At 42.8% G+C, this 1153433-nt stretch overlaps 8 protein-coding genes and 2 long non-coding RNA genes across 40 annotated transcripts; 5 read left to right on the plus strand and 5 right to left on the minus strand.

Annotated features, from left to right (window-relative positions):
- Positions 1-16716: 16716 nt before the first annotated feature.
- Positions 16717-92451, plus strand: LY75 (lymphocyte antigen 75). Of its 2 annotated transcripts, none has more exons than XM_075002093.1 (35): positions 16717-16840; positions 20541-20912; positions 25941-26114; positions 26421-26585; positions 27265-27375; positions 28591-28734; positions 30199-30387; positions 31324-31481; positions 35618-35728; positions 40910-40998; positions 41433-41605; positions 41732-41928; positions 46580-46722; positions 53625-53706; positions 54242-54304; positions 56572-56695; positions 59619-59654; positions 60250-60425; positions 63507-63571; positions 64964-65040; positions 66205-66341; positions 67150-67255; positions 69385-69545; positions 70513-70642; positions 73192-73418; positions 74758-74926; positions 75841-76005; positions 77655-77777; positions 79287-79481; positions 79875-80095; positions 81008-81182; positions 82523-82690; positions 84021-84143; positions 87268-87435; positions 89605-92451. In XM_075002093.1, the coding sequence occupies exons 1-35, from the start codon at positions 16753-16755 to the stop codon at positions 89787-89789; spliced, it is 5190 nt and encodes a 1729-aa protein (XP_074858194.1). In that variant the 5' UTR covers positions 16717-16752; the 3' UTR covers positions 89790-92451. The 2 variants fall into 2 exon arrangements, with proteins under 2 accessions (XP_074858194.1, XP_074858195.1); XM_075002094.1 differs by having other exon boundaries at positions 79875-79951.
- A 129-nt stretch (positions 92452-92580) lies between these two features.
- CD302 (CD302 molecule) lies at positions 92581-129119 on the plus strand. The gene is made up of 6 exons (XM_075002097.1): positions 92581-96183; positions 114105-114218; positions 116626-116748; positions 120155-120328; positions 122446-122472; positions 125200-129119. The coding sequence occupies exons 1-6, from the start codon at positions 96111-96113 to the stop codon at positions 125391-125393; spliced, it is 705 nt and encodes a 234-aa protein (XP_074858198.1). The 5' UTR covers positions 92581-96110; the 3' UTR covers positions 125394-129119.
- Positions 129120-131049: 1930 nt separating this feature from the next.
- Positions 131050-163769, minus strand: MARCHF7 (membrane associated ring-CH-type finger 7). Of its 2 annotated transcripts, none has more exons than XM_075002096.1 (11): positions 163619-163769; positions 155753-155922; positions 150422-150583; positions 148156-148327; positions 145299-145466; positions 139989-141087; positions 139548-139717; positions 138408-138517; positions 136618-136731; positions 134779-134827; positions 131050-131964 (listed from the first exon to the last, which is right to left on the minus strand). In XM_075002096.1, the coding sequence occupies exons 2-11, from the start codon at positions 155909-155911 to the stop codon at positions 131909-131911; spliced, it is 2259 nt and encodes a 752-aa protein (XP_074858197.1). In that variant the 5' UTR covers positions 155912-155922; positions 163619-163769; the 3' UTR covers positions 131050-131908. The 2 variants fall into 2 exon arrangements, with proteins under 2 accessions (XP_074858197.1, XP_074858196.1); XM_075002095.1 differs by lacking the exon at positions 163619-163769 and adding an exon at positions 162758-162832.
- Positions 162928-557583, plus strand: BAZ2B (bromodomain adjacent to zinc finger domain 2B). 15 transcript variants are annotated; one of them, XM_075002079.1, is made up of 39 exons: positions 162928-163197; positions 240648-240978; positions 310270-310312; positions 386674-386829; positions 413374-413562; positions 418894-419058; positions 420770-420960; positions 431635-431838; positions 440893-441291; positions 459389-460004; positions 460296-460574; positions 462952-463012; positions 463498-463606; positions 463866-463967; positions 475403-475613; positions 481544-481636; positions 481757-481818; positions 485602-485667; positions 487098-487163; positions 487830-487874; positions 488126-488158; positions 489453-489518; positions 509464-509604; positions 510515-510769; positions 511484-511698; positions 515858-515932; positions 519833-520076; positions 522612-522674; positions 524870-525014; positions 528416-529083; positions 529650-529926; positions 530095-530250; positions 530837-530997; positions 532040-532350; positions 532738-532873; positions 538260-538406; positions 550877-551139; positions 551947-552090; positions 555638-557583. In XM_075002079.1, the coding sequence occupies exons 4-39, from the start codon at positions 386676-386678 to the stop codon at positions 555789-555791; spliced, it is 6666 nt and encodes a 2221-aa protein (XP_074858180.1). In that variant the 5' UTR covers positions 162928-163197; positions 240648-240978; positions 310270-310312; positions 386674-386675; the 3' UTR covers positions 555792-557583. The 15 variants fall into 15 exon arrangements, 14 of the variants coding, with proteins under 14 accessions (XP_074858180.1, XP_074858181.1, XP_074858178.1 ...); XM_075002080.1 differs by lacking the exons at positions 162928-163197; positions 240648-240978 and adding exons at positions 241272-241562; positions 359482-359628; XM_075002077.1 differs by lacking the exons at positions 162928-163197; positions 240648-240978 and adding an exon at positions 241272-241562.
- Positions 557584-564433: 6850 nt separating this feature from the next.
- On the plus strand, positions 564434-623776 carry WDSUB1 (WD repeat, sterile alpha motif and U-box domain containing 1). Of its 4 annotated transcripts, none has more exons than XM_075000831.1 (11): positions 564434-564712; positions 568908-569329; positions 573678-573862; positions 585482-585574; positions 586380-586473; positions 588164-588197; positions 590937-590977; positions 591065-591171; positions 591711-591890; positions 611664-611804; positions 622846-623776. In XM_075000831.1, the coding sequence occupies exons 2-11, from the start codon at positions 568932-568934 to the stop codon at positions 623016-623018; spliced, it is 1446 nt and encodes a 481-aa protein (XP_074856932.1). In that variant the 5' UTR covers positions 564434-564712; positions 568908-568931; the 3' UTR covers positions 623019-623776. The 4 variants fall into 4 exon arrangements, with proteins under 4 accessions (XP_074856932.1, XP_074856933.1, XP_074856931.1 ...); XM_075000832.1 differs by lacking the exon at positions 564434-564712 and adding an exon at positions 564764-564819; XM_075000830.1 differs by lacking the exon at positions 564434-564712 and adding an exon at positions 564886-565388.
- On the minus strand, positions 620512-625936 carry LOC142016692 (uncharacterized). Its single transcript, XR_012646370.1, has 3 exons — positions 625718-625936; positions 621816-621917; positions 620512-620742 (listed from the first exon to the last, which is right to left on the minus strand). It is a non-coding gene; the product is annotated as an uncharacterized LOC142016692 (long non-coding RNA).
- Positions 625175-637663, plus strand: LOC142016690 (uncharacterized). Of its 3 annotated transcripts, none has more exons than XR_012646368.1 (5): positions 625200-625243; positions 625932-626070; positions 626178-626306; positions 631351-631506; positions 637068-637663. It is a non-coding gene; the product is annotated as an uncharacterized LOC142016690 (long non-coding RNA). The 3 variants fall into 3 exon arrangements; XR_012646367.1 differs by lacking the exon at positions 637068-637663 and adding an exon at positions 631951-632082; XR_012646369.1 differs by lacking the exons at positions 625932-626070; positions 637068-637663 and adding an exon at positions 631951-632082 and having other exon boundaries at positions 625175-625243.
- TANC1 (tetratricopeptide repeat, ankyrin repeat and coiled-coil containing 1) lies at positions 629165-823147 on the minus strand. Of its 3 annotated transcripts, XM_075000827.1 has the most exons (26): positions 822992-823147; positions 788243-788316; positions 763663-763866; positions 728130-728234; positions 721555-721685; positions 720203-720392; positions 704871-705131; positions 698966-699091; positions 697089-697370; positions 695971-696122; positions 693787-694018; positions 690198-690364; positions 682738-683345; positions 679973-680081; positions 679191-679313; positions 674997-675233; positions 671541-671726; positions 670456-670534; positions 657534-657667; positions 656939-657062; positions 656457-656632; positions 645995-646127; positions 637681-637772; positions 635297-635443; positions 633529-633629; positions 629165-632501 (listed from the first exon to the last, which is right to left on the minus strand). In XM_075000827.1, exons 2-26 carry the CDS (start codon positions 788301-788303, stop codon positions 631073-631075), a joined length of 5589 nt encoding a protein of 1862 aa, XP_074856928.1. In that variant the 5' UTR covers positions 788304-788316; positions 822992-823147; the 3' UTR covers positions 629165-631072. The 3 variants fall into 3 exon arrangements, with proteins under 3 accessions (XP_074856928.1, XP_074856929.1, XP_074856930.1); XM_075000828.1 differs by lacking the exon at positions 704871-705131; XM_075000829.1 differs by lacking the exons at positions 704871-705131; positions 720203-720392; positions 721555-721685; ... (2 more) ...; positions 788243-788316; positions 822992-823147 and adding an exon at positions 702980-704848 and having other exon boundaries at positions 629166-632501.
- Positions 823148-847052: 23905 nt separating this feature from the next.
- DAPL1 (death associated protein like 1) lies at positions 847053-856835 on the minus strand. The gene is made up of 4 exons (XM_075002037.1): positions 856619-856835; positions 852606-852693; positions 849482-849545; positions 847053-847272 (listed from the first exon to the last, which is right to left on the minus strand). The coding sequence occupies exons 1-4, from the start codon at positions 856665-856667 to the stop codon at positions 847156-847158; spliced, it is 318 nt and encodes a 105-aa protein (XP_074858138.1). The 5' UTR covers positions 856668-856835; the 3' UTR covers positions 847053-847155.
- A 53641-nt stretch (positions 856836-910476) lies between these two features.
- Positions 910477-1147111, minus strand: PKP4 (plakophilin 4). 8 transcript variants are annotated; one of them, XM_075002029.1, is made up of 23 exons: positions 1146994-1147111; positions 1111371-1111435; positions 1090922-1091055; positions 1063829-1063941; positions 1044842-1044876; positions 1016782-1016913; positions 1016496-1016686; positions 1014151-1014709; positions 1008106-1008297; positions 1004575-1004791; positions 996429-996561; positions 978086-978299; positions 940528-940711; positions 938921-939038; positions 938186-938377; positions 937812-937985; positions 935500-935650; positions 931786-931981; positions 924874-924958; positions 924631-924748; positions 919518-919649; positions 915206-915279; positions 910477-913185 (listed from the first exon to the last, which is right to left on the minus strand). In XM_075002029.1, the coding sequence occupies exons 3-23, from the start codon at positions 1091048-1091050 to the stop codon at positions 912937-912939; spliced, it is 3588 nt and encodes a 1195-aa protein (XP_074858130.1). In that variant the 5' UTR covers positions 1091051-1091055; positions 1111371-1111435; positions 1146994-1147111; the 3' UTR covers positions 910477-912936. The 8 variants fall into 8 exon arrangements, with proteins under 8 accessions (XP_074858130.1, XP_074858134.1, XP_074858135.1 ...); XM_075002033.1 differs by having other exon boundaries at positions 1016788-1016913; positions 1111367-1111435; XM_075002034.1 differs by having other exon boundaries at positions 919551-919649; positions 1111367-1111435.
- Positions 1147112-1153433: the final 6322 nt, after the last annotated feature.

The raw sequence follows: 1153433 nt of genomic DNA on the forward strand, positions 1-1153433 counted from the left end.
CCATCTATTGCAGGGGCAGGCAAGATATGGCCTGGGGGCAGGATTCTGCCTACTGTCTGCATCTGGTCTGCACCCTATTTATAGCCTGTTGCTGGGGTAACAGCAGGGGCTAGGAGCCCTTTAAATAGCAATTTAAAGGGCTCCAGGCTTCTAGCTGCCAGCCCCTTTTGCTACGGTACTGCCTGGCCACCACCCGGGGTTCATGTGGCTATTTAAAAAGCCCCTGGCTCCTGGCCCCCACCACTACACTGACAGTGGGGTATAACTAGAATATGGGCCAGATGCAGCTTGCAAGCCAGATCCAAGTGCTAGGTGGTCCAGATCTGGACCACGGGCTATATCTTGCCCGTTCCAGGGGTAGGACCTAAAGGAGAAAAGTTCTGCTGATACTTGACCAGGCTGTGGTTCACAAGCTTACTGATTAGCACCTAGCAACACCAACGTTCCCTCTAATCTTTTTCATTCATGTGCAGAATGATTATGTTTACCAAGGCATTGGAAGGGTATTCTTAACAAGATAAGAATGGAACCCTCTTGAGCAGCTCCAGCCAGACATACTGCTACCCACAGACAACTCAACAATGGCTTGTGATCTATGAGAGAGTCAACATGGGCACTTTTATCTTCATCCAGTGCTAGCAGGAGGTCAGCAACTAACTCAGAAAGTGCAGGTTCAAGCCCATCGAAGCCTATAGCCAGACTGACTGGAAATCTCAGGCATCAAGAAACTAACACCATTATCTTGCCATATCCATCTCACTGGGAAGTTAGCCAGATTTGTCAACATCAAGAGTTAGTTGCTTGACCACAGACCTCCTAAAAGCTTCTTTAAGGGATGCAAGATGGTTGCCCCTTTCCAATAATAGGGAAGCCCTAGCAATCTCGACCAACAGTGGTCCCTGTAGTGCCCTATTAGCCTTTGCTATCTAGGAATACTGGGCTCCAATGTGCAAGTTGTGAAATGAAACTATATCAGGACCTCTATGAACTCAGCCACTGATAATGACTGTAACACAGAGAAAGACATGTTGTACATCATTTCGTTTCTGCACCAGCAGATAGCTCAGTCTAAATCTCTCCAATTTTCCTTGCAGAGTAGGATGACAACCTTTCACAATAAGAACAAATAAAATCAGCAATTCAGTAGAAGTTGGAAGGATTCATCACTGGTTGTCAAACACTTTGAATGCTTTTTTGTGCAAGTTTTTGCAGACCTTCTGGTGGAAGTGAGGAAACATTCCTCACTTCCTATGTAGCAATGGCGTACAATTCTATAAATTCTGTATGCTGCAGTTGATCAGATTCAACAAGAGACTTCTTCCACCTGTGAGCCAGCTTTCTACGATATCACTTCATCTGTTGCACTACAAGAATGCAGATAAATACTTGCCAGGAAGCTCCCAAGCTTCAAAGGGGAGAAAGAAAAACGTGTTCAAGATAAAACATTTCTATGCATGAAACTCTTTGGAGCTGGCCTACAAAGCAAGTACCTCTTCTACATTTAAACCCCTTATAAAGACCTATGGCTTCTATAAAGCCTATAAGAAATTAGCTAACTTAAGACATTTGTTTTATACCGTTAAAAAGCTTCACTGCACCGTTCGGTATGATAGCCTTCAGTAAGCTACTGCATTATGAGCAGACTCAGTACAGGCAGACAATTCACGCTGACGTCAAAGGAGATGGATCAGGACCTATCTTATTGATATTGCCCCTCTCATTTCTTCCCTTCTCCAAAACTACTACTTAATGTCATTACCCTTTCAATGCATCTTGTCTAATATTAGTTTTAAATTCTTCAGTACAGAGACAGTTGGCCTTATTCTCCCAACACTTCTGCCAGTGTAAATAAAAATCAGCACTAGAGAAGTCAGTAGAGTTACACTGGTGTTACTGTTGGTACAATCCAGCCTTGTTTCTTTTTATTTATATTGGGTGGTGTCTAGAAAACTACTAGAAAATTACCAAACCATTGTAATATCAGATCTAATTAAAAAATCAGGAGCCTGAATCAGGTAGCTGTGTAAAACCAAAACCTGAAGTTTATCCTAAAGAATTCTGTAAAACTGTAAAAGAAATATCAGAAGTCCATAAAACTCCATTTGAAAAATTAGGTCCCTTATCTTTCAGTTGCTTTGCTGAAGTTATGCAACATAATGATTTCATAATGTTTTCAAAGACTCTGCTGTGGCTCCCACAACAGGAAGTCTAAAACAGCAACAACGAACCTATTTTCTGTTGATTTCCCTTTTTTCATTAAAAATATTAAACTTTTTAACATTTAAAAACTAACTCTTATGTATACGATGTTTGGCTGCTATTGCCAAAGATCATATTTAGAGACTAAAAATCTTTGATGTCATCCCTTTTAATGTCTAACCATCTGCTGGCTGTGTGTGTTACCTACCCCTGAATGCAACCAAAATTGGTTGCCTGGTCACCTACAGGGTCCAATGAGTGAACCACATACATCCAACCAAAGACATTAATTTCATCGTTGGGATGAAAGCTGCTGTCACATTCTTTATACCCTTTTTTATCATATTAATTTATACAATAATCAGTAATGACCCCAGACCAGATATATATCAAACTTCATCACTGTGTTTTGGAAAGTTTTGTGTGATAATGTTTGGAATTTAACTTACACCAAATTTCTCCATATGTCAAGTAACAATTCAGTTACTTTTAATACTTCAGGTAAGTGATAAAATATAAATCCCAGCATGTTTTCATTGCAAATAAGTTTTCACTCTGCAGTGATTCTATTAAAAAATCGCAAAAGGAACCATTTTCATGCATGTAACAGGAGTTGATGATGCTGTTTTTGAGGAATGTGTTTATTTTGCATGAATATTTCAAATGCACCCAATTTTACTATAATTTCACAGAATTTACATGGCCCACAAGTACAAAAATAAAAACACAGGCAAACAACAAAAAAGTAATTTCACTCTGATCATCCTAACCATACTTTTAAACAATCCTTCACACATTGTGGTTCAGAACTCCACTTTCATTTTGCATTTTTAGTGAGAATGCTGTTAGCAGGTGCTTTACAAAAAAACAAACAAACAAAAAAACCCAGTTATAAATTACTTCTGACAGCCAGAGGATCTACACCAGTTTCTAAAATGTTACAAGGAGTATATTGAGCCTCTCTTTTCCCATAACGTCAGCAGACTGAACTAAAGGCTTTGATGCTCCACCTTCAGAAGTAGCTATTACATGTAAAACAACTATTATCTAGTTAAAACTAATGAGTCTATATTTGTTGCTGGATTGCTTGACCAGTTCTTCTGGTGCATAGGAGAGGCTCACTGTCATTCTGTTTTTATTTTTCAGTCCATTACTTTCATCAAAGAGTTTTACCTCCTGACCCTTTATTCCAAACTCATAACATATTGCGTTGTAATTACTTTTGATCTATGATATGTAACCTTTCTTCTTATACCTCTCCCAGGCAGATCACACCAATCTATAGTGATTCAAATTATGAGAATTATCCTAGCAGGTTTTAATTACAGTTTGTCAGTTAGATCAAAATTACTAACATGTGGGTCTTTTTGTTTGTTTCTCAATAATCCTTGAATTGCATGTAGACGTATTAATATGTTTACAGTTTTCTATCTGTTTCAGAACCACTCCACTGTCAGTCTATTTTCACTTGATGCATGTCAGATCATATCAGCTAACCTAGAACTCTACTCCTCCCCAAAACCTAGTTCAAAGTTCACCTAGCCCTATCAGTTTTGAACCAAGCAGGTTGGAAGCCCTATGTCCTTAAATGGATACAGGCATGTCTCATGGCAGAATATCCAGAGCTTCCAAAATCCCAAATCCTCTCTGTTGCTACTGAATGAGCTAGTGGCTTCCATCGTTGGTCTTCCTTCTCTACTTGTGCTTGTCATCTGGATGATTGCTAAGATGATCACCTTCCTGGATCCCTTATTCAGATGCTTTCCCATATTGTTGAGGTCATTCTTTACAGTAAAACCTGATTTACACATAGGTTGTGTTCCAGGGGAACCACACGTAATTCAAATTTAATGTAAATTGAGGTCCCCCACTTTGCAAACATCCAGCTCAGCAGCAGTGGCACTTGCGTGGCCAGGGCCAATGGGTGTTTCCTCCAGCCTTGTTGTGTGGGGACAGGGGAGGGGCAGGGCCGCACTGAGTGGCCTGGTGGCCGGGGCGCACTGGGGGTGGATGGGGGTACAGCAGGGCCCGGTGGGAGGGTGCAGCAGCTGGGCAGCCCTCCCCCTCCCCAAGCTGGTAGCTGTGTTTGGCTCCCACCTCAGCCTCCACGGCCCCCATTTGCCCGAGGCCAGCAATTACTTAGGAGTGGCCCTGCCTTTAACTTCCCTTCCTGCCACTTCCCCTTGCCCTGCACCCACCAGTGTGCCATCATCCCTCCCTTCTCCCCGCTTCTTCACTCTGCCACACATGCAATGCAACGTGCTGTGATTGGCTGGGGCCGGCTGCCCCTCACTCCAGATTGGCTGTGTCCCACTGCTGCAGAGAGGTGCACCCCTCCCCCACCCCTTCCCCGCAGCACTCCAATGTCTCCCCCTTTCTGGGTGGCGGTGTTGCTGCGTGTCTCATGTGCCGTGGGCGCCCCTAGCTCCGGTGTGCATGGTGTGGGCAGTGGCTTGACACTTGTGGCTCCTCCAGCAGTCCCCCAGGAATGGGCAGAGGGCGGGGCAGGGGAGGAGGCAACTGGTCTAAATCACAAGTCGAAATTATGTCAGTGAGGGGTCCACTGCATTACCTAAAAACTTCTTTTACAGGTGCCATTTCCGGCGTCCCCATATGAAATTGTGATCAGTAAGAGTTGCCCAACATTTTACAGAAATCTGGAATCCTGACTGTGATATCGCTCTAATGGCCCTCAGGAGCCAGCCTGTCAATTACTTTTCTTTATTTGGTCTAGCAATATCTGGTTTGATTCTCGTGTCTACTAAGGCCCTTTCACAGTGCTTTGGCAGTTTTAAGGTGCCATAAAGGAGGTGCAAATGTATTTCACATTCACTTTAAGGCGCTAGTTATGTTAAATTGCTTTAGTGTAAATGAATACCAGGTCCATTATGTTCCTCATTACAGAGTCACTAAACAAGATAATTTGTCCATCTCTCCTGCAGCTCCATTTCAGTGCTTGTGCACTCTCTCGTTAGGGGGCTGACCTCATCTGGGCTCCTCTCAGTTAGATCCTTTTCTGTCAGTACCAAATATCAATTTTAAATACTGGACATGCTTCCCTTCTGTTTTCCTACAGTTTTTAGTCTTCCTTTTGGTTGTGTTCCTCCATGTGCTTTCAGTTTCCACCTCTGTCTTATTCAGGCATGCCACCTTCCATGTTTCTCTTACTTTTATTTAAATTCTTATGTTTATTCCATGGAAACAAAGCTAGACACTTTCTTTTTTTGATTATCAGCTACAACTGCTTTTCCCATATCTCTGTTGGTGATCATTCCTTCTATCCAAGTTGACTTCCTGACTCTTTCTTGGTGGCTTAATTACGATCCTGACCCACAAATCTTTTCTTTCAGAACACAAATGATCTTTTCCTTCATAAATGGTCATTATTCCTTTTAAAATATTTTTGAAGCTTATTATATACAAACATTAAAGGACATAAATCATACGTACATAAATTTAAATACATTGGCTACATCTAGACTTTGGAAAAACTTCTAAATGGCCACACTAATAGCCAAATTGGAGAATACTAATGAGGCACTGAAAGGGAAGTGCCGTGTTTCACTCGTGCATGGCTCATCTACCTGGGGGTCCTTTTCGAAAGGACCCTATAAGTTGACAGCAATAAGAGGATTTCAATGTTTGCAGTGTCCTTTCAGCGCCTCATTAGTAGTCTCCAATTTGACCCTTAATGTGGCTATTTCAAAGTTTTTCCTAAGTGTAGACACAGCCATTGTGATTTTGTATGTTATAATAACAAGTGCATCTTTTAGCAATTTTCATGATCAAAATGCTAGTTCCCATCTTTGTACTCTGAGCAACAAAGCAATTTACCGAAGCCCCAAAACAGGTGTGAGTCCTTTAACTGCTTTGTTTGTGACTTGATAACTGTTGGTTCTTAGCTGTGGTGGCACAAAGAAGAGAGAGTTGTGTTTTAAGTGCCAACTGAATAGCTGTGGGCTGCATGTGTACTACATGTATCTAAATATTTCAGTATATTAAGTATAAAAAAAGTCATTGCTGAAACATAGTAAACTGTACATTCACCTTTAGCACCCCTAAAATTTTCTTTCACCTTGGCCATTTCTACACATTGCCACTTTTTCCGAAAGTACCATGCTAATAAACATCCCGAAAAATGCTAATGAGGCATGGATGTAAATATCTGGCACTTCATTAGCATAGGGCCCATGATTTGGGTCTGGAAGAAGCTCTTCTGGACTCCAAAACAGCGTGTAGAGGTGCGTGCGGCCCCTGGAGATCTCCCAGAAGGAAGTGGTCTTTCTGGAAGCCCCTTCTTCCTGAAAATTTTCTGGAAGGGGCTTCTGGAAATTTTCAGGAAGAAGGGGCTTCCAGAAAGACCATTTCCTTCCAGGAGATCCCACAGGGGCCGTGCCCCTACACTCTGTTTTGGAGTCCAGAAGAGCTTGTTCCGGACTCCAAATCACATCACTTTTTCTGAAAGTGGCATGTATAAAAATGGACCTTGAGACATGCAGCACCAGGGCCAAGATACCAATGATATGATCCCTGCCCCCAACGTGATGTCTTGTAGACAGCTGTTTGAAAAGAGACCAGAAGCTGGAAGTGTACTTTAGGCAATATCAGCATGATTCTTTGTAAAATTTATGTTACAGTAGATTTTCACTTTTTTTCTTAACTTAATGTACATCATTGTGTGTGTTAAGTGCAGTAAATGTGTACCACATAGCATTTGTTCATAGAACAATAGAGCTGGAAGAGACCTAAAAAAGCCGTCAAGTCTAACCCCCTGCCCTAGCCAGGACCAAACCCATCAGATCAGCCCTGCCAGGGCTTTGTCAAGGCAAGACTTAAACACCTCCAGGGATGGAGACTCCACTACTTCCCTAGGTAGACCATTCCAATGCTTCACCACCCTCCTAGTGAAAAAGGTTTTCCTAATGTTCAACCTGGACCTTCCCAACCGCAACTTGAGACCATTGTTCCATGTTCTGCCATCTGTGACCACTATAAATAGCCTCTCTCCAGCCTTTTTGCAACCTCCCTTCAGTAAGTTGAAGGTTGTTCTCAAGTCCCCCCTCAGTCTTCTCTTCTGCAGACTAAACAGTCCCAATTCCCTCAACCTTTCTTCATAAGTCATATGCTCCAGCCCCCTAATTATTTTGGTCGCCCTCCGCTGGACCCTCTCCAGTGTATCCACATCCTTCCTATAATTGGGGGCCCAGAACTGACACAGTACTCCAGATGAGGCCTCATCAAAGCCGAATAAAGAGGAATAATCACTTCTCTGGATCTACTGGCAACGCTCCCCTTGATGCAACCTAATATGCCATTAGCCTTCTTGGCGACAATGGCACACTGTTGACTCATATCCAGCTTCTCGTCCACTACAACTCGCAGGTCCTTTTCTGCAGAACTACCACCAAGCCAGTCGAGCCCTAGCCTGGAACAATGCTTGGGATTCTTCTGGTCCAAGTGCAGGACTCTGCACTTGTCCTTATTGAACCTCATCAGATTTCTTGCAGGCCAGTCTTCCAATTTGTCTAAGTCACTCTGGACCCTATCCCAACCCTCCAGCGTATCTACCTCTCCCCCTAGCTTAGTGTCATCCGCAAACTTGATGAGAGTGCAATCCAACCCCTCATCCAGGTCATTGATAAATATGTTGAACAGAACAGGACCCAGAACCGAACCTTGGGGCACTCCACTAGAAACCGACCGCCATCCCGACATCGAGCCGTTGATCACTATCCATTGGGCCCGACCTTCTAGCCAGCTTTCTGTCCATCTTACTGTCCATTTATCCAATCCACATTCCTTTAACTTGCTGACAAGAATATTGTGGGAGACCGTATCAAAAGCTTTGCTAAAGTCGAGATAAATCACATCCATTGATTTTCCCCTATCCACAGATCCAGTTATCTCATCATAGAAACTAATCAGATTGGTCAGGCATGACTTACCCTTCATGAATCCATGCTGACTATTCCCGATCACTTTCCCCTCCTCCAAGTGCCTCAAAATGACTTCCTTGAGGAGCCCTTCCATGATTTTTCCAGGGACTGATATAAGACTGACCGGCCTGTAGTTCCCTGGATCATCATCCTTTCCTTTTTTAAAGATGGGCAGTACATTTGCCTTCTTCCAATCATCCAAGATCACTCCCGATCTCCACAACTTTTCAAAGATAATGGCCAAGGGCTCATCAACGCCAATGCCAACTCCCTCAGAACCCTCAGATGAATTAGGTCTGGATCCATGGATTTATGTACGTTTAGCTTGTTTAGCTAGCTCCTAACCTGTTCTTTCCTCACCAAAGGCTGTCCACCTTCATCCCACAGTGCATCACTTATCACATTAGTCTGGGAGCTGTCCTTGTCCGTGAAGACAGAGGCAAAGAAAGCATTAAGTACTTCAGCTTTCCCTACATCATCTGTCACTGGGTTACCTCCCTCATCCAGTAGGGGTCCCACACCCACTCTGATCACCTTCTTCTTGCTAACATGCCTGTAGAAACTTTTCTTGTTATCCTTCACATTCCTTGCGAGTCGTAATTCCAGTTGTGCTTTCGCCTTCCTGATAACTGCCCTACATTCTCAAGCTATACATTTATATTCCTCCCTAGACATCTGTCCAAGTTTCCACTTTTTGTAAGGGCCCTTTTTGTGCCTAAGTTTTCCAAGGATTTCCCCAGTTACAAGCTATGTTCTCTGTCCTTACCCAAACTGAAACACACACTTATGAAGTTAGAGGAAAACAAAGAACTCACAAACAATGTGATTCCATGTGAGTACAGGTGCCTGTGCTGGTGATTCTTGGTATGATATTGTATTAAAAGAGAGATGTCACATGATGTCTTAATCTATGCTTAATTTTAGTTTTACTCTCATATTTCTGTATCAGAATTTCCAGTTAAGAACTGTGTTCTTCCTTACTCTGGTTTAATGGTTCATTTACAGCTCTAGCATTCCAGAAAATTAATATCTTGTTCTAATAGAACAGTCTTAATTTTAAGGCAGCTTTCAGGGAAACATAGCCCTGTGCTCCAAATGTTTTTTGTTTTTTAAATCATCTCTGGAAACACCTGCTTCCTGACTGAGGGCTCATTGCTGAGCTCCAGGAAGAACATAACTTTTGCTCCCTTACACCGTCTAGTTTGTATCTCTCCTCTAACAGTTAGCTCCCAGCACCACATCTAACCATATTGCATTTGGCATCTGTTCCAAAGACGTGCTCATTTCAGTCTGTATTTATATCTATCTACTTAAACCAAATAATAAACCTCAGTTATTCAAGCCCTTTCCTCTGTTTCTTTTCTGGTTTTCTCTCTTGTTTTTCAGGATACCTAAAGACACCTACTACAAATATTTCTATGGCCAGCACCAGTTATCCCAATTGTCCTAGTATTGTATCTAGCCAGAGACACCAGTTTCCGTTATTCCTGATATTTGTGCCCCGCACACTAATTATGAGTTGACAAACCTTAATCAAACACGTCTCCTTTCTGACTGTTCCTGCATTCACAAGGAATGGGGGTTACACAATTTCTACTGGCTAATACAATTCCACTGTAAAGCTTAAAATACGTAACAATGTATGCAAGGAGTTTGGAACATCATTATATAGGTTAGCATAAACCTTCCAAAATATATTGTATTGGCTAACACAACAGATGAGCTGTTGCTCTTTCCACAGTGATGGAAATCTGACTTACTCCCCTTACCTGGTTATCTTCTACATTTAATTACTGTGTAACAGATTCCCCACAATTTTTTTTCTGCAAATAAGAATGAGGGAATTCCTTTCGTAGAGGGGCCCCTACTTATTTTGGTATTCCTGGATCACCAAATACACAGCCTCTGTCTCTATAAACAGATTATATTTTATTTCTCGAGCTTTTTTGTTTGGGAAAAGTTTGGGGGTTGTTTTCCCCCTTCAGGCCAACAAGTCTTTTTTCTTTTTTTTTTTTGGTAGCTGTGATTCATTTGTCCCTTATGTTCATTTTCTCTCAGCTCCGATTGTTTCGAATCAAAGAGGCCATAAATACCAGAATTTAAGTCCCCTGTCAGTTTCTCTCCACAGATGCACCTTTCTCCTCTACAGGAGTGACTCTGTCACCTGTGGGAAGAAGTCATCTGTTTATTCCTGTGGCCTGAGTCTACCACAGGGCTGGATTAACTCTCCGGTGGGCCCAGGGCTGTTAGATTTTGTGCAGCCCCTGCATACAAGTATTTTTTCCTAATTTGAAACAAAATGAACACAATTATGGGTATTAATGGTGTACTAAACTTGCCCTGAGAGCAGCAGGGAATTCTGACCTGAGGCAGGAGAGGTTGTAAAATATAGACTCCAGGCAGGACGTGCTTGCCTCAGGCAGGTCCAGGCCAGCAGTGCAGCAGGGCTCAGGCAGGCTGCCTGCATGCTGTGGCCTCCTGCCACTCTCAGATGTGACTGGCAGCAGGCATGTCTCTGCATGCCCCTGCAGGGGAAAGGACAGCATATCTCCATGTGCTGCCTGTGCCAGCAAGTGCTGCCCCCAGCTAATGGGTTCAATGGGGACTGTGTTGGGGATAGGGGCAAAGCGCAGAGTTGCCTTCTCTCTCTCCCCGATGCCAGGGGCTGCAGCGATGTGCCAGCAGCCATCTGCTTCCAGGAGCAGCATGGGGCTGTGGCATTGAGACAGCCTTCCTGAACCCTGCTGCAGCTCTGGACATCTGGCAGCCCCAAGATCACAACTGAATGGCAGAGACTCCAGGGTCAACCAGTCAATCACGACTGACAAGTTGGTGACCACTGCTATATATAATTATGGATTCATTTTTGCCAGGCCACCCTCAGCCCGAGGCCCTCGGCTGCAGTCCCTAAAGTCCTTGTGTTAATCTGGCTATGTCTACACTTCGCGGTATTCTTCTTCATACTTGGATGTGGTCATTTGACAACTAACTTTCCATTACAATAAAAAAGAATAACACCCAGCTCCTTAACTCCGATGTGGTAAAACCCTATAGAGCCAACTTTTGATTGTCTCACTCATGTGAATAATGTCTCTGAAGTAATTTGTTTTGAGTGGAGCAGCAACAAAATCCTGTCCTTCAGCTGGAGTTAAATGATCCCGCCCCTCCTCAGCAGACACAGAGGAGATCCTGGTGAAGTGGAACAAATGCATTTTTGCAGCAGAATGGATGAGGAGAGAATATGGGGCCTCCACATGGGGATTCCACACCTCTTCATGTGCACAGGGGTCTTCTCTGTGTTCATACCTTACGCACTGGCTGTCCTCTACTGTACAGCGCGAGTGTCAGCATCAGAGGCTGTTACAGTGCAACAGAGCAGTTTCTTGTCATGAGGCAGGCTCGAGAGAGTGTGCCACAGTTGAGAAATCCAGGCACAGTCTAATTCTTTGGGCTGTGTGTTGGGTTGAGAATTTTCCCCACATATGAAAAAAATGAAATTAAAAGGCTTGTGTGCTTGATTTTGTCATGTGGCTTATTATTAGATTATGAAGAAGAGCCATGCTGATTTCAGAGGCTGTAATTTTCCTTATTGAACTGAAGTAATTCAACCAAGAAACACCAGCAAGATGAAAAAGCAGCTCAGGCTGGATTCAGAAAGCCTTACACCTGTACCAAGGAGCTGAGGTCAATGACCAAACACACATTCCCCCCATGAGTCTTTTTCTTCCATCATCCCTTTTTATCCCACCGTTTCCTCCTTAGTCCTCACACCCCACATAACTACTTTCTGATCCTTGGCATCTTCCCTCCCTCATGCTCTCTCCCTTGGTCCTCTTTCTTCCTGAAGATGTTCCCCCCACCCCAAGAACAGACATGGCCTACTTGGCATTTTGCAGTACCATAGGACACAAGTCCTCATGTCTTTCTCTTTCCCTTTTTAAAATTATTGTCTTAAGTGTGCCAACCCAAATTTGCCCCATCCCATAAGGATCTTGTATTTTTCTTTCTTTATTACTCTGGCCCAGATACTCAGCCAGTGTAAATTAGAATAATTCCTGTGATATCAGTGAGGCTAAACAGATTTATAGTCAAGAACGTGCTCCCTCATTGTAATGCTGTATTTGTTTATCACCTACAAGGTCTAGACTCTGTACAAGACCCAGTATTAGACCAATCGTGGTTTCAAACATTTACATTATAAACATAGGCTGCTGCCAAAACTCTGAATCAGAACATCAGCAGGAAATTCTAGAGCTAGCTCTGGTTCAGATTCTGAATTTTGTATTATAAGATCATTTCTAAGTATGGCCTCCATCTGTCCCCCAATTATGCTGAATCAGACCCTAACGGTTGCCAACTCCTGTGATTTTTGTTGCAAGTGAGATTTTCGGATGGGGCTGGTCCCTATCTCCAGCCCTTTTTTCAAGTTCAGAGGGGGCAGAACACCCTCTGATTGGGTGCCTGTACCACTTACCTGACTCCTGGGGAAGAGCAATCAACCAAGGCTGTTGTAGGAGGAGTGTGCTCTCTCCCTCAGCAACCCCAAGCCATTCTCACAGGATCCCAGGAGTTCTCTCCCGCCCCCCTACCCCCACCTTCTTGTGAACAGCTGGACAGGCGTCAGTGGAGATACCTCTTTCAGTTCTCCCATCAGTCAGTCTGAGACACACAGGTCCAACTGTGCTTTGTATAGATCGGTGCAATATTTTGTTCATTGATGCACAACCTTCTCCTTGTTCACGAACCTCTTTGTTCTCACCTTCGATCGCCATCTGCTTCAGCTGCCTCTTCCTATTAATATTCCTAATCATTTTATATACCTCACTGGTCTTACAATTGCTGTAATATTATTTGTGTAATATGTTCACACTTCTCCTCTCGCCATTTCACCGTATCCTTTCTGGCCACTTTCCTTGCCTCATTGCACTTCACCCAATATTGCTGTTCCAACCTCTGGGAAACATCCCTTCTGATCTTCAACACTCTTTTCTCTTGGGCCACGTTCAGTGTTTCCTGCATAATCCATTTACTGATCGTCTCTTCTTCCAGAACAGTCTGCTCAATTGCCTCTTCTATCCCCATGGCTATCCCTTCGACTCTCTTATCTAGGTCCTTCTCTGTGGCTACATTCCTACTCTGTTCAAGCAGTATGCATTCCCTATTTGTTCCTCGCCTAGCCTCACCATGTCTCTTCTCTTCTTAAACTGCATCTTACACTTTCTCTTGAGTTTTATCTTGATGTTTGTGATCACTAGACTGTGGTCCGAGCAGATATCTGCTCCTTGCAAATTTTGGCACTGTTGTACTGATGTTACCCATCTTATAAAAATCATACCTATCATGTTCTTGGACTTCCCATCATTCAGTCGCCATGTCCACTTCGTACAATCCTTTAGATGGAATCTTGTGTTGCAGATCACCATCTCGTGCTCTGTAGCAAACTCTAGTAGTTTTTCTCCTTGTTCATTTCTTTCTCCATATCCAAACCTTCCCATGACTCTCTCCCAACCTTCACTATCTGTTCCAACCTTCATGTTCCAATCTCCTCCGATGATCAACACATCTCTCTTCTGTATCTCCTCTAGTATCTTTGTCAAATATTTATAGTATAGCTCAATCTCTTTCTCCGTGCTGTCCAACATGGGTGCATACACCTGAGTGACCAGGATTTTGAACGGTTTTGCTTTGAATCTTGCTACCATAATTCTTGCACTCACTGGTTTGTATCCTAATAATGCTCCTCCAGCTCTTTGCTAAGAAGGAATCCAACTCCTGCCTCACGCTTCATTTCATTCCCTGAACTGACTTTGCAAACGCATATCTCTCCCAATGCCATCCAACACATCTCTGCCAGTCCAAGCATATCCCATCGGTATCTCTCTGTCTCCTTCCGAAGCAGCTCTAATTTTCCAGTTGCCCACAGTGTTCAAACATCTCATGTTCCAATGGATAGTATGAGTTAGTTGTAATTTTCTTTTGGTAGCCAACTTATCGACCCAACCCTGATCGCTCAATTAGTGTCGTGGACTTTGTTTATCCAGGCGACGTCTGAGCTGGCATCTTTTATCATTTAGTTGTACTGTCATCAGATTTCATTCATACTGTTGTTTCACGGTCAGTGTATTGTCACTCATCTGACAACCCTCCTCCTTCATCCAGGCTTGAGATTGGCATGGAACTGCCAGAGGCTTCATGGCAGAGTTAGACTGATGGGTGGTTAGAAATAAATCCTGTGGTGTGTAAAACTTTTTCACACTTCCTTTTATGTAGTAACAGAGAGGAAGCTGTGCTAGTCTATACACTATCAAAACAAAAAGCAGTCAAGTAGCACTTTAAAGACTAGCAAAATAGTTTATTAGGTGAGCTTTCGTGGGACAGACCCACTTCTTCAGACCATAGCCAGACCAGAACAGACTCAATATTTAAGGCACAGAGAATCAAAAACCGTAAGCAAAGAGGACAAATCAGAAAAAAGATAATCAAGGTGAGCAAATCAGAGAGTGGAGCCAGTCTGGTGTCTGACCTCTGTAACTTTGTTCTCACACAAAATCATTTCCGATTTGGGGACAATTTATACCTCCAGATTAGTGGAACTGCTATGGGCACCCGCCTGGCCCCACAATATGCTAATATATTTATGGCTGACCTGGAACAACGATTCCTCAGCTCTCGTCCCCTATTACCCCTCCTCTACTTAAGATACATTGATGACATCTTTATGATTTGGACCCATGGTACAGAGACTCTAGAAGAATTCCACAGAGACTTTAACAATCTACACCCCACCATCAACTTATGCCTCGATTACAACATGCAAGAGATACATTTCCTGGACACTACAGTACTAATCAAGGATGGTGTGATCAGTACCACACTGTACCAAAAACCTACTGATCGCTATACTTGCCTACACCCTTCTAGCTTCCATCCTGCACACGTAACTAGATCCATTGTTTACAGTCAAGCTCTTAGAAACAATCTCATTTGCTCTGATCCAACTGACAGAGACCAAAAACTACAAGATCTTTACCAAATATTCATAAACCTGAATCACCCACCAGGAGAAGTGAAAAAACAAATATCAACAGGGCCAGACGAATACCCAGAGACCAGCTATTCCAAGATTGGCCCAAAAAAGCCAAGAACAGAACACCACTGCTCATCACCTACTCAGGCCACTGCAACAAATTATTAAAGACCTTCAACCTATCCTTAATCAAGATGCCACACTCCAGAAGGCCCTGGGTGACATGCCTGTTCTCTCCTACAGACAACCTCCCAACCTCATGAGGATCCTCACTAACAGCCACAGCCTATGCCCCAGGAACACCAGTCCTGGAACCTGTCCTTGCAACAAAGCCCGCTGCCACCTTTGTCCACATATCCTCTCTGGAAACACCATCACTGGACCTAACCAGGTTATTCACAGAATCACGGGCACTTTCTCATACTCCTCTACTAAGATCATATATGCCATCATGTGCCAACAATGGCCAGATGCTTTGTATATTGGACAGACTTCTAACTCCCTTAGATAAAGGGTTAATGGGCACAAAACAGACATCAAAACACTCCAGATCCACAAACCAGTTAGTCAACATTTTAATGGAACAGGGCATTCTACTAATGACCTAAAGGTATGTGTGTTACTGAAAAAGAACTTTCACAGGGTTCTTCAAAGAGAAACAGCCGAGCTGGCTTTTATATTCAAATTAGGCACATTAACACATGGTTTAAACTGGGACAGGAACTTTCTGAGTCACTATAAGGGCTCGTCTGCATATTTGGCTTAATCTAATTCTTGACCTCCCCCTCACCCCTCCACTCTCTGATTTGCTCACTTGATTATCTTTTTCTGATTTGTCCTCGATTACTGTTTTTGGTTCTTTGTGCCTTAAATATTGAGTCTGGTCTGGTCTGGCTATGGTCTGAAGAAGTGGGTCTGTCCCATAAAAGCTCACCTAATAAACTATTTTGCTAGTCTTTAAAAGTGCTACTTGGCTGCTTTTTCCTGTGTGTGTGTGTGTGTGTGTGCGCGCGCCCTTTTGCATCCCAGCCAAAGGCCTGAAGGGGGTGAACTTCAGGAAAGTCGGTGTTGAAGCTAGGAGGGCAGGGCTAGCCAGCCTGAGCCTAAGCAGCGGCCATAAATTACTAAACGCTCTGTACTAGCAGCCCTCCAGCAGTTAGTGCCTGCCAGCGGGTTCCCTTCTCCCGCGCCTCCTGCCCACATCAGCGGTCTCACAGGACGGGGCAGAGCTTGTGGTAGAGCCGGGGCTCAGCAGCCTGCACCCTCCCCCCACACCCTTTGGAAAGTTGGCGCCTGACCCTGCAGCCCGACGTGGGCGTCTGTACCGCGAGCTGGGTCGCTGGAACTGCTGCGCCACAGGCTTCCCCAGCCCGGCACTCGGGCAAACTCCTGAGACCTAAATTCGCCTGGCAACAACTTACCTTCCCACCCTGGGATCGAGACGAACGCGCCGATTGGCCCCGGCCTCCTCCAATGGCGGGAAGCAGGCAGGGAGTGGACGGGGCGTGTCGCGGAGCCGCGGAAGCTTTGGGGAGCCGGCTGGGGGCTGGTCAGCTGCCTGCCCAGCTGTTGCTCTTGCCCTGCCAGAGGATGAGGCGGGCGGCGCCCCGGCGGTCGCTTCTCCTCTGCTGGCCGGCGCTGCTGGCCGCCTGCTGCCTGGCGCGCGGGGCACCCGCAGGTAACGCAGCGCGAGGCTTTAATTTCACCTGGTCCCAGCACTGCCGATCGCCCCGCTCCCTGGAGCTGCGGGGAGCCGCTGCGCCAAGGCCTGAGCTGCTCCCTCCGCCGGGGTGGTACATTTGGTTGCAGTCTGAGGACACTTGGGGACCGGGCGGGCAAATGTGGGTAACCGGTGCGCGCCCCCTGGGGAGGCGAGGGGTGTCCTGGGGGGGAGCGGTGCGCGCCCCCTGGGGAGGCGAGTAGATCCCCGCCGAGGTACTGACGCCGCCCCGCTCGTTCACTTTTGCTTTCATCTCTTGGCATTTCCAGCTAGTTCTCGCCCTCCGCCCCGTCAAGCTGCGTCTGCGGCAATAACGAACCCCCCACGGGCTGCGGCCGGCTCAGTGCCCGGTCAGCCGGGGAGTCCCCCAGCCAGCCATGGGGCGTCGGGGACTGCTCTGTAAGGAAGTGCTGCAGCCTCTGGCTTGTGCCGGGGACTTTCGGGCTGTTCGGGTGTGTTTGCTCACGGAGAGGCTCTGTGGCTGAGGTTAAGGAGGTGGAAGAAGTTTGGTTTCGATATAGCGACAAGGGCACACTAGTGTTTTAGCGCTAGGAGAGGCGAAGAGAGTTGGGAGCAAAGTCCAAACGATGGCGGCTAGCGCTATTATCCCTGCTGCTTGTCTGTTTTGCTCTGAAAGTGGCCCTGCTGCTGGGAAGGAGCTTGTGGGTTTAGGGTTGGAGCATTAGTGAGCTCTTCCAGTTTGTAGTCCAATGCTCAGGTGCTGGAAGAAGTCTTCTGACAGTCCGGGTGGAGCCTGGACAGGCTGACTGCTGATTTGGCCATCCAAATGGGGATCTTTTAGAATATGGAATGTTGCAGATCAGTTTTCCTGGGTCTCTAAAATTTAATATAATGTTAGGATGATCTCTCGGGATCTAGTTGCCAGCTCTGTTCATACACAGGTTGACTGAACACATGACAATTGTTACAGTCTGATGAATGTTGTCAACCAATGTTCAGAAAAACGATTTTGAATTCAGGTTTTTAACAGTTAAAAATGTCCACATCACCAAAGCCATTGCAGGTATTCCTTTCTGGCAAACTTGGAAGAGGCTCAAGAGATTGACTAATGAATCCAGAAGGAAGGTCCTGGTAGATGAGAGCTGAGGCATGTTGGTTGAAGTAGTGTGGGAAGCTTTCCTGAATTCACTTATAGATTTTTATTTTATTTTGTTTTTTTGCTAAATCCACCATAAGGTGCAGTTTAGAATGAAATCCTAGACCCAGTCAAGTCAATGAACAGGAGAGGTGCCTTTTCATTGATATTCAGTCTCTTTCTGTACCCTCTACTTTCTAAAAGGCCTGGAGAAAAAATGACATTGCCTTCAAGTTTGGGAATACTTGTCATTGCTGCAGGACAAGTACACTGCTTTTCACATGTCCAAGAGTGTATCTAAATGCATAGTGTAGCTCTCTTCTTTTCCATATATCAGGTGGATTTTTAAGTGAAGATTCAGTGGTGTTTCACATTCTGCACCTCTAGTGGAAGTACAGTCTTGAATACTGTCTTTTAAGAATCATAGCTATGTAAGGACCTTAAGCAATTATGGCTGGGCCAAATCTGAATGGAACTGTGACATCAGAGGGGCCAGGCTATAATACCTGGAGAGGGGAGCTAAGCCCACCCAGCCTTGTGGGACAGGAGCCACAGGAGTGCTCCTGTGGAGTGAGCATGGAGAGGTTATGCTTTGCAACACCCTGCCCCTGAGGCATGCACCCCAAGGCAGTGTTCTCTGTAAGCTGAGCACTTGAGTGGTCACCCAGGAGAGATTCAGGTGCCGCCCAGCTGATCAGCAGTGAACCCACAGCCGCCCACACTGGGCATCATGTGTTTCTGCTGGTGGTTCACATCCATGCATGCCATAGTTCATGTAATAAAACTTATTCCACCCATGGGTGGAAACAAATAGAGGTCAGACCCAAGCCACTTTACCCATTGGAAATGAGGGAGGTACTTTCTCTTCTCTCAGCATAGTTAGAACTTGTGACCTCACTGGGGTATTTCAGTTGGGGTATGTGACTTTTTAACACCCCCTAGCTGTCACAGCATATAGGAGCATAACTTCATAGTGTATGCCTTGTCTACAGGGTAAGTTTTACTATAATACTGGTATAGTTAAAGTGGTATAACCTTGTGAACACACTTATTCTGGTATAAAACTTTTTTTTTCCTACCCTCAAATCCTTCACATTTGGCATAAGATCTGTTGAGGAGGGGGGAGGGGAAAAAGGCCATATGGAAAGTTATACACTGTAACTATATCTTTTTAAATTCATACTTTAGATTATACCAGAAAGAACTTTTTTATACAGACAAAATCTAAGTCAAACAGTAGGCCCCAAATTCTTCTGAAAATGTTACCTTAGTTCACCAGCTGGTGAGTGGTGAGTAAATATTTTAAGCCCTGGTTAATTGTGTGCTTTTGTGGTTGTATGCACATTTCCTTAATGGGATCGTTGTCCAGTATTATATTATGGTTGTTATTAATTCATATTACAGTAGCAACCAATGAGCCTAGCATAGAATGGTGTTCCATTGAGCTTGACACCTTACAAACACATGGCTATATTTTCAGAGTTCCTGCTGATTAACAAATGATGATGTTTATTACCACTTGTGTATCACCTACATCATGTTAGCTGATTTCCACACAGGCATAACAACAAGATCCTAAGCACAGACAGTTGGTAAATTAATCCACCATCTGATCCAGTGTGGGCTCTCACTGGGCTTAGGATCAAACATTAGACTGTAAGCTCATTTTGTGAGCATTTAGAATGATTTTTGTTTTGCTAACAGAAAATTTTCGCTAGGGAAGATGAAGTTAAATGTTCTGCTGTAAATAGTATTTATTCACTAGGGTTTTGCTGATGTTAAATAAGATCATAATTTTGTCACAGAGGTTGCAGAAGTTAAAATCCACAACAGTAAAATATTCTCTGGCAACTGGGAGTTGCTGTGTCCCACTGCGTTACACATAGTCTGTAAGCTGCAGTGGCAGAGGTACCTGGCAGTTGCGGGGGATCCCTGCAACCCTCAGCAGCCTTGGATGATGGGTGACCCGCTATAGCCCTGTCCCACTGTAGTGGCAGGGGGACCCCAGCAGCTCCCTGCTGTGAGCAACAGCTGACCCTTGCGGACCCTGGTGAGGGGCAGTGGCATCGCCGCATCCCCAGCCATCCCTGGTGTTGATCCCTGCAATGCCTTACTGTGGTGGTGGCAGGGAGAACCCTCCCACTGCAGTCCACTACTGGGGTGGAAGAGGAATCCCCACAGCTCTCCCCCTTTCCCTCCATGGGGGCAGCCCCTTAGTTCCCTGCCTGAGAGAAGAGGGATACTGAAGCTGCAAACCCCCACTGGTAGTGGGGGCCCCAGAGCTGCCAGCCAGAATCAAAGCTGCCCTGACTCTTTCCATTTTATCATGAATATTTTCAGCAAAAGTCAGGGACAGATCATGGGCTTCCATGAACTTGTCTTTAATGCCCTTGACCTGTCTCTGACTTTTACTAAAAACATCTACTTTGACAAAATCTTAGCCTTAGGGTAACCAATCATATGTGTACTGCAATTACTAGTCCTTTCTGGTAGAGTATACTTGAACTTGTCTTTAATTTAAAAAAAAATTCTTATGAAAATCACACACGTGTTTATGTACAGGTAATGGTGCATTTACCATTCAGCATGAAAAAACCAGCAAGTGCCTACAAGTTAAAAACTTACGGATTATAGTAGCAGACTGCAAGGAGACCAAGGAGACTTTATGGAAATGGGTCTCCCAAAATCGTCTTTTCCACTTAGGATCCCAACAGTGCCTTGGATTAAATATAGCGAAACCAGAATCTCCATTGAAAATGGTTAATTGTGATTCCCCATTTATGCTATGGTGGCGATGTGTTGATGCTTCAGTATTTGGTGCATCCCAATACAAGCTGACTTTAAAGGACGCTATTGTGACGGCAAGTATAAATTCGTCAGACACGTGGAAAAGAAGTAACTCTTCCGATGATATTTGCGTGTACCCTTACCATGGTAAGTTTGTGGTTTTGATTTCGTTCTGAAGGATATAAGAGCGATGGTGATCATTTTCACTACAGTAAACCCTTGGTTTTATGGACCCTGATTTAGTGGACTTTGGGAACAATAGACTCCCCCCATTGTTCCCGAAGTTGGCTGGAGGTCAGTAAAATCCTAAATCTCCTCCCACCCCATCCTTCAAACTCCGCGCCCCCCCCCCCCCCAAAAAAAAAAAAAAAAAAAAGTAAAGGGATTTACCTCTGCCATGGCCTGGAGGAGCCACCACTTCCTCCATCGGAACCACCACACTGTCCTCCCACCGCGGCAGGGGATGTGCACAGGCAGATGGCACTTGTTCCCCACCCCTGGTGGGAGGAGCCTGTGCTGATTCCAGCATTTGCTCCTTCAGGCCACGTGGTGGTCCCACCAGCCTCCCCCAGCTATGTGCACATCAGGGCGCCTCCAGTTGTGTGGGTGTCCACCAGCAGTTTTGGTAAATCAGTTTGGTTTTGGTTTTTCTTTTTTGTTTGTTTGCTTTTGGAGGTTTTTTTGGGGGTGGGGGAGAATGGCGATGGGGGAACCTGGCAGAGGCAGTAAACCCTCATATATCATGGACTTTGGGGAACAACAGATGACCCTACCCCCACATTGGCCCATTAAATCGGGGATTTACTGTAATGATATATGGGAGTATGCCAACTTCTAAGATCTTCAAAGACTGATAAAGCCAGGGAACGTTTGTGACAGTGTGATAATGATGTTCAAGTGGCAATTTTGTAATGAGACATTTATTGATTGGTTAATTACAGAAAAGTGTTGTCAAAGAAAAGTTTTTTTACATGTACACCTATCATTTTGATCGCATCTCTTTCATATATGAAACACTAGATCTTTTCCTGTCCCTATTCCAACCTCATTGAGAGGAGGAATTCAAGGCTTTTTTTTCTTTTTCCTACCACCCTAAGTCTCTTCTAAGCACTAATTAGTAGGAGTGGAAAATCGCCAATTACATTACTGCTTATCTGTATTTTTTCATTTAAATAAACAATATTTTTAACTATGATAATTTGGTGGCTCACTGGTTTCTGTATGAACGTTTACAAGTAAATAGTTTTTCATGGCAAAAGTGTAAATTGAGCTACTTTTCCTCCCATACCAATATTATTTTAACTTAAAAAAAAAACTAGGTCCTTAATAAAAAAAAAAAAAAAATGCTAACTGCTTGGTTTGAAAAAAAGTAAGCCTAGGTTGAAGCTATGCCACAAGTCCTGTATAAAAGGCAGGAAAGCACTGCCTATGGGGTAGTGCACAGAAGGAAGTGAGTCTTTAATACTTTAGTCTGTGCTAGGTAAAGGGGAATAATCTGCATACTTTATGAAACCGAAAGCATTAGTGGTTCAATACCAGATGACTGCTGAGCTGACTGGAAAATGGTTTCATGCATCATAGAATACTAGGACTGGAAGGGACCTTGAGAAGTCATCGAGTCCAGCCCCCTGCCCTCATGGCAGGACCAAGTACTGTCTAGACCATCCCTGATAGACATTTATTTAACCCGTTCTTAAATATCTCCAGAGGTGAAGATTCCACAACGTCCCTAGGCAACTTATTGCAGTGTTTGAGCACCCTGGCAGTTAGGAACTTTTTCCTAATATCCAACCTAAACCTCCCTTGCTCCAGTTTAAGCCCATTGCTCCTTGTCTTATCCTCAGAGGCTAAGAAGAACAAGTTTTCTCCCTCCTCCTTATGGCACCGTTTTAGGTACCTGAAAACTGCTATCATGTCCCCCCTTCAATCTTCTCTTTTCCAAACTAAACAAGCCCAATTCTTTCAGCCTTTCTTCATAAGTCATGTTCTCTCGACCTTTGATCATTGTTGTTGCTCTTTTCTGGACCCTTTCCAGTTTCTCCACATCTTTCTTGAAATGTGACACCCAGAACTGGACACAATACTCCAACTGAGGCCTAACCAGCGCAGAGTAGAGCGGAAGAATGCCTTCTCGTGTCTTGTTCACAACATACCTCTTAATGCATCCCAGAATCATGTTTGCCTTTTTTTTGCAACAGCATCACACTGTTGGCTCATATTTAGCTTGTGGTCCACTATAACCTCTAGATCCCTTTGTGCCATATTCCTTCCTAGACAGTTGCTTGTCATTCTGTATGTGTGAAACTGATTGCTCCTTCGTAAGTGGAGCACTTTGCATTTGTCTTTATTAAACTTGATCCTGTTTACCTCAGACCATTTCTCCAATTTGTCCAGATCATTTTGAATATTCATATGGGTTATTAAAATGATTTGCCTTAATACTCACAAATAAAGACATTCCCTGTCTTTCTTTCCAGGATCCTAGGATCTTCTTCCCTTTTCTCTTTCAGTCTCTCTCTGACTCTTGGAGCCATGCAGCCTGCCAAAATTCCTGCTAGTGCCATAGCTAGAATAACCCTTTTATACAGGGCTTTTGATTTTCAGTTTTATCCAACAAACCCCAGTTAAACATCCCCACCTCTGTTTTTCCAAGTAGGAAGAGGATCAGCTTCCTATAGTTCTTTGCAGTGCTTTTTTTGTAAAAATGAGGAGCAAATACTCAGCTGGCTTCCCCGCCCCCCCCCGCAGCCCCTCCCTGCCAGGTTCCCCCAGCTGGGGCTGCCAGCAGGGCTCTGCACCCCGGCTGGCAGGGGGTCCCCCTGCCATCTGACTGGTGATCTGGTGGCTGGGGCTGCCAAGGTGCCAGTACTCAGTACCAGAACTACTGGTACATAAAAAGCACTGGTTCTTTGGAAGTTGTAAGGAACCTCTGCCTACAATGACCACTACCAGCACTGACTCTGCAACTTATCATCACGGTGGTACCAGAGCACCATCAGTGGATTTCGTCCTTACAACACCAGTCTTAGGGAGGGAAGTGGTATTCCCATTTTACAGATGGGGTATAAGGCACTGAGAGACAAAGCCATTTGAATGCCTAAAGATACAGATAACTACAGGCACAGGTCTTTAAAGGGATTTCAGTGTGACTCATTTAGGGGCCTTAAATACTTTGAAAGATCAGGACCCTGGTATGATTTACAAAAATGCAAAAGGAGGTTAGGCACCTGTCTGCCTCTCTAGATGCCAAAATACCTTTGGACACTTGGTCCCAGGCAACTTGCCCAAGGTCACACAAGCAGTCTGTGGCTAAGCTAGGAGCTGAAAGATGGCCTCAATCCAGTGGTGTATCTAGCAGAGCATTCTTCCTCCACTCCAAGAAATTCCCCTATCAGAGATCTACTGGGGCAATCCCATCCTCCTCTCCCTGATCCTTGATTTTTGTTTAGTTCAAGAGAACTCTCAGATAGTATTCCCTAATTTTTTCCATCTGTGTGCAGAATAAATTTTATGTGCATCAAGTCATATATGGATGTGCATCACCATTAGACGTGTATGCTTCTGGCTGTGGGCACTCAGCTAATGAGCTGGGCAGCATTTAAATCTCTCCTGGGTGGTCTCCCAATCGCTCATCTTACAAGGAGCACTGCTCTCAGGGGAGCCCTGCGAGTCATGTGCTCCTCACCTGCCGACAGAAGGATCTGTCCTTCAGGCCCGTGTGCATGCTTCAGATTTTTGCTAGCATAGCTGTATTGGTCAGGCACATGATGTGGTGTGATCCCTGACTTACATAGCTGTGCTGGCAAAAGTCCTGATGAAGATGTAGTTACCCAGCAAAAACATAATTTTGCTGCGTCTTCACTGTGAGAGCTTTGGTGGTATATTATACCAGGACAACTGTAGCAGGAAATTGCTCCTAGTGTAGACTACCCTCCAGGAGAACTTGCTGCAGGCCATCATGTTCCTTTCACATTTCTTCCGTACTTCACTTATTATGGCTGTGTCTACACTAGCCCAAATCTTCAAAATGGTCATTTTGGAGATTACTAATGAGGTGCTGAAATACATATTCAGTGCCTCATTAGCATGCCAATGGCTGCAGCTCTTCGAAATTGCCATGTCTCGTCCAGACTAAGGCCCTTTTCGAAAGGACCCCGGGAACTTCAAAATCCCCCGATTCCTGTCAGCAGATAGATATGTATTTCAGCACCTCATTAGTAACCTCCGAAATGGCCATTTTATTTTGAAGATTTGTGCTAGTGTAGACATAGCCTATATGTCATGTAGAGAATAACCTGCCTTGAGGAGGAAGGGAGTGCTTTGAATGTGGTTAATGTAATTGTCTGGTATTGTAGCCATGATGACTCAGATTACCACATTCACATGGCAGTCAGATTTGATGTGCTCTGTGATCCTGACCTGGGGAGGCTGTGGTGTATTTACTGCTTCTGAGATGGGAGTTGTTTGTCCAGTGCCTCTGTATTCCAGGAGGAATGTAGTCACATTTGGGCTAAAGGTAAAGTCTTCTGTAAGAGCCCTTTATCAGTGGTAGAATACTTTCTGTCTCATGCAAATTTCAAACTGTAGTAAGAGTTAACAGTAATGTACATCAAGAGTCCCATACTGAGCTGCAGCTCACTTGTGGTGTTAGAGTTCTCGGGGGTCATTGTGGCTAGCTCACCCCAACTCCTTGTGGGAAAGATTCACGAGAACAAAAGGAGAAACGAAGGTGGTGATCCCACAGATTCTTGTACACAGGCTTACTATTACAGGTGTAAAGAGTCTTACTGAACTCCTTGGGATTACTGAACTGCATGAAGTTAAGTACAACTGTGTTCACGGGATTGGGACCTCACTGGTCATACAGGATGTATAATGAAACTGGCTAAAGCACAAAATGAGTGGAGAGGAACAGAAAAAAATATTTTTCATCAGTCTCTTCTAGTTGTATTATTATGTGTTATTTGTAACAGTACAATATATCTAAACAGCAGAATGATTTTGGTAATTTTTAACTTACTTTTCTCCATGTGAATAGTGGCTTTTATTTGCTACTCTTTTCTTCAACAAAGTTGTGAAAGGGGAGTTTTAGATTATTCATTCATTATAATGCTTTTAGGTAAATTCATATTTCTTTTTCAAATATTAAATCTGCTGTCTCTGATTTTCTTACAGAGATCTATACAAAGGATGGAAACTCCTATGGAAGGCCTTGTGAGTTTCCCTTCCTAGTTAATCAGACATGGCATCATGACTGCATTCAGGATGAAACCCACACAGGTGGTGAATGGTGTGCCACAACCTACAATTACAATCATGATGTCAAATGGGGAATTTGCTTAAAACCAGGCACGTAGCTTTTTTTTACATAGATGTCTTAATGGAATTCTGCAACTTCATGTATGTATAGCTCAATTTTTGGGTATAATATCTGCATACTCAACTCTTCAAATTAGATCTCACTACTGTTGGAACACTGATATAACAATCAACACAGGTCCATTCTGTAATATGAGCCATTTTAATATAAGACTAAAACACTTCCTTGCATATTCCTCTGTATTACATTAATAGTCACTAAAATTTTTGAAAAAAATCCCAAATGTAATTATTGTTTTGCTATAGTCACTAGTGTTATGTACTTTCATTAAACAGAGAATGGTTGTCGTGATAACTGGGAACACGATCCAGGATCTGAAAGTTGCTACCAGTTAAACACACAGTCTGCTCTTTCTTGGAAAGAAGCCTATATTTCATGTCAAACACAAGGGGGAGATTTACTTAGCATCACAAATACAGCTGAATTAAGTTACATACAAGGTAGGTGCAACTGTCTATAATAAATCAATGAGATGAGTGTGTTGGCAGCAGAATAGCAGAAAGTAGAATAGCTTCAAGGTAGCGTTAAAATTTTCTGACATGTAAGATTTCTTAGTGCTGTAATTTATATAATAGTAACAAAATCCTAATCTAACCTGAGATTTTCTCATATAGCTCATCTGTTTGTATTATAGTATTGTAACCAGAGGTAAACGGCCATCATCATGCAAAAAAGCTGCAGTGGGTCAGCATGGCAGTTAGAGTCAGCACCTTGCATGGAATCCAGGCTTGGATCTGGAAATCAAATTAATTATATGCATTCTAGAAGTGAAGTTGTCACTTTATAGGGAGGATATGTTGTACTGTTGTCATGCAGTCACCTGTGTAGCCACACAGGGATTAATTCAGACTTGAACTGATGAGATGTCACTGTGTCTTGAGTATGGGGAGAACAAAACAATCAGCTTCTCGGGGGAATAGGGGGAAGAAAAGAACAGAATCTATAACACATGAAGGGCCGGATTTTACCCAGAGTCTTTAACTACTTCTTACTTCAGTAGAAATTGCATATCCATATTCAATGCAAAATGGACATATTTTCACTTAAGTTTTTAGTTTAAAACCAGATGTGTAGTAGATGAAAATAGTTTTAATTAACCATTTTAATGATTAATTCCAGCTAAAGATGGTATTGCGGAGAAGTTTTGGATTGGGTTAAACCAGCTGGACATTTCTGGAGGCTGGCAGTGGTCAGACCACACACCCCTGACCTTTCTTAACTGGAATCCAGGTAACCGTCTTTTCAGTAGAATGAACCTATATTCATAACATACACTGAATGAAACTTTACTTTCCAGCTTTATACTACACTTTACAGCAATGGAACAAAAATGTTCTCTTTGGTAACAAGTTGAAAAACATTCTTAAGTGTGGCGTGTGTGGTTTTTTTCCCCCCCTTAAAAGGTGACTCCTACTGTTTACATAAGTTTTAAATTGTGGAAAATTGGATTCAATGAACCTAGTAAAAAAGACAACTTTTTAAAAACACCTATAGTTGGAGTTTGTCTACATATTTGGTGAGCTCTAGTATTCTTTGACAACTTCTTCTGACTGACAGAATGCCACTCTTAATCTGACAATCCAAATCACGTAGCTCAGAAATAAAATATCTAAGCAGTAGGTGGAAAAGCCCAATAAATTACAACTGGCATTTGCACGCTTCCTGTTCAAACCCATAGCAAAACTCCCAATAATTTCCAAATCTGTGAGACCGAGCCCTTAACCAAGAAAACAAATTATTTTTTTGTCAGCCATTTCCAAACAACACAGAAGTAATCAGGAGGGATCATCTATTGAAATACTTGTCTGGCTCATTAAGACAGAAAAACATGGTGATAAATCCTAAAGCAGTATCTATTACCAAATGATTTCTGTGGCAAATGTACTCCGTTTTTGTTTCATTTTACTTTTACTGAGCTTACTCTGTTAACGTAAATTTTCTGTTTTGCTAAACAGTATATTGGTAGTTTCCAGTTGAAACTCCCATGATCATAAGAGGAAGTATTTGCAACTGGGCTACCACTAAACATATACAAGGAAGTATAAAAGTTTACTTTTGCTCACATTTATTTAATTCATTTCCCTTTATCTGTTGGCTTATGTCATAGCATAAATTTTAGTTCTGTCAATTGTAGTCTGGATAGAATATTCTGCTAGGTCTTGTGATTAAAGTACAAGAATAGGAATGAGGATTCCTTGGCTCTATTTCCGATTCTTTCAGAAGGCTTCTTGTATGAGCTACTGTAAAAATAATCCCTTAGGCAAAAGATTGTGAAGTGCATCGTCATCCTCAGATTGACAATACTACAGAAGTATAAAGTATTATTGTGTCAAAAAGGGTGAGACCAAAAGAAGTAATAATTTTAACTTTATATAAATCTGTACTCTTACATGTAGTGTGTTCTCTCTCTCTCTCTCTCTCACTCCCCCCCCCTCCCCCCCAAAGACATGCAAAATGTTTCACCTTTGGATGCGTCAAGTTGTGTGGCAATGAATGCTGCTTCAGGTCAATGGCAAAGTTACCACTGTGAGACTGCGCTTCCCTATGTCTGCAAGAAGCCACTTAACAATACAAAATCAGAATTACCAGGTAATCTGTTGCTGTGCATCTGTTTCTGCTCAGTATGTAGGGTTATGAGAGTATGGTCCATTGCAGCTGTGGTCACCAAACAATATTAAAGTAACAGCCCTCTCCTCACTCTGACCACATCAGCCTCCATACACAAAATCCCAGTCACTGACACAAACCCAGAGTTGGAAGCTATGAACTGCTAAGTTCATGTATGACCTTCTGTATAATCTTTACCTCTCTTACACCTGCTTCAGAGGGGGTGTGCTGAGAGGGAGTTAATGTTTGTACAGTGCTTTGACAAGTTAAACTAGAGATGAGCAAGTGGTGTTGAGACACTCACCTCATTACCGAAAGAAAAACCAGTCAAGTAGCACTTTAAAGACTAGCAAAATAGTTTATTAGGTGAGCTTTCGTGGGACAGACCCACTTCTTCAGACCAGAACAGACCCAATATTTAAGACACAGAGAACCAAAAACAGTAGCAAGGAGGACAAATCAGAAAAAGATAATCAAGGTGAGCAAATCAGAGAGTGGAGGGGTGGCGGGGAAGGTCAAGAATGAGATTGAGCCAAGTATGCAGACGAGCCCCTATAGTGACTCAGAAAGTTCCCATCACGATTTAAACCATGTGTTAATGTGCCGAATTTGAATATAAAAGCCAGCTCGGCTGCTTCTCTTTCCAGAACGTTGCGATGATAATTCTTCAGTAACACACATACCTTTAGGTCACTGACAGAATGCCCCATTCCATTAAAATGTTGCCTAATTGGTTTGTGGATCTGGAGTGTTTTGATGTCTGTTTTGTGCCCATTGACCCTTTGTCTAAGGGAGTTAGAAGTTTGTTCAATATACAAAGCATCTGGGCATTGTTGGCACATGATGGCATATATGATGTTAGTAGAGGAGCAAGAGAGAGTGCCTGTGATTCTGTGAGTAACCTGGTTAGGTCCAGTGATGGTATTTCCAGAGAAGATGCTAGACTACAGAAACTAACCCACTCTACACTAGACAGGGAAAAATGGAAGGAAATCGTGAGAGGCGTGAGACACCAGTGGGTGCTGAGCCCATGGTTGGTGGTGATTTTACTTCAAGTCATTGATGTTTGTAATACATTTTACATATAGGAATGTTGGTAGGGAGTGGTGCTTCCTCTGGGCATTTCTTGTTTGGAACAATTTCTGTGCTGTGGTAAGATAATTGAACAGTATCCTAGAAGTAGAACTCTCCTTCCATTTGTTACCATTGGGGAAAACTACTCTTTTAAAATGGGCCCCTTCTTCCACTGAATCAGAAGGTACAATCTGGATCATTGGAGTTGGAGAAAGAGGAAATATTAATGTTTACCTTTTTGAGTGAACACATTCTAATTGCTTTATTTGGGAAACTTCAGGATTCTTCCAGAAAACATTTAGCAAAATTTCAGTTCATACGAAGATCTGTGTAACTCACATGTCACATAATCCGCATTCTCTTTATTCTCAGATGTTTGGAGGTACTTGGAGACTCGATGTGATTCAGGCTGGCTTCCATATAGTGGTTTTTGTTATATGGTGATGAATAACCAAGCTTCCTGGGATATGGCACATCAGTCATGCAGAGCAAATGAAAGTGACCTCATCAGCATACACTCTTTAGCAGATGTTGAGCTGGTTGTTACAAAGCTTCATAATGGTAAGTCTGGATAGTTAATGTAAAGGGTCAGTGTTTAAGTGCTGGAGACTATAAATGCTGAATTACCACAGCTTTGCCTTTAGTTTTTTAACTGAGTGACAAGCTTGTGGTTTGTAACCAACCATCAGGAATTACTCGCTCCTACTCCTGAATCATCATAGTAGTGTTATGTATAACTATCACCCTGCAGTTCCAGTTCCATCATGTGAACTTTGTGGCAGTAACTTCATAAGGCCAAAAATTAACATATCAGTAGTTTCAATAGAGATACAAGGCCAGATTCTCCATGTCTACATTGGTAGACCTCCATTAAACTCAGTAGTATTATTATGTTGACTTCAGTGGAATAAACAGATTCATGTTAGCTGAGGAACTTACCCACAAAGATCAGCCTGTCTTGAGGAAACTATTTTTTCCTCCAAAATTTATTCTAGGGTTGCTTACTCTGTTCTATATTGGTGTAGTCTTTATTTTACTTGTTTTTTTTTTTAAATTGTACTATGTTTTAAACAGGATGATGAGGTTTTATTTATTTTTTTTCAAATCTGTACAGTTACTTTAGTTATTACTTGACTGTTGGTCTCTGAGCTAATAGAACCCTGTTTTACTCTCTGCTGCTGCTGCCTAAAACCTGAGGATTCTGTCTCCTTTTGGATTAGTGGTAATTTTGCTCCTGCGTGTAAGTGTCACAAAAAAAAGTAGTTGTATATTTTAATAGGATGTTAAAAATGTTTGTGCCAGTCTCAGATCCCTGATTTTTATTGGATATCTGAGAATGATGTAGATGTAGGGCAAGCTGAGAGGGGACAGGTTTTGGAGGGCTCCTAAAGTATTTTGAGTGCTTTTAAATCTTAAATTTGTTGGTTTCAGTTTCATTTTCACTTGCAATGATCTTACATATTAAAATTATATTCTTATCCCTACTTCAACTTTTAGAAACTAAAGAGGAAATATGGATGGGTTTCAGGAATGAGGATACTCCTGCGTTGTTTAAGTGGTCAGATGGGTCTAAAGTGGTCTTCACTTACTGGGATCAGAATGAGCCAAAAATTCCTTTTAACAGCACTCCTAACTGTGTCTTCTATTCAGGAAAGGTAGGAAGCCAGTGCTCTTTCAGTCATACTGGGTATTGTCTTGTGTGCTGCATGTGTGAAGGCTGAGAGCAAAAAAATGCCCAAATACAACTGAATCACCTTTGATATACAGAGGTATATAAGGGCAGAAATGTAGCATTTTAAAGACTAACAAAATGATTTATTCAGTGATGAGCTTTCATGGAACAGACCCGCTTCCTCAGATCAATTTCATTTCCAATACAGACGGACATTTTATCAGTACAGAGGACCAAAAAAAGTTGCAATAAAAACTGACAGATCAAATAGGATTGAAGGGGGGGGGGGCGGGATGTTAATTGTCCTGTCTGAGATAATTACAAGCATCAGAGGAAGGGAAGCAGTCCTTGTAATGCATGACGTAGTTGATGTCTCCGTTCATATCATGTGTTAATGTGTTGAATTTGAATATGTACTCTAACTCACAAATCTTTTGCTCTAATCTGCTGTTTAACATCTTTTGGTGTTCATAACTATCTCAGACAGGACAATTAACTCTCCCCCTGACCCTTTCCTTCAATCTTATTTGATTTGTCAGTTTTTATTGCATGGTTTTTTCCCTCTGTACTTGCAAATGTCAGTCTGTATTCTAAATGAAATTGATCTGATGAAGTGTGTCTGTCCCATGAAAGCTCATCACCGAATAAATCATTTTGTTAGTCTTTAAAGTGCTATGTTTCTGCTGCTTTGTTTTGTTGGAGTACAGACTAACAAGGCTACCTCTCTGTTACTATACATATATAGGGGATAATGAAATCAGATCTTTGTTTCAGAAATTCTGGCACTATTTTTTAAAAAAGAAGATTGTTTATAAATATGTACCAACATTTTGCATACGGTGTCTTTTGGGTCCCCTTTGTCTTTCATGGGCGACGAATGGGGGGAAAAAAACCCCTTTTGCAGTTTTCAGATTCTGCTGCTTTGGCTGCTGTTGAAGGGCAGCCAGCTGCTTCTCCTGCTGCTCCATATTGTTCTTTCCAACACTGCTCTGCCTTTTGAGATACCACTTTCCAGCTCCTTTTCATAGTGGCAGAGGAATAAGAAGGAAGGAAGGAAGGAAGCAGATGGGCAGAGACTGAGATGGGAAGAGCTAGTTTCACCCCCTCAGAAGCTTGAGGCACTCTGAACAGCATAGGCCCTCACTTTCGAGAAACGGTACTGAGACACTTGGCATGACAAGTGAAGGACAGAGGCTAGGACCAGTGAAGGATAGTAAAGGGAATGACCTGTGGCATTCTGACATCTCCACAGTGAAGCCAGAGTAGGGAGTTGGTAATGGCCATGCTCCTGAAGCAGGACCATAGCTGTCCTTCACATACTCACAAGAAGGTAGTGTGCCCTCCCCAAGGAGAAGGGGAGCAATCTTGTGGGGAGGGAAAAGTAGCTTGGAGGAAGGCATTAGACCTTGGCTGGAGCTGTCATTGATGTTTTTATAGCATCTGGTCTTCTGTATACACATCCAAACTACTTGTTTGAGGAAACTCTGAAGTTCAGGGTTTCTCTCTCAAGATCTTTTTTTGAGCCTCTCTAGTTCAGAACACTCTCTCCTGGTGGTGTCCATAATCCAGTATTGATTTTAGTAAGCTGGACGACTGTTGACCATGGGTGTGGCCGAGTTTTGTGTGGTCCCATAAAATTTGTTAAAGGCCCCTGGCCAGGATGGTATACCACCAGAGGTAGTCAAGTGTGCCACAGGCACACTCCTGGAACCTCTACATGAGCTACTGTGCCTGTGCCGGAAAGAGGGTGAGGTTCCACAGGATATGTGCGACGCTAACATTGTAACATTGTATGAGAACAAAGGAGACAGAAGCAACTGCAACAGCTACCGTGGAATCTCCCTCCTAAGCATCACTGGTAGACTGTTCGCTTGCGTCATCCTTGGCAGACTCCAGAAGATTGGTGAGAGGGTGTACCCCGAATTGCAGTGTGGATTCTGCGCAGAGAGGTCTACCGTTGACATGGTCTTCTCTCTAAGGCAGCTGTAGGAGAAATGCAGGGAGCAGAGGAAGCCACTCTACATAGCCTTCATTGACCTGACCAAGGCCTTTGACTTGGTCAGCAGGGATGGTCTGTTGAAACTGCTCCACAATTTAGGCTGTCCTCCACGGTTACTCAAGATGATCCAGTCGTTCCACGAAGACATGAGAGGAACCATCCAATATGACGGCGCATTATCGGATGCTTTCAGAATCAGGAGCAGCATCAAACAAGGATGCGTGCTTGCTCTGACGTTGTTCGGGATCTTCTTTGCACTCCTCCTGAAGCATGCCTTTGGATCTTGAACAGAGGGCATCTTGCTGCACACAAGATCTGATAGGAAACTGTTTAATCTTGCAAGGCTGAAAGCTAAGTCTAAGGTGCGGGAAGTCCTCATCAGAGACGTGCTGTTCGCAGACGACGCTGCTGTAGTGTCTCACACAGAAGACCAGCTTCAAAACCTACTGGATCAGTTCTCCAAAGCGTGCAAGGACTTTGGGCTTACCATCAGCCTAAAGAAGACAAACGTACTCGGTCAGGATGTTGCTGAATCCCCGTCAATCAGCATTGACAACTATACGTTAGAGGTTGTCCACGAGTTCGTTTACCTCGGGTCCACCATCACTGACACACTGTCATTGGACACTGAGCTAAATAGGAGGATCGGAAAAGCGGCCACAGCTCTGTCCAGACTCAGCAAGAGAGTGTGGAATAACAACAAGCTGTACACTCCCACCAAAATGCAAGTCTACAGAGCCTGCATCCTCAGCACCCCCCTTTATGGCAGCGAGACTTGGACCCTGTATGCCTGCCAGGAAAAGAGGTTGAACGTCTTCCACTTGCGCTGCCTCAGGCGCATCCTTGGAATATCATGGAAGGACAGAGTGACCAACACTGCTGTCCTCGAGCAAGCTGGAATCCCAACCATGCACACACTCCTCAGGCAGCATCGGCTCCGCTGGCTTGGCCACGTCCACAGGATGAATGATGGAAGGATTCCAAAAGACATCCTGTATGATGAGCTAGCCTCTGGCAAAAGACCTCCCAGATGCCCCCAGTTGAGCTACAAAGATGTCTGCAAGAGAGACCTCAGAGAGGTAGACGTCGAGCTGGACAACTGGGAAGAACTAGCAGACGACGGCAGCAGATGGAGGCAGGGGTTACACAAGGGCCTTCAGAAGGGCGAGATGAGGATCAGACAGCTGGCAGAGGAGAAGCGAGCGCACAGAAAGCACACTAAGTACTTGCCAGACACCCACCACATCTGCAAGAGATTCAGCAAGGACTGTCACTCTCGTGTGGGTCTTCATAGTCACAGTAGACGCTGTAAATGAAGTCCTCAATTGAAACTATAAAGGGCGCGATCCATAGTCTATGCAGACTGAAAGATGCCGCCGCCTCCTACTACTACTACAGCCACCAGTCCTGGCTCTTGGTATTCTGTGCTGTTGTTTCGCTCTAATTTACCCTTAAATGTCTTCTAAGAGTTGGAGTTGGTAATGGTGCTAGACAATATTGACCTCCCATAGTCCAACAAATTCTCTTGTTTACCACCAGTCGGGTCCCAAAGGTGTCAAACTAGAGAGGTTCAACCTGCTCTTTTAAAATGAGAGGGATTTTACTTGCTCTGCATGTTTTGGACATTATTGCATCATGATGAAACATCATGTCTGATGTAACAACATGACACAGGAAAAAGTACAGTTTAGGCCAGTTTGGGTTTGGAGTTTGAGGTACTGCTACTGTTGTGATCAGCAGAGCTGGTGTCTTCAGGGAGCCATTGGAGGCCCTGATCTATTCAGAAGCAATGAAATATCTATGTAATGCTTTGGGAAAGGGCAACTAAGAGAGCAAGAGACAGTAGTGGAAGGAAATAGCAAGATACCCTGCAGACAAAGGTCCCTCCAACTGGCATAGTTAATCAGGCTTCTACAGAGCCAGTAGCTAGGAGAATTTTGAATTCTTAAAGAAGCAAGAGCCAGGAAAAGGCTGATCGAGCCTGGAAGAATTCCCACAAGTTACACTGGCTTACGTCTACATCACAACAGTGATTTTAAACTGAAGTATAAGCAGAAAAGAGTTTACATTTGTGAGTCTGAAGAAGTTATTTAATCCCTTTTTTGCCTCCTTCCTAATAGTTGGGTCGGTGGAGAGTCAAATCTTGTGGTGAAAGACTGAAATATGTGTGCATGAAAAAAGGAGAGGTTTTGAATGAAACAACTTCTGATAATCACTGTTTCTCAAAAGAGGTAATCCATTCATAATGGTAATGATTTTAAAAAATTGTGATTTTTTTTTTACCTTATTTTAGTGTAAACATGCTGCCTACATAAAAAATTACTCTCATTTCCTCTGTTTTTTTAATTTTAAGTTTTAAAAGAATGTATCAAAGATTGAATAGTCCTAACTTGAAAAAGATACATCCAAGTAGTTTGGATCCATCAGTGGATTTCATTTAAAATTCTCTTAACTTGGTGTAGGGATCATCTTTTATAAGTCTTACCTCTGTGTTTATTGAGAAGTATATTGGGATGTTGGCAACCAGTTTAGGCCCAACATTAAGCTGTGATATTATTGTATTTCTTTAGATTTTTATTTTTTAATAGATATGTTTTCATTCACTTCCTTTGCTTGGGTTGTTTGTTTAATTCAGTTTAAAGCACTTTTGGTTTAGATTTAAACAGTTCTATGTAGTGTTGAAACACAAAGAATTAAGGCATCATGCTGATTTATAAATAAAAAGTAGAAGTGAAACTGATCAGAGTGACTAGAAACATAAATTAAACTAGGCTATATTTTCCCACCTGAACAAAGTCCAAAATATACAGAACAGTCATCCCTTGATTTACACATAGGTTGCATCCTGAGCGGCCTCCACATAAATCAGATTTTGTGTAAATGGGGGGGATGGTTGGCTGGGAGGAGTGGGCAGCTGGGGGAAGTGGTGGGGCCCCCGGGTTCTCTCAGGTGGGGGAAACAACCGCACTGCAAGCAGCTGTGTACCCACTGGGCTCTCCTAGCTGGGGGCTGCGGCGATGGGGGGCTGTTTTGATTTGCACTTAATTCACGTGAATGTGAATTAAGCGCAAATCAAAATTGCGCTTCTTGAGAGTTTACTGCAATGATGTTATTTTAAATCAATGTTATTTACGTTAAGATTTCATAATCCAGGAGTTACCTTATTACTAAAATGGTTGGGAGAGCTCTGATTTTTTAAAATATGATTTTTATTCTGACTGTTCAGTAAAGACCACTTTCGTGCTCTAAGCACTTGTTCTGCATGTCCTTTATATTTTTCCTCTGCTACTCCAGAAACTACACGAGTGGAATCAAAGCAATGTAGGGCTGCAAGTCACATGAAGACATTATGTAGTCGAGCCGTCACCTCTCTGAGGCAGGCTAGTGTATACCTAGACCATCGCTGACAGATATTTATGTAATCTGTTCTTGTAAACCTCCAGTGATAGAGACGCCACAACCTTCCTCAAAACCCTAGGCCAGTACTTAATGATCCTTTATAGTTAGAAAGATTTTCCTAATATCTAATCCGAATCTCTCTTGCACTAGAGCAGTGGTTCCCAAACTTTTCAGCTTCACACCCCTCTTTTGATTTTTGAGAAGCCCGAGCCCCACGTTACTGGGGTCAGCCTGAGCTGAAGGGGCCAGCCAGAGCCACCCAAACTGCGCGCCAGCTGCCCAAGCTGCCTGCCCAAGCCCTTTGCTGCCGGGGCCAGCTGCCTAAGCCCTGTGAGACCCACGCTGCCGGGGCCACCTGTTCTCCCACCAGCCACCTGAGCCCCGCAAGAGGCGGGTCAGCTGCCCAAGCCTCGTGCTGCTTGGAACCAGTTGACCGAGTCCTGTGGGCCAGCCCTAATCCCACGCTGCTGGAGCCAGCTGCCCGCCTGCCAGCCATCACAGCTCTGCAAGCCACGAGCCAGCTGCCTAAGCCCCATGCTACTGGGGCCAGCCCAAGCTGTGGGCCAGCTGCCTAAGCTGCGCACCTGAATCGCCTGTGTCCCACAGCTGCCCGAGCTCTGTCCACAGCCAGGGCCAACACCACCAAGCTGGGGCTAGCTGTGGGCCAGCCACCTAAGTCCCATACTGCTGGGGCCTGCCACCGGGTGAGCTGCCCAAGTTAGGTGGCAGCTGGCCCAAGCCCCCACACTGCTGGCTGCCAGCCAGCCTGAGCCCCTGTGAGCCACCCACCCAAGCCCCTGCCCTCCCCTGAGCCAGACACCCTTAGCTCCCTATCTAGCCCCCTCCCCCAAGCCAGGCACCCCCAGCCCTCCATTTAACCCCATCCTTCCCCCCACCACCCAACCCACATTCACTCACCTCTGCAGGAGGCAGCTAGCTCCACGTGGGTATTCAACAACTGCCTCTTTTATAGCGGCTGCATGGGGTTGCCCACATGAAATGGCAGGGGCTGAGAGCCAGAAGCAAGGGCTGACTCTTTCTTGTGGTCAGAGTAACGGGCGGGGCTGGGTTGCCTCATGCCCCCCAGTTTGGCACACATCCTGTTTGTCAATCCATGCACTGGAGATTAAGCTGATTACTTTTTGTCTTGCCTTGAGTGGACTTGGAGAACAAGTGATCACCGTTGTCTTTAAAACAGCCTTTATAATATTTGAAAACTGTGATTAGATCCTTCCCTCTTCAGTTTCAAGATGAAAAATACCCATTTTTCTTAACCTTTCCTCAGAGTTTGGGTGCTAAACCTTTTGTCATTTTTTTTGTTCTTCTCTGGCCTCCCTCCGATATGTCCACATGTTTCCTAAAGCACAGCTCCTGGAGTTAGACACTATTCTATCCAAAGCATCAGCTGTGCTGAGTCTCTTACATATGGAACTCTTGTTAATACATTCCAGAATTATCTTTAGCCTTTTTGGTAACTACCTCAGATTGTTGCCTCTCATACACTTTATGGTCCATTGTAATGACAAGATCATTTTTGGGAGTTCTACTAGCAGCTAATTTCCATTTTTCTGGTTGTGCATTTGATTTTTCCTTCCTAAGTGAAGTAGTTTGTACATGTATCTTTTTGCCTTTAAACCAATTCTCTAATTTGTCAAGGTCATTTTGATTTCCTCTGGAGTGCTTGTAACCCTCTCAGCGTGGAATCATCCAAAAATTCTTTAAGCAATCTCTCCATTTGTTATCCAAGTCGGTTATGAAAATATTGAATGGAACTGCGTTGAGGACTGGCATCCTGCTGGACACTACTAGATACACCCTCTAGTCTGAGTGTGAATCATTAGTAACTATTCCTTGAGTGCAATCTTTCAACTAGTTATATCCCTGCTTTACAATATTTCATCTAGAACACATTTTTGTAGTTTGCGTTTGAGACTGTCATGTGAGACTTTGTCAGAAGCCTTACTAAAATCAAGGTATGTCACAAATACTACTTCTACCCTACTCATTAGGGTGATGCTGTTGGAGACTAGAAATTTGGCCTGGCATTGTTTGTTCTGAACAAATCCATGTTGGCTATTACTTATACCCCTGTTTTCCTCTTAAGTTCTTACAGACTGATTGTTTCCTAATTTTGTTCCATTATATTTCTAGGTATTTGAAGTTAGGCTGACTGGTCTATGATTCTCCAGGTTTTTGTTCTTCCCCATTTTCAATATAGGTGCTTTGTTTGCCCTTCTCCAGTCCTCTGAGATGTCACTGATCCTCTGGGAGTTCTCAAAGATGATAGCTAATGTTCCCACGATCACTTCCGCTAGTTCCTTGATACTCTAGGGCAAGCATATCAAACGTGGGTGCCCAATCGAATATTTTTGCAGCCTGCGACTATGTGCCTTGTGTGACCCGCCCCCCCCAACAGCTCCTGGCAGGGGAAGGGGCACAGCAGGGCTCAGTCTGCCCGTACCTATCCGGCCACTCACCCTTTTGTCCAGCCTGCCACAAGCCCTCTCCACTCAGCTCCCGCACATCTGGTGCAAGCTGATGACATCATCAGTCACCGCACTCTGCAGGTAAATGTTTAGCGGCTCTTGCAAGATGTGTAGAGACCAGTCAGTTCTCTCAAGGATTCAGGCGGTGGCGGGGGCAGTTGGTAACAGCCGAGCCACAAAGGAGAGACCAGTTTGGGTGGAGACAGGGGCTGTGGGTGGTGTTGCTGCAGCTTGGTGACTTGTGCAGTTGCCCTCCCTACCCTCCCTGGAGCTTGGCAGTGGTGTTTGGTGGCACTTTTGCTCAGGATGTCTTCTGCTGAATTTAAAGCATCGTCTCAAGACGAACTCCGGAAAAGACTTTTGTCAGACATTTAAGAACTGAGGTGTTCTGGACACACTTAAAGTGTGTGGTTTGATTTAAGTTGGTGATACCCAGTGCTTCTCTCATGTGTTTCGATGCAGCTGTCGGCCCCTAAGGGTGATAGGCTTCAGAGAGATCCGTGCTAGACAAACCTGTTTAGTTATGTGGTCTTTTTGACCAAGAAAAAGCATATTTTGGCCCCAAACCTACAAGCCAATCAAAATTCACAGTAAGTGATAAATTGTCAATTTAAATTGAGTTTCGTCTTGATGTTTGCTATCACTAGACTGTGGTCCGAGTCTATATCCGCTCCTTGAAAAGTTGGGTACTGATGTTGCCCATCTTCTTCTTATCAAGATGATATCTATCAAGTTCTCAGACTTCCTGTCATTCAATTGCCATGTCCATTTCCTACAGTCCTTTTGTTATAATCTTGTGTTGCAGATCACCATATCTTGCTCTGTAGCAAACTCTAGTAACTTCTTGCCTTGTTTGTTTATTTCTCCGTATCCAAACCTTCCCATGACTCTCTCCCAACCTTTATCTGTTCTGACCTTCGCTTTCCAATCTCCTCCAATGATCAACACATCTTCGGTATTTCCTCCAGCACCTTTGTCAAGTCTTTATAAAATAGCTTGATCTCTTCCTCCATACTATCCAATGTTTATCACTCATCTGATCACCCCTCCTCTATCCATGCTTGGGACTGGCATGGAACCTCTAGAGGCTTCATGACAGAATTTTCGTGTTTTGCCAGGTTACATTTCTAGTACATGTCTGAGTAGTTAAGATCTCCCATAACTACCAGTCTTGTGTTTTGGATATTTCCGTTTGTGCTACATTTGCCTTATCCACCTCCTCCTGCTGAGCTAGTGATCTGTTGTAAACCCCGTTATTATGAACTCGCCCTCGAACTTTGGTGTTGGATAGGGCCTGTGGCATGTTACTCCTTTACATGGTCTATCTGTCCTGGCTTAAAGGGTGAAAAATTTGAAATACCCTGATCTTTGATCTTGTACATAGCATGTCTGTACATGGATCCCAAGCAGTGGTGTAATACTTTATTATAGGGAAGTAGGCTGAACTATTTTGTCAGAACTTGCCTGTAAAAATATAAATGTTTAATTTATGTATACAAAAAAATGTTTAATTCTCTAAACTTGCAGGGATGGCAGAGACATGGAGACTTCTGTTACAAGATCCATAATAATAAAGTATCATTTGGAGCACAGTGCAATCTTACAATAATGAACAGGTACAGCCCTGTATCTTTATTATTTGTATTACATTATATTCTAGAGGCTGCATTGAAGAAGTTGTAGGCACAGTGCAGACAAGAAATAAGACAGTTTCTACTCTAAAATGTTAATAAGCTAAGTTTATATGACACAACAGTTGGTGGTAGGAGAACAAAGTAACATTGAAACAAGAATAATATGCATAATAGTCCAAAGTCTCAGCTTATCACTTGACCAGGTATTAACATCTGTTAGTATTTTTAGGCAATTGAAATTCGCATACTTAGAAAATAAATTCTTTTAATGTAAAGAATACATCAACCGCCTCTTATAGCCTTTTGGACTTACCCATCTGCACAGGGAAGATAATAATCCCTTCATTTTTAAATCAATTTGATAGCTAGAAATGTCCTTGTAATATATATTCTGACGTAAATTGTGAATATTGCAGGTTTGAGCAAGAATTTATAAACAGTTTGATTGGAAAATACAGTAAAGGCGAAGAAAAGTATTTCTGGACAGGATTGCAAGATATCAATCATTTGGGAAAGTATACCTGGGGTGATGCAGATGGGAGAAAAAATAAAGCTGTGAAGTATGCAAACTGGAATTACTTACAGCCAGGTAAAATCATGATTAAGTGCATTTATAGTTTCATAAGATTGCCATAACAGCAATTCAAAAACCTGTGGACTCTCTGAAAACTAAACAATTGATTTTAAATGTTGTCTTTGTTTGTTAAAATCTTAGCATTTCCTGGAGGATGTGTAGCAATGTCAAATGGGAAATTTCTTGGAAAATGGGAGGTCAAGGACTGTAAAACTTTCACAGCCTTATCAATCTGCAAGAATTATACAGGGCCTCCCAGGCAACCAGAAGTACTTCCTAAGCCAACTGACCCTTGTCCTCCTGGATGGCAAAATGGATCAGGCCTTGCCTGCTATAAGGTAATACATTTTTCCTATTAAATGTCATAAGTGTGTAAATAGAGTCCTTGCTGGGAAGTTGGACAGAGCTGAAAGGTGGGGCTACTGAGAGTGGGGGTGGGGTGGAAGGAGTCCAGCTGGCCAGAGTGAGACTGAGGGCCTAGGTGGGAGTGGGCTGGCCAGAGTGGAGATGAGGGGTGCATTTGGGAATATAGGTTGGCTTATATTAAAAAAGGAGACTTGGTATTTGACGCTCTGGCAGCAATGTGTATTATACAGATGTTGTAGCCAGCTTGTGGATTTAATCTGTGCCATGAGGGCCATGCAGGACTGGAAGCCCAAGAAATAATTCTTGCTGACTCTGGCAGAATTCTTCCCAAATGTACATCATCTGTTGAAAGGCACAGCATGCACTCCTCTTCATGTCTGACCGTTCTAAGGGACGTTTGAGGCACAGTTCTGCCATTGCCTCCTTTCAAGAGTCTAGTGCTGTTGGAAGCACTAAGAAAGAGGTGTCTTCTCTCTCTCGCCTGGTTGCACCTGGTTGTACAGAAGCATGAAGACAGCACTTGTCACTTTTTGTGCTCCTCCCCTCTCACAACCCTTTGGGTACCATCAGAAGCCACGGACGGGGAAATTTGACTTTTTGTTCTTGATAGCTACAGAAATGTGTGGCGCTCATTCATCAACGAGTATAGCCAAATTTCCAGTTTGTATTTGCTATTTTAAGATAGCTTTTGGAGTCAATTAGCTGTTGGCTGGAATGGTTTTGTTGATCTTGAATTTAGAAATGCACTTTTTTCCCCCTTTAAAAATTCTAATGTTATTACTGAGAATCAAATCACATTAAAATGAATGGGTTGTTTGATTTACACCTCTTAATTTCTGGATTCAGTCTTTGGGGGTGCAGTACAAACATTAATTAACTAGAGATCATACATTTTGTTGTTCAGGTAGGCTGAGCTTTTTGTATCCAACTAAGTGTGAATGGAGTCCCTGACGGGAATCTGATTAGACCTGAGAGGTGGGACTAGTGGAGAAGTGTTGGGGTGATAGGAGAAGAAGCCTAGCTTGCCAGAGTGGGGCGGAGGGCATAGGTGAGAGTGAGTTTGCCTTGGTGGGCATCACAGGTGAAGTTGGCAGTAGTTTGGCTTATTTAAAAAAGGAAATGTGCAATGCTCAAGTGAGTCACTGCTGGTGATATGTTACTCCTGGTGAAGTTCTGCACTAAAAATTAAAAATTCTGTGCACAGTATTTTACAATTCTGCAAAAATGTTTGTGTTTTTTTTTTGTTAAAATAACACAATATAATCATCCCACTTTCAGTTAGTTTGGTAATTTTATTCTGGAATACCTGTCAGCGAGTAGGTCTGTAACAATATAGATGACAAAAAATATTCAGGAAATGTTTTTTGACAATTAAATTCTTTACTAGGCTTAAATACTGAACTTTGAGTGATAATTAATTTAACCTGCGGTGTAGAACCGTGTTTGCCATGCCTCTCCGAAGCAGTACAAAGGGCTGGGGAGAGCCTGAGGTGGTGGGGGAGCTGAGGGAGAGAAAAGTAAATTGCTGAGAAGCCTGGGTGTCAGTTTGGAGTGGTATTTGTTGTAAGTGGTAAAGCACGGAATTTGGTTTTTAGGGGGCGTGGCTGGGAAGGGAGGCATTGTTACAGAGCATCCCCCCAGGCAGACACCGGTTGTCCCCCTACCCTCTTCAATTCAGTCAGTTACATCTTTGCTGTCCCTGTGTCTCTGGACCCTCCATCCACTCCCCTGTTGATCTGATTTTTCTCGTCCATCACCATGTGTCTCTGCCCCTCCCTTCCTTCATGGACTTTATGCTTCCCCTCCTGTTCAGACCCTACACCCCTCTGTCCTCCCCACACTAATGCTTATGAGCCCTGTCTGACTACCTTCCCCCAGCATCCCACGACCCCCCATCTCCTGACCTGGTCACAAGTTCTGTGAAGAGGGCTGTGAGCTGCACCTTGGTACAACTCTATTTTGCCCACCAGAGTCCTCCATGTTGCCTTGTGATGGACAAAAGCAATATTTTGGCAGAAGCTTTTCTTCTGCAGGGAAAAAATTAGAAATCTGCATGCCTACATTTGTGTAGAATTTTCCCAGGAGTAGCCTGCAGCAGAGGGTGTTTGAGAGCTTCCTCTCTCTGTAGCACAAAATGACCATTTTGTTGGTCTAATTTTAATGCAAATCAGGCTTTTCTGATTTTCACCATAATCCAAATGGTTCTGTCTTCATACGTAGAACATTCTGTGACATTTTGGAATTTACCACGTCATTTTTAAAAACTGTGGTACATACAGATGAGGAGAAGTACCATCTAGCTGAGTAGTAACAGAGTAAGCCGTGCTAGTCTATACACTATCAAAACAAAAAGCAGTCAAGTAGCACTTTAAAGACTAGCAAAATAGTTTATTAGGACTACGTCTACACGTGAACGCTACATCGAAATAGCTTATTTCAATGTAGTGACATTGAAATAGGCTATTTCGATGAATAACGTCTACACGTCCTCCAGGGCTGGCAACGTTGACGTTCAACATCGACGTTGCACAGCACCACATCGAAATAGGCACTGCAAGGGAACGTCTATATGCCACAGTAGCACACATCGAAATAAGGGTGCCCGGCACAGCTGCAGACAGGGTCACAGGGCGGACTCAACAGCAAGCCGCTCCCTTAAAGGGCCCCTCCCAGACACAGTTGCACTAAACAACACAAGATCCACAGAGCCAACAACTGGTTGCAGACCCTGTGCATGCAGCATGGATCCCCAGCTGCAGCAGCAGCAGCCAGAAGCCCTGGGCTAAGGGCTGCTGCACACGGTGACCATAGAGCCCCGCAGGGGCTGGAGAGAGAGCGTCTCTCAACCCCTCAGCTGATGGCCACCATGGAGGACCCCGCAATTTCGATGTTGCGGGACGCGCAACGACTACACGGTCCCTACGTCGACGTTGAACGTCGAAGTAGGGCACTATTCCTATCCCCTCATGGGGTTAGCGGCTTCAATGTCTCGCCGCTTAACGTCGATGTTAACATCGAAATAGCGCCCAACACGTGTAGCCGTGACGGGCGCTATTTCGAAGTTAGTGCCGCTACTTCAAAGTAGCGTGCATGTGTAGACATGGCTTAGGTGAGCTTTCGTGGGACAGACCCACTTCTTCAGACCATAGCCAGACCAGAACAGACTCAATATTTAAGACACAGAGAACCAAAAAGAGTAAGCAAGAAGGACAAATCAGAAAAAGATAATCAAGGTGAGCAAATCAGAGACTGGAGGGGTGGGTGGGAAGGTCAAGAATGAGATTGAGCCAAGTATGTAGACGAGCCCCTATAGTGACTCAGAAAGTTCCCATCACGGTTTAAACCATGTGTTAATGTGCCGAATGTGAATATAAAAGTCAGCTCATCCACTTCTCTCTCTAAAACGGTGCGATAATGTCTCTTCAGTAACACACATACCTTGAGGTCACTGACAGAATGCCCCATTCCATTAAAATGTTGACTAACTGGTTTGTGGATCTGGAGCGTTTTGATGTCTTTAGGACCTACAACCTATTCTTAATCAGGATGCCACACTCCAGAAGGCCCTGGGTGACATGCCTGTTCTCTCCTACAGACAACCTCCCAACCTCATGAGGATCCTCACTAACAGCCACAGCCTATGCCCCAGGAACACCAGTCCTGGAACCTTTCCCTGCAACAAAGCCCACTGCCAGCATTGTGCACATATCTTCTCTGGAAATACCATCACTGGACCTAACCAGGTTACTCACAGAATCACGGGCACTTTCTCATGCTCCTCTACGAACATCATATATGCCATCATGTGCCAACAATGCCCAGATGCTTTGTATATTGGACAGACTTCTAACTCCCTTAGACAAAGGGTCAACGGGCACAAAACAGACATCAAAACGCTCCAGATCCACAAACCAGTTAGTCAACATTTTAATGGAATGGGGCATTCTGTCAGTGACCTCAAGGTATGTGTGTTACTGAAGAGACATTATCGCACCGTTTTAGAGAGAGAAGTGGATGAGCTGACTTTTATATTCACATTCGGCACATTAACACATGGTTTAAACCGTGATGGGAACTTTCTGAGTCACTATAGGGGCTCGTCTACATACTTGGCTCAATCTCATTCTTGACCTTCCCACCCACCCCTCCAGTCTCTGATTTGCTCACCTTGATTATCTTTTTCTGATTTGTCCTTCTTGCTTACTCTTTTTGGTTCTCTGTGTCTTAAATATTGAGTCTGTTCTGGTCTGGCTATGGTCTGAAGAAGTGGGTCTGTCCCACGAAAGCTCACGTAATAAACTATTTTGCTAGTCTCTAAAGTGCTACTTGACTGCTTTTTGTTTTCATCTAGCTGAGTGTAGGTCAACAAAAACTACACCCAAAAATCCCGAGAGTGCAGTAATTGGAATAAATGAAGTTGCGGGGGGAGAGTGAGGTGTGTGTGTGTGTGTGTGTGTGTGTGTTTGTTTAAAAAAAAAAAAACAGGTTTAAAATCAAGTTTTCTATCTTCTTCCCTGAAAACAAATAACTCGTTCCTATAAATCTATAAATAATCCCATTTGAGTAAAATACCAGAGGTTTAACAATGCTTCCTCTTCCATCATTTTGGTTTCTTTTGTGCAGTTCTTTCATAATGAAAGGGTGCTGAGAACCAGGACATGGGAAGAGGCGGAACGATTCTGTGAAGCATTAGGAGGTCACCTTCCTAGTTTCAGTAATACTGAAGAAATGAGGGAACTCCATTCTATACTGAGAGACATTATCAGGTAACAAACTGCTGAGACTGGAGTTTAACTCTGTGTTGAAGTCTGAAAAATTTTACGTTTATTGTGTATTTGTTATTTCAACAATCCTGATGGATGTTAAAGCTTTTTACTTTTGTAAATGAGAATATTGACATTTCTAATTAAGTGAAATATGATTTTGTTTTAGACTACGATTCAACCTAGATTATTCATCAAGACAGAAATCTTTGACCAGTTAAAGTCCCCTCAGAAATTAAATTAAAATCTATAACAGTGGGCCGAATTTAACCTTAAAGTAAGCAGGTTTGATTCCAGATGACTTCAGTTTAAGACGGTTACTAATTTTATTCCAAATAAGCCATTCCAATGAGAAACTGATCACTTTTTAAGACTGTCCTGGATCACATGTGCTATTCATGTCCCTGAAGTGTATTTCATTAGATGATCAAAGCGACAGTGAAACACTTTGACAAACTCTTAATGAAGTGTATATTCCTAAGTATGTTTGCGGTGTAATTACAATAGCCTTTATTGTTCAGTAGTGTGTTTGAGTGCCTATTCTTTGCATCATAATCCATTGGTCTCTGCACCCATTTATTTATTATTGAAAAGGAATAGTAATTTCTGTTAAGTTAAATCAACCCTTTAAAATTCTGCTTTCCCACTAGAATGGAAAGATCAACTTCTTAAAAAGAATGAGGCAGTAATATATTTTTTTCATTATAATTTTTGTTGTGATCTTGATGGCAAGGTTTTGGATAAAGTCTTGGCCCCGTTCAAGTCAAGCAAATCACCCATTGACTTCAGTAGGATCACAATTAGGCCCTTTGCCTTTATGTCCCCAGAACATGGAGTAGTTCCTTAGCAAGTGTACATTCAAAACTTCTTTGGTATTCAAGTCTAGCGGGCTTTCCTCTTAGAAACATCTCATACAGCTTAGACCAGCTGTTTTCAATTGTGTTTTAATGGGGTCTCCAGGGCTGGTTTGAACTTCCTGAAGCCCAGGGCCCAAATTAAAGCCCAAGCCCACTGTTCAGGGCTCAAGATGAAGCTTGAGGGCTGAGCCTTGGGTATCCAACTTCTTAAGTTCAAATGAAGTCACTGCTGAGAGGTTACTTAGAGGCCTTGGGTTACAGGCTTCCACTCCTCCTCCTGGCCCAGGGTCGTGGCAGCTTGGCTTTGGCCCTTGCACCCAGAGCAGAGAGTTTCAAGCTTTGGGGCCCCCAATTGGGATCATGTAGTAGTTTTTGTTGTAAGCAGGATGTTAGGATGCTGCAAAGTTTCAAAACCCCTGGCTTAGGTATTAATTACCCTAAAAAGAGCCTATGACAATTAATCTGCTGAATATAATACTGCTTCTCTGGATAGTTTCAAAGGGAACACAAGTTGGCCAAAGTTTTCCTGATGGTACTGGAATAAGGAGGCAAAGAAGAGATATGTTCTTTCCATCTTCTGTTTAGAATGATTTTAAATCTACATTGGTATAATAAAATGATTACTTCTTTCTGCTTAATTTTGGTTTAGTGACAGTTGTTCTCTGTTCTCAACTGCTATATTCTGGTTGTCTTGAAGAAAAAACTTACTTTGAGAATTATGTTAAAATGAGCTTTATTTTTAGGCACAAGATGTTCTGTGCCTAAATAAACTTCTATTTTTTAAGTCCATTAATCAATTTGCTATCTAGCAGTCTGTTTGGCACAGAGTCCACTTGGCATAACTGTGTAACACTGTAAAGACATTAGATGAGCGTGTTTTATTCTTTAATACCAAGAAATTAAATGCTATGTAAATTGTGAGTCTTGGATTTTTGTCAAAAGAGCTGTCACTGAAAAGCCTTGTTATGCAGGGGTATGATATTAGACCCATGTGTCATAAGGTTTTTTATTGATAGCTTAGCCTTACAGAGCCCTTGCCAGTTTAAATTGGATGTTGCTGCAAGCCTTATTTAACTTCTTACATTTTCCTTCACAAACTAAAGGAAGGGCATTTAAAGCTCCCCATGTATAATCTCTTATAATACAGTTTTAAAACTGAAAGTCAGTGGCTGAAGATTGACAGAAGTGAATATCCCGTTTTGTTTGGAAATCCACAAATTATGAAGCATGCCTAGCCATTGTTTACACTAATACAAGAAAACAGCAGCCCCAGAAACTTTATACCTAGATTTTAGGGCTCAGAAGAAGGCACTTGTAATTTCTTTACTGAAGTGACTTACTAATGTGCCTCAAACAAAACATCCTATGGCACTTGGTTGTATGTAGATGTAGTAAATCTATTCTAATTTTACTCTCTGTTCAAGGGATTGTTATGTTTTGTTTTCCCACTGAGCAGAGGTAGATGGCACTGTTTTACAGCTTGTCCATGTTATCCAATGTTAATTAAAACTAATGGCCATGTTTTATTTTGCTTGTAGTCAGGAGATGAAGATTTACAGTTTCTAAAGATTCTGTGTAAAGCTAGCTATTGCATATGTCATCTGTAATGAATCTTAAATGTAACTTGACTGAGTAAGGGCTGAATCCATCTCTCACATCTGTATCTTTTTCTCCTCATATCCTTGTCACCAGCTGGATGTTTGTCCAGAACTCTGCACAAGTGATGGCTCCTGCTGTCACTGCAGTGGAATCCCCCTTTGTACAGATCTCCCCAAAGAGCTGGCAAAACAAACAGGTGCTCTATCATCTGCACCTCACTGCACCACACTCTCTCACATTCATTTAGCGTATCCATGTTTGATCTGCCTAAGTTTGTGTACTCGTGCACGTCAGGCATTACTGCTTTGACCGGTCTGCATCAGCCCAACTGGGAAGGTCCTTCTGAGACTCATGTATTTCAGTGCATCTGCCTTATGTGGTCTTTCAGTCATGTGTTACCAACTGTTATAACTAGTGTCGTGCCATAGGATACAAAACTCTTCTGTGACTTAAGGAATTTGAGTACTCCTGTCTTGGCTCTCCTACTTGAAATCTGTTTAGTCTTTCACTTGACCAGAGTGGAATTTGATTTGGCTCTAATATAGTATAGGAGAGAGAACTCTGGTGAATGGTCGTCAATGGCCTATGCTCCAAGATATAAGAGTGGAACAGACTTATTACTACTAATATAGTAAGTGCCGTGTAAACTGACTGTAGTCCAGGGGTCAGCAACCTCCAGCACACATGCCAAGAGTGGCATATGAGCCGATTTTCATCGGCATGCGAGGCGGGAGCTCAGCCCTGCCCCTTCTCCCCCTTGTAGCTAGGAGCTTGCTCAAACCCAGGCCTCCTGTGAATTAACAGAAGACCACGTAATGCTACCAACCACCACCTAAATAGTAAAGTGCTGCATCTTTATTTATTAATGAAGTTGCTGCAAGTAGGACCATTAGTGACTTTAAAAAAAAGTGTCATTGGCACTCCAACAGTGCATAGAGGTCAAAAGGTCAAATTTCAGCACTCTGCCTCAGAAAGGTTGCGGACCACTGGCGGAATCAAACAGAGCAGCAATAACACAACACAATGCAACACTAGCCTGAAATATGGAGTGAATGTTGGTGAGAGTCCTGGGATGAATTACTTATGTCTTAAGATCATTAACCCTCCCTTGAGAGATGTTACATGGTTAATGTTAAATCTGGAGACTGGCACACTAAAACTGTTCTTCTTTAAACATCTTAATGCATTGCTGTCTGTTTTTTACTTTGTGTCTTGCATATTTAAGTTTTGTACAGCACATGATTTCAGAGATCAGGGAGATATGTAGCCTATCTAAAAACAAGATGAAACTTTTTGAGGGAATTAAGAGTAGAAAACAAAGGGAAAGTTGTTCAGGGTGTCTTTTTCTGGGTTTATTTAGTCACATTCTCTGCCAAAAAGTGGTAATATAGTAGAATAATCCTAGCTCATGGAAGATGCAGCATCTTTGTGTCTTTCCTTGCATGACGCATTGTGATGTTTGTTTTAAAACATTAGCAAAAAAACCCTTTTCTTCTCCATTTATCAACAGAGAGAACAGCTAACTTAGTCCAACCTGCTGCTTACTCAGATTTTTACCTCAGAGGCAAAGACGCAGAAGTGTTCCGATTATGTTATGAATCTATTAGTGGAAAGTAAAGTACAGCATGTCAGCCTTTTCCTGCCTAAATGAAATAGGGATTAAAGTTTCTTTGCTGTATCAGGAATATGATAACTAGTTTGATATACAGGTTTAGCAGATCCCGTGGAGCAAATTCCGAAGGAATTAAAGTATTCTGGGGGAGGTTGTGTGCTTTTTTTTTCTCCCAGCTTTATACTTAGCAACAAAGAGTTCTGGAGGTATATATAGAGAGTGGCAATATGAGTGTGATGGAAGGAAATAGTGGGAGGGAGGCATTGGACACCAACAATTGTTGAGACCATGGTTGATGATGATGAATATGAGCGTGGTGTTATCTCTTAATTGAAAAGTGTTATACCAACTGAGAAGGAGCCAATTCACTGCTCCCAGTTTGCCTTCATGTGTACGATGCATCATTTGATTTGAAGCTGGAAAGTTACATTAATGTGTGGGTTTGCAAGAAATAACTGAGCTAGTTCAAGAGATATTGATCAAATAAATTAGAAATATCCTTTTCCTATGTTCTAAAGCAGATTTTTAAAAATAGGTTGTAAGCGTTTTCCTCTTATTGGGTAGTGTCAGCAAAGTGTACATTTTTCAAAACAATTCTTAAGATTAGTGGTAGAACTAGCTGACATTTTTTGCAAATAATGAATTTGCTGAAAAATGCAGTTTTGGGTGAATAAAAAATAATGAACCATCATTTTTATAAAAACATCATAACATCTCATTTTAACGTTTTCTAAACAAACTGGCTGAGTCTACATGTGCCCCTTCCTTTTGAAAGGGGCGTGTTAATGAGCAGGTTCGAAATATGCTAATGGGGCACTGCAATGAATATGCAGCACCTCATTGGCATAATGGCGGCCGTGGTGAATCAAAAGTGTGGCTTTTCAAATTGTGCACCGCCCGTGGAGACGGGACCTTCCAAAAGGACCCCCCCCGCAGTTTTCGAAAGGCCTTCTTCCTATCTGTGATCGGAAGAAGGGCTTTCGAAAGCTGGGTGGGGGTCCTTTCAGAAGGTCCTGTCTCCACGGGCGGCGCGTGATTCGAAAAGCAGCACTTTCGGATCGCTGCGGCTGCCATTATGCTAATGAGGTGCTGCATATTCATTGCAGTGCCTCATTAGCATATTTCGAACCTACTCATTAACATGCCCCTTTCGAAAGGAAGGGGCACGTGTAGACCCAGCCACTATCTTTATATTTTATTTGAGATCTAATTTTGCTTAGACAGTGTTGACTTGTTTCACCTAAACAATTCTTTGTTCAGCTTTTTATCTGTCAGAAAAAAATCAATTTTGGCCACCAAACCAAAAAAATCAGTTATTCATTCAGCAGTACAAAGCATTTTTCTTTTTTGTCAGACTTCTACAGTCCAGGATTTTTTATTTGAAAAAGTTACTCTGACAATTCGTCAGGGAATAGAAGATTGGCTCATAGAAGTAATCTTAATTGGTTTCAGTTTTTGTGGGTTAAGTACCTGTCAGTTTTGATAGCAATCAAAATACCGAGCAAAATAGATTTTTCCAGAATTGTGCAGCAGTATTACACATCCATCTCCAAAGTGTTGTATGATGTTTTCAGCTATGACCTGGTCTCAGAGGAAGACCAGCTGCATGTGGAATTCTTTTCCTATAATTCTACAGCTGTACTTTGTGACAGAAAAGAGCCCTACCAAACCCAGGGCATGATGAAGATTCAAACAGCCACTAACAGAGCAAGTGCATTTTTCAGGTGACGTAAGTTAAATCATCATAACTTGCTGCCAGGGCAGAGGACATTAAATTCCACAGGCTGCTTTCCCACCCTTGGTGAAGAGCATTACTGAGTGACAGCAGCAAGGTATGGACAAAAGCCATGCTTCTGTTGCTTCAGGAGCAGGGTCCAGCTGAGATCAGCAGAATGGGTTTCTGTTGTTCCCATAAATTTCAGAATGTCTTGTATGAAAATGGTATGCCTTATTCCTGTGCTGATGAGCACCATCACCAGCCCTGCTTGCACGTGCAATCAATGCAGTGGAATGATGGAAGTTCAGGAGCAAGATCTGTTTTCCCCTTTGGCACCTTTTCACCCGGAAAGGGGAGAGATGCATCCAGATAAGGTGTTCCTAGACTTATGAAGAACTGTAAGGCTCTAGACCAGCAGTGTCCAATAGGAATTCAAAGATCGGCGCACTTGTGGTTGTAATCTTTCCATGTTCACCACACTGTTATACAAAACTTTATAGAGTCAGCCTCCCCTTCCACTCTAAATAAATGCCTTCCCCCAGATCCAGGCTCCCCTGGCCCCCCATTCTAAGTCAATGCTGGTGACTCACCAGAGCCCCTGGGGCTGCTGCTACATGCTTCTCCCACCATCTGTTAATTGTGGTATTCTGGCGGTTTTGAATATATGCGTTGGCATCCCCTTTTATACGACAGCCTTCTCTGGGAATGGAGCTCAGAATTTTAGGTTTTAATTAACCCACTCCTAAAAAATGACGGCTCTGCATTTTTGAGTTAATTGAAGTTAATAGGGAGTAAACATGTGCTTAAACATGCACTCGATTCACCCTTGCTACTTTTGCTTTAAATATTCAAGATGGAAAGCCTCTATTCCAGGCAATGGGACTCCCAATTAATAATCTTTTCCTTAATAAGTACTATCAGAAGCTGGTTAAACTGAGATGAAACACTAGTAATTTATCCCGGGCAAAGTGAAGAATTTGCAGAATTAGATGCTATAATTGTATTTTTATACTGGTCTCAAAAATATGTATTTAAAGGAAGGCTTTTACAATGACTCATTTGTATTTTTCATTCATGTGCTAGAATAAACACGTGTTGTTTTTTATATATGTATTTACAGTAATGACCGATGGGTCTGGGTGGGACTCAATAGAAGGAATCCAGATTCTCTAGGAACCTGGCAGTGGAGTGACGACAATCCGGTAAATTAAGTTCATGTTTATCTAGAAAATACTACCATAATAACCTTGGTTTGAACTTTCATTGAGTGAAAATATAATCACCTAACTTGATATTTTAGATTAATCATGTTTTGTGTCACATGAAGACAATAGAAAAAACACTTTGCACTTAGGAGACTCTCAATTAAAAATAATCTCAAATACTGTTTTTCTAGTCTTTCCCTCTATACTATGTTGCTGTGAAAATATTTAAATGTAATAAAAATCCAAATGCTGCTAGACAGAACGAGATGTCTTCATACCCCACCATATACTTCAGTTTCTTTTGGTTTGTCCAGACTTCTCCAGAAACTGTCTGTCTCAGATTTAAGGTTATGTATGAACTGTATGTGCATATGTCTTTGCAGACTCAGGACCACAGATTAAGCCATTGGGAGCTAGTACAGCCTTTAATTCTGTGGTATAACACTGCCCAGCAAAAAGGGACTGACCCTAGCTAGTCCCTCAATAAAATAAAACTAAAGGCATATTTCTTCCATTCCTCCCCTTTCTGTAGGAAACTACCTTTCTGTCACAGGAGTTCCAGAACGATGACACTAGAGACTGTGCTGCTTTAAAGGTAAGTTTCAAGATTTGAAAAATACAGTAAAATTCCTTTAATCCAGCACGTCTGGGACGAGGCAGCTGCCGGGTTACCAAATTTTCCAGACTACTGGACATCACTACCCTGTGGTCTTCAGCTTCACCACCCCTGCACCCAGCTGCAGCTTACCAGCCCTGTGCATGCCCAGCTTCTTCACCCCCCCCTCGCTCCTGCAACTTCTTCACCACCCTGTGCTTCATTGGGTGACCAACTGTCCCATATTGGGTAGAATGGTCCTGTATTTGGGAGGCCACAAAGGCATCCTTACACTTTTTAAAAGGGACGAATTGTCCCATATTTAGGTCCTTGAGGGGTGGGGGTGTGAGTGCCCGCTGCCACCACTTTCCCGGGCGTGTGTGCTGGGACTTCCGCTTTCCCAGGGCTCAGGGCGGGGAGGTCCTGCAGCTCCTGCTTTCCTGGGGCCCAGAGTGCCTGCAGCTTCCACTTTCCCAGGGCTTGGGGCCAGGAGCTGCTGCTGCCACTGCTTTCTCAGGGCCTGGAGCACCTGCGACTGCCGCTTTCCCATGGCTTGGGACCAGGTGTGTCTGCAGCTGCTGCTTCCCCTGGGCTCCTGTGGCGGAAGAGCACCAGCTCCCCAGGACTTGGTAGAGCCGGGAGGCGACCTCCCTCCCCCCGCATCTCCTTGTCCCATATTTGGGACAGGGTGGTATGGTTGCCATACCACTTCACCCCCACTGCGTGCTGGTTCAACTACACCCCCCCAAGCCCCCTTGCAGCCCTAATCCGCCCCAGGCTCAATCCCCCTGCCCGCTTCCCATGGCCCCAAGCCCCCCGACTTACACGAATTTCAAGGTACCCTAGGGTTGAGTGGAATGCAACTCTCTTGTATCTCGGGGGACTACTGTATGCCAGACGTTCAAATTTTGACGTATTATCTCCATAAACGGGGCTGTTTTTGCCAGATGACGAACCATCAGGATTTCCTAATCATTGTAGGCCAAGAAGAATATGTCTTTATACCCCACCAGAGGCTGGAATAAAGGAATTTTACTGTATCTGTATATTTGTGTGAATTTTATTTATAGTATATTTACTTTATATCTTCTTTAAAAATTATGTTAAAATTGCTAATTTAAATTTCTAACTGTAGAAAGGTAGATTTTTTTTTTTTATTTTTCTCTTAATTCATAAGCCTGCTAATTTTCATAAAAACGGATTTACCTTCACTGCTGAGTAAATATGTACTAACATGAAGTGAGGCTATCCCTTACCAAGACTGCTTTATTTCTATTAAAATACTACAGGTTGAATCTCTCTAATCTGGAATTGTCTTGTCTGACAACATCTGTAATCTGGTATGATTTTAGTTAGCTGGACAATCTCTTATTGTGTATGTGGCCAAGTTTCCCATGGTCCCATAAAGTTTGTTTACAACCACAAATCTTGGCTCTGAGTGTTGTGTGCTGTTATTTAGCTGTAATTTAACCCCTAACTGTCTTCTCAGAGCCCAGTAAGTAGTGGAAGTGTTGTCAGTGTGCTAAATGATATTGACCTCCTGTGGTCTTGCAAATTCTCTCATTCAGCATCAGTCAGGCCCTGAGAGTGCTGGACTAGAGAAGTTTGCTCACTTCTGGTGTAGGGTATCCAAAGTTTTGAGGTACAGTGAGTCTTAATGTCCATCCACCTGCCTCTTCCTAGCCCTGTTTTGTGGCTCTGCCTCCTCCAGAGAGGACCTCGTTCACTTAAATGAAAAAGCCTGCCTGCTCTATTAGTAGAGCCTATGAAATGTCCATTAAATGGCTTCATTACCAATTGAATGGCTATTTGGTGAACCCCGTTAATTTCTGAATGTAGTGTGTTAGTCTAGGACTTTTTAGTTTAAAATTTGTTTTTAAAAATATTTCATTAGTCTGTTCCTGAAGATTGTAAAATTACATCTCTTAAAAATTGTCATCCCCCAGCTACCATCAGGCATAGCAGAACCAGTTTAACAGCACTATGTAGAGCCCCATAAATCTGAAGGCTGCGTTGGCTGCAAAATGAGATTTCTGTGAACTGACCCATTTTAGAATGATTGCTTCATAAGCTTTGGACTTTCAGGGACTAGTTTTGAAGCTGTGTTTTATCATTTTAAAAAAATCAGTTGAAATTGCAAATGATTGGCATCAGGGTAGATGACTTCTGTCATGAGGAATATCTGAAAACCTTAGAAACTTCTGTGACTATAGTATTCTTTATGTCTGGTATGCCAACACACTTTCCCACCGCCTACTTTTGTGCAGACGACTCGAATATCAAGGAGGCATTTTTGGAGACTTCATTTCTATGATGATAGACTGTCGGATTTCTACTTGAAACCTTTCCAATGTGATGCTAAACTTGAATGGGTTTGCCAGATAACAAAAGGTAAAAGCTGTATTTTTCATTCGTTAATTCATCTAAACTCTCATCTGGTTTTTTTGTTTTTGTTTAATGTCTTTTATTATTTCTTTCACTTTAAAAACAACAAGTAGTCCTACGGCACTTTAGAGACTAACAAATATGTTAGTTATGAGCTTTCTTGGGTAAAACCAAGCTCGTGACCTAATAAATATTTTAGTCTCTAAGGCAGTGCTCTGTGCCTCAGAGCCACTTGCCGGTAATGCCGTCTGACGCTCTGTGCATGTGCCCTATGGCTTGGTGAGAGAATTGTGTGGCTGGTGAGATGCCAGCATTGAGCTGGAGTGGGGAAGGGGGCTACTGGGGGTGCCTGGCTCTGGAGAAGGGGAGGGGGATTGGGTTAGAGGGGGCACAGGAAGTTACCTGGCTCTGGGGGAGGGGATTGGGCTATAAATATTGGGTGTGCTGTGAAATTGAGTGCTGAAGTGTGCCACAAAGGTAAAGGTTGTTGAGCACTGCTGTAAGTGCCACAGGACTGCTTATTTATGTGGGTGGTTTGTTTTTTTAAGTTACAGACTAACACAGCTAGCCCTCTGAGACTTCGTTCACTTTGTCATAATTAACAATAAACCCAGGATCTTTGACTTTAAAACAGACATGTTAGAAGGCATTAAAATATTCTTAAACCCTGGAATCCTTAGAAAAGGGGTGGGGAACCCTGACCTGCAGTCTGAATCTGGACTGAAGCTTGTCTGGATCCAGATCCTGAGGTTCAGGGCCTCCCCTCCATAGCATCCGGCCTGCAGTGGGGTAGGGGTGTGGAGCCAAGCCTTGCAGGCCAGATCAGGTGAGCCAGGACCAGATCCAACGTACAGGCTCTACCTGAGGGGAGGGACAGGAAGCACCTGAGTGCAGTATCTGCTGCCACTCTTTCCCCAGCTGTGGAAAAGAGAGGTGAAGCAGCAGCAGCAGCTTCGGCGGTGCTGCACAAAGGCTTCCTCCCACTGCTGTGATTGGCTGGAATTCTGGCCATTCAGAGCAGCAGAGGGAAGTGGCGCAGAGCCATGTGCATCTGGGGATACTGCCCAGGTGAGCTGCATCTCCATCACTCAGACCCTGCACCCCTTGACTGCTTCTGCACCCCCTCCATCCAGACCCACAGTCTCACCCCCTTCTTGTACCCTCCCTCCCACTCTGACTCCCTGCACCCCAAGCCCTCCCACATCCCCTTCTGCCCAGATCCTGCACCTGCAGCCTGCTCCTGCTCCCTCTCCCACCCAGTCCCACCACCCACAGCTGACTACTGCCCAGACCCCCAATTCCCAGCCCACTCCAGCACCCTGCTTCCCTTCCAGCTGCCCACTGCTACTACCTACCAGCCTCCTCCCACATGGAACCTCTCAGACCCCTCATTCCCCTCTCTCACCAGCCCCAGAGCCTAGAGGGGCCTGCAAAATATACTAGCTTCTCACTTGTCAGGCCCCCAGATCAAAACACCCCTGCTTTAGAATATGAGCTCAAGACTGGAACTAATATGTATCTATTAATGAATGAAGAGACAGGCTGTCACATGTAGAATGCTGATTATTATCAAATGGAAAGGGTGCTTGATATAGGGAGTGTAGGGTTAAAGTATGAGTAACAGCTGGGGTTTATAGTCTCTAACAATGTGAAATTGACTATTTTTGTTTGTTAATATTTTTTCCATACTTGGTGAAAAGGAGAATATGAATGCAAAAAGTTTGGCAACCTGTACTCTACCATTTCTTTCGTCCAGCTGCCCATAACAGTCTATAGGGTAGGGCTTGAAATTTCTAGCACAGCTCATAATTGCCTGTTCATAGAAATGTTTATATATTCAAAAAAAACGATAAATGAACTATTATTTGGGAAAGGGCTTTGTATCACTTCTCTAGGCCCTTACCTTGTTTGTATCACTTAAATTCCCTTGGAATGAGAAATGTGCCACAGGGAATGTAGGCATCTTAGAGGGTGTTTGCTGATCAGGGAGTTCTGGCATTCATGTGCTTTATTTAAATGTTATAAGCAGAATTTATAAATAAAAAAATCCCAAGGATGGCTAGGACAACTAATTCCTCCGTACTTGAATTTGGCCTCGTTTATGACTTGGGTGAACAGGGCCACATCTACACAGGCAGCCTCTGTTGACAGACACACCTCGGCAGTACCTCTGTCGACAGATAGCATCTACGCACACAAGTAGATCAAAACAGCAAGCCGCTCTGTTGACAAAGAGCAGCCAGACTGCCCTGCCCTCTTTTGACAGAACAGCTGACCAGAAGCTCTGCAAACAGGGCTGCCCAGGGAACCAGAACCCCTCTCTGTGAACAGAAGTGTCTACCCGGACACTCTGACAAAACACTGTCAACAGAGGTGTTCTAATTGATCCGAAACAGGGATAATGCTGCCGACTGAGCAGCTGAGTTTTGTCTACAGACTCTCACCAGAACGCTTTAACCATGCAGATACTTGGTGAGTTTTGTTGATAGAAGCTGCCCATGTAGACGCAGCCTAAAGTAGCAAAGCAGACAGAAAAGTGATCCTCTGGCGAGGGTGGAAGAAGGATGGACAGAGGGTTCTGCATAGACCCACTTGTTTTTGTGAGGGTTTAGGATTTTTACAATCTAGTGGGCTCAGTTTCTTGTGCTTATTTTAGTTGGTCAGAGAAAACGGGTATTAAGGACATGAAACTTTGATGCATTAGAAATTTTCAGCGAAAATGCCATATCTTAGTACTAATGTGTGGAAAGAATCGATGTTTTTATTAGTGAGAGCTTTGGTGCTTGCAAATCTCTAATAAGGAGAGAAAAAAGTAACTTTAAGCCGATGCATGCGAACCTTCCATTGACTTCAATGGAAGCGTGTGTGAGAGAGGAACAGAAGGACGCAGGATCAGTGATCGCTTTTTTTTTCCTCTCTCTCCCCTCAGGTAGTACCCCAAAGACACCAGAGTGGTATACCCCAGGTAAACAGATTTATTTTTATATACATCTGATTCACTTGTGTGTAGTGTTTCTCACTGCATTAAAACCTCGATTTAATGGACTTTGGAAATAATGAACAACGTGCGCCACCCACACCCCACCTCCAAATAAATGTCGGCGACTCACCAGAGCCACAGGACCCACTGCTGGGGCTGGAGGAGCCCCTGGGACCAGAGGAACCTCTAGGGCCGCCACAGGCGAGCCCAGACACTCTGCTTTGCAAACAGCCCAATGAGCCAGCTGCAGGGCTCTCTCTCCTGAGCCTGCTGCATCCCTCCCAAGTCTCAGAGTGCTCCCTAGTGCACCTTGCAGGGTGCCTCCAGTCCTGCAGATATGGATTTAATAGACTTTCGTGGTTCAGACACTTCTTCCCTCACTGGTCCATTAAATCGAGGGTTTTCTGTATCACGTCCTTTCTGATATTAACGTAGATCACAGTGACATACAAGAAGCCCTGATTCAGAGGCACACCAACACCCGCAACTCTCATTGATTTCAGTCAGATTGACCACCCTTTTCTTTGTCTAAGTGTAAGAATATTTCAGGAATAATGTCATGTACGGTTTTCTTCCCCAGATGTAGGTGGAATTCATGGACTCCCACTTGTTGTTGATGAAGCTGAATTTTGGTTTGTGTCAGATAAAAACCTGACCTACCAAGAAGCTGCTCTCCACTGTGCAAACAACGATAGTGACTTAGCATTTGTTGACTCTTATACAAAGCTAAGGGCACTCCTAAACAAAATAGAGCAGGTAAAGAAATACACTGTACCTCAGAAATTCTTTGTTGCCATAGTTTCTAATATGTGTTAATATTTTTCTCTGAATTTTTTTCACTCTGGTGTATAACCCTTCATAAGTGCCTTGAAAAGGAAAAGCTTAGTTGAAAGATAAAATAATCAATTTTATTTTATTCTCCTTTAAATCTGCATTTGAATATTTAAATTAGCCTATTAAAATAACTTTGAGAACACAAGTTCCGAAAAGCAGAGAGATGTTGGTTATGTCTACACTAGCACCCACCCTTCGAAAGGGGGATGCTAATGAGACACATCGGGATATTCTAATAAGGCACCACAATGAATATGCAGTGCCTCATTAGCATAATGGCAGCCATGGCACTTCACAAGTACCGCTTTCGATCACGTGTGGTTTGTCTGCACGGTGTTCGTTTCGAAAGGACCCCGCAGACATTGAAATCCCTTTATTCCTATTTGGTTATAGGAGTAAGGGAATTTCAACATGTGTGGGGTTCTTTCGAAAAGGATTCCATGCAGACGAGCCGTGTGCAATCTAAAGTGGCACTTCTGAAGTGCCGTGGCTGCCATTATGTTAATGAGGTGCTGCATATTCATTGAGGTGCCTTATTAGCATATCCTGATGTCTCATTAGCATCCCCCTTTCAAAGGGGGGCGGTGCTAGTGTAGACATAGCCATTGTGACAGGATTACCATAAATATTCCATTGTTTGGTGGGTCCAACAGGAGGTATAACTCTGTATAGTAATTGTGTATATGCATGTTTCTGCACTGGGACATCACACTATTACCTGAATGAGAGGACTCTGGTTCTCTGTTAGCAGAAGCAGAGTGGGAAGTTGGGGCATGTCCTCCTTCCCCAATTTCTTCCTTCCATTTAGCATAGAGTATTTCATCTCTGTGCTCCCCACAGTTTGAAAACTGCCGCTGGCCGCCTACCAGGAGCTGGCAGACCAGAAACTCAGGGGAGCTGCCCAGTCCACTTGGCCCCTCACTTTCCACACTGTGGGAGCTAGGATGCACTCTGTCTTCTCAGAAGCCCTCACTGCTTTCTTCCCAAGACCAGGCCACGTCAGCAAGCCAGGAGCTCTCCAGACCAAGTGGCCAGCACATCCTGAGCTGCACCAGTTGGCAATACCCCTTGGAGCTGCCCCCTGCCTGCAGAGCCTACCCACCATATGCTGCCTGAGGTGCTCTCTGGCCATTGACCTGGTGTTTGCTGCTGCTTCTGAGCCTGGAGGTGACGCATGGGGTGATCACATGCCTTCCACCAGTGTTCCCTATACACTGAGCACTTGGGTGGCAACCCAAGAGAAATTCAAGTGCCGCCCAGCTGATTAGCAGAGCACTCAGTGTTTCTGTTGGGGGTACACATCAGCACATGTGTTGATGCACATAACAAAATTTATTCTGCCCATGGATGGAGAGAATTAGAGGGAATCCTCCCTGCTATCTTCATATATGTGCCCCCTCTTCTCACTGTGTTACATACCGTCTTTGCCTGACAGTTTGTCTCCACTAAAGTTATCGGAGTTACTGAAGCAAGTGCCTGCTCCTGGAACCCTTCTTTAAGATGTTTCCCATAGCAGGCAGGGCTCTATTTCTATATATAGCCTCTGTTTCTCTGTGCAGTCTTGGGAGAAAAAGTACCTAAATCCAGCCTGCCTTCTCTCACCCCCAAGTCCATGGAAAGGCTTTCTCACAGACTAGGCAAAAGGAGTATGATGCCAGAGGGACAGGAGTTCTCTTTACCTTCTGTGTGTGGAAGGATGGCTCTACGCACAGAGGGTCCCACCTCTGCATGTAACCTAAGCCTATGATCTGGCCCCTAAGAGTTTTCGTTGCAGAGCTGTACTTTCATTTAAATTATTCTGTAAGTTTTCCTCTGTGCAAGGCAGATACTACTTCATCATGCCAACACCGAGGCTCCTTTACTGGCCTGAGAGGTTTGGATGGTCCCAGGTGTGCTTCCTATTAGTCCATAGAGAGCTAGCTCTGCCCCCTTGTTTCTAGATGACAGAGATAGTGTAAATAGGAGGGAAAGGTTAAGGGCAGAACCTCAGGCTCACTACACTGTTTTTCCCCTTCCTGTTCTCAGCAAAGGTGTGTTAAAATCCCCCTTTATTCCTCTCTCTCATCCTGCACTGAGTGCTACTTGACTGGAGCACAGGATACATCCCAAAATCAAGTCTGTAAGGCAGCAGTAGCCCTGTAAGCTGAGCTCAGGCAAGAGGTGAATGCCATCCCACGGATTGGGAGAGCACCTCCAGCTAGATTTTTGTTTCTACTAGGGGTGCAGGTTTGCATATGCCTCAGTCCACACAGAAATATTTATTCCATGCGTGAATAGAAAATAATCTGCAGATGAATGAAAAAGATTAGGGGGGTGGTTATAAGGCAATGTAATTATCTCTGTTCAAAAAAGCCAAGACATGTACTGCTCTAAAGACAGCTACAAATACACAAAATCTATCCTATTACCCTTGCATCTAAGTAATTGCTGTAGTTGCCAGAAAGATATCCTAGGAACTTGAATGGGAGAGAAGATGTGCACCCTATCCCTCATGAAAGTATATACCAAAATGTGAAGATGTCATTAAAATCACTATAGGATGTGGCCTACCATGAAAAAATTTGGCAAACTCCTGTGCATTAGCACATAGGAACCCCGATTTTGAAACTGATTAGCCTGATTATTGTGATCCCATCTGGGTGAACTGTAAACATTCAAAATATGGCAAGCAGTTGCAAAATAATTTAAATGTTCTATTATGTTTAATAATACAGCATTATAAAAAAACAGAATGAGTTTCTTAAATATCTGACCTGATCATGTCCCTTTATGAGCTGGAATTTAAGAATTCCCATTGCATGATCTGGAGCTAAGAGAGAGAAGTTAATCACTTGTATTTTCAAATCATTTACAAAAATATTTCCTGCAAGTTCCAATCTTGCTTTATGTTAAGCCATTTAAATCAAAAGGAATTTTGCAATGAGGCTGAAGGTCACTTGTCTATCTTGGAATATTGTATTATACATGGTGGTAAAATCTAATTGTTTATAATTATTATTGCAGTTGTCTTCTGGAGAACAGAAGTGGTGGCTGAAGTTCATGGATCATAGAGCTAGCCGTCATTGGCCGTATGTACTCGGTTTGCAAGCAACATTATTCTAAACTTTTTTGACATTTCTTTAATGGGGAAAATAAGTGAAATATGAGATTTTTAAATGATTCTTGAATGATCCCAGATTACTAATACCACTCACTTCTGACAGTTCATCTACAAAAAGTATAAAATAATTATTTGAAAAACCATATCAATAAAATCACATCATCTGATGATTGTGGCTCTTTTCCTTTCTCTTGATTTCCCCATTTTTGTCTGCATATGACCCTCACTTGACTTTGCCATGTCATATTTAAAATGTAAGGTCTTGGGAGCACCAACTGAGTCTTGATCTCTCTGGATGAGGAATTGAAAACACTCTCGGGTTCTTGAATGTAATAAGTAACAGAATATATTTGTAGATTTGATCCTTGAACTAAGGACTGAGCAGCCAGTTCAAACGTATGTTTTGAGAGTGCTGTTCTCGCTACAAACATTAGCAACATCTCTAACCCCTAAATCAGTAACAACACTTTAGTACTTATATGAGGCTTCAGAGTGCTTTGCAGACATTGTCCCCCAAATAATTAGGTGCACGCATAAATCTTTGAATGGCCAGGGATTCAGTATGTTAGTGGTATCATTAGGAGACTTTAATACTTAAATATTGGTCCTAAGAGTTAATGATTTACAGTTCCCGTTTCAGATGTTTTAATTGTGATTTTTTTTTTTAAAGCCTGCACATGTACCCCATTAATGACTTGAGTTCTGAAACAGGTTTGGAGGTTTTTACATTTATTTTACTCTTCCATGTAAGGAAAGAACAAAACCAAAAACTTTCCATTCACTGCCCGTTAAAAGGCCTAAACAAATTGCTTATATATAGCTCATATGAAATTGGGTAGATCATCCCCTGTCATCCTCTCTGCTTTCTGCCGTACCCAGCCACAGTAAAATTACCCTAGGTTGCAGAATCCTCTAGTATTGTAGAACCAAGATAAGACTTCTTACACCTCCATTCCTCAACATGGCTGGTTTGAGGGTTACCCAGAGCTGCTTTGTGCCCTTGGGATCCTCAACTGTCTTAACTGGTCCTGGGAGTCATTGGCAGGTGGTGTAATTTAGAGCAGGTGGTGTAATTCAGGCTGCTTCTAGTTTAGAGTGCACTCTGGCAGGGGGCTGATCCAGAATCAGGGAAATGCAGAAATGAATTACTGCAACTTCTAGAATGCTCCTGAGCTATACTATGTGCTCCTCAGCTGCAGCTAAGGAATAGGGCCTTCCTGTACCACCAAAAAAAAAAACAACCTTTAGGTGCACAAGGAGCAAAATGCAACTTTTAAAAAAGAATAATTTAGGACAGAAAATTGATTTTTTCCCCCCCTCTTCTTTTGTTAAGGATTGACTTTGAAATGTTTGTATTTAGTTTACAGTTATTTCCACGGTTCTATGATCGATTGTGGAGGGACTGTTGGTATATTTCTTCGAGAGGCTGGCATAGAGGTATGGGTGTTCGTTGTTATAAAAAATATCAGTTCTATATAGAATGTAATATTCAATACAAGACCAAGGAGCAAATGACTTTTTGGCTGTGATCTACGTTGTTTTGTGGTATTCCATTTCTTCCAAATACCTTGAGGATGTAAGGCAGGTCTGAGACAAAGGAGGTTACAAAATTGCCATGCCATGCACCTCTGTTGTGAGTCTGAGTAATGGTGTAATTGGACAGGCACAGAGGCAAGGAGTAACCGGTATGCTGATTAAACTATCTGAAATTTCAAAATTTCTGTTATCAGCTTCACCCTATACTTGTAAAAACTTACAAACCCTTGTCCATCAATAGTCCTTCTCCATCTTCCTACCCACAATAACTCTCATTTCTTCCACGAGTACTATATGTGCTGGTCTCCTTACCAGCATTAACACAGCTTGGTCTCTACTATATGGTAAATTCTCCTCATCGGGGTCAGCATGCATTTATTTTTGTAGTTATGGTAGCCTGGGCCTGGCCCAATGCCCATTGAAATCAGAGGAAAGGAGTCCCTTCCAATTACTTCAGTAGATATTACATCAAGCCCTGATACTCACAATTGTAGGCTTTCTTCCACAGCTTCTTCACAGAAGTCAGTGATGCCGCTTGTAGAGTAAGCTGCTGCTGAAAGTGAATGAAGTTATCAAATCTGATTCTGTTATTACTAAGATAGGCTATGTCTACACTTGCTCCCAACTTGAAAGGGGGCATGGGGTAATGAGGGCCACAGGAGATTGCTAGTGAAGTGCTGCGGTGAATACACAGCACTTCATTAGGCTAATTTTTCCCCGCAGCAACTTCGAAGCATCCAATGCATGCTGGCACTTCGAAGTCAGATGCTTCAAAGTTGCTGTGGAGGAAAATTACATATTCACCACAGCACTTCATTAGCAATCTCCTGTGACCCTGATTACCATGCCCCCTTTGAAGTTGGGGGCAAGTTTAGACACAGCCTTATTTTCTCATATGATCATTTTAAATTGTTATGCTTTGTTCTACTGTCACTTTAAAATACTTCGCTTTGAAAAGTTTACAGCAGTGTGATATAGTACATCAGCCCACAAAGGTTAGTAGAACCTAGCACATCACAGTTGTTTCCATAGGAAAGGTAACGTCTTTATTGATATTTTCTTCAGACTATCCAATAAACTGCAGTCAGAAACTGCCCTTCATATGTGAAAAGTATAATGCATCCTTACTGGAGAAGCATGAGCCAGACTATCACCCACCTAAAGGAGGATGCCCTAAAGACTGGATTCTGTTTCAGAATAAGGTAAAGTGGGAATATAGGACAATCATTATTAACTGCATTACATCTACTTAATTGTAGCGTAGACCAAACCTCTCTTTCAGGCCAAAGTATTTAAACTAGATTCCTCCTTTGCAGAGCACTCTGTAGCCCTCAGCCCCACCCCCTCTTCTTCACTCAGGTGTACTACAGCTCTCCTCAGTGTTTGCCTCAGTTCCATCAAGTTCCTTCTCCTGGACTCATGGGTCCCACAGACCTTCTTCTTGGGGTCTGTATTAATTCAGGGTAGCTGCAGACTTAAAACCAACTTCTCTCTCAACTGCCTCCCACACTTTGTAGTTCAGCTCTTTTCCTCCCTGAGCTGAAAGAGATTAGTTGATAGCAGTCCTTCCTCTTTTGTGAAAGAAGATGCTTCCCCCCTCCTCCAGGCTCCAGCGAGGCTGGAAGAAAGGGGAGCCTTATCTCACCCTGTAAAGCTTCTGGGCCTTAAAAGAAATGGTAGCCTTGGTTTTTCACAAGCATTAACTATGTCTGTGGGACCAACTTCCTCTCTCACAACACCTGCTTCTGTGCTTCTGTAGGCCTTCATCTGCTTTCAAAGTCCTAGGAATCGTAAAGGAAAACAGAGTTGACTGACCCTTAGTCCCTACTATCCTTAAAGGTACAGTCACTCAGTTAAAGACATCTTGGAATGCATTTATCTATAACTGCATTTCTGATACTTTTGCAAAGGATTTTAGAGCCATTGAATTACTTGTAAGATACAATAAATCTCAAAGAGAGAGTGAACTCCTGCTACATTACATACATTTTTACTATTTGTATTTTGCAGTGTTTTCTAATGATGAAAAAGAGATATTTAAAATTTAAAGATGCGAATGAAGCATGTGAAACTTTTGGAGGCACTCTTCCATCAATCTCGAGCCAAGCTGAACAAGGTATGATGGTAAATTCAAGGTTCTTTACACTATGTGGCACTTGTAGTCAAAATAATATGTCATGTCTCTTCCCCGCTTTATGCTGCAGAACTGCATGGAATCATGCAGCAGAGGAGGCCTTATGTGGCAGTATTAATTGGATTATAAGATCATTCAATTACTTGGAGTCTTACTGAAATAATTATAAACATTTACAATAAAAATATAACTAATGCCTTTATTCACTAGCACCATATAAGAGGAATTCTGCTTGCCACAGAATGGAGGAGTGCACACATAATGGGCAAGCCTTAGAAAAGGGAAAGGAACCAGTTCAAAGACCAATTTCTCTTCCTACCCTTCTGCGTGAAGAGAACCAGAAAAAATATAAGACCATATATATAAGATTACCAGAGATTTATGAAGAGCTGAGGGGCTATGTCTTAAGTTCCCTCAACTGTGTGGCACTCATTCCTGGGCAAGCCCTGATAGAATTGCTATGACCATGGAGCGAAGCTTCTTACTTGTCGCCAAGCTTTTGTGGTGAGAGAGGACTGGGGGTTATCCTCTCTCTCCCTTGGGCAGCCTGCACCATCTCCAAAAATCTCATCCCCCCAGCCCAACCTAGAGCCCACACCCACACTCCCATCTGTAACACTGACGCACACACACCTTTCAGCAGAGTCCTGAATTGCCTCCTGCACCTCAAGCCCTGCCACAGATCCTGCACACCCAGTCAGAACTATCTGTCCCCATAACTCCCCACCCCAACCTCTGCCTCAGTCCTGAGTCCCTTTCCACACTTTGAACGCCTCAGCCACCCCAGCCACATACTGTCCTTGTATGGAATGAGTTTTGTAATGTGCATCAATATGGACATTATGTGTCATGCATCACCTCCATATTGGTGCACCTGGGAAAAATCATTCTACACACAGACATAAGAAATTAGAGGGAACAGTGGCCATGTTTGAAGCAGTTCTTAAGCTTTACTTCAGAAATTAAAAGCTCATTGAGGTAAATACAGTGAAGAAATCTGCAAATAGCTGTCTAGATATGTCAGAGAGAGAGAGAGAACTGTTAACACGTTTGAATAGTAACAGAGAGTAAGCCGTGCTAGTCTATACACTATCAAAACAAAAAGCAGTCAAGTAGCACTTTAAAGACTAGCAAAATAGTTTATTAGGTGAGATTTTGTGGGACAGACCCACTTCTTCTGTCCCACAAAAGCTCACCTAATAAACTATTTTGCTAGTCTTTAAAGTGCTACTTGACTGCTTTTTGTTTTGTTAACACATTTGTATTTGTGTAGTGGGTGGGTAGTTGCTTACAGATATGCCTGAAAAAGGAGCTCGCAACAGAGCTCTACAGTATATATAGCATTACGTGTATAGGTAAGTGAGCTACAGCCTAGTCAATTCAATGCAGTGGAATGTAAAAAGTAGACCAGGCAGGACACTTCAGTGGAAGAGCTAAAAGGTGCAGGGGCCCAGCCCTGGGAAACCCTGGCACAAATTTAGCACTGCTAACCTTGCCCAATAGTGCCCAGAAAACAGTGACTCCTGAGAAGAGCCATTCTTAGCCGGCATTGATTTTCTCTTTCTCATGGTGTATAGAATCAGGTGCATACTCAAGAAGGATTTTTGTTTTAGAGGCCTGTCTACTCAGAGCCAGGTGTGTGGGAAGCAAGTAAGACTCTCCATACACTGAAATGAGGCATGGAGCACACTTTTGGTGCTTCAATGAGGAATAAATAGAAGGTCTTACAGTGCAATAGAGGGGCACCTTCTGGAACATGAGTGGAGCTGCAAGAAGACAGAGTTAATGAGCAGGATGGGGAGAAGAGTGCAGCTTGTTTCAGTCTCTCATCTCCTGGCCTCGAATTAGATTTTCACGTGTTTATAATGCTAATCCTCTCAAATGACTTTTTTTTTTTTTTTTGAATCCTTGATGGATATGGAAGGAATAGAATGATAAAACTGCAAAACACTTGATGCTCTATTCAAATGACCTATTGCATTTTCAAGAAGGGTGGGAAATTAACTTAATGTAGATGGCAGTAGTACTGTCTTGCTTATGCAAGTTGTTTCCAGTGCTTACTGTGGTTGTCCTGGTTGTAATATGCAAATATTAATTTTTCTGCCCAACAGATTTTTTAACATCCTTGCTTCCTGGTTTGGAAGAAAATATTTGGATTGGTTTGCAGTTTAAGTTCAGCACAAGGGAAAACAGATGGGTAGATGGCAGTAGGCTGCTGTACAGTAACTTTCACCCACTGCTGACAGGAAGGCTGAGGAGCATTCCACTTGATGTAAGTTATGTGCTTTGAATATATAAATTGAGCTGATATTTTGTACAATATAGTGTGTTGGCGTCCTGGTAACTGTATTAAAATAACAAAACAAAACAAAAAAATGTGGAGGACCCAAACCAAGAAATTGTATTCTTAGTTGACAGACATGGTGACCAGTAATGGCTGAGCTCTTCATACTTATAGTGTTCAAAACGTATAAGCTGAATAATTAATATGGAAAGCGATATAAAAATTAAAATCTCTTCAGTCTTTGCAGATCCACTCTGGAGCTTAGGTGCCACATCCGTTAAAAATATAGGCAGCAGAGGGATGTTACTGAATAAGTTTTAGTTTGGTTTTCTGAGGCAGGGACAGTCTTAATTTATTAGCGGTCCAGGGCAAATGGGTGCTGCTGGACAGTGAGCGCGCCCTCCTGGCTGCTGCACCCTCCCTTGGCAGGGGCAGGGTGGCAGGTGTGCCTCCTGGCTGCCGTGCCTTCCTGCTGGGCCCTGCTGCACTCCCAACTGCCTGCAGCATGCCCCAGCCACCGCACCGCTCAGCTGTGACCCTGCCCCTCCACAGTCCCAGCGTGGCAAGCACCCACTGGCTCCAGCCCTGCATGGGATGGTCCATTTTGGCAGCTCCTTGAAAATGAGTGGCCAGCTCGACTGCCCCTAGGACCAGCTCTGTGTGGCAGCCCCATTCATGGAGCAGCGGAAGAAACACAGTGGAATGTCACTGGTTAACAAGAATTTGTAAAGCTTATGGTGGATCCCGGTAATTTAGTTTACAAACAAACAATCCAACAACTAGGTAACATTGCAAAACAAACTACCTGTCTTTTCAGTTCTGAATACCAATTAAACAGGCAAATAGTAACTAAGAGAAAATTATATATTCTCCTAACTGGATCTTCATTTGCTTTCTGCACACAAGAATGCTTGCATAACATATGAACCTCATGAGCATGTTTTCTGGTTTTCAGCTGTTTGACGAGGAGGTAAACAACCAGTGTGCTGTAATGCTCAACAACCCCAAATCTTCATATGTTGGAACATGGAAATCTTTCCCTTGTGCTGATGAGCATTTTTTGGCTATCTGCCAGAGGCAGGCAGGTAAGGCTGACTGTGTCTCTAATATCCAAGTGCCAAGAGACCAATTTATGCATGGATTCCGTCACCCCTCCTGAGGCACGGTCTGGCCCTACACAGCACCTCAAGAAGGGTGTTCCATCCTGGTAGGATCCTTCTGTGGGACTGAGCTGGCCCATACTGGATAGGGGAATCCAGTGGTGTGGCCATGAGGACAAATCTCCTTCTTTCCAGTGCTAACATTTTCCATGACACCATCTGCAAGGTGAAATCACCTTTAAGACATGTTCTGGGGAAAGCTGTGGGCAGTGGTGGCCGTGATAGCGAAGTTCATATGAACTCAGGCTTCCAGGGAGTGAAGGAGAGGCCCCAGGGCCCACAGTTTGGCATGGCGTACAAGGCTTCAAAGTGAATGGCCCTGACCTTCTTGGGATACATTGGGGGCCCACAGGAGTTGGGGATGGACTGTATGTCCCATTCAGTGAGTAAAAGAGCAAATGACTCCTTTCCCCCAGAACACAAGTGAAACTCCATGAGGGGAACCACACAGAATTTTCATCCCACGTGACCATCATCATCATAACACTTGAAGGAGTGATATGAGGCCTCATCTACACCTCGAATTAGCCTGGATTTCAGCCACTTGTTAAGCTACATGAGTGCAAACTCTAGGGGTAGACATGACTTGCATTGGTGCAGCTTGCTCTGACTTGAAGCAGGAGTCAACTCCACTGGCACAATGTGTGGCTTTTCTGTTTATATTCAGGATTGGGAGCAGGGTGCTGCTCCTATGCAGCTATATTGATAGCTAGCCAGTGATTACCTGAACCAGGGTAATTACCCAGTCTAAACAAAGCCTTAGATACTAACTAACTGTTGGGGCTTAGTATGCAGTGCACCCATATTGGTGGTATGTTCTATTATGAATAAATTATCTCCTTTTAAATAGATATTTATAAATTTAAAGAAAGGCTTGCAGTTGTCTGAGATCTGAAGGGCATTTTTATGAATTACTAAAAAGGAAGTTAAGAAACTTCAGAGACTCCAATAAAAGAGCACAGCTGCTATTGATAAATATATTATTGTCCAGAAAAGGAAGCATGACATTCAAAGTACAGTCATTGTTGCAATATGGTCCTCTTTATTCTTGGGTGGCTAAGCCTCTAGATCTCCAGGGACGCGGGGAAGGTGCGCTCAGTCAGCTCTTAAGGGTGCAGAAACTGCAGTTTTGCCTGTCCACAATACAGGATGCTGCAGAAGCGGAGACTTTTCTACTTTGCCATGGCATCCATGACCCTATGCATAGGTGTTCATGTCACTTGTGTCAGAAACAAGGGAGTCAGCAACTCAGGCACTTAATGATTATCTCAAAGTGTTTGGTAATTACACTTGTAAACATCAGTACTATTATTTTTTCATCTTGGGGGAGAAATGTACCATGCCCAAATTCTTTATTGTTAAGCTTTAAGTGTGTGAGGTGTCTGTTGGTCTCACAGTTCTCTTTTAAAGCTGTTTGCTAAGTAGAAGCACTTGGCAACAACCGTGAAATCTGTTTCTTTCATGTCACTTCTCTAATTCCCTGACAGCTGCAAATTGTTCATAAACATAAAATTAATATTACGGCTCTGTGTTTTGGGAAATGGTCTGTCAGCCTATCCGTCAGTCATTTGTATGCTCTTATTTAAACAATATTTTTTTTCCTTCACAAGCCTTTGTATTCCCGAGATACCTCTATGATAGATGTCAGTGCACGTCATACAAAATTGTAGGGCCAAATTTAGCTCTGGTGTCAGCCCATAAACTTCTTGGAATTATTACATTTGCATGCTCTAGTTCCTTATCCATGTAAAGTTTTGCATTTTTATTTAGTTGCATGCATCACTTAGTTGGGGGCAATTAATTCAGCTCATTGTACTCTTCTATCATTTGAACCTAAATGGTAGATGTCATCACTCCCAGCACAGCACACTAGTCAAATGGCTTTGTGCAAGAAACTGAGCACAAGCTGGGAAGACAAAAATATATTACCTCTCTGCCTGCTCTTCCAGTCAGCACATTGCAATAGCTGTCTGTGCAAGGTTTACTACCCATTAGATTTGCATGAGCATAAATCTAGTGGCTCTTTACTTGACTCACTCCCCTCTCTCTGATAACCTGTTCAGAAATGCCAGGCTCCTGTTGATTATCACAGCCTTTCTGCCAAGTTCTGCAGGAGGCGATCACAACAACTTCACCCAAACGGTTTCTTTCTTTCCCTAATAATTTGAACTGCATTGAAATGAATGAATCTAGAAAGCCACAAAAACCCAGTCAGTAGTTCTGTTACTGCCTCTCTACCAAGATTGTACACAGGGACTTGGACATTTACTTTAAAAAGAGCTTTACGTTTTCCCATAGACACATACCATCCATTCTGACAACGGTCTATGAAGTTTTCTTTAATTTTATTTTTGATGGCTACTCCCAAAAGGAATTTGAATGGGTTTTGCAACTGTTGTTCTAAAGAAACTGAGAACTAAAATGTTTTGCAGTGTTTATCCTACTTAATGCTTCAATTTCTTGATTATATACAGGGGCTGCTGACAACCAGACACAGCAACTCGTTAATCAAACACTGATCTATCAAAATGTCCATTACACAGTAATTTTGAAGAATTTGTCTTGGTATGATGCACTTCAAGAGTGCCAACAGAAAAACATGGAGCTTGTTAGCATCACAGATCAGTACCAACAGGCTTTTCTTACTGTGCAGGCAGCCATTCGCAATTACTCACTGTGGATTGGACTCTCTAGCAAGGATGTAAGTTTTTTATTTCTCCTCCCTACCTCCCACTGCCTTAGAACCATTTTTAGGGTAGGGTGAAACAGTAAAAGGAAAGGCTGGAAAAACCAATGAAATTGAAAATTACTGGGTTATTTTTAAATAGATGTTTCCAGTGGCATCTGTTTTCAGTTGGACACCCATCTTGAAGTGGGAGAGCTAGGAGATCAACCAGTCCTAATACTCAGTTAAATACTAAGTTTTCAATTCTCCAGCATGCAAGTGAGGAATTCCCATTGATGGATTGATTGAGAGGAGAGTATGCCCCAGAGGTTTTAAGGTGGAGAAATATGCTTTATATTTCAAGCAGGTTATATGTTTGCATCATCTTTCCCGTCTGTTAGTGGTTTTATAATTGTTGCTGTCATCTAAAATTCTGGGGTAGGGCCAAGGAAGGGCCAACCAAAATGTTTTTAAAAAGAGAAAATTGGAAAGATAGCAAATGAAATTTAAAAGCAACTGCTTAAAATAATCCGTACCAAGTTTTAAATAAGCTTTCACATATATTTCGGGCAGGGGGAGGGGGATTGTACTCCTTTTTTTTTTTTTTTTTTTGCTTCTTAATAGTGGAGAAAAGTTTGTGCAAAGGAACTTGTTTTAAAGTATGTTTTACCTTAAAAATGTCAGTAATGTCAAGTCTTGTTTCTCCTGTGGTTGCTGTAGAATTTTTTGGAAATTCCTAGTGTGGATTGAGAGCTTTTTCATCTATTAATTAAAGAATGTAGGGCAAGGATGTGTGAGTGGATGCTGAATCTTCAACAAACATCTTTCAACAATTCACAGATTTGATTTAAATGAGTGTTAACAAAAACAAGCAAAAATAAGTTTTAAATAGCCTTACTAAAAATTGTTCTCATGGTCAGGTTTCACTTGATTGGCTTCAGACATTGTATTTCACCCACCTCTGCAGCTGTCCATCAAGTTTTCCTTGAAAAAATAAGGAAGAAAAAAACCTGGTATTTTTATGTTGGTGAGAGAATTGTTTAAGTTTACAGAGTATTTCATAAGGTGATCTGTGTAAGCTTGGAAGCTCATCTCTCGCCAAGAGAATTTGGTCTAATAAAAAGTATTACCTAACTCACTTGGTCTTTCTTAATTGTTAGTATTGTCTTTTGCAGTCCACAGTAGTATATGTAGTTTTTTACCAATAGCATAACTTCATTTATTATTTTTGCAAGAGACCAAATCCTAAGAGTTGCTGAGCACCTGTCACTCTCACTGAACACAGGATTTCATCCAGTAGAAATATTATATGATTGAATGCACCTAGGTTTTTTTTCAGGGTGTAAGCCCTCATCTTTTATTGGTGTGATACTAGGATGGAAAACATTATGGCTGGGCAGATGGAAAGCACATTATTTTTAGTCGCTGGTCAGAAGAAGATGAAGAAACAAGTGAAGACTGTGTGTTTTTGGATGTTGACGGATTCTGGAAAACTTCTGAATGTTCCTCTGAAAAACCAGGTGCTATTTGCTACTTGCCAGAAAGTATGTATTCTGAGAAAATACATTCTTAATATATTTTTAAAAAGCCCAGTAATATTCCATAACAAAAATGTTGTATAATTTTAAAATAAGAATGTTCCATTTATATACACTAAACGTAGATGATTTCCTAGATCACGTACCCACTGGTGTCTTGAAAATGGACCAGGTGCAAGTTACCCAAACACTGTGCAAGTTACCCAAACACTGTGTAATTATTTAGTGACGTATTCAGGAATGCTGTGTTGACCCACAGTGTGCCCTCCAGATCTGCCCATGGAGGACTCCCCTCTGCACATGAATCTCCTCACTTACATGTGGAAAGAGGATTTAGCCATCTCCTCTGCACTCAGTTTGCCCTGCTCCAGACCCTGTGGAGATCTCTTCATCCTGTCTAGAGTCCATGCTCATGGGGGAGATAGGTGACTGGGTAGGTGGAAAGAGTGGCAGGTGGAGATCAAATTAGGAAGTGCAATGTGAGCCTTCTCCAGCTCCACAGAAATTGTTCCAAGTAGAATAAGGCACCCTAGGGAGAGGTCCTTGGTGATCATCTCGGTTTGGACAAGGGCAGTATAAAGGATAGTCTTTGCTTGCAGAAGACATTGCAAGAACTGAGTTATTAGATAGTACTTGTTCTGTTCTTAATATATGTATTTGTTGCTAAAAGACTTCCTGTGAAAATTTTTTTTAAGTATTTGCATATCCCATTGGATAAACCCATTGCCATCTTTAAGTATGTGAAAATATGGTGTTTTGAGAATTCTGGGAACAATTACATAATGTGCTGTGTTGGAGGATGCTACTAAATTTAGTTTTTAAACAGATTTTCATATTACCCAGGAATTTGTTGAGAAATGAGCAGTCTTGTTTTAAGATTGTGCATGACCTAAGGAGTCTTTTTTTTTTTTTTTCTCCAGATGACACTGAAATAGAACAAGTTGTTGACCGTATTAAATGTCCACATAAGGTTAAAAATACACCTTGGATATCATTTCAAAATAGTTGCTACACTTTCATGGTAACAAAGGATAGGTGGCAAGAAATTAAATCACAAGAAGCCCACCATTTATGCAAGAAAATAAGTGAGTATTTCTTTTAATTACTAGATTTCAAAGTGTGATGTCTCTTAAGCTGCTTATACAGAAGCTTGGGGGCAGGGAAGGGTACAGCCTACAAGATATTTGAAAGGTGGCCAATACTGTTGTCCCTTTTTTATTTTTATTTTTTAAATGGAAGGAGAAATGTTGAATAAATAAAGGGTATCTCCATGCAACAAAGAAAATCTCATGGCTGGTTAGTGCTAGCTGGCTCAAGCTGTGAGGCTGTTTCACTGCAGTGTAGACTTCTGGACTGAGGCTGGAGCATGAATGCTGGGGGACTTCCTGCTCTACAAAATCCTAGAGCCTCGGCCTAGCCTGAGAGTGGACATCCACAAAGCAATGAAACACCTGAACCCTGCAAGCCCATGTCAGCTGGCACGGGCCAGTCGTGAGTTTCTATTTGCTTTGTAGCTATAAAAATAGGGACAGATGCAAAGTACTTCTCTTACGGAGGAATAATCAGTTCCACGCATACAAAAATGGGAAGTGACTTCCTCGGAAGGAGTACTACACAAAGGCATCTAGGGGTCATAGTGAACCACAAGCTGAGCATGAGTCAACAGTGTGACAATGTTGCAGAAAAGCAGACATGATTCTGGGATGCATCAACAGGAGTCACAGAATTATAGAACACTAGAACTGGAAGGGACCTCAAGAGGTCGAGTACCAGTTCCCTGTCCTCTTGGCAGGACCAAACACCATCTAGACCATCCTCAATAGGTGTCTGTGTAACATGCTCTTAAATATCTCCAGTGATGGAGATTCCACAACCTCCCTAGGTATATTCCAGTGTTTAAACATCCTGACAGTCAGGAAGTTTTTGTGAGCAAGACAGGAAAAGTAATTCTTTCACTCTACTAAGCACTGATTAGGCCTCAATTGGGGTACTGCATACAGAACTGGTCACCACAGTTCAGGGTAGATTTGGAGAAGCCCAGAAAAGAGCAACTAAAATGATTAAAGGCCTAGAAAATATGACCTAGGAGAGAAGATTAAAAGAATTGGGTTTGTTTAACGTGGAAAATGGAAGGCTGAGAGTGGATATGATTGCTGCTTTCAGGTACCTAAAAGGGTGTTACAAGGAGGAGGGAGAAAAGTTATTCTCCTTAGCCTCTGATGCCAGGACAAGAGGCAGTGGGCTTAAATTAAAGCAATGGAGGTTTAGGTTGAACATTAGGAAAAAATTCTAGGGTAGTTAAGCACTAGATTAAATTGCCTAGGGTAGTTGTATCTCCATCATTGGAATATGTAACAGGTTAGATACGTATCTAACAGGGATGATATAAACGGAACTGGGACTTGATTGACTATTGAGGTCCCTTCCAGTTCTAGTATTCTACGATTCTAGAACCAGGAGGTACTTGTTTTGGAGTATCTGTAGTGCCCCTGAAAAATGTAGCTGACAGTTCTAGAAGCTAAAATCCTGCACTTACCTACCTGGAATACGCACCACACAGGCCAGGTTGTCACGGCTTTCTGATAAATAGTAATTTCTCCTAATATTTTTGTTGGCTGAAGAGTTGCCTGCCCTTTTAGAATGTTTGGATGCGTGTGTAGTAACTTTTAAAAATTGGCAGTCAAAACTTAATTTGTTTTATAAGTGATGATTATTTTTAAAATTGTTTCGACAGATCCGGAAGCAATTGTCTTGAGTATTAGCGATGAGGAAGAAAATAACTTCGTTGTTGAACAACTTCATGCTTTCAGTGGCCTAGCAACATGGGTATGGTTGGGTGTAATTTATGATGATGATGGTAAGATTTTTTTTCTCTTAAAGTGTAACTTCTTATCATTAAACTGTTACATTTCTTACATACTTAAATACAGCAATCCAAGATACCATAAACGTAACACCAATGCTTACAACTGCGTTATTTTTTCATTTATATTTTAGAGGAAGATAAGTGCACACTTCCTGCTAGTTCCAGTGATATTTGGCTCTTGTAGTGACTGCTTAATCCAGGTGGTTGGTTTTACCAAAAGATAGAATTTTGAAAGAGTACAATGATATGTGGTGATATTTTTAGCAATATACATAGGTCTGGTTTACGGAGTTACTGAGCATTCACAACACCATTGAAATTAGTGGCAGTTTTTGGGTTCAGTACACTGGAATTTCAAACCCAGGCTGAGTAACAGACTACTGAAGCTCCCAGAGCTGCTGCTTGTGACCAAACCTGCATGCTCTATTAAGTGCAGTAAGATTTCTGCATTTTTTTCTGTTTAGAATTATAGTGCTGTTCATCTTCAAAGCACTCCACAAAGATGAATGAACAACAGTGTAGTTTCCATAAAAGGGTGCTGAAAGCTGCAGCAACTGGAGCCTGTTAAGTGGTGAAGCAGGTAGCCTTAGATTTTGGGATAAGTTAATGGTGGACATGTTCTATTTTAAACAATAAATGCTAGGCTAGTTACTAGCTTTGGAACTTAAGCCCCCCCCTCCCCCCCCCCCACACAGATGCAAAATAACTGATTTTTAGGATGGGAATCTTTAAATTTTCGTCCTTAAGTTTGAAGTACTTAACTCATTGTGATTAATGGAATAGTTTGCAATTCTCAGAGCTACTTCAGACTGTGTGCACATTCAGAAATGCATATTGCAAGAGTTACACTCAGTTCTTGTTTTAAAATAATCTTCAGAGGCTGGTAACATTTTGTTTTTGTTTTTTTTAAAGAGGGAAGAAATCTTAAATTCCAGGTTACCATATTGCAGTGAGGGATGGATTTTCTGGCAGCTTGAACAGTGAAGGAATTGCAAAACACACAGGGTCTTAGTGATTTCCATTTTCCAAAATGTGAAAACATGGCATACACATTAGTCACATCCAGCTACAGAAGGAATGTGTGTCACAGGCAGGATAGAATTCAGAGGTTTCTGCTTCTCAGTTACAGCTATTCACCACCACACCACTTTTTTTTCAGAAAATAGTACAGGTTTACCTCCTAGGCAACTGTAGAGTGTTTTGGTTCAGTTTGTTTTTTATAATCTGAATTGTCACAACTCTAATTTGGATAATCTCGAAAAAACATTTTCACTTGACCCTTAGAATTTGGTGAGGGCTTCAAGGAAACTCCAGCAACTCCAAAAAATAGGTAATAAGATGCTTTCTGCTCCATAGGGAGCATTTATTAATACTGATCAGGAGCACACCATCTTCACTTGTAGAAGATTTTCATGTTTCTTTTTTTAAAAAAAACAAAAACAAAAAAACACGAACTTTAACCAAAACTAAATAGAGAAACTTTTTTCATATTTTCCACAGATGATACTCTCAAATGGTATGATGAAACTGTTCTGTCTTACAATAACTGGAGACAGGGAAGACCTAAGGTAAAGAAGAATCAGTTTTTTGCTGGAGTGAATCTAGATGGGTTTTGGGATATTTACAACCGTACCCAAAGATGGCAAGCTCTTCAGTTTACTCAACACAGTATTCTTGCCTGTGAAATTGAAATGGGTAAGTAATATCCAGAAATATGTAGACCCAAATTTTAAGGGGCTGGGTATGTAAAGCTAATTTTAAGTCCTAGTCCTGCAAGCCCTTTATGAACAGGCCTGCCAATGAAGACCCTGCATCGCTTCCATTGAAATCGGCACAATTCTCATTGATTTCCATATGCAGGATGAAGCCCTTTTTCTGTAGGCTGGACGTTGATTGTGTGCCTGTATCGCCTACCCATCCTTCAATATGAAAAGAAAGATAATGTGTATCCCTCAAGTAATTTGTATTGAACACTCCTGTACTTGAAATGGGTTGTTAGAGCTGGATGGAATTTAATATCTTCCACCTATTTCTAGTAACTTGAATGAAGTGTATACAATTTTTCCTATGATCTTAATCTTGTACTAGGAACCAGAGAAAAGAAGCCTCCATTGCCCAAGGTGATAAGCCATGGGAATAGCACATACAGGATCCTTCAGAAAAGAGTAAGTTGGTATGAAGCACTAAGAGAATGCAAACAGAATGGAAGTGATCTAGTCAGCATACACAGGGAATCCCAACAGTTGTTTTTGGAAGATATTGTCAAGCGTGATGGATATCCACTGTGGCTTGGGCTATCAAGCTTTGATGTAAGTTTATCCTGTCACAACTATTGTTTCTTATAACAGAAATTTTATGCAGTTGATTTCCAAAATCTTTGCTCTTTCCAGGCCCTTTTAGAGACTGAATTTCTTGCTAGATTTGCTTCTTTTCCCCCTACAACTAATAATGTACATTAACTTTTCCTATTCATTATTACACTTACATGTTAGGGGATTAAAAATGTAATTTAGAATGAATGTCTGATTTTATACTTACATGATTGGCCAAATTCACCCCACTAGCACAGGGAAGCGCATCTTGTAGCCTCTCTGCTCCACTTTACCCACTGTACCACCACAAGCCTTCCAAAGGTTTCCAAAAGGGAAGGATAGTTTGAAGATCCTTTTGGGCTCACCACCAGATAGTGATTCAGGTCATCTGTCCACCACCCTACCTATCTTTGGGCTACACTGTCTCTTCACCTCCCATGGCAAACGTTCCATTGCCAGGATTTCCAGTAGCATACACTTCAAAATGGATCTAGCTTAGTAGCTTTCATAACAAGCTTACGGACTTTACATACTGCAGTCACCTCTGTGGTTTAACAGCTCACAATTTGGCCAAGTAGTAGATTTGTTAGGACAGGAAGTGAAGAATTCCTTACCTAATTGAAAGGATAAGAGAAAATTAGGGGGGCAGAATGTTACCTGTTTGGGTTTTGGCCTGGCTACAATGTTACGCTTGGAGCACCACAGTCTTTTCAAGTGACCAGGGCCTCACTTTTAAGTATTGCTTGGAAAACAGAATTTGCTGCTAATGCTGGGCATTAGGTTAGTACTAACTTGGGGGAAATGGGTTGTCATCTCTTCTGTGAATCATTCTCTGTATGTTTTCCGTGGCCATACATGATCAGCTAAGGCCTGGATGTAGAGGAATAAAAATTATTATTCTTTAATCAGGGAAGTGACTCTAATTTAGAATGGTCTGATGGAAGTGAATTTGACTACCGTCCCTGGGAACTACAAACTTCTGAATCTGTTGGAAACTGTGTTGCTTTGGATACCAAAGGATTTTGGAAATGTGCAAGGTGCACCGATGTTGCTGATGGTGCCATTTGCTATACTTCTGCAGACAGTAAGCCTGACTTCCATTTTTTCTGTAATGCATACTCTATTTTATGTGCCATGTTATGAACAGAATATGAATATTTTATTCTTTAAGACTGATTGTTTAGAAGGAGTGGCAAAGGACTTGTCAGTGTGTCTTGCAAGCTTTCTGATACCATACTTTGGTATTTGATAATAGTGGTGGCCAGATACCTAAACAGGCATTAAAATAGGTACTGCTTGTTAGACTGACTAATTTTGAGAATGTTCCTTTATGCCAAAAATGTTTTCACTGCAGCTTTCACTGCACAGCTTTGTTGGCTCAGCTTCCATGAAGTGATACTGTCATGCTGTCACTGAATTTCTGTTTTAAGAGTTCGTTTACTGCTTGGGACATTTCTTCCTCATATCCATCAATGGAGTGACATCTTACACTGACCTGAGCAAGTAACAAAGAGGAAGCCGTGCTAGTCTATACACTTCTTCAGTCTGAAGAAGTGGGTCTGTCCCACGAAAGCTCACCTAGTAAACCATTTTGCTAGTCTTTAAAGTGCTACTTGACTGCTTTTTGTTTTGACCTGAGCAAGGTTTACAGTGCCTAGCACATTACTGAAAGGCGGTATAGCATAGGAGTTTGAGCAGAAGACCTGCAGGCAAGACTCCTGATTTTTATTTTCAGCTCTGCAGATCACAACCTTTCTGTGCTTTAGTTTCTTCCACTGTAAAATGGGAAGTATTATACCTTCTCTGTGTAAAGCATTAGAGATCTTTATGTAAAAGGTGCTATGAAAATTGCCGTATTAAGAATCTTAGTTTGAGTAGTGGGCACATGAGAAGATCACCTGTATCTGTAGCAACTCACTCCTCTTATTCAGCTATCTTGGCAAAATTTGGAAAATAAAACTGGTGATCTCAGGTTACATTGTTTTTTCAAGGAGCACTTTTAACATGGCTCAATGTTTCATGAAGGAAATTAAAGTAATTAAAGCAATATGATTTTTATCAGTTGTTAGACTGATGACCTCATTGTGACCTCTCATCTGAGTATTAGCTCTTGAATGAGAGGTCCACAATGAATGAGCATATCCTATTTCAAGGTGATCTGAATGCTTGAAATCCAGTAAGAAAGAGCAGTATCCCACTGATAGCTAGAATTTTGCTGGAACTTCTTTTGCAATCATTGGCTGATAATGAATGAATCTGCTATGTTTCAAAAAGCAAACTAAATTGGATGTAAATGAATTTTGCCAATTAGTCAGCTTTTGGGTGTGTTTTTTTTTTTTTTGGACAGCATGCTTACACCAAAGTAATTTGATTGTGCAGAGCCTCTTTTAATTTGCATAATATAAAGTCTTTATATTTTTACAGAGAGACGACTACAGCCACAGCAAACCAAACGCTCCTCCAGGTGTCCATGGGGTATTGGGACATCGCAGTGGTTGCAGTATAAAGATCATTGCTATGCATTTGACATGGCGTTATACAATTTTTCAGTATACACTGCAGAAGAGGCTAAAAGAGTCTGCCAGAAGCTGGGTATGTTTTATTTTATTTAAAATGTGTTTCATCTGCAAATAGTTCATCATGGAAGGACGGTTAGAAAAAATATATTGGCAAAAATTCTGCTGTTATGTTTCTTTGATATAGGACTATATCTAATGCTTGTTTCATCTGGTGACTTTTTTGAGCATTTGATTAATACTTTTGGTGAAGTTGCACAGTTCGATCACTTACATGCAACATGAATGTTCATAAATACTGTGATGCCTCTTGTGTAACCGTCGATAAAGGAGTCAAAAGATCAAGGCTGATTTACAAGGGAAAAACTTATTATTTTACTTTATGCAAATTAACACCTGTATTATCACAAAGTTATTCTTATTATAGCCAGGTTAATAGGATGAATGCAGGGAATTCCCACCAAGGTTTTAAGAGTAGACCCTTTACAAATCACTCACCTTAAACTTAATGACAAAGAAGCTGAAAGGGCAATTTTTGTACTAAAGGAAGAGTGGTTTTTTTTTTTTTTTTTTTTCTTTAGTCAATATTGGGGAGAAGGGACAGGTGAAGCTCCCCTCCTTATTTTAGGAGGTTTAATTTGTCATAATTTTGGCCACAAGGGTTTTTTTTTAATATTTAAGGTTAATTAACATGAAAATTAATTAAATATGTAAGACAAAATTAATTTCAAGGAGGAAGTATTCCCATTACCAGATGTGGTGCCCAATTCAGTGCCAACAGGACCCAGTGTGACTTAGAGCAAGAGTAGTTATTGTTTCTCTTTATGCAGTTTACAGAAAGTCCTTTTGTACCAGCAGAAAATTCGCTGAATTTAAGCATGCCTCCCCAACCTGCCTCTAGTGCACCATCTCCTTCCCAGTATACTTGAAGTACAATGATACCATATATCACTATATGATTTGTTCTTTAGCTACAGCACATTAGCCTGATCCTGTAAGGTGCTGAGCCTCTTTTTCAGTTAATAGGAATCAGTGGAGTTAATTGAAGATGCTCAGCATTTGGAAGGATCAATGTTTTTTTGTTTTTTCAGAAAGTATAATTTAAATATCCACACTTGCAGAAGATTTTTCTTTTTTTTCTTTGCATGATTTTGCTTAAATGACAAAACAAGAAGTTAACTTGCATCTGCAGCTGCTCATGACATTGCATTGCTCTCCTAATCTGTGTTTTTTCTCTGCAAATTACATATCTCGGGTTTTAGGAGTCCAAATCAGCAAATGTTTTTTCTCATTTCTGTAGCTTCAATGATCCCTTTTGAACTTTTAGAAAATCTATTTAATTTAAGAAGACTGAGGGGAAACCTCTAAAATTTATTTCTGTATTGATCACTAAATTCTTCCCTTAGATCCTTCTGCAACACTTTTGACTATAAGAGATGCTGAAGAGAATGCATTTGTCAGCAAGCACATAAGGGAAAACGATCTCATTACCGGACGAGTATGGCTTGGATTGTCTCAAAACTTCAGGGGTAAGAACTAACTACCAACTATGTATGTGTATATTTTACATGGTAAATAAAAATGAATGGACATAATAAAATGCAGTAAACCCTCGATTTAATGAATTAATGTGGGGAGGGGTGTTCGCTATTCTTGAAAGTTCATTAAATGCAAGGGTTTACTTTCCAGCTACACCCACTAGGTTCTTGCAGCCCCATTTCCCATCACCCCTGGGGAAAAAAAAACCCCACAACTCTCACTCAAAAGAGCTGCCACCACTGGAGGAGCTGCTGGCCCCGCCGTGTGGCTAGAGGTGCTGCTGCTGGAGCCACCATGCTCTCCTCCCACCGGGGTGGGGCGCATTCATGAGTGCCAGTCGGCCCGTGTATGTTCCCCACCCCTGGTGGGAAGAGTGTGTGGTGGCTCCAATAGCAGAGGTGGCGGCTCCTCCAGGCTGCAGCAGTGGTAAGTCTCTTTTTGGGCGGGAGAGAGATGATTTTAAGGACCCCAGCGGACTTCGGGAACAATGGGGTGTGTCCATTGTTCCTGAAGTCTGCTAAATCGGAGTCCATAAAATCAAGGGTTTACTGTAAAAGCAATTCTTAAAATTTGAAATGTTCATGGCTGCTACTTTGCAATTAATTGGCATCAATCTATAGAGCATAGTACCTTCTTCTTCTTGAGTTTGTGTCAGTTTCTAATGTATTTTGATTTGTGATTTAGAATTGTTTTCATGTATATTCAGTGCTTTAAATTCGGACATTTAGCTGCTAGTTTAAGATGCATGGGTTAGAAGAGGTAGCAATGAAGAGCTGTTTTTGTTGGCTTTTTAAATTATTTGAAAATGGTTTGTGTTTCACAGATTCGCTTCTGCTTTTGTGGCTTTGGACTGAAAATTAGATCACCAACAAAGGGACATTTGTACAGGAGCTTGGGGTTTGGAGAACTAGCTGGCTGCAGTTTAATTCAGATAGGACTGAGATAATGGTGGTGGGCTGGTGGAAGAGGGCAGAAGAGTAGGTGGAAATTTTACGGGCATCCAACTCTTCTTTATAATGTATGTCAGTAGAGATGGTATTAGATCCTGGGTCAATCTTGGATTCCCAGAGAGCATCTGTGCCAAGAGTATTTTCCATCTGCAGCCGGCAATACAAACTTTCTCTCCAGTGTGAATCTTGTCAGAATTATCCTGCTTTTATCAGCTCAAGACTAGATTGCTGTAATGTGCCCTGCATGGGACTACTTATGGGGACTACTTGGAAGCTGAATCTACTACCAGAATGTGGTAGTGCTCTTAAGTGGAGTCACACATTAGAACAGTACACCATGATCTATGCTGCCTTCCATTAAGTTTCTAGGTGGTCTTCAAGCTGCACATGATTTGGGACCTGGTTACCTACATTTAGGATGAGTAGAGGCACTTGAGCCAAATCTCCTTTAAGAGAAATGAGACTGATGCCGTGACAGGGCATTTTCTGTGCAGGTCACTTAGGCTGCATCTACACTATGAGAAATTTGGATTGATTAATATCGATTTTGTAATTCTGGAATTTGTGGCTGTCTCTACACTAGCCCCAAACTTCGAAATGGCCACGCAAATGGCCATTTTGAAGTTTACTAATGAAGCGCTGAAATGCATATTCAGTGCTCCATTAGCATGCGGGTGGCCGCGGCACTTCGAAATTGACGCGGCTCGCCGCCGCGCAGCTCGTCCCGACGGGGCTCCTTTTCGAAAGGACCCCGCCTACTTCAAAGTCCCCTTATTCCCATCAGCTCATGGCAAAATGCTCACATAAGAGAAAATAATGTAGAGGAGGATAACGATTTAAATCATGTATGTTCTGTAAACAGATGGCCCCGGAAGAACCTTTGCTAAGATAGGTATGGAACAAAACAGACCACAGAACGAGTGTCACTGCAGGTATAATAAGGTGGTGGTGGAAGCTCCGAATTTCATTGATTGGGGGCGGGGGGCAGCTCATGTTCCTGGGGGCGGGGGGAACAAGCACTGAGGGCCTAGTTGACATGGTCCCTTCCTGGAGAATCAGTCCCCTCAGCTAATGAGACTTCCTCCTCTGCCAGTATCTCAGCTGCCAGGGGAGACTTCCCTCCGGTGGCAGCAAGCCCCTTAGTCACCAGAAGAGACTTCTCCATGGCAGCTGCAAGTCCCCGAATATCTTAGCTGTCGGAAGAAGACTCCCCCCTCCCCCCGGCAGCAGTTAACAACTGTGTATCTTAGCCACCAAAGGAGATTTCCCCCTGGCAGGAGCAAGCCCTGGTGTGGGTGAGGGGGTTCAGTGGGGGGCCAGTTGAAATGGTCCTCCCTGAAAATCTTAGGCACTGGGAGAGACTTCCTCACAGTGGCAGCAAGCCCCAGAATATCTTAGCTGCCAGGGGAGGCTTCCCCATGGCAGCAGCAAAGCTCCCAGTAGCTTAGCCACTGGGATGGACTTCCCCACAGCAGCAGCAAGCCCCCGAATATCTTTCCCATCCTTGGAGCCCTAAATGTGCACCTGGCAGCATGGTCAGCACCAAATGGCAGGCACATCCTTTTACTGGGTTTGGGGCTACCATTGTGATGTGGCAGAATGCAGGAAAGACCCAGACTCTGGCACCTGTTGTGGAGGGAAGGGGGTTCGCATGCAAATGGAAGCAGTTGAGAAGTTTCTTGGCCTGTTATACAAGCACGACTCCCAGAACACAGCCTTGTTGATTGTGTGGTACAGCGGGGCAGCGGCTGGCGCCAGGCAGTGCAGAAGAAAACAACAAGTGTAGAGACAGCCACAGACTCCCTGCAGGGGCTATTTGAATGGGTAGATGCACTCACAGCACTAATAGCAAAGAAAGAAAGATACTTCTCAGGCTCTCATACTAACATGAGTCCACAGCCACTGGCTTGCTACTCCTGCTTTGAAATTCACAGTATTCCTGTTATTGGAGAGCAGTGGCTAGAGCGGAGCGTGAGAGTGGCATTGTAGGTTACACACTGGACACCTCTGGAGACTAATAAATTTGCTTTTAAGATGTGGCGCTTCCACACTGGCCTTTTATCGAATACATGTGAATAAATAATTTATCATTTTCACACTATGTTGTAATATTGCAAATTTTGATGGTGATATATCAAAGCACTATTTGTGATCTTTTCTACAGCTAAGTCCTTGAACTGGCTTGATGGTTCAACAGTTAACTATGCCAACTGGGCAAACGGAACTACAAAAGTCAGTGGTAAATGCAGCATTATCCTATCCACTGATGGAATATGGTATGAAGTTGACTGCAATCATAGTAGAGGCAGAGTTGTTTGTAAAGCTCCTCTGGGTATGTCCGTCTTATGTTTAATATACAACTTATTTGTTGCACTGAAGGCTTTTTGTGTCAGGCAAGGTCTGTGCACAAAACACTGAGCTGAAAATCAGTCCAGAAGAACTATGACTTAAGGGGGACTGAAATGTCACATAGGTCTTCTGTGTGCTCTCTGCCTAGCATTTGTCCAGTATAATTGTAGAAGACTTACAGAGCGGATACTTTTTCTTATAGTTTTGAAGAATCTGGACTAATTTACGTTCCAATGTTGGCTTTAAATCAGGGTGCGGTTTTTTGTAAGACCCATCTGTGATATGAGGTTCATTTTATCCTGTTTATTTTTACACAGCTTTTGTTTTTGCAAACAGTGCAACTAATTTCTGCTGTAATCTTTGTTTGTTCAATCCCTAATTGTCACATTGCTATGCATGGAGTATGCAATGTTGATAGGACACTAGTAGGGCTTAAAAAATTAAAAAATGCTTCATAGTAAGAACTGGCTATACTGAGTCAGACTGATGGTTCATCTAATCCAGTATTTCATCATCTGACAGTTGACAGTGCCAGGTGCTTTCAAAGGGAATAAAACTGACCTATCCTGTTACCCATTCCCGGCTTTTGGAAGTCAGAGATTAGGGACTTCCAGAGCATATAGGGCAGGAGTGGCCAACCAGTTAGCAATGAAGAGCCAAAATAGCAGTGGATAGAGTGCAAAGAGCCACGTATTATATATTTATTTATATAGCGCGCACTCTCTCTGTCTTATATATGTAATATAGATTGATATGTAAAAATATAGTATGTGGCTCCCCCTCTCCCAAAGCCAAGCACCCCCCAGCCTTCCTGCTCTAACTGAATGCCCTCCCCCAGAGCCAGGTCTCTCCCCACCCCTAGACTCCCTCCCCTGCTCTAATTCCGTGGTGGTGACTAACTGGAGCTGCTGGTAGAGCCACCGCTGCCACTACATGCTTCTCCGACCACCCTTCTAGTGAAATAGTTTTCCTAATATCCAACCTTGATCTCCCACACTGCAACTTGAGACCATTGCTCCTCATTCTGTCATCACTGAGAAAAGCCTCCCTCCATCCTCTTTGGAAACCCTCAGGTAGCTGAAGGCTGCTGTCCAATCACCGCTCGCTCTTCTCTTCTGTAGACCAAATAAGACAAAATCCCTCTGATTTTCCTCATATGTCATGTACTTCAGCTCCCAAATAATTTTTGTTGCCAGCTGCTGGACTCTCTCCAATGTGTCCACATCCTTTTCTGTAATGGGGGCCCCAGAATTGGATGCAGTACTCCAGATGTGTCCTCACCAGTGCTGAATAGAGGGGAATAATCACTTCCCTAGGTCTGCTGGCAGCGCTCTTACTAGTGCACCTAATATGCCATCAGCATTTTTCGCTACAAGGATGCACTTTTGACTCGTGTCCAGCTTCTCATCCACTGTAATCCCCAGGTCCTTTTCTGCACAGGTAATGTTTTACCAGTCAGTCCCCAGCCTGTTGCACTGCTCGGGATTCTTCTGTCCCAAATGCAGGACTCTGCACTTGTGCTTGTGGAACCTCATCAGATTTCTTTTGGCCTAATCCTCCAATTTGCCTAGGTCACTTTGGACTCTATCCCTACCCTCTAGCACATCTGCCTCTTTCCCTAGCTTAGTTTCATATGTGAACTTGGTGAGGGTGCAGTCCATCCCCTCATCCAGGTCATTAATAAAGATGTTGGAAAAAAATGGCCCCAGAACAAACTCTTGGGGCATTCCACTTGATACTGACCACCAACCAGATATCAAGCCATTGGCTACTACGCATTGAGCCCAACGATCTAGCCAGCTTCTTGTCTACCTACAGTCCATTTATCCAATTCATACTACTTTAACTTCAAGAATACTGTGGGCGACTGTATCAAAAGCTTTGCTGAAGTCCAAGTATGTCAGGTCCACCAACTTCCCCATATCCACAGATCTATCTACCTCTTCATAGAAGGCAATCAAGTTAGTCGGGCATGACTTGCTTGCAGTGAATCCATATTGAATCCATGTTGAATATTTGCATGTGTCTGTAAGACTTAAAATACAATTCCTGAACTTCAATAAAGTGAGCTGATAGTGAATTTATAAATGTTAGTATAAAACTTTACTCAAATATTTTTCAATCAAAAACATGGATTATTTATCTTTTACAGGCACTAATCATACTGGAGTGGCTGTAGCATTTGCTCTCTTAATTATTCTAGTCCTGGTTGCTGGATTAATTTGGTATCTCTACAAAAAGCATCGTCTTCAGTGGAGTGGCTTGTTTGCAGTGCGTTATGAACGAGGTTTGAATGAAGATGAGACTGATAACATGTTCACCAAAGATGGTTATTGAGAGAACTGTTCTTGCTAGCTGTCTGTTTGTTTTTACAAATTCCACTGTATGAAACTATGGAGAATGGTCTACTTGACACTTTTAGTTCTGTCTGAAAAATGAATAAGAAGTTTAACAGGTGGCTAAAGTCTGCCCTCTAATACGTCCAATTTCAAGCGAGTGGGAGTTAAATGCATTTGACTCTAGCTGTGAATTTTGCACAAGATAGAAGTTCCCTGAGGCTCTGGAGGTCTCTGATTCCATATTGGCTCTGAATATGCCTCTAAAATCTTTACACACGTTCTTCCCCACACCACTGACTGCCTTGATTTTATTTATTTATTTTTGTAAGGTGGTTCTTTGGTTGGGGTTAGCAATAGACATTTAACAAATGCAAAACAAACTTTAAATTGTGCTCAAGCTATTTTGCTTTTTACAAGCAATTATTATTTAAACCATTGGTGCATTGGATCACCCTGCAACAACTAGATCAAAATATAATGATAAATACTAGATCAATGAGAATCACTTTTTTGTAAGAGAGAAAGCCGTGTTAGTCTATATAATATCAAAACAAAAAAAGCAGTAAAGTAGCACTTTAAAGACTAACAAAATAGTTTATTAGGGGAGCTTTCATGGGACAGACCCACTTTTTCAGACCATAGCCATACCAGAACAGACTCAATATTTAAGGCATAGAGAACCAAAAATAGTAATCAAGGTTGACAAATCAGAAAAACAATTATCAAGGTGAGCAAATCAGAGAGCAGAGGGGTGGAGGGGGAGTCAAGAATTAGATTAAGGCAAGTGTGCAGAAGACCCCCCCCCATAGTGTCCCAGAAAATTTGCACCCCGGTTCAAATCACTTGTTAATGTGTCAAATTCAAATATCAAAGAGTTCATCAGTCTTGGTTTGTGGATCAGGAGTATTACTTTTTTGTAATAAGTCTTTATTAGCTGTGATACAATAGGGTGGTTTGTGACCACTGACAATTTCTGCTCTCACTGAGCTTAGAATTTTTCAACATTTCGTATGCTCCTTTTGGTCCCAGGACTGTAGTAGGAAAAAGATAATCTTGTATCTGAACATTTGTTTTCTCGGAGATTTATCATAAGGCCATCATTTTTTGTCATACTGAACTAATCCGCTATGGAACGAGAATACTCTAGCTATAAAGATATATCCTTATTTTTTTAAAAAAAGGAAATATTTCTTGTATGGGCCTGATGCAGGCTCATATCTGAAAAGCCATGTTCTCCAAAGATGCTACTACAGCTTGAACCTTTCTAGTCTGGTACCCTCAGGACATGACTGGTGCCAAAAGAGAATTTGTCATACCATGAGAGGTCACTATTCTCTAGCAGCATGATCAAAACTACTTCTGCTAACTGGGCTTTTTGAAGACATTTAGGGGTAAATTAGAGTAAAATTACAGCACAGAACATTGACTGCCAGGACTGGTGCCTGTGAGTGAGCAAACTTTAGGGGACCACAGGAAACTTGGCCACACCCATAATGGGTGGACATGCAGCTAACAAAAACTGTAGATGTTGCTGGGTGAGAGAGTGCCAGATGAGAGTTTCATCCTATAGTATCAGCACAAATGGGATGAAGAGCTAAATGAAAACATGAGCAAAATTCAAACTCTATGCAAACATGGTCTGATCTTCTAAAAGCAGCTCCCTGGATCATGTATTTTTCATGTAAGGAAACTGTTCCTTGTAAGCAAGATGTTTGTCTTCTTTTTCATAGGCTCTGATATGTTGTGATGCAAGCACTCCATACCAGGCATGTTTATGTTGAAAATCAATTCCTGGGAATGGGGAGAGAGTCAAAAAGGAAGGCTACTTTTAAACTAGTATTTGGAATTAGATCTGAATGATTATGTCCTGTACTTACACATGGGAAAGACCAACAGTTTGTTTCCTAGTCTGTTGCAGGCTGACAGGAGTGTTTCAGAGCTGGTGTTTCCTCAGGTTGCTGAACCACTATCCTGCCAGTGTAAGGCGCCTCACTGCCTACTTCCTAAGAAAATGTGTGTGCAAGGATAGTAAGAATAACGTATTATGTGGAGGGGGTGTTGTACAAAATGGGAGAAAAGTCAGGGCAGAAACATGCTCTGACGGGGACTCCTGCAGTAGCAAGTTAGACTTCAAATAGCAGGTAATGATCTAGCACAGCTCTTCTGATCAAGAAACACAAAAAGATATACATTGTATTTCATCTGACTAATATCCTAACTCACGCTATGATCAAACATACAACTTACAACCGGTCAATAAATAAGGTATTTCCTCTACAATCAGTTTTGGAAAATATGTCCTAGGTAGTGAGTGCGAGGGAATGTACAGTAACTTGTGTATACAAGCTAAGCTAAAAACTCTTGATTTTTATGTGCTGTCAGTTGTAGTTAATTTGCGCTCCAAAAGGGCTACTAGAGTGAAGAGTTTTTAATATATATTACTTGATTAAACCATTTATAGTGAGTCATTGTGTGGAGTGAAATAATAATTGTAAGTAAAAGTGCTTCTTAATGCATATAGTCTTTTTTAAAATCACGCCTGTTTGCTGTTTTGAAGGTGTATATGTTGTTTAACACACACACACACACACACACACACACACACACACACACACACACACACACACACACACACACACACACACACACACACACACAAATTTATTCCTGCTATAATTCTATCAGTAACAGTGGCATTACATCCAGAGTACATTTGGCCAAATATACTGAGATTACTACTGAGGTTTGTTTTTGGTTTGGTTTGGTTTTGTTTTGTTTTAAGATATGTTAAAAGTTATAGGCCAGACCTATGAGCCTCTGTTTTTGTTGCTCATGCAACACCCTCCTTTGCACTTGTTTGCACTGTTCTGACATGCAGTCTTTTAAAATGATACTTGGAAGTGCAGTATCTCTAGCAAGATTATTGTAGATGGTTTTATTACTCATGTACAAGATGGGAACCAGATAAGCATGCTAACGAAAATAGTTCCATATTAGCGCTCTGACTGGAGAAAAAGCAAGCACTTTGTCTTTTTGATACTTGGGCACAGCTGAGAAAAGAGAAGAAAGAAATTAGCCTTAAAGCAATTTATGGGGAAAAAAATTGATATTGGCTCTAATACCTTGAAATAGATTTAAGGTAAAAATCTGTGACTATTTAACCTCATTGCTGCAAACGCACTATTTGAAGCACAACTGTCTGGTTCTTGTGATACTCTTACTGTTTTATTATAATTATGCAACATTTGTACAATAGTAGAACCAAATGGAGCTAGTGGTGTTATAGCAGGTACTGTACAAACACATAAGACACATCTTGTTTATACTGGTGTAACAACAAAATTTTCCAACTAATAATTGTGATAAAATAAAAATATTGATAGGCAGTATGGCCATGGTCCAACAAAGCACTGAAATACATGCATAATTTTAAGGTAACATAAATGCTTAAATACTTTGGGGTCTAAACTAGTGGATTTAGAAGTTTATTTAATATAATACAAAGTTGTAGATTGTTCAGTGATCTTTTCTAATAAATGGATTGATCAGGGTATTTTTGTACAAATATAAATAGATAAATATGCTCAGCCTTGGTGGTTTTATGACTGATTGTTTGCACTCCATGAGTTTGCCCAGATGTGAATTTACAGATTAAAAAATATATTTTGTTACTACCAAGATAAGTAAATTATAATTTCAAGATAAGATGAATATACAATAAAGGGATACCATGTTTTTTATTGTTTCATTTGTGTATTGTTGTGAACTATGTAAATCATTTTCTAAGGTACCCTTCCAATATTTTCTGCCATATACAATTAAATGGAGTCTTGGGTAGATTTTATTTTCAGTGAGCACAGCTGCCTTAGCATAAATGAACAGCCCACTTTCTGAATGGAAGTGAGGATAATACACAAACATGCTTTCTATAACTCTTGAAAAATAAAATTTGTAAAAAGTCAGACTAGTGGGTTTTTGTATGAGAAAAATTGACAGACCTGAATGTCTTTACAGCACTTATCATAATGCTGTTTCTGTAATAAAGTAATGACTTATTTTAAGTGGGTTCAGTATAAATTTTGTTACTGATTAGAAACCGGAGGTGGTGTATTCCTTTATGATGGAGAAAAACATGTTGCTGTGGAATACAATGAGACTCTAAGGCCGCATCTACATTAGCAAGTTCTTTTGGAAAATTGGTCCCTTTTCCAAAAGAACACATGGAGTGTCCACATTCAAAATGCCCTCTTTTGATTCAAAAGTGAAAGTGTGTGTCTCTTCCAGAAGCCCTCTTCCATTCCTAGATCAGGAAGTGCAGATGAGCCTGCCAACTGGATTCTCACAACACTGAGGGACTCAGGGCAGGGCTGAGTGGCATGTCCCCCACCAGCCCAAAGGGCAGGGCTCTACACAAACCTCAGCTCCAGCTCCCTGTACTTCCTGGCTCTGTGCTCCATTGTAGGACAGCTATGGGGCCCACGCAGGGGAAGGCGGGTTTGCAGCCACTATCTCCCAGCCCACGGCTCTGCAAAGCCTTCCAAGGTGGAGCCCCCCAGCAGGGAGAAAAAGGAATGGCACCACACAGGTGGGCACCCCCTGTGCCAGCCCATCCCCACTTCCACTGGCTGCCAGCTTTTCCCTTTAAGGGGAGGCAGCTCACTGCTGAGCCCACACCAGCAGCAGGCAGGTATGGGGTTCAGAGGAGAAAGATGTAGTGCCTGTTATCTATTTAAATTGTTCTGGAAGTACGTGATTAATGGAAGTAACTTAAGCAATTTTTTTTTTAAAAAGGGAACAGGATGCCAAGTGGTGAGATTTGTCAGTTAGCATCTAAATATCCCTCTAGGAGAGCCACTTCCAACTAAACCAATGAGATTTTATTGCCCCTAGCTTATTACAGTGCATCTTGTAACCACCACCAGGGGACGGGAATGGAGAGAGCACAGGAGTTACTCTGGGTAGTGGAGTGCCGATTACTCAAATACAGCACAGTACCAGGTAAACAAGAGTTTACTGTATTTTGAAGATAAATCTGGCCTATTTAATTTTAAGCATTTCATTCATGCTAAGGTCTTGCACACTTGTGCCCCAGGGTTCTTTTCAGCCTATGTGGTGAACCCCTAAAGATGGGTACCTCCCCTATTTTCAGGGGAATTCCCTAGGGGAAGAATATCCCATCAGGTATAGTCATTTTATCTTCTAGCCCAAGAGACTTTGTCTGATGTATAATGAGACACACAAAATTTAAATATCTTCACTGACATCAAATTCTGTGGTTCCTACTGATATTAATTCTAGTGGGGCTTTTGTCCAAGTAGGGGAGACAAAAGGTTCAATAATGCTGTGCAGATCTGCTGCATTGAGCTCAAGGAGGTAGAGGAGGTTTATTTTTTTTTCTGGCTTTAATAATATTTTGGATGAAGTTCACCAGGTCTATTGTAAGCGTTAACCTATCCTAAAAGGAAAGAACAAGCATTAGAAAATGGCTTTTTGAACGTATTTTTATCATGGGCCTCTATTTTAGTCTGTTATTAGTAAAACAAACCAACAATCCTGGAGCACTGTAGAGACTAACGAAATGATTTATTAGATGATGAGCTTTCCTAGGACCGCCACACTTCTTCCGCTCTACCGCCTGCTCTGTTATTAGTGTCAGTTCTAGTTCGTCCTCAGAGAATTTAAAGGTCGTCTGTTCCCAGGCGGCCGTGTGCTCTAAAAGCTGGCACAGACTGACCTGTTACCGGGAGTCACCCCCATGACATGGGTAAAGACCATAAATGTTTCTAGCTCTGGCCCAGGTCCGCGCCCGCCTGCTGCAGCGGCACCGGCTGTTGCGTGCTTCCTCCCACCTGCCCTGCCGTTTTCTCGCCGTGTGGCACCCACACGCCACATCCCCACCCCGGGCGACAGCCGTCAGCGGCGCTCTCCCTGCCCCTGCCCGGGCGTCTGCCCCAGACCATCGAATCCCGTTGAATTACCCACATGGCTTCGATTCCGTTTTCGAACGCCTGGGCCCCGCCCGGCCCGAGCCGGGCCTGTGGCGGAGCCCCCGAGAGGCTGGAGGGGGAGGGAGGAGCAGGGCGCGTTCACTCTGGCGGGGCGAGGGGCGGCTTAGGAGGAGGCTGCAGGCCCGGGAGGGAAGCGGGGGTGCTCGGAACAGCCGCCAGCCCCTCAGACGCAGCCCAGGCCCAGCCTGCGGGGGCAATGGCGGGCGGGGGCAGCCGCAGTAGGTGGTGTCCGGCAGGCGCGCTGCTCCCCCTGCCGGCGCAGCCGAGGCGGGAGGGCTCGGAGCCGGCGCGAAGTCGAGCGAGGCAGGGCCATGGTGCGCCCCCCCGTCCCCGCGCTCTTCGGCCTCCTGGCCGCCGCCGTCTCCTCCGTCAACGGAGCAGCCGGTAAGGTGCCCCCGCTCCACCGTCGGCGCCTGTCAGCCCCCGGCCTCCGGCGGCGTGCGGGGCTGGGAGCACAGCAGTGGTCCCTCTCGGGGCGGCGGGGTCCGACACCCCCTGCTGGAGACAGCGCGGCCCGCGGAGGGGATCCGGTCTCCAGACGCATTTCCCCTCTGTGTTGTAAGTCTGTAGAGGGGAGCAGGAATCCTGCTGGTGGCCGCATAGTCCCATGTGGCGGGGACGGGGGACGGGGGACGGCGGGCTGTGCTGCGCTTCGCTGTGCTGCGTTAGGCACTGCACAGCTCTGGGGCTCGCTGCTCTCTGCCACCCTTGGGCTGCCGTGGAAATAGCTCGTCTGGGCTGCAAAATAGGCCACGTTTTAAAACGTGTTAGCAAAAACATGTTACCAAACCCGGCTTCAAGCAGGGCTTGGCACCCATGGCCAGTTGCGTTGAAACCCCTGTTACGGGCTGGGGGCATCCTTAAGGGAGTCTAGTGTTAGCCACCCACAAAGGCGCTGAACCACCGCCTAGTCCTAAATCTAGACAGGGCGAGAGTCCCTTTATGATTTTAGTCTCTCAGCTCATATAAAATCAGGAGCAGCAAATTTACTTCCCGTTCCTCCTCCATGAGGGGAGGAAAGGCTGTTGTGTGCTGAGAGGTTGCATTTTCTGGAAAGTCCATTTGGCTAGGGTACAAGTATTGAGAAACAGTGCAAAGCAAACAAGCTTTCAGATATGGGGCATGAAAAAGAAACATAATAGAATCTGGAACAAGCACCTTTTTATGCTTTTGTCAATCCTGACAACCCAGTTTTGCAAAAATATAGGGTCTATATTTAACTCTAAGCATAGGAGTAGTCCCATTAATTTTATTTCAACTGGATAATTTGAGTGAGTAAAGTTATGCATAAGTATTTGAAGGATTGGGTTCTAATTATGAAATGAAAAGTAGCGAGGAAAAGAACCAGTTAAACTAGGAAAAATGACTCATTATATCCTCCTGTCAGTTAAATACCTATTAACTGGTATTTGTATTTTTTTCTTTAGCAGGAAAGGCTCTAAGTAGAGCTTTTATATTTTTAGTTATATACTAGATCCGTGATCCTGCATAATCAACATATATGTCAGCAGCCTGGCAAAGAAAAAATATGTTATAGTCCTACCATTTAGGAAATAATTGTCTTCATGCACAGTCATTAAGTTGTATGATTAAGTGCTTCTGAGTTTTCAAAAGACTTTGAAAGAAAGGAAGGGCTGGGGTTGGTTGGAGGGAGGTACAGACAGCTCAGGGCTGGGGGTTGAGGAAGTGTTTGGGACAGAGGGTTGGGGAGACGCAGGGGGCTGAGGATGTATGGGAGGTGCAGCAGTGAGGGCTGGAGGGGGCACCTAACCTTACCTGGAGGCCAGGGAGCTGTGGGCCATCTGTGTGGGGGCACTGCTACAGGGAAACCAGCAGCAGTATGAGAGCCCCCTGCTCCTTCCCAGAGGCTGCTGGCAACAAATCAAACCAAGGACAGCACAACCTGCCTGTTGCCTCACCGGATTGCACATGCCCAGTCCACAGCACCAGCCTGCCACAGCAAGAGCCCAACTGGGAGATTGCATTGCAAGCTGCACCCCTATAGGCTCTTTAAAGGGTGCGCCTGGCTGGCTGTTGCCAGAGCACAGCTGGCTTTTCCTGGAGCGGCGCACAGGGCACATGCTTTTATTGTCTCCTCTACTGTTTGTGTTAAATGCCCGAGGACTGCGGTGTCCAATATGTTTGCTGTTCATCACATGTGGCGAACGGGACACCGTGGTGTGGTGGCTGCGGCTCTTGGAGCCTTTAAATGCAGCCCCTCCTAGAGCCGCACTCAGAGAGTGCTCTCCGCCCTCTCTGTGCACACACCACACTGATTGGTGGGAGAAGCACATGGCCCCACCAGCATCCTCGGCAGCCCCAGAGGCTCCAGCAGCAGCAGCTCCAGTGAGTCGCTGACATTGATTTAGAATGGAGGCTGGTGGGCTCTGGCTCAGGGGGAGAGCATTTATTTAGAGGGAGGACTGGGGGAGCCTGGCTCAGTGGGAGGGCACTCGTTTAGAGCCAGCGTGTGTATCTGTGGCAAATATGGAAGGATGACAAACAAAAATGTGGTGCTCTTTGAATTCTTATTGGACCCCACTGCTCTAGGATTCTTTTCCTGTCAGCTGGGGAAGAACTTTTCTATCCTTCAGGGGAAATTGTGGAAAGGCACTGGAGGCTATCAGCTCTTGGCTTTTTTTGTGTTTTTTTGCCTCCTAGATCCTCGCTGTCTGAGTTAAAGCCCAGATTCTAACTCAGACTCTCAGACAGATAAGATAGCCTGGGTTTAAAGCACCTCCAAACCCAGATCAGTGGCTTTTTGATTGCGGAAAACAGTCAGATTTGGCCCTTATCTGGTTTTTAGCTTAAATTGTGCATTGTAGACTTGCCCTGCTGTTTGTGAAGGAAGGAAAAAGGGCAGAGGTGACTTACTTGGTGCCTGGGTAACAGGGAGTTGCTTCTCTATCGTATGTTACAACCCCTTTTTGAAGAATCCAGATCTCAAGAATTCAGTAAATAATCAAATAGTCTCTTTTGAAGAATCCAGATCTCAAGAATTCAGTAAATAATCAAATAGTCAAAAATATCTGGTAGCTTAAATGTTTTCTGCTTCAGATGGGAAACTGAAGTGCAAGTCTTCAAGAATCTGCTACTCACGTCAGAAGAGCAAAACTACTTATTTGTACGTGCAGTAATGGCTAGAGGCTCTTATGTCTACGTTACCACTTTAGTCGGTGAAACTTTTGTCAGGGGTATGGGGGAAGAAACACCCTCAACCAAGGTAAGGTTCATGGGCAGATGTGCTGGTATGGGCAGCGCTATTTCAGCAAGGGATGTGCTCTTGACAATATAGCTGCTTGTTGGGGGTGCTTTATGTCAATGGGGAGTTCTCCCTGTGAGCATATAGGAGCTACACGGGAGACCTTACAGCAGGACAGCAGTAAAATCTCTAATGCAGACATGGCCTACGTAAGATCAAGACCTCATTGCATTACTCACTTCTCAAACATAGGGTTAGTTTGCGCTAGAAGTACTACAGTTGTGCTGCAGTTGTTTATATACAGTTGTAGCATATATTGTGAAGTAGCTCTGTGCTAATGAGAGTTCTGCTGTTGTCTTAGTAAAATCACCTCCATGAGAGGCAGTAGCTGTGTTGACAGAAGCAGCACTCACGTTAACATAGCGCTGTCCACGCTGGCACTTAGGTCAGTGTAACTTATGTCACAGAGGGTTACACAAGTGTCAGTGTGTACAAGCCCATATTAAGCAAGAGCCTACCCTGAAGCATTTGCAAGCTACAAAAATAAAATAAAGGGTATGAGGGAAGAACTCAAGGCATGGCGAGATGAAGTGACTTGTCCAAAGTCACAAAGTTGATCAGTAGAAGAACACAAACTTTCCTGAGCAGGCCCAGCCTTAAGGCCAGGTGAGCAAGGTGGTTGCTTCCAGCCTTTGTCTTTCAGGGCCACAAACTCTAATTAATTTCAGCATCCATTAGCTGGGTCTCAGTGTCAGTGTGTCATCTTAGGTCCTGCTGGGCTGGCTTTATTTGAGTCCCAGCCCATTGCCTTGCCCATGTTGGCTGTTGACAAAACCCTAGAGTTTGGGCCAGTTGCGTGCCATAGGCTTGTCTACAAACGTTACACAAATGATTAGACTGTGGCAAGTTCAGATGTAAACCTGATCCTCACTAACCTGCCACTGTCTCAACTGTTTATGTGCAAAACTCATGAATGAACTATTGACATATGCCAGCAGGGTCCAAGCAGATAGTCACATGGCAGCTTGCTGCAGTTTAATTGGTTGCATAAACTAGTCTGAAGTGTGCAAGAGCTGCTTGGGCAGCTTCTTGTCTGCTTTGTGCTGCCCTTGATGCCTGAAGTGCACCCCCATTCCGTATATGTTGTCCTTCTCACCATAGTAAAGTTTGTCCCATTCCATAGACAATCCCATGGGAGGAAAGTGGTGGGAGGATGATAATTCCTTGCACTTCCTCTTGCTGATGTTTCCCCCACATTGTTTTGTTCAGTGAAATGTAGATTCTCTCTGATGTCCTTCCACGAAAGATGGAAAGGGGATTTGGTCTCTGGAAGCATGAGACCATGTGGATGTAGATTCTGTGCCTTTCCACTCCTTTCTGGACTCTGTAGCTCTTTTTCTTAAATGCATGCATCCTCCCCTCCATACACATCCACACCCTCTTGGTCAATGTAGTACCACTATCTTAGAATATTGGTTCTCATCCAAACAGATACCCCTGGGGTAAAGCAGAGGTATTCCATGGTTCATCAATTTTTCTAGATAGTTGCCTGGTTTTAAAACAAGCTACATACAGCTAGAACAGTCAGTACAATGATTTCACAAGGACAATGACTTGTTTATGCTGCTTTATATATTGTATACTGAAATGTAAGTACAATATTCCTATTCCATTAGATCTATGTTATACTGTTAAAATGAGAAAGTAAGCAATTTTAGTGTGCTGTGAAACATTTGTATTTTTATGTCTGATTTTTAAGCCAATTTTTTAAGAGGTGAAACTTGAGAGGGTACACAAAACAAATCAAGACTCCTGAGATGAGTACAGTAAGGTTGAGAGCCATGGGCCTACTACAAGCAAGTTAAAAATGGTTGATTTTGAAGTGTACATGGGGCCTTGGTGTTGAAGAATGTATGGCATATTTCTCCATTTACAGCAAATTTTTGTCATAAGTTCATTTATTGAATTTTTGACATTATTTTAGTTTTTCTTTTCTGTTGTGGACAATAACTACATGTAATTGTGTATCCGAAATCTAGGCCTTAGGAGTTTGTGGTGGTTCTTTCTTTTAAATCAAAGGTACCATTTGTTTATTGCCCTGAACATATGCTTCACATTGAAAAGAAAAAAATGAAAGGGTGAAATAAATTCTATGGCTAGTTAGTGATTTTTGGCTATAAATAAACAAATCCAAGTAACTAAATATTGTAAGGAGATTGTGAACATGCGTTTTAAGTGGTTGCATTGTTGCCATTTTTGCAAACACTATTTTTCCGAGTGTTATATTAAGTACTCAGATTATTATGGTTAGGAAACTCTATTCTGTTCTTACTAGTTATGTGTAGTTGTTACTAACTAATATGCATTGAGGGTAAGAAATTATTTCACGTGGCGTGAAAGGGGTATAGCTATGAACAGTGGGACAGGATTAGACAAGAGAAAATATGAGGTAAATGTGCTGGGGGGAATATTTCAATACTGTAATGAGCTCTAAAGAAGCTTGGGAAGTCTCCCATGAGAAATGGAGCTCTTTATTTAAAAGTGGACTTCATCAAGCACTAGGAAAGATGATGATTTCTGCCACTGGAAGAATTGACGTTTAAATTCTGCATGACTTGTAAAATGTAATTAATTTGTTTTTATTCTTTATTATGAAAATAATTTAGTTAACAGAATTGGCAATTAAACACATGAAGGTCCTAGCTGGAAACTCATTTTTTGTTTTGTTTGGTTTTGTTTTACTGGGGTGCAGTTTACTTTGTATTGATTGAGGTTTTACTATGGTTACATGATAAAAATTCTGTATCTGAGCCACCCTGAGGGAGGCATCTAAATTGTTTATACTCCAAACAGTGTGGCTTATGGGCTTTGCCTCGGTTTTAGCCCCAGTAGAATAATTATTTTTTCTCAGACTCCTTCCTGTTAATAATAGAGTGTTAATGATAAGAAATGAAACAAAACAATTACTGCAAACTGTCAGGGTCTTCTTTTCTAATGATAATCTCTGCATGTTCATACTTCTGAAAATAGAAGTCTTTTCTCCCATGTTTGCTTTTTGGAGAATGCACATAAATATAACCAGCTCTGCAACTATTTTCAAAAGTCATATGTGTATGAGAATCCTCAATTATTTTCCAGATGTTAGGGAGATTAACCTCAAAATCTTTCTTTAATGGATTATGAAATGGAAGCATAAAGAACGAATGTATATTAGAAAAAATGGTACCGGTGCTATTGAACAAACCAACAATGGTGCAAGTGTACCTGGGCTAAACTGCTAGATTAGCTTGTTCTCAGATGTTTTTATCACCATTCATGACAACTTGTGTGCTTAAGTCACATACGTGCTTAGCCCCCATCACTAGCTGTTACTGTAAAACAAATAGGCAATTTTTCAAGTGGAAACAAAATTGCATAAGAGCTCTGAGTAAAACCCAGTCTCCATACCTATGCCTTTATCAGATGACCATATTTCCTTCTTGAACAATATATACATTTTATTTTTTAAAAAAAGAGTAAAAAATCACTACTGTTATATGGCCGTGCCCCATAGCCTGCAAAAAAAAGATAAAAGTGAGATGTAGATGCATATGAAATGTTTTTATTTAAAACAAAAGTATATTAAAAGCATGCGTTATAATATTAGAAACAAATATTTCCTCTTCCTTCTGTATGCCACTTGTCTTAAATTTTTAATCTGATCATTGGTAGGAAACAAATTGTTAATGTTCTATTACACGTCCTAGCACTGTGTGACTCTGATCTTGTCTAAGGCCTCTGGGCACTACTGTAATGCACATAATTCTTACTTGAATTAGATGAAGTTGAATTAAATATTACTAACTGTGTAAATACTCCATGTGCATGTATCATGTTTTTCAGAGCAAACACTTACATCTTAAAATGCCTGACTGTTAGCAAGCATATGAAAAACTTGCCCAACTGGAAATGAAATTTTGATTTGTCAGATCAACATGCCTGGCCTACACTAGAAAATGATTGTATGTCTAATTGATGCAATACGTAAAATGTTGGAGGCAGCTGGTTTTCCATATGCATTAGGACTCTCAATTTTGCTACCCTTAGGAGAATTTAACTGACTTTTTGTTTTAGTAGGTAGTTTTGCAAAAAGTCCTAAGACAAGTTTGTTGAAAGAAATGTATTCACTTCCCCATCTAGAGTTTCTGTGGTTTGAGAGGAACAAGCAGTTCTAACAAGCATTCATTCAAGAGCTAAGAATCTTTTGAAGACAGATTAAAGGTCTCTTTTTGAGATACTGTGTACTGATCAGAGCAAAGCATAAGAACTGGTTCTGTTCCTGGCTGTGTTAAAATAAAAGAAGCTGTTGAGATGCTGTGCTTTTTTGTCTCAGGGTAGGACCGATTTTGCATCCCAAGGAGATATGGTGTTAAGATGGCTTTAAAACATCTTTGCACACATCCAAACCTGGGCTGCACCAGGGACTACCCCTTTCATTAACTTTTGTAGAATATGCCTCAAATCAGAGAAAAAGAACAGGGTTAGACCATCAGGAGGCAACATATGAGACTAACAGTTAATAGTCAGAAAAGTTTTACGAAGTAACATAATGAAAAGATTTTAGATGTTCTTATATGATTAAATATATGTCTCTGTTACACAGTATTATAAGGTGAATTTCAGTGTATTATGGCACAGACATACTCTGACTCAAGCATGCCCCTCTTGCTCCATCCCTTCTGTGCTCTCTGTTAGGTTTTGAGAGGAGGTCCTTGAATGATAGGGCCTGGTTATACTGCTTCATCCTTTTTCAGGTAGAAGGCTCTCACCCAGTATGTCCATTGGAAGGTATTTATAATGAATTTAATTGTAGCAAAGTTTCCTTTAGTATATCCTGACACTCCATTCTAAATGGATTTGTTTGCTGACCACAACTTAGCAGTCTGTGTAAGTCAGGGCAAACTGTGCTAAGTGCCTTGTAAGCTAACTGTGACCATGTCTACATTGCCATTTTTCTCAGTATAACCTATGTCACCCTGAACAACATGAGTTTCACCAATGGAAGTACCGGTATGAACAGCACTGCACCAGTGGGGATATTTCTCCTGCTGACATAGCTGTTGCTGTTCGTGGAGGTGGTTTCATTACGTTGATGATAGGGCTTTCGCGTGTCAGCATACAAAGGCTACACAAGTGCTCTTCCAGCAGTGAAGCTGCATTGGTACAGCAGTGCTGCTGTAAGCTTGTGAATGTAGACATGCCCTTATGACTGCATGCTGATCACAACAGGCTCTAATTTCTTTAGCACATACACAGTGAATGTGATTCACTTTGGCTTATGCTGCCCAGCATTGTATCAGTAACTTGATCTTCAGAATTGTGTTCAAACACAATCAGATCTTATAATGTGGAAAAGTCTTTCTCCCATATCAGCTTGACTTGTAAAAGGTGAGAGGACAGGAGGTAAGAATAGTAACTGAAGCATTTCAGCAAGGTCTGCATACACCCTGGCATGACAACCTTTAGACTAAACCAGTATTTAATCCTGAAAAAATCTGTCAATGTGGCACATCTGGTAGCACACTTGTAAATAATTTGTAGCAGTTCGGAATGTGACTGTGATGTGTTACATGTGTACTAGAACTTTAAAATGAAAAGATTACTATTCTAAGAACCTAGTGGTAAGAATGCCTCAGAAAATTCTAGACTTGGCACTTTTGTAGTCCTTAAGTAAAATTTGCATAGATGTTAAAATCAGCCTCTTTTTCAGAGTCAGGATGGCACAGGACTAGGCCCTTTCTTTGGAATCACATATTGAACTTCTCTAGTCCACCACTCTTTAGTCTGGCAACATCTGTGGTCCAGCATGATGTTAGTTATGTGGATGGACACCTATCAGGAGTCTGGCCAAGTTCCCGTTGTCCCATAAAGATTGTTTACAGCCACCAGTCCTGGCTCTGAGTTTTCTGTGCTGTTATTTAGCTCTGATTTCTCCCTAAAGCTACTCTATACTACATTTCCCTTTTGAAAGGGGAATGCAAATGAACATTGAAAATGGAAATGAATGACTGATTTACAAATCTTGTACTTTATTTGCATAATCTCACATGATTGTGTTTTCAAAAGAGACTTTTTTGAAAGAAACAGCCATGTAGATGGGGTTCTTTCCAAAATAACCCCCATTTTTGAAACAACCCTTCTTCCTGAAACAAAATTGGAAGAAGGTTTTTTTTGTAAACAGGGTTTATTTTCGAAGGAACCCCATTTACGTGGCTGTTTTTTCTTTTGAAAAAGTCTTTTCCCAAAACATGGTCACGCAAGATTGTGCAAATGAAGTGTTAGATTTGTAAATCAGTGCTTCATTTGCATTTTCAATCTCCTTCATTTGCATTCCCTTTTCAAAAGAGGAAAGTGGTGTAGACGTAGCTTTAATGTCTTCTAAGAACCCAGCAAGCAGTAGAAGTGTTGATAATGCTGCTAGACAGTATTGACCTCCTGTGGTTCAGCAAATTGTCTGGTTTGTCAGCAGTCAAGTCTCGAAGATGCCAGACTGGAGAGGTTCAACAATAGTCTTCTTAGAAGGTACATACATTGAATCCTGAGAGGCTTTACTTGTGATTTTACAAAAGTGATCAGCGCAAGTATGACTCCAGGATGACCTGTCCTAATATTTTATGAATTTAAAAAATTTATGAGTTTATCTAGGTCTTTATGTCCTGCCACCATTGAAATCATTGTGAATTTTGATATTAACTTTTAATAGTTGCAAGTTCTGGTCATCTGATAACTGTGTTTGTTGTGTGTATGTATAGTTTTATTAGGCGTGTGTGGGTGTGTGTGTAGGTATACAGTTGTATACAGCCATAGCATTAGAATGAGTCATTCTTCTGTGACAATGATTTTTAATGACAGTTTCTTTGAGTTCCTCAAATTGGTTTTTTCTACCCTTTTGCTCTTGCGTAGCTTACAAGTAGCATATGAAGGTTACCATGACAAAATTAATTAGACAGAGGCAATACTAATTGTAAGAGAAATGTTACAGCATTATTACATGTTATTCAGCATTTACACACATGAAAATGTTCACAAGAAGTTATCTCTTCTACACTGAGAATATTATAGTAAAAGATAAAAAATACCTTGTTACCATATTTAGTGCCACACACTTTAATAAGTATAAATATATAGACACTTGTGGATCAGTCTCTTCTAACATCTTGATCCTGCAAGGCATTCATTAGGAGTAAAGGTGCTGAGCAATTTATAGGATTAGGCCCAAGCTTCAGAAACAATTGTTAACAAATAGCTTTCTCTCCCCAATAAATTACAAATCAGGTGAGTAATTAAATCTCACAATTTGGAATTACAGCAGAGAGTATTAATTTTATGTATTTTATTGCTTTACCATGCAGTGCCCTTGTGTTGGACAGTTTTCAAATATATAAAAAAGCAATCATTCCAACATTGAATATAGGTCAGTATTCCAACCTCATCTGAATAAATTGACAGTTTAAAACACAATTAAGGATTTCTGAAGTCCATTTTATAATACTCTGTAACAGTACATATAAAAATGTCTAAAATCTTTTTATTGTGTTATTTTGTAGAACTTTTGTGACTGTTAACTGTGTTTTCCCTAGTCTCATATGTTGCCTCCTGATGTTCTAACCCTGTTATTTTTCTCTGATTTGAGGCAAATTCTACTTTTGGTTAGATGTACACAGGTTCTATGGAAAACAGTGGGTGTTGCACAAATGTATCTGAGATTATGAGGACAAACTTCATTTTCTGTGTGTCCTTTTGCCTCCATCCACTTTTGCTCTGTTAAATATTTGCTTGGCAAGAGAGCTTATTGATGTACACAAATAATTTTGTGAAGATCCTCTGAGGGACAGCAGTCTTGTGGTCCCATAATGATAATACAACAGCATAATTTAATAGTATACAAAAATAGTTCAGGACAAATAATCTCAAACAGAATACAACTGTGAGTTGTCAATAATTAAATTTTACTGTGAGAATTGATTTTATGAGATAAGAAAAAAATAGTTTGTGTCTTCTTCCCCCCTGCCCCCCGCCCTTTGCTGTCCTTTTCCTTTCGATAACCTCCCCTTCCAAAGGGCCTTTGGGTATGCCTGCTCTTTCTTTGGAAGTATGATCACAGCATGGACAAATGTTCTAAAATTAGCTTTAATCTAGCTAATGGTTAGCCATGTGCATAAATAGCCCTGGTTTTGGGCAGGCTTGTACAGTCTGCTCTGAAGCAGCTTCATTGCTATTGGTCCTTTTACCAGCTACATAAAATATCTACACGTATATCAATTACACCTCTGACTGCAGTGCAGACATACACAATTACTGAGTCTTTCACCAGCACTACCCTTGTGATACATCTTTTTAGTGTTTTTACTTTTTTCATTCAGTTGGCTCTGAGGGGTGCCTACTTGCTCTTATGTGGCTCATTAAGAGTGCCAATTTCATTTTGCATTATGCAGTCAAAGTGCATATTGCTGCTAGTTTAGGCCCCATGTTTCCCTGCATTGGCAGTCAAGAGCCTTTTTTGATGTTACAACAAAACTATAGTAAGTTGCAAACCCAACCCCATATAGCACAGGCCTGGTTTGAGGCCCAAGGCCTACCACAATAGACAAAACATGGCTGAAAGCAAAGCTAACTCGCGAGCAAGAAGCAGGCCTCTGCTAACAGAACTTGGCTCAGACAGGGCGAAGTACAAAACAGTAATTGGTGATTGTCCCAGGTGCAGAACAGTCATTGGTACATTTCATAAGTTGAAATCACAAGGTACCACCAGCTAGTTAAAAAGGACCTTGGTATCTACTCCACCCAGGTAACAGACCTAAGTTCAGGCAAGGGTCTAAAATGACAGCATGATGGATAAGAGATAATCTAATCAAAACACAGGGTACAGGGTGATTGGTGGTATCTAAGTAGTGTCAGAGGGTGGTAACCTGGCAACTTCAGAGGGTGGCAATCTGATATGTCATCAGTGAGATGTGCTTTTTATCTGTATGTAATATGATGTCGGGGGAGGGGGGGGAATTGTCTTTGTCTGACCTAGGAAGGCAGTGGAATTTGCACTGACTGCATCAGTCCATTGTGGCAGGTACGTATGAACAGTGTATCAGTACGGTATACTATACCTGACAACAGTTGTTTGTACCTTGCTTGGCAGTAAAATCTGGCCAGGCACCTTCAATCCTTATTTGGTCTTTGGGGAGCCTCACAGGGTCTAGTGTACTTATTGGGCCTAGATCATTTCACACACGCAAGCAATCTTCTGATTAACCTCAATGGAGCCAAAGACCCACGAGGACACAACAGCAATAAATCTGCCGAACTATAGAAACAACAAAGATTTTTCCCCATAAAGCATTGTATGTTCCTGTCAATCAGGGTAGAGCATGACTCAGCTATTCCTTGGTTCATCTGAAGTAAATGAAGTTGATGACATGGAAGTGGTTCATGGCAGTATGTGAGTTGGAGGTGTACAGCTAAGTGGTGCGGAGCTAGAGATGTTCAGCCCTGAAATATCTCTTATCCTGGCATTTTGTGAGCCATCTCACTGCCTGCCTGCACGCTCTTAGTTCAGCAAGTGAAGGCCCACAAGTAATTGAAAGGAAAAGGCTCTGCTTTCACAACAGTCTCACCGGGGTAGCGGTGTTAGTGGTAGCTTCACCAAAAAAAAAAGTCCTGTAGCACCTTAGGGATTAATAAGTAAATAAAGACTAACTAATGAATACATTTGTTAGTCTTTAAGATGCTACAGGACTGTTTGCACAATGGATTCCCAGCAGGTGGCACTAGATTTCTAAGTCCTGTAAGGGGATGCTGGCTTCTGAGGTGAGCTTTCCTTAAAAGTTGAAGGTTGTGAAGTGTATGAAGTGACAGATGGAAGCTTTAACAGACAGGGAGGCTCATGAGCTACATCTGGTGCAGAATATGGAGGCAGAGGAGTGGTGGTATCCAGGGAGACCTGTCTAAGTGGAGAACCTAGGGAATTCTTGAGAAGAGGATCTACAGCTTGCACAGATCAGAGAGTAGAGTCCCTGCACTGCAAGTTGAGATACACACACACACTCATAGAACTGGAAGAGACTCTGGAGGTCATCGAGTTGAAGTTCACTGGGATGGGGTGAGAACACTAAGGAACGGAGGGATCTTCCAAGAAGGATGTGGAAAGGAGTCCTTGTGGAAAAAGGAGACAGAGAGGAAGTGGGAAGGAGAGTCCTGGGAAAGGGGGAGAGCCTGGGGCCCCATATCTGGTAGTGCCCAGAAAGGAATGGATAGGGGTGGTGTTGTGGTGTGAGGGCCTAATCTGAATGCAGATATGAGCATCAAGCAACATTGGAACACTTCTCCGTGTCTGCATGTAGCAGCTCAGCAAGAGCCAAAGGGCCAGAGTGAGAAGCCAAGCCAAGCCCCACTGGACAGGAGTTGCCATTGTGGTGTGAACTGGCCCAGCTTTCAGGCAAGACAGTTACCTTGGGCTCTGTACCTTTAAAGACCTGAGCTCCCATCAGTTGACCCTGCCCACTGGCCGGGCCCTACTGTCAGCATGTCACCTTGGGCCCCGGAAACTCTTTGTGCAGAGCTGGGTAGTCTGGTAGTACAGGGTACAGTGTACAGGGTAGTCTGAAAACCCCACCCACACCCCCCAAAAATATTTTTACTAGGCAACTATAGGGTAGAGCAGTGTTACAACAGGTCTCAAAAGAAACATCAGACCTAAAAAGACCATTTCTAAAAATGTTTGTCCTCCTCCTCCCCCTTGATGAGAGTCCCTCATTTCAGTGCTGGCTGAACACTCCAGTCAAGGTTCAAATAATTTCTTCCTTTGTTGAGGCTGAGGCCACAGACAAATCCATTTATTTTATACAGGTTGAACCTCCCTAGTCCAGCACCACTGGGGTCTGACCAGTGCCGAAGAAGAGAATTTGCTGGATCAGTGGTCATCTGGATAACTAAGATCATGCTGGATTATGGATGTTGCCAGTCAAGAGACTGCTGGATTAGAGAGGTTCAATTTGTAGCATTATGTAGTCCTTGTGACAATCAGGGCTGCTTAGTTTCATCTATTTAGAAGTCTCCCATCATTAGCATATGAATATCCCCTGCGTATTTACAAATAGAAATAACTTGTGGTACGCCTTTCCACTTTCAGGAGAAATAACTTGGGAATCTTGCTATATAACTCTCTGTTATGAAAACTGACCATTTACTTTGTTTCCTGTCGTTTAAGCAGTTACTGATCCAACAGGGAACCTTGCCTCTTACTCCATGACTGCTTAGTGTGCAGAAGAGCCTTTGGTGAGGGACCTTGTCAAAGACTTTCTGAAGTTCAAGTATACTATATAGATTGGATTTCCTTGGTCCACATGCTTGTGAACTCACTCAAAGACTTCTATTGCAGGGGTGTCCAACCAATTAGAGACTTAAGAGCCAAAATAGCTGTGGATAGAGTGCAAAGAGTCACATATATTTATTTTTATATAACTATCTATATAGAGATATTATCTGTATACATAGATATAGATAATATTTATATACATAGATAGGTAAACATAAATATATAATATGTGGCTCAATGCTCTCTCCCTCCCCCAGAACCATGCACTCCCAGTGTAACCCATTGCCCCCTCCTTTTCCAGAGCTAGTCACCCCCAGTTGCCCTGCTCTAACCAATCCCCCTCCCCTCCCCTCTCCCAGTGCCAGGCACCTCCAGTCTTCCTGTTCTAACCTAGTGCCCTCCCCTCCCCAGAGCCAGGCACTCCCAGCTTCCCCACTCTAACCCAGTGCCAGTGATTCACTGGAGCTGCCACTGCCATGCATTTCTCCCTCCAAGCACTGGGGTGGAGCATGTGTGCAGAGGGGTCGTAAGCACTCCCGGCACGCCGCTCCAAGCAGGAACTGCATTTCGTTGCTCGAAGAGCCGCATGCGGCTCAGGAGCCATGGGTTGACCACTCCTGTTCTATTATATTGGTGAGGGATCACTTCTCTTTACAAAAGATATGCTGCCTCTCCCCCAAGTACAGTAATACTGTATTATCTGTCGGATAACCTTTTTCTTTACTTCCTGGGCTGTGGCTGACCCTAGGGCTGGGGGAATCCAGCCCCAAACTAAGCACCTACTGCCCAGGGACCAGGTGGGAGTCAACTTCTTAGCAAACTGTTGGAGCAGGACACACACTCCCCCAGCAGGAGGCACATGGCCCTAGGAGTGTGAGGAGGGTGGGCAGCGCATGGCCCCAGCCTGCCCAGGTCCCTGGAGGGCTGGTGTCATGGCCCCAGCTTCTGTGGGGTGAAGGCCAGAAAGCTCCAGGAGACCCGGGGGAGCTGCACTGAATGAGAGGATGCTGGGTGTGTGTGCGAGGCCAGTCAGGCAGTATGGGAAGGCACTGCCTTCCCCTGCCTCTTGTACTTTCTGCCCATGGTGTAAGTTCACCCAATTTGCCACACTGAAGAATGGGCTCCGTGTTCTTGGTCCGGCTCCTGTGAAAAATCTGTTTATCTGTTTTCTGCTTTCACAAGCCTCATCCTTTTAGTCAGTAGTTTCATTGGAATGTGCCTGTTATGGGAGATCATCATTATCAGAGAGGGATAAGTGATGTGTCTGGTAGCTAAGCCAGTTCAATAGAGAATTTTGAATCTGAGGATGAATTGAATTCTCTGTTCACAGTAGAGAGCAGAGCAGTTGGGTAATATGTTCCTGGTGGTCTCCGTTGCTAGCTAGACAGACTGAAACAGACAGACAGACAGAGACCAGCTCTTCCAAGATAGGCCCAAAAAAGCCAAGAAGAGAACACCACTGGTCATTACCTAGAGCCCCCAACTCAAACCACTACAACACATTATTAAAGACCTACAACCTATCCTTAATCAGGATGCCACACTCCAGAAGGCCCTAGCTGACAGGCCTGTTCAGGCCTACAGACAACCTCCCAACCTTATGAGGATTCTCACCAAAACCACAGTCTATACTGCAGGAACACCAGTCCTGGAAGTTTTCCTTGCAACAAGGCCCGTTGCCAACTTTATCCACATATATATTCTGGAGATACCATCACTAGACCTAACCAGGTTATTCACAGAATCATGGGTACATTCTAATGTTCCTCAGCTAACATCATATATGTCATCATGTGCCAACAATGCCCATATTCTTTGTATATTGGACAGACTTCAAGCTCTCTTAGATAAAGAATCAAAGGGCTTAAAACAGACAAAAACACTCTTGATCCACAAATCTGTCAGCCAGCACTTTAATGGAGTGGGCCATTCTGTTAACAACCTGAAAGTTTGCATCTTACTGAAGAGGAATTTTCACAACAGTTTGGAAAGAGAGGCTGCTGAACTCTCTTTTATATTTAAATTCGACACATTAATACATGGTTTAAACTGGGATGGAAATTTTCTAGGTCGTTATAGGGGCTGTTATACATACTTGGCTTTATCTAATTCTTGACTCCCCCCCTTCTACCCCTCTACTCTCTGATTTGCTCACCTTGATAATATTTTTCTGATTTGTCCACCTTGATTACTATTTTTGGTTTTCTGTGCCTTAAATATTGAGTCTGTTCTGGTATGACTATGATCTGAAGAAGTGGGTCTGTCCCACGAAAGCTCATCACCTAATAAATTGTTAGTCTTTAAAGTGCTATTGGACTGCTTTTTTGTTTTGGTAGTATATAGACTAGCACAGCTATCTCTCTGTTACTATTCAGACTGAAATAGGGTCACAGAGGATAGCGAACAGGAATGCTGTCTGACACTGAGTCACACATGTTTTTGTAACTACTAATAGGGCATGATTAGGTTAGGTGGGTTGGGAATACTAGTGAGAGGAAACACAGATTGGAGGAAGAATCTACTTTCAAAATGAAAATATATTGTTCTGTTTAGCTGTGAAGTGTGTCTTTTCTCCTTACTGCTTGTTGAGCCTTCACCTAGTAGTTTTATAAATTGTCCCCAAATACATATTTTCTTACTGAATTTATCCCCCTTTTTCTGTACTCTTATGGACAATATCTGGTAAGCAGAAATGCTATAAAAGAGGTAGAAGACAAGAGTGGGTAGTAAATGAGAATATAATCTGAAAACAAAATCATCAACAAAAACAGAATCATTGTAACTTTGTGCTGTATAAACAGAGGCATGGCTGAGATGGGAGGTTACAGTTGCTCTCGGTTTGATATTGATGAAATCACTTCCAGATTATTCTGAATTTTAGGTATCTCAGTACCTTAAAGAAGGTGATAAATTGAAGAAAATTCAGGGAAAAGAGAATTAGCTCAGTAGATAAAGGAATTATTGATTTATGATGAAAGAGTAAATTATTAATACATATGACTTGTTTAGCGGAATAAAGGAGTAAATATTTTGCTACCTACCCCTATTCCAAGAGTATAAACATAACTGAGTAAGATGAATCGTTCAGAGTGGTCCAAGGTTGTCCAGCTCAGAAAAGTGGGATAAATAAATACTATGCTGATAAGCTCCTCATAAATGCCTAGAAAAAAGAAAAGGACAATTTAAACTGAATATGAGGGGAAACTTCCTAACTCTTAGTGTTAGTTCGTATTATTGTAATGCCTGAAAGACCTAATCGTGGATCAGAATCCATTGTGCTGGCATTGTACAAACAGAACAGAAAGACAGACCCTAAGCAGCAATATCCATGAGAGATGCTCAAAATATCCCAGGGGAATGATGGAAGGCCTTTTATTGGAGACCTTAAAAATTGAATTAGTAGAATTACCAGACAGTATGCCTTAAAAAGCAAGATATTGCCTAGCAGATGGGTTAGTAGGGGATCTAATGAGTCTTTTGTGCCTCTAATTTCTTTGAGATGTCACATCCTTATGTCCTGCATTTGTTCTTCATCTGATACGCTAAATTAGATTCTGATGTATGTTGCATTTTTTATTCCAGATATTTATTAATATTTAATTGTTGTATGCTCCATCAGAGATGCATGCAATCTTGAAAGATAAACTCTGTTGTGTTTCTTTTAACCTACGCTGCCATTTGAAACAATTTCTTCATAACAAAAACCATGCTAATATTTAATGATTAGAATAACGCTGTTTGTTCTTCTCTGCATAGAGTGCCCTTCCTCTGCTTGGATTCCATTTCGCAGTAGCTGCTATATTTTTCTTCATGGCACATTAAATGATGTGGCCCCTTTTGATGATGCCAGGGATCTCTGTAAAGACAATGGTACAGTAATCCATTTATTTTATTTCTGATGCATTTATTTGGAGATATGTATTGTGGCTCTATTTCATGAAGAATTATGTTATTTTAGGACAAGATTTTTATGAAACAAGCTAAAATAATAAAGATAATTAAACATCATTTTGAAGAACATATATGGATCAAGAAGAAAATTCCCCCTTGTATGGCAGATCATTGCACATTTGGCTAACTGTACTTTTTGCTTTTCTTTGAAATACAAGATACTATTCGTTGGTCTGGTCTGAGTCAATGCAGCTAACCCTGAGTTTGTGGTGAATAATATGGTCATCTGGAAGGATAGCTGCAGAACCTTGTAATTCGACTGGATTTCAGCAGATTTTTTTTTGTTTGTTTGTTTTTTACAGTCCCTAGGGACTTTCTCAGTACTCACAGTATAACAGTAGAGCAACTCCTATTTTAATCCTTCCCCTCAACTTCCAGAAATTCTTCAGGTTGTACTGGTGCTTACCTGAGAACAGGGATTGAATTAACAGTCAGGTACTCTGGAAACGCTTCTAGATCCCTGTTAGAAAAAGAGAGTATTGCAGTTTTTACTAAGTTAAGCATATATGATATCTCACCAGGCCGCCAGGGACTCTAGTCCTTGCCTCAGTGTTCTCTGTAAAGTCTGGAAGTGTCATTGTCACGTTTTTCATTGTCTTATTTGTTTATTCCCTCGTCCCCCCAGTAAAATAGCATAGATGTAGATTGTAAACTTTTGGTTTAGATTCTTCTTTTAGCCCTTCTGGGGTGCATGGTGCAGGAGGTGCAAGGAATTTTCCTTCAAGCCCTGCCTAACCCCAGCTCAACCCAGCCGCTTTCCATGTCTAGGCAAATTCATGGAACTGCTCTTGGGACCACAAGACCAGCAGAGAATTAAGAATGGTTATCCTGTGGGAAGGGAAGAAGAAACCTTTATCTGCCTCCTAAGCTGAGCTCATCCTACAGTCTGTAACAGGGTGGAACAGTGGTCTTTTCTCCTGAAGCATTGTGCCTGCCTCATGGACTGTTGCCAGAGTAGTGCATGTCCAATAATCGTTTCTTTTTCTGGAATGCCGTTATTTACTTTCAGTGGCAGAGAAAACAAAAAATATAAACTGAACTGACCTCTCCACCATTATGACCTGGAATATATGGTTAGAGAATGTCCATAACTGTTGTCATATTACCTCACTTATTCCGTAGGAACACATTTTGGTGGTTTGTTTGCTTTTTTTTCTAATGGAAGATTACTTTGTTTTTCTTACCATTTTTTGTTCAGTCCTGTAATGGGAATGGAGAAATTCCCAGTGGCTTCAAATGAAACATGATTAAGGCTAAGTTTTTTTCCTGTTTATTTTTAGTAAAATTCAGAGCCGGGTCACAGGCAATGACAAAAAATTCAAGGAACTGTGACCTGTCCCTGATTCATACTAAAAGCATTCATGATGAAAAAAGAAGGGGATAGGGTCCAGCACTCTGTCCCACCCCGTGCAGCAGCATAGAGACATGGTCTCCCTTGCCTGTGGTTGGGACATATCCCTAAAGGAAGGGGCTGGGGAGCCATGGGGAGGTCCTGGCTGTCCATGGAGATTGGGGATTCATTCCACCACTGCTGGAGCAGCTGGGCTGCTGCAGGACCCTGATATCCCAGAGGTCATGGAATCTGTGACTTCTGTGACGTACTCAAAGCCTTAAAACGTGATCAGCCATCTAATATTTTTTTAACATTTAATTTACCATTCTGAATTTTTTTTAATACAATGGGGGAAAAAAGGCTATGAAAAGCCAGCTGAAAACCAACAAGGAATTTCTGAAGCAGAATGCCGTTCCAACATTGAGTTATTTCTGTGTAGTGCTTATGTATTAAATCAAAGTCTAGGATTTAATTATGTGTATGTGGAGATCTTTCCTGTAGCTCATTGATATTTTAAAGAAATTTGTATTGCAAACAGCAGGTAAATGTTATGACTATGGTTTAAGTAACAAAAGAACTTAAATTTTTGTGTTTCTTTTAAATTGTTCATTAGTTGTCTGTGTTCTCAAACTGAATACAAAATCTGAGACACATTAAGGTAAAAAAGGGACAACATACCAACTCTTTGATCCGATTACATTATCTAAATTGCTTCCATTTTTTCAAATTATATACTTATATATTTAAGTACCTATGTGTTTGCTAATGTCTTAATGGTATTTCTATGACACTATGTGAATGTATTGTATATCCTGACAATTTGTCATTGCACTTCTGAGAAGTGGATAACGTATGTACACAATTAATTGGTTACTGGATGGGTTGGTATGTTAAGATGCTTTAATTATAGTATTTATAGTTGCTTAACTTCTGTTGCATGAAATGTGCTTTCAAATTAAGATTTATAGGGGGAATTTTTTTTTTCAAATACAGCTTCTGGAGCAGACATTATTAGTATAAAAAATAGAGAAGAGAATACCTTTATAGAAGAAACATTCGAAAATCACTGGCAAGCCCCTGATTATATTTTGTTGGGCATGTTCTTTGATGCAGATGGTAAGTGAGACATACCTTGTTGATATCTTAACAGTTTAACTTCAGAAAATGCAAGTCTTTGAGGTGGAATTATTACATTAAACAGTAGTCTGATCTCAGTTCTAATTATAAAGTGCCCACATATAAAAAAAGCAACTGCCAAGAACAGTTCTGATTAGCATGACAATATCGGAGATTGAATGAGTATAAACAAGTAACTAACTTCTCAGCCCTAGGTTGTCCCTCCAAATCAGAGTTGAGATGTGTCAGTAGAAGACTGTATGGAGGATAAGTGTAGGACAGTGGTCGGCAACCTGTGGCTCTGGAGCTGAATGCAGCTCTTTCAGGAGCCACTTGCAGCTCCGGGTGTTGCCGCTGCTGACTCGTCTCGCAGTTCCCTGCACTGCCTCCACTGGAATAATGGAACTAAATTGAATTGGTTTAATGGCTGGCATTAAACCAATTCAGTTTAGTTCCGTTATTTCAGCAGGGGCAGTGCAGGGAGCCATCCGTGCTGCACATGGGGGACGTGAGCAGAGGGAGGGATGGCTGTGTCTTCCCCTGCTGGAACTGTACAGCCACGCTTGCCCTGTGAAAGCTGCCCAACCGCTCTAAGGAGGAAGAAGTCAGGGGGAGGCCTTCTGAGAGTGCAGCTTCCCTCCCCATGGGGCCAGTGACTCCTCCTGGGCAGCATGGTGCCCCCTCCCCAGCTCTTCCTTGCTCCACAGCAGCCTCTGGAGCTGCATCCAGTGGTGCAAGGTCACCTCCCCCAAGACTTGCCCCAGCTCCCTGCCTGGCCCCAGGACCCGGTGATTCTGGCGCCGGTGCTGTTGGGTGGGGAGCGTCTGGAAAGTTGCAGGCATTTTCTGGCCTGAGAAGTTTTGAGGGGACCCAGAATGGGGTGGGGAAGGAGAGCAACGAGGGGTGGGGACCCAGACCGCATGTGGGTGGGGGGAGAGCAGAGGGTGGGCAAGTAAGATCCAGGTTCAGTGGGCAGGTGGGGCAGGATGGCTGAGGTGAGTTAAGCCTGGGGGTGGGGTGGGTGATATGGGGGGTAAACGCTTGGGGATAGAGGGTGGATTTGGGGGGCTGTGGCAGGTAGTGCCTGGAGGTTGGGGTAGCTTAACTTCCGAACTGGTCCAAATCGTTGTGTGCACTCTGTTTGTAAAATAGGGGTGGCAAAAAGTACAGTTTGACGTAATGACTGCCTCGTATTCACTTGCATTGCGGCTCTTGAAGTATTGATTTTGTAACTGAATTTGAAAAAAAAGGCTCTTCTCGCTATTTTGGTTGCATACCCCGATACAGGATTATCTCCAGGTCTCTCAGTCCTACAACTTTGACAAGCCCAATATTCATTTTCATAGATGGTGGTTACAAACCATCTTTACATGGTATTTGCATAGTTATAGAAACACTCTTGCTTACTTTTTTCCATTCATATCAATAACTTAAAAAAGCTGTAAATTAAATTTTGTATATACATACTAGCTTCAGATGCACTATGTAAGTCTGGAGTAACAATACTGAAATTAATGGATTATTTTGACTTTACATATTTGAGAACAGAATTTATCCACAAAAATACGTAATTTTGCTAGAGGTCTTGAATCACAGAATTGTAGGACTGGAAGGGACCTTGAAATGTCCTCTAGTTCAGTCCCCTTCACTCATGGTAGGACTAGGTATTAGCTAGGCCAGGGATTCTCAAACTTGGGGTCATGACCCTTCAGGGGATCACAGGATTACTACTTGGGAGCCTCCGCCCCAAATGCTTCGCCTCCAGCATTTATGTGCTTTTATTTTATAATGAAGGAAGGATTGCACCCAGGTTCTGTGAAGGAGGTCACCAGTACGCAGGATGGAGAGCTAGACTAGACCATCCCTGCCAGGTGTTTGGCTAGCCTACTCTTAAAAAACTTCCCATGTTGGAGATCCCACAACCTCCCTAGTTAATTTAGTCCAGTGCTTAAATTTTTCCTAATGTGCAATCTACACCATCCTTGCTGTAATTTAAGACCACTGCTTCTTATTTTATTCACAGTAGTTAAGGAGAACAATTTGTCTTCTTCCTTCTTGTAACAGCCTTTTATGCACTTGAAAATTATTGTCATGGCCCATCTCAGTTTTCTCTTCTCCAGACTAAGCACACCCAGTTTTTTAATCTTCCGTCATAGGTCATGTTTTCTCGACCTTACTTTATTTGTCTTCCACCTGTCTAGGAAAATCAGTTTTATGTCACAATCAGAGGCTCACTGTTACGTGCCTGTTTAAAGTGGAGTTCAGAAGTAACAATGCTGCTGGATTTATTATTACCATTAAGCAGATGGGAAACTAGATAATAGAGAAAATGTGGCTTGCCCAGTGTCACACAGTAAGTCTGGCAGGGAATGTTCGACACCTTTAACCATGAGACCAACCTTCCTCCTCTGGATTTCCTAATACTAGGACTCTCACTGTGCCCTGCAGGAAAAATATTCATTTTTGTCAGGGATCTCTTTATCTCCTGCTTTGCTAAGCTTATGGGGTTTTTTGGGTAGGAGCTTCAGTGAAAATACTGTAAACCTCAAAATCTCTCTTGGCTGGGACATAGGTGTGTGACTTCTTTTCATGGTAAAATCTAGAGGCTCCATGTTGTGAATTATCAGGTCCATTTCCTAATCTCAAGTCTTAAACGGTTATTCAGCTGGTTTTAGTTTTGTGTGTTACTACCATGCTTAGGACAGACCAAAGACTTAGCTTGTGAAGTGTGACAGTCTGTCTTCCCAAAGAAAATGTGTGAAATCAAGTAGATTTGATGTAATAGGAAAATCCAATATATAAATAGTGGATTTTTTAAAATTAACGTTTCTTTTCATTGCTGCTGTTCCAGAGCAATAAAAGGAGAAAAATGTATATTAAAGAGCTCCTGATCCTGACATGAAACCCTTCCCATGATGACAAAGGGGAAGACAAGAAATGTTTCAAAGCAAATATATAAACAGCAGCGTAAGCAATTTAAGTGTATAAATTATAATCCTACTGTGGCATGTAAAAGGATGGAAGCGCAGCCACATGACTGAAAATACACCATGAAAATAAATGGGAAAGTCTAGGGAAAAGTATTTGGTCCCAGCCATATATGATATCATTGAAGAGCAATGAGGTTTTTTTTTTTCCTGAGAAAAGAGCATTACAGGTGCCCTGAAGCATGGTGGTCTGGCCAAAATGTCAGATGTATCCTGGCAGAATTTCTCTTGTCTAAGAAGCTGCTGAGAACATGTTTGATGTAGCTCACTGCACTGGATTTGAAGCATGTACAAATTACCAAGAAATAGCTTCACAATGCTCAGTTTTCTGTTAAATTCAATTATTTGATTTGATTAGTATGTACAAAAAATGGTTTTTTTCCCCACAATGACATAATGTATAATCCTTTCAATCACAGATAATACTTTTAAATGGTTTGACAAGTCGGAAATGAAATTTACCAATTGGATTGAGGAGGAAAGTAATGAGGAGCTCCTAAACACATGTGCTTCTATGAACACTAAGTCTGGGGGATGGAGAAAAATCAGCTGTGAAAATCTTCCTCTGGCAGGGACCCTTTGTAAAGCAGCCTGTAAGTACAAAGTGTATCTACATCATGTCTCTCTTTCTCTGTACAGACACACACTCACCTATTTTAAACTTTTGATTATAGCAGTTACAGTGAAAGCTTAACTTCCTACACTGTACGTTACTTGTTCAGGAGAACTTTAGGATCAGGTTACTATTCAAAGAACCTGACATTTGAGATTGCTAGCTTGAAAGCCTCCCTTCTTTGAATATGCTTGAAAAGATGACCAAATTTCTGAGTACCTCTCCTCTTTTTGGCACTTCTTTTTTGCATGTACTTGGTTTGAAGGGGGGTCATATTTTTCCAGTGATGTGCAATACCAAGTCTAGCTGCTAACAATAGAAAATAAATTATTTGTCTTTCTGTTTAAATAGAGATCCTTTACAAGAGCATTAAGTAAGCGGGTGAGGGGATCTCCTGGAAGCTAGCATTTGTCATAAAATGAATCTCTGTAATTTCATCCCAAGATCATGTCAGTCCTAGACATCACCATATGCAAGTATGTTCCACTTTCCCAAAACAGCCCCTCCCGTGGAGGACCCCTCTACTAACATGTCTCTACTAGATGGATCTTAACTAGAGTCAAATGCCAGCTGTACAATAATTTATATAACTTTTCTTTGAGCTACCCAAATTAAAGATGTGTATCATCCAGATTATATTATATTCATCCAGATTGATTTTTTGTTCCAGCTTTCTCCTGGGTCAGCTACTCAACTGTAGTAGAAAAGCTTGAGTTGCCTTGTATCCAGATTTAACAATAAAATGTTTGAGTTGTAAACACTGAAAATATGGCATATTTATATTATTTTCATTATCACGTTATTATTTCAAATCAGGATTCAGAATAAATGTCAGAATTTAGTAGCTTCAGCTCTTACCCACAGTTAATAGTTACTTTGATTCTTAAATATGCTGTATTTGTTTTTCTCCAGATATTTATTAATACTTAATAGTTTTCAGAGAGGCATACAATCCAGACTGATAAGCTGTATTATTTTTCTTTTCATCTAAGTCAACATTTGAAACAGTTTTTTCATCACAACCACCCTACTACTACTATGGGCTTGTCTATACTAGACAATGGATTGATGCTGTAGTGATTGATCCATCAGCAGTCAATTTACTGTGTCTGCCTAGACACAGTAAATTGACCTCTGAATGCTCTCCTGCCAACTGTGGTACTGCACCAGAATGAGAAGAGTAGCCAGAGTCAACACGAGAGCGGAGTACTGCCAACCTATCAACCAGCTATGCTATTTGCATTTCTGAAATTGGGTAGGTTAAACTGAACAAAGGGTGGTGTAGTGTAGACTATACCTTTGTGTTTATTGCCCACCCCAGTCTCAGGGAAGGCACAGAGGAGTGGAAATGCGTATTCTAGAGATGCCTCCCTAGCCTTGCCCTACCACTTCTTTCAGAATGTCTTTGCATGAGTGATCCTTTTTTGCGAGTTCAGTTTTCTAGAAGACAGCACAGTATATCTAAAACGTTTTCTGTGTTACTCTCTCAAAATCCTTCACAAAATCCATATATTAATAGGACTTAAAATAGCTTATGATCCACTAAACATTGTGCTGTGGTTAGTTTTTGAAATACAAGTGATGTCAATTTGGAACCATAGTAGAGGCATTAGGGTGTTGTGGGGGAGGGGAGGGGAGGGTAGTTCAGGCAAGACTTACCCTGACAAATAAGAGAAGTTTAAGACTGGTGGTGTAGATGGGAGCCAGAGTGACGGGATTGAGGACACAGAGGAGCCTGTCATAGAAGTGAAATTAGAGATTGGCTCCTAAATTCACATGTAAATGACACCTCCCCTCACCTTGACTTAGGTTACCTAATGCTGCATTTTCTGTTGGCTTCGTAGACACCTGCATGAATGTTGTGGCAGGGCCATCTATTTTATTAATACAGTTAGGTGAACTTTTCCCTGTAACATCTTATATACTAGCAAATTTATTAGGTCATGAGCTTTCCTGAGTAAAACCTACTTCATTAAATGGGAATGTAGTCTTCCCTCAATTGCTTATGCACCAAAAATATGAAAATTTACGTTCTTTGAAAATAGTTTATTGCATAGAAACATGAAACAAGCTAACCAATTTCTTTTTTTCTTGTAGTTGCATATGAAAAGACGTACTTACCAGGTGAGTGTTTGCATACCTTTCTTTGAATTTTACTAGCATTTTCTGGATGTTATTTAAATCTGCAGCTGTTGTGCCTAACGCCTCAAGGGTTTGTGCAAAGTGACAAGTGGAGCTTTTATCAGTCTTCCTTTCTAGACAGAACTCTTATTCTGGCCTCTGCCTAGTTTCTACCTGCCTCCTCCACTTGTTAACTCATCCAAGAATTCAGAATGAGCTGAAATTACCCAACCCAATGCATAAGGATGGTCTTCAGACTAGAGGATGAGGGAAGCAAATCTCTAGTGTTGCTGGTTGGATTTATGCACAGATAAAGGTGCTTTTCAAGCCCCACCCGTACTACAAAATGGATCATGCTTGGAAATTGTTCTGCAACTCTGTCCTAAAATAATTTCAGCTAACATGGTTGTGTTACCACTATGAATAGGCCCTAACATCTAAAAAGAAATGCTTTAAAATTATCCATCATCTCTGTGTGGCACAAACAGGTGAGATGAAACCATTTCTGTAACAGAGAACATTTTTAAAACCTCACCTGTACAAGTAGACAAGATGCCATGTTCTTAAGGGGTCAGGAACAAATGTGTTTAGTAGAGTAATACAAGAGAGGGTATCCTTATCTGACCTATAGTAACCTCGGCAGTCAGAAATCAGCATTACTGTTATGACATAATCCTCTGTACACTGAGTTCATGTTCTTCAAAAATATTTTCAGTTTTCTTTATAATCATCTCAATGAAATATTTGCTAATTGGATTAATATTGAGTTAGGAGACTTGTAAAACTATTAAAGAACATGGAGAAAGTTACTTCCTTAGAAGATAAATTGCCTCATGACTGTGCAGGTTAAACCTCTCTAGTTTGGCACTGTCTAGTCCAGCAACATCTGTGGTCTGGCATGATTTCAGTGGAAGTGTTGATAATGCTGCTAGAGAATATTGAACTCACATGGTTTGCCAAATTCTTTGGTTTGACATTGGTCAGTTCCTGAGGGTGCTGGACTAGAGAGGTTCAACCTGTATAAGTTCTCTTGTCTGCCAAATGTTAACCCACTGTCAGCTGGAATAAGGGTAATCTGATTTTTTGTATTCATCTAAACTAGCAATTCACATTTTAAAATAAGCTATTTTTTCCACTTTTTAAATCTCAATAGTTTATCATTTTAAAAAGAACTGTTATCAGTGGAACTCTTGAACTGAATGGTTGATGTAGGCTTGAATGGAGTATTCCTGAAGCATCTGGATTAATTCAGGATATTCTCCTCTGAAACATTTCTTTTGAATGAGTAATTTTGCTCACAAATGTTTGAGTCATTGCTCGTTTCAATTGAAGCAAACCATGGCTGTAATCAGATACAACTGGATGGAAGTCACCCCAGTTCCTCAATAGGTAGTATATCTGGGTGGACTGGGATTCACATTGGTGGGTTTAGACAGCAGTTCCTTTTTTGATCTTAGCCATGTACTCTTCTTACACCTTAGGTATATTTACTCTTGATTTTCACTGAGATGAGGCCTTAAAATGGATCTGTGTAGATCATGCCAATAAATTCCACTTGTCAGCTGGTATATTCAGAGCTTGTGCTGATACTCCTTCCATGGTAGACTCTTGAAGTCACTTAAACCCTGAGCAGGCAATAAGAGGAATGACAAGAATGATTACCTTTTAAGGGTGTAACCTTTTAAGTTCCGTATTTTCTGGTAGACAGTATTTGTGACACTGAAGAATCAAGTTCAGTTCTCATTCCTTGACTACTGTAGATTCTTTGTTTGTCAGGAAAGGCATAAAATTAGTGGGTTCTAGTTTAATTTTTTTAACCCCACATTGTGCCTAAAGAGCACTAACAGCAGCACATTCTGAACTGAATTCCCTGACAATTGTAAATGTACAATTTCCACGAGACATTTCCTCCTGAGATCATAAAAACACTGAACAGTAATTTGGTTTTCCTCTGTTTGTTCCATTCTTGGGATTAAAATCATTCCTTGGGAAAAGGCACAGCTATAAAATACTTGTTTCCAAGTAATTCATTATCTTAGTGATGTGTAAAGTGCAATACCTAGAGCAGGTCATTCCTTTTTTAACTTCAGAACATTTATTTGGATAAAGAGTTGTGGAAAATGAAGACTAGATAGTGGGATTTGAAAAGAAGTTCCATCAGTTCGATTTTTTCTAAGCAATTAAATAACAAAAAGTCAACTATGAAGACAGACAATATCACAGGTAAGAAAGAGCTAATGGGTTTAGGATGTTCACTAAATAATCCCAGTGTTTCTATATATTGCCACTGAACAAACAATACAAATGCATATTTACAGGTTGAACCCCTCTAATCCAGAACATTCATCTGGCAACATCTGTAATCCAGCATGAATTTAGTTGGCCAGATGACCACGTATTGTGGGTGTGCCAGGTTTCCTGTGGTCCCATAAAGTTTGTTTCCAGCTACCAGTCCTGGCTCTCAGGGTTCTGAGATGTTATTTAGCTGTAATTTGCCCCAAATGTCTTTTAAGAGCCCAGTAAGCAGTGAAAGTGTTCGTAATGTGCTAGAAAATAACGACTTCCTATCTCTTGTTGAGCACCAGTCAGATCCCAATGGTACCAGATGAGAGAGGTTCAACCTGTAATTATAAAATAAACTTGATAATTGTGCAATTAATATTTATATTCCCTTTGGTGTAATATAATGTATGAATGGACATTTACAAAATTTATCTTGTTTTGTTTCAGATAAAACTGCCTTGACTACCACCTTGGTCATAGTTTTCACTATAGTTGTGACAGTTTCTGCAGCATTATTTTGGTTCCTGTATAAAAGAAGTATTTCTTCTGGAGCTTTGTGTATCACACACCATTCAACAACTGAAATTCCATACAGTGATGAAACTATTCTAATAGATGAAGAAAATGAGTATACTGCTTAAAAGTTAAGGTTATACAATTTTATTTAAATGGCAAAATGTCATCCATACTTAGGCATCAGTCCTGTAATCACTTAAGCACATGCATAACTTGGCTTGTGTAAAAATGTGCTAGTTGTTAAGACACAGATAGCGAAGTACGAGTGTGAGTTGGTCATAGGCCGCGTCTAAACGTGCACACTACTTTGAAGTAGCGGCACCAACTTCGAAATAGCGCCCGTCACGGCTACACGTGTTGGGCGCTATTTCGAAGTTGAAATCGACGTTAGGCGGCGAGACGTCGAAGTCGCTAACCCCATGAGGGGATGGGAATAGTGCCCTACTTCGAAGCTGAACATCGAAGTAGGGCACGTGTAGCAGATCCGTGTCCCGCAACATCGAAATAGCGGGGTCCGCCATGGCGGCCATCAGCTGAGGGGTTGAGAGACGCTCTCTCTCCAGCCCCTGCGGGGCTCTATGGTCACCGTGTGCAGCAGCCCTTAGCCCAGGGCTTCTGGCTGCTGCTGCGGGAGCTGGGGATCCATGCTGCATGCACAGGGTCTGCAACCAGTTGTCGGCTCTGTGGATCTTGTGTTGTTTAGTGCAACTGTGTCTGGGAGGGGCCCTTTAAGGGAGCGGCTTGCTGTTGAGTCCGCCCTGTGACCCTGTCTGCAGCTGTTCCTGGCACCCTTATTTCAATGTGTGCTACTTTGGCGTGTAGACGTTCCCTCGCAGCGCCTATTTCGATGTGGTGCTGCCCAACGTCGAAGTTGAACGTCGACGTTGCTAGCCCTGGAGGACGCGTAGACGTTATTCATCGAAATAGCCTGTATCGATGTCACTACATCGAAATAAGCTATTTCAATGTAGCGTGCACATGTAGATGTAGCCATAGTGACATGTCATTCTGTAAAGAGCAAGCATTTAATTATGCCACAACCCTTAAATATAAATTAGCCCTCTGTCCCATACCCTGCAATAGGTAGTCATCCTGGTTATTTTAGTGGAGACTAGTGGGCAAACTGTTATGCGAGTGTTCATCTGGCTAACTTGCAACTCTCAATATATAAATCTAAATTGAAAAATTGCTCTGTACACGTATAAAGAGCAAGAGTATTATACTCCTCTGTGCTTTAAAATGTTGCATTTTACCCAGACTGCTAAAAAGGCCAAAACCTTGAGTGAAGATTCTTGAGGGAAGTCCACAAATCTGTGAAGTAAAGGAATGGAATGGATATTAGAGAAGGTTGACTGAAACACACCAAGTAAAAGTCAGGAAATTATGTTAATAGCATAGTAAGAAACAGAATGTGTATGTATTGTATGCTTCCTTCAGACCTTAATGGAATTAAATCTTCATTTTGTGAGCAGAAAGTGGATTGGAACAGCAAGGAAAAGGAAGCTGACTTTATTCTTCCAAGATACAAAATGTACTAGGAATGTAGAAAATTTAGTCATCTCCCTTTTTTGCAGTCCCTCACCTCCTTAGGTGAGCTGAGCTGTTTCTGTAGCTACTCATATCTCTTCCTTGCCTAGTCTTGTTACGACAGCAAGTGGTTCAAGCATCAGACAGCTTCATGCCCAGTGCTCCAGCCAGTCCCACCTTCACTGTAAATATTTTCCCCCACAGTGCTGTTTTATTGATGTTTTTTTTGGCTGTATTCTGGGATTCTCTCCCTATTTTACTAGCCATATGTTCATATTGGGCACTCAGCTGACTGTTAGTGTCGCTTATTGTATTTTCTTCACATGTTGGAAATTCTGCTTGAAGGAACTTCTGCTGCTCTAATCCTTTTATTTGCTAAAAGGTGACTAAGATGAAACATTTTAAACATTCCTACAGTACCATGTTTTGTCTAGTGCTGATTATTTCAGCATTCTTTTGTTTCCTGTAGAGGGGCCTGTGAAGTTTTCAAGGTGACATTCAGATTTGCCTAAGCCTGACCTTTTACGCAATAAGTAGGTGCTGTCCTTTTAAATACACTAATCACAAGCAAGGAGTGCACTAAATAATTGAATAGCTCCTGTCTGAATTACAGCAATAAAAATGCCTCCTGTGCTCTGGTGTGGAGTTGAGACACCCTAGAGTTAAGTTTATAGACCTAGTCAAAATATTGTAGCAAGGCTCAGCAGAATTTTCTGCTTTATGTACAAAAAAAGTTCTGGATCAAGAGCTCTTCTTGGCAGTAATCTAAACTATGCAAATTAGAACAGCACTGAGGGCAATACTCCAGCTCTGCTGGTTGGTTGGTTGGTTGGTTTGTGAGGTCTGAGAATGCTGTTTCCCTTGTTCAATGATTTAAACAGATTAGCAGGATTGCATTATAGGTTCTGATTCCTGCTAATTATAGTTGAGGAATGTCCACTTTTGCAAAACCAAAGTTAGTGAACTTCAGGTAACACAGTAGTGGAGACACAACAACTCTAACCTGGGGGAAGAACTTGTTAAATCCTCTGTGTAAGCATGGGGCTGAATTTGAGCTGCTACCTTGAGTTAAAAGCTGAGTTGACACGTTCACACAACTATCTTAACCCAAGTTAGTAACATGGGTAGTCTCAGTTGTGGGTTTTTTTTTTAAATAGTGTAGACATACTCACAGGAATGAAGCAGTAAATCTTGCTCACAAAGTTAAAATAAAGTTCACTGGAAGCAGATTAGTCTGTTCAGAGTACAATGTGAAATGAAAATGTGTGTAAGCAAGCATCAGTGGTAACGGAAGGTAGATTTTTTTAAAATTCAGTTAAGCAGGCCCCAGGTAAAGTAGAGTGAAATGGATCCACTTTGAGGCCTGATGTACCACAGGCTTCAGGCTGAGGGCCACAAACCCATCACCATGAGAATAATTCAGGATGCTTATTTATGTAGGGTCAGTAAGTATGTTTGATTGTACCTGTGTATCTAGATTTGCAATCTACCTGAGCCAGGTACATGCAGCGTTTGAACAGAAGCTCCATTCCGAACAGTGAGTTGGTTCTCCAAATTGCCTAGAGGGCATTCATTGGTCAGTGGTGTATCATTAACATGTGCTACTCTGTCATGTTGGGATATGAATATGCATCAGACATCCAGACACTTCAGAAATGTGAAGGATGTCAATAATGGTCCAATTTTTCTAGCCAGACAAGGCCTCTCAGCAGCCAGTTTCAAGAAATGCAGAGTGTGGGAAACTGGATAAAGAAACACAGTCATGTGGCAGTGATTTTAATGCAGAGACTGTGGAAATTGAAGAGCAGCCAGATGAATGGTGAGTCAAATCTAATGACTTCAAAAGGTAATCACATCACAAGGAGATTCAGGTTTTCAACAAGCAGGAGAAAGTAATGGTGTGTTACTTACTGCTAATTTTAAAAGATTCAAGATTGCTGGGTAAGCACTTTAGATTGTTAGTCAACAATTGTTTTTCTGGTGTACAGAATTTGAAGAAATGCAGAAGCTAGGGCAGTCAATGCCAAAAGATGTTTTTCTGAAGATTTTGCCTCAGAATGGCTCATCTAAAGAAACTAATTTTCACTGAAGCATATGTAGGCTTAATTTTTTGCATGCAGTCAGTGATTGGCAGAAGATGACAAAGCTAACACTCATCAAAAGATTCTTACATGACACAGAAATGCGTAAGTTATCTTGTCCACAGAATGTCAAATAAAGAAAAAAAACACAGAACTTGATTATGCAATGAAAAAGGGCCATCAAAGTGTAAAGCGATAAGGCCTGTGTGGGCCCTTTCAAAAATAAAATATATTTTTTTCTTTTCTGTAGCTTCTGTCTGGATTGGGATGGGGCCTGTGTTATCTTGGGCACCGCAAAATGGTATTTAGGCCTACTAGTGGAGTCTTTACTTCCCTATTAGGTGTCCTCCATGGCATGAAGCAGTAGAAGCTGTACTACTAAACCTTGTTTCAACTAAAGAACTGGCCTGTGTTGTCAGGGGGATTACTAGGTAACCCAGTAGGGTAGCTTTTATATCTTATCTCTGGCACAGGCAGATTTTAGCATGCTTATCCATTTTACCAGTAAAATTCTTCTTTCAGGCTCATTTTGTAATGGGATAGGACAAGAGTTTTAATTAGAATAGGTGGAGTCTCTTTGTACTATCTTATGTGAGTTTACCTTAAATCAATTATTTTTTTTAAATTAACAGACTTGTAGCACTTTAAAGACTAACAAATTTATTTATTAGCTTTTGTAAGACAGTAAAAATCTGAAGTGGGTCTTACCCAGGAAAGCTCATTACCTAATTAAATTTTTTAGCCTTTAAGGTACTACAGGATTGCTTGATTTTTGTGAAGCCACACACTAATGCAGCTACTCCTCTGAAACTATTTATAGTTAGTAGTAATCTACTACTTTATGGATGTGTCAAATTAAATGCAGGCTATAAGGGCTAGGTAGCAAACTGAACACAGATAATTTTTCAGTGTGCTACAGAAAAGGCTACCTTTTATCTCTACATCAAATTGGTATGCCCAGAATTGACAGTGATATGAATTTTTTATACCAATAAATTGTTCCCCAGGTTGTACAGAGAACACAGAGGGTATATCTACACTACAGAGTTATTCTGGACTAGCTTATTCCAGAATAACACATCTACACTATAGGGAAACCCTAAAGTAAGCAAAACTTTTTCTAAAGAGTGTATCCATGCTTAGAGCCTCTGGAAGCACTGCTTCCTAGGGGCTCTAGTCTGAAATACTATGTCTACACAGCAGCATTATTTCAAAATAAGTATTCAGGGATAGTTTATTTCAAAATAGCTCCTATTCCCAAAGCCCCTATTTTGAAATATCTTTTTCAAAATAGGTGCCATTCCTTGTGGAATGAGGTTTACCGGGTTCAAAATAAGGTGTCTGTTCCTTGGAAATTATTTTGAAATAGGGGATGCATTGTGTAGATGCTCGCAACCTCTTTCAAAATGATGGCTGTAACTTTGCTGCGTAGATGCAGTAAGGTCTCGTGTAAACCTGGATTTCGCATAAGTGGGGGTCCGGATTTTTCTCTGGCAGAACACATGTTCTGCAACCAGGGAAGAAGCAGAAAGCTAAGTCCTGGGCTGGGAGTTGGGGAGCATTAAGCCTGTTGGTGGGTTGGAGCCATGGGAGGCAGGGGCTAAGCCTGGGGTGGGTTAGGGCTGCAGGGGGGTGAGGGGTGGAGTTGAGTCAGAGCTGTGCATGGGTAGTGAGCTGGGCCTCGGGTGGCTGAGCTGGTACCAGAGCTGTGTGAGGGTGGTGAGCTGGCAGGGGGTTGCACCAGAGCCATGCAGGGTGGAGTGGCTTGAATCAGAGCTGTGCGGGGCAGTTTAAACGGGGGTGAGCTGGAGCTGTGTGCCAGTGGTGAGCCTGCAGAAGGTTTGAACTGGGGCTGGGGAGGTTGAGCTAGAGCCAGAGGGCAGGGGTCTGGAGTGAACAGGAGCTATGTATGGGTGGTAAGCAGAAGTGCGGGGGCTGAGCTGGGACCATATGGAGCTGAAGGGGGTTAAGCACAAGTGGAAATCACGGTACAGGTTTACTGTAGGTGTCAGGGTCAGATGTGTAGGAGTGGGGTCATGTATTCTGCAACCTTTTGTACACCCTAAGACAGTTATGGATGACACTACCTGTACAATGAGAGATGTTTTGCTACGATGTAAAATGGTGGAAGACAGCTATACAGTTTTTTTTTTAAAAAGGGAATATTCCAATGCAGTTCTATGCGTCATCTTTATTTATAAGTGACATCACTAAAAAACATTGATAACCAGTGTTTTAACAGTGAATGTGGGATCTATAAAAGATTTTTCAACTAAACAGCTCATTAAGATTTTAAATCCTATCAAGTTGCATTTGTCAGGAATGCCAAAATGCAAGAGTTTATAGCTGTAGTATTTCCTTATTGGAATAGCCATATATCAAATATAATCTCAGATTTCCAAATCAGTACATAAAAAAAGCCATCATTAACACTTTTATATTAGAAGCCCCTTGCAAGTTCTTATTGCTGTTGAGTTCAATACTCTTCAAACAAAATTTTGAAAGTGAACACTGTAATTTTTATATTACCCATTCATCCTATGTTAACACTGGAAGCAATTGATTATAAGAAATGACAACATAAGCATTTTTAAATGAAAAAATGTGTGCTATACATACATGAGTTTCCCACCCCAAAACACACAGTTACCAGTATAAGAGAAAAACTTGGTAGACGAATCCAGCAATTTAACTGACTACAGTAAAAAGTTTATATAAAGGGAGATATGACTTCCTTAAACATTTAAAGTCTTTGTCAAAAAGGCCGTTACATACTTTTTCGAAACAAGGCATACCATCCCATCTCAAAGGAGATGCAGCATTGTATATCTAACTCTTTTACACCTTGCTGAACAGTTTTCAAATTCACTCTCTGTTCTGGTATGCAGCAGTGGACTCAGTTCAGCGATGCTTTAAAAACTATAGAAATATTCAATGCGCTTCCTACTAAACATCAAAAAATAAATGCATGATGATGATACGTTCTTGCCAGTTCTGCATCTTTGCAGCACTTCTGTTTGGCTCCTGCCACATTAAGCAGTGTCAAAACTTCTGCCAGCATCACCGTCTTCAGAATCATCCTCTGAAGCTGTTGGAAGAATATAGTACAATCAAAAGCCACTTTTAAAGGTCTGTAAAATGTAGAGTTAATATGGTTTTTATTTTAAATGTGAACAGAGTTTAAATGTATACAAGAAAATTCTGAATTTTGGTATCCCAAAAATCATATTAAAATGTAAGATTTCCCAAGTTTGAAATGCATGCTCTTAAGAAAAATCACCAGCATTAAATGCAGCTGCCATTAGCTAAAAAACCCAAACACCTGCACTTGTGTATGTCTGAATGTAAATTGGCCCTTGTTTATGGTGATAGACACCACAGCAGTGGTGATTGTGGAGGTGAAAAAGTCAACAGAACAGCGTGTGTGAATAAAATATTTTTAAAATATCTAAGCAGTGTCCTATAAAGGAGTCTTGAAAAAAAAATGATATTTTTATGAAGCTACATCAACTATTCCACTTGTATTTGTTTTGAAGTAAAAATTTTCCTGGTTTTCAGAGTCTCTGATACTAGCAAGTGCTATAGAAAACTGCAGTAGAAAGTTACGTAAGATTGCCTGGGAGGAACACAGTAAAGAAAACACCTTTGTAAGCTGTGGAAAATAGTAGTGTTGCATACATGCATCACTGATGTAGTCCACAAGGGTGCCAAGATATTTTTGTACACACAGGAATCACAGTCACCAAAGTGCAGCCACCTTTTGAGTGACTGAAGCAGTTATATAAATTTTTCCCTTTCTGTTCGGTGCTCTAAACAGATTAGTGTTAAGAAAGGCTTGCTGAATTTTCTTCCTTAATACTAAAGTCGGGGATAATTTAGAAGCTTTTGTCTGGAAAGTTGTCAATAAGTACTTTTGAACCATCCTGATAAACCTATCTGCATTCAGTGTCAACTAGTTCATCAATATATGTAAGTTGACTTGGCAGAATTCCTTTTTTGTAAATTCAGTGGTCAGCAATCAGTATTTATTTTTAAACTTTTTATCCTGTGATATCACTTTTAAAACTGGTCTCATGTCTCCTTGGGCTAAAAAATATAAAGAATAAATATATTGAAAAATATATTTTGTAAAGACTTGAGAGAGCATTTTCAATGCTCAAATTTCAGAGTCCCAAACTCAATGTTTATGCCAATTGTCAAATCCCCTGTCAGATACTCCATAGATCAAACTCCAGGACAAACAAGGCTCAGTCCAGAATTCACTTCTACTATAAAAGGAACATAACTACCTAAATGAGGAATAAGTTATTTTATAAAAAAAGTTATGGTCATCTTTTAGAAAATTATTAGCCAGCTAGCAGCTACAATAGTCCGAAGTAAGTTACATTCAAACTCATGGAAACTAAATCAGAATGTGTTTCTTGCAGCACAAGGAAAGAACTATCCCCTCTCATACTCTGAACACTTCATCTCATGGATGGAAATCACCTTTTCAGATCTTGAGACTCACTGCATTTTTCTATTAAAAAAAAAAATCACACATTGGCTACGTCTACACTAGCCCCAAACTTCGAAATGGCCACGCAAATGGCCATTTCAAAGTTTACTAATGAAGCGCTGAAATACATATTCAGCGCTTCATTAGCATGCGGGCGGCCGCGGCACTTCAAAATTGACACGCCTCGCCGCCGCACAGCTCGTCCCGACGGGGCTCCTTTTCGAAAGGACCCCCCTACTTCGAAGTCCCCTTATTCCCATCTGCTCATAGGAATAAGGGGACTTCGTAGTAGGCGGGGTCCTTTTGAAAAGGAGCCCCATCGGGATAAACCGCGTGGCAGCGAGCCGCATCAATTTTGAAGTGCCACGGCCGCCTACATGCTAATGAAGCGCTGAATATGTATTTCAGTGCTTCATTAGTAAACTTCGAAATGGCCATTTGCATGACCATTTCAAAGTTTGGGGCTAGTGTAGACATGGCCATTGAGTCTGACAAATCAGTCATTAATATACTTCCAATGTCTACACATAGCAACCAGCAAAGACAACATGTAGACACGTGAGTTTAAACACTAGGTAATATGGGCTTCTTCAAGTTTAGCCCAGGGCATAGGAACTAGGTAGTGTAAAGGTTGTGCAGCTGCTAGACTGATTCTGCTAAATTACTTGCAGCTGGCCAATGTGGATCCCAAAAACAGGTGCTGATAGAAAAAGAGGCATAGTGGTCTGGGGCAAGGGAAGCAGACAGAGTGATAGCATCACTTGAGGTCACAACTAAAACTTAAGCTGCCTTACTCTAATACAATCTTTGCCACAGTGTGGTGGTACTCAAAAGGATTTCAAGGGATACAGCAGAAAATAAATTATTAAAAATCAGGAGATCAGCACTGGGAGAGGGGATACGCCGATAAGGCTGAAGTCCCAAAAGGGGTATGTGAGCTTTTTAACTTTGGGATACACTGCTCTAATAAAATCCCTCTTTTTTTAAAAAAAAAAAAAAAAGTCTTCATCACCAAAAACTACAGTTTGAGAACTGATTAGTTATTCAGGTTAATCTGCCTTCATTTATTGGAATAAGCCTGATTCTACTAATACACAGGGCTTCAATTACTTACCGGTCTCCAAAAACATAAAAAAATAAAATTAAAAAAAAAAAAAATCCACTCCCCAACAGGCTACAAACATTTAGAAAGAGTTACTTTGAGCTCTTAATCTAGATGACAATTCACGTAAACACCCCTCTAGTACTGTGTGCTAAAGCCAGTCAGTGCTGTGTAAACTCAAAAGCAGGCTTCAGTTCTGATGTCTGGTGCTAGAGCAACAAGGATTATTTTCTGTTTCGTTTCCTATGGTGATTTAACCTGAAGTGAAACTGAATGAATCTGGGGAGGGAAAAGCCACCTACTTTCAATATCTTCCATATGTGCCTGAAGAGTTCTTGCAAGGTTAATAAACTAGAAACAAGGTAAAGAGAAAGTAATTTAAATGTTGCAAAATAATCTGCAGATACTTGCAACAATTTAACAGATTTGTTTTGTTTTGTTTTTAAAGAGACAATACATTTTATGCCTTTACCACAAAGCCATTCCCACAGATCAGTCATTTTATGCCCTTATCAGTGTATGTTATTTTTAAAAAAAACACATTCAGACTATTGTTTAATAACAATTGGAAATGTGACTTTCTACTGTATCGCAAAGGATTCTGATGGTCACTGGGATCATGTCCATGCTGTATATTCTGCAAAACATGTCCAATTTAATAGTCAATATATATCAGTTATAGAAATGGGAAGATTTTTTAAAAGTAGTTCATTCCTAGAGGTACAAAATGTAATATAATATTTAAATTGATCTAATGAATACTGGCTTCATTGCTTGTTTCATGTACATTCTTCTGAAAAAAGTGGGATTTCATCAGCAAATAGAATCCACTTGACTACATGATGGCCAGAGAATATATAACAGGGACCCTGTCCTGACTATAGTAAAAAGAAAGCTTAAAAATACAATACAGAGTTCAAATACAATTTTAATGTTTGACACTAGGGTGGAGATTTTCAAAGCTCTGAGGGACTTGGCTCCCCAATTGTCTATTATCTTTCATGTAAATGGGGCATACAAATCCTATGACACTGTTGAAAATCTTAACCTACATTACTAGCAATTAAAATTTACTAATTATTACAGTAATAGCTGACTTCAGAATCACATTCAATACCCCATAATTGAAAGTTATAGTTATAAAAATATATTTTATACTTTAGTATCATATAGCTACCTGACCATATCAAGTAGGAGATGAATGCCAAATTCCCTGTCCTAAAATGTTTTGAGTCTAGGTATACTATCTGATACAAAACTAAGATGATGTGTGGATAATGTGAAGTTTTCATGGAGTAAGTTCACACTTTCTATAGTTGTGCTGCTTTTAAAAAACTCTAGCTTTTCAACAGCTAATTTGATAAAGAGCTTTTCTCCACTATATAATACCAAGTATCTTCTTGCTCTATAATAAGGTTGCAGCATCAAACTTTGGTCAAAGAAAGAATTCTGATAAGTTACTAGTGTAATGTTCACTGTACTCTTAAAATAGAAGAGAAAGTTTAAGGATAAATATCCAGTGATATGACTTAAGAGTTTCCTCGTTATTTCTGGAATTGCGCTCTAAACTGACAAGCTACAATGTAATATAGAAGTGTAAAATCCTGTCAGGGCCAAGGCCTGCAAACACGTATTTACAGATTCAGGCCACAGTACTAGCAAGCAATACTAGCATATTAGCGTACTGTAATTTCTTTAAGACTCATCAAGTACACTCATGATTGATATTTGAAATTGTATATCTTGTACAACTGAACATTTTGTAATCAGATTTTTTTCCAGTTACTGTATGTTGCACTCACATCTGTTACCGTTATAGCTGACCCCTAAATATTTGATACCCTTTTTATTCACTAAACAGTTTTGCCAGTCAAATACATTCAATAATGCATGGTGCAGTTCTCAAAAGGCAGGAACTATGACTTCACCATCATTACTTGTACTGTGATGGCACCTGGAAGCCCTAATTTGAATCATGGCTCCAGTCATGGAACTACATTTTAGAGGTTACAAAATGAAGTACCCAGGAAATGAGTTGCAAGTGTAAGTCTATGAGCATAGCAAAGTAACAGATCATCAAATAGCTACCTGAATGTTTACACAAGCAAGAACACCCACAAACATATGAGACACTTACTCACCCTGACACGTGTGCTGGCCTCACTTGCAGTTCCCAGCATATCAGAAAAGCGTTGTTCACACAAGTGTAACAACACTACAAGGTAGAGACCAGAGCTGATAAATTCATAGTCTGCCTTGAAGGGATAGAAGAAAAATTCAACAATTAAACTTTTTGGTATAAGAATTTGAAAAGCACACCAGTGCTAATGGTAGTATGCGGAGAGAAGATAACAAATACAGAGGCTTTTAAAGTCCCTCCCACTAGATTTCTGATATTAGTGCTTCATGTAATTATGAAATCACAACTAGAAACTGTTTTAAGCCCTATCTCAAGACTCTTATTCATGTAGATAGATTTAGTCACATGAGAACTTTCACTGAAGACAAATGGGACTAGTACATGAGCAAAGATTAGGATGAGGGATTTTTATGGCTTTTAGGCAGCCTTTTTTCGTAGTCACTTGACTCACTTCAGTGCTAAGTGAAAGAAAGCAAAATGCTGTCTAACCTCCCTCCTCCTTCCAACGGAGAGAGCCATTGAAAGAAAGCAGGAAAAATGAATGCAACTTCCTCCACTAAGGAAATGGGGGAGGGGAGAGAGCTAACTTTCAATGATTGATTACAAAGAAAGTTGTTTCAAACTGATGCTTACCAGAGCAGCCCCCAGCTGCCCTTCCCCTCACTGGTTAACCAGTTAAACAGTAGGTTAGTCTACAGTTAATCAGCTAACCAATTAAACAGAACTTCGTATCCCTATCACCCACTGCCTCTAGGCTGTGACCAACAAAGCTACAACTACATTGCATACAATAATGTTGCAATAGTATTTAAAAAGGAGAGCCAGTTCCATAGTGATAAATTGCAAATCGCTTACTCCCATCAGTGAGCAAATTGCTCACAGATGTAGTTCTACTGATTTTAACAAGACTGGTTCTGTGTCTGCTCACCAGTGCAAGCAGTAGGTTCATGATCTTGCTCAAGTGAATGGAATCTTGTATCTTAGTTAAAGAATTAATAGTGTGGTTTTATTTCCCTATAGGTGTCCAGGTTAAGATCTGATTTGGAGTATACATAATCCAAACCTCAGTTTTCAATTTATGCAAAAACTAGGTCACATATGTCTTATTTAATAATTACCTTGAAATTTCAAGAAAATTTATTCATATTAGTTACATAACTTAAAAGTTCAAATAACTTAGGTTGTACTATATTTACAAAGAAAGTACCAAGTGAAAGAGAACAAGAAGATCCTGTGAACAAATTTTCATACTTTAGTAAATTATGTTTCTAATAGAACAATATGTTATATGCATTCCCAGAGTGTGTTTGTATTCCTTTAAGTATACTGATATCTTAAGCAGTGACCAACAATTTCAGGATTCCACTTTTGTGTTTTTCTAAGTGTGACAAGCAGCAGGGTAGTAAATATTAGGGGGGAGATTTCAGTTTATCTACCAGTCTAATTAGAAGATTGTGGAGTTAAGAGTTTGTATCATGCTTGCAGTGTTCTCTGAAAGCTAGACTACCACCTTGAATCTGTGTAGAATTTGATCCAAGGTTCATATAGTCTTATTTCAGAGACATCAAGTAGAGGAAGTGCCAAAACAAGATGGAGAGGATTTATACACCTACAAAGGACTACGTGAAGAATCTCATTTCTTTTGCTCCTCTTCAAAAGGGCAGATGAGATGGCCTAAATAAATGTATATTATGTTCATGATATCTGGCCACATTCTCTCTTTTAAGAAAGAAGAAAGCTGTACTTCCAGCACTACACTGACACTTACCAAATTAGGCAAAATATACTAACTTGTTCATTTGCATGTGCCCTATAGAGTTCATGAATATCAAAATCCTCAAGATTAAGATGCAACTTCTCTTTACACAGCTCACAGGTAGTTACTGCTTCCAGTGAAGAACCTGATAGCAACAAAATGAGAGAGTCAGATCATATACTCAAGGTTAAATGTTATTTTCTAGAGATGGTTGACTCAATTTTATTTTATATAGCAAGATCAATCAAAAAGGAAGTGTGAAAACAATAGTGTTGGTCACGGTAGTGAATGTATGTTACAGCGTTTAGGTCTAACAATAGACTTTTTCTTGTATCACAGTTTATTTGGTTTACATCTTATATGCCTCAATGACAGCTCTGCAAAACCCCCAAGCCAATTTTATTCTCAATGAGAGCCACATAGCTTTGCCAGTAGCTAAAAGCAGCATAAAATTGCCTTTTGTGCCTTGTTAAACCATAATAGGTATATGCAAATAAACTGATCAAAGTAAGACTTTACATAAAAATACACTATTTATGCCAGTGATGGGCAACCAAAACCATTCACCTCAATAGGCCCCAGGTGTAGCCCACTGGAGTTCCAAGTGCAGCCTGTGAACCCCTGGCTGTCCCCACCCTCATATGCCTCTGGCACATTGAAGTACTGGTGTCATGCACTTCCCAGTCCTCTCCCTCCTGCCCAGCACTGCAAGTCCACTGAATCATGCTCTGTCCCAGCTCCTTCCTCTTCCTCCCAGAGCTTGAACAGCTGTGATCATGGCTCATGGAAGTGCGTGGCTCCAGTGTGAGACATGTGGGGCACAGGAGCAGATGGGGGTCCATGGGGTGCAGCTGGACCCCAGTGGGCCACAGGTTGCCCACCACTGACTTATACCATTTTAGTAATAAATCCCAGTAACACCAGAAAAACTAACAAAATCAGAAATCGCCACTTTTTTGGCATACTTTGAAAGTTACATGAAAAACTAGGATGGCCATATATACCTTTCAGAATTTCCATGCTTCTCTTAGACTATCTCTAACTATTCTGCACACTTAACACTTCAAGTGACCTTCCAAGACAGTATGATTTTTACTGCAATAGTCCATTATTCCAACAATACACCTTTCATGTAATGTAAAAAAGACCTCTCATTCTAAAGAGGTCTTCCTTACCCGAATTAATCTTTGACTGCAGCCATTTTTTCATACATTCCTGATGAACATACTGCAGACTTCCAGTGCATTTGCATGGCTCTATTAAAAGGTTGGTAGGTGATGTAGATGACATTTGACAGATTCTACATAAGTCACCTTCCTCCTCTTCAGTGTCCTCTAAAAGGAGGCTGAATAAAAGAAAGTAAGTGTTTCAAATATTGTGAAAGCTACTACACATAACATTTTTCCCCCAAACTTTAAGACCAGTGACAAAGAGTTCTCAAACCTGAAAAAGGTGCTGAAAACTATTTTGTGTGAAGATAGTTACATTGTAGGTAGCACAGAACAGAGCTGCAACTCTCTCAAAATAAAAGGCCCCTTTAACTTTTCTTTAAAGTTTCATTAAATCTATTAACCCAATCAGCTGTATTTCAGTGATTAAGAGAGACTGTCATTTACCTCTCTTTAATCTTCTGGAGTCTTTCAGGATCTCTTGAAGGTAGTATTTTAGATTTGTCACTTTCTTCTGCATCAAGTTGATTCCAGCTTGAGGGAATAATATCTACAGTTATCATAACATTGTCAGATAGGCTGCTTCCTAGTGTGGGGGGCACTGCAAACCGGAATAAAGAGCCAGGAAGAATTCCTGGTACTCCAGAGTTTCTTCTACTGTGAGCTGAATCTGGTGTGGAAGCAGTAGTTGTAGGATTGCTAGACACTGCAGGTACTGGTGTGTTGACTGCTGCCCCAGGGGAGCTGCTCTGTGCACCAAGCGGAGTCTCTTCACTTGACTCTCTTCTCCTAAAGACATGTAGTGATCTTCCTGGTGTGTCAGAGGTAGACGTTCGTGCAGATTCATCTCTGCCTTCTCTCCTTCTGGAGAAGAGAGGTGTACATCTGTTTCTTAGAGATGAGGATAACCAGGATCCTGTATTTCTACTTTCAGACTCTTGTCTGTAACTTTCTGCATCTGAATCAGAACTATGATTCTGTGAAACACCTGATAAACCCCATCGTCGTCTAAGAAAGCTAAATCCCTGAGAAGATTCAGGTGTCTGAATGCCTGGAACCTCAGGATGTGCAGTTGCAGTAGTACTAGAGTGAGCAGAAGTCTGAACTCTTGGGACAACATATGAATCTTCAGAATCTGATCTTGCACTTAATGAGTCTTGGCTAGACCTTCGTGAAAAAAATGTAGATGACATTCTAGAGGCTAAACGAGACAGTAATTGTCTAGTTGTACGCCATCCCTCATTATCTGCTGGAGGCTCACTGAGGGACCTTTGAGACAAAACCCTTTCAGTACTGTTTGTGGAAGGAATTTCATCTCTAATGGCAATATGGGTAAACTCTGGCTGTATATTCCTTTGGGAAGATTCCATTTCCCTTGCAGAATAGTTAGATCTTGAGGCGCTCCTGCTGGAGACACTGGACAATAAAGATGACTCATGTTCAGAAGGCAACTGGTGGTTCATGGATGTATTCAGCCTCAAAGTGCTTAATGAATTATCTTTTGGTCTTGCTCCCTGTGCATATGAAGTGGCAGGTCTGTCTAGATCTACCAGGAAAGAGTTGGAGAAAGAGACAAAATGTACTTGGTCATTTAAAATTTCTCTAACTGAATTACACTGAGTCTAGGATTATGTTGTAAGCACTTTTAAAAGGTTGGCGAGCTAGGTTGTAAGCAGTCTAAATTGGAGTACTGTTCCCATAGGCTGTGGCTGCACTGTAGTTATAACTTCAAATAACTTACACAATTTGCGCAATGCAAATTGCATAATTTATTTCATGTTAACTTATTTTGAACTTCGGTGCCATTCACACGACACTGAAGTTCGAAATAAGTGGCTATTTCAAAGTTTCCACTACCCCTCGTACGAGGAGTAATGGAACCAAAATACCATGCTCAACACAGCACTGCTGTTTTGAGCGTGGTGTTTAGCCATGGGAGTTGCTACTTTGGGATACACTTGAATCCTGAAAATAGCAATTATAGCATAGCTCTAGCCTTAGAGTATGTCTGCACAGCAGCATTATTCCTGAATCAGCTATTCCGGAATTGCCTATTCTGCAATAGTGCTGCTACACATAAAATGCATTTTGAAATAGTGAGCAGCCATTTCAAAATAGAGCATCTAGGCACAATAGAGCCTATTTAGAAATAGAGCCATTGGATACACTATGGCTTATTTCAAAACAGGTTCTATTCCCTGTCTACACAGCCCCTATTTCAAAATAGGTGCTACTCCTTGGCTACGTCTACACTAGCCCCAAACTTCAAAATGGCCACGCAAATGGCCATTTCGAAGTTTACTAATGAAGCGCTGAAATGCATATTCAACGCTTCATTAACATGCGGGTGGCTGCGGCACTTCGGGACAAGCCGCACGGCAGCGAGGCGCATCAATTTCAACAGGGCTCCTTTTCGAAAGGACCCCGCCTACTATGAAGTCCCCTTATTCCCATGAGTTGATGGGAATAAGGGGACTTCGAAGTAGGCGGGGTCCTTTCGAAAAGGAGCCCCGTCGGGACGAGCCGCGCGGCGGCAAGGCGCATCAATTTCGAAGTGCCGCGGCCGCCCGCATGCTAATGAAGCACTGAATATGCATTTCAGCACTTAACTTCGAAATGGCCATTTGCATGGCCATTTTGAAGTTTGGGGCTAGTGTAGACACGGCCCTTGTGGAATAAGGTTTGGCAATTTCAAAATAAGAATTCAAAACAGCGTTTGCGTTATGTAGGTGCTCAAAGAGTTATTTTGAAATAGCAACTGCTATTTCAAAAAAACTGTGCTGTGTAAAACATACCCTAAGTGAGCAGGATTACATTAATTAATTAGACTTCAACTAACTGAAACCAATTCATTAAGTCAATAGCAAAAGCCCACAATCCTTATATTGTATTTTATTCAAACTCTCAATTAATGATTCAACATTCTAGGTATGGAGAGATCAAGTTAATAAATATTAAATTAGTATCTGTCAAATGAAATGTAAGCACAATAAAATTTAAATAGCAAACAATATATAACAAGTGTTCCATTTAACACCTATTCAGTCTCCAACCAGTTTGGGCCTTTTGAAGTAAATACCCAAATTCTGTTAATTTCAGTGACCAACAAATCATTAAAATATCTCTAGAATGCAAAATTTATAGACAAAAGCATCTTTCCTCCTCTCCCAAAATAAAGTCATTCTGATATAGTTACTTTACTTTTCTAGGTATAGTGTTTAAAAAAAAATTAACAGCTTCATGGAACGCTTAATTTCAACTACGCCTGAAAAACAAGAGAACAAACTGTAGTTTCAAAAACTATTCATAAGTTTTGTGGCCTCTACTGACTAAGTGCAGTAGTAGCTTCAGTTAGAGATCTTAAAATGTATTAAGTCAGGGTGATCACACTGCCCTATGGCAAATAGACACCAGCCTCTCATCTCAGGGCTCCTCAGTCATGGGGGCAGCTGCCCCCAGGTGAGGCACCAGGGACAGGGGCTCTGCAGCCTCCTGATGAGGGGAAGTGCAGGATGGAGGCTCCACAGCCTCACAGCAGGGGGGTGCCAGGGTATTAAAAGGCCGCCCCTGGAGCAGAGCTCACTGGCAGTGGGGGTTGCCTCCATGGGGTGCAACCGCGAGACACCAGGTGCCAGGGAACAGGAGCCTCACAAATATGGGACAATTTGCCCATTTTCTTAAAGTTAGGATGCTTGTGAGACAGAGACTGTCCCAGTAACAGGACAGATGGTCACTCTAAATAAAGTACTTAACTTCAATATTATAAGAAAGTTTACAATTTCAATCATCCTTCAGTTAAACAAAAACAAAAAAAACATAGCAAGATTGCTGGTTGTTACCTAGCAGTGTACAACAACTTTGGCTTTCATTAAACTGTGACTCTTATCTACTATACCTGTTCAAAGGCTCAAATATCCAATTGGCTCAGACAGGATCAAATAACTAATCATTTCGTATTATGGTTCTCAATTTGCTATCTAGTTGTCAATTGGCTTAACACAGCAATATGATCCAATCAGCCAATTACAATATTATTCTTGAATCTTCTAATTTAATGTTTCCCTTCCCACCCCCACCTTTTTTTTTTTTTTTTTAATTATCCATCTGCTGCCTTGTTGGATGCATGATATCTTTAGATCCTGCAGCTGATCTTCAGAGAGTAGTTACTGAAGCCATCTAACTCCCAGGGCAATTTTTTCCAAGTTACAGTAGCTGAACCAGAATTTCTGTTTTACATCTGAGTCCCAAAAGACCAGCAGCTATTGCTGATGATAGCCTTCTTCCTTGGGGGCGTGGGAAGGCTGGAAGAAAGTAAATCTAAAAAAGGAGAAGTAGGAACAGCTAACCAACCAGGTAAGGAAAGAAACTGCTTTTTCTTTTTTTAAAGAAGCAATTTACATTAACTGGAGTCAAATGTTAGCCTGTGTATTATAGCATTATAATCCACCATATCACTTCAAACTTCTCAACTCCAGTATTACATGGGCCCTGAAACTGAAAGGAGAACTCCACAGGTAGAACCCCACTGATTTAACTAGCTCTGTGCAGGTGCAGAAATCCCTCTGAAGGGCTTTCCTTGCACAACTGAAGTCATGGCAAAATTTCTGCATTATTTAACATTAGGCTACCACTGGCACGAAAGTGGATACCTTCTTGGGCAGTAAGGCACCTCAGTTTTGCATACAGATCCGATTGGCACAACGTCCCATTTACTTGAATGAGTCTCCAGCACAGTATACTGACCACCCACATCACAGTGCAAAATTGGGGTTTGTATTTTTTCCTCTTCCCTTTATTTGCCCGATACTCATGAGAATGGGGATTCTGCAAAGCTTTCCATTAAAGCACTGGTGAACTGGGACGAGCCTTTCCCTGAATAGGTAGTAGGAAGACTATTTGAAAGGCAAACGAGAAAGTCTGGGGGTGATGATTAAAGTTCTGTTAAAATATTCACAAGTTTAACATTCAAGTCCAAAGATTGCTTTGAACCCTGAAGCCATACAAATCTGAAATTTTTTATGAAGCTCTCTGTGGTTTTAGGTAAGTCTTTCAAGCTGGTTGTGTGTCCACTTAACAACTAATGACTTTTATAAATTTAGCTCTTCAGATTATTGGAGCATAAGCTTTCACGGGCAAAAAAAGCTCCAATAAACTTGTTAGTCTATAAGGTGTCACAGGACTTCTCATTTTTGCAGATACAGACTACTACAGCTACACTTGTTTTCAGCACATTGTTCTCTTGTAAAGGTGTATGGTAGAACTCTTTGCAAATAAATAGCTACATGTGTGATATTTGAGCTGATCCGCTGTCAGGCAAGAGATCAGTTAGATAAGTGGGACAATGTTTAGATGTTTATTAGCCAAATAACCTAGTTCATACTTATTCTTTATCAACTGGGGAATACTTAAAAGGTTTAACAAATCAGTCAGTGGAAAACAGGCTGATGTTGAGAGAGTAGAGAGGTTTGCTGAAAATTTTGTATCAATGCAATATAATGTGTGAATCAACACTGAGCTCAATTCAGCTGTTTGCCATACTGCATACAAGACTTTTTTTCCCAACCAAGATCTAGCCAGATAATTATTCAGCAATTAGTTCAACTCTTGTCCATATTTGGCTAGCTGAGTTAAGTGGACCAACAATCTATAAAGAATTAAAGTAGATGTGTTGTTTTTAAGTGACATATGAAACATTAACAGAATGACAAAGTTAAACACCCAACCTATATACTTGCAAGCTTTGAGCTGAATACATACATGCTGAAGATGTAAAGTCACCATTCCTGTGACTATAATCCACAAGACTATTAACAGGTGGATCTGTTCTCCTTTCTAACTCTCTCCTCTCTCTCACAATCTCCGTTCCCAGAGAACTGAGCACCACTGATGATGATCTAGGAACTTGATTATATCTCCATGACGAATCTGAAAACAAGAGAACTCTGTATAAATCCTACCGGTAATACAAAAAATTCAGTAATGCTAATTTTACTTGAACATCTAATTTGCTTTAGTGTATTACAGTATAGTTGCACTGATGGCTTTTTAAAACTTGTTTTCTAAGAACACCACATTTTCAGATCATGAGCAATTTTTTCAGTTTGGCTCTTGTTCACGGCACAAAAAAGGTGCTGAACTTTGTTTTAAGATTGAAACATTTTGGGTCTTTTTGATACCAGCTTAACCACCTAAGCAGGACATACTTACATTTTCACCAAAACTGAAATGCGTGCTCACATTATTATAGGTTGTACTATTTTTGAATGAAATACAACAACATATTACTTCAGTCTGAAGACCAACCAAATCCAAAAAAGCAAGGACCAAGGAAAATATTCCTTAGATAGCCAATATTGCTTTATTATTAGTGGCTATTTCATTTAATACACCAAATATGTCTGAAGCTGCACTACAAACATACATGCAGCAAAACATCAATACTGTATGAAGGAAGATTTAGCCACCTCCATTTTACATCTTATGTCACCCATCAGTTTTCAAGTGAGGGCACCAGCCCATGCAAATGAAAGCAAGCTAGTGAAAGTGAGTTAATGTAGCAATGGTCAATCTTGTGGATGCAACTCCAGATTATAATTAAACTTTCTGTGCAAAGGACTTTGTAAGAACCTGTAATCGCTTAGTTTCCTGTGGGTCACTACTGACCACAAGAGCAAAATTTATTGATGATGCCATGGGCTCTACTGAATACTCATCATCAAGTGGAAGCAGAGGTGGTGGTACAGGAATGCAAGAATTTGTTAAATTGCCAGTGTTCTCAGATTTGTGTGTGTTTAGCTGGACATAAGGTTATGAATACTGGCCTATGTATAATGAAGTATAATACATAATTGTGTTTAACATTGAATTTTTTGGAAAGTTAAGCTTATAAAAACCATACCCTAAACCAAACCAATTCTAAAATATTGTGAAATATGGCAAATAACCAAAGTACCCCAAGCAAATTTAACTCTGTCCCTTTATTCTATGTAAGGTAAGCGTGATACATCAAACCCCTTGATACCTTGTTGGTTTAGCAAGATCCCTAGTTTCTGTGGCTGCCTTAAAATCTGTACTTCAGCTTCTCACTTGTGGCTGAAGTCATGTTAAAATCCGTCCATCCAGGATTACACAGATTACAATTGTTTAACCTTGAATGTAGGCACAAGCTCATGTTTCTAAAGCTGCTGGGAACCAAAGCACTGAGGATGGCAAAAGGACATACACATTCTCTCTTTTAAAATGACACTGTGACATGAGAAGTTTCTCCCCATCAGGAAAGATGGAACAAATTAGACTTCACTGTAGTATTTATATGGAAAAGTAAGAGGAAAACTCTTGGTTCTGCAGACTTCTGAAAGCAGAGTGAATATGGATAAGACAATGGCACAGATGAACTATTCTAATTAGAGGGTAAGCTTATTAAGGTCTAATAAGATGCTGTGTACCACGCAATTCATACACAGTTCTGAGTAAGATATGCAAACACTGAGGAGAGTGTTCAAGACCACACTTAGCTGTTTCAGGTATTTTCATATTTTTTTTTAAAAAACCTCCAACATCAGTTTTAGCCTACTTCACTGGGTACTAGTCTGTGGCCTGTCCAATAACACACATTTTAGATACATGTTTACAACTTAACTCCAGCACTACATTCTCTCTCTCTCTCTCCACCCCACCCCACCCCCTGCCTCAGATCTGAAATCATAACAACTTGATGTCCAATACGGGCTTGAAAGCTCCACTGCCCAGCGTATAGAGGGCCACCTTTAGCCCCTGCTGTTTTAAAAAAAAAAAAAAAAAAAAAAAAATTTTTTTTGCTTCACCTATTCCCATAGAACTTACAGCCAACTGGGGTACTCAGGGTTATGTGAAAGAGCTAGGATTCAGTAAAGAATTTGCTCCCATAAACCCTAATGCTCTTGAATAACTATTTAAATTTTAGTTTCAAAACATAAGTAAACAGCTGCAGACTTTCTTCTTTAGGACTCTGACATTTGATTATCTTTTAGTCTAATTCTTCACCTTTAAATGTGCTGTACAAAACTATAGGAATGTTTTTTTACTAAAATAAATGACTAATTCAGTGGTCTCTCCAAAACGGAGTTAATGTGTCTAAACTAGATGCTGACAAGGATAACAATTGTGAACACGTTTAGCTATTCAAAAAACACACTGAACAGTAGAAACAAGGTACTTAAAGCCTCTATGGCTATGTCTACACTTGCCCCCTTCTTTAAAGTGGGCATGGTAATCGGGGTGATGGGAGATTAGTAATGAAGTGCTGCGATGCATATGCAGCACTTCATTAGACAAATTCCCCTCCACAGCAACTTTGAAGCATCAAGCTTCAAAGTGCCAGCATACCTGTACCTGCAGGCACTTCAAAATGCCCATGCTACTTCGAAGTGCCTATGGCTACACAACATGCCGGCACTTTGAAGTTGCTGTGGGGACATAATTTGCCTATTTTTCTGATTTACCATGCCCCCGTCTTTAAGGGGGCAAGCGTAGACATAGCTTAAGTGTATTAGAGGACATATACAACTTGGTACAAGCATACTGTTCAGAACTACATTTTATACATACGAAATTACCCTGGTTATAATTTTCTTACCTGAAACTGCATTTAAGCCATTACTTCTTGCAGAAGAGGTAGATGTATAGGAAAGCTTCGGTCTCTTTGAATCACTATCCTGTTGCTGGTTATGCAGTCTTGGGTACGCTCCCCGAGCTCTCTCAGATTCACCATACCATGTAGATGAAAAATGAGATGAGGAGGATGTAGGCTGTGTTTAGAAGAAGAAAAGGAAAAGAACCTGGAAAATAGCTTCACTTAACCCATTTAACTGTAAATATTTACTTGTATATGGCTAGAACCAGCTGCGTAAAGTCAACAAGAAAATCTGCATCGACTGATTGCTTTTCTCTAGCATTGATCATTTGTATTGTTCAAATTTACCTCAGTCAGTACCTTTTTAATAGTTAAAGGGAATATAGTAAACAGAGACCTTTCGCTATATTTTAGGATTTAGTCTATATTTACATATTTCAGGAGCAGCCTGATTCTTTGCCCCTTCCCCACAACCGCTCCTCTGAACTAATCAGTTTTTCTAAAGGAACTCCTTCTACTCTTACAAAACAGAACATAACAGTGAAAAGCATTTCTCTTCTGACAGACAGCACGCTGTCATTAAGCTGTATTTTGAACACGCAGGAGTCACACCAATGTGATTTTTCTACAACCCGCCCCCCATATTGTCTACCTTTTTGAAGAGAAAGTAAAGATTGCTTTAAATTGTTCTATTCCCTTTTTTAATGCTTGATATCTTTTCCAAATAATGTAGTATCTATTTTAGCAACTTAAAGTTACAGGTTTGGGCCAGCAGTTAAATCTCTTGATCCGAATATTGAGAGCAGGGATAAAATGTTTGTTATGACTACTTATGGTCATAACACTGCTCTGTAAGTTACACAATCAACACTGGACCACATTTTACAGCTAGTCACTAATATAAGTTAGACAGAATTATAAAATTACTAGCACTGAAAAAAAATAAGAGGCATACATGGATAACTTTACAAAGATTTTGTGTAACCAGAACACAGAATAGCTTTGTCAGACATTTACAACATGCCTTGTTACTTCACCTTTCTGATTACTGGAGATCCTCCCTATGAATATATTCAAATTGTAATTGTAAAGGAAAAGCTTGGTTTTTTTTAATATAGGGTTTAAGCAAACCAACTGTGTTTACTTTTTATGACAGTTGTACTAGACATTTCTCCTCCCTCCCATAAAAGACAGATATTGAAACTAGCTTCCCAAAACAAGATTCATAACCCTGTTTAATAAGACGATCACACACCTTGCTTAATGAAATTACTCTAAAAGCAACAATTTCAGAAAGTACGGTAGAGTGCAAGAGTCCTTTGCATTGCAACTCGCTTTTTCCTTGTTTAATTATTTTCCCCCTGAAGTATCAATTTAAAAATACCGCAGTGCTTTAACTACAGGTACAAGCCTTTTATAAGCAGAGGCACAGCTTGTACTTCAACTACATGCAGTCTTTCACCATGATCTCCCTTGAAGGTTGGCAGCCCCACACCATTTGTTTTCTCACCCACATTCTGACTTAACCAATTTTAAAGCTGAAGATAAACAGTTGTTAAATTGTAACTTCTCTCTTGGCAAAAGTTTCCCATACTTTAAAAGAACATAAGCCTTTCCATGGCGTGCCCAGGTTCCTGTATTTGACTTCAGTGTTGTGCATAACTTGTCAAATGGCAAGCTTTAAATTTGGGGGCGGGGGTTGTTGTCCAAAACCAGACTGACAGACTTTCTAGGCCCTAGCTCCTGAAGTCACAAACGATTAAAATTTAAGCCTTCATTTTAAAAGCATTCACCATGACTCAAAATAATTTGAAAATATATTCCAAGTCCAATGGATGCCTGTCTGAATCAAGAAGCAGCCTAAATGGAGAGTTCTCCCTATTCATTTTACTCCTGAAAACTGTTGCCTCACTCAAGAATGATGTCATGGGAGTGCCATAGTGTGCTTAGCCATGTGTGGCTGCATTTAAGAGTCTAGCAATCACCCTGCAACCTCCCTGCTCTGCATACTACTCCTCCTTTACTTTTAAAATGGCAAATTTGCAGAACTCTGTTCCCTTCCAATTTTTATTTGTAAGCTATCCTAAAAATCTAATTTAAGCCTTTTAAGCTATTCTTCATAAATAATCTTAACTCGTCCCTTTCTTTTCCTCACTCTTAACTTCATTGAGTCTACCAAACTTAAACATCATAGCAAAGGACTCCTGCTAGCAGTTTCTAGACTTAGAAGATTTAAGTAAAACCTCTTGCCATATTTATCAAATCTCACCAATCTGCTTCTGCTTCCCAAAAATCTTCCGGACCATGGATGATCAAGTGGCCCCGAACAGCGAGTTGGAGAGGAACTAGTAAGCTTCCAAGGAGCTTCATGAGCTTCTCTTCTTTCTCCAATTCCCCAATCTCTATTGGGACTATGCAAAAGACTGGATTCCTAGAGAGCAACAAAAATCAATCAAGATAGTCTCCAGAACATAATTAAAAAGGCTGAGCACCTATTAAGATGGTGGCACCAAAAGTCAGGAAGTTTCAAATTAAAAACCGGCATTGCATCTTTTCACGTTTTGGACTCTCTCTCTCTCTCTTAAATTGGGGGGGGGGCACTTCAGAGATTCCCCACCCCCCCGGCATTAAGTTAATAGATTTGTGTACTGATAGGAGAGAAGCAAGGACTCAGTCGCTTTGATGGAGAATCTGAGTAGTAGTCAGATAAGCATGTGTAACCCAAACTGCAGAACTCTAGTTAAGGAAACCGAAGCCTATACTTCCCCTTTCCTATCATTGGAGGGTAGGAAAAAGGAACTTTTAAGTTATGTTTCCTGTGGTGTGATACTACTGTTCAGGCTCTACAGCAATGGGGCAGAAATGTAAAAAACATCTTTCTACACAAAAACAGTTGTTAAACAAAAGTAGTTTTGTTCTTTACATCCCCTGAAGACTGAATAGAATGATAGCTAATACAATAACACACTTGATTAAAAGAAACCCTGGCCTAACAAAGTCTATAACATATATGGTCTGGGGTAGGCAGTTTGTCAACAAGCCACATTACCAAAGTAAACCAATACTTTTACTGTAAAAACATTTCACATAACGTCTTTGTAAAATTCACTTTATACTTACTTGTTCCTGTTTCTTTATAGGCCACATTACCATTTGCTGCTGCTGTCTGCTCCCTACTTCTCTTATTTATCCCCACAAATAGCATCCTGACTCTCCACCCCTTTTTCCCTTTTTAAGCTACATTAGAGAAGTTTCAATTTGTAGGTCTGCTATACAATTCTAGAGCAATTATATGGAGCCTCACCAAAGAAGGCCTACAAAGTGCAGGGCCATGTGGAAGCAAAACATGGAAATAATCATTGGTGACTAGGTTTAAGGAAAAAAAAGTGGTAGATGGGTGTGTCTACCTAACTCACAAGACATTGTGCAACAGTACTGAAATTCTTAACAGCTATTTTGGCATGCATAATGAATACAGTTCTGTAGGGTAGCTTTGCAAAACACTGGCTGCATAACTTCTGTACAAAATGTTCTTCAAATTGCTGGAAAAGTTTAGTGTATGATGGTGGCTGCTTCTAACTTATATTTCCAGCCTCCCAACACATTCAGAGGCTGCAGTCCATATTCTGGACAAATAGGGAAGTTCACAATAATAGGTTTGTTACATCACATTTCTGGATAAAAGCTGAACTTACAACTTTTTTTAAGTTTCTAGACATTTAACTAGTACAGAGAAAGTTAACTGACATTCTTGAGATACATCATCAACATCACTTAAGAGGCAACTTTCAACAAACTCAGTAGGAGTAAAATCAAATGCCACTTCCAATTACACTTGAAATTCTATTTAACTAGAAAGCTAGCCTTCTCTCTTCAGTCTGGCACACTAACTCATACATGAAATTAAATGTCAAATTCTGTGTCTAACTAGAGTAAGACGTCTTATTTACTCAGTCCTTCTAAAGGTTAGCTGTAATAGCTTATATATGGGAATAAACAAGGTTTATTAAATTAAGATCCACTTTACATACACTGGCTCTCATGATGGTTACAGCAACGAAGAGTCCTGTGGCATCTTATAGACTAACAGAACAGTTTTGAGCATGAGCTTTTGTGAGCAGACACTCACTTCATCAGATGCTGGTCTTCGAAATCTGCAGGGCCAGGTATAAATAAGCCAGAGCAAGGGTGGGGATACCAAGGTTAGCTCAGTCAGCAAGGGTGAGGCTTACTACCAGTAGTTGATCTGGAGGTATGAACACCAAGGGAGGGAAAGCTGCTTTTGTATTTAGCCAGCCATTCGCAGTCTTTGTTTAAGCCTGAGCTGAGAGCGTCAGATTTGCAGATGAATTGTAGCTCAGAAATTTCTCTTTGGAGTCTGGTCCTGAAATTTCTTTGCTGTAGGATAGCTACTTTTAAGTCTGCTACTGTGTGGTCTGGGAGACTGAAGTGCTCTCCTACGGGCTTTTGTATATTGCCATTTCTAATATCTGATTTGTGTGCGTTTATTCTTTTACGTAGAGACTGTCCAGTTTGTCCGATGTATATAGCAGAGGGGCATTGCTGGCACATGATGGCATAAATTATATTGGTAGATGTGCAGCTGAATGAACCCACAGTGGTGTGGCTGATCTGGTTAGGTCCTGTAATGGTGTTGCTGGTGTAGATATGTGGGCAGAGCTGGCAATGAGGTTTGTTGCATGGATGGGTCCCTGAGTTAGAGTGACTGTGGTGCGGTGTATAGTTGCTGGTTAGGGTTTGCTTCAGGTTGGCAGGTTGTCTGTGGGAAAGGACTGGTCTGCCTCTCAAGGCACTTCAATCTCCCAGGCCACACAGTAGCAGACCGGGGGGGATGGCAAAAATGGACTAAGTCACTGCTAAATTTGTTTAGAAATAAACCATCAATGTATTTCATTTATCAGTGTTCATATGATGCTGTAAAATGTTAAAAGGGTTCTGCCTGTAGAGAAATATGCATCATCTTTTTTTTTAAAGGGGAAGTGAGATGCGATTTAGTCGATAGATCTACTGAGCTAAATGAAAACTTGAATGAGCTAGTACTCAGAACAAACAAATTCAAGAGATGGCTTACATTACACAATACTTCGGGATGGACTGTCAGCAGAAACAAACTTTTGATGTATGGATCAAAAACCATGTGCTACAGAAAACATTCCGAGCTTGAAAGTTCACAAAAGCTCGCTATGTGACCCAGTTACGCAAGGGGGTGTTTAGGGTTCAGATCCCAGGTGACCAGGGCAAAATGAACCAGTTAAGTATATGTTCTCTTGTTCTCAAACACAAATTTAATATGTCGAAGAATTTAATCTCCTCCAATTGTGCTATTTTAAGCCTATAAATCATAGCCAGCAAGATTTAATTTGTTTAATAACTTAGGCACTGCTTTTCCCTCCACTCTATTTGCTTAAAGTTGTTTCACAAAGTTCCAATCCTATCCCTTTACTTTGGGATACTGAATACTAATTAGAGGTGTTCCTACATAAACCCATATAGTTTCTGCAAAATGAGTTGTCATAAATAAGCTAATGCAAATTAGGAAAGAATGAAAGACCTTAATTCCTTCCACCTCCTTCTTGTATAGGACATAGTCTTTCAGAGCAAGATTGATTAAAAGTTGCTTCAAAGAGCTTCTATTTTTAGAGTAAATGATACTAAGTTACCAAAAAGGTGAGATGAAGCATAACACATTTTCCTTCTTCTGTAGTTTCTGCTATGTAAGATGACTCTCTCTTTTTCAGCTTAAACCAAAATGTCATAACAGTGATACTATGACAGAAACTCTAGACTTTGAGAACAGTTTAATAGCGATGTGTAAAGGAGGGCTGTAGCCAGACCCGCCAAGGCAGTGAGGGGGGAGAAGGGGTAAAGGGAGCAACTGTTCAGCAGCCTGGGTAAACTAAATGGGCCCCAGGTCTTCTGGCTGCCACTCAGAGACCCAAGCCCTTTTAAACTGGCCTGCCATGCAGCAGGGCTCCTGAAGTCCTAGAACTCCAACAGGCTACAAACTGGCTCCATCACATTGTGGTGCATCCTGCCAGACAGCACCAGAGCAGGAGGGGCCCTGGGTGACCAGATGGAGAGTCTGGACAGCAACTCTCCCAGATTTGCTGGAAAGGCAGAGCCAGAGGAGGAGCCTGCTACAGCACAGGACTGCAGGGAGCGAGGGCTGACAGGACCAGGGGAACCTGACTGGGAAGGGAAAAAAGAACAGTGGGGAGGGTGCAGAGGTATAGACAGATGGCTGAGAGAAAGGAGCTGAGCAGGAAGGACACAAGACTGCCCGAGGGCAGAGCAGGGAAGGAGCCAACCTGAGTACCAGATCGCTGGGAAGCACAGGGTAAGGCTGGGCGGGGTAGAGGGGAAAGGAGTCAAGCAGAGCACAGGACTGTTTGGTGTGGGGAAGAGCTAGGCTGGGGTCTGAGGGGCGGGAAGGAGACCAGCAGAGTACGTGACTGCTGTGGGGGCAGATTCAAGATCAAACTCAGGATCCTGCAGCCACTGTCCAACAGCTACAGCAAATACACTGGCAGCAACCCCGTGGCACCAGCCTTGTCTGGCCTCCACCAGGGAGAAGGGAAAACTGGTCTGGGAAGGGCAGAGGATGATATTCATGTGCCAGTACTTCTGGTGTTGGGAACCAGACTAGTGAGCATTGGGGGGGGGGGGGGGGGGGGGGGGGGGGGGGGGGCTTTTTTTTTTATTCTCGCTTGTGTGGCCTCCAATAAATTTTTCTCTGGGTGAAGAATGGTTCATCTGAATCAAGAGTGGGGAACCTAAATATACACAGGTTGTTTCAATATCAACACTCATGTAAATAAAATAAGGTAAACCTGAAGAAAAGCTAATGAATCAGCTTTTAGTACATTGCAGTGAAGCAGGCCACAGGCCTTTCAGAATGCTTTGGTGAGCTGTAGATTGGGTACCCTGTTCTAAAAACAACTCTGCCTTCACAGAAAGTGTTATAATTAGTACCTTTTATGCTCTGATCTCTAGGGCAGGCGTTTTAGTTCTGCTAATGTGCTGGGAGAAAGACTTGGACCCTGATGGCCTTCTCAATCATTTATATCCTAATTCTTGCCTTAAAACATTCAGACAGAAATGTTAAGCCATACTCAACCTGTTGTACATATTAATTGTGCTCTTTTTAGTGTTGAGACAATTTACATAATTATCTAAAAACTAAAAAGCTGTACTCTGGCAAAATTATTTCCACTTCCCTGTTAGAGTAAAATTGGGATATTCTGGTCTGCCTTACATCTACATCCCTCAAGATCCTATAGTATAATTAACAACACCCCAACTTATAGGTTTCCATTACTATTATTCAGCTGGTCACTGTTTTAAGATACTATATAGCAATAGTGGAGAAAGATGGTAAAAAGTGACTCTTCTAGACCATTTCATGGCAGTGTGAAATATTACCAGTAGCAAGGCCAAATCTTTGCATTTACCTAGTTTGTATGGGAAAAATGTTTAAGTTCATCCTTACATTAACTTCAAGAGAGATCTTGTTGAAAAGCCTGACAAAGATGCAGATATAGAAGGCTTTACTGCTAAAAGCCAATATAAAATTCCTTACCTGACATCCAGAGTCCAATCTCAGTGAAGATTCTCTTGTATGATATGCATCAGTAGAACTACTTCCTCTGCTTCCGCCTAATGTTCTAGCACTTAAAGAGGAGGAACTGGGGGGTTGAACTGAGATCCTTCGAGGAATTCTTGAAGGTTTAGACTCCATTTTTCACTGTTCTACATGAAATAAAAAGGGGGTTTCTCCCTTAAGAAGGGGTACAGAATGCAACAGAAGACTGGTATCTTAAGCTTGTCATCAATATGTATTGCTCACATACTTTGTAGGAAACCTATCTAGTGTTTGCTTTAAAAAAAATAAAATAAAAATCAGGCCTGGGAACCAGGACACCTATGTTTTAATTCACAAATTGCCACTAACTTGCTATGACCATAAGAAATTGCATCATGTTTTACCTTGGCTTTCCTATTATACAGTAAACTTTTTAATATGCTGCATTTGATCATCTGAAATTCTCAACCAGCATTTTAACCAAAATTAAATTTGTTACATTTTTCTATAAGTACAGTACAGTGAAAGTAAATACAAAAATATAAATACAGTATAAGTTTCCAGTGTACAATAATATTATTGTTAAGGTACTCTGCATACATTTAATATTTGATCTTATTTTTTTGTTAGTGTATGCACTGCTAGGCATACCTCTACTACCCAGAATATCTGAACATCCAGCAACCTCCCAGTCCCAGGGCTGCCAGATATGAGAGTTTACTGTACAATGAGGATAATTCACTACAAAGTGTTTACAAATTTGGTGGTAAGAATTGCCAGATGAGCATAAAGCTTTAGCTAACTATTGCATACAGAAGCAGATTAGTAATCTACTATATCTACTATATCTGTGGTGTCCAATGTTTGCCACATGTGGCAAATGGGACATTACAGTGTGGCGAATCTGGCTCTGGAGCCACATGCAGCTCTTGGAGCCTTTTAAATGTGGCTCCTCCTGGAGCCACACACAAGGAGTGCCATCTGCCTGCTTGGCACATATACCCCACCACTTGGTGGGAGAAGCACATGGCAGCAGCAGCAATCCTGATGGTGGCTTTGGTTGCAGCTTTGGTGGCTGCCCTAGCAGCAGATCTGGCAGTGGCTGTGCTGAGTCGCCAGCATTAAATTAGAATGGGGAGGCTGGGGGAACCTGGCTCCGGAGGAGCACATTTGTTTAGAGTTGGCAGGGGGAGCCTGGCAAATATGGAAGGATAACAACCACAAGTGTGGTGATCTTTGAATTCCTGTTGGACACTGCTGTACTACATATTTTGAGAGAATCTGTCTATCCAAGAATGCCTCCCAATAAATGGTAAGAGCTAGGGCCACCAAATTTGGTGTACAGTTTCTTCTTCTTAAAGTGATGAAATGATGGACTGTGCCTGGAATGGGATTACTTGTAGTAAAACCCCACAGAAAAGAGAATCACCTGGCAGGTAACAGAGGCTACCTGGGGCATGTCCCACTCATTCCCCTGTCCAGGACTGCCCCAGCCTAGAGCTTCCAACCCCCAACGTGCCCTTCAGGGTTTCACTTTGGCTGGAGAGAGGCAGGGGCAGACAAAACTGGACTTGCCCCAGCTGGCAGACATGCACACCTCCCTCAGCTGTTTCTGTTGGTGCTGCAGTGGCCATGGAAAAGGGCTTCTTATTTGGTTCCAAGCTGCTATAGTCAGAGATGGCTTGGGATAGTCCTCCCTTCCTAGGGCAGCCTGCATGCCTAATGACTCATCCCCAGCCCCACCCGAGAGCAATGATTTTTTTTTAAATTAAGCACATACTTGTTCATTTTATTTCCAAAATACAGAAGTTAATCAAGTTAAGGACCTGAACAAGGCCAGGTAAATCTTCTAGTACAGTGTTTCCCGAATGGTGTTCCATGGAACCCCAGGTTCTGCAATTGGAGGGGGGGAGGGCTCCATAAGAAAATTCCAGTTTAGCTCTGGAGCCACATGCAGCTCTTTTGGGAGTCATTCGCAGCTCTGGACAGTGATGCTGCTGACTCCTCTGCAGCTGCTGAAACAGCAGAACTAAATGTAATTGGTTTAACAGCTGGTAGAACAGTGGGAGGAGGAGTGGGCTGTTAAACCAATTAAATTTAGTTCTACTAACAGCTGGCAGGGCAGGGGGCAAAAATGGTGGCAGGGTGGGGAACCCCTCACTCTCCCTAATACCTGAGTGGCCACACCCTGGATAAGTGGGCAGGCTTGGGGGCCCAATGGGGACAGAGCCTGAGAATTTTGTTGAATCCCATTCCTTTAAGTTTAAAAGGGTTTCATGGTCAAACAAAATTGGGGGAACACTGTTCTAGTACATACACTCTTCCTCAGACACACAATTAAGCTATTTGTTTCTCTTTGCTAAATCTTAAACTACCTTTGAGGTTTTTACACTTCTCCACCAGATCTACTCCTTGTTTAACATTTCTTAGATTTCCCCCCCTCCCCCCGTTCATGTACCTCTTTGACAGGAAAGCAAAGAGGCTGCTTTAAACACACACACCACTTCCTTCCTCCACACTGTGTCACACAGCCATGCACTTCATCAACGCTGCTATTTCAGTTGGCTAGGTAGCAGTCTCTCCCTTTCGTAAGTCTTTCTCTTCTCCTTCCACCCTTATTCTGGATAGCATTCTTATTTACAGTGCTCCCTAAGCAGCAGCATGAAAATGTATGACCTTTGTCACTTTCTTAATGCCAGGAACGTGTACAAGAAACAAACTCAAAAACATACTGCAGGATGAACCTCTCTAATCTAGAACTCTCATGAAGCAACATCTGTAATCTGGCATGATTTTAGTTAAGACTACTTATACTAGGTGTGGCCAAGTTTCACATGGTCCCATAAACTTTGTTTACAGTTACTAGTCCTGGCTCGAAAGTGTTCTCTGCTGTTAGTTAGTTGTAATTTACCCCAAAAGGTCTTCTAAGAGCCCAAAAAACAGTGACTGTGTTGGTAATGTGCTAGACAACATTGACCTCCCATGGTCCAGCAAATTCTCATATGGCACTGGTAAGGTCCCAAGGGTGCTGGCCAAGAGGTTCAACCAGTACAAGGAATCCCTTCATATTCCACTTCTAGAATTTTAGGATTTGTTTATATGTGGAAGACGATAAAAGTGTTAGCCTAGAATACCTCTCAAATCAGTACATACCAACAGTGTCTGTGTTGACTAGTAAAGTGTGTGACACATTGATGCACTTTAGAAATCACATCCCATACAGTACATCACCCCATTGTGTAAACATGTTGTTTCAGATTTGGAGTTCTTAATTCTTTCTGTATAGCTCTTCTACCTCATGTAGATAAGCCCTTAAGAGTAGTCATATTAACTAGTACAATTTAAAAGTACACCTTAAAAAGGACAACAAATTACTTAAATGATTGTTTTAAACTCACCAACAACCAATAATGTTAGTACTAGGAATTGGACCAATTTTACCAAAAAACACAAAAAAACAAAAACAAAACACACAACCCACACCACTACAAAACTGTGTTTCCCAGAGGACTTTGTCCAAGTAAGTGATAAAATGTAATTTTAGATCTTCAAATTACCATTGCATTGTTATATACAATAAGGTCTCCGAGTACACGACCCCGCTCTTATGGGGCTGACTCTGATTCCTATAGTAAACCCTATACCGCAATCTCCAGTTGCTCGCCCCCCCTCACCCCTGCCCTGGCTCAGCCCCAGCTCAGCCCCCACTTCCCCTTCCCAAGCTCCACTCACGAGCCACACATAGCTCCTGCTCACCACCTCTCAGGCGCAACTCCAGCTCAACCTCCCTGGGCCCACCCCACAAGCCCACACCTGGCTCTGGCTTACCACCCCTAATGCATGGCTCCAGCTCAGCCCCACCCCAGTTTAAACCACCCATGTGAGGCTCTGGTTCAAGCCTCCCACCCCCTCGCAGCTCCGGTTCAACCCCGCACCCCCGGTTCAACCCCCCTGCTGGGTCACCACCCATGCCTGGCTCTGGTTCCAGCTCAACCCCCAGTTCCCTGCAGCCTGGCTTACCACCTGAGCAGGGCTCCAGCTCACCACCCCTCTGCACAACTCTGGCTCAACTTAACCCCCCTGCAACCCTAACCCACCCCAGGGGTAGCTCCATGCCCCACCCACACCTCCAACCCATTGCTAGGCTTAACCCTCCCCAACTTTGCCCCCCTGCCACCCCAGGACTTACCTTTCTGCTGCTTCCCCGGCTGCAGAACGTGTGTTCTGCAGGGGAAAACGCTGGACTGACACTTACGTGAAATCCGGCTTTATGCAAGGGTACACGGAACAGAACTCTCATGTACTCTGAGACCTTACTGTAATCATATTCCATGAACTGGGTGGGGAATACAGACTGGTGGTTTTCTAATTCCAAATATGTATTTCTTTGACAACTTTGTGTATAATTACTGGGTTAGATTATAATTAGCATAAATAGGCTTCCTTGATTAGCAACATTCTTCTAGTCACTGACACACTCCCTAAAACATTTTACCACCTGCAAAGTATACAGCATTGTCTGTTGACTTGACAAATTACATTTAAAAAGGAAGTCTCAACAGGCAACCATGTAGGACTTTTACTCTGGAAGGGGACTTGAAATCTTATCCCACTTACCCAACTGGGATCTCAGCTGCAGTAGAAATAAAACTGAACATGCACTACAGATTCAAAGTAGCACACTTTCACAGGTTCTAGAGTCCATTTATACACTTAAGATTAGACAGTTACACTGCAGATATTCAAAATAGATTTCTGGTTCTACAACAGCTTTTATAAAAACAATTACACTTGTAAAAGTTAAATATTCAGCCAATTATGAATTTGGTAGACTGTTCAAGCTAGTAATTGGATAAGCTCCAGCACTGAAGTTTTAGCTCTCTAGAGCTTCATTTTAGAAGCCCATAGACTGGTTTCTGAGGAAAGAGTGCTTAGCATTTAAACCCCAGGGAACTGACTGTTGCCCAGATCAGTTCAAAGTCCATGCCAGTCAAGGAGGTATGCAGCATGTGATACTTTTGTCACTACAAGTACCCTTATGCTCATCCCAGTGGCTATGGTTTGACCTCAAGAGATGCACAGTGTTGAGATGGTGCTCAGCCAGTTTTTTGCATATTTTCCTGAGAGGGATTTACTATGTACTCATCACAATCCCTGCCCACCCCCCAAAAACTGCATATTTGTTCTTATGGATGGTGTAAGAATGCAATACTGAAGTGGCAGAGTTGTGTGCTCTTATGAGGTCAACTTTTGAAAAATAGGGGGCACATCCTTAACTGGACATGAAAAGGAAGTTTTTACCCATAACTGCTCACAGGTAGTCCTGAACCTGGGACTTCTGGAGTTTAGGGCAAGCATTTCTACAGCTTAAGCTACAGGCCAGGCCTGTAGCTTGAGATGTAGAAGTGCCTGCCCTGAGGTCCCAGGTTCAGGACCACCTGTGGGTAGCTATTTTTAATTAAAAAAAAAAAAAGTGGGGGGGGGGAACTGTTTCCTTTATTATAAGGAAGCTTGGATATCAAAGTAGCCCTTACAATCCTCTCTTGGTTTATGACAGATCTAAGTTGGACAAGAGCTATCCTAGGCTTCTTTAAATCCTATTGCCTCCTAAACACTTATGGCAAAGGGGAAAAAGATGGAGTTGTTTCTCCTTTGACTCTGCACCAACAAGCCACTGTTTTGCACCCACTCACAAATCCATCTGGGTGAAGTAAAAGAGAACCACGCTCAAGAGAGTGCCCAGTTCACTGCAGAGAAGAGAGAGGAAATAATGAGGACACACACTGACTCAGAGCTGCTCCAGTTGTAAGCTCCAGAAAGGGAAGGAGAAAATGAACATTTCAGGTTGGTGTGCCAACAATAATCTTTCTGCTCCACCATAGGGGCAGGCCAGAGCCAGGGGCCTGAGAAAGAAGCAATGATTGTGTCCTAGTAACAAAGTGGTGGCTGTGTTAGTCTTCAAGTGCTACGTGACTGCTTTTTTGTTTTGATTGCATCCTGTAATTTTAGGCTACAGGCATATGATAAGGGGACAACCACAGCTATTAATTAAAGAAATTCCAAGTAGTTTTCATGGCACTATGAGAGCTAGAAAAAAGGTCATGATCCAGACTTACCCTAAGATTTAAAAACAAAACCCAAAGAATATTTCTAGCCTTACTGGGAGTTGTGGATATTACTAATGACTTCTGAACACTTAGACTTGGCAATCCTGAATAGGCTGAGGCATGCTTCTGTTTCTCATAGGTTTATTAAGAGCAGAAACCAGATAATCAGGCTGAGGGGGAGACATACACTCCTGCACTGCCTGAGGCTAATTCAACCAGTCTTACAGAGAAGATGACCACTATGGAGTTCCCTAACTTGCCCCAGGTCTGACAGGATCTCGAGCACCTCTTGCAGCACTGCATTAATAGAATACTTCAAGGATAGGGGGCATAAGGAGCCAGCATCCCTACCTCTATCCTCGTTAGAAAAAAAACAGAGAGAGTCTGGGGAAAAAAAGGAAAGAAAAAAAATTCTCTTGGAGTGGTTGATGTTCCTTGTACTGTGCCACGTAACCCTTCTGAAAGCTCCCTCCAGTGAATAGCTCTGGTATGGGGAGGGACCCCTACTGAGGAAAGGATACATTCACCTTCGCTGTGCCCTCTCTTCTCCCACCCCCACAGCCCTTCCCCCCCCGTGTCTGTCCGGGTGGGGGAAATGGCAGGCTCCACACCCAAGGAGCTGGGACAGCGGGTGCTGAAAAATAAGAGGGATCGGGCCGAGACCCAACCTGGGCAGGGGAGGGACGAAGGGAGGGAGGAAGGGAGCACAGCGCCACTGGGTCTCTCCGGGCCAGGCAGTGACCCGGCCAGGCCTGCTCCCCCGCCTGCAGCAGCTTGGCTGCCGCCAGAGGTAAGACAGACACGGCGGGCCCCGACCTCCGTCCGTGTCCCCCAGGCCAGGCCAGGCGGGGAGGGGAGGGAGCGCACCCCGCCACCTCGTCTGTCCCCCACTCACCAGAGCCAGCGCCTCGAGCCCCGTCCCCCGCACAGCTCACAATGGCGACAGCGCCCAGCCGCCAGTCATAGCCCCGTTGACGCCCCACCTCTGCCTGGGTTCTCGCGAGAACTGGCGGGAGAGTCCGCCTTGCTGTCAGCTGCGGGTGGCATTGCGCCGACTGCGCCGACCAGTCGCCACAGGCAGCCGCATCCCGAGCGCAGCGCCCCTCGCGGAAGAGGAGCGAGTCACCGGTCGCTGTCCCGTAGCGAGCGCCCACCGCAGACCCCCCTTCTCCCGTTATTGAGGCGGGGGCCTGTTCTCTCCAAAACCCCTGCGTCACTGCTCCCAGAGACGGAGGCAAGAGGCCCCTGTTTCCGGCCCCCGACGTGTCCCGCAGGCTCAGAAGGGACAGTCCCAGGCCGCCTGTGCTTCCCGTCTCGCCACCGACGGTCTCAAAGGTAACGTCGTGATGGTGGGGAGGCCCAGCGCTGCCCGCGTGCTGCTGCCCCAGGTGTGCAAAATTCCCGGCCCAAGCACCACGCTGCCCAGAGCCCCGGCGGCGGAGAGAGAGTCCCGCTTTCTCCGCTCGGGGTCCCCAGGCGGAAGCCACCCGAGCCCGCCCTTCAGGTTCGAAAGTTAACTTTAAAGCCACGTACCTGTAGGCCCCAGGCCTGCCACGCCGGGGAGTCCGCGCGCTTTCTAGACTCCAGGCCCGGATAGTTGCCACTCACCTTTGCCGAACCCCCCCCCCCCCCCGCCCACTTCGATTTGTCTCCCACCTCCCAGCCCGTTCCTGTTGCTCTGCGTCTCCTCCGCTTCCCAGCTCCTCCTTTTGCTCCCCATATTTCCCCTTTCACCGGCTCCTGCCCCCTTACTCACCCTGCTTCGTTAGCACGTTACATCCCCTCGGTCTCTTCCCCTCCAGCAGAGGTGGCCAAATAGTTCTGAAATTCAAACTGGCCCAAAGTAAATTTGCACAGCCTTTGCTTCCTTTTTCCACAAGCCCTCCCGTCTAATTCCTAATACGAGAGCCCAGAAGGTGGCAGTGTTCCCTGTAGGCAGGGTGGCTTCCCTCCCCCCGGTGAACAGGAGGAAGGAGATGGCAGCGCTTTCAGGCAGACTCCATTCTGCAGACCTGCCTTTTAAACTGATGGCGGACTTGCACTTTGTACTCTTGCCCTACCGAAAGATAATAGGGGATGGCAGCCATTTTGATTAAGGGCAAAAGTTCACAAGATTTGTTACACTGACACACGGAAAAGCTGTGAACCATAAAATCGTGGTCCTTGGGATAATACTGAGAGAGCTGGCAGCTTTGTCTTCTTGCCCATTCTCAGCATCACCATACAATAGGGTTGCCAGGTGTCCAGTTTTTTACCAGAAAGTCCAGTTGCAAGGGGAGTTGTAAAAGTGTGTTGTCAGTGGAACTGAGGGATGCCCTAATTCAGTTACTGCCTAAAGGGTCACCAGGAGAGTGGGTGCTGGTGCCTTCAAATGCTACCACTGGCCTGCCCTCTGCTAGCCTACCCTGAGGGTTCGGAGGGGCCTGGTGCCAGGGCAGGGGGCAGAGCAGCAAGCAGGTGGGAGAGGCAGCAGCACCACATCATCAACACATACGAAGTCCTTCTCAGCCAGGACCACCTCCTGCCTGCATCTCCTGGGCAAGCAGGCTCTGCATCAGCGTCAAGCCTGACTCTGCAGGCCAAAAAGAGTCTCGAGATGAGGCAGACAGTGATCACTGGGGGGCAGGAGGTGAGGAGGAATAGAGTGATGGGAGGATGTAGCATGCGGTTTTAAGAAATTGGAATTTTGGCAGCCTATGCAATAGATCAGGAGTGGCTTGAACTTCAGTTGTGCCATTGGTATGAGCCCTAATCTCAGTCACACTGTTTCACTATTATATCAAGCCCCAGCATTGCCTCTCCCCCACACTCTGTCTTTGTCATCTCTCTACCTCAGGACTTTCCCACTACATTTCCAGTACTGTGGATTGTGCCCTCACACAGATAGAAGAAAGGGTGAGCAGTTGCAGTGATGCACCCAAGTTAGTCAATTTACTTCACTCTGTGAACCACATTCCGAAGTGCAGCCTTCACTTGCTCTTGGATTGTGAACAGGCTCTGTTTTCTGACATTCATCCAAAGAAAAGCAGAGAGGACTAAGGGTGAAGAAGTGAAAGAAAAAGGTAGCAATAGAGAGCGGGTTATAGGGAGCCTGGTGCAGCATGGCAGTAGCAGTTAGGCCCCATGCAGTCCTGGTGGCAGCAGGAAACATAGGGAAGCAGAGTGCACTCAACAAGCATGCTCTGTCAACTTTTCCTGTAGCTCCTGATGCTGTGGGGAGTGTGTAGGGGCCTAACTGCTGCAGCTACCCCATGCCAGGCCCCCTATAATTCCTGAGATCATTTCCCTGGGAAGTGGTGAGTATGAGTGGTGGGTATAAAATTTGTGGATGACACCAGGCTGGATAGGGAGAAGCGAGCACTTTGGAGAACACTTTTAGAATTTAAAATTACCTTGATAAATTGGGAAATTGGTCTGAAGTGAACAAAATAAAATGCCGCATGCTCCACACAGGAAGGAAAATGAAATGCACAAGGGCAGGATAAGAAATAAGTAGCTGTGCAATAATACTGGAGAAAAGGATCGGGAGGTGGGGTGGTTATAATGGATTGCAAATTGAATGTGAGTCAACAATGTGATACAGTTGCAAAAAAAGGCTAATATTCTAGGGTATGTTAACACGAGTGTCATACACAAAGCATGGAAGATAACTGTTGTGCTGTACTAAGGTGAGGCCTTAATTGGAATATTGTGTTCAGTTTTCAGTGCAATGCTTAAGAAAGAGACAGCTAAATTGGAGACAGTCTAAAGGACAGCAACAAAAAATATAAAAGGTTTTAGAAAAAGCTGATCTATGGGCAACAATTAAAGAAACTGGGCATGTTTAATCTTGAGAAAAAAAGACTGAAGGGGAACCTGAAAACAGTTTTCTGATATATAAAGTTTTTATTGAAAAGAAGGTGATCAGTTGTTCTCCATGAGCTCTGAAGAGAGGATAAGAAGTAATCAGCTTAATATGCAAAGGGAAAAATTTAGATTAGATATTGAGGGAAAATTTTTAACTATAGGGGCAGTTATGTACTGAACTAGATTTCCAAGGGAAGTTGTAGAATCTGTCATAGGGGGTTTTTAAGAACAGGTTAGGGAAACATCTGTCAGGGATGACCTAGGTATACCAGTCCTGCCTGAACTCTGGCTGATGGACTAGATGACCTCAAGGTTCCTCCCAGACCAACATTTCTATTATTTTTGCTGTCCTGTGCGGACTGAACTTTTGCACCAAACATTTCTGCTTCCCCCTTTACAATTTCTTAACCTCAGCATTATTCCACGTGTGCCCTCTTGCCTTCTTCTCCCTGGCCGTGTTTCCTTTGCTCTCTTTGCTTTCCATGATCAGTCTCCCTTTCATATTAGTTAATCCCCTCCTAATTAATCCCATACACACAAAAAAGAGCTAACTTGACATTTACTGCTATCACATTGTTCACTCTGCATGTATGTTATATCCGCTCCTCCACCCTGTGTCTGTTTTATCTGTTTATACAGTAAACTCTTCAGCGCTGGGACAGTCTTCTACTCTGTTGTGTAATGCCTAGCACAATGAGGTCCCTATCTTGGTTGGTCCTTAGGCACTACAGCAATAAGTATAATCATGGCAGTAATACAAATTCACTTCTGATAAATGTCTGGTGGAGCTTATTTCTATCTCCAGGACAAGCTCTAAATATGTTTTGAGTAGAGTGCACTGAGCTCCTTACTTTTTATTCAGTTTGGATTATTTGTTCATCCAAAAGACATTTAGATGCTTATTAAATATTTTAAATACTTTTAGATTATTTAAGGTAGAATTCAGTTTCAATAATCTGAAACTTCAGTTTCAGTGAGTAATAGCATCAAATTGAGCCGCAATCCTGAAAAAAACTACATATATATTTAACTTTATGTGTGAGTAGTCCCATTGACTTTGGTGGCACAATGCATATAAGTAAAACGAAGCACATGTAGGAACAGAATCTTAATGAGCATGAGACAACATAGCCTACAGGAAAGGTGATTCACTTTAGGTCCATAGTACTATTCCTTTGGTCTTTCAGCATTTGACCAGTTCAGTGATAGTGCAGAGCACACACTGCCAGCTCTGTGTGTGTCATTGGAAGAGGGGGTACAGAGAAAGCAAGCTGAAGATTTGCGGGGGTTGTGCCCCAAGTCTTGCTGAGTAATATATTAGTGCAGTCTAACACCATCTCTTTTATTGTTGGTTGGTGTATGAATGGTAAGGTTATCTGTGACTTTTGTATTCCTCTCTCTGTTTTATCATTTAAAAAAATAAATATTAAATAGTCTTATTCACTGTAACAATACAAAAAGATCAGTCACAAAGACAATTTACTGCACATCTGTTAATAGTTAAAGAGATTATTATGGTACTGTTTGTAAGGCATGTTGCATCATTCCAATGGGAAAACTTTTCCATTTACTAAAAGCATATGTTCAAACTTTATTTTATATCTAGGATTTTACTGCTGAAGAATCGGGAAGATAAGAATTTTTAGTAAGGTCAGAATTACTGCCTTCAAACATTTTCCATCAACTAAAATTGATATAGAAAGATTTGAAAGAAAAACTTGTCAAACCTTACCAAAATCAAGATGACATAGGTTAGTCCTCGAAGTACTTGTCTTGTAGGATAAAATATTTCAATGTGGCTACGTCTACACTACAGCAATCTGTTGACAGAAATCACTGTCAGAAGAGATCTTCCAGCAAAATTTCTGTTGACAGATCCCATCCACACACAAAAGCAGGTTGAAAGAGCAATCCACTCTGTCGACAGAGTTGCCAGGCTCTCTGGCTGCGCTCTCAACAGAGCAGGCAACTGGAAGCTCAGCAAACAGGCCGGCCAGTGACGTGGAAGCTCTGTCTGTCTACAGAAGCCGCCCCCCCCCCCCCCCCCCCCCCCCCCCGAGCTTCTACACAGCTTTTTTGTTGACAGAAACTGTCAACAAAGGCATTATTCCTCTTTGCAGAGACACATAACGCTGTCGGTGGAAGTGTCGTGTGTTGTCGACAGACTGTCAGCAAAATGCATTTCGTATATAGATGGTCCACAAGTTTTGTCAAAAAAAACCCTCTAATGTAGAGGTAGCCTGTTTGTACCTATTTTATAAATGTTTTCTGCATATGACGATTTCTTTTTTAATATCTCAAAAATTGTAAATTAGTGTTACTCTATAGTTAATTCTCCTTTAAGACATTATATTTGTTTATTTCAGTCTGCTACATGTGAAAAACAAACAGGAAGTGTCCTTTTCCTCTCAGTGCCCTTTTTTGCTTCACAAGTGTACAAGGTAAAGGAAGTCATTCACAAGCATGTTGCATACTTAATAGCGGATTAAACTGCTCAACTAATAATTCTTCAGCTAAGGAAATAGAAGGATCGTAATCCTCTGCTTCTTTTTTTTATCCTGAAACATGATCGTTGGAGACTCTTGATGTATCTCCAGAGACCCTAACCTATGAGGTAATAAAGTTTCTTAATGTGCCTGCTAATATTTTAGAGCTATTTAAATAAATCTTAATTTAGTCATGTTCTTTAACAAGATAATTGGTCCCTTTCCAGTGGTTCTATTCATTTTTCCAGGTTTTTTATTCTTGGGAAAACAATAGCCAGTTTTTAGTCATAATTTTTAAAAGCTGGTTTAAAGTGCTTTAATTTTTTGTCTACTTTCCTAGAAGCCACAAAGCCTAAATCTGTACAAAGGTTAACTCCACATATGGTGCAGATTGCAACTTCTAACAATAAATTAATCACTGAGGATTTTTTATCTTCACTGCAAATTTTCAATTTAATATATAGTTCTAGCTGCTTCTGTTACTTTATTTTCTATAGATTACCAGCATTCTTTTGGACTCAATTTTGCCAAAATAACCAGGCTCCTTTGTAGTGCCAAAGTAAATATAAAACACAGATGAAGTTACACAACACACAAAAATCCCATGGACTCCAATAATGTCACATTAGAAAATAGAAAACCTTGATACTTCCTTAAAAGTATCTTTCATAGATATCTATATCAAATAAATGTTGAATCCACAAATCTAAAGTATAGAACATTTTTCCATTCCATTAAATAGGGCACATGGTTATTATTTATAAGACAAGCATTTCATACAAAGAGCTGAAAACTGTAAGCACTGAAAAGAAAATATAGGCTTGCTCACATAACAGTTCTTTGTTTAAAGCATCTCTCTCTATTGATGTCCTCAGTAGGACGACCTGCTCCCAGACATATTCGGCAAGCAGGTCAGGGAGCAGTGCTGTTACTGCAGAGTCGTTAACGAAAAAAGCCCCCTTTTATTGTAATATCCTCAATAAGACGGGAGTGAGATCAGCTGCAGGTGAAGAAAAATCTCATGTGGCAATCGAGTTTCATTATCTCATACTCCCATGAGCAGTGAAAAATTCTCCTTTTGGAACTGAAAATGTCCTTGTTTGCTTTCAGTCAGGAAGTTACTGTTCTATTGTTGCAAGTCTAAGAAAAGCTGTTCAACTTTGTTGTCATGTCTAAGTTAGAGGCATCAAAAACAAATGCAAAAAACATTTTAAACTTCATAGCTCCAGGGAAGTTTCTTGGTTTATATAGTTAGGTTTGCATGTGTGTGTATATAATACAGTTAGGCTTCTAATTTCTGGATAATAATTGCTGGACAAGCTCAATAACATAATAAAATTTTTAGCGAACTTATTGCAAATCTGGCTATTTACACCATTTTAAAAAGATGTGGGGAGTGATTCTGCCTTCCCACTTTCCTCAGCATGTTGGCACAGTGTCCAATGACAGGATAATTATTCTTATTGTGTTACTAGTCCAAATTCTCACCCTTTAACGAAAAGGAGATGAGGAAGTGGGAGGAGTGAGGCTTCTGATTTGTAAGTTGCACATATAGACGTTATTATGGTTTTCTTCTTATTTGAAATACTCAGAGGTCTGGAGTAAAATTAAAACTTTGTTTGTTTGTTGCATTCATTTATAGTTTGTCCCTAATCTAGCTGTCTGAGCACACTGTACTAAAAATACAGTAAGCAGCAGTTTCCAACAACTGATACAAATCATACCTTGCACTGACTGTTGATTTTTAAAATCACACTTTTTAAAAATGGAAATAACTGCATGTTTCCTTCCTTTATGCACCGAAGACACTTAAAAAAATCAAACATTAAGGTGCGGGGCAGCATAATTTAGCAGATTGGACACAGGAGTAAGAAGGCACTCATGACTTCTCATCTTAACTGACTCAGAAATTTATTTCATGTCATTTGGGTAAATTGCTTAACCTGTTTATGGGTCACTTGCTACGTTGCCTTATGCCAGGGGTCTGCAACCAAATTAGCAAGAAGGGCCATTTTTTTCAAATTCGATTACAAAATCAATACTTCAAAAGCTGCAATGCATGTGAATATGAGACAGTCTTTAATAAGTAACATCAAACCATGCCTTTTGGATCTCCTATTTTAAGAACAGTGCACACACAATGATTTGTACCAGTTAGAAATTTTAAGTTACTTTCACCCCTGGGTTGGAGAGCAAATGAGGAAAAGAAAAATGCTGCACCTGGGGATAGGCTGTTAAGTAGGAAGGAACAATGGTTGCATCAACCCACCACACCTCCAGAGCCAGGCATCCTCAACCTCCTCCCCTTCTTTAGCCAAATCCCACCTCCCCTCCTCTAAAGCCAGGTACCACTCCCCCCCCCCGATATTATCCAATGCCAGCAACTCACCGGAGCCCCCACTATCACACACTTCTCTCTCAAAGTGCTGGATCGGGATGTGAACACACAGTGCTCCTGCAGCTCCGAGTAATTTATTGCTCAAAGTGTCACATGCAACTTAGGTGTGCTTACCCCCCACACTTCTCTTGCGTACTGGGGTCAGCAACCTGCCAGCAAAGTGGGGAGCCTGCCTGAGGTAAGCTGTGTGACCAGATCTCAAGAGGCTGTTGTCGGGGGGCGTGGTGCAGTAGAGAGCCACAGAGGAGTCAACGGCAGCAGCCTCAAATGACTCCTTAAAGAGCTGCATGCAGCTCTGGAGCTGCAGGTTGCCAGCCTCTGTACTTGAACATCGAAAAAAATCCTTAGGCTGTGATTCTGTGTAACAAACAGGAGGTATACCCAGACCGGTTTAACCTGCATACACTCCTCCAAAGCTATTTCATACTAGCCGAGCCACTCAGTTACATCAACTTGTCTGAAGAGATGGTGCTATAAAGCCATATTTTATCTGCATATTGCAGTCTGCGTCTCCTCACTCTTCCTCTTTAAGAGGGACAGGAAATGCTGCAGTAGATTTGTCCTTGGATATTAGGTATTGATACTGCTGGGACAATGACATAAATAAAGAGCTGGAATTTGAAGCAAAGAAGCTCTTGATCAGGGCTGAGCAAAGTGGGTGGTAGGCCCTGTTGGGGGGGGTGACGTTTTGTCACAGCGTGATTGGCTGCTGGGTTTCAGGCTCATCCATCTTACTAAAAATGTTGAAATATGTTGTTGTTTTTATGTATGTGTATTCACATTTCTATACCAATTAATAAAGATTTTACATTCTACATACTTAATTCCTTACACATGCAGAAAGTTGAGGTTTTTTTCATATGAACATAGCCAAAATTTGCATCCGTTTGGATTACCTTAGATAGGGGCAAAAACTGAGTAAAGTAAAAAGTTTGCTCACCCCTGCTCTGGATGCAGCCAAGAGTAGGGAGAATACTTGAAATGAACTACTGTTATCTTTTTGTTAACAAAACCAGATCACAAGATGGGAATGAGATATGACTCCACACAGCATGTAGGCTATTTTAAAAGAGATTGGGAAAGTCATCTCTTCACATTCTTTTAATAGTCCCATGTGTATATTGATCAGAAAGGATGACAGACTGGTATGTGACCTTTTAAAGATTCTGTTTGTTTCTTTCAAAAGCGCCCAAAGGGGTAATAATTTCAGATAATTTCCAAATTAGAGGATGTAGTACAGTCTCACAATGAGATAGTATAGATGTTGGTGAATCATGATACAGCTAAACTAGGGCTACGTCTACACGTGAACGCTACATCGAAGTAGCTTATTTCGATGTAGCGACAGCGAAATAGGCTATTTCGATGAATAACGTCTACACGTCCTCCAGGGCTGGCAACGTCGACGTTGGGCAGCACCACATCAAAATTGGTTTGTAGACGTTTCCTCGCAGTGCCTAAGTAGCACACATCGAAATAAGGGTGCCAGGAACAGCTGCAGACAGGGTCACAGGGTGGACTAGCGCTTCCGGGGCAACAGCTAGCCGCTCCCTTAAAGGGCCCCTCCCAGACACACACAGCCTGCACAGCACGCAGTCTGCAGAGCCATAGGCACGCACACCTCAAGCAACACAGTCATGGACCCCCAGCAGCAGCAGCAGCAGCCAGAGGTCCACCCAGCCGCCCCTGCAGGAGCAGTGCTCGCCCTGCTCGATGCCATGCAGGAGGCAGCTGAGCACCTCCTTGCCACAGAGGAGGAGCTGCCTGCAGGGGAGGAGGATGCAGCCCCCAACCCTGCAGCACCTCGCGGCCCCCCCCCCCCCCGCAGCACACGCCGCCGGCTGTGGAGCTACCCCACCAGCACCGACTGGTGGGAGTGGCTGGTGCTCGGAGAGTGGGACGATGACCGCTGGCTCCAGAACTTTCGCATGAGCCAGCAGACGTTTCTGGAGCTATGCCAGTGGCTATCCCCCGCACTGAGGCACCAGGACACCGCCATGCGGCGTGCCCTCAGTGTCGAGAAACAGGTTGGCATCGCTGTCTGGAAGCTGGCCGCTCCAGACAGCTACCGATCCATGGGCCAGCAGTTTGGCGTCGGCAAGGCCACCGTTGGGGCTGTCCTCATGGAGGTAAGAGGACCCACGGGGGGAGAGGGAGGCAGCCCTGGCAGCGGATGGGAGGGGGGCCCTGGCAGGGGAGGGCCACACACACCCTGCACGCCCCTCATTGGTGCTCTCCCATGTGCTTCCCCTGCAGGTCATTCACGCCATCAACGCCTTGCTCCTCCACAGGCTTGTGAGGCTTGGGGACCCGGATGCCGCCATCACCACCCTGGGCTTCCCCAATTGCTTCAGGGCTCTGGATGGGACTCACATCCCCATCCGCACCCCGGAACACAGTAGAGGACGCTACATAAACAGGAAGGGCTACCACTCAGTGGTTCTCCAAGCCTTGGTGGACAGCTGGGGCCATTTCCTGGACATTTATGTGGTCTGGCCTGGCAGCACCCACGATGCCTGGGTATTCCGGAACTCGGGCCTGTGCCGCCGGCTGGAGGTAGGGACCTACATCCCCCAGCGGGAGATCCCAGTGGGGGACACCGTCATGCCCCTCTGCGTCATCGTAGATGCGGCATACCCCCTCCGACCCTGGCTCATGCACCCATACACGGGCCATCTGTCTGCCAGCCAGGAGCGCTTCAACCAGCGCCTGAACCACGCGTGCCAGGTGGTGGAGCGCACATTTGGCTGCCTCAAAGGGCGCTGGAGGTGTCTCCTCACCCGCCTTGATGCGAGCCCCACCAACATCCCCCAGATTGTGGGCGCGTGCAGCGCCCTACACAACCTTGCGGAGAGCAAGGGGGAGGCCTACTTTCAGGGCTGGGCTGTGGAGGCTGGCAGGGCTGATGTGCAGCCACCCGCTGCCCCCAGTTGCCAGGTGGACCCCGAAGGGACCTGGGTCCGGGAGGCCCTGCGGGCCCAGTTCAATGAGGCCGCGGGGTGAATGCTGGCAGGCCCCCCACTGCATCCCCCCCATCCTCCACAACACTCCCTGCCCCTGCGCCCACACCACAGAGCACCCAACAGCACCCCACACACTTTTCTTGAAAAATAAAAGCAGACAGTTGTTTGTCAACTCAAATATCTTTAGAACTCATTATTATTATTATTATTATTATTATTATCATCAACAAGACTAACTAACTATGTACAGGGGAAATCTAACTGATAAATATATATACATTGTAAAAATAGGGATAACATGAAAGGGGAAGACAAGGAAGGGGAGAACTATTTACATGGGGGGGTAAGGATCAGCATTGTAACGGGTCAAATATACAAACTATTTACAACAAACTAACTTAAAACTGGGGGGAATATATACAAAGAGGGGGGCCAAGTCCTGGGCCCCACACCCCTAAAGTCCAGTGCTGGGAGTGGGCAGCCAGGATCCCCGCCTTGGCCTCAGCCCTGGCCGGGGCTGGCTGGGGGCCGGGCGGACCAGGAGATATGGCCGGCGAGTGTCAGCTGGCCCCAGGTCCCCCTCGGCGGAATGGCCCTCGGTGGCGGGTGGTGGTGCGACGGCGGAGCAACAGGTGGAGCAGGCAGGGCGGGCACTGTGGCAGCTGGTGCGGCATGGGGGGCCAGGGAGTCCGCGATGCGGTTAAGGGTCCGCATGTAGGCCCCCCATGCCTCCTGGCGCCAGGCCAGCACCCGCTCCTGCAGCTGGAGGTGGCGTTCCTCCACCCGCAGCCACTGCTCGGCGACCTCCAGCTGCCGACGGTGGAGGGCCAGCAGCTGGGGGTCCGTCGCCGTTGGCTGCTTCCGCCGTCTTCCCCACCGTGGGGCTGGTCGGTCCTCCGCCGAGGGGCTGGCCTGGAGTGATGGCCCTGGATGGCTGTCCGGGACCATTGACGCCTCACCGGCGCTCTCTGTTCCTTCCGATGGTGCAACTGCGGAACACAGAAGGTGGGGGAGAAGAGTGGAGACAGCCATTAGTGTGGGCCCCGAGCCGTGGCCCTTGTCCCCCCACCCCTCTGCTGCAGGTTCCTCATCCCTGTCCCCGGGAGATGCTGCTGTGATGGGGTTCAGGGGTCCCCCTGCACTGCACCCCGTCCGCTGGCAGGAGTGACTTTCACTCAGCAGGTACGACAGGAGGTTTATTAGGCAACAGATGCTCAGTTTCTCCCAGAAGCGACAGTACAGCAGTCAGAGACGGTCCTTCCAACCCGTCCTGGGGAGAAGACCCCGAGGGGTGCCCCTCTGGGGTGTAGCTTTCGCCCTCCTCAGGCTGGCTGCCTTCTAGCTCTCCCTTCCCCTAGCCTCTAACTGCCGCCCCCGATTCAAACCCAGCTCGGCTCCTCCCTCCTCTTTGTTCAGGGCGGAGGTGTAACCTGCCAGTTGTAACCCCAGGATCATCCCTAGCCACTGGGAGCTATTCAGCTTGTTTCTCATATCTAGCCTGAGTCTCGCATTTGCAGTCCCCCCAGTCCATCACATGCTGCTGCTGGGTGTCCCACCCCTTCCCCCCAGGGGACCTTAGAGGTTCCGCTCCCCCCAGCCCCGGGGATGGGGCATGGCACTGTCATGCTGGGGGGGGCAGGGGCTGATGCACTCTTCTGAGGGACATGACACTGCTGTCCTTGGGGCCATGGTCATCTGGGCATGTGGAGGGCCCTGGTCATATCTGTTACCCCCACCCCTCAACCCTGGGGGTGTGCACCGGTGGGGTGGGGTGTACATACCTGACGGTCCACTCCCACGGTCGGGGGACACTCGGGGGGCGGACGACCGGCTGGAGCTCCAGGACGACAGCATTATCTGGAGGCCAGTGTCGCTGGAGGAGGACTCCCACTCCTCGTCCGGTGCCCCGGGGGGTGGGCTCCTGGGGGGGCCCCGGGGTGCAGGGCTTGCCTCCGGGGTGGACTCCGCCTCTGGGGACTGCTGGGGCTCGTCGGCTGAGGTGTCAAGAGTGGCCGGAGGGGAGGAGGTGTGCTGGGGGCCCAGGATGTCCCTGAGCTCCCTGTAAAAGGGGCAAGTGACAAGGGCAGCCCCAGATCGGCCGGCCGCATCCCAGGCCCGGGCATAACCCTGCCACAGCTCCTTCACTTTACTCCGGACATGATCCGGAGTGCGGGCAGGGTGACCCTGGGCAGCCAGCCGAGCAAACGCATCCGCATTCCGCCTCTTGCTCCCCATTACCTGGAGCACCTCCTCCTCGCTCCAGAGCCCCAGCAGGTCCTGAAGCTCGGCCTCCGTCCAGGAGGGGCCCCACTGCCACTTCCCCGCCTGGCTGCTGGGCTGGGAGCCCTGGCTCCCCTGGGGGGGGGGGTCCCCTGGGGGCGCTTGGGGGGCTGCCGTGCGGCCATCACAGCTGGGGTGGGTGTCTGTGGTGGCTGAGGGACGTGCAGGCTGGCCGCGTGTCTGGGCTGCCGCCTGCACGTTCTCTCAGCTTCCTGCACAGGAAGGGAGGGGGCGGGGAGTTTTAAGGGGCCGCTCCACGCGGCCACCATCGAGCTCAGGGGCTGGAGAGAGCGTCTCTCAACCCCTCAGCTGATGGCCGCCATGGAGGACCCCGCAATTTCGATGTTGCGGGACACGCAATGACTACATGTTCCCTACTTCAACGTTCAACGTCGAAGTAGGGCGCTATTCCCATCCCCTCATGGGGTTAACGACTTCGACGTCTCGCCACCTAACGTCGATGTTAACTTCGAAATAGCGCCCAACACGTGTAGCCGTGATGGGTGCTATTTCGAAGTTGGCGCCGCTACTTCGAAGTAGCATGCACGTGTAGACGCAGCTTAGGAGCCACATATCAGGAGCCTTGTTTTTAATGATTTTGAGTTGTCTGAGGAAAAGACAAGAGAATGATAGAGGATAGGAGGAAAAAGAGTGTGGGGGGGGCGGGAATAACACAACTAAGGATGAAAATACAGTACCATATCTTACATGCCTTTGTGGTGTTGCTAATTAGATATCCCCACTGGTAGACTGAGGAATGGATGCCATGATAGTGTGATAACTTTCAACACTCACAGGTGAGAACAAAATTTATTAAAGAAGAGCAAGACCAGGGAGTCTTTCTTTCATGAAGAAAGTCCTTTAGATAAAGTGAGATGAGTTTTAGTGCTGAAGGTAAGGGTATGGAAGAGGGAATGAGAGGGAGAGATGAACTGATTTCTTTTTCAAAGTCTCTTTTTAGAAATCCTCAGAGGAAAAAAGTGGGTGCCATAGGTCATTCCCCTCATTATTTTGGTCTTCAACCAGGCCAAGTATCTGCCACACCAATATTGGTCTATTAACTTGTGGTTCCATATTATGTTTTTAACCAAACCTAATTGCAACCGTACCTGGGTTATATCAACAAGGGTGGGCAATCATTTTTGCTGAGGAGGGCCATTCCAAGATTTTGGTAAGTGGTAAAAGACCATGCTTTTCTATGGATGAGCTGTGGGGTTTGGGTCCAGAAGGGAGGTTGCGGTAGAGGAATGGGGTATAAAAGAGAATGTGAGTTTGGGTGAAGGAAAGGATTATGACCTGAGGCAGAGTACTGGAGTGCAGGGTCTGTGAGGGGGTATGGGTGTAAGAGAGCATTTTGGCCTGAGGGCAGGATATAGAAGTAGATGCAGGGTCTGAGAGGGAGATGTGACTTGGGGCAGGGGGAGGGAGGGTGCAGAGTGTTTGGGTGGTGACCTGGGGCAGGGGGTTGGGGTATTGGGTCTGCAAGGGAACGTGGGTGCTGGGGAGAATTCTGGCCTGAGGGAGGAGTGTAGGAGGAGATGCAGGGTTAGGGAGGGAGTTGGGTTGGGGTGGGAGTTGGGGTATAGGATGGGGTGGGGTGCCAGAGGCAGACTCTAAGCAGCTCCCAGCTAGCAACACGCCCAGGCGGGTTTCCCTGCCTGCCTGTAGCTGCATGCTGCTCAGAGCGTCTGGCTGTTCCAAGTGGCTCTCTGTGCTGCAGGGAGAGGCTTTGTGCGCTGCCCCTCACCAGGTAAAGTCTTTTAGCTCCTATTAGCCAGAAACCAGCCAATGTGCTACATTGTGCTACATTGTCCCTGACCCCCGTGGAGAGGACCACAGGGACCAGCCAAGTGCTTCAAGTGGCACTACTCTGTGTCACAGGGACATGCCATGAACTGGATTTAAAGGATTGATGGGCCGGATAATGGCCTGCAGGCTGTATCTTGCCTCCCCTGGTTTAGACTAATCCAGCTTCTTTGTCTGCTTGTCTTGCACTTGTGAAACATTCAGGCTGGGTCTACACTTGCCCCCATCTTCATAGGGGGCATGGTAATCAGGATGATGGGAGATTACTGATGAAGTGTTGCAGTGAATATACAGTACTTCATTAGGCTAATTGTCCCCTGCAGCAACTTCAAAGTGTCAGTTTTGGGGAGTAAAGGTACTTGGAAGTAGCGCAGGCACTTCGAAATGCCCACAGCTACATGCATGCTGGCACTTCAAAGTTGACTCGGGAGAATTAGCCTAATGAAGTGCTGCATATGCACCGCAGCACTTAATTAGTAATCTTCCGTCACCCTGATTAACATGCCCCCTTTGAAGTTGGGGGCAAGTGTAGACAAGCCCTCAGTGTTGTGAATGCGGTAACATTTTTCATAGTTATTGTAACATCTTATGAACTTTTACATATCTTTCACAATAGAGGTACACTTTGTAGGCCCAGTAGTTAAAACAGGCCTGCTTGCTTGTCGACAATGAACAGAGGTAGACGGTGAAGTGGGGAGAGGTGTTAGTACTTGTCATGTCTTGACGTGCCAGGAAACTGGTGGGATTGTGCCCCTGAAAGGAAATCTTTCACTCCAGCTCTTTGAGGACAGAGCTTATTGTGCTCACTCCAGCTCTTTTTGTGCATCCGTTTACCCAGTGGTCTACAGGATTATGCCTAGAACCTTTTCACTTGAAGGGTCAAGCCTTTCATTTATGAAAAATGAATTGCTATCTTTTTATTTAACGTATTTTATTTTAGAGTTAAAATTTAATTTCCAAATTACAAAAAGTTTTCGAACTGTCATATGTTCTTTAAATTGTTATACTGTCTAGTATTGCCTAACACTTTTAGAATTATTTTCCTATATTGAAGTACATATTACAATACAATGTAAAATTATTTAAATTTCTCTTAACATTCCCAGCTGAATCTGTACATTTTCTGTATAATCTAAATAGCCAATATAACACGTATGTAGTTTTGTAAGGGGAAAAAACTAAATGAGCATATAATATTTTATAAAAACAATGAAAAGTCCTGTGTCACCTATAGACTAACAGATTTTTTTTGGCGCATAAGTGTTCATGGGCAAAGACCCAGTTTGTCAGATGCGTGTCACATCTGTTAGTCGAAAAAGGTGCCATAGGATTTCTCATTGTTTTTGCAGATACAGACTAACAACTATCCCTCTGATAATATTTTGAGTCTACTTATTTAACTTATTTTATCTGTCCATTAAATTATAAGTTCAAAGTTTAACATTTATTAACAATTGTATTGCTTCCAGATACAGTCGAGGGATTGGAATACAAGCTATATGAATAAGACATTAACATAGCTAGAAATAGCTGCTTTCTCTATAAATGTTTGTTGAACAGATAAGAGGTTTAATAAAACGCTACCCTAACAAGTTTTTATGTTAAGGATAGTTTGAATAGTAAGTTTAAAAATGTGAGTGTTTCTGTTTTGACTGTTGACTTATCTATAGTTGGAAGAAAGCTATAGAAAAAATATACAACAGTCTACTAGCATTTCTATTACTCATTAAAATTTTTAAAAGAGAAAATAATCCATAGGCTAAACCTAAAAACATCGTAACACTTTATTCCTGAACAAACCAAATGTGGGAGAAAATGCTCCTACAATAGGGCCAACTCTCAGACATTGAATAGCAGCTTGTAGGAGCCTATTTAGGAGACTTTTGTGTGACTACTATGCTGAACAAAATGTGGAATTTAAGCTGTTGTTAAATGCAGATAAAGGTCAGAGAGCAGGATCTCCACAAACCATCATTTGCAATATTTCTAACTTCCTTTATCCACAGAAGGAATGTGGCAAAAACGAGGCAGAATCAATGCAAAATAAGGTATTCCTGGCAACCATGAGGTATTTACTGCTGTTAACAAAAGGCAGCATACAAATGTGTTTGAAACTCAGACACAGACGACTGTTGGAAAAGAATTGCAGACTAGTATTCTTTTTATGTCAACTTGCATTTAGTGAAAGGGATATAATCTGTCATTTTTATTTAGGAAGTTTCTTTCTCACTGCTGCTGCAGCTTTTTCTCATCAGTTCATGTTTAGAGTGTGTAAACAGTATGGATAATCAAAACCACTCACAGACCTAAATAATGTTACAGACCCTATGCTTTATACATGTTAATAGACCGGTCCCATTTGTTCCTATTTTGTCTGAAAAAACCTGTGTAGGCTTTCTTTATCTAAATCAGCAGTGAAACAGAGTGACCATACTATATTACATACTTTTCAGACAATATTAGAAGTTCTCATATGGAATATGTTTTCTGTGAGATGCATGCAGTAGCTGGAGAACTGCATATACCATGTCATGCATTACAGAATTTGTACATTCGTTTTTATTTTCCAAATGTAGCTGTTGCCATCCTGAGCATACTCTTCTAGATTTCATTGAAAATTGTATTGTATACAGTATTTGAGGTTAGAATGATTGCTGGTACTGGGATTGATTCTGCAACTTTCAGTTAAGTCAAACATATAAAATTAGTCCTATTGGAACTTCCTTATGAATAAAAGAGTTGCAGACTTTTCACCTGTAATTGTCATTTGCCTACATCTCCTTGAGATTATATGAAGTGACCATTCGACCATGTTTATTTTAACTCTTAAAGCTATGTACTTGACCAATTGGCAACTGACTGTCAAACTTGTATAATAGGTGTTGATATTTTCTGTAAACAAGAGTAAGCAATACCCCATGACTTTAATTGTAGCAACCACAGACATTACTGGTTTGTATTGCAGCATCGTATGAAGAGTTTATGTATGACAGATATACTGTATTTGGTCAGATATACTGAGGTGTTAATCCTGCTTACTGCATTTTAGTTGTATGGTGTGGGATGTATTTGTGTTTATCATGTTGCCTTTTATAAGGAAGGGAATGGGCTTGCACCATTTTATTACATTTAGGAAGTGTATATCATCATTTCTTTTAACAAATTATATGCCTTTGATTAACTCGTGATAGTAATGGTAACTTACATCCATTATTTTAAAGCATAAAAAGAATTTGAAATTTTTATGCCTAGGCACACAGAAACATACCTGCACAAACAGATTGTTTTATCTCTCCCAAACTGTAGAACATGTGGCAAGTTTATGACTTAGTAAATCAAGCCAATTCCATTTAGTGTTAAAAAATTATAATACAGGTTGAAGCTGTCTAGACCGGCACCCTTGGGACCTGACAAGTGCCAAACCAGAGAATCGGCTAAACCATGGGAGGTCGGTGTTGTCTAGTAGCATTAACAACATTTCTTCTGCTTACCAGGCTCTTAGAAGACATTTGGGGTAAGTTAGAGCCAAATAACAGCACAAAATGAGATAAAAATGTATAAACAAACTTTGAGACCCTGGGAAATCTGGCAAAACCCATGAAAAGTGGACATTCGGTTAACTAAAATCATGCGAGACCATGGCTGTTGTTGGACCAGAGAGATTCAACCTACACTTTATTTTGGGTTCCTGTGTAGATAGATTATTGCAATTTAAATCCATGTTGAGCAGACATAGGTGCTCTGTGATGAGGTTTAGTATGCTTTGAATCTAGCTATCATATTCTGTAGCCTCATGTGTAACAGGGCAAGGCACTGTTCAGTTCTGACTCTTCCTTGGGCTGAAGCTGTCTCTGCAGCTGCAACATAATGTGCTCTCTGAGGCTCTTGGAAGCAAAATAGACATACAGAGACTTGATTCACTTTCTTTAATTCCAGTTTTATGTCCAAGAAATTCCCTTGATTTTAACTGAATTATAACATAAAACTATTTTGACAAAGTGGAAAATTATATTCATATCTAAGTTTTGGGTATGTGAAGAGAAGATGTCTCTAGCATACTCTTTCACCAGAGCAGATGGGAAGGTCTTTCCACGGTAGATGATGTGGTTTATCCAGTCTCACAAGTCCCATTTTTAACTGAGTTGACATTTCCACATTGCAATGCAACTTTCCCTTGCCGTTAAACCCTCCTGTCAGTCACAAACTATTGCTTTTGTAATCAACTTCTACCGGTATCATAAACTCAGCACTACGTGTGTGGTGCAAGTACTGCACTAGCAAAACTAGTCAGTACACTGAAGTGATTTCTGTGAATGGGTGCAATCAATCAGAACTGATATTTAAGGTAGATACTACTTTTTCCTGGATTTGACCTTTCTTTCATCTTGTACTATCATCTTGGCAAATTTCTTGGTAACCCCGATTCCAGTTTTTCAATCAGCCTACATGGGAAGGAACATGTATTGTTTATCCCATGGGAATTTATTACTGTTCTCCATTGAGCAAGAATATCGAGTGTGATAATTTATTCAAACACTTTTGACTTGATTCCATCCTCAAACTTGTTGATTTCAGTGGAGTTGCTTCAAACTTGTATCACCGTAAGCAAAAGGATAATTGTCTTCTAAGTCTACATAGAATTCAGATGACCTTGAACTTGCTTATAAATATAATCTTTAATATGATGGTGAGTGTTTATAAGTGAATTTTTTACCAGAACTAGGTACAAAGTAGCAACCCTTGGAGCCATCTCATTATCTGCCACAATAGATAGATATATATTATCTGTCTGGTTATAAACTGGAACCAAACCAGAATTAAAACTAACTAGATCAAAATACCACAGTGAACAGAATCCCCACATCTTTCTCCTACACTCACTACACACACAGATTTATAATGAGCGGTGATACTGGGGTCCATGTTCCCTAGCATCATACGCCAAGGTGTAGGCAGTATAACTTAGTGGTCTGAGCAGAAATCTTACCTAGTGGCCAGGGCAGAATCAGATAGCAGAATTGGAGGCGTGGTCACAAGGTAAGACAGTAGTGAAAATCAGGAATCAGAAGTTCACAGGTATGCAGGGACTAGGACTGGAGTGGAGAAGATAAGGCTTGATTTATGCACTTCCTCTTGTCAAGGCTCATCCCCACTTTGGCACTTTGAGTGCAGAAGCTGGAGGCCTGCAAAAGTTTTAAGTACATTCTACTAAAGGCTTCTGCTTAAAACAGCAAAACAAAACCACTCCCCAAGGTCATAGATTCCCTGACCCTGGGAGTGATGCTGCCACTACACAAGTTCAAAAACCCCTTTTTAGAACTCAGGAAGACCCACTTGTGATGTCTCCCTGCCGGGTAACCCAAGCTCTTAGCCTTCCTTAGGAGAGAATTTGTAAACAAACTGTAATTAATAGGCAATCTCTCAGTTACAGGTACATATACACAGAACCTTCTCTAGGACACAGAAATGGAATCATAGTCTTAAAAAGGTGATTTTATTAAGAAAACAAAGAAGACATACTTGTTAAGTATACTTTGTTGCTTGAAGTTACAGAGCAACTAAAAAGGTAGTCTCAGAGAGTCTTGTCCCTTAGTGTTAGTCTGCAGCTTTGGAAACAACAAGCCGTCTTGTGGCACATTAAAGACTACCAGATTTATTTATTAGGTAATAATGAGCTTTAATGGGTAAGACCCAAAGCTCATTACCTAATTAGGAATTTTTTAATCTTTTAAGGTGCCCCAGGATTGCTTGTTATTTATAAAAAAGGTAGGTTAAAACACAGAATTATTTCCCTGGGTTTCACTTTAGAAGTTACACTGTGCAGAATGGGTGTATCAGCCAGACTGAAAAGTTCTGCATCAGACCCCGCGTCCCAAAAAAAAAAAAGTTTGTGCCTGACTAAACATTCCCTTTTTAAATTTCCTACCTGGTTCCTGGCTCATTTCATCCTGGTATCTCTCCTCTGGCCCCACATAGAACACTCCTAGCAGATGATTGCTTGAATTCAGAAATTTCCCCACTCTCTTCCTGTTGGCTCACCTGGCTGCTTGCCAGCACTTCTGAAGATTTCTAAGGACGGTCTCTGGGTGTAACCCTTTACAGGCAACTTAACTGAATAGTGGGATGTGTTGAAAAGGGGGAATAGCCCATCTATCACACTTCCAAACACATTTAGGAATGTATTTCCAGCACACATGCACAACTCTTCATATACAACCCGTACATACATCACACTAATATTCCTGAGCAGTGCATCACCAGTTCGCATATGATGCCTTACACAATACTTCCCTCATATATGTGATGAGAGTAGAGGTTTGAGAATAGTGAGTCTGGTAAACATGATATGAGTTACGGTACAATGGGCTTTCTGCCAGTGGGCATTAAGGAGTGAGCTCTGAGGGTTTTTCTGTGCTACGAGATTAGGTTGAATTTATTAAGGTCAATTTGTTTAGCACTCAATTTTGTAAAGTAGAAGTTGTTTATGTCCTCACTGTGCACGGGAGTGCATCTCCTGTAGTGGGGCTGTCTTCAGTTTTTACAGTGATGAACTATGATTAGCTATCCCACAGTTCCTCCCAACCCTTTGCATTCTGGAACAGTCTCCTATTGTCTGATGGGACAAAAAAAAATAAAAATTATAGCAAGTGGTTCTGGGTACATCTCCCAGGAGAGACTCATACCACCCAGCTGATTAGCAGAATGCCCACCAGGCTGGCAGCATGTGTTTCTACTGATGAAGCATATCTGCACATGCCTCGGTGCACATAACAAAATGTATTATCCACATGAATGGAAAAACATAGAAGGAACTCTGGTCATGACTGTAAAACAGTGATGTGCAATATATGGTGCTCCTGAGGCTAATCCAGCCCTGATTACATGTGTGTTTCTCCTGAGAGGAATCTAGTCAGGCCAACGAAAGAGGCATCGGGAATCTTTGGAGAGAATGGAGGGGGCCAGACAGAGGAAGAAAGCTTGAACCAGAAGGCTAGGCAGCTTCTGAGCAGAATAAGCTCTCTGTGGATGAGAGAAGCAATGGATATGAACTCTGGACTTACTATGATGGATCTTTCATTCTGGAACCTGAGAACTACTTTGAATTATGTTGAATAGAGACCCAATTTTAAGGGAGGGCTGATGATAGCCCTGATGGAGTTTTTGTTGCATTTCCAAGGGTCCCTGAAGAGAGGGACCAGAGAGTGGGCGCTGTGGAAACACCTCTGTCAAGAAAGGGGGAGGCTGGCAAATAGCAACTCTCCTACAAATTGGAAAGTTTGGCAGGATCTGAGCCCCACCCACTAAAGGGGGAGGACATAACAGAGAGTGAATCCATCATCTGGTGGAAACCCAGTCCTCTCTTGGACAAGTAGAAGAGAGATTTGTAAAGAGGTTGGGAACATCAGAAATTTCCTGCTGATAAATTTACTCCTGGTCTACATAAATGGGAAAACCACCGCTGGCTTGGTGGACTCAGAGTCTGCCCAGATGTTGATATAGGGTGACCTAGTTCTGGAGGAGTGACTTCACAATTCCATATTTTTTACATCTACAGTGACGTAAAACCCTACTCTGCCAATGTGACCATGATGCAATTTGTGAAGCATGACGAGTCGATCCAGGTAAAGGTATAAAAAAATCTGGGCTGTAGTAAGAGGACAGGAATGGAGTCATCACATCTCCATCATCACATCTCCATCACAGCACAATCTGTGGAAGAATGAGCAAATTGTGCAGGTGACCTCATGCACATATTCCCCCTAGTACTCAGACTTTTTGGAGGCCATGAAACCTTAATAGCAGAGATGGGAGGCTGGATGACTTTGGGCTTGCCTAAATTCAAGGGGGTGTTAACACCTGAAGAGGACCTGGAGCTTGGAACCTTTGTTGGTCAGAACATGTTGATTCACCATGGGCTGGTGAACATGGAGGATCCACCTCACCTAGGCCCCAGTGTTTTGCCAGACTCATTTGATACAGTAGCTAAGCAACAAGTGAACAAGAGTTTATCTTTAACTGGCTATAGTATATGGAGAGATCTTCTGAGAGCACCAAGCTTCAACCTCCTCCCATACTGGTTTGGAAAATTATCTGCTGTGTGTGGGCATCTTAGGCTATTGAATGAAAGACATATGACACCAGCTTTTGGTACCTTGATTAGCTTGGAAAAAATTCCTGCAGCTGACTCATACCCTTCATTGTGAGGGGAACGGAGATCAGGAAAATAACTCTGGGTCATTGTTGCGGTGTTGATACGCTCATACTTCAGAGGAATCAGATGTGTCCAATATAAAAGACAGCAGGAAGTCAGGGGGAGACAGGAAGAATGGAAGCTCGAGACAGAAGATTATGCTTCTATTGGATGTAATAAAATCTCTGTGGCTAACACATTTGATTAGAGGTTCATCTGGTGAATGGCAAGCCTGCCACATCCCTCATTAAGCTTCAATTTTTTTTATTTTTTTTTTAACTTTTCCCTTCAATTTTCAATCTGATTAAATAAAGAACATGCCAGGACTTTTTGGAAAACAATGAACATTGTGTTAAATGAGTTATACACATATAAATGAGTTATATACACTGTCTTTACTGAGGACCTCAGAGTAGTAACAAAGGGAAATATTAATGAGCTAACATATTTGTTCAGAAAACAGCATTGTTATATGGACTCCTAAACCATGTTCATGGGACCTGTTTTGGGTTTTCAGAGACCATATGATTTGTATATAAAAGTATATTAGGTTTTAGGATAGTACGTACATATGCTGAACTCTTCGACTAACTCACTCTAATGTCAGGTTCTAATATGGTGTACAGCAAGGGTGCACAAAGTGGGGGGCAACCCCCTCTCAGGGGGACATGGAATTTCATAAGGGGAGCGCAGCATGATCCACTTCTGGGTTCAGGCTCAACCATCTCATTAAAAATGTTGAAATACGTGACTGGTTTTATGTCTGTGTATTCACATTTATATACCAATTAATAAAGTTTTTACATTCTACAGACTTATATTCTTACATGTGCTGACAGGTTGTTTGTTTTTTTTCTTCATATGAACATAACCAAAATTTCCATTGCTTTGGATTACATTAGACTGGTTGTGGGGGCCCTGCTGATTGCAGAGACAAAAAGTGAGGCCATATGTAAAAAGTTTGCTCACCCCGTTGTACAGAAATACATGATGATTCTGCTGGATCACCATAGCATCAAACTATTGAGATCAGCTCCAACCCTGGGGCATAAAAGAGTTTGTCTCTCTCTGATTTAAAGGCAACTAGAGGCGGAACACCAGGGAAATGTCCCAGAATCAGGAAAAACTCTATAAACACTCGAACTCAGAAGAGTTTAGGCAGCAGTTTATATATTCTTGTCAAGTGAACAATAAATGGTCATGCCAGAAAGGCCTAAACATGGTCTCTGATCCAGTATGTGCTTATTGTGGGTCAGATTCTACAACACTTATCCATGTTTAATAGACCCTTATGTTTGTGTAGTCCTGTTGTACTGTAAGATACCATTTATGAGCTTAAAGATGGTAGATTCTGCTCTTATGTATCAGTAGCATGTGCATACCACTCTCCTTTATTAGCTGGCTTACAAAATGTTACCTAAACAGTGCTTTATTTGCCATCAAGAGGGGAGAAATGTAATATGCAGCTTGCACTGGTTCCCAGGCTGTACTAGTCCTTGGCATATTTAAACTCACTTGACGCTATTAAGGTTCCAGCATGGCTTCCCAGACATGTGAATAGGGATATTTTTTTCCCAAAACTGTTATAGTATTATTATAAAACCACGTACCCAGTAACACAGTTTGGCTACCAATGTTGTCATGGAAAAAAACCCAAAAAACTCTTGTCCTTATCGGTGGTGGTGGGGGCAGGGGACATGCCAGCAAGTACCTAGCCTTAACTACATTTAAACATAGAAACATTCAGGGTTCTGAATTACTTTGTGAAGTTGTAATATGTGGTCTCTATAATGAAGAGTTCTTCGAGTGGTCCCCGTGGGTGCTCCACAGTAGGTGTTGGGCTCGCCCAGCGCTGCAGATCGGAATTCTTCTAGCAGTTTCCTCTTGATCACGCATGCGCCAACGCGCGCCACTCCCTTGCGCACCCTCGGTCATGTGCGCGATCCGGTCCCCACCGGTTCCTTCTCAACCGCCAACGGCTGCAGATGGAATCCGCTCCAGCGCTAAAGCCTGAGACAGATAAGGTAGTTGTTCTTACTTGTTAGCTCGTTGTTTTTACTATTATACAAAAAAAAAAAAGTAAAAAAAAAAACTTACAAAATAGTAAGAGAGAAGAGGAATGGAGGGAAGAGGAGCGGACAAAGAAGGCTGGTTAAGCCGTCCACTACCCTGAAGGCCATGAATGTTATTTGGGTTGTAGAACGCACTGATTAGCGGCTAAGTACCCTATTAACAGTAAATACTCACCGCGATGTCCTCCTCGGGGTTTAAGAAGTGTGAGTCATGCTGTGAGGCTATGCCAGCCTCTGATGGGCATAGTAAGTGCATTCGTTGCCTGGGGGAGTTCCATGTTGCCCAGAAGTGTTCGCACTGCCCTAAGCTTACAGCCAGGGCCAGGAAGGATAGAGAGATGAGGCTCAAAATGATCTTGTTTGATAAGGCCCTTCAGCCTGAGCCGCCAGAGAAGCCTCACACAGAAGGGCCCTCTGGGTCGCATAAAAGGAAGGCGGCTTCTTTGACCCCTGCTGTGCAAAAGAAGAAGAAACTCTCCCCGGCTCAATCCTTGCCGGCTGTTTCAGCGAGCAGGACAAGCGGAACGCAGAGCCCTGAGCCTCGGGCTGATGAAAGCAGCAGCGTGCTCGTGCATGTGGCCGGGGCTGGGCCTCCGGCTGTTCAGCAGTTGGCGCTGCAGGCGCCAGCGCGGCAAGCGCCGGAATTGGCGGCGCCGCCTCACGCGGCACCAGCTCTCACGGCACCGATGGTGCAGGGGCACCCAGCACGGGGCCCAGCGGCGCCGGAGGAAGCTACCCGCGCAGCACCACTTATGATGGTACCGAGTGCGGCACCGACAGCGGGGCCAAGATCCCCGGCAAGGGAGGGGGCGGTGCCCACCCTGCAGGGGCGGGGGAAAGCTAGAGCCAAAACCTGGCACCTCAGTCCGTCTCCAGACATGGCTGCAATGCCATTATCACCCAGCACCCCCCCCCCCCCGCCCGAGATACACACGCCATGTCGCCGTGCAGCAACTCCACCAGCCTATTTCGGACCTCCCTCTCCGTTCCTCCAACCACATTCGCCTTGGCTCAGGCCACCTTCACCCTTTTTGGGCATGGATCCCTATGAGTACTATCACAAACCAGCTTCACCATTTTCAATGTCGTCACAGAGATCCCACTCTCCTAGACATGATGGGTACACTCTCCGATCGTGGTCCAGGTCTCCATCACCGGGCCCTTGTCCATGTTGTTATGGCCGTCCTCATCATACTGAACACCGACATTGGAGGTCTAGATCCAGGGGCAGATCCCCTCCCACTCCTCGCCAATACCCCCTTGTACACTCTCGCTCTGGCAGAGGAACGCAGCTGTCCCAGGGGGAATTAGGTCCAGAGTCCCGAGACTTTCCTTCACAGCCCACGAAGGAGCAAGCATACCAGCGAACTCGGGAGCCAGAGGACTTGGGGGAGGTTTATCCCAGCGGCTCCTCCTCATCCTCTCCAGATGAGGCAATTGTCCCTGGGGATGTGTCCCCTCCGGATGACCTTAAACAATTCCAAGAGCTGTTCAAATAGCATACACGCAGGACATTCAAATAGCAGAGGTGCAGGAGAAGCATCATAAACTCCTGAAAAATTTGAGACCCCCGGCTTCATCTAAAATCACTATCCCACTGGACGAAGCCATTATGGAGTCAGCCACTAACATTTGGCAGACTCCGGTCTCTATTCTGCCTACGAATAAAAGGGCAGATAAGAAATACTTCGTCCCAGCCAAGGGCATGGAATTCCTGTTTAGCCACCCACAACCCAATTCTTCGGTGGTCGAATCGTCCCAGCAGAGGTCGAAGACGCCTCAGTACAAATCAGGGGGGTCAGATAAATATGCTAAGAAATTAGAGCTGTTCGGCAGGAAGGTCTACTGCTCCTCTACCTTATTACTGAGAATGGCAAACTACGCGGCACATTTATCAAACCATAACTTTGACAATTACTCTAGACTCACCTATCTCATGGATTCCCTCCCGGAGGACAAGAAGCCAGTGTTAAAGGCAATCGTCCAACAGGGCTACGCGGCCTCGCAAACGGGAGTTCAGAGTGCCCTGGACATGGCGGACACAGCGGCACGCTCAACAGCCGCAGCAGTGGTAATGCATAGGGAATCCTGGCTCCAGACATCTGGTATTCCCAGAGATCTACAGGCGAAGATCGTGGATCTTCCCTTCGACAATCAAAAGCTGTTTGCAGACTCAACCGACTCGGTCCTCCACTCAAGCAAAGATTCGAGGGCCACACTTAAGACCTTGGGTATCTACACTCCTCCATACAGGAAAAAGAAATTCTATCCTTAGCAAAGACGCTATGCTTACCAACCACAATGCACACAATATCAGCGAGGCTATGACCAAGGGCGCCATCAACAGCAGCAACAGTACAGGGTCCCCAGGCGACATTCTCAACAAAGTCGCACAACCTCGGGGCAAGCCCAGAGGCAGCAAGTTTGACGGGTATGTTGAGGACTGCACTATCAACACCATCGCTCAATGCCACTCTCACCTCATGTTTCATCATCTCCTCAAACCGTTCCACTCCCAACTGCAAAATATCACAACAGACAAATGGGTGCTGGTAATTATAGCCACGGGTTAGACGATCCCCTTCCAGTCACTACCACCGACGAAACCTCCCACCCGGCCTCTTCTCAGGGACCCTTCTCATGAGGCGAGGCTGAAGCAGGAGGTAGATCACCTCATGTTTATAGGGGTGGTGGAAAGAGTACTGGAACAATTCCAAGGGAAAGGTTTTTACTCATGCTACTTACTAACAGAGAAGAAAACAGGAGGCTGGAGGCCAATTTTGGACCTACGGGGCCTCAACCGATACTTGCGCAAGCAGCGCTTCCGGATGATTACAGTTGCCTCCATACTTACGGCACTGGACGATGGAGACTGGTTTGCAGCCCTCGACTTACAAGACGCTTACTTTCATATAACAATCCACCCGGCACACAGATGCTTCCTCCACTTCACGGTCGGCAGGGAACATTTCCAATACAGGGTTCTTCCGTTCAGCCTATCCTCGGCACCCAGAGTCTTTACCAAAACCCTGGCAGTGGTATCAGCTTACCTGCACAGGCAGGGCGTGTTTATTTTTCCATATCTGGACAACTGCCTACTGAAAGGGGCCTCAAAGGCAGAGGTCCTACACATGATACGCGTCACCGCGAACACATTTACTTTGCTGGGCCTGGTTATCAACCTTGCAAAGTCAAAGATTGAACCCACGCAAGATATAGAGTTCATAGGGGCGCGCATAAACTCTATCGCATCAAGAGTATACCTGCCCGACGCCCATTTCCACACCATCAAATCCTTGGTGCAAGTCATGATGTACAGCCCCGTGGTGCCGATCCTAACATGCCTGCAACTGTTGGGGCACATGGCGGCCGCCACGTTTGTGGTACAGAATGCCAGGTTACACATGTGAAGCCTGCAGCATTGGCTGGCGAGCGTTTACAAACCGGCAGCCCATACCGTCCACAGGGTAGTATCGCCCATGACGGAGGTACGGAAGTCGTAGCGTGGTGGGCAGATCCCAAGAACCTGCTAGTTGGAGTGCCCTTCCACCAACCACAGATTTCCATTTTTCTTACAACCGATGCCTCCCACAAAGGATGGGGAGCGCACATTGGCAGCAAGGTGAACCAAGGGCTGTGGTCCCCTGCGGAACAGACACTGCACATAAACATACTGGAGCTCAGAGCAGTGTTCAATGCGTGCAGACATTTTCGGAAATACCTGCACGGCAAAGTAGTCGGGATCAATACCGACAATACCTCCACCATGTTCTACATCAATCGACAAGGAGGGGCACGGTCCCGTGCGCTATGCGCAGAAGCAGTCTGATTGTGGAACTGGTGCATCGCCAACAACATAACGTTGAAAGCCTCGTACTTGCCGGGTGCCCACAACGTGAAGGCAGATCAACTGAGCAGGCGCTTTGCACTCACGCACGAATGGCAGATCCGTTCCGACCTGCTGCGACGCATATTTCGCACCTGGGGATTTCCCCAAGTCGATTTGTTTGCCACCCAGCGTAACAAGAAATGCCCTCAGTACTGCTCCAGAGCAGGAATAGGGCGGGGGTCCCTGGGAGACGCTTTCATGATCTCATGGAAGGGCCCTCTACGCTACGCGTTTCCCCCCACAACACTTATCCATAAGGTTCTGCAGAAAACCAGAAGGGAGAGAGCTCGCATGATACCCATAGTTCCAACTTGGGACCTACAACAGTGGTTTCCCCTGCTTCTGTGCATGTTGGATCGTCCACCACTCCCCCTACCGGTAGCGTCAGACTTACTCACGCAGGCTCAGGGGTCCATAGTGCACCCGCACCCTCAGGGACTCCGCCTACAAGCATGGTTAATCCATGGCTCAGCGCCTTAGAGAGCACGTGTACAGAGGGGGTAAGGCAAGTCTTGCCAAAGGACCTCCACCAGGAGGACTTACGAACAGAAATGGACACGCTTTATCACCTGGTGCTCTGCCAAACAGTTAGTTCCTCTTGACGTCCCTATACCTGTAATTCTAGAATACCTGCTGGACCTCAAACGAGACGGGCTCTCTCTATCCTCACTAAAGGTCCACCTCGCAGGTATATCAGCTTTTCTGCACAAAGAGGAAGGGCCCACTGTATTCACCCATCCTATCATCACTAGGTTCTTGAAGGAGCTGGTAAACCTGTACTCTCCTCGAAAACCGCTACCACCGTCGTGGAATTTGGACTTGGTACTCCACACGCTATCGGGACCACCCTTCGAACCATTAGCCACGGTACCCCTCCGACTACTTACCATGAAAACGACCTTCCTTCTTGCGATTACGTCAGCCCGCAGGGTGAGCGAGCTCGCAGCAGTGATGGCAACGCCACCCTGCACAATATTCTCAAAGGAGGCGATGATCTTACGGTTACACCCGACCTTCGTTCCAAAAGTTTCCTTGGAGTTCCACATTAACGAACCAATAGTATTACCCTCGTTTTACCCGAAGCCTCACAGCTGCAGCAAAGAGGCGCGCCTGCATCTCCTAGATGTGAGGAGGGCGTTGGCCTTTTACATGGACAGAACTAAGCCCTTCCAGAAAACGGACAGGCTTCTGGTGTCTCTCGCTCCCAGGTCAAAAGGGGAAGGCCTCTCTTCCCAGAGAATTTCAAATCACATTGTGTCCTGTATAAAACTGTGCTACGAGCTTCGAAAGACCCCTTTGCTAGCCCCGCCCAGGGCTTACTCCACCAGAGCAGTGGCGGCATCAACGGCCTTCTTCAAGGGAATCGTGTTGAAAGACATTTGCAGAGCGGCGACTTGGTCATCCTACAACACCTTTGCCAAGCATTATGCCCTGCATCGGGTGTTTGATGAGGATACCCATCTGTCGACAGCAGTCCTCTCGGGGGCAAGCTGCACATGAATCGAGTACCCACCTCCTTACTTGGGGTTACTGCTGGGTAGTCACCTACTGTGGAGCACCCACAGGGACCACTCGAAGAAGAAAGAGAAGTTACTCACTTGTAGTAACGATGGTTCTTCGAGGTGTGTCCCCGTGGGTGCTCCACTACCTGCCCATCCTCCCCGCTTCGGATCTCTGTCCGGTGTTTTTCAGGAGCATCCGGGGCGGTTGGTCAAGGAACTGGCGGGGACCAGATCGCGCACATGACCGAGGGCGCGCAAGGGATCGGCGCGTGTTGGCACATGCGCGATCCAGAGGAAACTGCTAGAAGAATTCCAATCTGCGGTGCCAGGCGAGCCCGACACCTACTGTGGAGCACCCACGGGGACACACCTCGAAGAACCATCGTTATTATAAGTGAGTAACTTCTCTTTTTAATGCACTTGTTAATACCTGTGGTTGCCACACAGAGAAATTTGGAATACCAGATGGATTTATAGTGGAAGGATGATAGACCTTCAGAAGGAAAGGAAATGTAGATCAACTGGTACTACAGATTGCATCCCCCTCATCCAGCAAACTAATGACCTGACTGGTCCCAGATGAGGGAATTTGCCAGATGAAGGGAGGTTTCCTGACTCTGGCCACCCAGTTGTCTGGTCCTCTCTGCTGCCAGTTGCGCTTTTTCCCTCCTGCTCCCATCTCCAGCCCTCTGGCCCCTACCCAGAGCTCTGGATGCTACCCTGGTCATGCTTGGGCTGCCAGCTGCGGAGGCTGGCTCCAGCCCTTGCTGAGCTCCCAGCCCTGCCCCTGCAGGTGCTGCTTCCGGCTCCAGTCCTGGCCCAGTGAGTGCCAGCCACTGCCCCAAGAACTGGCTCTGGCCCTGGCCCCGTACCCATGGGTGCTGGACATTGCTGGCCTCATGGCCGTCGGTGACATGGCCCCAGTTCTAGCCCTGCAGAAGCCAGCTCCAGCCCTGACCGGGGCACTGGCTCCTGCCCCAGCCTGGCCACCAGGGCTGACTGTGACCCCCCGCCCCCGCAGGCTGCTAGCGTGGCCCCACTCCTGCAAAGGACAGCTTGACCGGGGACACAAGCCCTGTTGCATGCCCTGGCTCCAGATCTGGCTGGGCTGCTGGCATGACCCTGACCATGCTGGTGCTGGACATGGACATGGCCCCATGGGCACTGGCTTGAGCGTAGCCGCACAAACATCACTGGTGCAGTCCAGGCCCTGGTGCCATGGATTCTGGCTTCAGGCCTGGCCGAGATACCAACTCCAGCCCTGGCCCCAGCCATCAGGGCTGGCTGCGACTCCAACCAGATTGTGGGCATAGTCCTGGCCCAGAGGGCACCAGTTTCAGACCCAGCCTGGCTCCTGGTATGGCCCCAGGACTCTGGAGGCTGGCTACAGTTGGAAATACAAGCCCTGCTGGGCTCCTCTGTCCAGGGTGACTGGGCTCTGCGTGGCCTTCCCTCTAATAATAGCCTCCCACCCCAGGGTCTTTGGTCCTGTAACATCCTTGATCATTCTGGACCATGAATATTGCCAGATGAGAGAATTCCGATTTTGGGGGATTGAACCTGTATAACTGGAAACAGTGGAAGAATATAAAAGAGAATAAGGTTAAAAGGGATTACTTATGAAGGAGAAGGAGAAGTTGACATTAAAGACAGAGGGTAGACAAGATCTTGTTCTTCCTTTTACAAGAAATCATAGTAATAGCTAATCTCCAACTTGTGATTATCACAATAGAATGCTGATGAATAAATGGCAGAAGAAATAGCTAAGGCGTATGTTGGCAGTGTTCTGCTGCTGCTGCTTGATGGTTGCCTCTGTACAACAATTAAGAGCCTGTATTGTTGAACATATATACGTTTTCTCTTTTTGTATAGTGAGCAAAAACAGTATATTGAATCTCACAGTTCCTGAAAACTAGTGCATGGAGTTAACACAATATAAACAAATACTTCCATTAATGTTACACGCCTATCTCTCCATTAGCAAATTCCAAGCTACCCTGAGTCTGATGATTCTCTAGTCAGAAACCTCTCATGCATACATTTCCTTACCCTCACCCAAAATGTAGAAAAATCTTTTAAGACTAATTCTTAATAGTAGCTGTGTGTTCAGCATGTTAGTTTCCTTTGGACTATTTTACTCTCTTTTGATCGTTGTGAACTTCAGTCCTTCCACTGATACCAGGCCCCATTCCAGGGCTGCACCTACACTACTTACCCCTTTTGAAAGAGGAATGCAAATGAGGGAAATTGTAAATGAAAATAAAGTGCTGATGTACAAATTTCATGCTTCATTTGCATAATCTCTGATTGAATTTTCCGAAGAGATTTTTTGAAAAATAAAAGCACTGTAAATGGGGTTCTTTCAAAAAACAAACAGCCTCTTTTTCAAAAGAACCTTTATTCCTGAAAAAAGTGAAGTTCACAGAGTTCTTTCATAAAAGGTTTGGGTTTGTTTGTTTGTTTGTTTGTTTTTTAAATGCCAGGAGATCTAGGGAAATGTGTTCAACAAAACAATGTATGTATGTTCAGCAATACGTTACACCCTCAGCAAGTTCGTGGGTGACACTAAGTGAGGGGACAGGTAGATATGGTGAAGGATAGGGTCCAGAATGACTTAGACAAACGGAGGACAGGGCCAAAATAATCTGATGAGGTTCAACAAGAACAAGTACAGAGTCCTGCACTTGGGACAGAAGTATGTCAAGCACTGCTACAGGCTGGAGACCAACTGGCAAAGCATCAGATCTGCAGAAAAGGGTCTGGGGATTCTTGCAGCTAAAACCAGACCCTGAACTGACCGCATGGTCACTCTGCTTGATAGAGACTGTCAACCAGACATTGAGCTATTCATCATTGAGCTTGGTGATCTAGCCACCTTACAGTCCAACGCGTACTTGAACTTGCTGGTAAGAATACTACAGGGGACCATATCAAAAGTCTTCCCCGTATCCACGGAGACAATTACCTTATCATAGAAGGCAATCAGGTTGGTCAGGCATAATTTGCCCTCAGTGAATCCATGCTGACTATTCCTGATCACTTTCCTTTCTTCCGGGTATTTCAAAATGTATTCTTTGAGAATGCCCTCCACGATTTTTCAGGGGACTGAGGTGAGGCTAACCCACCTGTAGTTTCCTGGATTCTTCTTGCCTTTCTTTAAAGATGGGCACAGCATTTGCCTTTTCCCAATGTCCAGGACCTCCCCTGATTTCCACAAGTTTTCAAAGATAATGGCTGATGGTTCTGTGGTTACATCACATTAGCCAACTCCCTTAGCACCATCAAATGTATTTAATGCTATAAACAGACATACACTCCATATTTGTAACTTCAAATACAAGAATAATACATGCACAAATATAGGATATACAGATTCTGCAGATTATGACATAAACCTGGATAGGTCATATGAGGCTTTTTGTTCAAAGTGTCTCCAACTAATACATATTTATATTCATAATTCAGTTTTCATAAAGCATGGGGGGACCATCATAGTCTCCATGTTTCAACTGTCTACCAGCTACAAGCCAATGGCCAATCAAAAAGAGTAAACCAGGTATAAGAGCAATACCGCTGATGCTTCACAAGCTGCCACCAAAATGACTGGGCCTTACTGTTGAAATACACAGAATCTGCATGCAAAAATACAACTCAGCCAAGTTGAATCTGTTTTTTTTATACATGGTGATCATCATTGGTAGAGGGCCATGTGCTTAGGCAATAGCCATAATTGTGTCCTACTGCAAACAATTCAAAATAGGTAGATCCATCTGTAAACTGGACTGCCGCTACCTAGCATCCTATGAGAGCCTCAGGCAAAGGAATCCAATAATTTTTAAATTTCAACTTCCGTGCTGCCAGAAGGTATAACGTTTTCTGTGATTCCCTGTCTTCCTTCTTAAACCCTTCTGCCAATGAAAATAACCTGCTTTGCCCATCCAAGGGCAAGAAGAGTACCTTGTCCACAAGATTCTTGATTCCAACATAAGAAGGAGGATGGTATGGTAACTGCTTAACTAGCCTATTATGTCCATGCTCCTGAAAAGATTAGAGCTTTCACGAAGCCCAACAAAATAAGCTTGGTCCTTTAGCACTCTGAGGTTGTCCCAAAGGGGGGACAGGTGGGGTAGTGATACCAGGATCCTAGTGTTGCACCCAGGCTTACCAGGTCATTTTCAAGACAACATCCTTAGCTGCCATGCATGGTGATATATCAAATTACCACCCCAATCAACAACCTTAGTGCTAAGCACCTATGCATCCACAGCAGTGATAAGAATGTCCATACTGTGTCAGACCAAAGGTCCATCTAGCCCTGTATTTGTCCTCTGACAGTGGCCAATGCCAGATGCCTCAGAGAGAGAGGACAGAACAGAAAGTGATCCCTTTCCTGTTGTCCATTTCTGAGAAACAGAGGCTAGGAATGCCATTCCTACCCATCCGGGCTAATAGCTATTGATGGACCTAATATTCATGAATTTATCTAGTTATTTTTGAACCCTGTTAAAGTACTGGTGTTCACAACATCCTCGTGACCCATGCCCCTCCATTGGATATAAAAACAGCAATTCTTGACTATCCTGACTACAAAGAACTCATCAGGAAGAAGAAAGTGAGAAACAGTCCATCACCCACCTTCTCTTGCTGCCTTGTCTAGCCCCACCTTGCTTTCTCACTTGATGTCACATCCCATTGTTTTAACACTTTTTAATAATTAGGAAATTTCCATTAGCACCCCTTCAGTTACCTCTATGTTTAAGACAGTATTGTGGCCCACTGCCCTAAGAACACTAACACATGCTTAACTTTAAATTTGTGTGTGTTTGCTAGATCAGGGAAGATGGTTAAGAACTCAAAAATCAGAAATGTACACATTTATTAAAATGACAAATGTACATATTTATTATATATTTATAAACATCAATTTAATTGTAATGTTGGCACTATTTATATATAACTTTTGGTTTAATTAATTAATTTAATTCCCATAAAGAAAATAAATTATTCTTTATTCTGGAATAACAAACAACTATGATGAGATTTATAGCTTGTCTCTTGTGTTCTAACAAATTATTTCCAAGTGAAGAGCCTGTTGGGAATAATGATGTGAGTAAACTTACTCACATGCCTAAGGATTTGCATGATCGGCCCCATAACAGTTGGTTCACTTTGTGTTGTCAAACCTATGTACAGAGAACCTGACCTCAAACCCACTGAAGTACAATAGGGTTGCAACATTTGCGAGGGTTTGGTGTTGAGAACCTCGCGAATGTTGAATTTCGCAAATACCATTTGGCAAATATCATTTTACCCAGGCTGCAGGAGTGGAACTCAGCGGGCTCCTGGGCAGCAGCGGCGGGAGGTGGAGGCTGGCAGCGGGGCCATGGAGAGCCGGTCAGTGGCTGTGCCGTGCCCCTGGCTGGCTCTCGGAGCCCCAGGGAAGCAGCAGCTCCCGGCACTCCTCCCTTGGAGCTCTGGAGAAGCAGCAGCCACTACCGCTCCCCTCCCAGAGCCCTGGGGAAGCAGCAGTCGCTGGTGCTCCCTGCCCAGGAGTCCTGGGGAAGGGGTGGTCTCTGGCACTGCCCACTCTGAACCCTGGGGAAGCGGCAGCCGCTCGTGAATAATTGAATTAACGAACATTAAACTCTCAGACGTCGCGACCTTGCTCTAAGTATGCTTCTTGCAAAAGCCATTTCTTTTTTCATAATTCATTGTTCATTCGTTTTTCTGGGAATTGTATTTATGAGAAGATATATAATCAGTGGAATTTGCCTTCGTGAGGCAAGGATCCTGTGGATCCAATAATATAGGCATGGTCAAACCAAGGCTCTCAAACCTCATGCAGCTCCTTTACAGTTAAGCTGTGTTAACCCTACAGAGTTTTCTTGAAAAAACTGGGGTTTTGCTGACCAAACTCATGAAGTGTCTACACTTAAAATGTGTTCTGTTGATGGAGCACAGCAGTTTTCTCAGGAGAGTTCTGTCGCTCCCATATGAGGCAGTATGCCTCTGTCAACAGAATCTGTTGACAAAAATATAGTGTAGATGCTCTGGGGGAGAGGGGGCCCTCTGTTGACAGACAGGGCTTCTGGTTCATCAGGCAGCCCTCTCTGCTTGCTTCCAGTTGGCCATTCTTTCGAGACAGGCCCGGGCAGTCTGGCTGCACTCTGTTGACAGAACAGGTTGCTCTTTCAAGCTGCTTTTATGGGTAGACGCAATCTGTCGACAGATGTTTTGTCAGACGATCACTTCCAACAGTAACTTCTGTCAACAGATCACTGTAATGTAGATGCAGCCTTAGAGTGTGGCTTGCAGAGGACCTTCCCCCTGCCATTATCCAAATACCAGATTAAGTGTGGTAGGGAGCTTGGGTCTTCTGCCCTGTTGGTATGTGGGGCTGAGGGCTTCTGTCCTGCAGAGCATGCCTGGCAGGGCTCTCAGACTTTTGAAAATTATTGTATGTAGCCTGGAGGATCCATAAATGGCTAGTTATTATTATGTCTGTAAAACTTATAGCAATGTAATTAAAGATTCCATCATGAAACCTATGCACAGGGAAACAGTTAAGGTTGTGCATGTAATCTTAACTATGGTGTTTTCTGACTTTGAGTACTTCACTTTCTAACCTTAACATACTCTTAATATAGTTATTTCCTAGAAAATGAATTTCTTACATTGGTTTAGGGGGCTGCTATATTAGATTAGACATAAAATCACGGTTCTCACTCCTTGTGATTAACAGATACCACATCATTCCTTTTGAGAAAAAGGGTGTTAACGTACGTGTATAATCATATCCCAGGTCATATAGTTTCATCTTCCTTCTTAATTTTAGGTATTAAAATTCACAGAATCATAGAAACGTTTGTTTATTTGGCTCCTTTCTTTGCCTATGTCATCTAGTCTAATCCTGTGGATTGAAGCAGGACCCAAGTAAACCTAGACCATCTCTGATAGGAGTTTATCTAAGCTGGTCTTAAAAACCTCTGTGATAGGGATTCCACAGCCTCCTTGGGAAGCATATTCCAGTCCTTAACTACCCATCTAATTAGAGAGTTTTCTTCATATCCTTTAATTTTCCTTGCTACATATTAACCCTATTACTTATTGTTCTGTCTGAAGTGGACATGAAGGACAATTGATTATCATCCTCTTAATCCCAGCCTTTAACATATTTGAAGACTGTTATCACCCAGACTTGTTAAATTCTTAATTTCCTGTCGTAAAAGTTGTTTTGCTATGCACTTATGGGCTACATCTACATGAGAAAGTTTTTCTGGCAAAACCAGCCTTTTGTCAGAAAAACCTATGGAGTGTCTACACGCAAAATGTGCTTTGTTGACAGACTGTCAACAAAACTTGGCATATCCGCCGGCAGCATTGTGCCTCTCCACGTTCAGATATCACGCCTTTGTCAACAGTTTTCTATTGACAAAAAAGCTGTGTAGACACTCTGGTGTCCCTTTTGTCAACAGACAGGGCTTTCAGTTCACCCGGCAGCCCTGTTTGCTGCATTTCCAGTTGGCCATTCTGTTGAGAGAATGACGGAAAAATCTTTGTTGACAAAGCGGATTGCTCTTTTGATCCGCTTTTGGCTACTGCTATGCTCACTTCTAGTGTTGGCAGCTTAATGCAAATAAGCAATCTAGAAATGCAAAATGGCTTTCATTTGCATATTCAAGCAGCTCATTTGCATAACCGCAGCAGAAAACAAGCAGTGATGACGTGGTTCTGCTGGCAAAAACCCCCTTTGTCGGCAGCCCCTTATCCCTGATTTTTTCCAGGGATAAGTAGCTGGTGATAGAGTGGGAGTTTTGCCGGCAGAACCACATGTTCATTTCTTGCTTTCTGCAATGAACATGCAAATCAGTGGCCATTTTGTATTTTCATGACTGTTCATTTGCATCAAGCTGCCAGTGCTAGGGGTGAATGTAGCACTAGCTTTTGTTTGTGGATATGACCTATCAACATAAGTTTTGCTGGCAGATTTCTTCTGACAGTCACTCTTGTTGACAGATCACTGCAGTATAGACATAGCCATTGAGTTCCACTCCAGAAGTGAATACATTTCTGCGTTGGAGTTAGTCTCCAGTTTGTACATATGTTTAATTTTTAAATTGTGAAATTCTTATTGAATTCATATGTTTTAAATAAAAAATGTATGTATGGAAAAAAATCCACAGAATTCTGAATATACAAACTGTCAGCTCTATGTAGTGGGAAGATTTGAAACTCAAGACCACTAGGTGGGGTTGTAAACAATATAGTATCTCTTTTAATTCTTATGCTTCGCTGAAACTATAGACTGCCAAAAATGTAATTCTCAGAAAAGAGAAAACAATAGTGCATCACTAAAACAGAAATAAGGCTTTCATCAGAAACATTTTTTGTACTTTAAAATACTGATATTTTATAGAGATAGGAAATATAAAGTTAACAGTTAAATAATAAAAAAATTCCATGCTCATTGAGCCTATTGTGAAACCACACAATACCATTTAGATTTTTTTTTGCCTCTCAATGTCCATTTTCCTCATTGTTATGGCATTTCCTCTTTGTTGGTGTTACTAGTTGTTACTAGAACAATTCACACAGTAACATAGTAGCAAAATATGAAACCTAATGCAGCAATGAAAATCTATTTTGATTTACACACTCCGTTTTCACCCCCTCCCCCCCTTTTTTTCCCTCCTAGGAACAATATATTCAACTGAGTGGTCCCTTGCTTTGTATATCTAGAGAGCACCCCACTTTTATATCTGATTTTTATGTCACATTTACAGTATTTCACACAGTACAAAGTGCTGGCAAGAACATAGTAAGATAAAGTGTGCCAAGCCAATTCTAATACTCTGGAGCTGCTTTTAGATACCTTCTTAAAAATTGCTTTGTTGCAAAACATTCTGCTGTGTTGTGTAATTTATGTATTCTTTTTCAATGTAATGTGAGAAGGACAAGGTCACTTCTACATCATTGGAACAACCGAGTGTATATTCTGAGGTTAAGATACTCTCTCTTAGTTCTTGAGAGTGTCCTGGCTTGTATCTTTTAATAAATCTGGATATTTTTTACCTTCACCTGTCTTGCAAATGAAACTTGTATCCGTATAGCTACTGGCAAATGCACAAGTTTAATTGTTTCTGTGTCATTATCAATGTTGAAGATTCTCCTTAGATTACAATATAGACTTTATATCCAGTAACAATTATAATGGTTGACTTGATTTTGTTTTTGCCTTCTGGGTCTCCATCAATTAAGCATTGGCTGGCTTTGAAATCTGTCACAGGTTTTTCAGTTGTCCACTGCTTTATCCTCAAGATCATCAGTCTTTCTTGACTTGGTCTATAATAAAAGGGTTTAGCATACTGCTGAACAAGTAATATTTGTCTGGCTTTTGAATAATGTGTTATTCAGTGAGAAAAATATTTTGTGTTTTGAGGATAAGTGGACTGAATTGTGGATTATTGCTTATCTGTGAAATTTAAGAACCTGGGTCAAATTTATCTCAGGAAGAGCAATAAAATAGTTTGAGACAACAGAAGCTTCTTAGTAATTAAGATTATAACATATTTCAGTATACTTCTAATGTAAGAACTAATATAATTCATATGCTGAAATAGGCTCATGTTGTTATGTTTCCCATTTCAAATTAAAATGCACGTTGATCAGAAGTTGTAGTATAGGTTGTTTTCATTATTGTCAGTAGCAAAATATGAATGTGATGATCATTATTGTGTGTTCACTATTTCAGCTACACTCGCACACTAGATATAATAATTTAATGCATTTTATTAGAGACTAGAGTCATGGGTTCTTGGAGTGATGTTAAAAACAAACATGATCATCTGGTATTTTCTTCTGAAGAAGATAAGAAAGGGAAAAAGAAATAATTCAGTGATACACTTCTGTGCTCAAACAGCACAATGTTTTGTAAATGAACTAAAATCAGAAGTGACTATAAATGTATAATATATTAAAAATTAACCTGCATTCATCATTTATTTATAAAATGAACAGTTGGGTGCAGACCTTAATTTTATCATAAACAATCATCATTAACCAAACATAAAATATAAATTAACTTTGAATTTGGCCTGAACCAGAAATAGTTACTGTAAAAAAACCTATTGAGAATAATTTTTTATTAATCATCACCCAGGATTATTTTTTCAGGAAAAAATTGTAGTCTCTTGAGGCCAGATTTTCAAAGGTATTTAGGTGCCCAAAGATGCAGATAGACACCTACTGGAATTGGCTGAAATACACAGGCATAGAACTGCTATTGATTTTAGTGGGAGTTAGGTATTTAGTTAGGGAGTTAGGTACTTTTAAATATTGTACCTTTACAAATCTGGGCCTAAATCCCAGTGAATTTTCAAAAAGGCTTGGAATATAAGTGCTCAAGTCCTTTTGGAAAAGGGATGTCGGCTATGGCTACACTGTAGCTGTAACTCAAAAAACTCACAGAATTTGCTCAACAACGAGGAGTAGTGGAAATGGAATACTGCACGCAAAATAGCGCTGCTGTTTCCTATTTCTAGTCTACCTCCTTTCTAGAAACTGGAGGTTTTTGTTCTGTTGTGTTCCTTTCTTCTTCGGCATTGTGTATGTTATTGATTGATCTGCAAGTTCTCAGACTATGAAGTGGGAGAGCTTTATACTAAACTATTTTAACATTACTTTTGACTGACAGTTCATTTTTCCTCCTTGTTTTTAGGTAGTTGAACATGAACTGCTGTCTGTTATGACTTTCTTTGCACACAAAGACGTAGATTACAGACCAGAATTTTCTCATCAGAGTCAGGAAGCCCGTGAATAAAGCTGATTGCTGTCATAAAACAAAACCAAAAGTCAAGTCCTGGCTCTATTACAGCAAACAATACAAATGTCGCAGACCTACAGGAAAAAATTATGAGGGCATTATTTTGAGAAACATCCTTTTTTCTGTAAAAATATTTAAAATAGGTTGATTAAAAATAGCTAATATCTCTCTATAAAAAAATTTCCTTTTGGGCAACAGAATGACGCCATCACGCAAATACATCTGTCTACCACCTGGGAAGGCCTGGGGGAAGTTGGTGTGGGTGGCTCTGGTGGGGCCTATAGAGAAACAGGGTGGAGCTGGTCTGCTTCTGGCTGCAGGTGATGGCACGAGCTGGAAGCAGACACCACCACCAAGCCATGGTGGGAAGGGAAGGTGCCATTCAGAGCCAAGCTCTGACTGCCATTAATGACTCCCTCTGGCCCTTGGGTCGGGCAACAGGAAGCAGCTCCCCTGTCAGTAGTGGCAACTGGAAGTTGGCTATGTGTGCTACCTTCCCCAAAATCAGAGGAGACAGGAGGGCCTGCTCAGAGCTAAGCTCCAGCTGCCACTGTGCCCAGGGTAGAGCGGGTGGGGAAGAAAGAGGGGTTGTGGGGGGGGAGTGGAAGCCAGGTGCCAGCTGCGAAATTAAAGGGTCACCTCCGCTTGAAACCTGACTTTGTCTGTGTGTATTTGTCACCCCACCCCTGGGGGTTGGGGGTGAAGCTAGGGGCAGGGAAGCATTGGGGTGGTGGGGAGGAGCTGAGCAAAACAGGCACTGCAGGCGTGGCACCAGCCCAACATGCCTCACCCATGTGCCCTGGGGATGTGTGCACCCAAGCTGGCTGGAGAGGGAGTCTCAGCCTCTGAACAGCTGGTGCACAGGGCTGGTGGCAGTGACTCAGAACCACAGTCACGCTCCAAGCTCAGGTGGCCTTTTAGCCCCTCAGGTGGGACCTAGCTTCAGGTGGATGGATCAGGAGACTGCCAGCCCACTAGAAACCCTTTGGCCATCAATGAACCCTCCCCCCACCACAGATACACAGAGACACATGCACACAGACACATATACAGATGCACACACTTGCACAGACACACACAGTCCTGGACAGGGCTTTGCAGACTGGTAGGAGCTCTGCCTGTTCCTGGGGGCGCTTCTACTCAGAGAGCAGGGCTTGTTGCGTGGCTCCCCAACCCCCCGGGCCAGCCCCTCCCATACTTTTCTACAATTAACAAATAGGGAGGAAAATACATAAAAATTGTGGGAGAAGTTGTGGGGCACAATTCTTCAATGACAGTGTACCTGCTTACTGTTACATATTGTGAACAGCTCCCTGGACATCATTGGAATTACTCCCCAAGCTGATCTGCCACTGATCGGTAACTGTTGGGGGTTGCAAACTTCCACAGTGCAATTTTCCACTTGCTTCTGAACAGTTAAAGCCTACCTTATTTTTGCGTGTTGCTGTGCTTCACGGCAGGCGCCAGTACGTCATAAATTTGCACAAAGTTCTGCACCTACAGCTGATCGTCCCAGAACTCCAAAATGATGTCGTCCCACCAGTGTGTGCTGGTCTCTCAAGTCCAAAATTGCTGCTCCACTGTCAGCAATGCAGTCATGTCAGCCAGCAGTTCTGAGTTCTTGGAAAGCAGTTGGGAGATTTGCTCTTTCAAACCATCCTTGGCAGCAGCAGCGGCACCAGTAGGATAGCCAAGCATCAGTGAGCTTTGGAATTGAAGGATAAATTTTGTGACAGGCACCGTGGTTGCCGAAACGATCTGTGCTATCAGTTGGAGCATTTGTGGATCCATGCTTGCGCTGGCATGCTGCAGTAGGAAATGGTGCGATCTCCGGTTCTTTGTTTGTGCGGTTAGTGATGCAGTGAATTCAGGGACAGAGCTTGGAATTCCGGGATTCCAACATAAAACAGCCGCAAGCAAGCAGGGCTAAGGCACTGTAGGATAGGTACCCACAATGCACTGCTCACACTGTGGAACTTGCATGGGGCAACGGGAATGTGGAGATTTGACAGAAAAAAGGTGGGTCGAATTTCAAGAAGCTTTGTGGACAGATCAGGAAAGGGATCTTGGAGTTATAGTGGATAGTTCTCTGAAGACATCCACGCAGTGTGCAGCGGCAGTTAGTAAGGCAAATAGGATGTTAGGAATTATTAAAAAAGGGATCGATAATAAGACAAAAGATATCATACTTCCCCTATATAAAACTATGGTACGCCCACATCTCGAGTACTGCGTGCAGATGTGGTCTCCTCACCTCAAAAAAGATATATTGGCATTAGAAAAGGTTCAGAAAAGGGCGACTAAGATGATTAGGGGCTTGGAAAGGGTCCCATATGGGGAGAGGCTAGAGAGACTGGGACTTTTCAGTTTGGAAAAGAGGCGATTGAGGGGCGATATGATAGAGGTATATAAAATCATGAATGGTGTGGAGAAAGTGAATATAGAAAAATTATTTACCTTTTCCCATAATACAAGAACTAGGGGACACCAAATGAAATTGATGGGTAGTAGGTTCAAAACTAATAAAAGGAAATTTTTCTTCACACAGCGCACAGTCAACCTGTGGAACTCCTTGCCCGAGGAGGCTGTGAAGGCCAGGACTCTATTAGGGTTTAAAAAAGAGCTTGATAAATTTTTGCAGGTCAGGTCCATAAATGGCTATTAGCCAGGGATAAAGTATGGTGCCCTAGCCTTCATAACAAGGGCAGGAGATGGATGGCAGGAGATAAATCACTTGTCTTCTTTTCTCCTTCTCTGGGGCACCTGGCATTGGCCACCGTCGGCAGATGGGATGCTGGGCTTGATGGACCTTTGGTCTGACCCAGTATGGCCATTCTTATGTTCTTATGTTCTTATGTTCTTATAATATCGAGGTTAAATTTGATATTTAACAAATTGGAATATTTATCTCATAGTGTAGATGCAGCCATTGTCTCAATAGTAACTCATAAGCAAAAATTTTAGTTTAAGCCCTTTTGTCTCAACCTCACAGACATCAGAGACAGGGATGCTTTTGAGTGACACACACAACCTGGCTAAAGTGCCTGGAGGTAACTTCGAATTTCATCTTTTAACATAAAAGTTTTAATCTTTTTGGAAGGGATAAAAACATAAAGACACTGCAGTTGAAGAAGACTTTTGGGAGAAGAAATAACCACAGAAAAAAAGCTTGGATGGGGAACATGAGCACACATCTGCTGGATTTCTGAAAGTGGTACACATAGGTGTTACAAGATGGACTTTGCTTGTGTCATATCATTTTACCTGTTAAGGATCGTGCAGACATATCAATAAGCAAGCCTGAGGATATAGTTTCCTATGTCTGTATCAACTCATTTCTCTCCACTCCTGAAAATAATCTAACTACCCTACTACTAGCACTGAACTTTTGTGACATCAGCAGTGCAATCACTATCAGGAACTCTGCTTCTGCCTCTCACCATACTGAAGCAGTTGAAGGGGTTTTGTTGTGGACAGTAATGATGTATCTTGAAAACATGTGAGGCCATTGTAGATTACAAGCTCTTTGGAGTAGGAACTGTCATGTTGTTATCCATCTGACAGTGGCTATCCAATGGAGCCCTGGTCCATTCCTGAGGCACCTAGGCATTACTACAATACATATAAAAATAACTATGTATGCACTAATGACCAGAAACATGCAACTGGCAGAATGAACCCTTACTGAAACATTGCTTCTTTAGCTTATGCTAGGCTCTGAACCACCCCCATCTAGTTCTGAAATCCTTAAATCTTGCACAGAACTGGGTTTGCTGAGGCCATAGGTTTTGAATAAAGAGTTGCTTGATGTATTACAGCCAGCACTCAAGATTTTCGAAGTGGGTACAATATTAGTCAGTAAGGTGAATATTATTCAGTAAAAACATAGAGAAGAAGTTTATCCAGATGACTTTGGTAATCTGTTTTGCCATATACAAGCTTGCAGGTTTTGTCCAGTACACTTGTTGTGTGAGCACCAAAGTACAAAAATTACTTTTTCTGAATTGTTTACTAGGGGGGTTCAGTTCCCACTTTGTGCTTTTTTAAGTAGGACTGAAGGCTTTCCATCCACCCTTTATGACACACAGAGGAGAGACAAAGACTTGAGGAAAATCTCCAATAACAGAAAATACTAATATGAAGATTCAGTAGAATAACTTCCATGGTAATGAACAGACAATACATTATATATTTCACTGGGAAATTACCTGTTGTTAGCAATGAATGTCAGCAGCAGGTGCAGCTGAACCAGTGCTGAACAATGTTCTAACGCAGTGTTTCCCAAACATAAAACATTTGCATACCCATTTTGGGACTTCAGGCTTATCGGTGTACCCCCATCTCTCAGTACCCTCCCACTGCTTATCTCCTGATTTTTAATAATTTATTTTCAGCCATGTACCCCTTTAAATCCTTTTGAATACCACCAGTGGAACACGTTCCATACTTTGGGAAACACTGAAGCGTTCTAAAGTAAAGACAAACTGTCAGCAATAGGCATTTTTCCTACTATAGGTCAGGCTCAAAGGACTTGACTCCCCATAGATACAAGAAGTGCACAATAGGGAGGCAGCCACTAGAAATAGCTGAGAGTGGGGGAAAAGATCAAGGAGAGTCAGATAGGAGAGCCGGGGCCAACCACGCTAGCAACTGCAGGTCTGCTGTCAAGAGAGCTAGCTAGCAGCAGGGAGATCTGCTAGCATGGAATTCCTGTGGTTACAGTTGCAGAGTATCAGTAAGCCACTCCTGAGAGTCCATCTCTTCCTCCACAGGATATTTGTTAAGGAAACATATTTATTAAGGAACCACTGAATTTTCTGACCTCATGAGTATAAACTTTCCAACTCACAATGTAGAAAAGGCTATGCCTCTTGTCTAAGAAGACCTTGAACCTCACCTTGAGTCATACCAAGATTTTCCACATGGTCTAGTAAACAATTCAGATAAAATAATTTTTGTACTTTGGTGCTCACATAACAAGTGTACTGGACAAAGCCTGCAAGCTGGTATATGGCAAAACAGATTACCAAAGTCATCAGGATATTACTTCTTCTCTATGTTTTTACTGAATAATATTCACCTAACTGACTAATATTGTACCCACTTGGAAAATCTTGAGTGCTGGCTTTAACACATCAAGCAACTCTTTATTCAAATCCTATGGCCTCAGCAAACCCAGTTCTATGCAAGATTTAAGGATTTCAGAACTAGATGGGGTTGGTTCAGAGCCTAGCATAAGCTAAAGAAGCAACGTTTCAGTAAGGGTTCATTCTGCCACTTGCATATTTCTGCAGCCTCATGCACTCTTGCTAAACGCTTGATGCTTTGGCCCATCCCATATGGCCCAGGAATGGTGGTGTAGGAGCAGCTGAGCTGTCTCTATGCCACACAGGGAATCCCTACATCTATATTCCCATAGCTATCTAATTTTGGATATAAACATAGTTAAAAAAAAAGAAAGTCTTTGACCATCTGCTCTAAGTGCCCTTGATAGAGTACAAATATCAAAACCCCCCTCCATTATAGAGCCTGTGGTCTGCCCAAAGAGCTTTATTGGAGTGGCTCAGATGCACCAGTTTAGGGAGGCTGAAAGGATGGGATAATAGTGCTGTATGCCAAGGCAAATGCAGCTGGGTTCCTCAGTCCCTCTGGTGGCCAGCATTAGGTGATGAGGAAAGACAAGATTCTGTTTAGGGAGCAAAGTGGAATTGAATGGAATCGCTTAATTTCTATTCCACTGATTTCACCTTTCTCGGTAAATTGGTAGACAAAGATCGTGGTCTTAGCTTCATGTTAGAGACTAGAGCAAAGCTGTTGATTAATGAAATATCAACCATATGTGAATTAATCATGGCTGAGGTCCACAACTTTACATTTATTATATGACACACAGAGTAGATCACTTAAGGTCCTAGACACTAGGTTATACACTGCCTATATTAGGACTGGGACTCAAGAGACCTGGGTTCAGTTTCTGGTCTTTGTCAGTAGTTTGCTGGGTGACCTTTCCGTATTGCTTCCCTACCTATGCCTTAATTCTCCCCTCTGTAAAATGTGAATAATGATATAGAGCTCATTTGTAAAGTGCTATGAGACCTATGAATGACAAGGGCTATAACGAGCCAAGTATTGGTAGTGCAGCCTTTTATTAAAGTTGTCTGACATTTCATATTATAGGATCCTGTTTTCAGCAGTTTATAGGTTTGCTGAACTGTAACAGTCTGAAGAGCAATTTTCAATGGTAGGTAACACATTTTTCTTGAGGAAAAAAAAAGTAGTCCAGCCAATTCTTAGACCAGAGCAAGGCAATAATACACTGTTTTGCCCACACTAAGATATTATTGTGACTTGGATCAGATACTTGAAATTTGGTTAGCGGGAGGATAGCCTTTGTGCCAGAAATGTGCCCTTTCCCATCTCTGAGAAAATCTAGCATATAAGGGTGAGAGCAGAAAGCAAGAACAACATATGATAATCTATATGCTTCCATAGCACCTAAAAATTTCTGAATAATTGTATATCTAATATGCAAAATGATTTCTATCTTGGACTCAGTACATTTAACAATAGCTAACTTGACCTCTAGCTGCTTTCTAAGAACACTGTATGTATATAAAGTGTCACATAAAGTATCTCCTTGTAAACTGATGTGTATTCCTATTCCTGAAATTATAATGTTGTACTAGCAATGGGGGATTTATGGCTAGAGAGTAGTTCCCTGCTTTTAGCTTGTTGACTTTTCTGAGTGGATATGTCTCATGCTCCTCAATCCCAAAGTTATTTTTGTTTTGTTCAATAAATTTAGTAAACTTCAACACAAAAATATTGCAGTATGAAAAAGGTGGGGTTGATGTTTTAAATTCAGAAACTTCAGAGCCTATTATTTTGATGTTCAATTAATGAACAGCATGTTTAAATACCTCTTTCATTCAGCACCCTCAGGACCTGATCGGTGCTGGATGAGAGAATTTACCATATGATGGGAGGTCGGTATTTTCTAGCATGTTACCAAATCTGCAAATCTAAGAGCAAATGAGCTCTTAGAAGACATTTAGGGGTAGATTACAGCCAAATAACAGCACAACACTGAGAGCCAAGACTGGTGTCCTTTGTCAGGTTCTTGTGCTCTGCCTCAGTGTTTTCCATGTGCTACAGGATCAGATCTTGTTTGCATTTCTTGTGTCTTCTATTTTTTTCTGCAACGCTGGGCACTGGGTCTGGAAAATTAAGGTCAAAACTAAGGTACAATTCACATAATGTGCTTTGAAGTGCAATGAATGGATCTTTCTGTGTACTGTCACTTAAAGTATACTTTTGAAAGACACATAGGTTATTAAAGAAGGGACAGCAGGCGTGCAGTTCACAATACCTCACTTGCCATCACTTATCCAGCACCTTGCTTTGTGGACCTGGTAAGCTATAAGCAATTGTTCTATTTTGCAGGAAATGGGAAGGTCTGCAAAGTGGGGGAAGCTGCCAGGTCTCCTGGCCAGGTGTCATGTGGCAGTGAAGAATGGATGGCTGCATGTGGGGGTTCGATGTACAATAAAAATAATGTAAAGAAAAAAAAACTATCCAAAGGAAGGCTGCATGTAAAGGGACATGAGAGGGGAAAAGCACTGCAGAGTCCGGCAGCCGTGGGTTGCCGTGGGGTCCTAGTAAAATGCAAAGAAATGGGGGAAAATAAATGCTGGGGGAAAGGAACCTGGAATGGGAGAAGCCCAGCAGAGCCTGGCAGCCGTGTGGTGCAGGGGAGTCCTGAAAAATGAAATGCTTGAAAAGAAATACTGGGGGAAAGGGACATGGGATGGGAAAAGCACAGCAGAACCCAGTAGCAGGGGAGTCCTGAAAAATGAAAAGAAATGCTGGTTGGGAAGGGACATGAGGGGGAACCCCCACAGATCCTGCAAAACACATTGTGGGTGGGGAACGGAGTGCCCACTGGCTGCTGCAGGCAAATGTACATGGGCAGGAAACATGTTTAAAAAAAAAAGATGCAAATTTTTGTGCTTCTGCAGGTTGTCAAAGAAGACATCACCCTTCTAAAACTAGCAGATATGGAGAAAGAGTAGCTACACCTGCTGTGTGACCAGAAGCCTGCAAAATTTGCTAAAATTGGCTAAAATGCTATATAGTGCCAGATCACCAGATCACTATCTGGTTCCCTGGCGTGGCAAGGTATGCTACCGTAGAAGCCGCAACAGGTCAGGCCTACCCAAGAACCTCATGAAAAAAATACAAGAGCACCTGGATGAGGCCTTTGAGGAGATCTCCAGAAAAGAGCAGCACTCCGTCCCAGGAAACATTAACGTGCTGTTCTGAGGGGCACAGAACCACAGCTAGCAAACCTGTACCTATGCACAACACTATAGCTATACCCACCCCCATCCCGCTTCTAGCATGCAGAATAAATATTCACCCGAACCACTTGCTCCAGGGGGCTTGGGGACTGGCATGGAGGGGACTGCTGTGGAGAGTCCTGGCAAGGAGGGGAACACTGGAGGGGACTGATTTCAGGTCTATGATGGAGAGCTCCGGGCTGTCTGGAACAACTTCCTCTGCCCCCTGCTCATTGCTCCTTTCCTCCTCTCCATTCCCGTCTTCCTCTGGGCCACCCTGTTCCTCTGCGCTCACCCCAAACTCCATACCAGAGCTTTCACAAGTGTCATAATTCTGGCCAGGCTCTGTGGTGGGGTTGTTCCCATAAGCATGTGTAGCTGTTGATAATAGCAGCAGGTCTATGGAGCTGCCCCGACCACTGGTTGGCTTCATGGACTTTTTGATAGACCTGCCATAGTTCTTTTAACCTTCACTCAGCACTGCATTGAGTCCTAGGAGTAACCTTGGACAGCCATCTTGTGCACTATCTGATCAAATATTGGGCATTTCTCTTGGCCACCCAAAGTCTCTTTACCACCGACTGGTCTCCTCAAATGACAACGAGATCAAGAATCTCCTGGTGGATCCAAGCTGGGCCTCTCTTGCGAGCCTGAGAAGTGCTAGTCAGATCGCTACCCTGAGTGCTCATGACTGCAGTACAGGACTACTAAAAATTGCTGCCTATGCTGTGCAATGGCTACCGATGCGGTGCGACGCGATGGGCAAAGGGATTTTTTCATGATGGACGCCCTTATATTTGCAGGGTTGGGATGCTGAGTTCCAATTCAAATTTTAATTCAAACTCAAAATGACTTAAAACTTTGCAGGCTTACTTTGACCTTCTTCCTGCACACCTGACAGGTGTGCACAACAAAGCGGCCATAGTTGGAGGGTCACTACGTGGCTTTGTGGGATACATACATACAGGACACTTCTGGAGGCTAATAAATTTGAATTAAGGACATGGTGCTTCCACACTAGCCTTGATTCAAGATTTTAAATTCAATTTTGATGCTATACCTATCCCATAAATCGATATTTTGAAGTAAGTATTATGGCTCAATAAATTAATAGAATTGTGAAGACAGTCATGATTTAATATCAAGTTAATGCATTGAAATTCGAATTTGTGTTGTGTAGGTACAGCCAATTATGTAGCAACTATGCAATTCCCCTCAAGAGGGCATGGTTCTAGTCTCACTTAAATTCATTATGTGCTCATGTAAATCCATTTGATATTGGTGGAATTTCTCCTCAGTCATACTAGTGAAGCTGAGATCAGAATTGGGCTTTAAGCACCTGAAGGCTGATTAATCAATGGGAATAGGATTTCTAGTCAATTGGAGCAGGAGCAGGCCTTAATTAGGATATTGATAAGGACTCCATTAGCAGATTTTTAAAGTGTAACTCTCATCTCAAACATTTACTAAAATAAAATTCTTGTTTGGGTCTGTAGTAAAGCTGTTGTCTCTTGTGAATAATTTGTACAAGTTAAGCAAACTAAGTCTTTCATGCTGTTTTCATTCAGTTTCTTGTCAGTGCTGCACTTTGGGATTTATTTATTTTTTTTAATATTGGTAAGGCTTCTATCTAGTGGAGCTGATTTCCCTTAAATTCTTCCCTCCCTTTTCTACCCAGTGGCTATCTGACATAGCAGTTCCAAAGACCAAACCTTGTAGCTTTTATATTCACTTTTAATTGACCAATTTTGGGCACACATGCACGTTGGTAAAGAGGTAGAAGGACATTGAACAAATGCTGCTTCTTAATACATGATGTGCTTTTTCTAGTAAAAGGATATGTAGACACGGCTGTTCAGTGGTTTGAGCATTAGCCTGCTAAGCCTAGGGTTGTGAGGTCAATTCTTGAGGAGGCCATTTAAGGACTGGGGCAAATAGATGTCAGGGATGGTGCTTGGTCCTATCAACAGGGCAGGAGACTGGACTAGATGACTTCCTGAGGTGCCTTCTAGGAGGTGTATGTGTATGTGAAGCATCTACATTGGCATTTTGTTGACAAAACCCGGGGAGCGTCCAGATTCCCAAGGCATTCGGTCGAAAGTAAATCAACAAAACACAGCACTTTTCTCAACAGCGTTCTGCCATTCTCTCATGAAGTAGAACGCCTCTTTCGACAGAAAGCCAGTCTGGATGTTCTGGCGGGGGGGGCCTCCATTGATAGACAGGGCTTCTGGGACACCAGGCAGCCCTGTCTGCTGTGCTTCTGGTAGACCACTGTCTGTTGACAGAGCAGATCACTCTTGAGATCCGGTTGATAATTTGTCTGCAATCTGTTGACGTGTTTACTTCCGACAGAAACTTCTGTTGACAAATCGGTGTAATCTTGACATAGCCTTCCTGATAGTCTGGCTTTCAAGAGTAATCTTAGTAGGGTCACAAGCCTTATAGTACTGATGTTTTTTCACCCCAATGTTGGAGCTAGAAATGAAATGGAGCTCATTCAGGCCCTAAGGCCTACAAATTAGGTAAAATTAGAGGAAAGCTGCGAAGTGTAGAAATTATCCAGAGTTAGTGCTTTCCTTTCCTTTCTTTTGTGTTGTGTCTAAGAATGTAATTTTTTTTAATTTAAAAAAGCATTTGCTTACTGCAATAATGGGCATAATACAAAACCTTGTTAGACAAAAAAGGGGAGGAATCATAAACAATGCATAAAATAGTCATAATATGTAAAAGTTAAAATTATCCTCAAGTATTTCTGTTAGCACACACTTGCTATGTCAGCTTCAATATTGAATTGAAAGTCTCAATGTTTGGAATCAGTACATGACCTTTTTCTTTTTCATAACAATTTCCTTTCCTTAGTAGAATGAATAATGACATCATAGAAATAAAAAATGCTAATTGGTTGCGTTCACACCTTTTAGTCAAAATGTGATCTAAAAGTTTGCTTCTTTTTAGGAGCTAAAATTTGAATTGGCACGCACAATTTCAGGACAATACCTATGACAGTCATAAAAAAAGTTCAGCCATGATATGTTTCCCACTTGTAAGTGTTTCTATGATTTTACAGAACCACAAAGTTGTTGTTGTTGTTTTATGCCAGAAAATGCTTTAGGCAAGGTTTTGTAACAAAAAAGCCTTGCCAAAAGCTCTCTAGAGGGAATAGTAATGAATTTATGCAGTTTAAAATACAATGTGCAACAAAGGAAGTTAACAAAATAGATTTTGTTGCATGGGTTGGGACAAAACGGAGGAGACATGTGGCTAGGCCAAAACTTTGATTTTTTTTTTTATTGATATATGTATTTCAGTTATTTTGCTTTTCTTCTTATACTGAGGAACCTCTGTTAGCCTGTGGCTACGCTTGGCCAAAACTTTGAAATGGCCATGCTAATGGCTAAATTGAAGAATACTAATGAGGCACTGAATTGAATATTCATTAGCATTAGTGTGCTTCAAAAATGCTGCTTTTGAATGCGCACAGCTCGGCGCGGCTACACGGGGGTCCTTTTCGAAAGGACCTCGCACATTTTGAAATCCTCTTATTCCCCTCAGCTGAGAGGAATAAGGGGCTTTCAAAATGTGCAAGGTCCTTTCGAAAAGGACCCCGTGTAGTCACACCAAGAAGCGCACGTTCGAAAGCAGCACATATTAATTTCAGTGCCTCATTAGTATTCTTCAATTTGACCATTAGCATGGCCATTTCAAAGTTTTGGCCAAGTGTAGCCACAGCCCTAAAGTTGTTTGTTTGAGAGGCCCTAGAATGCCTAAAAAGGAAACTGATATAAATAATATATAAACTGATATAAATAATACATAAATTTGCTGAACTAGATGACATACTAGCAGGCTTCCACTAGGTGGAAAATGGGCCGGTTCATAATTGCTTTCACACCATGGCTACATCTACACTAGCACACTATGTTGAAGTAGCCTATTTCAACATAAGAACATCGAAATAGGCTACTTTGATGCATATCATCTACACGTCCTCCAGGGCTGGTGCCATCGATGTTCAACGTCAAAGTAGCGACAGAGACCATTGAAAGGAGCCGCCCTGGAAGGAAATGCGGAGCGTTCGCACACACAAGCACTCCCCGTCAAAATAAGGGGCCAGCAAAGCCCCAAGCCGCTCCCTTAAAGGGCCCCTCCCAGACAAACTTGCCCTGCACAGCACGAGATCCACAGAGCCAACAACCAGTTGCAGACCCCGTGCACGCAGCATGGACCTCCAGCTGCAGCAGCAGCAGCCAGAAGCCCTGGGCTAAGGGCTGCTGCATGTGGTGACCATAGAGCCTCGCAGGGGCTGGACAGAGCATCTCTCAACCCCTTAGCTGATGGCCGCCATGGAGGACCCCGCTATTTCGACGTAGCGGGAGGCGGATCGTCTACACACGCCCTATTTCAACATTGAACATTGAACTAGGGCACTATTCCCATCTTCGGATAGGAATAGCGATTTTGATGTCTCAACACCTAACGTCAATTTCAACATTGAAATAGCTCATGGCACGTGTAGACACAACGTGTACTATTTCGACATTGTGCCAGCTGCTTCGAAGTAGCTGGCTAGTGTAACCCTAGACGCACCCCAAGAGATAAAGATCTTGCACACAAAACAATGTAAGACTTGCTTGTTAAATTCTTAGAGCATTTTAGTTACAACTTAAAAATTATTCAGGTATAACGGTTGCAACAGGTCCACAGTTTTAAATCTTTAATTTAAGGTTATAGAATGGTATCAGAAACTTAAACAATGGGGAAGATATTATAGTGCATCATGCTTTTCTAACTGAGGATTTTAAATTAGTATAAGGGGTTGAGAAATCAAACTGATAGTGTGAAAAATATGTTCAGATTAAAAAATAGCTGATTGGCAAGAGTTCCTAAAGGTGTGGAGATAGGACAAATAAGTTTTCTTTTTAAAATGGGAGAGCGGACAAATAAGTTTCCTTTTTAAATTTTGTGATGGAGCTGAGGCTGAATACATTTGAACTTCTTGCACAAACTGTGTTGTGTTAAATTTAATCCATGAGAAAACTAATTTTTAGAATGGGCAATAAATTTGTAAAGGTAACATGGATAATTGGGTTTCGTTCATGTTTATTTCATAGGAAGTTTTTGTTTAGTGACTTAAAGCATGGGAGTTTGTGGAACTTGGAACTAGAATCTTCTAAATTTAATCGTAGTTCTATTTTTATGTGTGTGGGGGTGGAGGAGGGAATCGCTTAACTTTTCTGACTCATTTTTCCTTTTTTTAAAATAGGTTTATTAGTAAGTACATGCTTCACAGGGTAGGTTGGACAATAAATGAGGTGGTGTTTGTCCAATAAAGAGAGATAGAAAATGTGTTCAGTTCTAAATATTATTGTAATTAATTTTGATTTTATTCCTTTTCCTTTCTAGATATGGCAGTTACTAATTCTAGAAAAAAACACGGCACATTGTCTGGCTTATTCTGTTATGCTGAAGGTTAGACCTATGTCCTTCTCTCTGTTGAATGTAATGATGTTTCTGATTAAGAAGGAAGCATGATGTACTCAAATGGTTGAGTACTTTGATACATATAGGTCTACTACTTTTTCTTAAGTTAACTGCCTCATTTTATTCCTAGCTGTTGCTGCCATTACAGTAGTTATAATTTATGATGTCTCAGAAGTTTGATAAAGAATAGTTGTACATAGATTAAGGTTTACCACTTCCTGGGATGGGGCTGAGTTAATGGATAAGAGTTTTGGTTTGATGATATGAGGTGTTAATTTGGTCAAGCCTGATTTGTACATTGGGGGAAGATATCCTAATTTGTTTTTCTTTTAAAATGATGGTGTCTGCCAATTCTCCCTGATGCAGTCATTCTTTTTATTCCAAATTGCATACATTTTTCCCCAATTGTTCTCAACCAGGGGTCCAGTATTCTAGGGGTTACATCAGGTAATTTAGATATTTGCCTAGTTTTCTATCAAACTACATGAAGAGCAAAGTCAGTACAAACTAAAATTTGTTACAATTACTGGTTTATACTGCTTTGTATATTATGTATTGACATGTAAGTACAATATTTATATTTCAATTGATTTATTTTGTAAATATGTGGTAAAATGAGAAAATAAACAATCTTTCAGTAATAGTTTGCTGTGCTACTTTTGTATTTTTATGTGAGATATTGTAAGTGCGCAGTTTTTAAGTAAGATCAGACTTTGGGGTATACAAGGCAAATCAGATAGCTGAAAGAGATACAATAGCTTGGAAAGGTTAAAAGTCACTGCCTACCCTAAAGAATCATCTGTACTGTAGAAAAAGGGGAAAGTTTTCAAAATACACACATCTCATAATAAAGGGTTCGGGGCATGAAAAGACTTGGTCTTGTGAACACAAATTCTGCTTGCACACTCACAAGCCTAATAGCTAAATGTTTAACCATGTGAACTCCATCCACAAATACAGTTTATGATGCAAATGCAAAAGTTTTGTGGACCCCAAAACCTTTCATTAAAAGAAATTGATGTCTAATAAACTTAGAGATAGCAAATTCACGGTGCCGAGAACATTCTCAGAAAATGTGGCTGGAGAGACAGTCTATCTGAGGAATATCTGAATTGGGAATATATAAGAAGAAAATAAAATCCGCCACACTGTTTTAATATACTAGAAGATTTGCCAAGGAAGATATACATTATTTCTTCATAGCTTTAAAGGTATCCAGCTTTACAGTAGTCCTCCAAGATATGTGAGGTTTTTTGAAATTCATGTAAGTTGGGGGCTTGGGTGGTGGGTTGGGGCTGTGGTAGAGGGGCAGGGGGGGTTAAGCCTGGCATGGGTTAGGGCTGCAGAGGGGCCGGGGGTGGAGTTGAGCCAGGGCATGCGGGGGTTGGGGCTGGGGCGGATGGGGGTGGTCAAGCTGCAGGACCGCAGGGTGGTGAAGCTGGAGATGCACAGGGGTGAAAAAGCTGCAGGAGCATGTGTGGTGAGTCTGAGAAGAGCCGTGTGGTGTAGCTAGAGGAGCGTGGCGGTGGTGTAGAAGCTGGGGATGTGCAGGGGTGGTGAGCTGCAGCTGGAAGTGGGGGTGGTAAGCCGCAATGGGGGGTTTGAACCAGGGTGTGGGGGTTGAACTGTGGGGTGGGGGTTGGGGTTGAACTGGGGCAGGGAAGTGGGATTTTGAGTTGCGCTTAATTCGTGTTAATGCAAGTTAAGCACAACCCAAAATCACACATTCCGAGGGTTTACTGTACCTATGAATAAAGCTTTTTAGAGTGCACTGACACAAAATTCCCCAGGTACATCTTTATTACGTATGTGGAAATAGAGTGTTATTTATTTTAATGTCATTCAGTGTGTACTGCACTATATCTGCATTATTTTTTCTTTGTACTTTGAAAACAAGTTTTTTATCCATTGGAGGTCATCAAAGAGCCTGCTGACCTTTCTGCAGGAGTAGAGTTAACCATTTTATTATGGCATAAGCTTTTGTTAGTTTTTAAGGTGTTAATCTTTAAGGTGCAATGCGATTCCTTGCAATTTTTTTTAAATAGACTAACATGACTACCTCTGAATAGAGAAAGGTTGTTAATCCTGGTAACCTGGCCAAACTCTAAGTTGTCTAAGTACAATTATTTACCCTATAGTTTTAATTTCATGAAGTATTCTCTTCACTTCCTGTCCTAAATCGTTGAGCAGCCTTACTGTGTGTTGTACGACAGCAGTTGCACTCCACCCCAAAAGTGGCTACATGTCAGTTATAGAGAGTATTTACCATAGAGCAAGGGCCACATTGTTTGCCATTAGCTTCCATTAAAATCAATGAATGGTAAAACAACAAAGCCAAACAAAAACACTACTTTTGTTTGCAAATATCTCAGCCTCAGGTCAGAAAAAATTCTTTTGGAAAGCCTAAAACAAGTCATCCATGCAATTTTATAAGGTGTTTCACAGCAGTGAAAATGGAACACGTCTAAATAGCAAAAAATTGTCTAATCATTTTTAGGAAAATAGAAATTAAAAATTACTTGGATTTGTGAGTTAATAATTCCCCTCAGAATTAGCTGTTTCCCTATTATAATTACTTAACAGAACCTAAAAGTGAGCAGAGTACTTTACAAGCAAAAAAGAATAAATGACCTAATTCATTTTCATTTAAACCAGTTTTACTTGTGTAAATCCATTTACCTTAATTATTTCTGAATACTGTAATATCAGTGCTCAGTATCAGCCCTGAAGTCCCTAAACCCTGGATTGAGACCTATGCAGGCATAGTGGTTCTCAATGCAAGACTGCGGTATTTAGACATATCACTGGGAATGCAATAACAAAAAGGAAGAAAATAGCATGAAGAAGGATTAAAATAAGATATAATATTTAAAAGTTAATAGCTGAGCATGAAAATACATTACTGTGCATTACTCTTTAAATAGTTTTATCAAATAGAATAATTTTACTACTCATGCTTAGCACAACAAAAATAACTAATAAATACATTACTATTTTCCCACGACCTACATGCATCTAACTAGTAAGAGCTGGAAAATAAAGATATTTCAGGCTTGTTCTCTTTTCCGTGCCAGGACCCCTATGTTAGAATGTAAAGGGACTATAGTAGATGAGAAAATAGGACCTAGACTTTTTATAGTGTTTATGATAAGTTTATAATAATCAACAGCAATATAATCTATTATTTATATGTTCATGATATGTATACGACACTTTAGAAAACACTTATTCTTCTTTGAGTGTCCCCGTGGGTGCTCCACATTAGGTGTCGGGCTCGCCCGGCGCCGCAGATCGGATCTTCCAAGCAGTTTCTGCCAAACCGCGCATGCGCCGGTGCGCGCCGCTCCCTTGCGCGCTCCTGGCCATGTGTGCGATCCGGTCCCCGCCAGTTCCTCTTAACCGCCGTCGGCTGCAGACGGAATCCGACTAGACTACGGCCAAGTTAGTGTATTCAATGGTTTTTAGCTGTTTTCTTTAAAGTTTTCAAGTTCTTAGTCTATTGTTAAGTTAGCCAGTTGTTATTTTCAAAAAAAAAAAAAAAAAAAAAAAACAAGAAACAACAAGCGGGACGGAATTCAGTCCAGTCCTAGTAACAAGCGGAGCACCGGAGGCCAGGAGCCTAGGGCCATTAGCCCTCCTGCCGCGGCAGGCTATCCGAGAAGGGGAAAACAGCACAGAGAAGGTGCTAAGTACCCCATTAACAACTAAAAGACTCACCAACAATGTCCTCTTCAGGATTCAAGAAATGTGAGTCTTGCCGAGAGGCAATGCCAGCGTCTGATGGGCACAGTAACTGTATAAGGTGCCTTGGGGAGTCCCATGTCATGCAGAAATGCTCCTTCTGTGCAAAATTAACAGCCAGAGCAAGGAAGGACAGGGAGATGCGGCTTAAAATGCTGCTATTCGACAAGGCCCTCCAGCCAGACGTGCCGGAGTGGCCGCAGCAGGAGGGACCCTCCGGGGCCCATAAAAGGAAAGCCGCCTCCCTCACCCCATCAGCGCAAAAACGGAGGAAAGTCTCCCCAACCCAATCCCTGCCGGCAGCCACAGCGAGCGGGACGGGAGGAGCGCACAGCCCCCAGCTGCAGCAACAGCTGATCGGCGGCAGCACGGAGAGCCACGTGGAGGCGGTTCAGCCGCCGATGATCAAACAGCCGCCCCGCACCGCAGGCAGGGCGGCGGCTAAACAAGCGCCGGTACCGGCGGCACCGCAGGCAGCAGCACTGACCCCCGGGAACCGGTGGTGCAGAGCGCGCAGGAACGCAGCCTGCAGGCACCGGAGGACACCGCCCGCGCGGCACCGCCCAAGAGCGTGCCGAGCGTGGCGTGGACGGGGCCGAGATCCCCTGCACGTCAGGGGGCGGAGCCACCCCCTCAAGGGAGGGGGAAGGCTGCACAGAAAATAAGGCACCGCAGCCCCTCTCCAGACAGGGCTGCAGAGTTGCTTTCTCTCAGCCCTCGCTCATGCTGCGGACTCCAACTAGAAGGCAGGGGTCCCCCCTAGCCTACCCGGAGCCCCCGTCTCCATTTTTACAACCAGCCTCGCCCTGGCTGGGACTACCCTCACCCTTCTTGGGGTTTGAGCCGCTGGAGTACTATCACAAATCGCTCTCTCCAGTGTCCCATGTCTCTCAACGATCTCGCTCCCCCAGACGCAGGGGGTACGCACCAAGGGAGTGGTCCAGGTCACCTTCCCAAGAACAGTGCCCATGCTGCCATGGTCATCCCTATCACGCGGGGCATAGACACCACCGGCATTCTACCAGGGAAAGATCCCCACAGACGGTCCCGTATCCCCGAGGGCAATCGCGAATGGGGACAGAGACTCAAGTATCTCAGGGGGAACTGGTTATGGAACTCCGAGATTTTCCCTCGCAAGCTTCCAGCGAGCGGATGCACCATCGCCAACAGGAACCGGAAGGGTCCAGAGAGGCGTATCCTAGTGGTTCCTCGCTCTCCTCCCCGGACGAGGCTACGGCCCCGGGGGACGTCCATCCTCCGGACGATCTCAAACAGTTTCAAGAGCTGTTTAAAAGGGTGGCCTTCACGCAAGGCATCCAGACAGCAGAGGTGCAAGAGAAACACCATAAGCTCCTCAAAAATCTGAGACCTCCGGCCTCCTCCAAAATAGTAATACCGCTTGATGAAGCAATCTTGGAGTCCGCCACTACGATATGGCAGACCCCTGCGACTATTCCGCCTGTACACAAGAGAGCGGACAAGAAATACTTCATGCCGGCGAAGGGCATGGAGTTCCTGTTCAGCCCCCCACAACCAAATTCCTTGGTGGTAGAGTCGTTGCAACAAAGATCAAAGACATCTCAATTCAAGACAGGGGGAACAGACAAAGATGCCAAGAAGCTAGAGCTGTTCGGCAGAAAGGTCTACTCCTCCTCCACACTACTGTTGCGAATGGCAAATTACACAGCGCATCTAGCGAACCACAATTTCGACAACTACACTAGGTTAACCTCCCTCATGGACTCGCTTCCAGAGGACAAGAAACCGGTGCTCAAGGCCATCGTGCAAGAAGGCTACGCGGCCTCGAGGATGGGAGTTCAGATCGCCCTGGATGTTGCGGACACAGCAGCACACTCCACAGCTATGGCAGTGGTGATGCGAAGGGAGTCCTGGCTCCAGACTTCGGGTATACTGAGGGATCTGCAGGCAAAGATCGTCGATCTTCCCTTCGACACGCAGAAGCTGTTTGCTGAATCAAGTGACTCGGTCCTTCATTCCACTAAAGATTCAAGAGCCACACTTAGGACCCTGGGGATTTACACCCCTCCATACAGAAAGAAAAAGTACTACCCTCAACAAAGACGGTACCAGTACCAGCCACAGCGTCCCCAGTACCACAGGGGTTACGAGCAAGGGCGACATCAACAGCACCAGCAGCACAGAACTCCCAGGCGACGTTCCCAACAGAGCCGTGCGTCCTCGGGGCAGGGCCAAAGGCCACAAGTTTGACACACAGATCCAGGGCTGCGCCACCACTACCATCGCACAAGGTCATCCGAAGCGGTTATTCCACCATCACCTCCGACCATTCTATGACCAGTGGCAAAGGATCACCACAGACAAATGGGTGCTGGAGATCATAGCCACGGGGTACGCCATCCCCTTCCAGTCGCTCCCACCGCCACGACCTCCACCCAGGCCTCACCTCCAGGAGGCCTCCCACGTAGCGAGGCTCAAGCAGGAGGTAGACCATATCATGCTCATAGGGGCAGTGGAAAGAGTGCCGGAGCAACTGCAAGGGAGAGGGTTCTACTCGAGGTACTTCCTCACAGAGAAAAAGACAGGAGGTTGGAGGCCCATCTTAGATCTTCGAGGCCTCAGCCGGTACCTGCGCAAGCAACGCTTTCGGATGATCACAATTGCCTCCATTCTTACGGCACTGGACGATGGAGATTGGTTTGCAGCCCTCGACTTACAAGACGCGTATTTTCACATAACTATCCATCCGGCTCACCGACGATTCCTCCGGTTCATGGTAGGCAAAGAACATTTTCAATACAAGGTCCTACCGTTTGGCCTCCCCTCGGCCCCCAGAGTCTTCACCAAGACCTTGGCAGTGGTGTCAGCCTACCTGCACAGACAGGGGGTATTTATATTCCCGTATCTGGATGACTGCCTACTCAAAGGGGCCTCGAAGGAGGAGGTACTACGCATGATACGCGTCACAGCAGGCACGTTCTCTTTGCTCAGCTTGCTGATCAATCTGGCAAAATCAAAGATAGACCCCACACAGGACATAGAGTTCATAGGGGCACGCATAAATTCTATTACAGCGAGAGTGTATCTACCAGAGACTCGCTTTCGGGCCATCAGCTCCCTCGTGCAAGTCATCACCTTCAGCCCTATGGTGCCGGTTCTGACGTGCTTACAGCTGCTGGGCCACATGGCAGCAGCGACGTTCGTAGTACAGAACGCCAGGTTACACATGCGCAGCATGCAGCACTGGCTGGCGAGCGTATACAAACTGGCAGCACACACCGTTCACAGGGTGGTGTCGCCCACAACAGAGGTGCGCAAATCCCTGCAATGGTGGGTAAACCCCAAGAACATGCTAACAGGGGTACCCTTCCACCAACCACAAATATTGGCTTTTCTTACTACAGATGCCTCCCACATAGGGTGGGAAGCACATATGGGCGAAGAGGTGACGCAAGGACTGTGGTCCTCCACGGAACAGTCACTGCACATAAATATACTGGAGCTCAGAGCAGTGTTCAACGCCTGCAGACACTTTCGAGACCATATACAAGGCAAAGTAGTCGGGATCAGTACAGACAATACCTCCACCATGTTTTATATAAATCGGCAAGGAGGAGCTCGGTCCCGTGCCTTATGTGCGGAAGCAGTCCGGTTGTGGAACTGGTGCATCGCCAACAATATAACCTTGAAAGCCTCGTACTTACCAGGCACTCACAATGTGAAGGCACACCAGCTGAGCAGGCGTTTCACACTCACGCACGAGTGGCAGATCCGTCCCAATCTGCTACGACCGATTTTTCACGCATGGGGCTTTCCCCAGATAGACCTGTTTGCCACTCAACACAACAAGAAGTGCCCACGATTCTGCTCCAGGGCAGGACTGGGACGGGGGTCCCTGGGGGACGTATTCGCGATCTCCTGGAGGGGCCTCCTGCTTTACGCTTTTCCTCCCACAGTGCTGATCCACAAAGTCTTGCAGAAAGCCAGGAGGGAAGGAGCCCGAATGATCCTGATAGTCCCAACGTGGGATCGACAGCAATGGTTCCCCCTACTCCTGCGCATGTCGGACCGTCCACCGATGCCCCTTCCGGTGGCGCCGGATCTGCTCACACAAGCCCAGGGGTCCATAGTGCATCCGCACGCCCAAGGCCTGCGACTACATGCGTGGTTAATCCATGGCTCAGCTCCCTAGAGAGGACATGTACGGAGGAGGTGCAACAAGTCCTAGAAAGTAGCAGGAGGAGTTCCACCAGGAAGACTACAAGCAGAAATGGACTCGCTTCATGGCATGGTGTTCTACCAAACAGTTAGCTCCCCTTTCGGTACCTATACCTGTGATATTAGAGTATTTACTGGACCTCAAGAGAGGAGGACTCTCACTATCCTCGTTAAAGGTCCACCTTGCCGCCATTTCGGCGTTCAGACGCGAAGAGGAAGGGCACACGGTGTTCGCCCATCCCATGGTTACCAGGTTCCTCAAAGGGTTGGTAAACCTATACCCCCCTCGGAAACCGCTTCCACCTTCGTGGAACTTGGACCTGGTGCTTAATGCGCTAACGGGACCACCGTTCGAGCCTTTAGCCACGGTTTCCCTCCGCCTCCTTACGATAAAGACGACCTTCCTTCTCGCAATCACGTCAGCTCGCAGGGTGAGTGAGCTTGCGGCAGTTATGGCAACGCTACCCTGCACTGTTTTTTCCAAGGAGGCGGTGATTCTACGGCTGCATCCAGCCTTTGTTCCTAAGGTTTCTTCAGAGTTTCATATTAACGAACCTATTGTTTTACCCTCGTTTTATCCAAAGCCTCATAACTCTAACGAAGAGGCACGCCTACACCTCCTGGATGTGAGGAGGGCGCTGGCCTTCTATATAGACAGGACCAAGCCCATCCGGAAAACGGATAGACTCCTGGTCTCTCTCGCTCCCAAATCGAAAGGAGAAGGTCTCTCTTCGCAGAGAATCTCAAAGCACATCGTATCCTGCATAAAAATGTGCTACGAAGTAAAGAAGACTCTTTTACTGGCCACGCCCAGGGCTCACTCCACTAGGGCGGTGGCGGCATCAACAGCCTTTTTCAAGGGCGTTGCGCTAAAGGACATTTGCAGAGCGGCGACCTGGTCATCCTATGACACCTTCGCCAAGCACTACGCCCTTCACAGGGTATTCCAAGAGGATACCCAGCTCTCGGCAGCGGTCCTCTCGGGGACAAGCTGTACATGATCCGATTACCCACCTCCTATCTTGGGTTACTGCTGGGTAGTCACCTAATGTTGAGCACTCACGGGGACACTCGAAGAAGAAAGACAGGTTACTCATCGTAGTAACGGTGGTTCTTCGAGATGTGTCCCCGTGGGTGCTCCACTACCCGCCCATCCTCCCTGCTTTGGATCTCTGTTTAGTGTTTTGCAGGAGCATCCGAGGCGGTTGGTCAAGGAACTGGCGGGGACCGGATCGCGCACGTGGCCAGGAGCACGCAAGGGAGCGGCGCACACCAGCGCATGCGCGGTCTAGCAGAAACTGCTTGGAAGGTCCGATCTGCGGCGCCGGGCGAGCCCGACACCTAATGTGGAGCACTCACGGGGACACATCTCGAAAAACCACCGTTACTATGGTGAGTAACCTTTCTTTATCTTGAAAACTTTACAATCCGTCTCAAACAGGTGTGTATTTGAGACAAATGCAGGAAAGCATGGAGACTTCATTTATAGAAAGAATATTGGACAGTGATCCCCCAGCCACTGGGGAGGAAAAGAGAGTGGGTCACAGTCTGGTAAAGACCAGGGCTTGAGTATGGTTCCTTCACACTGTTAGAGCATAGTTTGTTCCCATTCATATAAGCAAAGACTAAGCCCATGTCTACGCTTACAAGTTTACAGCAGCCTAGTTGTACCAATAAATCTGTGATCCTGTAAGGTTGCTTGTGTAACTGTGTCATGCTGACAGGAACAAGCTGTCCCAGTGATGCAATAAAATCAGCTAATTGAATGGTGGTAACTTTGTTGTCAAGAGAGCATCCCACCTACATAGCAGTGTGCACACCATTGCTTATGCTGGCAAAATTTATGTCATCCAGGAGGGAGGTTTTTTCATACTCCAAGTGACAGAAATTTTGCTGACATAAGTGCTTCCGTATACATGGCCAAAATAATGTTGCAATACAGTTTTACTATGGCTCTTGTTCTCATGATGTTCAAAAAAGTAGATCCTTGATGTGGCCTAAATTTCTGATAGGTAGTGGACACAGTAGTCCATAGAGCTTGGCATAAAAAATTAACTTAATTCTCCATTTAAAAATGAAAGGATGACCTAATGACAGAAGGACTTAAAGTTGAACTCTTTGGGAGTTGGGAAAATAACTTGTTCTAAGGTTATACATTTCCTACCTTCTGTAATATAACTGATAATATTGGCTTTATTTATAAATGGAAAAACAGAAGGATAGCAACAATGGCCATGTTTACACTTGGCCAAAATTTTGAAAAGTCCATGCTAATGGCCAAGTCGGAGAATACTAATGAGGCACTGAAATGAATGTTCAGTGCCTTATTAGCATGCTGCCAGCTGCAGCACTTAGAAAGTCTACACAGGGCCCTTATTCCTATCAGGGGATTTTGACGTTTGCAGGTTCCTTTCTAAAGGGCCCTGTGTAGATGAGCCGCGCATGATTGAAACGCAGCACTTTCGAAGTGCTGTGGCTGGCATCATGCTAATGAGTCGCTGAATATTCATTTCAGTGCCTCATTAGTATTCTCCGATTTGGCCATTAGCATGGCCCTTTTGAAATTTTGGCCAAGTGTTGACACAGCCAATATGATTATAATAATTTGATTGTACCTTATGGTTCCAGTACAGCAAACTACTTAAGTGTGTCAGAGGGTAGCTGTGTTAGTCTGTAGCTTCACAAAAAAGCAGTCCTGCAGCACCTGAAAAACTAACAATGTTATTTATTAGGTAATGCTCTTTCATGGGTAAAACGCACATGATCAGATTCACACTCATATGTGTGCTTAAAAAGCATGTGAATAGTACCAGTAACTTTAGTGGAACTTCTGTGCTTAAAATAAAACACTGGTTTAACTGTTTGCTTGACTGGAACTTTGAGTGAGATAGGGTTGCTCTGTAGTGCTCCCCCTCAAGGCCACACATGGTACTGCAGGCATATCTCACCATAGTGTTGCAAGGTGTGGCTGCCATCTTGGGGCATGTAATCCTGTGCCCTAAGCTTATCAGTTTCTAAACAACCAAGCAACAAAAAACAATTCTGGATTCAGCTCTCCTTTAACAGTACAAGGATTTAGTTGCAGTGCTTAGGGCACAGCCCTGTCCTGGGCTTGGGTTCTGGGCTAGCCCTGAGAATTTCCTTCTCTGTCCTAGTATCACCCAGTTCTACCTCCTGTAAAAGCAGGCAATCCTTGCTAACGGGCCTGCTGTCTTTGATCGATCAGGATTTCATCCTGGCCCTCCTAATCCTCCAGAGGATTGTCTTGTTGATTACCCAGTCTGAGTGGATTTTCTGTGATTGGAGAAGGTCAATTGCTGATATCTTCTGCAGAGAAAAAAAGGGCTGAGAGACCCCAGAATGCCCCTCCCCATGCAACATGGACCTTGGAGGCTGATCTCCCCCACTCCAAAATAATACACCATCTCTAAAAGAAGTTCATATTCTAGTACTGTGGACCAAGCTAGTAGGCGTACCGGAAGACAAAGGAAGCAAACATACCTGCTGGGTCATTGCTGCAAACATGCCACTTCTATGGGCAGCTGCATGTGATTTTAGGGAGGACCCAACTACTGTCCCCAAACTGTCCATGGATACCTCCCAAGAGATTCTTCAGTCAGCCTCTGCCAAGTGTGGGAAAGATATGGTTAATAAGGAATAGGAGGAGGAGGAGAATGGAGAGCAGGTGAATGGAGCAGCTGATCTCGCTGACAGCCAGGACTGTGTGTTTTGTTTGTTTGTTTTTGTTTTTTAAAACTTTGCGCTTCTCACAGGGTGTTTTGCTGCTAGACCTTGATGGCGGGGAGGCTACCTCTGGCAAGTTATCAATTTTAATCATGCTATAAGTGGGTTAAGGCAATTGGGTATGATCTGAGGTGGCCACTGTACCTAAACAGCTGAGCCCTCCCCATGCCCCAACACCTTGTTATTGTGTCTGGGAACAGAGTGGGAACCCTGCCTGCAAATCGCTGTAAAGCTCTCAGAGAGGTAGTCTTTATTTCTTTTCACGAGTTTTTAGAGGAGAGGCCTGCCTTCGTCTGACCTCCATGATGGGACATTTTACCATGCTAAGCCAGGAGTAAGTGACCTGGCATCATTGCAGCATGAAACAGTGCAGCATAAGGACCAGCCTTATGCCCACATTTAGTCCGCATCTGCTCCTTATCATTGTGTGTGATTCAGAGAAGCCTGATGTCAAGCACTGCAACCTAGATGAAGCTGGGGAAGCAATATGTAACTTAAGAGAGACTCATTGTCCCAGCAAAGGGGCTGTGTGGAGAAGCATGTGGCCACTATGAGAACCACACAGCCCCCATGGCACAAGCCCCACTGCCAGGCCTGGCCCTCCCTCCCTTCTCCTTCCTAGGCTCTTGTCAGAAGAGAAAATTTCACTGTCCCAGCAAAGGGTGTTGGAGGAGCACGTGGTGATTGGCGAGAGCTACATAGCACTGATAGCACAAACTGTGCTGCCATGCCTGGCTCCCTCTTCCTTTCTTCTCCTCAGGCTCTTGTGAGAAGCAAAATTTTCAGTGTCCCAGCAAAGTGGGGAGGAAGGATGTGGTAACTGCATGAACCAAAGCCACAATATCCACCATGCACCCTCTCCCTTTGCTAAGCCAGAGCCTTGCAAAGCTGCAGGATCTGCTTTTTGAATCCACTGCCCCACAGATGGCTTGAAAGCTTGCCTCAATCTGTTCCTTACCATGACTGGCAGCAAGCCAGGTCAAGCAGCTCCCTTAAGATCTCTGTGTTGTATCTGCTGCGTAGAGGATGCTCAAAAGCAAAAATTGTCTTTGTATGTAACACACCCCTATTGTTTTCCACAGATACTCCTTCATGAAATTACCTTGTGTGTTCTAAAACTTATCTACAATGAATGTATTTTCCTAATGCCTGTCCGATTTTTTGTTGCAGAGAGTGCAACCATGAGCCCTTTTAACATTCCCCCAAATCTCTAGCTGTTAGACTAGCACAGATCCAAAGGCAAAAGTGGACTTGGGAGGACATATTCCTTGGGCACTCAGGGAATGAAAGTCCAGACCTGGGAGGAGATGTTGAAGCGCATGGTGTGCAAACAGAGCTCCTGAGGTGCTTGGTCGAGGAGCACAGGGCCACACTGCAGCCCATGCTGAACCAAATTCCCTCCTTACCATGTTCCATAGCCTCCCCACTCAGGGTCTCCAGAAAGTGGGGAGGGAGGGGAAAGTATAGGGCATCCTTCCACCCAACCACCAGGGATGTTTCCCAGAACAGTAGGATGACATACCCACATGTGATTTCAAAATGCTTCCTGCTCTTGCGCACCCCACTCTGAAGTTCCTCCCAGGATCTCCTTTACTGTTTGCTTCATTTTGTTCCTGAAATAAAAATGCATACTCTTTCAACAACAGTGTCTTTATAGCTTGTGTTGCACAATTGGGAGTGAGAGGTTTACAGGATTTACAGGCCAGCATACATCATACAGGGGCACCTCCATAACAGCAATAGACATGACTGTCGTTTTGCTGTCTGTTCATTCATAAAGTTTTTTTTTCAAAGCCTCCTTGATTAGCAGTGCCCCTTGCTGTGCTCTCCTTATTGTCCTGGTATCTGGTTGCTCATAATTAATGGACAGGTGATATGCCTCGGCCCTTCAGCCTGGCATGAAATTTCCCTCCTTTCTGTTACATAAATTATGGAGCACACAGCAGGCTGCCACCATGAGGGAAACATTGCTGTCATTTAGGTCTAACGGAATCAAGAGGCTCCTGAAACTGTTCCTCAGAGGCTCCTTTGAATAGCTAAAAACACGTTTTACTTCCATATTGCACTTGCTTGTGGTCCAGGCTGCCATTGTATGGCTTCTTTTGCAACAGGACCAAAGGATAAGCTGGTTCTCCTAGGATCTATGTTGGCATTTCTACGTCTCCAATGATAATTTTCTTGTCTGGGAACAAAGTTCCACCCTGCAGCTTTCTGAATAGATTGGAGTCCCAGAGATGTGCGCATCATGCACCTTCCCAGCCATCCCACGTTGATGTTTGAGAAATGGTCTTTGTGATCCACCAACGCCCACAAAACCATCAAGAAATGCCCCTTGTGGCTTATGTACTCTGGGGCAAGGTGGTCTGGTGCCAAGATAGAGATGTGTATTCCATCTATCGCCCCACTGCAATTAGGGAGCCCCATCATGGCAAAACCATCCATTGTATCCTGCACATTTCACAACGTCACTGTCCTTTGTAGCAGAAGGGTATTGATCACCTTGGCCACTTGGATTACAGTAGCTCCCATGATAGATTTGCTCACTCCAAATTGATTGCTCATTGACCTGTAGTACTGCAAGCTTCCACTGAGCTTTTGCAACTCGCTTCTCAAGTGTCAGAGCAGGTCTCATTCTGGTCTTGTTGTGCTTCTAGGGCAGGAGAAAGCAATGTGCAAAAGTCTGTAAAAGGCTACGTCTACACGTGAAGCCTACATCAAAGTAGCCTATTTCGATGTGGCAACATCGAAATAGGCTATTTCGATGAATAACGTCTACACGTCCTCCAGGGCTGGCAACGTCGATGTTCAACATCGACGTTGCGCAGCACCACATCGAAATAGGCGCAGCGAGGGAACGTCTACACGCCACAGTAGCACACATCGAAATAAGGGTGCCAGGCACAGCTGCAGACAGGGTCACAGGGCAGACTCAACAGCCAGCTGCTCCCTTAAAGGGCCCCTCCCAGACACACTTGCACTAAACACCACAAGATCCACAGAGCTGACAACGAGTTGCAGACCCTGTGCATGCAGCATGAATCCCCCGCTGCAGCAGCAGCAGCAGCAGCAGCAGCCAGAAGCCCTGGGCTAAGGGCTGCTGCACACGGTGACCATAGAGCCCCGCACGGGCTGGAGAGACAGTGTCTCTCAACCCCCCAGCTGATGGCTGCCATGGAGGACCCCACAATTTCGACGTTGCGGGACGCGGATCGTCTACACAGTCCCTACTTTGACGTTGAACGTCGAAGTAGGGCGCTATTCCGATCCCCTCATGAGGTTAGCGACTTCGACGTCTCGCCGCCTAACGTCGAAGTTAACTTCGAAATAGCGCCTGACGCGTGTAGCCACGACGGGCGCTATTTCGAAGTTAGTGCCGCTACTTCGAAGTAGCATGCACGTGTAGACACAGCTAAAGTGTCCTTATGCATGCAAAAGTTTTGTAGCCACTGTTGATCATTCCATACCTGCAGAACCATGTGATCCCACCAGTATGAGCCTGATTCATGGCACCAAAACTAGCATTTCACTGTGTGAATAGCACTGAGTGCAACCAGCATCTCCCCATTCCTCCTTTCCAGTGTTCCACATTCATGAATGCCTGTGTCCTCCTAGAGTCTTCATTGCTCTGGAGACTGCTGCACATACCACAGCATAATTTGTAAGATGTTTACGATATTTGCCAGAACAGTTTGAAGTTGGATGGGGCCTATGCTAGCCTGCTGTGGTGTCTGCACAAATACCCAGTAAAAAAGAGACCAAAACCACTGTTTACAGTTGCTTTCAAGTGGGAGGGGGAGGAGATAAGTGCACCACATGGGGCTGACAAAACATACTCAGAACTACCCATGACACAGATTTTGTCCTGTCAGACACTGGGAGCTTAACCTAGAGTACAAGAGGTCAGCAATAGTTGTGGGACAGTGCGTTGCTGGCAAAGTGGGAACACACTCCATCAACTCTGCTTGCCGGTGGGACATGCAACTTTGATTTTACAGAATCAGATGCAAAAAAATCAACCTTACTTAATTTGACTTAATATCCTAGTGTAGACATATCCTAAGTCTTAGAGACAGATCCTTGGCCCCACTAAGGTCTCTCTGCATTGCTAACTCAGTGTATAGGAATCTTAACTAAGCTCTGAAGAGTCTCCTGAGGATTGTGTCAGTATGGTGGAAACATCGGCTAGTGTGAAGCTGGTAAGGTGAATTGGCTTCTCAACATTGGGACGTGTCAGGGAATTTATGGGAGAAGGAGATGGCCAAGAAGGACAGCCTGTAACATAATGCATTCTGATAAAACATGGCTGACAGAATACTTGGACGGACTGCTCTGCCTTGCACTAGGAGTTGGTGTAGCTGCCCACCAGCCCAGGATAAGAGAAGGATAAAATAATTTACTGCTGTCTTTTGTTGCTCTTCTCTGTTCAGTCATGTTCATGATCCCAGCACAACCTAGTCTTATTTCTTAAAAATTATGGTGAATGCTGGAGCTAGGAGTGAGTCTTTTGATGCCAATAGACAGACTCTAAGTCAGCTTGAATTAGTGCACTAAAAGTAGCCATGTGGACATTGTTGGTCAGGTGGCAGCCTGATCTCTCAAGCACACATGCCCTCCTGATCTGAGTTCAGCTCTGCTGGAGCCTGAATATCCACACTGCTATGTTTAGCATGCTGGCTCAAGCCAAGCTATCAAGAGGATGTCTACCTGGGCTGGAAGGCTCACTCTCAGATGCAGTTTAAAAATATCCGTAAGTATGTTAATTTATTAGTCTCCTAGTAATCTAGGACACTAAGGATACCATTTTTTTTCCCTCTTGGAGGCCAATCTTCCTAGATTTTGATCTTGTATCTGAAGTTTGAGTCCACATCTCTTCTGATTCTTTTGGGATTCCTGACTTGGCCCTTTGTCCCAATTTTCCACATGGCAGCTCAGGGTACTAATAAGCTATTATGGCCATCCATTGGGTATCTCTTACCTCTGCAGCCCTGCGTCATGTGCTTCAGAAGAGAATCTGCAACAAACTGAATGCTAGCAGTGAAATCAGAATTTTTCAGAGCATCCAACTCACAGTGATCAACAACAGATTAATCGTTCTACTAAGCCATTGAAGTTGTCTCATACTATATATAAATTGCATTGTGTTTTTTAAAAATTCCCTGGCTTTGTGTTCTCCTAAACTCTTGATTATAGTGAGATGAAGTAGAGCTTCATTCATCTGACTACTCTAGGATGACGTCATAAAATAGGGGTGTAACAGCATAAAGTCAGGAGTACTTAGACACATTAAACTGTATAAATAGCCCTCAGAGAGTGATAGCATTAGCTCTGCTCTGCCAACAAGTAACTATAAGAATAAACCTCTTAAACACAGTAAATTTTCTGAGCGCGAAGGCTATGCTTTTAACTGGTTTCTACTGTGGCATTACTTTTACACATGATGTTTTAAAGCAGACTGTATATCATCATTGAATAAAACACTTAGTTTTTTATTAAATAACTTTTTATTAGTAGCATGCATTCCATGCTTATGCGTGTATTCCTTATCAGAGAAACTAACAGTAGTATCAACCTTGCTGAAAGTTTGTTTCGTTTGTGTCTCAAATGTGTTTGACTATCTCTTTGTGGTAACAAACATGCACTTTGCGAACACCACTGTCAACATTACAAGTAGGCCAACTGTTATCAGAAATGTATTAGGCCCTGACCTCTTTAATGAATTCTGTGTGGGCAGACCACTATGTCCATGCAGAGCCCCAGTGGAACCATTGACTTCAGTGTAGCTTTATGGGGGCACAAGGGTCTGTCCGTGCCTAGTTCATTATGGGATCAATGTTTAAAGTCCCAATCCTGCAGATGTTTAAGTGTGGTTATAACTGTACTCATATGAGTAGCTCGCATTGAAGTATATAAATGATCCTTCAAATATTTATACACATACTTAGCTGTAAGCTTGTTAATAGATCTATTGACTTCAATAGATTAGTCACATGTGTAAAGTACATGTATGTAAGTGTTAGTGGTCCTGAAGTTTTACTTTGCTCTATTTCTCTTTTTTCCCCCAAGGTTTTTTTCCATGCAGTCGTTGCCAACCTTCTGAATATTGCGTATGTTCATGAGTGGAACTATCTCAGAATTGTTATGATAAAGATAATGAGGAGTAGAAGAGGCAAAGGGTGACATACTTTATTTAAAGAGTACTTACTTTGGAGCCAGTAGAATGGACGAGGGTATGAAGAAGGCATTAGGACCCACCCAGAACAAGATGGCACCTCTGAAATCCAAATCTGGTGAAGTCATCACTGACAAAGCCAAACAGATGGAGCGCTGGGTTGAGCACTACTCCGAGCTGTACTCACGCGAGAACGTTGTGGTTGACGCAGCCCTCGATGCCGTCGAGCTCCTACCAGTAATGGACGAACTGGATCAGGAACCGACTGTGGATGAACTGAAGAGAGCCATCGACAGCATTGCAGCAGGAAGGGCCCCTGGCCAGGATGCTATACCACCAGAGGTAATCAAGTGTGCCGCGGACACACTCCTGGAACCCCTACATGAGCTACTGTGCCTGTGCTGGAAAGAGGGTGAGGTTCCACAGGATATGTGCGACGCTAACATTGTAACATTGTATAAGAACAAAGGAGACAGAAGCAACTGCAACAACTACCGTGGAATCTCCCTCCTAAGCGTCACTGGTAAACTGTTTGCTCGCGTCATCCTTGGCAGACTCCAGAAGATTGGTGAGAGGGTGTACCCCGAATTGCAGTGTGGATTCTGCGCAGAGAGGTCTACTGTTGACATGGTCTTCTCTTTAAGGCAGTTGCAGGAGAAATGCAGGGAGCAGAGGAAGCCACTCTACATAGCCTTCATTGACCTGACCAAGGCCTTTGACTTGGTCAGCAGGGATGGTCTGTTCAAACTGCTCCACAAGATAGGCTATCCTCCACGGTTACTCAAGATGATCCAGTCGTTCCACGAAGACATGAGAGGAACCATCCAATATGACAGCGCTTTATCGGATGCTTTCAGAATCAGAAGCGGCGTCAAACAAGGATGTGTGCTTGCTCCGACATTGTTCAGGATCTTCTTCGCACTCCTCCTGAAGCATGCCTTTGGATCTTCAACAGAGGGCATCTTTGATGGGAAACTGATGGGAAACTGTTTAATCTTGCAAGGCTGAAAGCTAAATCTAAGGTGCAGGAAGTCCTCATCAGAGACGTGCTGTTCGCAGACGATGCTGCTGTAGTGTCTCTCACAGAAGACCAGCTTCAAAAACTCTGGATCAGTTCTCCAAAGCGTGCAAGGACTTTGGGCTTACCATCAGCCTAAAGAAGACAAACGTACTCGGTCAGGATGTTGCTGAATCCCCATCAATCAGCATTGACAACTATACGTTAGAGGTCATCCACGAGTTCATTTACCTCGGGTCCACCATCACTGACACCCTGTCGTTGGACACTGAGCTAAATAGGAGGATCAGAAAAACGGCCACAACTCTGTCCAGACTCAGCAAGAGAGTGTGGAATAACAACAAGCTGTACAGTCACACCAAAATGCAAGTCTACAGAGCCTGCATCCTCAGCACCCTCCTTTATGGCAGCGAGACTTGGACCCTGTATGCCCGCCAGGAAAAGAGGCTGAACGTCTTCCACTTGCGCTGCCTCAGGCGCATCCTTGGAATATCATGGAAGGACAGAGTGACCAACACCACCATCCTCGAGCAAGCTGGAATCCCAACCATGCACACCCGCCTCAGGCAGCGTCGGCTCCGCTGGCTTGGCCACGTCCAGAGGATGAATGATGGAAGGATTCCAAAAGACATCCTGTATGGTGAGCTAGCCTCTGGCAAAAGACCTCCCGGACACCCCCAGTTGCACTACAAAGATGCCTGCAAGAGAGACCTCAGAGAGGTAGACATCGAGCTGGACAACTGGGAAGAACTAGCAGACGACCGCGGCAGATGGAGGCGGGGTTACACAAGGGCCTTCAGAAAGGCGAGATGAGGATCAGACAGCTAGCAGAGGAGAAGCAAGCGCACAGAAAGCACAATAAGGACTTGCCAGACACCCACCACATCTGCAAGAGATGCAGCAAGGACTGTCACTCTCGTGTGGGTCTTCATAGTCACAGTAGACGCTGTAAATGAAGCCCTCAATTGAAAATATAAAGGGCGCAATCCATAGTCTATGCAGACTGAAGGATGCCTACTACTACTACTTTGGAAATCTAAAGTATCCAGGCTTATGCATTTTAAAAATTAATCCTTTAAAAAAGGAAAAACCAAGAATCCTGGTTTTTGTTGTATACATGCCATAGTTTTAATTTGCATGTTTTTTTAATCAAGGACTCCAACTTTCAAGTTATCTAGGAAAAGCTGACCAAATTTTGAAGCTGTGAACCTTTTTGATGGAATAGTTAATCACTTTCGATGCATCAGTAGAATCCTGTAACATCAGCTTCTGTTAAAAAACATATTAAAACAAAAAAAGTGTAATATGTTTATGAACCTTGTTAAATTTCCACTAGTAAACTGGTTTCTTTGTGACTGTTCTTAGAGTCTGTTGCCAGAACTAGCATTTCTTTATTAAACACATTTTTCTGTCAAATACGAAGTGCTATCTACACACTCAGTGGTATTTTCAGTTACGAAATAAAGTCAAAAAGCAATACTTAACTTTACAGTGAGAAGTGTATTATTTAAATTTTTAACAATAAAATGCATTGCTAATGGTGCCGAATAATTCTGTAAACTTTATTTTGATTTATATTTTAAGAGCATCAGGTCTGTAGTGAGGATGGGCATGATAAAAAAATAAATAGATTATATAACAAAATAACTTTTTTTTCTTTATCTTGAGAACGTGAGTTGATTTGGCTCACTAACTTTTAAATACATTGTTCTTTACTATAGTACTGATAATGATTAATATTAGGATTTCTTTCAAATATTAATGACAGAGATATTTAATATATCTGTATAGTAGCTTGTATAGCAGCCAGTCTGTACAGTGAATTGTCTAAATCTGTTGTTTATTTCCATGCATTTTCAAATCATATTCTCTCTAGAGCACAGTTTGTTGTGGGGGAAAATGTATGAGCTTTTCATGCATAACATTCAGAGCAAAATATCTATTTCATTATATACATACTTATATTCTTATCCCACATTTTTCTTCAAGAACATTATTAGTAAATTTTGAGGTTAGAGAAGTACTGACCCAATCAAACATGTACAGAGCTTGGCCTCTGAGTTAATTAAATATGGGTTAATAACATATTATAAGGAAATCATTGTCCTTATTACAGTTATTAGGTAGTTAGTCAAATTATAGCTTCAAAGGAATGCAGAGCATGGAGAACTCAGGATTAAATTATGCATTTGAACCTTAGGCCAGCTTTTACTGTTGAGACAGTTTGCTGCTAAGAGAAATTGTGTGTCATTGAAATTAAATGCTTTTCTGGGGATGGAAGGTTCCAGTTTTTAATGAAATTACTGAGTGTGGTGTAGTGAAATGATTAAAATCTGTATTCCGGGAATGTGGCGGTGAAAAAATCAATAAATGCTAGCAAAGCTTTGCTACTGGATGTGAATCTGGGGAATGAAATAAACTAGTACAAAAATAATAATTAAAAACATATCAGCACATTAATTTATTTAGCATCAGTCTCTGGAGAGACCATCTTCACTAATTTTTAGAATACATTTTACTGTGTAATGAGAAGCTTTCTTTTCACATATTCCTGTTAGACTGGCAGTATTTTTGCCCTTCCCCCAGTGTTCCTGCATTGCAATCACTGTGCTTGCACTTATTATGTTACAAATGACCGAGGTAAGGCTGACATTCTCATTGCATGCAAAAAGACCTAGTGTGCCAAGCTTTTTTTTTTCCCTTTTTTTTCCCCCTAATGAAGCAGCTTTGTGAAATCTCCCCATGTGTTAATACTAATGAAGATCCTCCAGCACAATTAAAATCACAGCCAGTGGCTGAAGGGAAAACACAAAACAATGGCATCTTTCTAAATATATATATTATTTTATTTTGAGATAACTTTTGTTTAGCTGTAGTTTTAAAAATGAAATTTTAAATTTTATACCAGGCTTACTAAAATGAGGGAGTTAAATGTTACATTTTCAGAATTCAGGAAAATGTTTTGTAAAAGACACAATGAAATAAAGAACTTTATATTTCTTGAAGTATGTTCTTGATTGTTTTAATACATCTTTAAATATTTATTTTTATAGTTCACAGGCAGTAGTACTTTAGTTTTTAGTGTACTTTAACCCTGGCCTATCTTGACTTTTTGCCAAAAAAGAAGAGAGAGAAACCACGTGTATAATTTAAAGGGTTAGAAGAGGGAGGGGCCAGTTTTTGCTCTTCTTTTACAAAATAACCCATTAATTAAATTGTTTCAGCCAACCACAGTCTCCATTCGTCAAAATAAAATGCTCATATTTTACAGACATGTTGGAAAATGTTTTTTTAAATATCCATATTAATATCAAAGCTAGTTTATCTGTTTTACTTGGATTTGTTTGGATTTCACTTTATTTGTCACATCATAAAGATTTGTACATTATATCCAGTATGACTGGCTGATGTACTAAGCTGATTCAAAAATGTCTGATTTTGTGGTCTTTTATTTTTTTTTAATCCTGGCACTCTAGTTCCCTTAAAATCTTTCTTGTAATTATAAATTAGATGCATTTTACCCTTTAACTTGAACATAAATCATAATTTCAGAACTATTTTAGACAACTATGAAAGACCAATGCATTTCGCTCCCAATCTGTTCGTTAGTTGTTTAATAATCACAAAAATTTAATTTATTATTTTTGTCCTTTTAAAAGACCTAAACTTTTCGGTAACTTTTCCTAGTCCGGGAAACACCGGACTGTGAGAGAGAAAGTGTGCACGTAGGGAACAGAATTGCAACTCTCTTCCTTGCTCCTTTTCGTTGCTGATAGGTCATTTATTACTGGAGCTGAAATGAGATAAACAATTCTTTCTCTTTCCCCCTTGTTAACAGCAACTTTCATTGTTGGAGAGAGAAGAGCCTTGTTCGTTGACGTCACTTTTGGTTCATGAAGGCTTCGCCTGGAAGTGAAGCTGAATAAACCTTGAGCAGAGAATCTGCTTCAATCTGCTGCTGCTGTAAGGAACTAACCAGAGAGAACAGCGAGAGACAGACGGAGAAACAGATACACGCAGAGAGAGCTACACTCGCCCCAATTTCCCCACCTCTCCCTACTGTTTCTTTACACTCTTCTTGGGGGGGTTGGACAGGGAAACGTCCCTGACATCTCCCCTCCTAACCTTCAGCCACCTGAGACGGGGGAGATCTCTCCCAAACTAGAAAGGTGAGTTAAAACCTCTCTGCCTGCTGTCCGGAGGGCTTTTCTGTTAAGGTGGAAATGTGAAATGTTTGCCAGGTTTCAGGACGAGGGGGAGAGCGTGCTCGGATGGACAAAGCCGCCGGAGTTGAGGTGTCGGTGTTCTGCTGCTGCTGGTCTGTATCATCCCTTTGTTGCGGTGGGCTGGTTGCGTATCCCATCGGGAAGGGGCTGACCTTGTCCACTTGGGGTGGGGGGTGGGGGGGCGGAGAGAGGCTGCTACCGTGCGAGTCCTGAGAGGGGGGGCGGGGGGAGCGTAGTCCGGGTCCTAAGCGAGTTTAAACTTTATTCATTGCTTCAAGTGTGTGTCCCTGGGCCGAGGTAGCCGGCTCGCGTCTGCCCGGCTCCTCCGCCGCCGCCTGGGCTGGGAGCGCCTCTTTGTGTCTCTGCGCTTTCCTGCTCTGCCCGGCTCTCTGCGGCCGCCGCCGCCGTGGGTATGTCGGGCAGCTGCAGCCGCGGGGGCAATTCCTTCCCCTCTGCCTCCCCTGCCGCTGCCCGGTGGGGTGCGCAGCGTGCAGCGAGGGGGCCCCCAGGAGCCGAGTGCGCACAAGGTAAGAGGAGCCCGCCCGGCTCAATACAGCCGTGGCTCTGCCTCCCGCTGAGCTCGCAGCGGCAAACTCCCCCTCTCCCGCTTGGCCTCCCCTCCCCCGGACTCTTTTCTGTCCTTTTATTTCAAAATGTGGCATTGTGGAGTTGTTCCGAACTCCGCTTGGTGTGTTGAAAAAGGCGGCGGGCGAGTGGAGTGGGCTTGGGAGAGACTAGGGAGTCTGTCTGTGCTTAGGGCTTTGCTGCTTTCTTCTCGTTCCCTTTATCTTTTGTGTGGGTTGCTTCCTTATAAAGAGAGAGAAGCAGCTGCAGCCCTTGGCCGAGTTGTTGAAATTTATCCCTTTGTGTATATTACAATATCCTCCATTTTTCTGCCCTCTAAACAACAAGGCTTTCGCCATCTTGGGCAAATTTTTATTCCCAAGTCTCTCTCTCTCTCTCTCTCTCTCTCTTTTAAGGGTGGGCGGATAGGTGGAAATCCTGAAAGTCCTAGTGGATAAGACTCAAAGTTTAGGAAATGTTACAGGGACAGACAGTGACGTCATGTAAAGTTTAAGGGGAAATTTTCCAAGTGTGTGTGTAGTTTTTTTTTCCCCTATGGAATTTCTGATCTAAGATGTTGCAAGCTACACTTAGAGGTGTGTATTGTCTCTTTCTAGAACACCTATAGTTCTTAAAACTATGCATTTCTTTTCTGACACTTTGTAACAGGTGGAGAAATAGCTATTCTTTTGATGTATCGTTTTTCTTTTCTGTCCTTGTATTATTTCAAATGTAAATATATAGTTTATTGTTTAAAAAATCCAAAGTTGATATTAAGTAATATTTCATTTGTGGGTCAGCATTATTTATTTATTTTCACAGCAATAGTTATCTCGTGTGAATTTACATGAGACAGCTTGGTCCAGAATTTTCTCTGAGGGAGTGTAGAACTGAAAGTGAAGGGGGTTAGGAAAAGTCTTTTTTTTTTTTTTTAATATAGCTTACCCTTTTGTTTAAAACACTTTATTGTATACATATAATGATGCTAAAACAACTATTTTGGAAAGTACCTGGAGATAATATATGTATTTTGAATTGTGTTTCAGATGATGTATTCTGCATTTGGCAGAATACTATTTGTGTGCAAAATTTGGAAAAAAAAAAAAACCCACCACCGCCAGAGTTCTGGATCACTTTACCTCTGCTTGTAAACTCCTATATTAGCCACTTTGAAAGAGACAGGAGTAAAATCTAGTGTTCTTTTAATTTCCTTGTCAATTATAGTCTTTTAATTTAAAAAAAGTTCTCTGTGGTCACATTGCAAAAACTTGAAGAAACACTGAGTACTTTATAATTATGTGTTATACATAGAATTTTAAGTTTCTGTTGTTTACTACGGTCACTTCATTTTCTACATATTTATATTCACGCTAACAAGAATATGAAACTATCTGATTTGCTTTCCTTTTGTCTCCAGTGTTGGGGAAAACACTGGTTACAGTTTACTTAGAAACTAAAAGGAACAGGTCTGAGTACATCAAGTGATTTCTTTTTTTCTTCACATACTGAAAATCAAATGATATATTTAATTATGTCTTCATGGTTGTGTAGGAAGTATGCTCTTATGTTAACAAATGTCAGATATTTACCTTATTACATTCTTTTAAAATGGTTTAGAAAGCCTCGATGAATTGAATGTCTGCCAGTTATGTGAATCATAGGGAGATGAAAATGTTTAAATAGTTAAAAGCACGTAGAACAGATGGTTCTAAATTATACATGCAACAAAGGCCTAGAAGATTTGGCAGATTATAAATGGTGAGCAATGGAGGATAAAGCAGTTTAAGAAAATACTAGCTAAGTATATTTGATGTGTCTCACACCTATTGTAAACTTCACCTTTTTGTAACAATGCTGCATAATCAATAAGCCAAACAACATAAGAAAAATTGTAGTTAAACAATTTTCTGTATTGATTATATAGAGAAGTTGGGAATCTTCAGTATTTAAGAGGGACATCTTTGGCATTCAGGTAATTTATAAATAGAATTTGGCAACCCGCAATTTTTTTTTTTTTTAAATCTTACTAATTCTTTAAAAATTGTAGCACACAAAATCAGACATTGGTAAACTTTTATATTTGAATTTATTTCCATGGTATTTTAATAATGTTGTTAGCTGCTGCTCGAAAGAAGGGGTTTTTCTTCTAATAGTTTCTTCCTATTAATGGCTTATTGCTATTTTGAAAGAAACAAGTAGATAAGCTTTCTGTGTACTTTTGGCATAATAAACTGTAGAATTGCCATCCTGAAATCTCATGCTATAACTTGATTTAAATAATTCAAGTATATTGAGTTATATAAACTTGACTACTTCAACAAAATAAGTAAAATTAGTTTGGAACACTGTTTTATGATAAAATTTTCTTTAACGTATTGTGTAATTTTTGGAGAAATAGGTGACTTTTCTATTTTCACTTCCTCGCAAAATGCTTGTATGTTTCTTAACAGAAATAATAACCATATTTTTTGTATTACGCAGGGAATAAACAGTGGTCGAGTGTTGTAAATATATTAAGCCTTAACACTAACCTTATGCGTAAGATTCTATGACTGATTTTCTGCAAGAAATTATTTAAAATGCAAATAAGTAATGAAAGCATCTAGACTTTAGTTCCTATTGCCCTTTTTTCTTATTTCTTTGTTTGCATGTTTATTATAGAATTGCAGTGTAAAGGAGCAGATGTTTTGCCAAAAATCCTGATGTGTTGCTTTTTCTTATGGGAGTGCATAACTGTTCCTTCTGATGCATCGACTTGACAGCTGGTTGATTTCATGGAGCTGCTAAGAAGCCATTAGTGGTGTCATTGAATTGAAACAGAACAGTCACTCCGAGCTTGAACTGCAATTGTTAATGTCTTTGTTGCTACTTTTGTGTTCCTTCACAAGATGTGGAATATCACAGTTATAAGAAAGTTCATGTTTTCTGTCTGATCCCTCTGAATTAGTGAAAGAATGTGTTCAGTGCTTGATTGGTGTTAAATTTACATAATTTTTGGGATAGCATACATAGGTTTAGTAGATCTGAGTTATTTTAACAAGTCTAGATCAACTAGAAATACAACTTACTCCAAAGAAACTATGATAGTGCTATCCCAGAATTGAGATTATTTCACCAAGATCTATTCTTAGTGTACTGGAGTCCTTGGAGGGTTTTTAATTTGCCTTTAGGATACTTGTGATTAAAATCTTCACAAACAGGTTTCATTTTCCCTTTTTTAAAGATATACATTTAGGGCCAGATCCTTCAATTGATTTAAATAGCAATTACAGCTTTAAAAAGTAATATTACTGAATGATACATAGGTATTTTTAAAGATGTTTTTAAGATAGAGACTTGATGAAGGGCCAAATATGCTTGCTTAGCACAGATGAGTTGGGCATTGAAGTCAATGGGATGACTTGGCTCAGGCCATCAGGATTTTTCCTGAAACTTAAGGCAAGCTTCTCAGACTTCCTTTTTTTCCTATTGCTATTTGTTTTTGTCAGTGATATTAAATGCTAGCAGAGAGCAGTAAAGCGAAACTAACAAATTTCAATGGAAAGTTACACAGCAGTGTACAGTATTTCAGAATTTCTTATGGACTAGAAGAGTCTGGTAGAACACTGACAAAATAATATAAAAGGTAAATTGCATGCTTTAAAGAAATGTAAGGGGAAAATATAAAATGCTACCAACATAGGTACCGAGGACCGTTAAAATTACTTCCCACCCCTGCGCCGCCCCATCAGTGTCAAAAAAGCCAAGTGGGTAAGAAGCAGTAAGATAAGCAGCAATGATGTTTGTGTTTTTTGTAAAGTTTCAATTGCACCAGTATTTTTCCTTACATATGACATATTCTATTGTTAATGCTGTTGTAGTTGCAGTTGTAATATAATGGAAGCGCTGCTTTAGTGTCATTATCTAGGTGAGTACGTAAGGGCTTTGAAATTCTTTCATGTTTGCTTTGTAAGGATGAGTAATGGAAACAGTATTATATTAGTAAGATCAAGTCAAAAAATACACATTTTCTAATTTTGTTCATGGATTCAGAAACAACAAGAATCCCCACAGTGCTGCCTAAGAAAAATAGTCGTAAGGTACATCAAACGTGTAGTTCTACTTATTTTTTCACGTGGGCTTCATAAAGGTGGCTATTAATTTTCCTATTTTACACATAGGTACAGATATTAGAAATGACTTACCCATGGCAACACAGCAATTGAAATGGCAGTGTTGGGAACAGAACCAAGATCACCTGACTTTGCATCTGAGGCAGTTCTAGCCCATTTGGGGCCCCTAAACAGACATTTTTGCCCCCGAGAATGCATGGTAAAAAAAACAAAGGGCGGGCCCCCTCTGAATTGCTGGGGGCCTAAGCAATTGTTTAGTCCGCTTGTGCCTGGCAGTGGCACTGCTCTGAATCAGTCCTGTAACTATCAGTTCTGTAACTTCAGAAATGGAAACCTTTTACCCTGACCGTGCGGAGACTTCTTATTACTCACATGGGTAGTGTTAAGCATGTGCATAAATTTTGTAGGTTTGGGCTCATAGTTTAAATTCAACCTGCAGAGTGTAAAATATGAGGAATATTTTCATTAATCTGAGTTTTTTTCCATATATTTTTAATCTAAAACATAAAATAGATAGACTTTTCTTTTTATCAACCCTTTAGGCTATTTGTTGTTTAGGGTTATATACTGTCCTTGATCTACCAAAAGGAGTTGTAATATGATAATGCTTCACCAGAGTAAATCACGTACAACAATTTTCTCTGAAACTTTATTGTAGAAAAAAATTGCTCCTAAATTTTTTTTTTGTTTTAATTTATGGGCAAAATTTTAAATTATGAAGGTTCCTTTATGTTAGTAAGTAACAAGACTGATAGTTGGAAGCAACACTGTCAGTGTAAAAATCCCACATCTTTCTGTAGGTTTTCTCTAATGTTGCTGCAAGTGATGAAATGGAGATTGTACAAAAAACATTGTTTTGCTTTTAATTCTGTTTGTTTACTTGCGTATTTGACAGCAACTTTGTTAGTTTTTTTTCTTTTGTGTTAGAAAAAAGAGTAAATCTTTCAAAAATACAAAAAGTTTTCTCTAGCTCTTAAAAATTGGCCTGGGCACATTCAGGAAGAAGTAGCCTGTAATCGCCCTCTTCCCCCAATTCTAGATTTGAAGTTGACAATGTTCCTTCAGTTTTCATGGAAAGGAGAGTCTAGCATCTTCATGTGTAACCCATACTACCACTTGCTTCTTTGCATACCGTGGGTATAGTTACACTACATTGCTCTGTTGACAGATGTCACTGTTGGAAGAGATTTCCCAACAAAATGTCTGTCAACAGAGTGCGGCTGCACACAGAAGCCAATCGGAAGAGCACTTGGTTCTGGTGACAGAGCAGCTGGACTATCCCTCGACAAAACAGGCGCACAGAAGCACAGCAGTCAGGATTGCCCATTGTGCTGGATGCCCTCTCTGTCAAGAGAAGGCACTCCAGAGCATCCATACATCTTTTTTGTGGACAGAATCTGTTCACAGCAATCTTATGTCTCACAGCTGAGAGGTAGAAGGGTGCTGGTAAAAGTGCTGAGTTTTGTCAACAGACTTGACAAAATGCATTTTGTATGTGGAAGTTCCACCAGTTTTGTCAACAAAACTAGGGTTTTGTTGTCAAAACTCGCTAGTGTAACTGTAATCCTCAGGTATTAATGATTTCCCTGTTTTGTATGTGGAGGGGACTATATGACTGTATTTAAGGAATAAAGAGTTGGATGAGTAAAATGTGCCTCTATTAAAATTAAATAATCATACTTTGATTTGGAATTTTCTGAATTATATATTAATATGTAGGAGAAAAAATTTACACAAGTTCAGTTGGTTTTCAGCTTTTGAATTGTTAGAATGTTAGATGTCAATTTAAAAGTTAAAAGATTATTTAGTGACTTAGTTGTGCTGATGAATTTAAAGTTTTTACAGTAGATGAATGTGCTTGGTTAAAAATAACTTTTGCATTTTATGTTAAAAAAAACTACTTGAGACTAAAATAACTGCAGTGTGAGTTTAAGTGAACATACCCAGTATTAAAAATGCCTCATTCTTTCTCTGAAAAAGAGAAATCCACCTTGAAGATAATTATTACATTGGTCTGTTAGAGGTGTAGAGACATAATTGTGTATTTTTTTTTTAACCCTGTTGTCTGTTCTTACACTTTTCCACAAGCATGCACTCATTAATCAGAGATGCTGCACTCCTGCTCAGGGCAGAGAGGTTCATCAAATTGGCAGTCGGTTTGGTGTAAAGAACGGTGTACTGAAGCTCTTAACGCGCTGGGACATAAATAAATCTAAGGTCTTTGTATGCAAACCCTGGAGGTTAATACTGTATAATTCAATGTCCTGTCTTTGTTTTTATGATTGATGTTTTTAAAATGTTTGAAGCTTGATGCAAGTCTTCTAGGTCAGGGCTGACAATCTGATTGGGTAATGCAAAAAAGCATTAGGTTGGCAGAGGGACGTTGAGTGTGCAGTAGAGATTTTGATTTTTTTTTCCTAGGAGATCATTGTCATATTGCCTGAGCTGTTATAGGAATGTTCCAGTGATTGACATCCCCTGCTGTGATAATGGACCTAGTGCATGAAATGCCAATAGTTTGGTCCTATTTGTCTTGAAGCTTACTGCTGTTTGTATCCTTAACCGAGCTCACATGTAGAACAAGCAAAAACTACTGGGATTTCTGTGTAGAAGTAGTGGTTGGGATTTGGCTTTAACATGAATTGGTTGCATATTCATAATTTAAGAACAGCTGGTTACAGCAAGCACATAGTCATTTGCAAGCTATTATAAACCATTCCACTCACACATGGAGCTTGTGCTTGAGCTCCTTTCTTTTTATTGATCTACCTGCATTTAAAATCTGGTCACTGCTGCCAGAGAGGCCTTTCGTTTTAGCTGTGCTTGCAACATAGAACCAACTTCAGTTTTAAATATTTAATTTTAACTAAATACTAAATAAAATGATAAAGCATGGTGTTTGAAGCAACAAACTGCAAAGATCAGTGGTGACACAAATCTTAAATGAAAAATCTTGAAAAGTAGTCTAAAAATACATTATAAAATGTTTATAGTCCTTCATTGCTTTTGTTCTTATGAATAATAAATCTCAGCTAGATTTAGCCAAGTTTGTTTTCAGAATAATAATAATTATTATTATACATTATTCTCATGCTTTGCCCATGCATGGCTTTAGGGAGGGGAGACCCCCAAAATATAAAATGTATTCCAAAAATATTTTTGTTAGACTAATACTTATACTTTGGATCTATAACAATTTTGACAAGTGCTACAAAGCAAAATTTAATAGACAGGTCAGAGATTGCTTTACTCTTTTCATGTCTCAAAAATGGATTGGTTTGTTTCTGGTAATGTCACAGAAGATTTGTTTATTATTAACAGCTGTGGTGACAAATATGGGTGTATTAAGTTCTGTTGTTAGGAATGTAAAGGGTCTTGGTTTTTTACATGCATAGGAATTAAGTGACTGCCACTGTTGGATTTTATAGCCATTGGCAACTTTTTCTTATCTTTCCTTGTCTTAATGGCCAGTAGCTGGAACTCCGAGAGATTTTGGTTTTTACTTTTTTTTGAGAGAACTAAAGGTATTTTTGAGGTATTTAGCATTCTCAGCTCCCACTGAAATAAAAGGGAGCAGACTATTCAATATCTCACAGGTTTAGGTCCATTATGATATTAGTTAAAAGCTCATGATCTGGCGTGACAGACAGATGAGGTTGCTGAAAAGACATGTCACATAAACTTTTGCCCAGTGCATGGAGACCCTGAAAGCTGGCATGTCTTGAACACAAAGATAGTTTAACGTGTTAATAAGTTACAGCACTTTTTAAAAGGTTAAGCCTATAAGAAGTGCTAAGTAACAGTTTTCCTACTGGAGTTCCAGCCACTTTTTATGTTACCTCTAAGCTGCCAAATACTTCATTTTGAGGTGATGAAGGAGTAACTAAAAGACATTGTGAGAGGAAATAACAATTGAGCATAAGCCTGTTTGGCTCAGGAAGTTAAGGATGCAAGAGGTAATCATGCTGGGTACAGTCCCTAGAAAGACTGTACAGAAAGAATTATTTTATTTTCTAAACTCTCTTGGGGGATCATCATGGCTCCCTCAAGGAAACTACCTTACCTGGGACTGGAAGGAAATAAATGGGTGCTTCCTGTTTCTCTGTTGATCTTTAGTTACATTCGAATAGAATGTTCACCTGTTGCAATTGTTGGTGCTTCATCAGACAGTCTCACCTTCTTTTCAAGACAGATGAAGCTGAAAGGCTATTGTGTGGTTGAGGGATATGTTGCCATTGAAACAGGACTGTATCAGGACTAAAACAGAAAAAGGCCCATTTGGTATTTTTGAAAACATGATGAAGGGCAGTAGTTTCATTTGTTGGCTAGGGTATAGATCAAGATTTTTTGATAGAAAGCATAGGGATTAAGTAGTATGACTACTCTAGAATTTGATAACAATAACTACTCTGTCTTTCCAACGATGAAATTGCCTAGTGCTGTTAAAGAAACTACTCATCCTTATAACCATACGTGGAGTGTCTCAGAAAGCTGGACTGTAAAATGTAGGGATGGGCAGCGGGTAATCGATACATGAGCTAGAGGAGCAGAGATCAATAAAGCCCTTGGTTGGCATCTTAGAAGGGGTCAAGAGATGTCTTGTGCTTGGCTAGATCTTTACATATACTAGGCAAAAGTTACTAAAGAAAATATTTAGTGTAGAAGAGTAAATACTATTGTGTGCTGCTTCTCTGAAAATAGAGTACTGGTGAATACACATATGAAAACAGGAGCAGTACAAAAAAGGGAATGCCATTCTAAGCTGAAGCAGACCATTGCACTTTGCTGTATATTATGTAGATGGTGAGATTCTGTGTTTTTCATCTGTTTGTTGGCAGTCTTCAGTGGTTTTTGTAGCAGTCAGGTAGCATTTCTCCCTCACTTTCATAATTTCCCCACCCTAAACAGAAAAAAAAAAGCAGGATATATTGGGTAAAGTGAAGAACATACATCATACAGTTATATTTCAGAATTAGCAAATGCAGGTCATTCCCACAATTTTGACATGTCCAGGCCTTTAGGTTTGTAATATCTTTCATGTAATACTTTAGAAAGGTGAACATAGGTATTCACATAGTAGATTAAACATAGGACTGGGATGGGAGAAAGGAATCCTGTGGTATGGATTGATGTGAGCTTCTTGTTTGTAGGTAATGCTTACCAGCATCTAAAATACACTTGCAGAAACATAACCGTTCGGCCTAGCTGTGAAGGAAAGCACTACTACATCATGAATGTCTTCCTGTGACTTTAGCTATTCTTGAAATGTTCATTTCCTATTACTTCATTGGCATAATAGTGGGTTTTAGTGATTCCCCCCCCCCCATATATATATTTGTTCTTGCACAAGTATGTATTTTCATCAGTGGTCAGCACTTGTACACTATCATCACTACTCAGCTGGCTGTGCTGACTTTATAAGGTGCAGTTCAGAAGATGAGGCTGTTAAATAGGCAACAAAGTTAGCTGCAAATATGGGTAGGCTATGGATACTAATGAATTTTCACTACTACTCAGTATTGCACTTAAGCTATGTCTACATGGTGTTCTGCCCAGTGCCACTGCCTGCAGAGCTATGCAAAATGAGCTTCTCGGGATTGCATATGGCATACTCCTGAAGCTCATTATCAGAGCCCCACAAGAGTTTGGCGTCTGCAGAAGGGGGTGCCGGCACTGCAGAGGCCGTGTGGATGTGCCTCTGATGGCCAAACCCGTCCTCTGTTGTCAGTCCCTTATGCCTCAAATGTTTCATAGAGCTGGCATTGAAGTTGTACTTAATTCATAGAAGATAATACAGTAAACTCTTTCACATCTGAATAGTAACAGAGAGGCAGCTGTGTTAGTCTGAACTCCAACAAAATTAAACAGCAGAAATGTAGCACTTTAAAGACTAACGAAAATGATTTATTCAGAGCTTTCATGAAAGCTCATCACCAATCCTTTTATTAGTCTTTATAGTGCTACATTTCTGCTGTATTATTTAGTCTTTCATAGCTGGCATTCTGTTATCCAGAACTCTCAAATAACTGGTATGTTAACCATAAGTAAATTTTAGTTACATTTTCCATAAGCACAGGAAAATGAAAGTAAATACAAATAAACATGGTAAATACAGCACAAGTTTACAGTGTACAGTACTGCTGCTGTTGGTAAATAAAGTACTGTGTGTACATTTTTGTTACACGTCTTGTTTTTCTTTAGTTTTGTGTGTTGTTAGGTGTATCTGTATATTATCCAGAATATTTGAATATCTAGTAACCACCCAGTCCCAGGGCTGCAGGATATGAAAGAGTTTCCTGTATGTATTTGGGGAAATGGTGTGTGATCATATAAAGACTGGTATCGTTTGGTACTTCCTGATGTTGTGAGTACTCAAGTGCAACATGAGTGTTCTGTTTATGTCATTATAGCTTTGTTGACTTGCAAAATAATTTTAAGCAAGACATGAGGGATCTGTATTCTGGTGTGACTTGTGTAGGCACTAGGATGATCCAATGTATTTTTGGATGCAGACAGCTCTGACGTAGCAACTTTCTTGCATGCCACAGAAGGTCTGCAGTCGGGGATGATAATTCATTCAAGTGGGATTTCTTCCTAATACGCTGAGGCTGTAGAAGCCCTCCCTTCCTGCATATGTGGAGTGCATCAGGATTGGATCATTTCATGGGCATCTTACAAGACCCCAGAGGATGCCAGAAGAAGCAGCTTGGTCTCTCCCTGTAGTTCCTCCTCTTGCAGTTTTAAGACTGATAACTTAATTTAGTTCTGAACATTCAGCTTTGTATTCTTTGGGTACACACCCAAAGAAGATCAGTGCAAAAAGCAAAACGGTATCCAAAAAGCAAACCCAACCTGTGCATATGCCTTGGTATGTGATTTTTCAGCTGGTCAGAACTTGATTAAAGCTTCCTCGCCTTCAGAAGAAGTCTTCACTATGCTTTCACTGCCAATTTCAAGTGTTAGCTTTCCCCTCACCTTTTTTTTTAAAAAGGTACAATAATTCTTTTTTTATATATGTAATGGAGAGAAACCCAATTGCCATGTGTATACTCTTCTCTCTCAAAACTGTTTGAGCCATTTTGGTAGAGATCAATCATAAAAAATGTAACACTAAAAGGTGGAGGTTGTAATAAGTTAAAAAACAACTGGTAGGTTGCAATCAGTAATTGTTAGCATTGACTATAGTGCCCATAAAGAGCTTCTTGCCCTAATTCATAAAAACTGTATTAAGTTTTTCAAAACTGAGTGTGAGTAATTTTTTAACGTAACAGCATTTTAGACATGCAGAAACAGGGTATAGATTATTTTACTGGGCTTCAAAGATTGTAAGGTTAGAGAGACTGACAAAGAGCATATCCTGATAAATTGTACATAGTCTTTCTTTCCTTTATGTGAAATAAGGAAGAATAGGTAAAGTCATGGACCGCTTCCCTACAGAATTATTCTGCAGTGTAGTATACCGAAAGTGAGAACATCCACACACATGCATATGCTTCAGTGGTTCCTGAGTTCTTGAGTTCAGGAAAATAAATTAGCATTAGCACGGATGTTATCATTTTGGGTATGCTATACTGTCAGATTATTCTGTAGGGAAGCAAGCTACCTTGGCTTGTTAAGAAGTGATATGAAATGGCTGTGAGCTAGGACTTGTATTGGTTCATTTATGATATCTTCTGGTGTCAAACAGTGTGGTATTGGACTTAGAAATTGCCTGACAGCCCCAGAACTCCCATTATAATTAAAATAAATATGTTCTTTGGTGCTTGGATAGTTATGTAGCAAGATAAGTACAGGTTGAATCTCTCTAATCTGGTACTTTCTACCACACTATCTGTTATCCAGCATGATTTTAGTTAGCTGGAGGACCAATTAGCATTAGTGTACCCAAGTTTTCTGTGGTCCTGTGATGTTTGTTTACAGCCACTAGTCTGGGCTCTCAGTATTCAGTGCTGTTATTTAGCTGTAATTTACCCCTAAAGGTCTTCTAAGAGCCCAAAAACAATGAAAGTTTTGGTAATGCTGTTAGACAATATTGACCTCCCATGGTCCGGCAACTGTTGTCATTTGGCACTGGTCAGGTCCTCAGGGCTCTGAACTAGAGCGGTTCAGCCTGTACTAGTAAGCCTGAAAGCTATTGAGGACAAATGGTATAAAGTTATTTCCAGAACTGAATTCCTCATGAATAGGAAGGAGATTTGATATTAGGCATGACACCATTGTAGAAGTGTTTGAGATTATTTCACCCATATGTCCACCTCTGCAAGAAAGGAAATTACATTTTCAACAAGAATTTACTGAATATTTTCACAGAGATTGACTTAGTGGCTTTCTGATAAGGGATTTATTTGTGGCATTATCCTGTAGCTCTTCAGTTGAGGCTACAAAACAGCAGTTAGTTTGGGGCTGGAAAATTATGCAGGAACCCGAAAACAGTTAGGTCATCTTGGAAAATGCATGCAGTTTTTCTGAATTCACAGGTCTCAGGATGGCTTTAGGAAAATGCTTTCATATTTCGGGTTGGCTGCGTGTGTGTGTCTGAATTTGTGTGGGTTTAGGTTCCGTGCTGAATTTATTTTTCTCTAGCTGCATACTAAGGTAGGCTTCGTGTATTTAAAAGGGTATAATCAGCAAAATTCTGCATTAAACACAGATGGAAGTTTTTGCCCTTCTGTTTCATAAGCATTTTAATAAAAGAGACAAATTGAATACCAACATAAACATTATGCTCTATCTGTGATTATATGAGACATTTATACTATCTGCATATCTGGATGCAAAATGTAATTACTCCAGTGAAGTGGAGCAAAAATTAAATCATCATCATTAACAACCGTGGGCTCAGCGCCTGTTAGTGTCCAATGCCTCCCTCACTATTTCCTTCCATCTTCCCCTGTCTAGTGTGGAGTGGGTTAGTTTCTCTAGGCTAGCTCCGCACCAATGTACTATATCATCTACCCATTCTCTGTGGGGTCTGCCTCTCCTATTCAAGCCTTCCATTATGCTGAATACCAAGGTCTTGACGTTTCGCTGGTCATTCATTCTGCAGATATGCCCAAATAGTTAGTTTTCATTGAATAACCTTCTGCAGTAGGTTCTCTTTCAGCTGTATCTTCCTATATAATTCCCCACTGGTGACCTTCTGTATCCATCCTATTCTCAGGATCTTTCTATAACAGCTCCTCTCGAAAGCCAATATCCCTCTCTCTAAATCTTTCGTTATCACCCACGTCTCACATCCGTACAACATGCTGCTGAATACACACGTTTTCAAGATGCTCAACTTTGTTCCTAAGCTAATCACTTTGCTTTTCCAGATCTTATCCATTGCCTTCCAACATGCTCTTGCTTTCTCTGTTCTAGTCGTTATTTCCTTCTTACAGTCTAGATCATACGTCATGTTGCTCCCCAGATATGTGAACTTCTCTACATTCTCTTCTTTGATCCCATCTACACTAATCTTCCTTCCTATTTCCCTATCTCTAAATACCAGTCTTTGTTTTATTAATGTTCATAATCAGTCCATACCACTTCCCTTCCTCATTTAACACCTTCACCATTCTCTCTAGCTTCTTTTCATCTTCCTTGATGATAACTATATCACCTATGAACCTCAGGTTGTTAATCTCACCCCGTGCACCGATATCCCTTCTAATCCCACCCCTATCTTTCTTGGTCTTGTCCATTGCTCTCTCTAGGTGCATGATGAGGATACTCGGTGATGTCAGATCTCCTTGTTTTGTTTCTCTACTCATTCTCAACCAATTTCCCAACTCTTACACATTTTCACAGCTGCTTCCACATTGTTGTTGATATCTTTCTTCAACCACTGTGTCAGTTTGGTATCTACTCCATATGACTCCAGCACTGCCCCAAGTCACTTTCTGATCTATATTGTCAAATGGCTTCTGAACATTAATAAACCAAAAAAGACGCTGGACATCAAAACATGGGAAGATGTATGTGTAACCTCTTCCATGAGGGGGAGAGAGAGAGAAGAACAATAAGCTTTGGTTTGCAGTCATACCCAGATGATCATTCTTTTGTCTCTGTTTCATTACTGCACTTTTCTGCTTTCTGATAATATATTAGTATTCAGTCTACCTCTGGTATTCTGGACAATCATTTTGTAAACTCCGCATTTAAATTCTGTCCCCATTACATGATATAATATGGAAGTCACAGACATACTATGCGTGAAACAATTAGGTAGTATGTGTGTTGTATGTTTCCCAGAGTTGAATATTGGTTCTACAACTTTCTCATCCTGTTCAAGTCTAGAATACAAAGTCTGAGGCCCTTTTAAATCTGTGTCTTGACTGATCGCTCAAAACAGAGCTGCTGAAATTAGCAAATCAGATAAGTCCTAGTATCATCATGCAAAATCTTGCTTTGTTTTAAGCGATGGTGTTTTCGTTTCTTGTAGTGTACAGCAGGCCTGGTATGAATGTAAACTTAATTCCTAAAGTAAAGTAATGTTGCTGTTATTTTCAATTGGTGCTTTTCAATAAACTGAATGTTACTGTTAACATAAAAGGTAGTTTGTCTAAATGTGTAGCACTAGCTGGTGTCAAAAAAAAAATAAAAAATCCCATCTCAGGAAGATTAGCTCGTGTCAGACCCTGAATTTTGGGCATTGTAATCCATTGTCGGTCTCTTTCTCAACCCAAGGAATAGCAATCTTTTAATAGTAACTGGAGTTTGTTTCCAGATTTACTGTTTAGGAAGTAATGGAGGTGCTAGCAGTAACACTTCTTCGTCAAGCCCCCACTGCTGCTAAGCAACTTCTTCCTTGCTTTTGTCAATTTAATTGTCTTCCTTATTTATTGAGTCCTGACATTTTCCACTTGATCTTTCCAAACCTGTAAGAGATCTTGGCTGTTTTGGGAAACTAGTCTGGTTGCTCCTCCCAGCAGAGGTAACGTTGAGCTGAATGTAACCAAAGATCATTTAGTCTTTAGTGTACCAGGACTCTTCAAGTATCAGAGAGGTAGCCGTGCTAGTCTGTAGCTTTGAGAACAACAAGAAGTCTTGTGACACCTTATAGACTAACAGTATTTTGGAGCATAAGCTTTTGTGGGAAAGGACCTGCTTCATCAGATGAATGAGTGGGGGGTGGTGGTTTCAGAGGGGTATTTAAAGAGTGGGGTCCCAGTAAGAGGGAGGGCCAGAGCTGACAAGGTCTGTTCCACAAGGTGGAAATGGCCCAGTATCAACAGTATTTATCAAAAGAGGAAAAAGCAAGTCTAACCAGACAGGGAGATCTGAGCCTTTATCAGAGTCTAATGGGGAGGTAGTAGCACTCAGAGCAGAGAAACTGCCTTTGTAAGCTGTGAGCCACTCCCAGTCTCTGTTTAATCCATGGTTAATGGAGTCAAATTTGCAAATAAATTGCAGCTCAGAGATTTCTCTCTCCATTTGATTTTTGAAAATTTTTTTGTTTCAGGACTGTCACCCTTAAATCTGCCACTGAATGTCCAGGGAGATTGAAGTATTCTCCCAGAGGCTTCTGTACATTACTGTTCCTGATGTCTGATTTATGTCCATTTATTCTTTTATGGCCAGACTGTCCAGTTTGGCCAATGTAAATTGCAGTGGGGCATTGCTGGCACGTGATGGCATATATTATATTAGTAGATGTGCAGGTAAAGGAGCCCCTGATGGTATAGTTGGTGCTAGGTCCTGTGATGATGTCACTGGTGTAGATATGTGAGCAGAGTTGGCAGCAAGGACTGTTCCAGGGGCTGGTTCCAGGCCTAGAGTCGCTGGTTTGTGATTTGTAGTGGCTGGTGAGGGTTTGTTTAAGGTTGGCAGGCTGTCTATAGGCGAGGACAGGTCTGCCTCCCAGGGTCTGTGAGAGTGAAAGATCATTGTTCAGGATGGGTTGCAGATCACTGATGATGCACTGGAGAGGCCTTCGGTAGGGGCTGTATGTGATAGTCAGTGGTGTTCTCTTGTTTTTCTTGCGAGGCCTGTCTTGCAGAAGGTGGCTTCTGGATACCCATCTGTCTCTATCAGTCTGTTTCCTCACTTCCTTAGGTGGGTATTGTAGTTTGAGTGGCAAAGTGTGACTTTGTCCTCACCCACAAGTATTTCAGATTTGGGGACAAATTATACCTTCAAATCAGTGGCGCTGCTATGGGCACCCGCATGGCCCCACAGTATGCCAACATTTTTATGGTTGACCTGGAACAACGCTTTCTTAGTTCTTGTCCCCTAGTGTCCCTCCTCTACCTGCACTACATTGATGACATCTTCATCATCTGGACCCATGGGAAGGAGGCTCTTGAAGAGTTCCACTGTGATTTCAACAGTTTCTACCCCACCGTCAACCTTAGCCTGGACTAGTCCATACAAGAAATTCACCTTCTGGACACCGTTGTGCAGATAAGCGACGGTCACATAAATACCGCCCTATACCGAAAACCCACGGACCGCTATGCTTATCTTCATGCCTCCAGCTTCCATCCAGGGCATACTACATGATCCATTGTTTACAGCCAGGCACTAAGGTACAACCGGATTTGCTCTGATTCATCAGACAGAGACAAACATCTATAAGACCTTTACCAATCTTTCCTCAAACTCTTCAGTCTCTTTTTCTCAAGGGCTTTTTCTGAATCACGGAAAGCAGCTGTCAGAAAAAGATCTTGGGAGTTCTTTGAGACCCAAAGGTGCCAGTTGTCATGACTGAACTTAGGATACTTTTCAAGAGCAAGGAGTTACAGGACAGTTGACCAAGGGAATCTTAGTTAAATAATAGCAAAGAATGCCTTCAGTGCTCAGATGCATCCCATCCAATACAGTATGGCCTTGAGCAGCTGTAACATCCAGCAGAAATATTATCATGCACCTGAACAGTAAAGACACCTGCTGCCTGTGTTCAGCATAAGCAGACAAATGTTCTGGAGCCAGGTTGAGAGCATGAACTGCAAATGAAGGGAATGCTAAAGAATAATGCATTGGCAAGGGATTTGTCCCGTGTCTTTTAGTACTCTCCTGGCAAAGACATGAGTAATATGACCTTGTTTCAACAAACCAGTAGTCCATTGTTGATTTGCCTTGAGCTTAAAGCTAGCTGCTCAATAATCTGTATTTAACTATCACAGAGTAGCACATAGTGTAGAACTCATAAGATTGCATTTGGAAACCCAAGGGCAAATGTACTGCATAGGAACAGAAGGAGAAGTTTTTTGTTGCTTCTATCTTTAAGTGTCTGGTAGGTGTTCAGCTGTTCTGGTGATAGGAGTCACTTGAGTATATAAATAGGTGCATGTGTGCAAAAACACATGAATATGTATGAAGTTGGTATGTATAAAAATTATGAAAAAAGTATCTTACTGACTGATGATGGTTCTTCATGCTTTGAAGATCTCAGATATTTTTCTGTAAACTGGGGCCTTACTGCCCCAAGACATACTTATGGGAATATTCCCAGTGAAGTCAAAGAATGCTTGTGTTTTTGTTTGTTTGTTTGTTTTTAAAAGGACCAGTCTCTGATTTTGTAATTTAAGTTTATTAACATTTGCAAATATTCAGCTTATCCATTTTCCCCCAACATGGGAGTTTTCTGCCTTAGCTGTTATGTCCTTTACGTTTGTTTTCCCTGATGCTATATCAGTTGCCATGGAAACAGGAACGGAACCCAGGAACCAGCAGCCTGCAACTGAAATTGACACACTTCTGGCTGTCCAACCTGTTTCTGCCTGTCTTCCCTTGGAAGGGGGTGACTTACCGGGGAAAATAAGGTAAAGATTTAAAAAACAATTTTGAAAACTTTCAGTTCCCTGCTTGATACTGTTCTGACCTCCAAAAACAGCTCAGTGTGTGGTGGTTTTTGGCATTTTATATGTGTGGATTTCAGCAATTGGCTGTGAACAGAGTTTGCAAGTGCCAGTTGGCCGAAAACATCCTATGCTTTACAGTAATCAAAAGGTTCGTGAAATCTACTTAGTACTTTAAAATCTAGGGAGAAAATTTTGTGGGCTAATATATAAAATACCTCTAGTTTTAAAAATATTGTGTACTTCCCATTAAAGGCTAAAGACTGGCATTTTAATTTAAATCACAACATTATATTTGGGTTCTCACGAAGCGTTAGTAATCACATAGATGGTAGGTGAGCCATGTGTAATACTATAAACTCTTCATTAGGCTACATGTGGACTCCAGTTACAGTAAAACTTCATCCAAACTGGAGATGCTTTGGGCAGCAAACATGGGTCTCTGGCAAATAGGAAATAGTGAAACTTCTTATGTTGCCGAAACTAGTGTATTGAAACAGACACACCAATGAAAGATTCTCTTTAAAGCTTAATGTAAGCAAATGTTAGGTCAGTGAGGGTGGATCTTTCTAGCCCTAGACTACAGGATTAATTTTCAGGTCTCATTTTAACTATCTAATGGCACTGACCATTCTGCTCTGTATCTGTTCTTCATGATCCCACTTCAACAGACCTGCCAGGATTAGCTGATGTCACATTCCCCTCTTGGGAAAACAAAAACAAACAAAACAAAAACAAATTATGACTCTCCACTTTACCTCTCTTACCTGTTGAATGCTGTTTCCAGAGGTGGGAAAAGTACCCAAAATGTTACTTGAGTAAAAGTGTAGCTACTTTCACTTCTGGATACTTGAGTGCACTAAAGATGTGACATATGTGCACTTTTATTCAAGTAGTTTTCCAAAGGGACACTGGTGACTTGAACATAAGTACACACGTGCACTTCCCCAAAAGCAGCTGCACTTTTACTCAAGTAACTTTCTGGGTACTTTCCCTATCTGCTGGCTATTTCTTATTCTGGGTTTGTGGAGCTGGTTCCCAAATGCAGTAGGTTCTGCTAGAAGATGGTTTCCTGAGTGTTCCTCCACCTCTGTTTGTCTGTTAGCTACTGTTTTTGGTTAAGCTACTCTGAGGGTTAATCTACTTTGGCAGTCATTTTCTGGCATAGCTATACAAGTAAATTCTCCTAATGCAGACAAAACTGCTATCAGTGCTAGACTGTTTTTGTGATTATAGTTTATAGTGTTTCCTTAAACAAAATAAAATGGATTGACAAAAGCACATTTATTGGTATAATTTTCACTAGGGCTTTTGTCTGTATAGAAATGTATAGAATAGAAAAGAAAAAAAAACACATTTACTATATTAACAGAAGTTTCTATTGTCATCCTGACTTGAGTCTGCACACAACATCAGCTAGCCTAAGCAACACAGCTTCCCTTACAAATGACAATATTCTAGTCTTGAACATTGAGTAGATTAGTTCTCACCTCACAGTTGATGTAAGTGCATGTCCTTGATTGGTATATGCCCCAAAATTTGGTTCAAAAAGTGAATCATTGTGCTTAAACTTCCAATTGAAATGTACATTCTGATAAATTTACATTTCATACTCATGCAACTCTGAGAAATGCATGCACTGAGGAGTGGATATTCTAGCTGTATGCACAACTGAGGTGCTTATAAATCTGTATTAGTCCACAGTTACTTTAAGCACTAGTATGGATTTTTTGTAAATTTCCTGACTTTTTAGCATGTTTCATTTGTAACATTTTGCATATTTTTGCATTGGCACTCTATCTGAATGAACAGAGAGTTGACCTGAAATTCCTCTTTGCTTTACACAGTGTGTTCTTGATTTGGATTTACCATGTCACTTCACTGACAAGTGGTACTGCTGAGCTCTGTGCAGGTTGTGTACAGGGAAGAGTATAACTTTTATAAAGTACAGGTTGAACCTCTTTCGTCCAACGCTCTCGGGACCTGACCAATGCTGGACGACAGAATTTTCTGGATGATGGTAGGTCAGTATTTTCTAGCACATTACCAACACTTGCACTGCTTGCTGGTTCTTAGACAACATTTAGGCTGCTTCTACACGTGCCACCTTCCATTTGCATAATGGTGACAGCGAGAATTTCAAAGTGCAGACTTCAAATTGCAGATTGACAGTGTAGATGGGGGCAGCTTCAAAATAAATACCCCACTTGGACATTCCCTTACTTCCACAAAACTAGATTGGAGTAAGGGAATGTCGAAGTGGAGTGGTTATTTCGAAGCTGCCCCCATCTACACTGTCAATCTGCAAATTGTAGTTTGTACTTTGAAATTTGTGTGGCTACCATTATGCAAATGACATGTTAGCGCCTCATTAGCCTGCTTCGAATTGCCTCATTATCATGCCACATTCAATGGGAGGTGGTATGTATAGAAGCAGTCTCGGGGGTAAATTGCAGCTAAATAACAGCACAGAACACTGAGCCAGGACTGGTGGCTGTAAACAAAGTTTATGAGACCATGGGAAACTTGGCCACACCCATGATAAGTGGTTGTCCATCTAACTAAAATCATGCTGGATTGTGGAGTTTGCTGGATAACAGAGCTCTGGATTAGAGAGGTTCAACCTGTATTAATTTATCGTTCAAAGATAAGCAACATCAGCTGAAATCTGTTCCTAAAATTACCTTACTTCCATTAAACATATATCCATTCATCACGCAAATAGCTCTGGTTTTGTGTGTGAATAATAAAATATTACGCACTCTTGATTTTCACAGTGAAGTTGGCAGATGAGGAAATGCAGAAGCATGGTAATGTTTTACAGCTGTGGGTTGAAATGGAAAAATATTTGCCTGAAGAAATTTCCTTTAACTTGGAGAGTTATTTATTATTCATAACTTTCTGCTTGTTTTCTAAATTTAAGACACCACTTTAAAAACATATTTTAGTAGGTTAAAAACAAGAATGTGGTAATGCTAGATGTTTTTGTGATGGAAGCTGTATCTAAATGGTTATCCTAGTATTTCAGTGTTTTTCTTTCAGAAGGTTAAGAAGCTGATCTTTTATTTATTTATTTATTTATTTTCTTTAGGGTAAAACAAACTCAGACAGTGAAGTTGAACCATAAATGTTTAAAAATAAATTGAATCTCACTGTCATCCTGCAAAAGTTAGTTTGTTTAGACTTAACAATAACTATTACATTTTAAAACAATAATATGAACATCAGTTCCTTCTGTATTTCCTTCCCACATCCTATATTTAGGATTTTTTTTTTGCTTTGCAACACTCCAAGTCTCAACCATCTAGGCTGCGTCTACACTAGCCCCTTCCTCTCAGAAGGGGCATGGTGATGAGCAAGTTTGGAAGAAGCTAAGGAGGCACTGCTATGAATATGCAGCACCTCATTAACATAATGGTGGCCGCATGTGATTCAAAAGCGTCACTTTTGATCGTGCGTTGTCTGTAGTGTATACCCAACTCATTCGTTACCATACCCCTTCCGAAAGGGTTTGTGTGGATGTAGCCCTAAAACAGTGCAAAGAATAAAAGAATGAAATATTGCAAGGAGAAAAGAATTCTGAATTCATGACATGGTAGGAATGTATTCCACCTCTTAAGAAATTGCATTCACACTTTTTAAATTTAAAGAAATACTTCTTTACTGGTATAGGTTCATTGATGAGTAGGGATTTTAATTGTGTTTTCAAGATTCGATTTTTAGGTGTGTTTATGTATTGTGTGTTATGTATTGGAAACTGCTAACTAGATTACGCATTAGATTATGAACTGATATTGGATTTCACTAAAAAATAATTCTAGTAGTTCTTCAGTAAAACAAGTTTGTTACTGAAAGATCCTGGTTATCTTATGTGTATTGTGGTAGTGCCTAGTAACATCTTTAGTGGACCAAGATCTCATTGTAGTCACAGTTGGGAAAAAAACAAAAACCAGTCCACCCCACTCAGATGATAGTTCTGGCAATAAAATTGCTTACAGGATGCTGGAAATTAGTAGTTAAAATTCAGGATGGTAACATTTGGTCAAGTCATTACATAATGATGATGCATCTGTTTGTTGCTTTCTAATGGCCATGTCTGAGAGTAATATTGAAATCCAGTTTGAATGAGGCTGGTGGTCATGGGCATTTAAAAGGGATTACTTGACACATGCAGGACTCTGTCTTGACTTATGTACCAGATTTGTATGTGGCTGGATGTGAAACAGTTCTTGAATTCATAGAGTAGAACGTCACCAGAGGGAAAATACATGATCCTTAATGTAAAAAAAATTTTTTTTCGGTTGGTTAATGGTAGCTATACACTTAGGCTGTGTATACATGGAGCTCTGCCCAATGCTGCTGCTGGCAAAGCTATGCGCAAAGTGAGCGTCTCGGGATTGTAAATAGCTGTCCATTTGCATGCTCCCGAAGCTCATTACCAGAGCCCCGCAAAAGTTCAGTGCCAGCCGGCAGTGCAGAGGCTGTGTGGATGTGCCTCTACCTGCTACACACACACTGCCAGTCCCTTATGCCTCAGATGTTTCAGATTCTGTATATGAGACTTGTGCGAGTCTTTGCGGAATCATGGCCGAACAAATCGGACATACTTATATTAGGGCTACAGTATTTTGCTTATTCACCTCTGTGCAGTGATATCATGCAGGGCTCATGTACTGCTTTAAATTCCACTTTAGCAAAAACAGAACCTAATTCTGCACATACACACGTTTAACTTTAACCAACTGCTTAAAGTAGAATTTAAGCATAGGCTTAAAGGCTCAGTTGAATCATGGCTTCAAGCGAAATTTACCTAATGCACAGGTCTTATGCAGTGGCTCTGTACCAAGGTCAGTTTCATTTTGTTTGTATATGCAGCTTTCAGATTTTAAGGAAACCTAATGAAGGCTTTCCACTTTCTGACATTTATTTAAAGAACTGGGGAAGTTAAAGCCCCAGTTCATTAATATACTCATGCATTAAGCATGTGAACAGTCCTCACTGAAGTCTTGGGATTACTCAGGTGGTTAGGATTAAACATGTGGTTAAGTCAGTCAAGCCTAATATATTCTTTTTAGAAATATGTTAAATGTAATACTTTTAAAAGCCAAGAAATGTAAAAAGTCATGCTGTGCTCTGATACTGTGTGTTGTGAGGGACAAACTCAAAATAGATTAAAGCACTGTCGGGAGATGGTCAAACAGATCCACAGTCTTTCAGACATGTAGTTGTCTGTTCCCAGTATTCTCATAATAAATATATACCAGCAAGTACTACATACGTGAAATATGTTGAAGTTAACTATTCTATAACAGCAATACCATTTTTCATTTCTATTAATGCCAAAGGCATTAATTTTGCAGACAACTTTTGCAGAATAAAGGTTTTACATTGTATGAGTCATATTAACAGAAAATATTTAGGTGAGGTTGAATGATCATGATCAGACCCTAGGTTTTTATAAAACAACATTAATAGTTGTGAGTGCAGGTTATTAACAGGTTAAATATACCTTTTTGAAGGAAAATGCACATGCATAATGTCAGAGATTGGTTGCTGTCAATTAGAGCACACAGAGGTTTTCCCGGTCTGTATCAGCTCATCTAGATATTTGTGTAGTTTTCAAAAGACAATATGAAAACCTCTGTCAAATTCAGTACAAACTAAAATTTCATATATAATTTCAATGAGTTGTTTATACTGTTTGTACACCATACACTGAAAGTCAGTACAATATTTTTCTAATTTTATTTTATAACTGTATGGCAGACATGAGAAAATGAGCAATTTTTCTGTAATAGTGTGCTGTGACACTATTTTTTGTCTGATTTTGTAAAAGCAAGTAGGTTTTGACTGAGGTGAAATTTGGGGGCTATGCAAAACAAATCAGATTCTTGAAAGGGCTGTAGTAATCTGGAATGTTTGAGAACCACTGCCATAGATAACTCTGTAGCTAAGTACTCTGAGGTGGCTAGGTTATGCTCTTACTGCTGCTGCCTGTGCTGCTGTGGCTATGCTACTATTTTTAGAGAGGTAGCTCAGATGAGAGCTAGCCTGAGTATGTTTACTTGAGTTGGGAATTGCACTGCTAGCTTCCAGTATAGGTGTAGACTGAGTTGTCCGCTGGGAAAATGAACTCTACATATGCGCCTTGACTCTGACATTTTCAGTTGTATACGCTCAGTAGCCTGTTTTCAGTCATTGGTAACATCAACTTTAACTTTTCAGTTGTAGATCTCCCTGAAAACTGCTAACAAACAGATTTCAGCCACTTTTTAGTGATATATTACAGGTGAAAATATTTAGGGATGTGTGTGGAGGGTTCCCTTCCCCTCCCTGCTTATGGAAAAAGTAGTTCTGTGATGCCAGGAAAGACCTAAAGTAGTGTGAACGGATTTTGTTTAGAATTTCCACAAAGATTCATCTCTGGGGAGATTAAAAGCATGAGCATTTTCAACACAAAAATATTTTTTTCCAGAAATTTATCAGGTGATAAACATGGGCAGCCACCATCACTTACCACTGTGCCAGTTGTGATTGGACTGTGTGATATTTTCTCGCTTGCATTCTAATATGTATCTTAGATATATATATCCAAAATTCAAAGTGGCAATGTCTACACTAATGATTTTTTTTCCCAAAATATTCATAGCTCTTTTGAAAAATCCTGCAGAGTGTCTACATGCAAAATGCATTCTTTCAATATCAAATTGGAAGAACACCGCGCTTTTTCTGGTAGACATCTTCCTCTCCCAGATGGGGAAGAGCATGTTTTCCAAAAAAATCTTTTGGGAAGAAATGTGTGTAGATACCCCATTGGCCCTTTTTTCAAAAGAGCAGTTCTTAAGGTGCCAGATCTTTCAGTCATTAACCTATTCTTTTGAAAGAGCAGGGGCTGTGTGGACGCTCTCTTCCGAAAGAGCAGATCACTTGTTTTTTTTAAATCATCCACTTCTTTGTGCGTGGATGCGCTGTTTTGAAAGAAGATTTTTGGAAGAGATCTTACGGAAGAACTTCTGTAGAAGGATCACTGTAGTGTAGACATAGCCAGTGTGCCTATTGAAGGTGTGAAACATTTCCCATTAAAAATACATTGGACATATGGAGTAGTCCTGTTTTTAAAACTAAATACACATTACGCAATATTAGTTCTACTAGATAACACATATTTTAAAATCTCCTTAAATATGTATTTGCCTGAGGGTGAAGGCATATTAGCCTCCCATGTGATATTAAGTGCTGTTTATTCATTTTATTTTTAAAACAGAAATTGAATGCCATTTTTAAACACACAATATCATAGCTGTAATCAATAGAAAGCCAGTAAATACAGAAATACCAGATACTCCAGTCAGAATGTCACATTATATGCCTCAGATCATTGCATTTGGCCCTTTGTTGTTTAGTTATGCATATATGCTGCTTTAGTCTTCTTATGCATGCTTTATTCCTTTCTTCTTTGCCATCCCAAAACAGTACAAATGTGAGAAATTTTGTTTTTAACAGTTTGTTCTTATCTTCTTTGGAGGTTTTTTTACTGTGTGCTTTATATAGAATAGAGAATGCAGATATTTGGAAGTTCAAGATTGAGCTTCAGGGCTTAAATTCTTTTTGTTTGCTCCTTTCCTTCCAACTCAGAATACAGAAAACTTAACTTTGGATAAAAAAACGCATGACTTAAGTTACCTAATTGGCAACCTCTTAATGAAAAGTTAATTATGTATTTAACTATAATGTATAGGTAGTCTCCCATGGCGACAGTATCATAAAATAACTGTAGGGGTGTGTATGTGTGTATTTGTACATCAGATGCCTGTGCATACACACTAAATCACAAGTTGCCATTGCTACCGCTACTCTTCCAGGATAACATTAAATAATAAAACACTTGCATTGGTGTGAGGAGCCAGCTTCACTTTATGGAATTAGCAAACACAGTATGCATTTTTCGATAGGTTTCTTTTTATTTTGTGACAAAAATCAGTGTTTGTTCAGGAAAGCTTTGTAAAACTGGTTGTGTGTATTGTTACCATATGCACAGCTGAATGTGATTTCACTAATCAAAATAGTTTTTTTTCATTTAACTCAGTCAGTCTTAATTCAAATTAAAATTGTAGATTTTAAAAAACATTTCCTTTTTTATGTCTTCATTTTAATACAGTGATTTTTGGATGAATTTCAGTGTGATACAGTGGATTTTACTTTATTCACTTTAAATTTTTACACTGTAAACCAGCTTAGTCAAATTCAGACCTTTTTGACAGATTTAAACAAGCCCTTACCAACTGGTGCTTTGTCATTTAAATCATATTATTAAAACATGTATGAACCAACCAACTTTGGTTATATTTGGAAAGAAATCAAACAAGATTCTGATAGAAACATTTGACATATTGAACCCCTAAATTCACAGTAATTTAGTCATTTGTAGGCAAATCATGCAAGAATTAGGCAAAATTTTGAAAGTTTTATGTAGTAAATCTTGCTGTTTTTATGGTATGAAATAAAAGCATTCATATCATAGTTTATGGATTATAATTTTTAAACTAATTTTAATTTTTGTATTTTTCAAATGTACTTAACCAAATTAATAACTTCTTTGGTTATTTAATGACCTTTTTAACCTTATTTAACAACTAGTATCATAGTGCTATGAACCATGGTATTGAGTGACATAGGCCAAAGATTTCTTCAAATTATGCAGTTGTTATCACTTCTACTTTACTTCGAGTTTTTCTTCTGAGGTGAGATTTTTCTCCTTTTCATTTCACAGGCAAATTGAGCCAAATTCATCCTATGGTAATTCCATTCATGTAGAGTTGCAGAAAGGGTGAATTTAGCCAATGATCAGTGATACTTTTTAAGATAATTGGTTTCCATATTTTATTTCCCCAAATTATATTATAATAATATCCCTTACTCACAAGCTAAAACGACTTCAACTTTCAGTGTCATTTAGTTTAGACAAGTTCTGTGAAGCCTTAGCTACTGTTTAGTCTATTTTGATTCAGATTAGGATGACAATGGTATCAGCTTGTTCTAAAGCAGTTTTTTGTATGTACCCAATATATTTTATCCACTGTTGTATTTAATCAATTTAAGATATTATTTTCCTTAATAAGTTAGTGTTGAGACAACTGATCTGTGCAATTTTCTTTTAAAAGTGGTATGCAGACGTACGTGTAATGCATATTACTTAAATAAATATAGCTCTATAAGTACATCCTAGGGATTAATTCAGTAGTATTTCTGAATGTGTCCTGGGGGCCTCATGTGGAGAGTGGTGTAGAATGCAAAACACTGCAAATACAAGTATTTGGTGATATTTGAGTAAACGTGAGAGCCCTAAGAGTATTTCTGAAATTCACACAATTAATTAAATTGAGAAATAATACAAGTTATTTTAATTTCCTCACGAGAAATATTTGTGAAAGGCCTTCTAACTCTTTAGGGGTGGCTACCAAATCCTTGGATCTCTTTCTAGTTACTGGCCTATGTGCTCGTCCTTTGCTTGAATTCCCACTTCTGTTTTTACAGACTACACCCATAATTAAATTAGGGAAAGCTTCCAGAGATGTCGTTTCATCATATATAGAATATTCTTTCATTGCTGTCGTTTCTTTTGGCTGGTTTCAGAACTGATGTATATGACTCCCATAATTCTGCTTGGTCCTCAGTTGTTTTCCTGCTTTTTTGCATAGATGTCAACTAACTACAAGTTAACTTGATGGAGCTGTCTCTAGGTAGGACCATACCAAATTCACAGCCATAAAACTTTGTCCCAGACTGTGAAATCTGGTCTCTATCATAAAATCTGGTCTTTTGTGTTCATTTACTTTATACTATACAGCTAGCTCAGTGGTTAGTGCACTGGCCTTGTAAACCCACGGTTGTGAGCTCAGTCCTGGGGTGGGGTGGGGGGCTCTTTCGAGGGTTTGGAGCAGGTTAACTTAAACTTGAGGGGAGAGGGATTCGCAAGAGATGCGTAAGGAAGTTGTGCTGCTGCCACCTTTACTTTCTGTACTGCCTTCAGAGCTGGGTGCTCAGAGTTTCTGTGCAGCAGCACAAAAGTAACCATAGCAATAGTATACCATGCCATCCTTACTTCTGTACTGCTGCTGCTGGTGGCACTGCCTAGCGAACTTTGCTCCTGGCCAGCATCTCTCACTGTTCAGCCACACAACTCTAGACGCTATGACTCTGCCAGCAGCAGTGCAGAAGTAAGGGTGGCAATACCATGACCACCCTACAATAGCCTTGTGAGTCCTGCACTGCCTCCTTTTGGGTTAGGACAGCTACAGTTATAACACCATGAAATTTCAGGTTTAAATAGCTGAAATAATAAAAAGTATTATTTTTAAAATCCTGTGACTGTAAGATTGACTAGAATACACAATGAATTTGCTAGAGCCCAGTCTGTAGACTAACATTGTAGCTTTCTCTTATTGACAAAAGAAATGTAACAGAGAGGTAGACGAGTTAATCTGTACCCTAACAAAACAAAAGAGCAGTCATATAGCACTTTAAAGACAAACGAAGTGATTTCTATCTTAGCAGATCTTTTTGTGGCTATAGGTTTGCTGCATGAAGTCCTCAGGGTGAATAGACATTTAAGGTAAAACTTCTTCAAAAGTGCTCAACAGGGGGCTAAACCTGTTCTCATTGAAATCAGTGGTAAAATTCCCTTTGACGTACTTGAGAAAATAGCAAGTTCAGCACGAAGGACTTGAAAATCCTATTCTTCATCTCAGTCATCAGTTTTGAGAAATGCAGGGGAAAGAATATTTTAGCAAGAAACATGCTACACACACACTCTAGCTTCAGGCGAGGTGCAGACTTTAGACTGGGCCCTGATTCCTTCTTCCCTCAGTTCATTCTGTATTGCCTCCTGTCAGTATTGCCTCTAATTTTTTCTATCCATGTGTAGATTTTTCCCATCCATGTGTAGAATAATTTTCATAGGCATGTGCCAATGTGCACCACCAATAGAAACACAAAACCTTGCTGTGGGTGCTCTGCTAATCATCTGGGCAGCATTTGAATGTCTCCTGAGCAGCCGCACGTGTACTCAATTTACGGGGAACATTGCCTCCCATCAGTTTTTCATTGTGCTTTCTTTTCTCTCAAGATTTTTTTTTCTCTCTCAAACCCAGAGTAAATTAATTTTTGACAGTTACATGTTCAGTGGTCAGTCTTTGTCTTAGCAAATACTTTGGGTCAACCCTGTGCCTGCGTCACAAAATGAACAGTATAACCCACCAAAAACAGAGTAGAAGTTTCTTTTACTGTATAGTCACTAATAAAATGTGCAGGCTCACTCCAGCATAAGTTCCTGTTTGCTCACAACTATAATCAAAGGCATATGGTAAGGCCTTTGTCATTTTGCTCAGGCAGTAAGTTTAAAAATATGTGAGTATATGAGGTAAAATTTCATGGTTATTATTAATTCTTTTGTTTTAGTCCCACTGTTTTATACTTCTATTTCTCACCTTCTCACTTTATAACTATATTTGTCTGCCTAATATAGTTTACGGCCAAGGCTTACGTTATCACTGCTTCGAGAATTAGCTCGTAAGGAAGGATGAGGGGATACAAAAAACCAGTGTCTAACCTGGCATCTGAGCACATTGTTTCTGCCAATTTCTGTGTCTGCTGGCCAGAGGAGCTACATTCCCTTATTTATTTGCAAGCTCCAATTTCCAGAGATGTTTCATACTGTTACCTGGCTGCTGTCATATTGCCAATAATATTCTTTGTTAGTAATGTTGTAGGGTCATTTCTCCCAGTACCATGTGAAAAATTTGTGTACAGCTCATGTTGTTTTGAATTAGTTACTAGCATAACCCTTCTATTAGCAAAATTAAAACTAATTAATTAATTAAAATTAAACAAATTGATATTAGATATAAATATAATAGGCATCTGTGCTAAAGGGGAAAATCTGTCTGAGGAACATAATGCTTTTTGTTTAGATCATTTTGTGGCTATTTATCTCAGCTTGTTTTTAATGATGATGGTTTTCAGTCTTAGTTTGTCATTCTGACGCTGATTTGGACTGTATGCAGGGGCATAATTTTTAACCCTAATATTAGCTAGCTAACTACAACCTGCAAAGGGTCTAAAATTACATACTGTATGAAGCTGGATTTTCTAACAGCCTTGTGTACTGGAACAGATGAAAATGAAACTCAGATAGAACCAAAGGGTGATAATCCACAAGCTAAAATTATTTTGATCAAATATGCTTCCAAAACTGCATGTTGGAGATCATCAAAAGCATTTTACCACTGGTAAGCTTGTTCTATCCAAAAGTCTGTGCTATGCGTAGGCCATGTCTACATTGTCCGAAAACTTCGAAATGGCCAGGCAAATGGCCATTTCAAAGATTACTAATGAGGCGCTGAAATGTAGATTCAGCACCTCATTAGCATGCTGCCGGCCAAGGCTCTTCAAAATTGCTGTGTTTCGCTCCTGCACGGCTCGTCTAGGTGGGAGGACCCTGCCAACTTCAAAATCTCCTTATTCCTATCTGCTGATAGGAATAAGGAGATTTTGAAGTTGGCGGGGTCCTTTTGAAAAGGACTCCTGTCTGGATGAGCCGCGCGGAAGCAAAATGCAACAATTTCAAAGAGCTGCGGCTGGTGGCATGCTAATGAGGTGCTGAAAATGCATTTCAGCGCCTCATTAGTAATCTTCGAAATGGCCATGCAAATGGCCATTTCGAAGTTTTGGGCCAGTGTAGACGTAGTCATAGTGGTTTTTCATTTCCGACTGTTGTGACAACTATAGAGATTTCAGAATTTGTTCAGAAATCTGTAATCCAACTAATTTGTGTTAGTTTTTACAGGTAGCCATGTTACCATGCACTATATCGCAAGAAGGAGAGAGAAACCTTTTGAATTAAGAAAATTTGTAGGTGTGTAAAGACTTCTGCAAATAATGTTTTGTTGTGAGAGAATTCCAGCACCAAGAGCCTTAGTACCTTACGGGCAAACCTTTTTGAGTGGTTCCTAGATGAAAAGGGGAAAGTGCATCTTAAACATGTTTCACGCTAACCCCATTGCCTGGTCTTAGGCTATGTCTAAACTACAGGGATTTGTTGACAGACATTTGTGTCAGAAGATATCTTGCATCAAAACTTTTGTTGAAAGGTCACATCTCAACCACAGGAAAGATTGAAAAAGCAATCCAGACTGCCCAGTTGTTCTGTCAACAAACAGTCACCTGTGACCCCAACAGGGTTGTGTGGCATCCTGGAGGCCTCTTCTGTTGACAGAAGGCCCTCCTTCTTCTACGAGTGTCCCCGTGGGTGCTCCACGTTAGGTGTCGGGCTCGCCCCGGCGCCGCAGGTCGGATCTTGCCAGCAGTTTCTGCCAGACCGCGCATGCGCCGGCGCGCGCCGCTCCCTTGCGCGCTCCTGGCCATGTGCCCGATCCGGTCCCCGCCAGTTCCTCTTTAACCGCCATCGGCTGCAGACGGAATCCGCTCAGGCTATGGCCAGAGTCAGCGTATTTAACGTTCTTAAAGTATTCTAGAGTTTCTTTTTCAGTCTTTTAGATTGTTAGCTTGTTATTGTTTTCAAAAAAAAAAAAAAAAGGAAGGAGTAAAGCTTCCAGTCTTAGTAACAAGCAGAGCACCAGAGGCCCAGGGACATAGGGCCATTAGGCCTCCTGCCACGGCTGGCTGAGTCAGAGAGGGGAACAGGCACAGAGAACGTGCTAAGTACCCTATTAACATCTCAAAGACTCAGCATAATGTTCTCTTCAGGATTCAAAAAGTGTGAGTCCTGTCGCGAAGCGATGTTGGCCTCCAACGGGCACAGTCAGTGTATAAGGTGCCTTGGGGAATCTCATGTCACCCAGAAATGTTCCTTCTGCGCTAAGCTCACAGCCAGAGCAAGGAAGGACAGGGAGATGCGGCTCAAAATGCTGCTCTTTGACAAGGCTGCTCTCTCAAAGTGCCATTGAGGTCTTTCGAAAGAGAGCGTCCACATGGCTCCAAGCCCTTTTTCGAAAGAAGAGAGGCAGGAAACGCCGCGGATGGGGTCCCATGGCCAACAAGCCCTTCCAGGGCCGTAGCCAGCCACCTCTTTTAAAGGGCCCCTCCCTCCACCCTCCCCTCTGCACGAGCCGAGTGCTGCCCAGCCTGTCCCAGCCTGGCAGAGCCTACTTGTGCCCACCATGGAGGCCCAGCAACAGCTCCTGCAGGAGGATGCCCTCATCATGGATGTCCTGCTGGCACCCTCACCGCAGCTGCACCCAAGCTCATGGGGTGGCTGCGCGGTCCCCCTGGGGCCGTGGGGCTCCCTCCACCAGGGCACTGCCAGGTTCCCCGATGCCTCTGGACCCACCCCAGCAGCACCGACTGGTGGGAGCGCGTGGTGCTAGGGGAGTGGGGTGAAGAAAGATGGCTGCAGAACTTCCGCATGTTGAGGCAGACCTTTGAGGAGATCTGCCACTGGCTCTCTCTCACACTGCGGCATCAGGACACTTGCATGCGGCCAGCCCTCACCCTGGAGAAACGGGTCACGATTGCTATCTGGAAGCTGACCACCTCAGACTCCTATTGCTTTGTGGGACAGCAGTTCGGGGTGTTCAAGGCCACTGTTGGGGCTGTACTTATGGAGGTAAGTTGGGGCCGGGGGGGGGCGGGGGCAAGGGGAACCCTCCCTGAAAGGGGCCAGATGGGGCAGGGGCTGCACGGGCCAGGGGCTGGACAGGAGGGGTCAGAATGGGCCTGAGGCAGAGGGCAATAGCTGCAACACCTGCACTAGAGCAAATGTCCCCCTTCCCCTCTGCAGGTTGTCATGGCCATCAACACGATGCTGCTCCATAGGGTCGTCTGCCTGGGGGATGTAGACAACACCATCGCCAGCTTCCAGGACCTGGGCTTCCTGAACTGCATCAGTGCTTTGGATGGCACACACATCCCCATCCACACCCCGCCACACAGCACCAGCCAGTACGTGAACAGGAAGGGCTACCATTCGGTGGTGCTGCAGGCCCTGGTGGACGCGAGGGGCTGGTTCACCGACCTCTTTGTGCCCTGGGCCGGACGCACCCACGATGCCCGGGTCTTCCGGAACTCCAGCCTCTGCCGCTGCATGGGGGCTGGCACATTTGTCCCCCAGAGGAAGATCCTCATGGCAGAGGACATCACCATGCCGCTCTGCATGGTGGCAGATGCAGCATACCCCCTGCAGCCGTGGCTCATGAGGCCCCACCCAGGAGGCGCTCAATGAGTGCCTCAGTCATGCCCGCAACGTGGTGGAGCGGGCGCCTAAAGGGGCGGTGGAGGTGCCTCCTCACACGGCTGGAGGTCAGGATCCTCAATGTGCCACAGGTCTATGAGCAGCCGTGCGCCACCCCCATCCACCAGGCACACTGGGATGGCCACCATATTTGGGAGGCCCTCAAGCAGGCCTTTGCCGATGGCCACCTGTGACCCGCATGCATACCCACATCCCACACACATCCATCACCCACCATCCCTGCCACCCCTACCAGCACCGCACCTGCACATCTACCACTCACTAGCCACCAAGGAGCGCAGCATGGAGTGGTGAATAATAAAGAAACTTTTATATAACTGGGTGTTCGTAAATAATATGTAGAGGGGGGAACCTAACTTGGAGGGGGGCGAGGTGCTCATTCTGGGCCAGGGGTTGTGGGCTGTGAACCCGTTGGCCCCTGGAGCCCCTGCCCACCCAGTGTACAGGGTCCCTGGCGGGGGGAGGGGAGGGTGCTGGTAGCACTGGCAAATATTGCTGGCGGGTGGGCCTGGTGGGGGCAGAGGGGGCAGGCTCGGTGGGGGTGGAGGGGGCAGGGCCAGCAAGGGGGAGATGCTGGGGGGGCTAGGAGGTGGGCCACAGTGGCCGTGTGCTCCCGCACAGCGTTTGTCCAAGAAATCCCTCTTAAACCATAAGACCTATGACCGCAAAATTTGGTATGTGGTTTCCTCTTATCCTAACAAACTAACGTCAGGATTTGATTGTACCTGAAAGGTGGGAAATGCCTGAAATCCCAGGATTTCCCAGAACATAGAACAGGAGGGGTACTGGCAGCAGGGATGGCATACATCAGACTCATCATGGGGGCAGCAAACGCAGAGAACAGCAATACTGCAAAGTGACTACTGGGGGGGGGTCTCGACTCTCTCGGCCTTGGGCCATGTAGGGGCACCACTCTGCGCCCCACAGACCCCTGCTGCTCTCCTGCAATTCCTCTCCACAGTTAGTTCCCCACCAGCATGCTGGAGCCAGGAAACCCAGTCCTGGTCCCTTCCCCAAGCTCATGCTGTGGCTGGGGAAAGTGGCCCAACCAAGCCCCACCCTAGATGCTCTTGCTGGGGCCAGGAACATTGAACCGTGCTCCCACCCCCGTCTACCGCTCTGGACTCCCCACCAGTGGCCGCCTCTTGCCACTCTGGTCCCCAGCTTGGGACAGATGAGGTGGGCACAGGAGCAGAAAAAACAAAACAAAACAGCAAAGTTGAGGATCTCTGCAAAGTCAGGTACTGCTAGTAACTGTATTAAAACAAGCCAATGATAATATATTAGAACAGTATTTTTGAAGGCTATTCTGGTTTCTCTTGGTTTCTCAAACACTTCTGGCAGATGAGCCCTCCCTCTTTCCCCAGCCTCTTACTTAAGACTCCTTCTCAGCTTGCTTGTTTAATTACATGAGCACATTGTAATGCAGTTCATGCCCTTGAACTAGCAAACAGTATTTTATGGGGAGTATTGTTAGATCTGCTTACATAAAATACCTCTAGTACAAATAACATTTTTTTAAAATTCTGGCATTATAACATAGCCCTGACAGGAGGACTTTCTTCATGGACTCTTCAGTAGGTAGCATGTGATGTCACTTTTCCCTAGAATATCCCAAGCTCTTAGTGATAGGTGGTTATGAATACAGTATCTGGGACATTTCTGTGGAACACCACTGAATGTTACAGGAAGGTCAAGAGTATGTGTGTTTCTTCTGTCTTGCCCTTTGACTGGTTAACTTTTGAGAAGTCAGAGATGTAATTTCACACGTCCTTGAATGGTTTGTTTACCAACAGGGAGTGAACAAACTTGGTTTCGTACTTTGTTGGTGATGTGGATATGGGTAGAAATATGGTCAGATATAAAGCAGATTTAAACATAATTAATTTTGCATTGACTTTACATGTATTAACAAATTCAGTTACAGTATTCTATGATTTAAGTAGTCGTCTTCCCTGACATTTGTTTGGTATGGTTAGTTGAGATACGGGGCTCCCCCAATTCATTTTGAGAGGTGCAGCTAGATTTACAACTTTTAATGAACTAGGGACTGGTAAACAGACTTTAGATGGGTGCGTCTGGGGAGATACGTACCTATTCATTAGCAAGGCTACTAATATAGCTACAATCTCTTTTTTTTTCCTCCAGAAGAAGGGGAAGAAGTTGTTCAGGGAATATTTTAGCAACATTGGGTGGAATAATTTTTTTGTTTGCTTGATCCATTTTTGACTCCTAATTTAATTAGAAATCACCTACCACTCCTATAGTAACCCTCAGCATCTCGAATAGAAGGATAAGCAATTTTATAAACTACAGCTAATATTTGGAGTACCTTGAATGGGGTTGCAATGTTGATAAAGAGATTTCAAAAATTAAGATATTTGCTTATTGATAAGTCTTTTTTGTAAAGACATGAAAAGCTTGGGGCTTTTTCAATCTCAACATACGTTATCAGAACAGGCAGCTTTGTGACACTCTTAGTTAGTACCCCCCTTCTTTCTTTTTCATTTATTTGTTCCATTTTCTCACGCTGACCCTTTTCAGCTGTTTAGATTTCTTAAGTTCTTTTTTAAAAATACTTTCTCCTCATATTCAAAAATTTTCTTAGAAACAAAGTAAAAATTAGAATTACCTAAAAGCAAAAATTTTGTATACCTGGCTTTTTCTCCTTTTTTTCCTTCTGTTTCTAACCTCCACTCTCCCTCTGCATTTTCCCTTTATCTATCTTGACCTTCTCAGGGCAAGTCTACACTATTTCACAGCATCCTCTGGTGAAAACATTCTTTGCCAATAGGAGAGTGCTCTTTCATTGGCTTCATTTCTCCACCTCTGTGAGATGCAGAAGCTGTGTTGTTGGCAGTAAGTCTCCTATTACCTGTTACAGCGTGGCTCTGGCTTTAAGTTGATGTAATTTATGTCACTCGGGGGTGTTGCTTTTACCATCCTGAGTGATGTAAGCTACATCAACTTAAGTGGTTAGTGTAGACTAAGTCTTAGTGTTACTTCTCTGCCAAAGTGGCTCAATCAGCTTATAATGCCTCTTTAGGGGAGAATTACACTCTGATCATAGGGTTTGTGGGCTGGCCTGTAAAATAAGCATTTCTAATAGGTAAGACACACTAATAAAAAATAAAGGGAGCTTGTGGAGCTTCTGGGTAGCTCTGTGGTTCGTGTCTTTATTTCCTCTGCTTCCCTTGTCCATTGTTTTCTTAAGTCATTTATGTTATACTTAGCTTATAAGCTCTTTGGGTCAGAGAATATTTTTGATGCTTATACAGTGCTTAGCACAATGGGACTTGGATCCATGACAGAAGTTTCTAGGTGCCAGTAGGCTGCTAGTGAAGGTCCATGCAGATCTCTGCAAGGAAGAGTGATACTCTCAAAAGAGGAAGTGACCCATTTATGTCAATGTTGTAGTAACTATGACAGAGCTTCCCCTGTTGCCCAAAGATGGGAGTCCTCTTGAAGATCAGTAAAATGCACCTTAACTGAGCAATATGTTCATTATTAGGTAAAAGTGAGCACTCCTTCCCTCCAGGAATTGCGTATAGTACTTCTGACTACTGTGGGAATCACTGACTAGGACCAGCAATAAAATATAGGCCTCCCAAATGGCAATAGGAAACATCTAAATAAAGAGAACTGACACACCTTCATTTGTTTGTTTGTATTTTCCCTCTCTCTTAGTTTTTATGTGCCGGTTTAAATGATTTGGTTCCCTCTGACACTTTTTGGTTCTTTTTGATGCTTAAATTGGCTTTTTCTCCAGCTTTATTTCCTATCTGTCTGACAAGCAGTGTTGTTTCCGGAAGAATAGACTTTTTTTGTCTTTATCCACCATTCATGTTTCTACCTCCTTACTTTCAAGACCTCATTTGCTCTGTTTTGTCTCCTTTCCTCAACTATCACCTGATCTATCCTTTCAATGGTACGTATATCTTTGCCCTTCCACATGTGTGTCAGAGAGAAAATTATATTAAATCTGCCACTTATCGTAATCTGCCATAATCATTTTATTATCAGTATTAGAATTATGTATATTAATCTATTGCACTTTCACCTTGTAAATTCATGATAAAGGTGCTACAAATTTAAATCGTAATAGAAACCTCCTCCTTTAAAGTATTCTCTAGCCTTCCTTAGCACTACGAAAGACAAAATTTAAGTTTATGGAAAAATTTGTTCATCCAGTCCAGGACAACAAAGGAAATCATAGGAAGTGGACACCCTAATCTTGTCCTTTTAGAAAGTCAGTTAACTCAGCTGGAAACATTATTTTAGCATAAAACAGTGAAAGCAAAAAAGAGATCCTTACTCCAGTCCTACCCCGATGCTCTTGAATTTAAAATCAATAGAAATAAGATTAAAAAATAAAAGTTCTCATCCAGGTCTTAACAGCATACCAGTCACCACGGTGTAACTGATTATACAAAGTTCCAACTTATGTTAGGAAAGAAGGGGGTGACTGCAACAAAAGTTGGGTTCTCCACACCTCTTATGATGTAATCTCTAACAGAAATGGAGAATCTTGGCTTAATCTTGACCTGCTAACACATGTGAAAACTGCAGATTACCATTTCTTCATTAGAGGCAGGACGATATCCTTTATTGGGCCAGTTTCTGTTGGTGAGAGTGACCAGCTTTTGAGATTACACAGAACTCTTTTTTAGTTCTGGGAAACACGTCTGGGCTATGTCTACATTGCAAATTACTTCGGTATTACTTATATTGTAGAGGGATTTTAATAATCCACACCTCTGAGTGGCATAAATTATACTGATCTGCAGCACTGGTGTGGATAGCTTCTGCTGTAATCACTACCGCCTGTCACGGAAACAGGTGTTACCAGGCCTACAGCAGAGGTCTCACCTGTCAGATTAGGGTGTCTAAAACAGAAGTTTTACAGCTGTGCTTCAGTAAATGATGACGTGCAGACATAACTCCAGAGTGTCACAGCAAAATAAAAGGTGGAACAGATTGTTTAGCATAGGCAGTTAACACATATTGCACAGGATCATTTCAAGGTGAAGTGGCATTTTCAGGCTTGTCTCTGCTATGCTGGGGAGCAACTCTGTAGTGATGGTCCAATGGCCGTCAATTTATCACATCTGCTTAGACGCAATAGATCAGTCTCCAAGTACTCTCCCATTGATGCCTGTACTCCATCAGGACGAGAAGAATAGCCAGTGTCAACTTGAGAGCAGCCCCTGACAACCTTACTGCACACAAGACGCTGCGGTAAGCACATCGACTTCAGCTACACTGTTTGTGTAGCTGAAGTCACTAGAACAGATGGATGGTGGGGATTAGTGTAGACAAGGTCTTAGGCTTTTACTTTGTTCGCTGGTGAAGAGACAAAGCCTAACTGAAAATTTTGAAACAAAAAGCAGTCAAGTAGCACTTTAAAGACTAGCAAAATAGTTTATTAGGTGGGCTTTTGTGGAAATTTTGGTTTAACTGCCATGTTCAGTGTCATATAAGAAGCCTGTTGCAGAGCCAGGAATAGAACAGAGCTTTTCTGAGTACATTCACCTGCCTTCAACAAACGAGCAGCCTTTCTCTTCCTGTAGTTTTCTGTCTCATTCTTTATGTATCTGCCAACTTCTAGATCAAATGAGGTAGATATCCTGCAGATGTGTGCATGATCTTCTGGTAATCATAGATTACCTTTATACTCAATCTTAAAATAAATGAGTAATTAAAAATAATTGAACTCTTAGAAAGTCTCTTAACCAGTAATACACAGATCTCTTTGTTTTGCTATTTGATCTCAGATTATATATTAGAATAAGAATGAAGTAGCTAATTGAGTGGTCCATCTTGCTGAGCCATTATCCTGTTGTGTGTCAGTGGCTGGTTTCAGTTGCTTCAGAGAATGAATGGAATAGGAGAGTTATTGAGTGATCCAACCCCTGTTGATGAGTGCCAGCTTCTGGCAATCAGTGGCTTAGAGACGTAAAAGCTTACGGAAGTCTTATTCTTCATCGAGTGTCCCCGGGGGTGCTCCACAATAGGTGTCGGGCTCACCCGGCGCCGCAGATTGGAAATCTTCCAGCAGTTTCTCCTGGATCGCGCATGCGCCGGCACGCGCCACTCCCTTGCGCGTCCCCAGCCACGTGCGCGATCCGGTCCCCGCCAGTTCCTTCTCAACTGCCATCGGCTGCAGACGGAATCCGCTCAGGCTACGGCCAGAGTCAGATTAGACAGTGTTTCTACGTGTAAATTCTTGTTTCTTTTTTTCAAAAAAAAAAAAAAAGGGAAGAGAGGATAAAGAGAATATCCAAAAAAAAAAAAAAAAATGAGGGAGAGAGGAGCGGAGAAGAAGAGTGGACGTGAAGGCCAGTAGGCCGCTCGTTGCCTTGCAGGCCGGGGTCCGCGATTCGGGGAAACGGGCACGGATCAGGTGCTAAGTACCCTATTAACAGTAAAAGACTCACCGCGATGGCTTCTTCAGGCTTTAAAAAGTGTGAGTCCTGCCGCGAAGCTACACTGGCCTCTGATGGGCATAGTGAGTGCATCCGATGCCTTGGGGAATCACATGTTACCCAGAAGTGTTCCCACTGTGCTAAGCTCACAGCCAGGGCCAGGAAAGACAGAGAAATGCGTCTTAAAATGCTCTTGTTTGATAAGGCCCTCCAGCCTGACATGCCGGAGAGGCAATCAGAAGGGCCCTCGGGGTTCCACAAGAGGAAGGCAGCTTCTCTGACCCCCTCGGTGCAAAAATGGAGGAAGCTCTCCCCAGCTCGATCCCTGCCGGCAGTTTCAGCGAGCGGGACGGGCAGAGCACACAGCCCCCAGCCTCATACTCAGGCAAGCGGCACTGCGGCAGCGCACGTGGCAGAGGCTGAGCCTCCAATTACAAAACAGCCGGCACGTGTGGCGCCTAGAGCGTCGGCCAGGCAAGCACCGGAACCAGCGGCACCGACCCCCGCAGCACCAACAGTGCAGGGCCAATAGGCACGGAGCCTGCAGGCACCGGAGGACGTTATCCGCGCGGCACCGCAGCTGAGCGGGCCGAGCGCGGCGCCAACAGCGGGGCTGAGATCCCCAGCGTGGGAGGGGGCGGTGCCAGCCTCGCAGGGGAGGAGAAAGGCAAAAGCCTGGCACCGCAGCCCTTCTCCAGACAGGGCTGCGCTGCTGCTAACAACAAGCCCTCCCCCTGTGCTACACACACTGCCCAGAAGGCCTGGGTCTCCACCGGCCTATCCAGAACCACCTCCTCTGTTCCTCCAACCAATGTCACCGTGGCTTGGGCCACCTTCACCCCTTCTGGGATTGGATCCACTGGAGTACTATCACAAACCAGTGTCACTGCTATCTGTGTCATCGCGGAGGTCTCGCTCTCCCAGACATCGGGGTACACACCCCGAGAGTGGTCCAGGTCTCCATCCCCGGACCTGTGCCTGTGCTGCCATGGTCATTCTTATCATGCTGGACACAGACACCTCAGGCCTATGCCCAGGGGCAGGTCCCCCCCGGCCGTCCAATACCCCCATGGACACTCCCGTTCAGGGACAGAAACTCAGTTGTCTTGGGGAGTTAATTGTAGAACCCCGAGACTTTCCTTCGCAATCCTCCAGTGAGCAGGTGTACCATCGGCCACAGGAACCTGAGAGTTCGAGGGAGGTTTACCCTAGTGGTTCCTCCTCATCCTCCCCAGATGAGGCCATGGCCCCCGGGGATGTCGCTCCCCCGGATGACCTTAAACAGTTTCAGGAGCTGTTTAAAAGGGTGGCTTCCACGCAAGGCATTGAAATGGCAGAAGTGCAGGAGAAACATCACAAACTCCTGAAAAATTTGAGACCCCCGGCTTCATCCAAAATTGCTATCCCGCTGGACGAAGCCATTATAGAGTCAGCCACTACCATATGACAGACTCCGGCCTCCGTTCCGCCTACGAACAAGAGAGCGGATAAGAAGTACTTCGTCCCGGCAAAGGGCATGGAGTTCCTCTTCAGTCACCCACAACCGAACTCATTGGTGGTTGAATCGTCCCAGCAGAGGTCAAAGACTTCTCAGTATAAATCGGGGGGATCGGACAAAGATGCCAAGAAGCTAGAGCAGTTCGGCAGGAAGGTATATTCCTCTTCCACCCTGCTATTGAGAGTGGCAAATTATGCGGCACACCTAGCGAACCATAACTTTGATAATTACTCCAGGCTTACTTCTCTCATGGATTCACTTCCGGAAGATAAGAAGCCGGTGTTAAAGGCAATTGTGCAAGAGGGCTACGCAGCTTCGAGGACGGGAGTCCAGATCGCCCTGGATGTGGCAGATACGGCGGCACGCTCAATGGCTACATCAGTGGTCATGCGTAGAGAATCCTGGCTCCAGACATCGGGCATCCCGAGAGATCTACAGGCGAAGATCGTGGATCTTCCCTTTGACACACAAAAGTTGTTTGCAGACTCAACCAACTTGGTCCTCTACTCCAGTAAGGACTCGAGAGCTACACTTAGAACCCTGTGTATTTATACCCCTCCATACAGGAAGAAAAGATATTACCCTCAGCAAAGACGCTACCCGTACCAACCGCAGCGTGCACAGTATCAATGGGGCTACGACCAAGGGCGACATCAACAGCAGCAACAGTACAGAACTCCCAGGCGACGTTCCCAACAAAGCCGTACATCCTCGGGACAGGCCCAAAGGGAACAAGTTTGACGGGCATGTCGAGGGCTGCACTATCACTACCATCGCGCAATGCCACTCTCATCTCATGTTCCATCATTGCCTCAGACCGTTTTCACTCCCAATGGCAAAAGATCACCGCAGACAAATGGGTGCTGGAAATCATAGCCACGGGTTACGCGATCCCCTTCCAGTCGCTCCCACCGACGAAGCCTCCCTCCAGGCCTCACCTCCGGGACGCTACCTACGAGGCAAGGCTCAAACAGGAGGTGGACCACCTTATCTTCATAGGGGCGGTGTAAAGAGTGCCGGAACAATTCCAGGGGAAAGGGTTTTATTCACGCTACTTCCTCACAGAGAAGAAAACAGGAGGCTGGAGGCTCATCTTAGATCTTCGGAGCCTCAACCGTTACTTGCACGAGCAACGTTTTTGGATGATTACAGTCGCCTCCATACTCACGGCACTGGACGATGGAGATTGGTTTGCAGTCCTCGACTTACAAGATGCTTACTTTCATATAACGATCCACCCGGCACACAGGTGCTTCCTCCGATTCATGGTCGGCAAGGAACACTTCCAATACAGGGTTCTTCCGTTCGGCCTCTCATCGGCCCCCAGAGTCTTTACCAAAACCTTGGCAGTGGTGTCAGGCTACCTGCACAGACAGGGGGTATTCATATTTCCATACCTGGATGACTGCCTATTGAAAGGGGCCTCGAAGGCAGAGGTCCTATGCATGATACGCGTCACAGTGGACACATTTTCTTCACTGGGCCTAGTCATCAACCTCGCGAAGTCAAAGACCGACCCCACACAGGACGTAGAGTTCATAGGGGCGTGCTTAAACTCTATCACAGCAAGGGTGTACCTACCCGACGCCCGCTTTCGCGCCATCAGTTTGCTGGTGCAAGTCATTACGTACAGCCCCATGGTGCCGGTCTTAACGTGCTTACAGCTGCTGGGCCACATGGCGGCAGCAACATTTGTGGTACAGAACGCCAGATTGCACATGCGAAGCCTGCAGCATTGGCTGGCGAGCGTCTACAAACCGGCATCCCAAACTGTTCACAGGGTGGTGTCGCCCACGACAGAGGTACGCAGATCCCTGGCGTGGTGGGTAAACCCCAAGAACTTGCTAGCAGGGGTGCCCTTTCACCAACCACAAATTTCTATTTTTCTTACTACCGACACCTCCCACATAGGATGGGGAGCACACATCGGTGACAAGGTGACGCAAGGGCTGTGGTCCCCTGCGGAACAGTCACTGCACATTAAACATACTGGAGCTCAGAGCAGTGTTCAATGCCTGCAAGCATTTCGGAGACCACATATATGGCAAAGTAGTCGGGATCAATACAGACAATACCTCCACTATGTTTTACATAAATCGACAAGGAGCAGCCCAATCCCGTGCCCTATGTGCGGAAGCAGTCTGACTGTGGAACTGGTGCATCGCCAACAACATAACGTTGAAAGCCTCGTACTTGCCGGGCGCTCACAACGTGAAAGCAGATCAGCTGAGCAGGCGCTTCGCGCTCATGCACGAATGGCAGATCCACTCCAATCTGCTACGACCGATCTTTCATACATGGGGGTTTCCCCAGATCGATCTGTTTGCCACCCAGCACAACAAGCTCAGCTCCCTAGAAAGTACATGCATGGAGGGAGTACAACAAATCCTGGAAAGTAGCCGAAGGACCTCCACCAGGAAGACTTATAAGCAGAAATGGACTCGATTCACAGCCTGGTGTTCCGCCAAGCAGTTAGCTCCCGTTGACATTCCTATACCAATAATACTTGAATACTCATTGGACCTCAAGAGGGGCAGACTTTCCTTATCCTCGCTAAAAGTCCACCTCGCCGCTATATCAGCCTTTCGGCATACAGAGGAGGGGCCCACGGTATTTGCCCATCCTATCATTACCAGGTTCTTGAAGGGGTTGGTAAACCTGTACCCCCCTCAGAAACCACTTCCACCATTGTGGAACCTGGACCTGGTGCTCAGCACGCTCATGGGTCCACCTTTTGAACCATTAGCCACGGTTCCCCTACGTCTCCTTACGATAAAAACAACCTTCCTCCTTGCAATTACGTCAGCTCGCAGGGCGAGTGAGCTCGCAGCAGTTATGGCAACGCCGCCCTGCACAGTATTCTCAAAGGAGGCGGTAACCTTACAGCTGCACCCAGCCTTTGTCCCAAAAGTTTCTTCAGAGTTCCATCTTAACGAACCAATAGTTTTTACCCTCGTTTTACCCGAAGCCTCACAGCTACAGTAAAGAGGCACGCCTGCACCTCCTGGACGTGAGGAGGGCGTTGGCCTTCTACATAGACAGAACTAAATCCTTCCGGAAAATGGACAGGCTTCTAGTGTCTCTCGCTCTCAGGTCAAAAGGGGAAGGCCCCTCTTCACAGAGAATTTCAAAGCACATTGTGTCCTGTATAAAAATGTGCTACGAGCTTTGAAAGACTCCTTTGCTGGCCCTGCCTAGGGCTAACTCCAGCAGGGCGGTGTCGGTGTCAACAGCCTTCTTCAAGGGCATCACGTTGAAAGACATCTGTCGAGCGGCGACATGGTCATCCTACGACACCTTCACCAAGCATTATGCCCTAAATCTGGTATTCCAAGAGGATACCCGTCTGTTGACAGCAGTCCTTTAGGGGGCAAGCTGCACGTAAACCGATTACCCGCCTCCTTTCTTGGGTTACTGCTGGGTAGTCACCTATTGTGGAGCACCCACGGGGACACTCGATGAAGAAAGAGAAGTTACTCACCGTAGTAACGATGGTTCTTTGAGATGATGTGTCCCCGTGGGTGCTCCACCACCCGCCCATCCTCCCCGCTTCGGATCTTTGTCTAGTGTCTTTCAGGAGCATCCAAGGCGGTTGGTCAAGGAACTGGCGGGGACCGGATCGTGCACGTGGCCGGGGATGCGCAAGGGAGCGGCGCGCACCAGCGCATTCACGATCCAGGAGAAACTGCTGGAAGATTTCTGATCTTCGGCGCCGGGCGAGCCCGACACCTATTATGGAGCACTCACGGGGACACATCTCGAAGAACCATCGTTACTACGGTGAGTAACTTCTCTTTCTATATTATACATGGTAGTAATAGGAGGCTAGCTAGATTTTGTGTAGTGCACCTTTATTAATATTGATAACATTCTTCCTTTCAGTTTGGATTGCCATTGCAGCAGTAGTTGTTAATGAACATGTCTTTCACTGGTTTGGGGCTTTGACAGTATGCTTCTTATCTATCAAGTGTACACAAGTGACACACCTACACGGCTCCACAGAGAGGATGACTCTCTGTGCAACCTTTTATACAGACTGCATTTGCCAGTCCCCACATGATAAATTGGATAGAAATTCTGTCATGACCATAGAATGTTGAAGACTGTAAAAACTTAATTCAGTGATGCAGAAAAGCTTTTGGTATTTTCAGACTAGCTTTCCCGAAAGACCATTTTTCACAAGTCTTGAATCCTAATCAGAATTTCTAATCATGATGTAGACCTTTTTGTCATTGCTGACATCATTACTTTCATCCAGCGTAACAGTGAAAGGTCCCGATCTTGCCAGGCTTATGGCTTGACTGTGTCTGATGTGCTGACAGAACTTCGATGATGCACAGTTTTTTTGTTGTTGTACAGGGAAATGTTTTTTCAGTATCTGAATCTGAGAACATCTTCATGTCAAGCTTTGTGAAGTGGTCAGCAAAGTGAATAGTAGCAGTATGTCAGCATTTGTAACTTTTTCACTGAATGACGGTTGAGCTGGCGTTTAAAAAGCATTTCTATTTCACTGCAAAGATAGTGATGCTACACTACTGACATGTTTCTTCAGGTGGTTGATTCCAGAACAGCCAGTGTACACATTTTGTACTACTGAACAGAACACCCCAGGCAATATTGTGCATGTGAACTGAAAATGTTTCATTTCATTCTGGAAAAATAAATCTGTCTAAATAATAGAGCTTATTATTTGTATGGCAGTACTGTATAAGAGCCAGCAAGAAACAGTCCTTGCCTGACATAGTTCATAATCTATTTTTCAAAGATCATTTAAATGTGTATTACAAACCTTATATATTAAAATACCTGATTGTGAGTGTTTAAAGGACTGACATCTTAAAGCATGCTATACTACCAGAGGTATAGCTGGTAGAATGACATTATCTTAATTTCTGTCACGGATAACTCGGAAATATTAGAAGGCTATTCAGTATTTTGAAACTTAACATTACTATCGTGTCCTTGGTGTTCCTTTTGCTTCTAATATATTTATAGAAGGTCGTCTTGTTACCTTTTGTCTGTAGCTAGTTTGAGCTTATTTTGTGCCTTGGCCTTTCTAATCTTGCTCCTGCATACATGTATTGTTTTCTTATATTCATCTTTTGTAATTTCTCTGAATTTCCACTTTTTTATATGACTCCTTTTTGATTTTGAGATCATGCAAGATCTCCTGGCTGAGCATTCGGTCTTTTACCATACTTTCTATCTTTCGTATGCAGTGGTGTAGCTTGCTTTTGGGCCCTTAATAATGTTCCTTTGGAAAACTGCCAATTCACTTCAGTTGTTTTTTCTCTTAGTTGTGCTTACCGTGAGACTTTAGCTAGCAGCTCCCTGAGTTTACCAAAATTTGTATTCCTGAAACCCATTGTCTCTCTTTTGCTGTTTTCCATTTCAGTACTACGAAGAATCCTGAACTCTGTGTTTCCATGGTCACTTTCTCCCAAGCTACCTTCCACTTTCAAATTCTCAGCGAGTTTCTCCCTATTTGTTAAAATCAAATCTCAGAACTGCTGTCCTCCCAGTAGCTTTTTCCACCTTCTGAAATAAAAATTTGTCATTCATGCAGTCCAAGAATTTTCTGGATAGTCTGTGCCTCGCTATGTTAGTTTCCCAGCATAGGTCAGGATAGTTGAAGTCCCCCATCCTATGTTTTGAGTGATTTGGTTGGTTGTTTAAAAAAAGCCTCATCCACCTCTTCTACCTGGCTAGGTGGTCTGTAGTAGTTCCCTGTCATGACATCAGCCTTTTTTTTTTTTTTTTTTTTTAAAAAAAAACAACATTTTAACCTAACCAAGAGACTCTCAGTGCATCCATCTGCTGCATCCATCTCCACCTCAGTCCAGGTGTGCACATTTTTAATATGTAAGGCAACACCTGCTCCCTGTTACCCTGCCTATCCTTCCTGAGTAAGTTGTACCCTTTTATACCAATATTCCAATCGTGTATTATCCCACCAAGTTTCTGGGAAAGAACACGTCCACAAAAAAGTAGGTCAAAAGATTGATCTGCCCTTTCAACAGAGAGCGTCCATACCGCCTCTGAACTTTCAAAAGAACGGGCAAGGGATTGAAAAGTCTGGCATCATGAGGACTGCTCTTTTGAAGGGGAAAAAAAAGGCCTGCAGATTGTCTACACATGCTTTTTTTTTTTTTTTTTCCTAAAGAAGCTTGAGCAAGGAGGGGCTCATCCTGGTCCGGGAGAGGGTTTCCAGGAGAAGAGCTGTGTGCTTTCGATCTGAATTCGAAAGAATGCATTTTGTGTGGGGACACTCTTCATATTCTTTCCAAAAAGGGTCCCAATTTCTGAAAGAACTTGCTAGTGTAGATGTGGCCCAGAAGATTAGAATAAGGGGAGATTAGATTGCAGCCTTAAAATACCTGAAGAGGATTCCAAAGAGCATGAGCTAGGCTATTCTCAGTGGTGGCAGACAGGACAAAAAGCAGTGGTCTCAAGCTGCAGTGGGAGAGATCTAGGTCAGATATTAGGAAAAACTGTTTCACTAGGGTGGTGAAGCATTAGAATGGGCTGCCTAGGGAAGTGGTGGAACCTCCATTCTTAGAGGTTTTTAAGATGAGGCTTGACAAAACACTGGAATGATGTTGTGGGGGTTGGTCCTGCTTTGAACAGGGGGTTGAACTAGATGACCTTCTGACATCTCTTCCAGTTGAAATCTTCTGTGATTATATGAACCTGAGTACACCTGAGTTGGGATCCTCTGTTTCCCTTACAGAAAAAAGGGCAGAGGAAGGGACAGAAAGGTGATTCTCAGGGACACTAGGCCAGCGTACAGCGGCTGCTGGGATTGAGTAGGCTCCATCAGGGAAACCTGGGATTTTGGGAGTGAAATTACAGGCAGGAAAGGCCTGAGAGTGACTCAATAAGGAGATAAATGGATGGACTTGAGTCACGGCCTGAGAATTGTATTGTGAAGGTTTTTTGTGTTAATAAATGAAGCCTTGAGGGAGGATGTGAATGGACAAAAATATATATGAATTAAAGAAGCTACCTGAAGAGGGAAGCCAAAGCAGGGCTATTTGCATAACTATGGGGGAGGTGAGGGTTGTAAGGCAGGAGGTGATAAATTGTGGTCTACCCTATGACTAACTCCCACTTTTGGCTGCAGATTATCTGCTGTGCAGAGCAGCCAGCTACAAAACTGGCCCAGCCTTTGTCATGTCCTTCCTTAATTTGCCTTTGCTTGCTCTCTTTTTACCTTTCATTTTGCTGCTTCTTGGTTTCTGTGCTCCATTTCCCTGTCTCTTGCTCTCTTTCTCTCTTTTTGCTATTCTGTCTCTTGTTCCTTCCTCCCTTTTTCCTTTTTGTTTGGTGAGCTCTTCAATATTGAAAATACCTGGTTACCTCCTGAATTAGGATCCTTATATAACAGGTGCTTGGGCCATGGGGGTGGAGTTGGATATGGGTTTTGTGCTCAGATAGGAGCTGTTCTGAGGAGCATAGCCTAATAAACATTTCAAGTCCGGATTTATACAAACAAAAATAAAATAATTTTTACGAGTTAGTGGCTCCACGATTAATGCAAAAAGGAAAAAAAAAAAAGCTTTGTGGTGCTGTCACAAGGCTTGCTGATGAACATCAGTGACTTTTCTAGGTAGGTAATTTAAAATATTTTGCATTTTCATTTTGTTTTAATAACACTTAATACCACGTTAAAAACATGTAGGGCAGCTTCCCCCTTCAGTTATAGTTGCCAGCTTCCCGGGTTTGTCCTGGAGTCTCCAGGAATTAAATATTAATCTTTAATTAAAGATTATATCAAATGGTGAAACAGCCAAACAAAATTGGCAATGCTATCTTCAGTACTTTTTTTTTTAAAAACAGTATTGATTGCATTTTTAAAAAATCCATATTTCACTAGTTACATTAACGAAAATAATCCTTCTCATCCTCAGTGGTCTCCTTCTGTATTTTCTTTTGAAGCCCAGTCCCAGTGTTAACCTAGATTTCATTATACTGTTTTTTTTTTCCTTGCTAACCTGGAAAGTAATACAAACCAAACTTTGCTGATTTCAATTAACATATAAAGATATCTTGAAATAATGGGTGTAATTATCTAACTTACCATTTCCCCACACAGTTCTGAACTTCTTGTGTTTATCTGAAGTAGAACCCTGATCTGAGCAGCTCATTGTTTTGTAAATCCCAAAGTTGACTGACTGCCTGATCTCTAGCTGTTATCTCATATAGGCCATGTCTACACTAGCACAAATCTTCGAAATGGCCATGCAAAGCCATTTCGCCTACTGGCTACTACTAATGAGGCGCTGAAATGCATATTCATGATTCCTATTCCTCAGTAGATAGGACTAAGGGGATTTTGAAGTTCCCAGGGTCCTTTTGAAATAGCTTCTTTCGAAAGATGAAAACCAGTGTAGACGCTGCTTTTTCTAAAGTAAACCCCATCGTCAAAAGAATCCTTCTTCCCTTTTTTTTTTTTATGTCCACACTGGTTTTCTTCTTTGGAAACAAGCTATTTTGGAATAAGAATGTGCAAATGAGGTGTCAGATATGCAAATTTGTGCCTCATTTGCTTTTTCAATTTACCTCATTTGCATATCTCTTTTGAAAGAGGAAGGCTGTGCCTACACTTGCATTACTGAAATCTGTTAATGGAAATGACCTTTGCACCTCACTGTTTGTTCACTTACAGTAGTGACACCTTCATGGAAAGTGCGGCAGATTTTTTGAGGAAAGTGCATGCCAGTACGATGTGCCTACCAGTGCTACATCTCTGCTGCAGCATTTACTAGGGAGTTTAGAGGTGAAGCAGCAGATTGTGTGTGTGTTTTTCCATACTCTTTAGGGCAGGGGTCTGCAACCAAAACAGCGAGAAGAGCCATTTTTTCAAATTCAGTTACAAAATCAACACTGAATATGAGACACTCCTTAATAAATAACATCAGACCGTACTTCTTGTGACCCTTATTTTAAGAACAGCACGCACACAGTGGTTTATACCAGTTAGAAAGTTTGTTACTTTCACCCCCAGATTGGAGAGCAAATGAGGACAAGGGAAATGCTGCACCTGGGAACAGACTCTTAAGCAGGATGGAGCAATGTTCTCATCAACCCTCTGTGCGCCCCCACCCACATACCCAGGGTGTACTCCCTTCGCCTCTAAACCCACCCTCCATCTCTAGGGTTTACCTGCCTCAGTCCCCAAGTCTGCCCTCCCATCTCCAAGCTTTGCCCCCCTATCCTGTAAGCCCATGCCCCCGCCCCAGCCTTAACACCCCTCAGCCCCAAACTCACCCACCTCCATCCCCAGGCTTACCCTGCCTCAGCTGACGAGCTCCTTCAGTTGCATGCGCTGCTGCTGCCACTGTTCCTCTGTGGCCACCTCCTCCTCCTTAGCTGGGCTGTGCGACTACAGCAGGGACAGACTCAGCCGACCTTCCTCCAGCTCTCCTGTGGGCTTAGCACTTCCCTCCACCTGCAGCGTAGGCAGCTCACTGCCCTGCCACGGCTGAAATAATGGCACTAAATTTCATTGGTTCAAGGGCCAGATACCTTCCTCTGCCCTACAGATATTCTGGAGCATAAGCTTTCGTGGGCAAAGACCCGCTTCGTCAGATGCATCAGATGCAAAGCGGGTCTTTGCCCAGCAAAGCTTATGCTCCAAAATATGTTAGTCTATAAGGTGCCACAGGACTCCTTGTTTGTGAACATACAGACTAACTTGGCTACCCCTCTGATACTTGTTCCTCTGCCCTGCCTGCCACCATACCAGTTAAAATTTAGTTCCATTATTTCAGTGGTGGCAGGGCAGGGAGCTGCAAGAGAAGTCAGCAGGGGCAGCACCTGGAGGTGCAACTGACTCCTTAAATAGCTGCATGTGGCTCTGGAGCCACAGGTTGCTGAGCCGTGCTTTAGGGAAACTAAATCTTTGAATTGAACACTTAAGTGAATGGGAAACTTTTACTGCTCTCGAGCTATGTTAGTACCAGTACTGCAAGACACTAACACATTGGTTTACAGAATGAAGGATTTATTTGCAATTGGAAAGGCTAAAAAACATTTTTAAAAAACAGAACAAAACCCAATTCTTAATGGCTGCTACTCTGCAGAATGTTAAGATTGTTCATACCTGTGGAATTTTGACCTTGCCCTTCTTATGCTTGTTGTTGGAGTCTTCAGTTGAGCTTCTAAAGTGTATTGCTGAACTCTTATTTAGTAATCTTTTTCCAGGGGCAGAGGCAATGGGGAGATTTTTAGTGTTGGTGTCTGTTTTTGTGTGTCTGCAATCTTGTTAAGAAAAAAATTAACCACCAAGCTTTTATAGTAGTTTATCATGCAATGATCTTTTGTTAGACACTGAGTTGAATTTCACTTAACATCTTACCACGTACCCAAGTTCCTCTTCATCATCCATACTAATATCTCCTTCTCAGTTTACTGTTCTCTGTTGCCCTTCATATCATATTGTAGCTTTCTTGTATTATATTAAGATTTGAGGAGAGCCCATTATCTTCAGTAGCCTTGCCTGGTCTTTTGTCTACTTACTAAAAAGTCCCTTGTGGTTTCCAGGTGCCTGTATAAAGATGAACTGGGAGATATAATTTTAATAACATATTATGGAAACTCTTCTCTTGTAAACTGTCATAAAGCGGTTGGCTTATGTTTTTGTTTATAGCATTATAGCCGAAGTTTTCTTGCACATTTACCTACTTTTATTAACTTATTTTCTCAAATTACCAATTGGGCTAAAATTTCTGAAATGTTGGTTCAGCCCAAAAAAGTGGGTGCTTGTGTGTTTTGGTGATGGCAACTTTTCTTTCTCTCCCTCAAACAAATCTTAAGAGCAAGCAGCAGCTGGGAAGTGTAGTTCAGAGCTCTGGTAGAGATACTTGATCTAGCCCCTAAAAATAGCCATATGGTGGTGGTGGCCACAGCAATGGCAGCAGCAGCTGTGGCAATGGCAGCAGTGGCTGCAGTGAGGGCGAGGCCAACAGCATGGAACTAAACACCTGAGTACAAGCCTGTCTTGGTCCCTGCGCATGTACTTGAGTTACTAGCCTAAACTGTCAGCTATGCCACTGCAGTTATAATGCTCTTTTTAGGAAATAGCTCAAGCAAAGCTCGTGCTTATATTTTGCCCAAGATGAAAAGCTCACCCATCAGTTGTGATGTGGATGTTCCTTATGCTGCTTACTTTGAAAACCTTAAATCTGGCATGTTAAATGATCCAGATTGAGGTTTAACTAATTGTTTATGAAATTTAATAACTTCTTTGTTCATAAAGATCAGTGATATCAACGTCTTGCCTTGATTAGTTATTTATGGATGAGAAATGTTTGTGAGCTCTTCTGCCTTATGGAACAAGGGCATTGAAATTTTAACAAAAATGTCCTTTACACCAAGTGTTGAAAAGGCGCTTGAGTACAGATGTTAACAAAAATGTCTTAAACAATCCCTCTTCTAAATTGCTTGGTTTTCAATCTTTCAGAACTTTACGAGTTTTCTTGTACACCTTGAAAGACTATGGTGGCAAATCTTGAATTACTAATGCGAAAACCAAGAACATAACTTTAATAATCAGATTATTTGTACATAATGAGCAGACACTGAAGGGAATAAACCCAATTGTTTAGAGAAAAAAATCCTCAGATCATTCTGGCTGTGTCTACATGGGCACAAATCTTCAAAATGGCCGTATGTTGAAGATTACTAATGAGGCACTGAACTGAATATTCAGCGCCTCATTAGCATTAGGTTGCTTCCGGCCGCAGCGCTTTGAAAGCACCACTTTCGAAAGCACACGGCTCAGCGCAGCTACACAGGGGTCCTTTCAAAAAGGACCCCACACCTTTCGAAATCCCTTTGTCCCGATTGTAGCTGTGCCGAGCCACGTGCTTTCAAAAGCGGTGCTTTTGAAGCGCCACGGCTGGAAGCGTCCTAACGCTAATGAGGTGCTGAATATTCAATTCAGCACCTCATTAGTAATCTCCAAAATAGCCATTAGCGTGGCTATTTCGAAGATTTGTGCCCATGTAGACACACCCTCTGTGTATCTGTGACTGGAGTAACTACAATCATGAAAAGAAAATTGCTGACATCACAGGTTTTGCAAACTGCAGTTTTTCCAGGTCTATAGTATCTGATTTGTTTAATTTAGATGGTGCAACAGGCAGCGTGAACCAGTTAACCCAGTTTTGCACAAAAAAAAAATCTCAAAACAAAAACTTCCAACTTAATAATAGCAGTAACAAAGGTAGGAAACAGCCCTACCCTGTCTTTGTACTCAGTTTCAAAGTTTAACTAGGACTATTTAAGTGGTAATATTAAGCACAGGAAATGTTCGTATTTTCATTGTGTACTTTAGGGAGAAAACAAGGAAATGAATTTTAAAAAAAACCTGTTTATGAAATGCTACCATTTCACTGTTAATTATAAAATCAGGAAATGCAAAAATGAAGATTCTAACAACCTTGTTAACTGCTCAAGTTCTGCAATCACATAGTCTATTTGCATACCCTTGTAACTGTGCAGAACCCCATTGAAAATGTGGGACTCTACCACAGCACCCATGCAGAGAAACTGAATATAAAATCAGAGTTAGTTTTTCTTCACATGCATTGCAATTTCTGTTTTTGTTGCTCTTATGAAATGTGTGGCTTAAGTATAGCTAACTCTGCAATGTAATATATTTTGATTCCCGATATTGCCGACCCCTAAAAGTTTCTAAAAATCATGTAAGCAGAATTTTTTTTAAAAAGAAGATTAAAATAATAGTCTTTTGTCTGTCTTAACATTTTAAATGTGGGAAAGAGGATCTAATTTTGTGTGGTAGTTTCAGTTCTTTCACTTTCTGACTTCTTGTCACTTTTAACAGTGCAACCTTAAATTGGATTAACAGTCTTTTTGCATATAATGGTTTATGCACATTATACTTATGAGACCTAAAATAAATATGAAGATATCCTTTTACTGAGGAACCATAACAAAAATCCTGGATGTGGGGAGAACTTGTTACAGGGATTCGTGTTGTTACATGACTGATGTATAAATACTGAAAGCTTTTCATGTTTAAATGTGCATATGTAATAGCCATTTTGAGGGGAAACCATGTTAATCTGTAAAGCCTTTCTTTGCCTCTAATATTTTCATTGCATAAACAAGTTGGTATTGTGTAACCGTCCTCGAGTGCATGCCAACTCACGTATTCCTTGTTGAGTTTCAATAGGTTCTACTCACTGTAAAATTTGCCTGTTGAAGGCACTGTTTTAATCTGTGCTTTGGATATTTGAACTCAAATCAATCTTGTTGTATATATTTTTCCTTCTATTAAGAAATAGCAAGGTAGAGCATTACTTTTGTTGCTAAGCTTGTTCAAGAGAGATTCTTAAATGTGTTTGGCTGTGTGTTTAAATTATCTTTTCATCAAGATTTTGTTTTAGGAACTAAGAATATGGTCAGATTTGACATTAAAAAGATATGCAAGTCTCTGTCTGTCTAGATAGATAGATATTGTTTATTCTATTACTGATGACAGTTCCTTGATTTTCAAACAAAAGTACAGGTTGCGTCTCTCATATCTGGCACTCTCTTGTCCAGCAACATCTGTGGTCTGGCAGGATCACAGAAGTTCCAGTATGAGAGAGTAACAGGCTTGGCTGTGTCCCGTGCAGGAGGCGCTCCCCTCCACAGCCCTGCCAGAGCTGCTCGGCAGCTCCAGGCAGCCTGGGCTGGTGCCAGAGACAAGGGTAGAGAGGCTGGAGGCTGAGGCTGTACGGTCCCAGGAGCACAGGGCTGTCTGGGGACAGAAGCCCTGGACCTCCCCTTGTCCAGCAAACTCTCTCTTTTCTGGGGTCTGTCAGGTCCTGACCATACCAGAGAAGGGAGGCACAGCCTGAATAACATACCACCCTTTAGCCTTTCTTCCTCCATTGTGCTCCTGGGTATCTCTCAGCTACCTTTTTTAAGAGAAATATTCTGTACTGTAGACCAGAATTTATCAATATAGTTGGGACTATTTAGTTAAATAAGCAGAATTTTTAATCCTGTTACCTTGTTTTTATTAGTATTCTGATGCAAAAATCTTACCTGGGCTTAAAAGTTAAGGTTGCTAAAATAAATAATCTAGATTATACAATTTTATTTAAAATATTCTTTAAAGGAAACATGGCAAATTAATAAACTTTGTCATTTTTTCTAGTTCATGACATAAACTTAAAGCTGTGTCTTTTGTTCTTCATAGCATATACCAACTACTCCTGCCTTTGCTGTTATGGTTTATTTTGTCAGTATAAACCTCAATAAATACAGTTTTCAGCATAAAAGGTATGGCTTTTGTTGGTTGTATCAGTTGTGTAAACATTAATATGCCAGCCAATACAAATTACATATTTGTATAGGGGCGGTACTGTCGAGATGGGACACCTTTAGAAGAGCGATATCCAGTGAGCAGATGGATTCTGAAGAGAATTGCAGTTGGAACAATAGGCGGAGGCTGTTTTAAGTTTTTAACCGATGCGCATTGACAGTGCAATTGTACAGGAGTTATAAAAGTATTGGCAATAGGCAACAAGCAGACTGTTAAAATGGAAGGGTAAAAAGCTACAAAAGTTGGGCAAAAGGGTCAAGAGGATACATATAATAGGTCCACCCCAAGGCTGATCTGCACTGAAAAGTTACATTGCCATATCTGCTCCTATAGAGGTGTGAAGCATTTCTGAGAGATGGAGGTAAGCCAGCCTAGCTCCCCTGCATATACAGTGCAAGGTCCACAGATGAATTCATCTGCTGTTCTACCTATTGCTTCTTGGGAAGGTGAACGTCTTAAAGTGATGGGTGAACTACTCTTGTCAGAGTAGTGACTGTCTACACTGAAGCACTGCAGCAGTGTAGCTGCAGCTATGCTTCTGTTGCATACGTGTAAAGTTAGCCAAATGCTTTCTTATGGTACATTTTGTCTTACTAAGATCACCTACCTAAAGAGTGACACACATTCACCTCTTGATTTCTGACCATCAGAGTTCATTCCCTTTTACCATAACTGTAATGCAGAATAAATATGTATTCTTTGTTATTTATCTCTACTCACCTTCTTATTGAGGGAAGTATTCAGAGATGCTGCGATATCATGTAATTTTCCTCTTGGGGATCCTAATTAAATGGGCTTTGCTGTCGTGCATCTTCTGCAGCTGCCTCTGCAACCCCTTGTGAACATGAAGTCTGTATGTTCAAAGGCACTAAAAAAATAAGTGGGTTTTATTGCCCTTTGGCAAGGAATGTACTTGTTTAGAACAGTATTAAAAAGGTAATGATATAAAGTAGAAAATTTAGTCTGAATAGCCAATGTTATTCCTAAGAATTACATTTTATTAGGCTAGGGAATAGTCTTCTAAAAGATGGTGAAAGAAATATCTGCCCCTGGACACATGGACAAAGGATCACAAAATGTGGGAGAATCATACACTAGCAGAGGGAAGGGGTGAATTGAATACATTTGTCTCATCTTTAATTTTTGATGATAAAGGTAAACATCCTTTATGAGAGAAAAACACTGTCAGCCCTGTCACTGGGTATGTTTTATGCCTGCCCAGCTTTGCCATCATGTGGGAGTTGTAGTTCTTGGAGGTCTTGGGAATGAGTAGGATGTCTTCATGTCACCCTCCTATTTGTGAGTACTTTGGTGGGTGACCAGCCTGATTCTGGAGATACAGGTCTTATCACAGAAGGGGCAGCTGCTGGTAGCTGTTGGAGACGTTCTGGGACAGTTTTTACTACTCTTTTCTCCTCATCTGTGCTGCAGTGGTACTTCTCAAATTGTGCTACCCTCTCATGGATTACCACTCTCCACTGGGGACATTTTGTTACCAATGCCACACTTTTCATGTGTGCATTCAGCATGTCCTTATGTCTCTTCTTCTGGCCCCCAATGCTCCCCTGTCCTTCCTTCAACTTGGAAAACAGAATCTGTTTTGGGAGGTGCTGATCAGGCATCTGGACCACGTGACCAGTCCGACAAAATTGTTGGAGAATGATAAGTCTTCAAATGCTGGACATGTTCAGCTCTTCCAGGATACTAGTGTTCATGCGCCTATCCTCCCAAGAGATATTTCGGATTCTCCTGAGGCAGCACTGATGTGTTATATAACATTCCAAATGCTGACGTGTTACCTGTAATATGTTCAGTATTTAGAGTCCTCTGCCTCCTTCTCTAAATCTCATTTCTAGTCATATTTCCTTGACTTGTTAGTTAATGTAAATTACTGCATATCTCCTGTTCCCCATCGTAGAGGAATGGAGAACCACATTCGTCCTGTTCTGAGGCTACAATAATTTTCTGCAAGCAAAGTGGGTAAATTGTGTCTTTTTTTTCCCCAGTGAAGTGTGTGATAAAGGTTTTGCCACTGAAATCCACCTTTAATACCTTTTTTGCTTTTCTGGCAGACCATATGACACTGGATGGATGAGTGTGGGTGCAACATCGCCTCACTTGTGTGGTATGCACGCCATTTCTAGTGTAAACTCTGGCTAATGCAGGTGATACACATTATAGCTGTGAACCTCCACTGAGATGTTCCTTTTGCTCTCTGATATTCTGAAGAGGTGACTTTGGTCCTCAAAGGAGACTAAGGGTACAGTTACATTATCAGATAAATTCGATTTTATAATGCTGGGTTTGAGTATCCTCACTTCCCCCCTAAAGTCAGCACGAAGTCAAATTAGTGCTGACACACTGAATGGGCAAATATTGACTGTTGCAGCAGTGCATTGTGGGAATCTATCCCATAGTTCCTTCAGCCCCGCATTCTGCACCCTCCCCCTGTTTCTGCTGCACCCCTGCTGATGGCAGCACTCACTCTGCTGCTTGGTTCCTGGGTCTCCAGAGGTTGGGGGAGCCGGGAAACTGGTCAGCGCTGCTGCTCCTATCCTCACCAAAGCCAGGAAGAGCAAGGAGTCAGGAGCAGCAGTGCTAGTCAGCGTACCAGCTCCCATGAGTGTCAGGGAGCCAGGTGCAGCAGCGCCACTCAGCTTCTATAGGCTAATGAATTGGATTCAAAGACATGGCGCTTCCACACCAGCTTTCATTCCAACTTTTAAATTCGAACATGACGCCACACCCAGCTGATTTCAGTGCTGTTATGTTATCAATATTAGTGCTCCCTAAATCGAGCTAATGGTATTTACAGTGAAGACAGTCACTTGGTGCAAGTTAAGTTCCTTAAATTGGAATTTATCTGATAGTGTAGTCGTACCCTAAGGCATCCAAACCCCACTGAAATGTAAGTTGGATGTTTAGTTTTATTATCCATCTCAGCAAATCTCAGTTAATATTATTTAATTAAATAATTGTTGCTGAAGCAAAAGTCTTGGCAAAAATGAAATGTAACAAATATGTAAGGGGTCTGCAAGTAGCAATGAGCTTGAACATTAATGAATTAGTGAATGTGATTTCTTTTACTTTCCAGAAGTAATATCAAAATATATATAACTAATCCTTTTTTAGTCACTTAGAATCTTAAGTTTGTTTGAATCCCTTCCTTGCTGTTATTTCTGGTCTCAAACTGTGGAATTTCCTTATTTAAAACATTATTTTAAGAATAATGTGAAAGCATGAGCTTTCAGCTAATTGTGGAAAGAAATGTGTTAAGTTTTTCTTTAGAAAACATTTGCAAAAATAATTCAACATTTTTAGTTTGCAACCTTGTAATGTGTGGTTTGTTTCTGAAAATAATTTGAAACACAAGGAGGTTATCAATTTCTAAGCTAATACTAACTATTCTAAGTTGAATAGTTTCTTCAAAGAGCAAGATATAGACATGTTGAGGTGGGGAACTATTTATTAAATGTCCTTGGTTAGGATTAACAGTGTATTGAGAGAGCTCTCTGAAGCAACAAAATAAAGCAGCAAACAACAAAACCTATAGTCTCTGGAAAGAGAATAACAAATCCCAGTAATATGAGACTGTAAATTAGATCTGCTCTCCTTTGTAAATAAAAGAATGGACAACTGGTTTTGACTAACTTGATAACATATCATTGCAAATGTGTTCAGCATATTAAAAAGAGAGCCTAAGTAGTTTACACTGTTCTCAGGTCCTTACTTAAAAGAAAATGAATGTGATTCACCCGAGTAAGGATGAAGGTTTCCTCTAACATTGGCCATTCAGGGGTGGAGTATATTTTGTTGCACACACCGAGGCATGTTCAGATGTACCAGAAGAAGCACATGCTGCCTACTATGGGTGGCTGTTAGTGCTTTGGTAATCAGGTGGGTGGCACCTGAATCTCAGCTTCCATGGAACACTGGTAAGGACATCAGGATTTGGCCTTATATCAAATAATAAACTAGCCCAGCCTCCCAGTGAACACACACAGAACATACCCCATCACCTGATCTTGACTGACTCATGTTTACAGTCTTATATGGTTATTTTTCCAGTCTTTTTAAGTCTTCTCGGACAGTTTTGTGGTTGAGTCTGAGTGTCAAAAGAGGATGAATAAAGCTGCTGCTGAGATTTGTTTTCAGTTTCTAATTCAAATAGTTCAACATTCTAATCTTGTAAAATAGAGAGATGATGCTTCATATAACTGTGATGAGAGGATTGTGGTACATAAGAGCATAAGAACGGCCATACTGGGTCAGACCAAAGGTCCATCAAGCCCAGCATCCCATCTGCCGACGGTGGCCAATGCCAGGTGCCCCAGAGAAGGAGAACAGAAGACAAGTGATTTATCTCCTGCCATCCATCTCCTGCCCTTGTTATGAAGGCTAGGGCACCATACTTTATCCCTGGCTAATAGCCATTTATGGACCTGACCTGCAAAAATTTATCAAGCTCTTTTTTAAACCCTAATAGAGTCCTGGCCTTCACAGCCTCCTCGGGCAAGGAGTTCCACAGGTTGACTGTGCGCTGTGTGGAGAAAAATTTCCTTTTATTAGTTTTGAACCTACTACCCATCAATTTCATTTGGTGTCCCCTAGTTCTTGTATTATGGGAAAAGGTAAATAATTTTTCTATATTCACCTTCTCCACACCATTCATGATTTTATATACCTCTATCATATCGCCCCTCAATCGCCTTTTTTCCAAACTGAAAAGTCCCAGTCTCTCTAGCCTCTCCCCATATGGGACCCTTTCCAAGCCCCTAATCATCTTAGTTGCCCTTTTCTGAACCTTTTCTAATGCCAATATATCTTTTTTGAGGTGAGGAGACCACATCTGCACGCAGTACTCGAGATGTGGGCGTACCATAGTTTTATATAGGGGAAGTATGATATCTTTTGTCTTATTATCGATCCCTTTTTTAATAATTCCTAACATCCTATTTGCCTTACTAACTGCCGCTGCACACTGCGTGGATGTCTTCAGAGAACTATCCACTATAACTCCAAGATCCCTTTCCTGATCTGTCGTAGCTAAATTTGACCCCATCATGTAGTACGTGTAATTTGGGTTATTTTTTCCAACATGCATTACCTTACACTTACCCACATTAAATTTCATTTGCCATTTTGCTGCCCAATCACTCAGTTTGCTGAGATCTTTTTGTAGTTCTTCACAATCCCTTTTGCTTTTGACTGTCCTGAACAACTTGGTGTCATCTGCAAACTTTGCCACCTCACTGCTTACCTCATTTTCTAGATCATTGATGAACAAGTTGAACAGGATCGGTCCCAGGACTGAGCCCTGGGGAACACCACTAGTTACCCCCCTCCATTGTGAAAATTTACCATTTATTCCAACCCTTTGTTTTCTGTCTTTTAACCAATTCCCGATCCATGAAAGGACCTTTCCTCCTATCCCATGACCACGTAATTTACATAAAAGCCTTTGGTGTGGGACCGTGTCAAAGGCTTTCTGGAAATCTAGGTATATTATGTCCACTGGGTGCCCCTTGTCCGCATGTTTATTAACCCCCTCAAAGAATTCTAATAGATTAGACAGACACGACTTCCCTCTGCAGAAACCATGCTGACTTTTGCCCAACAATTCGTGCTCTTCTATGTGCCTTGCAATTTTACTCTTTACTAGTGTTTCTACTAATTTGCCTGGTACTGATGTTAAACTTATCGGTCTATAATTGCCAGGATCTCCTCCAGAGCCTTTTTTAAATATTGGTGTTATATTGGCCGTCTTCCAGTCATTTGGTACCAAAGTGGATTTAAAGGATAGGTTACAAACCACTGTTAATAACTCCGCAATTTCACATTTGAGTTCTTTCAGAACCCTTGGGTGAATGCCGTCTGGTCCTGGAGACTTGTTACTATTCAGCTTATCAATTAATTCCAAAACCTCCTCTAATGTCACTTCAATCTGAGTGAGTTCCTCAGATTTGTTGCCTAAAAAGGCTGGCTCAGATTTAGGAACCTCTGTAACATCTTCAGCCGTGAAGACTGAAGCAAAGAAATCATTTAATCGCTCTGCAATGGCACTGTCTTCCTTGATCGCTCCTTTTATATCTTTATCATCCAAGGGCCCCACTGCTTTTTTAGCAGGCTTCCTGCTTCTAATGTATTTAAAAAACATTTTACTATTGTTTTTTGAATTTTTGGCTAGCTGTTCCTCAAACTCTTTTTTGGCTTTTCTTACTACATTATGACAGTTAATTTGGGAGTGTTTATGTTCCTTTCTATTTTCCTCACTAGGATTTGACTTCCACTTTTTAAAAGCTGCCCTTTTCTCTCTCACTGCCTTTTTAACATGGCTGTTTAGCCATGGTGGTTCTTGTTAGGTCTCTTACTGTGTTTTTTTATTTGGGGTATACATTTAAGTTGGGCCTCTAGTATGGTGTCTTTAAACAGTTTCCATGCAGCTTCCAGGGATTTTAGTTTAATTACTCTACCTTTTAATTTAGTGGTACAGGTTGAACCTCTCTAAACTGGCACTCTCTCATCTGGCATCAGCTGTAATCTGGCATAATTTTAATTAGCAGGATGACCGCTTATCATGGGTGTGGCCAAGTTTCTCATGGTCCCATAAAGTTTGTGTACAGCCTCCAGTCCTGGCTCTCATTATTCTGCAGTAGCTGTAATTTACCCCTAAGTAACTTCTGAGAGCCTAGTAAGCAGTAAAAGTGTTGGTAAGGCTGCTAGACAATATTGACCTCGTATGGTCCAGCAAATTCTCTGGTTTGACACCGGTCCTGAGGGTGCTAGACTAGAGAGGATCAGCCTGTACTCGACTTGTAGTGAAATAAAGCATAAATTCAAAACTACCACTCTAAATGTACCAGTTTTAAGGGAAATCAGAGGATATTGTGGTGTTTTGTAGCTATGAAACTTTACATTTACAAGTCATTCCTTGTAAATATTAGAAATAAGACAAGGATTATTACAACACTGATTTTATTTATTTGTTCAGAGAAAGATTTTAGAGTAGGAATAATCCAGTCTTGCTATAGGTGTTACAGTACCGTGCTATAGAATTTGTCTCATTATACCATCCATGTGATTTTATAAAATGAGTGAAATTACTGCCTCTATTAAGATTTATGAAACCTGGTATATCTGTAAAAAGTTTAACATTAAAAACATTGGAGAGATGTACTTTTTTACAGATTAATGTACTGTGTCTGAAAAGAGATACTTGGTTACTGTTAATTCAGTATACCCTGTCTATTTTTCATCTGTTTTTCTATGTTACATAACTGATGTGTTAATTTTTCCATAACGAATTCCCATATTTTTCAATCTATTCGTGCGGATTTGGATTATTATAATTACTCCATTGAGAGACTATCAGCAGTTTAGCATCTACTAGGAGATATAAGATATTTTGTATTTCTTTGAGTGTGATCGTTTCTGCTAGAAATTCTCAGCAGGATTATCAAAGATGTAAATGATAATAAATATAAAACAATTTGTGTTATGAATTGGATCCCAATATTGTCTGAGTGGATTTATTTATCCTGTATACATAGTTTCAGTGATGCTTCTCACTGTTCACTCTGTGTAAATTTTTTAACCTATCCTTCATGTGAAATACTATGTAAAATACCTTAAAAATTGTCTTTTCACACTGCAAACTCAGGTTGCCGATCTTCTCCTCCATCTCCAGATCAAAGACTATTGGTCTGAAGAAACTTATCTGTTCAGAACCTTTTTATACCTTGTCATAACGTGTATTTTCTTTATTAAGAAAGTTGGCTGCAAAGATTGATATGAATGTGGGGTTTTTGTTTCGCTTTTTATTGTCTTAGGAAGCAATCTCTGCCATTGAAGATAGCTTTCTATATAAAACAACTTCCCTAGGCAGTTGGGAAACATAATGCTGAGCTTAAAGATAGTTGTACCAGGATAGACTCAGCCGGTTAAATTTAGTTATGAATTCTAAACAAGTTGGAAAAATTTCTTTGAACAGGTGGCTAACTTCATGTGTTTATATGTTTTTTTTCTGCTGCCTTCAAAAGTCTTAGGGTTTTTGGTTAAAGTCTGGATTATTTTCAGGGTGGATAAAATTGATGATTTCAAAAAAATCATATTTTTTTATTTTTGAAAAATCAACAAAATACTAAACTTCTCATTTAAAGATAACATTTACAGTTAAATCTCATCACAAACATGCTATACATAAACTTACAGTCTCATAAGAATGAATTAATGGCTCTAGTCCTGTGGAGTCCAGTAGCAATTCAAGGATTACCCCACTGTGATCGTAGTACTTTCATATTCGCCATAGCTAAATAAATAAATGCCCTCCCATTCCCCGAGTCCCTCCGCTGTTCAAGTGAATGCTGGTGACTTAACAGACCTGCCACTGCTGAAGCTGCAGCTGCTAGAGCTGTGCCATGGCCACTGGAACCACAGCTGCCAGAACCACACAGGAGCTGCAGCTGCTGGAGCTACACTGGGGTTGCTGCTGCCACTTGCAGCAGTGGGGTACGTGTGTAGACTGGGAGGAGTGCACACCACATGTGCGGCTCTGACAAGCTGCATTTAAAGGCTCCAAGCGCCTCATGTAACTCCAGAGCCCAGGTATCGCCACACCACTGTGTCCTGTTCACCGCATGTGGTGATTGGCAAACGTATTGGACGCTGTAGCTGTAATCTGTCCAATTACTGACTTGCTTCTTCAGAGTTCGGGGCTTTCAATTTCTGTTTCTCAGCAGACTAAAACGTAACGTGCAAAAAAAGGCACAAGCCAGATAGGATTAGTTTTGGTCTGTGTTCATGGAGTGGTGGACCTTGGCCAACCACTATAGAGAAGTTAGTTAATGCTTAGTCTTAAAGACAGAAAGGAAGTATGAAGGAAAGGTCAGAGGCAGCATAAAAAGGAACAGTGGAGTGGACTTGAAAGAAACATGCACAGATACCTTCCTGTACTCCCTCATGCTTTTTCCTACATAAAAATTGTCCTGGCTTTTGGGCATAAGAGAGACTATCCAGGAATAATTTGAATAAATTCATTCCTTGTGTTAAAAAGAAAATACGTCAAATGTAAGCAGGTGAAGAAGAAAATGCAGGGGCTAGTTGCAGTGCATTATTCTTAAAGACTCTTTTATGCCTTTTAGTGTAAGTGTGATTTAACAAGTAAATTCCCAAGCTGTTTCCTTTGTTGGATGTTAACTAGAAAATAAAGTTTAGTTTAGCTAGTTCTTATGGTTTGTTTAATTAGTTAACTAGGTTTAAAAACTATCTTTCAAGTATACAAAACAGAAAGCTGCAGTGGCAGAAATGTAGAAATCTAGGGTTGACAGTTGGTACTAAGTGTGATGTTCTTATTTGATATAATACATTCCCCTTGTTTTGGAATGTCATGGCCATGGATATGGTGGTGGCATAAGCCTATCCCTATTTTACTTAAGCATATCTCATCTTTTCCAAGGGAACCCCATTCTATATTTGGTTTCTCAAAAAAAAAAAAAAAAGCGCCAGTAAATTTAGTGGGGCTTCAAAATTAAGTGCAAACTAAGAACAATCAGTCTTAGCTTTTTTTTTTGTAACTTGATTTAAATCAGTTTTGTGTGTATGTGTGTGTGTGATTTAAATTGCTGTGATATATAATCTCAGTTGTTTCTGAAGTCCACTGGGGTCCATAAAATCACCCCCCCCCCAAAAAAAAAAAAAAAAGTTGACTTACCACTGCTGAAGTGTGGAGAAGCCACCACCTTCTCCCCTGGAGCTGCCATACACTTCTACCACTAGGGTTAGGGTGCATACATGGGCAGAATGGCACTGCCATACATGCCTCACCCCTGGCCTCCAGCATCACGGGGCAGGGCGGGTTGGGGGTCCTGTGGCAGGGGCTCTGGTGAGTGGCAGGGTTTTTTTTGGGGGAAGGGGGGAGGGAGACTGGGGCTGGGGGAGACTGGTGAGTGTGGGTGGTCAGTAAACCATTGCATTTAATGGACTTTTGGGAATAGCAGACACCCATCCCCACCGTTAGTCAGTGGACTTGGGCCTGTTTATCCAGGACTGAATAAGGTGCAAAATGTTTTGCCTTAGTATTTGAGGCTTTTTTCTGTTTTGCACACTTTTTTTTTTTTTTACATTTGTTAGTGCAGGATAAGCTAAATTCACTCCTACTCGACAGTTCTTTAGAAATGTTAGTAGCTTATCTAGAATCTGCTACAGAATTGTCAGTTGTGCATGCATGTCTTCAGTTGAAGAATTGGGCCCGAAGGATAAGGCACAGTTGTGCAAATTAGTATGTTATAAGCAGGCTATACAGAAGAGTGATCTGGGTGGGGCATGAAACAATCTGCCTTTATTTGCTGAAGAGATGAAAATACTAATCTCTGCTTTGGATATTCTGCATGCCTGCCCCAACTCACTTTGTCCTATGCCTCCAGCAGGGTAGTACAGACTTATCAGGGTTACCCCTGCAGTTACTCCTCCCAACCTCCAGGGATTCTTGTGATCTTGATGTGAGAGCAGGGAGCCTCTCTCCTCCTTTATAGGCTCTGCTCCCCATCCCCGTGTCCAGCCACAGCAAGAGAAAGCAGGCTGGAGGAGACTGAGCTGGCAGGGTTGGGTGGAGGTGCGGGTGGCAGGGTCTTCAGCAAGATCCCGGTGAGGCAGATGAGAGCTCTCCTGAATGCCTGTTTCTCCATTTTGTCCTCCAACCAGCTTTTTCCTCTTCGACCTGTTGGTTGCCTTTGGAGGCCCTGGGCGACCTGTTCGGTTACTCCTCAGTTCAGTTCATGTCTTTTGACCTCTGAGTAATCTGTATGCATGGAAACCATCTCTCCCTCTCTGGAGTGTGTCAGGATGAGGCTAGTGCAATGTAGAATACCCTAGTGCTTTGTCACTAGTTCATGTATGATGGATGTTGTTCCTAGCATATGGCAAGGTGGTTTCCTGAGTTCCAGACTTCTGTGAGATATCTTAGGCCCCCAAGACTTCTACTCCATTATAGTCAGTCCCACCTTATGTTCAGCACTGATATTCCGCTTACGTTTTCCAGACTTTAAGAAAAGCTCTGCCAAGCTTAAAATGTTGTATTTTCTACCCACAGAAGTTAATCCAATCAAATATGTTGTCTTGCCCCCACCTAGTCTCTGCCAAATTTAGAATTATTTTCACAGTGCCACTGGTACAGACACTAGAGGTACAAATGACAGGATCATGAAGATATTGATTAGAATATATCAGGCTATAAAAGAGTGTTCTTCAGTTACACTATCTTCAACTATTCATCTAATGCAGACGGGGAGAGAGAGCTTTTCCAAATTAAAAGAAAAATATAATTCATATTCAGTTTTGTTTCCCAACAATAGATGTCATTCTACTAGGAGAAAATTCTCAGGCTTCTCAGTTTTCCATAGTTGTCAGGTATATGCTTTCTTATTTCCTCCTTCTGTCCATTTTCTTTAATTTTCCTCTTTCCCATGCCCATCAATGGTATGCTCCGATCAAGGGTGTGTTTTCCCACTTTTCTTTTTCTTTCCCTTGCTCCCAGGCCAGTCTCCTGATACTTCTACTCAAACACAATAAGAAGACTTTAGCTCCCCTTCCTCAGTCTCCTTGGCATAGAGTTGGGAATGGGAGGTTACTGATGATTCAGATAATTCTGCATGGGGTAAACATTTTTTTTTTTTGTTTCCTCCTGTGGTGGTTCAGCAAGCATTGATGATGCTATCTAGGGAACACTATTTCTAATTGCCCTCAGACAGGGGAGCAAATCATCAGTCACTTATGCTGCAGCTCTACCAGTGTTCTTTGACACATCTGACTCTACTAAACAGATTGGTAGTGTCAGAATAACTTGAGATTTACCAGTTGCAATTTAAAATAAAATTATAGTAAAAGTGTTTGGGGTTTCAGAGGAGCAGTCAGAGCTGCTGAGAACCAGGCATTAAAGCAAGGAAATATTTGTAAAACATTTTCTCAGTCCCCAGACTCATGACTTTAAATTGCAAATTATACAGCAGCTAGGCTCAGATTGTTGCAAAGATTGGTGACATTGCTTTGTAAAAGAAAAGCTTACTCACTCTGCCTTTACACCATTGTGAGTGGGTTAGCTTCACACTGCTATTGATGTGTTGAAGTACTTCTCTAGATTTCTGCAGGAGAACCTTGGGTCCAATTATAGCATTTCTTCATAATTATCAAGGACTGTGGTATGACATTTCAATAAAATTATAGGAGTGCCTTTAACTAGTGTGAACTAAATTATGCCTATATAATGTAATTATGTACATTTTGTGAATTAAAATGATCCATGAATGCCTTTGGAAACATTCTCTATCCTTCTGTCATCAGCATTATTTTATTTTTTTGCCTTGTTAAAAGGATGCTGTTAGGTCAAATTTGGCTCCACATTTAGATTTTGTAAATGTAAACATTAGTAAAACCTGGAACCAATAACATTGTTTGTTTATTAAATAAAAAGTTAAATGGAAAGCTGCACCACTTTAACAAGCATATCCCTGTAATGCTTGTAAACCAAATGTACGGTTGTGCCTGCTCATGAGAATTTGAAAGTGAGTTGATTGAAATTTCACCATTAACTAAAGAAAACAAATAATGAACTCAAGTTTCATTATTCAGGTTATAAAAATATAATTGTAAATAGTATGAATAGTGAAAACTCAGTTATGATTTAATTATTTTTCCAGTTTTAGAATTTAGGTCCTCTTCCTGCAGTTAGATCCATGTGGACGGACACTTGTGTCCACATGGAGCTGCACTGACTTCTTATTGTATGAGCAGTATCTAAGATGTTTGTGCAAATGATAAAGATATCTTAAAATATGGGGTGAAATCCTGATCAGTTGAATAGTCTTGTTGCTTTAAGTGGGGCACAGAATTTGACCCATGATTTTTAACAGAAGTGCTCCCTTTAATAATGGAGACTATGTCAAAAATGTGTGATTTACAATATAGCATCAGTGATGGTTAGAAGGGTGTGTTTATGTATTGATTGCAAACAAAATGAATTTAAACTGAAGTTGTGTAATGTTTTTGTTTAAATGTTGTTGCATATCAAATTCTTTAAAATAATCTGTATTAATAATCAAAATCTATATTATTAGAGCATTGTAAATGGTAAATATTTCCTGAAATTTTGTTGTTTTAAAATATCCTTTTTTTATATTATTTATTCAGTCTTTAGAAAATTATTTGACATGAGAGGATGATTCAGCTGATCATTAACTGTATTTTTTGTTGCAGCTTGTAACTCAGTGATGTCCCAGAACTGACCACATTCATCACAGTAAGTCAATTATCTTTTTGACAATGTTCTGAGAATCATTAGTCATATAAGGAGCTGGGATAATATTGTTTACAGATTATCTGTATTAAAAGTTGATAGTGGTATAATCATACAAGCATAGGACCAAATTCTGCTCATGAGCTCTGTCATCAAGGTGCTTATGCCTATGGGCAATTATATCAATAGGATTAAAAGTCTGAAGGGTTTAAAGGTCGGCAGGTGCTTATGTACGTAGCTGAAAAGGTTCCTAAATGTTGAATAACTCCTTTACACTGTAATTGAAAAAAATTGGCTCTGATAATTTTCCAGTATAATTTCAACATACATCGTAATCTGAACTGCACAGTAAAACTTGTATTTTAACTCACTGCAACTACTCTTCATTCCTCTACTTTGCATACAAAAATGATGGTCCTCCACATAATATTTAATTGCTAAATCCATTTTAGTAACTTTGAAATTTATATTTTAATAATGAATACTGGTAGATAACATGGGTTGTGATATTTTGTGCCTTACTGATCATATATTTTCCTGTATTAATGAAGTCAGGTTATTGGAATAATCTTAACAAAAGTTGTACCTGCCAAAACTGAGACTCTCCAGTCTAGTGTAACATCCATGGTCCAGCAGGACTGCATATGTTCTTTGGCCAGTATGTCCCGGGACAAGAGGCTAATGGGAGTTGGGCGAGTGGCTGGGACCTCTGCTGGCCAGGAGCTTGGTGACAGAGGGGGCTGGTAACCCTGTGTATTGGGAGCCTGGTGAGGCTTGTGTCTGCATCCCAGTATCTGGGGCTGACAGCAATCTGGCAGGCAGGGCTGGTCCACAGGGTCGGCGCCAGTGTCTAGCAGCCTGGCTGGGGCTGCTGGGATCTGGCAGCCTGACCCCACAGGGGCTGGTGGCCGGGACTGGGTTGTCAGGCAGGGGGTGCAAGGGCGGGAGGTGAGATGGGCCTGGGGAGAGGAAGCGGAACTGGTGGCAGGGAGGGCTGGAGGCCAGAGACGGGGAGTGTGGCAGGCTGTGGGGCTGGAGGCATGGGACCTTCCCTGGTCTGGCAAATTCCTTTGTTCAGGACCAGTCAGGTCTGGAGCGTACCAGAACAGGGAAGTCCAGTCTGTAAGAAGTGAAGTATTTTGCAGTCAACTGAATTCTGATCTGGTTTAAGGGTACTGAAGCATACCTTTAAAAACTGCTTTAATCTTATTTTAATAGTTTAATACAAGACCAAATAATAATTTTGCATTGAAATAGAATGGGAGAATAGGCAAAGTCTGTTAGTCTAGAGAGAGTTTTTTATTTTTACTTTCTGCTCGTCAGGTGCAGACAACTACCTTCAGACAGAGATTTAAAATGTCGTTAAAATTTAATTTTAGTACCCTTCAGATTAACCATCAGTTCATTTTCTGTCTCTCATATGTGAAGACAGACTTCCTGTACAGAAATATTTTAACTCCATGTATCAAATGTTATGTGAACTAATAGGAGCCTCTCTTAATGTCCAGACTGAGTATTTTACAATGCAGAACAATCTTTTATATAACTAGTGACCTTCATGCCTACATCCTAAAGATGTTCTACAATCAGTAATGATAAAACTATCGCTCATGGCACCCAAAAAAACCAAAAAAGCTAAAACAGTCATTTTAAGAATACTGACTAGTAGAAATATTTACTGTTAGATTTAAAAGTCCCAATAATTTTCTTTTTCAAACTGGCAATATGTTCCCAAGGCAGAAACAGCAATGAAGGGTCCTGTGGCACCTTATAGACTAACAGAAAAGTTTTGAGCATGAGCTTTCGTGAGCACAGGCTCACTTCAGCATCTGATGAAGTGAGTCTGTGAAATTCACACATAAAGGAAGAAAGAAGATTACATCAGTTTTCCAATAACAAGGTACAGTTCTTCTTCGAGTGTCCCCGTGGGTGCTCGACATTAGGTGTCGGGCTCTTCCAGCGCCACAGATCGGATCTTCCAAGCAGTTTCTGCCAAACCGCGCATGCGCTGGTGCGCACTGCTCCCTTGCGCGTTCCTGGCCACGTGCGCGATCCGGTCCCCGCCAGTTCCTCTTAACCACTGTCGGCTGCAGACGGAATTCGACTAGGCTACGGCCAAGTTAGCGTATTCAATGGTTTTAGTGGTTTTCTTTAAAGTTTTCAAGTTCTTAGTCTATTGTTAAGTTAGCCAGTTGTTATTTTCAAAAAAAACAAAAAAACAAGAAACAGCAAGCAGGACGGAATTCAGTCCAGTCCTAGTAACAAGCGGAGCACCGGAGGCCCGGAGCCTAGGGCCATTAGCCCTCCTGCCGTGGCAGGCTATCTGAGAGGGGGAAAACAGCACAGAGAAGGTGCTAAGTACCCCATTAACAACTAAAAGACTCACCAACAATGTCCTCTTCGGGATTCAAGAAATGTGAGTCTTGCCGAGAGGTAATGCCAGCGTCTGATGGGCACAGTCACTGTATAAGGTGCCTTGGGGAGTCCCATGTCACGCAGAAATGCTCCTTCTGTGCAAAATTAACAGCCAGAGCAAGGAAGGACAGGGAGATGCGGCTCAAAATGCTGCTATTCGGCAAGGCCCTCCAGCCAGACGTGCGGGAGCGGCCGCAGCAGGAGGGACCCTCTGGGGCCCATAAAAGGAAAGCCGCCTCCCTCACCCCATCAGCGCAAAAACGGAGGAAAGTCTCCCCAACCCGATCCCTGCCGGCAGCCACAGCGAGCGGGACGGGAGGAGTGCACAGCCCCCAGCCGCAGCAACAGCTGATCGGTGGCGGCACGGAGAGCAATGTGGAGGCGGCTCAGCCTCCGATGATCAAACAGCCGCCCTGCACCGCAAGCAGGGCGGCGGCTAAACAAGCGCCGGTACCGGCAGCACCGCAGGCAGCGGCACCGACCCCCGGGGAACCGGCGGTGCAGAGCGCGCAGGCACTCAGCCTGCAGGCACCAGAGGACACCGCCCGCGTGGCACCGCCCAAGAGCGTGCCGAGCGCGGCGCGGACGGGGCCGAGATCCCCTGCACGTCAGGGGGCGGAGCCACCCCCTCAAGGGAGGGGGAAGGCTGCACAGAAAACAAGGCACTGCAGCCCCTCTCCAGACAGGGCTGCAGAGTTGCTTTCTCTCAGCCCTCCGCTCATGCTGCAGACTCCAACTAGAAGGCAGGGGTCCCCCCTAGCCTACCCGGAGCCCCCGTCTCCATTTTTACAACCAGCCTCGCCCTGGCTGGGACTACCCTCACCCTTCTTGGGGTTTGAGCCGCTGGAGTACTATCACAAATCGCTCTCTCCAGTGTCCCATGTCTCTCAACGATCTCGCTCCCCCAGACGCAGGGAGTACGCACCAAGGGAGTGGTCCAGGTCACCTTCCCAAGAACAGCGCCCATGCTGCCATGGTCGTCCCTATCACGCGGGGCATAGACACCACCGGCATTCTACCAGGGAAAGATCCCCACAGACGGTCCCGTATCCCCGAGGGCAATCGCGAATGGGGACAGAGACTCAAGTATTTCAGGGGGAACTGGTTATGGAACTCCGAGATTTTCCCTCGAAAGCTTCCAGCGAGCGGATGTACCATCGCCAACAGGAACCGGAAGGGTCCAGAGAGGCGTATCCTAGTGGTTCCTCTCTCTCCTCCCCGGACGGGGCTACGGCCCCGGGGGACGTCCATCGTCTGGACGATCTCAAACAGTTTCAAGAGCTGTTTAAAAGGGTGGCCTTCACGCAAGGCATCCAGACAGCAGAGGTGCAAGAGAAACACCATAAGCTCCTCAAAAATCTGAGACCTCCAGCCTCCTCCAAAATAGCAATACCGCTTGACGAAGCAATCTTGGAGTCCGCCACTACAATATGGCAGACCCCTGCGACTATTCCGCCTGTCCACAAGAGAGCGGACAAGAAATACTTCGTGCCGGCGAAGGGCATGGAGTTCCTGTTCAGCCACCCACAACCAAATTCCTTGGTGGTAGAGTCGTCGCAACAAAGATCAAAGACATCTTTGTCTGTTCCCCTTGTCTTGAATTGAGATGCCAAGAAGCTAGAGCTGTTCGGCAGAAAGGTCTACTCCTCCTCCACGCTACTGTTGCGAATGGCAAATTACTCAGCGCGTCTAGCGAACCACAATTTCGAAAACTACACTAGGTTAACCTCCATCATGGACTCGCTTCCAGAGGAGAAGAAACCGGTGCTCAAGGCCGTCGTGCAAGAAGGCTACGCAGCCTCGAGGACGGGAGTTCAGATCGCCCTGGATGTTGCGGACACAGCAGCACGCTCCACAGCTATGGCAGTGGTGATGCGAAGGGAGTCCTGGCTCCAGACTTTGGGTATACCGAGGGATCTGCAGGCAAAGATCGTCGATCTTCCCTTCGACACGCAAAAGCTGTTTGCTGAATCAACTGACTTGGTCCTTCATTCCAGTAAAGATTCAAGAGCCACACTTAGGACCCTGGGGATTTACATCCCTCCATACAGAAAGAAAAAGTACTACCCTCAACAAAGACGGTACCAGTACCAGCCACAGCGTCCCCAGTACCACAGGGGTTACGAGCAAGGGCGACATCAACAGCACCAGCAGCACAGAACTCCCAGGTGACGTTCCCAACAGAGCCGTGCGTCCTCGGGGCAGGGCCAAAGGCCACAAGTTTGATACACAGATCCAGAGCTGCGCCATCACTACCATCGCACAAGGTCATCCGAAGCTGTTATTCCACCATCGCCTCCGACCATTCTACGACCAGTGGCAAAGGATCACCACAGACAAATGGGTGCTGGAGTTCATAGCCACGGGGTACGCCATCCCCTTCCAGTCGCTCCCACCGCCACGACCTCCACCCAGGCCCCACCTCCAGGAGGCCTCCCACGTAGCGAGGCTCAAGCAGGAGGTAGACCATCTCATGCTCATAGGGGCAGTGGAAAGAGTGCCGGAGCAACTGCAAGGGAAAGGGTTCTACTCGAGGTACTTCCTCACAGAGAAAAAGACAGGAGGCTGGAGGCCCATCTTAGATCTTCGAGGCCTCAACAGGTACCTGCGCAAGCAACGCTTTCGGATAATCACAATCGCCTCCGTCCTTGCGGCACTGGACGATGGAGATTGGTTCGCAGCCCTCGACTTACAAGGCGCGTATTTTCACATAACTATCCATCCGGCTCACCGACGATTCCTCCGGTTCATGGTAGGCAAAGAACATTTTCAATACAAGGTCCTACCATTTGGCCTCTCCTCGGCCCCCAGAGTCTTCACCAAGACCTTGGCAGTGGTGTCAGCTTACCTGCACAGACAGGGGGTATTTATATTCCCGTATCTGGACGACTGCCTACTCAAAGGGGCCTCGAAGGAGGAGGTACTACGCATAATACGCATCACAGCAGGCACGTTCTCTTCTCTCGGCGTGGTTGTCAATCTGGCAAAATCAAAGATAGACCCCACACAAGACATAGAGTTCATAGGGGCACGCATAAATTCTATTACAGCGACAGTGTATCTACCAGAGACACACTTTCGGGCCATCGGCTCCCTTGTGCAAGTCATCACCTTCAGCCCTACGGTGCCGGTTCTGGTGTGCTTATAGCTGCTGGGCCACATGGCAGCAGCAACGTTCGTAGTACAGAACGCCAGGTTACACATGCGCAGCATGCAGCACTGGCTGGCGAGCGTATACAACCCGGCAGCACACACCATTCACAGGGTGGTGTTGCCCACAGCAGAGGTGCGCAAATCCCTGCAATGGTGGGTAAACCCCAAAAACTTGCTAACAGGGGTACCCTTCCACCAACCACAAATAACGGTTTTTCTTACTACAGATGCCTCCCCCATTGGGTGGGGAGCACACGTGGGCAAAGAGGTGACGCAAGGACTGTGGTCCTCCACAGGACAGTCACTGCACATAAATATACTGGAGCTCAGAGCAGTGTTCAACGCCTGCAGACACTTTCGAGACCATATATAAGGCAAAGTAGTCGGGATCAGTGCAGACAATACCTCCACCATGTTTTATATAAATCGGCAAGGAGGAGCTCGGTCCCGTGCCTTATGTGCAGAAGCAGTCCGGTTGTGGAACTGGTGCATCGCCAACAATATAACCTTGAAAGCCTCGTACTTACCAGGAGCTCACAATGTGAAGGCAGACCAGCTGAGCAGGCGTTTTGCACTCACGCACGAGTGGCAGATCCGTCCCGATCTGCTACCACCAATTTTTCACGCATGGGGCTTTCCCCAGATAGACCTGTTTGCCACTCATCACAACAAGAAGTGCCCACGATTCTGCTCCAGGGCAGGACTGGAACGGGGGTCCCTGGGGGATGCATTCGCGATCTCCTGGAGGGGCCCCCTGCTTTACACTTTTCCTGCCACAGTGCTGATCCACAAAGTCTTGCAGAAAGCCAGGAGGGAAGGAGCCCGAATGATCCTGATAGTCCCAATGTGGGATCGACAGCAATGGTTCCCCCTACTCCTGCGCATGTCGGACCGTCCACCGATGCCCCTTCCGGTGGCGCCGGATCTGCTCACACAAGCCCAGGGGTCCATAGTGCATCCGCACCCCCAAGGCCTGCGACCACAAGCGTGGTTAATCCATGGCTCAGCTCCCTAGAGAGCACATGTACGGAGGAGGTGCAACAAGTCCTAGAAAGTAGCAGGAGGACTTCCACCAGGAAGACCTACAAGCAGAAATGGACTCTCTTCACGGCATGGTGTTCTGCCAAACAGCTAGCCCCCCTTTCGGTGCCTATACCTGTAATATTAGAGTATCTACTGGACCTCAAGAGAGGAGGACTCTTACTATCCTCGTTAAAGGTCCACCTTGCCGCCATTTCGGCATTCAGACACGAAGAGGAAGGGCACACGGTGTTTGCCCATCCCATGGTTACCAGGTTCCTCAAAGGGTTGGTAAACCTATACCCCCCTCGGAAACCGCTTCCACCTTCGTGGAACTTGGACCTGGTGCTTAATGCGCTAACGGGACCACCGTTCGAGCCTTTGGCCACGGTTTCTCTCCGCCTCCTTACGATAAAGACGACCTTTCTTCTCGCAATCACGTCAATTCTCAGGGTGAGCGAGCTTGCGGCAGTTATGGCAACGCTACCCTGCACTGTTTTTTCCAAGGAGGCGGTGACTCTACGGCTGCATCCAGCCTTTGTTCCTAAGGTTTCATCAGAGTTTCATATTAACGAACCTATTGTTTTACCCTTGTTTTATCCAAAGCCTCATAACTCTAACAAAGAGGCGCGCCTACACCTCCTGGATGTGAGGAGGGCGCTGGCTTTCTATATAGACAGGACCAAGCCCATCCGGAAAACGGATAGACTCCTGGTCTCTCTCGCTCCCAAATTGAAAGGAGAAGGTCTCTCTTCGCAGAGAATCTCAAAGCACATCCTGTCCTCCATAAAAATGTGCTACGAACTCAAGAAGACTCCTTTACTGGCCCTGCCCAGGGTTCACTCCACGAGGGCGGTGTCGGTGTCAACAGCCTTCTTCAAGGGCATCACGTTGAAAGACATCTGTAGAGCGGCGACATGGTCATCCTACCACACCTTCACCACGCATTATGCCCTACATCGGGTATTCCAAGAGGATACCCTTCTGTTGACAGCAGTCCTTTAGGGGGCAAGCTGCACATAAACCGATTACCCGCCTCCTTTCTTGGGTTACTGCTGGGTAGTCATCTATTGAGGAGCACCGACGGGGACACTCGATGAAGAAAGAGAAGTTACTCACCGTAGTAACGATGGTTCTTCGAGATGTGTCTCCGTGGGTGCTCCACTACCCGCTCATTCTCCCCGCTTTGGATCTCTGTTTAGTGTTTTGCAGGAGCATCCGAGGCGGTTGGTCAAGGAACTGGCGGGGACCGGATCGTGCACGTGACCAGGAGCGCGCAAGGGAGTAGCGTGCACCGGCACATGCGCGGTCCGGCAGAAACTGCTTGGAAGATCCGATCTGCGGCGCCGGGCGAGCCCGACACCTAATGTGGAGCATCCACGGGGACACATCTCGAAGAACCACCATTACTACGGTGAGTAACTTTTCTTTTTACAGCAGGCAGCAGACATTATGAAACTTACCAGATTGTAAGAGGAAGTTCCTCTGCTGTTTAAAGATTTAATGATTTTAGAAAAGAACCCCTTTCTTGAACAACTTTCATTTGAAGCCTACAACATTTTTTCCCCTAGGAAATGTTTGCAACTGCTAGTAACTCACGATGAAGAATCTCAGGTGAAAGACCATAACTTCTTCCCCACTCTTTTCTTATGCCATCTTTTTTCCAGTAGAGGGAACTTCAGTAATGGACTCTCACAAAATTGCTTGTATCTTCCAGCTCCTCAAAGCTGGCCTTTTGGAGTCTAAAAACACACAGCTGCTGAGCCTGCTGATTTGTGGGGCCTATAAAATGTCAGAGATAAGTTTGGCTTTCATTTGAAGAAAAAATGGTTTTGAGCCTTTTTCCTTGCAAAGATAGCCTTGAAAATATAAAACCATTACCAGAGCTGCAAATATTTTCACTGACTTCTGAGATTCAAGAGTCAGAGGGGTAGCCGAGTTAGTCTGTATCTTCAAAAACAACAAGTCCTGTGGCATGTTATAGACTGACAGATATTTTGGAGCATAAGCTCTTGTGGGCAAAGACCTGCTTCATCAGATCCATGAGACTCAAGGATTATTTGTGATCCTGTCTCTCTCCAGCTTGGGTGGTCACTTTGACCTAGACCAGTTTGTGGTTATGAAAAGTATTATCTAAGCTTCTGCTTGTGAGGTGTGAGCAACTGCTAACTCTTTTGCCTGCTGCTGAGCTCCAGCTCTGTTGAACAACCAGTTTTACCTCTGGCCACAAAAAGGTGCTGTTCAATATCACGAAACTCAGAATTATTCCATAAATACCTAAGCTCCCCGACATAAATCTCTCTCTAAGTATACATTTGGATGAGAACAGAAAAATTGTTCTCGCTATGCTTGCACATGTCCATTCCATTGTAATTGTGTGTGCTTGCCCTGAGCACAACCATCAGAATTTTTTTCCCTGGTGGTATCAGTTGGATAGTCGTCTGGTGTCTCCCTGAAGATGCACACTCACAGCACCCTTATAAAGGGTGCTGCCAACCTGCAGGCCTCTCAGTTCCTTTTTACTGCTTGTGATGGTCACCAGAACTCCTTTGACCTTAGAATCTGAAAGTGCATTCTCAGTGGACTTTTTCTATTACATATTTGAGAAACTTTAGTAACAGAGAGGTAGTAATGCTAGTCTATATATTGTCAAAACAACAAAGCAGTCCAGTAGCACTTTAAAGAGTAACAAAATAATTTATTAGGTGATGAGCTTTTGTGGGACAGAAGTGGGTCTGTCCCACAAAAGCTCATCACCTAATAAATTATTTTGTTACTCTTTAAAGCGCTACTGGACTGCTTTTTGGTTTTGAGAAACTTAGTTTGTTCAAGAGCTCTTCTTAAAGTGTAAGAGCTAGAACCACCAAATTAAGTATACAGCTTCCTCTTATCACTTAAAAGAATGTAAGGGTTTGGTTGCTCCACGAAAATGGAATGTGCCTGGAAGGGGGTTGTGTTTCATAAATCATACATAAAACAGACGATCACCAGGCATGTGAAAGAGGTGGGCTGGGGGTGTAGGTCCTTCCCACACTTGGGATTGCCCCAGTCCTCAGCCTCCATTCCCCAGGCTCCTCCTTTAAGGAGGGCAGGGCTGTGGAGTGGGGGTGGGAGAGCTATAGCTCCACTCCACTCTCTGATTCAGTTGGGACCGTTGCTGACTGCTCCCCTTCATCAGGGAGCCAAGGGAGAGAGGACAGTTTACTGCTTTCCTCAGTCTGTCTGGGGAGGTGCAGGGGGCAGATGAAACTGGTTCTGCCCCAGCTCCTCCCCAGGCTGGTTCTGCTGGAGCTGCAGTGGTCATGAAGAGGCTCTTCTTACCTGACCCTAAGATGCTGTGGTGGGATGGGGCTGCGATAGTCTTCTCTCCCCAGGGCAGCCTGCATCCTGAACCCCTCATCCCCAGCCCCAACCCAGAGCAATGGTTTAAATGATGTATGTACATTTTCATTTTGTTTTCTTAAAAAACAAAAATTAAGGACCCGAGCAGTAAATCTTCTAGTATTATATACTGTATAGTTATTCCTTGTTCCTGGTAGTTACTGGAAATTTAATATGCAGTAGAATTCCATTCATTGAAGGTAAGTTCTGCTTGTTTCAGGAGCATGCCTTGGTCTCCAGAAGCCTGTGCTTGTGATTGACCTCCATTCCAGCTGCTTTAAGTGTTTGGGCTGAAGTACACATGCAGAAGCATGTAAGTTTTGTAAGAATGCCACACTGAAATTTATCCTCATGGAAACAACACCGAGATATCCCTCAGTGCTGAGTCAGTTGGACTTCATGCAGAGCACATCAGCGTCAGTAAGGAGAGCCCTGGCTCCTGTTTGGAATCTTTGTTGCCATTCCTCATCATAGATACTGAGAGAGGACATTCCCATCATGTCTTGACAGCCTTGATACCCTCTCAGATGCTGAAGAAAAGCACTCCAGTGAGGGGAGTGTCATACGGCGCTCTCAGAAGCTGGCACAGTCATTCCAGTTGGCACTGTCTTGCCATGGATCTGGGCCAGTGCATCCCACCCACGGCATCACCTCATCACAAGAGCAAAGAACTCCTGATGCTCCTGGATCATGTGGCCTTATGCACCTGTGTGATGCAGCATGGGAGACATCAACTCAGATCACTCCAGGTGTGGTTGGCAGCCATCCAGTTGCAAAACCAACACCATTTGGAAAGTTACCGCAGTTCCCCCTTTTCCTCAAATGGTGGCTAGATCCAATAGCAGTGAGCACAGGAGTCCTAATCTAAGGATTCCAATGATCATTGTATCTGAGTATGGATGCTTCAAGGATGGGATGGGGTGCTCACTTGGGTTCTGTCAGAACCCAGAGTGTCTGATTGCTGGAAGAGCTCTTGCTACACATCAATGTCAGGGATCTCAGGGATATTGCTTGGCTTGCCAAACGTTCCAGCTCCACGTGGTGGGTAAGAATGTGTCAGTTCTTACAGACAGCATGACAGGAATGTTTTCTGTCAGCCGGTGGGGAGGAGCTCTATCCTTTCCCCATGCCAGGGAGCACTTGGCTTGTGAGAATTTTGAGTAGTCCAGTTGATCCACCTCTGAGGCCTCTTATCTGCGGGGGTCACAGAACAAGCTAGTGGATCTCTTCAGAGAATCCTTTTCCAACCACTACAAATGATCCATTTGTCCAGATGTCTTGAACCACATTTTCAAGGGATGGGTTTCTCCCCAGCTAGATCTGGTCATATCAAAGCACAAGAGGAATTATGTCTAATTCAGCTTCCACCTGGATATCAGCAACGGCTCTATTGCAGAAACCTTCTTCCACTTTTGTACAGATATCTCTACTACGCATTTCCCCCCATTCCTATCATGCATAAGATCTTGCTGACAATCAGAAGAAGCTGAGTGAGAGTCATCCTATTTGGCCCTGCCTGCATTAGTTTGCCACTTTCCTAGACCTTTTGGACACCAGTCCTTCTGCTTGCATCCAGACCTGATCTGTCAGGACCATGGCTACCAGTATCACATGAACCTTGATTCTCTTCACCTGACAGCCTGGAAGCCCAGTGGTTGATGTCTGCAGAGCTAGTATGCTCAGGCAGGTGCATGAAGTCATACTGTGAAGTAGGAAACTGTGCATTGCAGTTACATACTGGGAAAAATGGAGGAGGTTCTTCATTTGGTTAATGTAGAAGGGTGTCTGCCCTATGTAATCAATGTCATTCATTTGGCCTACTTACTACACCTAAGCAGCAATGTCTAACCCTGTCATCTATTAGGGTCCCTTTGGCTTCAATATCAGTTTTTCAACCTGGGTGAAACAAATAGCATCTGTAATAAGTTTCCCAATGGTCTTGAGAGATGATGCTCCCAGGCAGAAGTATCAGAGCAGTAGCTGTGTTAGTTTGTATCTGCAAAAACAATAAGTCCTGTGGCATCTTATAGACTAACATATTTTGGCGCATAAGTTTTCGATGGCAAAGACCCGCTTCATCCCAGGTATTTCAACCAATCCCTCAACCTGGTATTATCAAAACCGACAAGACCCATTTTTGAGTGGCTGACAATGTTCTGTCTGCAGGATGGTGAACTTTTAAGTGGCTATTACTTCTACCAAAAGAGTCTCAAAGATCCAAGTCCTCACTTCTGAATTACTATACACAGTATTCTTCAAGGACAAGGTCCACTTGTATCCTCATTCAGCTTTCCTGCCAAAGATGTTTTCACAGATCTATAGTAGCTAGGATCTCTTCCTGGCAGTGTTCTGTATGAAATCACATGCTAACAGAGAAGACTAGAAGATTTAGACATCAGATGTGCACTGGCCTTCTGCACAGAAGGGACTAAGATGTTTCAGAAAACTACTCAGTTATTCATAGCAATTGCAACAGGAAGAAAGGTCTTCCTGTCTCAGCCCAGAGAATTTCATCATTCATCACGTTCTGTGTTTTCGCATACGACCCACCTCCTGATGGCACATTCCACAAAGTATCAGAGAGGTAGCTGTGTTAGTCTGTATTTTCAAAAACAACAAGAAGTCCTTTGGCACCTTTTAGACTAGCAGATTTTGGCGCATAAGCCAAGATTCAAGCATCTTCAGCAGCATTTGTATCACTTTTAGAGTGGCAATGTGGTTCTTAGTTCCGATGTTCACATATCATTATGTCCCCACCCAGCAGGTTAAAAATGATGCTGGATTTGCAGTGTTGCAGTCCAGTGAGTTGATGAATTCCAAGCCCTCTGCCTGCACAACTGCTTGGGAGCTGCATACATTGGAAGGGATGAGTGGAAACATTCAAAAAAAAAAAGTAACTTTTTCATAGTGTTCAAGATGTGGTGCACACGACCATTTCAAGACCCTCCTTCCTACCTCTCTGTTAGAGCAGGCTGGCAAAAAGAAACTGAGGTGACTATGGGTCATCAGAGCATATGACTCCGGATGGCAGCAGGGACAACCTGACAGAAATACTGAGGGAAAATTTTCTGGTGGTTATTTTCAGGATGCACACCCATGCTTACACCCATGCTTACATTAGAGCTGATGTACAAAGCATCTTGAGTAACAGTTACAGAAAGGTTGGTCATCCTTTTTCATAGGCTTGTGGCTTTGAACATATTTTCTTAGGCACTTAAAATATCTGTGTGAAAATATCCCGAGGAGGCTTGCTCAAGTCCAGTGTGAGTTCCTGGGTCTGCGACAACTACTGAAATTCGTGGTGTGTCCCCTCTGTGAAAATTATTGCCCACTCCTAGGTTAGCTAGATAAACTGCAGAGCATGTAAAAATACAGATAGGTATAGTGCTGTTGTGGGCATAGACCAGAAATTAGGAACACATTAGTTTGTTAGAACTAGGGGAAGTCTTAACATTCAAAGGTTAGTTGAGGAGAATGTGTGTTAGCTCAGCTATTTTAATGTTCCTCAACAAGGAGCAAGCAAGTCGTAAGGGACAATTTTTCCACTTTGCCTTCCTGGCAAGAGTTTAGGCTGCCTTACTAGAGCTCTGTGCATCTTCTGCTTTAACAACTTCATGGGAAATTGGGTTGAATGATAAAATATATTAAAACCTTCGTATGTGCTAATAGCAAAAAAAAAAAAAAAAAAAAAAAAAAAAAAAGGCAGCCTGAATTTGAAAGACAAACCAAGCAGAAGGGAGTGTAATATTTGGAGTGTGCTTTACCAAAGAGAGTGGCTAACTGGGGTGAAAGAGGAGAGGCTTTAACTTCAATTTGACTCTCAGTTGGAGCCCCATTTATATCTTATAGACTTAGTAGCTGGGTAATGCATTCAACTTCAGTTTTCTTCTTTGATGGGGGAGTACACCAATAATCTGATAAGTGATCAAGGACTGTAGTGTTCCATGATACTAATGGAGGAGGTTCAGGGTCTGGGATGAAGGTTGGTAGAAGGGAGCTCGGGGTAGGGGATGGGGTGCCAGAAGGAGTGTGGTATGTGAGAGGAAGTTTGGGTGAATGAGGGGTAGTGACCTGTGGTAGGTGTTCGAGGTGCAGGAGCAGGGATGCAAAGGATTTGGGTTGTGACCTGGGGCAGGAGTGCAGGAGGGGCAGCAGAGGGCTGGTGGGAGTGTGGGGTGCCAAGAGGTCAGCATCTTAGGCTAGGGATCAGCAGCCTGCAGCTAAGGGGCCGCACATGGCTTTTTAAGGAGTCATTTGTGGCTCTGGATGCTGCTGACACTGACTCCTCTGTGGCTCCTTGCCCTACCACCACTGGTACAGTAGAACTAAATTTAATTTTGGTTTAACAGCCAGCAGGGCAGCAGGAGGGATCTGACTGTTAAACCAGCTGAATTTAGTTCCATTATTTCATTGGCGGCACGGCAGGGAGCTGCAGAGAGCCCCTCAGTCACCCTGCTACCCGAGTGGCCACACCCTTCTGGTGGGTGTGGCCTGGCTCACCCCTGCCAGCAGAACATCTCCACTCCATCCTGCCTTCTGCTGGGCACATGTGGCCACCCGGTGTAGGTTCCCCAGCCAGTGCCATGGATGGGTTAGACCCAGGGGCCAGTTTGGGACTGAGGCAGATTAATCCTTGGGATGGGGCGGGGGAAGGGGCAGGTTTGCAGGATGTAGGGTAAAGCCTGCGGGTTTGGCTACTGCGGGCTGAGACGGGTAAAGCTTGGAGGGGGGGTTGGTTTTGGGGGCCAAGGGGGGTGTAGAGCCTGGGAATGGGTTGGGGGGGCATGAAGGGTTTGTATGAGCATTGTTGTTTCCTGCTTAAGTGCCTATCCCCAAGCGCAGTGTTTTCTTTGTCCTTATTTACTCTCCAATCCAGGAGTGAAAGTAACATAAACTTTCTGACTGGTACAAATCATTGTATGTGCACTGTTCTTAACAAAGGGACTACAAAAAGTTTGGTGTGACATTATTTATTTATTAAGGACTGTCTTGTATTCATATGCATTGTGGCTCCTGAAGTATTGGTTTTGTAACTGAATTTGAAAAAATGGCTCTTCTGTCTGTTTTGGTTGCAGACCACTGCCTTAGGTGGATCTTGGCCAGCAGCCCAGAAGGACCCTGGGGTAGGCGTCCTGCCTGCTGTGCCCTTGCTCGCCACTCAGAGCAGCTGGCTGCAGGGGCCGTGTGTGTGCACTGCATACCCCTGGGCTCTAATCAGGACCTAAATGTCTATACCACAATGAAACAGCTCTGCAAGCTTGAGGTAGCTGACAAGGGGCTCACTGCAGATTTTTAATTCCAGTGTAGACGTACTCTTAGTAATCTTTGTAGGCTCCTCAAAAATTGCCCTTCCCTTCCCACTGCTGAAAGGAATGGCATTGATTTTACTGCTTGTGTAAAGGTATGTCATGCTGGTTTTTACACAGCAAGAAAACATGCATTTTGGTTAAAAACAAGAAACAATTGAGACAAAAAATTAGATGTTCCAAAATAACACTTCCCAAAAGGTGTATGAGAGTTCACTGCTTCGTACATGGTTCCGGCACCTGCAGATTTAATTACATCTTTACTTAAGCATAATAACAATAATTATAATTTACTGAGAAACTGAGAATAATAAGCTCTTTTAACACAGTGTTAAGTGTTTGTAGTAAGCATACCTGTTTTAAATAAAAGGTATAGGAAATTACACCTTTTAAAAATTAAGATTTCTCCTCCTTATTTGCACAATTGTGTGCAGTAAAACTGCTTTATTTTAAAACAAAAATAGTTTATTGCCAGTGAATGAGATGTTTCTTCATGTTGTTTTGTCAGCAAAGGCTTTTTTAATTACAACAATAAGAATAAATAAAATATATATTTTGTTACTGATGAATGCAAATCAGCTTGATAGGGAAAATAGCAGTGTAAAAAGACAGTCAAAAATATTTTCATGTTTCCTGTGGGTTCTTTCAAGAAAATATAAAGTCTAAATGGCTTTAAAGGCTACTTGCTTAGCTGTGCTCAAATCTACTTTTACAGTTAAATATTTTTGTGTTGTGTTCAAGATGGGTGGGCAAAGCAAGAGTAACATAAATATTGCTTTAGATGAACAAGAATAATTATTCCCAACTATGTTGATATTGCTGTTGATAATCAGACTTAATAATGGCCATTTGCCTAAAAGAGTGAAACAACAGATTTTGATTGTGTATTGTCAGTCCATGATTATCATCTGTTAGGAGGAATAAATGGTTTATTAAGCCTTACTGTACAGATGGCAACTAGAAGGGTTCAGATGTAAATTTAATTTTCTGTAATATCACTTTATTGTTAAGACCAGCTGGTTTTATCTGTTTAATAGCAGTAAGAGGGTTGGGGATAAAAGGAATTTGTAATAGTTATGTTTACTTGCAAAGTCTAAAGTTCAGAGATTTTTCAAAATACAAGTCGCTGGTCAACAACTGTGTCTGTAATCAGTGTTTATAAGAAAGTGTGTGAAACTATATTTAGAAATTATAATTTTAAAATTATTTTTCCCAGTTAGTACAGTGAAAAGCTTTTTGTTTACATTTCGGTACCTAAGCAAACTGATTTGCCCATAGTTTAAGATTAAAACATAGATTTCAGATTAAAAATACAGTTCTAGTCCTCTGGTTGTGTAGATCAACTTCCAGTTTAAATGAAAGCTGATGAAGACATCATTGCCATCTTAGGTACAGGACAGAGCATGGCCCTTATGCCCAACAAGGGGGAACAAGCAATAGAGTGCTGGGCTGGTAAGTGCCCACTTTACTCCCAGTTTGGCATCAATTTACAAATCACTTCTCTGCAAAACAGGTTAGCCTTTTTATCTTGTGTAGTCTTCATGTCACTCTTCCTAACCAATAGGACAAGCATGTGACTAGACAACATTAATGAAGGAATGGCTGGGTGGAGTTGATATTTGGATAATTTGGGGTTGGAGAAAGGAATGCAATGTATCTGTGGAATAAGAAATGTTATATATTCTTGTATGCCATAAAATGTACTGTGTTGTGTGAATCTCATGCTGTATGTTATGAAGGCAGTTAAAAGAATACTGAGTTGCTTGAATCCTGCTGCACTTGGGTGGGAAAGAAGGAAGCATGTCCTGATGGCTGTTTAAAAAAAAACAAAACAAAACATGAAGCTGTTTGCAATCACACTTAGGCCGTGTCTACACTAGCCAAAAACTTCAAAATGGCCATGCAAATGGCCATTTCGAAGTTTACTAATGAAGCGCTGAAAAACATACTCAGTGCCTCATTAGAATGCGGGTGGCTGCAGCACTTCGAAATTGACGCGGCTCGCCGCCACACGGCTCATCCAGACGGGGCTCCTTTTTGAAGGGGACTTGAAAGTAGCCGGGGTCCTTTCAAAAAGGAGCCCGGTCTCGACGAGCCACGCGGCGATGAGCCGCGTCAATTTCGAAGTGCTGCAGCCACCCGCATTCTAATGAGGCACTGAATATGTATTTGGCATTTGCATGGCCATTTCGAAGTTTTTGACTAGTGTAGACGTAGCCTTAGGTTCAGAATACGAGTCGTAGTCCAGGTGAGATATAAGTGGTAAGAGTGCAGGGCAGGTGGTTCTGTGGTAGGGTTGTCAATTTTATGATTGCAGAAAACTAAATCCTCTTGTCCTGCGCTAGGCCCCTCTCTGAGGTCCTGTCCCCACTCACTCTATGGTCCCTTGTTCTGTCACGTACCCATCCCCAGTGTCACTCACTTGCTCATTTTCATCAGGCTGGGTCAGGAGGAAGGGGTGTAGGAATGCGTGAGAGTTTCAGTTGGGAGTGTGGGCCCCAGGAATAGGGCAGGTGGTTGGAGTGCAAGGAGGATGAGAGCTGCAGCTGGAGATGAGGGGCTCTGGGCAGGGACGCTGAATGGTTTGAAATGTGAGAGAGATGTTGTGTCTAGCAGGGAGTTTGAGTGCAAGGAGGCGGCTCACAGCTGGAATAGGATTTGAAGATATAGGAAGAGTTTGGGATGCAGACTCTTGATGGCACCTATGTCAGGTGACTCCCAAATGTGGCTGGGATGTCCAGGCAGCCCATACGTGCAGGAGAGGTCAGGGCCTCTGCATGCTGCTCTTGCCTGCAGGCACTGCCTTCACAGTTCCATTGGTTTTGATTCCTGCCACTAGATTCATATATTCAGACATATAATTGCTGTTCTTGCATCTATAAATCATTGGGAGTCCAAAACTGTGAGTATTTCCACAATAAAAAAATTGCACCTGCAAAATTGAGGCAAACTTGACACCTAGCTGAATATTGTATTACATAATGTAGTGCTTGCAATAAATATGTTCACTCAGGCCTTCTTTGCCTAAAGGGTATGGTAACAGTATGTTTTTTCTTAAGTCTAAAGGGATGGGAAGTCATTTCTGTTTAAGGTTTCTGTCATATTGCTCTTTATTTGTGATCACAGTTCTGGGAAGCCTTACTTCAGAAAAGTAGAACTTGCTTTCATGTGAGTGAGAGTTCTTAATCTAAATAAGAATTCAAGGATAGGGTTGGGAATTTGTATGTGGGTCCAGAAATGTAGACCTGATCCTCAGCAGGTGTAGACAGGCAGAGAGGTCTGTTGATTTGAGTGAAGCTGTACTAGCTTATCAGTCTGAAAATGTGGCCCATCGAGAGGAGCTTAAAAAAATGAATAGTTAAACAATATTATTTCAAAATTGCGTGCATATGTATAGTTAACTTTTAATATAATACACTTCAAAATGTGTAAGTATGCTTCTTGTATTTTTTTTCATTTTTGTTTGTTTAGTCAGCATTTGAAGGTACATATAATGCATTGTCTCTTTATTTTGAAGTTTTACAGACAGACCTTAGTTTATGGTAGGCAAAGTAAAATAAATTACAGGGAGTTTGCAGTTTTAAAATTCTTCTTACACAGTTCAGTGAGAATAAAAAATAGTACATTAGAGGACAGCTTGAATGCCTATCAATTGAATAAAGCATGGGCTCAGAGCTTGTAGAAGGAAAATATGTTTCATCTGTTTTAGATGTATTACAGAGGTGATGTCAAGGTGAAAGCACACTTGCAGAATGGTTGGAAATCATTGATATTCTGACTCTGAGGCTGTAAATGGCTCTGTGGCAGATGGAGTCTTTGTCAAGGAAGAAAAATGGCAGCTTTGGAGCATCATAGATGTTTTTGCTAGCAGCTCAACTCACAGGCTGTGACCTTCTAGTGTTCAGGAGTTTCTCTTGTGCTTTAATAAATTGTCCTATGCTTTATTCCCTAAAGTAGATAATAGTAGTTATCCTAATTCAGTACAAATTGTGGTGTTTCATTATAAAGAAACATAAACAGGTTTTATTAACCAAATTTGTAAGAAGTAAGCTTTTAAGTAAACTTGTATTTTTCAGTAAGTACCTGAAATATTTTTAACTTGATAGTTTGTTTCTGAAATTTAAAAGCCCACCCTCCCCTTGAATTTTTTGCATTCTTTCCTAGTTCCTTAGAGCTAGCATCACCTCCAAACTATACGTGAGATGGAAAATAAAAGGGGACAATGTATGTTTGGTCAATATGTTAATTTTTGAATTGCTTGTACTCTGGGAACCTATAGCTATCTCATTAATCCAAGTGAAAAAGTAGAATGCCAAGATGTATATTGCGGAAACTATTTCTTGCTAACCTGGAAAACAAGAATACATAATATACAGAATTATTTGTATTTCTGCTTTTTTTTTTCTTTTTACTGACACTGTCTGTTTCTGACCTAAAGGTACTCTAACATGCTGTCGCACTGATAATATTTTACAGAACTGGTGCTCGTAGCATCCAGTCCTGAGCACCAATTATGAGGACACTAAGGCTGAATCTACGCTAGCAAATTCTTTTGAAAGATTTTTCGAAAGAAGAGGGCTCTTTCGAAAGATCCAGCAGAGTGTCTACATACGAAGCAGGTCTTTGCCCAGGAAAGCTTATGCTCCAAAATATCTATTAGTCTATAAGGTGCTGCAGGACTTCTTGTTGTTTTGACACACAAGGAGCGTTCTTTCATAAGTAAATCAAAAGAATACGGCACTCCTTTCGAAATTGCTCTTCCTTTCTTGTTTCAGGAAGAGTGCCCCCTTTCAAAAACTTCTTTCAAAAGAAAACGTGTGTGGGTGCTCTGCAGGCCCCCTTTTTTTTTTTTAGACAGAACAATCCTCATGGGACCTGATTTGTCAATCCCTGGCCCATTCATTCAAAAGAGGAGGGGCTGTGTGAACAGTGTCTTTCAACAGAACAGATCGCTCTTTTGATCCGCTGTTTTGTGTGCGGACACAGTCTTTCTAAAGAAGTTCTTTTGGAAAAGATCTTCTGGAAGGGCTTTTTTTGCAAGGTCTCTGTAGTGTAGACATAGCCTAAGTGCCTTTCAAGTCCTGCTTAGTTTAGTTTGTAGGATTGAGTCTTCATTCATAAAATTAGGGTTCACATTTATTTTAATTAGAAATTTTTTATCCTTATCTCACTGAATATTTTTCCATCACCATGACACTCTCATGGGTCTATTACAGGTATGATAGTGTATTTAAGGTATGACCCTGGTTCCTTAATCTTTCACATATTTGTGTAAACCAAAGAAGTTATATGTATTGCACAAATGGAGAATATGGAAACATCCTTTCTTCATTTAATCTTTTGAATTAGTATTGTATCTTTTAGTAGTAGTAGTAGTGGGCATCCTTCAGTCTGCGTAGATTATGGATCGTGCCCTTTGTAGTTCCATTTGGGATCATCATTTGCAGCATCGACTGTGACTGTGAAGGCCCACATGAGAGTGACAGCCCTTGCTGCATCTATTGCATGCGTAATGGGAGTCTGGCAGGTCCTTACTGTGCTTTCTGTGGGCTCGCTTCTCCTCTGCTAGCTGTCTGAACCTCTTCTCACTCTTTTGAAGGCCCTTGCATAGTGCCTGCGTCCATCTGCTGGGATCCTCTGTCAGCTCCTCCCAGCTGTCTGGCTTGATGTCTACCTCCCTGAGGTCCTTCTTGCAAACATCTTTGTAGCGCAGTTGGGTGCGTCCGAGAGGTCTTTTGCCAGAGGCTAGCTCTCCATACAGGATGCCTTTTGGGATCCTTCCATCATTCATCCTGTGGACATGGCCAAGCCAGCGGAGCTGCCACTGCCTGAGGAGGGTGTGCATGGTTGGGATTCCAGCTAGCTCAAGGACAGCGTTGTTGGACACTCTGTCCTTCCATGATATTCCAAGGATGCACCTGAGGCAGCGCAAGTGGAAGACATTCAGCCTCTTTTCCTGGCGGGTGTACAGGGTCCAAGACTCACTGCTGTAAAGGAGGGTGCTGAGGATGTAGGCTCTGTAGACTTGCATTTTGGTGTGGGTGTACAACTTGATGTTGTTCCACACTCTCTTGCTGAGTCTGGACAGAGTTGTGGCCGCTTTTCCGATCCTTCTATTTAGCTCAGTCTCCAACGACAGGGTGTCAGTGATGGTGGACCTGAGGTAAACGAACTCGTGGACAACGTCTAACATATAGTTGTCAGTGCTGATTGATGGAGGTTCAGCAATGTCCTGAGCAAGTACGTTTGTCTTCTTTAGGCTGATGGAAAGCCCGAAGTCCTTGCATGCTTTGGAGAACTGATCCAGCAGTTTCTGAAGCTGGTCTTCTGTGTGTGACACTACAGCAGCGTCATCTGTGAACAGCATATTTCTGATGAGGACTTTCCGCACCTTAGATTTAGCTTTCAGCCTTGCAAGATTAAACGTATCTTTTAGTATAGTTGTACTTTTGCTCCCTGGTGGAGCTGTTGATATTAGTGAGCGCAGTATATGGCCCCAAGAGCATATAACCTCATGTAAAGAAAGTTGAATTGGACAATTGACCTATATTGCAGAGCAATAAGTCATTGTTAAAATTAAAAGTACAAGCAGTTTACAACGATAACCTGCTGATGCTACTTTAACCCACTTGACAATTGTTAAAATTACAGAAAGCAATCACTGTTCATCACTGAAGAAAATGACCCTGTGCTTTTCAGGGTCAAGGTTGTTGCAGTCTTTGCTCCAGAAGGTGAGCCCAGTGGAATTAACTGTGTCTGTACCAGTTCAATTTCAGTAATCTTTGGAAATTTAATATATACTGATTTCTGGAGAAAGACAAATGTTTAGAAGCAAGTTTTAAAATATTTTTGCTAGATTGTGACTCTGAATAGTCTTCTACACCTACTATGTGTTTGAGACAGGTGTGTGTGTGTGTGTGTGTGTGTGTGTGTGTTTGTGCGTCCATCTGTAAGTCTGTTTGTTCAAGAAGTCCTCCTAAATGATCAGAGCTAAAATCATCGAATTTGATAAGCTGCTTCCTCTTATCATAACTTTAAGCAAGGTAACTGTATGGTTGTGCCAACCCAGTGGGACGTGTCTGGAATATGATTGTTTCTTGTACAATGCTAAGGGAAGGAAGGGTCTGCTAGCAGGCACAGTTACTCTGCAGAATGACCATGGTGGGGTCTGTGCGCACCTGTAAGAGTGTGGCTGGCTGAGGGCAGGGCTCTGCATGTTGGTTCTAGTTTAAATGGCCCCCATGCCCACAGCCAGAGCCCAAACCACTCCCCCTGCCACCCTCCCCTGGCCCCAGCACTGGATACTGGTAGGAGCCTAGCTGGGCGGTGTGGCCCCATATACTCCAGCTGGGCCCAGGAAGCCCCCCCCACAACTTCCCAAACCCCTGCCCTGACTCCTGCATGCCTCATACCCTGCCCTGGGTCTCTCCTCAGCCTCCAACCCTGACTTCTGCACCACTCCTCCTCTTCCCCCTCCCTGCTTCCCCCACATCTGCAAGTCCCTGCCCTGACTCCTGCACATCTTGGTAAATCTTCTAATATTTTATATTCAAAATCTGCTGATTTTAAAATTAACACTGACTGAAATATAGACTTCTTTACTTTGCTGTCTTGGTTGTTCTTTTGTCTGATATTTTGATTGGTTTCTTCCTTGGAAACAATAGTGACCCACTACATTTAATGACTGGTGATGAGGCAAGAGTCTGAAATTTTCTTAAGATCGCCTTAATTTATGGTACAAATACTTCCTGATTTTTCTCTTGTCTCTGAAGAGCCATTCCTGAGTGGACTGGGAAATGTGAGGGGTCAGGATAAATAGCTGTTCTTCGAAAAAAGATATTACTTTATGAATTATATGCATTCTTTCTTATGGCCCCCAAACCAGGAAGATTATGTGTATAACTCCAGTGTAGTGAAACTCTGATATTTATAAGCTAATTGACAGTCTACAAACATTTCAGGTGTTCCCAGGGAATGTTTGTTTTTTAAGCGTCTTTGTGCGTTCTGCTGCATTTATTAGTATGCAGTGTGCTATGTGGAGCTTGCACTGGGGTGCGTTGAAAATGGAGCTCTCTAACTTGATACAGATATGACGTTAACAGTGCAATATTAGCTCAAGTGCTACCAACTTTCTTAAAATTATTAGTGCCATAAATTAAGAATAATCACATTCCTCAGTAGGTTATACTATTAATTGTAATTGCTCAAAACCCAGGTTGGGTAATCTGATATCTACACCATTTGCTGCAATAGGAAGCTTTTAACATTTTAAATGTGTCATCTTCACAAAACAATATGGAGGCAAATATATCCCAGAAAAGGAAAAAAATAAGGGACATTATGTTTGATAAGCTGAATAGTGTCTTACAGATTTTCTTAATTCATTGATCTTGCATAGTGAACAGCTGGAAAGAGCAGCATGCCATGCATAAACAGTAAATCTTGATTTTCTTTTAAAATTCTACTTTTCAGGTAAAGGGCGTGAGTTTTCCAAATAAATGTATAGAATATATAGTATGTTATTCCTCAATGTGATTTTTTTCAAATTATGGGGATTTGGGGCATTAGTAAAGCAATTATTTTCATTCATGTCATAGTTTTACACTAGCCACATTTAATCATTAAATGCAATTTAATCATTAAATACAAGGGTAATATTTTTTATAAAATCTGTGCATTAACAGGTAAATACTAATGTTGTAAAAGTTTCTACATGATTTATGTAACAAGTAATACTTGTTTTTTATTAGACATGCTACTAAAATTTCCATAGAAATAAACCTCTTTGTCTCCTTAGCACCACTGATGCTTCTTTCAAAGATACGTTAACAATGCTGATGGAACCTTTTCAATTAGCTTCTGCATTTAACAAAAATAAATGTGGTAAAATGAAAAGTGGTGCATCTATAGTATTAATACAATATTGCTGTACTTGAAGCAATGAAACCTGAAGGAGGACAAAATATTGAAAGGTCGAGAAAAAATGAGAGAGAGAACAAATGATGCAAAAAGAAAATGACACTGAGGTCTTGGTTTAATACATATGTATTCCAGGTTGATGGCTGATTTCATTAGCAAATCTCATTGTTATGCAATGTCTGTTCTTCTGCAGCAAAATGAATATTGTATTCTCACAGGCTGTGAGTGTGTGTGTGTGTGTGTGTGTGTGTGCACGCACGCACGTCTATTTTATGTTGATAGATAAATGAAAGGATATACATTTACAGCATTTTTCAGTCTTTTGTCTCTTTTCTAAAAACAAACAAACAATAAAGCATGGTCTTCAACATATTTATTAATTTCTTAAATCTTTCAAGGTATATACAGAGTTTTATATTAAAGGTATATTTTAAATACAAATTACTCATAAAATCTTCCCCTAGTTTTTAAAGAGAGAGATCTAGTTTATTAAATAAACTAATTTCCTGTGTTCTGGAAACAAAATGTAGATTGCAAACCTTCTGAAAACCATCAGATTGAGAAAATAAATCACAGTTAATACTAAAACTGTATTATAAAGACCAAATAGTCTGATAAACTATTGGGTTTTGCTGTAGATACTTTGTATAGCAGATTCAGGACTGTTGTTTCCTACTAAATAGTTTAAAAAAATCCCCAAATAAGTATGTATATAGACCCATTTGAATCTCTTTCAAGCTTCAATAAATAAGAAGATACTGGAAGACCTTTCACTTAATTTATTTATAAAATGCTAAATTCAGAAATGTGAGACTGTTGGAGGCTCAGAGGCTTAAGGGACTGAAAAGTTAAAATACTGTATAATTTATTCCTTTACAATAATATTTTTTTCAAGTAAACTCAGGTATGTATTCCAGGCAAGTGTGTGCATGTGTTAGAGATGGAGACTCCTGTGTAGTTTATTCTAAGTTTATGTGTCTATACTAGACATAGAAAGTCGACTGAGGATATCCAGTTTTAGCTCTACCAATTGTGTAGCTCCAATCGGAGCATCTACTCTTGTCTAACTTGTCTGTCTTTACAGAGGAAGGTTGACAGGAGAGTTTCTCCCATCAACCTCCCTTTCTCCAATGACGACTATGACTGAGAGATCAATTTCGCACTTCCAAACTGAGTAGGTCGGTCTTCTGCGGTGGTGTATATAGGTCCTAAGAGAGACAGTGCTTGGCCTCATCCCTGTAGCCCCTTCCATGTTTATATGAGGCAATGCTGCCCTGATTTCCCCTCAGTTCCTCCTGATTGCCCATCAGCTGAAGTCAGAACTCTGTGTGGTTATCATTTCACAGCTGTGCAGTACATCATCTTAGTCTAGTTTTAATGTACATAGTTAATAGGTTAGTTAGCTTGAAATAGATGCTATTCCTCCTGCAGTGAGGTTTACTAATTTCTCTATAGCACACCTGCTACTTGAAATTTATTTCGAAATAGCAGTTGCACAGTGTAGATGTCAGCAGAGTTATTTCGAAAGAGTGGCTGCTATCTGCTGTAGCCTGAGAGTGCATTTGACAATAGTGGAACTTGAGTCAAATTGATTTGATTCAGATCTTACTTAGTAAGGATGTTTAGGGTTTAGGATGCCTTTTTAAACATATTTTCTTATCTCTGACCTCTATACCTTCCACTGATAGGCAGTTAAAATCTATTTTCCTATAGATAACAACATTTTATTTTTTTATCCTTACCAGTTAGTTAGTCTAAAGTTCTTGGGGTGCACAGAGGTCTTGCCGTTCCAGATCATAACCTTCTGTTTCAGAACAATATATTTTTGATGGCCGTTATTTCTGTTGAGAGTGTGTGAGCTGCAGACCCTGATGCCCGGGCTTCCTTATGTGCAGCTCTCCAAGGACAAAATTATGCTCTGGTCCACATCTAAAATTGGTATCCAAGATGGGGGTCTCAGTTTTTTTGGACTAATAGTTGCCTATATTTTTCTCTTAGGCTGTGTCTACACTACAAGATAAAATTGAATTTACATCAGTTAGCTTGATTTTACTACATGACTGCCTTCACTCTAAGGACCATTAGCTCGATTTTTGTGTTCAGTAATCTTGAGATTACAAAATTGCAGTTCCCTGACAGGTATAGTGTCAAGCTCGAATTCGGAAGTTCGATTAAATGCAAGTGTGGAAGTGGCACGTCTTGAAAGTGAATTTATTAGGCTCCAGAGGCATCCTGTATGTAATCCATAATGCCCCTCTCACTACTCTGCTTTGGCCACCGCTCTCCAGTGACAGGAAGAGCCTGAACTGCCAACCAGGTGCAGCAAACCTTTAGCTGTGGGCTCATGTTAGTATGACAGCCTGAGAAATGTCTTCTTTCTTTCTATGCTGTTAGTGGTGTGCGTGCATCTACCCATTCAAATAGCCGCTGCAGGAAGTTTGCGGCTCTGTCTGTACACACGCGATTTTTTTCTGCGCTGCCTGGCACCAGCCCCTGACCCACTGTACCATGTGTCAGCAAGGCTGTAGTGGGGGTTGTGCTTGCAAAACATGCTGAAAAACTACTTCTCAGCGTTTGACATTTGTGTGCAAACCCCCTTCCCGCCCCCACAGGCGCCACACAATATGGGTTTTTCCTGCTCTCAGCCACATCACATGGTAGCCCCCAACCCAACCCAAGCAAAGGAAGTTCCTGCTGTTTGGTGCTGCCAGTGCTGCCAGTCATCCATTTAGGGCTCCAAGGGTGGGAAATATATTCTGGGCTTTGCTGCCACCATAGGGAAGTCTTCCCCAGTGTTTAAGATACTGAGGGCTTTGCAGCCACCATGGGGAAGTCTCCCCTGGTGGTGAAGATACTGGGAGCTTTGCTGCTGCCATGGGGAAGGACCACCTCAATTGCCCACCCCCCCACCTTCGGCCATACCAGGCCTTGCTGCCACTGGGGAAGGAACAGCTCAACTACTCATTCACTGCCCGCTCCCCCAGCCCATAACTGGGCTTGTTGCTGCTGGGGAAGTCTCCCCCCTGGCACCTAAAGGGCTTGCTGCTGCCACTGGGGAAAAGTTTCCCCCAGCAGCTAAAAGGCTTACTGCTGCTCCTGGGGAAAAGTATTTCCTGGCAGCTAAGGGGCTTGTTGCCACCGGGGAAGGAACACTTCAGCTGGCCGCCCACTGCACACACACCCTTTGCCCATACCAGGGCTTGCTGGAGCTGGGGGGGTGGGGGCACACCAAAAAGTCTTTTTTTTACTGTACTTTTTTATCCTCTTTCTTCTAACTTTAAAAAACAGTCTGGGACCCTGCATGAAGACTCTCCCCAACACCAATATAGTGTATGGGGAAACCAAAAATTCTTCTTCGAGTGTCCCCATGGGTGCTCCACAATAGGTGTCGGGCTCGCCCGGCGCCGCAGATCGGATCTTCCAAGCAGTTTCTGCCGGACCGCGCATGCGCCGGTGCGCGCTGCTCCCTTGCGCGCTCCTGGCCACGTGCGCGATCCGGTCCCCGCCAGTTCCTCTTAACCGCCGTCGGCTGCAGACGGAATCCGACTAGGCTACGGCCAAGTTAGCGTATTCAATGGTTTTAACTGTTTTTTCTTTAAAGTTTTCAAGTTCTTAGGCTACTGTTAAGTTAGCCAGTTGTTATTTTCAAAAAAACAAGCGGGACAGCATTGAGTCCAGTCCTAGTAACAAGCGGAACACCGGAGGCCCGGAGCCTAGGGCCATTAGCCCTCCTACCGTGGCAGGCCATCGGAGAGGGGGAAAAACAGCACAGAGAAGGTGCTAAGTACCCATTAACAACTGAAAGACTCACCAACAATGTCCTCTTCAGGATTTAAGAAATGTGAGTCCTGCCGAGAGGCAATGCCAGCATCTGATGGGCACAGTCTCTGCATAAGGTGCCTGGGGGAGTCCCATGTCACGCAGAAATGCTCCTTCTGTGCAAAATTAACAGCCAGAGCAAGGAAGGACAGGGAGATGCGGCTTAAAATGCTGCTCTTCGACAAGGCCCTCCAGCCAGACGTGCCGGAGTGGCCGCAGCAGGAGGGACCCTCCGGGGCCCATAAAAGGAAAGCCGCCTCCCTCACCCCATCAGCGCAAAAACGGAGGAAAGCCTCCCCAGCCCGATCTCTGCCGGCAGCCACAGCGAGCGGGACGGGAGGAGCGCGCACCCCCAGCCGCAGCAACAGCTGATCGGTGGCGGCACGGAGAGCCACGTGGAGGCGGCTCAGCCTCCGATAATCAAACAGCCACCCCGCACCGTAGGCAGGGGCAGCGGCTAAACAAGAGCCGGTACCGGCGGCACCGCAAGCAGCAACACCGACCCCCGGGGAACCGGCGGTGCAGAGCGTGCAGGCACGCAGCCCGCAGGCACTGGAGGACACCGCCCGTGCGGCACTGCCCATGAGCGTGCTGAGCATGGCGCGGACGGGGGTGAGATCCCCTACACGTCAGGGGGCGGAGTTACCTCCTCAAGGGAGGGGGAAGGCTGCACACAAAACGAGGCACCGCAGCCCCTTTCCAGACAGGGCTGCAGAGTTGCTTTCTCTCAGCCCTCCGCTTATTCTGCAGACTCCATCCAGAAGGCAGGGCCCCCCCCAGCCTACCCGGAGCCCCCGTCTCCATTTTTACAACCAGCCTCGCCCTGGCTGGGACCACCTTCACCCTTCCTGGGGTTTGAGCCGCTCGAATACTATCACAAATCGCTCTCTCCAGTGTCCCAGATCTCTCGACGATCTCGCTCCCCCAGACGCAGAGGGTATGCACCAAGGGAGTGGTCTAGGTCACCTTCCCAAGAACAGTGTCTATACTGCCATGGTCTCCCCTATCACGCGGGGCATAGACACCACTGGCAATCTACCAGGGAAAGATCCCCACAGACGGTCCTGTATCCCCGAGGGCAATTGCGAACGGGGACAGAGACTCAAGTATCTCAGGGGGAACTGGTTATGGAACCCCGAGATTTTCCCTCGCAAGCTTCCAGCGAGCGGATGTACCATCACCAACAGGAACCGGAAGGGTCCAGAGAGGCGTACCCTAGTGGTTCCTCGCTCTCCTCCCCGGACGAGGCTACGGCCCCGGGGGACGTCCATCCTCTGGACGATCTCAAACAGTTTCAAGAGCTGTTTAAGAGGGTGGCCTTCACGCAAGGCATCCAGACAGCAGAGGTGCAAGAGAAACACCATAAGCTCCTCAAAAATCTGAGACCTCCGGCCTCCTCCAAAATAGCAATACCGCTTGATGAAGCAATCTTGGAGTCCGCCACTATGATATGGCAGACCCCTGCGACTATTCCACCTGTCCACAAGAGAGCGGATAAGAAATACTTCATGCCGGCGAAGGGCATGGAGTTCCTGTTCAGCCACCCACAACCAAATTCCTTGGTGGTAGAGTCGTTGCAACAAAGATCAAAGACATCTCAATTCAAGACAGGGGGAACAGACAAAGATGCCAAGAAGCTAGAGCTGTTCGGTAGAAAGGTCTTCTACTCCTCCTCCACTCTACTGTTGCGAATGGCAAATTAGGCAGCGCATTTAGCGAACCGTAATTTCAACAACTACACTAGGTTAACCTCCCTCATGGACTCGCTTCCAGAGGACAAGAAACCGGTGCTCAAGGCCATCGTGCAAGAAGGCTACGCGGCCTCGAGGATGGGAGTTCAGATCGCCCTGGATGTTGCGGACACAGCAGCATGTTCCACAGCTACGGCAGTGGTGATGCGAAGGGAGTCCTGGCTCCAGACTTCGGGTATACCGAGGGATCTGCAGACAAAGATAGTCGATCTTCCCTTCGACTCGCAGAAGCTGTTTGCTGAATCAAGTGACTCGGTCCTTCATTCCAGTAAAGATTCAAGAGCCACACTTAGGACCCTGGGGATTTACATCCCTCCATACAGAAAGAAAAAGTACTACCCTCAACAAAGACGGTATGAGTACCAGCAACAGCGTCCCCAGTACCACAGGGGTTACGAGCAAGGGCGACATCAACAGCACCAGCAGTACAGAACTCGCAGGCGACGTTCCCAACAGAGCCGTGCGTCCTCGGGGCAGGGCCAATGGCCACAAGTTTGACACACAGATCCAGGGCTGCGCCATCACTACCATCGCACAAGGTCATCCGAAGCGGCTATTGCACCATTGCCTCCGACCATTCTACGACCAGTGGCAAAGGATCACCACAGACAAATGGGTGCTGGAGATCATAGCCACGGGGTACGCCATCCCCTTCCAGTCGCTCCCACCGCCACGACCTCCACCCAGGCCCCACCTCTAGGAGGCCTCCCACGTAGCGAGGCTCAAGCAGGAGGTAGACCATCTCATGCTCATAGGGGCAGTGGAAAGAGTGCCGGAGCAACTGCAAGGAAAAGGGTTCTACTCGAGGTACTTCCTCACGGAGAAAAAGACAGGAGGCTGAAGGCCCATCTTAGATCTTCGAGGCCTCAACCAGTACCTGCGCAAGCAACTTCTGATGATCACAATCGCCTCCATCCTTACGGCACTGGACGATGGAGATTGGTTCGCAGCCCTCGATTTACAGGACGCGTATTTTCACATAACTATCCATCCGGCTCACCGGCGATTCTTCCAGTTCATGGTAGGCAAAGAACATTTTCAATACAAGGTATTACCGTTTGGCCTTTCCTCGGCCCCCAGAGTCTTCACCAAGACCTTGGCAGTGGTGTCAGCCTACCTGCACAGACAGGGGGTATTTATATTCCCGTATCTGGATGACTGCCTACTCAAAGGGGCCTCGAAGGAGGAGGTACTACGCATGATACGCGTCACAGCAGGCACATTCTCTTCGCTCGGCCTGGTTATCAATCTGGCAAACTCAAAGATAGACCCCACACAAGACATAGAGTTCATAGGGGCACGCATAAATTCTATTACAGCGAGAGTGTATCTACCAGAGACTCGCTTTCTGGCCATCGGCTCCCTCGTGCAGGTCATCATCTTCAGCCCTACGGTGCCGGTCCTGACGTGCTTACAGCTGCTGGGCCACATGGCAGCGTCGACGTTCGTAGTACAGAACGCCAAGTTACACATGCGCAGCATGCAGCACTGGCTGGCGAGCGTATACAAACCGGCAGCACACACCATTCGCTGGGTGGTGTCGCCCACAGCGGAGGTGTGCAAATCCCTGCAATGGTGGGTAAACCCCAAGAACTTGCTAACAGGGATACTCTTCCACCAACCACAAATATCGGTTTTTCTTACTACAGATGCCTGCCTTATAGGGTTGGGAGCACACATGGGCGAAGAGGTGACTCAAGGGCTGTGGTCCTCCACGGAGCAGTCACTGCACATAAATATACTGGAGCTCAGAGCAGTGTTCAACGCCTGCAGACACTTTCGAGACCATATACAAGGCAAAGTAGTCGGGATCAGTACAGACAATACCTCCACCATGTTTTATATAAACCGGCAAGGAGGAGCTCGGTCCCATGCCTTATGTGCGGAAGCAGTCCAGTTATGGAACTGGTGCATCGCCAACAATATAATCTTGAAAGCCTCGTACTTACCAGGCACTCACAATGTGAAGGCAGACCAGCTGAGCAGGCGTTTTGCACTCACGCACCAGTGGCAGATCCGTCCCAATCTGCTACGACCGATTTTCCACGCATGGGGTTTTCCCCAGAAAGACCTGTTTGCCACTCAACACAACAAGAAGTGCCCACGATTCTGCTCCAGGGCAGGACTGGGACGGGGGTCCCTGGGGGACGCATTCACGATCTCGTGGAGGGGCCCCCTGCTTTACGCTTTTCCTCCCACAGTGCTGATCCACAAAGTCTTGCAGAAAGCCAGGAGGGAAGGAGCCCGAATGATCCTGATAGTCTCCACGTGGGATCGACAGCAATGGTTCCCCCTACTCCTGCGCATGTCGGACCATCCACCGATGCCCCTTCCGGTGGCGCTGGATCTGCTCACGCAAGCCCAGGGGTCCATAGTGCATCCACACCCCCAAGGCCTGCGACTACAAGCGTGGTTAATCCATGGCTCAGCTCCCTAGAGAGCACATGTACGGAGGAAGTGCAACAAGTCCTAGAAAGTAGCAGGAGGACTTCCACCAGGAAGACCTACAAGCAGAAATGGACTCGCTTCACGGCATGGTGTTCTACCAAACAGTTAGCCCCCCTTTCGGTGCCTATACCTGTGATGTCAGAGTATTTAATGGACCTCAAGAGAGGAGGACTCTCTCTATCCTCGTTAAAGGTCCATCTTGCCACCATTTCGGCGTTCAGACACGAAGAGGAAGGGCACACGGTGTTCGCCCATCCCATGGTTACCAGGTTCCTCAAAGGGTTGGTAAACCTATACCCCACTCGGAAACCGCTTCCACCTTCTTGGAACTTGGACCTGGTGCTTCATGTGCTAACGGGACCACCGTTGGAGCCCTTGGCCACGGTTTCCCTCCGCCTCCTTACGATAAAGACGACCTTTCTTCTCGCAATCACGTCAGCTCGCAGGGTGAGCGAGCTTGCAGCAGTTATGGCAACGCCACCCTGCACTGTTTTTTTCAAGGAGGCGGTAACCATACGGCTGCATCCAGCCTTTGTTCCCAAAGTTTCTTCTGAGTTTCACATTAACGAACGTATTGTTTTACCCTCGTTTTATCCAAAGCCTCATAACTCTAACAAAGAGGCGCGCTTACACCTCCTGGACGTGAGGAGGGCGCTTGCCTTCTATATAGACAGGACCAAGTCCTTCCGGAAAACGGATAGACTCCTAGTCTCTCTCGCTCCCAAATCGAAAGGAGAAGGTCTCTCTTCGCAGAGAGTCTCAAAGCACATCATATCCTGCATAAAAATGTGCTACGAACTCAAAAAGACTCCTTTACTGGCCACTTCCAGGGCTCATTCCACTAGGGTGGTGGCGGCATCAATAGCCTTTTTCAAGGGCGTTGCGCTAAAAGACATTTGCAGAGCGACGACCTGGTTATCCTATGAGACCTTCGCCAAACATTACGCCCTTTACAGGGTATTCCAAGAGGATACCCGTGTCTCGACAGCGGTCCTCTCAGGGACAAGCTGCACATAATCCGATTACCCACCTCCTATCTTGGGTTACTGCTGGGTAGTCACCTATTGTGGAGCACCCACGGGGACACTCGAAGAAGAAAGACAGGTTACTCACTGTAGTAACGGTGGTTCTTCGAGATGTGTCTCCGTGGGTGCTCCACTACCCGCCCATCCTCCCCGCTTCGGATCTCTGTTTAGTGTTTTGCAGGAGCATCCGAGGCGATTGGTCAAGGAACTGGCGGGGACCGGATCGTACATGTGGCCAGGAGCGCGCAAGGGAGCGGCGCGCACCGGTGCATGCGTGGTCCGGCAGAAACTGCTTGGAAGATCCGATCTGCAGCGCCGGGCGAGCCCGACACCTATTGTGGAGCACCCACGGGGACACATCTCGAAGAACCACCGTTACTACGGTGAGTAACCTGTCTTCCTTTCTTCCTACATTTTTCCCAATTTAAAAAACATTCCGGGCCTCTGCATTATTTTCTGGGATCACATGCATGTAATCATCAGTGGACGGTCAATTGAGAGTACAGTTGCTGCACCCATATTGGCAATGTAATGTGTGGGGAAACCAAAAATTCTTTCTTCTAATCTCCGCATTATTTCCAGGGATTGGCATGTTTTCAGGGATTGGGAGGGGAGTGGTGAAAATGCAATGGGGGAAGATGATGTCAAGACCAGCGAGCATACCCAGAATGCTACAGGGGTGAGGGAACTGTGGGATAGCTTCCCACAATGCACTATTGCAAGTCGATTTTAGCCAATTTGTATGTGGCAGTAATGACTCAACTTGTGGGGAGCACGGTAGAAGTGAGGATGGTGAAAATTGAACTTATAAGTTCCAGTGTTCGAAAATCAATATAAAAAAAAATTCTGATTTTATCTCGTAGCGTAGATGCAGCCTTTGGTGCATTTCTCCCCAGAGAAACAATGTCTCCTTACATTAGATGCCATCTAACCTTTTATCTGAACAGGCTTAAACAGTTTCGTGCTTTGTCTTGCCTGTTTTTATCATATGCAGGCCACATAAAGGGATAATTGGGCTCTGCACATTTCATCTCTAGAAGGCTAACATTTTGCATCGTATGAGTATGATGTAACATTGGTTACACCTCAAGAATGTGGATGCATTCAGTGAGAACAGAGACAATAAGCCAGTAGCATTCCTTGATAACATTTCCATAGGGTGGCCACATGATCATCTACACACACATTTACAAATCATTATGGGATCACAACTTCTTCTAAAGCTAATGTCAGAAGAGCAGTCATGCAATCCTTACTCAGGTAGACTATGAGCCTTGCTAAGGGGATGTTGATACAGCTCATTAGTTGAATGCATGGAATACATATGTCTGCAGCTGCTTGAAGGAGAAGGAGAAGGAGCAGTTACTTAATGTAAGGCAAACTTTATGAGATAAATTTGAGTGTATTAAATTCGATTTTTTTTAAACTCTGGGTTTTATAAATTCAAATCTGAGTTTTTTTCATCTCCCCACAAAGCCCCCACAAAGTTGAGTTAGTGCTGCCACACTAAATTGCCAGAGATTGACTCTTGTAGCAGTGCATTGTGGGAACCTATCCCACAGTCGCCTCAGCCCCGTAGCATTCTGGGTATTTTTGCTTGTGCAACGTGGGAAAAAAATGCCCCGCAAGTAGTTGTGGGTATCTCATGTCATCTTCCCACATTGCATTACCCTCATTCTCCTCCTGCCGAAAGCTAATGGCCATTTTTTCAGAAGGAAAGAAGGAAAAGTAGGGAATCCCAGGTGAAAGAAAACTAAATAGGCTGGCTTCAGAAGGTAACCAAATCATGTAAACTGGTTGTTCAGCTGCTTTTCCCCCTTTTGAAAGAACAATTTCCATTTGAACTAATGAGCAGTATTCCCTTTAGGTACAACTTTTTCCTAATCAGCCAACTAGAGCACCAGGGAACTGTCATACCCATATGCCACAATGAATATGTGCTCTGGAATCACCCAGGAAGCCCCAAATACCATTGACTGCAGAGGCTGGTCCCCCCGCATACACTGATGGGTGGGAGTGGAAGCTGAGGGACCAATTGACTCAGCCCCCTGGCTCGAGTAGCTCAGAAAGGGCCAGCCAGCCCACGACAATATCTGCCACCGGGGAGCAAAGAGCAAACTCCCCAGCTCATGTTGCCTATGAGAGGCCATTCAGCCCCAGAAAATATCTGCCACTGGGGACCTTGCCCCGACCCATGCTTAGTGAGCACCCTCAAACAGAACCCTCTAGCACAGGCCGGGACATGCTGCTGTCTGCAAGCATGGTCCACACTGCACTCTTGTCATGTAGTGTGGTGGGGAGGGGGCTAGCCACATGATATGGAGTTGTGTAGTCTAACCCACCATCCGCATGGTGCCTGTCGGGTGGGGTGGCTGCTCTGTAGAGATGTGAATTGCAGAAAATAAGTTTCTCACCCACTCTTGCTACATGTCCTCCATGACCCCCACAGCACAGCCTCCATGTGTTGTGGTGGGCTGGGAGCTGGCATGGCAGCTGAATGGCACCAGGGAGGAGGGCAGCCACATGGTCCATTGAATCATAGAACAATAGAGCTGGAAGAGACCTCAAAAAGCCATCAAGTCCAGCCCCCTGCCCTAGGCAGGACCAAACCCATCAGATCAGCCCAGCCAGGGCTTTGTCGAGGTGAGACTTAAACACCTCCAGGGATAGAGACTCCACTACTTCCCTGGGTAGACCATTCCAATGCTTCACCGCCCTCCTAGAGAAAAAGTTTTTCCTCATGTTCAACCTGGACCTTCCGAACTGCAACTTGAGACCATTGTTCTGTGTTCTGCCATCCGTGACCACTGTGAACAGCCTCTCTCTAGCCTCTTTGCACCCTCCCTTCAGTAAGTTGAAGGGTGTTAGCAAATCCCCACTCAGTCTTGTCTTCTGCAGACTAAACAGTCCCAGTTCCCTCAACCTTTCTTCGTAGGTCATATACTCCAGCCCCCTAAATATTTTGGTCGCCCTTTGCTGGACCCTCTTCAGTGTATCCACATCCTTCCTATAAATGGGGGCCCAGAACTGGACACACTACTCCAGATGTAGCCTCACCAAAGCCGAATAAAGAGGAATAATCACTTCTCTGGATCTACTGGCAACACTCGTCTTGATGCAACCTAATATGCCATTAGCCTTCTTGGCTACAATGGCACACTGTTGACTCATGTCCAGCTTCTTGTCCACTACAGCTGTGTCTACACGTGCACGCTACTTCGAAGTAGCGGCACTAACTTCGAAATAGCGCCCGTTGCGGCTACATGCGTCGGGCGCTATTTCGGAGTTAACTTCGACGTTAGGCGGCGAGACGTCGAAGTCGCTAACCTCATGAGGGGATCGGAATAGCGCCCTACTTCGACGTTCAACATCGAAGTAGGGACCGTGTAGACAATCCGCGTCCTGCAACGTCGAAATTGCCGGGTCCTCCATGGCGGCCATCAGCTGGGGGGTTGAGAGATGCTCTTCTCTCCAGCCCCTGCGGGGCTCTATGGTCACCGTGGGCAGCAGCCCTTAGCCCAGGGCTTCTGGCTGCTTCTGCGGCAGCTGGGGATCCATGCTGCAGGCACAGGGTCTGCAACCAGTTGTCGGCTCTGTGTATCTTGTGTTGTATAGTGCAACTGTTTCTGGGAGGGGCCCTTTAAGGGAGCGGCTTGCTGTTGAGTCCACCCTGTGACCCTGTCTGCAGCTGTGCCTGGCACCCTTATTTCGATGTGTGCTACTTTGGCATGTAGACGTTCCCTCGCAGTGCCTATTTCAATGTGGTGCCGCGCAACGTTGAAGTTGAACATCGACATTGCCAGCCCTGGAGGACGTGTAGATGTTATTCATCGAAATAGCCTATTTCGATGTTGCTACATCGAAATAAGCTATTTCGATGTAGGCTTCACGTGTAGACGTAGCCTACATCTCCCAGGTCCTTTTCTGCAGAACTACTAGTGAGCCAGTCAAACCCCAGCCTGTAACAGTGCTTGGGATTCTTCTGGCCCAAGTGCAGGACTCTGCACTTATCCTTATTGAACCTCATCAGATTTCTTGCAGCCCAGTCTTCCAATTTGTCTAAGTCACTCTAGACCCTGTTCCTACCCTCCAGCATATCTACCTCTCCCCCTAGCTTAGTGTCATCGGCAAACTTGCTGAGGGTGCAATCCAACCCTTCATCCAGGTCATTGATAAATATGTTGAACAGAACAGGACCCAGAACTGAACCTTGGGTCACTCCACTAGAAACCGACCGCCATCCTGACATTGAGACGTTGATCACTACCCGCTGGGCCCGACCTTTTAGCCAGCTTTCTAGCTATCTTACCGTCCATTTGTCCAATCCACATTCCTTTAACTTGCTGACAAGAATATTGTGGGAGACCGTATCAAAAGCTTTGCTAAAGTCAAGATAAATCACATCCATTGATTTTCCCCTATCCACAGAGCCAGTTATTTCATCTTAGAAACTAATCAGATTGGTCAGGCATGACTTGCCCTTCGTGAATCCATGCTGACTATTCCCGATCACTTTACCCTTCTCCAAGTGCCTCAAAATGACTTCCTTGAGGAGTGCCTCCATAATTTTTCCAGGGACTGATGTAAGCCTGACCGGCCTGTAGTTCCCTGGATCATCCTTCTTTCCTTTTTTAAAGATGGGCACTACATTTACCTTTTTCCAGTCATCCGGGATCTCTCCTGCTCTCCACGACTTTTCAAAGATAATGGCCAAGGGCTCTTCAATGACATACGCCAACTCCCATTGGGGGCTATTGCTTGCGGGGGATGCCTGATGTCATCATCAGCCCTGAATACAATGCACCTACTACTACTGCCACTGGGAAACAAAGGGCTGGTCAAAGGAATTTCTCACCATTTTTGGGCACTTTTCAAGAAAGCCCTCCCCTGGCTCATGCCACTGCACAGTGCTATCATGGATACGAACAGCTTATAGCCTCTGCACAGTGCATAATATCCACTACCTGATCTGTTGTGCAGCATTTTGTTGTTGAAAGTGAGTGGGACAGTATTATATATGCAGATATATCGGACCATAATATGAAGGAACAAGGCAACAGGAATGCAGAGTTTCTGGCTGCCCTGTATGTGTTTCTTAGAGTGGAGTGCCATTTCAGGAAACATAAAACCAGTGCACACTGGTAGGACCACATCTTTTTAGAAGTATGGGATGACCAGCAGTGGCTGCAGAACTTCTGCTTCCATGAGGCCACTTTCATAGAACTTTGTGACTTGCTGTCCCCTGCCCTGAAGTGCTGCGATGCCAAAATGAGACCTACTTTAACAGTTCAGAAGTGAGTGGCCATTGTTCTTTGGATGTTTGCAGTCCCAGCAGCTACTTCCAAAGAGCGATGACCACTCACCATGGGTATTTTTCAATGGTGCTGCAGGCTGTGTAGATCACAAAGATCGTTTACCAACATTTACATGGGATTGTCGGGAAGGTTTCATGACATGCACATCTTTAGAATTTCTGGTCAATACAGAAAGCTCCAGGATGGCACTTTCTTCCTCAGCCAGAAAACCGGGTTTGGCAACATGGAGATGCCTGTTATGATACTGGGCAACCCTGTTTATCCTCTGCTTCCTTGGCTCATGAACCCATATGCTGGCACTCTGGACTGCAGTGAGGAGCTCTTCAGCTATAGACTGAGGGAGTTCAGAATCATCGTGGAATGTGCCTTTGGCCATTTAAAACACAAGTTCGATTGCCTTTTGACCTGTTTGGGCCTTTCCCAAGTCAACATCCCTACAGTGGTTGCAACATGTTGTATGTTGCATAACATTTGTGAATTGAAGGGGGAAAATTTTATGCCAGCCTGGGTTGCTGAGGCAGATGCCATGAGCAGAGCTTATACACAGCCGGACACAAGGGCATTTGTAAATGCACGTGCAGAAGCAGCAGCAATCAGGGAGACTTTGAAAAACGGATTTATGAATGGGCACACAGTTACATGAATCTGCTGCTTCTAACTATTGTGACACCACCCTGACCCCACGCAATGGTGTGTGCTTGACGTTTCTGAAAGCACCTCTAATTGCAGCCCACAACATATGAACCAACAAACAAGATTCTCTGTGTGTGTGTGTGTGTGTGTGTGTGTGTGTGTGTGTGTGAGAGAGAAGATTTCTTTTTATTCATGGGAGGAAGGTTAAGGGGTAGTCAGAAAAAGAAAGGGAAAAGAAAACGGCATTACATGTGGTGTGAGCCTTTTGCATTGGAGAGAGGTTATGGGGGTGGAATGGGACACTCCTCGCCCTCCCCCCCAACATCTGGGGGCCCTGACAAGAGGGGAGCAAGGTATATCGACGGGAGGCGAGGTAATAGGGTGCGGAGTCTGAGTTTGTATAAAAATTCCTGTATTGGTGGGTGTCCCTCTGCAGCTCCAGCATGGAATGCAGGATCTCAGTTTGTTCCCTCACCGCTATCAGGAGCTCTTGCAAGTCTTTGCTCCTGGACTGGAGCATGCTTTGTTATCACTTCTGCGTCCATCTTTGGTTATCAGTGGCTCTTGCTTGCTCCCTGTCTGCTTTTTCTAGTTGTTGCAAGATGAGGTCCTTCTTGGATCTCTTCTTCCACCTCGTCATAGCAACCTGGTCAGCCCCATGTAAGCTGCCTGTGGAAGACAGTGAAGGTCAAAATGTAGATACGTATTTTAAATATGACACAAAGAGATTACCCATAGAATGAACATCTCTCTCTTTTTTTCAATCACACTTTTGATTTCCAAGGCCACTTTTGGCTTCTTAAAGATGACATTGAAGCAATCTGTGCAGAACAGAAGCTATTTATCCAGACAGTTTCACTGTGGACAGGGTAAGGTTTTATGGATGGGGGTGGGGGGTGGGGTCATTCCTGGAAAAAGTTTCTCAGTGGCTCTCATTAAACCTGAATAGGGGAAAAGCCATTTAAATATGAGAAAGCCCGTGCTGGACAGGCTGGTGTCTGAGAGCAGGGTCTGTACAGCCCCAGAAGTTGGGGGGGATGGGGGGTGGGGGTTCAGTCCCCGTGGCCATATGGTGAAGGGTGTGGGGTCATCCCTGGAAACTGAAAATTGTGCAAAAAACATTTCTCAGAGGCTCTTCATCAATCCTGTACAGGGAAAAGACAACAGCATGGTGAGAGGGGAGAAGGCCAGGAGAACTGTCCAGCTGCACATAGGGGAGAGATGGAGAGCCCGTCAGCCATGTGGTGTAGCAAAGCAGTCCTCAGAAATTAAAAAGGCAAAGGAGCAGTGCAAAAAACTCTCATAAAAATTCCTGTTCTTTGTGTAGGTTGCAAAAAGAGACATCAGCCTCCTAAGAATATTCGAGACTGAAAAAGTATGAGCATATTTTCTGTGTGAGCGCAAGGCAGGAAAATTTGCCAAAATGCTGTGCGGTGCCATGATATTGGATAACTTAATGGTTGCTTGGTGTTGCAGGGTGTGCTATATTGGAAGCTGCGATAAATCAGGCCTCCCCAAAACTTTATGCAAAATACAAAGGAGCTCCTGGATGAGACATTTATGGAGATCTCCAAAGAGGAGAAGCATTCTGTCGCCAGAAATATTAACAAGTTCTTCTAAAAAAGGGCATTGTCGCCACCATGCGTGCCCGAGGATCAACCCACTTGTAGCAGCGTGGGGGAAAAAAAAGTGCTTCACAAAAGGAAACCCATACCCCAAACTCAACCCTCTTGTAGTATTACAAAAAGTACTCATCAGAAGAGCCCCACTTGGCACCATTGCTGGACACCATAACTTCAGCTGTCTCTGAGAAGGGTGCTGGGTCGAAGTCCAGTGTGAAGACTTCCTGACTTCCAGGATCAGCTTTCATGGGCACCAACTGAATATTGGTGGCCTTCTCTTTATCGGCCTCCTGCTCCCCCTCTCAGCTCACACCAGAGTCCTCAGGACAGTGTCCTGAAGAGTCCCTGTTAGCTTCTGGAACTGTGTTTGCATCAGTCCCAAGAATTTTGTCCAAATGCTCGTAGTATCGGCACATTTTGGTAGATGACCTGATTGCCTGTTGGCTTCTCAGACTTTATGGTAGCTCTGCCAGAGCTCCTTTACTTTTAGCTGGCATTTCTCAGTGTCCTGGCTATACTGTTTAGCAGTCATACTCTCTGAATTTTTCTTGTAAATGGTAGCATTTTGCTTGCATACTCTGTCTGCTCATTACTCTCTTCTCCCCACACAAAAATAAGATCCAGGATCTTGTTGTGGGTCCATGCTGGAGCTCTTATGCGACTTGGAGAACTCAAATCCAGAGAACCCTGAGTAGTCCTGATAGGTAGATGCGATGGATGATTGATGTGTGCTATCCATGGTGGTCAGAAAGAGAAGGAATTCAAACTCCTGATACTATTCAAATTCAAATTTGTGGGCTTCCTCTTACCTACTTCCTGTGCACCTGGAGAACATTGGAGCTCAAAGCAGCCAGAAGACACAACTGTGGGGCATTATTGGATATTTGGGGGGGACTCTTTTGGAAGCCAGTAAAACTGTCTTAAACAGAAACTAAACACTACCATTAATCCAAATGCTAAAGTTTGAACTTCCTGTTACTCCCACTAGGATTGTCTGCGTAAGAATATCGGCCATATCTCCCCCTAATATCAAACTAATGGTATTTGTTGTATGGACAGTCACTATTTAAAATTGAGCTAAATGCCTTAGAATTGGATTTGTGCTGTAGTAGTAGACATAGCCTCACTGCAGTTCTTCTAGATGTGATGCAGATCTGTATCACAGCCCATCATCTGTCCCCTTGACATTATAGTCTTTCCATAGACATTTGGTGCAAATGAACTGAGGGGAGTTGAGATGGTGCCACCTCATATAGCCAGATTAGGAATTTCAGGCCTGAGATGCAAGCACTGCTCTCCTACAGCTAATGCTAGTTAAAAGTGTTTGGTTCCAGCATGCACACACTTGCTTGGAGTACACATCTTTTATGACGTCTTCAAGAATTACAGGTACAGAAAGTAACTGTTTCTTTCTACAGCCTTAGTTTCATAATTCTTTATTTCATATGTGAATATATTTTAGCAATAAAACATTTAGAGATGTCAAATCTGTGTGGTAAGTAGGCAACTCTGAGACTAAAATTAGTGACATTTCTTCAAAATGAAGATGTGAATAGTTTGGGATAGGGATATGGTGACAGGGTAGCATGGATGAGCTTCCTCTACCTGAGGGGAAAAAAACCAGGAAATTCAACCTTAATTTATGAAGAAGTAAGATAAGATGACTTTGGGGTTTTGACATGGAAGAAGCAGTTGAGGCTTTTTGTAGAGAAGAAATCTGCATCTCCAGTTTACCTTCTTTTGTGAAGAGATGAAGGTAATGTTGAGATTTAAGCAGGCTGGGAGTGTAGAAGGGGTTTGAATTGCTGGTGCCTCTGCCCCGGCACATTCTGATAGTAGTGAGCTGCCCTTTTGTTATCTACTTGCCAGGGAATATCTGTCCATGCATGTATCATTAATGGATATACATGGTAGCTGGGTGTTCTTGTTCACAACATCATTAGCAGTGAAAGAGTTAGCCTTACAGTGAAGCTATAAACATTAACTTTCAGTTTGAACACATGCACATGAATGGGAGAAATTCATACAGTTCAGACCTATTTTTTGTGTTGTCTCTTCTCATACTTAGATGGCACTGTATCAGTTTCATTCAGTTCTTATTTAGGAGGTTACAGTCACAGTTATAGCAGCTAGAAAGATTTTTGTTTTGGTTTAGAGGAAAGGTTTCTTTTTCTTTTTAATACTCTGAAGTGACGTAGCATCTGCAGAAGATTTGGTGGCTGAGAATAATGTAAAATGCAAAGTCCTGGCCATAGTGCTGTTCATTATTTGCCGTTTACTTTTAATTGTAGCCCTTCTTCTATAATATAGACTGTACAACAGAAATTCAACAATCCATGACTTGTATTTATTTCTACCCAGCAGCTAAAATTTTAGGGGGCTTTCCCCACCCAGCCTGAGCAACATTGAAGGGACCATTTCAACTGGCACTTCATCCTCTCGTCACCCAAAATTCACCCCGATGGGATAAGGGGGACCGACCCCCCAACAATCATTCAGGGCTGGCCCCCCCACCTGAGCAGTACTTCGTGTTGAAATTTGGCGAGCCTTGTACCTTGTGTTGGAGAACTCTGTGTGGTGTAGCGGGAAGCCAAAAGTCTTTTTTCCTAACTTCTTCTATACTTCTCTTTCTTCAAGTTTTGGCAAATTCCTTATCAAATGGTCCCCTTAAGACAGGGAAAAGTGGCTGGAGGGTCAGTTGAGAAGACACAGACACCTGCTGCTTTTTGTAAAGTCTTTGGTAATTCAGTTATAAAAAACAATTCAGTTATAGAAGCAAGAGATTTCAGTTAATTTGGAGATCTTTGTTGATGCCCTACTTTTTCTTCTTTCCTTCTGGTAAAATGGTCATTTGCTTTCCACGGGAGGGAAATGAGGGCATAGCAATGTGGGAAGATGACATCACTTTTCCACAGCCACTTGCAGGGCATTTTTTCCCATACTGTACCAGTGAAAATATGCAGAATGCTGTGGGAACTGTGGGATAGGTTTTCACAATGCACTGTTGCAAAAGTTGACGTTTGGCAGTTGAGTATGACAGCAGTAAGTTGACTTTGTGGGGAATTTGTAGGGAGGTGAGGATAGTCAAATTTGAATGTATAAAACCCAGCGTTACTAAACCAATTTTAATAAATTCGAATTTATCTCATAGTGTAGATGTAGCCTGAGAAATGCTTGATTTTGGAAGCAAGGAATGTCTCATGTCTGCAATTTTTCAAGTGCAGGCATCCACTTTGGAATTTATTCTTCTTGACAGCACATCTGGGCCCAGTACAAGACTTGTTTAATTTAACTCTTAGTAACAAAATGACTTGTGTTTGATCTGTGTAACTATAATTCCTAACTTGCTGCAATGATAGGTCCTATTGAAATTAGTTTTAAGAATATTATTTTTCCATCCAGTGGAGCTCTACCTACACTGTCAAGTAGGGACAAGCAACAAAACCTATTTAAGACTTCACTGGGGGTGGTGTTCGCCTCTTTACTTTTCAGTATGTTGCAGGGTAGAGGAGACACAAAGGAAACTTGTTGGGATATTGGTAATAGCTTGTTCATGGAAGGGGTGGCCAGTGTTTTAGCAGTTTTTGTGCACTGTATGAGTAAGCACATCAGCTTGCTGACTGACAAGTAGGAGGTGAGATGTGTCCCTGGAGGGCCATTGGTGGTTGAAAGAAGAAAATAACCGTTATTACATGTAATCTTTTTAAGTACTGGTATCTGGCATGGAATTAAGAGTGAGCTGGGAACATCTAAAAATATGTCCTGTTTTGTTTTTGTCAATATCATTTGCATATCCGCCTTCATTTTCATGATCCATTACAAAGACAATTTACCTAATAATTATATTTTGCAGTGTGAGTAATAGGTATTAAAATGATCTGAGAAGAATTGTTTACCTTGACAGCTAATATTTGAGTAATAACACTTGTACACAAGTTCCATCCCATAAAAATCCTAAATCATGTATGACTTGTAAAATTCATTGGTACTCTTTGTGAATAGCGATTTTTTGTGAATGAAAAATTTCTAATGCCAAACCATAATGCACTTTAGTGCAAGAGACTATTTCTGGTGAAGTTAGGGGTAGACTCCCACTGATTTCAGTATGAACTCTATACTACTTATGAAAAGGTATTTTTAAACTTCAGTAAGTAGTTTTGCCGAGATTTTTGTCTTAGCACAAGGATCTGTTGCTGCTTAAAGATTTGTTTAACCCTCTCTCTTGACAAACATTACATGACTACAAACATGACATGTTAGTAGAATATCTTTTTTTGTGAACAAAATAAAGAAAAAACACTTTCTATCAATACATTTTTGATTATTTTAAATTTTTTTTAATGGAGTGAGTTCTTTTTCTGTGTTTGTTATGACAGTTTTGTGCATCTACTGCATGAAATAATCTTTTATTTCTTTTAAGAATCTCAAGATAATCTTTAAGATCAAAGATGTAAAATATAAATATTTTACGAGAACAATCCTCATTACTATTTTTGCTGATATTGTTAGCATAGTTTGTGGAACATATTTAATTTACAAATATTTAATCATGGGGCCTGGTTTATTTGTGAACAGGTGTCTCGTTCATTCTCAGACCACCATCGAACATTTAGCTCAGATACAGCACCACTGAATGGATATTTAGGCCTGGGCTATGTCAAAGTTTTGCTAGCATAGCTATGTTTAAAAACACTCTCTCTCTCTCTAACAGGCAGACTAGTTAGGCTGGCAAAACCTGTACTGTAGAAGCACGTGCATTGGCAAAAATGACCTTTAGACAATAACCCTTATTTGTTTGCAGAACTGATGTTAGCTATACCAGCAAAAAACTTTTCCTGTGTAAGCTGCATCTCTCCTAGGAACATTTGCTGATATAGCAATACCAGCAAACCTTTCTAGTATAGATAAAGCCTCGCTTTAGGTATGCTTTCTAGACTTGAGCAGAAAACCACAGAAGAGAATAGGATTCTTTCCATTGACTTGTATAGGTTTGGATCAGGTCTTTGTTCCTTTGGGTGATTGTAAGATTGTGTTGTAGCGCATTGGCAGTATAGTTAGAGGAAGTTTGAATTGCAGATGTCCACTCTGGATTTCATCCCTAGATTTGTCAATTCACTGCTTTCCTATGGCTGTCATGCTGAACTGTTCCTCAAAGAGGAAAGTTTATGCCCTGTTTGTGTGCTCACCATGTTACTTTTGAGGCTTCCTTTCTCATTGGTCACTTTTTTTTTTAATGGGATTTTCCATTTTCGGAATGTCATGGCCTCTGTCAGCTCCTGAAGGTCCATCAGGGAGAGCCACTGTACCCTCTTAAATTTTCTTCATTAGTAGGTTGTGTCAGTTAAATAGGGAAGAAATATCATTCTCCCACTGATGCCAGGTTCTTCTAGGACTTGCAATATTTTTGGGACAAAAACAATCTTAGGCAGTCAGAGGCATTCATTAGCTTCTTCCTACCTTGGAATAGATCCAGTTGACATATGACATAATTGAGGAAATTGTTTTGGATTTGTGCTGCTTTCAGTTACAACAGAAATGTACTTTAGAGAAATTAAGTGCAGATTCTTTTACTTCTTGCACATTAAATATGGTTTTTTTTCAATATTTGGAACAGGATTATTTTTTGTTCATCAGATTCTTCTCTACTAGGGACTCTTGCATGCCCTCTTCAGCAGGTAGCAAGGTGGTGGTGGTAGAATTCTAGACACTTAAAAAACATCACAACCTTCCCAGCTAATGTCTGTGACGGTTTTGATTTGTGTCAAGCTATTGAGCCATTTAGCCTCTTGCTCTGTAGGAGCCTGCAATTGGTATCTTTATCCAACCTTTGGGGGTGTTTTGTTTTGTTTTGTTTTTCTTTTAAATTGCACCGTTAATTTCGGTTGCTTCTAAATAATGTATTATGTAATATCTTTTATGAATGTTCTATTTTTTTATTTCCTTTCTCTTCTGAAACCTCCACATATGGCCATTAGCAGTTGTTTTTGAGATTTCATATTTTTCCAAGAATAACTTTTGTGATTCAGAGTTTTTATCAAAGCTGCATACTGATTCCTCATTGTAACAGAGCTTCAGCAGCAGTTTATTGCATGTGTGTGTTTGAATCTCAGTTCATCTAAATGATTCCTTTATTTTTAGCCATGTTTAAAAATATAGTACAGAATTGCCATTTCGATTCACAGTTGTTATTTCAGATGCATGTAAGTTGGAACAATTGTACGTTGCATTTGCAACTACTTAGTTTACCTGGGTTGATTTTGGTCAGGTGAGCAGACTTGTTTACTAGTGATCTAAGTGCTCCACCTGCCTTTCAGTTTGTTTACCAGGAAATCAAGATGTGTAAACTGCAGGAAGTACTATTTGACCCTCTCCAACAGTATCTCATTACAATAATTGCTAATCTCTGAATAAGACAGCCATGTTTTGTGAGTAACACACACACACAGAGAGGTTGTGTTAGGCAGATTTTAGATGTTTCCATAAATCTAGTGTGGTAAATGCTTGCTTGGATTATGCTTTCATGATAGCTTTTGAGAACAGACATCTGGTGACCTTTGGGGTCAGCAGAGCCTGAGCAAAAATAGTATGTGTTCTTTCGGTCCTCTTAGCTGAAAAAAATTATCACGGCTTGTTGTTTTGGAGTGCTGTCACTGCTCTGTAGCGAAAGGATAATGGCTACTTCCTGATTAAACCACTATCCACAGTAAGCTGTTAATGTTATATATCTATTCTCCTCTAAAGACGAGTGTTCTATTTTGCTTTCTACTTTTTTTCAGAGAATTATCAGTTTAAAATGTGTATAAATATGGGTTGAAAGGAGACCCTATGGTTAGAGGGACTTTTCGATTATTTTAATTTCCAGGATTATCTTTTTCTTTTTGAAGAAAGATACCTACTGGTTTTAATACTTATTTGAAAGATGTTTTAATACAAACTTGTCTGCAATAATTTAGATGTTGAGTGATTAATATTTGAAATGTAATTGGCGGAACATCTCTCAACTGTTCTTAATTTTATGTACAATTCTGGTAAATGTTCAAAGGAATAACTCTGATATTACAAGCAAAATATCTGAAGTATTTTTCAATTCTGTTGAATAAAAACTGATAATTTGTAGTCTGTTTATCCTGTGACATCTACCAAACTATTTGACATCTAGTTCAGATATGTCAGATTTTCTTGGTTAGAGGGTATTTTTTTTAGATCACTGTTTCCATTCTCATGATAGTTTAACTTCATTATTTTTTCCATCAAGTAACTGTACAATTGGCAGTGTTACAGTAGAGAACAGGCAGATGTAATTCCTGCAGTTCTTTGACAGGATCCACTTTTATATTACCCTCCAAAACATCATTTTGAGATTTAATACCATGGGATGGCGTTCCAGGGGAATGAAGATAAACTTTTACTCATAGATAGGAAAGAATCCACTGAAGTTGATAGTTCCACACATGTAAATGGAAGTATGCTTTGTGCATACAGGATGCTGTGTACACTGGTAGCATTACTGAGGCTGTGCATCACATAGTTAACCATTTTTCTCAGTTGTTTCACAGTGACTGGGAAAGTTGCAAAATCAAGCTCCAAAAAAAGATAAAGACAATGGTATAGCATTAACACCCGTGTTCTTTGCTGTGGTAATGAATATTTGGCATCAATTTCTCTACAGCAGGCAGTTAAGAATATTATAAAAAAATGCTGGAGCAGACTTTCTAAATTTAAAATCAGTATGGCTTTCTTAAAGTGCTGATATTAAACAAGATAGTTATGTGGTGTAAAAATTATAAAGTATTTCAAAAAAAGGCCAGAAAAAGAGGTAATCCGAGCAACATAGGTTGACAACAAGTAAATGGAATTATCTTTAGTAAGCGTGATTTAATATTTTTCTAGAGTGTGTGTGTACACGTGTTAGTTAGGGTTAATTTGCCTTTATTAAGGAACACATAGATGGCATGTCTTACCAATGCGAGCTTGCCAACATAAGAAAACTCCTTTGTGTCTAGAATTTGTTGGCCTAATTGTGTTGAGATTAAATGGGAACATTCCCCAGTAATCCTTATAATAGACTAGATTGTCATTTGACCATTACCTGGTCTTCTTTTGATGAAAATCAGTGTGATGGCATGAGTAAACTTAATTTGCCAGTGTCAGTGCAATGCCTGCCCCTTAGAGAGAGGAATCCTGTAACCCCTTATAAAATGCAGTTAATTCTGATCACCCACTTTTGCAAATGGCATGAGATCCTCAGAGGAAATTTGCAATGTAAGTGCTTTGTGGCATTATTCACTGTTTTCGTTATTAAACTCCCATGCCAAAACATTAACCACTATTTTTTAAACAAAATCTGCTGTATTTTGTATTTCAGTAAGTCTAGACTACAGAGAAATTTATATTGAACATTACGTGGTTATGCAGTTATTGAAATCCAGATCCAAAGTCACTTGAGAATTTGTTCTTGTACCTTCTACATGTGGATAGTTTGCAGCAGTTGGAGACAGACTTCCCTTGTAAGGTCAGTTAGTTTTCTTTTTGCCTTCTAACCTATTCTTCTTGGCTACTTCTACACGGGGGAGTGCCTGGTGAGCAGGCCAGGGGCTGCAGCTGCCAGGCAGTGGGGTGAGTTCATGCCCCGCTGCTCCCACCTCCCCTGGCACAGGCAGGGGGGAGAACTGCAACAGGAATATGGCTGCTTTCTCGACCCCCACCTGACCCTTTACTTTCCCTCTCCCTCAGTAGCCCCACCACGGTCCCTCACTCCCTCTCCATATCTGAGTGGGGTTGGTGGGTTGTGAGTGGGCTGGTGCATGGTTGGGGGAGGTGGGCAGGCTACGGCCTCTTGGTAGCACAAGGCTTGTGGGTGGGGGCGTGGGCAGGAACTGCAGCCAGAGCATGCAGTGCTGTGGAGCAGCTGTAGCGGGGTCAAAGAGGAGTAGAGTAGCATGGGAGGTAGCTGGGGCATGAGTGGGTGGGGTGACTGTGTGCTTGGGAGTGCTCCATTGGGGTGGAGCAGTTGTACCTGGAGAGGAGGACCATCTCATATTCACATGCATTGTAGCTCTTGAAGTATTGGTCTTGTAACCATATTTAGATAAATGGCTCTTCTCGCTACTTTGGTTGCAGACCCCTGGTCTAGAGGTTTCTGTTTGTTTCTGTTGGAATAGTGCCAAAATGTGCCCTTCAGTACTGGGGCCCTATTGTGTTGGGTACTGTACAATGACAAAGCCTTTGTCCCAGAGAACCTGCTACCTAGTATGAAACAATATGCAGCATGTGAAACAAGCAGTGAATGGCAAGTGGTGAAGGTAGGCATCTGTGACAAGATCAGACACCCATAGGTTACACATTGTACCCTTAATGGTTTCAAATCGTCTGAAAGGTTTTGTTAGTTTTATGCTTAACAAAAAAAAAAAAAAAAGAGGGGCTGTGTCCCTGACTGCTATGGCACTATTACTTGGTTGATATTCTTGTAATTCAGAATTTGTTTCAAGTGCCTTACATCTTGAACAGAGATTCCCAACTTATGGGTCAGGACCCAAACATGGGCAGCCATTAGATTTTTTCGAAGGGTCACTAGCTGGGCATCTTTGAGCTACATATAGCTCTTTAAGGAGCCATTTGTGGCTCTTGCCGCTCACTCCTTCCGCTCCCATTCCCTGCCTGCTGCGCTGAAATAGAACTCAATTTAATTGTTTTAATGGCTGTCAGGAGGGATCTGGCTGTTAAACCAATTAAACTGAGTCCCATTTCAGTGCGGCAGGGCAGGGAAGTGCCTGTGCTGCAAGTGGAGGAAGGGAGTAGGAGGGCTGGCGGGAGCTGCGTGGAGAAGACGGCAGCGGCCCAGTGAAGTAACAGTGGGGGGCAGCAGTGACGCTTGTGTGTGGTACATGGGGTGGCTTGGATCTGTGAGGGGTTTAAGCCTGTGGATGGGGGGGGTCAGTTTGGGGCTGCGAGGCGTTTAAGCCTGGGGGCGGGTTGAGGGCAGTTTGAGGGTGTTAAGGATTTAAGCCTGGAGATGGGGCAGTGGTTTGGGGCTGTGAGGGGCTTAAGCCTGGGGGCAGTGGGAAGGGGTGAATCAAGATTTATAATTTTTTTCCCCTAGGGGAGACCCTCCCCCTGGCATTCTCTCCCCTGCCCCCAGTTTTGAATTGCCTTGGGTCGCTGTCTCAAAAAGGTTGGGAACCACTGATCTGGAAGGAACAATAAACTTGAGAGTAGATTTGGCTGTGTTGTAAAAATGTGCAAATCAATTGACTTCAGCACAGCTGCACTTAATGACAGTGGTGAATTTGGCTCTGACCAATTTCAGTTCAGATGTAAGTAGGTAGAACTTCGTCAGTGTCAGTGGAGTTCACTCCTTACACTAAGTGGAGATCCCCCTCACTTCGAAGAGTAACGGTTATCAAGAGTTGTTTTTCAGTCACTACAAACTTCAGACTTTTGTGTGGAGGTCTCAAGGCAGCTGAAGATAACTGCAGGAATTGCTTGGCTAGTTTAGCTATTCTGCTGATATTCTTTCTGTTCCTTTTGGGTGTGTTTTTTACTTTTAAGTCCATCTCAGTATTACCTCTAAGGTCCTGCCTACTGAAGCACTCAGACTAGTCAAAATGGTGTTTAAGGAGGCACAGAATGAGCTCAGACTAGCTACAGGCATAAAGGGAAACAAGAAGACTTTTTATTAATATATTAGAAACAAGAGGAAGACCAGGGACAGGGTCGGGCCATTGCTCAGTGAGGAGGGAGAAGCAGTAACAGGGAACTTGGAAATGGCAGAGATGCTTAATGATGTCTTTGTTTTGGTCTTCACTGGGCAGTCTGATGAAGGAATGCCCGACACAGTGAATGCTAGTGGGAAAGGGGTAGGGATAGAAGTTGAAATAAAAAAAGAACAAGTTAAAAATCACTTAGGAAAATTAGATGTCTGAGAATCACCAGGGCCTGATGAAATGCATCTGAGAATACTCAAGGAGATGATAGAGGAGATATCTGAGCCTTTATCTATCATCTTTGGGAAAATCATGGGAGACAGGAGAGATTCCAGAAGACTGGAAAGGGGCAAATATAGTGCCCATCTATAAAAAGGGGAATAAGAATAACCCAGGAAACTACAGGCCAGTCAGCTTAACTTCAGTGCCAGGAAAGATAATGGAGCAGGTAATTAAATAAATCATCTGCAAGCATTTGGAAGGTAATAAGGTGATAGGGAACAACCAGCATGGATTTGTAAAGAACAAATCATGTCAAACTAATCTGATAGCTTTCTTTGATAGTATAATGAGCCTTGTGGATAGGGGAGAAGCGGTAGATGTGGTATACCTAGACTTTAGTAAAGCATTTGATATGGTCTCGCATGATATTCTTCTAAAAAAAACTAGGCAAATACAATTTAGATGAGGCTACTACAAGGTGGGTGCATAACTGGCTGGATAGCCGTAGTCAAAGAGTAGTTCTTAATGGTTCTCAATCCTGCTGGAAAAGTATAACAAGTGGAGTTCCGCGGGGTCTGTGTTAGGACCAGTTCTGTTCAATATCTTCATCAATGATTTAGATATTGACATAGAAAGTACACTTACTAAGTTTGCAGATGATACCAAGCTGGGAGGGGTTGCAACTGCTTTGGAGGATAGCATCCTAATTCAAAATGATCTGGATAAATTGGAGAAATGGTCTCAGGTAAACAGGATGAAGTTTAATCAGGACAAATGCAAAGTGCTCCACTTGGGAAGGAACAGTCAGTTTCACATATGCAGAATGGGGAGAGACTGTCTTGGAATGACTACAGCAGAAAGGGATCTAGGGGTTATAGTGGACCACAAGGTAAATATGAGTCAACAGTGTGATGCTGTTGCAAAAAAAGCAAACATGATTCTGGGATGCATGAACATGTGTTGTGAACAAGACACGAGAAGTCATTCTTCCGCTCGACTCTGCACTGGTTAGGCCTCAGCTGAAGTATTGTGTCCAGTTCTGGGCACCGCAGTTCAAGAAAGATGTGGAGAAATTAGACACAGTCCAGAAAAGAGTGACAAGAATGATTAAAGGGCTAGAGAATGTGACCTATGAAGAAAGGGTGAAAGAATTGGGCTTGTTTAGTTTGGAAAAGAGAAGATTGAGGGGAGACAAGGTAGCGTTTTTCAGGCATCTAAAAGGATGTCATAAGCAGGAGGGAGAAAATTTGTTCTTCTTGGCCTCTGAGGATAGAAGAAAAGGCAATGAACTTAAACTGCAGCAAGGGAGGTTTAGGTTGGACATTAGGAGAAAGTTCCTAACTGTCAGGGTGGTCAAACAGTGGAATAAATTGCCAAGGGAGGTTGTGGAATCTCCATCGCTAGAGATGTTTAAGAACAGGTTAGATAGATGTGTGTCAGGGATGGTTTAGACAGTACTTGGTCCTGCCATTGGGGTAGGGAGGAGCTGGACTCGATGGCCTCTCGAGGTCCCTTCCAGTCCTAGAGTTCTATGATTCTGGGATTCTATGATTTGTTCATGTTGCTCTTTGCTTTGTCAGTCATCTTTCAAGGAAAAAATAGTATATGCCTTCTCCCATGCCATCTCCAAGGCATACAGTTCCCTTCCTAAGCTCATCTACAGCACCACTACCCTCTGTCAGAAGTCACGTCAGTTCTGACGATCCACTTTTGCTATAATACTTGTGGAAGACTAGATGATTGGTTAATAATCACCATTGTTTGAGAAGTAATTGCCTTGGTTTAGTCCAGAAGTTTTCAAACTGTAATCTTTGAACCACCAGTGGTCTGTGAGCTTTAGTCAGGTGGCCTGTGGATAGTTCCCTCTAAGATGTGCACCTGGGTGGCCACGCACAAGAGAATGAAGGACTGTCCACCTAATTTGTGATTTGCAGGCATTGGTCTACTAGACAGGTTGCTTAACCCTAGTCACTTACGTAGCCTTGAGGGGTATATAGGTAAGTGGGAGAGGGTGGTGAGGTGGGGGAAGTAGGTGGTAGGGTGGGAGAGCTGTGGTGTGACAAAAAGGAAGTAGGGGAATTTAAGACTTGTCAGACTGTGATGGCTAAAGAGGAGACTTTTCCCAGCTCCAGGGGTTGTAGGGGGAGATGGTCCTCCTTCCGAGCTTCAGCTTTTTGGTGGTTATGGCAGGAGGTCAGACCCTCCCCACTCATTCCCAGCCCAGCTCAGTTGCTGCCCTGCTGGGAGAAAGACACCCCTCCCCTTCTTTCCTAGCCTCAGCTCTATGGCTGATGAGGCTTGGGAGAGACTCCTACTGATAATAAAATGAGTTGTGTGCTTTTATTTGGAGAACAAAAATCCTTAATTATTAAGGTGTTTTATTCAAATTACTTTACAATAGCTAGCTAATGGTACAAACAACACTTAGGAAGATAATTAAGTGGCCCACTGAGACCCACAGCAATATTCAAGTTTGAGAACCACTGCTTTAGTCTCCCATGATGCGTTCTCCCTCTTTCACTGTCTACCATTCTAGCAAACTTTGCTTTTTTGTCTTCCTGCCATTTCCCAGAAAAGATAGAAGGCAGTGGAGATGCCACTATCCATTGAAGCTGAAGTGCCCTGTAAGTTCAGCACTCCTTTCCTGTTGCTGTGTAGGGATGATAAATTCAATTTAATTAGTTAACCAGCTAAATGCTAGGGTTAACAGATTCACTGTTAAACAGGTGTGGGGTAGCAATTGGGGAGGCTGCTCCAGCTCAGCTGCACTGGAGTGGTCCTTCTGTCATGAATGGGGGGGCACTCCAACAGGTGGGGGGTATTCCAGCATGGCTGGAACACTCCCTGTCTGCAGCTGCCTGGCTCAAGAGTGCCATGGACAGGCACTGCTCCATGCCCAGCCTGAGCAGCCCCCATCTGCCCTCTGCCTACTGTGGAGGGGGGAGCTTTTCAGCTGGGCTGGATTAGGCTCAGTCTGCAGCCTTCCAGGTCGCCACTGTGGATGGGGCTACTCCATCCTAGCTGGCACAGCCCTGCCCATAGTGGCCATGCAGGGCTGGAGCAATCTCCTACCTGTGGTGATTGGGGAGCTGCTCCAGCCATACCGGTTGACCATAATCGGTAAGCCTAATCCATTTAGGATGAGGCTTTCCTGTTAAGTAGTTACACTTTTAACATCCCTGCTGCTGTGGCAAAAGTGACCTGATAAAAATTAGTCCCAAGTTAACATTCATTATCAAAAGGACATCAGTGCATCTTACCCTTCTTAAGTCTCACCCCTCTTATCTCTTTTTCTGTCTCCTCTCTTTGCACCTCTTTTTATCCCCCCCAGTAAAGCTTGTGCAGTGGTGCAGCACCAAATACTTCATACCTTCATGTTTGCAGAAGCATCAGAATGAAACTGATGTGAGCACAATTGGTTTAATTCCTTGTTCTTGCTGTGCCATGGGGGAAGCATTATTTGCAGAGTAGAACAGGAGAGATCTGCTTCTGCTGGAGCCAGTTGATTTTTATCCTTCAACACCAGTGACCCCATAATAGATATTGCCATTCCATCTGTGGTTGGTACCAGGTGTTTAAGATATAAAACTGGGAAACTTGTTCCTGTGGTGTGGGGTTGGGTCTTTGGTAGTTATTCATCTGGAAGCACAGAGTGCTGAAATGGTGAAGGGCAGAGAATGCTTACTTATGGCACTAGTCCTAGATTTCCATAAAGCCAGCTGACTGGAGCACTCTTGAAAAACTAAGCATCCCTTTACCTAATTCTCACAAGTGAAAGCACAGAATGAAAATGCTTAGGGCTTTGATGTCTCACAAGGCAACTGGAAAAGTGTATTTGAATTAAGAAGTTTCTGTAGAATTTGTGAGAGTCCTGCTGCCTGCCAGCAAGACATGCTTGCAGAGTTCAAAATATTTTTCTGAATGTTGACTTAAATTAAACAGTGCCAATGTCTTTCAATTTAACATCCTGCTAGTTAAGCTAATGCTAATTGACTAGCTAATTTTTTATCTGATGGACAAGAAGAGATAAAATTTATTGTCTTAACTTGTATAGAAGTGCATAAATTACTAAAAATTTACTGTGTTCTTTTGTGATAATGTAAATGCAATGATAACATTAGAAGTAATAGCATTGAAAATTGTCTATTCAATGCTTTACAAAACAGAACCTACTCCAAAAACTAGAGCAGTAATGTCCCCCTTAAAGTGTTAATGTAGACTCCACTCTGCCCATCAGCTTCTTCTAAAGTGTCCTGCTAAGACTTTGATTTAAATTATGAGTGTCTCTCTGTTTCTGGTCAGGTTACATGGACTGATGTTTCCTAATTTAATTGTTTTGGGAAAGAATCATCCTTTTTGAATTTTTGGATGGAAAGCATTAACATATTAGAAAATGAGCTAATGCAGACTAAGACCTGTTGAAGGGATTCGGTTCTTCTATGATTCTTACATTTGACCCTGTGAAAGACTTACCACATCTTTTGATTTTCCAAGAGCTTAGAGAAACACTTTCTGCAGCATCACACCCTGGCAAATTCACGTGGAAATAGTTCCTACGTTAATACTGACCAAGTTATTTTAATTTATGTTGGTTGTCCCTCTGCACGTTCAAGCCCCCTTACATAAGTGAGCTAGATGTCAGCCATCATCACTTTTCTAGATGGAGTGTGCTCAGACCATCTATAGCCTTTCTCATGGGTTATATGTTTGACCTATAGGTTAGGTTAGGTTGACCCTGTTGTTAGGGAGTTGCAAAACTTTGTGCACATTTACCACATTGTGCAGTTGTTGTCCCATGATTTAAGGGGATAAAGAGTCCTCTACCTGAATTTAGCGTTCTTATGAATTGTTCCAGAAAAGGATCTGCTCTCAGGTCTGATGTGATAGAAATACAAATGATTGTTCTTTTTAAAGATGCAACTAGTTAAAAATGTTATATACTTGCAAAACGGGGCAGACATCTAATAAGCAGACGTGTTGGCTGCACATATACAGTCCCAAGGAAAGTAGCTGAAATCTGTAGTATGAGTGGTTTGATATCTTTCTTTGTACTACAGGAAGCAAAATTGGTAAGAAAAGGAAAACAGAAGTGAGGTGTTAGCACATCATATTTTGTTAATGCATTTCACAATTTCAGTTAAACTGACTAGAAACATGTTGACTTTGTATTGGGTTATTTTTTACTAAGCATACTTCCCGGAACAGTGTTTCTTCATGAAAGCAATGCGTTATCTAATTAAGAGTTTTAGAGCCTCCCTCTGTCTCTGTATATTCACATTCTCTGAAAACAGACCCTTTTCTGTTATGTCTGAGATGCCTCAAAGTACCAAGAAATTAACTTGTTAGGCTGATGTACACTAAAGAAAATAAACAGTAGTATAATGGGCATAGTAAAGATACAATTACCTATTGTGCCTATATACTGCCACATTTTAATCTTAACCTTCAGCTGGATTGTTCCTTGTATATAAGGACATTTCCTTATGTATGGAATTCATCTGGATATTTCCATTTATATAAATGACCCAATGTCTAACAGTGAAGGAAAGGACTTAGGGTTTAGTTATTTTTCTGTGACAAGAATGAATACAGTTGCAGATATATCCCTTTAAATTTGGCATCTGTGTGTTGTTGAAATCAAAATTTGGTATGGAACAGCAAGCATGCCTTGTAGATTTATGTGTATTACTAGGTGTAAGAATGTTAGTTTTTTTTTTCTCCAACATCAAAGAAAGTGACTTCTCCTATTGTGTCATAGAGTACAATCCTAGGGCTGGAATGGACCTTACGGGAGGTCATCTAGTCCAGCTCAGTCTCCAGTGTAGCCAGGCTCTAGACAATACATGAAATGGCAAACTTGTCAATTTTTGTTATGACTCCCAGGTCTGAGTCAAACTGCTTTATGGTAAGTATTATGGGATACTTAAGCTAGTATGCCACATGTAATGAAGTTCTATTCGTGTTTTTGTTCATTAAAATGTATAGTTCAAGAAGTCCTGAACATGTTGTGTGTGCTCTCTCTCTCTCTCTCATAAACAAACACACACTATCATAAATGGAGTTAGTGGTGCTTACCATTATTAAAGTTGCCCAACATTTCCCATTTTAAGACTGTTTTCCTTTGTTTAGAACATTGCCCAGCTGTTTCTGTTTACTTTGTAACTTTCCATGCTGTCTGCATGCCACATGCTGATTGTTTTGCAGAAGGAGGTGGGGATTGTTCATTAAAACAGTTCAGAGGTTAGATAAATTGTTTTGTCCATGGTGTTTAAAAAACAAAGAAAACAAAAAACAAAACAAAAAAGCCCCACACCGTTCTGGTGATCTTTACTTTGATAAGAAATTCCCAGTGCTCTGGATCAAGATCTTGAACGTGACTTGAGCTGAGTTGTGTGTCTGCCATGTGTACCTCTTGCTGTCTTCTGAAAATCCACCCATATTTGGCCAATATGTGAGCATTTGAAAAATTGAAGTTTATATGTGTTCAGTGGAGACTTAAATTTTAGCAACTAAATTTCCTGAGGAAGGCATTTGGAGCTGACACAGCATTCAAATGCCTCAATAAGGAGATCTTCCTTTCTCATCCTGCGGGCCTCTGCCTCATTCAGTGTACACCTTTGGTTACAACTGTAGCGGGAGTTTAACTGACAAGTCATCTTCACCAGACAACCCTGATTAATCCTTAGTATAGGTCTGTCCTATGCACTGAGTGAGGCAGAAGATCTGGGGGATAAATAATGTATGATTATTTATAATTACATAATTAAATATTGTATTATAATCAAGGGGGAACAAATTAGGATTGTACGGGCAATCTTAATTTTGGCATTTCCTAACTCTTGAGTTCCTGACTTTGAAACTGCAATAAAGTTAATTTAATCTTGTCTTTCACTTGTTATGTATGTTTCATGCTGCTGACATATTTTCTCTGAGAAATCCTTCTTGTAAATTTTTACTTTCATTCACTACTAGTTTTTTTAGACTATCTTAAAATATGTTGATATTGAATAACGTAGCTGGCCACATAATTTGTGGGGTGCAGATGCAGGTGTGACTGGTGCTAATGGGTATTTTGTTATGATAGTATGTTAATTAGTTTTGTGATTTTGTGTAAAGTACTTTTAAAAACAAGATCCTAATAGTTGTTAAAACTTAAGGAGCAATGTGGTACAAACTAAATTTTACTTCTAAGTATGGTAAAGAGAAAAAATGTAACCTCTTTTAATGGCAAGATTTTGCCCTGTAGTGACTGCTAATGAGGTAAGTACATTAAAAAATTAAAGAGAAATACTTTTGAACTGGTTCTGGAGGCATTCCAGAGATTTTAAAATCACTGTGGGAATTACATGCCTTTCTACCAAAAGCTAAACATTTGTTTTCTGTCAGTGGTTAGTTTATTTTTGATGCCACTGAGAAAGATTAACATAGCACTTATTTAGGAATACAGCATCTGTGTAAGTTCCTACTTTTGCTAAAATAAATGCATATATTTAATGGAGAAGAAGGTGGTTTTAATATCTTAGAAGACTTTGAAATTAAACACTTCAGAAGGTCCAAAACAGTCAAATCTCAGGTCACAAACAAAACTTTGTAGTAAAAGCTCCCTATGGTAGATATTGCTCTTGGATTTTGTACGTCCATGAAGACGACTATAGAAATGATTTAATAAACTATGGAAAATGCATATAACAGTCAAAGTAAAGAAGTACTGTAACCTATTATCTCATATAGTTACAGAACATAAAACAAAATAAAGGTTAGATTTAGAATATTAATTATTGTCTTGATTTAGACACCAGACTGAACTCTAGGCTGTGTAAATTGCTTTACCATCCTTGCTTTCACATTAAATTAGTCAGACAAAGTTTATAATTATGCAGATTTTTTTCTATCTGTTGCTAAGGAGCACCTCTTTAAACCATATAATTCTACGTAACTAAAAATCTCAAGTTTTCCACTTTTTTAGATCTAGTGATGTCTGTTTTTTATTCGCACATGGAGTTTACTCTGCTTATTTATTAAGAATGTTGGTGGTTTAAGTTCTGTATTTGAGAAAATATATTGATCTTGAAACATTCTGTACGTACACTTGACATCTAGAACCCTGGCCCAAACTCTGTTTAGTGGTGTAAAAACAGATATGTTTTTCTGCCCCCTTTTTTTAAAACATTCCCATCACCTCAATTACATTTCTTTACTTCTACAACGTGATGCTATTGGAATGCAAGCATTGACAGTAGAATGCGAAAGATGACTTACTCTGCTGTGTCTACCAAAATTGTTCTGATACGAACAGTGACAATGTTGTGGACTGTATCAAATGCTTTTTTCAAATCACGAGAGTGTATACAGTATTCTCTTCTCTAGAGCTGAATGACTATAATATGTAGGATGAATCAATGATAGTATTGGTTGAATAAGGGGGAATAGGAGGGGGGCAACTTGCTATTTTAGTTTCTGCTAGGATAATACCACAGGGCAAAGAAAAGTTGCTGTGTGTAATTGGATTTGCAAAAAGAGGAATATGTAGACATATTAAGCAAATTATTAGGAAAAGTTCAACATTTTTGAAGAATTTAGACATCCAATTGTTTTCAGTATTAAGGTATTTCAGTATTGAGTAATGAGAGCCTTGTATTTTTTTTGTTTTGTTTTAATGAGGGTGAGTTTTTTGTTCTTTTTGCCAAACTTGGAGCTAGTAAAGACAGAATGTTTTAAAAACATTAGTTGTTGGGGAAGTCAACTAAGTCTTCCTAATGGTATAAAGATAAGATATGATTAGTGTAATAAGTCTAATTACAATATTAAACTTTCAGAATTGTTTGCAGTTGTAATTACTCTAAACTTGTGTAATCTAAGAAGTCAAGACTTAACTGTCCTAAAATGGTTAATTTGTTCATTGTCTTGTATCTACTCTATTGATCTGAGTGAGGCAAATATTTAGTATTTAGCTTCTATTGTGCATTGAGTTACATTTTTTGTATTCATCTCTACTAATTTTGTCTGCTGGTTTCAATGAACATGTCTATTATAAACACAGCGGTAAAGGTTTTTAAACTTTTGCCATATCAGAATAATAGTACATGGAAAAACCAGACCAGACTAACAAAATAGATTCACGGTCTAATACGAGTATTGCTACCTTAAACATTCTGTTCATTAAGCAACAATATTTTTATTTCTCCTTCAGTCTTACGAATTTAAAGAACCATCAGGATTATACATATGGCCTCTAGCACACAGTGCTATATTTATTTTAAAAATAGTTTATTCTGCCAAAATGTCAGGATTTAATCAAAGTGCTTCACTCTGAAGGCAATACAATTGCTTTAATGTCTGAGTCCTTTGACAGCTAGCTTCTGCATTCATGCACAAGGACTGTCAGATGAAAATTATTTTGTGTGCTTATGTAATAAAATATTGACAATTCTGTACTAAGTTATTTGTCTTAAGAAGTCAAATATAAAATCACCATCACAAATGTGTAGTCCCCTTTAGACCATTGCACCATGTAGAGTAAGCGTGATTCATGTAATTGCACAGTGAAATTGTCAGATCGGGTTTGATCCTGCAAATCCACAGATCTGTGGGGCTAAGTTCCCTCTAAACTGGGTGATTACATGAGCTTCCACAGTGGGTAGAGAGATGCATAAGACTTTAATGAGAAACGTTCATTTGATTCTCTTTATAAGGACTGTTTTTTTAATTAATCATTCTTTACACACTAATGAAGAGACTGTTCTAGGCTTCTGGGAGTGTTGGTCTGGATGGGATCTCAGCAAGTCATCAGGTCCAGCTGCTTGCACTTAGACTGGAACAAGTGATCTTAGACCATTCCTGCAATGCATTTGTCCAATCTGTTCTTACAAACCTCCAGTAATGGGGTTATTTAATGACTCTCTTTGCCCAACCCTGAATGTTCACAATTTCTCCTATGGCCTTAGACATGGGGTGACCTGAAATGAACACAGTATTCCAAGGAAAAGTATGCTACTGATTTCTAGACTGGAATTATAACGTTTCCGTTCCATTCATCTCCTAACATTTTGCTGTTGGTTTCTCTTCTGACTGGAGCTGCACATTTAAGGAGAGTTTTGCATTAACTCCCCAGGTCTTTTCTCCATATTTCAGTGTAAAATCTACTCTTTTTCATTGCTCCAGTTCAGAATAATGAATCATTAGGTGGAGTTGACAAAGTACGATCACACCTTGATAAGACAAAAGCCGTTAGGAAGTGCCCTAGCCTGTTCCTCTCTGTGACATAAAAATCCAAAGACTTAGCGATATTAGCCCAAAGGATCTCTGAGTTGGTCTTGAAATGCATCAGGTGGTGCTACCAAATATGTAAAATGAATACTCCAGACTAAACCTATACAAATTACATGAGTTCAGTCTCCTCTTCTGTCACCTTCTTTAAGGATGGTCCTATCTCAGAGGTCTGTAGAGTGAAGACTTGGGTGTCAGTCCTTACCTTCATAGAACATTATGTGATCACCACGGATTCTGCCTCTGATGCCATCTTTGGCTCCACAGTACTATCATCTGTGACTAAGCGGACTCCGAAATCCAGGGCCTCAAAGGGAAGTACTGCTCAGGAATTACCTACAGTGGAGCTCCCATAGGGACAGTTCCTGAGGAAGTAGTAATAACTATGTTCATTATCAATGGTATTGCAAGATCTGTGTCCCTATGTGTGCTCCATTACCTGAGCTCTTGCTTATGGCTTTGCTGTAGAGAAAGAACTGATGACAATTAACCTGCACGTACTGGCTAGCCTCATGGCACAGCAGTAGGAGCACACCACATATATGGACCCTACATGCACTGCTACCGAAGTTCTCTTAGCAGCAGCACAGATACTCAGATATGCCTGCAGTGGAGCACCGATAGGTATGTACATTTTCTTGTAGGCGTGGGACAATAGAATGTGTTCTAGCTCAGCACAGAAAGAAAGAAATTTATTCAAGTATTATCAAAAAATGGAGAGTGGAAATCTGTGTTGGATATCTGATTTCTAAATGCTTTTGTAAAATCCTAGAAATTGAATCATAGAATCAGAGCTGGAAGGGACTTCAAGATGTCATCGAGTCCAGTTCCCTGCCCCAAACAGGATCAACCCCGATTAAGTCATCCCAGCCATGACTGTCAAACTGGGACTTAAAAACCTCTAGGGCTGAAGATTCTACCAGCTGCCTAGACTGTGCATTACAGTGCTGCACCACCCTCTTGGTGAAGTGGTTTTTCCTAATATTCAACCTGCTCCTCTCCTTCTGTAACTTCAGACCATTGCCCCTTGTTCTGCTGTCTGCCACCACTGAGAAAAGTTTCTCTTCATCCCTTTTAGAGTACCCCTTCAGGAAGTTGAAGGCTGCTATTAAGTCACTCTTCAGTCTTTTCTCTTCTGCAAACTAAATTAGCCCAGATCCCTCAGCCACTCCTTCATAGGTCGCATGCTCCAGCCCCTTAATCATTTTCGTTACCCTCCGCTGAACCTGCTCCAGCACATCCACGTCCTTTCTGTATGGGGAGGGGCGGGTCTCAAAACTGGACACAGTACTCCAGATGTGGCCTCACCAGTGCTGAATAGAGGGTAACAACCTCTCTAGATCTGCTTGAAATGCTCCTCCTAATGCACCCCAATATGCCATTGGCCTTCTTGGCTACAAGGGCACACTGTTTACTCATATCCAGTTTTTCATCCACTGTAATCCCTAAGGTCCCTTTCCACTGTACTGCTGCTTAGCCCGTCGGTCCCCAACCTATAACAATGCTTGGGATTCTTCCATCCCAGATGCAGGACTCTACACTTCTCCTTGTTGAACCTTATCAGATTTCTTTTGATATGGGAGCTATCCGAGCTATAATTCCTATATTAAATTCTAGAGATTGGTTATTGGCCCTGAGCACACCTACTTCCATGTTGTCATTCATTCTTCTCACAAGAAGCTTCTTAATTTTACTGTATTGCAATTACTCCAGTATTGAGAGCTCACCTTAAACCCCTGATCTGCTTCAAGGGTTTGCTCCGAAGTCCTGTCAGTAGTAGCTGCTCACCTTCATCAGCCCTGTATTGATAATGGCTGTTTAAGGGCTTGCTGCACATCAAAGTTCTATCTATAATGCAGTTTGCCATGTCTTTGTTATACAGCTTAGAACTTCAGCACAAATGCTTGAGTCCATTTTGACTCCTGTACAAGAGATATATTTGACAGGAATGTATTTGTATCCCATAATATCCAGAGTTTGTCCCTGGGAAGCTAGAGTTATGACACTGACAAGCTTTATTGCCGTGAATCAAACAAGTCCCAGGATGAAGGTAAGAGATCTCCTCACCTTGCTGAGTCATATAACAGCTTGTACTTTCATAGCACAGTATGTCAGGTTGCATCTTCATTGCTCAGAACAGGCTACATCTGAAAGATAGTCTAAACAAGCTGTGTCTGTCCTTAGCTGGGTGCTAGACTCGGTGGAAGGAGCCAGTCAGTGTGTGCTGGACTTCTTTTCAGACAGGTTCCTCCTATCATCACTGACTTTGGATGCATAATTCTTAAGATGGGAAACATACCTAAGGGGAAACACCAACCAAAGCAAATGGTTTGCCATAAGAATTTTTCGTATGTCTATTACTCCGGTTGGAGTACAACAGTTAAAGAACTCCAGTTACTGTAATAGGTACCTCCTAGAATTACAAACAGTCAGAAATGCATGTGTCTGCTTCTTTCACTGAATTAGTTTAATCTGTGAAAGTCACGACAAACAACATAGCTTGCATGTTCCACATAAATCATCAGGATGGGACAAGAACACCTGTTTTTTTGTTCCAGTACTGTAAAGCTATATAGATGACATCTAGCCAGTCACTCTGTCGCAGCAGCTTTTTACCCTCTGTTCATGTAGAACACCATGGCTGGTTATTGAAGTAGACATTTTGGCCCACGTTTGAGTGGGTACAGAACCCTCATGGATTTTCTCACCTGCAAGTTTCAAGAAGTTGACCTTTTGATGACCTCTGTTAACAGAAAGTTTAAGAAATCTTGTTTGAAATTAGGTGTTGGCCATCAGTCCAAGGGAGATTCATCTCTCATTTTTCTCCCCCAGGCTGCTGAAGTGGGAGAGGATGAGGGAGGGGGGAGAGTCCTGTCTCCCCACCACTGCCCTGGGGCAGCCTGCATCCCCAGCCAGAACCCTTATTCTGTCACACCCAACCCTCTGCTCCAGCCCTGAGTCTGCCCCTACTTTCCAAACTCTTTGGGTCTACCCTTCCCACACATCACTTCCACATTGGTTTACATAACAAAATTCATTACTCACATAGATGTAAAAAATAAGAGGAACACTGCTGCCAGTATAGTAGTGTCCACACTGGCACTTATGTCAATGTATTCTATGTTTTCAGAAAGGTGGTTTATCTACTCCTCTGAGTGACAAAAGTTATGCTGAAATAAGCTCTAGTATAGCTGTTGCCTCAGTATTTGTTCATCACACAAATGACAAGAGTCATTAAGGAGTTATTTAACTTTTTACCACAAGTCAGAGAACCTGCTGTTTTATGAGGTTTGAACTTTGACCCTAAGGGTATATTTACACAGCCCATGGCAGTGAGCCTGCCAGCCAGACTTGGGTTTATGCTACCATGCTAAAAATATCAGTGTAGACCAGTGTTTCCCAATTTTATTTGGCCACGGAACCCTTTTAAACTCAAAAGAATTTTTTGTGAAAGTCCATTCCCAGGCCCTTTGGCCCCCAAACCCAACCCCATCTCCAGTCTTTACCCCCACATCCCATGCACCCACTCCCCTATCCCCAGGATTAACCCCTCTCAGCCCTACCCCACCCCCACAACCCTTGGATTAATCTGCCTCAGCCCCAACCCAGCCACTAGGTCTAACCCATCCATGGTACTAGCTGGGGAGCCTACGTGGGCATCCATGTGCACCCAGTGGAAGGAAGGCTGGTGTGGACGTTTTCCACTGACAGGGTGATTTGAGCCACACCCACCAGAGGGGTGTGGCCATTCAGGTAGCAGGGTGAGTGAAATAATGAAACTAAATTCAATTGGTTTAATGGCTGGATCCCTCCCACCGCCCTGCTGGCCATTAAATTGATTAAATTTAGTTCTGTTCTTTCAGCTGCAGGGGGCAGAGAGCCACAGAGGAGTCAGCTATTATAATGGAATTTTCCCTGGAACACCATTTGGGAAACACTGGTGTAGACGTGGCAGCTTGGTGGAATTCAGCGTTTCAAAACTGGAGAGGGAATGGGTTCCAGAGCTAGAGTTGCAAACCATGCCATTACTTTAGAGAGCTGTCAGAACAACTATTTTTAGAGCACTAGTGTGAATCTTGGAAAACTGAGGCTGTCAGCCTGGATGGGAAGGGTTGCTGCTGAGGGCTGTGTAGATGTATACTAATTGTTTTTGAAACCTGTCTTTGATTTGCTAGCAAAGTGTTCTCTCCTGCTGTTATCTATGAAACTGGTGTTCATGGCAGGCATCATTTTTCCTTGGTGAATTGGGGAATTACAAGGTTTGATGACTGATTCCTCCTCTCTCTCCTTACCTGGTTTCTTCCAGGATAAGGTATTGCTGTGCACACATTTCTAGCGTACCTCTAAAATATCCTCTGGTTTCTACATTTGCTAAATTATCCATTTTTGTATACTTTTCTGAAAGCCACAGCAGACTAAAGAGGAAGCTGGCCTCCATACCTTGGTTATTAGCCGTCTGTTTGGACGGGACCAAACCATTCAGAAAGGCTATGGTTATTCTACAGTGCTCCGTCAACTGAAGTCAATGTCAGAAGAGGTTTCCCAACAAAGCTTTTGTCGACAGAGTGCAGCCACTCACTAAAAGTGGATGGGAACAGCACTCTGCTTTGTTGACGGGGTGGCCAGATGGTCAGGTTGTTCTCTCGACAAAACAGGCACGCAGAAGCACAGCAGACAGGGCTGCCCATTGTTCTGGATTCCCTGTCTGTTGAGAGAAGGACATCAAGAACATCCACATAGGATTTTTGTTGACAGAATCTGTCCATAGCGGCATTATGCCTCGTGGCTGAGAGGCAGAACGCTGCTGGTTAAAAGTGCTAAGTTTTGTTGACAGACACGTTCTGTGTGTGCATATTCTAAAAGTTTTATTGATGAAATCTGCTAGTGTAATTGTAGACAAAGCCTTTTTGACTGCTTATTTCTGTTGTGGACAGATCTATAGAATCCAGTCTTCACCAAAAAACTTTTCAAAGTTTAGTTGTATTCTTGTATGTTACCAAGTTGCTGATATTCAGCTTCCTTTGAGAATAACTGACCATCTTACAAGATCCCAAGCTAATTCCATTGCACTTTTAAAACATATACTGACGTACTGAAATTTCTAGAAGCAGGGCATCAGTGCATGCTTTTTCAAAATGGTATGCCCTGGCACATGCCTCTAGATCAGACTCAGTTGTCATGTCAGTATTGGATCCAGCTCCAAAAAAAAGTGTACTGTGTATCAAGTATTAACTTTTGCATTCTGGACTTCTTGTCTCTGGTGGGTTAATGTTAGTTATTAAAACAAAAATAACTGTGGGAATATACACAGTTTAATTGAACATCAGTAGGCTTATTATGAATATTGCTTGATTTTCTTTCTGAATAGCTGCACAGTATTCAAGCATCTTTCCATATGTTGGTCTGTTTGCTATACATGTTGATGCTTCTTTGAAAAAGAGTGATTTGTTAGCATCTGATCATAACTTAGCTTTAATCAAAACAAGTGTTTGTGTAGTGTAAATGTTTATACAGTAAACCCTTTCATATCCAGCATTCTATTATCCAGAACTCTCAAATATAGTAAACTCTTTCATATCCAGTAGCCCCAGAACCAGGAGGTTGCCAGATATTCAAATATTCTGGATAGTAGAGAGATATACCTAGCAATGCCTAACACTAAAGTAAAAGATATTAAGAAGCAAACAAGAGTGTACGCAGAGTTCTTTATGTACAAACAAAAAAAGTACTGTACGTTGTAAACTTACACTGTATGCACTTTATATGTATTTACTTTCACTATACTGTACTTATGGAAAATGTAACTAAAATTCACTTATGGTTAAAATGGTGGTTATTTGAGAGTTTTGGATAATAGAATGCCAGATTTGAAAGAGTTTACCATAACCAGCATTTTAACCATAAGTAAATTTTAGTTACATTTTCCATAAGTACAGTATAGTGAAAGTCAATGCAAATAACTACAGCACATACAATATAAGTTTATAGTGTACAAATACTACTGTTGTAGGTAAATAAAGTACTCTGCATACATTTGTGTTTGTTTCTTAGTAGCCAGTCTTGTTTTCCTTTAGTTTTATGCATTGGTAGGTATACCTCTCTGTTATCCAGAATATTTGACTATCTGGCAACCTCCCGGTTCCGGGGCTGTTGAATATGAGAGTTGACTGTATTATGAAGTCCCAATTTGGTAAGAGATTTTGACCATAGCTTTTGAATATAGTTTTAACCAAAGGATATTGAGATGTAATTACTGGAACATTTATCTTATGAACTTGTTAATGTACAGATCTGAATATATTTCTTTTCAATTGCACTTGCTTTTTTTTTATTTTCCATAAATAATCTTGGTTGCTAGGGAGTGTTTAGACAATCTTTCGCATGTGAAAGATAAGAGACTAATGCTTGCTCATAAAGGGATGCATCTTTTTTTTTTCTGTTTGGTTCAGTTACATTCACAAATTGTTATTAATTTATTTTGGAAAAGACTGTTAATTAATAAGCAGCCAGGAAGATGAACTTGCACTCATGGCAGAGTGTTTAGGGAAACTGGCACATACTGCTAGTATACACTTGGGAAAGAGAAGTAATTGTATTCTCAATATAATTTCTTTGGTTGAAGTTTTATAAAGTTGGTAATTTTTAATAAGTTGTAACAGATATAAATAGTGGAAACATACTGTAAATCACCAAAGAATTAATATATTATTGTTGAACTTCACAAAGACAGTGGTGTCTTTTTGTAATTTTTTTGTTGTCCATAAACTTGTTAGTTACAGTTAAGTCTATCATCTAATTATTGTTGATCCTCATTAATGATTCTTTCAGGGATTATCTTTTACAGTGACAACCATCTGTTGTGGTTTAGAGTAATACTCTAACTAAACACAATTAAGGTTGTGCTTTCAAAGCAAAATTATGTCTACAGGAACAGAGCAATATTTTCTAGGTTCAAAATCCTGTCACAAGTGTAAGTGTTGTACTGTACCAAGTGTTTTTAAAAAAACAATGAATGAAATACAACATCACATTGATTTTGTTGTTGCAAATGATTTAAAAGGACTATTTCTGTAAATCAGATTTGTTTTATGTGTAACATATTGCAATACATTACCAATGCTATCAGCAAATTTTGTCGTAGTAATAAAATATAGGTATGGAAAAGAATTCTGTAACTAGCTTTTAAAATCTGATAGTATTTTATTGAGGCTATCTCCCCAGGTACACACTATAATATAAGGTGTCATAACATTTAGATGACTTACCAGTAGTTTAAAAAAACCCCTACTATTTGTACAATTGGTTAATTTGAGGAAGGAGTACTTTAATGTTGTTTTTTATTGCATTCAAGATAAGGAGAAAGAGGAACAGTTGGGTAAAGGAAATGAAGAGTATGAAATATTTTATCTGATAGAAGTAAAAGAGTAAATACATTAAGTCATAAGGTTCTCAGTACATGCAAATGCTAAGTTTTGTTTTTCCCTGCAATATTTGAATACCGTATCTCATATATACATCTAATAATAATTGGGCATCTGAAATCTTGGCAACACAATTTGTTGAACTTAACTTGAATTTAGGGAGCTAGGCAATATTTAAAATATTTGGATACTTTCAGTGTGCCTGTATTTTATAGACTCTGTCATTAGGTGTTATTAAAGTTCTAGTATTCAGTTCCATGATGTAATATTTATGTATGTTAAGGTAGATCCAGACTTCATGTTATCCTAATTGTAATGGGGGCTTTGCTGGAAGACAATAGACCTAGTATAAACTTTTTTACCCGCTGTAGATATCTCTGCTGTGTATACTTAAATCCATATCAGTAAACTGCTCCCATGGGGCAGTTTCCAGAGGATATCAGCATAGATTAAACTTCTAAAGGTAGTGGGATTATGTACCCTAAGAGGGCGTGATTTCTAAAACATACAAATATGGTGCACGTTATTTGATTCATGGAGAACCTCCTAGTTTTCTTTAAATTCTTGGAACCATCACTACATTAAAGCACACCAGTAAGGTCTACAATGTAAATGTAATTCTGTTTAAAACAATACTATGTTAAAGGACACTAGCAGTTCTATATGAACCAGATAACATGCAGCACATTAGTATGCTGTAGAAATTGCATGCTCTTGAATGAATTTACCTACCATGCAAACAATCCCAAAGCCTGTTGCCATTTTAGAACATAAGAAATAGTAAAGCAGTATCTCAGATATGTGTATGTAATGGTAGCTACATACACAAGGCATGATTGGAGCATGATTGGAAATGGTATTTAAAGCATCAAATATATATTATGGATTTGTTCAAAATCAAATTAAAATACAAAATTATTTGCAGCATGCTATACTGTGTTTGATTGCAGATGTGGTAAATGGAAACTTTAAAGGGATATTAAAGTATTTTCCGCCATTGATTATCTTTCAGAGAAATTTGAAAGTTTCAAGACCAGGGTAAAGAACTTGTCTATATTTGCATGTTTCCCCCAATTATGTTTTACAATGGAGTCAAGAACTGCCATCCTTAAGTTCTAGGTTTGCCAACTTTCTGACTGCAGAAAACTGAACACCTTGCCCTATCCCACATGATCTCTGAGGCCTAGGGGGTTGTGGTTTGGGTTCTAGGTGGTGGTAACTTCAGGCAGCTCCTGGCAAGCAGGGACATGTCCCTCAAGCTCCTAGGCACCTGCAGTTGCTGCCCCCTGCAGCTCCCAGTGACTGAGGGTCCTGGACATGGGAGCTGGAGAGCGGGGTGCTCAGTGCAGCATCTGCAGGCAGGGACAGTGGACAGAGCTCCTTGTCCCCTCCCTCTCACCTAGGAACATGTCCACAAGGGATATGCCAGCTGCTTCCCTGGAGCAAGGCATGGAACCTGCCAGCCCGACTGAGCTGCCATCAAGGTTTTTAGAGGCCAATCAGTGCTGTTGTTCAAAGCTGCCAGGGTCCCTTTTCGACTGGGTGTTCTGACCAAAAACCCAGCATGGGGCAGCCCTGTAAATAGGACTTGTTCACTTGTTTCTCAGCTGTGGAGTGTCTCCTTTAGTAACTGAGTAGGAAGTGATTGTAGAAAAGGTAGACTGAATTTAAAATCTGAACTGCTTACTTCTATCATGGCATGCCCTAGTGAAGTGACAAAGTTTGAGAGTTATCTGGCATTTTCACCTCCTGCATTTTGTAAAGTTAATGTGATTCTGTCCTATAGGAAATGATTTTGTAGACTAAGTAGCCAAGAGGTAATCGAGAATTTTGGCACTACATTGAACTATTTGACAGCCTGTTCTTGTTTTTGCAGATTCAATGTTGTCTGATCTCCTGAGAGAGAAAAGATTTTATATAATCGGTTGTAAAGAATAAAACCAATAAGCTATTTCAGTGGCTGGCTGTGTGGGAATGTGGTTTTGAGTTTCCATAAAATGAAACTAGTTCCAGCTACATTAAATTAGTTTACCAGTTACAGTAAACCCCCAATTTACACGTAGGTTACATTCCCATGCAACCAAGTGTAAGTTGAATTTCATGCAAGTTGGGGGAGACGGGAAACTGACCAGTGCTGTGCTTACCTTCTCGCTGCGCTGGTCAGTTTCCTAGCTACTGGACTGGCCGGGCACCAGGTGGCAACTTGGCTCTGGGCTCCACTCCTTGCAGGAGCTAGGAAACTGACCAGCTCCCTTCCCCTCCTGGGAGCCAGGAAACTGACTAGAGCAGCAGTGCTGGTCAGTTTCCCCGCTCCTGCAAGCAGAGGGGAGCCAGGTTCCCAGCTCCCTGCCACTCACAATTTTGACTTGCATTAATTTGTGAAATTTCAACTTGCATGGTACTTGAAATTTCATAAATAGGTGTTTTGCTGTACATAGTTTCCATTTGGAGAAGTTTGATGTTGTGTTTTGTTTTCTATTGGCCTGGCCCTGCCATTCTCTCCAGTATCCCTGTTGCCAGCAGTCATGCCCATGTACACGAAGCCCCCACTGCCCTACTCCTCTACCCTATCATACCTGCCCTGTGCATTAGGGTCCTGGCTGCTGTGCAGCCTGAGTTCTCCTAGCTGCCCCCTGCCCCGCACATGCAACAGACTCTCCTGACAGCATGCAGGGCATTGGAGCCGTTTTCCCTCAGAGATTTTCTATATTGGGACTGGTTGAATTTTCTTTTGAGTAGGTTAAAATATTTTATGTACAGCACCAATACTAAGGTAGTGTGTGGATGTGCACCTTCAGTATAAACAAAAAACCTAGATACAAATGTATATTGTAAACAGTCCATAGATGTGGACCAAAGTATTTTAAAATAGGGGATAACTAACAAGGAACAATGTTTACAATTTTTTATTTACTATGAAATTAAGTACAAAGAAGACGAACATGACTCTGGGGAGTACCTGTATTATCATCCTTTCTAACAACTCAAGCTAGTGAACACACCAAAATGCATATTATCCATACATAGATCAGTTTTAAGATGCTAAATAAATCAGAGTCAATTGGAAATACTTCCAAAAAATAATGGGATGAGGTGTGGGGGGCTCAGGGCAGTGGGCTGGGGATGCGGGGCTGCAGGAGTCGGGGGGGTATATGAGGTGCTCAGGGTACAGGACTGATGTGTGTAGGGGGTGCAGAAGTTAGGGCAGGGTCCTGGGGGTGTGGAGGCATAGGAATCAGGGTTGGGGTGCATGAGGGGCACAGGGCAGGGGATTCAGTGTGTGGGGATTCAGAAGTCAGGGTAGGGTGCTGGGGATGTTAAGGGTTCAGGAGCAAGGGACGGGGAATGTGAGGGGCCCAGAGCTAGGCATCAGGGTTCTTGAGGGACTCAGGACAGGTCATTGAGATGGGGCCGGGGGTTACAGGGGAGGATTCTGGGAGTGAGAGTTTAGGGTACAATTTGTGGGAGGGTGAAAAGACTCTAGGCTGGACTATATTATCTTGCTGCTGATGTTAGATCAGGGTGGTCTTTTTGATAAATTTATTGTAAAAAACTGTCTGAAGATCCGAGCATTTAAGGCTAAAGCTGAATACTTGGATTGTGCACCCAAACATCTACGAAAGGATTCTTTTAAGGATGTGATTTTAGGAGCTTCGTCCACAAAGTAATAAAATATTTAAAGCAAATTTTAAATTAGGGTCCTGTAGACCTAATGAAGAGCTATTTTTAACGGTAAATTCACAGTTGATGCATGCCTGTTTAAATGCTTTTAATTACTACTAAATGTCTCTTTCACCTTTTCTGTGTTATGCTAATAGGTCTGACAAGCTGGAAGGATTTCCACTTTTAAGTTAACAGAGGCACTTGCAGGGGAAGATGAGCTTTCATGGGGCAGACCCACTTCAGATCTGTAGGTAGTGCTACATGACTGCTTTTTTTGGCATGTTAGTCTGTATTGTAACAAAACAAAACAACAGTCAATCTGAAGATGTGGGTCTGTCCTATGAAAGCTCATCACCTAATCATTTTGTTAGTCTTTAAAGTGCTACATGACTGCTGTTTTGCTTTTTTGTTTTGTTAGAATACAGACTGACACAGCTACCTCTGTTACTATTCAGGGGAAGAGTTATGAGTCTGCAAGCTGCTGCTGTTTGAGTCTTCCAGAATAGTCAGGTTAAAGAAGGAAGAGGGGAGATATTGAGTGCTAAGACCCAGGGGAGGCATTCCATCTTATACGTCCTGCCCATGCATGGGGTGGGGTGTGGGGAGGTGCATTCTCACTCTCTGCACATACATCTCTTATCAAAGTTTCAATTAAATCAAATCCTGTTTCATTATTTTCCTCTGTGCCTGACACTGTCATGAGAAGCCTAGATAGCTTAAATTATCTGTGGAAATGACCAAACACTTGTTTGTACATTTGTTCCTAGCCTCGAGGAAAAGAACTCTAAACATTGAACTCTTTTTGCCTGGAGATTATCCAAATGGCCTTATTAAGCAGTAAATAGTTTTAACCTCAGAAAGACTTTGGGAGGTGTTCAAAGCCAAGTACAGGGTTAACCACACTATTTACTCTAAAATCAATGAGGTTATCAGGTTGTAACTTGTATTCAGAGAAGACTGCGTGAAGGAGAATTATGAATTACTTACTGGGAAGTAGTATGTTCCAAATATATTGTATATGCAGACCCATGTTGATCTTCCATTTGTTCCTGTTACTTTTGAGTATTCAAGCTATCTTACAAGAAATGGAAGAGCTGAGCAGGCTCAGGGAATGATGGCCTTTTTAGAACTCCAGGACATCACATTCGTAGGTCAGTGTGTATGAGCCCATTAAAGATGCAACTGCCTTAAGAAACTGTTGATTGAGTTGCATAACACATAATTCCTATAGACACCCATATTTGGAGAATTCTTCTTATACATACATTCATCTTCCTTTCCTTTTGGGTAGAGCAGTTTTTGCCTCTGTGTGTTTTAAAGCCATTAGGAGCTGAAGCAGACTTTTTTAGCACTCGTCTGAGTGTTATGCAGCAGTGCACATATGTGACCTTGTCGAGATAGCTAGTACCCATGAATGTTGAGCTGTTAGTGTTGTACTTTATATTTTATGGAAAAAAATACTGAATCATTTATCTTTATTCACAAAATCAAGAAAGAGTAAAAAGAATTCTGTGGACTTTGAATAAGTATCATTTAGACTTGGACTCAGCTGTATTTATAATTGAACTTCAGTTATTTACAATTACAGTTTATGCTTAAACAGTGTGTTGAATCTTTTTTTTTTTTTTTAAAGCATTTAATTAATCCCAACTAGTCCAAGAGCCATACTTCCAGGCCAAATCCTGTAAAAGTGTGTGTAGGACTTACTGTCTGTGTATTGCCTTGGTCCTGGGCATTCTCTGTAGTCCAGTTTCCATCAGTGAATGCTCCATAGCTGGTAGTAAGTCGCTTACTCACCTATTTGTTTCCTCCAAAATGTTTCCACCTCAACGTTGTCCGAGTAGTACATGAAATGATGTATTCGTGGAGGGGGAATAAATCGAGCTCTAGGTGCAGGTGCTCTGGATGTGGACCTTGCAGATAATCATGTGGGAATTCAGCAGTTACTTTACCACCAGATTGAATGTAACTGTCCTTTTATAGTTAAGAAATGATTACTGTTTACTTAATTGGTCCTGTACAATATGCATAGCAAAGGAGCCGTGTGCATCTCTGCTTCCAGCCAGTGGGAACTGTGAGATTATGCTGGGGGCAGGGTGAGTGTGGAGAGCCCACACCTCATGGGGGCTGGGGCTACATTAGCCCCTTCCTTTTGGAAGGGGCATGGTAACAAGCCACTTCTTCAGATGTTAATGAGCTGCCACCATGAATATGCAGCACCTCATTAACGTAATGCCAGCCACACATGGTTCTAAAGTGCCGCTTTCGAGTCATGCATGCCCGTGTAGATGGGGGCCTTTTGAAAGGACACCCCCCGCCCCGGACTTTGAAAGCCCCTTCTCCCTATTTGGTTATAGGAAGAAGGGGCTTTCAAAGTCTGGGGGATCCTTTCCAAAGGCCCCCGTCTACTTGAGCAGCACACAATTCAAAAGCGGCACTTTCAAACCGTTCGCAGCCAGCATTATGCTAATAAGGTGCTGCGTATTCATGTCACTGCCTCATTAGCATCTGCCAGTGTGGCTCATTACCATGCCCCTTTCCGAAAGGAAGAGGCTAGAGTAGACATAGCCGTGGCGTGTGCTGTGTAGCGCACCATTTTGAGTGTCGTGGGGGTGCAGCAGGCAGGGAACCTTCCCATGTGTACTGCTGGGCTGTGGGACATTGGTTACCTGGAGGATTGTGGTGGGCCAGATGTGAAGGTTTGGTAGCCTTTGTTTTGCTAAGCCCTGGTTAAAGGCATCTATAGTGTATTTCCTCTGCTCTAGCTAGTAGGGAAAAATCTGGATTAAGAGTGTTATGTGATAAGGAAATAACTAATGTATTTAAAGCAGCTTCAACTCTAATTTTAATGAACTGTTTTCTTTAATATTTAACATTTTACAGTGTACAAGTTATACTCATTTCAATTTCTTTTTCTTAAAATATGCAGGGAATGGCTAATGCCTGTATAGTCACAAATACAGAAGAAAGTCATTAAATAAGACCACTCAAAAGAAGCAAAACTTAAATAAATCATTCCCATTGTATAACGGAATTATCTAAAAACTTTGCATTGTCCTTTTAATCTTTGTAGAAGATAATTTTATGGGTTGTTACTTAGTTTTTTGATGGATTATAATTTTTTTCTTTTAATGTATTTCTTCACTAGCTGTCTTAACAGTTTAGGTATAATTCCACATACATTTGTATTTTGGTGAGTGCTTTCCCTACAATTCGCCTGTCATTCATTATTTAATGGGGAGAAAAATATTTGTTCTCTTTCTTGTGTTTCGTTTCTTACAGATATGGAGTCAGGAGAGCGACTAACATCATCATCAGCCTCCTCTACTACAGCTACTTTGTCTCCTGCATCTTCTACACCTTCTGTAGTGTCAGCAGTTTCGAAAGGTGGCCTTTCCACTGGAGCTGCATCACTTAGCTCCACAATCAACACATGTGGTAAATAGTCTTAATTAAAATTTTATAAATTAGTAGTATGATTTGTGTGTATGTAGCATACCTTATGTGATTTCAGATTGCTGTATATATTACAGGATTAAGCATAAAAATAAGATGAAACTGGTAGATGAAATGGAAATCTTTAAGACAAGGATACAGAGTAAACAGCATAGCAGGGTGAAGTTGTGTGACACAGCAAACCCTCGAGGAGCGTGATTTTGATTTGCGTTTAACTCACGTTAACATGAGTTAAGTGCAAATTGAAACTGTCGTCCCAAAGCTGGGAGAGTCCAGCAAGCACACAGCTGGGGAGCCCGACACACAGGAAGAGTGGCAGAGTTTCTCCCAGCTGGGAGAAATCGTGGCACGAGCAGCTGTTTGCCCACCAGCTTGGAGAAGTTGGGGGCTGGATAGCTGCCAGCCCCCACAATTTATGCAAAATTCAATTTAAGTGGAGGTTGCCCAGGACTCAACCGTCGCGCAAATCAAGGGATTACTGTATGTTTTTCTTATGCAATAAAAACCATTACCTCCAAAAAAAATATCGAAATTGGTGTTTTGCAAACTCTAAAAGATTGGTAACAGAGAGGTAGCCGTATTAGTCTGTATTCTAACAAAACAAACCAGCAGTCATGTAGCACTTTAAAGACTAACAAAATAATTTATTAGGTGATGAGCTTTCATAGGACAGACACACTTCTTCAGATCTATAGCATTTCAAGTATAAAGTGACAGTTATATAGCAAGAGGTCCCACTAAAAGCTGAGAAATCAGATATACATCGAACTGAAGGTGGGGTAAGCAGGAGAGACACTAAGGGTGCGTCTACACTAGAAAGTACATTCAAAATTAGGATCAGAAGACCGAGTTCTTTCAAAAGAATCTGCGGAGTGTTTACACTGACACGGCACTCTTTTGAAATTAACTTCAAAAGAACTCCCCTGTTCTTTCAAAGTTGGCCCTCTGCTCCCAGGATGGGAAAAGTGCCCTATTTCAAAAGACATTTTCGAAAGAGAGCAAGTGTAGAAGCTCCTCAGCCCGCTCTTTTGGAAGAGTGGGTCCTCCAGAGCCGCCATCAGCTGGCAGGTATCAGCGCTGCTCGCAGCACAAGCAGAGCTCTGTGGCTCCAGCATCCGGCTGCCTTTCAGCACGCAGGCTCCCAGAAGCTCTTGGGCAGGAAGCTGAAAGCATGTAGGCAGCAGGGAGCCCACGCTGCCGCCCGCACAGCTCCCAGCCATGATGTCCTGGGGGAAACTGCAGCACCTCCGGCACCATGACCAGCAGCCGGGACTCCCGCCCACCCCAGGGACTGTTCAGGGACCAGGGGGAGTCCTCCCTGGAAGGGAGCCAGCCCCCTAAACATTGGGCCCCCTCCTGGACAGAGACCAAGCTGCAGGACCTCCTCACCCTCTGGGCAGATGAGGAGGTCCTGCAGCAGATGGGGGTCAGGCGCCAAAACGCACCCACCTTGGATCGCCTCACCAAGGGCATCACTGGCCAGGGTCACCCCACCCGGACCCCAGAGCGGGTGAGGTCGAAAGTGAAGGAGCTGTCGGCAGGCATACTGTTGGGCTCGGGACATGGCCGGGTGGTCAGGGGCAGCGCCCACCAGCTGCCCCTACTATCGAGAACTGGACCACCTCCTTGGGAGGCAGGACCCCACCTGGACACTGTCAACCCCTCAATCGAGTCAGAGGAGACAGGGACCGAAGGGGAGGACCGGCCCGGATCACTGGCCACGCGCAGGCACCTTCCCCAAGGATCCAGGGTACGAGCGATGTCAAGGGCTCGAGCAAGGGGGACCTTTTCGTTGACATGCCCTCGGGCCCATCCAGCCTGGCCCCCTCCGACTGCACCTCGCCTGATTTCCTGGAGGGACCCACAGGTATGTACTATGCACGCTGGTGGCTGTGGGGCTGGTGGAGAGGGTATGCAGTGCCGCCTGGGGTGGCTGCAGCCCACCTGCAGGGACATCAGCCCCAGTGCACAGGCAGGCCAGATGGCCCCGCCACCCCCATCTCAGAGGCCTGACGTGTGGCACCCAGCACCATGTGGGCCAGACAGTACCACAGGCCGCCAGGCTGCGGAGGGACAGAGGGAGGCAGAGGAGAGCCAGCGCTCCCATAACCCAGACAGGGAACCCCGGATGCGATCCCTGCAGGACCATTGGGATGGGGTGGGGGGGGAGGGGGTTCGGGTGTCCTTCACCAGGACTAATGGCCTGTTCCTCTCCCCTTTTGTCTCCATAGTTCCAGCAGCTGGACCGGCCCTGTGATGGGCCTGGGGAGCCTGACGATGGAGGGTGAGGGGGAGTGGTGCAGGCCTCAGACGGGGCTAGCATGGGACCGGCACTGGTCCCTCCACCAGTGCCATCAGGTCAGGGAGGAGGAGGCAGGGGACATGGCCCACAGGGCCACCCTCAGGGAGCTGACAGGTGTTGTGCGGGAGTGGCTTGCCATGGAGTGGCAGGCATGGGACCGAGTGGGGTTCAACTTGGACGCCCTCACCCAGGCCGTGGTCAGCCACCTGGGCCGTGCCGCCGCTCCATCGTGGGTCACTCCTGCACCCACAGCCCCCATCCAGGTCCCCGATGCACACTAGCTGCCTCAGGAGCATCTTGTTGGTCACCCGGATGACCTGCAGGGCATAGGGGGGCACGTTTGTGAGTGTGGGGTGGGGTGCGGCTTGCGCGCCTGAGCCCATTTCCATCCTGCCCCCGGGGTGCCCACCCATCTGCCGACAGTGCCTGTCGCCAGGCTGTCCCCCTCCCCTCACATGCAGTCTAGGTGTGAGCTGGGCACGGCTTACCTCGATGAGGACGGCCCTGACGGTGGCTTTGCCCACCCCGAACTGGTGGCCGACGGAGTGGTAACTGTCCGGGGTGGCCAGCTTCCGTAGGGCGATGGCCACCCTTTTGTGCATGGGGAAGCACCAGCCTCAGGTGTGTGTCCTGGTGCTGGAGGATTGGGGCGAGCCAGTGGCACAGATCCAGGAATGTCTCCTTGGTCATCCTGAAGTCTGTAGCCACCGGTCGTCGCCCCAGTCCTCCAGCACCAGCTGGTCCCACCAGTCGCTGCTTTTGGGGAAGCTCCACAGGCGGCAGATGACCTGGGGGACCAGCTGGGGATGTTGCACCCTGAGGATGGCGTCCAGGAGGGTGGCTATTGTGGTGGCCACCCAGAGCTGCTGCAGCACGGCATCGAGGACCATGGCCAGGGTGCTGGCTTATGTCTGTGATGGAGGTGGTGGTGCTGCTCGGGGTCCATGGGGGCCTGGGATGCCACCTCCACTGTTGCTCTTGCTCTTTCTCGCTTGCTGTCGCACTGCCTGGGAACAGGGTTGCTGGCGCTCATAGTGTGCGGGCTGAGGTATGGGGGGGACCTTTAAGGGGATGGCGAGTGGCAGCCTCTTCTGGGCTCGTCTGCAATGCAACTGTGCCTGTGGCGCTTTTTGTCCCTGCTCTTTCGGAAGAGTGCCCTGGCATGTGTGAACGCTCTCTTTCGAAATTGTTCTGGGGGCCTTTCAAAAGAACGGACCGAACCTTCAGTCCCTGTTGGTGTGTGTGGACGCTCCGTTTCGAAAGAGCATCTTTCAGTGTTCTCTTTCGAAAGACGTTCTTTTGAAACAAAACTGTAGTGTAGACGCAGCCTAATAGTCTTGCCTGAGATCATTACGAATACCAAACAAAGGGAAACAGTCCTTGTAATGCATGAAATAATTGCTATCTCTATTGAGACCATGTGTTAATTTATTGAATTTGAGCATGAACTCCAGTTCACACATCTCCCATTGTAATCTGCTCTTAAAGTCTCTTTGTTGCGGGATGTGTATTCTCCGGTCTTCACCAGAATGTCCCACTCCATTGAAATACTCACTGACAGATTTATGTGTATTTGAGATTCCTAATGTCCTCTCTGTGTCCCTTCATTCTTTGGCAGTGTGTTTGCCTAGTTTTTCCAATGTACATGGTAGAGAGGGATTGCTGGTTAATTTATAAAATAACCTCACTAGTATTGCAGAGAAGGTCAACATGGAACACCGGTGCAGCAGATCATAAGTGTACGTAGGGATAGCATTGTTAGATATAGATCTGATAAAACTAAACTTTGTTTCCTAAGTGTATGTCCCTTCGAGTTAAGTCCACTCACTACCCTAATTTTGTCCTCTGATGGGTTTGTGAAGAGATTTGCCAGGAGAAGGGCTTTCACTTATAGACCTCCTTGTCAAATTATTGGATTTCCAAGCATCCCAGTCTGAAATAATTCTGACCATCTAAACTCTACTGGAAAAGACATGTGAGGGTGGATAGCAAGGAGGTCCGGGACCCTCAGATGCTGAGGGACCCATCAAGCTGCCGGGTGGGTGGAACCAGAAGGGCTGAACCCTGCCTGCTGGAAGAAGCAGGGTAGGACAGGAAGCTGTAAAAGGATGATCCACTGGTTCAGTTGGGAGGAAGCCATCAGAAGCGATAGATATTATATAGAAACTGACTTGTATGCTCCTTCAGAACCAAGGTGCTGTGTACACATACTGAGAGACACTGTTCTGGAAATGGTATTGTATCCCCAACAGAGATTTTCAGAAGGGAGAAAAAGCCATTCTTCTTCCCTGGTACTGTGTAAAGAGATGAAGATTGTTGACTTTTGTGCCTCTAGAGCTAGAAGGCCACTTTCTTCTTTCTTCTGCTCGACCACACAATCCAGACAAGTTTATATTTTGTGGAGTGCCCTAGCTGTGTAAACCCTACTGGCACAAACTAGAAAGTACCTAGTTTGCTTTAACGCTGTTTGAAAGGTGAGTGCATCAGTGCGAGCTAGGTACCTTTCACTCCAGCAGGGTCTATCTACATAGGGCAGTTGGACCCCAAAGGGTTAGAACATGGTGCAGATCACACTCCAAAAGTCTGAACTATGGTACTATGCAGACAAGCACGAGGTTACTGGTGAGACCCACAAGCATGAGAGTGGATGCTGGAAGTAGAGCACCAGTTCTTGCTAGGTATGCCCCATTACTTCATGCTGCTTTGATCCATCAGGCAGAGGTGGATTTCACCTCCGATCTCAGGACCATAGAAATCGATTTTGTTGGCTGCACCTTCTGCTTGATCCATGCAGCACACATCTGCTTATACTAGTCTCTTGATACGGAAAGTGCCAGAGGCAGATTCCATGGCTATAGATTTGCTCTGCCTGTCCATACTGGTTTCTCCAGTTTTACTGTTGTAGTTATTGGCACCAACTACTGCTTAAGCTCTAGTATCTACTTCATCAACACTAGTGTTCCACTCTGCTCCAGTTTTGGTTCAATAGTCTTCAGTACTTACGACAACAAACACTTCTACAGAGTTGTCACGTACCTATCCAGTATCGTATCCTTCCAGGTTAAATCAAGCATGGTTTCCCTGGTACTAACCAGGCTGGGTACGATCCCATTTGCCAGCACTGAAATGTTCTGTATCACCATGGCTGCCAGGTTACTTAGCTCTTTGTTAGAGTAAGAGATGGGATCATACATTTCTTGATGTCATTTGCAGAGGCTCCGTATTATTTTACATGGGCTTCAGCTAAATTTTTGGGTCGGGTGTCTGTCTGCAAAGCAGTAACCTGATTGATTGTTTTTGTCTCATTTCACTAACTTTACACTATATCTCAGTGGTCAAGAGGTAATGCTGAGTTTGGACAAGTGTTAGTTTCAGAGTAGATTCAAAATCCCTCCTCCTCACCAGATAGTTGTGAGTCACGAGAAGTTGAATGAATGTGGAATCACTCAAAGAAGAAAAATGGTTACTGAGCAGTTATGTAGCTGTTCTTAAAGATGTTTTGCACAAGTTTATTCCATGATCCCCCTGTTTTCCTCTCTCTATCTTCTTCTAATACCCAGTGTGAGGGAAGTGATGTTGAGATGTCTCTGTTCCTTTCATTAGCTAGCAGCATGAATGTGCAGAGAGTGCATATGCCACCTCTTGGAGTATTGCTATGGGGAGAAATGCACCTGAAATGAAATGGACACATGCGTCAAGTCTCAAAGAAAAATAGTTTCAGAACAAGTCACTTGTTTTTTTGACTCATGTTGGTTGGTAAACATTTAAAACGTGTTGATTTGCAACTAAATGTAGCCTAAATGCGTGCTTCTCTTTTCTAACAGACATGCTGTATCTATTTACATTTATTTCAATAATTATGTAGTTTAACCAATTTTATTCAGATACATGATTTTTAAATGTTTTATGGTGAAAGTGATGAATTATTTACTAAATGATTTACTAGTTCTTATTTATCAGATGATTTTTTATTTGTGATTTGTGTTCAACTTTATTTGGATGGAAATTCAAATAAATTAAAAATGTGCAAGAACATAATTGATTTTTTATTACATAAAACTACCTTTAATGTGCAGGAAAGTTTAAATGTGTATGAAAATGTGCTTTTTATTTTAAACTTATTTTCTTCAACATAGGAAATATAAGCTATAGTTAATGAACTGAATTGATTATTTCTGGACCTATGTCCCTCAAGATTTTAGATCCACTGTCTCACCCCTGGCTTTTGTTTGTATATAGGAAGAGGAGAACAAGCTATCTTGTATTTTCAATTTCCAACTGGTTATTTAACTTGGAATGAGCTAGTCAGTGAACTGATAAAGTTGAATAAACTGAAGTGTTCTCTCTTCATCAGTAGATGAAGCTGCTGCTGTCAAAAGCTGGTTTTATACTTTGGTTTGAGGTTCTCTGGCAATAACCTTCACTAGTTCTGTGGTTTGACTTGCTTTAAAACTTGGCACCAAACATGTACTACTTAATATTTATATGTTTAACTTATATTAGTTTTCCAGATTATAAGTAGTTTTGGCCTTAATGTGGTTTGTGAATTTCTAATTTAATTTAAAATGGCTTGATTTTTTTCAAAATTGAAACTTGTTTTGTTTTCAATAAAAATCTGATTTCAATTAAAAAAAACTTTTGTTTTATTAATCATCACTTTGTATCCTCCAGTTTCACAGCTCATGGAAATGAAGAATGACAGTAACTCCAGTAAACGGTGGTTTGTTCATTTTGTTTGTTTGAGCGCAGACATTTTGTTTAGCCTCTATTCTTAAGTGGTTTTTTCCCCTCCCTAAAGGCATAGTGTAGTCCTGTGGACAAGCTGGAATCTGGTTTGCTGTATCTTTTTTCTCCCCCATAAACTTTTATAGGTGATATATCCTTCAGTTTAATTGGTGTGACATATTACATACAGTTTGCATTTGGAAAGGCATAGTTGCAGTGTTCGAGAAAAAAATCCCCAAAAATATATTTAGTTCTGTCTCTAAACTGCAGCCAAAGCAATAGATGCTATTTATGCTCAGAGGGGTAGCTGTGTTAGACTGTAGCTTCACAAATAACAAGCAGTCCTGTAGCAGTTGAGAGGCTGACAAATTTATTCGTTCATGAACTTCTGTGGGTAAAACCATCTGAGGAAGTGAGTTAGCTCATGAATGAATAAATTTTAGTCTCTCAAGTGCCACAGGACTGATTATTATTTGTGAATCTTGTGTTTATTTATTCATTGTTTTATTTTCTTGCCACCTTCAGATACAGTTGGTATCATGCTTTCATTAACTCACTCCTACATTAAATTTGCAAAATATTCTAAGTGGACAAAATGAAAAATAATATTCACCTTTTTTTTCAATTTCCAAACTCAGATCTCATCCTCACATGTAACTTCTTAATAACATACAAAACAAAAAGCACCAACGATAGTGGGTTCGTCAGTTCCATTATGTTAATTGTAATATTACAACTTTTACAAATATCGTTCTCGCAAGTCTAATAAAATTGCTCAGGTCTCTTCAGCATAAGCAATTATTGTTTTCAAGGGCATAAAGTCAAAATCACTTTTATCTGTGCATCCAGTTAGAGAGGCATACTTAGGAAGGTTCACATTTCCTCCAGTTCAGTATAATTATTTCCTTTGCGGTAATCAATAATTTGGTAAGTATTCTGTGTAATAAACTTCAATGCTTGTATCATACAAATTCCATATATATAGAACCAAGATTGGAGTTCTATATGCAGTGATAAAAAGATTATATTACAAATTGGCATTCTTCCCTTCAAATGGAAAAAGTATGTGTGAAGAAAATACAGAAAAACATACCACAATCATATGTATGCAGTTTAGATGGAATATAGTAAGGTCATGTTCCTTAACTGTTCCTTAAAAAAAAAAAAAAAAAAAAAAGGGCAGTCAAGTAGCACTTTAAAGACTAGCAAAATAGTTTATTGGGTGAGCTTTCGTGGGACAAACCCACTTCTTCAGACCATAGCCAGACCAGAACAGACTCAATATTTATGGCACAGAGAACCAAAAACAGTAAGCAAGGAGGACAAATCAGACAAATCAGAAAATGACTTATTCCTGAGTCATTATTCCAAAATAAGATATAAACTATTCCAGAATAAGGCATCAACACTACAGGGAAGCCCCAAAACAGGCAAAACTTCTGAAATAGCGTGTCTGCACACAGTAGCACCTATTTTTTATTAGAGTCTCCGGAAACCCTCTAGGGAGGGCACCAGAGCAGGTATTTCCCATGACTGCTTGATGAGGAAGCTGCTCTGAAGAGCCATCTCATAAGTCACTCCTCCACTGTCTCCATGCTCCTGGAATGTTACGGGGACACACCGGTCACATACAGCCTTGTGAGCTCTGGTTGCCCTTGCAGATGCCACAGCAGTTGCAGCATGGAGCCAGAGTGGCTGCAAGCCATTGCTGGGCTCATGTTGCTGCAGTGGGATGCGAATGAGGACTAGCTGGACCCCTGAATCCAAGTCCTTGCATTCCTGCTGCTGCATGGTACCCTCCATCCCCTGCACACTGAAGCAATGCTTCTGGTGGCATGATAGCAGCTTAATGGGACTGCATCATGTTACGGGGATAGGATGATCGGCAGTGGCTGCAAAATTTCCACATGATGAAGGCCACCTTGCAGGAGCTCTGTAAGTAGCTCACCCCTGCCATCAGGGGACAGGACACCCGCAGGAGTGTGTCACCATCACCCTCTGGATGCTCACCGTGCTGGACAGTTACTGCTTCATCAGGAACTAATTTGGTATGGGGAAACCCACCCTCAGGGTTGTGCTCCTGCAGGTCATCCATGCCATCAACCAGGTGCTACTGCACAGTTGTCGCTCTGAGAAACATGGATGTCTTTGCTGCCATGAGCATCCCAAATGTGGGGGGCCTTAGATGGCATGCACATCTCCGTCCTGGCCCACAAGTCTGCAGATTATGGCTACGTCTACACGAGCCCCAAACTTCGAAATGGCCACGCAAATGACCATTTCGAAGTTTACTAATGAAGCGCTGAAATGCATATTCAATGCTTCATTAGCAGGCGGGCGGCCACGGCGCTTGATGGGAATAAGGGGACTTCGAAGTAGGCGGGGTCCTTTCGAAAAGGAGCCCCGTCTGGACGAGACGCGCGGCGGCAAGCCGCGTCAATTTAGAAGCGCCGCGGCCGCCCGCCTGCTAATGAAGTGCTGAATATGCATTGCAGCGCTTCATTAGTAAACTTCGAAATGGTCATTTGCGTGGCCATTTCGAAGTTTGGGGCTCGTGTAGACACGGCCTATATCTACTGTAAGAGTATGTCTGCATTGTGCTGCAGGTCCTTGTGGACCACAAGGACTGCTTCATGGACAACAGTGTGGGATGGCTGGGGAAGTCTCCCAATGCTTGCATCTTCTGGAACCCCTGCCACTTCTGGAAGATGCACACCAGCACCTTCTTCCCTGACCACACCTTCAGAGTCAAAGAGGTGGACGTGCCTATCATCTTTCTGGGCAACAAAGCTTACCCTTTTCTTTCCCAGCACATGAAGTCCTAAATGGGCAGCCTGGACCCTGGCAAGGAGCAGTTCAACACCAGGCTGATTGAGTGCCGCATGGTGGTAGAATGCACGTTCAGCCGTCTCAAGGGGCAGTTATGGTGTCTCCTCATTGGCCTGGACCTCAGCGAGTGCAACATCTCCTTTGTGATGGCAGCCTGTTGTGTGCTCCACAACTTCCATAAAAGCAACAGGGAGGGTTTCCTGCTGGCATGTGGTGCTGAGGCAGAATATCTGGCCAGGGTCTATGAGCAGTTGGATGCTGGTGCCATACACAGAGCAGATCAAGGAGCTGTGCTCATCAGGGATGTCTTGAAGTAGTTTTGTGCAGGGCTGTTTTCCCATGTATAGTAAACTCTTTCATATCTGGCATTTTATCATCTGGAACTCTAAAATAGCTGGCATTTTAACCATAAGGAAATTTTATTTGTTTTCATTAAGTACAGTATAGTGAAAGTAAATACAAATAAATATGGCACATATAGTAGAAGTTTGCAAGGTACAATACCACTACTTGTAAATAAAGTGCTCTGCATAAATTCTTGTTTGTTTCTTAATATCTAATCTTGTTTTTCTTTAGTGGGAAGGGGAGGTGGCGCCTAGGGATGGAGGTGCAAGCTCTGCCTGGCTCCAGGTGCTGGGGCTGCCTGAGGGGTCTTGCTGCCCCATCTTCTGGAGCCCTGGTGGCCCCTGTGAGGGGAATGCTGGGGGTGTGGCCAGTGACCCGCTCCATGCAGAACAACTTGTGTTCCACTGCTGCACTCATGGTATCCTGATGGCGCATCAGGTGCTCCCAGTCAACCTGGTGGTGCTCCTGGTCTGCTTGGCACTCCACCCACTCCTTCTCCAGGCCCTTCATGACAGTCCATAGTCAGGCCATTTGCTTCTGGAGCAGGTCATCCTGGCAGCGCATTGTGCTGCTGATCCTATGCAGGTGGGTGGATGGTGTTAGAGGTGAGGAATGTGGCACACTCACAGGTGGCCTATCTCTGAAGAGAAATTGAGAGCTGTCGTTACTAGCGACCCTGTGTATGCCACCCAGCCCTAATCCCTGAGCCAACAGTGAAAGTCTTCCTTCATGCTGGCATTGTGTTTTGAGCACAGCCATATATTGTCCAGACAGTGGGCGCTGTCCGGCAGGAGGCACAGAGGTCCCTGGGGAGCATTGTGACACCCACTGCCCAGGGACAAGCAGGCATGGGAATGTGCCAGCCAGGCCGTGGGTCTGCAGACAGGAGGAGGAACTAAGGGGCTCGCCTTCTGCCCATGTCCTGGGCCTGGTGCTCAGTGTCCTCCCCCCACAGTAGGTTGGGGAGGTATGTGTGAGCGACAGGCCCTGCTGTCAGGGAGAGGGCCACCGGCTTCCCCTCCTCTGATTCTCCCATCCCCCCAGCAGATTCCCTGCATGACATCAGTCTCTCCTGAAGCACCAGGCTGCATTGGGGGCGACTGCTACCTGAGTGTGAGCCCAATCCTAGGCCATGAGTGGCACTGCTGTGTGGGTCATTGACCACAAAAACTTCATGGGAAGGTGTCCTACCATGGAGACTGGCATAAGGTAGGTCCCCATGTAAGGTCATCATGGAACTGATCTCTCCAGACTAGCTTGCCATATGCACACAAGTGACCAGGCTGCTCTGTGCCCCCCACTTCCTGCGAAGGTCGCATGGCCTGCGGTGGAGTACGCCCACCTCCGCACTGCAATTTCTCTCCTAGGTGATCAGGAAAGGTTTCTAACTCAAGGGATCCTGGGGGACGTCCTGGGAGTGGGGGACTGGCTCCAGGGTCAGCAGGACCTCTTGGGTGGCAGGAATGGTGGTGTGCTGGTCACCTTCTGCTTCTTCTCTTCTCCATTGTTGTCCTTGTTGAGGATTGATTTCAGATGTATCTCAGCCAGACTCCGTGACTGCGGGTTGGGGAGGGTGTGGTGCTACACATAGCTCATTGATTTTGAGCCAGCTCTGCTCCAGGGCCTAGGTGTGCTACTTCTCTTCGAGGCCTGCGGCGCTCCAGCTGTAGGCCTCAGGATTTCGCAGCCTACTGTGGACATCTTGGAGTGTGCTCTTCTTCCCCCAGAGCCCTATGAGATCCAAGGTCTCCACACTGCTCTGGAACAGTGCTTCCCTACATCCCAGGGTACTTGGTGCTATGGAAGCAGCTTGTAGGGGGCTTGCTTGGAGATCTGGCCCAGCTCATGGCTCCCACTGACTATCCTGCACTGCAGTTCAGGGCAGGCCACATGCAGCCAGCCCTTCTGCCAGTGGCCAGTTCCTTTAAGTCTCTGCAGGGGGTGTGAGCAGTAGAGTTGGCCACAGGTGTGCATGGAGTGGTCAGGTCTGCAGCTGTGCCAGGTTTCTGGAGGCCAATTACTTTGAGTTAACAGCCCCTGCCCATGCACACTGGCACTGTTTCAAAATAACTGGTTTGAAATATCAGAAGGGTATCCGTGTTAGTCTGTATCTGCAAAAATAACAAGAAGTCCTGTGGCACCTTAGAGACTAACAGATACTTTGGAGCATAAGTCTTTACCCACAAAAGCTTATGCTCCGAAATATCTGTTAGTCTGTAAGGTGCCATGGGAGTTCTTGATGTTTTGAAATAGGCCCTTACTCCTCTCAAAACTAGGACTACATTATTTCAAAATAATTGTTATTTCAAAATAACCATTCTAGTGTAGACGATGGCTCATAGTGATGCAGAAGTTTACATTTGTTTTTTATTTGCTGCTATAGTGTTAAATCACTGAACAAATATCTGATTAGCAACTGAGTAGATAGTTTGATGCTTTTTTATCTGATACAGATAGCTTTAATTGAAGAGTTAGATGATTTCCTATTTACATAGCTAAAATTATAGCAATGAAATAGTTGTAAAGTGCCAAATATTTTTATGTTCCTCCATCTCAATCCCAAATTATTATTTTGCATTTCCAGCGAATGTTGAGTAACAGCCAATTTAGTAAATAAAATGGAAACTATATAATTGCATTGCCTTTGACTTCAGTGCTTTTGTCTAACTTGTTTTTGCCAAATGTTTGAGCCTTGGCCTTTGGTCCTTTTGCCAGATTCTCATGGATTTATGCTATATGGTAAGTGGCTACAGGAACTAAATTTTGTGGAAAACATAATTATTTGTGTTTTAAAATACTGAAAAACCCTGTCCCCCCGCGTGAATTTTGAAAGTAGATGTGCTGGGTGGCATTGGTGATAATAATAATCCCATAAAAACACAACTGTCAGTTAGAGGCCCCGAATGTTTCTGCGACTGTGGAACTGACAAGAATTGATGTGTTATACTGCCATAGCATCAGTGTTACCTGTGAGCTGAGCATTTGGGTGGCCACCCAGGAGAGATTCGGTTGCTGCACAGCTGATTAGCAGAGTGCCTGCAGCTGCCCACAGCCATCTTATCATGTATTGCTATGGTGGTGCACATTTACACATGGCTTTGGTGCTATAACAAAATGTATTCTGCCAGGGATGGAAAAAATTTAGAGGGGACACTGCATATCATTATACAAAATATTTATGTAGTACATCAAAAATTGCATTGAAAAGGTGAATATTGCAAAGTTAAGTGTGCAGAAGTTAGGAAATGCTAGGATTGAGGTAGCTTGTGCAACCGTAATTTGGTCTGTTTATGCACATGCGGTATAATAGTCTTCAGTTACATGATCACATACTGTTCCACCCCGCCCCCCCAGGATACTTACTTCATACAGGCTTCAGTTTTGTCTTTTAAACTATAAATACTGTAGAATCTTTTCATACAGTGCCAGTAGAGCATACCATAGGAACATACATAATTAATAATCATTATAAATGTTACATATACTATGCCCAAGACAAGTACAAACCTATCATAGAACACCAGAACTGGAAGGGACCTCACGCAGTCATAGAGTCCAGTCCACTGCCCTCACGTCAGGACCAAACAATGTCTACCATCCCTGGTAGAAGTCTGTCTAACCTGTTCTTAAATATCTCCAGTGATGGAGATTCCACAACCCCGTTAGCCAATTTATTCCAGTGTTTAACCACTCTGACAGTTAGGAAGTTTTTCCTAATGTCCAACTTAAATCTCCTTTTCTGCAGTTTAGGCCCATTGCTCCTTGTCCTATCCTCAGAGGCCAAGGAGAACAATTTTTCTCCCTCCTCCTTGTAACCCTCTTTGAGGTACTTGAAAACTGCTATCATGTCCCCTGTCTTCTCTTTTCTAAACTAAATTAGCCCAGTTGTTTCAGTGTTCTCTGATAGCTCATGTTCCCTACACCTTTAATAATTCTTGTTGCTCTTCTCTAGACCATCTTAAATTTCTCCACATCTTCCTTGACATGTGGTGCCCAGAAGTGGGCACAGTACTCCAGTTGAGGCATAATGAGCTCTGAGTAGAGCAGAAAATGACTTCCCAGATCTTGCTCTCAACACTCCTATTAATGCATCCCAGAATCATGTTTGCTTTTTTGCAACAGTACTACACTGTTGACTCATATTAAGCTTGTGGTCCACTATGAGCCCTAAATCCCTTTCCACAGTGCTACTTCCTAGACAGTCACTTCCCATTTTGTATGTATGAAGCTGATTGTTCCTTACTAAGCAGAGTGCTTTGCGTTTGTCCTTATTAAATTTCATCCTGTTTACCTCAGACGTTTCTCCAGTTTGTCCAGATCATTTTTAATTCTACCTCTATCCTCCAAAGCAGTTGCAGCCACTCCCACCTTGGTATCATCTGTAAACGTGATAAGAATACTCTCTTTGCCAATATCTAAATTGTTATTGAAGATATTGAATAGAACTGGTCCCAAAACAGACCCCTCCGGAACCCCACTTGTTATGCCCTTCTAGTATGGCTGTGAACCACTAATATCTACTCTCTGAGAATGGTTACCCAGCCAGTTATGCACCTTATAGTAGACCCATCTAAATTGCATTTGCCTAGTCTATTGATAAGAAGATCATGAAAACCATATCAAATGCCTTCCTAAGTTCTGATATACTACATCCACTGCTTCTCTTTTATCGACAAGACTTGTTGTCCTGTCATAGAAAACTATCAGATTGGTCTGGCATGATTTGTTCTTCACAAACCCATGCTGTCTCCACTAGTCCCCGCCCCCTCCTCCACGTGTTGTTCCTGAACCCCACTTAATTGGGGCCTGTAAAATCCTAGGCTTGTCCTCCACCCCCAAAAAACTGCAGCTGAACCCTGCACGGTGGCCTGGACCACCGCCAGAGCCATCACGTGCTCCTCCCACCAGGGTGGGGCACATAGGGGTAGACAGTAGTTGCATACATGCCCAAGCCCTGGTGGGAGGACTGTGGTGGCTGCAGGAGCAGCTCTTTCAGCCACACAGTGGGGAAAATTCCAGGCGCATGCAACGGGCTTCCAGCCACAGTGGGAAAGCTCCAGCCCCACATGGCAGGATTCCCCGAGCTGTGCAGCAGTGGGGTCCCAGCTGTGGCAGGAAAGCTCCAGCCTTGCAATGTTGGAGTTCGCCCAGTTGTGCGGTGGCAAGGTCCCCCCGTCTCTGCAGCAGCAGAGTTGACAGCTCCAGCCGCAGTGTCTGGCTCCAGTGGTTCCTGCAGTGGTGGCAGATTCTTTGGTGAATTGCAGGTATTTTGGGGGGTTGGGAGGGCTGGGGTTGGAGGAGCCTGGCGGGGGTGGGTGGACAGTAAACCCTCTATGTATTGGACTTCCGGCTTTAATGGATTCCCCTTCCCTCCTATTTAATCCATTAAATCAGGGGTTTATTGTATTAAAATTACTGCATGGGTTTAAGTGTGTTTTGAAAGTCTATAATTTTAGTCTGATTTATATGGCCATGTCTTCAATGAAATCTACATTTAAAGAAAATAAATATCAAGGCAGGATTTTCAGGAACTTGTAGGTAGCTTCATAAATTTGTGTTCAGATGCCTAAATAATAAGTCATGTTTTTCATGTTGAACACTCAGTAGTTCCCATGGACCTGATTGGGAGCAACTGTATATTCAGCTCTTTTGAAAATCTGGCTATTTAAGCTAACATACTATATAAACACTTAGTGTACTTAACTGTAATCATGAGGAGTTCCACTGGCTAGTCATTGCTCTTGAAGTTAAGCATGTGCATAAGGATTTGGGCCTTTGTTATCTGCTTAAACTTGGTACGTTTTCACTGGGTGTAGACTCAGGCCTTAAGAGCTTAGCTTTAGGCACTCAATTTTAGGATTTAAGCCAAAAAGACAACATTCTCCTCCCCTGTGATGAGCGCATGTGAATGTAAATTTTGATTTTTAACTTTTACGTGTTTTTGTATGAACATGTTTTTATGTAAATATTTAGCCACTTTTTGAGCTATGCTTCGAGCCTCAGTTTAATTTACAAGCATTTTAGATGAAGTTCACTTTGTTTCACTCCAGTCTTATAAATGTTAATTAAAATATGTGACCTTTGTTTGGGAATACATTTTTCTGATGATGAGCCATAGTTTTCAGCTTGTTATGCTGCAAACACAATCACCAATGCCATGAAATTATGCATACAGTTTGAAAGAACAAGAGGCTAATGTTGGAAGATGCATTGCAACAAGCTTTTATAGCATTGTAAAGATTAAAGGACTGCAGGGGTGGGGAGAAAATACAACATACATGCATTTCTTTCACAGTGAGTGGTCTCCTGGAGTCTGTGTAAGGTAAAATGTCTGGCATTGCTAGTATTTTAAAATGTGTTTCTAAAAATGTTTAGTTCATCATTTTTCTACTTCCACTGTCAAGGGATTTTGTTCACTGATGCTTTATGTTTAAGGCCCTAGTTAAGTATTTATCCCTTTTTAATTCTTTTGAAAAGCGTTGTTCTCTTTCAGCATGAAGTTCATTAATATTAATAAAGGCATTTGCAGTTATCATTCCTTGTTACTAAGACACCAGCATTGTAGAAACGGATGCTGGCCTTTGGGAGTAATGCTCTCTATCATTATCTGTGTGTTGGCTAGTAGAATTTCAAAAGCCCTGCTCAAAAAGTATTCAACTTATTGTAAGTCAAGAGTCTTAAGCAATACAGTTAAATTTAATTATGAAAAATAGGCACACAGTAAACCAGTTATATAACTGGACTTCTATAATACAGAAACCTATACAGGGACAAAATGAAAATGATGATAAAAAAGAAATACTAGCATTCATCTACAATCAGAATATTAATATCTCTATTAGAAATGAAATATAATGATTATTTTGAAGGGAAGATGTCACTATTGTCCAGTTTATTTTGAGGACAAATGGAAGGACAGTTCAAATTTGAACTGGGGGACTCAAATGTTAAAGAGAAGTATAAATTTTAAAAGGACTTTATAGTACAAACTCAGAAACCAGAAAGATAGGAGGTCCTGGGACACTTGAAAGGCTTCTGATGTAGACAGCATCAAAAGGTGTATAGGACTCCTGCTGCTCTGTTGAGTCAGGGTGGTTCCTGTAGTGGGCTCAGAGACCTGGCTGGAGAAGCAGTACCTTGAAGTCCTCACAAAGACAAACAGCCTGATGTGGGTCCTTTGCCTGCTGCCCTTTTTCCATCTCTTGAGGCCAGGGGGCACACACATTTGGTGTGGTGCTTCTCTGCCATTAACAATCTTGCCAAGGTGAACTTGGTGCTTGTGGGGCATTCCATACTGAGAGAGAGGTACTTGGTGCCAAGTTTGAGCAGGAGAGTTCTGTGGGTGATTTAAGTACTGTCCCTATTAGAAGGGCTTTGAGATGAGTGTCACTGTCTTTCTGAGTGTGTCCTATAAAGTCCTCTTAATATTTACACTTCTCTTTAACATGTGATTTCCCCCAGACGCTTCTAATGCCAAACAGGAAAGAATATTATTAAATCAGATTCTCCTAGGGTGTCAGGTGAAGCAGGTGAATGAGTGAAAATTTTTCTGGAATAGAAGGGGGAGTAGTCAGCTCCAGTAAGTATAGAGCTTTCTGTGGTAGAATCATATTTACGAAACTTTCTAAAGTTTAGAAATGGATTTCCCTGGCACAATATTTAGTGCTGATAAAACATACCAGGAGTTTAATGTAAATATATTGGCACATATAGATACATTGCAGTTAGTTTTCTCTTTTATTCATTATTTATGCAATTGCTAGTAATTTCTGTGGCCTTCATAATCTGTTTAATTTTACCTGCTGAACTGATAATCTTCAGTGGTGTTTTTAATCCTCAGGTAAACTGGTGATGCCTATCATGTTTTCTCCCTCTGCCTCTTGTTCAGAAAAATGCAGGCACCAATTGCAACTATAACGTTGTAAAATTAAACATTTTTAGTCAAAATATGTATAGGAATTCTCAGTATGAGAAAAGTACACTGCTTCTCTTTTACATTAGTTTGCCTCCTTGTGTGAAGCTTTTCTCCATCCTTCATTGCTTTTTTTAAAAATTAAATGAAGAAAGGCTTCAGCTTCTATTACTTGCACTTGTGAACTGTGCCAAACTGTGTTAATTACAGTAAACTCTGTTTTATTCGGTATTCAAACAAATGGAATCGTCAATTAACCAGCATTCTGTCCTGCCCAGCCATCCCCTTCTTACTCTGGCAGCCTCTGAGCATGTGTGCAGCCAGTAGCTCCTCCACTCTCCTGCCCGGAGCTGCTCCCTGAGCAGTGGCATTGCCGCGGCTCCCTGAACAGTGCAGCAGCCATCCCCAGAGTGGTGTGGCAACCACCCCCAGAATAGCTCCCCACCCAGTGCCTGCCACTGGCAGCGTCTTCTCATGTAGTGCAGCCATGCCTGAGTGGCTGTCCACTGTCTTCACCAACAAGGTAGCCACAGCAGTTCAGCAGGAGCCGGCACTGGACGTGGGGTGGGGGAGCTGAACTTTATCTGGCATATTTAAACATCCGACAACATCCCAGTCCCAGGGCTGCTGGATAGGAAAGAGTTTACTGTATCTCTGTGTGAAGAAAATTCTCCAGAATGCACTCTCATCTTATGCCTGCTTCTTTTTGTGGGGAAGAGTGGTGGGGAGGGGGTAAGTTTTACTTTTTAAGTAGTTTGAAATCTAGTGGTTCTGTGCTGTTCAGAATTTCAAAGCCTTTGTGTATCCAAAATAGTCTTAACTTTCCGTTCCCTAACCTGACCATAGGCAGGTTAGGGAATTAAACATTTTATGTGTAACTCAGTCACTGACTCCGAGAGTGACAGTGGATAAGTTACTTAATCTTTCTTAAAAATTAGTTCTACTTAGCCATTGGTAAAGAAAACTAGCAGGGTAGTGAAGCTAATATTTACAGACTGTGTTTTGCTTGTATGATGAAATCTTAATCATATTTAAAAGGTTTTTTAAAAATAAGTTTGATCCTACATAACTTACTCACTAGAATAATCTAGTTTCATTGAAATCAATGGAAGTACTCACAGTGGTGAGTGTTATGGGTACAGGTAAATTATCTCTAAAGTCTTATTCTCGTTGTTCTGCATCTTTTTAATTCAGTAACCTTAAAAGATTCTGATTTCTTCACCCCATTAGATCCTATTTCATGTATTTCTTCAGGGTTATGTCCTGGGTTACATAAAACATATTTCACATTTACCTGTTTTTCTAGTAAGAAGTCACCATGCAACATATTTGTTTAAAATTTTAGGTCAAATGAGCCCTTGTTTCTGTTGTATTTTAAAGTATATAATGGAATATTGAGATACATAGAGGAGACAGGTTTTTTGCCACTCTGTTCCTAATCCTTCCACTCTTTTGTGTGAACATCATTCACAATCATCTGGCTTTGCACTTTGTCCCATGGAAAACACAATTATGTATGTAATTGTTTCACCAAGTGTGGCATGTGTACCAGCAGCAGTAAGTGAAAAGATTTCAAGGGGCACACAGCAGAAAATAAATTACCAAAAATCAGGAGAGAAGTGCTGGGGTGGCACTGGGAGAGGAGGTACACCAGTAAGGTCAAAGTCCTGTAAGGGTATGTGAATGTTTTACGTTTGGGAAACACTGATGTACATGAATGACAAGACCACTAGTCTCATACATCTGGTAAGAAATGCTGGGGAAGTTCTTTCTGCCCTGATTTTAGTATTTATATCCTGGAGCTTGGATATAGTGGCACAGGGATTTTCTTGGTTATGCTCACTAACACTGAAGCCCTTAGTAAAGCCAGGGCTGTACTCATTTTGGCACTGTTAGACACATGTTGTGCTGTGATTGTGGGATGGGGCTTAGAGATGTGGTGTTTGGATTTAACAGATTAGTGAGATGCTTAAATACATATTCACAAAGGAAAGAATAACACAGTGATTGTGTCCTGCAGGAACTGCTATTGCCTCTCGTTTTAGTAGCTGGTTTAAAACTACTTATCAGGAATCCTACAGAGCCAAGAATCGTAAGGTACTTAGTGCTAGTGATGTCTTCCACGAATATGCTCCAATGTGAAAGATTGGTTGTTGATGTGGTCCAAGGGAGGGATCAGCTAGATTCTCATCATTGAGCCCTGGGTCATACCTTTGATGTTGGCAGTGTTTTGTGTTTTTTTTTGGTGTAGTATTTTTTGTATTGTCTGAAAAAAATTCAGGTTTACTGAAACTGCATGGCAAATGATCAGGTTTGAAAGGTTGAAGAAGTCTCATACACTGGCAGAATTTAGTCCTTGAGAGCATGAGAAAGAATGTGTTGCACAGGAGTGTGGTGGCTTGTTTGAGCTACGGATTTGGGGACAATTTAATTCAGTATATAGGGTGGCTGGAGCTGTTGGCTGATGAGTAGATTCCTGCATCTTCTGGTTTCAAACATAAATCTATCCTTTCGAAGCTTAGAAAAAAGCGTAAGACATTCCACAGCAGCATGTTGAACAACCAGGTGTAGGTGGTTCTGTGGAAGGCAAAGATGACTAGAGACATCTCTTATTTTCTGTAGTCACTCCTCTGAAGTCTTCTGTTATGCAGAAGGAAGATGAAGCATTAATGGCTGGAGGATTCTAAGGCTTGTTGATGACCTCCATTCGGACTCAGACTGTATCTGTTCTACAGGCCACCAGAATAAATTTTGAGAATGTATTAATTGTATTGGTACTATTTTCATGTAGGATCAAAGGAACAAACTGTTTTGACTGGGAATCCCCTACTAATAGATAACAGAGAAGACTGTCAAGTATTGGAGGGGTAGCCGTGTTAGTCTGGATCTGTAACAGCAACGAAGGGTCCTGTGGCAACTTATAGACTAACTGAAAAGTTTTGAGCATGAGCTTTCGTGAGCACAGACTCACTTCATCAGATGCTGGTCTTAGAAATCTGCAGGGCCAGGTATAAATAAGCCAGAGCAAGGGTGGGGATAGCAAGGTTAGCTCAGTCAGCAAGGGTGAGGCTTACTACCAGCAGTTGATCTGGAGGTGTGAACACCAAAGGAGGGGAAGCTGCTTCTGTATTTAGCCAGCCATTCACAGTCTTTGTTTAAGCCTGAGCTGAGGACATCAAATTTGCAGATGAATTGTAGCTCAGAAATTTCTCTTTGGAGTCTGGTCCTGAAATTTCTTTGCTGTAGGATAGCTACTTTTAAGTCTCCTACTGTGTGGCCTGGGAGATTGAAGTGCTCTCCTACGGGTTTTTGTATATTGCCATTTCTGAAATCTGATTTGTGTGCATTTAGTCTTTTATGTAGAGACTGTCCAGTTTGTCCGAGGTATATAGCAGAGGGGCATTGCTGGCACATGATGGCATAAATTATATTGGTAGATGTGCAGCTGAATGAACCCACGACTGTGTGGCTGATCTGGTTAGATCCTGTAATGGTGTTGCTGGTGTAGATATGTGGGCAGAGCTGGCAACGAGGTTTGTTGCATGGATGGGTCCCTGAGTTAGAGAGACTGTGAGAAGAAGACTGAGCATTCTTCATGCACTAAACAGGTCCATCCCCTGGTTGTCGTTGCCATTCTGTTAGCTCAGTGGTTTGAGCATTAGCCTGCCAAACTGAGGGTTGTGAGCTCAGTCTCTGAGGAGGCTATTTAGAGATCTGGGACAAATAGATTTAAAAAAAAAAAATCTAGCAGGAATGGTGAAAGTCCTGCTGTGACTACAGGGAACTAGACTCAATGACCTCTCAGGGTCCCTTCCCAGCTCTATGAGGTAAGTCTATCTCTGTAGTTAGATTGTGCTGTTGGGAGATTTGATCCTTAGAAATAGCTAAATACAGCACAGTTGTGACATTGGTGAGTGCCACATTCGTGAATTCAATTATTCGACAGCGGCCTTGCTTCCCCAGGGCTCCAGGGCCAGGAGTGCCAGTGGCTACTGCCACTTTCCTGTCTCCCCATGGCCCCACTGCTGGTCTCCCTCTCCCCCAGCTGCTGACCAGAGCTGCCTGCCCTATTTGCAAAATTCATCAGTCGTGAGGGTTCTCAACAGGGAATGCTTGCAAATGTTGCGATCCTACTGTATTTGGTGGCATTTGAACTGTTTGGCAACGTGTTTTCACCATTGTTCTCTCTTTTTTTCCATCCATGGGTGGAATAAATTTTGTCACATGCACCAAGGCATGTGAAGATGTGTACCACAAGTAAATAACAGAAGAATGAAGAAGGTGCATGAAGAATGCTCAGTCTTCTCTGTTGTTTACTTGTGGTGCCAACTGTGGGTGGCTGTGGAACTCTGCTGATCATCTGGGTGGGACCCGAATCTCTTCTGGGTGGCTGCCCAAGCACTCAGCTTACAGGGAATATTGGTTCAGGATGGGAAGGTGTTGGAGCTCATGATGCATCGAGATAAAATTTTGGTGAATGCTCAGTCTGTGATTGTGTTTATATTGGTACCAGTGCTGTAGTGGTGTCAGACAGAAGTCCTGGAAGCCAAGTTTAAATTATCAAGAAGGATCTAAGCAGCTGTTGTTATTTTTCTGACATGTTTCCAAGTTCACAAGGATCAAAAACAGCAGTCATGTAGCACTTTAAAGACTAACAAAATAAATTATTAGGTGATGAGCTTTCGTGGGGCAGACCCACTTCTTCAGATCTGGAGATAATGCTCTACTGGAAATGGTCTCAAGGATCAGCTAAGCAATACCCACCTGAGGAAGTGAAAAAACAGATGAACAGAGCCAGACGTGTGCCACTTAGCCTCTTATTACAGGACAAGCCCAAGAGAGAAACCAACAGAACACCACTAGCCATCACCTACAGTCCTCAGCTAAAAGCTCTACAGCGCATCATCAGGGATTTCCAACCCATCCGGGACAATGATCTCCCACTTTCACAGGCCTTGGGAGGCAGACCAGTCCTTGCCCACAGACAACTTGCCAACCTGAAGCAAATCCTAACCAGCAACTATACACCGCACCACAGTCACTCTAACTCAGGGACGAATCCATGCAGCAAACCTCGTTGCCAGCTCTGCCCACATATCTACACCAGCAACACCATTACAGGATCTAACCAGATCAGCCACACAGTCGTGGGTTCATTCAGCTGCACGTCAACCAATATAATTTATGCCATCATGTGCCAGCAATGCCCCTCTGCTATATACCTCGGACAAACTGGACAGTCTCTACGTAAAAGACTAAACGCACACAAATCAGATTTCAGAAATGGCAATATACAAAAACCCGTAGGAGAGCACTTCGATCTCCCAGACCACACAGTAGCAGACTTAAAAGTAGCTATCCTACAGCAAAGAAATTTCAGGACCAGACTCCAAAGAGAAATTTCTGAGCTACAATTCATCTGCAAATTTGACGCCCTCAGCTCAGGCTTAAACAAAGACTGAGAATGGCTGGCTAAATACAGAAGCAGCTTCCCCTCCCTTGGTGTTCACACCTCCAGATCAACTGCTGGTAGTAAGCCTCACCCTTGCTTACTGAGCTAACCTTGTTATCCCCACCCTTGCTCTGGCTTATGTATACCTGGCCCTGCAGATTTCTAAGACCAGCATCTGATGAAGTGAGTCTGTGCTCACGAAAGCTCATGCTCAAAACTTTTCTGTTAGTCTATAAGTTGCCACAGGACCCTTCATTGCTGTTACAGATCCAGACTAACACAGCTACCCCTCCGAAGCTAAACAATAGAAACTTCAGGATCTCAAGGTACGAATGAGAACATTCTGTGAAGAAGAAGCATTATTACATTTGTAAAGCACTGTGGGTGAAAAGAACCTCGGCAGAAGGGCTGAACTCCACGCTAATTGCAGTGGAATCAGACGTCTGTCACAGAAAGCTGTGACAGTGATTGTGAAAATTATTTAAACTAGGCACTGGGGGAAACTCGACAGGCTCTGAGGAAAAACTCAAGTCAGACAACAATGCCTGCTGGGTATTTCATTAAAACAAATTAATCTCTGTGTAGCTGACATAAATGCATGAAAAATAACAATGTCAGATAAAGAATATAAATATAGGCAAAGGTCAAAAATGAAAAACTATATACCTATGTGAATAAGGAAGTGGTGACATATAGTATTTTCATTGCAGTATACTGCATTACCCAGTTGAAGCCACATTATGCTAGATGCTGTATAAACAATTTAAAAAGACAGTCACTGCTTTGGAGAACTCATAATCTAGGATTATAAAATACAACCAGTAACAAAGGGTCTTGTGGCACCTTATAGACTAACAGAAAACCTTTCTGTTAGTCTGTAAGGTGCCACAGGACCCTTCGTTGCTGTTACAGATCCAGACTAACACGGCTACCCCTCCGATATAAGATACAACCAGTAAGGAAAAAATAAAGATGAAATGGAGCAAGAATGAGAGCTTGAACAGCAAAATCTTTGAAGCAGATAAACTAGAAAACCTGGCAGTAGAATAGGACTGTGGTGCTTCTGATTATTATTTGTACTAGAGGCCCTGTTACTGCTCTGCTTACAAGCGGAATTTGGGCTACAAGAAAGTTATAGAGGCCTCCATCCGGGGGTGGGGATGTTGGTCTGGGTCCCGTGCTGGCTGGGGAGAGGCTGGGAATGGCACAGCATGGGGGTGGGGGAGAACATGGTAGAACCTTGCCTGGACAGACAGACGGACACAACAGAAATAATATATATGATTACCATAATGCCTAGGAGCCTTAGTCATGGATCTGGGCCATGTACAGAAGGAGATGATCCTTGCACTATAGAGGTTATAATTTAAGTAACAAGACAACAGGGTAGTGATACTGAGTAATTAATGTGAAGAAGGCAAGAGGCAATTAAATCTAATAAAGCACTAATAATAGGTGACCTACCTGCATATAAACAGGTTGTCTCTCAAAATAGAACAGTATATATAGAAAAGCAATTCATCAATACGTGTATCTAACTTTTGTGTAACAGGTAGTTCAGGGTCCACAACAGAAGAGGTGGACATGATTTGTTTCAAAAGATAACTGCAACTGAACCATTGAGTGAGAGCACAGTAGAATTAAGTTCACCCATTGTATGCAAAGGATCACACCAAAATTTAGTGTTTACATTTATAGAGGGGTATTTTTAAAATTAAGCCAATCAAAAACTGGAAAGTTTAAAATCTTTACTCAGCATGGAGGATAGCTAAGCAACCATGTAACAGTCACAGAAATGTGGCTTTGAAGGGTGCCTGCCTCTGAGCTAGTCCTGTCAAATATGACACAAGTGTCAGAAGAGGAAGTGCCAAACACCTGTCGGGAACCAGGACTGCGTGGTGGTACTCTATAAGTATTCTGATGAAATTTAGGATTAACGTGGCGGAACTGCCAACAAAAATATACATTTGCTCACTAAAATCAACTGTTGTAATAGATGGCCACTGCGTAATAGCAATACTTGTCTTTTATGTATTTTAAAAAGGTATTATGAATGATTCTGGGAATTATAAGCCAATGTGTCTTGTGTTACTACTTGAGAAATTGTGTGAACCAATAGCTAAATAGACTATTATGAAATACCTAGTTGAACATGATACATTAGTAACATAGTAACATACCTTATGAAAAGGAAAAATACATTTTTCCTTTCCAATCTGCTAGAATTTTTTGAGTGTTCCAGAAGAATATTGGATAGAGGAGTACAAACTGTTTCAATGTAGTTGAATGTTTTTGGATTTGTTCTTTTGTTTTAAATAGGATAATCAGTAGTTTATGCCTATTCATCAAAATGGAGATTACCCTAAGTAAAAGATTTTTGAAGCTAGTTCTCGTACAGCTTTTTTATAGCTGCAGAAAAACTTGCCAAATCTTCTGAAAGGTTTGGTCTGAGGTAACAAATACCAAACTTTTAATACTCCAGAATGTGTTTTAGTTCTTGTTTATTTCTACAAGGCCTGATTTGCAGGTTTTCATGTTGAAGTAAAATAGGTGTTGGCCTCAGTGAAAATTGCAGAACACAGCCGTGTATATAGAAAATATACAAGGTAGTTTTCATCATACAGGGCCTATTGCTTGTCTCTGATCCTGCAGCGCTATCTAAAGGGAATAGAAAACTTTCTATTGCTAAAATAATTCCAGTAATAAATGCAATATATTTTTATAATCTTTTATTTTTCAGTCTTTTATTAATATTAGTATTATTAATGTTTCCAGGTAATATCTCTGTTTTATAGGAAGCAAATGACAATAACAAAGGATACCACATGTAAAACTACACAACAATTCTTTAAAAAACGTGAAAAGATTTTTACAAAATTTTTATAAACATAAGGGTTGGGCTTCATGTGGTTAGCATCTGGTTTTGATAGTACAATTTCAAGTGTTGTTTTTTCTCCTCAGGACATTTATTCAGAACAGCTGGGGATCAGCCGTGTAACCTGTCCACAGTGTCGAGTGCCTTCCCAATGGTCAGCCACCCAGTCTTTGGTCTACATACAGCCAGCTCAGGGCATTCAGAGTTTGGTGGCTTGGGATCACTTGGTACTCCCACAGCCTTAGCAGCACATCCCCAACTAGCACCTTTTCCAGGTAAACATCTGTTGCAAAAAATATTCAACCTTCTAAAGAAGAAAAAATGAACTGTCCTAAATCCAACAGACAATGATTTATTTTACATCAACAAGTAAAGTAGAAGAGGTTAAATTGTCCTGTGTCAAAGAATTCAAGCTCTGGGGGTGGGTCATGTTCAGGAGATTTCTGATTGTGATTTACAATGCAAGGAAAGAAAACAGTGCAGATTGGCTGAGATTCTTGCTAATAGCCCCTCAAGTGTGATCCTCTAAGTACGTTGTAGTATGTAACTAAAGTGATAGCTGTTCTTGCCAGTACGGGTTGAAATGCCATAATCTGGAACTCTCATCTGGCAACATCTGTAATCCGGCATGATTTTAGGTAGTTGGATGACCATTCATCATGGGTGTGGCCAAGTTTCATGTGACCCATAAAGATTGTGTCCAGTCATCAGTGCTGGTTCTCAGTGTTCTGTGCTGTTATTTAGTTCTAATTTACCCCTAAAATAACTTCTAAGAGCCAAGTAAGCGGTGGAGGGGTAGGTAATGCTGGCAGACAATGTGACGTCCTGTGGTCTAGCAAATCCTCTTGTCCGCACTGGTCATTTCCCATGTGTGCCGGATTAGAGAGGTTCCACCTGTTGTGAGACTTCAGCAGACACACTTTTTTGGTATCTTAACATGTCTTTGTTGCTGTTAGCTGGGTGTGTTCATAATAGTGAAAGGCACTTATTGAGTATTGGAAAAAGTTGCAAGGGCAATGGGTCTTGTCTCTCTTCTTTGGGATAACTTTTTCAACCTTGTTTTCTGTCCCAACACCTGTAATAGTGGAAATATTAAGTAAGCTCAAGAGAGAATGGTTGATTTTAGTTGTCCTTTGTCAACTCAAGCTGTGATTGATTTGATAAGAACCATGGTGGTGGGTTTTTGTTTGTTTGTTTGTTTCAGTGGGGGGATCACTTTGTGGTCAAGGGAATGGGTGAAAAATTCAAAGGCACCTGATTTATGTCTAATTGAAAGTCAGTGGGACTTAAGACCATAAGTGCCTGTCATTTTTGCAAATGGGACTTTGAGACTGGGTTCTGTAGCTACTTTTGAAAATGTTATCTCTGAAAAATAGATACGTACGAATTGTCAAGTTGTAGCAACTCAGTGGCATCCCAAAGTATGGATCTTTTTTAGACCCTGCCTTAAAGTAATGACTATCATTACTCTAATTTAGATAACTGTTTCTACTGATAACTAATATTTATGTATTGGCATCTTTTAAAGTCTCTATAACAAGTTCCAATAAGCCCCATCATAAGCCAAATTGCAGAATTCTGGGGAATATGATTGTTTGTGCACATACAAAATTATTTGCACCATTAGCATCTGACTTCCTGCCAAAAATATCAGATATTCTGAAGGTATATTTCTAAATCCTAATTCTGTTAGTATTTAGAACCCTCTGAATCCCCTCTCTGAGGAAACGAAACCTCATGTCTTAATACACATTGAACCTCCTAAAGAGGTGTGGGTGTTTCCTGATAAGCAAAGTGTTTTCCTAAATCAATCTTCTGTCTCAGAGGGGTAGCCATGTTAGTCTGTATCTTTGGAAAACAAAGCAAGCAGTTCTGTAGCACCTTATAGACTAACAATTAAATAAAACTGTCAATCTTCTGTAAATTGAAACAAAGATTTTCTCATGAGAAAAGGATTCTCCTTTCTAGGAACTAGACCCTGTGTAAAGACTGCATTTTTTAAAAAAGTAGATTTAGGTGGCATAAAATACTTCTCGCAACATTTCAGTTGGCTTAACCATCCTCTCATGATTAAAAACCCTGAGCAAACCCTGTAGATAGTTCTCTTGTAGTCTTTTACTTAGTTTACCAAAATGACGTAGTTATTTTTTTTAGCAATCACATCAATAAAATAGAAATAGAACTTTGTCACTAGTTAATGATCCACACCTAGGCAGAGACAAGGCATTTAGAGGAAATGCATGTTGAAGGTTAGAGTTATATTCAAAGCAGGAGACATATGGTCCTGGGACAGTAGTCTAGTTCAGTGATTTTTTTTTCTGTTATATTGAACGATTAGTGCAGTTGTAACAATTTTATCTACTGGATATTGGTACAATGGAAAGGCAGTTGCTTCCTTTAAATGTTGAATATCCATATTTTCCATAGATGTCAGTCCTTTCTGTTTAAGAAAATAGTTTATTTTACTACAATGAGATTTGCATTTCCTCAGCATCCCTTCAGGCCCTAGGCAATTACTTACCTACTTTTCAGTGATGGTCTTGGAAGAGAGACCTCTTGGGTGCTTCAGTCAACCCAAAAGCATCTTGTCTATACAAGTACCCTTTTTTATGACTAAGATTGTACTGAGAGAGCACTTTAGTTTTGTTTTCTCAGAGAATTGTTCTTTGCTATATGGTAAGTCTCTCAAAGTTCATACATACTATTTGGTATTATAGCAGACTACTAAAAGTTTACATGACTGTACATAACTATGAAACTGTACATAGCCATTCTTTATTATTTGAATATTTGAAAATGGGTGTTCACAGAAGGGATAAGAAATTCTCTTTGTTGTTATTTGTGTTATTCCATCCTTTAAGTTGCCTAGTCACCATTCTGTTTCTGCTCCCTTAGTACACCATAGTACATTCTCTTTCTCTGGTAGTTTCCACGTCTTGATACATCTCAAAGACTCTTATGTTTTTTAAGCAGTAATTACATTCTTCCACCGCATTTTGTTTACGTACTCCATATTGAGTGACACAGTGGCAGGTCAAAAGCTCAGTCTGTCACTGTCATTGTTCACAATCCAGTTTTCATAACTATTAATAGTGTCAGCCAATGAATGTAAATCCTGACATTTACATAATCTAGTCTTTTTTTCCAAAAGCTCTTTTTGAATATTAATTCTAAATGATTGTTTAAATATAAAAGGCTAATTTCTGTGCTCAGCTACACTGGTGTAAATCTGATGTCATTTATTAACTTCACTAGGGAAGTTGACATCAGTAGAAATAACAGCAAAATTTGCTTCCTTTTGATACCAAGTACAAGTTCATAGAAATTGTACCATCTCTTTCTAAAAATAAAGCATTCCTGTGGAGCAGAGAAATGCATTCTGCATGTTCTCAACTTAATCACATGGAACTTACTCAAATCTTATGTTGCTTTGAAAGTATGCCTGCTCTCTTCTAAATTATATTTGATTTTGTATTTTTTTAAAGCATAATTGCACACAGGAATTAAAGGAACAATTTTCAGTAGGAAGACACTAATTAAGAAAATAACGTGAGTCAGATAGCAAAGACCTATTTGTCATCTACTCTATCCTGTTACCTTTGCAGATTATTTCTTACTGCAAATTTTGTAGTGCTCTTTCAGTCTATACTTCTAGTCAGACCTGTAATAGGGACTCCATTAATTTCTTTGGAAGCTTTCTCTGTAATCTTATGGTCCAGTTGGCCTGATCAGCATCATTGAGAGAGGTTATTTTTAAAAAAAATTAAATCACGTAATATGGTTTATTTCCTTTCTGTCAGTCATTCCAGTCAAAAGAGCTGCTACCATCACGTATTAAAAAAAAAAAAATCAGTGTGGCAAGGCATGAAGGGAACTGTCAGTTCACTGTTCCTTTTGTAAGTTACATAATTGTATGTAGCAATAAATACATTCTGAACAGATTTGCTTTATTCAGTTTAAACTTGTTTTGTACCTCTGTCTTACCTGCATTTACAGTCCTTATTTCTGACCCTCTTTTATAAGATCATGACTATCCTTTTCAAGTGAAATTTTTAAAAGGTCTTTCCTGGCCATAACATGAAACAGTTGTTTTTCTTTTTTAAATAAAGGAGCTTGTTCTTTTAAGTATTATTCCATTAGAAATTATGTAAAAGTTCTTTTTTGAATTATGCTGTGTGATGTTGTGTGCATTCTAACAAATATTTTTAAGCTAGCTTCACTGCTACTTCACAGTAGCTATTACAGGTTACGGTCCGAATACTGCAAAACAGTTCCCTTGGGCATATCCATATACCATCATGAATCCCGTGACGAGCTTAGGCATCAACATCATTGGATAGTGTATTATGCGCAGGTTGCCTACATCACTACTAATCTCTGCATTGGAGATAACTGTGTGTCTGAGGTGCTATATGTGTAGTATGTTTGTAGAGTTGTTGTAGCCCTGTTGGTCTCAGGTCATTAGAGAGGTGGTGATGTCTCTTATTAGACCAGCTTGAGCTCAGTGTGAGCTCAAAAGCTTGTCTCTCTCCAGCAGAAAATTTAGTCTAGTAAAAGACTACTTCAGCTGCCTGGCCTTTCTTTTATATGTAGTATTGGGAGGACTTTCCAGGCGAAAGAAACCATAAAATTCTATGATGATGCTGTGGTAATAATTTTAAAGGGAACATTTCAAATGACTGTAGATTTGATCTTCCTGAGAAACAGACAGTTTGTCAATTATTCAAAATTAAAAAATGGTTTCCTGTTTTGTTAATAAAACAACAAACAATTTTAAATTATCAGCTTAATTCAATGTTTGCAGAGTGAGATTCTCATCCCCTTCATGTTATGTGGAAGTGCAGGAGTGGCAAAAAGCCCCCTAGCAGCTCCATTTCTGGCTGGCGGGAGGAGTCCCCCCTTATATACACTTTGAAAAATAAAGCTAAAATACTTCCCTTTGAGGAAGTGTTGGCTTAGGAGGCAGACGGAGGTAGGGTTGGGTGCACAAGGGTCATGTCTACAACTGAGCTGTAGTGTATCACAGGGCAACCCCAGGCTGTCTCAACTTGGAAAGGTCCCTGGGGATGTCCAAGTTATAACAACAAACCCAAAGTAGATCAAAATTGGGAGGGTGCAAACCTGACATAAAGGCAACTTGTCCCCTGGTCTGAGAGTTTTGGCCTGCCCTTGTGAGGCACACACAGCATTGACTCACTCTGTCTTCACATGGCGGGTGATAAATAAGCAAAGGTAATCTGTGTTTCCTAATCATATTCTCAAGAATGGTACTGCAATTTTGATGTGATCACCTAAGTATTGCAACTTAGGTGGCTTCTTTTTTTTCCCCAGAAGCTTGTTTTCAAAATGAGAATAAATAAACAATTAGGATATAATTTTCAGATGTTCTTAATGACTTGAGTGAAAGTCACAGAGAAAGTTAGTGACACTTGTGCTTCTGTGTCACTTTGGCACTTCTGATAAATCCTCCTCCCTTGTTAAAATGGACAAAATCTATTTTGGAGGTGTGCAGTAAATTGTGCATAGAAGCTTCATTAGATGAAGATTACAAAAATCAGATGAATGGAATAACTAATGTTTGGGGTTTTTCTTTCTTATTCTTTGAGGTACAGAATGGTGGCGAACAGATGTGCACACTCGTACAGGGGCTGCCTTTTTCCCACCTCTTCTGGGAATTCCACCAGTATTTGCTCCTCCTGCCCAGAATCATGATTCCACTTCATTCCATTCGAGAACTACGGGAAAAAGTAATCGAGGTGGTTTAGAAAAAGGTAACAGTTGTAACGTGAATAAAACAAGCCTGAGCCTATGCCATGTTTTCAGGTAGTATGTATGAGTTTTACTTTGAATTCATCATTATCATCATCATCAGCCTTGCCGTATCTACACAATGTAGTAAGGCAGAGGGGAAGCAGGCATCCAAAAGTAGGCTCTCAATCACTGAATGCCACTTCTAAGAAATAATAATTTGATTTCTTGTTTTGCTGGTATTACGTATCTGATTATGTGTAGCAGATCTGTTTTTAAGGAGGAGGTTGATGTGCAAGTCCACATCCAGTCACTTCTAGTAAATAGAGGTCTACTACATGGTTGTAGTACTGGCTGTGGGAGACTGTTTGGGATGTGCCCTCTTCCTGGACTGCATGCAGAGAAATGGGTGGGGCAGAGCTGTGGGGATAATTTTACGGATGTTCCTGTTTTCATTCATGGTTCCCCAGGAGATTTAGTGGATTGAAGTGAGAGAGCACCTCTTCCCCTGCACACAGGCACACCCTTTGAATCATTAAGCACAGATTTTTGGGTCATGCGCTCAGTTCAGTACTTGTGCAAGCCTCTGAGTGGCAGCTCTAAAACAGGTGATGACACATCATTTGGAAATGGCCTTCAGATTTCTTACTGCAGACATCCAAAATTCACACCAATAAAATATTCATCCTGTGCCATCACAGGCTCTCCCTGTGTATAGGATAAATATAATTTATGCACCATCTAGTCTTATAACTGAGTTCTTGATGGATGGGCAATTGTCATGATATTTTTGGCCTCCTCTTCCATGTTCCAAGGTCTGTGTGCTTGAGATTGCAGAACCCCAAAATGGAAAACTTATGTGTGTGTCAAAGTTTACCTCTTGAAAACTTAGTTTTTGAAACCAACTATATAAAACTAAAACTTACATTATTTCAAAGGAAATTCTTCTAAGTTCCTCACTTTTTCTTCATTGATATTTTTCTACTCCCCAAGAAGCCTTGTACAATAGCAAGCTGTGGATGTAGCATTGTACTCACACTTCTCTCTTTGCCCTTAGGACAGGGTTTCTCAAGCTTCATATAGTTGGGACCTGTTTTTTTTTCAGTCCCTTTTTTTGTGGCCCAAAAATACAAACACATATTTAAAAAATGAAAAAATAAATTTTCCACTGTTTGTTATTTATTCACAGTAACAGTACATAGTGATCATTTGTATATTTTCTAAGGACTGGTATTTCTTGTTTTCCCGAGGACCAGTACTGGGCTGTGGACCACACTTTGGGAAATGCTGCCTTAGGATATAAAGGGGGATTCCTTTAGCAGATTAGTGTATGTGTAGCTTAGCATAGCGTATGCTTGTAAACTCTTTATTTTTCAATAGAGTAAATTATACCTTTTCCAACTAAACTCTGAGTATATTGTTGACAATAGACAATTGTTGATTACTGATAGTAAACAACAAATTATTCAAGTCAACTTTTTGTGTTTCCTTATTGGAATTGTTGTTTTGCCTTAAAAACAACAAGTACCTAACCCCAAAATTATCCTGGGGTAGCAATGTTTTATAGGCCTGTGTATTGTAGGATTTAAATATGTTTTTGTCTGAAGGTTCTGACCTCTTGCTACAAGTACCCTAAAATAAGCTAATAGGACTATAATCCACTATAGAATTGCCTGCTTTAATGTCTGTAAACCACAGTTTTTTGGAGTTTTTTTGGTTTTAATTTTTTTGAAGGTGTGAATGGATCCATAAATGGGAACAGTACATCAGTATCTGCAGTCAGCACATCTGTATTGCTCACCACCAATTCAAGCTCTGGAGGACAAGCAAAGGCTATAACCTCAGGCGTGGGAGGTCGCAAATGTAACCAGGAACAAAACAAAAACCAGCTTTTGGATACAAGAGCTGACAAAATCAAAGATAAGGTAAGTAACCTCAAAAAGCTGGTGATACATGGCTAAATGTGTACATTTATATTATTAGCCATTAAAAATTTCATTGTGCACGATGAAGATTATGTTATAAAGTATTTTGCTCCCTTAGACCAATGTCTTGGGATTTCCTTTTTCATTATTGTGTAATCTCTCAGCTTGCACTGGTTGATTGTGACCATTAGAGGTCCTGCTAACCTGAATGCATTAGAATCATATCTGGTCATTTATGGTAAGATAACATGAACATTCTGGCCCTCTGAAAAAGATTCACATATCTTCTTATGTGGGATTTTCTGTCTATGAGGGAATGAAACTACTGCTAATGGCCCCAGTTCAGCAAAGTACTTAAGCACATGCATAGTGTTGAGCAACAGTAGTTCCATTGAAATTGAGCTGTTCACATACTTTTAGATGTGTGTTTAAGTACTTCGCTTCACTGAGTTCCAAGTTATTTACTTCCAAGCAATAAAAACTGGAGGCTGGAATTCAGTCTCCTTGTTGATTTAGAAAGGACACTTGGACAGTACCAGCTGCCAATAACTCGGTTAAATGTCAAAGAATAGAAGTGCTTTAATTTCTGATATTATTGTCTGGGTCACTTGATACATATATAATAGCCTTCTTGCCTCTTTCCATTGCAGTGGTCTGTACCAGCCTTTCCCAAACTAATTTGGTCACAAAACACTTTTAGGCTTGGATTATATTGACAGAACATACACATGCTGATCAGAGGCAGGGAGGCGGAGGGTTTCATTCTGAAAAATTGCTGCATGTAATGATCAAAAGTTGATTTAAAAGTGTTAGGGTTTTTTTAGATGTCTTTTATTTTACTCAGAACAAAAAATAATGAGAGTCATCTGAATGAACAGCTAGTGTCCTTCTGATGGGATAGTTAGCAATTCTATAATTTAAGTATAAAAATAAAAAATGAAGTACAAATCCAAAACAAAATGTCAATATAACAGCTGAAAGGAAGCTAGTGAGTAGCATTCTTTTGTACAAAAATAGAAAGGACAATATTGTTCAAGAAAAGGACTGTCCTTCCTTAAAACTTAAAAAACACTTTTATGAAAAAGAAATGCAAAACCAATTAGGTATGGAAAAATCTTTTTAAATTTTGAGTTTTTATAAATTTGTTACTTTCACAGAAAACTACTGGAAAATAAAAATAAAGGACATGACTTTTTTTTAATGGGAAGAGTGTTTTTGCATCACAAATCCACTTAATATTAGGAAAGATGCTGGAGAGTTGGATCTTCATATCAGGTGCAGCATCATGTGATTTCCCTGAACAGGACTTGTGCCGAAACCATCCAAATTGACTAACTGTTTCAGCAAGAGTCACATAACAACACCTATACTATTATGAATTGAAAAAATATCGCTCACATCATAATTTTTTCACCTATTCACATTGTGTGGAACAACAGTGTTCCGTGGTGCAGTTTGAGAAATGCTGGTCTGTATAGTCCTGGTTTTCAAATACTCTAAGGGCTTGTCTACACTACCACCTTCCTTCGAAGGAAGGATGGTAATTAGGGTTGTGGGAGTTTACTAATGAAGTGGTGCAGTGCATAGGCAGCACTTCATTAAGCAAATATCTCCCGCCTGCCCCCCGCAGCAACTTCGAAGTACTGACACGCGTCTAGCTGGGGCTTACCCGCTGGTACTTTGAAGTGCCGGGGCAACTTCGAAGTCCCCTTACTCCTCAGGACTTACTCCTGAGGAGTAAGGGGACTTCAAAGTTGCCCCGGCACTTTGAAGTACCAGCTTAAGGCTTCTTAAGAATGACAAGGATTCAAACTGTGCATTGCCCAACCCATCACTTAACCAAACCATTTCATTGTGGACATGATAAACTATTGTCTGCTTTACTAGTGGTGGGGGTTGGGGGAGTGCAAAGCAGGGGAAGCAGGCCTGTGTCCTGGAGTAGGGGGAAAAGTTTTTTCGGCCTTTCCCTGGAGCAGTCCTCCGCAAGGAAAACCTACCTGTGCTTTACAAACTGGTGCTTAAGACCAAGGTCCGCAGAACCCGGCAGTCGTGCGCAGAAGGGTTCAATTCCAGTTGCATGGATGGCTGGGTGGGGAGGGTACCTGTAAAATGAAAAGAAATGCTGGGGGAGAGTGTTCCAGCTGTATGCCTGAGGGAAAAAGTTTCTCGGTGCTCCCTGGAGCAACCCTCATCAGGGAAAAGGCCACGTAAAGCAGTGCTGGATGTGCCGGTATGTAGGACTAGGATCTGCAAAACCTGGCAGCTCTGGGATGAGGGGCAAGGGTTTGATTCCAGCCACATGGATGGCTGGGTGGGAGGGATATCTGTAAAGTAAAAAGAAATGCAGGGGGAAAGGGAAATGGGAGGGGAGAAGGCCCGGAGAGCCCTACAGTCACACAGGGCGGGCGGGAGATGGAGCATCCATCAGTCATATGGTGTGGCAATGCACTCCTGGGAAATGTAAAAGGGCAGGGAGCATTGCAAAGAAATCCAATCCAAATTCCCATGCTTCTTTAGGTTGCTAAAGAGCGCATCACTCTCCTAAGAATAATAGATAGTGAAAAAGAAGAGATGCTCATCCTTTGTGAGCACAAGCCTGGAATATTTGCCAAAATGTTGTGTGGTGCTGTCATATCAGATCACTATCTGGTTGCTTGGCATGGCAAGGTGTGCTGCCATGGAAGATGCAGTAAGTCAGGCCTGCCTTGTGCCAACCTTCTGCAAAAAATACAAGAGTATTTGGCAGAGGTCTTCCTGGAGATCTCCAAAAAGTGTAAGCATTCCATCCCCACAAATATTAACACACTGTTCTGAGGGACATAGATCCATAGAAAACTTATACCCGTACATGTTTCTATACCTGTACCCACCCGCAACCCACTGGTAGCACTCAATAAAAAATACTCACCAGAACTGCTGGGCCCTGAGGGCTCAGGGAATGGAATAGAGGGAACCAGCTCCAGGTCAATGGTGAAGAGCTCTGGACTGTTAGGAATAGCTTCCTTGCTGGTTGCCCTCATCCTCCTCTTCATTGGTTTCTTCCCCCTGGGTCCACAGCTCCTTGGCTCACCCCAGACGCCAGAAAAGGGCTTTTAGAAGTGTCGAAATTAAGAATGGGCAAAGTGGTTGGGTCCTCCACAAGAAGCATGTGCAGCTGTTCAGAATACCGGCAGGTCTTAAGAGATTACTCGAACCACCATTTGGTTTCCTGGACTTTGTGATGTGCCTGCCAGAGTTCTTTCACCTTCACCCAGTATTGCATTGAGTCCCAAGAGTAACCTCTGGTGATCATCCCATGTGACATCTCAAATATGTTTGCGTTTTGCTTGGACACTCAAAGTCTGCTCACCACAGATTCCTCTCCCCAAACTGCAAGGAGATCCAGAATTTCCTGCTGGCTCCATGCTGGAGGTCTCTTGCAGCCCTGAGAACTAAGCAGACTACTACCCTAAGTGCTCATGATTGCAAGAGATGGCTAGCAATGCAATGGGTAAAAGAACTTATAGCTTCTGGGCTCTGTTTGTATTTCCTGAGCTTGCTGGTGATGAATTTTAATTTGTGGGCGTCCTGTGACCTTTTTCCTGCGCACCTGGAGAGCAGCAGAGATGGAAGTGGCCATACATAGGGGTTAAACATGTAGCTTTGTGAGATACATACGAGACACTTCTGGAAGCTAATAAATTCGATTTTAGGACATGGTGCTTCTACAGCAGCCTTTATTTGAACTTTTAAATTCAAACTTGACACTACACCCAGCCTCTTTTCATGATGTTATGATATCGATCTTGGCACTCCCTACAATCGAGCTAATGGTATTTACAGTGAAGACAGTGACATTGTAAAATCAAGCTAACTGCTTTAACTTCAAATTTATCGTGTAGTGTAGACATAGCCTAAGATTCTTTGGTGTTTTAAGATTCAGGATTGGATAACTTGCTCTCTTTTACCTTGATGCCAAGCTTATTTGTGGAGTCTTTTTACAAAAACTGTCTCATCAAAAGTATATAATACATTTTACCTCAGAATATTGTTTGAATGTGTCCAGTGCATTTGTGTGTGAAAATATTCTGTTGTCATTTCCTTCATAATGTTAGTCCTGATCTCTTTCGTAAATGATTCCTTTAAATCACAACTGGGCAGAATTAGGGTTTTCCTTTTTGAGCTGTTGTCCACAGGTCTATGCTTGCATCACAAGCACCATGGCCTAGATAGCTCTTTATCAAGTGAAGATTTCAGCTGGGTTTCAAGCCACTGGTGTCAAGTCGTATTGAGAAGTGTAAATAAGAGCTCAGCATTCCCCTCTTCTGTTATATTCTTTTCCTCATGTATTTCTGTACCAGCTGCCATTGTGACATTTGTGTCACTTTGCTAGGTATTAGTCAAGTTTCTTCATTTTGCTTCTTTTTCTATAGTTGTTCCCCTTTCTGTAAAATGAGACCTTTATTGTAAAGCACTTTTAGATATAAAGGTGAAAAGTGAAGACGTAGGTTTTATTTTTGTATTCAAAGTATTGGCAGTCTGAGATAATATATGTAATATATTACGGTTCTGATTCTGCAGAACTTCTTTACAGTACAGGCCTAATCTTGTACTCCTTGCTTCCTTAAACCTGGTGTTACTACTCACCAGTATAAGACTCCACCTTGCTGTCTTTTGTGCCTAATAAACTGCATGTTCAATGAAGATATGACATCACTTACAGGAATAAGGTTTGTGTTTGTCATTTTAAATACAGGTTGGACCTCCCTGACTGGTCCCAAAGAAGAGCATTGAAAGAAGACAGCTCAGTGTAGTTTTATTCTCTTTCCTTAAAGATTCTTCTACCTTTTAACTGAGTGTAAGAAGTCGTCTGCATAGTATAAATTCAGGGCCAGATTTCATCAGCCTGCTGTGCTGCTACAGCAGCACAAGAACATTTAGAATTGGAGAACGGTGTATTTCAGGGTTCCTATGGCATATAGGAATTTCTCAGTTGGGTTGTGCAGGGCAGGACTGGCATGAACCACATTCTCTCAGGCCTGGTTTAGGAAGGGTGGCTGAGGAAAAGAAGTTAGAATCAGGGAATTTGTACTTCATCTTCAGGTCATGAAGTTCCTTGGGTCCAGTAGCAGCTGATGTGAGAGAGAGTTCTACTGCCTTGTGCCAGGTCAGGCAGTGGCTTGCTGGTCACAGGATAAAGAATTTGCAAAGACGGCTTAATACACTTCCATTATACCCCCTTACTCTCGAAACCTGTAACATTCACTTTTGGACTTTTCAGCTGTATTTGATTCATTTCAATACCACTTTATGGCAGATGTTGAAATTACTTCCCGACGTCATTTCATCACACATTATCCTGTGGTGTTGAAAAGCTGCTTATTGGATTTATTTGTTCTGCATTCCCTTAAAGAACTTTTATATTACCTTCTTCTAAATCTTTTTCATATTCCTTAAAAATGTAGCTGTTCTGACCAATCCCTTTGCAAATATAAATCTCTCTGTAGTCTTCTCTAGTATATTTCAGATAAGACCATAGTGCAGAAATCACCATTTGTGTGGATGTATTTCTTCTATATTGTCTTAACTTTCCTTTCTTGTCAGCAAATAGAGACATCCTATGAGTGCATGTTTTTAATTTCCCTTTTACAGAGGATTTTTCTCATACAGTTTTCTCTCTCTCTTGCTAACTGTGTATATCTTTTCATTTCTTGCTTGTCCACTTGTCTGCATATTTTTAGTTGCTTTATGTTTGCTGCTGCCTTCTGCAGAAACTTCTTGGTCAAGCTTACCTTTTTCTGACCTTCTAAATGCACTTATACCCTACCTCCCCAAACACACACTGCAGTTTCTACATTTAATTGCTAAATTGGTATCCGTTGTATAGAAATGTGACCAGTCCAACCATCACTGGCTTTTACCAATTTCAAATGAGGCTTGTGTAGCCTACAAGCTGAGACTCTCATTACTTCAACAGTCGTTCACAGTGCAGTTCGGTTTCCATTTTGTCCCTAGGCATTTGATAGCAAGATGATGTTGTGTGTCAAAAGAAGCTACCTCCTTTCTTACTGGAGAATCTGTTTGTTACAGGTAGAATTTACTCAATGTTCTCCTTTACTTTCATTTGTTGTGCTCATCAAACTCAAACTCTCTCAGCCAAGAATATGAGCATATTTAATTATCTTCCTTTGTCATTCTTCTATATCATTTCTTTGTCAGAACTTGCTGTCATATTATCCATAAGATCCCTCTTCTTAGTGAGATTACTTTTTCTATGGCCTTCTCTCCAGCATGAAAAATGTGCCTTTTAAAATGAGGTAACTAATACATTTTAGAGCCAGGGCTTAAATCCACCATCCTAATGTATTTACATGTTTAATGGTAAATGGGAACCCTAGAAATCAAGATGGACCCACTCACAAATTCTTTTCTCATGACTCTCTTGTAGCATGACAATGTGGGTGAGTAAATTTCTTTTATTGAACTAACTTCTGTCGGTGGAAGACAAGATTTGGGGTTTATACTGAACAATCATTTTTTCAGGTCTGAGATTAATTTAGGCTATGTCTACACTACAGCATAAATTCGAATCTATGGCATTTAGCTCAATTTAAAATTGTGACTGCTTACGTATCAAATACCATTATTTCAAATTTAGGGGACTCTATGGCCAATATTCTTACTCCAACAACCCGAGTAGGATTAACAGGCAGTGCAAATGTAAGCATTCAGATGAATGGTGGTGTGTAAACAGCTTTTGTTTAAACTGGTTTTATTGGCTTCCAGAGGAGTCCCACATGTATCCCATAATGCCCCACAGTTGTGTGTTCTGGCTGGTTGCATCTCTGATGCTTTCCAGGTGCATTGGAAGTAAGGTAACAGGAAACCCTTGAATGTAAGATTTCAGGGGATGGCTGTCTCTGAGAGAGGTATTGGGGGGGGGATCTTCCCCCCCCCCAACTGTGGCAAAGATTTTTGGGGGCTGGCTGTTGCTGGGGGGAAGTTTCCCCCCCACAGCAAGGATTGCAGGGGCTGGCTGTCACTATGGGGAAGTCTCTTCCTGAAAAAATGGCCATTTGCTTTCCATGGGAGGGGAATGAGGGCAGCGCAACATTGGGAAGATGACATTACATACCTACAACCACTTGAAGGGCATTCTTTTCTCATACTGTGTCAATTAAAAAACCCAGAAAGCTGTGGGGCTGGGGGAACTGTGGGATAGGTTCCTACAATGCGCTGCTGCAAAGGTGTATGTTGGGTGATTTAGTGTGTCAACACTAACTCCACTTTGTTGGGACTTTGTGGGGAGGTGAGGATACTCAAATTCAAATTTATAAGACCCAGAGTTACAAAATCGATTTTAATAAAATCGAATTTCTCTCACAGCGTAGGCATAGCCTCAGAGCGTCAGTTTTACATACATTCAAAGTGGTTGTCAGCATCAGTATGTTGGCTCTCAGGTTGCTTAAGAAGCTGTTATCGAACAATAGATGTCTTTAAAACCTGGGCATTTGTTATTTGTAGCAGTTAAATGTATTGCAGTGTTTTGGGTGATTCTTATTTTACTTACACAGATTTGTGAACACAGTATCACAGTAGAGATAAATATCATGGTGTGGTAAATGCCTGTTTTAAATGCTTGTCCTGTATCTGTGAACTCAGACAGTTCTGCTGCTTTTACTGCTTGCGAATCATGGTATTCGGTTTCATTTTAAGACCTTAACCTTCATGAAGACACATCCTACTGTTCTGGGCCCAGTATTTGGAAAGAAGATAGACTATTTAAATATGATATAAAGAATATCAATCTCTAAATATTTAGCACCAGATTCTGATCTTGAGTAAGCCGAAGTAGCTTGACTGAAACCAGCTTCACAGGATGTAAATATCTATTTTATAGTCTTATAAATATCATGAGTCAGTGTTACATATAAGGTGAAGAAAAGGTACATACCAAAAAGACTTACAGCAAAGAGGCTGTCAGACCAGTCTTAACAAGCCCATAATAGAAGTGTGAACACTGTGATAGACCAATAATTAAAACTTCATTTGTTCTAAATACTGTGTTTAGTAACGATATTGCACATAGCAAATATCTCCACCCTCATTTAAATTCAACCAAGATGTATCACACATATGATTAGCATCCATATCATTAATTCCAATAAATCCTCTTAAAAAAAAAAAGATTTTGAATGTCAGCATAGAATTCTCAATTCTTCTTAGGCTCCTATTGTCTCTGTAATGTGTTTACTGTTCAGTAGCCATGATAAAAACTACTCTACTATACAGAACCTCTCATATATTCCTTTTAAAAAGTAAGTAAAGAAAAAAAAAAAGCCTGCGGTTTTAGAAATTCATATTAGCATTCTACACCAAAAGTAATGTCACCTTGTTCTCTCAAGACACTCTGATGCTCTGCTCTTTAACCTGTCTGCATATTGCAGTGTAAATTATTTTGCTTTCATACTGGTCTGACTGTACCTCATTCTGCCTCCCACCTCTTCAACGCACCATGCATCTCATACAGTTTACACATCTCATCGATACAGTTTACATATCTCCTCCTCACTTTCAAGGTGCTGTTCAACTCCTATATCTCTTCCTACATCTTAAACCCTGTTTCTCCCTGCTTTCTTTGTTTATAACCTGCATTCTGCCAATACTTGCCTTTACGGTTTTTTTGCCTGTGCCTGTAGTGCATTCATACCTTTCTTCTCATTGTCTCTTTCAGCTGACATGGCATCCCTATTTTAATGTTCTGAGAGTCCTCATGCTTTAGAGATGCTCTTTAAAGCAAATGAGCTTGTTTGTTTAGGTTCCAAGCTTCATCTATCACATTTCAAATTCTCCTTTTTGAAGTGTTGATATATATTTCACCTCTTCCTCTGTCTTTTTGCCTTGTATATTGTTTCTTGTGTTTCCTATTACAGAAAATGTCCGGTTATCCAGCATTTGGATAACCAGCACATTTAGTTAGCTGGCACGCCCAGCTGGGACTGGCTGCCCCAGGCCAGTTTCCCACTGCTGTGGGGCCAGCTGCCCAGTGCGTGGCTGGGGTTTTGCGGGTAGAGTGGGCTGCCTGTGTGTGGCCTGGGCTGGAGGGGGAGGGGGCTTGAGGGCGCAGAGCTGGACCCAGCTCTAATAACCAGCACATTTTATTATTGGGCATCTCCGGTTCCCCAGGAATGCTGAATAATGAAGCTTGTACTCTATTAGCTCTCTAACACAGAGGCCCTCTCTTCCTGAAAATGCCATGCAAATTCATAGTCTAAGCAAAAGAACCCCTATATTTGTCTTTATGTTGCCACATGTTTGTCCTTTTTTCAGTATTGAAATCTGAACTGCATTCTTTCCAAAACCAGGAACCTCTGTTTTGATGGATAACACGTAATTTCATAGCATCTCAGGATAAATTTACTTCAGAGTCATGTGCTCTTGCTACTGAACAATCACTAGCCTGCTCTGAGGATCCCCAGTCTGCTGGATTTGAGCTCTCAGTAGGTTGCAGCACTCCTTCTGTCCTGGGTGTCTCTGGTAGATCTCCTGGGCAGTTATCCCTTTGTGGAAATTCCAGCTGTGTTAGACTCCCGGGATCAGTGCTGACCCCTCAGACTTTAGACCTTCTCCAAGGACTCCAGTTGCATGAGTTTAGTTCTTCACTGTTACCCTTAAAGACCATGATAAATCCATGAATCTAGACGAAATAACACCAGTAAGCAGTTCTTTAGGCTTGGTCAGGGTACTCTTAGGATTGCTGGATCCCCAGTACTACATATGGCTTCTCAAGCAAATCATGGAGTGAGTTTCCCTCTGTGTTCCTGATCAGTTTTCTTCCGTTGTCCTTGAATGGACTCTGGACACCCCAGCTTCAAAACCATGCCCCCTCAGTCCTTTACAAAGCTTTCTGTCCCTTCTCTGTGAATTCTTAGCATTTACATAATCTACCCCCAACACACATTTCCCACTCTCCAACCCCTGAAGAGAAGTTGGTGCAAAATGTCTTCTTACAGACTTAATCCATCCTTTAGTTCTTCGTGGAGCAGGTCTTTTCATTAGTTAGTAACCCTTACCAGTTGTCTCTTTCAAAGACAGAGTTGTAGGCTCCATTTCCTCTCTCACTCCCAGCATCCTGTGCCCTTTAAGTCCAATGTGGAAGTGAGAAGGCTACCGGTCCCTTGTTCAAAATAGAATTTGATATTTGACATAGATGGACCGCCATATCAAACAAAATTAATATGCTGCTCAACGATGGATTAATCAAGTTGTCACAATAAATTATTGAAATACTTTGATGAATCTAATATATATTATTCTTTAATGAGCTTTTTGTACGTTTTATTGTTTTCAGGCTTGCTAGAAGACACATTCTCTGTGTGGTCATCCAGAGACTGAGGCCTGAATTCACCTAGGCCTGAATTTGGCAGTTACACAAAGAATCTGTCATGTCCTTAAAATTGATGATATCATGTGTTCTTGCATTCAGTCTGATACAGGTCTCCAAAATGGCAATGCTGTGTTCTTGATAGACGTCATTAATTTATTCATTTTCTGGTTCCTCTTCTTTCTGAAGAACATCAAACGTGTGAAGTGTTTTGGAAGATTGTTAATATTATTCAAAACTATATCCTGAAGAGATGGATGGTGTAACAAATTAAAGGTAGATCGTTAAAAAAGTTTTTATCTTCCCTCTAGAAACCAAGGAAGAAAGCAGTAGACAGCTCCAGCAATAGTGATAGTGATTCAGGCTCCTCTTCAGACACCTCAAGTGAAGGCATTAGTAGTAGTGATTCAGATGATCTAGAGGAAGAGGAGGAGGAGGAGGAGGAGGAAAGCGTTGAAGAAAGTGAAGATGATTCTGATTCAGAGAATGAAGCACAACATAAAAACAAGAAAAAGGTATGATAAGTGTGCAGTGTTTGTCAGGCCTAGTAGGTTTGATACTGAATATTACCCTTGAAAAGTTAAATTCAGATTTGTATCAGCTGAGGTATTGTTTTAAGTACTAATACCTGGCAGGAAAGGGCATTTCCTACCATTTAATGGCCTACTCAGGGTAAAAGGCACCCTTACCTCAGCTGGTTGTTGACTTCTAGGAAAAACCTGACTTAGAGAGAATTTTTATTATAAATCAGAAAATATATAAAATATGTAAAGACAAATTAAGTTCTTCGTGGTGTAATGTTTTGTTGAGCTTTATATCACCATGGATACTGCATTCTGTTAATAGCTGCCCTTTTCTTAGTAGACTCTTTTCCCTACGTACTCCCCATAAAGCCAGATGGGGATCTCAGTATTCTGTTCCCACAACTCTGCTACCTACAGGGTATTCCCTTCTTGTCTGCAGTTTCCAGAGGCACTTGAGAGCTTATTGCATAGCTTGTATTAGCCAGAACCCCTTCTCCAGCAAGCTGCCAGATCATTTGTCTCTGTGGCAACAGGCAAATGGAGGCTCATTTTGCTCCCAGCTTTTCTCTTTTTTCAGACAGTAAGTAAGCAGCCTGTCTCTTCCTCTGTTCTGGATCAAGCATTGAGCCATGAGGGGGTCACACCATCCTTAGCTGGCAATTCTGCACCCCCCGCCCAGGGCTGTCATGCAAATGCTAAGTTAAAATCAAGTGGTGTTTTGCAAGTCAGCTTCTTCTTTGAGTAGTGTTCCTATGGGTGCTTCACTCTAGGTGTTGGTGCATCCTGATTCTTCTATTGCTGTGGTTTCCTGTGCATGCACAGTGGTGCCTCCTCGTTCTCTTGGGCACATGTACAGCACAGGACCCAAGTTTCTTCTCTACCTTCCTCGATAGCAGATGGAGTTTTGATCCTCTCTCTCTCACTGAAACAAAGAGTCAACTTAATTTATTATAGTTCTAGCCATTTTTATTTAAGTTAAATTTCCAAGTTATGTTTCCTGTTAAAGTTTAACCAAAAAAAAAAAGTTACGTTTAGTGTTAGGATGTAGTTACTGCGTCATTGCCATGCTGGGCTCTCCCTCCCGGCTTCAAGCAATGCACATTGTGCAGGGAAGCCATGCCTGCCTTCAACAGCCACGCATTGGGCAGTAAGTGCATGGGTGAGTGTCAAACTCAATCCTGCACCCATTACTCCAGCCTCATGGCAAGAGCCAGGAGGGACTGAGCCAGTATGCTCAAAACTTACCTCTGTGGAAAAACTCCCATAAGCCACCGGACCCAGAGCAATCCTGTACAGCAAAACTGGTGTGGGAGACCCAGGGTACCGATTCTGCAAGTGCCTCTACATTGGTCCACACCCCAGCCGCTAAGGTGGGCATTTCTTGGGTGCATTCCTGGCCTCTGGTGCCATCTTCATGGGCTGTGCCAGTCAAAAAGTCCTTGCAACGCCCCATTTACACTGCTTGTTTTTTTCCGTGGAAACAGCCCTTCAGAACAGTGAGTGGCTGCCGTTATGCAAACCAGGCACACTATGTAAATCAGTGCCTCATTTGCATTTACATTTGGCTGCATTTGGATTCCCCTTCTGAAAGGGGAATGTAGTTTAGATGCAGCCGGGCTGTTTAGACGGGTAGTCCTGACTTAGGAGAAGGACTTGCAGGTGGTGCAGGTCAAGCAGTACAGACTTCTCTGCACCCTGCCACTTCCTCCAGAATTGCACTGCCCATGGACAAGGCGATGATGGACCCCATGACCATCATCTAGCAAGTGCTGGCATCATTGCTCCTACCAACAAGAGGTCAGACAAAAAGCATTTTGTGGTCTCCAAAGATGTGGAAATCCTAATTACCCATCCACAACAAAATTCACTTGTGGTTGATGCGGTCTGTGACAAGTCCAGGTCCTTCCGTTTCATCCCTCAGGACAAAGCGAGCAAGAAATGGGACATCATGGGCACAAAGTCTATTCATCAGGCATGTTGCTGCTGAGGGTGGCAAACTACATGGCCATGCTGCCCGAGTACGACCACCTGAGTTACTCCAGGCTGCAAGAACTGGTCCCCTCCTTGCTGGAGCAGCAACACATACAGCAAGGGCACATCATCGCCTGTACGGTGCTCCTGTCTGCAGTGGATGTGGCAGATATAGCAGCTATAGTCATGGTCTTGGCCATGGTAATGAGATGTACCTCATGGCTCCAACACTTGGGGTGTGGGGTCCCTAAAGACCTTCAGCAGAAGGTAGAGATTATCGAAGACAAGATAATTATTTCTCACTTTCTCTGCAGACAGTGAAGCTTACCACACATCACCTATGATAAATACTTTACCTGGTAAAATTTTTCATCATGAGCACCTTTCATCCATCCTCCTAACAAAAAATTGCCAAAGGAAAAACCAAAGGAAAAATTTCTATTGGGAGAAATTACTTGAACTGGGGATTGAGTGAAAAATCAAGAGGTGGAGCCACTCCCTTTACATGCCATTGTAACAACAAATGAATGTGCAACCCACCAGAACTGCTTCTAGAAGGCAGAATTTCTCACTTCTCAAAAGTATAGTCTTAATTGACCATGAACAAGTGGGTGACAGATCTACTGAATCATAGATACTCTCTGAAGCTACTAATCCCACCCCGTTCCTCCTTCTGCCAGATTCGTATCTCAAGCAACTTTGTCAAGTGTAAACTGGTAGTATATTAAATCTCAAATCTCCTGGCCATTGGAACATTAGGGTTACTTTGGAAAAAAGAGTCTTCGGACTACTTAATTTTCTTCATTTTGCAGAATAGCTTTCGGAAGATGGGTTTGAGCAGGATTTGGAGTTGTTCTGGATTTCAGGCACTCACCAGGTGGATGAAGAAAATGAAATTTCACCTTAGCTTCACTAGCTTGTCTTACTTTTGTGGATCTAGCGCAGGGTTCTCAAATTCATGGCCCTCAGACAGTGTTGCCTGTAAGCTGAGAGAATCCAGTGCTACCCAGCTGATGAGCTGAGTGCCTACAGTTGGCAGCATGGTTTTATGGGTGGTGCCCTTCCACACATACCTCAGTGCAGGTAACAAAGTTTATTTCATGCATGGATGGAGAAGATTGGAGGGAACATTGCCCATGAGCTTTGATCAGATGGAGCAGTTGTGCAATCCAGCCCAGGAGTACCAAGGTGGTGGTGGTCCTGTCCATTCCCTTGCCCCAAGCCCAGCTCCTTCCTGCCACTGCCCTACCCCCCATTCCAGCCCCTTTGCACCCCATTTCCCAGGGATGTGATCGTGGAGAGTGTAGGAGGCCCCACATGGTCATATGCATGAGCCCCCTGCCCACTAGTCCCAAGGTCACATTTCTGGAGGGATAGGATACAAGAAAGGTAGGAGGTGGGGCACTGGCAAGAATGGGTGGGACTTGAACCATGGGAATGCACAGCTCCCCTACTCTGGCGTGCTGGTACTCCTGGGTCACATTACACAACTGCTCCAACATGGGATGGCCCTCAGGCTGAGAGTTGAGACCCCTGATTTTGCAGATGCAGCCATGCAACTGTAGATTGCTGAGATTTGCACGGCACACTGCCCAGTACCAAATGTCCTGTTCAACCTTTTATTATCCCCCAAGGTCTTACCAAGATGTTGGAGGTCGTAATAGCCAGATTCAGGTCTCAGGGCAATCAGATGATATGTTAATCAGGAATCTGATCCAAGCAGCAGCACACAACGGCGCAGGCTGAATGGTGGAATTGCTTTAGTCACAGAATCACAGGGCTGGAAGGGACCTCAGGAGGTCATCTAGTCCAGCCCCCTGCTTCAAGCAGGATCAACCCCTACTAAGTCATCCCAGCCAGGACCTTGTCCAGCCGGGACTTAAAAACCTCAAGGGATGGAGAATCCACCACCTCTCTAGGCAACGCATTCCAATGCTTCACCACCCGCCTGGTGAAGTAGTTTTTCCTAATATCTAACCTACACCTTTCCCTCTTCAACTTCTGACCATTACTCCTCCTTATGACACCAGTAAGAACAGTTTCTCACCCTCCTTTTTAGAGCGCCCCTTCAGGAAGTTGAAGGCTACTATTAAATCACCTCTAAGTCTTCTCTTCTGTAAACTAAACAAGCCCAAATCCCTCAGCCTATCCTCATAGGTCTTGTGCTCCAGACCCTTAATCATTTTTGTTGCCCTCTGCTGAACCTGCTCCAGCAAATCCACATCCTTTTCATACTGGGGGGGCCCAAAACTAGACGCAGTATTCCAGATGTGGCCTCACCAGTGCCAAATAAAGAGGAATAACTACTTCTCTAGATCTGCTCGAAATGCTCCTCCTAATGCACCCCAGTATACCTTTAGCTTTCTTGGCTACAAGGGCACACTGTTTACTCATATCCAGCCTTTCATCCACCATAACCCCTAGGTCCCTTTCCATTGTACTGCTGCTGAGCCAGTCGGTCCCCAGCCTATAAAAATGTTTGGGATTCTTCTGCCCCAGGTGCAGGATGCTACACTTCTCCTTATTGAACCGCATCAAATTTCTTTTGGCCCAGTCCTCCAATTTATCCAGGTTCCTCTGGATTCTCTCTCTACCCTCCAACGTATCTACCTCTCCCCCTAGTTTTGTGTGATCCGCAAACTTGCTGAGGGTGCAACCCAGTCCCTCATCCAGGTCATTAATAATGATGTTGAATAACACCAGCCCCAGAACCAGGCCTTGCGGCACTCCACTTGAAACAGACTGCCATCCAGATATTGAGCCATTTACCGCTACCCGTTGGGTCCGACCCTCAAGCCAGCTTTCTATCCATCTTATAGTCCAAGGATCCAATCCGTATTTCCTTAACTTATGGACAAGAATGTTGCGGGAGACCATATCAAAAGCCTTGCTGAAGTCAAGGTATATCACATCTGCTGACTTCCCCGTGTCCACAGAGCTTGTTACCTCGTCATAGAAGCTAATCAGATTGGTCAGGCGGGACTTGCCCCTGGTGAATCCATGTTGGCTACTTTTGATCACTTTCCCCTCTTCCAAGTGCTTCAAAATGGATTCCTTGAGGATTCCCTCCATTATTTTCCCAGGGATTGAGGTAAGGCTGACGGGTCTGTAGTTCCCTGGATTGTCCTCCTTTCCTTTTTTAAAGATGGGCACTACGTTTGCCTTCTTCCAGTCATCCGGTATCCGCCCCGATCTCCAAGAGTCTTCAAGAATAATGGCCAAAGGTTCAACAATGACCTCTGCCAATTCCCTCAGTACCCTGGGGTGCATTAAATCCAGACCCATGGACTTGTGCACATGTAGTTTTTCTAGATAGCTCAGAACTTGTTCCTTACCCACAGATGGCTGCCCTCCACCTTCCCATACTGCATCATCTAGGACCGTCATGGGGAAGTTGACTTTGTCCGTGAAGACTGAGGCAAAAAAAGCATTGAGTACTTCAGCTTTTCCTGCATCATCTGTCACTAGGTTACCTCCCTCATCCAGTAATGGCCCCACACCTTCTCTGATAACCTGTCACACAAACTGAAACAATCAAGCAGAGCTCTTTGATGCCCTTCACAAAGAGAGTTCACTTGACAATGAAAATAGGCACTGTTGATAAAGTATGAAAGGCTCAGAGTCCACATCTGGTGGGCTTCTTGGTTTCTTGTACAGGTGACACCCCACAGGCAAGGTCCCATATCAAGTGCCTCCAGGCCTTTCTACTGAGTGTATGAAACTATGCAGCAGAAAGCATGCAAGATCAGGTACAGATACCAAACCAGATTTTGAACACTCTCAGATGGTGGACAATCCCAGTGCCTTCCAGACACATAGCCAATATCAACCTGATGAGAGGAGGAATGCATCTGGGGCACAGGATCATGCAAGGTACCTGAAACTTATAAGAAAGGTACAAGAGAATCAATCAGTTGGGCTGGTGCTGTGGTGGTTCTGTAACTCCCTACAGGGCAAACAAGTTCTGGTGCAGTTGGACAATGTGACCACGATGGCATATATCAGTAACCTAGAGGGCAGAAGGTGTGTTAACTCTTCATGCAGAAGTGATGGAGATAGTGAAATGGGCAGAGAGGATCCAGCACAGTGAAAGTACAATAAGCAACTCAGAATGGTGCCCTTAACAGAAAATTCTTACTCTGATTTTGCAGAAGTTCAGCTTTCTTGAAGTTAATCTGTTCACCAGCCAAAAGAACATACAACATTCAAAGTACTTCACAAGGGAAGCAAACCCCAAAACAGCCCTCAGAATGAATGCTCTTTCACACATGCCCAGAAGTTCTGAAATGTGCACTCCCACTCTTCCCACATCTCAGAAAGACGATCCAGAAGATAAAGTGAGAAAATCTGACCCAAAGTGTGCAACAGCTTTTTTCTTGGATGCTCTGGCTTTGGACAGAATGAAGACATGGAAAATGAATTCACTTTAAGCAAGAATGGTTCTGAAATTCTCAGCACAAGTTTGTTGTCATGGAGCACACAGTGGTAATAAAGCTGCTAGGTTCATAAACTTGCCTAGCAGATATTATGCTGACCAGAAAACAGTTTGGCTGTGTCTATGCTAGCGCTCTTCTTTGAAGAGGGCATGTTAAACAGCCTGAGCAGGAAATAGCAATGAGATGCTGTGATGAATATGCAGCATCTTATTAGGCTAATTCTTGCCATGGCAACTTTGAAGTTGCAAATTTTGAAGTGCTGGCATGCCATGGCAGTAAGGGCACTTTGAAGTTGCATGGGTACGTCTAAGTGCTCGAGGCTATGCAGCATGCTGGCGCTTCAAAGTTTGCTATTTCAAAGCTGCCACTGTGAGCATTATCTAATGAGGTGGTGCATATTCATTGCAGCACCTCATTGCTATTTCCTGCTTGGGCTGATTACCATGCTCCCTTCAAAGAAGGGGGCTAACATAGACACAGCCTTTATGATGGTTAGGTAAAATGTCAATTTCACAAAATGTGTGTTGGGGTTTTAATACCATTGTTAGGTTCCCATTGGGAAAGATCAGTTCACCTAAGACTGGCTGCTCTGAGAAATTTAGTTATGTGAAGCGTCCCTGACAAGAAACTAGAGGATCTTGTGAATATGACACTACATTGATTCTTGGCACTGTTGTAGTGGCCTGAGATCCGTTACCTGCATCTTCCTAAAGTAAGCTCAGGATAACTGGGGTACCAGCATCCTTGGGATTTTTGTTGTATTCTGTTCGCCATGAGCCAAACCTAGTCTAGATACAGGAGTAGGTCTTAAGTGACAAAGCTTGACAGGAAGATAAAAAAGTTCCAATCTCTTTGGATGATCACCTGTGAGTTGTAGGTGGTCTGGGTACAAAAATGGGCTTGGTTAAAATATGCCTGGGCTCACTAGTAGCTGCAGTAAGGGTATCAGTTTTAGTTCTGGCATGTTAGAAAACCATGTCTATTTGGCCAGTGTAGTACTTTTCATCGGAAGTGCTAAAGACTCAAGTATCCCAGCTACTGTTGGCTAGGCAGAACAAGCTGTGCTTAACGGGCATACAATACATCAAATGCTCCTGTTCCAAACTCAATTAAAGCACACTCCACAAAATCTTTGGTGACTTTTTGTGTGCAGAAAGAGCATGTGTTTCTACTACAAGAGATCTGCAAGGGAGTAAAAATCGTCTTTGCTGGTTAGCATCTTTATTAGACACTACAAAATGGACTTTGGCTACGTCTACATTACCAGATAAATTCGATTTTATAAGTGTGGGTTTTATAAATTCAATTTTGAGTATTCTCACTTCCCACGAAGTCGAATTAGTCCTGCCACACTAGTGTTGTCTGGCCAAACATCAACTGTTGCAGCAGTTCATTGTGGGAACCTATCTCCACAGTTCCCTCGGCCCCGTATTCCACTCTATCCCCCGAGCCCTGCTGCTCCCTCACCACTGGCAGCACTCACCCTGCTGCCTGGTTCCCATGTCCCTGCAGCTTGGGAGAGCTGGGAAATTGACCAGTGCTGCTATGTCTGGTTCGCGGGAGCTGGAAGCCAAGTGCAGCAGGGAGCGAGGTGCTGTGCTGGTCAGTTTCCTAGCTCCTGCAAGTGGTGGAGAACTGGGAGACAGGTGTAGCAGTGCCAGTCAGCCTCTGAAAGCTAATGAATTTGATTCAAAGATGTGGCACTTCCACACTAGCGTTCATTCAAACTGTTAAATTTGAACGTGACACCACACACAGCCAGTTACCGATATTAGTATTCCTTAAATCGAGCTAATGGTATTTACAGTGAAGACAGTCAATTGATACGATAGAGCTAACTGCCTTAAATTAGAATTTAACTCATAGTGTAGATGTAGCCTTCATGTCTTCCGCAGAAGCCTCCCTTGGGAGCAAGGTACTTCAGTAATAGTATTGCCAGTTAATTCTAGGGGCTTTTCCATATTTCAGTTTGTATTTCCTATTACTTTCTACATCTGTTTGGTGTTCACTGCATCCTGTCAACATCAGAAATATGGAACACACTGGGCTTGTGGGGTGGTAAATTTCTTACCTGATTATTTCCTTTCTCAGTGTCTCCTACAGTTTTACCCTTCCCAACTGGCTTCCAAGCCAAGGGACAGCATTTAATTTTGATTTTTATGCCTGTAGGCCATAGCCTACTGTACATAGTTTACTGGTTGGCTTTGAAGTTATTCTTATGAATCTTATTCTGAAGTTTTTACTCATTTTTTGAATGAATTATCTGGTAGAAGGTTGGAGAAGGGAGACAGTATTGACCTGCCTGAGGAAACTGCAGCTAGAAGAGGAATAGCCTGTGCATATCAGAATTTTAGGGGATGTTGGTATGTTGATAGGAATACAATTACATTATGTTTTTATAATCAAAAGTATATTTCAGAGCAATTTTTTTTGGCATTGTTTTTATGTTAAAAAAGTGATTTCCTATGGGGAGAAGAACAAACAAATATATTGTAAGATTATTTTAAAATAAATTACTTTATTTTGGGGAAATTATAGTTGCTTTATGGGGATTAATGATATTAAAATTTTGTTTGTCACCTTAAATGTTTAATGAGTTTGTGTAAGCTATGCAAACTGTGTAAAATATGTTTTACAGGTGCTAATGCATAGTGGTGTAACAGACATGAAAGCAGATGGACAAAAAACACATGAAAATTCCCAGGAAAAGAGATCACACCAGCAGATACCTCTTGTGTCTGATCCCCAGACTCACTCATCATTCCAGTCCCAGCAGAAGCAGCCTCAGGTTTTGTCACAGCAGCTTCCCTTTATTTTCCAAAGCTCTCAGGCAAAGGAGGAATCTGTGAACAAACACACAAGTGTAATACAGTCTACTGGATTGGTGCCCAGTGTGAAACCTTTGTCTTTGGTAAATCAAGCCAAAAAGGAAACTTATTTAAAACTTATAGTTCCTTCTCCTGATCTACTGAAAGCAGGGAATAAAAATACCTCTGAAGAATCTAGCCCTTTGGCCAGTGATGCAAGATCAAAACGGGTGAGCAGAAATTATTAGCTTAGCAATACTTGGTGCTACAACTATTATGCCTATATGACTATCCTTCTTAAAAAATTGTACCATTATGTTTCTTAAGCCCCTTATAAAGTCTGCAGTTTGGGGGAGAGTTGTAATTGTTGCTTTAAATTACATAGGACTTAATCTTGGCATATTTAAAAGAAATTTGAATGGTGTTAATTAGTGACAGTTATGTGCAAAGTACTAAAATCACTTTTAAAGCTATCTGGTTGCCTTTACAACATATGATCTTAAGCCTTATGTTAAAGGTTTTATGGTATTGAGTGTGTTGTGTAAATTAGCAGTGCATTTTAGTATTCTGAAACAAAATCTTGGAAAAATCGACTCCTATCCTCACAACACATTCATGAAATATCCACAGTAGTTGCTTCTCAGAACATATTTGGTTTCAAGTACATTTATTTTCATACACTGCAGATACTGTCTCTTACTAGTCCACTGAGTGTCAGTAGAATGCCAGTGAAAGTGCCACACAATGTTTACAGTAAGTCACTATGCCCCAATGGAACCAGTTCTCTTGTTGGTAAACACTTAGGACAGCAATGGTCAATTAAAATTAGCGAGCGTGTTGCAAGAGTGGACCTTCTTTGTCTCACCGGGCTGCAAGATAGAACAGTATCAAAACCCTGCGAGGCCTCTTCTTCATCAATTTTCCAAAGCACTTGATTTGTGGTGTTCAAGCTCTCGGAGGGAAGGGGAAGAATGGGGATGGGGCACGAATCTGCCAGTTCATGGTGCTCTGGAAGTGCTGGGAGGAAGGAGAAGTAGGTAAGTGCAAGACACCCCTCCCCCACACTGCACAAGAAGTGTAGTGGAAGGAGGTTGAGAAGGGGTTATGCAGGCCGCACAAGGAACCCCAATCTGCTGCAGGTTGCCCACTACTGTCTTAGGGCCATGTTTTTAAAGATATTCAGGTGCCTATACATGTAGATAAGTGCTGAGTGGGCTTTTCAAAGCATATAGACCATTAACTTCTATTGATACCAGTGGGGTTTAGATGTCTAATAGTTTTAAAAAATGTCAACGCCCATAGATATCAGTAGGAGTTAGCGGCTAAGGCACTTTTGAAATACCCGTTTACTTACCTGTGTTTTTAGGCTCTGAATACCTTTAAAAATCTGACCCTTCTTTCCCTAAGTAACCGTTGATTCTTCCTCGAGTGTCCCCGTGGGTGCTCCACGATAGGTGTCGGGCTCGCCCCGGCGCCGCAGGTCGGATCTTTTCAGCAGTTTCTGCCGGACCGCGCATGCGCCAGCACGCGCCGCTCCCGGCCACGTGCATGATCCGGTCCCCGCCAGTTCCTCTTTAACCGCCAACGGCTGCAGACGGAATCCGCTCAGGCTACGGCCAGAGTTAGCGTATTTAATGTTTTTAAAGTGTTTAGAGTTTCTTTTTCAGTCTTTTAGCTTAAGTTAGCTTGTTATTGTTTTCAAAAAAAAAAATAGAAAAGAGAGTAAAAAGTAAAGTTTTACAGCCTTAGTAGCAAGCGGAGCAGCGGAGGCCTGGGGACATAAGGCCATTAGGCCTCCTGCTGCGGCAGGCTGAGTCCGAGAGGGGAACAGGCACAGAGAAGGTGCTAAGTACCCTATTAACAACTCAAAGACTCACCATAATGTCCTCTTCAGGATTCCAAAAGTGTGAGTCATGCCGCGAAGCGATGCCGGCCTCCTGTGGGCACAGTCAGTGCATTAGGTGCCTCAGGGAATCTCATGTCACCCAGAAATGCTCCTTCTGCGCAAAGCTCACAGCCAGAGCAAGGAAGGACAGAGAGATGCGGCTGAAAATGCTGCTCTTTGACGAGGCCCTCCAGCCAGACGCGCCGGAGCGGCCTCAACAGGAGGGACGCGCAGGGGCCCAGAAAAGGAAAGCTGCTTCCCTAACCCCATCAGCGCAAAAATGGAGGAAGCTTTCACCAACCCAATCCCTGCCGGCAGCCACCACGAGTGGGACGGGTGGAGCGCATAGCCCGCAGCCGCAGTCACAGCTGAGCGGCGGCGGCGTGGAGACACGTGGTAGAGGCTGAGCCTCCGATAATCAAACAGCCGCCCTGCACTGCGGGCAGGGCGGCAGCCAGGCAAGCGCCGGAACCGGTGGCACCGCAGCTAGCGGCACTGACCCCTGGGGAACCGGCGGTGCAGAGCTCGCAGGCACGCGGCCTGCAGGCACCGGGGGAGACCACCCGCGCAGCACCGCAGCGGAGCGTGCCGAGCGCAGCACAGACAGCAGGGCCGAGATCCCCGATGCGGAAAGGGGCGGAGCCAGCCCCACGGGAGGGGAAGGCAGCACAGAAAACCCGGCACCACAGCCCTTCTCCAGACAGGGCTGCAGGGCTACTCACTCTAAGCCCTCCACTTATGCTGCGGACTCCAACGAGGCGGCAGGGGTCACCTTCAGTATACCCTGAGCCCCCATCCCCGTTCCTACAGCCAGCATCACCATGGCTCGGACCACCATCGCCCTTCCTGGGCTTTGAACCCCTGGAGTACTGCCACAAATCAGTCTCTCCATTATCTCAATCACCCAGACAATCTCGCTCCCCCAGACGCAAGGGGGTATGCGCCTCCAGAGTGGTCCAGGTCTCCATCTCCGGAACAGTGCCCGTGTTGCTATGGTCGCCCCTATCACGTGGGGCATAGACACCTTAGGCATACTCCCAGGGACAGATCCTCCCAGATGGTTCAATATCCCCGAGGGCAATCGCGGACGGGGACGGAAACGTAGATATCACAGGGGGAGTTGATTCTGGAACCCCGCGATTTTCCCCCGCAAGTATCTAGCGAGAGGATGTATCACCGTCAACAGGACCCAGAGGGGTCCAGAGAGGCTTACCCTAGCGGTTCCTCGCTATCTTCCCCTGACGAGGCCACGGCCCCAGGGGACGTCCATCCTCCGGACGATCTCAAACAGTTCCAAGAGCTGTTTAAAAGGGTGGCCTTCACGCAAGGCATCCAAACAGCAGAGGTGCAGGAGAAACACCATAAGCTCCTTAAAAACCTGAGACCTCCGGCCTCTTGCAAAATAGCTATTCCACTGATGAAGCGATCATGGAGTCCGCCACCACAATATGGCAGACCCCTGCGTCCACTCCACCTATAAACAAGAGAGCGGATTAGAAGTACTTCGTCCCAATGAAGGGCATGGAGTTCCTATTCAGCCACCCACAACCAAATTCTCTGGTGGTGGAATCGTCTCAACAGAAGTCGAAAACTTCTCAGTACAAGACAGGGGGAACGGACAAGATGCCAAGAAACTAGAGTTGTTCGGCAGAAAGGTCTACTCCTCCTCTACCCTACTGTTGAGAACGGCGAATTACGCAGCACATCTAGCGAACCATAATTTCGACAACTACTCCAGGCTGACTTCCCCCATGGACTCGCTTCCAGAGGACACGAAGCCGGTGCTCAAGGCCATCTTGCAGGAAGGCTACGCAGCCTCGAGGACAGGAGTTCAGATCGCCCTAGACGTAGCGGATACGGCAGCACACTCAACAGCTACGGCAGTGGTCATGCGCAGGGAGTCCTGGCTCCAGACATCGGGTATCCCGAGGGATCTGCAGGCGAAGATCGTTGATCTCCCCTTTGACACGCAGAAGCTGTTTGCAGTATCAACCACAGTGTCCCCAGTACCACAGGGTCTGCAAGCAAGGGCGACATCTACAGCACCAACAGTACAGAACTCCCAGGTGACGTTTCTCAACAGAGCCCTGCATCCTCGGGGCAGAGCCAAAGGCCACAAGTTTGACACACACATTGAGGGCTGCACTATCACTACTATTCCACCATCGCCTCCGACCATTCTACGACCAGTGGCAAAAGATCACCACAGACAAATGGGTACTGGAGATCATAGCCACGGGTTACGCGATTCCCTTCCAGTCGCTCCCACTGCCACGACCTCCACCCAGACCCCACCCAAAGGGCGCCTCCCACGAAGCGAGACTCAAGCAGGAGGTAGACCATCTTATGCTTATAGGGGCAGTGGAAAGAGTGCCGGAGCAACTCCGAGGGAAAGGGTTTTACTCAAGATACTTCCTCACAGAGAAAAAGACAGCAGGCTGGAGGCCCATCCTAGATCTTTGAGGCCTCAACCGGTACTTGCGCAAGCAACGCTTTTGGATGATCACAGTCGCCTCTGTACTTACGGCACTGGACGATGGAGATTGGTTCGCAGCCCTCGACTTACAAGACGCGTATTTCCACATAACTATTCACCCAGCTCACAGGCGTTTTCTCCGGTTTATGGTAGGCAAAGAACATTTTCAGCACAAGGTTCTGCCGTTCGGTGTCTCCTCAGCCCCCAGAGTCTTCACCAAGACCTTGGCAGTGGTGTCAGCCTACCTGCACAGACGGGGTGTTTATATTCCCATATCTGGACAACTGCCTACTGAAAGGGGCCTCGAAGGAGGAGGTACTTCGCATGATACACGTCACAACAGACACGTTCTCTTCGCTGGGCCTGGTCATCAATCTGGCAAAATCAAAGATATACCCTGCACAGGACATAGAGTTCATAGGGGCACGTATAAATTCCATCACCGCAAGGGTTTATCTACCAGATGCCTGCTTTCGCGCCATTGGTTCCCTCGTGCAAGTCATCACCTTCAGCCCTACGGTGCCGGTTCTGACGTGCTTACAGCTGCTGGGCCACATGGCAGCAGCAACGTTTGTGGTACAGAATGCCCGATTGCATATGCGCAGCATGCAGCACTGGCTGGCGAGCGTCTACAAACCGGCAGCACACACGGTCGACAGGGTGGTGTCACCCATGACAGAGGTGCGCAGATCCCTGCAATGGTGGGTGAACCCCAAGAACATGCTAACAGGGGTGCCCTTTCACCAACCACAAATATCTGTTTTTCTCACTACCGACACCTCCCACATAGGGTGGAGAGCACACATGGGTGAAAAGGTGACACAAGGACCGTGGTCCTCCACGGAACAGTCACTGCACATAAATATACTGGAGCTCAGAGCAGTGTTCAACACCTGCAAACACTTTCGAGACCATATACAAGACAAAGTAGTCAGGATCAGTACAGACAATACCTCCACCATGTTTTATATAAATCGGCAAGGAGGAGCTCGGTCCCGTGCCTTATGTGCGGAAGCAGTCCGGTTGTGGAACTGGTGCATCGCCAACAATATAACCTTGAAAGCCTCGTACTTACCAGGCGCTCACAATGTGAAGGCAGACCAGCTGAGCAGGCGCTTCGCACTCACACACAAGTGGCAGATCCGTTCCAATCTGCTGCGACCGATTTTTCACGCATGGGGCTTTCCCCAGATAGACCTGTTTGCCACTCAACACAACAAGAAGTGCCCACAATACTGCTCCAGGGCAGGACTGGGACGGGGGTCCCTGGGGGACGCATTCGCGATCTCGTGGAGAGGCCACCTGCTCTACTCATTTACTCCCACAGTGCTTATCCACAAAGTCTTGCAGAAAGCCAGGAGAGAGAGAGCCCGAATGATCCTGATAGTAGTCCCAATGTGGGATCGACAGCAATGGTTCCCCTTACTCCTGCGCATGTCGGACCGTCCACCGATGCCCCTCCTGGTGGCGCCAGATCTGCTCACGCAAGCCCAGGGGTCCATAGTGCATCCACACCCCTGAGGCCTGCGACTGCAAGCATGGTTAATCCATGGCTCAGCTCCCTAGAGAGCATGTGTACGGAGGGAGTGCAAGAAGTCCTAGAAAGTAGCAGGAGGACTTCCACCAGGAAGACCTATAAGCAAAAATGGACTCGATTCACTGCATGGTGTTCTACCAAGCAGTCAGCCCCCCTTGCTGCACCTATACCTGTAATACTAGAGTATTTACTGGACCTCAAGAGAGTCGGACTCTCCCTATCCTCGTTGAAGGTCCACCTTGCTGCTATATCGGCTTTCAGACATGAAGAGGAAGGGCACACGGTGTTTTGCCCATCCCATGGTTACCAGGTTCCTCAAAGGGCTGGTAAACCTATACCCCCCTTGGAAACCGCTTCCACCTTCGTGGAGCTTGGACCTGGTGCTTAATGCGCTAACGGGACCACCGTTTGAACCCTTAGCCACGGTTTCCCTCCGTCTCCTTACGGTAAAGACGACCTTCCTTCTTGCAATCACGTCAGCTCGCAGGGTGAGCGAGCTTGCGGCAGTTATTGCTACGCCACCCTGCACAGTATTTTTCAAGGAGGCAGTAACCTTACGGCTGCATCCAGCCTTTGTTCCCAAAGTTTCCTCAGAGTTTCATATTAATGAACCTATTGTTTTACCCTCGTTTTATCCAAAGCCTCATAACTCCAACAAAGAGGCGCGCCTACACCTCCTGGACGTGAGGAGGGCGCTGGCTTTCTATATAGACAGGACTAAGTCCTTCTGGAAAACGGATAGACTCCTAGTCTCTCACGCTCCCAAATCAAAAGGAGAAGGTCTCTCTTCGCAGAGAATCTCGAAGCACATCGTATCCTGCATAAAAATGTGCTACGAACTGAGAAAGACTCCTTTACTGGCCCCGCCCAGGGCTCACTCTACTAGGGCGGTAGCGGCATCAACAGCCTTTTTCAAGGGCATTGCGCTAAAAGACATCTGCAGAGCGGCGACCTGGTCATCCTGTGACACCTTCGCCAAACATTACGCCCTTCACAGGGTATTCCAAGAGGATACCCATCTCTCAATAGCGGTCCACTCGGGGACAAGCTGCACATAAACCGATTACCCACCTCCTATCTTGGGTTACTGCTGGGTAGTCACCTATCGTGGAGCACCCACGGCGACACTCGAGGAAGAAAGAGAAGTTACTCACCGTGGTAACGATGGTTCTTCGAGATGTGTCCCCGAGGGTGCTTCACCACCCGCCCATCCTCCCCGCTTCGGATTTCTGTTTAGTATTTTTCAGGAGCATCCGAGGCGGTTGGTCAAGGAACTGGTGGAGACCGGATCGCACACGTGGCCGGGAGCGCACAAGGGAGCAGCGCGCGCTGGCACATGCGCTGTCCGGCAGAAACTGCTGAAAAGATCCAACCTGCGGCGCCGGGGCGAGCCCGACACCTATCGTGGAGCACCCATGGGGACACATCTCGAAGAACCATCGTTACCACGGTGAGTAACTTCTCTTTCCAGTGACACTGTTAATGTGAATGGTCACCAATGTAATAGAGGGGAGTCATAACTTAGCACTAGGACAGTAATGCAAGGATAATGCAGCATGTCAGCATTAAGAGTGTGAATCTCACCTGCAATCATTGTCCTAAGTGAATGTGGGCTATGTCATGAATATTTTCTGAAGGCAGCATATGAAATGTTTGGCTCTTGGGAGCATTCTCCAGTCTTTAATTATTGGGTTGGATTTTTGCATTGGAGAACCCTTGAAAAACTAGTAAAGGCAAAAACTTGGGAGATTCTTCAAGCTGGAGTAAGGCTTTAGAATAATGATCTATGTGCAGTGGGAAGGGAACCACCACACTGCATAAAACTGTTAAAACTCATGATTTAAAGCAATGTTTAAAGCTCAGCGCACACTAATGGCAAGTCTACACTGAAAATGCTGCACTGGCACAGCTGCAGTGCTTTAATGAAGATATTCTGTTCTGAAAGGAGAGAGCTCTCCTGTTGGTATTGTTAATCCTCCTCCCCAAGAAGTAGTACTTATATTGGTGGGAGATGCTCTCCCTCTGGCATGAGGCTGTCAACACAGCAGGTTTGGTTAATATACAACTTGTGACAAAGTCCCTTGTCAGCCTCTGTGGGTCCCTGTGCTTCTTGGCGGATCTGTGCTGCCTCAGAGACTCATGGAGGCCCCCCTTTTGCCCAGGCCCTTCCAAAGGCAGGGGGCTCCACTTAGCGAGCCATCCTCATCATAGGCAGGACCAGTACAGGGAGAATAATACCAGTCCCCTTGCAGGTCTGCACCTGCTCTAGTAAAGTGATCCCTCGGAGGAAGGGTGGGGGGAGTCCAGACCCACCCTCTACCCTGGACTCCGGCCCAGGATCCCTATGAGAACAAGAGGCAACTGGCAGGACCTTTACCCCTGTCCCAAAGTAGTAGCCTCACTCTGGGCCACTTTGCCCACCACTTCCCTGTGGTACCTTTTCACTGTGCTCCTCCTCCTCTGGTGCACCTCCCAAAACCTTCCCCCCTGCTACCAGATGGGGAGCCTTTTATAGGGAGCACAGGGCCTATCTGACCAATGAAGGTCTGGGCCTAGGCAGGGAACAGAAACGCTCTGTCCTCCAGGCTGCGGGGATCCCACCTGGGGAGCCCCACAGTTGGGACATGAGTATTGGGGGACAGGCAGCCTTTGGCTGCTTCGACCCCATCTGGGACTGTCTTTTGGCCCCTTTCTTGGGCCAGCTTCCGTTTCCCTGCCTTGGGCAGGTTGCTTCTTTCCTCCCCCCATGCCACCCTTCCTGGCTAGTTTCCTCTGGAGCTACTGGGTGGGTGGTGTGTGGGGGGACTCTTGCTGCCCTGCCTCTTGGCAGGGAAGGGGACCCCCCCCCTTTTTTCCATCTTCTCGGGGGGAATTTTCTGGCCCTCCCTTTGGGCCCACTCTTTCCATCTACTGGCTGCTGCATCCTCGCTGCTTTGGAGGAGGTAAGGGAATTTCTTGGGCGGTGGCCGGGCTTTCCCTCCACAGCTTGCTGTGGAGTGGCTGGGGGGGGTGAGTTTAGGTGGGGTCCCTCTCCATCAGGGCTCCACAGGGGTGGCTGCGTAGTTGGGGGTGGGGTGTTAGGGTGTGGTCCCTGCCCCACCCCTGCAGCCACTGCCTCCTTTGCCGCCCCCCACTCCACCCAGCTGCCACTGGGGCCCTCTCCATCTGGGCCCCACCCTCACCATCTACCCCTTCCTCTGTTTCTGTGAGGCTCTGCAGCAGCCGCTGTGGGCCCACCCCTCAGGCACCCATGGGCACATCCCTCCCTTTATACCCCTGCCCCCCTCTTTTTGGCTGCTCTGCCACTCCCTTTCTTCCCCCTCTTCTCCTTTCCGTTTGTTCCCGTGAATCCCCCCCTTCTTTTGTTAGGTGCCTGAGCCCCTTCCCCTTCCTTGCACTCACCTCCCCACACACACATCTTGAATTCCCCCCACATCCCAGTGCAGAAGCAGGAGCCATCTTATCATCTTGTGTTGGGAGTTGTCGCCTTTTTGTGTTCCCTTTCCTTTGTTTTTTTTTATTTTACCCTCCTGCCCCACCCCTGCCTGTCCAGGTCCTCAGCCTGGCTGGTAGGGGAGGGGCAGCCATTTTCATTTTCTCTTTCTTTTTCCCCTCTCCTCTCCCCCAAGAGTGAAAGGCCCACTCCCATTTTTTCATGAATCCTCATACCTGATAAAATGGCCTCCCCACCCAGTGGGGGGTTGTCCATAGATGCCCCCCTCCTCCCCCTTCCCCTCCACTGTCACTCCTTCCACCTCTGCAGCAGTGGCCGACTCGTCCAGGGCTGCTGGGAACTCTATTATGGTTGAGGGCGCGGGCATGGGCTCTGGGGCTCCTGCTGCCCCCGCCACGGCATCCTCCTCTGGTGACCCGCCCCAATCCGCCCCCCCCAAAAGGGCAGGAAGGGCCAGGGGACCAAAAAGGGCAAGAGCCCTGCCCAGAAGGCCAAACTTCCCGTAGCTAGGCCCTCCACCCCAACTGCTGATGCACCTGCTGCAGCCTCTCTTTCCCTCCCCCCTGCTCCCACCACTGATCCTGAGGGCTCAGATCCCCCGGCCCCCAGGTCATACGCCCAGGTGGCGGCAGCTGCCTTGCACTCTGCTCCTTCCGCCTCCGCTCGGAATACCATCCCCAACGGTCGTGGCCCCTTCCCCGCCCTCACCAGGAGGCACGGAGTCCGCTGCCTCATGGTGTCGGCCTCGCCCCACGTGGAGACCTATGGGCGGGTGTTGGCGCGGGTGGTGGGGCCCGCAGCCGTGGTGTCAGCCTCTCGAATGTTCGGGAAGATCGTCTTCTTCCTGGCGTCAGAGGCCGCCGCGCAGGAGGCGGTGGAGAGGGGCTTGGTGGTCGGGGGCATCTATGTGCCCCTGGAGCCACTTGAGGACCTGGGTGTGCGGGTGGTTTTCTCCTCTGTTCCTCCCTTCCTTCCCAATTCCGCCCTTCTGCCTTTCCTCACCTCCCTGAGCCGACCCTTGTCGGTCCGGAGTCCCCTCCCTCTTGGCTGCAAAGACCCTGCCCTAGGGCATGTGTTCTCCTTCTGCCGGCAGGCACGAATCCAACTGCTGCCGCCGGCAGCACAGGACGGGGTGGCCCAGGAGGGGACTATACTGGTGCCTCATCAAGAGGGCCAGTACCGGGTCTTTTACACCTTGGGGGAGGCCCGGTGCTTTGTGTGTCGGGCGGCGGGGCATATCCGGAGGGATTGCCCCCTGGCCCGGCACGAGAGAGAAGAGCCCGGGACCTGCTCCGACCTGGGGGGTGCCAGCCACACGACCGGCGACACCCTGACTGCAACAGGCCCTGGGACCACTGCTCCTCTTCCTGCCCCGGACGGAACCATCGCCGCTCGGGTGTCGGAGGATGCCCAGGCACATGGTGAAGGGCAAGAAGTAGCAGGCGCCGGCACCCGAGCGGGCATTCAAGCCAGGTCTGTGGAGGACAGGGAGGCAGGGCCGGTGGCAGGACCTGGACAGGGCCCACCCCAGGGCGGGCCGTCCCTCTCCCTCATTGTCCCGTCCTCTTTCTCCTTCCCTCCCTCCTCGTTGCCTCCATCCCCTGGTCTGTCCTTCCTCTACCACTGAGCCCACCTCTCTGGAGGACTGGGTATTGGTAAGGGGGAAGCGCAAGAAAAGAAGTGCACGTGCCCGGCACTCCACCCTGTCGGAGGACGGGGTGAATGTGCCACGCAAAGCATTAAAAAAAGCCGCCAGCCCTGATCCATCTGCTAAACCCCTGGCTACTGACCATCTGCCGGGGGTGACTGAGGCCGCGGCGGTGGCAATGGAGAATATCGCCCCTCCTGTCCCGGAGCCCGAGCCCAAAGGGGCAGAGGGGGCTTGTCCTGAGCCTGTGCCCTCCTCCGACACCCCTCCGGCCGTTGCCCAGACCACTGTCGTGGGGTGCCCAGAGGAGATGAGCCTCGGCCTCGCCCTCCTCTCGCAGGAGGTCAAGGCCCTAAGCCTTACGCCGTCTGCTCTGGACGTCGGGGGTCTGCTGCTAGAGGCCTATGGGCCAGCCACCCACACCCAGCCGCCCCCCTCACCTTCTCTCTCCCCACCTGCCAGCGATCCCCCAGCCATTAACCTCCCTTGTTCTCGGACGTCACAGGGTGCGACCGCCCCCCCAGCTGAGGATCACCTCCCAGCTGTAGCTGTCTTGCCCCCGGATATCCCGGAGGGATTTGTGTTCCCCTCGTACCCTGCCCCCCCCCGGTATCAAAAACTCCAACGCCGACCCCTCCACCTCACTGGTGCCTGCTGTTAGATGCAATGGCACCTTGCCCTTATCCCCCCTTCCCCTCTTGCCGCCTGGAAAAGCCCCCCCTCCCCACACCCCTCTTTCTCATACCCCCACTTCCACCCCCTCTTCCAGTCAAAGTCCCGTCCCAGAAACTGCGCCCCAACCCCCTCCAGACTCTCCTCCTCCTCCTCCTCTCTCTCCCCCGCCCTCTCTCCCTCCACCTTCCCCCTCTCTCCACAACACTCACCCTCCCCGCAATACATTCATCACCTTTGCCCCCATCCCCATTCTTCCTGCACCTCCCCTCAACCCTCGTCTGCTCATAACTGCTCCCGAGGCTGCAATCCCTTGGGAGGCCCCCTTTGTCTTGCCCTCTCCCAGCACTTCTGGGGCTGCTCTCCCTCTGCCACCCCTAGTCCTCCCAAAACCAAGCTCCAGCCACTGCATGACCTTCCCTGCCAGCCGCGGAGCCCGAAAGGATACGAGGCCAAGGGGCACTCAGGACCCCAAGGCCTCGGCACCCCATGTGCTGGCGGATGAGATGCGCGAGTTCTTGGGGGACGTTCGCGGCTCCAAGAACAAAGTAGCTCTCGCCCTCCAGCGCTGGGGTGACTTCCATCTCATCCTTGAGTCCGTGAGGGCCCTTCTGAAGGAGGGCAAGGGGACTGGGAGGAGGGACGCCACGGCCTACCAATGGGCCCGCGGCTTCTGTGATGCCCTAATCACCTATGGCGTCGGCCACGGCTTGCTGCGCAGCCCCACGGGGACCGCTGGCGTTCCTTCCAGCGAGGATCCTCCCCAGCCCTCTAAATGCCACCGATCATCTTTGCCACCTTGAACACCAGGGGCTGTGGGTCGGGTCTCCGCAGGTGCTGGGTGCTCTCCTTCCTCCGAGAGTGGGGGGTACTTGGTCACCTTCCTCCAGGAGACCCACACTACTCCAGCCGCTGAAGCCAGCTGGCAGCTGGAGTGGGAAGACGGGGTCCACCTTAGTCACCTCTCGGCCCATCGGGCCGGGGTGGTGACCCTGTTCTCCCCAGACCTGCAGCCGAAGGTGCTGGGGAGTGTCGAGGTCATGCCAGGCCGCCTGCTGTATCTCCGGGTGTGGGTGGAGGCGCTGTCCCTCCACCTTGTCAATGTCTACGCCCCAACATCCGGCCCGGAGAGAACATCCTTTTTCTTGCAGGCGGCGGCCTTCCTTGACTCCATCGATCCTCACAAGTGCCTGGTCCTTGGTGGGGATTTCAGCTGCACCCTCGAGGAACGGGACCGTACGGGGACGGAGTAGTGCCCGGCCTCTGCGGACGTCCTCAGGGAGCTTATCAATCATCGCTCCTTGGTGGACGTCTGGCGCAGCCACCACCCGGATGAGGACACCGTCTTTACCTGCGTCCGGGTGATGGGCCACAAATCCATGCACTCCCAGTTGGACCACATCTATATCTCTCGCGGGCCCACTCCTCCAGCGTGCGGCCAGCCCACTTCTCGGACCACCACTTAGTGGCCGTGAAGGCTTCCCTCTTGCCGGGGAAGTGGGGGTCGGCCTACTGGCATTTTAATAACAAGCTGCTGGAGGATGTGGGCTTTGTGGTGTCCTTCCGGGAGTTCTGGCTGGCCTGGCATGGGCAACAGTGTGCCTTTACCTCGGCGCGGCGGTTGTGAGATCTGGGAAAGGTGCGCGCATGGCTCTTCTGCTGTGACTATATCCGGGGGGCCAGCCGGCAGCGGGATGCGTTGATAGGACAGCTGGAGCGGGAGGTTCTTGAGCTGGAGAGGCGCCTGTCCACCAGCCCCGGAGATCCATCCCTCTGCAGCATGTACCAGGATAAGCGGGACGAGCTCAGGGGCCTCAATGCCCTTTGGGCACAGGGGGCCTTTGTGAGGTTGTGGATCCAGCTCCTTCGGGAGATGGACCATAGCTCCTGCTTCTTCTATGCCCTGCAGAAAAAGAGGGGTGCCAAGAAACATACCCTCTGTCTCCTTGTGTAGGATGGTGCCCCTCTTACGGATCCGGTGGAGATGCGCGAGAGGGCTCGCGCCTTCTTCATCACCCTTTTCTCCCTGGATCCGACCGACAGCTGCAGAGTGCTTTGGGACCAACTCCCTTTGGTCAGCATGGGCGTCCAGGACCGGCTAGAGCTCCCTCTCACTCTGGCTGAGCTCTCGGAAGCACTCCGTGTCATGCCCACCAACAAGTCCCCGGGCATGGACGGGCTGACCGTGGAGTTCTACCTCGTGTTTTGGGACGTCCTCGGTCCAGACCTGCTCAGCGTCTGGGCTGAGTCCTTGCAAAGCGGGGTCCTTCCCCTGTCGTGCAGGCAGGCCATCCTCACCCTGCTGCCCAAAAAGGGGGACCCCCGCGACCTTCAGAACTGGTGTCCCATCTTGCTCCTCAGCACGGACTACAAGATTATCGCTAAAGCCATCTCCTGTCGCTTGGGGTCCGTGCTGCAGGACGTGGTCCACCCCGACCAGACCTACACTGTCCCAGGCCACACCATCTTTGACGACCTCTGTCTGGTCCGGGATCTCTTGGAGCTCGGGTGTAGGGATGGTCTGTTGTTCGCCCTCCTGTTCCTGGATCAGGAGAAGGCGTTCAACAGGGTGGACCACGGGTATCTCCTGGGCACTCTGCGGGCTTTCGGCTTTGGACCCTGTTTCATTGGGTTTCTCCGGGTGCTGTACACTGCCTCAGAGTGTTTGGTCAAGCTCAACTGGATCCTGACGGCTCCGGTCAGCTTTGGGCGAGGGGTGCGTCAAGGGTGCCCATTGTTGGGCCAGCTCTACGCTCTGGCCATCGAGCCCTTCCTCCATCTCCTTTGACGAAGGTTGATGGGGTTGGTGCTCCGTGAGCCAGAGCTGCGGCTGGTTCTGTCAGTGTACGCCGATGACGTACTCCTTGTGGTCCAGGACCCGGGAGATCTGGTGCGGTTGGAGGCCTCCCAAGCCGTTTACTCGGCAGCCTCCTCTGCCCGGGTCAACTGGGTCAAGAGCTCTGGCCTGGTGGTTGGGGCTGGGTGGCAGGCGGGCCACCTCCCACCTGCACCTCAGGCCATACGGTGGAGCGCGGGTCCGCTATCCTATCTAGGCGTCTTTCTATCTGCCATGCATCCCTCTCTGCCGGAAAACTGGCAGGGTTTAGAGGGCAGGGTGACTGAGCGGTTGCGGAGGTGGGCGGGGCTGCTCCAGTGCCTCTCCCTACAGGGGAGGGCACTGGTGCTTAACCAACTAGTCCTGTCCATGCTCTGGCACCATCTCAACACCCTTGTCCCACCCCCCGGTTTCCTGGCCGCCCTCCAGAAGGTAGTTCTGGAGTTCTTTTGGCCAGGACTGCACTGGGTCCCTGCAGGGGTTCTTCCTCTCCCTCCAGAAGAGGGAGGGTAGGGTCTGACCTGCCTACGCACTCAGGTCCATGTCTTCTGCCTCTGGGCCCTGCAGGGACTCCTTAACAGCAATAGTGCAGATACTCCAGCATGGAGCACGCTGGCTCACGCTTTCCTCCGTCGCTTCTGAGGGCTCCGATACGACCGGCAGCTCCGTTATTTGCCTTTGAGAGGCCATCCGCAAGATCTCTCGGAGCTGCCGGCCTTCCACCAGGATCTCCTCCGCACCTGGCGGCTGCTCTCAGTCTCCAGGTCTTTAGGAGCCGCCACAGGGAAAGACCTCCTCGCGGAGCCCCTGCTACACAACCCTTACCTCTGTGTGCAGGCGGCAGAGTCCCCCGCGGTGTGCCAGAGGCTGGTCCTCGGTGGAATCACCAGGGTTGGAGACCTCCTGGACTACGGCTGGGGAAACTAGATGGAGGCCCCAGCGCTCGCCCGGCGCATGGGGCTCTCCACCCTACATTCTCCCCGGCGCGTACTCAAGGAGGTGAAGGCTGCCTTGCCGCCCGCTGCTCACATCTACCTGCGCCGGATCTTGCAAGAGGGTGCACCCCGCCCCCCTCTCACTCCTGGCCCTCCGGATCTCTCTGTGGGCCCCCGGCTCCGTGAGCCTTCCCGCCCCGCTCCTCTGCATCATCCCAGCCGGCTGCACGCCTTGCAGCCGGTCCCCTTTTGAACCATTCCCAGACATCATCTGTACACTCTCGTGCTTCACACGCTCCACTATCCCACCCTCATGTCCCGCCCAGACCACAAATGGCGGGACCTTCTACCATCTTCGGAGGGTGAGGAGCCCCGGTGGGCCAGCCTTTATTCTTCCCTGGTCCCGTGGCCCGCCGGGGACATCAGCTGGAGAATCCTGCATGGGGCAGTGAGCACGGGTGTGTACCTGGCATGGTTCACCCCGCTCCCGGATACCTGTTTCTTTTGTGGCACAAGGGAGACCCTGGCGCACATTTACATCGAGTGCGTCAGGTTGCAGCCCCTCTTCCGGCTCCTCCAGAACCTCCTGCTGAGGTTCTGGCTGCACTTCTCCCCACACCTTCTCATTCTAGCACACCCCATCCGTGGCCCCACTAAGTCGCGGGACCTCCTCGTCAGCCTCCTCCTGGCTATGGCCAAGGTAGCCATTTATAACACTCGGGGGAGGAGGCTGGCAGGGGGGGAAGCCTGTGACTGTGGGGCCTATTTCCGCTCCGCTCTCTGCTCACGAATCCGGGCAGAGTTCCTTTGGGCGGCATCCACTGGCTCTCTCGACATGTTTGAGGGGCAGTGGGCGGTGTCCGGGGTTCTCTGCTCGGTGTCCCCTTCTGGTTCCCTCATTTTAAACCTTTGACCTCCACTCCCGTCCCTGTTTTTTCTTCAGTTGTCCCCCGCACTCTGTTGGGGCCATGGTTTTTTTTTAAAGGGATCCCTCTTCTATTAAGAGGGGCCTTTTAGTCGTGGGCGGGCTGTGCCTGCCCACTCCCTGGTCTCCAAATAGATCCAGTATACTGTCCTTCTAGAAGGCTCCGGAAGCTTCCAGGTAAGGGTCTACCACCGGGTTTACCACAAACTGCATCCATCAGGAGTGTAGATTTTTGATGCCCTGGAGCAACATAGTTATGCCAGGATAGGTCTTAAGTGTAGATCATACCTAAAAAAAAATAGGGCAGAACGGGTTGAAGCTCTCTAGTCTGGCACTCTCTCATCCAACATCTGTAATCCAGCATGAGTTGAGTTAGCTGGAGAACCGTTTATCATGGGTGTGACTAAGTTTCCTGTGGTTCCATAAAGTTTTTTACAGCCAGTCCTGGCTGTCAGTGTTCTGTGCTGTTATTTAGCTCTAATTTACCCCTAAATAAGGCCCAGTGAGCAGTTGAAGTGTTGCTAATGCTGCTAGACAATATTGACCTCCCATGGTCCAGCAGATTCTCTAGTTCAGCACAGGTCAGGTCCCCAGGGTGCTGAATTAGACAGGTTCATCCTATATTATTTTCGTCTGTCATGGCATCTCAGAACTCTGAAGGATCTGAAGTACTATAATATCTTACAATAACTAGGAAAAATAGAAGCTAAAGACAGTGTAAGTACAGCCGGAAGGGCTTCAGCTTGCTGGATTATGAAGGTTATAAACTTCCATATTTGTTGTATTACATGCAACAAAAACAAAAAGAAAAATATTTTTGTCATGCAGTTCCTATTAAGGAGTAGAGTGGCTAAAAAATCTGGGCACCAGGTTGAAAATTTACTCCTATGGGACAGATCACCTTGAGTATTTTTTCCCTTTGCTTCTCATGATATCAGTTAGATTGTTGATTTAGTTTTAACACTTTAACATGTGTCGTGTATAATCATAGATTTTATTAGTGTATGAATATTGCTTAAGTACTTTCATTTATTATTTTTCCCTATGGAAGGTGAGGTATTCTTATTGCTCTAAACAGAGCCTTGAAAATAAATATAGTATAAAGTCTATAGTGAGCCTCTGAGATGCCCTGATAAGGACTTAAAACTGGGTAAGAGGGATAGAACAGGAATCTCGTTGTGGCCTGTGAGTACTGCTCCAAAAGAGTTGTAGAGTGACCTCAAAGCTTCTTTGCTTAGTTAATTAAGGAACAATTATTCTGCCTTTGGGCATTTTCAACCACTGCTGGTCTAGATAGCCAACAATCTCTGTTCTAGCATAATACTTTCTGGAATGATCCCAGTGGTTCACATATTTTCCTTGATTCCAGTTTTAATTTTTTTTTATTCCAGACATCATCTTCCAATCTTCTGTTATTTTTAGAAGCCACTGTTATGTTGCATTCAGTGTTACATTTATTGTCCAAGATTTGTAAATTGTCTGTTAGGTTTTCATCAGCTTGTTTTACTGTGTGTCAATAAGAAAAACAATTTTTTAAAAATTTCTATTGCTATGGAAGTCTGATAAACATTACACTGGGCATGTCCTCTTTCATGTCATTTTTCATATGGGCTTGTTTTCACAAGAGGTGAACTCTCAGTTTCCAGATATAATTGTAACAGGTGGTAAGAGTCTCCACACTGAAGCAGAAGCTTCTAAGGCATACATCCTTATTCCCTGAGCTTAATACTGTACCTTGAATCCCTGGAACACCCATCTTTCTTTACTTGATTTATCATTTAAAAAAAAATAGGGAGAATCTAAATGTCCTGATGCCTGGTCATCTACCCAGCTTGAGAGCTACCCACTCTGCGACCTACTAAAACCACTTTTTGTGGATGCAGATGGTGAGGGGATATATAATTTTCCTTGTGAAATGATGCAGGGTTTTATTATTTTGTCATCTCTCTGTCTCTACAGGAACAATGTAAACCGACATTCCCAGCACCGTTAAAGAAACAACAAGAATCATCTAAGAACCTGAAGAAAGTTATCACAGCTTTGCCGAGTCCAAAACCAACCTCTAGTTTACCAGCTCATCAAAAACACACACCTCTAGAAAACAACCATTCTAATCCATTCTTGACAAATGCACTTTTAAATAATCAACAACCCAATGGAGTTATTCAGAGTGTCATCCAGGAAGCACCTCTAGCACTTACAACCAAATCTAAATCCCAGCCCAAGATAAATGAAAACGTAGCTACTTCTAGCAGTGCCCCCTTTTCTTCACCAGGAAATGTAAGTACATGTGGGAAAAAAACAGCTGGTAACCGGACATCTGTTATGCCCTCTGCCTCTCCTGTTTTACCTGGTCTGGGAAAGGAAAAATCAGTCAGCAATAATGCAACAACAGCAGTAAAAACACAGCACCACCTTCATTCTTCAAAATCTTTAGTGGAGCAATTTAGAGGAACAGATTCGGACATTCCTAGTAGTAAAGACTCTGATGACTCAAATGAAGAGGATGATGATGACGATGATGATGAAGACGATGATGAAGATGAAGATGAGGATTCTGATGATAGTCAGTCAGGTTATTATTTAACTTTCCTATGTAAAAATTCAAGATTTTATTCTATATTTTGTATGAAAAACACATTCCCCAACTTTTTGAGTTACTTTGTTCTGTACATTTGTTCAACTCATGTTAAAGTCTGACTAAATTCACAGTGATCTTGTAATGATACTAAGAGGCATCCTTTTGACATGCTTCTTGATATGTCCAATCCTAAGGAATGCTAGAATGAGAAAAAGTTACAATGGATAATTCTCTGTTTGCTGCTGGTTGTCCAGCTGTAGTTTGTCCTTTTTACTCTTCCCACAGAATCTGACAGTAACTCAGAATCTGATACAGAAGGGTCCGAAGATGATGAGGATGAAAAAGATCAAGATGAATCTGATACTGATACTGAGGGAGAGAAAACGCCACTGAAAATGAATAAAACAACTTCCTCTACGAAAAGCTCTTCCATTGGTCTGTCAACTCTCTCCACACCACTTAATCTCCAAGTCGTAAAAACTCCAAGCTCTGCTCCTGCTGCCTTATGTTCTGAATCCCAGTCACCAGTTTTTCTTGGGACACCGCCTTCTACACTTACCCCAAGTATACATTGCGCTATCTTAACATCTTTTATATAATCAAGTGTAATGTCCAAGAAACATGTCTCATAAATGTATTTTAAGAAGCACTGTCAGTATGTGTCCATAGTGCACAGTGTTGCAACTGCATACAGGCCTTCCTCTCCTTTGTCTGCACTCTAGAGCTACTGACCACCTTTAACTTCTACTGAAGTCAGAGTTATGGGTAGTCAGCACCTTTCAGGACGAGCACCTGAATGCTAAAGTCAGTTCAGGATGATCATTACTGTCTGTAAGCATTCTGCAAGGCAGTGTGGCTGGTGGATTGAGCACCAGCCTGTGGCTCAGGGAGTCTGGGTTCTGTTCTGAACTTCAGACAAAACACTTCATCTTTCTGTGCCTCATGTTCTCCATCTATAAAACAGAAATAATGATGCTGGTGTCCTTTCTAAACTACTTGTAGGGTTATGGTATAAGGCGTAGGCCAGTAGTAGTTTTCTATTTCTGTTAAAAAAGAATTTGCCAATCCAAGCTGCACCAAAACCTGCCCATCCCACCACTCTTTCTCAACAAGAATATTGACTGCAGTGAGATGTAATATTACAAAAGTTTCACTATTTCTGCAGTATTCACAATAGATAATTAATAATACATTTATGACACATTTTAAATAAGTAAATTTTAAAGTACAGTCATATTGTCTTTATGATATATTGCCTTTAACTTTTTTGTGTGTGTGAATGGTCATTCAGTTATTTGCTAGTTCATAATATTCAGTAATTATCAAAATGAGTGCCTTGGCTGTTAGTGAAGTGCTGCTTACTCCTGATGAACATAAATGATTTTATTTTGTTTTTCAAATAGAGGGATTGAATCAGAAACCAATTTAGAGTGCGGTAAAATAGTTGCTTTCGTAATCATTAATGAAAAGTTTTCTGCTGTTATGTAGACTGGCTTTGAAATAACCTATTTTTAGTTTTCCTCTTTCAGTTACATTCAAGCTTATTCGTTTTACAGTTTATAAAGATTTACTGTATATTATGAATGACCTGAATCCTGAGCCCCTGAAGTTTATATTTCTCTACAGAAGTCAAATTGGCTGGCACTTGTTTTATTTAATAACATAAGTTTACACATTGTGCAAAAAGTTGGCATCTCCGTGTTTTTCTATATTTTGTTTGTATCAGAAGCTGATACTCATTTTATATGAAAGCTGTGTCTACATAGCCTCTCCCTTTTGGAAGGGGGCACGCAAATGAACAAGATCAGAAATATGAATGAGGCAAAATAGGAAGAAGGGTGCTTTTGAAACGTGGGTTTCCTTTCAAAGTAACCCCATCCACATGGCTGCTTTGACTTCCAGAAATGGCTCTTCCAGAAGCCAGATCATGTGGGAATATGCAAATGAGCATAAAATATTTAAATCTGCACCTTATTTACATTTCCAATCTCGCTAATTTATATGGTCTTTCCAAAAGGCAGGGGCCATGTAGATGCAGCTTTGAGGTTTTCTATAACACTTTCTGCTTACTCAGATCCACCAGTCTGGAAACAAAGGTTTATTTTTTGTATACCATAGCATTAATCAATCATCTAAAAAGATTTGCATCAGCTTTCTTAACTATTTTTAACTGTACCCAGTCTCCACTGCTTCTCTGTCTTCATTTTACATGCAGCAAAAGTGCACAAATTTAGAAAGCAGTGTCCATTTATTTATTTTTTCCCCAAGGTTGGTACTCACTGAGAAAGGACATGAGAAATAAATGTAAATAAGTCTGTAAGTACTTAACTTCTGATAAATTTGACTTCTCATCATTTCAAGGATGTTCAGTTGTCATTGCATATTGCAGAGCAGGATGTATAGTAGAAGCTCAGAGCTAGGAACACCTTGGGAATGGAGATTATTTGTAATTCTGAACAAAACATGATGGTTGTCCTTCAAAAGTTTACATGTGAATATTGACTTAACGCAGCTATGAAACTTCACGATGCAGCAGAAAAATGCTATTTTCTCTTTATTTTTTAGTAGTTCACATTTGACACTGTACTGCATATGCTCTTTTTTTGGTCTTTACTGCTGCTAGACTATGTACTTTAAATTCCAAATGAGGTCTGTGTGGTTGACTGTGTGGTCAGTTTCTAACTCTGGTATTCAGAACTCTGAGGTTCTAACGTAAGCACATCTCAGAAGACTTCCACTGAAAAGAATCTAGTGGAAAAAGGACCTCCAAAAAAAGTAATGGGTAGAAATAATTTTTATTCAGTTAGGTACTGTCATATGCATGATGGATAAAATGTGTTTGCTCTTGTTTGGGGTCTGAGTAATGGAAAACACTTTTCAGTAAACTGATTCTCTGTCATCTCACTGCTTTGCAATGTTAATCAGTTAAACTCTATTTAAGGTACTTCAAAAAGGCGAAGAATAACAGACGAACGAGAGTTGCGTATTCCTTTAGAGTTTGGGTATGTTTTATATTTATTTGAACAGCATTTGGAAGGTGATTGCATGTAGTGTTTCATAAAGTCACTTGTTTTAAAAAACTGCCACTGTTGAGTTTGATATTGAGTTCTCAAAGGGACTCAGGGACAAGCACTCCTTTAACTGTCAGTAACACTTTCTATTCCTTTTGAAAAATCCAACTTTCATGTGTACAGTCTCTCAATTTTTCACATTTGCTTAATTGCAAATGTTAAGGATTTGGTGCTCAATTTTTTAATTAAAAATTTGTGGTGTTTTGTCATGAGCCAGAATAAAAACTATTCCCTTTCCCAGAACTGTGTGTGCACTACCATGCTAAAATGTATTTAAAAAAAATGCTGATTGCCATTTTTATCTATTCACATTTCCACCATACTCGCTTCAAATGTGTGACTCTTGACTGTAATGTAAAATTAATAAATTAATGGTCATAAAAATTAATATACACCTAAATTTACTATTACTATAGCTGGCAAAGAGAAACACGGATAAGGAATTTTGGTGGTCGCCTTCAAGGAGAAGTAGCATATTATGCACCATGTGGAAAGAAGCTGAGGCAGTATCCTGAAGTAGTAAAGGTACATATTTTTTCTTCAATTTGTATGCCTTTTGGTACCATTAAGCATGTGTACAATGAAAAATTCACTTGCTCAAAGTTTCTTGATACAAAATTTTGTGTGATGTGAGGCTAATATGCCTTGATCTTTTTCTAAACTGATCTCCTACATATCCCCTTGATACAATATGCAAATTATTTGACTCCTGACATTAGCTGTACATCAAAGCTGGGTTGTAATTATTTAAAACCTGAAGTGGAAAAATATGTGATTTTTTCAGTATCTCAGCAGAAATGGAATAATGGATATCTCAAGGGACAATTTCAGCTTCAGTGCAAAAATAGGAGTGGGTGACTTCTATGAAGCCAGAGATGGACCGCAGGTATCCACTTTTTAAAAAGTAAAGTCTTTGATCCAAGGAGTAGTAACATAAATTTAGGTGAATAATTTTACTACACTCTGGAGCATTGCCTGTTAGCTAATTCATTCTTATAATCATACATAATATTTTAGAGTAGCTTTTGTTGAGAGTTGAAGTCTGATCCTGAGCAGTGCTGAAAATCTCCATCTCTTGCTGAGTTCAGTAGGAGATTGCAGATGCTCAGCATGTCCCAAGATCAACCCTGAAACAATAGTTGTCTAGTAAGAAGGATTTTGAGCTAAGTATTTTATAAGCAAAGATGTTCAGCTATTTTTTAGAGAAAAAAAATTTATTATGTTATATGAACTCCATATCTGTAGAAGTTCTGTGTATGTGTGCATCATGTCTCTCTTTGTATTTTCATCCATCTAATATATCTGAAATACATACATAAAACACAGATATTTACTATATAGAAAATACAGTGCTAGCTTTTCTGAAAGTTCCAGGTTGTATGAATGAACGTTTTACTTGAGTGTGTGGAAACTCTGCTTTGCCTTATGTGGCTAAAGCAACGACTTCAAAGGAGAATAAATTATGATTGAAATGTAGGACACCACCATCTATTAGGGACTTTCACTTTTTCTTGTGATCTTATGACAGTGAATATATTTACTTATTGTTAAAGATAATGGTGCCCTTTATGTCACCACATGAATGTCGACAGAGATCAGGAAATTGCTCTCCATAGTTCTGGAATTTCAAAACACTTGGCCTAATGCAGTTGAGTCTCTGTAAGAGTATGTGTTATCTAGATAACATGCATAACAGTTTGTAATAAAACTGAAGTCTTGCCAAACAGCTCACTTTGGGATGGCATTGGCTGACTTCTGGCTCATTGAAGAAGCTAATTTTTAGACCCCTGGTACGCCAGTCACCGTAAACCCAGGGTTGAGTCTTAAATCAAGATCAATAAATGACATAGCTATTGTACTTCGCTATTGAACACCAGTACTTTGATTAAGGTAGCTGCTAGTATTCAGGACATCAGATCAGTCCCTCTTTTTCCTGTCTTTCTGTCATATTTTCCCCTTTACTCATGTCCCCACTGTTAGTTACTACTTTTCACCCTGCTTGCCTTATTTCTAGTGGTCTGGACTGCACTTGCTGCCTTCCTTTGGGACTACAAGTTTCAGAAAGGAGGAACTGAGGAAGGGCCACAGTTCAGTCACGAAGCTGAGGAATGAGTTATCCCAAACCTCTTTTAAATATCATGCAACTATTCCAGTTTTTATTGCTCCTGCTACATTCCGCTCAGGTCAAAACAGTTTACTAAGAGAGAGAGATGTCATTAAAGTGGAGGTTAAAGCAGAGCAAGTTGTTACTAGCAAGTACTACTCTGGGAGAGATGGGGATCTAGATGGCCTCTGCACTACTATTGTGGGAGGGCAGCAGAAGAGGTCTAGAGTGTGCGTGCCTCGGGAATGTCAGCTTGAAGCTGTGGCCAGTTCATCCAGATTTCAGTGTACCACTAAGCATTGCTCACACTCCCATCCCCGCAAACCTCCTTGCTTCCATTGTAGAAGCTAAACTGTGATGCTCAATATATAACTAGATAATACACATTGACTTAGTCAAAGACCAAATCCTGACAAACAAACAGGAAGAATTTTCAGATTCTTCAGATTGAAACTCAGAACTGCTACCATCAGCTTGGGTGCAGGAGAGACCATTTCAGAATCTTGGAAAGCCCTAGGAATATCAGCCTTCTGGAGATATTAGCCTTAGATTGGATCTGTACTGGAGGTTTGTCTTTGGAAAACAACAATTATAGGTAAGTACCTTTATCCTCCAGTCTCTAAGAAAACACTTCTTCATTGAAAAGTAGGTATATTTTGAGTAACATCATCTTTACTGAGAGTAATGTTGTTTGTTCACAGTGGCTACATAGTCATATATCTTCATAGAAGTTACTGTAGGATATTTTCAAATCTTACACTCTGTGTGTGTACACTGTATGAATGTGCTCTTATATGTGTCTATATATGTTTATACTTACAAGCCTGGATCCTACTTATAATTTTATTCTATGCCAATTGGTACTTGAAAAACATGATCCTAATAAATTCAGTGTGTAATGTGATTATGGAATGTCTGTTCTGTGACTACCATTTTTCTTATAATTTATCTGTGTTGTAAGTGCTATGTTATCTAATTTTAAAGTATGCCAGTCAGCATTGGATATTGCATACTAATCTGATCCGTTTTCAAATCAAGGTTATGAGCATTTGCATTTTCCAGACTTAAATGGCAGGTGGATCTTAGATTTGTTTTTTTTTTAATTGAACTTGAAATACCATTAAAATTGCAGACATTTTAACTAGTAAGTCTAGGCGTTTTTTTAATTACATATTTCATCTTTTAAAACCAACCCACTAGATTTAGAAGATTTGTTTTTGCATCAGAATTTTTTTTAGTGACAAAAATAGACTTTACCATTCCTCATTGGCATTTTTATTATATGTGCCATCAGTCTTGCTTTTGAATCAGGTAATTTTTTGTATGTATATTTTTGTTTTTCTATTCTAATCAATGTATTTTAAAATACAGAATAAAATGGACCTTATTGCTTAAGAACTTATCTCTAAAATTATATTTATATTTCATGTCACAGATTTTTATTCATTCAGTTATCATAGAAATATTTGAACTAATCTGATTTACAGATAACATACCATTTACAGTAAGTCAAACAAAAAATAAAACTAGTACTTAATAAAATGGCATCGGTATGTACAAGTGTCTTGTTGTAATTCTGAAAGTACCAATATTTTATCTGTATCATTATTGGTATCAAATATTATCAGGGCTTTTATTCCAGAAATTTCCTGATGACTCCACCTCCTCTACTTTCTGTGATTCTTGGCCTTTTACTGATACTTTTCCCTTTCTTCTCCCTGCCTTTCATTGAGTTCTGTGGCATACCATAACCCAGGATATTATACCAGTCTCATCTGATTGATTGTAAGAATTGCAAAATTCAGAATGAAAGATGGAAAAAGATGCATGGCAAACTCTTTATGCTTTTGATCCTGCATCCACTGACATGAGCAGAATTCTTGCCAGTGACATCAGTGTGATATATTTTCTGAAGTTTTCTTGATATAAATAGTTTTTAGTTTTACAGGGTGATTTGGAGATAATTTTAGGCTCCGTCATTTTTTAAGAAAAGCCAGAAGCACCATATCAAAAGTGCACTTGTAATAAATGATGACTGCAGGTAGCTATACTGTAAAATTTGGATCATGGTTTGATGATTTGTACACAGTAGAACGTTCCAATCTTCCAGGTTGAAATTTTCTTACTGTACCAACTGTGGGATTTCTTAATTCTTTACAGTAAATTAACTTGAGAGAATTTGAAATCATGGCAATCATCTTAAAGTTTAGTAGCTCAGGGATTATTTGGGGTTCATGATAAAGGATTTCTCTGTCATGAAAGGAACTGCTATAGTGTCATTCACAGTACATTTTTAGACTGGTACCAATTTTTTTTTAAAAGGGGACAAACAATGCCTAGCTTTTTAGTTTAAGATTAAAAGGAACATGAGCCAAGCTGCTTCATGAAAATGTTCATAGATCCAGAGAGCTATGCTGCTGTTCAGTTTCTCACTCTGCTACCAGTGATTTTCCCTGCCTGGTCTTCATCAGAGCCCCTTCCCACAACAGCTGCCTCTGGCAGGTGGTGCAGTTTTATTTTCCTTTGGATGAGATAGAACTGGTCTTCCCTTGGTAGAAGGAAGAAGTTTCTACTTGAGATACTTCTGATACCCCGTAAGACTTTGGCTGGTATTAGGCTAGAGAGGTATGAATATCTAGTAATGAAGAAACTCTTGTTTAAGGTGTTTGGTTCTCATATCAGCCATTCCCTGTTTAGGATGGAAAGAGTGATACTTTGCTCTCAACCTCAAGGTTCCTGATGTTTGAATTCAGTAACTATCATTTTGGGCTTTCCATTGCATCCAGCATGTTTCTGAAGTATCTAGTGTTGGTGGCTGTCTACCTCAGAAGGATGATGTTACTAGGCATTTCTGCACAGATCACAAGAGATTGCTGTGTCAGAGGGTCCCCAGCAGTATCTTTCAGCACTGGTGGTGGGGTCTGGCACAGGGATGTTTTTGCAACAAGAGAGAATAGTTGTCGCCTTTCCACTTGTTGGGAGGGCTGGAATCCAGGTTTTTGGCTTTCTTGAAAGATGCCTTTCTTCTCCCATTGAGACAGGGACTGTTTTATGGATTCCTTTCCTTTCCCCTCCTCTTCGGAGTATTTCAGAACTTCTGCCTGGAGGAAGGCTAAGGCTAAGGTAATCTATATAGCTCCAGGCTGGCTGAGACTGACATTGTTCTGAGACTTCCATGTTCCTTTCATAGCCCTGCCGAGCAGTCTTCTCTTGATTCCTGACCTTCTAGAAATAGGGACATGATTTTGCACCTGTGTCTGAGCGCTCTCTACTTGATGGTGTAAAAGCTTGCTTTTGACGCTAGTGGAGAGATCCTGCTTTTAGCATGTCCTCATCGGTTCTCATGAGTAATACAAAAGTTTCCATTAGGTCCAGTTATCTTCAAACTGTGCCACCAGCTGTTTCCTGTGCATTCATTGATCTAAGAAGTCTTGAAGTACCTGTTCCACCTAAAGCACTTCAGGATCTTGCCGAAGTCACTGTGTTTTCACGTGACAGATATTTTGACAATCCTCAGCTGACTAATTCTCACTCTTCTCCCAACCTGGGATGAAAAGCTTTCAGAGGGTCGTATCAGGGATACATCTGCCAATCAGAGACCCAGACCCTGCTCCTCACAAAACAGATGGATGATTCCTTTGAACTCATGGTGGTGTGCTCTTGCGTTATCTTTCTATGAAAATAGAGTTCCATTATAGCAATGAGTTCTGCCAGGAAAGTCAGGAAGCTAAAGGCCCTGGTGGCAGAATCGCCCTATATAGCCATCTGTATGAACAAATAATTTCTGAGCCTGTATCCAAGACTTTTTTCACTGGTGGTTTTAGAATGTCACAGCATAAGTCATTCACCTTCATCTTGCCTGAAGCCTCACTCCGGTAGAACTGAACAGAGATTGCACAGGTTGGATATATGCAAAACCATATTGTTGTAATTAGGAGAGAATTATTCCAGAAGCCTCTCCGGCTGCTCCTGGCTTAGTGAAGAAAATCAAAGGATAGGTCGTGTCTACTTGTAGGATATTAAACTGAATAGTAACAGAGAGGAAGCCATGCTAGTCTATACACTATCAAAACAAAAAGCAGTCAAGTAGCACTTTAAAGACTAGCAAAATAGTTTATTAGGTGAGCTTTCGTGGGACAGACCCACTTCTTCAGACCATAGCCAGACCAGAACAGACTCAATATTTAAGGCACAGAGAACCAAAAACAGTAAGCAAGGAGGACAAATCAGAAAAAGATAATCAAGGTGAACAAATCAGAGAGTGGAGGGGTGGGGGGGAAGTCAAGAATTAGATTGAGCTAAGTATGCAGATGAGCCCCTATAAGCTGTGTCTACACGTGCACGCTACTTCGAAGTAGCGGCACTAACTTTGAAATAGCGCCCGTCACGGCTACACGTGTTGGGCGCTATTTCGATGTTAACATCGATGTTAGGCGGCGAGACGTCGAAGCTGCTAACCCCATGAGGGGATGGGAATAGTGCCCTACTTCAACGTCGAAGTAGGGACCGTGTAGTCGTTGCGCGTCCCGCAACATCGAAATTGTGGGGTCCTCCATGGCGGCCATCAGCTGGGGGGTTGAGAGACGCTGTCTCTCCAGCCCGTGCGGGGCTCTATGGTCACCGTGTGCAGCAGCCCTTAGCCCAGGGCTTCTGGCTGCTGCTGCTGCAGCGGGGGATTCATGCTGCATGCACAGGGTCTGCAACTCGTTGTGGGCTCTGTGTATCTTGTGCTGTTTAGTGCAACTGTGTCTGGGAGGGGCCCTTTAAGGGAGCGGCTGGCTGTTGAGTCCGCCTTGTGACCCTGTCTGCAGCTGTGCGTGGCACCCCTATTTCGATGTGTGCTACTTTGGCGTGTAGACGTTCCCTCGCTGCGCCTATTTTGATGTGTTGCTGCGCAACGTCGATGTTGAACATCAACGTTGCCAGCCCTGGAGGATGTGTAGACATTATTCATCGAAATAGCCTATTTCGATGTCTCCACATCGAAATAGGCTACTTCAAAGTAGGCTTCACGTGTAGACGTAGCCATAGTGACTCAGAAAGTTCCCATCACGATTTAAACCATGTGTTAATGTGCCGAATTTGAATATAAAAGCCAGCTTGGCTGTTTCCCTTTCCAGAACGGTGTGATAATTCCTTTTCACTAACACACATACCTTTACACATACCTATTCTGGTCTGGCTATGGTCTGAAGAAGTGGGTCTGTCCCACGAAAGCTCACCTAATAAACTATTTTGCTAGTCTTTAAAGTGCTACTTGGCTGCTTTTTGTTTTGATATCAAACTGGTTTGCCCAGTGCATCAGGACAAACAGTAGCTACCTGACAGATCATAAACCTACTCCACCAGGGCTCAGTCACCTCAGTGGCCTCCCTTTGGAACCTCCCTGTCTGCAAGGCAGCAACTTGGTCATCTGTTCACTTGTTCACAAAACTCCGTATATTGGTGCAAAGCTGCTAGGGGAATGAAAGATTCATAGGATCTGTGTTACAGTCCGTGCTCTGGCACCTCTTATCAGCCTGAAGGAGGGAAACTGCTTGTGAGTCACAAAAGCTGTGTCTACACGTGCATGCTACTTCGAAGTAGTGGCACCAACTTCGACGTTAGGCGGCGAGACGTCGAAGTCGCAAACCTCATGAGGGGATCGGAATAGCGCCCTACTTCGACGTTCAACGTCGAAGTAGGGACTGTGTAGACGATCCGCGTCCCGCAACGTCGAAATTGCTGGGTCCTCCATGGCGGCCATCAGCTGGGGGGTTGAGAGATGCTCTCTCTCCAGCCCCTGCGGGGCTCTATGGTCACCGTGTGCAGCAGCCCTTAGCCCAGGGCTTCTGGCTGCTTCTGCGGCAGCTGGGGATCTATGCTGCAGGCACAGGGTCTGCAACCAGTTGTCAGCTCTGTGTATCTTGTGTTGTTTAGTGCAACTGTGTCTGGGAGGGGCCCTTTAAGGGAGCGGCTTGCTGTTGAGTCCGCCCTGTGACCCTGTCTGCAGCTGTGCCTGGCACCCTTATTTCGATGTGTGCTACTTTGGCGTGTAGACGTACCCTCGCAGCGCCTATTTCGATGTGGTGCCGCGCAACGTCGAAGTTGAACATCGACGTTGCCAGCCCTGGAGGACGTGTAGACGTTATTCATCGAAATAAGCTATTTCGATGTTGGCTTCACGTGTAGACGTAGCCAAATACAGTTAGTGATAGCATTCTAAGAAAAAGAGGCTACACACCTTCAACTGATGTTCTTCTACGAGCCAGGTAGATGGGTGTTGGTGACAAAGAAGATGATTTTCCAGAAGCTGGAACTGGATGACTCATTATCACTTGATAAATTGCCCGGGCTTTTTCATTTCTTTTCAAGTATCTGGGACCAGACATTTCTAGAAGACCAAATACTGAGCTAACGACCATTGGTCTAACCCAGTATAGCCGTTCTTACATTCTTATGGCTGTGTCTACACGAGCCCCAAACTTCGAAATGGCCATGCAAATGGCCATTTTGAAGTTTACTAATGAAGTGCTGAAATGCATATTCAGCGCTTCATTAGCATGCGGGCGGCCTCAGCACTTCGAAATTGACGTGCCTCGCTGCCGCGCGTCTCATCCTGACAGGGCTCCTTTTCGAAAGGACCCTGCCTACTTCGAAGTCCCCTTATTCCCATCAGCTGATCAGCTGAATATGCATTTCAGCACTTCATTAGTAAACTTCGAAATGGCCATTTGCGTGGCCATTTCGAAGTTTGGGGCTCGTGTAGACGTAGCCTATGAGAGTTGTTGTCTGTATACCTTTTCCACTATCTGCCTGGTATCCCTGGTACTTCAGAAACCTGAGATCACAAATTCTCACCATTTATGCCCTTGTGGAAAGCTCATGAGCTACTTATAGGGGTACTGCTGAAAAGAAAATTCTCCACCATGTGCACACTGTATGTGTACTCACTAACCGTGGAATACACATACATATGAAACATCTTGAAGAGCTGTTGCTGTAAATATTAGTAATTCTTGTTATGACAATGAAATGGTACTTTGGTAATTATCTTTAAGATTACTTTCATATGCTTATAGGAATATGTCTTTTGCTGTGTCTGTTTAAAAAGAAAAAAACTGATGTATGTTAACACACACATGTGCTGGCTAGTGATCTGAATTGAAGACTTGGGGAGCCAGGAACTCTGGTTCACAGTTATGTCAAGACTTTTAGGAATGATACGCATTTCAGCAATCTTAGCTGTGTAACAGCCCTAAAAGTCCATTACTAACTAAAATAATGCCATGAGGCTGTTTTAACATGGCTAATGCTAAGTCTCCACTGCAAAATAGTATGTTTTTTACATTGATTTAACTATCTTCATGTAAAATTTTAGTGGAAATAAGGCATCTAATTTTGAAGATAAACTGAAAGCTGGTACTAAACTATGTAACAGTCTAACGCTGTGGCCACACTTGGCCAAATCTTCGAAATGGCCATACTAATGGCCAAATAAAAAGTACTAAAGAGGCACTGAATTGAATATTCAGCTCCTCATTAGCATTAGCACGCGGCCAGCCATTGCGCTTCGAAAGCACCGGTTTTGAACACGTGCGGCTGCGGCTACATTGGGGTCCTTTTTGAAAGGACCCCACACATTTTGAAATCAGCTGAGAGGAATAAGGGGATTTTGAAATGTGCAGGGTCCTTTTGAAAAGGACTTCTGTGAAGCTGCATCGAGCCGCATGCGTTTGAGAGCAGTGCTTTCGAAGTGCCGCGTCCAGCACCATGCTAATGAGGTGCTGAATATTCAGTTCAATGCCTCATTAGTATTCTTTGATTTGGCCATTTGCATGGCCATTTCAAAGGTTTGGCTAAGTGTGGCCACAGCCTAAATGGAATAACCAGTTTACTGTTTTTGAATAAGCCAGGGTTCCAGAATTCAACAACTTCAAAATTACAGAAGTTTACACTGTGATTTTTGCCAGGTTTTTCCCAGTCTGTGCTTACTCATCCAACATTCTACAATACTTCAATAAGATCAGAAAGAGATGCTTCATTTAGATTCTTGTTCTAAAACAAAGTCATGTCCTGCAAACCTCTCATGTTCCATATTCTAAAAAACTGCATACAATAGATACAGGAACAAAGCATCACCTGGTGTAAATCAACATGTCTTATATTAATGTAAAAAACCTGCGTATAGAAATAAATGTTACAAGGAAAGGAGGAATCCATGTCTTGTCTTGGTTTTGATTATGAAAGATTTTTAAAAGATGAATGTATTTGAATGTAGTGTCCCTCAATTTGTTGTGTCTTTTGTTGGAAACAAGTACAAAAGGAGAGCAAACAGTTCAGCCAAGTCTCAAGTACCCTTGAACCATGATTAATATTTTTTTATTTTGTTTCTGAATCATGTTCTGCATTTTTCCCTTGGTTATTATGAATAAACATATACAAACTCAAGCTAGGTTGAAGCTGGGTATGGACAACAGAGAAACTATATTGATTCTTGTTTACATGGTTCAAAACCACAACTAATCTGTGATAAACAATGTGTGCAGGGGAAAGATATTAGACACCTAAGAAAGACTATTGTGTATACGTATTATAAATGATTCTACTTTGGCTCAAGTGGCACAGATACTTATTTGGATTGAGGAGTGTTTGACCAGGTTTTAATAGGATAGATTTTTCACTTGGTGTTGAATTTCAGTTAATGCGTGACTTTTGGAAGATCTGCATGCTAAATACACTGATGAAGTGAGTCTGTGCTCACGAAAGCTCATGCTCAAAACTTTTCTGTTAGTCTATAAGGTGCCACAGGACCCTTCATTGCAAATACAGTGTGGATTCTCATGATATCTTATTTCATATTGGATTGAGAATTGAAAAATATCAATGCAACTTCCATTAGCAGCTGTATTTCAATGTGAAGTTCTCATGTCATTAAAATATTCCTTTTACAGAATGTTGTATGAAACATTTCTTAGCATATTATGAAAGATTAGCATAAATAATTAAAACAGTTGACAAAACAAATGAACAAAGCACATTGTGTGGTTAATCATCCCTGATTTCATTGTTTGTGCGCCTATTAATTCACAAATTCAGTACTGTGAATTAATGTGGTTCAACTATATTTTTTCAAAAAGTAGATGTGACTGACTTCATAGTTGCTTTGGCAGACATTTTCAGAGTCCTTGACAAGCTTTCATTAAGTAAATAATGACGTGCTCCCAGAAGTATTCTTACCTATCATTTCTTCCTATCAGTCCAAAAAGATTGGAAAAGCAGTGAGAGATGCCACAATTCCAAATAGATCAATCAAGGAAGATAAAATAGATCAAGCAGCTTTTTTAATTAATAGGCACAATGTGAGGTTCCCCTTCTGTCAATTAAGTGAAAGCTATCTAAAATCTAACCTCTTGATATTATAACAACAGGAATGCAGGATGATGATAGGTGACACGAGAAATTAAAAAGAGTTGAATTCATTGCTTTTATTTGTTTGGGATACTGTGCAATTTCCAGCAATTTGAATTAAGGTGATAGAACAGATTATAACTATTTGAAAACTCTTGATTAGTTTTTTAAGTTTAGTTGGCTGACAAGTTAATTTTCACAGTAGATGAAAACTAAATTGTATCAACTAAAACCATAAGGTAGAAAATAGTTCATACCTTTTCAATTTGTTTATTATAAAATTGAGATATCTATCCCTCCAAAAGTAAAAAATTATAATTAGTGCTTCTGCTTTTACTGTTTTCCGTATACTATAAAAATTTCAGGAAAACTGTGTTCATTAAAATTTGGCAGGCTATATGTATACTTCATATTTACTAATGGATAAATGCAGGTCCAGTAGTTAAATCTAAAGTTCATAGGCTAAAGGAAAATCTGTTCTTCTGCCTAATCTACTTAGTAGAGGAATGGGTTATTTAGGCAAGAGAACTAGAAGCAATCCATTAGTGGAGTATATGTAATGCAGTGGTGTTTTGCTGAGTAAATTGAGCTTTGAGATCTTGTAAGTGTTAAGCAGTAAACTGTAGAACTGGTTTTGCTAATCCCATGATACCCATGCAATTATTCTGTATCTCAAATGTCATTCAAATACCTCCATGTTTTTGTGTAAATATATTTACATATATAGACATACACATTGTTGCATGTATGAGCAGATCTGTGGATGTGTGTTTTTGTTTTCTGTTCACTTTTTGTTTATAATGGATATGAAATATGTTAATTAAAAGGGCATGCAGTGGTGTCTTCTGAAAGAAGAAGAAGTCATTCCTCGCATCAGAGCTATGGAAGGTCGTAGAGGACGACCACCAAATCCAGATAGACAACGTGCAAGAGAGGAATCAAGAATGAGGCGTCGCAAAGGCCGACCTCCAAATGTTGGGAGCACTGAATTTTTAGACAACACTGATGCAAAGCTGTTAAGGAAGTTGCAAGCTCAGGGTAAGAAATCTGTTATCTTTTTCACAGCCTGAATGTAATAATGTTGAGTTTTCCTCAAAGAAAGTATTACCATGTATTTCTGTCATTGTATATCCTTTCAAGTTGCTTTTTGAAATATTGTCAGAAGTGTGACCTGGACCTCAAGTTTAAAACCAAGTAGATTTAAATGTGCTTCAAAAAGGAGGTGTTGAGAGTGTGTGTGTGTGTTTGTGTAATAAATGAATAAGCCTGGGCAATATTAACTTTATTTAGGCTTATACACTGTAATAAGAGCAGACATCTGGGTACCTCTTAACAATTTTTTATAATACATGAAGATAAATAGTCTTATATTCAACTCGAATACTCATAGCAGCGTAAGTATAAACTAAAACTAATAGACGTCATGCACAGCACTCTTATCCATTTTTTCAATTCTGACCTTTAAGTGGATATGTTTTTAAAACACTTGTTCTCATTGTGCAAATTGTTTATATCTAGAAATTTGACTAAAAATGGATTAGCATTTTTGAGCATAGAAAGCATGGAAAACATACTTCTGTTGCTATATGAAAAGCTGTGATCTCTTCTGGAATATTCAAATGTGTTTGTGTAGTGAGATAACAAGAAATTATGTCTGCTGTCTTTTGAACTGGAAACCATTGAACTGAAAATTTTTGTATGTCTGATGGTTGCCCACTGCAAACAAGAATTAAGTCAGCTGCATAAATGTAAAGATTCCTTCTACCTTTTAGTTCACTAGACCCCTATGTCACATTCAGTGGGACTATTTGTGATATAAAGTACTAACTGATATAAATAAGGCTATAAGCATCTTATCCTAAAAATGAGCATCAGGAATGTAACTTTCCACAGAAGAGTGCCTTCTGTGCTTCAAAATTGCATCATATTTTCCAAAAAAAAGTTAATAGTATATGGCTCAGAATTATTTTTCCCCTTGAATTTTATGATTGATCAGGCCTGTGTGCTGAGTGTGGACATGTGCTGTCTTTTGCTGTTGCACAAGAGTCATACTTTCCTGTCTCATTGTGAGGTTCATTGTGCCTTTTTTCCCCCGTGCCTACAAAGAGTACTACAAAACAAAGAGCCAGTCATTGGACATGACTGAAATATTCTGCCTGAACGGAGAGGACGCCTTTTTACAGATACCCATTGTAGGTAGTATTTTTTGTTTCAGCTTTTTCTGCTGCTTATATTTTTTTTAATCAATAGACCTCCTCACTGTTACGTCCCTTTGGCTGCATCTACACTAGCAAGTACTTCCAAAATAGTTTTTGAAAGGAGGGGCTCTTTCAAAAGATCCCATGAAGCATGCACAAACTAAATGTGCTCTTTCAAAAGGAATTTTGAAAGAACATGGTGGTTCTTTCGAAATGGCTCCTCCCTTCCCATTTCAGGAAGAGTGCCTTCTTCCAAAGGGCTTGTTAGAAAGAAAACTTGTGTAGATGGTCTGCGTGTTGCTCTTTCAAAATAGGGGGTCCTAATGGTGTTGGCTCCCTGGCATGCAGAGACTTCCCTGCCAGCACAAGCAGACCTCTATGGTCAGTGTGTGCAACCATGTTTGAAGATGCAGCAACCCGGATACCCTGTGGCAGGAAGCTGAGAGTGTGCTGGCAGCAGAGACGGCATGAGCTCCCACCGGCATGCCCTCCAGCAGACACCAGAACTCCCTGAGCAAATCCTGCAGCAGCATGTCCAGCATTCAGGAGCCCTCCTCCAAGGCATCCAAAGGCTCCCAGGGCACCAGCCAGGGACCAAAGAAGAGGTCCCCTTCCTGGAGCGAGGCAGAGGTCAAGGACATGCTGTCACTTTAGGGGTATAAAGAGCTGCTGCTGCACACAACCAGCTGGCACCAGAATGCAACAGCCTTCAGCTGCCTGCTGACCAGCCTGAGCTCCTGGGGCCACCCCACCTGCCCAGCAGAACAAGTGTGGAGTAAGGTGAAGGAACTGCAGCAGGGCTACAGATGGGCCCATGATGCAGCCAGGCACTCAGAAGCAGTCGCCCCCCACCTGCCCCCACTTCCAGCAGCTCAACCACCTCCTGAGGCCCAAGGAGGTGGCACTGGCGACCCACATTCTAGACACTACCAGCCCTGAGCTGGAGCCTAACAGTGGACCCAAGGAGATGCTGGAAACAGTGGCAGTCAGCAGACCCTGTCCAATGGGCACTGAGACAGAAGCCCAGAGCAATGATGGGGGTTCCTGGAGTTCCTCCCTTGAGTTCCTAGGGGGCACCCAGATAGATCTTGTGCGCCTCGAATGCCCTGGAACATGGGGAGAGGGCACCTGCCTCTGCCATAGCTGGCAGCAGGCCACTCACATGTCCGCCAGCTCCCATCTGGATATGTCATAGACAGCCCCACTCCCTCGTCCTCGACAGACGCTGCATACAGCACTCAGCACCTGCCCCTATGGGCAGCACTATGTGTGGGGCTGACCAATGCCTGTGTGTGCCCCACCTATCCGGGGAACCCCAGCCACCCGGAGGACATAGGGGATGATAGGCATGCCCCCCTGGGGCCAGGTTGCGGTACTGATGACACGTCCTCTGTCCTCTTCTGTGTCCACAATTCCACCGTTCCAGGGCTGGCTGAGCCCTGTACATAGGCTGGGGAGTCCTGCACCGAAGGGGCTGCACCCCTACCAGTGCCCATGAAGAGCCACTGCTAGGGGATGCACTGGCGCCACAGTGGAGAGGAGGAGGCTGCCGCCGCCCAGACTACTGCCCTGCAGGATGTGACTGCCATTATGTGGGACTGGCTGGAAATGGAGTGAGAGGCCTGGGATCGGGTGGTGAGCAGCCTGGACACCCTCACCCAGGCTGTGAACATCTGCTTGGCCCAGCCTCCCACTCTTTCTCTAGCCACTTCTGCAGCCACCCCCAACCCCTGCAGTTCCCATCGTGGTCCTTCACCTTGCTGCCCTGCTCCTGCCCAACCCCTCCCACCTCTTGACTTGCGCTGGCCCAGTGGCCGCTGGCCAGCGCTGACCAGGACTAGCTGGCCCCTTCCTTCTTCCCCCCACTGCTCATGTCGTCCCTGTGGCCCCTGGTGAGCCTGAGCCCTTGGGACCCCTCTCACACCCCTACTCCCCGTACTCCCGTTCCCGTCCCAACGGGGACCCCAGGGCAGTAGGGGCTCCCATGCCTGTTGCAAGTTCTCGCTCTGCACCCCAGTGGAGGAATAAGGCCTCCCACCTCCTCCTCAGGACCCCTTCCGAGTTGTGTGGCACTGACCCCCTCTCCAGGACCCGATTGTGTGTAGTTGCCCCCCCCCCCACCACTTCCTGTGTATATAGTTTATTATTCAGTTTAAACAGTTTGGATTCTTTTGGTATCATTCTAGTAAATAGTTTTTGTCACCACTCCCATGTCCCTGGTGTATGTTGGTGTGTGGGGTGTGGGGGGGGGTTATGGGGGGGAGTGGTGAGGGGTGGGTGTGCAGAGGGGAGATTAGGTGGCAGCTGCGTGTGTGTGTGGGGGGGGATGTCACAGGGGCCCCCAGGTGAAGGCCTTCCAGAGGGCCTCACAGACCCACACTCTGTCCTGCTGTGCCTGGGAGCATGGCACAGCAGCTGGCTGCTCATAATCATGGTTGGTTTCTGCAGCCCACACCTGCACAAAGGGCTCGTGCTTCACCTCCACAGTATTGTGGAGGACACAGCATGCACCCATCACATCCAGTACACTGAGGAGGCTGACCTCCAGCCTCGTGAGGAGGCAGCACAAGCGCCCCTTCAGCTACCTGAACACCCTCTTGACGGTGCTGTGAGTTCCCGTTTTGGCATTCATTAAAAAGGTCCTGGCTGGGCCTGGTCTGTCCTGTGTAGGGCAGCATCAGCCACGGGGGCATGGGTATGTGGCATGAGCCAAAATGCTGGGGGGCATGGTGGTGTCCCCAATCGGGAGCTCCCACGGGGGAGATGTATGTCCCCTCCTGCATACTGTGGCTGAGCCATGAGTTGTGGAAGATGTGGGAGTTGTGGGCTCACTCAGGCCACCCCACACAAATATCCATAAACTGCCCCATGGCATCCGTGAGGGCCTGGAGTAGCAGAGTGGTACCCCTTGGGATTTATGAAGGTGCCTGTGCTGTGCGCTGGGGCCCAGATGGTTATGTGGGTCCCATCCAGAGCCTCAAGCAGCTGGGGAAGCCCAGCTCCTCAAACCCCGTGAGGGCAATATCGAGGTCCCCAGTGTGGATAATCCGGCTAAGTAGGACTTCATTGATTGTCTGGGTGACCTGCATGGGGTGAGGGGACAACATGCCCGTGAGTATGTGGTGGGGTGCTTCATGTGTCCCCATACCCTTGTTCCTCTCCTCTTCCCCTCCCTCACCCCCAGTCTCCAATAGTCCCCCTTGACTGGGAGCCCCCTCTCCCCATGGTGGGTGGGTGCCCTGAGCATGGCTTCCCCCAGGAGGATGGCCCTGACAATAGTCCTGCCCACCCCAAACTGGTGGCTGACTGCCTGGTGGCTGTCCGGGGTGGCCAGCTTCCATATTGCAATGGCTACCCTCTTCTGCAGTGGGAGCGCAGGCCACATCCGGGTGTCATGATGCTGGAGAGCTGGGGCGAGCCAGTGATGTAGCTCCAGAAACTTCCACCTGGTCATGCAGAAGTTCTGGAGCCTGCAGTTGTCATCCTAGTCGCCCAGCAGCAGCTGGTCCAACCACTCACTGCTGGTGGGGTAGCTCCACAGGTGCCAGATGACCCGTGGGAGGGGGCACAGGTGACACCCCACAAGGGCATCCTGTACCGGGGTGGCCATCAAGGTAACTCCCTGGAGCTGCTTCTGGATGGCAGCTAGCAGCATGGCCAACAGGCTGACCACAGCCTTGAGGGGTAGGGCATTGGGGAGCTGCTGGGGGTCCATAGTGTGCACTGAAGTGGGTCCTCTGTGTGGTGAGGGTCTGTGGTGCTCTGGGCGTCAAGCCAGCCTTGGCATGTGTAGAACAAGGGTGTCAGGGAGGGGCCCTTTAAAGGAGCACTGGGCTCCAGCCCCCGGAAGGGCTTGTTGGTCATGGGACACCTTCTGCGACACTTTCTGGCCCTTCCTTTCGAAAGCACGCCCTGGAACATGTGGACGCTCCCTTTTGAGAGGACTGGCCTTTCGAAAGGGCAAATTGCAATCTTGATCTGCTTTTGGGATGTGGACACATGCTTTGAAAAGCTGATCTTTCAAAAGGTGGCTTTTGAAATTCACCTTTCAAAATTGAGCTGTAATGTAGATGCAACCAACTTGTGAGCTCTGTTGGTTTATATCCTAGTGGTGTACCCTGTAAATTTCCTACGTTTTCTTCGTGTACAGAGAGCAGCCATATACTTCTAATCTAAACTCCTTATCTTTAAGATTAAGGGAAAATAAGAAGAATGAGTAAAAGTGATGTCTCTGTGACCCAGGCTAATAATTTAACTCACTTCAGTACTATCTTACTTCACAAATAATCTCACTAAAATCGGTGGAACTATTCAATGAGTAAAAAATACTAATCAACATGAGGAGTGGCAAAATCTGGCGTTATGACAGTGTACTATGTGGCATATGCTAGCTGTACCCAGGGATTGTTCAGAAAGGGTTAGATGTTTCTATCGCATAGTGAAGAGGTGGATCAGTATTTTTATTACAATGTTACCATTTGATTGAAAGCAAATCATTTTCTTTTTTTTTTTTCAAAATTATTCATAATTTTTGTGTTGGTAGCAGAAACCATCCAAGTTCATTCGAGAAGCTGTTATAAGTATTTGTTTGTAAAAGAGATTCTGTTATAAGAATTCTGTATTTAAACATCCTCAGCATAACTATGTGCAAGACAAACTCATTGTTTTCTTTGTCTCCTCTTATTTTAAGTGAAAATGTCTGAACACATAAGTTAGATTCTTTTATGTAACATGATTCTATGATGATTATATTTCCTCTTTGTGTTACAGAAATAGCTAGGCAAGCAGCTCAAATAAAGCTTTTAAGAAAACTTCAGAAGCAGGAACAGGCTCGAGCTGCCAAAGAAGCAAAAAAACAGCAAGGTAAGTGGTAAATCTCTAAGAGATTTTGCATACTAGGAGATGAGCTTTAGGACTGTCAATATTAGGTTACTGTTCTTCAGTTATCTTCTGCTGATGTTACGCTTTTTTGTTTATTTGTAGCTATTATGGCTGCTGAAGAAAAGCGGAAGCAAAAGGAACAGATAAAGATAATGAAACAGCAGGTAAATTTTGTGTGTTCATTAAATAAGATCTGTGTTTTATTTATTTTTTAAACTCATGCTTTCAGTATATTTGGAAAGTTCCCCAGTGTACTTGTTAAAAAATTTGAATTTGTTAGTTATCTGATTTTAAAGAACACACACAGTATTTTAGCCTAAATTGTGTAGCCCTTACTTATGTTGGTGAAAATGTACCTTAAATGATCGTGGTGACTTCAGTTGTGCTACACAGTTAGTTACATGCTTAAATACTCTATGGGTCTATAAAAAATAATAGTAATAGTAATATAGTTGCTTATGTAAACATGGAAAGAGCTCAGCCAAAACTGCTAGAGAGGAAACTGTCTGCCAGTAATTTTGGATTGCTTAAGAACAATTATATCTAAGCATAGCGATGAATTGAACAATACATTGCTTGCTTTTTAAATTAAAAGTGACTGTTAAATGTTGTTGTAGCAAAGGCTCTTAACCATATAACAGCTGGAAGATTTTTCATACTTAGCCATTGATATATTAAGCTGCTTGTGGTAGCAAGTTTTTCATCATTTGACTAAATATCCCAATAAATGGAGTATTTAATGAATGGTTTTGAAGCCTGAACTTCTAAAAACCACTATGTTACTGCCCCCAAAATGTTCCTATCCTATCCTTGCCCTCACAGCAGGACCAAGCACCATCTAGATTATCGCTGACAGATATTTATCTAACCTGCTCTAAATAGCTCCAGTGACAGAGATTTCACAACCCCCCGAAGGCCATTTATTCCAGTGCTCAAACATCCTGATAGGAAGTTTTTCCTAACGTCCAACCTAAAACTGCCTTGCTTCATTTTAAGCCAAGTCCCTTCTCAGTCTTTTGTTTTACAAACTAAACAACCCTAATTCTTTCAGTTTGCTCTCATTGTCCATGTTTTCTAGACCTGTAAACCATTTTGTTTCTCTTCTCTGGCCCTTCTCCAATTTCTCCACCTTTCTTGGATTGTGGTGTCCAGAACTGGACACACTGTTTTATGCTGAGTAGTACTTTATTCTGCATGTAATCCATGGATTCAATTGGGACCACTTACGGAGTAAGATACTATTCAGCCATTATGAAAAATAGTTTCAGAATATTGGCCTTAATATCGTAGTAAACATGATGAATACAAAAAAAAAATTGAGAGATTACCTATTAAAAATAGCATTGTAAGATACTGGCAGTTGTGTGCATGAGAGTAAACCTCTTCAGTATGGGTTAGCGTAATCATTTTATTCAGATAATTACATTTAGAAATTTTATATGATAAAGGACTGTTTAATCTCGCATGTAAAACATAGTGTTTTTGTGTGTAATGACAGGCTAAGTATATAGTTAAAATAGAATTGAATTAGTAAATAAAGAAGAGGAAATGGATTTGAATTTTAGTTCACTCTTCAGCACACTAAAGGGTAAGAAGATGTTGGCTTGTATCAAGAAGATATTATGCCTGCTAGCCTATAAAACAATGAGTATATTGTTACCATATTTGTGAAATATGTATTGTAGGTCTCTTTATATGCAGAAAAATTGTTAAAATGGAAAGAGAATCAGGGTAGAGTATCAAGCTGGTAAGTGAAATTAAAGAGGGCTTGCATGTGATGAGAGCAATACAATGGTAACTTTTAAGATTTAAAGTGCTGTTGTCCCAGATTAGAGTGTATTTTATCATACTTGATCTCCTTGAAGTTAGATTAAAATGAGGGGATATAGACGTTATATGTGTAACTATGGCATGCAGAAGGTAAGAGGCCTTTTAGGGAGATTGGTGAATTGGTGGTATAACTTTTCAGTTGAGATGGTGCAAGCTGAGAGAGATTGTATTACCATTTTGCACTTGACATTAAGGCAACTCCTTTCGTAATTTTTGGAAACTGCAGGTAGGGCAGAATGGAACTGCCTGCCCATAGAACAGAGTTTCATGTACAGGGCACACTGCAACTAAGCTCTGTGACCTGCTCTCACTACCTCTTTTCCTGGTCAGTATAGAGACATTTGCAGGTAGTTGAGATGTTTGAGCTTTGGATAGACACATTTTGAAATAAATATACTTATGTTAAGAAAACTATGTGTGATTGTAGTTAATTTGATGCTTTTCACACTTCTCTTTCCTTGGTGGTAAAGGCGTGGGCCCTACCCCAGCCCCCACATTAGGCTTTTCTTGACATGTGTTCAACCTCCAACACAGAAAATGTAGTGCCTTTTAACATATTTTAAACAGTTCAAAATTCAAGAAGTTTGTAATAGAGAACGTAGAGATAGGAGAATATTGTTTTTAGTAAACTCTTCCAACCATAGGAGGCTTGGCTCTAGTACTGTGTGGGAACCATCACCAGGCCCCTGAGAGGAGATGAAGTGATTTCTCTTCATGACATGCTTAATCTCTGAAGAGTCAGAAAACTATAATAGTGAAGTAATTTCCAACAAACAGAATAGAGACTTCATGGTTCATACCATAGTCAGACTTTTCTCTCCCAGGTGCCTTGATTCAAATGCATATATGACACAGCCTGATGCAAGCTTCTTTGACATCCCTTGGAGTAAGATAAGGGATTTGCTATGCCCCATGTTCTGTGGTTCAGATATTCTCTTGTTTGTCCAGATTACAGAATGGATACACCTCGGTCCATGCACATGCTCTGCCTTTTTAGTTCATGTGCCTCATGTAGCTATTTTGAGACAATAAACCCTTAAACAGAATGCTATAAGTTTTTCAGTTGAAATACATGCTATCTCTGTTTACAAGGCACAAAGCGTAAAATACAGGAAATGTAAAATAAAACTATGGTGAGTGCATTACTATATCTGTCTAATCAAATTTTTTTCTGATTTTGGGAGCTCATTGCAGTGAACAATAAAATATAAACTTAATAATTCAAAGAGCCACTTGCAAAGTTCCTGGGCTCCCCACATGCCTCAGGCATTCACAGGCGCATTGATGTCTCTGAGAATGACCTTGAATGAAAGTGGTGTGGCCACTGGTTTGCAAATGTATGTATTTCTTTTTACTCTATAATGCATAATTCCACATACTCCTCCAAGAAATACATGTAAGGGTGTCAAAGCTCAGATTATCCATCTTGATATATTAGTTTCCAGGGGAAATAAAAAAGGTACAGCACTGAAGTGTGCATATTTCATCCAGATCAGATATGGCTATGTTAAATATTGGCTTATCCTAGGTCAGTAATTTGGGCCATGCAGTATCTCCAGAGGTACTGTGTGGTCCCAGGTAGCAAGATCAGTGGTGGTTCAAGATTGACTATGTCGCCAGCTGCCTCATGTCTGCAAGAGGGTGGTCATGATATGACAGTACTTCTGAGAAATTTAAGTTAGTTTCACCAGTAAGCACAATATGTCAGAGCACCACAGCCCCTATTTCTGTCTATGCTTACACATCACCATTACAAGCAAGGATTTAATCTGCACTGCATATTTTGCACTATTACCAGGGTGCTTCTTTTGTCTAAGTTTAAAAAAAAAAATTATTGTGGCTGCCTGATCATAAACCCCTGGCACAGCTTTCATTTTCAGTGCTTTTAGATGTGTATCAGAGTACTTTCTAATCTTAATACAGAACAACAAACACAAACTATTATAAATCAAAATAATCAACGGGAATGCATGAAAGATTCAACAGAAGTTTACATATGTATTTGCTTATTTCTTTAACAATAGTTTGGCTTTTTTCTCATCTTTTTCATTCTTATAAAAATCTTTTACATGCCTGTTGTTTAAAATGGTTTACAGATGTTTTTCCTCCCCTTGCAGGAAAAAATTAAGAGAATTCAACAAATCAGAATGGAAAAAGAACTTCGGGCTCAGCAAATTTTAGAGGTAGAACAATAAACTAGGTTGATTTTTTTAATGTGTTTATATGTTTCAAGAACATTGTAATTAAGGAAACAGTCTTATCTTCAAGTTTGTTGCAACTGGGTAAAGTAGGCTGTGTCTACACTACAAAAATAACTTAAAAGTTGCTTACTTCGAAATACAACTTCAAAGTAACCTACTTGGAAGTTGAGTGTCTACACACACCCTACTTCGAAGTTAAACTTCGAAGTAGGGCACGACTCCATTCCTGGGAATGGGGTAAGGACTTTGAAGTTGGGCTCCCTACTTCAATGTTAACTTCAAAGTAAGGGAAAAAGTGTGTAGACTCTCTGCTGGCTACTTCAAAGTAGTGCCTGCTTCGAAATTAGTTCCTAGTCTAGATGCATGCGTAAAGTCTGCTTAAGGGATTCCAGAGTATTGATTCAAATTAACTGTGTCCCTATTTCAGCAATTCTAAGAATACTGATCCATAGTTTAGACTATGGTCCCAGTCCTGCAACTGCTTACACATACGCTTAACTTAAACACAACTGTCTCATTGACTACAAAAGAAATGTTCATGCTTAACATTAAGCAATTAGGTATTTGCAGAATTGGGTAGTAAAATAGCATTACAATCTACTTTATATGGAATTTAGTTCTTTACTGTGGAATGGATTTAAAACTTTGTTTTAAAAGTTAAATAGCATTATCAAAGAAGAAAAAGACTTAACATTTGGCCTCAAAGTTGATGTTTGAACAGCATGATTCCGATCTTCAAAAATGTGCATGATCTATTTTTAACAGGCATAAGCTTCCATATTGTAAATGGTTGCTTCATATAAAGTATCCATGTCACATACAACTAAATTAAAGGAATTTATATTTAAGATTTCTGTTTCAGATCTCCATTGATGATCTGTCTGACAAAAGTTTTCTTTTTGGTGTCCATTGTTTTATACTAGAACTGATGTTGTTATAAAGTAAACGGAAGGGAGTACTATTCCTAAAATATGTTGCTGCGGAGTCCTTACATTGGCTTCAACTGAACATTTTCAGTTATGTCAAATATGTATTTTAAAATGGAAAAAGTAATAAACCATTGATTACTATAGCTTGTACATAATTATTAGAATTTTAATCTTTCTAATAATACTTTTAAAATAACTATTTTCCCATGTACTATGTACTTTAGGTACAAAATGACTTATCCAAGTAAACTAAATCTTGAATGTGACTTCATCAGTCTGACTTGATTTAAAAAAAAAAAAAGGAAAATTGTGAATTTACTGATAATGCAAAGTGTATTGGGGAAGAAATTTGTTATAATGTGCATATAATATATGGTATTGTTTTGCACCTTGTGAAGCATGTAGTTTTATTTCTAGTCTGATATTATTTTCAAGGTTTAGTGGTGCTGTTGCATGACCTTGAGACCTGTTTTGCATGCACAGGCTAAAAAGAAAAAGAAGGAAGAAGCAGCAAATGCCAAATTATTGGAAGCCGAGAAACGAATAAAGGTTAGTTTAGAGGAGCATCAGAGTTTTTATTTTCCAAAAATAAAAACTGTGTGATTGTGAATACTAATTGTGAATTAACATGAGAACTGTAGTTATTTCAGGATCTTTTTGAAAAGATACTACATTTGTAATGGAAATGTAGAGTAAGAACTGTGCATGTATGCACACAGGTGTACATATACATATATATATGTGCGTGCATGCACGCACCCATCTCTCTATCTGTAAAATAAATAGAAGTGTCAGTAGGGATTATCTGTATTTTATGCTTCACTTTAGCAGTTTGAGACATGCTTACAAAATCCTGATAAATAACATCGCATTCAGCGTCTCTTCTGTTTTATATTGAGTCTAATGAAAAACCCTGTTGCTGCTTGTGTAACACTGTGATCAGATATCCCATTTATCCCTATCATTGCTGAAAAACTTCCTTGCTGTATTTGGAAATTGTTCACTCTCAGTGCAGCCAAATATTTTTGGCATCTCTTGATGCTCAGTTCAGTAGATATGGTAACATAAACTGTTCCTGTATTATGCAGTGTTTGAAAATACAGAAGTAAAGAGAACCCAAGAATGCAGATTTTTACTTTTTTAGTATGGCCCAAAATTGCATCTTATGACTAAATATTTGTTAAGTAATTGACGCTTTTTGCTCTTATGTTTAAGGAAAAAGAGATGCGAAGGCAACAGGCTGTTCTTCTGAAGCATCAGGTGGGTTTGCGTACAATTGTCAGAACAGTAGCAAATTCTCACTTTTAAGTGCTGTTTAAGCTAGTTGTGGGGGGAAAGTCTTCAAAATATTTTTTATAAAAATTTCTGATTTTGATCCCAGCATAAGTTTTTCTTTCATCTTACGGTTTAGTGCTCTGTTTTGGTATTGGGGTCTCTCTGTGGGGGGTTATAAAGTGGTTTGTGACTTTGTGATTTCTGTTTCATAATGTTGTGCCAACTCTTTCTACCAGGAGTTGGAGAGGCATAGACTAGATATGGTATGGGTATGTTTATTTTTGTACATCTAACACCGCATTGTGATTTGGTTGTGATATGGTTGTCATAGCAATGCATAAAATGTAGCACTGGCTGCTGTCATATTACATACTGCTGCATGGCTTTACAGCACAGTGCATTGCATACATCTGCTTGTCTTGTCTATTAAAGAAAAAAGTGTGATTTGTCTTGGACATGTTATAAATTGAAGTCTGCGATCCATTTATGAGGCTGTTGACTGGAAATCTACATTAGTGATGTCACAACATGAGTTGGACCATTATGTAACATTAGTGATGAGTTTATGCAAAATTTGTATTTTACCTTTAATAGGAAATAACTGTGCAAATTTTTTACAAGTCTTATGCTACTTGTTGGGATTTAGTATAGAGCTTTTAGTATAGTTTTGAATTAGAACACTGTACAAACTGGGACCATCATCGTCCACCAGATTTGTACATTGGTAAACATGTTAGTTTTCAATAAACGATAAATATATTAATCTAAAAATGAAACTAGGGATGAAATCCTGGCTTCACAGAAGTAAATAACAAGCTCCCATTGATTTCAGTGGGGCCTGGATTTTATTTTAGAACTTAAAAGTTGAAGTACCTTACCTGCTTTTTTTTCTATAGAACCATCATACATGTTCCATTTAACTTTTTTAACATTAGGGCACAGCTTTTGTGGCTTTACATTGAAGTACAGGCATCAGTAAACAGAAATATCTCATTCTATTCATGTTTGTGTATGAACAATGGCTAGTGTAAGTAAAACTGGTCAACAGATAAAAGTTCAGGAGACTTATTTGTTGGTGGCATATTGGATTCCAGCAAGATTTTACTTAAAGTAAACATGAAGTTAAAAATTATTTCAAAATGTAACCTGTTCCTGTCTTTTTAAATTATCAGAAATACAGCCTTCTTATTAATTGGCTACTCACTTAGTAATTGCAAGCTTCCTAATAGCAGATGTAAGGTAACTGACCTGTTCCAGCCAACCATTATGCTTTTTGTTCTGCCAGCTTATGAAGGAGCATCACAACTGACCATAAGTAAAGCTGTATGCTTTCTGTTTTACACTGTCTCCATGTTCATTGCTTTACCTTTTTGCTTTTGATTGTTCTTGTATTTGCTTTCTAAACCTGAACTAAAACATGCACAGACTTGGCCATTCTTGTCCTATATATAGTACTGTTACTTGTCTATTAATGCTAAACTTGTTCTGAGTTTTTAAAATAAAAAATATATATATATTTGTAACTGTGGTTGAGTCTTGTTCTAATTTTATCTGATTTAATAGGAACGAGAGAGGAGAAGGCAGCATATGATGCTCATGAGAGCCATGGAAGCACGTAAAAAAGCAGAAGTAAGTATTATTCAGCTCTGAAAAAGTGTTCAGTTTCCTTCTTAATATTTTGACTGTTATCTACCTGCATTCATAGAACAGCTGCAAAAAAATAATGCATCAAGAAAGTAGCTGACTTGTGAGTTATAAATTACTTTTGCGTCACAAAATATTTTTGTGTAGGTCATTTCAGACTTCAAAGCTATCTAGCAAATGTGACTCCCACCCGCAGCTCACAGTTTTTGTGTGTTTGTGTGTATGACTTTAAATGGTTTAAAGTCTGTTTGTACTGTCCAGAGCAAGGCATAAAGTTGGACATATGCTGCACAGATTTCCCCAGACTGTACGATTGTAAAAATATGCTTGTTGTTCCAGTCATGGGTTTTTCAGGCTTTTAGCTATACTTTGAAAAAGTTTTGTATTAGAAAACATGTATACGAACATGTTTTAATTAACACGTTGTCATAGATGTTAAGTGATGTTTAGAAGTGTGTTTATTAAAACATATTAGCTAACACAGCTCTTCCAGAATAAATGAAGCTTCAAAGATTGCTGATTGTGCCAAATTATATGTTGTTTTTGTGAGGTGGAGGAGATCTGAAAATGTAAAAATAAAAAATTACAACACTTCCTGCTGAAAACTATGCTATACTCAACCCTTTTAACTTTCTGTAGCGAGTAATGATTTTCAGAAAACCCAACAAGTATATCTATGACGATTCTTTAGGTCCTTACATTTTGGGTTTTTAAAGAGGGCCAGGTCTCACAGATTCAACTCCTGTAGTCAGTCTTGTACATAACTGTGTGCTCCAAAACACAGCATCTATTAATGCTGCAGCCTCACTGAATTTTAGGCTTTTAACTTACTCAGCAAATGGAAAACATAATTAGCTGTTAGAAAAGGCATTTTCATTCTCAAAAAATTGTGAAAAAAATGTGAAGATGAAATACAAGTTCTGTACTGACAATACCCCCAAGACAGACAAAAGGTCGCAAATGTGTTGGTGTCATAGAACCATAGAAATGCAGGGCCAGAATGGGCCTTAAGAGGCCATCAATTTCGGTCCTGTGTTCCGAGTCCGGACCACTACCATCCCTGACAGACGTTTGTCCTACCTTAGAGTAATTTATACCATGCACCATGTGTAAACATTTTGACACACTTTACTCTAGAATCAAACTATCAGATTTGTTTTTTCTTCTGGCCTAGTAAACGTTTTTGATAAGGGGGGTGGAAGTAAAATGAAAATGTTCTGTTTTCACATAGAAAAATAATGTGACATTTTGTAGACACTTGTCTTTTAAATCTTCAGACATTTTTTCTATTGCAAAAACTTTTTCAAGATGTTGACAATATTGATTTGAGGAAAGCTCCTCAGCATATATAATGATTATATATGATTATATCATATTTGATTATATCAGATATATGTCATAATCTGATTTGTATTAGCTTGGTTTTCCATAAAGTTTTCCAGCGGTTATTGCTTACTATGAAACAAAGGCCCTGCTTTTAATAAGATTTGTTGTGCCTAAAAGTCTTTGCAAAATCATTGTTAAAATTGTTTCCAACCTAAAGTAAAGTAGTATCTATTATCTATCTAAAGCATTTTTTGCTTCACTATACTTTGCGAGGAGGTGGTCCTACATCTTCACCATTATAGGCCATGTGAGCACAAGATCTGAAGTTCATGAGTCACACATGCAACTTTTGTCTTGTAAGACCATGTAAGACTAGATGAGGTTAATGGTATGTAAAGATTACATTATGAGCCCTAGAAGCTTTGGTACTAATACCGTTTGTGGATATAAAAGATGTGTAACAGAGCAGCTTTCTTATACAATGAAAAGTTTTATTAATGCTGTTTTTGGCAAGGTAAGGAATGGGGGTGCGGGAATATATAGACCTACTTCCTCAAAAGCGCCATGAAAAATTCATTAAAAAAACCTCTGATAATTAAAAAAATCTGATCGCTAAATAGTGTGGATACAAATAGAAAAAGTTAAAGATGAAAAGGAGACATTCAGTTCTATTGACCTAATGCTAGTTTTATTCTCACTAGTAATGGGAGGTCTGGGGCAAGGTTTTTCTTTTACCACAATATCCAGATCAGTCTCAGTGTTGGTGGTAGTGAGTAAAGGACGTGCACCCAATGTTTCATTTCCCAGTTGGTTTTGGGTCTTGGATTTCACTTGTTTCATCACAGAAGTTGTACATTCACATATATAAGTACTACTGAAAATTGAATGTCTCTTAAATGCAAAATCTCTGAGCTTGGGGAAATGCTCCTTGCAGACCAGTTTCCAGAAACTATCCTGACCATTGTTTGTTTGTTTGTTTGTTTTTTGCTTTTTTTCTTTTTTTTTCTTTTTTGATTTGTTTTTTTGTTAGCAGCAGTGGGTCAGATTATAATTCACGCAATTCAGTATAAAGAACTGGTGACTGTGTCTCCACTGTAGCTTCCATTGGATTGTTAAATAAGTGGAGACTGGGCTTCAGTTTGTCAAAGTCTGCAAATCTCTTGTCAAACTCGCCAGATAGTTTATTTTTTTTCTGGAAAGCTTGAAAAGTCAGCCTTGATATCATCTGTCAGTTCATGAAAAGAAGCAAAGTGTGCAAGATCATTCTTCCTTGAACACATACTGGATACAGTAAACTCTTTCATATCCAGCATTCTATTATCCAGAACTCTCAAATAACTGGCATTTTAAACATAAGTATATTTTAGATATTTCTGTAAGTACAGTATAGTGAAAGTAAATACAAATAAATACAGCAAGAACAGTGTAAGTTTACAATGTACAATACTACTGTTGCTGGTAAATAAAGTACTCTGCATACATTTTTGTTTATTTCTTAATAGCTACTCCTGTTTTTCTTTCGTGTTGTGCATCGCTAGGTATAACTCTCTATTATGCAGAATATTTGAATATCCAGCAACCTCCCGGTCCCAGAGCTGCCGGACAAGAAAGAGTTTACTGTAGTTGCAGCTTCTTGTGGAAAGCTCCAATGTATCCAGCTAGCTGGGAAGCGTTCTGTTGCCTACCTTGTAAGCTCAGGTTCAGTGCATTCAAGTGAGTGGTCGTGTCTATCAGGAATGCTAGGGAGCGAAGAAAATCCTGACCCTGCAGTTGATTTGGATATTCATGTGTGTTGCCAAGTTGTTCATTCTGAAGAAAGGAAAGGATTTCTTTTCAAAGAGCAAATTAATTTTGAAGAGTCTTCCCAGCACTCAGCCAACAGATATTTGGGTACAGTGATAGGTCACTAAATTCTGCATTCAGATCTTCCAGGAAAGACATGAATTTCCTATGTCTCTGTAATTTGTTGCCAACTCTAATTAAGTTCAGTATGCTAATACCATTGTGCATGACATCATTCGTTTGTAATAGCTTGCCACACAATGGCTGTAGCCACGCTACCTCTCCCTTTTGGAAGGGACATGTTAATGAGGGGGTTCGGAAGATGCGGATAAGGCTCTGACATGAATGTGCAGCACCTCATTAGCATAATGGCAGCTGAGCACAATTTGAAAGTGTCGCTTTTGGAATGCATGGCACGCTTGGAGCCGGAGGCCTTTCAAATGGACCCCCTGACTTTGAAAGACCTTTCTTCCTAAAACCAAATGGGAAGAAGAGGCTTTCGAAATCAGGGGGTCCTTTCGAAAGGCCACCCGCTACACAGGTGGCATTCATTCTGAAAGCAGCACTTTCGAATCATGCTTAGCTGCCATTGTGCTAATGAGGTGTTGCATATTCATGTCAGTGCTTCATTAGCATCTTCTGAACTCCTTCATTAACATGCGCCTTCCAAAAGGAAGGGGTAGGGTTGCCACAGCCAATATTTTGTGTGTTTTGTCTCATAATACCTCCCAGTTCTTTAATCAGAGCAATGGATTGAAAGCACTCATGACATAACGACTTCCCAATATTTTCAAGAAACAGAAATTCTTCTTCGAGTGGTCCCCGTGGGTCCTCCGCAGTAGGAGTCGGGCTCGCCCGGCACCGCAGATAGGAATTCTTCTGGCAGTTTCCATTGGATCGCGCATGCGCTGATGCGCGCCGCTCCCTTGCACGTCCTCGGTCATGTGCGCAATCCGGTCCCCGCCAGTTCCTTCTCAGCCGCCATCGGCTGCAGACGGAATCCGCTCCGGCTAAAGCCTGAGACAGATAAGATAGTTGTTTTATTTGTTAGTTCATTGTTTGTCACTATTATACAAAAAAAAAAAAAAAAGAGAAGAGCATATTAAATAGTAGAGAGAAGAGGAACGAAGGTGAGAGGGGCAGACAAAGAAGGCTGTTAAGCCGTCCGCTGCCCTGAAAGCCGTGAATGTTATTTTGGGTTGTAGAACGCACTGATTAGCGGCTAAGTACCCTATTAACAGTAAAGACTCACTGCGATGGCTTCCTTGGGGTTTAAGAAGTGTGAGTCATGCCGCGAGGCTATGCCTGCCTCCGATGGGCATAGTGAATGCATTCGCTGCCTGGGGGAGTCTCATGTTACCCAGAAGTGTTCGCACTGCACTAAGCTTACAGCCAGGGCCAGGAAGGACAGAGAAATGAGGCTCAAAATGATCCTGTTTGATAAGGCCCTCCAGGCTGAGCCGCCGGAGAAGCCTCACACAGAAGGGCCCTTGGGGTCGCATAAAAGGAAGGCAGCCTCTTTGACCCCCTCTGTGCAGAAGAGGAGGAAACTCTCCCCAGCTCGATCCTTGCCAGCGGTCCCAGCAAGCAGGACAAGTGGAACGCAGAGCCCCCAGCCGCGAGCTGATGAAAGCGGCAGCGCAGTAGCGCACGTGGGCGAGGCCAGGCCTCCGACTATACAGTAGGCAGCACGGAAGGCACCGCAAGCGCCAGCGCGGCAAGCACCAGAATCGGCAGCACTGTGGCACCGGCTCCCACGGCGCCGACAGCGCAGGGGCACCCAGCACAGGGCCTACCGGCGCCGGAGGAAGCTACCCGCGCGGCACCGCTGTTGATGGGGCCGAGTGCGGCGCCAACAACGGGGCCGAGATCCCCGGCATGGGAGGGGGCGGTGCCCACCCTGCAGGGGAGGGGCAAGCCTAGAGCTAAAACCCAGCACCTCAGTCCATCTCCAGGCAGGGCTGTGATGCCCTTATCACCCAGCCCTCCTCCTGAGATATACATGCGGCACTGCCGGGCGGCAACTCCACCAGCTTATTTCGGGCCTCCCTCTCCGTTCCTCCAACCAATTTCGCCATGGCTCAGGCCACCTTCACCATTTTTGGGCATGGATCCCCTTGAGTACTATCACAAACCAGCTTCACCTCTATCAATGTCGTCACGGAGATCCCGCTCTCCCAGACATCATGGGTACACTCCCTGATCATGGTCCAGGTCTCCATCACTGGGCCCTTGCCCATGTTGCTATGGTCGTCCTCATCATGCTGAACACAGGCACCGCAGGTCCAGATCCAGGGGCAGGTCTTCTCCCACTACTTGTCAATACTCCCGTGTACACTCTCGCTCTGGAACAGGAACACAGTTGTCCCAGGGGGACTTAGGTCCAGAGTCCAGAGACTTCCCTTCACAGCCCACCAGGGAGCAAGTATATCAGCGAACTCGGGAGCCAGAGGACTTGGGGGAGGCTTACCCCAGCGGTTCCTCCTCATCCTCCCCAGATGAGGCCATTGCACTTGGGGATGTCTCCCCTCCGGATGACCTTAAACAATTCCAGGAGCTGTTCAAAAGAGTAGCATTCACGCAGGACATTCAAATAGCAGAGGTGCAGGAGAAGCACCATAAACTCCTGAAAAATTTGAGACCCCTGGCTTCATCTAAAATCACTATCCCGCTGGATGAAGCCATTATGGAGTCAGCCACTAACATATGGCAGACTCCGGCCTCTCTCCCGCCTACGAACAAAAGAGCAGATAAGAAGTACTTCGTCCCAGCCAAGGGCATGGAGTTCCTGTTTAGCCACGCACAACCCAATTCTTTGGTGGTCGAATTGTCCCAGCAGAGGTCGAAGACGTCTCAGTACAAATCAGGGGGGTCGGATAAAGATGCTAAGAAATTAGAGCTGTTCGGCAGGAAGGTCTACTCCTCCTCTACCCTATTGTTGAGAATGGCAAACTACGCGGCACACCTATCAAACCATAAATTTGACAATTACTCTAGACTCACGCCTCTCATGGATTCACTTCCGGAGGACAAGAAGCCAGTGTTAAAGGCAATTGTCCAAGAGGGCTACGCAGCATCGCGAACGGGAGTTCAGATTGCCCTGGATGTGGCAGACACAGCGGCATGTTCAACAGCTGCAGCAGTGGTAATGCGTAGGGAATCCTGGCTCCAGATGTCCGGTATCCCCAGAGATCTATAGGCGAAGATCGTGGATCTTCCTTTTGACAAGCAAAAGCTGTTTGCAGACTCAACCGACTCGGTCCTCCACTCTAGCAAAGACTCGAGGGCCACACTTAAGACCTTGGGTATCTATACTCCCCCATACAAGAAAAAGAAATTCTATCCTCAGCAAAAACGCTACGCTTACCAACCACAGCGCGCACAATAACAGCGAGGCTATGACCAAGGGCATCATCAACAGCAGCAGCAGTACAGGGCCCCCAGGCGACGTTCTCAACAAAGCCGTACACCCTCGGGGCAAGCCCAGAGGCAGCAAGTTTGATGGGTATGTCGAGGACTGCACTATCAACACCATCGCTCAATGCCATTCTCATCTCATGTTCCATCATCGCCTCAAACCGTTCCACTCCCAATGGCAAAAGATCACAACAGACAAATGGGTGCTAGAAATTATAGCCACGGGTTACACAATCTTCTTCCAGTCACTTCCACCGACAAAATCTCCCACCCGGCCTCTTCTCAGGGACGCTGCCCACGAGGTGAGGCTGAAGCAGGAGGTAGATCACCTCATGTTCATAGGGGTGGTGGAAGGAGTGCCAAAACAATTCCAAGGGAAAGGTTTTTACTCCAGCTACTTCCTAACAGAGAAGAAAACAGGAGGCTGGAGGCTGATTTTGGATCTGCGGGGCCTCAACTGTTACTTGTGCAAGCAGCGCTTTCAGATGATTACAGTTGCCTCCATACTTATGGCACTGGACGATGGAGACTGGTTTGCAGCCCTTGACTTACAAGACGCTTACTTTCATATAACAATCCACCTGGCACACACACACTTCCTCCGCTTCACGGTCGGCGGGGAACATTTTCAATACAGAGTTCTTCCGTTCGGCCTATCATTGGCACCCAGAGTCTTTACCAAAACCCTGGCAGTGGTATCAGCCTACCTGCACAGGCAGGGGGTGTTTGTTTTTCCATATCTGGATGACTGCCTACTGAAAGGGGCCTCAAAGGCAGAGGTCCTACGCATGATATGCGTCACCGCGAACACGTTTACTTCACTGGGCCTAGTTATCAACCTCGCAAAGTCAAAGACCGAACCCACGCAAGATATAGAGTTCATAGGGGCACGCATAAACTCTATCGCATCAAGAGTATACCTGCCCGACACCCGCTTCCGCACCATCAACTCCTTGGTGCAAGTCATGACGTACAGCCCTGTGGTGCTGGTCCTAACATGCCTGCAACTGTTGGGGCACATGGTGGCAGCTACGTTTGTGGTACAGAATGCCAGGTTACACATGCGAAGCCTGCAGCATTGGCTGGCGAGTGTTTACAAACCGGCATCCCATACTGTCCGCAGGGTAGTGTCGCCCACGACGGAGGTGCAGAGATCGCTAGCATGGTGGGAAAATCCCAAGAACCTGCTAGTGGGGGTGCCCTTCCACCAACCACAAATTTCTTTTTTTCTTACAACCGACGCCTCCCACATAGGATGGGGAGCGCATGTTGGCAGCAAGGTGGCGCAAGGGCTATGGTCCCCTGCGGAACAGACATTGCTCATAAACATACTGGAGCTCAGAGCAGTGTTCAATGCGTGCAGACATTTTCGGAAATACCTGCACGGCAAAGTAGTCGGGATCAATACCGACAATACCTCCACTATGTTCTACATCAATCGACAAGGAGGGGCACAATCCCGTGTGTTATGCGCGGAAGCAGTCCGATTGTGGAATTGGTGCATCGCCAACAACATAACGTTGAAAGCCTCGTACTTGCCGGGCGCCCACAACTTGAAGGCAGATCAACTGAGCAGGCGCTTCACACTCACGCACGAATGGCAGATCCGCTCCAACCTGCTACAGCGCATATTTCGTGCATGGGGGTTTCCCCAAGTCGATTTGTTTGCCACCCAGTACAACAAGAAGTGTCCCCAGTACTGCTCCAGAGCAGGAATAGGGCGGGGGTCCCTGGGGGGCGCATTCATGATTTCATGGAAGGGCCCTCTACTCTACGTGTTTCCCCCCACAACGCTTATCCACAAGGTTCTGCAGAATGCCAGAAGGGAGAGAGCTCGCATGATACTCATAGCTCCAACTTGGGACCGACAACAATGGTTTCCCTTGCTTCCGCACATGTCGGATTGTCCACCACTCCCCCTACCGGTGGCACCGGACTTACTCACGCAGGCTCAGGGTTCCATAGTGTACCCGCACCCTCAGGGACTACGCCTACAAGCATGGTTAATCCATGGCTCAGCTCCTTAGAGAGCACATGTACGCAGGGAGTATGGTAAGTCTTGGAGTGCAGCCGAAGGACCTCCACCAGGAGGACTTACGAACAGAAATGGACACGCTTTACAGCCTGGTGTTCTGCCAAACAGTTAGCTCCCCTTGACGTTCCTATAACTGTAATACTAGAATACCTATTGGACCTCAAACGAGACGGGCTTTCTCTATCCTCGCTAAAGGTCCACCTCTCCGCTATATCAGCTTTTCGACACAAAGAGGAAGGGCCCACCGTATTCGCCCACCCTATCGTCACAAGGTTCTTGAAGGGGCTGGTAAACCTGTACCCCCCTCGAAAACCGCTACCGCCGTCGTGGAGTTTGTACTTGGTGCTCAGCGCGCTATCGGGACCACTCTTCAAACCATTAGCCACGGTACCCCTCTGACTCTTTACCATGAAAACAACCTTCCTTCTTGCGATTACGTCAGCCCGCAGGGTGAGCGAGCTCGCAGCAGTGATGGCAACGCCGCCCTGCACAGTATTCTGAAAGGAGGTGGTAATCTTACGTTTACACCCAGCCTTCGTTCCAAAAGTTTCCTCGGAGTTCCATCTTAACGAACCAATAGTATTACCCTCGTTTTACCCGAAGCCTCACAGCTCCAGCAAGGAGGAGCGCCCACATCTCCTAGATGTGAGAAGGGCATTGGTCTTTTACATAGACAGAGCTAAGTCCTTCCGGAAAACAGAGAGGCTTCTGGTGTCTCTCGCTCCCAGGTCAAAAGGGGAAGGCCTCTCTCTTCCCAGAGAATTTCAAAGCACATTGTGTCCTGTATAAAACTGTGCTACGAGCTTTGAAAGACCCCTTTGCTGGCCCCGCCTTGGGCTCACTCCACCAGGGTGGTGGCGGCATCAACAGCCTTCTTCAAGGGAGTCGCGTTGAAAGACGTCTGTAGAGCGGCGACCTGGTCATCCTACAACACCTTCACCAAGCATTACGCCCTGCATTGGGTGTTGGATGAGGATACGCATCTGTCGACAGCAGTCCTCTCGGGGGCAAGCTGCACATGAATCGATTTCCCACCTCCTTACTTGGGTTACTGCTGGGTAGTCGCCTACTGTGGAGCACCCACGGGGACCACTCGAAGAAGAAAGAGAAGTTACTCACCTGTAGTAACGATGGTTCTTCGAGATGTGTCCCCGTGGGTGCTCCACCACCTGCCCATCCTCCCCGCTTTGGATCTCTGTCTGGTGTTTTTCAGGAGCATCCGAGGCGGTTGGTCAAGGAACTGGTGGGGACCGAGGGTGCGCAAGGGAGCGGCGCTCATCGGCGCATGCGCGATCCAGAGGAAACTGCTAGAAGAATTCCGATCTGCGGCACCGGGCGAGCCCGACACCTACTGTGAAGCACCCATGGGGACACATCTCGAAGAACCATCGTTACTACAGGTGAGTAACTTCTCTTTCTTCTTCCCATTTCATGTTAAACATTCTGTTCACTTCAAGAATCTTTTTGTTGGTGTTCATTTTGAGGGTTACAAATTGAAAATCACTGAGTGTGCTTGTATTCAGTTACTGGCATGGCTGGCTTGTCACTAAAGCAAAGGAAGGCTCTGCTTTCCCAGACAGAAGCCACAGGAGTGCAGGGGAATGCCGGGCCTGTGCTGGCCCCACCCTCACCCTCCCCTCTCTGGCTTTCCATGTGTTGTTGCTGTGGAATATGTTTAGTATACTTCAGGCAAGTTCTGGGGCAGCTGGGAAGGCAAAGCAGCAGATATCCTCCTCATCTGCTTGCCCCCCAGTCTTCCTGAAACATATGCAAGGTTTGAATTACAGTCCCATAGGCTTTTCTCCCTGCCCCACATGCACAGCCTGCAGTTTTTCTTCAAAACACCTTCTACAGAGACCACCCCACTCAGCTTGCTGTTCTGCTGCTTGCCAGTTTCTCCCTCTCCTCCCTGCCTGGCACCTTACCCCAGCTAGTCCCCCTCCTTGCACCTTAGCCCAGGTAGGCAAAGTGAACTTCTTCCTTGTTGCCCTATCCCCTTTGCCCTCTCCCTTTTTAGCTGGCCATGGAGAGTTATTTTCCCTGCTTTGCTCAGCCTCACTTGTTTCATCAGTGTAGAGTTTCCTTCCTTCATTGCCCAGATGCTGCTGAATGCTCCCCTGGACTTCTCCTTGCTCAGACTCTTCTTTGCTTAACACCCCTTCTCACACACACACCTTGCTTGCTAATATGAGGAGTGGTGGGAAGTTTATTTTTAGTTTTCCCAGTCCAGCTGCTGCTGAGCTCACTGCTCAGGGTCCTTTACTCCTCCCCTGTCTGTCTCCCCAGACTCTCCCTGTAGCCCCTCTTTGAAATCATCAAAATCATAGTTGGGTTATTCTTCTATGAACTCTGTTATACTACAACTGCAACACTCCTTCATGCACACCCTGTTCATCAGTCACATAAAAGTCCCTTAGAAGAGACTCATTTGTTTTACAGATAAGGGAAATAGAAAGTAAATTTCAAGGGAAGAAGCGTGGCTTACTGTTCAAAAGTAGAGCTGGAGGTTTATTAATGGCCCCCTGTCCAAGACTTGTAGGGAGTTATCCAACTGCCATTTTTATTTCCAATTTCAGTGGGTTTTAATTAGGCACCCTCTGCATGTCCAGTTATCAGAAACACCATCTGGCATGCAGTGGAAAACATGCTCTGTGTAGCGAAAACATTGTCCTGAGTGTTATTTTCTGAATGACAGCAAAGGCACAGAATTGGTACATCTCTCACTTGATCTGATTTTATAGCACAGTTGCTGCTGAAAGCTGAAGAATATGGAGCAGTTCACACTATAGGCACTTTTAGTGTCTGCATCTAAGAATAGCTGAAATTTGTGGTACAAGGAAAGATCTGTATTCCTGCAGCTTTTAAAGATTTTATGCCATTATGATAAATACTTTTGTTTTGAATAATTTAATGTATTTCCTGTTGGGCCATAGGGAATAGACTTACATTCTGCAGCCATATGTAAAGTGGGATTTGGCAAACATTTAACAATACAAATTCTACATAAATGTTTTGCAGAGGAAACAATACTTTCTGTAACTGAACTGAATGGGAAAATTTGGTAGAAAAAATGGTGTTATGTGAGCTTCGGTTTGGCTTGGCCATAAGAGTTAAACATTTTTGTTTTTTTAAATACAGCAGATCCCTGAGATATGCGCACTTAAGTTGCACAAATCTCAGGTTAATGCAACTCTGAGTGGGAGGCAACTGGTGCCTGGCTCTGGGCTGCCCACCATTCACAGGAGGCAGGAAGCTGACCAGAACTGCTGCACTCATTAGTTTTCCTGCTCCCCTGAGTGGTGGGCAGCCCGGAGCCAGGTGCTAGTTGCCCGCCACTCAGAGTCATGTTAACCCGAGATTTGTGCAACTTAAGTGTGCATATCTCTTCTTTTCTTAAACTGTGTCATACACTTTCTTTTGAGTTTTATCTTGATGTTTGCTGTCACTAGACTGTGTTCTGAGTCTATATCCGCTCCTTGGAAAGTTTGGCACTTTTTATTGATGTTACCCTTCTGCTGCTTATCAAAATCATATCTATCATGTTCTTGGACTTCCCGTCATTTAATTGCCATGTCCACTTCCTACAGTCCTTTTGTTGGACTCTCGTGTTGCAGATCACCATCTTGTACTCCGTAGCAAACTCTAGTAGGTTCTCTCCTCATTCGTTTCTCTCTCCATTTCCAAACCTTCCCATGACTCTCTCCCAACCTTCGCTATCTGTTCCAACTTTCACATTCCAATCTCCTCCGATGATCAACACATCTTTCTTCGGTATCTCCTCCACCATCTTTGTCAAGTCTTTATAGAATAGCCCAATCTCTTCCTCTGTACTGTCTGACATGGGTGCATATACCTGAATGACTGAGATGTCGAACGATTTTGCTTTGAATCTTGCTACCATCATTCTTACACTCACCGGTTTGTATCCTAATAATGGTCCTCTAGCTTCTTGACTAAGAAGGAGTCCAGCTCCTGCTTCGTGCTTTGTTTTGTTCCCTGACCAAATGACTTTGCAACTGCACATCTCTCCTGATGCTGTCCGGTGCATCTCTGCCAGTCCAAGTATATCGCATTGGTATCTCTGCATCTCCTTCCGAAGCATTTCTAATTTTCCACTTGCCCACAGTGTTCGGACGTTCCATGTTCCAACCAATAGCATATGTGTTAGTTGTAACTTTCTTTTGGTAGCCAAGTTATCAACCCAATCCCAGTCACTCGATTGGTGTTGCAGACCTTGTTTATCTGGGTGGCGTCCAAGCCAGCATCTTTTATCATTTAGTTGTACTGGCATCGGATTTCATTCGTATTGTTGTTTCACGGTCAGCACATCAACACTCATCTGATCAACCCCCCTCCTTCATCCAGGCTTGGGACTGGCATGGAGCCCATAGAGGCTTCATAGTGGAGTTACAGAAGCATGGATGTTTACAATAGCTGTACATGAAACGCACAGTAAAAGACTATATATTTCTTGAGAAGGATTAAGGGGATTTCGATGTTTGCAGAGTCCTTTTGAAAAAGACCCCTATGTGGATGAACCGCGGACGAGCGAACCACAACACTTTTGAAGTGCTGTGGCCAGCGGCATGCTAATGAGGTGCTGAGTATTCATTAGTATTCTTTGATTTAACCATTAGCGTGGCCATTTCTAAGTTTTTTATAAGTGTAGACACGGCCCCTGTGTTTTTTCTTTGTCCTCTCCTCATTCCCTTTTTCTCCGTAAGGTGTATTTAGCAAAGTAGATCTTGCTCTCCCCATCATAGCTGTTTAGGTCTTACTCCTTCTTGCATCCCTTTGTGGTCAAGTAAGGGTACTGAGAAGCTGAAAAAAAATGTGCCTGTTGCAGTAATATAGAGAAATAATATACTTCTGTCACAGTGTACCTCACCCTCATTGTCTCTCTCCTGCTTCTGCATTAAATTTTGTAGCCACAGTACTCCATGAAGTTTTTGCATTTTCGTATTCTGTGCAATAAAAAATCCATGGTCAAAAAATTTCATGGAAAAGCAAAGTATAAAGATGTTCAAAATACAGGGTAGACACTTGTATTCACACGCATTTAACTAACAATAGTATTTTCATTCATTCACATGTAACTCATGCTATATCCAAGTATTTTTGGGGTAATTACAAGTATTTATTTTTAAAATCCCTTACCATTTCAGAACAAAATATGAGCCTTATGTGAGGGAATAAAGCATTTACGTACATAGAACTTGCAAATAACATAAATTATTCTGGCTAGGAAAGTCAGAGAAAGAAATTGAAAAAAGTCCTCAGAATTGACTTGAGATTGAACAACATTAAATAAAATGGTTTATGTTCACTGACTTTAACTCAGGAAAGAGCTGCTTTTTCAGGAGTACTTCATTCATCTTATTCCTCTTAGCCTGCAATAATTAGACATGTATTAGATAAAACGCTTCAGTCAACATTTGCATCTCCAGTGGTTAAAATGTCTGATTGTACAATAATTTATATTGCAGTGGAGTACATGGGAAAAATAAAAATAAGTTAATAAAATAAGGGGAGGGATAGCTCAGTGATTTGAACATTAGCCTGCTAAACCCAGGGTTGTGAGCTCAATCCTTGAGGAGGCCGTTCAGGGGTTGGAGCAAATAGAAGTCAGGGATGGTGCTTCGTCTTGCCAAGAAGGGCAGGGGATTGGACTAGATGACCTCCAAAGGTCCCTTCCAGTCCTAGGAGATGTGTATCTCTATTTAAAAAAAAATTACATGCTGGAATAGCATAAATAGTAAAACCAGAGGCAATGTACAGAATTATTTATTAAACTTTTGTTAGGCCGTGATGAACTAATTTACATCTCTTATTTCACTCTGATGATATATTCAGATTAAACCCTGATGTTATCTTCGGAGTTAAAGAAATAAATACAAATCACAGACAACTAAAAGACTTAAAGCTAAAAGGAATATAAATATCATGAGAGGTAACAAGAATAGACTTCCATTGAACATGTTTTTAAGCAGCTTTGGCTCAGTGAACTACTTTTAAATTTAAACAAAATTTAATTCCAGCTGTTTAACTGTGTGTTTAAAATCAAATAAGGCCTAGAAACTGGAAAGTAGAAGGGTACATAGTTGCTCTTAGTAGTCTGTATCCAAAAGTTGGAGAGTGTTCTTGTCTAGCAATTTGTAAGCACCTGCTATGTCCAATAAAATAGAATTATTTTGTCCTGCCCACAAGTTAGCTGGGAGTTTGTTATGTTCTTCCTTATGAGAATTTTGTTTGAAAAAACTAAACAGAAAAAATCTCATTGAAAATTCTGGCAGAAAAAACTGTCATGAAACCAGAATGGTCTCTGAATCATTGAAGTTTGGGTAACCAGTGAAAACGGCTATGGTAGAAATTAAATTTTTATAATTTGGGGGGGGGGGGGGCGGTTAAAATAATTTCTCAATACCAGTAGTTGAAAAACGTTTTGTTGTCATTTGCAGAAATTAAGGAACAGCTCAACATACTGATTTTTTTCCTTAAACTTCTTGTGTAACTCTCTTGTCAGCTTAGTACAGTAGCATCCTATATTTAGGCAAATGAGTTAGCCTCAGTATTACGTGCTAATATAGGGCCAAAATCTACATGTCATACTCAAGCAAATCTCCCATTTTCCATAAACTGTAATGCAAGTTTTGATTGAGTTCACGATTTGGCCTCACAGTAAGCTCTATTTCCATCATTAAAAAGCACAAGAAGATCAGGTGGTGTAAAACACAGCATAATATCATATAGATTGTAGTTTCAGATCTCTCGTGATTTCCTTCATTTTAGCAATTATGTTTCAAACAATAGCACACACACAAATTGGTAATCATTTTACTGATTTAAACTGGGTAACAAACTGCCATAATTGGACTAGAGGGTTTTTTCGCTATAATTCCTCAAGGATCAGTAAACAAAAGGATGTTAAACATGCATTTACTGCTCACAGGCTCTTGTCAGCAGTTTTGTGGACATCACCATAATATGGAAGTACTGCAGGTTTCAGAAGTTGTCTAATAAGCAGTTTGAAAATAGAATGGAACTCACAGCACCCTCGTGATTCTAAATGTGATGCACATATTGCATCATTGAGGATTTGTGCCATGAATATATTTGTAGTGAAAATGTCATGTGGAATTGTCAGTTTTTCTTAACTAACCCACCCTTTCAGTTTTAGAAGTCTCATACATAAGTTGACCGTTTAAAACAGGACAGTTATCTATAAACTAAGTGTGACAGCAAAGAATATCTGATTAATTCGATGTTTTGGAAGTAAAGTTACAAAGGAATAAAGATCATGATGGTTATTTTTCTATAGCAACAGGGAATGAATAATGCATATGATGTAATACTGACTCTTTTATAACTAGCACATCTGTCTGTACCCTTTGGGGCAGGAGAGGGGGGTAAAATTTTAATTAAAACATAATAAACTGTTGCTACAGAAATACTCCCCAATATGACTGGTTCCATATTTCGTATATATTATTGTCCCTAAAAGCACTCTAAATAATACATTGTAAATCTAAAATTTTGCTGAAGGGGTGAATGTTTATTACTACCTATTAAATAAAAGTGCTTACATTGACATACTCCTTTAGATTTTATAACATTAATTGTCATAGACAAACTTACATTTTTATCTTATGCCTAATGCACATCCCAGCAACAATATTTCTAGTGTTTGTTTTTATAGCTGTCTCCTATGACCTCAGTTTTATTAAACTCATTTTTATTCTCCATGTAACCTATAGTATTCCCTTGCACGTTAAATTTTATTTATGCCTTTTAAATTTGAGTACAAGTTGATGTCAAAAGAATCTTATTTTCTCTTTTAATTATGCCCAGAACAAAAATGTAAAGGACCCACAAGAATCATAAAATGCTAAGGCACAGACCATTTACATGGATTATATGGCAAATGGTTCTATAGCAAGGCTTTACAGTACCATAAATTATAGTTTTATAACAATTGATCAAAGCCATCTTACATTCTTCTATACTAAATTTATTTTTTTCACGGTATTGTTGGCCTAAAAGCAAATATCATATCCTTTATTCTTCACTGTAAATCCTAACCTTCTAAAAAATAAGATATTAACCTTTTTCCTGCATACTGTCCTTTTCAAGTGACAATGTAAAATTTTTCTATTTTCTATCCAAATATTTTCAACTGGCAGGAAAACTTTGAATCTTTAATCTGAATAGTTTCTCCCTCCCATGAACTAGTTTTATTAAAAGTCTGAGTTTGATCTAAATAATGCTTTAACATTCTAAATAACAAGATTCATCTTCAAAGCACTTTGCAAACATTAACTGAGTAAACCTCACAATACCCTGTGAAGTGTTGCTACAATAAGCATTATTAGCTCATATGGAAAGGTTAAGTAAGAGGGAGTCACTGTCTGATCCAGGATTAGAGCAGTGTTGATCAGACCATAGGACACTGCCTTTATCTTAACATGTCTAAGAATAAGGTTAAATATTTTAACTCAGTGATACTTAATGCAAATGTTGGAAAAAGTCAGGGACTAAGAAGGTGGGGTAGGATTGTGTGTGTGTGTTTGTGATTCAAATCATAGCAAGATGGATTTTTCTGTCCATTTGAATTTGGATTTTTCATGCAAAATTATTTTTTTAAATATGCGGTTTTCTAAAATGTGACATATCAAACAGGGTTATGGGTTCAGAATGTGTCTCAGTGGTTTCCATATCAAATTTGGTCCATTTACAAGAATTTTTAAAAAGCTGTTCTATCTGCACGCCCTGTAGATTTAACCTGAGAACCAAGGGTGGAGCTGTGTTCTTTCTCTGCTGTGCCTTGTTACCAATAATCAAGATTCTCCATATCGACCTCACCAAAATCTTCTGATGCAAAAGAATTTTATTCATTCCTGCAGTTAAATTAGTTCTGCAGTGGTATTAATGAAAGTAAATGGTAATAAATGTTTATTTTTCTGTTGGACAACAAAGTACTGTTTTTAGAACAATGCCTTTTTTACCACAATTGTACATAAAGTGTTACTTAAAATAAATTTGTTTACCCTTCCCATGCCCTTCATAACTGTCCATAGCATTTTGCTAATTGTAAAAAATTTGTAAGTAATAATAACCTATAACTAAAAATAGTATATCCTCACCTGGTCAGAGTGCTGTCCTAGCATTAACAGCAGCTATTACAGGATCTGTAGAGAGTTTTGGATATGGATACTTCATCTTTCCACATGAGATTATGAACCAGTAAGTGCTCCCTGTAACAGTCCACTCTTACACACAGCAAGCATTAGAGATCGTCACCAAGCTCTGGTCTTCTTTGCTTTGACCCCCATATAAGGAGTATGTCTTATTCCCCATAGTTTGAACGTTATGTACCCATAAATAGCACCGCAGGATTATATGCCCTATACAGTACCCAGAATTGTTTGACTCGCTTTTCAGTAGTCCAGTCTGCGTTCCTAGAACTGAAGACAAATTGTAGATTACCCTATGTAGCTTTGTGAATGCACCTCAGCTCTGCTCTTGAGCGTGTCTCTTGTTCCAGTCTTATGTCCTTTCATCAAAAGACGCTTATGGAAAATTCTGAAGTGATTTTGTAATACAGACAAAGGAAACTAAACTAAAACCACCAAATTATTTTGAGACATAGGAAGAGTTCCATAGCGTGTGTGAATCGGTTTCATTCCATTTTTTGGCCGTTGGTCACCACCAGTATACACTCTGTGCCAGTGCTTTTTTGGTTAAAGAAAAAAAGGAGCCAGTACTCAGCTGGCTCTCCCAGCCGCTCCTTCCCCCAGGGTTCCCGGCTGCTGTGTTCCCAAAGTCCCTGGGGCTGCATCTGCTGGTGGGGCTCTGCTCCCTAACCAGCTCCCAGCCCCAGGGCTGCTGGGGACCCCTACTCCTTGGCCAGGTCCCTGGAGCTGGCTCTGCCAGCAGGGCTCCATGCCCCAGCCAGCTTCTAGCCATGGGGCTGGTGGGGTCACTCACCACCCAGCCAGGGATACCAGCTGGGGCTGCTGAGGGGCTGGTATGGCGTACTGGCCCGTACTGGCGTAAAAAAAGCACTCCTCTTCTGTGCCATCTTAACCCTCATGGCATTAGGTTCCAGGGGGTTTATAGACTTGATTTTGCATAACGCAGAAGAGTTGGTTTTGATGTTAGACAATTATTGTGAGCTCCATATAAGTGTTTTTCATTAGTTTCAATTAAATTTGATATATTGAGGCACGGAAAAATCATGTGGAAAACCAAACATTGCCAAACTCAGCAAAATATTCAGCCTTTGTGTAGAAGAGTACAGGCTGGCTCGTATAGAGGCTGCCATTTTGCCTGTTCTGTAGAGGTACACTTCCATAGTTATTTTCATATTAACTGCCCTTACTATAACTACCCAGACTTCCACATGGTGGAGTCCTGCACAGAACAGTTCCAACTTTCTACCAGCAACCTATCACAGTTCGGTCTACACTTTTTTTGAATGGCTACACGTGATGGACATGGCTGAGCTTGGCAGGTGTCAGTTTCTCTAAATTCCCCAAGGGGTAGATGCCTGGAGAAAGCATTTATGGATAAGTATAATGTAAGGAAATGGCTGCCTGTGTTACCAAGAACATTAGTACTGCACTGTTCTGGGAGCAGACAAGAGTAAGGTGGTTCAGTTGTCCTTGCCCTTCTGACACAGTATGCACATTTTGCTGTGTATCTTATAGTACAAAAAACTACAGATGAACTGCAACATTTATGTTTTTTAAAGGCTAATACTGAGTGGCTGCACAGTGTCAGATTTATATCCTCATACAGCTTCTGCTGTGGGAGGTGGAAAGTACAACTTCAGGGAAGATTCAATAACAGCATTGTGTTCTAGATTTCTGCAGTCTGCAGAGATACTTTCTTTGCAGAAGTATGTTTGGATATGTACACATTTTCCCTCTTCTGACTTGACAGCTTCACATTTGGAACAGTTGCCTGTCAGTCATTAGTACTCAAGAGATTCTTTTACTGATGCACAGAGGCAAAAATATTCCATTTTGGCTGTGCTGTTCTCACTCTTTCAGAAAGTTTGCAGTGATGTGGTACACAGTCTGCTTTAGAGACCAGTTAGCAGCATGGCCATCTCTGTTATTTGTCCATTGCTGCCACATGGAAAGCAGCATAAGAAATTATTTCTGTCACAAATCTTGGATCTGTTCATCAACAGGATATGTTTATAGTGATGAGGAGGGCAGCTTCTTCCCTTGTCATCTTTTAATCCAAGTGCTTTAATTGTGGTGGTGATTAGCAAGATTATGTAACTAGTACTTTCATATTCCTAAATTGTTCCATTGTAAGTATAATGCATGGGTTTAATTTCATTTCCCTTTTGTTCTATTTAAGGAGAAAGAGCGTTTAAAGCAAGAGAAACGCGATGAAAAAAGATTAAATAAAGAGCGTAAACTGGAACAGCGAAGATTGGAATTAGAAATGGCTAAGGAGCTAAAGAAGCCTAATGAAGACATGTGTTTAGCAGACCAGAAGGTAATCTTCTTAATGTAAATTTACTTTTTATTTTCTTGTCCCTCTTTATCTGGTTTGTCTCATCTCTGACTCATGCCATTGTGACAATTAATTCTTCTTACTGCACCTGCCCCTAAAAACATTCGAATTTTGCTTTAGATAATTGTATTTGTGGTATTACCTATATACTGAATGTAAACATTAACTACGGGTTACAACAAATACTGAGAAAATGTTGTTTTAGTTATCTTAAGAAATTATTTTTGAGGCGCACCTACTTTGGAGGTTGCTAAAAATTCACATGATTTTCTGCTTTAAAATATTAAAGTAACTGTCAAGATTGTTACTGTAAAAGCATTGCAGCTTCTGTCACCCTATGAACACAGATTACAGCCTTCTCCATAGGCATGGATTTTCCAGGGATGCCTTTCCCCGACGTAAACCTTCTCCAAGCTTGAATGTTCCTGTGGTTCCCTCAGGACCTGTCTATCTCAGCTTCCAACTCAGTCTACCAGAGAACTGCTTTGGTGAGATAAGGTGGATGAGATATTATCTTTTGTTGAACCAACTTCTGTTAGTGAGAGATTTGCTTTCCAGCTTACACCAACAGGAGTTGGTCCAACAAAAGATATTACCTCACCTATCTTGTCCGTCTAATATTTTTAGCCGATAAAGTGACAACAACACTGCGTACTTCCTCATTTTATAAATTTTTTTTCAATACGTTTATAGTGCTGATGTTCAGACAAGAGTCTGAATGCTCCATCTGCTCCAACAGGGCAGTGGTAAATAATGTCCTACAATCATGAAAACAGAGGCACCCTCCAGACTCCAAGCTTTTGTAACCTATATTAACATTAAGTCTTGCAAGATACAGTGATCTTGGAAGATACTACCGAATTGTTCATTGTTTTTTCTCTTTGATTTTCAGCCTTTACCAGAGTTGCCTCGCATTCCTGGCCTTATTCTTTCTGGAAGCACATTTTCAGACTGTCTTATGGTGGTGCAGTTCTTGCGCAACTTTGGTAAAGTTCTTGGTTTTGATGTGAATATGGATGTCCCTAATCTAAGTATTCTTCAAGAGGGCTTGTTAAACATAGGGGACAGCATGGGAGAAGTACAAGACTTACTTGTAAGACTCCTCTCAGCAGCTGTTTGTGATCCAGGACTAATCACAGGATATAAGGTAAAAAAAAAAATCCTAAATAGCTTACAGCGGTAATCAAATATTAGTAAATAGTAATGATTAAAATCACCAACTAAAATCACCTACTTCTCCTTATAGTCTCTTCTTCATGTAAATATATTTTCATGTTGGTTCTCCATCCTGATGACCATTCTTTCAGTGTTACCCTCATTCTTCTTCTTTCTCCTCTTCCTCATAGTTTTCCAGTGCTCCCCAGAGATCTCTCTTTGATTTTTTTTATTTCCCTCCTCTTCTCACATGCTGTACCATCGCCTTTAAGGGCACATCTTTGATTCTTCCTGTTCTTTCTACCCTCATAGCCAGGTTCTTAGCAAATCTTGCTGCTTCTTCTTCACATGCTGCTTCTTTCTTTCTAACGCCAGTGTCAAAATACTGATTGACATCATGAGTCCATCTCTCTATCTCTGTCTCTCACTCTCTTTTGGTTTTTTTGCTTGAATTAACATGTCCTTTTTACTCCAGCTCTTTGTAAACATTCTGAATTGTCCTAGCCAGTATCTAGTGTTTTCTGACAATTACCACTTGGCATATGGGTCTGCATTTAGTTAACTTACTTAATATACATTAGTTTTTAGAAACCTAAATTAGAGACAGTGTTTTGTTACACTGTCAGTCTGGACTCAACATTATTCAGTCTGTTATAATATTTTATTATTCTTACGTGATTGACTGAAAAAAACCTTTATATTTTAGGCCAAAACTATTCTTGGGGAACATTTGTTGAACGTTGGTGTCAACCGTGACAATGTTTCTGAGATCCTGCAGATTTTTATGGAAGCTCACTGTGGGCAAACTGAACTTACAGAAAGTCTAAAGACCAAAGCTTTCCAAGCACACACTCCAGCTCAGAAAGCATCAGTTCTTGCTTTCCTCATTAATGAGTTAGCATGCAGCAAAAGTGTAGTGAGGTAAGATTTTCTGCACCTTCATCTATGCTAAACAAATATATAATACATAATGTGTATATAAATTCTGTTACAGTGGGGTTCTAGAAGTCCCTGTTCTGGTGAAGGGTGAAAGGTGACTTCTGTTATAATTCCCAATTTTCATATACTCAACTTCCAAAAGAACTACCTTGAGAAATTTGAAATTTTCCATACTTGATTTATGCCCAGAGGGAATGTTCTTTTCAAGACTCGGAGGAAGTTTTTGAATTATATGAGAAAGTTGATTTTAAAGAAATGTCCCCAGCTCCTTTTTGAAATAATTCAAGACAGGGTGAACAGCTAACAGCAGCACCCTGGCTTTTTTATCCAGATGTTGCGCCTGTGCCTCTCCTTGCTTAGCAGATAGTTGAATATGATAATCAGTAGAGACGGTATGGCTGCTTACCACTACAGTACATTAGAATGAGGCTGTTTACAGGATCTCTTTGTTGTAGAAATTGGAATATGTGTAGTGAATGGGACAGTGGTGTGCAAGAAAAGGAGGGACAGTGCCAGGAGTAAGGAAATTCAATGCTATTTTGGAGAATTGGACTATATTCTTGCTTCTGTCACAATGTTCATATGTATGCTAGGCAAGTCACTTAAATCAAAATGTTCACAAATGCTGGTAATGATGTGGTTGTCTTCTAATGCAGTCTGCATATGTATTCTGGCAGCTGGTGAGTGCACTTCAACTGTGCACACAAAAGAGACTTTTTTAGTAAGAAATCCTCAGAGAGGATTGGAGCGGAGGAGTGGAGAGAGAAGGTGCCTCTTTGACAGTCAGATCTGTTTGGCACTAGTGCTCAGGAAACTTTTTGTAAGGATTTGTTTACACTAACACCTCAGCATAACTTATATTACTCAGGGGTATCAATAATCCACATGCCTTACCAATATAAGTTACACCAACCTAAGCTGCAGGATAGACAGCACTATGTTGTCATGAGAGTTTCTTCTGCCAACATAGCAACTGCCTCTCTCGCAAGGGGAGTTGATATGCTGATGGGAGAGCTCTCTCCCATTGGCTTAGAGCATCTTCTGCAGATTTTTTTCCCATCAGCACTGTAGCACTTCTATTGTAGATTAGCCCTAAGTTTTGATTCACCCTCAGCATCTGACAGCATCTGGTAGTTTTGTGCTGCTGGTAGTTTTGAAACCAGACCAAGGGAGGGCTACCTTTACCTCTTTTCTTTTGAAGCCACACAGTCCAAATTTGACTTATATGTAAAAGTCACCAAATGCAAAGTGCTCCACTTAGGAAGGAACAATCAGTTTCACACATACAGGATGGGAAACGACTGTCTAAGAAGTAGTGCGGCAGAAAGGGATCTAGGCGTTATAGTGGACCACAAGTTAAATATGAGTCTACAGTGTGATGCTGTTGCAAAAAAAAAAAAAAAAATTGAACATGACTCTGCGATGCGTTAACAGGTGTGTTGTGAACAAGACATTAGAAGTCATTCTTCTGCTCTACTCTGCGCTGGTTAGGCCCCAGGTGGAGTATTGTGTCCAGTTCTGGGTGTCACATTTCAAGAAAGATGTGGAGAAATTGGAAGGGGTCCAGAAAAGAGCAACAAAGATGATCAAAGGTCTAGAGAACATGACTTATGAAGAAAGGCTGAAAGAATTGGGCTTGTTTAGTTTGGAAAAAAGAAGAATATGTGGGGACATGATAGCAGTTTTCAGGTATCTAAAAGAGTGTCATAACGAGGAGGGAGAAAACTTGTTCTTCTTGGCCTCTGAGGATAAAACAAGAAGCAATGGGCTTAAACTGCAGCAAGGGAGGTTTAGGTTGGACATTAGGAAAAAGTTGCTAACTGTCAGGGTGGTCAAACACTAGAACAAATTGCCTAGGGAGGTTGTGGAATCGCCATCTCTGGAGATATTTAAGAACAGGTTAGTGTCTATCAGGGATGGTCTAAACAGTACTTGGTCCTGCCATGAGGGCAGGGGGCTGGACATGATGACCTCTCAAGGTCCCTTCCAGTCCTAGCATTCTATGATTCTATGTATGCCTTCTAGAGGAGGAGGCTTCAGATAGCTTTGAACGTTATGCTGGGGCTCATTTCAACTATCATCAGTCCCCTGGAGTTTAAATGCTTAGAGTCTCACCTAGTTGCCTGCTCCAAGAGAAGAGCACATAGGAGTGGCTCTCTTGGCTATTGAGTCCACTTGGAGTGGGACAGCCAGAATTCACAGTGCTTCTGGGCATGCTCCTTGCCAAGGTAAAACAGATATTCTTGTGTCTGTCATCCACAGACATAACTGCTTTGCAGAATGGGTGATTTTTGAAGCCCAGGGACTTGCCATACTTGGCTACAGAGAATGGTTCCTTGACATATGGCATGTGTTTGCACCTAGCTGACTACATTGACTAACCAGAAGGAAATCAGAAGAGGCTTACTCTGACATACTCTGCAGGTGATAAAGAACTCAGACATGGTGGCTCTTCCCTTTATATTCTTCGAGAGTGCACAAGAAAGATCTGTATTGCAGTTTGTTTACCCAGAGACTTGCACACAAGGCGGGCTACTGGATGGGTACCACCAACTGTGGAATATTGATGTGGACTCGAACTCAAAGAAGAAAAAGAGGTTACTTGTCTTTGTAATAACTCATTTTCACTTTGGCTATGTCTATGCTGTGATCTGTCAACAGAAGTTACTGTTGGAAGATATCTTGCGACAAAACTTCTGTTGACAAATTGCGGCCAAATTTCAAAGCCGATCAAAAGAGTGATCCACTCTGTCAACAGAATCCACTTGTGACAAAATGGCCAACTGGAAGCACAGAAGACAGGGCTATCTGGTGTCCCAGAAGCCGTGTATGTCAACGCCTAGACTGGCTTTCTGTGGACGCATCTCTGTCAATAGAGGCATTCTGCCGCATGGGGGAGCGGCAGATGGCTGTTGACAAAAGTGCCACGTTCCATCGATTGACTGTCTACAGAACGCCTTGGGAATGTGGACGCTGTGTGGGGTTTGTTAACAAAACTGACATTTTGTCAACTAAACTCTCTACTGTAGACGTAGCCTTTCATTTGTAGTCATGAGCAATCAACACCTTGCAAATCTGTTCCTAGGTGTGTCAGACTGGACATCCAGAAAATTAGGAATAAAAGGAAGTAACCTCTTTTAGCAACTGTTTCCCTTTAAGATGTATAGTCCATATAAATATATTCCACAGTCAGTGAATGTCTGTTCAGTGTTCATCTGCTGGAGATTTATCTAGTTAGCTCTTCACATCAGGGCAGCAGATACTCCATTTCACAAAGATATAAAGGGAGAAGCCACCTCACTCCCTTCACTACTGAGAGAGCCCATGAAGTCAGAACTCTGAAGTAGCAGACATAGTGGGTAGGTAGTTGAATACACTGATTTATTTTTTAAAGTCTGTTTGCCTCAGACCCCAAATGACCTGTTGTAAGACTGAACTTGCAACTCTGGGTTTACAAGGCCAACCCTCAAACCACTGAGATGTCCCTGTGCTTTCAACATATAATGGTTAACGCTAATCACTCTGGAAAATTAAGGCGTAGGTTTCTCAATTTGGGTATCCAAAACTAGTGGGCGATTTTTGTCAATTTTGACTGTAATGTCCTTGTCTTTTTGTCCCATCTGTAAAATGGGGATAATATCACCTATTAGCAGAAGAATGTTTTGAAGACAAATTCCTTAATATTTGTGAAGTACTGAGACACCATGATTAGAGCACCATAGAAATCCTCAGGAGGACATCAATAACTTAGTGTTTGGTACTGGGTTTGAATAGTTTGTGGCAAATAAGGCCTGAGGCTGCTGAGGATTATAAAAAAGAAATAATAAATAACTACTTATTCTTTCATTTCTTTAAAACAAACTCCTGCTAATTCCAAAACAGCTGCAGAGATTTTGCTCTAAGTTTTTAAAAGAATATCCACTGTTTGCACAGTCCAAATTGTACTGGGAACCTGAATTCTGGTGTTTCCTAACTTTAAAGTGCTTGTCTTCACAATTTTCATTACTTTTAATGAAGTGTTTTTGGATGTAATTTTTGCGTATAGTGGATAGTGTGTGTGTTTGTATCTCAGACATATATGCGTGCTTGTGGTGATATTTCATGAATTATCTAAAACCTTTGGGTTTTTTGTGTTTGGCAGTGAAATTGATAAAAACATTGATTATATGTCAAATTTAAGAAGAGATAAATGGATGGTTGAAGGCAAATTGCGGAAGTAAGTTATATTTCCTTAAATATTTAATATATTTCATTGGTATATTTGCTTAAGTTTCTACTAGAGAAGTTTTGCTCCAAAACAAGTATCTGCAGATTAAATTGTGTTTTATAAAAAGTGTAATACTTAATTAAGATAGGGTATTAATTTAACATGGCCCAAGGCCAGTATTTTACAATTCTTTAAAGATGCATGAGATTTAGTGTGTTTAATATGCCTCAAAATGGGAAGAAAATCAAATCTATTTTGCATACTTTGAAAGACATAAGCAATTTCTTATTTGAAGGTTACCGGAGCTGTCAGATAGTTATTGACATTAAGAGACTGATTAGACCTGCCACACTTTTCAATTTTTATTTTAACTATACTTATAAAGGGCTTGATTATTGTTTTAATGGACACCTTAAAAACTTGCCAGTTACTGTGATTACTAAATAATGCTACCTCACTATTTGCAATACATCCTCACTGTTCCTATGGTAAATGTTGGGAATAATGCAGATACTGAGGTAAACTCATCCATATATCTCAGGCAAAATTGGCAAATTTTCAAGGGGAGTTCACTTTATGTCCCCTGTTCTCCCATCCTACAAAACAAAATTCCATACAGCAAGCACAATAGCTCCATTTTCCAGGAGACTAGAAGGCAAAGAAAATGTGAATCATATGAGATATACATAGCCAGGCTCCACTTCCTTTCCCTTTGTCATCTTTTCCTCCTATTTAGGAAAAATTGAATCCTTTCTCAGTCCTTTGCTTCAGGTGCTTATGTTTCTAATCCTATTTCTCCCTTTTTTCCCTTTAATGTGTCTCAGAAAGAAGAAAGAAGAGGTAAAGAAGGAGGACAACTGGGAGATAGAGGAAAAAATATACAGTTAAAAAAAATTACAGGAAAAAATGTGACTGGACCTCTGCCAATACTGCGGATTCCCAAACCACATGTGAATTGGCTTTATCTCTTGGGGCAAGCCCAAACATTCCCCTATCTCATCTGGATCCCAATAGGCCAGTCCTTTCCTGCGGAGAGTATAGTTGAAACAGTGCTAGTGTGAAGCTCTGATGTAACTAATTTCAGGTGCCCAATTTAAAAAACCTTTTTAGAGGGCATGTGCACTCAGCACTTCTAAAAAACAAAGTATTTCAAGGTGGACATCCAGAATTTAAGGCCTATTGAAAAGTTAGGCCATAGATACATATTGCTTTCCCTTGCTTTATGCCAGTAGTGTTGCAAAGATCAGATTGGATTCATGCCATTTGCTTAATATAGGCAGGTTGGTATCTAACTGGCTCCATATCTTTGGTTTCCAGCCCCAGTGGACCTTAGATTCGGTCCATACTGAGGTCATACTACGTCGGTTGTCATTCCCTGCAAACACCTCCTTTTGAACGTGCTTTGAAGTGAAGAGGATTAAAAGGATATCTTTCTGAGACAGGTCTTTCTCCTCAGATGGGGCTATGTGTCTGAACCCTGTCAGGAAATGTTCCACCTTTGTCACCTCCTGTGTTATTTGGAGTGTGTTTGTTAAGTCGTGCTCTTGGGAAGATTTTTTTTATTGTTCACTTACTCCGTACTATATAGTGAGTTAATTTTACCAGAGTTCATCATTCTTGGAGTGCAGACTGCTGCCTTTTAGGGTCTTTGGTGCCTTCTTTGATTCATTTCTCAATTTTTAATTTCCATTGTCATCCAAGTCATAGTTTATATCCTTCAGAATTTTATCTATTCATTTGCTTTGTACTAAAGTGGTATGTTTACATACCCTCTTCTCTTGTAGAGGCATTTGGGAATTGTGTTCGCTGGTTGTTTAACTTATTTGCTGGTGTTTCTGGACAGGATTGTCCTTCAGATTATCACTGCATTTTTATGCCTAAATTGTGGCTTTTTCTTTTTTGGTTAATCAGCCTATTCATTCAGCTTTGCTTTTCCCTGATATGTTAACTTTGATGTAAAGAATACTTCTCCAGAATGGTGGTGAAGACTGTACAATTTTACTTTGCCTAATCTCTCTTTCTCCCTCTCTCTCTCCCTCCAGATATATAGATACATATTCTCAAGTGCTTAAGAGAAATTAGGCTAAGTACCATTTTCAAATGTGAGTTACATGTTGATTTTCAGGGAGACTTTCTAAAATGTCACTTTTGAAAATGGGACTTAGGTACCTGTCATGTAAGTACTTTCAAAAATTTTATGGAAGGTGTACTAGAAAATCTAAAAATTTGCTCTTTTTCATGAGTAAAAAGAGTGTCTAAGACCTTCTACATCTTCTAAATCTTCAAGTTGATTTATTTTTTAAATATGCCTTAGCAAAGGAGAGAGGTAATTTCTCACTATTACTGAGGGCACAGCTGCACAACAGAATGTAGAGTGCTGCAGTAAATTCTCAAGAATAGCTTCTCTAAGCCAATGGGGAGAGCCCTCCCATTGGCTTAAATGATCCTGCTCCTGCAAGCAGCAGTAGTTGTGTTGGCACGAGAAGTTCTCCATCAACAAAGCCCTTATGTTCATGTAATTTATTTCACTCTAAGGGTGATTTATTCACTCATACCATGTGTGACAAGTTATGCTGACGTAAGCTGTAGTGTAGACATAACTGTAGTCTTCTAAAGCAACTATTATCTCTGGAGCAGTGAGAACTAGGCAGTGATGATTATGTAAGAATACTGCACAGTCCTCATTCTTCAGTCTTTGTCCTTCATTAATGGGTAGATAGCATTAGATTTCAAGAGAACTGATGTTTTTGTCAGTGTTGTCTAGGTCACATACTTTCTTAAATAGTGTTTTAAGAAGCCACCTACTCTCACACTTCTCATCATAGCCACTTGCTGTATGGAATGTTGTTTCTTAGGATAGGAGAAGTGGGGAAGTACGACAAGGAAAAATTACTCACTGGTAATTGTGTTTGTCGTAATCCTTCCACTTTTTTCCATCCTCCCTCCTGTCTTCTCTTGCAAAATATTTGCCTTTTCTGCACACATTTTTATATCTACTCTAGATCAATTCTGTTTTTGGTCTGCTCTTTAAATGACTGAGCCTGGTTATATATATCTCCTATGATTCAGTGTGTTTGCCTGCTAGCTTCTTGTAGGTAGCATTATAACATTTGCTTTATGGAATCTTGTTTTGTAGGATTTTGTAGAAGAGGAATGTCTACAATAGCCATAAATACTGGTATGTAAGTTTCTCTTTTGTTCCTCAAAATTAACGTATCTGTTAACCGTTTTGTTAAGTTAGCTGGTTAGGATTTCTTAGAGAGAGAGAGTTCTGTCCAAGTACGTTAAAAGGCCAGCAAAGGCCTAATTACTAAAAGCAGACTAAAAATAATTTAGAAAGTTCTGATTTTCAAAAAAAAATACAAGATAAAGGGTCAAGCTTGCTGTCACTAAGATTAGTTCTGCAAAATGATATTTTTTGTTTTATTATAATCCGTTCTGAGCTTTCTCAGAAATACATGTTTACTAGTGACCTTTTTAAATGGGATGGTAAAACACAGATTTCAGCATATGCAGTATAAAAGAAAAAGAAAAAAAAATTAATAAATTAAAGGAAAACTTAAATGGGTTTTTCTTTCCAGCTTACAAGTCTGGTTATTTAAAATCCCTTTTTGTCTTGCATGTCTTTTATAGAGCAGCTCAGTGTTACTTAGTAGAATTTACCCTGCAGGCAGGAAATCCAGTGCAGAACTGAATATGTTTTAAAGGGACAGGAATGTATGAAATGTTTGATAATGTGAATTTATGTGAGGCACTGGTAACGAACAATGAAATAGCAGAAGGTTGTGGTAGGACAGAAGTAAATTTGACTTTTAAATGAGTGACGCTCTTTGGAATGTAGTACAGAGTAGCGTATGTTCATGCTACAACTACAGTCAATAATACCACTTGTATATCATGTTTTTAAAGACTTAGAATCATTCATGCCAAGAAAACTGGCAAGAGAGACACTACGGTGGGCGTTGATATTGGAGAAGAACAGCATTCATTGGGTACAACCACTCCAGGCCGCAAACGGAGACGAAAGGGAGGAGATAGTGATTATGATGACGATGAGGATGATGATAGTGATGATCAAGTAGATGAAGATGATGAGGATGAAGAGGACAAAGATGACAAAAAGGGGAAGAAGGCAGAAGTTTGTGAAGATGAGGTAGGGAATATGAATGTGTCAAATGATAACTTGCTTAAATGTAAAAGAATGGAATTTTCTTTCTGCTACTTTATATGATACCGTTGAAAATTTTATAAAGAGGAAAAAATCATAATAAGTGAGCATGTGTCACATTTTTTTAAATTGTTTGATATTTTAAGTTCTCTGGTAAACCGTTCTTTTCTTTAGCTACGTGACTTTGGTATGTTACTTCTTTACTTGTCTTAATTTAATCTGGATTTTAATTTCTCTGTGTATTCCCTTCCTAGTGAGGTAGACTCTTCAAAGAGGAGAAGACTGTATCAGGTCCAGGAAGTCAAATATCTTCTAACAAATAAGCGTAAAAGTACCTTTTTGGAGAGTAGAGAAGGGGATGTGTTAATTATCAGGATAGCTTCAATTTAGTGACTAACACAGAGAAAAATTATAATAAATAATATCCACAATAAAACTGAGGTGTCAGGTGTGACTACAAGCTGAAAGAAGGGAAAGGTTGTTTCTGAACCTTAGCTGAAACCATATATGTGCATGTATTTTTAAATGTCAAGGATAATTGAAATTTGCTGGAGAGTTTGATCTGTGAGTCTTTACAACTTCTCTACGTTCATGAGCGAGAATAGTAGTTGATCACCAGCTCCCAACATCCTTATCGGACACAATGCGGGTCATTAAGAATATTTATTGGCTTGCTAAATTGAAGTGTCTTTGCTAGAGAAAAATCGAGGTTTTATAGACATACCACAGGATCTTAAACAACACTGCACAAATCTAACAGTATGGTCTGGTGGAAGAAGCCTGGGAACAGCCATAAAGTTGCTAAATTTGAATCCTGTTCTTTGCTCTATTTTGTTGTATAGCCAGAATGTCACATCATCTTTTTCCTGTCATTTTGCCAGTCTGTAAAATAAAGATTATCAGATTTCTTTATCTACAGTATGTCACAGTTGTGTTGGGAGAATGATTAATGTTTTCACTGTGCTTTATGTACAAACTAGCAGATGTACTTGGTGTTGCTCGGGTCCTTAACTGAAGTTTTTTTTCCTGCTCTCAACCCTGCTTTCTCCCCCACATCTCCAGGAGAGGAGTGGGTTAGGCCCAGCTCTTGGACCCAGCCTGAGATCGGGGGGGGGGGGGGCAGCAGGCCACAGTGACCCTCGTGTATGCTGAGTGGGACGGGGCTGGACTGCTTGTGATCTCTAAGGAGCTGATGGGGCCTCATGGGGGCTAGGGACGGGCCGCAGTACTGGGCCCAGCCTGAGCTTCAGGGGAGTGTGCCAGGAGCCGTAGGGATTAGGGTTGTGCTGGGGTGAGCTGGAGAGGATGCACTGATGGGGGTGGTCCAGGGAGATTGGGGATGGACTTTTTGTGTGCCAAGAAGTACAAAAAGAGTGTCACAGAAGGTTAGAACACAGGATTTCTTGTTGTTCTAGAACAATTTTTGTAAAGCTTGAGGAAATCTTATTTGTGTGGAATCTGTCCTTCCTCTGCTCCCATCTTGGTTATTTTTGGAATTTAACACACTTTTTGGGATTAGTTCCAGTTTCATTTTTGCTTTTCAGTTCACTTTTAGAGTGTATCTCAGTATAATTTCGGCTGTTCACACAAAGAATCACACAGGAGAGGCTACTATCTTGTATTTCAGGGTAAAGGGTAAATGAGACCTCCCAGGATTGTTATAGACCTCTCTTGGAACCATACTGTAGTTTGCCAAGGGCTCACTGAATTGAATAAAAATTCTTGTGGAAATTATCCTTATTTCTTACTATAAGTTCATCTGGAAGAATTTAAAGCTTAGTATTCCATCTACTCATGTTTTATTAATGGTTTTAATGTATATAGTACATTAATAGAGCATGAGTTGGTAGATACAGATACACTCCCTTTCAGGGACGCCCTCTTTTTTGAAAGGTCGAATATATATGGTAACCCTAATGCCATCATAGAAAGTCTCTCTTTAAAAATCAGGTATCAGTATTTTTGCTACAAAATTTTATCATTTAAAGTGTCTTTGCATTTTCTTGCGGTTGTTGAAAGAAGACTCCAAATCCTCTGTTTGTCAAAGACCGACTGACTGGACTTTGACATTGTTCCATTATTTAATGTGAGAATAAAACTTAAAAATGATTGTGAAAGAACACACAACTTAAGAAACCTAATGAACTAAATTATAGTTTAAAGTGTTCACTTGCAAGGTAAATTATTTCTTCCTTCAAAAGGACAAAGTTAAAACAAAGTCAGCTGGTCACCCATTCTCCTCATACATTTACATCTGGGGAAGGAAGGGTTATAATAACTTTGTAGAAGTAAAGCTATATTTTGCATTATCATATATGTTCTGCAAAAAGTTCCAACTTCTGCAAATGACTGCTACTGAAGTCAAGTAATTTGCATCCATGTCTTAGAGTAGAATTTGTCCCACAGATTTGATATGACATGTTTGTTACATGAAGCTCTTCTACTGTAGCATTCATAGGATGTAGTAGCATTACGTTATTCTGAAATAAACTATCACGACCATGTGTTTGTTGGACATAGGATGATGGGGACCAGACAGCAAGTGTTGAGGAATTAGAGAAACAGATTGAAAAACTGACCAAGGTAAGAGATTTCCAACTTTTTTCCCCACTTTTGTAATGGATTTTTATCTCAGAGCAGAAGGCGACACAGATCCCAGTTTATCTGCCTAGTGTTGCCTTTCCTCCCATTCTCAATGCACTTGTTGTTGATTCCCAATCCTCACGTATTTCCTCAAGTCCCGAGCCTTCTAACTAGTGCTTTTACTTCCAGTTAATTAGCTCCCAATTTACCTGCTGCTGATGGTTTTACTTTCTCTCTCACATGGTACAGTTTACCAGCAACTCTTTTTTCTGACATTACAGTCAAAGAAGCTGACAAAGGAGGTGCTGTAGTCGTCATGAATAGGTCAGATTACTAAAGCGAGGCTGCTAGGCAACTTTCCAACACCATGTTCTACAGGTCATTATCCTCTGATCCTTCTGAGGAGTAACAGAAAGATTCTGCTCAGGAAATTGCCTGAAGAAATACATGAACAAATCTTGTAGGACACACCTATTGAGGCCCAACCAGGAGCATTCTACCCAAGATCCATAAACCTGGAAATCCTGGAGGGCCCTCATCTCGGGCATCACACTCTGACAGCAGGATTGTCTGGCTATATAGGCTTTCTGCAGGCCTACCCTATCAGCTATCTTCAAGACTGATTCCCTAAGGAAACTACAATCCATTGGTGATCTTCCAGACAACACCAGTGTAGCCACTTTGGATGTAGAAGCTCTCTGTAGCAACATTATATGCAGATGATACTAAACTGCTCAAGATAGTTAGGACCAAAAGCAGACTGTGAAGAGTTTCAAAAGGTTCTCACAAAAATAGGTGATGAGGCAACAAAATGACAAAATAATTTCAATGTTGATAAATGCAAAATAAAGCATATTAGTGGAAAAAAAGCCCAACAACACATACGCAATACTGGGGACTAATTTAGCTATTTCCACTTAAGAAAGAGACTTTTGGAGTCATTATGGATAGTTCTCTGAAAACATCCACTCAATGTTCATTAGCAGTCAGAAAAGCAAACAATGTTAGGAGTCATTTTAAAAGGGATAGAGAATAAGACAACATATTTGACTGCCTTTGTATCAATACATGGTATGCTCACATCTTGAACGGTGCATAAAGATGTGGTTGCCTCATCTCAAAAAAGATGTCTTAGCACTGGAAAAAGTTCAGAAGAGGGCAACAAAAATCATTAGGGGTTTGGAATGGGTGCCATATGAAGAAAGATTTAAAAGACTGACACTTTTCATCTTAAGAAAGAGGGGATATGATAGAGGTCTATAAAATCATGAGAGGTATGGAGAAAGTGAATAAGTAAAAGTTATTTACTTGTTCCTATAACAATAGAACTAGGGGGTCACCAAATGAAATTAATAGGTTTAAAACAAACTAAAGGAAGTAATTATTCATGGAACAGAAAGTGAACCTGTGGAACTCCTTGCCAGAAGAACTTGTGAAGACCAAGACTTTTACAGGCTTCAGAAAAGAACTGAAGAAATCATGGATGTTAGGTCCAGTGTCCTTTTTGGGTTTTTTTAAAAAGTGCTTGTACACAGCTGGCTCCTCCCCGCCCCCCTCACCCCCCATCCAATCCCATGGTTGGGGCTGCTGAGTTGCCTGTACTCATTACACCCAAGTACTGGTACAAAAAAAGCACCATTAGGTACATCAATGGATATTAGCCAGGATAGCTAGGAATGGTATCTCTAGCATCTGTCAGGGGTTGGAAATGGATGACAGGAGAGGGATCTCTTTGGTGACTACCTGTTCTGTTCACTTCTGCATGGCCCCACAGTAGGCCAACATTTTTATGACCGACTTAGAACAATCTTTCCTCATCTCTCATGCCCAAGAGCCACTCCTGTAGTTGTGCTACTTTGATGACATCATCATCTGGACCCACGGGAAGGAGGAATTCAACTGGGATTTCAACAATTTCCACCGCACACCTTTCTCAATCCCCTCACCTCCCCCCCACCCCCATATTTGTCACGTATGGCAAGCAGCGAACATATTGAACACCACAGATTTAGGATATATATCAAAGAGTGCCTAAACTGATTATTTGAAGACGGTTGTGTGAAATATTCTGAGTAAAGTGTCTGGCCATTGAACAGCCATTTGGCCTTGCCCAAACAGATATTTTGTAGTGTAACAACTGATTTTTCTCTTCCCCCATGATTTTAAAATGCCCTTCTCCCACTCTTTTTAAACAGCAACAAAGCCAATACCGAAGGAAGTTATTTGAAGCCTCTCATTCTTTACGATCAATGATGTTTGGTCAGGATCGTTACAAACGTCGATATTGGATTTTGCCCCAGTGTGGGGGTATATTTGTTGAAGGCATGGAAAGTGGTGAAGGTAAGTACCATAAAGGAGTAATCCTAGAAATTGCCATAGAAGAGTATGTTGTCTGTGCATCTAGTCTGTTATCTGTATCTCCAACAATGGTCTGTTGCCTTCAGGAGAAGGCTAAAGACTAACCCACAATTAACTGATTTGTTCAGTGCTGTTTGGTGAGGCTAAGGGGAGTTCTTCTGATGGTTGGTTGGTTGGTTTCTCTCTTGAAACAGAGTTAATATCCTTTGTTAATTTTTGATTTGACTATTATTACTGCATATAAAATACTTCAGTGTACTTAAATTATTTCCTTGTATTTTCTGTGGCAGTGAATTCCACAGGTTGACCACAAAATATATGAGGAATAATTTATTTTTGTCTGTTTTAAGTCTCTCAAAATTTATGCAGGTATTCAGAATGTTTTGTGTTTAGAGATTATGTATATGGTGTGAAATAAAATGGAATATGATTCTTGCATAATAAGAATATTATCTTTTCAGCTCTCTGCTACAACAGTAATTTCTTTACTAACCTATGTCATGGTTTTATTCTCATTTTTTCTGACCTGAATTCCCAGTCATGAGACATTTAAAGTCTATTCTATTACAATTTAAATGGAGTGTGCTGGTTGTGATAGGTATATATTAATTATAATGATGCTATGATTTTATTTTTAAATTAACCTCAAGTCTAGTAATGTGTGAATTTTAGAATTCACTTATTATAATTCCTGGATATATACCCAACCCATGATTTTGGTTTGTGATTAGATCAGTTTTTCAGTTCTGTTTTGGATGCCGCTAAACCCTGCCATTTTCACAAGATTTTGACTCAAGATGGCAAAAATGTCCCAAGATCTCCTGATCTCAGAAGATGCATTCCAGGTGTCCCTCACACATGTCCCCAAGGATGCGTACCACATAAGAGAAACCTGATCCCTGATTTGACCTCAAACCTGAATCACAAAGTCTCACCTAAATCTAATCTTGACCCCAAAAGTAGGCTGGTAATGTGATGTGTGGTCTGTAGAAACTCTTTCTACCATCTCCTCATTTATTTATGTTCTGAATTAGAAACCACTGTGCAAACACCAAAAGTTGTATAGAAATAGAAGTTGACTCAAATTCTGTAGTGCTTGTATTCCTTTTCCTATTTTCCAACTTGTCTTACCTATTGTGCTGTAATATATCATATAGTGTATTTTAACTTAGACAATCCCAAATTTTACAAACTGTTTGCATAGAGAATCACATCTCTGTACACATTAACCAAACAGTGCACAGAGGTTTTGACCAAAAGCACCATGACAAGCCCATATGCCTATAAATTAGCTTAGAGGGATTGTTCAGGTCCATGCAGTCTTATCTTTTTAAGGTTTCAGCTGCAAGATTTCCCCTCCCCACATCATCTCTTTTGAGTAAATTCCATAGTAGTCCGTTCATCATCTCAAAATAATGAAGGTCTGAGGTGATCCTTCTGAGTCCTGAAACCCTATGGGTCCTAAAACTCTGTATATTCAAACCTGATGCATAGGCCACTAAGCCATCTGCCCAGTTATCAAACACATCTCCCTCTAAAGCCTTAGCCTATATAGCTGCCCCCCCACACTTCCTTTTTTCTTCTTGTCAGGCCCATTTTGAGTCTTTTGGCAAATTCAACATTATTGGTACACAGATACATAACTAGAGTGATGGGTACCACCAGAGATGAATCTGATCATCTACAGCATGAGGAACAAGGAGATCAAAGGTGCCATGAAGATACTGCTTGTGTGGGGATTATTTACCAAGAATTAAAATGTCTGTCATTGCTCCTTGACGGTGATTTCATTTGGTGATTTTTTTATAATTCACAGATGACAATATTTCAGAGAGGGAAATGCAAAATTATAGCAGTGCATTTTCCTTGCTATTGTGTTTTTTGTGATTGTTGAAATTATTCTGGTTTTGCAGAATGTGCAAACAGCCCCTGCAGGTGTTAGCAGCCATGAGCCATAAACAGGCCTCTTACTTCTCTTCAATTATGCAGCTGCACTAACTGATGCAGAAACTAAGCAAACAAATGGCTGCCATTGAGTGCTTTTCCTTCTCTTTCTTCCCTGTTCTCTGTCTTTTCCCTCTTTTTTGCTGATTCTGAAGATTCTTATTAATGTTTGTTGACGTATGCTGATAAGGATGGAGGAAACCAGGGAACTGAAGTGTGGGAGAGAAGAGAACAATTTTTCCCCATTTATAAAACTGGGCCTTCATTACCTCAAAAATATTTGATGCGACATAGACTCTAAACCTTAGCATTTTGTATTTTAAAATTTTTAGCCACTTAAGCTATTCTGTTCCTCTGTCTACTTAACTATCTGTTGATCCCAATCACTGTATTGTTTAGTTTCTTCAAATCATTTATTAGAAATTAAATTGAAAAACTGCTCCAGAATTTCATTGGTGTCCTGTAAAATTAATGCAGGTTAAATGAATGTCTTAGGAATTTCTGGGGCACAATCCTCGTCGTCTTGAACTCAGTAGGAAGTTTTTTGCTGACTTGACTAGGGCCAGTTTTTCATCTCTGAGCAGGCTTGCTGATTGGAGGGACAGGGAAGAGCGGCAAAGGGGGCAGTTGCCCCCAGGCCACTTTGAATTGCTGCTGCAGCATTGCTGCATGCGGCTGGGAGGCACGGAGGGCAGGCACACTGCCATGGTCCGGGCGGTGCTGAGGGCTCAATGCTGTAGGCCCTTTTCCTTTTGAGCTGCTCCCCGCCCTTTCCTAGGCAGAGCCAGCCCCCTGACTTGCCCTAGGGCCTATGGAGCCTTTTGGCACCTCTGTCTCTGATGCACAGCAAAGTTTAAACCTATTTTAAATTTGGTGAGGGAAAGAAACAGTATAATTTACAACACCTATGGCTGCGTCTACACTGCAAAAACAACTTCAAAGTTGAGCCTCTACACACACACACCCTACTTCAAAATTAAACTTCTAAGTAGGGCACTAGTCCAGTCCCGGGAATGGAGTGAGGACTTCGAAGATGGGCTCCCTACGTCGAAGTTAACTTTGAAGTAACAGAAAATCTGTGTAGATTTTCTGCTGGCTACTTCGAACTAGTGCCTAACATTGAAGTTAACATCGAAGTTAGTTCCTCATGTAGACACATCGTAAGAGAAGGGTCTTTGAGCATTTCTTTTGTAAACGTTTTTCCAAGTTGTTTTGAATTGACTGAAATGTTCTTCGCATGAAATTATATTGTAAAATGTATTTGAATGCTGAAAGTCCTTTTACAAAATATTTTGGGAGCGTGGAGACAATAGAGTACGTGGTGGTCTAGAGCATGTGGAAATGACTGATGAAGTTATTCTCTGTAAAACCTGATTACAGAAATGGTCTCAAATGATTCTATGATATTGTAAGTTTACATTTTTTTTTCAATTTTGCAGGTCTAGAAGAAATTGCAAAAGAAAAAGAGAAGCTAAAAAAAGCAGAAAGTACACATATCAAAGAAGAGATGTTTGAGCCTGCAGAGGAAAAATTAAACTGTATAAATATGAGTCACTGTGAGCAGAAAGAAGATATTAAGGAAAAGGACAATACTAATTTGTTTCTACAAAAGCCTGGCTCTTTTTCAAAGCTAAGCAAACTGCTGGAGGTAGCAAAGATGTCTCCTGAATCTGACATTATGTCCCAGAAACCTAATGGCAGTGCAGCAAATGGGTGTACGCTATCTTATCAAAATAACTCCAAAAACTCTCTCTGCAGTATTCAGCCCACCATATCACAAAACAGCTCTGAAAAGTCAGATTCTAATCATCTTTTTAATCCCATTGGAAGCGGACCAGGGAAATTTTACAATTCTCCATTAGTTCCAAATGATCAATTGTTAAAGACTCTTACAGAAAAAAGCAAACAGTGGTTCAGCCTTTTACCAAAAATACCATGTGATGATAGTTCAATTACCCATTCAGATACACCAGCTGCTGCTTCTTCACTAGCTCTACATTCAAATCCTTCTTCAAAATCACCTTCACCAGTTCCATCTTCTCATATTACTTCAACCTCTATACAGAGTCCTATGGGAATAAATCCTTTTGCATTATCATCACTTCAGGTGGGTACTTCATTACAATCTAAGGTAAATGATTTTGGAATCCTTACTCAGGCAAAATTCCACCATGGGAGCTGATTATGTAATTGATATTGTACCTTTTTTCCTTAAATTGGTTAGGTTAAAATCAGTGGTAAAATGTAGCTGATTCTTAGTACTCTGCAGCATTAAAAAACATTTCTATTTGCTAAAATTGGTGGATTAGTAAACAAATGAGGATTTAAAATTAACTGTAGCTTTGCGTGTAATGTTTCAGATAACTTGTATTTGTATAAAGAAGTTGGCAATTGGTAGCTGGTAATGGAATGGAAAAAAGATAAGTACAAACAGTCATGTTCAGAAATGCTGTCATCAGAACCAATAGTTTTCTAAACATTTGCCATACATCGTTAGGGGTTACTGTTTCTCATTGGTCATCTTAGATTTTTCAACTCTCCAAGTCAAGAAACAAGGCCTCTTATATTTTTGTTATGCCTAGGACAATGGCTCGCTAATCCTAATCTAGGTTTCTGGCTGCTTCACACTAGTAATAGAATTAACAGTAATGTTTTATAATATTTGTGTTACAGCAGATGAAGACTGGATTACCTATAATGGGACTTCAGTTTTGTGGATGGCCTACAGGAGTTCTTACTTCAAACCTTCCATTTTCATCTCCCTTACCTAGTGTTGGGTCAGGGTTAGGATTATCAGAAGGAAATGGTAATTCTTTTTTGACTCCCAGTGTTCCTACAAGTAAAAGTGAATCACCAGTGCCACAAACTGAAAAACCAGCTTCTGCTCCCTCTACAGGAGTTGAAGTAGCCAAGCCAGTAGATTATCCTACCCCAAAACCCATACCAGAAGGTAAGCATAATGCAATAATATGCCAGAACTATCTAAATATTAAATTCTTGTGATATTGTTTTATTATCAGGACAGTTGTTTGCATGATTTCTTGAAATAAATCTGATTATAATATCGCTTCATGTTTAAAAATTCTTGTAAAAGATTTACAAAGTTATCTTGATTCAGAAATGCAATTTGGCTGGTGGAGAATTGTTGACCCAGAGGACCTAAAAGGTTTGCTTAAAGTTCTGCATCTCAGGGGAATAAGAGAGAAGGCCTTACAGAAGCAAATACAGAAACACATGGATTACATTAATTTGGCCTGCATCAAGAGTAAAGATGGTATGTAACTGATCTGAATGTTTGATTTGCCTAAGGATAATAAGTAGACATGCATCTGAGGTACATTTGGGTCCAGATCAGAAGTTCTCAAACACTCAGGTTGTCCAGGTGTGGGCTTGTGCTTCAGGTCAATATCTAATAATTAGATCACTTAGCTAAGTATGTTCCTTCTCATGGATAAAATTATATTAACTTGGACACAGAACTTGGCTCCAGAAAGAGAGGAGGTCTAATATGTTTTTAAGACATCTTTGTGCTCTCTTGATACTGGGTATCTTAGTTGCTGGAGAGCCTCCATCAGAACACAAATAGTCCTGGGGACCTGACTGTGTTCTATTTTTTCAGCCTGCTTGGAATCTTCACAGTACTACATACTGCAGTGCATACTCATTGTGCAATTCTTTAAGTAAATGTATGACAAGATGAATAAATACAAAATTAAGTGTTCACAGTGGATATATTAAGAGAAAGTTCATATAATGACTATTAAAAACATACTTTTGAAGTTAACAGGTGAATCATTTTGCATTTGCAAAACTCAATGTCAATTAAAATCAAATAATACAGTTTCAACTCCCAAATACAGTTGCAGTTATTGAAATAAATGAGAATGAGGAAAACCAGGTAACTCGTGATGTTGTGGAGAATTGGTCAGTAGAAGAGCAAGCAATGGAAATGGATCTGGCTATTCTTCAGCAGGTGGAAGACCTAGAACGGAGAGTTGTATCAGCTAGTTTGCAAGTCAAGGTAAAACTGCCTTTCAGTTAAAAAAAAAAAATTAAATCATTATTTGCTGTTCTTTTGCTATTAGGGATAACTGATTTCTCATTAAATATATAGTCCAAAACTGGAGTAAATCCAGTATAATTTCGCTGTATTTGTATCACAGAAGCAGGAATGATTTCTTCCTTTCTCTTCCACTGTGCATAAAAGGAAAAGTAGATTACAGTATTTTTTATTACAGCTAATCTCTGGATAAAGGCCCTCAGAGTGTCAACCCCCAAAATATTCCCTTACAGAACACAGAGTTCTATGCCTTCCTTTCATTATGGCAGGAACAATACCATTTTGGGTGATGAACAGTTTTTAATTTAAAAAATTCAATGGATATGGCATGGCTTGCCCATTTAGGTGTGGGACTTTGTGCTGCCATTGTATGTGCATGTGTGGCTTGTTGTTGTTGTTTAAAATAAATAAAAGAGTGTTTCAGCTTTTTTGTTTTGGAGATGATGGAATCATGGAATATGCTCTGTACCTATGGGGAGCTGTATACCACATGGATTCTGAGTTTGAAGCCCACAGGATATTCTGATCACCGTTACAATCATGGCATTATGCAAGATTATTGCAGGCCCTGTTCATTTGTCTGGCTGTGATCTGGATCTGGTGCTTGGGCTGGAGTAGAGTGGAGAGTTTGATGTCATTTCCTTGTCATAGGTTGCATGTTGCCTTGTGCAGCTTAAGTTCTGGGACTTGTCAGGATGAGAAATCTGTTCTGACAGTGTGCCCCGAGAGACTAATGTGACCTGATGCTTCCGGAGAGTTCTGAGGGAGAATGCTATTGCTGAGTGACCACTTGTCTGATACTTCTCTTATATTTTGGGATTCATTATTTTAATTATCTGAGTACTTAGGGAAAAACAGGGTAAAAATTGTTTACTAACTACTGACTTCTGCTGAAGACAGTACCTGATTTTTTTTTAGGTTAATACAGTACAAAAGACCATTATTCACACACTTACCCAGTTACAGTACAAAACAAATATGTAAACCTCTCTACTAAATATAGGGCTGGATGTGTCCTGAGCCTGCTTCGGAGAGGGAAGACCTTGTATATTATGAACATAAGTCTGTTACTAAATTGTGTAAGAAGCATGATGGAGAATGTGCTGGAGGAGAAGAAGGCAATACCCGTGCTCTAGAGCGGAAGAGTGACAACCCTCTAGATATAGCTGTAACCAGGCTTGCTGACTTGGAGCGGAACATAGAGCGAAGGTATCTGAAGAGCCCCTTAAGTACCACCATTCAGATCAAACTGGATAATGTGGGCACAGTTACTGTCCCTGCTCCTGCACCATCCATTAGTGGTGATGGTGACGGGTAGGTTATTGAGATTAACTTGAAAAATTATTGTGCTTCTTTGCTAATTGGAGCCTATTTTCTATTGCCTGTTATCTATGTATCTTCTTGTATGTCTGTGATCCAGATGGATCATGTTATTCTGCATGGTGCTTTGTAAAGATTTTTTTTTTGTTATGTATGTTGATAATCCTGCAAAGTTATCTTACATTTGACTGGTTGTGACTAAGCTTTGAGGCACGTAGCCACAGTCTGTGCACTACATCAAATTTAGTTGCTTAAACCTTATACTTATTGGCTGTGTACGTTTCGTCATTGCTTGGCTTTCAATGTGATAATGACTGTTCCACGTTCAGAGATTAGCAAACATGGATGTGACCTACTTAATTTCTCTGTATTTCAATGCAGAATTGAAGAAGATATTGCTCCAGGGCTAAGGGTATGGAGAAGGGCATTGTCAGAAGCTCGCAGTGCTGCACAGGTAGCTCTGTGCATTCAGCAGTTACAGAAATCAATAGCATGGGAAAAATCTATTATGAAAGTTGTAAGTGTTTTTTATTTAAGAAATACTGTAACTAAACAAATTTGCTGTATCTTATTTCCCCATTTTAAGATGCTGTGATCAAAAATGTGTCTCTTACTGCATCTAAAACTAACACTACAGATAAAGTGTACTTAGTGCACTTAGGAACATAATTTGTATGGACTTAATTTCTGCCGAATTCAGCATTGTGAAATTTCCTATAATGGAAAGCCCTTCTACTAATTGTTTTCTTTAAGGCATCAATTAGTCTTTGAAATTAATGTTTAGGTATAAATTAGTCATTGTCATGCCTCTGATGGAGGACACCATATTAATGAAAATTAGTTATCTGTGATATTTGATTCATGAAGACTCATTGTCACATACTATAATTAAAGGCTTGATTTTTTTCAGAAAGTTGAGATTCTCCAAAATGTACGTAGCTTCTTTGCATGCACAATTGTCATGGCTGAACATGCAAACTGGGCATAGATATATATGCAAGTGGTTTGTTATGTCAATCTCCTCATACATATTCCCATTTAACAAGTAGCACTTAGTTAATTGCACCTACAAAAAAGGCATGCAAATGCATGTGTAAAATTTGCATGGACCTTTTGAACCTCAAATTTCTGAAAATTAAGCTTTAAGATTGCCATACCATCAAAAGAAGAACTTTTACAGTTAAGTGTTAAGTAGTTAATGTAGAAACATGAAACATTAACTTGTAAAGAACTTCAACTGTTGTTAAAACAAGTTCAAAATTGATTTATGACCTCACATTGTTTTCCAGTACTGCCAGGCTATGTCTACACTAGAAGCATCTATCGACAGAACTTACTGTTGACAGGGAAATCTCGACAGAACCTCTGTCGGCAGATTGCATCCGCACACAACTTGCTCTGTCGACAGAACTGCCAAACTGCACTGCCCTCTGGTGCCAGAAAGTGGAATGGCAGTTCTGCAAAGAGGGCTGCCTCGCAACCAGAAGCCTTCTCTGTCGACGGAACTGTCTACGCTGCATTTCTGTCAAAAGTACTCTGTTGACAGATTGTTATGCCTCACGTTTTTGAGGATAATACTGTCGAGGCAAATATGGAGTTCTGTTGAGAAGGCCCCTTCTGTCGACAGAACTCCCTAGTGTAGACCCAGCCCCACTGTAATATATGGGGCAGAGGCAAAAGTTTTTTGTTTTTTGTTTTGTTTTTTTTTTAGTTATTGGCTGCTCCCCTCATTTTTGAACTAGCAAGAGTACAAGTAAAATCCCACTTTTCTACCCATTAGGTATGCTTTGTATTTCTAGATAGATATTTGAAGGATAATTTATAGATACAAACTATGCTTATAAGGCTTTATACTCCCTTCAAAGGATTATGGATACCACGAGAGTACCTAAAAGATCATGGAAATGGCTTGAAGTGTAATTTGGGACTTTGAGCATGAGGTATAATTTAATTGTTTTTTTCTGAAAGGGGTTTATTCACTGAATTGCACAGGAAATTAGAGTATTTAGTAGATGGGATTAGTCCTGAAAAGTGCAGATACTACTCTTACATTTTTTTTTTAAAAATCAGAATTTCCTTTTTATTAAATTGCACTTTTTTCAGTGTGTTCCACTCATATTTTTATAGTTATAGGACTAGAGAAAACAAGGCAAATGAGTAGTCTAAAGCGCCCATCAACTTACCATCTTTTCCCCTATTTTCACCACAACAATATAAACGTTGATTTAGAAATGGCAAATAATAACTGAAGTTAATAGATGTTCCATGTCCTGTGCTGTTGGCTCTTGTCATTTCTTCTCCCATTTCCCCACAAACAGATGTCTGATCAAAAATGTGTTTGTGCTCTAAGTAAGTGCATGTAAAACTCACTTGTGTATGTCAGTTGTTGACTGTCAGTTTGCAAACGTTTAAATTTATTTCTAGTTTTGTAAAAATATAAATTGTAGATATGAATTAATCTATAAATTTAAAATATACATTAATGTTGCAAAAAGATATAATGAAATAGATGTTATAGTAGACGTTACATAATGAAACTTTTCCTATTTTAGACGTATGATGACTTCAGAGAGGGCCAAAGTGGCTGTAACAGGCACTGGAACAATTGTCTCCTCTCCAGTTGATCCATTGCCTTTTTCTTAATTATTTTATAAATATTTACCAACATATATGACTCAGAAAAGTTATGATCTTGAGGTCACAGAATTTTCTCTCACCAATGTCTGCATAGTACAGCCCAATGTTATCAAACTGTAATTTAATTTTAAAATGATTGTATTTAATAGTAATTTATAAAAGTTTTTAAAATAGGCAATTGCAGCTCTCAATTTACAGTATTTTAAAACTGAGAATAATATATTTTAGCTTTCTGTTGAGCAGCTGCTTTTCAATGCCTAGATTTTTCATTTGCAATGGCTTTTGACTTACGTATGCCATGACTTCCAGTAGTTAGTATATTTCCAACAAAGCTACATCTGTAAAGGATATTAATACCTTACGACATTGAGCTCAGTGGTCAATATAAATTTACATTTTGAATAATATACAGCAGTCACACTTAAGCACTTGCCCGTATTATCTCAGCTAAATAAATACTACCTCAGCATTTGAAGTACCCTCCAGAGGTAGCCAAACCAACTAACCCTGAGAGCCATGTAGAACAATCTTCAGCTGTCTGAGAGCCCAAGCACACCCTGTGTGGTTGAAACTCTCAGATTCCCCTCCGTTCTGGGCAGAAGCCACTATTTCAACAGCCTGTTGCAAGGCAGAGGTCCTGAGCTCCTCCCACTCCTAGACTAGTTCATGGAGAAAGCGGGTGGGTGGGTAGTTTCTGTGACCTACACATGAACTGTAAGAGAGACACATGTGCCTCACAAGCCACAGTTTGGCCACCCCTGCCTTAGACTAAATACTGAGGTATTGTGTCTGTCTAGTCAATACAAAACAGGCAGGTTCTTTAGATTTGACCACTCTCTTTTATAACATAAGAACATAAGAATGGCCATACTGGGTCAGACCAAAGGTCCATCCAGCCCACTATCCCGTCTGCCCACAGTGGCTAATGCCAGGTGCCCCAGAGAAGGAGAACAGAAGACAATGATCAAGTGATTTATCTCCTGCCATCCATCTCCTGCCCTTGTACTGAAGGCTAGGGCACCATACTTTACCCCTGGCTAATAGCCATTTATGGACCGAACCTGCAAAAATTTATCGAGCTCTTTTTTAAACCGTCAATGCTGAAGCAGTCTAGAAAGAGTTCAAATATGACTCTCCATGAAATCTCAATCCCTGAATTGCAGGTCAGTATGTACTGGTGTGGACGTGTCTATGTTGGGTTCAGTTGAGAATGCAAGGAGACATTTTTCATGGCCTGTACAAGGCCCATGGACTGTTTCCCCTCCAGTCACCCTGGAGGGGCACTTTAAAAGCCTACTCCACATTATGAGACTCAGAGAAGAAATATGCTTTCCATTGCAATTAAAAATACTACATTTTTTGTTTTTAAGTTGTAAGTCAGCTGTTTAGTGGTGGCTTTTTTCCCTTAAGTATTCTCTGGGGTGGCCAAATTTACTGACCCTCTGAGCCGTGTACAACAATCTTCAGAAGTTTACAAGCCCAGGCATTCCCTGTGTGGCTGAAGCTCTGAGAAACACCCACCCCACTTGACAGAAACTCCTATCTGAACTCAAGGCACAAAACCGCATGCATCTATGACTTGTACTAAGCATTTGCTAAGATATGCCTTTAGTCTATCTTAATGTGGTACCACTAGTGTCAATTCTGTATCCATTTGTCACTAGTGTGTCTGTTTTTTGCAAATGTCATACCAAGACTACACACACACGAGAAGCAACTCTGGAGATAGAAGGACATCATGATTTCCTGGTGTCTGTGGGAAAATTAATAATGAATTACAATTGTTTTAATTATCGGAAGGGTAGCCGTGTTAGTCTGGATCTGTAACAGCAATGAAGGGTCCTGTGGCACCTTATAGACTAACAGAAAAGTTTTGTTTTAATGCTAACATTAAGTTAATATAGGAGTTCGTCCGATTGCTATTACATTTTTCCCATTGATTTCCATGAGATTTGGATCAAGACCCTTTCTGATTATTTATTTTTCTAAAATATTGTAGTAATTTTAAAATGTAATTGTTTTGATGCAGTTCTGTAAACCATATGAAATACTAGATCTTGCAATTAACTTATGCGAAAAAAAATTTCAAGCTGCTTTGCCCTACAAACCTTAGTGATGTGGTATCTCATGCTTTTTCTACAAAACTCACTCCATCACATAATTGTCATATTACTGGCCTGCTTTTAAAGTTATATCCTTAAATAAAGTTATGTGTATATATTTTTAGCCACATACTAAGTATAAGGCCAGCCTAAACTCAGAAAAGGGTAACACAGCATTTGCAAGGGAGGAAAACATAGCTTTCACTATGATTTTGCACCATTTCTCATTTTTGCATAATAGTAAAACTGTTCATGATATTTTTTTCCAGTACTTCTGGTCATGTGCTTTGTTTTGTGTGAACTTGTTTTTATGCAAAATTAAAATTTGATTCAATTTTCCACACAATGGAAAACAACAATTATTAGCCAATGCCTAGCCATAATGATGGTCAGTTCCTGTCAGGTTGTACCATTTGCGGACAGTAAATGCCCCACCAGCTACTGAACTGAAGAAAAACCCAAAGTGAGACTACACAGATGTCTTTCTGTATCTTAAAGGCTGCCAGTCTTAGCACTAGCAGATTATCAGAGTAAAACATCCAGAACAGAGGGATCTACGGATGCCCAATTTTCTGTCCCTAGGATTTTAACCCTGAGGCCACACAAGAGCATTCCTACTGATTGTGACTTCCAACATAGTGCATTAGAGAAGAAAGTGTCCCTGAGATAGCATACAGTAGATAATACTTAGTCCTGCAATGAGTACAGGGGACTGGACTAAATGACCTCTCAGGTTCCTTCCAGTTCTGTGATTCAGTATGTGCTACCAGTGGCTTTGGGTGGTTATCCAATACCTCTGACTCACTTCAGCATTTAATCAAATGTGAAAGATATTTATTTCTTTGTATGTTTTGACATCAGTGTTAAATGTACATGTGTTTTTCAGGTGTGGAAGCATTTTGCCTTTGGCTTAATTCCTCACACTGTACATGAACCATCCAGATATCCTTGTGCAACTACAACCTGTTATGTAGTTGTCCATGTACATAGAGAGAATTCTAGAAATACATAGATATCTGCACATGTATAGCTGTGGCTACTATATGTGTGTAAGATGATATGGCAAATATCTTCTAGTGCTATAAATATGACATATATTGCGACATTTCAGGAATATATTTAAGGGAGGCTTGTTGAATTAAAGCAATTTTTCATGTATTGCAGTACTGCCAGATATGTCGAAAGGGAGATAATGAGGAACTTCTGCTGCTTTGTGATGGCTGTGACAAGGGCTGTCATACATACTGCCATAGACCCAAGATCACTACTATACCAGAAGGTGACTGGTTTTGTCCTGCCTGCATAGCAAAGGTAATATCAACCTTTAAGATTAATTGAAATGTTTTTGACTCTCCACTACCTAAATTCTTAGTTCTGTGCTTTTCCAGCAGCAATTTCTGACAAGCTGACAAATATCTAAAGTATTTTTGCAATCTGCATATCTTACATTGGCTTGGGTAGCTGTTGAAGGTGTCAGCATGTGTTGCAAGAGAAGGTAATACAGATGTTGGCAAAAGACGTGATTTTCAGCTACTTTGTTTTTTCCTGTATTCATCTGTAATTTTACATTAAAACATAATCTGCTACAGATTTGATGTCCTAAGCAATTTTTGTTCACCTTTAAAATAAAGTTCATATAACTGTTGACAGACATTTGTTTCATACATATATGCAGTATGAAAATATAGTAGTTTTACAATTTTAGTGTACAACTTCCATCATTCTTATATGTTAATCAAAGATTATACTTATAGTCAACAAATCTTTTATGTGCTATTGTTGAAACTGCATAACATTTGTCTGTGTGTGATTTTCACAACACTTAGTTAACAGTCTGTTTTGCTTTTTCTCTCACTGTAGTCAGTCAGTCTGGTGTTTAAGTTTCTGAGGTGGTTTCACACAGCAATAAGGAAGAGGAACCTTATCTTTAAAAAAGAAAGAAAGAGAAAGAAAATGGAGACATAAACCCATAAAAATTAGTAATACAGGGGAAGTGGGGGGATTCCTGGACAATTGTAGTACCTGAAGATACTTTAAGATCAGTTTTAAAAAATGAGTAAATTTAATTTAATAGCCTTGTAAAGCACAAGGCCAGAAGGTACCATTATATCACCTAGTTTGACCTCTTGGGCTTGTCTACACTACCACCTTCCTTTGAAAGAAGGATGGTAATTTGGGTGATTTTACTAATGAGTTTAGTAAATCGGAGTTTACTAATGAAGTGCTGCAGTGCATAGGTGGCACTTCATTAAGCAAATTCCCCCACCACCACCACAGCAACTTCGAAGTTTTAAACTTTGAAGTACCGGCTTGTGTCTAGCCGTGGCTCACCTGCCAGTACTTCGAAGTGCCAGGGCAACTTTGAAGTCCCTTTACTCCCTTTACCTCAAAAGGAGTAAGGGGACTTTGAAGTTGCCCTGGCACTTCAAAGTACCGGCGGGTGAGCCACGGCTAGACGCAAGCCGATACTTCGAAGTTTAAAACTTCAAAGTTGCCGCGGGGGGCAATTTGCTCAATGAAGTGCTGCCTATGCACCGCAGCACTTCATTAGTAAACTCCCAACACCCTAATTACCATCCTTCCTTCGAAGGAAGGTGGTAGTGTTGACAAGCACCTTGTGTATTATAACCTTTGAAATTTCACTCTTCCCCCAGACCTGTATGACTAAGACAGTTTGTGTTTGGCTGAAGCATGTCTTTCAGAAAGACATGCAGACTTGAACTGAAGAGGTGAAGAGTTGAAGAATTCACGGCTTCCTTCTAATAGGCCGCGTGTACATTGTCCCTCCCTTTCAAAAGGGGCATGCAGATACCGCTGATCAAAAATTCAAATGAGGTGTTGATTTGCATATTCAGCACCTCATTTGTATAATGGCACCCACTCACCATTCTAGAAGTGCTGTTTTCAAAATGGCAAACAGCCGTATAGTCAGGGTTCCTTTGAAAGGAAGACCCCCTTTCTCAAAAGTATCCTTCTTCCTGAAAAAAAATGAGGAAGAAGGATGCTTTCATAAGAGGGCCTTCCTTTTGAAGGAGCCTGGCCTAGACAGCTGTTTTGCATTTTGAAAACAGTATTTCTGGAATGGCAAGTGGCCATCATTATACAAATGAAGCAACAAATATGCAAATCAGCACCTCATTTTCAATTGGCTGCATTTGCATGCCCCTTTTGAAAGGGAGGGGCAGTGTAGACACCGCCATAGTGTCCCTTAAATTATGCTTTGCTATGGACAGTGCTATGCATGCACCTTTCATCTTGGGCTTCCATCCTCCTTCCCAAACTACTAAAACAGTTGGTTACAAAGGAAGCCAGAAATGTAAGGTGAAACTCAGAAGACTCACACTTTTGGCAGATTTGGTTCTAAAATTCTGTAAAACCACCAAATGTATCGTGTGATGTCTACCCTAAACTGTAAATCAATCCAGGCAGGCTAGGTTAAATCTCAACCCTCATTTGGTGAAAATTTCATAAGCCTTTTCCCTGTAACAAAACCCCAAACTAGGCAATTTTTAGCTACTTGTGGATTTTTTTTATAGAACATCTGCTTTATTATGAATGCATAGATAACAAGTTTGATTAATCTGTATGCAATACATTGACAATCTTAATGTCACCATGGCTACGTCTACACGTGCACCCAACATCGAAATAGGCTATTTCGACGAATAACGTCTACACGTCCTCCAGGGCCGGCAACGTCGATGTTCAACTTCGACGTTGCGCAGCCCGACATCGAAATAGGCGCAGCGAGGGAACGTCTACACGTCAAAGTACCACACATCGAAATAGGGATGCCAGGCACAGCTGCACACAGGGTCACAGGGCAGGCTAGCGCTTCCGGGGCAACAGCTAGCCGCTCCCTTAAAGGGCCCCTCCCACATACACTCAGCCTGCACAGCACGCGGTCTGACGAGCCAGATAGGCACACAGACCCCGAGCGCCGCAGTTATGGACCCCCAGCAGCAGCAGCAGCAGCCGCAGCAGCAGCAGCAGCAGCTAGAGGTCCAGCCAGCCCTCCTGGCAGGAGCAGGGCTTGCCCTGGCTCTTGTCATGTTGGGGGCAGCTGAGCACCTTCCTGCCCCAGGGGAGGAGATGCCCCCGGGGCAGCAGGGCTTAGCCCCTACCCCTGCAGCACCCCGCTCCACCCCCCGCCTCACACGCCGGCGGCTGTGGAGCCACCCCACCAGCACCGACTGGTGGGAGCGCCTGGTGCTTGGGGAGTGGGACGACGAGCACTGGGTCCGCAACTTCAGGATGACCCGACAGACATTCCTGGAGCTGTGCCAGTGGCTCAGCCCCGCACTCCGGCACCGGGACACTGCCATGCGGCATGCCCTCAGCGTGGAGAAACGGGTCGGCATCGCTGTCTGGAAGCTGGCCACTCCGGGCAGCTACCGATCCGTGGGGCAGCAGTTTGGCGTCGGAAAGGCCACCGTCGGGGCTGTCTTCATGGAGGTAAGAGAACCCACAGGGGGAGGCCAGGGCAGAGCAGGGCAGAGCAGGGGGGCCAGGGCAGAGCAGGGCAGGCCAGGGGGGCCAGGGCAGAGCAGGGGGGCCAGGGCAGAGCAGGGCAGGCCAGGGGGGGCCGGGGGGCCAGGGCAGGGCCATGCACACCCTGCTCACCCCTCATTGAGGCTGTCCCATGTGCTTTCCCTGCAGGTCGTGCGTGCCATCAACTCCATGCTCCTGCACAGACTCGTGAGGCTGGGGGACCCAGATGCCACCATTGCCGCCTTTGCCACCCTGGGCTTCCCCAACTGCTTCGGGGCTCTGGATGGGACCCACATCCCCATCCGCGCCCCGGACCACAGCGGAGGCCGATACGTGAACCGGAAGGGCTACCATTCAGTCGTCCTGCAGGCCTTGGTGGACAGCCGGGGACGGTTCCAGGACATTTACGTGGGCTGGCCTGGCAGCACCCACGACGCCCGGGTTTTCCGCAACTCGGGCCTGTGCCGCCGGCTGGAGGCGGGGACCTACATCCCCCAGCGGGAGATCCCTCTGGGGGACACCACCATGCCCTTCTGCATGATTGCGGATGCGGCCTACCCCCTCCGGCCGTGGCTTATGCGCCCCTACACGGGCCACCTCTCCGCCAGCCAGGAGCGCTTCAACGCGCGCCTGAACCGTGCGCGCCAGGTGGTGGAGCGCTCCTTCGGCCGCCTCAAGGGACGATGGAGATGTCTCCTCACCCGCCTGGATGCCAGCCCCAACAACATCCCCCAGATTGTGGGTGCCTGCTGCGCCCTGCACAACCTTGTCGAGAGCAAGGGGGAGACCTTCCTTCAGGGCTGGGCCGCCGAGGCCGGCAGGGCACACCTCCAGCCACCTGCTGCCCCCAGTTGGCAGGTGGACCCAGAGGGGACCCGGGTCCGGGAGGCCCTGCGGGCCCACTTCGACAACCAGGCCGCGGGGTGAACTCTGCCCAGGCCCCCGACTGCCCGCCCCTTCCTCCCCCACACTCCTGCCTCAACGCCCACACCACCATGGGGCACCCCACCGCCCCACCCCCCTTGTCCAGGAGAAACGACAGATCGAACTTGTGGGTGAACGTAAATGTTTTCTTTGGCTGAACCTTTTTTTTTTTTTGAAATAGAAAAATATACACATGTGAAAGGGAAAGCAAAAAGGAGGGACAAACATGTAACAAAAGCAAGATGGGCACAAATAAAACTATGTACAACAATAAACTCCAAACAGGGTGCGCCATCCACAAAAGGAAACCAAAAAGCAGGGAGGAGAACGGGGAGAACTATTTACAGGGGGGACGGGGCAAGCAGGGGCAGCACCCACCCACCCAGTCCCCAAAGTCTGTCCATCGGGGGGGGGCCACGTCCCGGGCCCCTCACCCCCTACAGGCCCCCAGTGGGCGTTCCCGGCCGGGAGCTCCGGCGGGCCTGCAGTCTGGTCCGCGGCTGGGTGGGAGCGGGCTCCACCGGAAGATATCGGCGCCGGCGAGTCTCGGGTGGCTGCAGGGGTCCCTCGGCGCGGTGGCCCTCGCGGGGAGGTGGTGGGGCGATGGCGGACGGGCCGGCGGCGGCTGCAGCAGCTGGTGGTGAGGCTGCAGGAGCGGCCATGGCGGGCGGTGGCGCGGCTGGCGCAGCATGGGGGGCCAGGAAATCAACCAGGCGGTTGACAGTGTCCACCAGGGCCCCCCATGACTCGCGGCGCCAGGCCAGCGCCTGCTCCTGCAGCCGGATGTAGTGCTGCGACACCTCCAGCTGCCGCTCCGACACCTCCAGCTGCCACTCCGACACCTCCAGCTGCCGGCGATGGATGGCCAGCAGCTGGGGGTCTGTGGCCACCGCCGGCAGTAGGCGCGGGGTCCGCCGTCTTGCCCTCCGCGGGGCCGGTGGTTCCTCGGCCGAGGGGCTTCCCTGGAGCGAGGGTCCCGGAGGACTCTCCGGGACGACCGACGCTTCGCCGGCGCTCTCTTCCGGTCCTTCGGATGGTGCCGGTGCAGGTGCAGGACACAGGAGAGGAGGGGGGAAAGAAGAATGGAGACAGGCATTAGTGTCGTCCCCGAGCCGTGGCCTTTGTCCCCCCCGCCCTGTGCTGCAGGTTCCCCATCCCCGTCCCCGGGAGATGCTGCTGTGATGGATGGGGTTCAGGGGTCCCCCTGCCCTGCAGCCCGTCCCCTCGTGGGAGCGACTCTCACTTCAGCCCGCAGGGTCTGAGAGCAGGAGAGGTTTCTTAGGCCACAGCTGGCCAGTTTCTGGCAGGAGTGACAGCACCAGCTGTCGGAAGAGACAGTCCTTCCAACTCGTCGTGGGGAGAAGACCCCAAGGGGGGGCCCCTCTGCGATGCAGCTTTCCCCCTCCTCTGGCTGGCTGCCTACCAGCTCTCCCTTCCCCTAGCCTCTACCTGTGGCCCCCGCCCTCGCCCCCCAATTCCAAGCCAGCTCGTCTCCTCCCTCCTGTTTGTTCAGGGCAGAGGTGTCACCTGCCAGCTGTAGCGCCAGGATCCTCCTTTGGCCCTGGGAGCTCCTCGGCTCGGGTGGCTCATCTGTAGCCTGGGTCTCCCTTTGGCACTCCCCCCACTCCATCGCCTGCTGGTGCTGCGGGGTGTCCCACCCCCTCCGCCCGGGGGCCCCTCGAGGTTCCGCTCCCCCCTGGCCTGGGGATGGGGCATGGCACTGTTATGCAGGGTGGCGGGGGGCAGGGGCTGCTGGCTGCAGTGCTGTGAGGGCCCTGTCCCTGGTGTCCTTGGGGCCATGGCCATGTGAGCGTGTGGGGGGCCCTGGACACATCTCTGTTCCCCCCGCCCCTCCAGCCCCGGGGTATCCACCAGAGAGGGGTACCTACCTGTGGGTCCGCTCCCATGGTCCGGAGATCCCCGGGGGTCGGAGGCCCTGCTGCTGCTCCGGGATGGCAGGAGGAGGATCTGCAGGCTGGAATCAGTGGAGGAGGAGCCCCCCTCCTCCTCCTCCTCCTCCCCCTGCCGTGATGTCCCGGGGATGGCCTCCGGGGGGGACCCCCGGGGTGCGGGGCTTACCTCCGGGCTGGAGCCCGGCTGCAGGGCCTGCTGGGGCTCGTCAGCCGAAGTGTCAAGGGTGGCCAGAGGGGGGGAGGTGTGCCGGGAGCCCAGGATGTCCCTGAGCTCCCTGTAAAAGGGGCAAGTGACTGGGGCGGCCCCAGATCGGCTGGCCGCATCCCGGGCCCGGGAGTAACCCTGCCGCAGCTCCTTCACCTTGCTGCGGACATGGTCAGGAGTGCGGGCAGGGTGACCCCGGGCAGCCAGGCCGTCGGCCAGCCGAGCGAACGCATCCGCGTTCCGTCTCTTGCTCCCCACTACCTGGAGCACCTCCTCCTCGCTCCAGAGCCCCAGCAGGTCCCGCAGCTCGGCCTCCGTCCAGGAGGGGCCCCGCTGCCGCTTCCCAGACTGCTTGGTCCTCTGGCTCTGCTGGCTGCCCTTGGGGGGGGGCCCCTGGGGGCGCTGGGGGGGCTGCTGGGCAGCCATGGCTGCTGCAGGGGCTGAGGGCTGGGCAGGCTCTGCACCGCGTGTGCAGGCAGGAGCCTGCACGTTCCCTCAGCCTCCTGCAGTCAGGGCGGGGGAGGGTGCCTTTAAGGGGCCGCTCCACGCGGCCACCAGTGAGCTGCGGGGCTGGAGAGAGCGTCTCTCAACCCCCCAGCTGATGGGCGCCATGGAGGACCCGTCAATTTCGACGTTGCGGGACGCGGATCGTCTACACTGTCCCTACTTCGACGTTGAACGTCGAAGTAGGGCGCTATTCCCATCCGCTCATGGGGTTAGCGACTTCGACGTCTCGCCGCCTAACGTCGATTTCAACTTTGAAATAGCGCCCGACGCGTGTAGACGTGACGGGCGCTATTTCGAAGTTGGTGCCACTACTTCGAAGTAGCGTGCACGTGTAGACGCAGCTCATATGTAATGGTAATACCTGAGGAACAAATAAGCTGTGCTCCAAGTCCGAAATAAGGGTGGAGGTGAGTGAAGTGTTGAACAGGGAAAAAAGGAGGGCTGTTTTTCAGTGATGACCTGCACCACTGAGATTGATTTTTGCTATTACGAAACTGGTATAGTTATAGCCGTGGCTTACACCACACTACTAACAGAGGGATAGGATTACACCCAACAAAAAGAGAAGCTCCCCCTGGGGTTTTTCTAACTCCCAGTAGTTATCTAAAACAGCCCACGGATTGGTGGAATTCATTGACTGTTACCTGTCCCCAAGAAGTGTGAGTTTTGAGTTTCAGGGGATGAGACTACTTAAGGGTTAATAGAAGGGTATGATGTATAGATACAAACAACACTCTGTCCTGTAGAACACAGGCTCAGCGGATCACGCTTCCCAGCTGAGGCAGCTTGCTTTCAGAACTTCCCAGTCATTGGGTCAAAGCCCTTTTGGGGGTTCTCGGGCGTCTTTGCCTCAGCCTTACACGTGACCCTTACAGGCTCATGAAACTAAAATGTAAACACATCAACATATAGACAGACTTGCCACAGGACAGGCTACAAGCAGACAGAATACAAACAGAGTTAATGAGAGCATTTACTGAGAGCATATACTTACATAGTTAAGCAGGTACAGGAATAAGACGCACCGTTGCATCATGTTACTTCAGCTAGCTATACTACTAATACAGATTTTCGCGGTACCGTTAGATATTCGTGCCCTACTCTATCTAACTCATGAGCAGGCGGGAGGAGCGGCGAAGGGTGATCAGGCCTTGTCGCAGACAGTGTCTGGTCTCTCCAGGATTTGGGAATTCCTCCTCCTCCTTACGTTGTAGCCCCCCTTTATAATCCTGCTGTTTGCTGGCTCCACCCGAGGCCTGACACATCACAGCCTGGTTGCTTCTGCTTCTCTTTGCCTGCAGCCCCTCTCAGTCCCCCACCCCATTTTATACAACTATACATCTCATACTTATTTTTTCCTTTTGAAAGTACGCAGCTTGCTCCTCTGGGCTGATGGGTCAGAGGCCATGGTCTTTCCTGTTTTTCAATTTAGGCCGAGAGGTTGTGGATGCGGCTGAAGTTACATACTGCTGTTAATGCAGGCTGTATGCAATCCAGTAAATCCCGGTGCTAACTGGTTTAGACTTGCCCAATTTACTCGGTTCCTCCGTTCTTGTCCTGGGGATAATGTTTTAGCCATTTTGTGCTGAGGCATATTTCTTTATAGTATTTTAAAAGGGTCTCTGTACCCTGCCTCCATCCCACGTACCTCACTGCATTGCTCAAGTGCCTATGCAATTCACCCTAACATGCCCGAGCGTGGCTGGTTACCTAGGGGTCACCAAGTTATTTTGCACAATACTGAGTATAGGCAAATGGTATTTTATTTAAGATACTTTTGTGTGGCATCTGATGGCAAATGTTTACTTTGACTAGGTACTTCTATAGATTAATTCCAGATAAAATAAATGTTTAAGGGTATCAGTTTGACCAACTTCAAATAGTGCTTCTTGGGGCAAAACTGCCATTAACTTTACTCCAGGCCAGATCCTGTGAGGTGGCAAGTGACATGAAGGCAGCACTGAGCCCCCTTGCCTCCCGTTAATTTAACTGAAAGTTGAGAACACAGCACTTCACATGCTCAGGCCTTGAATGAGGACATTTGGTCCATTCCCATGACTTTTCAATTGACTTGTCATCTGAAGGACTCTGTGATGGGGCCACCAATAAGTCAGCATTTAGCAACAGCTGCTATACACCGGTATGCATATCTGATACTAAAGTACTTCCCTAAACCTAGAACAAGAAAAAACAGAAACCATTGTATGCTAATAGTGTAGAAAATTCAGTCAGTTATAAACCTTCGCCACATTTTGTTTTTAAAGCTAAGGGATTCCGCCCTGTTTTTTTATTCATGTAATTCATTCATATGCTCTCATACATCTTCTACAAATGGTACAAAAGTTTAAGCCCTTTTGGCTTTAATAGGACCAAAATGCTTAAGCAATCGGTTTGCCATTCATACTGTAAATAGGAAAATGATATAACTACTTATGGTTAGTAATAAATTCTGCATAATCATACTCTGAAAAAATCAAAACAAAAAGCAGTCAAGTAGCACTTTAAAGACTAGCAATATAGTTTATTAGGTGAGCTTTCATGGGACAGACCCACTTCTTCAGACCATAGCCAGACCAGAACAGACTCAATATTTAAGACACACAGAACCAAAAACAGTAAGCAAGGAGCTACTTGACTGCTTTTTGTTTTGATAGTGTATAGACTAGCACGGCTTACTCTCTGTTACTCTGAAAAAATTTGTAAGATATAGTTTATTTTTTAGATAACTATTTACAGAAGCTAGATGTCAAAAGGGCCTCCCACATCATCATGCTTTTTTCCTTGTAGTAAATGTAAATGTAATACAGTCAAGTGTGAACATGTTTTAAAGCATTTTAAGCTTAGTGCAAATGTTAACAAATTGTGTTTTAGATTCATTTTAACAGTTTCTTACTCCTTGTTCCTGAATATAGCAACATTTTGCTTGTGCATTAGAAACAAGAATCAAAATTTACTGCATAAAGATGACTGAAATAAAGAAAGTCAATATATTGCATATATTACAAAATCTATTTAATATTTAAAAATTAAAATTCTTATTTAAATTATTTAGGATGTGTAACGCATCAGTTTTTAATACAGAGATTTTAATTTGACTGTCGCTCTCTTTATTAATATCTTAATTCTCTCATGTTAGTTGGAGAACTGTTGGTTGAATGAGTTCAGTGTATTCACTTCAGTAGCTTAAGATCTTGACATCTAGGTTTTGGGAAATACTATCAAGATTTGAGGGAGAATCCAGATGTTATGTGGTGTTTTGTTGCTGTTGATGCCCAAACCCTATTTATAGACTCAGCAGCAAGTATATATATATATATATATAATGTTTTGTTGAGATTTTTCATTTAGAGACATCCTTGGACCCTCTCTCCCTGTCTTTTTAATTAAGGGACATTTTTAAGTTCTTTATCTCTGCCTTCACAGATAAGTGAATCATCATGAATGCAATCTGTAAATCTATTGCTGTTCCAATTTCTTCAGAGGCTTGCTGGACACTTCTTGTTTTTTAAGCCTACCATGACTCCTTATTAAAAGGCTTTGCATAACCATCCTCCCCTACTCAGATATGAGCTGTTTTTTGTGTCCTGTTTATCATCCTTGAAAGATTGTGGTCTCCCCATGGTCTTTTCAGTTTAGCTTTCAGTCTTGCAATAAGAGTGATATTTAAAAGACAGTAAAAACCAGGCATATTCATCTCATTTTCCCTTTGCCTTCACAAGAAGACTACATGGTGCTCTGAATGAATCTCTTTGTCTAGTTTTGGAGTTTCATAGTAATTAATCTACTAAATTGTTAAGTCTGATTTCTAGATCTTGTGCATTCTGATATTAAGACTAAACTAGGGCTTTTGGAATCTTTAATCAAGAAAGGAGCTGTTAGAATTACATGGTAGAGATATAAAAGATCTATTCAGTCATTCACAAACCATTCTCCCTTCCGGTTTCTGTCCACATTTAGACATTTGTATTTTATAGTGTCTGTTAATACAAAATGTAGTGTTTTTACCAGTCTTATTTTAAAGGTCCAGTGATAGGGCATCCACCTTTTCTAGAACACTTTTCCAAAGCCTCAGAAATCTTGCTGTCAGGAAGCTTTCACTGCTTTTTAGACTAAATGTTCACTTTTATTACTTTTGTTCCATTATTCTTAGATATTTATGCATGTATTTTCCTTCCTTTAATATTGTTTATATGATTGATGTATTTGTAGACTTCCTGCGTGTTCTTGCTTAGTTGTTGTAGCCACACTATGTATATTTAACTCTTCTAACCTTTCTGCTTAAGACAATCTACTGTCTTCTGGTCCTTAAAACAATCCTTACCCTCTACACTCTTCAGTGTCTTTCCAGTGGTACTAGTCAAAAACAAATGCAGTATTCCTAGTGTGGTTGTACCAGAGTCATAAAGAAGACCATTACTTAACCAGCCTTTTAATCTTCTTGAAGTGTAGTCTTAAAGTGTATTTCCCAGCCATATTGCACTATAAATGCCTGTAGAATTTGTTGCCCATTATTACCCTTATGTCTTTTTCAGTTTTACAGCTCTCTAGGTTTCTCATTTCCATAGGATATATGCGTCGACATTATTTTAATCCAAATGTATCCAGATTTTTCATTTTCTGTACTTGAATCTCATGGTTTATTTTTTTTTTCAGCTCATGTTTCTAATCTGTCTGTCCCCTTTTATATTTTTATTGTGCCCCTACTGGGATTTGCAATTCCTCACAATGTAGTTTTAGCTTCAGATGTAATTCGTGTGCTGTTTAATCTTCTTTCAATACCAAAAGTGAAGCTGTTAAAACAAGACTCGTTCTAATATACTCTTGCCTTGCCATCTTGATATATTGCTGTGTTCCTTGAGTGTATAACCACTGTGACAATTCATAGCAGTTCTGCCTTCCCCCCAGGATTAAATCTGCTTCCTCAATTATAGTATATTACAAGGCGGAGATGTTTGGGGGAGGGCACTGTCCAGAAATTTCTAGAGCTTTAAAGCATTCTAATGGACTTGAGTTAAGACTATAGCCAAAATTTTTCCAATGGAATTAGTGTTTTTTGCCTTTATAGTGTCCTAAATTGATGACCCAGAATTCCTAGTGACTTCTAGATTCATAGGCTGTACAGTCTGACTTTATCAGAGGGGTAGTGGAGTTGGTCTGTATCTTCACAAACAATAAGAAGTCCTGTGGCACCTTATAGATTGAGATATTTTGGAGCATAAGCTTTTGTGGGCAAAAACCTGCTTTGTCAGATGCATGGGGGGGGGAGTTCCAGAAGAGGGTTTAAATATATGGGCTTATGAAAATGAGGGAGTCTCAGTCAAGGGGAGGGCTAGAGCTGACAAGGTGGGCCGCATCCTCCATGATGGAACAGACTTTGTCAACTCTGGCCCTCCCCTTGACTGAGACGCCCTCCTTTTCATAAGCCCATATACTTAAACCCTCCTCTGGAATCCCCCACTCATGCATCTGACAAAGCGGGTCTTTGCCCAAGATAGCTAATGCTCCAAAATATCTGTTAGTCTATAAGGTGCCACAGGACTTCTTGTTGTTTTAGTCTAACTTTAGCCATCAAGAAGAATTAAGTCATCGATCTGTTCTCTGTATGCCATGTTAATAGGAGCAGTTGTGTTTTGATACTGTTTGGTGTGTAAGACCTTCATGGGTTTTCTCTTTACGTATTATACAAACTTCTGTGTAATCTGGTTTGGATTTGTTACATACTTGGATTCTCTATATTGCAGGCGAGTGGTCAAAATGTAAAAATAAAAAAACTTCAGAGCAAAGGGAAAAAAAGTAATGAACAAAAGAGAGGCAGGAAATTGTCTTTAACAGGAGATACAGAGGATGAAGACTCTGCAACTACAAGCAGCTCTTTAAAAAGAGGAAAGACAGATCCCAAAAAAAGAAAAATGGATGAAAATATTTCTAATCAATTAAAACAAGAAAGCTTCACTCCTATTAAGAAACCCAAAAGAGATGATTCCAAGGACCTGGCTATATGCAGGTATTGTCTGCCTGTCTTTTCTGAGAGTGATACACTGTGCGTAGGAATAAGCATAGTGCCTACTGCTATTAATGTAGGAAGACCACAGAGCCCTGTTTCCTGTGGTTCCCCACACAAGACACTGTAATCATATGATTGCAGCTATTGGGAACTGCAAGTGTGTGTGGTGGGAGTATCCAGCCAGTACCCTGTTGTAATACTCATGTCCTCATGAGAGCTTAAGGGGGTGACGTGTGACTATGAAATCTCACTATGTGTGTGTTAAAAAGAGTGGCAGGAAGACACTCATGGAAGAAGTGTTGTCTACAACTTTCTAAACAATGTAGTAAACCAGATGCCCAGCACTTGTCAAAGAAACATTCTTCTCCACAAAGGGAAGGATACTATTCCTGTGGTGCACTTTTTGCTTGTTGGTGGGCTCTCATTTGCAAGTGGCACCACCAGAAGCCTTTGGATTGAGTTAAAAAGTTGTTAGCACTTTTTTTTTGGTTTTTGCATGGAAGTAAATGGGTTATTTTAAAGATCATCAGGTGGAGAATTTACATTGATGGATTTCATTGTATACTGTTTGAAAAAGATAATTTGAATTTCTTCCTGGAGATCTTGATGTAAAGAGATACAAATGATAAACTGAGTATTAATGAGAGATTACATATTGTATACATTACACACTATACATGACAGTGTTATGCTGCCTCTAGTAAAATTAAGAGATTGACAACATAATGTGAATGTACCTAGTGGTAAACATCCTGTGCAAAAGAGCCAACAGCTGGAAGTATTGATTTCAAACCTTGTTTTATTCAGCATGATCCTGTCGGAATTGGAAACTCATGAAGATGCATGGCCTTTTCTACTTCCTGTAAACTTGAAACTTGTTCCTGGTTATAAAAAGGTTATTAAAAAACCTATGGACTTTTCCACCGTTAGAGAGAAGCTAAGCAGTGGACAGTAAGTAAATATATTATACATTACATTTGTGAAGGTTCAGCAAAAATTTAAAAAGAGCACAATCAAATTGAAATTTTGTCAAGGAATTTAAAGTATTTTCAGATGCTATTCATGCCATAGAGTCCCCCCTGCTAATTTTTGTGGCTCTTCACAATTTCATGTTTTGTAATTCTCTGTTCCCACTTCCTACGTGAAATACCCTCTTTGAACACCAGGGAAAGCTGAGAAACAAACTTCACAGAGAAACCAATAAAACTGACTGTTCACAAAGTGCTCTCAAATGCACAAAAAAACAAGAAAACCAACAATTTATTCATTTCAGCAATAGTACTCTTTCGAGTTACGTATGTATTTAGGATTATTTTTAATTTCAAGACAAGAATGTGATTTTAAAATGACATTATTGTTTTCATTCCAAAGCAACATACTTCAGGGCAGTATAAAACATGACAGTAAATGTTGGTTAGTTGTTTCATAGCCCTGAGAGTAAAACTGCATCTTTTGTAAAATAACTAACAGGAACAATTATTTGTTTTCCCTTTCCCCTGTAAGACTTGCTTTTCCATCCTTCTCTCTGAATAATCAATGACTACTACAGGTAATAGTTAGCAGTAGTATTAAAAGTCTGGCATGCTGTAGAGCACAGATGCACAATACACAGCATGCAGGCTGGACTTGTTTCTCCAGGTTGGCCCTTGGCAAACTGCCAGATGCTTTATTTACCTGTGCATCTGCAGGTCCAGCCACTTGCAACTCCCATTGTCCACAGTTTGCTGTTCCAGCCCCTGGGAGCTGTGGGAAGTGGTACAGGCCGAGCCTCTGCTTCCCACAGTTCCCATTGGCTAGAAACGATGGGTGTCAGGCAGTGTAGGCAAGGAAAAGCATGGCCTTCCGAAAACTTGCCATGCTTCCACCGCCCTGGGGGGGTGGGGGGGCAGACGCAGGTAGTGGTTGCTGGGGCCAAGGTGTGGCTGTCCAGAAAGGATCAGGTTGTGGCACAGCTGCACAGGTGTCCTGCTTCCAGGTGGTCCAGCCAGCAGAGAAGTGTGTGGCTACACCAACTGCTGGGATGGGTGAGATTAAGGGGCCTGATAATGTTCAGAGGCTCAAGGCAGTAACCCTGGGTGGAGGCTGACTTCTGCCATGGGGGCCAGGCTTGGCTCAGGGGGGAGATTATGGAAGGGGCAATGCCTTGGGCAGAAGAGGTGAGGCTGGGCCTTGTCTTCCTGAGCCTGGTTATTCACCCATTCTGAGAACAGCAAACTGTGGCCAATGGAAGCTGCAAACAGCTGTACTTGGACGTGCAGTTAAATAAAGCATCTGGCTGCCTGCCAGGGGTAAACATTGTGAAGAATATCTGGCATGCAGTCTCTTACTGACCATGCCTAGTGTAGAGTTGCTGGACCAAGACTGGCAGTGCAGAGTAGCAAAACAAACAAACAACAAAAAACAGAAAATTTGATTCTGCCTGTTAATGATAATACACTTGCCATCTGATAGAAGATGATGATGGAAATATAGTCTGATTCCCAAAGGTGTCGTGGAGTCATCAATGCAACCAACACAAATTCAGAAATAAAATGTCTTGCTTCTATTATAGGTATTTGTGATGTTCAATAAAAGATTAAGAAAACACAGTTATGCACAGGTGATCGCAGATGATAGGAAAACATTAATTTACAAAATCAGTCTCTTAAATTATAGTCTCATAGTTATCAAATCAATTATAATAATCAAACTAATTTTCATTCACAAAATGCTAAAGTAATACCATGTAACATATATTGCATTGCCTGGTACCTTATGTAGTCTTTTACACTAACATATTGTGCCCATTTTACACTGGTGCAAATAGCAGAGTACAATGCAGCAGTGAATGACATCCCGTACAGCCTGGGCTACACACTAAATTGTACCAGTTTAGCTAAAGGTGATAATTTAAATTTATTTAGGACTAGTCTATACTTAAAATATCGGTCACTAGGGTGCTCAGGGGATGACAATTTTTACTCCCCAAATGCTATAGTTAGGTTAACCTAACTCACAGCATCAGTGCAGCTAAGTTGATGGAAGAATTCTTCAATAAGCCTAGCTACCACTTTGGAAGGGTTTTTCCCTTGATGTAGGAGGCACCTATGCTATGGTGCTACAGTGACACAGCAGCAGTGCCATAGCTGTATCATTATTGCATTTGTAGTGTAGACATGCCCAGAGTTAAACTATTGCAGCTTTTAGGATTTTCTCGTCTGTTGCCTTTTTCAAGAATGTCCCTATGTCAGAGGTCTGTAGAGCAGCAACATGGGTGTCAGCCCATGCTATTACAGAGCTTTATGCAGTCGCTGGGGGCTTCACCTCCAATGTCATCTTCACTTCCACAGTGCTTTTGTTGTAACTGATCTGACTTCAAAGACTCAGCCCTCCCAGAAGAGATAATGCCTAAGAGTTGCCTACAGTGGAGGACTCATAGGGACTTGACTCAAAGAAGTTGTTACCTTGTTGCGATAACAATGGTTCTTCAAGATGTGAGCTCATATGGGTGCCACACAACCCACCCATCACCCTTCTACTTCAGAGTTCTTGTCAGTGACTCTATAATAGACAAGGAACTGACAGGGAGGGTTAGTCCATGTACTGACTAGCCTCGTGACACAGCACAAGAAGCAATAACTCATGTGCATGTCTAATGGACATTGCTACTTAAATTCTCCAATCAACAGCATAGTAACACAGACACACTGACAGTGGAACCACCCATAAGGGGAAAAATGGCGAAGAACTGTACTGTTATATAATTGTCATGCCAGTTCACTTTCAGCACTATCTCCAGATCTAAAAAAGTGGGTCTGCCCCACAAAAGCTTAGCACCTAATAAATTATTTTGTAGTCTTTAAACTACTATGTGACTGCTTTCTTGTTTTCTTAAGATACAAACTAACATAGCTACCTCACTGTACTAGAAGAGTAACTTCTTCCCATTGCATAGGGTATGTCTACACTTGTGGGATGATCAACACGCTGGTGGTTATCTTCCCAGGTTCGATTTAGCCTGACTAATGGAAACCTGCTAAATTGAACTGTCATGGCACCACCATATGCTGACATACACAGGGTCCAAATGCTATACAGATTGCTATCACAAGAAAAGTAAGGGAACTCTTTAGCCTATTTAAAACAGGCAGTGGTGCAGCCAAATGAGGTAGGAGTAAAATGGGAATAATTCCTTATTATTTTAACAATAAAACTATTGAGGGAAGAACATTGGTTGGAAATTGGTGTTCGTTCTAATATAGACCTAGAACTTGCCTTTTTAAACTATACTTTCTGCAAACATCAAAAACAATAAAATAATTTTTTTGTGCTAAAGACTGTTTTTCTGCAGATAGTTAGTGTCAAAATTATAACTGAGATGTACAGTATGTACAGATTATTTTATGGTCACCTGTATATTAATTTGTATTTTTACGTCCACTTCTGATGAATGTAGGTTTTATTTTTTCCCCTTGGATTCTCAGTATTTTAAAAATACCTACTGTCTCTGTTCTTTCAGGTACCCTAATCTTGAAGCATTTTCTCTAGACATCAGGCTTGTTTTTGACAACTGTGAAACTTTTAATGAAGATGATTCTGACATAGGCAGGGCTGGCCACAACATGAGGAAATATTTTGAAAAGAAATGGACAGAGATTTTCAAAGTGAGCTGAATTTATCAGAACTCAGACTTTTTTCCTTAAATGAGGACAGATGAGACCAGCAATGTGAACTGTATTTACATAAAAAGTGCAAGGCACCTATATAACTAATGACTTCTTTTTTTCCTTAAAGAAAAGTATTGCAGAAGAGCGATACTAATTCTAAAGGCTTCACTCCTACAGCAACCATGGCCCTTGGTTATTGGTTTGTGTGTTTTATCAAAATAATTTAGGTAGAACAGGGACGCACACCCAAAGAATTTCAAAGAAAGGGGTGTTATAGTGCAATAGCAATTTAAAATATATCAAAACGCACTGAATATTCAACCACCAGAGCTCTACTTGGGGAAATGGTTCTTTTTTCCCATTCAATAAATATCTATTTTTCATTTTTTTACTTTGTAGTTTATTTTTTAGTGAATGTATTTAATTTTATGAATTATTTATGATTAAACAGCATCCAGAATCTTCGTTTTCTGTGAAAAGGAAGAATTAGAAAAATTGCTTTAAATCTTGAAAATACAACAAGGAATGTTTTAAAGTATAAAACAAAGCCAAGTAAAACTGTTTACACTGATGTGCTATAAAAGCACTAAAAGTTAAAACTTTACTGTAGAGTTACAAGTACATTTATATATATATATATATATGTTGCTGCATCACTTGTGTAGTAAAATTGTATTTCAAGGCAGTGAAGAAAATTTGAGACATATGTATATACTGTTCATTATTGTTTATATTATGTCTTGTTTTAAATATGTATGATGTGTACATATTGTTTGCAGACATTATTGTTTATGCCTTAGAAGGACTGTAGCATTTTATTTTAGTCTTAAGGTAATTATAGCTATATGGCTTGTACAGTAATTATCCTCTACCAACACTGTGGAGTCTCCTTAATCTTGGTAGTGCCTGCCTTTAAAACAGGGTGTAGGGGATATTAGTTTTCCATTTTTCTATTTTGTTATATAATTTCAAGCCACCAGGGCCTCAAATTTAAGTATAATCATTTGTATCCATGTGAAATAAAATTGTGACAATTTCTTAACGCACACAGTATTTTTTCATAGAAACATTTCCCTCCATTTGCCTTGCCACAGAAATAACAAAAGACATTTGTAACCACTGTGTTTTATCTACTGTGTGTTGTGGTGGCCTGTTGGAGGCAGATAGATGAGAATTTTTTGTACGTATGTAAGAGTACTTGAAGTTTTATTTAAAACGGAAATGTTGTGGAAAAGGTAGCATTCTCTTTTTCTTTTCTTTTTTTTTTATAGGAGTGTTATTTTTCACTAGTATGTGTGGCACGGATACAATAAAAGACTGTTTTACAAGCCAGTTTTTCTTGGTTATTTAATACTCAAAAACGTGCAAAAAATATTCAAAAATGGGGGTAATAATCTTACTCACCTAGCTGTATGGCTACAGCTACACTAGAGAGATTTGTGTAAGGACAAATGCATTTTGTCAACTGTCTGTCGACAAAACTGGGCACTTCCACCGAGAGCGTTCTGCCTCTCCGCGATGAGAAATAACACCTTTTGTCAACAGTTTCTATCAACAAAAAAGGCTTTATAGATGTTAGAGGAAGGACCTGTGTTGACAGACAGCACTTCAAGGTCACTTGCCAGCCCTGTTTGCTGAGCTTCCAGTTGGCCGTTCTGTCAAGAGAGCAGGCGGGCGGTCTGGCCAATCTCTGTCAACAGAGCAGATTGTTCTTTCAATCTGCTTTTGTGTGTGTGGATGTGATCTGTCAACAGAAGTTTTGCTGGAAAATCTCTTCCAACAGTAACTTCTGTTGACAGATCGCTATAGGATAGATGTAGCCTAAGGGTATTAAGGTGGATTACTGTTTGTACATTTACATGTAAAACATTTTAACATATAAAATATGGTTTTATATAGAGACATGCACGTGTATACAACTACCGATAAAACTATATATTAAAACCAATTATTATAATTAGAAATGCTTTATTGCAAGTGGGAAGGCATATCTTTCTGCTTAAATTAAGTTCTTATTTATACTTGTTCTGTAAATCAGATTAAATATTTGTTTTCAATAGAGTCAGTGGAAAAATAATTCAGGTATATCTATCTGTGCTAGGACCTAAACATGAAATAAAACTCAATTTGGAGGAGGGCAGATAGAAAACAAATATGACAAGATGCTGCAGAAAACCTAAGCTTTAAGTAGCTAAAATCTGTTTCATTGATTCATCAGCATAGGTGTAATACTGGATAAGTGTTTCGTATAATTTTATATGAGTAAAAAGTGTTTTTGATATATTCCATTGTCTTTGTCCTAATTTGCTTCATATGCTACAAGGCCTACACTGAAAAAGCTGAAGAGAGACTTCTAAGGTTAGTATGGTCTGCCAAGAATTATACCTCCCTTAGAGATGTATTATGAAGTCACATTGTCTTACTAATGTCCTTTAAATAAATGGTTACAACCCGCCTATTTACTACAAAATGAGTAATAAACCAGGATGCCATTTTTCCATCTAACCTCAGGTGCTCAAAAACTTTTTACCACTGTGCTTGCCACACCATTCTTTTTATGAAGGCAGTGAACTGAAATTTACAAAAATCCATATATCCAAAGAGAGCAGGATTCTTGTAAATGTCAGTATAAGGTCTGCATAAAACAGCAGGGCAGCTGAAGGTGAAAGGTAAGGTTAAGGGTATGTGTGCCTTCCTACTACCAAAACCACGTCTTGTTAATTTTATTTATTTATTTATTTATTTATTTATTTAATTTTTTGGCATGATAACTTCATGTGTCTCCCTTTAACAAGACATTATTATTTAGGGTAGAGATTTGCACGTGTGCTTGTCTTTCCTTTGAACAATGTGAATAACAAGAATCCAAAGGAAATCTCCAGGCCTGTTTAGCCTGAATTTAATTTTGAGAATTTTTTTCCTGGAGCAGGTGAGAGAATTCCCAATGGCAGCAATTCCCATACATTGTCTGAGGACCAATTATTGATGGGCACTGGCACACAGGATGATAATATTTTTTTTTCCGGCTGCTTCTACAGGTACCACTTTCTTGCAAAGAAACAAGGAGAATCAGCCAGCCTAATTAGGCAAAATGCATCATATTACATATAGTTCAAAATTCATAAATATTTTCCTAATCCTTTTTAACGTGATTACTCTAGTTGCCATAGTTATTAGAGGGGGAGGTGCTCTGTGAACAGTAAAAAGACGTATGTGGAACAACCATGCTGTGAGGAAGCAGTCAGTCACTTTTCTTCAGTCCCCCTGCTTTTATTATTTTTAATAAAATGTTTTTGCCAGAAAACTAAGGGTTAATAATGGAATTAGTCACCACATTATATATAACTACAGATGGAAGATGTTGCTTTCTCTTCATGAATCTGCTGTCCCATTGTATCATTTTGGAGTTAAAGATTAAACCAATTTAGTCAGACAAACCCTCTACAGCCAATCAGAATAGTTTTAAAATAAATTAATAAAGTAGAGATATATGTACACATTCAGAAACCTGTATGAGAAAACCCTTATTTATTACACCAACTTCTGTTGATCTCCTGGAGACATCCCACTCTTCACTGCAAACCTCTGGGCAAATGCAAAGCAGTGCTGTTCATTTGAAATCAATGAGCCACAAAAATGCTTTGTCTTTCTCCTCCCTATGAGAGATTTCTCAAAAAACTGCACCAGCCTACAGCATGGGAAGGACATAATTTAGTCCTTATTACCATGACAGGTTTGAAGTTGGATATCTCAGAACTAAAAATAAGAGCTTTCTACTGCTGCAGATGAGAGATTCCCAATAGTGTCTAATAAAATGCAGAACAGTCCTGAAAAGTCCCAAGATAGTGGTCTTTAAAAGTGTGACATTTTTATTTATTTTTAGTAACTATCAGAGGTGTTGGCTATGCTGTAGTGGATAAGCAGCATACCTGAAGTGATACAGCAGCAGCATTCATAATACATTTGAATAGGGAGCACTTTTAGCAATGTAGCAGGATGTAGTTCTGCTTTATCCATATCAGAAATCAGTATTGTATCTCTACTTTGTAAGAGCTTAACCTACTCGTCAATGTTTATTCATGACCAACCTCATTTCTAAAATATGAAGATAGTGCTCTCTGCAAAATGTGAAGTTCAAAAAAACAAACAAACAACATTAATACACAACATACAGTAGAGAAGCATGTGATCATTATTGGGATATTATAAAGGATACAGAACAGACATGCACTACTTAAGTTCAGGAATCTTTGGTAGAACATGCTGACAATACAATGTGGTTGTTTATAAGAGAAGAGCTGAAGAAATAATTCTGCAGTTGAGACTGGGGAGGTAAGTTAGGCCAACATAATAGGAACATACTAATTGGTATATTGAATCATACCTGAGATCTGTTTGCTGTGCCATCCTGTATTTGACAGTGGCTAGCACCACTTGCTTGACAGGAAAATGCAAGCTAGTCCCCACCAGGCAGATGTAGGAGAAGTTGCCTCCACATGAAATATTATTAACCCAAATAGAATTTCTTCAATCCATATATGGTTGTGTTTAAAACATGGCGTTTCTTCCAACAGTGGCATTTTTGTGCTCTGAAGGGAGATGGGAGTGTGGAATGTAGCATTGTGTTCTTGTTCTAATGCTATCATGCACTAGACCTTAGACAAGTTTGTGAACCTCTGTCTCACTTTACTCGTCTGCATAACATTTACCTACTTTACACAACTGGTATGAAGCCTTAATGTTTGTAAAGAAAAACACTGTAAAAGTTTGAGCAGTTATGTACCAGTGAAATACACTGAATATGGGCAGAGTTCTAGGAGACTGTGGAAGAAGCTAATATTTTAATGCTTTTTTAAAAAAGGTAAGTGGGATGACCTAGCTAAGCATAACATAGTTCAGTTAGCCTGATCTCAATCCTGAGAAAAATCATGAAACATCTCATAGCTGGAGTTAACCAAAGAATTAAAGGTTGTTAGCATCACTGACTATCCACATTTTTATTAAAAACAGGTTTACTGAAAACCAAACTTGATGTATTATGATGGGATAATAGATTAGATGGGTCAAGGCAACTACAGAAGCATTTAAATCCTTATAAGAAACACAAACTGGTTCACTGATGGAACTCGGCACACCATGGTTAACATATAGGCATTATCAAGTAGGGTTTTCACTGGAGATCCTGAGCACTGTTCTTGACCCAATGTTTTGCAATATCTTTGAGCTGGGAGAAAATGTAAAGTTACCACTGGTGGAGTTTGCAGCAGGAATGTTAAGTAAGAGTCAATCATTTAGTCTTGCTTGCCTTTAAGTGAGGATGGGAAACCTAGAGCCCAGGGGTTGGATCTGCCCCCAGCTTGCCACCAACGGCAAGCGTTGCGGAGCCTGGTTTGGTGCTGCAGCCCCACAGTCCTGCATGAGGCTGGAGCACCATCTCCCCACAGTGGAGAAGTGAGTCCCAAGCTTCGCAGACTGAAGTCTGGTGAGCTGGGGAAATGGTAGCCTGGGAAGCACTGTGTGGAGGCTTCCCCCCACCCGATGCTCTGATTGGTTGGAATAGTGGCCAACAGGAGCAGAGGGGGTTGTTCCTGGGAGCATCAAGGGATGTGCATCCCCTGGGGAGCTGCACAGGTAAATGCCCCCATCACCTGGACTTCACATCCCCCCAGCATGCTCCTGCATCCCCCTCCAGAGCAGACCCTATACCCACACCTGCACCCTACAAGGCTCCCCAGCCTGCTTCTCTATCCTACCACCCTGATCCTATGTCCAAAGCCCATTTCCCACCAGCCCTCTCCTACACTGAACTCATTTTTTGCTCAACCCCAGAGCCTGGGGAGGCACCACAAAATCTACTAGCCAGGTGTGTGAGGGGAATGAGGGCAGTGTCTTTTTTTTTTCTGCTACTCAGTCTGTGACCACATCAGTGAGGATTGTTTGCTTGTTTACTTCACTTCTGTGTGGCCCTGACTGATCTTTGTGTGTGTCAGTGGTCCCCAGTCCAAAAAAGTTTCCTCACTTCTGCCTTAAAGCAATTTTTCATATATATATATATAGGGGAAAACTATATTTTGAACAGAATTGATGAGTTGCATCCTATTTCCTGTAAGCTGAGCGCTTGTGTGGCTGCTCAGGAGAGATTCAAATGCCCCCACCTGATTATCAGAGTGCCTGCAGCTAGGTTTTTAATTCTATTGTTGATGCACATGCCTCAGTCCACAGAGAATAACTGATTCTGCAAATTAATGGAAAAAATTGGAACAGTGGTCATGTCAATTTATTGAGCATGGGCTTCCTACACAATGCTTTCATATATAAATGGGAATATAGCACAGAAAGAGGTAACCTTTAAATCACCAAAACAAACAGACAAACAAAAACACTGATTTAAATAGTTTCACACATACTTTTTCACATTTCTTCAGTGGTGCCAATCACTAAAACATGTTAATTTACAGATCAGTACAGCATTTTAAAACATCCAAAAGTATACTTGATTTTTTTTAGATATCTTGATTTTTACAAATCTAGGAAATATTACATAATACTCCTTACTTGTGTCAAGGTGCAGATGCAGTACCACCAGTAGATTACGAATGGTGAAAACTAAAGCACGCACACAAACACAATAGCATTTTATTTTATTAAATGTTCCATAAATGTTTCACATTTGCAATTTCAGCAGCCGCCTCCTTCCTGGCTGACAGCTGCCTTAAACTTTTTTTAAGTTTCAAATTTTATTTACCCTAGCAGTCAAGTTCTCAGAACACTAACTCTACAGTATCCTTAAAACTTCTGCAATAAGCTCTCATCTTTCCTACTGGCACACTTACGCAGATTTGATTCCAAGTTACCGAAAAAGGTCAAGACTGTGCTTAGAGTACACTTAATTTTAGAGTAAGACCCACTGAAAACAAGTATAGGATGGGGTTTCTTGGGGAAAGTGGAGTTATGCTAAAGTAAAAGAGGGAGTAGGTTTATGGCATCACTATTATGATCTGGAACCATGACGTTCCAACATAAAAGGCATCCATTATGTAACATAAAACAAGAAAATGATACTTGCTAGCAACTGTCAGCTCTAGATTTCCAGGTTTCTGCACTATATACTTGGGTGACAGAATCTACACATAGTTAACTGTAATTAAACGACCCATAAGGATTAGCTAAGCTTTTTTTTCTAGCAACATTCAATATAGCAAACAACTCAGGAATTTACTTCTTAAATCACACTCATATTAAAAGACAAACAGAGTGATCCACGTTGTTCTTCACCCCATCCACATCTCCCAATCATCAGTTTTTCTTATGGGCTATGTCTACGCTACAGATATCTTTCGAAAGAAGCGCTTTGGAAGATCTCTTCTGAAATAACTTATTTTGAAAGACTGCATCCACACACAAAAAAGCAGATCAAAAGAGTGATCTGCTCTTTTGAAAGACAGTGTCAACACAACACCTGCTCTTTGGAAAGAATGGGCCAGGGATCAAAATACAAAGTTCCAGGAGGACTGCTCTTTCAAAAGAGGGGCCCTGCAGAGTATCTACACACATTTTCTTTCGAAAGAAGTCATTCTTCCTGCAATGGGAGTGGAAGAGCACTTTTGAGAGGAGCACTGCATTCTTTCAATTTACTTTTCAAAGAACGTTTTTGTGTGTAGATGCTCTGCAGGATCTTTTGAAAGAGCCCCCTTCTTTCGAAAAACCTTTCAAAAGAAAATGCTAATGTAGATATAGCCATGATGTTTCATTCTTACAGGTAGGCCCTGTACCATTTTCCTGCACAGCTTACACTGGACACATTCTCCTGTTTTACCCAGGGAATGAAATTCTTCAGAATATTTCCAGATAAAGTACCTTTTACACCCAGAAGCCATGATAGTTTGTCCTATGTCAAAAGTGTGTTGGAAGCTGTGCGCCCCTTTAACATCTTCCCTTTTTCTCTCCAGTCTACTGTTAGTTTTTATGCTGCCTTTTTCCTTACCTATATTCCCTCTCTCTCTCTCTCTCTCTCTCTCTCTCTCTAGACAATGTCTTAAGAGCTAACTGCTGTACTTGGCTTATGGCTACCACTCCATAACAAGAGGTGGAAAACATACCCAAGTTACTTGAGTAAAAGTGCAGCTGCTTGGAGAGGGGGTTACTTAGGTACAAGTTAGGGGGGTGTCTCTGGAAAATTGCTTGAGTGTAAGTGTACTTGCATGAACGTTACATCCAAATTGTACTCAAGTATCCAGCAGTGAAAGTAGATAATTTTTTACTCAAGAAGCCTTTGGGATGCTTTTTCCATCTCTGCATAAAAACAGAACAAAACCAACGGTATCCAGCTTGTGTCAGTTGCTGCACGTGTAGTCTGCTGAGAAACAGATATGGAAGAGCCAGAACTTTCAGCGAACACGAGTTGGGTGTTAAGTTGGGCACAGTAGTACTATTTAATTCAGTTTTATGAGCCCCCGTGTAGTTGTAGCACCTTTCTGATGAGCTTTGTAAGTTATTCGTTAAATACATTGAGCATTTAGGAATGAATAGATCTAATTCAAATAAAAAAGCCGTTTTCCTCTGTACACAAATAATTTATTTTATCCTCCCAGAGGTGAGGGAGGGGCTAGAGCACAGCCGGGGGAGGGGGCGGGAGGCACAAGGGCCTCTGGCTCACCAGCAGGAGCTCGGCTAGTGACCGCCATTGCTTCGCCCCCGGGGCCCATTGCTCGGCTACAGCCCGGCCTAGGCCTGCAGGGACCAGCCGCTCTACCCTGAAATACGCCCCCGGGGCGAGAGGGCACCGGACGCAACCGCCTCGCGCCGCTACCACTACCGCCAGGAATGGGTCGGGCACTGCGGAATCAACCCACGTGGGCAGCGCGGGGCTGAGGCTTTAGCTCAGGCTCTGCCCCGTGCACGCTTGCTGCCGGGTCACGTGGGCGCAGGTGAGTCGGGAAGAATTCTCTCGCCCCTGCACCTGAAAGGGCGGTGCCGTGCCACGTGACCTCCCCGGCCAGCGCTGCGGGGCTTGGACGTCGCGCGGCTGAGGCAGGTGGGGGAGGGGTACCAGCGTTCCCCTCGGTCCCGGCCGGGCGTGGAGGCGGGGGTCTCTCGAGCAGTCGGCGGTAGGGGCGGGGCTTGGGGTGTCACGCGCGGCCTCTGCAGAGCCCGCCTGGGGTGTTCTTCGTGCTAGGCCCTGCGGCGGCTGTTGTCCCGGAACAGGCCCTGCTCCCCTCCCTGAGTACTGCGGGTCAGGACGGAGCTTCCCGCAGGTGGGCCCCGCTCGGCACGGGGAGCGGCGGTGCTGGCTGCCTGCCTGCCTGGGAAGCTGAGCGGCCCCGGCACCAGCTGGTGGGGGCTGCCCTGAGGAAGGGCGCGGGACTTAGTTGATCGCTGTGTGCTGGTGTCTGTCTCGCCCCGCGACGGGACCCGGGATACCACTGCGGAGAGACTTTGTGTCTGCCCCAAAAATACAAACCCGACGCAAAGCGCTTTGAACGTTGGGCTCTGTCGGAGCGAGCCCGTCCCTCGCCTGTGCCAAGTTCGCCCGCCTGCACTAGTCGCACTGTTGGCATTCCCACGTCAGCCCTAGTGTGTCTTCGGCTCGTCTGGTACTCTCTGGTGAGTTAGCCACTGTTGAGATCGGGGTGGGGTCAGGGGCCCACAGAAAAATCAATCAGTGGCCTGACAAGTAAGAAGAAAACCAAAAACCCTCACTGACGTGGCCCTCAATTGAGAAACGGGAGGAAAAAAAAAAGATACTCCCCTTTTTCCCTTTCCACACCAGTCCCTAGCTCGGAGGAGGGGCCAGAAATGAGGGGTTGAGTGTGGGGGCTGTGGGTCTGGGCGGGTGGTAGGTGCAGCAGTGAGAAGTAAGAGGGAGCTGGAGATTTGGATGTGAGCAGGGTGCAGGAGCTGGATGGGAGTGGGGTTCAGGAATAGTCTGGGGGAACAGTGTGAGCAAAAAAGGTTACTTATTTGGCTAAGCTCACCAGTGTATCCCAGGGCTCACAGACAGTGCTTCCTGCCACTCTGATTGGCTTACAATTCTAGCCAATCAGAGTGGCTGGGAAAAAACCTCCAAGCAACACCCACCCAGGTGGTACAGGGAGCAGCAGTGATGGTACATAAAGTCACTTCTTTCCCTGCCCTCCTCCCTCACTCTCCCACCAGGCAGAGCCTCTGGGCCAGATCTGACCCCAGCTTGCGTGACTCTAGCCCATGAGTCTCAGGGCTTCACCCCCTACCTTGCAGCAGTCTACTGCCTTCCCATGGGTGGTAGATTCTCCATCTCTGGTTTAGATTTTGTAGTCTAATGCTTTCTAGGTTCAAGGTTCTGAATTCAGGATTTCTGAGAGTATTTGAGATTTTCAAACATCATTTCAATGACAAATGGCCAAATCAATTGTTACTCCTAAGTTCATTTGAGCTGGTTAAACTAGAACAAAAAGGCAACATGCACAGCACAAGAAGTCTAAGAGAGTAATAAACTAAAAGCTGTTTTGCCTCCCACATCCTCAGGAGCTGTGATGTCTGGTAATGTTTGATAGGGTTCTTACCGTCACTGGACTCTGCTCAACTCAGATTGGTTCTTTTGGGTTATAGCTCTAAATATAACATTGTCCAAGCAGAGTGGTGTATTTTATTGGGGAGATGGATGTGCACTGATGCAAAAACCTGGATGTTGCTACTATAGTTCAATGAGTGACAATTTTATAAATGCTTTTTGACTTGTAGGATATAATTTATTACTGGAATAATATGTTTTTCTTCAAGCTAAGAATCATAGAGGTTTCCAATAAGTGGTTTGCTTCCTTGTTATATTCACTGAACATTTAAAACTTATGCTTTAGAATAGTAAAAAAGGTGTCGTCATGGAGAAACCAGATAGTATATGTTGTTCTATTTTCTAAAAGACTTTTTTTACCCACTAAGGTGAAGCTGATGTAGGGTAGAAAACACTTCAATATGATACTGATAACAGTTGCAATATTGGTTCTGATCCTGCATACGTTGACTGACCAACTACCCTGGATGTCTGTGGCAGTTGAGGTAGCTCAGCAACTCTCATGATTGACAGTCCATGGTGGATGAAGGGTGGACATAAGCTGTGAATTTATAACCACTATACTTCATATTACTCCCTTGTTGTTTAATTCAAATAGTATTACAAAAAATCTGGATAAACTAGGCGTGACTCTCTCTTTCATTTACTCTGCTGTAACATCAGTGAGTGAGACTGGAAACAGTATAGCTACAAAATTAATCAGTATTACCATCACCAAGATTTTCAGAAAATCAGGCTCATTCAAGGCTATCGAGTTGGGCACAGAAAAACAGGTGCTAAAAATCACTGGTTGCTTTTGAAAAAGTTAGCCATAATGTGATTTTTTTTCAACAAATTAAGAAATCTTAAACATTAAAAGTCTACTACGTATATTATTTTTATTGAAAACACCAGTGCTTCCTTAGTAACCTTCTTTCCTTTTAAGTTACTTTGATTTACTAGAGGTAGAAGCTGATTTACTCTGTTTATATATTGCCTAGCACCGTGGTGGAGACCCTTTTTTGGGTCAGGGGCCACAGAAGTGCAAAAAAAAACCAAAAACCCCTCACTGACGTGATCCCTGACTGTGGGAAATGGGGTCTGGCCAAGAGGAGAGGGTGCAGGAGCCAGCTGTTGGTGAGGGATCTGGGCAGGAGAGGTGTGAGTCTGGCCGGAGGAATTACAGGAGTGTTTTGGCGGCTCATAGTCTGGGCAACAAGGGTTAAGCTTGCCTTTGCAGCACCTCCGGACACACAGGGCTGTGTGCCCTCTCCTCCCTGCTCCCAGGCACTGCCCTCAGCTGCTCTGGGTAAGCTGCCTGGACTACTACTGCTGTTGCTCCCCCCTTTTTTCACCACTGGGGAAAACAGCAGCAACTGGGAGCAGAGCCCAAAGCCACTTCCTGCAGAGTCTGCAGTCTGCATCCGGACCCCAGCTTGCCTGATCCATCCTGCAAGGCTCTGGGCTCCAAGCCCTACACACCAGCATTGGCCGGATTCTGTGGAGGGGAGCCCTAAGCCTGGGGATCTGTATCCAGACAAACCATGGGCTGGATCTGGATTGCGGGCCAGGGTTCCCCACTCTTGGTCTAGCACTTGAGGTCCTGTTCCTAACTGGGGCCTCTTGGCATTATAGTATGCAATTAAGGAAAAATAACCTACAAAAGTTAACAAAATACAGCCTGCAGAAATTCTACTCTCTTTCAGGCACATAAGTAAGGAAAGTACAAGTGATAAATTTATACAGAATAAACTATTATGGTAAAAGATGTTAGGTCAGATTTTGTTCTGTTTTATATAAAATTTAACCTTAGTGGAAGATTAGTTTGACTGGTACAACAAAGAGTCATATTTCGTGGTAGAGATCTATGGAATGAATGAAAGTGGTGTGGAATTGGACAAAGTTCTAAACTGGAGAAAATAATGTAATATCAGAGTTGATACAATTTGGTCTACCCTAGTGTGATGGAAAATAAATTTAAATCCACTACTTTAATTAAAAATAGCATGGGAAAATGAATGGACCCACTCTAGAAGTGATTTTATTTAGGGTTTTTTTTATTTTAAACTTGGATCTCAATCCCATAAAGTAAAAAGTAGTCTTCTCAATATGGCATATATGTTGCAAACCATTAGATCGATCAAATCACTTTACAATGCCCATTTTGCCTGCTAAAACAATTTCTTGCAGATTTAGCCCCAGTGAGGAGATGAATGTCAGCAAAGTAGATTATGAATCCATTCTGTGCATTAATTATTTTCAGACACATTTTGGAGAAGTCAAACTAATTTCCTTTTCTTAAAAAAAGACTCTGTAAGCTTAGCTACTCTTTTTATTTCAAAATGTTGTTTTTACTGAAAAGTTTAAATTTTCACAATGTAATTAACTTATAAAGACCGGATCATGTTCAAATCGAAGTCAGTGGATAGCTCCCATTTGATTTTAATGGAGGCGAAAATGAACTTTTTCTTGAAACAGACATTTATTTATGTATTGGTTAAGTAGAGAGTTGAATGGAAACAATGTGTTATTTTCAAAGTAGGAGAAGGAAAATAAATGTATTGCCTGTTAATTTTTTTTTTTTTTAATTTCAGGTAATTTGGTTTAAAGCAGATAAAATGGTGAAGCTAATTCACACATTAGCTGATCACGGTGATGATGTGAATTACTGTGCCTTCTCGTCTTCTTGCTTGGCTACTTGTTCCCTGGACAAAACAATCCGCCTCTATTCTTTAAACAACTTTACTGAACTTCCCTACTCACCGTTAAAAGGACACACTTACGCTGTCCACTGCTGCTGTTTCTCTCCATCTGGACGCGTTTTAGCTTCATGTTCAACAGACGGTACCACAATGCTTTGGGATACTTATAATGGTCAGAAGCTGGCAGTGCTGAAGCAGCCCAATGGCAGCCCTGTAAGAGTCTGCCGATTTTCCCCTGACTCCACTTACCTAGTTTCTGGTGCAGCTGATGGTAGCATCGTTCTTTGGAATGTGCAGTCATTGAAATTGTACAGGTAAATGCCAAGTATTTCTGATACTAATTAAGAAGATATTTTGGAAATATAAAATTCTTCTGGCTTGATCACTAAAGGTATGGAGTCCTACTGATGTCACTGAGAGCTGTAGTTGTTAGCAACTCTCAGGATCAAGGCGTTAGGTCTTCTTTACATGGGCAAAAATATAATTCACCAGTATTGCTACTCTATTGGTAGTATAGCAACAATGGGAATTGTACTGTGGATAGTGTATTTTTGTTACCATGTAGTCTAATACAGAAAAGAGGAAATTGGGCTCACAGAGATATGGAAGAAGGGGGACTAACGTAGCTAAAATATCAACATTTCAAATGCAACAGCTGTGTTTTGTTTATATGAACAATTAGAGCATCTTGGATATTGGGTTTTTTCAGTTATTGCATAATCATATTCCTCTGGTGGAATTAATTTATGGCAACTGGGAATAAAGGACACCAAACTCTGTCAGATTTGATTAACAAGGTAGTCAACATTTTAAATTTATTTAAAAATTTCTCTAGATTCTACTTTACTGTATTGTCATAGGTTAGTATTTTACTTCTACACGTTTCATCTTTTTGTTTGCCAGATTAGCATATGATTTAGGAAATGTATGCTTGTGCATCATCTCTTGTGTACTGTTCTGCATAATTCAGATTAAAATTTAGTTATAAACATACATACTATAATGGAATGCTGTATGGTGGTATAGCTTATTACACTAATGAAGCAGAAAATGGTATTTGAAAGAAATATATTTAAAATATCCGGTTCATCTCCTCTTTCCTTCCCTCTGGCTTTTGCTTTCACAGTAGTCTTCCAATTTATTTATTTACTGATGTTGATATTTTTTTTTAAATCTGCGGTTGAAGAGGAGTTGTTCTTTTCAGAGGAAAAACCCTGATTTTTAGTTCTCAAAGGATTACTGTCCCTCCCAATAACAGCTTGTAGAAGGTATTAGTTAATTGAATTTGATTGAATGGTATGAATAGCAGGCCTGTTCCTCATTTATTTGCACATCTAAAATTTTCACTGAAGCTAGAAAGGAATGTGGGGATTGACTTTAGCCTAGTGTTCAATAGCAGATATTTACAAAAATAAGCTTAGATTATTATCTTTGTTTATTATACTGTTTACAGTGAAATGTATATCTTTAAAATATTTTGAGGCTTTATCCAGTTTGTCCATATATATATTGATAATTTCATCCTGAATTCTGTAGCCTTTACTTCAAGAATATATTCTTTGACTTAAGGATTGCAAGTTTTGACCTTAGAAATTCAGTAAGGTAGCTCTTCCCATTTTAGCATTTAAAATCCCTAACGATCTGGCAAATTTCTAAGAACGTTTTGTAAGAAGAAGGATATTTGGAGAACATTTGATTAACATGCTTCTGCTTCTGGACAGCAAGATGAGTGAATAGCAGCTTACGTAGGCACAATCTGTCTTTTACCTTTTGTAGAAGTATTACTTTATGAGGTGGTGAACTTCCTGTTGTCTTTGTCATAGTGACTTAAGGTGAATTGGAAAACTTCATAAAACTGAGTATTTTTTCAAACATCTCAAATCCTTTAAATATAAGGGTTGACATGAAGTTGGCTTTAGCCATTTTTTCTCTCTCTATGCTGCAGACAGAAGGCTTGAATAAAAGAGAGAGAGTGTCTTTATGTGGCTGTGGCTGTAACTTAGAAAAATCAGGAATATCAAATGTGTGTTCACTGTGAGGACGAGAGAGAGCTCTCAAATCATTTTTAGTGAGTTTTGAATTAAAATTTTGGTGGTATAAAAATTTAGTTTATTCAGAAGTTAAGTGGATGTTAACAAGGGTTTAAATCTTTATCAGTAAAAATCTTTTCACCTCAATTATTTTCATTCTCATAGCATGTCAGTCAGTCAGTCAGCATTTTGCTTTCTCCTGTCATCAGTGTCTTCGAGGTTGAATTTATGATGTAAAAAGTACAGGAAGTACAACTTCCCTCTCATCCAAAATGTTCTCGTTCGGTAACATCCATAATCTGGCATGATTTTAGTTAGCTGGACAAGTACTTACTATGGGTGTAGCCAGGTTTCCTATGGTCCCTTAGTTTGTTTACAGCCACCAGTCCTGGTTCTCAGTGTTCTGTGCTGTTATTTAGCTGTATATTACCCTTAAATATCTTGTAAGAGCACAGTAAGCAGTGGAGATGTTGGTAATATGAAAGACAATCTTGACCTCCCATGGTTGGGCAAATTCTCTCATTCAGCCCTAGTCAGGTCCTGAGGGTTCTAGATAAGAGAGATTCAACCTGTAATCAGAACAATTTAAGGTTAAAAAGAAAATGCCTTTATAGACTGCTTTCACCAGTCATAAAGAAGCAGATTGAACCTGAAAGCCTAGAGGGCCAACTGCTTGTTTGACTTTTATTGCAACTACTTTGTGTGTGCAGTTGCATTCTAAAATTGGATTTTGGAATGCGAATGCACAGTTGGGTGCACAAAAACGAACACTGATCTCAGACATTTATAAAAATGGGTTCTAATTTATACTGTTAAAAATTACAAAGAAATAGAGGTCAGAGAAAAAATAGTTGAAAATAATTTGGTTTTTCAGTTTTATGGTCCTTTGTCTCTCCTGCAGCACTTTGTGATATTACTGTTGTTTAAAGCGGAGTAGAGAAAAGAATGCTGTTCCAACACAGCTTTAGGTATTTTGTCATTAACTGCTCCAAGGGAAACAGAAAAATCTTAATCAAGTCTTTGTGTATGGATTACATTTTAGTTTGTCTTTAGTACGCTTATCTTCACAAAGTTGCAAATATTCTTAGAGTGCAAAATGTTTTTAATTATAATTTTATTATTCAGCCTCCATATCTAGAAGCCTAAATGCAGTTTTCTTAAGCCTTTTGATAGCCTTAATTATCAATTGTTTTGCTTTATGTTTGTTACCACATTTTGAATGTATGTGTGAGTGATTTGTATTCATTGTGATGGCTACTTTATTGTCCCTCACAAAAAAGGTCAGTGAGTGACATAAGCATTTGCAAAGAAACATTTCACTAGATCTTTTCTTGGGGTAAAGAAGGGTGTCTCAGTTTGAGGTGGCATTGAGGAAAGTGAAGGACTGCTGTAGAGAGGTGGGGGGAAAGTATATTTCTTAGTTAATTAAAAATCAATCATAATGCTGTGGTTAAGAGAATAATATGAAAAAGTGCTCCTTCCAGGTAATAAAGCTCTTACATATGTGTTTAGAGAGGGACACTCCAATTAATTCATTATTTTGTAAAACCACAAGAGACCCCTAACTTGGCATGTCTGAAAATAAAACTGCTGTCCACAAAAGAAAACCACCATCTGTCTAACAGTACAATAATCCGTAGTGCATAGATGGATAAAGTGAATTTTGTCTCCCAGGATAGAATTGTTGCTCCTGATCCAGCATTTTCCCATTTGAAACCTGATCTAAAAAACACGAAAGCCCGTGGGAGACTTGACATTGATTTCATTGAACTTTTGATCAGGCAGACCTTCAGAGACTCCACTAATTAAATGTGAGCAAGTAGCTGGGCATTTAAGAAAAAAGTAGGCATGACAAATCTTCATATCCGCTATAAATTTCTGTTATGATAGTGAGTTTTTTTAAGTGAGTTGTACAAATTCGTTGCTGGCTAAAACTTGGCATACAAAGCCTCATAAAATTAAAAAAATCCTTCTGAATGACTTTGTTTTAAAAAGGTTTATAAAACAGAAATCAGTTCTTTCAGACGACATTTAATTCTTGGATTTCTGTTGTTCAGAAATAGTCCTGTCTCCTAAATTGGAAAATATTAGCCTCTTAGACATATAATATGGATCTGTGCTTCAAGGTGTTTCTGTGTGTTTTGTTTTGGTTTGGTTTGGTTTTTTTTTTATGTGGCTCTTTTTTTGAGGGGGTGGGGAGTAAAGATTGAGACTTACCTAGTCCATAAAATGTGAATTTGTTTATGTATATTTAACACTCTGTTGTAATGGCTGCATATTCATCTTTGACTTAGATAATAGTCAGAGTTGTAATTTGCTCAGTATCCTACTCTTAGAAAAATTCAATCCATGAAGGTGGACTTGAGCTCAGGGTTCATTTTATTACTGAATCAGAATATTGCCTTATGGTAATATCTGGCATTCTTCTTTTGTGATCAAAGAGCAAATCCCTGTGCTTATTTCACATCTGTTTGTGCAGTTTGTCATCGTCTACCCCTTAGGTTTTTTTTAAGCTTCATATTTAAGAATAGTTCAGTTTTTAACTATTTTTCTATATCATATTGCAGGTAGAGATCAAAATTTTGGAATATTACATTCCCTAAACTCAGTCCTTTATTCTCTTGCTTTTCAGATCTGGGAGTGTTAAGGATGGTTCCTTGGTGGCCTGTGCATTTTCTCCTAATGGAAATCTCTTTGTCACGGGATCATCATGTGGAGATTTAACCATTTGGGATGATAAAATGAGGTGTTTGTATAATGAAAAAGCACACGATCTTGGTGTCACCTGTTGTGATTTTTCTTCACGGGCAGTTTCTGGTTGGTTACTTTAATATTTTAAATAATTCCTTTTTCATATAGATTTTGTTTCCTCCAGCTCTTGCTTTTATTCATACCTTTTTTCAAATAATCAGTGCTCAGGTATGAATAGCAAGTAAGTGTTCTTGATGTATCAGACTACAGTGCCCCTCATTTGTCCTTGTGCTGTAGCTGCTGATGAAGAAATGTTTTAGGAGTCTGAGTGATTGTAAGTTTGTAGCTTGTGTAAGCCCCTTATTGTACACACTGGGGGTACTTTGAATTCCTCTGTTTCTTGCACCCCTGCACGTGTTGCTTGTGTGTCAAATTTGCATCTCCCTTTTTTAATGAATATCCTGCAACTGACCCCAGATTCTCTCCTGTGTTCCCTTTTCGGCCTCCGATAGCAGGGTTCCACATTCTCACCTTCCATACCAGTGACTCTGTGTACCAGTGTTCTTGCCAATCCTATGTGTCTTCTATTCCGTCCATGGCAGGGGCTCTGTCTGCCTTCCTTGCTCTGCAGGCCAGGGATACCTCTTCATACTAAATACCCACAATCTGTCCCCAATCAGAGGTTCTTTGTGCTTCATTTTCTCATCCTTCTGCCTTCCCCTGCCTCATGGTAGGTGCTCTGTGGATCCCCCTCCTCTCATGCCAGGTTCCCTTATGGCCCTCCTCAACAGCAGGGGGCTTGTGTTACTCCATTTCCCTCCCCACCTGCCAACTTCAACAGCAGTCTCCCCTCTCCCATGACAGGATTCTCTTTGAATCCTAATTACTTACTTTCCACAAGGCCAAAGCCTTTGCTTTCTACTCTCCCATTGCACCCTCTGCCAAAGACTGTATGCCCCATAACTCTTAGCATGCATGCATAGGGACATATGCATTTTCCTTTTCCTATGGCTCCTTGTGCATCCTCTCAGGTCCTCTCCACTATTTGTGCGGAAGTGAATTCATTCACAGGGTAACATGTTAAACTCTACTGATCTTTCTGTTAAATTCTTTTAATCTCAGATACCATTTATCAGGATTTTCCAGATCTGAAGAAGTGGGTCTGTCCCTCGAAAGCTCGTCACCTAATAATTTTGTTAGTCTTTAAAGTGCTACAGGGTGAGGGAGGATGAGCAGAGATAAGATGGCTATTGTTATATTGGAAGCAGTGCTCCCTCTAATTTTTTCCAATCCCTTTGTAGAATAAATGCATGTGTGGGTGTGCACTACTAGTAAAAACACATGCTGCCAGCTGTGGGCGGTGTGGGCATTCTGCTAATCAGCTGGGCGGCATATAAATCTCTCCTTGGGGCTGCTCAAAGGCTCAGCTTACAGGGAACACTGGTTGGCAGGTATTAATGGGGGCCATAAACAAGTTGTGTGATCTGTTGACAGGTGCTCCTCAGTTTAGCCTCTCCTTCTGGAGCTCTTCTGCCTGCATCCTAAGAGATTCTGCCAATAAACGCCTCTCGTGAAGGATTGCTTTTACTCTGCCATTGGTTGGCAAAACCATGAACTGCTGGAGAAGTATCTGGAAATGTCTGCCTGCAGGTTCATCGCAGAACTGGAATAAGTCATTCTCAGGCCACAGATAAAATTCAGTGTGGGGTCCACTCATGCCTGATTCCCTACTGGAAGTGACAGTGTTGCTCGTCTCCTTTTAAAGAGTGGCAGAGATGGCACCAGGAAGGATCTGCCTCAGTGGTGCTTATTCCACCAGCCAGGATGCCCCCTTTGGGTTGGTGAATAGAGTGAGACAACCAGTCACACATACCTTTCTTTGTTGGGGTATTAGTAGCATAGTAAGTCTTATAGTTAACACCTACTGGAGTAATTGAAACCATTCAATCTTCTTAGTGCTATTGTGTCAGGCTATCTACACGTTTAGGCTGACACCATTCTATCTATTATTCAAGGGGGCTAGAAACTCTTTTCGGGGTAGCGGAAAAAAATCTGAGTTTCTGACATAATTGCAGGAGTTGTTGCCTTAGGCATGAGCCTACACTGCCTGTGATTTTGTTCAGCCCTGTGAAAAATAACACTACACTGATTTTCGTTCAGTTCACAGTTGAAAAGTTATCTTTGAAATATCAGTAGGTAGAAATTTATCTTTTAAATGAAAATCTAAATTCTGATATCTTAGGCTCCTATACTTGGCAGGGGAAGCTTTGTGTTTGCCTTAAGCAGGTAGAATTTTCATATCCTACATTGTCAGGATTAATTGCAGTATTTATATAGGATGACTATGAAGCGATGGTTTGTGTAGTTGTGTAAGCATTGGACCTTGTACAGCCCAGGTACCAGTACCTGGTACCAGGTACCGGTACCAGGTACCTAACCAGCAGAAATGCACAAATAATAATAAGGGAAAGTCCAGAAGTCCAGAAGAATGAAGAAGGTGTGAGACTCTGAAGTTAAAAAGTATCTAGCAGGTGGAAAGGCTGACACAGATGACTTGACATTTTTGTCAAGGGATGTTAACTTATTTAAAAAGACCTAGAAGATCACACATATAACTTAATTTTTATGGGCAGCCATAGCATCAAGCAAGACCCTTAGTTTCTGGCAATAGTTTATTAGCATGTAAACTGCCTTAATAATGTTGTCATTTTTGTTGGAGCTCTTTATGTTTATGAAGCCAAGGTCCTTTTATTTTATTTTTTACCGTCTTTCAGTGTAGGGGTGAATAAAGTTCTGTTTTCAAAGTTCACAAACATGCCCGGCTTTGCTAAAGTGTATTAAATGGAATTTTTAAAAATTCCAGAAAATCTAATTGTACAGTAAACCTGTTTCGTACTGCCAAATAGCATTGGTTAATTTTAAGATAGTATATTACAAAAATATTTAAATATCACTTGCTGCAGGAGACTGAGACAGGAAAATGTTGAGAGAGCTGAAAGTGATCATGTGATTCTGAATGAACGTTTAGGGATTGATAATACCAAATCAGTCAAGTAGGTGTCCACTGAAAGGTACACAGTAATAAGACAAATAATTTCCAAGTTGTCAAGGACAGCACTGAATTTTGCTCCCAAGACAAAGGAAGAGGCTTGATATTTAAATAATCTCTCTAAGCAACGTAGAGACTCAGTTGAAGAAATTCAGTTGTGAATTAACAATTACACCCTAGCTCCTAGGCTTTCCTTTCCTGTAAAGCGGATCTTGGTTTTACAATGAAAATATTACGAAAAATGTAATATGCATCTGACGATGCATGTAAGATGCAGGTGACAACGTGTTTCTTTGCCCAATTATCTGTTAGTCTATAAAGTGCCTCAGGACTTCTCGTTGTTTTAGCTGATACATACTGACATGTCTGCCTCCAATACAAAAAAGAGATTATTTTGTAGATTTAAAAATTGTGCCAACAGTAATACTAATTCTGCCTTCTAAGGGAGAAATGGGCAAGAAATTGTGCATTTCCATGCACGGTATTACATGTTTTTTGGCTGGTCCCGGTCGTGTAGCTTAAACTGATAGTAATTTTGTTTAAATAAAATGGTATGGGAGCTTATATTTTTTTTCTGGGTTTTATTACTAACAGTTGAAACTTTGAGTATTACTAGCTGCCTTTAAAAGATTGCAAAACTCATAAAAGTAGTGCTTACTAGTATCATGAAAAGAACATATTTAAAACTGAGTTTCTTCACCTTTTTAGTTCAGAGCACTAACTGTGAAACTAAAGTTTCTCATTATTCTGTTAGGCTATTAATAAGACAGTTCTTTAGTTTTCTTTAAATTTGAGGTGAGTTATGGGTAATTAAAATTTTAACACTTTTTAATTGCTCTGGGAAAAATAAGATTTGATTTGATAAATTCCACTTTTTAGTAGTATTTAAATCATTAACTGTGCAAAGGTGAGGTGGTTTTTCCCAACACCCAAGTTGGTGTATAAAATATATGGTTTCATAGTTTACTTTGTTGTTTTTGTTTAGGGTTCATACATTTCAGTACTTTGCTTTTCTCCTCTAGATTTTTTTTGTTTGTTTCTGTTTTTGGTGATACAGATTTCATTTTGATTTTTCTGAGTCTATTTCTGTGACATACATGTTATCATTATAGAATAGTAACAAACAGGAAGCTGTGCTAGTCTATACACTATCAAAACAAAAAGCAGTCAAGTAGCACTTTAAAGACTAGCAAAATGGTTTATTAATTGAGCTTTCGTGGGACAGACCCACTTCTTCAGGCCATAGCCAGACCAGACCAGACTCAATATTTAAGGCACAGAGAACCAAAAACAGTAAGCAAGGAGGACAAATCAGAAAAAGATAATCAAGGTGAGCAAATCAGAGAGTGGAGGGGTAGGTCAAGAATTAGACTGAGCCAAGTATGCAGACAGGCCCCTATAGTGACTCAGAAAGTGAGTGAGTCACTATAGGGGCCTGTCTGCATACTTGGCTCAGTCTAATTCTTGACCTACCCCTCCACTCTCTGATTTGCTCACCTTGATTATCTTTTTCTGATTTGTCCTCCTTGCTTACTGTTTTTGGTTCTCTGTGCCTTAAATATTGAGTCTGGTCTGGTCTGGCTATGGTCTGAAGAAGTGGGTCTGTCCCACGAAAGCTCACCTAATAAACCATTTTGCTAGTCTTTAAAGTGCTACTTGACTGCTTTTTGTTTTGTTATCATTATAGTTTGTCTTTTCATTCTGACAATGATAGGCTGTAGATGATTTTCGTCTTGTTGGGGAAACCTAACATACATTCTTTTGTTTCCATCCTGCCAAGTACATCAAATCATTTCACTTCCCTGTGGTTGTTTACTAATTGGCTTCTTAGAATTGGATCCACTTTATAAATAGCTCTTGCTTCTCGTCATGGTAAGGATTGTGGTGTTAACCTGCAGTTGCAGAATACTTTACGCTTTTATTTCTATTTAAAGTCAAGCAGCCTAGCTTTAAAATCTCAATAGAGAAAATGACAATACTGAGAATGAATCCCAAAAACTAGTAGAAAAACTTGCTGAAAAGAGAGTTAGCAATGTTGTTGTTTTTTAAAATAAGAAGCATGGATAACTTGTTCTATAGATTCTAATTTTAAATGCTTTTTGTTACTTTTATTCTCCATCAATAAATTTTATTTCCCTGGGGAAACTACTTTTTTCATATTCCAGGGAATTGAAAGGCACTTAACAAACAAAACTTAATATCACCTTTAAAAGGCCATTACTTCATATAAAATTGTGGAACACACGTTCAACTGAAGTCAGTTTGCTATGGCCTTATCTTTGCTAGTACTATGTCAAGTGGATATTAAAGTGAGAGAGGCAGCGTGTATTAGTGATATCACTGTAAACTAAATAAAACCACTTCTGTGTTGGCAGTGAATACTTCATTTAGGAAAAGAGATTTTTTTCTGACATGTTAGCTAACATGAAGTAAAATTCTAGTGAAGACCAGGCTGTTTGTAGTATTAACACAAATTAACATTCTGAGATGAAGACTGTATTGGAGCCTAAAGTCCCTCAAGCTGCCTTTTGTTAACTTGGACTTAACTCATGTTAACGAGCACAAGCTAAACAGTACACCTTTTATACCTAGACTTCTGAAAGCATTGTATAAGGCCTTGTCTTATGACTGCTGTTGAGAGAAATGCAATGGGGAGCACTCCCTTCCTCACATCACCTATTGTATTTTGCATTATTATTTGGTTTCTGACATGGTATTTCCCTGCCTGGAATTTTTATATTAAGGGAGGGCAGGACACTGTCCATTAGGTAATGTTTTTAAAATAAGATTTTCTATCTTTCTGACCTCCTTGATAATTGCTACCACTATATGATTTGATCCTTCAAGTATGCTCTGGTTCCAATACAGTAAGGCTAGGTCTATGCTACAAAATAACTTTTAATTAATGCGACTTTTAAAATTTGACTTTATAAACTCAAAGGTAATTGTTTGCAAATGTTCTGAAAAGATGACCTACCGTTTCTCGTGTCAAATTACCACATCTCCATTGTCTTATCCAAGTTTGACTACTTGAGCAATGCATCGGGCGTACCTGTCCCCCCAGGACCTTAACCCTGTTGCATTCTGGGGGTTTTGAACCACTGGGTTGTGGGGGGGAAAGGAAATGGGGGAGAATTGCCACAGTTGCTTGTGGGTGTTTTGATATCACTATGCCAAAATGCAAAGCACTCTCCCAGAATTCAGAGCTCCTACAAAGTGCATAAAGACTGAATGAGAGATTGCGCCATTTTCTCCAACACAGCGCTAGTGCAAGTATGGATCCTCAAATGCTTTGTCATTGCACAGACCATCATGGCAAGTTCTTGGAAAGTCGTGCAGTTTTGCCTATGAAGTTACTGGGCTGAAATGATTGAGGATGATGATGTAGGTCTTGGAGAGGAATTTGTTCAACTGTGGGCCGAGAATTGCTGGCAGCCCTGAATGCAGTGCTTACAGTGGAGCGGCAGTTTTGGACTTGTGAAACCAATACACACTGGTGGGACCACAACGTTTTGGAGTCCTGGGACGACCAGCTGTGGGTGCAGAACTTTTGCATGCACAAGTCCACTTTTATGGAACCTTGTGATTTGCTGGTCCCCACTCTGAAGCGCGGCAGTACAAGAATGAGATTGGCTGGTAAAAGTTGACAGGCGAGTGGCAGTCACTCTATGGAAATTTGCAGTGCCCAACAGCTACTGATCAGTGGCAAATCAATTCAGGGTGGGCAGATCTACAGTGGGGGAGGGTAGGGGGCTGCAGGTGGCCAATGCAATCTGTTGGCATTTCCTGCGGAAGACAGTGACCCTGGGAGATGCATGGCCCATAGTGGATGGCTTTGCTGCAACGGGGGTTCCTAACAGCAGTGGGGCAATAGATGGAATACACATCCCCATCATGGCCCTGGACCACCTGGTCTGTGAGTATATAAACAGAAAGGGATACTTTTTGATGGTGTTGCAGGTGTTGGTAGATCACAAAGGTTGTTTCAGCAATATCAGTGTGGAATGGTGGGGGAAGGTTCACAACATACACATCTTCAGGAATTCTGGTCTCTACTGAGAGCTCCTAGATGGGACTTCTTTTCCAGATTGGACAATCAAGAAGGGATGTCAAGGGAGGTGGAATAACTTTTTGCAGTGAATCGTGGGGGTGGAGCAGCAGACTGTCCTTGCCCTTCCTCCTCGCATTTGGGGATTGCGACAAAAGGGAGTGGGCGACCTGGATTCTGGGGAGTCCGGGCAGCAGAGATTGGAGCCTACACTGAATGCTGCATAGGGAGTCCCTCTGCAGCTCCAGCATTGAGCGCATTTGGTTTGTCATACTCAGAGCTGTGCTGCATCCTCTCTCAGGTGTGCCGATTGCTCTGTCCTGAACTCCAGGACAGTCTGCTGCCACTGTGCTGTCTCCCTCTGGCTGGCAGGGGATGGTGTTTCAGCGGGCATCAGGTGCTGCAGGATAAAGTCCTGCTTGGACCTTTTGTGCTTTTTCGCCCTGTCTCCCATGCTGAGGATGCCTGCTTGGAAAGTGAACGTCAAAATTGAGGTACAGTTCACACAAAGCACTTACCCATGGAATGAATGGTCTGTGTCTTTACAATTCGTAAAAACTTTCTTTTTGCAAGGCCATTTTTGGCTTCTTAAGGATGACAAGGAATCAGACTCTGCATTGCAGAAGCCATCACTTGGCCAGACCATTAATTGCGGATGTGGTAAGCTATTGTCCACTTATCTAGGGGTGGGGGTAGGGGGCGCAAAGCAGGGGAAGCTGGCTGGTGTGCAGGAGCAGGGTCTGCAGATCCCAGCAGCTGCATGGCTGCGTGGCGACAGGGAAGTGTTCAGTTTCTAGCCACATGGGCATCCAGGTGTGGAGGGATCCCTGTAAAGTGCAAAGAAATGAGGGGAAAGTTTTCCAGCCATGTGGCAGGAGGAAGAATGCTTCTTGGCAGCTCCCAATCAAGCCAGCAGTGTGGTGGGAAGGGAGAAGGCCAGGAGCTCCTGCCAGCCACAAGCAGCGGGGAAGACAGCATGCCTGAAGCAGTGCAGTCCAGGAAAGTGTAAAAGAGCAGGGAGTATTGCAAAGGAATGCAATCCAAATTCCTGTGCTTCTGAAAGTTGCAATAGAAGACATCACCATCCTCAGAATAACAGGTAGCGAAAAAGAAGAGATGCTCATCCTGTATGAGCACAAGCCTGGAAAATTTGCCAAAAATACTCCGTGGGTGTCATGATACCAGATTCCCATCTGGCTGTCTGGCACGGCAAGGTGTGCTATTTTGGAAGCTGGAATAAGTCAGGCCGGCTCCAAAACCTCATGCAAAAAATACAAGAGTGCCTGGATGAGGCCTTCCCAGAGATCTCCAAAATGGATAAGCACTCCATCCCCAGAACTATTAACATAGTGTTCTGAGGGTCATAGATCCATAGAAAACCTATACCCAGCCACAACCCGCTTGTAGCATTAAGAAACAAATACTCACCAGAACAGCTGGACCCTGGTGTTTTGAGGATCGGAGTAGAGGGGACAAGCTCAAGGTTGAGAGTGAAGAGTTCTGGGCTTACTGGTTGCCCCTGTCATCCTCTCCATTGGTCTCTTCCTCCTGCCTTCCTCTGGGCTCAGCTTCTCTCATTTCACCCTGGACTCTGGAACAGGGCCTCCTGAAGAGTACTGATTAATATTGAGCAACGTAATTGGGTCTCTCCCCAGAACTGTGTCCAGCTGTTCATAATACCAGCACATCTTTGGAGATGACCCGGACTGCCCATTTACTTCCTGGACTATGTGAGAAACCTGCTAGAGTTCTTTCACCTTCACCCGGCATTGCTGAGCGTAATGGGTGTAACTTATGTTGATCATCCCATGTGAAATCTTTTCAGAAATGTCGGCATTTCACTTGGGCACTCTGTCTGCCCGCCACTGACTCCTTTCCCCAAACAGCAAGGAGATCCATTATCTCCTGATGGGTCCATACTGGAGCTCTCTTGCGACCCTGAGAACTCAGATCACAAACCAGAGTACTCGTGATGTCAAAAGATGGCTGCCAGTGCAATGTGATGGCTAAAAGAAATTCAGGCTTTAAATTTCCTAGGCTTGCTGGTGATGAATTCAGATTCATGAGCTTCTTGTTACTGACTTCCTGCACACTTGAAGAGTGGTGGAGATGGAAGCAGCCAGAGCAGACAATGGTGGAGCATTGTGGGATGTATACAAAAAGACATGGTGTTTCCACACGGGCCGTAATTCAAACTTTTAAATTCCAGCTTGACACTACATCGTCGCTTCTCAGGATGTTATAATATTGACCTTGCTGCTCCCTAAAATAGACCTAAGGGTATTTGTAGTGAAGACAGTGATGTTGTAAAATTGAGAACTGCCTTAAATTCAACTTTATCATGTAATGTAGACATAGTTTGAGACTTAAGCCCGTGGCTGGCTAGATTGGAGCCAGTGCACGCAACATTGCAGATTCGAGCCCTTGGATGCTAGTATGACACAGAAGAGAGAAAAACAATAATAGTTAATATAACAGTCTGATTCTTTCCTGCACTGTTTTCAGTTAGCGTGGGAAGTGGAGCAGGGAGGCCTCAGGCACACCTTTTATGAGTTTGCTATTCCCATGGCCAGCCCTGGTGGGCATCAGTGTATTGTGCTGTTGTCAGAGTACTGAAAGGATTTTGTGCTAATCAAGAACTGTTGTGCCAAAGAGGATGGAGGCAGAAAGACCCAACTGCAGAGCCAAACAGGGAATGTCTGTCGCTGGGAGAAATGCTTTGCTGGACATTTGCAGCCCATTCTGCCACCTGAGTGAATTAGAGGGGTCATAAACCAAATGGACAATCTGGCCTATTGTCTGGTTGTATCAACTAAGAAACAGATCATAGGCAAACTGCAAAGATTGGATCCAAGGCTTTGGCTCAGCCCATTGTACATATAGAGGAAAGCTGAGAAGTTCAAAACTGCATCTGAGTTTATGCTCATTTCATTAATTTTGGATCTGAGGCTGTTATTTAGGCCCAGTTCTAATGAGAACTGATCAATAATATTTCATTAATTCTTTGTGACCAATTACCCTCAAAATACTTCCACGGAGAACTAGGATTAAAGTTTGGCTTGATTTACTTTCCCACAATCATCACCCTTCTGCTAGGATGATAAGTGATTCTGGGAAACGTGCAGGATATAATGGATGATGTTCCCTGGCAGATGAGGTAATAGACGACGCACACATCCCTCTCTTGGCAGCAGACAGTCTTGCCAGAGAGTACATGTACTTCTCAGTGTTGCAAGCACTGGTACATCACAAGGGCCATTTCACAGATTTCAACGTGGGATTGTTGGGAAAGATAAGTAATGTGTGCATCTGCAGGAGCGCCAGTCTCTTCAGAAAGCTGCAACATGGAACTTGCTTTCCAGACCAGAAAATTACCATTGGTGACATTGAAATGCCTATAGTTATCCCTGGAGACGTAATATATCCCTTGATTGAACCTGTACATAGGAAGCCTGGAAAGCAGCCAGGGCAGGTTCAATGACAGGCTGAGAGAGTGCAGAATAGTTGGAAAGGGTGATTGCAAACAACTGCTCTTCTTTCCCACTACAGTCTGGATGTTGCTTGACTGCTTGTTCAAGTGTTTGCATTTGCAAAGGAAGGGTTACAGGTTTGGGTGGAGGGGCACTGATGTGCACAATCATTGTGTGACCACCTCTTCTCATATAGCATACCTGTTCTCTGGGACGATCCCTTGTTGCCAGTCACAAACAGGACAGGACTCATAGAGTCATAATTTGTTGGGGATCAACAACCAGAGGCAGATTTCCTCAGCAACATCACTTACAAATCTTCCCCCATTTCCTGATGGTAACCATGCACGTTGTCAGTCTTAGGAGCGTCAGAGAGCAGAACAGAGAATTGTTGCAGCTGCATGAATTTGGTGAGAGGCCAGGACGTTGCACTGCTCTGCTTTGTGTTGCAGTCATGCCAAATCACTTACAGCTGGCTTGGCATGGTAAGGTGTCTTATCACGAAACATGGAGTAAGGCAGCCCTTCCCAGAGACTTTCTGAGAAGGATTGCAGAGTACTTCCATGAGAGATTTGTAGCGATATCCAGGGAGAAGTCCAAGTCCACCTCCAGGCAAGTCAAAACACCAGAAAAACTTTTTAAAACTTAAAATAATGAGCACATTCTCTCCCACTCAGCATTGGTGGGCGAAGTGAGGTGTCCTCTGGGACAACTCATGCTATGTTGTATGGGTGATGGTAAACCTTTAGCTTTGATTGCTATTTCATTCTTATTGTCACAACTGCTCAGTTTTGGGTTTCTTCTACCCAGTGTCGGTTTTTTTTGTGCTGGTATTTGCCGGTACTCTACCAGCATCTCAGCAGCCACAGGATTGGATAGGGAGGCGGGGCATGGAGCTGGCTGAGTACCAGCTCTTTGGGGTGCTTTTGTTTTACACAAAAAAGCACTGTTTCCACCTATATTATTCATGAAACAACATTAGGATATATTATCTGCTATATGATTTACCTTGATTGCAGAATCATAATTTGTATAATTTTTATTTTTACCCACACTTCTAAAAAAGTACTAGGAATACATAAGCTAATTGTAATTGTTAGAATTCTAACTTAGCTTACTGGTCCGTTATGTTCTTTTCAGTGCTTCTGATCCACTTTAAAATGTTTTCATTTTATCAGATGGAATACAAGGGTCCAGACACTTCCGAATGGCATCTTGTGGTCAGGATAACCAGATCAAGCTTTGGCTTATTTCATTTGCTGATTTCTTAGGTATGTATGGGAATAATTTTCTTTTTACTCAGAATTAATAATTATTTAAGTGCAATGTAGTATTAAAAAGATATGTAACTCAAGGGTGTCAGGATTCAATGTTAGTAAAACTAATCACGTTTAAAGTTAAGCTCCTGCAAGTGGTTTGCTGGAGTGGAGGCTAAGGGGTTAGCTGTGTGCCGGGTCAAGCCATTTGTAACTTCTTTATTAAATATTTTAACTGATTGAAATCCAGTAACCAGTTGCAGCATATTAACAGAATAGTTAGTACATTGTTACATGTTATTATGCAAGAGTGTATTTTTATTTGATGGAAAGGAACCAATGCTTGTTTAAGTGTAGAAGTGCTGAAGTATGCTAGCTTAAGATTGTTAAGATTTCAAAGTGAAGCAGCAGACATAAGGAAAAACTATATTACCTACATAATTACCCCCTTCTGTGCATGCATTATGGTACAAGGTCAGATCTATGAGACTGCTTTTGTGGCACAGCCACAAAACCAGTTTTTTTTCTGGGAATTTTTTAGCAGATGAGAGCCATAATGACAGCTTTTATGTCAGTCCTCCTTGCATATTATGGCACAAGGGCCCTGACCAAAGAAAAGAAAGATGAGATTGGAGAATGCCCTCAGCCTGCTGATCACTGCTATCGTTTATGTAATTGACAGCTGGATTCACTTGATTACACTGTACCAAACTAAAGTTTTCAAACCTTTTAAATAATAAATCAAAACATTTTAAAAGGAAAAGATTGGTTAAAGAGTTGAGAAGAATTATGATCTACTTTTTGCTAATTGTGTTTGCAGGTTGTGAATTAAAATATGAATGCACGTTGAACGGACACTCTGCCCCAGTTCTGGCTTGTGCTTTTTCTTACGATGGGCAGATGTTAGTCTCAGGGTAAGCAGTTTAACTTAAACCTCTCTGGTCTGCAGCTGTGTCCAGCCACATCCGTAATATGGCATGATTTTAGTTAGCTGGATGACCACTTACTCAGGGTGTGGCCAAGCTTCCCATGGTCCCATAAAGTTTGTTTCCAGCCACCAGTCCTGGTTCTCCGTGTTTGGTGCTGTTTATTTAGCTGTAATTTATCCCCTTTTAAAAGTCCAGTGAGTAGTGGAAGTGTTGGTAATATTAGGTGCTAGACAATATTGACCTCCTGTAGTCTGACAAATTCTCTCATCCAGCACCGGTCAGGTCCCGAGGGTGCTGGACAGGGGAGGTTCAATCTGTATTAAATGCACAAACATCTACTGTAAATTTATCTCGCTCTCCTAAATAGGAAATTGAATTGTTTTTGTTTATAGCACTAACATTGATTCACAGGCTACTAAGGGATTGGATGATTGTTTGGAGTGGGGAGAACTGAATTTCAGCTGTGGTATATAAAAAGCTCATGATTTTTATCTACATTATTACAATAAGATAATATAAACAGTGGACTAGAATTTAAAGACTTTGTTTTAAAATATTTCCTTTTGTAAAATGTATATCTACACAAAGTACATGCACACAAAGTTTGTAAGTGATATATGTATAATAATGTTTTAGAACAGCGGTCCTCAACCTGAGTTTAGGAACCACAAGGTGAAGCAGTCGTTTTTGTACAACATGAAGACTAACTTTTTAATCTGAAATTTACACCCATTGGCATTGGAGTACAGGAGGAGGACAGAAACCTGGAAGAATCTGTCCCTGGTCCCAGCCAAAGAGACAGCTGCCATTAGGCCCTGTGACACAAAAGGGATGGCTGGGTGAAGTTAATATGAGGGGGTTTAATTTCTTTTGTCAAATCTTGTGATGGGCGGTGGTGCATGATATTTGATCTCTTGAGACTGGCATCCAGTCTTTTAGGTATGTTCCATGCATCTTTCCGAAAGAACTGTAGTTGCTGAGAAGCAACACACAACTCTTTGTATTCAGGTTACCTTATTTAAAAGTGATATTTTAATTATGAATTACTTTAGATTCTGTGTTGAGCCACTTCCTCTATCTAGTCTGTTTTGTAGATATTCAAAGTCCAAATTGAAATAGAAATACTTGGCAGATGGGAGCACTGGGGTTGCTGCTACAATCCAAGACTTGAAGCTGTGTCCATCATACACAGGATTTGCTTCAAAGGCTTTCAGTGTCCCAACTGTAAAAATTGTTCCAGTACCCCTGGGTAGGAGAACCCACTCAATCAGCTTTCACGGTGTCCACATGTTCTTGAGCCAACCTCTACAGCTAATCCCTGTACAGGAGCATTTAGGGGACAAATGTGAATGAGATATTGGTATGGTGATAGCATGGGCAAGTGGATTTTAGATACTACATGGATGCAATGCCACAAAACCCTGTTAGACTAAAAAGCAGTTGTGGGTTTCAGCCACCACTCTTCCCTTTAGACTATACCTCAAGCTGTTGTGTAGATGACTCGTGTCTAGATTTTGATTAAAAGGATTGCTAGGTTTAACATCTGCATAGTTGCTTCCAGTAAATCTTTTGTTTAGACTTTTCTTGTGGGACAAAAAATTGTGCCATAGTTTTTAATAATTTTTTTCTTATTTCTGTCTATACCATCATTTAATGTAATGTGTTCTTTTTAAAGATCTGTGGACAAATCCATCATAATACATGACACTGTAAGTATTAAATAATTCATGAACATTTACTAAACTTTTTTTTTCAGTTGATATTGGTACTTCACCTAAAATGTTGTTTTCCCAGAACAGAAAGAGAAGAAAAATATGATCTTATGTCTTTAGTGGGTTGTGGTTTTTTTTTTTTGAGTGGGAGAAAGGAGTTAATCTGTATCAAAGTAAAGAATCTCTTTTTCTCTCATTTTTCTACACCTTATTATTTTCCTAGTCTGGTACTCTACAAGAAAATCACACTGCTATATGCAGATGTATCTGTACATTCAAGTGGATCAATTTGTAAGTCTTGTGTGTTATCGTATCATTCAAAGCATATAAGAACGAAGTCATTGACATTGGGGGAAAAAGATAGGGATTTCCTGTATGAGTAAGAGTTGTTTTAGGAATCCTTTTGTATATTATATGTACAAATGTGGGCAGTTTAAGGGGAATGGTTGAAAAATAGTAGCATTCTTTAAGATCACATAACCTTTTTTACATTTTATTTCGTACACTTAACTGCTTGACAGTAGGAATAATATCACTGAAAATGGTGGTAAAGACATCCTTGTTCATCTGTACATAGTATCTAACGTTTGACTTTTACAATATTAAAATTGTTAGTCTGCCTTCTTGTGTGAAGGATGAACACACTTTACCTACGTATTTACAGGCGTACATCTTTTGTGTTTTGTTAACAACTAAGATCAAATGTGTTTAGGCAATTTTTTGTCTCAAAGAAGTGAAATAGTTTATTTCCTATTCGTATGCATAGTGGATTGATGTGCCCATCCATACCTGAAAGAATGAGTCGTAATCAGAATATGAGCAAGTTGACACCAAACAAATATATTGGGGCCAAATTATGCTGCCTCCCCACCAGTGTAAATTCCCAAATCAGTGAGCTTTCTCTGTTTGTAATAGTGGTTTAACCAGGGGTGTAAGTAACTTAAATTTTCTTACAGGTACTGTCCCATTGCAACTGGGATCTCTGCCAGCTCTTTGAATAGCTCCCTGGTGGTTTTTGTTGCAGTTCAGTCAGTTCTTGACAGAGTGGCATACCAACTTGCTTTTACCTCTGGTGTAACAGAGAGTAATCTGGTACTGAACTTCCTGGAACTACAGGATGTGGGAGAGAAAGCATAGTCATTCACTGAAGTCACAGAACTGGGAGATAGGAGGCCATAGCTCTAGTTTTGGTTCTTAAACTGACTTCCTATGTGATGTTGGATAAATCACTGTGCCTGTGGGTCTGGACTGTGCCAGACCTTCCCTGAGCACTGATTGCTGCTGAAATACTTTTTGGCCTCTATGCTTTACTGGGAGCAGCCTAAAGGTGATGAGGGAGGCATGTCGAGCATCCCAACAAATGAAGAAATGTGAAGGCACATCGAACAGGTCCTGTAGCCTGTAGAAAATAGAGCTCTTCTTGGGTTAGGGAGGGGATCTATTGGCATTCCCCCCGTACCCCCGCGAAAACCTCTGCAAAGAGATGTCCCAACTAACTGTGACTTCATGGGGTAAATTATTGTCATCAGTCTGGGATGGACTGTATTTTCTCTTTCTTCATCGGTGTCAATATGAATTTATATTGAGTTTTGAAAGATTCACTGCTTTAAGTTACCACTTTATTTTAGAAAAGTATGATTGCTGACTATTTAAATAATTTGTTCCACTTGTTCTGTTTAGTCATTTAATGCTAATTGGTTCTCAGGTAAATTGTGAGATCTAAATAACAGGTACACCCATGAGAATATTTTGCTGCTTTCGTGTTCTCATAATCTTCTGAGATTATGGAAACATAGTTAAGCGTATGGGAAAACAGACTCTCAACCTTCTGCATCCAAATATGAGACAATGACAAAGTGAGGAATACAGAAAAAAATAGTAATGCATAAAGTTTAATACTGAGCACGCCAGGGAATATGTAATCTTAGATTCTTGTCTAAACGTTATGGGGAAAAATTCTGGTGTGCTTCATAGTACAGTAATTAGTGAAAGAATGATAGGTCTGCAGGTGATGGAGGTAAATTTCAGTCTAATATAAGGGATGTATCCCTCATGAGGGACAGTTAAGAAGTACATGGGGGTAGGGAGGAAAGTTAACATGTCAATTAGAATAACTTGGTTTGGGTTTTTTGTTTTTGTTTTTTAATTCTGACATGGTCAAAGTAATCATTTGCTACACTAAAGAGACTCTTAAATATCATTGTTTAAAGGATTGGAATCTTTAAGATTTGTTTTTGTGTATGGCAGCATCTAGTGGGCGCACATAAAAACTACAGTTTTGTAATACTCATTACACACCCTGTTTTTTTTGCTGTTGTTTAAAGATTGTACTGTGAATTCTATTTGAATTTATCAGTTCACTCTGCCATGTTCTTACTTCTAGTATCTTGGAAGATTTTTTTTTTGTCCAGATGAGTTAGAATTAGAACGTTAGAAATGTCAATTAAATATATATTTCTATCTGACAAGTACATTGATGGGCAACTGTATCGTGTTGAATTGAAGGTGAGGGTGATATGTCAGGAGATTTTTGAGTTTAGTTGCCAGGTTGGAGGCTGATTGGCTATATATTTTGGCACATTATTTGCCCGTTTTGTGCCTCAGTTACAGCATCTTCAGATTGAAATAATTATGCTTCCTCATCTTTAAAATGTTTTTTGTTTAAAAATTACTGTATAAATAAAAATGATTTTTGTTTCTATTTGACGTAACAAATGTAATATATTTTGTTTGCAGAAAACTGGGAGCATCCTTCACACTTTAACTCAGCACACCAGGTGTGAAATCAGCATAATCATTCATTAAGCAAGGAAAGTACTTAATGTGATTTTAAATTTCAATTATTGAATTGCTTTTGTTTCTAGATATGTTACAACTTGTGCTTTTGCACCAGATATTCCATTACTAGCAACAGGTTCAATGGATAAAACTGTGAATATTTGGCAGTTTGATCCAAAGCAACACTGTGCAGGTAAATACATATATTTTCAATACACACTTTTTACAGTTCAGGTATGATACAGTTGTAAACCTATTGGAAAAGGCAACAAAATGCTTTCATAATATATACTGAATGTGTAATCTTAAATAGCATAGTCCCAACATTTAACCTTCCTTAAATATTGTATTTACTAGCTGTTCTGTATTTTGGAAAAGAAAGACAGAAGAAATCTTTTAAACATAACACTCCTCCTCTAAGGAATTGTTATACCTAAACAAAGGGAGTGTTTTATCTTGCATCCCCTTTTTTTAAATCTCTGGGCAGTGCTGGCAAATAATATTCCCAGAGCAGTGCAGACTTTGCCAGTGACACTTGTACACAAATAATGAGAGAAACAGAAAATAGAAGTTAATTACAAGCATAATTGTCAATAGGAGCAAACAATATTTGCTAATTAATATAGACAAAATAAGTCAGGAAATAAACGTTCTAGGTAATAAAAATCTATTTTATCAAGGTATACAAAGAGAAACTTATCTCAAATTTCCCTTCTCTCCTTGTTTCTCGAGGAAGTGGACTGGAAGCTGAACCTAAGATATCTGTTGAGAACTGGTCAGAGGAAGAAGTCTCAGTCTGGCTTTGTGCCCAAGGTTTAAAAGACCTTGTTGGCATTTTCAAGATGAATAACATTGATGGGAAAGAACTGCTGGGTCTTACAAAACACAGTTTGGCTAACGACTTAAAAATTGGTAAGACTGTAAATGGAAGTAAAGTTGTAACCTTTGATAGGAATTTAGGAACTTTTAGGGTGGAAGAAGATCAGGAATTCCATGTTAGGTATGTCTTCTCCTTTAAGTTTACAGTGATTCTGCCAATCTGTTTTTTTCTGTTAAATACAGTATATAGCCAAATATTATCGATACTCTGTAAACACTTGGATTTTTTGAGTTTCCTTGTCCCGAGGGCCAACAGATATACAACAGTGTTGCATTGGCAGAGAGATGAACTAGGTTTCTTAATCTGTCTTTTTCAGCTCTGATATATCTGAGGCTATGTTTACACTAGGAAATAAAGTTGAATTTATTAAAGTCGACTTTATACCACTAGATTTTATAAAGTTGATGGTGAGTGTCCACACGTTTAGAAAATCAACAATGTGTCCCCATTACCTTTGCTAAATTTAGCTGTGCCTATCCCACAGTTCCTGCACCCCATTGCATTGTGGGTTTCTATGCCAGTGTGTTATGGGAAGAAAATGTGGGTGTCTGTTGTCGTCATCCTACAGTGCATTGCCATCACTCTCGGCTCCTGTTGAAAACAAACTGCAAAATACATTTTTGTGCTACTTTTTACAGCCAAGGCTAGCAGGCCTGTCCTGATAAATGTAAAATGCAGAAATAAAAATCTGAAAAGTTTGTTTGCAGCTGTTGAGAAGAGGGCGTTTTTTGGCTTTGTTGAAATGTTTTTAATTTTGATAGTGTTACTTTGAGTAATTTCATTTTGACCTGGCAGCTCTGGTGTACAGGGGCAGTTGGAGAGTCCAGCAGTCGCATGGTGTAGGGGAGCAGTTGGAGAGCCCAGCAGTCACATGGTAGAGAGGGCAGCCGGAGAGCCTGGCAGCCATGTTGTGTGCAGGGGGTCGAACCAGAGAGCCTGTTGGCTGCATGGTGTAGGGTGCAGCTGTAGAGCATGGGCTGATTCTTGTTTCCTACTTCCTGCTCACCTGGAGCACAGCGGACGCGAACGTGATGGTCAGAACAGATACGTTCAGGGCATTGTGGGATACTTCTGAAGGCCAATAAAATCAAATTAAATAATGTTGTGTCTACGCTAGCATTAAATTGACCTTGTAAATTTGAATATGGTGTTACTCCTTGTGAAAAAGCTGGAGTAGCAAAGTTGACCTTAGGGCCCCTTAAAATCAACCTAATGATGTTTGTAGTGAACACGGCTACATTATAATATTGACCTAACTCCCCTAAAATAATTTTTCTGCTCAGTGTAGATATAGCCTGAGGAGGAAGAAGGTAATTTCAATTTCTCTACACATGTACATGTACATACTGTAGTCAATGATTCTGGCTAATGTGAGCAGTACTTCTTCCTCTCTCTCTGGGGAGCTGTGCATTTTTGTGACATGTAGAAGCCAGCAACCCTAGATTTAGTTGTGAATTTTTCAGGTGGATATTACTGTGATTGAAAGAAATATCAGAACAAAAATATGTGTTTTGTTATGTTTTTCCTTTTGCCATAGATTGTATATAAGTAGGTGTGGTTTTTGGTTTTTTTGGTTTTTTTTTAATACAACTGTTGATCAATGGGACATATGCTATATAGTCCTATACCAGTCAAGTTAGGAATTGATATTGCAGAAGTCTGCCTGGAGGAAGTACTATGCTATCATGGCTGAGCCAGAATGTCTGGTATGCCCAGTCACCTGCTAAGTGGTGATGGGGACGACAGCAGGGCAAGCCAGGTCAGAATGCTGTGAGTGGCCTTTGCTTAGGTCATGTGGGTGGTACTTTGTATTAAGTGTCGCTTTGCAGAGTGCTTCTGTGCACGCCTACCTCTAATGACAATGTGGAGGCACCAGTGACCCAGAACCCCCAAGATCTCAGATTCTAGCCCTGTAGTTTTCTACATACATATGTACTAATTGTGAGATCCCCGGGGTTCAATCTGGGCTGTTGAATCATTGTGCCCCTTTAACTCAGTAATTTCTGTGCCCTATGACCCACTTTCCTGAAGGAGCTGCTGCTCAGCCCACTGACCCCAACCTCTAGTTATCCCCAGACAACTACCAGCGTGTTATGCTCAACCACTCTTGAATTATGTTTTAGGTGACACCCATATATCCTTCAGCCCCAGCCTTGCACCCAGAAATGTGCATCTGGTACTGGTCAAAGCCCCCTCGGCCTGAGTAAATGCGTTAATTAGTTTGCAATTCCATCAAAGGTATAAATACGCGCCAGCCTATATAATTGGAATAGAGTCTCCAAATGTAAGTCAAAAACACAGTGGCTTGGAAAATGCATTAAAATAAGTATATTAGCACACAAAAATAGATTTTAAGTGACCATAAATGGTATAGGCATAGAAGATCAGAACTGATTGCTAAAGGATATAAAAGGTAAAATCGCAGTTGCATTCCTAAACTTTATCAAGCTAAGTCAAGTTTGAAGTAACAAGGTGTCTCTTACGCAATTGTCTACCCCAGTGTGGAAACTGGAAAGTTTTTTCTGTTAGGACTACCCCCTGCAGTCCGGATTGCTTTGTTTCCTGCACTATAAGTGGGGAAGGAAAGGTGGTTGGATCCTTTGTTCAACCGTTTTATATCTTGACTATTTTTATGGGAAAAGTCCTTGCTTTGTCATGGCATCGGGCAGCTCCATGGCTTATGTGCTTGAGCAACTGTGTTCATGTGAATTATAACTCTTATTTGGAGCTCCTTTGGTGGTGAATGGCTGCTGATGGTTGCTTTACATCGTGTGTGGTGGAGTTCACCCCTTTGTTGCTACTGAAAAGTCAGTTCATGGACCTTGTCCAGCCTCACATGTTTCAGTAGCAAACATATAGTAAATTTTTATGACTTCAGGTACAGCGATGAAACACATTTTAACAGGACAGTGATGTTAAATAGATGAACTTTTGCAATGATACATCACGAGGCATACTTTATACAAAGAGATTGTAATCCTATAAAAGCGGTGAGTATAGGGGAATAGGGTATTATTTTGAGGTACACTGTCAGACTAGTAGATACGGTCACAACAAATACTTTACGACGTACCTAGTAAGTGTAAGATCCCAAGAGGCAATACTGCATGTACTGCCTCCTTGGGTTCTATAAGTTACTAGTTAGCTCTTGGAGTTCTGAGACTAGGTATCTGTAAAAGATCATTCTCTCAAGAAATACCATTTCTAAAAAGCAAAAGATAAAATCAATTTCTGCATAAATGTTGTTAATGTTGGATATGGGCTGAAATTGTGCTATGGTGCTCATCAGCTGAGACTAATCAGATAGTGCTGACTGTAGGGTTATGTGAAAATTGAAAGCTGTGGGACTGATGATAGAATCCCCAGGAGGATTGACCCACTGTACACATCACACTCTGTGGAAAGTATTAAAATTTGTAATGACACATTGGGAACTAATTACAGACTATAAATAAGAAAATGAAATCTGATCAAGCAGTTAGTAGGATGAAGATAAAATAACAGTGTATTGATTGTAAATATTTGAGTTAGTCATCAAGAATTGATCCCAAGCGCTCCCCCCCCCCCCCCCGGCCAAGTCATTTTTGAATATTACAAGCACTGTACCCCACAGTGAGTGGTTAAGAAATGCAGGCACATTCTGAGCCACACTTTCAAGACTGGTAAACCAAAAATTGGACAAGCACAGTGATTTTTCTTATTTGTTGGCAAATGTCTAGGATGCTTTTATGGAGCAAATACAATTGCAGTCTTGCAATGGTGAAATTCTCCTTAACAGCAGAATCAGTGATAGACATCTGGAGAGTGGGCATGGATCCCAGGCCCCATGAGAGAGGCTCTATATGTGATAATGCATGGAATACAGCCAAAATATGTGGTGATTCATGGATCTTTGTCTCCTCCTTGCAGTAGGCTGCATTAGGATCATGGTTTTGGGATGAAGTAGCCTCTGTGCAGTAGAATTCAATTCTGCTGCTGTTCCAAGGTTTTATTCAGTGGCCACCAGCCTCTGGCTGGCCCGTGCATCTCATTTCCTATTCCAGTGGGTACTATAATGCTTTTTTTTTTTTTTTTTTTAAACTGAGCATATGAAGGGACAGGTTTTTAAAGGCATTTAGGCTTTACAGATAGATATAGCTAAGTAGTGGGATTTTTCAGAAGTGCCTGGGTACCTCATTTTCATTTAAATCAATCACAGCATGCATCCTTAAGCAACATAAACTACCACCCAATTACAAACCAGTAGATACGCATAACAGTACAATTCCATTCTTCTTTAAAATGTGGTTATAAACAAGGGGAAAAACATGAAAAATGCCTTACATTGTCCTCCTATAGATCTTTCAAAAATGTGCATTATCTAAAACAAGAGAGCCATCAATACAACAAATAAAGGTGAAATGCATGGTTAACGTACAGTACTTTTTGTTCTCAATGTAGCATATAAAAATTAAAGTTATAAACCATCTAAAATCAGAGTAAACATGGAAGCTAATTCCAAGTTCTTCTTGGAATGGCTGCACATATATTCCATTCGGGTTGTGTGTACCCATTGTGCTGGAGCTAGAGTTTTTTTCCTGCATCAGTGTCTGTCAGGATGGTGCATGCATCCTGCGTACCCTCCTGTGGCTATGTAAGGGTGGCGCTGCTCTAGCCCCCTCAGTCTTCTCACTGCCCATAGCCTGAGTTAGAGATCCTTTTTGTAGTTCCTCTCCTTTTTTTCTGCATAGTTAACCAGTTTAGTTTTCCATGTTATCTATAAATATCAGTTAGTTTATAATTTCTTTATTTTCAGGTTCAGTTTTAATAGTTTTGGCACTATGCACCAGTGGCATTCGGTGCTTGCTGGGCTTTTAACACTTTCTTCTTATGGGATATCTGTCCTGAATAGTGACACTAATACATGGTGCCTTTTGTGCCTCAGTTGAGGAGCACCTTAAGGAGAGGGGAAAATAGCTTCCTTTCTTTCAGGAAAAGAAAGCAGATATCTAGAGACCTCCATCTCAAATACCACTTCATGGAATAGACACTGAGGTCTGCCTCAGCCCTAGCTCCTCCAGTGAGTGATCTGCTGCCTGCCTTCAGTATGAAAGTATATCTGCTATGCTCTGATCTGTGAACTTGGACTATTCGCCCAAAGGAAAAAAGGGGTTGTTTTGAAAGAAGACTTGAAACATAGTCAGGGCTCTTTGGGTATGCAGTGCAGGGCTGGGCCTTCAATCCTTGTCTCCACAGCATTGCAAGAGTGAGAGGATATCCGTGAAAGTAACTTGTTGAGGAAGAGTCAACACAGTTTTTGTAAAGGAATACCATGCCTCACCAACGTAGGAGAATTGTGTGAGCTTTTCAACAAGCACATGGACTGGGGAATCCAGTAGATAAAATGTTAGATTTTCAGAAAGTCTTGATGAAGTCCCTTAGTAAAGTGAGCTGTCATGGGGAAAGAGGAAAGGTCTTCTCATGAATTGGTAACTGGTTAAAAGGTAAGAAATAAAGGCTAGTAATAAATATAGTGTTTTCCCCCAAGGATCTGTACTGGAGCCAATTCTATTTAATATATTCATAAGTGATCTGGAAAAAGGGGTAAACAGTGAGGTGGCAAAATTTGCAGATTATACAAAACTGCTAGAGATAGCTAAACCCTAGGCAGGTGGTGAAGACCTACAAAAAGAGCTATCAAATCTGAGTGACTGGGCAGCTAAAGGAGAGGTGAAATTTAATACTGATGAATGCAAACTAATGCACATTTGAAACAATAATCCTAAGTATAAATAGAAAATGATGGGATTTAAATTAGCTATTACCACTCAGGAGATGTTGAAGACCTTGTGGATAGTTCTCTGAAAACATCATCAAATGTGCTGTGGCAGTCAGAAAAGCAAACGGTGTTGAGAATCATTAAGAAAAGAATAGGTAAGACAGAAAATATCGTTGAGGACTTTGTATAAAGCCATGGTATGCCCACATCTTAAATATTTCATGCATATGTGGTCACGCCATCTAAAAACAAAAAAAGAGAGAGATTGGGACTGAAAAACGTTTGGAGAAGGGCAACACAAGTACTAGGTATATGGGACAGCTTGTAGGTGACGAGAGATTGACGCTTTCAGCATGGAAAAGAGACAATTAAGGGGAGATATGACAGAGCTCTATAAAATCATAACCGGTGTGGAGCAAGTAAAGAAAGATGTTTATTCCTCATAACACACAAACTAGGGCTCACCGAACAAAATTAATAGGCAGCAGGTTTAGAGAAACAAGACATACTGCTCCACATAATGGACAGTCAACCTGTGGAAGTCTTTGCTAGAGAAAATTGTGATGGCCAAGACTATAACAGGGTTCAAAAAAGAGCATCAGACAACCTTTAGGGTGCATCAGCAGGCTTACATGGACCAATTAATCTCAACATGGTAATGCAATTTAGAAATTACACACACATGCCCCAGGGTTCTTTACCCTACCATGTCAATACAGCTTAAAATCTGTAATAGCATCAGGCCAGCACTATGACTATATTGAACTTTCCTTCAGTCTGTCACTGGCCCCTCAAGTATTCATTAAGTAAATGGCAGTGGTGGCTGTCTAGATGAACAAAACTAGCCTTTCATGCTGTTTTCTTAGCTACTTTGTTTCTTATGTTATCACAGAGAGTAGTCAAGCAGTTAACACAGACTAAATAAATCTGTGAGAGAGAGGCTAGCAGGCTTTAAAAGCCAGAGGCAGGAGCGACCAGGGGAGCTGCTGACAGGGGAGTTTAAGAGGGAGTTTGGCAGAAGGGAGGCCTACGATGGTCAGGAAGACCTGTAACACCTGTGCCACCACTACTGCTGTCTCCTCCACCTGTGCCTGTAGCCAGACAGACTGCCTTACCATGGATGCCTCTACCCAGACCCTGGTGTGGCCTTGCAAGGACTGTGCCTTGCAAGTTCCAGTTACAGACATCCAAGCTGGGGGGACCGTTCAGTGTGATAGGTGCCTGCTGGTGGAATCTCTCAGGCAGCAGGTGGGAGAGCTACAGGAGGAGGTGTCCAGGTTGAGGAGTATCCGAATCCATGAGCAGTTCCTAGATAGTATTCATCTGGAGTCTTCTGAGGTGACTGTCCCAGTGTACAGGAAGGCTGATAAACCACTGGTGGAGAAAGAGGTAGACCAGGGTGGGCACTGGCAGCTGGTTACTTCTGGCATCAGGCAGTGTTCCACCCCTTCACAGAACCCTCCCACTGTGGTACTGGAAAACTGTTATGGTGTACTTGCTACAGGAGATGAGTCGCCCAGTACAGAAGACGAGAAGCCTCGTACCCCCGAGGCTGAGAAGTCTCCTGCCACCACTGCAAGAAGGAAACGCAGAGTAGTGGTGGTTGGAGACTCTCTTTTGAGGGGGACGGAGGCACCCATCTGTCGCCCTGACATTTCGTCTCTGGAGGTATGCTGCCTGCCTGGGGCCTGTATCCGAGATGTTACAGAGGCATTGTCGAGGATTGTCCGACCCTCAGACTACTGTCCCATGCTTCTCATCCATGTGGGCACTAAGGGTACTGTGAGGTGTAATGCTGAGCAGGTCAAAAGTGACTACAGGGCTCTGGGGGCACGGGTGAAGGGGTTTGGGGCGCAGGTGGTATTCTCTTCAATCCTTCCTGTTGTGGGTAGGGGCCCGGGCAGAGACAGGTTCATCCTAGAGGTGAATGCCTGGCTGCATGGATGGTGTCGCCGGGAAGGCTTCGGTTTCTTCGACCACGGGATGCTATTTCAGGAAGGACTGCTAGGCAGAGATGGCGTTCACCTTTCGAGCAGGGGAAAGACCATATTCGGACACAGACTTGCTAACCTGGTGAGGAGGGCTTTAAACTAGGTTTGCCGGGGACAGGGGAGCAAAGCCCGCAGGTAAGTGGAGAACATGGAAACCTGGGAGATGGGTCAGAAGTAGGAGGGAGCATGGGCAACAATGTCAGAGTAAAAAGAGGGCCAGGAAAAAACTGGGGGGCAAGTTCAAATCAATATCTGAGATGCCTATATACCAATGCAAGAAGTATGGGTAATAAGCAGGAAGAACTGGAAGTGTTAATAAGTAAATACAACTATGATATCATTGGCATCACAGAAACTTGGTGGGATAATACACGATTGGAATGTTGGTATTGAAGGCTACAGCCTGGTTAGGAAAGATAGACAGGGAAAAAAGGGGGGAGGTGTTGCCTTATATATAAAAAATGTACACACTTGGACTGAGGTGGAGATGGACATAGGAGATGGATGTGTTGAGAGTATGTGGGTTAGTTTAAGAGGGGTAGAAAACAAGGGTGATGTCCTGTTAGGAGTCTACTACAGGCCACCTAACCAGGTGGAAGAGGTGGATGATGCTTTTTTTAAACAACTAACAAAATCATCCAGAGCCCAGGATTTGGTGGTGATGGGGGACTTTAACTATCCAGATATATGCTGGGACACTAATACAGCGGGGCACAGACTATGCAATAAGTTCTTAGACTGCATTGGAGACAATTTTTTATTCCAAAAAGTTGAAAAAGCCACCAGGGGAGAAACTGTTCTGGATTTGATTTTGACAAATAAGGAGGACTTGGTCGAGAATTTGAAGGTGGCAGGCTGCTTGGGTGAAAGTGATCATGAAATCATAGAATTCACAATTCTAAGGACTGGTAGGAGAGAAAATAGCAAAATAGAGATGATGGATTTCAGGAAGGCAGATTTTGGTAAACTCAGAGAGCTGGTAGGTAAGATCCCAGGGGAGGAAAAACTGAGGGGAAAAACAACTGAGGAGAGTTGGCAGTTTTTCAAAGAGACATTATTAAGGGCCCAAAAACAAGCTATTCCCCTATGTAGGAAAGATAGTAAATATGGGCAAATACTGCCTTGGCTTAACAAGGAGATCCTGCACGATCTCAAACTAAAAAAGGAATCCTATAAAAAATGGAAACTGGGACAAATTACAAAGAATGAACACAGGCAAATAACACAGGAATGCAGGAGTAAAATTAGAAGGGCTAAGGCACAAAATGAGCTCCAACTAGCTACAGGCATAAAGGGTAACAAGAAGGCCTTTTACAAATATATTAGAAACAAGAGGAAGACCAAGGACAGGGTAGGGCCATTGCTTAGTGAGGAGGGAGAAACAGTAATGGGGAACTTGGAAATGGCAGAGATGCTTAATGACTTCTTTGTTTCGGTCTTCACAGAGAAGTCTGAAGGAATGCCTGACATAGAGAATGCTGGTGGAAAAGGGGTAGAGTTAGTTTTTGAAATAAAAAAAGAACACGTTAAAAACCATTTGGAAAAATTAGATGTCTGCAAGTCACCAGAGCCTGATGAAATGCATCCTAGAATCCTCAAGGAGCTGATAGAAGAGGTAGCTGAGACGTTAGCTCTCATTTTTGGAAAGTCATGGGAGACAGGAGAGATTCCAGAAGACTGGAAGAGGGCAAATATAGTGCCCATCTACAAAAAGGGGAATAAGAACAACCCAGGAAATTACAGGCCAGTAAGCTTAACTTCTGTGCCAGGAAAGATAATGGAGCAGGTAGTTAAGGAAGTCATCTGCAAGCACTTGGAAGGTAGTAAAGTGATAGGGAACAGCCAGCATAGTTTTGTAAAAAACAAATCATGTCAAACCAACCTGATAGCTTTTTTTGACACGATAACGAGACTCGTAGATAAGGGAGAAGCAGTGGATGTGGTATACCTAGACTTTAGTAAAGCATTTGATACGGTCTCGCATAATATTCTTATCGACAAACTAGGCAAGTCCAACTTAAATCACGCTGCAATAAGGTGGGTGCATAACTGGCTGGCTAATCGCACCCAGAGAGTAGTTGTTAATGGTGCTCAATCCAGCTGGAAAAGCATAACAAGTGGGGTTCGGCAGGGGTCTGTTTTGGGACCAGTTCTGTTCAATATCTTCATTAATGATTTGGATATTGGCATAGAAAGTACGCTTATTAAGTTTGCAGATGATACCAAGCTGGGAGGGGTTGTATCTACCTTGGAGGATAGGGTCATAATTCAGAATGATCTAGACAAATTAGAGAAATGGTCTGAAGTAAACAGGATGAAGTTTAATAAAGATAAATGTAAGGTGCTGCACTTAGGAAGGAATAATCTGTTTCACACATACAGAATGGGAAAAGACTGTCTAGGAAGGAGTACGGCAGAGAGGGATCTGGGGGTTCTAGTAGATCACAAGTTAAATATGAGTCAACAGTGTGATGCTGTTGCAAAAAAAGCAAACATGATTCTGGGATGCATTGGCAGGTGTGTTGTGAACAAGACACGAGAAATCATTCTACCGCTCTACTCTGCGCTGGTTAGACCTCAGCTGGAATATTGTGTCCAGTTCTGGGCACCCCAATTCAAGAAAGATGTGGAGAAATTAGAGAAGGTACAGAGAAGAGCAACTAGAATGATGAAAGGTCTGGAGAACATGACTTATGAAGAAAGGCTGAAAGAATTGGGCTTGTTTAGCTTGGGAAAAAAGAAGATTGACGGGGGACATGATAGCGGTTTTCAGATATCTTAAAGGGTGTCATAAGGAAGAGGGAGAAAACTTGTTCTTCTTGGCCTCTGAGGAGAGAACAAGAGGCAATGGACTTAAACTGCAGCAAGGGAAGTTTAGGTTGGACATTAGGAAAAAGTTCCTAACTGTCAGGGTGGTCAAGTACTGGAATAAGTTGCCAAGGGAGGTTGTGGAATCTCCCTCCCTGGAGATATTTAAGAACAGATTAGACAGATGTCTATCAGGGATGGTGTAGATAGTGGTCGGTCCTGCCGTCGGGGCAGGGGACTGGACTCGATGGCCTCTCGAGGCCCCTTCCGGTCCTAGTGTTCTATGATTCTGTGATTCTATGATTAAATTATGCCCTATGTTACTGCAGCTTATGGGGTAGTGAACATTTTGCTTTCACAGACACCATTGGCTACTTTGGTGGCTCTTCTGCAGCATGTCCTCAGACTGGGCATTAGCAGGACTGTTATTTCATCCTTGGTGCATATCTTCATTTGTCATTATACCATCATGCTATTTTTTTAAAATAGCCAATTTAAAATCATTCAACTTAATCTTACCCCTTTAAGTGAGTCAGTGCTATGATTTTTCCAAAATGCTATAAATTGACAAGTTCCGTTGACATAAATTTGTGGCCTAATTTTCAAAAGTAATTTGTCACCGGATAGAAAATAAAACTGCTTATTTCTTTTTCTTCTTTTATCTCACGAGAATTGCAATAAAAGTATCTTTTCTTATCTGTGATGGGCTTATAATTGGATTGCAAATTATGAAAGTATTGCATAAACTATAAATAAGTAGTTATTTTTTCAACCTAAAAGCTTTCAGGACTTCTTCCAGACTCTGACTGTCCAGTTAAGCATGTGTCTAGAAATATGTGTATCCTGTCTCAAGGGGCTGAGTGTCACGTTTTCCTCCTCTTGGCATCCTACTTCTGGTCGATCTGGAAATGCAGCATTTCCAGATTCAGATAACCAGTTGCAAAGGGGCCATATTGTTCTTCTTGTCCCTATGCAAAAGAAGACTAACAGTAGATTAGGTGATGAATTTTCATGGAACAGATCCACTTCTTCAGATCTGAAAAATCCTGATGAATGAGGATTTTCCAGATCTGAAGAAGTGGGTCTGTCCCATGAAACTTCATTACCTAATAAACTATATTGCTAGTCTTTAAAGTGCAATAAGATTGTTTTTTGTTTTGTAAAGTCAGACTAACAGGGCTGTCTCTCCGAGACTAGTCCCTACACAGTAATTCATGGGCTACGTCTACATGTGCCCCAAACTTCGAAATGGCCACGCAAATGGCCATTTCAAAGTTTACAAATGAAGCGCGGAAATGCATATTCAGCGCTTCATTAGCATGCGGGCGGCAGCGGCGCTTCGAAATTGACTCTCCTTGCCGCCCCGCGGCGCGTCCAGACGGGGCTCCTTTTTGAAAGGACGCCGCCTACTTCGAAGTCCCCTTATTCCCATGAGCTCATGGGGAATAACTCAGCCCCTTGAGCTCATGGGAATAAGGGGACTTCGAAGTAGGTGGCGTCCTTTCGAAAAGGAGCCCCGTCTGGACGCGCCGCGGGGCGGCAAGGAGCGTCAATTTCGAAGCGCTGCTGCCGCCCGCATGCTAATGAAGCGCTGAATATGCATTTCAGCGCTTCATTAGTAAACGTCGAAATGGCCATTTGCGTGGCCATTTCGAAGTTTGGGGCACGTGTAGACACGGCCATTGTGTTTATTTCTGCAGTTCAGCCCTGATTAAGAATTGATATATAGGTGTTTTTCCTTACACCGTTTTCTGTTAGCTTCTTACAGCTTTAGTCTTTACTTGAGTACTGATTTGCATTTAATAAAAAGTTTCCTGGCTTCCCTGCAAAGGCGTTTAATCGACGAAAAGGCAACCAGCAGAGGTTCATATAATATTTCATTAGCCCAGCTGATTGTTTTTGACACCTCTTTGAAAGAGTATTTCATTACCATGGAAATAGAACTAGTCTGTGTGCCTGGAATAACTGTCATCTAACATAAGATAAAGAACACAGTGATACACGTCACAAGATTTTGGACAGCAAGATACTGACCATCACATCTATGTTTTCTAGAAAATATAGCCTCTTATTCAGATAAGTCCAGAGAATAGGCATTCTTTGCAAAGATTCACCTGTTCATTGGAGTTGTGTGATGAGGGCAAGTTTAGAAAAAAGATAGCGGGAATAAGTATATTCTTCTCATATTAGCAGCCCAAAACAGAAGAGTCATTTCACCCAGTAAACAGGTCAACCCTCAGAATTCCGTAACTCTCCCTTGTTTTCTGAGGCTGCATCTACACAGCCCCTTCCCTTCTGGAAGGGGTGTGGTAATGAATAAAGGGGAATATTCAAATGGTGTGGTGTGGATTTAAATATCTCATGCCTCATTTGCATAGTCCCATGAGATTTTGCTTCTGGAAGAGCCCGTTTTGGATAGCAGAAAGCCATGTAAGGGCCCCGTCTACACACCACACTATTTGAATATTCCTCTCTGCTCATTACTGTGCCCCTTGCAGAAGGGAGGGGACTGTGTAGAGACGGCCCAAGAGTTTAGATAAATTCTGCTTCACTGAGAGAAAAAACAACTCGGTGAAATACTTGAAAAGTAGTGCTCAAGGGCTTCAGGTGACCACCCCCTCCCGCCCTTATGTCACTGATATTGAATCTCAAAACAGAATCTTATAAGCATCAATCTCCTGGTCTGTAGCAATCGTTGGCCAGTTGGCATAATGTACAGATTGTTTTGAGATAGCAGGCTTTGCATCCAGTTGGGATTCAGAACCCTTGAGGATGTTTCTGTGTCTCAATGGTGTGTTATATCAACTAATAAAGGAGTGTCTGTACTTTGTGCAGGGAAAATAAGGAGCATCAAAAGTGCATCTCTGACTGGGAGTTTGGTGGAGCCAGCTGAGGTTGCTCAATTAGGGCCAAACTACGATGAACGTGGGAGCCATGCTGGTGGCCATTTCAATGTTAAGATTTACCAATCCAGCACAAAACAGCTTCTGTTGTACCTCACTGGTTACCCAGAAGCAAGCAACAGAGTTCCTTTAAAGAAACCACCCACCAGACATATAACTCAAATGTGGTGAGGATCACTAGCAACCTTATTCATCATGTAAGAAAGTTCTACCACTCCCAAAGGATCAGAAACATTAAGTCCTCCACCCAGGTTAACAGGCTGTGTCTACATTACGAGATAAACTCTAATTTAAGTCAATTAGCTTGATATTAAAACATCACTGTCTTCACTGTAAATACCATTAGTTCAAATTAGAGAGCACTAATATCGATATCATAATATCTTTGGAACTGGCTGGCTGTTGCGTCAAGTTCAAATTTAAAAGTTTGAATAAAGATCGGTATGGAAGTGTCATGTCTTTGAATCGGATTCATTAGCCTCCAGAGGTGTCCCATATGTATCTCACAATGCCCGAGAATGCTCCATTCTCTCTGCTTCCATCTTTGCTGCTCTCCAAGTGAGTAGGAATCGGGTAACAGAAAGCCAATAAATTTGAGTTCGGCACCAAGAAGTCCATGGCTGTGGGGTCATGCTTGTGTGAGAGGCTGAGAAACTTCTTTCTTTCCTTGCTATTATTTCAGCTCTGGTTCGTTCTTTCTTTCTTTGCTATCAGCATAGCTGTGGGGTCATGCTCGTATGAGAGGCTGAGAAACTTTTTTCTCTCTTTGCTATTAGTTCAGCTCTGGTTCTGTCTCTGCCTCTGCTAGCTGAGCACTTTATTTTTTCTGTGCTGGCGCTAGAGCCCGCTCTGCCACACCATGCTGTGTCTACACTAGCCCAAAACTTCGAAATAGCCATGCAAATGGCCATTTCGAAGTTTACTAATGAAGCGCTAAAATACATATTCAGTGCCTCATTAGAATGCCAGCAGCCACGGCACTTTGAAATTGATGCGGCTTGTCCAAACAGGGCTCCTTTTCGAAAGGACCCCGGCAACTTTGAAATCCTCTTCTTCCTATCTGCTGTTGGGAATAAGGGGATTTCAAAGTTGCCAGGGTCCTTTTGAAAAGGAGCCCTGTCTGGACGAGCCCTGCGGCAGTGAGCTGCATCAATTTCAAAGTGCTGCGGCTGCCAGCATTGTAATGAGGCGCTGAATAAGTATTTTAGCGCTTCATTAGTAAACTTTGCAATGGCCATTTTGAAGTTTTGGGCTAATGTAGATGCAGGCCATGTGCCAGCTAGACTGTTGAATGAGAGGCTGGGAAACTTTCCTGTGCGTTACATTTGTGCAGGGGCCTCCTCTTGCTCCCTCACAGGTGGAGTCTTTTCCATGCCCACCTGCATCAAGTGGCTAGCTCCTGACCCTATAAAAGGCATGCCTGCTGCTCAGTTCAGCCCATGCTGCCAGGTATCACCATGTCCTGGCTTGCATGCGATGAGGAAGTTTACATTGCAAATGAGTTGCTCTGGATATTTGACTTTTGGAACTCACTCAGCTAGAGCCATAGTGATTTAATGAGCTAAGGATCATTAAGGATATGATCTGGTTCCAGAGATTAGCAATTCCATTGCTTTAACAGACCTTCATGACTACTTCAGTTTGAGTCCTGGGATAGGTGGGACTCATGTTTTGGCTTCAGCCCTAGCATGACCGTACCCTCATTTTGTACACTTTTTTTCAGTGACTGTTCCGAGAACATTGCTTAATTTTACTATGACAAAATTATATCCATCCTTCTGCATTCATGTGTTTACCAGGCTCTTCAGAGCATATTTTAGTGCCTCTGAATGTGCCATCTCAAAGAAGAATCTTGAGTGCTTGAAATTCAGGATGACTAAGTTCTTGTCCATCTTGTTTAACCCTCCAGTGAAGGTTTAGAGAATTGTTTGTTGAGCATGCACCATTTATTCCAAATGGGAATGCTGTGTTTTGGGCTGGGAATAGCTCAGTAGAAATTTCTCTGAAAATTGTGGTTGAAAATGTTTTGGATAAAGGAGAGTATTCTTGGGGAGGCAACTGCCAAAACACAGTCTTGGTCATATAGCTGGTTGCCAGAAATTTAAGTAAAAACTGTCTGTGTGTTCTAGATTGGGCAAATATGGTTATAAAAATCCAGTTTATGGGTATAGAAGTTGGGGGAAAGAGTTTTTTGCTTTACTTTCCTTTGGCATTTTTCCTTGTCGTTCCCTCAGTCAATTCCAAATTCATGTTTGAGCTTATTACAATATTAACATGCAAAACACCATCTAACAAATAGCAGAAATTTATTAGCCTATTTCCATCCTTGTGTTACATGTCATACAAACCTTATTTAAAAAAAATGAGAGGAAATTCTCCTAATTTTTCTTACCCTGTGGCATCTGCAGTCATTTCTGATTAAAATACACCCACATCAATGTGACTGAGTTTGAATCCTCTAGCTCATATTGTCTTAGACAGTTGATTAATTGTACAGTTAAGGAGGAAGAACTGGTGTGTTAAAAGCATGGTGGCAGATCATAATAGTTCTGCATGACAGTCTGCAGATAAAGTACAGTAGTTGAACTGAACAGTTTGGCAAACCTTTACTTCAGTAACAAGTATTTAAAATTATACAACTAAGAACTATCAGTTGCTTCATTCATCAGTCTCCCATTCCTGGAAAACCAGTGACAAATTTTCTCAATGTCTGCCACGGGGCTTCCGCCCAGGCATCAGCTGAGGCTGCCGTCCTTGAGCTAGAGGCTTCTGAGCCAAGGCCCAACAAACCTGACAGATTAGCCATGATACAAACAGTGACTTCCTCAAATACAAAACACAATTTCCACTTAGCAAATCACTCAACATGTGCTTGCGAGGGGTACTGACGGAGGGTCCTGGACAAACCCCCCAAAATGTAACCCTTCTGCTGGAAGGAGTCAGCAGCAACGAGGGCCAGGTTCAACACCTAGGGGTTTCTTTTCATCCTTCTCACACAGAACCGACCTGAGCCCCCACTCAGTAGCCTGGGAAATTCACACACCCCTGGGCACCTTGGAGGGGCAATGCTTCCCCACTCGCAAGCACAGAGTCTGAGTGTAGGAAAGAAACTTTTAAAGAAAGAGGCAGAAAAGTCAGTTGGCATAAGCTTGGGAAAATACCACACCGAGAGTTCATAAGCAATCCTCAGGTAACTGTCCCAGCTCAAATGGATTGAGCAGTGTCCTTGGCTGCTCAAGCTCACCAGTCCAATACTGTAAACGGCCATTCCACACCCCCAAACTTTCTCCATTCCCCCACTTCAAATGCCCCACCTTACAACTCAGTCCGGTCCATGCAGGCCCTGACACCTCACGCTGATGCATTCCCTCATTGAACCTGAGGCACTGCCACCTTTGCACTGGTCCTGTGTTCTGCTTGCTCTCTGCCAGCTGCCTCATTGGCTTTCTGCTGGTCTGCCCACTGCTCCTCCTACTGGCCAGCCGCTGGTCATGCTGTCCATACACCCTCTGCTCCTCCTACTGGCCAGCTGGCAGTCACACTGTCTGCTGTGGGTTTGGCATGAGGCGAAACCCTGTGATTTCAGTTTTAGTGCCCTTAGCTGCCACCCTATGATTTCACCTCTCAGCATCTACCGAAGTAGAGTCTCATAAAGGATACAAACACTAGTATCTGGCTCTATCTCTTAAAAGATGGGGAGGAGTAGTCAAACCATGCTTATAGGTTAAGGCTTAGGTAGGGCCAAGGCACTCAGCTGGCTCAACCCATACCCCTCCTCTTCTGCTTTACAGTGCTTTTAACCAGGAGAGCCCTGTGTGTAATCCATGTCTTACACAGTTATGATGACTGCCCTTTCTCCCCCCCCGCACACACAACTTGCAGCATTAGTGAGATTTTACAATTCTTATACTGGAATGTGAGCATAAATTGTGATTTTTACAACAATGTGTATACGTATACAATAGACAAAACCTCATTCATTCCTTGCTACCCATCAGGCTTTGTTTGCAAGGTATCACATATGCACACCTTTGCATTCTTATGCAAATGATCTCTGGGAGACACATTTCTGCCAGCCTTCAGCAGCATTGAGTTCCTGCTGGCACATTCCTTACATCAGTACATATTAACACGGGTCCCTCTCTGTTACTGTGTAAAAAGAGTTAACCATGGGGGAGAGGGCTGGTTTTAAGAACCCCATACAATGACTCTAAATGTGTGGTTATTAAAAGGATTAAGCTCCCTTTTTTGTGAAAGTTGAGCCCAGCAGAAGAGGTGGTACTGTCTGTGGTTCCTTTTTGTTGAACAGCTGCTGGAAAAAGGAAAACTAATGACTCTTTACCTAATTTATCCCATGCACTCCAAGGCATATGGCTTCAGCCTAGGGTTTCCTAAGTATTTTAGGTGCCTAATAAGATTTTTCCAAAGTGCCTAAATCCCATCCATTAAAAAAAAAAATCAGTCTGTAATGCCTTCCTGTTTTGAAAATGATATTTAGGCATCTAAGTCACCTTAAATGCTTTTTAAATTGTTACACTTTATCATGTAAGAGCACATGGAGAACTTTAAAAAGGGGAAACCTGTCCTAAGCTGGATAAACCCAGGGGTGAGTCCCATACAGTTCTTATACAGAATATATAATTTAGTTGGATCCCAGGAACAAGACAAAAAATGATCCCTAGAGATAGTCTGAGGGAGGCAGAATTTCACTGTGGTCAACCCAGCAGCAAATGATACATAACAGGAGTCAAAGTAGCCACTCTCTACTTCCTGAGAAGACATGATGAAAGGAGGACAAGGCTTCATATTGGTCCAAATGAGAATAAAATGGAATTTGGAAATGAGTGGGAAATTCCAAGATGAAAATGGAACCTGTATATTTATGCAATAGTACTTAGAGTATTTATTTTCTTGTTTGTCTTGTTCTGTTTTGGGGGATCCTGACAGGGACTAGCAAAGTAGCCAGCTCTAGTCAAAGTGTCAGAGGTTCCTTCCTGTTGCAAAGCAGCTGTATAAAACGGGGTGGAGGAATTAACTCTTCTACCCAATCTCACTTAATTCATCTAAGGCGTGTTCACGCTGCATGTGAGAGCAAGCCTCCCAGCCCAAGTAAACACACTTCGCTAGCCTCAGCTCAAGTTAGGGCACTAAAAGTAGCACTGTGGTTCTTGTAGCTCCAGTGAAAACTCAGGATACCCGAGATCCAGAGCGTTGGCTGGGTTTGAGAGCCTGAGCTGCTTTCTGTGCCAAAATGTTCATCCTGCTATTTTCAGTGTGTTAGCTCAAAGCCAGCCAGTGTGAGTCTGAGTATGCTGGTGGGGGGGCTTGCTCCCAGCTGCAGTGTAGATACAGCCCTAATGCAGTCCAGTGTATCACTTAGGCCGTGGGCTTGCCAATACTGGAATCATGTTAGAACACGTTAACTCATGTTATTTTAAAGATGATGTGGCACTTTGGATTGTTGTGTTTAACCTCAGCTGGTCACAGCTGATCTGATATTCTGTCTGTGGAAAACCAGTTTTGTTTAATATATTTTTGAACACCACTTGTTACATATCAAGACAAAAAAGCAGTAAAGTAGCACTTCAACAAAATAATTTATTAGGTGAGCTTCCGTGGGACAGAGCTACTTCTTCAGACCATAGCCATAGTCTGTTCTGGTCTGGCTATGGTCTGAAGAAGTGGGGCAGTCCCACGAAAGCTCACCTAATAAATTATTTTGTTAGTCTTTAAAGTGCTTTTTTTATTGCTTTTTTTGTTTTGATAGTATATAGACTAGCACAGCTATCTCTCTCGTTACATAGTGTTGATGGCTTTTAATGCCTTAAACCCCTTGTTGGTCCCCAACAGCTGAGAAGAAAAAGTTAAAAAAGATGTATTTATAAAAGTCCTGAAACATTGTCAAGATTTTCCGTTTGCTCCAGAAGCAATCAGGGGAGCCAACAGCCATGCTAGGCCCCTGGTCAAGGTTGGGGTGGAGCTTTGGTGGCCGTCCCTCAGCGCCTTCCAGACCACAGCATCTCCCCCTCCCTCAGTGCTGCATGGAGCTTGCCATGCAATGTCTCCTCTTCCCCAGGCAGCCCTGAGAGCCGCACAGAGTGCCACAGGAGTGCTCTGGCAGCAATTTGAATGGCTTATGGCTTTGGGCACCCCACTGCCACAACAGCAGCCAGAGCCCTGTGCACCTTTAGATCACCAGTCCCTGAGACAATTGCTGTCTTCCCTCCCTGTCTTTTTGGTGGGCCTGGAAGCAATCTCTGTGCTTCATAATATGTTTGTGTTTCAGAGGTTAATGTGCCAACAGAAAATATTTTCCAAGAATTCTAATCTACCACTCCTTTTCAGAGTCCCTAGGTTTACGCACTAAAGTTTTCCGGAAAATTGAGGAATTGAGGATCAAGGTGGATTCTGTTTCTCTCGGTATTCCTGACGAATTCCTGTGTCCAATAACTAGGGAGCTTATGAAGGAGCCTGTCATTGCAACAGGTATGTCTAATAAATCTGAAGTAGCTGATAAAGCAAATTATGCAGGTGTAAAGATGAGCCACTGGGGAACTATTAATCGACATATAAAAGAATGCTAAACACTTGAATTCTAAATCCCTGGTATCCTTAGACATATTCAGATTCCATCAAGAAAAAAATTAAATTTGTTCTGCTCTCTTGAATGTATGGCTTGTGAACTCATGCTTTTGATATTGAGATACATAAACATTTTAAAACTGTCTCTATTTTGTGCCTATACAAAGTGCATAATTACTACCCTGACTGTGCTGCTGTTTTGCATAAAAATGCAGGAAATGTGCTCATACTAAAGCAGATCCCTTTAATGAAACCTGGCACCATTGTCTGTCTGTAAAATAGATGGTATATAAAGGTTTTTTTTTATGCCACCTAAAAACCTTCTGTGGAACTAGAACCCCAACTCCCACTGCTACCCAGGTGTATCGTGGTCTTATCAGATGTGCTGCACCTTCTAGTAAACTTTTATGGGATTAGGTACTGAGTACCCAAACATTACTTTCACACATCTAAGAACATAAGAAAAGCCATACTGAGTCAGACCATAGACTCATCATGCCCAGTATCTTGTCTTCCAAGAGTGGCCAATGCCAAGTGCCCCAGAGGGAATAAACAGAACAGGTAATCATCAAGTGATAATTCCCTGTTGCCCATTTCCAGCCTCTTGGAAACAGAGGCTAGAGACACCCTCCATGCTCATCCTAGCTCATAGCCATTGATGGACCTATGCATTTATCTAGTTCTTTTTTAAACTTTACTATAGTTTTGGCCTTCACAACATTCTCCAGCAAGGAGTTCCACAGGTTAACTGTGCACTGCGTGAAAAAATATTTCCTATTGTTTGTTTTAAACCTGCTGCCTTTTAATTTCATTTGGTGACCACTAGTTCTTGTGTTTTGAGAAGGAGTAAATAACAATTCCTTATGTATTTTCTCCACACCAATCATGATTTTATGTACCTCTATCGTATCCCTCTTTAATCATCTTTTCTTCCAAACTAAAATGTCCCAGTCTTACTAATCTCTCCTTATATGGCAGATGCTCCATACCCCTAATCATTTTTGTTGCCGTTTTCTGAACCTTTTCCAATTCCACTCTTATCTTTTTTGAGATGGGTTGCCTTTACAACTGTAACTCAGCCACCTTATGCAACTCTAATTCAGACATAATGAGTTTGTTTTATTTCCATGATCACTTGATGTTTTTTCCACTGGGCTTCCTTCTCATACAGTGCATAGGAAACAAGATTGTGTGCCAAAGATAATTCTTTTCTGTAGCACCCCTTCATTTGTTGCAAAAGTTGAAAGGTATGTATAAAATTGGACTACAGAAAAAGAAGGGATAAAACAGTTGAATCCTGCCATGGGGCATTGATTCTGTCCCTATCTTTGCACAGAATTCATGTTTGATACTAGGCAAATCACTTAAACCAAACTTCTTGAGTGATTGCTCATGTCCATTCAACATAGGTGTGTGTACTTCCCACATGCATTGGAGCTGGAAGATTTTCCCTCAGCAGTACCCATAGGAGAGCCAGCCTAGGAGCCCCCTGGAGTGGCATGGGAATTCCAGGATATCTAGGTCACCACCAGCCCCCTCCATCCTCAGTTCTTTTTGGGGCTGGTGACAGTGCTTGTTTGGAACTGATGAAGTTGGTCTTTGTCCACAAAAGCTTATGCTCCAAAATATCTATAAGGTGCCACAGGACTTCTTGTTGTTCTCAGAGCTACAGACTAACACAGCTACCTCTCTGATACTTGGTTGGAACTATCAAAACAAAAAGCAGTCAGGTAGCGCTTGGTTGGAACTATGTGCTTAGCTTAGTGCTCTCTGGTTTTCCTCTGTAAATAGCTCTTTTTTTTTTTTTTAAGTACCTGCAGATAGATGGATAGTTAGCTCTAGATTAGTGTTAGCAAGGAAGGGTCCTGTGGCACCTTATAGACTAACAGAAAAGTTTTGAGCATGAGCTTTTGTGAGCACAGACTCACTCCATCAGATGCAGATTAGTAGATGTAGATTAGTGTTGTTAGTCCCCAGTCTGGGAGTTAGCCTGGGGATGGGGCATGCCACAACTCCACAGCTTTCAAGCCTCAGAAATGTATCACTTTAAAGACTAACAGAATGATTTATTCGGTGATGAGCTTTCGTGGGACAGACCCGCTTCTTCAGATCAATTTTATTTCCAACACAGACTGACATTTATAAGTATGGAGGACCAAAAATTAAAAAATGTGTAGTGAATGCAGGTGTGATTTGCCTCACCAGAGCACTACAAACGATGGTGGATTTTGAATATCTGGCTCATTTTTTTAAAACAAAAAAGCAGTAAAGTAGCACTTCAAAGACTAACAAAATAATATATTAGGTGATAAGGTTTCATGAGACAGACCCACTTCTTCAGACCATAGCCATACCAGAACAGAATCAATATTTAAGGCACAGAGAACCAAAAATAGTAATCAAGGTTGACAAATCAGAAAAAAAATTATCAAGGTGAGCAAATCAGAGAGTAGAGCCCCTATAATGAGCCAGAAGATTCGCATCCCAGTTCAAACCACGTGTTAATGGGTCGAATTTGAATATAAAAGAGTTCAGCAACGTGCAAATTTTCTGAGTCATTATAGGGGCTCTTTTGCATACTTGGCTTAATCTAATTCTTAACTCCCCCGCACCTGCCCCTCTTCTCTCTGATTTGCTCACCCCCATCCAGGAGCCATTTAACACGTGCCTCAACCACACCCACAACGTGGTGAGGGACCCTTCAGCTGTCTCAAGGGCCAGTGGCGCTGCATCCTCGCACACCTGTAGGTGGAATCCTCAGTATCCCCCAGGTGGTGGGTGCCTGCTGCACACTCCATAGTAGTAGGGAGAGCAAGGAGGAGGCCTTTGCACAGGGGTGGGTGGCCGAGGATGGCATAGGCTACCCCTAGCCAGTCACTGCCCCAGCCACCAGTCCCACCAGGGTGGACTCTGTGTCTGGGAGGCCCTGCCCCAGTACTTCGACCAGGGGCTCCGGTGAGCACTGCCCTGGGCGCCCCTAGCAGGTGTACCACACACAACCCTGCACCCTGTGTACCTCCTGTCATCACCTACTGCATGTAGCCCCCCATGCACACTGCTCCCCCGACCTCCTGCATACCTTCCTCCCCAACAGGCACACAGGGATATGGGTGAAATAAACTATTATTATTCAACACAACAAAAGAATTGTTTTCAAGCTATGCCAAACATTATCATACACCTATGTACAGGTGCGAAGGGGGTGAACTATATACACGAGGAGGGAGACATGGGTGGTCTGCATGGGGGGCCCTTACTGCGGGTCGGGGTGGAGGGACTCGACCCATGCTCCCACCCCCATCCGGGGTCCCCGACGGGACTGGCAGGGCACGGGGAGGCCGGGGGTCTGCCGCAGATGGGCAGTCGTCCCCAGCACAGGCTTCACTGAGGGGCGCTGGCAGATGGGGCTCCAGCAGGAGGAGCTGCAGGGGGGACAGTAGGAGGGAGCAGCTGGGCCAGGGAGCTCCCTGAAGGTGCCCACAACATCCCTTAGGGTGCCCATCAGTTCTGCCCAAGCCGCCCAGTGCCAGCTGGCCTTGTCCTCCTGGAGGTGGAGGTACCACTCCACCACCTCCACCTGCTGGCAGACGGAGACAGCGAGGTGGAGGTCCTCCACTGCCTGCCTTTGGCCCCTCTGGGAGCGGAGTCACCCTGGTTCTGCTGATGGCACTGCACAGTCCTTATCCCTTGCCTCCGGGGGGCTGCCAGGCACTGTGGAGGGTGTGAGGCTCCCCTGGCCGTCAGATGGTGCAGCTACAAGAATAGGAGGGAAGAGAGGGACAGGCCATGAGTACTGACCCCTGCCCCATGGCCATGACCCCATTCCCTGGTGGGCGGCCTGTCCTTGTCCCCTGTGGTGGGGGTCCTCGTCCCTCTGGGGGAGGCCCCCTTGTGCAGTCTGGTCCTGGCCAGCCCCTTTCCCCGGGAGTGGGCTGCAGCATTATGCATGGGAGTGGGTGCTGAAGGCCACTGCTGGCTATGCCGCCGTCCCAAGGGTCACAGCTCAGCTGGGTGGTGGGTCCACGGGGGGCCCTCTGGTGAGCATGCATCCCCCGCCCTGTGGTCCAGTGTGTGTGCCCTGTTGGGTACGTACCTGACGGTCCACCGCTAAGGTTGGGGAATGCCTGGCTGGCCAAGACACAGCTGGATGTGTGGGAGGGGAGATCTATGACAAGGTCCCCCTCCTTGCTGGACCCGTCTGCCGCTGCTGCAGGCTCTGACCCTGCTGGCTTTGGGCTGGCCGACTGTCCCGGCTCGTTGGGTTCCTAAGGCTGCGGCTCCTCTACAGAGGTATCGAGGGAGGAGGGTGGAGAGGCGGTGTTGCGTGGGCTCAGGAAGCTCCAAAGCTACCAGTAAAATGGGCACGAAGCGAGGGTGGCCCCTTGCTGGCTGAGTCCCGAGTCCAGGCGTACCCCTGCCGCAACTTCTCGATTTTGCTGCGAACCTGGTCCATAGTGCAGGCAGGGTAGCCAAGGGTAGTCAGGCCCTTGGCCAGCCGGGTGAAAATGGCTGCATTCCGCCACTTTGTGCCAGTATCACACAGGACCTCCTTATCTTGCCATAGGGCCAGCGGGTCCTGGAGTTCATGCTCTGTCCAGGAGGGGGCTTGTTTTCCCCCCGCCTGGCCCCCTCGAGGTCCTGGGCATACTCGGAGTGGGGGCCCTGAAGCTCCTTTCCTCACTGGCTGCTGGCCATGTGGTGCCAGTAGCCACTGTGCGTCTGGCTGAGGTGTGCAGGGGACACTAGGTGCGATGGCTGCTGCCTGCACACTTTCAGCTTCCTGCAATGGGGTTTCTGGGTGCAGCTTTAAGGGATGCTGCACGCACAGACCATAGAGTCTTGCAGGTGCTGGACAGCATGTCTCAACCTAACAGCTGATCGCTGCAGTGGTGGACCCCGCACTTTCAAATGAGTGGGTTGTGGAATGTCTACACATGCCTTCTTTTGAAATAAGTTTTCAAAAGGGGCGTCTTTTCATGTTTCGAAGAGCGATTTTGGAAGCTGGGGTGCATTCCTGTTAGCTGATGGCTGGGTAATGAGTGGTCTGTGAGCCTAGTTGCATCCGAGTCTTTGACTGCTAGGTCCGACAGTCCCTTCGCAGTGAGCAGCCAAAATGGCTTGCAGATGCCCCAGAGATCCACCCAAGTCTTTAACTGCTAGGCAGACTGTCCGTTCGCGGTGGGCAGCCAGGATGGCTGTCGGGTGCCCCAAGAGTCTGCCCCATGGAGGCGACACGACTCAGCGCTCAGCTTTTACTGCACCTTACCACTGACCAGGCTGATATAGCCAAATGGCTAAGGTTCTTTGTTTTGTGTTCAGCTGAGTTACAGTAACTGGAAGGAGTCAGGCTGAAAGCTTAAATGGTTACTATTTATTAGAAGCAGAAATAAGAATCTTAATGGCTACGAGGTTATTGCTCTATCTTCTTAACTACTAGTAGGATGATACATATGACATGTCAATTAGATTACAAGTGAAAAGTTACTCATTTGAGGACCAGATGCCTCAGCCTAAAGAGCTCTTACTATTAAATGTGCACAAAAGTACATTGCAGGTATAATTCTCACCCGTGTCCTTTGACTCCTGGCGTAGCCAACGTCTTTCACTGAATCCCTCGGGAAGAACAGTACGAGGAGGGCGTCCCCTGCGTCCTCGGGCAGCAAAGACCTTGGCCGACTGGCAGATATAGGGGATTGGAGCTCAGTTAGAGTGGGCTGCTGGATCCTTTTTTATACCCCTTGGGGTCACGTACACTCTTCCTTATCTAAAAGTACCAATTGTACTGGTTCGTCTTTGTGACGCCAGCTCTTACAAGGGAGGTGCAACTTAATTTACACTTGTTAAGATAGAGATAACTAAATCATTAAGACAGGACATTCGTTTCGTACGGGTAGGAGATTCCTCTTCTGGGATGATGTGTGGGTGTATCAATTATCAGTACCAGCCAAGGGCAGTTTAAGGTCCTGTGGTCATCAGCTGGCCTGTTAGCCCTCTTATCTGTATTCTTTCGTCCAGGGTCATGATGAGGCAGCACATCTGTGTTTTTGAAGCATCAAAGACTGTGCTTGAGATAAGCGCATCTGTGCTTTCAGACATTCTAAGACTGTGCTGTTTCCTTTGTGCTTTGTGCTCTGAGGCACCTAAGAGGGGCAAGATGGAGTAGAGCAGGGGGATTCTGTCTGGCTACAATTCCTTCGATTTTGTTTTCAAAAGAGTGTGCAGCGTGTACAGATGAGCTGCACATTCCTTTTTGGAAAGAGGGCCTGGACTTTCAGAAATAATGCCTAGTATAGATGTAGCTTGATACTGTCTCCTCAAAACAAGTAAATATATACCTGTGGGTTGTATGTTCCAAATTGTTTGTTACTTAGGAGTCTGTTCCATTTTCAAAAGTGACTTGGGCACTTTGAGCCAGTATGTAGGGACCTCGTTCCAATCGATTTCTAGGGAGATCTGAAAATCTCACTTGGCTCCTATCTGCAATTTTAGCACCTAAATATCTTGAAACAGCTGTCTGTTAGCACCCAAGTAATTTAGAAGCCTATTGAAAAATTTACCTTACACTTCATATAATTAAAATGAAAGAGGGGGTGCTTTCCAAAATTAGTATAATTTATGCTCATTGTTCTCATGTGCATTTCACTGAGATTGAAAAAGACACAAGCCTGATCTGTTTACACAGCTTGAACCTCTTTAGTCTGGCACCCTTGGGACCTGACCAGTGCCAAATGACAGAATTTGCTGGACAATGGGAGGTCACAATTGTCTAGCAGCATTAGCAACACTTCCACTGCTTACTGGGCTCTGAGAAGACATTTAGGGGTAAATTAGAGCTAAATAAAAGCACAGAACACTCAGAACCAGGACTGCTGACTGTAAACAAATTTTATGGCATCACTGGAAACTTGGCCACACGCAGGATAAAAGGTTGTTCAGTTAACTAAATTCATGCTGGGTTTCAGATGTTGCAGGACCAGAGTCTGCCAGATTAGAGAGGTTCAACCTGCACTAATTTTTCAGGTTCTAGTTTGTATGATGTCTTTTAGTGCCGTTCTGTTTGCATTTACTGTGTTGGAGGGAAATGTTTCAAATTAATAAAAATGTATTAATTATTTATTAAGAGAAATTGAGGTTTGGACCAAGCTAAACTGACAATGTTCAATTAAGAGATTTAGATTATGATTTAAATTATGATTAAATCTATTAGCTGTATTCCTGCAATCTATTTTGCTATGATAAAATCATGGCTTTTTAAAAGTATATCCCTTTCATGCAGTCTGGTAAACTTATTCTGCTTTGGTTTAGTCAGAAGTTTCCTTATGACTGATGCACTGAAATAGTCGTATTTCATGGGATGCATCACTTTTGTTACAGCTGATGTGTGATTAATATTTTAGAACTCCTTCATAGTTTCTTAGTGACCTCAGAATCAAGCTTAAAGTGTGCTAAATATAAATATTTTCATTTCTGACTTAGAGGTAGATTATTAACAAAATTAGTTGTTTGAGGCTTAGCATAATGCATTATATTTTCTCTAAAATGTTTTACTGTCAGTATTTACTTGTGGGGAAAATATGTTTGACTTAAACATAGCTAAGCAAATGCATATGCAGTACACTGTCAATGCCTACATGAATTTTTTAAAAGAGCTGAGTGAGCAGTGTTAAAATGCAGATTGTCAATTGCAATTTACTGGCTAGTCACGTTAGTGTTTCAGTGCTGCTTACTTGTACGTGAAAGGCTATGGGCACAAGGGATTTTTGCCTAGCAGCTTTGATTCCTTTGACAGCTTTGTGATGAACTTTGCAAAACAATTTTAAAGCCTGTATTGAAATGTAATTAGTGATAGAATAGATCTGCTGAGCATTCCTGCTTCTTTCACTTATCAAATGCTCAAGGGGACATATTTGTTCACCAATAGACAATAATGTTACTTTTTCCACAAAATCACTTTATAATAATACTTTTAATTGCATGGAAAGCTTATTATTTATTTTTAAATAGTCTCAGGATAGCATTTATTTTATTCTTAATAGTTATCCGAATTTGGTTTCACATAACTTTTTTTCCAGAATTGTATATATTGAAATTTCAAATATGTATAAATTCTGCATAGCATTTTAGACTAAGGGAAAAGTTTTAAAAACAATAATACTAATTTTGCTAGCAAGTAAAATGATTGATGACTGTAGCTCAGTCTGAGATACTTAATTCACACCAGTAATAGTCATTAATAGCAATGCTTAGCAGTCACTTTGTTACCAATGGGAAGATTATGATGGCTTATGTTTTTGTAGTTATTATGTAGGAGAAGGAGTAATGTCAAGATTAAAATTTAAAAGTGCATCTGAGAAAAACTTTATCTTTTTTCTTTTCTTTTGTTAATCTTGGATGACTGACTATATTTTATTGCATCCCTGCTGGGATCAATTTCTACTCTGTCTATAAGTATTTACATGTTAGGAGTTTAGCCATCAAGGATGGTTAAGAAGAATATACCTTTTCTAGAGGGGGAGGGTTCCCCAAACTTTATATTGTTTGGACCCAGTTTTTTTCAGTACCTTTTTCAGTGGCCAAAAAATATAAAAACACAAAAAATGAAAAATACATTTTCACTGTTTATTGTTTATTCACAATAATAATAGTATGTTGTGATGATTTGTATATTTTTGTAAGGACCAGTATGTTTTTTCCAAGGGCCGGTACTAGGCTGCGGAGCACACTTTGGGAAACACTGCTATATGAGATGCTTTGTGTTCAGTATAGTAAACCTGATTAAATCACTCACTGAGGGACAGATTAAATGTGGCCTTTTCAGGAAGACAGCCTTTCGTGATGAAACCTGTGAACGTTATTTGAAAGGTTAATTGGAATCCAGTAAAAGATTAAATCAAATTTACTTGCTACTAAAATGTGTAATTGCTTAGAAAGCATTTTATAAACACGTTTTTGTAAAATACTTGAAATATATGTACTTAATATAAGCAATTTTGATGCATAAATGGTTATTGATAGCTAAATATTGATCTATCTAATGGCAATCACTGACATAAACGTGTAGTTTGAAATCCTGCCCTCATTGAAGTGAGTGGGAATTTTGCCATTGACTTCAGTGGGTCAGAATTTCACATATAACATTTAATATATTTAACTTCTATCTGATGTTTGTAGAGAGCAGTCTCCCCAGATGGTGGGTGTAGTGGGTGAAATTTATGAATAACAATAAAATAATGCAGTGACTGTCCCTTCCATGATTGTTTAGTCCACTCAAGGATTTAGAAAGCATTTGTGTGGTTATATTAGACTGTGTTTAGTTAGGCTTTGTCTGCAATAGAATGGTTTTATTGATAAAATTAAGTTGCTATAGCTTTTCCAGAAAAAAGCTCTCTGGTATATATGCATCAGCTTTTACTGATATAGCTCATATTAGTTCCCTCAAAGTGGCACAAGCTATTCCAGTCATAAGCAGAGTTATGCTGATGCAACTATGCGTGTGCTAGGGCTTTTACCACCATAGCCATGTCAGTTAAAAAAACAAAACAAAACACACACACACCAATCAGCCTGTGTTGGTAAAACTTACACATGTAGACCAGGCCTCGGTGCAAGGTGTTAGTGTCCTGTATATTCAAAAAAGAATATTCATCACAAGTGAACCAGGTCTCTGCTGGAAATGTGTCTATCGAGATAAATTAGTCAGGGTTGTAATGTAGTGTGATTTCTGACTGACATACCTGTGGTGGCAAAGGCCTTTACTGTAGACAGTGGTTTTGCCAGTATAACTTATGTTGGGGGGATGCATGCATGAGTAGACGGACACACAGATGGCTTGAATAAGCAAAAGCACAGTTTTGTCAGTATAAGCTGCATCAACACTAGGAGTATTTTGCCCATTATTATGCTGGTAAAGCAAACCTGGTCTAAATCCTGTCTGGTTTTCTGTATCACATAGGATGCTTCATTGGGCGTTGAAATCTAACGTGTTTCATCCAGCAGGGCTGACACCCACAGTGGATCCTGGGGACAAAGGAGAAGGAGTCGGGCTTCAGGCAGGCAGTCAGCTCTTAGCAATGCTCAGATGCAGTGCTCCCCAGCCACACAGAGCGGCAAAGCAGCGCTACTGTGGCACTTCAGGGGGCCCAGGGCGGTTGCTCCCGATGTTGCTCCTCTGTTGGCAGGTCTGGTTTCATCTGATCCCATGAGAGAGTTATACAGCTGCACTTGAACTATTTTGGGGCAATCTTTGGTCACACTGGAGCTAACATGAGATTCTCTCTTATGACATTCATTTAATATATAGGGGCTATTTAGTACTGGCATCAGCAAACTGGTTTGCTGTAACTGTGGCATTTTGTTAAATTTGCAAGATCTTTTTTAACTGCACTCATACTTCACATTGACTTAATTATAGAAAATGGTATTAAAATACTTAGTATCTAACTACAGTTGATATCATATTAAAAGTAATCTGCTGCAGTTGTATTTGTTGATCCACCAGTACGATAGCATATATTATTGCCAATATATGACAGGATTAGGCTGACACTGTACTTTATTCACTATAGTTAAAATTTTAAATTGTAATACTTATTCATTTTCATGAAAAAATGTACTTGTGCTGCAAAATTAAAGGCTCAAACGATCATGTAGAACCATATATCTATTCTGTACAAAACGTGGAGCAGTGTAAATAGAAAGAAGATCTTCTGATTTCCCATCCTGTGTGGACCACAGACTCTTCATTCTTTTCTATTCTGAGACACATCCCATTTGATCTGGAAATTCCCTTAATTTCAGTTTTTCTGTCTGGAAGTAATGTTTCCCTGAATCCCAGGGAGTATTGTTGAAGCTTAATCTTTAGTATCTAAAGTACATTAAGAGCCTTGGATGGACACTGCTTTATTAATGCTGTTTTAATGTTTTAATTATATTTTTCCTTTTATAGATGGCTATTCCTATGAAAAAGAGGCTATGGAAAACTGGATCAGCAAAAAGAGACGGTCTAGTCCCATGACAAATCTCCCTCTCCAATCTCTTGTACTTACACCAAATAGGACTCTGAAAATGGCCATCAATCGCTGGCTAGAGACTAATCAGAAATATAATGAAACATCTTAGTCTTGAATACACCAGTTGCCCTGTCAAATTAACTATTTACAATGAAGTTGTAGGTAGAAGAAAGGTAATAACAGAAATCTTAAAACACTGAGAAGAAAAAAGTTAAGCTTCTGTCCACAATGTAACTCAAATGGAGTCTCTCAAATGCAGAACTTTAAATCGAAAAAGACTGGGTGCCTAATCAACTATTAAGTTCCTTTTTAATATTTGAGCTCTAATTACAATATTTTTGTAAAAGAAAGTTAAAAACTAATTGAAAATACACAGGCTTGGCAGCATTTGATTTTTATTTTATAATTTCAGTGGATAATGATCCTTATTTTAAGCTTTTTCAGTTTTTTATCAATTAAATGTTCAAGGTTGCAGGGAATTATGGTGGCTTAGACAATTATTTAAGTTCAATTACGTTGATATTAAGCTTGTAACTGTTAAAACAGAAAATTATCAAGAGCACATGTCAAAATATACAAAGTGAAGATCCTTAAATGAAAATCTAATACATGCTTCAAAACCATTTTTCTTATTTGCCTATATGTAAATTTGAATTATTGATGGAAATACTTTGTTTGTATGTGTACAATGAAATTGATGTCACCGGCATTTACCTACTTAAAAAAAATCTAATTCTTCCAAGCCTACATGTACACATGCTTGGAAAAAAAAGCATGTTACAAGTGGCAGTACTGTAAGTGGCTTTTGAGTATGTGTCAAAATGTTATATTTAACGGCAGCAAATAAAAGAACATTAAGGTTGCAAAGTCAAGCACTCAAAAGTTAGGAATTGTCAACATTAAGATGTCCTGTGAAACTTTTATTCTGTCCCTTTGCACATATGTGCTTGACATAGTTTTTAATTTTGTTATTACATACTTATTTTGCCTAAGTTGGGGTAGAGAGTGCATCCCCCTTTGTTTCTACCACATTAGAGGAGTGAAGTATTAGAACAACTTTTTAATAGGAGTTATAAGGGCAGACAACTTAATTTTTAAAAAGAATTGGACAAATTTATGAGTAAAAGTATGTGATGTCTGTGAAATGGCAGAGGGAGCACCGCAGTAGCCCTGCGTTTTGCTCATAATTTTTCCATTTCTAAAGCTCAGAATTAAGGATTTCAGCTGGTCACCTGCTGAGGTTAGAAGGGATTCCGTTCCTGTTCTGCAAAGGTCAGGAGATAGCCTGTGGTACCTCCTAGGCTAAGAGATTTATTGGAGCATAAGGTTGTGTGGGTAAAGACCCACTTCATATTTGCCCATGACAGAATGATGCTCCAATAAATGTGAAGTCTGTAACAGTAGTGTCCAAAACATAATGGAGCAAGTGCCAGAGGTTCCCCCCTTCAGGCCAGCTGCCACCATCTTGAGCGAGGCAGCCACTGTGTCACCCCTTCATGTAACTGGCAGGTGCCTCAACTGAGCTGCTGGGTGAGATAGTGCTCACCCCATGAACTGCTCCTTCAGCGGTGCACTCCTTCCCTCCAGCGGTGCAATCCCAAGTGAATGGCTAGAGATCTACCTCCACCCTGTTGTCCCACCAAGAGAGGAGCGGGGGAGGGTGCCTGGCTGTAATAGCTGTATTCTCACACTGCACTGTCCAGTTTGTGAGGGGGTGAGCACACTGGGTGTTGGACACCATGGGTCCATAAGGTGCTATGAGCCTTCTTGGGTTGTGGCTACAGCCTAAGCCAGATAATCTCTGATATCTGCCTCCCTGTTCCATGCACCTGTACTGCCCACAGCCTTATTGTTTGTGACCCCAGAAGCATCTGGTGGCGGTTTGGAGAAGGGGTCAGGGCGGAGGCTGCATCAAACACACGGATAGGGCTGAGTGCTGCTTGCCCACAGGCTCAGTGGGTCGTCCATGAGCCTGTATGGGGTCGAGGAGGAATTTCCCCCAAGGCAGGGGGGACGGTGTTGCAGGCAGCGCCTCCTCTCTCCTTCCACCTCGCACCGCAGGGTCCTCGCCACACGTACCCAGAAAGTCTGTGTCCCTCAAGCTTCTAAAGCGCGGGCAGTATAATACCTTGGGAGGGGAGGAGCTTTTGCCGCGCAGACATGCTGCTGGTCAGGGATTGGTCGCGCCCTACATCCCAGTGGGCCAATCCCTTACAAGCCACAGCACCCCACGTTGCGTCGACCTCGCTCCGCCCCCCCCCCCCCCCGGCCTCGACGCACTCACGGGAGGGGGAGGGGCTGCAGTTGCGTCGCTCATCCAGACCCGGGCTCAAGGTGAGTTACACGCCGCCCCCCCGCTTCAAGCTCGCCACAGCTCATTGGGGCCAACAATGTCAGGGGAGCCCCGCCCCCGGGGGGGGGGGGAGGGCACCTGCTGTCCCACGCAGCTAGCCCGGCGTGCCGCACCGAGGAGAATGCACGGCCCTGTATTTTTTTTGCGGGGGGGCCAGCCCCACTCTCCACAGCCCCCACGCACGGGCCCGTGCCGGCGCGGGAGCTTACACAACGCAAACGCGGCAGGTCACGTTGGGGCGCACCGTGCCGCGCGCTTTCTCTCTCGCGCGCGTGCCCGGCTCCTGCCCGAGGCTGAGGGCGGCGCAGTAGCACGCGGCTGGTGTAAGCGCACGCGGGGCCTTGCCGCGTCTGCCCCACCCCGGGCACCGGGGCATCTAACCGGGGCGGGGCGGGGCGGGGCGGGGCGGGGGGTGTCGAGGTTAGCCGGGTGGAGTTGCCAGGCCGTCACTGTACCGTGGCGCTGCGATTTAGTCCTGCACAGCCTACGCTGAAGCGGGGTGAGTCGTCGCTGGCCCGGTTGCGCGCCACTGCGCTGGCGCAGTCCCATACGTGGTGGCTGAGCGCCGCTCCAGGTCATTGGGCGAGGCGAGGTCAAAGACAAAGCGCTGTTCGAGGCCCCAGCCCGCCCAGCGCTGTTAACCCACCGCGCGCCGTTATCGCTGCCCAGAGCCCACTCACCGAGGCGTCGGCGGCGATTTAAAGGCCCCGGAAGGGCGGCCACCGCCGTGGCTGCTGCAACCAGCGCCCCAGGCCTCCTTGATATACCGGACCTCGCCTGTGCACACCTGGCTTTAAAGCAATTGCAGGTAAACAGCTGTGCGTGTGACTCAGCCTAAGCCCAGTGCTAGGCTAGAGCTGAAGCAGCCGCTACCGTCCAGGAATTACCTAATAAATAATTGCATTTGCCTTGAAGGTGCTACAAGCATAGGCTTTGTGTTGCGTTTACTGCAAGGTCTTCAATGCTGCCGGCTCATCCAAGCTCGTCAGACATAGGCTGGCCCCTGCCTCTGGCCGCTGAACTGGTAGTCAGGCAACACCTCAGGTGGGAAAGTTGTGTCTACTTGTCAGCTGATTGCAGGTAGCACTTGTCACACACGCCAGCAAAACTGTATTACACCTTCTCATAGCTACTTGCAGTTGTGTTATTTCATGGCCCACCCAAGTTCATTGTATCTGGTGCACCCGCTTCAGGATCCTGGCACCCATGTGTTCCTCATCCAGGGAGGCAGTTGTTCTGATTGCCACCACAGTGAATTTCTCAGGTGACGTTTCTGGACCTAGTGAGCACAGTTTAGCCCTGTATTCCAATTTTTTTTAAATAGCTGGAAAAAAAAACCCCCATCTTTTTTTTCAATTGTACTGGCTCTGCTCATGGATGGAGATAATACTATTCTATGCTATGCAAATGACACCACAAACAGTCAAAAGTCAGGGCCTACGAAAATTACTGTTGCCTCACAGGCTTTTCTGCCCCCCCCCCCCCAATTATAAACTGTGCAGCAGGTTTAAAAAATTATTTCTCTGTGCTTTAGTGTAAATTATGAGCGTATTTCCATTCAGTGGTTATGCCTGGACTGAATAATCAATGCACTCATGCTGTAGAAGAGCTGCATGCCTCCGGGTGCAGCCCTATAACCTTTCAAACTGCTCCTCAACTTTCTAAGGTATAGTGGGCTGAAAGTCTCATGGTGCCAGTAAATTCTCCCAATTCTTTTTGACCTGCCCCTTACTTTTAAATAACCCACCCCCCTCTTTTTTTAATGTAAGATAAAATAAGATGTTTTGCTTCATTTGACTTGGGAGGGTAATCCTGCTTTTTTTTATGACAAACAGTAGAGAGAATGGATTGACGAAGTTCTTTCTTGTCTTACTACAGTTCCTCTTGCTGGGCTGATGCACATTTTACTGCCTAAAATGATAGTCTGTCAAAACTTGTATTGGGTTGGCTGTACTTCCCCAGAAGGAAGTCTTATGCAAGAGGCATTGTTGAGAGAGGAGGACCCTGGCAGTATAAGACACAAGTCCTGTTTCAGTACTGTCAAATCTATGTCAGCTCCCACCTGCAGCCATGGTTTCTAATCAGTAGGCTCAGTCCTCCTTCCACAGCATTATCTCAGTCAGACACAGGCAACTGGGTCGCCTATGGATTTAATCTTTTGCACATCCAGGGTTTTTGAGATATTACTCTCAGCCCTCCCCCACTGTTCCACTACATCAGGGATTCCCAACCTTTAGGTTAGGACCCAAACATGGGTCACGCTTAGATTTATTAGGGGTTGCCAGCAGCTTGGCACCGCATGTGGCGCTTAAAGAAGCCATTTGCAGCTCCTTAACACTGCCATATCCAGCAGCTCTCTAGAGGAGCAGAGACATCTTCTCTACCTTTAATATTGGTAGCCATCCCAGGCAAGCCACTTATTAAGACTCTAGCAATAAGTAATTTTTGCGCGCACACACACACACACCCCTCCACTGATTTTGCCCCCTGCTGTTCTATGTAGCTGATTTGTCAGTTTTCATGTTGTTGTTCGTATTGTCCTACCCCCCCCCCGCCCCCAGCCTGAGTGTGACTCACTCAGCCCCCTCCAGCCTCTGGTAGCCCGTGTGCGACACCCCCCCCCCCCCCCCCCCAGCCTCCAAGTGTGGGGTTTAAGCTAGGGGCATGGTGGGAGAGCAGTTTAAGGATGAGGGTTTTTTTTTTTCCTCCCCCATCACAACTCAGCTCAACTATAATAAGTATAATAAATGTAGTGTTATTTTATTATTAATGTAGTTTTTCCCTTTTTCTAAGAGATAGCTACTAAGAATATATAAAATGAGGGGGCATAATTTTATATTCGTGCCTCAAGCACAAAATTAGCTAGTTATGGCACTCCCCCCCCCCCCCCCCCCCCCCGTTTTTGAATTGCCTTGGGTCACCAAGTCTTCCTGAATTGTCAAAATGGGTGCCCCATCTGGAAAAGGTTGGGAATTGCTGCACTATGTAATCAGCAAGCACAACGAGATACCCTTAACCTCACAGGAGGTCTCCTAAAAATGGTTCCTAGCATATTGGCTAGAACCTTGTCACCTCATTTCCATGCTCAGCAATGCTTCCTGACCATGACACACTTTCAGTGTGGACATTAGAAGTCTTCCTTTTACCTTCTCTCTAAATGAATGCATTATTGTCTTGTCCTCCTTTCTGAGCGGCCCCAGGGCCCCCACGCATCTAGCGGCAACACCAGCATGATGGCAATATTACACATTTCTTTGGAATCATTATCAAGGAAAGTCTATAAATTCTGACATCTTCAAGGAAAGGAAGCTGCTGCCTGCCTTATCAACAGCGTCATTGCACTGAGACCTGAGGAAGATCAAAGTGACCCTGGTTTTGTAAATAATTCACCTTTATCTGGTCTCAAAAGACCACATGATTTTATCAGCACCTGGTTCACTTACTGGTTTTGGGTGATAGAAGTAAATCAAGTTCAGGGAAAGCTTTGTTCTAGGAGATAAATAATCCAGACAGTTTGCTAGACAGAGAGCTATTCTAATTTAGGGCTTACGCATGTTGGAGGCTTTTCCAGGTTAATTTATACCACTTAACTGTAGCATTTAACTCCCTGGTATGAAGACATTCTAGCATAAGAGTGACTTTTTTGATCCTTAGCTTAAAACTGCAGGAGTGGGCTGGGGGCAGGGGTCTGGGCCCGCAGTTGGAGGTAGGAGTGGGTGGGTGGGAGGGATGGGCTGGCCCAGAGGTTGGGGGGCTGAGGGGATGGGGTAGGTCAGGGCTTTGGAGGGAGGATGCAGGAGCAGGCAGCGGGTGGTTTGGATCTGGGAGGGAGGGTGCCTGGGTAGGCAGTGAGGTTTGGGTGGGAGAGTGGCTGAGGGTGGAGATGTGAGAGGAAAGGAGCTGGTGGCCTTTGGGGGGGGGTGTGCTTGCCTGGCTCCATTCCACTCCCAGACCCTGGCCCCTACTTCTCCTTATGGCTGCGATTCTGGCCAATGGGAACAGCAGGGAAGGCCTCCTGTCAGCAGTTTCCTGCACTGCTGTTTTCCCACTAGTGTCCCTCCCCACCCCACAGCAGGAAGCCAGTGCTTGTGCTCCAACCTGGTGGGAGGGGGTGCAGAGCTGGATCACCCTCATGCAGGAGGTTGAGGGAGGGCAAGCCCACAGCTCATCTGCAAGGCAGTAAGACAAGCCTTTTACCTTCAAAAAATCATCCTGCATATTCTCTAGACCTCAGTCATCACTGTTTGCCCTCTGAAGATACCAATGTAGATTATACAGGCCACAGAGGAAAAAGCAGAGTGCGGGACTCAAAATGCAATTACTAAAAGATCCTTTTTGTGTAACTGCACTACATACACACTAATTAAATTAATAATGTGTATTTGTTAGTGGTTTTTATACAATACACAATATTCAGAACAAGAGTACATTTCTCATTCCACAGCTATATTAATAGTCTTTATTTTATACAGAAAAATACAGTAGCAGTGCAAAAAGAGAACTACAGAAGAAGAGAACGAGACTTGTACAAATATCAGAGAAACAGTAAACAATAAATAAGCTCGGGTGTAATAATGCAAACTCCTCTGAGGAATTTGTAAAAGTTTGTAAGGCTGTTTTTACAATATACATATATACTGTACACAGGAGAAAACTGAAAATTCTAACTTGTACAACACTAAATTCTAACAACACAGGAATGTCATATCTATTCATTTGGAAAATATTCTTTCAAATACAGAATTTTTCTCTCTCAAACTCTGAAAAAAAACGTTCAATCCCATCCTATAAAGCAAATGTGCACCTATCCTTTTCCTCAAATTTTCATCTTCATATCCCCAAAGTAATACATCAGTGTTCCTATAAAAATCTTTTTTTTAAAGTATGTCATTCCTGTACCTGCTCTTTATGAATGTACAGTACATAATTTTGTATTAAAGTAGCACCTCAGTGGTGTTTTAGGTAAACTACATAAAGTGCGGTTACGGGTATACTGTTAACATGCCATAATATAATAAGATTCAGTGCAATAGCCAGTAGGTTTGAAGCTTTTTAAGAAATGCATGCAAATCTGTTGCTGTAATTAATTGCATTTTACTTTGTTTCTTGTACTAATTAAAGATATATTTACATGTCAAAACATAACTGCTTAAAGTTTACCCATATACAAGTTACTTAAAGTTCCTAAATTTACATCATGCATCCCAATTAAATTCCACTACAAAACAAATGAAATAATACTTTATCTTTTGATAAAAATAAGTCATTTACAGATCTGAATGTTACATACTGTGTATTTAACCCTCAATGTTGTTGGAATTGAGCATTTTAAATACTAGAAAGAGGCATAGTTGTAAGTATTATGCAAGTGATGAGATTTAATACAATCAGAAGCCAAGATTAAAGCCCTGTATAAGAGAAAAATGTTATAATCAGATCTTACTATAAGGAAGGTGTATAATAAAGAGTATATTTTTTCCTCTTTCAAGATACCAATTCACAATCGTAACTAACCATGTAAATGAAAGCATCAATTGTTTCTAGTTAAAATTGACATTCCAGTTAACATTCTTTTTCCATGGTGGTGTGTATAGCTTCTTAAGATGATGATGTATCCCATATATCTATGAATAATACTGGCCAACATAGATAATCTACTCAAAATTAGAAAGGTGGCCAGATGATGATATGTTATGTAGCAACATCATTCTCTGAGGAAACAGCCCTATATTAGTGATTAACATAAATAATCAATTACTTATGTTAAAGTTTTATGACCAAACAGTTTATTATTACATAAAATAGTATGTTCATACATTAGACTCTATGAATGATCGCTTTAGTTTTGCAGAAAGAACAGGACTTTGTTGATCTTCCTTATTAACAGGAGACTGTTGTTTAGATACAGCATCTGGATACAAATGGGGAACAGCTTTAGATGTCCTGCTATCTTGACAGGGGGCAGACATTTGGCACTTGGGATCCTCAAGTTCTTTAGGCTGCATTCCATTTTGTATATTTTCTCCAGGGGCAATAGCAGGAGAGGAGGTTTTAGTCTGATTATTGTATCCACCTATTTGTCTGGCAGATAATTGCTCACAGTTCGAAGATTGAACAAACCCACCGGAAGTATTTCTTAGTACCCCTTCTGAGGCCTGACAATGCCAAGTACGACTGCTCTGATTATTCTGCTGCTGGAACCTTGCTGTCTTATCCATGATGCCCATAAATGGTGTATTCCGAGGTCTGTGTTCAGTTGTACCACTCTGAACTTGACTAACTTTATTTTCCTTGACTCGAACATCTGGCCCTAACCCTTTCATGCTATCTGAAAAGCTGCTGCATGAAGTTAAACTATTGGCTGAGGTGGAAATTACTGTGCTGCTAGCTGGAGAATCAGAAGTGATGACACTAGTTACAGAGCCTTGCTGCCTTACTTCATTGCAATTCATTTGCATTGTAGCTGCTTTCTCCATGACTGCAGGTACACGGACAGGAAACCTATCAGTGGTTTTGGCTTTGCTTGTGAAAGAGTGAGAAGAGATACTCCCACTATGCTGTAACTGGGGACAAGGGTTAGATGCTAACCTTTCATTGTACAGTCCAGAGCTGGAATCTGTAGGAATGCTTCCAGATGATGAAGTGTTTTGCCCATCTAAATGCTGACTTTTACTGGTTGTGTTTCCAGGGTGTCGGACTTGTGAAGCACTTGGGGGAAGATGCTGAGAAGGGGACTGTCCCTTTGCACCACACAGTGTAGTTCCAGTTCTTGATCCAGGCTGAACGGAGTTTAAATGCTGATTAGTTTTCACAATCTGTGCTTGTTTTGTTGGTTGCATGATCAATCCTGGTTCTCTCACGTACTTATTCCCGTTTTTTTTCTGAGGGGACATGGGTCTGGCTTTCTGCTGAAGGCCTTCTTGAAGGGTTCTGCTGTAGGGAGAAGCTGTCTGGGACCGCTGCAGCCTCTGTGAAGATGGAAAAGGGTCATTGTGTTTTGAAAATTCTTCTTGCATCTCTTCAAGCCTGAAATGGTCATTCATTCCTTGGACAAGGACCTCCTCCTCATTGTCAGAGTCATTGTGCTGTGCTGTCTGTGGAGACTGAAGCTTTTGTTGATGTGTTCTCTGAAACTGTTTGCACTCCTCTTCTACTCTAGCCAGGAGCCTTTTGATTTCTTGATTACTGGGACACAATTTTACAGCTTCATGTAAGTCAGCAATAGCTGCATGAAACTGTCTGTAAAGAAAAAAAAAAAAAAGAGTAAACTGTTCCAAAAACCACTCACCCACCTTGCCCTTCTAAAACAACACCAACAAAAATTATTACAATTTTGCACAATTTAACTTCCACCATTGTGTACTGGCTGACATCTCTATTACCCATCAGGGCAGCCCTTCGATCTGTTGTCTTTTATCAGTATCTGCTGCTTGATGTGCCAATTAAAGGTAATTAGGGAAGGAGACAGACAAAGTCCCATATCATTCCAACTACATCCCATTGGGACCAGAAGCCTTTTAGAAGGTAAAAGCAGTTTGCTAGCTGGCTGCATAGGATACAGCAACGGAAAGAAATTCAGCACAAAACGTGCTTCACTACAACTACAACTGGAATAGGGAGTTTCTTTGTAATGTTCCCCACTTCAGAATAAGTTTCTCTCTCTCTGTGGATAGAGGAGGGGTAAGGACTGGGAGACCAGATTGTTTGGAGGGTGTTCTTCCAACCAAAAGCTGATACCTATTATTTCCTGCCCCTTTTTTAAATCTCTGACTGGTGCTTGTTCAACAGGTTGTCCTCTGACATAACATCACATACATAGTTCCAGGGTTTTACTGCTGACCCATCGAGTTTGCTGGTTTAGGTACCTGAACGTAATGTTGTTAGATTCCTTCTGGCTCAGTCCAGGGAACGGTTTTGTCAACATCAAGACACACAACAGAGAGGGCTTTTAGCTCATGGAAAAGGCTAGGATGGAGGGAATATATACAAAAAAACCGCATGCCAAAACAGGGCACTTACTCACTGTGACCATCATTATTTAAACAAGTGTAATTGGGAATTCCAGCAACAACTATGTTTGATATGTTGACTATCTGGCACCTTTCACTTGCATTTAATTCACCTATTAACTTCCTACAAATTTAATAGCCAGAAAAGGAAAAGAAGAAGAGGAGACCAAAGAAAATGTGCAAGTGTATCCTGAAATGTACTTGTAAATCAGTTGAAAGATATGAAACTAAGATCTACACCAAGTCATAGACAGTACCTGCTGTTTCTCTTGGCTCTTGCTCTAGCATAATAGGCTTCATAGGATTTGGGTTTCAAATCAAGTGCCTTGGTAGCAAACTCTTCTGCCATGCCAAAGTCCTAATTTAATAGTAATTATATTTTAAATATTTTAAAATGTTACATGCAGATGCTATAAGAAACAATCTTAAGAACTCCCATAGCCTACCCACTTCATACAGTACTGTTTAAATTGGCAAAAGGAAAGATGTTGGGTTAAAAAAAACAAGCAGGATGGGATCCTACTCTGCCACCCCTAAGACTTGTCTACATTGGGAAATTGTCTGGCATACCTAATCAAGATGAATTATTCTTTCAAGAACTTTCTTTCTACATTATGGGGAAAGAAAGTGAGCTAACTTATGCAACTTCTGCTACATGAATAGTGTAGCTAAAAATTGATAAACTTGGATCTTCTTACCATAGTTTCCTTTGCAGAGGCATGTCAATGGGAGATGCTCTCCCCATCAGTTCCCCTGCACTTCTTGTTCAGATAGAGTTCCGGAGTTGCCAGGAGAGCAATCAGTGGTCAATTTATCGTGTCTACCTTAGACACAATAAACTGACTCCAGCTGGATGAATCATTGATCCCTCTTGATCTGGCCCATTGTGTAGACTGGCCCATAGTCCCCCATTATGCTAATGCTCTATTTGTGTACAAAAGCATGCAATTTTTCTGGAATAAGTATTATGGTCAATTTTCCCCAGGTAGACAAGCCTTTACTCCCAGGAGTGTAAATTTACTTCAAGAGGAGTCCCATTGGTTGTGGCAACATAGAGCTCAAAATCAGTAGATGAGTGAAATAATTGAGTGGATGAGGAATTTGCTAGTACTAGAGGTTGAGAAGGAAGGGGTCCCACCAGTTACATGCACAGTGACCATACACTAGTCAGCAGTCACTTCTGGAGTAACTGGTAATCTGCCTGCCTGTATGGCTTGTCCCTCACTTCATAGATGCAGTCTGCACATCCTTGTCAGTGGCATCTTTTCATCTCGTTCCTCTGCTCAGCAGGAACGGCAAGAAATACAAGAGCATCATATTGCACTGCAGTGTCGCACATTAGCTTTCTATAAAGTAAACCTCCAACTTACGTGTAGGCTGCATTCCAGAGCAACCACGCGTAAATCAAAATTCACGTAAGTCTGGATGGGTCCCCTGTCCTGGTTGCGCCTGGCTCCCTGCTCCCATGAGTAGCGGGAGCCCACAGCCAGGTGCAGCAGTGCTGGTCAGTTTCCTGGCTCTTGTGAGTGGTGAGGAGCCAGAAAGTTACTGGTGCTGCTGCACCAGGCTTGCAGCTGCCTGCCACTCACGGGAGCCAGGAAACTTACCAGCACAGCAGTGCTAGTCAGTGCATGCAGAGGGGACCAGGAGCCAGGCTGCCACCTGGTTCCCAGCTCCCCGCCACTCGCTGGAGCCAGAAAACCGTGTCAGGGCTTGACCAGGGCGGGGGAGAAGCAGGGCAGCTGTACAGCTGTTCCCTGGATTCCCCAACCTGCAGGAGCTGGGGCGGGGGGTGGGGCAAATCAGTACGGCAACATGGCTGCTCCCTGGCTTCCCTAGCCAGGGGCTGCAGCCAGCAGGCAGAGCACTGCACCACCTGGCCAACTCCACTTGCTGATTTGAACTCACGTTACTCCAAGTAACACATAGGTTAAAGTCACATAAATGGGTGTTTTACTGTACATATATGGAGTTTGAGTTTCCAGTGCTCCCAAGTACATGGGCAACAGATTAATAACAACTTACATTTGTTTTTCTGCGACACCGAGACAGGTTTAAATACAGGGAAACTCTAAGCTCATTGAAAGCTTTCATTTCTTCTCCAAATCCTTCCCGAGGAAACTTTCTTAAGGCATACTGATATCGCTGAGCTGCTTCCTTCATCTTCCCTTTCTAAAGGTTTAGAACACACAAGCTTTAGAAGTTGGATTTGTAAACACCTCAGTATTAATCATTCCTACTTGACATTTGCTAAACAGATTCTCTTCAAATAGGATCTGTTTTTATAGTTTTTCTTTGCAGTTTTTTTCCAGAATGGGGCAGTTATTCAAATATTTACATGAAAATTAGGTAATACCAGTAAGCAGAGTTCTTCAAACCTGCAAGACTTCATCTGACATTTGATGTGGAATAGTTTTACAAAGGGTAACTGAACCACTGGTTTAAAAATTAAACAGCAAAATCTTACAATACAGGTGACACTTTTAAGTCACAGCTTTTATTGGAGTGGTGCCTACCTGTAAAATTTCAACATAAACTCAAAGGACACCACATATTAACAGCAACACACTAAATGTAGTTTCTACCACCGGCCAAATTCATTTAGATCTGGAAGTCAAATGATGGAATCTTGCTGCTGTGTGGTTTGCCGGGTGGTGGGGGGAAGGAATAGGTCCAGAGAGACATGGGGACATCTTGGATTGTCTAAGAGAGATTGAAAACTCAAGCTAACCTTCTCCAGTAACTACCAAAAAATTTCAAAGGAAGCATTTGAAATTCCACAAGAATCCAAGAAACATTTCAGAGAATATATCCACAGTGAGCTAAAACGTCTCTAAGATGATGCTGATAATGCTTCTCAAGAAGCAGAATTTAGATAAGGGTCAGCTTTTTTCTTTTTATAGTTTACAATTGAAGTATTTTTATAAATATTTTAAAGTTAATTTATTGTTTTAGTAAACCTTTGCTTGAACTTTGCATTTGACTAAATGAGAAAATTGTTTTATAAAGTTCTGTTTTGGTGTGTCTGTTCATAAAAGTAGGCCTATGTTTCACTACTCAGACTAATGTAGTTATCGTAAAAATATGCTACTACAGCCTCATAAAGCCATTAGGGAGAGAAGTCTTAGCCCTGAACACAAAACAGTAAAACTAATAAAAATTTATTATATACAAAATTTAATACACATGATCAGCCCTTCCTCTAGGATCACACCAGGGCTGGCCAACCAGTTAGACACAAAGAGCCTAAATAGCGGTGGATAGAGTGCAAAGAGTCACGTATTATATATTTATTTATATTTTACGTATCTATCTATATATAGAGAGAGAAAAATAAATATAGAATGATATATAGGTATATAAAAATAAATACCTAATATGTGGCTCAATGCCCGCCCCCCAGAGCCAAGCAACCCCAGCCCCCCTCCACTCAATCTCCCTAAGAGCCAGGCACTCCCTCCCCTCCACTCTAGTTCCATGCTGGCAACTTGCTGGAGCTGCTGCTGCCATGCGCTTCTCCCACCAAGCGGTGGAGCATGAGCGGACGGCATTTTCAGCATGTGGCTCTGAGGTGGAGCCACCGCCACGCATATCTCCCACAAAACGGTGGGGCACGTTCACTGCTCAGGCAGGTGGCACTCCCAGTGTGCAGCTCTGAGAAGCTGTGGGCTGGCCATCCTGAGTTACACCTCTAAATAACAACCCCCAAAATATAAAGATAAAATGGGTGTGAAATACACTAATGTAGGCCATCAGGAGCCTCTCACGTTTTTTTTTTTTTCCTGCTTTTTTGCAGATGCAGGTTAGAAGACGCAGTAAGATCAGGGGGAGACCTTTGCAGTCCTTGCAGGTTAAAATGGCATTTGATGCCTATGTAATACCCATGGAAGATATGTTACAAGAATGAGACAACAAAGCATATTGCACAACTCAAGACATTCACCACACAAAAGCATTTACCAAACACCTATGGTTTGCTCAATTCATATTCAAGCAATAATATGTGGAGAAGTATACCAACAAAAGTCTTTGCTTTATGTACCTTTTCCATGCCTAATTCAATAGGATGTCTTCAAATTAGGCTCCTGCTATCTTAAGGAATAACTAAATATTAGCAGTATTTCAATAAACAACTTGATGGATTGTGAAGAAAATCCAGGTGAAATCCTCTTACCATTTGTTTCCAAGATCTGAGTGTTCCCAATAAATCACTCTCTCTAATATGAGAAGGATATTTGCTCTCAAAGCTCTTTGGTTCCTCTTTGCCACAAGATGAGGGTAGGGGGTTGTATATACTTATCAATACTTTCATAAAGACAAAGCAGCAGGTGTTTTAACAATCATTACCTATCTCAGTAATAACACACACCAGCATTCTCACTTGGCAATGAAAATAAGAATCTACATACTTTGTACATTATGTTTCCTTCTTCCATCAACTTCTGTAGCAGAATAATCAGAATATCGGGTTTTGAAGTGGCCATTGCCCATGCTGCATTTCCTGCAAGTTAATATATTAAATATTTTTCAAAGGACTTTTCATACATAACTGGGGGGGGGGGGGCGGGGAGGAGAAAAAACTAAGGGCTTACGTCCAACACAGTTCCATATTCAGAAACCTCAGTGAATATTCTACAAGCTGTGAATGGTTTTAGAAATGTTTATACATAGATCAGCCTGGTATTGCAGGTTCAAAGTGTGCTTGCCTCTTTTTAGGTTCCACTTCAGGAAAGCACTGAAACGTGCCTAAGTGCACTCCTGTATAAGGATGCTTTCATAAACTGGTTTAAAGGTGCCCTGGACTCAGTGGCAATCAGTCCTTCACACTCTCTCTCACACACACAGGCAATAGCCTCATATTTACCTGAGGAACCAAAAGATAAATTACTGCCAGTAATTAATTGCATTCCCCACTACCTTACCTGCACTCTGCCATCCAATCTGTTGCCCCTATGACTGTTAATATTTTAAATCCTTGAGCTATCAAACAGCTGAAATTTAACATAAAACCAAATATGGACTTTCTCCTCATAAAGGATAAACATCTGATGGGTCAAGGATTGAACATTATCAGCCCTGGATTTCATGCCTTAATACAGGGGTGAGAAAAATTTTTACATTTGGCCCCATTTTTCATATCATGCCCCATTTTTCGTCCTTGCACTTAGCTGGGCCCCAGCCCCCGAACTTTCTAATGTAATCCAGACAACAGAATTTCAGTTATGTTCATATGGGAAAAAAACAAAATCCCTTCCTCATGTGTAAGAAAATACATATGTTGAATGTAAAAACTTTATTAATTGGTACAGAAATGTGAATACACATACATAAAACCAGTAACATATTTCAGCATTTTTAGTGAGATAGATGAGCCTGAGCCAACAGCTGACCATGCTGCGCCCCTCCTTATGAAACTTCACACCTCCCCAAAGTGTCCCACCCTCCACTTCGCTCACCCCTGCCTTAAGCCATGGTTTAAATCCAGGAGGATTAAAAACGAGACTTTTATGCCATTTGAGGGCCAGTCATCTCACATTCCCCTGTAACACTGATACAGTAAGGTCTCAAGATTCGCGAACTTAATGTTCACAGATTCAGTTATTTGTAAGCAGGGGCCTGGGCAGGAGAGCCGGCAGCCACCGCTTCCCCCAGGGCCCTGGGCAGGAGCACCGGGAGCCATTTTTGCAAAATTCAACATTGGCAAGAGTTCTCAATACGGAACCCTTGTAAATGTTGAGACACTACTGTATACGGTTTTTACGCTCTAGCCCATCCTAGTAGAGACATATGAGACCTTAAAATCAAAAGAGGAGTATGTATAGAAAAGCTATTTTTGATTATAATTTTAGAAACTGCTAAAATTATTTCTCTGCTCCGAGTCTCATCTACAAAGTCCTGGAAACAAAGGCACCTGGCTTCACAGATGGAAGATTAAAATAATATCAATACAATTTTAAATAACTTCTGGAATTGTTCTAAAATAATTTTCAAAACGCCACCCTGTGGTGTGGTATGAAGGATTTTATTGATACCCCTTTGGGATGACTTCATAATCTACATCTATCCACCAACATGTAATGGACCTATTCTAAATATACATGTATATAAAATCTTTACCATGCCTGTGTATTGATGGAAAAAGAGGACCAGATTGCTTCCTTAAAGCTCAACAGCAGGGATGGCAGTGATTTTTGGTGGCGGGGACACTCCAAGAATTTGAAAAGTAGTCAAAGACCACACTTTTTTATAATGTTAATGGAGGTGGTGTGGCATTTGTGATGGAGTTTGAGTGCAGCAGGGGGGCATGGGGTCTGAGAAGGTGTTTGGGTGAAGAAAGAGGCTGTGACCTGGGGCAGGGGATTGAGGTGTAGGAGGGAAGGTAGTGTCTCGAAGGGAATTTGGGTGCAGGAGTGGTTTCCTATCTGAGGGAGGGCTATAGGACATGGTCCAGGGCCCGGGAGGGAGCTGTGACCAGGGACAGGGCTGCAGAATGTTTGGGTTGAGATGTGGAGCAAGAGGGAGTTGTGACCGGGGTGGGGATGCACAGGTTTTGGACTGTGTCCTAGGACAGACAGGGTCTGCACCCACTCCTGCCCTATGTCACAAATAGTTTGGCTGGTGAGCTGGGACAGGAAGGGGTTGTGACCTGGGTCAGTGGTGCAAGGGAGGGGTGTGTGCAAATGGTTTGGGCTGTGACCTGAGGCAGAAGGGGACTGTGACCTGAGATGTGGGGGTTTGGGCTGTGACCAGGAGTAATAGTGCAGAAATGGATGCATCTTGAGGCAAGGTGCAAGAAGTGGCTGTAACATGGGAGCGGGTTGGGTGCCAGTTGCAGGTTCTAGCAAGGAGGTGCTTATCTTCTGCTTAGAAAGTGACTTCCAACAAGCAGCACAGCAGGACCTGTGGGCAGGCTGCCTGCCTGCCACACTCTCACTTGCCACTCAAAGCGACCAACTGCTGGGGCTATGTGTCTCTGCATGGCACGAACCAAGAGGGGTGATGGAGCTCTGTGAAATGCTTGTACCCACCAGTATGGTGTAGGCCACAGGTTTTTGTGGCTCCAGACTCTATAATTGCAAAGTAAAACAAAACAAAACAAACAAAAACCCTCCTGATAAAAGCCCAACTATGATCTCATATCTAACAGCAAATGATGTGAGATCTCAAAAAGTTGGGTAAGTTCCCCTTTAATATGTGCATTGCATTGTGGGATATGATACTGTACCTGTGATTTGATTATGTTGCTAATGAAGTTGATTTTGAAAAGGAAAAGCTGTGAAGGACAACACGTATTTTAAGAAAGAAAAACAAATTAAACATTAAGTAAAATTGGCATAATTAAAGTGGGGATGGAATGACTTCAAAAAAGAAGAAAATAGAAGATGAAACCAGAGAATTTCAAACTGAATGGACCCAATCCTTTGCATTTATACTGAGTTTGACTGGGCTCCCTTTATGTCTCATTTGCAATGAGAAACTTGCCAACAACAAAAATACATTGTATTTTTGCACTTTTGTAGAACAGTATCCAGCTGGAGATGCCAGAAAAAAAGCAATGGAGGAGCTGCTATGCAAAGCAGAGCAAAGAAAGAACATGTTCGCTAAACACGTGAAACCACGAGGTAGGATAACCGTGGCTAGTTTTGCTGCAACTCAAGAGATCATGAAATGAGAAAAACAGATAACAGATGGAGAACATATAAAAAAGCATGTTATCATTAAACTATTAGAGCAGCTGTACGATGATTTCAAAAACAAAATTGTTCAGAATCTAGTGTCCTCCAGAGAGAATGTTCGGGAGTGAAAGTCAAGAAGATAAGAAAGAAAAAGTGGCTCTTCCTGCTATTTTGATTGCCAACACCTGGCCTAAGCAACTCCCTTTGGATGTTGGGAACTGTGAGGATTGTGTCTGGGGTGTAGGGAGTATGCAGAGGCTGTATTTGGACCACCCCTGCTCTGAAGTCTCCTGCCATAGATAATGTTCAAAGTGTTAAGAATGGAAAAATACAAAAGTGAAAACAAAAAACAGAAACAAAAAAGGGGCGAGGTGGGACATTTTCCTAACACATTACATATATTTCACAGAACTGAACCAGCAAGCCCAATGAGATTTATTGGCTTTAAAACATGGGATTCTCTTGGAAAAAGCATCTAAAGTGCTTTGATCACCTAGCTCGTGAGTTGTGAAGTGAGTTAACTTCTGGAAAAGATTTTCATATGCAACTATTTAAAAATTAATGGAAGTCTCAAAATGTGTAGAACCAAAACATTATGAAGAGATATTAGAAGCAACATGGGTTGGCTGGAAATGAATTCCCGTTAAAAAAAATCTCCTTGAGCAACATTAGAAATTTTCCCATGAAAAAATTTGTTTTCCACTGGGAAAAAATCAAAATGACAGTGCCACAGCTGCCTGCCTGCTCAATATCACTTTCTGTTGCACAGAGAAAGTATAACTGGCAAACTTCCAGGCTGGCAGTTATTAAGCGAAACCAAATAAATGAAAAAACATTCAACATCTCAGTCATTCAGGTGTATGCACCCACGTCGGACAGTATGGAGGAAGAGACTGGACTATTCTATAAAGACTTGACAAAAACGGTGGAGGAAATACTGAAGAAAGATGTGTTGATCATCAGAGGAGATTGGAATGTGAAGGTTGGAACAGATAACGAAGGCTGGGAGAGAGTCATGGAAGGTTTGGATATGGAGAAGGAAACAAACGAGGTGAGAAACTGCTAGAGTTTGCTACAGAGCATGAGATGGTGATCTGCAACACGAGATTCCAACAAAACAACTGTAGGAAGTGGTCGTGGCAATCAAATGACGGGAAGTCCCAGGACATGATAGATACGATTTTGATAAGAAGAAGATGGATAACATCAGTACAGCAATGCAAAACTTTCCAAGGAGCAGATATAGACTCAGACCACAGTTTAGTGATTGCAAACATCAAGTTAAAACTCAAAAGAAAATGTAAAACACAGTTTAAGAAGAGACGTGGCGAGGCTATGTGATGAAGAAACAGGGAATGCATACAGAGCAGCGCTCGAAGAGAAGATTAAGAATGTCACCACAGAGAAAACCTAGATAAGAGAGTCGCAGGGATAGCCATTGCTATAGAAGAGGCAGTTGAGCAGACTGTTCCAGAAGAAGAAAAGATCAATAAGAAGTGGATTACCCAGGAGCCAGTGAAGTCAGTTCAAGAGAAGAGAGTGTTGAAGATCAAAAGAGATGTTTCTGAAATGGCAGAACATCAATGCAGGGTAAAATGCAATGAGGTAAGGAAATCAGCCAGAAAGGATAAGAAGAAATGGTTAGAGGAGCAATGTAAAGATATATAGAGGTATTATGGCAAATGTAAGACCTGGGAGGTGTATAAGACACTTAGGAATATTAACAGGAAATGGCAACCGAAGCAGATGGCGATCAAAGATGAGAATGAAGAAGTGCTCATGAACAGGGAGAAGATTGTGCAGCGATGGACAAGATACTGCACCGATCTATACAAAGCACAGTTTGAGCCGAGTGTCTCAGAGACACTAATTGAAGAACTGAAAGAGGTATCTCCACCAGGCATTGAGAGCGAGTCTGATATTTTGAAGGAGAAGTAGAAAAAGCAGTGAAATGACTAAAGACCAACAAGAGCCCTGGAAATGATAAGATCACGGGAGAGATGATCAAATACAGCAGAGAAAGCATGATTCAGGAAATACACCGACTATGTAATATAGCATGGAAAGCAGGGAAGGCGCCTAAGGAATGGACAAGGTTTGTGCTAGTGACAATACCCAAGGACGGAAGTACATTGGAGTGCAAGAACTACAGAACAATTGCCCTAACAAGTCATCTAGGCAAGGTGCTGATGATGATACTGACTGAGAGACTAAGATTGCAGATAGAAGAACATATAGCAGACGAGCAAGCGGGGTTCAGAAAAGATAGAAGTACCATACAGCAGATATTGGCACTAAGACTGACAGCGGAGAAAGCTCGACAAAAGAACAAGAACGCATACACTTGCTTTGTCGATTTTCAAAAGGCATTTGACAGTATAGATCAGAAAGTGACTTGGGCGGTGTTGGAGTCATACGGAGTGGAAAGCAGACTGATACAGTTGTTGAAAGATATCAGTGATAATGTGGAAGCAACAGCGAGAACATGTGAGGAGTTGGGAAGTTGGTTTAAAACAAGTAGAGGTACGAGACAAGATCCAATATCACCAAGTATCTTAATTGCACATCTGGAGAGAGTGATGACAAGATCCAGAAAGACGTAGAAGGGATATCTGTGCATGGGAGAAGAATTAACTTGAGGTTCGCGGATGATATAGCTATCATTGAGGAAGATGAGGAGAAGCTAGTGAAAACAGTGCAGGTGTTAAACGAAAAAGGGAAGCGGTATGGGCTGATTATGAACATTGATAAAACAAAACCAATGGTATTTGGAGATAAGGAAATAGGAAGGAAGATCAGTGTTTATGGTATTGAACTAGAAGATGTAGAGAGATTCACATATCTGGGGAGCAACATAACATATAATCTAGACTGTAAGAAGGAAATAGTGACTAGAATAGTGAAAGCAAGAGTGAGTTTGAAGGCAATGGATAAGATCTGGAAAAGCAAAGCAATTAGTTTACGAACGAAGCTGACTGCCTTGAAAACGTATGTATTCAGCACCATGTTGTATGGATGTGAGACATGGGTGATAACGAAAGATTCGAAAAGAGGAATATTGGCGTTCAAAAGGAGTTGTTATAGAAAGATTCTGAGAATAGGATGGATGCAGAAGGTCACCAATGAGGAATTATATAGAAAGATACAGCCGAAAGAGAACCTGCTGCAGAAGGTTGTAAAACGGAAGCTACAACTATTTGGGCATATTTGCTGAATGAACAACGAACGAAAAATCAAGACCCTGGTATTTGGCATAATGGATGGTTCGAATACGAGAGGCAGACCCCACAGAGAATGGATAGACAATATAGTAGATTGGTGCAGAGCTAGGCTACAGAAATTAAGCCACTCTGCACTGGACAGGGAAAGATGGAAGGAAGTAACAAGAGAGGTATCAGAATCCAACAGGCGCTGAGCCCACGATTATTGATGATGAAATAAAACAAATAAATAAATAAAAATCGTCTGTTGTGGTTCTTCCAGAATGGAATTTTTGAGCACTTCATTCGTGAAAAATTTAGATACAGGTTGACCCTCTATAGTCTGGCACACTCTTGTCTGGCACCATCTGCATGTAATCTGGCAAGATTTTAGTTATCAGGACAACCACTTTATCATGGGCATGGCCAAGTCTCCTGTGGTCCCATAAAGTTTGTTTCCAGCCACCAGTCTTGGCTCTCAGTGTGCTTTGCTGTTATTTAGCTCTAATTTACCCCTAAATGTCTTCTAAGAGCTCAGTAAGCAATGGAAGTGTTAGTAATGCTGCTAGACAATCTTGACCTCCCATAGTCCACCAAAGTCTCTGGTTCGGCACCATTCAGGTCTTGAAGGTTCTGGACTAGAGAGTGTCAACCTATATTTACTTCTCCCTTACCCACTCAAAATTCCCCTTTCTGCCAGCCAGCCAATAACTGCACCTATATTTAGGCTGCCTAATAGTTTCCATTATAAATTATTCTTGTGACATTTTATTTGAGAAGCCCTCACACTTCCTTTGTTTGCAGCATTATTTTGGTAGCAGGAATACCTTCAGGCTACATAAATGCCAAATGTTTGTTCTATGGATTTCCCATTCAGCTTTTTCTGAGATACAAAGTTAAAATATTTACCACTTCCTTCTCTTGTTTGCATTCCTGCAGAAAACACAGCACACCAATATTATAACCGAATGTGAAAATTTTAAGTCTGAGTCAGCAATATTGCTGTTAAATCAACATAATCAGAAGCACAAACTGGGAATGCCCATTAGCGGTCAGAGTGCATGCAGTTAGGAGATCTATTTCATGGCCCATATTTGTGTGGCAACATCACATATAGCAGGAGAAAGCACTCTTCCTCACCATGAATTACTCCCAGATTGCACCTAGTTACAATGGCTCACTCTTCTCTCAAGGGCACTACATGGAGAAAGAAAGAAATTCCAATTCCAGGGGAAGAAATAAAGCAGTCAAGGGGCAAGAGTACGTGTTTAGATCCTGAAATATGAGAGAGCAATCTGGCTTGCAGTGTTGAGGGTTCAAGTTTTGAACCTTGCTAATGATGGGAGTTCTCACAGCTGGACACCATGGAAAGTTCCAAACAAAAACATCTACATTAAACAAACATTTTTAAGGTTGTAAAGTCATGCACTCAAAAATTTAGAAATATCAGAATTAAGGCTGTCCACATAACAATAATTCAGCTCCCGCCCTGTGCATAAGCATTTTGATTCAGTCTTTTTAATTAAATAAATGCTCACCATGTTTTTTTTTATAGAACCTCTGCAGCATTCAATGCATAAGGAGACCCACTAAGGTTGCATGGGTAACCATAAAACTGGCATTTTCTGACTTTGGTGTGTTTGATTTTGCAATCTAAATAAAGTTCTTTTGAAGTATTTTTTGTACATAATATGTTTTGTAGAGTTCCATTCTAAAGGAACGTGATAGACTCTCTGTTTTATAAAAATGACAGCTACTGCTATGACAGACATTCAGTTCTCTGCCGTCTAAACAAAAACAACACAAACAAAAATTTTGATTTAATAATATAAGATGGGCTTACTAACCTAATTTGGCACCTTTTCTAAGTAGTGTGATCACTACTGAAGTATTTCGACATCCAATTGCTCTGTCCAATGGACGCATTCCACTGTAGTCTACATGTTCAATCACTGCACCCTTCTCTACTAAATACTGCACCTGGAAAACAAAAAAGACAACCGATAAAAGCTTTAAAAACTCTTCCAGCATAGAAGACAGAATAGCGAAGCCACTGCCTAATCCTACTTAGAGTCGCCAATAAATAAAGTTTGTCTCTAGAATAAGAAATTGTTCCTTCTCAATAACCATTCTTCCAAGTGGGGCGCACAAGAAATGAAAAGTAGTAGCAAAAGTGGTGAATGGCCAGCAATAGTTTCTGGATAAGGTGCCTAGCAATTGTTTTCATAAGTATGACAGAGTGGTTTAACCTGAATGGATGCACTAAATATCCTTGTCATTCACGTCCCTGAGGTCGTGAAGCTATTGGTTTCCCTGATGAATTGTTATCACTGCCTCCAGCAGTCTATGCTCTTGCTGCCACTCTGGTCCAGTGAGAAAGCTGCCCAGGCACACAAGGTCAAAGAAGGTAGCAACTCCTGATGCGGCTGTCTGCTAGATAGACTGGCAGTTTGAACTGCTCCAGCTGGTGATCTTAGAGTCCGCCTCTACGATATGGCAGACCCCTGCAACTATTCCGCCTGTCCAAAAGAGAGCGGATAAGAAATACTTCGTGCCGGCGAAGGGCATGGAGTTCCTGTTTAGCCACCCACAGCCAAACTCCCTGGTGGTGGAGTCCTCGCAACAAAGATCAAAAACATCTCAATTTAAAACAGGGGGAATGGACAAAGATGCCAAGAAGCTAGAGCTGTTCGGCAGAAAGGTCTACTCCTCCTCCACTTTAACGTTGCGAATAGCAAATTACGCAGCGCACTTAGCGAACCATAATTTTGACAACTATTCCAGGTTAACTTCCCTCATGGACTCGCTTCCAGAGGACAAAAAGCCGGTGCTCAAGGCCATAGTGCAAGAAGGCTACGCGGCTGCGAGGATGGGAGTTCAGATTGCTTTGGACGTTGCGGACACGGCAGCACGTTCCACAGCAACCGCAGTGGTGATGCGAAGGGAGTCCTGGCTCCAGACCTCGGGTATACCGAGGGATTTGCAGGCGAAGATAGTTGACCTTCCCTTCGACTCGCAGAAGCTGTTTGCTGAATCAACTGACTCGGTCCTTCATTCCAGTAAAGATTCAAAAGCCACACTCAGGACCCTGGGGATTTACACCCCCCCATACACAAAGAAAAGGTACTACCCTCAGCAAAGGCGGTACCAGTACCAGCAACAGCGCCCCCAGTATCACAGGGGTTACGAGCAAGGGCGACATCAACAGCACCAGCAGTACAGAACTCCCAGGCGACGCTCACAACAGAGCCGGGCGTCCTCGGGGCGGGGCCAAAGGCCACAAGTTTGACATACAAATCCAGGGCTGCGCCATCACTACCATCGCACACGGTCATCCGAAGCAGCTATTTCACCATCGCCTCCGACCATTCTACGACCAGTGGCAAAGGATCACCACAGACAAATGGGTGCTGGAGATCATAGCCACGGGGTACGCTATCCCCTTCCAGTCGCTCCCACCGTCACGACCTCCACCCAAGCCCCACCTCCAGGAGGCCTCCCACGTAGCGAGGCTCAGGCAGGAGGTGGACCATCTCATGCTCATAGGGGCGGTGGAAAGAGTGCCGGAGCAACTGCACGGGAAAGGGTTCTACTCCAGGTATTTCCTCACGGAGAAAAAGACAGGAGGCTGGAGGCCCATCTTAGACCTTCGCGGCCTCAACAGGTACCTGCGCAAGCAACGTTTTCGGATGACCACGATCGCCTCCATCCTTACAGCTCTGGACGATGGAGACTGGTTCGCAGCCCTCCATTTACAAGACGCGTACTTCCACATAACCATCCATCCGGCTAACCGGCGATTCCTCCGGTTCATGGTGGGCAACGAACACTTCCAATACAAGGTCCTACCGTTTGGCCTCTCCTCGGCCCCCAGAGTCTTCACCAAGACCTTGGCAGTGGTGTCAGCCTACCTGCACAGACAAGGGGTATTCATTTTCCCGTATCTGGACGACTGCCTGCTCAAAGGGGCCTCGAAAGGAGAGGTTCTGCGCATGATACGCGTCACAGCAAACACATTCTCCTCACTTGGCCTGGTTATCAATCTGGCAAAATCACAAATAGACCCCACACAGGACATAGAGTTCATAGGGGCTCGCATAAACTCGGTTGCAGCGAGAGTATATCTACCAGAGGCTCGCTTTCGAGCCATCGGTTCCCTCGTGCAAGTCATCACCTTCAGCCCTACGGTGCCGCTCTTGACGTGCCTGCAGCTGCTGGGCCACATGGCAGTGGCGACGTTTGTAGTGCAGAACGCCAGGTTACACATGCGCAGCATGCAGCACTGGCTGGCGAGTGTATACAAACCGGCAGTACACACCGTTCACAAGGTGGTGTCGCCCACAGCCGGGGTGCGCAAATCCCTGCAATGGTGGGTAAACCCCAGGAACTTGCTAACAGGGGTACCCTTCCACCAGCCGCAAATATCGGTTTTTCTCGCTACAGATGCCTCCCTCATAGGGTGGGGAGCGCACATGGGCGAAGAGGTGACAAGGACTGTGGTCACCCACGGAACAGTCACTACACATCAACGTACTGGAGCTCAGGGCAGTGTTCAACGCCTGCAAACACTTTCGAGACCACATACAAGGCAAAGTCGTCGGGATCAGTACAGACAATACCTCCACCATGTTTTATATAAACAGGCAAGGAGGAGCTCGATCTGGTGCCTTATGCGCGGAACCAATCCGCTTATGGAACTGGTGCATCGCCCACGATATAATTTTGAAAGCCTCATACTTGCCGGGTGCGCACAACGTGAAGGCAGACCAGCTGAGCAGGCGTTTTGCGCTCACACACGAGTGGCAGATCCGTCCCGATCTGCTACGGTCGATTTTCCACGCATGGGGTTTTCCCCAAATAGATCTGTTTGCCACTCAGCACAACAAGTAGTGCCCACGATTCTGCTCCAGGGCAGGACTGGGATGGGGGTCCCTGGGGGACGCATTCGCGATCCCGTGGGGGGGCCCCCTGCTTTATGCGTTTCCTCCCACAGTGCTGATCCACAAAGTTTTGCAAAAAGCCAGGAGGGAAAGGGCCCGGATGATCCTGATAGTCCCAACATGGGATCGCCAACAATGGTTCCCCCTACTCCTGCGCATGTCGGACCGTCCACCGATGCCTCTTCCGGTGGCGCCGGATCTGCTCACGCAAGCCCAGGGGTCCGTAGTGCATCCGCACCCCCACAGCCTGCGACTGCAAGCGTGGTTAATCCATGGCTCAGCTCCCTAGAGAGCACATGCACAGTGGCAGTACAACATGTCCTAGAAAGTAGCAGGAGGACTTCCACTAGGAAGACCTACAAACCAAAATGGACTCGCTTCACGGCTTGGTGTTCTACCAAACAGCTGGCCCCCCTTTCGGTGCCTATACCTACAATTCTAGAGTATTTACTGGACCTCAAGAGAGGAGGACTCTCGCTATCCTCGTTAAAGGTCCACCTTGCCGCCATCTCGGCGTTCAGACATGAGGAGGAAGGGCACACGGTGTTCGCCCACCCTATGGTTACCAGGTTCCTCAAAGGGTTGATAAACCTCTACCCCCCTCGGAAACCGATTCCACCTTCGTGGAACTTGGACCTAGTGCTTACCACACTGATGGGACCACCGTTCGAGCCCTTGGCCACGGTTCCCCTCCGCCTCCTTACAATTAAGACAACCTTTCTTCTCGCAATTACGTCAGCTCGTAGGGTGAGCAAGCTCGCGGCAGTCATGGCAACGCCACCCTGCACTGTTTTTTCCAAGGAGGCGGTAACCATACGGCTGCATCCAGCCTTTGTCCCCAAAGTTTCTTCTGAGTTTCACATCAACAAACCTATTGTTCTACCCTCGTTTTATCCAAAACCTCATAACTCCAACGAAGAGGCGCGCCTACACCTCCTGGACGTGAGGAGGGCGCTAGCCTTCTACGTAGACAGGACCAAGTCCTTCCGGAAAACGGATAGACTCCTAGTCTCCCTCGCTCCCAAATCGAAAGGAGAGGGTCTCTCCTCGCAGAGAATCTCAAAGCACATTGTATCCTGCATAAAAATGTGCTACGAGCTCAGAAAGACTCCTTTATCGGCCACTCCCAGGGCTCATTCCACCAGGGCGGTGGCGGCATCAACAGCCTTTTTCAAGGGCGTTGCGTTAAAAGACATTTGCAGAGCGGCGACCTGGTCGTCCTACGACACCTTCGCCAAACATTACGCCCTTCACAGGGTATTCCAAGAGGATACCCGTCTCTCTGCAGCGGTCCTCTCGGGGACAAGCTGCACATAATCCGATTACCCACCTCCTATCTTGGGTTACTGCTGGGTAGTCACCTATTGTGGAGCACCCACGGGGACACTCGAAGAAGAAAGAGAAGTTACTCACCGTAGTAATGGTGGTTCTTCGAGATGTGTCCCCGTGGGTGCTCCACTACCCGCCCATCCTCCCCGCTTCGGATCTCTATTAGTGTTTTGCAGGGGCACCCGAGGCGGTTGGTCGAGGAACTGGCGGGGACCGGATCGCGCACGTGGCCAGGAGCGCGCAAGGGAGCGGCGCACGCCGGCGCATGTGCGGTCCGGCAGAAACTGCTTGGAAGATCCGATCTGCGGCGCCGGGCAAGCCCGTCACCTATTGTGGAGCACCCACGGGGACACATCTCGAAGAACCACCGTTACTACGGTGAGTAACTTCTCTTTCTGACAGCTGGTGCTGTCACTCCTGGGAGAAACTGGGCATCTGTGGCCTAAGAAACCTCTCCTGTCAGACCCTGCAGAGTGAAGTGAGAGTCGCTCCCACCAGGGGATGGGGTGCAGTGCAGGGGTACCCCTGAACCCCATCCATCACAGCAGCATCTCCCGGGGACGGGGATGGGGAACCTGCAGCACAGGGCTGGGGGGACAAAGGCCACGGCTCGGGGCCCACACTAACACCTGTCTCCATTCATCTCCCCCCCGCCCCCGTGTCCCGCAGCTGCACCATTGGAAGGACCGGAAGAGAGCGCCGGCGAGGCATCAGTGGTCCTGGAGACCCCTCCGGGGCCATCGCTCCAGGCAAGCCCCTCGGCCGAGGACCGACCAGCCCCACGGCAGGCTAGACGGCGGACCCCGCGCCAGCACCAGCCGACGGCGACGGACCCCCAGCTGCTGGCCATCCACCGTCGGCAGCTGGAGGTCGCGGAGCAGCACCTGCGGGTGGAGCAACACCACCTGCACCTGCAGGAGCGGGCGCTGGCCTGGCGCCAAGAGGCATGGGGGGCCTACATGGAGACTTTCAACCGCCTGGTGGACTACCTGGCCCCCCATGACGCGCCGGCCACCGCAGCGCCCGCCCTGCCTGCTCCACCTGCCGCACCACCAGCTGCTCCGCACGTCGCCGTCCCGTCCGCCGTTGCCCCGCCACCCACCACCGAGGGCCGGAGCACTGAGGGACCCCTGGAGCCAGCTGAGACTCGCCGGGCATATCTTCCGGTCCGCCCCGCCCCCAGCCAGCCCCGGACAGGGCTGCGGCCGCGGCGGGGCTCCTGGCCGCCCACGCCCAGTGCCGGACTTTAGGGGCGAGGGGCCCGGGACGTGGCCCCCACCCTGTATATAGTTGTGACTTATTAATTTGTGCCCCCCGTTTGCCCCGTCCCCATGTAAATAGTTCTCCCCTTTATCATCCCTGGTTTTCTTTTTATTAGTGAACAAACTTTTTTATTACTATTGTTTTATTTGTACACATTACTTTTGTTCCACACATGTTGTATATAGTTTGTTCTTGTTTTATTTATAGTTAAAAAAAAAAGTTCTAAAAGAAAAAGCAGTTTAAGTTCAGCCACAAGTGCTTGCTGTCATTTGTCCAGGAAAAGTGGGAGGGGGGTGCGGTTGGGTGCTCCATGGTGTGGGCGTTGGGGCAGGGAGTGTGGTGGAGGAAGGGGTGGGCAGTGGGGGGCCTGGCAGAGTTCACCCTGCAGCCTCATCATCGAAGTGGGCCCGCAGGGCCTCCCGGACCCGGGTCCCTTCGGGGTCCACCTGCCGACTGGGGGCAGCAGGTGGCTGCACGTCGGCCCTGCCGGCCTCCACAGCCCAGCCCTGGAAAAAGGCCTCCCCCTTGCTCTCCACCAAATTGTGCAGGGCGCAGCAGGCACCCACAATCAGGGGGATGTTGTTGGGGCCCGCATCCAGGCGGGTCAGGAGACATCTCCAGCGTCCTTTCAGGCGGCCAAATGAGCGCTCCACCACCTGGTGCGCGTGGTTCAGGCGCTGGTTGAAGCGCTCCTGGCTAGCGGAGAGATGGCCCGTGTATTGGTGCACGAGCCAGGGCCGGAGGGGGTATGCCGCATCTGCGATGACGCAGAGGGGCATGGTGGTGTCCCCCACAGGGATCTCCCGCTGGGGGATGTAGGTCCCCGCCTCCAGCCAGCAGCACAGGCCCGAGTTCCGGAAAACCCAGGCGTCGTGGGTGCTGCCAGGCCAGCCCACATAAATGTCTTGGAAATGGCCCTGGCTGTCCACCAAGGCCTGGAGGACCACAGAATGGTAGCCCTTGCGATTGATGTAGCTTCCTCCACTGTGATGCAGGGCGCGGATGGGGATGTGAGTCCCATCCAGAGCCCCGAAGCAATTGGGGAAGCCCAGGGTGGCAAAGGCCGCGATGGTGGCATCTGGGTCCCCCAGCCTCACGAGCCTGTGCAGGAGCATGGCATTGATGGCACGCACAACCTGCAGGGAAAGCACATGGGACAGCACCAATGAGGGGTGAGCAGTGTGTGCGTGGCCCTGCCCTGCCCTCCCCTCCTGTCCCCTCCCCTGCCCTCCTCTGCCCGGGCCCCCCTCCCCTGCCCTGCCCTCCCCCCGTGGGTTCTCTTACCTCCATGAGGACAGCCCCAACGGTGGCCTTGCCGACACCAAACTGCTGTCCCACGGATCGGTAGCTGTCTGGAGTGGCCAGCTTCCAGACAGTGATGCCGCCCGTTTCTCCACAGGGAGGGCACGCCGCATGGCAGTGTCCTGGTGCCTGAGTGCGGGGGTGAGCCACTGGCACAGCTCCATAAATGTCTGCCGGCTCATCCTGAAGTTCCTGAGCCAGTGGTCATCGTCCCACTCCTCAAGCACCAGCCGCTCCCACCAGTCGGTGGTGGTGGGGTAGCTCCACAGCCGCCGGCGTGTGAGGCGGGGGGGGGGGGGGGTGCTGCAGGGTTGGGGGTTGAGCCCTGCTGCCCTGGGGGCAGCTCCTCCTCCGGTGTAGCAAGGAGGTGCTCAGCTGCCTCCCGCATGGCATGGATCAGGGCAAGCCCTGCTCCTGCCGGGAGGGCTGGGTGGACCTCTGGCTGCTGCTGCTGCTGCTGCTGGGGGTCCATGACTGCGTCGCCCAGGGTCTGTGTGCCTATGGCTCCTCAGACTGCGTGCTGTGCAGGCTGAGTGTGTCTGGGAGGGGCCCTTTAAGGGAGCGGCTAGCTGTTGCCCCGGAAGTGCTAGTCTGCCCTGTGACCCTGTCTGCAGCTGTGCCTGGCATCCCTATTTCGATGTGTGCTACTTTGGCGTGTAGACGTTCCCTCGCAGCGCCTATTTCGATGTGGTGCTGCGCAACGTCGAAGTTGAACATCGACGTTGCCAGCCCTGGAGGACGTGTAGACGTTATTCATTGAAATAGCCTATTTCAATGTTGCTACATCGAAATAAGCTATTTTGATGTAGGCTTCACATGTAGATGTAGCCTGATAGAGCAGGAGGATTCTAACTCCCCTGAACCATGGAGGAACCTAGGCTGGGGTAAAACAAAGAATCCACATCCTGGGAGAGGAGACGTGGAGTAGGCAGAAGCACGAGCAATGGTTGGACACACAAGTGAAATAAACAAAGTTACCAAACCTGTCTTAGTCAGGTTGGTACTATATGGAGGAGTGCTCCCATCAGCATTCTGCCATAAGGACAGTGACGAATATTGACGGTTGCTAAATCAATTTTTGGTACGCAATTGGCATGCCTAAAATTGCATAGCAGCCGTTGATATTCAGGGTAATCGTAGACCCAGCCTCTGACTGCAGAACACTTAATTCTGAGCCAATCCTAGAAGCAGCAGACATATAGCCCTCAGCAATCAGTCCCAAACATGCTGCTTAGCACATGTCACAAAAACTGTAGACTATTTCTTATATGCTAAGGACTCCTCTGAACTATGCCTATCAGTCCCAACAAACTTATGAATCTTTCTTTGGGAATGTAGACCTGTGCTGTCAGTGAGTCCAAAGATGGCCTTATAAACTCTATCTTCTGTACAGTACAAGGATTAACATGTGTTTTTTATGTTCAATTGGAGATGATAATTCCCAGAAAAGAATATGGGTTGTCTGGATGGACAATAGCGCTGCTACACCAGAACTGCCTTTCAGTAGCCAGTTGCTGAGGTTCAGGAGTAAGTTCCCTCAAAGTTGCGTGACCACACATTGGGCTATAAAGGGCTGCTCAGGCATGCAGCCACAGGGGCAGAAGAGGGGAGAGGCAGTAGGTGAGCAGGGAGAGGAGCAAGTTGGAGTATGCAGGGCTACCACGGGCCTCTCCTCCAGGCCCAGAGCTGCTGCAGGCAGTTAGAGGAATGGGAACAGTCCTCTGACCCCAGTTCTGCTGTAGCGGCTGCTAGTGGGGAGAGGACTTGGGGTGTCAGATTCCTCTGGCTTCAGCCCCAGGCAGCTGGCACTCGAAACCCCTCATCCCCAGCCCTGCCTCAGAGCCTGCACCACAAGCCCAGACTCCTACCTTAGCTCTGCCCCCTCCAACACTCCTAACACCTCATCCGTAGCTCCAACCCCAGAGCCCACGTAGGGCTAAAGAATAAAATTGCTTTTTAATTAATTATATCTACCAATGTAACCTTTTGAATTGTGGCCCAATTTTTATGAATGGGATTTGAATTAATGTGTTAGAAACCTTATAAGAACTGCCTCTGAAGAATCTGTTGTTGTAACTTTTTTAACATATTGCAACTGAAACCCCATTTCAAACTCTGTACTGCCCCAACTCTGTTTAAATTTAGGTGTATGTCTGTAAAAGTGTGAATGTAGGTCTGTGTGTGTAAGAGAATCAGTCCCTGAAGTCACCCTGTCTGGGGGACCAACTGCCAACACCGCCTTGATGGCCAAAGTACAGTGCAGGCAAAACAACCCACCCAAGAAAGAGACAAAAGCCCCATCAAGAAAAAAGAGGTCAAAATCCCATCTGCCATTAACTGATCCTCGCTCACCCAATGCCAAGCCCTAGGTCTTAGCCTCCTCATACACCATACATCTCACAGGGGACTTGGGTCTTTCAGAAGCTGGCTCCTTAAAATTAGTCCTCTTTATGGAACATTCTCTGAAGCATCTAAATGCTTCCCTTTCTTAGATGAAGCCTCTAACCAAAGTCTAAAGGGCACTGGATCTATCCAAAGACAAAGATGGGGGGTGTTTTTTTTTCCAGACCTGACTCAGTACTTGTCTAACTGACTACTTATCTTGGCATGGTTACATCTCTCAGGGGTGTGAAAAGAACATGCCCCAACTCCCGGCATGGACAGTCCTAGGTAGTGAAAGAACTCTTCTATAAACCTAGCTACTGCTTCCTGATGAGGTGGATTAAATATAGCAACAGGAGAGCCCCCCATCACTACACTGAAATGCTACAGGAGACATATCTGTGCCGCTGCCGCATGTTTAGTGTAGACATATCCTCGGACTCCAGTTAAAGGGAGCATTCCATCATTAACATTCTCGGCTTAATCTTCCTCTTCTTCCTTGCCCTATATTTGAGAGCCATGCAAAAGTTGCACCTCTGGAGACATGGAACTTCCCCAAGCAACAGAAAGGGACTGTTGCTAATAGCCATAACCTCCTGGCAGGAAAGGTAACCCTGTCAGGAGAATATGACTCCCTCGGGGAGCTAGAAAAAACAAACAATACTCTCACTACTTTTCTCTAACTGTAACTAATGTTAATCAAACTAAATACATTTTATATAAGATAGCCAACATACACTCAAGGCAGACATGCTGAGTCCATTTCAGGCCAAAACAGCTAAGAAGAAACTGAGAGTGGTTCACTCATTCACCCTTGTGTGGCACAAGGAGGGATACAACAGAAAATCTCTGACTACAGGCTCATAGGGTGCATGTGAACCACAAGGGACAGTATTTGAAGAATACTGGACTTCTAGTACAATTATCTAGGTATTAAAAATCTATTGGAAAATGCTTTTTCTTCATAAACAGATCTAGAGGGATATAATTAACCAGGTGCCTTCGTTCATTACGTTTTGATCAATAGGTTCCAGTTCAGAATGTAAAAGTTTAAAGTGGATTTGGAAGCTTTCCTACAATTAACTTTACTTACAATATCAGAATCTCCATAAAAAGCTGCCAGATCCAAGGGTGTTCGTCCATTCTTGTCCACCTGATCTATTGTTGCACCATTTTCAGCCAAATATTGAACCACTCCTCTATGGCCCTTTAGGCAGGCCCAACTCAGTGCTGTCAGCCCCTCTTTATCCAGGGATGAAATGGCTGCACCTGAAATAAAAAACAAATGGATTCTTTTAAATTAAAGTTCCATGTCTAACTTGTAGAATTATTACAATCAAAACCAAAATTTGATGGGAACTTCAAAACATTAGTAATTTAAAAACTCTTCTACTTCCCCTTATGCACTCAAAACTTCAATACAAATCGTTATTGTAGTTTAGCCTGGCACTTTGTATGTAAATAAGATATAATTGAAAACTATCAAAATACTTGATGCTGAAAAATTATCTGTCTTGTGTACCTGTAATTAAATACACAGAAAAATCTCTTGTGCAGTTGTACAATTAATTTTACCTTTGGAAAGTAGAAATTCCACAGTGCTCAAGTGACCTTCACAAGAAGCCACCATAAGTGGTGTCCTGCCTTGCTTGTCACTTAAATTCACATCAGCTCCATGCTCTATCAGAAGTTTGGCAACCTAAAAGTACATTAAACTTAAATAAGCAGAATTAATTTTTTTTAGAAATACATTAATACCCTTTTAGCAATGGGATGTGTAATGTGTTATTTATATTCAGTTTCATAATTCATGAGGACTTAAAAATTTCAACAATTTGCAGTTCTAAGTCTAGGATTCTCCACTGTTTTAGGGCAGCTTTACATCATGTTGCAACACACTATCAAGTACACAGGCCATGGGACAATCCCACGATACGTTGATCTTCAGCTTATTAGCTCCTATGCTGCCTCTGCTCCCAGTTGAGGAAGCATAATTTTCTTGTTTGGAGTGATGCAGTCATCTCAAGTGCTTTGGGATTTCCCCTGGGTACTAACATGGAAGTAAGTCTGAATGTTGCACCAATTTGTTACATGCATAAAGATGGAGAATTTTAAAATTTAGAAAACATCTCCCATAATCATTCATTTTATTCAAGAGCATTTGTCATACCTGCCAATGTCCCTGCCGCACTGCACAGAAAAGTGGAGGAATTCCTCTCCTATTGGCTCTTGTCACAACAGCTCCATGTTCAAGCAGTAACTCGCATACTTCCAATTTCCCTCTTCCTGCAGCAGCTGTCAGGGCTAAAGAAAGTCAAAAGGTGTGATTTGTCATTGACAAACTTCTTTTAGCTTTGGTAAACACAGCTCTTTTGGAGGAATAAAAAGAGCAACCAAAAATATCTCTCTCTAGTATTTATAGCGCTTTGATCAAATTGCCTCCGGATGCAATTATTTAGAGTTTCAGAGTTGGATTTTTTTTTGGGGGGTGGAGGGGGAAGTGTGTCATTCTCCCCACTACCCTCAATGAAAGGCAATTCAGTATCCTCTAAGGAATCAGGGTTTGTATTCACTTACCCAGAGATCAACACTGAAGAGATTGATCTCCCAGGATTCGATTTAACATATCTACTAAGGAACCACTAAATCAACTGCTGATAGCGCCCCTGTACTCCACCAGGTCTTGGGGGGGTAGAGGAATTCCACAGGACAAACCACAGAAATTCATCAACTTCATTTATACCAGGGGTGAGCAAACTTTTAGGCCTCGCTCCCCTTTTCAGCCCTGCAATTAGTGGGATCCCCCCAGGCACCCCACACCCCATCCTATGACAGGACCAAAGGAAGGGATGCAAGCAAGGGCGGGTGCTGGCTGGGGGCTTCGGCTAGAGGAGCTGCCACTCACCCCCGGGGAGGGGGGAAGCACTATGGGGCCAGGCCAGCTGTAGTGCCACATGGGAAGCCCAAGCACCAGGACATACCCCAGCCAGCCCAGCCCCCACTTCCAGGAGTCAGACACCTCAACCTGGCAGTGGGAAGGTGCCACAGGTGCACCTACCCCCTCTCCCTGAGAGGCCCAATGCAATTGGCTCCCCTCCCCCTGCCTGCAGCTTCCACTGGGTAGCCAGCCATCTGATGCGGTGGCAGAGGGCGGGTGATACAGCAGAAGCTGTTAGGAGATGGGGGGACAATCATGTTGCACACCCCCCCTTTTACAAAGTGTCATGCCCCCCAGTTTGCGCACCCCTGATTTATACTAGTCTTATAGCTGGAGTTCCATATCTTAGGTTGACTTTCTCTGTTAATGCAGACCTGGCCTTAGAAAGAGTAGCACTAAGATGGGAAGTTAAAGCTACAGGCTAAAGCACTAAAATATACTACAACTAAGGAAAAGCTGAATCTCAAACAACCTGATTAAAACCACGTGCAAAGTTTACATATAAAGAGTCTTTGGCTACGTCTACACGTGCCCCAAACTTCGAAATGGCCATGCAAATGGCCATTTCGAAGTTTACTAATGAAGCGCTGAAATGCATATTCAGCGCTTCATTAGCATGCGGGCGGCAGCGGCGCTTCGAAATTGACGAGCCTTGCCGCTGCGCGGCGCGTCCAGAAGGGGCTCCTTTTCGAAAGGATGCCACCTTCTTCGAAGTCCCCTTATTCCAATGAGCTCATGGGAATAAGGGGACTTCGAAGTAGGCGGGGCCCTTTCGAAAAGGAGCCCCGTCTGGACGCGCCGCGTGGCGGCAAGGCTCGTCAATTTCGAAGCGCCGCTGCCGCCCGCATGCTAATGAAGCGCTGAATATGCATTTCAGCGCTTCATTAGTAAACTTCGAAATGGCCATTTGCATGGCCATTTCGAAGTTTGGGGCACATGTAGACACAGCCTTTATGGACAGAACAAAACAGATCAACTAATTTGATAAATCCCTTTTATTACATTTTAAAGTTAATCATTTTATTAAGACAGATTAGCTGAAATCTATTGGACCATGCTTCTAACAACTTTTTTGGGTTGATAGTCCTGTTCATTGACTGACAGCAGTTTATTTGAAACACTAAGCCTCAGATATTCATTTACCAACTATGTGAATCTCATGCACCTGTGTTTCTTCCTGATGGATGAGTTAAACCTGATTTGTCTATTTTTGCAGCAGACTGCATGGTGAAAGTTACACTAGCTCTCTAATAAATGGGTTTGACTCCTAAATTAACCATAACAAAAAGCAGTCCAGTAGCACTTTAACAACTAACAAAATAATTTATTAGGTGATGAGCTTTCGTGGGACAGATACACTTCTTCAGATCATAGCCGTACCAGAACAGGCTCAATATTTAAGGCACAGAGAACCAAAAATAGTAATCAAGATGGACAAATCAGAAAAATATGATCAAGGTGAGCAAATCAGAGAGCAGAGGGGCAGAAGTGGGGCAGGGTCAAGAATTAGATGAAGTCAAGTATGCAAAGAGCCCCTATAATGAGCTAGAAAATTCCCATCCCGGTTCAAACCACATGTTAATGTGGCAAATTTGAATATAAAAGAGAGTTCAGCAGCCTCTCTTTCCAAACTGTTGTGAAAATTCCTCTTCAGTAAAACACAAACTTACAAGTCATTAACAAAATGCCCCACTCCATTAAAGCGCTGGCTGACAAGGTTTGTGAATCAGGAGTGTTTTTATGTCTGTTTTATGCCCATTATTTCTCTGTCTAAGAGAGTTTGAAGTCTGTCCAATATACAAAGCATCTCGGCATTTTTGGCACATGATGGCATATATGTTGTTAGTTGAAGAACATGAGAATGTGCCCATGATTCTGTGAATAACCTGGTTACGTCCAGTGATGGTATCTCCAGAATAGATATGTGGACAAAGTTGGCAACGGGCATCTCTCTGTTACTATTAAATTAACCATATTTGTTTTAGGCTTCAAAAGGCTATTTGCCAACACATAAGTGAAAGTAATGTTCTATCTGGTCTGTTAAAAATATTTTAAAATAGTACAAAAGATTACAATGTGCTCAACTCTTTATTTCTGTCTAGACTGTATGACAGGATCACACCAGAAAGCTACAAAAAGGTAACACAGAACAGGTACACTGGTTCCAGGTTAAGCAAGTCCCTGTTTATCAAACAAGGTCTATCCCAAGTTAGACATCTGGAGTCAATCAAGAACCTGCCAGAACCAGCTGGGACAAGTTAATTAAGATGCATGGAGGCAATCTAGTACCTGACAGAAACAGATGAGAGAGTTTGGTTTGATTAGGATACCTTCAGCCAATAAGGACCAGCTGGAAATGCTTAAAAGACCTCTCTCTAGTCAGTTCAGTGGCATGCCAGGAGTGGTTGAATGATACCACACTGCAGAATAGCAGAAACTTTAGGGACACGGCCAGATACTAAGAGAGAACCCTACAGATACAGAAGTAAGGGATGTAGAGAACCCTGTCCCAGGAACAGCCATTTCAGGCCTCAGAGCTATGGGGAGGTAAACCCCTGCTAGAAGGGGAGAGACTGAGTTAAGAAATCGCATCTGTTGCCTCCATGACTGGAAAGGCCACGAGAGACTAAGATTTTTCCCCTACTTTCCAACCCTATGTCAATGATGAGAGTGGCTACATCAGACTCCTGCTTGCCCCTGAAGTAAAAGAGTTTCACTGAGAGCTGTAGTGAGCCACTGAGGAGAGAAATTAGACCAGGAGTTGCCCTTTTCCCCAGCCAAGGAGAGAGAATACTCAGCCAACCACTATCCACTGGTGCAGTTATCACTGTTTGAAATTAGGAGCTTCCTCACAATTGCAACCTCCTTGCAAATTTGGACTGATATTGCTGTGGTGATGGGAGACCATTAGAGAGCACTGTCTGGTCTATGCACAGATGCCAAATAAATAGGTGCACTTAATAGAAATTTGGTGCTGTATTAAAACATTCTGCGGCATATGTATGTGACTTTGTAATTGATTATCCCAATGCAACATTGTAGCATATTAAGTGCAGGCATCACAATTATAAAATTATTGTTAGGACCTTTATTACAGGCATAGATAAGGTGAGCATCACTGTACATTTGCATGCATTGTTCATGGCTTTTACTGAAGCAGACAATCCCTATCTGTAAGGAGCTAAAGAGTTTGTAATCCCTCTTAGCATCCTGACTTCAAAAAGAACAGTTTTGCAGTTTGACTATCATATAAACAACTCAATCATCTTTTCTCCTCGGGTTTATTATGCTTTCTTACTTCCACTGTGTCAATCTTTGAAGCTTGAAAACAAAATATTTCCCCAACATGATTTTCTTCTCTTCCATTTGGCACACATCAGCTTTCTTGTGTTTTAAATGGAGCTTGAAATTAATAGATTTTGTTGTTGTTGAATACTTTGTACCAGAATCACCAGCGATGTCAACACTGTTCTGAAAATAGTGCTTTTTCACTAAGCGGTTAGCACCAGCAAATTATTCACCACCACACACACTGCTTCTATCTAAATCTGGCATAAAGAATTAATAAATACTTTGTTTAGTTTCCCAGTGAAAGAACACTGGATTTCTTTCCCTTTATTAACAAAATAATTTTCAAATAGAAAATATTTAAATATGGTATTTAAAATGTGTACAGATGTGCTGAAAAGTAATAAAAGTGCAATCATTGCAAAATATTGTAGATCTGTTATTTTTAGATCTACATATCCTGACCTGCATATCCCTCAAGTTTACAGATACCTAACTATTTTAAAATTGGACCAAATGTTTCGATCTAAACAATGTCACTTCTTGAACATCCCCAATGTACAGACAGAACTAAAAAAGCAAACAAAAACACCTTTAAAAAACCCAGACTTCACATTTTTCTCTGTCACTTCCAACTCTTGATTTGAGGATGTAACTCTGAAGGTATAGCAACAACATGACTAAAGTATACCATATTTGGCCACAAGCAAGACTAAAGAATATTACTAGAGCAAACTAAAACAAACAGTATCATGGCAAAACTATGTTCAGGAATTCCGACTATTCTACTGAAAAGGACCACCTCGGATCTGCCTCATGTACTCTGCAAAAGCTCAACCCACTTTGCCTTAACAAAGGAAAGAATTTAAATGAGCAGCTAAACAAGCAACTGCGCAGAATGGAAAATATGAAAGCAGCCCATTAGGCTGAAGGAAAACTAATCATCTGGCATATCTTTGGTCTGCAGCCAAAAATGTTACAGGGAAATAGTAATTGGGAGAAAAAATATTTTTTTTCTGAACCAAGACAAGCACGAAGTTTGGAAATTGATATGGAAACAATTATAAATGGCTGCCACCATTTGCTGTATCTTAACATGTATGATACAGAATACATTTAATATTTTATTTGATGGTCATTCATGTTGCATAAGATGCCAGTAAGACCTACTGGAGCACACAACTGCATGTTGGATTTTGACTCTGGAATCTTATCTTATAAAGACTACCATTTGAGGAAAGTATGGCTTGGTTTAAATCTCATAATGGGTGTCTAGTTTGTAATTACCTATCTTTGTAAAGGATTTTCTTATATTTTCTCTTAACTTCATTTTCACAGTTTTGTATCTTGACTAACAATATGCTTTGGACTAGTGTGTCCTTCCACATTATTCTTACCACATAACCAGTCTCTCTGAATCCTTCCATTATCGCTCTTTTGTTCAAGTTATCCATTTAAACCATCTATTCCTAACAAAGCCATTCATTCACACTATGCCACTCTTTAAGGATCCACTTGCATCATGTGCTGTCCTGACTCTCACAATCCCTCTGCTTTGCCAGTGGTGCCCTAGGTTTGTGTACAAAAAATCTCCTCACCCAATCCCAAACTGATCTGGATTGCTAGTACTCTATTATGCTACTGTATGTTGCCAAAGATTAGAGGCCTCAAGAAAAATCGATATTTATGTAACTACAAAACTATATAAACATATTATTTTGTTTTTAAAAATTCTATACTTGAAGGCCTCCCTTTCTCATCATCCTTTAAATATTGTCTTTTTCAACAAGGCTTCTTTGATGCAGGTCTTTGTGTCTGTACAAGCTTAATGAGGCCCCAATAATAAGCAGGCCCACTCTATGCTACTATAATATAAATATTTACTGATTTGCTTCATCCCACAAGCAATTATCACTTTGATAATTTTGCTATTTCCATTTCAAGTAAGCAACAGGAATGAAGTTGAAATAATATGTATGGCTCCAGCCAATGACAAATATATTACTAATACATATTTATAATGCATTACAAAATCTTTTTATAGTGCTGGTGTGGAACATACCAGGATGGAGGCTTTCACTTTCTCAGGTTGTGATTTAATGACAAAACAAAAACAGAACAGGTGCACTCCCTGATTTGACATCTCCAGCCCAGAGACACCACTCACCTACCCTCTAAGGAGAAATGAATAATTTAGTGCCCATTCTTAGCACTTTTCTGTCATGTGGGTTGTGGTTAGAATGGATTTGTATGATGTAGAAAACTTCTATCCTAATATAATCCTTCTAGTTAGTTCTGAAAGAAGAAAGCTCTATTTACTACATGTGCAAAGGGTAGAATGAAACAGTTTGGCTGTGTCTACATTAGCTCCCAACTTGAAAGGGAGCATGGTAACTAGGGTGTTGGGAGATTATTAACGAAGTGCTGCAGTGCATATGCAGCACTTCATTATGCCAATGCTCCCCCGCGGCAACTCTGAAGTGTTAAACTTCGAAGTGACGGCTTGTATGTAGCTGTGGCTAACCCGCTAGTACTTCGAAGTGCCTGGGCTACTTCATAAGAACAACATAAGAACAGCCATACTGGGCCAGAACAAAGGTCCATCTAGCGCAGTATCCTGTCTGCCGACAGTAGCCAATGCCAGGTGTCCCAGAGGAGGTGAACCGAAGACAATGATCAAGTAATTTGTCTCCTGCCATCCATCTCCCACCTTTGACAAAAGGATAGTCACCATACCTTACCCCTTGCTAATAGCCATCTATGGACCAAACCTCCAAATATTTATCGAGCTCTTTCTTAAACTCTGTTAGAGTCCTGGCCTTCACAGCCTTCTCTGGTAAGGAGTTCCACAGGTTGACTGTGTGCTGTGTGAAGAAAAACTTTCTTTTATTAGTTTTGAACCTGCTACCCATTAATTTTGTTTGGTGTCCTCTAGTTCTTATATTATGAGAACAAGTAAATAACTTTTCTGTATTCACTTTCTCCACACCATTCATGTTCGAAGTCCCATTACCCCTCAAAATAGAGGACAGGATAGTAATAAGGGTTTGCAGGGTCCTTTTGAAAAGGACTCCCATGTAGACAAGCCACACGCGAGTGAAACGTGGCACTTTCGAAGTGCTGCGGCCAGCAGCATGCTAATGAAGCGCTGAATATTCATTTCAGTAATTCATTAGTATTCTGCAATTTGGCCATTAGCATGGCCATTTCGAAGATTTTTTCTAAGTGTAGACACGGCTGGTGTGTCAACTTTCCTCCCTCTATTTTATTTTTATTACACTCTGGGGTGGCACTAATTTTGACAGCTGCTAAACTCATTTTCCTACATTTTAACAACGATAAAAAAGGGCCAAATCCTCCATTGCTTAGTACATGCAGCAGGCTTGGCCTCCTCCATTACAATATGTAATGGACTGAGCTCTAAACCTAAGAAGTGTGTGTTGTCTGACATAAGAAAGAGCCCACAGATATATTAATAAAGATTGAAAGGCTGCAAATTGAGCATGCAAACTGAACGGCTCCCTTAACCCTTCCAGCTCCTGCAGTTGCATTGAGGACTCTGCTGTGCATCATGCCATCTATGTTCCCCTCAATCCGTCAGGGCAGAGCTGGGCAAGCTGCCTTTGCCACCAGAACATGCAGAGCACACCAGCCCCAACAGTGGCAGTGCAGGCTGGGCACCGGTGTGAAGCCATGGGTGCCAAGGCTGGAGATGGGAGGAGGGAAGGCCCCCCCCCGCCCCCCAAGAAGCGCTGTCCTCTGTTCATGGGCATGAGAGCTCTGGGGGCTGAGAGCTCTGGGGACAAGGAGGGTGTTATTGTATGCTTACAAGGGGCTGTTAGTGCTGGGGAAGGAGCACAGGGCTCACAACTGGGATGGAACTCCTGCTGAGTTGGAAGCAGATGTCCTTCAGGCTGCTGAGTACAGTTCTCAAAGGGACAGTAAGCAATCTCTCTCACACCCCACATTCCTTTCACAGTCACCCCCCTCACATAGTTATGTTATTGTAGTTTTTGTTATGTGCAACGCTACACATAGATTCTCTGTAATTTTACTCTGTTTTTTGTTTGTTTTTTAAACTATTCTGTGCATTTCAGAATTATACGTTTCTCTTACGCTTACATTTAATTCTTTGATCAGTGAATTCTACAAAGCCTAACTTGTCCTGGTTGGAGTAATTATCATTATTACTTGTATTATCATATTGTGCTTTGTTACTCATTATTTAAAGTCGTACAAATAATAGCATCCTTTTCAAATGTAACTTTATATGTAACTTGTATTAACTTTAGCAGTACCAATTTAAGAAACATTAGCTAAAGACAATTTTAGACACTGGGCAAATGAAGGTTGTTTATTTTCAAACTGTATTTTTAATATCACTAAAACAACAAAATTTGCATGGAAATAAACGCAAATGCAAATAAATGATACAAATCGCAATGATGGAGTCAAATATTATGAGTCACACAGATGTCTCAATGAATTTTAAAAATTATTTTGGCATTTATACTAACTTTTCTTAATACAAGAGAATAAAGCAATCACATGTTAAACTATTATTTTAGTATGGCTGTCAATTGCTGATAATGCAAGAGATTAACTCAAAAAATTAATCACACTTGAAAAAACCATCACAACTAATTGCAGTTTTAATCACACTGTTAAACAACAGACTACCAATTGAAATTTATTAAACAATTTTTGATTTTTCTATAATTTTAAATATATTGATTTCAATTGCAATACAGAACACAAAGTGTACAGTGTTCACTTTATATTCACCTGTAAAATAAATAAAAGCAAAAGTATTTTTCAGTTCAGTACTGCTGTGTAATCTGTTTTATCATGGAAGTGCAATTTACAATGTAGGCAGTTTTTTGTTTGTTTGTTTTTAAACATAATTGCATTTTTAAAAAAGTGTAAAACTTTGGCTGAATTTTTAGGTGCTAATCTCCTCCAAGACAGGCAATTTTGTCTACATTTATGGGACATAATGCTGCCCATTTCTTATTTACAGTGTCATCTACCACTGAGATCTGGCTTTTGGGTGGCACTTTTGTAGCCAGCCTTGCAAGGTACCTATGTGCTAAAAAACATTCATATGGTCCTTACTGCTTCAGCCATCATTCCAGAGGACATGCATCCATTCTGGTGATGCTCATTTAAAAAAAATGTGTTAATTAACTTTGTGGCTGAACTGGTGGAGAGAGAATTATATGTTTTCAGCTTTATTTTACCCGCATTCTGTAATATATTTCATGTTACAGCAGTCTCAGATGATTATCCAGCATGTTTCTTTTGAGAACACTTGCATGGATGTATGTCTACACTACCAGATAAATTCAAACTTAACTAAAATAGAAGATAATGGCAGTAACACACAATGTCAGAGAAAATAAAAAGATTTTATTTATCTTTGTTTCTACCGGGGGATACCCATTATAAGTCACCTCACTATAAGTCACTTTGTATATACATTATCAATTAATTAAGGAAACTAAATTCATTATATGTCACACAGATGCGCACATCATTTTTCAAGGGACCATAATCCTTTGCATCATTCTCCCTACTGTCTGTAAGTTTTGAAGTGAACACATTGCGAGTGCATACTTTATCTTAACATATTTGTGTAATTCTTTAACCATGACTGGAAATCAAGTGTTAGTGCAAAGTTAAATGTTATTCACAAGGGGCAACATTAGTGAGAGTTTTGCTGTGCAAACAGATGTGATAAAGCACATCAGAAATGATGAACAGGCTGCCAACACTGCTCTCCATCTTGACCTATCTCTGACAACTGTTCATACCATTGACAAGAATGCTGATGATATAACGGAAAAGGCTAAGCATATGACACAGCACTCTTCTGTAAAGATCACTTGGCAAAGAAGCAACGTGATGAAGATAATGTTAACTGCATGGTTGGATGACTTGCATATGCAGAATACGCTGGTAAGTTTCAGTGCCATTCAGGAGATGGCACTGAGGTTATTTGAATTCCTGAAGTATCAAGAGAAGCAGAAGAAGAGAGGCACTTCTAAATAAGAAACATTTAATGCTAATCCTGGCTGGTTTCACCATTTCCAGTCATGTTATGGGTTCAAGAACGTTAGCGTGCAAGGGGAAGGCCTTTAAAACATGGAAGAAGCAGGACCAACAGTTGTTCCACAGTCTTTAGGCATCAAGGAGGACCAAGAAACTGACATCTTGGATGAGGCAGAGATTGCAGTAGATGACTCCCCTGTCCCATCCCCCTTCTCCTCAACCTAACTCCCACCAAGCACGGGGTACTGTTTCAGCATCCCTACTTCCACCATCAAGCACATCAAACCCATTTATAAGGATAACAACATAATTGTCTTATCAATTTCTTTTTTTTTTTTTTATGAATTATAGGTACATTTTATGTATATACATGTGTGTGAACTGTATGTGTTGGGAACATCTCTCAAAGAAGTGCTGATTTACAAATACAGCACAAGGAGACAGATGAGAGTCCCAAAGGGAAAGAGTGTGGACACAAAAGAGAGTGGCAAGACAGCGCAGTATCACGAAAGGGCCTTTTAACATTTTTTAAGGTGGAGAAAAGAGGAATTGAAAGGAGAAAGTGCGAAGATGTTCCCACTTCAGTTTTGGAAGTGATGGTAGAGTTCTGTGCATTAAGCTCATGGAAAAATCAACTGAATGACTTTACCTAGCCCCTGGACTGGCTTCTGACTAGCCAGTCCTCCACATACAGGTAGACCTGCACCCTCCTAAGGCCTCTCTATCCTCCATGCATTTTGTAAATATTTGTGGGGTGGCTGATAAGTTGAATGAAAGCACTGCAAACTAGTAATGTATCTGGTTCACAATGAACCTTGGGGAACCTTCTGTAGCCTTGGAAGATCGAAATATGGGCTCCAGGAAGGGAATAATGGAAGCCAGAAAGACTATGCAAAACTACTTTCTTGAGATAACCATTGAGAGGGCAAAGGCCTAAAAGAGGTCTAAGACCATCCTTGGCTTCTGGAATTAGATAATAGCAGGAATAAAACCAGTTCCATCTTAAATATTATGGAACTCCTTCCATTGCTTCTACAGGGAGGAAAGCTTGAACTTCCTGGACAAGAAGTTTCTTGTGAAAGTAGTTCCTGAAGAGGAGAAGGACAGGAGGGTAGGAGGAGAATAGAAATAAATTGGAGAGTATGTTTCCTTTCCACCATATACCATGATGACATGGGACAGGAAGTCCCAAAATAAAGCTGAAAAAGGACTTGGAAACACAGAAACTGGTACAATGTCCTCAAACATCCAGTCAAAAGTATTCCCAAGAAACAGAATTTCATCTTCATCCTTACCAATTATTGCCTCTTTTTCAGGCTTTCAGCAGCTCCTATTGCAAGGCTTGTATGCACCTCACCCTCTGCATCCCTTAGCTAGCTATACTTGCCTTAAATATTATGATAAACACAGGCAAAGCAACAACATGAAGGCCACTGGGAAAGGAAGGACATTTGAATGAAGGGGCTTGCTATTAAACTTTTTATGGGAAGATGGAGCATCTGAGCACATGTGTGTTTTGTGTATGGAGCACCCATTTCCATTTCAGCATTCATGTTTGGAAAGCCTTGCTGAAAAAGAGGACCTTGTAGTATGTTCAAAAAGTGGTCAAACTCTTGATTAGGCTGACCTCTGATTGAGAAGTAAACATGTAAGAGCTGACCGAGGATTTTTCACTGCTAATGATTTCACTGCCTTTATGCTCCCCTGCCCCAGAGTCCATCTGGATATGCGGATGATATATAAATCAGGTCTTGAGGGGCTCACAATTTCTGTTTGCTCACCCAATGATTAAACCCCCACCAAACTGCCCTCCCCTTGCAAGGCAAGGAACATTGAGAAAGACAGAATGCACATAAAGTGATCTTGTTCCTGTTTCTACCTTTTTGCGTAAGCATTAGCATCATATCCCTGTAACAGAGCATAAACACTGTAACATGGGTATATGAAGAGTTTTAGTCAACTAAAGCCACACTGCCTCTAACTTTTTGTTGACTTAGTACATGCAACTTTATAAATATATCAACACTTACAAGCATGAACAACAGTGCTTTTAGCAATCAGCTGATTGAAAACACCATTCCAGTGCTAATGCATTCAATTTTATGAATATATCAAGTCAAGAAAAAGTTACGAGGCATGAAGCAAAAGCCGTCATTCAATAAAAATCACAAACAAAACGCTCCAAAACTAACATCACCCAAAGATGCAGTTTGTGATCTATTTAAAAAAATTACATTTCATTGCAAAGCGGTATCTGATTTAATATGATCAATGAAAAATAAAATGAAGTTTTAGTGTCTCACACAATGATGAAGAACACTCACTGATCTGCAAAGAGGCAGCTTGGAGTCATAAAATCAGACTGTGTGCAAGTCTTCAAATCTCAGCTACATAAATGAAGCTAATATGGCTATTCTTACCGACAGTTGCACACGTCTTCTTCGCAGAATAGTTTTAAAATATATTTGGCATTTGCTGTCCATGAAAATGTGCACATTTTGCACCTGTTCCCTACCTCAAATTGACTTGGTAACCTTCCCCGACTCCCTTTTTGTAAACAAAAACTTTGTTATGACATCAGAGCATTACTTTATGCGCTGATATACTCATTTATAATCTGTGTATAAAATTTAACTCCTCCCACTTTTGTAAGAAATATGGTTGGTCTTTTTATAAAGTTTGGCATTATCATTACAAAATCGTTTGCATTCTGACTTATTGTGAATTTTCTGTGATGAATACACAAAGCAGTCTAAATTTATTCCAAAAATTTTATATGAGCATCTCTCCTTAGGGAAAATAAGAAATAAAATACCTGTTTCTCCCCATAATGTATCAGTGTCATTGATGTCTATTTCATGTTCCTTTTTGATCCCAAAGAGGTAACGAATCACCTGTCAAAAACAGGTAAAGAAATTAACGAGTTTTAAAAAAAGCATCAGGTTGTCCTTTTGCTGCATATACCAATAGCTTAGGGCTTCAGCAATGCAATTGCTTCTCTCCTAACATATATGGACCAAGCAAATGTTAATACGTGCTACAGGCAGCTAGGCATGCTGACAGTGCAGAGCAGCTTCAAGTTATGCTTAACTCGCATTGAATTGAGTTACACGCAACTTGAAGCTGTGTATTTCAAGGGTTTACTGTAATTTGAAAAGCATTTCACTTCATCTTTAAGATGCAGCAGAGGAGATAATCTTCACAGGATAGTTAAAAGCCATGGCACCTATTTCTATGGGTTGCCTCATCTATTGAGGTTAACATGCCCATTTATAATAGATGTGTTACCCTCAGAAATTAATATATTCAGGAATGGGCCAAATACTCTCTTTCCAGCCTTGGCACAGGTGGATCACCTGCCCAACCTGGGCTGTGGTATGTCAAATACAATGATCTGGTGAGCTGATGTGGCTCCAAATTGTCTATCCATGGTCTATCCTTGTATCACAAGGTATATGCAAGAAGGGTGTTAAATTAAGGGTTTATAAATTTAATATTGCAAGATGAAGCAATCTAAAGCTCTGTATGGCATCATCTTAGCTTTTTTATTTTTTTTAAAGAAAAAAATTAAAAATCCATCAATGGAAGAATGAGCCTTTGATTAAAACAGGAAGTCTCCTTTGTATGAATTAACAATAGTCACAATTACGAATGCTATATAGTATCATTAAAATAGTGAAGAAAAGGTAATTTGACAATTACATATCAATAAAAACAAGACAAAGGAATTTTAGTTCAACAACTCTGAATATTGTATACAGTTAAGACCTTAGATAATAGCCAATTAACGTCACTGGAAGCTGCGATAGTTTTCCTTTTTACATTTATTATTCTGAAGTATAATTTAAACTATTATGACAGTGCAAGTTAGTTTTTGAAACCTTCCAACCCCTATCTTACCTGAGAGTGTCCCATACTGGAAGCTGCTACCAATGCCTGTTGAAGTGCATGACTTTTTTTCAATGAAATTTGTTCATGTGAAGGAGCTATCCAGTCAGTGTTGAGCAAATAATCAACGATATCACAGTGCCCCCTTAATGCACTATGAACCAAAGCACATTGGCCCTTTTTGTCCAGGTAATCCACCTATATGAAAGAACAAAAACTTAAATGTTATAAGTGGTTTCATAATCTCATACTCCTCTCATATTCATAACCCTGCACTCAGTTAATTCCACTTGTATCTGCATTCTTTACTTCCTTCTTCCACTCCACCTCTTCTCTCTCTCATAGATGTTCCTATGCATGCCTGAAACAACTCCTCGCCTCCTGCACAACACGTACTTACAATTTCCCTCCTTCAATTCCCTCCTCCAACTTCATTTTGACTACCTCTCCCCAACTAACTTCCAGTTGAGTGCTTTGTATTTGCAGTTCCAGAGATGCCAACGTTGGTTAAGAGACTTTTCCCAGATATTATCACAACATTTTTGAAACACTTGGACGCAAGGCAGGTGATTAGGAACATTATATATGGATTCAGTACGGACAAGTCATGCCTGACCAACGTAATTGGCTTCTATGATGAAATAGCTGGTTCTGTGGCTATTGGGACAGCAGTGGATGTGATACACCTTGACTTTAGAGAAGCTTTTTGGTATGGTCTCCCATAGTATTCTTGCCAGGCTGGACGAATGGACTATAAGGTGGCTTGAAACCTGGGTCGACTGTTGGGCTCAACGAGTTGTGATCAATGGCTCAACATCTAGTCGGCAGCTGAGGTATCAAGCAAAATGTCCAAGGAGCTGGTCCTGGGGTCAGTTTAATTCAACATCTTCATTAATGATCTGGATGGTGGATTGGACTGCACCTTCACCAAGTGTGTGGATGAAAATAAATTGGGGGCAGAGACAGACAGACTGGAAGGTAGAGATAGTATCCAGAGTGACCCACACAAATTGGAGGATTGGGACAAAAGAAACCTAAGGAGATTCAACAAGGACAAGTACAAAGTACACTTAGGACAGAAGAATCCCACGCATGGCTCCAAGTTGGGTACCAACTGGCTAAACAGTGGTTCTGCAGAAAAGCACCTGGAGATTACAATAGATGAGAACCTGGATATGAGTCAACATATGCTCTTTTTGCCAAGAAGTCCAATAGCATACTGGGCTGCATATTAGGTAGTAGCATTACCAGCAGATTCAAGGAAGTGATTATTTTCCTCTATTCAGAGCTGGTGATGCCACATGTGGATTACTGTGTCAAATGTTTGGAAACCTCCCTCCTCCCCCAACAACAGAAAGGAAGTGGGCAAATTGGAGAGAGTCTAAGGCAGGGCAACAAAAATGATTAGAGGGCTGGGGTATATGACTTATGTGCAGAGGGAACTGGGTTTATTTAGTCTTTAGAAGAGAAGAATGAGTCAAGGATTTGATAACAGCCTTCAACTACCTGAAGAGGGGTTCCAAAGAATATGGAGCCAGACTATTCTCAGTAGTGGAAAATGACCAAACAAGCAGCTATGGTCTCAAGTTGCAATGAGGGAAGTCTAGGTTGGATATTAGGAAAAATTATTTCACTAGGAGGACAGTGAAAAGCTGAAATGGATTGTCAAGGGAAGCGATACAACCTCCATTTGTACAGGTTTTTAAGCCAGGCTTGACAAAGCCCTGGCTGGAATGATTTAATTGGGGCTGGTCCTGCTTTGAGCAGGGGGTTGGAATAGATGACCTCCTGAGGTCTCTTTCAACCCTAGTCTTTCATGGTTCTATGAACTGGTGAGGAATCTGGAAGGTTGCTTAGATCACTCACCCCCCCACCCGCCGCAACCTGGGACCTCTCCCTTCCACATTCCTCTCCCCTCAGAAAAGAATGTGACATTTCTCCCCCCCACACTCCTTGTCTATGGACAAGTGAGGGGGTCTGGCCTCTTTCTCCTCTTCTCTCTGTGTGAGGGTATCAGCCCTACCAATACTACCTCCTACAAATACTACCATTTAGGACAGCCCTTAACTACCTCTTAGTCCCAGGACTGAAATTACTTCTTGGTATGATCCTCTTCCTCTTCTCCTTCTCTTGACATATTCCCTCTCCTCCTCCTGACTCCTCTGGCTTAAACTTCAAGACAGACTGCACAATGAGGGTCTGACAGAAGGCAAACTACGGCAACTGTCAGTGAGATTTGGCATGCTGGAATCACCACTCAAGCTACATTATATGTTGCATCCTAAATGCTATGTGTAAGCTCTGTTGGTATGCTCTATGTCCTAGAGTGCACCATCTGGATCCAAACAGGGCAGTTAGACAATAACACACAGCCTGTGGTTTGGGCAATACATCCAACAATGCCGCAACCCATTCAAAATTGGGTTTTGTCAGAGCCTCACTCCACAGTCTATGTGTACGCCATAAGGGCAATGGAAAAAGAACAACCTTTAAGGGCAGCAACCCTTATTTGCTCTGTTCATAGGACATGACTGGTAATGGGTGAGAGACAGAGATATATTATATGTATATGTAAGATGTGTTTGCCTGCAAAAGTGGTAATATTAAGTCTGAGTTCGTTATTTTGTAATTACACACAAAAATTGGAAGAATTACCCAAAGTTAGGAAGAACTGAGATCCATCTCTCCACCATGAAAAAGACATACAATTAGATGGCAAAACAACTAACCACTATGAACTGATATGATTCAAATGATTTTAAGTAGGCAATAAACAACTATGCTCACCCATGAACATGTTTCCTCTCCACTTATTGCAATTCAACTCTTATTCCCTCCCCCACTGTGAAGACACCATGATCGATCACCACAAACTTGGGGCCTGCCTCAAGATATCTGAAATTGCCACCGATTTTACTAAGTAGCTTCAGCACTAAAGCCCAGTCCTAGAAAGGTTTGAACATGTAATTTGTTCCATGCCTGTGTTTATCTTTACACTTTAGAAATCTAAATTTAATGGAAATACATATAAGATAAACATAGGCATAAATCTTTGTAGAATCAGAACTTTCCATCCATTGCAAGCTCCTCATGGCAAGGAGCTATAAAAGAATTTTATATTACCCCTCTATCCTTCAGTATGTGTCCTCCCACCCCAAAATGGCACATACACTTGACACTATATAAACTGCTAATAAAAATATTTCTCTAATACAGGCGTGTCCAACCCACGGCCCTGGACAACTAGTAATGTGGCCCCACAAGATCGTAAACTTTTAACATTATTATGTGATTTATATACATTAACTATATTATATATTTTATTTGCAGCCCAAGACAATTCCTCTTCACTCAATGCGGCCCAGGCAGGCCAAAAGGTTGGACACCCATGCTCTAATATATGGCTATATAATATTTTCTTGACCACAAGTACTGTAGTTAAAACCATTGGTTGCTGTCACAGCTTACCCTTGCACCCTTTTTGCAGAGCACTGAAACCACGTTCATGTGACCTGCAGCTGCTGCATAGCTAAGTGGAGTCATTCCATTTTCAGATGTCCCATCAATGTCAGCTCCATATTCCACCAGAAGAATAACCATTTCTTCATGTCCAAGGTGAGATTCAACACACAGTATTGGAGCATTGTTTAGAACTTCAGTCCTGTAATTTACATTTGCACCTCCCAAGATCAGCAGGCGACTCACCTAAAGGAGAATTTAAAACAAGTTATTTTTTATCCACATTTATCATAGCATATCACACCATAGTTAGAAAGGTTGCAAAAGTATCTCCCTTTTTATTATGATTATTCTATTAAATTAAATTGAAACTGGAATTAGAATTGAAATTGTAAATGGAAACTGAATTTATTACATATTGATACTAACGTGAAGTAAAACAAATTAAAAGCAATTGGCTAGCAGTTATATCTTTGGGGTATTATCCATAAATCCACAATAGTATGAACTTTAAATTTTTTCTATCCTCTTCACCACTATGGTTTCATCAGTTATCAGGGCCCAACATGCATTGTTATTGTGGAACTGTATAATTTGCTTGTGACACTTTACTGCAAAGCTGTATGTCAGAATCTAAGCTTTCATTAAAAAAAATGGCTTCTGGTTCTAATAGCTGACTTAGACTTTCAAAACACTAAGCAGATGGCCAAAATTGCAAACTTCTCACTTTCCAAACACTGGCAATTCCAATAATGAGCCCAACCTCCCACTTTCCCCAATTTACCTCTTTCACCTTTAAAGTTCCCCAATGTATGTTTGTTGTTCCTGCTAGTGAACAACAATTATTTCCCAGCAGATTATAACTTCGTCCATTTAGAAAATGGACATTATGTTCCTTGGTCTCTAATGATGCTTGAATTACCGTATTTTCTGCGCGCATAGCCTTGTTCCCTTACTTCCCTTACCAAGTCACCAACCTGATAACAAAGCTGGAAACAGTATTATTTTGTTGCTACAGAAGCAGTGGCCAAGTGCAAGAACAGGAAAAAAAAAAAAAAAAAAAAAAAGAAGTGCGTCAGGTCCTCAAATCACCCATTAATTTAATTTACTATCTTGGAAATGAAAGGATTTTCCTCCCATTTTTGAATTTCTGTAAAATGATATCTTCTAGCAGATTACAGCTAAGTGGTCTTAAAATTACCGCTAAATTATTCTCTAACTCTAAAACAGACAAATCAAAGATACGTGCTATGATTACGAAAAAGAAGGGCAATCTAAACACCCAGTCCTTACATTATATTTCTAGGATAGGCTCCTCAAATAATTCATTATGAAACCTTTTCTTAGCTCTAATTGACATCATTGTGGTTCAGTCCCTCATTGTTCCTTATATTTATTAGTCTTTCAGGGTTTTACAGTTATGTTTGAAAACAGTCATGTGTCCTCAAGTCAAGGGTTGCTCCTCTTTAAATAACTGCCAACGTTTCACTATGGTTGACTGCTAAATGGCTAGCAATTTTTTTTCTGTTTTAATCAACAGCCAGATTATTGATGATTCTTAACACACTGTGATATAGCAGGACTGGGGGAGCAGTGGGAGAGTGCCACAGCGAAGATATACAAGCTCTAGGCTAATCATAGCATGGTTCCCTACAGACTAGGCAAGGCTACTACAGGCCATTTGAAGCAATTAAGGCCCTGCCAGGACCCTAATGTGATACAGCAGGCTAATTAAGGTATGGTTCCTTGTACATAAGGGAAGGTTACCACAGGCCAATTGAAGCACAAGTAGCCAATTAAGGCCCTGTAAGGAACCTAATAAAATCCCTTACTTCAAGAAGGCAGGCTGGAGTGAGGAAGGAGAGAGGACTGGAGTTTGGAGGTATTTTGCTGAGATTTGCAACACCAGAAGGCTGGAGAAAAGGAGACCCTGTCCCAGCAGAGCAGGGAGAATTGGGGGTAGTGCTTGGCCTCCAATAATTTTTCAGTCATGCTCACATACAAAAATGTGAGTATTCAAATTGAAAAAAGACTCCATTGACTTTAATGAGAACTGAATCAAGCTTCAAGACAAATCACTAGCAAGATTTTAAAACTGAAGAATTTATAACTGAACTTCCTGCATAGTCTGTCAGATTTTTTTTTTTTGTAAACAAAACAGTTTTATGCATTTCTCACATAAAATCTCCGCATTGCAGTGTTGTGAAATCATAGTTAAAGGAATTATCCTTAACCTTACTGGCAAGGGACTACTTGGAACTAATTTTCCAGTATATGGATTTTCTCTAGCCAATTTACAACTTGTTTTAAATTATATATTAAAAACCATTTTCCTTTGAAAGGACACTGTTTCTTTATACTGTAATTAAAGGATGACAACTATGCATCTGTGACATTAACAGCTCTCTGCTGAAATGAAAATCCATCAGTGAATGACTTTTATATGACTTAATATGGCTTTTCAGATGCACAACCCCAAACAAATTCTACTGTCCAGAAGAATTTTATGTATTCATTTGCCATCGTGACCCTGAAAACTCCTTTAATTGCAATTATGATTTATGCAAGTTCCATTTTAAGAGACAGTGGCTGTATCAAGTCAACCAACAACATTAAGACAGCATGGTGCCATAAATAAATTACAAATTTCCACAAATACATACATTTTACAACACAATCTTTAAAGATCACACATCAGATGTTTCAGAAGGGTCAAGGCAAAATGGATTAATTTATTTACATGACAACTAAGTACTCCTCTCTCTCTCTCTCTCTCTCTCTCTCTCTCACACACACACACACACACACACACACACACACACACACACACACACACACACACACACACACACACACACACACACACACACACACACACACACAGAGAGAGAGCGAGAGAGAGCTTTTTTTTTCTTCTTCTGAAACCAGAAGCCGGTATCCTCCTCTCTGCTGCCCCAGTAGGCTTCCTTTGGCTGAGGCTCCTGCTCCGGCCCTGTGCTGCTGCAGGACCCATGGGGGCTCTGGCTCCGAGCTGCCGCAGGGCTGGCAGGGCCTCCAGCTCCCAGCCCTACATTTCCACAGGGGCTCCAGCTCCTGGCCCCTCTCTGGCACAGGGAGCCCCCGCCACCAGCCACAGCCATGGCAATCCTGGCCAGGGGTGGGGGAACCCCGCAGCTGGGAGCTGGCTGGAGTGCTGAGTCCTGCCAGCAGGCACAGCTGGGGGAAAAATTGGTGCAGAGGTCCCAGTACACAGTACCAGCACAAAAAAGCGCTGTACACACCCACACCCCTGCATGCATGTAGGCATGCAGGCACCCCTCATAAATCTTGATCAATAGGTGGGATTTATTTTCAGCTCCTCCCATGGTGAATCACTTGTTATAAAATAATACCACACCCTTAACATAGCTCCTCAGATGAGTTTATAAACAAATGCTACAACCATTTTAAAAATGTGTAAACTGAGGCATTAAATGACATGTTCCAGAGTCAAAAATATAAACAGATATGGAACTCAGGTATCCTCATATTTTACTGTGCATTCATGCAATCTTTTGAAAAATTCATAGTAGACTTCATGGAGTGTCTGACATTTCTGTTCTGGAATAAAACTCTGCTTGGACTAGGGATTTCTTTTGATTTTGTTTGTTTAATTGAGACCTATATTAGTCAGTCATTTAGATTAAGTTTAAAAAAAAATCCAAAATAAGATAAAATGCAACAGAGTGAAGGACAGATTGTTTCGGATAGTTACAGAAGCCAAATTCCCCAACACCACTAAAGAAGGGCACAACACAGACAGCAGTAATTCAGCTGCTGGGCAATAAAAATTACATAAATTTATTCTGAAATTAAATCCCATTAAAATATTTAAGATGTTGAATAATGTCATCCGGAATCTTACTATTTATTTAAAAAATCCACTAATACTCTAGACAAAAAAACTTAAAAGTTGTCCCTAAAAAAACAAACATGTACTTCCCCTTTTGCTGACTTTATAGCCATCAGCAATTTTCCAGAGACCATCTCTGAATGACATGTAGTTATCAGTAGTATTTTAATTATTTATGGTATTTTTACATTAGGTCTAAATCTGTCCTCACTGAAATCAGCAGCAAAATTCCCACTGGTTGCAGTGGTGCAAGACCAGACCCATTTGAGATTCAGGTGGCATGCCCGAGTACAAAATTTGTATTTTCTTACCTTCACATTAGGTGTATAGAGGTTTCTCAGAGAAGCAAGAGCAGCAGACAATCCATCTGTGCTATATCCAATCCACAGAGCTTGAAGATGACTGGAAGAAATTCCAGTTTTTTTACTGAGACCCTAGGAGAAATGAAAAACAGATACTTTTAGAGATAGACTGCAAAGATCATTTACATTTCTTTACATGAATGAGGTATAAAAGATATTTGGCTAAGTCTACACGGGCACAAATCTTCAAAACAGCCATATTTCGAAGATTATTAATGAGGTGCTGAATTGAATATTCAGCACCTCATTAGCATTAGGACGCTTCCAGCCGCAGCACTTCGAAAGCGCTGCTTTCGAACGCGCACGGCTCAGCGCGGCTACACGAGGGTCCTTTTCGAAAGGACCCTGCACCTTTTGAAATCTTCTTATCCCAATCACAGCGATTGGGATAAGGGGATTTCAAAAGGTGTGGGTCGTTTCGAAAAGGACCCCCATGTAGCCACGCCAAGCCGCGCGCTTTCGAAAGCAACGCTTTCGAAGGGCTGCGGCCGGAAGCATCCTAATGCTAATGAGGCCCTGAATATTCAGTTCAGCGCCTCATTAATAATCTTCGAAATATGGCTCTTTCGAAGATTTGTGCCCATGTAGACACAGCCTTTATTTGTAAGAATTGTAGGTATTTATATACCTGGCTTGTAACTATTAAAGCAACCAGCCTGGAATCCTCTCAGCGATGTCATGTATTTTTACTGATAGCATAAAATTGTGTTTCTAAAATTTGTAGCTTTTACCTTGAAAATGTGCGCTTTAAGAATATGATGACCAAGTTCCATCGTTTGCTGGCGGTTTAATTTTCCCTCCTGCCGAGAAAACATGAATGCCAGTAGAGAATGCCCATTCCTAACAAAAGAAAGAAAATGAGACAGCAGCACATTTATTTAGTTTAAAAAAAAAGACTTTCTTGCATCTCCTAATAGTTTCATATATATGTCATGTAAGCTTCAAAGTTTTGTTTCACTCAAACTTTTCAAATCTCTCCATGTGTTGATTTAAACACTAAAACTTTCAAATGCCACAGGAAAGAAAGCTTTTTAATAATTTTTTTGACATCAGGACAGGGGACAACACAGCTCTGTCTCTAAGTAAGAGAGTTCCCTTCTAAAAGAGTAGATTTCCCTTGATCTTGTTCGATTTCAATTCAAAGAGTTGCTTCATGGAAAGCGTATGGGTATCAAGTACCAAATCAGAAGTTCCACGGATGCAGTGAAGGATTATCTGCAGATGGAAGGGGTGAAGTCAACAAGAGGACCTAAACAGATATTTCAGCGTTCTGCTAAATCTGACTGCTACAACTTTCCATGCTTCTACTTTGAAATTAAATTCTGTTAAAACACTCAACAGCCCCTTTTAGCAGTCACCTCTTCAGAAAACTGACACCTTCTGATATAATTCTGGAGATTGTTATATGATTCAAACAGAGTGGGAAATTTTACATAATCCAATAGTTATTATATCAGTTTTATTGGGTAAAACCCAAGAGAACTGAACTCTTTAAATCCTAAAATAGTTAGGTGCAATACTGGTAAGCCCATGCTCAGAACTATTACCAAATTCTACGTAAAGCGATGCATTACCCTACTTCACTAAGGTAGGGAAATCACACTATTTAATTACAGGTTGAACTCTCTAGTCCAGCACACTCTCATTAGGCAACATCCATAATATGGCATGATTTTAGTTATCCAGAGAACATATGTGCGATGAGCCTGACTCATTTAAAAATGTTTTAGAAAGGATTAAACTCCAAATTCCTGAATAGTGCAGCAAAATGGAAAACACAGTCTTCCCCTGCCTTACGAGGGTAATTCGTTCCTGAAACACCCCTCTTAAGGCGAATCCTTGTGAGTTGAAAATGTAATTACCATTAATTTCAATGGGAAAAAATTGTATGCATTCCTGAGCCCCAAAATTTATACCCATTTATGCTAAAACAGCGCCAAATCCCATTAAATCCGGTGCAAGGGAGCGGGCAGGGCAGAGCAAGGCACAGGGAGGCAGTCTGGCCTGAGTGTAGCTTAGGTTAAGCGGGGAGGGGACGCTGCCAGGGGCTGGCTGCGTGGGGACCTAGGCAGGCACAGGGGGCCCCTGGCTGGCGAGGGGCGATGCCTCGCTCATGTGGGGCTGCGCGGTGGAGACTTCCCACCAGCAGCAGCCGAGGTGGCAATGGTAGGCGAGACAGGCGCTAAATGGGAGGGAGCGCCGCAGACAGCGAGCGGCGCCCAAGGCACAGCTGCACAGGGCAGGCGGTGGAGGCCCCCTAGCCACCCAGGGCATGAGGGCAGCAGCGGGGCGGGGATGGGCTGCACACCCAGCATCCACGTCTTGCAGAGCAGCATGATCTACTGCTGGGACTTGGATGAGTCTACCTCCCCGCACCAGACTGCCGCCCTCTCAAAGGGCACCGTCACACCCTGTACGGCCTCTTTGTCAAGACCAACACGGCCGACTCCATCCCCTCAGTTTTTGCCTACCAGAGCCACCAGCCTCCAAATCAGTCCTCGTGAAAGTGAAGAAATGCCTTGTAAACTGAAGTAGGGGTATTAAATGAAACTCCTTGTAAAGCTGAATTCTCATAACTCAAATGAGCATATCTCGGGGTCTGACTGTACAAGCTATCTGAATGTGTGCACAGATGGGTTCACAGTGTTTTTAGTAGTTCTGACTCTCACGATCCATACTCCACAACCCAAGAAAGAGGAGTAAAGCCAAACTGAGACTGGGAATGTTTGAGAAATTAAAAAAAAAAAAAAAAAAAAAAAAGATGCTGATGATGAGACAAAGTATTTATTGCTCTAATGTCAAAGTCTGAGTTTGTAGGAAGCCTTACATTATTTTTCTACTGCCTGTTTTGCCAAAGACATAAAAATAGGAAATTCATCATGCATTACACTTCTTCACTAAGGTTGGGAAATCACACAATTTAATTGCAGGTTGAACACTCTAGTCCAGCACACTCTCATTAGGGGACATCCGTAATCTGGCATGATTTTAGTTAGCCAGAGAACAATTTACCTTGGGTGTAGCCAAGTTTCCTGTGGTTCCATTAAATTTGTTTACAGCCACCACTACTGGCTCTGTGTTCTGTGCTGTTATTTAGCTCTAACTGACGTCTAAATGTCTCTTAAGAGCCCAGTAAGCAGTAGAAGTGTGGGTAATGCTGCTCAACAATATTTACATCCTGTGGTTTGGCAAAAACCCTTGTTCAGCACCAGTCAGGTCCCAAGGGTGCCAGACTGGAGAGGTTCAACCTGTACTAGTAAGGGTAAATTCTGATCTCATATATAAAGGCCCAGTTCTCATTGACTCCCTCCAGAGTTATACATCTAGGCATTAGAAGTCAAAAATTGGCTCTCAACATGTATAGCTTTTCCTATGGGGTGAAAAAAGATCTGTTCTACATTACTCTCTGCTCCCCCATCAGTGTTCCAAAGCGATCATTAAAATTGGTAAAAACAGCTCTTTGTACATATTACAGTTTATCGAGGCCTTAACTTACCTTGGATCACATAAGAAGTTTGTATTTTCACCATCCACTCTCCAAACAAGCCATTCCCTGAAGGAAGGATGGCAGAACATACGTGTTTTGTCACGCCTTTTTATCAGAAAGCACGAAAGGGCCTCCATCCGCTGTCGAAAGTCTTCCCATTCCTGTTCACCATTTATTTGGCCAGCATTAATAGCTTGGAAAATCTGGTCATCTGTTAGGGGATGAAGGGATGCTAGTGCCACATTTAAGACTGGCAGTGCTCTCTCAAAGGCAGAATTAGTCATGAACTTCATGTTGCACTGAAGTAAATAAAGTTCTGAGAGAGACACAGGAACTACCTTGTAGCTTGCACTTTTGATCACCAAGTGACCTTTCTGGAAAAGATCCAGTGTCAATTTCAAATAGAGATAAGATCCCAAGCTCTTCATGATCAGGTGGTTACTCACTTTCCCAATTATGGCTGCATCAGCTTTCCCATTTAAAGATATATTGTTCATAATTTCCTGACTGCTATTGATCCTGTACTGAATATAAGAATTCAAGTCACCATGGATTTCTTTATTATCTGGAAAGTCATCTAGGGATACTTTGAAAAAGGGTAGTGAATTTGTATTTTCCTGTAATTAAAATACAAAATAAAACACACATTATAGCATTCCAGAATTAAAAATTCAGTCTTATATTTTTCTTTTGTGACAATAGGAAAAATCTGTTAACGCTACTATTCCATGTAATATAATAATCTGCTAACAGATAACACATTACACCATATCATACTATATTTCCACACTACATCATCTTTCATCTGAGACTTTTAAATCATTATTAACTGATCCCTGAAGGTTAGATGAAGGATATACAGTGATCACTTCAAATTTAGGGCAGCAGAATGCCAAGTTATCCGAATTGGAATTTGGCCAGGAACCAGTTTTATAAGCATTTGTTTAGAAATAGTTCGATAATGATCTAAAATAGCAGCATACCATCGCCACTGCTTCCAGTAGGTGGTGTTCCTTTGAGGCCGTCCCTCCAAGACTTAACACGCATGACTACATAGTCAGGGCGAACTGACAGTTCTGGAATGGGTGGTCTAGCTACAGTGGTTTTACCTGAACACATATTTATGGTGCCTAACAAACAGTAATTCAAATGATAGACAGCTGCTTCTCATTCAGGACAATGTATATTTGTATAGTCTAGCAAACTTTACAAACACCTTTAGTATAATTAAGCACTTTTATAATACATTGTATTTTGTATGTAATTAAAAACCAACTAAATTAATAAAAAAGATCAACTTTCAAACTGGGTGCACTGACATTATGAAACCACTATATACCCAGGCCTCCCTGAAAAGTGAAACTGCCTTTCTTCGAGATGCATGTCCTCGTGGGTGCTGGGCTTCTCCTGACACTACACATACAAGACTTTTCAAAGCTGTACCTAGCCAGTCCACGCATGCGCAGTCGCTGCATCGTTCCATTTATGCTCTTTTGACCATGCGTGAAGTCTGGCTCAAACTTGTTCCTCGAAACCACTCCAGAATCTGAGAAGCAAGCAAATAAGACAGACTTCGCAGCCGCGAGGAGGGTGAGTAGCAGACCACCCACTGGGACACACATCTCAAAGAACGACAGTTACTGCACTGAGGTGAGTAACTTCACCTTCTTCTTCGAGAGATGTCCCCATGGGTGCTCCATTGTGACTGCTAAGCAGTTCCCCATCAAATAAGAGAAGGAAAAAGGAGTCACCATGTAATTGATGTGGAGAGGACTGCTGAAGCCAGCGAAGTGTCCACAGCCCATCAGCTCGGGATTGCATAGTGACTCATGAAGGTGTCATATAACTTCCAAGCAGCCGCTCTACACGTGTCTCTAAAGGGAAGTTCCTTCAGGAAAGCCATCGAAGTCACCGCTGCCCTCATGCAGCGAGCCCTTGGTTGTGTTGGAAGAAGAATCCAGCTAGAAGAGTAGCGCTGGGCAATGCATGCAGTAATTATGTGAACTTTTTGTTGAGGCGATAAGGGCTCACCCGTGGAGAGCTCTGCAAGTGGACTAGGAGCCGGTCTGTTTTCCAGAATGATTTTGTCCAGTCTACATAAAAAGAAAGTGCTCTGTGCATGTCTAAGGTATGAAGTGATGCCTCCTGCGATGATGAATGTGCCTTAAGATAAAAAGCAGGTAAGACTACTGGTTCATTAGTGTGGAAATCCAAACCTATTTGAGGAACGACAACTGGGTGATGTCTTAGGGTCACCCCATCCTTGGTGAAGACATATATGGAGGCACTGCCATGTGAGATGATATCTCACTGACTCTACAGGCTGACATAATAGCAATGAGGAAAACCACCTTCATGGTAAGTGGTTGCAGAGAGATGGTAGCCAAAGGCTCAAATGGTGGCCCCCATCAATGCCCGGAGCAGTAAATACAGACTCCATGGGGTAAGGACCATCCGCAGGGGAGGTACATATTTGTTAGCCCTTTGAGAAATTTTTTAGTAATTGGATGGGTGAACACTCAGAACCCTTCAATAAGTCCTCTGAAGGCCGTAATCACTGCAAGATGAATTCTGAGTGTTCAGTGCCAACCCCACATCTTTTAAGTGCACTAGACAGTCCAAAATAGTATGAAGAGGCGGCGCCAATGATTCCACATGCTGTGCTGAGCAACAGACTGCAAATTCATGCCACTTTGAACGGCAAGTAGTCCTCGTATTCTGTTGCCTAGTGTACTTTAGAATTTCCCTGACCTGTGCAGAAGAGAGGAGTTCAGAGTCATCGAACCACCCAGGAATCAAGCTGAAAGGCGTACTGTGCATATTTGGGGATGCTGCAAGGTTACTTGGTTCTGAGTTAGTTCTGGTAAAAGTGGCAGAGGAAAGGGACATTCACTGCAGGAGGGGAAATGAATGCTGTTGAGCCCGTGCAGAGGCCATTAGTATTATGGTGGTCCCATCCACTTTGACCTTGTGTAGAAATCTGGGGATGAGTATGATAGGAGGAAGACATAGGAAAGAGGGCCTTTCCATGCCTGTAAGAATGCATCGCCTAACAACCTGTGTCCCATTTGCGCTCTGGAGCAACCACTTTGGTATTTCTTGTAGTGACAGTGGTGAAGAGATCACTGAGGGGAGTCCCCCAGTGCTGAAATAGAGAGCAGACAAGTCTGTCATGGAGTTCCCATTCTTGATCCGGCACAAAGCATCTGGCTCAATGAGTCTGTAGCAAATTTGTTGAGCCCAGGTACATATGATGCTTAAAGTGTGATGTTCCGAGTGCACCACTTCCAAAGTCAAATTGACTCCACACAGAGGAAATGTGATCATGCCCCTCCCTGGTGACTGATGTAGTATATTGTTGTGAAATTGTCTGTTACGATCTTCACTGTGGCACCATGAATGTATTGTAGGAAGTGTTGGCAAGCTTTGAAAACTGCCTTGAGTTCCAGCAGGTTGATACGAAGAAAGTGTTCTTGAGGATACCACTGGCCCTGGATGGAGAGATCATCCACTTGAGCCCCGCAGACTAGCAGGGGTGTGTCCGTGGTGATATGCCAAGAATGTTGTCTAGAGTGAAACAGAACTCCAGATAGGAGATTTCGTTGACTTCGCCATGATTGGAAAGACTAAAAAACATGAGCAGATGGCACTGCCAAGCGATGAAGGCTGCAGTGTGTGCTGTTGTAAATGATGACTATCCAATGCTGTAGCAAACAGAAATGATGTCTGGCGTGTTGCACCACAAAGGCTGTTGCTGCCACATGGCCCATGAGCCTGAGACATACTATTACTTGGACAGTGGCACTGCCCGTGATGATGCTTACAAGGTCTTGAATCACCTGAAACTTGTGAAGGGGCAGGTAAAGTTCTTCCTATAATGGTATCAAGTTGAGCCCCAATGAACTCCAAGTCCCATGTGGGTTGGAGAGTTGACTTTTTCTAATTGATACGTAGACCTAGGGAGTGGAAGACATTCTTTGTAGTGAGCACCATACATGTGGTTTCTGTGGGCAAGGGGCCTTTTAAGAGACAGTCATCTTGATAGAGGAATATCATGACCCCTTGCTGATTAAAATAGCTGCCGCCGCCACCAGTGTTTTGGAGAATGCCCTGGATGCCGTACAGTGTCCACATGATAGGACTCTGTATTGAAATGGTCTACACCTACTGTGAAATGTAGGAGCCATCTGTGAGCTGAATGAACTGTCACATGAAAGTAAGCGTGTTGAAGGTAGAGAGCAGCAAACCAGTCATTGAGGTCTAGGACCCGTATCTTGAACCACTGCTTTCACACGTCTATTTAGCAGTCGTAAATCCAGAATTGGTCTCCACCCTCTGGTTTTCTTCTGCATGAGGAAGTAGTGGGAGTAGAAGCCTTTGCCCTTGAATTCATCCGGGACACACTCTACTGCTCCTATGGATAGGAGATGGTGTACTTCCACATGACGTAAAAATCTCGTGAGAGGGGTCCCTGAAGCAGGGTGGGGTGGGCAGTATAGTGAGTGGGATGGAGATAAAAGGTATGGTGTAACTTGATTTTATGATCTCCAGAACCCACCTGTTGGTTGTGATAGAGGCCCACTGATGAAGAAGGGGTCTCAGCTGGTGATGGAAAGTGTTGGGAAGTTGGGAGGTGTATGTGGTGATGCTGCTGCTCTTGACCAGGAAGTCAAACTTGCTGCCTGGTTGTCTGAAGTTGATTGCGACCCCCCTGATTTTGGCACCTTTGGGGTCTCTGTTGTGCGTGAGGTTGATTATAAAGCCTGGTAGGTTGTTGGAACTGCATCCAATAGTACGCAAACTCATAATGTCCCTGGTAGGGATAATACTGTCTCCTTCTATGAGAAATATACATTCCCTGTGTTCCAACTGTAGTACGAGAGTCCTTGCTAGAATGGAGGATGGAATCAGTGTTTTTTCCGAACAGTTTCTTTTTGTCAAACAGCAAGTCTTTGACTTTAGTTTGCAGCTCTTCAGGTATTGTGGCTGCCCGCAAATATGAGGCATGCTGCATTACTACTGTGGTAGCGGTAGCCTGTGCCGCCATATCTGCAACGTCCAGGGCTCTCTGGACAGCAGTTCTGGCCATGGCATAGCTCTCTTTCACCACTGACTTGAGAATTGGCCTCTGACTCTGACAGGTAGTCCATGAGGGGCATAAGCTTAACATAGTTTATCAAAGTCATGGCTGGATAAAATGAGCTGCATAATTGGCTATACATAACTGTAAGGCTGCCAAGGTATAGAGCTTTCTTCCAAGGATGTCCAGACATTTGACATCATTGTCATCTACAGCACTTCTGAACAGGGTATGTGTGATCTGTGTAACATAGCATCTGCTACCACTGAGTTAGGCCACAGATGGGTAAAGAGGAATTCCATCCCCTTTGCAGGTACAAAGTACTTTTTGTCTGACTTTTTGTTAGTAGGAAGAGCTGAAACAGGAGTTTGCCATATGTCACTGGCTGCTTCAAGTATGGCTTCATCCAGGGGAATGGTTACTTTGCAGAACTGTGTGGATTGTAAATTTTTTAGAAGCTGGTGTCATTTTTCCTGAACTTTGTCTGTTTGCACATCCACTTGAAAAAGATAATTACATTGTCTAATGTCATGGGGGGAGGGGGGGCACGAGATGGCCCCTGGTATAAAGGCCTTGTCCAGTGAGGAGGAAGAGTGATTGCTACGAGAGGCATCAGGACACTGCTCCTCTACTTTGGAAGCTGGTGCCATCTCAGACTTCAGATGTTGAAGGGATGGAGAGTGTAGTGGTGGAGAAAGAGCAGCTGAAATAGGCGACAACCAAGGAGATGTGTAGCCAGCTGTGGAATGTACCCTTGATCAAGACCTATTGTAGTAACCTCATCAAGGAGAGAAACTGTGTTGGGAGGAGTATCGATGATGGCCATGATAGTGGTAGTTGCTAGAATGGGGGAAGTGCCCTGAGCCATAGGAACGCCTGTGCAAGACCCAGCAAGGGTCCCCATGTCAAGGAGAGAAGGATTGGCAAGACATCTGAGAGGACTGTGAACAAGAAAGTGAGAGGTGTCTGTGGTGGTACGGGTTCTCATCCACAGGAGGAGTAAGAAGGGAGAGGGTAGCCTGCAAAGTTCATAATATCGTGGGTTGAGTCTTTCTGATCTGCCTGAGCTCAGAGTGGGCAACCTCAGGGCCGTCAGGGATGGAGATAGTGACAGAGAAAAGGTAGGCGATGGCAACCATGGAGTAAAAGTACAGTACCGAGATTTAGTCAGTGCCTTCCTCAGTGCTGCGCTGCAAGGAGCCACTGGTGCTGCTGGCTCCCACGTGGGCGGTGCTGAAGAATGAGATGGAGATACCATCAGTGCCAAAGCCAGCGTTGGAGTGCTTGGGGCCAGTAATTTGGAAGAAGTCCGTGTTGGTGTGGCCAGTTCTGAATGTTTCAGTACTGAGGACTACAGTGCCTTTGGCATCAATTTGGCCATTTTAGAAGACGAGGCCACCTTAGAATGTGAAGAGGCAGTGGCAGAGGTGCCAGGCTTATCAGCCACATCAGATCAGCCCTGTCAAATAGCAGACAGGGATCTGGTTGGTGAGGTCTTAGACTTCTTTGATGGAATGGCCGTTGTGTAGAAACCCTGAGTTTATGCAGGGGCTACTCTAATGACCTCACAGTGTCATCCTCAGAAGGCTGATGAGCCTTATCAAATAAAATAATTTTAAGGTGCATTTCACGGTTGCACCACACCCTTGCCATTAGCTTGCTGCAATGATGGCATTTCTGGGGAATGTGGGCTTCTCCAAAGCACCTTATGCATGAGGAGTGTCCGTTCGAGGAGGGCATTGCTTCGCAGCACTGATCACAACTGTGCCAGACATGGTAACTGACTCACCTAAAGCCCAATCCAACAGGATGTAGTAAGAACAAGCAACATTCTTAAAAACAGAGAACATTATGAACAACAAACTTTAACTCCGTCTTCCACTTAAGTAACTTTAAACTTTTCTTTTTTTTTTTTAGGCAAACGAAATATCAACAGTTAACAAGAACACAACTAACGCTTGAGAAACTAAGAAGGGAAGGATTCAAGTCTCGCAATGTCGAAGACTGAGAGAGGCAGGTAGCTCTGTCTGCAGCCTGGGGCAGTTGAGAGGAAGTAGTTTGAGCCAGACCATGTGTGTGGTCAAAAAAAGCGCAAATGAAACCATGCAGCAACTGTGCATGCATGGACCAACTAGATACAGCTTTGAAGAGTCTCCAATCTGTGGCGCCAGAATGAGCCCAGCACGTAGAGTGGAGCACCCACAGGGACATCACTCAAAGAAGAATCAAATAATTGTTTCATGAATTTGTGCTAGAGAAATACTTCTTCAAAATGGATGATTCTTTCGGAAGAAATCCCATATAGTGTTTTCTCAGGGCAATAGGCTACAGCAGTATACAAGGTCACTTTTCAGAGCAAAAGAAGCTAAACTAAAAATATGATATTTACCTGAAAGTTAGTTCTTACAGTCACAATCAGCTTCAGCCAGGAAGGAAATGTAGAGATAATATTTGCGATAAATGAAGAAAGTGTATCCCCATAATCAGGTTTGTGGAATTCAGCCTCGTTTAAACCATCTATCAAAATGATGTAGTCCTCCTCTGCAATTCTCTTGTCTAAACAACAGAAGTCAAGAATAACAGGAGATTGAACATTTTCCACACAAACAGGCTAACTGAAACTTTGCAAGTTAGCATATTCAACCAAAAATCACCGCTAATCGTTTATTTCATTTTAGATTAAAATTGAATTTTTAAAATTGATTTTTTTTATGCTGTTTGCTTTTTGAGCAGTTTACTTTCTTTAGTTAATGAAAATGGCTCATGGCTTCATTTTCTACATCTCATCACTAGCACTCTGCTGCAGTGTCTGGGCTACAAATATTGCCAGAGAACATCTACACACTTCCAAGTGTTTTCACAGTCTCACTTTATATTAGACTCCATTATATAAATGTTATTCTGAATAGGTTAAATGATTAATAGATGTTATCAGCAGGCTATAGATATGAGTAGCAGGTATTACAGATGATTATAAGCATATCAAAAGAAGGTTCCAGTGTAATTATATGTACTTACTGACTGATTTTTAACAATACCTTTATTGATCATTTATTAGAACCTTTAAAAACCACTATAACACAAAAAGCTGTGTAAATAAGATATGGGGCAACATATCGAACAAATACAGCTGCTGAGTATGTGAGCACTGTCCATTCTGTGCATCAAATTAGGCAAGGGTCCCATAGAAAAAACAACAACATGTGATGACAGAAATAAGGAAAGTATCATAATGGACATGCAGAAGGGGGCTGAACTAAGGTTCCATAAGCAATCTTAATTGTGACACTTCCTAATTTTGGTCACTGGACTTCACAATTTTAATAATTTTCTCTCAACATTACACAGGAAAGGCTATTTCCCAAAATTTTGAAAAAGCAAGCTCTGCCTCTTGAGCTGATAGCACAAGTCATTCTCTATGCAGACCAACACTACAGAGGGACAACGCATACTTTGCCAATGGATATCTCGGTTATTTCCTGAGAACAAAAGAATGGTAAGAATTGAAAATCCTGGGTCCCATTCTAAGCTGTGGAGGACAGCCTGCTACAGGGGGTGGGGATAGGAGAGACTCTTTTCTGGACATCCTTTCAGAGAGGAGCCCTTTCCCACCACAAATCCCCATTTCAGCTCCATTTACCAAACCTACACTGTCCTAGGTTCCACTACGTTCAGGCTTCCTATCCAAGTCTCAACAACTCCTAGCCTGACACCTTTCAACAGGCCACAGCAGTCTCTCCCACATTCACCATCCTTCTCAGCTTCCAACCCTTGTCCCATTCTCAATTCTTGCCCCACAGCCTGGCTCCTTCCCATATACCTGAATCTCTGGTCCATGCTCCTGCAGGACAATGGATGTTGCTGAAACAGAGACCCCCACTGGTTGGGAGTGGGGGCCAGTTGGGAGTCCAAAGGCAGAGGAGCCAGAGCCTGGACTAGCGACACAGGGGATGGCGGCCACAAATCCAGCTGGGGCCAGGAGCAGAGCCCAGGGACCAGGGCCAGCAGCAGAACTAATGAACAGGAAGGGAACCTGGAACTAGGAGCCAGAATCCAGGAGGGGCACTGACCTTTTCTTGTCTAGCATATTCCCTAGTTCAGGACCAGGTGCTGGACCAGAGAGATCCAAGCGTATCTGGTTTTGGTCCCACCTTACCTTTCCCTCCTGTTAGCCCACTGGTGCTCAGTCACAATCTTTACTCGGACTCCTGATGCAGTCTCAGTCACCACTGCTTGCTGGAGCATGCTCGTTGCCGAAGGAATCTCACGAAATTTAGCTGCTAAAATCTCACTAGCCTGTACTGAGCATCTGCAAACTGTGATTTTTTTAAAAAACTAATGGATTTGGCCAAACTTGAGTGGATTTTCCTGGCAGTGGCAAAAAGCACACCCTGAGACATGCCACTCTGCCCCCGAAAACATGTCAAGTTCCTGCTCCACAGCATAGGAGCTTTACAAAGAAAAAATTTCAGAATTATTTAACATGGTCAAAAGATGTACCCTCCCTCCCCGCCCCTTCAGACTTGTATTCAGAATCAGACAAACAGCTTTACTGAAGTTTTGCAAATTCAACCAGAGGAAGACACCCAGCATGCACAATTTCAGCCCAAACAGTTAAAATATGGCAAAGTTATATGCAACTGAAAACTGGCTCTTAGAATTAGAAATTGCTGGTGACCTTAATAGGAGCCCTACCTGTAATTTACCCTTAATTATAAGCGTGACTATGTTTTCAATGACATTTAAAAAAAAGTCATGAAAACATTACTTTTAATATTAGATATTGGAGGGTATTGTTTCAAAAATAAAATACTTCCATCCGAAAATTGTCTAGTGTTGGTATAAGGAACATCTATAATGATTATCACTGAAAAGAAAAAGTTTACTAAAGCCATTTCTACACCTTTAATCACCTCCTTTGGGCTGTGTCATCACTATGAGATAAAATGAAATCTAAAGGAGTTAGCTCGAAATTAAAACATCACTATGTTAACTGTACATACCATTAGCTCAATTTATTGAGCCCTAATACCGATAACAAAATGTCACTATTACCGAATGGTCAATTTTGACTTTTGAATTTAAAATTTCAAATAAAGGCTAGTGTGGAAGCACCATGTCTTTAATTCAAATGTACTAGCCTCCAGAAGTGTCCTGAATGTATCCCACAAAGCTACACAGTGATCCTCCATGTATGGCTGCTGCGTCTTCCATTGCTCTCCATTCAGGTGTGCAGAAAAAAGATCACAGGAAGCCCACAAATTTTTGATTGACTTAGAATTTGAATTTTGCAGTGCCCAGGCCTGCAGATATAAAGGTCTGGACATGCAGCTGATGGAACCAGGTGGGGGTGGACAGGGCTGATAGCACAGCTGCCCACTACTACACTAGCATCTGCAGAGGACACACAGCACAGGGACTTGGACAAGTTTGGGGGAGGGCTGAAAGCACTGTTGCCTACTGCTATGCCAGTGTCTGCAGCAGACACAAGGCTGATGGAACCAGGCAGGGGATGGACCAGGAAGATAGCACAGCTGCCCGCCAACATACACAGAGGACACGTGGCACAGGGAACCTGGACAGATCTGGGGGAGGTCTGAATTCTGTTACTGAGTGCTCTGCATTCTGAGACAGTGTTTTGCATTCTGGGATTCTAACATGAAACACCCACAAGCAACCATGGCTAAGGCACTATGGGATAGGTACCCACAATGCACTACTCACGCTGTCCAACTTGCATAGGGCAATGGGGGCAAAGAAACACGACATGGAAAAACGGTGGGTGGAAATTCAAGAAGGTTTGTAGACACAAATTCGAATTCATAAGAACGAGGTTGAAGTCAAATTTATTAAAAATCAAATGTAACTCATAGTGTAGACATAGTCTCAGATCATTACATACCTATATCAGATTATAAAAGATCAAACAGTCCTAGCAAAGTTGAGAGAGTTTCTGAGTTGCCTGCTGCTTGGCATACCTTTCCTGAGGTTATCAAGTGGTTCCAACACTCCTCTTCTAAAAGCTGCTGCTGGATCTTGGACACAGGACCTAAGGCTAAGCATACTTTGTAGGTGAGGTTCTTTTATTAGAAGATCTCTATATGCTGTTAACTGATGTGACCGGCAAAGTAAAGCTGCGATACTGTGCACAAATTCTGGGACAAGACAGGTATATGTGTTGTCAGCTTGGCAATAGTGGTAGGCAACAACCTAAAATATAAAATTATCACATGTTTATGGATAACAAGGTGGAAATAAGTTTCTTTTAGTTAAGACCACAAACATTAAGATATGTCCCTGTATACCACACCCAGGCTATGTTCAATTTTAGAAAAGTTACCCTGATTAATATTTTGTGAATGATTAACCTAATGGAGTCATGGCACAAGGAAAACAGGGAAACAGTATTACTATAGCAGAAATGCAAACAGTTATTTTGAATAAAATCAATAAAATACTAATTTGAGTCCCTGCCTCTTGGAAAAGTCTTGCCTTGGCATTTTTACATGACTGGGGTTCAGCAGGTTATACAGAGTTTGATGCCCCTGCCATAACACAAGAAAAAATTTCAGAACAAAACCCGGAAAGAACGCTTTATCTGAACAAGCTCATAAGCGGATTTTTACAGTATTGCCATAGGTAGCTGACTGCTGCAGAAAAAGAGTACAATGCGCCTTAAAGAGAGGAAGACTCATGGCTCAGGCTTCTGATTATTTCTGTGAAAAATCAACCCATCAAAATGATAAACAATCTTTATACTTCATGCAAACGTGTCATGTAATAGTAACAGAGAGGGAGCCGTGCTAGTCTATACACTATCAAAACCAAAAAGCAGTCAAGTAGCACTTTAAAGATTAACAAAATAATTTATTAGGTGAGCTTTCGTGGGACAGACCCACTTCTTCAGACTGTAGCCATACCAGAACAGACTCAATATTTAAGGCATAGAGAACCAAACACAGTAATCAAGGAGGACAAATCAGAAAAAAATGATCAAGGTGAGCAAATCAGAGAGTAGGGGGTAGAAGGGAGGGGGAAGGTCAAAAATTAGATTAAGCTAAGTATATAAACGAGCCCCTATAGTGACTCAGAAATTGGAATTTTCTGAGTCATTGTAGGGGCTCGTTTGCATACGTGGCTTAATCTAATTCTTGACCTTCCCCCCACCCCCTTCTACCCCTCTACTCTCTGATTTGCTCACCTTGATCATTTTTTTCTGATTTGTCCTCCTTGATTACTGTTTTTGGTTCTCTATGCCTTAAATATTGAGTCTGTTCTGGTATGGCTACGGTCTGAAGAAGTGGGTCTGTCCCACGAAAGCTCACCTAATAAATTATTTTGTTCGTCTTTGAAGTGCTACTTGACTGCTTGTGTGTGTCATATAATGGTTTTCATGGCTTTAAACCATGGGTGTCCAACCTTTTGGCTTGCCTGGGCCGCATTGAGTGAAGAGGAATTGTCTTGGGCCGCATATAAAATATATAATATAGTTAATGTATATAAATCACATAATAATGTTAAAAGTTTACGATCTGTGGGGCCGCATTACTAGCTGTCCAGGGCTGCATGCGGCCTGCGGGCCGCAGGTTGGACACTCCTGCTTTAAACTATTTAGCACCTTCCCCACTGGATACAAGTAGAATAGGTGCTTTAAAACACTGCCTTATAACAAAATTTCGCAAAAGATTGAGGAACCTGTATGTTATTAAATATGTGTAACTCTGATGTAGAACAATTTCATCATTTATACAAAATCAGTTTCTCAGCATAATATAATGCAATGCAAAAGTCACTTATAGTCAAATACTAGATAGTCACAGATTATCAATGGTCTGTGGTACAAGTAATTTAAACTACAGTAATATAGCTTTTAAACTCTTTGTAGATTGAAAGAAGAGTTAATTTAAGATGTTTAGTAATTTCAGTCTCAGGGGCAGTAGCTTGTTTTGGTTCTCAAGTACAAGACATTTTACTAGAAAGACTATAATATGAAGCACCAGATTCCCTGACCTCTTTACATCATGTTCCACTATACATTTCTGTCCCTGTTACAGAGTTTTAAACTGATAAGAAACCCAAGGAAAAGGACAATATCCCAGCAACATGTCACAGACATTTCAGTTTTGAGTGTATGAGAAACCTACTGAATGGTGAAAGATTACCTTTGAAGCAAGACGTCTCACAGATTCATCTACTTGATTTTGATGTTCAGGGGTACTAGGATCACTCAAAATTTTCACTGAATTGTTACCATTTGTGGGAGGAGCAGGTGGTGGTAATTTAGTGAGGGGAATCTCTTGACAGGAGTCATTGCCTACAAAAATGCACAGACTAATGTTACGATTACAGACTACCACTTTGGGTACAATATATAGATAATGGAACTTTAAAGTTTTGGGTAAAATTTACAAATTACATCTTTTTAAATACACATCATCTTCAAAGGTAAAGAGCTACAACATAACGTATGCATGCATGTATTATCATTTTTACACTCTATGAGGCTTAACTGACCTCAGAGCTGCAGAAATAGAAAATACAGAGAAGAAATACAGTGATGCAAAAAAGGCACAATTCTAAATGTAGAAACTCATTAAATCATATAATGTACAAGGGCTCAACAGATGTGGAGAATATTAATTATAGCATCACAATAGCCTTTTCTTCACATCATCAACATGGTACATTTGAAAAGCGTCAGCACTGGATATACTTGGAGTACATCAGAAGACTGATATTCTCTCACCTCAGATAAACTAGAGGTGGGGGAAAGTGAAGGCAGTAAAAGGGATAAAGTGTCACCTTCCTAGCACGATCTTCTATTTAATCTCAGATTCTGTGAAACTGTTAAAAAAATCTGGGCAGCACGATAGAGGGGAAGATTGTACTGGAGCACCATCTCTCTGCAAACCAACAATAGCTGAGGATTGGATAAAAGGCCTAGGAAGCAAAGTTCAACAGACCCTTTCTGCCAAGTGAGTTTGGATGCCGGAAAACAGTGTGATGATATTGTTTCCATACACACTCAGGGGAGAGGGGGATGGAGGGGGTTCTGGTTGTGGGGGTGGGTTCACTCAATTAAGAAGCTGAACCCCTGCTCTATACAGTTGGAGGTTATTGTTAAAGCATGTCATGTTGATGGAACTTCCTTGCCCCCCAAGGAGAACTGTTTATGTAGGGGACAATAGTGCCAATAATTACTTATGTCTGCCAATCAAGCAATATCCTGGCCCTTTCTATAGTGTAATAACCCAAAAAATTACTTAAACAAGAAACGTACTTTTAGGGGGTGAATTAGGACTGTTTGAAGCAATTTGCCTCATACGACTTCCATGGCAGCTAAGTGCCACCAGCTTTGAAATTATAGCAGTCTTTCCAAACCCCACATTTCCAACAATAACTGCTCCCCTGTTTTCTGCCAGCTCAGGATTCTTGAAGGTTTCTTCCATCATTTGAAACAGCCAGTCTCTTCCGACAAACACAGAGTCTGTTGTTATGCTTGGCACTTCAAACAACAGTGGCTTTAGCAAAATGTCTTGAGGCTTATAGGGAGCAAAACGTGCTGAGAAGTGGAAAGGAGGAAAAAAAAAGTTTATTAGAAAAAATATTATAATACAATAAAAACCTATTTATTTGCAGCAGCATTTTTGAAGACAATTTCAATAACTTTTGGTGTGTAAATTCACAATTTCAGAGGATTTCTTTTCAGCACTTTTGCCATAAAATATTACAAATGACTTTCTGAACTCTAGATTAACAGTTTAGTTGTGGATTAAAACAACTTTATGTTCAAACACACAATTATTGGATTTCTTTTGGGTGGGGGGACAGAGGGGCTCCACTTTTATATTTAAAATGTTGGAGAACTGTGAAAATGTGAGACTTAATAAAATACAATTTTTCTATATATTTGAAAATGCATGCTCTTCTAATGTAGGGCCTGACACTGGGAGTTGTCAGAGAGTGCTGTGTGTGCTAAGCACTATACATGGTCACATCCTTAGACATTACACACATAGAAAAATGCATGTGCTCAACATCTCTGAAAATCTAACAAATATCTTCTTGTTACCATTACGTATTCTCAAACAGATAATGAAAGAGCTATAGGGACTAACTAATCAGGTTTTGATTGTAAAGATTACTTAACCATGAATAAATTATAAAAAACATATACAATTTTTAAATGATTTCTTAAGAAAGGTTATGTTTCATTCTTTTTCTATCACTTAACTGATGTTGATAAAGTCAATATGAATGAGGATAGCATAACAGCCACATAGTGATTCACTGAAAAGCAGTGAAAACCTTTGACTGCTCACATGTTTTTTTGTTTGTGTTGATAATCTAAACAGAAGCAGTAGGCGGCCAAGGTAAAGTTTAGATGAGAAAATAAAACAAAATAAAATAAAATTTGCACACAATCTGCAAGGATAAAAAAGCCACTATTTCTGACCTGAAAGCCACCCCTATACTGGATTATTTTAGAACCATCATACCAATCCTTAATGCGTTAATTACTTTTCTTACGTAACTAAGATTCAGGTGGAAAGACATCCTTGAGATTGACTGTAAGTCTGTTTTTTAACACACAGTACCAACATGGTTACCTGAATGCCATGTAAAATACTGAATAAATTCATCTGAAGTCTTGCTTGTATAACTGCCCAGAGGCAGACTCAAACCTAGGACCTCTGGAGCTTCATGCAGGCACCTCTACAGTTTCAGATAAAAGATACCTGGCTCTCAGCTTAGGCTGTAGATGACACTTATTCTTTCTCTGTGAAGTAGTCTAGGTGCCAGTACATGAGACACTGAACCATACACAGCTGTGTATGTTATACTTAGATGATCAAAGGACTCTACAATATAAACATTAGAGGCACATGATTCAGTTATGGATACAGAAGGTTCAGATAATCCCAGTTTTGCTGTACATGCATGTTAATTATATGTTTGCTTTCTATTAAAAACATCTCTTTCTGATATATAGCATGCCATACTGAAAGATGTGTGAGAGGCACTTTTTATGATCAACATAGGGTTAAACTTCTAAACACTTCTGCAGGGTGGATTTTTGCAGAAATTTCAGCTTTGCCATATTACAAGGACTATTACTGTGTGCCTATTCTAAAATAACTACACATGTATAAATACCTTTACTTTCTTGTTGTACTCTTCCTCCTGCAGTATTATGCCAAGGTAAACGAATTGAAGTGCGTAATGGAGCATTCCTTTGTCCATCCAAATAGCTCAGATCTTCTAACTTGGTGGAACTCGTTGCTAGGATATTAAGAACTTACGTTTATTTCTTCAGTTGAATAATTACACATAACTGTTTAGCAGCATGAATTAATAACTATTATAGTCTTGCCTTCAATGTAGAATTCACAGTTTAATTTTTCCTGCAGTTACATCCTCAGAAATTATAGGCAAGGTTTTTGGTTTTGCTTTTGTTTTTTTTTATGAACATGCCCATTTTCCTCTGGAAATGTAAATCTTTTAACCGTAATAAGATTTTAAATGTCCCACCAGCACCACGAACTGTCCAGTTAAAGAAGTCATTTTTATCAGACATGCTTCTGTTTGTTATATATATTTAATCTCAAATATTACTACCAAAATTTAAAATGATGCTAAAACTTGTAAATGAAAAGTTGTGGGGAAGCTATATATTGAATTTTTATGACAAGTCTGGCAGTCAGAAATTATTTAGTAAAGCTTCAATACTTCCCAGCAGAAACACAGCAAGGTAGCTAGATGAATCTTCTGCCTGAGTGATTTCATTCATAGTTGCTGGCAATTCAAATCGTACAATTAGACAAGCAGATACTGTGTGCACTATTTCACCACATCCAGAATATTAACAATCACCCTATTAATTGTCTCGCTTCATATTCCTTTGCAGAACTAAACAGATTTATAAACCATATAAGTTGATAGGAAGAGACACCTTCTGAAACAGTAACTGATCATGCTCTGTATTTATGGGAATAAAATGTAATGATAATTCCAGTTCATTGGCACACTTCCAATTCTTTCTAAGACTGGGAGAAGTAATAAAAAACATACTGTAGTAAGCTTACCATTACATGCAACTTAAACAGAAACCTTTAGCTATTATTGCAGTGGTGGGTTCAAGTCATGCACATTATATGTCTCCTACAGAGTGCTCTGGGATCAAATGCACTGAAGTGGAACATTATATTTCTTTCCCTATCACCATTTAGGTCTTTTGCTCCCCCACCCTCCTTTTGGCAGGTATTCATCTCCTCTTTCTCTGCCTTGTGTTTCAAACAAAACCAACAGGTTTTTTTTTTTTTTACTTTGTTGTTTGAGAACACTAGTACTTAAAGGCAACATTCGCAAATTGCTGCTTGCAGTATCTGCAGACAGCTCATATATGCAGTTGATCCTGGTACGATTGTTCCTTTTTGCCCTTAAACATTTCATGAAGAGAGATAGAAATAAAAAAAGTTGAAGACCCAGAAAACTTACCACACAACACTATATTATAGGGAAACACATTCTAAGTCTGTATCTCTTAACCAGAATCTTCTAAAGCAGCACTTCACCTTGTGGCAGAGCCTGAATTCTTTCCTCTCCTGTGCTTCCTCATAAAAGAGTAGAGGTGGGCCCTGTGCACAGCCAGACTGATATAATTCTGCTACAAGGAGCAGAAGGATATAAAGGAGATCAGCTCAGGTATGGGTAGCCCTGAGTAATAGGAGCAAGGCAGGGCAGGATCAGTGGATGGACAGCTATGAAGACTCACCAGCCATTCTATGAAGGGGAAAGTAGGAATGGCTGCAGTAATAACTCCTCTGCAGTTGTGGCAGAGAAGGATTTTCAAAAACCTTTGTAAGTATACCTGATACAAAGCTGTTTGCTCTCATTTATGCCTTCCATACACCATAAATCAGTTGTTTGCAAAGACAAGTGTTCATTATAATCTAGATTAAATTCAAATTATTATTTATAATAGGATCCATTTATCTGCACAAATAATTTTACACATGCACAGCAGTCTCATTCTGCATCGCAGTAAATACTGAACAATGTACTGCGAGAATCCTCCATATCTGGCCAAGCAAACTTTTACTGTACAGCATATTTACTGTGTGTTACTAATGTGCTAACTGACAATATAAATGGATAGCATACATTTTATGAACAACAAGTAGTCCTGTGGCACCTTATAGACAAACAGATATTTTGGAGCATAAGCTTTCGGGGGCAAAGACCTGCTTCATCAGATGCATGTCTCATTGAGATTCCAGAGATTGAGAATGGGCTGGAACCCACCCTTCACCTTGGGGACCAGGAAGTAACAGGAGTAGAAACCTGTATCTACTCCCTCTGTGGGGACCATCTCTACTGCCCCAGGGCAAGGAGCTGACGTATCTCCCATGCACAGGAGAGTCTTGTGAGACAGCCCCTGAAGAGGGATGGGGTAGGAGGATGAGAAGGGTGAGGAAATGGAAGGGAATAGCGTACCCACCTCCTACCACCATTTCTAGGGCCCAGCAGTCCGAAGTCATAGAATTCCAGACCCAGTGGAAAGGGAACTGATGGTCCCGAGATGGGAGAAGTGAGGCTGGTAGACTGTCCTCGAGTGCACCCTCAAAATCCTTGAGAGGGCCCTGAGGGATTGCCAGACGAGCCCTGCCCGTGGTCCTGGGTTCACCAGTGACAGCACCACCATTCCTTTCATTGTCTTTTCTGCTACAGTGACGGAAGTTGGGATGCAGCCCCTAATGGGAGGGCCTGGTAGCATTCCTGCTGTAAAAGGAGCACAGCTGGGTGTCTGGGGTATTAATACCCATGGACTTAAATGTAGCCCAGGTATCTTCAGGCCATGCATATGCTGGCCTGTCTGCTCAGAAAACAGGGAGGGACTCTCAACGGGGAGGTCCTGGATTGTAGTCTGCAGCTCAGGAAGCACCCTCAAGCCCTGGAGCCAGGAGCTGCGGCGCATGACCAACACTACAATCATGGTATGAGATACTGCATCAGCTGCATCAAGGGAAGCCTGTAATGCTGCCCTGGAGATGACTCTGCCCTCCCCCAAAAGCACCCTAAACTTGGGCTTTGACTCCCCAGAGAGCAGCTCAGAAAACCTGTCCATGTTATACACACAATGAGACAGCAGCACCTGCTGATTCGCTATTTGAAACTGCAGCGCCCTTGAGGCATAGGCCTTTCTGCTCATCAGGTCCATTTTCTTATTGTCCCTATTCTTAGGGTTTGCACCCAGTTGCCCGTCTCTCCTGTTGGTTTATCACCTGGATGACCAATGACCCCAGAGACGGGTGTGTAAAAAGGTATTCGTTCCCATCCTGGGGCATAAAATACTGGCACTTTGCCCTCTTATCTGTCAGGGGGGCAGTGGAGGCTGGGGTCTGCCACAGGGACTGAGAGATCTTAGCCAGCATCTTATTTACATGGAGGGCCACCCTGGTAGGGGTATTCGACTGCAAATGTCGAGTGTTTGGTAGGAGTCCTCAGACAACCACTCAGCCTGGACCCCCAGGCTCTGGACTAGGCATCGGAGGAGGTCCTGGTGTGCCCTCAAATCCATTGAAGGCATAGATGGGAGAGTGTCTCCCTGGGCCCCATTGGAGGAGGAAGATGAGGATCTCTTCAGGCCCCTCTCTCCCAGTGCCTCCGCCTGCAACAGGACCTGCAATGTTGACAGTGAGAGGTCCATGGTCATTTGGGCCACCTGGTCCTTATGCTCCTAGGGGTGAGGAGAGAGCTGGCCTGGAGGAAGCAAGCTCTCTGACACAAGCAAATGATTCAGAGGGGTTGCTGGTAGGGATGCTCTGGACCTGGAGAAAACCGACCCCAATGCAGAGGGGCCCAAGCCCTGGTTTTAATGATAGACCCAAGGGTCCACAAAGGCCACTTGGGTGGGCACGAAGCTTGCAGAGGTCATGATTTCTGTAGCCGTGTCACCAGGGCAGATTGCAACCAGTGGTGCTGGGGAGGCACGTGAGTGTCCGTAGGTCTCCTGCACCAAAGCCTGTGTTGCCGGTACAAAGTCCACCTCCAGTACCAGGTGAAGAGACACCTCCATTAAGATGATATTGAAGCACAACTCCCCTTCTCACTTGGTCCAGGGTTGGAAAGCCTTGCAAATCTTGCAGGCCTCCGACAAATGAGCCTCACCTGAACACTTGAAGTAGGCAGAGTGTGGGTCACTGTTGGTATCATTCAGGAAGCATATGGGGAATAGCACTCTGATCGATACTGGTGACGAGCTGTGCCCCCAGATGATGATGAGGAATATATCTCCTCTATAAATAGTATGGTTCTTGCAGTGCCAGGGCTTTTGTTGGTACCAATGGCCACCTGGGTGCTGACAGCAGCGGAACACTTGTTCACTCAGTGCAGTTTTCTGTACTGGGTCCAGTATAAAAGAGTCAACTGTATCAGTCTTCTCCTTTTCACTCATGTTGGATAGTGGAAAAGTTATACAAATTCATTAGGATTCTTTGCCATTGCACAGTCTAAGACCAAAATTTTCATTCTGTAGTGGGTTTAACTGAGTGAATAGGATGAAGCTAATGAACAAACATGGCAGAAAACTGGAAAGTTATGCTCTGTAATCACAGCAGTCTGCTGGAAAATCTTGACTCTCTCCCTCTGTAGACTTTTAACAGAAAGGCCCTGCATGGCATAACATTCAGAAGTAATGATATCCTTCACTTAACAGTGGTGCTTTCATTGTTTTAAAATTAACGTTTTAATGATTTGCAAGGTATTTTAAATACTCAGTAATATTATGCCCACAAAAATTGCTTTCTGTTAACTTCTATGAGTTATTGAATTTCACAATATACCCCTGCATCATATCTAATTATAACAAGCAAAATATAATCCAAAAAGAGAGGAAAAATCATCTCCCACCCACTACATTGCTGACAAATCCTAAATTCATCATAAAGTTTACTATGCTGTATACTTGTGCATTTTTCAGTGTCAGTTCAAACTCATTGCAGTTTGTTGGACATCCTTTCTGGAACAGAGACACATTACATTTTCTTTAAAACCAGCTGAAGAATGTATCAGCGTTCTTCCCTATAGTACCCCACATATTTGCTGCTTCACATTTAAAAACACAGCAAAACATGATACTCTCATCATAGGTTATCACCGTAAATTACAGAGCAATAGATTAGAGTTAGTGTTGTATCTTTCGGCTCACACCAATACTGCTAATACCTGCTGCATCAGAGCACAGCCACTGGAAATCCCAGTGGTAACAGAAGTAACTTTCTACTCATCACAAAAATATTTCCCTAGAGAAAAAGGCTCAGAAAAGGGAGTTAAAACTTTAAACTAAGACTCCCTCATATCAATCAGCAATTTTTATTTCACATCTCAAACTACAGCTCCCTTTTTTACTGTGGAATGCTGACTATGTTCAGCTCCAGATCCAGCGTAATACTTTTCCTCCTCCATAAATCATTAATGCCTGGCAAGGCATGCTTCTGTTAAGTGGACTCAGTAAGACTACCTTCTCTGTTTTTTACAGCTTTAATTTGTATTGTATTGGTTTCACTTGCCCCTTCTAGAAAGTTTCTATCACACTAAGTTGTCAATTGGCTTGCACAGGTACAGGGGGAAGGATATGGCTGAAATGTCAATTTACTTAATTCTATCAACAGTGTTCAATCCACAACAATCTATCTCATCTCTTCCAGAACTGTACTGACTGTGCATTACCAAAAGGAATAGTAACTAACAGCACTGAAGTAAGACCCCTGAAACGATTTAAAATAGCAATGTTACATTTACAAAACCAACAGATGAGCATACCCAAATTTAAAACCCCACTGCAATAACATCCTAGTACAACATATACACTCAAATTCTTGCAGGTTTGTTTCTGAAAACAATTTAAAGTAATAAACATACACAGTTCACTGCAGAGTCAATACTTATTTCCTATAAAGAAATTTCTTACTATCGATGTTGTAACTTTAATTAAAAATACCTAATTTTGTACAATTAGGTCACTAAAAATCCTTCCTCTTCTAGTTCAGCGCTTCCTTACCTGCAACAGAGTTGGGACGAGGCATTATTAAAGAGCTAGAACTTTGTGTATAGGGAACGGGACCATCTCCAGTACACACTTCCATTTTGGAAAAACCTTCTGCAGACTCAACTGTCTCCTCTTCTGCAACAGGTGAACAATTATCTGCCCTTCGATCATGAATAATTCCTTGATGAGCACCAGCCCTGAGACTCCCATCCTTACTCCACTCCAAACTGGATCCGCTGCGATCATCATTCTCAGATGAACTTGTTATGGTTGCTGAACAAGAAACAAAAATCCTAAAAACTTAGGGAGGATAAAGTACTACAAAAGCACTTCAGTGACACATTTACTATTCAAATGGCTTCTTAGTTTACACATGTAACATCCACATAAATTCCACATAATGCATTCTGTTAACTAAAAAAAAATGCTCCTTATGGATGAAAATTAACTGCTCAATACATCCTAGAGGGGGCTGAAATACTTCGCTCTAATTTTGGTTGCTGGATTTAGAGGGCAGTGCTGAATGGTGCTGCTGGCCTGTGATACAAAGGGCGTCAGACTAAATGATGCAGTGATCTCTTCTGGCTTTAAACTAGGGTGAGGAACCTTTCTTGGGTCAGGGGGCCACTGACCCGTGGACAAATCAGTCAGGGGCCACACAAGTGAGAAACAACAAAAACAAAACACACCTCACTGATGGGTTCCCAACTGGTGGGGGGCGGGGTTAGAAAAAAAGACAAAAGAAAAAAGGAAACAGTCCACTCATTCCACTTGCACACCAGTCACACAGTCTAGGAGGTCCACAGCTGGTACATACTGTGGGCCTCTCTGGGCTCTAGGATGGGGCCAGAAATGATGGGTTCAGTGTGGAAGAGGGCTTGGAATGTGGTATCCGGGCAGGAGTGGGGTTCAGAAGTGAGCTGAGGGTGCAGGGGTGGGAGGAAGGGTGCAAGAGGGTTTGGGATGAGGGATTTGGCAGGGAAAGGGCATAAGAGGTGGGGTGAAAAGTCGGGGTGGAAGGAAAGTCTTGCAGGAAGTGGGTGGGAATGAGGGTCTGAGCAGGAGGTGTCTGAGGACATCGGCCTGGGCTACCTGGGTGCAGCATTCCTATGTAGCACCCACAGACATACATGGTTCTATACTCTCCCCCCACCATGTCCCCCGGCACCACCCTGTGGGATAAGCTTCTGGGCAGCACTGCTGCTGCCACTCCCCCATCCCTTTTCCCCAGATGGGGGAACAGCAGCTAGTGGCTGCAGCATTGTATGGAGCTGCTTCCTGCCCACCCCCCAGGCAGAGTTCAGGAGCTGGAACCAGCCCAGACCATCTGGCTCTGGCCCGCAAGGTTCAGGGCTCCCATCCCTCACTCCGCCACAGATGCTGGAAAGGGGATCACTAAGCCTAAATGTCTCAAGCAGACCACAGGCCAGGGATTTTCCCCACTAGAGCTTTAAATTCCAATAAAACATAGAAGGGAAAGGCAGTTTCAAAACCACTACATATCCATGTAAATTTATCCTATTTTTTCTCAATGAGGAAACAAACTATTCACTAAATATCAAATTTCCTTGAATATTAAATTTAATAATGTAACAAACTACATATTTTCTTATAAACAAGAAATATTTGATAATCAACAAAATCTAATGGAAGAACATAAAACAAGAAAGCATTTTAAAGAAAGAATCAAGAGTTTAAATGTATTCTTCATCATTCAGTTTTCCAAATATATGCATTTTGCGAACAGATCCAGTTCAACCCTTGAATAGGGTGGGAGAGTTCTATTAAAGTCACCATTCTGTACTTTCTGCAGAACAGTGAAACTTTAGGACAGAACAGACTCTTGACCGACTTTCTGTTGGTTCAAGCTTGTTGACCTAGCTAAGTGTGCCAGGACATTCAGACAGTTCCTCCCCCATACAAGCTCTTCCTATACATTTATTTGCAAAATAATAGTTTTTGTGAATATTATGTGAATGTATGTAGGTATATAAACAAGCATGCATGCACGCACGCACATTGAACTCTAGTTCAGGACCTGTGGGACCTGGCTGGTGCTGAATGAGAGAATTTGCCAGACTGGATTGTCAACATTGTCTAGAAGCATTACTCAGAGGTAATAAGATCAAAGAACAGTGATAACCAGGACTGGTGGCTGTAAACAAACTTTATGGGACCGCAGGAAACTTGGCCACACACAAGATAAGTGGTTGTCTAGTTTAGTAAAATTATGCCGGATTACAGGTATTCCTGGACAAGGAATTTGTGGATTAGAGAGGTTCAACCTCTATAACTTTATGTCAGAGTGAAGTATGTGTGCAATCAAATTAAAAAAGGGAAAACATTTAAGCTAAAGTTAGGGAAAATTGAAAGTAATAATGCTTTTGCTCCTGTTTTTCACTTCTACATTATTTCAAGCAGGCTGAAGTATAAACACACTGGTCTTTTCAGCTCTATCAGCTGTGGTTCTCTTTTTGCATTTGAAATAATCTGGATCCCTCCAATGCCTTTAAAAACTCTCATTTAATACTGTTTATTCCTCCACACCTATTGCACTTATACTTCTATGTTGTACTAATTATCTACCTTTATGTATAAACAAAAAAAAGATATCTCAGAAGATATCTCATAGCCTGAGATTTATTGTTGTTGAGTAGGAGTTGGGAAGCCAGGAAAATAGCAGTGCTTCTGTTTAAAAAATGGTTGCCATGACAACATTTTTAAAAAGAAAAACATTAGAGCTAAATTACAAAGTATACTTAATTTTCTTTAGTTTTTATTGTCCCTAGTCTAGCAAAGCACATAAACATATGCTTAAATATAAATGTGTGAGTACTACTGTTGGCTTAACTGGGGTATTCACATGCTTCAAAATATGCTTAAACATAGAAGGGCATAAATTGATGATAGTTCTCTACCACCACCTCTATTTGTCTTTATGTGAGTTCATTCTTCCAATGCAAAAAAAGAATCTTAAAATATCAATTTGATAAGGCAATTATCAAAACAGAAAACTATTTATGACACTTGTGCCCTGTTTTGATCCTCTACTTGAATAGCCGTGAATAGTAACAGAGAGAAAGCTAAAAAAGCAGTCAAGTAGCACTTTAAAGACTAACAAAATAATTGATTAGGTGAGCTGTCGTGGGACAGACCCACTTCTTCAGACCATAGCCAGACCAGAACAGACTCAATATTTAAGGCACAGAGAACCAAAACAGTAATCAAAGTTGACAAATCAGGAAAAAAAAAGAAATCAAGGTGAGCAAATCAGAGAGCAGAGGGGCAGGGGGGAGTGAAGAATTAGATTAAGCCAAGTATGCCAAAGAGCCCCTATAATGTCCCAGAAAATTTGCATCCCAGTTCAAACTGCATGTTAATGTGTCGAATTTGAATATGAAAGAGAGTTCAGCAGCTTCTCTTTGTAAAGCAGACTGGAAATTCTTCTTCAATAAAACACAGACTCTTAAGTCATTAACAGAATGGCCCACTCCATTAAAACGTAGACTAACTGGTTTGTGGATCAGGAATGTTTTGATGTCTGTTTTGTGCCCATTAACTCTTTGTCTGAGAGAGTCTGAAGTCTGTCCAATATTCAAAGCATCTGGGCATTGTTGGCACATGATGGCATATATGATGCTAGTTGAGGAGCATGAGAATGTGCCTGTGATTTTGTGAGTAAACTGGTTAAGTCCAGTGATGGTATCACCAGAATAGATACGTGGACAAAGCTGGAAGCGGGCTTTGTTGCAAAGAAAAGTCCCAGGACTGGTATTCCTGCGGTATAGACTGTGGCTATTGGTTAGAATCCTCAAAAGGTTGGGAGGCTGTCTATAGGAGAGAACAGGCATGTCACCTAGGGCCTTCTGGAGTGTGGCATCCTGATTAAGGATAGGTTGTAAGTCATTAATAATTCGTTGCAATGGTTTGAGTTGGGGGCTGTAGGTGATGACCAGTGGTGTTCTGGTCTTGGCTTTTTTGGGCCTATCTTGGAGTAGCTGGTCTCTGAGTATTCGTCTGGCCTTGTCGATTTGTTTTTTTTTTTCTCCTGGTGGGTAATTCAAGTCTATGAATATTTAGTAGAGATCTTGTAGTTTCTAGTCTGTCCCCGTTGGATCAGAGCAAATGTGATTGCACCTAAGGGCTTGACTGTGAAAAACGGATCTAGTTGTGTGTGCAGGATGGAAGCTAGAAGGGTGTAGGTAAGTATAGCTATCAGTGGTACCAATCTGGCCATCCTTGAGTTGTACTGTAGTTTCCAGGAAAAAAAAAGATAGAGAAAGAGAGAGAGAGAGAGAGAGAGAGATAGAGAGAGCTGTGCTAGTCCATATACTATCAAAACAGAAAAGCAGTCAAGTAGCACTTTAAAGACTAACAATATAATTTATTAGGTGAGCTTCCATGGGACAGACCCACTTCTTCAGACCATAGCCATACCAGAACAGACTCAATATTTAAGGCACAGAGAACCAAAAATAGTAATCAAGGTTGACAAATCAGGAAAAAAAAATGATCAAGGTGAGCAAATCAGAGAGTAGAGGGCTTAAGCCTTGGTCTTGCTGCAAGCAAATGTACAACCTGTGTGATATGAAGGATTTGGAGCCAAATGTAGGCTTGGAACAACATTTGGTATATTATGGCACACTTAATCTGTAGTTTACAAGCTTGGGTCAAGAGAAAGCAGATTAAGACTGTATCCCAAGGCTCCCCTGCTCCTCAGAAATTACCCAAGTGTTTAATACAATGTTTTGATGCATACCAAGTTTGGAATACATGTTTCCCATTGCTGGTTTTGTAACAATTCCACAGGTTATAACTTTGCCTTCTGCAAACGGAAATTGCACCACCCACTTCCTTTTTTAATCAGTTTATGTTCAGTAAACAAGCCGAGTGACAATCTACTGCAAGTATGAAAAAACAGCTGTTGTTTTAATATGCTTATTAGGAAATTACAATATGCTTATTAGGAAATTACAATGAAGACTCAATTTGCATACTCAAGATAGCTGAAAGAATATTTCCCTAACTATCTTTTTAAAAAATCCTGGTGTAAAATATGCTGATATATCCTGCAAACAAAATCTAGATTAAAACACCTCAAAAATATTGGCTCATTCCCAATTTCACAAACATTTCAATCAGTACAGAATGCAGTTAGTGCCAAGAACCAATTAAAATAGAGTTGTTTTTTAAATTAACAAAGCAAAACAGGAACAACAACAACAAATAATGCCCATACAAAATACACATTTTATGAGGTAAAGCTATTCCAAAGGTTCTTAGACATTGACATCAGAAGAATCTATCATCTACTTGGACCCCTGCACACTGCAGGCAACAGAGTATCAGCCACTCACTCATGTAGTAGGAGGCCCATAACTGCTGGATTAATTACTGAAACTATCAAATCTCAATTAAAACGTCAAGCTACAGAGAATTCAGAAGTTTCTGTAGTTCAAACCATCGACTAACCATGTACCGCATTGCAGAGGAAGGCAAAACTCCGCAGGGTATCTGCCAATTTGACCACATGGAAATTCTTTCCAGAGATAAAATAGGGTGATCAGTTAGCTACTGAGCATGTAAGAAAGACGCATGAGTCAGATACCTGGGAAAGAATTCGCTGTAGTTACTCAGCCTTCCTCCTCTACTTTTCCATTTCCAGCTGTTGAAGATATCTGCTAATGTCTCTAATTTCCACATTAATCTCCTTGGGAGGCTGTTCCAAAATTTCACTCCTCTGATGGTCAGAAGCCTTCATATGATTTCAAGCCTAAATGTATTGATAGCCAATTTATTTTCATTTGTTCTTGTTTCAGCATAAGCCCTTAGCTTAAATAATTCCTCTTCCTCCCTGGTGTTTAACCCTTTTCTATATTTATAGAGAGCAATCATATTTCTCCTCAGACTTTGGCTCTTTAGTCTGAACAAGCTGAGATCTTTAAGTCTCCTCTCATAAAGTACATTTGCCATTTCTTTGATCATTCCAGTCACCCTTTACTGTGCTTACACCAGTTTGAATTCATCTTTCTTAAATATAGGAGATCAGAATGGCACACAGTGTTCCAGATGAGGTCTCCCCATGTCTTCTATAAGGGCGATAATTCCATAATCTCTACCAGAAATACATTATATATATTTTCAGATTGCATTAGAGTTTTGCACAATCACATCACATTGGCGACTCATGATCACCCTGTGACAAATCGTGCATCTTGACAGTTGTATCAATGCTCTTCAACCAGTGTGCTGCAGCACACTGGTGTGCCATGAGAAGTGCCAAAGTGTGCCATGAAATTTTGTCAATGTCTCTGGTCCTTGCATCAAATCTTGAAGTTTCCCTTTAGATGGCTCTCCTTCCCATCATCATCCACTCAAATCCCCCTTTAAACTCAAACTTGTATTTTAGCTGCATCTCCAAAACTCAGATGTTCTCTTCCACTAGGTCAATCAGATGGGAATTCATACAAATGAAGTACTTTTCTCTTGGTAATTTAGCAGTGTAATTGTAGGCACATGTACACAGAACTTCCCACCTTCTAGGTGATTTTTTACATTAAAAAAAGAACGCATCTATCAATACTTTGCTTTGGTTGCTTGGAGTTACAGAGCAACTGAGAAAAAGGATTAAACACACACTTGCTTCTCTGAGATTCAGCTTAGAAAGTTACAGTATAATGGGGAACTGAAATGTGCTCATCACAGAGAAGTCTCACAAATCCAGAAATAAAGAATAAATTAATAGCATCTGACCAAACATTCCCTGTTCTACTTGCTTATCTGTAGTTTCAAGATTTAATTCTTCTTTAAACATGGACGTTGCTAGATTCTCCATGCCTTGCCTTGCTCTCTGGCTCCTCACATGACCTCCCAGAAGCTCTTCTTCAGTCAACAGGAATGGGAAGGGCTGCTGCTTCCCATTCAAAAGCCCATATTCCGTTTTCATTGGCTCTCCTAGCATCCTGCAACTAATTTCCTGCTTGCCTCTCTTCCTGTTTTTATTCCTAGGACTCTCCATCCCTGGCTTTAACATCTTGCAGGCAAGTCAATTAGAGTTAGGTCTGAAGAGTTAACTACTGAGGGAAAAATATTAGCCAACTGAACAGCTGGAATGTACAAAGAAATGGTGTTACTTCCCACACCCACTCTCATTTCACCACAGCTCTTCACTGAACTCTTCTACTAGTCCTTACGTCTGGCTGTTCGAACTCAGCAGACAGCCACTCAACCTCCACCCTCTACCCTGGCAGCAACTTCTCTCTCTCTGCTTCACAGATATTATGCAAATCAAAGACTAACACGGCTATCTCTCTGTTACATATTATGCAGTAAGCAACAGGCAGCTACAACCACTGGGATATTTTTCTTACTGAGATTCAGTCTTGTGAGTAAACACCAGCACCAGTTCAATCTAGTAAAAAGCATATTCAACTGTCATTCTGCATCTGCCAAACTTGCACTTAGATTGTTCCTTGCCGCTGTCTAGGTGGCTGCTGTGCAACTTCATAAGCCACAGGAAAAAGGGCTAGGCTGTGCTCCCCAAGGTCACTACTGGCATTTCAACATCATCAACAGTAATCCTCTGATAAGGAAAATCCTTGTCTGTAGCATTCGGAAAAGTTCTGTGTGCTTAAAAGCCTGATCATCATGCATGTCTCCTGATCAGCCAATACTGATGTTGGTGAAGCAACCCCAATGATCCATCAATGCTTGTATAATCATAGAAAAGTAGCCCTTTCCATTCACAAATTCTGCAGCAAGGTGGTCTGTTCCCAAAACAGGGATGTGTATTGCAGGCCATTTTTCCACTGCAACACAGAAACCCCATGGCTGTAAACCATACTTTATGTCCTGCACATTGTCAAGAATCATAGCCCTGGGTAGCAGAAGACAATGATCCTGTGCACTTCCATGACCATGGCCCCCACAGTGGATTTTCCAACTTCAAAATGAGTTCCTACAAACCAACAGCAATCTGACACTAAGTTTCTATGGTGAAACAGCCACTCTTCCATGGTCAGTACAGCTTCCATTTTGGTGTCCTTGGACTACAAGGCTGCAGTGTGAACTGCACATAGTTCCAGGAACATGGCCCTGTGCATGCAAAAGTCCTGCAGCCAGTGAATGTCATCCCAAACCTACATGATGGTGATATTCCACCAGTCAGAGCTTGATTCTCAGACTGAAAGACAGTGTTCCATCATCTGCAGTTGTTCCTTCAAAATCACCAACAACCACTAGTTCTCACTATGTCCCATAGCAATCTTCCACACAATCATCGTGTTCCTTGTAGCTCTTCTTGCAGCTCTGCAAACATAGGTGCATCATGCATCCTATGCTTGCATTGCTTATGACAATAGGGAAGACACTTGTTTCAGAGATTGTGGACCGCAACAAGCCTTATGTGGGCTCATATGATTTTAAAAACAGACATGAAAACTATGAGATAAGGATGACATCATATGATGAAGTTGCGTGATGAGACCTTGACCCCAACCAGTTCCAGCCACTACTGCATGACTTACTTCTGCCCCATTATGCATTGCCAAAACTTCCCAAAGGTCACTGTGCGCTGGACTGTGATGAGTTGCACACCAATAAACCTACCCATGATGCATAACACTGACTGCAATGGGAGTGAAAAATCCCCAGCTGAATTGAGACTATACGAATCTTCCAAAGGGTTGACATCCAGTGGGGAGTTAGCATTCACAGCCATGGCATCTGTTTTGGGAAAGCTGGCAATCATCGATGGCACCTGGACATATGTCTACGCAAGCAGCACTATAGCTGCAACAGTATAGTGTAGAAACTTACTATAAAAACCAAATGTTTTTTGCTATTGCTATAGTAAATCCATCATCTCAAGAAGTGATAGTTAAGTTAATACAGCTATGTTGACCTAACTAACTCGCTTGCAGAAGGGGTAAAACTCTTCCCAGCCCTAAAAGATGGAACTAGGTCATACTAACTTTTAGCTGTAAACAAGGCTTAAGTATCATATTTAAAGGGATTTATAGAGGATGTTTAAAATTTGGACCTTACTTAAAGAAATACCAACTATTTGGTATTCCATTTATGGACTGTACAAGTAAGGGGTTTTTTTGTTTGTTTTTTTTAAATAAAGCATTTAATAATCCCCACCCCTCAGCATATTTCTGTAGGATGGAATTACTGCATTTTTATTTTTGTGTCTAAATAACTTGACCCTTTTTGAAATACTATAAATGATGATTCCCCTTGGATTTAAAAAATAAAACCCAGAAAGAGTTACACTCAAGCTTGCCATAATGAAAGGGTAGCGTGTTTCTAGGAAAGCTTATGTTTTTGGCGAGTAGCCCAGTCTTTTCTCCTATTTAGCTCTCTGCTAAAGATGAAAACCTGCCTCCAGCTCCATTATGTCAAACTCAATGGAAGCAGAGATGATTTGAGTTAAGCATTAGAAGACTAACAGGAGCCTGTTCTAGCAGTAGGGGGAAGGGAGGGAAGATTTCCCATCAAAGGGCCTGCTGGCCCAGAATAACCAAGTGGGAATGGAAATACAATGGAAGCCTTCTTAAGAAGCATGGAAGAACAAGCTATTTTCATGGTTGGGTGAACTGTGCTGAAAATGTTACAAAAGATATACTCACCAAACTCTATTCAAAATGCACACTTAATGCTATTAACAAATCTGAACATACAACTACACACATTTTAAAATACAAAACCAAAATAACGTTTCTTTATCAGAAAGGTATCCCCCTACTTCACTTCTTCACAATACCCCTCCATACAGATGCTTAGACTGATAATGAATTGAGATTAAATTACTCCTCCAAAAATTCCTACACTCCCTATTTTTCTGCCCACATCATCTATAGAGCAGGTCCAGGGAAAATAAATCTTAAAACAGTATCCAAATGAATTTCCAAGAAATTTATATTCCATGGATTCGGGAGAAGATTCAAGAGATAGAAGGCTATACTTTAAATCAATACTCAAGCTCAATAGACTATGTCTATCATGAAATGTAGCAAATAATTTTTATGAGGGTCTCTGGGTCATGAACCACACACAATTCAAGACACTATACAATACTTCCCTGCTTGTGTCTGTTCCGGTTTCCTCCTCCATGCCTTCCAACCCTCGAGATGGATCATTCCTGCTCTCCTTATGTTGCCACTAAATTCAAAACACTGTTCTTCTCATCCTTCCCCCACATATTCAACAAGACCTTCCTCATCACTGGCATGTAATAAAGTGTACCTAGTTTGAGTTAACATTCATATTATGCACAACACTGAGCACATATTGTAAATACTTAACTATTTAAAAATAAAGTCACATCCACGGTATGCATGCACATAAATTACTACTAGATTGCACAGCTGTATGTAGGAATACTGCAATGCAAAAAGCATGTTAAAAGGGAGAAAGGAGAACCCCATTTTTTCTATCAAGTAACTGTAAAACCACAACAGACAGGAAGAAAATACATAGGTCAGGGTATAATTGAGCTAATTTTGACACTATAAATTGTAATTACAGTTAAGTCCATCAGAGACTTAAATAGAACTCTTTAGTAGCACTTTAAAATGGTTACACAGTCATCTCAAAACTTCCATTTGAGGTGTGTTCCCTAACTGCACTCAAAGAGAGAAACTACTGTTTTAATGAAATGAGTTATAAGTGGAAGAGGTTCTTTTCAAAAGAAAGGAAATTATGCCAAGATATGAAATGTGAGTTGAAAGACAGAAACTCCATCTCACTTCCCAGAGTGAGTAGTTGTCTATTTTTCTAAAATCTATACTTTTTTATTTTGGGAGCGGGGGGATTAAGAGCTCATACTGCCCCCCATTAGGGCAGTTTAAGGCCATTGTTAGAGACAAAATTTGCCCTCAAATCACCATCTTAAATAGCTTTTAAACGTTTCGTGAATTCTTACAAAGCTTAGTTCTTCAACAATTTGCAAAATCTATTTATTTTCAATGAAATATATCTAAACTCCAGAGCATTCAGTAAGCTGAGCATTCATTTACTTGAAAATCCTAGTAAAGTGAAAATTCCAAGTTAAAATAATAGTTACCATTATCATACAGAAACTGTAAAAGTTTTCAGACTTTGGCATGGATTATCTAGCAGAAGAGTGTAACACTAGGTCTACTCTCAACAGTTTTACTAGTCAAGCCTTTTCAACCTGGGAAGTATGGCGGCGGGGGTGGGGGGGGAGTAGTTTTTATACCAAAATAGTTACACTGGTACAAAGATGCCCTATACTGGCATAGCTTACAACAGTTTTCAAACTAGCTATATTGCTATAAGCACTTCTATACTGATAAAAACTGCCTGCACAGCTGGGTGGGTGGGTGGTCGGTGTTTTGTTTTCATGAGCTAACTATACCAATATAGTTAAAGTTGCAAAATTTTTTACAGATAAGTCGTAAGATTCTCATGTCATGCTGTCAGCTTTGCTGAAGACTTGGTGTATGACCCTAGGTTAGTGACCATCAGACTCAGTTTAACAAAAAGGTAAGAGGGTAAAATACTTGCCAACAGTACCTCACGGGTATCCTAAAGCTTAATCACTTAAATGTACCGCTAACAGAGACCTCTATTAACATGGTAGAGTTTTCAGTCGTGAAACAACTTGAAATACTTTTCTAAAGCAATATGTAAAAAAACACTCTACTTAATATTTGCAATAAGTAATATTTAAGAGTCACAATGGAGCTTCCCCCTTATCAGTTGCATTATGTCTCGTTTTGTGAAATTGTGAGTCCCAGACTTATTTCAAAGCTGACCTATCTCCAAAGTAGAAGGCACAATGCTGAAAAAGTCAGCAAAAATGAAAATGCAATTACTAATGTATTCTCTTCCTTCTCCTAACTTATGTGAGAGCAAATACAAAATCTCTCTTCTTAGAGACACGTCACTTGACACATGATAATGGACTGAAGGACAACTGTACTAAACTTAAGACAACATGTTCTCAGGGATAACCACACTAAAATAGATTAGTTAAGCATGATTACTAGTTTATTCCTCCATATTTCTATGAAATGCTAAAATAGCTGCATGGCAAAATGAAATGTGCTAAAGACGAGATTATTTTCACCACCACAGCAGAAATCAGCCAAAAATGTCACAATAGTAGAATTTCATATGAAACTCCTTCCATCACAAAAAGGTGGTGAATGTAGCCTCTTACTACACAGCAAGTCATGATTTCAGATCACCTGTGTATCTTGAAACCCTTAAGTCATTTGCTAGAACTGATAGGATTTGGATAGCAACAAAGAGGTAGCGGTCTTAGACTGTACTCCAACACCACAAAGCAGCAGAAATGCAGCACTTTAAACATTAACAAAATTATTTATTCGGTGATGAGCTTTCACAGGACAGACCCATCAGATCTGATGAAGTAGGTCTGTCCCACGCAAGCTCATCACCGAATAAATCATTTTGTTAGTCTTTAAAGTGCTACATTTCTGCTGGTTTGTTTTGACAGGTCTTGGGAGATTTTTAACCTCTTCAACATATTTTTAAAAAATTTCTTATACATCTTAGCATCAGGCTCCTCGATATAAATAAATGCTTAGCTGCCTTTCCCAGTCAACTGGGTGAAGAGGATATACGTTAATTTATCCTCTGGACTCTTATGGATTACACAGTCTCCCAAAGGTGGATAAGAGCTGTTCAATGTAGTCAGTCTCTTTGTAAATTTGACAGGCTTTCTCCAACTCCCTGGTGATGAGAGGGGATGTACTTGCAATCTGAGGCTGCTCCTTTTGTTGCTCCAGGACTTAGAGCTGCAGGGAAGAAGCTTCCTTCTCAGCTACTAGCTGCTCCATGTGACTTTGGTGGGCTTCCACAGTGTCTTTCTTCAGGTTCCTCCACTTTTGTTCTTTGATACAGTATTTCCTCATGGCTTCCAGGTGCCTCAGTGAAACTAGTTCTGCTGCAGCAGTCTCTGTGGCATCCAGAGAATGGGAATGTTCAGACCTTCCTCTGAGGTCAAAGTCTATGAGCAAAGCGCTCAGTTCCTTAACCTGATGCTCTTTTAAGGGATACTTTTGTTTATTTTTAAAAACTCTTTTTGTGTCAAGACCCTCATATGACTGTGATTCACTCACTGTAACTAATCGTTAATCCTCAGAACTCTCAATAACAAATTACAATTTTTAATAGTGTTAGGTTACAATCATTAAGGTTAACTGACCTGTGGCATGTGACTCCTGTTATAACTATGCCAACCTGTCATGCTGTTTGAATTGATACCTCAAGGAAGACTATGAGAAAACAGGGCCAATGCCCCATATTGGTGATGTGTTCTATAATTAGATTTCACCAAGCCAGTAATAAACATGAACTCCTGGATCGCCATACTAGGCTTACTATAGAGTCACAGACAGTTTCCTTAGACTTCATAGTCTATCTGGAGCTGCCATCAACAAACTAGACTTTTTAAAAAATAACATCACATCAAGATGCTTCCAGTTGCAAGAGTCCAGTTACTTACCCAATATCAATTGGTACTCTAGAAAAAAAAAGCCTCAAAAGACTTCTGTTTCCCAGATTATCTCTGGGGAATCTCTGCTTTGCATCAGATACACTTCCCTCTAAGAGTCCATACAGTCCAGAGATGAAGGATCTTTCCTTGAATTCATATTTATAGCTTCTTCTCACAGAAAACAAGCTGACAGGGTCATTACCCATGTGGTCTTTGACAAGAGAGCGAGGAATATATTTTGAGTCTTTGACCTCCAATCACCAAACACAATCATAGAATCACAGAACAGTAAAACTGGAAGGCACTTCGAGAGGTCATCAAGGCCAGCCCCTGCCATCTCTGCAGGACCAGCATCACCTAGACCACTCCTGACAAAAGTCTATACAACCTGATCTTAAATGATCACTTGCTTTGAAATTAGCAATTTTCTGTTAAAAATTCTTCATTTGCATTCCTCAAGGGTTTTTTCTTGCTTGGTGGGTTAAGTTACAGCAACATACACAATGTAAAATTTGCTACTACATTATAACCGTATACAGACAAATGAAAAAACAATGCAAGTAACATACAACTAGTTTTCATTGTTTAAATGTCAAATCTACTCCTATTGAACAATCACTTTGGAGAACATACACACAAGTAGATTAGTCTGGCACCTGATCTGTCACCAAGATCTGTCACCCACATACCTTTATGAACAACAAAATTTTCTCACCTCACTATACAAAGATTACTGAAAATGTTTAGTGCCTTACGCAAGTCGAATAAGAAGCTGCCACCTTGACAGACTGATTTTAAGTAAAACTGAAAGGACATTTTTCAAGTTAGAAGACACTAGAGCAGAGAAAGCCTTTAAGTTAAGAAGTTATTTTCTGCTTGTTTTCTTAAATAGGAGAGAAGACAAAAGAGAAGCTGGAATACACAAAGGCCCAGAACTTTGACTTTTTCCCTTAATACAGATATTCTTTTTTTAAATATTAATGGTAAGTAATCTTTGACTTTTACGATGAAGGCAGCTTTTAGTCCAGAGATGCTCCTTTCATGCTGCAAATAACTGTGAGGCCTCTACATTTCCTCCTGCCCAAAGTCCAAAGTTGTAGAGTTTGTGGCCGATCACCAGAATTTCACCTGTCCCTCATCTCCCTGTTTAAATCTTCCTTCAGTTCCCTTTTATGCTGTAAAAAAAAAGCTGTATTGTTCTCAATAAGCACAAGCTGACTGTGCTCATGAACAGTACAGTAGCATTTCCTTAAAACTGGGATTCTAAATACTTTTTGGCCGTGATTTTTTAATTTATTTTTAGTTTAAAAAAAAAAAAAGAGGAGACAGTACTCAGCCCGCTTCCCACCCTCCACCCCCAGGACAATCCTGCAGCTAGAGCTGGCCAAGGTGCCAGTACTCAGTACCTGCAAGTACCGGCACAAAAAATATACTGCTTTTTGGTTGAAAACTAAGATTGGTTTCAAACAACTGAGGGTAGTAGCATGGGCAAATACTACTGTAGAGAAACACAGGACAAGAAAATGATGACAAAGAAGAGACAAGGGAAGGGTACAAGTGGAGGCAGTTATGTGAATATGGGGAAAAAAATGGAGAAAATTGTCAAGAAGAAAAAGAAATGAAGGGTATTAGAAGCAAGGGTGGTAAAAGTGAAAATGCACATCTGAAACAACAACGCTGTTAGAAAAAGAACAGCACTTTTAAATTCTCTCAAGCATAGAAACTAGAGCCATACTGCCAAGTGGCGTTAGACAGGAAACCATCTTGTGGTCGGGTACTTCTCTATATAAACACTAAACAACAAGAGAAGATATCTATTAAGCTTCTTATTACTAAAAATTCTGTTGCTTACCTATAATTCCACTGTCCTTGCTTTCCAGTGTGGAGCTTGGGCTGCTAATGGTCCCACAGGAACTACTTTTATTAGCAGCTGTTTTGCCAATACAGCTATTCAGAGTTGAGCAGGGACTATCAGTGCTAGGTGACGTAGTGCTGCTTGTAAGTGTAGAGCAGGGGCTTACTCCTTGACTAGCCACTGTGCACTACAACATCAATGAAACAAACAGTTACTGCATAGAAGACAGCACATTTCTTGAACATTAGAATTACTGAGATGAAATAGTATGAGAATTCTGAACTCACTTCTGAGTATAACCTTAACTGTTACATTTTATTCCCAGTGATTTGGGAAGTTCAATGGCATGTTCTTGATTTCTTTGCTCTTTCAAATGTGATGAATTCGAAGAAATAAAGGAGAAACATTTTGTTCTATGAAACATTTGTTGGTAGGCAGATTTCCTTTCTTTTACACATTTTGCTAAAAATAAATGCTTTAGTCATTCTCTCTATTTAAATTCTGGAATCCTCACCCTGTTCACACTTAACCACCATTGAAATTTAAGAGTCCTGGGATAAGGATAAAGTCTGGTGGTGATTGAGATCACTCAGAAAACACATGACATTCTTGTAGAAAGATAAGACATCAGTTTCTCATTCCCTCTGCTCCCCTGCTTCCAAACAGACATCACAAAGCAGAATTGAAACAGGGCGCACTGGCGGCCAGGGGATAGTGTGCCCCTCAGCACTGTTCCCTCTAATTTTTTTACATTCATGGGCAGAATACAAGGCATGTGGGTATGTGTACCACCAATAGAAACACATGCTGCCATATATGAGTGACTGTGGGTGCTCTGCTGATCAGCTGGGTACCTGAATCCTGAGCAGCCACCCTAGCTCTCGGTTTCCAGGGACCACAGCCCCTTAGAAATATCTCGTATTTTAACCATTACTAACATATTTCACTAACAAAGCATTCTAAAACTAACTGTATATACCAAGTATTTTTAAAAATCTTACTGTTCTTTATTCTTAGGAGTTGAGATCATTTCACAATTTATAAAACTCTGCATAGAGACCTGACAGCAGCCACTAAAAAGATGAGATACACCTGGTCAGAACTGGAAAAGATCATTCAGGACAGGAGACATTGAAGACTGGTTGCTGATTGTCTATGCTCCAAGATGTAGGTGTGGAAGAGGTTTACTACTACTATAGTTCTGATTTATCTGCAAGTTCCATGATATTCATTTCTATTAATACAGCCAAAAGTGTTTGGTTATACATCACATGACTGCAACTAACTCTCAGGAAAATGGTTCCTATCTCAGAGTTAGAATGAGAATCAACTACGTTCTTTCATCATACCATTGTTTCATTTTTTTCTTCAACAGTTACGTTTCCAGACGTTGGGATTCCTTCCCCCAATAAAAATCCCAATCTTGTCATCAGTTCTTGTGCTGCAGGTGAACAGTTTGATTCTTTATCAGGTTTTCTTTCTGTACCAAAATAAAATATGTAACTTCAGTGAAGAATTATAGTAGTATATTTGGAAACTGTTGTCAGAGGTTTAAAAAAATAAATTAAAAAGATGGCAGTCAAGTCTCACTGATTTTTCTATTTACACGGTTTTAGTTAACAGGATGGAAGAAGTGCAGAAAACAAGTCTTACATTTTTTGTCTAATAAGCATTAAAAGGTAGATTTGTCTTAAGTTCATTTGCATTTTTGTCTGACCTGTAATATGTGTTCCATAATGAATAATCTAGTGTTATCCACAACAAGCTGGGAACATTTTAAGCACAACAGTTCATGTCTACTGTTTAATTCAACACCATTTCAAAGTGTATTTTAAAAAATAAACTTGTATTTCTGAAAGTTCATGTAAAGTTATGACTCCATTCCCATAATTTTAATATAGTATTCTGTAATGTTATGTGTAGAAATCAGATTAATAATAAAACCATTCTGAAATCTTAACGATAGATGCAACAGCAACATACATTTTTATAATGCCATACTGCATTCAGTGGATGCAGTATTTGTGCATTACAATACGTGCTTCAGAATATAACTTTAAATTTGAAAGCTTCTAGACCACATGACTACAAAGAAAACTTATAAAATAATTGAATGTAATCAGTCCAATGTTGTCTTTCCAAGTCTACACATGGACTGGAACAATAAGCTCTAATACAGGTAGCTTTTATCTAAAAGGGTGTTAATGCCAAAAATCTAAAAATGGCATTTTTAAAATGCCCAAATTGTTAATTATTTCACTGTGAAGGACAAATAGTTATGTGATGCATTAATCCTATAACCTCAAACCACTTCCCCTCATTTTCTCTGCTGCAACTGCATCTCAATATGCAATCTGAGAAGAGTATTTGCACTTATGAAACTGCAATACAAGACATACCTGACATACAGGGGCATTTACATAGAATCAGCACACAATTAGTTTTGATTTTCAGTTTCAAATTAGATGCACCAGTCAAAATACCCAACAACAATTAAGTACATCTCAGCAATTTTCCCCACAAGACAGTAACTAAATTTTACTTTCTCCTGAGCTGCACTGAATCACTCAGTGCCCCAATAGAAGTATGTCGCTAGTACTACATCCTTCAACGCTGACACTCCTGTTTATTTCTAAATTTAAATATTTCTTGTAGTTATTTTAGTTCATTTAAAGTTTCCTCATGAATTAGCTCAGTATTTTAAAAGTATTTAACTCTCCCCTAAAGATGTCCTCTTGTCAATGTTTGTTTGGCTAACACCATTAGGGTATCATTTTTTTGTAACTAAGATAACAGCAAGAACTGTCAGCACACATTATTCTTTGTATTTCCACTTGTATGCATCTCAGTATGATTTGAATGGAAAAACGTGCATATCATTCTTGGAGTATTTTCAATTTCAATTCTATTCCATATGCATCTGCAGTACAAGTGATGCTTTCCTTTCAAATTTTGAATATTATACAACATTGACATTTCTGACAGGAAAGCCAAGTTGCAGTTAAGAATGTAAATGAACTTTAACATGCACATGAACGGAAGGCTTTAGGTGGACTCTGTCAAGTTATTTCAGCATTATCAGTCTCTAATCCATAAAATTCAACAAATCCAGCCTGAAAATAAATATTTTGCTTTTCTAGATGTACACTTGATGGTGCCTCCCTAAATTTAATAGAAAGTGTGAGGTGTTTTTTTTTTTAAAAGGGAGAAGCAGTTTCTCTCCCTTTCCCAACAAACAGATGCCCATAATACAACATACATGACCACAACAACTGGCAGGCAGCCTTCTTATCTGATTAAAGTAGTCACAAATTGAAATTTTCAACTTTCTGTTAGGGCTGGTTGAAAATTTTCCATAAGAAATTATTTTAAGAGAAATCTGTGGGGTTGGCCAACAAATATATTCAAGAAAAGTGACGGCTTTTGTAGAAATTTCTAGATATTTGATTAAAAAAACCAAAGGCTTGAAATTAAACACAAATCTGGCCGAAACATTTTAGTTTTGATATTTCACCAAACTTTTTATGGAAAGTTTCAATGAAAAACATAGGAATCTGTTTAGCTATAAGTTTTCCAGGGGGCAATGTACCCTTTTTTCCCCACAATCTCTAGTTTCTTTAGAACACATAATATTTAGCGTATCTAAACTCAGCACAGATAAATTGTAACTGCACTGTTAGACCCATGGTAGGACTTCTTTTCTTCACCCAGCTCAGATTTTAAGAAAATCTTTTGGGTGTATTTTTGAAGTGGTTTAGTCTCTTTTAATATAAAGCTCTGTATTTACAGTGGTAAGAGCTTTATCTTAAAGGAAGATCTTGCAGTTTGTCATAGAAGTATCCAAACTACTCGCACCTGGAAGAATAGTAACACAGAGGTAGCCATCTTAGTCTGTGTCTTAATGAAACAAAAACAGCAGTCATGTAGCACTTTAAAGACTAACAAAATAATTTATTAGGTGATGAGCTTTCATGGGGCAGACCCACTTCTTCAGATCTGGAGATAATGCTGTATTACAAATAGTGTCTGCTCTCTTTTTGTTTGCCCCCTCTCAATTTACAGCTGTTCCAACTAGTTGGCAGATAGTAGAAGGGCTCCCTCCTCCCTCTTTGTTTAGAGAAGTAAGCTCTGTGGGGGTGGGTTCAGGCTGGGAGCTCAGCCCCTCCAACCAGCAGCATGTTTGCAGCCCAGCGACTGCTCTCTCCAGCATGGTCAACGCCCTCCGTTGGGGGTGGCGCACAGGTTCAGGCTGGGAGCTCAGCCCAGTCAGCCAGCCGTCCAGGCATTTCCATTCACTGGCTAGGTATGCACTCTCCTTCTGCGGGCTGGTTCAGGCTGGGAGCAAAGCCCAGCAGGCAGACTGCTTGCAGCCAGCTGTGAATGGAGCCAGCCTAGGGCTGGGAAGAAGCAGCTCCCAGGGATGCTGCATTGCTAGTTACCACATAGAGCTGCCTTGCCCTGATTGCTGTACAGTTACCGTCAGGTTTGGGACATTGTGCTCAAATAATTAATACTGAGATTCTCCCAAGCTATGGACTCAAAGGAACAGGAGGGAATGAAAAATAAGTGTTCAGCTTGGATGGTAAAAAGGTTCTCACATTCACTGTGAGCTACTGGATTCTCTTCCACCTACTTCCCTCGGTCTGTGATGACCAAAGGCTCAGGGTCTGCCCACCATTCATGGGCTTTCAGCTTCCTTTCATGCTCTGGGCTGTAGGTCCCAGCAACTAGGATGCTTCAAGTGCAAGTTTGCCATAGGCTGCTAATGGAGATCCACCAGATAAGTTTTGGTTCCTTCTCCCAATATATCTGTGAGACTGGAATTATTAAACCTATTTCACAGATAGGGCCACTGAGGCTGAGCGCAAGCCAGGCCTAAAGTGCTACAAACCTGTGTCTGAAAAACAGGTGTCAGCTACCTCTATTTTGCTGCCAGTGTGCTTTGAAAGCCACTTTCAATCTTGGTGCGCCATGTACGGACTTCTACTTAAGCTGAAGCAATGAAATGGTGGAAAAAGAATTCATCTCCAGATGCTTCAGCTTCTGCTCTAAGCACTAGGCAAGGGGCATGAAATTTCATAATGGGGGCACAGTGCAATCAGTCTCCCCTCTGAGGCCTCTGCTGGCTCTCCTGCTTGTGCCTCCCATTGCAGAGGGAGCACAGTGCATAACTTTTGGGGCATTGAACAAGGTGTGGGAGGGCCCTGCTAACTGCAGGGACAAAAGTGGGGCCCAACACAAAAAAGTTTGCTGACCCCTGCTATACAGTAAACCTTGATTTTATGGACCCCGATTTAGTGGACTTTGGGAACAACGGACGTCCAACACACCACAGTTGCTCCCGAAGGCCGCTTAATCGAGGCCTGTAAAATCCTAAATCCCTTCCTCCCCACCAAAAAAAGGTATTACCAGCCACCAGATCCACCGCTGCCTGGACAGTTGCCACTGCTGGAGCCACCACATGCTCCTGCAATAGGGGTGGGCATTTATGTAGGCAGAGGGCACTTGCATACTCCCCCACCCTGGCGTTGGGGCTCCAGCTCCTCCAGCAGCAGGTGAGTAGAGGGCATTGGGCGGGGGGAGGGGGAGAACTGGGGCTTAGGGAGCTTGGCAGGGGCAGGTCTCAGTAAACCCTCTGATTTAACGGACTTTCGGGTTTAACGGACCCCCCCCCCCTTCCCACCATTAGTCCATTAAATCGAGGGTTTACTGTACTGTATGCTCCTAAATTGACCCCCCTCTGGATCACCAAGTAATTTCTGGTAGTCATTGCTGCTAGATAGGACTGATCTTGGAGCCTACTAGGACTCAGAAAAGGGTTAAATATTTATATGGATCACATTACAAAATTATTGTGTGTGCACTGTTCTTAAAATAGGCATTACAAAAAAGTATGATTTGATATTTCTTATTAAGGACTGCCTTCTTTTCACCTGTATTGTGTCTCTTCTAGTGTTGATTTTGTAAGTGAATTTGCAAAAATGGCTCTTCTCGCTGTTTTGGTTGCAGACCCCTGATTTAGCGAAACCTCCTTTCCCTTGCAGTGAATGGGGAAGTAGCCATTCCACTGTCTGGGTCTAGGGCTGCTGACAGGCAGGGAAGCCTGCCTAAGTGTGCTGTTAGCAAGGAGCTACTTAGGTAAGCATCTCCCAGTCAGAGTCTGCCACTGACAACTCACCCCCTCCTGCATTGCAACTCCCTTCCAGACCCTGCATCCCCTTCTACACTCATCCCACAGATCAGAATCCTCTTCTGCAGTCATATCCCTTCCCAGAACCTGCATCCCAAACCCATGCCTCAGGTCACCACCTAAACCCTTCGTACCTCCTTCCTGTTGCCCCATGACAAAACTCCCTCTCAGACCCTGCTTCTGCTTCTATATCCACCCCCTTGGCCAGAATCCTCTCCTGCACCCATACCCTCTCCCAGCCCCTGCTCCCCCCAGGACCCTGCCCCAGGTCACAACTCACTCCTTCACTCAAACTCTCCCTCAGACCCCACAGCCTCTCCGGCACTCCAGTCCCCTACTCAGAACCCTTCTGCACGCTTATTCCTATCTGCTGTTAGGAATAAGGGGATTTCAAAGTTACCGGGGTCCTTTCGAAAAGGAGCCCCATCTGGATGAGCCGCATCAATTTCAAAGTGCCGTGGCCACTGGCATTCTAACAAGGCACTGAATATGTATTTCAGCGCTTCATTAGTAAACTTTAAAATGACCATTTGCATGGCAATTTCGAAGTTTTGGGCTAGTGTAGACATGGCCAATAGGTTATATGCTGCTCAACCAATCATATTAGTTGATTGAAAGGAAAACATAAAACCAAAAGACAATTTATGGAGATGTCCCGTGCATTAAAAAGCTGTTCAGTTTTTCAATTTTTTTAACCTATAAAAGTAAAATACAACAATGCAGACACCCATTTGCTGGTGCAGCTAAATTGGAGATATATAAATAGGTTAAAAAGTTGAATTACTTAGAGCATTTTTGAGAGAAAAATGTTAGTTTACTCTCAAAATATACAATTTTTTTAAAAAAACAGGTTTAGAAAAAAACAATAATCAGAAAATCTTACTGTTTCCTTAGTTTTGTTAGTTCTTAAGCACTTTCCTTGAAGTTTTAGCAACTGCATTAATTGCAGCATTGAAATATTTAGAAATAAAACCACAATGCACAACTAACTATAAGCAACCAGTCTATTTTCATAACACAAAAATATAATAAATATTAATATTTTAAATAAATACCTTTTCAAACCAAAGAATGCCTTCTAAATTGAAGAAAAAGGAAAACATTTGATAAACTGTAATTCGACTGAATATGTGCAATGACCTTAATGAGGACAGTTAATCTGTAAATTGATCTAAAATATAACAACGGCATGAAATGTTCATTACAGTACATATAGAGCAAAATAATTCTGAGGTCAGTATATAAGTATGACATTCATCAAAAGCACACTTCATTATGTGCTACTCAAATTTAATGAGCTTGAAACTTTTCAGGAATACCAATTAACTTGAGAGAGGTAGCTGTAACCAGCTTTGCCAATGCAAAACTGTTGACATTACGCTCCTATTTAGCAAGCTTTCACTGAACTTTTCACAGCAGTGTAGCATTCAGTACAAATCCACATACTTGGAATCAACCTTTTTCAAAACAAATTCCAAAAAATTCACATAGGCCTCTACCACACGAAGTGACCCACAATCCTCACTTTCAATTTTGTCCTCACAGTATACATAGCCCTAAAAATTTAGTGTATAGAAAGATCAGTCTTTTTTTTCTTGAACCTTTCACCCTACCACAAATGCATTTAGTTGTGAGAGAGAGACTCAAATCCCATGACTGCATTGTCCAGCTCCCCTTGAAATGAAAAGCTAGTCATTAAACAAAACAAAAACAGCACTGAAAATATACTCTTACCATTTTGATTGAGGTCCGTTGGCTCGGATGCTTTTCTCAATGGTACAACAACCGCATCTACTGGCACTTTGGGACTTTCCACATATTTGGGCTTCCTGATCGGACCTGCAGCAGGAAAATTTTAGCGTGACTAATTTTTTCCAGATGGAAATCACATTTCAGAATGAACAGTGTGTACACTCAGAGAGCTAAGTAACCCTAAAGGACAATCTACTGCACACACACAGAGCTACTACAACAAAGATCAACGAACAGAGGCACTTCTACTCCTGCAGTTTGTTGTACGAAAGAAAAACTTGAGTCACACATGTTTTAGAATGTGAACTCTGGTGGAAAACAAAAGCAATTCGCTTGCTGTGATGCTCCTGAAGCAGTGTCCAGGGTATATAAAAAGAGGATGACTTAGTCATACTCATACCCAAATTGCTGGTCATTGGATTCCTCTATCCGGAGCTTAAATTTTTCATCTCAGTATAAAGATGTCTCTTCACTTCAGAGGTATTAGAGTTAACGATTACAAGCAGAAAGCTTGCAACAATAACACTCAAAATATATCAGTCCAGCAACTTTATATTATTAATTATTTTATCCAATCCAAGCTGCACAATCTGACTGGAAGGGGAAGGTGGGGTCCAAGGAGAAAAATATCTTCTTGTCAACAGTTTCTCATTTATAAAGACATCAGCTTTCCCAGCTCATGCTTAATTTAAGTCAAACTGTACCAGGCATTTTTCAGATACCTTTTCAATCACAGAAAACACAGAACAAAAATTTGGAAGTAATTTGATACCTAAAGCATTCTCACTTAGTTTGAGCTTTAGGTTTTCTTTCTTAAAATATTAATGAGCACATACTTTACTAAATGAGATTCAACAATTACAGGAAACATTAGATGCACAATTTTCTGGTCAGCAAGATACCAATACAAGGAGAACAATGCTGCCACCTAAGGGTTCACTAAAAGTAGAATACTAATAGTATCAGAGAGTCTGTAGCTTTGAGAACAAGAAGTCTTGTGGCACCTTACAGACTAACAGATACTTTGGAGCATAAGCTTTTGTGGGCAAAGACCCGCATCATCAGATGAATGAACTCATGCATCTGATGAAGCAGGTCTTTGCCCACAAAAGCTTATGCTCCAAAATATCTGTTAGTCTATAAGGTGCCACAAGACTACTTCTTGTTCTCGAATACTAATAGTATGAAACCAGTATAAATTAACTCCATCTATTTAGCCCTTAACATTTTTAGTTCATATGCACTTGTACAGAAAACAACATTCTAATAATATCCATTCTAAGGTTTTATTAAAATACATCTAATCTTCTTTCTGAAGAAAACTGTTCCAGATTAACATATTTTACATGTACTATAATTAGAACATTTAGTTTACTAATTTTACAGTAATGCTTACTTAAGAATGACAGATTAAAACTATTAAAATATTTTTGTTTTGCACCAAAATTTTAATAAGGCTGACATACATCTGTAACAGGAAAAAATCCAGAACTAACTTTGTAACTCCATCCTCAACTCGCTAGTCTATGACAACAGTATAACATATCATGATCATGCCAGTCACTGTTTTATTACCTACTGTACACTAGGTACAACCTGAAGGCCTGAAATTCTTGTTCCAATAGTACAATTCATATCACAGGCAAGCAGACTACTGTACCTGAACACAACATGTTACGGGATTGGGGTGAGTATCTCCTTTATATTTATATATTCCCACATAGAAAATTCTGTAACACTTAGGTTAAGATGGCAAATTTATTTCACTTATTTCATGGGAATAGTGAATAAAACACAGATTTATAAACAACGTATTAGAAAGCCAAGACATTCTGGAGAAGGGGAGCAGGCAGGGAGGAACCACTGGCATATATACCAATGCAAAGTCAAGATATAAAAATAATCAAAATTCTTCTTCTATATTCCCACCACTGTGTACCCTTTCCAAGTATCTTGGGTCATCCATACAACCACTTTTAAAAGCCACAATGGACATGATGGCTACAGCAGGGCTCCAGTCGTGGCAGCTCCTGCTGTTGCAGCCGGTCTGGTGGCTCCAGTGGCTGTGGCAGGGGCTTCAGCCATGGTGGAGGCTGCAGTCACAGTAGCTCCTGCTGCTCCAGCAGGTCAAATGGCCATGGCAGGGGCTCCAGCCAGCTCCAGTGGCCCCTATGGGGGAGCTCCCGCCACAGCAGGTCTGGTGGTTCCAGCCATGGTGAGACTCCAGTGGGCACAGCAGGACTGGCAGCCGCAGGTCTAGCAGCTCCAGAATGAGGACTGTGTCTGCTATGGAGTCCAGATTGAGGCTCCAGAAGGAGCAGAACGTGAAACATTTGTGGTTGCTCCAAGGCGTGAAGACGTCCAGCTGGGGAAAACCCCACTTTTGGAAGATCAACTGGGGGACGTCCACGTGAATAGACCACCCATGACTGAGACAATCTGCCGGTTCTGGATTCCTGGGAGATTGGAGGCCTTCAGGTGAATGGAATGGGCTATGCAGAGCTCCCACAGGTGCAAAACTCTGAGTAGAGTGGGACCTGACCATTGCTGGGTGACAGAATTTGCCAGACAGGAGGTCAGTATTTTCTAGCATGCTACCAACACTTTCACTGCTTGCTGGGCTCTTACAAGACATTTGGGATAAATTACAGCTAAATAACAGCACAGAACACTTTTCACAGAGGTAGGCATGTAAATCTGTATCTTCAAGAACAATAAGTCCTGTGGCACCTTATAGACTAACAGACATTTTGGAGCATAAGCTTTCATGGGCAAAGACCACCTTCATCAGATGCACAGAACACAGAGCCCAGACTGGTGGTTGTAAACAAACTTTATAGGACCATGGGAAATGCAGCCACACCCATGTAAGTGGTTGTCTGGCTAACTAAAATCATGCCAGATTATGGAGTTTGCCAAACAAGAGAGTTCTGGATTACAGAGGTTCAACCTGTACCCCTTTACCCTTCTGCATAAGGCCTGAGAATTCCTTCTTGAACTTGAGGGCCGCCGCCCAGGAGTCACAGCTGTACCAGCTCAGGACGACCACCTGGTTAGCCACCCTGAGCATCTGGCCCCCAGTAGAGTAGACCTCCCTCCCAAAGAAATGCTAGCATCTAGCATGCTTGGACTTTGGGGCAAGAGCTTGTTGACCTCGGCACTCCTTGTTGACCACGTTCACCACCAAGGAACATGGCAGGGGATGGGTGCACAGATACGGGTACCTCTTAACCAGAGCAAAGGATTTATACTCCACCCCATGATTAGTAGGGAGGATGGAGGCTGGCATTCGCCGTATGGTGGAGATGGTGGCCATGAGTGGTCTTGTTAAATGGGATGGCCAAAAGTGAGGGTCCCTTCAAGGTAAGGATGTCACTGATAGGGTCAATGGACTCCACTTCCTCCACAGGGCAGATGTGGCTGGTAGCTGTACAATGAAAGAGGTCTTGACATGCTCAGAAGTCCATGGGTGGAAGCCCAGAGATCAATGCACCTGCCGCCGCCTTATCTGGAGAGGAGCTGGAAGATGCCCAGGGAGGAGCCACCTGTGCTGGATCATACAGCTGATGAGGCAAGGTGCTGGGTGCCACATCTGAAGGAACAGTGGGGCAAGAAGTCTCGAGGTGGGTGGCTAACAGTAGCCTCACGACCTGCTGAGATAGTTGATGTATGCAATCAAGCCGAAGGCATGGTGCCCTGTGCCTTGTGGTAGCCTATGGAGTCCAAAACAGCCACTGGGCAGGGAGCCAATGAGAGGCAACAGAGTCACAGGGGTCAGATGGAGATCAAAGCCACAAGTGCAACTAGTGCCACAAGTCAGACCAATGATTCCACAGACAGCTTTCCCCATCTTAAAGAGACACAACATGGTCTCTCCCAGAAACTTAACCAGCAGCAGCCAGCAAACTCTCCCCATCTGTGCCATATGCTCAATCTGTGTCAAAGTCTATCTCACATACAGAGTATGTGCCTCTCACACACACAATCTCTCTAGCCTCAGCCCCACTCCTTTTGCGGAGCAACCCCCTGGAAAGATTATTACCCATCCTGATCTAGTCCAGCCCCCTGCTCAAAGCAGGACCATCCCAAATAAAACATACTAGCCAGGGATTTGTCAAGCCTGGCCTTAAAGAACCTCTAAGGATGGCAATTTCACCAGCTCCCTAGAAAAACAGATTTTCCTACTATCCAAACTGGACTGCCCCCACTGCAACTTGCGATGATTTCTCTTCCTCTGTCATCAGCCACAATAGACCACAGCCTAGCTCAGGGGTTGGGAACCTCTGGCTTCAGAGTCACACGTGGCTCTTTAAAGGGATCACGTGCAGCTTCGAGGGTGCTGCTGCTGACTCCTTGTGCAGTTCCAGAGGCTGGAGCCACTTAACCAAAAAACTAAATTCAGTCGTGCGCTGTTGAATGAACTGAATTTAGTTTTGTTGTTTAAGAGGTGGCAGCCAGAGCTGCTCAGCTGTCAGCCGCATCAGGGCACAAAGCCTGGAAGGGAAAGCTGGCTGGGCAAGGAGCCGCCCTATGTGGGTGGAAATCTAAGCCAGCATGAAAGCTGTGGGGAGGGGCAGCTGAGCCAGCCCCTGCCAGAGCCATGAAGCTGCACCAAGGAGGAGGCAGCAGCGGCGGGGACAGGAAGCAGCTGGGGCAGAACTATGCGCTGAGATTAATTAAACCCAGGGCAGTGAGGGCTCAGAGGGGTTACTCCAGAGGACAGAGGGAAGGGAGAAAGGCCAGGGCTCAGAGGGATGAAGGCTGGGAGTAAGGAGGGAGTTTGGGGCTCAGAGGGGTTAAGCCTGGTGGAAGGAATGTTGCAACTCAGAGGGGTTCATCCTGGTGATGGGGGGCAGGTTTGCAGTATGGGAGGCTAAAGCCTAGGGATCCGGAGGTGGATTTGAGAGATGAGGTGGGTAAAGCCTGGAGATGGAGTAACAACTTTCTAAATGGTACAAATCATTGGTTGTGCACTGTTCTTAAAATAGGGGCAATAAAAAGCATGAGTTGACATTATTTATTAAGGACAGTCTCGTATTCACATGCATTGCAGCTCTTGAAGGCTTGATTTTACAACTGACTGAAAAAATGGCTCTTCTCGCAATTTCAGTTACAGATCCCTGGCCTAGCTCCATTCTCTTCCCACTGCACTTCATGTAGTTGAAACGACTGTCTAGGAAGGAGTAGAGCAGAGAGGGATCTAGTGGTCATACTGGACCACAAACTAAGTATGGAGTCAACAATGTGATTGTTTCAAACAAACAAAAAAAATGTGATTCTGGTATGCATTAACAGGAGTGTCACGAGCAAGACATGAGAAGTCATACTTCCCCTCTACTGTGCACTAATTAGGCCTCAACTGGAGTACAGTAAATCCTCAAAATACATGATTTCGAGCTAAGCTTAACTCACATTAATGCAAGTTAAGTATAACTCAAAATCCTGCTCCCCCTGGCCCAACCTGCGTGGCCCCAGTTCAAAGCCCCGCGCGTGGCCTGACTCAAATCCCAACCCCCACCCCGCTCAACTCCACCCCTCTGTATCCCCAACCCACACCAGGCTTAACCCTCCCCAGCTGTGACTCCCAACCCCAGGACTTACTTTTCAAAAGGAGCTCCAGGTGCTCCTGCTGTTTCCCTGGCTGCAGAACTTGTGTTTAGCCAGGGAGAAAAGCCATCCCCCAACTTATGTGAAATCTGAGTTATGCGACGGTGCGTGGGAACACAACCCACGCATAACTTGAGGAACTAATATATTTTGTCCAGTTCTGGGCACCACATTTCAAAAAATACGGAGAAATTGGAGAAGGTCCAGAGAAGAGCAACAAGAATGATTAAAGATTTAGAGAACATGAACTATGAGGGAAGACAGAAAGAACTGGGTTTGTTTAATTTAGAAAAGAGAAGACTTAGAGGGGACATCATAGTGGGTTTCAAGTATCTAAAAGAGGGTTATAAGGAGGAGGGAGAAAAACTGTTCTCCTTGGCCTCCGAGGATAGGACAAGCAACAACGAGCTTAACCTGCAGTGAGGGAGGTTTAAGTTGGACATCAGGAAAAACTTCCTGTCAGGGTGGTTAAACACTGGAATTAATTACCTAGGGATGTTCTGTAATCTCCATCACTTGAGATACGTGAGAGCGGGTTAGATAGGCATCTATCAGAGATGGTCTAGACCATGGGTGTCCAACCTTTTGGCTTGCCTGGGCCTCACTGAGTGAAGAGGAATTGTCTTGGGCCGCATATAAAATATATAATATAGTTAATGTATATAAATCACATAATAATGTTAAAAGTTTATGATCTTGTGGGGCCGCATTACTAGCTGTCCAGGGCCGCATGTGGCCCGCGAGCTGGACACGCCTGGTCTAGACAGTGCTTGGTCCTGCAGTGAGTGCAGGGATCTGGACTCAATGACCCCTCAAGGTCCATTCCAGTTCTAGTGTTCTATCATCCCCTCATTCTTCTCTTACACAGACTATATAAAGTCTCAGCCTCTCCTCATAAGTCATGTGCTCCATGACTTATGAGGTATTATTTTTGTTGCCCTGGACTCTCTCCAATTTGCCCACATCTTTTCTGTAGTGAGGGGCCCAAAAATGGAAGCAATTCTCCTGATGTGGCTTCACCCATACCAAGTAAAGGGGATTACTTCCTTTCATTTGCCAGCAGTTCTCCTACTAATGCAGCTCAATATGTCATTAGCCTTCTTGACAATAAGGGCACACACTGTTGACCCATATCCAGCTTCTCATCCACTGTAATCTCTGGGTCCTTTTCTGCAGAACTGCCACTTAGCCAGTTGGTTCCCCCAGCCTGGAGCAATGTATGGTATTTTTCCATCCTAAGTGCAAGACTTCACACTTCCCCTTGTTAAACCTCATCAGATTCCCTTTGGCCCCATCCTCCAACTCCTCTAGGTCATGTTGTATCATGTCCCTAGCCTCCAGCATGCCTATCCCCCAGCTGAGTGTCTTCCATGAACATTGTGAGGATGTAATCCCTTCCACCATCCAGATCATTAAAAAAATGTTGAACAAAACCAGACCCAAGACTGATCCTTGGGGCATGCTGCTTGGTACTGGCTGCCAAATAGAGACTGAGCCACTGATCACTACCCACTGAGCCCAATAAGCTAGCCAGCTTTCCACCCACCTTATAGTTAATTCATCCAAGCCATACTTCTTTAACTTACTGGTAAGAATACTGTGGGAGATCATATCAAAAAGCTTCGCTAAAGCCAAGGTATATCACATCCCCCATTTTCCCCATATCCACTGACTCACTTAGCTCATCACAGAAGGCAATTAGGTTGGTCAGACATGATTTGCTCTTGCTAAATCCATGTTGACTGGTCCTGATCACCCTCCTCTTCTACGAGTGCTACAAAATAGATTCCTTCAGGACTTGCTCTATGATTTTTCAGGAACTGAGGTGAAGCTGACCAGTATGTAATGACCAGCTTCTCCTTCCCCTTTTTAAAGGCTGCATTTTATTTGCCTTTTCTTTAAATTTAAGCTAGGCCATATCATCTTGCAATTAGTATTTAAATAATAACAATAAAAAAAACACAACATACATCTACAATTCAGAAGGCATACTTAGATTCTGCAATTGTCTTCCTGACACATCTTAGGCACATTCTGCTCCACTTCCCCTACTTGTGAAATAGGGATAATCAGTCACCTGCTCCTCAGCAGGGCTTCATTAATGTTTGTAAGGTGCTGTGAAAAGCTTGGATGGAAATGTCTGAGTATTTGAATCTAAAAATGTGTAAATACCACACAATACTGATAATTTTGGTAGTTTCCTCTCTCTGCCCCCAAAATAATTTTTTTTCTTTCAGCTTAGATTATATTTCACATTTTCCAGTCTGACTCTTTTTGCTGGAGCAGGAGGGGATATTTTGATGAAAAATAAGCCTAATCTGAATGACAGCTAGCAAGTGTGGTGTGTGCGCCATCTAAATTCTCTGCCCACCTGTAGGAAAAGAGGCACACAAAACAAGGATGCTTGTAGGTCCCCAGATACTCCTGGATTCTCGAGGGGCACCTATATTTTTAAACCATATCTGAAAAGCCAAATGTAATCTTTGCTCTTGACTACAGATTTTGCTACCATTATTTATGCCTTTTTGACCTTCTGTTTTGATTATGTCATCAATGTGGCTGCCACTGAATGCCACTCAATCTGTATTTTATGCAGAATGATCCTACCCACCTGCATGGCATCAGCAACAGGGACCATAGTACACTAATTCCCTGAAGAATATATTAACTTGTTGTTGATTTCCATGTATAGATCAAAGTTTTGAAACTGTTCTTACAGAAATCCAAACCCTTTAGGAACCAATCCAGTCAGAGGATGCCTTTTCTGTCTATGGTGCAACAGATGAGATTAGATGCAAAACTTGTATTTCAGTGATTAAGACTTACGTATGAGGTGCTAAGCAGAGAGTATTTCATTCCAACCACACAGTGCCCTGAAGACTTCCATGGCATGGCTTAAAGTCTCTCTCTTCTTTCAGATTGTTGAATATATCCACATCTTAATCTGCAGTCCAGGAGTTTATGGATTGGAAATTTATTTTTAATTATTAAATTAATCTGTTTGTGCCCAATGAGCAAGTACATTTTGTAAATAAATAAATGCATACATACTAATGTCAAAGTATACATTTACCAGCAGAGGGGGCTATTTTGATACTTTTCTTAAAAAAGGCTATGATGCGGAAGCAACCCAAAATGCATTCCTCAGAAACATAACCACTTCCTTTTGGGAAGACAGTAATTCAACTCTCTAATATAAACAGCACTATAATCAGACAGAGCAAAGCAGAAAAGCAATGAGCAAACAATCTAATCAGAACCAGAGTAATAAGTGAGAGCCTGTCAACTGACAGTTCAGAATTGAAATACCCTTGGAGTGTATTTTAACATCTTGATCTCACTTTTCAGCTGTAGAGCAGGTGGGACTCATGGTTGAAATCACTTTTTCATTTAGCCAGTTTAAACTGAATAGCAGCGCTTACAGCCCCAAATAGATTGCCACATTACAACACGGAAGAGTGGCAAAGAGTAATGACTTCTTATGCTACTCTAGAAAGGGACACATCAGCAGGGTTTAATTCTGGCTCAAAAAGAAGCCATTAGAAGGTGAATTGTAAGTGTAAAATGAAAACTGTGTTTACTGAAGTACCATGTTGAACAGTATGATCAATCATGCTAAGAAAAAATGTGGGCACACTAAGAACTAATGAACACTCTTAAATGGGTTTTAGATTTTGCAAATTCACCACTGGCCAGCTCTACTTAGCTGTGATGTTCTAGAATGCATCATTTAATGCTTCATACATAACCAATACAAGAATTGTAAGACCTTCTCACCTTGAAAACCCATATGAAAAGATACATAATAATATGACCTCTCTCTATTCCTGGAGGGAGCTCCATTTTCCAACCCACCAGATTTTCCCAGTTTATGATGACTGTAAAAGATACATGGTAAGACACATAAGCTGATCAAAATCAGCAAGACCTCTTTGGATGTAGTAACAAAAGGTACAGGGCTCTCTTTTACAATGCCAGAGATCCTGAGTTAGAAGGCCAGGTGACAGGCATGAAAAGGAGTGTCTAGGGTCAAGGTGGATTCACCATTACTTAGAATCTCTAGATAACGACTGAATACCTTTCTGAAAGATATGTAATATCCCAACGTAGTTATGAGATTGATGCAGGAATTTCTGGGAGAGGTCTTATGGATTGTGTCTTGAATGAGATCAGTTTTGAAGACCATCACTGGTACCTTCTAGCCTTTAAGAAAATTTAATAATCATCTGTTAATAGCTTTAAGGTCCTTTAAACCTGCCACAGCCCTGATAACCAGAAGGGACTGCTCCCATGTGTAAAGTTATGCACATGAGGAAATACATATAGGACACTGGGGTCTAAAACACCCTGGCTCACCTCTGAAGAATATGGAATGGTCCTTTTTTTCTGCATGGTTACAACTTTCAGTATCTACTATCCAAACCAAGTGTTCATTTTACACTTGTACTGGGATGATGGAAGGAGTTTTATACCTCCTGAAATATGAACTGCATTTCATTTGTTTCATATCTTTAAAGATATTAATTGGCTTTTCCCTAAGTCAAACCTGGAGCACTATCATCACTGAAGCATGAAGAATCAGTCAAAGAAAATACAAGATATCATTGATGTCTCTCCTACCACTCTGATCCATGCTATGGTCAAGTCTGATAACCTCTCCAATAATCTTGTCATCCAATTAAAATTCATGAGTTCCTATTTCCTTTCTCAATTATTAAATACATAATCCCATATCAACCCTTTGAAGATTGCATTAGTTCACTTCCATATAATCTTTAATTTCCTTTACAGAAGAGATTAACCTCACTATATTTTTTCATTTCAATACCCCACCCAGTCTCCTCCATGTGCTTCCTTCTTCCACTCTTTTGCCAACTCTCTCACTTAAGAACGCTCTTGACACCAAATGAACTAGGAACTTCCATTAGCACTTCTTGGCTCTTTTCCCACTTAAGCTCTGGGTTACTCTCTCTCTCCTCTTCTGACTGCAGACAGGGGTGGAATTGGGAGGAAGGAAGGAAGTGATGCTCTGCTCACAAATGAAGGTCTATTTATGAGATTAACCAAAACAAGGTGTCAATCCCAGTATTTTCTACAGATGCTCAAATATAATTCTGTAAGCTTTCTGAGCCACACCTGATTCCTTGTAGTTGGTGCTCTTTGGCACATCTTGGACATACTCTATAAAGTTTTGCAGGCTTTCTTCTTTCATGAGTGAAACACAAAAAATGCCACCCACTTGTGACACCACATTAAGACCTCAGATACAGCAAATAGTGGAGATCTGTGATCAAGCCTTTCCTTGCTTATATGAAGAACAAAATAGCTAACAGCATCAGCACTTAAGTTATCATGCCTGGGAATCTGAGTGCACATCTCATTAAAATGAATGAGGATATAATTGCACGTCAGAACTGTGCATCTTGAGCAATAAACATATCTGCATCAAACACATTATTCTTACTTTTGAGGTTTCTTTGCAACCATAAACAGCCACTTTTTCAAAAATAACTGAGATTCTGAAGAAAAAGGCAATATATTCAGAAAGATATTAGTATGCAACAAAGCTCATGAATTGGTTCAATCTTGGCCCTGGCTACAGTAATCTTCAGAGGACAGATGACAGGTAGGAATCCAAGATTTTCATTGAGATCAGACTCATTTCATACACAGAAGAATACCACATAGTTCACTGAGTCTGGATATTTAAAGCAACAGATATTTAAAAAAAAACAAAAAAAAACAGCAGCCAGCCCCACATCATCCATAAATGCTCAGTAGAGTAGGAGTGGTTTGTAGACCATATCTTTAAAAAATATTGATTTGGGGGTATATGTCTACACTTCTACTTGACTGACAAAACCTTCATCATTCACGGGTGCTTAAAAAAAAGAAAACACAAATAATAGCTTTGTCAAAGCAACTGAAAATGTGCACGCTGCTTTGTCTGCAGGAGTGCTCTGCTATCAACAAAGTAAAACTCCATCATTGGGAGTGAAAGTATAATTGATAAAAGTGCTGAGAAACAGCATTCACACAAGGTGAATTTTAGCAACAATGCTGTGGTGACATAGCCTTGTCACTAGAAGTAGCATAGTGTAGACATGCCTTTAGTGTTCTCCATGAACCTGTGTTTCCCCACTGTGGAGGAAATGCACTTTCTGAACTACTGTGATTAGTTTCTCATATCCAAGTCTCTGGTATAAATTCACCTCAAACCTAGAGAATAAACATTATTACCGCATGCTATTTGGTGCCTTACATGTAATTACTTTGATCTCAATCCAGTTCCCAGCATATAATCTCATCACAAAAGGACATAACTGGCACACATACAGCTTCAAACCTACAAATTAGGGGTGAAACACAGTGGTAAGAAACTTGCCCTGTCATTTCCTGTGCTGTGTTGTAAGGAAATGAGAAGGGGAGGGTCTTCGTCTCTATAGTCATCAATGTAAACTCTCCACCATCTCTAAATTCATACCCATAAATGTTGCAACAAAAAACTAAAAACCCGTTGTAGCTGATGTACTAGTGACATTAGTGTAACCCTAAAGTACACCAATCAAGTCTAACACCAAAATTAGAAAAGCATGCTGAAGGCAGGCATACTATTTCACTAACAGATGTCAGCATATAGTCTCCCTCTTGATGTATGCGTAACACTAACAGGATTTCCACATGCTCTAATAGAATAATAGTCTTCCACAACAAAATAAAAAAGGAACATCATGTACTTGACTACCCAGTGTCTGATATTTATTAAACAAACAAACGTTAGGTTTCTTTCTGTATAGACAAAACTTAGCAGTGACCTTATTAAAAAGCAGTAACTTCTTTGCTTGTGCTAAGGACCCATGGTATTTGAGTGTGTGTTTTTAAACAGCCCTTAAATGTATTTCAATACTCTTTCAGTGTGGCTTAGAATTATTTGAAGACCCACATCTCATTTAGTTGGAACTACAGTCTAAATACTTGCTGGCAAATCTATTTTTTTCTTTTTCTTTTTTTAAAAAAAAAAAAAAAGGTCAGAATATTCTGCATAAATTTTCATTACGCCTTAGTCACAATGGTATCCAAGCCTCTTCCAGTAGTACACTAAGCAACATGACTAATATCGGTCATGTTTCTTCCCAGCAGACTGACCCAAATCAGAATGGTTAATTTACATTATAGGCAGAAAAACCATGCATATGGTGGAATGGAATTCTTCAATCCTTTGAAACATATACTTCACACACTATAACTAAATATTTAATTAATCCTTCCACATTAGAGAAATTAAGCTTATCTCTTTACAACAGCATATGTAGAACAGTACTGCAGAGAAAACACATGCACTGAAACAGATTGATACCTACAACATGTAATTTAAGTTAGCAACGTGGAGAAAGCCAATTCAATATCAGCTAGATAAATTATGACAAAACTACCACAAAGCTAAATTCCCCATATGAATTAGAAAAAAAGTGTTCATGGTAGTGGGGATAATACACTCTACATGGAAAAAATGAGTAATTTTTTTCCACAAATGTGTTAAAACATTTTATACACACTCCCAAATTACAAACATCCACAAATACAAACAAAAGGTCAGCTGCAGCCTCAGGGGCACAAACAAGAGGCACAGGTGGTAGCAAGTGTAACTGCTCACAAGCAGACTTGGACCTGGGACCTCTGGAGCTTCATTCAGGCACCTCTACAGTCTGAGCTTAAAGCCAGCTGGCTCTCAGCTTAAGCTGTAGAGGACAGTAACAGAGAGATAGCCATGTTAGCTTGTATTCGAACAAAACACTCATTCATTCTTTGTGATGCAATCTAGGTGCCACTACATGGGACAGTGAACCACACATAGGTGTGTGGGTTACACAAGCATCCCAAGTGCTGGCTAGAAGACATCAGAAGAACAGGGAGCTGTCATGAAGCCAAAAGGTAGAGAGAAGCAGTGCTTCAAAGGGGAAAAGGACACTTCTCTCCTGCCTCGCCCTAGTCCTCCAGAGTCCTTCGGTCCACACCCATGCCACTTGCTGCCTCCTGGTGAGCAGAGGCTGGGGGCACCTGGGGCTAGGGGGTGACTGAAGCACCTGACCACAGGAGCCAGCACAGAGCCTTCATGCCCAGAAGTCCCCTTCAGAATCACTACCTACCTCCTCATCCTCCTCTAATTGAACTTGCCTTTCCTCAAGTACCAGCACTGAAGGTTAAATAGATAACTATTTCTACTATTTTTGATTGCAAAGATACAGTATTTCAGCTACATTAGGGGTTAAATAGGTTTTTAGGAGCTAGCCTGAGAACCTAACTAGCATTTATAGCATTATTTTTTATGGGAAAATGCATTCCGAGTTCCAAACAACTGACTTACAAACTTTTGGAACACAATACACACATAAATCGGGGGACTTACTATGTTTGGATTTCTATATTTTCTGGTAAATAATTTTGTAAATAAACCATACATTTTGGTTTTTAACTATGCTGCTTTCAAGTGTTGTGCTATAGTTGGATGTGACAGCAGACTAAATGAACTCACAAAGACTCGCCACTTCTGCAGCGTCTTTTAGGCTACATCTATACTATGAAATAAAGTTGAATTTACTGAAGTAGACGTTTTACCACTAGATTTTATAAAGTCAAAGGTGAGTATCCACATGTGTCCAGAAAGTCAACATAGTGCATTCTTCATTGCCTTGATTAGGTTCGACTGTGTCAGCAATCCATTGTGGGTACCTATCCCACAGTGCCTGCAGCTCTGCTGCATTCTGGGTTTTTGTGCTTGTTTATTAGGCGAAAAAATGCACCACAAGTGCTTGCAGGTGTCGAATATCCCAGAGTGCATGGCCGCACCCCTCCTACTGTTTGAAAACAAATGGCTAAAGGAATTTCACACCATTTTTTCCAAAGCCTGCCCTAACTCACACTGCTGCATGGTGCTAATATGGATCTTGAACAGCTTAGAGCCATTACACAGTGTGTTATGTCCATTTCCTGGAGTGTCATGCAGTATTTTATTAGACAAAATGAGTGGGAGGAAGAGGATGCGGAGGTTGATTCAGATCATATTGAAGCACTGGAGACCAGGAATGCAGACTTGCAGGATGCCCTGGATGCATTGCATGCAGTGGAGCACTGGTTCTGGAGCCTTGAAACCAGCACACACTGGTGGGACCACATCATTTTGCAGGTCTGGGGGGACCAACAGAGACTGCAGAAATCCCTTATGAGCAAGGCCACTTTCATGGAACTATGTGATTTGCTGTCGCCTGCCCTGCAGCGCAGTCATACCAAAATGAGACCTGCTTTGACAGTTCACAAGACAGTACCAATTGCTCTGTGCAAGTTTGCAACACCTGATAGCTACTGGTCAGCAGCAAATCAATACAGGATGGGCAGATCTACAGTGGGGGCTACAGTGATCCAGGCAGCCAAGCAAATCAATGCCCATCTGCTGCAAAATACCATGACTCTGGGAAATGTGCAGGACACAGTGGACAGTGCTGCTGCCATGGGGTTTCATAACTGCGGTGGGGCAGTAGATGGAACACACATCCCCATCCTGGCCCTGGACCACCTGGTCTCAGCATACATAAACTGCAAGGGGTTACTCTTCTGTGGTGTTGCATGCATTGCTGGATCACAAAGGTTGTTTCACTGACATGTTTGTGGGGTGGTCATTACAGGTGCATGATGCATGCATCTTTAGAAATTCAGATCTGTACAGAAAAATCAGACCAGAAAAACATCAAGATTGGTGACATGGAGGTGCCCACGATAGCGGGCAACCCTGCTTACCCTCTGCGCCCTTGGCTCATGAAGCCATATACAGGCACCCTGGACTGCAGCAAGGAGAACTTCAACCACTGGCTCAGGAAGTGCAAAATGACAGTGGAATGTCTCTTTTGCCATTTAAAAGCCAGATTCAGATGCCTTTTGACCCCTCTGGACCTCTGCGAAGCCAACATCCCCATTTAGGTTTCAGCTTGCTGTATTCTCCACAAATAGATGTTATACACTTCATGCAGTAATGATGATTCTTTGAGATGTGTCCCTGTGGGTGCTCCACAGTAGGTGTTGGGCTCACTCAGCACCACAGCAGAGGATTTTTCCTAGCAGCACTCAGTAGGGCTGCACATGGGCAACTGCAGAGCATGCTGTTCACACCACTGGGGATTGCACACGCAGGCCCACTCTCCTCAGTCATTTCATTGACGTCCTAATTATGTATATTGCACTGAGAAGAGGAGGAGAAGGGCAGGACTTTGAGCACCCACAGAGACACACATCTTGAATAACCACTGTTGCTGCACGAACTTACTTCTCTTTCTTCTTTGAGTGCTGTCCCCATGGGTGCTCCATGATAGGTGACTGTAGAGCAGTACTCCCTAATTGGAATATGGGTTTTGATTCAGTGTAACTACTGAAGACAGTACTGCTTTAGCTACTGCTGTATCTTTGCCTGCATGGGACTGTATTGTAAAGTGTGTCATGAATGTGTGGTTAGAGGACCACGTGGTTGCATGACATATGTCCTGTAACAGCACTCCCTTTAGGAAGGCAGTCAATATCACTACTGATCTCATAGAGGTTCATTTTGACAACAATAACATCGCAGTATGTATGCAGATATAAGCCTAGATAGATATACATTGGGATGAAACAGGCAATCCCTTTGACCTTTCAGCAATGGATACGAATAGTCTGAGATTTTCTAAATAACTATCCTGTCTATGCAAAATGATATCTCCCTTCTGACATCTAGTGTGTGCAATTTGGCTTCTGTATGAGAGGCATGAGGTTTAGGATAAAAGGTAGGGAGGACTACAGATTCCTTGATGTGAAATTGGAAATATACTTTTGGAAGACAGGATGTGTGGGGCTGTAGGACCACTCTGTGGTTGTGGAAAATTGTGTATGGTGAAGAGTTGGTCAAAGCAGCTATCTCGCTTCCTCTTCAAGCTGATGTTATAGCCCCTGGAAACAAGGTTTTCATTGTGAACGTACCTAGTGAACATGTGGCTATTGACTCAAATGGTGGTCCCATCAAGGTATGAAGGACAAGTTCCAAGTACCAAGCCAGAGGTACAGGTTTACGTGGAAGCATAATGCTTTGTAAGCCTTTGCAAAACCTTTTATGACCAAATGAGATAATACCAAGAAACCTTCTACAGGTGGATGGAAGGCTGTAATCACCAAAATGTGGATTTGGAGTGAAGGAAGTGATATAGGTGAGTATCTTTTTAGGTGGAGAATGTAGTCAAGAATCATATGCAGTGCGGCTTTTGTGGGTTGTACATCCCGGGACAAGAACTGGTTCCACTTGGAGAGGTAAGTTTTGTGTGTTGTTTACTTTGTAACAGCACATCCTTCACTTGTTGGGAGTAGTGGTGTGCATCTTCTGGAAGCCACACAGAAATCAGGCCAACAGATGTCGGGTATGCGATCTGGGCTGAAGCATGGAGCCCATATTCTGAGAGAGTAGGTCTGGAATGATGGGAAGCAGATAAGGAGAATGACGAGATAGATGAGAGAGAAAGAGAAATCAGACCTGCCTGGCCACGCTGGAGCTATGAGGATGATTCATGCTCCATCTGTCTGGATTTTCCTGAGGACTCTGGAGATCAGAGGAATGGGTGAAAATGTATATGGGAGGTGAGTATTCCAGGAGAGGAGGAAGGCATCCCCTGGAGATTTGTGGTCTTTGCCTGCTCTCTAACAATGTTGGCTGCATTTGGAATTTTGCAGTGTTTTGAATAGATCTATAGCTAGGTGACCCCATATGTGAAAGAGGTGTCAGGCTACTTTGTGACAGAGCTCCCATTCATGTTCTAGGGAGAAATGATGACTGAGAGAGTTTGCAAGTTCATGCCTGGCAGGTATGATGCCATGAGGACAATGTTGTGCGCAATACACCAGTTCCATAATTTTATGGCCTCTGCACAAAGTGTTGTGATTGGGCCCATCCTGACAATTGCTACAAAACATCGTGGTATTGTCCGGAAGGATGCAGATGGTTTTGTCTTGAATGTGTGTGAGAAAGTGCTTGCAAGCATTGAAGACAGCACTTAGTTCAAGAAAATTGATATGTAACCTCTGTTCGTCCCTGGTCCATCAACCTTGGACGTGATACTGCTGACAATGCACTCCCCAGCTGAGACGTGATGGATCTGTTGTAATTTGATGGGCTGGCTGAACATGTCCTACTAAAATGTTTCTTTCTTGGGTCCACCAGCACAGATACTCGATTACTTTCCGAGATATCAGCACCTGTATATTTATGTGATGTCTGGTGCGGGTGTACAATGACACCAGTCAATGCTGAAGGCAACGAAAAACATAGCTGAGCATTGGGGGCAACATAAGTAGTGGCAGCCATGTGGCTGAGGAGGAGTACACATGTAAGGACAGGAGCTGTAGGGCTGATGGTAAATTGAGACATAAGGCTCCTTATAGCTTTGTAGTACTGCACTGGGAGCTACGCACAAGTGACTGTGGATTTGAGTTGAGCTCCTATGAAGTGAATGCATGTGGTGGGTTCCAGGGTTGATTTGGCAACATTGATGAGGAACCCTAGAGATTGTTGGAGCTGTCTTGTGGATTGTATCATGGCTCTTGTGGTGCCTTATGAAGGGCCACAAAGGAGGCAATTGTCAAGATATGGGAATATGGTGATACCTTACACAGCTACTGGTGCAAGAATTTTGGTGAATACCCTGGGGGCCGCTGCAAGCCCAAAGAGAAGGACTCTATTGATAACGTTGTGACCTCAGGGCAAAGTGCAAGGAACACCTTGTGAGCAGGGTAAATGGTGATGCAGAAGCAAGCATCTTCAAGGTCAAGGGCTGTGAACCAGTCCCTTCCAGTGGAGGGATTATAGAAGATAGTGTGGTAATCTTGAAGTGCTGTTTGCAAATGTATTTGTTTAACTGCCATAGATATAGGATGGGTCTCCAACCCTTCTTTCTTTCCTGTTACGAAGAAGTTTGATTAAAATCCTTTCCCTTAATGCTGTTTCGGAACTTGTTCTATGGCTTTGATTTAAAAGAGGTGCTGTACTTCGAGACGCAATAAGTTCTTGTGGGAAGAGTCCCTGAGGAGGGACAGGTAAGGTTGGGGGAAGTAGGGGGAAATGTTGGCAGGATAGAGAGTAGAGGGATAGTATATCCCTTAGCAATGATGTCTAAAACCCATCTGTCCGTGGTTTACAAAGCCCACTGGTGGTGAAAGGGGCATAGGAGGTAGGGGAATGTTTGGGAGCTGTGCATTGGAGAGTCTGGGAGGTTCGGTGAGCCCTCAACCAAAACTTCAAACCTGCAGTTTAGAGGCAAGTGGTGGCACTGAGTGGTTACTTGGAGCTTTATGCCTCTGCTTTTGTGGTCTATCAGTATTGTATTGATATGAGCTATAGGGTTGTGTTGTGAAAGATTGATCTTTGTATCTGTGATGTGGGGTGCACCTCCTTTTAAGAAATGGAACAGCCTACAGCCCCGAAAATGTGCAAAATCTCATGTGTATTTGTCATATAGAGCTTGATTCTATCAAATGGTAAGTCCTCCACTTTTATCTGGAATTCTTTTGGAACACCTGCTGCCTGCAGCCATGAGGCTCTCCTCACAACAATGACTGTGGGTATGGCTCTGGCTGCCGTATCAGCCAAATCTAATGCCATCTGAGTGCTATTTTTGATGCAGTGTAGCCTTCTTGAACTACAGGATTTTAGAATAGGTCTCTTGTCTTTAGGAAGTTGAGCAATTAGTTGAGAAAGTTTGGAGTAATGGTCGAAGTCATGATTAGCTAAAAGCCCTGAGTATTTAGCTATGGGTAACTGAAGTGTAGAAGATGAATACAAACATCTCTAGGCATTTATGCTCCTTGTCAGAAAGGATACTTTTGTATTGTGATGTTTTTGCTCTCTGGTTGGCAGCATCTACTACAAGGGAGTTGGGTTGTCTGTTTAAAAATAGAAAGTCGATGCCTTTTGCAGGGACAAAATATTTTCTATCAGCCCATTTATTCATGGGTATAGCCATGGCCAGATTTTGTCACACTCCATCTACTGCCTCCATTATAGCTTCATTGAGTGGTAGAGCCACCCTGGCCATTGCAGATGGTCATAAATTTTTTAGAAGCGTATGTTGTTTCCCTGGCATTTCTGTTAAGGAGATCTCCTTCTTTTTAAAAGATTCTGAAACTGTTTTAGGTCATCAGGAGCAGAATGGTCTATGGTTGTGATTCCTTCTCTGTGAGACAACACAGATTCAGCCATTGGTGAGTCCACCGGCAGCTGTGACTTGAGATCATCTGGCACATGAGTATCATGCACTTTTATCTCTTTTTCAGGGTGTGAGGAGACAGACAAGATAGGAGATGGCTGGAACTGTGCCAAAGTAGAGGGTGCTTGAGTGATCCTTAACTGGACTGCTGTAGTGACAGCATGATCAATGTGATCAAGGTCTAGAATAGTAATCGTGTGGGTAGTGATTATGATGATCTGAATACTAGTGAAATGCACGAGCTCTACTTGGAGATGAGTGCTGTGACAAGCATACACTTCTGAAGTCATAATATCTATTAGCCCTAGAAGAGTGTGATGATGTGAAGGCTTCTGGAAATTGACTAAGCAATCTGGATGAATGAGATTGGAATACTGTAGAGTAGTGAGGGCAAGTTGGTTGGTAATACCTCAGTGCCTTACAATAAGAATGGTAACCATTCTCATTGTCCATATAGCAGTAGGATGGTATGGTAATGGCGAGTAGTAGCTCTGTACCAGTGACCTTGTTAAAGGGCACGGGCTGTGGTTATGTGAAAGAACTGTTTCTTTTCGCACTAGCCTTTCATGGTGCTGGGGGCTGCCCCAGTGAAACGTGGGATGATGACTGCACCGGGGTTTGGTGTTGATCCCCCAGTGCTGAGAGAGAACGTAGCGCTGGGCGTTGTCCAGCACTGGCAATGGCTCTGGTTCAGCTGGTCTTGTTTGCATGTTCAGCATGGCAGCCACAGCTTGGTCTACCAGCGCCAGTCGAGCAACTCCTTCTAGAGCTATCAGTGCCATTGGAGGTGCTTTATTTGAAGTGTGGCTTTTACAATTAGAGCCAGAAGCAGACTTGGGATTTTATATACTCGATGTGCCTGGTTCATCTCCCATGCTCAACCGTGGTAGACAGCATGATGGGGAAGGCTTGCTCCTACACTTTGTCCTCACTGAGGAAGCAATGGAGTCCCTGTCAGAAGGAAAACTGTCTGCATTAAATTGTGCGTCCAGCATTGGCTCAGAATGCTTGCCAAAAGTGACCATTTTTTAAACACAGTTCCCTGTATTTTCTAGCTCACACAGAGAGGATCTTATATTGAGAGCATTTCTGTGGGACGTGAGCCTCTCTGACACAACGTATAAAACCAAGTGTTCTGAGGCATAAGATCACAGCATTTAGAGCACCTTTTAAAGCCTAGTCTGGCTGACATTTCTTATTCCTTTTTTTTTTTCCCTTTTTAAATGAAGCACTCACATCCGCGAACTATATACAATATAACTTGAAACTAAACTGAAGTAAAGAAAAGGAATTTTTTTAAGTTTTAGTATGTGAATGAACTAACTAAAGCTGTAAGACAAAGAACTATTACCTATAATCTATACTTTTCTATCTAACAGGGCTGAGAAGAGAGAGAGAGATGTACTCCATCCGTGGCCAAGGGTGGCAACGTACAAACTGAGGAGCGTGGGGCTGTGCATGAGATCCCCAGTGGTGCAAACGGCATGTGCTGCAGACACGCATGCACGGACCCACTGAGTACCGCTAAGAAACATCTCCATGACGTGACACTCAGTGAGCCCAAAACCTATTATGGAGCACCCACAGGGACAGCACTTGAAGAACAATATCTGTGACTCAAAGGGGGAAAATTTCATGCCTGCCTAAGTGGCAGAGGCAGATGCCCTGGGCAGTATTTATGAACAGCCCGGACACAATCCACAGACAAATGCAACAAAAATCAGGGAGGCTTTGAAAAATAGCTGTATGAATAAGCAGACAGACACAAGAATCTCCTGCATTCAACCACTGTGATACCACCTCCACTCCCCAACAGTGATGTGTGCTTGACCTTTATGAAAGCACCTCCAGCTGCACCTACCCCCACCACATCCCTGCTGTTAACCAATAAACAACATTGCGGGTTTTTTTATTTAGGGACTGAGGTTTAAGAGGTGGGAAAATGAAAGAGACTCCTGCCCTCCTGCATGGAGAAATGCGAGCCTTTTGCACTGCGGAGAGGTCCTGGGGGTGAACCGTGAGACTATGCTTTCCTTCCCCACACATTCAGGGCCCTTGACAAGAGGAGGTCAGGCAGCATCAAGGACAGGTCAGGAAACAGAGTGAGGCAGCCATATAACTGTGCATTCTGTGGTAGGAGGCCCTCAGCAGTTCCAGCATGGACTGGAGGATGTCGGTCTGGTCTTGACAGCAGACAGGAGCTCTGTTGAGTGCTGGGACATTTGCTGGAGCATGCTCCGACGCCACTGCTGGGTCCACTTTCTATCAAAAGCAGCCTGGGCTCCCTCCTTCTGGGCCTCTTGCAGCTGCTGCATAATGAGGTCCTGCTTTGTTCTTTTCCTCCTGCATATCATGGCGAACCTGTCACACACTCTCAGGTTGCCTGTTGAAGACAGTCAAGGCCAAAATTTAGATACAATTTTTAGATGTGACAACTCAACTGACAGGCCTTTATAATAAATGGGTGTCTGTCTGACAATAACTGCAACTTTTGTTTTCCAAGGCCATTTTTGGCTTCTTAGGAATTATAATAAACCTCTGAAGAGCACAAGCTACAACTTCTCCAGACCATTTCACTGCAGACATAATAAGATCCCAGCAGTGCTGTTGGAGTAGAGGGGGCCAGGCAAACACACCATGAACACAGAGCAGTGGGGAGACGGAGAGCCCACCAGCCAGGTGGTGCAGCAGAGCAGTCCTTGGAAACTTAAAAGGACAGAGAACAGTGTGATAATGTTAGAGACAAACTTTCATGAAACTTCCCATGCTTATTTAAGTTGCAAAATGAGACATCAGTCTCCTAAGTATAACCGAGTGAAAAGGAAAATATGCTCACATTTTGTGGGCACAGAACTGGAAAATTTGCAAGAATGCTGTATGGTGCCATGATGCCAGATCACTTACTGATGGCTTGGCATCACAAGGTGTGGAAGCTGGAATAAATCAAGCCTCCCCAAAAACCATGTGAGAAAAATAAGATAGTACCTGGCTGAAATCTTTATGGAAATCTCCAAAAAGGATAAGCGTTCCATCCCCAGAAATATTAACAAAGGTGTTCTAGGGGACCCACACTGTGGATGCATAGATTCACTTAACACCACCCAGAACACACTTGTAGCAGTTTAAAAAAATATACTCACCCGAAGGGCCATCTCCAACATTGCTGGACTACGGAGCATCCTGCAATGATGAGGGGACTGCCTCCAAGTGACAGTGTGTTCCAGCAGGCAAACAAGGAAGCTGGCAGGATCAGCTTCCTTGTCTGCCTGCTGAATTGCTTGCTGACCAGCATCTTCCTCTTCATTGGCCTCCATCTCCTCAGCCTAGCCACTCTCATCAAAGAGCCGAGCAGCGTCTCCTGAGGAGTCCATGCAATACCGGGCAAACAAGGTTGGGTCCTTCCCAAGGATCATATCAAGCTGCTCATAAAAGCAGCATGCTTTGGGAGATGACCCATATCATCCATTAGCTTTTGTCACCTACTGATAAGTCTGCCTGAGCTCCTTGTTTTTGACCTGGAATTGCTGAGCATCCCTGGTGCACCCTTTCTCCATCATGCTCTGGGAAATCTTCCCATAAATGTATGCTTTTTTTTTTTGTTGGGCTGCTTCAAATCCATTCAGTACAGATTCATGTTCCTCCTCCCCATCACAGAAATCAGATCCTGCATCTTCTGATGGCTCCATGCTGGTGCTCTTTTGAGAGCGTCAGAACTCTGAGAACTAGAACCTTAAGAACTCATAGCTAGACGTGATCACTCCTGAGGTGTGCTCCTGAGGTCTGCTAGCCAGAAAGAAAGTAAATTCAAATTCCCAAGCTTCATATTATCTACTTCCTGCACACCTGGAGAGCAGCAAAAGTGAAAGCAGTCAGAATGGACACATGGGGCACTGTGGGGTACCTCTGGAGGCCAATAAAACCTATTTAAAATTACGCTGTTTCCACACTAGCATTAATTCAACCTCTTAAACTCAAACTTGATGTTATGCCATCTGAGAGGGGTGGGTCATGAAAGTGGACCTTAGCATCCATTAAAACTGACCTAATGGTATTTTTAATTTCACACTGTAAAAAGGAGCTAAGTGCCTTAAAATCGACTTTATCCTCTAGTGTAGACAAAGCCTTAGACAACAGGACAGTCAACTGCCACCTTTCTCTTATCTTCTTTGCGTAGGCTTAAGTAAGACCCCTAGAGAGGGTCAGTAGGATAATTCAAGGAATGGAAAGCCTATTTCACGGTGGGGAACCCTCAGCCCACAGTCTGGATTCGCCCACATCTGTTCAGGATTGAGCTCCCCAAGGCTTCCCCCTCCAGCATCCAGCCCACAGTGGGGTGTGAGTGTGCAGCCTCAAACCTCATGGGCCAGAATTAGGCAAGCCAAGGCCAGATCCAGGCCGGTGCTCTGCGTGATGAGGGCAGGAAGTGGCTTTGGGCACCTCCACAGCTGCTCCCTCCCCTAGCTGGCAGAATGTCAGCACACTGCTGCGTGGAGGGGGTTCTCCTCACACCACTCTGATTCTCCCACCCAGATCCCCCACCCTACTCCTGCATCCTCCCTCCTGCCCAGATCACCCACTCCCCAAGTGCTCCTACGCCTCCCCTTCCACCCAGATCACCTGCAACCCTCCTTCCTGCCCAGACCCCACATCCCAAGCACACTTCCTGGCAACCCCCTCTCACACTGAAACCCTCACTTTCACCCCACCACAGTGCCTAGGGGGCCCACAAAATATACTAGCCCTGGCCCCCTAGGCTCTGGGATTGGTATGTGAGCGGAATGAAAGAAGTGTCTTTTTTTTCCCCTCCAGTTGAGGACCACGTCAGTGAAATGAGAGGTTTGTTTTGTTTTTTGTTTTTTTTAAACTTGTCACTTATGTGGCCCCAGGCCCAAAAATGCTTCCTCACTCTGTTCTGCTTCAGGAGAGGAGACTCAAAGAGCTTATAGCCTAACCAAACAATGGCTGGAAAGGAGATGTATGTCAACAACAGACAGAAAATCATTTTAAAGGAGGCTCTCAGAGTCACGTAAGACATTTAGGAACGCAAACCTTTTCAAGACAATCAACATTCTGGTGCTAAACCCTTTACATAATTCCAAAAATCTCCCCCTTTATTTAAAAAGTATATATCCCATTGAGCCTTGCAAGAAAGGGTCCTGACTGACTAGCATTACTCAAGCATTGAGAGGAAGCTCCACAAAGTGTATACAGAAGTTAGATGCAGCACACAGACAAATCACAGGGGCCTACGAGACCAGCTTCTGAATATCATAATGTGAACAGTTTGATTCTTCTTCAAATTCTTTAAAGTTACTTAGATTGTTTTTTAATCTTATTGAATCTTATTTGTTCCTTGTCCAGGTTCAAGAACTCCTGTAGTGTCAAGTCAACAGCGTTCTTAGAGGACGAGAAAAGCACAACAAGAGGAGTGCTTTCTGTGCTCATCCATGAGGCCATCATCAGGCTCCCTACTCCTCCAGCTCCTTGAAATAGCAGCATTGAACCATATCAGGCCCATTCTCACTGTGCCAGTGGATGAATCTAGTTGCACTCTTCTGCTGTGGGGCACCGGCACAGACCTCAGTGAAAGGCCAGCTGTGGTAGGTGGCTGGACAGTCCTTGCACAGGTAGATCTGAGGGGAGTTATAACTGCTCTCTACAAATACATCAGAGAGATAACTTAAATAACTCTTTCACATCTATGGCATTTAAATGCCAACCTAAACAGAAGAACAGATGGATATAAACTGGCCAAGTTTAGATTTTATTTCAAGAGAAGGTTTCTAATCAGAAGAAGAGTAAAGAAAGTTCTTTAACAGCCTTCCCCTCATAACCCCCACCACACACTTTCCGCCTGCCCCACATCTCTGCTGCCCTTTACCTCCCATTCCTGCTTTCCTGCATCTTCCCTTCCTCCGTTGTCTGTGGTCCCTCCTCACTCCCGATTTATTGGAGGGATGGAAATAAAATCCAGATTGTGGATCGGATGAGGAGCTGAGCATAGCAGATGTGGATCCACATTTTGTAGCCACACAGACCATCACAACCGTTCCTTCTGACCTTAAAGTCTATGAGTCCCACATTGCTGTCCTGACTTTCTCTTTTCTACAAATGTAAGCTTTATTTCTTTGTGCTTAATTGGACAACACCGAGTCAAACTGTAAGAACTGAAACCCCACTTTTCCCACATTTCTCTGATGGTGGCAGCAATTTAGGACTATCAAGGGGGAGAAAAAAGAGGTTACTCACCGTAGTAACGGTGGTTCTTCGAGATGTGTCCCCGTGGGTGCTCCACATTAGGTGTCGGGCCCGCCCGGCGCCGCAGATCGGATCTTCCAAGCAGTTTCTGCCGGACCGCGCATGCGCCGGTGCGCGCCGCTCCCCTGCGCGCTCCTGGCCACGTGCGCGATCCGGTCCCCGCCAGTTCCTTGACCAACCGCCTCGGATGCTCCTGCAAAACACTAAACAGAGATCCGAAGCGGAGAGGATGGGCGGGTAGTGGAGCAGCCACGGGGACACATCTCGAAGAACCACCGTTACTACGGTGAGTAACCTCTCTTTCTTCTTCGAGTGTCCCTGTGGGTGCTCCACATTAGGTGACTACCCAGCAGTAACCCAAGATAGGAGGTGGGTAATCGGATTATGTGCAGCTTGTCCCAGAGAGGACCGCTGTCGAGAGACGGGTATCCTCTTGGAATACCCTGTGAAGGGCGTAATGTTTGGCGAAGGTGTCAGAGGATGACCAGGTCGCCACTCTGCAAATGTCTTTTAGCGCAACGCCCTTGAAAAAGGCTGTTGATGCCGCCACCACCCTAGTGGAATGAACCCTGGGCGTGGCCAGTAAAGGATTCTTTTTGAGTTCGTAGCACATTTTTATGGAGGATACGATGTGCTTCGAGATTCTCTGTGAAGAGAGACCTTCTCTTTTTCATTTGGGAGCGAGAGAGACGAGGAGTCTATCCGTTTTCCGGAAGGACTTGGTCCTGTCTATATAGAAGGCTAGCGCCCTCCTCACGTCCAGGAGGTGTAGGCGCGCCTCTTTGTTAGAGTTATGAGGCTTTGGATAAAACGAGGGTAAAACAATACGTTCGTTAATATGAAACTCAGAAGAAACTTTAGGAACAAAGGGTGGATGCAGCCGTATGGTTACCACCTCCTTGGAAAAAACAGTGCAGGGTGGCGTTGCCATAACTGCCGCAAGCTCGCTCACCCTGCGAGCTGACGTGATTGCGAGAAGAAAGGTCGTCTTTATCGTAAGGAGGCGGAGGGAAACCGTGGCCAAAGGCTCGAACGGTGGTCCCGTTAGTGCATTAAGCACCAGGTCCAAGTTCCACGAAGGTGGAAGCGGTTTCCGAGGGGGGTATAGGTTTACCAACACTTTGAGGAACCTGGTAACCATGGGATGGGCGAACACCGTGTGCCCTTCCTCTTCATGTCTGAACGCCGAAATGGCGGCAAGGTGGACCTTTAACGAGGATAGTGAGAGTCCTCCTGTCTTGAGGTCCAGTAAATACTCTAATATTACAGGTATAGGCACCGAAAGGGGGGCTAACTGTTTGGTAGAACACCATGCCGTGAAGCGAGTCCATTTCTGCTTGTAGGTCTTCCTGGTGGAAGTCCTCCTGCTACTTTCTAGGACTTGTTGCACTTCCTCCGTACATGTGCTCTCTAGGGAGCTGAGCCATGGATTAACCACGCTTGTAGTCACAGGCCTTGGGGGTACGGATGCACTATGGACCCCTGGGCTTGCGTGAGCAGATCCGGTGCCACCAGAAGGGGCATCGGTGGACGGTCCGACATGCGCAGGAGTAGGGGAAACCATTGCTGTCGATCCCATGTTGGGACTATCAGGATCATTCGGGCTCCTTCCCTCCTGGCTTTCTGCAAGACTTTGTGGATGAGCACTGTGGGAGGGAAAGCGTAAAGCAGGAGGGCCCTCCAGGAGATCGCGAATGTGTCCCCCAGGGACACCCGTCCCAGTCCTACCCTGGAGCAGAATCGTGGCCACTTCTTGTTGTGTTGAGTAGCAAACAGGTCTATCTGGGGAAAACCCCATGCGTGAAAAATTGGTCGTAGCAGATCGGGACAGATCTGCCACTCGTGCATGAGTGCGAAACGCCTGCTCAGCTGGTCTGCCTTCACGTTGTGAGCGCCTGGTAAGTACGAGGCTTTCAAGGTTATATTGTTGGCGATGCACCAGTTCCACAACCGGACTGCTTCTACACATAAGGCACGGGACCGAGCTCCTCCTTGCCGATTTATATAAAACATGGTGGAGGTATTGTCTGTACTGACCCCGACTACTTTGCCTTGTATATGGTCTTGAAAGTGTCTGCAGGTGTTGAACACTGCTTTGAGCTCCAGTATATTTATGTACAGTGACTGCTCCGTGCAGGACCACAGCCCTTGCGTCACCTCTTCGCCCATGTGTGCTACCCACCCTATGAGGGAGGCATCTGTAGTAAGAAAAACCGATATTTGTGGTTGGTGGAAGGGTACCCCTGTTAGCAAGTTCTTGGGGTTTACCCACCATTGCAGGGATTTGCGCACCTCTGCTGTGGGCGACACCACCCTGTGAATGGTGTGTGCTGCCAGTTTGTATACGCTCGCCAGCCAGTGCTGCATGCTGCGCATGTGTAACCTGGCGTTCTGTACTACGAATGTTGCTGCTGCCATGTGGCCCAGCAGCTGTAAGCACGTCAGAACCAGCACCGTAGGGCTGAAGGTGATGACTTGCACGAGGGAGCCGATGGCCCGAAAGCGTGTCTCTGGTAGATACACTCTCGCTGTAATAGAATTTATGCGTGCCCCTATGAACTCTATGTCCTGTGTGGGGTTTATCTTTGATTTTGCCAGATTGATAACCAGGCCGAGCGAAGAGAACGTGCCTGCTGTGACGCGTATCATGCGTAGTACCTCCTCCTTCGAGGCCCCTTTGAGTAGGCAGTCATCCAGATATGGGAATATAAATACCCCATGTCTGTGCAGGTAGGCTGACACCACTGCCAAGGTCTTGGTGAAGACTCTGGGGGCCGAGGAGAGGCCAAACGGTAGGACCTTGTATTGAAAATGTTCTTTGCCTACCATGAAACCGGAGGAATCGTTGGTGAGCCGGATGGATAGTTATGTGAAAATACGCGTCTTGTAAGTCGAGGGCTGTGAACCAATCTCCATCGTCTAGTGCTGTAAGGATGGAGGCGATTGCGATCATCCGAAAGCGTTGCTTGCGCAGGTACCAGTTGAGTCCTCAAAGATCTAAGATGGGCCTCCAGCCTCTTGTCTTTTTCTCCGTGAGGAAGTACCTCGAGTAGAACCCTTTCCCTTGCAGTTGCTCCGGCACTCTTTCCACTGCCCCTATGAGCATGAGATGGTCTACCTCCTGCTTGAGCCTTGCTACGTGGGAGGCCTCCTGGAGGTGGGGCCTGGGTGGAGGTCGTGGCGGTGGGAGCGACTGGAAGGGGATGGCGTACCCCGTGGCTATGATCTCCAGCACCCATTTGTCTGTGGTGATCCTTTGCCACTGGTCGTAGAATGGTCGGAGGCGATGGTGGAATAACCGCTTCGGATGACCTTGTGCGATGGTAGTGATGGCGCAGCCCTGGATCTGTGTGTCAAACTTGTGGCCTTTGGCCCTGCCCCGAGGACGCACGGCTCTGTTGGGAACGTCGCCTGGGAGTTCTGTACTGCTGGTGCTGTTGATGTCGCCCTTGCTCGTAACCCCTGTGGTACTGGGGACGCTGTTACTGGTACTGGTACCGTCTTTGTTGAGGGTAGTACTTTTTCTTTCTGTATGGAGGGGTGTAAATCCCCAGGGTCCTAAGTGTGGCTCTTGAATCTTTACTGGAATGAAGGACCGAGTCACTTGATTCAGCAAACAGCTTCTGCGAGTCGAAGGGAAGATCGATGATCTTTGCCTGCAGATCCCTCGGTATACCCCAAGTCTGGAGCCAGGACTCCCTTCGCATCACCACTGCCGTAGCTGTGAAGCATGCTGCCGTGTCCGCAACATCCAGGGCGATCTGAACTCCCGTCCTTGAGGCCGCGTAGCCTTCTTGCACGATGGCCTTGAGCACCGGTTTCTCGTCCTCTGGAAGCGAGTCCATGAGGGAGGTTAACCTAGTGTCGTTGTCGAAATTGTGGTTCGCTAGATGCACTGCGTAATTTGCCATTCGCAACAGTAGTGTGGAGGAGGAGTAGACCTTTCTGCCGAACAGCTCTAGCTTCTTGGCATCTTTGTCTGTTCCCCCTGTCTTGAATTGAGATGTCTTTGATCTTTGTTGCGACGACTCTACCACCAAGGAATTTGGTTGTGGGTGGCTGAACAGGAACTCCATGCCCTTCGCCGGCACGAAGTATTTCTTGTCCGCTCTCTTGTGTACAGGCGGAATAGTCGCAGGGGTCTGCCATATCATAGTGGCAGACTCCAAGATTGCTTCATCAAGCGGTATTGCTATTCTGGAGGAGGCCAGAGGTCTCAGATTTTTGAGGAGCTTATGGTGTTTCTCTTGTACCTCTGCTGTCTGGATGCCTTGCATGAACGCCACCCTTTTAAACAGCTCTTGAAACTGTTTGAGATCGTCTGGAGGATGGACGTCCCCCGGGGCCGTAGCCTCGTCCGGGGAGGAGAGCGAGGAACCACTAGGATACGCCTCTCTGGACCCTTCCGGTTCCTGTTGGTGATGGTACGTCCGCTCGCTGGAAGCTTGCAAGGGAAAATCTCGGGGTTCCATAACCAGTTCCCCCTGAGATACTAGAGTCTCTGTCCCCGTTCGCAATTGCCCTCGGGGATACGGGACCGTCTGTGGGGATCTTTCCCTGGTAGACTGCTGGTGGTGTCTATGCCCCGCGTGATAGGGACGACCATGGCAGCATGGGCACTGTTCTTGGGAAGGTGACCTGGACCACTCCCTTGGTGCATACCCCCTGCATCTGGGGGAGCGAGATCGTCGAGAGACCTGGGACACTGGAGAGAGCAATTTGTGATAGTACTCCAGCGGCTCAAACCCCAAGAAGGGTGAAGGTGGTCCCAGCCAGGGCGAAGCTGGTTGTAAAAATGGAGATGGGGGCTCCAGGTAGGCTAGGGGGGACCCCTCCTTCTAGTTGGAGTCTGCAGCATGAGCGGAGGGCTGAGAGAAAGCAACTCTGCAGCCCTGTCTGGAGAGGGGCTGCGGTGCCTTGTTTTCTGTGCAGCCTTCCCCCTCCCTTGAGGGGGTGGCTCCGCCCCCTGACGTGCAGGGGATCTCGGCCCCGTCCACGCCGAGCTCGGCACACTCATGGGCAGTGCCGCGCGGGCGGTGTCCTCCAGTGCCTGCAGGCTGCATGCCTGCGTGCTCTGCACCGCCGGTTCCCCGGGGGTGGGTGCCGCTGCCTGCGGTGCCGCCGGTACCGGTGCTTGTTTAGCCACTGCCCTGCCTGCGGTGCGGGGCAGCTGTTTGATCATCGGAAGCTGAGCCGCCTCCACGTGGCTCTCCATGCCGCCACCGATCAGCTGTTGCTGTTGCTGCGGCTGGGGGCTGTGCGCTCCTCCCGTCCCACTCACTGTTGCTGCCGGCAGGGATCGGGTTGGGGAGACTTTCCTCCATTTTTGCGCTGATGGGGTGAGGGAGGCGGCTTTCCTTTTACGGGCCCCGGAGGGTCCCTCCTGCTGCGGCCGCTCCGGCACGTCTGGCTGGAGGGCCTTGTCGAATAGCAGCATTTTAAGCCGCATCTCCCTGTCCTTCCTTGCTCTGGCTGTTAATTTTGCACAGAAAGAGCATTTCTGCGTGACATGGGACTCCCCAAGGCACCTTATGCAGTGACTGTGCCCATCAGATGCTGGCATTGCCTCTCGGCAAGACTCACATTTCTTGAATCCTGAAGAGGACATTGTTGGTGAGTCTTTTAGTTGTTAATGGGGTACTTAGCACCTTCTCTGTGCTGTTTTCCCCTTCTCCGATAGCCTGCTGCGGCAGGAGGGCTAATGGTCCTAGGCTCCTGGCCTCCGGTGCTCCGCTTGTTACTAGGACTGGACTGAATTCCGTCCTGCTTGTTGTTTCTTGTTTTTTTGTTTTTTGAAAATAACAACTGGTTAACTTAACAATAGCCTAAGAACTTGAAAACTTTAAAGAAAAACAACTAAAAACCATTGAATACGCTAACTTGGCCGTAGCCTAGTCGGATTCCGTCTGCAGCCGACGGTGGTTAAGAGGAACTGGCAGGGACCGGATTGCGCACGTGGCCAGGAGCGCGCAGGGGAGTGGCGCGCACCGGCGCATGCGCGGTCCGGCAGAAACTGCTTGGAAGATCCAATCTGTGGCGCCGGGTGAGCCCGTCACCTAATGTGGAGCACCCACAGGGACACTCGAAGAAGAAGAATAGAGGAGAAAGGAAATGGTCTCATTTCCATTCACACTGCTAAAGTTTTGACCAGAGGATGCTTGATGCAGTGCCAGTTCAGACAGACATCTGACTCTAGCATTGAGCACACCACCAAAAAACCTGAAGTCACCATTATACTAAGACGTCTTGGGAAACATCCAAAAAAGCCAAGACAGAAAGGAGAAGGCTTGGAAAGGGAGAGATGAGAAACTGGAAAGAAAGAAAAGAATTGCTGCCAAGCTATTTTGCACTGAACATTTCTCTCTATCAGACATTTCAACCCTGAGTCCTAGTCTGTGAATGAAATGTTATCACTCATAGTCCTATTCTGTGAAAGGATGTATCATTATTACAGTAACAAAACATTCTAGGCCAAATTAGTTCTTCACAAACTGTTTTAGAACTGTTTAATTACTCAAGGATTTTATGTATAAAATGCTTGTAGGGTACTAAAATAGTAAACTAAATGTTATTTCATGAATAAATATAAGACTGGAAAAGACTGAAATAAAGTACACAAATATTTACTAAAGTATGCAATTTTACTTTAAATAAAAGAGACTGATGCCATTGTCATTTTCCTGATCATAAGCATACACCAAATTTTCTGCATAGGAAGGAAAAGCTACTAATGTTGCTCAAAGTTTTAAATTGTGATTTGTAATTGTGATGGCAGGAGCACTTAAAAATAAGAAAGTCTGTTTTACATCCTTGATACCTCAAATTTACATTTTACCCTATGGGTTTCATTTTATTAATACATATAAACATGACAAGTTAAGACAGTCAGTTCAGAAAATGCTGGCTACAATACAGGTTATTCTATTCCTTAAACAGACTCATATAGATTTAGAGTTTCAAGACTCAGATAGCACGTTATGTAGACAGACACGTGGTGGTATTTCAATTTAAGATTTCCACATACACACTTCAGTTTAGAAAAACAATCCTATGACATATGACCAATTATAGAACTACAGAGACAAGTCTCGAATTTCATAAGAAAATCACAGACAAAAAATAAACAACCCATTTGGCAGCTCTGTTACACCTATCTCCCAGGGAAGTGTTCTCATTACGTTTGTTTCTGTCCCCTCCCCAAAGATGTGATTATATTCAGCTACTGTTTGTTATTGTTGCCACATAAAAAACAAAACCTTTGTGCATTCCTCATTTCTACCTCTTTTTTCAGTCGACCACATTTTGAGGTGCAGCGTGACCATGATAAATCCATTTCTGATACATTGAAAATGGCTGTGAAAGCAATAGTGCTGGAATCAGCTCATCTCTTATTGGCCTGTCCCAGCTGACACATCATTCACGCAAAAAAAGATAAAAACAAAATCTTCCTCCTTTATTACACTATACTACGTCTCCAATACTCACAGGATAAAGTATGTATCTGGTATATTGCTATGGACCTAATAAAAATGTTTTAACAGGCCTGTATTCCCACTAACTTCAAAAATCACTTCACCGCAGTACAGTCAAGCAACAGAACAAGAAGATTTCTTGACATTTTTAAAAGTTTAGAATGAGATAACATTTGTATGTGAAAGTTACAAGGTCAAAAAAACATTAAGGTCTATTATACTAACCTAACTATATTAAAACTTCAAGTAACAGCATTAGATCCCACAATTTTGAGACATCTACAGGATCTTTCTGAAATAATTAATTTTTCCCAACAGTATGAAACTAGGAAGTAAAATTCTGGCCCCTTTGAAGCTGCTGGTAAAACTCCCATGGATGGAGCCCTGAGTGGATATAAAATTGGTACCTGCATCCACATGCACAAAAATGATCTATGGATATCTGTATCTGCAATATAAAGAGGATATCCACACATTTTCAAGGCCCTTTCAGTGGGACCAAGATTTCAGCTTGGCTCTCTTTAAGCCAATATACAATCATTTCTAAAAAATCACACAGAACTGAAATATGCTATTCTGTTATACAGTTATTTTATTTGAACTTTTAAAGCTCACGGTACTTCAACCATCAAGTGTCAAAAAGAAAGATTGCAAGGATTTGGATGATAAAGAATTTTAGATAACTTAAGTAAATCCTCTACGAATATTTGTTACAAAGCCTAATAGAACTTTGGAATACTTACCTGACAACCTTTTAAACAAATGTTTCTCTTTCATTTTACATATTGGAATATTACATATCGCATGTTAGAAAAAAGCATCTCTTATAGGCTGTTTCTACACATGCCGCTTTCTTTATAAATGGCCCAAAATATGCTAATGAGGCACATATGTAAATTCCCCACACCTCATTAGCATAAGGTCACATGATTTGGAGCCTGGAAAATTTTCGGGAAGAAAGGGCCTCCAGAACTTCCTTCCGCAAGACCCCCCAGGGGCCACGCTTCTACACGCCGTTTTGGAGTCTGGAAGAGCATCTTCTGGACTCCAAATCGTGTGACCTTATGCTAACAAGGTGCCGGGAATTTACATACACACCTCATTATCATATTTCAGGCCATTTATTAGCGAAAGTGGCATGTGTAGAAACAGCCATACTGACAAAACTAATTTTTTTTTTATTGATCTTCAAGTTCACAGACAAGGACAACAGAACTTCAAAACCATTTTACCACCAGTTTGGAAAGCTTCATATGATGCTGAAGCCTGGCCACACCTAAGTGACACTAGTGTGCTGGAATGGTAGAAATACATAGAATGCAGATAAAAAGGAAAACTAGAGAGAGTACCTAATTTAGTAAGACATACACATATGCATTACTTCTCACAACTTGTATTCTTAGTAGTAACAAGTTAGTTACCATTATTTCAACCAACCTAAATTTTCACATCCATTTATTTATTTTGGGAAATAAAATAGTAGCTACAAACTGTGAAGATCACTCTCAAATTAAACACACATGTACAGCCACCATTAGATCCATGTCACAAAAGCACTCTATAGTTACAATCACACTTGAAAAATCCAGCAAAAACAGGACGCTGATTTATCACTCCCTCTACATACCTGAAGTACAAACTCATACACGAACAACTGAATTTTTAAAAATATTCAGAAATGTAAGGCCAATAGATTGTGTTAAGCTTCAACCAGCTAGAAGTTATATTTTTGAAAGGAAGAAAATATTCCATTTGAACACAAGCTGTTCATGTCTTTTCATAGGCTCATACAAATATTTATCAGTCCCTCCTGGTTTCATTATTAACACTGTTTTAAATAGGAAAAAATTTGATACTACTCTTGATACAAAATATTACAAAGAATTTATTTTACTAATTCAGTTTTACCTGGTGATTTTTTGTTTGTTCTTGCTTGCATCAAGTAAGACTGGCGTGGCAGCAAAGGTGATGATGGCAAAGACACTGAGACTCCTTTAGTCAAGTTTAGTCTATATGCATCCTCAGGTACTGGCTGATTACCAATGGGAGATTCTGCACTACAGCCAGATGTTGCAACAACGTGCAGTGCATTCTCTGGGCAGGAGTCACCTGCTGAAAATAAAATGCGGTTTTTGATTTACCAAACGCACTGAAAAAGGCAAGACAATTATACTGAAATGCGGCCTTCAGTATCATCATGAACATGCCACATCCATAAAAAAAAAGTCTACTAGACCACTCTTGTTGAAAAAAAACCCCGACTTCAAACATTCCATCACTACAGTATATTAAGCTTCTACAAAAGCAGGGGCTTCAAAACCATGGCCTGCAAACCACCTACAGCCCAAGCAGTTCCACAGTCCAGCCCGCACATGGGAGTCCCTACAGCCCTGGGTGGGAGGGAGTCTGTACCCTTCCTCTAAATCTGACCCCTGCCCCACCCCTGCCTCATGCTTCCTGCCCCTGCTTTTCCCTCTTCCTCCTCCCTACCCCCCTTACTTCAAGCTCCCTCTCCCAAAGGATGAGGCCTTGGAAATGACTGGTCAGGGGCCAGGTGTGGGGGCGATAATAGGGGTCAGGTTCCCCCACACCCACCATAGTGGTGGGAGCTCCAGGGAAGTAGAAAAATGCAGTGGCCTTTGCTGAGCTCTGAAGCCATCTCTCAGGCAAGCCCGATTGCTCCAATACACTGAGGCCGCAGGAAGCAGTGCATTCCAGTACCGGCTGGCTTGGGAGAGGGCAGTGGAATGCTGTCAATGGCTATTGGCCTGAATAGGCAGAGATGACTCTGCCTTCCTGCAGCTCCTGCCATTGCAATGACAGCCGTACAGGGGGCCCTGACCCCTTCTGCAGTCCCCAGTCCTCCCAAGGCCCCCCAGGCTAACTTGAGTATGGGGGACCATGCTGGCCATAGGATGGTTGAGGTGGCCACTGTAGGGCCTGGGATGGTCACACCTAACTGTCTAATGGCTCTGCCCACACCTCCCATGGGCCACAGGGATGTGCTCGGATTGGTGGAGAGCTAGGAGCTCGAGCCTGGCTATGCTGCCGGTGGTAGTACCAAGGAGGTGGGCGTTAACTTACACATGGGCAACCAGTAGGGTGAAGTGCTCACGGGGGGTATGAGCTCCCAGTCCCCACCCAGAGTGGGATGCCCACAGGCCCACTAGGAGGATTTGAGGACTGGCACTGTCCTAAGGTAAATTGAGTTTGAGATCCCTGAACACATGCCTTGCAAATACACAGAAGATAGAGCAAATAAGCAAAACTGTGTTTCATGCTAGAGCATCATTCAGTAAACAAGCTTTTAGATGAGATTACAATCTTCTACATTTTAGCCTCTCAGGAAAACCACACCATGGCAGTAAGAAAAATATTTCTACAGCTGAAAAGGTATTTTACAGCTATTGTGATGCTCCAAAAGCCATGTTTATCTGTAAAATCATATCTATAGTGGAAATCTGGAAATGTTTTCAACCTGCATCAGGAATAACTATATGAAAGAAGGTCTAGAGGAACAGACATTGGCAGGTCCAAGTTTGACCTGCCTGTTTTTCTGCATATACCTTTTAAGCCTGTGACATGGAGTAGTGATTTTAAAAAAAAAATCCTTTTGATACAGCGACAAGCTCATGGACATGTCTAATAGAGGGGAAACTTATCAAGGGAAAATATTTTAGTCCTATAACAGACAGCATTGCTCTCTATTTCAAAAATCGGACTGCTCATAACAATGAAGCAAGAAAAACAGAAGGCAAGGCAGACAAGACAGTATCTCACACACAACCTGACAGAACTGAAAAAACAAAGCTTTACACCAAACTGAATCTTATCTTTTATTTCCTAGTGAAGACATTATGAATTATTGAAATTGTGAATTACTGTGTCACAAAAACAAATTATTACATATAGCCCAACAAATGAGAGAAAAAAGTCCATGGTAAAATTTAGGTTATATGCTCAGCAACCATACTCAAGAAACCTTGCTACTACAATTGGAATTATAGAGAAAACAGACTGTCATTTTGAATTACCATTTCCTCATACCTAGTTTATTTACTTACAATAAGATACTACAATTAGATTCAGACCTTGCATTTTCAAGTTTATTCTTCATTTGGTAGCCATCAAGACCTACAACCCTTCTAGCAGCTGTTCTTCAGCATTTTCTATCAGATACAGTCTTAATATAATCTATAAAGCTGCTTCGTGTACTTCCAAACTGTTCCATAAGAAAACCTCTTAACTATTTTTAATTACAAGTCTGCAGAGTATGAAATTTTCCTATATTTGGAAAACAAAATGGGATATATGCCAATTTAACTGTCAAGTTTTGAAACAGCATACATGAAAGAGAACTGATCTTTAGCACAATCATTTAACAGGTAAGAAGGTCTAAATACACAGCAATTTTCTATTTCTAGAAATAATCTCATGCTGGATTCCAAAGTTCTCTCACTGCAGTATAAATCCTAAAATACAGTTAACACAATAGTGAACAGGTAAACATAGCACTTTCTTCAGGCTAAGTTTATTTTCACCTGCTTTTCTTAATGTCCCCTCTAATAAAGTTAAGATTGTATGATAGTGGGGTACACATTTTAGGAACTGAGTTTTAGTTCAACCAGGATGAACCACCAAAATTGTAAAAATTACAGAAAATACATAATTGCATTTAAATAAAGTACCTTTTACAATTATTGTTGAAACTTGGCAATTGGGTCAAAACCCCCTGTGAACTGGAAGAGATTTCAGTATGTAGCAAGTTGCAACACACTGTGCATATCGATGTATATCTATCATCAAAGAAATAATTAAAACAAAAAACACTGGTTATTTTAATTTACAGATTTATAACTTCACAGAGTGAGATTTCTGAAAAGCACCTACACCTAAAGGGACAACATGATTAATCAATTAATCAACATGATTAATTTCCATTCTTTTTCAATGGAAGATAGAAAGCCAACTCCATTAAGCACTTTTGAAATTCCATTCCACACTTCTAATATCAACGTCTGCATCTATTGCAGATCAACCTTGGTGACTGTTACACTATAAATACAGGTTGAAATTAGATGCGACAGGCTCATTTAAAACCTTAAACACAAAACCAGTGAATACAAAATTAGGGGGTTTTGAATGAGGTGTGTGTAGGTTACGCAAAAAAGGAAAAGCTCACATTCCATTTGTGTCTTTGAACAAAGGGAAATAGTGAGCAAGCAAGCAATATGCTAATTCAGCTAACTGCAACGGGAAAATATTGACATTGTTGCTAAGGCTTTTCATTAACCATGTTGTAGAAGCTGCAATTTGAAAACTCTGCAAGATCCCAGCTGTAAAGATGGTGACGGAGTGCAAAAAGACAATATATACTGAAAAGGGGACAAAAAGTTTTACTCGTGTAGAAAATAAAAACAAAAATTAACAGGAAACATTGGATCACATTTTTTCTATTTTATTGCTGTAAAATAAATTAGCTGTGTTTTATATTCTATATTCATGCTTTTTTTTTAAATGCAAAGAGCAACTATTTTAATCTCCCTTTGCTGACTACTATTGCTTTGAAAGATTAAACTGTTAAATGAACACTAGTGCAATAGGTCCAAATTCAGAGGAGTGAATTAAGAACCATCTTCAATGAAATTACTCAGAGTGGACTGATTTAAATCAAGGCAATTAAAATAATTAATTTTAATCAATTTAAATCACTAAGAAAAAAATCATTGGTTTAAAATCAAGTCCCCCACTGATACTTCTTCACATATTTCTTATGGTACAAACATGATCACTAAACATGTTGATTTACAAACTCTATACAGCACCTGACAACATCTAAGAGCCTACTTTAAGTTTTTTAGATAACTTGATTTTTATTAATTCAAAAAACAGCACATAATATTCATTATTTGCGTCAAGCTACAAATGCAGCAGCAGTACATTAAGAATGGTAAGAATTAAATCATATACACAAACACAACAGCACTTACTAAACTGAATCTGAAATGTTACATAAACATTTCACATTTTCAATTGCAACTGACTCCTGAGCTGCAGAGTGACGGCTACCCTTAAAATGTTTTTTGTTTAATTTTCAAATTTTATTAACTAACAACAGACAAGTCCTCAGAACACAGAGGCTATGTCTACACGCTGCTCTGCCCAGCACCGCTGCTGGCACAGCTATGCAAAATGAACTTCTCAGGATTGCAAATTGCATTCCATTTACATCCTCCCTAAGCTCATTACCACAGTCACGTGAGAGTTCGGCCTTGGCAGAAGGGGGTGCCGACATTGCAGAGGCCATGTGGACTTGCCTCGGCTGGCTAAACTCCCCTCCATCGCCAGTCCCTTATGCCTCAGACATGCTGGGTGGAGCACCGTGTAGACCCAGCCTGAATGTACAGTACCCTTAGAACTTCTACAGCTCATCTTTTCCCACTCCCCCTGTAACTTTGATTCATAGACTGAAACAAAGTAAGAGTTCTCCTGTTTTTTCAACCCCCTAGTCCATTTTTAGATTTGGGTGAAAAGGCTAAACAATGAAAATATTCCCTCTGCATGCAGAGGATGCTACTGCTGTGAAAAGTTGGCTTCGCAACTGAAGGAACTCTGTTTCAAGGCACCTGGCTAATGATTCCCGCCAATTCAGGAGAGTGGCTGTTCAAAATATGATCAGTAAACGTGTGCCCATTAAATGGTTTCACTCCATCCCTGAAATTTATTATGACTGGCATAGATGATTGATTCTGAGATGTTCATATTATGAAAGCAGCATAGTCTTCAGAAATTAGGCATCTATCTTTATATCTGGGAGTACAAACGTTCACAAGAATATGAGGTGGAGTTAGTGTTTGATCCATTTGCTTCTTCAATGCCTGTAGTTTTATTTTCTAGTGAAGTATTTCTATCATCAATGCCTCCTGAAGTACCTTCCAAATTTCAACAGCATCAGCAATGCAGAGCAATTTCTCTCAAGTTTGTTTAAGACTTTGGGTAATGTGTTTCAGTACGAGCAGCGTATCCTCTACAGTCCTCTAATTCAGCATAAGATACTTTGGATGGGATACTTCCATCTACTTAAATCACAGTTTTCTTCGCAAAGTATTATTAAAATAGTCCAGTACAACTACCATCAAACATTTTGAGGGAGATTTAGTTTGGGCCCTGCTGTTCTTTCCATTGAAATGGAAGCAAACTGGTTCTTAATGTAAGTATTTTGCAATTCAACAATGTTTTCTAAAAGATGCACTAAATGAGTACTGCAGCCATATGTTATTAAGGAACATATTTCCATGTCTTCTTCTAAATATCTTCTCATCTTTGCCATCTTTGCAACCTTGCCTGTGACAAAACTGTGCATATTAGAGCTGGATTTTTCTCCACGGTTTATTACAGCTTTCGCTGACACTTCTAAATATTCTGTTGTGTGGGCACCTCCCAATGGATCTATTGTTTCTAAAAGACATGCAAACCCATCTTCTGTTGTCACACATGCATGTGTTACTGAATCACTGAGTAAACTGCTCCTCCCATCAAAGCTTAAACTTGCACAATTCCCCTCAGTATTTCTTACACTGTTCAAGTGCCTTCTCATACCCTGTATATAGCAACCTTCCACCAATGTATGCTCTACTAGGTGGAGTACAGCCTAGTTCTAAGGACTCAAACCTGTCCATGAAGGCACTGATTGTAAACCATCTGAAAAGGAGAATTTGCCTGTTTCCATGCTACCACAGAAGACTGACCTGCTCAGAGTCAATCTTCCATGGTTGTGTTTTGTTCATGCACGAAACAGCACTTTTTAGGATCAATGTCAACCCTGAAATTAAGGCAGGTTGACAGAAGAAATACTGCCACTGACCTTCTTCCATGAGGACAGCCATAGCAGTCAACAACTGATAAGTTGAATTTAGTTATGCAATTGGCTTAGTTAAAATTGCACATTAGCTATGTCTAGTATAGACATGGTTACTGTGGCACAGATGAACTGAGCAATCTTTTCATCTCTGGTGTCTTGTTGCTATTTGCTGGTCCTTGCTATAAGCCCATCCACAGTGGTAGTTTTACTGAATGACTGAAATAGTTGTCTTGCTATTGATACTTTTTTGTTTCAAATATGATTATTTGCATCACTACTTCTAAAATTACCAACAGATGACTCTAAAGTTGTTGCAGATAGATTAAGCCTCTTACACTTAAATGGGATCCTGAAACAAAATTCAAAAATGATATTGAATAGTCTCTCTTCTCACTGTATTATTCAGTTAATCTTTTACATATTTTTTCAGGAAGGATATGGATCTGATTCCATGTTACCAAAAAAATTTAAGACTGACTGTGCTCAGAGTGCACTTACCTTTGGAGTAAGTCCTATTGAACTCACTGGCATTTCAGGTTTTTGAGTAAATAAATATAAGACTGGCTTCACCTGGGAAAGCTGAGTTATGCTGAAGTAAAATAGGGAATTTCACCCTTACTGTCCGTGACTTTCCAAAATAAAGAGCATGTATTAGGTAATATAAAATAAGAAAATGACAGTGGTAACTGACAACTCTAGATTTCACTTACTGCAGCTTTCTGCACTGTATACTTGGGTGATAGATCCTAAAGCTAGTTAACTAATTAATTAATTAAACAACCCATAATGATTAGATAAATTAAACTTGTTTTCTTCTCTAGTGCCTCCTTGTGCAATCTGGTGTGCACATGGTGCACTACCCCTCCACTCTTTCTCTACCTAGCAAATTCAGCATGATGCTCCAAACCAGAGGAAGGAGGGAAGGAAATGGAGCGCCCACAGGGGGACACATCATGAAGAATCATCGTTAGTGCTTCCTCCTCTTCTTCGCGTAGTGTCCCCCTGGGCGCTCCACTCTGGGCGACTATAAAGCAGTAATTGCCCTTTGGAGGTGCATTTGGAGCCTAGTAACTATTACAGTCGGTAGAACTGCTTGTCCTACTTGAATTGAGGAAGCAAAGGAAAACGAGAGAGCATAGTGCTGCGCAAACAAGTTACTGGAGGACCACACAGCTGCCTTACAGATGTCCATAAAGTATACATTCTTGAGAAAGGCAGTACTGGAGGACACAGCCTGGGTTGAATGAGTGGCAACAGCACCTGGAAGCGCACACTGAAGCTCATAAAAACTGTGAATGGTGGTGGAGATCCACTTGGACAGCTGTTGAGACAAACCAGGAAGGCCCTTGCACAACTCTGTAAAGGACAGGAAGATCCTCAGAGTCTTACACCAAGGCTTTATGTGGTTGACATAAAAGGCCAATACCTGACAGACATCCAGGGTGTGCCACACGATGTGTGGGATCAGTGTGTGGCTTCAGGAAGAGCGCCAGTAAATGAACAGGTTCACTGATGCAAAATGGAGACAAAGAAAGGAAGAAACTTGGGATGAGGGTGGTGACCCTGTCCTCGGTAAAGATGGTATAAGGAGGCTCAGCCATGAGGGTGGCAACCTCCCCAGTTCTCCTGGTCAATATGATGGCAACAAGAAACAAGACCTTCATCAACAGCTGGAGCCAGGAACACCTCACCAAGGGTTCAAATGGTGGTTTCTTGAGGCAACTGACTACATGATTAACGTCCTAAATAGGGACCAGAGTACATGCTGAGAGGAAGGTGTTTTGCAGACCTGTCAGAAAACATTTGGTGATGGGATGGGCAAGAAAGGAGACCCCATCTTCTGCCTGGTAGAACATTGACAATGCTGCAGCATGTACCTGAACAGTGCTAAGGGCCAGGCCTGACTCACACAAGTACAGCTGGAAGTCAAGGAGGACAGGAAGGGACATGGTATGAGGAGGCATAGGATGGTTAGTACCCAAACAGAGAGAGACCTGCTTCCACTTGTAAAGGTAGGACTTGCATGTGGACTCCTGTCTGCTATTAATGAGAACCCTCTTCTCCCCACCAGAGCATGCAATCTAGGAGCCACACATGGAGATGCAGGCTGAATGGACTGGGTTGGAGAGTGTGACCAAAGTCCTGAGACAGAAGATTGTGGCAAGGAGGAAAGGGATAAGGAGCCACTCCTGACATCTGAAAGAGGTAAGGATACCAAGTTTGTCTTGGTCATGCTGGGGCTACCAGGATGAGGAGGACTCAATCCAGTCTGACTTTGATCAGAAGCTGGTGATTCAAGGGAAGAAGGGGAAAAAATGCATAAAAAAGGGGCGTATCCCACTTGATGGAGAAGGTGTCCCTGAGGCCCGCCCTTAAACAGTACTGATGACACCTCCTGCTGACCCGGGTTGTCTATGCAGGGCTGGGCCCAAAGTTGGAATACGTGGTTGAGGGCTGCCATATCAATCTCCCACTCGTGATGGTCGCTGAACAAGCTATTGAGGACATCCGCTGTGACATCCAGCACCCCAGGGAGATGTGTGGCAATAGGAGTTATGTGATGCCAGAAGCACCAAGTCCACAATTTTATGGCCTCGGAGCTCAGGGGTGGGGACTGAACCCCACCCTGTGGGTTGATATAATACATGCAGGTAGTGGTGTCCTTTAGGATGTTCACTAATCAGTGCACAAGGTGACCCTGGAAATGCATGCAAACACAGCGGACAACCTGGAGTTCCAGGAGGTCAATGTGGAACATCTTCTTGGTGAAGGGTCATTTGCTCTGAACTGTGCAAGAACTCGAATGGGCCCACCAGTCCATAACGGAGGTGTCTATAGAAAGGGTGACTGACGGGGGTAGCTGGTGAAACAGCGCCCCAGCAAAAACATTGCCTGGACATGTCCACCACTGGAGATCGGACAGGGACCCACTGTCTTGCCTGAGTATAACATGTGGCCAACCATGACTAAAGGCAACACATGCGAAGCCTGGCCAGTTTGACCATGTATGTGGTAAGCAGCCACGTGTCCCAGCAGCTTGAGGCAGACATGCACCATGACAGCAGGGACCAGACATACCATCAGGACGAAATTGCATAGGGACTGAAGGGGCAGTGAGGCCCTGGCAGTGGTAGTGTTTGTGTGAGCCCTGACAAACTCTAGGGATTGTTAGAGAAATGAACACTTTAGAAATGCATGCGTAAGCTCTGCAAAAACACCAGTTTATACCTGTAACTAAGTATTTAATCTGCTGTCATAAACTAATATATATTAAAAAGCTACAATGACCAGCCTTTTTTGAAATAATTCAAATAACTTTAGCTTCATGTTTTCACAGTGTTAGATATTATTAATCTCTACCCCAGCATCTATACTGCAGCCATGGAACACCACAAAGGTGACAGTTTACAAGTTTTCTAATAATGTCAAACTAAATCAGGACAAGTAGTCCTGTGAAACAGACCCTCTATTTTATTTACCTTTTATTTGTACACATTTCCACTGTCAACACAGTTTCATGGGCACGAATCAAAGGGAGGTCCCATTCAGCGGTCAAAGTAACCATGGAAACTGCCACATTTAAAAAAAAGCCTTGAAACTCCAATCCAATTGATATATAGGGAAACCACAAAAATGTTTACAGACAAAAAAAAAAAAGAGGACAGTTGATGCAATAATGTAATGATTAAGAAAAGTCTTACGTAACGCAGAACTGAATTTTAACACACTTAAAATGAAATGCTTTACTAAATCATATTGAAAAAAGAGGCTATCAGGAATCAAAACACCTTATGGACTTTTTTGGTATGTATTTCAAAATTAAGCATAACAAAAGCTATTTTATTTCCCCACACTATATACAAGTTGCAGCCACTTGCTTAGAAACTGAGAAACTGTAGACTACTTTACTTGAGCATATGTGGATGGAATGTGAACCAGATTTTGGCATTCTAATTATTGTAACATTCGGGAAGAAGATCCTAGTGTCAAACACAGAAGGCTAAGTTAATGAAAATACATGTTCTCTCTATGTTTAGATTTGGTCTGACTACAAAAGACAGACAAATATCCCACAAATTCTTTTTTTACAGACGTTTTTGAGGCATCAAGGGAAAAGCAAAATCAATTACATCTGCTGAACTAGAGACAGATTCACAGGCCCCATTAAAAAACAAACACAATCTTCTTTCCTTAGGGAAAAGTATGTGAAAATGGACTATAAACAGTAGAAGGGCTGTTCTCCCACCCCACCTTTTGTTACATGTACTGCTAATAGGTTTGCTTTTTGAATAAGCCTCTGTTATTTTATTATTTTAAAATGTTTTGGCATGGTACACAGAAACCATACCAATTTAGCAGACTTATTCATAAGGTACAGTACCATGATCTCTTGTTAAGGCCAGATCTAGGGTAGACCTGAAAGTTGATCTAAGTTACACAATTGCACAGAATCAACATAATACAGATCAATTTTTCTGGCCATCCACATTGAGGGAGATTTCTCCCATCAGCCTCCCTTACTCCTTGGGAGAATGAGGACTATCAAGACCAACTGCAGAGCTCTGATAATTTGATTTCATGCATCCCCACTATGTGCAATAAATTTGCACCCCAGAATATCAACCCTGAAAGAGTTGATTTTCCAGTAAGTATGGACATAACCTAAGACAGAAACCACATTTGGGGGCAAGGGTGGAGAGGGGAAAGCTCACAGTACATGGAAGCATCCAAATGAACTGGGAAGAAGAAACTATGCAACTTTTCAAACTGTGGTTAATGGTCCTTATGTGGACAAACATTAAACAGATTGAGGATGACCAGTGAATTACAGAAGATCTTTCCTGCAAATCTCTTTTGATCTGTCACTGCAGTGTCCAACACGCTTCCCATTCACGAATGGGGAAACGTATTGTTGAGAATGCGGCTCTGTGGGCTGGTGCAGTGGCTTAGGCAGTGGCTCCTCAGACACTACACCATGCAGCTCGTGGAGCTACACAGCTGGTGCAGCTGGGTGCTCCACTGGTGCAACTCAGGTGGCTCAGGGCTTGGGCAGCTGGTGCAGCTCAGGGCAGCATGACTCTGGTGAGTTACTGGCAGTTTGCTGCGGAGTTGGGGGGTAAGATGCCTGGTTGAGATGGGGAGTAGGATGCCTGGCTCAGGGGGCAGCACCTAGCTGGCCAGGGGAGTTGGGGGGGGGGCATGTGGCAATCCACTCAAGTGCTTTTGGACACCACTGATCAGATAATATCCAATAAATGAGAACTCTCTTTCCACCTTAAATATGACCAGTACATTTAACAAACCACTTTATGAACATACCTGCATTAACATGCTAAATGTCCCAAGCTAAGAAATAGTTATAATCACTATTTGATCTTTACTGTTATTTACAATTGAAGCCCTCAGCTTCCCATATCCTGCCTTTTTGTCACCCCTCCCCCCCTCAATCCCTTACCATGTTAAAGATAGTTTAGGACCCAACTTGTGAACACTAAATACCAGGCACAGCCAAATGGGAAAACTCATGAAATAAACCACTAAATCCCATGGTGTTTGCATGGCTACTGCCTTAAATAATATGATGTTTGCTGCAGGAAAATATAATTTTCTTTCTCTATGAATTCATGCATCCAAACTATAGATGATGCAAAGTCTACTACCGAACAATCAGGATGGCACACACATCTTAATTAAAACCTGGCAATTCAAAGCAGGTAAGAATGTTGCCTGGGACAGGAAAGAGCAGGGTATTAGACATTTTGTACACAAGACCAAGAGACATCTTAGGCTCACCGTTAGGGAATGAGGAGAAATTACTTCCAGGGCATTCATTATCTGAAGATGCTAGTAGATAAGGTCATACGTAATAGAATGGATTTGTCAAGAATGAATCATGTCAAACCAACCTGATAGCTTTCTTTGACAGATAACAAGACTTGTGAATAGGGGCAAAGCAGTAGATATGGTATACCTAGAATTTAGTAAGGCTTTTGATACAGTATTGTATGACTTCATTAACAAACTAGAGAAATACAACCTAGATAAAGCTACTATAAGGTGGGTGCATAACTGGTTGGATAACCATTTACAGAGAGTAGCTGTCAATGGTTCACAGCCATGCTGGAAAGGCATAACAAGTGGGGTTCCCACAGGGATCAGATCTGGATCCAAGTCTATTTAGGTAATAGCATAGAGAGTACACTGATAAAGTTCATGGACAATACCAAGTTGGAAAGGTTGCAAGTGCTTTGGAAGATACAATTAACATTCAAAATGATCTGAAAAAACTGGTGAAATAGTCCGAGGTAAATAAGATGAAATTCTTAGGAAGGAACAATCAGCTGCACACATACCACATGGGAAATGAGTGCCTAGGAAGGAGTACTATGGAAAGAGATCTATGGGGTCATAGTGGACCACAAGCTAAAGGAGGAGACAACTGTACAAAAAAGCAGTCCTGCAGCACTTTAAAGACTAACAAAAACAGTAGTGGGTCTGTCCCATGAATGCTTATCACCTAATAAATTATTTTGTTAGTCTTTAAAGTGCTACAGGACTGCTTTTTTGTTTTGTGAAGATACAGACTAACACAGCTACCTCTCCAGGAGTCAACACTGTAACACTTGCAAAAAAATAATATCAAACCATTCTGGCATGTATTAGTGGGAATGCAGTAAGCAAGACACACAAAGTAATTTTTCTGCTCTACTCTATGCTGATTTGGCCTTAACTAGAGTGTTGTGTCCAGCTTGGGGTGCTACATTTCAGGAAAAAATGTGAACAAATGGAAAAAGTTCAGGAAAGGGCAACAAAAACTATTAAAGGTCTAGAAAACATGACCTTCGAGGGAAGATTAAAAAAACTGGGTTTATTTAATCTTGAAAAGAGAAAAGAGAGGGGACAGGATAACAGCTTTTAAGTACCTAAAAAGTTGTTGCAAGGAGGAAGGAGGAAAAAAATGTCTTCCTAATTCCTAATAATAGGACAAAAAGCAATGGGCTTAAACTGCAGCAATGGAGTTTTAGGTTGGAAATTAGAGAAAAATTCTTAAGTGTCAGGGCAGTTAACCACTGGAATAATTGCCCAAAAGGGTGGGGAATCTCTACCACTGGAGATTTTTTAAGAGCTGGTTAGACAAACATCTGTCAGGCATCTACATGGTGCTTGTTCCTGCCAGGAGTGCCTGGGACTTGACTTGATGACCTCTTTAAGGCTCTTTCCAGTCCTATGATTCGAGCACTTCAGCATCCAGTCCCCACCCCAGTGAAATGGAGACGTATTCCCACCAACAAAACTATCAATACAGGGGAACTGGAAGAGAAGTTACCTCAACACACCGCCAAAGGTAGCAGAGACCTGAGCATTAGGCCCTGGGAAAAGAAAACTCACTTAGGTCACCTAAGATACATCTCTGAGGAATGGAATGGGGAAAACCATCCAATAATGTGTTTTTGTGGTCATACCAGATGTGGAGGGACAACAAAAAGATGACATAGCCTCTGAGTAAAACATTCATCAGGAGTTAGACACCTGAATTGCAGTAAAAATATATTAAATAAAACCTAAAACAAAACAAACCTTAAAACAAGTTCAATGGCTGAATGAAAATTTGTACTTGTCTATATCTGAACCCCATTGTCCATTCCCAGTATCTACCTCCCAACTATTTCATGCTTCTCCAACAGCTGCAAATCTGAACCAATAAACTCAGGTTTTTGCATTAGCAAAAATGGTTTCTTTCAAACTGTTACTGTTAAAGACATTTTTTAAAAAAGAAATTAAAGTGGGAAATAGAAAGCAGGGCATTTGAAATAATTATTACTTGTGAATAACCTCAATTTAAAAGCTAGCTTTGATAACTAGAAGAGCACTTTGGAGTTAGTTTCTGGGAGAAAAAAGGATTGCTTCACCACACAAAATATCTACTTGCTCAGCAAAAAAAAGTCACCGTACTAAAATCTTAGATAATAGCCAACAGCCACAGAAAATGGGAAAAGCATCACAGAATAATCAAAAACAGATCTGTAGTTTAGCATGAAACAATGCATCTTCTGTTGTGAGACATTTTTAGAAGACTGACCAAAAGTCACAGTAAAACTTGAAAGGATTCCAGGAGAAGTTCAGCATTCCACTAACGGATCAGAACCTCATGCATAAGAAAGACCTTTTTTCAAATCAAAAATTCAAAGCCTACTATACAAGGTTTACATAGCAAAAGCAAGCTGTATTTGCATATTTAGTTTTACAATGCAAACATATTATTTAAAGACTTTCCAAACCCTGAACTTGATGAAAGGGTATCTGAAGTCCTACTTACTGTTGGCTTAGTTACAAGTGTTAATCACACACCGGATGTTTAATGAGAGATCATGCAGATCATGCAAAACAAAAAGAACAGTCCAGCAGCACTTTAAAGACTAACAAAATAATTTATTAGGTGGTGAGCTTTTGTAGGATAGACCCATTTCTTCAGATCATAGCCATACCAGAACAGACTCCAGAAAACAGAGTCTGGTCTGGTATGGCTATGATCTGAAGAAGTGGGTCTATCCCATGAAAGCTCACCACCTAAGAAATTATTTTGTTAGCCTTTAAAGCGCTACTGGACAGATGTTTTGTTTTGATAGTTTGACCTAGAATGACCATTTGTATGTTCTTAAAACAAATTTTTTTTAAGTTACAAACAGAAAAAAACTGTACCAACTCTGAGAACAGGTACTGACTTAAGACAGACTGATGTAGAAATTTGCATCTGTTTGTATATTGTTAATTCTGAAATGTTGATGTTTTTAGAGAGTAATACAAAGATAAATTTAGCCATGCTAAAGAAAGTGGATCTGTCCCATGAAAGCTCATCACCTAATAAATTATTTTGTTAGTCTTTAAAGTGCTACTGGACTGCTTTTTTTGTTTTCATAGCATATAGACTAGCTCGGCTACCTCTCTGTTACTATTAATCATGCTACAGTTTTTCAAATGTTCACGGATGGGCACGTAGATTTGATTTACTTGTTATGAAAAATCCATTAAATTTTCAAGTAATTGATGCTTCAAAAAAGCAAATAAGATGGAAAGAAACATGGTTTTCAAAAATTTAGAGTGCAGCACTGCTTTGGTGTTGGGGCCTGGTCTACACTGAAAAGTTATACTGGCGTATCTGTATCAATCAGGGATATGGGAAAAAATCCTCACCCTGATCAATACAGTTATGCTGACTTAAACCCTCTGTAGCCTCAGATATTCTGACATAAGAGCACTTTCATAGATACAGCTAACTTTCATAGAGGTATGAGTGTTAGTCTGCATCTTCGCAAAACAAAGAAAGCAGTCCTGCAGCACCTTAAAGACTAACAATATTTATTAGGGTGATGAGCTTTCATGGGAAAGACCCACCTCTTCAGATCTGGAGCATTACTGCAAGAAAAAAGAAAAACAGAGAAAACTGAGGAATCAGCTAAATAGGGGGAAAGAAGGAGGGGCAGAAACGTTTGTTGTAAGGACAGCCACCTGACATCTAGAAAATTCTCACTATCAGCCACATGCCATACCACAGAAATACTAACCATGGAACCTGTCCTTGCAACAAACCTGGTTGCCAGCTGTCCACATATTTACACTTGACACACTATCACTGGACCTAACCACATCTGTCACATGGTTGGGATCTCATCTTCCTCAACTTCCACTAATGTGACATATGCCATCATGTGCCGGCAATGCCCCCCTGCTATATATATTAAACAAACGCAACAATCGCTTCACCAAAAAATGAATGGATACAGATCAGACATTAGGAATCTGAACACACAAATTGGTAAGTGACCACTTTAACTTGACAGGACACACTATTAATGATGTAATAGTCAGTGTATTACAACAAAGAGATTTTAACAGATTACAAAGGGAGACATCTGAATGGGAATTCATTTTCAAGTTTGATACCTATGAGCATGGACTCATATATGTCAAATATCTTGTGTATAACAAGGATGATTTTCCCACTCCCCCTCCTTTCTACCCTCCCCCATTAGCTGATTCTTCACTTTTCTTTCTCTCAGTAATACTCCAGATCTGAAGTGAGTCCTTCCCATGTAAGCTCATCACCTAATAAATAATATTGTTAGTCTTTAAGGTGCCACAAGACTGCCTTCTTTGTTTTGGAAAGCTAACTTGTTCAGGGAGGTGGTGTTCCTACACTGACAGATAACCCTATTTTTAGCCTAAGATGCATACATACTATGAGGCTATGCCAACATAGTTATGCAGATAAAGGGCTGGCCTATGCTAGAAAACAGACAACAGCTGGTTTGCTCAGGAATGGAAAAATTCACACCCCTGAGACATGTAGGTAAACTGACTTAAGCCACAGTGTAGACAGCACTAGTTCAATGGAAGAATTCTTCTGCTGACCTAACTACTGCCTCTTGGAGAGAACCCCTTCCCTTGTTGTAGTGTCTTTGCTAGTATTCCTAATATAGATTATGTACGCCAGTACAGTCTCTGCAATGTGGATGCTCCCTGTGTCTGTGGGTTAGTTACTGCCTTTCAACTTTGAGCATGAATACTTGCTTTAAAATTAATTTCAGCATTCATACTGGATGGAGATTTGTTCTCAACATCCTCTGGTAAATAGTTCCATAAATTGAATGTGCATTGTATAGAAAAGTACTTCCTTTTGTTTTAAACCTGCTACCTATTAATTTTATTTGGTGACCCCTAGTTCTTGGGTTGTTAGTAAGTAACACCTCCTGGTTTACTTTCTCTACAACAGTAATGATTTTTTTATGTCTCTATCATATCCTCGCCACTTAATCTCTTTTTGAAACTGAAAAGTCCCAAACTTAATCTCTCCTCATACAGAAGCTGTTTTATAGCCCTAATCATTTTTTGCCCCTTTCTGAACCTTTCCCCATTATAATCTATCTTTTGTGAGATGGGACAACTACATCTTCATGCAGTATTTAAGATGTGGGTGTACCGTGTATTTATACAGAGCCAATATTATATTTCCTGTCCTATTATCTATCCCTTTCTTAATGATTTTCATCATTCTATTCACTTTTTGACTGCCACTGCTCACTGAGTGAATATCTTTCTTGAATTGTACCAGCTAATTTAGAGCCCCACCATATTATATACATAGTTAGGATTATGATTTCCAACGTGCACCACCCATATGCGAGTTCCTTTATAGCTCCTTAAAGCCTATTTTGGACTTAACCAACATGAGTAACTTTGCATCATCTCCAAGTTCTGCCACCTCATTGTTTACCCCTTTTCCCAGATCATTTATGAATAGGACTGTCCCCAGTACATATACCTAGGAGGCACAGCTATTTAACCCCTCCATTCTGAAAACTCACCATTTATTTCTACCCTTTGTTTACTCTGTCTTTTAGCTGGTGCGGGGGGGAGAGAGAGAGAACCTTCCATCATATCACACGACAATTTACTTTGTTAAACCCTCACGCTCAGGAGCCTTGTCAAAGGCTTTGTGAAAATTTAAGTACACTATATCCACTGGATCTCCCATGTCCACGTGCTTGTTGACCTCCTCAAAGTACTCCAGTACACTGGTGAGGCATGATTTCCCTTTACAAAAAACACATTGACTCTCCCCTATCAAATCATGTTAGTTTATATGTCTGACAATTCTGTTCTTTACTGTAGTTTCAACCAAATTTTCCCAGTACTGAAATCAAGGTTGCTGGCCTTTAATTGCCAGGATCACCTCTGGAGTTATTACTACATTAGTTATCGCCTAGTCATTTAGTACAGAAGATTATTTAAATGTTACAAAAACCACAACTAGTAGTTCTGCAATTTCGTATTTAAGTTCACTTCCGAACTCTTGAGTAAATACCATCTGGTCCTAGTGATTTGTTACTGTTTAATTTACCAATTTGTTCCAGAAACCTCAAATCTGGGTCAGTTCCTCAGATTTGCCATCTAAAAAGTATGGCTCAGGTTTAGAAATCTCCCCAGCATCCTCCACCCTAAAGACGAATGCAAAAAAACATATTTAGTTTCTTCACAATGACCTTATCGTCTCTGAGTGCTCCCATTTGCAACTTGGTCGTCCACTGTTTAGCAAACTTCACATTTCTGACATACATACAACACTTTTGCTTTTATTTTTGAGTATTTGGCTAGCTGTTCTTCACTTTCTTTTTTGGCCTCCCTAATTATATTTTTACATTGTAATTGCTAGAGTTTATGCTTCTTGCTATTTCCTTCCCTAAGATTTAAACTTCCACTTTTTAAAGGATGCTTAACAAATACAAATACAGTATTGAAGTCTGAGAGCACTCCTATTGTCTTTCATGTTCTGTAAAGCTATAAAGACTATGTTTGTAAATTCCTCATAAGTCAAAATAAATAAAATAAAAATAGACTAATAGGCTTTTCAAGTGAGTACTTCCCCCCTCCCTCCCTTTTTAGTTATTCATGAGGAGAAAAAACTCACTAATTTTCCTCTGGATATCTGGCAGAATTAGAGCATTTTTTAGAACAAAACATGCAGCAGTGCACTAATAAAATGACTTTGTCAGGTGACTACTGGGTGTAATACAAAAAGAATGCACATTTTCATTCTTGAAATAAAACATCCACTTGAAATCTGCCCCCCGTATAAAAGAAGCAAGCTGTACCAACTCACTGTGCCAGCAGCAGCTAAAGGCTAAACCCACTGGGTTAATCAAATACTTCCTAATGAAGTTGCAGTTACTGCAATCCTCCTTTCTCTAAAAAAAACAGGACCAGAGGAAAAGGTCTAGACTTTCATTAGCAGACTGCTCCAGCTGATGACTCCTCCAACATAGGATGGATAAAAATAAAGCTCCTGGATTTCTCATAAGAAAAGGATTTCTCGTTTCAGAACAGAAGTAGCACCGTGTTCGTAAAGAGATGAAATCTGCATTCTACATAAACCAATCAAGACAGATGTGGAAAGGTAGCAAAATATTTTTCTAACACATTTAAAGGAAAAATGTATCTCAAGCTTCAGCCTTTATCAGAGCCTGATCTAGTCTCCATTCCAAAGAGACAAAAATTTTCTTTATAATAGTAAAATAGGGACTGGCTTTAGGGCAGATGGAAAATCTACTAATCAGGGCTTTACCACAGGAATCTATAAGCCACTATACTTAAACCAACCCATCTGTTGACTTCAAGTTAGCAGCAACAACACCACACACACAGTTGACAAGATGTCTTTGGTCTTGCATTGCGATCAGTTTCTGATATCCTAGATCCAGCTGTCAAATTCTGATTCTACTCCAGAACAGCTCTTACCACTATGTCGCATAGAAAGCGCCCACATTGGAGAATACAGAATTCATATAGTTTAACAAAGATCACAGAAATTTTCTTCAGTTCCCAGAGAATATATTGACCATCAAATGGAAGAATTTTTTATGTTGTCTTTTTTAAGACCAAGAGAAATATCTTTGTTCTTAAATAAGTATAGTTTTTAAATAATCTGGCAACACAACTTCATTACTCTAAAAACACTAAATGGAAGATGTGGAGGATTATATGGTTTATTAAATAAAAACAGGACTGTGTGTGTTTTGGGGTTTGATTTACAAAGTTGACAAATTAAGAAACGAGAACATTTAAATGATATAATTGGCTTATTTCCATGGACACTAAAGTCTAAAAACACATGAACTAGCTTGGGTAGGTAGAGGACAAAGTCTCAAAGTTCATTACCTTCCTTCTTCAACCAGCAACATGAGTCTTAGACACAATGCAAGCAACAATAATCCTCCTCTCCTAATAAAATATTATTTTAAACAAGGAGCACATACAAGAATATAAGCAGTACAGAACAGAGGTCTCACAAGTAAATAGCATGACACCACAGTTGCTGTTACATGAAGTTTTGAAATTTACACTAGATGGTTCAGTCTGCCAGACCTTGTAAAAGAGAAGCCAACTCAGCTGGATGATAGTGGATCTAAGGAATATATTAAGCCTATATTTATTGTATTACTTATCGTATTTAACAGAAACCCAGAGAAATCACAAGGATAAAAAAAATCATTTGGTTGAGTCTGAAGACAGGGTTCTTCAAGATGTGTCCCTCTGTGGGTGCTCCACTTTAGATGTCTGTGCACCCCTGTGCTCACAGTCAGAAACTTTTTGTTAGATCACAGTGTATAGTTCTAGGCAGTTAACTGACACTGTGCGACCAAAGCTCACTCCATTCCTTCTCTACTACAGAGACTGATTAAGAAACTCCAAAGTAAAGAGAAGGAGGGAGGATAGCAGAGCACACACAGGGATACACATCTCAAAGAACCTCAGTTACTGCATAATGTGAGTAATACCCTTCCTTCAAGAGCTGTGCAAGTGGATTCCTCCACTTTAAGACTTCAGAGCAGTGCCCTCTGATGGAAGGAGGGGGCTTTGGAGTTTGAGTCATAACACATGACAGTACAGAGTGTTTGAAAGAGGTGTCAGATGCTGCCTGTTGATATAAAGCATATAGCTGTGTAAAGGTATTCGACTGATGCCCAGGTAGCAACTCTACAGAGGTCCATGATAGAGATGTTGTGGAGGAAAGCAGTGAAAGCTCATAGGGCTCTAATGGAATGAGGGCAATTGCCATGGGGAGCTGGCAGTTGCACTGGCAACAGAAGAGTTTTTTACAATTGGAGATCCACTTAGAGAGTCTGTTTAGAAATGCTGCCCTTTGCAGCACTCTGAGTGATTTGCAGAACAGTATAGTCTTGCTCATGTAATAAGGCAGTGCCCAATGAACATCACGAGCATGAAGCATGTAATGTGTTCTCAGTGTGTGGGATTTGTGGTGGAATGCTAGCATATATACCAGTTGGTTCAGGTAGAAAAACTTCTTTTGACAGAAATTTCAGGTGTAGTCTGAAGGACTATTTACCGTTAAAGACAACTGCGTATTGGGGGTCTGTCATGAGAGGTCCCAATTCTTCTAAGTGTCTGGCCAAAGCACTTGCCATAAGGAAAGCTACTTTCATGGAAAGGTGTAACAGTGAGGAAATCACCATGGATTTGAACTAGGAAGAGGTGAGGACCCAAAGGACTAGGTCCCATGGAGTTCAGGGTAGGCATTATTGAGTCCTTTGAGGAAAACTTTGGTTAATGGGAGTGTAAAACAAAGCAGTGATCCACCATGGGGTGGAATGCTGTGATTGTAGGTAGATGGACTTTTATTGAGTTCATGTATAGGCCTGCCCATCTGAGTTCTAATAGCATGAAGGGTAGCGTCACTAGGATGGATGTCATCTGTTTTAGTTGACATCATGATTCAAATCATATGTATTTCAGGCTGAACATGTGACTGGTTGTTCCTCTGCAACTGTATAAAAGTACTTTTTGTACCTCCTCCAAGAAGGTCAGCTCCAGTCCCAAGCCATGGAGAAGCCAGGCTCTGAGATGGAGTTTTCTCAGATCTGGGTGCAGGATACAGCCTGAGTCCTGAGACACCAGATCAGAGATGTGGGAGTGTGATTGAGGTACAGGTGGTCACCCTGAAAAAGTGAAGATACCAGGTTTGGTGAGACCTCAGGGCTATTAGAATTACCATGACCCTGTCCAGCCTAATCTTGTGGATCACATGAGTCAAAAGAGGGATGGGAAGGAATACATAAAGGGTAGCATTCCACTTGAAGAGCAATGTATCACCTAACAACTGGACACTGAGGCCCACCCTGGAAAAGAACTGGAGGCATTTGATATTTTGAGCAGTAACAAAAATGTCTATCTTGGGGAAACCCCACTCTTGAAAAGTGTGGGGAACTATGCTGTTCAACTCCCAGTCATGGTCTGGAGAAAATGTTCAGCTGAGGTCATCTACTGTGATGTTCTGTGACAGCCACATAGGAAAGCCATAGTGATAATGGCAATTGTGTCTGATGTACCATCACCAGACTATCACAGCTTCCCACACAAAGGGAGTGTACACATGCTCTCCCTCACCTGTTTATGTAACACATATAAGCTATAGTAACAGAGAGTAAGCCGTGCTAGTCTATATACTACCAAAACAAAAAGCAGTCAAGTAGCACTTTAAAGACTAGCAAAATAGTTTATTAGGTGAGCTTTCATGGGACAGACCCACTTCTTCAGACCATATCCAGACCAGAACAGACTCAATATGTTGTCCATAAGGATCTGAATAGTCTCACTCTTGATGAGTGGTAGGAGGCAGGAGCAAGCGTTGTGGATATAGGCAGCATTCCAATAGGTTTGTGTGTCAGATGGATCTTGTAGGAGACTAGTGGCCCTGTAGAGAATGTGGGCGCAGGTATACGTCCAATCCCAGGAGTGAGGCATCTGTGGTGCTAATTAAAGCAGACATGTTTTAAATGAAGAGTACCCTGTGAATAGATTGATTAGGCGCATCCACCAGAGAGAGAAGTCTTATTTTGTCCAGTATCACACACTTATTTATGCAGTGCCTATGGGGAACATAATTGATGCGTAGCCATCCTTGCAGGCAATGCATGTTTAATCTGAAGTATCTGATGACAAGTGTCACGGCCTCCATGTGGGCAATGAGTTGTAAGCAAAATCCTGGCATATACCTGTGGGCTGTTTCATGTCATAAATAAGAGGCTTGTTAATGGAAGAAAAAAAACAGCACTGTCTGGGCAGTGGTGTTTATGGCCTTGATCAAATTGAGGTGGGTCCCTGTGACGTCCAGTTCCTGCACCAGCTTTAGAGTAGACTTGCTGGTATTTATTTAGAAAACCAGGTTTGTGAAGAAGGTTACCACCTGCTAGATGCTGCCTGCCTTGTTGGTGATTTCAGCAGGCAGTCATCCAGGTATGGGAACTTCATAATTGCATTCTTGTGTAGGTAGTTGCCACTACAACAAGCACCTTTGAGAACACCCCAGGGACAGTGGAGAGCCTGAAAGAGAATACTTTGTACTACATATGGTCCTGTCTCATCGTAAATTGGAAACGTCTGTAGGGGGAAGGGAGAATTACATGAAAATAAACATTGTTGAGATCAAGGGTCAAGAACCAATCGCTTCCTTCTAGTGGTGGGATTATGGAGTCTAGCTGACCATCCTGAATCACTGCATTTTGACAAATTTACTGAGTTGATGATCAAGTATTGGTCTCCATACACAGGTAGATCCCTTTATTTCTTGTCCACAACTGAATTGTAGCCTAACGATGGACAATTAGAGAACTAGTGAATTTATGGCATCAGCTGTAATTTACAAAACAAATAAAGTGGGGCTGTCAATTAACACACATTACCACTGGTGATTAAGACAGGACAGACTTAAGGAGTTTAAAAAAACTGTGTGTTAAAGCTTGTTAATTGACAGAGCTACTTTTACATTTACCAATGACTGAGGCTGTTGTAATTCAAAGCAGAGATTCCACTTTGTACTGTACTGCAGTACAGACGGCTTTGGATTCCCTTAGATCACTTCAATGTTAATTTTGCAAGCCTTGACTTGCAACAGGTTTGCTATGTCTTTTACCACAAAAAAAAAGTGTGTGTGTTCATTGCAAAGTAATTTACTAGGTGTTGAGGGAAGGGCAGAGGGCAAAAAGGTGGAGGTGCTGGAATTAACTCTTGAAAAACTGCTGGCTTGCAGAATGGTTGTCATGTGAATACTTAGGTGAAGGTACAATATATTGTCAAGGGAGCCAGAGAGAGCTCTCAAACTTAAATGTTATGACTAAATTTTTCAAAAGGCCTGGAGCACATCCTTTCAATAAGGGTTAATGGAACGTTATGCTTCAGATCACAGGCTGACAGCTCCCAGATGGGAATTCCCCTTACTCCTGTCCCCATAAATGGGCCAGGTTCATGCCGGCTAGTTCACTTTCCTATGTCAGGAACTGGCCTCTGCCAGAGGCACGATACCAAATAAAATCCTGGTCCTGCCACGAGAATGACTCTTGTAGATGCCTTTTTCCCATCCTAGGACTCTGAAGGGGTCTATGTTAGCAAATTTCATTGTAGAATTAGCATTTATAGAAAATCCTGCATACACTGGACAAAACTGCATGCTGCACTTCCCACCCTGTTGCTAACCCCAAGCATTCAAAAAAGGGGGAAATTTGATTTGCAAATCAAGAGATTTGTAGAAAAATAAAGCTTGGGTTCAGTTTGCTTTCTGGGTTCTGGTCCCTTAGAGTTTCCATGTTGAGGCTTTTTTCTCTTCATCCATAAAGCCAACATTTAAAAAAATAAATAAATTATAAACAGCACAATTTATTGTGATTAATCAATTAATTTTAATGGCTTGACAGCATTAAAATAAAGCCCTTTTTATGGATTTCAGACACTACTGAATGAAAGTACACATATTTAGGATATATCATCTCAATATTTACCTAAGAGGTGAAATAATTCCTATATGTGTACTCTAACTTATAGAACTGGTCTGTAAAGCACAGATATTTATCAATAATTTTAACTAAAAGAATCTCAGTAATTTATCATTAATAGGTCTTCACTCTGAAAATAATTAAATTCTACTGTTGAAATATTCTTGCAGAGTTGTAATTTCTTTATGAAAATATTAAAATTAAATGTATCCTCTTATAAAAGTGTTAAATGCTGATTCTGGACATTGGTTAAATCTACAGTATAGCAATATTTCAGTATTCATACCTGATTCTTTCTTGCTCCCTTTTCCACCATCACGGCCCTTTTTTAATACTGCCTTTAACATTTTAACACTGACCCTGAAGGAAGAAAGAAAAACAAAATTTTAAGTATATTATTAATAATGCAATTGCACCCAAAAAGAAAACTGTGAGAGGTGGAAAATAAGCTAAACAGGAGGGTATTCATTTGAAACATGTTGATTGTTTAAATTAGTTTTCTATAATCAAGCTTCACGGGTGTAACCAAACACTAAAGCTACAAGCAATGTTTTACTACTTGAACCAAGTGCTTAGGGGGTTTTCTATCTTATTATAAAGGAAAAACAGCATACTCCACATTCCACATATAATTAAGGTTATGAGGCTAAACCTGTATATGTTACTGTAACACACATGGCAAAAGAATGTCTGCTACTGACTGGAGTTCATCAAGGAGGAGGAAATAAATTTAAACAAATAATATCTAGTGAAGGTTTAGGGAAAGGGACAAAAGATACTACCATTCTTGACAGTAAAACTTAGCAGCCAGCTCCATTACATATTGATATGGAAAAGTACAATAGAATTATAGGGAACAAATATTTTTACTAACTTAATCCCCAATAATGTATGCGACTAAGAAGTTGATTTATTAAACAGCTTTCTCCCACATTCCTAGTCCTCACTAGCAACACTTTTTCGTTTATTTAAAAAAAAATAACCACACACAATCCTCTCTCTGCTTCCATTCCTTATCTTCCATTCCAGTCTAAAATCCTAATCTTCTGTATCAAAGGAAGCTTCTGGAGCAGCTAATTAACTTCAGCAAGTTATAAACTACAGGAAGATAAAAAACATCTGGAACAGAAACTTCTAAATGAGTGTTCCAGTTCTCATGGAAATGAATATGAAGTAACAAATGAAACAGAGCAAAAGGATATTACTCGAAGAAGAATGGTCCACAAATATAACTTTTTAATTAAACTTCCTAAAACATCTGAGGATTTTACTCTGGAAAACACAATTCTACATATTTTATATTTCTTCTCTCTTTTCTTTCAAACATCAAAAAAATATATAGTATATATACACACACCATGAAATAAAGTAATGATCAGCAGTATATACTGCAAGAAGTTACTCGCCTTGTATAGTTACTATGGTTCAAGATTTGCATCCCTACAGGCATTTCACTGCAGATACATCTGTGTTCATGCACTGCTGATCAGAAAACGTCAGCAGCAATGTCCACTGGGTCCACACAGGTGCTGTCTCTCCTTGTGCTATGCCATAAGGCGAGCCAGAAAACACAGGTTCACAATGCTCAATTCCTCCTCTACTGCAGTCCTAGCAAGAACGCCAAAGTAAAGAGGATAAGGGGGGTATGGAACACTCATCAGGAAACACATCTCAAAGAACCATCATTACTGCATATGGAGAGTGGCTTCTTCAAGTAGTGTCACCTTGGGTGCTCCACTGTAGGATCCTGAGCAACACCCTCCGTGGAGGGCTCAGACTTCAGAGTTGGGTTAGTCAAAGACAATACTGCTGTGGCACCAAAGGTGATATGAAAGGCAGAATCCCCAATGATCGCATAATATCCTGAAAAGGTGCGGACTAACATTCACATCACCACACTGCAGGTTTCTGAGACAGGGATATCTGTGAAGAAGTTGATGGATGAGGATATCAGTCTCATGGAATGTGTACAGACCAAGTATGGAGGAGTCGCATCACAAATTTAGTCGCATGGTCTGATGCAACTCAAGACCCACATAGAGACCTTTGGGCAGATACTGCTGAGCCATCAGACTTTTCTATTTTATAAACTTGGAGACTTCCTGAAGGTATTTTCCCCGGTAATACAGAATGCAAGGACTTTACGGTATGTACTACGGCTTCCTATTATCTCAGTGAGGCTTGTGGGAAGGTGAATAGACTGATCCGCATGAAATGAGGAGGTCATGTTAAGGATGGAGTTTGGATGTGGCCTAAGTGTAATATTCTCAGGGAAAAATACTGTATACCATGCTATTAGAGCTCTTATTTTCTCTCTTCTTGGTAAATGCAACCAGAAAGACCATTTTCACCTACAGATACACTAGTGAACAGATGGCCATAGGTTAAAATGGGGGTGTTAGTCAGCCCTTTCAGTACCAGGTTTAAGTTCCATAAAAGGGCAGGAAATCAAGGTTGTGAGAAGAGATTTGTTACTCCTTTGAGAAACCTTTTAGTGGTCAGGTGCTATAGTACTGAGCACCCTTCTACAGGCTGCCAAAATGTTAGACTAGCTGCTGGTTGGACCTTGGGAGCACTGATTTTTTAAAGGTCAGGGCATATTCTAGAATATGTGGAAGAATTTTTGATGGTAGAGAGATTTGGTGGGATATGCACTGTAGATGTATTTGCCCACACGGGGGAAGGCCACACCACCTCACTATAGTCAGTCTTGTCCTCGTTCAGAGCAAGACCACAGTTTCTGGGCTCAGTGTCTGACCCTGCTGAAGCAAAAACAGTCAGTAGTCCTAGTTCAAGGAAGACCAACAGTTATTTCAAGGCTCAGCTCTTCTAAGCAGGGCCAAGCAAACAAGCTGTCAGTAAGTATAAGCCTACCCTGGTTCAGAGTAGTCAGCAGCAGTCACAGTGCAGGGCTCAGCTCCCCTCAGCAAGGTGGAGCAAACGAACAGCGTAACCAATATGGTTTCTCTAGCCATATTGAGAAGCCTATAGCTTGTCTACAGCCAGAGTAAAGAGCAACAGCTATTAACTGTGATGCTACAAGTCACACACTCACATTCCATCCACATTCCAGTACAACAGTATCACAACAGGCTGTTAAGAAGAAGACTACGTCCTAATGCCACCCACTGTTAAACAGATCTCAAGATGCATAAAGGAAACTTAGTTAACAGCATTTCGCCTGGCAGGCAATGACCTATCAATAGCTGAGGTGGTGGAATCACCATTCTATGATGATTGTCTTCCCTTTTCTACTGTTTTCTGTATATTCTCTATCTGGTGTATAATTGTTCCTATCTGCTGTGTAATTAATTTTGTTAGGTGTAAATCAGTTAAGGTGGTGGATTATGATTGGTTAAGTGATTCTGTTACCATAGAACTGTACTAAAATAATTGGTCAAGGTATAGCTAAGCAGGACTCAAGTTTCACTACTTAAACTGGGGTCTAAGAAGGAGAGAGGGGAGAAGAAAGAAGAACAGAACATCAAGCAGGAAGGAAAGGAAAGAACATCAAGCAGGAAAGATAAAAGAAGGAACACCTTAAGGAGGACTCACCCTCCTTCATGACCCTGAGGTGCAGCAACCAGCATCCAGAGAGTGACTCTGTCTGTCCCAACAGTGGAAGTCTGCCTGATTTATCAGGATTGGTGAGCATGATACTGTGTGCTTAGCATATATTCTGCTTTCTTGGTAATTGTAAATTATAAATAGAGAACAAGAATATTACAGTGTAAGGCTTTTTCAGTGGCACAGATCCTACATACCCGCAGTGAATTACACCTTGAGCCCTAGGAACTGGGTAAGGGTGAGAGTTTAAATTAACAGGGTCATGCCTTGAACCCTATGGATTGAGTAAAGGTGTGTATGTTCCTGAGTGTGGAAGGGATGAGAAATTTGTGTGGGCAACAACAGTACATAAGCCAGTCCTAGCTCAGGATCCGGCAGCAGTCAGTGCAGGGTTGAGAAAACAGTAAGAACTTAGGTCAGCCCTAGCTCAGGGCAAGGCCTGCAGTCAAGCACGGCCCAGCTTCTCAGGGGCTGGGCAAACTAGCAGTCTGGTTGTAGACCTGGAGAGGAGTAGACTGCCATGCTGGCCACTCTGTGATGGGTGGGGATAGTGCTGATCAGCCCACTCTATTATGATCCAGTCAAAGGCCCTAGCAGCAGCTGTCAACAGCTGCTGGTCAGTGGGGATCCACACTGCAAACCATTGACATTGACTTGGGCTGTGCTGCAGCCCCACTTAGGGTCAGCTGCCCACAGGTTGTCACATAGCTAGGTACTTTGGTGTCCTCTGGATAGAGGGAATCAGCAGGTAAGGAAGCTCCTCTGGGATCTGTTCAGGGCTGCTTGCTGACGGGTCCAGCCAGTCTTCACGTCCAGCTCAGTCGATTGGGCTCCCTCTCTCAGGAGCCACACAGGAGGCATCTAATCCTTCCCAACGCTGCCAACAGACTAAACTTGGAGCTCTGCCTCTTACATTTCCTGTCCTGCACATTAGTCTCCAGCCTTCAGGAAGGACTCTTCTGCTTCTGGGTGGGGAAAGACCACAAACCCAAACTACACGGAACCAAATCTGAAACCTGGACCATTTCTGCAGGTAAGTGGGTCATAGTTTTACTGTTCATTAGAACCACATGTACTTCTTTTGGACATGAACTCTCTAGGCTCTGGCATCGTGCAGGAGTCATGCTTTGACAAGGAGGATCTCCTGGTTGGGGCATGTGGTATGCCCATTGTCCTAAGAAAGGAGACATGAAATGGCCAAAAGGGAGATCAGTGGGCACATTTCAAGCTGAATCAAGTAAAGGTACCAGATCTGCGTCAGCCACATGACAGCAATCAGAATTATGCGAGCTCTGTCCCTCCGTCTTCAGCAGAACCTTTAGAAGAAGAGAAAAATGGAAGAAAAGTATAAAGAAGGTCCTTGTCCCATGGGAGGAGCAGAGCATTATCCAGAGACTGCTGTCCAGTCCCCACCCTGGAACAGTACCATGGACACTTCTTGTTCTCATTAGTGATAAACAGGTCTGTGGATAACATTATGCACCATGACAAGTAGTGATGAGTACATCACCTACCCACTGTGGGAGAATGTGCTACTGAGTTTAACATCATGATTTCCGTTTCTGGGAGGTAAGCTCCATGTAACATTGTGAGATGCATCGTTCCCATAGGCAAAGACATGCTTTGTCAGATGCATGAGTGGCGGGGGGAGGGCAAAGGAGGATTTAAAGAGGGAGTCTCAGTCAAGGGGAGGGCCAGAGTTGTCACATTCTATTCAGTCACGGAGGATGTGGCCCATTATCAGTAGCTAATGTGGAGGTGTGAATATCAAGAGCAGAAAAACTGCTTTTGTAATGGGCCAACCCCTCCCAGTTTCTGTTCAATCTTTGGTTGATGGAGTTAAATGTGAAAATAGCAGCTCTGAAATTTCTCTTTGCAGTTTATTTTTGAAGTTTTTTTGTTATAGGAACGCTACTTTTAAATCTGTTACTGAGTGTCCAGGGAGACTGAAGTGTTCTCCTACAGGTTTTTGTATGTTACCATTCCTGATGTCTGATTTATGTCCATTTATTCTTTTATGCAGACTGTCCAGTTTGGCCAATGTAAATTGCAGTGGGGCATTGCTGGCACAATGCCATATATTAAATTAGCAGATGTGAAGGTGAAAGAGCCCCTGATGGTGTGCTTGATGTTAGGTCCTGTCATGATATCACTGGTGTAGATATGTGAGCAGAGTTGGCACCGAGATTTGCTACAGGGATTGGTTCCAGGTTTAGAGTTGCTGTGTTGTGGTTTATAGTTATTGGTGAGAATTTGTTTAAGGTTGGCAGGCTGTCTGTAGGCAAGGACGGGCCTGCTTCCCAAGGTCTGTGAGAGTGAACGATTATTGTCCAGGATGGGTTGGAGATCACTGATGATGCACTAGAGGGGCTTTAGCTGCGGACTGTATGTGATGGCCAGTGGTATTCTCTTGTTTTCCTGGTTGGGCCTGTGTTGTAGCAGGTGGTTTCTGGGTACACATCTGGGAGGAAGAGCCAGGGACAGTAGCATTGTCCAAGAAAAAAGTGTTAGGTAATGGCAATTCAAAATTGCCTGTGCAGCCTCAATTTGTTCTGCTTATGTGTATGCATAATGATTCAGTCCTTAATGACATACAGTAGAACCTGAGTTACAAATAACAGAGTCATAGAACGACCAGTCAACCACACAGGTCACTTGGAACTCAAGTACACAATCAGGCACCACAATATACCAAAAAAGTGCAGTAATGTGTTAAATATAAACAAAGTTTAAAAAAGATTTAATGAAGTACAGAAACTGCTGCTGTGTTTGTTTCATGTAAATTAAGAACCAACTTTATAGCTAGCTGTATTAACCCTACGTTCCATTATGAACCTTTGAAATAACCATAATGTCTTGTTCAGTATTACAAACATTAGGAGATTGCAAATCTGAGGTTCTATTGTACGGTTTTTTTGTTCAAAGTACAGAGTTGTACAGGTAGTGAAAGAAAGTTGTCTGGTGTTTTAGGGCTTGTCTAGACTTAAAATGCTGCAAGCACCACAACTTTGTGCTATAGTGTAGACACTACGTTGACAAAGGATTTTCCCATCAGCATAGGTAATACACTTCAAGATGCAGTAAGGTCAATGGATGAACTGTTTGTCAACCTAGCATTATCTACCCAGGGATATAAGGGGATGGATTTTTCACATCCCCAAGTCAGATTAGTAAATGTCTGACACATTTCTTCAGCTCTGCATAACAGGCTTACTTTATTTGTGCATTTCACTGTTGTGACAGCAAGTGTTCCTTCAGTTCCATTTATATGTAAAACCAAAGATGCAGGTTAAATTCACAGTAAAGATTTCCCACAGTTGGTATATGTCTGCAGCTGTAATTATGAAATATTACAGTACAGGTATAATCAGCATTTACAATAGGTGAACACCTAATACAGACATCCTTTGCTGGGAAATAAAAATCATTGAAGAATACTTGGAAACAGAAGCTTATTTTAAAAGGTGGAATAATTTCCTGGGTTCCACTACAGAGATAAATGGCATGTCGTCTAGCATTTCAAACTTTGTATGACTATACAAATTCAGGAAAAGAAATTGTAACTTGTAACACAAAGCTCTGCACAAATGCAAACTATTAAACTGATTTCTTACATAATTTGTTTCCTGAATAATGTTTTTAAAAAGACAGGAAGCATCAGGAGGTAATAAATCCTAACAGTAGGTACATTTAGAAGAGGAGTCTTTTTTATTAAGTTAAACAATAATCTGCTGAAGATTTAAGACGAAGAGAGTAGGGAGGGCAAAAGAAGATGCAAAGAATAAAACCACAAAATATCTGGCTTCTACACTGACAGAACTCGCACTAGTCAGAAGCAGCTTCAAAGGCTGGGTTTGTGTTTCTAAACCCTCTTCCTGAAACAGAATTAAATTCTCATTTCAGAGTTACAAAAATACTTAGCTCATGTGCTGCCAATACTGTGTAATTTCTACAGATTAACAGTTCTAATCCTTTCCTTATACTCCTGGCATATATCCCTACCTGGATTTCACACAAATCAGAGACTCCAGAGCCAAAGCTCTCATGAAACTATTCATATTTGCCATGTAAGATAAGATGTGTATAAAAGGCAGTATGCTAAAAAAATAAAGAAAAATATTTTGGACTATTGTAAATTTAAAAGGTTTATTTAATGATGTAACAATATAGATGATGGCATTTGGAAAGTGTTTGACTTGGCAGCATAAACTGGTTAAACTACTTACACATACTTGCACAAATTCCTAACTAAGGAAAATTTGCTACAAGGCAAATCTTTTTTAAAGACAAGATAATGCCATTTCCAACCCCCGACTCCATTATATAGCACAGAGGTGGGAAAAAATTGCAATAAAAACCTGACGAATAAAATATATGGAACTGACGGAAGGGGGTGAGGGTTGAGGGATGTTAAGTGTCTTGCTTGAGATAACTACAAATATCAAAGGAAGACATCTTTGTAATGTGTGAGATAATTGCTGTCCTGTTCATACCAAGTGTTAATGTGTCCAATTTGGGTATGAACACCAGTCGCTAATCTCCCCATGCAATCTGCTTTTAAAGACTCTTTGTTGTAGAATGGCTTATGTGTATTGAGATTCCTAATGCTTGCTCTGTGTCCATTCATTCTTTGGCGAGATGTTTGCCCAGTTTGTCCAATGTACATAGCAGAGGGTATTACTGGCACATGATGGCACATACAACATTGGTTGAGGCACAGGAGAACGAGCCCCTGATCCTGTAGTTAACGTGGTTAGGTAGCCACACAAGATCCCAAGAGCAGGACTTTACCTACACTAGACAAGAAATCTATAACACTTCCATCCTATACAAAAAAGAAAGGACAATAAACTATCTAAATTATCTCATACCTCAGCCCACTACAACTGCAACAAATATTTTATTACAGGGAATGACAAGGACTTTGCTTCACCCTTTTCAGCAGCAATATTTCCTTCATTAAATACATGTCAGGGTGTCATTCAGGAGACTGTCCTGTGTGATAAACCGGGGTTTTGAAGAAGGAAAAAAAATAGGATGAGATTAGTGAACTACACACACAACTTCTGGCTCATATCATCACCATCTTTTTAAAGCTCTTTTACAAGACATTTCAGCCAAAAAGCAATGACCACTTGCATCATAGTGAAGTTCACTGGTTAAATATAGAAGGGGTGCACAAATTGGGAGACAGGCCCTTTTACGGAAGAATGTGAAATTTTTAAGGAGGGTGAAGCACGATCCACTCAGCTCACCTCATGATGAGCTCAGGCTCATCTATCTCATTAAAAAGGTTCAAATATATTATTGTTTTATGTATGTGAATTCACATTTATATAAGATTAATAAAGTTTTTACATTCTACTTCCTTATTTTCTTATATATGCATCTGAACATTAGCAAAATTTCCATTGGTTTGGATTTGACAGGTTGGGAGGAACTGCGAATTGCAGGAAGAAAAAGTACGGCCTGATGTAAAAAGTTTGCTCACCCCTGAAGTATGGGATATACATTAGAGAGGTTCTGTGTGCTTCAGGAAAAAAATAGAATCTTTCAAATCACAGGACAAAGAAGGCTTGCAAGTTCCTGGAATTTATTAAAATTACATCCCCTCTTTGCCACAGTTAGCTTGTGTGTGATTTTATATATTAAAAAAAATGGTCACTTGAATTCCCTCAACTTGCCGCTCCAAGGCTATTCGAGCTATGCTGGGAATCTGTTTGAAGAAGGGCATTCCTTTCAGGGGAATCCTGAAATCTTTCAGGCAGATTCAACAGAAAAGATGTTGCATTTTACAAGCTATCACTAGAGAAAAAACTTTAAGAAAATAATGCAAGAATTCCTAAGCCATCTGATCAAAATTTTTAAAATGTGATTTCAGTATTTTAAAATTCCAAACAAATTCATTTTTTTGAGATTTGTCTTTTGTCTCTGCCAATGGACTTTGCCATCCTGAAGCAAAGGGTATTCTTGATTCAAAATGATGTATATGCCTTTCATTTAGAAATTATAAGGCTTTAAAACTCAGAGGTCTTGAAGGCAAAATTCAGAGAATGCTGAATACGCTATTAATTTCATTTGACGTCCCCAAATTCTTGTGTTATGAGAACAAAAATAGCTTTTCCTCATTTACTTTCCCTACACTGGTTATGATTTTATAGACTTCTATCATCCCCCTTAGTTTCCTCTTTTCTAATCTGAAGAGTACCAATCTTTTTAATCTCTCCTCATATGGAAAGCTGTTCCATCCAAGCCCCTGATTATTTTTGTTGCCCTTTGTCACGACGCAATATATTTTTGATGGTGATGGTAGGATTAAACGAGGATAGGTGGTCGAATGGGTGCGTCACTGATGAGGAGGGCCGGAGCCCTCCTGGGGTATCCCAAAGGACCAGAACCAGACCCTGCTGCAACCCCACCGACGGATGGTAGGCGAAAGCGCCACCCGGGAAGATGCACCAGACCCTGCCCAGGGGCCACCCGGGGGGAAGGAGCTAGCGGAGATGGAGAGAGCGACTGAGTCAGAGACAAGAGAGCAATGATGAAACAAGGGTACTATATTTATTAAATACAACTGCCTTTTAACAATAACTATTTATCCTAAACCACTAACTATATGCATGTATTTTACTATATTATACTATACTATACTCACATATATACAAATATACATCGATTAAGGAGAATGGGCAAATGGAAATAGGTGTTCAGATCCTCAAGCCACCCTGCAGGTATGAGCGGGTAGTACCACTTCCCGCCACGCCCTTCATAAACTCCGAAGAGATGAGGGTAAGGGCGCTACTCCCCACCTGCAGTGGTAGCACGGGAATCTGAAAAATAAGGCTAGGATGGGGTAATCAATTATATTTATGCTAATTAATTATCTATATGCTAATTGTCTATACTACTTATCTATCTTAATACTACCAATACTAATAATACTATCTAACATTAATATCTACATTTATATTACACAGGAAAACCTGGCCTGGGCATTTAGGCCTGGCCTATACAAAGTTAATAGAAGGTGACAAGTCCAATAGTCTTCATTTAAAGTAAGTAGTCAAGTCCAATAGTCATTTCAAGGTAAGTAGTCTAGTCCAGTGTTTGTCATGTTTAGTAGTGAAGTAGCCAGTGTTTTAAAAGGTCAGTTAGTATGGCGGGGATGATACTACCACAGATGAAATGGTGGTAGGCAAAGCAGATGCTTTGATAGCAAGTGACACAGGCGATGGTATGGCGGGAACAGCAGAGATGGTGCTGCGGCGTTGCCGGGCTCCTGTTTTCCCTGCCCGGTATGCAGTACCCGTGGCTGGAGCCACAGGCCAGTTCGCCACCCGACAGGTACGCTGGGGAGCCCACTTGTTGCTCCTCGAAGCAAGTGCGCCGCTTGAGAGAGGTGAGGGGCGCTGGTGCTGGGAGCGCCGCTTCTGGGCCACTGGGCCACACAGGCGTTGGTCAGCTGTGGCCGGCGCTGCAGCAGGTGCTGCGAACGCTGAGGTGATTTCAGCTTCTTCGCCCTAAGCCTGACCTACGGGTCCAGCGGACGCAGCCCGTGCTGCCACGCTCCCCTGTGCTGGGTAACAGAGTTCTCATCTGTGTCCCCAAGGGCCACTGAATGGACTGCCAGCCCTGAATTTATAGAGCCAGCTCATGATTATTTATTACATGATTAGCATATCCAAGATTCTATGCAGGTGCTTTCAAACAGGTCCTCCTCTTGGCCGAAGGTGCTAGAAAACCTTTCACCTGGGCCAATCAGAGGACTCTATTTCAAACCTGCAGCCATGAATAATTCATGAGTTCAGGTTACCAGGGAAACCAACTGACTCAGAGTGACTGTTGAGGCTGCTGCTAAATGGCAGCCTATGGAACTTTAGATTTTTCATGTGCCTGCATTGATGTTTAATGCCCAAAGGCTTGCTGCCCCTGACCCACGGGGATGATGATACCCAAGGGATAGATGGAAAAATCCCTGACACCCTTTTCTGAACTTTTTCTAATGCCAAGAGCCTACGCTCCTTCCTACGTCCCTCCTCCAGGTCAGAATCCTCTCCTGCACCCATGCCCCTCCTGGGCCCAATCTGCTGCCCCAGGCCACAACCCCTTCCTTCACCCAGCCTCAATTCCAGACCCCACACCTCGTCCATTAATATCATGGAAGACTCCAACCCTTGACCACTTATCAAATGATTGGCGTGGCTCCCCCATCAAAAATTACTGGCCACCCTCTCCCTAGATTACCTAAGAAATGCATCCTTAGATTAGGGATTATTTTAATGCCTTGTGTTAACACTTAACGTTCCACAGAATCAATACTTTACCCTGGAGAACTAGATATCCTCTCCTCTCAATACACAAGAGTCCAGTTTCCGAAGGAATTTCTGTGAACAGTTTCAGTCCTGGGGCTTAGAAGCCGATGGCCTCTGGAGTTCTTCGGTAATCACTGCTCATAGAGGCTGGATAAAGAGTTATCTGAAGTACCAGACTAGAGATTGTCACCCTGATTGCTGCTACTGTTATGACAAAGGTTAATAAGAGGTGGGGGGCGGGGATTATTACTTATCTAGGTGATGGAGCACGTTTTCTCATCTGCATGAATGTTTCCCTTCCACTCTAGAACACAAAAGTAGCTAATGTTCATAAATAAGTTAGTGAACACTTACTTTATCTTGTGCCTCAGATTTCATTCACTTTTTCAGTCCAATAAATCTTTGGGCAAGATAGTGGAGTCCACGGGATGAGAGGAGAGTTTAGCACAGACTGTAACTGTGAAGTCTAGCCTTGGGAGTTTCAACTACAAGGAATTATCCTCTGTGGTTACCTTTTCAGTCTTTCCAACTTTTAGCTAAATATTACATTAAGCTCAGCATTTGAGGATTTCCAATAGGATCACATCATCTTATGAATGAAGATATGAATCAATAGCATTTTCCAAAAATAAATTATTCACTTTTCTTAGACAAGCATGAGAGAAGACAGATTGAGGAGAGCCTGCCAGTTCACTAACAATTTTTAAATAGAACTTTGACACTTTCTTAGTAGTATTCTGAGTGGTGCATCCATTTTCTCTTCCAGCACTTCATAAGACAATATATAACTGATATTTTCCAAAATGCTCTCCTTCCCTGGAGTAGCTCAGTCAGTGTACAAAAAGCAACCACAAAGGTCAGGACTGTTTGGACCCAGAACTTGGTTCTGGCCGGCTTTTTAAACCAGGATATTCTGAGTTATTTTCTACTTTGTCTACATATTAGTTTAATTACTGCAAAACAGCACAAAAGTGCTACAAGTTCACAATAGTACAATGGAGGTATGGCGAGCAATGGAGTGGCAGCCCAATGTTAGGGGATTTGATAACAGACTCAGATGAAAAGTTGAAAAAGCCTCTCCATTACCTAAACCTATTACTTCAGCTTAGTCTGTAGTATCTCTTTAGCTCTTCAGTGGAATCTTAATGACCATATAATCACAAGTATTTCCAACAATGCTTCATATGTTTCACTCCTGAAGTGCCACATTGTAGCCATTATAATTTACTTCTAGTGAAAGAATTAAGACTCAAGAACTGGCAGTGCCACTCCTTAATAGATGACAGTGTATGGGCTCAGAATGCTGTTTTCAGAGTACTCCCAGCCATATCTAATCAGACAGCAGGAGAAGAGGTAGCCCTTTTTTTGAATCATGATCTTTTTTGGTATTTAACGTGGTAATAATTACACAAAAACACTTTAAAATAACACTTATCGAGTCAGTGGATCCTGATGTTTAACACTGCCACCCTCTTTTGAAGTCTATCAGTCAGGATTTGACTTTTTTTAAAACTGTAATCTCCATTTGGTTCTCTTTTACTGTGTCTGGCAAAACCCTGGCACCATATGAAAGAAATCACTGGACAAGTGTCTGTGTTTCTTTTGTCTGTACACAGCCTTACTAGAAATCTGGATGTTCAACTGCTTTATTATTTTATGTTTCACAGGACTTATGATTAGATTGAGTGACCTTCAGAAGGGTAAACCACAACATCTTTGCCAGCACTTCTTCCTGTTGGCCCCCCACAATTCTCATTAAAGGTAACCCTGTAAAGGAGGGGCCAAAACAGACCTCTTCCTCTCCAATTATATCTGCATATGGAATTTTTGGGAGTTTTTTTTTTTTTTTTTTTTTTTTAAAAACTTACCTCACAAAAAACACAACTGACTTTTTTTTTTTTAGGGGTAGGGGGGCGAGGGGGAGGAAAGGATGGGTTAAGATTACAAATTAACATCCTGTCTAGCCTACTGTATGATGACTGGGAAAAAGGAGCAAGCTAATTAAATGACAATACAACAAAAGCTAGGAGACTGAAGAGTCATATCTTGTGACAGTAAGCAATTACTTAGAGCAGTGGATCCCTAACTTTTCGGCATCACACCCCTCCTTTTCATTTTTGAGAAACCCTCAGGCCCTCCCCCCTCTTCTTTACCACCATCCACCTCCCCTTTTAACAAAAAAAAAATTGGTAATTTAAAATAAAACACAAAAACTTGATATAAAAATGTTATTTAAAATTAAAAATAAACACAAATAGTTTTTCTTGGCACCTTGTGGGTGCCTGGGGCAGCCCCAGTTGGCCAGCTGCCTGAACCCCATGCCAGCTGCCTATCTGCACAAGCCCCATGCTGCCAGAGCTGCCCACCCAAGCTAACCAAGACCCACGCTGCCGGAGCCAGCCGCCTACCCACCTGCCAGCCCAAGCCCGGCGAACCGCCCAACCAAGCCCCATGAGCCACCTGTCTGAGCCCCTCCCCCGTCCCAAAGCCAGGCACCACCAGTCCCCAGCTCTTACCCCATCCCCCTCTCCTGAGCAAGGCACCCCCAGCCCCCCATCTAACCCCATCCTCCTCCTCCTCTCCCAACCAACACTCACTCACCTTTGCAGGAGGCAGCTAGCTCCACATGGATCTTCTAGCTCCATGTGGGTCTTTGCCAGCTGCCCACTTTTTATAGCGACTATGCCAGGTTGCCCACAAAAAATGGCAGGGGCTGAGAGCCAGAAGCAAAGACCAGCTCTTTCTTGGGGTGGGGAAATGACAGGGAAGCTGAGTTGCCTTGTGCCCCGCCCACCGTGAATTTTGGCACACACCCCAGTTTGGGAAACCATGACAGAGTGTTTAAAAAAACTGTGATGATTCTGGTCGTGGTCACAATGTGTTTTGGTCTTTAAAAAAAAAAAAAGTCAGAATAAATATAAGCCAACACATCACCCTTTCAGGGCTTCTTAAATCAATATAAAAAAAAAGTGTACCAAACGCCTTTTAAAAAACAAAAATTCTTTGCAGATCACCATTAATCCTTATGGTAAGTGAAATGCTAATAAAAGACTATAGCTTCTTGTCAAAGACAACATTTACAGAAACATTTTCAATTATGTTAGTTTATAAGCTATTCTGAATATTCAGCATATAGAAACTACTTTCAAGTACGTGAAAAAGCTGGTCCCTTTTTACATATCCATTCCAGATCATCAGTTGATACGCATTTCACAGAAAAATATTAGAAATAAAATCCATAAAGTTATTATAGATCTATTTTTCTAAACATGAGGAACTTTCTTCTAAAAATAAACATGCCTCTATATTCAGTAAACTCTTTCATATCCAGCATTCTATCATCCGGCACTCTCAAATAACCGCATTTTAACTAAAAGTAAATTTTAGATATATTTTCCTTAAGTACAGTATAGTGAGACAAAATACAAATAGTCTTTAAAGTGCTACTTGACTGCTTTTTTGTTTTTACAGCAAATACAGTATGGCCATGCCTACACTAGCTAAAAATTCGAAATGGCCATGGAAATGGCCATTTCGAAGTTTACTAATGAAGCGCAGAAATACATATTCAGTGCCTCATTAGCATGCGGGCAGCCGTGGCACTTTGAAATTGGTGCGGCTCGTCCAGATGGGGCTCCTTTTCGAAAAGACCCCGGCTACTTCGAAGTCCCCTTATTCCTATGAGCAGATGGGAATAAGGGGACTTTGAAGCAGACAGGGTCCTTTCAAACAGGAGCCCTGTCTGGATGAGCTGTGCGGCGGCGAGCCGCGTCAATTTCGAAGTGCCGCGGCCGCCCACACACTAATGAGGCGTTGAATATGTATTTCAGCACTTCATTAGTAAACTTCAAAATGGCCATTTCCACAGCCATTTCGAAGTTTCTGGCTAGTGTAGACATGGCCTATAAGTTTACAGTGTACAGTACTCCTGTTGTTATTAAATAAAGTACTGCACTCTGCATACATTTTTGTTTCCTGATGTCTAACCATGTTTTTCTTTAGCGTTATGCATTGCTAGGTACACCAATCTATTATCCAGAATATCTGAATATCCAGCAACCTTCTAGTCCGAGGGCTGCCAGATATGGAAGAGTTTACTGTAGACAAAAGACATTTACTTGCTTTCTGAGGAAGACTAGTCTAAAATGGTTTATCAATCAATACCTAAAATAGAGTGCACCTTCCACATCTGGGGGAGGGGGACTTAAAAAATACAGGCTAACATTTTAAGTTAGAGAAAAAAAATACACCAGTCATTAAATATGGGACTCTGACAAATGCTGTGCCTGGTGAATGCAAGTTGCTCATCTGAAATATAAATCTATGCATGAGCTCCTAGGATACGCCATCCAGAGCTAGGCCTTTGCTGAATGTTTTTGAAAAAAATTGCACCCTTATTCAAGAAAAGGGGGAGGCCACAAACCTTCTCATATGCCCTTTAAAATCCTATGCATTATATCACAGTATCTCTCTAAGTTCCTCATGTACTAAGTACAAGATCTCAAAAGTGACCAGCCATTTTGTGCATCTAAATGAAAGCATGGTCACGAGGCCTAATTTTCAGAAGATGGATATTCACCACTTTCTGCAAAATCAGGATCCTTTAAGCATCTCAATTTGAGCATCCAAAATCATTAGCCACTTATGAAAATGTGGAGTCAAGTCTTTACTGTTCTACAAACATCTAAGAAATGAACCTCATTCAAAGCAGAATGGCATGATGTCTAGTACATAATGAAATGAATTAATTTCCCATTTGTGGGAAAAGAGCAGGAATTTAAAGCTCATATCTTGATTCCATCCTGATATATGGTCTGGCAAGACTTACAGAAAAGCAGAGAGCCAGAAGCTTAGTGAGACACATTTGACCAAACAGCTGGCCACTAAGAATAGGCTTACAAATGAGAAGATGGGCTCTGAAGAAAGCAGTAAAAACTGAACTCACAAGAAATGGAAAATTGTGCTGACATTCTTTGCTTAACTCAGCTTTTATGGCAAGGAAAGAAATAACATGTATTTAAACAGACAGATTCCAGTCCAAACCCTTCTCCAAACCAGTAGTCCCAAAGCAGTTCAGAAATGACAGCACTTATGCTGGGGACAGAGACTCAAAGTATCTATTTGATAGTTTGTAGTTCTGATAAAAGATTACGGCTGGGGAAACCATTAATCTGGTTTTGCCCACTGCTTAAAATTATTAGTTTCTGAATTGCAGGGTGGACTTTTCGGCTTCTTCTGGCTTTGTTTCAGTTCATTTCAGATTTAAGGAGCCTGTTCTGAATACGGACTCTGCAAGTAACAGTAACAAAACTAAAAGGAACAAAGTTTCGTCTTCTGAACAAGGCACTCCATTAGGACTCAGGAGATCCAGATTAAATTCCCAGCTCTGCCACAGACTTCTTGTGTGATCTTAGGCTAATCACTTAATTACTCTCTCTGTCCCTCAGTAGAATGATGTTAAAACTAACTTTTGTACTGTCTATGTAGACTGCAAAATTCTGGGAAGCAGGCCATGCCTGTAACAGATAGCTATACTGCACTCCACATAACAGATGATAAACAGAAGACTAGACTGAAATGATAGCAAAGATCAAAGATATGCTGCACTCAAATAATGTTTAATTAAGCAATGACATAGGTGAAATTGGAAGTGTGCATGTCTTCATTTTCACTTCTTAATGCACACATAGCAGCCCTGATGCTTTTCTCCCAAAAACAGAGTGGAATGGCAGACCGTGCTGCTGCAACTAGGGCTCCTGGGCTAGGATGTGGTGGAGCAGGTGGGCCCATGTCCCCTCGGCCACCCACTTGCCAGGTGGTAGTCTCCTCCATCTCTGCCAGCACGGGCAGAGTGTTGTGATTGTTTGCTGCCCTGCCCTGAGCTAGGGCCTGGGCAGCCCATGAGACTGTGGTATTGCAGCCCAACCTTGCCCCAGGGTTTGGGCTTCTTTTGTTGTGTGCCACCCTGCCCTGGACTAGGGCCAGGGGCCACCTAAGGACTGCGGTTGTGCTGCCCTGCCTTGCACCAGGGCATGGGCTCCTTCTGGCTGTTTGCCGCCCCACCCTGAGCTAGAGCCAGGGGCTGCCAAAGACTGTTTCTTTTAGGGCTAGGCCCTGATGTTGAACTAATTTCCCCCAGCACCTGCCTGAGGTACGGCAGGGGGCTTTTGAACTGTCGCTTCTCGCCCACATGAGGCCAGGTGGGAACCCCCTCAAACAAGTGACTTGGGGGTTGTTTTGGGACTTGTGGCAGTGGGACAGGATGGCCGCCCACTGATCCGGAAGGGCAGGAGCCCTTCTGGGAGCTTGAACTAGCTACAGGGAGGAGACTCCTGCACTGCTCTGACCATACCTCAGCAGGGAGAGCTCACAGAGCTACTCATGATGCCACTCTCAGCAGCTGAGGAGGCTGTTGGAGAACTCAGAGGGAATCCCAAGATGCACAGAAATCAGCACCACCTTCCCACAGTACTGCACTGCGGAATACATACCTATAGTGCATAGTTCACACTGTTAATGATCAAAACCAAGAGGTCCTGTGGCACCTTGTAGACTAACATATTTTAGGTGCCACAGGATTTCTCATTGTTTTTGAAGATACAGAGTAACTCAACTGCCTCTCTGATACTGTTGATGATGATGCCCCCAACGTGGACATGAGCTGTCAACAGAAATAGCCAGTGTGAATACCTTCGACAATATCTGTCTGCTTTTGGGTGTCGAGATAAATTTCATTGACAAAAGTTGGTAGCATAGACAAGGCCTGAAAGAGCTTTTTCTCTGATTCAAATAGGCACCGACTCTTTCCCCGTCCCCACCTGACTATTCATATTCGAAGAACTATGATTTTACTGAAAGAAGGGACAAGTTGCTGCACGCATACTTAGAAGAAAATAATCTGAAAGCCCCCTGAATCTATTTTACATGGAAAAAACAACAAATCCTTATGGCAGGCTCTTATTTTGGTAAGACTGCTTGGACACAAAATCTCTCTCTTTGAGTCCGATTCCTAATGGAGATAGAAAATAAATAAGGACATGGGACGAGAAGAGAATGCCTGTATCCCACTGGCAGAAGCAAGGGAACAAATCCTTAGGGGACACACTAGAATAGAAACACTATGAAAACTATTCGTACTGTGTATATATAGGCCACCCATCCTCCATTTTTAATTTCTGAGACTCCCAAATACTATGCCAAGCATTTAAGTATCAGCATCAGATTCTAATTTTAAGAAGGCAGAAAGAACAAAAATATTCTTGCTTATGAACTATGGGATAGCCCCTTAGGCTACAGCAATAAGAATAAAATGCTTATTTCAACAGTCTTTTTTGAAAAATTAAGCTTTTTGGTTTTCACAGGATTGTTTTAAATAATGTGGCTGGAATAAAAAAGCCTTGTAGAAAATCTGCATTACCTAATCACAAAACAGTCTTATCAACTCTGATGGCAATACTGTGACCAATAAAACAAATGTGGTGATATTGTGAAAGAACAGGAAGAACTACATATTCTGTTTAATCGTTGTTTTTACTTGAGGATGTGACAGGTATACAACTTGCCTTTCCATGAATGCAGAAGCTCAATACTTAGCTAAAACCTGAAAGTATTATACAATCCTCAACAAAACAAAGTCTCTAAACCTTTACATCTTGCATGTTTGTGACAGAGATAAGAATATGCTCCACTTGCTCAAGAAGATGTAGGTAAGGGGCGATGTGGGATCAAACTGGGAAAACTTTCATAATTCTGTTTTGAGTTTCCCACTTCTATGTTTACCCAAACTCTTTCAAAAACTTAGGCTCATTTTACCCTCTATGATAAAAAAGATCCATAAGGACAAATACTATCTTCCTATTCCTGGTTGGAAGACAAAGGAACGTTATTCAGATAATACCCACAGGGCACCCAGTAAGCCATAACTTCCATGACTATCCAGAGACTAGACAATACCGTTCATTTTAGTGGGGAGAGGAATGGAAATGACAAGTGATAGAGAGAGATCTATTTTAATTATTTCCAAAATTACTGTCAGATGTGTCAGAGCTCTAATATGCTAATAACATTCTGAAGCAGAGACTTGATTGATCAGAATTCTTATCAACATAAACAGAAGCAAATTTATTATGAATTTATAAGCCAATGGATGGAAACAGGAGTCACTTTAGTTACAAGAACAGTTTTACTAAGGCAAAGATATCAGTTATTTTACAATGTTTATATTTCATTAGTAGCAGAAATCCATACATTTTAGGAGATAGGGTCAAAGCAACATGTTAAACATTCATTAGAAAGGAACTGATAATCATTAAAAAGCCTACTTGTGTGTATGGTAAAGAAAAAAAATATTTTGCAATTATTTTCATAATCAACAATTATTTCTTCAGGAAAAGCTTTTTCTTCCAAACTCTGACTATTTAAGCTTTGGCAAAAAGGTTTAACAACACAGAGGATTGCTCTATCGCCACTAGTGATTTATGCCTTGAAACCAATGCAGGACAGACTACCATTATTTAAAAAAAAACTTTTTAATAGCTTTAGTAGTAGGAAATGTTTTCCCACTGGTTATGGAAGCTTATCTTTTTTTAAACTCATCTTATTTCTCTTCTACCCGTAATTAAACTGTATTCAATGAATCACTAAATTTAAAGACTAAAAAATATTTCTGCTCTGCCACATACCACCTCACCATCAACTTTCACTTTTGTGTTGGTAATTTTTCCCTTTTGCCTTACTTTTCTTTTAAATAAAAGAATTTTCATTAATGTCCTATAGTAAGACTCACATTTTTATTTGTTTGATTTATCCTCACCTTCCCGGACTCATCTTCTTTAATATACTAAATTAGAATGTGAGCCCTTCAAGGCAAGGACATCATCTGTAAGGCACCATGCAAAGTTACAGTATTATTTTAAATGATTAATATACGTTTTCACCAGTGTTGAGATATCAACAAGGACACAAAATATGAGAAACAATAACACTAAATCCAAAGATTCACATTCAAGGGCTAAAACTGGATATTCAAAACATATAGTTGTCCACCAGCCACAAACGGTGAAAATTCCCTCCTTCCATTAAAAAGGCACTAATTAAAAGCATGAATCATAACAAACAAGAATTGGAAATGGTTTGGTTGTACTTAGTGTAGGATAAACTTTTCATCTGCATATCATTATTTTACATAGAGATCTTAAAAACCATGCTTTAAGCACTAGAAATTATAGTCTAGTTCTAACAAAGTTTGAAGTGGCACCTTGAATCCAGCTGACAGAATTTCTTTCACTGATACATAATTTCTGGTGAATTATGACAAACAGGTGAATGTACTGATTTATAATTTTGCACATTTTTTATTCACTTCACACTCACATTACCCTCTTTCATGTGAAACATCAATTCTAGAATTTTTCATCCACTTATAGGAACTATTATGAAGAATGACACCTTTACAGTTTTCCCAACTGAGATAATCCATCCTTGCCCTACAATTTTATAGTATCTATATAAAATTTTTCAGAGTATGTGTCTCTCCCTCCCCCACTCAAAGAAGTTTGAAAATCTTGAATAGTAACAGAGAGGGAGCCACGCTAGTCTATATACTATCAAAACAAAAAAGCAGTCAAGTAGCACTTTAAAGACTAACAAAATAATTTACTAGGTGAGCTTTTTTGTTAATCTTTAAAGTGCTACTTGACTGCTTTTTTGTTTTGATTGAAAATCTTGGTTTGAAAAATAGTCCTTCAGGTAAGCCATTTTGATTGCAGAAGAAGTAGTTGCACAAAGGTCACATAAACAAAGTATTTCCAGGGATAAATGTGGGTCTTATGACTCAAGACTTCTTTTGGACAGGTTTCTGGTAAATAGTGACCTTCAGGAATCAGGTTTCAATTGTCTTTAACAGTGGTATAGCAACATAAATCAGGCCTGAAGTTCAGGAACTTGTATCTCTCTCTCTGTGGCAGTCTTCCCCTAAACCGGCTTTGACTCCCCCAAGTTTTTACAGATGTGTTAAAATGACTGGCTGACTAAAAACCACCTGAGCTGAGGGCAGCACATTTAATGACCTTGCTTCAGAACTTACTTTGCTTTCTGAGAACCCCTCAGCCAAGAGTTTCACTCTGAAAACCCTGTGGCTGATCATAGACTCCTAAACCTTGCTAAATAATGAAATATGTATTACGTGTGGTGGCTGAAGGCTGAAATGTCAGACTAGTATCCAATGGTCAGGCTCTCGGCTGCCACCACAGACTGTGACAAAGATGATGAAAGCTGTAAAGGCCTCAAAACAGTTACATATTTATTTCAATCTTTCCTAGATTTGCATCTCTATTCTTTATTTAACCTCCTAGTTCCCGTGATTATATTCAGTTTCTTCCTGACCCGTCACAGATAGACTGGAGAAGGATATCTTTCACTCTAGCTGTATTTACTCAATGGACTTATACAGGTGGAGATTCTTCAGCTGGAATCATGACCTTGGAATGGGTCCATTTTCCAAACAGTCATAGAAACCCTGAAGCCCAGCATAGAAGCAAACTAATAAAAAAGAGCCAATATGGGATTACAATGGCCCTTGTTAGGCTTCAACAGTCCTAGTAAGAAAACCAAGCACACTTTTGGTTAAATACTTAACAAGTTGGTTTTAAATTTGATTTTCAAATATGATATTGATTCAAATATTCTTAGTCACTTCATTAGGATAAGAGTCACACACCCTACCCTAGCTCCAATAACTGGGGTTTTGTCTACACTATGAAATAAAGTCTAATTTATTAAAGTCAACTTTTTACTGCTAGATTTTTGAAGTCAATTTTGAGCATCCACACATGTCAGAAAGTTGACAGTGTCTCTCTCTTACCTTTTCTAGGTTAAACTGTGTCAGCAATGCATTGTGGGTACCTATCTCACAGTTCCTGCAGCTCCAGTGCATTCTGGGGAAAAAAAATGAACCGCAAAAGTGGTTGTGGGTGTCTGAAATCATCCCAGAGTGCATTGTCCTCACTTCCTCCTGCCGCTGAAAACAAAATGGCCACAGAAATTTTTGCACCACTTTTCCAAAGCCTGCCCATGACACGCACTGTTACAAGGGGCTATCATGGATCTTAAGCAGCTTAGAGCCATTACACAGTGTGTTCTGGCCACTTCAAGAAGTATCCTGCAGCATCTTATTCGACAAAATGAGTGGGAAGATGAAGAAGATGCAGATCTTGATTTGGAGCATGTTGAAGGACTGGATATCAGGAATGCAGAGCTGCTGGCTGCACTGGATACACTGCATTCAGTGGAGTTCTGGCTCTGGAACAATGAAACCAGCACACAGTGGCGAGATTGCATCTTTTGTGGACATGGAACAATCATCAGTGACTGCAAAACTTTCACATGGGCAAAGCCACTGTCACAGAACTTTGCAATTTGCTCTCCCGTGCGCTGCAGCACTGTGACACCAAAAAGACTACTTTGATAGTTCATAAGTGAGTGGCAATTGCTCTGTGGACATTTGCAATGCCCAACAGCTACCGGTCAGAGGAAAATGAATTTGGAGTAGGCAGATCTACAGTGGGGACTATCAATGCCTTCTGCTGTGAAAGATCATGCTGAGTTTCAGGATTTCTATGACTGTTTGGAAAATGAACCCATTCCATGGTTATCGTGCCATTGGGTTTCCTAGCTGCGGTGGGGTGATAGATGGAATGCACATCCCCATCCTGGCTCCACACCACCTAGCCTCAGAGTACATAAACCACCAGTGGTACTTCTCCACGGTGTTGCAGGCCATGGTGGATCACAAAGGTTGTTTCACCAACATCGACGTGGGATAGTTGGGAAAGGTGCATGACGCATGCATCTTTAAAAATTCAGGTCTGTACAGATAGCACCAGGATGAGATTTTCTGTGGCAATACCCATACTGATACTTGGCAACCCTGCTTACCCTCTGCTCCCTTGGCTCATGAAGCTACACACAGGCACCCTAGACCTCAGCAAGGAGCACATCAACTATAGGCCGAGCAAGCGCAGAATGGGGGTACAAGGTGCCTTTGGCCATTTAAAAGCCAGATCCAGGTGCCTTCTGACCCATTTGGACCTCGGCAAAGCCAAAATCCCCACCATGGTTGGGACTTACTGTGTTCTTCATAACATTTGTGGGGCAAAGGGGTAAAATTTCATGCCAGGCTGCAGGGCAAAGGTGGATGTCCTGAGCAGTGTTTATGAACAGCTGGACACAAGAGCAATCAGCAGAGCACAGACAGGTGCAATGCACATCATGGATGCTTTGAAAAATAGCTTTATGAATAAGCAGACAACCACATGAATCTGCTACTTTTAACTACAGTAAACCTGAAGTTACATGGGGGTTGTGTTCCTGCACCTCCGTGCAACTCAAATTTTCCACACAAGTCGGCCAGTTCCCTGGCTCCTAGAGTGGCAGCCTGGTTCCCATTTCCCTACCGCTTGTGGGACCCGGCTGACAGTCACAAAGCAGCTTCAAATTGTGCTTAAGTCGCATTAAAGCAAGTTACACGCAACTTGAAGCCGCATATTTTGAGCTTTTACTGTATTGTGACAACCCTCCATGAGATATGCTTGACCTTTCTGAGCTGTAGATTCTTTCAAAAGTGTTAAGTGCAACACTGATACAGAACCTACATTACTGATTTATATTTTAAGTTCAGTTTATTGTGTATGATTTGGGTAATGTACACAGAAGCCATCTATTTATACACTTGTGTAAACTGAAATGATGTTAACACAGCAACAAATTGCTACTAAGGTGGTCTTTAGTATATTATCAAGCAGGCCACAGGACTTATGAAATACTCTGGAAGGCGTTTTCAGCCCAGGAGTCATAGTTGAGTACCCCTGATGGTAGCCTGATCTTCTCTTTATCACAGGCCATTAAATTTCACCCAGTTACTCCTACATAGAGAACAGCATGGATTAGGCTAAGACAGATGTATACTACAAAGTTGTGCTGCCATAATTATGTCAAGGAGAACTATAAAAAAAAGAAAAACTCATACCCCTTGGGTGATGGTTGTGCAGGCAAAACACCCTGATAAGTGCTTTTTCATCTTGGTTAACATTTAGGGAGCTGACCCAACCGTCAGCAGCAGGACTATCAGCATACACAACATTTACACTTGAGAGCTATGCTGGCATAGATATGCCAACACAAACACTGAAGTGTAGACATGGGTAAAGCATTTCAACCCTCAGGAGACTGAGGGCTTGTCTACACTACCACCCTCCTTCAAAGGGAGGATGGTAATTAGTGTGTTGGGAGTTTACTAATGAAGTGCTGCTGTGCACAGGCAGCACTTCATTAAGTGAATTCCCCCTCGAGGCAATTTCGAACTTTTACTCCAAAATTTTGAGGAGTAAGAGGACTTCAAAGTTGCCCCGGCACTTTGAAGTACTGGGGGGTGAGTTGCGCCTAGAGGCGTGCTAGTACTTCAAAGTTTAAAATTTCAAAGTTGCCGCAGGGGGGAATTTGCTTAATGAAGTGCTACCTATGCACGGCAGCACTTCACTAGTAAACTCCCAACACTCTAATTACCATCCTTCCTTCGAAGGAAGGTGGTAGCGTAGACAAGCCCTGAGTGTATGTCTACATTAAAAGTGGAAGTTGTAAATTCCAGCTCAAGACTCTATTTCTGTTTGATCTTCTGTGCTAAAAATGGAAGTGCAGCGAGGATGGCACAAGCCCAGGAGGAACTAGTCATTTAAGTACTTACCCACCTATGGAAGCAAATGAGACTATACATGAGTAGCTAACCCCTTCCACTGATCACACCACAATGGCTATACTTCTGATTTTAGCACACTAGTTCATTTAGAGCTGGTATGGATGTCTCCTTAAGTTAGATATACTCGTTACAGCTGTAGCAGAGACATACCCTAAGTCAAAGTGCCACAAACTGCCCAATGCAAATAGCAAGTCATTGATTAGGTAAGATATCCCTACATGTAATCCACTCCTCATGCTGAAGAGGAAGGTGAAAAACACCCAACGCCCCAGTCAATTTGACCTGGGAGAAAAATTCCTTCCTCACACCAAATTCAGTAATCAATAAACCCGAGCATAGAATCATGACGCACAAGCCAAACCTCTGAGAAAGAGTATTCTTCTTCCTAGCTGGGAGAAGTGTTCCGCCTTATGAAATGTCTTACATCCAGCTCTGACACCTCAGAGGAAGGCAAAATAATCCACAACACATCTAGTCAGTTGTACACTGGGGAGAAAAGAAAATCTTCCCCAATTCCTACAGGCTGTATCAAATGTGCTGCCTCATTTTAGAGACCAATTTGCTCGTGACTGTAAGAGAGTGCAACTGAAATCAAGCAAACTGAGTAGTCAGTAATTTATAAAAAGGGAAAGATGCAATATCAGAGTGGGGGGGGGAAAAAAAACAACAGCAACAACAAAATTCTGGATAGCTTCCTTACAATTCAAGACTCTCTGGGCAACAGAGAAACTGGTACAAATCAGTTTCATTCTACTCCTAAGTAAAACTATTAAATGAAGTAAAGGCAAAGGCATGATGGTTTCCCTCCCGCCTCCCCATGCCAAAACAACCTGCAAAAGTGGCCAAAGTTTGGTGGGAGAAGGAATGCTTTCTCAAACAGGAGGAAAATGAAAGATCCCTTCCTTACTTCTGCCCAACAGAAGAATGCAGCCTTTAGATTTATCATACAGAAAATGTTTGGAAATGAAACTATAGAGAAGAATCAGAGCAGATCTCCCCCCAAGTAGCCTCTTTCCCATTTTAATCTGTGTGGGTCACTACAACAGAAGACTGAGCTGAAAAGGCACTGCAAGGTGTCAGATGAATTTCCCCAGTGGAGGCATAGCCAGTGGAACTGCAACTATTTTGAGGGTGGAAGTGCTGAGCAGCCCCCTCCACACACACCCCTGTTTGTGCTCCTAACTGCCCAAGGCTGGGGGTCATACATAGGGTTGCCCATTCTAATGGACCAGATGCCTTTGCTACAAACAGTATCAGGTCTGTCCAGTCCAGGCTTTGGCAATCTAGCCACATCTGGAGCAACTGCTGAGCCCAGTGTCAGAGTTGGGACCACGAGTGACAGTGGAGCCTCCAGGTCCAGTAGCCTGCACACTTCCTCCGGGATGGCAGGGCTGGCAGGACCCCAGGGCTGGTGAAGCCAATGGTGGGTCAGCAGAGGGGCCAGCCCCTCCACACAGGGAAGCCAAGTGGAAAATGTGAGGGTGCAGCATCCCTTGCACCTCTACTTTCCAACTCCATGGGCATAGCCCCAAGGCCATCAGAAGCTCTACACTGTCCACTCTTGCAATATCCAGCACAAGGAGTGTGTTAAGATTTCCATGGTGCAAGCTGCTGTGAAGATCTTGAACTCTCAAAGCAGCTCAGAAACAAGCTGGCACAAAACAGTGGTTTACTCTAAAGCTTGTGCCTCCTGGAGGCATAACAATCTGTTCCCTCAAATCTTTCAGTCAAACAGCAGTTTATGATATAGTAGATTTATGCATAGTTTACTTTCTTCCTTCAGTATTCAAAATATGACCAGTTCCTCCGATGAAACCTAAAGCACTTTATTAAAGAGCTCCATCTACTCATTAATGGGCATCATTTACTATGCAGTCAAAATTACCTAAGAGATTCCATCCAGTGATAACAGCACAGGCAATTGTTTACACTCAATACGAAGAAAAAAAGAAAAACCAAACTCAATAGTCCCAAATTATATACTTAATATATGCCAATCTTTTAGTCCATTTTGTCATTTGTGGTCATGATGTATTATAATTTTGCTCCGTCTTCAAGTTTTATTTTTGTAAACAAGAACTTAAAGTACAGTCCAAAGTGAAGCCATTCCCAACTGCTTTTCTCTACTCCTCCCATGCAACTTTTAAATCTAGTTATTTCATGTTTGCAAGGACTTCAAAGAAGTAAAAAGTTACTGAGAATTTCATTTGTTACTTTATAGTGATAAATGCTGACTAGAGGTTAACAGTTTGGGTTGAGTATAAGAGGGGTAGCCATGTTAGTCTGGATCTGTAACAGCAACGAAGGGTCCTGTGGCACCTTATAGACCAACAGAAAAGTTTTGAGCGTGAGCTTTCGTGAGCACAGACTCACTTCATCAGATGCTGGTCTTGGAAATCTGCAGGGCCAGGTATAAGTAAGCCAGAGCAAGGGTGGGGATAACAAGGTTAGCTCAGTCATTAAGGGTGAGGCTTACTACCAGCAGTTGATGTGGAGGTGTGAACACCAAGAGAGGGGAAGCTGCTTTTGTATTTAGCCAGCCATTCACAGTCTTTGTTTAAGCCTGAGCTGAGGGTGTCGAATTTGCAGATGAACTGTAGCTCAGAAATTTCTCTTTGCTTTGGTTTGGTGAGGTTTCTCTCCCCACCCCATCCTTATTTTTCTAAGCATTTTATATTAATTTCTGGCCAACATTTTAGAAGAGTTCAGGAATCCAGTCCTTACACAAAAAAAACCCTCCCACTCTGACTTCAGACTGAGTTTCGCCCAAGTGTACAATAGTGCTCCAATTGTACTCAAAGATTAGAGATTCATCACAAAAGATATTTCTGGTGCCAACCATAAAAAGAAAGGAGACACCTCTTTAAAACTCACATTTAGAATGTTCCTTGTTCATGGAGTGACTTCACTTAAAGTATCAAACTGCTTCCAAGAACTTCCTCTTTTCCACTTGAATTTAAAATAGTCTGAACATATTAAATTTACTACTCGCACCATTGGGAAATTTTCTGATGAACCAGGGTTTCACTGGAAAAAACCCTGGATTTCTGAATAAGGTTCAATGAACATCCAGTGAACAGCAGGAAGGTTTCCCACAATCCTGCCTGGTTTCCTACCAGCCCACCTGGCAGAGTGCTGAAATAAGCAATGTCAAAAAAAAAACAAAAACCCAACAACTACAGTGTAAACATAGCCCAAAACTTGCAGTAGCCAGATTTCCCCACAATTAAAGACTTTTGCAGTTTAAGTGATAAGCCAAATTCAGAAAAGGTTAGCTGTCAGTTTAATTTATGTACGGTTTGTTATATTAAATATTTTTAATATGCTTCAGCAAACTATTGGAAGCCAGTACAAAACTTAGTTGAAATCATCAGGGCTCCCTATAGTCTGCCTCCAGCCATAAAGCTGCAGCGTTTACAATCACTCACTAAACAAACAATCTCTCTTTCAGGGTGTTTCCTGCATTACTAACAAGTTCCAGCTTCTCTCCTTTAAGATCTAAAATTTAACGAAAACTAATCTTTAGTCAATTAAAAAAAAAAGGGGGGGAGCCCCACACACAAATCCCATTTTACTGGCTACCTTGTTTTTGTCCTTGCATTACATTTATATCCCCGTAAGATTCAGAAAATAGCAAGTTTACTCCATCACCATCCGGTGTTGTCTAATGTTTTGTTTTATGTACATGAATGTGCTGCTAGTGCAGGTGTTCACTTCATTTAAACAAACATGTTAAGACGAACGAATGAACGTTGCAGAAGGAAGCCATAGGTGCACGCAAAAACTGAGTCACCGCTGTATGTGAAAAGGTACTCAACCAACTACACTTCCATAGTAGATCTGCTTACTTAAGCCAGGGTGTATGTCTTCTTTCAAGCTCTATAGCCTTTGTTATAATCATACTTTTACTTAAAATTTTTAAATCATGCGTTTTCCCCAACCATTTCTTTAATTTTGCTGCCTTCTTTTTTAAAAACAAAAAACGTAACAAGTGACAACACTCCTTACTTGTCCTGCATTTCAAAATTGTGATTTAGAGACCTATCATAATGCCATATACACAAGAAGGAAAGCATAATAACCTGTACATATACACACACACACCTCCTAGGACTGGAAGGGACCTTAGGAGGTCATCTAGTCCATTCCCCTGCCCTCTTGGCAGGACCAAGCACCATTCCTGACATCTGTTTGCCCCAATCCCTAGATGGCCTCCTCAAGGATTGAACTTGTAACCTGCAGTTTAGCAGGCCAATGCCCAAACCACTGAGCTGTCCCTCCCCATGTATGCACCAGCCCACCAACCTGAAAGAAATTCACAGTGGAAGTCAGAACAGTTTATTTTACCCTTTTGTGGTCAGCTTATTGTACTACTAGTGTGCTCAGTGTGGTGTAAACCAAAGACCCACATTTCCCTCAGTGGCCCAGGGTGCTTGTAATTTAAGGGGCTCTAGAAGCAGGTTCTTAAACATGAGTAGCTCCCACTGAAGCAAATAATTTCTACTGACTCAACAGCAATACTCCCAAGTATTGCTGATATTAAAATCAAAACTCATAGTCAAGTAGATATCACTTATTCAAAGAAACATGTGCAACATAAAAATGGTGGGCTAACACTGATAGTCTTTGGTTATATCTATACTAGACAAAGAAGTTGAGTGCTGATCTGCAATTTTAGCTATGCAAATTGTATAGCTAAAAATAGACTTATCAGCTGTCAACTTCAACGTCTGTCTATAAGGAAGAAGGTCAAAGGAGCATTTCTCCTGTTGAACATCCTTAATCCTTGCTGCTCCCATGGAGTTTCAAGGTCAAGTCTGACCCCAGAAAGCACCCTTTCGCACATGTGCGAAACAAAATCCCAGAAGATCAACCCTGAGGAGGTTGATCTTCCGATGTATAGACCTAGCCTTTGTGGAATGTGGGCTTTAAAAAAATGCAAGTGAAACAATGCATGGGTCTCCAGTCAGAAAGCAATGGTACAAACACACACACACTTTCTAAAGGCCAAATTCAGAATTCCATGGCTGCAAATGGGTGTAACTCCACTGACTTCAGTGTCTAACCAGGTCGCAGGAAACCTGCAACCCAGGACTTACAGGCTACGTCTACACGTGCACCCAACTTCGAAATAGCTTATTTCGATGTTGCGACATCGAAATAGGCTATTTCGATGAATAACGTCTACACGTCCTCCAGGGCTGGCAACGTCGATGTTCAACTTCGACGTTGCTCAGCCCAACATCGAAATAGGCACAGCGAGGGAACGTCTACACGCCAAAGTAGCACACATCGAAATAAGGGAGCCAGGCACAGCTGCAGACAGGGTCACGGGGCGGACTCAACAGCAAGCCGCTCCCTTAAAGGGCCCCTCCCAGACACACTTTCATTAAACAGTGCAAGATACACAGAGCCAACAACTAGTTGCAGACCCTGTATATGCAGCACGGACCCCCAGCTGCAGCAGCAGCAGCCAGAAGCCCTGGGCTAAGGGCTGCTGCCCACGGTGACCACAGAGCCCCGCAAGGGCTGGAGAGAGAGTATCTCTCAACCCCCCAGCTGATGGCCGCCATGGAGGACCCCGCTATTTCGATGTTGCGGGACGCGGATCGTCTACACGTCCCTACTTCGATGTTGAACGTCGAAGTAGGGCGCTATTCCCATCCGCTCATGGGGTTAGCGACTTCGACGTCTCGCCGCCTAACGTCGATTTCAACTTCGAAATAGCGCCCAACACGTGTAGACGTGACGGGCGCTATTTCGAAGTTACTGCCGCTACTTCGAAGTAGCGTGCACGTGTAGACGCAGCCACATAGTGCAACAGCTCCAGCTTTTAAAGAGAAGCAAAATAGTTTAGGGGATAAGGGGGAGGAACACAAATCTACACTTATCTGTAATTTTGTACCCACCATACAGCCATGCAACACCAAAGACTAATGAAACTGAAAATTAGTGTAAAAGATCCCTATTTTCCTTGTTTTCTAATTTCTTGTTTACTATTGTTTGTATTGTAATAGAACATAGAAACCCCAGTCACAGACCATGATTCCACTGTGCTATTCATTACACAAAATGATGAGTGTCCCTGGCCCAATGAGCTTACAGTCCAGGCAAGGATCTTCTAAGGAGACTGAAAAGGTGTTTAACAAGAGTAGTGAGCCTAACTCTCTTCTACTCCTTTGATTATCTGGGTTCTACTACAGATAGTCCACAGGCTGTGTAACCTTGTACAAATCATTTAGCCTGTGTAAATTAGGGACATCTAAAAAGCATGCTGCAAGGCTGAAATTACTGATGTTGGTAAAGCATTGAGATCGTTGGCTATATGTTGCAGCACTATATGAGCATGAATTATATATTACAATCAGGTACAAGTGTTGGAGTTTCTTCTTACAAAAAATAACTGATTTACAGCAGATAAACAATATCAGGTTAAAAAAAAAAACAACAGTGAAAGAGTAATAAAAACAATACCATAAAGCAGTGATTCCCAAGTGTGGTACACAAAAGGTCTTCAAGGGGTACATGGCAGAAAATAAAATTACTACAAATCAGGAGACAAGCACTGGGATGGCACTGAGACAGGGGATATGCCAATAAGGCCGAAGCTCCAAAAGGGATACGCAAGTGTTTTAAGTTTCGGAAACACTATCATAAAGGGTAGGCACCCTAAAGTTAATTAGCCAGTGTGACAAAACACGTTGATTATTAGCCTTAGGGCGCAGCCACATTTGTCTGTAGCTTCACAAACAACAAGCAGTCTTGCAGCACTTTAAAGGCTAACAAATATATTAGGTAATGAGCGCTTTCATGGGTAAGACCCATGCCCTCAGATTATTGTAGTAGTAAGCGTCTTCCACTCCTACATCTTGGAGCATAGGCCATTGACAACCATTCACCAGCATCCATGTCTTGGCTAATCTTTTCCAGTTCCTACCAGATGTATCCTGTCTTTTAAATATCAATCCCTTCTTCAGGAGAGGGCATGGAGTGATATGGGAGTTTACAGTTAAAGACAGATTTTACATTCTCCCCATTTCAAAATGAGTAGTTAAACATGAAATGGTCTGAGAATTACCCACATATGGTGCGATTTAGTCCTTGTTTCACATAATTCCTTTTCTTCATCTACTCACTGGTGATAAAGTAAGCCCCAATGCCTACTTCAGAGTGCCTACATTCTGAATGAAGAATCTCAATACCTCCTGTATGTGCACACTACTTTTTTTTGTATTTAAAGTTAGACATTTGTTAGACAAAAGACTAAGTGAGAAACTAAACATCCCATAGAGTATAGTGATTGGATATAAGTACAATCTTTACGTTAAAGCAAAGCAACTCAGAGCAATACCAACCACCCCACAAAAACCAACCCACCCATCCATTATCTTCTTTTGGGGGGAAGGGTGGGGCACATCAGAATCAATATCTGAACTCACTTTTCTTCAGATTTTCTGGAAGATAAAAGTAAAACCTGTCTGAAGTAGAAGCTCTGAATACCATCACTCAACCAAAAGGAAACCTTGAATACAAAAGTAGATGTTTAGAATTCTACCACCGACATAAACCTTAACCTCAAGGAGTGTTAATAGGTGTCACAGCAACAGATCACAATTAGATTCTTACAGAGATGTAAATTTGAAGATTAGGTGATTAATATTTTGTTGCCACGGAAAGCATTAATCCTGATAATATGAATTTCCATAAAAGAGTTCGGCTAAGGTTGCTCAGATGTCTTTAAAATAATACCCTCAGATCACAAAGTTGCCATGGCACCAGCTACAAGATTGTGGTTGGAGACAAAATGTCTTTTTATACAGGCTGTTATGGGAAGCTGAGCAAGTTGGCTATGAACCAAATATGTTTTGGCTCTATCGTGGACATAATTTATCATCATTTGGACATTCCAGTGGTTAGCTAAACCAAGAAAGCCCAACAACTTGCACATCATAGCATTCAGATAAACAAACCTCATACACATTGCCATAGATGTACATTTATGCTGCTAACCCAAATTTTATTCACTTGCTAGCATAATGTAGTATTTGTAGCATAATTTAATAATGCCATTATTCCCCCATCATCTATTGTCAAATCACAACTGTTAGGAAATCTCTGAATAGGTTCACTTTTGGCAGTCATATCAGAAATCACACGGAGAGGAAATTCTGAAGGATGTAAGATACAGTATTTATTTCCCTTAGTTCCACAAACTTTTAAAATTAAAGCCATCAATATATATTGAAAAACAATAGACACCAAAAATTTTGGCTCACACAGAAATTTTGAAAACAATTGACATGCAGCGTGACTACCCAGTTTAAGACTCTTTAAATAGTCTGGATGAGTACAAGACTCTGAAATACTATAAATGATAAATTTCCTGTCACTTCCAAATTCTTTCACTCCTACCCAATCATACAAGTCCTCTATAAAATTAGATCTCAGATACCCAGGTAGTAACCAGTAACAACACTTGCTTTACCAACCAGGACACTTTGGCCATGTCTACACTTCTGAGAAGCTCAACCCAAGTAGACTACAAATGTGCCACTTTAGCAACTGCCGCATGAAAACAAACAAAATCAGTATCAAAGACCAGAAGATCCAGACCTCCTTCTTCCCAAGCCCCACCACATAGAAGTATACCTCTCAGCTTTGGTCTGTTTCTAAGTACACTTATTGAGGTACTTATTCAGATTTTCCTCCATTCACCTCACATCCAGGGTTATTTCACTCTTTCGTAGGTCAGTAGCTGGCACAGAAGTGTTATTACAATGAGGCTACAGAAAATTATGTGACATTAAAGAAACAAATCTAACTTTATATCTATAGCTTTGGCTTTGTGCCACATCTTTCAGTTGGCAGCAGATGATGATCAGAACTGGAACGCACTGGATCTCATCAGTTAGCATGTCTTTTGGGGTTTTTTTAGTTAGGATGAAATAAGACCTGGATGCACATATTCCGGCAACAGTCTCCTCTGATAGTTCGCAACGCTCCCCCGACGCCAGTGCCCGGGTGCCAGCCCCAACCTCCACCACCCCCCGCCAGTCCCCGAGTGCCAGCCCCAACCTCCAGACTCCCCCGCCCCACGCCAGTGCCCAGGCGCCGGCCCCAGCCCAACCCAGCTCTCCAGGCCCGTGTCTGAGCTCAGCGCCTCCACCCCAGTAGACCTGTTCGCAGCCGGGCGCCACGCTACTCCCCTAGCGCCCCCTCAGATCCCCTCCCACCTCCTCCCCCAGCTCAGGCCGCGTCCCCGGGCGCGGGGCTCCGCGCGGCTCAGACATGTCCGTGCACATTCCTTCCCGGGCGGAAAGTTTCACACACTTCGCAGCGCCGCCCAGGCCCCGCCGGCCCCTCCACGGCCGGGGCGCCGCTGGAGTGGGGGGCCGCAGCCACTCACCTCCCTCCCCCGCGGGGGCTGGCGGCTCCTCAGCCCCCCGCCGGGCGCCTCCGCCTCCGTACGTCCCGAGCGGGGCTCCTCCGCAGCCAGCCGGCGGGATGAGCTCATGGGACGCAGGCGGCAACAACCGCCGCCTTACGCATTCTCCCTACGGCCGCCTCCCTCCCCGGAACGGCCCGGCTCCTGCTGTGGGAGGGGAGAGCGCTCCTGAATAGCACCCAGCTTACGCCAAGTGCGCCCGGCGGTCTGCCTGGAGCCTCCCACGTCCGGGCCGGGGCCCTGCGCAGCCTGTCAGCCCCCTGCGGGCTCTGTCTGCAAACACGGTCCAAAGTCGCTGCTACTTGGACGGAGACAAGCCGGCGGGGAGCGATTAGCGGCGCTAGGGGGAGGAAAGGGGTCAGCCAGGCTGGTTTTGCTGCAGCCGGGGTCCCAGCCAGACTTTGTCTTGTGCTCCACTCTGCAAAGCCAAATGCACATTTAAAATTAGCAAGGCAAGTCCACCCGGGGGAAATCATTTGCATATGGCCGTGCGGTTTGCCTGCTGTTGTTAATTTTCCAGTGATCCTGTTGTTGAATAGGGACTGGCGCTCCCATTACCATAAGTAATTTTCCACTGTAGGTATGTTCACCTTATTCAAAACCGCCCTGATTGCATTAGCTCTGATATAACACTCCCATTTCTGCAGCCCTACGAGCTCTTTTTTCCTTCCTTTTATTCAGGCATCTGAGGAAGTGAGTTGCAACTCATGAAAGTGTATGCCATAATAAAATAGATAGTCGTTAAGGAGGCCTTCTTATCTTCTTTTTTTTTTTTGTTGGGAAGTTGTGTATAATGTTTGCTCGTGGTAATGTGTTAACATTTCTGCACTGAGTATGTTTGTTTAAGGTGTGAGCAGATGCGGCTTGTGGTAGCACTTGGAAGATGTGTTATCCTTCTGTGCCCCTGAAAACATTTTAAATGCTAAAATGGGATGCCTCCTCCCTGCACCCCTACTTGCTGCAGGCACCATTTGTCCCTGAGTATGAGCGTTTGACTGATGTGTGTTTGAACTGGTGCAGGTGCATCCATATTCACTGCTGAAACAGGTCACACCTTATAATTGATATGTTGTACTACAAAATAGCCAGATAATTTGGCTAGTGTAGATTACAAAAAAGGAAGATGTCTCAATGACATTCAGTGAAAAAATACCTTGATTGTTAGAGGATGTCAAAAACTACTTTAAAATCAACCCGTGTGATGTCTCCCTCCAGACTACTGAGTCTTCACAGACCAATGCTGTTTGTTTCCATTCCAATATTTTTATCACCTTTCATAAATTCTTAATACTTTAATTCCATAGCTTCTTTTCTCCCATTTTTATTTTTGTTTGAAAGTTAGTGGGAAGATGTTAAAGCAGGGATTCCCCAATTTTGTCAGCCTGACCTCATTTTAATAACTTCCTCTTGGGACCCTAAACACCATGAAGAACCACAACTGTAAAGAACAAGATGGCATCCACTGCAAAAGGTATGTGAGGTCATGCTGTATCTGTGAGGTAGCACCTCATGGAGGAAAGTTTTACTTTGCAGGATGGCATCTTCAATGTAATGTGACTTTAGGCACAGTGTGCATGAGGTCAGGCTGGACTACGAAGCATGCTATCTGGTAGAGCAAATTGGTGTCTTCCATGGAGCATAACCTCACGTGCACCCTACATGAGAGGTCATGCTGTGCAAAGCATAATGATATCCTCTACACACTAGGGATCACTGCAATCTCATCTGCTGATGTTGCAACATCATTTGGAGTTTGGGAAACCACTGCATTACACTGAACATGGGTTTGACCTACCATGTAACTGTTATACTATAGATGGCAGAGATAGTGATGACCTGTAGCCAAATTTTTTCAACACTTTCTCACTGCACAGTGTTGGCGGTTGGCACAGAATGAACTGGGGTCATGTAGGTATTGGGGCTGTTACTGGACAGACCCTGCCACACTTGTTGCAAAATTTTAAAGGTGTAGCAAATAAGACAGAGACATGAATGATGAGCAAGAGAGTGTATTTGCAGGGTATTAGTGGGGTTGGGAATGTGTGTGTGAAAGCTCAATGCCATGCTGAAGAACTGGTTTCTATCCTAGCCCCTGCCAGAAAGTTCCTGTGCCGTGCTGAGCAAGTTGCTTGAACCAACATTCCACAAAGGACCACTAACTGTGTCTTCCTCATATTCTGAATGCCCAACTTGAGATGCCTGGTCTGATTTGCAGAAGTACTGAGCCCCCAAAGCTGCAATTAAGGTCAAGAGGAGCACTATTCTGAACATACTGATGCTGAGATATGTCTGAGGACAGCCTAAAACAATCCCAGTGAAAGGCATAAAATGCCACAATCATTCTAGTGGGGTTTTAACTCTGAAACATAAGCTATGTCCTCACGACAAAAAGGTGTGCTTTTACATTGAGATGTCTAACTTGATATAGCTATGTTGATGTAAAATCCTAGTGTAAACAAGGCGTAGGTAGCTTTCATCTCCATGTAACCTGTAGAAACCAACTCCCTACCCCCCACACCCATTGATTATTTTAAATAAGAAACCACAGTACCTTCTCTGCACTAGGATTTTATGTCAGGATAGCTATCCCAAGTTAGCTCCTGATGTAAAATAACTTTTTTGTGCAGTGAAAACATTGTTTTAGTGATGTCAATTTAAATGTCATCAGTAGCTATTTTACAGCTGATAATTTTAACAGAAACATCCATCTACTATTCTAATCTCACAGTCCTAAAATGCCTCCCACATCTCCATAGGTACCACAAACCCCAACAATTTCTTGCTTAGACAACAGAACTTTCACTTTCACCCTGTGCAATTTCAACAATGCTATTATTCATTGTCAATACAAAAAACAGCACACTGAAAATGCGTGGTTAGAATAAAATAAACTGATTTTAATATAAAAATGGGCCCCCTGTGCAGCCTGTTTTTCATATTTAAAAAGTTAAAAATATACATTTGTAATCTTAATGAAGCTGTATAATCATTAGAGTGCCAAAGCATACCATTTGCCACAGTTTACTCAGAGCCTTTCCACAATGCCAGTAAGAGGTATGGGATAGAGCCCACAGATGTGTTGATAAACATGTCATAGAATTATAAACAAAAGTTAGATCCTAACAGAATATTTAAACATGAATACCATATGTGGCAATAGAAAAACCAAACAAAATAGAAACGAGCATTTGTATTCTGATCATCATGCAGTTAAATTTTATCTTCTGCTTGTGTTTTCATTTTGAAATTCTCCAACAGCTTAGTAACAGAAGATGTACCTCAAAACAAGGACAGATTTCTGCCCACAACTCACTATATGGCTGGATACAGTACAATCAGCCTCTCTTCCTTCCTGTAGAGGATCCTTGTTGATCTCATTCCATTCACTCCTTTTTCCTTACGTGATTGGGCCTATCTCAATGGAAAAAAATAGAGATTGTGCTTCAAAATTTTCTTTTTTGGATCTGGCAGCCTTTATGATCCTTTGTGTCTGAATTCTAAAACAAGAAACCAGAAGAATTACAAGTCCAATGTTCTGTAACGTATTCCTGGTCAGGATCCTAAAGTATTGCTGAATAATGTAATAGTCCTCTCTCCTCTGTATCTAAATCAAGGAGCTTTCGGATACTATTAAGAATAAAGAGAATAGGATTTAGCTCCTGCTGCTCCACAGGGAAGCTCAAGAGCCAGATATTTTTAGATCTAGACTGATTGTGAAGGTCCTGTACTTGTCTTTCAGTACAGTAATATATCTGATTAAAAAAAAATTTGCTCTCATCAGTAGTTTCCTCATGGGAGGAATTGAGTCCACAGCTGTTTTTCCACTTGCGTTTTTCTCCCCTGTTCCTTCAACTCAGTTGTTCAGATTATTTGTCTGAGCTGAGGGATTTTCCAGCTTTGTTTCACAGAGGATATGGCTGCCCTTATAGCCTCAAATTTATTATGCAAGCCATCAGGTTTTTAGAGAGCTGTTCTGATTACTAGGAGCCTCATCCTGAGATGATAAATACTGCAGCAGAGTCGTCACCAACATTGGGGCCCAGAAAGCTGAGAAATCACATTTTTCTTTGTCTTCACCATTTTCACTGAACTTTGCTGCTACTTTTGGGGCTCTCATCTTTAGCTGCTGTTTCAGTTCTATTCCTTTTGGTTTTGTTGGGCTATTTTTAGATACAGCTACTTTATTCTGCCTAGTTCAACCCCCCAGGTTTTGATTAGATGATTGTTGACGTACTAAAAAATGTCTCAAAATACATGTTACTGGTTTTACGAGACAAAACACAAACATGATAATATAAAATCAAGTTACGAAAATCTTTATTAAACTTCATCAGTACATACTATAACCCTAAGCCTTCTGCATGACCAGATCTTTATGTGGAATCTCAGTAACAGACAGAGATAAAAAGTGATTCACATGCACAAGTGTCTGAAGAATTGCAGTTCATCTTTTTCTAAGGAATACACATGACTTGCTATGTTTATGAGTAAGAATTTGCAGGATCAGGCAGCAAATTTTCAGCTACTCAGGGAGGACGTTCCTTTTTGGCTTTAGTATACTATGCAAATCTATGGCACTGTATAAATAATAATAATAAAAAAAACATTACAAAGCTCTAAATGTCCTGCTTAATGCTTTCCTTTTCCAGTTAATAGTTTTCCCCCACACTATCTTTCATCCTCTCTTTTCCAGTGCTGATACCTTTATTGTCTTGTCTCCTTTCCCTGTCCTTGCTCCAGTGATGTATGCTCTTTTCCAACCCCCTCCTGTTCTGCTGTGTTTGTGCTATGTGCAGGTTGGCAGCAAAATGAAATTTACCAGAAACTTGACCTCTGTATAAGGCCTGGCCTAGAAGACAGCACTTCAGAGAACATGGTGCTGGTAAATTTTGCTTTACTGCCAGTCTGCCAGCTTTGCATTTCTGCAAGCCATACAGAGTAAAGACAACAAATAAAACCCTGTCATTACACCATGGGAATAGTTGCTTTACGTGCAAAACAACCTGTATTTTGTGGGTGTGTTTGCCTGCCTACACCCAAGTTCTTAACTTTTGTTATTTAAAAACTCATCTTGAGCTAGGATTGAAATAAATGATCGCACTGGAACAACTGTTGGAAAGAAATTAAGAAAACTGAAAATCTCCTATAATGTTCCAGAACAAAAGCTGATAATGAATGTTGAGGTTCAAAGCAAGGTAAAGTGAGAGATACTGTACTCCAAGATGAGATTTAAGTGGTCCATCAGACTCTTTGAGAAAATTGCAAATTAATCCTTTATTCAACTTTTCCAGAGTGGGTATGGGGTTGGGTAGGCGATGGGTTTGTTATTGTTGCTCTTATGAACCAGAAATTTAAGCGTCACATAGTTCATGCAATCGTAACAATCTATAAACAGAGCTAGAGACATTCTGGTAGGAGACAGCCAACAGCACATACGAAGCAAAAGAAACAGAACCCATGATCTTATGCTCTGCATATCATAGGGATCTAGCACAGGGGTCTGAGTAAATCCTCTAATTTAGCTGCTCACACAGGGAACGCAATGAACTGGTCATAGTCTATATGTCACAACCCATTATGGATGGAATAAGAATTGCTGGATTATGTGTCACATGTCCTCAATAATACCAAGGCTTAAGCTACATCTAGAGCAGGAGTGTCCTACACATGGCCTGAGGGCCAGAATCAGGCCTGTGGAGCTGGCAGTGGCATTATATTTAAAAGGCAGCTGGGTGGCTCCGAGCCACACGTGGCTTTTTAAGGAGACATTTGTGGCTCCTGCCTTTGCTGCCTGACTCTTCCTCCAGCTCCCATAGAGCATAGCAGGAGCAGAGAGAAGCAGCAGGGGGTACATGCACTGGAGCTGGATGCGGCTTTTTGAGCAATAAAATGCTCAGGGCCACAGGAGTGCTTTGTGCTGCTCTGCACACATGTCCCTCCCTAGTGCTTGGAGGGAGGAGCGCATGGCGGTGGTGGTGGTGGCAGGGGTGGTGGGAGCAGCAGCGGCAGCGCCAGTGAGTCATCATAATTGGATTATGGGGGCTGGCTCTGGAGGACAGGGGCGGGGATTGGGTAAAAGAAGTGGGGAGCTGGGGGTGCCTGGCTCTGGGGGATGGGATGGAGGATTGATTTAAAGTGGGGAGCTGGGGCAACTGGCTCTGGAGGCAGGAGGGGGATTGGGTTAAAGTGAGGGGCTGGGGATACTTGGCTCTTGGGAGGGAAGGGGGGACTGGGGATTTTGCATGTTTGAAAATTGTGGGTAGTGGGGGTATTTAATTTTTTTTAAAGGGGCACTTTATAAAAAAAGGTTGAGAAACACTGAAGTAGAACTCATTTTAATTGGTTTAACAGCAGGTAGGAAGGATAAAGCCATTCAACCAATTTAATTGAGTTCTACCCTTTCAGGCAGCAGGGTTCTGGGAGCTGCCCCTGCTGTGATGTTTATGGGGGGAGTAGGAGGCCTGGGGGCAGCCACACAGCCACAGTCAAGAGGATACAGCCCAGTGAAGGAGCTGCAGGGGACGGCAGTATGCAGAGCTCCTGGGTAAATTAATCCTGGGTTGTTGGGGGCTGTTTGGGACTACAAGGGGGCTTAAGACTGGAGGCAGGTGGTGGGACTGTGTATGGCTGCAAGTGTATAGGTGTGGGAGGGTGGGAAGTGGTGATGGGGGTTTGAGGCTATTTTGTGTTTGGCCCCTGGAACACGTAAAAAATTGGTGTGTGACCCCCTGATGAAAAAAGTTTGGACACCCCTGGGTTAGAGAGATTTGTTGATAAAATGGAGCATATAGTTCTGCTCCCAGGACATCCCAGTCCCTTGCCCAGGGGCTGTTGAACAGTGTTCATGGTGGGGGGGGCATAGCCTCAGGGGCTGCCTTGCATGAATGACTCACTGTCTCCCCCTCCTTGTCTTCTTTACAGCTGGACCTACAGGCCGTGTCTACACGTGCCCCAAACTTCGAAATGGCCATGCAAATGGCCATTTCGAAGTTTACTAATGAAGCGCTGAAATGCATATTCAGCGCTTCATTAGCACGTGGGCAGCAGCGGCACTTCGAAATTGACGCGCCTCGCTGCCGCGCGGCGCGTCCAGACGGGGCTCCTTTTCGAAAGGGCCCCGCCTACTTCGAAGTCCCCTTATTCCCATGAGCTCACAGGAATAAGGGGACTTCGAAGTAGGTGGCGTCCTTTCGAAAAGGAGCCCCGTCTGGACGCGCCACGCGGCAGCAAGGCGCATCAATTTCAAAGCGCCGCTGCCGCCCGCATGCTAATGAAGCGCTGAATATGCATTTCAGCGCTTCATTAGTAAACTTCGAAATGGCCATTTGCATGGCCATTTCGAAGTTTGGGGCACGTGTAGACGTAGCCACACTGACGAAGGGCCCAGCTATCCCCACCTCACCACCAGGCCAAGGCCGCAGCCAGAGGGGCTATTGGCAAGTCCATGAGGACTCCAGCAGGACCACAGTGCTGCCCTCTGGACCATGACACACACCATGGAGTGGCAGCTGTGGGCTGACAAAGTGGCAGTAGCAGGCCTGGGAACCAACTCATGTCCCTCTTTGATGCCATCACCCACTCCTGGCAGGACATGATGGCCCAGCTACTGACTGCTGCCCCCTTGCCCTGCCCCTTCCAGCCCTTCTGCAGGGCAACCTGGACCTGCTCCAGGGAGATGATAGCCAGGGTTGCTCCCCCTGCCTCTCAGGCCCACCCAGACCCCCCTGCAGCACCTGCTCTCTCTGCCCACCCTGACTCCACTGCAGCCCCTCCCTGCCTGTACCTCCCCTGGTCCCAACCCCAGCCCCAGCCCCATGATTGGTGTCTTGCTCCCCCTACCCCCACCACCGCCATGTTCTGAGGCCACCCACCCCTGTCCCAAGCTCCCCTAATGTAAATAGTTGCTTGTAAATAGTTTTTCATTACTTTTCTTTTCAAGATGTTTTTCCTTGGTTATTTAAATAGTTATTTGTTCACCACATCCCTCTTTCATGAGCAAGGGTGGGGGAGGGGTGCGGGGTGAAGTCAAGGGTCATGGTGGGGACAGCATAGGAGTGTGGGCCCAAGACCCCCAGTGGGGATGCCCTGGAAAGGGTTACCGAGGGGGCCACGGGAGAAGCTTTCCCTCAGGCCCTTGCAGATCTGCACCCAGTCCTGATGGTCCTGGTGGATGCCAGCTGGGTCCAGCTACTCATATGCATGGACCTTGTGGCCAGCAGCCACCCCCAACCCCAGGAGGAAGGCTTCCTCTTTCATTTCCACAATGATGTACAGGGCACAATACACTGTCACAGCCTGCTGTATGTTGTGCTCCCCCCCATCCAGGTGGTAAGCAGAGACCTGAAGCATGCCTTGAGGTGGCTGAATAGGCATTTGGCCTGCATCCTAGCCTGGTTGAGGCGAGGATTGAACAGTTCCCAGGTGGCCAGCGTATGGTTTCAGCAGCCAGGGCATAAGGACATGGGCCATGTCCCCCACAATGCAGAATGGCACCTGAACATCCCCAACTACCAGCTCATAGTGGGGGGGTGAACGTGCCAACCTCCACTCAGCGGCACAAGCAAGAGTTGCGGAACACACAGATATTGTGTGCCTGGCCTGACCACCTGTCTGAACTGGCCACAGTGGTGAACCAGGGACTGCAGCATCATTGAAAAGTATCCCTCGCAGTTGATGTAGTTGGCTGCACTATGGTCCAGGGCATGGATTGGGATGTAGATCCCATCAGTAGCCCCAATGCAGTTTGGGAACCCCAGGGTGGTGAAACTAGCCATGATTTTGTCCACATCTTGCATCTGGATGACCCTCCACAGTAGAATGGTGTTTTTGGCTGTCACAGCCTGCAGAAGGAGGGGATGGAACACATCAGAAAGAGAGAGGGAGTTCCTGGGCCCCTCCCAACCCTCTGAGCTCTTCAAGGACCTCCATGAGGCCATCCCTCCAGCAGCAGGGCAGTGTGGGGGTGAGATGACATGGTTCCTCCTGGATGGGGGTTCCTTCAACCCCATCACTACACTGTCCACCCCACTTCAGGGAGGTGGGAAACACCCCACCCTGCCCCCACCCCCCCAAGGATGGCAGCCTGAGAGCCCCTTACTTCCATGAGTAGAGCCCTGACAGTGGACTTCCCCACCACGCTGAACTGGTTGCCTACTGAGTGGTAGTTGTTGGGGGCGGGGGCAGTGAGCTTGCAGAAGGCAACTGTGATCCACTTCTTCAGGGGGATGGAGGGCCACAGCTAGGTGTCCTGTGTCTGGAGGGCAGGGGTGAGCCAGGCACAGAGCTCCAGGAAATTGGCCGTCTGCATGTGGAAATTCTAGAGACACTGCTGATCCTCCTGCTGCCTCATGACCAGCCCGTCCCACTAGTCAGAACTGGTGTGGTGCCTACAGATCTGCCTGTGCACGTTGGGGAGGAGGGGCTGATGTAGGTGTGACCATCATGCAGCCATGTCACCGTCCTTGCAGGTGGTCTTGGGCTTCCCCTCCCTCAGGAAGAGGATGATGGCCATTAGGAGGTGCAGCAGCAGCTGCTGCAGCATTTCTATGTGCTGCCAGCACAAGCTTGGGACTACTCTGGCAGCTTGACTCCTGGGAATAAGCTGCATCTCCCAGAAAGATTGTTAAGTACCATTGTCCATGTTGACAATGGTATCTTATAATTCCTATGACTTCTCTTTTTGCTATTCAGGAATTAGGCACATCTGTTGCATTGGTCCAACAACAGATGGGCAGGGTAAGTGTGTTCATTTAGATTCCTAAGAGTCTAGAGAAAGATCTCAAAGGGGACCCGCCCTTGAGAATTTCCCAGAAGGGCATAACTAATAATCCATGATTACATTAATTCAGTGCTATCAGCGTGGCATTGAGAAGCTCATTGCTACCACAACCCTTTCTCCCAGCCAGGGATTGTGCCCATCAGAAAGCCAGACTGGAGATACCTGAGGGTTGGGAGGGAAGCGCTCTTTCAAAGATTTGTTACAAATTCATTTCATTTTAAGGATCCCAGATTGTGAACCCCCTGGGAAGGGGAAAATTCAGTGCCATTTTGGTGGTAGCAGAGTCACAATATCTACACTGGGTAGGAAAAAGCCTTCAAGTGCACACAGTAATGATCTCTGCTGCTCCTTTGGAAAAGGTGTATCATTCTCTCCTCTCACTACAATTTGTAATGCTCACAATGGAAAGACTGATAGGCATGCCTCCAGCACCTTCTTTCTTTCTCTCACACACACACACACACACACACACACACACACACACACACACACACTTCTAGACTTTAACAGCAAGGGAAACCAGGATCTAAACTCTAAAACCATCTGTGACATACACAAAAACTCAGCAGACAGTACCAGAAACTAAGAACTGTGTTCTTCAGGATGGAAGAGAGAATGTTCCTGGTTAAGATTTGGGGGTAAAAGTTGGTTTTCCTTTTCTGAGATTGATTATTACTGTCACAACCAAGACACAGGCAGTCTTGCCTACTAGCCAAAGCTGGAGTCAGCTGCCAGCTACAGTGCCAAAAGGTCAGAATCCAGGAAGTAGGAATCAGCTCAGGGCTAGAGTGGAATGGTAGGGCAGGAACATGTCTGGCAACAAGGCAGGATCAGGTATGGAGCAAGACGGACAGAAAAGATCACCGCTGTAAGCATCTGCATTAAGCAGCCAGAGATTGGTTGTTGCTGTTGCGCTTAAAAGCAGACTGGCTGATGAAATCAGCAAATGAGGCAGGTCTGCTGTGGCTCAGCTATGCTGACAGGCTGCCTATAGCCTAGGCAAGTGCAGCTGCAAGCCATGGTTCCTTACAGTTGCTTTTATTTGATTATTCTATGGGAGAGTTGGTTTGCTTTGTGTCACAATTCCACAGAGACTTTAACCATCTGCACCCCACCATCAACTTACACCTCAATTATTCCACGCAAGAGATACATTTCCTGGACACTACAGTACGAATCAAGGATGGCCTGTTCAGTACCACACTGTACTGGAAACCTACTGATCGTTATACTTACCAACACCCTTCTAGCTTCCATCCTGCACACGTAACTAGATCCATTGTTTACAGTCAAGCTCTTAGATACAATCGCATTTGCTTTGATCCAACTGACATGCCAAAAACTACAAGATCTTTACCAAATATTCATAAACCTGAATTACCCACCAGGAGAAGTTAAAAAAAAAAAAAATTTGACAGGGCCAGACGGATACCCAGAGACCAGCTACTCCGAGATTGGCCCAAAAAAGCCAAACAGAACAGAACTCAAACCACTGCAATGAATTATTAAAGACCTACAACCTACCCTTAATCAGGATGCCACACTCCAGAAGGCCCTGGGTGACTTGACTGTTCTCTCCTACAGACAACCTCCCAACCTTATGAGGATCCTCATCAACAGCCACAGTCCATACCCCAGGAATACCAGTCCTGGAACCTCTCCTTGCAACAAAGCCCGCTACCAGCTTTATCCACATATCTTCTCTGGAAATACCATCACTGGACCTAACCAGGTTACTCACAGAATCACAGGCACATCCTCATGTTCCTCAACTAACATCATATATGCCATCATGTGCCAACAATGCCCAGATGCTTTGTACATTGGACAGACTTTTAACTCCCTTAGACATATGGGCACAAAACAGACATCAAACACTTCAGATCCACAAATCAGTTAGTCAACATTTTAATGGAGCGGGCCATTCTGTCAGTGACTTAAGAGTTTGCGAGTTACTGAAAAAAATTTTCACACCACTATTCAAAGGGAAACAGCAGAGCTGTCTTTTATATTCAAATTTGGCACATTAACACATGGTTCGAACCGGGATGGGAATTTTCTGAGTCACTATAGGGCCTCACTTGCATGCGTGGCTTAATCTAATTCTTGACCTTCCCCACCCCCTCAACTCTCTGATTTGCTCACCTTGATAAATTTTTTCTGATTTGCCCTCCTTGATTACTGTTTTTGGTTCTCTGTGCCTGAGTCTGTTCTGGTCTGGCTATGGTCTGAAGAAGTGGGTCTGTCCCACGAAAGCTCACCTAATAAATTATTTTGTTAGTCTTTAAAGTGCTACTTGACTGCTTTTTGTTTTGATAGTATAGACTAGCACGGCTCCCTCTGTTACTAGTAGCAAAGATGTAGAGCTGGTACCGTAACTCTATTGACGGGTTGTTTGCACGTTCTGTTTCAGTGCTTTTTTAGTAACAAATTTAAATGCATCAACAAAAAGACAAAGATAAATGCATACAGGTAATGGGAAAGGGAAAGTACCATGTAGTCTCACTTTTTTCTTCTGTGACTTTTCTAAATAGATTTGCCATCATATCTTGACATAAATATGTTGCTGAATTTAAGAAGTGATACCAAATCTACTCAAACAAAATCTAATCTAAGTTAGCTTCAGGATCTTTTGAACGTTATTTAAGATGAATCTCCATCATTACAAAGATTCCATTAGTCACACGAAACTCCCACGCAATTTTGATCTCATGTTAGTGTTTCTATTTGATTAGGAAGTTTATAAAAAGCACCATCAATTTCTTTAATCAGTCAACATTCATCTCTGCAATAGGGTCCCATCTGTTATAAACACGAATTCTGTTTATCCATCTAGTTGTAATGTTTAGTCTGCTGATGCATGGAGATGTATCTAGGAATTTATTAGCCCTCAAGGAAAGACTGATCCTCTTAGCTGCTAATACAGACAGCCCTTTTTCTGATTAGGAGGAAGAGAAAGAGCCCTCATCATACTACTTCTATTAGCTTTTGGAGTGAAGCTCTTGTTACTTGAATTTTGAGCTATTAACCTTAACTTGAATTTATACATTTTGCCAACAAGGCTTCTAAATTCCTTAACAAGAGGGCATCTTCAGTCCCATGGAGCTGATGTCACATCTATACAGTTTCTAACGTTACCAAAAGCTTATGTACTCCTGCAGTCTTCACTAAACAAATCCATTTTTTCAACCCTTCCTTTATAGGTCATGTTTTCTATACCTCTAATCGTTTTTGTTGCTCTCTTCTGGACCTTCTCCAGTTTGTCCACATCTTTCCTGAAATGTGGCATCCAGAACCAGATGCAGCACTCCAGGTGAGGCCTAATCAATGAAGAGCAGAGCAAAAGAATAACTACTTGTGTCTTGCTTACAACACTCTTGATAACACATCCAAGAATGTTTAGGTCTGTTTGTTTTTGCAAGACAGTGTTAACACCATTTACTTATTGTGATCCACTATGATCCCAAGATCAGCGCTCTTTCCTAGGCAGTCATTTCTTATTTTGTATGTGTGCAATATTGTCTGTTCCTACGTAGAGTAGTTGCATGTGTCTTTATGGACTTACATCCTACAGTATTTAATTCCTCCAGTTTGTCCAGATCACTTTGAATTTTAATCCCAGGCTCCAAAGCACTTGTAATCCCTCCAAGGTTGGTATCATCCTCAAACTTTATAAATTTACTATCATCTTACAAGTAAATTAAAGGCAAAGGAGAAACTGGACCAAAATTCAGCTCTGGGGTAAAAGGGTGTAGTCAATTAAGTTGCATTTGTTTAATCAGCTTTGATTTCGAACTTCCATATCCAACTTTCAATCTACATGCAGCAGTGCATGTTAACTGTAATAGTGCCTAGAGCAAATTATGAAGAAGTGCTGCTGAGAAATAATTTTGCCTTATAAAATGCATATAATTATGCAAAGTAGATGAAATAATCTCTTTTCTTTGACCAACTAACGTTGGGGATAGAGACCCAAAGAAGAGCTCTGTGCAAGCTCCAAAGCTTATCTTGCTTACTAGAATCATAGAACACTAGAGCTGGAAGAGACCTAAAAAAGCCATCAAGTCCAGCCCCCTGCCCTAGGCGGGACCAAACCCATTAGATCAGCCCCGCCAGGGTTTTGTTGAGGTGAGAAACACCTCCAGGGATGGAGACTCCACTACTTCCCTGGGTAGGCCATTCCAATGCTTCACCACCCTCCTAGTGAAAAAGTTTTTCCTAATGTTCAACCTGGACCTTCCAAACCGCAACTTGAGACCGTTGTTCCGTGTTCTGCCATCCGTGACCACTGTGAACAGCCTCTTTGCAACCTCCCTTCAGTAAGTTGAAGGCTGTTATCAAGTCCCCCCTCAGTCTTCTCTTCTGCAGACTAAACTGTCCCAATTCCTTCAACCTTTCTTCATAAGTCATATGCTCCAGCTCCCTAATTATTTCGGTCGCCCTCCGCTGGACCCTCTCCAGTGTATCCACATTCTTCCTATAACTGGCAGCCCAGAACTGGACACAGTACTCCAGATGGGGCCTCACCAAAGCCAAACAGAGGAATAATCACTTCTCTGGATCTACTGGCAACACTCCTCTTGATGCAACCATATAGGCCATTAGCCTTCTTGGTTACAACAGCACACTGTTGACTCACGTCCAGCTTCTTGTCCACTACAACTCCCAGGTCTTTTTCTGCAGAACTACTACCCAGGCAGTCAGACCCCAGCCTGTAACAATGCTTGGGATTCTTCTGGCCCAAGTGCAGGACTCTGCACTTGTCCTTATTGAACCTCAGATTTCTTGCAGCCCAGTCTTCCAATTTGTCTAAGTCACTCTGGACCCTATCCCTACCCTCCAGCGTATCTACCTCTCCCCCTAGCTTAGTGTCATCTGCAAACTTGCTGAGGGTGCAATCCAACCCCTCATCCAGGTCATTGATAAATATGTTGAACGGAACAGGGCCCAGAACCGAACCTTGGGGCACTCCACTAGAAACCGACCATCATCCTGACATCAAGCTGTTGATCACTACCCCCTAGGCCCAACCTTCTAGCCAGCTGTCTAACTATCTTACCATCCATTTATCCAATCCACATTTCTTTAACTTGCTGACAAGAACATTGAGAGAGACTGGATCAAAAGCTTTGCTAAAGTCAAGATAAATCACATCCATTATTTTTCCCCTATCCACAGATCCAGTTCTCATCGTAGAAACTAATCAGATTGGTCAGGTATGACTTGTTCTTCATGAATCCATGCGGACTATTCCTCATCACTTTCCCCTCCTCCAAGTGCCTCAAAAATGACTTCCTTGGAGGAGCCCCTCCATGATCTTTCCAGGGACTGATGGAAGACTGACCAGCCTATAGTTCCATGGATCATCCTTCTTCCCTTTTTTAAAGATGGGCACTACATTTGCCTTTTTCCAATCATCTCCATGACTTTTCAAAGATAACGGCCAAGGGCTCATGAACAACATATGCTAACTCCCTCAGAACCCTTGGATGAATTAGGTCCGAGCCCATGGACTTATGTACATTTAGCTTGTAGATAGCGCCTAACCCGTTCTTTCCCCACCAAAGGCTGTCCACCTTCATCCCACAGTGCATCACTTATAGCATTAGTCTGGGAGCTGTCCTTGTCCGTGAAGACAGAGGCACAGAAAGCATTAAGTACTTCAGCTTTCCATACATCACCTGTCACTGAGTTACCTTCCTCATCCAGTAGGGACCCCACACCCTCTGATCACCTTCTTCTTGCTAACATGCCTGTAGAAACTTATTATCCTTCACATTCCTCGTGACTTGCAATTCCAGTTGCACTTTTGCCTTCATGATAACTGCCCTACATTCTGGAACTATACATTTATATCCCTCCCTAGACATCCGTCCAAGTTTCCACTTTTTGTAAGCTCCCTTTTTGTGTCTAAGTTTTCCAAGGATTTCCCCAGTAAGCCACTCTGATCTACTACCATATTTACTTCTCATGCTGCTCATTGGGACGGTTTCTTTCTATGCCTTCAGTAGTGCTTCCTTAAAATAGTCAGTTTTCCTGGACTCCTTTTCCCTTCAAGGTAGCATCCCAGGGGATTCTGCCCATCAGGTTCCTGAAGGAGTCAAAGTCTGCTTTTCTGAAGTGCAAGGTGTGTAATTTACTGCTCTTTCCTTCCTTTGGTCAGGATCCTGAAGTCTACCATCTCATGATCACTGCTTCCCAGGTTGTCACCCACCTCTACCTTCCCTATTAGTTCTTCCATTTGTAAGCAGCAGGTCGAGCCGAGCACGACCTCTGGTCAGGGCCTTCAGCACTTGTACCGAGAAGTGATCCCCAACATTCTCCAGAAGCTTCCTGGACTGCTTGTGTACCACTGTATTGGTCTCCCAACGGATGTCAGGGTAATTTAAGTCCCCCATGATAACAAGAGCCCGCAATCCAGAAACTTCTCAGTTGTCCAAAAAGAGCCTCATCTACCTCATCATCCTGATATGGCGGCCTGTAGTAGACACCAACCACCACATCTTCAGTGCTGCCTACGCCACTAACCATAACCCATAGATTCTCAACAAGCTTTTCTCTCTTTATGTCTTGGAGTTCCAAGCAATCATAGTGCAACTCCTTCTCCTTTTCTCCCTTGCCTGTTCTTCCTGAACAGTTTATACCCTTTCATGACAGTGCTCCAGTCACACGAGTCATCCCACCAAGTCTGTTATCCCAGTCAAGTCATAGCTCTTGGACTGGGCCAGGGCTTCTAATTCCTCCTGCTTGTTACCCAGGCTTCTGGCATTGGTGTGCAAACACCTTAGATAACCAGATGATCTCCCTGCCCCCTCTACTCAAAACAAGAGGCCACTTTTCTTGTACATTCCTCTTTGCATTTCTCCCCTCAGGGTTTTGGTCACCATCCCCTAGCAAACCTAGTTTAAAGCTCTCCTCAGTAAGTCGGCAAGCCTACTTGTGAAAATGCTCCTTCCTCTCTTGGTTAGGTGGACCCCATCTCTTCCCAATAATCCTTGTGCCCAGAACAGCATCCCATGATTGAAGAATCCAAAGCCCTCTTTGACACCACCTGCGTAACCACACATTTACTTCATTAATTCGACAGTCCCTACCTAGCCCTTTCCCTTCGACAGGAAGTATAGACGAGAACACCACTTGCGCTCCAAATTCTTTGAACCTTCTTTCCAGCACCACATAATCCACAGTAACCCGCTCAAGTTCATTCTTGGCTGTATCGTTAGTTCCCACACACAGAAGTGGGAAGGGATAGTATTTTGAAGGCTTGAGCAGTTTTGTAAGGCTCTCAGCCACATCTTGAATTCAAGCTCCTGGTAAAGAGCACCCCTCATGAAATTCCAGGTCCGGTCAGCAGATGGGTATTTTAGTCCCTCTTAGGAGGGAGTCCCCAACCACCACCACTCATCTTTTTCTTATGGGGGTGGTGTTCATTGAACCCCAACCCTAGGACTACACATCCCATGTCTTGGAGTAGAAGCAGTTCCCTTCAGATTTTTTTTCCCCTGTGAGGCTCCTTCCAAAGCATTCACTGCAGAACCAGTGGAGAGAGCCTGAAAGTGATGACTTATCTCCGTACCGATGGGGAACTCATGTACCAGCTTTTTTCTTCTAGAAGTTACATGCAACCAGTTCTCTGCTTCATCCCTTACCACCCTCCCTGGTTCTTCCGCCTGCCATGCTTGCAAGATTAAACGCTCCATTCTGTCGAGGAAATCTTCATCCTCCTTTACAGAGTAGGGTTGAAACTGAGCATCCAGTCCTCTAATTTTTGATTCTAAAATGGAGACCAGTTTGTACTTAATGCAGATGAAATCCCTTCTTTCCTCGGGGAGGAAGACAAACATGGCACATCCCGAGCAGGTAACAGCAGACCTCTCACCATCCACGCCTGCCATCCTACAAAGAAAAGCCAGAGTCCCTGGCCCCTTCCACTCCCTTCCAAAACTCCCTCTCTAAACTCTTAAAGAATCTTATATTTGCTTTTTCTTTAAATGGAAAACTCCCTCTCTAAACTCCCTGTCTGCAGTCCCCTGTTCACTTGGATACTGCTTTATAAAGCCCTGAACTGTCTCAAAGTCCCTCCCCTTACTAAGGTTCAGCCAATCAGCAGAGTATTCTAGATATCAAGCTTATTTAGAAGCCAACAGTTTCCACCTGCCAGTCCCAGTCCACCCTGGGGGATGGGGGCAGGAAAAAAACCCACATACCATAGAGCAGACAGTCTCTTAAGAGTCCTGTATTTGCTTCTCCTTCCTTGGAGAATTCCCTAACACTCTGTTCGCAGAAGTTGCTCCAATTCAAGTTATTACCTCATCCTCTTGTTTCCAGTATCTTGGCACCAACACTGCTACCACAACACTGCATACATTTTTTCATAAATCTGTCTCCTACATTTCTCTCCAAAATACCTGTAGTATATGTAGATAGATGTGTAATCATCTCACCGCCAAACTAACACAATTGCATCTGCAAAATAGCAAAATTCTCTAATCTACTTCTGTGTATTCAATGCTCACATAGCATCTTTGTCACTAATTTTGATTCTCTTTCATTTGTAATTAACTTGTTCAAATATGGGGATTGTATGTGTGGATGGATATGTTAAGAAGTGCTATTCCCACCCCGCAGCTCCCTGTAAATGAGCTATATTGTTTTAATTGATTTTTTTGAGTCAAGTATTCTTTGGTTTGTGAAAACCTTAAGATACCAAATGAAAGACATCTTTGCTGCTAAATGCTTGTTCTTTAAAATTGTTGCAGTAATTTGTGTGGATTAAGAATGGCTCACTGATAGGATACTATAGTGTCTGTGGTCAACTCAACTAGTTTAAGCTGCATCAATTATAGGCAAAGAGCAACCTCTTGTGGCATTAAACAAGGCAGATAAAACCAACAGCGCATGTTAATCTCTTTCAAGTGCAGTTATATCCATGTGGGTCCCAAGGCATTAGAGGGACAATGTAGGTGAAATAATATATTTCATTGGGTCAGTGAAAAATATTACTTCACTCAATTCGTACAGTAGAACCCCAAGATATGCACATTCAAGTTGCATGAATCTCAAGTTAACATGACAGTGGTGGGGAGCTGGCGTGTGGCTCTGGGCAGCCCGCTACTCTCAGGGGCTACATCTACACTAGCACAAACTTCGAAATGGCCATGCAAATAGCTATTGCTAAGATTACTCACGAGGTGCTGAAATGCAGATAGGAATAAGGGGATTTTGAAGTTGTTGGGGTCCTTTCGGAAAGGACTCCTGTCTGGACCAGCCATGTAGCAGCAATTTCAAAGAGCTGCAGCCAGCAACATGTTCATGAGGCACTGAATATGCATTTTAGCACCGTGTTAGTCATCTCCAAACTGGCTGTTTGCATGGCCATTTTGAAGTTTTGTGCAAGTGTAGACACAGCCAGGAGCAGGGAAACTGATCAGGGCTGCTGCACTGGTCAATTTCCAGCTCCCCTTTGTGGCAGGCAGCCCAGAGCCAGGCACCAGCTCCAAGCTACTCACAGGAGCAGGGAAACTGACTAGGGCTGCTGTGCCAGTTAGTTTCCCTGCTCCTGTCAATGGTAGCAGCCAGAGTCTGCCTCTTGGTTGCTGCCACTGACAGGAGTGGAAGCCTGACTCTCACCTTCCCTGACAGAAGGGAAAGTGCTCCTGTCTGGGGTGGCAGCCTCCCTACTCCTGTCAGGGGGCAATAGTCAGGCTGTCACTCTTGACAGGAGTGGTTTCATGACTCCTGTCAGGGGTAGCAGCCTGATTCTTGGCTGCTGCCACTGAGAGGAGTAGGGAAACTGACCAGTGCAGCAGGGCTGATCAGTTTTCTCTTTCCTGTGAGCAGTGGGCAGCCCAAAGCCAGGCCCTCAGCCACCTGCTACTCGAAGCAGACAGGAAACTGACCAGAGCTGCTGTGCTGGTCAGTTTCCTAGCTCCCCTGAGTTATGTGAAATTTGACTTACACAGGGTTGCACAACAAACACAGCCTCCACTTAAGTTGGGGGGGGTCTACTATATTGCTCATCATGGTTCTTCTAGACAGGATTGTGAATTAACATGTCCTTTGAATAATATCCACTTAACTCTCAGCAAATAAGAAAAACAAGTTCAATAACAGAGTTAAGTTCTCACAAAAACTTCAGATGTTTAGCTTCTCCTCCTTTCTTCCCTCCTTTTCTCTTCCCTTAACTCCTCTCAATCCACTGTGTTAATGTGGAACCCGAAGCCCTGAGACACAGTCTAGTAGCCTGTTCACCCAGCCACTGTATAAAAACCCAAACAAGAAGATTGTTGTTCCATTTTCCAATCCCCTGGTCACAAAGGCTTCTGAAGCACCAAACTGAACCTTCCACAAATAATATTCCATTTCAAAACACAACAACATAATGAAAATGCCCTAATACTTGAAAGCAAATGAATGGTTTAATGTAAATTTTATGCTCCGGTGTCTGTGTTGTATTGCTGTATAAATATTTCCAAAACAATGAATACAGAGTATTTGTTACGAGTAGGAAGCTAGACCACTCTAGACAATGAGATATGCCAGTGAGCTATAGAATCAGTTAACAATGAACAGCTGTCAGAAAGCTGAATCCCTCCATCTCAGCATATGCGCATTGCATAAGAGGAACTGAACCATTGATGAAAAGGAAGACTATTTCTTTGTCTCTGCAGCTACATGACTGAAAATGGGATACAAAGTACCTGCCTAGTATAATAAAGTCTTCTACAGAACACAGACTTAGCAGCTCCCTCTCCATCCAGAAAGCTTGAGGCCCTGGAAAGACAGATGTAGAAGGGGCAAGATTGACAGACCTTCAGGAGTATGTGAAGATCCCACCATACACATCCTATATCAGGAAAAAAACCTATGTATCATGGTGTTGTGGGACACTTTACCCACCCCTTCTGAGGGCAGCATCAGGTCCTCTGCAACCTCTTGTGCCATATTCAACTCCCTTCTCTCAGAGCACTGCAGCCTAACAGCTAGAGTTCAACATATGCACACACACACACACACACACACGAGCACTGTGGCCTACTGCTCAGAAAGTCAGTATACCTCCCTGGTGGTCAAAATAGTACAGCCCAGCAGCCAAGAATCACTACATTTCCTCCTGTGTCAGTACAGTGCAGCATGGAGGCCAGCAACCAGACAACAGGCATAGATACTTGTATGGGGTTGGTGAGGAGAAAGGTATGGGAACCCAGGCCCTCACTCTTCCAGATCCCAGCTCAGGGCTTTCAGCGCTGAAACAAGCACCTGGGGGCAGATGGTGAGGGTTTGTAATTCCCTGCCCTGGAATGCTTCCTACCAGTCTCTTGGGGTAGTCCTCTCCAACCCTTCACACTGGTCTAGGTCTTCCCACACCCAGCCCTCTCACAGGCTGCTCACCATAGATTGGTGCTTTTTCCCCTAGGACTGCTGCGGGGGTTCCCTCCCCTACAGCAATCAGCCCTGCTCAGCAGGCCTTTATAGCCAGCCTCCAGCAGGAACATGCCAAGCAGAGCTGCGGAAGCAGGGCTTCCTCAGCCAGGTTAACCCCTTCAGGCCCCACACAGGCTTCATACACCTCCTTGCACATATGGCAACACAAAAATGGCCAGTAGGGAGTCTGCTAGACCAGGACCTATCCTGCAAGTATCCAAAAAAAAGACAGAGAAGGTAGTCCACGATCTGCAAAAGGAAAACAACAGCAACAACGGACCCCAAGGAGTGACAACTAGGGAGAACATATATATTTGGGCTATCAAATCATATCTGCCTGCTTATCTGTTAATTTTGAGGGTTATGTTACAAGATACAATTACATAAGAAAACTGGAATTAGAATCCCAATTTAGTTCCCAAAATGCAGAGCACTGCCAATTCAACTGAAGGAGAGATCAGCTAGCAGTTGTAACAGGTCCCTTATCTTATACGTGGAGGAACAGGCACTAAAAGATAAGCACACACGCTACATTGTATTTTGTCTGAAAGAAGTCCCATCGCAAATTAAGCACTTGCTGAATGGCTGGAGAATGGCAGCTGTTAGTCAGGCACGCAGCGCTGTTACCAGCCACAGCACACAGATGCAACCATGGCATAGTATGGTATTGCCATACTGACTTCTGTGCTGCTGCCAGCAGTAGCACAGCCTTCAGAGCTGGGTGGCCAGAAGAGAAAAAAAGCTGCTGGCTAGGAGCCTAGAAGCACTGAGGTAGAGAATCATCAAGCCTAGAAGTGCCAGGACTTAGCCCTGGACCAAATCAAGCATTGCCACTGCCCCACTCCTTGTATGTAGGCTTTACTAAAAGACACTTAAACGCTCTAGTACAAACACATACACATGCTCAGGTCCTATTGGGACTGAACCCCTTCTCAACCCCCTTCCCCAACAGGGACTCCCTATGCACTGAGACCCCCTGCCCCAAGATCATAGCACCCTGGGTGGTCACCCTCATTGCTTTTCCTTACAGCTTGGACACTTCCTGGGATGCCCTATAGGTTTATGTAGAGCAGAGAGCCCACTGAGAGCTATGAAGCTGCTGTCTGCCAAACCCTTGAGGCCAACTTCTATCTGGGTTGTTTCCCTAACTAATCATAGAAAGGGGAGTGCAAGCTAGTTACAACTATTGCTGATTGCCAGCCTGGCAACTTTCAAGGGGACACCAGACCAGCTTCTGCTTAGCTATATTCTAAAGTCCTTGCTAGAGTTTTCTTAATGAAACATCCATAAACGTTTGCTCTTGTAACAAAGAAACTTCTTCCTAATATTTTTTTGTTTTAAGTTGAATATTTGTTGAAAATAGAAGTACATATACTTAACCTAAGGCTACACCTAAGACAGAAAATTTATACTTAAATGGTTGAAGTCAGTTATAAACCAACAAAAATAGCATCTTGTAAAAAAAAAAAAAAAAAAAAAAGAAAAGTGTAAGAAAACCTACATAAAAAGGTGTCACTCACTGCCTTTGCCATCTACAGTATATATTCTGGAGGTCAAGTAGTTACATCACTTAAAGCAATCTGAGATGAACAAAGTTACGTCCTGTCAGTATCTACACAACCATTTTCTTGAAAAAGTTTAGACCACTGGTTCTACCAGTCACCATTCTACACAGTGTCTCCCATCATTTCTAGCACAAGCAGAAAAATGTATCAATCTTGCAACGATGGGAAAACATCTTGTTGCTAACTAGCATTGGCACCCTTTTGGTCCCAAGATATTGGGCAGATAAGGTGGATGAGGTCTTTTATTGGACCAACTTCTGTCACTGAGACAAGCTTTCAAGTTTACATATAGACCTTTTTCAGGTCACCTGTACAAGCTCAAAAACTTGTATCTCACCAATGTAAGTTGTAAACTAGGTGACTGGTGGCATAACTGCTTTGATTAAAACTATTTCCAAAGACAACTTACCACATCAATTAAAACACCATTAAAGCCATGTTCCTGCAGATCTCATCCTTATGACTATTATGGAAATGCTTTTTACAGAAACAAACCAGATACCTAAGAACATTGGGCTATATTTGGCCCAAGATACACACATGCATACAGGTAAGGAGATAAAGATGCTCATTTCTCCTTTTCTAGCTATATCTATTGTGGGGGGGGCAGTATTGAGGATACAGGAAAGAAAATTAGCCTCACGAGGACTACTACTTCCTCCTCCCTTCCAGGTGGGTCTGAAGTGGGAAGACCTGTGCTGGAGAAGTAATTTGTACCATGTAAACCTACATCCAGGGCAAATCACTTCTTCACTACCCTGTCCTGGCTTCAGATAGTTCCCCTTATGTCTAGTATAGACATAGTCGACCGCTGATATGCATTTTTAATTATGCGAACTGAGTAGCTAAAATGGACTTCAGTGGTTGATTAGAAATGGCTGTTTACCAGGAAGGAGGTAGACAGGAGTCTCTCTCCTCTCAGTCTTCCTTAATAGTTACTGCTTGCAAGGAGTTCCAGGGACAAGGTTGACCCTGGAAAGCACCATTTCACACTCGAGAAACAAAACCATGCAAGATGAACCCTGAGAGGGTCAATCTTCTGCAGTAGTGTGGCTTTAGGCTGAGTCTACTCCTGGAGCAGCCCAAGCTTACACAGGACTTGTTGCCAGAAATAATCCTTTGTCAATGGGTGTGGGGAAGACTAGATTTAAAAATTCTTCTGTGATATGATACACTGAAGATAGGACTATTCTATAAAGTCAGGTGAATGAAGCCATGTAACAAGTTTTTTTTATTGTCAGAAATAGAAGAAAAATATAATATAGATCAGACAGTAAACTATTTCCCTAGGTTTTGGTCCTTCTGAGCATTTAAGGGATGATTGCAGTTAGAGTAGACATGGCTATTTGCTGTATATTTTAATATTTCCGAGGTTGTTGGATAATGTAAGTTCTTCTGGGCCACAAAATCTTCTTCAGGGCTGGTCGTGGCTTTTGATGAGCCACTCGTGTTGCTTCAGGAAATTTATGTCCAATCTGAAAGATTAAAAACAGAAAATGCATTTTTAGCTATTCCTCTCCTGAATTTCATCATGAGGAAAAATTTGCTTTAAAGCATGCATATTTTAGCAGACCAATCTTAAGTGCCTAGCATTAAAGGAATAGTATATACCTGAGACTTGGCAGCTCCAGATGTCTGACTACAGGTCAAGCCTCTTTAATCCAGTGCTCTCTTGTCCAGCAACATCCCTAACCTGGCATGACTTTAGTAAACTGGATAACCATTATGGGTTTGGCCAAGTTTCCTGTGGTACCATGAATTTACAGCCACCAGTCATGGCTCAGTGTTCTGTGCTGTAATTTACCCCTAAACATCTGCCCAGAAGCAATGGAAGTATTGGTAATGCTGCTAGACACTGATCTCCTGAGGTCCAGCAAATTCTCTCATTCCGCACCCATCAGGTCCTCAGGGTGCTGGACTAGAGTTTCAACCTGTAGCAATGACAGACTCCCAGCTGGCTGTCATTATCTACACCACATACATACCAGAGTCAAAGTTACTTCAGGCTGGTTATCTTGCAAATAAGAGTCACCCTAAAAATAGAGCGAGACACTAAAGCTACTATAAGAAGTGCCAAGCTAAGCCAAGCAGCATTCCAGCTGTTGCTAAAGTCACTCTGTCTTTTCAAGTTCCAGTTGTTAAAACAGTAGTCCATTGTGATATCTGAGAACCTCTTCCCAATCCCTGAGAAAACTTCACATCTGAAGAATTTGGGAGGTCAGAGAGTGTGGAAGGAATGCTAAATTAAAAACAGGAGTTAGGAGATGTAGGACACTTGACTCTCTCCATTTTTCTCCTCACCCACCAGTCCTAAATATAGGGGGAAAAACAAAATCTGAGCTAATTTAAATCACTGGTGTGACTCTGCTGAGCTTCAGTCACATTCTAAGGATTTGATCCAATGGATTTTCAGTATCTAAAATGTTGTATTTAACTGAGGCTTCAGTAAACACTGGGCAAAACTAAGAACAGAACTGTCTCAGACTTAGGACTTGAATGACATTATGTGTTTGTGTAATACAGGCAGCATCTCTAAAGTCAGAGGTACCAGGAGTGCAAGTTAAGAAGCAATTTGTAAAACAAGTTCTTTCGAATGAGTAAACTGCATGAGGGGTCCTACAATGGCCAACCCTTAAATGAATGGGATTATGCTATGAATTCCAAGCAAAACTGATGGGGAAGAAGATTCATTTACACCACTCTCAGAACTGCAGTACCACGAGAGTATCTTTAAAGGCACAAAAGAGGAAACAGCAATGGGAATCTTGAGTCTCACATTAATCCTCACCCATGACAATAGCATGGGCTGATAGACAGATGTGGCTACTTCTGGTGCATGCTACCCTGTGATGCCCAAGAGGATCACCTGTGGCTATTGTGTTCAGTCTTGCACTCCTAATGTCTATTTTGCTGTGGTTTTGTTCACAGCTTGTCAGGCTGATGTACATCTGTCCTTGCAATGTTGTCACCTTCTCTCAGCTGTTTCACAGAAGTAATCTCCTTATTCATACAGGTAGCCCACTTAGACATAAATTGATCTTGTGGTCAAAGCACAGGACTAGAATCTGGAAGATCTGGGTTTTATTCCCAGCTCAGTCACTGACTTGGTGTCATACTCCATTATTTTTCCCAGGTTTTTAAATAAATCTGACGTTTATGTGGCCTTTTTAAAAACCTCAGAACTACATAGTATCTTAATCTTGTAGCATCTTAGAGATTAACAAGTTTATTAAATCATGAGCTTTCACAGATAAAACCCACTTCTACTTTCAACTGAGGGCTTTATCCACAAAAGCTCATGACCTAATAAAACTTGTTAGTTTAAGGTGCTACAAGACTTATTTGTGAAGATACAAAGCAACACCTCAGACTCTGTATATAATCTTGTTATACTAAAGATCCACAGGTGTTAGTGTTTATTAATAGTCACATTGGAGCACAAAATGAAGTTCAATATTACATCTTGGTAAATTAACATTTTGGAAACCTCAGTCTCCTTAGAAAAAAGGAAGCATCTCAGTAACTGATTTGTAGTTTAAAATTTAAGTAGACAGTTGACTCCAGGACACAGTCCCACATACATCAGATTACAGCAGTTGAGTTAAATCAATGTTTATGTTTTAACACAGTCTTATAATTAGACGCTGACACACAAGTATGCCTTATTCTGCAACATATACTTACTTTCTCCAGTGCATCAGCTAGTAAGACATGTACATTTTGTATTTTTGTAACCCCAACAACCGGGCTGCAAAGCAAAAAAAATATTCAGGATTTTTGTCTCCCCAAGTTACTTAAAAGAAACCTTGAAAATAAAAAGCATAAAGACAACATAGCCATTGTGATTAAGCTATTATTTAGCTTTATAGTACTGGAAAAAAGTTTAAAAATCACTTCCCTTCAATGGCACCAATAGCTGGAGGGCCAACCCAGGCCAACTTGCAACACTGCAGGAATGTAGGGCGGGGCAGCCCCAAGCCTCAGTCACAATCCAGGCAAGTAGTGGCCAGATCCAGCCCACTGACTCTGCCTGGCAGGAGTAGTGGCTCTGTGTTCTATAGGAAAGCATTCTGTGCTGGCACCACCTCCATTGCTCCCATTGGCCAATGGGAGAGGTAGGGATGTTGCTGGTGGCTGCCCTCCCTGCAGCACGTGCATTCCTCCCACCTTCCTGAGCTGCATCAGATAGGCACCTGTGCCCCTTCCCTCCCATCTCTTCCAGACCCTGCACCCACCCTAGCTCATTCCTACACTCCACCACCTGCCCAGACCCTACATCCCCACCAAAACCCACTCCCAGCAGCCCCCTCCAATGCATGAACCCTTCATTTTTGGCCCCACTGCAGAGCTTAGAGGAGCCTCACAACTGGGCACCAGATCTGTAAGGGGGGGTGCTGCACACAGCTCCCAACTGATATTTCTGTAGATCAGTGGCCCCTCCCCTCCAAAATGTTCCCCACCCTGATATAAGGCATATCCATGGCTAGCCCAGATCAGCTGACTCGGGGGCATGTTACCCTCCTAAACACCATGAGTTGGAAGAGCAAGGGGCCAGAGTCTCTGTGTAGCCTGGAGATTAGTGAGGGGTAGGAGGAGGCTGATATCTGTAGCAGGGGTCACCCCCCTAATCCTTGCAGCCATGGGCAGAGGGCGGGGAAGTGGAACAATATGGCTCCCCTTCCCAAGCTGCATCACTCCGGGGAGGGGCAGGACTACCTCATTCCCACTTACTAGCCAGAAGCAGAGCCCTGGGTCGAGAACTAGGGGAGCAGGGTGAGCTAGGGCAGTGGTCTGCTTCCCCTCGCCTCTGCAGGTGGGTGCACTGGGCACTTGTTAGTCTCATGGACTGGGCCACTAGGCAAAGGGAAAAGCTAAGAAAGACAAAGCAGAAGGGGTGGAAAGGGGCAGGGTTAGGGACAGGACCTGGGAGAAAGGGGGCATTGTCCAGACCCTACACTAGGTGGTACAGGCAGGAGTCACAGGGGGGCAGTCACATGGCCAATGGCCACTCTCCCCCATGTCCTTCCTTACCAGTCACCACCTGCTCCATTTATTATGGCACGTAAGCTTTCCAGACCAACCTAAAATGCATTCACTGTGGAACAGCTATTGACTCAAAAGTTTTTTTTTAAATTATAAAACACTTGTCATTTGTAGCTTTTACATAATTACATCTTGAAAATGAAGTTCACTGTCTCCTGCATGCTTCAATCATTTCTTTCCAGTTTCTAATGGATTTTAGAATTAGCTCATTGTTGTCTACTAGTACTGTGTGCCAGAATCAATGCTATCATCTCAGCTTAGTTCCAGGAATCATGTTATAGTTCAATGTCTTCAGAGCCAACAAGGGAAGCAGTGCCGATTTTTGTTGGTCTGTCAAAATAGTTAGTGATAATTTGTTTCACTATTAACAGCAGCCTTCACCCCCCCCGCCTCATGTATAATTTAGAGGATTTCCAGCAAATCAGAATTTAAACAACCAATCAGATTTAGGGACAAAAACTTGGGTTAAACTACCAGGTCACACACAGACTTCCTATGTGACCTTTGACAAGTCATTCTGGGCTTATCTATGTGGAGATTTAGGGAGCGTTCACACAGTAGCTTGAAGGTGAGATACAGCTCTTGCACTAGCTCATTTTGAGCTAGCTAAAAATAGCAATTTTGGATGCTGCTGCATGGCAGCACTCAGGGCTAATGGTTGGAGCTTGGACCCAGGGGTTTGAGTGAGCTTGGACTAGGGAGGCTACGGCCATCAGTTCCAGATGTGGAGAATTCTTCTCCTGCTCCTCCTCTCACAGGAGAGGACATTTGCAAGGCTTCTTTCCAAGAACCTTCTACTGGACTAGGGCATACAAGGTAACTTAGGAACAGGGCTATAGGTGGAAGAGATTCTGGGGACAGAGCCACAACTTACAGCTTTGTAGCCCATACAGCAGCTTCAGGAAGCTGCTGTAACAGATAAGCCTCCAGGGTTGACTAAGGTACAATGGGAGGGGGGGCACTCCAGTCCCTGGAACAGTCCAGGGTTAACGGCTTGCTAAAAGTTACCTTAGCACTCCCCCTCCCACCATACCCACTGAGTTTCAGGGACGGAGAACTAAGATCAGAATTTCTAATATCTGAAAACAAATTACAGCATTAGATTCTAAAGGCAGAAGGGACCATTAGATCATCTAGTCTGGCATCTTTTGTCACAAGCAACAGACTTCATTCCAGTAATGCCTGTATTGAGTTCAATAACTTATGTTTGACTAAAGATTCATTTGTGTAGAAGAGTGTAGCTTCCAGAAAGGCATCTAGTTAATCTGAAGAAATCAAGAGACAAGGAATCCAGCATTTCTCTTAATTATTCCAGTGACCACCTTTCCAGTCAAAAATAATTGTGCCTTTTTTCCTAACTCAAATTTGTCTCGCTTCAGCTTCTAGCTAATTGTTCTTGTTATGCCTTTCTTCTCTAGATTAAAAACTATTTAGTATTTGAAGTTTTCTCCCTGTGAAGTTACTTTGTGCATCATGATCAACTCACCTCTTTCCTCTTTTTGTTAAGCTAAAGAGATTGAAGTTTTTACATCTCCCATTAAGTCATTTTCTTCAGCCTTCTAACAATTTAAAAACAGATTTTTAAAAGAATATAATGAAGCACAAGTGGATATAATCTACTTCGCTTTCTTTTCAATTTGTCTTCAAATCTGCCTTATTTGTACACGTACTCTAAAACTGTGGATCTTTATTCTTTATGAAAAAGCTAATCAACTTGCTGTTAATTTACCCTTAAATATCAGGGCACAAGCTACAGATGAAATACCTTGTGTTCTCCTTCCCAGGGTTCTTGGGATTCTTCTCAACAGCTCCATTGTCCTGCTTTTTGGAAATTCTCCTACTTCCAGCTTTGACTGTTAAAAGACAATTTACACTGTGTGAATGGATTAAACAGCTACAGAACTGTTCATCACAAGGTTAATTGTTGTGCAGTTTTTTCCCATAAAAACAAAACATGTACTGAGGAAAACAGGCAATAAGGCAAAGATTAATACTCATGAAAGTTAGTCTGAGCTTTCTGTTATGCCTCTTTTCCAGTGTGGATGGATGTTGAAAACCAAAATGAGCCCCAGAGAACCAGCTAAGACCACCTTTAAATTTCAGGATAGCCAAAGAACATTTAAGTTATTGCTAATTTTTTTTTTAAAAAAAAGAGTCATTCAGAATAGAAACTTCACTGCTTATAAAATTTGGCTGCCCTTATGCATTCCTTCCAGGAGATTTTAGGTGCAATTGTTTATAGGATTTTATTTTTTAAAGTTGAGTCCTTCCTCAGCATTTTTCAACGCCCCATATGACGAATAGCAGGAATACTGCTTACATGATTTACACTAGATACCATAGAATAAAACTGTATGCATAATACAAGTTACAATGTAGTCAGGAATCAATATATTTATCATGCACATGTAGTGTTCTCTCATTTTAATTACAATTTATTAAAATGCCTGCCAATCACAAAAGCCAATTAGTACTAATTAAGCCACAGACGACCTAACAATAACAATTTGAGTGTTGAGCAATGTCAGACAAATTCAACTTTTTAAAAGGAGCATGTAAAGATATTTCAGATAACTGTCAAAGCAAATACCCTCTTCTGTGCACAAGAATATTTGTACATTTCATAACTGTCAAAGTAAATAAGAACAAGCTGAATATAGATTTTTGGTTCATTTAATCTAGTAGTTTCATCTTATGGTCAGTTCCTATTCTGAAGTCTTTTGAAAGGCTAAGACAAGCATTTCCTTCAGATCTACTTTGAGAGAATGGCACAAGCAGGAAGGGAAAATGACTGATTGTTTTTATAAAAAAAAGTACTCCAATCATGTTGCAGAACTCCATCAAGCAAGCAGTATTATGTTCACCAAGACCAACTCTGTGATTATTGCAGAAATTAATATGCTACAAAATGCATCTATTTTCCATTACATTTGCATATTTAAGAGCTATGTACAAGTCACCATTGGCCACCTTCCCTTACAGGATTAAGGGTTAAAACAAGTAATGTATGCAATATAAAGACGGGAAAATATAAGTAATTATTTTACAGTGTGGAGGAACAATTGACTTATTATTGTAACTTCAACAATAGTTGAAGTTTACATTGTAGATATGCTTTAGCTTCATAATGGACAAGTTATTAATGGAGGAGATTTTCAAATCAATTAGATGCCCAGGTCCCACCAAAACTATTTGTACACGTGACACCCTTTGTGGCTCTGAAAAAAATTCTCCAGTTAAAAAAAGCCAATAAGCTATTAATAAAAAGAAACTGAAGTTTAGGGGCAGGATTCTGTAATGTATAGGGTTCCCGCAAAACCCATTAATGTTAATTGGCATTGACAGCACTCACAGTCCCACTGTCAGGTATATGGCTGTTGATCATTTGGTTTATTTTCTGTAATTACCTCACAGCTATTTTGTTTTTGTGAAAACCTAACTTCATGTACTGAAAATGCAGTACAGAGTCTTTTCTTTGGTCTTACTGCAGTAATGACATAATTATGATGAGGAGGCATCTGAAATTTTTCCAAGTTGTCTTTGAAGCTGAAGTTTTATGATGGTTCTAGTCCAAATGTGAACTTTCTGGGGGGAGATTTGAAGGTCTAGGAACTTCCATTGTTTTCACATTAAGAGATTTCACTTTTTTTTGTTGCCCTTTGTCAACTAAGAATATAGTTTATAGTCTGTGTCAACTTGCTCCACACAGACTTCAGAGAGCAGAAATCTTTTCGGTATATGGGACATTTAGTTTAATTTTGACTGGAGCAGGACGTCAGCCAGAACCCTAGGACCAAAATGGTCTAATTTTGTACCTCAATTTCCAAGAACAATGGATTCAAATTTCAAAATGCTGTAATGGCCTTTCTATAGTGAGTCAAGCACTCAGACGTTGATTTTTAGTGCTTTTTGATAATAGGCCCTACATCCATGTTAGATAAATAAAAATTGCTGGAGTTACTCAAAAAAATCAGCTCTGAACCTAGATCTAAATTATGTGGTTTGCACCTATCTCTAGATATATACAATAAGCCATTTGTAAATCACATATTGTGACAACAGGATATGCAATACTCATTAAAGTTTTTATGGTAAGATGTGAGGCTCCTGATATATGTACATGCTTTGGTATACATATGCTAAAAAGCTGTTTACTGCATTGCGGGGGGCGGGGGGAAGAGGCTAAAGGAATACATGGAGGAACCCTAATGCACCAGAGCATTTAAAAAAAAGTCTGCTCAAGTACAAATAAGTACATGGCTTAAAACAAATATGCCATTCAGAAAGAATAGGCTTTAGAGTTCAGTAAGTTATTAGCATCTAATGTGCACTAACTGGCTTATTAGGAAGGGAAAAATCTTAGTGGAGTTAGAAGCAGTGAAGTTTTTGAACACAGACTTTATATTTCACCAACAGCTGCAAAAGTTCTAGTGTGTGGAACACATGGGATAGCAACAGAGTAGGAATCAGAATGAACCTTTCCAGAGTACAGCTGGCCTTCACATCATTAGCTAATGTGAAACTAAGGGATTAGTATCAAAACACAAAAAAGCAGTCAAGTAGCACTTTAAAGATGAACAAAATAATTTATTAGGTGAGCTTTCGTGGGACGGACACACTTTTTCAGACCATAGCCAGACCACAACAGACTACTTAAGGAGCAGAGAACCAAAAATAGGAATCAAGGTTAACAAGTCAGAAAAAAAATATCAAGGTGAGCAAATCAGGGAGTGGGCGGCGGGAGAAGAGTCAAGAATTAGCTTAAGCCAAGAATGCAAAAGAGCCCCTATAATGTCCCAGAAAATTCCCATCCTGGTTCAAACCACGTTAATGTGTCATATTTGACTATAAAAGCGAGTTCAGCAGCCTCTCTTTCCAAACTGTTGCAAAAGCTCCTGGAAGCAAACTTTTAAGTCATTAACAGAATGCCCCACTCCATTAAAATGCTGGCTGACAGGTTTGTGGATCAGGAGTGTTACACTTAGGGATTAACGGGCGTTCCCACAACTCATATTACCTAAAGCACCAAATAAATACTAACTATGCTTATGACAAATCATAACTGCTTGAAAGGAGCAGTTGTAGTACCACATGAATGATCTTCAGCTTATGTGAACAAACGAATGAGTCTATTCCCAGCTCTGCTTGAGACCTGGCAGCCAACCTTAAGACTCAAGTTCTTAAAACAGCTACAAGCCTGGGAAGTCCGCACCATAGCTTGAGTTTCAAAACAGACACCCCGGGCGAATCCCCACGACAGGAGCCCAGCAAACTCGGACGAGCGCAGGGTGCATGTAGAAAGCCGGAGCGGGAAGCTAAGTGGCGGTCTTTGCAATAGCGAGTGGGGATCACGGCCGAGTGCCACCATCGCCGGGAGGGGAAGAGTGTCGGGTGCGCCCACTGACTGGGTTACACCCTGGTAACAGCAGCCCCGAGGGAACCGCACGCGCAGAGGCCTCCTGGGGCCACATCCTACCGCGTGGCTCCTATGAGCGGGGAGAACTGCAGGAGCAAGCGGCGGGGAGGCAGGGGGCGCTGGAGTCTCTGGCACTGGTGCAGCCGGACCCTGCACGTCGGGCAGGGTCGCGCTCACAGGCAACAAGGGCAGCACAATACACGAGAAGGCGGGCATGTAGGTAGCGGGTGCATCGCATCGCCACACACACACACACCCCCAGCACATTACACACTCAGGCCTGTGCGTGTGTTCCCGTCCCCTCCAACCCTACCACAACCACGCGGAGCCGCTTCATTCCCTGCTGCGCGCGGGCGACTTACCTGCCCGAAGGCGCCCGCTTCTCCGGCGGGCCGGCGCCTCCTTGGCCATAGCAGGGTGGGTAAGTGTAGCCTCGCGGCCCTGCGAGGGACGAGTCCAGGCGGGAGCAGGCGCACGGCGCTCCCTTTTGTGGCGGCAGGGTAGGGCACGGGCCGCTAGGGCTGTGGCGCGCCTGCCTAACGCAAGCGAAAGCGAGGGCGGCGCTGGCGGAAAGGAGCCGTTCTGTGGGTGTGGGGTGAGGGAGCGGCTGTGTAGCGTAGGCTGTGGAGGGCCGGGAGAGGAAGGGGCTGTGGGAGGGGCGAGGGTACAGCGGCCGTAGGAAAGGAAGGGGCTGTGTGTGAGAGGTGGGGGCAGTGGGGGTAGGAGAGAAGGGGCTGTGGGGACGTGTGTGGGGGGGCCACTAGCGGCAGCAGAAAAGGGACTGTGGGGAGGTCTGAGGGGTGGGCACTGTGGGGATAGGGTAGGAAATTGTCTAAAATCTCAAGATATTTCTTCAGTGATTATCTTTTGCTTCTCGCATAGAATTGTGTGCAGTTTTGTCATCCATATGGCATACACGTCTTCATGTGACTTGGATAGTGTAAATTTTCATAGCCCAGTGCTTTCTACCTCTTCTGAGATTCTTTTACAACTTCCTCAAGGGCTATGTCTAGATTGCAGGCTTCTGTCAACAAAACTGAAGTTTTGTTGACAGAGTACACGTCCAGACTTCAGATCTCTTGGAAGTGATCTGCTGTTTGGGAGTGTTCTGTCGACATCCCTGTATGCCTCATTCAATGAGGAAGAAAAATACCTTGACGGAGGTTTTTTGTTTCTTGTTGTTTTTTTTCCCCAGCATTTGGCCTCATGTGGACAGACCAAATATTGGAAAAGCTTCTCCTGATAGAGCTGTCGGCAGGAGATGTTCAATTGCATAGAATAATAGAACACTAGAACTGGAAGGGACCTCAAGAGGTCATGGAGTCCAGTTCCCTGCCCTCTTGGCAGGACCAAACACCATCTAGATCATCCCAGATAGGTGTCTAACCAACCTGCTCTTAAATATCTCCAGTGATGGAAATTCCACAGCCACCCTAGGTAACTTATTCCAGTGTTTAACCACCCTGACAGTTAGGAAGTTTTTCATAATGTCTAATCTAAACCTCCCTTATTGCACTTTAAGCCCATTGCTCCTTGTCCTGTCCTCATAGGCATATCTTTTGCTGACGGTTCCCTGCAGTCTAGACACACCCGTACTTTTCTTCAGATCTGAGTTTCCTAAGCTCATTCACTCTGCTCTCAAATGTCCAGAGGATTTGGAACAGGTCAATTTTCTTTGACAAAAAGATTCCAAGTACTGGAGCTGTGATAACTAAATTCTTATGCCACCATGACAGATTGAGGTAGAACATCCAATCCAGACAGGTTGCTTTTTGGTAAATATATGCTCTCACTAGCCCAGTGGTCAACTGCTTTCATCGTGTAGGCCAGGGATGTGCGATATATTGGTCATTCACCACCTGTGGCGAATAGAATATGACATTACGGCAAATACGGCTCTCGAGCCGCATGTGGCTCTTTGAGCCTTTAAATGTGGCTCCTCCTGATATCTGCATGCAGGGAGTGCCATCTGCCTGCTCTGTGCATGCAGTCCACTGCTTGGTGAGAGAAGCGCATGATAGCTCCAGTAGGGGCTCTGGCAGCTCTGGTGAATTGCCAGCATAGATTTAGAACAGGGGAGCTGGGGGTGCCTGGCTCCTGGGGGAGTCTGGCTCTGGGGAGGGTGTTTATTTAGAGTGCGGGGTGGGGGGAGAACATGGCGAATATGGAAAGATGACAACCACAAGTGTGGTGATACTTGAATTCCTATTGGACACATCTGATCTAGGCATTCAATTATAGTCTGAATATTTACTATCATTATCTCACTGGTTTTCATTCAAGCTGCCCATCTAGAAGTTCTGTATTATTCCATAGCCTGTTCAATGTCATCTGCTTCATCAGTCCTGTCAACTTCTTCAGGGGTCTGAAGTGCAGTGTCAGGTTCCCCTTCTTATTTCAGTTGAACTCTCTTCAACAAGAGTTTGAAGATAAAGAATAATATATATATTTCCTACAAAGTTGCAAAGAGACACTTCAGGTCTGGCTCGCCTCAGCTTCTGCAGCGTGCACCTAAACAAGGTTAATTTAATCTGAAGAAGTGGGTCTGTCCCACAAAAGTGCATGACCTAATAAATTATTTTGTTCGTCTTTAAAGTGCTACTATACTGCTTTTTTGTTTTGATAGTATATAGACTAGCACGGCTTTCTCTCTGTTAAGGTTAATTTGATGTGTTGTGCAAAAGACCCATGGTGCATACATTTTGTCTCCCTTGCCTGAAATGTATTCTTTCACTTTTTGCTTGAAATTTTCCATGTGCTGCAGCCATAACACTGGCTTCATCATGTCAATGTGTAGAAAATGTGTTGGAAGTCTAATTTCACACTCACAGAATAAAATATTAGTTAATTGGTCACATAACAATGCAGTATCTCCTTTACTGTCACAATGCTTACAAAATGCTCTTTGATAGCCATATTTCCTTCAATATGATCAATATTAACAAAGAAAGCAAAATGGCCATTTGATCAGCATGGCTAATATCTAATAAATAGTTATTAGGTGAGCTTTCGTGGGACAGACCCACTTCTTCAGACCATAGCCATACCCACCTTGATTACAATTTTTCTGATTTGTCAACCTTGATTACTATTTTTGGTTCTCTGTGCCTTAAATATTGAGTCTGTTCTGGTATGGCTATGGTCTGAAGAAGTGGGTCTATCTCACGAAAGCTCACCACCTAGTAAATTATTTTGTTAGTCTTTAAAGTGCTACTGGACTGCTTTTTTGTTTTGATAGTATATAGATTAACACGTCTATCTCTGTTTCTTTTATTTTAGTCAAGCGTTTGATTCTTTTGCAGTCACTTATGTTGGGCAAATATTGTATTATCCTTCACAAATTGTAGAGCTCCCACATGTGACTGCATATGTTGTTTCTAGGGCTGTTGATTATTTGCAGTTAACTCATTAGATTAACTAAAAAGCATTGTAGTTAAGAAAAAATCACAATCACTACTACTAAGTAGTAGATACCAATTGAAAATATTAGAAGTTTTGCATGTTTTTCTGTATTTTCAATATTACAATGAGGAATACAAACTGTACAGTGCCCACTTTTATATTTTCATTACAAATATATGCATTCTATTGATAAAAATGTAGTATTTTGCAATTTACATACAAATAGTAAAGTGCAATGGCTTTACTGTGAAACTGCGACTTACAAATGTAGGATTTATATTTTTTGGCTACATAACTGCAGTCATAAACAAAACAATGTAAAACATTAGCGCCTACAAATCCACTCAGTTCTACTTCTTATTCTGCCAATTGCTAAAACAAACAAGTTTGTTTACATTGGTGGGAGATCCTGGTGCTGGTTTCTTATTTACAGTGTATCCAGAAAGTAAGATCAAGCATTCACATGGCACTTTTGTAGCCAGCACTGTTAGGGATTTTTTTGTTTTGTTTTGTTTTTGTTTTTTTGCCAGATATGCTAAACATTTGTATGGCCATTTATACTTTGGCCACCATTCTAGAGGACATGCTTCCACGGTGATAGTGTTCATTCATGCATTTTTTCAAATGAAATTTGACTGAAATCCTTGGGGAAGAATTGTTATGTCTCCCAATGTGTTTTACTCACATCTATTTAATATTGTAACAGTCCCAGATTATGACTCAGCATGGGTTGTTTGTTTTAAGGATACTTTTCCTGCAAATTTGACAAAACACAAAGGCATGTGAGATTTCTCAAAGTAGCTACAGCACTGAACCCAAGGTAAAAAAATCTGAAGCGCAGTTCAAAATCTAAGAGGGATGAGGTGTGGAGTATGCTTTCACCATTCTTAAAACAGTAAGACTTTGATGTTAAAATACAGAACACAAGCAACCAAAAAAACAAAGTCAACCTTTTGCTGATGGTGTTTGACTCAGGTGATGAACATAAACTTGCATCAGTCCACAACTTTCAGAATAAAAGGCTGCACTACAGTACTTCTAATGGGGGAATTGAAAAATAGGATTTTTTTCTTACAGTGCAAAGATTTGTAATAAAAATGAAGTAAGCACTATACATTGTGTATTCTGTGTTGTAATTGAAAGCAATACATTTGAAAATGTGGAAAACTTCAAAAATATTGAATAGTGCAATTAATTTTTAATTTCACAATTACAATTAATATTTTAATCATTTGACAGCCCTGGTTGTTTCCTCATCTCATGAGCAGATATTGACTTTCGCATATTATTCCTGTCAGCAAAACCTGTTACACACGTTGATTTTTTGAGTTTCTGTATCCTTGGACAACCAGCAAATGTCACAGTATACATAATCTGAAAGATATGGGTATTCGAGGCTCTTGACATTGAAATCTTCATACACTGCATATTTCATTTTGTAAAATGAAGATGAAAGTTTATGGTTTATAGGGGAAAACTGAATCTATCCATTTGGCATATGACTTTCAGTTGTCTGGCGAGGACCCATCTGTAAAGCGTACAGAATTACTTATGTGATAAAACCAAATCTTAAAAGTGACTTTCATCACATGGGAGCTTCAAACTTATTTCAACAGCAAAACTACTTTGACCTGCTTCGTTGTTAAACTGGAGTATGGAAAAGCTTCCATATAAGGAGAGATTAAAAAGACTAGTATGGCTTGTTTTGAAAAAGAGACAACAATGACGGGATATGATAGAGGTCTATAAAGTCATGAATGGTATGGAGAAAGTGAAGGGGAAGTGTTATTTACCCCTTTAAAAACCATTAGAACCAGGGACCATTCAATTAAATTAATAAGCAGTAGGTTTAAAACAAATATAAGAAAGTACCTTCTACACACAATACAATCAAACTGTGGAACTCATTGTTCCAGGATGTGGTGAAGACCCAAACTACACCTGGTTCACAAGCAAATTAGATAACCTCACAGAGAGCTAGTAGCCAAGATGGTCAAGCACATAGTCCTATGCTTTGGATGTCCCTAAACCTGACTGCTAGAAGCTGAGACTGGATAACGGGATAAATACTTATTAAATTGCATGTTATGTGCATTGTGTCTGAGCTTGGGCATGGGCAGAATAAATTTTGTTATGTGCGCCAAGGCATGTGTGGCTGTACACCACCAACAGAAACACATGCTGCCAGTCGTGGGTGCTCTGTTAATCAAATGGGCAGCACCTGAGTCTCTCCTGGGTGACCATCCAAGCACTGAGATTACAGGAAACACTGTTACTAAATTTATTACTGTCTGCCACTTTCCAAGCATATGACAGTGCCACCTGCTCATTCCAATGAGACAGGGTAATACTGAGTTAGCTGTAATCTAGCATTGGAGGCTGCCTGATGGCAAAGGACCTTGTTTTATCTGGATTAATGATGATAGAAATGCATGCTTTTTCTTGCCTGCCCAGACTGGCCACCCGCTACCATGATTCACCAAAGTCAGCTAGCAGGGCAACATTCTCTGCATACTAGAGGTCTCAAAGCAAAATTGTATTACCGACAGCTGCCTACTTCAGCTTAAACACTAACCAATCAGCAGTACATCAACGCATCATCAGTGATCTGCAACCCATCCCGAACAATGATCTTTCACTCTCACAGTCCTCGCCTATAGACAGCCTGCCAACCTTAAACAAATCCTCACCAGCCACTACAAATCACAAACCAATGACTCTAGGCCTGAAACCAGCCCCTGCAACAGTCCTCACTGCCAACTCTGCTCACATATCTACGTCAGTGACCTAATACCAACTATACCATCAGGGTATAGTTTATCTGCACATCTACTAATATAATATATGCCATCGTGTGCCAGCAATGCCCCACTGCAATTTACATTGGCCAAACTGGACTCTCCGTAAAAGAATAAATGGACATAAATCAGACATCAGGAATGGTAGTGTACAGAAGCCTGTGGGAGAGCACTTCAATCTCCCTTGACACTCAGTGGCAGATTTAAGGGTGACAGTCCTGAAACAAAAAAATTTCAAAAATCAGATGGAGAGAGAAATCTCTGAGCTGCAATTTATTTGCAAATTTGACTCCATTAACCATGGATTAAACAGAGACTAGGAGTGGCTCACAGCTTAGAAAGGCAGCTTCTCTGCGCTGGGTGTTACTATCTCCCCATTAGACTTTGACAAAGGCTCACATCCTCCTGTCTGATTTGACTTGTTTTTTCCTTTTTTGATAAATACTGTTGATACTGGGCCATTTCCACCTTGTGGAGTAGACCTTGTCAGCTCTGGCCCTCCCTCTTACTGGGACCCCACTCTTTAAATACCCCTCTGAAACCACCCCTCCCACTCATGTATCTGATGAAGCAGGTCTTTGCTCGCAAAAGCTTATGGTCCAAAAAAATCTGTTAGTCTATAAGGTGCCACAGGACTTCTTGTTGTTCTCGAAGCTACAGACTCACACTCTTTGATACTGATAGAGATACACTCCTTCTCAGTGGGTTGGCACACTGCTGCTTTGGGTCTACAGCGTCCCCATGGACCAGGCCTGGGATCAGAATGGGGATGGCTGATGGGGTAGGGGCAGCATTCCTTATTTGTCCCAGTCCCTCCCTGGGTGGGGAGCTGCCCCTTCCTCTGGGCTTTACTGCAGGGAGCAATAGCCTGTTGGAGGGGATCTTGCAGTGGGCTCACTGGGACTATGCAAAGCACTGGGGTGGAGGAACCACCAGAGGAAACCACAGCAGCCCCAGCTCCAGGCAGGAGTGTGGAGGTCCCATGTGGTGCTGCAGCCCCTTTGGAAGCTGGCTGGATTGTAGCCCAGTGACAGGGCAGGGCTGCCCCAGAGCCTTCCCAAGGAGGGTGTTTACTACGCCAGTGAGTAGCAATGCAATGCAGCCTCCCTGGGGAGCCACTTTCCCTCAGAGCTGGGCTGCAAATACGCTGCCAGCTGGTGGGGCTGAGTTCCCCGCCTCAACCCACTCCTACCACATCCTATTTCCCTAAAAGAAAGAGTTGGGAGGGAACCCTCCTCATCTCCTACCACTGCTCCGCTCCTGCCTGCTCTGTTTTTGACTTGGCTCCCTCCTGACGTGGGGGCGCTGCTTCTGGCTGAGCTGTGGCAGATGCAGCTGGGAAAATCTATGGGGCTGCAGACACGGTGGGAAGAGGCAGAGCAAAATCCAGGACAGTTTTAGATTTTTCAGAAACCCAGCCAGACAGATTTAATGGCTGAAAAGAGGGCATGGCCAAGAAAAACCAGATGAACGGTCACCTTACTACAATCAACTTGAACTCAGCCTTCCATTCCATTAAAGAACTCTTCTGTCAAAATGTAAACCTGGGCGACAGTAGGCCAAGAATAACTAGTGTTTGTTCCCCAAACATAATTCAGCACATGAATATGTAAAATCAGGAATAATAGATTTTGGTCAACATTTTCCAGTAGGGAGTGGCATAAGCAATTTCTACATATGTGACATAGAGAAAAATATTTTCCTGGTTTATTTCATCAGGGTTTTTTCACATTTAAATGTTAATCCAGCAAGCTAGGTACAGCAAAATTATGAAAATATCACACAGCTGAATATTATCTAAAACTGAAACAAAGAGAGTGTCAAGGAATATGTCTAAATTCTATTCTATTTTTGAAAAATAAGAAAAAATAAGGCTAATTTACTTAAGGATAGCAGTTCAGCATCAGTGTACCATAGGCACTGAAATATCTCATCAACTGTTTGAATTAAGTAGATTGCTGGAATAACAAAGCTCTGGTTTTGCAAAAATGATGTTGTGAGCATACCCATATGGGACCTTTTTGCAGGACTGGGGCCCAACCTATCTTTAAAACAACTATAATTAACTAAAAATAAGTATATGCAGCAAGGTTCCCTAAACACCATTTTGAATTCTTATAATCCGAGTGTCCCACTAGTTAATCCTGTTTCATCCTATGCAGCAATTAGATTGTCCAAGGTGGATATCTGATTGTCATAATCTTACAATGAAATGTAAAAACATCAAGCAGATAAATCTAATCTCGAAGCTTTATTTATTGGATATATATGTTTATATTTTCAAATTACACTAAATTTCAAGTAAAATGCTAGCAAAATATTGCCTTCTAAGAGCTAGCAACCCATGGTGCATGCTTTCTTGGCTAAGTAATAGACTGGTAAAGGGACACTGTGGGTACTTTGAAAGAGACTGTAAAGTCAAAGTTACCTCAAAATTTAAAAATAAACTCTTACTAAAATTAATTCTAATAGAAATACTTCAGGAATTAAAAATAAGTTCAAAAGAATTTAAAAGAGTGTCCAAAACTTTACAAACTAGCTACAAAGTGAAACTGACCAGACTAGATTAATCTTTGTGCCTGGGACAAGACATGCAAAAAGTAAACAAGCTTGACCATTAATAAAAACATAAAAATGCTATCACTCTTGTTGCTGATCTGTTTGGCCACTCAGCTGCTCCTATCATTTTAAATTGGGGATCCAAGTAGTGTTTGGCAACACATATAAGAGACAGGTACTATTATTAAGTGCCACGACAATGCTTTCCTGCATAAGTAAGATTGGGAGGATTAGATTTTTATTGGTAAATGTTGATTTCACTGTACACACTAAAACCAATTAAAAGTATTTCCATCAATAATAAACCAAATGTATAGAAAGGTAAAGTAGGAAAAATGCAAAGGTGTCAATTACCCATTTCATTTTGAGTGGTTTCTTGTAACATGTGTTAACCTCATATGCTTAACAATCCGTCACACCTTGTGTTTACCAGTGACAGTCTCTGGATACATTTTCAAGAGCTAAAGAAGAACCCTGTGAAGTTCAAAAGCTTGTCTCTTTTTCCAATCAACAGAAGTTGGCTCAATAAGACATATACCTCATCTACCTTGTCTCTAATCATTTTATGGAAAAATTTATTTATTTTGCACTTGCATCTGCAGTGCCAAAGTGTTTCCAGCCTGTAATGTTCATGCTACCACATTCTCAAGTCTCCAACCCCCAGCTTCCATTGTGAAATGCTAATAGGGTCAGATTTGCATTTTTCTCCCCTGGCCTGTCCACTCTTCTTCCCAGCTGGCTGATTCCCAGGCAGGGCTGACTGTTGCCCCATCCCTGATTAATTCAGCCAAAAATGGTTTGATATTTTTGAAGATCTGAGTATTCACAGCTCCACGTATCAGCACCTCTCAAAATCAGATATGTTTATATTATTCAGACCTTCTCTTTCCAGGAATTGATTTGCATATGTGTGTAATGGGATCGTTCTCATCACTGCAGCACCTCCTGCAGGTTGTCCTGGAAATTAGTTCATTCCCCCACCATAGTGCCCTTCTCTGGTGGTATCTCACTCGCAAGTACCTGCCTCTTCTGCTTCCACCATGCCAGGATCCCCATCCCTTCCCTTCCCTTCCCTTCCCCTGGGTTACTGACCTCTGGTGGTGCCCATTCTGGAGTTCCTCCCCTCTATGAAACCAGATATGCATAATCCCACAATTTACCTCAGTGTCCCACTGCAGTCCCTGATACAGCCCTTTCCCTCAGCGGTAATCTGCTGTCTAAACTGGCCACTCTCTTCATTAGCAAGGAGGGTGGATCTGCTGCCTATTTCTCTCTTAGCTGTCCATATGCAGCCCTAGTACCTCCTCAGGTCTCTTTCTCAGGGTCTTATCCTGGGTGTTAGACTGGATCCCTGACCTCTCTCAGGACTGCTCCATGCATGGTACTGGGACCTTTTAAGCCCCCAGGGAGATTAAGTCCTCCCTCCATCTTTTAGGGCCTAGCCTGTCCTTGATCAGCTGCCTTCGGCCTTGCTCTGATTGGTTCCTACTAAGGCCTCTCCATTGGTTGCTTGAACTCCAGGGCGACTAGCCCCTCACAACTGAGCAGTGGAATAATTTTAGTCACGGCAATAGCACCATCTACTGTTACTTTGCACAGACCTGAAAAACACTCAGATATCATTGATGAATGAGTGTGGTATGAAAATAAATAGAACAGAACATATTACTTGGGAATTTTCTAAAGAATCATTTACACCCAGTTGACTTAGAGAAAACATTTGATTTCCTTTCATTTTCATTAATGAATCCACTATCTCAGGTAGCTTAAACTTGAATGTGCCTTATGAGTCTAGTAAGGTGAAAGTTTTTTTCCACTTAAAATGTATGTAGGTAGGGATTAGCTGGAATTGTATACCAAAAGTATCCATTTTCCTGTCCATATTTGGGACAGTTAATATTTTATCAAGTACGTTATTCACAGATTAGACAGGGCACATTAATTTAGAATAACTGTGTTTACTCAGCTATCATAGACTATTCCATTATTTGCTGCTACAGGTTGAACCTCTCTCATCTAGCACCCTTGGAACCCGACCAGTGCTGAGAAAATTTGCCAGATGGTGGGAGGTCAATAATTTCTAGCACATCACCAACACTTCCACTGTTTACTGGACTCTTAGAAGACATTTAGGGGTAAACTACAGCTAAATAACAGCACAGAACACTGAGAGCAGAACTGGTGGCTGTAAATAAACTTTATGGGACCATGGGAAACTTGGCCACACTGTGACACACTATAATTTATTTATAATAAAAACAAGAAAGGCTATGCAATGTCAAACACTGATGAGGGTACAAGTACATTTCAGTTAATTCATATTCATATCATAAGCCTAGTTCCATAAAGAAGATGGAGGGTAATGTCACACTGTCTACTTCAGATCACTCTGAGGTGGATTAAAACTAAAATCGAACTCAGTTTCACCAAAACCTTACTAGTCTGTGCCCTCTCTTAGACAGCTATTAGAGTATGCAGCACACAAGGATGAGCTGGTCACTGCTGAGCCGCACACTCCTATAGTGACATGACCTGGTGAGGTTCACTCTGAACGCAGGGTGCATTTATATCTCCCATTTTTTGCTGTGTACTGTGCTAACTGCTGTTCACTGACTCCTTGCTGCATCCTCACCTGGCCGCAGGCCCAGGTCATTCTTGCAGACCTTAGAGACCCCTTAGAGAGCCACCTGCATATGCTAAGAGCACTCCCCATCTCTGGTCCTATAAATCCCCTACATCATCCAGCCCCCCCACATAGTAATTGTATATAACTCTTCTTTGTTTTTACCTTTATCTTGTAGTGTCAATAATGGTGGGTACGGAAGTGGGGGAGGTGTCCGGCTTTATGAGGGAATGTGTGTGTGTGAGGGGCCAGGGGTGCAGGCTCTGGGTTGAAGTTTGGATTCCGGGTGCAGGCTCCAGGCTAGAGGAAGGGATGAGGTGTGGAGGGTCTGGGAAGGGTGTGCTTGGGGAGGAGGAATGTAGGATGGAGATACGGGGTGAGAGATGGTTGGATGCAGGATGTGGTGAGGGTGAGTGCATGGGGGGGTGTACTGCTTACCTGGGGCACCCCCTTTGGCAGCAGCTCTTAGGCAGGGGATCCAGAGGCTGTCCATGTGCTGTACCCTACAAGAGTAGTTGGGATGTGGTCAGTGTATAGAGTTACCCCCTCCGGAGGCCATGGAGAATGCAAGAAGCCATGTGGAGCAAGCCTTGATTCTCTCTGTGCTGCCAGCAGTGGCAGCAGGTGCCATGAGGGTGTTTTAAATTGCTCTGGGATGGTAGGCAGGGCCAGATTGCACACACTGGAGAGCAGGACGGGGCAGCAGATGGGTCTAGGGTAGATACCCAGCCCCATGTTATGCTGGAGTTGGGCCATGGGCCAGAGATCCTCCTGAAGCTCAGGCACCACAGGCCCATATAACTTGCAGCCCATGACCTCATTTATCAGGTGGCAAAATGCCAGCTGGATTTTCTCTTGCTGCCAAACAAACACCAACCTGTGGAAGGTATCTGCCTATAACATTACAGATTTGTCCTCTGGTCAGAGATATTCTACCTTTCTTTAGCTGGTCGCTCTTCCTTTGGATGTTCATTGCCTTATCCTGTAATATTTCTGCTACCATTGTTTCTAGTTCATGCCTCCTTGTTCCTGAGACAGGATACATTATTTTATACCCCTCTGTGGTGATAATGGATTTTGACTATTTCAATTTTTTTTCTCAAATAGGCAGAAAATTTGCATTGTCTTTTCTTCGGTGCATTGGCTACTTTTCTTGATTTCTCAGTCATTGTTTCTATACTCAGGGAAATCCGATAGAGTTCTTGGACTCACTTCTTTAGCTACATCCACAATGTGCAGCAATTTTAGCAGCAAACATGTAACAAGTTCTATTAAGCAAGTTACAAGTTGTAAGTTTTCTGGAGGCTTGTACATCAGCCAATTTTGGGTGTATTTTAATGTATTTTAATAGATGCACAACAAAAAGCACCTCCCTGATACAGGACTAATCACCTGCAAAATTAAAAGTTACTGCTTCCAAACATACTAGTGCAGGAACTTTACAAAGAAATGATTAGAAATACTTAAACAGTGGCAAAACTACCTATTTTTCCTACCCTTTCATTTAAAATTGCTATTTTTTCATTGAATTCTTAGCAAAATAACCAAATCTAGGGCACACACTTGGTATCAGAAACTTAGCCTGAATAATTAAAGTTTGGCAAAGTTATATGTAACAGAAAATGGGCTTACAACGAAAAATCTTACGTAACCTTAACCATAAGCCTCAACTACCAGCTCTGCCTGTAATACAATTCATTTTATTGTAATTTTGCTTTTGCAAGACTGTAGAATATGGAGTCTAAAATAAGGTAGAAAATGACGTTATATTGTTTCTAGCTACACTCATCTAAAGCTGAATAATCCCATCTACATATTAATGACTCACATTTCACAGTATCAAGTAATAAGCTTGCAGCCAAAACAAAACAACTAAATCAAAATACTGTAACACAAAAGGTTATTCTTCAAAGATAACACTGCTTTTCCTTACTTTGTTTCAGCTACAAAGCAACTCTTTTGTGTTTTCAGGAGGCATCTGTTATTAAAACCTTCCGTGCTATGCAGCCCAGTGTCCAGGCTCTTTGTGTAAAAAATGAAATCCTCTTTTGATAGCAAGGGTGAGATGTCAAACCACAGGCTATAAAAGACTGATGTTAAACACATTCAAGGTTGGTATCTATTTTCCAGTCAACAGTGTTTGTTCAGTTTTTACTATGGCTTTTGTCCTTTATATTTCTATTCTTTCTCTTCCTTGCATGACCTATTCTTCTTTTCTGAGCCAAGTGATCATGATGTCTCCTTGATACTCTTACAAATTTTTAAACAACCATTTCTATTTATTCTTAAAGTTAGTTTAAGTTTGAAATCTTTTTAGTTATTGTTACACAAATTTAGTTTATTTAAGTTTGAAAAATATGTAATCTCTTAAATATATTAGCAGCAAGCCAGCAACAAATTCTGTATTGAAAACAGACTTAAAATGGCTTATGCTATCACATAAGTTTTGGTTATCTTGTTAAAATAACTCTTTATGCCATGTAATCAATATTTAACACATACCTGGCTACGTCTACACGTGCCCCAATATGAAATGCATATTCAGCGCTTCATTACCATGCGGGCGGCCGCGGCACTTCGAAATTGATGCGGCTTGCCGCCGCGCATCTCATCCAGACGGGGCTCCTTTTCAAAAGGACCCTGCCTACTTCGAAGTCCAATTATTCCCATGAGCTGATGGGAATAAGGGGACTTCGAAGTAGGCGGGGTCCTTTCGAAAAGGAGCCCCGTTGGGACGAGACGCGCAGCGGCAAGCTGCGTCAATTTTGAAGTGCTGCAGCCGCCCGCATGCTAATGAAGCGCTGAATATGCATTTCAGCGCTTCATTAGTAAACTTCGAAATGGCCATTTGCGTGGCCATTTTGAAGTTTGGGGCTCGTGTAGACATGGCCACCTGATCCATAAGATGAAAGTTATTTTAACATAACTTATTAACAAGAAAACTAAATTAGATAATCTTGAAAAGTGGCTTAATATAGGGGTTATTCTGTCTGCAGGTATGGTGCTTATTATCTATAAGTTCAAAGAATTGGAACTTCTGGCATTTGTTTTTTGCGGGTTTAATAGTGGTGTCCAAATGTTTGTACACGCAACTGAGAATCTGAAACTCTTAATTTCTCTAACAGCAACGAAGAGTCCTGTGGCGCCTTATAGACTAACAGAAAAGTTTTGAGCATGAGCTTTCGTGAGCACAGACTCACTTCATCAGATGCTGGTCTTGGAAATCTGCAGGGCCAGGTATAAATAAACCAGAGCAAGGGTGGGGATAACAAGGTTAGCTCAGTCAGCAAGGGTGAGGCTTACTACCAGCAGTTGATCTGGAGGTGTGAACACCAAAGGAGGGGAAGCTGCTTTTGTATTTAGCCAGCCATTCACAGTCTTTGTTTAAGCCTGAGCTGAGGGCGTCAAATTTGCAGATGAATTGTAGCTTAGAAATTTCTCTTTGGAGTCTGGTCCTGAAATTTCTTTGCTGTAGGATAGCTGCTTTTAAGTCCGCTACTGTGTGGCCTGGGAGATTGAAGTGCTCTCCTACGGGTTTTTGTATATTGCCATTTGTGATATCTGATTTGTGTGCGTTTATTCTTTTACATAGAGACTGTCCAGTTTGTCCGATGTATATAGCAGAGGGGCATTGCTGGCACATGATGGCATAAATTATATAGGTTGATGTGCAGCTGAATGAACCCATGATGGTGTGGCTGATCTGGTTAGGTCCTGTAATGGTGTTGCTGGTGTAGATATGTGAGCAGAGCTGGCAACGAGGTTTGTTGCATGGATGGGTCCCTGAGTTAGAGTGACTGTGGTGCGGTGTATAGTTGCTGGTTAGGATTTGCTTCAGGTTGGCAGGTTGTCTGTGGGCAAGGACTGGTCTGCCTGCCAAGGCCTGTGAAAGTGGGGGATCATTGTCCAGGATGGGTTGTAAATCCCTGATGATGCGCTGTAGAGTTTTTAGCTGAGGACTGTAGGTGATGGCTAGTGGTGTACTGTTGGTTTCTCTCTTGGGCTTGTCCTGTAGTAAGAGGCTTCGTGGCACATCTGGCTCTGTTGATCTGTTTTTTCACTTCTTCAGGTGGGTATTGCAGTTTCAAGAATGCTCGGTAGAGATCCTGTAGGTGTTTGTCTCTGTCGGAGGGGTTGGAGCAAATGCGGTTATATCTTAGTGCTTGGCTGTAGACAGTGGATCGTGTGATGTGTCTGGGATAGAAGCTGGAGGCATGAAGGTAGGTGTAGCGGTCAGTGGGTTTACGGTACAGGGTGGCATTGATGTGGCCATCTAATTTCTGTAACCCTGTCAGACTTCAAGTGAAAGTAAGAACTAATACTTTGCAGTAAGAAAAGAAACTACTGATCTGAAAGTAGAAATGGGAGATCCTGAGTTCTACTCACAGCCTTTATGGTTTTGAACGTTACTTAATCTGCTTCTATGAGTTTGTCCATCTCTAAAATCAGAACAATAAACTTTATTGAACTAGGTATAAGATTATAAGGATTAATTAATGGCTGAGTCATTGACACTTGTAAATTGCACCATGAATGGTTATGATTTCCCCTCAAATGAACTGCCACAGTGGAGATAGCTCAGTTGACTGATTGAGCTGCCTTACAGCTAGAGGCAGCCCTTGCTTAAGACATATAGCTCAAGACCATGGAATATAAATAACTCATGTATCTGAGTTTCAATAGCCGCATGCAGGGCAACACATTTCCTTTAGTCCAGGACTCTATCATTGCTGATGTGAGGCTACAAAAGGCAGAGGACCTGTGTTCTCATATCCAGACTCAGAATGGAAAGGGATATGCTGGAGAAACAGGGAATAACAGGGTTGAGGACAGAGACTGAACAACTGTGATAAAACTAGGTCTCAAGAAATACATGTACTACACTGAAGAAGGGGAGGTAATAAGGAAAGATATGTTCATATTGTAATGGCATTACCTGGCCTGCCTAGGCAGATCAGTATTCTAACATAGTTTTGGTTAATATAGACAGGACTACGTGCATATAGAATCAAGATAGGGAATGAAAATCTAGCTAGATTCCTGGGTGTAATGGATCTGGTCTATTGGGGAAATTGCAATGTGATTGTCTTTTTTTGAAACTGGTGAATAAATATCCTCAAGAATCTCATTTCTCATAAAAAAGGTGAAAAAAATTATGAACTGAGAGTAATCCAGTGCTATGAGGCCTGCCTGAACTTGTTGCTCTATGGGGTGGGGAATGAAATCTTCAGAAACTTTCCCTTAATTGAATTTCCATCGTTTCCCAAACACATGCTGTCTTCCCAGTACCAAAAGTCTGTCTGCCATAAAAATCTTCTCAGTAGGTGAAGCACCACTGTGCATCCATCCTTGTGTACTGCCTAGGGAAACTTGAAGGCATCCTTGTAATTGTACACAAAATGTAGTAAGATGCCATAACTTCTGCTTATTCTACCAAATACAATTGTTTCAGGATCACCTTGCTCTTTTCCCATTACCTTTTTGTTTATCTCCAACTGCTGTCTCTTATCATACACTTACATTGTAAGCTTGTTGGAGTGGGGATTGTGTGTTGACAGTGTCTGGTGCAATGGAGCTCTGATCACTCATTGATATATTATACTAACAGGTGGGAGCATAGGTGCCAACTTCATGGGTGCTCTGGCTCTCACTCACATAGAGGGTGTTCGGCACCCATAAGCCATAATGATTCCTTCCTGCCCCCCCACCCCAAATTTTGTACCTCAGGCCTGCTAACCCAACATGCCTTCTCCCTAGAGATTGCTTGAGTGGTGTGGAATGTGATAAAGTCTGAACTTCTCCCAGCTTCTGCTCTTGCACAAGGGAGTTTGTTTATAAACAGATGCAGGGTGATTAAGATAACCAAAGACTTGGCATTCAATTAAACTAAATTAAGGATTGTTAGATGATTCTGAAAGCATTGCCAGGCACTCTGGTTAAAAGATACGAAATAAAAGATAGGAATAAACAGTCCATTTTCAGAGTGGAGAGATGCCAACAATAGTGTCCCCAAGGTCCTGTACTGGAAACAATGTTGTTCAACATATTCATAAACGATCTAAAAAAGGGGGTAAACTGTAAGGTGACAAAATTGCACACCTTGATCTTTTTTTTTTCTGTTTTGTCAACCTTGATTACTATTTCTGGTTCTTTATGCCTTAAATATTGAGTCTGTTCTGGTATGGCTATGGTCTGAAGAAGTAGGTCTGTCCCATGGAAGCTCATCTAATAAGTTATTTTGTTAGTTTAAAGTGCTACTTTACTACTTTTTTGTTTTGGTCAGACAGGGCCTGGCATAGAGCTCACTTGGTCTACACAGCTGATCAGCCAGCCCCGCTTGTGACAGGCAAAAGCTCATCACCGAATACATTATTTTGTTTGACTTTAAAGTGCTACATTTCTGCTGTTTTGTTTTGTTGGAGTACAGACTAGCACAGCTACCTCTCTGTTACTATTTGCTATTGTAATGCCATTCTGGGCTGTGAAGGGTGTTAGTTTCACTCCTGCTGGTGTATATGGGTTTCACTTTATATTTGGTGAGGTTTGTTGGTCCTGGTCCTCAAAGGGTCTCGAAATCTCTTTGTTTTGTAAGTTTTTTGTGGAGGGATTGGTAAGGAAAAGCAATCCCACCTACTCCACTGGGCCCTTAAACCAGGCAGTCAGAGTTGACCTTCAACAACTCCTGCTGTGCCCTGAGCTCTTTCCTCCTCACTTGGTTCTGTAGGTTTCTCCATTCTGTTGACCAAGTCATCTCTTCTTTATGGTGTTGTTTCTGGGAGACGTCTCACTAGCTTGCTATCACAATGGTCCTTCTCTAGTCTGCTTGCTCCTCTAGCATCACTCTACCTCTCTGCTTCTCAGCTGTTTTGTTTTTCTAGCTGCTTGAGGTTGCCAGTCAGAACTGGCATGCTGCATGTGGTTGCTGCATTAACTCCTTTGTTGCCAGGCCAGCATGGGATCTGTACTGTGGATGACAGTTTGGGGAAAAAGATGCAGAAATAACAATGAAACTGGTTAAGAATTCACCTGGCAGTGATCTGTGAAGTTGACTCCTCTGGGATTATTATAATATTCATGGCAACTGCTTTTTCAAGATTAATATAGATTTTGTGCTCAGTACAGATTACCACAACCTACAAGATTCATAAAGGAGCTAACTGATACCTTTCTGGCAATGGTAGCAAAATACCTGAAATATATCTTTCCCTGGGAGATTTCAGCACACCTATTGACAAGGCCACAGAAGCAAAACTCCAAAGTCCATCCCTGGGACCATGCACAACTGGCCATGCTGTGGATCCAGTGTTCAGCCTAGCTGTTAAAATCAAGGCATCGCAACCCAATTGCTGTCTTGGACAGACCATTACCTCATTAAGGCAGTGATAAGAGACCTTCCTGCTTGGAAACACCAGAAAAGACGTTCCTCAAATCAGGCTAATTGAAGACTCATGGACTCCAACAAATTCCAAAGCTGGCTAAAGAAAACACTTTACTCACAGGATGTGGCATAGAAGTCATCTGTCTTCCCTGCAATGACTAGCAGCTGCCCCAGGTAAGCACTCTGCACCCCATGCCCCTGCACCAGCCCTGAGCCACCTCCTGCATCCTAAATTGCTCATTCCCTCAAAGACCCTGTACCTCCAGCCCTGAGCCCCTCTGAGACTCTAATGCCCTACCAGGCCCCACACCCCAACCCCAACCTCTTGGCTTGAGCCCACTCTCCTTGGCCCTAACCTGGAACCCTCTTGTGTACCCTGTATGCCTCATCCCCATTATCAGGATTGTGAAAGTTAGATGCGAGACTCACAATTTGTCAGACCGCTCTGTTTATTAGTAAAGCTGCTCTGCTAATACATCCAGAAACATGAGTCCCCCTCCACCTGGGGCTTGGGTCTCTTAGTTTATACAGCACAAGAAAGTGATTCTATAAACAAAGAAAAAGCCAGACTCACACTCATCTCATGTAGCCCCTGAGACCAGTCATGTACCTTCATTTCCATATCACCTTCAGCAATCTCCTGTTGATGACTCTCTGGTTACCTGAATTAATTACCATCCAGCACCTACTTCTCTGGTTCCTGCTTTCCCAGGCACACCTGCCTCCATCCAAACCCACCCTACATTCCTACACACAGCATCAACATAACTTCCCCTTCTTGAGCTCAGAAGCAACATTGTATCATAGTGTGATTTTTATAATGTAACTCTTATACTTCTTACATTACAATGTAACTCTTATACTTCCACAGGATTTTAATGAAAAAACATTTCCAGCCTCCATGAATGTGGAAAAAAGATAGAGAAACCGTAAAGTCTGTACTATGAGAAAGCAAATAACAACAACCAATATAACGCCCTCAGCTCTGGCTTAAACAAAAACTGAGAATGGCTGGCTAAATACAGAAGCAGCTTCCCCTCCCTTGGTGTTCACACCTCCACATCAACTGCTGGTAATAAGCCTCAACCTTGGTGACTGAGCTAACCTTGTTATCCCCACCCTTGCTCTGGCTTATTTATACCTGGCCCTGCAGATTTCCATGACCAGCATCTGATGAAGTGAGTCTGTGCTCATGAAAGCTCATGCTCAAAACTTTCCTGTTAGTCTATAAGGTGCCACAGGACCCTTCGTTGCTGTTACAGATCCAGACTAACACGGCTAACCCTCCGATACTTAACAACCAATATGTGTTTTTTTAAGATCTCATTATTTTTATATCCATGTTATGATTTTTGAATGTTTGGATTTGGCAAGGCTGCATGTCTTTCTCTGTATCTCTTTGATTTTCTTTTAAATATCACAAATGAGTACATTTTCAGAAGTATTGTTTGCCACTAGAGGGCATGTGACATTCAATAATAATGTTCTAGCATTGCTTACCGATTTCCTAATGGGTCTCATTTAAAAAAAGAATTCATACATGATTGCTGTCCTTCATGCTGGGAAATATATAAGCAGATTCAAATAACCAGACAACTTCACTTGATATAGGTATTTCCTGGACCATTAATACTAAAGAGCTGATATGGCAAATATTGAAATACTTTAGATAACTTTCTCCCTAGACTCAGACGGATAGCCATGTTACACTGAATAAGCGGTCCTGTAACGCCTTAGAGACTAACTAATTTATTAGGTCATGAGCTTTCATGGGTAAGACCCTCTTGCTCAAATGACTGGAGTAGACAAATAGACTCCAGCATTTATACAGCAGGGAGGGAAGAAGGGGAGGGAGGGGGGAAAAGAAGAAGGGGGAAAAAAAGGGTTACTTGACCCTAGTAAAACCAGGTGCTGAAGCAAATGAAGCATCTGTCCCATTCCTGTAAATATCAAAGGTGGGGAAATTGCCCTTGTAATGCATAAGATAGTTGAGATGTCTTTTAAGGCCTAGTTCAAATGTGTCAGATTTGCTGATGAATTCCAATTCACATAGCTCCCTTTGTAAATCTTGTGGTAAAATTATTATGTAGAAAAATGGCCACTTTTAAATCCATTATTGAATGTCTAGGGTGGTTAAAGTTATCCCCTATACATTTACGTGTATTCAAATTCCTGATATCCCATTTGCTGGCATTAGAAAAAGTTCAGAAAAGGGCAACTAAAATGATTAAGGGTTTGGAAAGGGTGCCATATGAGGAGAGGCTAGAGAGACTGGGAGTTTTCAGTCTAGAAAAGTGGAGATTGAGGGGCGATATGATAGAGGTATACAAAATCATGAATGGTGTGGAGAAAGTGAATATTCAAAAGTTATTTACTGGTTCCCATAATATAAGAACTAGAGGACACCAAATGAAATTAATGGGTAGTAGGTTCAAAACTAATAAAAGAAAATTTTTGTTCACACAGCGCACAGTCAACCTGTGGAACTCCTTGCCAGAGGAGGCTGTGAAGGCCAGTACTCTAACAGAGTTTAAAATAGAGCTTGATACATTTTTGGAGGTTAGGTCCATAAATGGCTATTAGCCAAGGGTAAAGTATGATGCTCCTAGCCTTAAGTCAAAGGCTGGAGACAGATGGCAGGAGACAAATCGCTTGATCATTGTCTTCGGTTCGCCTCCTCTGGGGCACCTGGCACTGGCCACTGTCAGCAGACAGGATACTGGGCTGGATGGACCTTTGGTCTGACCCAGTATGGCCATTCGTATGTTCTTATGTTATTTATGTCCATTCATCCTTGGGTATAGAGATCATCCAGTTTGTCCAATATACATGTCCGATGGGCATTGCTTGCACATGATGGCAAATATTAATATTAGTGACTTTAGTAACATTAGTGACTTTGCAGGTGTATGAGCCGCTGATGGTGTGGCTGATGTGGATCGGTCTGTCCAGTGATGGTGTCTCTAGTATAGCTATGTGGACAGAGTTGACAGTGAAGTTTGTTGCAGGGATAAGTTTCTGAGTCAGTGTTTCTGTCATAAGACGTGGCTGTTAGTGACTATTTTATTGAGGTTGGGTGCCCTCTGTAGGAAAAGAATGGCCTGTCACCCCAGGCCTGTGAGTGAGGGATCATGTTCCAATATAGGTGGTAGGTTGTCAATGATGCACTGGAGTAGTTTAAGCTGGAGGATATAGGTGATGACAAGTGGTGTTCTTCAAGTAGTATCCCCATGGGTGCTTCACTCTGGGTGTCAGTGCATCCTCATACCAGCGCTCGGTGATTCTTCCATAGCCAGGGTTTCCTGTGCCACACATGCACAGAAGCTCCCCTTTGTGCTCTCTGGTGCTCACATGGTGCGGGATCCTCCATTCCTTCTCCACCACCCTCGGCTGCAGATGGAGCGTCGTCAGTCTCTGCAAGAGACTTAGAAAATGTGTTAGTTAGTAGTTCTTGCTGTCTTCAGCCATTTCCTTGTCCAAGTTACTTACCCTTGTTTAAGTTTACTTAAGTAGATTAAGTGTGAGTGTTGTGTCACCACTATGCCAAGTTTCCCGGGCTTCAAGCGGTGCACCACACACAAGGATGCCATGGCCACTTTAGGTGACCATGTGTCCTGCATAAAGTGCCTTGGCAAAGGCCACCAGATGCAAGTCTTCCCTTTATAAATGGTGGCAGTTTTCTCACTGGATGGACTTCCATCATTTCATGCCTAATCTTACCACCTTTGCCCATCCTTTTGGATTATCTATGGTGTCAGGTTCTGGGCTCCACGTTTCTAGACAGATGTGGAGACATTGGACAAGGTCCAGAGAAGAGAAACAAAAATGGTTACAGGTCTAGAAGACATGACCTGTGAAGGAAGATTGAAAGACCTGGTTTTGTTTGGGGGAAAGAGATGACCAAGAGGGGCCATTATAACAATGTTTAAGTACCGAAAAGGCTGTTACAAGGAGGAGGAAAATAAATTAATATATATAAATATAATTATTCTCCTTAACCTCTGAGGAGGCCACTCCAGACAGCTACCGATCCGTGGGACAGCAGTTTGGTGTCGGCAAGGCCACCGTCGGGGCTGTCCTCATGGAGGTAAGAGAACCCACGGGGGGAGGGCAGGGCAGGGGAGGGGGGCCCGGGCAGAGGAGGGCAGGGGAGGGCAGGGGGAGAGGAGGGCAGGGCAGGGCAGGGGAGGGGAGGGGAGGGCAGGGCAGGGCCACGCACACCCTGCTCACCCCTCATTGGTGCTGTCCCATGTGCTTTCCCTGCAGGTTGTGCGTGCCATCAATGCCATGCTCCTGCACAGGCTCGTGAGGCTGGGGGACCCAGATGCCACCATCGCGGCCTTTGCCACCCTGGGCTTCCCCAATTGCTTCGGGGCTCTGGATGGGACTCACATCCCCATCCGCGCCCCGCATCACAGTGGAGGACGCTACATCAATCGCAAGGGCTACCATTCTGTGGTCCTCCAGGCCTTGGTGGACAGCCGGGGCCATTTCCAGGACATTTATGTGGGCTGGCCTGGCAGCACCCACGATGCCCGGGTTTTCCGGAACTGGGGCCTGTGCCGCCGGCTGGAGGCGGGGACCTACATCCCCCAGCGGGAGATCCCTGTGGAGGACACCACCATGCCCCTCTGCGTCATCGCAGATGCGGCATACCTCCTCCGGCCCTCGCTCATGCACCCGTACACAGGCCATCTCTCCGCTAGCCAGGAGCGCTTCAACCAGTGCCTGAACCACGCGCACCAGGTGGTGGAGCGCTCATTTGGCCGCCTGAAAGGACGCTGGAGATGTCTCCTGACCCGCCTGGATGCGGGCCCCAACAACATCCCCCTGATTGTGGGTGCCTGCTGCGCCCTGCACAATTTGGTGGAGAGCAAGGGGGAGGCCTTTTTCCAGGGCTGGGCTGTGGAGGCCGGCAGGGCCGACGTGCAGCCACCCGCTGCCCCCAGTCGGCAGGTGGACCCCGAAGGGACCCGGGTCCGGGAGGCCCTGCGGGCCCACTTCGATGATGAGGCCGTGGGGTGAACTCTGCCAGGCCCCCCACTGCCCACCCCTTCCTCCACCACACTCCCTGCCCCAACGCCCACACCATGGAGCACCCAACCGCACCCCCCTCCCACTTTTCCTGGACAAATGACAGCACGCACTTGTGGCTGAACTTAAACTGCTTTTTCTTTTAGAACTTTTTTTTTTTAACTATAAATAAAACAAGAACAAACTATATACAACATGTGTGGAACCAAAGTAATATGTACAAATAAAACAATAGTAATAAAAAAGTTTGTTCAGTAATAAAAAGAAAACCAGGGATGATAAAGGGGAGAACTATTTACATGGGGGGGACGGGGCAAACGGGGGGCACAAGTTAATAAGTCCCAACTATATACAAGGGGGGGGGCCACGTCCCGGGCCCCTCGCCCCTAAAGTCCGGCACTGGGTGTGGGCGGCCGGGAGCCCCGCCGCGGCCACAGCCCTGTCCGGGGCTGGCTGGGGGTGGGGAGGACCGGAAGATATGCCCGGCGAGTCTCAGCTGGCTCCAGGGGTCCCTCGGCGCTCTGGCCCTCGGTGGTGGGTGGTGGGGTGACGGCAGACGGGACGGCGACGTGCGGAGCAGCTGGTGGTGCGGCGGGTGGAGCAGGCAGGGTGGGCGCTGCGGCGGCCTACGTGGCATGGGGGGCCAGGTAGTCCACCAGGCGGTTGAAAGTCTCCATGTAGGCCCCCCATGCCTCTTGGCGCCAGGCCAGCGCCCGCTCCTGCAGGTGCAGGTGGCGTTGCTCCACCCGCAGGTGCTGCTCCGCGACCTCTAGCTACCGACGGTGGATGGCCAACAGCTGGGGGTCCGTCACCATCGGCTGGTGGTGGCGCAGGGTCCGCCGTCTAGCCCACCGTGGGGCCGGTCGGTCCTCGGCCGAGGGGCTTGCCTGGAGCGATGGCCCCGGAGGGGTCTCCGGGACCACTGATGCCTCGCCGGCGCTCTCTTCCGGTCCTTCCGATGGTGCAGCTGCGGGACACAGGAGAGGAGGGGGGGAAGAAGAATGGAGACAGGCGTTAGTGTGGGCCCCAAGCCGTGGCCTTTGTCCCCCCAGCCCTGTGCTGCAGGTTCCCCATCCCCGTCCCCTGGAGATGCTGCTGTGATGGATGGGGTTCAGGGGTCCCCCTGCACTGCACCCCGTCCCCTGGTGGGAGCGACTCTCACTTCACTCCACAGGGTCTGACAGGAGAGGTTTCTTAGGCCACAGATGCCCAGTTTCTCCCAGGAGTGACAGCACCAGCTGTCGGAAGAGACAGTCCTTCCAACCCGTCCTGGGGAGAAGACCCCAAGGGGTGCCCCTCGGGGATGCAGCTTTCCCCCTCCTCAGGCTGGCTGCCTTCCAGCTCTCCCTTCCCCTAGCCTCTGCCTGTGGCCCCCGCCCCCCCCCCGCCAATTCAAAGCCAGCTCGGCTCCTCCCTCCTCTTTGTTCAGGGCAGAGGTGTCACATGCCAGCTGTAGCCCCACGATCATCCTTTGCCCCTGGGAGCTATTCGGCTCTTGTTGCTCATATCTAGCCTCAGTCTCCCTTTTGCACTCCCCCCACTCCATCACATGCTGCTGCTGCTGCTGTTGCTGCTGCTGCGGGGTGTCCCACCCCCTCCTCCCAGGGGCCCCTCGAGGTTCCGCTCCCCCCTGCCCCGGGGATGGGGCATGGCACTTTCGTGCGGGGTGGGGGGCGGGGCAGGGGCTGATGCACTGCTGTGAGGGACATGGCCCTGCTGTCCTTGGGGCCATGGCCATGTGAGCATGTGGGGGGCCTTGGACACATATCTATTACCCCCCGCCCCTCAAGCCCGGGGTGTACACCAGAGGGGGGTACATACCTGTCGGTCCACTCCCACGGTCCGGAGATCCCCGGGGGGCGGAGGCCCGGCTGCTGCTCCGGGATGGCAGGAGGAGGATCTGCAGCCCGGATTCTGCGGAGGAGGAGCCCCCCTCCTCCCCCTCCTCCTCCTCCTGCCGCGATGTCCCGGGGGTGGGCTCCGGGGGGGGCCCATGGGGTGCGGGGCTTACCTCCGGGGTGGACTCCGGCTGAAGGGCCTGCTGGGGTTCGTCGGCTGAAGTATCAAGGGTGGCCGGAGGGGAGGAGGTGTGCCGGGGGCCCAGGATGTCCCCGAGCTCCCTGTAAAAGGAGCAAGTGACGGGGGCGGCCCCAGATGGGCCAGCCCCATCCCGGGCCCGGGAGTAACCCTGCCGCAGCTCCTTCACCTTACTCCTGACGTGATCAGGAGTGCGGGCAGGGTGACCCCGGGCAGCAGGCTGTCGGCCAGCCAAGCGAACGCATCCGCGTTCCGCCTCTTGCTCCCCATTACCTGGAGCACCTCCTCCTCACTCCAGAGCCCCAGCAGGTCCCGCAGCTCAGCCTCCGTCCAGGAGGGGCCCCGCTGCCGCTTGCCAGCCTGGCTGCCCTCCTGGCTGGGCTGGCTGCTCTGGCTCCCCTTGGGGGGGGTCCCCTGGGGGGGCTGCTGGGCGGCCATTGAGGGTCCTGTGGCTGCTGAGGGACGTGCAGGCTGGCCGCGTGTCTGGGCTGCTGCCTGCACGTTCCCTCAGCTTCCTGCACAGGAAGGGAGGGGGAGGGGACCTTTAAGGGGCCGCTCCACGCGGCCACCATTGAGCTGAGGGGCTGCAGAGAGCGTCTCTCAACCCCTCAGCTGATGGCCACCATGGAGGACCCCGCAATTTCGACGTTGCGGGACGTGCAACGACTACACGGTCCCTACTTCGACGTTGAACGTCGAAGTAGGGCGCTATTCCTATCCCCTCATGGGGGTTAGCGACTTCGACGTCTCGCTGCCTAACGTCGAAGTTAACTTCGAAATAGCGCCCGACGCGTGTAGCCGTGACGGGCGCTATTTCGAAGTTAGTGCCGCTACTTCGGAGTAGCGTGCACGTGTAGACACGGCTCCAGTGTCCTGTCTTCCAACAGTGGCCAATGCCAGGTGCCCCAGAGGGAATGAACAAAGCAGGTAATCATCAAGTTATAATTCCCTGTCACCCATTTCCAGCCTCTAGGAAACAGAGGCTAGGGACACCCTCCATGCCCATGCAGGCTAATGGCCATTGATGGACCTATCCCCCATGATTTATCTAGTTCTTTTTTAAAGTTTACTATAGTCTTGGCCTTCACAACATATTCTCTGGCAAGGAGTTTCACAGGTTAACTGTGCATTGTGTGAAAAAATATTTCCTATTGTTTGTTATTGCCTCCTACAGTGTGAACAGAGCAGGGTTAGCACATTGAGGGAAGCAATCTTCACTATCCTAATGCGTGGTACATAGGGTACAGCTAGCAACCTTGGGAGATACACCTCCTGAGGAGTGGTTTCTCCAGAGACTGCCTCAACACTGCCCCCACACAGTGTTCTGAAGGTGCTCTCCCTTTCTCTCTTTATATATGTATGTGTATGTGTAAATAGTTAACAGATAATGGGCCAAAGTAGATATGGTGCTCAAAAATACATCACATAGTTTAAGGTTTTGTAAGACCATAAAATTTGTAGAGCACTCTAAATGGTTGTGTGCAACTCATCACATCAGTTCTGAACTGCACAATCTAGCCTCATGTATGTATCAGTGGGTAAATTAAAATCTCCCTCATGCAGGTTGTTCCAAGGGTTTGGAAAAGGAGCAGTGAATTCCAAGGCATCAATGAGCCCCAGTAAGCTATTAGAAGATGCCCAATTAGTATGCTCAGAAGTGATGTTTCAGTTGTGAATGTTTTTTTCTACCAAATCTAGTCAAGTTGTGAAGGCTCAATGAAAGCAATTATCCACCTGGTGAGTTTTAAGTTTCAAACGTCATCCCTTTTTAGCCCAGTTGAACCAAGAATGGTTAGAATGGATTTACTGCTATTGTTTTTACAGTGGGAAAACTCTAACTCCTGTCTCCCATAACTCAAAAATGGCTCAAATGGTTTTGCTCAATCTTGCCTATAAAATTCACCTTCAGACAAAGAATAAAAATAGAACACTTCATTCTAAAGGTGGAGTGTTACAGAATACAATGGAAATCTGAAATGTGGGAGTGGGGGGTTATAAAGGAACTTGTTTTGCAACCTTTAATATTGCAAGCATGACCAAGTCCACTATAGTTAACATGTCTGTAGCCATTAATGGATGCTTAATAATATTGGCAAAATAGACAAAACTTTAAGGTTAGAAAGTACCATTATGATCTGACTTGCACACTGCAGGCCATAGAAACTTACCCACCTGTTCCTGAGAGAGACCTCTAACCTCTGTCTGACTAACAGAAGTCCTCAAATCAGTCTAAATGCATTTTTGACAGCTGCTGAATGGCCTGACCCTTATTTCATTACAGCAGATTATAAACATGTGCAAAATTTGGAATTAGATAAATCGCCTTCTGCTAAATCACCAAAGTAACATCTTTGAGAGTGACTGACAGCTTTAAATCGGATCTGGATCAATAAGAAGCGAGGAGAGAGAGACTTACAGACAAATAAAAAGGGTTATACATTTTGTTCCCATGTCAACCACTCATGATCCTTTTTTTTCCCTCAGTGTCAAGACTAATTTAGTCTTTCATGCTAGACAGTGATCTCAGTCCCATCTATCTCCCTGACCATAGCAGGAATGAGCTGTCTGATTTTAGTGTTACTTGTCAGTCTGAATCATTTCAGTAGATGGTCAATGAATTGTGCTCCACTCCAGGAACTTTATTATAAGCTTTTGATAACGAGCCAGATGTCTTTTGCACTTAAATCTAATGGAGATCAATCCGTGCTGGTGGTGTGGTATTGTTGTATGGGGGATATATAAAGGGACAGTTCATTTCACATGCTTCAAAGTCGAGAAAAATGAACCCATACCTACTCTGAGCAAATAACTTGGAACAAGAAATTAACCCATTAAAATCTCCAAAAACCTGTGCTATGATTCACTCTATAAAGCAATACAGTGTAAAACAAGAAGCAATATAAAAAAATGAAAAAAATTCCAGCTTATTATCAACAGGGATGCATACAGTTAAGGATGTTTCCTAATACTTGGGATGTACAAAGGAATAGTTATAGCAGACAGGCTGCTTTGCTGCCTAAGTATTGGCCTGAACTGGGGACTGCTATCACTGGGAACTTTAACTTGCATTGTGGTACCTTCAGAAATCCTGCTGCATTCTCACCATGTTGTCAGTAGGGAAGAGCTGAATGCAGTTGCCTCCAGTATACAGTTCAGGCTCAGGATGTGGCTTAAATGGGCCTAAGTCTCAAACAACAGCAAGACCCCAGTTCTGAAGGGCACAGTGGAGGAGAGCATCAAATATTAAGTGATAGCTTATTGGTTGACCATTCTTTAATCTTATCTTGGAATCGTCGTTTTGGGGCTCAAGGGCTATGGAATTGTTCTGGGTACTGGGGAATAGAGCTGAGGGTTTGTCATGTGACACTTATGGCAGACTCTTTGCAGATATGTGTAACTTGGGATTGCCGTTAACCACTGCAGAGGAGTGATGGACAGTGGCGTGTAAGTTTATATCCCCTCTGGTTTCTCAACTCTGGGGCTGACTAGGAACCAGTATGGCCCCAATATAAGGTAGAACCAAAGCCTTTTTTGTTAAAAAAAAAAAAAAAAGAAAAAAAAAAGGAGGAGCTGGTACTCAGCCAGCTCCCTTCACCCCCATGGCCAATCCCATGGCTGGGGCTGCCGAGGTGCCAGTACTAGCAAAGAGTGGCACTAAACGAGCACTGGGCAGAACAGTTCCGTAGCTGATGTACTTTATAGGCAGCTGCTAGAGGCCAAAGAAGAAGTTTTGGGCAGCCAGAAATAACCAGAGCACAAAGGAGTCCTGGCTGCATCCCCTTCTCACTGGCAATCTTTTGAGTACAGGAGTTTGAATGGGGGAGGAGAGTGATGTTATCCAGTTGTAATATAAATGTACAGCTCTTTGCTGCAACCACTGTTATATGTTTGCACCAAATCTTGTACGAAGTGAGCCAAGTAAGATCTTTATGAAAAGCTTATGATTCACTGATTCTGTTTATACATCCATATGCATGTGTCATTTTTGTATTTGAAGTTAGGAGGATTGGCTATGCCCTTGTGTTTCCAACAGTTGCTTCTGGGAGACATCAACAGGAAGCTTGGCCAGGATATTGGTAAAAGAACACTAGTCTAGTAAATAGAGGTGAAAAACTCCAATTTGTTATTGCACTTTTCCACATAAGAACAATGTGAGTCCCTTCACAAGGCTTAGGCTATATAAAGGACGCTGGAGAGTCTTCCATTTTGTCTTCAGTCCAGCTCACCATTTTTGGAGGATCTTTCCGATGAACTGCATCTTGAAAAGATAGATGACCCATCCTAACAGTGGATATATTCCAGAGACTTGATTTAAGACAGCAGATTATTCCACTTCTGTTACAAGCCTGCACCAAGAACTTTGCAACTCATGTATGTATTTGATTCCTTTAACAGTTCTTTTATTTTCTTTTCTTTCAATAAAACTTTAGACTTTAGATGCTAAAGGATTGGCTAACAGCAAACTTTTGGGGTAAAGTCTGAGTTATATGTGGATGTAGGAATGTGGCTGATCCTTTGGGATCAGAAGAACCTCTTTTGAATTGGTGAGATTACTTTTCATAACTTCTCACCTGTATAGGGAATGGTACTGGTGGTGGCACAGGAGAACTGGAGTGTCTTAAAGGAATTGCTGGTACTGCTTCTTGCTGGCCAGTGTAGTAAACAGACATGCTCTTTGTGACTGGTTTGGTGTGCGTCCTCAGTCTCAGGCTGTAAATAACCCCATCTCTAAGTAATTCATCCTGAATTGACATTCTCAGCAGTGCCTCAGAACCTTCCTGTATTACACCATGACAAGCAGCTGCTACACTAGTCCAAACTAAGCAGAGGTGAAAGTAAGCTGGCACACCCTGGTGTGCCTCTCTGGCAAGGATGAGCCAGCTGGCTGGGGCACTCTCTTCCCAGAGGAAGTGGCTCTGTCCCTGCCTGGCTCCCAGGGCTCTCCTGCAGGCTGCTGCACTAAGCAGTAGGCAGCCGGGCAGGTGAAAGAGGCTGGCTGGGGTGTGCTCCCTCACCAGCCTGGGACTGCCCCAAACCTAACCCCCATCGGTGCCATTTAGAGATGGGGGGGTCTGAAGCTCCTCCCCCTCTGATATTTGTATTAAGGCTCTGCTTGCTGTTCCCCTTCCCATCACAGTCAGAGAGCAAGGGGAAGGAGCACAGTTTGCTGCAGTCCTCTCACTCTGACCGGGGAGGGCAGGCAAGCTGTGCCCTCTCCTCTCACTCCCTGACAGGGACTGGAAGCGGGAGAGCAAGAAGTTCCAGTAGGGATCTCAGGTGGGTGGGTCTTTAGCCCCCTCATCTTCCTTGCAAACCCCACTACACACACGAATCACCTGCTCTGAGATCCTCCCACCCCCAGCTCTCTGCCCTAACTCCTGCACTCCTCCACACACATCCTGCACTGAGACCCTCCTCACCCCAACCCTGACTCTTGCACCCCCATGTCCTGAGCCCCATGCCCCCAAGCCCCTGCCCTGACTCCTGCACCCCCCATGTCCTCAGCCCATGCCTTGAGCCCCTGTATTCCATGCCACACTTAAATTTCTTACAGGTGCTGTTGCCTCACAACACCCCTGCCTCGCAGAGGGCCCCAATGGGGGGTCATGATACAAAAGTACCTGTAAGAGATTGAAGTTACTTTCACCTCGAAGCTAAGCTAGCATTTTTCTTACATGGGGTATTTACAGCTGGCTGGAGCCATTGGCTTTCCAGCAACTTTGCATTGGGCTGGAACAGAGAATTGGGCCCAAGGTGAGAGGCTGGGGGATGTTCACTTACTTGAGTGCTAGACTCAGTGACCGGATCCCTTGGGTGGACCACACTGAGAATGCTACATTCCAGCAGACAGCAAGAAACTGGGCAGACAACCCCCCTGAACTGATGATTTATTCTATAATTAGATTCACAAAACCAGTAATAAAAGAACTTCTGCAATTCTACACTTGTTAACCAGAAGACAAAACCCAGTCCAGGTTCCCATCCATAGTCCAGAGAACTGAACCAGGGAAAGAAACAAAATGGAGATGTGCCGGGTATCTTTTATATCCTGAGTCATAACAGAGAGGAAGCCGTGCTAGTCTATACACCATCAAAACAAAAAGCAGTCAAGTAGCACTTTAAAGACTAGCAAAATAGTTTATTAGTTGCGCTTTCGTGGGACAGACCCACTTCTTTAGACCATCCTGAGTCATGTGCGTGGAAAGTTATTATGCCAAACAAATCCCACAGACCCTGTGTGTGGAAAGTTACTCAAAAAAATGGGAGTCCAGGTTACATGGCCTCATCACATGACCTTGGATGATTTGCTGAATCACAGGGACAGCCATTGGCTCCACAGCAAAACCACACTGGGGTTCTTCAATGGCCCATTGTGAGAGTGAAATGCCCTTAATGGGCCATCAACACATGGTTGTCTACCCCTAATGTAAATCTGTCTGGGTTTGTGCCACCCTGGAACACAATGTGCGTTTGAAATACAAATGCATAGTCAATAATCATAACTTTAGATGCATAGATTATACATGCACGTAAACAAGATAATCATATGCAGCAATTCATAACTTTTCTATTAATATGTTTTACAAGATTTGCTGCAACTGTATAACAGAGGTGAACAATTGTGATGTAAATCATAGTGTACAATCATACAGCATCGCAGATGCCATATAAGACAGAGACAAATGGAGACTATGATGGGCAGGGGAACTACGCCTTCCAAGGACACCCTTTGCAAAATGGCGTGTTCCTATAAAGCTGATTCCAGACTCCCTTGTGTAGCTGAGGCCGGGCCTGGGTCATTGGATCTCATGACTCTATGGTTAATCTGTGATAGGTCAATGATGCCTTGTGGCAAGATATTGAAGTGCGACTGAGTGGTGCCAAGCACATGCTGCTCCATTTGTAAAGAGCCGAGCATGCTGCACCTTTGTAGCATTAGCATTTCCTGCTGACCTGTGTGCAGAGGATTGAGAGTGACTTCCCCATTCGGCATAATAGTGCTGCGTTGCCCACCTGCCTCTGGGCTCTGTGGACTAGACAACACTAGTGTTTTCACTTATTCTATTTCTGCCTACCCATAACATTCTTTTATAACTGATTTATTTGCCTAGTCTTAACCACTGAAGTAAGTAAGCACTGTCTTTCTATTGTTATATATAACAACATACCTTGCTAGCCAGCACTGTACGGTTATGGCCTTTGATTGGCCTGTGTTCAGAAAGGGTGTAGCCGGCAACTGAAATTTTGCATCCACCCACCTTAATTGGTCAGTCCTTCTACCACTGTCACTTTCCACACCTGTACATAATGTACAGAACACAACTATTTCAATACAACACCATCTTTAAATGAGCTATTTATTCCTTCTCTTGTGGCAGCTCTATGAAGTGTACCCGCTTCTGATAATTTTTTTCACATAATCACATCCAGTACTGGCTGTGGACAGAATATCTGTGTTGGAGGTAACATATTCCTCTGCCCACTCCATCATCTCAGTTCTAACACTTTTTGGTAAGCTCATCGGATCCTACAACAGCAGGAGTTGTCAAGGGCTGGGTCTACACTCGCCACGGAAGATTGAATGTTTAGGTTCGATCTTCCACGGTGCCATTTCGCGCATGCGTGAAATGGTGCAGTCCAGGTTCAGTGTTGACCCCGGAACGCCTTGCAAGCCACAAGGATTAAGGAATGCCAAGTGGAGAAAGATTCTTTCAGGAATGTCAGCATTCTGCAGTGGGGACAGGGACGAATATCAACGGCTGCAAAATCGATTTTTGGTACACAATTGAGGTACCTAAAATTGCCTAGCAGCCGTTGATATTCAAGGTAAGTGTTGACCCAGCCATTTTATTGGTCTGGGTTGCATGAGCCAACAAGTCTTGGAAAGTAAAGTGTTGCCCATAGTCTCAGTATTCTCCTTGGGAATGGATTTGGAGGTTGGATTGTGGTGGTTATTGTTCTTACACTGATTAAATCTCTTTGGTTTGGGTAAAATATATCTATATCTATACACATATTTACCATAACAGAACTTCCCAGAGGAAGAACAAATGTTTTGCTTTCTCCTCTGTGCACTGACAAAACTGTGGGAGCCTGCTATTTCATTTCCTGGTGCTACAAATCTACTGGTGACTGGCAGGCCTTCATTGTTCTTCTTAAGGTTCCTATGTCTGTCCACACCTACAATATTATTAGCAATCAGTTTGGGTGTAATAACAAAGGTGTCCAACAGCAGTTTATGATACCCTGTGGATCAGCTTGTGTGTATATTGATTTCACACAGCTTAAAAGCTAAATCACTGCTTATCTTCAGAAACAGCTTCAAAATGATCAGTGTGTCTCCTAGTGCTTCACAGGCAGGTGCAGGTTTAATGTCAGGATAAACTGGGATGACCTTTCACATTTTATAGTCCATATGAGGAACACTCTGATTTATATAATCCTCACATGGTTTTGTGCATCTACACAGTCCATTTGAGATGCAGATTGGACTGAAAGAATTAAAGTCATTCCTGAAAGATCTGCAGATGGGAGTTTCAAAAATGCTTAAACAGGTAGGAGCACAAGTTCCATTGTATTGTATTGGGATTTGTGCTCCTAACAGTTGTAGGTGTTTTTTAAAATATCACCTTGGCTGTGGCCACACTAGCCCCTTCCCAAAACTAGATGGGAAGAAGGGACTTTCGAAATCAGAGAGGTCGTTTCTTAAGGGCCCTGGCTAGCCGGGCAGCATGCATTTCAAAAACAGCAGTTTCAAAGTGCGTGTGGCTGCCATCATGCTAATCAGGCACTGCATATTCATGGCAGTGCCTCATTAACATTTTGTGACATGCCACATTACCATAGCCCCTCCGAAAGGAGGGTCTAGTGCAGCCACAGCCCCTGTGACTGTGGTAACGTTGTTAATGGAGAATTAGGGAATACGTTCAGGAAGAATACTGGAATAACAGAGGTAAAGTGGACTCTCCCAAACTGACATGCAGTCTAAGGGGCTGGTCTCTCTTCCCATTGTTCCTATTGTTTGTCCTCATTACTTCACTCTAATAGTGATATCTACTACAGTCTGTTGCCTTTGTTTTATGACAGCTGGAGATGTCCATTGTTTTTATGGTAACTGTCTACTTTAGGTTATCAGCTTACTAAACACATGAATTATTTTCTTGCTTGAGTGCAAAATACCGTAACCTAACTGGGGATGGGGAGCAAAGGGGACAACTGGCCCAGGACCCAGTGATTCAAAAGGACTATTGTGGCAGCACTGGGAGGTCCTGGCTTTTTAAATCACTGCTGGAGCCCAGCGTGGTGCACTCCAGGTGGTTCTGAGGGCAGCTAGAGGCACAGACAGTGTAGCGTGGCCCAGGTGTCACTGAGGGCTGGCTGTGCACAGCCCCAACCCCTCCACCTGAGGCCCTGCCCCTTCAGGGAGTGTGGATGCAGCCCCCACCAACACACACCTTTCCCAGGGCCCCAGCAGTTCTGTCAGCCTCTCTGCCCGGGTATATGACACATTCATTCCAATATCATTCCTCATTTTTGCAGTTCTCCATTGACAGAGGAGTTTATCTACTCACAAGCCAGTCTGTCAACACACAATAATGCAGTGTGCAGGGTGGGTGACAGTGAAGCAAAGCAGAGTGCAAATGCCAGACAAGCGTTTGAAGTCACCGTCACAGAAACAATCACTCAAGTCACACTCATGGGAACAATGTTTTCTTTCTACCCCCCAGTCCCCAAATGAGGCCCTCTGCTTCTTGCTTTGTTTCCTGGATGCTATTTACAGATAATTCAGATTATTGGTTTTATTTCTATTTTTTGCTGTTCAGTCTTATCAGGCATTAGAGAGGAGGCAGACAGAAAGGAGTTGAGATCAGCAACTGGAGGGAACCAAGCCAAAAAAAACAAGATCTGTAAAGGGCTGGGAAAGAGGAAAGGGAGAGGCTGTTGCAGGAGTAGGGGGCAGCATGAAAAAAGAAATGGGGCTCTGTGTGAAAGGCGACTAAGGGCAAAACTGAAAGACTGTCCCATCGTTTCTGCTGCGCATCTGGCCAGCTTAATACCTGCGTTTGCTTCATATTAGTTGGATTATGGCAAAGCAATTTATTTCAGTTTGGGTGAGAAAACTACAGCTGGAGCTGAATGCTGCAGCCACCTGCTCAAGTTACCAAGAGCATGTCCTCCCAGTGCTCTGTCTCCCTGTACAACAGCATCACAAACATTTTAAGGTCTTGGTTTTCATTTTCAAAGTGCTAATGATCAAGACCAGGCCAGATGCCCAAAACACTGGCTCGTCTTCAAGGATTTCAACTATCCTTGGCACCTCCACTTCTCAGGAGGAAATGAGCTGGTCATCAGCCACGAAAGTGATGCAAGAGAACGGGCTTTCTTAATGTCTAGAGCTCTCCCCTGGGATCTGAAACCTTCCACAAACCTCACTATGCTCCAGCTCAAAAGCAAGGACCATTTCTGCAGATCTGCCTTCCCGATTCTCTTTTAACATACACAAAACAACAACAAATACCCACACGTGCCAAGTACTCTGCCCCATGAGAGGAAATGGGGAGAAAACCCATTTGGCAGACGTTAGTCATTGTTTCTGGGGTTTCTCATGTGTGAAGAAGAGCGTGGAAAGTGAAATCAAATATTCGTGGGAAGATTATTGACTTAAAAATTAATTAGGGAACTGACATCACAGTCATCTCAGAAGTGACTTACAATCATCTTCAACTGCTCCCAGAGCTGAAAGCACCTGACACAGCTCTGTCTAGTCCTGGAGTTATTCTGAACACATAGGCTGGTTCAACACAGAAACTACTTACAAAGATAGAAGCTACACATTCAGTGTTATGTATTCAAAGGGTCAAAGACAAGCAATCTTCTCAGCCCGAGAGTGGCATCCATGATGGGCCCAGTGAGAAAAAGAGAAGATTTCAATGGAAGATTTCATATTGGACTTCAGAAAGGAGGTCCAGTATAAATCAACTTGAGACAATGCTGAATCCTGCTGTGTACGAGTATCTTTACCAGACAAACCTTCATTATCTGCAGGTTCCTGCAAGTCAGAGGGCATTTTTATCTGGTTGTAGTGGACTATTTTTCCAGATTTATAGAAATTAGGAAAGACATAACACATCACAATGTTATTGAGAAACTAATGCTCACTTTTGCTCACGTCTGTATTCCAGAACAAGACAGACAACAAACCACAATCCACTGCAACAGAATTTGTTATCCTAAACAAAATATAATGTTGATCATATTACTAATAGCTCTGATTACCCACAAGTGAATGGAGAAGCTTTGAACACACCCTACAGATAGCCAAGAAAATCCCACAGCAGGAGGATCCATCCTTGCTCTTCTGCATACATATCAACACCAATAACAGCTATTGGCTATCATCCAGCTCAACTCCTAAAGGGAAGGAAACTCAGAACTCACTACTCAAGCTATGGAAAAAATCAGTCACAAAAGTGGCCAGACGTGAATACAATAGCTGGGTCAGTGTCAGGGAGGGGACTGAGTGATGCAGGATCTACTGTTTGGGCGGCGTAAGCTACTGTCTGTTTCACCAGCCAGGGAAGGGAAATAAAATTTGAGCGGTTAGTCTTACAAAGGAGGGGAGATCAGGCTGGCTGCCTAGAGCGGGGGAGGGGGGGGACGCCTGTTTGTCTATCCCCCACAGGGCTGCTGGGCTTTCCCCATGTGTCAGAGTACCTCATGGTTGTGAGGGTGACACTAGAGCTCAGTGACCAGCTGACTCCTTGGTGTGGGGCTGCTGAAGTCCCCATGGCTGGGACTGGTGGCAGGACTCCAAGCCCCAGCCAGCTCCCACTGTGAGGCTGCCAGCTTCTCCCAGCTAGGGCTACTGGTGGGGCTCTGCACTTCAGCCAGCTTCCTGCTGCAGGGCTGCTGATTTCCCCCATGACTGCTGTCTGGTCCACCATCATCCATTATGCTGCTGGACAAGGGACGTTGCCAGAGGAGAGATTGCTGGATAAGGGAGTTTCAAGCTGTAGCAGCAAAGTCACTCAATTTTTCCATCTCTCCCCCGCACCTCAAAGAGCTGTAAACTGCAAAGCATATATGATCTATTGCTACAGTTGGGTAATTGCTTTTCCCTTCCTTTTTTCCCCTTTAAAAGGAAACAAACAGAAATTAAATTAAAACAATATGCTATTGTAACTTCAGTTTTACTGCTTATGTATATAACACACATAATATAATTCTGTGCTCGTGGCTGAGTCAGCAGCTGCTCTTCAGAGACTGACATCTAGCTTCTTCTTCTCCCCGCTACCCTCTGCTCCCAATTTTCTACCTGAGGTGCAAGGAGATATAACGACTTGCCTATAGTGTTAAAGTGACTGTCACAGTAGAATGATTGTCAGTCTTTTAATGCAGCTTCCCAAGTGACCTTGATCTTAGTAAGATGAGTCTATCTGAACAGCCATACCTACAGAATATTCTGCATTACCACAGCATCCCAGAGTTCATCACTCACGGTCTTTACTCCAGCCATGTTAGGTTTAGTCTCAAAATGTAGCCCAGTGACAGTAAAAACATGCAAATTCTTTCTAGGCTAGCAAGAACTGTGCTGGTATTATCTCTTATTGTGTAACTTGGAGACCCACTTGCATGTATTTTTTTAAAACCTTGTCTACACTACTTTTTTTTTTTTTTGGCCAAAAACTGCCTTTTGGAGGTGAAACCATGAAAGCATGCATACTAGTATGACTTTTCCTGGGAAAATGGCCAGTCTGTCCCTGATTTGGGTTACCTACTTCTGGACTCCTGTGACAGTCCTAGTATCTGTCTGATCAAACTCATCAGCCAAGTGGCTCGTCCCAGCACGTCACCCCAGAGAAAACATTTCATCTTAAGATACACAGATATTATGCAAGTGCAGCACGTGGCTGTGGCTATGGCCATGGGAATATTATTCTCATTAAGGTTTAACCTGCCATGAAGGCACTTCTATCATGCCTTTAATCTGTCAAAGTACATTCGACTATTATCTGGCATATACTCAGCCTGTTGTTGACATGCTGCTTACTGCTGTCCAGGTGTCCCATGTAAGGTTTCATGAGCCACGGCTTTAAGGAGTAAGTTGAGTCTCAGGATCACTATGGCTACGTCTACATGTGCAGCCAACATCGAAATAGTCTATTTCGATGAATAATGTCTACACGTCCTCCAGGGCCAGCAACGTCGATGTTCAACTTCGACGTCGCTCAGCCCAACATCGAAATAGGCGCAGCGAGGGAACGTCTACACGTCAAAGTAGCACACATCGAAATAGGGATGCCAGGCACAGCTGCGGACAGGGTCACAGGGCGGACTCAACAGCAAGCCGCTCCCTTAAAGGGCCCCTCCCAGACACAGTTGCACTAAACAACACAAGATCCACAGAGCTGACAACTGGTTGCAGACCCTGTGCCTGCAGCATAGATCCCCAGCTGCCGCAGAAGCAGCCAGAAGCCCTGGGCTAAGGGCTGCTGCCCACGGTGACCATAGAGCCCCGCAGGGGCTGGAGAGAGAGCATCTCTCAACCCCCCAGCTGATGGCCGCCATGGAGGACCCAGCAATTTCGACGTTGCGGGACGCGGATCGTCTACACGGTCCCGGTGCTATTCCTATCTCCTCATGAGGTTAGCGACTTCGACGTCTCGCCGCCTAACGTCGAAGTTAACTTCGAAATAGCGCCCGACGCGTGTAGACGCGATGGGCGCTATTTCGAAGTTGGTGCCGCTACTTCGAAGTAGCGTGCACGTGTAGACGCAGCTTATAGATATTTCCACATCCACCACTGCAAGCCTGTGGTCTGGGAAGAAAGTTTCTACTTGCAGCTTTGTGTACATCACACACCTTTCCAGGCCACCCTGAGTTGATGTCAGTGAAATGCCTATGGCAATCTACAAGCATTTGCAACACCATGGAAAAGTACCCCTTTCTTTTGATGTACTTTGTTTTAAGGTGTCCTGGAGGTAAAACTGGAATGGGTGTGCCATATATATTGTCCCTCCACAGTTAGGGAAACCCATCTCTGCAAAGCCATCCATTATTTCATGCACATTTCCCAGAGTCATGTTCCTTTGTAGTAGGATGCAATATATTGCCCTGTGGTCTTGCATTAATGGAGTCCAATGGTCAAATTCCCCACTCCAAATTGATTTGCAATCAATCAATAACAATCTGAAGTTGCCAGCTTCCAGACAGTGATTGCCACATGCTTCTCTACCAAGAAGGCAGCTCGCATTCTGGTGTCCTTTCACTGCAGGTCTGGAGCCAACTGAGTACATAGTTCCAGGAAGGTGAATTTACTCACCCAAAAGTTCTATAGCCACCACTCTCTATCCCACACCTGCATGATGATGCAAGTCCACCAATCAGTGCTGGTCTCCCTAGTCAAAAAGTCATGGTATATCCTATGTAGCTGCTCTATGAATGCCAAAAGCAGTGCCAAGTTGCTGCTGTCCATATCATACAGAATGTCAAGTGACTGCAAGTGTCAATAACTTCACTATTAACTGTGCTACCATGCATAAGGTCTTCATGAGACTTAGCAGAGCACAGGAGGGATCTGTGAGATCCATCTCTTTTCACAGTAGATGCTGAAGTGCACAGCAAAAATGGCAACTGAAAAGATGGGGTCAAAAAAAGCCAGAAGCCAATGGATGGCTGGACAGAACAGCCATCATGTATTGCACAGAGCAATGCATGATTGGACATTTAGCATTGTCCCAAGATGCACTGCACTCTGCTCTGCCTTCTCACAACACCTATTGACAAGAGGCATCACTCTGCACCATGAGATGCATACCAACAGTGCACTGTTCACTCTGTCTATGATGGTGTCCTCACATGTTCTATTGACAGAGGGGGGCAAATGTGAACATTCTTTTGCAATTTTTTATGTTGACTTCTGGGTGCCAACTTAAGTTTGGTTGCCAAAACGTGGTAGTGTAGACAAAGCCTAAGTAGTTCACGTGCTGATGCTTAGGAGAAGCGACTTGCCACGATTGCCAGTATACTTCCTGCTCTAAACACTAGGACATCAAAGTTGAAGACAATTTTCTACAGCCATTTGTCTGACTTTTTAGAAATGAGCAGGAGCTCCTTTTGAGTATAACTGCAGCCTGATTTCTGTTTTTCAGTCATTTGCCTCTAGGTGGCATACAGACCGTAATAAGGACAGATAGGCAAGACATGCATTGAAACAGTTTCATCACCAAATTATATTGGCCTTTTCTTCACTGTAACACATATGTTTAAGCGGCCAAACTGATAGCAAAAGCACGCATAGCTATTTAAAAATGGTACTAATCTGAGAGGTGGAACTAAGATGGGGGCGAGTGTGTGGGTTGTTTTGTATTTTTTTGTTTGTTTTGTGCATTTTTTGCATTGTCTTTGTAAAACACTGCAGTAAATGAAACTACTTTCTCAGCAAATAGAAATGCCAGTGAGTTAATCTTAGATAAGCACCTCTGTTGTCATCCTAACCATGTCCCTGATTGGCGAAGGAGATGATATTTAGAATATTATCAGTGTGGTAAGGCCAGGGGAATAATAAGTTGCAGATGTTGTGGTGCAACTGTACAAAGACAAATGGTTAATATTGATGCAAATGAAATCCTACAGAGGCATAGAATGAACTGTAGCAAAGCAAATTGCCATGGCAGCTAACTGAACAAGTAGTACCACCTATCACTTGAAGGGTTAATCCAATTTTACTTACGCATTCTGTATAAACGTAGTTTTAAATGCTGCTTTAGAGTATAGAGGGAAGGTGGGAATGGAACATTTCCTAAAAGAGCACGTCTACTCATCACTATTCCAGTAAAAAGCAGAGAATGTAATATTGAACATAAAAATCAAAAGTAGTGTTAATAGTCAGGTGCTTGCCACAAAATACTAGCAGGGACACTCGCCAATATAAAATTCAGGTATTTCAAAAAGCAATCCACCTTATCTGTGTTAATCAGTAACACCTCACACAATCAAAACTCTAAGGAATGTCAAAAATCATATTTACGTTTTACTCTCTTTACATGGTGTTTGTGTTCTTTTTGCAGAGCTTTAGAGTTGGTTAAAGCAGCACATTTAATACTATTGTTTTTGGCTGGATTCTTCTGTCAGGCTGGATTCTTTTCTGGTATGGAAATTGTATAGTGGGCCATGAATGCTCTCTCAACTGGGGGTTGGGCTGTGCAAGAGGTTAAGGGCTCCAGCTGGCACTGTGAGCTGAGAGAAGGGGGTGCAGGCACGTGCTTTGGGCTGGGACTGAGGGCTTTGGAGAACGGGAGAGGATCAAGCCTTTGGCAGGGGGTTGGGTCATAGTGGGGTTGAGGGGTGCAGACTCTGGCTGGCACTTATCTCTATCAGCTCAGGAAACAGTGGCATATCGCCTCTCTGGCTCCTATGTGGACATGTGGCCAAGCAGCACTGTGCACTGTCTTGTCCACTGGTGCCACTCCAGCAGTTCCCTGGTCATGGTCTCCAGAGCCAGCAAAGCCAGCATTTGGGACGAGGGCAGCATACAAAACCCCCTGGCTGCCCCAGTGCGTAGAAGCCAGAGAAGAGACAAGCCGCCACTCCCAGGAGTCACATGGGGCCACAGCATGCATGGAGTGGTCAAGCCCTCAACCCCACTTCCCAGCTGGCGTGCTGGAGCAGGGCAAGCCCCCAAGCATGCTCCCCAATGGGAACTCAAGGGCCAGACAAAAAAGGTCTGACAGGCCCCTGGTTAGACCCTTACCTCACTCATGACTTAGGCTAAGCTGGGGTCTCAGGTAATGCTTCTTCCCAGGAACAGGAGACCCAATTTAGCAGCATCCCCTTCCAAATCTGGCTGCCTTACAAAAAAGTAGATGCTCCTTGGCATAGTTACGAGCATACTAAAGAAGTAAATTAAACAGATTGATATGTACTTAGGCTATGTCCAAGGTTCCCTGTGCCTTGTGTGGCTACTCAGGAACAATTCAAATGCCACCCAGCTGATTAGCAGAGGTCCACAGCTAGGTTTCTTTGTTTCTACTGGTGGTGCACCTTCACACATGCCTTGATGCACACAAAAATTATTCTGCACATGGATGGAAAAAATCTGTACGCAGATGGAAAAGATTAGAGGGAACATTGATTGTGTCTACCCTAGGGACCCTTACAAAGCTGTTCAAGGTAGCCACTCAATGTCAGGGGGAGAGAGCTGCAAATATTAATAAGGAAGCTGCCAACATAGTGTCAACAGAGGAAGATTTTTTGCAGCTTGGTCACTTCAGGACTTAGAGCATAGAAGAAAAACTGGACTCCTGGCTACTGGAACATTTTTTCTGAGGGAAGATGCAGTTTCATATTATTAGTAGGGTTTTCCTCACCTTTGTGTTTGATATTCTCAATGATTGGTCACGATTTTAAATAAATCTTACTGATTAGAAATGGTACTGGGCTGCAAACTTCAGATCTGGATCCAGCCTCCCTCAGTGTTCAGATCCCAGGTTATGGTTTGGCTCACAGAGTATGGGCAACAATGGAATTCAGATTAGGAATTTCCTGAAATTTGTATGTGTCTTGCTTCAGGCCCATCTTTGTGGTTGAATTTTTTATAGTTACTCCAATGAAACTGGTCTAATTTTAATGTATGTTGAACAGCACAACCATCAGGCTTCTTCATATACTTTGCAGTCAGCGTTTTGAAGGCAAGAGTATGCCTGTGTTTTGTCTTTGGCAAATGCTGCCACCTGTGAGATAAGTCAATCATATGACAGAGGCCAAGTCCTTATTTTCCACAACAGATTCTGAGGCATCTGCCTAAGCAATACTCTGCGTCAGTTCCCTGTGAAAAAGTATTTTAAAAACCTTCCATTTTTATGCTGACACTCTAGATTGATGAAAAGTTGCCACTTCCAGTGAGTCCTCCTTGCCTCAAAGTACAGGAATTCACTTTCCCTTGCAGCTGGGAGACTGCATCAGTCTCCGGCTATGGTAATTATCAGATACATTTGGCTGGCTCACCTACTGACAACTAGGCTGCGTCTACACGTGCACGCTACTTCGAAATAGCGCCCGTCACGTCTACACGCGTCGGGCGCTATTTCGAAGTTAACTTCGACGTTAGGCGGCGAGACGTCGAAGTCGCTAACCTCATGAGGAGATAGGAATAGCGCCCTACTTCGACGTTCAACGTCGAAGTAGGGACCGTGTAGACGATCCGCGTCCCGCAACGTCGCAATTGCTGGGTCCTCCATGGCGGCCATCAGCTGGGGGGTTGAGAGATGCTCTCTCTCCAGCCCCTGCGGGGCTCTATGGTCACCGTGGGCAGCAGCCCTTAGCCCAGGGCTTCTGGCTGCTTCTGCGGCAGCTGGGGATCTATGCTGCAGGCACAGGGTCTGCAACCAGTTGTCAGCTCTGTGGATCTTGTGTTGTTTAGTGCAACTGTGTCTGGGAGGGGCCCTTTAAGGGAGCGGCTTGCTGTTGAGTCCGCCCTGTGACCCTGTCTGCAGCTGTGCCTGGCATCCCTATTTCGATGTGTGCTACTTTGACGTGTAGACGTTCCCTCGCTGCGCCTATTTCGATGTTGGGCTGAGCAACGTCGAAGTTGAACATCGACGTTGCCGGCCCTGGAGGACGTGTAGATGTTATTCATCGAAATAGACTATTTCAATGTCGCAACATCGAAATAAGCTATTTCGATGTTGGCTGCATGTGTAGACGTAGCCCTAGAGAGCAGGGCATACGTAGTTTCATACTGAGAGCCCTACAGTGGGAAGTGGGTGTGCAGGTGCCAGTTGTCATGGAGAATCAAGTTCTTATTTTTGCAGGTATTGGACTTGTGTTGCAAGTTGTTTGATAGATCAGTTTGCAGCCAATTCTAAAAATTACCACCAATGACAAGTGTGGGGGGAATAAACTTTGCAACACAATGAACAGAAACAGCCAGCAAAGGCTGTATAAACAGAGGTTCTTCATTTTTCTTTGCCAGAGGGTGGCAAATCTCATGAGTTAGCTGAGGTAGCCTTTTGGGGTTAGGTCAGATGAAGAAGAACTGGAATGTGCTTCCTACCAGATTAGTTTGTAGATTTTGCTTATAAAAATAAGCTGTGGTGCAAGGTTTAAGAAGATTATAAGATTTTCTGGGCAGGGAAGAAACACATAGTGATTATGTCTGTACAGAGCCAGGAATACTTAGTGTACAGAATAAATAATAATGATACTAATTAAGGAAGCTTCCCTGGGAGATGCAGTTTGAATTGCACAAGGCAGAAGTCTCCAAAATATTGTTCTTTCCTTTCATGGGAGCCATCCTAACTTGCGGGCTATATTAGGATGTGCACAAATGTAGTGATCACAGTTCTAGGGCCTCTTCTTGGGCTGTTGTGCTGTGGTAAGTGGTTGGATGCTGAATTTTGCTCCTTTATTGCATACTTCCTCAATATTATGGCATAATTAGCCCTACTTTACAAGAATGTTCGGAGCTTATGCTTTTTTTCTCTGGGAGAGCTCATGTCCTTTTCAAAGATAGGCAAGTATTGTTACTGCCTTTTTTAAAATGAGGAAATTGAAGTACAAAGTTTAAGTCATTTGTCCAGGATTTCCACAATAAGTCAATGCCAAAACAGGTCTTCTGAGTCTTAGTTCCTACTCTAAAGGATGGAGAGGGCTGCCTCCCCAGGAAAGATGGGAAGACGAAAGATAAACCTGAACTGGAATTTGTATCCTAGAAATAAGTAGCTCAGCTAAAGTGAAATGAAGCCAGACCTGGTATATGACGTCTCAGATGCCAACTCAAGGGATCTGCTGAATCACACTACACAGAACTGGTGGGCTGTAATCTTATTTAGTTCATGGATTATTATTTTATATTCTAAATAAGATACACTTGTAGTTATCTTTACAATCTTTACTTCCCCACAAGCTGGGAAGTGTTTCAAGTCTGGTAACCTCGTTCACCGGGATGTGCAAAAAGATTCTAAGAAGCACCCTGAAATAATACTATATTGACTTTATTCTCCTGGGTGACACTGTATTTATGGGGTTTAAAAAAGACACTGTACACTGTGGTTGGTTTTTGAAATGGTGAAACATAAAAGGGAAAATTGTTGCATGAAAACATGTGTGCACTAAAAGAAGTAAACTAGCCGTGGTCTGAGTAACAGCCAGACGTCATTACAGCATGTATCTGCAGGAGGAAAGTTGCAATGGTTAGGTGCATGTTTGCTCCCAGCCCCCTCCCCTCAACCTCTAACCTCTACCCCGTTTCTGTGCATGTTCACAACTTTAAATTCTGTCTATATCATGTTACTGAACATGGAGGACTACACTGCATACAACATTTAATGCAGTGAATATTTAAGAGGTTGGACATATCCTGGGTTCATACGCATAGGGAGTGGAGCAAACGGCTAGAACATAAGAGAAACTATAAGGAACATATGGCCCCAGCTCCAAGTTTCTCAGGCCAAGACACTGATGCCAAAGTAAGGTGAGTTCTGCATTGGCGGGAGGTGTCTCTTGCAGAGAACAAAAATGGGGAACGATGATCTGTAGTGCATTTGCATATCCTTCTATTCTCTGTCTGGCTCTAGGGAAAGGCCTTTTTAACGGAAATACTCAGTGCAGATGATGAGCTGTGTTGTTTGACGGCTACAGCAGTCAGTCTCAGACAAAACATCTCAATTGATCAAATCTGAATAGAGTATTTTCATTGGAAAAAGGGTTTTTTAGAAGCCAGTGTCTCTCAAATACATAGGATAACCTCAGACACTAATCTGGCTGTCAGTCTGCTGTATTGTCAGTACTAAGGGTTCAAATTAAGAAAATAAGGCATTTGTCATGTCCCATGTACTATAAAGAATTCACCCCTTTCTGAAAAGAGTCACTCCATCGAAGCAGGCAGGCTTCACTACAACCATATTCACAGGTGCTATTAAAACCAGCAAGTATTTAGTGCTTTTTCCATCTCCAGAAAGATGAAGACAGGCATGTTCTTCACACAGCTCTGAAGAATACACATTCTGTTCTGCTACCCACAGCTTAAACAGTGGAGTAAACATCACCCCTCCTTCCTCCTCAGATTTAGCCAGGGAACATATGTATTTATCTGATCGTGCTGTGCTAACCATATCCCATTACATAATATTTCAGTTCCCATGGTGAGATTTATAGCCAAGTTTTTGCTTACCTTAAAACAAATAATCACTGTTGGATAGTCTTGTATCTGCTTAAGAACAGGTATCTGTTAAATAAGAGAATATATTTGTACAGGCAATCAAAGTAAGCTATCTACTTTGGTTTCACAACCAGCTCTGAAACCTTTAATGAAATACAAGCTTAATGGTCTCCCCTCTGTCCCCAGCAGAGAATTCATCATGACAAAAACAATGGATACTTCCAACTCAATTAATTCCCCACAATTATTATTTTGTTCTTCTGGAGATTGTTTCTGCATACTTACAGGAAGTTCACAGCATATTTAATATACGAGTTGGACCTCTGTGGAAGTTTGCTGAACCAGGGGAAATTGATGCTCTCCCTTCTGCTGCCAGATCCCAGTCACCAGGCTTCTCTGATGGCAGCCAAACCTCACCCCTAAGCTCTTCTCCCAACAGCCTGTTCTGCTGCCACCACCTCCCTTCCCTGCCACCGACACAGAAGGATTCACAACTGCCAGCCCACCTTCTGTCAGCCCAAGTTCACTCTTGCCTGGGTGAGCTCCCGGCCACTGGCCATGGTGGAGTACCAGCCCTACTATTGCTGCTGACCCTTCTGCCACTGGCCTGGATGGGCTCCCATCACCTGTCTTCCTGCCTCTGGTCCGGCTAGCACCTGGCCCTGGTGGGGGTCCCAGCCACCAGTGCTGCTGGTGCCGATTCCAGCTGCTAGCACTCACTGGTTCAGGCTCATCTGCTGGACCAGAGAGGTCCAACCTGTACTTGTATTATAAACTGTTCCTTTGAGTTAAAAGGTATTTGAACATAGCAGAAATACCAATTCTTCTGCTTTTAGAAAGGAGGGGAAAAACATTTACAACCCTGTTACTTGTCCCTATGACTAAAGCAACTGAAAAACACAACACACACCATAACCACACCTCCACAAACATGTAGCCCATAAACAGCTCAAGCAAATGTGTCTTCCAAGGTATACACTGGATGTATTTATGTTCCAGTTCTTTTGTAATGATAATAAAGCTGGCTGTTTTGATGGATGCTTTCTTATAAGCAAATAGCCTTGTGAACATTAATGATCAAAAGAATACAAGAATATACGAAGAGCTACTTAAAAGTTTTACCCACGTAATCACAATGCCCTTCCATAGTGGGAATTTCAATAATTATCTTCATTCTGCTTAATAATTTTCTAAACTCAAAGGCTGCGTCTACACTAGAGAGTTTTGTCGACAGAAGGGGCATTCTGTCAACATACCTCAGGGAGAATCTACACACATAAAATGTTCTGTGAGCACAGTCTTGCCGGCATTCAGCATTTGTCTCAAAACTGTTATCTATCTAAAATTTGAGGAATAATGCTTTTGTTGACAGAAATGCAGTGTAGACACTTCTGTCGACAAAGGGGGCTTCCAGTTCACCAGGCAGCTCTGTTTGCAGAGCTTCTGGTCAGCTGTTCTGTCCACAGCGGGCATGGCAGTCTGGCTGCTCTCTGTTGACAGAGCGGATCACTCTGTCAATCTGCTTTTATGTGTAGATGCACTCTGTCGAGAGAATTTCTGTCAACACAACTCTGTTGACGGATGTTACTGCCGACAGATGCTTCTAGTATAGACATAGCCAAAGTGTTCTATACAAAAATTAAGTCTCAACAGGGATGTTACAGATTTATTTTGGTCTTTTCTTGATTTTTCAAATTTCCCTGCTGTCCAGGCACCCAGCATTTTCACTTTACATCATTAAATGCAAACACTGATAAATTAAGTGTTTGTCTCTGTTTTCTTCACTTCTGCAGGTGAGGGAAAAGATATGCAAAACTATTGCAGGCAGAGAGAACCACAAGAATTGGTTTCTAGTTACTAGCTTTAAAACAACATAGACCTAGTTTAATACTTACTTTCCTATATGGCACATTAGTACATGCAGTGATATAGGAAAACAAAGCACATGCTCAAAGCAGTAGAGCTGAAATTTTAGGCGTGGGCTACACTAGGGATTAAAGTTGATCCCAGATACGCAATTCTAGCCATGCCATTTGCATAGCTAGAATCTACACATCAGGAGCAACTTTCTTGCCTGGTGCAGACCAGAGACCTTCAGGTTTGTGCTGATGTCCCTATACGCATCAGCCTGAAGTACCTGGGTTGACGGCTGAGCCCAGAGAAATCAATTTTGCCATGTTTTCACACAGTAAATGAAAGTGTTTGCTGTGTTTGCTTATGCCTATCAGATGATCTCAGAAACAGGATGTTTTTCCAGCTTTTATAAGCTTTTCTTGGAAATACAAAAAGTGGCTTCCTGCTGGATCAGCTTTCCTGCTCTCTTTTGTAATGAAACGGGTATCTGTAGTATTGTTTTTTAAAGATAGGTAAGCTAGTCCCATGCTTAGATGTTGTAGCCTGGTCCAACTAGGATTCTGTTTCCGGTTGTTTTTTGTGAAACTGTGAGAACAACTTAAAATTACTTTGATGATTGATGTCTTCACGGCACCAGAGCCTAATGTAATGAGTCCTAGAGTACTCAAGGAACTGGTGGAAGAGATATCTGAGTCATTAGTGATTATATGTGAAACATCATGGCATATGGAAGAGATTCCTGAAGACTGGAAAAGGGCAAAGAAGAGGAAAAAAAAAAAAGGGAAATAAGGACACCCTGCAGAAATTACAGACCAGTTACCTTAACTTTCTGGAAAGAAACTCGAGGAAATAATTAAGCGATCAATTTGCAAACTTCTAGCAAATAATAAAGTCATAAATAATAATCAGAATGGTTTTATTAAAAATAAATCATAACAAACCAATCTGATAGTTTTTTTAGACAGGGTAACAAGACTTGTGGATGGGGGAAGTGGTAGATGTGGTATATCTTGACTTTAGCAAAGCGTTTGTTACAGTTTTGTAGGAGAAACCCTAGGGAAATGCTACCTAGCTGGAGATACTATAAGATGGGTGCAAAACTAGTTGGAAAACCATTTCCAGAGAGTAGTTATCAATGGTTCACAGTCAAGCTGAAAGTCATGTTCACAGGGATCAGTTCTGGGTCTGGTTCTATTCAATATCTTCAATGACTTAGATCAGTGGTTCCCAACCTGGGGTCTGTGGAGCCTTGGGGGTCTGTGAAAAAAATAAAACATAAATAAAAATGATAATAGAAAATAAGTTTTAAATAAATAGCAAAGTTACAATTACTTATTATTTTTAAATTAAATAGCTATTAATGTTGTGATTCCCTTTTTCATTTAATGAAATGTACATAACAGCTAGAATTGGCTTTGATGGAGGATCATGAATGGTTTGGGGTGGTGATTTTTGGGGGTCACCGAATGGTTTGGGGGAATATATGAGGGTCCACACTTGTGAAAAGGTTGGGACCCACTGATGATAGATAATGGTACAGAGAATCACTTATAAAGTTTGCTTATGATACCAAGCACCGTCTAGATCATCCCCAAGATCTCTGTCTGTAGTACTCCTTCCTAGACAGGAACTATACATTTCATTATGTGTGAAACTGATTGTTCTTCCTTAAGTGGAGTGCTCTGCATTTGTCATATTGAACTTTATCTCATTTTCTTCAGACCATTTCTCCAATTTGTCCAGATCATTTTGAATTTTAACTATATCCTCCAAAGCACTCGCAACCTCTCTAGGCTTGGTATCATCCGTGAGCTTTATAAGCATACTCTGTATGCCATTAGCTAAATAGTTGATGAAGATATTGATCAGAACCAGTCCCAAAACTGGTAACTGCTGAACCCCTCCTTGTTAGGCCCTTCCAGCATAACTGTGAAGCATTGGTAACTACTCTTTGAGGGTTTGTGTTTAGTGAGCAGAAGGTCAACCTGGTCAGGATCAGGCTTCCAGAGTGTGATTTTGTGTGTCTGTTACAGACGCACAAAATTGATCTTTCTGGGGTTGTCAGTAAACCCCTGTACTCCACACTATCACATGCGCTATGTCTACACTACAGCGTTTTGTCAACAAAACTGGCATTTTAACAAAACCCACAGTGTCCACATTCCCGAGGCTTTCTGTTGACACTAAATAGACAAAATGTGGGACTTCTGTCAAAAGCATTCCGCCACTCCTTCATGATGCAGAATGCCTCTGATGACAGAAAGCCAGTCTGAATGTTGTGGACAGCCCTATGTTGACAGACTTCTGGGACACCGGGCAGTCCTGTCTGCTGTGCTTCCGGTTGACCATTCTGTCGAGAGAGTGGCCAGGCAGTCAGTTTCCAACATGTCGATTCTAGCTATACAAATGCCATAGCTAGAATTGTGTATCTGAAATTGATTTATTTCCCTAGTATAGACTTAGCCTGAGAGTGGGAGTTCCAGTCAGTTATGCAGTCACCTTACAGTAGCTCATTGTATTTTGTTAGTTTATTGATAAGAGCATATTAGACTGTATCAGATGGTAGGCATACCACATCTATCCCCTTATCCACAAGGCTTTTTATCTTATCAGAGAAAGCTGTCAGGTTGGTTTGACATGATTTGTTCTTTATAAATCCATGCTACATGTTACTTATTACGTTATTATTTTTCCAGATGGAGTCCTTAATTATTTGCTCCACTATCTTTCCTGGCACAGAAACTAAACTCACTAGTCTGGTTCTTGATTTGCTCTTATTTTCCTTATTTATAGATGGACACTGTATTTGTCCTTTTCCAGTGTTCTGGAATGTCTTCCAGAGCCAGAAAAATGATTAAAAGGTCGAGATAACATGACCTGTGGGGTAAGATTGAAAAAATTGAGTCTGTTTAGTCTGGAAAAGAGAAAACAGAGGGGGGCATAACAGTTTTCAAGTTTCAAAGGTTGTTTAAGAAAGCAATGGGCTTAAATTGCAGCAAGGAAGGTTTAGGTTGTACATTAGTGAAAACATCCTGTCAGGGTGGTTAAGCAGTGGAATTGCTTGCCTGAAAAGGTTGTGGAATCTCCATCAATGGAGAATTTTAAGAACAATTTAGACAAACACCTGTCAGGAACAGTCTAGATTAGCCCTTTTTCTCTAGGAAAAAAGGTGCCAGAACTCAAACCCCAGAACCCTCCCGAGTCTTAACCTCCACACAACCCCAAACTGCTACCTGGCTTATTTCCCTGCAACCCTAGCTCCCCCCCGTTCTAAATAAATGTCCTCCCCCTCCCCTACAGCCAGGCACCCCCAGGTCTAAATCAATGCCCCCATCCCCAAAACCAGGCAACCCTATCCCACCCCACCCTCGTAATTCACTCCAACTCACAGGAGCTGCTGATGGATCCAAGGATGAAGGAGTTACACTGGGCCTCCCAGGCTGGGCCGAGCTGCAGGTGCCACGTTGGGCCCCGAGGCCGCACCAGGCCCCCAAGTCCGTGCCCAGCTTCAGGTGCTGAGGCAGCATGCATCATGCCAGGCTACAGCTGCTGGGGCAGCAGGAATCACATGGCTCCCTGCTAGAGAAGCAGGAGTTGTGCTGGGGCTGAAGAAGTCATGTTGCTTCTGGCTCGGGCCTCAGAAGCACACCTGGGAACCTCCTCCACTGCCGCCATGCTTGTCCCACAAAGTGGTGGGGTGCACGTGCAGAGCAGCGGGATGGGCACTTCAGTTGACTAGGAAGTTGAATAGCATGCACACTTGTTAAAATTCATCTAGATCCCACATTTGCAGAATAGGCCTCAGACTAATGATGAGATTCTTCTTTCTTTTTTTACTCTGTATGAAGATAATAGTACAACAAAGAAATATAAATTTCATGAAGTTGGGTCCCCACAGTTATCGGTTTGGGTGATGGCTCCTAATTCCATTGTGTTGATAATTAAACATAGAAGTACAGGGCAGGAAGGGATCTAAATTGGTCCTCTAGTCCAATCTGCACTCAAGACAGGATTACTAAATAGACCATTCTTGACAGGTGTTTGACCAGTTCTTTAAACCCTCCAATGACAAATTATACAACTGCTGTAGACAATTTGTTCCACTGCTTAATTACTTTTCCCAATATCTAATCTAACCCTCTTTCTGCAATTTAAGCTTCTTGTTCTATCCTCAGAGTGTAATGAGAACAATTTTTCATCCTCATACTTCTAACAACTTTTTGTATACTTCAGAACTTTCATGTTGTCCCTCAGTCTCTTATTCTCCAAACAAAACACACCCATTTTTCCATCTTTCCTTTTAGATCACATTTTTCTAGGCTTTTTATAATTTTTTTTTTTGCTCTTCTCCAGACTTTTTCCCATTTGTGTATCTGTGCCATGTTTGTTTGTAAAGTCATAGATATCAGTTCTATCTCTGTATTAGAAATGTTTTAGAGCTAACAATTCACAGTGAGAGGGTGGTCTTCTCCCAGCTACAATGATGGATAAACAAAGGACCAAATACTCAGACGTCAATTCCACATCTTATGGAAATTGACTGAAACATGGTGGCTAACCCAGTAGCCAATGGCAGGATGCCACAACAGACCACCTGAGCAGGTGATCCTCCATTGCCTATGTGAAAAAGAAAGGATTTTTCCCCTCCAAATGGCAAGCCTATAAAGATGTCCCTGGCAGTGACTGTTCTTTGTTCTTCAGCCCTCATGAACTCAGCCTGTGTGAAATGGGGGGATGCTATCCCTTAGGGATGTATTTTCAGAGACGCTCAAGAAAGCAGCTTTTAACATCGCTGACCTACATCAATAACTTTAATTGATATACATGATGTTTCACTAACGATTTTTCTCTCTCACCCTATTCTTTCTTTAATAAACCTTTGGATGTAAAACTCCAAACGATTGGTGCAGCATGCTGTTTTGGGTAAGAGCTAAGTATATATTGACCAGGGAATGTAGCTAGACCCTTATGGGCCTGGAATAATCTGTGTGGATTTGGTGAAATAAAATTTAGTTCCTCTTTCTCTTGTACCACATTTGCAGTTTAATATTGTGGAAGGTATATACAAAAATGATAGCTTCCCAGCTTCTTGTTGGCATTTAATTTCCAAATCAGCATGCCCTTCCCAAGGCCATCTGCTCTTTGTTCTATTTAATTATGCCTTTTCCAATTCTATTGTCCTCTGTGGAGATGTCAACCCAAATGCACAATTGTGAACTTGATACTCTTTAAAGGAATTCAGGTGATGCATGTGCACCTCATATTTTGAGATCAGACCAAAATTCTAACTAGGTCACAAAAATCTGTGTGCAAAACCAAACAATCTTGTCCAAGAATTTCTTTTCAACTCTCCTCACCAGTTCTGAAAGAGTGTGAAGGGAATTAGCCAATAACTTACTATATAGTTCATTTTAATTGGTGTTAAACCAAGACATGACAATGTATAAGGTACATGAGACCAAAAGATAACAAATGTAAATAAACATAATATATTTGCTACGTCACAGAAGAACCAGGACAGATGGGATTTCCTTGGTCTCTTGCTTCTGAACTTGACTGAACTCAATCTCAGTAGAGGCAGAGTCAGTTCACCACACTACCTCCCAGTACTCAAGTGGTTTGTCCATAGTCTCTCTTGGAGCACTACCATAATTGGATTCTGAGAAAAGAACACGCTGGATTATAGCCATCTGCACAGGAAACATCTAGTTTCAGGAAGCAAAATTGTAAACAAAATTATAGATCTTCCCCTCGACAAGCAAGTTACGAAATCCAAGCTAGAGAAAGAGACTATAGGGTGGGAGATCTTGAAATATCTTGCAATACAAGTAACTACCACCTTTTAAGTTCTTTTATTATGTAGTTTTAGGCTCTCCTCAATATAGTATAGCACTATGAAGTATTATTCTTTTATTAGATATTTATACAGAGCCCATCACCACAGCATTTAGATGTTTACAATCAATTTTTAAACATACAACACACACAAACATATGAGTAACCCACAGGTGTGGGTCAGGGGAATTACTGTCTTTTGGGCTACATTCTCTGTCCCCAAGAACTGAAAATTGCTATGACAACATCAACAATCTGCTAAATGATATGTTAAGAAGTGGACTAAAAATGAAATAAGATATTCTGCATTAAAATATTTTTTTGAAATAGAAGGCACGATCTGCAGACACAGGGTCAAATTCTACCATTGAGTATATCTATGTAACCATACTTTACTCAGTTGGGTGGGGGGATGTGGTGGCTGCAGAGCTGTCAGAGTTTGGCATATAATTTGTTATTAATTTTGATGGAAATTTTTATTCACTAACGGAGAGACAGCTGTGTTCCAGCAGACAGAGTCAGGAGGACTGCATTCTATCTGCTCATTTTTGTTGTGATCTTAAGCAATTCATATAAACTTTCTGTGCTGCAAGTACCCCAACAGTGAAATGGGGATACTTGTAAAGCACTTTGGTCGCTATAAAGAAAAGTGATACAATGTCAAATGTTTTAATAAATGTGTATAAATGGTTAAAGGCATCAACAGCATGGGATAAATGCATGATTTGTTATTGTGCTTACATAACAATTGTAAATGGAGCAGTGAAATATGAGCCAGATGGTCAAGTTGGTGGATGAAATTTCTGTGAAGTAAAAAAAAGAGGGGGCTTAAATCTATTCCAGCATTTCTTCCTGGCAGAAACACAATAAAACTAAAATATCCTGGATTAACTATACTGAATTCACTGTACAGCCCAAGAAAATTTATCTCCAAATTATTATGTTAGTCTTAAAGGTGCCACAGGACTCCTTGTTGCTTTTGCTGAATCAGACTAACATGGCTACCCCTCAAACTTGTCATACAGAGAAAGTAAAAACACTAGGCTCGGGGGTAGGGGGAGAAGAGAGGCAAGTGCATAATTTCATGCTTTGGTATATCAGCTTGACAAATAATAAATACATGAACTCTAGGAAACCGGGAAAATGGCCAAAACATTGTGAGATATTTAAGCTTCTTACAACATGCAATTAGAATTCACATTTGTTGTATTTGTTTTTGTATTTTACACACAGAAAACAGAAAAAAAAAAAAAAAAAGAGCAGGGAACAACTTTCCATGGATGAGACTTCCACATTTATTTTTTCTTCCATGTGCATAGAAAATGGCAGTGAAGTATCCTATGAAAGAGGCAGGGAATGAGAAAGGTATAGATATACTTGACTGTACTTTGTGCTTCAAAATTACACTATTAATTTTTAAAACAAAAGTGATACATTCTTAACTTTATAACAGTTCTTTGTATTTTCCTTTTTGTTTAAAGATATCAGCTTTCCAAATCTGTTTTCAAATGACACACAGCATTACAAATGATGGCACTTTTAACCAATGTGGCATTTCCATATTTACATCAATGAAATAAATTTACAAGACGTAATAGCATACAATCTTGACATTTAGTAATAGCAATAAAGCAAGGGCATCCATTTTATTTTTCTGTACAAACTATCGTAACAAGACTTTTATTCACATTTTAAAAATCATCTTTAATTTCATCTGACCTACACATTTTCCAAATCCATTCAACTCAATTCTCAAACTTTTCATCACATCACCCACACCTTCATCAGACTACAGGAACTACAAATAGTCAGATCTAACGTTTAAACAGAGCAAAAAGTTCTCCCTTCCAATTTCTCTTTCACCTTCCTGATAAAAGCTCCTCGTTGTGCTGCCTTTTACTTCACTTTCACATTTCACCATCCAAACAGCAAACAGGACATTCCTTTTCTTCTCAGGCAAGTTTAGAAACTATAGTATTCCTCTGTGCGACTTTCTGGTCCTACACCCAAGAATCAGGTGACCCTGGGTATTGTTCTGCTCTGTAAGAGGGTCGCCTAGTGGAATAGAAGTCTACATAATTTGTGTTTGATTTCAGTCCATACTGTGCCATGTAATCTGTATTAGCTGGAAAGTGAACTCGATCATCAAAATAGGGGTCTTCATAGCTATGTGGGGACTGCAAATATAATCTGTATGCATCATAGTTCTTTCTGTTGGAGTCATCTTGACTGTAGTACAGCTGTTGATGCTGTTGACAAAATGGACAAATGAAAATAATTTTAAATCAGATTTGAAGGGGAAAATATTTGAGGGTTTTCTAACTTTCAGTAAGTTTTTAGCACTGTATGTGTAACAGACTTTAAAGCCTAGATGTAGCTAGTATAGACTACTCATTCATGCAATGCAGCATTGTGGCTAAGTCTTTGTGTAATGATTTGTAAAATGAGCCACTGTGATTTTTAGCTCTATAATTCTCCCTGGGTTCAGTTCCACCAATTGGGTCAATATCCCAGGGAAGAGCTTTTAATTTTTTAAATAAGCTTGAAGTCTAATCACAGGCTAGATGGAACAGTGGAAGAGATTCTTCACCCCTTTCCACATCTCCTCTACACCTTCTCATAGGTACAACTGCACCCACTGGCAGTCACAGGTCTGGGGGAAGTAGACACAGCCATATATACTATAAAATATCCAGATAAGGAAAGTATCTTTATACTGTGGGGATTATGACTGTCCTTTCAGAAACTATAAAAAAGGCAAGGGCAACATTTTGCAGATCACTGAGATGGGTTTCAATCAGCCACAACAAGAAGGGATGAGTAATTGAAGTTAAGAGATTAAAAAAAGGAAATTCAGAGGCAATAAGACGTAAGTTATTTCCAGATACAGTAATTCCTTCTAAAAAAAACTACTACAACCCACTATCTTTTTGTGAAGCACATGTATAACGTGCAACGGTATCATCTCCCTTTCGTTGTAGTAAAACAAACAATATTACCATGATATGTTGAGCCTTGCTAACAGTCATCTTTTAAAGCAGAGAGTGGAGGACCTTTTCTGGTGGGGGGCCACTCAGATGAGATGTGTGGGGGTGTGCAGGTAGTCACATGCACCACTCACGTCAGCCCCCACACTCACCATTAGTGCTGTGCCGCTTCTGCGAGTGCAGAGGCAGTCCCACCTGTCCCCTGGAGCAGCATGGCCTGAGCAGTGTGCGCTGCCACTCTGGGGTGGGGAAGGAAGGAAGGCGAAGACCGCTCCTGCACTCCTAGGAAGTGGTCTGCTCCTTCTGTGGGTGGGGCAGGGATGGGGCAGAGGCATGTGGTTGGTGCCCCTCCTGGAATCCCTGCACTGGTCACCTCTGGGGCCACTGACACACAGGAAGAAAAAAAAAAACTCGCTGACCTGGCCTCCGAGTGAGTGGCAGGGGAAAAAGAGATGCTCACCTCCATGCAAGCTGGAGCACCAGAGTTCCACATACAGGGGGTGGGGATGCAGTGAGGCTCAGGGCTTCCCTCCCAGGGCCAGATTAATTCTTCTGGGGCCTGGGGCTGATAGATTTTGTGGGCCTGCCCCAGGCTCTGAGGTGGGGCCAAAAAGGAGGGGGTCGCTGTGTGGACGGGGGCTTCTGAGGAGCAGGCTTAGGGTCAGCATGGGGGGTCTGGGAAGGAGGTTGGGGCACAGGTGTGGGACTGGGCTGGTGGTTTGAAAGGTGCGGGAGGGGGTAGGGATTGTGGTGCTTACCCAGCACAGCTTCGGAGGGAGAGCACAGGTGGCTCTGTGGCACCTGGTGCTTGCAGGCAACAGTGCTTCCCTGTGCTGCAGTTCCCCCAGCGGGGAGGAGGAAGAACAGTGCACAGAGCCACTTCCTCCCTCTGCCAGGCGGAGCAGGCCACAAAAGGGCTGCATCACCGGCTTCTTATTGCTTCCTCCTCATATCAGGGAGCTGGCGCTCGTGCTCCAGCCACTTTGTGAGTGGGGACATTGAGGCTCAGAGACTTGGACACACAAGGGCTATAGCACCAGCTCCCCCTTGCTTCCTCCTGCCAGTAAGGAGCTGGTGCTTGTGCTCCAGCCATGGGGGTGGGTAAGGGCACTAAGGCTCAGAGACTTGTTACAGGCTCAAGCAACAGCAGTGGCTCACCCTGCTGTGCACGGCAGGCAAAGCCCATACCTCGCGGGCCAGATCAAAGCAAGCTGTGGGCGGGATCCAGGCCGCAGGCCCTAGGTTCTCCAGCCCTGTTTTACTCTGAGATTTCAAAAATTACCTGTAGCCGCCTATTTTGTTCTCTTGCTGGTGAGGAATAGGAACTGATGTAAATTGGTGAAGCTTTGTTGGAACCTGTAAGAAAACACAGTATTTTATGTTTCACTCTTTTTAGTGCTCAGAACAGTGGTTCCCAAACTTTTCGCCATCACGTCCCCTTTTGGATTTTTGAGAAACTCATGTTCCCCCACTTGTTCTTTACCACTGTCCAACCCCCCTTTTCACAAAACATTCAATTCGTACCCCCACATGTCAAAAGGAAGAAAAATTCACATTTTGTAGTATGAAATTTGAAAATTAAAATTGTTTATGGCAGTGGTTTAAAATCTTTTTACACCCAAGATCGATTTTTAAATGTCCGGGCAAGCTCCAAGACCCCACCACTTTCCTGAGGCCCTGCCCTCTCCATTCCCCTCCTCACCATCATTTGCTATCCTCAGCCCTTATTCACTCTCACTGGGTAGAGACAGGAGGTAGGGGCTCTGGGGTGGGAGTGAGGGATTTGGGGGTGGGAAGGGGTGAAAGGTGCAAGCTCTGGGAGGGAATTTGGGTGCAGAAAGAGGTACAGAAGGGGCTGCTGGTTCAGGGACGGGGCTCCAGGCTGAAGACTGTTGGGGTCAGGTGGGGTGTTGAGGTGCTGAGCAAACCACAGGCTTGTGGATGTGAGGGTGCAGGAGTTTCAGGCTGAGCTGTATGATGGGCTCAGGGCAGCGGGGTGGGGAGTATGATGGGCTCAGGACACAGATTTGCAGTGTGTGGATTGTGCAGTCATATTGTGGCAGAAGACTGGGGACGTGAAAGGCTCAGGACGGGGGTTCTGGTGTATGACAGGCTTAGGGCTGAAGTGTGTGTGGGGATGCAGGGGTGTTATGATGCTGTGGCCAGATGGGGGCTTGTTGGCCAGGTTTCATTTTTAAATTAAATATGTCCAAACACAAATGTTTCAGCATTGGTGGGCTTTGGGAGGGCAATGTGGCCCCAACTGAGACACCTCCCTCCCCAGCACCCCAGCCCCATGGGGGAAGGGTAGGTAGGACTGAGGTTAAAGGCCCCAGGCCAGATTAATTATTCTGGGGTTCCAGGGTTAGTGGAATTTGTGGGGCCCTCTACAATCTGAGGTGGAGCCAAAAATGAGGGATCCAGTGTGCGGGACAGGGCGGTCAGTGAGTGGGATAGGGATGGGGTGCAGCATTTAGGTGGAAAATAGGGTACAGGAGCAAGCTATGGGTAGGTGTCTGGCCAGGAGGTGGGGACAGGAGCAGGTTGCTGGTAGGACCCTGGGCAGGAGACTTGCGGGGGTGTGGGTGGGGGCGGCAGGGTACTTATTGGGGTGTGGGCAAGGGGAGGGGACAGCTAGTCTGGTACCTGGGGGTCCCGCAGCTGCGTGCCAGGCCCAGGGTCTCAGGAAGAACGTGCTCTGCTTCCCCTCCCCAAACAGCCGGTGTGTTTCCTGAAAAGCCGGGTCTGTTGCCTACCGGCGACTTCCTTCCACCTGCTGCCTTCATGTGCAAGGGGCGGTGGAAGGAGTGGGAGTCCCGAGTCCGCACCAGCTTCAACTACTCAGGCAGTGTGTGGCTGCCACAGGGAGCGAGAAGCAGGGTGCACACTGCCCGAGTAGTTGGAGCTGGTGCAGACCCAGGGCTCCGGCTCCTACTCCTACTCCCCACCCCCCGCGCAGGAAGTCAGCAGGTGGAAGGAAGTTGTCAGTGGGCAACAGATCCAGCTTTTCAGGAACCGTGCTGGCTGTTTGGGGAGGGGAAGCAGTGCATGCTCTTCCTGAGATGCTGGCTGTGGCCTGCAGCTGCAGGACTTCCCCCTCATGCCATAGGAAGCTAGCACTACCTCCATTTTTGCAGGAAGTAATGCCAGCACAAGCTCTTTCATGGGATGGGAGTACTGATAGGGGGTGTGTCTGGGCCATGTTGCCCTCCCCGCCCCCGGCCCCCCAGGGAATTTCTTCATGCCCCCCCTCAGTTTGGGAATCTATGGTTTAAAATGAAAGCAGTGCTTGTATATTTAGAATCTTTTATGTCCTGCTAGTCATTCAGTAGGATGAAATCAGTTGATTTGTTTTTCAAGGGCTTGGTGCTTTTTATTATATCAAGATGTTATCATTACTTTAATGACATCTGAAGTATTAAATACAGGGGCTAAACTGTGGACTCTGCATATTGTTGCACTATTTTAATAAAATCTACAGCCTTTCCTTCTAATTTATTTCCATGGAACTGGGATTGAGGCTTGCCTTATGATGAATATTAAGGCAGTGCCCAAAAAATGTATGCCTGGGAAATTTTTTTGTTTGTTTGTTTTCTGTGGCTATTTTAGTAGGTTTCCCTCTGTAAGTCCGAGGTGAAGACAGATTAGGCACCTAACCACAGTAATGATTCCTTGGTTCAAAAGAAGAAAGTTTACTAGTTGGGGTAAAGGAGAATCTCCACTAGCTGTCAGCAGCAGCAGCACCTCAATCTTCTTCCTAGGGTGTTGCTGTTAAAAGGCAAAAATTCATTACACTAGGTGAAAATGAAAAATATAACATCATGAAGAGGGGGACTAATTGGCAGTAAAATGACTCCAATGCCCATGTACTCTGAGGGTTTGTACTCAGTACTTCTGACTTGTAAAGCATAAACCTTTATTGTCTGAACTAAAAGATCAGATAATTATGTAAATACAGGAACAGAGTCACACAAACCTTTACGTACGTTTTAGCCACTACAGCAGGGGAAAAAAAAACCCTTATTGTGCTAGTGTGGGCTACAATAAATTGAGAGCAGAATGTTTTGAGCACAAGATAGACTGGAACCATGAATTCCTTAATTCCAGTCTTCACTTTACCATCAGCTCCACCTGTTGCTTTGATTAAATTACTTAACAATTAGTTCCCGCCTTAGATTCTCCATATATAAAATGGTGATATGCCATCTATCATCTACCTCACGAGTGTTGTGGTGATGAATTAGCTAATATTTAAACATCAATTTACAATCTTCCAGGTGCCATTTATGGGCACTCCCAAAACGGTATGCTTACCCACAACAAGATACAAATGATGGTCACCATGCACAGAGTGTGTGACATTTTATCCATGAAGTTTAAAAAGCATCTAGGTCACCTTGTTTAAATTCTTTAAAAAAATGTATATATTTTAACTGGAACAAATCTCATACCCTTAACAAATTACTTCTTTGGTTCCAGAAAAACAAACCCAACCAAACAAAATGTAAAATGAAAAACACCACAGAAAAGTTATGAGATGTAGCTGTACAAAATTGGTGCTTTACAATAATGCTTGCAAGACAAATAAATCTCACAATATATGTTTCAACAGGCATTGCTGTAGACAAGAACACTGTATTTGCTATGTAGCATTTCTAATGTAAAACAGCCATGAACTGCCATAGTAACCATACATCATTAGTAAACAAATAAAGCGAAATCACAGCTTAAAAGAGCACAAATGTGATCTGTCCCTCAGCAGCAGTTAAATTGCCTTAGGATTTTTTGTTGTGTAATACACCAGCTTTTAAAAGAAGGAATTTGTGATTTTCCATGTTCACTCCCTCTGCCTTACTTGGGATGCATAATATGTACAACTGTTGAGATCAGGGAGAATATGAAGTTTTAGCATATTTTCTACTTAATATTTGTGAATAATGCCATGAAATAAAATATTCACAAGAGGGCTTTATATAAATGCTCAGTTTGACATAATCAAAGATCACTTATTTAAATGGAAGCACTACATGTTTTATTTTTTCACTGAAGAATGGCCTTCCCATATTTTTAAAGACAAACATGTAATCCTATCTCTTCTTTCTTAGGTAAACTGTACATTTTTAAGAGAAACAACAAAAAGTAACTGAACAAAAGCCCTATCTGACACACAGTGAAATTAATAAATAAAAACGAACAGAACATCAATGTGACAAGTGCTTTGGTAACAAGCTCAGGGCAGCTGAGATGTAATGAATACGTGACTGTTTTTAACTCACAAAAATTTGTGCATAGAACAAGCTGGCTTTAACTTTTATTACACTGATGCATTATTTTTTACACAACAAATGCAAAACAAAACATCATAAAATGGTTATATTTTAGATGAAAATTATTTGCTCAAGGAATCAGCGGTGAACAACTGACATAGGATTCACTAGTCAAGAAAATGTAATTGCTGCTGAGGAGTTCAGTAAAAATAGTCCAATCACTAGTTTTTAACTACACACACTTAATTGTCTCAGGAAAAACATGGACTAAATAAAAAAAGTATTTTAGAAAGATTTCGTTAACAGTAAATCTAACTGGTCTCTTACCAGTATATATAGGTTTATGCGTAATGACATCACCTTGGCTATTATAATACTGCATAGATGGTTGTGTTCTATTGTATTCAGAACGAGGTTCTCTAATACCCAACAGTGCTGGCGATGAAGATGTGCTGCCAACTGATGAAAAGAAGGTAAGAGAAAAAGAACATTAACATCTGAAAAAAACTTCAGAGAAATTAAAGTAATAGCCAGAAATATAACGATGGGTTTGGTTATAGAATCATCACCACTTTCCAAAATATTGTTTGGTACAAGTCAGGTCAAATATCTTCAACAACCCAGAATCATAAGAACATATGAACAGCCATAATGCATCAGATCAATGGTTGAGCCAGCCAAGTATCACATTCACAGGGAAATCAACAGAACCGTGCATATTTTCCACTCCCAGGTTGCATCTGTATTTTGAGATATATTTGATTTTTAATAAATTTGATTTTTTTAACCTCGTTCTTATGAATTCAAATTTAAGTGTCCACAAAGCTTCTTGAAATTTAACCCACCTTTTTTCCATGTCAAACTTTTGCATCCCCATTGCCCTTTGCAAGTTCGACAGTGTGAGCAGTGCATTGTGGGTACCTATCCGACAGTGCCTTAGGCCCCGGTTGCTTGGGGGTGTATTATGTTTGAATCCCAGAATGCAGAACACCCAGTAACCACATGAAAACAAATTGGAGTTCACGCCATTTTCTACAGCATTTTCTCCACCAGCACAAGCATGGATCCCCAAATGCTTTAACTCACAGCACTCTCTTTCAGCAACCACACTGTCTGTTGCACAATTTTGCCTTCAATTACAAACCCAGTGACAGTTCAGTATCACAATGACAATGACACTCGTTTTGAAGAGCAAATCTCACAATTGCCGTCCAAGAACTCAAATTCTAATTCAATCAAAAATTTGTGGGCTTCCTGTGACATTCTTCCTGTGCACCTGTATGGAGAGCAGTGGAGAAGGAACCTGCAATCCATGGAGGGTCACCGCATAGATTTGTGGGATACATATGGGAACATCTGGGCCGTGTCTACACGTGCCCCAAACTTCGAAATGGCCACGCAAATGGCCATTTCGAAGTTTACTAATGAAGCGCTGAAATGCATATTCAGCGCTTCATTAGCATGCGGGCGGGAGCGGCGCTTCGAAATTGACGCGGCTTGCCGCCGCGCGTCTCGTCCAGACGGGGCTCCTTTTCGAAAGGACCCCACCTACTTCGAAGTCCCCTTATTCCCATCAGCTCATGGGAATAAGGGGACTTCGAAGTAGGCGGGGTCCTTTCGAAAAGGAGCCCCGTCTGGACGAGACGCGCGGCGGCAAGCCGCGTCAATTTCGAAGCGCCGCTCCCGCCTGCATGCTAATGAAGCGCTGAATATGCATTTCAGCGCTTCATTAGTAAACTTCGAAATGGCCATTTGCGTGGCCATTTCGAAGTTTGGGGCACGTGTAGACGTAGCCACAGAGGCTAATAAATTCAAATTAAGGGCATGCTGCTTCCACACTAGCCTTTTTTGAAATCTTAAATTCAAAATTGATGCTATACCCATCCTGTCATAGACTTTTTTTTTTCGGTATTAGGTCTTAATAAATCAAGCTAATGGTACTTACAGTGAACACAGTGATGTTTTACTATCACGCTAACTCCTTTAAATTCCATTTTAGCTCATAGTGTTGACGCAGCCCCAGTTAGTTAGATGCATAGGAAACCCAGAGGTTGGGGTCACATCCCATATTATCTCGGCTAATAGCCAATGATGGACTGATTTTCTTGGAACTCTTATTCTTTTTTAAAAGTTGTACTTTTGGCCTTTACAACATCATGTAGCAGTGAGTTCCACTGGTTGACTGCATACCTTGTGAAGAACTAGTTCCTCCTGTTTATTTTAAATCTGCTGCCTATTAACATTATTGGGTGACCTCTGGTTCTTATGTTATATGAAGGAGTAAAACCACTTCCTCACTCACTTTCTTCACAACTTTCATGATTTCGTTGACATCTAGCATATGCCTGCTTAGTCATTGCTTTTCCAAGCTGACAAGACTGAGTTTTTTTAATCTCTCACATACATACGCTGTTTCATACCATGAATCATTTTCGTCTCCCTCTGTATGTATCTTTTCCACTTCGAATATATCTTTTAGAGGAAGGGTAAGCAGAATTGCATGCAGTATTCAATATGTGCATGTACCAGATTTATATAATGGATTATATTTTCTGTCTTATCTATCCCTTGGCTAATGCTTCCTAAAATTTTTATCTTTTTTGACTGCTGCTGCATATTAACAATTGTTTTCAGAGAAATAGCCACAATGACACCAAAATCTCTTTCTTGAGCTAATTTAGATGCCATAATTTTATATGCATAATCGGGTTTAGGCTTTCCTATATGCATCACTTTACATTTCTCCACAGAATTTCATCTCCCATTTGTTGCACAGTCACCCCTGTTTGCTCTCTGCAGTCTGCTTTGGATTTAACTATTCAGAGGAATTTTATGTCAGCTGTAAATTCTGCCACCTCACAATTTACCTCTTTTCCAGATCATTGATGAATATGTTGAACAACATGGGCTCAACAGATTACTTCTACCTTGTAAAACCTGACCATTTATTCCTATCATTTCTTGTCATTTCCTTTCACGTGAGGACCTTCTTATTGCACAGCTGCTTTCTTTCCTTAAGAGCCTTTGGTGAGGTATCTTGTCAAAGGCTCTCTGAAAATCAAAGTACATTATAGACAATCGATCATGTTTGTTGACCTCTTCAAAAATTCTAACTGATGCTGGGGCTTGATTTTCTTTTACAAAAGCTGGATGGAGTCCTCCCCAACAGATTGTGCTCATTTGTGTGTCTGTAATTTTGTTATTTACTGTAGTTTCAACCAATTTGCCTGGTACTGAAGTTAAGCTTTCTAACCCGTAATTACTAGGATTGCCTCTGGAATCTTTTTAAAATTGGCATCATGTTAACTATCCTCCAGTCATCTGGTAAAGAAGCTGATTTAAATAATAGGTTACATACCACAGCTTTATATTTGAGTTATATGGGACCTCTTGAGTGGATATCACCTGGTCCTGGTAACTCATTACTGTTTATCAATTTGATCAAAACACCTCAGGACTCCTCTTCCTGGGACAGTTCCATTGGTTTGTTACCCAAAAAGAACAGCTCAGGTGCAGGAATCTCCCTCACATCCTATGCTGTGAGGATCAATGCAAAGAAGAAATGTAGAGTCTCTGCGATGGCCTTCTCTTCCTTGAGTTCTGCCTTAGCACCTTAATTGTCCACTGGCCCCAATGACTGTTGAGCAGGCTTCCTGCTTCTAAGATACTTGAGAAAAGTTTTTGCTCGTTGCTCTTCAAATTCTTTTTTGGCGACCTAATTATACTTATGTTTGACTTGCCAGAATGTGTGTTTCTCTCTGTTTTCCTCAATAGGATTTAACTTCCAATTTTTAAATGATCTCTGTTTGCCATTAACTCCTTCTTCTACTGCGTTATTTAGCTATGGTCAGTGTTCTGTCTAGTCTTTACCATGAATGTGCAGAATATTTTTATGTGCACCTAAGCATGTGTCTATGTGCAGCAGCAATACAAACAAAAAAACCATGCTGTGGTCACTCTGCTCATCAGCTGTGCAGCATCTGAATCTCTCGAGTGGAGGCACAGCACACAGCTTAAAGGGGACACTGGTTATGGGGACACTTTTTAGTCCATTATTAGTTTTAGTTTTGTTCTTTTTTTTTTAAATTTAGGATATGCCTTTAATTTGAATCTCTATTATGCTGTTTTTAAAAAAATTTCTATGCCGCTTGTAGGCATCTCACTCTTGTGATTGGACCTTTTAATTTTTGTTTAACTTGCTTCCTCATTTTTTGTTGTTCCCCTTTCTAAGGTTAAATACTACTGTAAAGGGATTCTCTGGGATATTCCCTCCTACAATAATATGAAATTTAATTACATTATGATTGCTATACTGAGTGGTTCAGCTATATGCATCTCCTGGACCACATCCCATACTTCTCTCAGGATTAAATCAAGAATTGCCTCTCCCCTTGCAAGTTCCAGGACTAGCTGCTCCAAGAAGCAGTCATAAATGCAGTCTTGAAACTTTCTCTCAGCATCCTGTCGTGAGGTAACATGTACCCTGTCAATATATGGGTAGTTAAATTTCCTCCTTTTAACTGAGTATTCTCTCTGTTCTCCTGGAGAATTCACAGTCTTCAACACCATCCTGGTCAGGGGGTCAGTACTATATTCTTGCTCTTCTTTGTTATTCAAACATGAAAGTTCAATCTACGGCAGTTCTACTGTACAATTTGATTCATTTCAGATTTTACTATGTTTGATTCTATGCTGTCTTTTATATATAGTGCCACTTCCCCATCAGCATGGCCTGCTTTGTCATTTCTATATATTTGCACATTTGTTTCACTGAGTTCCACTGATCACTGACTTCCGCCAAGTTTTTGCCCTCAATATCTTCATTTAATATGAGGCATTCAAATTCATCCATCTTAATATTTAGACTTCTGGCATTTGTATACAAGCACTTATGTTTCTGTCTGAACTGTGTGTTCCTCTGCATCTGTTGGCTTTTTGCAACCACTGTAGTTGGAGATATTTAAGAGCAGGTTACATAAACACCTTTCAGGGATGATCTAGATGATGCTTGATCCTGCCATGAGTGCAGGGGGCTGCATTCAATGACCTCTTGAGGCCCTTTCCAGTTCTATCAGTCTATGATTCATGTCTCTTAACAACAAAAGTTATGGAAAGTCAGTTTATAGAATTGTTGTAAGGTTTTCATTCATTGGTATGTTAGAGCACTTTGAAAGAAATATTGTTACAGTATATGAATATCTATGTTTTGGTTTGTGACAAAATATCTTAATTTCAATGCACCCATTTGAAATGCAAGATTGATAAGTAGTATTCACAGCAGAAGTACCCAATGTATAAAAAAACCCCACAGTACCACTGAAAGTAAGGTAGGCACATTCAAAAGTACACTGACTTTCTAAAAGGGACATACTAGACTGCCATAAATGGGAAAACACTCTAGCTGACCTGTCCACAAAGAGGGAAACGTTTATTAACTAACCTGACTGAATTATAGGTGACATTTGCTGATTTGTTGTAGACAAGGAGGGATGTGATTTGAATCTCTCTCGTTCTAATGTTGATACTGGTGTAATAAAATGATTCTGATTCCATCCATCCTGCGGAACGAGAAAATATTGTATGTCAAAATGAACTATATTTCATTAAAATAAATGATTCAGAATCACTGTGAAGTTGTTTTCAGAAGAAAGCTATTTTTTTCAGCACCATACTTGTAATTTACCTTTTTATAAATGCTTCGGAGGTCTCGGTACTGCCATAATGTATTCAGTACCTGGGCTGCTGCCTTGACCACTTTCAGTGATGATCTAAGATAAAGAATATTATGTTACTATATAGGATTGACTCTTGTAAGGAAAGTGCATGTATACATTGCAGCTTGAAACACTATGGCTGCGTCTACACGTGCACGCTACTTCGAAGTAGCGGCAGTAACTTCGAAATAGCGCCCGTCACGTCTACACGTGTTGGGCGCTATTTCGAAGTTGAAATCGACGTTAGGCGGCGAGACGTCGAAGTCGCTAACCCCATGAGCGGATGGGAATAGCGCCCTACTTCGACGTTCAACATCGAAGTAGGGACGTGTAGACGATCCGCGTCCCGCAACATCGAAATAGCGGGGTCCTCCATGGCGGCCATCAGCTGGGGGGTTGAGAGATACTCTCTCTCCAGCCCTTGCGGGGCTCTGTGGTCACCGTGGGCAGCAGCCCTTAGCCCAGGGCTTCTGGCTGCTGCTGCTGCAGCTGGGGGTCCGTGCTGCATATACAGGGTCTGCAACTAGTTGTTGGCTCTGTGTATCTTTCACTGTTTAATGAAAGTGTGTCTGGGAGGGGCCCTTTAAGGGAGCGGCTTGCTGTTGAGTCCGCCCCGTGACCCTGTCTGCAGCTGTGCCTGGCTCCCTTATTTCGATGTGTGCTACTTTGGCGTGTAGACGTTCCCTCGCTGCGCCTATTTCGATGTGGTGCTGAGCAACGTCGAAGTTGAACATCGACGTTGCTGGCCCTGGAGGACGTGTAGACGTTATTCATCGAAATAGCCTATTTCGATGTTGCAACATCGAAATAAGCTATTTCGAAGTTGGGTGCACGTGTAGACGTAGCCTATGTGAACCATGCTGGGTAATCTCAGCCAAAGGTCTAGGCCCAAGGTTAATGTAGGTAGGGCTGTCAGTTAGTAGTAACATTGCCTGTCTGTTCCTGTTATAAGATTTTGTTTTCAGTTTGTTGTAACTTTTCCACACTTTACCATTTAAGCTGAAATGTTTTGTGTCAGGTCTTTGTCTCAGGTTATTTATTTACAAATTTAAGCAGTTTCTAGGATCAAAGGAAGGAAAATACACTTTTGCCCTCATAAAAAAGAAGTCCCAGGAATTTTTAGACAAAGTTCTACTGTCCCTCATGCATTGGAGCAGGGACTGAAATGTGGCAGGAGCTATGCCTTTTGCTGTGCTCTCAAAAATCCACCCCAGTTTAACCAATTTATAAATGAGTTTGGCCTCATCTGCTTTCAGTTTGAGGATGATCTGTGGGATGATTGGGACTGGGGGAAAGTATACAGGCAAGCCAACTGCCAACTGAGATGGAAAGCATCAGACAGACTGCTCAGACTGAGAATCACTTGAGAGCAGAACAGGTGATGTTTCCTGTTGTCTCTTGTAGCAAACGGGTCACTTGAAGGAATAACTCAAGCTGAGATGACGACCCATAGGGCACTTGAATTCAGAGACCGTGAGTGACTCAGGGAAAAGTTCCTGCTGAGATGATCTAAGATATGATTCAGAACTCTGGGTACCTGCTCTCCTTGATGCAGATTTGCCACAACTTGATTGCCTTTTGGGGCAGAATCCTAGAACACATTCCTCCTTGCTTTATCACATAATGAATCATAATGCTATTGTTGGAAAGTACGTGAACCAGTGAGCACCTCACTTGATCCAGAAAAACATTACAAGCATAATAGGAGGCTTGAAGCTCCAGCAGTTTGATATGAATTGAAGACTGCTGCTCCAACCACAGACCTTGAAATCCAGTTATGCTCTTCAATCACCAGGAAGGCATCAATGACAGCAGACTTAGTTCACAAGGGCTAGAGGGAAAGCAAAGGCAAACATTCTCTGTACACAGGACCAGTTGGGAAAGGTGAGTGAAGAGCTGGATGGTAAACCATCATGAGCTACATCTGGAGCAGGGGCAAAGATGCAGCTTTGCAAATTGGACCACCTGTGTGCAAGCAGGCATGTGGCTCAGGAGCCGCAAGCACAGCTAAACTGTTATGGAAACCTGAGATTGCAGACTGATCCAAAGGTGGAAAATTGCCTGAAAACAGTCAATTGGCAGGAACCCTCTGGAACTTCTAGAATCTATTAGGGTTCTAATTAAGAATTTTTGGAGTGGAAACAAAAGTTGACTTCCTGGTATTTAGGATGAGATCCAGACAGTCAAGCAAGCACAGAGTAGTATCTGTGTGAGGAAAAATGGCCTCTCTGGACTTCCTCTCAGTAACTAGCTGTTCAGATATGGAAAGGTATAGATTTACTTCTTCCTGAGATACACTGTCACGATGACCATAAATTTGGTAAAAATCTAAGGTGTCGAAGACAGAATAGCTGAAAGCACTTAAAATGATGCTCTGCTACGATGAATCGAAGGACTTTTCTGTGATGTGGCAAAGTTTACATGAAAGTATGTGTCCTGAAGGTCCAGAGTAGCAAACCTGTCACTCTGAGACAATGCAAAGTGGATAGTCGAGAGTGTGAACATTCAGAAACTGATACATTTGTTGTGGCTGTGAAACTTGAGAATGGATTAATGGTGTCTGGAATGGGTCACACCTGAGAATGCCGAACTCAAGCCTGACTGTCAGAAAAGGGCAGACACACACAAACTGGTGGCATATTTTATAACCAGACTTAATCAAACCAGTAACAAAAAAGTGTTCTCCTGGTCACTATACTAGCTTACAATGGAGACACAGTCAGTCCTCTTAGCTGGAGAAAACGGACTTAATGATAAAAGGTTACTGAAACCAAAAATCACCACACATTCAGTTATTCCCAGCACCACTGGGCCAAATCACTTATTCCAGGTCAAGGTACATTTAGTGCTTTTTTGAAGTTTCGACCTGAGTTAGCTGCTGTCAGGTTGAAATTGTTACTTAACTTCCATAGTAACAATGGTTCTTCAAGATGTGTCCCCTTCTGGATGCTCCTGTGTGGGTGTGCTTGTGTCACTGCATTGATGATTAGAGAACTTCAGTAGCAGAGTCTGTTAGGCCCGTACAGGTGCTGCCTCTCCTCATGCTGTGCCAGGAGGCTAGTCAGTGTACATGGGCTAACCACCCTCAGTTCCTGCTCTACTGCAGTCATTGACAAGAATGCCAAAATAAAGAGGTAAGCCCCTTGGAGAAATGGAGATCTGAGGAGTCAATCACCCAGTTGAGAGCAAATTAGTAAATTGGCAGCCACCACTTAGAGAACCTTGGAAAATACTCTTGGGGCTGATAACTCAAAGGGGGAAACCTGTACAGATAGTGTTCTTGTTGCTGTTTGAATCTTAAGAAATTGTGAGTTGGTTGGACTGATGTGAAAATATGCAAGCTGAAGATCGAGAACTGAAAACCAGTTTCCCTATTCCAATGCTGGCACTATCATGTGCTAAAGTGATCATGTTCAGTTGCTAAGCCTTTGAGAAACCTGTTGAGAACTCAGAGGTCTAATCCGGGCCTCTGCCCCCTCCTTTCTCTGGGGTATTGGGAAATACGAAGAACTCTTTGCCTTGTCGATTTTGAGGTATCAATTCTATGGTCCCTAACTGGATGAGAAGGTTCAGCTCTTGTTGCAGTGAATTCTTATGAGAGGTGCCCCTGAAGAGGAATGTGTGAAGGGTGCTGTCATGGTGTGTGGCAGGGAGGTAAAATGGATTGTACTTATCAAAAACAGTATCTATGTGCTGTGGAACGCTGCCAGATAATGGCCAAATGGATGGGTAGCAATGATTGGTTCTATCAGTTGTGGGGAGAGTGGTCTGCTAGCATCTTGAACAACACATCAAAACTGGTGTTAAAATATGGATGGCTGGGATGAAGATTACTGGTTAGATGGTTTACATCTCAAGAACTGAGTTTTCTTCCTTTGTGGCTTATAATACTGTTGAGTTGGGTATTGGAAGGGGCATAGTTTATGGTGTGACTGCAATCTAAATTTTCTCCTTTGTCCCACATGTAGCTGCCCAGAGCAAGGTCCATGAACATTCAGGGTCTGAAGGGAAGTGACAGTTTTCTTCCCAAAGAGCTTAGTGCCCTCAAAGGGAAGATCTTGGATGTTTGCCAGCACCTTTCTATAGGAAACTGTATGGATGGAGCCAAGAGATACGCTGCATCACCATCATCATGAAGATGGATCTTACTGCACTTTCAGCCTCATCAAGGCCCGACTGTAGCATCACCTTTGCTATCAGCTGCCACTCATGAATAATGGTTGTGATGTGACATGTGCAGGTTCCCAATAAATTGTTCAGTTTTGAATAATTCATCTGGTTGTAGTTCATTGTGAGGCTTGGTAGTTGGTATTTTGAAACTGAAGCACTGCTGAGGAGCACGCCCTCCTCACAAAGAGGTCCAGATGCTTCAAGTCTTTGTTGTAGGAAGTGATCCTCATGTGGTGTTGATGGCCATGAGAATTGAAAGCATCCACTACAAAGGAGTGGAGCACAGAAGAGGAACTCTGTTTCGTATGCCAGATTGTAGTACTTATTGTGCCCTTGCTTGCAAGTCAGTGCAACCAAGGATGGAGTCAGCCATATGGTTCCCTCATTCACAGGGAGGGAAACTTTTGAGGAGGAAGATGAGTAGAGGAAGTGCAGGAGCATGTGGTTTACACACTTGGTTTTCTCCAGAGTTTTCTGGAGAGATTCACCCACTCTTTATGAGACAGTGGAACAGACAAAAATCATCTGCCCGGGATGCATGACAGGCTTATCTCAGGAGGAAAAAGAGCATATAGTTTTGGGGGTCACCCAGCTTCACTGGGGGCAGTACAGGCCCATGGCCAGGAGGAGCTACCGGCAAAGGGCATTAGCTCTTGGAAACAGTGGCACCACATTGTTCTCCTTTGCCTGCAGCGATGCTCAGGAGCAGAACCCTGCAGATCTGCAAGTACCAACTTCTATCTGTGGATATCTGCATTTGCGGATAGAAATTCGTATCCAAGCTGTCCCATTCTTGTCTTTACCCCACTAGTGGTTTGCTGCCCTGTCCCTTTGCCTTTGTCTACCCATTCTGTGTTAAGATCTGTGGCTCTACAATTGAGCTGATCACCCATCAACTGACTCACAAATAGGAGAGTGACATGTCCTACTCATCATCAAGTGACTGCCGAGAGAGACTGCCCTGCAGAATTGGATTTTATCACTGCCTCTGCTACAGTTTCCATGTGACACTGGGTAGGTCATTTAATTCAAACGTTTTACAGGTGGTCGTTACTTGTGCACCCTGGAGAGTGCAAGCCCCCCCCACCCCACTTTCTGTGGGAGTCCTGCCATTTTGTGCCTTCCAGAGCCTAGCCCTGTCCACCGGTGGTTCCCCCAGCCTGGGACAGTGCTTCTGCAGCCTGCCTCAATGAGTGCTGGAGAGCTAGTGGGTGGTACAGTCCTAGCCACTCTGGGCTGTGCCTGCCAGCTGAACTCTCACCATGAAGCCACTCTCCTACCCTCTGCAGCTGAGCCATCAGCCCCAGTGCTGGGTGACCACAGTGGGCGCAGAGCCAAGAGGACAGGCAGTGCGGCTCCCAGCCTGCCTGATTCAGCCTCTGGCACTAGATCAGCAAGCTGGAAGCAATGGCCTTGGGGACTCCAGTGCAACATGGCTGGGGCCAGGAAAGGCAGTTTGGGATGACAATGCCTTCCCCTGACGATGATACCCAGCACTCACGTTATGCAATCCTCATTTCTGGATCCCCAACTGGATACCCTCAGGGGTCTGATTTAGTGAGCATTCACAATAGCAACTGAAGGCAATGGGGGGCAGGCTTTGAGCATATGAAGTGCCATAAGTACTCTGAATCAATAATTTCTAAGCATCTCATATTGGGCACTCAAAATCAGTGGACACTGTTGACCTTAATCTCTCTGTGACTTAGTTCCTTAGCAGTGAAAATGAGGATAATAACCCCTTAGCTCAGGATTAGTTAACACAGACCCAAATTAATTAATGATTGGGAAGCTCTCAGATACTTCAGTGATGAGAACAACAGAAAAAATTCATGAAGATTTCAAGACTTCTATATTCAAAGCAGGATTTGGTTACTGAACAGTCAGACTTAGGAACAAGTACGGAGCAAAGAGAAGAAAACAAAGTATCAAAGAGCTACTCAATAAGTGAGCTACTTCCATGCTGTGCATGGACTGAGGCAGGGATACTGTGGAAAAAATAACACGTGATCTGATATAATTAAAAACTTTATCATAATGATATGCACAAGGGGCCACATTAGTTTTCCACAGGCGATCTTAATTCTGGCATTTCCTAACTTCAAAGTGCCCGACTGTTCAATCTTAATAATGTTCTAGTAACTTCTTTGTGTCTGTTTCATAAACACAGCAGCTGTTATTTTTATTTTATGAGTCCCACTCACTGGATTGCAGTATATTAGTGTACAGCCCCTAGGAGTTTAGGTAGAGAATACTGCACAATGTAACTGTTTCGTGGGTACAGGCCCACTGCCCAGGGTGGGGGGGGGGTAGCAAAGTGGGCAGTTGCCCCAGGCTTCTTTGCTAGTGCTGCGTCACTGCTCTGCAAGCAGCTCTGAAGGAGCATGGGGGTGGGGGGTCGCCAGGGCCAATTGTCCTAATCCCTGTCCTTTGCAGGAGAGTCGGGGTGGGGCACCTGGGAGTGCCCCCTCCCCACCTTGCCCTTCCGCCCATGGTGACTGTTGGCCTCATTGGGTGGGTACTGTAAGGAAGGATCTTTCTCTTGCCTAAAAGTCTGCAGCTGTGGGAGACTGCTCATTTTATCAGCAAACCTAGACTGAAGAAACAAATCCTTTCTCTGCAGGAAATTCACTTTACAAGTTTTGTTTTCTTGTTCTTATCTGGAATGGATTAAAGAAACATTTTACTTGCAAATGTAGGTGTCCACTTGCCTGTCACCCCTTCCTTTTGTTATGTTCACCAGTTTTTCTATTCCTCCGGTGTCAGCCAAAGCTTTGGCATTTTCCATGTTTTTACTGGTGACCTCATGCAAAGCACAGCAGATTGCCGCTACAGTCTCATCAGACAATATGCTTGGGCCACTGCCTCCTGGAAGGCGATTCACTAGGTCTCGCATAGCATATTTACCTACAAAAATTCATAAATCAAGGCAGAAAAAGTATTTTACAATTTACATTTGAAACATAAACTTACATAGTTCTTATAAGAACACTTAAAAGCAACAACGAGGAAAGCAGAATAAAAACAACACTAGATAGAAAACAGAACTAATTCAGATTGCACACAGGGGCATGGAGACACCATCATGTACTTAGCTAAATGAAAACCACATTGCATTTTTCTTCTGAATTTGGAAAAGACTGATTAAAAATATGTCCATGTGCCAACGGACACAGACATACAATCATCTGTGACTTTATTGATTTTAGCTAAGGATGTTTAGCAGAGCTGTTCTATAGCATTTTCAGATATTTTTATCTTATAGGTCCCATTAACTGGACTGGATTTTAGTTAAGAATATTTAGCAGAATTGGTTTATAATGAGAGAACTGATGTTACAATGTTACTTAAGCATTTTTCAAACAATTTATATTTTATAGAAATGTGTAAGATAATGCACTTTTGCATATTTCTGTCTTCTTTAGGCAGGACTTGAATTTATTGATGGCTATTGCACGATCACATTTCATTGCTTTTGGTTGTGATAGGTTAGAAAAGTTGAATTAAGGAATAAAAGGTTGAGAAAACGCTGGCATTTATTATCACTTACTCTTCCCCTTAATTCAAGTCATTCCTTAGCTGCTGTCAGATACTACAATTATGCCTTTAGGTAGACACAAACTACCACTTCACCAAAAAATAGCATAAATAACTTGTAAAATTGTTAAACTATGTTTATGGACACTGCAAGACAGCTGCTAACTCATCCAGATAGTATGAGATGCAATAACACATTTGGCTAAATAAAGTGGAATACGAGGCACAATCAAACATTAATAATGGATAGTTTATAAATAGGAATGACTGATGCGAAGTAGAATTGCTACAGAAAAAATTATATAATTTCTCATGGCTTGGGAAGTGATACTCATACCGAGGATTTGTTTCAGAGAGGATTCCAACAGCCTTTCAGCAGTTTTGCAGGTAATACCAGACACTGTTCACCTTATTCACTACCCGTAAAAGATTAGAATCTGAAGCTTGTTAATATTGCCAAAGCTGCTTCACTAACATCTTTCTCAATTACAGTAAAGGCTTTCATATCCAGCATTCTATCATTTTGAACTTTCAAACAGTCATCACTTTAACCTTAGTTACATTTTCCATAAGTACAGTATAGTGAAAGAAAACACAAATAAATACAGCAAACACAGTGTAAGTTTACAGTTTACGATACTACTGTTGTTGGTAAATAAAGTAGTCTGCATACATTTTTGTTTGTGTCTTGGCCAGAACAATGTTTCCCAATTTTATTTGGCCGCACAGAACCCATTTAAAAACTCAAAAGAATTTTGTGGAACCCCATTCCCAGGCTCTACCCACCTCAACCCCCAAACCTGCCTCCCATCTCCAGGCTTTACCACCTTCAGCCCCCAAATCTGTCCCCACCTTATCCCCAAGCCTTATCTCCCAACCTGCAAACAAGTCTCCGCCCCGCATGCCCAGGCTTAACCCCTCTTAGCCCCAAACCTACCCCTCATCCACAGAATTAACCTGCCTCAGCCCTAAATTGGCCTGTGGGATAAACCCATACATGGCGCTGGCTGAGGAGCCTACACTGGGCAGCCACATGCACCCAGAGGAAGGAAGTCTTGTGTGGTGGTGTTCCGCTGGCAGGGGTGAGCCGAACCACGCCCACCAGAGGGTGAGTGAGGAGTTCTCTGAGACAACCTGCCCTGTCGCCTCTGAAATAATGGAACTAAAGTCAGTTGGTTTAATGACCAGATCACTCCCACTGCCCTGCTGTCCATTAAACCAATTAAATTTAATTGTACTGTTTCACTGGCGTTAGGGCAGGGAGACACAGAGGAGTCAGTTACTGTAATGGCATTTTCTTGTGGAGTACTTATTTTCACTTTGCAGAACCCCAGAGTTCCACAGAACACCATTTGGGAAACTCTGATCCAGAATATTTTGAATATCCAGCAACCTCCTGGTCTCAGGGCTGCCAGATATGAAAGAATTTACTGTATTGTTACCTAAACCACAAAGCAGCGAGTACAAACCTATAGTTTTCAAGTTTACTTTTGTGACCACCCAGACTATGCAGCATGGAGAAGCTTTATACATAAATTATAAAACTATACTTGTAGTTGGAGTTACATTTCTGAGCATGAACTATTTGTACAAGTAACACTGATCTAATTACCAAACTAGTATAAAAATAAGAAAGACACATCTTCCACCTCAAAATTAAGTTTTTTTTTTTCCCTGCACCATGACAAATATTCATAGAGTTAATTTAGACTAGAACCATCAAGGGAGAGGCACTGCAACGTTCCTGTGACTAGAATTGTAAGATTTTTTGTTTAAGGCTTATATATTACATAATTGCTTATATTTCAACAGAAAAGTATATAAGATAGTGTAAGAAAGACAGCAGGTGGAGGTGCAATCAGTTAATCATTAGTATAGAAGAGAGAAATAATTATCTCTAGAAGAGCAGTCCTGTCAATTACATATACATGTAAAATAAGATCTGGAGCTGATTTCTGGTAAAAAAAAATTATGATGTCAGGAGAAACTAAACCAAACAGAATGAATGTTGTCAGAATATAGCTTTTATTTGTGTGTTGAGACTGATCTGTTAAGTCCCTTTATGATACAGGACCTGCTACCCCTTTCAGAAGGTTACAAGGTAACTTCAAGAAAAGGGAGTGGTATTTTCTCACCACATTCTAAAGTGAAAACTTCCTGGGCTGATTTAGGTTGAATTCAAGCAACTTCTTTTTAATATAAAGGGAACACGGGAAATATTACCTAAAGCCCCCTCCTTCTCACTTCCACCACAACCAAAAGGCTCTAAAAAGCTATTTCTGCCAAAATTAAAGTGTATGCCACTCTTACTACATGATATAATAAAAGGAAATACACGCTAGCTCACATAGGCCGCATCTACACTACAGTGATCTTTTGAAAGATGATCTTCTGGACGATCTCTTCTAGGAGATCTTCTTTCAAAAGAGTGTGTCCACACACAAAAAAATTGGCTTGAAAGATCAATCTGCTCTTTCAATAGAGTGCCCACACAGCCCTTGATATTTTGAAAGAATGGGCAAGGGATAGAAAAAAATCTGGTGCCACGAGGACTGCTTTTTCAAAAAAGGGCCCATGAAGTGTCTACACATGCTTTTCTTCCCCGAAAGAAGCTTTCGAAAGGAGGCACTCTTCCTGATCCGGGAGTGGAAGAGGGCTTCCAGAAGAGCCACATTCTTTCAATTTCAGATCAAAAGAGCTCATTTTGTGTGTGGACGCTCCGTGTGTTTTTTCAAGAAAGGGCCTGATTTTCCAAAAGAACCTTCTAGTGTAGATGCGACCATAGTGCATCCTCATCTTAAAATAAATTTTCTTCCTACAAGCACTGAAGGAATGATTGCTTTGTGCTGCTATCCCTTCATACTTTAAGCACTGTTAAATACACTTACCAATAAGCTCCTTATTGCGAACATCTAAAGCCATATTCCTTAAGGCAGTTGCCACAGAAGAAACAACTCTATCATTGTCCATTCTGAGAAGTTCCACAAGGATTGGAAGCCCTTTTTCTTTTCTGACAGCAGCTCGAATATATGCTGCAAACTATTACACAAAACTCAGTTACTATTTACACCTATTCAAACAGATCCAATTATTACTGAGAATGTTCTCCTTGTAGAACAATGTTTAAAAATACGAACTAACAGAAGGAACATACTGAAAAAGTAAATTACATCAGAGAAGGAGCAGTATTTCAGGAAAAAAAGACAAATTAAAAAAGTTAGTTGTAAAAGCTTGAAAATCCCAAATGATATCTGTCAGCTATTTTTGTACATCAAAGAAAGCAATGAATATTTTTACCTCTATGACAAATACATAAAAGTGATGAAAAGATATTGTGTGTTGCCTTTGCAATGCATCATATGAGGCAGCCCACAAGCAGGAGTGCAGTTGGAACAGAGCAACAAATAATAAAAAATAATGCCCTGCTCTTGTTGATAACCACTCAGGTAAGAACGACTATCATTTAATGCAATACCCATGGTTCTGATCCTTGAGCAGAAGTGGTACTTGCTTCTATCATTTTGTAGATTTTTTAGTTGGCTTAGGTCTTCCATTTTTGGCAGTCATTTTCCACCACAATTCAGTGCTCAAATTGAGTTTGAAAGTGGGCTTTTTTGCATACATATTCAATGAAAAAACTACAAATTTTCATTTTTTTCTTAATAGTAGTAACTGATTTTAATGTCACTCTGAATAAGCCATTCATTTTCTGATGCTAGCTCTTCAGTGCCTTTCACTGTGAAAGCAAATAGGAGCTGAATGGAGAGGACTGTAAGGCTACGTCTACACAGCAGTTATTTTGAAATAATCCATTCTGGAATAGTTATTCCGAAATAGATTATTTTGAAACAAGACAGCTACACACAAGAATGCATTTCGAAATAGCATGTCCAGGGACACAGTGCATATTTTGAAATAGTGCTATTGGACACCATTATGGCTTATTTCAAAATACCACTATTCTGTGTCTTAGCAGTGTCTATTTCAAAATAGCTATTTTAAAATAGGCATTATTTCTCCTGCAATGAGGTTTATGAAATTTGAAATCACCTGCTATTTGGAATTAGCGTGTGTCATATAGACACTCACGAAGTTATTTCAGAAATCACGGTTGTTATTTGGAAATCACTTTGCTGAGTGGCTGTAGCCTAAGGGAGCAGAGACTACGAGAAATGTATAAAGTTGTCTCTTTCACATCAGTATTTCATATGTATCAGTGATTTTCTCTCTCATCTATTTTATTGGTAAATTTATTTTAAACTTAAACCCAGAAGAACTTTATAGTGTGGTATTTTGTACAAGAACTACTGATACTATTAATGAAAAAAATGGATGAGGTGCAGTTGGAGATATCAGCCAATGCTCCATAAACTTGACCTCCTGAATGCCAGTCTCATGTCTGCCTTTAAGGCCACAAATGGTTTTTGGATAAATAATTTCTTTCCCTCGCATAACACTACTGTAAAATGACCAATAGTATTTGCTTATCTATTTCATAAAACAGTTGTGCTCATTTGACAATTTTCATACAGGTTTAAAACAGAGGGCTACAAACATGCAAAATACTGAACTGTAAGTTGTTGTTATTCTAGACCAGAGAATATTAAGGACAAATAGGATATGAAAATAATTAGATTAAATAAACTGAACAAAATGGAATCTCTCTAGATTAATTAAAATTCTAAGGATGTGTGTCCATATCACAAAGATATCTTGAAGTCTGGTAAGCTTAGCTCCCTGTTCAGACAGGCCTGGGACAGGTATTACATGACTGCCAGATTCACTGCTGGGACAGCTGACTGCAGTGTGCTTGACTCTAGTTTGTGCTTTGACATTTCTTTTGCTTTTCTGAAATGAGTGAGACAAGTATGAAAAATGTAATGCATTTGGACCAGGAAGCAGAGAATTCTCTATTTCCATTGGCTTCAAAGTGACTTTAGGAAAATGCCCGTCTTAGAAGAGCCACTGAGCATCTTTCAGGACTTGCTTCTTCATGGAGAAACACAAGAGGGGTTCATTGTCTAAGCACTAGTTACACTGATTAATGGAGAAATATCATGTACACTTTAGAAATGGCATATTCTACCCAGTGCAACTGTCATGATGATGTTAAAGGAGAACAATTAGTTGAAGTTTGAGTATAGTAGAAGAGTTGGAAACTTGTTTGCCATAGGCTTATAAAATGGGTATAATATAATACCTTCCAGTTGCCTGCAGAGAGGTTCTGGAGAGATCCTGCAGAACCCTCTAAAGTAGCTGGGTTGGAGCTTTCTGCTAGAAGAGTTAGATAGGGTTTTACTACTGATGGGTGCCACAGCATTTCCACACCCTTAGGAGATTTTGAAAATCCTGGTATAGGTCCAACTCCATCCCACTGAGAAAGAAACACACATTAATTGATTTATGAAAAAAAAAATCAAACATCAAAAAAATCAAACATTTTCATCATAAACTTAAATATTGGATACTGCCACCCTATTATTAGATATGATCAGTTTTCTCCCAGACACCATTACTATTTTTATGATTGGAGAAATAACATTTAATGCTTTATAAAAGAAGAAAAATTCAAACCTGATCCTCTTGTGGAGTCCGTTTTTTCTTCTTCTTTTTTTTCCCCCAGCAGCTTGGCTCTGAATCTTTACTGGGTGACTCTTTCCCTAACAAGTCATCCAATTCATTCATACCCAGCAAACGTGCCTGAGGCACTTCCAGTTCCAGGCGATAAGACAAGTTTCTCAGTGTGCAAACACAGTTCTCTACTGTCTGGAACACAAAGCATGGAGATAGCCTGTAATTAATACTTTCACAAATATGAAACAAATATAAAACAAATCAAATACAGGTGAAAATACTTTTGGAGCACAGGACTGAGGAACAAGAACGCCCAAATTCCAATCATCAGTCTCACAATGACTTTCTCTGGGGCCCTAGGTAAATCATCATCTCTGCTTGTTTTCCCAACTATAAATTGGTGATAACAAGGGCTTACTTTACAGGGGTTGTATGAGGATTAACTAATGATTTATTAAAAAAGGAATTTTGAAGATAAAAATCATGGTAAGTGCTAATTATTATCCCTCCCCGCAAAATAAGTGCTTCATTATGAGCAGAATTAAACACACAGAATAAATAAACCTGTGTTCCACAGCAGAATTTGATTTGTGCATAAATAAATGTAGGCGAGAAAAGGTTTTTCTAAAAAGAAGTAGAGCTCAAGTTCTGTGGCTAACTTGCACTATGCAAAACAAAAACACCACATCAGACACACAGTCTGATACCTAGAAATGAGTTAAAATAAGCACAAACCTTGCTATCATAATCTGATGTGTTCACACATGTGTGGATCACATATAGCAAAGAATCAACCAGCCCTTCACAAGATCTCATCTGCTTTCTTGCCTCTTCTCCTGCTGAGCTTAGATTCCTAAAGTGTTAAAATGCAATAAGAATATCAACCAATCAATGTACTGCATATTTATGTATAATGTTGTAATCAAATCCTTTGCAGAAGGAAAGTCTTTTTATACAGCTGATTGATCATCTACCTTGGGAAATTACAAGCAAACATAATTTGTCTCAATCTGGTGTGTTTCAAATAGGCAGACACAAGAAATTTTTTTTCAGAAAGTCTCTTTATGACTCAAGAGTAAAGCAGTAGTTGGCAGGAATAGTTTAATAGTATTCCAGGATGTGAAATGGACACCAACAAATCCAGGGAAATCCTCCTGTTTCTATCTGAGCACCGTATACCAATTCTGTAGGTTCAAGGAATGCAGTCAGCTTGAAATTTAATTAAATAAAGTATTTTTTTAACCATAAAAGTGATCTTATGTACTGCATATGGCCCCTGGATTCCCCGTCTTTTTTTGTTGTTTTACATTGTCCTATCTTTAAAAAATTTCTTTTTCCCTTCTTACTCCTTGAAATACCCATTTAAACAAGAAGGGAAACAGTGAAACTGACTATACATCAAGTGTCATCAAATGCAAAAGATTAAAAAATAGAAAAATCATTTGTTTAATTACTTTAATTTATAGTAACCTCAAATATTACTTGTAATAATAGCTGGTAAAAAGTTAATTTAATAGAACAATTTTTAACTTGCTAGTGTCCTTTTAATTTTTGTACATTGTTTCCTATAAGTAATGTTTAACTACTCAATCTAACTAAGCACTCCTAAAAACAATAAGGAGTCCTGTGACACCTTATAGACTAACAGATTTATTGGAGCATAAAGCTTTCGTGGGCAAAGAACCACTTCATATGCGCCAATAAATATGTTAGTCTATAAGGTGCTGCAGGACTCGTTTTTGTGGATACAGACTAACACGGCTACCCTTCTGAGATGAAGCACTCCTAGTTTTCATACTTCCACTTTTCATTAAAAATAAATGCTTCTAAATAATTGCAAACCCACTTCAGACGGGTGGAAATAAGAGAATCCAGGGTATATGTAGCCATCAAAGAAGGAAAAAAGAAGTTACCTGTCATTAGTAATTTATTTTTCATTGCAATTAACTCCTTTTAAATTTTATATAATTTTATTAGTGAGGTGAACAGTATCGTGATTTTTGTAGAGATGGCTTTACTCAAGTCAGTTATAGGTTTGAAAGAATAAGTTTCATGGACAGTACCTTCAGTGTCAGGCCATTTGCGACTAGCTAATACAGAAAAGATTAGAGCATGAAAAAAGTAAAAGTGGTAGTAACAGAAAATATACATTCATTAAACCACACTTTTGAGGTCTTAAGTTCATATGAACGATCTTTTCCTGATGATTGGCAAGTGAGGAAGAACTAAATGATTAAAAAGGATGTAACAACGATATTGTTTAATAAGTTGCAATTTAAAAGGAATTTGAATACACTGTTGCGTAACTTGATTACTATGTTATCTTGAACATCGTGATTTACCTCAGGCATCCTGTAGTATTCCGCAGAACTAGGGAAGTCTGGAATTTAATTTTATGATCATCATCAAAGGAAGAATTATTCCATCCAGAATGTGGAACTATCACAGTGTTAGTTAGTGTTGCAAGAGCATCTCGAATGATTGTCATCTTTACTGCATCACAAGAGGACAAGTTCCAGAGAACTCCTAAGAAGAGAATTGCATTATATCATTTAATGGCAGAAGATAACTGGTAACTCTGAATCCCTTTAAAGATAAGGGGAAATTAATTTACCTATACACAGCCAATATTTTATTTATATATTTATATATATATAGTGGATTAGTTCTGCAATGCAACCTTGACATGCCACATGTGACAAACAGGTGGTCTGCAATTTTTCCCTTAAAAGATGTTTTACAGGCTGCGGAGACAAAGTTATTCCTGAACTGTGAAATATATTTTCCTCGACAGTCCTCGGTCTGGCGGATTCATCAGGAAGCATGCCTGTAATTGCAGAATCAGCAGTGTTCCAGTTAAAACTCCCTGATGGAACAGACAGAACATTATTCTACGTTATCATAATAGATCTAATGTTGGGTAAACTGGTGAGTTCCTGGGACTGGGGGTAGGCATGAGTAGGAGAACATAGGAGCAGATGGGAATGCAATACATCGTACGTTTCACATCCAGGAAAAAGAAGAGCTTAGTGAACTCCCTCTATTGATTTGTTGTGGGTACAAAAGAAAGATTTACTGAGCGGGACAAAGCCCTATTCCTGTTACCTTACAGGACAGGGAAAAGCCCCCATCACATTCTAGATTCCAGGAAGATCCTCTTATGTTTACCTGGTAACAACACAGGGATACCTCGAATCCCAACTTAGTTGCCAAATATTTCTACATGTTCCTCAAAGACAAATACCACAGTCCTGACACTTGTACCTTCACAACAGCTAAAGCCTTACACATCTAACCAACCAACCATACAATTCACAAACAAAAAAAACCCAAACAAACAAAAAGCAAAAAACAAAAAACAAAAAACAACTTACCACCAACTCACAATAAAATTACAAGCACCAAACCATAATACTATAATGACTGTGGGCGCAGGGAGAAGGCAGAGAAAATGTAATAAAATAGCAGTGGAAGAGAAAAACCAACAGTGGCCCACCTTACAGAAAACACTAGGGTTCTATGTAAAGTGGCATGTTGTTTATATTCACGATCCTTGAGATGTCATCTTCTATGATGTTGGGAGCCCTGCTCTGCGCAGCCCTGAGGGCTGGAGCAGGACAGGGGGTGTGCTGAGATCCAGGCAGTTGCTAAGGGCTGACTCCCTGAAGTCCTGCCCCTTCCACCCAAGGCCCTACCCATCTCTTCCAGGTTGCAGAGCCCTTTATATTGTCCCAGAACCCACAGTGGCTGTCAATCCCACTGATCAAGTTCAAATAGCCCAGGAAACTCCAAGGGTGTAGACAAATCCAATATGGCAAAGCTGAGCCCTTGGAGCCCAGAGAAGCATACATGACAGTATTTTGATCATCGCCCTAATACACTGTAGCCGTGTCTACATGCGTACGCTACTTCGAAGTAGCGGCACTAACTTCGAAATAGCGCCCGTCACGGCTACACGTGTTGGGCGCTATTTCGATGTTAACATCGACGTTAGGCGGCGAGACGTCGAAGCCGCTAACCCCATGAAGGGATAGGAATAGCGCCCTACTTTGACGTTCAACATCGAAGTAGGGACCGTGTAGTCGTTGCGCGTCCCGCAACATCAAAATTGCGGGGTCCTCCATGGCGGCCATCAGCTGAGGGGTTGAGAGACGCTCTCCCTCCAGCCCCTGCGGGGCTCTATGGTCACCGTGTGCAGCAGCCCTTAGCCCAGGGCTTCTGGCTGCTGCTGCTGCAACTGGGGATCTATGCTGCATGCACAGGGTCTGCAACCAGTTGTCGACTCTGTGGATCTTGTGTTGTTTAGTGCAACTGTGTCTGGGAGGGGCCCTTTAAGGGAGCGGCTTGCTGTTGAGTCCGCCCTGTGACCTTGTCTGCAGCTGTGCCTGGCACCCTTATTTCGATATGTGCTACTGTGGCGTGTAGACGTTCCCTCGCAGCTCCTATTTCGATGCGGTGCTGCGCAACGTCGATGTTGAACGTCGACGTTGCCAGCCCTGGAGGATGTGTAGACGTTATTCATCAAAATAGCCTATTTTGATGTAGCGTTCACGTGTAGACGTAGCCTGTGAGTGGCATCTTGTTTTGTGTCTCAAGTGTGTGGACTCTGAAGAATATCACTTCTCCAACTGCATTGATATGCCATATTTGACTCCTGGAAAATACTTGCATTTTGTAAGATAGGTATATATGTATGGAAGTTAGGTGCTTTCAGTGACAGCTCCAAACAACCTTCCCTACTTTGGATTAAAATTAAACACTCCTATGCACACAGAGTAAATCCAATTATTCCTGTTCATAAAGAAACACGTGGAATCAGATTTGCCAAATCACACTCAGTGTGAAAATAATTAGGCTAATAGCAAGTTAAATAATAAGTTTTACAATTGCATTTAAGCTTAGGTCATGTACATTTGTTTTAAACTACAGTTTGCACCCAACGTTATTTAAGATGCAGTGTTTCGGTTGACTTCATCAGAGATGACTTACTGATCGGACAAAATGTTGCTTTCGTTTTTGCTACTGAAACAGAAGTGTCCAGGCTATACTTATATCAAACAGAAGACTTTTTTTTTTTTTGGTTAGACTGTAGACAAGAGACTTGTAGACATCAACTTTATCATTAGGAAGAGTGCTCCAAAAGTCGCACATCTAGTACCATGTTTAACCATAGGAAAAAAAAAGTCAACACATACTCTATACAATTTAACGGTTTCTTGGTATTAAAGAGATTCTGAGAGAAACCAGTCATTTATTCCTTCCCCCTGTTGGCTTGGTTATATGTAGCTGAAATAATATTCTGCTGTACTAAGCACTTTGTTGGTGCTGCTTTAGTGGTTACACTTTATCAGTACTTTATGAAATATAATCCTAAGAAAAAGCATTAGAAAGAACAATTTCTAGAACCAGCTAATGAAATTAATAAAATCTGTATATTCACTACCTCATTTAAAAAGTAATAAACCATATCCCTTCCATCTTCGCTAAAGGAGGGACACTGGATGGGTCATGAAAAATGCTATTAAGAAAGAAGAAATTGAAAAGACATCCCCTCTAAGGGACAACAAGACAGATGAGAAGGCAGAGAATACAAGGTCTATATCCTTTCAAAATAGGAATATAACAAACAAAATAAAGTACACGTTGTTAGACTCTAATATAGCACAAATCCTTTTAATAGCTACAGCAATTATTGTCAGTCATTTCAAGACAAAAGTGTTAAGACAGAAGCAGGATAAAATTTGTTCTTGTTACCAATACTATTTTGCATTATTCTAATTCTTTTCACTGTTAAAGTTTACAGTTGTTATAATCCACAAGCAACCTCCTGAAATAGGCAAGAGGTACCCACCAGTTTTCAAGGAGTTAAGGTGGCAATGGACTCATCCAGGGCAGTTAAAGTTAAAATTTTCAGAATGATTTGGGGTGACACCTGATTTTTGGGAAAGCTGAGATCCATATGTCCAGCTGAATGCTATTGGCCAGCTACAAAATGAGAGAAAAAATTTGAAGCTTTTAAGTTAAGTGTCTTTCACAAGGCTGCAGAGCATTGCAGCATGACAGGAGAAGAGAGCAGAAATAAAATTAACAGCTGTTTTCACACCATTCGATTTTATTCCTCCTCCTCTTAACTAATGTAAATTAGGGTGATAGACATTCTAGAATAGAGAACCAAAAGGTAGACACAAACAATTTCAACCTAAATTTTCTTCCCAAACTTGACAGTTATCAGGGTTTTCCTGTTACATGTCAAAAGAAATTATTTTAGAGTTTTCAGCCCTGTGGAGGGCCTTGATAACATGTCATCCTAATTACAGACATACATTTATAAAAAAGCTAAACCTAATCTGAAACTGAACCTAAGGAAAGACATATGTACAGATATATTTGAGATCAGATGGACTGATATAGTTTAGAAGATAATGTAAGCAGTATCTAGTCTATTGCAACTCTGCCACGAAGGCTCTAGAGGTTCCAAGCCAGTCCCAAGGCTGAATAGAGGAGGTTGATCATATGAGTGACGATGTGCTGATCGTGAAACAACAATACAAACGAAATCTGATGCCAGTACGACTAACTGACAAAAGAGGCTGCTTTGGATGCTGCCTGGATAAACAAGGTCTGCGGCACCAATTGAGCGATCAGGGTTGGGTTGGTAAGTTGGCTACTGAATGAAAATTACAACTAATACATATACTATCAATTGGAAGGTGAAATGTCCGAACACCGTGGGTGACTGGAAAGTTAGAGCTGCTTCAAAAGGAGATGGACATATACCTTAATATATATATGCAGCTATATGCTTGGACTGATGGAGACGAGTTGGATGGCATCAGGAGAGATGTGCAGTTGGGAAGTCATTTGGTCAGGGAAGAAAACAAAGCATGAGGCAGCAGTCGAATTCTTTCTTAGCAAAAGACCTAGAGGAGCATTGTCAGGCTACAAACTGGTGAGTGCAAGAATGATGGTAGTGAGATTCGAAGCACAACTGTTCAACATCTCAGTCATTCAGATGTATGCACCCATGTCAGACATTACAGAGGAAGAGATTGAGCTATTCCATAAAGACTTGATAAAGATGCTGGAGGAGATACTGAAGAGAGATGCGTTGATCATCGAAGATTGGAACGTGAAGGTTGGAACATAACGAAGGTGGGAGAGAGTCATGGGAAGGATTGGATATGGAGAAAGAAACAAATGAGGTGAGAAACTACTAGAGTTTGCTATGGAGCACGAGATGGTGATCTGCAACATGAAATTCCAGCAAAAGGACTGTAGGAAGTGGACATGCTGATCAAGTGACAGGAAGTCCAAGGTCATCATAAATATGATTTTGACAAGCAAATGATAGGTAACATGAGTACAGGAGTGCTGAACTTTCCAAGGAGTGGATATAGACTCGGACCACAGTCTAGTAATCGCAAACATCAAGATGAAACTCAAGAGAAAGTATAAGACACAGTTTAAGAAAAGAAGAGACATGGCAAGGCTAGGCAACAAAGAAAGAGGGAATGCATACAGAGCAGCAGAGATTATTTGGAATGCAGGCAGAGAGACAGACTTAGGTAAGAGAGTTGAAAGGATAACTATAGTGATAGAAGAGGCAATTGAGCAGATTGTTCTGGAAGAAGAGATGATCCATAAGAAGTGGATTACACAGGAGACACGGAAGTTGGTCCAAAAGAAGAGTGTGGTGAAGATCAAAAGGGATGCTTCCGAGACAGTGGAATGGCAATATAGAGTGAAATGCAATGAGGTAAGGAAAGGGACCAGAAAGGATGGTTAGAGGAGCAGTGTGAAGATATAGAGAGGTATTATGGTGAATGTAAGACCAGGGAAGTGTATAAAATTATTAGGAATATTAATAGGAAGTGGCAGCTGAAACACATGATGATCAAAGACGAGACCAACGACGTCCTCATGAACAAGGAGAAGGTTGTGCAGTGATGGATGACATATTGCACCAATCTGTACAAGGCACAGTTGGACCCAAGTGTCTCAGAGGGACAGAGCAAAGAACTGAAAGAGATATGTCCACTGAGCATCAAGAGTGAGACCGATATTTCGAAGGAGGAAGTAGAAAGAGCAGTGAAATGAATAAGACTAACAAGAGTCCTGGAAATGATAAGATCATGGAAGATATGATCAAATACGGCAGAGAAAGCATGATTCAGGAAATACACTGACTGTGTGATATAGCTTGGAAAAAAGGAAAGGCACCTAAAGAATGGACAAGGTCTGTGCTAGGACAATACACAAGAAAAGAAGAGCACTGGAGTGCAAAAACTACCGAACGATTGCCCTAACAAGACATCCAGGCAACGTGCTGCTGCTGATACTGATGAAGAGACTGAGACTGCAGACAAAAGAACATCTAGTGGACGAGCAAGCGAAGATCAGGAAAGATAGAAGTATCATACAGCAGATATTGGCACTCAGATTGAAAGCAAAGAAAGCTCAATGAAAGAGCACCTACGATTGCTTCATCAATTTTCAGAAGGCATTTGACAATATAGATCAGAAAGTGTCTCAGGTGGTGTTGGAGTCATACAGAGTGGATAGTAGAGTTACACGGTCATTGAAGAATAAAAACAATGCGGAGGCAGTGATGAGAATGTGCAGAGAGTTGGGAAATTGGTTTAGAACAAGTAAAGGTATGAGAAAAGGAGATGCAATATTGCCCAGTATCTTCATCATGCACCAAGAGAGTGATGGACAAGATCAAGGAAGAGGTAGAAGGGATATCTGTGAACAGGATGAGAATCAGCAAAGTGAGGTTCGAAGATGATACAGTTATCATTGAGGAGGATGCAGAGAACCTAATGAGAATGGTGCAGGTGCTAAAATAGGAAGGAGGTGGTACAGGCCGATTATGAATGTCAATGAAACAAAACCATGGTATTTGGAAATAAGAAAATGGGAAGGAAGATCAGTGTAGATGGGATTGAACTACAGAATGTACAGAACTTTGCGTATCTGTGGAGCAACATAATGTATGATCTAGTCTATAAGAAGAAATAGCTACTAGAATAGCAAAAAGCAAGAGTGAGTTTGAAGACAATGGATAAGATCTGGAAAAGCAAAGCGATCAGCGTAGGAATGAAGCTGAGTGTCTTGAAAGCTTCTGTATTCAGCAGCATGTTGTATGGGTGAGAGACATAGGTGATAAGGAAAGATGCAAAGAGAAGGATATTTGTGTTCAAGAGGAGTTGTTATAGAAAGATCCTGAAAATAGGATGGATGCAGAAGGTCACCAGCAAGGAATTATATAGGAAGATACAGCTGAAAGTGAACCTACTGCAGAAGGTTATACAAGTTACCACTGTTCAGGCATATCTGCAGAACGGACGACAAACAAAAAAAAATCAAGACTCTTGTATTTGGCATAATGGATGGTTTGAATAAAAGAGGCAGACCCCTCAGAGAACAGGTAGATTGGTGCGGAGTTAGTCTACAAAAACTAAGCCACTCTGCACTGGATAGGGAAAGCTGTAAGGAAATAATGAAGGAGGTATCAGACACCAACAGGTGGTGAGCCCATGGTAGTGGTGGTGGTTGATGATGATGGTCCAATGCATTTCTATCATCCTTCCCACACCAGGAGACAGCTTGAAAATTCATCTGACTGCACAGTTAGTATTCACCCTAAACTGGATATATTTGTAATTTATTCTTCAGGTATATTTCACTACATATAGAGCAGAATCCTAGAAAATTGTTAAACAGCATCCTCTCAGCAAAGCATTACAACTACTATTATGAATGACATGATCAACTTAAAACAAGACCTAACAGGGACGCCTAGAAACCAGCACTGAGCAGAGTAGGTATTTGTAAAAAGGCTTCTATCTAAGCTGTCGAAGTTAGCATATTCCCTATATAAGTCCATTCTTGGCAGCCTGCATCAGGACTGCAGTGAGTCACCAAGAGTACTTGTGTCAAAGCAGAAGTGCAGTGCACCACAGGTCTGTATCTCAGTGTGCCATATGGCACTGTTCACTGCATTGCCTTTTAGGAAATTTTTGAAATGTGTTATAAGATAGAAATGAATTGCCCATGATCTCTTGAAAGTAGGGGTTCAGTTCCCAGTGTGCAACTTTCTCCATCCACAATTCCATAATTTTTGTGCCTTTTAAAAAAAATCCCACAATCTGCCTGGCACATTTTGATGCCCACCATTTAACAGAAGCATGGAGCCTGCAGATCTCCGATACACAATCCTCTTACGTTTAGAAACCTGCAGGTAAAGCTGTACAATGGGGGAAAATGATTTCTTTGAGGATAGGGTGCTATGAGACACAGGCTATGTCTACACTAGCTCCCCCTTTCAAAAGGGGGATGCTAATGAGACACTTCAGGACATGGTAATCAGGTGCTTCCATGAATATGCAGCACCTCATTAGCACAATAATGGCCCCGGCACTTCGAAAGTGCCGCTTTTGATCGCGCGCGGCCCATCTACACAGGGTCCTTTTCAAAAGGACCCCGCGCACTTCAAAATTCCCTTATTTATTCCTATAGCCAAATAAGGATTTTTTTTTAAGTGTGCAGGGTCCTTTCGAAAAGGACCCCATGTAGATGAGCCACGTGTGATCAAAAGCAACACTTTTGATTGGTGGCATTCATGGAGCTGTTTCAGATGCCAGAGAGCCTCTTCTGGGTCCATGACTGGTGGGGTCACTCAATGCACATTTGGAACAATGAACAGTGGCTGTAAAACTTCTAGATGTGAAAGACCACACTCCTAGATCTGTTTGCTGAGATTGTGATTGCCCTCCAGCACAGGGACACCAGAATGGAAGCAGCACTGACCGTTGAGAGGTGAGGTCACAGCAAGAAAGCCAAACAGCAACTTGTGGGCTCAATGTGGTCCTAAGAGAAACCTACAGAAAGGTTGTGGCTGAGAGAAGTTTGGTTTGTAAGCTAAGAAACTACTCTTGTTTTTAGCTCTTCCTGCATTCAGCATAGCAGACATTGTATGTTCTTTGTAAATAACCAAAACCATACAAAAGAAAATACCAGGCTCAGCCATCAATTGCTTCTCCCGACACAGTTTTAATGTGATTTTAAGGTAATCTTTGACAGGTCAATTCTGGAGCGGAAATATGTATGTTCACCTTCCACTTTTTACCTCTGCCTCTATCATGCATGTTAAATTACCCAGAGATTTATAAATAAATAAACAAAACCAAACAAACACAAGTTTTATCAGTGAAGACAAGGCCTTAGAAAAGTATATTAAACATATAGTACTCATAGATTAATACAGGTGCAGCCCCTTCACAATCTTGTACCTTTAAAAAGTGAAAGAGGAAAACTTTATACCAGGAGAAAAGGGATGAGTTAAGCTTGAAATTTACTTTGGCATATAGTGGTTTCTCTCAGGGGTGTGAAAAATCCACTTGTGTATGAGATGTAGCTATACTGACCTAACCCCAGGTGTAAGCCAGTGCTAGGTCAACAGAAGAATTCTTCCCTGTGTTGGCAGTATCTACACCAAAGAGCAGCTGTCAGAAGGGACAAAGAAAATGTATCTGAGGCACTGAAGTGTCTAGACATACTGATTTTAAAGTCATGATGCTAGTATATAAGGAAAGTTATTTTATAACATCTGAGAGGTATTTAAAATGTATTACTTACAGCTTCTCCCCCTCCGCATCCTGTACCATTTGACTCACAGTAACTAAGGCATCTGGTTTACAGGCTCAGAGATAAAAAGAAACAGTACTAACACAACTTTAGAAACTAGCTTATATGTGGTTATGTAGTATGTTAGAAAGCTTCGGGATGACTTGAGGAAATTACTTTTGGCTTGACTATGGTTTATTCCTAGTATTAGCATCTTCATGTTCACACACACATCATCTAATTCATTCCCAGCCAAGGGAAGCTGCAGAGCTGATACCTGGGATGAAGACAGTGTGCAAGGCCCACTGGCTACCTCTTAAGAGCTCAGGGGTGCGGGGTAAGGGGGAGTGCCTGCCACTGTTCCCAGGAGCCACATGGAGATGGGCAAGCCCTGAGCCTGCTCTCTGGTGAGAAGTTGGGAGACAAATTATAAGGTTTCTTTGGGCTTTCTGCATGCATAAGACAGATCCATGTCCATAGATCACCATATTTCTCTAGTACAGGAAGAGTCTAAAATAGATATATTCACCATAAACTGTTCCCTGCAAAATTTCTGTAATTTAATAATTTCTACCTCAGATTCCTAACATTTTATAGTGTGTTCATTGTTTACAGTAGTTACATAAATAAATGCTAATTACAGTTCTGTAGACATATAACAGTCCATACAAGTGTTAAAAAAGGTCTCTTGATCTTATTATAATTATTTAAGAAATGAAAAGTAAATACTTTGTCCTAACACCCCTTTTCAAAGAGCAGCAGCTTCAACAAACATTGTTTTAAAAGAAGAAGGATTTCAGACAGTTTGTTTTCTCACTTGCAATCTCCAGTCTTGAAAGTAAAGGTTACTCAATTGTTTGCTAACAAATCAATGAAATTTCTTCTGGGTCCAGTACTCTCCTGTTTCTCATTCATGCAGTTACATCATCTCAGAATGTGTTTATTACCGTGATTTAAACATTAGCTAAAAAATTACACTGAAACAAATAACACTTGATTTTAAAATGTATTACCACAGAAACAGATAATTTAACAGAAAAATTTTTCTTAACAGAAAAAATTGTTACTGTTCATAGATTTCCACCTAGTCTTAACTTTTCAAATAGAATAACTAAGACTGATCTAAAATCATAAGAAATGGTGCTGATTCCTACTTGAGAGTTTTTACAAAATCTTTGGGAACACAATCAGGCCCAGCTCCTTTCAAAGGTAAAGGCACAACAAAGAATGCAGAAATTTAATTGAATTCTCATATATATTTAAGAGAAGTATGGTAGTTTAATAACCCATGGTTTACTAAGTTATTTTGAAAATAAAGCATTCACTGATACCTGATGATAAACCAGATGAGATAGTTTATAAAACTTATATCAGTGATCCAAAGTAGAAGAAAATGACTATACATGAACATTGATTCCTACTATTTTTGGTCTGTCAAGCAAAATAATTCAGAATATAATGTGACAGCAGTCCATAATAGATGAATATTTCACTCATTCATATTGAAGTAAACAACTTGTCACATTTTAAAGTTATTTCCTAGATACACCTTGTAAGTTTTTTTAAACTATGGCAGTCTGTGTGATTCCTGAATATCTACTCCAATGGGATCCTGATTCTGCGTGAAGTCTCTGTGCCATATCGCATTAAAATAGCGAACAATTTTTGAAGTTCTGTGGTACAACCATATAAAGTAATTTTGAGTGGTTGATAGTCCATTGAACCCTGCCAGTTCAATCTACTTGGAAACAATCAACTTTTCTGCATAGTAATTTTCCATTTACTTCAAAAATAGGTTTGACTTGATTTGGGCTGGCTTAGCTGCTGTCATGGGACAAATTGTGCTTCTGTAAAGAGCAAGTTAAATGTATTCTTCTATTTGGGATTCAGCCAGTTTTGCTGACTGAGATTCTGAAAGTACTCAGGGAGCTTTAATCTGTAAACTGAGAGTTGGACTCATTCTACTCATTGCTCATAAAAGCAAGTAGGGGTGTAGTGGGTTTTTTGACAGTTAAGGTTAATACCTCTCTGTGGAAGATGGGGGTGTCGACTTTTCTCAAATGAGTGAATGCTAGGCCTGTACTCCTGAAAACATTTCTTGATACTGGAAATTCTCTCCAACATTAGTTTGTCTTTAATTACCCTTTGAAGACAAGAGTATTGAGAAGGTTAAACAAAGGGCAACACTGTCATCTAGAATCCTTAGCTTTTCATTCATGCAATTCATTCTGGCTTAAGACCTGCACTAATAGCTAGGTGACAAATTTCTGGTAGTATTATTTAAGTAGTTTTTTTTCTGCCTGAGAACCGGCAAGAAGTTTTTAAATAGTTGTTCCTCTGAGCTAAGAATCTTGGGGAGAGGGGTGGTGTAGAGAAAGAGGCTCTGCACAGTTATTTTGCTACCTGATTCAATCAAAGGGTATGTGATGTTCCTGTGATAGGATAGTGAAATAATTATGGTTGTGAGCCATTAGCATGCAAATAAAATGGGCATCATTGGGCTCATATGATACTATGTTTATCCTTTACCAATATGAACTCAGATTTAGGCCTTGGATAAAAATGAGAAGGGTGGAGTTTTTTGGAGAAGATGCCAAAGTTGTGCCCACCTTTTGCTCAAGAGGTTTTCACTTTGGGAGTGGTCTGAGATCCTAATTATTTGTAAGGTCCTAGATGGTGCCACTGGCACACATCATCTTGTTGACCATGTAACTAGTTACGCATTTTTCATCTTTCCTTTTGCTTTCAGACTTTGTTGCTATAATACATATCTTTGTGACTTCTAGGAAACTATAAAAATATGCTCTACTGGTCTACACTTAAAGCCCATTTGAAAGCTATAATTGGTGAAGGAGAGGTTACTTACTTTTCACAAGAAATGTGTGTCTCTAAGGTTAATGTCACAAAGTGTGCACACCTGCGTGCTCTTGACAGAAACTTTACATCAGCAGTACTTGCAGGTCCATACCTGCGCCCTAGATAGTCTCCTGCTCTGATATGAGGGCATATGGGCAGAGGAAAAGGATCCACTAGTCCAGATTCTTTTGCACCACAAAAATATGATAAAAAGATTCTGAGGCAGAGGGGAAGGAGGGTAGGTAGTAGAACACACAAAGGGGGACACACAAACTCCAGTTACTGTACAAGGTAAATAATCTCTCCTCTGAGTATTGTCCCTGTTGGGGCTCCACGTTAAGAGATTTTTGAGCAGTGCTTCAGTTATGGAGGGGGCAGCTGAGAAGGCAGATTCAGAACGGACCACAGAACAGTGTAACCAAAAGCCATGTCAGATCTGTTTAAAAGGGTTAGACACAGGGGTACTGAGAAATGGGACCCTACCAACTCCCCTAAATTATCTCAGTGGGATGAGAAGCAACCCATCTCTCACAACCCCCAGTGTTATCCAGAGAACAAGACTGGCTGTAGTTTCCTCACCTATGAGAAAGTAGGACACCACTCAATTTTATGGGACTTCACTCCCCCTGGGCAATCAATCCAGCAAAACAACACCAGAAGGATCTTGCTTAGTAGGTCCTCAGAACACTCAGGGATTGGCCTTAATGGCACAATCTACCAAATTACTTTCTCTTGAAGAGCACTGTAGTTGCTTGTGAGTGTCCAGGACCAAACCCAAACTCTGGAGACTACGGCAAAGGAGTTGTCGTTTAGCCTCAATTTCTTATCACAGTACTTGCTCCCCAATTCCTCCTCTTACATCAGAGGTGTATGTGAGATGGAGTGCTTTTACTCAGTTAGTATATAGCATTAACACAGGTCTAAGTGGGATAGTAATTTTATCTTGAACTAAAGTGTTTAAAAGGGTGCACAACAATAGCAGATCAAAAATGAAAGTCTTTCCCAGGAACAGTCAAAAAGCAGGAGAAAATATGTTAGCTAATTTCAAAGTTAACTATGCACATCAAAGGTTTTAAAATATACTAAAACAATCGTTATGCTATTTCCTACACCCAGATGAAAACACACACTCTTTATAGGCATACACAACTCCCTCCACACTTTGAACAGGATGGCTATGTCTACACTAGAGTGATCTGTTGACAGAAGTTGCTGTCGGAAGAGATCTTCTGACAAAACTTCTGTTGACAGATCATGGCCACACATGAAAGTGGATCACTCTGTTGATCTGCTCTATTGACAAAGAGAGGCGGGACCGCCCATCTGCTCTCTTGGCAGAATGGCCGACTGGAAGCACAGTGGACAGGGCTGTCCGATGACTTGGAAGCCTTTTCTATCAACTGAGGGCCCCCTGGAGAGCCCATGCGGCTTTTTTGTCAACAGATTCTGTTGAGAAAGGTGTTCTGCCTTCTGAGGGAGAGGCAGAAGGCTGTCGACAGAAGTGCCAAGTTCCATTGATAGTATGTCAACAATGCATTTTTATGTGGAAGCGCTGAGTTTTGTCAACAAAACTCCCTAGTGTAGACATAGCTTAACAGTCTTTCCTGTGGGGGTGATGAAACTTGTCTTTTCAATTTGATAACTCCAAAAGGAGTATCTGATGTGAAAAAAGCCCTGACCAGGTTATAATGTTCCTCAGAATTTCACACACATAATTGAAGTAGTGTCCAAGCCTCCCTAACCCCCCACTTTTTTTTTTAAATTTTGTGCAAGTGTCAACTCTTCCCCCATAAAAGAGATTCTGGCTCAAAAAGTCTATGTTTCTCCCCAATAGGCTTGACTGAATGAAGACCAAGTGGGTGAATGAACCATCTAAATATGCAAAGGGAAGTGGGGAGCAGTCCGCTCACCAACCAATCAGTCAAAAGTCATCTGAAAAGGGGTGGGGGGGGGGAGTAGGGCAAGGTGGGACAGAGATTGAGAGAAGCCCCGTCTTTTTCTGAGCCTGAGATTGTTAGGCTTGATATGAGGTGGGACTGTGTTTGTCTGGCTCACATCTCATGCATATCTTTGGCTCAGCAGATAGAACTGGACTCTCCAGCTTCTGCCTGGCTTAGAGGCTGCTAGAAACCAATGCCAATGCCAATGCCACTTATAACTCCCTGCAGGGCTGGTCTCAGAGCGGTATGGGGAGGAGGTTATTGGGCTCCCCCCGCTTGGTCCCCTCCCAGCTGCTTCATTTACTCTTCCCAGTTAGGGTTTCTCTGATTCGCTCAATCCCTTTACAGTATGTCTTGGCCACTCCCTAAAGGCCCATCCTGTTTCTAGTGTGGTTGTTCATGGCTCTCTCTGGAACCCCACCTGGCTGGGTCTGTCACTGCTTCACAATGGTTTTTTAGCTTTCTGCACTGACTGTTGCTTTGCTTGGTGGCTGGGGTAGAGAGGGAAGGGGGTGGCAGCTGGAACAATTTGTATAGTGGGGTGCTGAGAGCCATTGAATCAAACTGTAAACCCTGTATATAATAGATGCTACGTCAAGCTGGGGGTGCTGCAGCACTCCCCAGACTCCTAGTTCCAGCAGATACGTTGGAAGCTCTATCACAGGAGTGGTTGTGTCTTCTGGCAGCTCCCCTCCAGCTTCTCTCACTGCTCTTCTCTTGGCTTCTGGCCACAATTCCTCACCTCATCTGGTGCTGCTCTCTGTTTTCCACGCAGCACACACGCACGGACACACAGGCTGGGATGACACAGTACAATTAAAACATCTTCAAAATCCACCTACCAGTCACATCCTCATAAATACCAGTGTTACTGCCCCTTTACAAACTAGGAAATTCCCCTATGCCTTGTACCTAACAGTTCGTTACACACATGGATCAAACGACATGCAGCAGAAGTCTCTGTTCAGGATACTCTGTCACTGTCTCCATTCACTGACATCTCTCCTGGGCAGATGTAGGCACCCACAGTAATACTATGGGGGATGTAGAGGGAACTCCATTTGTTGATGTTGCTTCTGGCTTGCTCCCCTCTTGAAAATTTTAGATTAGAGCTCAGAATTGAAATGTCAGGTTGTGGCAGAGCTTTGTTGGTTGATGAGTCAGTAATTATGGAAAACTGCACCTGGGTTTGAAAATACATCATCTGGATTTTGTACTCTTACAGATATTTTTCTAATGGATAAGACCCAAAAGTTCCTGAAATTTCTGGCTAAACCAACCTAATGTGAGATAAATAAAGTCAGTCAGCCTGCCATTTCCTGACAGCTAAGAAAATATCAGAACACATCCCATCTGTATGTGGAGAAACAGAGGACGGAAAGAGGAATTTCTGAGTATGACCAGCAGAGTCCCATCTGATATAGTAAAATACCTATTATTGAAGTTAACCAGGAATGAGTCAAAAGACTACACCAAGGAACAACTGGTGCAGAATGCATAATAAGACATATTACACTTAAATAAGTGTAATCTACCCAAATCGTCTAGCTGCTTTGACTGCAGAACATAAAAAAGCAGCAGAGCTTCTGTGAATCAGCAGTAATGGAGGCTTCAGTCAGCTAGATCAAGATCTCAGTTCCCCAATATTTTCCAACTATTTTTAAGTTATTAGAAAAATAAACATTTTAATATTTTGATTATTATAAAATATTTTGTAAGTTATTTTATTCTACACATTTTACTATTTGATTAATTTATGATTGATAAGGAAGTGATCAACAGTAGGCAAATGCAGAACTGAATACAATTGACAGAAGGATGGTCACACCATTCAATATTCGAACAGAAATAACTAAGGCTAGTATACACATGGGTAAAATCACACACTTTACAGATAAAGTGTTTACAGCTGAAGTTATTTAAGTGGTTCTGAATGGATTTAAGATGAATACACCACACTGTTTTATGAATGGCCATTTAGCTAATTAAAAAATAATTTTTACCTGCTGTCAAATAGAAATTAAGCCATTGATCCTGCAAATTCCTGCATGCAGGCAAATCCTTGTAGTCATATAAAATTCCAAGCAAGAAAAAATAAATAAAATAAAAAAATAAACCAACCAACTCACACCTCTGGATCTGTATCACTTCTGAAAGACTCATGGATCACAGGAGGTGAAGGGGAGCACTGATAAGCATCTGCTCGTAGGAATAAGGGGATTTCGCAGTAGCCGGGATTCTTTCGAAAAGGAGCCCCATCTGGATGAGCCGTGTCAATTTCGAAGTGCCGCAGCCATCCGCATGCTAATGAGGCGCTGAGTATGTATTTCAGTGTTTCATTACTAAACTTTGAAATGGCCATTTGCATGCATTTGCACGGTCATTTCAAAGTTTTTGGCTAGTGTAGACACGGCCATTGTGATTTCTCCATCACTGGCAATTTTTAAAAGCAGATTGGATTTTTTTTCTAGAAAATCTGTACAGTTCTATGGCCTGTTCCATATAAGAAGTCAGATTAGATGATCACATTGACCCCTTGTAGCCTTGGAATCTATGAAATGACAAGAGTTGGCAACCCTTCAGACTAATGAACATGTGCGCTCATTTGGATTTGCTCCTCACTAACGTGGATTAGTCGCCAGTTGTTAATCCTGTGCATTAGGCTGCCCAGAGATTTCCAGATGCAAATGTGTGCAGTCTGCGCTAAAGTGACAAGAGCCCTTAGCCCAGAATTGGGTAAAATATGGCCTGCAGGCCATATCCAACCAGTCAAACGTTCAGATCCAGCCCACCACTGTCCTGCTGCCTAGCTGGAACCTGGGGCAGGCTCCCTGCTTGCCGTGCCTGCACACACCACTCAAAGCGTCTGGTTATGGGAGCCACGTGCATCTCTGTGCACCACAGGCCCCTGGAGTAGAGCTGCTTTATGCACTGCCCCCGCCCCCAGAACAATCTTGCAGCACCCATTGGCTGGAAACTGGCCAATGGGAGCTGCATGGACTGTGCTTGCACTGCAGGCATCATGTGGAGCCCTCCCCTTCACTCATGGGATGTGCTGCACAGAAGATTCAAGTAGGCCCAGTAGCAGCTTACTGCTCTGAGCAGTGTGTGTAGGGTGTGGCAAGTAGGAAGTCTGCCTTAGTGTCCCACTGTGCTCGGAGTCTCCTAGGGTAAGGACCTCCCGGCCAGAGCCTACACCTGGCACACCCCCAATGTGCACGCTAGTCTTTTCCACCCATGTGTAGAATAAATTTTTCAGGTGCATCAAGGCATGTGCAAATGTGCACCATCAACAGAAACACAAAAATCTAGCTGTGGCACTCTGTTAATCAGCTGGATGGCATCTGAATTTCTCCTGAGCAGCTGCGCAAGTTCACAGCTGAGAGGGAACATTGTATCCCACCCTTTTCCTCCCCTCAACTCCCTACCCCAGATCACAACTCTTTCCTTTATCCAAATTCCCACCTAGACCCAGAGCTCCTTATTTACCCCAAGCTCCCATCTGCATCCAACCACCATTGCTAGACTCTGCACCTCCTTCATTAGAGGAGTACAGCCCTATTCCACTTACCAAATATTTATAGTGTTCCCCTTTCAAATATTATTGCTTGCCTATGCCTTATCCCCTTGCACAGAACAGTGAGGGGCAATGAATGACCCAGGGTAATACAGGTGTGGAAGTCAGGAATAGAGTCTGATCTCCTGAGCCGCACTCTTTGCATTCTCCCATAGGCCATCCCAGTGCCACAATACAAAGACTGAGTCTTTTTATACCTCAGTGACCAATGATTCATTCTGAGTTTGAGAAGATGAGCTACCAATGTGGAGATGTTAACGTGGAATGAAACATCAGATAGTTAAGAAAATCTGTGTTCTTCCTAACGTTTTTTAATGGTGTTTATATGGAAAAACCTCAAGTTAATCCAAATTCCTTTCACATGTAGATAAAGCTGAAGAATGCCAGTATGTACTGACAGTATAACTGAAAGAGTCCACTAAATTCAAAGTCCTGTCCTCATAGCAACATGGATGCAGACTCTCTACATCCTATGTACCCTGCCCGACTGCCCCTTCAGCCTGGCCATCTGTTTTAACCCTCACCCTCCCCTTCTTATTCTCTCTTTCATTTAACTCACAACCTCACTAGCAGAGCTGGAGGATGCTCAGAATAGGTCCTGCCCCATGCTGACCCTGTTAGTAACTCACCACAGATGCATTTTCCTTCCTGTGAGGGTTGAATACTGAATCCCACAGCATTCTCCCTCCCATTTCTTTGTGCTACAGGCTGAGAATGGAGCAAGTTATCAATTAACAGCAGAGCCAGGGAATTGAACTCCATCTTCCCATGTCACCCAGTACCAGTAGGTATTCTACCTACTCTGTCTTCCCAGGTGACTTGGAACCTGCTACTCCCTGCATATTCCTCCAGCTAAACTCCTTATGACTTTGGCTACAGTAAACAGAGATAACAGGAAGATAAAGCTGACATTTAAGACTCTTAGTGGGCAGCCCTGTCCCTTCCACCTAGCCCTGTGAAACACCATTTTTAGTAAATACTAGCCCTTTCAGTCCTCTTCCTTTTTACAGATTAAATTAATTCACATATTACAGGATGCACCTCTCTCATCCAGCACCCCAGTCTTGAATGAGGGAATTTGCCAGACAAAGGGATGTCCTCTGCCTCAGCTCCCACATTTCCAGTCCTAGAGGCCTCTTTACAGGCAGCTGGCCCCTGACCCCTGCTAGGCTGATGTCATTGGCCCTGACCATGCATAGCTGCAGCTCCAGTCCCAGCATGAGGAGCCTGCACAAGGAACCAGGCAGCTGGCACCAGGAGCCATGCAGCCAGCTCCATCCCTGTTCGGGAAGCTGGCACAGGGAGCCAGCATGGCAAGCTGGCTTCAGCCCCATCTGGGGAGCTGGCAGAAACCCCTGGCCCCCCTGCACAGGGCACCAGCCCCCTTGTTACTGGGCTCCTGCCTGCCATTCTCACAACAGCCTCGCAGCTGGGCTCTCTGATCCAGTAACATCCAAGGTCCTGCAGGATGATGGATGTTGCTGGATGACAAAATTCTGGTTTTGAGAGGTGCAACCTGTAATTATTCTACAAAAACTCTTTATGGTATTAGCAAAGAGTGTGTTTGAATAGTAAGACTAGAGTGTTAGTTTATAATCTACGAGTGACCAATATTCAGGAATTGTGTTTGGGTGTTGCACTATACCTCAATATCCTCAGCATCTTCAGGTGACAAGGGAAAACATATTTTTAAACTATTAAAAATTTCTACAGAAATATATAACAAAAGTGGATGACAAATGAGGGATAATTTTATGGCAGATGAAATAATGACCCACTGAAAGGTATTTTTAACTCATTAAAAACTGTTAGTTTTTATAGCTGTTGGTAATAATGACAAGGTTATAATGATTCCTTTTTACTTATCATTCAGGTAAACAAACTATCATAAAAGGAATTCTATCAGTAATGTCACAACAAAGAACATACACTGAATTAATTATGGGAAATAATTTTCTCAACAAAAAGAAGTTTCGCTATCAGACACCCTATCAAAGACCTGAAACCTAGGTTAAAGTGTGAAGAGTGCCATCATCCTACTAGTTACAGAGGGGAGAAATGCAGAGGCAAGGACTTCACCTCACACCAAGGTCATGTCTCTACTACAGCAATCCTTTGAAAGAAGTTTTTCCGAAAAAACTTCTCTTGAAAGATCGCATTGCACATAAAGAAGCAGATCAAAAGATCAATCTGCCCTTTTAAAAGACAGCCTCCACACAGCCCCCACTCCATCAAAAGAATAGGCTAGGAACTGAAAAATCTGGCACCACGAGGACTATTCTTTAGAGAGAAGGGCCCCTGGAGCATCTACACATGCTTTTTTCGGAAAGAATGTTTCAGAAAAAGGTACTCTTCCTCATCTGGGAAAGGAAAAGGGCCTCTGAAAGAAGTGCCATGTTCTTTCAAATTCCTTTCAAAAGAACGTATTTTGTGTGTAGATGTTCCGAGGGATCTTTTCAAAGAGCCCTGGCTAGTCTGAAAGATCACGCTAGTATAGACGCAGCCCAAGAGTGGTAATATACCTCTTTTTCCAATATTCTTTATAGTGCTGTACTAATCTCTAATTGAAATTAATAATAGTCCAAGTCTGGCAAATAATAGACAAATTATTTAATCAAAGGCTATCAAACATGCAACACTACCTTGACCCAACCCTATCCCCATATTCCTGTATGATACTTTCGTGGGGAGCCCAGAACCAGCCCTCTCATTCTCTTCCTGAGTTCCTGTGACCAGCAACAAGCACCCCAAATCTCCTTAGGCCATGATGCTCCTTCTGAGACTACTGGGCCATGATTGGGTACGTCTATGCTATCTTGCTGGGCAGCATTAGTAGACTTACCTTCACTGCTCCTTTCCTGATAGGACTTGGGAAGCCTTCAGCAGGGGGCCTTGATAGCCTGGCACACTCCGGAGATATATATTAATGACACATGCAATATGCATCTTTATTCCTAGATTTCACTATTTTTCCGTATGCCCATGAGTCCTACCAATGATTTGAACTTAGATGGACAAAACAAGCTTACATTGATACAGCAAATTTTCAGATCTCAAATGAAAACATTTAGAAAGACTAATTACAAGAAAAACTTAACAATGCTGCCAAAATGTGCATGCTTAAATTGACGTAGTAAAATTATTTTCTATGAACATGCAATTAGGCGTAGTTTCTATACAAGTTTAATGCCAAACCTTCTGTAAGTTACCTAGTTTAACAAAAAGGGAGATGTTTATAATTAATTTTGAAAGAACGTTTGCATCTTAGAGAACAGATGGTAATGTCTGAATGAGATCCTCAGTGCCCCTCAATTTTAAGCATTCTGCAGAAAATGTCACCTCAGCTATCTGTGCTGGTAAAATAATAGATTTGCTTAATTGATATCTTTACCAACATTGCTACCACTATTTTAGGAATATTACTATGTAATGTGTTTCAAAAATAACTCATACAATTTTCATAAACAATTCTTTGCACTAATATGAATAATAGAATACTTTGGAAATCATAGGATCCTTAGCAACAAAAAGGTAGATTCTATATTTAGGTCTGGGTCATTTTTAGCCCTGTACTTTTCTGCCTTTTCAGTCACCTTATACCATTGACGCCTGGTCTACACTTAGAGGTTAGGTCAAACTTAGCTGACTTAGGTCAATTTTCTAAGCAAATCAGTCCACATTGCAGGGTCCATTTCACCGACCTTAAAGGCTTCTAAGATCAGCTTTGATACTTCCATTTTTTTTACAAGGAGTAATGCTAAAATTGACCTTGCACGGTCAACTTTAGGGTAGTGCAGATGGAGCACTGTGAAATTTGACATTCTTGGCCTCCTGGCGGTGTCCCACAGTGCCCCCATGTGACCAGACTAGCCAGCACTTTCAGCTCAGTTGCTCTCTAGGGCTGCGTCTACACGTGCACGCTACTTCGAAGTAGCGGCAGTAACTTCGAAATAGCGCCCGTCACGTCTACACGTGTTGGGCGCTATTTCGAAGTTGAAATCGACGTTAGGCGGCGAGACGTCGAAGTCGCTAACCCCATGAGCGGATGGGAATAGCGCCCTACTTCGACGTTCAACATCGAAGTAGGGACGTGTAGACGATCCGCGTCCCGCAACATCGAAATAGCGGGGTCCTCCATGGCGGCCATCAGCTGGGGGGTTGAGAGATACTCTCTCTCCAGCCCTTGCGGGGCTCTGTGGTCACCGTGGGCAGCAGCCCTTAGCCCAGGGCTTCTGGCTGCTGCTGCTGCAGCTGGGGGTCCGTGCTGCATATACAGGGTCTGCAACTAGTTGTTGGCTCTGTGTATCTTGCACTGTTTAATGAAAGTGTGTCTGGGAGGGGCCCTTTAAGGGAGCGACTTGTTGTTGAGTCCGCCCCGTGACCCTGTCTGCAGCTGTGCCTGGCTCCCTTATTTCGATGTGTGCTACTTTGGCGTGTAGACGTTCCCTCGCTGTGCCTATTTCGATGTTGGGCTGAGCAACGTCGAAGTTGAACATCGACGTTGCCAGCCCTGGAGGACGTGTAGACGTTATTCATCGAAATAGCCTATTTCGATGTTGCAACATCGAAATAAGCTATTTCGAAGTTGGGTGCACGTGTAGACGTAGCCTAGGTGTGCAGAAAATGGTCTGGGAAAATCTGTATTTCATTTCCAGTTTGGCCAGCATGGCAAGCAGAGCAGGCTGCACACATTAGCAGTACATCTGGCCATGAATCTCCAGGGTTGCAGATAGGCTTTAGCACTGAGCGTGCAGGAGATCCAGGCTGTTATTGCTTTTGGGGGGTGGGGGGGGGGCGGCACGGGCAGGAATGAAGCTGTGCTGGCAAAAGTACCAAGCAGCAAAATAAATGCAGACATCTCTGCCAAGATCTAACAAGGCATGGTGGAAAAAGGGTACACCATGGACATCCCACATGAAAATAAAGAAGTTCAGGCAGGCATACCAGAAGACAAAGGAAACAAATGGATGTTCTGGGCCATTACTGCAAACATACCACTTCTATGAGCAGCTGCATGAGATTGTAGGTGGAGACCCACGCACTGACCCCAAAGAGTCTATGGATACCTCTGAAGAGATTCCTCAAGCAGCCCCTGGCAGCAGCGGGGAAGACATGGTGGATGACGAAGAGGAGGAGAACAATGGTAAGCAGGCAAAAAGGTCAGCTGATATCGCCAACAGCCAAGAACTTTTTTCAACTTCAGATCTCATCCCCTCCTCCTAGGATGTTTTGCAGCTGGACCCTAATGGCAGGGAAGGCATCTCTGGTGAGTTCTCATTTTTAACCAAGCGAGAAGTGACTTATGGCATTTGGGTGTTATCTGTGGTGGGTGCTGTATCTACACAGCATGGGCCCCCTGGAACAACTTGGTAATGTGTCTGGGGACAAAGCACCAATCTTCCCCGCACATCTCCACAAAGCCCTTCTCACAAGGTTTCTGGGGAGGCCTGTCATATTCTGACCTCATTGATAGAGGACGCCTTTCCATGCTCAGCCAGCAGTAGGTAATCTGGTGCCACTGCACCAGAGAGGTGCAGCATACCGACCAGTCTTCTGTCCACATTCAGTCAGCATCCACTCCTTATCAATGTGTGTTATTCTAATTAGGCAAATATCTCTCTATCTATTGGAACCTAGCAGCAGCAGGGGAAAGGGCATTAAGCTATATTAGTACAAGCTGCTCCGCCATGCCTGGACTACCCCCTCCCCTCCCTTGGGGGAAACGAAACTTGCACAGTCCTAGCTGGGGGGGAACATGGTGGTGGAGGGGAGAGACAGAGAGAACACACAATGACCACAAGAACCACACACACAACCCTGAGGAGGAATGCACACACTGAACTGCCATGCCTACCTCTACTTCCCTTCCCCAGACTTCTAGGGGAAGAGAAACTCAATGCCCCAACAAAGCAGGGAGAGGAAGCACATGGTGACTGTGACTGCCCCCCCATCTTCACTTGCAGCATGAACAGCTGCAGAAACTGCTTTTGGAATTAGAGGCTTGAAAGCACGTCCCAGTCTGTGCCTTACCCATGCCTAAATGCGAACCAAGTCAAGCAGGTCCCTTAAGCTATCTGTGTAGTATCTGCTGCCCAGAGGGCTCTCAAAATCCAAAATTTGTCCTTGTACATAACACATCCCTATGGTTTGCCCCAGAAGCTCTTTCATGAAGTTACTTTGCGTGTTGTAAAACTCATCTACAATAAATGTACCGTCACTTACATTTTGTTGCAACATGCTCAATAGCGGGCTTTTTGACCACCAATCCCCCTACACCAACTGACAGACTGGCACAGATCCAAAGGAGAAAATGAACATGGAAAGTTATGTTTCTAGATCACATGCAAGCAGTCTGCACAGACAGATCATAGTTAAATGCATGGAGGAGAGCAGAGCAGATCGGGAGTACAGGAGGCATGCAGAAAGCATGAAGTCCAGACCCAGGAGGTTGAAGGTGATGGTGCAGAAAACAGAGCTCCTGAGGTGCCTGGTAGAGTAACACAGAGCCCCACTGCAGGCCATAAAGAACCACATGCCCTCCTCACTATGTTCCGTACCCATCCCCCATTGGCACCCCATAATACAGAGGATGAGGGTGAGGGGGGAAGGAAAGTCATGGGCAGCCTTGCATTCCACTTCCAGGGATGCTTCTCAGAGTATAAGGCTGACACTCCCGCATGTGTGAGGGCAAAACATCTCTCAAAGTTGCTTACCCACCTCCAAAGCCCCTATCAAACTCCTTTACTGTGTGCTACATTTTGTACCCTACATAAAAACAATTAAGATTTCAAAAGCTTTATTACTTGTATTGCACGGGGTGAAGGCACCAGACATCATACAGGGGGCACCTCCTTAAGAGCAACAGACATGACTGTCATGTTGCCGTCTGAACAATCATAAAACTGCTTTTCAAAGCCTCCCTGATGAGCAGTGCCACTTGCTGTGCTCTCCTTATTGCCCTGGTATCTGACTGCTCTTAGTTAAAGGCCAGGTGACCTGCCTAGGCCCTCCAGCCTGCAATGAATTTTTGACCTTCTCTCACATAAGTTAAGCAGCACACAGCAGGCTGCCATCACAAGGGGAATGTTGCTTTTGCTGATGTCTAGCCGAATCAGGAGGCTGCGGAATGTGGCTTTTAAATGGCCAAATGCAATTTCTACCACCATTCAGCACTTGCTCAGCCTGCAGTTGAAATACTCTTTACCATGGTCCAGGCTGCCTGTGTGTGTCTTCATAAGCCAAGGCAGCAGGGGGTAAGCTGGATTTCCCAGCATCACTACTGGCATCTCTATATCTCCAATGGTGATTTTCTTGTCTGGGAAGAAAGAGAAGTTACTCACCGTAGTAACGGTGGTTCTTTGAGATGTGTCCCCGTGGGTGCTCCACAATAGGTGTCGGGCTTGCCCGGTGCCGCAGATCGGATCTTCCAAGCAGTTTCTGCCGGACCACGCATGCGCCGGCGCGCGCCGCTCCCTTGCGCGCTCCTGGCCATGTGCGCGATCCGGTCCCCGCCAGTTCCTCGACCAACCGCCTCGGGTGCCCCTGTAAAACACTAACAGAGATCCGAAGCGGGGAGGATGGGCGGGTAATGGAGCACCCACGGGGACACATCTCAAAGAACCACCGTTACTACGGTGAGTAACTTCTCTTTCTTCTTCGAGTGTCCCCGTGGGTGCTCCACAATAGGTGACTACCCAGCAGTAACCCAAGATAGGAGGTGGGTAATCGGATTATGTGCAGCTTGTCCCCGAGAGGACCGCTGCAGAGAGACGGGTATCCTCTTGGAATACCCTGTGAAGGGCGTAATGTTTGGCGAAGGTGTCATAGGACGACCAGGTCGCCGCTCTGCAAATGTCTTTTAACGCAACGCCCTTGAAGAAGGCTGTTGATGCCGCCACCGCCCTGGTGGAATGAGCCCTGGGAGTGGCCGATAAAGGAGTCTTTTTGAGCTCGTAGCACATTTTTATGCAGGAAACAATGTGCTTTGAGATTCTCTGCGAGGAGAGACCCTCTCCTTTCGATCTGGGAGCGAGGGAGACTAGGAGTCTATCCGTTTTCCGGAAGGACTTGGTCCTGTCTACGTAGAAGGCTAGCGCCCTCCTCACGTCCAGGAGGTGTAGGCGCGCCTCTTCGTTAGAATTATGAGGCTTTGCATAAAACGAGGGTAGAACAATAGGTTCGTTGATGTGAAACTTGGAAGAAACTTTGGGAACAAAGGCTGGATGCAGCCGTATGGTTACCGCCTCCTTGGAAAAAACAGTGCAGAGTGGCGTTGCCATGACTGCCGCGAGCTCGCTCACCCTACGAGCTGACGTAATTGCAAGAAGAAAGGTCATCTTTATTGTAAGGAGGCAGAGGGGAACTGTGGCCAAGGGCTCGAACGGTGGTCCCATTAGTGTGGTAAGCACCAGGTCCAAGTTCCACGAAGGTGGAATCGGTTTCCGAGGGGGGTATAGGTTTACCAACCCTTTGAGGAACCTGGTAACCATAGGGTGGGCGAACACCGTGTGCCCGTCCTCCTCATGTCTGAACGCCGAAATGGCGGCAAGGTGGACCTTTAACGAGGATAGCGAGAGTCCTCCTCTCTTGAGGTCCAGTAAATACTCTAGTATTGTAGGTATAGGCACCAAAAGGGGGGCCAGCTGTTTGGTAGAACACCAAGCCGTGAAGCGAGTCCACTTTTGTTTGTAGGTCTTCCTGGTGGAAGTCCTCCTGCTACTTTCTAGGACTTGCTGTACTTCCACTGTGCATGTGCTCTCTATGGAGCTGAGCCATGGATTAACCACGCTTGCAGTCGCAGGCTTTGGGGGTGCGGATGCACTATGGACCCCTGGGCTTGCGTGAGCAGATCCGGCGCCACCGGAAGGGGCATCGGTGGACGGTCCGACATGCGCAGGAGTAGGGGGAACCATTGTTGTCGATCCCATGTTGGGACTATCAGGATCATCCGGGCCCTTTCCCTCCTGGCTTTTTGCAAAACTTTGTGGATCAGCACTGTGGGAGGAAACGCATAAAGCAGGGGGCCCCTCCACGGGATCGTGAACGTGTCCCCCAGGGACCCCCATCCTAGTCCTGCCCTGGAGCAGAACCGTGGGCACTTCTTGTTGTGCTGAGTGGCAAACAGATCTATCTGGGGAAAACCCCATGCGTGGAAAATCGGCCGTAGCAGATCGGGACGGATCTGCCACTCGTGCGTGAGTGCAAGACGCCTGCTTAGCTGGTCTGCCTTCACGTTGTGCGCACCCGGCAAGTATGAGGCTTTCAAGATTATATTGTTGGCGATGCACAAGTTCCATAAGTGGATTGCTTCCGCGCATAGGGCACGGGATCGAGCTCCTCCTTGCCTGTTTATATAAAACATGGTGGAGGTATTGTCTGTACTGATCCCGACTACTTTGCCTTGTATGTGGTCTCGCAAGTGTCTGCAGGCGTTGAACACTGCTCTGAGCTCCAGTACATTGATGTGTAGTGACTGTTCCGTGGGTGACCACAGTCCTTGAGTCACCTTTTCGCCCATGTGCGCTCCCCACCCTATGAGGGAGGCATCTGTAGTGAGAAAAACCGATATTTGCGGCTGGTGGAAGGGTACCCCTGTTAGCAGGTTCCTGGGGTTTACCCACCATTGTAGGGATTTGCGCACCCCGGCTGTGGGCGACACCACCCTGTGAACGGTGTGTATTGCCGGTTTGTATACGCTCGCCAGCCAGTGCTGCATGCTGCGCATGTGTAACCTGGCGTTCTGTACTACGAACGTCACCGCTGCCATGTGGCCCAGCAGCTGCAAGCACGTCAAGACCGGCACCGTAGGGCTGAAGGTGATGACTTGCACGAGGGAACCGATGGCCCGAAAGCGAGCCTCTGGTAGATATACTCTCGCTGTAACCGAGTTTATGCGAGCCCCTATGAACTCTATGTCCTGTGTGGGGTCTATTTTTGATTTTGCCAGATTGATAACCAGGCCGAGTGAAGAGAACGTGTTTGCTGTGACGCGTATCATGCGCAGAACCTCCCCTCTCGAGGCCCCTTTGAGCAGGCAGTCGTCCAGATACGGGAAAAGAAATACCCCCTGTCTGTGCAGGTAGGCTGACACCACTGCCAAGGTCTTGGTGAAGACTCTGGGGGCCAAGGAGAGGCCAAACGGTAGGACCTTGTATTGGAAGTGTTCGTTGCCTATCATGAACCGGAGGAATCGCCGGTGAGCCGGATGGATAGTTATGTGGAAGTACGCGTCTTGTAAATCGAGGGCTGCGAACCAGTCTCCATCGTCCAGTGCTGTAAGGATGGAGGCGATTGTGGTCATCCGAAAACGTTGCTTGCGCAGGTACCTGTTGAGGCCGCGAAGGTCTAAGATGGGCCTCCAGCCTCCTGTCTTTTTCTCCGTGAGGAAGTACCGGGAGTAGAACCCTTTCCCTTGCAGTTGCTCCGGCACCCTTTCCACTGCCCCTATGAGCATGAGATGGGCCACCTCCTGCCTGAGCCTCGCTACATGGGAGGGCTCCTGGAGGTGGGGCTTGGGTGGAGGTCGCGACGGTGGGAGCGACTGGAAGGGGATGGCGTACCCCGTGGCTATGATCTCCAGCACCCATTTGTCTGTGGTGATCCTTTGCCACTGGTCGTAGAATGGTCGGAGGCGATGGTGGAAAAGCCGCTTCGGATGACCTTGTGCGATGGTAGTGATGGCGCAGCCCTGGATCTGTATGTCAAACTTGTGGCCTTTGGCCCCGCCCCGAGGATGCACGGCTCTGTTGTGAGCGTCGCCTGGGAGTTCTGTACTGCTGGTGCTGTTGATGTCGCCCTTGCTCGTAACCCCTGTGATACTGGGGGCGCTGTTGCTGGTACTGGTACCGCCTTTGCTGAGGGTAGTACCTTTTCTTTGTGTATGGAGGGGTGTAAATCCCCAGGGTCCTGAGTGTGGCTCTTGAATCTTTACTGGAATGAAGGACCGAGTCAGTTGATTCAGCAAACAGCTTCTGCGAGTCGAAGGGAAGGTCAACTATCTTCGCCTGCAGATCCCTCGGTATACCCGAAGTCTGGAGCCAGGACTCCCTTCGCATCACCACTGCCGTTGCTGTGGAACGTGCTGCTGTGTCCGCAACGTCCAGAGCAATCTGAACTCCCGTCCTCGCGGCCGCGTAGCCTTCTTGCACTATGGCCTTGAGCACCAGCTTTTTGTCCTCTGGAAGCGAGTCCATGAGGGAGGTTAACCTGGAATAGTTGTCAAAATTATGGTTCGCTAAGTGCGCTGCGTAATTTGCCATTCGCAGCGTTAAAGTGGAGGAGGAGTAGACCTTTCTGCCGAACAGCTCTAGCTTCTTGGCATCTTTGTCTGTTCCCCCTGTCTTGAATTGAGATGTCTTTGATCTTTGTTGCGAGGACTCCACCACCAAGGAATTTGGCTGTGGGTGGCTAAACAGGAACTCCATGCCCTTCGCCGGCACGAAGTATTTCTTATCCGCTCTCTTTTGGACGGGCGGAATAGTTGCAGGGGTCTGCCATATCGTAGTGGCGGATTCTAAGATCGCTTCATCAAGCGGTATTGCTACTCTGGAGGAGGCCGGAGGTCTCAAATTTTTGAGGAGCTTATGGTGTTTCTCTTGCACCTCTGCTGTCTGGATGCCTTGCGTGAAGGCCACCCTCTTAATCAGTTCCTGAAACTGTTTGAGATCGTCCGTAGGATGGACGTCCCCCGGGGCCGTAGCCTCGTCCGGGGAGGAGAGCGAGGAACCGCTGGGGTACGTCTGTCTGGACCCTTCCGGTTCCTGCTGGTGATGGTACACCCTCTCGCTAGAGGTTTGCGAGGGAAAAATCTCGGGGTTCCATGACCAGTCCCCCCTGAGATGCTTGAGTCTCTGTCCCCGGTCGCAATTGCCCTCGGGGGTACGAGATAGGCTGTGGGGATCTTTCCCTAGTAGATTGCCGATGGTGTCTACGCCCCGCGTGGTAGGGGCGACCATGGCAGTATAGGCACTGTTCTTGGGAAGGTGACCTAGACCACTCCCTTGGTGCGTACCCTCTGCGTCTGGGGGAGGGAGATCGTCGAGACACTGGAGAGAGCGATTTTGCATAATAGTCCAGCGGTTCAAACCCCAGGAAGGGTGAAGGTGGTGCCCTCCAGGGTGAGGCTGGTTGTAAAAATGGAGAAGGGGGCTCCGGGTAGGCTAGGGGGGACCCCTGCCTTCTGGATGGAGTCTGCAACATGAGCGGAGGGCTGTGAGAAAGCAGCTCCACAGCCCTGTCCGGAGAGGGGCTGCAATGCCTCCTCTTGTGTGCAGCCTTCCCCCTCCCTGGAGGAGGTAACTCCGCCCCCTGACGCGCAGGGGATCCCGGCCCCGTGGGCACCGTGCTAGGCACGCTCGAAGACGGTGCCGCACGTGCGGTGTCCTTGTGCGCCTGCAGGCTACGTGCCTGCGCGCTCTGCACCGCCGGTTCCCCGGGGGTCGGTGCCGCTGCCTGTGGTGCCGCCGGTACCGGCGCTTGTTTAGCCGCCGCCCTGCCTGCGGTGCAGGGCGGCTGGCTGATTATCGGAGGCTGAGCCGCTTCCACGTGGCTCTCTGTGTTGCCGCCGATCAGCTGTTGCTGCGGCTGGGGGCTGCTCGCTCCTCCCGTCCCGCTCGCTGTTGCTGCCGGCAGGGATCGGGCTGGAGAGGCTTTCCTCCGTTTTTGCGCTGATGGGGTGAGGGAGGCAGCTTTCCTTTTATGGGCTCCGGAGGGTCCCTCCTGCTGTGGCCGCTCCGGCACGTCTGGCTGGAGGGCCTTATCAAAAAGCAGCATTTTAAGCTGCATCTCCCTGTCTCTCCGTGCTCTGGTTGTTAATTTAGCACAGAAGGAGCATTTCTGTGCCACATGGGACTCCCCCAGGCACCTTATGCATGGACTGTGCCCATCGGATGCTGGCATCGCCTCTCGGCAGGACTCACATTTTTTAAATCCTGAAGAGGACATTGTTGGTGAGTCTTTCAGTTGTTAAGCGGGTACTTAGCACCTTCTCTGTGCTGTTTTCCCCGTCCCATGGCCTGCCTCAGCAGGAGGGCTGATGGCCCTATGCTCCTGGCCTCCGGCGCTTGTTACTGGGACTGGATTGAAGCTGTCCCGCTTGTAGTTTGTTTGTTTGTTTGTTTGTTTTTTTTTCAAAAATAACAACCAGCTAACTTACAGTCGCCTAAGTACTTGAAAAACTTAAGAGAAAAACAGTTAAAGTCATTGAATACGCTACTTGGCCTTAGCCTAGTCGGATTCCGTCTGCAGCCGACGGCGGTTAAGAGGAACTGGCGGGGACCGGAACGCGCACATAGCCAGGAGCACGCAAGGGAGCGGCGCGCGCCGGCGCATGCGCGGTCCGGCAGAAACTGCTTGGAAGATCCGATCTGCGGCGCCGGGCAAGCCCGACACCTATTGTGGAGCACCCACGGGGACACTCGAAGAAGAAAGTTCCATTCTTCAGCTCTCTGAACAGACCAGGATTCCGAAACAAGTACACTTTATGCACCTTTCCTGACCATCAAACATTGATGTCAGTGAAATGACCCTCGTGATCCACCAACACCTGCAACACCTTGCAGAAGGATCCCTTGCAGTTTATGTACTCTATGGCAAAATGATCTGGTGCCAACATAGTGATGTTTGTTACACCTCTCGCCCCGCTGCAGTTAGGGAACACCATTGCAGCAAAACCATCAACTAGGCCCTGCACATTTGCCAGAGTCATGTCCTTCACAGCAGAAGGGTATTGATTGCCTTCACTACATGCATCACAGCAGCTCCCAGTGTAGATTTGCCTACTATGAATTGATTGCCCACTGACTGGTAGCTGTCTGGTGTTGCAAGCTGCCATAGAGCTATTGGTGCTCACTTTGGAAGTGTCAGACTTGGTCTCATTCTGGTATTGCTGTGCTTCAGTGTGGGGAAAAGTCATGGAACTTTGTGAACTGAAGTGGACTTACACATGTGCAAGTTTTGTAGCCACTGCTGATTGTCCCACACCTGCAGAACAACGCGGTCGCATCAATCTGAGCTTGATTCACAGCACCAGAATCAGCACTCCACTATATGCAAAGCATTGAGTGCGGCCAGCGTCTCCCTGTTCCTCCTTTCCACTTCTTCACATTTGCATATGTTCGTATCCTCTTCAGAGTCTTCATTGCTTTGATGACTGCTTAGGCTCTGCACATACCATAGCACAATGCGTGAAGTGCTCATAATACTTGCCACGGCAGTTTGAAGCTGGATGGACAGGTTCCATGCTAGCCTTGCGATGGTGTCTGCGTAGATACCCCATGAAAAAAGGCGTGAGAACACTTTTTGCTGTTGCTTCCCACAGGGGACGGAGATAAGTGCATGACAAAAGACTGACAACACACTCCCAGAATCACCTGGAGGACTTATTTTTTATCCCAACAGACATTGGGAGCTTAACCCATAATGCAAGGAAATAGTTGAAAAACTGTGGAATAGGTACCCACAGTGCCTTGCTGACAATGTAGAAGCTGTCAACCATAACGGGGATGCATGCCATCGACTTCATGTGCCAGTATGCTCATGCACTCTTTACTCTACAAAATCAGGTGCTAAACAAATGTACCGTAACAAATTCAATCTAATCTCCTAGTGTAGACATACCCTTAGTGTCTTCTTTAAACAATGGTAGGTTCCAGTTATTCAGCATTCAAAATTTTCTTCCCAATCAATTTGTTTTCCTGAGAGGAAATTTTCTTCTTCTGAAATTTCAGGTTTCCAGAATTCAGAGTTTTGTAAGTTTGGATATGGTCTAGAAACTATTCATACAGTCAACGGCTTGCCAAAAATCATAAGCCAATACCTCGTAGCGAAGAAAAAAAATCCACACAGATAAAAAACATTAATTCATTCTACATAATTCTTTGTTCATTTGCAATAATAAAGACTGCACCAATCTCTCAGCATAAAAATGACACTGGGGGGTGGGATGTCATAACCTGTGATGTTACAGCATATCTGTGGCAGTTAAAGACAGCAAATCATTAGACACAGGCACTGTTTTTTAAAAAGGGAACATAATTAGTGATGAGAGACTGTTAATGGGATAGACATAATTTATTTGATGGAAAAAGCCTTGAAAACTCTTAAGCTTTTGAAAAATGCACACTCATCCTGCACTACAGAATGAAGGAAAAAGTTATATAGAAGGGCATGATATAAGAATTAGTGCAATGAACACTTAGAAGCTCTAATTAACAATGATGGGATTTATCTGAAATCTCAGACACCATATAGCATTACCCAGTCAGGTAGATCCATACTGCATACATTTTTCAACATTTATTATGCTATGACTAGGCAAGAATATATTGAAGTGCTGCTAAAGGTGTGGTTTGCCGCTTGTATCTCTGTATTTCTAGGTTTTGCAATTGTTAACTGAATAATTGAAATTACTGCATATTTTTGCTTGATAGTATTAATTTTTTAAAAATATACTGATAATTATCAAAATGCCTTAAAATATCTATGACTTTCAGAAACATTTTATTAAAAAGTACATGTGGGATTTTCAAAACTGCTTAGCTTTCATATAACTGCTGTAACTGAGGTCAATGGCATTAACTTCTGCAAAAGCAGAGTTATTCCAGCACTCAGCACTTCTGAAAACCCCTCCTGTAGTTTTTAATAAAAGGAGCCTGAAGAATCTAAAGAGACTCAAAATCACCTTTCTTAAAGCACCTACTTGAAACTAATTAAAACTGAAGTGAAATAGGCTTGAGAATTCTATTTTTACTCACAAATTACATACTGCAATTTTGTGAAAGATTATAGTTGTATTCTTAATACAAAATAAAAAAATTGAATTCCTTCTGTGCCTCAAAATCTGAACCCAGTCTTAATGTTGCAATTCAGATGTGTCTGGCAAATAAAAAGCTGTAACAACTGAAGAGTAAGTAATTCATATAGTGTGGGGTCTTTTAATTACCAGTTAACATGAAGACCTATAAAGTTATTACATTCTGCAGGTATTTTAAAGTGAACATTACAATTTTAAACGAAAGAAGAAAACTAGATTGAAAGAGAATGGCTGTCAAACAAACACCACCATGAAGCCTATGGGCGTTGCATGCCAGTCCGAAGTCTGTGTAATTGAGGAGGGTTAGTCAGCTGAGTGATGATGCGCTGACCGTGAAACAACAATATGAATGATTACAAATGACTAAATGATAAAAGATGCCAGCTTGAATAAACAAGGTCCATTATACCAATCAAGTGATCAGGGTTGGGTTCATAAGTTGGCTACCACAAAAAAAAAAAAAAAAAAATACAACTAACACATATGCTATCCATTGGAGCATGGAACGTCTCAACACTGTGGGCAACTGGAAAATTAGAGATGCTTTGGAAAGAGATGAAGAGATACCAAATGTGATATGCTTGGACTGGTGGAGATGCACTGGATGGCATAGGGAGAGATGTGAGGTTGCAAAGTCATTTGGTCAGGGAATGAAATGAAGCATGAGTCAAATTTCTTCTTAGCAAAAGGGCTAGAGAAGAATTGTTAGAACATGGACCAGTGAGTACAAGAATGATGGTAATGAGATTTGAAGCACAGCTGTTCACCATCTCTTTCATTCAGATGTATTGACCCATGTTATACAGTAAGGAGGAAGAGACAGACAAAGACGCTGGAGGAGACACTGAAGAGAGATGTGTTGATCATCAGATGAGATTGGAATGCGAAGGTTGGAACAAATAAAGGTGGGAGAGAGTCATGGGAAGGTTTAGATATGGAGAAAGAAATGGACAAGGTGAGAAACTATTAGGGTTTGCTACAGAGCACGAGCTGGTGATTTGCAACATGAGATTCCAACAAAAAGTCTGTAAGACGTGGACATGGCAATCGAATGATGGGAAGTCCAAGAACATGATAGATATGATCTTGATAAGGAAAAGATGGGTAACATCAGTACAGTAGTACTGAGTTTTCCAAGCAGTACATATAGACTTGGACCACAGTCTAGTGATCTCAAACATCAAAATGACACTCAAGAGAAATTGTAAGACACAGTTTAAGAAAAGAAGACGTGATGAGACTATGTGAGGAAGAAATAGAGAATGAGTACAGAACAGCTCTTGAAGCGACGATTAGGAATGAGAGCACAGAGAAAGACCTAGAGAAGAGTCAAAGGGATAGCCACGACAATAGGAGAGCTGTTCCTGCCTGTTCTGGAAGAAAGAGAAGATTAATAAGAAGTGGATTATGCAGAAGACCCTGAAGTTGGTCCAAGCGAAGAGAGTGTTGAAGACCAGAAGGGACGTTTCTGAGAGAGTAGAAAAGCAATAAAGGGTCAAATGCAACGAGATAAGGGAAGATATTGATAATGCAGAGACAGTGGTGAGAACATGTGGAGAGCTGGGAAGTTGGTTTAGAATGAATAGAGGTATGAGACAAGGAGATACAATATCGCTGAGTATCTTCATCACACATTTAGAGGGCGTGATTGACAATATCAAGGAAGAGGTAGTAGGGATATATGTGCATGAGATAAGAATTAACACCTTAAGGTTTGTGGGTGATATAGTTATCACTGAGGAAGATGAGGAGAAGCTAGCGAAAATGGTGCAGGTGCTAAAAGAGGAAGGGAAGCGGTATCGACTGATTATGAACATTTATAAAACAAAATAATGGTATTTAGAGATAAGGAAATAGGAAGGAAGATCAGTGTAGAAGGGATCATACTAGAGAATGTAGAGAAGTTCACATATCTGGAGAGCAATATAAAGTATGATCTAGACTGTAAGAAGGAAATAGCAACTAGAATAGTGAAATCAAGAGTGAGTTTGAAGGCGATGGATAAGATGTGGAAAAGCAAAGCAATTAGCTTAGGAATGACTCAGAGTCCTGAAAAAGTGTGTATTCAGCAGCACACGGCACAGATGTGAGACATGGGTAATAATGAAAGATTCGAAGAGAAGAATATTAGCATTCAAGAGGAGTTGCTGTAGAAAGATCCTGAGAATAGGATGGATGCAGAAGATCATCAACAAGGAATTATTATAGGAAGAGACAGCCAAAAGAGAATCTACTGCAGAAGCTTATACAACTTAAGTTACAGCTATTTGGGCACCTCTGCAGAATGAACGGCGAATGAAAAATCAAGACTCTGGTATTCAACACAATGGATGGTTTGAACAGGAGAAGCAAACCCCACAGAGAATGGGTAGATGATATAGTAGATTGATGCAGAGTTAGTCTACAGAAACTAAGCCACTCTGCACTAGACAGGGAAAGATGGAAGGAAATAGTGAGGGAGGTATCGGACAACAACAGGTGCTGAGCCCATGGTTGTTTATGATGATCATGTCAAACAGCTGGAACAGAAATAGCTAAAGGCTTTGGCTTTACTGTGTTCTTATGATGGTATTAACTATCATATCAGCATGTAAATCATCTATACCTTACATAATAGATCATGTCTATTTATTTTTAACAGGCAATTTGTGCAAATAAAAATTGATCTTTGCATGCTGTGATTTATTAAATATACAGCCAGGTACCTGTACTTACTTTCCATTTAGTGTCTTTAATAAGATGGATATTTGTAGAAGCCTGCCACTTTAAAAATCACTTCCATTTGTAATCTAGTGACCATTGTCTAAAAAAATCACACAATTTCCTTATCACAATCTTTTGCCATCACAACATTATAAGAGAGTCCAAAATTAAGCTTCAAATTATGATTTGAACAATTGTATGGTTACGCAAAAAGCTAGGAGCCCTTCTGATGTATTCTGGACAGCAGATTAAGTTGTCATAGAAATACACATGCAAGCAACTAGATTTAGGACAATTTAATACCTCTATATTTAAGAATCAAGTGATGATTTAGACAAATGTATTCAATAGTAAATGACTGAATTTGATTGTTTAAACTAGATGTAATAGAATTTAAAATTCTGTTGTTGAATTGCTCCAGAACAACTGATGCTTATCTCTCAAGATCTATTTAGAAGTGCATTGGCAGATTCATGAGCATAATACATTTCTAGATGGAATTTGCAGAAGTTGGAACATCTGTAGCTGACACTCTGGAGCTACTGTACATATACCATAGCCACAAATATATATAAATTACCTTAGCTGTTAACTAAGATAACATTTAAGCAACCTTTTTACATAATTTTGCTGAATGTTTTATGTTTCTTTCAAACATTGTGTATGCTAATGCTGTGTCATGTGTTGAACACATTTTAAACACAGCTGTTTAGTATATTTCAAATTGCATTTAATGAGAAACAACTATCTATAATAGTATGTCTCTACATATACTCAAGTATCTACCAATACAATTATATTTCTATAAGATTATCTTTTAAGTATAACATATAAACTACTAGAGTTCTGACCGTACGCATCAGCAAGGAAGTGCTATATATCTAAAAAAAAACTAAATTCAAAATATCTAAGAACTACATCAAATAAGGAACCAGAATATCAAAAATACATGCTTACTTCTGGGTCCATTTTTGGAATTCTACAAGATCAAGTTTAAAATAGTTGTCAGTAGAATCCTAAAAATGTAACAAGATCAATAGTAAAGCTTAATAAACAACATTCACGTGGAGGAATCGCAGACTGCATCTGCAGATCAAGTTTATTCTGAAATTGGACATATAGTTATTCTACATTTTTCACAATGTATCTGTGGATGTATACAACTCATATCTAATTGTCAATCACCATAATCAAATGACCTGGATTTACAGACTGACCAAATTAGTAATGCAAAATGAAATTTTAATAGATATCCTGCAACGTTAGCATGAACTTTCCAGCCAAACAACTTAGCTGCAACTGCCAAGGAGAAATATAATTTACTTCACCACATCCTGTTTTCTTTCCAATACATTTATTTTATACAATATATTTTTCCTTCTTACCTGTTACAAGCTCTCTTATTTCTGCATCAATAGATTTTCTTAACAATCTCAAAAGGGCAGGTATCCCACCAACATTCTTCATTGCTATTTTATTTTCATCAGTTGACTTTCCATAAACGAGGTTTCTCAGTGCACCACATGCGTTCTTCTGAACTTCAAGGACTCTGTGATCCAAAAGGTCAACCAGATACTTGATTCCTCCTAACCTACATACCTAGAAATAATACTTAGTATTAGTTGAAAGTAACAGTTAAATAAGCTTCATTCTGCGCATAAAAAGAAAAACCCCAAACTTATAAATAAATTAAAAAAAGACTATTCCAAGAAAAAAATGTTATTGTACCTGGAGACATCAATATAATACACGTTTTATTGCACAGCTAAGGCCATATTTACACAACATTCCCCTTTCCAAGGAGGAATGCAAGTGAGGGAGATCAAATATGCAAATGAAGTGTTTTACAAATCTTGCGCTTCATTTGTATAACCTCATGTGATCGTGTTTCCGGAGAAGACTTTTCTGAAAACAAAAATAGCCTTGTAGACAGGATTCCTTTGGGAAAAAAAATGTTTTCAGAAGAAACCTTCTTCCTCACTTTTTTTTTTTTAAACTTATCCTCCTTTTGATATAAAGAGCAACATTAACAAGCATTACCGTTTTAGCCCCACCCAAGAAAGACAAGAACATGCACAGCAGTTCATTTTTGTTTCATTCTTAAAGCTCCCTCTTGTGCAAAAACAATACAGCTCAGGTAGTAGTAAAATATCATTAACATATGAGACTTCAAAGACATCTAGACACATCAAAGTGAGTTAAGAAAAGAGTGATACTTTAACTTTAATTTCCATGCCTTAGTCATAACTTGACTGAATATTGTTTTTGGTGTTTAACATAAAATGAAATGTGAATCAGAAATCCATTCCCAAGACCTTTTCACTGAATAGCCATCCATTTATTCAAGGAACTCTTCTACACACATCTATAACAACTGTCATTAATACCAACGGGCACTTCTTTTTCTAAATGAAAAAAAAAAATCAAAAGAACTCTCATAAAATGACAGTCATGAAATGGTGTACCAGTAATTTAAGTATTCAAGAAAAAAGTGCAAGTTGTTGATAGATGTTCCTTAAATATGTTCACTGCTTATTCAGTTTAACAGGTAATTTAAATTGTAACGATTGGTTCATTGTAGATAAGCAATTTGCATACCTCCTCATGTCTCAGCAATGCATGCATTTTAGTTCCTTTTGCAAAGCTTTTAATACCCTTAACACTCTTGTAAATTAATCTGATCCTTATTATAATGATAAAATAATGAACCTAAATAACAAAAAATTCAAAAGTTAACACAGCTCTAGATAAGGCAGAGAGGAGAAGTAATTATGGGCCCTCTCCAGTCGAAAATAGCCTCTTGGCTGCTATCTCTAATTGAACAGAGCATTCTCATTCATAGCTCCTTCCTCCATCCAGGCTCCTCAAGTTGAGTAAATCTCCGTCCAGCACCTTAATTTAAGGGACAATTCCTTTTTCACTGATTTCATGTCAGCCAGTCAGGGAAGAACTGATAAAGACCTCATTGAAGCAGTCTCTTTTGAAAGATTCGAAAACACTCTTGTCCCCATATTGGAGGCCTGCACAAGCAAGTTATTACAGAAATTAAGGTTTGCTTAGACCCAAAGGACAAAGAATGGAAAGAAACGATGTGTCCACTCTGTGGACCTCAGTGGGTCTATTGCTTAGTTAGATGTAAGGCATTTTTCTCCTTAATGTAATTAAGTCTTTTGATGTTACAAAAGGTGCACTGGAACAAGTTTGAATATATTAAGAAAATTAAAAAGAAACTACACTAGGACTGGTATCTCCAGCCTTTACTTTTGGGATCATTCCTTCTGTAAACCAGGTACAAAGAGGAGATCCAGTCTTCACTTCCTTCAACCCAGTCCAAATAGGAGCACAGAGAAAACGTCTTCGTATTAGTCTGGATAAGAACAGCTCCACTGTGCAGCAAGGAGGCATGTTCCACCCCTTTCCTGTGTCTCTTTTCAGCTTGCTTACTTTAGGAAGCAACCAGCTATGTTCTCTCTCAAGTAGGAAAGAGAGAGAATATTTTTCTGTCTGAAAGATCCCCAGGGCATCTAGAAACATCAGAATGTTATGGTGTCCCTATTTGGAGGGCACATCTGTCAGCTCAAACTCTCAGTAACCTAACAGATCAACAGTGTTAGCTCCTGCACTCTTCCTTCTCAGCATCATCACAATTCCATTTTAGGCACACAAAAATAACTGGAAAAGGACTATTCTGCACTCAAACACAGCACAGTAATGTAATGAAGGAAGAACTACAGAAAGCTAAAAATTAATCTAAGTGGGGATGTCATGGGCAATCTTTCACTTCAACTTACAGTGAGAGACATTCACAAGCTTCTAAGTGATATCAACTGCTGTCCAGACAGAAAGACAAATTTAGCTGCCCATACTAAAGAGTTTTGTCGACAAGTAAATCAACAGAACAAGGCACTTTGTTGTCAGTCTTCTGGCTCTCCTCCACGAAGCAGAATGCCTTTCTTGACAGAATCTGTTGACAAAAAAGCCATGTGGATGCTCTGGGGGGGCCCTTTGGCGACAGACAGGGATTCCAGGTCACCAAGCAGCCCTGTCTGTTGTGTTTCCAGTTGGCTGTTCTGTTGAAAGAGTGGCTGGGCAGTCCAGCCACTCTGTTGACAGAGAGGATTGCTTTTTCGATCTGCTTTGTTATCTGGAGACAATCTGTCAATAAAAGTTTTGTCAGATGATACCTGCTGACAGTAACTTCTGTCAACAGATCACTGTAGTGTAGACATAGCCTTTGTGACATCATACAGTACAGTAAATACTGTTACTTGTACTTTTCAATACTCTTTGAGAAGTACTAACCAGGGATGGGATTGCTGGGCAGGAGGAGGGTCCAGGAACGGACATGGGGAGGGTGTCTGAGCTGCAGTGGGGTGCAGGAGTGGGAGATCTGAGTGGGAGGAGCATAATCAGGGGAATGGGGTGCAGGGGCTCTCTAGGAGTGGAGTGGGCACTTACCTGACTCAGTGCTCCATGAAGATACTGCCCCCTCTGTTGCTCTCAGTGACCAATTCTGGCCAATGGGAACAGCAGGGAAACCCTCCCACAAGCTTCCAGCTGGGGGAAGCAACCACATGCAGACCAATGCTTCTCCTCCCTGCACACTAGATCTGGCCTACGGGGCATGAGGTTGCATTCCCCGCCCCATCTTCACCAGCAAAAAGGTGGTGTAAAAACCTTTCAGGGGGAGTGGAAGCAGGGATGCCACGGGGCTGGTGTGCCAGCAGAGGGTCCCCACTGTTGGGGTTAGGGGTGAGGACAGGACTGCAGGCAGAGAACCAGTAATTTACTGCAAGCACTGTCATGCAAACTATTTATTATGAAAGTTGAACATACAAATGTAGAATAATATACAAAAATAAATGCATTCAAAACCCAAACAATGTAAAACTTTAGACCCTACCAGTACACTCAACCTTACACCTTGTTCAATCAATTGCTATGCACAACAAGGTTTTTTCCATGTATGGGAGATAATGCTGAAGCTTGTTATTTACAATGTCACCTGAAAGCGAGAACAGACATTCATATGGCAGTGTTGAAGCTGGCACTGAAATATATTTATGTGCCAGCTGCAGTAAAGATTCATATGTCCCTTCATACTTCAGCCACCATTCCAGAAGACACCCATTCATGCTGATGATGGGTTCTGCTTGGCAATGATCCAAACTAGTGAAGACCAATGCATGCTCATTTTTATCAGATGAATCAGATGTCATCAGTAGAAGGCTTTTATTTTTGGTCCAGGTTCTTCAGTTTCTGCGTTGGAGTGTTGCTCTTTTAAGACGTGTGAAGAAACTGCCCCCACTTAGTCACTCTCAAATTTTGGAAGGCACTTGAAATTCTTCAATCTTGAGTCAAACATTGAAGCTACCTGTACAAATCTCACATTGTGTCAAATCTACATGTGCTGGGCCATCATCTTAGAATATTATTACATGAAAAATATGTCAGAATGAGGGTAAAACACAGAACATCTACAATTCTTCTCCAAGGAGTTCAGACATAAATTTAATTAATGCCTTTTAAAAAAAATAGTATTATCAGCATGTAAACATGTCATCTGGAATGGGGGCTAAAGCAGGAAGGAACATATGAATGTTTAGCATATCTGGCACATAAATAATTTGCAATACCTCCTACAGAAGTGCCATGTGAATGCCGTGATCACTTTAAGGTAACACGATAAATATAAGAAGTGGGCATCATCATCTCCTGTAAATGTGTAAACATAAACAGCCTCTTCTTCTCTTAGCCATTGTCCAAACAAGAAGTAGGACTGTGGATGTGAGGCTGTAAAGTTTTACATTGTTTTGAGTGTTTTGTACCCAAAAAAAAAATCTATCAAAAGTTATATTTACAAATGTATAGATTGCATTATCTTACTAGTAGAAGGTAAACTGAAAATACTATTTTGTTTATCATTTTTACAAATGATGATTTGCAAGCATTTGTAATAAAAATAATATAAAGTGAGCACTGTACATTTTATTTTATGTATTATAATAGAAATCAATGTTTGAAAATGTAGAAAAGCATCCAAGATATCTCTTCCGTTTTTCTTTTTTTTCTTCTATTCAACATCAAAGGACATGAGTTGTATCTCACAAAAGTGCATGCCCTAATACTCTAATATATTTGTTAGTCTTTAAACTGCCACTAGATTCCTTATTGTTTTTTTCTGAAAGTCTTAACAGCTACTCTGTAATCTGTGATTTTTATCTCAGCATTAAACAATTAATCTTTATCACAAGTTTTTTTTTAGGTAATTATGTGTGTTAACTATGATTAATCAACAGCCCTAATCAGGATTCACCCCACCCACCCCAATCTTTAAAAAGATGAAAATAAAAAGTTAAGGCAAACATTGCCTGCACTATTTACTACTTCACATTACCGGTGACACCACTGATAACCAACGCCAATTTGCTCTGCTGCATACAACCCTGATGGTGACTACATGTTAGCTCATATGAGCAGATCACCATATCTACAGTCATGGATGCCACATCTCTAATGTTACTGGACCTGGGCAGAAGACAACATACTAGGCTAGATGGATCTTTGGTCTGACTAAGTATGGCCATTCTCATGTTAGCATAGCCCATTAATTTAGGTTATTCTGCTTTACCATTCCTGTGATTAACATTAAAGTTTTTCATGATGGAGTGAACTAGATGAAGTGGGATATCTATTGCTTTCCAATATGCGGTGGAGATGAAGGTGAGTTTCATGGAGTTTTGAGAGTGTAATAGCAATTGTGTTGGAGACAACATGAACATGGCAAGGAACACAGGAAACATTTAGTTTATATCTATGTTTTTAAGGATTGGAATAGGTGGATTACATCCAAGTTTAACCTTGACTTTGACCAAATGTATGTTTGGTTTATGCTAACTTTCCTATTTCATCAAGCACTGTAAACTAAAACTCACTGTGAGGCTCTGCATCACCACGTTGAAATGCAGTTTAACACTGAAAATACTCAAAACTAAATATTTTGTGTCAGTTCAACAAGCTGGTTGAACTGACCCTTCCCTACTTTTTGCATAAAGATTAAAATTATCCTGTGGGAAACTGATAGTTTGCAAAAACTGCATTTTCTGTCAAAAATAATTTTCATGTAAATTTTCAAACCAGCTGTTGTCAAGAACACCACATCATTTCTCATAACAAAAACTGTCAGCTGCAGAGAGCTTCTCTGAGTGAATTTATGTTGTCTTCCACTTCTTGGAGAACAGTTTCTCAGACTTTAAGGCAAGAAGGGACCTCCAGTATCACTTAGTACAGTGGTCACCAACAGGTCAATCGTGATTGACTGGTTGATCTTGGGGAGTTTCTCAGTCAATTGTGATCTCTGGTGGTGAAGCAGAGCTGCAGCTAAGGCAGATCCGTCCAGCCCATTCCTGGAAGTGATCAGTGCAGACTGTGTGTGTAGAGGTGGAGTGGGAGTCGCAGCACACTGGTCCTGCCTGCACACGCTGCCTCCACAGCTTTCATTGGCCAAGAAAAGGGAACTGACACCAACAGGGGCAGAGGAGGTACTGCCAGTTGAGAGGGGTAACATGCAGACCCATGTGCATTCTTCCTCCAGGATGACAGTGGCATGTTGGTCCCTTCTAGAAAGCATGCAGCATGCATGCTACATTGCCAGGTCACACACCTACCTTCAGCCATCTCTCAGAGCTAGCACTCCATACCTCCTCCTTCACTGCAGCCTCCTGCCTCAGTCCTGACCTCCCGCCCAGAACTAGCACCTCATACCTCTTCCTGAACCATAAGCCCCTCCTGCACTGCAAACTCCTGGCCTGACCCATAACCTCTAACGGAGTTATTAGAGAGTCCTCAAATTATGACTTAAAGATTTAAAATTACAGTGACTCCATTATTTACACGAGTTTAAACCTGCCAAGTGACCTTGGTCCCATTCTGCATAAGAAAAGTGGAGGGGGATACGAGGTCTCTGACAGTCTCATCCAGGGAAAGTTTCTTCTTGACCCCAAATATGATGATGAGTTAGACCAGGGATAGACAACAACCAGCCCACAGGCCAGTTGTGGTTTGTCAGGGATAGCTCCTGGCAGGGCACCAGATGCTTTTATTTACTTGCATGTCCACAGGTATAGCTGCTCACAGCTCCCATTGACAATGGTTTGCCATTCCTGGCACATAGGAGTGGTCGCCTGGCCCACAAAGCTTCCTACAGCTCTCATTGGCAGGGAACTGTGAATCATAGATGACAGGATCTACACCCTGTACCCGTGGATGTACTCATGGATGCTCAGGTAAACAAGGCATCTAGTGGCCCATCATGGGCTAACCCTCGTAAATCACATCTGGTCCACAGGCCATTGACCAATCCTGAGTTAAGACTCTGAGCATACACACAAAACCCACCAGATGCACACATGGGAAAGAATTATCTGTAGCAACTCAGAAAAATCACATGTCCCCTCCATAAACTTACAGAACTCAGAGTTGAAACCAGGCAGGTTTTTTTGCCTCCACTATGCTCCTTGGAACTATTCTTCACCCTTCATCCCAATGGTGGTTAGAAAATTTCATCTAATTTCAAGCCTAAACTTATGAACAGTTTATATCTAATTGTTCTTGTGTCATCATTGGCAGTTAAACAACTGCCATCCCTTCTTGGTATTAACCTTATTACGTACGGGTTGAACCTATCTAATCCGGAACCCTCTAGATCTGACTGGTGCTGAATTTGAGAATTTGCTAAACAACCGGGAGGTCAATATCATCTAGCAGATTACCCACACTTCTACTGTTTCCCAGCTTTTTGAAGACATCTAGATATAAACAGAGATGAACAACAACACAGCACACTGAAAGCTTAGCACTGGTGGCTGTAAACAAACCATGGGATCATGGCAAACTTGGTCGTGCCTGTAAGTGGTCATCTGGCTAACTAAAATCATGCCAGATTACAGATGTTGCCAGATGAGAGCATTCCAACCTGTATTTGTACAAAGCAATCCTAGATCCCTATGACCTTCTGTTAGTTAGCCTAAGCCAGTGTTTCCCCAACAGTGTTCCACGGAACCCCAGGATTCTGGGAAGTGAAAATAGGGGTTCCACAAGAACATTCCATTACAGCAGCTGACTCCTTTGTGGCTCCCTGCCTTGCTGTGGCTGAAGCAACAGAACCAAATTTAATTGGTTTAATAGTCATCAGGAGGGATCCGGCTGTTAAACCAGCTGAATTTAGTTCCATTATTTCAGTGGCTGCTGGGCAGGGAGCCGCAAAGAACCCCTCACTTGCCATGCTACCCGAGTGGCCACAGCCTTCCCGTAGGTGTGGCTCACCCCAGTGAAACATCTCCATGTCAGCCTTCCTTCCACTGGGTGCCCAGAGCTGCCAGGTGTAGGCTCCCAAGCTAGCACCATGGATGGTTTAGTTCCGGGGGGCCAATTTGCAGCTGGGGTGGATTAATCCTGGGGATAAGTAGAGGGTGGGTTTGGGCCTGAGAGGGGTTAACCCTGGAGATGTAGGGGGTAGTTGCAGGATGGGGGGTAAAGCTTGGGAATGGGGGAGCAGATGTGGGGGCTGAGGCAGCTAAAAGCCTGGAGATGGGGTGGGGGAGGGATCTGGGGGTCAAGGCGGGTAGAGCCTGGGAATGGAGTTCTGCAAAATTCTTTCAAGTTTAAAAGGGTTCCATGGGCAAATAAAATTGGAAAACACTGGCCTAACAAACCAAGCGTCTCTTCTCATAAGGTAGGGTACTAACATTTTCCTGTTCACACTGGAAATACCTCACCTGATGCATCCTTGGACTGTATTAGTGTTTTTCACATCTGCAACACCCTGGTGGCTCAGAGTCATCCTGCGATCATCAAACACATTTAAGTCTCTGCCACTTCCAACAGATACATCTCTATCTTATAGCAAAAAATAATTGTTAAACCCCTCTTAAAAATAGGTACCCTAGCAGAAATTCTCCAGTCATACAACCTCTAATTTTACAGATTCATTTACTTATTAGAAATTGAGGCAAAATAAAAGTGTTGTGCCATTACCTTAGCATCCACCTCATCTTCAGAGCATAGTAACTCCACTTCTCTGCCCATTTTATTTTTCATCTATATGGCTACAGAACATTTTACTATTGATTTTCATTTCCATTGCAAAGTCCAACACTGCTTGGCTTTTGGCAGTTTTCACTTTTTGGAGGTCAGAAATGTAGGGGAAAAAAAAACCTTTTCCTGCTGATCTCACCCTTCTTCCGTTCCTTTTAGGCTTTCTGCTTTCTCTTAATAACCTGTTTGACATGCTTGCTCATCCAGATTGATCTGTAATCCTTCCCTGAGTTTGGGATGCAGGTTTAAGATTTTAAATTAAAGCTGCAAAAACAATTGCATGCTTCCCCTGCATTCAAATCCTTGAAACTCCATTCAACTTCTCTTTTCTAATTTCTTTATTTTTATAAGTTTTCCATGTTAAAAGCAAGGACCACAATTGCAAATCTAGTTTATCCTTTCATTTAGTTTAAACGGAAGTAGCTCATGGAGTACTTTCTTACAACCAACCCTTCTATGAGGTCTTCACTTCTCACCAATACCAAATCTAAAATGGTACCACCTTTTGTTGGTTCAGTCACTATTTGGTAAAAGAATCTCTTTTATCATGTCTGGGAAAATCTTGTTTCTATTAATAGTAGAACTTATCCTCCAATCTATGCCTGGTTTGTTAAAGTCTTCCATAATCATGCAATTCCCAAAAGTGTTTATTGAAAGAAAATGGAGTTTTTATTCATCCACAAATGAGATCCTTAGGGGTCTGTAGCATATGCCAAGTGGAACCTCAAGTACCTTTCTTTCCCTATGTGATTTTGACCCAAACAGATTCTGTTTTATCCACTCTCTCAGTTCTAATTACTTTTCAGTCTCTCTCTCATTAATATGCAATTATGTTCCATCACCTTTACCTATATTTCTGCCTTTCCTAAACTCTATCCTTCAATACTTGTTCTCCACACAGGTTTCAACACAGTCATTCCACGGCCAATATTAACTTATTGGATATTGTCACTCTCTCTCTCTTCTTGAGGTCCATTCTCCTGCCCACAGATACTCCTATGGATGATTGAAATAGAGTGAAAATTTAATACACAGACCACATCTTGTACTCTGCCATTGTAAATGATAACTTAGTACAAGATTTCTAAGTACCACCTCTAGGCTACGTCTACATGGGCAGCCTCTGTCGACAGAACTCACGTCGGCAGACAAAACTCGGCAGTACCTCTGTCGACAGATTGTGTCTACACATAAAAGCAGGTCAAAAAAGCAATCTGGTCCATTGACATAGAGCAGCCACACTGCCCTGCCCTCTCTTGACAGAATGGCTGACTGGAAGCTGTGCAAACAGGGCTCAACAGGGAACCAAAAGCCCCCCTGTCAACAGAACTGTCTATAGGGGCACTCTGTCAATAAAACACTGTTGAGAGAAGCGCTATTCCTGATTGGAATGGGGGTAATGTTGTCAACTGAACAGCTGAGTTTTGTTGACAAAGTCTCGACAGAGCATTTTAGCCATGTAGAAACTCAGCGAGTTTTGTTGACCAAAGGACTGTTCTGTCAACAGAAGTTGCCTACGTAGCTGTGGCCCTACTAAAAAGATTGCATAAACCCAAACTAATATAGATCCACCACACAGACGCTTATGAATCTGCTACTCTAAGTTTATGACCTTCATCCTTAAGCTCAGAAAACAGAGACTCACGTTTTTAAACCCGCAGGCCCACGGTTCAGTCCCCTGCAGATGATCTGGTTAGGGGCGCATTACCTATCCTCTAGCCACGAGAGGGGTACAAAAAGCCACACTGTGTCAGCATGGCCAGTGTAATCTGTTGTGAACCTTAGTCATTCTGTAGAAATTCTTGTGTAGCTTCCAGGACTGAATCCAGAACTCATGAAGCAAAAATTTGAACCTCTAATGCTTTGAAGCATTAGGTAGCATCTGTTAACTTGGAGGCAATAGGACGCCCGTACTTGTACATATATGGTGTACTCAAGGATGACAAGGATGTTTTGTGTAAGTGTGGATTACACTCTGTTACTAGGTAGGTAAGAGTCTCATGCTTCAGGTTTCCATGGCAGTTCATTCTACATATCCTTCAATAATTGCTATTTTATTGCGGCTATATAAATGGTATATGCCGACTCAGGAGGGGTACTCCAGTGGACCCAAACTAGGAAGCTTGAAGGTCTGGCGTTTGCAGATGACTTAGCTCTCCTTGCTGACAAAAGAGAAGTTACTCACCGTAGTAACGGTGGTTCTTCGAGATGTGTCCCCGTGGGTGCTCCACAATAGGTGACGGGCTTGCCCGGCGCCGCAGATCGGATCTTCCAAGCAGTTTCTGCCAGACCGCGCATGCGCCGGCACGCGCCGCTCCCTTGCGCGCTCCTGGCCATGTGCGCGATCCGGTCCCCGCCAGTTCCTCGACCAACCGCCTCGGGTGCCCCTGCAAAACACTAACAGAGATCCGAAGCGGGGAGGATGGGCGGGAAGTGGAGCACCCACGCGGACACATCTCGAAGAACCACCGTTACTACGGTGAGTAACTTCTCTTTCTTCTTCGAGTGTCCCCGTGGGTGCTCCACAATAGGTGACTACCCAGCAGTAACCCAAGATAGGAGGTGGGTAATCGGAGTATGTGCAGCTTGTCCCCGAGAGGACCGCTGTCGAGAGACGGGTATCCTCTTGGAATACCCTGTGAAGGGCGTAATGTTTGGCGAAGGTGTCACAGGATGACCAGGTCACCACTCTGCAAATGTCTTTTAGCGCAACGCCCTTGAAAAAGGGCTGTTGATGCTGCCACCGCCCTAGTGGAATGAGCTCTGGGCATGGCCAGGAAAGGAGTCTTTTTGAGTTTGTAGCACTTTTTAATGCAAGATACGATGTGCTTCGAGATTCTCTGCGAAGAGAGACATTCTCCTTTTGATTTGGGAGCGATAGAGACTAGGAGTCTATCCATTCTCTGGAAGGACTTGGTCCTGTCTATATAGAAAGCTAGCGCCTCCTCATGTCCAGGAGGTGTAGGCGCGCCTCTTTGTCAGAGTTATGAGGCTTCGGATAAAACGAGGGTAAACAATAGGTTCATTAGTATAAAACTCAGAAGAAACTTTAGGAACAAAGGCTGGATGCAGCCGTATGGTTACCGCCTCCTTGGAAAAAACAGCGCAGGGTGGTGTTGCCATAACTGCCGCAAGCTCGCTCACCTTGCAAGCTGACGTGATTGCGAGAAGAGAGGTCGTCTTTATCATAAGGAGGCAGAGGGAAACCGTGGCCAAAGGCTCGGACGGTGGTCCCTTTTTCGCATTAAGCACCAGGTCCAAGTTCCACGAAGGTGGAAGTGGTTTCCGAGGGGGGGGTATAGGTTTACCAGCCCTTTAAGGAACCTGGTAACCAGGGGATGGGCGAACACCGTGTGCCCTGTCTCTCCGTGTCTGAATGCCAAAAAGGCGGCAAGGTGGACCTTAAACGAGGATAGCGAGAGTCCTCCTCTCTTGAGGTCCAGTAAATACTCTAAAATCACAGCCATAGGCACCGAAAGCGGGGCTAGCTGTTTGGTAGAACACCATGCCGCAAAGCGAGTCCATTTCTGCTTGAAGGTCTTCCTGGTGGAAGTCCTCCTGCTACTTTCTAGGACTTGCTGCACTTCCTCCGTACATGTGCTCTCTAGGGAGCTGAGCCATGGATTAACCACGTTTGTAGTCGCAGGCCTTGGGGGTGCGGATGCACTATGGACCCCTGGGCTTGCGTGAGCAGATCCGGCGCCACCGGAAGGGGCATCGGTGGCCGGTCCGACATGCGCAGGAGTAGGGGGAACCATTGCTGTCGATCCCACGTTGGGACTATCGGGATCATTCAGGCTCCTTCCCTCCTGGCTTTCTGCAACACCTTGTGGATGAGCACTGTGGGAGGGAAAGCGTAAAGCAGGGGGCCCCTCCAAGAGATCGCGAAGGCGTCCCTCAGGGACCCCCGTCCCAGTCCTGCCCTGGAGCAGAATCGTGGGCACTTCTTGTTGTGCTGAGTAGCAAACAGGTCTATCTGGGGAAAAACCCCATGCATGAAAAATCGGTTGCAGCAGATCGGGACGGATCTGCCACTCGTGCGTGAGTGCGAAACGCCTGCTCAGCTGGTCTGCCTTCACATTGTGAGCGCCTGGGAAGTACAAGGCTTCCAGGGTTATATTGTTGGCGATGCAGCAGTTTCACGACCGGACTGCTTCTGCACATAAGGCACGGGACCGAGCTCCTCCTTGCCGATTCATATAAAACATGGTGGAGGTATTGTCTATACTGATCCCGACTACTTTGCCTCTTACATGGTCTCGAAAGTGTCTGCAGGCGTTGAACACTGCTCTGAGCTCCAGTATATTTGTGTGCAGTGACTGCTCCGTGGAGGACCACAGCCCTTGCATCACCTCTTCGCCCATGTGTGCTCCCCACCCTATGAGGGAGGCGTCTGTAGTAAGAAAAACCAATGTGTGGTTGGTGGAAGGGTACCCCTGTTAGCAGGTTCTCAGGGTTTACCCACCATTGCAGGGATTTGCGCACCTCTGTTGTGGGCGACGCCACCCTGTGAACAGTGTGTGCTGCCGGGTTGTATACGCTCGCCAGCCAGTGCTGCATGCTGCGCATGTGTAACCTGGCGTTCTGTTGTACGAACGCCGCTGCTGCCATGTGGCCCAGCAGCTGTAAGCACGTCAGAACCAGCACCGTAGGGCTGAAGGTGAAGACTTGCACGAGGGAGCCGACGGCCCGAAAGGGAGTCTCTGGTAGATATGCCCTCGCTGTAATAGAATTTATGCGTGCCCCTACAAACTCTATGTCCTGCATGGGGTCTATCTTTGATTTTGTCAGATTGATAACCAGGCCGAGCAAGAGAACGTGCCTGTTGTGACGCATATTATGCGTAGTACCTCCTCCTTCGAGGCCCCTTTGAGTAGGCAGTCATCCGGATACTGGAATATAAATACCCCCTGTCTGTGCAGGTAGGCTGACACCACTGCCAAGGGCTTGGTGAAGACTCTGGGGGCCGAGGAGAGGCCAAACGGTAGGACCTTGTATTGAAAATGTTCTCTGCCTACCATGAGAAACCAGAGGAATCGTAGGTGAGCCGGATGAATAGTTATGTGAAAATACGCGTCTTATAAGTCGAGGGCTGCGAACCAATCTCCATCGTCTAGTGCCGTAAGGATGGAGGCGATTGTGATCATCCGAAAGCGTTGCCTGCGCAGGTACCGGTTGAGGCCTCGAAAATCTAAGATGGACCTCCCGCCTCCTGTCTTTTCCCCCGTGAGGAAGTACCTGGAGTAGAACCCTCTCCCTTGCAGTTGCTCCGGCACTCTTTCCACTGCCCCTATGAGCATGAGATGGTCTACCTCCTGCTTGAGCCTCGCCACGTGGGAGGCCTCCTGGACGTGGGGCCTGGGTGGAGGTCATGGCGGTGGGAGCGACTGGAAGGGGATGGTGTACCCCGTGGCTATGATCTCCAGCACCCATTTGTCTGGGGTGATCCTTCGCCACTGGTTATAGAATGGTCGGAGGCGATGGTGGAATAACCGCTTCGGATGACCTTGCGACGGTAGTGATGGCGCAGCCCTGGATCTGTGCGTCAAACTTGTGGCCTTTGGCCCTGCCCCGAGGACGCACGGCTGTGCTGGGAACGACGCCTGGGAGTTCTGTACTGCTGGTGCTGTTGATGTCGCCCTTGCTCGTAAACCCTGTGGTACTGGGGACGCTGTTGCTGAGTCCGCAACATCCAGGGCGATCTGAACTCCCGTCCTCGAGGCCGCGTAGCCTTCTTGCATGATGGCCTTGAGCACTGGTTTCTTGCCCTCTGGAAGCGAGTCCATGAGGGAGGTTAACCTAATGTGGTTATCGAAATTATGGTTCGCTAGATGCGCTGCGTAATTTGCCATTCGCAACAGTAGAGTGGAGGAGGAGTAGACCTTTCTGCCCAACAGCTCTAGCTTTTTGGCATGTTTGTCTGTTCCCCCACATTGCGACGACTCCACCCCCAAGGAATTTGGTTGTGGGTGGCTGAACAGGAACTCCGTGCCCTTTGTCGGCACGAAGTTGTTTTTTTTTTTTTTTTCCGCTCTCTTGTGGACAGGCAGAATAGTCGCGGGAGTCTGCCATATCATAGTGGCAGACTCCAAGATTGCGTCATGAAGCGATATTGCTATTTTGGAGGAGGCCGGAGGTCTCAGATTTTTGAGGAGCTTATGGTGTTTCTCTTGCACCTTAGCTGTCTGGATGCCTTGCGTGAAGGCCACCCTCGTAAAACAGCTCTTGGAACTGTTTGAGATCGTCCGGAGGATGGACGTCCCCCGGGGCCGTAGCCTCATCCGGGGAGGAGAGCGAGGAACCACTGGGATACGTCTCTGTGGACCCTTCCGGTTCCTGCTGGTGATGGTACACCCTCTCACTAGAGGTTTGTGAGGGAAAATCTCGGGGTTCCATAACCAGTCCCCCCTGAGATGCTTGAGTCTCTGTCCCTGGTCGCAATTGCCCTCGGGGGTACGAGATCGTTTGTGGGGATCTTTCCCTGGTAGATAGCTGATGGTGTCTATGCCCCGCGTGGTAGGGGCGACCATGGCAGTATAGGCACTGTTCTTGGGAAGGTGACCTAGACCACTCCCTTGGTGCATACCCTCTGCGTCTGGGGGAGGGCTGGAGAGAGCGATTTTGCATAATAGTCCAGCGGTTCAAACCCCAGGAAGGGTGAAGGTGGTCCCAGCCAGGGTGAGGCTGGTTGCAAAAAAAATGGAGAAGGGGGCTCCGGGTAGGCTAGGGGGGACCCCTGCCTTCTGGTTGGAGTCTGTAACATAAGCGGAGGGCTGTGAGAAAGCAACTCCACAGCCCTGTGCGGAGAGGGGCTGCAATGCCTCCTCTTGTGTGCAGCCTTCCCCCTCCCTTGAGGAGGTAACTCCGCCCCCTGACGTACAGGGGATCCCGGCCCCGTGCGCACCGAGCTCGGCACGCTCGAGGGCGGTGCTGCAGGTGCGGTGTGCTCCGGTGCCTGCAGGCTGCGTGCCTGCGCGCTCTGCACCGCCGGTTCCCTGGGGGTCGGTGCCGCTGCCTGCGGTGCCGCCGGTACCGGCGCTTGTTTAGCCGCCGCCCTGCCTGCAGTGCGGGGCGGCTGGCTGATTATCGGAGGCTGAGCCGCTTCCACGTGGCTCTCCATGCCGCCGCCGATCAGCTGTTGCTGTGGCTGGGGGCTGCGCGCTCCTCCCGTCCCGCTCGCTATTGTTGCCGGCAGGGATCAGGCTGGGGAGGCTTTCCTCCGTTTTTGGCAGCTTTCCTTTTATGGGCCCCGCAGGGTCCTTCCTGCTGCGGCCGCTCCGGCACGTCTGGCTGGAGGGCCTTATGAAAAGCAGTTTTAAGCCGCTGCCCTGCCTGCAGTGCTGGGCGGCTGGCTGATCATCGGAGGCTGAGCCGCTTCTACGTGGCTCTCCCTGCCGCCGCCGATCAGCTGTTGCTGCGGCTGGGGGCTGTGTGCTCCTCCCGTCCCGCTCGCTGTTGCTGCCGGCAGGGATCGGGTTGGGGAGACTTTCCTCCGTTTCTGCGCTGATGGAGTGAGGGAGGCAGCTTTCCTTTTATGGGCCCCGGAGGGTCCCTCCTGCTGCGGCCGCTCCGGCACGTCTGGCTGGAGGGCCTTATCAAAAGCAGCATTTTAAGCCGCATCTCCCTGTCTCTCCTTAATCGCCTCTCGGCAGGACTCACATTTTTTAAAGCCTGAAGAGGACATTGTTGGTGAGTCTTTCAGTTGTTAAGCGGGTACTTAGCACCTTCCCTGTGCTGTTTTCCCCGTCTGATGGCCTGCCTCAGCAGGAGGGCTGATGGCCCTGGCTCCTGGCCTCCGGCGCTTGTTACTGGGACTGGGCTGAGCTGTCCCCCTCGTAGCTTGTTTGTTGTTGTTTTTTTTTTTTTTTTTTTTTTTTTTTACAAAATAACAACCGGCTAACTTATAGTAGCCCAAGTAACTGAAAAACTTCAAAGAAAAAACAGATAAAGTCGTTGAATACGCTATTTGGCCTTAGCCTAGTCGGATTCCGTCTGCAGCCGACGGTGGTTAAGAGGAACTGGCGGGGACCGGATCGCGCACATGGCCAGGAGCGCGCAAGGGAGCGGCGCGCACCGGCGCATGCGCGGTCCAGCAGAAACTGCTTGGAAGATCCGACCTGCGGCGCCGGGCAAGCCCGTCACCTATTGTGGAGCACCCACGGGGACACTCGAAGAAGAACTAGAGCATATGCATGAGAATACAGCTACCCTACAGAAAACAGTTCAATGAGAGGACCACAAGATCAGCCAAGAGAAGACCAAGTCGATGCGCATTAATAATGGTTAGGAAATCAAAATTGTGATTGAAGGAAAAGCAGTGCAAGATGTTGACCAGTTTGTATACTTGGGGAGTATTACTAGCGAAAATGGGGGCACTGAAGAGGACTCAGTGCGAGAATACAAAAAGGAGCTACAAGCTTTTGCCATATTATGACCAGTCTGGTGTATAAGAACCATTTCAGCAAGAACCAAACTATGTATTTTCACTTCCAATGTGAAATCAGTGCTGCTGTATGGCTCGGAGATGTTTCGCATTGTCCATAGCAACATTAAGAAAATTCAGATGTCTGTCAATAAATGCCTTAGACATATTCTCCAGCAAAAGTAGTATGACAGAATTCCAAATGAAACCTCATGGACCAAGCAAACCACAACCTAATGAAGGTCCAGATCAAGAAGAGAAAAATGGTGACAGGCAGCTCATATCCTGCAAAAGGACTACAAAGAATGTATCATGGGACAAGCATTAGAATGGAATCCAAAAGGAAAGAGGAAAAGGGGAAGTCCCAAACAAACATGGCGACGAAGTTTCCTGGATGAAATAAAAGTAGATGGCTTAATATGGGATCAAATCAAGAGTATAGCCAAGGATTGCAAGAGATGGAGAGTGACTGTGGAGGCCCTACAGTCTACTAGGTGCTCCAAAGAATAAATCATGTGAAAGGAGTAAAATGATGGCCAGGAGCACTTTTATGTAAAAAATTATATAAATTCTAGACATTCACTATGTTCTTCCATGTGCCTATATCTTCCCTCCATATCAAACTTGATAAGCCCATAATTCCATAAACATTCAAAACAAAAAATCTGAAGTGGATCTGTCCCACAAAAGCTCATTACCTAATAAATTATTTTCTTAGTCTTTACAGTGCTACATGACTGCTTTTTTGTTTTGATACCCATGTTAGTCTGTATTCTCTCTCTCTGTCACTATAAATATTCAAGTTTGTTTTGATTAGCGCCTTACTGTACACTACAACTTTTACTTATAACATTTGCATCAAGGAGAGTGAAAAGCCTATGTATTTTTTAATCCCTTAATTATCAGTAGTAGCTCTTTAAATGCTGATTTCATTAAACCTACATTTAATAACTAACATCGGGTTTGACATCAGATTTAATACTAGTAATACAGTTTTGCTGATTACCCACTTTAATTGATTTTTTCACTGGCTCTTAAGAGAGGTGTTAATATATCTAGAATTCTCAGAATTAGCATGGCTCTAGTACAAACACACGCTTAAAAGAATCTAGAACGCAGGGGTACAGTATAACTTTTTGTATTCAAAATAAAAGGGAAAAATGTACTTGGTTTACAGTTCTTCACAAAACCAGGAAATCTCAAGACTGTACCTCAGTTTTCACTTTGTTATCTCCAAAGCACAGGTGCTGAAGGTAGGCTGCTGCATTTGCTTGAACTGATGGAAACTGGTGCTGAAGCATATGAATGACTTCTGGCAGTTCTGGGTCCCGCCATGCAAACTCCCTTCAGTAGATAAACAAATTCAAGGGAAGGTGTTTACTCCACACAGTTTCAAAATTGTTCATTATTTTATTCTACCTTTCAGTTTTCCCATCAGAACAGAAAACCTAAAATATTTTACTCATCACAGAAAAAACCTTATCAATGTCTATAATGCTTTCTTACATTAGATTGCCGATACAGATGGTACACCTAGAGTAAAATATATAGTTTAACTCTCCTTACTGAATTCACCAACCCATATGAAGTTACCAAGTTCTTTTACATTTAATTCAGTGGAGGCCAGATGTAATTCATACGAATATTATTTCTATCTTATAACACATTTTTACTGTTTTATAGACAATTACACTCGGAGAAAAAGAGGACTGATATGAGTAGCATTGTCAATAACAGCAAAATAAACCACTAGAAGGCTTTAGTAGCTTGAATTGTCCAGGGACTGTGGACTTAGAACCAGTTTTGTTGCAAGTGTTTACACATGGCCATCAAATTTACAGCTCTTGGAAATGATCCAGTGTTGGGCTACTTTCTCATTTCAAAGTATTTAAAATAAACAATACAGAGATCTTATTCTTGCTGAAAATCCAAACAAGCAACAAAAGTACCAAGAACATAATGATACCATTATTCCAAAGTAATTCTTTCATGCAGTTGAGGCACAGAATAAGACATTTAATTCTAATCCATTTGGTTGTTTACCTTCTAAATATCTTCTTGCTAAAGACATGAATTAGGTAGGTTTGGCCTTAAATTTTAAATATATAGACTAAATTAAGAAAGGTGTGAACAAGACCTAATAATCATAGATATATTTACTTATTTTGTATTTTAAGTTTCAATGGAAATAGTCATTTGATTTCAAATAGTTTCCTATAGTAGAGGTTACAGTAGAATGTACAGTAGAATGGTACTACATTCAAATTAGCAATTAAAACTACTCGTGGGGAGGGATAGTTCAGTGGTTTGAGCATTAGCTTGCTAAACCCTAAGGGATTGGGGCAAACAGATGTCAGGGATGGTCCTTGGTCCTGCCAAGAGAGCAGGGGACTGGACTAGATTACCTCCCTAGGTCCCTTCCAGTTCTAGGAGATGTGTATCTCCAAAAGGTAACACTGTTTCATTGTAAGTAAAGTAATAATATGAGTGGTAAAGAGCAAGTTTGATAACAAAAGGATTTACTAGTCATAGTGATATGGTGGGTGCATGTGTGTTCTACACAAAAAATGTAATACCGCACTCTTTCTGTTGGCTCAACAACAGTATTGAGCAACAAAAACTATTCCTAGAGTGACACTCTTGCTGACATCATCCAGACAGGAGTACAAGTAAGCCAGTTCAATTAAATGAAATGTCTCCATTACATACACAAGAACTATGTCAAGATTCATCCAACTGAAAAATTAAAACATTCACTTTCAATCTAATGGTAATCGGGTTTACCAACCCCACACTCACCCAACAAGGGTTAATGAAGTACAGTGGGTCCACTTACCTCTGCCCCATTATAGCTGCACTTACTGTCAGATAACCATAGGCCAGTTACAAGGGAGAGGACTGCTCAGTAGGCACACTGACCAGGGAAAAGAGATCTGCCTTGTGAGAAAAGGAGCAGACAAGAACCTTTGCAGAGACTCCCAATTGCCAGAGCCTCTTTAAGAAGATGGGCCTGGGACAGGACTATTAAGTGTGATTTTGGGACTTCTTGTTTGCTTTACTACAAAAAGAACTACTGGGCCGTCTGTGCCGACTCAGATAGGCCTGAGGGACCCAATGACACTGATGTAGAGAAACCCTGTTCAGTCAGGGTGTCAAACTGCCTTGATAAATTCTGTGGCCTTTTTGCAACCAACTGCAGTCTGCTCTGTAGCTTGTTTTGGACCCTGAAGAACTGACAGTAACATCGGAGTATTGCAAATACTTGAGTTTAAAATAAACAATGTTGGTTAATCTTACTTTAAAACAGAAGCGTCTAAAACTTTACTTGGCCCACGTAGTTTGACTACATCTACAAGTAATCAGTGGAACAGAGCAGATTTTTGGTTGACCTGACTTTTTAAATGGAAATACAGGCCAATGGATCCCACAGGCTCCAACCTGAGAGGCTTCATTTTAAATGGATTTGAGAGAAGAATCAAAATTGTGTAAGATCATTTAAAGAGAGAGAGGGAGTCTGACATATCCATCAATTATCTCGAAATCCAGGTGCCAGATTGTAATTTCCAGAGTTAACTCTACTGAATTAAAGAAAAAATAGAAACAAACTATTTTGGAGATCCCAGGGCTTTATCTAGCCACTTTTTCGATATACTCACTTTAAAGAATGGCCTTTCAAATGAAACCACGGGCTATCTGATGTCATAACTGTTCGAGTAACATGCATGTGCTGGTAATGTCTCTTTAGGACACCTTAGAGTCAGTTAGCAATTATTAATTTTTTTTAAATTAGATCAGTCATTGGGGATAAACAGACAAATCAGGTGTATTCCTTGTTCCAGTGATGGAACAATGGAGATAGAACTGACTACAGCAAGAACAGCTTTATCTGTAGCTGCACACCTTATTGTTTATCAATATAAACTATGGTAGGCTACAATTTTTTTTCCTAAGCAAGGACAATGAGTTATAGTCTGTGAATCATGTCAGATCAAATACCAGAAAACATTTCCTTTTGTCCAAACTCATAATATGCAAGTATCATTGACTGGCAGAAGCAGAGGAGTAATTCTGAAGTTAGCATAATTTATTAAAAATAAAGATTTTAGCACAATTGTTTATAGTTATCTTTAGTATGGCTCTGAAATGCAATCCGTGGACTGCACTATCAATAAATGTAGTTGTATCTACAATTTATGTAGACAAATTCTTATAGGATGTTTTATAAATTTAGTCATGATAGCTGAAAAACCATCAGACTATAAATTACTGTACTATAAATAATATTACAGAAACATGAAATTTGCAATTCAGAGAACCAGAGGTTAATATTGTTTCTTTTCTAACAGATGTTATTCAATTGAATGTTCTTATTGCTATGTATGTTATAGAATATTTGTAATGCTGTTAAATTGCTATCAGTCAAGATATTTAAAAAACTTCAAACACACAAAAACCAAACTTATGCAATACTTTTAACCTGAAGAGGTGTCTGTTTAACAGTAGGGAAAGACAAGACCTGGATAATGGATAAGAGATGGGCATTTGATATCATCATCATCATCAACAATCATGGGCTCACAGTGCCCATTGGTGTCTGATGCTTCTCTTGCTATTTCCTTCCACCTTCCCTCTCCAGTGTGGAGTGGCTTAGTTTCTGTAGACTAGCGCCACACCAATTTACTATATCATCTACCCATTCTCTGTGGGGTCTGCCTCTCCTATTCAAATGTCCATTATGCCAAATGCCAGGGTCTTGATTTTTCATTCATCATTTATTCTGCAAATATGTCCAAATTGCTGTAACTTCCATTGCATAACCTTCTGCAGTTGGTTCTCTTTCGGCTGTATCTTCCTATATATCTCCTCGTTGGTGACCTCCTGCATCCATCCTATTCTCAAGATGTTTCTATAACAACTCACCTCAAATGCTAATTCTTCTCTTTGAATCTTTATTTCTCACCCATGTCTCATATCCATACAACGTGCTGCTGAATACACATTTTCAAGATGCTCAACTTCATTCCTACGCTAATTGCTTTGTTTTTCCAGATTGTATCCATCACCTTCAAACTTGCTCGTTTCACTATTCTAGTTGCTATTTCCTTCATACAGTCTAGATCATACTTTGTTACTCCCCAGATATGTGAACTTCTCTACATTCTCTAGTTCATTCCCATTTACAGTGATTTTCCTAATCTCCAAATACAATTGTTTTTGTTTTATCAATGTTCACAATCAGTATGTACCGCTTCCCTTCCTCGTTTAGCACATACACTGTTTTCACCAGCTTTTCTGCATCTTCCTCAATGATAACTATATCATCGACAAACCTCAAGTTGTTAATTCTTTTCCCATGCCAACTCTAGAAGTGTGATGAAGATATATGGCAATATCGGATCTCCTCGTCTCATACCTCTACCTGTTTTAAACCAACTTCTCAAATCCCTGCATGTTCTCACTGCTGCCTCTGCATTGTCATTGACAACCTTTAACAACTGTATCAGTCTGCTATCCACTCCATATGACTCCAACACTGCCCAAGTCACTTTCTGATCTATACTGTCCAATGCCTTCTGAAAAATCGACGAAGCAAGCGTATACATTCTTGTTCTTCCATTGAGCTTTCTTTGCTATCAATCTTAGTGCCAATATCTGCTGTAAGGTACTTCTGTCTTTCCTGAAATCTGCTTGCTCATCTGCTAGATGTTGTTCTATCTGCAGTCTTAGTCTCTCTGACAGTAACATCATCAGCACCTTGCCTAGATGACTCGTTAGAGCAATTGTTCTGTACTTCTTGCACTCCAATGTACTTCCTTTCTTGCATATTGTCACTAGCACGGATTTTGTCCATTCCTTTAGGTGCCTTCCCTTCTTTCCATGCTATGTTACACAGTCAGTGTATTTCCTGAATGATACTTTCTCTGCCAAATTTATCATCTCTCATGATCTTCTCATTTCCAGGGTTCTTGTTGTTCTTCAGTCATTTCACTGCTCTTTCTACTTCCTCCTTCAAAATATCAGTCTCGCTGTCGATGCTCAATGGAGACATCTCTTTCAGTTTTTCAGTCTCTGAGACATTCAGGTCCAACTGAGCTTTGTGTAGATTGGTGCAGTATCTTGTCCATCACTGCACAATCTTCTGTTCACGAGCACCTCATCGTTCTTATCTTTGATCGCCATCTGCTTTGGCTGTGACTTCCTATTAATATTCCTAATCATTTTACACACTTCCCTGGTCTTACATTTGCCATAATACCTCTCTATATCTTCCCACTGCTCCTCTAATCATTTTCACATATCCTTTCTGGCAGCTTTCCTTACGTCATTGCATTTCACCCTACATTGCTGTTCCACCCTCAGAAACATCCCTTCCGATATTCAATGTTCTCTTTTTGGACCAATTTCAGTGTCTCCTGCATAATCCACTTGTTATTGATCTTCTCCTCTTTTGGAACAGTCTGCTCAATTGCCATGGCTATCCCTTCAACTCTCTTACCGAGATCTTCCTAATCTTCCCTTTGAGCACTGCTCTGTATGCATTCCCTACTTCTTCCTCAGTTAGCCTCACACGTCTCTTCTCTTATCAAACTTTGTCTTATGCTTTCTCTTGAGTTTTAGCTTGATGTTTGCAATCACTAGACTGTGGTCCAAGTCTATATCCGCTCTTTGGAAAGTTCAGCACTGCTATACTGATGTTACCCATCTTCTTCTTATCAAATCATAGCTATTATGTTCTTGTATCTCCTGTCATTCGATTGCCACGTCAACTTTCTACAGTCCTTTTGTTGGAATCTCATGTTGCAGATCACTATCTCGTGCTCCTTAGCAAACTCTAATAGTTTCTAGCCTCGTTCGTTTCTTTCTCCATATCCAGTCCTTCCCATGACTCTCTCCCAACCTTCGCTATCTGTTCCAACCTTCACGTTCTAATCTCCTCCAATAATCAACACAATTCTCTTCTGTATCAAATTCAGCATCTTTGTAAAGTCTTTATGGAATAGCTCAATCCCTTCCTCCATACTGTCCAACATGGGTGCATACACCTGTATGACCGAGATGTTGAAGAAATAATTTTTATGTTGCTCAAAGCATTTATTGTTCAACATACTATAGCTGAGACTTTAATATTTTCAATAAGGCCAGAGAGAAAGATGGTAATTAGCTTCTTATAAATACAGTGCCTGCAACTAATATAAGAAAAAAAAAGATTTCTCTCTCTTTTATTCTAATATGCAGATTACAAAATAATGCATAGTTTTTAAAAAAAGGCACCAAAATGAGTCTATGGGCTTGTCAACACTTTGAAATCTACAGATATAATTATTCTGGAATAGCTATTTCAGTAAACTTACAAGTGTGGACAAGTTGTCTACACTGATACTTTGTCTTTCTGATAATTTAAAGACCTGATGCATCACCTTTACTTAGGCCAGACAGTATCTTACTCCTCAGATAGTTCTTTTAAATAACTGCTACGCAGACGTCAATGGTACAGAAGCCAAACTAGCAATCACCATTATCCCAAAAGGTAATGTGATTTCATTGTTTAACTTGTTATTTTAGACCTCTATTTTGCTCTAGATCTGTGCATTAGCCTTACAGAAAAATGACTGACCAAATATTCTTCAATTGGTTAATAACATAGTAAAAGCACCCCGACAAATTAATAATTAAATAGCACAGCATTTTAATATTGTGTACTGTAAAGAGCCACTGGTGACTTCTGAGCAGCAGTCTGAGTAACACTGTTAAAATCATACTTAAAATCTGGAGCAAGCTAATGAGCTAAATGTTAAAAATGAACCAATGAACAAATAGCACAAACATAACTTATTAAAGGTTGTTGCACTATTAAGTTGATGCAAAGATGTGGTTTGAAAGCTCATTAATAAGAGCCAGATCCTCTTTGTTCTATTATGCAAGAAGGTCCATTGCCATCTAATGGATTAATTTCATAAAAACCTTGGCATTTTAAATGCAGGTGTTCTCTATTAGTAGGCATCAACTGTCTTCTTTCTTTGCAAAATTGTACACTTTGTTCTGAAGGTTTCCAAGCACCTTTCCTTGCAACTAATCTGTTCATAAATAGAATGATCTAAACCTGCCGGACAAACGTGACAATTTAATAAAAATCTCAGTAAAAACAAATGAAGCCTTCCAAGTTCTCACTTGTTCTTCAAGCCATGAGAAATTACATTTTAGACATCTTAAAATAAAATTGGAAGAGAATTACAATAATTGTTAACTCAAATGTATGCAACAGTCACATACTACAGGTTGAACCTCTCTAATCCACCATTCTCTGATCCAGCAATATCCATGGTCTGGCATAATTTTAGTTAGCTGGATATCAACTTATGATGGTGTGGCCAAGTTTACTATAATCCCAACAAGTTTGTATACAGCCACTTGTCCTGTCTCTCAGTGTTCTGTGCTGTTATTTAGCTCTAATTTATATTATTTATATTTATACTCCTAAATGTCTTCCAAGAGCCCAGTAAGGAGGGGAAGTGCTGGTATTGCTGCTAGACCAGGGATCTGCAACCTGAGGCTTCAGAGACATATGTGGCTCTTTAAAGACTTTTGTGGCTCCTGACACTACAACTGCAAAGTTAAAACAAACAAAAAAACCCCAACACCCTCCTGATTATTTTCATGACCATCTCAAAGACTAAAAATGAAGAACTCATATATAAATAGCAAATGATAGGTGATCTTGAAACACTGGATAACTTCTAGTGTCCTCCAGAGAGAGAGAGAGAAAGTTTTGGAGTGAAAGTCAGGAAGGCAGAAGGACAGCAGTACAAACACAAGTAATGCGTGAGGAAACAGAATATGTAAAATGTTTGTGAATGTCCTGCAGTAAACATGTATTGCATTTCAAATCACTGTGCGAATGCTGTTCTTAAAATAGGGGCTACAAAAAGTATTGTTTGATGTTGTTTATTAAGGACCACCTCATATTCACATGCATTGTGGCTCTTGAATTATTGAGTTTTTAACTGAATTAGGAAAAAAAACGTCTCTTCTCACTATTTTAGTTGGCGATCCCTGTGCTAGACAATATTGATCTCACACGGCTCGACAAATTCTCTGGTTCAGCACTGGTTAGGTCCCGAATATGCAGGACTAGAGAGGTTTAGCCTGTATGTAAAGCAAAAACAATGCACGTACTGGTTTAACTTCTGAATAATTGTATAAACCGTTACTCTCTAAATCTAAATTAATCAGAAAGATTTGTCTAGTACAACACAGAAAAATGTATTCCTAAGTTCTTCTGTATAACCAAGGAACAATTTCAGAATAAGCAGCATTCTTGCAACAGTACATGATTCTTGGAAGCTCAGTTGAACTTGCCTAGGATCTTTCTGTATGCTGTCAATGGATGGAGATCTTGTTGTACCATTATCTCCTGGCGTTGCATGGTGTTGCCTGTTATAACTGGACTCTGATAATCGGTACTGCATTGACCTGTAGGGTTCCGCATAGGCAGCTGTTGTATTCAGAGCATAATTATTTCTTTGGTATGCAAGTGTGCTACGCTGACTGGATGTCCTTTGCAGATTTACAACACCTAGTTGAAAATCAAATATTAAAATGTCATAAATACCTTTTATAGATATTTGTTATTAGACAATTCTTGGCTTAAAATAAAACACAAGAAAAATTAAAGTTTAAGTGAGTGGAAATACCCAAAAGTCTGAAAAGATATTATTGGATAAGATCCAAGCACCTCATGTATGAAAAATCAATAGAGAAAAAGTTCCAAGTATGATAATGGGACTGAGTATACAAGTACAGTTATTGTGGGATGAAGCCCAAGTTATTTCTAAATAATATTAATTGTTTCAGTATCTAATGTAATAAGCACTAGATATGTCAAATACCAGGAACTGAAGAGGAACCTAGTTATACACAGAATAGCTTCACAGGTGTTTAATAAAATTCACATTGCATGCACCCACAATGCTGAAGAAAGAAAAATGGGAAAAAACAATAAGCTCAATCAACCTAATATTAACGCCTCACCTATTCATAAAATAGATGCAAGTTTGTCCTGTTAGCCTGAAAAAAACAGTAACTGCAGATTAAAGTTAGATTCTTGGAAGTCACTAACGTCGAACAGTTTAGAAAAACAAGACGTGTGTCAAATAAGGTCTGAATACAAACATTCTCGATTAGAGTGTTTTCTTGTGGTATTTTTAGCTCTTCTAAAGTATGTAAGAAACTGCTAGAACTTTATTTTTCAGTTTCCCAGTTGTGCTAAAAATTTGACAGACTTATTGGTGCTGTTTAGTTTAAATTAGTTTTGTTACGGCAAATGGGACCGGGATACTGCAAAACTTTAATGTCTCAGGTGATGCAATATTATCAAGCACTTTAAAAGTCTTAAAAACATTTTTGTAGATACTGTAAACTCTATCTCCAGATATTTATATAGTAATACCTTCCTAATTCACTCTAATGATTAGAAAACCTATTGCAAGCTACTAAACTGTGCAAAAATATAAATACATATGGGGCTTGTCTATGCTTGCCCCCAACTTTGAAGGGGGCATGGTAATCAGAATGATTGGAGATAACTAATGAAGTGCTGTGGTGAATATGCATCACTTCATTAGGCTAATTCTCCCCCAGGGCAACTTTGAATTGTGAAACTTCATAGTGATGGCGTGTGTGTAGCTGTGGGCATTCAAAGTGCCTTGCATGACTTCAAATTGCCTTTCCTCCCCAAGTAAGGGCATTTTAAAGTGCCCATGGCTACCTGGCATGCCAGCACTTTGATGTCTAACACTTTGAAGTGGCCGTGTGGGCAAATTAGCCTAATGAGCTGCTACATATGCATCACAGCACTTTATTAGTAATCTCCCATTACCCTGATTAGCATGCCCCCTTCAAACAAGGGGACAAGTGCAGACATAGCCATGGAGATATACATATCTCATGGAACTGGAATGGACCTTGAGAGGCTATCAAGTCTAGACCCCTGCACCCTTGGCAGGACCAGGCACCATGCCTGACAGATATATATATATTTGCCCCAAATCCCTAAATGGCCTCCTCAAGGACTGAACTCACAACCCTGGGTTTACAAGGCCAATGATCAAACCACCTATGTATCCCCGCCTCTCCCCCCTGCATCACAAAACACACCATGCTCTCTCCTTTTATTTTACTATTTCAGTCTATCTGCAATTATTTATGATGGTACTTCATAGTATGCCATTGTATACTCTGCCATATAGCATATAAAAGCGATTGAGTTTTAATCGGATCTTACTATACAGCATTCCAGTATTAAATCTTTGAGAAGTTGGCTGATACTACATGTTTTACTGTGAAAAATATAAGGTATGCGCATTAGCACAGTGAAAATTAGCTGGGTTTTACTCTATTGATAAAACAGAAACAAGTGAGAGGAAGAATATGATAAACATGAATCAGTGTAACACTATTGCACAAAAGGGAAATATTCTGGGATTGAGTAGCAGGAGTGTTATAAGCCACAGAATGAGAAGGAATTCTTCCTCTCTATTCCATGTAGGTAAGACCTCAACAGGAGCATGGGGTCCAGTTCCACATTTCAGGGGAGATGTGGACAAACTGGAGAACGTCAAAGGAGAGCAGGACAACAATGATTAAAGTTCTAGAAAACATGACTTATGAGGGAAGACTAATAATTAGGCTTTTATAATCTAAAGAAGAGACATGATAAAAGTTTTCAAGGACATAAAATACTGTGACAAGGAGGGTAAAAATTGTTTAAATTAACCGCTGAGCATAGGACATGAAACAGTGGGCTTAAACTGCAGCAGGGAAGTTTAGGTTGGACATTAGAAAAAACTTTCTGTAAGGGTAGCTAGGTACTAGAAAAAATTAACTAGAGACCTAGGGAGACTGTGGAATCTCTATCACTGGAAGCTTTAGCATGTCAGACAAAGACCTGTCATTAATTGCTTCGTTATTAAGTAGTCCTGCCTTGAGTGCAGGGAACTGGACTTAATGACCAATTGAAGTTTACTGGACTAGATAATCCACTGATGACCAAAACTTCCTACACTTCTATGACTGGCTAGTGAGGGTTTAAACCAAGCTATACTGGCAGAACTATGTAGGTTGTAAACTGCTGGCCAATACCCACTCAAAGGAGGGAAATGCAGAAAAAATTAAGTGGCTTCAATAGACTGTAGCATATAAATCAGAGACTGGAAAGGAGCAGCTCTGCCAAGCATTAAACAGCTAAACAAAACAAAACAAAAACAGAATGCACAGTCCCGTGGTACATTCATTCCAGAACAACATTCTGTGCTTACTGAATCAATCGATCACCCAAATGCTCACCAAATATGTCCAGGGGACAGCCTACCCTAGATTTCGTATTTGGTTTACCCTTGTGAACCAATACAAGAGTACTACTGTATCCTGAGGTGTCACCAGTCTTAAGAGAAGCAAAAGCGAAGTAAATCTCATAAAATGACTTCACAAAAGAACTCTGTAATTGTGACATTTCATTTAATTAGGTTGGATGTCAGGAAAACCTTCCTAACTGTCAGAATGCTTAAGCGCTGGAATAAAGGGCCTAGGGAGGTTATGGAACCTGCACCATTGGAGATATTTAAGAGTAGGTTAAATAAATATCTGTCAGGGATGATCTAGATGGTGCCTGGTCATGTGTGTAGACTTGATGAGCATTCAAGGTCCCTTCAGTTCTGGTATTCTATTTTAAATTAGTAATACATAGCTATAATTAACCATACTGACAACATGGCAACAATTTACATTCTCTCAAGAAGAGAATAAATCTAAATCAAAGTGGTTTTTTTTTTTTTTTTTTTGGACAAATCATCTAAATTTGGGGAACTATGAAAGCTTCAATTCTATACCCACCTGACCCAGTTCGATATAGTGCTGTCTGGGATCCTTGATGTAACTCAACTGCTCCATGATTTGGGCTGCGGTACACTGGACTGTAATAGGTTCTCCCTTCATAAATAGGGGTGATCTGCAGGTCAGGAGATACAGCTGAACGTAATTCTTGGCCAAGCTGACTGTGCTGACTAGCATATGAACTCCTCAAGCCTGGAAGTGAGGACAAAAAGGTAAATATGTACGGTATGCAATTTGTGGCAACTTAAACAAACACAAAAATGCTGCTCTGAAAAAGTATACTATACGCTACCCTTTGAGTTTTTACTCTACTGAAAAGTAAATTGTATTCAAAAGTATCATTTAAATTAAATATGGATAAAGTGTTTTTCACATCACACTTTTTCCCACTGTCATTAAACACTACTGCCTTTGGCAGAACAGCACTTTCTTGATCACAAATTGCACCAACACACTGACAACTTGGAAACTGCCCTATATGAATGTTATTCACCATTGTTATATTTGAGACTGTAAGCAGTCCCCTTGCCCTCCAATGGCAGGGTGGCCTAGTGGCTAGGCCCCTTGTGGAGCCTAGAGACCCAGGATGTAGGTTTGCAGCCTACCCGAGAGCTGTGGTCTTAGTGTGGGGTGTGGCCCTGAGAGTTTACCTTCCCCCTTGCAGGGGTTGGTGGGGAAGGAGTGGATTCTCTGGGGTTCTTTCCCCTCTGCGTGAGGAAGGGTTTGGAGGCTCCTTCCTCCAACACCCGACCTGGTGGCAGCTCTGATTCAGGCCTTGCATGCACCAGAGCCAGCTCCTGCCTCTTGGCTGGTCAGCCCTGAACTGGGCTAGTTTCTCCTCTTTTACACTGCCACCAAGCCTGACACTGGCTGCAGATGAACCAGGGTGGGGCTAATTGGGCAAACAGGCTCTGTTTAACCCCTGTCTTGCTCAGCCTCTCTCTTACTCCCTTACAGAGACATTTAAATATACCACTATTTTTAAAAATCCCTGGAGGCAGTTGACTCAGAGAACTGAACACAGGACTCTCATACTGGAACTCTTTATATTAATTCTGATCTTCTGGTGACTTAACTTATTTAAAAAGAGCACATTTTGAGAAATGGCCTCAAATTCTGCTTGCACAATGTCAGACTTCTAGGGCCTGATTTTCAAGAGCAAGAAGTTCCCACAGTTCTTATTTAAATCAAGAAATGGGGCTTGTCTCATTTTATGCTTCAGTTTTTTCAGCTGTGACAAAAAGATACCTCACTTTGGCTATGTCTACACTGCCGAGCTATTTCAGCATACCATGGTATCCCAAAATAGGTACTCCATGTCTATGAAAAGCACCTGAAATGAACTCCAAATTGGATATGTAATTTGCATAGTGCAAATTGTGTGTCTTATTTCAGGTTTAGGGCACAGAGTAAACATAGCATAAATGCTGCTCTTAGTTTATAAGGCCAAGCTTGCAAATCCTGTGGGAGGGGAACTTCTGAAGACACTTGGAATTCAGAGAGTTTGTAGCAGTTCTGCCTAAACTTTGTGAAGCTGTTAGAAATAAAGTGCTGAAGGGAAACCAGTATGGAATACTTTTAATAAAGCAACAGCCTAGGTATCAAACATAGTGGACACAATTCTGCTCCAGCTTTAATAGGAAATGACACCATTAAGAAAGTGAATGGTCCTTTAGCAATTTTTCTGTTGGTCTTTTAATTAGTCAAAGGCTACAGTGATCTTTCGTAAGTAGTACATCTGGAAGATCTCTTTCAAAAGAGCTTCTTTCGAAAGAGAGTGTCCACACAGCCCCCCACTCTTTCAAAAGCATGGGCCAGGGATAGAACAACCGGGTGCCATGAGGACTGCTCTTTCAAAAGAAAGGGCCCACAGGAGTGTCTACACGCATTTTCTTTTGAAAGAAGCTTTCAAAAGAAGGTGCTGTTCCTGAAACGGGAGTGGAAGAGTGCTTTGAAAGGGAGTGCTGTACTCTTGTGATTTAATTTTGAAAAAATGCTTTTTGTGGGTAGACACTTCTGGATATTTCCAAAGAACCCCTTCCTTTTGAACGAGCTTGCTAGTATAGAGGTAGCCAAAGTGATTTAATGTGCTCCTCAACAAAAAGGAAGTAACATGGAAAAAATATTGTTTATTTTTCAGTCTTATAAAATTATTCTGAGAATTTCTAAGGTAACTAAAGAAATCTGAAGTGCTTAGATTTTTGCACACTATTTGTCAGGTCTAAAGGTACCACAAATTTACAGTAATGTGTATTTACATCATTTTACCAGTAATTTCTATTTTTAATAGGGTTGTTGAGCAATTAAAACAATTAACTGCGGTTAAATGTGGAATAGCTGGGGTCCCAGTGGTTGCGGGGCTCAGTGTCCCAGCTGACTCCCAACTGCACTGCCTCAGGGAGATCCCACAGGTGTAAGGCTGCTCACACTTGGAGGTTCTGCAGCTGTAGGACTGCTGCCAGAAGGGCAACGCATCCCAGCTGGTTCCCAGTTGTGGGTCTGCCCTCAACCCAGGGTCCCCGGGGCTGAGAACTGGCCAGGGAGCAGAGCCCCACTGGCAGCTACAGCCCTGGGGATGGGACCAGGGGAACCTCAGAAGCCCCCGGGGCTGGGATCCGGCAAGGCACAGAGCTCCACCAGCAGCTCTTGCTCCAGGGACCCAGCAGGGGCTGGAAACCCTAGTAGTCCTGGGGCTGACAGGTAGCTGGGCAAGCCCTAGCAGCTGCAGGGACCTGGCCAGACAGGAGCCCTGAGAGCCCCACCAGCATGCATATTTTCAAGCAGGGCTGTCAATTAATACTGCAATTAATGTGTGTTAATTTTTAATGTGTTAATCTGCCCTGTCTTAATCACAGGCATTAATGCGTGTTAATTGACAGCTCCAATTTTTAACTTTTTTTTTTTAAACATAATTTTGGCGAGTGGATAAGTGTTCTTGGAACATTAGTATTTCTTCTGAAAGTTTCAAATATTACTTGTAACTTTGCCTATTCAGATCTTGGAACCATTTCAAAACAAGAAAGAATAGAAATTTGTTTCATATGCCTGTTTGATTTCCACTTGTTACTAAGCAAAAGTTTTAGTTACAATGTATGATGATTCTTAAATGTTGTGTCAAAAACTTCAAACAATTCAAGATAACTATTTCTGTAATTGATGACTGCTCAACACAAATCAATACGCTGTTAAACATCATTACATAACATTTATCTCTGATGACAAATGTAGTAATTCCATTCCAAAATATCCCCTAAATCTATAGGCAATGTCTTCCCCTCACCCCATTCTATCCCTTTCTTCAGTCCCCCACTCTGTCCTTTTCCATCACTTTCCCCAAGTTCCTGCCCCACTTATTCCCCTGAGCACAATTGACTTCTGCACCTCCCCCTCTATTCTGGAGCTTCTTGAATGCTGCGAACTAATTGTGGTGCTCCAGAAGTATTGAGGGTAGTGGGGGGTGGGGTTGGACAGAGGAGTTGGTAACTGGGCCACCAGTGCATTGGGGAGAGGGAGAGCTTGGTTGCTGGTGGGTGGTCAGCACCCAGTAATTTTTCCATGTGCATGTTCCTGTCCCAGAGTACCTATGGAGTCAGTGCCTAAGCCTTAGTCTACACCATGCTGCCAACTTGTTTTTGCAGAATCTTGTAAACTACTCAATGAACTATTATGTTCACATCCTACTGCCAATGAAGCCAATGGATGACAATATTCTCATTGGCTTCAATGACAGGATGTTCATGCCACCTGCAAAATATTACACTTCATAGCCAATCAGTAACAAAAGTTGCTTGAGTCAAATGTTTAAAGGCTATTTCATTGCAACTATACAAAAAGAGAATCATTTACAGGAAGACTGTAATTTCTAAATTTAAGTACCTTTAAGGTACTAGTCTCATTTTGTGTTCTCCTTCCAATATCTGAAGGGCTAATTTGGAAAAGTAATCAATTATAAAGTCTTTTCTTGGTATTCATTTAAATCATTACAGATGCAATGATTATTATATTCTCTCAGGTGCTCTCAATTTACAGATTGAGCGGCGAGAACTGACCACTGTGATCACCTGGTCTGAGCTCCTGTATATCACAGATCATCAACTTTCCCAAAATAATTCCAAGAGCACGTCTCTTGGGGAAAAAATCCAATTTTTTTTAAAAATCACCAGTGAGGGCGAATCCATCATGATATTTCAATGGTTAATTATCCTTACTGCAAAAATGTCATGCCTATTTCCAGTATGAATGTATTTTACTTCAACTTTCAGCCACTGGATTGTGGTATATCTTTCTGCTAGACTGAAGAACGTGTGTCAAATACCTGTTCCCAGTGCAGGAACAGACTGATCAAGTCATGCTCTTTTAACATTAACTGTGTTCATTCAGCTGATTATCCGCTATAAGCCCATCTTTTTGAGAGACACTGCCTCACAGGATAGAATACCCCATCCTGTAAGTATGGCCTACCTTCTTTGTTGCCAGATGTACATGTTGACATTTGGATGTATTAAAAATGTATATTGTTAGCTTACCTTGGTGTACTGAAATACACATTGTGAGGAATGATTAATATTAATAAAATAGATGGTAATGATATATTAATAGCCTGGTACAGTAAATGCAGAAGCTTAGAGAAGCAGAGTATTAAGGAAAATAATACAAGTGCATTTTCAAAGAAAAGTATTTTTTTCCACAATAGGAACATATTCTAATATCCTTAGCCATGAAAGGACTACACCACAAATAAAACGGAATTAAATAAAATAGAAGCTCTATATAGCTAATTAATGAGCAGTTATTTTAGACAATCACTAATCCCACGGCAGTTCATATTGCCTTAATTGTGAACGTGCGTTCTTTGTTCAACCCTTCAGTTAACTAAAAAGTTAATTTAATAAGGATATGCTTTCAAGTACACTGTAGTTTTACTGGGCGAAATGGAGGTGAAGGAAAACCTTGCCTTGGTGCCACTAGCAAAGATTTCCTTCACCCCTTATATATTCTTGTCTTCCACACTGGGGATTCTCTTAAAGGTCAGCACTGCTTTATCTATAATACTACCTAACGTAATACCTAACCTCTTTGTCTCGTAGGTACCTATTTTCATTCTGGACTGCTAACATTCCTTCCTTTTCCTCTGGTAAGATTATACTCATCTATACCTTGGTATCTCCATCTTTTAAACATAAAAATTCTAACCCTGACTCTGCCTGACCCTCCAACAAATATCCTGTCTTTCCTTATTCCCATTCATCACAAAATTTATGCAACAGACTGTTTACAATGTAGGTATTAGGTTGCCCATCTCAGACTGAGAACTTTGCCAACTACAAACTTTTGAAAGTGCTCTCAAAATCTGAAAGGGCCACTTCATGAATAACTCTTGAGGATTATATTCCATGCTCAAAACGTCCTCGCCTATTGCTACCAGACACCCCCTCCCACTTCAGCTTCTGTGGTTGCTCTCCCTCCCTTGGTTTCTTCCTCTCATTCTGGCCACTCCTTCAGCATTCTGTCAATGACAATACCTCATTTCCATTCATTAATTTGTTCTCTCTCTCTCTCTCTCTCTCTCTCTCTCTCTCTCTGTGTGTTGGAGTTCTCTCATATTTCCTTCTATTCTTGGATTTCTCCTCTTTCTCTTTTTGTCCCCACTTTTTGGGTGACTATTAGTTTTATGGAATTAACTATATTCTTTAAGACAGCGATTGGGAACCTATAGCCTGTGACTTGCTTTGATCTGTATTCCCCACCCCCATGTATTTTGAGTCTCTCCCCACAAGTTTAGAGTTGCATGAATGCTAGATTCGCCCCACCTGAGAATAAACACAATTGATCCAAAATCCCCTCCCCAAATACAAAATTATTACATGCACATGAACTACAGAATTAATCAAAAGAGATATACTATAATAGTTGGCAAATAAGAAAGTGATAATCTATTTCGCCATCTTTTCATTGTTTAATTTGTATATTACAATTGCATTAATGATTTCCTATATATGATGGTGTGCGCCAAATTTTAAACAGTGTCTTTACCTTTTTACTAACCTGTAAGGCTATCTGGACGCGGTGGTACCATTCTCTCATAGATATCATATTGGTGCCCATACTGGTCAATATCATGAATTGTTCTTTGTAATGTTGTTCCTATATGCTGTGGAACTGCAGTCATGCCAGAACGTTTTGGGGAAGAAGATCCCATCTGGGTTTGAGATGGAGAAGCTACTCTTGTCTGTGCATCCGTTATGGTGAGAGGTGAGCCCACTCTGACAGATGCTTGATATTGAGAAGTTCCACCACTGGGGTTAGATGATTGCCTAGATGTGACTGAACTGATCCGCCGTACTGCTGCTGGTGAAGCAGGTCTCTGTGTGGTATGGGGAGAAGTTGCTCGCTGTACAGGTAACGTAGTGGATGAATATGCGTTAGAAGTAGGGGGTCGTGATTCAGTAACAGAGGGAGAACCATAACCACTTGCTAAAGAAGTTCTCAGTGACCCCCTTGAAGGAGAAACACCTGTGCTGATAACGTAAGAAGGAGACTGTGCTCTGGATGGAACTGAACTAACACGTCTCATTGCTCTGTTGGCCGCAGCATTTATAGAGGGCTAATTAAGAAGAAAAACAAAACAATTTGTATGAATTTCAAATATTTTGGCTCAGTAACTATTTTTATTTTTATTGAAACAGAAAAGCATCAGAAAAAAGCAGTATTCAATATAGTATAAAATGTCATTCCAACACAGTATAAAACTAACTGCACAATAAAGATTAAATTTTATCTAAAGTAAAATTTCAGCCTCCTTAATTCTTACATTTCCTTTATGTCTTTCTCTGGGAAAAAACACATTAGTTGAATTCTTCATTTATTCTCCCCCTCTTCATCTAAAACATTCCATAATGTTAAATCAAAATCTGAAGACTAACATCCCTCCATTATGCACTTCTGAGTCCTTCAGTACTTTCTCTTTACTTTTTTTTTTTTTTTGTAAACATGCTATCACTTTTGCACCTCATACGTCTAAAAATAATTAGCTAGGGTTGAAATATCTTTGTGGTTATATACACAGCTCTATTCTAACAAAGTAAAATGGAAAAAAAGCTACATTGGTACCAGTCTGTGATTCTAAAAAGAGGTGGGGGAAAAAAAGAGATGGCAGAAGGAGATAAAACAAACATTGCCTATCTTTAATGAAAGCACACAGGTATAAATTTTGGATTAAGACTTCTGTTGTCTCTAAAGTAAGAATGCATCAATTGTGGTTTTGCTCAGCTAGGGTACAAATAACTTACCCTTTTACCTGTTGTACTTAGAACAGTTTATTGGGTTTCAGTTACAATTACCAATACAGGATGCATAACATTTTTAGTCAGTCAATTACTTTCAGGTTGCCTACCACTATACTACTATCTGCCCAGTAAAATGTTCCTATTTCATTAATCTGAAATTTTTTGAAGGAATTTCATGAATTCTTGTCTGTAATGAAAATCTAGGAACACAGTAAACTTTCGATTTAACAGACACCAACACAAGGGGCTTTGGACATAATGGCTGCTGTCTGCCAGCCCCTCCCCCGCCATTACCCCCATAAATGCCGGAGACTCACTAGAGTCATCGCCGGGGCCTGGAGGAGCTGCCAGAGTGGGAGGGGACACTAGGGTGGGAGGGGCCACCATAGCAGCTGGGGCCACCAGGACCAGAGAAGCCAAAGTGGGCAAGGTTGTGGGGGCCACAGAAGCCCTTCTCCCACAGCCCCATCTGCGCAGAGCGTGTTGGCACCTGGCTGCCTCAACCTGCGATGGCGCTGAGCAACAGATGTGGTGTCAGAGGCTGCTACCTGCTGGCAGGCTGAGGGTGGCCATGCTCTACCTTCGCGGGGGCAGCTGGGGGCTGAAGGAGATGCTGCACTGAGAGCTGCAGGTGGTGGAAGGAGCCACACCAACATTCAGCTCCTCTCCTGGTAATCGGGAAAGGGAGATAGAGGTGTGAGGGGAAGAATGGGGCAGGAGTGGGGAAGAAAAAAGGTGGGGCAGAGGACTGGACTGAGTGATGGACTGGAAAGGTCAGTGCTTCATCACACAGTATAACCATTCACTTATAACATACTTTCAGCATTAACAGACACCCATTCCCCTCTATTAGTCCATTAAATCGAGGGTTTACTGTAGGCATATATTTGTAAAAAAAAAGAAGTCCTGTAGCACTTTAAAGACTAACAAAATAATAAATTATTTATCACCTAATTATTTTGTTAAATTTTGAAGTGCCCCAGAACTGATGTTTTTGTTTTGTGAACATACAAACACAGCTGTGTTACTATTCACCATATATATGTGTTCAAAATATTTTAGAGTAACAACTAACTTGAAAAAAAAAATTGCTATGTTACATACCTGAACTAAAGTTTGTCCTTCAGCTCGTGAATTTTTCACCAAATGATTACTAGTGGTTCCAGTAAGTGAATGTTGTGGTCTATTTTCTGATTTGCTCAAGTTCTGGCTGTTATGGAAACTGCTTACTTCCTGATAACCACTGTCAGAGTAAGAATTCATTTGTGTTGAACTTCTGGAGTTACCAACTGACCCTGGTGACACAAAACTAGTATGAGAACAAACTCTTACATAATTCTTACACACTCAAAGAAATAAAATTCAAATATTTAAAATGAGTACAACAGACCCTCACTTTCATGGAGAGATGTCTGTTCTGGTGAGTAGAGGTTTCCTTGTTCTGGCTCTGTTCTAACCTGATAAGTACTGCTATGGACACTGTCGGACACTCTGGGTTTGCTTACATCTGTGGTTGGTACATCTAAAAACAAAGTTCAATTAGTTAAAGCTAATGTTGTATATATAACCACCAGTATTTTTCTAGAACTTTATTATTGTCTTATGAATCACATGATACAAAAAACTTAGATGCTCTAGAAGAGAAAAAACAGTTCTGTTGGTATGTACTTACCAATCATACTCAGTCTGTCCGAAACTTACAAGTTCTTCATGTTAGTTTCTTGTATTTCTGAACATGGTATCAATTTTTCAGATTTTTTTCAACACTTCCCCTGCTTATTTTGATGTAAAGTGCAGAATCACATCTAACTGATGTGCACATGTGCTAACATGTGATTTTACTTTGAAGAGAATGCAAAAATGGAATCTTTCTAATTTAACGGATATCTACATTAGCCCTTTTGTTGGTAAAACTGTGTTGGTTGGGATGTGGGAAAATAATATTACCCTGATCAGCATAAATTTCACTGAAAGCAGTGCTAATGTGGACAGTACTATGTCACCAGGAGACACTCTCCTGTCAACTTAGCTACCACTGCACATTGGGGGTGGTTTAGTTATGCTGATGGGACAGCTCTGTCCTGTGGGTGTAGAGAGGATAGAGGATCCCCATAAGATCTCAGGTGTATACATGGCCTTATTTTCAGTGTGTTATAATCTGAAGACTTTAGGGCAAAATAAGATTTTTATTTGTTAACTCTTTTACCACTAAGAGCTAGTACAATTAAAAGGCTGGATGCATCAGTTCTACAAAGTCATTTATGCACATAAAAATCAGTGGAGTAGAAAGAGCCTATGCAAGAGTTTCTTGGAATTTAATTTGTTTTGAGTAACCTTTATTAGTATGAATACTAGCTTTATTTTCAGATCACAAATTTGATATTGTAAAACAGTTTTAAAAAGTTATGTTCTCATATGTTAATGTTTATATGTAAAGAATCACAGATATACAGTAAACATGGAAAGCCATGACTATGTTTAGTCGCATTTCAGATAGGAACCATACTGTCTAAAAAATGAGAAAAACCATTTAACAACTCTTCTTATTACATCCTTTTTTCTGTAAGTGCACATGCTGTTTTATCACTGAATGGTACTTCACAAGAGAGCTGCGTCTACACGTGCACGCTACTTCGAAGTAGCGGCAGTAACTTCGAAATAGCGCCCGTCACGTCTACACGTGTTGGGCGCTATTTCGAAGTTGAAATCGACGTTAGGCGGCGAGACGTCGAAGTCGCTAACCCCATGAGGGGATGGGAATAGCGCCCTACTTCGACGTTCAACATCGAAGTAGGGACGTGTAGACGATCCGCGTCCCGCAACATCGAAATAGCGGGGTCCTCCATGGCGGCCATCAGCTGGGGGGTTGAGAGATACTCTCTCTCCAGCCCTTGCGGGGCTCTGTGGTCACCGTGGGCAGCAGCCCTTAGCCCAGGGCTTCTGGCTGCTGCTGCTGCAGCTGGGGGTCCGTGCTGCATATACAGGGTCTGCAACTAGTTGTTGGCTCTGTGTATCTTGCACTGTTTAATGAAAGTGTGTCTGGGAGGGGCCCTTTAAGGGAGCGACTTGCTGTTGAGTCCGCCCCGTGACCCTGTCTGCAGCTGTGCCTGGCTCCCTTATTTCGATGTGTGCTACTTTGCCGTGTAGACGTTCCCTCGCTGTGCCTATTTCGATGTTGGGCTGAGCAACGTCGAAGTTGAACATCGACATTGCCAGCCCTGGAGGACGTGTAGACGTTATTCATCGAAATAGCCTATTTCGATGTCGCAACATCGAAATAAGCTATTTCGAAGTTGGGTGCACGTGTAGACGTAGCCGAGATGTGTTACCAGTGTTGTTTTTAGTATTTTATCAAGAAAATACATTAAATATAGTTTGAGAATTCTCCCGTGTAAAGAATTACATTGACATTAATACAGAAAAAAATGTTTGATTTCTTCCTTATATTATCCCTTAAAATAATTCCTTCATTATAACTTTTTAAAAAAATTCTGTTTGCATGCCAAGCTTATACTTCCAATTATGTGCAGTATAACAACTTTTCTTGTGGAGATCTATCATTTTTGTCCCAATTTATCCACTCATGTGATCAGTTATCATTATAATAATATTCTCTTGTGCCAAAATAGCACACAATGTAACTTGCTATTAATATGGCTCCATGAAGTGGCAGGTAAAGTGGAGAGGATGCTCATATTTACAAAGACTATCCATTCTGAGATAAGTAAATGTCTATTTCACTCCTAAGCTCAAATACATTCTGTTTTCTAGTGCATCTGTTAGATGTTGAAATGATCACTAGTTCTTCATCTGGGATCAGTTTTATTGTTTTGTATTTTCAAGAACAAATAATCTCTGCAGATAGATTTTCAGTAACAAGTTTCAAGCAGCATGTTTTTATTATTTCAGAAGTGATTTTTACTTTCAATAAATACATTTTACAAGATTAAGATTACCATATTTGAATACTCAAAAAAGAGGACACCACTTAGAAGGAATGTGTCTGTATCAGTGTCTAAGAAGTCACGCTTTATTAAGTGTTATTGTATATATAGTACACGAATACAACATGAGTTGGTAAATACTGATCCGTATAAACTCCCTCTCAGGGGTTGTCCTCTTTTTTGAATATTCAGATATGGTAACCAGCAACCTCTTTAGATAAACTTAAGATAACAATGTTGAAAAGTAAAATTCTTTAACTGCATGAAGTTTTACAATGGGTCTGTGTTTACATAAGAATAACTTCTGTGAAGGAAATGTGTGCTTCTCTCTAATCTACAATTTTTTATTATTTCAAATTTTAAAGTGATTAACTTATAAGTTATGATTTTCAAAAAAGCTGACAGTCTTTAGAAGTCATTAATAATTATGGATACGAAAATACTGGTATCGATTAAAACATGGCTTACAGTCAAAACAGAACACTCAGAGATTGTATGTTTTCATCACTAAGGTAAACGAAATTCAGTGCTATCCGATGCAACACAATGCATATTAGTTCATAGTATTCCTGCCACTCAGGCTCCTACATTCACTTTAACCACTCAGGAAAAAACCCCTGTGTGTCATATGGACAGCTTATTGTAAACTTCTGTTCAATGCTTCTCCTCATGCAAAACAGCAAACAAAATCTTAGGACATATGGGCTGTGGCCACAACTTTGAAACGGCCATACTAATGGCCAAATCGAAGAATACTAATGAGGCGCTGAACTGAATATTCAGCGCCTCATTAGCATTCACACGTTTCCGGCCATGGCATTTTGAAACCGCTGCTTTTGAACACGCACAGCTTGGCACAGCTACATGGGGGTCCTTTTCAAAAGGACCCAGCACATTTTGAAATCCCCTTATTCCCCTCAGCTGAGCCTGAGTGGCTATTACAAAAAAAGGCTCTAAACATGGATTCTTAGCCCAATCTGCCCCACCCGGCACTTACTGGAGAGCAGGGCACTCCTGTGGAGGAGCATGGGTGGGGTCAGATGCTTTTCCTGATCGGTCCCACCAGATGCTCATGTCAGGGACTAGGACAATCAACTGTGCTCCAGCCATGGTAGGCAAGAGCAGGACAAACATCCTATCTTGACCATACTCCTCTCCAGTAGTGCCCCAATCCAACTCCCTGATAGGAGCACCTGGGTGGGGACAAGACTGGGACAAGAACCTACCCCTACCCTGCATCCAAGGAAGGGCTGAGTAGGGTGGAACAGGACAAGCACTCTGCCCTGTGCATGCTCCTCTGCAAGAGCACCTGAGGACAGAGCCGAAAACCACCCCAGGATACCACCCATCCACACAGATGCCCCTCCTCAGAGGCTGTTTGGTGCTCTGGGGTATGGATATGAATACATATAAAAAGCAGAAAGTGGATTGTGGATCAGATACACATTGTTTCCAGTGGATGTAGATTGGTTGTGGTTCCAGATTTTTATACCCACACAGATATCTAGTTATTTCATCACTTAACTTTATTGTATACTGTACTTTGGCAAAAATGTATAAACTTCCAACAAAAAAAACGACAAAACCGAAAGCCATTATTCAAAAAATAATCTCCCGGTGATTGCCGGTATTACTATACAATCTTGGAAGACAAGGGCTCCTCCTTCCTATTTCTTCATACTTGGAAGACAAGGGCTCCTCCTTCCTATTTTCCTCCAATAGCTAGATTCTTGGTTTGAAAAACTCTAACAAAGGTACCATGTCTGAAGCAACACTTTTTCTTTTCCTGCGCTACTGTCCGACTGTCTACTTTACTGAAGAAAGCTTATGTGAAAGGTATTTCCATGAGGATAGCTAAGGAAACCAATGAAAATACAGGAGTAATCACTGGGGGAACATTCACATTAATTTTGCAGAATGTAGCAGTCTGTATCTCCCCATAGCACACACGGCATAAAAAGGTCACAATTCACTTCACAGTTTACTTTATTCCATTTTATATATATATATATATATATATATATATATAGCTAGCACTAGCACCTCAACAACTGGGACTCTGTATGAGTGCTGGACAAACATGAAGTTGATGTTTTCTGCCACAAAGACTATCATTTCAGATGAAAAGGGGCATAAAAATGGAAAAGCAGACAAAGTTTTGTAGATACACATGCTGACTGTAAATAGAAATATTACCATTTGCCTCTAAATTTATTCACTTCTTGCAAGTGGGTCTTGTGATGAGAACGGGAAGGGTAGAGGGCATTGGAGATAGGTACAGGTAAGTCTTTCCATTCCTAAAAAGAACTTGCAGAAGCCAGAATGAAGTGTGCATGCACATGAATGTGTAGCTGATGGAATGGTGGACAAAACTGGGATCACAGGTGCAACAGACATGAAGTGGGGAAATATGATATAAAAAGCAGTGCTTTCTTTGTGCTGGTACTTGCCAGTACTGAGTACAGCACCTCAGCAGCCCCAGCTGCAGGATTTGTAGGGGCACGGAGAATAAGAGATCAGGCTAGGTGAAAGGAGAAATTGAATGTAAGAGGCGATGTTTGACCAATGAATGAAGAGAATGATCTTGGTAACTGTGTTCTGAATAATTTGGAGGGGCCAATATGAATCTCAAGGATGCTGGAGAAGCAGGTACTGTAATCATGACAAGAGATATGGGTTTGGAAGAGAGTTCTGCCTTGAACCAAAGGAGATCTTGCAAATACTACAGAATGGGGAAAAAGCAACCTCTGGACATGGAATAGATGTGAAGGACAGACAAAAAGTGACTAAGTGTATGGTTGTAGGATCCATGGACAAAGCTGATGTGTATTCAGTTGCAATAGAAAATGGAGTCAAGAGTTGAGTTTGAGGACACATTAAGCAATATTTTACCGCAGACGGCAAAACAGGTGCTTTAGGATGGCAAGAAACAAATGATAAGAAAAATTACCAACACAAGAGAACTTAAGACAGAGACCTGAGAAACAGGTAAGATTTTTAAGAAAGAGATACCTAGTAAGAGGACAGAATTGTAGACAAGGTATTATGGAAAAATGCTTTTTGGTGAGGAATATGGCAGTACTACAGCAGAGAACAAGCTTGTAGCTGAGGAAGTCCACATGGCCAAAAGACTTTCTTTCAAGGCATTCAGTGGCACAGGAGCTCTGAGGCATCTAGACAGACTTATGGGCAGTGCTGGGGAGGAGCCGGTCGTCGTGGTACATGTTGGTACCAATGACATAGGGAAGGGTAGAAGAGATGTTCCGGAGGCCAAATTTAGGTTACTAGGAAAGAGACTGAAATCCAGAACATCTATGGTGGCATTCTCTGAAATGCTTCCAGTTCCACGCGCAGGGCCAGATAGACAGGCAGAACTTCAGAGTCTCAATGCGTGGATGAGACGATGGTGTAGGGAAGAGGGGTTTAGATTTATTAGGAACTGGGGACACTTTTGGGGTAGGGGGAGCCTATACAGGAATGATGGGCTCCACCTAAATCACGGTGGATCCAGACTGCTGGCATTAAACATTAAAAAGGTCGTAGAGCAGTTTTTAAACTAAGAGGTGGGGGAAAGCCGACTGGTGCGGGGGAGCACCTGGATCGGATGGAGACTTCTCTTACACGAGGCTCCATCGATAGGGATTCCCTAGAAGTTAGTCAGATAGGGAACGTGGGAAATAATATATGGGCAAGATCAGATGTGAAACAATCGCATATAAAAAAATCCAACGCGTCTGTGAAAGGCGGACGTATAAACAGTGGTAGTTTTTTAACGTGCTTTTACACAAATGCTAGGAGTCTGTCTAATAAGATGGGTGAACTGGAGTACCTCATATCAAAGGAGGAAGTTGACATAATAGGCACCTCAGAAACATGGTGGAATGAGGACAATCAGTGGGACACTATCATACCGGGATATAAATTATATCGGAAAGACAGAACAGGTCGTGCGGGTGGCGGAGTGGTACTATATATGAAGGATAATATAGAATCAAATGAAGCAAAAATCCTAAAGGAATCAAAATGTTCCATAGAATCATTATGGATAACAATTCATTCCTCTAATATGAATATGGCATTAGGAATATATTACCGACCACCTAACCAGGACAGTGATAGTGATGCTGAAATGTTAAGGGAGATTAGAGAGGCTATCAAAATAAAAAAAACACAGTAATAATAGGAGATTTCAATTATCCCCATATTGATTGGGTGCATGTCACCTCAGGACGGGATTCAGAGATTAAATTTCTTGATGCCTTAAATGACTGCTTCTTGGAGCAGCTAGTACAGGAACCCACAAGGGGAGAGTCAATTCTCGATCTAGTCTTGACTGGAATGCAGGATCTGGTCCAAGAGGTAACTGTTACTGGACCGCTTGGAAATAGTGACCACAATATAACAACTTTTAATATTCCTGTGTTGGGAAGAACACCGCAGCGGTCAAACACTGGCATTTAATTTCAAAAAGGGGAATTACACTAAAATGAGGAAGCTAGTTAAACAGAAACTAAAAGGTAGAGTAATTAAACTAAAATCCCTGGAAGCTGCATGGAAACTGTTTAAAGACACCATACTAGAGGCTCAACTTAAATGTATACCCCAGATAAAAAAAACACAGTAAGAGACCTAACAAACAACCACCATGGCTAAACAGCCATGTTAAAAAGGCAGTGAGAGAGAAAAGGGCAGCTTTTAAAAAGTGGAAGTCAAATCCTAGTGAGGAAAATAGAAAGGAACATAAACACTCCCAAATTAAGTGTCATAATGTAATAAGAAAAGCCAAAAAAGATTTTGAGGAACAGCTAGCCAAAAATTCAAAAAACGATAGTAAAATGTTTTTTAAATACATTAGAAGCAGGAAGCCCGCTAAAAAAGCAGTGGGGCCCTTGGACGATGAAGATATACAAGGAGCGATCAAGGAAGACAGTGCCATTGCGGAGCGATTAAATGATTTCTTTGCTTCAGTCTTCACGGCTGAGGATGTTACAGAGGTTCCTAAATCTGAGCCAGCCTTTTTAGGTGACAAATCTGAGGAACTCACTCAGATTGAAGTGACATTAGAGGTGGTTTTGGAGTTAATTGATAAGCTGAATAGTAACAAGTCTCCAGGACCGGACGGCATTCACCCAAGGGTTCTGAAAGAACTCAAATGTGAAATTGCGGAGTTATTAACAGTGGTTTGAAACCTATCCTTTAAATCCACTTTGGTACCAAATGACTGGAAGACGGCCAATATAATGCCAATATTTAAAAAAGGCTGTAGAGGAGACCCTGGCAATTATAGACCGATAAGTTTAACATCAGTACCAGGCAAATTAGTAGAAACACTAGTAAAGAATAAAATTGCAAGGCACGTAGAAGAGCACGAATTGTTGGGCAAAAGTCAGCATGGTTTCTGCAGAGGGAAGTCGTGTCTAACTAATCTATTAGAATTCTTTGAAGGGGTTAATAAACATGCGGACAAGGGGCACCCAGTGGACATAATATACCTAGATTTCCAGAAAGCCTTTGACACGGTCCCACACCAAAGGCTTTTATGTAAATTAGGTGGTCATGGGATAGGAGGAAAGATCCTTTCATGGATCGGGAATTGGTTAAAAGACAGAAAACAAAGGGTGGGAATAAATGCTAAATTTTCACAATGGAGGAGGGTAACTAGTGGTGTTCCCCAGGGGTCAGTCCTGGGACCGATCCTGTTCAACTTGTTCATCAATGATCTAGAAAATGAGGTAAGCAGTGAGGTGGCAAAGTTTGCAGATGACACCAAGTTGTTCAGGACAGTCAAAACCAAAACAGATTGCAAAGAACTACAAAAAGATCTCAGCAAACTGAGTGATTGGGCAGCAAAATGGCAAATGAAATTTAATGTGGGTAAGTGCCAGGTAATGCATGTTGGAAAAAATAACCCAAATTACACGTACTACATGATGGGGTCAAATTTAGCTACGACAGATCAGGAAAGGGATCTTGGAGTTATAGTGGATAGTTCTCTGAAGACATCCACGCAGTGTGCAGCGGCAGTTAGTAAGGCAAATAGGATGTTAGGAATTATTAAAAAAGGGATCGATAATAAGACAAAAGATATCATACTTCCCCATATAAAACTATGGTACGCCCACATCTTGAGTACTGCGTGCAGAGGTGGTCTCCTCACCTCAAAAAAGATATATTGGCATTAGAAAAGGTTCAGAAAAGGGCGACTAAGATGATTAGGGGCTTGGAACGGGTCCCATATGGGGAGAGGCTAGAGAGACTGGGACTTTTCAGTTTGGAAAAGAGGCGATTGAGGGGCAACATGATAGAGATATATAAAATCATGAATGGTGTGGAGAAAGTGAATATAGAAAGAGAAGTTACTCACCGTAGTAACGGTGGTTCTTCGAGATGTGTCCCCGTGGGTGCTCCACCATAGGTGACGGCTTGGCCGGCGCCGCAGATCGGATCTTCCAAGCAGTTTCTGCCGGACCGCGCATGCGCCAGCGCGCGCCGCTCCCTGGCGCGCTCCTGGCCATGTGCGCGATCCGGTCCCCGCCAGTTCCTCGACCAACCGCCTCGGGTACCCCTGCAAAACACTAACAGAGATCCGAAGCGGGGAGGATGGGCGGGAAGTGGAGCACCCACGGGGACACATCTCGAAGAACCACCGTTACTACGGTGAGTAACTTCTCTTTCTTCTTCGAGTGTCCCCGTGGGTGCTCCACCATAGGTGACTACCCAGCAGTAACCCAAGATAGGTGGTGGGTAATCGGATTATGTGCAGCTGGTCCCCGAGAGGACCGCTGCAGAGAGACGGGTATCCTCTTGGAATACCCTGTGAAGGGCGTAATGTTTGGCGAAGGTGTCGTAGGATGACCAGGTCGCCGCTCTGCAAATGTCTTTCAATGCAACGCCCTTGAAAAAGGCTGTTGATGCTGCCACTGCCCTGGTGGAATGAGCCCTGGGAGTGGCCGACAAAGGAGTCGTTTTGAGCTCGTAGCACATTTTTATGCAGGATACAACGTGCTTTGAGATTCTCTGCGATGAGAGACCTTCTCCTTTCGATTTGGGAGCAAGGGAGACTAGGAGTCTATCCGTTTTCCGGAAGGACTTGGTCCTGTCTACGTAGAAGGCTAGCGCCCTCCTCACGTCCAGGAGGTGTAGGCGCGCCTCTTCGCTGGAGTTATGAGGCTTTGGATAAAACGAGGGTAGAACAATAGGTTCATTGATGTGAAACTCGGAAGAAACTATGGGAACAAAGGCTGGATGCAGCCGTATGGTTACCGCCTCCTTGGAAAGGACAGTGCAGGGTGGCGTTGCCATGACTGCCGCAAGCTCGCTCACCCGACGAGCTGACGTAATTGCAAGAAGAAAGGTCGTCTTTATTGTAAGGAGGTGAAGGGGAACCGTGGCCAAGGGCTCGAACAGTGGTCCCATGAGTGTGGTAAGCACCAGGTCCAAGCTCCACGAGGGTGGAATCGGTTTCCGAGGGGGGTAGAGGTTTACCAACCCTTTGAGGAACCTGGTAACCATAGGGTGGGCGAACACCGTGTGCCCTCCATCCTCATGTCTGAACGCCGAGATGGCGGCAAGGTGGACCTTTAACGAGGATAGCGAGAGTCCTGCTCTCTTGAGGTCCAGTAAATACTCTAGAATTGTAGGTATAGGCACCGAAAGGGGGGCCAGCTGCTTGGTAGAACACCAAGCCATGAAGCGAGTCCATTTTTGTTTGTAGGTTTTCCTAGTGGAAGTCCTCCTGCTACTTTCTAGGACTTGCTGTACTTCCACTGTGCATGTGCTCTCTAGGGAGCTGAGCCATGGATTAGCCACGCTTGCAGTCGCAGGCTTTGGGGGTGCGGATGCACTATGGACCCCTGGGCTTGCGTGAGCAGATCCGGCGCCACCGGAAGAGGCATCGGTGGGCGGTCCGACATGCGCAGGAGTAGGGGGAACCATTGTTGGCGATCCCACATTGGGACTATCAGGATCATCCGAGCCTTTTCTCTCCTGGCTTTTTGCAGAACCTTGTGGATCAGCACTGCGGGGGGAAACGCGTAAAGCAGGGGACCCCCCCACGGGATCGCGAACGCGTCCCCCAGGGACCCCCAGCCCAGCCCTGCTCTGGAGGAGAATCGTGGGCACTGTTTGTTGTGCTGAGTGGCAAACAGATCTATTTGGGGAAACCCCCATGCGTGGAAAATTGGCCGTAGTAGATCGGGACGGATCTGCCACTCGTGGGTGAGCGCAAAACGCCTGCTCAACTGGTCTGCCTTCACGTTGTGCGCGCCCGACAAGTATGAGGCTCTCAGGATTATATCGTGGGCGATGCACCAGTTCCATAGGCAGATTGCTTCCGCGCATAAGGTACGGGATCGAGCTCCTCCTTGCCTGTTTATGTAAAACATGGCGGAGGTATTGTCTGTACTGATCCCGACGACTTTGCCTTGTATATGGTCTCGAAAGTGTTTGCAGGCGTTGAACACTGCTCTGAGCTCTAGAACATTGATATGTAGAGACTGTTCCGTGGGTGACCACAGTCCTTGAGCCACCTCTTTGCCCATGTGCGCTCCCCACCCTATGAGGGAGGCATCCGTAGTGAGGAAAACCGATATTTGCGGCTGATGGAAGGGTACCCCTGTTAGCAAGTTCCTGGGGTTTACCCACCATTGCAGGGATTCGCGCACCCCAGGTGAGGGCGACACCACCCTGTGAACGGTGTGTACTGCCGGCTTGTATACACTTGCCAGCCAGTGTTGCATGCTGCGCATGTGCAACCTGGCGTTCTGTACCACAAACGTCGCCGCTGCCATGTGGCCCAGCAGCTGCAAGCACGTCAAGACCGGCACTGTAGGGCTGAAGGTGATGACCTGCACGAGGGAACCAATGGCTCGAAAGCGAGCCTCTGGTAGGTATACTCTCGCCGAGACCGAGTTTATGCGAGCCCCTATGAACTCTATGTCCTGTGAGGGGTCTATCTTTGATTTTGCCAGATTGATAACCAGGCCAAGTGAGGAGAATGTGTTTGCTGTGACGCGTATCATGCGGAGAACCTCCCTTTTCGAGGTCCCTTTGAGCAGGCAGTCGTCCAGATACGGGAAAATAAACACCCCCTGTCTGTGCAGGTAGGCTGACACCACTGCCAAGGTCTTGGTGAAGACTCTGGGGGCCGAGGAAAGGCCAAACGGTAGGACCTTGTATTGGAAGTGTTCGTTGCCCACCATGAACCGGAGAAAACGCCAGTGAGCCGGATGGATGGTTATGTGGAAGTACGCGTCTTGTAGATCGAGGGCTGCGAACCAGTCTCCATCGTCCAGTGCTGTAAGGATGGAGGCAATCGTGATCATCCGAAAACGTTGCTTGCGTAGATACCTGTTGAGGCCACGAAGGTCTAAGATGGGCCTCCAGCCTCCTGTCTTTTTCTCCGTCAGGAAATACCGAGAGTATAACCCTTTCCCTTGCAGTTGCTCCGGCACCTTTTCCACCGCCCCTATGAACTCGAGGTGGGCCACCTCCTGCCTGAGCCTGGCTACATGGGAGGCCTCCTGGGGGTGGGGCTTGGGCGGGAGTCGCGGCGGCGGGAGCGACTGGAAGGGGATGGCGTACCCCGTGGCTATGATCTCCAGCACCCATTTGTCTGTGGTGATCCTTTGCCACTGGTCGTAGAATGGTCGGAGGCGATGGTGAAAAAGTCGTTTCGGATGATCTTGTGCAATGGTGGTGATGGCGCAGCCCTGGATCTGTATGTCAAACTTGTGGCCTTTGGCCCCGCCCCGAGGACGGACGGCCCTGTTGTGAGCGTCGCCTGGGGGTTCTGTACTGCTGGTGCTGCTGATGCCGCCCTTGCTCGTAACCCCTGTGATACTGGGGGCGCTGTTGCTGGTACTGGTACCGCCTTTGCTGTGGGTAGTACCTTTTCTTTGAGTATGGAGGGGTGTAAATCCCCAGGGTCCTGAGTGTGGCTCTTGAATCTTTACTGGAATGAAGGACCAAGTCAGTTGATTCAGCAAACAGCTTCTGCAAGTCGAAGGGAAGGTCGACTATCTTCGCCTGCAGATCTCTCGGTATACCCGAGGTCTGGAGCCAGGACTCCCGTCGCATCACCACTGCAGTTGCTGTGGAACGTGCTGCCGTGTCCGCAACGTCCAAAGCAATCTGAACTTCCATCCTCGCAGCCGCGTAGCCCTCTTGCACTATGGCCTTGAGGACCGGCTTTTTGTCCTCTGGAAGCGAGTCCATGAGGGAAGTTAATCTGGCATAGTTGTCGAAATTATGGTTCGCCAAGTGCGCTGCGTAATTTGCCATTCGCAACGTTAAGGTGGAGGAGGAGTAGACCTTTCTGCCGAACAGCTCTAGCTTCTTGGCATCTCTGTCTGTTCCCCCTGTTTTAAATTGAGATGTTTTTAATCTTTGTTGCGAGGACTCCACCACCAAGGAGTTTGGCTGGGGGTGGCTAAACAAGAACTCCATGCCCTTCGCCGGCACGAAGTATTTCTTATCCGCTCTCTTTTGGACAGGCGGAATAGTTGCCGGGGTCTGCCATATGATAGTGGCGGACTCCAAGATCGCTGCATCAAGCGGTATTGCTACTCTGGAGGAGGCCGGGGAGCTCAAATTTTTAAGGAGCTTATGATGTTTCTCTTGCACTTGTGCTGTCTGGATGCCTTGCGTGAAAGCTACCCTCTTAAACAGCTCCTGAAACTGTTTGAGATCGTCCTTAGGATGGACGTCCCCTAAGGCCGTGGCCTCATCCGGGGAGGAAAACGAGGAACCGCTGGGGTACATTTCTTTGGACCCTTCCGGTTCTTGATGGTGATGGTGTGCCCTCTCGCTGCAGGTTTGCGAGGGAAAATCTCGTGGGTCCACGGCCAGTCCCCCCTGGGATGCTTGAGTCTCTGTCCCCGATCGCGATTGCCCTCGGGGGTACGAGGTAGTATGTGGGGATCTTTCCCTGGTAGATTGCCGATGGTGTCCATGCCCCGCGTGGTAGGGACGACCATGGCAGTCTAGGCACTGTTCCTGGGAAGGTGACCTTGACCATTCCCTTTGCACGTACCCTCTGTGTCTGGGAGAGGGGGATCGTCGAGACACTGGAGAGAGCGATTTTGCATAATAGTCCAGCGTTTCAAATCCCAGGAAGGGTGAGGGTGGTGCCAGCCATGGGGAGGCTGATTGCAGGAAAGGAGAAGGGGGCTCCGGGTAGGCTAGGGGGGACCCCTGCCTTCTGGTTGGAGTCTGCAACATGAGCGGAGGGCTGTGAGAAAAGAGCTCCACAGCCCTGTCTGGAGAGGGGCTGCAGTGCCTCCTCTTGTGTGCAGCCTTTCCCCTCCCTAAGGGAGGTAACTCCGCCCCCTGATGGGCGGGGGATCCCAGCCCCGTCGGCACCATGCTAGGCACGCTCGAAGGCGGTGCCGCACGTGCGGAGTCCTTCTGCGCCTGCAGGCTACGTGCCTGCGCGCTCTGCACCGCCGGTTCCCCGGGGGTCGGTGCCGCTGCCTGCGGTGCCGCCGGTACCAGCGCTTGCTTAGCCGCTGCCCTGCCTGCGGTGCGGGGCGGCTGGCTGATCATGGGAGGCTGAGCCGCTTCCACGTGGCTCTCCGTGCCGCCGCCGATCAGCTGTTGCTGCGGCTGGGGGCTGCTTGCTCCTCCCGTCCCGCTCACTGTTGCTGCCGGCAGGGATCGGGTTGGAGAAACTTTCTTCCGTTTTTGCGCTGATGGAGTGAGGGAGGCAGCTTTTCTTCTAAGGGCCCCGGAGGGTCCCTCCTGCTGCGGCCGCTCCGGCACGTCTGGCTGGAGGGCCTTGTCAAGATGCAGCAGTTTAATCCTCATCTCCCTGTCTCTCCGTGCTCTGGTTGTTAATTTTGCACAGAAGGCGCATTTTTGTGCCACATGGGACTCCCCCAGGCACCTTATGCATAGACTGTGCCCATCGGACACTGGCATCGCCTCTCGGCAGGACTCACATTTTTTTAAAGCCTGAGGAGGACATTGTTGGTGAGTCTTTGAGTTTGTTTATGGGTACTTAGCACCTTCTTTGTGCTGTTTCCCCGTCCGATGGCCTGCCTCAGCAGGAGGGCTGATGGCCCTAGCTCCCGGCCTCCGGCGCTTGTTACTGGGACTGGCTTGAGCTGTCCCTCCGTAGCTTGTTTGTTTTTTTTTTTTTTTGATTTTTTTTTTTTTTTTTACAAAATAACAACCGGCTACTTATGGTAGCCTAAATAACTGAAAACTTTTAAGAGAAAACAAATAAAGTCGTTGAATACGCTATGTGGCTTTAGCCTAGTCGGATTCCGTCTGCAGCCAACGGCGGTTGAGAGGAACTGGCGGGGACCGGATTGCGCACATGGCCAGGAGCACGCCAGGGAGCGGCGCGCGCCGGCGCATGCGCGGTCCGGCAGAAACTGCTTGGAAGATCCGATCTGCGGCGCCGGCCAAGCCGTCACCTATGGTGGAGCACCCACAGGGACACTCGAAGAAGAAAAATTATTTACCTTTTCCCATAATACAAGAACTAGGGGACACCAAATGAAATTGATGGGTAGTAGGTTCAAAACTAATAAAAGGAAATTTTTCTTCACACAGCGCACAGTCAACCTGTGGAACTCCTTGCCCGAGGAGGCTGTGAAGGCCAGGACTCTATTAGGGTTTAAAAAAGAGCTTGATAAATTTTTGCAGGTCAGGTCCATAAATGGCTATTAGCCAGGGATAAAGTATGGTGCCCTAGCCTTCAGAACAAGGGCAGGAGATGGATGGCAGGAGATAAATCACTTGATCATTGTCTTCTGTTCTCCTTCTCTGGGGCACCTGGCATTGGCCACCGTTGGCAGATGGGATGCTGGGCTGGATGGACCTTTGGTCTGACCCAGTATGGCCATTCTTATGTTCTTATAAGAACTAACTCTTAGGAGTAAGCCAAAGTTTCTGGCAGTCTGAGGTGGGAGATGAGGAGGGAATGCTAGAAAATTTCAATTTGACTTATGTAAAAAAAAAAAAAAAAAAAAAAAAAAAATCAAAATTCTATGTGTTAGCGACAGGTAACAAAACTTGTCTCAAAACTTGGTAAAGGTGTCTAAGTGGTGGCACTCAATAAAAAACAGATGAGCTATGAACACAACTGCTACTATAATGTGCTTTAAAGTTTTTTGTGCCTAAACAAAGTATCAAATACTTCGGCACTTGTGCAAGCAACCATCAGAGAACAGCCACACTAAAAACTCTATTCCCTCATTTTCTTTATGAATAGTGGGTGTTTAATATCTTTCAAATTATAGATAAAAACAATATTTCCCACTAACTACTGACAAATTCATAGGATAGGTTAGTCAATCAACACAATTACTTGACGGAAGTACATTTTTCAGTCAGAAACATCTGGGTTATTATGACATTGCAATCAATTCACTATAGCAACTATTATGACCATGTTGTAAGTAGAAATGACATAAAGCGCTATTACATCTAATCATTTCAACATGAATGTTGCACAGAATATAAGATAGATGTTGGAATGTCTCCCTCCAGCTCTTTCAACATTGTCCAGGTGACTGGTTATATGAGATCAATATTATTAACAGTCTTGAGCAATAAGTTTGCAGGGATAGCACACTATATTTAAATTATTGTACATTTGTCTCTTGTGTAACTACTTAGATTTTACCTTCTTCTCATCTCAGAATACAAGGGGTGCTATCTAGATAATAACCTCAACTGACTCTACTAAATCATTTTCAAATGACAACAATAACCTTCACTATTTGAGTAAGATGGAATCAAAATGACTTGTGGCCTACATTTGTGCCATACACAGGCTGATGGGGATCAGAATCAACATTTAGAATCATTCCCACATTGCTCACCTAGAAAACACTGACAGTTGTGATAAAAACAGAAAGATCCTTAAGGTTTTGAAATGAATTCTTGGTGTTGATAGGAATGCACAATAAAATTGTTTCTTCCACTCTCTAGCTTTTTGTGCCACCACAAATCATGAAAACCATAGCCCTCAATAGCTTTTTATACTTGATTGCTGATCTAATAGTCTATTTACGAGCATCTGCAAAACAACATACTTTGTTATACCTTGGTTATAAATTCTAAACAGTTCTACTGGTGCATAAAAAGCTTTCATTTAAGTTCATGTCTTATGCTGATGTCTCTCTCTGTTGTAAATTACTAACTGCAGAGAAAAAAGAAAAAATGATTTAAGGTGTTGCTCACATTTATATTTAATGTCAATACGGTTTTTTTAGGTCTCAGTTTGTAAAGCATCCAGGGTTGACAAATCTTCAAAATAAAGTTTAAGAGTTAAAATACAAGCAAGCTCAATCTACCATAGTGCTATTATTGCTTCAATCTAAAGATAAAATGTTAAATAAAGAATAATTTGTTGTAATATCGAATTTTTCATTATGACCCAGGCTCAGCAGTTGTTGCAGGTCAGCAGATCCCAAGCTTTTTCAGTTTCATCCCCCACAGGAGCTAGGGCCATGGAAGAGAGCTGGACTATGGCCAAATGCAATACTGCAACTAGGAACAGAGCTACAGTGGCTGCTAGGGCTGAGGCTGAGTCCAGGAGCAGAACCATGGCAAGAAGCAGGGCTAAGAGCTGCTGCTCAAGGCTGGAGTTGCAGTTGGGGCGAGGCAGGTACAGGACCAGAGCAGAGCTGGGGACAGAGTGTAACTTAGTGATGCTTCCCCCCGGCTCCCCTTGGGAGAGCTGGCCTAGGCCCTGCTGGTCCTCTCCCTAAACATTTCTCCTTGCCTTCCTGGGGCGAGGGTTGGGTGAGAAAGGAGAGACAGTGTGGGGACCAGTGGTCTAGATGATTCTTATTTAACAAACACCATCATGGGCACAGTGCAGAAGGATGTAGGTAGCATCCTCCTGAGTCCTTGGCTTCAGTGAGATGTTAAACTGGGCATGAGACTAGAAAAACCCCACGCACACAGCAGAAGCGTTGTATTCCTAGGCTCCTGCACACTGCACAGAAATAAGTATCACTTAGCATATCTGCCACTTCAGCTATTATTGTTGTAGATACAACACTTTGATAAGTGCAACCCTCACTGGGGGGGGGAGAGGGGACACAGAAGGAGAGAGTAAGCTGGAAAGATGGAGAGAGATACACAAATGTAAGGAGATTTGAGAGCTGAGAAGAGCAGAAAAAAACAGGGCACAAATGTGTAGAGGGAAGTCATGGAGGCAAATGATTGACAAGAAATATGCTATGTAAGAAGACAGAGGAGGAAAAGAGACAACAAAGAGGTGCATATATTTGTTTGCGTGCAACACCAAGGAGGAGATGAGGACAGGAGAGGGAAGAATGAAACCTATCAAGCGACATCTCCTTTTTCAGCCATGAACAAGACACTGGAAAAATAGATAAACAAGCAAAATGGGATAAAAAACAACAGAAAATATGAAAGGGAATAAGAGAAGGAAAAGTTAAATTTCTGATAGCTCTAAAATACTTTCATATATTCCTCAGGACACTAAAACTTTGATCCAATCAAAACATCTGGCAAATTTAGCTTTTCACTTATCTCCCTTTTCCTCACTTTAGAAAAGTATTTGTTATCCCTGAGAAAGCGTTCTAAGAACGTGCATAAAAGCAGCTGAAGAAAAACAAACCTTAGGCAGTAGCCTATATCAGTTCTGGGTGATTTTTTCATTTTTAATTTATTTTTAAATACAATATGCCTTCCATAAATCAGACAAACAGATTACTGGGTCTACAGTTTAAAGTTATTATAGTTGTGTACATATTAAGGTATTAAATCTAATCTATTAAAGAAAAAAACTCCTCGGCCACATAATCAAGTATAAACCAAAGATCGGGGGAGAAAAATCGTTCTGTAGACTTCAAAAGAAATTACATTCTGCGATGTCTCAATGCCTGGTTTAATTGTCTTTAATAAACCCTGGAGGCAAAGGCCCTGTAATTATCTCGGACAGTATCTTCTTTACGCATTTAAAAAAAACAAACAAACAATCCTCACACACCCTAGGAACTAAGTCATGTTCTTTACATATGCTTTCTTAAAAGATCTTGTGGCAGGAAACTGTTTTGAAATAATTTTCTAGCTGTCTCCCATTAGTAAACTGCTTCCTGAAAACCTATCACAGAAAAAAATAAACCAAAGGCAATTTACCTTTAAATTACACAATAAAACTTTTGATTCAAGACTACTGGCATTACAGCTGTCACCATAGTGATTTTAATGTTACACACACAACTGCATTTATTGCAAGGAAGATTAGAAAAACATTTATATAGACAAAATCAGGCATATTTGATCAGAATATAGTCTCATATATAAGTATGCTGAAATAATTTTATGTTTAAGATGGACACTAAGTCCTTTTATCCAAATTAACTTCCCCTCTTTAGTTATAAATCACCAGATAACAGACTAATACGGTTGTTGAAAGATATCAATGATAATGCGGAGGCAGCGGTGAGAACATGTGGGGAGTTGGGAAGTTGGTTTAAAACAAGTAGAGGTATGAGACAAAGAGATCCAATATCGCCAAGTATCTTCATCGCACATCTGGAGGGAGTGATAGACAAGATCAAGGAAGAGGTAGAAGGGATATCTGTGCACGGGAAAAGAATTAACAATGTGAGGTTCGCGGATGATATAGTTATCATTGAGGAAGATGAGGAGAAGCTAGCGAAAACAGCGCGGGTGTCAAGGAAATAGGAAGGAAGATCAACGTGGATGATACCGAACTAGAAAATGTAGAGAAGTTCACATATCTGGGGAGCAAAGAGAAGTTACTCACCTGTAGTAATGATGGTTCTTCAAGATGTGTCCCCGTGGGAGCTCCACAATAGGTGTCGGGCTCGCCCAGTGCCGCAGATCGGAATTCTTCTAGCAGTTTCTATTGGATCGCGCATGCGCCGACGCGCGCCGCTCCCTTACATGCCCCCAGCCATGTGCGCGATCCGGTCCCCGCCAGTTCCTTGACCAACCGCCTCGGATGCTCCTGAAAAACACCAGACAGAGATCCGAAGCGGGGAGGATGGGCGGGTGGTGGAGCACCCATGGGGACACATCTCGAAGAACCATCGTTACTACAGGTGAGTAATTTCTCTTTCTTCTTCGAGTGGTCCCCGTGGGTGCTCCACAATAGGTGACTACCCAGCAGTAACCCAAGTAAGGAGGTGGGTAATCGATTCATGTGCAGCTTGCCCCTGAGAGGACTGCTGTCGACAGACGGGTATCCTCCTCGAATACCCGATGCAGGGCATAATGCTTGCCGAAGGTGTCGTAGGATGACCAGGTCGCTGCTCTACAGATGTCTTTTAACGCGATGCCCTTGAAGAAGGCTGTTGACGCCGTCACCGCCCTGGTGGAGTGAGCCCTAGGCGGGGCCAGCAAAGGGGTCTTTCGAAGCTCGTAGCACATTTTTATACAGGACACAATGTGCTTTGAAATTCTCTGTGAAGAGAGGCCTTCCCCTTTTGACCTGGGAGCGAGAGACACCAGAAGCCTCTCCGTTTTCTGAAAGGACTTAGTTCTGTCTATGTAAAAGGCCAATGCCCTTCTCATGTCTAGGAGATGTAGGCACGCCTCCTTGCTGGAGCTGTGAGGCTTCGGGTAAAACTACTTTTTCGTTAAGATGGAACTCCAAGGAAACTTTTGGAACGAAGGCTGGATGTAACCGTAAGGTTACCGCCTCCTTTGAGAATACTGTGCAGGGAGGCGTTGCCATCACTGCTGCGAGCTCGCTCACCCTGGGGGCTGACATAATTGCAAGGAGGAAGGTTGTTTTCATCATAAGGAGTCAGAGAGGTACTGTGGCTAATGGTTTGAAGGATGGTCCTGATAGCGTGCTGAGCACTAAGTCCAAACTCCACGACGGCGGAAGCAGTTTTCGAGGGGGGTACAGGTTTACCAGCCCCTTCAAGAACCTTGTGACGATCGGGTGGGCGAATACAGTGGGCCCTTCCTCTGTATGCTGAAAGGCTGATATAGCAGCGAGGTGGACCTTTAGCGAGGATAGAGAAAGCCCGTCTCGTTTGAGGTCCAATAGGTATTCTAGTATTACGGTTATAGGAACGTCAAGGGGAGCTAACTGTTTGGCGGAACACCAGGCTATAAATCAAGTCCATTTCTGTTCATAAATCCTCCTGGTGGAGGTCCTTCAGCTACACTCCAAGACTTGTTGTACTCCCTCCGTACATGTGCTCTCTAAGGCGCTGAGCCATGGATTAACCATGCTTGTAGGCACAGTCCCTGAGGGTGCAGGTGCACTATGGACCCCTGAGCCTGCGTGAGTAAGTCCGGCGCCACCGGTAGGGGGAGTGGTGGACGATACGACATGCGTAGAAGCAAGGGAAACCATTGGTGCCGGTCCCAAGTTGGAGCTATGAGTATCATGCGAGCTCTCTCCCTTCTGGCTTTCTGCAGAACCTTGTGGATAAGTGTTGTGGGGGGAAACGTGTAGAGTAGAGGGCCCCTCCATGAAATCACGAATGTGTCCCCCAGGGACCCCCACCCTATTCCTGCTCTGGAGCAGTACTGGGGACACTTCTTGTTGTACTGGGTGGCAAACAAATCGACGTGGGGAAACCCCCATGTACGAAATATGCACCGTAGCAGGTCGGAGCGGATCTGCCATTCGTGTGTGTGAGTGCGAAGCGCCTGCTCAGCTGATCTGCCTTCACGTTGTGGGCACCCGGCAAGTACGAGACTTTCAACGTTATGTTGTTGGCGATGCAGCAGTTCCACAATCGGACTGCTTCTGCACATAACGCACGGGATCATGCCCCTCCTTGTCGATTGATGTAGAACATAGTGGAGGTATTGTCGGTATTGATCCCGACTACCTTGCCATGCAGGTATTCTCGAAAATGTCTGCACGCATTGAACACTGCTCTGAGCTCCAGTAAGTTTATGTGCAGTGTCTGTTCCACAGGGGACCATAGCCCTTGCGTCACTTTGCTGCCAATGTGCGCTCCCCATCCTATGTGGGAGGCGTTGGTAGTAAGAAAAATAGAAATTTGTGGTTGGTGGAAAGGCACCCCCACTAGCAGATTTTCGGGGTTTTCCCACCACGCTAGGGATCTGCGCACCTCCGTTGTGGGCGACACTACTCTGTGGACAGTGTGGGATGCCGGTTTGTAAACACTCGCCAGCCAATGCTGCAGGCTTCGCATGTGTAACCTGGCATTCTGTACCACAAATGTCGCTGCCGCCATGTGCCCCAACAGTTGCAGACACGTTAGGACCGGCACCATGGGGCTGTACGTCATGACTTGCACCAGTGAGTTGATGGCGCGGAAGCGGGCGTCAGGCAAGTATACTCTTGCTGTGATAGAGTTTGTGTGTGCCCTATGAATTCTATATCTTGTGTGGGTTCGGTCTTTGACTTTGTGAGGTTGATAACTAGGCCCAGCGAAGTAAACGTGTTTGTGGTGACGCATATCATGCGTAGGACCTCTGCCTTTGAGGCCCCTTTCAGTAGACGTTCGTCCAGATATGGGAAAATAAACACCCCCTGTCTGTGCAGGTAGGCTGATATCACTGCCAGGGTTTTGGTAAAGACTCTGGGTGCCGGGGATAGGCCGAACGGAAGAACCCTGTACTGGAAATGTTCCCCGCCGACCGTGAAGCAGAGGAAGCGCTTGTGTGCCGGGTGGATTGTTATATGAAAGTAAGCATCTTGTAAGTCGAGGGCTGCAAACCAGTCTCCATCGTCCAGTGCCGTGAGTATAGAGGCAACTGTGATCATCCGAAAGCGCTTCTTGCACAAGTAACGGTTGAGGCCCCGTAGATCCAAAATCGGCCTCCAGCCTCCTGTTTTCTTCTCTGTTAGGAAGTAGCGTGAATAAAATCCTTTCCCTCGGAATTGTTCCGGCACTCTTTCCACCACCCCTATGAACATGAATTGATCCACCTCCTGCTTCAGCCTCGCCTCCTGGGCAGCGTCCCTGAGATGAGGCCCGGCGGGAGGCTTCGTCGGTGGAAGTGACTGGAAAGGGATCGTGTAAGCTGTGGCTATAATTTCTAGCACCCATTTGTCTGTGGTGATCTTTCGCCATTGGGAGTGGAATGGTTTGAGGCGATGATGGAACATGAGATGAGAATGGCATTGAGCGATGGTATTGATAGTGGAGCCCCCGACATACCCGTCAAGCTTGCTGTCTCTGGGCCTGTCCCGAGGGTGTACGGCTTTGTTGAGAACGTCACCTGGGCGCCCTGTACTGCTGCTGCTGTTGATGGCGCCCTTGGTCGTAGCCTCGCTGATATTGAGCGCGCTGTGGTTGGTAAGCATAGCGTCTTTGCTAAGGATAAAATTTCTTTTTCTTGTATGGGGGAGTATAAATACCCAAGGTCTTAAGTGTGGCCCTCAAGTCTTTGCTGGAGTGGAGGACTAAATTGGTTGAGTCCGCAGACAGCTTTTGCTTATCAAAGGGAAGATCCACGATCTTTGCCTGTCGGTCTCTGGGGATACCAGACGTCTGGAGCTAGGATTCCCTACGCATTACCACTGCTGCGGCTGTTGAACGTGCCGCTGTGTCTGCCATGTCCAGGGCAACCTGGACTCCCGTCCGCAATGCCGCATAGCCCTCTTGGACAATCGCCTTTAACACTGGCTTCTTGTCCTCCAGGAGTGAATCCATGAGGGCAGTGAGTCTAGAGTAATTGTCAAAGTTATGGTTTGATAGATGTGCCGCGTAATTTGCCACTCTCAATAATAGGGTAGAGGAGGAATAGACCTTCCTGCCAAACAGCTCTAGCTTCTTAGCATCTTTACCCGACTCCCCCGCCCAATTTGTACTGAGACATCTTCGACCTCTGCTGGGACGATTCGACCACCAAAGAATTGGGTTGCGGGTGAATAAAGAGGAACTCCATGCCCTTGGCTGGGACGAAGTACTTCTTATCTGCTCTCTTGGTCGTAGGTGGAATAGAGGCCGGAGTCTGCCATATGTTAGTGGCTGACTCCATAATGGCTTCGTCCAGTGGGATAGCGATTTTAGATGAAGCCAGGGGTCTCAAATTTTTCAGGAGTTTATGGTGCTTCTCCTGCACCTCTGCTATTTGAATGTCCTGCGTGAAAGCTACTCTTTTGAACAGCTCCTGGAATTGTTTAAGGTCATCCAGAGGGGAGACATCCCAGGGGGCCATGGCCTCATCCGGGGAGGATGAGGAGGAACCGCTGGGGTAAACCTCCCCCAAATCCTCTGGCTCCCGAGTTCGGTGATATACTTGCTCCCTGGAGGACTGTGAAGGGAAGTCTTGGGATTCTGGACCTAATTCCCCCTGGGACAACTGTGTTCCCATCCCAGAGCGAGAGTGTACACGGGAGTACTGACTAGTAGTAGGAGAGGACCTGCCCCTGGATCTAGACCTGCGGTGTCTGTGTTCAGCATGATGAGGATGACCATAGCAGCATGGGCAAGGGCCCGGTGATGGAGACCTGGACCACGATCGGGGAGTGTATCCATGATGTCTGGGAGAGCGGGACCTCCGCGACGACATAGATAGTGGTGAAGCCGGTTTGTGATAGTACTCGAGGGGATCCATGCCCAAAAATGGTGAAGGTGGCCCGTGCCACGGCGAAATTGGTTGGAGGAATGGAGAGGGAGGCCCGAGATAAGCCGATGGAGTTACAGCCCGGCGATGTGGCGTGTGTATCTTGGCGGGGGGGGGAAAGGGGGCGGGTGGGCGGGTCTGGGTGATAAGGGCAGCACGGCCCTGCCTGGAGATGGACTAAGGTGCCGAGTTTTTGCTTTTGCCTTGCCCCTCCCCTGTGGGGTAGGCGCCGCCCATTCCCGTGCTGGGGATCCGGCGCCGTTGTCGGCGCTGCGCTTGGCACCATCAGCGGCGGTGCTGCGCGGGTAGCTTCCTCCGGCGCCGATAGGCTGCGTGCCGGGAGCCCCTGCGCCGTCGGCACCACAGAAGCCGGTGCTGCATGCGTCGGTGCCGCTGATTCCAGCGCTTGCAGAGCCTTCCGTGCCGCCTGTTGTGTAATCGGAGGCTCGGACTCTGCCACATGCACTGCCACTTTCATGAGCTCGCGGCTGGGGGCTCTGCGTTCCGCTCGTCCTGCCTGCTGGGCCCGCTTGCAAGGATCAAGCCGGGGAGAGTTTCCTCCTCTTCTGCACAGAGGGGGTCAAAAAGGCTGCCTTCCTTTTTTGAGATCCAGAGGGCCCTTCTGCGTGAGGCTTCTCCGGTAGTTCTGGCTGGAGAGCCTTATCAAACAAGATCATTTTGAGCCTCATCTCTCTGTCTTTCCTGGCCCTGGCTGTAAGCTTAGCACAGTGGGAACACTTCTGGGTAACGTGCGACTCTCCCAGGCAGCGAATGCATTCACTATGCCCATCAGAGGCCGGCATAGCCTCGCGGCATGACACTCACTTCTTAAACCCCGAAGAAGCCATCGCGGTGAGTCTTTACTGTTAATAGGGTACTTAGCTGCTAATCAGTGCTTTCTAACCCAAAGTAACATTCACGGCCTTCAGGGCAGCGGATGGCTTAACAGCCTTCTTGCCCGCCCCTCTCTCCTTCGTTCCTCTTCTCTCTGCTGTCTAATATTCTCTCTCTCTCTCTCTCTCTCTCTCTCTCTCTTTTTTTTTTATAATAGTGACAAAACAAAACGAACTACACGTAAAAAACAACTCTCTTATCTGTCTCTGGCTTTAGCTGGAGCGGATTCCGTCTGCAGCCGATGGCGGCTGAGAAGGAACTGGCGGGGACCGGATCGCGCACATGGCCGGGGGCGCACAAGGGAGCAGCGTGCGTTGGCGCGTGCGCGATCCAATAGAAACTGCTAGAAGAATTCCGATCTGTGGCGCTGGGTGAGCCCGACACCTATTGTGGAGCACCCACAGGGACCACTCGAAGAACAACATATCTTACGATCTAGACTGTACGAAGGAAATAGCAACTAGAATAGCGAAAACAAGAGCGAGTTTGAGGGTGATGGATAAGATCTGGAAAAGCAAAGCCATTAGCTTAAGAACGAAGCTGGGCGTCTTGGAAAACGTGTGTATTCAGCAGCATGTTGCACGGATGTGAGACATGGGTGATAATGAAAGATTCGAAAAGAAGAATACTGGCATTCGAAAGGAGTTGTAATAGAAAGATTCTGAGAATAGGATGGATGCAGAAGGTCACCAATGAGGAATTATATAGGAAGATACAGCCAAAAGAGAACCTGCTGCAGAAGGTTATAATATGGAAACTACAACTATTTGGACATATTACCAGAATGAACGATGAATGAAAAATCAAGACCCTAGTATTGGACATAATGGATGGTTCAAATAGGAGAAGCAGACCCCACAGAGAATGGGTAGATGATGTAGTACATTGGTGCAGAGCTAGCGTACAGAAACTAAGCCACTCTGCACTGGATAGGGAAAAATGGAAGGAAATAGTGAAAGAGGCATCAGACACCAATGGGATGAGATGTGAAATACACCACCACCATATAACAAGATTTTGGGAAGAAAGGGAAGCTGAGTCCAAAGGACCTATGCTGGCCGTAACTACAAATTAGTTTGACAAGAATGAGGCAGTTAGGTCAACTATTTTTTAAAGCAAACACCATATGCCCCTCAGATTACCTGTTTGACATTAACCTGCCTGATTGCTGTATTAAAAGGAAGGAGGCTGGAAGGGAGAAACCAACAGGAAAAGAAACAATACAAAAAATAAGTGGCCATGATCAGGTTTATATTTGAGAAACTATGAGGAAGTCTTTAACTGGGGGAATACTCTGTGCCTGGCTCCAGTTAGTCTGATGTGTTGTATTTTTCCCCATTTCAAAACTCAGGATCAGAAGGTATATTAAATTAGACTAGGGCTGTTAAGAGATTAAAAATCAATTGTGACGCCTTGCTCAAATAAAAATTAACAGTGATTAATCATGTAATTAATTACACTTTAAAATAATAAACATTAATACACATATTTTGGGTATTTTTCCACACTTTAGCCACAACACAGAATAAATAAAAAATGTAAAATGTTCAATTTATATTTATTTTTAAATTACAAATATTTGTACTATATAAAACAAAACCATATTTTAATCCCCCCCAATGCAAGTACTCTAATGCAATCTCTATCATGAAAGCTCAATTTACAAATTCAGAATTTTGTAAAACAAACTTGCATTCAAAAATAAAACAGTAGAGCCTACAAGTCCTCTCAGTCCTATTTTTTGTTCATCCAACAGCTCAGACAAACAAGTTTGCTTTCATTTGCAGGAAATAACACCGCCCTCTTGTTTGCATTGTCATCTGGAAGTTAAAACAGGCACTCTTAAAACAGTACTCTTGTAGCCAGCATCACAAAGTATTTACATACCAAATACCCTAAAGATTTATACGCCCCTTCATACTTCAATCACCATTCCAGAGGATATGGGTCCATACTGATGACAGGTTCTGACTGATAACGATCCAAAGCAGTGAGAACTAATGCATATTCATTTTCAATTTTTGACACAAATGCCAACAACAGAAGTTTGCTTTTTTGGTGATTTGGGTTCAATGGTTTCTGCATCAGTGTTTTGCTCTTTTAAGACTTCGGAAAGCATGGCCCACACCTTGTCCCTCAGATTTTGGAAGGCACTTCAGATTATAAAACCTAAGGTTGAGTGCTGTAGCTATCTTTGAAATCTCACAATGGTACCTTCTTTGAGCTTTGTCAAATCTGCTACGAAAGTGTTCTTAAAAGAAACATGTTCTGCGTCATCATCTGAGACTGCAAGAACATGAGATATATGGCAGAACATGGGTAAAACAGAGCAGGAGACATACAATTCTCCTCCATGGAGTTCAATGACAAATATAATTAATGCATTTTTTTATGTGATTATCAGTACGGAAGCATGTCCTGTGGAACTGTGGCAAAATTATGAAGGGACATATGAATATTTAGCATATCTGGCAAATAAACATCTTGCAATGTTGGCAACAAAAGTAATATGCAAAGGCTTATTTTCACCTTCAGGTGACATTGCAAATAACAAGCAGGCAACATTTATAACAAGCAGTCCTGTAGCAAATCAGAGACTAACAAATGTATTAGGTCATGAACTGTAGGGGGATCATTCATACAAGTGTGCCTTTGCCAAATTAGGGAGAAACTGCAAAAAAAGCCAAATGATCTTCAGACTTAGACATCATGGCATAACTGTCACAGATATTATGAGCTATGAAGAGTAAATCTCTACTGTAGGTTTATGGAGTAATTGCAGATAAGACCCAATGATGCAAAAAAGCTTCTTCGACAGTTTCATTTTCCTCCCAAGAAAATTAGAACCCATACAGACAAAATAATAAAGACTAAAATAATTATAAATTGGAATATTCTTTACAAAAATAAAAGGTAACACACAAGTGCAAGCAAAAGTACATAAAAAAATGCTGTTTTGAGCAAGACGCTTTGAACAGATACATAGTATTTGTGCTATCAAAGTCAATGTTCAGTTCCATAGGTAGTAAATTATGAGAAAATGCTAGAAAACAAAGTGAGACAAAATGTTTACACAGAAAAAGACTGTACCTGCTGATCTCCAAGGAAATGACTTCTCAGTAGAGCTACAGAAAAGAAGAAAAAAAGTTACATTTATTTCCTTCATCACAAAAGTAAAAAAGTGGGATATATTTCTTTATATGAAAATGCCCCGAGACCAGCAAAGAATAAAAAAGTCCTTGGCTGTTTCTCAAGTAAATGGTACCAGGTAGTGCTTTCTATTCTGTGGAGTTTAACCTTCAGAGGCTATGTCTACACTAGCCAAAAACTTCGAAATTGTCATGCAAATGGCCATTTCAAAGTTTACTAATGAAGCACTGAAATACATATTCAGTGCCTCATTAGCATGCGGGCGGCCGCAGCACTTCAAAATTGATGCTGCTTGTCCCGGTGGGGCTGCTTTTCGAAAGGACCCCAGAAACTTCGAAGTTTCCTTATTCCTATGAATAAGGGGATTTCGAAGTAGGCGGGGTCCTTTCTAAAAGGAGCCCCGTCAGAACGAGCTGCGCAGCAGCAGACCGCGTCACTTTTGAAGTGCCGCGGCTGCCCGCATGCTAATGAGGCATTGAATATGTATTTCAGTGCTTCATTAGTAAATTTCAAAATGGCCATTTGCATGGCCATTTTGAAGTTTTTGGCTAGTGTAGACATGAGCAGAATCATTTTGAGTATTACCATGCTCTACTGTATTAATAATAGGAAATGCCTATAGCCATTTCACAACAGAAAGTTTCATTAAAATTACCTGCAACAGGATTGATATGAAATGACCTATGATAATACATTGCACATCTCAGGTGTGACGTCAAAACGCTTATGAACATTTTTGGAAGATTCTGCATGAAGGATACTATTGAAATTAGAACAAAGGCTGATGGAAATCTAGAATATGTATTCCATGTAACCTATTTTCCAAAGCGGTTTTTCTTTTAAAAATGTTTAGCACTTTATGACTAATGAAAAAAGTAAAACAACCATTATATAACTAAATATGCATATTTTGAAGGTTAAGACAATTTTTGATGCTCAAGGATCTAAATGACTTGTGCAATAAAGTCTCACCACATCAATATATTACACTAACTCTATAGTTGTACATTCCTTCACATTATGACTTTATTTATGATCATTTAAACTCTCCCTATTGCCACATTATTTTTAGATTTTAATAAATATTCTACTGCATTTGTAGGAGATGAGAAATTCAAATTGGCATTTCTGTGTATTTCATTAGAAGAATTTATGCAAAAGAAAAACCTTTCCCTGCAGTAGAAATAATTGACAATCTTTTAAAAACACAGTGAATGCAAATGATAGACTTGAGTATTGCAAAATATTCCAGAATACCCTTATGCCTGAAGTCATATCACTTTTCCATTATATTCTAAAAAATCAAGAGAGCTGATGGGAATATTTTGTTACATTATGCTATTTTCTAAATTGGCTCTTTTTTTTCCCCCTGCTACTCATCACCTCTGAAACATTAAACAGATTCTCAGTTTGAGTGGAGAAAGCTAGGTGGTTATCCCCTTTCAAGGTAAGCCTGTATACAGGGTCTTCCTTGTGCCTCTTAAGAAATACTGTCATTCATGCTCAACTTGTGTTCTGCGACACAAATGGGCACTTTAATTAGAATCAAATGTAAACAAAACAAGGATTCAAACTCAGATCTCAAGAAGATGAAAAGCAACTTCATCTATTGCTAGTATCTTTTGTGTTTTTTTTTTTTTAAAAGAGAAGAAAAAAAACCCAACAACATAACCAGTCCCTCAATCCACAGTAAAGAATTTCTTGGGCTTCTCTGAGGTCTCCAAGCCGATGTCGTAAGTTAGTAATCATGTGCTGAACACCTTTTCTGGTCACTCCCTCTGCAGCATCTGGCATTGGCCACAATTTTGGCCTGACTCAGTATGGCCATTCACATGTTCTTAATTCCAACAGATTAGCCTAACGCTTCTTTATTCTAACAATATGAAAAGTACACTGCTATCTCACTTCATAAATAAACTACCCTGAATAGTTCTTCTACCACCAAGGAACTGACTCCTTTCACTTTATTAAAAAGTTAAGGGTATTTCAGTATTGAGTATGACTTATAGGTTATTCACCAGTTCAGAATGATTATTCATGTAGACTTTACATCTACCACACAAAGAATATACGAGTCAGAAAAGAAAACTGTCGTTTACAGCACAGGGTTTCTGCCTGCAAATTAAAATTTTACAGCTATATTTTAGTGCAAACATTTAAAATGATTTTCAATGTACTACGAACAAACATGAAAATCAACATTAAAGCTGCGATTGAGTTTAGTTCACTACACGTGTGGAGGGCATGGATTTGCAGTATCTAGGACTGAATCCTGAAATATAATCTTTCTACTCATTATCAGCTGTTTCCTATACACACTCTCTTGGACTTACTGAGTTTTGTATCATTCATTGTCCTCAGCCTACACTCCAACACTTGTATCCATCAAAACTCTAAGAAATATAAATAAGTTATTCAGAATGACAGACACTGGAACTATCAGTTTCATAATCCTAATACCTCCCTAAACATCAGAACAGATCTCATCTATCAAAAGCTCTAATATTCCTAGTGGAGATTAAAGCAGCATCAGCCTAACTGGCCTGGCAGTGACCATATTGTGTTCAGGGTAGAAAAAGCTTAATGTAAGAAGCTGGATCATTTTATACACAAACTTGTGAAAGTGATTCCCTCTGCTGAGTATCTGGAGAATTGGGTTCTCTTCATTTACATTTAAGATGTGGTATCCCAGGCCCTGCATGCCCTCCTTCTTCAGTTGTGTCCGTGTGGATTCAGATGTGTCTTGTCTCCTGGTGAAGAGTGTCTGGTAAATTCTGAGACCACATAAGGGATGAACTTGGGTATGATTTCACCATACTGTGTTACTATGGAAGAACATGTGGTGGGTTGGTAATCAGGGACCTCAAGATCACTAACTCTCCATGCAGACGTGATTGCCAAAAGAAAGAATCTTGATGGTGAGGTTGTCCAAGTACTCTGATAATAACTGAAAGGAGGTGCCATAAGCTGTAGGAGGACAGTGGTTAGGTCCCATGTAGAAGTTGGTGCTCTCACTGGAAGTATCAGGAACTGTGATGGAGATGATCATGCCTGGTCTGTGCCAGATTCAGGAGTCTAGGTGGGTTTGGAACAAGGCTAGAGCAGGACGAGGTGCAGATCAGTAGAAAGCACAAGACTGGAACAGACAATGGTTGGGGAGTCCATTAATCATTGTCAGGCAGGAGTGAGTCCCAAGCCCTGGAAAGGCATTCAGCAGATTGAGCTACTATTCTTCCAAGAAGGCTTAAAAATCTGGTCTGGGAATCACAAGTCCAATTCCAGACTTGTGAATTGGCTGGAGCCTAGCAAAGGAGTGACATCACCTTACAGGAGGGCAAGCATAGAGAAGACTCTTGATGTGCCTTGCAAACACAAGTCTGAGACTTATTCCTTGGCTAGGCTTTTATCATTGAACATGTCTTTGCTAGGTCAGATACTCAATATTCACATGGACTGGGTTCAATGCTTACACAGGATTACTGTCAGTCAGAATTTGATATGTGCCTTTTAATAATGAATACTCACTTTATCTTTACTTTAGTTTTCATGTTAAACATCTAAATGGATATATTTTCAATATTATAATACTTTTACGCTTTCAGGTTCTTGCTGTAGAATATCTCCTAATAGAAGGGGATACATTCAGCTCTAGACAGCTGCAATATTCATAAAATGTATTACTGAAAAAAACAAAAACTACAGTATAATAATGTCTCATTTGTTCTGGATTTTATTAAAACATTTTACATGCGTGTTTTTCAATTCAATAATTTTCAACTGATCTTCAAAGTCGTTTTGATTCTTCAGCTATTCAAGCAATAAACTCTGATGTAGCAAATGTTTTCATGATTATGGAGTCAGAGCACCTAGCTTGATAGGGCTCGGAACTGACCAAGATCTCTAGCCTCTTGCTTCAGTAGTTCAATTTTGGTACAGACATGCAAAATTGATCTCTCTGGGGCCAGCAGTCAACCTGTGTACTCCAGACCATTGCACTGAATGAGGGAGGTTGACAAGAGTATAGATGCTAGGTCTTCCACTAGGGCAACTTTTCCCAAACTAATTTGGCCACAGAACACTTGTGGGCTTGGAACATATGGATGGAACACATGTGCTGGGTTGGGAAAGGAGGAGGAGTGTTTTCATACCAAAAAATTGCCGCATGTAATGCTCAAAAGTTGATTTAAGAGTTAAATTTTTATAGATGTCTTATTTTACAAAGAACAAAAACAAAAAACAAACAAAAAAAACCCCAAGAGTAAATGTTGAAAGTGACAGAGAGAAGGCCATGTTAGTTTTATTCTATCAAAACAAAAAAGCAGGCATGTAGCACTTTAACTTTTATTCTGTTAGTCTTTAAAGTGCTACATGACTGCTTTTTTGTTTTGAAAAAGTAAATGTAAATCATCTGAATGAACAACTGAAGTCCTTCTGATAAGAGGACAGTTAGCAATCCTATAATTAAGTGTGAAAATTAAAAATTAGGTACAAACCCAAACCAAAACATTGATATAATAGCTGAAAGAAGGATGGTTAGTGTCATTCTTTTGTGCTAAAATAGAAAAGACAATATTGTTCAAAAAAGGACTGTTCTTCCTTAAAGCTTAAAAAACGCTTTTATGAAAAAAACGCAAAAGAAATTAGGTATGGAAATTTTTATTTTTAAATTTTGTGGGTTTTTTATAAACTTGTTATTTTTACAGAAAACTGCTGGAAAATAAAATTTAGTAACATTTGACAGATTTAAAACAGAATCAAATACCTAAAAACGTGTTATGATATGGACAAACCAGTATAGCTCCTGTGTAAAGGATGACTGTCTCTCTTCAATCTTCTAAAATCTTTGAGTGTATTAACAAAATGGATAAAAAACCAAATGGCAATTTACTTGCATTTTTCCAAAGATTCTAAACAAGCCTTACATAGACAACTATTCAAGTAATATTTAGTTAGGGGAAGATAAGTAAAATACTATAATGGATCAGAAAACTGCTGAAGTACAGAAAAACAAGAAGCAGGAATAAGTGTCCTATTTTCTTCCTGGCAATGGGTGAAGTGAAGTGCTGCTAGAATCTTCATTAGGACCAGTGTTTTAAATATTTTTATTACTGATTTGGAAAAGGTGTGAACAGTGATGTAGATGAGATTTAGACGAAGAAAGCTATAGGAGTGGCCAGCAAAATAGATGAAATTCAACAAGAACAAGGTAACGTAAAATGAAAGGAATCATTTGAACTACTGATATAATGGACTAGATCCTTACTTGACAGTAACCACTCAGAAAAACATGAGCATCATTATGCGATGGCTATTAAGATTCACTATTTTTACTCCCAACTGTGTTTGAAAACTGCAATCAAAAATCCACGTTCTACCATGTTAAGCATTGTACAAATGTATGAAACAGGTCAAAGAAAAATTCTTCTCAATTAGTAGATACAGTGAAATATATAAGTGATAGAAAGAATGGAACGGAACAAGATTTTACAATATCATTATATAAAACAATGGTACACACTCTCCAGTAAAATAAGGTTTCAGTATAGGTCATTGTACTAATTAAAAATGCATCTGAGATACAAGAGGTCCAGAGAGAGGAAACAAAAATGAGAGAGACTGTCACAAAAATATACTGAAAGAATGAGAAGTATTTTTCTTAGCAATGCAATATAAAGAAGTGACACAAGATCACAAAGCAACCAATAGCTTATGAAAAGGAAACTGGATGCTATTTATTCTTAATGCAAGAAGATATTCAGTGAAATTAAAAAATCAAGAGGAACTTTATACCAAACGTAATTAATCTGTGGAACTTGCTCTCAAAGTGTTACTTAATTCTGCATCTTAGTAGGGTTTCAATATTTATTTGGATAACTGGAATATTCACTGTTACGCCAGGTAAGTCAACAAGTTTAAATAAGGGGTTATAAATCCTTATGTCAAACACCTCAATAGTAAGGATCCAGACAAGTCATTCTATAATTGTCAATGACCGGGTTTCTTGCATGTTTCTCTGAAGCCTTTTGTTCTGGTCAATGCAAGAGAATACTAGACTAGATGACCATTTGTTGAGTTGAACAGGGAAAGTTATGCTTTGCTACCAACTTCTGATAACATGAACAAATTTGCTTCCTCCTAAGCTTTTTAGATAATTGGGATTTTACTATATAAAATCAGGAGGTGGTCAAATTTACTGGTCCTCCAATCCACATAAGATCATCTTTAGACATTTGAAAGCTGGGTCACACCTGCCAGGAGCCAGGGCTTCAGCCCTGTTCCCAGAGATGCCCTGAGATCTGACAGATGCATTATGCCGGGCTGAAGCCCTGAGGCTCCCCTCGCTGCTAGATGGAAGCCCCTAACACACCAGCACTCAACAAGGCAGAGGTTCTGAGCTCTCCTCTCCACCAGCATCTGGCACATGGAGAACTGTGGGGGAGGGCAGAGTGACACAGAGGAAGGGGACTCTGCAAGGCACACTTTAAAGATAAAAGATGCATGTGGCCCTGCTACATACGTTGCAACTCAATTCTTCCATCACATACAAAAATGTCAATGACCACCTGATGTTAAAATGAGTCTTTTTTTAGTTCAGTATGGACTGAAATTTACTGCGTACTTGTATCTTAAACAAAATAAGTCTTCAAGTCCAGCTCTTTTATGTGCATACACTAATTTACATACACTAATCACATTAAGTACTAAAATTTAGCAATAAATGGCCGCATCTACACGTGCCACCTACTTCGAAGTAGCGGCGCCAACTTCGAAATAGTGTCCGTCACGGCTACACGTGTTGGGCGCTATTTCGAAGTTAACATCGACGTTAGGCGGCGAGACGTTGAAGTTGCTAACCCCATGAGGGGATGGGAATACCACCCTACTTCGACGTTCAACGTCGAAGTAGGGAACGTGTAATCATTGCGCGTCCCGCAACATCGAAATAGCGGGGTCCTCCATGGCAGCCATCAGCTGAGGGGTTGAGAGACTCTCTCTCCAGCCCCTCAGCTCAATGGTGGCCGCTTGCAGTGGCCCCTTAAAGCTCCCCGCCCCCTGCCTTCCTGTGCAGGAAGCTGACAGCGCGTGCAGGCAGCAGCATTGCCACGTGGTGAGCCTGCACGCTCCTCCGCAGCCACAGACACCCACACCCGATGCGATGGCCGCCCCCCAGCCCCCCAAGGGACCCCCCTCAAGCGGAGCCAGGGCTCACAGCCCAGCAGCCAGGCGGGGAGGCGGCGGCGGGGACCCTCTGGACGGAGGCCAAGCTTCGGGACCTGTTGGGGCTCTGGAGTGAGGAGGTGGTGCTCCAGGTAATGGGGAGCAAGAGGCGGAACGCGGATGCGTTCGCTCAGCAGGCCGAGGGCCTGGCCGCCCAGGGTCACTCTGCCTGCACTCCGGATCATGTCCGGAGTAAAGTGAAGGAGCTGCGGCAGGGTTACGCTGGGCCCGGGATGCGGCCGGCTGATCTGGGGTCGCCCCCATCACTTGCCCCTTTTACAGGGAGCTCAGGGACATCCTGGGCCCCCGGCACACCTCCTCCCCTCCGGCCACGCTTGATACATCGGCCGACGAGCCCCAGCAGGCCCCGGAGGCGGAGTCTGCCCCGGAGGCAAGCCCCGCACCCCGGGGGCCCCCCCAGGAACCCACCCCCGGGGCACCGGAGGAGGAGGAGGAGGAGGAGGGGGAGTCCTCCTCCAGTGACGCCGGCCTGAGGATCGTGCTGCCCTCGAGAAGCTCCAGCTGGGTGTCCGCCCACCGGGTGTCCCCCAACCGTGGGAGTGGACCATCAGGTATGTACTGCACCCCCCCCCCCCGGTGCACACCCCCGGGGTTGAGGGGCAGGGGTAATAGATATGACCAGGGCCCTCCACATGCCCAGATGACCATGGACCCAAGGACAGCAGTGGCATGTCCCTCAGAAGGGTGCATCAGCCCCTGCCCCCCAGCATGACAGTGCCATGCCCCATCCCTGGGGCTGGGGGAAGCGGAACCTCTAGGGTCTCCTTGGAGGAGTGGGTGGGACACCCAGCAGCAGCAGCATGTGATGGACTTGGGGGAGTGCAAATGCGAGACTCGGGCTAGATATGAGAAACAAGCACAATAGCTCCCAGTGGCTAAGGATGACCATGGGGATACAACTGGCAGGTAACACCTCTGCCCTGAACAAAGAGGAGGGAGGAGCCGAGCTGGGTTTGAATCGGGGGCGGCAGTTAGAGGCTAGGGGAAGGGAGAGCTAGAAGGCAGCCAGCCTGAGGAGGGGGAAAGCTACACCCCAGAGGGGCACCCCTCGGGGTCTTCTCCCCAGGACGGGTTGGAAGGACCGTCTCTGACTGCTGTACTGTCACTTCTGTGAGAAACTGGGCATCTGTTACCTAATAAACCTCCTGTTGTACCTGCTGAGTGAGAGTCACTCCTACCAGAGGACGGGGTGCAGTGCAGGGGCACCCCTGAACCCCATCACAGCAGCATCTCCCAGGGACAGGGAACCTGCAGCAGATGGGTGGGGGGACAAGGGCCACGGCTCGGGGCCCACACTAACGGCTGTCTCCACTCTCCTTCCCCCACTCCTGTGTTCCGCAGCTGCGCCATCGGAAGGACCGGAGAGCGCTGGCGAGGTGTCAGTGGTCCCGGACAGCCCACCGGGGCCATCACTCCAGGCCAGCCCCTCGGCGGAGGACAGACCAACCCCACGGCGGGGAAGACGGCAGACCCAGCACCACCACCTGACGGTGACAGACCCCCAGCTGCTGGCCATCCACTGTCGGCAGCTGGAGGTCGCCGAGCAGCGGCTACGGGTGGAGGAGCGCCGCCTCCAGCTGCAGGAGTGGGCACTGGCCTGGCGCCAGGAGGCATGGGGGGCCTTCATGCGGACCTTCGATCGTACTGCTGACTACCTGGCCCCCCACATGCCATGCCAGCTGCCACTGTGCCCGCCCTGCCTGCTCTACCCGCTGCGCCACCCACTGCGCCGTCTGCCGTCGCACCGCCAGCCGCCACCAAGAGCCCTTCCACTGAGGGGGACCTGGGGCCAGCTGACACCCGCCGGCCATATCTACTGATCCGCCCGGCCCCCAGCCAGCCCCAGCCAGGGCTGAGGCCGAGGCGTGGGTCGCGGCCACCCACCCCCAGCGCTGGACATTAGGGGGGTGTGGGGCCCAGGACGTGGCCCCCCCCCTTGTATATATTCCCCCCAGTTTTATGTTATTTTGTAAATAGTTTTTATATTTGAGCCCTGTTGCTATTGCTGATCCTTGCCCCCCCCATGTACATAGTTCTCCCCTTCCTTGTCTTCCCCTTTCATCTTATCCCTATTTATTTTATATATAAGTTTGATTTTGCCTGTAAATAGTTAGTCTTGATAATAATAATAAGAGTTCTACAGATATTTGATTTGACAAACAACTGTCTGTTTATATTTACAAGAAAAGTGGGAGGGGGGGTGCTCCTGGTTGCTCTGTGGTGTGGGCGTAGGGCGCAGGGAGTGTTGTGGAGGATGGGCAGTGGGGGGCCTGCCAGCGTTCACCCCGCAGCCTCATCGAACTGGGCCTGCAGGGCCTCCCGGACCTGGGTCCCTTCGGGGTCCACCTGGCGACTGGGGGCAGCGGGTGGCTGCACATTGGCCCTGCTGGCCTCCACAGCCCAGCCCTGAAAGAAGGCCTCCCCCTTGCTCTCCACGAGGTTGTGTAGGGCACTGCACGCGCCCACAATCTGGGGGATGTTGGTGGGGCCCGCATCAAGGCGGGTGAGGAGACACCTCCAGCGCCCTTTGAGATGGCCAAATGTGCGCTCCACCACCGGGCGCGCGTGGTTCAGGCGCAGGTTGAAGCACTCCTGGCTGGCTGACAGATGGCCTGTGTAAGGGTGCATGAGCCAGGGCCGGAGGGGGTATGCCGCATCTGCGATGACGCACAGGGGCATGGTGGTGTCCCCAACAGGGATCTCCCGCTGGGGGATGTAGGTCCCCGCCTCCAGCCGGCGGCACAGGCCCGAGTTCCAGAATACCCAGGCGTTGTGGGCGCTGCCAGGCCAGCCCACATAAATGTCCAGGAAACGGCCCCGGCTGCCCACCAAGGCCTGGAGGACCACTGAGTGGTAGCCCTTCCTGTTTAAGTAGTGTCCTCCACTGTGTTCCGGGGGGCGGATGGGGATGTGAGTCCCATCCAGAGCCCCGAAGCAATTGGGAAAGCCCAGGTGGCAAAGCCCACGATGGCGGCATCCGGGTCCCCAAGCCTCACGAGCCTGTGGAGGAGCAGGGCGTTGATGGCGCGGACGACCTGCAGGGAAAGCACATGGGAGAGCACTAATGAGGGGTGTGCAGGGTGTGTGTGGCCCTCCCCTGCCAGGGCTCCCCTGCCCTCCCCTGCAAGGGCTGCCTCCCCCTCCCCCCGTGGGTCCTCTTACCTCCATGAGGACAGCCCCGACGGTGGCCCTGCCGACGCCAAACTGCTGGCCCACGGATCGGTAGCTGTCTGGAGTGGCCAGCTTCTAGACAGCCATGCCGACCCGTTTCTTGACGCTGAGGGCACGCCGCATGGTGGTGTCCTGGTGCCTCAGTGAGCCACTGACATAGCTCCAGAAATGTCTGCTGGCTCATGCAAAAGTTCTGGAGCCAGCGGTCGTCATCCCACTCTCCAAGCACCAGCCGCTCCCACCAGTCGGTGCTTATGGGGTAGCTCCACAACCGGTGGCATGTGCGGCGGGGGGGGGGGGGGGCGTGTGTGCTGCAGGGTTGGGGGTTGCGTCCTCCTCCGCTGTGGGCAGCTCCTCCTCTGCGGCAAGGATGTGCTCAGCTGCCTCCTGCATGGCATGGAGCAGGGCGAGCACTACTCCTACAGGGGCAGCTGTGTGGACCTCTGGCTGCTGCTGCTGCTGGGGTCCATGCCTGCGTCGCTCGAGGTGTGCGCGCCTATGGCTCTGCAGACCGCGTGCTGTGCAGGGTGTGTGTCTGGGAGGGGCCGTTTAAGGGAACGGCTAGCTGTTGCCCCGGAAGCGCTAGTCCGCCCTGTGACCCTGTCTGCAGCTGTTTCTGGCACCCTTATTTTGATGTGTGCTACTTTGGCGTGTAGATGTTCCCTCGCAGCGCCTATTTCGATGTGGTGCTGCCCAACGTCGACGTTGCCAGCCCTGGAGGACGTGTAGACGTTATTCATCGAAATAGCCTATTTCGATGTAGCGTGCATGTGTAGATGTAGCCAATAACTGGTTACAGCATTAATATCAGATTATAAAAACACAATGATTGGGGGGATTCAGACTCCCTGCCCCCCCCAGAAAGCCACTGTTCATCGTATAACCAATTTACATGGCTAATATTTTGTTTGATATGACATTAAAGTTAGATAAGAGCTATTTCAAAAAAGCCTTTCCCAAAGTCTGAACTATTAAGTGCCATAGTAAACATACACTGGTTGCCCACATGCTTGACTAGGGAACTTTATCTTGAATTAATACAGAAATTAAATAATACTTATACTTGTAGACAGCTAGAAATATTGGGGAAATCAGGACACCTGATATACACCAACACCAAAAGATCTCTTTTAGGCAGAGACATCTTGCTGATGTCCTATATCAGCCAGGATAGCACTATCAGGTGAATTTGTGATTCCTTCACTTTGCCTTGTAGTCTGCTTGCTCTCAGGTATATTGCTCAACAAATTGACACTATTCACAGAAATGGTACCATTAACACACATATTTTGTATATCAAGGGTAGCTTATGTTTCTTTTATATGCAAACAACAGCAAGTAATATTTCATTGAATTTATTATTATAGTAAACCTGCACATTGTATTTTATTTATATTATAGAAAAGGAAACTATCTGTTGCATAAAAGAGAGAAAGCTAAGTATTCTAGTAGGTATGAAAACCATTCAGTTTAAAATCAGAAGTCTCTATACAGCCACCGTATTAGATTGTTGGAGTTAGCTTGAATGCTTCAGTTTATTAGGAACACTAGCTCAATTTCCATAGGCATAAAATGCCCTAACAGGACTCTGAGACACACATTTTTAATTCCAGTGGGTGGGAATCATTATGATTTAGATTTTTATATCCCAGAGGAAACTGACTGTGGTAGAAATTGTTTACAAATCAGAATATAAATGAGAAGTAATTAAAAGTGGTTGCTTAAAGGCTTTGCTTCAGTGAACTGCTCCAAATAAAACTGTACTTCTAGAGGTCTGTATTTCTACCATTCACTACCTGCAAAGTTGATCTGTCCACCAACTTCTGTAGCATTACTGGGCTACTAAAATGTTCGCTTTCTTTTTGTTAAAAGGTTAAATTACGCCTTGTGTTTTCACTGGTAACAAAGTGTGCATTCAATAATTTACACTGTAAAAATACAAAAATATTTAGGTAGTGTAATACATATAAGACTTTTTCATCCCAACAGTATTCAATTTTCATCAGTTACATGGAGACAGTAATGAGCGAGGAGAGGGAGATGGACCAGCTATATGATGAAGCAGGTTAATGCAACTAGTCTTCCAACAGGACAGGCATCCTGTTTAATGAAAGTTTAATTCTCTTCCTAGTGTGTATAGCTTTTGTCTGTATTACAGAATGATCACACAACCTGTAAAAGCTAATGGACTGCTCAGGAGAAGCTCATAGCTAAACTTGCAGTAGTATTGCAGGTGACAAGCAAGGTGCATTGATAGATGTCTGAGTGAAAAGCTGAATATCCTACCAGCTGCTGCACTGACAGTCTTTAAAGAACAGGTACACTGAAAAGATTATTATTATTATTCTTATTATTCCCAATCCACCATTTACAATATATTTCAATATTTGAATTACTGGTTTACACCTTCAAAACTGCTCTGAGGTGCAGCCTACTAGAGATGCAGTGTAAGCTGACAGGAATTCTTCTGACAACACAGTACAATCACTTCTCCAACTTGTTAGCTAAGCAGACAGAAGCACTCTTCTGCTGGCATAGATAAATCTGGACTGAGGGAAGGAGCAGAAGGGAGGAAGATGGTGTGTGGTCTCAGGCACACATGATTTTTTTTCTTCACATTCCTAGCCAACACAGCTATGTCAGCATAACTTCATATTGTGTGCAAGGAATAAATATTCTTGTCATTTCTGAGGGTGTCAATGAAAACTGAAGACACTAAACAGATTACCTACATATAAATAAAACTATAGCAGAAGACATTTTTTGATGTGAAAGTGACTGAGTACTAAATCGATTGTGGCTCTGAGATGCAGCTGAACCAGAATTTTTCCTGCCAGTGGCACACCACTATGGCTCAGCATGGAATACTCTGGTCATGGTTCTTAAGTCCACTGCCCATAGATCACAGAGACTATAAGGTCCACTTCTATAAAGGACTAGTTTTGAAATGCCTTTTTCTGATTGTCCAGTGTACCTAGCAGCTGTTGACTGTTGTGTGCAGCTGCCCACGCCAGCTACACATTCCAGATGATCTCTGGCCTGGAGTAGAAAAGAGATGCTAGATCTCCTTGCTCTATAGGAAGCACTGCTCTTGGGATCTCCACAAGCAGATTGCATGGCTAATGCAGGTGAAGGAGTATGAAAGGAATCAGCAACAACTCTGCATTAAGGAACTATACAAAAGAACTGTGTCAGGTATATTAGAAAGCCAGAGAGGCCAACAGCCCTGGTCCAGCTGACCTTCAGACCTACTTCAGTCTTGCCTCCACCTCCTAACCCTACAGCCCAAAACTTCTAGCTATACCAGGACTTGGGTATTGACTTGCCTTGTCCTCTGATTCAAACCTGGGTTCTATCACCACCATGTCTCTAGGGTTTCCTTCCTGAACTGCGCTCAGCCCAATATGTCCAGCTTCAATCTCAGATCCAAACAGTAGGCTTGACTTTCAGGAGGTAGTGTCTAACACTCGGCGTTAATGAGGTGGCCGGTGTATAGGTTTACATATACACGAGGGCTGGACTGGGTACTCCCAGAATTACTACGAGCATTTCAATATTGCCAATGGTAATTATCTGCTTGGTGAAAAACATCCCTGTGTGCAGCTTTCCGAACAGTCCTACTTTCTTAAAAATGCAAGTGTCATACACTTTCCTCACTAGCCAACACTGAAGTCAGTGAGGCATCCCTAGAAATCCAGCAATGCTTGTGTAAAAATGGAAAAGAAACCATATGTTGATGCACTCACTGGAAACATGGTCTGGGACAGCGTTACCTTAATTTTTTTCCATTCATGTGTGGAAAGAATTTTGTTATGCGCACTGAAGCATGTGCTGGGGTGGCATATGCCACCACTCCCGGATAGCTGCATAAGCACTCAGCATACAGCAAACGCTGGTCTGGTACCACAATTGGGATAATCATGCTGTTTGTTGCCCTATTGCTCTTTGGGAAACCCACTGCCGTGAATCTAGCTGTATCTTTCATATTGTCAACAGTCACACTCCTGCACATGAAGAGGTGATCAATAGCCCTGCACACTTGCATCTACAGCAGGATTTTCCAACTTCAAAATATCCCATTTATGGATACCAATCCAGAGTTTCAAGTTTCCCCATTGAGATCACCCCTTGCTTCTCCACAATCAGTGGAGCTATCATTTGGGTATCCCCGTGCTGGAGGATTGGGGCCAGCTCAGCATGCAGATCCAGGAATAGGGCCTCGAGGATCAAAGTTCTGCAGCTATTGCAAGTCATAAGAAGCCTGAGTTATATGATCCCAACTGGCTGGCTTCTGCATTTACAGCTGTTCTGGGAATGCCAAAACTCTTCAATTGTGTGTCATTATTTTTATGACATTCTGACCTCCAAGAAACGTCACGTTCCCAAGTGATTTTGTTCTTACGACAAATACCAGGGGATTCTGCACCAAGCGTTTGTAAAGCTTATGACAATAATGCACATAAAGCAGAATCCATGCATTCGTCAGAGATGGTGAATAGCCAGGAGTACTGCCACAGTTACTGGGATTTTTTTTTAAAAAGGCTCACCAGTTATGACAGACTGTCTCTACACTTGCATTCCTCTTTCAAAAGAGGTATGGAAATGAAGGGAATAGAAAATGCAAATGAGCTGCAGATTTGCATATCTGGCACCTCATTTGCATATTCTTATTTCAAAAGCTATTTTAAAATAATATGCAAATGAGGCATCAGATATGCAAATCTACACTTTATTTACATTTTTGATTTCCCTCATTTGCATACCTATTTCAAAAGAGGAATGCAAGTGTAGACACAGCCATAGATAGTATTATGGGATGCACACGGCTGCATGCCAGGAAACTGACCCTCGGCTCCCTGTAACCCCTATGCTGCTTGTTTCTGCCCCACTGACTTTGGTCACTTTTTGCTCTTTTGCATGACCAGAATTTTACAGTCTGGTTCTATAATAGCAGGTCATATAGAAATATTTATTAAACAGATAAACTCATTAGTTATGTATCTCTTTTAAGATGACTTTATTATCAGTGGCTAATTTAAAAGAAATGCCAAAATATTATGTATAAGGGGAGTTATGTGTGTGTATAATACGTATATCGGGAATTAATTAGAAAAAAATCATAGCAAGATGGTATTATGTAGCAAAAGTGCAAAAGAATAGCCTTAGCAAACAGGACACTGTAGGACACACAACAATTATCTTAGGCTTAGTAAAATTATTTTACTGACCCATGAAATTCTAGGTTGAGGAGTGATGCTCTTAGCTGGAGGCTGGACTACGTGAGCACCTACATTTAAACAAGGAACTCAAAATACCAAAACAGCAGCTCTGCAAGGGTGAATTAAAATTGGACCTTTCCCCTGCCCAGACCGGTGAAGACTAAGCTAATGTTGTGTAAGCTAAAAGATGAGAGTTGTCTCTCTTAGAAACAGCAGGTGGTCAATTTCATTCAATGGGGGATTAGCAGAGAATAAATTAACCAAACAGGTGAATCTCTTAGGCTCCTAACACCAATTTTTAACCAAGTGTCCCCTGTCAAATGTAACATAGCAATATGTTCTCTGAATAGCAGGGGATTTCCCCCACCCCAGAGCCATAACCCCTGCCCCCAAATCATTGTCCAGTGCAATTGTAAAAGCAAGAAGAAAATGGGTCAGAAAGAAGTTACACGTTTGTGCAAATGTACACTTAAGGACAACATTCTTCTGTTTCAATATCCATAACTGTCCATGAAAGCTTCCTGGAGTATACTGTTGGACAAGTTAGCTTGGATCCCATATTATGAAAATATGAAGCATTAATACCAAAAATCTTGGCTTACTATTCAATTAAGTTTTTTTTTTTCTTCAAAGTATCTATAAAATATTTCAAAATGGACTTCATAAGACTAAAAAATGTGTACAGTACCATTATGGGTTAGCTATGGAAAAAAACATAGCACGAATAACCCCTGAAAATGTACACTTGGAGATTTTGACTAGATTCAGTATTTACATACACAAAATACAAGAAGAACTGGTTTAAATTTAAGTGCTATTATATTCCCCTAAGCCTCAATTAACTTAATTTTCTAAAGGGTCATTTATTAAACCACAATGGAAACAACTGAAATAAAAATAAAACTGCATTTACATCTAACACACAATGTGATTTCCCACCTGGTAGGTGGTAGTAGGAGACAGACACATATTATCCTTATGTCACTGCATGAATACTACCATGATAGTTCAACACCCACACTGACTTTTTTTTTTTTTTTAAAGATTTAATAAGGGTATGGCTTATTTTTCTGCAAAACTCATAAAGGCTTGAGCCTTAACTGTCCAAGAAATAATCTTTCCCTTTTAACTAGAACGGCAACTTAGGTGAAATTTAACATTCAAGACATATGAGGTAACTCGAGGAAGATCATTTTGAATGAGGGGCCACTGGAACTCATTCCCTCATGTGGCCAATGGCACTCTAATTGTTTATCTTATAAGGCAATGCAAGGACCAGCTTTTTTATTATAGGTGTGCACATGTAAAAGAGAAAAACTAAAAAAATAGGTGTGGAAGGTAGAAAAAAATACAAAAACGTGGAAAATATGTATACATTAAAGCCTTATAGAGCACAAACAAAAACTAATTTTATGTTACTAATAATATTGTCAAAAGACAGAGTAAAATACTTTGAATATGAAATAAGAGATGACCTAAAATGAATCATGTGCTTGGAGCTGCATTGGGAGAAGTGTTTTTGAAAGGTACAACTTGGAAAGGTCATAGGTAGGAGACCATATTTCCCTAAACTGAAAAAGGGCCACTGGGTAAGTGGCAACATCAGGTGGTCCAGCCCCATTCTTTGCTGCTGCTCAACGCAAGCTGACTTCACAGATTTAATGACTGGGAGATGTGGGGTGGGGTGGGAGGAGTGGACATTAGTCTTGTTTGCTCTTGCCCAAACCTTCTGCCACGTCCTCTTAGGGCAAGAAAAAAAGGTCTAGTTTTGTAAGGAAAACCTCATGTTTGACAGAGGGCCTAAGAAGGGGACTGTTCCAACCCAAACTGGAGATACGATCACACTAGCCATAGACAATATTAGCATTTCTACACATTAAAACACACTATCACCATATCATAACATACATTTGAAGAGTACAAAAACACAAAAAGTGAATTTAAACACAAAATAGTAATGCTCGTTAAAGAGATGCTCTCTAGGTGAGTATTAATTATTAGGTTCATTGTAATTAAAAGCTCAGATACAGTCATTTAATGAAAGAGCATGTTAAGAGCCTTAATTGCAAGTGTTGAATGCAAAAGGCTTTCATTTCAAGGGATCCATATCACCTAATTTTCTGGAGGATGTGTAATTACACTATTTATCAGCCAAAACTTCTCTAATTACATAAAAAATTGATCTGTAATGACTGCTATTCTTCTATACACTGAACAAAATATTTTTATGCAGACAAATTGGCACATCATATCAAATATACAGGATTATGTTTTACACTAAAAATATTTAAAAATATGCATATAGAAATTTTCAGAAACAATAGGCAAAGAACACTTCTTAAAAAGGTGGAAAAAAATGAGACAATCTCATTCAGAAACAAATATCACAACACTACTTCTGTACTGTATGTGAATGTGCTGTCTGGATTTGTGTTGAAATAGCAACCTAACTTGATGGCAGATATTGATAAATACGCCCTGTTGACATATTCCTGGGAAGAATTTGAAAACACACATTGGCTGTGGCCACACTTGGCCAAACCTTTGAAATGGGCATGCTAATAGCCAAACTGAAGAATACTAATGAGGCGCTGAACTGAATATTCAGAGCCTTATTAGTCTTCACACGCTTCCGTATTCCTCTCAGCTGAAGGAAATAAGGGGATTTTGAAATGTGCGGGGTCCTTTCAAAAAGGACCCCTGTGTAGCCGCGCCTGTGTGGGGTCCTTTCGAAAAGGACCCCCCCCCATGTAGCTGCACCAAGCCACGCGAGTTCGAAAGCAGTGCTTTTGAAGCGCCGTGGCTGGAAGTGTGCGAATGCTAATGAGGCACTGAATATTCAGTTCAGCGTCTCATTAGTTTTCTTCAATTTGGCCATTAGCATGGCCATTTCGAAGGTTTGGCCAATTGTGGCCACAGCCATTCAGTAAAAGTATACTCTTATTAATTATACCAATAATTACTGCACCCATTAGTTTACTGATTTGCTGCAAATAAACAAATTAGCAAAATTGCTTTTTTAAGTCCATAAAATCAGTGTGGTAATTTCTGCCCTCTATGTTATGATTTAGGATAAGTCAAGCAAAATTAACCTTTACATACACTGCTATGAAAGATAATCAGTGAAGGAAGAGGCCTTTTCAGTACTACCTGTAGTGAGATAACATTTTTGAATGCTGAATGAAGTAAAGGAAGCTTAAGACTTTTAGAGAAAAATATTATCTGTACAACCCAACCCAACTGAATAAAAACATTTAACTTGGTTGTATGTGGAAAATAAAGACATGAAGGCCTGTACCTTGTGCTGGCAATACTTGGTGATTCTGCGCCAAGCCTACATCTTTCTAGCTGACTGGCAACGATTTGCCTTTCCACTTCCAGCTCTCTGGTAAGCCTTTGAAATTGGAGTTCCTGTGATTCCACAAGAAAAAAATAAGGCATTCTATATTTGAAAGTACTTGGTACACACACACATTGGAACATTAATCGTTATACATTAAAAATTTTGCCTTGGTCTGACTATTATCTGAAATAATCTATAATTCCAGTAATACACATGGTGTGATTTTAAGCTCTTTATTATTTACAGAACCGATTGGTTTAATCAGCTCAACCAAAAAAAACTCTGCTATCAAATGTGATTTCAAACTCCTTCAGTATCTTCCCATGCTGCAGCATTTTAACAAATTTCGGTTTACAATACACCTTCCTCATGTTTATCTAAGGCATATCACAAAATACTACAACTTACTCAAATGTCGAACTGTAAAACTAACTACAGTACATGGTGGTGTTTGAACTAAAAAGCCCAACTACATTAATTACTGTACAGTTTCCAAACTGACACAAATAAGTTGCTGAGGCAATCTTTCACCTTGGAAAGCTATAAAAAGCACCCTAATTCTACAGAAAGACTTGTTATAGTTCTCTACCATATAACCATCACCCCTCCCCCACTGTGGAACATAATGCTAACAGGAGATAGCTGAAAATGCAGAAGGCTAAACCACATTTTAGATTGTTATTAAAAGCTAAAGAGATTTTCTACAGAAATGATGCTCTGAAATCTGTATTGTATCAAGGGAAGCAAACCTTATAATAGGAAGCGACATTTTACTTGTATTTAGACAGCTCTGTAATGAAGCAAAGGGCCTGTATCTGAGCAATTCCACAATGTTTGCAATTCAAATTTCACAGCCATTGTGCATTCGTTAAATACTGAAATACAGTTTTAAGAAGAGTTTAAGCATCCAAGTGTTAGACTCTATAGCAGTGTTTTTAAAAAGAGGGATAGCTGAGTGAGGAGAGCACTGGTTGTGTAAACCCAGTGTTGCGAGCTCAATGCTTGATGAGGGGATGTCTTCCAAGATTCTGGGGCAGGATTAGATTTTAAAAAAGCCAGGGATAGTGATAGGTCCAGCTGTGAGTGCAGGGGACTGGACTCACTGACCTCTCAAGGTCCCTTCCAGCTCTGAGATGTGTACAAATAACTCTAGCTTTTTGAATACATTTGAGTACCAGATTATAATAAGTTTCCTGCCTTGCTGTGTGAACACAGAATCATTTGAACAACAGGTGGTAGTTACAGGATGCCTACAATTATCCCCAGTTCCATGCAGGATGGGTATACACTACCCTGCTAACAGTCCAAAAGTACCTCTTTACTATTTGATGCCCTATTTTTAGCTGGACTCAAGCAGAAGGAAGGAGCCAGGGTCAGCCTGATTCTGTGGAGAAAAAATTATTTCAAGGGAGGTTCATTCTGACCCCTTCAATCCCTTCATGCTAGAAAACCAATGGTAGCCTCTGTTCCACTGGAGAAGGAAGCTGGTTTCTGCAAGGGACATTTGTATCATCTCGAAGAACAGTTACAAGAAAGGAAGTAGCCCTTCTGTTTCTTTGAGTACTTGCAAATGTCTGCTTGACAGTAGGTGACTTCCAAGCAATTATTGTAGTTATTGGCACTTCGAATGGTCATCAGAAGAGAGACCGTAAAGCCACTCTTCTACATTTTGTTTTCCCCGATACAGCAAAACAGTATACTTCTGGTGAAAGTGCTACAGAGACCATGTCATTGCCCTGCAGATGTCCTACATAGTTTACATAGGGACGTGTCTCACATGCTGCTGAGGCTGAATGTGTCCAGGTTAAGACTGAGGTCATCTTCTCAGGAGGTGCTACTCCTCTTGCCATAACACAAAGTGGTGCAGCTGGTGAGTATGTTATATGTGATATGTCATCGTGTGCCAACAATTCCCCTCTGCCATATACATTGTCCAAAAAGGACTGTCACGGTTCCTCTGGCTCCAGCCAGCTCCCAGCCCTGGGGCTGCGTATTTGACATGCTTGCTTAACATCATACACAAGTGAAAGAGCTAGAGAGTTCATCAGGATACTACTGATCAGCAAATTATTAGTTTTCAAATGATCTCTTACAAGGTGTAACTTGAACAAAAGGTTATTACAATAATGCTTAGGGTGCGTATCCTATCACAATCCTCCACACTGAGTGTGAAGATCTAGGATGGGCTTTGGGCGACCCCTACAGGTACCACTAAGGCAAACTCTGCAACACTGTTGCAAGAAGACACCTGCAGCATAATGGAAACTATAGACAACAACTCTTAAAAATAATTATTCCCTTTTTTTAGTTTCAAGACATTGCCTTGATGGAGCTCCACTGTAGGAGACAAACTAGCGATGGACTCTCTCAGGTAGTAGGATAAATGGTGAACTAAGCTGAAAAGCAATGAAGATGCACAGTCAAGAGTAAATCAAGTTATGAAGGTGTGACCCAAACTCCATGCAATCTTTATTCAAAACAAGACAGTCCTTTTTGGACAATCTATATGGCAGAGGGGAATTGGTGGCACACAATGACATATCACATTAGTTGATGTGCAGATGACAGAACACCTGAGGGGTGGCTGATGTTGTTAGGTCCGATAATGGTGTCACTTAAGTAGACATGCAGATACATCAAGAATGGTAATATTCAAAAACCAGTAGGACACCACTTCATTCTCCGAGGACACTCAATAACAAACTTAAAAGTTACCATACTTAAGCAAAAACACCCTCCAAAAAGAGACTTAAGCGTATAATGGCAGAGCTGGTACTCATATGCAAACTTGACATTATCTGAATGGGACTGACTAGAGATAGGGAGGTGCTAGCTTAATACAAGAGTAACTTCCTTCATTTGGTATTCATAGAACACTAGAACTGGAAGGGACCTCAAGAGGTCATCAAGTCCAATCCCCTGCCCGAATGCTAGGAACAAGCACCATTTATATAATTGCTGTTAGATATTTATCCAACCGGCTCTTAAATATCTCCAATGACGGAGAGTCTACAACCACTTCAAGCAATTTATTCTAGTACTTAATCACCCTGACCATAAAGAATTTTTTCCTAATGTCCAACCTAAACCTCCTTTGCCTCAGTGTAAGCCCACTGCTCCTTGTCCTATTATCAGAGCCTAAGGAGAATTCTTCTGTTCCTGCACCCATGTAACACCCCTTGAAAGCTGCTGTCATGTCCCCTCTCATTCTTCCCTTTTTCAAATTAAACAAACCCAATTAGTCGTCTTCCCCTATAGGTCATGTTTTCTTGACCTTTAATCATCATAGTTGCTGTTCTCCAGACCTTATCCAATTTCTCCAAACTTTTCCTGAAATGTGGTGCCCTAAACTGGACACAATTCTCCATTTCAGACCTAACCAACAAAGAGTAGAAAGCAAGAATTACTTCTCATGTCTTGCTTACCACATTTTTGTTAACACATCCCAGAGTGATGTTTGCATTTTATTTATTTATTTATTTTACAACAGAGTCACATGCATAACACTGTTCACTAATATTTATCTTGTGATCCACTATGACCCCTAAATCACTTTCTGCAGTACTTCTTCCTAGACAGTCACTTCTCATTTTGTATGTGTGAAACTGATTGTTCCTCCCAAAGTGGAATATTTTGCATTTGTAGTTATTGAATGTCATCCTATTTTCCTCAGGCCATTTCTTCAGTTTGTCCGGATCATTTTAAATAGTGACCCTAGCCTCTAAAGCACTTGCAACCCCTTTCAACTTCCTATCGTCTGCAAAAGTTTATAAGCATACTCTATACCATTGGCTAAATAACTGATGAAGATATTGAAAAGACCTGGCCCTAAAAATGACCTCTGTGGAACCCCACTTATTATTTCTTCAAGAATTAATGTGAACCATTATAATTATGCTCATCAGTTATGCACCCCCCTGGTAGTAGCCCCATCTAGGCTGCATTTTCCTAGTTTACTGATAAGATGGTCATGCAATACTTGGTCAAATGCTTTAAAAAAGTCTAGATATACTAGGTCCACCACTTTCCCCTTATCCACAAGGTCTTGTTATCTTATCAGAGAAATCTATTGGGTTGGTTTGACATGATTTGTTCTTGACAAAGCTATGACAACTGTTACTTATCACCTTATTGGCTACGTCTACACTAGCCCCAAACTTCGAAATGGCCATGCAAATGGCCATTTCGAAGCTCACTAATGAAGTGCTGAAATGCATATTCAGCGCTTTGTTAGCACGCAGGCGGCCGCGGCGCTTCAAAATTGACGTGGCTTGCCGCCACGTGGCTCGTCCCCACGGGGCTCCTTTTCGACAGGACCCCGCCTACTTAGGAATAAGGGGACTTCGAAGTAGGCGGGGTCCTTTTGAAAAGGAGCCCCGTCGGGACGAGCCGCGCGGCGGCGAGCCACGTCAGTTTTGAAGCGCCGCAGCCGCCCGCATGCTAATGAAGCGCTGAATATGCATTTCAGCGCTTCATTAGTAAACTTCAAAATGGCCATTTCAAAGTTTGGGGCTAGTGTAGACACGGCCATTATCTTTCAGATGTTTGCAAATTGATAGGAAGAGATCCTGAGTTAATGAGGAAAGATGAAAAAAGCTGTATGAAGCTGTATTGAACTTTGTCTTTATAAAAGGCAGTGTATGGAAGCTCGGAGGTCAATGTTTCAATTTCCAACATGCACCTGACTATCATAATTGACACTAGGAAGGTCACTTTCCATGAGGGGTGGGACAGGGAACAAGAGCCAGAGATTCCAAGAGTGGTCCTATGAGCCACAGTCTGAGTGCTGCCCAAACATGATGCAAGATGTCTTGAGCTGCTTGCAGGGGCTCCAAGGTCAATGGCATTTCATGGTGCTGGACCCCCATGCTACTCTCCAGAGTGGGTGATGTGTCCCTGGGAGAGCTGGCCTGCTCGCCATAAGCTAGGGCATGCTCCCTTTTGGAGGGGAAGAGCTGCCCTTCCTGGGTCCATACTCACCTCCGGCCTACCTTTGCTTTTATGAGAGGGGGAATGTCCTCTAATGGTTTCTTCTTTTTAGGAGCCAGTTCTGGGGAAGAAGATCTCCATGGCTCTGAGAACAGACCCCATGTGGCAGTGCTGTGGACCAAGCCCATCTGGGACTTGTTCAGTGCTAGAGTAAGTAGGGATTTAATCCTTATGTCCCACTCTTTGTTGATGCACAGCTTACAGCTGTTACAAATGTGATATTTGGATGCTAATATGGGCCTCACAGCCAAGGCAGCTGATGCGAGGATCACTGACTGGCATAGGATTTTTCCACCAGTTGCAGTTCTTAAACCCTGGGGGAAACAGTGTATCTTGCCCTGAGAGAAAAACCCCTTTTGGGGACAAAAAACTCTAAACTACACACTAAAAGAAGGTAAAACAATGAGAAATGAACAAACTCAGCAAAGTTTATGTGAACAGCGAGGAGACAAAACTTTACTTTTACAAAGGAACGTTCTGTGCACACAGTTCCCCATATACAGGGCCATACAGGTCCCACTAACAGAAACTTCCAGCATTGGTGGATATAGTGATCACACACATTTAACATTCAGTCCACATGAACAAGCATTTAAAGAAGAAACAACAGTTCTATTTAGACTGCATTCCCCCCCGCAAAATCCCAAAGCCATCAAAGCCAATCTTTCCCCTTAGCTTTTGTGAAGCTACAAGTGGATGAAAAGCAATTTCTGAATTATTTCTTTGTTGAAGATTTTTGTACACGTAAACACAAAAAAGATAGGATAAACCAGGGAGTTTCCACTATAATTGGTATGACAAGAAAGTGACTGGTTATGGACATTATTCAAACGAGGACAAATATCTTAAGAAGAATGGTATTAGCTCAGACATTTATGAATAATTTTGTTCACACACAGAGACATATCTAGTACTTCTAGGTTGCTCAAAGCACATTTGCTATACAACCAATAGAGAAAAATTATTTTTACATCTCTACGGATCAGCAATAATAACTGAAGGTAACAACAAAGAAACTGGTAAAATCAAAATCTGAAACTACTGGAATTGCTTTTCTTCTAAAGTCACTTGTACTTGTATTGTTTTTGGTTTTTTTTTTTTAATTAAATGTCTTTTGTTACTGTTACGAGAAAGCATTTTCCTGAAATTTGTTCTTCTTCAAACATTATCACCAAAGAAGGCAAACTAACACATGAAGCAAGAAATTCAATGCTGAGTGATGCAGTCAGCTGTTTAATCTCACTGAGTCAGCAATATTTCATTTAATATCCAATAGTGTAACATTTGCTTGTGCAAAGAATATGCAGTTCCTCAGGATTTATAATTTCATTCTGAGCAGCAGTTGGCAACTAGCTGCCTTTCAATTTCAAAAGAAAAGAGAAGTTACTCACCGTAGTTACGATGGTTCTTCGAGATGTGTCCCCGTGGGTGCTCCACGATAGGTGTCGGGCTCGCCCCGGCACCGCAGGTCGGATCTTTCCAGCAGTTTCTGCCAGACCGCGCATGCGCCGGCGCGTGCCGCTCCCTTGCGCACTCCCGGCCACGTGTGCGATCCGGTCCCCACCAGTTCCTTGACCAACCGCCTCGGATGCTCCTGAAAAATACTAAACAGAGATCCGAAGCGGGGAGGATGGGCGGGTGGTGGAGCACCCACGGGGACACATCTCGAAGAACCATCGTTACTACGGTGAGTAACTTCTCTTTCTTCCTCGAGTGTCCCTGTGGGTGCTCCATGATAGGTGACTACCCAGCAGTAACCCAAGATAGGACGTGGGTAATCGGTTTATGTGCAGCTTGTCCCCGAGAGGACCGCTGTCGAGAGACGGGTATCCTCTTGGAATACCCTGTGAAGGGCATAATGGTTGGCGAAGGCGTCATAGGATGACCAGGTGGCCGCTCTGCAAATGTCTTTTAGCGCAATGCCCTTGAAAAAGGCTGTTGATGCCGCCACCGCCCTAGTGGAGTGAGCCCTAGGCGGGGCCAGTAAAGGAGTCTGAGTTCGTAGCACATTTTTATGCAGGATACGATGTGCTTCGAGATTCTCTGCGAACACAGACCTTCTCCTTTTGATTTGGGAGCGAGAGAGACTAGGAGTCTATCCGTTTTCCGGAAGGACTTAGTCCTGTCTATATAGAAAGCCAGCGCCCTCCTCACATCCAGGAGGTGTGGGCGTGCCTCTTTGTTGGAGTTATGAGGCTTTGGATAAAACGAGGGTAAAACTATAGGTTTGTTAATATGAAACTCTGAAGACACTTTGGGAACAAAGGCTGGATGCAGCCGTAAGGTTACCGCCTCCTTGGAAAATACTGTGCAGGGTGGCGTACCCATAACTGCCGCAAGCTCACTCACCCTGCGAGCTGACGTGATTGCAAGAAGGAAGGTCGTCTTTACCGTAAGGAGATGGAGGGAAACTGTGGCTAAGGGTTCAAATGGTGGTCCCATTAGCGCATTAAGCACCAGGTCCAAGCTCCAAGAAGGTGCAAGCGGTATCCGAGGGGGGTATAGGTTTACCAGCCCTTTGAGGAACCTGGTAACCATGGCATGGGCAAACACCGTGTGCCCTTCCTCTTCATGTCTGAGAGCCGATATAGTGGCAAGGTGGACCTTCAACGAGGATAGGGAGAGTCCGCCTCTCTTGAGGTCCAGTAAACACTCTAGTATTACAGGTATAGGCGCAACAAGGGGGGCTAATTTCTTGGTAGAACACCATGCAGTGAATTGAGTCCATTTTTCCTTATAGGTCTTCCTGGTGGAAGTCCTCCTGCTACTTTCTAGGACTTGTTGCACTCCCTCCATACACGTGCTCTCTAGGGAGCTGAGCCATGGATTAACCATGCTTGCAGTCGCAGGCCTCGGGGGTGTGGATGCACTATGGACCCCTGGGCTTGTGTGAGCAGATCTGGCGCCACCGGGAGGGGCATCGGTGGACAGTCCGACATGCGCAGGAGTAAGGGGAACCACTGCTGTCGATCCCATGTTGGGACTACTAGGATCATTTGGGCTCTCTCTCTCCTGGCTTTCTGCAAGACTTTGTGGATAAGCACTGTGGGAGTAAATGAGTAGAGCAGGCGGCCCCTCCACGAGATCACGAATGCGTCCCCCAGGGACCCCCATCCCAGTCCTGCCCTGGAGCAGTATTGTGGGCACTTCTTGTTGTGTTGAGTGGCAAAAAGGTCTATCTGGGGAAATCTCCATGCGTGGAAAATCGGTCGTAGCAGATCGGAACGGATCTGCCACTCGTGTGTGAGTGCGAAGCGCCTGCTCAGCTGGTCTGCCTTCACATTGTGAGCGTGTGGTAAATACGAGGCTTTCAAGGTTATATTGTTGGCGATGCACCAGTTCCACAATCGGACTGCTTCCGCACATAAGGCACGGGACCGAGCTCCTCCTTGCCGATTTATATAAAACATGGTGGAGGTATTGTCTGTACTGATCCCGACTACTTTGCCTTGTATATAGTCTCGAAAGTGTTTGCAGGCATTGAACACTGCTCTGAGCTCCAGTATATTTATGTGCAGTGACTGTTCCGTGGAGGACCACAGTCCTTGCATCACCTTTTTGCCCATGTGTGCTCCCCACCCTACGTGGGAGGCGTCGGTAGTGAGAAAAACAGATACTTGCGGTTGGTGAAAGGGCACCCGTTAGCATGTTCTTGGGGTTCACCCACCATTGCAGGGATCTGCGCACCTCTGTCGTGGGCAACACCACCCCGTGGACAGTGTGTGCTGCCCGTTTGTAGACGCTTGCCAGCCAGTGCTGCATGCTGCGCATATGCAATCAGGCATTCTGTACCACAAACGTTGCTGCTACCATGTGGCCCAGCAGCTGTAAGCATGTCTGAACCGGCACCGTAGGGCTGAAGGTGATGATGACTTGCACGAGGGAACCAATGGCGCGGAAACGGGCATCTGGTAGATAAACCCTTGCGGTGATGGAATTTATACGTGCCCCTATGAACTTTATGTCCTGTGCGGGGTCTATCTTTGATTTTGCCAGATTGATGACCAGGCCCAGTGAAGACAACGTGTCTGCTGTGACGCCTATCATGCGAAGTACCTCCTTCTTCGAGGCCCCTTTCAGTCGGCAGTCGTCCAGATACAGGAATATAAACACCCCCTGTCTGTGCAGGTAGGCTGACACCACTGCCAAGGTCTTGGTGAAGACTCTGGGGGCCGAGGAGAGGCTGAACAGCAGAACCTTGTACTGAAAATGTTCTTTGCCTACCATAAACCAGAGAAAACGCCTGTGAGCCGGGTGAATAGTTATGTGGAAATACGCGTCTTGTAAGTCGAGGGCTGCGAACCAATCTCCATCGTCCAGTGCCGTAAGTATAGAGGCGACTGTGATCATCCGGAAGTGTTGCTTGCTCAAGTACCAGTTGAGGCCTCGAAGATCTAGGATGGGCCTCCAGCCTCCGGTCTTTTTCTCTGTGAGGAAGTATCTTGAGTAGAACCCTTTCCCTCGAAGTTGCTCCGGCACTCTTTCCACTGCCCCTATAAGCATAAGATGGTCTACCTCCTGCTTGAGTCTCGCTTCATGGGAGGTGTCCTTTAGGTGGGGTCTGGGTGGAGGTCGTGGCGGTGGGAGCGACTGGAAGGGAATCGCGTAACCCATGGCTATGATCTCCAGTACCCATTTGTCTGTGGTGATCTTTTGCCACTGGTCGTAGAATGGTCGGAGGCGATGGTGGAATAGTAGCTTCGGATGACATTGCGCGATGGTAGTGATAGTGCAGCCCTCCATCTGTGTGTCAAACTTGTGGCCTTTGGCCCTGCCCCAAGGACGCACGGCTCTGTTGAGAACGTCGCCTGGGAGTTCTGTACTGTTGGTGCTGTTGATGTCGCCCTTGCTCGTAGCCCCTGTGGTAGATACTGGTATCGTCTTTGTTGGGGGTAATATTTTTTCTTTCTGTATGGAGGGGTGTAAATCCCCAAGGTCCTGAGACTAGCTCTTGAGTCTTTACTGGAATGAAGGACCGAGTCGGTTGATTCAGTGAACAGCTTCTGCGTGTCAAAGGGGAGATCAACGATCTTCGCCTGCAGATCCCTCGGGATACCCGATGTCTGGAGCCAGGACTCCCTGCGCATGACCACTGCCGTAGCTGTTGAGCGTGCTGTCCTATCCGCTACGTCTAGGGCGATCTGAACTCCTGTCCTCGAGGCTGCGTAGCCTTCCTGCACGATGGCCTTGAGCACCGGCTTCTTGTCCTCTGGAAGTGAGTCCATGAGGGAAGTCAGCCTGGAGTAGATGTTGAAATTATGGTTCGCTAGATGCGCTGCGTAATTCGCCACTCTCAAACAGTAGGGTAGAGGAGGAGTAGACCTTTCTGCCGAACAACTCTAGTTTCTTGGCATCTTGTCCGTTCCCCCTGTCTTGTACTGAGAAGTTTTCGACCTCTGTTGAGACAATTCCACCACCAGAGAATTTGGTTGCGGGTGGCTGAACACGAACTCCATTCCCTTCGCTGGGAACGAAGTACTTTTTATCCGCTCTCTTGTTTATAGGTGGAGTGGACGCAGGGGTCTGCCATATTGTGGTGGTGGACTCCATGATTGCTTCATCAAGCGGAATAGCTATTTTGGAAGAGGCCGGAGGTCTCAGGCTTTTAAGGAGCTTATGGTGTTTCTCCTGCACCTCTGCTGTTTGGATGCCTTGCGTGAAGGCCACCCTTTTAAACAGCTCTTGGAACTGTTTGAGATCGTCCGGAGGATAGACTTCCCCTAGGGCCGTGGCCTCGTCAGGGGAAGATAGCGAGGAACCGCTAGCGTAAGCCTCTCTGGACCCCTCTGGGTCCTGTTGACAGTGATACATCCTCTCGCTAGATACTTGCGAGGGAAAATCTCGGGGTTCCAGAATCAACTCCCCCTGAGATATCTGCGTTTCCGTCCCCGTCCGCAATTGCCCTCGGGGATATTGAACAATCTGGGGGGGATCTGTCCCTGGGAGTATGCCTATGGTGTCTATGCCCCGCGTGATAGGGGCGACCATGGCAACACGGGCACTGTTCCGGAGATGGAGACCTGGACCACTCTGGAGGCGCATACCCCCTGCGTCTGGGGGAGCGAGATCGTCTGGGTGATTGAGATAATGGAGAGACTGATTTGTGGCAGTACTCCAGGGGTTCAAAGCCCAGGAAGGGCGATGGTGGTCCGAGCCATGGTGATGCTGGCTGTAGGAACGGGGATGGGGGCTCAGGGTATACTGGAGGTGACCCCTGCCGCCTCGTTGGAGTCCGCAGCATAAGTGGAGGGCTTAGAGCGAGTAGCCCTGCAGCCCTGTCTGGAGAAGGGCTGTGGTGCTGGGTTTTCTGTGCTGCCTTTCCCCTCCCCTGTGGGGCTGGCTCCGCCCCTTTCTGCGTCGGTGATCTCGGCCCAGCTTTCTGCGCCGCGCTCGGCATGCTCCGCTGCGGTGCCGTGCAGGTGGTCTCCCCCGGTGCCTGCAGGCCGCATGCCTGCGAGCTCTGCACCGCCGGTTCCCCGGGGGTCGGTGCCGCTAGCTGCAGTGCCGCCAGTTCCGGCGCTTGCCTGGCCGCCGCCCTGCCCGCGGTGCGGGGCGGCTGTCCTATTATCGGAGGCTCAGCCTCTGCCACGTGTGTCTCTGCGCCGCCACCGCTCAGCTGTGACTGCGGCTGGGGGCTATGCGCTCCACCCGTCCCGCTCGCTGTGGCTGCCAGCAGGGATTGGGTTGGTGAAAGCTTCCTCCGTTTTTGCGCTGATGGGGTTAGGGAAGCAGCTTTCCTTTTATGGGCCCCTGCGCGTCCCTCCTGCTGAGGCCGCTCCGGCACGTCTGACTGGAGGGCCTTGTCAAAGAGCAGCATTTTCAGCCGCATCCCTCTGTCCTTCCTTGCTCTGGCTGTGAGCTTTGCGCAGGAGCAGCATTTCTGGGTGACATGAGATTCCCCGAGGCACCTAATGCACTGACTGTGCCCATCGGAGGCTGGCATCACTTCGCGGCATGACTCACACTTTTTGAATCCTGAAGAGGACAGTGTGGTGAGTCTTTGAGTTGTTAATAGGGTACTTAGCACCTTCTCTGTGCCTGTTTCCCTCTCGGACTCAGGCTGCTGCGACAGGAGGCCTAATGGCCTTACGTCCTAGGGCCTCCGCTGCTTCGCTTGCTACTAAGGCTGTAAAACTTTACTTTTTACTCTTTTCTTTCTTTTTCTTTTTTTTTTTTTTTTTTTTTTTTGAAAACAACAACAAGCTAGCTTAAGCTAAAAGACTGAAAAAGAAACTCTAAACACTTTAAAAACATTAAATACGCTAACTCTGGCTGTAGCCTGAGCGGATTCCATCTGCAGCCGATGGCGGTTAAAGAGGAACTGGCGGAGACCGGATCGCGCACGTGGCCGGGAGCGCACAAGGGAGCGGGGCGCGCCGGCGCATGCGCGGTCTGGCAGAAACTGCTGGAAAGATCCGACCTGCGGTGCTGGGGCGAGCCCGACACCTATCATGGAGCACCCATGGGGACACTCGAGGAAGAATTACAATTTTGAAAGGCATCATCATAGCAGGGGATTTAAGTAATAACTTGATACTGCCAATAAAAGGAGAAATGCAATATCTCGAAATGTGAATGAAAGGAAGAGTTCACACAGTACTGCAATTGAAAAATCTCTGCTCAAGGCTCTTGAAATTATATCCCAGTGGGAAAAAAATAAACCAACAAACATTTTGGTACATAGTTTTTATATAAATCCACCTTCAGTACTTTCTTGATGATACCTCTTCACATCAAAAAAGGTAAATGTTAAAACCTTTTGGAACTCATATTTGTGATTTATTTAATATCTCCAATTTCACAAAGGCAAAATAAAGTTTAGAAAGCGAAAATTTGCTTATTCCAGTTACTCTAGAAACATGCACTTTAAAAAAAAAATCTTAAACTGTGGACATTTTGAATATTTCACACTAGCCTTATTATTGCACTAGTAAAAATTAGACACCATTAAACTTTCGCTTGATGCCTGTAAACATTCCCTCCATGATAGACTAAGGACTATACATTTATCTACACTACAAAATTAAGTCAATTTAAGTGGGGTTGATCTATAGCAAGCATAGCAAACATGTGGCCAGACCAAATTTTTTTTGCAGCCTGCAACAGAGGAGTGGGAGGTGTCCGGGAAGCTAGGGAAGTGTGTGTGAGCAAGCAGATGGGTAGGTCAGGCCCCAGGAGACATACAGAGAAACCCACCGTGCAGTGTCCCCTGCCCAACCCTGCCACATCTGCACATGCTCAGCAACTGCCGCACTACCTGGTAGCAGACCCACATGACTCAGCCTGTCCCCATAACATGATGGAAGAAGAAAGCAGGGATAGTACTGCAGCCTGTGGCCTCTAGTGGGGAGCAGGTCCACTCCCAGAGCTGCCCTGACAGGGCCTTCATTGGCACAGCAGTACCAGGCTGCCTGTGTATCTGCCTCCTGCTGGTCAGCCTGGGCCCCAGCTCTTCCCACCATGCTGGCCTGGCCAGACTCCTGCCAAGTTCACCTCATGCCCCAGTGGGGTCCACCCACTCCGTGTCTGCCCAGCAAGGGGAACAACCTGCCTCCTTGGCGGGGTCAGCCCTGCTTCCTGGAGCTGGGAGATGGAAAGGAAGAGGGCCCTTCTCGGCAGGGCTAGGCTGAGGCACACCTCCGAAGTGTGCATGCGGGAGGGGCAGCATTAGGAAGGATTGGCTGATTCACAGATCCCAGCCCCACAGGCAGCCAAGGGTTACAGGGACATGAACCTTAGGGAGACTGCTCACGAATCTGTGAAACTGACACCCTGGCCTGCAGCAGGCACTGGCAAAGCTGGACGTGGCTTAGGGGCCAGAATTGGTGGGGAGCACATTTGAAGCGCACAACTTCACATGCAGTGTACACACGAGGTCATGGCAGCTAGCATAGGTGCAATTTTGAAAATGTTATGTATCATATATAAGTATTTAAAAAGTATCTTAAATTTATATTTAAATAATAAATTATAGATGAACAAATAAATTTACACTTTTTTGAATTATAAAAACAGTAAAGTGCATATTAAGTATTAAATTCACCTAAAATTACTGTAGTATATAAAAACAAGACCTGAAAAAATATAAGTGTACCTTAAACATAATGTATAACAATAATTACAAATTTCCGATAGAAGCACATTTTCTTTGATGGCCCTGAAAGCTATCAGTTTTCATTTGTGTGGCCCTTAGTAGGCTTTGAGTTTGACATGCCTGATCTACAGCCACTGCAGCAATTAAATCAACTATTGGTGTCCACCCTGTCCAACTGCTGCTGGTGCATGTCCTCCCAGGAATACTTGAACCAACTGAAGTGGGATACTGTGGAGGAACTGACAGATGTGCAGGGCAAACAGCTGGCTTTTCCTGCAACAGCAATGATTGCGAGAGTCAAATGTGAAATAGCAGCAACCATGAAGCTGACAAGAACATCAATTTCACAGTTGGTAGGCTCTCTGCTGTGAAACTGAGCCCAACACTGGCCTCAGGATTTGGGAGTCGGCCCTCAATGTGGGGTGAGAGGACTCTAGTTGACGACTGCCAACTGAAGATGAATGTAATGCACTGTTTCCTAACTATAGCAACCAAAACACTATGCCTCTTGCAAGCTGGAGTTATTAAGTGGATGTAACGGGCAATTTACACTGGTGAGAGAACCACTGTAATGCAGACCCTGACAGAGTTAGATTGACATAAGGTTTACATCTACCTATCTCTATAGGTTAGACCATGCCTTAGTCTAGATCTTTTGCTTATCCTTATCTATATTTGTGACTTCTGTGGTTTAGGTAAAGGTGCAACTTCAGACAGATTTTGCTGAAAAGCTAAAAATGCCCCTGAAAACAGTCTTAGATTTAAATCTGGCTTATAATATAGCGGTTTATCACATTTATTTAAGTGATGGTACAAGTTGGAATACAGACAAGGCCTGGGTCTCCTGTGCTTCAGAAAAGCTATGAGATTATTTTAAATATTAAATTTTTAAAAGAGACTTATCCTTTGAGGTATTTTTCTAAAGTTAACCTTCACTTTGCACCTCCATTATTTTAATTATATGGAAAATTTACTTGAATTATGTTAAACAGGGGTAAACTTTTCATTCTTTTTTCTGCTTTGGGAAAATAGCCAAGGGTCATTTCTACATAGGCCACTTTCTTTGAAAGTGGCATGGTAATACATGGCCCGAAATAGGCTAACGAGGCACTGACAAATTCCCCACGCCTCATTAGCATACGGTCATGTGATTTGGAGTCCGGAAGACCATTCTTCCGGACTCCAAAATGGTGCTTAGAAGCGCGGCCCCCCAGGGGATGGCAGGGGGTGTCTTCTGGAAGGAAGTCCTTCTTCTGGAGGCCCCTTCTTCCCAAAAATTTTTGGGAAGAAGGGGCCTCCAGAAGAAGGACTTCCTTTCGGAAGCTCCCCCGGGGCCGCACTTCTACATGGCATTTTGGAGTCTGGAAGAATGGTCTTCCGAACTCCAAATCATGTTATCGTATGCTAATAAGCCATGGGGAATTTGCATCCACACCTCATTAGCATATTTCAGGCCGTGTATTACCATGCCACTTTTGAAGAAAATTTCTCGAAGTACTTGTTAATAATTTTGGACTCCTAAACAATGTACGAACGGGTGTAGAAATGGCCAAGGTGTGCCAACTTCAAACTACCTTAAAAATACAAGGCCATTGTAAACAAAATTAGTGAACAACAAGTTAAGCAGTAGCAAACAGTGTAGCAGTCTCAAGTTGAGTGGAATAAAATAAATAATTGCACTAGAAAATGTTCAGTTCTGGGCTTTCTGCCATACAGAAAGGGTGTTTAATTAGTGAGAGTGGCATGTCCATATCAACAAAAAAAATGAATACCAAAAGCTACATTTAGACTAAGATCCTTACTTTCACCAGCTCTAAGAAAGAGGTAAGACTACTCTTGCACTCTCATTTCTTCTCATTTCACTCTAGTCACAGAGGGGTAATTGTGTTAGTCTGTATTTTCACAAAACAAAATAGCAGTCCTGTAGCACTTTATAGACAAACAAAATAATCTGTTAGCTGATGAGCTTTCTTGGGAAAGACCCACTTATACAGATGTGGAAAATTTGGTGCTTTCCAGATCTGAAGAAGTGGGTCTGTCTCACAAAAGCTAATAAATTATTTTGTTAGTCTTCAAAGTGCTACAGGACTGTTTTGTTTTTTTTTTGCCAATTCACTCTCTTCTTCTCAACATTGAAATACATTCAGGGAAGCTGGCTCTTCTATTGAAGGTTGTGATTGATTTCTTTCTTTGATCACAAGACTATTATTCAAGTAGTTTATGTTTAACAAGCTTTCCTTTAATAAAAATAGGAGAAAGGTTTGAGCCTCTTTAAAGGAAAAAAAAATGTAGAAATATGCCATTCTCCATTTGCTGCCTACTAAAATGAACCACAGTATGGAGATTATAAAATTCATTTTACATAAATACATAGTTTCAATCCACTGCAGACGATAACACAACCCTAAATTTAATACAGATAATCAAGCATTATTGCTGTAAAAATATGAAAATGTTTTTATAATTAGATCTGGAAGTTTTCAAATGTTAACTTCCTTGAGGTGCAAATATCCACATTTCAACTAGTGAAGCATAATTAAGATTTCATTCAGTGACAGAATAATCCCTTTATAAGGCATGGAAAAAATGAAAATTACCCCCACCTTTTTCCAAAGAGATTTATTTTTCTCAAAGTGACAAGAAATGAGTAAATGTTGCACATTTAGTCATTGTTTAGGATTCCAAAATTATTAACAAGTACTTCGTGAAATTTTCAGCACCTGTACGTAGATGCTTCCATGGAAGCTCATCTTCTTACAACTTTTCTTTTATTTCCAAAAAATTAGGTAGATGTAGAGTATTGTAGGGTGATAAATCTGTCATAGTTAATGTTTTGCAGAACAGATTATATATCTCCTGTGCTAGTCTCCAGACAAACCACAAGGCATCAACTAGTCTTGAAACCAGGTATAAAAGCCTCATAGGAGTAGTTCATTCTGCTCAACATCTCTTTAGAATGCATCTATGTCCAGAAAAAAAAAAAAACAAAAAAAAACGACAGTGTGTCTCCATTCCTTTATCTTGGTTCAACTGTGTCACCAATACATTGTGGGTACCTATCCCACTGTGACTGCGGCCCCATTGCATTGTGTTTTTGTGCCAGTGTGTTATGGGAAAAAAATGCACCGCAAGGGAGGGGGTCTGGTATTATCCCAGAATGCAATGCCCTGACCCCACCGCTTGCCACTGGAAAACAAATGGCCTCAGGGGGAGAGAAATAGCTCAGGGGTTAGAGTACTGGCCTTGTAAACCCAGGGTTGCGAGTTTAATTCTTGAAAAGATTTCGAAAGATTGTGGGAAAGGTTAGATTTTTTTTTTTTTTTAAATCTATGCTGGGTGGTGACGGGTCCTGCTGTGAGTGCAGGGCACTGGACTTCATGACCTCTCAAGGTCCCTTCCAGCTCTATGAGATATGTATATCTCCATGTTTCAAGGAATTTCAGGCCGTTTTTTTCAAAGCCTGCCCCAGCTCACGCCACTGCATACCACTAACATAAATCCTGAACAGTTCATAGTCATTGCACAGTGAGTTATAACCACTTCCAAGAGTGTCATGCAGTATTTTATTAGACAAAGACAGTGGGAGGATGAGGTGGATGTGAACCTTGATTTGGACGACACTGAAGGACTGGAGACCATGAATGCACAACTGCTGGCAGCACTGGATGTAGGGCATGCAGTGGAGTGCCAGTTCTAGAGACATGAAACCAGCACACACTGGTGGGACCGCATTGTTTTGAAGGTCTGGGATGACCAGCAGTGGCTGCACAACTTCCACATGCACAGTGCCACTTTCATGTAACTTTGTGATTTGACAGCCCCCTCACCGAGAAGTGCTTGATACCAAAACAAGAGCTTTGACAGTTTACAAAACGAGTGGCAACGGCTCTGTGGAGATTTGCAATGCCCAACAGCTACCGGAACAGCATCCTGTGGTCAAGCCAAAGCCCTCCTGGTGACACTGTCTTTGCATCAGGTTTTCAGCTCCAGGATTTATCTGTCTCTCCCTGGGCCCCTACCTTTGACCAGAAAGATCTCAGAGAACATCATATCTATTCCCCACATTCCCTCATCCATACTTCCAGCACCTTGCAGTCACTCTTGATCTGTTTGCAGTCACACCTTGCAGCATCATTAGTGCCCACATAGATGAGTAGCATGGGATAGTTGGAGGGTCAATTGATCCTTGCTATTCCTTCCATAAAATCTCACGCAGCATATCTCCCAGGATGTCATGGCAGTGACACAAATGGGCACCTCTGACACGTAGAGTTCATTTTTTGAGCAAGGGATTCCTGAGATACTCAAGTTCATTCACCACAGCAGAAGGATTTTAATACCTATGTATTATGCATTTGACCCCTTGGCAGCTTTCAGAGAATCTTTGCTGTGCATTCGTTGTTCTATGCATGCATTCTGAAAGGTCTTCTTTTGAAGCAGTAAAAGGTACTCATCACCACAATGAAATCTTAAAGGCTCTTTTCAAACAATGCCTCCATATGCCAATAACAAACAGAATAGTACTCCATCCTAAGTAATGGTACAGCAGAGTTTGGGAACAGAGCACCTGAGCAGTGCAGGGGAAAAAAAAAAAAAAAATCTAAAAATCTTCTTTGTCAAGGCAACATCCTGGGTTACGTTAGGCGTAGCAAAGAGACGTTACCTACATCATGCCTATACAGACAGTGGGCCTACTCCATATAACCAATAAATGACCTTCCCCTGCCCTAAAGCAATGCACCCCCAGCCCGCCTCCATTCTATTTCAATGCCAGTATCTCACCAGAGCCGCTGTGGCTGCCGTGCGTTTCTCCCAGCAAGAGGTAGGGGGCATGCATGGAGGAGGGAGATGGCACTCCCCATGTGTGCCTCTCAGAAGCCGCATTTAAAGGCTTCAAGAGCTGCATGTGGCTTGAGCGCCACATGTTGGCCACCCCCATGTTCACCACAATTCAATGTCCTATTTGCCACATGTTAAGTGGCAAATGTATTGGACACCCAATCCTAAAGCATTCAAAAATAAAGCTCTACCCTGCAAAGCATTCATGGTCCACAACAGTAGGGCTCCCATTGTATATCCCCTAAGGTGCAGGACAGAAATCTCACTAAAACCTAGAGGAGCACAAAGCTCCTTTATTACACACCCTATCAGGTGCACAGTAGCAAAGCTGCTGTCCTTGCAGAGGTTCCCACACTTCCTAAGGTCTGCAGCTGTTGCATGCTTTTTGCCATCTGCAAAAAGAAGTTAGAGAAGGACAAAATTTGGAGATTCTGAACATTTCAAGGAAAAGAAATCATTTTGTTAAGTTGCTAAATTTCATAGGTTTAAGGAGAGAAAATTGTCTAAAAAGACACAAACCCTCTTAAATGTCATGAACAGTTGGGATAATGGGAGGCTTTTGTTTTTAGAATTTTCCACTTTTCTCTAAGACTGAGCAAAAACTCGTAAATCCTCTTCATAATCCTCTGGAGCTGCTTTGCAGTCTGATGTCCTTAAGCTACCAAAAAGACGGGTTAAGAAACTTCAGAACAGCCCAATGACCAGGCATAAACAAAATTTTTCTTAAAAAAAAAATACATTTTTGTTTGACACATGAACTGTTTTGTTTGCTAAAAATTAGCCCTGCACAAATGGAAAAGCAAGAGCACCAGGAGAGACAAAGAAATGTCAAATGGTTTAAAATTATCATGGTCAATTAACTGATACAGTCATAATGCCTCTTCCCATCCAATGCCTCCATATCAAGGTTTTGCCACCAATCTTACTGACAGGATTGCTCCATAGGTCTGCCTCTACATTGAAGAATGGATGGAAACAGAATTTTCTTACCAGGTTTGACCAAGCTTCCCTCACAGGAAGTCATCACATCTAAAATAATTCAGTCAACAATGCCTGAAATTCTCATTAATTTCTCATTCAACCTAGACGCAAAATGGGGTTTGTGTGGTTATAGCAGCCAAAATTATGTCTGGTTTAACAAGGAAGAAAAAATTATAATTTTCCAGGTTTGGAAAATGCAAGCTCTCCTGAGATGGTGGGAGATGTAATTTGCTAGAACCATTCTAGATTTCTTATCTGTGCATAAAGGAAATGTGTTGAAATTACAGTTGACTTTCTTCAAATAAATTTCAGGAATAAAAGAACTGAAATTTTTTATTTGTACCAATTAATTTTACATCCTGAGAGACGTCTAAACTTATTAATAAAAACTAGACAGCTGCAAATGGTAGTCCTAGGCATGGATACAAATTATGAGCAAATTCAACAGTCTACATGTAAAAGTTCTGTAGAACGTTTTGTGAAATTCAGCACAGAACCCATCTTCACCAGAAGTCTTTCCAACGTTGTTTCCTTTTATAGCCTGAGTGAGTTCTGTTCTTTTTAGTGTGGTGAACAAATATTCCTTTTGAATAGTCAGGGATCTGTGGCAGACACAATCCACTAAAAAATTAGCTAGGGAATATTTACTGATTCATCTACAACTAAACATAATTTTGCATAAAACTGCTGAAATGATTTTTAATATGAGACTGCATTGCATATAATTTATTCCTGATATCACCAATAGCAATCTTACTTCTGTTAGCTTTTTGTTTAAGTCTATATGCCAAGAACTTGCCAGCTCTCACCACATTCTATATAGCTGGCTTCAAACTGAATAAATCAAGTTCAGCTTTTTGGAACAGAAGTCTGTTGACTGCATATCTTAGACTGATGACAGTTCTGAGTTTCTCTGGGTGAGGGCAGAAGCACAGTTTACCTCCAATTTCTTAATTACTTCTGACAAGGTATTAATTCTTTGCTCTCTTCATAACTTTTTTTCTCTTTAAATAGGTGGCATAATAGATATATGGTCTCTAAGGAAGACTTTAAAGGCTTCCCAAAGAATGTCAGCTGATGAAATAGTGGAGCATTTGTTTTCAAATAATTCTAACTCCTTCTGAGCAGAGTTAATAAATTATGTATCAGATGTCTGAGAGGTATTAAACCACCTCCATCTTTATTGTTGTTGCATACCCTTAGGATCTAAAAGCCACATGTATAGCAGCAGTAATACCAATGCCGCAATCCGTAAAGACTCAGTAAAAGCAGAAGGCCTAGTATAAGCACTCCTAAGACCAGCCATTCAAGATAGGTGAGCAATCTGAAGGCACTCGAGACCAATAAGATGGAAGCATGCTGGGACAGACCCTTCAGAGTACAAGAATGCCTAGGCATAGATAATTACCTCATAGCCTTCCCAGACCCCGATCTTAAGCCTAAGGTATATTATGGTAATTCTCTAAAGTCCTTTCATTTCTGAGAATTCAAAAAGTTTTTCAGTTTACTGCTCAAGAGAAGGAAGATATGGGGTGGCCTGATGGAGCCTACTATGACAGGAAAGGCAAGGGTGGAATAGAAGTGGTAACCCTCTCCATGAGTCTCAGCCATGAACAGCAATGGCAGATCATGGAGCTATGCAACAGGTTTGCCCCAATATTCTCAGCCACCACAGGATGGACTGAATGGATGTTCTACTCCATTGACACACGTAGTGCTCACCCAGTCAGAGCCCAACCCTACTGAATGGCTCTTTCAGACAAATCCACTATAAAGAAGCAGATCAAGGACATGATAGAGGAGGGTGTAGTTCACCCTTCTGAGAGTTCACTGACTTTTCTAGTAGTCCTAGCTCCCAAAAAAGAAAGAGAAATCTGCTTTTTGTGTGGATTACTATAAGCTGAATGTTGTCAGCTCACACAGAAAACTATCCCATGCTACACATAGATGAGCTACTGGAGAAACATGGGCATGTTCAATTCATGTTCACCCAAGACTTAACTCTGGGTTACTGGCAGGTACCTCTGGATGAATCCACCAAGCAAAGGTCAGCCTACATTACACATGCAGGTCTGTGAGTTTAACAATCTCCCTTTTGGGCTACACAATGCACTTGAGACCTTCCAAAGGCTCAATCTACTATCTGGATTTTGGGAGTTTGTAGTAGTTTATCTAGAAGATGATGTGGCTGTATTCTCTGGTTCATGGGCAGATCATGTAGGACAACTCCAAACTGTCTTCCAACACATAAGGGACACAGGGCTAACAGTTAAGGCAAAATATATCAAACTGGCCTAAAAAGGATGACTTACCTTGGACACCAGGTGAGTCAAGGAACTCCACGGGCTAAGTTAGAGGCTATCCAAGATTGACCTATCCATAAGTCAAAGAAACAGATCCAGTCTCTTTCTTAGACTTGACAGGGTATTACAGGCGATTTGTACCCCCCTACAGTCAGATCGCCACTCAGCTAACTGACCTGACCAGAAAGAAAGAACCAAATTTGGTCAAGTGGACTGACCAGTGTTAAGAAGCTTTTGAGCAGCTTAAGCTTGCCCTGATGTCTGATGCTGTACTACGGGACCCAGACTATGACAAGTCTTTTGTCATCACCACAGATGCGTGCAAGGATGGTGTGGGGGACGATCTGATGCAGAAAGGGCCAGATCAACTATTTCACCCTATCGTGTTTCTGAGCAAAAAAGGGAGAGCGACTGGTCTATTGCAGAACAAGAATGCTATGCTACTGTGTATGTTCTAGAGCATGGGTACGCAAATGGTGGGTGGGTGGCAGAGCACGAAATTTCCAAAGGGGGAATAGCAATTGCCTTCCCCTTCCCTCCTTCCACAGGGGCTCTCCTTTGCCTCCTGCAGTCACCTGCCCTGTGGAACACTCGCTGCCTGCCTCCCTGGTTTCTTCTGGCAGCGACAGTTTCATTTCCGATCTCCCCCTCTCTCTACAGGGGCCCCCTTTGCCTCCTGCAGGTTCTCTCCAATCAGCTACTTCCCTGCCCTGCAGTCCCTGCCCTGAAATTCTTCTCACAGCTCCTTACATGGTGGTTTGTGTTACCTCAGTTTACACTAAAGACCATCCCAGGGTTACGCTCAAGTGTATTTTATTAAATGCCACTATTGGATTAAAGGGGAACTAACTTTCAAGCACACATTCTTACCTTCATATGTGGGTGAAGAGCTGCACAGGTACAGCTGAGGAACCCAAGGCATAGCGGGTCCAGTATGTCTGGTTGCAATCAGGAAGCCAAGGCAGCAATATGATTGTCTGACCCCCTTTCTCAGCATAGCAGTCAGGAGCAATCTGCTCTGTGTCTGGTTGCAATCAGGAATCCAAGGTAGCAAGATGACTGTCTGACCCCCTTCTCAGCATAGTACTCAGGAGCAATCTGCTCTGCCTGAGTACTACACCGACAAAAGAGCAAGCTGACAAGGGGCTCCCATTCCTAATACACATCCATCCTGGAGGGAGGTGGGAGAGGCCCAAGGCCAGAGCCCTAGGTCGCCTCCTGCCTCCCCAGCCAGACAAGACAAACTCCTGCTTTGTAGCCATCTTTTATATGTTTTAGCCCATAGCTCTTGTCCTGTCCCACCACCCAGGAGGCTTTGTGACCATGAGTCAACACCACTGTCCCAGGTCCCTGTATGACTGTGAGGCATCAGCTAACAGCAGATGGAATTTGATCTTCTCCTGATGGGGCCTCTTTCTCAGATGGCTTCTTTTGCAGAGCTTGGCTCCTATTATTCTCTGGCCATCAAGGTGCTGCTGGCAGCTGATTGTCCAGACACGCTGGCTTCAGGGATTGATGCCTTTGCACACATGCCACATTTACTCTTTCCTCACTCATACAAAGGAAAGCTCAATTCAGAGAAAGAAATTTCTCTCACAGAGAAACAGCCAGGATCTTCTACAGAGTCTTGACTTATATCCAGTAGCCCCAGGACCAGGAGGCTGCTGGATATTCAAATATTCTGGATAAGAGAGAGGTATACCTACCAATGCATAACACTAAAGGAAAACAAGATTAGATATTAAAAAAGCAGACAAATGTATGCAGAGTACTTTATTAGCCAAGAACAGCAGTATTGTACACTGTAAACATATTGTATTTGATATATTTGTTTGTATGTGTGTTCATTATACTGTACTTATGGAAAATGTAACTAAAATTTACATATGGTTAAGGTGCCAGTTATTTAAGAGTTCCAGATGATAGAATGCCGGATATGAAAGAAAGAGTTTACTGTATCTAACCCACAATACCTAACACAGATCTAGCAGCTGCTACAAAAAAAACTTATGAAACAAAACGTAACTGTATAGAACAAAGCTACATCTATAAAACAAAGCTACTGTCACAAAACTTACAGAAAAAGTTACACAAATTAAAACCAGCAGTGACTGAAAATTATATAACTTACATCAGCATTGTACTGGATTGAGTGTAGGCTTCATACAATAGGGTTTTTTTTTTTTAATTATTATTTATTTATGGTGGGATGCTCTTATTTCTGTGCAACTCCTTGGCAAACAGAGGTTGGAGGTTTTGCCCTTGGGAAGTGATTCCAAGTGATTTGTTTCCTTGAAAAGGGGGATTTTGTTAGTTGATGGTGGCAGCTACCAATTGATTTCAGGGAAGACTGAAGTCAGGAAAATTTTTCTCTCTGGGAACTAGCCAACCTCCATTACCTGCACATGAAGTGCCAGGGTAGAGAATCAGCCATGCGAGGGACCAATAAAAAGAACTGTCCCAGAGTGAAAAATTGTAACACAAGCAGGAAATATACTGGAAGATGGGTTCTCACTAGGGCATAGCAATTAAACAACAAAGACTGCCTCAAAACACTCATTCTTGAAAGCTGCTGGAACTTGGAGATGTGTTTCTATTTGTGTTACATCATCTCTGCCATACACTCCAATTGTTTTTGTCCTTTTGCCTCTCCCTCTTTTCTAAACCAGCTGAGTAGGATGGTACATGCATCTCATCTGAAGTTATTCGTATAAGATGAAGTCTTAAAGCTCTCTCTGATAGGACTATGCACTCAATATCAACTTGCTGGTACAACCAAGAAAATTAAAAGGGGGACAGATGGCAGGAAATCTTGTAGAGACATATATAAGCCAAATCAAAGAATTCTGAGTTAAATCTGCTATGGCATCATAATCTAAATATTCTTTGCATAGGTACTGTAATTTGCAACACATGAATTTCTGAATCAATAAGCGATCTTGAGTCTCTATTTTATAGCTATCACTCTAAGAGCAAAGGGTCAATATTAACATGGGACAAGTTATGACGACAACTGCTTTGATAGTTATTTGGAGTCAAAGCTCCAACTGAATTGCCTACTGATTTTTATATAAAAATATTTTTAATAAAGCTATTAGAGAACTACTTTTGTAAAAGAGGAATTTGTAGGTTACATTTGTGTGTAGAAATCCAAGATAGGACTGTCTGCCTTCCAGATGTCAGTTTGTGTACCCAATTACTGCTTTTATTCATGTTAGTATAATTTCATTCTGTATTACACAGTTAAAAGGTTCTCTTTAAAAATACTTTTTTTCCAGAATAATTCACATGCTGAGCATGCTTTCTTAAAATAAACATTCTGAAAACCTTGACTTCTATAGAACAGTAGACAAAACCTTAACAAGAACAATGCATGATAAGTATGAAATATTTAAAGAAGGAATAGTTCTCTCACTTCTAATATTTATCTAAACTACAGATTTCAAAGTGCATGTCTAGATCAGTTAAAACCATCCTCCCAAACAATAAAATTAACATGACAAGGCACTCACAAGAAGTCTCAATAGTCAACCTGTTGACTGCAGATTACTGAAACATTCCTGCAACTACCTATGCATACAGTTCTTATAGTCACAAAGATTTCCATTAGCTTTTCTGCATTAAAACTAAATTTAAAATATGACAAAGATTTCAGGGCGTGGACAAAAACACACACAGATTATGATATTATTTCCTTTGACTGCAGACACAACCCTACTTTCTCAGATTCTGACACCCACCCGGTTGGGGTTTACATCTTAGTCATTTCACAATACATTATTTATGCCTTTGGGAATTCTGTACACAATATTTTAAAATTCTGTGCATTTTATTTGCAAAAGAACAAAATAATCATGCCAGTTTCAATTATTTTGGTAAACTTATTTCAAAATGCCTTAAAGTATGTCTGCAACAATACAGACAACAACAAAAATTCAGAAAATGTTTTGAACTCATAAATTCCTTAACAGACATATTAATACAGAACTCTGAGTAATAATTAATTTAAATTACTATACAGCAGTGTATTTCCAACACTACACAGTAGAACTAAGGCTCGGGAAAGCCCGGAGTAAAAGAACCTGAGGAGGAGGGAAGTAATTGCTGGAAAGGAGACTGGGAGCAAACCTGGAAGGTTTTAGGAGCTGGGGAGAAGAAACAAGTATTTTTTTGGTGGGGAAGTGTGGAGAAAGCCATTATTAGAGATGTGGGGAGCCTCCCCCACTCAGACCCTGACTAACCTCTAGCCTCTCCCATTCATTCTAGGAGAGCGAAGATGTGCCTGCCCTTCTCTGTACTCTCCACATGTTCCTGCACTCCACTATCATTCAGTTCTTAGCTCAATGCTGTTTTCCCACTAGCTCCTATGCCCCTGCCCAAGTCTGCACTCCCAGTAGCCTTTTTGAACACCAGTGAATGTGACACTCCAACCAGCCAGCCCATGTGCCCATTTGTGTGTGTCCCCCTCAGCCAGACCTGCAGAAATGTCAGTGTGTGAAAAGCAGCCTCTGTGCTCTCCCTCTCTCTAGCTGGTGTTCCTGGCTCATGACACAGCTGTCATCTCTTGGAGCACCAAAGCAGCCCCTGGAGGGCATATGGAGTAACTGCAGTGCCTCTCCAGAATATATGTTTTTCTCCAGGTGCGGGGAACTGATGGGGACAAGAATTGTGCACGTGCAGTGGAACAGAATTCTCCAAAGAATAAGTTCAGAATAGGAAAAAAACACACAAAACAAAAACCAAAACACCTTTTTGAAATTCCTGAGTTGAAATAAGGAAACAAAACATGTATGAAGAGTAGGACATGGCTAGTGCTGAAAGACAACAAGAAAATAAAAATACCTGCTCTTTTACAGATGCTAGGATGGTAGTGGCAGTTGTCTCTGCTTCCATGCCTGGGCCTGTGGCGGTTTCCTGGGTGGTCTGCTGCATCCCCTCCTCCACCAATGGTGTCTGCTCAGGAGCCGGCATATTGCCTAAAACCAAACACATAAGTTAATATTTTCAGCTGGTGATGTTTAAGTAAATGTAAGTCTTTTGGCCTAGATTTTACTTTTGTGGGCTTTTCAGTCTTTTTTTGGCAAAAAATATTATTATCACGGCACTTCACTATGGCATTTTCAGTTGTAATTTTTTTTCAGACAAAGAGCACAAAGTGCATTAAAAACACTTAAAAATATTGCTTTATATACCAAGTAGAGATAGACAATGCAAGAAATTTTGTTTATTAGTAAATAAATGATGAACAGCTTTTAGTCAACATAAAAAGTTTAGGAACATTAGGTATTTACTCACATGTGCACTTTACAACACTGAATAATAATAGAAAGCAGCATGTACTAAGAGTATTTATAACTAGAAAGCACTACACAAAGGTTTTTAATTGTTAATGATTAATGCACACATTTTGAAGAAAGAACAAGAAGCCATGTGGCACCTTATAGGCTAACAGATTTATTGGAACATAAGCTTTTGTGGATAAAGACCCACTTCATCAGATGCAATAGACCTGACAAAATGGCTCTTCACCTAATCTGTCTCAGGTTCCCTTTCTGCAAAATATCAGAGGGGTAGCCGTGCTAGTTGGTATTCACAAAAACGAGGAGGAGGTCTGCGGCACCTAACAAATGAACAGATGTATTGGAGCATAAGCTTTCATGGGTGAACTGCCCAAGGCCTGTACACAGTAAGCTGAGTGTGGCATAGTTTGGAATTAGAACTCAAATTCTAAACCTCATGATCAAAGAAAAGGTTTGATCTAACACGGGGGGTTCTCATTCTTTTTTCTACAGAACTCCTCCCTCCCCTCAACATGCTATAAAAAGTCCTCATCCTACCTTTGCCTCAAACAACTGTTTTTCTGCATGTAAAAAGTCACGTGTAGCAATGAGCAAGTAGGGTAACCTTCTGAGGCCTCATGCCGAAAAGGTCCTTGGAAAGCTAAGCTGGTCAGGCTTCAGCTCCAAGTGGCAAGGATCATGGTCCTAGGATTCAGCCCCATGCAGCAGAGTTTTGACTTTCTGCTCTGGGACCCAGCAAGAATAATACTGACCTCACTTGGTGGGGCCCCTGAAACCTTCATGTGGCCACCCAGGGGACCCAGACTGGCGAGAACCATTAGTCTAATCAGTTGAAGACAAAAAGTATGTTCAGGAGTGAGAAATGAGTAAATGTTCTAATACGTATTGCTGTACCATCTACATGTGGTGCCCCTTTCTTCCTTCAAAAGAAGAAGGAAAACAATACAAATGAGAATGAACTTGTACTCTTATAGCCCCTTCCAGTCAACACTATCAGAATTCTTTATGTTTAATTAATTACTCATAACATCCATCCTACATACATGTGATAAGTATCTTCATATTCACTTTTACAGAGGACAAAACTGGAGCTTCACTGAAAACTTGCCAGGCACGCATCGTAAGATTCTTGAATTCCTGGCCAGTGTTTAATAACATCAGCTCTTTCCTGCCTAACGATTATATGCTCATTCAACTTTTAACTCCTACTTAAAGGAAAAAGAATTGTCTGCATAATAAGGTATAAGAAATGGAAGATGCATACAAGAAGCTTACTTTTACTGTATAATCTTCAGAAAAGAGGGCTTGTTGCAGAGCATTTTGGATAAAGTGTACAAGAACTCCTGTAAAACGTTAGCTGATTAGAACTGATATAGATCTTGAATGTGTTTTTCCCCCCTTCACTTTGTAATTCTTGTAAAATTCACACTTTTAAAAGAATAATTTTTCCTTGTTAAATAATTATTCCTAAATATATCCTCTTTAATTTTATGCATACCCGATACATAATGGCCAACTGCACGGCAGAAGTGTACTTTGTCTAAGATGAACTTTCACAGATACGTGAACTAGAGTCTGTGATATTTCAGAGACCTTAAAGAAATTAAGAGCAATTAAGCAGACGTGTGCGGAATATAGAAGGAAGGCAGGCTCTCCAAGACTGTGGTTTCCAGACGATAAAAGCTACAGAGCCAAAGCCTATGGAAGGGGCAATGCGTAGGTTGTGCTAGGATCTGCTGCAAGAAGCACATTTCATAGGAAAGCTTTGAGGAAGTCACAAGGTCATGCATCACTGAAATCATTTCATGTATATCCTTGCCTCCCCAAGCAACCTCTGAACGCTCTCCCACACTAACCCTGCCACCTCATTTCCATTTAAAAATGCCAATCCCGATTACTGAGAAAAACTTCCAGGTTCTACTTCCATTAAAATTGAGCTCTATTTGTCCACCTTTTATTCTTCTAGATAAGGCAGACTTCAACATTAAACACCATGACCTCAGAAGAGAACAGAAACAATGTTTAGTGATGCTTTTCCCCATAGCATGTTTAATTCTGCTGTCCCACTGAAGGCTAGACATGTCAGTCTGCAAGCTGTGACAAATAAAGAAAAAAAAAAGAGATAATGTGGACTGACTCACCAGCAAAAGGAAGAGACAGGATAATACAGGTTGAATTTCTCTGGTCCAGGACAGTGGTCTAGCAACATGTTGCTGAACCAGAGAGCCATTGGACCACAGGACCCCCGTGGCTGTGGTTGGTGGGAGCTTGGAGTGGAGCAGGTCTGGCATAGTCTGAGGATTCAGGCAGATGGGAGCAGAGCCTGGCCAGTAGGCTGGGAACTGAGAGCACTGGCAGCCTGAGGGCAGGGAATGGGGCCAGTGGCCATAAGTGTTGCTTGACCTGGCAACCCCCAGGGAAAGCCCAGAGGCTTGACCTCCTCTCTTCCGGCAAACTCCCTTATTTGGGATTGCTCAAGTCCTGAGAATGCCAGACTAGGGAGGTCCTACATGTAAAGTAAAAGCTCTTTTATCCAGCTTGTTGAGGAAAATGGGTGGGCTGCAGAATGCTAGTTAGCCAAATATTTTAATGGGGGTTAAGGACATGAATGAAGGGATTCAAGTTCAAGAGGGTGGCATGGTGGCGCTGTGGCGGAGGGGATAGGAGTACAGGTGAGTGTGCGGAGGTCGAGCTTGAGGGGGCAATTTGGCTATGAGGTTTGGAGCCTGGGAAGAGTTTCACGGTGTTGGATCCAGGCAGTACTCACCTTAACAGCTCTATGCAAGTGATGACGACCTGTCCCTTTTGCTCCTAGGTGGAGGTGCAGCTAGGCAGCTGTGAGTGCTGCCTGTGGCCATAGGCTCTGCTCCTGTAGCTTCTATTGGCTGTGCTTCCTGGCCAATAGGAACTGCAGAGCCAGCACTCTGTGTGCTGCAGGGAAGGGGCAGCAATGTGGAGGCCCAGTGGCCATTCCTCTAGTTAGAAGCAGCTGGGACATGTTGCCACTTCTAAGGAGCCAGGTCAGAACCTTGTGGACCCTATCATAACCAGAATATAAACCACACTTTCGATAAAGATCAGAAATACTGATTTACAGAGTTTATGGCTGGTATGGTGCTGTATGACAGCTTTTACTCCACAGACTTGGGTAGTAGCAGCTTGCTGTCTGTATCTCAGTCCATGTTGTCTAAATAATATTGTATATTTAACACTAATGTAACTCATCTTTCTGCTGTTCAGAATCTGCATCTCTATTGAAGCTTGCATGATTTATGAACAGGAGTAGCTTTCAACAACCCACTGAGGAAAAAAAAATTTCAATTTTGTCCTCTGTATCCCTTTGTCATTTGTGACTTCATACAGCAATTCACTAGACGAAGTTCTACCACTTAGGTAAAAAGTACTTGATTAACAGTCGCCAATTTCTGTAGCATCAAACGAGCTCCTGTAGAGAGAATTAATACAGAATAGGGTCCAACCAGTGGCTTGCATTACTTCGTCTTTCCCTTTTACTCCTGTGAAACTGACCGTATTTGTTAGATTCAACCTATTTGATTACTGTGCTACCAAATGGATCAATTTTTATTATTATTGTTGTTGTTCTAGCAAAGGAGCTTGCTTATACTTGAAATTTGTTGCAGGTGATTTGGGTTATTTTATATTGTAATTGCTTTGTGTCCACAGACACTTCTTTTGTTATGAATCATCTGTTTTTACATGCATTATTAAATGCACTTTTGAAGTGTGTTGCTGAGATGTGGGAATGTGTTTACTTTCAGCAAGGTAGATGCATACCCATTCCAAAGCATTCAGTTGGCCATTGGCCAGCTCCTCCTACTGGTATCCTATACCGCTTTGCTGACTAGCTTTAGTGATCCTGTGTGTTTATAGGTGTGCCTGTCACTATCGTGGGTTCATTATGCCCAGATATCACCGCTTGGTTTAAATTGTGGCCCAAAGCCAGGTTCTGTCTTTTGTGATTCCAGATGCCATTGAATTCAAGTCATATTGCTGATCAGTGATCAAGCAATCCCCACTCCTCATTCTTCACCATGGGCCAGTACTGAGATGCAAAACTTAAATATCCTTTTGGGGATAGCTTTTTCAAGCACTTCTGAATGACAGAAAAGAGTAAGTATACAAACTGCTATCACGACAAATTCAGGATACAGGGCACAACCAGGAAACTTCTCCCACGCTTCAGTAAGGAAAAGGAGTTTTGGCTGGAACAAAGGATTGCTAAATAACACAGACCATCAGAGAGCTATCAGAGAATGGATACCCTGATTGATCTGATCCTCCAAAGCACAATCTTGTTGAACAAGTGAACTCCAGTGTCCAGAGCTATGGAGATCTAGGAGCACACTCAATTACTGTCACAGAATTAATCTAGGTCACAGGCAGGTTCCCAGAAGGCACCAATCCCTGTAAGTATGGAGCGTAAATATAATAAAACTGTATGGAATGTGGGGGCAGGGAGTGGAACAACTTAAGTTTCAGGCACCATGAAGGTGCTACCATGCTGAACAAACAGCCATTCCCACTCACTACTTGAAATGGCTTCAGAAGACTGTACACACTCTTTACACCTTTATTTCTATCATCAATACGCAAAAATAGAAAGACCACTTCAGTTAGCTGTATACTATCCTGTCCACCATATTCCCCATGTGGGTACTCGCTTGTCTTTCACCTGCATGGTTAACATTCTCTTCTCTCTAACATAATGGCAGCACAACATGGGAAACTATCTGAAGGCACTTTTATTCTAGCAATGAAAGAGGTAGAAAAAAAAAAGTTCTTCGCTCACAGTGCCATTAACGCACTTAGCTTTGAGCAAACACGAGTCATTATGAGATGACTTGCCTAACCTTGCTACATGGATATTTCCTGAAAGAAAAGAGATTTTAAAGGATTTTGCCATGCTTTGAGTTACTGTAGAATGTTACTCATTTTCCCATGCACACTATGCTGATTTATGGTGTGAAATGCGAGAAAAGCTCTAACTTAGCTGTTCTTCTGTAACACTGTCATCTCAGAACTACCTAAATACCTTCTGATTCCCTTCCATGCCTGCACCAGTCTGGGAAGAACTAACCTATCAAATAGCATCACCACATATCTTTTGGGTTTGCCCAATTGGTTTTTGAACAGCGTAGTCTAGCTTTTGGGGACATGGCTCAGGTTAACATCCTTCAAAGTACAGAAACACTACAAGTTCATGTGCAGTTATTACCTTTCTGCTGCTTCCATCCCCTCTTTAGTTAGGTATCACTACCCCCCTGGTAATTTACATCCCATCCATAATCCCCAAGTTTGCAAACCAAACTCCTTCCTCCCACTCATCTCACACCACAGATCTGAGGGCTTGTAAAAAAGGGGAAAATGATGTAACTGTCTTATTACCTCCAAAGTGACTCAAGAGTGGGAAGAGCCAAAAGGAACAGAATTCCAAAATTAAAGATAGTAATACTTTTATCAGTTTTGGGACAGAAACTACAATTCAGACAAACTTTTTCTTTTTCTCCATAGCACTAGCATGGGATAGGGATGGGAAACATGAAGAGGACTGATAAGAGAAATAGCACCTCACATGCACAGTCGCTAAGGATGATAGAGGCAAAACAACCACCTCGGTGCATCAGGCCTTGAAACGGTCTACCTTTGCACAGCTTTTTGATCTTTCCATATTTTTTAAAGCTCCCAGTGCTGACCTCGGTGAACTCTTTGTTAATGAAGTAGTGAAAATGTGCTTACACCTCTCGTTCTACATCTTGCACAATTCATTGAAAAGCACAGCCTTATAATCAAAAAAGCTACAGGTACAAAAACATCAAAACATACACAATTACAAGCATTATCACAATTCCCACAAAGTGCACTAAAAAACTGAAATAATGCTGATAAATTTCTTATGCCAGGAGTGTATGTCTTTTTGCAAGTGGCACCCAGATTTGATGTACGAGTACAATACATTCCTCACCAGATCTCTGTCTTTGCATTATTTTCAAGAAGCCTCTACTATGATTATTAGAAGTTTTTATCAAATCAACCCATCTCAAAACTAAGTGATTGGGCCACAAAATGGCAAATGAAATTTAATGTGGGTAAATGTAAAGTAATACACATAGGAAAAAATATCCCCAACTATACATACAATATGATAGGGGCTAATTTAACTAAAACTAGTGAAGAGATCTTGGAGTCATTGTGGATAGTTCTCTGAAAACATTCACACAGTGTGCAGAGGGAGTCAAAAAAGCCACCAGGATGTTAGGAATCATTTAAAAAGGGATAGAGAATATCTTATTGCCCTTATATAAAACCATGATATGCCCACATCTTGAGCACTGTGCACACATGGTCACCTCATCTCAAAAAAAGATATGCAGTAGGGTCGCAACATTCACGAAGGTTCCATGTTCAAAACACTCGCGCGTGTTGATTTTCATTAATACGGGGGCCCTGGAGAAGCGGCGGCTGCCAGCGCTCCAGATCCCAGAGCCCCAAGGAAGCGGTGGCCACTGGCCAGAGCCACACAGCCGCCGCAGCTCCCCATTAGCACTGGGGAAGTGGCATTCATGAATAATTGAATTTGCGAATGCCACACTCGCAAATGTTGAGACCGTACTGTATTGGCATTAAAAAAGTGTTCAGAAAAGAGCAAATAAAATGATCAGGGGTTTGGAACGGGTCCCATATGAAGAGAGATGAGAGAGACTAGGACTTTTTAGCTAAGAAAAGACTAAGGGGGATATGATAGAGGTATATAAAATTATGAGTGGTGTGGAGAAAGTGAACAGGGAAAAATTTACTTGTTCCCATAATATAAGAACTAGGGGACACCAAATGGAATTAATGAGCAGCAGGTTTAAAACAAATAAAAGGAAGTTCTTCACACAGATGCATAGTCAAAATGTGGAACTCCTTGCCAGAGGAGGCTGTGAAGGTTAGGACTACAACAGGGTTTAAATAAAGAGCTAGGTAAGTTCATGGAGTTTAGGTCCATTCACGTCTATTAGCCAGGATGGGTCAGAAATGGGTGTCCCAAACCTCTGTCTGTCAGAAGCTGGAGCTGGATGGCAGGAGAGAGGTCATTACTGGTTCAGTTCACTCCACGCCCTCTGGGGCGCCTGGTATTGGCTACTGTCAGCCAACAGGATACTGGGCTAGATGGACCTTTGGTTTCACTCAGTATGGCCATTCTTATGCTGTCGCCCATTTGCAAGGCTCTTTCCCTTGCTCTCCAAGGCTGAACAAAAGACAGCAAGCACCCATCATAAGACAATGACATTTCTAAGCCTCCACCTCAGGATCCTATATCTACTTTTAGTCTTCCAAATACAGTCATTCTGCAAATACTCAGCATATAGTTTAAACGGTGTTCATAAAGAACACGGGAACAAATGTCCTCTTTGCATTACAGAGGAGAGCTCAAAGTTTTTGAAGATCCTAGTACAGGGATCTGCACTGGCTCTTTACAGACATTTTTGTGGCTCCCGATGCTATAGTTACAAAGTAAACGAATAACCTTCCTGATTATTTCTATTATAGTGAATGTCCAAAACAATGAACAACTCATATCTAAACATTGGACAACTCCCTCTTTAATATGTGCAGTGCATTGTGCGATATGATAGTGTATCAGTGTTTTGAGCATGCTGCTAATAAAGTCTTATTAAGATGCACTGCAGCTCTTGGAGTTTTTTTTAACCGAATTTGAAAAATGTGACAACTCTTAATATTTTGGTTGCTGAGCCCTGTCTTAGTGGTATGGGCCACTCCAGATTAATATTAGAAAAATAATCCTTTTTATTGGTAAACCGAGGCCTGATGGTAGTGGGCAGTTAAAGAATAGGCAAGTGCTCCATCAATAGCCCCAATGTAACTGGTCATCCCCAAGCCCACAAGTCCAGTAATAACCTTCTGTGCGTTGCCCAATCTTAAAAGGTGGGAGTTACGGGGGGAGGGAAGACTTGCTGGAAAGGGTGGGGAAAAAAGAAAAATAACCCTTTTGGTAACACCACGTATGTCATTTGTTTTTGCCTTTTTCCTTTAAACAGGTTAGGAACAGTTATTTAAAATGAGGCAGTCAGGAATTTTTTGACAATTTTTATTGGAAAATGACAATACAATCAGCACAAACTTTTTAACAGAACAAAGCTCTTGTTGGGAGGTACTGCAGACCCCGGATGAAATTTCTGAACAAACCAAGAGAGACAGCCCTCTCACCTGCTCCATAGCCCAGTGGTGAGGACATACAACTGGGATGTAGGTGACTGAAGTGAAAGGTGCGAGTCTCTGCTCCAAAATAAGGCAGAACAGCTAGCCAAACCCAGAAGACTAGAGAGCCAAATTCTCAAAAAAGAAATAAAATGTTTTTGAGTACATCAGAAGTAGAAAGCCTGCTAAACAATCAGTGGAGCCACTAGATGATTGAGATGCTAAAGGTGCATTCAAAGATAAGGTCATTGTAAAGAAACTAACTGAATTCTTGACTTTGGTCTTCATGGATGAAGATGTTAGGGAGATTCCCAAACCTGAGCCACTCTTTTTAGGTGACAAATCTGAAGAACTGTCCCAGATTAAGGTGTTATTAAAGGAGGTTGTGTAACAAAACTGATAAACTTAACAGTAAATAGAGCTAGTTGGGAATTTACAGAAAGAGTGCTTGTTCAATTCTGCTGCATTTTAGGAGGCATTTTGTTATTTTGATTCTGTTTCCCACTAATCACTTGGAATGATAAGGTCCTAAATCCAAATACCGTTGCAAGTTGCCTAAACTCTCAGCCACAAAAACTATGGCCCATTGTCAGGCATTGCTATGTCAAATGTACCATGTCTACTAAAAATACATTCAAAATACACAATTACTTAATTTGCAGCCAGTATCTTCTAGTATCAAACAGAAAATGAGAGTAATGGTGTAGAACAAGCTCATTCTTTTTCTAGTCAACAAACAAATTTGAATGTACTTTGCTCAAGGGGAACATTTTGCTTGTGTAACCAACATGGGTTTGCTTGACTTGGTATATACATAAGGCTTGGTATATTTGGTATATTCACAAGTCTTGACAACCTTCTCAGTGTCAATTTGCATTTGAGATCAGTATAAAATACATCTAGCTTTTCTTAGATTTTTCAGTCCCTGAAATGATCTTATGTATCTTAACATAAGTTTTTCTTTAACACTTTGGGGATCACTATTTTGGTGCCTTTAAAGACAATCACATCTAGAACTGAGTGCTCCCCGCAAAAGAGTGTATAGGGCTTGGAACCTTAATTACATGCTTAATTACATTCATACAGCCTCATCTTGAGACTCAGCTCTGTTGATCACTGTCCACATTTTATCTGAGATGGGACAGATTATTTTTATTTTAAAATGCATGCTGCTTTATATTAAATACATGCACAAGAGAAACAGCACAAATTATCTGCAAATTGAGGGAGGTGGATGGGAATACTCTGAACCTTTCTAGGTCATCCAGGACATCAATTATTGAAGTGACTAAATTGGTAAGTGAAATGGGAATGTAACCTATGACTGTCAAAAACAATTGTTTAGATTTAAATCAAATTAATATGCACAGTTAGAGCTCTGGACTTTAATCCACTGCATTTTTGTCAAATGCTCTACAGCAATGTTTCTCAACCAGGGCTACAAGTACCTTGGAGGTACACCAAGATCTTTCCGGGAGGTATATCAACTTATCTAGATATTTGCCTAGTTTTACAAACAGGCTACATAAAAAAAAAATATTGGTAAAGTCAGTACAATCTGAAAGTTCATTCAGACAATGACTTGTTTCTGTGGCTTCGTATGACTTGCACTGAAATGTAACTACAATATTCCTATTCCAATTCATTTATTTGATAGTAAGATGGTAGGAAGTCAGTGAGTTTTCAGTACTAGTCTTCTGTGGTAGTTTTGCAAGTAAGTAGTTTAAGTGAGGCATAACTTGGCAGTATGCAAAACAAATCTGACTCCTGTAAAGTGTACAGCAATTTGGAAGGGTTGAATGGCACTTGTTTCAAGACCTCAGATAACCTTAGGATCATATTTCTCAACCGGTGGTACACATACCCTTAGGCGTACATGAGAGAAGTCTGGGAATATTTTTTTTTTTTTGAAAAAGGGGTACTTTATAAAAAAAGGGCAGGGCTCTGCAACAAGAGTGGGGAACCTCAGACCCACCACTTAATTTGTACCTGTAGAGCCCAGGTGTCTGCTCCCCTTATCTCTGTCCCATCTTAGCACCTTCTCCTGCACCTCAACTCACTCCCAGGACCAGCATCCCCACCCCAGCCCTGAACCCATTCCTGCAGTCCAAATCCTTGGCCCCAGCCTGGAGCCCTCTCCTGCATTCCCATCGGGAACCCTCATCCCTCCCATACTCCCAATTCCTCTCCTCATCCCAGAGTCCCCTCCTGCATCCTGAACCCCTCATTTCTGGCCATGCCCCTCCACAGGGCTGGAACCATGAGTGCTAGGCTTGCCCCACTCCCAGGAAAGCCCTGGCCCTCTGTTCAATCCCCCTCCACCTCCATGTGTAGTCATCTATTTTTTTTTCCCTAGGGTCAGTAGCTCCTGATAGTTGCAGGGGTGGGAACATCTCTTGTATCACCTACTCCTCCTGGGTTTGTATTCAAATTGCAAATGATACATTTTCAACTGACAAAAAGATCTCTATTCTAGGGGTAAGGGAATTACCAGGCTCCACTTGGTAATGGCATTAAGTGTTTGTGGTTAGTTGCAGCTTAACACTGGGCTCCCATTAATAAAAACATTAAACTTTTTACATGCATAAATTAAGGCCAAAGGGTCATTCTCCTTTTGAGCATACTAGATTTTACTAGAAACTGAAATGCATCCACCACAGGTCTCTAGACTTCATCATAATGTTGTGAAAAAACTGAACTAACACCTTCCTACCTGCAGCTATATTACCTCAGTAATGGGACCTCTAAAAAGTTCAGCTTCCCCAGCTCCTTATGAAGAGTAGCATCTCATATCTTTGCTGTCAAGTTGCTGGTTTGGGCAGTTAGATTAGGCACAAAATTCACCATTCCAAGGGATCTGTATACCCTTCCTTGTCTTTATAGAATCCATTCTCAATTTTGCTGAGATCTACCTGTGCCCCTTACAGTGTTTATTTTCATCACAGGAATGTTATTTCCAGAATTTATAAGTTGTCATTAGTTTTCCATAAAGAAGGTGTTGAATATGTATCAACAAGCATTGGTTTTCTAAGGTAACCTGCTAGAACCCTGATGACATATCCAATGTAGAAAATACTTAAAGTTTGCCAAAACATTGTCCCAATATTTCTTTCCTTGTAAGTTATGGAACATTTTCCCTTTTCATGTATTTGTTTAATTCTTTTGGATCTATACAGAAAAGACTATTTTCCTCCCTTCCCCTGGGAGCTCACCATGACCAGTGAGTGCACTGACTGTTGATTCTTTTATACTGGTACACATCTGTTTATAATTCTGGAAATACAAAAACTTCTCCCTTTCAAATAGCTCACAGTGAGTTAACAAAAATACAGAAAGCCCGATAACTTTAAAAATTTATGTTTTTTAAATTTAAAATCAGGTTTTTATTTGTATGAAATACAGGCTTATATTTAAAAAATAAATTTAAAATTATGTTTGAAACTGACAACCTATGTTGAGGCCTAAAATTATAACCTATCAAATTAAACATGAAAAACAACATTGAGTTGTACATGCTTGCTGTCAAGGTCTAAAGAAAGCCAGACCATTGCAATGATGGAAGTCACTGGATAAGCACCTGAAAACTGATTTATTGAAGTGTTAAACCAGCTTCTGACAGCAGTGAACTCATCTGCAGATGCAGTAAGATTACATTCTTCATTCCAATTTATTAATCTAGAATAACAGAGTTGAGTTCATTCAAAATTAAGAAATTAATTAGAAACTGAGAAAGCAGGACAGCTTATTTTCTTCCACCGATCTATGGATAAAAAGTAGATTTATTAGTTCCATAATCTTAAAGGAGACCATCAGAATAAACAGTTCAATTCACTAACTTCAGAGAGTACTTTTCTGTTTAACTGATTAAAATGAAAAATATATTGTGACAGATATATAAGAAAGTTTAACACATGCAAGTTGTAGTTAATGAAAAAGTGTCAGTAAGTTTTAGAGCAGTGTGGAAGTTCCATAACAATGGAAGAAATCAATCATGGTAATTTTTTAAAAAGGGTAAATGGGATGGCCCATGCGATTATAGCTTTGTCAGTCCAGCATCAATTCCTATGTAAGAAAATGATGCAACTAATACAGGACTTGATAAAGACTTAATTGAGGACAGTGCAATTATTGCAAATCAACATGGGTTTATAGAATCAGATTCAAAGAAAGCGATATTGGCATTTGAGAGGAGTTGTTATAGAAAGATTCTGAGAATAGGATGGATGCAGAAGATCATCAATGAGGAATTACATAGAAAGATATACCTGAAAGACAACCTATTTCAGGTTATACAACGGAAGTTATAGCTATTCAGTATTATCTGCAGAATGAACAATGAATGAAAAAGTGAAGACCCTGGTATTCAGCATAATGGATGGTTTGAACAGGAGAGGAAGACCCCACCAAGAATGGGTAGATATAGCAAATTGGTATGGAGCTAGTCTACAGAAACTAAGACACTCTGCACTGGACAGAGAAAGATGGAAGGAAATAGTGAGGTAGGCATCAGACACCATTAAGTGCTGAGCCCGTTGTTGTTGTTGATGGTGATAGAACTGGAAGGGACCTGAAGTGGTCATTGAGTCCAGCCCCCTGCGCTCATGGCAGGACCAAGTATCATCTAGATTAGGGATTCCCAAACTTGATAGAGGGACCTGTTTCTTCCCCCCAGTACTTTTTTTGCAGCCCAAAATTATAGATGCATATTTAAAAAAGAAAAAAACGAATAAATTTTCACTGTTTATTATTTATTCACAATAATAATAGTACAGAGCAATAATCTGATATTTCTAAGGACTGGTACTGGGCCGTGGAGCACACTTTGGGAAACGCTGATACAGACCACCCCGATAGATGTCTTTCTAACCTGCTCTTAAATATCTCCAGTGATGGAAATTCCACAACCTCCCTAGGCAACCTAGTTCAGTGTTTAACCACTCTGGCAGTTAGGAAATTTTCCTAATGTTCAGCCTAAATCTTTCCGGCTGCAGTTTAAGCACATTGCTTTTTATCCTATCTTCAGAGGCTAAGAAGAACAATTTTTCTCCCTCCTCCTTGTAACACTCTTTCAGATACTTGTAAATTGCTTTGGTGTCCCCTCTCAGTCTTTTTGTTTTCTTAATTAACAGGCCCAAATTTTTCAGTCTTTTCTTACAGCTAATGTTCTCTAGACCTTTAATCATTCTTGTTGCTCTTCTCTGGACAGTCTCCAATTCTCCACATCTTTCCTGAAATGTAGTGCCCAAAACTGGACACAAAACTCCAAATGAAGCCTAATCAGCACAGAGCTGAAGAATGGCTTCTCATGTCTTGCTCATAATACTCCAGTTAATACATCCCAGAATCGTATTTGCTTTTTTTCACAACAGCATCACACCGACTCATATTTAGCTTGTGGTCCACTATGACCCTTAGATCCCTTTCTGCAGTACTCCTTGCAAGACAGTCACTTCCCATTTTGTATGTGTGAAACTTATTGCTCCTTTCTAAGTGAAGTACTTTGCATTTGTCCTTATTAAACTTTATACTATTCAACTCAAACCATTTCTCCAGTTTGTCCAGATCATTTTGAATTATGATCCTCCCAGCTTGGTATCATCTGCAAATTTACGAAGTGTACTCCCTATGCCAAAATCTATTTTGTTGATGAGGATATTGAATAGAGCCAGTTCCCAAACAAATCTCTGGGGAACCCCACTTATTACACCCTTCCAGCATGATTGTGAACCATGAATAACTACCCTCTGAGAAGGATTATCTAGTCAGTTATGTACCCACTGTATAGTACCCCCATCTAAGTTGTATTTGCCCAGTTTGTTGATCAGAAGACCATGCAAGACCATATCAAATGCCTTACTAAAGTCTAGGTATACCACATCCACTGTTTCTCCCTTATCCACAAGACTTATTATCCTATGAAAGAAAGCTGCCAGACAAATCCATGCTGACTGTTACTTATCACTTATTTCCTTCCAGATGTTTGGAGATGAATTCCTTGATCACTTGCTCCATTATCTTTCTTGGCACAGAAGTTAAACTGATGGGTCTGAAATTCCCTGGTTTGCTCATATTCCTCTTTTTAATCGATGGGCACTATATTACCCTTTTCCAATTTTCTGGAATCTCCCCGGACTTCCATGACTTTTCAAAGATAACTAAAGGCTCAGATACCTCTTCTATCAGCTCTGAGTATTCTAAGCTGGATTTCCATCAGAGCGTGGTGACTTTCAGATATTTAACTTTTCTAAGTAATTTTTAACTTGGTCTTTCTTATTTGATCTCCTAAACCTATCCCCCACTTCCCACTAGCATACCAAAATAACTGGCCCTCTTTCATTGATCAGATTACAATTTTGATTGACAAGAAGTACTAACACTGACATATATTTTGACTCAATACTACAACATACACACAGACAAAATGGAAAGGAGAGGATTGGGTCAAAAGAGATCTAATGAGGTTTAACTAGGACAAGTGCAAAGTTCTGCATTTGAGACAGAAGAATCCTAAGCTTTGTTACAGGCTGGGGATCGACTGGCCAAGTAGCAGTGCAGCAGAAAAGGACCCAGGGATTACAGTGGATGTCATGCTGGATATGAATCAACAGTGTTGTCTTGTGGCCATGAAGACTAATTGCATATTTAGATGCATTAGGAGGAACATTTCCAGCTGAAATAGAGAAATTATTCCCCTTTATTTGGCACTGGAGAGGGCAAATCTGGAGTATTGCATGTAGTTCATGTGCATGTGGATGTATTGGAGAGGGTTCAGCGAAGGACAACCAAAAGATTAGGGGGCTGGAGCACATGACCTAGGAGAAGAGGCTAAGGGATTTGGGCTTGTTTAGTCTGCAGAAGAAAAGAGGGGCAATTTGATATCAGCTATTTAATTCTGATATATTATAAACTTTCAGTTCAATTGCGAAGCACTATCAATTTGAGTGTTATGAATGGGGAAGAAACTTTCAGAATCAATTCCTCAACACAAGAGACTTATTCTACTGTGTTTTTAGATTAGCTGTAGCACACATACACTACACACAAACAAGCTTTGGATGAAATTAAGCGTCAGGTAAGATGAAGGATATAGACCTGTCCACCCAGTTTCAGAAATGCCCATTTGAAAAGTCTACTTTAAACTACATCTTCACTGAGACATATATACTTAAGGTAAGGATGCAAACGCCACCATGACAGACAGTAAGGGAGAAGTTTTCAGTTTCTGCTCATTAAATTTCCTCTCAATCCCTTCAGTTACTGAACAAATCCTCCCATAAATTATTTTATTTATATTTACATTAGATGTGGACTAGAAAGAGAATGATACTAAATATGTTAGAGCTTAATTATCTTTCAGTGATTCCAAATTCATTGCAAAGAAAGAATAAGCTTTATAAACAGTCTGCAGTGTTTTATATTTATAGCAAGAGTATGCCATTATCAGCTTTTGAAGAACCTTACAGGAAAAACTATCCCTTGGGAGAGCATAAAAACCTTACACAAAGATCAAACTCAGATGCTCAGTGGTGTTGAATTTGTAGCTTGTAGTTGTAGCATGTGTAAAGAGATCGTTTATGCAAGTCATGCTTGTTTCTGCTCAAGTGAGATTTTCCCCACAGGTTTCATATTACTGAATGATTCAGATATCTTAGCTTTTCAAATGACCTCATCTACCGATGACATCATCTACTGATCCAGAACCTATTCGTTTATGGTTTAACTACTTCAAGAACTGCAAAACACAATCCTGTTTAGTTCACTCCTAGTCTTCTGGTGAAACAGTATGGTTCTTCAGGATGTATGCATGAGGTGCAGAAAATCTAGAATGCAAAAATTCTGTATATGCAGGCTATGAATATAAATTTAAAACAAGTGAAAAATCAACTCTTCTCCTCTCCCACTGATCTTATTTGAAAAGCTAAGATGTACTGTATCTACTACCAAATAATAACCAGCACAAGATAACAGGTACTGGATGTTGAGGCCAAAATCATGAGAAGCATTTTAGGCTACAGCTACACGGGCAGTCTCTGTCGATAGAAGTCACTGTTGACAGAGAAACATTGGCACTACCTCTGTCGGCAGATTGCATCTCCACATAAAGCGGATCGAAAAAGCAATCTGCTCTATTGACAGAGAGCAGCCACACTGCCCTTCCCTCTCTTGACAGAATGGCTGACTGGAAGCTCTGCAAACAAGGCTACGCAGGGAACCAGAAGCCTATGTCGACAAAACTGTCTACACGGGCACTCTGTCAACAAAGGCACTATTCCTGATCAGGAACAGGGATAATGCTGTCAACTGAACAGCTAAGTTTTGTTGACAAACTCACTGCAGAGCACTTTAGCCATGTAGATGCTCTGCGAGTTTTGTCTACAAAAGGGCTGTTCTGTCAACTGAAGCTGCCTGTGTAGATGCAGCCTTAGAGAATAAAGGGTTTTAAAATAATCACAGGTTTATTACCGAATTGCCACTTAGATAAACTGTGTGCAAACTTTCATCAGTTCTAATGATGGCTGACTATTCAGCAAATCAATCTATAAATCAGACCTAAGGTGTACTTGACATTGTTAAAGCTTCTCTACTAAGAACTATTAAACGGTACAATGCCACATCTCTCTCTATGCTAGCATGAGTGTTCAAATTTTACTGTGTCACTTCACCTCCTTTTACAGAGCTTTAATAAAATTAGTAGAGGTGACATTCATTTGGATTAAATCAAGACCAGTGAAGACTGAAGAACCATACATGAACATCAACAACTAGGGCAGTGGTTCTCAAAGTGTGGTCCATGATCATCTTGCAGGATGGCCACAAGCTAGAGACTTGCTCTCCCCACACTCTGAAGCAGGGAGCCCTCCCTGGCTCTCCAGCCCTGCTCCCCCGCCATGTTACAGCTGTGTATCCACATTTTCATGCTCCAATAGACAAATATGGATAATTTAGTATTTAGGGTATTTAGAGAGAAGCAAATGCATTTTGTCATCATGGGTGGCTGGCTGGTGGTCCACAGGAAGGTTTATTTTGATAAGGGTGAGCTGCAAGCCAAAAAGTTTGAGAACCACTGAACTAGGATAAAGTGACGGGGCAACAAAAAGGAAAACAGACAAATGCAAGCTAACTCATTTTGATCCAAATAATTTCAGGTTACACATACATTTTACTAGATTTTAAAATTAACTAACAACCCAGGAAAAAGACCGCTCAGCATTGGGGCATACCTCTTCCTAACAAGCACCAGTGAATGCATTACAATGGAGAATCTTTGTAAAATGTCGTTCATATAAAAGCACTGGTCCCCTGGACTACTATGTTCATCTTATCTTAAAAGGATACTTCTTAATTAAAAGATTTGGCGATGAGTGATGAACATGATTTGAGGAACAGAAAAAACTTTGCATATGAATGGAAATTACGAACTGGGACTCCACATTAGAAAAGAGATACATAATAATGAAAGGCATAGAGAAGGTATATTAGACATCTCTCTTCTATCTCAAAAAAAGCAGCATTCAAACTGGCTTTCACAGGGTCAGACTGCCTATATTATATTGGCAGTTTTACATCACCATTTTAACACTACTGGCACATGAAGTCTCCACGATGATGCCATATTTAACATTTCTTTTCCTCTTCCCAGTGACAATTGTTGGTGTCTTTCTAAAAATTTCTTCTATAAAAGGACTTGATAATGAACAAGAATATTGAAATCCATGCAGTACTTTCCATTTAAAAAATACAAAAATATATGCCTGTGGTTGGCACAACTGTAAAAGTCAATATTTTCTCCCTCTTTTTACGTACTGGAACACAATTTTAATTATTTGAATTTATAAGGACCAACAGCAAGATAATTTTGTTTCATTTGCTTCCTGGTTTCTGCATCAATAATATAAAACAGTGGCAGCACAATTAATTTAAGCTTGATTGGGTTCGGTAGCACAGAAATAGTTGAGACTTTAAAGAATTAGCAGGGAGGCTTTTCAGCACTTTTTGCAAAAACTGTAGATCAGAGTCTATAGTACAGATTAAAAGCATCTGAACATTTATAATTACTTAGAACTATGGGTAAGATTTTGTTTCACATTAAACAGCTTAATCAAACCATTCTGGGTCAGCCCCAAATATTAAATCATACTAGTGATAAGCATTAGTTACAAGATCTTATTTCTAACAATAAATGTTTTGTACTTCTAGTGCTATGTGCAGTTAGGGATATGAAAATACTAACAAATAACCAATGAATTAAGCTTTTAAACATCCATAGGAGGCAATGAATTATGCTTAGTTTAAAAAGTGAGTAAAGTGGGATTAACAGATTTATCTAATATCACACAAGAAGAAAATCCTGGAGACTTTATTCGTAATCCAGAGCTGTAATTAGTTGTTAATGCCTCTAGTACTAGAGGCATCTAGTTTACTTTTCCTTGCACTGAAGAAGACTAACTTTCATCTGTGCAAATTTGCAAAAGAACTAGTACAAAGAATTTCCATCTCAGAGATGTTCACACTACAGATCGGTGAGCTCTTTAGAGGAATTATACCGCTATATGTATTACGTTGTGAGACTCCAGACTTCAAGTGTTTTCTAGGCATCTCGAAAATTACCTTCTACATGGAAATCCCTCACTTTATTAAATTGCTTTCAAAACATATCCTGGCTCTGTCTGGTAATTTGAGCACCACAAATCTCTTTGGGTGAAATCCTCAGTTGATTTAAAGTGTCACCTGTCTATTGATTTTAACTAAGCAATGCCTCTTTATACAAGTTGAAAATATGGCCATGTGTGTTTCACTTATTTCCATGCTATATGTCCCATCACCTTTAAAAATGACTTCACCACAATAAAGATGAGAGCCTGAGTAGAGAGACTGTCTTGGGATCAAAGCTCTTTGCTGTATACAGTATTCTTTTATATATTGTGATCCTTACATAGCTGGTAAAAAACAGAATTCCTAGTTATGGAGGGTGTTATTTTCAAATCTTAAATTTTACAGCCAGAAGGGTAAGAGTTTACAAAGACACACAGAACACATCCTATTATCCAAACTCTCCCACATAAATTTGAACTCAATAATGTCCGTCTAAAACCATGACTTTTCCCTATAGAAGCTGGTCACATCATTTGTGCAGAGCTACTATATTGTTACACACATACATTTAAATTAAGTTTTTTATAAAAACGAAAAAAGGCAGAAGTTAACAGTAGAGAAAACCATTTTTTCTGGACACAATCAACATCAAACATGTTCTACCAGACCACATCAAAACTTTAAGACTTAAATGAACTAAACTTTTTACCTTGTATTTTGAAACAGATTTTCACAAAGCTAAAATGAGTGTTTTAAAACAAACGTTCACTAATCAATTTAGCTAAATCCTTTCAAATGCTGCATTTTATTAAGTTGAAAAAAATTAAGACCTGCAAGAACTAACCTTTTTAATAAATAAAAGATTGCTATTTTAGATGTCAATTTTCATAATGTGTGTTTGCTCTTGTTTCATTATAAAGTCTAAAATACTTAGGTAATTATACAGGAAATGCAGTCATACATGACAACTATAGAAAAGAATGCACTATCTAGAGTTCACTTGAGTTATAATTCACCAGTGTTCATCAAATACACATTATACGAGACTTCTTCAATTACTAAAAGAAACTTCTTTTATACAAAAAAAAACTTTAAAAATTACTAATATCTGACTGGATATTAGGAGTACAGTATACAGAAAGAAGCAGGATAAGCACTAAAAAGATCTTACATGCCTGTCAGCAGAAAACAAGGACTTCGTGTTCATGAAGTTCACCAAAGTAGAACACGTTGTAAAAACCTGTGCAAAAGCAACACTTAAGTTAATGTCACATTTAAAAAAATTACACACTAACAGTCATTTATAGCGTCATTTACTAGATTAACTTTGGCTCGTAGATTTCATGTTTGTACTAAGATAGTCCATAACGATGAATATAAACTATCTGCTACAGATAACAGTGTTAGAAATATTTACCAGAGAAAGATTTTAAAAAGTAGTTCAGTGGATGTAGTCACTACATATTATATATACACATGTATACATAATATGCATATATTTCATATATATAATATATATGTTATGGTTGGTAGTTTTATATTTGAGCATCTACTCCACTACTGTGTTAATCAAGTTTATTAGTCGAGTCAGCAGTCCTAAACTGCCCTAGAAATTGAATGATTATTAAGACCCCTTTTAATAAGTTTTCAACCTCTGGAAAAAGTGCAACCATGCTTAATTTTAATATGGTTTAAACTAGTAGTTTGAGATCTGCTGTGTTGAACTCTTAATAGATTTTTAAAACAGTAATTCACAATAATGTTTATAAAACCCCACCAAATCCCCAGCTTATATTTTACTTCCAGTAACAGAAAATAGTTGTCATTGTGGCTCCCTGGGTCTCATTTTGCTATTTTATCTTAAGTTCTCCTTGCATGCTGCTTTTATGCTTATTTTGTTTTGATATTTTGTCTTTATTAAAATTACTTTGATTATCTCAATACATCTGTTGTTTAGTTAAAGTCATCTTGTACCAGAATGCCCTGGGTAACTGTGGCATTTTTGTCTGGAATTTTGAGGTAAACTATATGTTATCACACAATTACCATAGCACAAGTTAAAATTAAAACAGGAGATAAGAGGAAAGCAGACCATTGTTTCAATTTAACAAAACAAGAAGTCACACATCGAGAACAAGGCTGAAGAGTTTACCAGGTTTTCTGCAAACGTGGACAGGTTTTACAAGTAGATTGTTCCGGGGTTGTTTGAAGTGCTGTTAACATTATGAGAGTTCATCTCCCATAACCATTTCCCCTGCCCACTCTAAAAAATGGCTAATTTGAAGAAAATTGGGAAGTGTTACACCACTTGACAACGCGCTCTTTTCCTGCAAGTATTGGCTCACTAGTTTAAAGTATTGAAATGGACTGAACTTTCAGATTCTGTTTCAGCTTTTCACATACTCTTTCTAGCGTAACTATTTTAGCAACACACATTAAAATACTTCCAAGAAAAAAGTGTCAAGTGAGAAAACACTCTGTGCCATGGTTAGCATTAACTCTTCATGCCTGAAGCAGCTGCTACTGTAATCCAAGACCAAATGTATTCAAAATATTTAAAAATTCTCAACTGTGTTTTGAAATGTCAGCTATTGAATATAATTTTACTAACATTGATTTTACACAAAGACATTCTCTGGAAGTTTCCATCATCTGGTCATTGTAATGGTTGCATAGTACAAAGTAAAACTGTGTTACCCAGCACTCAGCTGACCAGTATACTTGGTTAACCAGCACGTTTGGTCGGGGCTGGTGGCCATAAACCGAGCTGCCTGGCCAGGGTTAGCAGCACTGTGGCAAGCAGCCATGAGGCTGGCTGCCCAGCTGCATCTAGTGGCCACCGGGCTGGCTGCTTGCTGCCTGGCTGGATCCAGCAGAGTGAGGATGGCTGCCAAGCCAGGACTGGTGGGAGCAGGGCCAGCTGCCCCAGCTTGAATAACCAGCACATTTTATTATCCAGCCACCCCTGTTCCCCATGGATGACAGATAAAGCTTATACTGTATGCTACTTCACAAACAATAGACCAGATCCTTTGACATATTCTTCTACCTGCATAGATTCAGAAGAGGCATGTAAAAGCAGCCTAAAGCCACATTGGGATCCTTATAATCTTGGGATTAATAGGCCAGTCCTGAACTGAAATTTAGAGCATCTTGACAACTTTGGCATTCTAGATACCAGGGAATACCAGGACACACATATTCACTGCGTGAGGGGCTGACAGGCAGGCAGAGGCATTGGAGATGTTATATGCCTAGACACTAACTGAAGATTCCCCCGTATGGTGTTCCTTCAGTAGCAAGTCTAAATGGCTAAAAAACAACATTTTGCTGCCTGACTAGCATAAACGTGCCACAATTTAGGGAAATATTTGGATTACTGCAGAGTACTGTAGAAAGGGATTTAAGGGTTATAGTGGACCACAAGCTAAATATGAGTCAACCATGTGATGCTGTTACAAAAAAAAGTAAACTTCCTTCTGGGATGCATCAAAAGGAGTTTTGAGTACAGGACACAAGAAGTCATTCTTCTGCTCTACTCAGCGCTCATTAGGCCTCAGTTGGAGTACTGAGTCCAGGTCTGGGCACCACATTTCTAGAATGATGTGGAGAAATTGGAGAAGGCCCAGAGAAGAGCAACAAGAATGATTAAAGGTCTAGAAAACATGAGCTAAGAGGGAAGACGGAAAGAACTGGGCTTGTTTCGTTTAGAAAAGAGAAGACTGAGAGGGGACGTGATAGCAGTTGTCAAGTACCTCAAAGAGGAGGGAAAAAATTGTTCTCCTTGGCCTCTGAGGTTAGAACAAGGAGCAATGGGCTTAAACTGAAGCAAGGGAGGTTTAGATTAGACATTAGGAAAAACTTCCTAACCATCAGGGTGGGAAACACAGGAATAAAATTACCTAGGGAGGTTGTGGAATCTCCATTGCTGGAGATATTTAAGAGCAGGTTAGACAGATACCTACTGGGGATGGTCTAGATCATAATTTCCCAAACCAGGGGGCGTGTCCCCTGGGGAGGGCAATGAAGAAATTCCAGGGGGAATGCGAGGCAACCCAGTCCCCCGTTATTCCCCCACCCCACGAAAGAGCCAGCCTCTGCTTCTAGCTCTCAGCCCCTGCCTTTCCACATGGGCAACCCAGCTCAGCAGCTATAAAAAGCAAGCAGTTGGCAAAGGCCCACATGGAGCTAACTGCTTCCTGCAAAGGTGAGCAAATCTGGGTGGGTGAGATGAGGAGAATGGGTTAAATGGGGGGGCCGGCGGTGCCTGGCTTTGGGGGAGGTGAGGGGCTCCAAAGGGCAGCCCTGGCAGCGCAGGGATCAGGCAGCAGGCAAGCCTGAGCTGCATTAGGCACCCACAAGGTGGGGCCTGTGCCGTTGGCCTGGATGACCCATAGTCAGTCTCCTAGGATTTCCCAACTTATGAAAAAACGCAGCATCATCTTTCATATTAAATTACCTTGTTTCTGCTATTTCTGATTTTAAATTATGTTTTTATTAAATTTTTGGGCCAAGAAAAACTATTTGTGCTTAGTTTTAATTTTAAATAACATTTTTACATCAATATTTTGTTTATTTTAAATTACTAATTGAATTTTTTGTTAAAAGGGGCGCTGGTGATGGCAAAGAAGAGATGGAGGGTGTGAGGGTTTCCTCAAAAATCAAAAGAGGGGAGAGGTGTTGCCAAAAAGTTTGGGAACCACTGGTCTAGATGGTGCTTGGCCCTCCCAAGCAGGCAGGGAACTGGACTCGACGACCTCTTGAGGTCCCTTCCAGTTCTAGTGTTCTATGATTCTATTCTAGGGTTCTTACATATAATTTTAATGTGTTTCCTTGACTGATATCTATTAAAATTAATGTTCTAGTGTCAGATATATACACAAAATCACTAGTTACTATAGGCAAACATTCATTGCCTGAGGCAAACAATTTTGTGAAGGGAGAATGCATGTGAAAAATTTAATAAAAAAAGCATCCAGAACAATTTGTGCCAACAAAAAAAAAAAAATTCAAATATCTTGACTTTTATGTTGGAACCCTTGTAGTCTCTCCTTCCTTCACTCTTTTACTGTCAAATTGGAAGCTCTCCAGCATTTAACAATATTTGATTCAGTTTCTCAAAACTGTCATGCATATCTACGGCATTAAGCAGATGACAGTAAATAGCAAACAATAAACACACTGACTATTTGGGCATACTTATTCAAAAATTAGCCTTTGAAAATCTAATCCCATGTAAATTACTTCAAATTCTTTATTTGAAAACTCCTGTAAAACTGTAGAGTAAATGATGGAAACAATTTATAAAGCTATTTATGTAAGGCTTAACATATTACATTTTCAGTTCATGATTTGAAAAGTGGATGAGGACTGATTATATGCAAGTCTTCTGAGCAACTTATTACAAATATGGTCTCAGTATTTTTCCCATTTTAATAAAGCTATGTCTGAGTAATTTTATTACTGACTTGAAACATATGCACCTTTTGTTAACAAATATATATATGTATGTACAGTTTTTAACATGGCTATAGTTGTATTAGAAATGTAAATGTCAAGCATTAAAAAAATTACTTGAAAGCCTCGTTGTAGACATAGAACAAGGGGTAGAGCAGAGAATTTAATGCAGTTAGAACTGATTAATGCAGTTCTCTGCCAGTTCAGTTCTCGTACAACCAGTCAGGTAAGAATTCAAACGACAGAGAAAATATTGTTTTGACATGCCGACTATGGGCAGGGTGAAGGAGAAGCTGTGCCTCAAAGGCCTGCCTCAAACGTATCTCAACCTGAAAGTAATATGACGCTGCCTTAGCTTTTCTTGCAAAAAAACAGTGGATCACTACTAATATATATCCTCTGTGTACAGACAGTCTCTAATTACTTCTTTATGTACTGTTTTGGTTTAAAGTGTAACCCACAAAGGATGAAGGAAAAAAACTGGGTTGGTGCCTTTTATGTCTCTAGTTACACTTTCAAGGGTTTTTTACCCTCCTTTTTTATATTCAAGTAAACTTAATTTGAGATTAAAGTGAAAAAATTGATATAGAACTCTTCAGATGTTTTTAAATTCCTTTAAAAATCATTTTCAGCCTTTTCACCTTCTATCTAGGCAGAGAGCAGTCTAAAGGTACTCTCTGTCTAGACCAGAAGTACACATTCTACTTGAATTGCTCACACCTTCATGCATCTTGATGGGGCAAACAGACAGCAATTATAATCCTCTTGTTACTGGTGAACACCGTCTTGAAGAGTTCAGAGAAGAAACATCTTTGTCATGTACATTAACTAAACTAAGAGGAGAAAAATTCTTTTTTTATATCCAGTGAGCATCCTTGTAGGAGTTACCCATAACTTTGAATTTTCAAAAGATGGAAGCATGATTTCAAGTTTGCAATGTCTCCTCTTATTCGGTTACTCTGGATGACATTTATTTGTATTTTATTAAAGCCTATTTTACTCAAATACCTCACAAAAATACAACTACTAGTACTACTAATTAACCTTTATACTGTGCTTGGAACTAAGAGTAAAAATCTTTGTTAGAAGTCATGATGCCTCATTTCCTTTAAAAATCTGAAAATGCTCTGAAATTCTTTGCTCTGAGAGTCCTAATCGTTAAAACTTTGCAGGCTCTCCTCCGCATACCAACAATGGAGTGAAAAGTTCAACTGCTTCTTTTGCATATATCCTTATAGTGGTATCCACTATACTGACTCAAAAAACGTGTTACAATTTTTTCAGTACCAAACCACCCTTCACAGTCTTCTCTGTATATTGGCATGGATTTAAGGAGCACACACAAAATAACAAAGTTACAGATGTTATTCCCATCTTGGTTCTTCTTAAAGTAGATCTCCCTAAAATACTTATGCTTTCAGCTGGATTTAAACTAGTTCTCCTTTCTCTCAAACAGTTTTATAGTCAAGTAAACTTAATTTGAGATTAAGTGAAAAAAATTGATATAGAACACTTCAGATATTTTTAAATTCCTTTAAAAATCACGTTCAGCCTTTTTACCTTCTATCTAGGCAGAGATCAATTTAAAAGGTACACTCTGTTTATACTAGAGGTACACTCTCTACTGGAGTTGTCAAGCCTTCACGTTAACTATGGTGGAAAAGTCCCAAAGTTTACTAATTCAGAGATGGAAAAATAATTATTACCTATAAAAAAAGTACACAATTGTTGAGCCATTTTAACAATTTTAACAAAGTTTTTTGGAAGGAATATTATGCCTCAGAGTTCAGGACAGTGGTCTCAAACTCAGCCTGGGGGACATCCTTTGCGAGAGCAGGTGGACAATCTGACCTGGAAGTACCACTGGGCCCATGGGCATGTTGGAGGGAGGAGAAGAGTGGCATGGACTTCCAAACCCCTCCCATTCCTGCCACTGCCCCCCATCCCATTGTATCCTAGCCCCCAAGGGATCCAGCATCAGGGATTAGTGTGGGGTGACAGCAGTGGTTGCCCCTTTCCAACTCCTGGCACTCCCTGAGGCAACAGCAGCTATGGGGAAGTGGTGTGGATATGGGAGGGTGCTGTGCGGGAGGCTGACCACTGTTGCTGCTACCCTGCACCAAACTCCTTTGGTAATCTCCAAGGCCGCGTCCCTCAGGGGATAGTGTCCAGTAGTGGGAGCAGCCACGGTAGTCGTAGAAAGGCATGGGGTGTGGGTGATGGAAATGGACTTCTTTTCTCCCCCTATGCCCCAGAAATCCCAATCTAGACTGTGCCACTGCCCCAGGCAGGGACAGTCCATGGGCTGCGAGTTTCAGACCCCTGATTCAGGGCTTAAATCAATGCTTAGCTTTTCAAAAGCCACTTTTCGAAAGTGTGCATCCACACACCAAAAGCAGACAGATTGCAATACGCCATTTCGAAAGGCCAGTCCTCGCTTTCAAAAGGGAGCGTCCACATGTTTCAGGGTGCGCTTTTGAAAGAAAGGGCCAGGAAACACCACGGATGGGGATGCATGGCGGAAAAGCCCTTCCAGGGCCTGCAGCCCAGTGCTCCTTTAAAGGGGGACCCCTCCCTGACAAAGTTATTGTGGAGATAAAGCATCAGCTCTTCATGCACAGGTGGGCTGCTGAGAACAGCCTTGGTTATGAGCAGCCAGCTGCTGCCCCGTGCTGTCAGGCGCAGCAGGATAAGTTGCACCTCAGGGAAGCTCTCCGGGAGGCCTTTGCCCAGTGGCCCCTGTGCCCCCCCCTCCCCAACACACACGTACAGCCACCACCACAACCCCCCTCCCACACACCCACCCCTCACTGCTCCCCCAGCACGAACTCCCTCCCACATCCCCAAATCCCTTCGCCTCCCCAACAGACAACAGGAACACAGGAGTCATGACAAACTATTTACTAGAGTGATAGAAAAAGAATCCAAACTGTTTAAGCTGAATAATAAACCATTTACAAGGGGGTGGGGAGAACTATATACAACAGGGTACTGGCAGGGGGCGCCCTTACTCCTCCACTGGGATCAAGGGCTGGAACCCACACTGGGCTCAGGAGCCCCTACTGCCATGGGTCTGGGGTCCCCATCAGGGCTGGGATGTAGCTGGGATAGGACTGAGACCATGGGAAGGTAGGGGTATAGGAGGGGTCAAGTGGGCTCAGGATCACGGGGGCCATGGAGGGAGAGGCAGGGGTCTGATGGGAAGGGGTCAGGTTGCTCTGGCCGGTGCTGGTCATCAGCCATTGGGCCAGCGCCAGTCGGGAGGCTGGGGGGGAGATCAAGCAGGAGCAGGGCAGCAAGGTTAGGCACCATGGGGTAGGTGGGCCAGGCAGGCAGTCACAGCCTGGGTGAGGGTATCCAGGCTGCCTGCCACCCAATCCCGGGCCTCCCATGCTGTTGGCAGCCAGTCCTGCATGACAGCAGTCTTGTCCCACAGGGCAGTGGCATGGGAGGCATTGGTGGCGGCCTCCTCCTCCCCACAATGGCACCGGCACATGCCCCAGCAGCGGCTCCGCATGGGCGCCAGTAGGGATGCAGTCCTGGTCCCCTCACCCTTTGGTGTGGGGCTCCCCAGCCCACATACTGGGTTTGGCTGCCTCCTGGATGGTGGAACTGTGGAGTAAGGTGCCCACATCAGTCATCAGTACCATGCTGGAACCCGTGTCATCGCTCTGGGCTTCTGTCTCTGTGCCTCTTGGGAAGGGGCTGCTGCCTGCTGCTGTTCCCGGGATCTCCTCAGGCCCACTGTAAGGCTCCGTGTCCAGCCTGGCAGTGCTCAGGACATGGGTGGGGGTGCTGCCTTGTTGGACCCCAGGAGGTGGTTGAGCTCCTGGAAGTGGAAGCAGGTGGTGGTCACTGTCCCCCAAGCAACTGGCCACATCATGGGACCAGCAGTAGGCCTGCCACAATTCCTTCACCTTACTCCACACTTGTTCTGCTGTGTGGCCGGGTGGCCCCAGAAGCTCAGGTCACAGCATTTTGGCACCAGCTGGTCATGTGCAGCATCAGCTCCTCATTCCCCCAGAGTGACAACAAGCTCTTGACCTCTGCCTTGCTCCGGGAGGGGGCCCTCCTCTTTGGCCCCTGGCTGGGGTCCTGGGAGCCTTCAGATGCCTGAGAAAGGGGCCCCTGGGGCATGGGGAGATCCAGGCTGCTGTACATGCTGCCGCAGGGTTGGCTTGGGGAGCTCTGGAGTCTGCTGGAGGGAGCTCCCGCTGGATGGCATGCTGGTAGGAGCTCGTGCTGACCCTTCTGCCAGCATGCTCTCAGCTTCCTGCCAGTGTTCTCAGTCCCTGCATCTTTAAATGTGGCCAGACACACAGACCATAGAGCTCCACTTGTGATGGCAGGGGAATCTCCGTTCGCTAGCCTGCTAACGCCATGGAGAACACCCCCCCGGCCCCTCTTTCAAAAGGGCGATGTATGGAACATCTACATACATTCTCTTTCGAAAGAAGGCACTCTTCCTCAAACAGGAAGGGAGGAGCGACTTCAGAAGGCGGGATCTTTGAGTCCCTGCTTTAGAAAACTATTTTGAAAGAACCTGATAGTGTAGATACGGCCCTACGGGTTAACAACAAGAACTGATGCTGTAAGATGGGGATTTATCAAATGGAAGAAAAAGAGAAGGAGAAAGACGTGGACATACTGATTGATCACAGGATGACAAGTTACCAATGTAATATGGCAGAGCAAAAGGCTAATGCAATCCTAAAATGCTCAGTAAAGATACGAAAGCATTATACAAGCTATTGGTCAGATTTTATCTGGAATATTAGCTGGAATTCTGATCTCCCATATCTAACAAAGATGAATTCAAACTTGAACAGATGTGGAGAAGGGCTACAAGGATGATCACAAAAACCAAGAGCCTACGTTATTAGAGATTTACAGAGCTTGACTTGTTTAGCCAAACTAAAACAAGGCTCAGCAGAGAGATACATATACAAAGTATCATATTAGTATGAGATAAGAGTTACATTTAAATTAAGGGCCAATGTTTGCACAGGAACAAATGGATATGAACTGGCCACCCATAAACTCAGGCTTGAAATTAGATTAAGGTTTCTAAATTGCCAGAGGAGCACAATTCTGGAACAGCCTGCTAAGGGGAGCAGAGGGGCAAAAAACCACAGCTACACTCAAGATTGAGCTTGTACATTTTTGAAGGGGAAAATATGATAAGGCTGTCTACAATGGCATATGGCCCATACACAAATATTTACAGGGGATGCAGATAGGACATTAGCAGGGGAGGACTCCGAGTTACTATGAAGACTGATTCCCCAGAAGTCTAGCTCTTGGGTCTTGCACATTTGGTCAGGAATCATTATTGCTATAGTTGGAGTAAGGAAGGTATTTTCCCCCAAGGCAGATTAGAATTTTGGGATTAGTTCTGTCAATCTGCATCTTGGGGTGTGGGTTATTTGCTGATCTGAACTCAGTAAGTGGTGGATTCTCTGTAACTTGGAGTCTTTAAATCAAGAGTTGACAACTTCAGTCACTCAGACACAGATTATGGGCATATTCCAGGACTGGGTGATTAAGGTCCTATGACTCGTGATGTGCAGGAGGTCTAACAAGATCACCACAATGGTCCCTTTCGCAAGATGATCACAATGGTCCCTGGAAGCCTGCGTTCTGTGGAAGTGATTGGATGTCGATAGTTTCTGATGAACTTTGCAGTTTATATGACACTATTCTTTATTTGATCACCAAGCTGTCAAAAATTGCCTTTCTTGCATCACCAACTTAGGTGGTGAAGAAAGTTGAATAATGCTACTGTATGATGGGAATATGGGCGACTCAGGAAGGATATCAGCAGCTTGGCCTTTGGCACCTCATTTCCTGTGTTGCTAGACAAGGGAAGGAAGGGCAAGAAGAAAACATCACAAGTTTATTGACGCAGAAGTATAAATCAAGGCCAAGTTGCCTAATTTCAGTTCCTCTGGGTTTTTCCAGTAATAGTTTTCAGGAACATAGGATGTTGATAAACAGGATCCAGCTTTTCCCTTTAAATGAAACATAAGGCCTCACACTTTCCATGAAGGTAGGACCACTGTTGGCACAGCTGTCTCTAGTAAGATACACAGTTATGCACAAACCAAATTAGGACTGGGAGTGTTGGTCCAGTTTTTGAATCTGAGCTTATATCTTTCGGCCCAATTTTAGGTCAAATTTAATGAGTCCATCTGGTGTGATAGTCCCAGGATATGGATCAGATTCATGTATCTGGACATAACAGATTTCCCCATGCAATCACCAAAGCCATACATAAGATATTACAATTCCTCCCTGAAATGGTAATAGCAATAATCAAACAATGACAGCACTTAATGACTAAACTGGAAAAGATTAATTTTCACAGTTGCTGTAAATGTCATTAGATTGTCCCAGATCATTGCAGTTTCATTTATAAGCTAGGACAGGCTGAATTTGTTTTGTTCAGAAGTGGAGGCTGGGAAAATGGATATTACACCATGTTTTAGGTCAACCACTGTGTACCTCCATAATACACATTCAGGAAGATTGGACTGGGGACCTGTTTTGACAGCTTGTCCCTTTGGAAGCTCAGAATGCTAGTTAGCTTCCTGGAAGGATTTTTTTTTCCTGACATACCACTGTACTGGTTTAGCAAGACTATTTTAAAAAGCCTATTATCCTTCACTATTTGCTACAGTGACTCCTAATCTTCTTCTCTGCTAACTTCTTGCTCATAGTTCACTTTGGTTTATACAACACAATATCATTGAATGACATCTTCTGCCAAGTCTTACCAATCGAAATACAGATACATTTTTAAAGAAATTGCCTGCTATGCTCATGACGGAAGCAAAAGGAGAGGTCTTTGTTTTCACTGTAGCTTCTGCACAGCTAAACTGTCTTGAGTAGCTTTCAGTTTAGTGAACCTAACATACCTTTACCTAGTTACAGAATCAATATGTTATTTGACTTGAAGAATTTTCTTGATATTTTTGCAGACCAAATCACTTTGATTTGAATTGAGCTCTATCGGTACAGAAAACAATCTCTGTTTTCAGGGGACAAACGCTCAATGTCCTCCGCATTTCAGCCAGGGCCACTCACTATTCTAGAGGTGCTGCTGCATCTTCATGCTCCAGCCTGCAAATTGCACTCATCCTTCCTTTGCTGGTAAAGACTGGCATGTCAGTACTAGGTTGGCTGAGATGGTCAATATTTTTTGCACAGTAGGTGAGAGAAGAGAGGGAAGCATTCAAGCAGTTCTCAAAACAATCAAAATGCTCAAGAAGCCAAGCACTTAATAGCAATAGTTTGGTTACCAAATGATGACCAATCACTCATTTTGGGGAAATTCATTAAGACAGTGGTGGCAGGGCAATTCTGACACTTCCCTCATTCGAGGGAATCTGGTCATAGACCTGGACAATGGGGTAGCAACTACATTGTTCACATAAATTAGTTGTCTAAAAGATCTATTCTGACTCAAACACAAGCTATAGCTTGATACAGTAATCAAATGGTGAAATGCAAGAAGTCATGCTAGATAATGAGAAAATAGTGACTTCTGGAATTACTATCTATTATCTGCTCCAATGGATACATGAAAACAAAAAAAGTCTCTGCTGATACTTTTCACATCCATTAGTACTTTACACAGGATTGGACATGAATTTTTGTTTTCTCCTTTGTAGACACCAGCAAGTGTGGTCTGTGGAAGTGTTAGAATTTTACGGAGGAAAAACTCAAAATATAGTTTTTTGCAATTTTTCTTCTGTCCTGAGTTTTCTTTCTTCAAGCATGTGATCGGCGATTTGCCATATTATGTTCAAAGTGACCGCTACTTAATGGTCAGGTTAACAACGAAACAAGAATTGTGAAGTACTGCGCATTACACACACACACTTTACACACACACACATATCTATATCTATATCTCTATATACACACACACACACACACACACACACACACACACCCTTGCCCACAGACAACAACCTGCCAACCTGAAGCAAATCCTAACCAGCAACTATACATCGCACCACCGTCACTCTAACTCAGGGACCCATCCATGCAACAAACCTCGTTGCCAGCTCTGCTCACATATCTACACCAGCAACATCATTACAGGACCTAACCAGACCAGCCACACAGTCGTGGGTTCATTCAGCTGCACATCTACCAATATAATTTATGCCATCATGTGCCAGCAATGCCCCTCTGCTATATACATCGGACAAACTGGACAGTCTCTACGTAAAAGAATAAAACGCACACAAATCAGACATCAGAAATGGCAATATACAAAAACCTGTAGGAGAGCACTTCAGTCTCCCAGGCCACATGGTAGCAGACTTAAAAGTAGCTATCCTACAGCAGAGAAATTTCAGGACCAGACTCCAAAGAGAAATTTCTGAGCTACAATTCATCTGCAAATTCGATGCCCTCAGCTCTGGCTTAAACAAAGACTGTGAATGGCTGGCTAAATACAGAAGCAGCTTCCCTCCCTTGTGTTCACACCTCCAGATCAACTGCTGGTAGTAAGCCTCACCCCTGCTGACTGAGCTAACCTTGTTATCCCCACCCTTGCTTTGGTTTATTTATACCTGGCCCTGCAGATTTCCAAGACCAGCATCTGATGAAGTGAGTCTGTGCTCACGAAAGCTCATGCTCAAAACTTTTCAGTTAGTCTATAAGGTGCCACAGGACCCTTCGTTGCTGTTACAGATCCAGACTAACACGGCGACCCTCCGATACTTAGTGCAAGAAACGTGTTAGTTTCCCAATAAGTTAACCAGTGGTTTTTGCAACACTGTTCTGACAGTATTTCTTGACCTATTTGTCCCATAGGAGGTTAACATAGTACAGGTACTACATGTTTCAAGTCTCCTTTGCAAATGCTCCAAGTTTAAACAGTGCTTTTTAATCCATGTGACCATACAAAAAAGTTTGAGATCTAAAGTTTGTATCTGTAGCTTGTCATATGCATGGTTTAGCATACCACTTTCACACTCATTGTCACTGGGACAGCAGGGATTGAAGAGTCAAGTCCTCTCCTAGTGTTAATATGCCATCATAGCACTTTACCACAAGGTAACTGGGGTGAAGGCGAGGCTGAAGAAGTGTCTAGAAAGTAGCTTGGTTTTTGCCCTGTAAGGGTACCCATGCACTGTGTACAACTTGTTTTCTCTTTCAGAAAAAAAAAAAATTCTGAGAGGTTGCAAAGAGGATAGGGTCATAATTCAAAATGACCTGGATAAATGGGAGAAATGGTCTGAGGTAAACAGGATGAAGTTTAATAAGGACAAATGCAAAGTGCTCCACTTGGGAGGGAACAATCAGTGTCACACATACAGAATGGGGAGAGACTGTCTAGAAATGACTACAGCAGAAAGGGATCTAGGCGTGATAGTGGACCACAAGTCAGTGTGATGCTAAATACAAGTCAACAGTGTGATGCTGTTGCAAAAAAAGCAAACATGATTCTGGGATGCATTAAGAGGTGTGTTGTGAACAAGACACGAGAAGTAATTCTTCCGCTCTACTCTGTGCTGGTTAGGCCTCAGCTGGAGTACTACGTCCAGTTCTGGGCACTGCAGTTCAAGGAGATGGAGAAATTAGAGAGGGTCCAGAAAAGAGCGACAAGAATGATTAAAGAACTACAGAATGTGACCTATGAAGAAAGGCTGAACGACTTGGGCTTGTTTAGTTTGGAAAAGAGAAGATTGAGGGGAGACATGATAGCGGTTTTCAGGTATCTAAAAGGGTGTCATAAGGAGGAGGGAGAAAACTTGTTCTTTTTGGTCTCTGAGGATAGAACAAGAGGCAACGGACTTAAACTGCAGCAAGGGAGGTTTTGGTTGGACATTAGGAAAAAGTTCCTAACTGTCAGGGTGCTCAAACAGTGGAAAAAATTGCCAAGGGATACTGTGGAATCTCCATTACTGGAGATATTTAAGAACAGGTTAGATAAATGTCTATCAGGGATGGTTTAGACAGTACTTGGTCCTGCCATTGGGGCAGGGCGCTGGACTCGATGGCCTCTCAAGGTCCCTTCTAGTCCTAGTACTCTATGATTCTATGCTGCTAGCTCTTGTTTTTATTCATTGGGAAGAAGAAAGGGATACAAAATGAGAGAAAATACATTTATGAGAAGTCTTTATTTTCAGAATTTAAATATGGATGAAATAGGATGAAAACAAAATTTATACATTTAAAAACACACAAATAAGTTAGAAAGTTTTGAGCTTGCCTGAATATTTTGGATAGGATGTCTTACAATTCATTTTAAGCCTCGAGAAACCTCTATTCTGCTATGACAACCTAGAAGAGACAGAGCCTTGAGAAGACAAAGAATCAGCTCTTCCTATTCTTTCCCTCCCACAACAAATACAGTGACCAATTTTGATTCTGCAATATGGACCAGGGCATTGGATCTTGTTATAATTGTGTCTGATAAATTAATGAGCCCTCAGTTATCAAATTTCTTTGCCTCATGCAGGTACTTATATTGTAAGTAAGTCATTTCTTTTTGTTAAACTAAACAGATTAGGCACCTTACATATTTTACTATGAAACATGCTTAATCTTTTAATTGTTATGTGGCTCTGTCTTCACTGACCTCTCTCCAGTTTAGCATCCATTTAAATTGAGGACACCAAAAACGGACAGAATATTCCAGCAGCAGTCACAGTGATACCAAATACAGAGGTCATATAATCTCATTGTTTACCTATCCAAGGACTGCATAGGTCTTTCTGACCACAGTGCTGTAGGGGAAGCAACTATTCTGCACATTAACCAACATGTTCCTGTATGAACATCTTCAAGAGACAAGTCTGGGAGCTTGAATTCACCACTCTGTCACATGCTAAATATTACAGACTCAACAGAAACTCTGAATTTTTCACTTTTATAATTTGTAACCCACTGTAGTGGGGCAAAGTGGCTACCTCACTACACAGAAGGGGAGGAACCCTTCCAGGAGCCATTTTGTATTGAGCCTGGCCCCTCCCTGTCACCTGACCAGAAGGCAGGAGCAGGACTAGAAAACCCCAGCCTTAGGACTCAGTCTGGACCGAGCCTCCAGGGGATAGCTCTGGGCTCCCAGTCTTACAAGGTGAGTGAGGCCAAGGCCTGGGTTGGGCTGCCTGGGCCCTTGCCTGTCCTGGTGCCCTAGGAACCCCAGTGGAACCTGCTGCCTGAAGACGACCAGATGGACCCTGAGGATCCCTAATTGCCAGGTGGCAGTCTCCCATCTCTTCATCAGCACAGGCAAAGCATCTGTGCCCATCTTAAAACTCTGAGATTGTTTGTGTGTTGGTTGACCTGCCCTGAGCTAGGCCTTGGGTCACCCATGAGACTCTGGTTTGCTGCCCTGTCCTGCACCAGGGCCTGGGCTCCTTTTGGCTGTTTGTCGCCCCACCCTGAGCGAGGGCTGGGGGGCACCTAAAACCGTGGGTTTGTTGCCCATCCTGAGCTCGGGCCTGGGGCCTTCTAAAACTGTGGGTCTGCTGTCACCCTGACCTAGGGCTAGGCCCAGAAGAGAGCTAATTTCTCCCAGCACCTGAAGTAAGGCTGGGCTTTGAACCATTGCCTCTCACACACCTGAGGCCAGGTGGGACCCCCCCCCCCGAACTAGTGACTTGGGGGTTGTTGGGGCACACATGGCAGTGGGGCAGAGTTATCTGCTACGTTTCTAGCATTAAAGTGCAGTCCTTACAACACCATGGCTCTCATACAACAACTTAAACACAAGTTAACCAAGTGAGCTGTGTATCCAGTCTCCATTTAAGGTTTTCCTTTTATGTCTTAATCTCTCCTCTGAGGCAACTGCAAGGTTGAAGGAACAGAGATAATCCTAACCTTTTTCCAGCCAAGTACAACCAATATGTCCTTCCTTGTATTCGGATGGTCACTTTGTTTACTCATTTCAAAGAGCATGTATGAGCAGAAAAATTTTGAAGTAAATTTTCTTCAGTTTATTTATAACGTTTTATCTACATTAGAATATGCAATCAACACTTCCCTTAGGTTAATGGTGCAGGAACACGAAGAATTAATACCTTTTCAGCTCCTATCACTTAGGCCTAGTTACGTAATATTTTTGTTACAGTTTAGTACTTTAGAGCGGGAGGTGATTTTTCACCAACATAATCAAATTGGCATAATTGCTAGTGCAGCTGCATCTATATTGATAGAAAGCTGCTACTCTTGTATAGCCTATTTCCTTCCTCTTATGGGAATAAGTTATACTGGCATAACTCTGACATTTTATCTACACTAGTATAATTAAAGCAGAACAATGTGTTTTACACAAGTCCATAGCTAAAGAAATTATCCTACTTTGCTAGGTTTTGCAGATCAGCAATGCATTAATTCACATCTGTAGGCTCTTTGCAATGGGAAATTTTTGAGTTGAATCTTGGAGAGGGGTGCTAAGCTCCCTCTGTAGAAAGGGATCAATTAAACAAGGTTTTGGAGTAAAGATACAAACTTACGGTCATATTCTATATTCTAGTCATAGCCGATTTCTCAATACTGTAAATTAGAGATTTACACAAAGATCAAAAGAAAATCCTTAGGCAATAGCTGAACCTTTTGGTTAGCTCAGTTACCAATGCATTTAGCATCACTCACTGGGAAAATATTTCACACAACACTTTCAGGCATACGACTATTTCTGATCTTTGCCAATATGAACATTCAATTACTCATTCAGGCATGTACATACAAAGTTGCAAGTGTTTTCCCACCAACATTATTAGAAAATCCAGCCCTGAAATATTATGATCAGGCCTCAGAGATGAATGGAACAATTTACACTTCTTAGCTATTGGAACCTGGATTAAGGTAATCTTCCAAATATATACCAATGTAGTATTACCTTCACAACCACAAAGCTGGAAGCTTGAAAAATGAAGAGACTATTCTGAAAAATCTGAATTTGTTATGGGGCCAGACAAAAATGTCAAGCAGACTGGATACAAGTACTTGACATTTTGGCTTAGATGCTGCAGAAGATACCAAGACTCACAAAATACAATGAAACAGCAGAACCAGTTCATTTGCAGCCCTGATTTTCAACTGTTCCTGTAAATAATTGACAGGTTATTTCTACTTCCTCTCCCCTGAGAGCAAGAGCTGACAAATTCCTTGGTTTTTAGCTCAGAATACTAAGTCTTATCCCTGAAGTTGCTTTACAACAGAACTTAATGCATAAATAAATTTGTGGCCAAATGATGCTGTGTTTACTAAACTGGACTAACTTCTGATCGAGTGTTTGAATCAATAAGGCATAAGAGGTATGCCCCCCAGCACTTGCCCTGGGTGATGACAACTCATTTGAGCACCAGATTTAAGCTTCTATAAACTCTTTCTGTGCTGCTTGGAAAAGAAGAACCTTTTGTGATTTGCTTAAGCCATCACTATATAACAAAAATAGTCCTTTAAGTCACTGGTTTCTCAAACTTTTTTTCCCCCCCTCACAACCCACCTGAAGAAAACAACTGATGCCTGTCATCTGGCATGGGGCAGGGATGAAAGATACGGGGTGCAGAAGAAAGCTCTGAGGTACAGCACTGGGGCACAGGATTACCTCCATTGGCTCCTGGTCAGTGGTGCACCAGAGGTACCAAGACGTGCTTCCTGCCTGTCCTAGCACTGCAGATCATGCTATAACCCAGAAGAGGCCAGCAGCAGGTCTTGCTCCTGTGCAAAGGCAAGGAAGTGGCTCCATGTGCTTCTTACATCCACAGTTGCCCCTCATTTCCCATTGGCAAGGAGCTAGCTAATAGGAGTGTGGTCCAATGCTCAGTGCAGGGGGAGTGTGCAGAGCCCCATGGCCCCTCTTCCTATGATACAGATCTACTACTGTCTCTTCTGAGACATAGCATGGTCCACAATGTCAGGACAGGCAAGAAGCCTGCTTTAGCACCCCTACTGGCCATCTTATCACCCTACAGCAAGGCAACTCATCTGTGACCTTTGTTAAAAATGTCAGGCACTTACTGCTGGTAAATTTAATACAAGTTAAGTGTTCAGTGACAGCTCTGTGGGCTCTTTTTAATAGAAAATGCCAGACAAATAAGGCGGCAAATGCCACCTGCATTACCAGCCACTATCTTGACACCACAAGCCAGATCCTGGCTCTGGAGGTTGGCGGAAGGGGACGAGGAAAGGGAGGGAAAGAGAAAGAACAAGCCCTCTCCACATTCATCCACAGGCTTCAGACGCTGCTGTACTACAAGCAATAGATGTGATATGTCAGACAGTGTCAAAAACCTCACTGTAGTCAAGATTTACCTTCTCATAAGCAAACTTATGAAATAGAGTCAGATACCAACAACAGGTGCATACACAACTGATGGGAAAACCATGATCAGATAATAGTTATCAATGGTTCAAAATCAAGGGTGGTGTGGGGGTCACACAGGGGCCTATCCCATTCAGAATTTTTATAAATTATTTGGATGATAGCACAGGGTATACACTTGCAACCTTTGTGGACAATATCCAAACTGGGGTGGGTTGCAAATATTTAAGAGGTACAATTAGAATTCAAATTAACCACTTTTATAGTAATCCCTCCTACTTTGATCTAGTTTTTGCACTATTGTTTCCCTGGTGAAGCCAGGCTGGTCTCATCATACTTTCTATCTTTCCTGTACATTGCAACAGTTTGCTGTTTGCCATAAATGAGAGCTCTTAAAAAAAACTGCCAACTCTTTTGAACTCTTTTTTCCCCCCTCCCTCTAAGACTTGTTTCCTCTGGGATTTCACCTATCATCTACCTGTGTTTGCTAAAGTCTGCCTTTTTAAAGGTCACTGCCTTTATTATGTTGTTTACCTTCCTACTATTCCGTTGAATCAAAAGATCTATCATTTCCGGATCACTTTCCCTCAATCTGCCTTTCACCTTCCAATCCTCAACTGTTCCTCCCTATTTGTCATAATCAAATCTAGAATAGCCTGTCCCCAGGTGCTTTTTGAATAAAAAACATGTCTGCAATTCATTCCAAGAATTTGTTGGATAACGTGCCCTGCTGTATTATTTTCCCAACAGATGTCTGGTTAGTTGCAACCCCCATCACCACCAAGATCTGTGCTTTGGGTACCTTTGTTAAGTTTTGATTTCTGGTTAGCAGCTGTACCATTCCATAATATTTCAGTCATTTGAAATATCCTACTATATTTTTATAATGCCAATTATGTTATAATCCTTATTCTTCACTAATATGTTTAGTTTTCCATACCTCCCCTCTGTAATCCCACTTCTACCTCTTTGTCTCGCTGTGATTGCCCATCTTCCTCCCAAATTGCAACCCTTCATCTTCATTTTATTTGACTTGGAGTGGCTTTTGTCCCCTGGCCCTGTCACACTTAGTACAAAGAGAAAGCCGTGCTAGTCTATATACTATCAAAACAAAAAAGCAGTAAAGTAGCACTTTAAAGACTAACAAAATAATTTATTAGGTGAGCTTAAGTGGGTCTGTCCCATGATTTAATTCCAGATCTGAAGAAGTGGGTAATCCCTGTGAAAGCGCATCACCTAATAAATTATTTTGTTAGTCTTTAAAGTGCTACTTTACTGCCTTTTTTTTTTTTTTTTTTATTTCAAAGACTGAATCCAAAGATATTCTTTCCCTTGCTAGACAGACTCCATCTCTGCTCAGCAGTCCTTGGAACAAAACACCATGACTGAGGAAACCAAAGCCCTCCTAGCAATGCCACCCTCAGTGTCATGCATTCATCTCCAGAATCTGTGGACATACTCAACTTTAATCTCATGAGTATCCCCACTCACCTAACAGGGAGTAAAATCACATAGCTATCAATTGTTTTCAGAATCAGGGATTTGTTTTATTTTTTGTTATTAGTGCTTTCATAAACATTCAATTAAAACCACTTGTATTAGGGTAAAAAACAAAAACAAAATCCCACAGCATCTATTTTTCAGTTCAATCTAATGGATCTTTAGTTTCAAATGAGCCTTACAGAACACCAATTTAATTCAAAATCAATTAGTTTAAAACTGATTATTTAAATAAATTATTTAACTTGTTTCACCCACCATAATGTAGAGAATGGGTTAGAAATTGCTGAGAAAGGAGCTATTTATGCTGGTCACACTTGGAAACACTAAAGAGTCAAAGGCCATCTGAATATTTGTCTACAATTCCTGGTAGTTGAACTAAAAAGGTGGTAAATGTCATGTTACTGATATTTTGACAGATGACCTGGGTAATACAGCCAACAGGAAACTTTGCAATATAAATTTTGTAATAACAACATCATAAGGTTTTCTGCATATATTTCAAATCTATTATCCAAAGGCTTGGAAGGATAGATCAAATATCTACATGATTGGTATTTTTTTCACTTTGCAGATGATAGAACCAAAAGGAAGGTGGTCACACAGTTGTCATGCCTCATGAACTATATGCTTTTGTAAGGTACCTAAAAATGTGGACAGTGGCCCAAATTAATGAAAGCTTGTGAAAAACATTGGTCAAACTAAGAATTTGGTGAAGAGAACAAATAATGGTCCGACAATCTGCACTGAGAAATTTTCCAACTACTGAAGGCTAATAGAAATGGCACTTGATTTTTAAAAATTGATTACCTGTAGTTGTTTTGAAACATATAGTGGGAGACCTTACCATGAGTAACATTGAAATGTCAGTTTAAAAATGTGAGCTATTTATGCTTATACTGTGTATATTCTACACATGTAGTAAAAGTATCAGTTTAAATTATTTTGTAACAGTACTTATTTTCAGGTTAGGCTGATACCTTAAAATCACTCAAGTAAGATTTAAAAAGTAAAAAATGTGACCTATATAATCTTATTTTAAATCTTTCCATCCTAATTAAGCATGGGGTTGGAAGGGAGGAGGAGTCCTATTTTAACATGGGGTCCTTCTGAAATTAAGAATATCAGATGAAATAAAAAGAAGTACTATTTTCAGACAGTTTATGGAATTTACTAACATGGCAACAATTGAATCAAATACAATGCCTGAATTCTACATTAATACACAGGTTAGCTAATTTTGGACTTATTAATTATTTACATACCCCAGAACCAAAGAGGAAGAAAACAGAAAAATAATCAAATCCCATGTTTCAGGGCATAAAACTCAATATTTGGTTCTGCCAGAAGGAAATTCCTTCTTCCTTCCTATGAACATTAAACAGTAACCAATGCCAACAATCTGGAAAAATCCTATTTCTATATCCATTTTAGCCTATTTAGAAAATTCAGCACTTCCAAAGTTGTTGGGTGTTTTTAAAGAAATCAATATACAGTCTTGAAAATTACCTTTAAGGACTATTTACAAATGTATCATGGCAACGATGCAAGAGAACAAGAGCCGTTAATTCCAAGTCAAGAGCTTCAAACAAAAATGTAATAACATTGTTCACAGTTCTGCAATTGCTCTGGAGTACTGCTAAGATAATTTAAATGTAAGTGTCTCTAATAGAGCAGCAGAAGTGAAAGTAGATTTTGAAGTTTCAAACATGCAAACTTATATGACTAAAATTCAAAAATATAAAAATGGACATCATATGACAAATGTGATTTTTGGGCACAGATTTCCCATATAACTCAGATATTATTGTAAACTGACAAAACATAAAATTGCATCAATATTTTCTGCGATAATGAACGACAAATGTATTTTTCTATCTTGACTAATTATGTATATTTACTGTACAATACAGATGGCAGGAGGGAAAGCAGCCCTTATCAGGTAACAACATAGAGGTAGTCATGTTAGTTTGTATCTTCACAAAACAAAAAAGCAGTCCTGTAGCACTTTAGAGACTAAGTGATGAGATTTCGTGGGCCAGACCCACTTCTTCAGATCTGGAAATTCTGATAAAAGTAAACTGGCATGACGAGCATTTAACAAAGAAAAAAAAATAAATGAAAACTGACGAATTAGCTACAGAGGACAGAAGAAAGGGAGGGGGGAAAGGGGAAGAAACTTACTTACTCCAAGTGTCTATTAAGTGAGTTACCTGAGGTAACTACGAATATCAAAGACTGAGAAACTGTCCTTGTAATTCGCAAGGTAATTACTATCTTAATTGAGACCCAGGGGTAAAGTGTCAAACCTGAGAATAAACTCCAATTCAGATGTCTCCATTTCTAATCTGGTGTTAAAGTCTCTGTTTTTAGGATGCAGATTTTCAGGTCTTGGATGCTATGGCCTGCACTGCTGGAATGCTCAATGATGTATTCAGATGCCTAATGTCTGATTTGTTTCCATTCATTCTTTGGTGAAGTGATTGTCCAGTCTGTTCAATATACATACAGGGGCATTGCTGGCACATGATGGCATATATAACATTAGTGGAGGTACGGGAATATGAGCCCATGATCATGTAACTGACATCATTAGGTCCAGTGATGGTGTCTCCAGAGCAAGTAGGCAGATGGAGTTGGCAAAGGGGTTTGTTGCAGAGAAAATTCCAGGATTAGTATTTCTGTGGTATGGTGTGTGGCTGCTATGAGAATTTTCCTGGGTTAGGTGACTGTAGGAAATGGCAGGCCTCTTGCCCAGGGCCTCAGAGTGTAGTATCATGATCCAGTATAGGCTATAGATTGTCAATAATGCACTGGAAAGGTTTGAGTTGCGCTATAGTGATGACAAGTGGTGTTCTGTTATTAACCTTGTTGGACCTATCCAGAAGTAGCTGATTTCTGGATCTTTGTGTAGCCCTGTCATTTTTTTTTTTAATTCTCCCAGTGGGTAATTAAGTTTTATGAATGCCTGGTAGACATCTTGAAGTTTTTGGTCTCTGTCAATAGGATATGAGAAGATGCTGTTGTATCTAAGGGCTTGACTATAAATGATGGATCGTGTGATGTGTCCTGGGATAGAAGCTGGAGGCATGTAGGTAAGTGTAGCAGTCAGCGGGTTTCCAGTAGAGAGTGGTACTGATTTGTACATTAGTGATTTGTACGTGGTGTCCAAGAAATGGTTCTCTTAGGTAGAATAGTCAAGAGAGAGATTGATGGTGGGGTGCAGGTTCTTAAAATTTTGTGGAATTCTTCAAGAGTCTCTTTGGCATGAGTCCAAATGAAAAAAAATGTCATTCATGTAGTATAAGTAAAGGAAGGTTAACTGGGGACGGGAGCTGAGGAATCACTGTTCTAAATCAGCCTTAAAGATGTTAGCATACTGTGAGGCTAGAATATGAGCCCCTGACTGTGTAACTGATGTGGTTAGGTCCAGTGATGGTGTCTCCAGAGGAAAAACTAGGTAAGCAGACTTCTGTATTCTGTTTGCCTTCAGGGAAAGAGGAACCCAGGCCCCAAATCTTTTGTGGGGGAGACACACAGTGACATTGACTGTAAACTGTTCCTTCCCACTAAAATAAAATCATAAGAAGAATGATCTGGAGTCCAAACCAGCAAGACACTGCAATTTATTGTTTTAAGTAGCTTTGGGGACTTTAAGTACTCCATTAAAAAACTCTTGGTCCCCATGTTGCCTCATTAGTAAGCAATCAAAAATCAAAACAACTACGTGAGGAATATTTAGAAGCAAGCAAAAGGCATGAGGAAGAATGAGACATGTTGTTGTAATGTCATTGTAAATAAGTTCCCTTCTGGGGGAAAAACATTCTAAGCTAGCTTTCACTGTGTGTTGGGGGATGGAGGGGCATAGAAGGAGAAGTCAGAAGGAACCACTGCAAGAGTAATGTTTTTGTCAAAACCCCATTTTGCCCAGAATCCCTGAAAAACTCAGTCAGTTTTCTGGTATTTACAGTTTCAGTAGGAGTTTGAAGTTACCAAATGCATTAGGTTCACTATGTTTTGACGGTTCTGTTGTTTGATTTTGGACACCCATGTCCAATTAACAGCATAAGGAAGTTGTGATCATGGAAGACTGACTATTTTCTTAGCTACTTCTTCCATCAGTGGGAAGGTGGAAATAAGAACCATCACTTGAGATGGACCCAGATCAATTACCAAGAGACACTTGCTCAAGCTTCTTGACATTATGAACTTTACAAGGCAGTGATTATCTAGTTTCCAAGGGGAAAAAAATTATAGTTATATGTTACATGTTTTCTAGGGTTACATCCCTACTTAGCTGTTATGAAGTGCCCCTGACTGAGATTAGGAAAGGGAAAATAACTCTACCCTGGTGAGTTATAAACAAGCTGGCCTTTTGTTAAGGCATGTGCCATAAGATTTTTTACTTTTCTTTTCCAATTGACATTCCCTGAAGATTCCTCTATATTACACACACTCATCTCTCTCAGACACATGATGCTAGCATTCCTAATAGTGGTTATAGTGAACCTCTATCATCAACCAAGTGTGGGCTCCCCAGCCAGGGTGATCACATGTTCCAATTTTAGAAAGAAAATTCTGACATTTAGGGCTTTGTCTCACGTAGCTGCCTATTACACTTTAAACCCCCCAACCCAATTTTTCCACACTTGCTATTTGATCACCCTGGATCTCAATTTCAAGACCTTCTCTACAAGAGATACCATTACTAATATGAATGTGTGTGTTAAATGCAGCAGAACTAGAACTAATAACAGTATAACTACAAGTGTAGCCAAACACAAACTGTTCATCTCAGAAAAAGTAGAAAAAACCTACTGTCTCTGAAATGATGCTGAACATTGTTTGTAGTTAGAAAATAGGCACAGCATAACTAGATTTTTCTTAAATCTATTATATATTTGAGTTTTTTTCTACGATTGAGTATGTCTGGCCGTCTATCCTTCTATTCAAGAACTCCTCCTAAACAGTCATAAGAACTTAAGAATGCCCATTACTGGGTCAGACCAAAGGTCCATCTAGCCCAGTATCCCATCTGCTGACAGTGGCCAGTCCCAGGTGCCCCAGAGGGGGAGTAACAAAGACAATGATCAAGCTGCTTGTCTCCTACCATCCATCTCCAGCCTTTGACAAACAGAGGCCATAGATACCATTCCTATCCCCTGGAAAATAGCCTTTTATGGACCTAACCTCCATTCTTTTTTGAACTCTATTATAGTCCTAGCCTTCACAGTGTCCTCTAGCAAGGAGTTCCACAGGCTGTGCACGCTGTGTGAAAAAACTTTTTAAACCTGCTACCCATTAATTTCATTTGGTATCCTCTAGGTCTCCTATTATGGGAGCAAATAAACAATTTTTCTTTATTCACCCTCTCCACACCTCTCATGATTTTATATTCCTCTATCGTATCCTCCTTCAGTCTCCTCTTTTCTAACCTGAAAAGTCCCAGTCTCTTTAGCCCCTCCTCATATGGGACCCATTCCAAACCCCTAATCATTTTAGTTGCCCTTTTCTGAACCTTTTGTAATGCCAAAATATCTTTTTTTGAGGTGAGGAGACCATACTACCAATGACTAGTGGTCAATGTCTGGATGGCTGTCGGTTTTAAGCGGAGTGCCCCAAGGCTTGGTTCTGGAGCCGGTGTTGTTCAAAATCTTTATTAATGACCTGGATGAGGGACTGGATTGCACCCTCAGCAAGTCTGTGGGCAACACTAAGCTAGGGGGAGAGGCAGGGATGTTGAAGGGTAGAGATAGGATCCAGAGCGACCTGGATAAATTGGAAGATTGGGCCAAAAGAAATCTGATGCGGTTCAACAAGAAGTGTAGATTCCCGTACTTGGGACAGAAGAATCCCAAGCACTGTTACAGGCTGGGGACTGACTGGCTAAGCAGCAGTACAGCGGAAAGGGACCTAGGGGTTATAGTGGATGAAAGGCTGGATATGAGTAAACAGTGTACTCTCATAGCCAAGAAGGCTAATGGCATATTAGGGTGCATTAAGAGGAGCACTGTGAGCAGATCTAAAGAGGTGGTTATTCCCCTGTAGTCGGCACTGGTGAGTCCACATCTGGAATATTGTGTCTGGTTTTGGGGCCCCCAGTATAAAAAGGATGTGGATGTGCTGGAGTAGGCTCAGTGGAGGGCCACAAAAATGATTAAGGGGCTAGAGCACATGACCTATGGAGGGGGATGAGGGATTTGGGCTTATTTAGTTTACAGAAAAGACGACTGAGGGGTGATTTAATAGCAGTCTTCAACTTCCTGAAGGGGTGCTCTAAAGAGGATGGGGAGAAATTGTTCTCAGTGGTGACAAATAGCAGAATAAGGAGCTATGGTCCAAAGTTACAGAATGAGAGGACTAGGTTGGCTATTAGGAAAATCTACTTCACCAGGAGGGTGGTGAAGCACTGGAATGCATTGCCTAGAGAGGTGGTGGATTCTCCACCCTTGGAGGGTTTTTAAGTCCCAGCTTGACAAGGTCCTGGCTGGGATGACTTATCTGGGGTTGATCCTGGACTAGATGATCTGAGGTCCCTTCCAGCCCTATGATTCTATGAGGGTGTACCAACATTTTATGTAGGGGCAGAAGATATTCTTTGTCTTATTTTCTATCCCTTTCTTAATAATTCCCGATACCCTGTTTGCTTTTTTGACTGGTGCTGCCCACTGCGTGGATGTTTTCAGAGAACTATCCACGATAACGCCAAGATCTCTGATTTGTTGTAGCTAAATTAGCCCCCATTATGTTGTATGTATACCTCGGATTATTTTTTTCACCCCGATGTGCACTACTTTACACTTATCCTCATTAAATTTCACTTACCATTTTATTGCCCACTCACTCAGTTTGGTAAGATCTTTTTGAAGCTCTTCACAGTCTGCTTTTCTCTTGACTATTCTGAACAGTTTAACATCATCCACAAAGCTTACCACTTCACTACTTACCCCTTTCTCTGCAAGGCTTAGGGCTCCACACACCCAACCCTACAGCGGGCCAAATGCTAGGGAGAGGAACCCTGAACCTCAGGGGCCAAATCCAGGCAAGCTTCAGTCTGGACTTAGACAGCAGGCTGTAGGTTCCCCACTCCTGCTTTAAACTTTTGAGTTCAAGTTCAGCTGGGAGAAGTGCTAAATAAGCCAGGAATGAACATGCTTCAGAAACCTTATCCCCCATATACAAGAAAATTTAGAAATTATAGGTAGGAAATGTAAACTTTCTGTCATATGCATTAAATCAAAGTGTGGACCAAAAAAAATGAGGAAGTCAGACATAAAGCCTTAGGCCCTTCTTCCAACAAACTTTGCCTCCCAGATAACTTAATTACATTAAAAAAAATAAAGCAGGCTTTCTGACTGATTAAAAAAATCCAAAAACACCTAGATAACTGGTGTTTTTAAGTATTGAAAACAAAAAGTTTTTCCAAGGACCTCAGAAATCCATGCATCTTGGATTAAAATTATCACCTTTAAAGGCTGAGGCAGCCGCCAACACTTAGACTTCTGAAAGAAAAAAAGCAGAAGCAAAAAATTCTCAAATTATTCCTACACCACTTTGCTAGTGGCTCTCATTCTCCTAGGAGTCTCCTTTTTAGAAATCTTAACCTGATTTCAATCCTGTATTGTAGCTGTCTTGATAGAAGATCTCAAATTCCTTTTAGAAAAAAGCTGATTTGGTCTTGTTCAGAGTGAAAAAAGGTGAGTGAAAACAGCCCTTTTTCACCTCAGCACCCTTCTGAGGGGTATGTTATTGATATGTTGATAAACCACTCTGTTTCAAAGCTCACTTTAGCCTCCAATGCTCTGAATTCTTATGATTTTATTGCAACACAATGTTTTTCCTAAAGCCCCAGATCCAAGAGTCATAGGATTAATAGAGAACCTAACTTTTCTCTCATTTTAAAAAAAAGTTTCAAGAGCCCTCAAAAATATGTTTGATTAAAAAAAAAAAAAATGAACAAATGAACAGCTCAAAACCAGAAGAAATATAAAAAGAACTCATCACTAAATTTTTCCAATATCATTTTTTAGCCAGTTCCATGACTTTTTTGAGAGAGAGCTTGATTCATGATTAAATACTTGGAAGTTGGTGACATTGAGCGTAATCAGATAATGGAAAATGGCATAGAATAAACTAACCCATGTTAGGAATCTCAAATAGAAAAAGCATTTTGTTTTTCTGTTGTATGTCATGCCAGGACTGAGATAGCAGGAATTGCTAGTTTCATCCCAGCCTTATCTTTTTCTTTCCCTTCTGAACGGGAGAACAAAGAAGAGAAAAGATGTTCCATGCTCAAATACGCTATAATTTCTGTCCTAAAGTTTTTCTTCTTGGGAATACTGTGATAAGTTAGAAGTGAATGGATTAAAGTAGTATTGCCTTCTTTAAACCTAATTTGACCCTAAGAACTTGGATGTAAGGAGCATGCTTTGTAGCTTTAAAGATAACCAAAGAGAGACCATTGGCCCCTGCACAAGTACTAACAGGAAGTTCCTCCCTGACTCCAGCCTGGCTGGGATTGTAGCCAGTGACAGAGTCCTCAATTCAGAAATGAAAACACATGAAATGAGCATGTGAGAGTATGCATGCAAGGGAGGAACCTGGTTTTCTAAACAGAGCCTAGAGAAGCATTCCTTACAAGATTTGTAGTTTGATATGAGTTATTGAGAGAATTGGGGAAATGCAAGCAAATAAAGAGAGAGGCTGTGGCCACACTCGGCCAAAACTTCGAAATGGCCATTTTGAAGACTACTAATGAGGCACTGAATTGAATATTTAGTGCCTCACCAGCATTAGGACACTTCTGGCCACAGTGAGAGAAATAAGGGGATTTCGAAAGGTGCATGATCCTTTCGAAAAGCACCCCTGTGTAGCCGCGCCAAGCTGCAAGCGTCCAAAAGTGGCGCTTTCAAAGCGCCACGGCCGGAAGTGTCCTAATGCTAATGAGGCGCTGAATACTCAATTTAGTGCCTCATTAGTAATCTTCGAAATGGCCATTTGCATGGCCATTTCAAAGTTTTGGCCAAGTGTGGCCACAGCCCGAGCGCTCTCCTACTGTCCTTGCAGTAATATTGTTTGCCAGAAAGTGGAAGACTGACTCACTCTGGAGGCATGAAGTGATTACGAAAGAAAAGCAGGTCTCTGCTCAGACCCCTTTGCTGGTTACCTTTCCATTCACCCAATCTGCTGTACAGCGAAGTGTGTGCTGCAGTTGGGAGGTAAGTCCTAACCAAGAATTTTAAGACAAGCAAATTTGCCTGCTATGCATCATACTCCTTTCCAAATAATTGTTGTTGGGGTCCTCAGTTACTGATAAATGCTTCACAGTACAAAAAAGCAATCCTGTAGCACTTTCAAGACTAACAAAATAATTTATTAGGTGATGAGCTTTCATGTGGCAGACCCATTTCTTCAGATTTGGAAATAATATTAATGACTATTTCCAAATCTGAAGAAGAGGGTCTGCCCTTTGAAAGCTCATCACCTAATAAATTGTTTTATTAGTCTTTAAGGTGCCACATGTTTTAGCATTATTTTGTTTATATGGGAACATGCCACAGTCATCCTTTGAGTTTACTCTTAGATGTACAGTTTAAAATCATGTACAAGAGCAAATCTAAGCAAAGATGGTAGAGTATAGAAACTTCTTGATAAGTAAGCAGTTTTGTGTAGTACCCTCCAACAATCTGAAATTTACAAGATGAGGGACTTCTCAAATATTCTAAAAGTGAAAAATTGACTATTTTCAGAAATCTCTCAAGTAGCAAAGCATGTCAACAGTTACTAAATGGCTCCACGTATCACATGCTTTGAAAAAATAAAACTAGAAGCAGAATTGCAATACATTGGCCAAAATTATTATTTAATGTGGCATTGAAGCAGTTAAAGTTTCCTACTAGATATTTATCCTATTAATGTTGGCATACCACTGAACACATTTTAACAAGCTTGTTATGTGAAATTCCACTTCACAGTTTGGATAGAAGTTTGAAGGAATGCTTTGCATGTTTAAATAATCAGTTTACTCCATCTGTAGTTCTCTATGTTTAAATGTTTAATCATCACATTTGTTTCCTGTGTGCCCTCACTACCATAATTTACACTGTTAGTCATTGCAGGTCACAAATAAAAAATCAGAGTGTCAACTGTGGTAGGCACCGTACACAATAGAAGATCTGTTTGGCTCCAGCAATCTTGCAGTCTAAGACTACATCTTTATGCACAATTGCAGCGGCATAACTAGATCATTTTAAAACTGAAGTTAAACAAACAAAGATACTCTATTGGGTACACTTTGAATGGTCTTAAACTGGGTTTGCTTCAGTTAGTAAATTATTAATTTAATAAACAGTCTGCAAAATCAAAGGAGTAGGAGCCCTAGGAATGCAGATCAAGTAAGACAAAACACAGGGTAGACAGGGAAGGGTAAGTTAAAATTGCCACTGCAATTTTAGGAAGTGTACTTCCTGTCCTGCACCTATTACTTAAATGGCAAATTAAGATTTCTGTTGTAAAAACTCTTTGCTAGCTCAGCCTCCTGCTCCATTTGTGTATTTTATCGACCTATTATGTCCTGTACGACTAGGGCCCTACCAAATTCACAGTCCGTTTGGTTAATTTCATGGTCATAGGAGTTTTAAAATTCTAATTTTCATTATTTCACTTCTTTCAATCAGAAATTTCAGAGTGATGTAACTGTACAGGTCCTGGCCAAAAAAGGAGTCTGAGGGGGTCACAAGGTTATCGTGTGTTGAAGGGATGCAGTACTGGGCAACTGGAGAGCATAGGCTGTCAGCTAGCAGCCAGCTCTGAAGGCAGACCCTCTGTCAGTAGTAGTGCTGGACCATGTCATAGTCTGTGCAGCTGCTGCTGCTGCTATGCTGCCTAGACAACAGCTGCTCTCGCCACCCAACTCAGCACAGAAAGGTGGCAATTCTGCAACTCCCTAACCATAAATAACTTTGCATCCTCCTTTCAACTCCATTTTTGGGTCAGGATCCAAAGTTTGAGAAACATTGGTATGCCCTGTGAAACCTGTGTAACGCTGAGTAAAAGTACATGAAAGACCAGATTTCACGGGAGGCCAGCAGATTTCATGGTTGGTCATGCATTTTACCTGGCCATGAATTTCTTGGCGTATGATTTGTAAGTCATGAACTCTTTGGGAAATGGATTGTGCTCTTTTTCCACTTACCCATTTGCCTAGCAAAACAGTCCCTGAACCTTAAGTGGGGTGTCTAGGTGCTATAATAATACAAATGAAACTGAACAAGGGTTAAAACCAGTTCAACTGTGTTAAAATGAATGGTTTGCACTAATTTAGCCAGTCAACTTTTCTTCTGTGGACAAGGTTGAAATTATATACAGTAGTAGATATAAAGTAAAATAGGAAGAAGCAGGAAAAGAGCAATGAGAGCTGTTTGGATAATACTACTCACAATATTTTGTAGTAAACTAAATACAGATCCCTTTTCCAACAAAGGTCACAGACCCTCTTACCCTTGCATTCAAATGTTGGTTGTTTTGTTCTCTCAGCACATGTAACAAGCATATCCAGGTAGTAAAGCTAGCGATCACTGACATGTTTATTCTGCCTACAGCAATAAACTCTACTATGATCACTAATCTCCTTGGAACAGCCATAGTACTTTCTTATAACTACAGAATGTCACAACAGAATGTCAAAGACACATCTCAAAAAATTGTTTCTTCTGTACTTAGTAACACATCAGATTTCTTCTACTGAGATGCTTTTTTAGAAAAAGGTCCATATTCTGTGATCTCTTTATAACTGGGGAACGACTGATGTGTTTAAATAGTCCACATGCAAGTTACAATAACATTGTGTCAGTTAACTATCTGCTGTGTAACACCTAATCATGAAACAGGTGAAACGTTCAATTGCATTAGACTAAAATTAAACAAAAAAGAGCACTTACATGACTCAAGTTGTGAATACACGTAGTATTTCTGCCAAAAGTTAACGGAACACATGCAGGAATTTCTTTGCCTATTACTTGATATAACACACATGAAAAATACAATCAAGCTATTTTATAAGTTCTGTAAAGGTAGTTATGCTCATAATTGACTAATATAGGCAATATAACACTGAAAACTATGTTACATTAAATTGATTTTTTGTTCATTTTAAAAAATGAAAATGCTATCTCGTCAACACATTAAGCAGCTATATAAAATACTACATCTTACTACTTTTTTTTTTACCTTTTAAATACTCTTGCAAACAGAGCAGTAAATGAATATGTTATGCTTTAAAAGCGAGCCACACAAGCTATGTAACATTGCCAACATGCAATCAGAAAAATTAGGTGTATTGTCTCTCCATACAAATACATTTTCTCAAACAATGAAACAAGAACTTTCTTAAAAAGCTTACCAGTTTAATTAAAGTATGTAACTTCTATTGTGAGGAGGAACAAACAAACAAACCCTTTCATTTTCTGTTAAATTTTGAAGTTGTTTAGGTCAGAGATGTGTACCTTCCAGTCAAAGCTGGGAGCCTCAACCTATTGGTTATGCTACTCACATGTACACAAAATAGTTTTGGTAGTATTAACAGAACTTTTAAAGACAGCCTTTTTAGTTTCCTTTGTTTCCTAATTTTAAAATAGTTGCAATTGAGTTTTAACTTCCAATATTTTAATTTTCAGAGTTATCAGATATTAACCAAAGGTCAACATTTCTCCAGGATAAAAAGTGCACAGCTACCCATTCAATTACTCACGAAAGCTTCATTGGCCCTTCCCATATTTTGTATCATGATTGACAAAAGGAGTGACAGTCAGCAGCAGAATCAAAAGCTAGCTATAAATTATTATTTTAATGCCACACCTGTCCCTTTAAGCATTTTTATCATATAATCACATATGCATTGGACTATTGTTTAAAATTAATATGTAGTGAGAAATTAGAAATACTGTACAAGGCTTAATCTGTCCTGACCTACATATTTTTTCAGCTGCACTAAGATGTTGTACAAATGTTTGTATCAAACTAGTGGTGGCTCCTGAAAATGTGTCTCGGTGAGAACAAATACATACGATTGCGTTCCTGTACACAATTTAGGATTTCTAATTTAGAACACTGATTTTGGAGAAAGGAGTGTTTCTGTGATTAAACATCCCAGACTCCAAGAACTTTACAGTCCATGCCACTCTTTCAAATTCTGCACCTCTCAGCATCTTTCCTCCAGACTGGATGGGCATGTTGGCTACTAAAGCACATCTCCCAATTTCGTTATGCTTTCTGTATGGTATTAGCAAAATGTCCATGCACAAACAAGTTAGTAAACTTAATGCATCCTGTGAGGCCAAGGTGATAGCTTATAAAAACAGCCACATGTATCATTACAGTCACTTTTCTCCTATTTGTGCTGCTTATTGATCAAGCAAAACGACTCCCAAGTTAACAGCTCCTTGTAGCTGTGCTTTCTCTGACCAGCAGTAGAGAATTTTAAGGCTTAGATAGTTTTCTTCATTTAAGTACTGGTACACAACCTGAAATTTAGTCCTGTCAAAAGCATGCCTAATTTTCAAATTGTTTTTAGCAAACAATCAGTGATTGGGGGTCACCTCACAGCCGGAGGACATAGGGTAATTGGGTATAATAATCACAGTGGGCGAATACAATGTTGTTTCCTTAGCTTAAAAAATAGAAACCCTCAGATTTATAACAGTTCAGCTTGATATCCTCATTTTATGGCCCTATTAACAAACGTGTCCCAAACAATGTTTGTCAAACCAGTAGTTTACATGATAGTTCTTAGATTTACTTAGAAGCTACTATACTTTAGAGATAAATAAACCAAACACCTAATAGACCATATTCAGACACAATTTTAGCTACAACTAGACAATTGTTTTCCAAATCCCTTTTCCTTTTTCTCTCCCCACTACTCCCAAATAACTTCTCACAGATATCCACTTAACTGGCTATGACAGTTTGAAGGGCAGAATGAAAATTGCCCTGGTCCTAACAAATGTAAATCTGGGGAAAGAAGTGGTGGCGACTATTGACTCCTGCTGTGTTTCTGTGTTGTTTCAGATGGTAATTGACACGCCCTGTAATTTAACAGTACCAGACAGTTCTATCTGTCCCATCTCTGGCAAAACACTGCCTCTCTGTTCCTTTTCATTACGCCTTACACGAGAGTATAAATGCAGCTCAGTACCACAACCAGCTGTAGCTCATGTTCGACAAGAAGGATCAATGCACAGAAATATTTTCCACGTTAGATCGCAATTCGCAAGTATTAACAAAAACATACATTAAAACGTGTGTTGCGGCAGCACCACACACGGCGAACATTTTTCTTCTCCCGTCCTCCCCCGCCGCTATCACCACCCAGCTTCTGCAGCTCGGCTGAGGAACATACGCCAAGCAACCATACCAATTGTACAAATGTTTCATCAAAACTTGGCACAGATATCAAAGGCCCGCGCGAGCTGGCAGGAAGTGAATCCCCAGCCTTGCAGAACTCGGGTGCGGTAAGGAACAAGCAACCTTTAAACTGATCTCACCGCGGAGAAATGCTGCCAGGATCTAACCTGAACCGGTGTAACGCCATGCCGAAAGCGAGCAGACACCGCTTCTGCCCTCCCTGCAGCTCGGAGCGGCAGAGAGCTTCACTCGCTCCTGGGCGGATGGATGGTCTAGTGACCTTTGACTATTGCAGGAGAGCCGGGCAAGGAGCGATCTGTTGCAGCGAGTTGTGGGCGCGCTTCCCCTGGCGCATTCCTCGCATTCCAGCACAATCTAAAGCCCCAGGAGCAAACAGCGTGTGCCCCCCTCGCCTCCGCGCACGGTACTAGCCGCACACCTGCCTGCTCAGCCGCCCTGCGCTTCGCTCCGCCAGCGCCCTGTTTGTCGCGCTCCGGGAACAGGCAGGCAAAAGCAGGCGGCCTTCTGCCCCCTCCCCACGGGGCTCGGTGAGCGCAGAGGGGCACTCCCGGGGCCCTGCCCCCCGAGAAGCCTGAGGCGGGGCTGGGGCTGCGGCGTACGCTTAGCCCGAACCCGAGCAAAGCCAATGGTCCAGGGAAACGGAAGGCTGAAGGGAAACAGGAGCTCGGGAGGGCGGGGGAGTGCTCCGGGCAATAGAGGTTAAGAAGGGAGGGGGCGTTCGGGGAGTTTTGGGAGGGGAGTCAGGCCCGAGGCGGCGGGGGGGGGGGGTGAGGGTAACGCCACGGGGTTAAAGAATGGGAGGGGGTAGGGAGGCGAGACAAATACAGGGGCAGACGAGCGGCTGGGGGGAGGGATTGGGAAAGAGACAGGCCAAGAGAGCAGAGGCTGGAGGGGAGAGCGGGGCAGGTTCAGGGGAGAGACAAGGGATGGCCAAGTGGGATAAGGGGCGAAAAGCCAGAGCCGAGGGGACGGGGCCCCCCACAGACACACCCCACGCCGGGAGACGCAACCTCTTGCCTCAGCTCCCTACGGCGGGATTACGGTGCCTCCCGGTACAGCCGGGTCCCCGCCCCAGGGCAGCCCTGCGCCCCCCGAGGCCTCCCGTGCCCTGGAGCCTCACTCACCGCGCAGTCGCCGCCGCTGGTAGGGGATCCAGGCGCGGAGGGGCCCCAGCTGCAGCCTCCCCGCTAAGCCGGGCCCTAACCCGGGGTCTCCATGGTGGTGCCGCCGCTGAGTCCCGACCCCCTTCAGCCCAGTCTGCCTAGTCCCTCCTCCCACCACGGACGTCAGCACAGCGGCCTGCCTTGTGCCAGCATGCTATTGGAAGCGCCCCGCTCATGTCCTCTTCCTATTGGTCGACGACTCATATCAAATTGACCAATGAGAGGGTGACTTGAGGTTGTTATGGTTACCGATGCTGTGATGGGGCTGAGTGGAGCGTCTTGGCGCTGCAGTTGCTTGAGGCTCGGGTGTGTGCGGTGGAAGGGGAGCGGGAATCATTAGGTCACTGGGGGAGAGGGAAGGCCCCGAGCGCCCAGCGGTCACTGGGCGGGACAGGGAAAGGGAGGGAAGCCGCTGGGAGGCAAGGAAGGAGCGTAACAGGGTGGAGTAAGATCCTTTTCTGCGCCCTGGGGCCTCCTCTGCAGAAGTACCTGCAAAGGTAGAGACTTGCACGGGAGACAGCAGTGACTGTCAGCCTCGCCTGCCTCGCTGGAAAGGCGAGGAGAGAGGACTGGAAATGCATTAACCGCGTGGTGCAAAATCCCCAAAGTTCCTACCCTAGTGGCGGGGTTTGCCCAGAGCCTTTCTGCAGATCGCTAGGTGGTGGGGGGGCTGCTCAGACACCATATAGGAATCCATCAGCCTCTTTCCGGTAAGTGTGAATCCCCGTCTGTATTTCGGCTCTGACTCTCCTTTTCTCCACCCGCTCGCCGCCCCCATCAGATTCGGCTCTTGGAAAGCTGCTGCTGTTCACAGTCATTGAGTGTTGTCACTGTATGTTGTGTTCGTGCGGCTGGTGAGAGAACTGCAATCCATGGCCATAGATCTATGGCAATGGGCTCTATACTTAGTCACGAGCAAGAGCAAACATAATAAGAGTTAAGAACATGTCCTGTCTGGAAGACAGGGAGACGCAGCAACAAGTTACCAAAATGGCTACTTTAAAACAACAGCTGTAGACTCTTCCACATTTAAAGTGGCAACTTGAGGAAAGGTATGTTGTGGAAAAAGCATTCCTATCAAAGCACAACTCTTTAGTAGAAAAGGCCAATAGCTTACTAAGGAAATAGTGCCTCCTGAAGAAATAATACCTGTAGTGTGTAGCACAGTAGTATTACAAGTCCTTTATAGACAATACTGCTGCAGTCTGACTACTAAATTACTTTATTGTGCTATTGTCCTGCTTATGTGAGGGGACTAGAAAGACTGTTTTGTCTAGTGTAGACACGGCCATTGAGTGATTGATTTCAGAGAACTAGCCTCAAAGACTTCAAGATCAATCTCTTGAGTGTTAACAGCTAATTTAGTCCCCATAATTTTATACGTATAGTTGGAATTATATTTTCCAAGATGCATTACTTTTCATTTATCAGTATTAAAATTATTCTGCCATTTTGTTGAACTATCTTGAACAGTTTTGTTTCACCTGCAACTTTTGTTACCTCACTGTTTACCTCTTTGTCTAGATTATTTACAAACTAGCAGATGTACCTGGCACTTTATTTTTATTTTTTGAAAAAAAGTGAAAAATTTGCATACTTCTTTGTTTTTCAACGACAGTATTGGTTAAAAAATGAAGGCTGGAGTCAAGGCTCAGGGTAAGGAGGGGGAGGACGTGGATGGCTTAGGGCAGAGGTTTGGTGGGGCTAATGGTAGGAAGCTGCGGGGGGCAGAAGTCAAAGCAGGTGGGAGGTGCAGAAGTTAGGTCAGGGGTCTCAGGACAGGGGGCTGTGAGTTGGGGTGAGGTTACCAGGGGCACCTGTGGCAGTGAGGGTGATGCTGCTATGACAGCAGCTTCTCCCAGGGGCCCAGGGTAGCATTCTCTGGCCAGTATCTCCTCCTGATGGAGCCAGGACTGCACTCCCCATCCAGTGACTCCTCCTGTGAAGGAGGGATCTGGGGCTGTGTGCTACTTGGGTGGGGGCTTGGGCTGTCCGGGCTGCGCCTGGCCTACAGCCTGTGGGGGGGGCAGCTCTCTGGAGGCAGCCTCCAGTCTGTTGCTGCCTCACAAGCTTGCAACTTCTCCAGGGGATCTTTCCTTGGGGTAGTGGCTACCCCATCCTTCAGGCTGTTGAGGATAGGGCAGCACACCCCTATAGCTCACCCCTTCCCTAGCCCTGCACTCGTCTGGTAAGCGGCACTTTGGCTGCCTCCAGTGGCCCCCTCCATCTTACAGACTGTTTGGTGGGGTGCTCCAGTGGCTGGCCAGGCTCTGGGGGCTGCCTCCTACCTCCCATGCTCCTTGTGGCCCACCGGCTGTTAGGGGGTGCAGGGTGGGGAGACCATTAGCTGTCCTCCAGTCATTTAGTATGGAAGGTGCTGTAAAGGATAGTTTACAAACCACAGTCAGTAATTCTGCAATTTCACATTTGAGTTCTTTCAGAACTCTTGGGTGAATGTCATCTGCTCTTGGTGCCTTATTGCCATTTTTAGTTTATCAGTTTGTTCAAAAACCTCCTCTAATGACACCTCAGTCTGGGACAGTTTCTCAGATTTGTCAATTGGAATCTCCCTCTTGTTCTCATCTGTGAGGACTGATACCAAGAATTCATTTAATTTCTCGGCAATGACCTTATCATCCTTGAGTGTTCTTTCAGCATCTTGATTGTCCCCTGACCCTAGTGATTGTTTAGCAGGCTTCCTGCTTCTGGTGTATTTAAAAGGTTTTTGCTGTTGCTTTTTGTGTTTTTAGCTAGCTGTTCTTCAGATTCTTTTTTGGCCTTCATAATTACATTTATACACTTCATTTGACATACTTTTGGCATCTGTACCTTTTATTTTCTGTTTTAACCTCTTCATTTTTGTGTAGTTCCCCTTTCTGAAATTAAATGCCTTAGTGCTGAGCTGCTCTGGTGTTTTTCCCACTACATGAATGTTAAATTTATGTTTAAAACATTAAAAGATCTCTACCGTTTTGATTCTGAACTCAAGGACGCTGGTTTTATACTGATATAACTTCTGTTGGAACCCAATTTGCTGGCTTCTCAATATTTATTTGACAAATCCTTTCCATCATTTACTGTAGGGAAAATGGTGTCCAAATACAAGTTGAAATATATAATTTTAGTGGAATTGAGAATTATAATAATTACTATTAATCTCTGTCCATGTCTACACTACAGAAATTACTTCAAAGTTGCTTACTTTGAAGTAACAGATTTTGAAATTGAGTGTCTACACACACTCTACTTTGAATGGAATGGAATGGAGTAAGGACTTCAAAGTTGGGCTCCCTTACTTCGAAGTTAACTTCAAAGTAAGAGAAAACGTGTAGACTCTCTTCAGGCTACTTTGAAGTAGCATCTAACTTCGAAGTTAGTTCCTAGTGCAGATGCACCCTAAGTACAGTGTGTTCACATTGATGACTAGGCTGTTGGTTCTCTCACAAGAAGCACAACAGAGGGAAAAATGGTTTTTATGCCATGCTGCCTATGAGCTATCTTTGCCTCCTTTTGATCTTGAGTGTCTCCAAGGACAGCTGTAGCCCCTAAAATAATCTATAGCATCTGAAGATCCTTGAAGGGCTAGGTATTATGGGTCTACCTGGTATATTTCTTGAGCTGCGGCTTGCAAGGGGGGAAGCATGGTATTGCTTATAATAGCTCTATGCCATGGGTGAGCAAAGGGGTGTGTATGAAATTTTCGGGAAGAAGGGGCCTCTGGAAGAAGGACTTCCTTCCGGAAGCCCCTTCGGGGGGCTGCGCTTTTACACAGCTTTTTGGAGTCCGGAAGAATGGTCTTCCGGACTCCAAATCAAGTGGCATTATGCTAATGAGGTGTGGGGAATTTGCATCTACACCTCATTAGCATCTTTCTCTCCCTGTATTAGCATGCCACTTTCTTGCAGTGGCCTGTGTAGAAACGGCCCATGTGTCAGGCTTATCCATCTAATTAAAAATGTTGAAATATGTCAGTTTTTATGTATATTTATATACTGATTAATGAAATTTTTGCATTCTACATACTTATTTTCTTGCACGTGCCAAAATGGTTATTTGTCATATGAACATTAACTGAAATTTCCTTTGGTTTTGATTACATTAGGCAGACTGGGGAGCCCTGCTAATTGCAGGGATGAAAAGTGGGACCCTACATAAAAAGTTTGATCATCCCTGTTCTACACTGTACCAGCTAGTTTTCCCCCAGCCCATTTTAAAACAGGAAATTTAATCTATTCCAGCTTGTTTAGGCAGTAATGGGAAGATGGAGAATGACAGATTACTTAGTGAAGTCCTGTCAGATTTGAAAGCATATTGAAGATCCTTTTCTTTATGATTTCAAACCTCTTCTTAGCCACAGATTTATACATTTTAGGTATAAAAGGGATCATTAGATCATCAACTTTGACCTCCTGCATATCACAAGTCAGTTAAATTTCAATAGTTCTCTCTCTGTTGACCCCAATAGCTTGTGTTTAGCTTAAGCTTATGTTTCCAAAAGGCATCCAGTCTTGATTTGAAACCATCAGGAGGAAGACAATATACATTTTCACTTACTAGTCTGTTCCAATGGTACAAATTGAAGTCTAACTTTTTCAGAGATCTTATCAATGCTTTCAAAAGTCTACCATGCCCAGCTTTAATTTGAGCAAATACTCTTATATTTGGGATCCTCTCACTTGGATGAAAGCAGATGAGAAACTTTGGCTGGTGGTAGAGTAGTGGGAACTGTAGAAGCAGAGGGCCTAATCTGTGAAATGTAGTATTATGAAGAAAAATAACAGTGAATCTTGAAAACAGTACTTTACTTTTTCTGAGTTTGTTTGGCATTACCTATCTCAGTAATGTTATTCAGATGCTGAGGTTACATGAGTTTGATACTCTATTATCGTTGGAGAGTATGTGAACCTCATGGAAAGACAGGTGACCAAATGAGCATCTGCTAGAGAAAACCTCTGGATGTGTAGGTTTAAATATAAATTTTGATTTCAAAGTAGTTATTAAAAGTCTGTTAGATGTTCTGGGACTGTGACATCAAGTAGCTCAAGCAATCACGAAGCAATGGGCTTCATTTTATTAATTTTATGTAATTGTATTGGTTAAAATGTAGTAAATATTTTCTTGGATTTCTCACAAACTTAATAACACACCTGTTTCTCCGTCCTTCTGCCATCCAGTAAGATGACGTTTTGTTGCTTGTCAGATTTATTTTATTATGAAGAGCACTGCTTTCATTGAAAAAAGGGGTATGTCTAAATAATCAGTTATACCTGCATTAAAAGTTTATTACTATACTACACTTTATGATGGATGGAGGGGAGAGGGAATGGTTTGGATACTGCCAAACAATTATGTTCACATTTTTAATTTGGTTTTTCTTCTCCATTGCTTTGTTAAAGTATCAAGTTTGAGCATTTGGCTCTTGACCCTACAAGGTATTAAGCACAGTCACTCAACACCAGACAAGTCTTGCAGTTGTTTATTACTTCAGTTGACTAAGTGGGGGATGCTGAGTACTCAGTGTGGATAATTTAATCCAGGGAGAACATCTGAGGCAGAATTAAGAACTGAGTATGATCCTAATTGAGGAAAGAGGCTAATTAGCAATCGTTTTAGATTAAATTTATTCCCAATCCTAACCTTATAATACTTCTCAGAAAGAAAAATTCATCAGAAGGATATAGTCCATTCTGAAGAGCACTGGCAGGAGTCACCCAAGTTGTGTCAGGGTTCACTGAGGTCTCTATAATCTCCCAATATGCTCATAAACCTACCTATCTGCCTGTTGTGCTCAAGCATTATATTGTGATCTATAAATCTGAGCAATAATGCAAAAATTATCAAATGACAAAAAATTGCATCCTTGCCCTGATTGGAAGAAGAAGTCTAAGCTGTGACTCTTGATAGGGAAGCTGCAAAAAGAAAATTGGATTCTAGCTAAAAGTTTTCTTGTTTATGACTCCTGGGAACTTAACTTCTGCCACAAAAATTATATAATGAACAGCGAGGTAGCAAAGAGCATTATGCATTTGTTTTTTACATGTTCCATTTTTGTTGTCAGCAAATGGAGCTATGCACACACAAAAATGGGTTCAGCAGGAAACACATAATTTACTACAGCATTAAATACACAACAATCAAAGGACTGGAAGGGACTTCAAGAGGTCTTCTAGTTCTGTTCCCTGCACTTAAGGCAAGGACAAAATGTGATCTAGACTATCCCTGACCGGTCTTTTTGTCTAACTTGCTCTTAAAAAATCTCCATTTATGAAGATCCACAACCTCCTTAGGCAATTTGTTTCACTGCTTAACTACCCTGCCAGTTAGGATATTTTTGCCTCCTGTCCATCCTAAATCATCCATGCTGTAACGTAAGCCCATTATTCTTGTCCTGACCTGAGAAG

This window comes from Carettochelys insculpta, chromosome 8 (assembly GCF_033958435.1).
Source record: "Carettochelys insculpta isolate YL-2023 chromosome 8, ASM3395843v1, whole genome shotgun sequence".
Classification (NCBI taxonomy): Eukaryota; Metazoa; Chordata; order Testudines; family Carettochelyidae; genus Carettochelys; species Carettochelys insculpta.

Excerpts from the sequence above, each read along its gene's own strand:
- LY75 (XM_075002093.1), top strand. The coding sequence starts at position 16,753 with ATGAGGCGGGCGGCGCCCCGGCGGTCGCTTCTCCTCTGCTGGCCGGCG. Across the intron at positions 16,841-20,540 it reads GGCGCGCGGGGCACCCGCAG|GTAATGGTGCATTTACCATT; the intron begins GTAACGCAGCGC and ends GTTTATGTACAG. Across the intron at positions 28,735-30,198 it reads TACAAAATCAGAATTACCAG|ATGTTTGGAGGTACTTGGAG; the intron begins GTAATCTGTTGC and ends CTTTATTCTCAG.
- CD302 (XM_075002097.1), top strand. The coding sequence starts at position 96,111 with ATGGTGCGCCCCCCCGTCCCCGCGCTCTTCGGCCTCCTGGCCGCCGCC. Across the intron at positions 96,184-114,104 it reads CTCCGTCAACGGAGCAGCCG|AGTGCCCTTCCTCTGCTTGG; the intron begins GTAAGGTGCCCC and ends TTCTCTGCATAG. Across the intron at positions 116,749-120,154 it reads CATGTTCTTTGATGCAGATG|ATAATACTTTTAAATGGTTT; the intron begins GTAAGTGAGACA and ends TTTCAATCACAG.
- MARCHF7 (XM_075002096.1), bottom strand. The coding sequence starts at position 155,911 with ATGGAGTCTAAACCTTCAAGAATTCCTCGAAGGATCTCAGTTCAACCC. Across the intron at positions 139,718-139,988 it reads CTCCAGAAGATTAAAGAGAG|CCTCCTTTTAGAGGACACTG; the intron begins GTAAATGACAGT and ends TCTTTTATTCAG. Across the intron at positions 138,518-139,547 it reads GCAGTCAAAGATTAATTCGG|GTTCTTCACTGGAAGCAGTA; the intron begins GTAAGGAAGACC and ends TGTTGCTATCAG.
- BAZ2B (XM_075002079.1), top strand. The coding sequence starts at position 386,676 with ATGGAGTCAGGAGAGCGACTAACATCATCATCAGCCTCCTCTACTACA. Across the intron at positions 475,614-481,543 it reads AAGGAAGTTGCAAGCTCAGG|AAATAGCTAGGCAAGCAGCT; the intron begins GTAAGAAATCTG and ends TTTGTGTTACAG. Across the intron at positions 489,519-509,463 it reads AAGCACGTAAAAAAGCAGAA|GAGAAAGAGCGTTTAAAGCA; the intron begins GTAAGTATTATT and ends GTTCTATTTAAG.
- WDSUB1 (XM_075000831.1), top strand. The coding sequence starts at position 568,932 with ATGGTGAAGCTAATTCACACATTAGCTGATCACGGTGATGATGTGAAT. Across the intron at positions 573,863-585,481 it reads TTCTTCACGGGCAGTTTCTG|ATGGAATACAAGGGTCCAGA; the intron begins GTTGGTTACTTT and ends TCATTTTATCAG. Across the intron at positions 585,575-586,379 it reads TTCATTTGCTGATTTCTTAG|GTTGTGAATTAAAATATGAA; the intron begins GTATGTATGGGA and ends TTGTGTTTGCAG.
- TANC1 (XM_075000827.1), bottom strand. The coding sequence starts at position 788,303 with ATGTTAAAGGCAGTATTAAAAAAGGGCCGTGATGGTGGAAAAGGGAGC. Across the intron at positions 720,393-721,554 it reads AAGAAAAAAATGAAACAATG|TGCACAGTGGCTAGTCAAGG; the intron begins GTATGATGAAAG and ends TTGATGTTGTAG. Across the intron at positions 637,773-645,994 it reads TAGAAAAGGTGCCAAATTAG|GAAATGCAGCATGGGCAATG; the intron begins GTTAGTAAGCCC and ends ATTAACTTGCAG.
- DAPL1 (XM_075002037.1), bottom strand. The coding sequence starts at position 856,667 with ATGGCCAAGGAGGCGCCGGCCCGCCGGAGAAGCGGGCGCCTTCGGGCA. Across the intron at positions 849,546-852,605 it reads CCTGGGAAGGAGAACACAAG|CCCGGTTGTTGGGGTTACAA; the intron begins GTATTTCATCTG and ends TTTGCTTTGCAG. Across the intron at positions 847,273-849,481 it reads TAGCTGATGCACTGGAGAAA|ATTGGACATAAATTTCCTGA; the intron begins GTAAGTATATGT and ends TTAATCTTTCAG.
- PKP4 (XM_075002029.1), bottom strand. The coding sequence starts at position 1,091,050 with ATGCCGGCTCCTGAGCAGACACCATTGGTGGAGGAGGGGATGCAGCAG. Across the intron at positions 1,063,942-1,090,921 it reads TAGCATCTGTAAAAGAGCAG|GAACTCCAATTTCAAAGGCT; the intron begins GTATTTTTATTT and ends GTGGAATCACAG. Across the intron at positions 938,378-938,920 it reads CATCAGATTATGATAGCAAG|ACAGTAGAGAACTGTGTTTG; the intron begins GTTTGTGCTTAT and ends TTTGTGTTCCAG.